Here is a 1,153,433-nt window from a genome sequence, read left to right as displayed (position 1 = left end):
GGACTGATGACCTCAGATGTTAAGCCCCATAGTGCTCAGAGCCATTAGTAGACGAAAGGACGTGCCTCTCCAATGGGAACCGAAAACATTTGATCGCACGGTCATAGGTCAACCGATTCCTCCACAGGAAAACACGTCTGATATATTCTACACGACACTGTTGACGGCATGTGCGTCAAATGACAGGAAGTAATTGTCTGAAAATAAAAAATTAATCTTTTCGCTCGAGGGATGACTTGAATCAAGGACCTCTCGTTCCGCAGTTGCTCACGCTAACCACGTGACCACGGCGCTCCTGAGCCCAGATTATCCTTGATGTTGCATATCTTGCACATGGACTACTCAGTTTGTATATTTTGATTATTTTTTTTCATAGTTCCACACAACTTCTTCTTGTTTTCTCGATTGATCTGTGTTCAGTTTTTCAAGGCCTATCCACTGTGCCAACTTATAACTAAATCTGAGGGGGCTGCGACGGGGAGGTTCCCTTGTGAGCACTATGGGACTTAACATCTGAGATCATCAGTCCCCTAGAACTTAGAACTACTCAAACCTAACTAACCTAAGGACATCACACACATCCATGCCCGAGGCAGGATTCGAACCTGCGACCGTAGCGGTCGCGCGGTTCCACACTGTAGCGCCTAGAACCGCTTGGCCACATCGGCCGGCGCAAAATATTTCAATGCAGAGAAAACTTTGCACAAAATTTGTCCAGCACATCTTGACACTAACAAAACTAACGAACAATGGACGCCTGCCATGACTTGACTGCAACACAAAATGCGAACATTTCTTTTCTGGAAAAACCATGACTGGAGACGGGACTTAGTGTTCTCAGTACGAACCTACTACAAGTTATGACGTGCAGTAATTTACATGAAGGGTCAACACTTTGACGGCATTCAAGCCAGTGTGACGCATCCGTTTAACAACCTTCCAAAGGAAGACTTTTGTGACACACATAACGGTAGTATGTATACTCTGTGCCTTGTGCTTAAGTGGGGGGAGGGGGGGGGGCGGCAGACTATATGGAAGTGATGACACCTCCATCTTTTATTCATCCATTCTCTAAACTTTTTGACTAACGGGGTAAATACATCTTAGATTCAAAATCTCGTACAGTGGTCAGTCTCTGGCCTGATTTCTCATTAGTATCTAGTGGTACATTCGTACGTCGAATACTGGCGTATCGTCCAAAGGTGTCCTCTCCTATCGTTAGAGTTCCGGTTACGACGAGAATGCAGGCCTGGAGAAGGTGGGAAGCTGGCTAACGTGAGGTGAGGTGCTGGACGCATCTCCAGTGGAATGTTATCGAGAACAGCGAGAAGACCTAAATGGAGCAGGAAACCACAGGTGGAGTGCCTACTGCTGTTGATAACAGCTGGCTGCGAGCCACTTACTTTCCGTGCTGGCGACATGGTACTGGTTCGGCAGCTCGCGCGCTATCTTTCACTTCCAGCGCGCTATCAGCTCTTCGCTTCCGGCCGACACAGCGAGCGCTGCGGAAAGAAATATTGACGCCGGGCACGTTCAGCATTTAAAAACAACACTTCGCTGTCACATACTGACACGGAGTCCCTTAGTCTACCTGAACTTCCTACTCCCACTCTGCTGCTGCATGTGGTATGGAACTGAAAGCACGTCTACAGGGTGTTACAAAAAGGTACGGCCAAACTTTCAGGAAACATTCCTCACACATAAAGAAAGAAAATATGTTATGTGGACATGTGTCCGGAAACGCTTACTTTCCATGTTAGAGCTCATTTTATTACTTCTCCACAAATCACATTAATCATGGAATGGAAACACAAAGCAACAGAACGTACCAGCGTGACTTCAAACACTTTGTTACAGGAAATGTTCAAAATGTCCTCCGATAGCGAGGATACATGCATCCACACTCCGTCGCATGGAATCCCCGATGCGCTGATGCACGAAGAGTCTCTACATTTGGTACCGGGGTTGCGTAGACAAGAGCTTTCAAATGCCCCCATAAATGAAAGTCAAGAGGGTTGAGGTCAGGAGAGCGTGGAGGCCATGGAATTGGTCCGCCTCTACCAATCCACCGGTCACCGAATCTGTTGTTGAGAAGCGTACGAACACTTCGACTGAAATGTGCAGGAGCTCCATCGTGCGTGAACCACATGTTGTGTCGTACTTGTAAAGGCACATGTTCTAGCAGCACAGGTAGAGTATCCCATATGAAATCATGATAACGTGCTCCATTGAGCGTAGGTGGAAGAAACTAAAACGAACTCTAACATGGAAATTAAACGTTTCCGGACACATGTCCACATAACATCTTTTCTTTATTTGTGTGTGAGGAATGTTTCCTGAAAGTTTGGGCGTACCTTTTTGTAACACCCTGTATATTCGAGCGCGAAGGCGTATGCAAGGTCACACGAATACTGCCCAGAGAAACCGAATCGTTTACTCTTGTGGGTTTTTTAAAATGATTAAGACGCATGCAGCTGCGCACTTCATAGCCCCCCGCCGCGCGAAGACAAAATGAATGCGGTAACTTGCGCGAGTTTTTCAACTGAATAGTATAAACTGAAGTAGCATCTTTTTCATTATAGTAACAGCAGCAAACACAATGCAGCGGTAAACGAAATATGCTGCACGTTAAACGAGTCTGGCTGAAATTAAAAAGAAAGTACAAGCTCAGCGTTCAAAATAGAGCCGAGATAGATATATCATTGAGACGTCGAAGAGATAAAGTGGTGGCAGTGATGGTCTTTGTGCAACAAATGTACAGTTTTATGACACTCGATTTCCCATTAGCACGGAATTCTAAATTAGTAGCTCTTCCGAAAAAGTAATTGCTTCTCCTGTTAGTTCTTGCTTCGTTAATTTCTGCTGCACAAGTTCCAGTAAGAATCGGTGATTATCCTCCCTCATACTTAGTTGATATCGAAACTGGTTTCTATCCTCTGAAAGTATTTTTTTCGAAGTCATTTCAAGATTTCCCTCTCCTACTGCCAGAGCATAGCTTCCTTTTTAATCATAATGGCGGGTTTCTTTACGTATTGTTGACTGCCACGACATGCACTCCAGGTGCCGTAGAGAAAGCAAGTACTGCTGATTTCCTTTCAGCTGTCGACGGGATGATTGCTTGCACTCTGCCCGTGCAGTACTGACGTCTGCTTGGTGACGCATCTAGCCACTTTGCACTTCAACGAACGTACAAATGGGCACTTACTTCGACTGATGAGTTTATGCGATTGCAACACGCGGAGTGTCACAGGACGTGCTGAAAGTGTCCGCACTGTACAGTAAAGCATGCATGTCAACTTATCATGTAAGTAAGTTACAAGACAGCATTGTGTGACCCGGTTTTCCAAATGTATACCGAGTTTTCTCCTAAGAGTCGTCAGCTGCAATTTCTCTGGTGTTTCGGCAGTTATTTGCAATGTCTTTCTTGCATTATGTACCTAGAGTCAGCTCAAACCATTACTAGAATGAAAGTTTCACTCTACAGCGGAGTGTGCGCTGATATGAAACTTCCTGGCATATTAAAACTGTGTGCCGGACCGAGACTCGAACTCGGGACCTTTGCCTTTCGCAGTCAAGTGCTCTACCGACTGAGCTACCCAAGCACGACTCACGCCCCGTCCTCACAGCTTTAATTCCGCCAGTACCTCGTCTCCTACCTTCCAAACTTCACAGAAGCTCTCCTGCGAACCTTGCAGAACTAGCACTCCTGGAAGAAAGGATATTGCGGAGACTTGGCTTAGCCACAGCCTGGGGGATGTTTCAAGAATGAGATTTTCACTCTACATCGGAGTGTGCGCTGTATGAAACTTCCTGGCATATTAAAACTGTGTGCCGGACCGAGACTCGAACTCGGGACTTTTGCCTTGCCCGCGAAACGCAAAGGTCCCGAGTTCGAGTCTCGGTCCGGCACACAGTTTTAATCTGCCAGGAAGTTTAAGACCACTACTGTTCGTCACTTCTTTCATGTGACGCCCAGTGCCAACAAAAAGCGTCGGTTTGTTTCCCGTTACGAACAAAATTATTGTTAACTCTGAATTTCATGTGCCCATTCGAAAAGAAGGAAGAAAAATTCTTTTTAACGTCCCGACGGAGCACAAGTTCAGATTCTCTCAAGGACGGGGAAGGAAATCAGACGCACCCTTTCAAAGGAACCGCCCCGGCATTTTAGACTTGCTGCGGAACAAAAAAAACAAAATGGTTCAAATGGCTCTGAGCACTAGGACTTAACAGCTATGGTCATCAGTCCCCTAGAACTTAGAACTACTTAAACCTAACTAACCTAAGGACTTCACACAACACCCAGTGGCTGCGGAACGATTCTGCTGCAAGCAACGTACATTTCGCATAAGACGCGATAAGTGAAATTAGTGCTAGTATGGAGGCATATGGACAATTGTTTTTCCCTCGCTCTATTTGCGAGTGGAATAAGAAAGGAAGTGCTTAGTGGTGATACATAGTACCCTCCGCCACACACCATACGGTGGCTTGCGGGGTATTTACGTAGATGTAGATACTGTAACGGAACTGGTCAGTGACACGCTTTCCCTTAATATACTGCCCCATACGTGCAAACGTACTAGCTGATCCTCTGACATTCTTACAGATCGCAGAGTTTTGAGTTTTTATTTATGAGTAAAGAAACAGCATAGTGTTGTTTTACTTATAGTCAATTATGGGAACGTAATGATAGATTATTTCAAACTGAGAATTAAAACAGTAAAAAAAAAAAAGTGCTAACGCTATTTCATCTTAAATTTTGAAGAAGTACAACAACAACAACAACATACAACAACAACAACAACAGTAATAATAATATCGTCGACATCGTCTATATTTGCATAATAATTCCGAAACATATGTGAAGTAAATTATTAATTACAAATGACTTTCTCTTGATGCATAGATGGTTATCTTAAAATTCTCGCACCGCGCAATATGCATCACTGGCCGTGTCTGTCTAACCTGTAGGCACGTATTAACGGAATTGTGTTCTAGAAGTTTTGTTCTGCGTTACCAGTTCTGTGTTTTTTCTCTGAAGTCGTTGGTTGCGTAGGTAAGCGAAGGCACACGTTTATTTGAGGACTTTATTGATTTTATGTTATGAGTTGTGTTGTGCTTAGAAAAGTAATAAAGTTACGAAAACAGGATGACTCTGTATAATTTCATTCAACATTTAGTAATAATAATAATAATTAACTGCAAAATCCGGATTTCTCCTTGTGAAACAGGTATCTACCAGAATGGATACTGAGCTAACAACTAAAAAACTTCGAGAAGACTACACCGAAGAAGAAAGCTAAATAATTCACTGCTTTTAAAATAGGTCTTTTTCGTAAAATTATGAACGTTCTCCTTACCTTTGCATTTTGTCGTAAGCACTACACACCAATTCATCTCTGCTGACGAAGGAAGAGGTTAGGAAAGAGGTTAGAATGTACATTGCCGCGACGCGGTTCTTTACTACTGCATGTGATATAAGATCATAGTGTGACATTTGTACCGTTTTTTTCATCCGCTAACTAGTATGCCGAACCTAGCATATTTTTCGTTGTTACGCACTTTTTCTGGCGGCTGTGGCATCGTCATGTCGCGTCTTTGTCAGCGAAGTTAAGTCCAAGATGGGCACAGACCTCTGCACGAAGTGAAGGAGAGAACTACTTTCATCCATTGGAAACGTAGCAGTTAGCAGGGACTCATCGCATGAGAGCTTTTGCTTATTGCCTTTGTTTCAAGAGAGCGCCCTTGTCAACTTCACGGTAATAATGTCACAGTTGTGGTGAAAGCGGTACTCAACGGAACAGAAAATATGAACGATAAATATGAAATAAGATCCATATTAATCCTTACAATAGCGTATAATATGTTTTAGGGACTACGTATCCTGAATGGAGGGGGGAGGGGTGGGGAGGGGGGGGGCGGTAATAGGCAATATGTGTGTTGGGAGTACCTGAATGCAAAGCTTGGCAGAGAACGCGGATTATTAGCTGACCACCTGGTTTTTCCGCTCACATTCTTGCAACACAACCAGCCGAGCAGGTTTCTGCGGATATTGGGAGGACGTTCGGGACGTTAACACCGCACTGATATTCCGTAAGGTCCTGAGATACACGGCAGTTTCACAAAAAATTACGTCCATATTTACTGTACATTCTGCAAGGTGATATGAGTAATTTATTTGCTGGGCCTCTTTATCAGTTTAATAAAAGTGAAGACAGTTCCACTGTACCAAGTGGCGTAATAGGGTTGTGCGTATCTGACATTGTGGTTTCGCCGGTGCGCCTGTGCTTCGTCAGTGGGAGGTCGCAGGTTAGAGGCTCATCTCTCTCCCTCTTTCTCCCCCCCCCCCCCCCCGCCTCCCCCTTACACACACACACACACACACACACACACACACACACACACAGTTGTTGGGACGGCAGCAATACTCAAATATTGTTCTGCACAGAAAAGGAGCTTTCCAGATTATGTAGGTTAGTGTTTACATATGTGCCTACGTGATGATCGGAAACTCAATACAGCTCAAACTTCCCGTAATGTAGATACACTACTGTCCATTAAAATTGCTACACCAAGAAGAAATGCAGATGATAAACGGGTATTCATTGGACAAATATATTATACTAGAACTGACATGTGATTACATTTTCACGCAATTTTGGGTGCACAGATCCTGAGAAATCAGTACCCAGAACAACCACCACTGGTCGTAATACCGTCCTTGATACGCCTGGGCATTGCATCAAACAGAGCTTGGATGGCGTGTACAGGTACAGCTGCCCATGCAGCTTCAACACGATACCACAGTTCATCAAGAGTAGTGAATGGCGTATCGTGACGAGCCAGTTGCTCGACCACCATTGATAGACGTTTTCAGTTGGTGAGAGATCTAGAGAATGTGCTGGACAGGGCAGCAGTCGAACATTTTCTGTATCCAGAAAGGCCCGTACAGAACCTGCAACATACGGTCGTGCATTATCCTGCTGAAATGTAGGGTTTCGTAGGAATCAAATGAAGGGTAGGCCCCGGGTCGTAACACATCTTAAATGTAACGTCCACTGTTCAAAGTGCCGTCAATGCGAACAAGAGGTGACCGAGACATGTAACCAATGGCACCTCATACCATCACGCTCGGTGATACGCCAGTATGGCGATGACCAATACACGCTTCCAATGTGCGTTGACCGCGATGTCGGCAAACACGGATGCGACCATCATGATGCTGTAAACAGAACTTGGATTCATCCGAAAAAATGACGTTCTGCCATTCGTGCACCCAGGTTCGTCGTTGAGTACACCATTGCAGGCGCTCCTGTCTGTGATGCAGCGTCAAGGGTAACCGCAGCCATGGTCTCCGAGCTGATAGTCCATGCTGCTGGAAACGTCGTCGAACTGTTCGTGCAGATGTTTGTTGTCTTGCAAACGTCCCCATCTGTTGACTCAAGGATCGAGACGTGGCTGCATGATCCGTTACAGCCATGCGGATAAGATGCCTGTCATCTCGATTGCTAATGATACGAGGCCGTTGGGATCCAGCACGGTGTTTCGTATTACCCTCCTGAACCCACCGATTCCATATTCTGTGAACAGTCATTGGATCTCGACCAACGCGAGCAGCAATGTCGCGATACGATAAACCGCAATCGCGATAGGCTACAATCCGACCTTTATCAAAGTCGGAAACGTGACGGTACGCATTTCTCCTCCTTACTCGAGGCATCACAACAACGTTTCACCAGGCAACGCCGGTCAACTGCTGTTTGTGTATGAGAAATCGGTTGGAAACTTTCCTCATGTCAGCGCGTTGTAGGTGTCGCCACCGGCGCCAACCTTGTGTGAATGCTCTGAAAAGCTAATCATTTGCATATCACAGCATCTTCTTCCTGTCGGTTAAATTTCGCTTCTGTAGCGCGTCATCTTCGTGGTGTAGCAATTTTAATGGCCAGTAGTGTATAATTCTGAAAACTCTTGACGACACTGCAACCCTTCCCTTATCGACGGAGACATCGTTAGTGACGGAGCAGTAGCTTGGATTGGGGAAGGAAATTTGCTATGGTGTTTCTTTTAATATGAACCATTCTGGCTTTTGCCTTATGCCATGCAGAGAAATCATGAAAAATCTAAAGCTTGATTGCTGGACAAGGATTTCAACCGCCGCCCTGCCAAGTCGTTCTTCTGTTGAACGAAGTCAGAAGACCAGCTACAGTGCATACTGAGATTTATTAGAAGCAGGTAAATGAAGACCGATCAGTTTCCCAAAATTTACTGATGATTAGCTATCTCGAGACCATGCACCGAAAGCACAAAACGGGGATAGTTCAGGGCACTTTATGCGAATGAGTATTCCATTAGACATGATTGGTGGACAGAGACGGTAACTGGCTTAACGCGACGCAGTACGTAGAACAGAATATGTACTGAAAGTCATCCTGGTACTTCCAAGACAGTACTGTCTTCACAGTCTCAGTTAAAGCTTAGAGAGAGGAGACACTACGGTCAGCCGGCCGCGGTGGCCGTGCGGTTCTAGGCGCTACAGTCTGGAACTGCTCGACCGCTACGGCGCAGGTTCGAATCCTGCCTCGGGCATGGATGTGTGTGTTGTCCTTAGGTTAGTTAGGTTTAAGTAGTTCTAAGTTCTGGGGGGACAGATGACCTCAGATGTTAAGTCCCATAGTACTCAGAGCCATTTGACACTACGGTCAACAACACGCGCCCACTGTGTATCTCGAGGATGCCACTGAAGTTTAAACCTACGTGGAGCGAGGTTGAACATCGGAAGAGACGAACAACATATAGCGCAAACGCCACCTTTTAAGTACAATGGATGCTTGGGTTGCAACCCTGACGTGGGCAGTACTGAAGTATTGGTCTACAAACACCCGTGGAACTGCTGGGATTACGAAGGTTAGCATGCCGTATAGCCTTCCGTCAATTATTTCAAGGCGTCTTTTGTCAAGAAGTTTTTTTCATGCAATCGAGATCAAGACGAGACAATGAGTGCAGTCAACAGAGTGCTGTCCACATTACACCGGTCTCAAAACCACACACACACGCACACACACACACACACACACACACGCACACACACACACGCAAAAGAGAGAGAAGCAGATTTCCCCCACAACCATCACTGCAGTTTCGACGGTACCTAGCGGCCACAACGTTCTTATTGATAACAATTAGTTAAAGAAGACATTTTTCAGGAGTCAAATTCTATTTTTGAACTTCGAATTGTTTTGGGGAGATACTTAACTGTAGCAGTGTTGTCTCGAGGATGATTTCTTCTCCTTTATCTCTTCTCTTTTATCACCTGCGTGAATAAAACGCATTTTTTTTTTTTTTGCTCTTTATTCAATCTAATAATCTCTTCGTGTACTTTTGACATAGACGACACTTTCCGTTTTCATCATAACAGTGAAATCGAACTTTATTCTGTATAATCCAAACAATCGAGAACTTTCCACAGTCTATAATCAACTAGTCCGGAGTGACGACCGTGCTAACTCAATTCCTTCCTTATCACTTAAAGACAAAGCCTGAAAATGAGTCCGTGATCACATTTTTGGCACTTTATTTTACAGGTCCGTCTTGATTTTTTTTTTTTTTTACTATGACCGGTTTCGGCCACTACCATCTTCAGACCATAAAATATTCTGGTGTAGTATCAACGTCACACTAAACGTGTAGGTACATAGTAAATGCTCTTACTGTGTCATAGTTAAATGTAAAAAAAAAAAAAATTGTGATCAGTTTAAAGTACGTGAAGGATAACTTCTCTGAGCCACTATATTTACGTCTTTTAAATATGTAGAAAAGTACATCAACTTTAAATAAGAAACAAGCCTGAAAAAAAACGAAAGTCGAGCACAAATATTAAGCTCCCCTACCAAAACCCAAAAAGACACATGATCACAAAAACACACTTGATCACAAAAAACACACTTGATCACAAAAAACACACTTGATCACAAAAAACACACTTGATCACAAAAAACACACTTGATCACAAAAACACACTTGATCACGAAAAACACACTTGATCACGAAAAACACACTTGATCACAAAAAGCACACTTGATCACAAAAACGGTACCAGAATCTTCGCTTTATAAGGTCTAATATAGAACAGAATAGGGATGTTTCCCAAGAAGTTATTCAGCTTCGCTTGCAAGCAGGTTGTCAGACGTCTGTCCGGTTTGGCATGTGCGAGACACGACCGCTTCTATTCTAGACTGCATTCTCAGCACTGCCACTGAACCAACTGGGGCAAGAGGTAGAAGAACACGCGATACCTGCATGTCCATCGCTATAGAATATTGAGAAACTGTACTGTAGTTGTGGAAGACATTGCAACACGCTGAAATCATCATAGAAGGTCCCTCCTCTCTACGACAGGTAGTTTCAATTGTCAGCCAGAAAAAATAAAGTTAAGTAGTTAATTTTTTGCTCAGGTATGTGTCTCCATTCCTGATACACACTGGATCCCCCAAGCCACAGTATAATTGTCACGCCACTAGAGCGGCGGAAGAAAATGGCGCACTCGTCGATAAAGTGTGACGTCGTGCAGTAATTCATTTCCTGTATTAGAAGGGGAACAACGCCATGCTGAGTTGATGGGAGCGTATGGCAACAATGCACGATCATAGGACACGGAGGTCAAGTATCGTCGAACAAAGCCTGAATGTCGAAGAACGAAGCGGCAGACTCTCTCTCTATGTGAAGAACCGTGAAACTCAAGGAATGTGGTCACCTGGCGCTAAAATATCGAGACCTAGTTGAAAAATTAAAAATCAATCATGGGTCGGTATTCTCTATCTTGGACGGCATTTTGAACATCAAGATAGGTTGCCACCTGCTGTGTTCCGCGAGTCCTCTCACCCATTCAAGAAACCGGCAGAATAGAGGCTCCAGTTGGGGCTATCATTACGACCCCAAGACAAAGCGCTAAAACAGCTGGAACCAAGTGGATGCACCATCGTCGGAAACGGCAGAGACAACCATCATCGGGCAAGGTGATGCTGAATAGGCCTACTTTTTTGCGGTTGCCGTGGTGTGTTGGTAACAGACTGTGCTCGTGAGGGATAAACCATCACAGGAGGATACTACGAGACTCTCCTTACGTGGGTACGGGTGACCCTCATGAAGAAACGTGCCGCGAAGCTGTCCGAGGTGCTGGATTTGCTCCATGAAAGCACCCCAGCTCATTCTGCCCAGACCCATACACACATGCTGGTTCTTTGGGCTGTCACATTTCGCCTCACAACCTCCTCTCACTTGTGTTCTCCTGACATGGCACCAATCATTTCTTCCTCGTTACGTGGCAGGCAATTGCAGAATGACTACGTGCTGATTATCGAAGTGGAACATTTCTCAAGAGCCAAAACGCGGGGTTTCACATCCATGTCATCCGTCCTCTGCAAAAATGTTTTTCATTGAAGAATGAATGTCTAGAGAAGGATTAATACAACACCAAGTTTCACGATCGAATCTTGGTTTCTTTCCAAAACGATAATTATTGTATTTCTTACTGTAAAAGTGAGATGACTGGTGAAGCATTACTTAAAACTTTCGCTACCGGACCTGAATCACCGAAGGTTATATACCAGGCCGAAGGGTCTTTCGTGTGTGTATGATTGTTACATACATGGCCTATGAAGTTAATTTCGTCACTATTGTACCTGCTAGAGCACTTAGATGGGAACTGTGTACAACTTTTGATAACAAATCAAGACTCCTTTCAGCATTTCAGAAGAATGACATTTGTTTTTTTTGGAAGAATAGAGCAAAACTAATATTTATTCGTTATTTGTGTCGTTTGCCTCTGCCCACTGTTGTAGTTAGCTGTGTTTGTACATTTTTCGTTGAAATTACTGTCAATAATTCGTTGCTCAGCATAACGATTCGTCTCCGTGACTATCATTTTCAAAACTTGGTCATCAAAAGGCAATCGGTAAGAATCCAGTTCATCGCTGTGGTGTCATCGCCAGACACCACGCTTGCTAGGTGGTAGCTTAAATCGGCCGCGGTCCGTTTAGTACATGTCGGACCCGCGTGTCGCCACTGTGTGATCGCAGACCGAGCGCCACCACAAGGCAGGTCTCGAGATACGGGATAGCACTCGCCCCCAGTTGTACGACGACATTGCTAGCGACTACACTGACGAGCCTTTCTCTCATTTGCCGAGAGACAGTTAGAATAGCCTTCAGCTAAGTCCATGGCTACGACCTAGCAAGGCGCCATTAACCGTATCTGAAGATAGTCTTATTTGTATTATCAAGAGCGATGTACCACAAGGATAAATAACAGATAAGTATTCGAGGAGCTGCATACTTTTCTTATTAGAATTCAATACTTATCCTGTTCCAGACTTGACGCCAGTCGGCGTGTGTGTACGCGTGCCTTTCGGCTCCCTTCTCAGTGTGGCGTAGCTAGCTTGTTACGCCACAACAATCGCACCCTCCGGTCATTTTCGTCTTCACATGATCGACAATTCTCTCAATGCAGACTGTGGTAAAACCGTTCATATTTCCAGTTACATCATGGCAAGCAACTTCGGTGACGTCTCTTTGAGGTCCAGTTGCTCATTCCGCAACAGTTTTTCTTTTCGGAATCACTACCGGATCTCTCAAAAGAGTATACAGGATCATCGCCGTCAGATGTGTCGGCAAAAAAACTGGAGTCACTCACTGAATTCGCTTACCTCTTCCAACCAACCTGCAACTGACTCCATGTCAGAAATTGTCACAAACTCACAAGAAACGAGCACAAATCTTCCAGGAAACTTGACTTCAAACGCAAATAACATTTAGCAACGTTGCCGCGCGAGTTATCGCGACTGTAACCAGAGGTCGTAAACGCAAGGAAACAGTTGACTGCAGGTCAGAGAAACAGTTGATTGCAGGGCAAAAACAAGAGTCGACTGTCACACCATCCGTCAACGAAATTTGGAACCGAACGTGCACTGCTGCTAGAGGCCAGGGCAACTAGATATCCATTTGAAATTATTGTAGCTGTTTATACGACATATACACACGGCCTGGAATGTATATATCGATTTGATGTACATAGCATGCCAGGAACGTCATCTAGTGTATCACTTTGAAACACATGCCAACTGGAGTGTTAAGGAATGTCATTTGCTTTTGTGTGTGACTTATTTAAAGGAATTTTATCTTGCGCTTATGTGCATTTTGTTCAGATGGTTCAAATGGCTCTGAGCACTATGGTACTTAACTTCTAAGGTCATCAGTCCCCTAGAACTTAGAACTACTTAAACCTAACTAACCTAAGGACATCACACACATCCATGCCAGAGGCAGGATTCGAACCTGCGACCGTAGCGGTCGCGCGGTTCCAGACTGTAGCGCCTAGAACCGCTCGGCCACCTCGGCCGGCTGTGCATTTTGTAATTGAACAAATATTTTACGTTATTTGTTGAAAGGTAATGAAACATACAGAAACTAAATACTGGGCAGGGAAGACTACATGAACTGCATATGGAGATCAACGGTATCAGAGCAATCAACCTGTGAAACGAATCGCAGACCTCGTAGTTTCAAATATTTTAGAAAAAGCGAGAAGCGAAGCTCCTCTCAGGAAACTTGGCTGCGTTCTCTTGTCTGCATCGATCAGAGCAGACGTATTTTGTGTGTGTCTGTAGCAGATTATAGATTTTATTGATAATTAAATATGTTAAGAATCTCTTGTATTCTCGTTATCATTTAGAACTAAAAGTCCTCTCCGCAATTATTAAAGTGTATACGTATTTTAATTTTGTGATATCTGTTGCAGAAAAGTTGCCTGAAACTGCGAGCTCAGCAGAGACGCAAGGTCCGAACGGAGTTAGCGTTTATCCATTGATTTTATTCTGCTGTAAGCAAAGCATGTCCCCTAGATTATTTTTGAATTATTTAATATTGTCTTACGATTATTTTGAGCGAGCGCAAATTACGTATGATCTGGACATTGCCTCCTAACTGTGAATCTGCTGTTCTCACGTCTGCCAGACATAGGTACCACATAACTGATAATGGTGTAAAATTACTACGACTCGTAAATGACGGTAACTTCATGAGCCGATTTTAATCTGAAATCACCGTATTGTTTTTAGATGCGTATGTGATACAGTAGATAATATGCACGCCACCATCAACAATGACCATTTCTCCATTGCTCACTGAGGAAGGAACTAAATTTATTTAACAAGTTGAAGTTTACGCATTTCGCTACTTTATTCAAATACCGGAGCTCGCTGGTAAATCCTAGAATTTACCGGTAAAACCCAACATTTGCCGTAGCGGTGGGTAACAGTTCGAAATTTCTTATATGCGTAGATTTCGAACTTTTACCAAAATGCGTTTGAAGATCTTAGCATTTACCCATACAGACTGATAACAGATAGATCGTCAACTCGCAACTCCGCCGTGCAGGTTCAGACATATTTCCTTGTTGGCAATTTTTGGTCCTCAATCCGCTTACCGTTGCGTAGCTTCAGTCCGTGTTGAGTACCGTGTGCGCATGTGCGGCCATCTTTGCGACTCGTTTTAGTGGTTGTGTTTCTTGTGCAGCTTTCCATCAGAATGACTGATGTTATGAGTAAACAGATTTGATGAACTTTTAAGTGAATCAGTGAATAAGGAGAACAACAATTTTATGTAACTACGGAGCAGTATAATATTCTATTAAGAGATGTGAAAAATGCAAAAACCGCGTTAGTAAAAAATCCATTCACTACAGACGTTTGAAGCGGTACAATGTACTCAACGTTGGTGGTGAAGAGAAAGTCGTAGCACGAGCGTATACTGGAAAAGAAGAAATTCGTTATTACGTGTGTTTTGATTAACAATTTAATGTCATACAGGATGCCTCCACTGCTATAAGCCATGGCTGCCGAACCCCGATTATCAAGGAACTGAGACGTAAGCACAAGAAAGTGACTGTTGAATGAATCATTACTTATTTAAGGTTATGTAAACCATATCAGAAGAAACAAAAATCGTTGAAAAGCGATGTTGTTGTGAAATCTATCAATCACAGTGAAACGAGTTCACAGTGCCAAATAGACTTACTCGACATGCAGGCAAACCCAGACAATAAGTCCAAGATCATAAGAGGGTTGAATGAAAAGTAATGCCTCCACTTTCGTTAATTGGATTTGGATGGGAATATTTTAATAAATCAAACGCAGAAATAATCGTTAGAATGTGACCTTTAATTACCAGTATTCAACCAGTATTCACTTTTCCACATCATTACCAGCCAATTTATACATTTCTGCCAACGATGAACAAGTTTTCTGAAGCTGTCATGGAAGAAATCGACATACTGTTTCCGCAACAACAGTCTCTCAGTTCTCTCAACGTCTTCATCAGAAGCATAATGATGTCCCCGCAGGAGAAACGCGTCACCTTCATTCTCGTAACGCAAGAAGAGTTCCTGGCAAATTTCAGGTCTGCGCACTTTCATTTCAGGAGTCAGGATCCGGGGTACCCATCGCGCACAGATCTTCCGATAGCCAAGCAAAGCAAAGCAATAATGTGACCCACACGTTCTTATGAAATGCCGATTGTGCTTGAAATTTCTCTCTGAGTATTACGACGATCGTTGTGAATCAATCTGTCAATATTTTGCTTGTGAAACTCGGTGGTTGCTGTCACAAGACGACCAATTCTATGTTTGTCACGCAGGTCAGATGTTCTGCCTCAACAACTTCAAACTTACTCGCCCAACAACGTACAGTACTCACATAACAGAATCACCATAAATTGCTTTCATTCTCTGATGAATCTCCTTCTGCTGTCAAGAATTCATTGACTGCACGTTGCTTAAATCGTATTGATTGACGGTGTGCGTAGGGTTCCTACTTTACACTTTAACAACACAACCATTCAATGCTAAGGCTTCCCACCAGCTGGAGCTGTAGAGAAGAGGCTACGGAACAAGCCAGTACCTGCCGCATACCAATGCTGCCAACTGTTGAAGAGTTACGAAGGTGGAGGCATTACTTGTCAGTCAACCCCCGTACTTTTATACCACGATCATTCGAAAAAATTTGTTATCCTCCGAACACTAACTTCCAAAAGAGCTTATGAAGCAGCATTTTACCTTTTGGATATTTTCACCACATTCGGTGCTCCAAATATCCTTCACTCTGATAACGGCGCAGAGTTTTGTTACCAAGTCGTTCAAAGTTTACCTGGGTTGTGGAATGACATGAAGATAGTCCATGGGAAGCGACACAGTCTCAGGGATCAGACGAAAGACCAAATCTGGACATTGAAAATATGTGATCAACGTACATAGAAATAAACAAAACATTAAAATGGTCTGAAGGTCTAAGGTTTGAGCAAGCAACGAAAAATAGGGCTTATCGTGAAGCGATCAGATGTTTAACATATAGCTCTATGTTTAGTGTTCCAATGAAAATGGGCATTGTCAGTTCAATTATTCTACGCGATTTAATAAAAAAATGTGAATGCTGAAGAAGATCTGGAAATAACGTGAAGCACGACTGACTCACAAGATAGGGAACATGATGGTCAGGGAATTGATTCCAGTGAATTAAATACTAGAACAGAAAGAACGCAGGTAGAAAGCACAGATGCAGCGGATGAAGAAGCACCAGAGAGACTGGATTCGACGACAGTTGACACCGAGACACCGCCACCAAGTGACAAATTCCATCAGTGTTAATGAAGTGAAGCGCCTCGGAGGGGCGCAAGCAAAGACATTGAAAGCAGCCTCATGTAGCACTGAACGATAACAATTTTGCCTGTGTAATGTCCGGTTTTGTTCTCCCTGGTAGCGACTACTGAGACACTCGTTGAGACGTGGTTCTTTGCTGAGGCACTATCCTTGAGGTACTATTAAGAGGAGTCGTGTGTCTGCTTTTATCCACGCTTCCTGGATGATTGTTCACTTGAGAAATATTTGTGTGACGTAACGCGGATGCGTAATATAAGCGACCCCTAGACGGTCAATATTATTGCGCATTATTTCGGGACGCGTAAAAATATTGGACAAGTAGCGATTGGCTTGAGAGGAGGTGCAGTAATATTGGGGACATCAAAAACTTTAGAAATATATTGAGCTGAATGGAAATAATATACAGTCTGTATGCAGTGTTGACAACCTCCCTGCCAGTCTCTCGCTTGCTATAGACTATAGACATCTCTGGGATCGCTTTTCATTGTCATCGTATTGAAGAAATTGAAGAAATGTACGATGAGAGCATAACTTAATCATAGCTAACACTTGGTTCAAGAATCATAAAAGAAGGTTGTATACATGGAAGAATCCAGGAGATACTAAAAAGTATCAGATAGATTACATAATGGTAAGACAGTGTTTTAAGAATCAGGTTTTAAATTGTAAGACATTTCCAGGGGCGGAAAACCCGGTAGAAGCGGACCTCGGGGAAGATCAGTTTGGATTCCGTAGAAATGTTGGAACACGTGAGGCAATACTGACCTTACGACTTATCTTACAAGAAAGATTAAGGAAAGGCAAACTCACGTTTCTAGCATTTTTAGGCTGAGAGAAAGCTTTGGACAATGTTGACTAGAATACTCTCTTTCAAATTCTAAAAGTGGCAGGGGTAAAATACAGGGAGCGAAAGGCTATTTACAATTTGTACAGAAACCAGATAGCAGTAATAAGAGTCGAGGAACATGAAAGGGAAGCAGTGGTGAGACAGGGTTGTAGCCTCTCCCCGATGTTATTCAATCTGTACATTGAGCAAGCAGTAAAGGAAACAAAAGAAAAATTTGGAGTAAGTATTAAAATCCAGGGAGAAGAAATAGAAATTTTGAGGTTCGCCGATGACATTGTAATTCTGTCAGAGACAGCAAAGGACTTGGAAGAGCAGTTGAACGGAATGGACCGTGTCTTGAAAGGAGGATATAAGATGAACATCAACAAAAGCAAAACGAGGATAGTGGAATGTAGTCGAATTAAGTCGGGTGCTGCTGAGGAAATTAGACTAGGAAATGAGACACTTAAAGTAGTAAAGGAGTTTTGCTATTTGGGGAGCAAAATAACTGATGATGGTCGAAGTAGAGAGGATATAAAATGTAGACTGGCAAATGGCAAGGAAAGCGTTTCTGAAGAAGAGAAATTTGTTAACATCGAATATAGATTCAAGTGTCAGGAAGTGGTTTCTGAAAGTATTTGTATGGAGTGTAGCCATGTATGGAAGTGAAACATGGACAATAAATAGTTTGGACAAGAAGAGAATAGAAGCTTTCGAAATGTGGTGCTACAGAAGAATGTTGAAGTTTAGGTGTGTAGATCACGTAACTAATGAGGAGGTATTGAATAGGATTGGGGAGAAGAGAAGTTTGTGGCACAACTTGACTAGAGGAAGGGATCGGTTGGTAGAACATGTTCTGAGGCATCAAGGGATCACCAATGTAGTACTGGAGGGCAGTGTGGAGGGCAAAAATCGTAGAGGGAGACCAAGAGATGTATACACAAAGCAGATTCAGAAGGATGTAGATTGCAGTAGGTACTGGGAGATGAAGGAGCTTGCACAGGATAGAGTAGCATGGGGAGCTGCATCAAGCCAGTCTCTGGACTGAAGACCACCACAACAACAACAACAACGTATTGAAAATGGCCGCCATTATTGGATGTTAGGGCAGATGCGTACAAAAACAGAAACGTTAAGAATGAATAGTATGATTTGTTGCTCAGAAAATACCGCACAGTCACAAAGCAAGAAGTTTAAAGAAAATAATTAGTGCGAAGTTATGAATAAAAGTATATATAGGTATCTCTAAGTGTGTATACAATATTTACTCTAATATAATCCTTTAATGTATGTATAATTGCAAGACGTATTTCCAGAACTATGTCTGAAATACAAGTTGCATTGCACTTGTAAAGTTCAAGCCTTCCAAAGCCTTGCCAGTAGAAAGGTATCGTAGCGTAGCGTAAGAGATGATGAGAAATTTATGAAAGATGGGGGAGCGGGCGGGTCAGGGGTGGGAAACACTCTAAAGTTGTCTTATTATATCACTGAGCAAGTAAGTTTCGAGATGTGTCGTGCTACAATAACTACACTTTATAGGTGACAAGAAGAACTTATTATACGCTCGATATCTGTTGTAGCTAGATTACATTTATACAAATATACAGCAATTTCTAAAGCCACAGCAGTGCCTCACAGCGATCAGCAACGAAGTGCTGCATTTGGAGAAACGAGAGGTTTTGTGGAATCACCAGGAATCACTTGTGGAATTGTATGAGAATTTTGTAATGAATAAAACTCCGTACTCCAGATTCCAAGGAGCGGAAGGGAGGCACAAATATTTCGTTTAACATCAATTCTCTCAACAATTTTTTTGTGGGTGATGTTCGAAGTTCATTGAACAAGTTTTTCGTCACCCATTTTCTCTTCTTGCAACGAAGTAGAGCAGTCATCACATCAGCAGCGTGTTGTGCAATATTACTGACCGTCTACGGGGCGCCGTAGTTCTTGTAGTTGCGCCTGAGTGTTAGGCAGCGCGGCGCTCTTCTATGTAGGCTGTGTCCCTGTCATTTGGAGGACTTGACTGTAATTTAAAGATTATGATGTGAAACTTAAATTCCTCCTGGCATATAAAATGTCTGTAACAAAACTGTGTGACTGCTCATCATAGTTATATTGTGATTGTGTACACAACACATTCGGTATAATTTTTATATACAAGGGTAATCCCAAAAATGAGGTCTACATTTTGTAACTAAGTAGACCCGTTTATTTCTACAATGGTTTACACCAGTTTACAGCTTGAACATTTAGCTATTTTTCCACATTTTCACCATTTCTGTCGATGCATTTTTGTAGACGCTGTGGCAGTTTTTGTATGCCCATGTCATACCAGCTCGCCGCCACGCTGTTCAGAAAGTTACGAACCTCTTCTTTCACCTCGTCGTCGGAGCTGAATCGCTTTCCGGCCAAATGTTCTTTTAACCCAGGGAACAGGTGATAGTCACTGGGCGCCAAGTCAGGACTATAGGGTGGGTGGGTGATTATGTTCCACTGAAATTGTTGCAGGAGAGCAACGGTTTGCCGAGCGATGTGTGGGCGAGCGTTGTCATGGAGAATGTGTACGCCCTTGCTCAACATTCCTCTTCTCCGGTTCTGAATTGCCCGTTTGAGTTTTTTCAGAGTCTCACAGTACCTGTCAGCGTTAATTGTGGTCCCAGCGATTCAGCTCCGAAGACGAGGTGAAAGAAGAGGCTCATAACTTTGTAAACAGCATGGCAGCGAGCTGGTATGACATTTACTTTAGGGATTACCCTCGTAGTACTTGATGTGTATTTTAAGATTTTGAACTGTGATGTGCATCAACAACTGTGCATGCAAGAGCTTCAATGGATTGGAAAGATCAGGTAACCCATTGCAAAATACAGATCTATTATACCTTGGCCGTGGTTTCGACTGGTTTAAAACTGTCTTCAGAAGCTATTGTACGTAGAATCGCATTTATCTATGTCCGGGGTGGCCGAGCGGTTCTAGGTGCTACAGTCTGGAACCGTGCGACCGCTACGGCCGCAGATTCGAATCCTGCCTTGGGCATGGATGTGTGTGGTGTTCTTAGGTTAATTAAGTTTAAGTAGTTTTAAGTTCTAGGGGACTGATGACCTCAGATGTTAAGTGCCATAGTGCTCAGAGCCATTTGAACCATTTTTTATCTACGTGCAATGTAGGAGTCGTTGATTGTCTACACAGCAGATAGGTACTATTTTTAAATCATGTATTTTAAATAGTGATTAAACGGATGATACGCACATGAGTCTACGACTCTTACATTGGATATAGATAATGTGTGATTCTACGTACAGTACTTCCAGAAGAAGACAGTTTTAAAACTGTCGAAACCATGGTCGGTTTAAGAATCCTGTATTTTGCAACTGCTTGGCTCTAATTTCTAATTCATTAAAGCTCGTTTGTAACTGTTAATTTTATTAGCTATTTCTCATTTCCAGTAACATGATTTGTGCATATTCTGTATTTTCAAACGTGAGGCAGTTTGGGATGTCAGTTGAGATTATCCTGCAGATACGCTGCTTGTGCAGGGGTAAGGGGAAACGGAGGAGCAACATTGTACCTGTGCCAGGTTCTTCCCCTCTCTCTGCGTGTGGCTAATTAATTGTCACCTGGTTGTTATAAAACTACTATTACACTGCGGCCTTACTCTGCGCAGAACATTGCACCCCATCAACTTTGTAAACAGATCGCTGCAGCGCGCAGCTCGGAGCAAGCGTTAACTGGGCGCCGCAAGCGCCGATACCCTAGCCGTGCGTTAGCAGCGCGGGGTGATATTCTGCACCCCGGCAGCGGGGGCGCTAGACGGCAAACGGGAAGCCATCAGACCGCTGGGCGGGGTTAATTGCGCCAGACGCCGGAAGGTAGCGCCGGCCGCAGGAACAATACCCCGGTCTCCCCCTGCGGCGGAGTCATTACCACGTGGCAGCCAGCACCCACCGGCAGCGGCGGCTCGATCGGCGCGCTTAAGCGGCCACGTCCGCCGGGCCGCAATTAGCCATTGTCTCTAATATCGCGGCGGAAGCGCTCGCTTTGCATTCGGCCCGCGCCGCGGCCTAGGGGGCCGCAGCCGCAGTGCGTCTCTTGTCGCCAAATCGAGGTTACCCGAGGTTCGACTCATAACGCACCGTAAAAGTTGCTTTCTCAATTTATTTAGACGTACAATCCTCTTAACGGTATCCAAGCAGAGCTGCAGCTTAAAAGCAGCAAGTGGCCGTTCCCATGCGAAGGCGAGCCTGGAGCTGCAGCAGAGACCAGTGGTATCAGGACAGAATCAGCTTGCGATAAAAGTTTCTGGCGCGAGTATCTGTGGATCATTTTATTCTCACCTTTCACCTTAAAGCCACGACTCCGAAATGTCAATTCTGTTCCCAATAGTCGGCCGGTGTGGCCGTGCGGTTAAAGGCGCTTCAGTCTGGAACCGCGTGACCGCTACGGTCGCGTGTTCCCAATAGTCGGCCGGTGTGGCCGTGCGGTTAAAGGCGCTTCAGTCTGGAACCGCGTGACCGCTACGGTCGCAGGTTCGAATCCTGCCTCGGGCATGGATGTGTGTGATGTCCTTAGGTTAGTTAGGTTTAATTAGTTCTAAGTTCTAGACGACTGATGACCTCAGAAGTTAAGTCGCATAGTGCTCAGAGCCATTTTCTGTTCCCAATATCGATTGAGGTATTACTTGTCACACGTATTACTCGGTCGACATTCCCACTTCGCTAAGTTGCAACCCTCTGCCGCTAGAGGACTTCGAATTGTAGCGTGTAACATGGCGACCTGTAGCGTAACTACACTACTGCCCATTAAAATTGCTACACCAAGGAGAAATGCAGATGATAAACGGGTATTCATTGCACAAATATATTACACGAGAACTGATATGTGATTACATTTTCACGCAATTTAGGTGCATAGATCCTGAGAAATCAGTACCCACAACAACCACCTGTGGCCGTAATAACGGCCTTGATACTCCTGGGCAACAGAGCTTGGATGGCGTGTACAGGTACAGCTGCACATGCAGCTTCAACACGATACCACAATTCATCAAGAGTAGTGGCTGGCGTATCGAGACGAGCCACTTGCTCGGCCACCATTGAGCAGACGTTTTCTGATTGGTGAGGGATCTGGAGAATGTGCTGGCCAGGGCAGCAGTCGAACATTTTCTGTATCCAGAAAGGCTCGTACAGGACCTGAAACATGCGGTCGTGCATTATCCTGCTGAAATGTAGGGTTTCGCAGGGATCGAATGAAGGGTAAAGCCACGGGTCGTAACACATCTGGAATGTAACGTCCACTGTTCAAAGTGCCGTCAGTGCGAACAAGAGGTGACCGAGACGAGTAACCAATGGCACACCATACCATCACGCCGGGTGATACGCCAGTATGGCGATGACGAATACACGCTTCCAATGTGCGTACACCGCGATGTCGCCAAACACGGATGCGACCATCATGATGCTGTAAACAGAACCTGGATACATCCGAAAAAATGACGTTTTCCCATTCGTGCACCCAGGTTCGTCGTTGAGTACACCATCGCAGGCTCTGCTGCCCGTGATGCAGCGTCAAGGGTAACCGCAGCCATGGTCTCCGAGCTGATAGTCCATGCTGCTGGAAAAGTCGTCGAACTATTCGTGCGGATGGTTGTTGTCTTGCAAACGTCCCCATCCGTTGACTCAGGGATCGAGACGGCTGCACGATCCGTTACAGCCATGCGGATAAGATGCCTGTCATCTCGGCTGCTAGTGATACGAGGCCGTTGGGATCCAGCACAGCGTTCCGTATTATCCTCCTGAACCCACCGATTCCATATTCTGCTAACAGTCGTTGGATCTCGACCAATGCGAGCAGCAATGTCGCGATACGATAAACCGCAATCGCGATAGGCTACAATGCGACCTTTATCAAGTCGGAAACGTGATGGTACGCATTTCTCCTCCTTACACGAGGCCTCACAACAACTCTGCTCTGTGCCGATAACGCTATCTCACAAGAATGCGTAGTGTCTTCGTATCATTCACAGTGAACAATCAACATCTGACACTGATCGCACCCCTTACGGAGGGTGTGCGTTAATGAAATCGACATTGCAGGAACGGACTCCTGACTGAAATTGGAGCAAGAAGTCCTATGAACATGTGTGGTGTGCGTACTGTAAGACCTTCGGTACACACACCATCAGATTATGTGACTTGTCGCTCTAACGAAGTAGGCGAGTGTCAGCAATATGTCTCGTGGTCTTATCGTGGCGTGTTTATCTTCTGCCGTTAGGTCAGACGATAGAAATGCCACTTGCACGCTTAGAGTAGCAGATTGACGGTGACCAACTTTAAACAGAACTTGATTAATTTTCACATACATTTCTTAAAATAATAACAGGTCTAAAAACTACTTAACTTGGTTCTGGATGCTATTTACAGTTGACAGTATGAAGTTCCTTTGGTCTTAGTACGTTAATCGTATTCTCACATATCTCTGATACTTGACAAAGTGTCTATACATTTCTCTTCATGGCTATGTACAGGAATATGATAATCTTATTAGGCGCAGACTGAAACTTGACTATAGACTGGTACAGACTAATGTAGACTGGTACAGACTGGTGCAGACAAATGCAGACTGACTAATCGGAGTCTGTACACTCGTTATACTACCTCGAGCGTTCAGGTATCATTGCGTGAGTGTGATCCGCGAGGAGAAAAGGATCCACGTTAGCAGCAATCGCATTGGCTGCGTTAAATATTAATACGCGGATCGGCGGAAGCAGAATTTGGTCCGTCTTTATGGCAGCGCCATCTCGTAGGGCGGAGACGGACGAGCGCTGCGCCTGCCCTGTTGTGCTTAACGGGGCGCGCTCTAGTGGGAAAGTTGTGTACGTGCTGACTACCCGGAACTATGTACGCAACAACGTGTATCTGCAAACAGATGCTGTGCGTGCAATAACAACAATCATCTTTGAACACAGTACAGAGCCGCATCGCATCCACGTCATAACAGATGTTTAAGGTGGCCTTCATGGGATTCATTGCACGCGTTCACACTTCCCATCATAGACTGCCGTACCCTTTCGTTCATTCTGGTCTCTCTCTGAATAGCGTTACAGGCGTTGTAAAACTGTTGAAGGTTCTGCAAATCAGGAACTGATTCGGCACACACAACACTTTTCATATGCTCCAGAGTTTAAGTCCGGTGATGTAGCATGTCTTGTTACAGGGCCTCCGTGTCCTATCCAACTTCTGGGGAAGATGATATTGCTGTGTTGCAAAACTGTAATTCAGAAGTAGGGTGGCGCTCCGGTCAAGCGGAAACCACATAACCTGTCGTATTGCCAAAGGGGCATTCTCGAGTAGGCCAGGCAGAGCATTCAGCACTAAGCCCACGTACATTCCTCCGTCGAGGGGTTGAAGAACAATAAGTGGTCCAACTATGTGGTCACCAAGAATCCCTGCCCACGCATTGATGGTGAACCGCTGCTCAAGGGACGCCTCAACTAGTCCCGGACGATAGACTGTAGCGCGAAGACGACGATTATGCAGAGTGATGACGCCAGTTCTAGTGAAGGTTGCTTCGTCAGTAAAGAGGACTGATGACAGAAATCTCATAATTGTGATGGTCTGGTGCATAAACCATCGACAAAATCCTTCCTGTAGAGGGAAATCATTTGTTGATAATCCTGGCACTTATCGCAGGTGATAGGGATAGTAGGGTTGTCATGCAGGACACACATAATCTTACTGTGGCTTACACCATGTCAGCGGGCCACTTGCCTGGAGTTCGTACTAGGGTTCTTCTAGGTATCCTGTAGAAACCGGCCCTCCAAATCTGGGGTACGCACAGTCCGATGCCTCCATGCACGTTCGACCGCCTGAAAGGACTCATGATCACCCAAACGGCCAAAAAGGGCTTGAAATGTTGTGTGATGTGGTTGGTGTCTGTGAGGTTTTATATATATATATATATAACCGTGCTGCCTCTTGACCGTTTCCATCCGTTTCCATCTGATTGGCTGTACACAAACACTATCTCTGTTTTTTTCCCGACATTAATGCCGGATCATTCTGCTGCTTACAGTACGCTGAGTCAATCTCACAGCCTGCAACACAGTAAGAACACACGGCACGTGGTCAGAGGAACTGTCATTCGTCAGCGCCATGTATCTTAGCAACGGCGCATTTCCAGATACACGTTCGAAGGGCCTTTTGTCCTCCATTTCCAGTCAGGAATGCGGATTTGCAGTTTGTCGGTTTTATTAATGTTCACCCGTATACCGTAGAGGCCTGGTAACGATACCAACACGAACGACACTAATGCACTCTGATGTCAGTTCTGTCACAGAGACTAATCACTTACTCGTCGATAGTGTGTGTGTGTGTGTGTGTGTGTGTGTGTGTGTACAAAGTTCATTCACATCGGACCGTATCTTCAGGGTGATTCCCTTTTTTGTCATTCGCCGCACTGTGACGGAACAACACTTCTATACTTGTGTAGTGAACTGTCACTATGTCACGTGTTACTATGCAGAAGTGGCAATTTTGACTGACACCGCCACCCCTTATGATTTATTGCAATTAAAATCTACTGTTAATGGCGCAACACCTAATGTGCAGCACCTAGAAGCATATCTTAATCGGTAGCCACTTCTTGTAGTGATTTATCTGGAGTGGAATTCGAGCAACCGTTAACTTTAAACAGCAGTTAATTACAGAAGTCTGATACCAGTATACTCTCAAGCTTCTTACAACAAATACCACTTATAGTTTAAGTAGCAGACTATATACGTCACATCCTGCCGTGTGACCAAATGTGCTAATAGTTACTACACAAGACGTGTGCAAATGCCCTTATTATTCGTCTAAGGTTACTCCGTTTCAGCTCAAGATTTAGTTATCAATTTATTAGAGCCGCACAAACAATCATTTACGCGCGATCACCTGAATCGACAGTGAACAGAGATACCAGTTCTTTCACACTGTTTGTACATGTAAAAGCCCAAGTTTGGAATAGATCTTAATATAGCGCACATCAGTGTATACGCTACTTTTTATGACTTCGCACACGTAATGTATATCCTTATAATAACCACTAATTAAAACGAATTCTCAGCATATAACGATCAAGGTTACGCGCATCACACCGTCGTTATTAACACAACATCATCACAGTAGGTATTTGCAACTATCTAGCAAATGTTATGAATTCCAACAAATTTCCTTACCATACGACATCTTTTTGATAAACCATCTGGAATAATAACGATAAACAACGCGTCTAGTGCACCGTTCAACCAATCGTATCATCGATGTCTGCATTGGAATGACGTAGACTCAGCGTATGTCTTAACTGAACACAAGACTAGCAATCACCTTCCACTTACGACGCTCTGTTACTATCAGTTATCAGGTGAATAACTAATTACTTACGATCTAGGTTTGTTAAAGAAGCCTAATTTTCATAAATTAGGTCTGTCGTCAAATAAACAGACATATAACTGGTTATTCACTCAGCGATATAATATTCTCTCCTATGTTTTATTCACGTAATAAAATCAGTGTCTTTGCTGCAACTCTGTTAATTTATACTTCGAATAAATAATCCAAAATTATTCTCTTGTCATCTCCTGCCGTTGAAGTTAACGAACCGTTTTGAAAGTTTCTAGCCTTTACTCAATTATTATTTTCTGATCTGATGTTAAACTCTTAAATCTTCGAACTTCAATTACTACACACACTTAAATGTTAGCATCAAAGAACGTCTGTGTGCTCTCCTATGTAATGAATTTATTGTTTTCATTTCATTAATTCCCTTGCTTTCCTTTGGGAGAAAAAGGTATTTTACTATTCCTTTTGTTATGAGGAAATTTCAATTTTCTTTGAAATTAAGAGCCAGAACACATTTGAATTATTCGGTTTTTTTTTTTCATACTGTCCTGTCACTGAGTGCTTAATTCAACAGCTCTCCACAGCGAACATTCGTTTCTGTCAGAGTGTGCCAAATTCCTACATCAAACAGGTATCGTAAAAATCACAAATCAGTCTGCGGACTGGGGAATTAATATGAATTTACAATTACTGCTTATTATGCAGCGTCTGCTCTCCATACAGTCTGTACCATTAACTCTCGCTTCCAATAAATAACCATTAATAACCACATTCCCTTTTCGCTTAAATATTCATCACGTTAACCGTTTACTAAGAATTCGCTAGCGAAAACTCTCGGTAGAGAGAGAAAGAAGAAAAAAGAAAAAGAAGAAGAAGAAAGGGGAACTAACTCATTCCGCACTGCAGGTGCTACTATTCTTCTGCAGTTAGCATCAATATAGCTAACAATAGCTTTTCACATGCCACCTATATTGAGAATACCCAATTGACTCTCAGAATAATTCAACGAAGACTACTTTAATAAACCCTAAAACCGTTTAGCTATGCCATTACTTTTAACAGTTAATTCTATTTTTAGATGGCTTTCGACTCCTCTTCTCGTGGCTTGCTGGTATCAAAGTAATCTTTGCCGCTCGAACCGCCCATGCTGTATGTGCACGGTAAATACCAACTTTGCTGCTCACATCTGAATTTCAGCCACGCATTAGCGTTGGTGCATTACAACATACTTTCGAAAGGACACAATACGCAACGTATAACAACACGAAACATACATTCAATAGATCTTGTTTACAATCAGGCCACTCCGACAGTACGCATATGTTTAGGCGAAACAGACTACTGTGACGCGACTCAGATAAAACAGTTTCCTTTTCGCCCGTCACACAATGTAACTTTATACGTTTCGTATCTTATTCTCCGTTTTGCATGTGCCTTATTATTCTATAGTTTTGCCACACGCCAAATCAATAAGGAAATGTACCGTGGAGGATGCTTGCTATTGAGGAGCCAAAGATATTTAATATTTATTAAGCAGTGGCTACCAAGGAGTACCGAAGGATGAATAATTCTGTGTGTTTATCGCGTTTTAATTAGATTGAAACTGATTTACTTTATAACAGTTGCAGCCGTTGTGTCAATATGGAAAGAATGGAAGATATCCCTAAGGCTTACGGAAGCTTTGCATTTAAATTTAGCACGGTGCTAAGTCGGTCGGCCCTCGTTTCTGATTAATCTCACAGCAACGTGAGTTACTATGGCGTCTGTGGTAGGTTGAATTGTATTACGAGCAGTACAGTCACGAGGAGCAGGTACTCGTACTGTACTGAAGTTCAGGGGGATAGTACTTTTGACGCCATCACAGGCATCCCTTCATTGTTTTAATACGACTGGACAAAAAATGGTTCAAATGGCTCTAAGCACTACGGGACTTAACATCTAAGGTCATCAGTCCCCAAGAACTTAGAACTACTTAAACCTAACTAACCTAAGGGCACCACACATAACACCACATCGAACCTGCGACCGTAGCAGTCGCGCGATTCTGGACTGAAGCGCCTAGAACCGCTCGGCCACCGCGGCCGGCGTCGACTGGACAAGACTTAATCAAATGTAGTCAGATAAGTTATCGCAGTCAATGAGAGCTGCTTCTTCGAGGAACAATAAGAAGAAATGTAAGTGGTTTGTATGAAGGAAAAAAAAGAAATCCGACCAGACCAAAGCCAGTTCGGCTCAGGATTCAGTACAAATGCTTCAACAATATAGTAGCTCCCTGTGAGACGTGTCGGCCAAAGTAACTAAAACCTGGCGTCAGCACAGCCCACGGGTAAAGTGATGGGAAATATTCTTAATTAACCATAGAAGTAGCTAGCACAGTGACCACAAATTTAACCGTAAGGAGGAGAATGAAAAGAGGTGAAGCGAACCTCAAGACCTCTCAGCAAACAGGGATTGTTAGATTTGCGTACGGAAAGAGCATTTCGTCAGGTGTGCGCGTACAATACAAGACCACCTTCTGAAGGTACATTTTCAGAAACCTTTTTCTGCTTTGAAGGCTGTTACTCTTTCGTTCACAGCAATAAACTACTTAGAAAACGCATTCGGCAATGTAAAATTGTGCAAGATATTTCACATTCTGAGAAAGACAGGTGTAAGCTACAGGAAGAGGCGAGTAATATACAGCATGCACAGGAAACAAGAGGGAGCAAAAAGAATGGAAAAACAGGAAGTGTTTGGGTTAAAAAATGGTGCAAGATGAAGATGCAATCTTTCGCCCCTACTGTTCAGTCTATACATCGAAGAAGCAACGACAGGGGGTTGAAGAATGGGACCAAAATTTAGGATGAAAGTATATCGACGAATAGACGATAAGATAAGCTGATAACATTTTATTAGAACTAACAGTCTAACGAGTACACGCCGGGGACAGAGTAAACTGAAGAAAGATGGAAGTAATGAGTAACAGAAACGAGAGCCACAAACTGATCAAAACTGGGGACTGCGAAGTAGACGAAGTTAAGGATTTCTGCTATCTTGGATACAAAATAACACATGACTGTCGAAGTGAGGAGTATATGAAAAGCTAACTAGCATAGGCCAAGAGGCCATTCCTGGCCAAGAGAAGTCTTGTTGTATCAAAAATCAACCTTGATCTGGGGATGACATTTCTCAGAAAGTACGATTGTAGCACAGTATCGTATGGTGTGGACTGTGGGAAAACTGGAAAAGAAGAGTTTTTAAGCAGTAAGATGTGGCGCTGAAGAAGGACATTGAAAATCAGGTCGAGTGATAAGGAATGAAGAGGGTCTCCACAGAATCTCCGAAGAGAGGAACGCACTGAAAACATTGATAAGAAGGGGCAGGGTGGTAGAATATGGTGTTAAGGTATCAGGGAGTAACTTTCACGATACTAAAGAGAGCTAGAGGATGAAAACCGTAGAGGAAGGTAGGGGGTGGACTATACACAAAAAATAATTGAGGACGTAGGGTGCAAGTGGTGTAAGTAGACTGTTTATGTTTTCTTATTGGCAACTTTACGTAGCGCTCTGTATGAGAATCAGTGGCTGTGCTGTGTACAGTCTGTGGCTAGTTTGCATTGTTGTCTGCCATTGTAGCGTTGGGCAGCTGGATGTTAACAGCGCGTAGCGTTGCGCAGTTGGAGGTGAGCCGCCAGCAGTGGTCGATGTGGGGAGAAAAATGGCGGAGTTTTGAAATTTGTAAGACTGGTTGTCATGAACTGCTATATATATTATGACTTTTGAACACTAGTAAGGTAAATACATTGTTTGTTCTCTATCAAAATCTTTCATTTGCTAACTATGCATATCAGTAGTTAGTGCCTTCGGTAGTTTGAATCTTTTATTTAGCTGGCAGTAGTGGTGCTCGCTGTATTGCCGTAGCTTGAGTAATGAAGATTTTTGTGAGGTAAGTGATTTGTGAAAGGTATAGGTTAATGTTAGTCAGGGCCATTCTTTTGTAGGGATTTTTGAAAGTCAGATTGCGTTGCGCTAAAAATATTGTGTGCCAGTTTAAACACAGTCATGTATAATTTTTCAAAAGGGGACGTTTCAGTGGTACTCTGAAGTAGGTGGTTGTAACAAGAGAGGAATTCATTGCTGGGCAAACCAAACAAGTGAGAAAACTAAAAAAAAGCTTTTCTGGGCTTATTATCTTCTTATTATTAAAGATCTGTTTTGCTAGGAACCATAATGCATTGCAAAGTCTAGATATGCGCTTCATTCATTAAAAGTGGATATCAAATAACTGACGATCTTGTGCGAGTCGTGTGCATGATTTCAGCACTTATTAGCTGGCTGTATGAGCTAGCAGCAAAAAAGTCAAGGTTTATAAAATAAGTTATCATCCAAAATTTCTATTTATCACGCTAACGCGAAGTAAGAATCCTATGGTTGCGTGACGCTCTCTGAGACTTCAGCTCCGATCCCAGTCAATGTACGCGCACTCCAGCTTTCCATGGTCTCATGTGGCGTTGCAGTTACAGTCAGACACCAACCCTTCCTTCCACCGGAAGTATCCGCTGCCCAGGCGCTTAGGGCTTCCGCCTGCAGCGAGTCGCACTCTCATTCATTCCGGAAGCAGGATGCGGACTTACCGTCACCAGATACCAGGGGCTGAGATATCGCTCTCGGTGACATGCGAGGACGTTACGGGAAAAGAGTGACGTAAAGACTCACTATATGTGTAGCCCTTCCCGCCGCCCCGTTCAAATAGACGTGTAACACATAGAAATGGTTACTGATCCTCATTGCGCCTGTAATTTTGCTGATGTCCGTTGTCCTACGCCCATCTTCACTCATTTGTTATTTCGTCGGCTACGCAATACTACCCACAACGGTGCCCTACTCAGCAACTCTGTCGATATCCATGTCAGACACACTGAGTTAGAGCTCCGTACCAACAATGTCAATGCAGCATTCCCTTGACAGACCTCCGGTGCTTTTCTTAACTTGTTATTCTATTACTTCGCTGCACAATGTCACCGTCGATCGTCCATTAACATGCAGAGGTAGCGTTCCGTTTCTATCAACCCCGCTATGAACAGAATGTTCACTGCTAATCCTGCTAACTCTAATCACCTCACCCGCTACTACAGTGATGGAACTGAAAGTGTTACACCATGGACATTCTGACTGAACGCTACCAAACATACTGGACTATTTCCATGCTGTGGGATATGTAGATTAAAATTTCATCGTTATGTTGGTTACATTCAGAACATTTTGATTATTTTGAATTAGATCGCGGCACAGGTTGTGGATATCGTGTGTCCACGAAACTTTGAGAACAGATTACTGCAGCATGAAATGAGATACCGAACTGCCACGTGTCACTTACCGCCGACATCGTATCACAGACAACGGAGACATGCATTCTCTAGAGTCGGGCCATTGGCATTCTGTGGTGTGAGTGACGAGTTTCGCTTCTGTCTGTGGTGATCAGATCGACATTAACGTATCAATAGACGGCCTGATGATAGTCACAGAGAGCGGCGATTATCGATACACAAACCTGTTCTAAAGCCACCCTGTCCTACTGTAAAATTCAAATATTGTGGAATAACAGCAGTAATAGAAGAATAGACAAAATTCGGTTTGTGCACACAAGACATAGAATTGATTAAAAGGAACTGCAGGCTGTAGGTGCTAAAACTGTTTCGTTAACACTGCACGTAACGAATGTCAATAGTTTGTTGCTATAGTAGAAGTTATACTTATTACTCATCGGCCTAAAATAAAACGAGGTACGATTTCAACAAGAGGGTGTCTGGACTTTGAAAGTGTTGAACAACAATGTATATTAATCTTCTTTTTGTTCACAGCAATCTGGCGTAATTCGTTAGTCCAATATAATCGTCAATAATACAGTTCTGTCCTGCTCTCTCAATAATGTAATCAGGTGTAAAATGAAATTCCATCAGAATGAAACACCAATTAGAATGACGGTAGTATATATTCTCTCTTTTAAAAAAGCACAGTTCAGTTTTTTCACATTTCTTCAGATATGGGACCGATGGCCTTTGTAGTCTGGTCCCTTCAACCCCCACAAACCAACCAACCATCTTCAGACATGGACAAAAGTTATGAGACAGAGATAAGCACATATACACATGGCGGTAGTATCGCCTACATGAAGTACAAAAAGGCAGTGCATTGACGAAGCTGTTATTTGTAAGCAGGTAATTCATGTGAGAAGGCTTCCGACGTGATTATGGCCGCACGAGACGGGCATTAACAGACTGAACGCGGAATGGTAGATAGAGCTAGACCCATGGGACATTCCATTTCGCAAATCGTTAGGGAATTCAATATTGCCAGATCCACAGTGTCAGGAGTGTCCCATGAATACCAAATTTCAACCATTGCCTCTCATCACAGACAACGCAGTGGCGGATGACCTTCACTTGGCGACCGAGAAAGCGGCGTTTGCGCAAACTTGCCAGTGTTAACAGACAAGCAACAATGCGTGAAATAACCGCAGAAATCGATGTGTGAGGTACGACGTACGTATCCGTTAGGGCAGATAGGTGAAATATGGCGTTAATGGGCTATGACAGCAGATGATCGACGAGAGTGCCTTCGCTAACAGCACGAAATCCCCTGTGGAGCCTCTCCCGGGGTCGTGACCATTTCGGTTGGACCCTAGACAACTGGAAAACGGTGGCCTGGTCACATGGGTCCTGATTTCGATTGATAACGAGCTGGTGGTAGGGTCCGAATGTGGCGCAGACCTAAAGCATCCATGGACCTAAGTTGTCAACAAGACACTGTGCAAGGTGGTCGTGATTGGTCCAGCAGGAAACACGAGTCTTACATCGACAGATCACAGGTATTCATATCGGATCCAGCAGGATACACGAGTCCTACATAGGCAGATCATAGGTATAATTCATATCGATATTTGTTCACGGATTACATATGTAGAATATTTTACGTAGAATAATAACCATCTGGTGAGCAAGATGTATGAGACAAGCGAAATACTCTCAGACTTCAAGAAGAAGATGATAATTCCAATCCCAAAGAAAGAAGGTGTTGACAGATGTGAAAATTACCGAACTATCAGTTTAATAAGTCACAGCTGCAAAATACTAACGCGAATTCTCTACAGACGAATCGAAAAACTAGTAGAAGTCGACCTCGGGGAAGATCAGTTTGGATTTCGTAGAAATATCGGAACACGTGAGGCAACACTGACCCTACGACTTCTCTTAGAAGCTAGATTAAGGAAAGGCAAACATACGTTTCTAGAATTTATAGACTTAGAGAAAGCTTTTAACAATGTTGACTGGAATACTCTCTTTCAAATTCTGAAGGTGGCAGGGGTAAAATACAGGGAGCGAAAGGCTATTTACAATTTGTAGAGAAACCAGGTGGCAGTTATAAGAGTCGAGGGACATGAAAGGGAAGCAGTGGTTGGGAAGGGAGTGAGACAGGGTTGTAGCCTCTCCCCGATGTTATTCAATCCGTATAATGAGCAAGCAGTGAAGGAAATAAAAGAAAATTTCGGAGTAGGTATTAAAATCCATGGAGAAGAAATAAAAACTTGGAGGTTCGCCGATGACATTGCAATTCTGTCAGAGACAGCAAAGGACTTGGAAGAGCAGTTGAATGTAATGGATAGTGTCTTGAAAGGAGGGTATAAGATGAACATCAACAAAAGCAAAACGAGGTTAATGGAATGTAGTCAAATTAAGTCGGGTGATGCTGAGGGAATTAGATTAGGAAATGAGACGCTTAAAGTAGTAAAAGAGTTTTGCTATAACTGATGATGGTCGAAGTAGAGAGGATATAAAATGTAGATTGGCAATGGCAAGGAAAGCGTTTCTGAAGAAGAGAAATTTGTTAACATCGAGTATAGATTTAAGTGTGAGGAAGTCGTTTCTGAAAGTATTTGTATGGAGTGTAGCCATGTATGAAAGTGAAACATGGACGATAAATAGTTTGGACAAGAAGAGAATAGAAGCTTTCGAAATGTGGTGCTACAGAAGAATGCTGAAGATAGGAGGGGAAGATCACATAAGTAATGAGGAAGTATTGAATAGGATTGGGGTGAAGAGAGGTTTGTAGCACAACTTGACTAGAAGAAGGGATCGGTTGGTAGGACATGTGTTGAGGCATAAAGGGATCACCAATTTAGTATTGGAGGGCAGCGTGGAGGGTAAAAATCGTAGAGGGAGACCAAGAGATGAATACACTAAGCAGATTCAGAAGGATGTAGGTTGCGGTAGGTACTGGGAGATAAAGAAGCTTGCACAGGATAGAGTAGCATGGAGAGCTGCATCAAACCAGTCTCAGGACTGAAGACCACAACAGCAACAATAAATGCATTTTTTAAGTTTGAATAATCAGTTTTAGAATCACTAAATTATAATGGGTTTTTGATAGTTTTATATGTTGATAAAGATAAAAATTCTCTACTGGTAACTGGTAAGCGGAAACATAACTAGCCACATATGATTATCAGTGTTTCACCCTGGTAACTCGGAAATGCAGAGACATATGCTGTCAGAAATAAGGAAGGATACATAAACATTACTTAATACATATAGGTCCGTAAACATCGAAATAAGTCTATGCTCACACTGAGAAAATATGCTCTGGCAATATTACAAAATAATATAAGAACAAAAGATGCATCATGTTGTACATTATTTACAACCGTATCGCCATCCACTGTACTCAAAAATTACACAGGTATAGGCTCTTTATGCCGTACAACTCCTTCAGTCATGGGAGGGGGGAGGGGGGGGGGGGGGGGAATGTCGTTGGAAATGGCAACAGGAGCGATTTGTTCATGTTTTGATGTAGGCTAAATATTCGTCAGTATGTGGAAAGACTGTTTTTGCTGTTGCCATACCCTTCCATGACCACGGTACGAAATTATATATTCCGGCAGGATAATGCAAGACGCTACGACGCATTTCACAGCAGAAGAGCCACGAGTAGTGCACGGACCCTTGATTGGTCTGTCCTGTCTGTGACCATGGTACAACGACGAATACACGAGTTTTCGTGCACGTGGGAGTCCCATCTCGTACTGATGTTGATTATCATCATGAACATCAGCCTCGAATTTTGTGTGCAATGCGTGATTAACATAACGAAGTTCGGTAACTACTGGAGTTTTACTTCATGGTGTAACATTTTTCAATTGCATCAGTGTATCTAGTTCTAACTTAACTTTGTTCCAACAACATTTCTTTCTAGTAAATGTTCTTGGTTGGAATATTCATTCCCTACTGGCTCAGCTGCCTAGATCTCAATCTTGCTCCATTCGCACTTTTTAACATATTTCCTTTGCGAGGCGAGAGTGTTTCTTACGTGTGACTAATATGATCGGGTGTCGCATTAAATATTGTATTTGCGTTGTTGATAAATAGCTCCGAGGGGACCGCGGAGCGTAACGCCCTCGTCCAACTGACCGAGAGCGTCAGGTGGTGTCACATGCCCACATCCCACATCGCATGACACGTTGTGACAAAGTTGGGAATTTTAATCAGGATACCGGCGCAAAGTCTGTTAAGTACCTACAGGGTTATTACAAATGATTGAAGCGATTTCACAGCTCTACAATAACTTTATTATTTGAGATATTTTCACAATGCTTTGCACACACATACAAAAACTCAAAAAGTTTTTTTAGGCATTCACAAATGTTCGATATGTGCCCCTTTAGTGATTCGGCAGACATCAAGCCGATAATCAAGTTCCTCCCACACTCGGTGCAGCATGTCCCCATCAATGAGTTCGAAAGCATCGTTGATGCGAGCTCGCAGTTCTGGCACGTTTCTTGGTAGAGGAGGTTTAAACACTGAATCTTTCACATAACCCCACAGAAAGAAATCACATGGGGTTAAGTCGGGAGAGCGTGGAGGCCATGACATGAATTGCTGATCATGATCTCCACCACGACCGATCCATCGGTTTTCCCTTACAGAGGCATCCAGAAGCTTTAAACTGCGCATACCATCGCTGAATGGAGTTAGCAGTTGGTGGATCTTTGTTGAACTTCGTCCTGAAGTGTCGTTGCACTGTTATGACTGACTGATGTGAGTGCATTTCAAGCACGACATACGCTTTCTCGGCTCCTGTCGCCATTTTGTCTCACTGCGCTCTCGAGCGTTCTGGCGGCAGAAACCTGAAGTGCGGCTTCAGCCGAACAAAACTTTATGAGTTTTTCTACGTATCTGTAGTGTGTCGTGACCATATGTCAATGAATGGAGCTACAGTGAATTTATGAAATCGCTTCAATCATTTGTAATAGCCCTGTATTTCTCTACCCTTGTTGAGCAGTGCTGGTTGTAAGAAGTTCTTCCGCCACGACAGTTGATTCGAACCTACTGTTGTGAACGCGATCGTAACAGCGTGCGTTATCAGCGTCATTTAGAAAGGAGATATTCCTCTACAGTAACTTCAATTTTTCCTTTACAGAGTACCTTAGCTTATGTTTAACCAGGAACGTACTTTTTCTGTTTTCATTACTGAATTTAAAAATCGGTTGCACAGCTTCGTTTCAGTCACCCAGATCCATCTCACATAAAATTTCATCCCCATCGGTTTTCTTACGTACATCATGAAACTTGATTCCTTTCTGGAATACATTTCTGCCTCTCCGTGTTTATTCCCTATTTTGATATTCTTAATATTGTAATTAAAATGTTTCTTTTATTTTGTGTCTGATATTTGCCGTATGTTTAGGAATTCCATTACGCTATACACGGTGTAATTTTATTATTCTTCTGTAGTGGTAAAGTGGATACTTTACTATATGCAATTTTAGGTGAAGCTGAAGCGTTCTGAATTTTGTTACTTGTATTTTACGTCTTGATACCTGAAACAATAGCTGTCATTACAGTACACATTCACATGCAGCATTAATTAGTAACTACTCAACAGCTCATTTTTAGCTAAGGCGTACAACAGAAATCGGCCCTTTTTTTTATAACATCTTTGAGCATAGTTAGACATCACAGACAATCCACTACCTTCTTTCATCGTCGTATTTCCAACTGAACATTTTATCTTCAGGTTTTTCACTTATTACGAGTCTTGTTGGAACTCGTTAACTGCCAGACAACAAAACAGAACGTGTCTTATACGAACATAAGCGGTTTCATATTCACTGAAAATTACGATTCTTCGAATTCGACGGAGCATAAAACAGCAAAAGCGAGACCTCGCCCTGGGCGCAGTAGTTTTTTGTCACCTCACCTTTTTGTACTGGTAAAGTATCCGAAAGTTTCGGTAGATTGTTATATCATAACGTGGTCGAATACAGCGGTGGGTGGGGTGGAAGCAGTAGTGCATACCCAGTGGCCAGCATCCGTAACGAAATTAACCGCGAACTGTTTACGGAGAAATAACAAGGTCGACAGCAAAACGGTTCCTTTCACGGCGCAAAGTCGTGAAGGAAGCCACGTGGGAACCATTCTGTCTCAGTAAGTTTAGTTCAGTCTACGTGCCACTGCTGTTCTTACGTGCACCACTACTGTAATTTATTTTCACGGACCGTTCGGGAAGTAAATTCCGATCGGTCGCGAAATGGAAACCACTGTAAAAATCAAAACTGTTTTATTTTCAATAGTTAGCTACATCTTACGGCTACTTGTCTACATAGTCGCCGCTCCGACTTAAGACATTTGTCGTAGCGTTGTACCAACTTTCCATTACCTTCGTTCTAGAAGGTAGCCGCCTGTGCTTTCTGCCAATTCTCTACTCGTGTCTACAGCTCGTTGTATGTGTCAATTTTTTTTCTTTTTTAGGCAGCGGTTTACCTGAGCAGAAATTGAACTCAGGACAAGCCAATTACCGGCTGTGTTGTGGGTGATCACACACTTACCATCGAAAAGTCTGCAGGAACATCTTCATTGCCGCTGCAGAATGTGGCGGACAATTGAAGGGCTTATTTCAATAGTGGTACAAGTCCATTTTTGTTCATTTTCAGATACAGAGTCCTAAAGTTAAATGAGCGCTGAAAAATCTGCAGTTGAGTTACCAGAAATATTCAAGCATATGGCTTCTTGCTAGAGATGAACCTTTCTCTCTGTTTGTTTGTATAATTAATTTCAGAAGCATTATAGGCAGAAAAGAGGAGGTAATGGACTCCTACCACAATTGAAATAAGCCCTTCAATTGTTACGAACAACGAAACAAGTGACAGTTGCTTTATGTGGACTGCCTAATACATCAGGCGAAATCTCTTATAAGGCTTTCATACTTGACGGAATAGATTATTTTTTAGTCACCTTCACAGGATCCCTCTGCCCTCAGAATTGAAAAGAGCGACCTGCAGCGATCGACGGGCATACTAGCGACACTAACCAACACATCTGTGCAAATCTAGATCGTATTTTCACAACAATTTCCATTTCGCGACCAATCGGAACTTACTTTCCGACTAGCCCTCTTATTTATTTATTGATCTAAATATTTGGCTTGGCAAGATTAGGGGCATCATGTCCTCTTTACGTTTAGCCAGGCATTCTACAGATTTTACATTATATTCATTCGGACACGCATGTTACAAATTTGCATTCAATAATAGAATCCAACTCTTAGAAACTACTATGAGAACTAAAGCAGCAAAAAAAGAAAGTAAAAAAAAAATTACAAAATATAAATAAAAGTTTATGCGAGGAATGTTGAATTAGTAATGCAACTCTTTTTCTGAAAGCAAATTGGTTTTATTCAGGATTCCAGCACACTGTGTTATTCCCCACTCTTTTGGCTACAATGTGACGGCCTTACGCTTCCTTACTGGGAGGGTCTATATGCCCGCATGGTACCACTTTACTGGCCGACGTCGGACCCATCGTCTTGCTGTATCAACCTCCCCATCATCCACGTACTGCTTCCCACAGAGAATATCCTCCATTGAACCAAGCATATGGAAGGGAGAAGTTGCCAGATCCGGGCTGTAGGGTGGACAAGGAAGAATAGTCAACTGAAGTTTTATCTCGGGTGCGCAGACCGGCACTCCCAACAGAGACGTCCGGCTATGCGGCGAGGTTTGCGTGTCTTTTTTTGGGATGGAAGACGCCTAACGACTCACCGTACTTTTATTTACTGCCAGTTCTCCGTAGACATTCTACAAGCGCCTATGAATATCTACGATGCTCTGGTTTTACGCCATATTGAAGGCTACGTCCCGGCCGCTGTGGCCGAGCGGTTCTAGGAGCTTCAGTCCGGAACCGCGCTGCTGCTACGGTCGCAGTTTGGAATCCTGCCTCGGGCATGAACGTGTGTCATGTCCTTAGGTTAGATAGGTTTTAGTAGTTCTAAGTTCTAGGGGAATGATGACCGCAGATATTGTCCCATACTGCTCAGAGCCTTTTGAACCTTTTAAGGCTACGTACAGCCCACTACTTATTGGAACTATTGGGGCTGAAACGGGCATATACCACCTTGTTCCATAACGAATACCGAATTCTTTTCCACTGAGATTGGCCGACAAAATAATGTGTTGCATTACTTACTTAATGCCCCTCGTATTTGTTCAATAAACACCAATTACAAAAATGTTCAAATGTGTGTGAAATCTTATGGGACTTAACTGCTAAGGTCATCAGTCCCTAAGCTTACACACTACTTAACTTAAATTATCCTAAGGACAAACACACACCCATGCCCGAGGGCGGACTCGAACCTCCGCTGCGACCAATCGCACAGTCCATGCATGACTGTAGCGCCTTAGATCGCTCGGCTAATCCCGCGCGGCACCAATTACATGCACGTAGATCTAAACTACTAGCGCCAGCAGCAATGGACGTGAGAGAGCGGCGGGACAAGGGGCTAAAGAGAAACGTGATTAAACGCAAATAACGAAGATGGGGAAAAGCAAGTGGTGTCACTGATTGAAACAAAAAGGAGCATAACTAGGACATGATGGGAGCATTTTCTTCACTTTGGACAACTCAGCTTTCCACAGACAATTTCTGGAAAAAAGTTATGGGAATGACAGGAGTGCTTCAACTTTTTTCCCTTTGTTGCAGCAGGCCCCTGAATTGCACGCGGTGTGCAGGGCAGCTTTCTCCAGAGGCAGATAGTAACAACAGAGGAGGAGTATGCGAATGCTGTTTTATGGATGGGCACAGTTAGGATACCAGAGACCTGGTGTTTCGTGAGAGATGGCACTTATTCAATTCTCTGGAGCGATGTAGTGATGAGAATGCTTACTGCAGAGTCGATTGGGGGGGGGGGGGGGGGTTGGGTTGTTTTGGGGAAGGAGACCAGACAGCGAGGTCATCGGTCTCATCGGATTAGGGAAGGACGGGGAAGGAAGTCGGCCGTGCCCTTTGAAAGGAACCATCCTGGCATTTGCCTGGAGCGATTTAGGGAAATCACGGAAAACCTACATCAGGATGGCCGGACGCGGGATTGAACCGTCGTCCTCCCGAATGCGAGTCCAGTGTTTAACCACTGCGCCACCTCGCTCGGTGCAGAGTCGATGAAACAGACACAGGGTATGGTAGTCGAGTCATTTGCCTAGCTGTCCGCCCCCGGTAGCTGAGTGGTCAGCGCGACAGAATGTCAGTCCTAAGGGCCCGGGTTCGATTCCCGGCTGGGTCGGAGATTTTCTCCGCTCAGGGACTGGGTGTTGTGTTGTCCTAATCATCATCATTTCATCCCCATCGACGAGAAAGTCGCCGAAGTGGTGTCAAATCGAAAGACTTGCACCTGGCGAACGGTCTACCCGATGGGAGGCCCTAGTCACACGACATTTGCCTAGCTGTAAGCAGCCTGGCTTAGCAACTACTGAAATGATCAGGTATAAGGATGTTGCAGATATATCAGATACTATCATTCATAGTAGTTTCACAACATGCACCGTGGAGGATTACATCGCAGTAGAGGAAGTTCGGTAGAACGAGTGACTGCAGCAGTTTACGTTTCGCATCCTGTGGAAATATGTTCCGAAACTTCGCGTTCATATTAAATTCCAGGTTTTGCACCCATCTGAATAAAAATCGCCATTCAGCTCGACGGAGGCAGTGTTGATATCTTCAGGTCCAGCAAATTATTACAAAGGACTTATCTTGCGTATGAAGAGCCACGCCGAGTCTGCCTTATTTAGAGATATGACGATATTGGTGATATCTTTCACGTTTCGAGTCCCGGCGAAAAGACGCCAAATTTGAAGTAGAGTCTTATCCACTGTTTACATTCGACCTTCACGCAACTATCTCTAGAAGATTATCAGATTACGTAAGGCCACGTCATAGAGGGGGGGCTTTCTTTCAAAATGCTGATAAATTTCATGGGCGTTCTCGCAATTGTTCCCAGGATATTCTACGTACAATACCTGTACCGGGTATGTAATTAACTACTCTGAACTCTTCTCCATTTATGTGTGCTTGATTGCCTATGAACCTGACGTTGAACGTCGTAACGCTAACAACTTATCAGAAAAAAGGGCTTCTTTCGTATGTTCTGCCTGTATTGCAATGGCCACGAATTTCGACACTGTCCGTTGACCTCACCACCCGGCATATTTTCCATAAATCATCTGAAAGTTTTTTTATCGAAATTACGTGAAACGAGTCAGTTCGTAGGACATGTGTACATGCTTAGTGTAACATTAATGAACAAATTTTTAGTCCTACGCATAGAACTACAGAATTTTTACTGGCTACCAGTTTTTAAGCAGAAATTCGTCAACGGATTAAGAGCTGTCCAGGAGAAATCATTTTAAATTAGAACTTGCTTTGTATTATTGGGCAAATGATCAAAAGTTTTTGCTCTGCATATTAAACTCCTTTCTGAGCCACTGACAGCTTTAACCCGTGGATAATAAAGATCATTTTCCCTCTCTAGTGTTGTAGGTACGGTCATCACTGTCCTCCTCAGACTCTGCTGGATTATTTATGACGAATTTCATTGTTGAAAATATGTACTGTGACCGTGCAGTTAGTAACATCCACGGATACACAGACATTCTTACTGCTCACGTTTTTGCAATCAGCACTTTCTAAGTGATGGATTACCCCAGAAAATTATATTGTAAGACACTACTGAGAGGAAATATGCAAAATATGTCAGGAGGGTTCCAAGATTACCAACTGCACGAAGAGCAAAAGTAACTGAACTTAATTGTTTGAGAAGCTCAGTAATATGCTTCTTGCTGTTCAAGTTTTCATCAATATGTGCAACCAAAAAGCTGGAGCATTCTACCCTATTCACTGACTCCTGCTCAAGTACTGTATCAGTTTTTGGCATGCCTTTGTTGTACAGAACTGAATTCAGTGTGTTTTTTCAAAATTTAGTAAGTGTCCATTTTCAGAAAATCACTTAGTAACCCTTTGGGAAACGTTATTTACCATCTCCACTGTTGCTTTCAAACTAATGGGATTTGCTGTACCACTAATAACGTCCGCAAAAGGTACTTCAATGTTAAGTTGAAGGTCAGTCACATACATAATGCATAGAAGTGAACCCAAAATTGAACCCTATGGATCTCCCTTTGTGATTCTTCCCCAATTACTAAAATGTTCTACCTTTCCGACATTGAATTATTCAGCACAATCCGCATCTTGTTTGTTAAATATAATTCATACCTGCCGTGGGAAAAGCCATCAGTGCCATAAAACTTGAACCCTTCTGGAAAACTATGATATGGTATGTAAATTATTTCTACTTAAGAGTGCGACTACTCTTGAGTACATTACTTTTTCGACTATTTGCGAATGTGAAGTAGTTTAATAATTGCATATTTTAACCTGTCTGGAAAAATTCCGTTTGCCAGTGATGCACTGCATGTATCACTAAGAACATTACTTATTAAGTTGGACCAACTTTTCCGTATTGTGTTTGAAATTCTGGAACCCCACAAGAGCTTGTGCTTTTTTTAGAGTTTTTATGATTATATCAATTTCAGTAAAGGATGCTGGTGCTGCTTCTAATTGCTTGAAATTTTGTGAAATGTTATTTTTAATACATTCTCTTGCTTATTACTGAACCATTTAACTCTGCATTTGCTGCTACGTTTAGAAACTAATAGTTAAAGTGCGTGCAACTTGTGAGTTATCAGTCATAACATTGTCACTTAGTTTAATTGTTTGTAATCTTATAAACGGAGTGGCCGTCCTGTCTGCCATTTGACAGTGTCTGATATGGTTTTGATCTTATTATCTGCATTATTTATTTCTGTCAGAACATGCATGCCTTTGGACATTTTTTTATCTTCCTTAAAATACTACATTATTTTTTGTAGTATGCAAGTAATGTAGGATCTTTACTTACTCTGGCCTTTACATAAATTGTCCGCCGCCTCTTACATGATATTTTAATTCCGTTAGTTATCCTTGGCTTACTTACTTTTTAATGGATCTAGATAATTTGTTAGAAAATCAAAAAGTATTGACATAAACTTATTATGGAATAAATATAATTTGACATTAGAGTCTCTTTCTACATAAACCTCATCCCTTCCACCCCTTTTAGCTAACTCTTCAAACATTGTTTCCTGTCCTCATTAATAAGTCTCAGTGCCTGCCTTGGAGTTGTAGGGTACTTCGCAATGTATTCAGTCGAATATACAGATTCAGTCTGTCGTTTCTTCTGTAAACCTATCTCATTTGTTAAAGTAACCACTGCATCTCAATATCTTTGGCGGCTAGTGGGCCGAGAGAGATAGATTCGCAATTGATCGCGTTGCCTGCGATCGCCATAGATTTAGGCACTTTGTACATATCAAGGAGGTCGTCGACTTTGCCCTGTATACACAAACAAACACGCTTATGTATTCACTTGGCTTTCATAGTTGTGTCTGGGACTCTTTGTCCGAGAATTGTACTAAAAATAGTTTCCAACCGCGCGTAACGCCCAAGGTTTTCAGGAATTTTCCTTCCTATAAGGCAAATGTCTGAACTGGTATTTCTCCCCCAAAAATTCTCAATTGGGACTACACCTGCCCCACTGCCATCTCGCCTGGCATTTGGCTGGAAAGACGTCGACTCTACGAAGAGTCAAAACTAACAGCCCACGAACTTTAGAGGTAAAGAATGAGAATCAAAATAAATAAATAAATAAAATGTCAGATGGCCGAGGAACCATCTCAAAACAGGACAGATTTCTGCAAAACTGCCTCAAAATTCCGCTAATTCTGACAATTCATAACAGTAATTACATAAATGGGACGATTCTGGGAACAATCGCAAAGCTTTGGATAAAGTCATTTCTTATATCGTTCCTTTGAGGTTTGCTTTTTCAACGCGGTAGGGGAGACGTCTGAAAGTAGCAGAGACGTGCTGGTACAACTGAAGGGTAGTACCCAGTCGCACATATATTGCACAGTCGATAAGACCATTACCTACGAAAATTCCACAGCAGCGAGGACTCTGCTGCAGGGTTAAAAGATCAATTCTGCAAAATAAAATGTCAGATGGCCGAGGAACCATCTCAAAACAGGACAGATTTCTGCAAAGCTGCCTCAAAATTCCGCTGATTCTGACAATTCATAACAGTAATTACCTAAATGGGACGATTCTGGGAACAATCGCAAAGCTTTGGATAAAGTCATTTCTTATATCGTTCCTTTGAGGTTTGCTTTTTCAACGCGGTAGGGGAGACGTCTGAAAGTAGCAGAGACGTGCTGCTACAACTGAAGGGTAGTACCCAGTCGCACATATATAGCACAGTCGATAAGACCATTACCTACGAAAATTCCACAGCAGCGAGGACTCTGCTGCAGGGTTAAAAGATCAATTCTGCGAAGTTCTAGTTTCTGCATTGTACCGTGAGTCCTTTCTGCATCATAACTGACGTACATTCTAGCCATTGATATGCTACATATCTTGTCAGACACTGTAGCCATGTATGAGGGCATCTTAAAGAGGAACAAAGAAAGTAGTTGATCAGGAGGACTGTTTCACGTAACAGATGCACAAAGACAATTCCATTCGTAGCATCCCGCTGTAACAAAATATCCTTGAAAAACACTTTGGCTTCAGTGCCAAGTAGGTCAATTGCAAGAGGGACGAGTCTGTTATTCATTAAAAATCAGGAGCAATGGTCATAACAAAGCAAAATTTTCGAAATAACGTTAATAACTACGAATTGTGGCATCAATTTAACACGATTGGAGTATGCGGAAACAAAGATGCAACACGCCAGTTAACAGCTCACGTGATATTAGCGACAGATGTGTCGACGCGAGCTTTGAGAGACGAGTGGTCAGGCAGCTGAGACCGCCTGATTGAAGCAGAGTGGAGGGCTGAGCACTCGAGGTCGCCTGTGGGAAGTCAGTGGTTATTCTGTTAGCAGGAACGCAATCACGTCACGGGCGAGAAGTTCTGAAGGAGGATGCGAAGCCATTAGGCACTGAATAGGTTATGAAACCTGTCGCTGGGCCTAATTAGTGAAATTTCCTTCGCGAACTGAGGCGATTTAAAGGGAACCGCCACCACCCAGGCAAGCTGTGCAGCCTGCAGCTGTTATGAAAAGCCGTCAGCCTTCTTGACGAGTCGCGTTACATTCGCAGACTTCAAAGCTCGTATCCACCACTCGTCAACTGGTACCCGTATCCACTGTTACCTAGTTGCCAATTGTATAGAACTCTATGCATTCTGCGCTAGTTCTTTTTCCTCTTTTCCGCATAGCTCACAGGACCATGTAATCTGACAGGAATCTAACTTGAATATCGCATTCGCACAGACGAAGGTCAATGGCTGGGTACCGAGCGAGGTGGCGCAGTGGTTCGACACTGGACTCGCATTCGGGAGGACGACGGTTCAATCCCGCGTCCGGCCATCCTGATTTAGGTTTTCCGTGATTTCCCTAAATCACTCCAGGCAAATGCCGGGATGGTTCCTCTGAAAGGGCACGGCCGACTTCCTTCCCCATCCTTCCCTAATCCGATGAGACCGATGACCACGCTGTCTGGTCTCCTTCCCCAAAACCAACCAACCAATGGCTGGGTAGCCTTTAACTATACATGTGAAGATAGTAACTGTTCTCGAAAGAACAGATACCAATGATGACCGTGCAGCTTCTTTAGAATAAATGATAATTAACTTAAACCCTCAGCTGCCGACAGGTGTTGTTGATATACCTCGATGGAGACAGCTGAAAATGTGCTGAGGGGCTGTCGGCAGCTGAGGGTTTCAATTAATTATCATTTATTCTAGAGAAGCTGCACGGTCATCAATGGTATTTGTTCTTTCGAGAACAGTTACTATCTTCATATACATACAACAGAGTTGTGAGTATCAGCCTCCATTTTAATTTTTTACGTTGACAAGCTACGTGTTTCGTCGAAATGTGCTCACATCGTGTAAGGGGTTGTCGCCTACTGGGTCTCTCTTACTTGAATAGTTAGTAGCTATTAAGGTCACCGCTAGCTTTTATACCGTGTCAGTTTGAGAAAAGCAATACATCAATGGCAAACTTCGGTGTGAAAATGGAACTAAAATTAACTGCTAATCTGAGCGTGGTTGGGGCAACCTATTGTAGGAAGTGTGTTACAGACTCAATAAACGAAGTAAATGATATGAACCGCTCTCCTTTCAGAGCAACCTAAACACTTGAATTTAAGCGCTGGCAACTTCATTATTCGTAAAGGAGAGAGACAAGTTCTCGTTTTAGATAACATGTTCAGGTTTCGTACGAAGCATGTCCTCTCCGTTAACCATCCCTTACCCATGTCCGATCATGGCAAACGAGACTGTCTCCATTAAGAGTCAGCAAAATATAGCGGACGGGAGCGAACAATCTGCATTTTAGAATCCTTACCTTGTTTCTGGTACGTATTATTCTATAGCCACTTGGTCGCCTGTCACCCCAAAATGCGTGTAATTCATGTATCTATTAGAACTGGTTCTGCGCTACAATTCTGTCAACTTCCCAATTAGAATGTAGAACCAAAATATTGACTTGGTTTGGGTGCATGTACGAGATGCATTCAAGTTCTAAGGCCTCCGATTTTTTTTCTAATTAACTACTCACCCGAAATCGATGAAACTGGCGTTACTTCTCGACGTAATCGCCCTGCAGACGTACACATTTTTCACAACGCTGATGCCATGATTCCATGGCAGCGGCGAAGGCTTCTTTAGGAGTCTGTTTTGACCACTGGAAAATAGCTGAGGCAATAGCAGCACAGCTGGTGAATGTGCGGCCACGGAGAGTGTCTTTCATTGTTGGAAAAAGCCAAAAGTCACTAGGAGCCAGGTCAGGTGAGTAGGGAGCATGAGGAATCACTTCAAAGTTGTTATCACGAAGAAACTCTTGCGTAACGTTAGCTCGATGTGCGGGTGCTTTGTCTTGGTGAAACAGCACACGCGCAGCCCTTCCCGGACGTTTTTGTTGCAGTGCAGGAAGGAATTTGTTCTTCAAAATATTTTCGTAGGATGCACCTGTTACCGTAGTGCCTTTTGGAACGCAATGGGTAAGGATTACGCCCTCGCTGTCCCAGAACATGGACACCATCATTTTTCCAGCACTGGCGGTTACCCGAATTTTTTTTGGCGGCGGTGAATCTGTGTGCTTCCATTGAGCTGACTGGCGCTTTGTTTCTGGATTGAAAAATGGCATCCACGTCTCATCCATTGTCACAACCGACGAAAAGAAAGTCCCATTCATGCTGTCGTTGCGCGTCAACATTGCCTGGCAACATGCCACACAGGCAGCCATGTGGTCGTCCGTCAGCATTCGTGGCATCCACCTGGATGACACTTTTCGCATTTTCAGGTCGTCATGCAGGATTGTGTGCACAGAACCCACAGAAATGCCAACTCTGGAGGCGATCTGTTCAACAGTCATTCGGCGTTCCCCCAAAACAATTCTCTCCACTTTCTCGATCATGTCGTCAGACCGGCTTGTGCGAGCCCGAGGTTGTTTCGGTTTGTTGTCACATGATGTTCTGCCTTCATTAAACTGTCGCACCCACGAACGCACTTTCGACACATCCATAACTCCATCACCACATGTCTCCTTCAACTGTCGATGAATTTCAATTGATTTCACACCACGCAAATTCAGAAAACGAATGATTGCACGCTGTTCAAGTAAGGAAAACGTCGCCATTTTAAGTATTTAAAACAGTACTCATTCTCGCCGCTGGAGGTAAAATTCCATCTGCCGTACGGTGCTGCCATCTCTGGGACGTATTGACAATGAACGCGGCCTCATTTTAAAACAGTGCGCATGTTTCTGTCTCTTTCCAGTCCAGAGAAATAAAATCGGAGGCCTTAGAACTTGAATGCACCTCGTAATTAAGATACTATAGCAAATACGTCGTCTATATAAATCACTTTAGCAGAGAATATTCCCATATCAAGCTATATAATCTCTCATAAGCGTTTCGTATATAATATACTAGTCCGAATAGACGTGAGTAGGAAAGTCTAATAGTGTGGGTGGCTTATTTACGTTGCGTAACAAAAAAATTCGCTGCAAAGTATGGAACAAAAATTTCTTGTACAGAAAGTAATCATATTTAACGAAACTCGTAGCCTGACACCTCAACAAGAGCCGCGACTGTGTGCGCCCGCTTCCCGCGTGGCCTTAAAACACTTCCCTGGAAGGCAAACAACGCAGCGATCCGTGCTAACCGACGCCGGACACAAATTACAGTCAGGAAGTCTTTCGGCTCCGCTTCTCCCCTACATCTGACGTTCATTCGGTTTGCGCTCGTTTAAAGTGATTACAGGGGCAGGAAAGAAGTCGTTGCATTAGGAGTTCTGTTATATTGGGTGATTCATCTGCCCCTACCGCTGTCGTTCTATGCTGCCCTTCATAAACTACGTGCGAGCTTTCATATTCTCTCGCTCGCAACGCGATATCTGTCAGTCCTACAGAAAAAATGAGCGGGATCTTCTTAAATTTAATGTAGTTAAATTTTGCACAGGGATACTTTTCGCTGTCTTTCTTGGCTTGTATTATTTCACCACGAAAAGCGGTGTTTTTCTATCAGAAAACAGTTATTGTGCTAAGACTGAAAGGAATCGGACCTTGATGCATGCAGATCAAAGAAGCTAGTAAAATATAATGAAAAACACAAGAGAAAAGAAGAAAATACGCTTGTGTAGCAGTATACGAAATATGCACACATGGCCAGTCGGTACTCCCAAGTACCACGCAGATTTCTTTTTGGTTCATAACCAAAAACCATCGATTTAAGAAAAAAGATGCACGATAAGAAAATAGTAATCAACCTGCATCATATCAATGCCAGTAAAATCGAAAACTGCTAATAATTGAAGAACAATATAAACAACAAATATGCTCTCTGCTAAGCCACTCCTCATCTGACACCAAAGATTATACAGATATACTTTCGAACAGCAAACTAGATCAGTATTAAACGGACTTAATTAAAAATCTGAAGAAATTTCGGGCTCCATACAAAATTAATCAAATTGATAGAACTCACCTTAACCAACACTGTATCAAAAGTCAAGTTAAGGGGGGGGGGGGGGGACTCTCTGAGCCATTCATCATAAAAACAGGTTTAAGACAAGCAGATTGCTTGGCACCCCTGCTGTTCAACTGTGCTTTAGAATACATAATGAGTGAATGGTACAAGATTAACCGAAAGAACATCCAAATTGGAAGACTCAAAGACAACATAAGTTTAAATTGTCTGGGATTTGCTGATGATCTTGCTCTCTTGTCCACCAGTATTGAGGTAACCAAACAACAAGTTATCTCACTACAGAAAATAGCACAGAAAATTGGTCTTGGAATTCCCTTGGAAAAAACAATCATGTTAACTGACCCACTACTCATAAACAAAATTGCCATCGGAAACCAAGAAATGAAAATTGTACATAAATTTAAATATCTGGGAGAAATCATAACATATAACCTCAATGAAAAGCCAGCATGGCATAACAGAACAAACAAATTGACAAGAGCACAATATATCACCAAGAACACCTACAACAAAAAGAGCTTGTCAATAGCAACAAAATTAACACACTACAAAACAGGCACTCAACCAGAAGTAACATACACAAGTGAAACGATCTTCAAAACAACTAACAATGCACAAACAGACAAAATACTCAAAATTGTGGGAAGAATCATCAGAACGTGCGTCAACAAATCGTACCAGGAAGATGCACACAGGAGAGTAGCTACAAATGAAACAGTCTAGAAGGAAATAGAACCGATAATGAGTACAATAAAAAAAAAAACGCATCTCATTTTTCGGACATCTAATCAGATCACCAGGGAACAAGATCATCAGGAGACTAATAGAAAAATAGTGGAATAGTAAGTGCAACATCAAGTGGATAATAGAAATCAATGAAGATATGGATGAGCTACAGATTACATTGGAAGTCCTACGAAACAAAACTGACAAAATCAGGAAACTCACAGACAAACAAAGCAGACTGCAAACGATAATCAACAGACAATAAGAAGCGTGATTTCCGATGTAAAAAGAAGAATGAGATCCGAGAGAATGGAGAAGTACTAGGCTGACAGTAAACTGAAAAATTCTTTGTATAAAGTTGGCTAGAGTGGTCCAATGAAGGCCATAAAATGTAAATAAATAAATTAATAAATAAAAACGAACAATGGGCCCAGGGTGTGGGATGTATGTGTATAACGGGAATAAACAACGACTGAATGTGGTGGTACCTGGAAGTACCAACAGGCAACAAAGGCGTTGTCTAAACTGCGATGGAAGAAGATAGACACATATATTGACGAATGCTGCACTCCAGTGACCCTCCATTACATGACGGGAGTTAGCTATAGGACTTACGCAACACGCAGGATTAGTCTGGCTTCCGGCAGCAAACCATGCACTTCTTACTAAAAAAATTCTCTGAATAAGATTAGTTACGGGGTCGACAAGCTGACAATAGGCGCGACAAATGCGTTACCACAAATAATGTCATTCAGTTTTAGATCATCGGCAAAATAACAAAACATCGTAATTGAAAAAAAGATTACCAATGATCACTACTACGTGGCTCATTTGTATATGGAAAGCAACTAAACGTAATCGTTATACTACGTTAGTACAAAGTTGAATGAGACAAAATATAGAATTTTTTCAGTTTTGTCATTCGTAGACCTCAAACAGTTACCTGCAACAATAGTACTTTTAGTTTCTTTCTTTTCGACTGCGAAACAGTTAAACTAAAGGAAAGAATTCTGAGCAATAACAATTAGTTACGGTCAATGCACAAAAGCGATGTTACTATACACCAACAGACGTCATATTCATAAAGAAGTCTACGTATTGCAGCATTCTGTGACTAAAAGAAATTAACGTTGCGGCCTCGTGAAGGTACAGAATAAACGCCAGCAAAAAGATTTACGCCGATCGCATTCCGGATCTCTCAACTCTCTTCCTTCGCCGCTGTCTGTATAACCTCTAGTCAGATAAGTTATAATGAGAAGTTTACATGAATCATACATAATTCTGCTTCTAAATTACATCTACATTTTCGTTTCACGACGGAAACAGATTACAAAAAGGAAAAAGAGTTTTTATCGAAAAACAGACGTGTAAAAATGAGGTGCTGTGTAGTTACAATGTCCGGCGGTGTCGCAAGACACGTGACAAGGGCGTGTTCGCTGTCGTATGACTGCCTATAAATACGACAGCGCGAGGCGAACACGGCACTGCCATTGCATTGTGTCGTTCAACGTCTACAGTTCAGTTGGGCACCGTATGGACTTACGTATAATCTACCTTCGTATTTTGGATTCCACTTAGGAAGGAAGAATCCGACCGAATATTTGTGCAGCTTCTAAAAAATGGTTCAAATGGTTCTGAGCACTATGGGACTTAACATCTGTGGTCACCAGTCCCCTAGAACTTAGAACTACTTAAACCTAACTAACCTAAAGACATCACACACATCCATGCCCGAGGCAGGATTCGAACCTGCGACCGTAGCAGTCGCGCGGTTCCGGACTGCGCGCCTAGAACCGCTAGACCACCGCGGTCGGCTGTGCAGCTTCTTTCAGACTGTATTTCATCGTAGATAACTTGTCATTTTCAAAAAGTGTGAGGTTACTATTGACCGTAAGATCATTAATTGGCTGAGTCCAGATCGATTTTCTGCTGGGGGTGTTCATTTGAGGAGGGGTTCGAACATGTGCCCATTTCCTGAATGCTGAACTCTGTGCACCTTCTAAACGACCTGCGGACAAGGTGTAAAATTGCTGGTAGCCCGGGTAAAAAAACTTCGTCCATCATCTGTCGGAGGTCATGTTTTGTTAGATGTAGAATATATCCTTACGCTGCCGTGTTCAAGGCAGTTGGTATGCACAAAAAACGAGGTTCGGTCAACTGTGGATACTGATGTGGGAGCGAATACCAGGACGCTTGCCAGTGAATCACCCGTGGTTTATGCTGTGACATATCATTATCCAAGAGTTTCGCGAGACTACGTTGTGCATTCAGAAAAATGGACACTTATTTGGAGATCTCACTGAAGTCAACATTCTGCCGCCAGAACATCGAGTACAACCAGTTATGTACACCATGTTCCTACCACCATTGTAAATTTGAACGTTTCTAGCTTCGTAACAAAAATTGACAGAAATTCGATTTAAATTTGCACTCAACTGGTTTAAGTGCACCAACTATAAATGATAGAAAAAATTAATGTTATATTTAAAAAATATAACTTTTTGCTGCAACACACTGGTTCTCAAGGTTTCCAGTTGTTACATTTCAGTTTATGCCCAAACTGTCACGTAAGCTAGTTTCATAATGTAATAACGCAGAGCCCAGTTGTCAGTATAATCAGTTCTTTTAACACTGTGTGAAAAGTGAAGATAACATTCACTACTCTCCATGGCTGCACTGCTGATAATTTTTTCTTCTCCTTTTAGAATTATTCGTTAACTGTGTCAAAATCCAGGAGAGTAGGGAACAAATTTTTTGATCGGAAATCGCAGCCTCTGCTGGAATAGACAAGCGAGATTGTGATGCTGTCAGAACAAGCCAAGTTTCGAATAGCATGTTGCTTGAGGGAGATCGAAAAGGCACTTAATTCAGGGATGCCATCTAGAATTCACTTCACCTTAGGCAGCCATAGAAGATATTCGCAGAAAGAGAGAGATCTGTGACAGCAAAGTACAGAGGCAAAGCTAGACTCTGCTCCCCAGGAAAGCAATAACAACATTCTTCAAATCATTTTTGCAGTCGTCGGCTGTGCTTCGAAGTTTCCACCCCCCCTTGTGCTAAGACTATAGTTCGTGAAACTTCCTGGCAGATTAAAACTGTGTGCCCGGCCGAGACTCGAACTCGGGACCTATGCCTTTCGCGGGCAGGTGCTCTACCAACTGAGCTACCCAAGCACGACTCACGCCCCGTCCTCACAGCTTTACTTCCGCCAGTACCTCGCCTCCTACCTTCCAAACTTTACAGAAGCTCTCCTGCGAGGGAGTTGGAAGGTAGGAGGCGAGGTACTGGCGGAAGTAAAGCTGTGACGACGGCGCGTGAGTCGTGCTTGGGTAGCTCTGTTGGTAGAGCACCTGCCCGCGAAAGGCAAAGGTCCCGAGTTCGAGTCCCGGTCGGGCACACAGTTTTAATCTGCCAGGAAGTTTCATATCAGCTCACACTCCGCTGCAGAGTGAAAATCTCATTGTGGAAACATACCCCCAGGCTGTGGCTAAGCCATGTCTCCGCAATATCCTTTCTTTCAGGAGTGCTAGTTCTGCAAGGTTCGCAGGAGAGCTTCTGTAAAGTTTGGAAAGTAGGAGCCGAGGTACTGGCGGAAGTAAAGCTGTGAGGACGGAGCGTGAGTCGTGCTTGGGTAGCTCAGTTGGTAGAGCACCGGCCCGCGAAAGGCAAAGGTCCCGAGTTCGAGTCTCGGTCCGGCACACAGTTTTAATTTGCCAGGAAGTTTCATATCAGCTCACACTCCGCTGCAGAGTGAAAATCTCATTCTGGGGACTATCTATAGTTCGTATTTGCAATCTCTTGTCCGCTTGTTAAATATTTATATGCTTGCTTCAGTAGGTAAATAATTTTGTTAAATATTTTATGGCAATAAACGAAATTTTTTGTATTGCCCGCTAGTTTCCTTTTGTAGTTTGGTGCATCCCGTCATTAATATATCCGTGTAAAGTGTGATAGCCATACTTTCATGCTTAATTGGGCCGAAGCTAGTAATTTTCTTTTAGTAAGTAGTTACCCATTGGGTGATATCGTTTCTCTTCAACTTCTTAAATTTGCATGATCTTATGGTTAGTTTCGCTTCCCTGTAGGCAACAAGAAATCGGATCTGATGGCCTTAGGGATAAGATGAACTTCTCAGACAGACACCTCACCCAGTGTCTACCGAAGTCAAAGCTACAATCCTCAAAAAATGGTTCAAATGTCTCTGAGCACTATGGGACTTAACTTCTGAGGTAATCAGTCCCCTAGAACTTAGAACTACTTAAACCTAACTAACCTAAGGACATTACACACATCCATGCCCGAGGCAGGATTCGAACCTGCGACCGTAGCGGTCGCGCGGTTCCGGACTGTAGCGCCTAGAACAGCTCGGCCACTCTGGCCGGCCTACAATCCTCGCCCTTGTCCTCGTCCTCAGGGTTATATGCCATGATGCACACTATTCAGAAGGTATTTCTAAACGAAATGCTCACGAGTTACTGTGTAAGAGGTCCATGGTTAAGGAATTTGTTGCTAGCGCACTCGAGCAGATGTAATTTCGATGGATTGCTCACGCGCTGCCTGCGATATGTAAGCTATAAGAGAATCTCAGACCAGAGAGCAGTGTTGTCAGCAATAGGAAATGTGTAGCAGTAGGAGTAAGTAGTTGCTATCAGTCGTGTGTGTGGAGTTGGCTGGGCCGGTCGTGGGGAGAGATGGCGGAGCCTGAGTATTGTAGTATAAGGTAAAAGCAGCCTCTCGCATATGTAGTATTATTATATCAAGTCCCATGTAAGTATTTTAAAAAATCTCTTAATAATATTCTTTCTCACAAAAAGTAACTTTTGACAATCATTCATTTCAATTTAAAGAATTTACTAATTTCTCCAATCCTTGGTCGTCCCGATTATTGAAAAGAAAAATCAGTTATTTCTTTTTATACATGGCAAATCTATCGGCCAGCATTGCACTCGGCTGTGGCAGAAAAGTTTCTTATAGGAGCAGATATATATGCGTTATCCGGCGACCTTATTGAGGTAAGAATTTTCAATTTATTCAGAATGATCTTTCAGGGCCGTGACGCAGCACTGCTGACGTCCAAAACTTACCAGTTTAAATTCACAGTCAATTATTGAAAGGTTATAACTGAGTCACAATTTTTTATAGAGAGATGAGTCACATTTTATTATTGATAGGTTACGCAATTTATTTATTGGGAGGTTACGCTAAATCTTAATGTAATAGTTATATTTTTTACTGTTGGGAGGTTTCGGAACTTTTCCGTGGGGGAGGTTACAACTGTACAACACATTTTCCCACTGGCTAGGAAAAGCTGGTGGCGATTTTGATCCCACCAGCATGATTGGAGTAGGCCTCCTTCGCCTACCACTGGATGCTTTAGGGACGCCGGGTTTGGAGGCGGGGTAGCTGATCTCTTCCTAGTACGGTCTGTCAGCGTTAACTGCTGGACAACGTATGAAAGGAAGAAATTAAGAAGAAAATGAGTCCCAGGATAGGGGGCTCTGATGTGGTTAATCCGCCTACATTGCACCCGGTGTTGACAGGCAATTCCTGAGGGCTGGCGATTAACGGTCTATCAGTAAGCTTCCAATTAAGGTTGTTTTCTTAGAGTGACTTTGTGAGCGGCAGTCACGAACAGACTATTACCGGAGAGTCAGCTGGAGAAATTCCGAGAAGCCGGCCCGCCGCCAAAGCGGCCGTTTCCAGCGGTGGCGATTGCGGCCTCCGCGACTGCGTGCTGGAATGTGGCTCCGGACCGGGATTAGGAGGGCGACGCGGATGTGTGAAAACAATACTGGCCGTCTCTGCCAGGGGCCAGGCAGCAGGGAGCAGGCAGCTCTACGCACGGTTCAAATAATGCAGATTACTCATTGTGTTCTACCACTTACTTTGGGCTCTGTGCAGGTAGAACTACGCTTACTTCTACTGCGCGGGCGCGGATGGAGAGTGCGTGTGCGTGTGCATGCGCGTGTGTGTGTGTGTGTGTGTGTGTGTGTGTAGTGTTGTAATATTTCTTGCTTTACAGCTATCATATTCAAGTACAAGAAGTTCTTCTTAGAGCAGCTGAGAAGGCAGCAGTGGGAAGACCATGTAATGTGGTGTGATGTGCCGATGACAGTCTGTTCTGTACGTGTGTCGTGAGAAAGACCGGCTAAAGTGCGGTCCTTCTCTGCGATTGGATGCTGTGTTCGAAAGGAGCGAGCCAAAATGATAAACTTTTGATATTAATATTAGAAACACTAAGCAATGAATTTATTTGCATTTCATATAAAAACATCTCTCAATAGCAGCCTATCATTCCATACCTTAAAAGTGTTAACTACCAGCAGAATAATAAACATCTGCTGAACGAAAAGGCTGACGGAGCACTCTGGAGATCTTCAGGTCGTGCCTAACTTGAATGGCGGGCGAAGTGGTTCGGCTGTAAGACCAGAGCTTAGACGGTAGTCTCGGCTGTTTGCCACGCTCAGTATTCGTTAAGAATTTCAGTAGCCACCTCTTATTTTTGGTCACGTAATTGAGAACAGACTTGATAGTAATTACGAACACATGCAAGTTCATTATTTTGTTTATTGTCTGGAAGTGTAAAGAATGGAAATTATTTGTGATTGCATAAGGTGGACAATAACTGCGCTGTTTCTTGTATGCTACCAATAAAAAAGCGAGTACCACCCCGTTTAAACAAACCAGTTCAAAATTTAATTATTTATACAATACTAGTTCCTCGCCAACAGTTTATTACACCCTCAAGCTAAGCGATTCACTACCAATGTGCTGTTTTCCGCGCAGGGGCTACAACTATAGAAGACTGTAGGTTAATGAACATTTTTCACTCAGGGCAATGGAAGCCACTAGGCACCTCGCGTGTCCTGCAGTCTTAATGCAAATGACATCACTGACACGTCGTCTGTGGTAACACAGAGGAATTATGAAGGAAGCATATCTTCGAGGGAAGGGATTTATCATACACATATGAATCCACCTCCCCCTTCCCCCCGCCCTCTCTCTCTCTCTCCCCCCCCCCCTTTCTCTGTTGTGTGATGTGTGGGAGGAGAGGGCTTACCATTGTCGATATTGGTTTGACTTAGTCGTATCCCATACACGTAGTTGGTTCTCTGGAACATTCGAAGATCAGCGCGCCTTTTCCGGCAGGAGACATAGTCTTGCAGTTTCGTTAAACAACGCCCAAGCCATACCGCTCACGTCCTCTTATGCAAGGCGAGGGCAGTAGTTCCAAGTTCTCCCCGAAACGGTCGCACACACCCGAGCCGCACCACCGATATGGAAGTTGATAAAATGAAAATTTGGAAGCTTTCCATCGAATTATTTGGCAACAATGAGTAATTATTTCATTCCTAGTAGGCACGCACGAAAGCAGTTGGCAAACTACTACCGTCATTCTTAACAGCCCCCGCTGACGGACTACATTATCACGATAACACTTATCAAGGCTAACATGAACATTTACGACGTGATGGTTTAATTAAAAAAGATGAAATGATGGCAAACTTCAGTGTCAAAGTGAAATTAATTATTTATCACATAAAAATTTACAGAACATTACAGAACACTTTACAAATTCAAATAAAATTTAGAAGCATATTATTCAAACATCCGCTGCTGTGTCCAGTTAGTCCGAGGGGCTTTCAGTGTACGAATTTCGACGGCACTCGTAAAAAATACGTTTCACGGTCTCTCCTAGAATGCCACAGGTGTACTCTGCAGTGGTAATGTTTCTCTCACCTGAACTAAATGTCTGGCCTAAATGCAATGTACTAACTAAGTAGCACCGGAGCCAGGACTGAGCGCCGGCCGCTGTGTCCGAGCGGTTCTAGGCGCTTCAGTTCGGAACCGCGCTGCTGCTACGGTCGCAGGTTCGAATCCTCCCTTGGGCGTGGATGTGTGTGATGTCCTTAGGTTAGTTATGTTTAAGTAGTTCTAAGTCTAGCGGACTGATGACCTCAGATGTTTAGTCCCATAGTGCTCAGAGCCATTTTTTTCAGGACTGCGACTAATCAAACTAAATTCAACTGCTATATGAGCATGGATGTAACTAACCAATTGTAGGAACCACATACAGAATCATTTAACAAAGTTAATAGCATGAAATGTTGTCTTTTGAAAGCGACCTTTTCGTTTGAAGTGAAGAACTAATGACTTAAATACCACAATTTTGCCGGTCTTTCTCACGATACACGAACAGAACAGACTGTCATCGGTACCTCACACCACATTGCATCGTCTTCCCACTCCTGCCTTCTCAGGTGCTCTAAGAAGAACTAATGACTTAAATATTGGGACATTTTAGTTTTAGGCAACACGACTAGGGTCCGATAATGAGTGTTCTCTTTGTTAACGATTCCCTCCCTCCCCTACACGTTCGATCGCACCAAAGAAAACAATTTCATTACGAATCTTACGAATCGTAAAAATAAAAAATATAGCAAGAGGGAAGGTAGGTGTGTGTGTGTGTGTGTGTGTGTGTGTGTGTGTGTGTGTGAGTGCGTGTGCGTGCGTGGGTGCGTGTATTATTGACTCTGCTCCTCTATGTTCTGTAAGAACCTATTCAGCAGTTACAATGTCGAGTGTTCAGACTGCAGACTGTCCTGTGTTGTGCGCTGTGCCCGCGATAATTATACTCGAGAGAGAGAGAGAGAGAGAGAGAGAGACTGAGAAATAAGCACCCATGCGAAGCAGCGCCACCGCTGTAGAACGCTGCACTCAGCAGAAGATGCTTTGCAATCCATATACGATCATTGTGAATTACATTAGCCGTGGTATTTGTGGATCACTCTTACGTGGACCAGGGATTGTCTCTTCAACGTGACCTTGTTTTACTCTCTAGGGTAGTGCGGTGTACCTACAGACATGACTACAAAATAGTCTGAAAATGGTTCAAAAATGTTCAAATGTGTGTGAAATCTTATGGGACTTAACTGCTAAGGTCATCAGTCCCTAAGCTTACACACTACTTAACCTAAATTATCCTAAGGACAAACACACACACCCATGCCCGAGGGAGGTCTCGAACCTCCGCCGGGACCAGCCGCACAGTCCATTACAGCAGGGCATGAGACCGCTCGGATAATCCCGCGCGGCTGAAAATGGTCTACTGGTACATCTACTTAAGTTATACACTCCACTAGCTAGCGTACTGTACACGGGGAAGAGCGATTCATACCTTTACTAGAGATTTTCTGTCCTATTCGCGTATGGAGTGAGGTAAAAGTGACTGTACCCTTCATTGGACCCCAAAATCTATTTTATTTTCACGGTCCCTACTCCATGTACGCGATGGCCGCAGCAGCGATGTCAAGCGGCCTTCCTCGAATACCGTTTCTCTTAGTTTACATAATAGGATTTTGCGAGATCGTCGCCTACCTCCCAGAAATTCCCATTTAATTGTCTAAATGATACTGCTTTGACCACATGACTTCTTTTGTGTACACGATAGCAGCTTCAGCTTTGCAGCTTTACTCAAGTGATTTTACAATCAACCTGCGCATTTCAGAGCTAGTACATTACAACATTACGATTTACACCATGAAATCGTACCGAGTATACAATTTATATGTAACATACAGTACTAATATCTTATCGAAATTAGTTAAATGACACGTGTTAGTTTATTTCAAAATCGTCATATTCATTATTTTTGACCAGACATGGTTCCTCATGTTAATGTCACTTATGTTTGGTCTCTGTCTGAAGTTGTTCGCAACGTATAAGGGGCAGTCAAATGAAAACGATTGAAACTGTATAACGAGCATGGCGCGGACGTTGATAAAGCAGGTACGTATGTGTATAGAAGTGACCTCTGCTGGGAATCAGGAAGAAACAGTGCCAACGTTCACTGCTGTATCGTGTTTGTGTTGGACGTGCTCGACCTCACGTCAGCGAATCGCGTGTGCATTCCGCTCGCGCCAGCATGACAGAGCATCTGAAGTTATGGAAAACCTGTCCGCCGCGAGTTCCCCCACAGCGTGGAGGAGGAGCATACGTTGAACAGAATGTAGACATCACTGAAGCACTTGGGACGGTATAACGATGAAAAGTATCTTTTCTTGTCCCTTATTGGCGCGGGAGATGAAACACGGTGTCATCATTTTGTGCCGGAGAGCAAGCGTCAGAGCCAACAACGGAAGCACATGGACTGATACCGGAAAAAAAGTAGAGCACGCCAGCACCGGGAAAGCCATTATGATCTCCTTCGGCTGCAAGGGCCGACTGCTCATTGACTATCTGGAACACGGTGAAAAACAACGGTACGTGGGCTCTTTGCAGAAATTGAAGTGCACCATTAAGTCCAGACGCCCAGGAATGTTGACAAACGGCGTAATCATGTTGCAGGGTAATGCCCTATCGCATGGTGCCCAGTTTGTTTTGAGTTCACTGTAGAACCTTCTTTCTAAAGTTCATACGCGTCCTCCATACAGTCCGTACCTCTCCGCACACGATTTCCATATTTTTCGAACTCTTAATACAGACACTCATTGCCATCGATTTGCCTCGGACGAAGAGGTGCACGCCTTGGTACAATCATGATCCTGTTTCTTGAAGGCATTGACCATTCTGTCTCATACTGGGATAAATACAATTATGGAAAATAGTTTTGAAATAATAAACAGTTTACATACTTTTTCCCATCTGTCTCATTATCACCTGATTGCCCCTTTGTTGTTGTTGTTGTTGTCTTCAGTCCTGAGACTGGTTTGATGCAGCTCTCCATGCTACTCTATCCTGTGCAAGCTTCTTCATCTCCCAGTACCTACTGCAACCTACATCCTTCTGAATCTGCTTAGTGTATTCATCTCTTGGTCTCCCTTTACGATTTTTACCCTCCACTGTGCCCTCCAATGCTAAATTTGTGATCCCTTGATGCCTCAAAACATGTCCTACCAACCGATCTCTTCTTCTAGTCAAGTTGTGCCACAAACTTCTCACCGAGCGAGGTGGCGCAGTGGTTAGCACACTGGACTCGCATTCGGGAGGACGACGGTTCAATCCCGCGTCCGGCCATCCTGATTTAGGTTTTCCGTGATTTCCCTAAATCGCTCCAGGCAAATGCTGGGATGGTTCCTCTGAAAGGGCACGGCCGACTTCCTTCCCTGTTCTTCCCTAATCCGATGAGACCGATGACCTCGCTGTTTGGTCTCCTCCCCCAAAAAACCAACCAACCAACCAACAAACTTCTCTTCTCCCCAATCCTATTCAATACCTCCTCATTACCTTATACATGACATTTTCTCCAGTCGCTAAATGATAATCGAAGGGGTCGTTGTGTCACGAATAAATCTACGCATACTAGTCACTGAATGCTGGCCACTGACTAGAGCATAGGTGAGATTCCTCCTACACGTCGGTCTGGGGACCTGAAGATATCGTAATGTAGCGCTGAAACTGGTTGCTCAAATAAAATAACTAGAAATTTAAACGGCCGAAGGTTTTTTCTTTCTTTCTCTCGTTGGCGTTGTAAGATGTTGGACGTCCACGCTTCATGACATAACAGGAGGTCGGAGTCTTTCTTCATTTGTAAATTAGGACAGACTGCCATCTATGTAGACATGGCGACAGAGTAAGATGCTGGTGCAGACAAGTGTTTCGGATCCCACCTTTCAGCGCACGTTGTTGAACAGGTGACTCTGCAACAGATGACCCATATTTGTTCCCATGTTGACCCAACAGTATCGTCATTTGTGATTGCAGTGGGTGGTGTTGAATCCTGCCATGTCGTATATTGTGGGGTGTCTAGGAAACCTACTTTCTCGGATCGCTAGACAACAATTAAAGCAAATCGTATAAATGAATTTTATTACTAAAAGAAAATGACAATACCAAACTTTGAGAAATACAGATGTTCGCAAGCAAGGGGGGACAAACAAAGTAAGAAATCTCTTCAGTATAACAATTTTAATACAAGTGAAGTAATACAATTGATGCTTCCAAGAACTGACCGCGACTAGTCCGCGCGGCGCTTGAGTCCTCTTCGCATAGAGGGTTCTGCCGTCGCGTTGTCGTCCTGGAGAGGGGTCGGTCAGCGTGTAATTGGCTGACGACTTCTTCATAGCCCGCTCTGCTCTCTCGTTTCCAACTGGCGTGCCGGCGCTTAGCTTTACGCCGTAGCACATGGGATCATCGTGATCGGATCGTTGACTGATGGAAACCTTTCGCCTAGTCGGACGCATCAGGTTTCTTTTTACACCAGGTCGATAGGCGTGATCGGATACGTGGTCATCCAGACGAACGACTGCTCGGAACGTGTGGGGCGCCACAGACGCAGGGCTTCCGCGCGACCTGTGGTAGTAATCGAGGGCACGATGGCGGCTGTGGACAACGTGAACATTATTGTGGACTACCTGCACCCTTCATGTTCTTTCTACTTCTTCCAACAGGGTAACTGTCAGTTCGCAAGCCGGGACTCGCTACGGTGGTTAAGGGAGCACACAGTTATAATGTCTCGGTGATACTTCGGCCACCAAATTCATCTGATCTCAATTTGCTATCGGCGCCATCTCAGCGCCCACAGGCCACCGTCCCTTCATTTACCTGTCCGTAGACGGCTGGTGCCACGTACCTCTGGAGACCTACGAAGTACTTCTTGAATCCATACCACGCAGAATCGCCGCTGCACTATGTTCGAAATGTCGACCAACACTTTATTAGGCAGATGATCACAATAGTTTGGTTCATCATTGTGGAATTTCGACTTTGAAAAAATAAAGGCGAGGTGAGATCAAAGCTGATATCTGTCTGTTTAGGATCAGCGATTAAGTAAATCGAGAATGTACTCGGCTGGCAGATCGGAAAATACATGTAATGCATCAAAATATGGAATACCGTTGTTCACAATACAATGAAGCCATCATTGGCGGGGCTGTACATCCAGGTGGTCCCTGTTACCTGACGTTTCTTTCTGTATCTGCATATACATTCTACGAGACACCTGACGGTGCGTGGCTGAGAGCACTTCGCGCATCACTATCTTTCTTGCCCTGTTTTCAAAGAGTTTTGAAATGCAGGCATCCACAGCCGCTAAACTTCATAATGAATGGAAGTAAAATGAATCGCAAAACAATTGTAATTGTTGATTTCTTTATTGTCACATCCGGTTTCGCTGCACTGAAAGAACATCTGCAGGCGAACTACGGAAGAAAAAGATCCCAAATAATATGTATGATCAAACTATTGTAAGAATGTTTTAAAAATTTTAGCAAGTTTTAAAGTTTGGGAGAATTTTAAGAAAAATTTAATATTTTTATATTTCATATGTAGAGTTTCTAAACAGACAGAAAAAATCAAAATTGAAACGTTCTTACAATAGTGTCACATTAGCACAACATGACCCCCCACCCCAACGATCTTAGTCAAAAATCAAACCCCTTAAGAGCGAAAGTTGTCACAATAAATAAAAGATGAGGCGCATTACGAGAAAAAAACATATATAAGTACAATGAAGACAAAAAACAATGCAGCGGAACTGGTTGCGACAATGAAATAACCAACTACAGCACCTCTGTTTTGTTTAAGTCACTAATGGAATGTGGGAAGCATGACCGTTGGTAAGCCTCTGGACGAGCTCAGTTTTCTGAGTTTACCATTGAGGTCATTTCGCATCACGTAAAAGCGACTAAGCAACATGACGTTCAATTCTGAATTGCGCGTGCAATTCTGGAATTTTCGTAATATTGTATAGAAATCGCGTTGCCATACCAAAGTTGGCAACGCGAATTGATACCACAGACATCAGCAAGGGCTCACTGCAACCCATAACGTTGTAAGAGTATGGGAGGCGCTCTTTAACCTAACCTAACCTAAGCCCACACTTCCCCTCTCGACATAGCAGGGCCCTCACGCTGAAGTCAATATTGTGCCGAGCTAGCAAGCCCACTTCGTGACCTCATCTAAAGGAGTCAACATCATAATATAGGAACAATGTGACAGTTAAAGTTTCTGATGGGCTTGCTCATTTACATGTGGAACATTTTACTGCAAGAGAAAAATTTGTTAATTAGTGTTTCAAGTGATGCTTTGCCAGTTCGTGACAGCTGTAAATTATCCAGGACTCCTGTGGCAAAGAAGTGTGTAAAAGTTAAGTAAAACTTTTATTCATTTATATTTCACGTATTCTATTGTGATGAGCCTTCTCGCAGAGCAATCAAAGAACACAACTGTGGCTGCACAAAGGTAGTTCCACCTGGTCACAACAATTTTAACAATAAACTTCTCTGTGACGCACAACAATCGTTGATCGAACCTGATGTGAGTCACAAGTTGACGAGCCATACTGAAGACTCGTTCGAACGACAGTTTCACTTGAAATCTATCTGCACTGATCCTCTACAGATCTTCCTGCACTTACCTTCAGTTTTCTGGCATTACGCCTTTCCTATCCACAACAGCATCAAGTAGGCCTACACTGTCATCGGTAACGATGCATCACCACTCCCTTTGCGCTAGCTCCAAGCTACTTTCCGTCTAATAATTTCTCTCTGTTAGGAACAAAGTGTTGAATTAAATCTCTTATAGTAAGTCATCGAACCTATAACAAAGCTGTCGAGCGCATTTCGAAAATCAAAGAACGTACCATCGACATGGGCATCGCTATCTACTACATCGTGAATAAACAGAACGAACGTCTACTGTCAGACTGCATTAGTCCATTATGTAACAGTGACTGCCTACCTTCCGTCGACCATGGTGCTATACGTTGCAATAATGTTTTGGTAATATTTCTGACAAGTCCCTTGGAAAAACTCAGTTACTCAGCAATTAACGGAAAAACGCTGTTTATTTATCTTGGAATACACAGAAAACATTCCTGAAAGTTTGTTGATAGAACTTTCATACACACAGTAGTTCTTGTCTTATAATGCGGCATCCCTTTACACACTCTTTCTTCTTAAAACTATAAACCTAGGCACCACGGAGAATTTATACGAATGACAAAAGTTAAGTCTACTTATGTCCAATCGGCGTAAGCGACAACACCAAGTGTACAGGGACGTTTTGAAAAGTTCATCTGAAAGGCAATGTATGCAATTCCATTCTAAGAAAGTCAAGCACAAAATTGCGAAACTTGATCGGCCAGTGAAATAAATGTCCTCGCAATGGCATCAGCTTCGTGAGACAGAAAAGATCTCATACGCTATACGTTCGATGAGATGGCAGAATGCCCAGCAGTAATCGTGTCCGATCGCGGGCTGTGTCGTTGCTCATAATGAAGTGTTACCGTAGCAATACTGCAGCAAGAGCTAATTTGATCTAGATATGATTACCTCTTGAAGAAATAATTGGCGCGTGGCTTGAATGCAGATGACTGTATTAAGCGTAAAAAATGAATTGCTTTGCCAACAACTTCAACGATGCGAGACCGGAGTAAGTCAATCACATCAATCTAATATCTCCGGGCAGTCGCACAGGAGTGATATTAAACAGAGTAAAAAAGGATTACAGACAAATGATGGTTTACTCGGACGGCCGAAGAGGAAAAGGGGCGGAAGGGCGGGGGGGGGGGGGGGGGGAGGGTTGAAGAGGGATGTTTCTGTGAGGGATTCAAACATCTGTAGCTATCACTGTCGTCTCTTCTGATATTTTGGCGCAGTTTAGGCAATATATCTCTATAGTTACACGTGATACTTAACTGTTCCTTTTTGTTGTATCTGTGAAGATAATACCACTACACTTCCACCCCACCTACCCTCCCCTCCCCTCTAACCACTGATAACGGCTGCACGGAATGGATAGCATCTTGAAGAGAGCTCATTGGACTAACTTCAGCACAAGGAAACATAGGCTAATGGGGTTCGTATAATTAAATCAAGCGATGCTGAAGGAATTATTTTTGGAAATGAGACAAAGTAGTAGATAAATTGTGTTATTTGGACAGCTAAGCAAGTGACAATGACCGGAAGTGGAGAGCAGATAATCGTGTAGAAATAGCAAGAAAGGGGTTTCTGAAAAAGACTTCTCTTAACCGAGAATGTATTTAAATGTTGGTAAGACTTTTTTGATGGTGTTTGTACGAAGTGCACCTTTGCATGGAAGTGAAACGTGGACGATAAACAGTTTGGACAAGAAGTGATTACAAGCATTTGCAGAGAGGTGCTATTGGAGAATGTTGAAGATTAGATGGGTATATACGACGAGCTAATGAGGTGATATTGAAACTAACTGGCGGAAAGAAATTTGACTAAAAATAGGGGCGGTTAGAAGGATAAATCAAGAGGCATCAAGGAATCGCCAGTTTGGAAATTGGGGGTGGGGTGGGGGAGGGAGGGGGTAAAACTTGACGAGGTGGAAGACCGAGGCTTGACTATAGCAAGCAGGTTAAGGAGCGCACACATGGTCGGGTTTGTCATCTTCTGGAAGGGAGTGCAACAATTGTAATGATTAATCTGTAATTCGTATGTTGTTGTGAGAGTTCTAAAACGGGCGCTGTCTCTCCACTTTCATGTTTTTAACATTCCATCTATCACTATTTATTTTGAGTGCGTGTCAACAAAAATCAAGATAAGAAATGGTCAGCACTTCCCTCGTTTAAGTAACTGCATTTTATTCCAAATCTGGTGATGTGGTGCAGCGGTCAAGGTGAACGTACTGACACTTCCTTGGATGTTTATGAGCCTATCAGAACACAGCACTGCTAGCAGTTATTTGAAGAGATTATCGATGTCTCCTGAAGAGGAGATTTTCTGACTATGTCTTTATTGTGTCCGGTTGCTATGACGTACAATTTTTCTGAACTTCGAATTTTCGTGAATTATATGCACACACGAAAACCATTTCATTGCAGATTTATCGTCCTTGGCATTACTGTTGTTTGCAGTTTAGAAGCACTATGGTTAGTTATTATAAATAGAGTTACTGAATCCTGTGCAGTCCTCTTCATCTCCGAATAACTTCTGCAACATGCACTCTTTGGAATCTGCTTACTGCATTCATCTCATGGCCTCCTCCTACAAGTTTCAGACTCCACCCCCACCCGACACTTTCCTCCTATACTTAATTGGCGATCCATCAATATCTCAGAAAAGGTGCTACCAACCGATCCCTTCTTACTGTTAAGCAGTGTCACAAATTTATTTCCTCCCCAATTCTATTCAGTACCACCTCATTATTCACGTCTTTGCGATTAAATGTAAGACAGTTTGGTTTCTTCCATACGCGTTTCGCTTCTTTTATTTATGAAGTATCTTGAGTGGCCTGTAATACAGCTCGATTTTGAAGTATATATGCAGCCTGAAGCAACGAATAACAATTTGTACCAAGGCTGGGACTCGAACCCAGTTCTGCTGCTCACTAGGCAGATTCAGCCACACTGGCACAGTGGCTTTGCAAAACTGCGTGGACTACGCTAGCGCGCCTCCCCCCCCCCCCCCCCCCACCCCCTCAATCCAAATTCCCATTCACGTCTCAGCCCACGTGCTATTCCCCCTAAACTCTAACAGCATTGCCGAGGTCCTCAGCTGTATTGGAACACCACCTCAGTATCGAACTTGCAACTCTGAAAAGACTCTGGAATCATGTAATAAAGGCATTATGTAGGCATTAACAAAAGGATGGTCAGCGTTGGTTGTCGTAAATCTGTTTCAGTCACTGAGTCACCATCGTCGGAGTCGTAGATAAAACAAGAATAAAGTAATCACATTGCGCTATAATGTACTACATCTGCCCAAATATACGAGTAAAAACATATACCGGGATCAAAAAGTCAGTATAAATTTGAAAACTGCATAAATCACGGAATAATGTAGACAGAGAAGTGCAAATTGACACACATGCTTGGAATGACATGGGGTTTTATTAGACCCAAAAAAATACAAAAGTTCAAAAAATGTCCGACAGATGGCAGTTCAATCTGATCAGAATAGCAATAATTGGCATAACAAAGTAAGACAAAGCAAAGACGATGTTCTTTACAGGAAATGCTCAATATGTCCACCATCATTCCTGAACAATAGCTGTAGTCGAGGAATAATGTTGTGAACAGCACTGTATAGCATGTCCAGAGTTATGGTGAGGCATTGGCGTCGGACGTTGTCTTTCAGCATCCCTAGAGATGTCGGTCGATCACGATACACTAGCGACTTCAGGTAACCCCAAAGCCAATAATCGCACGGACTGAGGTCTGGGGACTTGGGAGGCCAAGTATGACGAAAGTGGCGGCTGAGCACACGATCATCACCAAACGCGCGCGCAAGAGATCTTCCACGCGTCTAGCAATATGGGGTGGAGCGCCATCCTGCATAAACATCGTACGTTCCAGCAGGTGTTCATCAGCCAGGTTCGAGATGATGCGAGTCTGTAACATATCAGCGTACCTCTTACCCGTCACGGTAGCAGTTACAAAACCATAATCACGCATTTCCTCGCCGGCCGCAGTGGTCTCGCGGTTCTAGGCGCTCAGTTCGGAACCGCGCGACTGCTACGGTCGCAGGTTCGAATCCTGCCTCGGGCATGGATGTGTGTGGTGTCCTTAGGTTAGTTAGGTTTAAGTAGTTCTAAGTTCTAGGGGACTGATGACCATAGATGTTAAGTCCCATAGTGCTCAGAGCCATTTGAACCATCACGCATTTCCTCGAAGAAACAAGGCCCGATAACGGTAGATGCGGTAAATCCAACCCATACCGCGACTTCAGTAGCCCAAATTCTGCAGTTGTGGGCGTTGACAGACCCTCAGAGCGTGAAATGAGAGCTTCGTCGGTTCACAACCCGTTACTCAACCAATCGTCATCTTCCGCCATCTTTTGAAACACCCACACCGCAAATGCCCTCCACTTCACTAAATCGCCAGGCAACAGTTAATGATGCCAATGGATTTTGTACGGATAGCATCGGAGGGTACGCCTAAGTGCCAACCAAACAGTAGTGTATGGAATGCCGGTGCGACGTGCGACTGCACGAGCGCTGACTTCCCCGTGCATAGACGAACCCGCTACAGTCTCCATTTCTTCCTGAACTGTCTCAGCAGCATTACGCCTTGTGCTCGGTCGGCCACTAAGGGGTCTATCGTCTAAACAACTCGTGGCTTCGAACTTCGAAATCATTTTCGCCACAGCTACTTTTGTCGACAGACCTTTTCCCGTTCGAATCCCCTCCCTATGGCGATAGGATCGTAACGCTGAACTAGCACATTCCCCATTCTGATAATACAACTTCACTAAAAGCGCCTTTTCAGGTAACGTCAACATGCTGCGACTGCTGGAGCATCTGATTCTCTCTCTCATTACAGCTCCTTTCATACACGATTGTCATGCGCAGTCACTGACGTTTTGCTGTCCAGCGCCATCTGTCGGACATTTTGTGAACTCTGTTTTTGTTTTGTTTTGTTTTGTTCTAATAAAACCCCATGTCATTCCAAGCATATGAGTCAATTTGTACCTCTCTCTCTCTACATTATTCCGTGGTTTATTAAGTTATCAAATTTATACTGAGTTTTTGATCACCTCGTAGAAGGTCGTTTGCATCAACATTCCTAGTATTAAAGCCCCGTGGACTCATAAATACAAGCAGTAAAAATACAATAACTGTACGTGTGAACAAAGATTACTTGTCAGAGCGAAGGTAATGTAGCTTGGCTTACTAGTTGCTTACAGGGGCCTACACCGCTACGCTCACTGCGAAACTTTGACGCAACGGCGCCATCTTTAATGATTATTACAAAGTCGTTTGTTAATAAAAGTAGAACACGTAATTAAATGTAGTATCTAGTTCACGCACTCCGGAACATTAAACGTGATAATCTGTACGATGAATTAGCAAAGCCATAAAACTGACGCCCTCTGGCGTGGGGTTCAGGAACCGCGCCACAATGTACGTGGTGTATTATGAACCATACTAAAACACAGTACTGCAACCATTATATTAACGTACCACTGAAATAATTCCAACCAAAATAAAATAATTGGGTGACACCATTACGCCCTTTAATATTACCTATATACTTATACAATTCTAATTGCCTGTATTGCAGACAATGTTTAAAATACAATGTAGGTATAAAAATGCACAACATCGTGTAAAAACTTTTAGAAAACCAAATTGCAATTTCATCATTATACTTAGAGTGTGAATGTACTCTCACCTTCTGGCAGTAATTTTGACACTCACGTTTTTGAATGACTTACAAAACCTGTAGATATAAAAAATTATTCAAAACGGCTACAGACCTATAAAAAAAGCGTAGAATATTCTCATAATCATATTTGTGTAAAGTGACATTCAAATCATTTGTTGTCATAACGCGCTCTTGGCGTTTGAATCTAAAGAACGATTACTCCGTTTTTACTGTAAATGAGACTTAGTCTACAATATAACATTGCAGTCTGGTATTATAAAACGATAACAGATTTTGTTCTTGCCTGGCGTTCTGCTGCCGCGGCATTATACAGGGTGTTTCAAAAATGACCGGTATATTTGAAACGGCCATAAAAACTAAACGAGCAGCGATAGAAATACACCGTTTGTTGCAATATGCTTGGGACAACAGTACATTTTCAGGCGGACAAACTTTGGAAATTACAGTAGTTACAATTTTCAACAGCAGATGGCGCTGCAAGTGATGTGAAAGATATAGAAGACAACGCAGTCTGTGGGTGCGCCATTCTGTACGTCGTCTTTATGCTGTAAGCGTGTGCTGTTCACAACGTGCAAGTGTGCTGTAGACAACATGGTTTATTCCTTAGAACAGAGGATTTTTCTGGTGTTGGAATTCCACCGCCTAGAACACAGTGTTGTTGCAACAAGACGAAGTTTTCAACGGAGGTTTAATGTAACCAAAGGACCGAAAAGCGATACAATAAAGGATCTGTTTGAAAAATTTCAACGGACTGGGAACGTGACGGATGAACGTGCTGGAAAGGTAGGGCGACCGCGTACGGCAACCACAGAGGGCAACGCGCAGCTAGTGCAGCAGGTGATCCAACAGCGGCCTCGGGTTTCCGTTCGCCGTGTTGCAGTTGCGGTCCAAATGACGCCAACGTCCACGTATCGCCTCATGCGCCAGAGTTTACACCTCTATCCATACAAAATTCAAACGCGGCAACCCCTCAGTGCCGCTACCATTGCTGCACGAGAGACATTCGCTAACGATATAGTGCACAGGATTGATGACGGCGATATGCATGTGGGCAGCATTTGATTTACTGACGAAGCTTATTTTTACCTGGACGGCTTCGTCAATAAACAGAACTGGCGCATATGGGGAACCGAAAAGCCCCATGTTGCAGTCCCATCGTCCCTGCATCCTCAAAAAGTACTGGTCTGGGCCGCCATTTCTTCCAAAGGAATCATTGGCCCATTTTTCAGATCCGAAACGATTACTGCATCACGCTATCTGGACATTCTTCGTGAATTTGTGGCGGTACAAACAGCCTTAGACGACACTGCGAACACCTCGTGGTTTATGCAAGATGGTGCCCGGCCACATCGCACGGCCGACGTCTTTAATTTCCTGAATGAGTATTTCGATGATCGTGTGATTGCTTTGGGCTATCCGAAACATACAGGAGGCGGCGTGGATTGGCCTCCCTATTCGCCAGACATGAACCCCTGTGACTTCTTTCTGTGGGGACACGTGAAAGACCAGGTGTACCGCCAGAATCCAGAAACAATTGAACAGCTGAAGCAGTACATCTCATCTGCATGTGAAGCCATTCCGCCAGACACGTTGTCAAAGGTTTCGGGTAATTTCATTCAGAGACTACGCCATATTATTGCTACGCATGGTGGATATGTGGAAAATATCGTACTATAGTGTTTCCCAGACCGCAGCGCCATCTGTTGTTGAAAATTGTAACTACTGTAATTTCGAAAGTTTGTCTGCCTGAAAATGTACTGTTGTCCCAAGCATATTGCAACAAACGGTGTATTTCTATCGCTGCTCGTTTAGTTTTTATTGCCGTTTCAAATATACCGGTCATTTTTGAAACACCCTGTATAAGGGGAACTGTGTAAACCGTATCGCCTGTCTGCTGCACTGACGGGGCTCATTTTTCGCAGTCAGAATCAGAAGTAATGCGAAGCGCTTCCAAAAGTGCGTTTTTCATTTACGTCTGCTCGTCGAGCATCATATATCTGGCCAAATGTTTACTACAATATGTCTTTATTTCCACAAGAAGATATAAATATCTACCTTTCTCACCCCTGTGCAACAATGTTAATTGTGATGTCAGATCAGGGGGCATGGCCAGTAGCAATCAACTGCACCGCAAAATTGGATTTGTCTGCTATATCCCTCCTATCCAGTGTCACATGCTCGCCGAACCTCACCGCCACTCTTCTTCCAGGTTGCCCAACATAAATGGCATCACCTGCTCAACACGCCAGTCTGTATGCAACTGCTTCCCACAGCTGCTCATACTTACGAACGTCATTAATTACCAGACAATCCAATCTCTTTTCAGTGGAAAATGCCACATTAGTATTCTGTTTTCTGAAAAATTATAGTTATTATTGTGTTGAAAACACCGTAATCCGCTAAAGTTATATAATGTTTTCTTCTACTTTACTGTTTTACGCTTTTGACTTTTCTTTACACATCAAACGCATGTTTACCATTCTTGCTAGTAATTGTTAAATCTAAGAAATCACTGGAATCCCTTTCCCGTTTCTCTACTGTACACACGAGTTTTCTATGCAGTGTGCTGAATTTGCTTGCAATCTTATCTGTCTCAGTTTTATCACCATCTATCAGTGAAAGAGTCGTCCACATACCTGCAATAATAAACTATTTTTGCAGCCTTGGTTGAAAATCATTAAATAAGTTTATCTCTGAAAAGTTAATAAAACCATCTGCAAAATGGGAAGCCCCATCTCGGGATTTTAGCAGACATTTTTATGAACTACATCTCTAAAAAGTTATTTCATGATTTTCAAACGTTAATTGCAAAAATAGTTTATTGTTACAGGTATTTGAACGACACACTTTACTAATAAAGAGAGATAAAACAGATAGGTAAAATCGTAAGAAAATTCAACACACTGCATATAAATATCGTTTTTACAGTAGAGAAAGGGAACAGGGGTTCCATTAATTTCTTCGGTGTTATATTGTAGACCAAGTCTCAAATACACTAAAATGGGAGTAATCATTCTTCAAACGCCAGGATTGCGTTGTGGTAATGCATAATTTCAATGTCACTTTACATAAATATGACAATGAAATATTATGTACTAGTTTTATAAGGTTTCAGCTGTGTTGTGTGTATTTCGTATCTACATGGTTTTTGTACATCATTCAAAAATGTATGAGAGTCAAAATTAATGTCAGAAGGTGAGAGTACAGTCATTATGTAAATATGAATAATGGCGACATTGTAACTTGGTTTTTTAAAGGTTTTTATACAGTATTGTGCATCTTTATATCAACATTGTATTTTAAACGTACATTGCCATATAGGCAATTTGAGCTATGTAAGTATAATAAGGTATTTAAACGTACATTGCCATATAGGCAATTTGAACTATGTAAGTATAATAAGGTAATGTTAAAGGGCATAGCAGTCTAACCCAATTCTTTTCGTTTAGCTGGAATTGTTTCAGTGATTGTTAATATACTGGTTGCAATACTATGTTCTAGTATGATTCATGCTACACCATGTAAATTGGGACATGGTTCCTGAAATACAGGCCGGAGGGAGTGAGCACTGTCAGTATAATGATTTTACTATTCATCCTACACACTTTTACGTGTAATGTTCTTATTGTGTGTGTGTGGATTCGACACTGCATTTAATTATGTCGTATACTTTTCTTAAAAAGTTTGGTAATGAGCACAGCGGCCTTGGTCCCTATAAGCCGCTAGTAAGCGGAGTTGCATCTGTACCTTCGGTCTGACAAGTACTCTTCACTGACATGCGCAGATACAAATACAAGTAGTGAAACTGCAGTAAGTCCACGGGGGTTTAGTACCAGGTATGTAGATGCAAACTATCTTCTGTATGTTCCTAGTTGTATAGAAGGGCAGATTTAGTGTTTTATAGTGCAGTCTGATTATTTTGTTCTTGTTTATCTACAACACTGATGATTGTCACGCAGAGTTTGAAATTGATTTGCAACAGAAATAAAGATTTCTACTTCAACGATCAACTCTGACCATCCTTTTATTGTTAATACTGTTGTGATGGTCATGATGCAAGGAACTCCTGATGGAGTTCCCATTCAAAAAAAGTTACAAATATGTTACTTGATACTACTCACTAGGTACTACATTACATAAACAGGCCACTGAATTCCCTTCATAAATAAAAGAAGCGAAATGTGTACGGCAAAAAACGAACTGCCTTTAATTTAGTTGCATACACGTAACATACTTTATCAATTTTGAAGCAGCTAAGGAACGACGGAATTTGAAGCAACTAAGGAAAGACGGAAAACAAAAAATGACGATCACCACATTAGCTACGTGATCTACCTATCTAATATTCAGCATTCTTCTGTAGCACCACATTTCAAAAGCTTGTATTCTTTTCCCGTCTAAAAGCGAGAAACCTAAATAGTGATGGTTGGATAGGAATTTTTAACCCGTTTCTCCCGAACGCGTCTCCTATGTGTTGAGCACTTCGTTACCTCGTTGTGTGGATGTGTGTGTGAATCATGCAACTACTTCTGAAAGGAACTAAATGTACTGAAACGAAATAAATTGGTCGATGTGGGTAATGTAAATGGAGAAAGAATGATATTAAATGATTGCAGTGCCTACGGTTCAGACATGCTGAACCTTCAACGTAATTAAGTGTGTCAGGGCGGGACAGTGCATTTAATTTCACATGCAATTTATCCCTTGTGTTACATTTCACGAACGAACAGTGTGAGTGAAGATTTCCGTGTATGTAGATTTCTACGTAATTGAGGCGGTGCAGTATCTAAAAAGACGACTGCAGGGCAAGACACGCAGAACACACATGCAAACGCCAAACAAAAGAATTATGTAAATATTCGTGCTTGATAATGAGAAAATTCTAGAAACGCGTCGTGCTATTCATGAAAAAATACATAACTGGTGCACTGTTCTATTATTTAAATCATGAGTGACACAGCTGGATGCTTTCCAGAATCTTTAGTTATGATAAATGAAATTAAAATACCTCACATTTCGCGGCAGATGCAACAAGAGAAGCATAACTTATGAAAACCTTGAGAGCGCGTATATTCCAGTACGAGATAAAAATCATGTTACTTCCTGCTAAACACAGGATGTTCTAAAAATATTCATCAGACTGCACAACACTACATCTTCCAAATGAATGAAGATAGAAACGCGGGGTGAACCTTAATTTACGCTTCGAAACTAAAATTTTACCTTGGCGTCAACTATAAGAGCGGCTAGCACGATCGATTGTCCTTTCATTTATTACCCAATATGCGTAATAGAGCAGCGAGCATGCTTTCATGTTTACTAAATGAACCTGTAGGGAAACGCGGTGCTCTTCTTTGGATCTTCTCTGTTTCATCTAACGACCCTACAAGGCCCGGATCCCTGCTTGACCAGCAATATTCAAGCATTGGTCGAACGAGAGGATTCTTCTAATGAATCTCAGACTGGTATCTGCCTTACCTTCTATTAATTTTACGGGGTCGTTCCACCTTAAATCGCTCCATACGCTTACTCCCCTCATTTCCGAATGATATGAATTTGCTACGAACTCTTTAGCCTAATCACACAGTTTGTCCGCTATTCCGTATCTGTTCACTATGCGGCAGTGTGGAACAATATCGAATGCCTTGTGTAAGGCAAGGAACACGGCATCTACCTGGGCGCCTGTGACTACTGCTTTCTGGATCTCGTGGACGACCAGCGCGACCAGGCTTTCAAACGATCGTTGTTTCCGAAATCCATGTTGATTACCACAAAGCAGATTTTCGGTCTCCCGGAATGTCATAATAGCACATAATATGTTCCAAAATTCTACAACAGACGCCGGCCGCGGTGGTCTAGCGGTTCTAGGTGCTCAGTCCGGAACGGCGCGACTGCTACGGTCGCAGGTTCGAATCCTGCCTCGGGCATGGATGTGTGTGATGTTCTTAGGTTAGTTAGGTTTAAGTAGTTCTAAGTTCCAGGGGACTGATGACCACAGATGTTAAGTCCCATAGTGCTCAGAGCCATTTGAACCATTTTTGAATCTACAACAGACCCATATTACAGATGTAGGCCTCTACCAAGTCTTTTTGCGTGGCCATCCCCAGCAGCAAGCACAGAAATACTTGTTTCGTAAATAAATCCGCCTTTTCTTGCTGCAACTTAATTTAAAGTCTCTAGTTTTGTGCGTCTGTTTGACAACCCTTCTTGGAAACGGGAATGACCTGCGTTCTTTGCAATCATCAGGAACGCTTCACTCCTCCTGAGACCTACAGTACATTGCGGCTGGAACAGGGGCAAATTCATTCGCATACTCTGTATCTTGGTATTCCCCTAGGTCTGGGTGCCTTTCTTCTGTTGGGCCATTTCATTTGCTTTCCTATCTCATGATCACTTATTTCGGTTTCTTTGGCTGTTTTGTTTTCGGGTGCAAAAACAGCTAGCGCCATACGCGCCCATGTCAAAACTATAGAACATGAAGACAGAGAGGAGTTAAAAACGACTACACGTCAATCCCAATCGACGTAAGAGGAGACAGCTAAAAACAGGGACGTGGAGAAAGGTCTATTAAATACACCATAAAAAAACAGTGGTCCAGAACTAAAATTTAAATGGCCTTCGCCATAGTGCTACCACGGACAGAAAGTAAAACGCGGTCGACAGCCCACGAGTCGTTTGCTAAACCGGCCGATAACTCAGACGGCAAACCCAAGCGGGAACGTAAACGGTTAAAAAATGGACATTCCGTCAGGAAGTGGCGGACAGTTAAAACTTGTGCGCAATGTGTACAAAGTGGTGGGGGAGCGCCACTTCGCAAATGACGGTGGCTGAAAAGGCAGTGCCCAATATGCAACCTAATTAAAATGACCACCACGCGGCGAGAGGACCGAGAGGAGGTCGTCCAAGCCGCTGGGAGAGGCTTACTAGCCTGTAGCTTCCAGAATGAGATTTTCACTCTGCAGCGGAGTGTGCGCTGATGTGAAACTTCCTGGCAGATTAAGACTGTGTGCCCCACCGAGACTCGAACTCAGGACCTTTGCCTTTCGCGGGCAAGTGCTCTACCAACTGAGCTACCGAAGCACGACTCACGCCCGGTACTCACAGCTTTACTTCTGCCAGTACCTCGTCTCCTACCTTCCAAACTTTACAGACGCTCTCCTGCGAACCTTGCAGAACTAGCACACTCCGCTGCAGAGTGAAAATCTCATTCTGGAAACATCCCCCAGGCTGTGGCTAAGCCATGTCTCCGCAATATCCTTTCTTTCAGGAGTGCTAGTTCTGCAAGGTTCGCAGGAGAGCTTCTGTAAAGTTTGGAAGGTAGGAGACGAGGTATTGGCAGAAGTAAAGCTGTGAGTACCGAGCGTGAGTCGTGCTTCGGTAGCTCAGTTGGTAGAGCACTTGCCCGCGAAAGGCAAAGGTCCCGAGTTCGAGTCTCGGTCGGGCACACAGTTTTAATGTGCCAGGAAGTTTCAGCCTGTAGCTTATTCCCAATGAAGGGAGGACTTGTGGCGATGCCAAAGTGACACCAGTCCCTCAGAGAAGGCAACACAGAGATCAAAGGAGGGGATATAAGCAGCAATGGGCTGAGGTACAAGGAGCGCAGCCTTGGCAGCAGCGTCAGCAGCCTCGTTTCCTGTCAGACCGACATGACCAGGGACACAATAAAAAGCACAGTGGCTCTACCAAGACTGAGAAAGTGGCAGCTTTCCTGGACCTGTTGCACTGAGGGATGGGCAGTGTATAGCGCACAGGGCTTTGAAGGGCGTTGAGAGTGTCAGAGCAGATGACAACTGAAAAGCCTGTGTCGCCGGATGCACTGCATGGCTTGACACAGGGCGAAGACCTGTGCTGTAAATAATGAGCAGTGATCCGGAAGCCGATACCGATAAACATCGGCGCCAATGATGAAGGCACACCCGACACCTCGGTCAGTCCGAGCGAGCACCATATGTGTACACAAAGGTACAGTGGGTAAGTTCCATGCAAAGGTCGTGAAACTGAAGCTAGAATCTGGAAATGTCGTGCAAGGAAATATCAAAAATGGGTCGAACACGGGTGTTGCGTTTCACCGATACTTTTTAATTTATATTTAGACGAAGTTGTGAGGGAATTTTGTATAGATAACTTCAAATTTTAACACAACTGTTACCGTTACTGTCGGCGAGATTCCAGTTACAGATTACGAAGAGGGTGCTATATGAACTACATAAAAAAGCGAAGAAACATACCGATAAATAAAACGATGTCCATGGCATTTCAAGGCTGGCAGCGCGTGAGAGGTAAATTCACACTAGAAACAAAACTATAGGTAACACCTTCAGATTCTTGGGCTGTGACTTATCATATCTCGGAGAAGTTACCGGAAAAAGTTGAGAGCTCGAATATGTCATGTGGCAACATAAAAAAGAGGAAAATGTAGAAAAAGAGAAAATGCTAAAATTTTATAAAATTACGGCACTTCGTTTTGGGCTATATGGAAGTGAGAACTGGGCTATGAACTGTCCGGATCAAGTAAGGGAACAGAATGGCATTGGTCAAACACACGGAAAGTATCAACACGAGCCTGCCGCTGTGTGTGCATATTTCGACACAGTTTGTCGGTCACTGGAGTGCGACGTCAACATGTGTGCGAGTGGGCTCAGCAGAAAATTGTTAGACTGGTGCCTCAGTTCCTCTCTCACCATTATGTAAGAAAGTGGATTCAGAAGTAACTTCTAAACGCCAAAGTTGCTAGTAAAACAAGTATTAGATTTGATAACCGTGTTCGGGAAGACAATGTTGCCATCTTTGGATCTTGTGCTTTATAACATTACACCACGTAACACTCAAGATCCGAAGATGTCAACATAGTCTTGCCGAAACCGGCACCTAAATCTTATAAATGTTTTATTAGTGATCTTGGGGTTTGAAAGTTTCTTCAGCGCACACACTACTGCAGATCGCTCTCATGCTGATACAATGTCAGGAGTATATTATGTAAGGAACGGTAAGCAGGGCGCAACGACGCACATCAGGGGTTTGACAAAGCAGTTAAGATACTGAAACAAACTGGTTAAGCAAATGTAGCTGAAATGTCTGGGCTAGCGGGACAGAGCGGATTAGGTTGTGGAAAGGGGCCAAAATGAGGTTGCTGTCAGTTGCACTCAACTTACAAACTTTATTTGTCCGCACACAATAATACACAAGCGCCGCGCGACAGGGGCTTGCATGCTGCTCCACACCAAGCGATCGACTGAATTGCTGGTCCGTCCACGACTGCTGCTCCGTCGTGACTGCACTGCTGGTGCGTCTCCAACTCACTGACTTCCTTCGGACGGACGACGTCCCCGGAGACACTGGGTCGGACCCAACTATGCAGAGGGAACACAATCGACATCTCTGCACAGGAAGGAACCGACCCAAATACACGTCGCCGACGAGAAGACCGACCGACTGAACGACCAACCAACAGTCGTCCCCGCTGGTATTGGCTGTGCCGACCTCACTGGGACTCTGTCCCCGACCGCACTGCTGGTCCGTTTTTTTTTTTCTTTATTGTATTTCAGTTCCCCATCGGGGCGGGCTGGCAGCAGCATGTGCGCTGCTCTTCAGCCGAAAGACATAGAACAAACAATAGAAGACAGTGAAAAATATACAAAGGAGAGAATATGGTGAACGTAGATATAAAAAAGGGGGAACATCATGGAAGGCAATAGACAAAAAAAGGGGTGACTGTAAACTGGAGATAAAAACTGTAAAAAAGTAGCACACACAAAAAGCCACACACTGCGACAATTAAAAGAACACAAGGCACAGTATGACCGGAGCATAAAAAGTATTGACGGATGGCGTAGCACATAACAAACACTGACAGCGACCCTCAAGGCAGTACACAATTAAAATCACACCTCTTGACGCACAGGAGAAACAGCACTAAACACAACACTGACGTGGCACACTGACGATTATCGAAACAGAGGATCTGCCAGGCGAAAGGAGATGAGGGAGACCGGAAGAAGGGACGGAGGGAGGGAGGGAGGGGAAGAGAGGGGGGAGATGGGCGGGAGGCGCGCTGAAGAGGGCCAGGTAGGGAGGGATGTGGGAAGGAAAGAGGCAAGTATGGGGTGCAGGGTCTCAGGGGTGAAGGAGGAAAATCCGCTCTGGGAGAAGGAGAGAAAAAGGGGGCCCTGGGGAGGGGGGGGGGGGGGGGAACAAGGCCAGGTTATAGTTGGAAGGAAGGGTAGATGTCACGGCGAAGTTCCTCATCCGGGAGGGGGAGGCGTTGGAAATTACCCTGATGAAGGAGATGCAGGGTGTGGAGGTGGAGAGAGGGAGGGATACAGCGATAGAGGCGCGGCAATGGGCGGGGAGTGGTGGAGAGGAATGAGGAAACCAGAGGGTGGGGGATCAAGCCTGCAGACAATGTAAAGGATGCGGAGATGTTGGAGGAACAGGTGGGGAAAGGGGATCAGTTCATACAGGAGCCGTGTGGGGGAAGGAAGGTGGATACGGAAGGGAAGGCGGAGCGCATGGCGTTCAGGGATTTGGAGGGCCTTGTAAAAGCAGGTGGGGGTGGAGATACAGGCAACGCTGGGTAGGTGTGGAGGAAGGTAGAAGGATGCAATCCCCATGTCCGGCCAGACAGGAGTTTCAGAAGGTGGAGGCGGGAATGGGCTTTCTGCTGGATGGTCTGGAGATGAGGGGTCCAGATGAGGTGTCGGTCGAGGGTGGGGCCAAGGTATCTCAGGGTGGGGGTGAGCTGGATGGGACGACCATAATGGGGAGGTAGAAATCATGGAGACGAAAGGAGCAAGTGGTGCGGCCTATGATGATTGCCTGAGCTTTGGAGGGGTTGAGACGGAGGAACCACAGGTGGTCCGTCTCGAACTGACTGCCAGACATGCGATGACCCGGAAATACTTTCAGTCGCTCCAGTGATGGTAGGGCAGTGCACTTACCAATACGGGCTGCTGCTGCTGCTGCTCACGCGCAAGCAGGAAGTTAATGACGCCAGTAAATGGAATAAGAAAACGAAATGGCAGTACCGTAATAGAAGATGACAAAAAATAAATGGCATGAACACGAGCTGTGCACGTCTCAGTAGCAGAACAGAAGATCGCTGTCAACTGGTAAAGAGCAGAACCTATTCGGTCGTGACTAATGACGCCAAAAAATGGAGTCTCTCTTTGACACCACAAATACTCCACTTTGTTATGCTAGAGTCAACTTATCAGTAGGCTACATGGCGTTCCTGTCGCTGGCACTCATTGCCCTGATTATTGTATTGTACGAGACTGTTTCCATTACTGGTCACACTCCTGCCACCATACAAAATGACCACTGATACGTAGCCACGGATAAAAGAAGACAGCATCCAGTAGCGGCTGCCACTCATGTGTGGCCAGGGGATGTACTATACGCACAAACTGAGTCGACACCCGACGATTCCCACCTACACTCGCTTCCATCAGCCACCGCGCCGAGTGTCAACTTAGTTTGTGGGTGTAATTAACTACTCTAAACTCCGGCGTCACTTGGGACAGACGGCTACCAAACTGGAGGCTGGGATCAGCTTTCAGCACGACCTCACAGCATCCAACATCGCGGTCCATCTGATGGGACAACCTGGGCAGTGACCTGTAAGGGACAGAGCACTCCCAGAACGGCGTGAGAGAGAGCACGTGTGCGCCGTGACCACAGCTATCTTCGCGCAGTTTCCGACGCCTTAAACATGGAGTTGCGCTCTACCACAACTACGGTTCGGTAGTTTTAGTACACAACATAAATGACGTAGCGAGTGGTAGGATTACCAGAAGTGCTGGTAGCATTGCTGGGGAAAGGAACGTAAATGAATGGGTAAGAGAGAAACTGAGAGTCAAGGACTTCTGTCTTTTTTTTGTCTGGTTGTTTGTTTTGCGCATTATTCAATGTTAGTCCACTGTGTATTTATAACGTCACGGAATACAAATCGCATTTTACGAGCAATAAGAATTGTTTGATCACTTCTGCGCTTGTAAGTAACCAAAGCACAAAGCAACTACTTTTGATGTTAGTTCACACACACACACACACACACACACAAATTATTGTGATTTTGTACTCAATAGAACGTTCATCATGGTCAAAGGCAAGAGTTTCCTTTCATTGCTGATCAATGTGAAAGTATCTTTTTGTTGAGCAGAGTGTGTTTTCTAGAGCTATATGATAAATCTACACTGGCATTTTTTTCTACTACAATACCTCTCTGTTTCATGTTACCAGTCAACACTTTTCAAATGAAACCTGAATTAAATATCGAAAATTTCTATTTTGCTACACATGTTGTTTACTTGTAACTAACAGACAGGAGGTTAACTGTGTACAACAAAAGTATTCAGTAGGTTACCTGGCCATTTATATATCCTCATTGTTTCTTGACGGTTCACCGCTTCCGGTTTTTAGGGGACTCCAGTAACACACTGATGACATACGTAAAGAAATCGATCGTTACGAGGTAACGCCAGATAATTATGCAACACACCTAAGTTAGAGGTAAGGCTTTGACTCACCAAGTTACTAACAAAGCTACCGTAGTCTACGCTCACTGATGATTGTCTGCGTTAGTTTACAATAGTTTTACAAGTCCTCTTCCTCACCACGGATGGGAAGTCGGTTACTGGAAATCACCAGGCTGGTCGTAGTGTCGATGCAGCTAACTATGGTAGGCTGAGCCAGCCGCTGGGATCAGCGCCAGCTTGCTAAGCCGCCAGCCGCCGCGGAAGATATGGCAACGGGTAACGAGTTGTAGACAGAGAAATAAATGGTGATATTTAATTCCGCTTTGTTGCATCTAGCGACGCCACGCAGGTTGTTCGACCTTACTCCTGGCAAAACAGTAGGGGAGTTTCCATTCCAGCTCGGTAGCGGGCGAATCCCCCCCCCCCCCCCCCCCCCACACACACACAGCTTTAGAACGGACTGATGACTCCAAACAGCCGAGAATCCAAAAGAATGTAGGAATTTACAACTTAAAAAGGTGAACAAATACAGAAATAATGGAAAGAACATATTACAGAAAATGGGCGATGAACATGTTGCAAAATAACTGCTACAGTATATCCCTAAAGGAAGAAGGAACGTTTGTAGACCCAAGAGAAGATGGATGGATCAAGAAGTTGCAACGAACTAACTGGTCTAGTTCTTGACGGAGAAAAGATAGCTACATGTAAGTTAAAATTCGCCCTTAAGTTTCTATCTTTATTTATGTACATTCAAATGCTTCAAATCGCTCTAAGCACTATGGGCCTTAACATCTGAGGTCATCAGTCCCCTAGAACTTAGAACTATTTAAACCTAACCAACATAAGGACATCACACGCATCCATGCCTGAGGCAGGATTCGAACCTGCGGCCGTAGCAGTCGCGCGATTCCGGACTGAAGCGCCTAAAACCGCTCGGTCACAGCGGCCGGCTTTATTTATGTAGAGGATGTGGTCTTGTGAAATCGGATTATTCTTTTTGAAACTTCCCGTAAAATCTCACATCAAACATACCGGAAAAATTGCATAAATTCTGGTTTCTAACTGCTGGGTAGCGACATAGTTATTTCCGCAGGTCATCACCAGTGCCTAGTCCCTCCGCCACTCACCGTAGGCGCCTTGCGGCACATATACATTACGCAACGTCTGTGTTACGCCGTGCTGTGGCTTCTGCAGAACAAAGTTGGATGCAGACACACTTTGTATCTCGTTCGCACGACTCATTGTCGCAAGTCCCCGCGAGGCCGGCTGTCCGTCACAGCAGCGGGACATTTAAGCGCTGCCCGTCTCCGGGTCTGGCGCCGGCTCAGACGCCGACGTCGGGCGAGGCGTGAGTCCCGCTATTAATAGCCGGCGACGGCAAAGGCCAGGGGGGGACCCCAGTCTCCGTCCCCAGCTGCCTATTGCGAGAACACACTGGATTGGAGAGCGTGCGATCGCGTGCACCACCACGTATATATATGCATCCACAAAATTAGTCTAGATCTCACAACTAAGCACCCCCATTCTTTAGTTCACAGGATACGCTACGGAATGAACCACTTTCCTACCTCATATTTAACGAAGAAGAATCTGACAGCACTGAAAGACTTGAGTCGACACAAGGCCCCGGGAAGAAGACTACATTCCATCAGAACTACTGCCACCACAAAATTCTTCCATCTGGTGTGCAAGATGTACAGAACAGGCGAAATACCCTCACACTTCAAGAAGAAGGTACACTACTGGCCATTAAAATTGCAGCACCAAGAAGAAATGCAGATGATAAACGGGTATTCGTTGGACAAATATATTATACTAGAACTGACATGTGATTACATTTTCACGCAATTTGAGTGCGTAGATCCTGAGAAATCAGTACCCAGAACAACCACCTCTGGCCGTAATGACGGCCTTAATACGCCTGGGCATTGAGTCAAACAGAGCTTGGATAGCGTTTACAGGTACAGCTGCCCATGCAGCTTCAACACGATACCACAGTTCATCAAGAATAGTGACTGGCGTATTGTGACGAGCCAGTTGCTCGGCCACCATTGACCAGACGCTTTCAATTGGTGAGAGATCTAGAGAATGTGCTGACCAGGGCAGCAGTCGAACATTTTCTGTATTCAGAAAGGCCCGTACAGAACCTGCAATATGTGGTCGTGCATTATCCTGCTGAAATGTAGGGTTTCGCAGCGATCGAATGAAGGGTAGAGCCACAGGTCGTAACACATCTGAAATGTAACGTCCACTGTCCAAAGTGCCATCAATGCGAACAAGAGGTGACTGAGACGTGTAACCAATGGCACGCCATACCATCACGCCGGGTGATACGCCAGTATGGCGATGACGAATACACGCTTCCAATGTGCGTTCACCGCGATGTCGCCAAACACGGATGCGGCCATCATGATGCTGTAAATAGAACCTGGATTCATCCGAAAGAATGGCGTTTTGCCATTCGTGCAACCAGGTTCGTCGTTGAGTACACCAACGCAGGCGCTCCTGTCTGTGATGCAGCGTCAAGGGTAACCGCAGCCATGGTCTCCGAGCTGATAGTCCATGTTGCTGCAAACGTCGTCGAACTGTTCGTGCAGATGGTTGTTGTCTTGCAAATGTCCCCAGCTGTTGATTCAGGGATCGAGACGTGACCTTTATTAAAGTCAGAAACGTGATGGTACGCATTTCTCCTCCTTACACGAGGCATCACAATAACGTTTCACCAGGGATCGCCGGTCAACTGCTGTTTGTGTATGAGAAATCGGTTGGAAACTTTCCTCATGTCAACACGTTGTAGGTGTCGCTACCGGCACCAACCTTGTGGGAATGCTCTGAAGAGCTAATCATTTGCATATCACAGTATCTTCTTCCTGTCGGTTAAATTTCGCGTCTGTAGCACGTCATCTTAGTTGTATAACAATTTTAATGGCCAGCTGTGTAATAATTCCAGTTCCAAATAAAGCAGGTGTTGACAGGGGTGAAAATTACGGAACTATCAGTTTAATAAGTCACGGTTGCAAAATACTAACAAATTCTTTACAGAAGAAGAATGGAAAAACTGGTAGAAGCCGGCGTCGGGGATTTTGTATCTCTGAGAAATGTAGGAACACGCGAGGAAATACTAAACCTGCGAAGTATCTTAGATGATTGGTTAAGGAAAGGCAAACCTACGTTTATAGCATTTGTAGACTTGGAGAAAGTTTTTGATAATGCTGACTGGAACACTAAAATTCTGAAGCTAGCACGGGTAAAAAACAGGAGCGAATGGCTATTTACTACTTGTATAGAAACCAGACGGCAGTTAGGAAGAGTCGAGGAGCATGAAAGGGAAGCAGTGGTTGAGAAGGGAGTGTTACAGGATTGTAGCTTACCCCGATCCTATTCAGTCTGTACATTGAGCAAGCAGAAAAAGAAACCAAATAAAGATTTGGAGTACGAATGGAAGTACAAGGAGGAGAAATAAAACTGTTCCGTCTTCCGATGATTTAATTTTGTCAGAGACAGCAAAGGACTTGGAAGAGCATTGAACAGAACGGATAGTGTCTTCAAACAAGAATATAAGACGAACATCAATAAAAGCAAAACGAGGATAATGGAATGTAGTGAAATTAAATCATGTGATGCTGGGAGAATTACTTTAAGAAACGGAACACTTAAAGTTAAGTAAAGCAAAATAATTGATGGTGGCTAAATTAGAGAGGACATACAATGCAGACTGGCAATGGCAAGCAAAGAGTTTATGAAGAAAAGAAATTTGTTACCATCGAATATAGATTTGAGCGTTAGGCAGACTTTTTTGAAAGTATTTGTATGGGGCATAGCCATGCATGGAAGTGAAATGTGCACTGCACGATAAAATTCAGATAAGAAGAGAAGAATGCTAAAGATTAGGTGGGTCGATCATGTAATTAATGAGAAAGTACTGGATACAACTGAGGAGAAAGGAAATTTGTGGCACAACCTGATTAGATGAAGGGATTGATTTGTAGGACTTATTCTGAGACATCAAGGGATCACCAGGTTAGTATTCAAAGGGATGTGCCGGCACGGAATGGGGATAAATGTCATAGAGAGGAACTCAGATATGTATACGGTAAGCAGCTTCAGAATGATGTGAGTTGTAGTGGTTTTTCAGAGGTGAAGAAGCTTAAAGCCGCATTAAGCAGTCTTTGGACTAAAAATCGCAACAAAAAATAACGAAAATTCTCGCTTAGCGAATGGAAGGAATGGAGGGAGAAAGTAACGAACAAAATAAGTACAGGAGTCAAGGGACGGATGGTAACAGACAGAAGTGTGGTTCTTCCCACGCGCTATTCACGAGTGGAACACAGTTGGAGAGCTCAGTTAGTGGTTAAAAAGTACCCTTTGTCAAACACCACTAGGTGGCTTGCGGAGTACGATGTAGATAGATGTACATATTGTAAGACAAGCAAGTACGATAATGGACCCAAGTACGGTAACAGAAGGAAATAAGAAACAAGAAATTAAGAAACAAAAGAAGATTATGGTTTAACATCCTGTGGAGGAAGATATGTTTAGAGACTTTCCCACCTTTCACATTAGTGAAAGGTGGGAAAGCAAATCCCGAGATATACCGGAATAAATTTTCACTCTGTAGTGGAGTGTGTGCTGATTTCAAATTTCTTGGCTGATTAAAACTGTGTGCCAGAGCGGGACTCAACTCTCACATCTTTACCTACGAGATGAGGTAATGGCGGAAGTAAAGCTGTGCGGGCATGTTCTGATTCTTGTTTGTATAGCTCAGTCGATGGAGCACTTACCCACAAAAGGCAGAGGTCCCAGATTCGATTCCCAGCCTGGCATGCAGTTTTTATCTCTCAGGATATTTGCCCTTAACAATTTGGGGAAACTACATGTTGTGTACATAGTTCTGCGTAGTCAGCGCGTACACAACTTTCCCACTAGAGCGCGCCCCGCTAAGCACAACAGCGCAGGCGCAGCGCTCGTCCATCTCCGCACTACGAGATGGCGCTGCCTTAGAGACGGACCAAATTCTGCTTCTGCAGATCCGCGTATTAATATGTAATGCAGCCAATGAGATTGCTGCTAACGTAGAACCTTTTCTCCTCGTGGATCACACTCGCGTAGTGATACCTGAACGTGCGAGGTATTATAACGAGTTTACAGACTCCGATTAGTCAGTCTGCATTTGTCTGCACCAGTCTGTACCAGTCTGCATTAGTTTGTACCAGTCTATAGTCAAGTTTCAGTCTGCACCTAATAAGATTACCATATTCCTGTACATAGCCATGAAGATAAATGAATAGACACTTTGTCAAGTATCTGAGATGTGTGAGAATAAGATTAACGTACCAAGACCAAAGGAACTTCAGATTGTCAATTGTAAACAGCATCCAGAATCAAGTTACGTAATGTCTACGCATTTTATTATTTTAATAAATGTGTGTGAAAATTAATCAAGTTCTGTTTAAAGTTGGTCACCGTCAATCTGCTACTCTAAGTGTGCAAGTGGCATTTCTATCGTCTGACCTAATGGCAGAAGATAAACACGCCACGATAAGACCACGAGACATATTGCTGACACTCGCCTACTTCGTTAGAGCGACAAGTCAAATAATCTGATGGCGTGTGTACCGAAGGTCTTACAGTACGCACACCACACTACAGAAAACATAAATCACGATGACCATATGGGGGTTTGAAAACTGGTATCCTGCCGAATGCGACTCCAGTGTCTTACCATTGCTTCACATCACTTGGTGACGTAGAGCACAGACTTATTACTGGAGAAGAGTGGAACTCACTCTGATTATTAGAAAAGATGAGATCGGATGCACAGAATGTCAGATCACTATCCCAGACGTTTGACTGTTCCAGAAATCTAAAGCGCATTCTGAAAATGATGGCGTGTGTACCGAAGGTCTTACAGTACGCACACCACACTACAGAAAACATAAATCACGATGACCATATGGGGGTTTGAAAACTGGTATCCTGCCGAATGCGACTCCAGTGTCTTACCATTGCTTCACATCACTTGATGACGTAGAGAACAGACTTATTACTGGAGAAGAGTGGAATTCACTCTGATTATTAGAAAAGATGAGATCGGATGCACAGAATGTCAGATCACTATCCCAGACGTTTGACTGTTCCAGAAATCTAAAGCGCATTCTGAAAATGAGCGGCATTCCTCGACGAAAACAATTCTCTAAATCAGAATAGGATCAACCTGAATGATTTTTTTAGAACAGTTTGCTTTTCTCACACACATACGTTGCCAAAAGCTGACTAACGGCTAGATTGAATTTTGCTACGCTTGCACCAGCTGTTGGGAACTGCACCACGCCGTTTACTGATAGCGAGTATGCACTCAGACAGAGAGTCCTCTCAGAAAGATGACTGGGTAACAAAACTGACTGACTGGAAACGTACGCCGACTGTTTAACACAGACTAAAAGTGTGTCAAGTGAGTTTCCAGGGAAGGGTAAGTATACACTTACACTCAGCAGCAGCTCATGTTACTGTGTACAGGGAAGTATTGTCTCAATACTGTTCTAAGGAAATGCAGTGTTTTCACATGGGTCACTGAATTTTAACCCCCACGGATGTGGATATTTGTGAGGTAAAGCACATAAACAAAAGGAAGAATTGAAATGCCTGATTACAACTTGGTAACATTTTGGAGCCTACCACATCGTCTAAATATTGAGGAGCAACGCTACAAGCAATGCAGATTGAAACGGATGCAAAGTCATCTGCAGGTAAGACAAACGGAATACTACATTTGTTGGGATAATTATGAAACACCGAACTTGACGATAGTGAAAAATATTCTAGGGTACTGCTCCAATATTTGGAGATCCTCAACGCGTCGACGTCAGGGAAGATATCTAATGACTTCAGAAACGTGCTGTTAAGATTGTAACGCATCGGCATTGGCCGTACGAAAGTTAGCAGTGATTCTTAGGGAAAGTAAAACTATTAACAGACAGGCGCCATTGTTTTCGTTATGTAGGGTTTCCCTTATAAAGTTCCCATAGAGACGATGAGACAGAAACAGTAATCCAGAACTCGCGCTGATAGAGAGAGAGAGAGAGAGAGAGAGAGAGAGAATAGGAGCTAATCTACTCTTCAGTAGAGCATACGCAGCGATGAACATAAATTGAAAGCTGACAATGTTATGGAGCGTATTCAACTCGTTTTCCATGGCTTTATCAAGCAGTACCTTTCAGTATTCCAAGGCAGGGACACGGGTTAAAGTCATGATCCGCGACGCAATTTTAACCTGTCACAAATATTCACATACTTTTCCTTCGTTTCATAACCTATTTTAATAGAACAATGATGGCTAATAATCCACTATTCAGTGTCTTTGGATTACATATGTGCAAACACTTTTCGCGTATAACATTTGTCTTACTGGTGAGAAACTGGTTACGAGTACCACAGGGTTTAATTTAGGAGCCACTGTTTTTCCTGCAGGTTATCAATGGCTTTCCATTCAGTTGCAGCGGAATCAATGTCTTAAGCAAATGGTACAAATAATCGAAATAAATAGCAACTGTTTCACATTACGGAGAAAAGGTACTTTTTTATTTAAAATACGTTGTTTGATGTAAGTGCTTACTATGCTACCTCCGGTAAATACAGTATATACAAGGTGTAACGGCTGTAAGTGCAGATATTTTTGTATGTGTTACCTTATTATGTACACACATTAATGTGTTCGTCGTTTTGTTTCTACATCGAACAGTATTTCCGCAACACGTCTCAAACTTTACGACCTCATGTTTTCTGCGCGTCGTTACTGCACCACTAAGTGGACTACGCCTATCAGCGTAGACTGTCCGGGTTCACGTGTCCACTCCAAAGAGTGACCTGTTGCCCACCGGTAAGTAAGCATTAATTACTCCCTTATGCCACACCTACTTTGTGGTACTACTCAACCTTAAATTATACCATTTGTAACCGCTATAATTATTAGTCTGCAAACGACGTAAATACTGATGTAATATTGTTCACTACGCCGTCCCCTGTCGACAATAGATATATCTCCACTTATACTCAATAGAACTGGCATAATTTGGTACAGGAAAGGGTGTAACAAGAGCTGACGATGCCAAAAGTCACAATGGTAGCTGCTGTGGACCCACTCGAAGAAACTGGCATTCAGGTACCAATCCAGCCATACGGGTTTACATTTCTCTATCTCCTACGTCGCTTCAGGCGAACGTCAAGAGTATTTTTTGAAGAAGGTCTTCTCCAATTTTTTGCACACACTTTAGACCAAATGAGGTAGCGCTCTATTTCTAGTAAGTTGATAAATTCTAGCCCTAAAACCTTCAAAAGAAGACACTAAGCATCTTCAAAATTTTCTGTACACATAAAGCTCGGAACTTTTTCTGGTAAAACATATTGTAGAAGTTCTGTAGCACTAATTATTACCAGTTTAATACAAGCAAATCATTAAGTTGACATTTTGCCTGTTTCCATTCATGAATGTACACTTGCTTAATTTTCTCGAGTAATTAAATCCTTTGGAGAGAAAACTGTTTCATGTCAGCGTGTAACAAGAAAAATACGTGGCGTCCATCCATGAGCACCATGTAAGAGCATTTCTAATTAGTTAGACTTGCAAAAGTACATCAAAAGTATAGGGTGTTTATAAATGAATATTGGGGTTTCAACGCTTTCTAATATTTATTATATTAAACTTACAGTTAAAAATGATATGTCAAATGAAAGAGCAACTCAAACAGTTTTACCAAGAACCCTATAAATGGTCAATGTGAGCACCATCTGTCACACGGCACACACCAGGTCTATAGCCGAGTTCTTCCCAAACGTTGATAAGTGTATCTTCAGTGATTGTAGCAACAGCTGGTTCAATCCGGTTTGTCCGCCGCTCGTGGTCTCGCGGTAGCGTTCTCCCTTCCCGAGCACGGGGTCCCGGGTTCGATACCCGGCGGGGTCAGGGATTTTCACCTGCCTCGAGATGACTAGGTGTTTGTGTTGTCCTCATCATTTCATCATCATCCCGGAAAGTGGCGAAATTGGACTGAGCAAAGATTGGATAATTGTACGGGCGCTGATAACCACGCAGTTGAGCGCCCCACAAAACCAAACATCATCATCATCAATCCGGTTTCTTAATTTAGGGAGGTCTGCTGGTAGCGGAGGCGCGTATACACGATCCTTGATGAAGCCCCAGAGGATAAAATCGCATGGCGTTAGGTCGGGTGAACGTGAAGGCCATGCAAAGTAAGCCCCGTCATTGGGCCCCTTGCGCCCATTCAGCGCTTGGGTACAGTGAAGTCTAACCAATCGCGTACATCGCTATGCCGGTGAGGTGGCGCACCATCTTGCTGGAAAAAGTTATCTCGCTCATCTTCTTCCAACTGAGGGAAGGGCAATTGCTCTAGTGTATCAAGGTAAGAAGTGCCAGTTATATTAGGTTCACCAAAAAAAGAAAGGCCCATAAACAACTTTCCGCCGGTGATACGAAAAAAAAACAGTCACTTTAGGGGAATCTCGTTGCATTTGTACCACCTCTGAGCCCCAGATGTGCATATTGTGAGTGTTAGCATGTCCACTAAGGTGGCAGGTCGATTCATCACTGAAGACAACATGATCCAGAAAATCTTCATTGTCATGAAACAACATTTCGTTTGCGAAGTTGGCACGTAATCCATGATCTGCCGCCTTTAGAGCCTGTAATAACTGTAAACGGTGCGGACGTAGTTGTACACGTTTTCTTAATCATTTTTATGACAATATCGAACTAGCTGTGGGCACAAGAGAAAATATCCCACCCACAAATTATTTTACAATTGCAAACGCCAACTACATAGCGATGTTGTTTGATGTCCACTCAACACAGCGAAAAAAAAATTGTACAAATTATTAATGAAGTTATAGCACCGGTTTGTGTGAGTATTTAACATGGCTGAAGGTAATGACAGAATGGATAACAAAAGCAGTTAACTGAAGGGTACACGAGACCAGCAGTGCTTTTGATAAGCTTAACTTTTTTTAAAATTTAACAAATGTGTCACACCAAAATTTTGTAGTCTGTGTATATTAAAAATTTTGATTTACGACACCAAAACATGAATTTTAATATGAAAACCGTTCAAAAACGGATGGATGAGCAGCTAGAAATTTTGGGAATAACCAGGAGGAGGCAAGAAACACATTAATGGACCAGGGAACAGAATGGAGGTGAGGACTTTATTATGACTGCAATGGTAAAGGGACGAAGTTGGGCAGGACCTGCACCTAGGCGTGTTGGCGGTGGATGAAACAAAGATGTTTCTTCTTTACTGCAAGAGACCAGTAAACCCCTAATTTCTGATCCTTTAAAGACTCAAACTCCCATGTATGAAACTTCATATCTCCCTAACTGTCCGTCGTTCAATGATAATTTTGCAGGTGGATACTGTCTGAAAAATGTGTTGCGAATTGAGTTAGTAGTGAAGAAGTCATGAATTAAAAATGTCTTGCTTCATGATGCAATTTTACTCCATGACCAGTTAAAATGTTGTAAGCGATAAACTTTTTTCCTTTTGCCATTTTGTAGGGCTGTCAGTGAGAAAAGGTTTCGTAAAGGTTTAAAATTGCATGTGAAGTGGGTAGAAGTCTCAAGGTGCTCTCATTTTCAAATACTGGACGAAGATAGTCTACGTAATTAGCGCTCCATGAGTTACGCTGCCTTAAGGCATACACACAGTTTCCAGCTGGCACTGCTTGTCTTACGGGTGCTGAACTTTTTATGCAGTTTATACCTCTTAATGAATAGATTATGACAGCATTCTAAGTTCTTAAAGTAGACCAGTAACTGTGTGAAATACTGAAAATCAAATTTCTGCGGCCCCTAAGAGCCATTTGACAGACATCCAGCAAGAGAGACTGTTCACCATGCACTGCAATAGTCGTTGGGCAATTTACCTAGTGGTTATAATTAAACAGTCCCTGTTTAACGCATTGTTAACACGGAAACTAATTGCCGTACGAGTATCAAACTTGGTAGCATTAACGTCTAGAGTGTGGGGGATGCATGATTTCCAAGCGTCGCAGTGCCACCGTCCAGTTCCAGCTATGGCCACCAGGTGCCGTGATCAGTCATCGTGACTCATAGTCTCACACCCCTCACCAGTCGCAGTGCATTTGTTGACGTGTCAACATGAGCTTGGACAAAAGGAGCAGGCATTATTGGTGAAGCTCTATGATCAAAACAACAGTAAAGCTGTAGATGTACTTCGAGAATATCGCCGGCTGAAAGGATTACGGAAGGGTCCTCTTTCTCCACCTGCTGTTCGGAGTATGATGAAGTTCGAGTCAACTGGAGAACTGGGCGTCGCTCCTGGAAGAAGCCGATGACCGGTTGCACCACAGGTGGTTGATGAAATCGCTGTTGCTCTGGCAGACAACGCTGCGCGCAGTTCCCGATAGTCAGGCAGTGCGCGTGCTGTGTCACGACAGTTGAACATCCCTTGGTCCTCTGTACGGAAACTGCTTCAACCATTCTCAAATGGTATCCGTACAAGATCCATAGCGTACAGCAGCTTACACCACAGGACACATAACGACGCGTTGACTTCGCTCTCCACTTTCTCACCAGGATTGAAATTGACAAGGGCTGGCCCTGGACCGTTCTATGGACAGACGAAGCTCATTTTTCTCTGACAGGTGAGGTGAACACATAGAACTGCCGAGTGTGAGGATCTTCACCTCCAGTCACTGAGCATGAAGTTCCTCTGTATGGTGGATGTGTTACCGTATGGTGTAGCTTCACGGCTACGTTTATCATTGGCCCAGGCTTTTTTGAACAGGTCGGCGCTCAAGGACCAAAAACGTGCAGTGTGACTGGCCAGCGTCACTGTGATATGCTTCTCCATCATGTCATACCCGCCCTGCAGGAGAGAGACGCATTGAACTCAACAGTTTTCATGCAAGATGGGGGCCCACTGCTTGGCTTGACTGGAACGATCACCTGATCTCACTCCCTGTGATTTCTGGGAGTGGGGCTACCTGAAGGACAGGGTTTACCAGCGGAACATTCAAACATGTGCTTATCTGAAGCGCAGCATATCAAGAGAGGTAGCCAGCATACCTACGGACATGCTTCGTTCCGCTTTGCGACTCTTCTGGAAACTGATGGGCGCCATATTGAACCCCTTTTGTAGCAGTAATGGTACTGGTATCTAATGGTATGACGTACCGAAGAAGCACATTAAGAGTATTTCAATTGAACCCATTATTTCTCTTCGCCATGTCCTCTATATTAACACTGCCAAGTTTGGTCCTCGTACGGTAATTAGTTTCTGTGTTATAGCGTGTCAAGTAGGGAAAGTTTAATTATAACATCCTGTAAATAAGACAACATCTACACTGTGACCTGACAGAAGATGGATGACTTCATGCAGAAGCAGCATGCATTCGAACAGCCGATTATTACGCAGCGACATAAAATGACTGACAAACAGCAAAACTATTTTTTAAAACGCTTTGAAAACAGTGCGTGATTTTTGAACTAAAATTTTGGGGCCTGTTTATATATGAGTTATCGATTTACTTACGCCATTAAATTTACCCGAGTACCAACTCGAAGGGCAAGAAAAATAGGAAGTTATTTCATTGCGTTCCTTCGCTCTCACATTTCGGAAAGGGTTACAGCTGAGAAGAGGCAGGTACTTCGCATATTTGCGAGCATTATGTATTTTCTTTTTTTCTTTTTCAACGTTCCTGCTCATAAACGTTTATGTAACACAATGACATGCGATGAATCCATTAGCATACTGTTGATGTTCAGCCAGCGAATAATTTTGCTTCCACAGTCCCACATTAAACTTCCGTGACTGTTTTCCTTGCGACGTCCTTTGCAGATATGCTGATTATGGTACTTCCGCTGACTCAGCGCTTTCCTCTTCTCCTACCAGCAGCTCCATTTGTACAATCTCACCTCGTCTGCCAGTCTGAGAATCCCATTAGTGGCCCGCTACCCTTGTCTCAGTTTACTAATGTTCTTCATTATGTAAATGTTGATAATATACTGCTTCAATCCTTCCTCCGACACATATCAGCACTTAACGTTCTGTCACACAGTGGAGATTACAGTCGTGTATATACTGCTGTCAGATTCATCCGAATATTGCGGGTACAAGAGATATACCCATTTCTCTTTGTCACGATACTCTGTTTCTAGAATCTCTTAGTGAAACCTTGAGCTTTATCTAACCATCATTTCACACATTTTTGGCTCTCCTGTCCACAGATTTGTGTACTCTGGTCGACAGCCTGTCACAACATTAGATTTTAGCCTCTTCATACGACACTATGACCCCGGTATTAATCCCCTGGAACATTCCCCTTTACGTGAAGTATGATCCATAAATTAACAAAAATCAATCATATTTCATTTTCTGTAGTGACCATGAGATTTCTCATAGCACAACGGAGCAATGTGGATTTAACGGTAGCAAAATCATGAAAACTGAAATCGTAATCTTTATAACATATCTCACGCAGCTAATTCCCACCTGTGCTGATGAACCACGCAATGTGTGATTCGTGCAATGCCAATGGATCTTCACACTGTATCCTGCAACACCTAATGAATTGAAATCACCTGCTATGGTCGCCAAACGTCGACGTCTTCGTCACTTCAAACACGTACTTTGAAGCTCCACGGCAACGAGCATTTTCCTTGCTTGCTGAAAGTCTTACACCTTCAGGTGTAATGAAGCCGAGCGTACTTCTTTTGTGAAGAAAGTTCTTAAGTGACTCGTGTGAGGGTTTGATTAAATATCAGAAGAATGAAAATAGCTTCGCAAGAATTTCAAATCATCTGAATACTGAATATAACTGTATGTATATTGGACAGGAAATGAATAGGCTATAAGATCTCATCTCTTCAACAGACCATCTAATTGAATAAGGGTACACATTTATAAACGATAACAGGAAATAATGCTATATGTCTATTCATATTAATGCTCATAATATTATTTGACAAGTGGAAAAACTAGATACGCAACGTGTGGTCCCAGATGTCTGGAAATGAAGTGGATATTTATTTCCACCTGTTCTCACCAAGATTAGGAGTAGGTATTAAAATCCATGGAGAAGAAATAAAAGCTTTGAGGTTCGCCGATGACATTGTAATTATGTCAGAGACAGCAAAGGACTTGGAAGAGCAGTTGAAAGTCATGGACAGTGTCTTTGAAGGAATACATAAGATAAACATCAACAAAAGCAAAACAACGATAATGGAATGTAGTCGAATTAAGTTGGGTGACGCTGAGGGAATTAGATTAGGAAATGAGACACTTAAAGTAGGAAAGGAATTTTGCCATTTGGGGAGCAAAATAACTGATGATGGTCGAAGTAGAGAGGATATAAAATGTAGACTGGCAATGGCAAGGAAAGCGTTTCTGAAGAAGAAAAATTTGTTAACATCGAGTATAGATTTAAATGTCAGGAAGTCGTTTCCGAACGTATTTGTATAGAGTGTAGCCATGTATGGAAGTGAAACATGGACGATAAATAGTTTGGACAAGAAGAGAATAGAAGCTTTCGAAATGTGGTGCTACAGAAGAATGTTGAAGATTAGATGGGTAGATCACATAACTAATGAGGAGGTATTGAATAGAATTGGGGAGAAGAGGAGTTTGTGGCACAACTTGACTAGAAGAAGGGATCGGTTGGTAGGATGTGTTCTGAGGCATCAAGGGATCACCAATTTAGAAATGGAGGGCAGCGTGGAAGGTAAAAATCGTAGAGGGAGACCAAGAGATGAATACACTAAGCAGATTCAGAAGGATGTAGGTTGCAGTAGGTACTGGGAGATGAAGAAGCTTGCACAGGATAGAGTAGCATGGAGAGCTGCATCAAACCAGTCTCAGGACTGAAGACAACAACAACAACTCACCAAATCTGAATGCCGACAAGAAATATAACTGCAATCTATCTCGCTTAAAAAGATTTGATTTTCCACGTAACGTATAATTATGGAAAGACCGTGGAAGCGTGCAGCCATCCCGCCATAATGCAGAACGACGTAGCTCCAGTGCAACCATTTGATCATCAAAAGACAAAGCGTCCGTACCGAACAGTCGGTACGTTGCTGTGGAAGCAAGCAGGAGAGCACAGTGTTCGCAGTAGTCAGTGCAAGTGTGTCTCCCTTTGTGGAAAGGCCATGCAGCGGTCTCTTAATTCGGCACGCCAAGCAGTATGATTAGCTGCCTGCCGTCAGAGCTTAAGCGATTTGCTGCAGGCATTCCTATGCAGTTCCTGTCCAAAGAGAAAGTCAATCTGGCAGACGCACGAATAACTGTAGGTTATTTGAGACGTGCAAGTGCTTTTCGATACATGTATGAATACGTAGCACCAAAGGCGTCTGTAGCAGACGACTTTCGTGATGTGCTTCAGCGTGATACTGTAATGGTTGTCTACACTGGGGCCTGATGACTTTCTTCAACCACTGCGTTACTACGAGAAGTTCTTAACATATGCAGAGTGATTGAGCTGCCACTACCGCTGGGTTTTATGCTACCCGCAACACCTGCAAGTACCAAGTGCAAGACTTTATGTTCTCTTGCTCACTACATGCAAACTAATAATCCTACAGAAAAAATTAACAGGGCCTTTTTGTAGGAAATTTAACGTACTGTAGTTATATTTTGTATTGGACTGCATTTTCGTTAGAGACTGTAGTTTTTGAATCATTAAAAATCTTAGAAAAGTGGCCTTCACGCGCGTTTTCCTCGAGCAACGCGAAAACTGTGGCCTTCAGCGAAAACTTATCCCAGTACAAAATTTAACTACATTAAATTTCCTACAAAAAGGTGCTGTTCATTTTTTTCTTTAGAAGTAATAGTTTGCACATAAAGAGGGAGAAAATATGGAATATCTTGCACGAGGTATGTGAAGGCGTTGGAGGCTGCACAAAACCTATCGATAGAGGCAGCTTAATCACCCTGTGTTTTCGAAAAGGAAAACGTAAAAAACTTAAAGTATAGCATAAATGTTTGACTCTGGAGTGGAACTTTTTTTCAGGAATAAAACTGTTTTGCACAAGCCATTGCTTTTTGTAAGAAATTATCTTATACATTAGCCTTCCATATAAAATCAACTTCCATCTGGCAGTAGCTGTGTTTTGGGCCGAAATAAACTACTAGATACCTTTTTCGTTACGAACATTGCCCAAAAATTTGAAACAAATGTTAAAAGCTTACAATACAAGTCATAACATAAATAACTGATTAAAACTACATGGTATGCTGAGTGCTGAACGCAGTTCTTAACTCACGACTGAGTGCTGAACGAACTAATTACCCCGGGCATATCTCAAGGTGTGACCTAACCCTTCAAAATACACTCCTGGAAATTGAAATAAGAACACCGTGAATTCATTGTCCCAGGAAGGGGAAACTCTATTGACACATTCCTGGGGTCAGATACATCACATGATCACACTGACAGACCCACAGGCACATAGACACAGGCAACAGAGCATGCACAATGTCGGCACTAGTACAGTGTATATCCACCTTTCGCAGCAATGCAGGCTGCTATTCTCCCATGGAGACGATCGTAGAGATGCTGGATGTAGTCCTGTGGAACGGCTTGCCATGCCATTTCCACCTGACGCCTCAGTTGGACCAGCGTTCGTGCTGGACGTGCAGACCGCGTGAGACGACGCTTCATCCAGTCCCAAACATGCTCAATGGGGGACAGATCCGGAGATCTTGCTGGCCAGGGTAGTTGACTTACACCTTCTAGAGCACGTTGGGTGGCACGGGATACATGCGGACGTGCATTGTCCTGTTGGAACAGCAAGTTCCCTTGCCGGTCTAGGAATGGTAGAACGATGGGTTCGATGACGGTTTGGATGTACCGTGCACTATTCAGTGTCCCCTCGACAATCACCAGTGGTGTACGGCCAGTGTAGGAGATCGCTCCCCACACCATGATGCCGGGTGTTGGCCCTGTGTGCCTCGGTCGTATGCAGTCCAGATTGTGGCGCTCACTTGCACGGCGCCAAACACGCATACGACCATCATTGGCACCAAGGCAGAAGCGACTCTCCTCGCTGAAGACGACACGTTTCCATTCGTCCCTCCATTCACGCCTGTCGCGACACCACTGGAGGCGGGCTGCACGATGTTGGGGCGTGAGCGGAAGACGGCCTAACGGTGTGCGGGACCGTAGCCCAGCTTCATGGAGACTGTTGCGAATGGTCCTCGCCGATACCCCAGGAGCAACAGTGTCCCTAATTTGCTGGGAAGTGGCGGTGCGGTCCCCTACGGCACTGCGTAGGATCCTACGGTCTTGGCGTGCATCCGTGCGTCGCTGCGGTCCGGTCCCAGGTCGACGGGCACGTGCACCTTCCGCCGACCACTGGCGACAACATCGATGTACTGTGGAGACCTCACGCCCCACGTGTTGAGCAATTCGGCGGTACGTCCACCCGGCCTCCCGCATGCCCACTATACGCCCTCGCTCAAAGTCCGTCAACTGCACATACGGTTCACGTCCACGCTGTCGCGGCATGCTACCAGTGTTAAAGACTGCGATGGAGCTCCGTATGCCACGGCAAACTGGCTGACACTGACGGCGGCGGTGCACAAATGCTGCGCAGCTAGCGCCATTCGACGGCCAACACCGCGGTTCCTGGTGCGTCCGCTGTGCCGTGCGTGTGATCATTGCTTGTACAGCCCTCTCGCAGTGTCCGGAGCAAGTATGGTGGGTCTGACACACCGGTGTCAATGTGTTCTTTTTTCCATTTCCAGGAGTGTATAAGTGAACAGTTTTCTATGGACCATAGACACACTATCACGGATTGAGTAATCAGCCTGATCTAGATATGTAATACTGTTACCTCTTGCAATTGGGAAATTTTGTTGTGCGTATTTTTTCCAGGCTGCTCCCAAATGCGATCAGCCTGCTGATATAATCAATGCCTCTCTGTTTCTTAAGAAAGGAAGTAAAAATATGCGGCAGAAACTTTGGCTACTTCAATTATGAACATTTTCACTATTTCAATCTTAGCTTCATTGTCATGTATTATTAAACCAAAGGCTAACGCTTACCACAACATTTCTGAAAGCAGGCGGGTATCATTCCAGTTTATAAAAACATTCAATAACGAGCCACCTGCAAAGAACCAGGCAGGGCGTAATACAAACGTGTTACATTGAGACGGTATCTGCGTATAACCTCAGAAGACTATGGTATCACTTAACACATGTGGACAGTGACCAAAGATAACAAGGAGCAACTCGAGAAAACGGAGTAGTTTAAATGGTATAAATCAAATTTCCATCCCATTGAAAAATTAACTTCTAGGTCAGTTATCGTAAAATTTTTGCCAAGACATTTTAAGGTATTTCACCAAAATGGGGCCTGATGTATCAGCGATCCCCTATATAAACTACACACACGAAGCTAGATCAAATTAACTTTAGAGCCTGAATCTCCGCTTCCCCATTGCCTCTGAGCATATCGTCCATAATATTTGGTTCGTGCATCTTTCGGTAGACAAGAAGGTGATTGCAGAAATACATTCACAAGGTGCCTCCTCTGCCGTATCCCACAACCGCTTCGGGCTATCCTTGCATCGTGTTACACGGCCTGTTAAGTGTGTTTCATATCATAAAACATATATCATGGTCAGCATTAAGTTCCTCCTTGACATCCGGTCTCCACATATTGCACATCTCCAAGACTGTTTTCGCTGAGGCCTTGAGAGTGATATGTTGCGTCGTGTTTAGGAAGGCTTTTGCTAGTCTAGCCCTAATATCGCGACACACACATTCTGTAGCAGCTCCTCGTTTGCAATTTGCCACTGTTCTTGAAAATGTGGAGGTGACGTTAACATGTGGGGACCGTACGTTGGAAGCTTCAATACTAAGGAACGTGGATGTACCACAGTGAGATTACGTTTGTTCTCTCCGTATTACACATAGCCTTCTATTGCCTCCTCTGTTTCTCATGTAGAGTGGTAAGATATATGAACTGAGGTCTACTTAGCCGGCCGGGGTGGCCAAGCGGTTCTAGGCGCTACAGTCTGGAACCGCGCGACCGCTACGTCGCAAGTTCGAATCCTGCCTCGGGCATGGATGTGTGTGATGTCCTTAGGTTAGTTAAGTTTAACTAGCTCTAAGTTCTAGGGGACTGATGACCTCAGAAGTTAAGTGTCATAGTGCTCAGAGCCATTTGAACCATTTGAGATCTACTTACAGTTTTATATAAATGGCATTAATTCGAGATCCCACTTTTAACGTACATTCCAAAATCAAGAACTCTTGTTGACATACTTATGCTGGAGTCATTTGTTGTGCAGAGTTGCAGGTGCATGCCTTCGTACGTATGTTTGAAGTGATCTTTAACTTCATAAATGGCAAAAAAACTTGGAATTATGTTTCTTTACTGCTGTTCCGTGAATAATCGTGCAAGATAGGTTCACTGAAGTATTCTGCTGACTACACGATACATTATTACTGCCTTCACCCGAGGCAAAACAATACAGCGCCGTCTGGGAAACGTACGCACATGTCGTCTGCTAAAGCGTCTGCCAAGACCCTCACCACAACAACCGCCCACACAAGAGTCACTGCCAAAAAGGTGCCGCCCTTCGGCTGAGATGGCTGCATTTATTCTAGTGGCTAGTGACGTCATTCCTAAGTCTTCAGACAAGCTCTAACACAAGAATTACGACATGTATATTGATTGCAATTATCTTGTAACTAAGTTATGATGATTGCTAACTGTACGTATAGTTCATTGCATCCAAATAATTCTGGAAATCCCTTACGAAGTACCATTTCTGACTGCATGCAAATATTGTTTATGATATACTGGTGGAGATGGGTTGAAAGGGGCTGGAACGACTAAAACCATGAAAAAACAAAAACCACTAGAAGAATTCCAAAATAAAAAACAAAATGCTATTGTTATGCATATTTAACGATTCCGTATGATGAGAGAATTATGACAGTGAAACTAAATTTTGCTTACGCAAGGTATTACGAAAATTGTTTTATCTTTATCATTAATTAGTAGTAAGTAAAACATAGTGTTGTAACTGGAACTAATTGTCAGAATCGCACTTCGACCCCAGCTTCGACTTTAGTACATCAATTGCTTCAACACGTGTCTCTAAATGCCAAAATAAAACGAGCTGTGTTCTCATCTCAGGCTTCGTAGGATTAACTGATGGAAGCCATCCCTCACAAAAACCTATTACGTTACTGGTAATGAGAGTAATTTCTTTAAGAATAGTAACCAAGAGAGAAAGCTAATAAAGCAAATGTAACAAAGTAAAATAGGCATCAATCAGAAAATTGTTTTTAACACCACAATGCTCTACAAGGCATGACGGTGTTGGAGGTGACACATTTTTCACATCAACAAATATTGCCAGAGATGAAACAAGTGATAGGTGAGAGATGAAAATGATAAGATTGACAGGGGATCGAACCAGAGACCTTTGGGTTTGTAGTCTGGCACTTTTCCATGTGTGTTCACTGAGCTACCGGACAACCAGTTTTTTCCGGTTATGACGAACAATCGATTTGAAATATACAGGGTATCTGTTTTAACTTGAGGCAACTAAATATCCAGCAAACGACGCATAGTGCGAAAAAATGTTCTAGGTAAAAAGTTAATATTAGTAAAGAAGACAGCTGTCTGTGTTATATTTGGCCACCTCCTAGCCACTCTTTCTGCGCTGGCGGGGTCAACTTCATATTTTCAAAAGGGAACCCCTCCTCTCATTTTTATTTCCTATTCGGATTCTACGCCAAAAATATGTACGGTTTACTCAAACCATTGTTTCCCATTCGTGGTAGATGGCGCTATAATCGACAAATACGAAGTGTGACAGTTTTTTATTTTTATTTTTATTTTTTTTTTAATTAAGAATCAACGCATATGATTCTACTTTTCGTTTATGGTGTTAAGGAAAAGCTGTGTGTTCTAACAGTTGATATTTATGTTCAAATTGTGATTGCACAGTACAGATAACATGGCTAGATATTGACATTTCTGGCAAATAAGCTACTTGTATGGTAACTTAGTTTTCTGTTCCCTACGGGGATTGATTGTGTCGACTCCCCAAACCATCGGGATACTTGACTTCGGTTTCGCCCTCGAACCCAGCCATCAGGGTGACTAATTTCTGTGTCTGTTTCCATCCAACCGTCGTAATTCTCACGCTGATCACTACGCGGCTACCGGCGGAATGAAGCCACAACATTGTTGTAAGGTAAAATGTCCACGAAATGTTTGTGACAGGCGAATCTGTCATGGAAACTCCCCGAAATCAAGCACTCCAACGGGGGGAGGAAAGGGGATTCACCGATATTGAGCATGTCGATGGGAACAGACGACTGTTACACGCACGTCGTTGTTTCTGGAAGACGCTGAACATAGTTTCTAACCAGAAATTGCAACAGCTAATCATACTGTACTGTAAAATCAAAGTTTCAGCACTAAAATAAATTTTGAACACTAATGTCAACCGTTAGAACCAAAAAGTGTAACTTTATATCATAAAAGAAATGCAGAATCAAATGCGTCTGTTCCTTATTGCAGAAACAGGTACACTTGTTGTTTGTTGATTACAGCACCATCTACAAGTAATGGTAAACGATGGTTTGAATGAAGCGTGCATAATTTTTGGCGTAGAATCTCAATATGCTATAAAAATGGGGGTTCCCATTGGAAAATACCAAGTTGACCCCGGCCACGTAGGAAGGACGGTTAGAAGGTGGTCAGCTGTAGCACAGACGGATGTCCCCTTTACTAATATTAACTTTACACCTAAAACATTTTTATGGTGCAATGCTTCGTTGTCTTCAGTTACAAAAAGGACCTTTTATAGACTGGTCGCAATCGGTCTCTGATTTACGAAATGTATGGCGCCTTGAATCTTATAGCAGGTCACACGTGTCCAGGGAGCAACGTACAGTGTCACATGTTTCTGAACTGTGCGTTCTGCTACAGCTTGCTTGTATTTCGTTCTTTTTTATTTATTTATTTATTTATTTATTTATTTTTGTCCATTGCTTCTAATTCATTGTGTATTACCAGTAGCTTCCTCACGAATATAGACAGACGGGGAGAGAGAGTGACCAGAGTCATGGGGAAGACCGAGCTCTTCCAGACATCTCTGTATCGACCAGTAACCGTAACGGCCGGTGACAAAACAGTCTCGTGCGGCCGTACCACTTAGTCACCCACCGGCCTGACGAGCTCATACGTTTCCCTGTTGAGTGGACGGAACGGATCTGCTACACAAGACACACTCCTAATTTACCTTTCGGTTCATCTACTCCTCGGTATAAACACGTTATAGCTACACACAACGATTCAAATCAGAATTAACACACAGTTATTGTAGAAAACAGATAACCTTTTTCCATTAGTTCACTATTTAGAAATGGTTGTCTACCAACCTCCTTAAACTCTCTATACACTGGCCGAATGATTCGTCTTAGGCAACAAATATTTTATCACCTACCGCCGTTAAGCCAGAAGCACGGAAACGTTTGATACTAACCTTACAGGATATTCTGCTCTTTTAATCTACGCTCAATCTTAATTCAATCCGAAATCTTCCTAAACGGTCTCTGTATTTGATTCAGTAGTTTTCTCGATCGAAGATGATGCTGCCTGTTTTAATTCGTCCATTACATTGCTTTTCTAAAGATGATCTGAGTTTTAAATTCACTTCCGTCTCACTGCAGTCTCTCTTGAAATTAACGTGCAAATGGATAGGGCAACGATAGAAGGCACTGTTCCCTATGATTTGACTTCATTGGGAATTCTTAACTCGAAGAGATTCTATAAGACATTCATCGTGAATTCAGGGGAAAAAAAAGAATCTGTCCTAAGCGGAGACTATGTGTATACACTCGTACCTTGTAAACTGCTTCCGTTTCCCTCTGTCAGAACCAAGCAGCTTTTGTAGCAAAGTGTACGAATACCATAAAGATGCTGCGTAAAGTAATATGAAGTAATTAGTTAGCCTAAACTGAAAATGTGCCGTGGGAGATCTGCATCAAAAGCGAAGGTCTGCACGAAAGATCCATATTAAGAACAGTGGGCCCTAATGAACAGTTTAGTAGTAGACGAAATTTTAGCATCGGCGCAATCTGGACAGAAGAAAACAGGGTATTCTTGGAGTACACTAAAGGAGACACATTACTGCATTATCTAAATGAGTATCTAAGTGAGTTTAGTCGTCATTCAGGGCTGACACTGGCCTAAAATGAAATAATGATGAGCCAAGAGTCTAACCACCACTACAGGAAAGATGCCTGCTCCAGCTGGTATATTCTTAGTTCCCTGTGATCTGGCAGAAGTCACAGTATGACAACTTGCACTTTTTTCCAATGTACAACGATATATCAGAATTGAAATTTATATTACATTGAACAGAATTGTGGTGTACAGAGGGAGTTTGTATATTATAACCAAAATGCAAAGAAATAGTCGCCTTTACTACCTAGTTTTACTTCCTGGATGAATTTTGACTCTGAAGTTGAGTGTGCGCCGATCTAAAACTGCTTGGCAGACTAAGACTGGACGCCTGACCAGATTAGAATCTGGGACCTTTGCCTTTAGCGAGCAACTGCTTTACGGACTCTTTTCTAGCTGTTTTTATGTCGCCTTTCTTTTGTGATGAGAGCTGTTCTGAGTGGACATAGTACGACTGCTTTCTTGTGCACGCCGGCGAAGGAAGATGGAAGATTATCCGTGATCGCTATAGAACACAGAGAAAAGGCCTGACAGGTATCCGTGGGTCTGTTGAAAGGCATTTTACAGCGATACGCTTGATGGACGCAATATTGAATACGTATATTTTTCAATAAAAAATGCAGAATATGTTTCACTGATTATTAGTATTAGTACTTGAGTAATAAAGCGAAGCGTGCAAGTGCGAAGTGCGTCAGCTGCAGAAGGAGGCGGAGTGGGGAGAAAAGGCGCTCGCTCGCTCGCTCTGAAAACTCATTCTCAACGGCTCGCGCTTGCATAATCTTTGATATCTCGGCTTGACGACTTACAAAAATCCTTTGTCACTTATTCTGGTGTAGTTTGATGAGATGAATACGAATATTTTAGTCATTTTCGCCTTAGAAACAAAATAGCCTCATAAATATGTAATTTCCATTAAATTTACATTTTGTTTACGTTCATCCTCATTTTAATAATTTTGTGTTACTATAGCAGTATTTTGCATGGAATACCTCAATGATACTTACGTCATACTTGTTGCTGGTTTCCTTATCGCTTGCTTCATTACTTAATTATTTTAGGCACAAAATTAAATAAATTCAACTTAATAGGATAACTCTAAAGAATTTTATCTATTTAATGCTAAATAATACTACTGTCTATAAAATATGTATAAAATCATTACAATGAAACCTGTATTATACACATGTCCTATATTGTATTATTTATCAAATGAAATCCACCTCTTCTTTTTTGGATAGTCTTTCGACTCATTTTCTTGTTCTTCTTCTCCATTTTCGTGAAGAATTATGTTGAAAGAGAAAATAATTAATCAAAATTAACCTCCTCAACGCGCATCGCTGTAAAATGTTAACTGCATCTACTACATGTAAAAGAAAAGTTGTCTCGGCTCCACAACGTTGCCTAAATTTTTTTCTAAATTCATAGAATCGCAAAAATTATTTAATAGCATGGTAGCACAACTCTTCGTGAAGAAAGAAAGCCTGAAACTGTTACTGTAGAGCCATACGCTGAGAAGATCTAGCCAGTTATCGACAGAGCTTTTATCAAAAAATGTACACACCTCGAGAAATAATTCATGTTTTAAAACTTTTCAAACAAGTCCTTTTTGACTTACCGTAGGGTGTAATTACAGCAAATAGCTAGTAAAATGAATGTTAACGAGTTATACATCAAAATCTTTTTAATCGTTTCTTCGATATAACTAAACGTATGAAAGTAATCGATATATCTTTTGAAGCCCTACAACTTACTCCTTTAACATTTTTACATCGCGGTATATTTTTTACTTGTTTAAGAAAAGTCGTTTCTTACAACTTGGCGAATTTTTTTAGCCATCTTTGCCATTCGGGATCGAGTTAAATGAAAATACTATTTAAAATTTAATATCCTAGGCGCTCGCATTTTTTAGTTTCAAGGTAATAATATTTGCATATTTTACATTAGGCCGTCACAGAATGCTTTGGCTATAAATGACTTTCCAATTGGTAGTACTAATAAAATACCGAACAAGACTTTTGTATTATGTTCCATACTCTATTTGCTATATCAAGCACACTGGTATCAATGAAGATTGTTTTCTGGTTGCATGAAGATGAGGTTTTTGTTACGTGTTGCAGACTTTTCAAAGTGTCTTTTCTTTGAATTTCTTGCAATTAATAAAAATTGTTCATTTGCAACTATAAGAAAACTGCTTACACACAATGTACACTACTGGCCATTAAAATTGCTACACCACGAAGATGACGTGCTACAGATGCGAAATTTAACCGACAGGAACAAGATGCTGTGATACGCAAATGATTAGCTCTTCAGAGCATTGACACAATGTTGGCGCCGGTGGCGACACCTACAACGTGCTGACATGAGGAAAGTTTCCAACCGATTTCTCATACACAAACAGCAGTTGACCGGCGTTGCCTGGTGAAACGTTGTTGTGATGCCTCGTGTAAGGAGGAGAAATGCGTTCCATCACGTTTCCGACTTTGATAAAGGTCGGGTAGTAGCCTGTCGCGATTGCGGTTTATCGTATCGCGACATTGCTGCTCGCGTTGGTCGAGATCCGATGACTGTTAGCAGAATATGAAATCGGTGGGTTCAGGAGGGTAATACGGAACGTCGTGCTGGATCCCAAAGGCCTCGTATCACTAGCAGTCGAGATGACAGGCATCTTATCCGCATGGCTGTAACGGATCGTGCAGCCACGTCTCGATCCCTGAGTCAACAGATGGGGACGTTTGCAAGACAACAACCATCTGCACGAACAGTTCGACGACGTTTGCAGCAGCATGGACTATCAGCTCGGAGACCATGGCTGGGGTTACCCATGACGCTGCATCACAGACAGGAGCGCCAGTGATGGTGTACTCAACGACGAACCTGGGTGCACGAATGGCAAAACTTCATTTTTTAGGATGAATCCGCGTTCTGTTTACAGCATCATGATGGTCGCATCCGTGTTTGGCGTCGTCGCGGTGAACGCACATTGGAAGAGCGTATTCGTCATCGCCATACTGGCGTATCACCCGGCGTGATGGTATGGGGTGCCATTGGTTACACGTCTCGGTCAGCTCTTGTTCGCATTGACGGCACTTTGTACAGTGGACGTTACATTTCAGATGTGTTACGACCCATGGCTCTAACCGTCATTCGATCCCTGCGAAACACTACACTTCAGCAGGATAATGCACGACCGCATGTCGCAGGTCCTGTACGGGCCTTTCTGGATACAGAAAATGTTCGACTGCTGCCCTGGCCAGCACATTCCCCAGATCTCTCACCAATTGAAAACGTCTGATCAATGGTGGCCGAGCAACTAGCTCGTCACAATACGCCAGTCACTACTCTTGATGAACTGTGGTATCGTGTTGAAGCTGCGTAGGCAGCTGTACCTGTACACGCCATCCAAGCTCTGTTTGACTCAATGCCCAGGCGTATCAAGGCTGTTATTACAGCCAGAGGTGGTTGTTCAGTGTACTGATTTCTCAGAATCTATGCACCCAAACTGCGTGAAAATGTAATCACGTGTCAGTTCTAGTATAATATATTTGTCAGATGAATACCCGTTTATCATCTGCATTTCTTCTTGGTGTAGCAATTTTAATGGGCAGCAGTGTACTTCGTATACAGCACATGTGGTCTGAATAGATAGTGCGGTTATTTTCTTTTTCTGGGGAAATGCAAATTCTCTAAGTACTTAAGTTGTGCATCCCTGTTGACGAAAAACGTCCTATTATGTTCGCACAGGGCAAAATTTCTGCTCTTAAGAAAACCCGGCATAAGTGAGCTTTCCAAGCCCGACCCAAGACTCACGACACGTCCTCAGATTTGCTTTCGCTAGTACCTCTTCTCCTGTGACGTTTCGGAGGTAGGCGAGGAGATGCTGGTGTAAGTAAATCTGTCAGTTGTGCAACGATGCTGGTATCAGCGGTCACATGAACATTCCCACAAACCTGTAGACGAGGTTCTGGAGACCCACGCAGCACAAACGCCTACCAGGTTCGTCGTATTGTGAGGACAGCAGTGGCAATTCGTACAGCTACCATAGCACAGGCAAGAGGGCTTCTCTGCCCAGACGTATCAACATGAACTGTTGCGAACCGTTTGTTAGTAATGGGACTACGGGCACGCACAAACTCGAGCCACTCACGCCACAGCCATCGAGGTGCACGACTCGACTGGTGCCGTCAGGGGATCACTTGGAAAATTGAATGTTGTGCTATGGTCTTCAGCCACGAAAGCAGATTCTGCCTACACGCAAGTGATAGTGGTTTGCGCGTATAGCGTAGAACTGAAATGTTGTCTCGAACAGCGCCTTAATCCGAGACACAACGGCCATACCAGAGTCCGTATGGTTTGGGGTGCGATAGTGAGACAGGGTTGCAACCTATCCCCGATGTTATTCAATCTGTATATTGAGCAAGCAGTGAAGGAAACAAAAGAAAAATTCGGAGTAGGAATTAAAATCCATGGAAAAGAAATAAAAACTTTGAGGTTCGCCGATGTCGTTGTAATTATGTCAGAGACAGCGAAGGACTTGGAAGAGCAGCTGAACGCAATGGACCGTGTCTTGAAAGGAGGATACAAGATGAACACCAACAAAAGCAAAACAAGGTTAATGGAATGTAGTCGAATTAAGTCGGGTATGCTGCAGGAATTACATGAGGAAATGAGACACTTAAAGTAGTAAATGAGTTTTGCTATTTGGGGAGCAAAATAACTGATGATGATCGAAGTAGAGAGGATATAAAATGTAGACTGGCAATGGCAAGGAAAGCGTTTCTAAAGAAGAGAAATTTGTTAACATCGAGTATAGATTTAAGTGTCAGGAAGTCGTTTCTGAAAGTATTTGTATGGAGTGTAGCCATGTATGGAAGTAAACGTGGACGATTAATAGTTTGGACAAGAAGAGAATGGAAGCTTTCGAAATGTGGTGCTACAGAAGAATGCTGAAGATTAGATGGGTAGATCACATAACTAATGAGGAGGTTTTGAACAGAATTGGGGAGGAGTTTGTGCCACAACTCGACTAGAAGAAGGGATCGGTTGATAGGACATGTTCTGAGGCATCAAGGGATCACCAATTTAGTATTGGAGGGCAGCGTGGAGGGTAAAAATCGTAGAGGGAGACCAAGAGAGGAATACACTAGACAGATTCAGAAGGATGTAGGTTGCAGTAGGTACTGGGAGATGAAGATGCTTGCACAGGATACAGTACCGTGGAGAGCTGCATCAAACCAGTCTCTGGACTGAAGACCACAACAACAACAAGCTCTTTCACCTTTGTGTGTCTAGATGGGATGCTAACCAGAATGCAGAATGTTGTTAGATCCTTTTTTTGTCGTTCTTTTAACAAAAAAAAAAAAAAAAAAAAATGGCTCTGAGCACTATGGGACTCAACTGCTAAGGTCATAAGTCCCCTAGAACTTAGAACTACTTAAACCTAACTAACCTAAGGACAACACACACATCCATGCCCGAGGCAGGATTCGAACCTGCGACCGTAGCGGTCGCGCGGTTCCAGACTGAAGCGCCAGAACCGCTCGGCCACCAGCGGCCGGCGTTCTTTTAACAGGTAGATGTTTTGTTACGACAAGATAACGCTAAACCATACGCTGCCCGTGAAACTCAAGGTTCTCTGCAAGACGTCCAGCAACTTCCCTGGCCGTCACAGTATCCGGACTTGCCTCCAATCGAGCACGTGCGTAATACGATGGGACGAGAAGTGACTCGTACAACCTGTCGAGCAACAGCTGCTACACAACTACGTTAAGAGGTCGCGCAGGTGTGGAATTACGTATCCCAGAGAAGTATTCACCATGTATACACTTGACTGGATGCCAGAGTCAGCACTTGCAATTTTATCTGTGGGGCTACAGACCTACTAATATGAGTGTTTCTTCTAGGGTCGATATTTGGTACCTCAGAACCACTTCTGCAATTGCTCTGTGAATGTGATCATTTCATGTATTTCGCATGCACTGTTGCAACAATAAATCTTGAATGAACTGGAAAGCTCAAAAATTTTTTTATGGCAGCGTTTTTTATCTTCAAATTGCAACCAGTTTGTGTTGTACAGTAACTCACTATTAAGTCACAATAAATCTCTAGTTCCAACATTTCTTAAGTGTATGTGCACGTTTGTGGCGTGTTTTCTAGTAGCAATATTTCAGTCCACAGAAATTCCCAGGTAAGTATTCTGCTGGAGTTTGCAGCCGGTTCCTAAAAACAACACGAGTCGATATTATAGCGATTCATTTGTCCGTCACCTTCAGAAGAACATTGCTCCTGAGACCTCCTAAAAACTGATGTCAATGCTGCGAATCTTCGTCCTGTACAAGCCTCCGTACCGTAAAACCAGAACACAAGAGAATCTAAGCATTTAAGATGTGGTACTACAGAAGAATTTTGGAAATTGGATGGACCGATAAGGACTGCGGAGGCTCTTCGCAGGATCGGCGAAAGAACATACGGGAAACACTGACAAGAAGAAGGGGTAGGGTGACATGCCACGTGTTAAGATATCAGCGAATAACTTTCTTGGTAGTAGAGGGAGCTGTAGATGGTAAACACTATACGGGAAGACAGAGACTTGGATACATTCAACAAATAATTGAGACGTACGTTGCAATTGCTACTCTGAGCTAACACGATTAGCGCAGGAGAATAATTAGTGATGGGCCACGTTAAAGCAGTCAGAAGACTTTCTCTAAGCTGTCTGTAGACTATCTTCTGAAAATAAACAGCTCAGTGAAAGAAGCGACGACAATTTTTGCAGGACATCATTTTGCTGGACAATGCTCTGGCTCATATGGCGTAAACTGTGACTGATTCGTTCGGCTGTTGGGGCTGAGGAATGTTTTAGCATCCACCATACTCCCTGCAACTTAAGCCCTTGTGTTTTTAACATGATTCTTACCATGAAGGAAGCGCTTCATGCCATTTACCTCAGAACTGTTACAGAGATTCGGCGAGCAATAGACCGCTCCACTCGAACTATCAACATAACTGGCGCTAGTAAGAGTGTTCTACGACTTCCACATTGACGGCAACGGGTTAGATACTATTTGAACGACAGTAAAAACTTTTAAACGAACATTTATTTTGTATAAGTTGTAAATAAATAGTTGCCACTACTGAAGTTCGACCCATCGTAGCTAAACTTATCTACAATTTTTTGTGTCATTTCGTAATTTAGTTCCCTCAGAACAGCCTGAATTAGAGTAAATTTCATTGATCAACTTTATACGCATAGCATTCCGCAAAGCTACAGTTCGAATACATCCAGCGAGTGAAAAATTCAGAATTCGAGAATGAAATTAGCAATGACAGCCCAGTTTGTCAAAATATTTTACTTGCTCAGAAGAGGTTCTCAAAATCACTGAACATGGACGAAAGTACTTGTCAGCTGATCATCTTATCTGAAGCCTTTCACACGGCTTTGTCGACTCTGGCAGCATAAGAAGGGTAACAAATAACGGAAATTAATGAGCAAGTATGGCATTAGGGTTAAAAATGAACTACCCCAAAACGAGAAGGACATGTGACCAGTCTGCTGGAAGAAAGACAGTGAAGGTTAACGATGTTATTTAAGACATGGCTTTCGTGTCCAACTGCCAGTACTAGGAAGATTATGAATATATCTGTCATTTCACTGATCGTATTGTCTTCTTACAACATTTTCGCTCCGATTGCAGAGTCTTCTTCCGGTGTTGTTTCAAAGATAATGTCTGAACAGAAGTATTTATGGTATATCATATTATTGACAACTGGACTTATTCGGGTTCCTGAAGCAGTTAAGATGACGGATAGTTTGGACAGTTTGACAAAAACCAATAAACACGGAAATAAAAATGATTTGGAGTCCATTTGCGAATCAGAATGCGGCATTTGAAAGCAAATTCCCAGTATTCCTGAAACGGAAAATCTAGAAACAATGTCTGCTGCCAGTTCTAAACTGTGACAATGGGATCTAGAACTTTAGTCAATGAACCATTACAAAATTAAAAGCGTGTAACGGAAATTAGACAATGAGTGACGGAAAAGGCAGGCGCAGAAGATACCATAGACTAATGGAACTGAATAGAGATGTGTGCTCTATAAAACCTATACCAACGGACGAACCGTGGTTTACGGAATTCCTGTGGAGTGTTTCACGAGATAAGAAACGAGCCGGACTGCTACGTAATGCAAAACTGAACAGCTGACCATAAGAAAGGAGGAGGCAGAGGTGGAAGCATAATGCTACTACAAGTCGGGCACAAAGTACATTTTGCAGTGATTATGAACAGGGGACAGGCAAAATAACGTGAACACCTGTAATTACTTGGGAATGGTTATTTAATAAGGGGTTCGACCCCCATTTCCCCGTAATACAGCCGCGATTCTTCTTGGAATACTGGCATATGACGATTGTATTGTCTCCAGCGGAATTTTATGCCACTCTTCGATCAGAACCTCTTCTAACTCCTGTAGTAACGAGGAAGGCGGAAATCTGCTCCAGAGTCTGATTACCGCCCACAAGGGTTCAATAATGTTCAAGTCGGACTGTGCAGTTCAGCTGCATGCTCCTCATACCACGGCTGTACTGTCCTGGCTGTGTGAATGGGTGCATTATCGTCCTGAAATATGGCATCATTGTTAGGTAACAACATTTGAATCATGGGGTGCACCTGATCACCTAGCCGGCCGAAGTGGCCGTGCGGTTATAGGCGCTGCAGTCTGGAACCGCGAGACCACTACGGTCGCAGGTTCGAATCCTGCCTCGGGCATGGATGTTTGTGATGTCCTTAGGTTAGTTAGGTTTAACTAGTTCTAAGTTCTAGGGGACTAATGACCTCAGCAGTTGAGTCCCATAGTGCTCAGAGCCATTTGAACCATTTGAGCCTGATCACCAAAAATGTTCACATAATCGTTGGCTCTAACACGGCCTTTCAGAGTAACGATGAGACCAGCAGAATACCATGATATGGCTGCCCACACCATCACACTTCCACCTCCATGCTTAATCGTTGGAATCAAGCAATAAGGATTGTAGGTTTCTTTTGGCGGTCTTCAGACGTAAACCCGTCTCAATGTTGGAAATAACGAAAATGTAGACTCGTGTTTCCACTGATCAGCCGTCCAGGATTTATGCTCCTGACACCATATTTTACGCTTCTTTGCGTTGGTTATCGTCACTAATGGTTTCGATATAACAGCTCGTCCATGAAAATTTGCTGTATGGAGTTCTCGGCGGACAGTGTCGATAGATAAGGGGGTTTCAAAGATGACTATTGAGCTCTGCAGTCACTTTAACCGCCGTAGTTTTGTGTTGTTTTTACACAGTTCGTGTTAGCGTACGACGACCTCTGCCATTTAGTTTTGATTTGGGCCCACTATTACGTTTGCACGATGATTTCTTCACCTGTTTTGTGTAAGTGTCATAGCTGTTGAAAGAGTTACTCGTGAAACATTCAATAAGTTGGCTGTCTTGGTTACTCGTACTCCAGGTAATCGGACCTCTGTAATCTGCCCTCTTTGGAACTCTGTTAGGTCTTTCATCGCACGTCGACCTCAGCCTCGGAATACAGATACGAAGTGTGCATTACTCGTAAACAACCTGCACTCATGTCTAATAGGTGCTGAACACACACAGTCAAGCGCGACGCGTCTCTTACGTGCGTTGTTGATCGTCAAACACAATCATCCCATTGCTACCACTTTTCACATTATTTTGCCTATCCCCGAATTTTAGAGATGATGAATATCATATACACACATCAATAAAAGTTTTGCGTCACCTCGGTTCCGAGAGTTTCGGAACCTGTACAGAAAACTGGAATAGAGATCAACATAAACAACTTTTCCGCCCTTGTTATTGCTCATGAAAACCACACATCATGTTGTACCACCATACAGTGAGACCTTTAGAGGTGGTGGTCCAGATTGCTGTACACACCTGTACGTCTCATGCCCAGTAGCACGTCCTCTTGTATTGATGCATGCCTGTATTCGTTGTGGCTTAGTATCCACAAGTTCATCAAGGCACTGTTGGTCCAGATTGTCCCATTCCTCAACGGCGATTCGGCGAAGATCTCTCAGAGTGGTTGGTGCGTCACGTCGTCCATAAACAGCCCTTTTCAATCTATCCCAGGCATGTTTGATAGGGTTCATGTATGGAGAACATCATGGCCACTCTAGTCGAGCGATGTCGTTATCTTGAAGGAAGTCATTCACAAGATGTGCACGATGGAGCCGCAAATTGTCGTCCATGAAGACGAATGCCTCGCCAAAATGTTGCCAATATGATTGCCCTCTCGGTCGGAGGATGGCATTCACGTATCGTACAGCCGTTACGTCGCCTTCCATGACCGTTAGCGGCTTGCGTCGGCCCCATATAATGCCACCCCATAACAGCAGAGAACCTTCACCTCTCTGCACTTCCTGGACAGTGTGTCTAAGGCGTTCAGTCTGACCGGGTTGCCTCCAAACTCGTCTTCGGGGATTGTCTGGTTGAAGGCATATGCGACACTCATCGATGCAGAGAACGTGATGTCAATCCTGAGCGATCCATTCGGCGTGTCGTTGGGCCCATCTGTACCACACTGCATGGTGTAGTGGCTGCGAAGATGTGCCTCGCCATGGACGTCGGGAGTGAAGTTGCGCATCATGCAGCCTATTGCGCCCAGTGATTCGTAACACGACATCCTGTGGTGGCACAAAAAGTATTATCCAACATGGTGGCATTGCTGTCAAGGTTCCTCCGAGCCATAATCCGTAAGTAGCGGTCATCCACTTCAGTGGTAGTCCTTGGGCGACCTCAGCGAGGCATGTCATCGACAGTTCCTGTCTGTCTGTATGTCCTCCATGTCCGAACAACATCGCTTTGGTTCACTCCGAGACGCCTGGACACTTCCCTTGTTGAGAGCCCTTCCTGGCACAAAGTAACAATGCGGACGGCGATCGAACCGCGGTATTGACCGTCTAGGTATGGTTGAACTACGGACAACAGGAGCCGTGTACCTCCTGTCTGGCGGAATTACTGGAGCTGATCGGCTGTCGGACCCCTTCCGTCTAATAGGCACTGCTTACGATGGTTGTTTACATATCTGTGCGGATTTAGTGGCATCTCTGAACAGTCAAAGGGGCTGTGTCTATGATACAGTATCCACAGTTAAAGTCTATCTTCAGGTGTTCTGGGAACCGGGGTGGTGCAAAACTTTTTTTGATGGAGGTAGGTTGATAGATTGATGGGGGTGGGGGGGGGGATGAATTGGCGATAATGTGGACGATAAGAAGCACCTGCCACACAAAATTTGCTTGTTAGGGATTAGAGTCTTGGCACGACCTCTGTAGGGGTCAGCGGGAACCTGTTCCCTAGATAATCAGAAAGCTTTCCGTCGCGGATATTGTTATAGCGCAGTGTTAACGCAGCACGCACTCGGGGTTTCGCTAACGTCGCCCCTGGTGGTGCCATCCTAGATAAGCTCGGGAACGCCCAGGCAGGAGAAGCAGCCGGCAGCCGCTGAGAGCGCAGGAGAGGTGCGGCTGATCTGCTATGCATACCGCACACCACTGCTGCCGGCGGCGGCGAGTTGCATATACTGCAGCTGGCAGCCCAAGCCTGCAAACAGCCTCTGCTCTTAACAGGCCACTTGGCTGAACGCTCGATTCGGCCATTTCTAACCACAGATTCCCGCTCTTAACTACTCTGGTGTCCATAAATTAAACAAAAATAAAATAACTTACGACTGAAAGTCCATGGAAGTCTGTACCTTCATCTAAAAACACAAAACTTTGAACTACTCGTCAATCCGAAACACACTTGCTATAACTTCGTGAGCTAATCGCGACTCTTAATTGGAGAATGGTGCACATCTCTGCAGCATTCCGCATTGACAAACTCTGCTTGCAGATCCAGATCTCAAAGTGACTATATCTCGGTATGGTACTACCGGCTCGGATGAAGAACCGCAGGGTCGTGGTTAACTACCAGGGAACACTACGGCGGTGTATCGACCATGGCAGCCGGCACTTGCCGGCCACCACGAATTCCTCTCCTGCGCTAATCTCATCATTTCAGCGTAGCGCTTGCAACCTACATCCTCAATTCTTTGCTGGATGTACTAAGAAAAAAAAAATGTTCAAATGTGTGTGAAATCTTATGGGACTTAACTCCTAAGATCATCAGTCCCTAAGCTTACACACTACTTAACCTAAATTATCCTAAGGACAAACACACACACCCATGCCCGAGAGAGGACTCGAATCTCCGCCGGGACCAGCCGCACAGTCCATGACTGCAGCGCCACAGACCGCTCGGCTAATCGCGCGCGGCTGTTGGATGTACTAAAAAAATCTCTGTCTTTCCCTACTGTTTTTAATCTCTACAGCTCCCCTCTATACGATGGAAGTTATTCCCTGGTTTCTTAATATACGTCGTATCATCCCGTCCCTCCTCCTCGTCAGTGTTTTCCGTATTTTCTTCAAAGATTGTGCGGAGAACTTGCTCATTCCTGATTTTCAATGTTATTCTGTAGCACTGTATCTCAAACGCTTCGATTGTCTTTTGTTCCGGTGTTCCCAGTCTCCATGATTTACTAGCAATATAATGTTGTGCTCCAAACGTACATTCCCAGAAGTTTCATCCTCGAATTAAGGTCTATGGTTAATACCAGCAGACTTCTCTTGGCCAGGAGAGCCCTCTTTGCCTGTCCTAGTCTGATTTTTATGACCTCTTTGCTTCGTCCATCATTGGTAACTTTGCTTCCATGGAAGCAGAATTTATTAACTTCTACTTCGTAGCCATCAATTTTAATGTTTTGTCCCTGTTCTGATGTGTGATACTTCATTACTTTTGTCTTTCATAGTTTATTTTGCCCTTATTACTGTATTCGTTAGTCATTTCAGGCTATTCAACAGATCCTGTAATAATTCTTGACTTTCATTGAGGATATCAATGTCATCAGGGAATTTTATTGACGTCCTTTCACCCTGTACTTTAACCCCACTCCAACTTTTATTTCTATCCCTCGATGTGTGGATTGAACACTCTCTTTACCCGAGAACTTTGCTCTTTGACTTCCAATCTTTTTTACTCTGTTCTTGAACATGATGAATAGTAATCGTCTTTCCCTATAGCTCACCCCTATTTCTCTCACAATTTCGAAAATACTGCTCTATTTTAAAATCTCCAGCTGTTTTTCTACGCCGCGCGGGATTAGCCGGGCGGTCTGTGGCGCTGCAGTCATGGACTGCGCGGCTGGTCCCGGCGGAGGTTCGAGTCCTCCCTCGGGCATGGGTGTGTGCGTTTGTCCTTAGGATAATTTAGGTTAAGTAGTGTGTAAGCTTTGGGACTGCTGACCTTAGCAGTTAAGTCCCGTAAGATTTCACACACTTTTTTTTTTTTCTACGTCGGTGAGTACTATGAGCATGTCTTTGCTTTTCTTCAGTCTTCCTACCATTATCAAGCGAAACGTGGTAACTATCTCTCCGGTGCCTTTATCCTTCCTAAAGCTGAACTGACCGTCATCTAAATGATCCTAATTTTTTTTCCGTTTCTTCTGTGTATCATTGTCAGTTCGCATGACCTGTTAAAATTATTGTCCGTTAGTTTTTGCACTTATCTGACCTTGCTATCTTCGGAATTTTGTGGAATATATTTTCCTAAAGTATGATCACAAGTCTCCAGTGTCATACATTCTAAGCACCATTGTGAGTAATTGTTTAATTGCCACTACCCCGAATGATTTTAGACGTGCCACCACGGAAATTAAGAATTTTTTCGATGCCGATACGTGTGAAATTCGGGATAGTTTAAAAAATCTTGCCTGCTGTTCACATCGCAGGTTTCTTTCTAACGTGTACTGTGTAAAAGAACGAGTAACTCGTCCTGATTTTCCGACGAAGACATCCAGTATTTGAAAAGTAGCCTTTCAGGCATTTCGTGACTACCTTCACGTCAGCGGGATTTATTGGGCGTGTCTAAAGTACTCGTGTCCACCCATCACAGTAGTCAAAAGAACGGTCTCTTCTCTGTAACGTTTCAGTCTCTCCAGTTGTTAGCGCTCGGCGAGACGAACACACCAACAGTGTACAAGGAAAGAACGCAAGAATGGCCCGTAAGCTACTCCTTTCTTGGAATGACCGCGTCCACTATTCTGTTTGCCTTCCGAGAAAGACGACTGGGAGCACTGACTGCAGGCAACTCAAACCTCTGCTTTTAGAAGAACGCCACAGCACGCGAAGACTTCGAAAAATGGCTCTGAGCACTGTGGGACTTAACTTCTGAGGTCATCAGTCCCCTAGAACTTAGAACTACTTAAACCTAACCTAAGGACATCAGACACATCCATGCCCGAGGCAGGATTTGAACCTGCGACCGTAGCGGTCTCGCGGTTCCAGACCGTAGCGCCTAGAACCGCTCGCCCACCCGGGCCGGCCATGCGAAGGCCATCCGGGGCGAGCAGACTGACACTTTGGTGGAAGTTTGCAAGCTACAAGAAAAAGAAATAAATTAAAAAAAAAAATAAAAATAAAAACCTACATTTCCGTGCCGCAAACAACCTTGAGGCGTGTGGCGGGGAGTACATCTGCTGCCTCATTTCTACCCCTTCCCTGTACCATTCGCGAATGATTAGTGAAAGTAACAACTGACTTTATTTGGGTATGAAATTAGGAACTTCTGCCCAAGACGGCAGTCGGTTTCAGTTATAAAATAGATTAACAGTAAATTATAAATATCCTACTTTCACCTAAACTAGCTGTCTGATTCTGAAGAGCAAAACCTCGTTGAATTCGCCTCTTTTAGACCTACGAGCAGCAGTAACAGAAATCCCTATTATTTCATTTGATACAGTGGAGTTGATCCCAAAACCTCAGTAACTAATATGGCAGTAAAAAGAGACTTTACGTCATTCAGTTAGACCTTTCTCACACCTCAGCTGAGTAACAACGTGATGATAGCTTACACAGTTCATGAAATATCAGAGGTTCATACGTATACATGCTATTTGCTTCAAGAGCAGCACTTATACCGCTGGGGGCAACAATATATTTGTTGGATGCAGTGCTTTCGCCCGCGCGATATTAAAATCGGAAGAAGCCAGAAAGCAATTCATGTCTCCGTAAGTCCTATTGCCACCAACCAGGAGCGAAGACAGACGATGTCAGATATAGGTAGCACATTATTAAGGCTGGTTGAAACTTATGGTTTCAGTAGTTTCATTAAATCGCTTGGGGGGAAGTCCCAGGATGGTGCCTGTGAAAGAACATGGTCGAATTCCTTCCCCACAAGTCCCCAATCTGAGCTAATGACCATTTTTCCGGACGTTAAAGGCTGTTCTTCCCGTATTTTCTGAAGGGAAAGCAGGTAAAAATAAAAGGTGTTTGTAAATTGCAACTAACTCAGAAATATTTAACATAGCACTGAACGCAGCGTATGTTCAAGTTTTATTTATAAATGTTCAATGTGGCTTCCTTTTGTAACGCGACAAATGTTCCATATGAAAACTATTTCCTGCCAAGTCTTTATACATGGTCGCAACTGCTTGTCTGATTCGTTGTCCTCGAAGTTTTCCGGAAGTGGATGAACAAATACTCCACCTTTAATGTACTCCATTGGGGATAAATCAGATAATCATGCTTGTGAGGATACTGTTCCATCACGTCCACTCCAAGTCGACATATTCTTACGAAAATACGCGACAACTTCACAATAATTATGTTGTGACGCCATCTTGCTGGAAAATAAATTCTCTGCCCATATCCTGTTGTAACTCAGACATCAGATGATGTTGAAGCATCTTCAGGTACTAGGTGCTAGTTACAGTTGACTCGGCAAAAAAGAAGGGACCGTAAATCTTGTAACAGCTTACATCGCAAAAAACATTTACTTTAAGCGAGTCCTGTATGTGTTCGGTTAGGTGACCATTTCTACTCAACTCATTATGCCAATTCACTTTACCACAGATATGGAAAGTGGCTTCGTCAGTAAACCCAATTTTGTTAAGAAAATCAGCTTCAGTCTGCATTTTGTTACATTTCTACACAAAACTCAGCTCTTTTTTCCTTTGTCAAAAAAATGTTCAAATGTGTGTGAAATCTTATGGGACTTAACTGCTAAGACCATCAGTCCCTAAGCTTACACACTACTTAACCTAAATTATCTAAAGGACAAACACACACACCCATGCCCGAGGGAGGACTCGAACCTCCGCCGCGAGCAGCCGCACAGTCCATGACTGCCGAGCCTAAGACCGCTCGGCTAATCCCGCGCGGCTTCTCAGAAATGTTTCAAAAATTGCGGATAGCTAACTGAATATTTGTGAATGTCTGTAAGTACCATCTAGGAAGAACAAGAGCACAGTTTACATAAACCAGAGTTATCTATTACAGCCATACATATAGTTACGCAGTCAATACCTTCGCTGCGCAGTGCCGATGGTACTGTTACCGACGACTGTGCCGCTAAAGCGGAGTAATTGAACGCAGTTTTCCGAAATTCCTTCACCAGGGAAGATGAATGGAATATTCCAGAATTTGAAACACGAACAGCTGCTAGCATGAGTTTCTTAGAAGTAGATACCTTAGGGATTGCGAAGCAACTCAAATCGCTTGATACGGGCAAGTCTTCAGGTCCAGATTGTATACCGATTAGGTTCCTTTCACATTACGCTGATACAATAGCTCCCTACTTAGCAATCATATACAACTGCTCGCACACCGATAGATCTGTACCTACAGATTGGAAAATTGCGCAGGTCGCGCCAGTGTTTAAGAAGGGTAGTAGGAGTAATCCATCGAACTACAGACCTGTATCATTGACGTCGGTTTGCAGTAGGGTTTTGGAGCATATACTGTATTCAAACATTATGAATCACCTCGAAGGGAACGATCTATTGATACGTAATCAGCATGGTTTCAGAAAACATCGTTCTTGTGCAACACAGCTAGCTCTTTATTCACACGAAGTAATGGCCGCTATCGACAGGGGATCTCAAGTTGATTCCGTATTTCTAGACTCCGGAAAGCTTTTGACACCGTTCCTCACAAGTGTCTTCTAATCAAGCTGCGGGCCTATGGGGTATCGCCTCAGTTGTGCGACTGGATTCGTGATTTCCTGTCAGGAAGGTCGCAGTTCATAGTAATAGACGGCAAATCATCGAGTAAAACTGAAGTGATATCAGGTGTTCCCCAGGGAAGAGTCCTGGGACCCCTGCTGTTCCTGATCTATATAAATGACCTGGGTGACAATCTGAGCAGTTCTCTTAGGTTGTTCGCAGATGATGCTGTAATTTACCGTCTACCAAGGTCATCCGAAGACCAGTATCAGTTGCAAAGCGATTTAGAAAAGATTGCTGTATGATATGGCAGGTGGCAGTTGACGCTAAAAAACGAAAAGTGTGAGGTGATCCACATGAGTTCCAAAAGAAATCCGTTGCAATTCGATTACTCGATAAATAGTACAATTATCAAGGCTGTCAATTCAACTTCAGTTGGAAAGACGACATAGATAATATTGTGGGGAACGCGAGCCAAAGGTTGCGTTTCATTGGCAGGACACTTAGAAGATGCAACAAGTCCACTAAAGAGACAGCTTACACTACACTCGTTCGTCCTCTGTTAGAATATTGCTGCGCAGTGAGGGATCCTTACCAGGTGGGATTGACGGAGGACAACGAAAGGATGCAAAAAAGGGCAGCTCGTTTTGTATTATCAAATAATAGGGGAGAGAGTGTGGCAGATTTGATACGCGAGTTGGAATGGAAGTCATTAAAGCAAAGATTTTTTCGTCGCGGCCAGATCTACACTCCTGCAAATGGAAAAAAGAACACATTGAATCCGGTGTGTCAGACCCACCATACTTGCTCCGGACACTGTGAGAGGGCTGTACAAGCAATGATCACACGCACGGCACAGCGGACACACCAGGAACCGCGGTGTTGGCTGTCGAATGGCGCTAGCTGCGCAGCATTTGTGCACCGCCGCCGTCAGTGTCAGCCAGTTTGCCGTGGCATACGGAGCTCCATCGCAGTCTTTAACACTGGTAGCATGCCGCGACAGCGTGGACGTGAACCGTATGTGCAGTTGACGGACTTTGAGCGAGGGCATATAGTGGGCATGCGGGAGGCCGGGTGGACGTACCGCCGAATTGCTCAACACGTGGGGCGTGAGGTCTCCACAGTACATCGATGTTGTCGCCAGTGGTCGGCGGAAGGTGCACGTGCCCGTCGACCTGGGACCGGACCGCAGCGACGCACGGATGCACGCCAAGACCGTAGGATCCTACGCAGTGCCGTAGGGGACCGCACCGCCACTTCCCAGCAAATTAGGGACACTGTTGCTCCTGGGGTATCGGCGAGGACCATTCGCAACCGTCTCCATGAAGCTGGGCTACGGTCCCGCACACCGTTAGGCCGTCTTCCGCTCACGCCCCAACATCGTGCAGCCCGCCTCCAGTGGTGTCGCGACAGGCGTGAATGGAGGGACGAATGGAGACGTGTCGTCTTCAGCGATGAGAGTCGCTTCTGCCTTGGTGCCAATGATGGTCGTATGCGTGTTTGGCGCCGTGCAGGTGAGCGCCACAATCAGGACTGCATACGACCGAGGCACACAGGGCCAACACCCGGCATCATGGTGTGGGGAGCGATCTCCTACACTGGCCGTACACCACTGGTGATCGTCGAGGGGACACTGAATAGTGCACGGTACATCCAAACCGTCATCGAACCCACCGTTCTACCATTCCTAGACCGGCAAGGGAACTTGCTGTTCCAACAGGACAATGCACGTCCGCATGTATCCCGTGCCACCCAACGTGCTCTAGAAGGTGTAAGTCAACTACCCTGGCCAGCAAGATCTCCGGATCTGTCCCCCATTGAGCATGTTTGGGACTGGATGAAGCGTCGTCTCACGCGGTCTGCACGTCCAGCACGAACGCTGGTCCAACTGAGGCGCCAGGTGGAAATGGCATGGCAAGCCGTTCCACAGGACTACATCCAGCATCTCTACGATCGTCTCCATGGGAGAATAGCAGCCTGCATTGCTGCGAAAGGTGGATATACACTGTACTAGTGCCGACATTGTGCATGCTCTGTTGCCTGTGTCTATGTGCCTGTGGTTCTGTCAGTGTGATCATGTGATGTATCTGACCCCAGGAATGTGTCAATAAAGTTTCCCCTTCCTGGGACAATGAATTCACGGTGTTCTTATTTCAATTTCCAGGAGTGTATTTACGAAATTTCAGTCACCAACTTTCTCTTCCGAATGCGAAAATATTTTGTTCATCCCAACCTACATAGATAGGAATGATCATCAAAATAAAATAAGAGAAATCAGAGCTCGAACAGAAAGGTTTAGGTGTTCGTTTTTCCCGCGCGCTGTTCGGGAGTGGAATGGTAGAGAGATAGTATGATTGTGGTTCGATGAACCCTCTGCCAAGCACTTAAATGTGAATTGCAGAGTAGTCATGTAGATATAGATGTAGATGTACGCCAGTACTCAGACTCGTAAACGCAGGAGGTACATAGTAACATACATTTAAAAGCCGAGAGTTGCATATTCTGCACAGCAGCACATAGGGAAATAGTCACTTAATTGAGCTTTGGTCTTCTCCTGGCACCCAAAGTACCAGGAGCATTAGATTAGTAGCATAGGGAGCTATATCTTGATGTTGGCACTGTTGAACTCTTACGGTATCTTATACGTTGCAACATCGTTGGATACTAAGAACGTTTGGTGGTGTAACCGCTCTTTAGAGAATGGGTATTCAGAAACGAATATTAGATTCAATTCTGTAATACGAAATGACCCATGAGCCAAAAAACGGTAGTTGTATTTCGAAGTAATAGTTAAAATTTTACAAAGAGTAGATATTTGAAATAGGGTAACGCAAAGTAGTACAAAGGGAATCCAAGGAAGACATAACAGAGCTGTGTTTTGTTTTGAATATAATATATAAACCAATGCGCAGCATTGTTAGCTCTCTTGCGTCTTTGTTTTCAATGGTGCATGTTCGCAGTCTTCCGTGGTAGTCGGAAGTTAGGGGTTATAAGCCTAATTAAATATCATTCTGATAACTGGGTTAGACATTGGAGTGGTGGATAATAGATTATTCTGTGATACTGGGACAGAAAATAGTTGGACCTTATCATACTAATGTGTTTGCCGATTGTTGTCAATGCGATCTGCTAATAAACGAGATGTGAGATATAGTGCCCGTGAAAAGACTAAATTTGTGCTGAACAGACATTGAAAGAAAAAGAGCTTATAATTAATACCGTGCCGTGAGAATTAAGAAGATTAGACACTGTAATGCCAGAGACATATTAATTATTTATCAGATATTAATGGTAAAGGACAGTTTCATGGGAAATCATATCTTTGGTGATAGGAACGCGAGGGAATGTGGTACCGACTGACTGTTGTTATACCGAAACGATACACACTAGGATCAACTCCTTCTTCACTGATTCCCCAGTGCCATTTCTCATTAATTTAAGAAGTGAATAGTGTCAGTAAAACAGAATATATACGAATCTTTCTCCGTGTTTCCTAAATCCCAAAAATCAGCTAGTACATAGGCAATTATATGTGTGAACATTCAAGGGTTATTGACAAAAGCTGATCATCCTGTTACAAACAGATAGTAAGATTTATCAAAGGCATATTGACTACGAAGGTAACTAAATCAATTTATTTGAGGAACAAAAATTAGAAACAATAGACAGGGACGTGATTGCTACGCTATTCCCGAGTAGTAAATAAAATCACTGTCTTTGGATACGTCGTGGATGAAAGTGTACGAAATATCTCTGGAAATAGAAAACGAGATCAATTTTCAACTGTTAGTTCGCACAATAATTAGATTCTCAATGTGATTCAGAGATGTTTTATGCCTGACCCACAAGGCAGGGAATGGTTTTGTACTAGCCGGGACAATATACACTACTCGCCATTAAAATTGCTACACCAAGAGGAAATGCAGATGATAAACGGGTATTCATTGGACAAATATATTATACTAGAACTGACATGGGATTACATTTTCACGCAATTTGAGTGCATAGATCCTGAGAAATCAGTACCCAGAATAACCACCTCTGGCCATAATAACGGCCTTGATACGCCTGGGCATTGAGTCAAACAGATCTTGGATGGCGTGTACAGGTACAGCTGCCCATGCAGCTTCAACACGATACCACAGTTCATCAAGAGTAGTGACTGGCGTATTGTGACGAGCCAGTTGCTCGGCCACCATTGACCAGACGTTTTCAATAGGTGAGAGATCTGGAGAATGTGCTGACCAGGACAGCAGTCGAACATTTTCTGTATCCCAAAAGGCCCCTACAGGACCTGCAACATGCGGTCGTGCATTATCCTGCTGAAATGTAGGGTTTCGCAGGGATCGAATGAAGGGTAGAGCTACGGGTTGTAACACATCTCAAATGTAACGTCCACTGTTCAAAGTGCCGTCAATGTGAACAAGAGGTGACCGAGACGTGTAACCAATGGCACCCCATACCATCACGCCATGCTGGCGATGACGAATACACTCTTCCAATGTCCGTTCACCGCGATGTCGCCAAACACGGATGCGACCATCATGATGCTGTAAACAGAACCTGGATTCATCCGAAAAAAAATGAAGTTTTGCCATTCGTGCACCCAGGTTCATCGTTGAGTACACCATCGCAGGCGCTCCTGTCTGTGATGCAGCGTCACGGGTAACCGCAGCCATGCTCTACAAGCTGATAGTCGATGCTGTTGCAAACGTCGTCGAACTGTTCGTGCAGATGGTTGTTGTCTTGCAAACGTCCCCATCTGTTGACTCAGGGATCGAGACGTGGCTACACGATGCGTTACAGCCATGCGGATAAGAAGCCTGTCATCTCGACTGCTAATGATACAAGGCCTTTGGGATCCAGCACGGGGTTCCGTATTATCCTCCTGAACCCACCGATTCCATATTCTGCTAACAGTCATTGGATCTCCACGAACGCGAGCAGCAATGTCGCGGTACGATAAACCGCAATTGCGATAGGCTACAATCCGACCTTTATCAAAGTCGGAAACGTGATGGTACGCATTTCTTCTCCTTACAAGAGGCGTCGCAACAATGTTTCACCAGGCAACGCCGGCGAACTTCTGTTTGTGTATGAGAAATCGGTTGGAAACTTTCCTCATGTCAGCACGTTGTAGGTGTCGCCACAGGCGCCAACATTGTGTGAATGCTCTGAAAACCTAATCATTTGCATAACACAGTATCTTCTTCCTGTCGTTTAAATTTCGCGTCTGTAGCACGTCATCTTCGTGGTGTAGCAATTTTAATGGCCAGTAGTGTACATTCAGTGCTGTATCAAACATTTCAGTAAGTTGTCTACCATTTTCACATTTAAAGTTACTTTTGGGCAACAAATTCCTTAGAACCGTATAAGTGCATTGTTTTCGGTGTGAGGCGGGACAGTTGTTCCGGTATTTGAGAGCTGTGCCAGTTGCTGCCTTACCTGGAGAGCAAGAAGCTGCATGGGCAGCCCTCCGCACGCGGCAGCGCCCAGGAACGGTCCTCCTGCAACACAATGCAAACAGCTGCCGTCAGCACACCTCCAATATTTGGACTGCAGTCAGTGGAGTGGGTAACCTATCACGGCGCGCCACGCTCCTATTGCAGCCAGGCCAGCGTACTCTGTGTCGTGAGTGGACGCATTACCCGCCATCAGAGCGATGACGAATACCAAATACTGGTGATAATACATTCAATTAAAAAAAACTCACGTCGTTGTAGGAAATTGTCTTATATTGTTAAAAAATCTTAGGTCGTTTACAAACTTTAAGTACTACTACTACTACTACTACTACTACTAATAATAATAATAATGACCTGGCCGGCCGCGGTGGTCTAGCGGTTCTAGGCGCGCAGTCCGGAACCGCGCGACTGCTACGGTCTCAGGTTCGAATCCTGCCTCGGGCATGGATGTGTGTGATGTCCTTAGGTTAGTTAGGTTTAACTAGTTCTAAGTTCTAGGGGACTAATGTCCTCAGCAGTTGAGTCCCATAGTGCTCAGAGCCATTTGAACCATTTTGAATAATGACCTGTATTGTAATGGAGACACGTCTTTTCGCTCTCTGTTTCAACATGGCGCACCTTTGTGCCTGCTCAGGGGGGAGCCCCACTTTCTTCAGGTCTGTGCGAGGGTAGCTAGGCAACGATTCCTCTGTCTTGGTAAAGCTAATTTACCATCAACCAGCGTTTTGCTACTGTTTCTCGATATGCTCGAAATGTGTGCCCGTGCCACTACAGACGGCCTTCCTCATTTTCTGAGCATAGCTGCCATTCATTACCTACCACCTGCGAATTTGATCGTTGTATGAAGTGCCATGTCAGGTGTCCACCGAAACATTTTGGTTTCGGTTACGGTAAGTCGTTGCTCTGTGTTTTTTTTTTTTTTTTTTTTTTTTTTTTTTTTTTTTTTTTTTTTTTTGCGATCAAAAATCTGCACTGTTTAAGGCAGATGGGCCTATTGCAGAGCAGTGTTATTATTTTCCAGTTAAGTAGGTCCGGGCTCTTATGAGAAAACACGTTTGCAGCAGCATGGACTATCAGCTCGGAGACCATGGCTGCGGTTACCCTTGACGCTGCATCACAGACAGGAGCGCCTGCAATGGTGTACTCAACGACGAACCTGGGTGCACGAATGGCAAAACGTCATTTTTTCGGATGAATCCAGGTTCTTTTTACAGCATGATGATGGTCGCATCCGTGTTTGGCGACATCGCGGTGAACGCACATTGGAAGCGTGTATTCGTCATCACCATACTGGCGTATCACCCGGCGTGATGGTATGGGGTGCCATTGATTACACGTCTCGGTCACCTCTTGTTCGCTTTGACGGCACTTTGAACAGTGGACGTTACATTTCAGATGTGTTACGACCCGTGGCTCTACCCTTCATTCGACCCTTGCGAAACCCTACATTTCAGCAGGATAATGCACGACCGCATGTTGCAGGTCCTGTACGGGCCTTCTGGATACAGAAAATGTTCGACTGCTGCCCTGGCCAGCACGTTCTCCAGATCTCTCACCAACTGAAAACGTCTGATCAATGTTGGCTGAGCAACTGGCTCGTCACTATACACCTGTCACTACCCTTGATGAACTGTGGTATCGTGTCGAAGCTGCATGGGCAGCTGTACCTGTACACGCCATCCAAGCTCTGTTTGACTCAATGCCCAGGCGTATCAAGGCCGTTATTACGGTCAGAGGTGGTTGTTCTGGGTACTGATTTCTCAGGATGTATGCACCTAAATTGCGTGAAAATGTTATCACGTGTCAGTTCTAGTATAATATATTTGTCCAATGAATACCTGTTTATCATCTGCATTTCTTCTTGGTGTAGCACTTTTAATGGTTAGAAGTATAATTAGCTCCAGCTGCATTCTTTTCTTTGTATTGTAATTGACACGTCTGCAAAGAACTCACAAACGTATATTAAAAAAATAGGAACTGTTTGTAGTGATGTGCGTCTATGTGATCGGTCTCTAGATTGCGAAGATGGTCTAAAATCAATTCAGATAAACCTGACAGAACATTTACGTTCCTTTCTAAGGATATGGCTTCCAAAACCGTGTGACATTTAGCAAAATGCAAGGTTCAGTTTCTGCCAACGAAATGTTAGTGTAGAATTTCTTCTAGTTTCCTTCAGTTTTCCTAATTCACCCACGGTGTGTGTCACGTCGACTATGACGTTATTAGATACGAAGCACAAACTCAAATAGTTGCTCGAAACTTCTTTTTTTAGTTTGCGTAATGTACAGTTCTAATCATATGTGAGCGCTACTGAGATAATTGGACATGTTTACTCGTGACTACAGATCGGAAATGATGTGACTAAATTTAGTCGCAACGGACGTCCATCCCGGAGCGCTGCTCGGCGGTCTAGGAGGAGCTGGAGGTGGAGCAGTGGGTACGGTCGTCAGGCCCTCCCTAAGAGCTGCAATCATGCAAATGTCCGCCAGCGCCGGCAGCCGCATTACGCCGTTTCCCCAGATTACATCCCGACGGCGCATTCGCAGAAGCGCCGTCTCTAGACGCAGAGTGCTTCAAAGGCAGTCACCGCAACGTCTGCGTACACTTCACTCGAGATCGCCCCCCGCATCTCGACAGACAGCAAGACTGCATAAATCTTTAGTCTTTATTGAACAAGAACTTTTCTGATTTTTGCAGTATCAGTGTAACGGGAAGCAGAAGACCGTCCACCTACCGATAATACGTAAAAGAAATTGGCAACATGCATTATCCGAGAATAAAGCATTGTTTCACACAATTGTGGAACGTCTCTACACGGGACGAGTTGATTGAAATCAGATTTAGTATGTTACACACTTTATCTTTTTTCGCAGACGCTTCTTTGCATAAAATTCCGTGTTCAAGCGGCGTCACAATTGTTCGAAAATTATCTCTGCAAGATTGACACCAACTCCCGCGCTTTGGGATATTAATACAGATTCGGCGCTATGGCCGATGGGAGTTACAGGGCCGGCGAGTCAATACGATGTACGACGCTTCATCGATATTCACTCGTTTTGAGTCGCTACCAATCTTAAATCAGCATACAACGAAGCGTTTATAAACGAAATGCACAGAAGTACTTTGTATTCACTTTGTTGAGTTTTGTTTCAGGTGTGATGCCTACTTTCCTACGTAAAAACAGAAAACAAACCGTGTTCCGTCCCAGACGGGCAGTAGGAACCGACCGATCGTCGTGTCAACCTCTGTCACTGGCGTCATTTGCAAGCGGTAGTAAGGGGCGTGGGGCCAGTACACAGCTGTCTCGGGCTTTGTCAACTTTTTAGACCTTGGAGCGACTACTACTCATTGAAATAGCTCCTTAAGAGGGTGATTGCATTCCCGTTCTCATTCTACCAGCAAGAGAAACCCGTTGGCAGTGTCGGGAGTGTAAAGGTCCTCCGCGTAGCAGCCAGACACGATGACTACGTAGCTACAGAGGCGAACGTATGAAAGACGATGGCAAGCTAAACTCAGTACTGTCTAATGAATTCAGACTACGTTTGCAGTAACGGAAATCTATCAGTGTCGTTCGAGTACCTTGCAGTTCTATCGATTTTAGCTGTCCCACGTCAGCCACTGCGCCGTGTGTATTCAAGAAGAGCGCGTAAAATAAGTATCTCACGGTCCCCCACCCCCTCCCGCAAGTAGCGACAAAAAAAAAATGGTTCATATGGCTCTGAGCACTATGGGACTTAACTTCTGAGGTCATCAGTCCCCTAGAACTTAGAACTACTTAAACCTAACTAACCTAAGGACATCACACACATCCATGCCCGAGGCAGGATTCGAACCTGCTACCGTAGCGGACGCGCGGTTCCAGACTGTAGCGTCTAGAACCGCTCGGCCACTCCGGCCGGCAAGTAGTGAAATTTGACTTACAATATAGGATAGTTCGAGGAACAACCCATCCTCAGCAGTCAAACAGCTCCTGGTGATGAATACGGTGAAGATCTTCAACATATCGAGTTTCTGCTCAAACGCGAAGTTACTAAAATCGATATAGTTTCATAAGTAGTGCAAACGTTTACTGAGCTATCTAGGTTTTTCAGGTAATGTGTAACATTCTACTTAGAAATTACCACATTCAGATGCTAAATAGTCTTATTTAACAGTTACACGCAGTTTAAATAACTGAGTTAAAAACTCATACAAAGTTGACACATATATAAATATTGATTTCAGTTACGGAATAACGTCAGAAAAAATATTGTCCTTTAATATTCCAAGGCTTTCGATTTAAGTTTACTTTCTTACTTGGAACAGTAGATATCTCCCCTAAACGACGTTTTGCTTACGTCCTATCACCTGCAGCCCTTGCTTTTTTACTCTTAGTAAGGTATCTGTGTTCTTTCCTTCCCATTTTGGTTGTTCTGATTATTGTTTGAATAAATACTGCGGTGTAAAACTTCTTGAAGCAGCACACCTATCAGTAAGCTTGCAAATAAGAAGAGGGGGAGAACACTCTTCCAGTTACTTTCATAAGCTTACATTTGAAACAAATTGTGTAATTGTGTTTGGAGTGAGATAGAGGAGTAGTTAAAGAAATGGCTTCGTTTCCTGTCGCCTTCCGGCCACCCTGATTTAATAGGTCTCTTCTTTCCTCCGTTCTTGTTCATTCGACCTAGCACTTTGCCACTAATGACCACGATGTCAATGCAGTTTTAAACTCTAACCTTCCTTCCCTTTATCATCTTCTAATAAATGGACAAGAAGAAAAAAAAAAGAAAGCTGTTCTCCGAAAGATTTTCTTCCGATGTTAGTATAAGCATTGGCACAATATTCGTAACGATACAGAATCTTTGCATACCTTATCAACTGTTTACATGATTTTTACAGCGCAACACACCGCTGTACACACTGCACCGCTGCTGGCAATTCCATGTACGAGTAGTACGGCTGAAGTAGAAAGGCCTCTGGATCAGTTTTATGGTATTTTGTTTATCATGGCAGCTGTAGGAATATGGGCGACTAATTGTTTAATTGGTCGTAATGCCTTTTACCTCGATAAGTGCCGGAACTCAACAGTGTCTTGAATAGGCTCCGAAAGAAAACATTATAATTTACCTGCCACGATGGATAACCATTTTTAGATTAAGGCATAACGGAATTACAGACATTGGCTGTGAGCAGGCATTGACTGAAAATAATGAAGAAAGCTGTCAATTTGTGATTGAGCGGGATTCGAACCCGTGTCTCCTTCTTACTGGGCAGATGCTCTGACCACTGCGCCATCTGGACACAGTGGTCAGTGCAGCAGGTCTGACTATCCTACCATGTCTCCCATCTGACACAAATTCTCAGCTTTTACACTACTAAGCAGTGCCCCTTGCCCATTATCACACTACTCTCGGCATTTCGCTGATTCCCGTAAGAGTCCGAGACTGGTGTACATCCCCACAGAACAGACCGTTGACCCTCTCGCCTTTATGTATATAGCGTGGTCAGTCAATGTCTCAACGTCTTTTAGGGATGTTGCAGGGTATGTTGCACTGAGGCACAAACGTTAAGAAAAAGTTCGACACGTTGTGGCGTTTCCAAGTTATTTAGCATTGAATTTTGCCAATTGGGGGATCGCGCTCTCACGTTCGAGCGGCCTGCCAATGGCGATGCTGCCCGGCGAGTGCTTTCTTTGGTTAGCTGCAACTTCAATCTGCGCGCGCGACGACTTATTTTTGCAAGGTAGAGCAGTCGTCAATAATAAAGTATGCTTGAACGCTGCGGAGTGATCCTTTTGGATGTGGTATGCAGTTGCCTTCCTCTGACCTTTCATCAGACTTACGCAGCCAGCTACACGTGGATTCCAAACCATGGTGCAACTCGTCGATTTTCATATTAACCGTCATTACCGAAGGTGAAAGAAACCAAAGTGACAGATAAAATGCAAGACCACTCGGGGATCACACCCAAAACCTATAGATCTGTAGTCTGCCGCTCAACTACTGGACCACCGAGTTACAGATATACATGGTGGTCACAAACAGTCTGGAAAGCATGAAATGCTGTTAGAGGATAGGTTTGCTTAGAAATAATTATCAAGAAAAATATTCGATACGTTATTTCGTTTCCGAGTTAACTGTTATTGATTTAGTCAATCAGGGGGTCGCGGGCAAATTCAAGTGGCCCGCCACACAGAATTACTGTCAGTTCTCATTGTGTAGATGACAGCGCAACAGTCGCGTTCGATCCTTACTCCTATCTCCTGTTCAGATTAGTATCACTCTTGTTCGGTTTTAGGAAACCAAATGAAGAACACTTTCGGCGACGCCTTCTCTGGCGGGCCGCTTGAATTTGTGCACGCAATGGCATGATTGGCTAACTGTAGAGCCAATGAACTCGGAAACGGCGCAATGTATCGAATTTTTTCCTAACAATTATTTTTCAGCAAAATCCATCCTACAACACCCTTACAAGTTTCTCAGGCTTTGTCTGACCACCCTGTATAAACTACTACGTTGAAAAGCAAGATCATTTTGAGGAGATCACAGCCAGTAACAGAAAACCGCACTTTCAGCATCTTTTACACTCATCATTAATATCTGTAAGTTTTAATATCTGTAGCCATATACGAATGTTGAATTCTCATTATACTACTGGCAAAAGGCTGTGACTAATTCATTCTAGGACTGGAAAACTGTAGGTTAGATACGAAGGCAGTTTGTTAAGTCCTGTAAAAAAATTAATTTATTTCTCACAAAATGATTTCTCAGCCATGTCTCCATTGGTGTCTACAAAACTGATCCAGCGAGAAATCATTCTTTTTTTTCCCATCTCATTGGACAACTAGGTTTAGTGCAAATCTGTTGTTGAAGCGATTACGTCCTCCTTTAATGAAAATTTTCTTCCCATCACATCAGATGTTAAGCTGGGGATTTTATCAGAAGAATGGAGGAGAAAATAATCCATATCACAATATTCAGATATTCATTATCGCGCATGTATCAGCAGATGTGTTGTCTGGTAAAAACGCAACTTCCTTGTGTGTCAGCCTTGGTCGCATTTCAGTTATCTCATGTTTCAAAGGATGCAGTTATGAACTGAAGGAGGGACCCGTTTTGTTTCAGTAATTTATCACGGCTGCTTTCTCGGGATTCGTAAAATCAGTAACTGTGAACTTTCCATCCGGTAACGCCGTCTTCGCTTCTTTGATGTTATTGCACAAAACCCGATTCCACAATTTTCACTGTCTCACGAATGAAATGATAGTTGCAGGTTTCATTAACGGTCAGAAATCTCTCTCGCGTATTGCGACTAAAAAACTCGCTGTATTCGGAGTTTTCCGATAAATTTATCGATCGGACTGCTAGCCGTTAAAGGGCTTATTGACCTGCACAGATATCGAACCCTTGATATGTAAACGTTTAACAAGGGCACCCAAGAAGCTCTCCATTGTTTTAACCGCCTGCAACACTAACCATAAGCGTGTCTATCAATAATGTTACAGTATCGTACCTTATAGGTACACGGTCCAGTCACTTTAGAGTGACCACCGCTTATGATTGACGCCAACGTGTAATACCCACTCGCAAACGGCATATGGCAGCACTAGCAGTGTAACCGTGTCGGGAAGGGGGGAGGGGGACGCTGAGACCAGTGCGGTCGTCGTCGTAATGCTGAAACGGAGCGATTTATCTGATGTCCGAAAGGGCATGATCAATGGCTTTTGGTGCAAGAGTGGAAGCATTTCGGAAACGGCTAAGTTTGTAAACCTCTTGATGCAATAATTTGCCAACAGCCGTAAGTATTGTAGAAATTTATTTTATTTTATGAACTTCTATGTGCTTCCAGTTTCGGCATTAAATTGATGCCATCTTCAGGCCCCACTCGTCATAGTCGTAAAATCGCTGCACACGGAAGGAGCCATATAACTGGATCCGTGAATCAAATCGTCCTGCAACAGCTCTTGATGGCCAGGCGACACAGAGTCACAGTTGCAGGACGATTTGATTCACGGATCCAGTTATATGGCTCCTTCCGTGTGTAGCGATTTTACGACTATGACGAGTGGGGCCTGAAGATGGCATCAATGTAATGCCGAAACTGGTAGCACATAGAAGTTCATAAAATAAAATAAATTTCTACAATACATACGGCTGTTGGTAAATTATTGCATCAGGAAGGTCATGCCAGCCGTCGTCCCACGGTCCATAATGGATCAACGAAGGTTAAGTTTGTAAACTGTTCATGTGTCGCTACTGTTCAAGTATGACGTGCATGGCAAAATGGCGCTATACAAAGCTGAAGTCGGGGAACTGTGGTGCACAACTGGACGTAGATCACAGAGGTGAACGACGGCTGCGTAAATGTGTACGATCGAATAGACGTACAACTTGACCGACCAGATGAACCAGGGGGGCTAGCAACAGTGTCTCCTCAACGACCATTCAGCGAACGTTGCTGCATATGGGCCACTTCTTTCAGTAAGGCGCAATGGATCAACCCAAGTATGCATCTATCCTTGGGGACCATATCCACCCCGACATGCAGTGTGCTTTTCCCCAGCACGATGGCATCTACCAGCAGAACAACGCAACATGTCAGATAGTCACATTACACATGCGTGATTCGTAGAGTACCAGGATGACGTTACTGTACTCCCATTGGTCACCAAAACCTCCGGAATTAATCCGTGGAAACATCTCAATAGGGCTGTTCGTGCCGTGGATCCTCAACTGAGAAACCTGATGCAGCTGGCCGCGCCAATGATGCCGGCATTGCTCCACATCTCTGTCGGTACCTTGTGGAACCTCTGTGACACTCTTGCCGCACGTCCACGTTGCAAAAGGAATTATTCATGCTTTTGACAGGTGGTCACGTTACTGAGACTGGGCAGTGTATCTTAGCGAAATGTATGATTTCCGCGCCTGAAGTCTCGTCGATTATTCCGGTAGGCAGTGAGCCGCCAGATAGAGGGAGGGACGAGAAAACGAACATCCGGATGGGGCATAGCTGTGCGTACTGCGACAACCGGTAGCTGCCAGCGAGTGACTACAGCAAAGCGCCCATCCGGAAAGAGTCGTTGCGTTCCACTTGGCCAACGCGTAGCAGCCGGACGAAACACTAGCAGCTTGCGAAAGAGCGCACGTCGTGCGCGGGCGTACCCGCTAATGCTGTGCGCTGCGCATGCAACATGTAATCGTTGTTCGGCTAACGGGTCTCAGACACACGCTCCATCTTCGAAGCAAGTATACTTGCAACGGAAATTAACGGCGGTTAGCATGGTTCACGATAGGTTTATACCAGTATACCGCAGAAAGAGGTTCTAAAGAGTGGAGATCGAGTGTTGTTCTGCTTTACCTGCACGCGCTGAATATTAGGAGGATGGCCACTTCAAAACAAATCCGTTAAAAACTCGTATGTAATACCTATTGAAGCGGACTGTAACTGCGACTCTCGATTTGCCAATCCCACCCTCTAGAACTGCTGATACTACCGATAATAATCATAGTCAAACGAGTTACACAGATGTTCTGCCTAAAATGTGTAGTTTTTCTTAAAAGGGTAGCGTCGTCAGAAACGAAAGTAGGGTCCTGCGTATTTCTATGTTGTTTCAACGGGTCACTACTGAGCAGAATATATCTGTAACGTCTGTTTTATCAGGTAATTCGCAGGCATCATGGCAGAAGAAAAGTAAAACTTCCTGCTTCAAGTTAAAGATGTCAGCTCCAAATCGTCAGCCATAATGAAAATCATGAATATACACTGGTGAGTAAAAACATTATGACCACCTGCTTAATAGCTTGTTTGTCCGTCTTTGGAACGAAATAATCAACGATTCTGCGTATCAGGGATCTGAAAATTTGATAGTAGGTTTGTGGAGGTACGTGGCATTAGTTGTCTACGCACCAGTCATGTAATTCGCATAAGTAAGGGGCCGCTGATCTGTGTACGTGGTGACGGGTTCCATAGGATTTACATCAGGCGAATTTGGTCTTCTGACATCAACGTCAGTTCACTGTAACGCCTTCTAGGCGCTTCAGTCTGGAACCGCGCGACCGCTACGGTCGCAGGTTCGAATGCTGCCTCGAGCGTGGATGTGTGTAATGTCCTTAGGTTAGTTAGGTTTAAGTAGTTCTTAGTTCTAGGGGACCAATGACCGCAGAAGTTAAGTACCATAGTGCTCAGAGCCATTTGAACCAGCCATTTCAAAGTCGCTTATCTCTGTAGATTTCCCCACTTGCAGCCCATATCGCCGCTAGGGTGATCCTTGTCCGTATCTGCTCCGATTATATACTTTTTTTTGCCCGCGACACCACCAAGCAACGTCCAACGTCACAATGGGCAGTGGTCGTAATGTTTTGACCTGTCAGTGTTGATCTAAATAATTTTCTATTGCTATCTGCAGTATTAAAACGCCATCCAGGAACCCGGTACCAACTGCAGCTGAGGGACAACAAAAATTCCATTTTCAGTATTTCGCGTGATTATTGACCGAAATAACAATTTGAAATTCTGTAAATCTGCTCGGTAAGATGTATAAACTTAACGTTAAAACTTTAACACAACAACACAAGCATTACAGTTAGAAACTGTGTGTTTGTCTTGAAGCAGCGCAACTGATGGCGCGAAAATACACGGACCTCATTCATGTAGTATTTGGGAATGAGAGTACTTAGCTACCTTCAACCAAGTTTATACGCAATTTCAAACCTTTACAAAACTTTTCTTGCTGACATCCCCCACAAAATGATGAAATGAGAAATGTTTGTCGCTTCACGCAGGTGAACTTCAGTATCTGGCATCATGTTTTAATTTAATACTTCTTTCCAATTCTATACGGAACACATTTTGCAGACAGTTTCCACAAAATTGCATCATCGTACGACACGTAGTTCAGTAGATGTGACGTCGTCATCATTGATATGCGTGAAAGACTAGCTTTTGCTGAAATTGGAGTGGAAATTACCTAGTTTATATTCTTCCTGTGTTTCGTAATGAGAGCACTTAGCGACTTCCAACAAACTTTAATCATAATTTCGAATCTTTGCTGAACCTTTTCTCGTTTACATACTTAAAGGCAAATATTTAACACATTAACTCATTTGTAAAGCAGTCAGAATTCTAGGTCTCCCTCTACAGTGTGAATTGACCCTCTATCGCTTGGCGTCACACGCACTTCACAACCGAAGAATGTGACCTAGCAAACGGTCCCTTCCTTTACTCAGGTGGACCCATAAATATGTTTTCAGAACCTCTTCATGAGTTATCCGACCTACCTAACCACCAGCGTTTTTCTGCACTATAAGATTTCGAAAGTTTCCGTTCAGTTTTTGTCTCAACCGTTTCTCCTCTACTTTTCATTTCTGTACTAGGCTACACACCACGCAAATACCTTCTGAAAAGACTTCAAAACACTTAAATTTACATTAGATCATTATCTTTCCAGCTATGTTTTTCTTCCTATTGCCAGTCTGCATTTTATATTCTCTCTACTTCTACTATCGGTAAATATTTTGCTGCCCTAATATCAAGCCTTATCTACCACATTCAGTGTCATTTCCTAACCCAATTATCCCAGGATTCTATGAGTAATTCTATCACATCCCTTATTCCTTGTTTTATTTTTTGTGTTCAACTTGTAATCCGTTTGTAAGACACTATTAGTTCAGTTCAACAGGTTGCCCTATTCCTATGAGACAGCTGACAGAATTCAAAATTACAATGTCATCTGTAAATTCCAAAGTTTTTAATTTTGTCCCCCTTAACTTTAATTCCGTCCTCTGCACAGTTTTACTTCCACGTATAGGATACTATTTTTATTAAATTTATGCGTGGCGTAACTTCACATTTTTCTACAATAAATTATACCTGGGTTTTTATCGATTGTTTTCTCATAGGCAACTGCAGCTTCTGAAGAAAATTTCCGCCCTTAATAGAGGTACTATACATTAATAACAATAACTGTTTCCTCGATACATACTGGAAACTACTTTCCTAGTTGTGGAGGCTATCTACGGTAATGTTGTCCATTTTGTCGGCCGGAGTGGCCGAGCGGTTCTAGGCGCTACAATCCGGAACCGCGCGACCGCTACGGTCGCAGGTTCGAATCCTGCCTCGGGCATGGATGTGTGTGATGTCCTTAGGTTAGTTAGGTTTAAGTAGTTCTAAGTTCTAGGGGACTGATGACCACAGCAGTTAAGTCCCATAGTGCTCAGAGCCATTTGAACCATTTTGAATGTTGTCCATTTTGCCTTCAAAGATAGTAACACACCTGTCTAAAAGTCCGATACAGAAGCTTATAGAAATTTTGCAACACTAAATCTAACTGGAATCTTAAGTTCGAGAGTTGAGAGGCTAATACTCTCATGTCCGATGTGTGAATCCTGATACCTATTTTGATTGTTTCTTTATGTATGTCCAAAGAAAAATGAACACTACAGTGATCTAAATGAATTTCTTCCTATCACGGTTTCTTCCTCGTGACAGAGGCTCAGTTTGTTGAAGTGTTTTTCCCCCCAGCGAGGCACGTCGCCAAGTGGAGAACCTGCCCACTCAGGGCCAGCCTTGGGGAGGGCGAACAAAAGGTGGGGGAGGACAATGCTGACTCTGGAATTCCTCCTCACACAGCAGGTGTGGACGCATTGTCGCCCTCTGACAGGCAGGTGGCTGTAGTGTGTTGACTCTGCGCAGACCCGGGACAGCCGCGAGCTGCCATTTCCGCCACAGACAGCACACACTTCTCGCTCGAATCACATAAATTTGCCGACGTGTGTTTACAGAACAGGTTGCACGGTATATACATATCACAATTCTTAAGTAGACGCACTGCTTCATTGCGGAAGGCACGGTGGTTCGGTAGTATTAACGACGGTCAGGGCCTGCCTTCTTTGAAACTAGAATAATTATATTCTATTGGCCCTCCCAGGTGACACCGCCATTTCGAAGGGCGGGAGGGTTTGCGTGCTTCGATGAAGTCGAGAGCTGTGCCAGCGTTAGCCTAGCTAATGGCAGGGTCACCCTAGCCGGAGTGGTCTCGACGGAGGAGCCAGATGAAATGTACCCATAACATACGATAGGGGGGGGGGGGGCTCTAGAGGCACGGTGAAGCCGGCTTCCGTAAGGGAGACAACCCGCAACGGGAAATCAGGCAGGTCGCGATACCTAGAGGTCGCAGACCCATCACACAAATTAAAGCAAGCAGTAAGGGAAACCAAGGAGAAATTTGGAGAGGTAATTAAAGTTCGGGGAGAAGCAATAAAAACTCTGAAGTTTGCCGATAACACTGCAGTTCTGAGAGACGGCAAAGGAGTTTAAGGAGCAGTTGAATGGAACGGACAGGAAATTATAAAATAAACAGCAGCAAAAGTGAAAGAAGGAAAATGTAACGTAGTTGAACCAAAACAGAAGGTGACGAGCGATTCGGATCAGGAAATGACACACTAAAAGTTCTAGATGAGTTTTGTTATTTTGGTACCACAATAACTAATGGCTAAAGTAGTGGGAAATATAAATTGCAAACTGGGTATAGCAAGGAACGCGTTTCTGAAAGAGACGTTGTTAACATCTAATACAAGTTTTAGTATTATGAAATACATTCTGAAGGCATTTGCCTGGAATGTAGCCCTGACGGAAGTCAAACATGGGCGATAAGTGATTCAGACAAGAAGAGATTAAAAGCGTTTTAAATGTTGCTATAAAAAAATCGTGACGATTTGCTGGGTGGGCCAAGTAACTAATGAAGAGATATTGAATCGTATTGGGGGAAAAAATTATAGCACACTCTGACTAAAAGAAGGTACCGGTTGGTAGGACACGTTCTGAGAAATCAAGGGATCATCAAGTTTGTGTTGGAGGGAAGTGATATAAATCGTAGATCAAGGCACGAAAACAGCAAACAGGTATAAGTGGACGTAGATTGCAAAAAGTATGCCGTGATGAAGCGGCTTGCACCAGCGACGCCGGTTATCACTGAAACAACCAGTTTTCGGTTATGTTGGTTTCTTTCGATGCCAGTTTAACCTGACTGTTAAAACCGCTCAAAATAAGCGGTTTCTGAAATAACTGATTTTTAGTTTTTTCATTCCTGTTATTTCCTGTAATAAACATATAAATGGAACAAAGATAGAAAAAATTGTCTCATATTCAAGATACATAGAATCAAAGTATTCCATTTAATAGGTAAATTAAAGAAAACTTAGCCCGTCCACCGTTCGCTGCTTTTCTCGATAAATGGTAAGTGGTTGAATGCTAAGAAAAAAATTAACCGTATTCTCCTATTGATTGTACTTTTTTGAATGCTCAAGAATCATGTTGTAATTGGGAATCATGTCACTATTGGGGCATTACGAATAGTCAGTGCTAAAGGGTGAAAACTGAGGTTGGAGGACTGTTTTTCGTGTTAATTTTCCGTTTCAAAGGCTACATGCAGATAAAGGCATTATGTAGCAGCCGGCAACAAATCACCTACTTTCTACATTTACCGCAGACTATGAATTGTTAAGTTTTTAATTTATTGCTCTTACCGTAATTTCATTCCCTCGTATTACTTTAGAGAAACGGTAGACAAATCTAAGCTTTAAAGCATTGTACTTCACCGTACGTCATTTCGTAAAAATATTTTCAGAGTAAGGCAGGTGCCATTCTGCAATACCAAGGATGTTCGACAACGAGACTGAGAAACTACTGTGTAGACCAGGTGGCGAGAGGGGGAGGGCAAGCCCTGTACACTGTGCGTAAACGCGTACCTGAAGCCACAACATACGGCGGCAGGGACATTATTGTCTCAGCAATGGTGTATCAATTCACATGCCATGTGTTACAGTTTTCTGTCGGCATTGTCATTAGAACAGCACTGACCGTTTTTCCCATGTTCTACAAAAACCCAATATTCCAAACCAATATAAAATTTACGAATAAAAATCAGTCCTCTTTTTAAAAAAGAAGTACTTAAAAACTAAAAATTTTAGCACTGCTGATATTTCGGTTTTTTTACTCCGTTATCAGTAAAAAATGGAAAACCTGTTACAACCGAGGCCAAAAAAGTAGAGAACAATACCCGTTATTCAGAACTAAACTAACCGATCGGTTGTTCGCATCCCTAGCTTACAAAGGTTGGACTACCGTGGCGAGCTGCATCAAACCAGTCCTTGGACTGACGACGACGACGACAAGAACAACAACAACAACAACGAGAACAACAGGGAAAGGTATTTCAAAACTATCTATGTAGCTATTACCAAATGCTAATTTTAGTATTTTTAGTAGTTGCAGAGACGGATTTGAAGTAATTCTAGCAATCGCACAGCCTCTACTGATACTGTGACCACATAAATGAATCTTATTTCACATTGGACTCCATTTCAAAATTTCGATTTTATCTGGACAATAAAGCTTCTCTCCTGACTCTGTTTTTAGTGACATCATTCCATAAAGGCGAAAACGTGACAGCAACTGACATTGTCAGCCCAAAAATCGTTGAACTGGTAAAGGTAAACTGTTTTATTATTGTTAAAAGGGAGAACGACGAAAGCAGAAACAGAACTCAGACACAAGTTACCACCCTGATATAGCTTTAAAGCTTCTGCGGGTTCATAATCGGATGATGGCAGTTGCAACACATTACTTCGTGACACGTCAAGTTATTGTGTCACAATTCGCAATGCGGCAACATGTCTAAATCAAGTGTTCAAGAGTTTCTCCTAAATGTTTTGAAGAAGAGGAAAGTGTGTGTAAAGTTTGTCTCGCACACGTCGACTTCCGAGCGAAATAAGCGTAACGACCCCAGCAGTTTGGTCCCATAGGAACCTACCACAAAAAGTGACCGTGAACACTGCCGTGACTTGACTGAATTGCAAAACTAGGACAATTCTGTTCTGGAAAACATTATGACGGGTGATGGAACTTGGTACTGCCAATGCGAACCTACGAGAGAACTTAAGGACGAGATAGATAAATTGACATAACATATTAACTCTGCCGAAATGACATCACATGGCTTGACGTCAGCGTGACTATAGCGCCAAACGGGGCTGGCACCACAACACTAGGCGGCTGAAGGAACAGGAAAAGACAGTGCGTGTCAATCAGTGAACAGTTACGGTGCACTGTGGCGGAGGTCTTCACTAAAGCGTGTCCTAAGAGACAAAAATTTGGGAAACTTCACACGGGGAAGAATGACCGGCAGATGTAAGGAGGACAGTGTGACAAGTGTAGCCCAGGGGATTTGTATTGCTCACAGCATTGTTTCACCCGCATCGGAAGAATCCCGAACCACAGGCACTGCTGGCCGAAGGAGAGGTAGTGGTCGACTACGGTCAGTTAAAGCAGCACATGACGACTACACGGTGCAACAGGCGGGGAGGGAAGCAGTCATACAGCGGGCGCAGTTTCAGCCACATTTAACAGAACTGCAAAACACAGAAACTCACGGTCCACAGTGGCACATTGACAGCGTAGGGGTGCTCCCTTTGTTCTATGACACACGGTCATCGGCGGCACTGTTTGCAATGGTGCCAACATCATATGGACTGACCAGCGCGGAGTGGTCTTCTCGGATGAGAGTAGATTCAGTCTGAGTAGTGATTCTGGACGTACCCTCACATGGCGAGAGGTGGAGCATGTAACGCACGCAAGAATTTTGCCGAACGTGATAGTTTCGGCGGTCGAAGTGTTATGGTGGGGGACGCATCATATTTGTGACGTCCCCTGGTAAGACATTCACAAAATCGTTGTAATATATGAAAGAAAAAAAGAAACATATCTGTATTATTATTATTATTATTATTTCGTTTCTGTATGAACGGTTGTCGATTATGTAGGCTCTTTCAAAAAAGAAAATCTTTTTTCACTTTATGTTTGCGCAATAATTATATATCTATATTTCTTAAATAACGTCTGTTGTCGCAACATAGAAATCGAAGCAGACAATGATAATTAAAGGTAACAAAGATGCATATTAAATTGCCTCTAAATTGTGGAGGTTAAAACATTACTCGCTCTGTCTTCTTGTAGTCGTTAAAGCTGTAAGAGCCTGTAACGCTCGACTGAATGCTTGGTTAGCTTTCTTTTTTTCCTTGTTTGAAAAAGACGCCATTGGAGGCTGATGAATGAAAAAGGTGTGTATTTTAAATTTATGTTGATTTTTGGATATAGAAATTGTTAAAAATGCTTGTAATGACTTATTGCTAGCTTGCCCAGTATTTCATACCACATTTTTAGCCGTCTTCAGCATATTTAGAATTTTTCATGACGCAGAGCTGTGCAGCGATCGCGGGAGCCGCTGCCGCGGCAAATTCAAATCAAATTGAATGAAAGCAGTTTTCCCGCAATTAAGCGGGCAGGTAACGGTACATTAAGATTATTTCTTTCAGTTTTCCGGAGACCTCAGAGGTGAATGGTGGATTTTATTATGTCATTTTCGGGTGGACATGAGCAACTGCTATTACAATATCAGTGACGTAAATAATTTAAGTAAATCAGAGCAATAAAATTTTACTTGTGTGATATCAAAAACTGGTGTGATGAAACCGGTTCTGACTAATAATACAAAAACCAAATTTCATTTTTAGTTTCATGCTCTCGTGTTAGTCGGGGCAATCAATAGTGTTCTTGTATTAAAAAATCCACTGCAGCTTTTACGTTTAGCGAACATAGCATACTGTAACATCTGTGCGTGTAATAAGAGTAATTTTCAGTGCATTTCAGATATGAAAGTAGCGAAGGACACGTTTAATTTCATCATTAGTTACAGTAATGATACCGTGTTCCATTTCTACCAGGCCAGATCATGTTGTTGTTGTTGTTGTGGTCTTCAGTCCTGAGACTGGTTTGATGCAGCTCTCCATGCTACTCTATCCTGTGCAAGCTTCTTCATCTCCCAGTACCTACTGCAACCTACATCCTTCTGAATCTGCTTAGTGTATTCATCTCTTGGTCTCCCTCTACGATTTTTACCGTCCACGCTGCCCTCCAATGCTAAATTTGTGATCCCTTGATGCCTCAGAACATGTCCTACCAACCAATCCCTTCTTGTAGTCAAGTTGTGCCACAACCTCCTCTTCTTCCCAATTCTATTCAATACCTCCTCATTAGTTATGTGACCTACCCATCTAATCTTCAGCATTCTTCTGTAGCACCACATTTCGAAAGCTTCTATTCTCTTCTTGTCTAAACTATTTGTCGTCCACGTTTCACTTCCATACATGGCTACACTCCATACAAATACTTTCAGAAACGACTTCCTGACATTTAAATCTATACTCGATGATAACAAATTTTTCTTCTTCATAAACGCCTTCCTTGCCATTGCCAGTCTACATTTTATATCCTCTCTACATCGACCATCATCAGTTATTTTGCTCCCCAAATAGCACAACTCCTTTACTACTTCATGTATCTCATTTCCTAATCTAATTCCCTCAGCATCACCCGACTTAATTCGACTACATTCCATTATCCTCGTTTTGCTTTTGTTGATGTTCATCTTATACCCTCCTTTCAAGACACTGTCCACTCCGTGCAACTGCTCTACCAGGTCCTTTGCTGTCTCTGACAGAATTACAATGTCATCGGCGAACATCAAAGTTTTTATTTCTTCTCCATGGATTTTAATTCCTACTCCAAATTTTTCTCTTGGTTCCTTTACTGCTTCCTCAATATACAGATTGAATAACATCGGGGATAGGCTACAACCCCGTCTCACTCCCTTCCCAACCACTGCTTCCCTTTCATACCCCTTGACTCTTATAACTGCCATCTGCTTTTTGTACAAATTGTAAATAGGCTTTCGCTCCCTGTATTTTACCCCTGTCACCTTCAGAATTTGAAAGAGAGATCATAGTTACATAAAAATAGTTGGCAAATTAAAGATCATACGTGCGCAGCAGGAAATCTTTTAGTGTTGTGTGAATCCTCACGTAATAGATCAAGGTGCACAAACTTAAAATATTTTCAGCTGCAGAAATTAATAGTGAGAATCGCATTTTATCTGTTGTGTTCGCAACAATAAGCAATATACAGTTAATTAAAATATAATGCCATATAAACTGCATAGAAAGTCAAAAGCGCGGTGGGGATAACACGACATGTTGTACGAATGTACTGACCTCGAAATCTCTGAAAACAGTACACTCACCGGTCAGCGATTTTGTGACAATACTCCTTTCCCGTGTGCGTCTTGTCCGGCATTCATTTCACCCTGACTTCAATTTTTATTTTTTTTATTTTTTAGATGACAATGCGCGACAGCATGGAACCGCGGAGGTGGGGGTGCTTTTTGAATGAGATGATATTCGGCCAATGGACTGCCCTGCCCGTTTCCCCGCCTTACATACCACTGCGCACGTGTGGGATTCATTGGGGAGGCGTACAGCAGCACATCCACATGCACCGATGACCATCCAGCAGCTGTCAACCGCAGTGGAGGAGAAGGGGAACGCACTCCCGGAGCAACTCGTTACCAACCTTGCGACCATCGTGAGAGCACGTTGCCCAGGATCCACTGCCGCCCGTGATGATCACACACAGTGTTAAGAACCGTGTTCCGCCTCTCGTAATTAGAGATGGGTAGTTCGCGAACGAACGGGTGCAAAGGAACGGTTCACCAAGATGAACGAAAGGACCGAGGAACGAATGCCAAGGAACGATCGGTTCGTAGTTCACTTCGGTCGTGGCGGTCTACTTATAGTTCCCGGGAACGAGGAACGATCGGTTCATAGTTCAGTAGTTCACTTCGGTCGCGGCGGTCTACTTATAGTTCCCGGGAACGAGGAACGAGCGGTTCATAGTTCAGTAGTTCACGTCGGTCGCGGCGGTCACTTCGGCAGTTCTCGTTCCAGCCTCGGACGCGTGCTCGTCTCAGTCCCGGTCTCCTTCGGCCGCATTCGTAGTTCTTCACATGACCACCTGTCTCAGTTCCACTGCCGACTGCTCCTAGTTAGTTCAGTATCCAGTTGTTCGTTTCGTTCACTGCGCTCGCCCATTTCACATGTGTTCCAAACTGTTCTTGCACTTGGTTCTGGGTATTCAGCGTCCACGACCGGTAATCAAAAAGTATTTTATAGTTACGTAAATTACGTAAAAATTACGTTGTATCTAATAAGTACGTCTTTTCAGGTAACAAATTGGCATATCAGCTCACTTCATTATATCGATGAACAGCGGAAGACGTACTTATAACAAGGTAAGTTTTTTTTTTTTTTTGCTATTCATATATTTTTCGGTTTCATCGACTTGATTTAGCAACTAACTTTCAATAATTTGCTTAATTTTTACTGTAAGAAAATTCATATAAAACGATTTTCTTGTATCTTTCATATACAAAACACTACATTTAGGAAGGCTCTAATTATTTTTAAGTTCGGTTGTTTTCAATTTGCATTACCTGCTAGTTTGGTTTCTTTGAAAAAAAAAAAAAGTTGGTTGTGAGTCATTTTGGCTCAGTAGGAAAAACGGTGCCTCTCCATCTGAAAAGACATAGATTTCCGTAAAAACGTATTTACTTATTATCTCAAAAACATTTGTTCAGAAGGAGCTTTCAGACCAAAACCTTTATTACTGCGAACTTAATTATTATTATTATTGCTGCATTAACTTTAATAATGCAACATAAAAAACTAATTTTTACTAAGCGTGTGACGCAAGTATGATGAGAAAGCCACATTATATTTTATGCTTCCATAAAGTCTCTACTTCGCCTATGAACTCAGAGACAACGTGAAGTATATATAGGGTGTAAACGATTATTGTTTACAACGTAGCATAGCTATGTAGTGGAAGTCGAAACGAAGAATTTTATACAAGACACTTGTGGTCTATTAAGTTGGAAAACAGCCACCAACAGGTTTACAAGACTACATGAGCTATAGCCCATGCGCGTCGCGTGAGATTTTCATTTTCTCTTCTCCAGCTCTCTACACATCGTCATCGATTGTTTCGCAATTGTTGCTTGCATTAGCTTGTTATTTCTTCACTACCTAATTATTTATTACATGTTTGTCTGTTTGTTGTATCTGTTCGTAACGGGCAACACATCGTCCGTAATTGGCGAGCAGTCTGTAATCGGGGCCGGTTTTCCGTGCGCCACCCTGTATTATTCCCCTGCGATCAGCCACACAACGCCACAGTTGGCTAAACGAGAGGTTCTCTAGAATCACAGAAATTGCTTCTAAAAGTGTGTAAGAATACTGTAATGAATGAAAACTCTATACTCCATGGGGAGGCAAGTGCCCCCTCTTGGTGCCCTCCATCCTTCAGTCACCTACACTACTGGTTTTCAGTTTTTCATGAGAACCATATACCAAGCACAAATGAACGGTGAACGAGTGAAAATGAACGGTTCCCAAAAAAGAACGATCAGCAGTGAACTAGTTCCCAAGGATGAACTAGTTTGCCCATCTCTACTCGTAATGTCCAGAGGACCATCATAAATAGCGGTGACCTGAGTGCAATTGTTGTCTTTGAAGAAAAGTGTCTTTTCTATTCGTCTCACTGAGTATTTCTTTGCGTTACATTCCATTATAAACTGTAGCAGTTCTTTCTATATATGATCGAAGTTTCATCGCGCTATGTACTGAATTCGCCAGGTCTGAGGCGACGAGATTTCTGCATACTACGTACTGCTGAAAATTTATGGATTTCCAACAAGAAAACCGTAAGAATGAGTATCTCCACGGAGAAAGATATTTTAGAAGTTCGAAAAATGTTCAAATGTGTGTGAAATCTTATGGAACTTAACTGCTAAGGTCATCAGTCCCTAAGCGTACACACTACTTAACTTAAATTACCCTAAGGACAAACACACACACCCATGCCCGAGGGAGGACTCGAACCTCCGCCGGGACCAGCCGCACAGTCCATGACTGCAGCGCATCTGACCGCTCGGCTAATCCCGCGCGGCTTTAGAAGTTCGGTCTACCCCCTCACACGGATAGCAGATGACTGCATTATAGGCAACACACATTGCACACTCATACTGCGGAGTAACTATCCCTGACACCTCTCAGGCGCATAACCAATATTAAACAAAGACCGGGAGACGTCTGTGGTATCGACAGCTACGATGCCACAACGTAAGTGCGCTCTGCTAAGTTGGCACTACGAGAGACACAGACGACAGCGCCCTCTAGCCGGTGCTGTCGAGATCTACAAGCTCCGCGACTGCTTCAGCCCATTTGATCAGGTGCAGCAGCCAGGATACTTCGCTTCAGCATCGCACTTACGCACAAAGTTATGTAATATGTTTGCATATGCTTATCCACTAGTAAAGGTGCTTTAACTGTATCGGCAGTACCGAGACATTAGTACATCCTTTTCCTTCTCCTGTTGCTACCCACGCCCCACCTCCCAGGCGGGATACAAAAGCGTCAGCTAACATTTTGTCTTTAACAAAATGTTTTTCGTCACGATGTGATTTACCAGCATTGGAACTTTGCTGCAAAAAGTTTTAAACACTATGTAAATATACACATGTACTGTAGAAGCACGGACTTTGTGTGACGTTGATATTAGATTAGATTAGATTAGTACTAGTTCCAGAGATCATGAATACGACACTTCGTAATGATGTGGAACGTGTCAGGTTAATAAAAAGTGTCTATACAAGATATTACATTAGACAAAATATTACATGACACTCAATATTTTTTTTTTTTTTTTTTTTTTTTTTTTTGTGGAGTTTGGGAAATTACCCACTTACTGTATCCAAAAATTCATCCAATGAGTAGAAGGAGTTACCATTAAGAAATTCTTTTAATTTCCTTTTAAATGCTGTATGGCTTACTGTCAGACTTTTGGTGCTATTAGGTAAGTGACCGAAGACTTTTGTGGCTGCATAATTTACCCCCTTCTGAACCAAAGTTAGATTTAACCTGGATTAGTAAAGATCATCCTTTCCCCTAGTGCTGCAGCCAGGTACACTGCTATTGATACTGAATTCGTTCGGATTGTTAACAACAAATTTCATAAGTGAATATATATTTTTTGAGGCTACAGTGAAGATTTCTAGCTCTTTAAATAAGTGTCTGCAGGATGATCTTGGATGAGCTCCAGCAATTATTCTGATTACACGCTTTTGTGCAATGAACACTCTTTTACTCAATGATGAGTTACCCCAGAATATGATGCCATACGAAAGCAGAAAATGAAAATAGGCGTGGTAAGCTAATTTACTCAGATGTATATCGCCAAAATTTGCAATGACCATAATAGCATAAGCAGCTGAACTCAAACGTTTCAGCAGATCCTCAGTGTGTTTTTTCCAGTTCAACCCCTCATCAATGCATACACCTAGAAATTTTGAATATTCTACCTTAGCCACCGATTTCTGATCGAAGTCTATATTTATTAATGGGGTCATTCCATTTACTGTGTGGAACTGTATCTACTGTGTTTTGTCAAAGTTTAATGAGAACCCATTTGCGGAGAACCACTTAATGATTTTCTGAAAAACCTCGTTTACAATATCGCCAGTTAATTCTTGTCTGCCGGGTGTGATAGCTATACTTGTATCATCGGCAAAAAGTACCAGCTATGCATCTTCGTGAATATAGAATGGCAAGTCATTAATATATATTAAGAACAGCAGAGGACCCAAGACCGAACCTTGCGGCACCCCATTCTTGATTGTTCCCCAGTTTGAGAAATCACCAGTTTTTGGCATATTATGTGAACTGTTTATTTCAACTTTCTGTACTCTTCCAGTTAGGTATGATTTAAACCATTTGAGCACTGTCCAATTCATACCACAGTACTTGAGCGTATCTAGAAGTATTCCATGATTTACACAATCAAAAGCCTTTGATAGATCACAAAAAATCCCAATGGGTGACTTCCGGTTACTCAGAACATTTAATATTTCATTAGTGAAAATATATATAGCATTTTCCGTTGAAAAACCCTTCTGGAAACCAAACTGACATTTTGTTAAAGCTTTATTTTTACAAAGGTGTGAAGCTACTCTACAATACATTACTTTTTAAAGAATTTTGGATAAGGCAGTCAGATGGTAGCGAATGACAATCGCTTATGCACTAATATGTGTAAACGTCTTCTGAAACACGCACGGGTTTTGTCAGTGAAGATACAACTTAAGCATCAAGAGTTCGTAAGTCTGAGATATGAAAATGCGTCGTAGCGTGACATACAGGATGTTATTTTCTCCGAACTGTGTCACATATCTCAACAAAAACTGTCGGTTGGAAAAATAAATGCTTAACAGGATACGATGAAGATGAATATGTGTGTCACCAATATAAAATTAAGAATTGAACGATTTACGTGTTTTATTGTAGGGTGTCGTTGAATTTGTTAAAGCTATATAAGATACTGAAATAATTGTTCAAAGAAATTAACTTGTGATTGGAAGTGTGTAAGGCTAAAAACGCAAACTTCTGGGGTTCACTTCTCGTTCGGCTGTCATCGCTTCGTACAGCTCCGGTAAAGTTTGTTGACGTGAAAACTGCCAAGTTGAAACATGGGTCAGAGTGCACATCAAACTGTAGATCCCCAACAACGATTCGTGCCATCCAGTTCAGAAGATCAGAGGAAACCAAGGGTATACCAACACCGGCAGAATCACGTTTAGCAAATGTTTTCAGGCAACTAAGTAAAGAACACTTACATGAATAAAACGTTATTCATGAAGGAACATTCCTTTAGTTTTGTGACTTTTAAATTTCCGCTTATGTATAACATGAATAAAACAACGGTCCCGGTGTCTTTATAAGCTGCAGCTACTTGGATATCGTGACAGAATATCAGCAAGTTTGCTTCGGACATTCGCGGCTTGCAGAATGTACATTTTTGGCCTCTACCAAATGGTCAAAATCAAGTGAAGTTATCATCCTTGGAATGGCTTGCGAGTATCACATTCCTTTACTAGTCGTAGTCCTAACTGAGTAAATAGGCCCTTCTTTGCATCAGACCAGAGTGTCAAACTAGCTACCTCTTTCCGTCCACGTGAAGCAGAAAGCAGTACATATCGGCGCTCCGGTTAATGCCGTGTCGCTCGAGTTCCAGAAGGCGTCCGATACTTTCCGCATGTCACCTAACGAACAAAATACAAGCATACGGACGATCAAACCAGCTTTTTGACTGGATTGAGGAGATCGTAGCAAATAAAACATAGCAGCACATTCTTAATGCAAAAACTTTCCCTTGGTGAACGCCTGAAGTTAAATTTACGTCTGAAGATTTTTTATAACTATTACATTATATAACGTCGGAAGTTCCATGAGGCTTAACGCGGGTGATGCTGTTGTGTGCAGAGAAGTCGCAGAGCCAGGAAACTGTAGCGGAATGCAGGAAAAATGGCAGAGGTTCGAAGCTCGGTGCAGGGATTGTCAGCTGACTCCTAACTAAACGACTGTAACGTACTGAGCATATACAGGCAGAAAGAGCCATTATCGCATGATTACATGATTGCAGAACAATCACTGGAAGCAGTCATATCCATTGAATATCTGCTAGTATACGTACAGAGCGATTTAAATGGCTCCGAGCACTATGGGACTTAACATCTGTGGTCATCAGTCCCGTAGAACTTAGAACTACTTAAACCTAACTAACCTAAGGACATCACACACATCCATACCCGAAGCAGGATTCGAACCTGCGACCGTAGCGGTCACGCGGTTCCAGACTGAAGGGCCTAGAACCGCACGGGCGCACCGGCCGGCGAGAGATTTAAAGTATCACATAAATCGCAAGAAAGGCAAATGTCAGACAGAGATTCATTAGAAGAATCCTCATGAAGGGAAAGTGGGTGGATTACAAAACTCTCATTCTACCAGTACTTGACAATTGTTGGACAGTCTGAGCAAGTTCTGTACCAGATAGGGTCTATAGAGGAAATGGAAGTGATTCAAAGAGAAGCAGCGCATTTCGTCACGGGTTCGTTTTGTAAGCGCGAAAGCGTCATGTAGATGCTCATCCCACTGCAGCGACAGACGCTGCAAGAGAGGCGTAGTGCATCACAGCCCGTCTTACCGTTAAAGTTCAGAGAGAATACATTCATTCCTAGAACATTCAACCAATATATTGTTTGCTGGTGCGTTGCAGACTATAGATGTCGATGCAGAAGCAATTCATCCAGCCAAATGTTTAGAGGGTCCTATAGTTTGTATGGTTTCTAGCTTTTTTTTGGTATTAGAGGAGAACGAACTCAGTTCTCGTTTTATTCGATGAGTCATACTTCATAGTTTTAAACTGGATACTTTTTCAGGCAGAAGTCTTTAGTAGTCGATATGTTACGCCACAGGGGGTTCTGAGTACAAGAAATGGTTCAAAAATGGCTCTGAGCACTATGGGACTCAACTGCTGTGGTCATAAGTCCCCTAGAACTTAGAACTACTTAAACCTAACTAACCTAAGGACAGGACACAACACCCAGCCATCACGAGGCAGAGAAAATCCCTGACCCCGCCGGGAATCGAACCCGGGAACCCGGGCGTGGGAAGCGAGAACGCTACCGCACGACCACGAGATGCGGGCAGTACAAGAAATGCGATATCTGATTGTCAGTAGTATTGTCGTTGACTGTAGCATTTGTGAGGAAGTCTGGGACTAACTTGTAGGAATCAAAGATGCAAACGCGCAGGATGTTGGTGTTTGGAAATATTGTTTTATGAAGACTGATTTTAGGGGTGTGAAGGTGTTCAGGTAATGTCGCTGCATTTCTTTCTTCCGCATCATTGGTGATAAGTTTGAGAAAGGTAAACTTTCGTTTTTTTTTATTTTTGTTTATTGATTCGGGTCAGTTGGTTTGACTGTCGAGAGGAGCTTAAGCAAAGTTATCTGGTCACATGCCTTGGACTCCAGGAACGCGGTTGCTCAAAGCTTAAAAGTATTATGCGGTTAGCGTAGTTACTTTTCCTTGCACTGCACTTGGGCAAAGTTTTTCTTTAGCTGGTTTGCTTCAGCGCTGCATTGTAACATTTCGAGCAGTACCGAATTTTTGTTGCGGAACCGCGCGACCGCTACGATCGCAGGTTCGAATCTTGCCTCGGGCTTGGATGTGTGTGATGTCTTTAGGTTAGTTAGGTTTAAGTGGTTCTAAGTTCTAGGGGACTGATGACCTCAGATATTTAAGTCCCATGGTGCACAGAGCCATTTGAATTTGAACTAAAATTTGTCTGAGGGAGTTTAGTGTCACTGTTAAGACCACTTCTGGTATCTATGTTTGTAGAGCATTTCAGCAGAAGCAGTTCGGGCATTTATTCTTCCAAAGTTCGGTTTCTACTTTTATACAAGTTTTTTACTCAGTTTTGTGTGCTGCAACTGCAAGACACTTACTGTGATACCGCGCACTGTAGGTTCACTGCACTGCGCAACACACAATTTCACAGTACAGCTTCTTCAGGATACAGTTTTAAGTTTTCCGATTATTTTTAGTAAAATTTAACTGGAATACAGTTAGCCCATTTCAGATAGATTTCTGAGTCTTGCCAGATAGTGTTCACGCAAGCACACGACCTGCATTGTTCAGTTGGCAGAACGTTCACATTAGAATACACAACACACACGAAAATTAAGAATAGGAGACCAATGTAAAAAACAAACAAAACAGCTAAAACTCTAACGTGGGATCCGCACCAAATCTCTAGACCCTACTCGATGTTTTTTACATCCACGGAGTTTTATCGCGATTGACAGTCCAACTAACAGCAAGAAGAGATCTTACGATTATCCGCAAGAGGCCCGGATCTAACAATCTGAGCCATAGTAGCATCACATTCGTTCCCTCCTCCTCCCTCCCCAAGGACGAAACAAGCAATCCGCTATTACAAAATTACGATCAGCGCAATTTCCACAACTGGTGCCTGATGATTACATTGGAAACACGATTTGCAGAGATTGTAGGGAATGACTCGTAATTTGTGAAACCGCTATTCATACTGCTTGCACAAAAACACAATATTTCCTCTGAAACTTACAAGTTGTGACACTGGCTGCCCCTCATGAATCACTTTATCGAAGTGAATAATTCTTAATTACATTCATATTCTTTTCTATAGCGTTGGGGAAACACGTGTGGCGAAAACGTAATTAAAGTCAAACTCATTTTTAAGCAGAATTGCATATTACCCGTGGGACGCCCTCGCAGCGGAGCCGCCGATTGCTGGGCACACACGGCACAGGGAATACTTTGTAATTAAGCGCCCCACAGAGAGGTTGCACAAGTCGGCCATTTCCGTTTCATTTACGTAGTCCACACACCGCACTCCCAGGCAAAACTACAGAGATTAACGCAAGACCAGATAGGATAAAACGAGAAGAGGAACCGAGGAGCGGACGCCGACAAAGGTGAAGGGAGAATTGTGCTACATGAAAGAGTAGTTCATAACGAAAAATCTTCAACATTGACTCGCGTACACTGAAGGGGAACGTGAACAGATACCAGGTAGGTGGAACGGTTGTGGTGACACATACATACATACATACGCTTGAGCGTGTTTCAGTTCTTTATAAGAATTGGACGCGTCCAGAAATTTTATACTTCAAAGTTTGTTAGACATTAGCTTCACTTCGGCTAAAATTTTTGTTAATGTAAAAGTTACCGTGGAACAAGTATAAAAAATGAAACATTGCAGGTTTAGTTGTCTAATGAGCTTGCGGCGATACTAGTCTTAGACTACCAAGCAAATAAGTTCTTTCTCCTACAGCAAATGTATATTTAATTATTAAACAGTGTTCTTGGAGGAATCTAATGTAATTCATAAAAGGCGAACATAATTCTGTTTCCTGAGAAAAATTCAATGCCCGACAAAGACCAACGTTCAAAGTTGCCTTCGGCAACAATGGATCGAGCTATCTGCACACGACTTGAAAACCTTACTTCACCTGGTCCTGCCAGTACGTGTCTCCTGTTTTGAGTTATACACATATGGTCCGCAAGCCGTCCTACGGTGTGTGGCGGAGCGTACTTTGTATAACGCTGCCAGTATCTCCTTTTCCTGTACCAGCCGCGTACGGTTCACGGGAGAACTGTTGTTGGTAATCTTTCGTTTGGCCTCGAATCTAATTTTATTTTGATGGTCTTTTCGCGAGAAATATGTAGGAAGAAACAATATATTGGGTGACTCTTCTAGGAACGTACGTTCATGTAACTAACAGTAGACCCTGCGGTGATGCAGAAAGCCTCCCTTGCACCACCTGCCCCTGGAGCTTGTTAAAAGAACCTGTAACGAAACGTGCTGCTCTTCTTTGGATCTCCTGTACTTCCTCTGTCAGTCTCGTCTGGTACGGATCCAGTACTGGCGAGTAACGTTCAAGTATTAGTCGAATGAGTGTTTTGTAAGCTTGTTGATGGATTAAATTTTCTGGGCGTTGTTCCAATGAATCTCAGCCTGGCATCTGTCTTAATCACGGTTAATTTTATGTGGACTTCCCCTTCAAATCACTCCGTACGCATACATCTAGGTATTTTGTAGGAAGAAACTGCTTCCAGTAATTCGTATGCAATACTATAATCATACAATAACATGCCTTTCTCCTTATATGTTGCAATACTTTACATTTATTTATATTTAGGGCCAATTGCCACTCCGCGCACGAAACGCATATCCTCTGCTCGTTTTCCTTCATTTCACTACAATTTTGTAGCATCTTAATTCTCTGTACCTATACTACAGCACCATCCGCGAAAATCCTTGTGGAACTTCCGACGTCCATCTACTAGGTCATTCATAAGACTCCTCTCTGTTCAGATTGACGTGCTGTGTTCTGTTTGCTAGAAATTCCTCAATCCTATCACACCGTTGCAATGAAATTCCGTACGCTCAAATTCCGCTGATCTGGCGACTGTGCGGAACTCCATCGAATGCCGTTCGGAAGTGAAGGAACATTCTATTTACCTGGGGTGCGTGTGTCTACTGCTTTTTGTATCTCGTGAAAGAACAGCGCGAGCTGGGTTTCAAACGATCGTAGTTTTAATAATAAATGAAAAGCACCAGTTTGCTTTTGTTCTACAATATTAGCATCTTGTAGAACAAAAGCAAACTGGTGCTTTTCATTTATTATTATAATGTTGAAATGGCCGTGCGGTTAAAGGCGCTGCAGTCTGGAACCGCAAGACCGCTACGGTCGCAGGTTCGAATCCTGCCTCGGGCATGGATGTTTGTGATGTCCTTAGGTAAGTTAGGTTTAACTAGTGCTAAGTTCTAGGGGACTAATGACCTCAGCAGTTGAGTCCCATAGTGCCCAGAGCCATTTGAACCATTTTGTTGTTCTACCAAGAACCGACGGAAGATTCTGTTAATATGATCGTAGTTTTGTTTTCGGAACCTATGTTGGTTCCTGTAGAGTAGATTTTTGGCCCCTAGAGACATCACAATACGCGGGCATAAAACATGTTCCAAAATTCTTTAGCAGATCAACGCCAGGGATTTTGGCCTATAGTTCTACATCTACATCTATACTCCGCGAGCCACCTTACGGTGTGTGGCGGAGGGTACTTATTGTACCACTATCTGATCCCCCCTTCCCTGTTCCATTCACGAATTGTGCGTGGGAAGAACGACTGCTTGTAAGTCTCCGTATTTGCTCTAATTTCTCGGATCTTTTCGTTGTGATCATTACGCGAGATATATGTGGGCGGTAGTAATATGTTGCCCATCTCTTCCCGGAATGTGCTCTCTCGTAATTTCGATAATAAACCTCTCCGTATTGCGTAACGCCTTTCTTGAAGTGTCCGCCACTGGAGCTTGTTCAGCATCTCCGTAACGCTCTCGCGCTGACTAAATGTCCCCATGACGAATCGCGCTGCTTTTCGCTGGATCATGTCTATCTCTTCTATTAATCCAACCTGGTAAGGGTCCCATACTGATGAGCAATACTCAAGAATCGGACGAACAAGCGTTTTGTAAGCTACTTCTTTCGTCGATGAGTCACATTTTCTTAGAATTCTTCCTATGAATCTCAACCTGGCGCCTGCTTTTCCCACTATTTGTTTTATGTGATCATTCCACTTCAGATCGCTCCGGATAGTAACTCCTAAGTATTTTACGGTCGTTACCGCTTCCAATGATTTACCACCTATGGCATAATCGTACTGGAATGGATTTCTGCCCCTATGTATGCGCATTATATTACATTTATCTACGTTTAGGGAAAGCTGCCAGCTGTCGCACCATGCATTAATCCTCTGCAGGTCCTCCTGGAGTACGTACGAGTCTTCTGATGTTGCTACTTTCTTGTAGACAACCGTGTCATCTGCAAATAGCCTCACGGAGCTACCGATGTTGTCAACTAAGTCATTTATGTATATTGTAAACAATAAAGGTCCTATCACGCTTCCCTGCGGTACTCCCGAAATTACCTCTACATCTGCAGATTTTGAACCGTTAAGAATGACATGTTGTGTTCTTTCTTCTAGGAAATCCTGAATCCAATCACAAACCTGGTCCGATATTCCGTAAGCTCGTATTTTTTTCACTAAACGTAAGTGCGGAACCGTATCAAATGCCTTCCTGAAGTCCAGGAATACGGCATCAATCTGCTCGCCAGTGTCTACGGCACTGTGAATTTCTTGGGCAAATAGGGCGAGCTGAGTTTCACATGATCTCTGTTTGCGGAATCCATGTTGGTTATGATGAAGGAGATTTGTATTATCTAAGAACGTCATAATACGAGAACACAAAACATGTTCCATTATTCTACAACAGATTGACGTAAGCGAAATAGGCCTATAATTATTCGCATCTGATTTATGACCCTTCTTGAAAATGGGAACGACCTGCGCTTTCTTCTAGTCGCTAGGTACTTTACGTTCTTCCAGCGATCTACGATAAATTGCTGATAGAATGGGGGCAAGTTCTTTAGCATAATCACTGTAGAATCTTAAGGGTATCTCGTCTGGTCCGGATGCTTTTCCGCTACTAAGTGATAGCAGTTTTTTTTCAATTCCGATATCGTTTATTTCAATATTTTCCATTTTGGCGTCCGTGCGACGCCTGAAGTCAGGGACCGTGTTACGATTTTCCGCAGTGAAACAGTTTCGGAACATTGAATTCAGTATTTCTGCCTTTCTTCGGTCGTCCTCTGTTTCGGTGCCATCGTGGTCAACGAGTGACTGAATAGGGGATTTAGATCCGCTTACCGATTTTACATATGACCAAAACTTTTTAGGGTTCTTGTTTAGATTGTTTGCCAATGTTTTATGTTCGAATTCGTTGAATGCTTCTCTCATTGCTCTCTTTACGCTCTTTTTCGCTTCGTTCAGCTTTTCCTTATCAGCTATGATTCGACTACTCTTAAACCTATGATGAAGCTTTCTTTGTTTCCGTAGTACCTTTCGTACATGATTGTTATACCACGGTGGATCTTTCCCCTCGCTTTGGACCTTAGTCGGTACGAACTTATCTAAGGCGTACTGGACGATGTTTCTGAATTTTTTCCATTTTTGTTCCACATCCTCTTCCTCAGAAATGAACGTTTGATGGTGGTCACTCAGATATTCTGCGATTTGTGCCCTATCACTCTTGTTAAGCAAATATATTTTCCTTCCTTTCTTGGCATTTCTTATTACACTTGTAGTCATTGATGCAACCACTGACTTATGATCACTGATACCCTCTTCTACATTCACGGAGTCGAGAAGTTCCGGTCTATTTGTTGCTATGAGGTCTAAAACGTTAGCTTCACGAGTTGGTTCTCCAACTATCTGCTCGAAGTAATTCTCGGACAAGGCAGTCAGGATAATGTCACAAGAGTCTCTGTCCCTGGCTCCAGTTCTGATTGTGTCACTATCCCATTCTACACCTGGTAGATTGAAGTCTCCCCCTATTACAATAGTATGATCACGAAACTTCTTCACGACGTTCTGCAGGTTCTCTCTGAGGCGCTCAACTACTACGGTTGCTGATGCAGGTGGTCTATAGAAGCATCCGACTATCATATCTGACCCACCTTTGATACTTAACTTAACCCAGATTATTTCACATTCGCATTCGCTAATAACTTCACTGGATATTACTGAATTCTTTACTGCTATAAATACTCCTCCACCATTGGCGTTTATCCTATCCTTGCGGTATATATTCCATTCTGTGTCTAGGATTTCGTTACTGTTCACTTCCGGTTTTAACCAACTTTCTGTTCCTAATACTATATGCGCACTATTTCCTTCAATAAGAGATACTAATTCAGGAACCTTGCCCTGGATACTCCTGCAGTTTACCAATATTACGTTAACTATTCCTGTTTTTGGTCTCTGAGGACGGACGTTCTTTATCAACGATGATAATGTCCTGTGCGTCTGTTTCGCGACCCTTCTTGAAAACGGTATTTACCCCTGCTTTTTTGCTATAATTAGGAACACTGCGATCCTCCAGAGACCTATGGTACACTACTGCTAGAAGAGGAGCAAGTTCTTTCACATACTCTAGGTAGAATAGAATCTTATCCTCAATATCTAAACAGGCTGTAGTGCTCCTAGAAGGAATGACATCGTAGACACGCTACACAGGGTCGTGAAATTCCTGAGAAATTAGGACTGAACAGTTCGTCTTTTGATTGGTGCAATACATTCGTAAACTTCAGAAGTTATCACTGATGGTTTGTTTGTTAACATTTTGCTCAACAACTTTTTTAAAAAAATTAGGGCAGTAGTAAAAATAGAAACTGGAAATGAAGCTCGTCGGTATTTGTAAAAGAATTTATTCCAGTGCATTTATTGTGAGAACAGAAGTGGGCTTGGTTAATAATTTTAGTTTTAGTCAGTATCTTTTTTACTTTATGTTAGCAACCCTCAAAAAAAAGTTATACATTTTCAAGATTACACATGTATTACAACCACCTAAACACGAACTGTTCGCAGTTCGAAGCTGCTAAGTGCAATGAGCAAGAAATGATTTAAATATTACACCCATTTACTGACTTTAGCTGTTTTCCAAACACCTCAGCGTAATTTCATTCTTAACAAGTTATCAAGTTACAACATATTTTGATTCACAGTGTCTACACTTACACAAAAATTGTCGCATTTGCTAGATGAAGACTTAAGCGAGGTAAATGGTCATTCACTATGTCCCGTGCGTTAGTTGATATCTATACCGACAACATAGCACAAACGGCCGAAAGAAAACATTACTGTCGAGAATAAAGTCTGGAATCGGAGACACGAACATTTTATATTTATGATAAGTAATCATCCATTCTGGTTAGCAAAAACTGCGTATGACGTGCTTGCTTGCTCTTTCACGCTCTGCGTAAATTTTGTAACTGCCAACGACCGACGTAAACTCTTAATTCCAACGTATTTTCAGGTTTGAAATAACTGTAACCAGTAACTTTTTCCTTTCCACGATCCATTTCAAAGTACTGTAACTATGTTTGGGTGGCTTACAAATTGCTCCACTTTGCGTAAACAGTAAAAGTAATAACCGTGGCAGTAGCCTGGAATGATCTAGGAAAACAGCAAAAAAAAAAAAAAAGTGCCAACGTTTGTGTCGATTTGTCTGTTGCGGGTTTAGTAAAGTGAAACAGTCATCATTCTGAAGGTTGTTCCAAACTCCACATTGGTTTATCAGCCAGTTATCGGGGGCCTACAGGTTAACGTCGATTCCGAACCACGGCGTAAATCGGCATTTGTAACATCAAAAAATTGCCATACATGAAAGAAGTGATAAGCGACAAGTGACAAGAAACCTAGCATTGAGCCACTGCGCTTAGATTTTTTTCTTTTTTTTTTTTTTTTTTTTTGCGTGACACCGCCCCACAGCATAGGGGGGTATGTGCGACCAGTGGAGGAACGCAGAAGCGCGTTTTAAGACGCCTCACCAGATTTCGAGCCTGTCGTGAGGTGGTGTGAATTTATGCCGTTAGAGCCTGGTAGACCGTGGCAACCAGATCGATAGGACTCGCTGGTCGTGTTTTCGTCTGGCCTGCATAACCGGATTTCGTCTCTGGTAACAGAGGAATGATCGAATTATGACATCGTGTGAATGCAGGCAAGCTACTGTTTTGATCTTTTAGTAAACGAACAACAGTTTTAAGTGACGATTAATGTTGGAAATGATTATTAAACATGAGATTTGGAAGTGAACGGCACCAACATCATATGGACGTCTTCCACCATTCAAATACAAACGGAAGTATACACCACGTCTAAATACATACGACACAAACCGCTATGCGGTGCATAGCGGTGGAAATGTTTCACCAATACGAGTCATTCGCCATCTCGTTTCATTCTACAGGCGCACCCAAATCTCTTCTCTCATCCTCGTGGGCCCTGTGGCACATACGCAGTCTAACTTTTCCCTTGTTTTGTTGAAATATTAAATTTGTCTATGAGGTTTTCGCAGGGAAAACGATGTCTTTGTCCTGAACAGTTTCATTTAAGTACTCTTAGCATCTTCATTACATTTCCATGCAGCCTACACTAACTAGATCTTAGTAGCATGTCTGTGAATTCATCAGAAGTGCTACTATACCTGTTTGTGTGCAGGAGCAGTACTCTACAATAGGTTGCACACAATATCTCACAAGCGATTTGTTTCACAGATGCACTTCCCAGTACTGTTCCGGCAGATCTAGTACTTCGCTGCAACTGACCTCGCGTTTTTCGCTTCACATAACTTACTGCTTTTATCTTTAGTATTTGAATGGTATGACAGAGTACACATTTTTACAACTGATTAGGTGAATTATTAACCTTCGATTTCTTTCTCTTGTTGCTCGATGCCTACGGAGACCTAGCACTGAACAAAAGCACGGTGAGTCGTACGTCATCGTCGCAAGAAGGTCGCACAATCTTGTCCGATCTCCACCCTACAGCCTGGAACTCGCACCTTCCGACTTCCATCTGTTTGGCCCAATGAAGCGCGAAGCAGTACGTGCATGATGGGAAGGTAATTAATGCAGCAAGACATTGGCTCCGACATCGTCCACTAGAGTGGTACCGATACTACGCGGGCATCCAGGCCAACACAGTAAGGCGGCGAAAGGCCGTCGCATTGAACGGAGGTTATGTTGCAAAATGGGGCTTTCAAGCCAAAATAGTGGGAAATAACATGGTGCATTGCAATCCCGAATAAAATCGACATACGTTCAGAAAAAGAAGTGCCGTATTACTTATTAACTCCCCTCGTACTTGGTCTCTATTAACAAAAAAATTTTAGTCTCTCTATAAAATATAACTGCGTTCTCATAACATTTTAGTAGAAAATATTTCCAAGCGCACATAGTGAAGTACACTAGCGGCTGAAACAAGACATCTCCGTCAGAATCTCTGCGTAACACTCTCGTCATTGGCTTGAGATCTTTTACTTCCGTAGAAGTAACCGCTGTATTGAACTTTCGTGCCAAGTTAATACTTGGCGTCTGAATTCTGCCTATTATGATGATGATGACCTAACTGAACCATTCGCACACATTTTTTAATTCATCTCGTAGCTTTTTGCCTTCCACTACTTCGCTCTCGTTCCACTGACAATTATGACTGTATCCCTTCAGCCAGCTGTGCAACAGTAATTCTCTTTGTATAGGAAATGCCGTCGCAAATTGGAAAAGTCCTCTGCGGCGTTTTGGGCACTGCTCAAGTGTGAGTTGTGCCGGACGAATTTTTTCTTTTTTTCCATCCCAAGAATCTACCTCGTGTGCTGAGCCCAATGTATTTTATTCGGACGAACATCGGAAGGTATCTCATGGATGTGTCTGAAACGGGTAACTTGTTGAAAATATATGAAATGTAACGTTATTAAGGATCTTTCTACAGCTCATTGACTCGACAGTTTAATCTGTAAGGAGAGTTTTCACTTGCCTCGTGATCGAGAATGTTCAGGTGATACAATGTATCTACGAGTAATTTTATATAACTGACATAACACTGCCTTTGAAAATGACAAAGTTGAAACGTTTAAGGTTCTTGAGAAAAAAGTGTAGTCAAGACATAATAAAAGTTACCAAAAGTGCTTTCAGATGGGTGCGTCGTCTCTCAGCATTTTCCTTCAAATTGCAGCTGATATGTAAGAATGCTAGCAATTTTACAAGAACACATACAAATAAAATGCTATGAGAATGGCTAATGGAGATTAATATGTAAATGATATTACTTTTTTTTTTGTCCGCAGCTCGTGGTCGTGCGGTAGCGTTCTCGCTTCCCGCGCACGGGTTCCCGGGTTCGATTCCCGGCGGGGTCAGGGATTTTCTCTGGCTCGTGATGACTGGGTATTGTGTGGTGTCCTTAGGTTAGTTAGGTTTAAGTAGTTCTAGGGGACTGATGACCATAGATGTTAAGTCCCATAGTGCTCAGAGCCATTTGAACCATTTTTTTTATATTTCTTTGCGCTACTGGGTACTATTATTGTTTAAAAAACGTTTAGAGAGACAAGGATATAAAATAACACTATGGCTTGGACTTGCCATTACCCATGTATAGATTGAGTAGCAAGTATCACATTCTGTTTCCTGAGAAACGAATGATGCTTAGTGTTGGACTAAAATTGTTAGATCTACATCCTGAGGCTAGATTTTTTCAATCAAATAATATACAGGGTGTTATAAAAAGGTACGGCCAAACTTTCAGGAAACATTTCTCACACACAAATAAAGAAAAGATGTTATGTGGACATGTGTCCGGAAACACTTAATTTCCTTGTTAGAGCTAATTTTAGTTACGTTCTTCCACCTACGCTCAATGGATCACGTTATCATGATTTCATACGGGATACTCTACCTGTGCTGCTAGAACATGTGTCTTTACAAGTACGACACAACATGTGGTTCATGCACGATGGAGCTCCTGCACATTTCAGTCGAAGTGTTCGTACGCTTCTCAACAACAGATTCGGTGACCGATGGATTGGTAGAGGCGGACCAATTCCATGGCCCCCACGCTCTCCTGACCTCAACCCGCTTGACTTTCATTTATGGGGGCATTTGAAAGCTCTTGTCTACGCAACCCCGGTACCAAATGTAGAGACTCTTAGTGCTCGTACTGTGAACGTCTGTGATACAATACGCCATTTTCCAGGGCTGCATCAGCGCATCAGAGATTCCATGCGACGGACTGTGGATGCATGTATCCTCGCTAACAGAGGACATTTTGAACATTTCCTGTAACAAAGTGTTTGAAGTCACGCTGGTACGTTCTGTTGCTGTGTGTTCCCATTCCATGATTAATGTGATTTGAAGAGAAGTAATAAAATGAGCTCTAACATGGAAAGTAAGCGTTTCCGGAGACATGTCCACATAACACATTTTCTTTGTGTGTGAGGAATGTTTCCTGAAAGTTTGGCTGTACCTTTTTGTAACACCCTGTATAATACAAGAAGACCGAACATTATGCTTTACAGAATTACAACAGTAAATCCAAGACTTAATAGCTCATTGTAATCTGCAAAGGTATCTCGTGTTTGAAGAAGATGCGCTATTTTTAAAATAGCTGCAGGATCTGCAACGTTGAGACCACGCAGTGTCCTTAGAACGCTCCTGCAGTGGTCTTTAAACAGTTTCTCCTTTGCGTATTACATATACACTTAGGCGCCAAAGAAACTATTATAGGCATGCGTATTCAAATACAGAGATATGTAAACAGGTAGAATACAACGCTGCGGACGGTGACGCTGTACAAGATTACTGCTGCTACAACTGAAGGTTATAAAGATTTAAGTGGTGTTATACTTGGCGCACGAGCGATAGGACACATCATCTCCGAGGTAGCGATGAAGTGCGGATTTTTCTGTACGACCATTTCACAAGTGTACCGTGAATATCAGGAATCCGGTAAAACATCAAATCTCCGACATCGACGCAGCTGGAAAAAGATGCAGCAAGAACGGGACCAACGACGACTGAAGAGAATCGTTCAACGTGGCAGAAGTGCAATCCTTCCGCAAATTGCTGCATATTCCAGTGCTGGGCCATCAACAAGTGTCAACGTGCGAACCATTCAATGAAACATCAGTTTGGGCTTTCGGAGCCGAAGGCTCACTCGTGTAACCTTGATGACTGCACGACACAAATCCTTACGCCTCACCTGGGCACATTGGACTGTTGACGACTGGAAACATTCTGCCTGGTCAGACGACTCTCATATTGTATCGAGCGGATAGGCGTGTACGGGTATGGAGACAACCTCTTGAATCCATGGACCAAGCACGTCAGCAGGGGACGGTGGCTCTGTAATGGTGTGGGGCGTGTGCAATTGGGGTGATATGGGACCCCTGATACGTCTAGATACGACTCTGACAGGCGACACTTACGTAAGCATCCTGTCTGATCACCTGGATCCATTCATGTCCATTGTGCACTCCGACGGACTTGGGCAATTCCAGCATGACAATGCGATACCCCACACATCCAGAGTTGTCACAGAGTGTCTCAATTAACACTCTTCTGAGTTTAAACACTTCCGCCGCCCACCAAACTCCCCAGACATGAACATTATTGAGCATATCTAGGATGCCTTCCAGCGTGCTGTTCAGAAGAGATCTCCAACCCCTCGTACTCGTGTGGGTTTATGGACGGCCCTGCAGGATTCATCGTATCAACTCCCTCCAGCACTTCTTCTGTCATTAGTAGAGTCCATGCCACGTCGTGTTGCGGCTCTTCTGCAGGCTCGCGGCGGTGCTACACGATATTAGGTAGGTGTACCAGTTTCTTTGGCTCTTCAGTGTATATACACTGCAAGCTGTGCATGGCTGGCGGAGCTTCGCATCAATATTAGCTATTTCCTGTTACAGGATTGGTATGAGCCCTAACCGCGTATCAAATTCTCAAGATAATTACGCAAGGTATTCTATGAAGGTAGGCTTCTCCTACACCCTTCTTCTATGCGCTAATTACTACCTCCAGCACTTGCCAAAACGACCCGCTCGGATAGCCGCGAGCGTTAGCTCGCCGCCTCCAACATTTGGGCAACATCGGACAGGTTCCCGTATGGGCGATATAGTAATAAGCATAGCTGGCGAGGAAAAAAAGTTGAAGGATTTGAAAGCAGTACTCTCGGGCACAGGCTCCTTACCTATCTTTCAATTATCTGGAATATCTCGTTCAGCATAAAGTTCCAAGCGACTGGAAAAAAGTGCAGGTGACTCCACTATAAAAGAAAGGTAAAAGAACCGCAGAATTACAGATCAATATCCTTAATATCGACTTGCTGCAGAATCTCTGAACATATTCTCAGTTCGGATGCAACGAAAATTCTTTGGACTGAGAAGCTCATGTGCACGAATCAGCATGTTTTTAGAAAGCATCGCTCATGCGATACTCAGCTTGCTCTTTTCTCACATTGTGCTGTGAACTATGAATAAAGGACAACAGGCAGATTCAATATTTCTAGAAAGCATTTGACACTGTGCCCCATTGAAGGTTGTTAACGAAAGTATGAACATATGGAATATGTTCACAGATCTGTGGGTGGCTCTAAGACTTCCTAAATAACAGAACCCAGTATGTTGTCCTCGACGGCGAGTGTTCATCAGAGGCAAGAGTGTTGTCAGGAGTGCCCTAGGGAAGTATGATAGGACCCTGTTGTTCTCTGTATACATCAATGATTTGGCTGACAGAGTGGGCAGCAATGTGCAGTTATTTGCTGATGATGCCGCGGGGTACGGTAAGGTGTTGCAGTTGAGTGATTATAGGAAGATACAAGACGACTTAGACAAAATTTCCGGTTGTAGTGATGAGTGGCATCTAGCACCAAATGTGGAAAAATGTAAGTTAATGTGGATGAGTAGGAAGATCGAAACTGTAATGTTCGGATACAGTATTTGTAGTTCCATGCTTGACACAGTCGTTTAAAAATCTGGGTATGACGATGCAAAGCAATGTGAGGTGGAACAGGTATGTGCGAACTGTGGTAGGGAAAGTGAACGGTCGACTTCGGTTTATTGGGAGAATTTTAGGAAACAGTGGTTCACCCGTAAAGGGAACCGCATATAGGACGCTTGTGCGACCTATTCTTGAGTGTGCTCTGGTGTTTGAGATCCGAACCAGGTCGGAATGGAGGAAGACATCGAAGCCACTCAGAGGCGAGCTGCTAGATTTGTTACCAGTAGGTTCGAACAACGTATAAGAGTTTATGGGGATGCTTCGGAAGCGGAAATGGGAATTCCTCGAGGCGACATTTTATTCGAGAAACACTACTGAGAAAATTTAGAGAAGCGGCATCTGAAGTTGACTGCCGAACGATTCTCTTGCCGCCAATATACACTGCGCGTAAGAACCAGGAAGATAAGATACGAGAAATTAGAGATCCTACGGAGGCAGACAGTCGCTTTTCCCTCGTTCTATTTGCGAGTGGGACAGGAAAGGACATGACAAGTAGTGGAACAGGGTAGCCTCCGCCACGCTTGCGGAGTATCTGAGTAGGTGTAGATGCGCCGGCACCGGGGCATTAACGGCGAGAGCCGGTGTGCTGGCCAGCTTTAATTTTTTTTTTTTTTAGGCTGTTTCCCACATCCGACTAGCGTGGTACAAGGCTGGTACACATGTACCGTCTCAGTTACACTATTCGCAAACGTTCTCAGACTTTCACACGAGGTAACACACACTGCCACTGACATCGCCTAATCAGGATTATCTTTGTAATGCGACGGAATAAGGACATTTATTTCTATAAAAATGTAATTAAAGAGTTTCTACACATTATAATGCTATGAAATAGTTACAAAATTTTTGTTTTTTTAATGTTTCACGTTGTGCTAGAGGGGATCGTTGGTTCTATTACTATGAAGAGTGGAAATAAATATTTTGGTGGTGGAGTGTTAAAATTAAGCCACGATACCTGAAAATTTCATTCGAATAAACATTTACCCTATGTTACTGGAAGCTTTAAAAAACGATGAAAGAAATTAAATGTTTCTCATAAAGTGAAGCAATCTGAGAACATACATTGCTCTACCAATAATATAAACAGAAAGAAACTTATACAGGAATTACAGGCTGTCAAAATATTAAAAGTTAACGGAAAGACGGGAGTTAGGAATGCAAAAATTGCAGACTAGAAGGAAAATTCTATCCCTAGTCGACGCTATCGCAACGAACGAGTGAAGTATAAAATTATCTCTGGTTGACGCTATAGCAACAAAATACAGACATCAAAAAAAAAGTTTTGCATCACTTCGGTTCAGAGAGTTCCGGAATCTGTATAGAAAACTGGAATAGAGATAAAAATCATTTTTGCCCTTTTTACTGCTCATAAAAACCACACATTGCATGCTGTACCACCACAGAGCGAGATCTTCAGATGCGGTGGTCCAGACTGCTGTACACAACGGTACCTCTAATACCCAATGTGTGTGTGTGAAATCTTATGGGTCTTAACTGCTAAGGTCATCAGTCCCTAAGCTTGCACACTATTTAACCTAAATTATCCTAAGGACAAACACGCACACCCATGCCCGAGGGAGGACTCGAACCTCCGCCGGGACCAGCCACACAGTCGATGACTGCAGCGCCACAGACCGCTCGGCTAATCCCGCGCGGCTAATACCCAGTATGACGTCCTTTTGCATTGATGCATGCCTGTACTCATCGCGGCACACTATCTACAAGTTCATCAAGGCATTTTTGGTCCAGATTGTTCCACTCCTCAACGGCGATTCGGCATCGATTCCTCAGAGTGGTTTCTGGGTAACGTCGTCCATAAACAGCCCTTTTCAATCTTTCCCAGGCATGTTCCATAGCGTTCATGTCTGGAGAACATGCTGACCCCTCTATTCGAGCGATGTCGTTATCCTGAATTCATTTATAAGATCTGCATGGGGGCGTGAATTGTCGTCCATGAAGACGAATGCCTCGCCAGTATGTTTCTGACATGGCTGCACTATCGGTCGCATGATGCCATTCACGTATCGTACAGCCGTTACGGCGATTCCATGACCACCAGCGGCGCACGTCAGCCCTACATAATGCCCCCCCCCCCAAAAACAGCAGGGAACCTCCACTTTGCTGCACTCGCTGGACAGTGTGTGTCTAAGGCGTTCAGCCTAACCACGTTGCCTCCAAACACGTCTCCAACGATTGTCTGGTTGAAGGCGTATGCGACACTCACGGTGAGAAGAACGTTATGCCATTCCTGAGCCGTCCATTCGGCATGTTGTTGGGCACATTTGCACCGCACTGCATGGTATCATGGTTGCAAAGATGGACCTCGCCATGGACGTCGAGAGTGAACTTGCGCATCATGCAGCCTATTGCGCACAGTTTGAGTCGTTACATGACGTCCTGTTATTCAACATGGTTGCATTGCTGTCAGGGTTCCTTCGAGCCTTAATCCGTATGTTGCGGTCATTCATTGCAGTAGTAGCCCTTGGGCGGCCTGAGCAAGGCATGTCATCGACAGTTCCTGTCTCTCTGTATCTCCTCCATGTCCGAACAACATCGCTTTGGTTCACTCCGAGACGCCTGGACTCTTCCCTTGCTGAGAGCCCTTCCTGGCACAAAGTAACAATGCGGAAGCGATCGAACCACGGTATTGACCGTCTAGGCGTGGTTGAACTACAGAAAACACGAGCCGAGTACCTCGTTCCTGGTGGAATGACTGGAACTGATCGGCTGTCGGATCCTCTCCGTCTAATAGACGCTGCTCGTGCATGGTTTTTTACATCTTTGGGCGGGTGTAGTGACATCTCTGAACAGTAAAAGGGACTGTGTCTGTGATACAAATCCACAGTTAACGTCTATCTTCAGGAGTTCTGGGAAACGGGGTGATGCAAAACTTTTTTTATATTTGTAATAATAATTTGTGGCTATTATCTTACATCATCGTCCAAATGCAAATACTACCTGGATCAGTAAATATTCCCGAAAAGAGCTTGCACACATACTGAATTATTAAATTCAACTGTATAATTAAAAATATAAACAAAACAAATATTATGATGCTAGCGGTTCGCCGGTTCACCGCCACATACACTACTGGCCATTAAAATTGCTACACGAAGAAGAAAAGCAGATGATAAACGTGTATTCAATTGACAAATATATTATACTAGAACAGACATGTGATTACATTTTCACGCAATTTGGGTGCATAGATCCTGAGAAATCAGTACCCAGAACAACCACCTCTGGCCGTAATAACGGCCTTGATACGCCTGGCCATTGAGTCAAACAGAGCTTGGATGGCGCGTCGAGGTACAGCTGCCCATGCAGCTTCAACACGATACCACAGTTTATCAAGAGTAGTGATTGGCGTATTGAGACAAGCTAGTTGCTCGACCACATTGACCAGACGTTTTCAATTGGTGAGAGATCTGAAGAATGTGCTGGCCAGGGCAGCAGCTGAACATTTTCTGTATCCAGAAAGGCCCGTACAGGACCTGCAACATGCGGTCGTGCATTATCATGCTGAAATGTAGGGTTTCGCAGGGATCGAATGAAGGGTAGAGCCAAGGCTCGTAACACATCTCAAATGGAACGTCCACTGTTCAAAGTGCCGTCAATGCGAACAAGAGGTGACCGAGACGTGTAGCCTATGGCACCCCATAGCATCACGCCGGGTGATACGCCAGTATGGCGATCACTAATACAGGCTTCCAATATGCGCTCACTGCGATGCCACCAAACACGGATGTGACCATCATGATGCTGTAAACAGAACCTGGATTCATCTGAAAAAATGACGTTTAGCCATTCGTGCACCCAGGTTCGTCGTTGAGTACACCATCGCAGGCGGTCCTGTCTATGATGCAGCGTCATGGGTAACCGCAGCCATGGTCTTCGAGCTGATAGTCCATGCTGCTGCAAACGTCGTCGAACTGTTCGTGCAGATGGTTGTTGTCTTGCAAACGTCCCCATCTGTTGGCTCGATGATCGAGACGTGGCTGCACGATCCGTTACAGCCATGCGGATAAGATGCCTGTCATCTCGACTGCTAGTGATACGAGGCCATTGGGATCCCTCCTGAACCCACCGATTCCATATTCTGCTAACAGTCATTGGATCTCGACCAACGCGAGCAGCAATGTCGCGATACGATAAACCGCAATCTCGATAGGCTACAATCCGACCTTTATCAAAGTCGGAAACCTGATGGTACGCATTTCTCCTCTTTACACGAGGCATCACAACAACGTTCCACCAGGCAACGCCGTTCAATTGTTGTTTGTGTATGAGAAATCGGTTGGAAACTTTCCTCGTGTCAGCACGTTGTAGGTGTCGCCACCGGCGCCACCCTTGTGTGAATGCTCTGAAAAGCTAATCATTTGCATATCACAGCATCTTCTTCCTGTCGATTAAATTTCGCGTCTGTACCTCGTCATCTTCGTGGTGTAGCAATTTTAATGGCCAGTAGTGTATAAGGCGTATTACGGCAACATGAGCCCATGAAGGGATAGGAAGGAGAAGAATGGCAAAAACGCCATCCAGTGGGGCTGATTACTTTTCTATCGTTTCTGTGTAATACGTAATTCATACGTGCTGACCTTCAGCGAAGGTCTTCAGCGAAGCTACGATCGATTTATTGCCAAAAACAGGACATGTCACTCATTTGGCAGGGAAAGTGATGACAATCATCTTTTGGAACTGTCAGGATGGTGTTTATCGTTCGCTAACTGCCTCGCCACCCCACGATGAATGCAGAGAGGTACTGCAACGTCAGAGATAGTAAATATATTTAATCCTCGCATTCCTCATTTTCGGAAATACATTTCTTTGTTTCATGAAAGCTACTCGATACTATGGTGTCCATGGAAACTGATCAAGTTATTTAAAACAATCAGACGTTTTAAAGTATGAACGTCCGGCGATTTTCCTGCCTCACTGATTATGGCCTAGAGATTTTCGCTCTATACTTACAGTTAAATTTTGCTTTAGCTGCATCCTGCACCTTGGAAACCGAAAATGCTATAAAAATTTTAATAACACATTTTGGTGCAAGTACAGTAATGAGGAAAAACAGTTACAACTGCAGCATACAGAATGACAACGTAATCTGGCAACCATGGTACCACAGACGTAGATGATGATGAACTATTAAAAATAGTAATGTTTCAGTTGGTTCGGCAATGACTTGCGAAAAACGTTCCAAGCTTCATGCTCTGTCGACATCGAGTTTATTAACAATTAATTGTTGCTTAATATTAGATCGGTTGAATAGGGATGGCCTAAATCGATCGTAGCTTCGCTGACGACCTTCGCTGAAGGCCAGCACGTATGAATTACGTATTACACAGAAACGATAGAAAAAGTAATCAGCCCCACTGGATGGCGTTTTTGCCATTCTTCTCCTTCCTATCCCTTCATGGGCTCATGTTGCCGTAATACGCCTTATACACTACTGGCCATTAAAATTGCTACACCACGAAGATGACGAGGTACAGACGCGAAATTTATTATTATTGCCAGGTTTCTTCCACACCATGCCTTGACATTTTGTTTCCGGTGTTTCATCCCAAGTGACACGACGCTCGAAGATCAGATCTCCCTCTCCTATTTATTCCCAGAAACATTCTGACCGAATCCATCCTTTGCTGATCATGAACACGAAGCAGCAAACGTGACAGCCATATTGCACAGTCTTTGCGTTAGTTAAGATTGTGTCTCAGGATCTTTTTCATGGATGAGCGTCCAGTTGCAGCTCCAGGAGGTAGCCGCAGTAGGATGACGTCAACGATAACGCGACGATCTCCTTCCATAATATTGCAAATTGTAATAATGGCATCATCAAATGTCGCTGTGTCGGGGCCTCTCTGTGCGCTGTTCGTCATGCAAACATTCGCGCCCTTCCACAAACTGTGCATACTGTCGAACCATTTGAATGCTCATACACGCTTCTCCATAGACAGATGTTACCTCCAGTGGACATCGACAGCGGATGGTTGTTTTGCTGTGAAAAGATGAAAGATAGAGCGCACTCGCAAGCAGACAGACCTTTTAGTAGAACTCCATGCTAGCTGGTATCGTACTGGCAATATACTGCGGAGTATATAGTAAGCCGGTGTGAGCGTTGTCAATACATACCAACCGAACTTGCCAGCCCTCACGTCACTGGCTTATTTCAGTACGCAGAGAAATGAAATAGGGAACTTACTATAGGACGGCTCTTAGATTAGCAACAGCAGAAGGCGTACATAGCTTCAGTCGTCTCGTTGAAGACTATCAGACCGAGTTGCCTATCCAGATTTTATCTTCGATGTTAGTGACTGTGAAAGCAATGTTTGGGCGGTACAAAAATGGTTCAAATGGCTCTGAGCACTATGGGACTTTACATCTGAGGTCATCAGTCCCCTAGAACTTAGAACTACTTAAACCTAACTAACCTAAGGACATCACACACATCCATGCCCTAGGCAGGATTCGAACCTGCGACCGTAGCAGTCGCGCGGTTCCGGACTGCGTGCCTAGAACCGCTAGACCACTTTGGGCGGTACAGATTGAGCAACTAGGTTATGTACGAATTTTCGGCTTGTTAGTGCTGTCGCCATCAAAGCGCTGTCCTCTTGCGGTCAGTGATAAGATAACCGTTCTCGTCGTTGATACTGAACAAACTCTCGATATCAGCAGTAAACTTGCGACGGTCCTTCGCAAGCCGGTAGCCGCTGTGTTCACTTGCCACTATACAAGCCTATTACACCATTTTTCAGCTAGCAAGAAGGGCTGGAGTCTTTTCATCATTTCTTTTGTTACACCTCGTTCTCTGCTCGCTGGATTAGTTTTTACAAGGAATTATTGCGTGAGCTGCTTTTCTTTTCTCTGTTGCGATGTACCTGGTTGTACGATTAACGAATCTATTCTCGCAGTTTAATATGTTGAAAGTGGCAAGAACAGCTATGGAATTCTGTCACATTCCGTCTAAGTTCCACATTTCTAAGCCGATGATGCTCTCACTGAGTTTCCTTCTTCCAAACACGTGAAACGCTGTCGCGTATGTTTCGAACATCTAGGGAAACGTGTTATATATCACTCGTCTTAAAAATCCTGAAAATATCGCAAGTTTTTCATGAAAGTGGCGGTTTTCTGAGATACTTCTTTCTTCTGAGACGAGTGTGTACTGAATACAATAGAGTAATTACATTAATAATTATCAGAATCTTTGTTATCTACACTTACTACTGACAGAAATGAAGCAAGTTCAAAATTAGAATGAATTCGATAGGAACGTACGACCGACTTAACAATGAATAGATCGGAGAATGGGCTGTTAATCATCTGTAGCAGTTTTGTTGATGTGGAATAGCAGGTTATACAGTCTATGGTCGTTCCTGACCACACGCTCTTTGATCCTTTATCATTGGCCGTGATTTAAGACGTAACCTGACGATTATCTGTATCATATTTCAGGTCTATGGTCATGATCTTTTGACGTAAGTTGCTATAATCATTAGAAATATTGTCTGACCCACGAGAAGCAGGTTTATAGCGAGGTACCATTTCACAGACGTATGTGCAACTCACAAATTTCTTGTGTGTATCCTATCTTTTGTTTATTGCGTTGTTGTAGCCCTCCAGTGGTGATCTTTTTGTGAACCGAAACCGGCAGGCCGCGCGGGATTAGCCGAGCGGTCTGAGGTGCTGCAGTCATGGACTGTGCGGCTGGTCCCCGCGGAGGTTCGAGTCCTCCCTCGGGCATGGGTGTGTGTGTTTGTCTTTAGGATAATTTAGGTTAAGTAGTGTGTGAGCTTAGGAACTGATGACCTTAGCAGTTCAGTCCCATAAGATTTCACACATTTTTTTGAAATCTGCAGACCAATAAAGTTGTGTTGGTACACCTGATGGTTTACAATGTATTGTTTCAAGTTATGTCTTCTCGACCATGACTCAACACCCTTAAATTTACCTTTCGCGGTCACAGCTACTCCGATTGATCTTTACGACCACAGCCAACGTAGGGCCTACCTGCTGAGTGGTTAGACTAGTCACGGACTAGCAGGCTCCCTCACAGACATTCTGCAGGACTACCACAACAACGGCAATGTACTGATCAGTGGGATAGAGTGAACACTCCACTGACCTAATTTGAACTGAGAACGAATTTATTTTTCTTTTTGTGAGAGAGTGATTCAATCAAAAGAACAGAAATGTTCGAGTTCTTAGACGACCCAGGACACTTCAGAAAGTTGCCAAAACTGATCAAACACGAGGTATAAATTAATACATCTTTCTTTATGTACTTCAACTTCGCCGCATTTTTTTTAGTGAAATTCTCAGTAGATGAAAGATAAAAAAGGGCTAACCCTGCAACTTTTTTTTTTTTTTCATCAGTCTACTGACTGGTTTGATGCGGCCCGCCACGAATTCCTTTCCTGTGCTAAACTCTTCATCTCAGAGTAGCACTTGAAAACCTACGTCCTCAATTATTTGCTTGACGTATTCCAATCTCTGTCTTCCTCTACAGTTTTTGCCCTCTACAGCTCCCTCTAGTACCATGGAAGTCATTCCCTCATGTCTTAGCAGATGTCCTATCATCCTGTCCCTTCTCCTTATCAGTGTTTTCCACATGTTCCTTTCCTCTCCGATTCTACGTAGAACCTCCTCATTCCTTACCTTATCAGTCCACCTAATTTTCAACATTCGTCTATAGCACCACATCTCAAATGCTTCGATTCTCTTCTGTTCCGGTTTTCCCATAGTCCATGTTTCACTACCATACAATGCTGTACTCCAGACGTACATCCTCAGAAATTTCTTCTTCAAATTAAGGCCGGTATTTGATATTAGTAGACTTCTCTTGGCCAGAAATGCCTTTTTTGCCATAGCGAGTCTGCTTTTGATGTCCTCTTTGCTCCGTCCGTCATTGGTTATTTTACTGCCTAGGTAGCAGAATTCCTTAACTTCATTGACTTCGTGACCATCAATCCTGATGTTAAGTTTCTCGCTGTTCTCATTTCTACTAATTCTCATTACCTTCGTCTTTCTCCGATTTATTCTCAAACCATACTGTGTACTCATTAGACTCTTCATTCCGTTCAGCAGATCATTTAATTCTTCTTCACTTTCATTCAGGATAGCAATGTCATCAGCGAACCGTATCATTGATAACCTTTCACCTTGTATTTTAATTCCACTCCTGAACCTTTCTTTTATTTCCATCATTGCTTCCTCGATGTACAGATTGAAGAGTAGGGGCGAAAGGCTACAGCCTTGTCTTACACCCTTCTTAATACGAGCACTTCGTTCTTGATCGTCCACTCTTAATATTGTACATATTGTATATGACCCGTCTCTCCCTATAGCTTACCCCTACTTTTTTCAGAATCTCGAACAGCTTGCACCATTTTATATTGTCGAACGATTTTTCCAGGTCGACAAATCCTATGAAAGTGTCTTGATTTTTCTTTAGCCTTGCTTCCATTATTAGCCGTAACGTCAGAATTGCCTCTCTCGTCCCTTTACTTTTCCTAAAGACAAACTGATCGTCACATAGCGCATTCTCAATTTTCTTTTCCATTCTTCTGTATATTATTCTTGTAAGCATCTTCGATGTATGAGCTGTTAAGCTGATTGTGCGATAATTCTCGCACTTGTCAGCTCTTGACGTCTTCGGAATTGTGTGGATGATGATTTTCCGAAAGTCAGATGGTATATCGCCCGACTCATATATTCTACACACCAACGTGAGTAGTCGTTTTGTTGCCACTTCCCCCAATGATTTTAGAAATTCTGATGGAATGTTATCTATCCCTTCTGCCTTATTTGACCGTAGGTCCTCCAAAGCTCTTTTAAATTCCGATTCTAATACTGGATCCCCTATCTCTTCTAAATCGACTCCTGTTTCTTCTTCTATCACATCAGACAAATCTTCACCCTCATAGAGGCTTCTTTCCACCTATCTGCTCTCTCCTCTGCATTTAACAGTGGAATTCCCGTTGCACTCTTAATGTTACCACCGTTGCTTTTAATGTCACCAAAGGTTGTTTTGACTTTCCTGTATGCTGAGTCTGTCCTTCCGACAATCATATCTTTTTCGATGTCTTCACATTTTTCCTGCAGCCATTTCGTCTTAGCTTCCCTGCACTTCCTATTTATTTCATTCCTCAGCGACTTGTATTTCTGTATTGCTGATTTTCCCGGAACATGTTTGTACTTCCTCCTTTCATTAATCGAAGTATTTCTTCTGTTACCCATGGTTTCTTCGCAGCTACCTTCTTTGTACCTATGTTTTCCTTCCCAACTTCTGTGATGGCCCTTTTTAGAGATGTCCATTCCTCTTCAACTGTACTGCCTACTGCGCTATTCCTTATTGCTGTGTCTATAGCGTTAGAGAACTTCAAACGTGTCTCGTCATTCCTTAGTACTTCCGTATCCCACTTCTTTGCGTATTGATTCTTCCTGACTAATGTCTTGAACTTCAGCCTACTCTTCATCACTACTATATTGTGATCTGAGTCTATATCTGCTCCTGGGTACGCCTTACAATCCAGTATCTGATTTCGGAATCTCTGCCTGACCATGATGTAATCTAATTGAAATCTTCCCGCATCTCCCGGCCTTTTCCAAGTATACCTACTCCTCTTGTGATTCTTGAACAGGGTATTCGCTATTACTAGCTGAAACTTGTTACAGAACTCAATTAGTCTTTCTCCTCTTTCATTCCTTGTCCCAAGCCCATATTATCCTGTAACCTTTTCTTCTACTCTTTCCTCTACAACTGCATTCCAGTCGCCCATGACTATTAGATTTTCGTCCCCCTTTACATACTGCATTACCCTTTCAATATCCTCATACACTTTCTCTATCTGTTCATCTTCAGCTTGCGACGTCGGTATGTATACCTGAACTATCGTTGTCGGTGTTGGTCTGCTGTCGATTCTGATTAGAACAACCTGGTCACTGAACTGTTCACAGCAACACACCCTCTGCCCTACCTTCCTATTCATAACGAATCCTACACCTGTTATACCATTTTCTGCTACTGTTGATATTACCCGAAACTCATCTGACCAGAAATTCTTGTCTTCCTTCCACTTCACTTCACTGACCCCTACTATATCTAGATTGAGCCTTTGCATTTCCCTTTTCGGATTTTCTAGTTTCCCTACCACGTTCAAGCTTCTGACATTCCACGCCCCGACTCGTAGAACGTTATCCTTTCGTTGATTATTCAATCTTTTTCTCATGGTAACCTCCCCCTTGGCAGTCCCCTCCCGGAGATCCGAATGGGGGACTATTCCTGGATCTTTTGCCAATGGAGAGATCATCATGATACTTGTTCAAATACAGGCCACATGTCCTGTGGATACACGTTAAGTGTCTTTAATGCAGTGGTTTCCATTGCCTTCTGCATCCGCCTTTAGGGGCAATTTCCCACCCCTAGGACAAGAGAGTGCCCTGAAGCTCTATCCGCTCCTCCGCCCTCTTTGACAAGGCCGTTGGCAGAATGAGGCTGACTTCTTATGCCGGAAGTCTTCGGCCGCCAATGCTGATTATTTATCAAAATTTAGGCAGTGGCGGGGATCGAACCCGGGACCAAAGACGCTACCCCTAGACCACGGGTTAGCAATCTGCAACGTACTCAGCATGAAACGTTATACGAATCCTACCACGGGCTTGTGCAGTATCATTCTCGCAGACTTCAACGGCTCCTGAATAATTTCAGCGTAATTCATTACGTCACAACGCCTCTGCGGCTGGACAATAAATACGAGGTATTTCACGCAGTGTAAGAACAATCGAGGCGATACTGACCCTGCAATATATGTTAGAAAAAAGGTTGATGAAAAGCACTTTACATTTTGAAAAAAATTTGGACAATGTTCACTGGAATTAATATATTGACATTCTGAAGCACGTACATCAAACAAAGTAATGTAACTGATATAATCGAATTAGGTGAAGCTGAGAAAGGTGACCCGTATTCTAAAGGTAGCGACTTTGGTAAGTAACCAAAACGTTCGAACCCCTCATTGCTTAAATTTTGAATAAAGATCACCATCAATGGCGTTCGAAGGCTTCCCGCAGAAGAAGTCAGCCTTATCCTGCCCACGTCCTTGTCAAAGAGAGGGGAGGAGTGGACAGACGTTCAGCGCACTCTTGCCCTAGAGCTGGGAAAACACACCTAAAGAAGGAAGAATCAGCAATGATCAAAGGCATAACGCTTGAAAGGTGGCTACACTGAGCCACTGCGCCAGAGATTGCGCCAAAGAGTATTATTAAGCCGCCTCCACGGTGCTTGTCGAGAGCTCGTAGAAGTCAGTGCCTGTTAAGAACTCGTAGAAGTCAGTGCTTGGAGAGAGCTCGTAGTAGTCAGTGCTGAGATGTTGTAGCAGAGAGTGTTTGTTGAGATGTGCTATTAGGCAGTGCTTGCTGAGATGTGATATTGGAGAGTTCTGGTTGAGATATAATGTAAGGATTAGAATGATTTTCATCAATATAAATGAGGTAATTAACTTAGTTTGTTTTTATTTTAGTGTCCTAAATAATGCGTCATTACAGGTTCAGTCAACAAAGCATCTGGCGTGTGTTCTTGTATTAGAGTGTAATTCTACTTTCCTTGAGCAATTATATTATTTATAATTTTCTTTTATCACGTCAGTAAAATTGGTATAAAAAATTCTTGTCTTGTTGAAGAAGAACCGTGCCAGATGTGCGTTGAGTCACACTCCCACACACAGAACAATTACATTTGTGCTTGGGTTTTGTAGGTTTTATAGTTGCTGGGGACTTAATTAATTTACTGTATTTACGAAAATTTTCTTTCATTGTTTGTTGTTATTCTATGTAGTCAGATTGCGTAATAATACTAGTCAGGGCCAACCGTTTACGAGACACAGCGTAATCGGACTTACAGCTACGAAAAATAAAAAATATTTTCAATCCTATTTAATTAAGCCCCCATGCACGCTGCAGAAAATAATGGAAAACGCTGCATTAAAGACAGGCAATGTACATCCACAGGACATGTGGCTTGTAATTGAAGAAGTGTCAAGACGATTTTTCCACTCGGATCTCCTGGAGGAGACTGTCAAGGGGGGTGGTGACCATGAGAAAGACTGCATAACGTTCTACGAGTCAGGGCGTGGAAGCTAGAGAAGCCGAAAAGGGAAATGCAAAGGCATCAGTGAAGTGAAATGGAAAGAAGGTAAGGAATTGTGGTCAGAAGAGTATCGGGTAACGCCAACAACAGCAGGAAATGGTATAACTGGAGTAGGATTTGTTATTGGTAGGAAAATAGTGCAAAGAGAGTCACTGAACAGTTCAGTGATAAGATTGCCTTAATCAGAATCGCCTGTAAACCAACTGTGACAACGATAGTTTACGTATGCGCAAGCAGAAGATGGTGAGATAGAGAAAGTATGAGGACATTGAACGGGTAATTCAGTACGTACAAGAAATGAAAATCTAATAATCATGGGATATTGGAATGCGGTTGTTGGGGAAGGAGCAGAAGAAAGGATTAAGGGAAAATACAGGCTTGGTACTAGGAATGAGAGAGGAGAAAGAGTAATTGAGTTTTGTAGTAAGTTTCATCTAGTAATAGAGATCGAATACTCTGTTCAAGACTTACAAGGGTAGAAGGTATACCTAGAAAAGGTCGGGAGATACGGGACGATTACAGTTACATTACATCATGGGCAAGCAGAGATTCCGAAATCAGACACGAGATTGTAGGATGTGCCCAGGAGCAGATATGGACTCAAATCACGATTTAGTAATGATTAAGAGTAGGCTGAAATTTAAGAAATTAGTCATCATGAATCAATGCCCAAAGAAGTGGGATACGGAAGTACCAAATAATGATGACATACGCTTCAAATTTTCTGGGGCTACAGATGCTGCGACAATGAATAGAGTTCAGTTGGCAGCGCTGTTAAAGAGGAATAGGCACCTTAAAGATGGGCAATCAGTGAAGTGGGAATGGTGCAAGGAAGGTTACTGCGAAGAAGCAAACATGGGTAGCAGGAACAATACTTCAGTTAATCGATGAAAGAAAGAGGTACAAAAATGTTCAGGAAAATTGAGGAATAGGAAGTGCAGGGAAGCTAAGGCGGAAAAACGTGAAGAAATCGGAATAGAAATGATTGTCAGAAGGACTGACTCAGTGTACAGGAAAGTCAATACTAATTAAAAGCAAGAGTGCAATGAGAACTCCGCAGTTAAATGTAGAGGAGAAAGCAGTTAGAAGGAGTACATTAAGGCCTATTTGAGCGGGAGGAGGGGGGGGGGGTCGGGGAGATTTGTTTGATGTGACAGAAGAAGAAACATGAGTCAATATAGAAGAGATAAGGGTTCCAGAAGTAGAATTTAAAAGCGCTTTGGAAGACTTGAGATCAAAAAAAGCAGATGGGATGGATAACATGCTAATAGATATGCCCGTGTCTGTAATTAAGCTGGCTAGATCACATCAAGAATCATACAGCAGGTGAAGAATGATTTTATTGATCACGTGCATGACGCGTTTCGGAATTATTTCAATCATCAGAAACCCAAGAGCAAAGGTAGCAAAAGGACAAGAGCGTTACCAGTTGTACGTAAATTGAGGTAACAGACTATTCATCTACTGTTAAGTACACAACTGGTAACGCTGTTTTCCTCGCGCTACCTTTGCAATTGGATTTATGATGATGGAAATAATTCCGAAACGCATCATGGATACTTTGTTATCTTTTAAGTCACTCTTCACCTGCTGTACTACTTTTTAGCAGTATTTACTTCAAACTATACAAGGTGGCTATGTTTTGGACAAGAGAGGTCATTTAAGTTTTAATAGTTGTCTTAAGCGCATTTTCGTGAAGAAGCTGTTTGAGTTGCTAGCCAGATGCAGCCGGAACTACCGTTGGAGGCGACAGCTGTCGCTAATCATGACGATGAGCACCAGCTCGTGTATAAGGGTGCGCCATCCACTTTGTCAAGTGTAAACCACTTCTAGCATGATTCAGGATCAGGAACACGTACCACGTGATGACGCCCTTTGTGAGCAAGTAGTTTCCACTAACACCGGACGCAAATTTCACTGCCTTGGAAGGAAGGGATATTGGGTTTAATGTCCCGTAGACATCGAGATCATTAGAGACAGAGGACAGGCTCGGATGGTGTCAAGGATGGCGAAGGGAACAGGCCGTGATCTTTCAAAGGAACCATCCCTGCAATCGCCTGGAGCGATTTTGGGAAATCACGGAAATCCTAAATCAGGACGGTTGGGTGCGGGTTTCAACCGTCGTCTTCGAGAATGCGAGTCCATTGTGCTAACCGCTGCGCCACCTCTCTCGTTCCACGGACTTTTGTTTGGGTCCAAACTTCATTGGGCGCAGATTTCACGGGCCCATTTTCCTAGTGACCAGAGACCACTGCTTGAGAGAGTGACGGTGGGTAAACCCAGAAAGGGGGGTACTGCGCGGGGTAGCCGTGCGGTCTGGGGGGGGGGGGGGGGGGGGGGGGCTTGTCACGGTTCTCGCGGCTGCCCTCGCCAGGGTTTGGCGTCCTCCCTCGGGCGTGTGTATGTGTGTGTATGTGTGTGTGTGTGTGTGTGTGTGTGTGTTGTCCTCAGCATAAGTTAGTTTGAGTTAGATTAAGTAGGCCTAGGGCCCATGACCTCAGCAGTTCGGTCCCACAGTCCTTACCACCAATTTCCAAAGAGGCTACTATTACCGCAGCTTGCTCATGTGTGCAATGTGATAAGCAGTCCGCCAGGAACTGGCGCAGTAGCGTCCCTGAGAAATTTGAGTGCTTATTTGGTGAAGCGGCGACTGGGAGGTAGGAAGTTGAGAGTACTGCACGTAGTGTGGTGTGGAGTGTGGACGGCGTGGCGTGGCGACACAGAGGCAGGGATGGCACGCGCCGAGGCGGAGCCGGCAGCAGACGCGCCCCACCTGCGCCGCGCGGGTGTCTCGCCTGGGCTGGGCAGGGCTGCCCCCTGCAGCTAACGAGACACCGCGCGGCGCAGCGGCGTTGCCAGCAGCCACGGCCGTCCCCGTCTCCCACAACCTCCGCAGGCCGTCACATACTCACACAGTCCATCTCCTGGGCACGCCACAGCGAAGGCACTGCGCTACGCGACGGGACAGTCCGTTCACTTGGCAGAGCACTACATCTACATATACAGCCACACTCCGCAAGCCACCTGACGGTGTGTGACGGAGGGTACCCTGAGTACCTCTATCGGTTCTCCCTTCTATTCCAGTCTCGTATTGTTCGTGGAAAGAAGGATTGTCGGTATGCCTCTGTGTGGGCTCTAATCTCTCTGATTTTATCCTCATGGTCTCTTCGCGAGATATACGTAGGAGGGAGCAATATACTGCTTGACTCCTCGGTGAAGGTATGTTCTCGAAACTTCAACAAAGGCCCGTACCGAGCTAATGGGCGTCTCTCCTGCAGAATCTTCCACTGGAGTTTATCTGTCATCTCCGTAACGCTTTCGCGATTACTAAATCATCCTGTAACGAAGCGCACTGCTCTATGTTGAATCTTCTCTCTCTCTTCTATCAACCCTATCTGGTACGGATACCACACTGCTGAGCAGTATTGAAGCAGTGGGCGAACAAGTGTACTGTAACCAACTTTGTTTTCGGATTCCATTCCCTTAGGATTCTTCCAATGAATCTCAGTCTGGCATCTGCTTTACCGACGATCAACTTTATATGACCATTACATTTTAAATCACTCCTAATGCCTACTCCCAGATAATTTATGGAATTAACTGCTTCCAGTTGCTGACCTGCTATATTGTAGCTAAATGATAAGGCATCTTTCTTTCTATGTATTCGCAGCACATTACACTTGTCTACATTGAGATTCAATTGCTATTCCCTACACCATGCGTCAATTCGCTGCAGATACTCCTGCATTTCAGTACAATTTTCCATTGTTACAACGTCTCGATATACCACAGCATCATCCGCAAAAAACCTCAGTGAACTTCCGATGTCATCCACAAGGTCATTTATGTATATTGTGAATAGCAATGGTCCTACGACACTCCCCTGCGGCACACCTGAAATCACTCTTACTTCGGAAGACTTTGTAAGTAGGCTGTTTAGGTTTTCTTATTGGTAACGCCACGTAGCGCTCTGTATGAAAATCACTGGCTGTGCTGTGTGCAGTCTGTGGCTAGTTTGCATTGTTGTCTGCCATTGTAGTGTTGGGCAGCTGGATGTTAACAGCGCGTAGCGTTGCGCAGTTGGAGGTGAGCCGCCAGCAGTGGTGGATGTGGGGAAATGAGATGGCGGATTTTTGAGAGCGGATGATCTGGACGTGTGTCCATCAAAAACAGTACATTTGTAAGAATGGATGTCATGAACTGCTATATATATTATAAGTTCTGAACACTATTAAGGTAAATACATTGTTTGTTCTCTATCAAAATATTTCATTTGCTAACTATGCCTATCAGTAGTTAGTTCCTTCAGTAGTTGGAATCTTTTATTTAGCTGGCAGTAGTGGCGCTCGCTGTATTGCAGTAGTTCGAGTAACAAAGATTTTTGTGAGGTAAGTGATTTGAGAAAGGTATAGGTTAATGTTAGTCAGGGCCGTTCTTTTGTAGGGATTATTGAAAGTCAGATTGCGTTGCGCGAAAAAATATTGTGTGTCAGTTTAAGCACAGTCATGTATAATTTTTCTAAGGGGGCGTTTCAACTTCTCTCCATTGAGAATGACATGCTGCGTTCCGTTATCTAGGAACTCTTCAATCCAAACACACAATTGGTCTGATAGTCCATATGCTCTTACTTTGTTCATTAAATGACTGTGGGGAACTGTATCGAACGCCTTGCGGAAGTCAAGAAACACGGCATCTACCTGGGAACCCGTGCCTATGGCCCTCTGAGTCTCGTGGACTAATAGCGCGAGCTGGGTTTCACACGATCGTCTTTTTCGAAACCCATGCTGATTCCTACAGAGTCGATTTCTAGTCTCCAGAAAAGTCATTATACTCGAACATAATACGTGTTCCAAAATTCTACAACTGACAGACGTTAGAGACATAGGTCTATAGTTCTGCACATCTGTTCGACGTCCCTTCTTGAAAACGGGGATGACCTGTGCCCTTTTCCAATCCTATGGAACGCTACGCTCCTCTAGAGACCACTTTAGAGCACTCTTCCGTACAGAACTCTTCTCGCTGCAGCAATCCTGTGTAACGCTCAAGAGTCGTTCTATTGCGTAAGGCACATTGGGTCACTTCGAAGCTGTTAAACTTGTAAGTTATTGGCATACAATACGACTATCTCACATTAAAAAGAATGGTGGTAAAATAATTCTAATAAACAGACTATTTCACTACAGTGTCTGAAGTAGAAAGTACAATAAAAATCATCAAGTGGATTATCCCACAGGGGTCTGTTTTAGGTCCCTTACTACAATAATATCTTCATATTAACAAACTAGTATCACGTAATTACTTCAGTTCCTTGGATTGGATTGTTTGAGGAAAGAGACCAAACAGCGAGGTCATCGGTCTCATCGGATTAGGGAAGGATGGGGAAGGAAGTCGGCCGTGCCCTTTCAAAGGAACCATCCCGGCATTGGCCTGGAGCGATTTAGGGGAATCACGGAAAACCTAAATCAGGATGGCCGGACGAGGGATTGAGCCGTCGTCCTCCCGAATGCGAGTCCAGTGTCTAACCACTGCGCCACCTCGCTCGGTTTACTTCAGTTCCTCCTCTTGTTGTTATTTCCTATTTTTTCAGTACTTCGTCTTCTTCCCATGTTATCTTCTCCTTTCTTGTCTTAATGTTGTTCCCGATTTCTCATTTCTTCTGCATTGAAAGCCTTCTAAATTAAGTATTTTATTCTTCCGAAGGTTTTTCTCATTTCCGATTCTTTGATGTTGTTTCTTTTTAGTTCTTTCCTTTTTTCTGTAATCCATGCTATTGTCGACTACTTCTAGAAAAACAGATGTATTTGTTTCGTTACTTACGTTGTTGTCTGTACTCAGTTCAGAGACTGGGGTTCATGCAGCTCTCCACGTTACTCTATCCAGTGCGAGCCTCTTCCTCTCGCCATACTTACTGCATATTACACCTTTTTGAACATGCTTTCATTATTCAAGCCTTGGTTTCCGTATAACTTTTTGTTGCCTACCAAACTTCCTTCGATTACCAAACTGACGATGCCTTGATGCCTCACCGTGTGTCCTATCAAATCATTCCTTATTTCAATCAAATTGTGTCGTAAATTTCTTTTTTCCCCAACTGGATCAGTACCTGAGGATCTGTTAGATGATCAGTGTGGCTTTAGGAAAGGTAAAGGTAGCAGAGAGGCGGTTCTGACGTTGCGGTTCATAATTGAAGCAATACTGAAGAAAAATCAAAACACGCTCATAGGATTTGTCGATCTGGAGAAAGCTTTCGACAATGTAAAATGGTGGAAGATGTTCGAAATCTTGTGAAAAATAGAGATAAGCTCCAGGTAAAGATGGCTAGTATACAATATGTACAAGAAAAAAGAGGAAATAACTAGAGCGGAAGACGAAGAATGAGGTGCTGGGATTAAAAAGCGGGTAAGACAGGCATGTAGTCTTCCTCCCCTGGTGTACAGTCTACACATCGAAGAGGCAATGACGAAAATAAAAGAAAAGTTCAAGAGTGCCGTTAAAATTCAAGGTGAAAGGATATCAATAATAAGATTCATTGATGACACTGCCAGCCTCAGTGAAAGTGAAGAAGAATCACAGGATCTGCTGAATGGAGTGAACAGTCCAAGCCGCAAAATAACCATCCGCGGACGGAGCAAGGACGACATAAAAGGCAGACTAGCACTGGCAAAAAGCCAATTCTTGAGCAAGAGAAGTCTATTAGTATCAAACATAGGCCTAAAGTTGAGGAAGAAATTTCTGAGAATGTATGTTTGGGGCACTGCATTGTATGGTAGTAAAACGTGGACTGTGGGAAAACCGGAACAGAAGACAATCGAAACATTTGAGATGTGGCGCTACAGACAGATGTTGAAAATTGGATAGACTGATAAGGTAAGGAATGAGGTGGTTCTCCGGAGAGAATCGACGAAGAAAGGAGTATATGGAAAACACTGAAAAGAAGAAGTGACAGGGTCATACGGAATGTGTTAAGGCATTAATGCATCTGGGAATGGTTTCTATGGCACTAGATGGAGCTGTGGAGGGTAAAAACAGAAAAGACAGATTAGCATACATCCAACAAGTAACTGAGGACGTGGGTTGCAAGTGTGCACTACTTCAGACAGCCGCCGTCATTTTGCTGCACAACTGGACTACATTTAGTTCCATTACTTATCGCCTGGTTAATTCAGCTATACAAACAATACCTTCAGGTCCAGTGGGGATGGTAGGGAGGGAGGGGGGGTTGCAGGGAAGGAAGTTATATGCACATGGGACCGGTTTATTATGAAGAGGAGTTTATCGTAAATTGTATTCCCGTTAAACAACTAAGTCATGTAAAATGAACGACGCAACAGCAAAATTTCGGATAATATTAATCAGTCTCGAGCAAAGCCAAACTACAGCTTTCACTTTCAAGACGAAGCAAACGATCCGAACACAATGAATGACGGCAACACATCCTGTGTTTTAAATTATGGCACGCAGGCAGTACACAAAGGTTTCTGCCACGGTTGCGGCCTCCTGTACTTCTTTCATCTACCTTTGGTTTACTCTCAGTCCATATTATGTGCTCATCCCACTCAGTAGGTCCAGTAATTCTTCCTTACTTTCAGTCGCCTACACTCCAAAATCCACCATACAATGCAACAGTGCACGGCGGAGGGTACCTTGTACCACTGCCAGCCATTCCCTTTCCTGTTCTGATTTACCTTGTTTCGCCGTACTTATGCGCAATGTATGTCAGCGACAGTACGATCATTTTGCGGTCTATAGCAATTGCCGGTTCTCCGAATTTTCGCAACAGTGCTTTGAAAAAATGTCTTCTTTCCATTTGCGGATTGGTCGAACCTACCGGTAAAAAACCTAAGCAGCATGCTTCTGAATTGCTTCGATGGGTAGCACCAGTGCTCGGTACGTAGTCTCCTTTATAGATTAGCTACGCTGTCGTAGAACGAAACCGACCATTCGCCTTCCCTAAATCCGGTCGTACATCTTCGTTCCATTTCATGTCGCTGTGCAGCGTGATGACTAGATATTTAATCAACTTAACTGCATCAAGCAGCATACCACTAAGACAATTTTCTACCTCAACGACCCCACAGGATTGTTTTTCCTGCTAATCGTATTAACTTACACTTCAACACATTTGCAGTAAGCTACCATTCATCAAATCAAATTGAAATTTTGCCTAAGTCATCTTTTATCTTCCTGTAGTCACTTAATGACGGTACATCCCAGCAGAACACAGTGTCACCAGCAGACAGCCGCAGATTGCTCACACTCTACGTTTGAATGTCAACGTATGCAGAGAACAAGAGCTGTCCTTTCACACTTCCCTGGGGCACGCTTGCTGATAACATTGTCTCAGATGAAAACTCACTGTCGAGGACAACGTACTGGGTTCTATTACCTAAGAAGTCTTCGAGCCTCCCATATATCGGAGAACCTGTACTGTAAGATTAAACCTTTGTTGACAGCCCGCAGTCTGGCATTCTTCAAACACTTCCCGAAAATCCAGGAACGCGTAATTCACGTGTTCCTTCATCCATTGTTAGTATGTTATCGAGGAACACACTGGAAATATGTTTTGAGTTAGGTTATCTATGGGATTGTAATGTCACTGGCGATTCTTATCATTGGTAACCTTTTCACCTTGAATCGTAATTTGTGTCACTGAAACTTTCTTTTATTCACGTCAACGCTTCTATGTACAGCTTGAGCAGTAAAGGAGAAAGACTGCGTTCCTGTCTTACACCACTTTTTTTACAACGATCTTTTTTCTTCCTGTCTTCCATTATTGTCATTCCCTATTGGCATTTGCAAATATCGTATATTGTCGTGTTTCCGTCAATCGCAGTAGATATTGGTGTAGGATTTTTTTTTACGAGTAGACCCTCACGTGCGGTTCCTTAAAGAATCCAAATCATGTATAAAGAAGCTTCAAACGTCAGACTAACTTAAAAATAAATTAACGTGTTAAGTATTTGACGTTAAGCATATGCGTGAGAAAAGGTTTAAAAAAGATTTATGAAACGTTTGAAATTATGTACGGTCTTTGTTGAAAGCCGCTAAGTGCTCCCATTGTCAAACACGGGATGAATACAGTGTGGGTGATATTCTCAGTTAGTAGCTTTGAAACTTTTATTAATGTGTCAAACCTTTAACACACCGTAGGATTGCACCTCTTCGTAAGTCGTTTATGACAGCATTTGAAATTTTTTAATTCGGTTGATAATTTTATGGACTACTGAGAATCAAGTTTTTGATGCCCCTCAAGTCGCTCTATAGGCCAACCTGTAACAACGACTGTAAACCTGTGTGGGTGGGGGGAGTGCACGCCTGCATACATGCGTACTTGTCGAAGGAAACTGGAAAGTGAGCAGTCCATAAGATGTAGACGAGGCCCACGAGGAGGACACACCGCCGTGCGTACGTCACAGCACTTGACACTGCAGGTCTCTTGAGTGCCAGCAGCCGTCTCCTGCGCGAAGAGAGTAACTGTTTCACACGATTGTTAAACTTCATTGGAGATGACCATCAGCTGTCTATTTTTACGCTCAGTGCTGCCAGTTTCGATTAGTAGACCCATTATGAAGCCCAAGCAAAGCGTAACCAACTTGTCACTACACCTTGTTTCGGCTTGATAATGGCTTTACTTACCGAAACCTAGCCTTGATTGTAAAAATAAACAGCTGATAAACGACCTGGAAGAGCAGCTGAACGGAATGCAAAACGAGGATAATGGAATGTAGTCGAATTAAACCGGGTGATGCTGAGGGTATTAGATTAGGAAATGAGACGCTTGAAGTAGTAAATGAGTTTTGCTATTTGGGGAGCAAAATAACTAATGACGGTCGAAGTAGAGAGGATATAAAATGTAGACTGGCAATGGCAAGGAAAGCGTTTCCGAAGAAGAGAAATTTGTTAACATCGAGTATAGATTCAAGTGTCAGGAAGTCTTTTCTGAAATTATTCGTATGGAGTGCAGCCATGTATTGAAGTGAAATGTGCACGATAAATAGTTTAGACAAAAAGAGAATAGAAGCTTTCGAAATGAGGTGCTACAGAAGGATGCTGAAGATTAGATGGGCAGATCACATAACTAATGAGGAGGTACTGCATAGAATTGGGGAGAAGAGAAATTTGTGGCACAACTTGACTAGAAGAAGGGATCGATTGGTAGGGCATATTCTGAGGCATCAAGGGATCACCAGTTTAGTATTGGAGGGCAGCGCGGAGGGTAAAAATCGTAGAGGGAGACCACGAGATGAATACACTAAACAGATTCAGAAGGATGTAGGTTGCAGTAGGTACTGGGAGATGAAGAAGCTTGCAGAGGATTGAGTAGCATGGAGAGCTGCTTAAAACCAGTCTCTGGACTGAAGACCACAACAACAGTCATCTACAATGAAGTTTCACAATTCCTCATTACAAATCTATGATTATGTCGTAAAGCGTATTCCCCCGTGTGTCTGTAAAATGACGCATTTCCCAGAATCTTCTACTCCCAGAACTGAGCACTAAAACTGCTGCTCAGATTTCCTCTACTTTTCCTGTAAGTTTCAACTCGCAGCCCCACACCTCACGCCTTCAATTAACGCATCTGACTTTCCAGAACTCTCCGTAACTTTAACACTCCGTGAGCAGCTGCACATTCAGTACTTACACCTTCAAGGGACACTCTGGTACTAGGTTTCAGTTGGGTTACCAAATGGGAAGATATGTCGGATAAGTGACAGAAGAGCCACATGCTGGAGTCGTGAACGGACTCTGAATCCTTGATCAGGAAGACCATCGTCAACGCTTAGTAGTTCGGAATACCGCTTGCAGCTCATTCCCCACTGCTGTTACGACATCCGTCCTACATAAAACTCAATAAGCAATTTCTCTTTCCGGCGAAGGTCTTCCGCAGTCATAACGTTCGGATGAAGCATTGAGAGGAAACGTTCTGGCGACGGACGTATTAACGTGTGCGCTGAGGCACATATCCTGTGTTTTCCAAACGGGAAGCACAAACTGTCTGAAGGGCGGCCAACTGAAGGGGGCGGCGAAATTGGACGCACGAAGTGGTAAAGTAGCCAGAACGCCTCGTCTGTCTTGTGCACATACGGGAGAATTCAAAAGACAAATACAGTTGAATCCGTAATACGTCAAGTAGAATACCGGCAAAATAGTTCTAGAAATAGGTATTTTTTTCGCACAGACAATTTTTGATCAATACATAAAGTTATTTTCTCCCCTCGTTTGAATTGAGTCTATGCATTAGGTGTTAACAACTAACCTCATTTTCAAATAAAAATGTAAAATTAAAACACGTTCATGTAATTTACTTATGCGAGCAGTTTCAGCGTTTCACTAATCGATCTTCAGACCCCATGGTCAACGTGTAAGAGGAATCCAACCTCATATGCAGTCAAATAGGGGCTACAATTAAATCTGTGGTATCCGTAGATTTCTAGTTTCAACAAAGCGATTCCTTTTCATCAACTGAAGACTGCTAGTCGTCATTTCAATCGCATTATTACATCTAGAGGTCTAAGAATACCTGTTACTTAACGCTGGTACCTAATTCGGCTGGTTGGATTCCTCTTACATTTTTGTTACGGGCTCTGAAGACGGCGTAGCGAAACGCCGAAACTGGTCGCATAAATAAATTACATTAAAAATATAGACGGCTGAAGGTGTTTTTAATTTTACATTTTATATTGAGCATCCGTCTCTCGACCACGTTGTACAAGGATGGACTTGCAGAAATCATTTTCAGTGTGCTATTGATTGGTTGGCTTTGATATCCTGTCGTCATAAATCTTTCTTACCTTGGGAACGTCTGAAAACTCGAAATTTTCTTTGCGATTCGGTCGCTATCCATACGAAAGATGCGACTGTAGAATAGTAATTCTGTTTTTTAAATTGTTATTTTTTTCATCTTGGAGGATCTCAACCGAAGCTATCCGTCAATCTCCACATAAAAAATTATAAACCGTTACGTTTTCGTCTTTCACAACACGCTGTTCAAACGTCTACGTTGGTACCATAGACACTGTCTTATCATAACCCACCCAACTCATTTCTGAATGAGCTTACGTTGTGTATGTTTGTGAAGTTGTCGTTTGTAGTAAGATCAGAGAGATTCCTAAGGTTTTACTCTTACTTTCCTTTTGCACCAAAGCAAGACTCCTCTCTATTGATCACTGAGCGCCATAGCTTAAATCTCTGTAAATTGTTATTCAACGTCTTTCGTTTCACTGATGACCACATATAAGTTTGTTGTGATGTTTGTTACGTGTATGAAATAGTATTTCAAGACTTTCTACACGTCTTCCAATCCACATGTCTTAACGACGTCAACTTCGATGAAGTTGCTTCTGTATCGAAACCGTATTTTATTTAAGTGAGGCAGAGCGAATATTGTAGCCTCTAGAGGTTCACCAAGAACTCCTAATCTACCTTGGAGCTTCAGTTTTTGCAGTTCAGTGTCACTAACTGGATGATGCATGCGCAAGAAATGATCAGCTTCCGAACACTTTTTAAAAAGGGAAACGCTGTCTATGTCATTTCAGTGATAACCAAAGAAAAGAACTGAATCGCAAGTTTTGCCACCATTATGAAAGCAAGAGAGATTAATTTGTGAGGAGAACTATCGTCTTTTCACTGATATATGGAGATGGTATCTGTTCTTTGGGACATGTCCGCGTTCTCGAAAGAAATGATAATTAAATCAAGACCCTACGCTGTCGACAGGCGTTGGAAAATCTGTGCCCCGACCGGGACTCGAACCCGGGATCTCCTGCTTACATGGCAGACGTTCTATCCATCTGAGCCACCGAGGGCACAGAGGTTAGTACGACTGCAGGGATTTATCCCTTGCACGCTCCCCGTGAGACCCACATTCACAACTTAATGTCCACGCACTACATTCGTAGTGCCCGTCCCCACTACACTCATTACTCGCGGCAGACAATCTGACTGAGTCCCGTAGGAGTTCGGGCAATGCGTGTGCATCCGCACAGAAGAAGAAGGTCAGTGGCCTGTTAGCCTTAACTATATATGGAGATGGTATCTGTTCTTGCGGACATGTACATCTCCATACATAGTTAAGGCTAACCGGCCTTTGACCTCCTTTTGTGCGGATGCACACGCATTGCCCCAACTTTTACGGACTCGGTCAGATTGTCTGCCGCGAGTAATGAGTGTTGTTGGCAGGGGCACTACGAATGTAGTGTGTGGATATTAAGTTGGGAATGTGGGTCTCACGGGGAGCGTGCAAGGGATAAAAACCTCCAGTCGCACTACCCTCCGGGCCGTCTGTGGCTCAGATGGACGCCGGCACAGTAGCTCAGCGTGTTCAGTCAGAGGGCTGCTCGCCTTATGTAATAAAAAAAAACTGAGTAATAGAATCAAGGATCAACTTTAACGGATGTCTTGTGATGTCCGCCCAGACCAAACGCAACGAACAATACCAAACAAAATGTGAAAAAAAAAGATGGATAGAGCGTTTGCCATGTAAGCAGGAGATCCCGAATTCGAGTCCCGGTCGGGGCACACATTTTCAACTGTCCTCACTGATGTATATCAACGCCTGTCCACAGCGTAAGGTCTTGATTTAACTATCATTTCTTTTGCCTGAGTCCTGGGAATATGTTTGTGTGACCACTGGACGAACCCTCCTGTCACCAACTATGTGTTGTACACTCACATGATTTATCGGTTCGCATTCGCACCAATCCTACGTAGCCCACCTTCTGGCCCTTAAAATCAGAATTCCATGTAAATATCTTTTATCAGAATGCACATTACCTGTGCTAGAATTAAGTGAATTTCTTGGATCCCCAGCCTGTCGTTAGAGACTATTGGAAAAACACAGTGTTACAGAACTACGTTTTAAAATTTTGAGAGACTGTAGAGGGTGAAATTCGGGACGTTTTGCAATAAGGAACCTACAGCCGGAAATGTGAAATTAATTTTTTACAGTAATAGGCGGTGTCTGACCTATCAACTGGGTACCTGCCCATTCATCCATTGACGTTTATGTTAGTGCTGCCGATGGAAGACTAAACACACAGCTACAGTAGTCTACCTGAGCCTGCGTGCAGGCAGTTGTTTACGTAGCTCTTGTCGTCCATCAGTTCAACTCTTCCAAACACTAGCGCTACTCTGTAAACACGCAACTAGTAACGTCACTCAGTGCACAGTTGTTTGCTTATGGAGTTTTACGTACTGTAGTTAATTTCTGACTTCGTAGAAGATAGTTACACATTTGTAGAACTTTCAGACACGCATTTATGTAACGGAGAAGCTAGCTGCAATGCTGGTACAGTTCGTCGGATATACGCACGAACGTTTCAAGGAGACGACTTCCCAGCATCTCATTACTCACGAATGTTTACCGCCGACCGAAGAACCGTATCCGCTAGTACACACCGGGCAAGTACGAGGAGAAGGGCATGAATCTCTGGATTTATAGGTTTTATGGTACATGTGGGTGTCAAGAAGCAGCACACGACCAGCCACCCACGCAATGCACGAAGAACACATGAGTGTCTGGATGGGTTTGCACGGCGCGCATCTACATCTGTTCCTTAACCAACCATCAGGCCGTGGCGTAGCCTGATTTTGAACCACTGCAGTATTTCTCATAGTGGTTCCTTTGTCAAAGTGCTACTGTCCCCCAATAATCCAGACCTTGTCACGTTTTCTGTTGAGTCAACTTTTCTAAGGGGGGGGGGGGGGGGAGGGGGGGTATTTTTAGATCCCGCAAGAACCACCAAAGCGCTGTTTGAAGTCCTCGCGATACCCGCACGACAAGTTACCAGCTGAGACTCTTAGTGAACATTTGGGTGGGTATTCTTGAATATCATATATCTGGACGATACGTATTACCCGAACGATAGTAACGTGGATAGTATTTTAAGTTTTTGGAGATAGCCTTGCTTGAACTTCTGGAGGACGTTTCTTTGCAGTTGCACCCTAGTTTGTGGTTTCTACACGATGGAGTTCCAGAGCACTTGGGTCATCGGACCAGTCGTATCTCACAAACAACTGTTCTATAATAATTAATCTCAGAAAAACTGACGAGTTGCTTATTTCGTTTACGTTTTGATTTACTTTTTCACATGTCGGCAGAGAGAGAAACCTGCTGAGAATTTCGCGGTCAACGTAGATGAAATGTACGTTGCGTCGAGTCCCACGTGGTGGAATATTTCGTCCAGGCGTTCTTGAATGGCTTTGAGTGTTCCATTTCCCACTGGTGCCTAACGGAGGAAGGCGGTTTCCGGCATTAGAGGCTCCACTGAAGGCACCTTGAAATTCTGGTGTTACACACACATTGCTTCGATTATGAATTTGATACATACCTACAGGGTGTTACAAAAAGGTACGGCCAAACTTTCAGGAAACATTCCTCACACGCAAAGAAAGAAAATATGTTATGTGGACATGTCTCCGGAAACTCTTACTTTCCATGTTAGAGCTCATTTTATTACTTCTCTTCAAATCACATTAATCGTGGAATGGAAACACACAGCAACAGAACGTACCAGCGTGACTTCAAACACTTTGTTACAGGAAATGTTCAAAATGTCCTCCGTTAGCGAGGATATATGCATCCACCCTCCGTCGCATGGAATCCCTGATGCGCTGGTGCAGCCCTGGAGAATGACGTATTGTATCACAGCCGTCCACAATAAGAGCACGAAGAGTCTCTACATTTGGTTCGGGGTTGCGTAGACGAGAGCTTACAAATGCCCCCATAAATGAAAGTCAAGAGGGTTGAGGCCAGGAGAGCGTGGAGGCCATGGAACTGGTCCGCCTCTACCAATCCATCGGTCACCGAATCTGTTGTTGAGAAGCGTACGAACACTTCGACTGAAATGTGCAGGTGCTCCATCGTGCATGAACCACATGTTGTGTCGTACTTGTAAAGGCACATGTTCTAGCAGCACAGGTGGGGTATCCCGTATGAAATCATGATAGCGTGCTCCATTGAGCGTAGGTGGACGAAACTAAAATGAGCTCTAACATGGAAATTAAGCGTTTCCGGACACATGTCCACATATCATCTTTTCTTTATTTGTGTGTGAGGAATGTTTCCTGAAAGTTTGGCCGTACCTTCTTGTAAGACCCTGTATAACAACGTAAATGGAGAATACAGGACAGCAACAATAGACTCTTTTTTTACCAGAAGAGTTTGGGTTACATGGGTACTCTTTCCTCAAAAAGAAGTCGTATTCTTGAGAAACACCATGCTGACGTGATCATCTGGCCTCCTACGAAGACTGCAACCTTCCTCGGTTCTTTTATGGAGATTGACTGCTTCGTAAGGTGGGTGTGTATCACATTCCTTGAGGACATTGTGGTAAGTTAAATATAGGACAGGCAACACGCACCGTTCATGAGATGCGCGTGGAACACCGAAGATATACACGCTTACTACAGCCTGACGGGCAGCTGTGGCAGAGCATTTTACAGATACGGATCATTCGATGAACTACAGTGACGCAAAGATTCTAACATCCATCTCTTCCTTCTGGTGTTCTATTTTAAAGAAACCCATACAAATTCGATAAACTGATAACTTAGTAAATAGATTTTTAATTCAGGTAGTTTAATAAGTCACAGCTGCAAAATACTAACGCGCATTCTTTACAGACGAATGGAAAAACTGGTAGAAGCCGACCTCAGCGAAGATCAGTTTGGATTCCGCAGAAATGTTGGAAGACGTGAGGCAATACTGACCATACGACTTATCTTAGAAAATAGATTAAGGAAAGGCAAACCTACATTTCTAGCATTTGTAGACTGAGAGAAAGCTTTTGACAATGTTGACTGGAATACTTTCTTTCAAATTCTAAAGGTGGTAGGGGTAAAATACAGGGAGCGAACAGCTATTTACAATTTGTACAGAAACCAGATGGCAGCTATAAGAGTCGAGGGGTATGAAAGGGAAGCAGTGGTTGGGAAGGGAGTGAGACAGGGTTGTAGCCTATACCTGATGTTATTCAATCTGTATGTTGAGCAAGTAGTAAAGGAAACAAAAGAAAAATTCGGAGTAGGTATTAAAGTCCATGGAGAAGAAATAAAAACTTTGAGGTTCGCCGATGACATTGTAATTCTGTCAGAGACAGCAAAGGACTTGGAAGAGCAGCTGAACGAAATGGACAGTGTCTTGAAAGGAGGATATAAGATGAACATCAACAAAAGCAAAACGAGGATAATGTAATGTAGTCGGATTAAGTCGGGTGATGCTGAGGGAATTAGATTAGGAAATGAGACACTTAAAGTAGTAAAAGAGTTTTGCTATTTGGGGAGCAAAATAGCTGATGATGGTCGAAGTAGAGAAGATATAAAATGTAGACCGGCAATGGCAAGGAAGGCGTTTCTGAAGAAGAGAAATTTGTTAACATTGAGTATAGATTTCAGTGTCAGGAACTCGTTTCTGAAAGTATTTGTATGGAGTGTAGCCATGTATGGAAGTGAAACGTGGACGATAAATAGATTGGACAAGAAGAGAATAGAACCTTTCGAAATGTGGTGCTACAGAAGAATGCTGAAGATTAGATGGGTAGATCACATAACTAATGAGGAGGTATTGAATAGAATTGTGGCACAACTTGACAAGAAGAAGGGACCGGTTGGTAGGACATGTTCTGAGGCATCAAGGGATCACAAATTTAGCATTGGAGGGCAGCGTGGAGGGTAAAAATCGTAGAGGGAGACCAAGAGATGAAGACATTAAGCAGATTCAGAAGGATGTAGTTTGCAGTAAGTACTGGAAAATGAAGAAGCTTGCACAGGATAGAGTAGCATGGAGAGCTGCATCAAACCAGTCTCAGGACTGAAGACAACAACAACAACAACAACAAGGCATAGAATAATCGAATTTCAGAGAATTCGTCGAGCTGTTACCGCCGCCGATAATACATCGACCAGCGAATCTAATGTCTGAACGCTTTAAGCACAGGCGGCTCGTGTGGAAGTGTACCTCTTTGCCGCCGACCAGCATCTGTGTCCGGTCGCAACGCGTTCCAGTGGCAGTTGTCGGCTGTATCTGGCTCGTAAATCACACTGTTTACGAAATGGACGGGAGTAAAATTTCCATATTAGCTCTATTAAAACGTACTTTTCCCCCCTTTCCCATACGACGGTCAAGTTTTTCTGTCTGATGTATACATAAAAACTTCAACATTCGTGAAAATATTATAAGGAAAAAATTACCATGTCGAGTCAGTAAGGACATCGGATTATGAAAGTTCTATTAAAAATAGTGCGATACAGATTTACGATAGTTCACACCAGATAAAAATTATTTCATCATTCTCACATTTAGTAAAACATTAAGGTCGTTCTTATTTGATCACTGTTCCTACTCAGTAGCAAACTCTCTACATGCGAATTAGGAAACTTATAAGAAAAACGGGGCACAATACTCACTGCAAGTAGTGCAAGGTGCCCTTTATATTAAGCCAATCGAACTAACTCACCCCTCAAAAAGACCGCCCTTATATTTACATTACATCTAATACTAAAAAGAGCGCCCTTATATTTAGGTTACTCGAATACTATAGTATATACCAGGGTGGTTTGAAAAGTTCTCGGAATCACCACGAGAGGACAGGGGTAGCGCAACGAGTTGTTCACGTGATATTCATTGCACCGTTGCTTGTAAACACGTGCCCTCTAAGTGCTCTTGGAAGAGAGCTGTGGCGGTGACGTTGCTCTGTTGTTGATCCGCGTAATGATTTGCGGAAAAAAATCGAGATTTCGAGCATTGATTAAGTACTTCGTAAAGAAAGGTATGAAAGCCAAGAACATTCATGCCGATTTCCAGAATACACTGTGGGACTTTGCTCCTTCATACTCAACGGTTGCCAAGTGGACGAATGAATTTAAATTTGATCGGGAGAGCTTAGATGATGATCCGCGCAGTGGTCGGCGAAGATGTGTCACTACCCCAGAAATCATTGCAAAAGTGCACAAAATGATCATGGAGGATCGCCGATTGAAAGTTCGGGAAATTGCTCGCGCTTCCTGGATGTCATCTGAAAGCAAAGACAGTTCCTTCGGCAGGAAAGGTCGTGGCATCAGTGTTATGGGATGCGAAGGGGATTCTGTTTGTAGATTATCTCCCCACTGGGCAAACAACTACTGGAGAATAATGTGCAAACCTCCTGGACAAATTGCAGCAAAAGACACGCGAAGAAAGGGCAGGTTTAGCAAGGAAGAAAGTCATCTTCCATCAAGAAAATGCGCACACATGTGCCGTCGACATGGGAAAATTACATGAACTAATGTATGAATTGTAGCCACACCCGCCTTATTCACTTGATATGGCTCCGTCAGACTTTCATCTCCTCCCAAAATTGAAAATTTTTCTTGGTGGACGAAGATTCACTTCAAACGAGAATTCACATCCGGAGTCGACAACTATTTTGCAGGCCTGGAGGAAACTCATTTTCGAGATGAGATCAAGGTGATGGAACATCGTTGGACCAACTGCATTAACCTGCAAGGAGACTACATTGAAAAATAAAAGAAGTTTCAGTGATGTAAGTACTTTTTTCTATTCTGTTCCGAGAACTTTACAGACCACCCTTGTACTTATATTAAACTAATAAGAAAGTATCAGAACATGTTAAAGAAGAGAAGGTTACAAGAAAAAAATGTGTGAGTGAAGTGGGATGCGACCCACCAACTCTTCGAATTTACTCTTTGAAACTGTAACGATACCCTTTACCGTACCGTGGCCTCGTATGTTGAGAATCCTTATCTAGCTTGTTACCATGCCCTGAAAGCTGTAACTGTAGCTATATTACTAACTGAAATTTAATTATAACGAATTCTACCAAGAACAATGTGTTTTAATGGATCCTCAACATGCTGTTCGCTTCAAAAGGCCTACTCTCATCATCCGCAAGTTACAACAATTCTTTTACCACGAATGACGTTTGTCATTTTATTACAACGAATCATACAAATAACGGTGGGTTTTCCAGATCTCTCCAGTTCGCTAGTGCTCAGAAACTGGCATATACTCCTTTCCACCGCCCTTTGGCAGGGGCCTGTATCAGGGTGGTCCATTAATTGTTACCAGGCCAAATATCTCACGAAATAAGCGTCAAACGAAAAAACTACAAAGAACGAAACTTGTCTAGCTTGAAGGGGGAAACCAGATGACGCTATGGTTGGCCCGCTAGACGGCGCTGCCATAGGTCAAACGGATATCAACTGCGTTTTTTTAAATACGAACCTTCATTTTTGATTACATATTCGTGTAGTACGTAAAGAAATATGAATGTTTTAGTTGGACTACTTTTTCGCTTTGTGATAGATGGAGCTGTAATAGTCACAAACATATGGCTCACAATTTTAGACGAACAGTTGGTAACAGAGGGTTTTTTAAATTAAAGTACAGAACGTAGGTACGTTTGAACATTTTATTTTGGTTGTTCCAATGTGATACATGTACCTTTGTGAACATATCATTTCTGAGAACGCATGCTGTCACAGCGTGATTACCTTTAAATACCACATTAATGCAATAAATGCTCAAAATGATGTCCGTCAACCTCAATGCATTTGGCAATACGTGTAACGACATTCCTCTCAACAGCGAGTAGTTCGCCTTCCGTAATGTTCGCACAAGCATTGACAATGCGCTGACGCATGTTGTGAGTCGTTGTCGGTGGATCACGATAGCAAATATCCTTCAACTTTCCCCACAGAAAGGAATCCGGGGACGTCAGATCCGGTGAACGTGCGGGCCATGGTATGGTGCTTCGATGACCAATTCACCTGTCATGAAATATGCTATTCAATACCGCTTCAACTGCACGCGAGCTGTGTGACGGACATCCATCGTGTTGGAAGCACATCGCCATTCTGTCATGCAGTGAAACATCTTGTAGTAACATCGGTACAACATTACGTAGGAAATCGGCCGTCATTGCACCATTTAGATTGCCATCGATAAAATGGGGGCCAATTATCCTTCCTCCCATAATGCCGCACCATACATTAACTCGCCAAGGTCGCTGATGTTCCACTTGTCACAGCCATCATCGTGGATTTTCCGTTGCCCAATACTGCATATTATGCCGGTTTACTTTACCGCTGTTGATGATTGACGCTTCGTCGCTAAAAAGATCGCGCGCAAAAAATCTGTCATCGTCCTGTAATTTCTCTTGTGCCCAGTGGCAGAACTGTACACGATGTTCAAAGACGTCGCCATGCAATTCCTGGTGCATAGAAATATGGTACGGGTGCAATCGATGTAGATGTAGCATTCCCAACACCGACGTTTTTGAGATTCCCGATTCTCGCGCAATTTGTCTGCTACTGATGCGCGGATCAGCCGCGACAGCAGTTAAAACATCTACTTGGGCATCATCATTTGTTGCAGGTCGTGGTTGATGTTTCACATGTGGCTGAACACTTCCTGTTTCCTTAAATAACTTAACTATCCGGCGAACGGTCCGGACACTTGGATGATGTCGTCCGGGATACCGTGCTGTATACATAACACACGCCCGTTGGGCATTTTGATCAGAATAGCCATACGTCAACATGATATCGACCTTTTCCGCAGTTGGTAAACGGTAAATTTTAACATGGGTGATGTATCACGAAGCAAATACCATCCGCACTGGTGGAATGTTACATGATACCACGTACTTATACGTTTGTGACTATTACAGCGGCATTTATCATAAAGCAAAAAAAGTAGTCCAACTAAAATATTCATATTTCTTTACGTGCATACGAATATGTAATAAAAAATGGGAGTTCCTATTTTTAAAAAAAACCGTCTTTGATATCCGTTTGACCTATGGCAGCGCCATGTAGCGGGCCAACCATAGCTCCATCTGGTTTCCCCTTTCAAGCTAGACGAGTTTCGTTCTTTGTAGTTTTTTCGTTGAATGCTTATTTCGTGAGATATTTGGCCCGATCGCTATCAATGGACCACCCTGTATACATATGGACTTCAGCTGAAGCCAGTATGGTACCTGACAATTCTGGACCGAAGGAGAATGTTGTGCGTATGACCTAGGTGGCGTTCTTCCATCTCACTGGTCAACGTTCAACCGCACGTTCAAAATATCTGACATGCTAGATACTGCTCTGCGCGTTCGGAAAGACTTCCCAACGACGCTATGACGTCAGAAACTCGGCACGCTGAACGCTCGGTCCGTGTGCCGAGGGATTACTGTGCGTGCCTGTAACTTGGCTAACCGCTTAGAGACATTCTTTTGTGGTAACTGATAGCAACCGTTAGAAAAAAATTAAGAACTACGTGAACAAGTTGCAGCTTTTACTAAAATTTGCTTCGGGATGTGTTTTTTTTTTTTTTGTGGGGTTTTAGGGCGCTCAAGTACTAAGGTCACTAGCGCCCAGTCACAAATGTAAGTGCACATATAATCTGGTAAAACTCAAGGGGGGGGGGGGGGGGGAGGGGAACACCAGAAAGTTCTTACAAGGACGCAGATAAAATAATTATAAGAGTGAGATGTCTTTGGAAAAGTCCGTCAAAGTAATAAAACGAAGAACACGAGCAGCTGCTCGAGCGTCATCAGCTAAAATTTTCTGTAAGGTAGATGGCAGAGACAGGTCAACACGAGATTGGTTAAAACGGGGACACGACAATGAAACATGGCGCACTGTCAATGCATGACCACAAGGGCACTGCGGGGCGGGGTCACCGGATAGCAGGTAGCGGTGGCTAAACTGGCAATGCCCAATCCGCAACCTGGCCAAAATGACCTCCTCTCGCCGAGATGGTCGGGAGAAGGTTGTCCAAGCTGTTGGAAATGGTTTTATGGCCCAGAGCTTATTTTCTTGAAGTGACGACCAAGTATCCCACCATTGTGACACAAAACTCTTACAAACAACCCCTCTAATATCAGACGATGGGACACACTTCGGGATGTGTGTGTAGGGCGACGACCTCTTCCCCACCGCCCTTCGGATCCGTGGCAGAGGCCGGCATCCTCGCTGTGTTCAGGCCTCCCCTTGACTGGTCAGACCAGACAGCGCACTGAAGCTGGGCCGCCGCCCTCAGCTGGCAGATGTGACGGAGGTCCGTGCCCGCCACCGAGTTCCCTGACCAGCAGCAACGTGGAAGCACGCGGCGAGCTGCGCAGCCGGTACAAGGCAGCAGTCAGCCAGTGGGCACGCGTGCCGCGGTGTGCCACTCCTCGTGTTGACACTTTTTCAGCGGATTCCGCCGCGGAACTGGTCTGCTGGCATTCCACGCGGCTGCAGCCGCCCTGCACGCACTAAATCCGCGCCACATTCTCCGCGTGCCCGCTTCCACGCCAATGCCCACTGACCGTCTTACGAATTTTTTTGCCGTCGAGAGCCCACACTTAAGCCGTCGTTAGATACGATGAGCCACCTACGGCTGACGTAGTCGCGGACGGCAAATCCAGCCTCAAGGAGACGCAGCGCTCGCATCAGACGGGACGTGCCGGTTAACGCGATTAGCGACTGTAGCGCTCTTCAAAGGCAGCTGTCTGGTTCACCTGGCTCGCAAACCACACAGTTTGTTTACGAAAATGGACGCGTGTTGACGTCTTACGTTACCTCTTTAAAAACGCAGATTTCCTCCGTTGTCCATATCCTAGTCATGCAGTTCTCTCTGTAGTATACATAAATACACTACTGACCATTAAAATTGCTACACCACGAGGATGACGTGCTATAGACGCGAAATGTAACCGACAGGAAGAAGAGGTTGTGATATGCAAATGATTAGCTTTTCAGAGCATTCACACAAGGTTGGCGCCGGTGGCGACACCTACAACGTGCTGACATGAGGAAATTTTCCAAACAATTTCTCATACACAAACAGCAGATGACCGGCGTTGCCTGGTGAAACGTTTTGTGATGCCTCGTGTAAGGAAGACACATGCGTACCATCACGTTTCCGACTTTGATAAAGGTCGGATTGTAGCCTATCGCGACATTGCTGCTCGCGTTGGTGGAGATCCAATTACTGTTAGCAGAATATGGAATCGTTGGGTTCAGGAAGGTAATACGGAACGCCGTGCTGGATCCCAACGGCCTCGTACCACTAGCAGTCGAGATGACAGGCATCTTATCCGCATGGCTGTAACGGATCGTGCAGCCACGTCTCGACCCCTGAGTCAACAGATGGGGACGTTTGCAAGACGGCAACCATCTGCACGAACAGTTCGGCGACGTTTGAAGCAGCATGGGCTATCAGCCTGCAGACCGTGCTGCGGTTACCCTTGACGCTGCATCACAGACAGGAGCGCCTGCGATGGTGTACTCAACGACGAACCTGGGTGCACGAATGGCAAACCGTCATTTTTTCGGATGAATCCAGGTCTGATTTACAGCACCATGATGGTCGCATCCGTGTTTGGCGACACCGCGGTGAACGCTCATTGGAAGCGTGTATTGGTCATCGCCATACTGGCGTATCACCCGCCGTGATGCTATGGTGTGCCATTGGTGACACGTCTCGGTCACCTATTGTCTGCAGCCGGCCGCGGTGGTCTCGCGGTTAAGGCGCTCAGTCCGGAACCGCGCGACTGCTACGGTCGCAGGTTCGAATCCTGCCTCGGGCATGGATGTGTGTAATGTCCTTAGGTTAGTTAGGTTTAAGTAGTTCTAAGCTCTAGGGGACTGATGACCACAGATGTCAAGTCCCATAGTGCTCAGAGCCATTTGAACCATTTTTTTTCTTGTCTGCATTGACGGCACTTTGAACTGTGGACGTTACATTTCACATGTGTTACGACCCGTGGCACTACCCTTCATTCGATCCCTGCGAAACCCTACATTTCAACAGGATAATGCACCACCGCATGTTGCAGGTCCTGTAGGGGCCTTTGTGGATACAGAAAATGTTCGACTGCTGCCCTGGCCAGCACGTTCTCCAGATCTCTCACAAATTGAAAACGTCTGGTCAATGGTGGCCGAGCAACTGGCTCATCACAATACGCCAGTCACTACTCTTGATAAACTGTGGTATCGTGTTGAAGCTGCATGGGCAGCTGTATCTGTACACGCCATCCAAGCTCTGTTTGACTCAATGCCCAGGCGTATCAAGGCCGTTATTACGGCCAGAGGTGGTTGTTCTGGGTATTGATTTCTCAGGATCTGTGCACCCAAATTACGTGAAATGTAATCAGATGTCAGTTCTAGTATAATATATTTGTCCAATGAATACCCGTTTATCATCTGCATTTCTTCTTGGTGTAGCAATTTTAATGGCCAGTAGTGTAATAACTTCAATATCCCATGTTAGAAGAGTCGATGCACACGGGAGAGGGAGTGCCCTCCACACGGGAGGCCGTGCATCTGGATGCAGTGAGCCGCTTTTTGCGCCGGTCTTCGGCGTACAGAGACGAAACACCGCCCTCTGCAGCTGTCACGTGGTACCTAAAAAGATATGTGTGGCAGTATCCGCAACTCTTATATGTTATATGCAAATTGAAGGTGGAGAGGGGAACAAAAAGGAAAGGAAAGGAGAGGGATCATTGCTGTCAGCTGCACTGGGACATTACTCGCAATCGGTGGCGACGAGTCAAAATGCGTACCGGACCGAGATTCAAACTCGGGATCTCCGGGCTTATCAGGCAGGTGTGGTAACCCCTGCGCCATCTGGGACACAGTGTTATCGCAATTGCAAGGACAGCAGTGATCCGTCCCCTGTCCTTTCTTCCCCTCTCCACCTTCTATTTACTCAAAAAGAACTTCTGCTCCAAAAATTGGTTCAAATGGCTCTGAACACTATGGGACTCAACATATGAGGTCATCAGTCCACTAGAACTTAGACCTACTTAAACGTAACTACCCTATGGACATCACACACAGCCATGCCCGAGGCAGGATTCGAACCTCCGACCGTAGCGATCGCGCGGTTCCAGACTGAAGTACCCAGACCCGCTCGGCCACACCGGCCGGCCAGAACTTCTGCCTGTTGGTCTGTTGTCTCTAGAATATCAGCAAAAAAATGTTTCCTGTAGAGGAAGTAGTTGACGCTGCTGCAGTTGTTGAGAAGAAACGCAAAATACAGTAAAGATAAACAAAGCATTGGCGCCACCCAATAATTAGTTATCGATTAAGATTAGGAGCTTTTCATTGCCGTCATGGGAAATTGCGAGCATATCCTGAGAAATCTTATGTCATTAACTTTATCCGATGAACTGTGTGCAATACTGAAACCATTCTTTCCGTTGATTGGTACCATCATGAAGCTAATAACACTGGTAGACATGGTGTCTGTTACTCTGAGGAGGTTGCAAGACAAACTTGTTTGTTGCAGAAACGTGAAACATTTTATCAGATTTTTATCGAGTTATTTGTCATAAATATAAATGTCAGTTAACATAATGGAAGCTAATGCCATGAAAATTTTTCCGAATGGTACGATAGTTGAATTGTGTGTGTTAACGAAGTATAAAGTGTTTTTCAAGGGCTCAGAATTGACGAATTATCAGACTGGTTTTCGATTTCAGGAGCGGGCGGAGAGGAAAGTTGTGTGTAAGTGCTATTTACCATAACTGGGGGAGCTGGGAAATTCGTTTCAAAGGCATTTGTGAAAAACTGCTGGGGTGGGTAAAAGGCAACTGGTGTGTGTGTGGGGGGGGGGGGGGGGGAGGTGACATCACATTATTATGCCTCGGGTGCTGCAAAGTTTGCATAACCTCGCTGATGCACAGTCGTAGAAGTCAGTAGCTTATATTTAGCAACCACTTGCATTATTTCACATTTTGCCTGAAGCCTGCTGTGTTCTGCAATAGCTGCCAAGTCTTTCACCAAAAATAATAAAGTTTATCCTCCACACATGATGCTTCGGTTTAAAACATTACACAGTTTCTTTATATATGTGTACAAGTGATTTCATTTCAGATTTATATAACCTCATTTCTTTGGTAAAGCTGTATTGTATCATACGGTATTATTTGCAATTCTCTTTGTTACTTTTACCAGGACACCTGACAAAACGCGTCACGAGCACAATAAAGGATTCAATACCATCTGGATCTGTATTACTTACGCAACTTATCGACATTTTTAGGTACATCGTCGTCGCAAGACATTTTGTACTTCACGCGAGGCAGTGGCGCCTCAACGTGAAGTAACCGGAAGTGACGTCACAAAACTCTTATAGCTCCAAATCAACGGTAGCTAACTCGCCCCCAACTGAAGACGACTTTACGCTGACTACAGCTGCACCTGACGCCGAATTTACTCCGTGACCGTTTTTATGAAGGTGAAGCTGTCACCAACAAGAAGATTGTCTTTAACACCACACTGCTCTAGTAGACATGGTCTTATTTGATGTGGTATGCCGCTCCCTTCCTCCGACACTTTATATTTATAAGGAGACTTAGAAAAAATATACAACCCTGGGTTTTCATATTAACAAAGACTGGCAGAGGTGAAAGAAGTTATAAGTGACAAAAAATCGTTGGATTTACCGAGGATCGAGCTCGAGACTTTTTGATCCATAGTCTGGCACTTAATTGAGCCATCGACCCCCACACTGCTTCATATTTTCACAAAATTTCTTTTTTCTTTTCTCTTTCAAGATCAAAAATAATACAAGGTCTCGCTATCTTGTCAACCAGATATTAGAGGAAATAAATCTTCAACAGCTAAAGTTGTTCGGACTCGCTATAGTACAAAGAATTTTTCCTTTGCCGGAGAACGGGAACTCGGTACATTTGGCCTCGCGAGGGCAATTGACGACCTGCTTCAATGAGAAGTAGCGGCTCGGAAGCTATCCGACAGACTGGGGTCTCACGTGCGTCTCCATACCGCCACAGATAACAGATAACACAACACCGAGTCAGCACCGCGCGCGCCACGGGCGGTAATGCAAGGAGTGGGATTTGGTGGGGGGGGGGGGGGGGGGGAGGAGGGAGGGAGAGAGGGAGGGAGGGAGGGAGGGAGGGAGTAGTATTTCGTGACCACTCTTCTTTCAAACGGCGTTTTACGTTTTTACGTATATAAATTTCGACATTTTTCAGTAACTATCGGAGAATAACTAAGACAGAGTCCAGAAATTGGCTAGGGATCCTACAAAATTACAAGTTATATTTATCACAGTGTACCTTACTTAACAGCTTTTGGACTTCATGAATGAAACTGCGGGTGAACGGCAGCTAAAAAAAATTCCATCCGGTAAAGTCGCCCATTCATATGCTGACCGTACCTTCTACCAACAAGAAAGCCAAAACTGTTCCTGAGTCCATAAATCGGAATCAGCTAACCACACGAAGCTGAGTGAAATAGCCGGAAACGGAAAGATCTACCACTAAGAAAATCATTATCAAGACTTAGACTGAAAGAAACCGCATTCTCCTTTCACACCCTCGCATGGCCCTAAAATGCAGACCTGTGTTCACAATCCTAGTGTTAGCCTAATACTGCATTTTGAGTGCACACTTCGATTTTATATCGTCTAGCTGATATCAAATCTGCGGAGGTTTCTTGCTATTATTCTTCTTGGACTGATAACGTGACATATGTAAATCTCAAATTTTTTGACGAATGCTTCTGAAGTAAATATTTCTCTCAACTCCTACTCAACCCTCTATCTACGTCTGGGTCCTTAGAGCCTTATCGCGAAGTTTAGTTGCCTGCTTGTTTGGTCGTAACCAGTTTTGAGACTAAGTCTCGTGGCTAAATACTCTTAACCATATACGCCTTAATCGTAAAAGAGCCAACAAAACGTCCACTGGCAAACACAGCAAGATAGGCATTGTGCATCACGTTGGCTTACGTTAGAATGGTTGAGCGACGTGTTATTTTCTCGCTTGTATACCTCCCGAAATGACCTCGACGAGAAAAATCAGAAAAACTGGAACTGATGCGGAGGTTTACCAACAGTTGTTATACCCATGCATGACAGGGACGGAGAGAAATTTTAGCTGTGCTAGATGTGTCTTCCGCCACATGGCGTAGCATGTCTTGCAGAGTGTAGATAAAGACGTGGAAATGATAAACCTACGTAAGCTCATTGAGACTGAACCATCATATACAGGGCCCAACAGTTTTATGCAGAAATGCAAACTTTATAAATACCAGACATGTTGAGGAAGTATGGCTGTAGGACAAGGACACGGATTGCAACGTAGGAACACCAGCCAGCCTCATATAATCTTTTATTCGAAAGTCACCATTCCAGGTTTCCAATCTGAAAAATCCTTCTCCACATAGGTACTACCGGCTTTTCTTTAACGATGATTTTTCATCCCAGTCTTTGCTCGCAAAAGTAAGATTTGATTGTTGGTTTCGATCAGTGATGAGCGTCTTCAAATCTGTGTTCAAGTGGGAGCGCATTATGAGGTCAACTTCACGTAGCTAATTGGAAAATCAGCAATCAGTGCTGCTGTACATCAGTTCATATTCGTATAAATTATCCTTTAGGACCACCGTGATCATACTGTTTTTGTTGGACTTCCGTGTTTGTAATCTTAATTGTGTGATACACTGAGAGAATTTCTTGAGCTTACTTCGTTTTAATTAAAACGCAAGAGGGAAGTCGTTTTAAGAAGTGGATTCTTTCGGGAATGGCCTTGCACTTCTTAACTAATCAGTCCGAGTAGAGACGTAATCTATAGTCTTACAATTTGGTCTGTGAGTATACTTTCAGAGACAAGCAAATCACGAGCCACAAATTGTTCCAATATTTGAGCACTTTAAACACTTTTTTTCTATTTTGTTATGATTCGGTAAGTTCATCGAAAACGGTAGTAGCATTGTAGACTGGCATCTTTGTGACAAGACGCAGAACTGCAGATGAAACCTACTGAATGAATCTGCCTGTAATCGACCACAACAGACATTAGGATCGGTAGCCCTAGATTTAAATGTCGCAGGTCCTATCATGTAATGTGTTCCCTAGTCCTGCCTGGAATATGAGTTGATTGTTTTATCTTCTGTATACATTAGCGGAAATAGTGATTACACTACAGGCAATAAATCTCTGGGACCAGTAACTGCCTTGAAATACCGAAGAATTACCATCTGGAACGACCTAAAGTGGAATGACCACATTAAAATACTAGTATGGAAAGTATATGCTAGGAGCCGGCCCGCCTGGCCGTGCGGAAGGACCGTCTGGTCCCCGGCAAGAATCCGCCCGGCGGATTTGTGTCGAGGTCCGGTGAGCCGGCCAGTCTGTGGATGGTTTTTATGCAGTTTTCCATCTGCTTCGGCAAATGCGGACTGGTTCCCCTTATTCCGCCTCAGCTACACTATGTCGGCGATTGCTGTGCAAATAAGTTCTCCACGTACGCGTACACCGCCATTACTCTACCACGCAAAAATAGGGGTTACACTCGTCTGGTGTGAGACGTTCCCTGGGGGTCCACCGGGGGCCAAACCGCGCAATAACCCTGGGTTCGGTGTGGGGCGGCGGAGGGGTGAAGTGGACTACGGTAGTCGTCGTGGGGTTGTGGACCACTGCGGCTGCGGCGGGGACGGGGCCTCTCCGTCGTTTCTAGGTCTCCGGTTAACATAACATACATTTGCGAAAGAAGTGGTTTGGAAACGTTCGTTCGACTGATTCTTATTTACTACTCTTCATTCGGATATCATTATCGGATTCGTTTAACAGAGGAGACAGCGAGAGAGAGAGAGAGAGAGAGAGGATTGCCGATGACATTCCGAGCGTGGATTCCAAGAAGAGTGCGCCAACGAATTACTTCCTCCCACATACGTCCCGCTAAATGGCCGCGACGAGAAAATCAGAGAAAGTAGAGCTCGCATGGAGAGTTACAGACACTTTTCTTCCCACGCGCTGTTCGTGGATTGAGCAGGAGGGAGGGGGGGGGGGGGACGCAGGCGGAATGGGGGTGGCGACGAGCGAATGACCCTCACGCTCACACCCTTTCCCCGTCTCTCTCTCTCTCTCTCTCTCTCTCTCTCTCTCTCCCCCCCCCCCTCCCCCCCTCTTCCGACTGGTTTGATGGGCCCGCAACGAATTCCTCTCCTGTGCCAATCTTTTCATCTCAGAGGAGCAACTGCAACCTACATCCTCAATTATTTGTTGGATGTAGTCCAATCTGTATTCTGCTACAGTTTTTACCCTCTACACCTCCGTTTAGTAACGAAGTTATTCTCTGATATCTCGAAAGATGCCCTGCCGTCCTGTCACTCCTTTTTCTGAGCGTTTTCCATGTATTACTTGCTCGTCGATTCTGTGGAGAACTCTCATTCCTTGCCGTATCAGTCCACCCAATTCTCGCCATTATCTTGTAGCACCACGATTCAGATGCTTCGATTCTCTTCTTTTCCGGTTTTCCCACAGTCTAAACGTAGGACCTCAGAAATTTCTTCATCAGTTAGGGTCATGTTTGGTACTAGTAGACCTCCATTTCTATCCTACTTCATTCTTTAGACGGCACGTAAAATTCAGCAAACAGTCAGGTGGAGTTTCTAGCGCACCAATGACACCAGACGTAGACTACCCTCTTCTTTACGTGCGGTGTTATTGACAAATGACTTCCACCATTATGACAGCTGCGACGACGGCAGCTCGTGTGGGGGCCCGTTATTGCCTGCGTGACTGGAAGAAAATTTTAGAAAAGCAAAATCAGCCTGAATATGTTTTTTTTTTTTATTTATTTCCTTAGTTCGCTTTTGCACCTTGGGTGACCAATACCATTACTTATTCTGACTGAGCCGGCCGCGGTGGTCTCGCGGTTCTAGGCGCGCAGTCCGGAACCGTGCGACTGCTACGGTCGCAGGTTCGAATCCTGCCTCGGGCATGGATGTGTGTGATGTCCTTAGGTTAGTTAGGTTTAAGTAGTTCTAAGTTCTAGGGGACTGATGACCGCAGCAGTTGAGTCCCATAGTGCTCAGAGCCATTTGAACCATATTCTGACTGCCCGTCATTCATGGAATTGTGCTACGACTGCGGCCTACGCCTAATCTTATGAATTTTCTTTTGGCATTTGTATACGATACAGACGACCAAGAAGCACCTTATTCCAAAGGTTGGTACGGCTATTTGATTATTTCACTGGGGATCAGTGTTTTACACCAAGACAGGGTTGCGCCTTTGCGGTTCCTAAATGGAATCACTTTTTACTTCTTGTGTGTTGTGATATTTACACAGACGCTTCGGTAGCACGCAACGGAATAGATTTTAGCTGAGTGGAAGGAGAGAGATCACCGAATCTAACTGTGAGACCTTCAGTTTTTGCTAATGAAATGTGTTGAGGTTTGAGCTAACAGCAGAATCTGTTTCGTCCAAGGAGCAAATTTGTTGGTTCTCATGGACGTTTTCTCAAAGTCGTAACGTATACAGATGAGTCATTTATAGACATTTTTCTGACACGCACTCTCAATATCTGATGTACATAGCGAAACTCTAGAAGGTAGATCACATTTTACACGACACAAATGGAAGCTTCATTTTGTTCGTATCGTAGACTGTGCAAGCATGGAAGTATTGCTTCTCTTCGATTGGCCATTGTTGCGGCAGAGGGGCAATGCTACGGAAGCGAGTCTGCAATACAACAACCAGCTGACAATCGGCGCAGAAAACATTCAATGGGCGGACTCTGGTCGCCTTCGATCGCTCCTCCAAGTGATAAATTGTCCTGACCAGTGAAACACGGTTGATTAATTTCTCCTCCTGCACATTCTATCCTGTTGCTTCCTGGTTGTATTCTTAGGATGTCTGCTCGAACGATTGTAACAAATGTAGCGTGTTGCGTATGATAGGGGGTGGGGAGGAGGGGGGAGATCTGTTATTGTATGAGCTCACGCTTTTTGCCCAATCGATGGAAACATTCACATTAATTAACTCTGGGAGTATGGGCGCAGAGCAATTGAAAGTGCAACAACCACATAGAAGTAATCGTAGGAAAGACAGATCCCAGACAGGTTCATTGGCAGAATCATTAATAAGTTCACTCCATCCATGAAGGGGGCACCTTATGGTTCAAAATGGCTCTGAGCACTATGGGACTTAACATCTGAGTCATCAGTCCCCTAGAACTTAGAACTACTTAAACCTAACTAACCTAAGGACATCACACACATCCATGCCCGAGGCAGGATTCGAACCTGCGACCGTAGCGGTCGTGCGGTTCCAAACTGAAGCGCCTAGAACCGCTCGGCCACAACGGCCGGGCAACCTTATGAAACAATCTTACTACCTACACTGATGAGCAGGTACATTGGGGCCACTAGCTTAATAGTATATTTTTACAATTTTGTAGCCATTGCATCAGCTATGCTGCGTGCCATGAACTCAGTAAGTCATGTATGTAGCACCAGGTGTGTACGCTCAAGTCACTCAAACCCGTACATTACGAGCCGGTGGTTTGTAGACGGTGAAGCTGTCGCCCGTAGCGTCCCTGATCTGTTCCATCGGGTTCAAGTTAGTACAATTTGGTGATCGTAACATCGGTTTCAGTTCACTGTCATCCAACTCAAACCATTGTAGCACGATTCTGGTTTTGAACAGGGATATTTATTCTGATGGATGTTATCGCCGTCAGGGAAGACATCAAGCATAAATGGATGTGAAATGTGCGCAATGAAGCTCATGTAGCCCACAGCTTTCATGTGAATGCAACCAACAGCGTAATATTGCCCCCACCGGCCTATGTTCGTGGCGCGCCGAATGTATCGAGCAGTTGTCCGTCTGGATGACTGCCTATCCAGACATAACCATCGACCAATAAACGAAGTCTGGCCTGCTGTTCTAGTGGTAAAACGTGTGCCTAGAAACCGTGAGACTGCCGGATCAAATCTCGGTCGGGCCACGGAATTTTTCAGTTTGCCTTTAACTAGCTAAATTCGAGAGTTCGGGTTCCCCTTAAACTGTAGGTATCCTTTTTACGGTTGCATAACTGGAGTAGGTTATAGGTACGCAGTTCCCTGATGTGACGGCGATCGAAAAACTTGCACTCTGCAATTAAGCCACACTAAATTGTTATTATTTATTTGACAAGACGCCATGTTTCCATTGATGCACGGTCCATTTTCGAGGAGCATGTGTCCCCCGCTGTCTTTTTTAATTGCCGGCGTCTTTGAACCAACATGTGAACACATACGGGTCGTCTGTCGCGGAGTCCCATCTTCAACAATGTGCGATGAATGGTGTGCTCCGGAACATTGGCGCTTGCTTCAGCATTGTACTCTGTCGCCAGATCTAGCACAGACTGCCACCTGGCAAGCACTTTAACTTCACGTTCTGTCATGAGGTGCGAACACCCAGCAACTTGTCCCCTACTCGTGGTTTCAACGTCCTGCAACCGCTTTCCGTGGATGCTCACGACAGCAGAATCTCTATCAGCCAAGTTGGTTCGCCGTTAACGGATGCTAGTTCCCAGGCGCAGGCCACAACAATCGATCCTTTATCGAAGTCGCTTGTGTGAATCGATTACGCTATTTGCAGTCCGTACCGCCTCTAGAACCATTCGCCTCTGCGCTGTTTATACAATGTCGTTTGCGCGTCACGTGCCCGCAACGGACCCAGGCGGCATTTAGTTCCACGTTGGGCAGTGGTCAGAATGTTTGGTCTCATCAGCGTACCTAGAACATTGCTCGTCAATCTGAAATCCAAACCAGGTAGAACTGATGGACGTAACAGAGAATAGGCGAAGAACAGCAGTGCATTTCCTTCTTTCTTTCGCTGACGCCAAAGTCCCGCAGCGATCGCAGGGTCGGCGTGGTTACAACGGATTTGGCAATGTTAGTGTTAGGCATGGCCGGATGCCCTTCCTGCCCCCACTCCGTAGCCCCCAGGACGGAATCAGTGTACCCCAACTGTATGCGTCTAGTGTAAATCGGGAAATAGTTCGGACGAGTTTCAAGTGTGTGCGACGCATGTAACTGAGGCGGAACTAGTGGGGACCAGCGCGGTATTCACCTAGCGGGATGTGGAAAACCGCCTAAAAACCACATCCAGGCTGGCCGGCATACCGGCCCGCGTCGATAATCCGCCGGGCGGGTTCGATCCAGGGCCGGTGCGCCAACACGAGTCCAGGAAGCAGCGCGTTAGCGCGCTCGGCTACCCTGGCGGGTAACAGCAGTGCATTTCATTACACGTAAATTTGGTAACCGCGGAAGCTTCATGACGATGCTCATCCAACTCCAGTAGTAGACTCTACAAGAGAGGCGATGTGCATGAGGGTGTGGTTTATTGTCAAGCGTACACTCCTACCAGACACACCAACATGTCACGAAAAGACCATGGAGGGGAAATGAGACATTCGAGCTCACACAGACTTACCAACTCCTTTCTTCCGGCGCACGAATGACGACTGGAACAGGAGTGTAGATATAGCCGCATGGATGACACGTGGCACATCAATTTAACAACCCACCAGTTATGTTCAGTACCTTCTGATCTCTAGAAATGTAAGTACGCGTATCACATTAGACATTAATGACAAAGATATGTAAATTCGCTCGAAAGCAACACCGTTAATTTACGCTGTGATTCGCTTGTTTCTGCTGCAGATGTTATTAGTGCGGTCTCATCCGTTAACAATAACGTACTTAGCATAGCTGTCTTTTTAGTTTAGTTGTAATTTCTATTTAATTCTAGGCCTCCATATTAGCTTGTGGCTGATTTACCACCCGTGCACAAAGTTTGTGGTGTGTTGCTATTAAATATGTCTTAATTCCCGCATCATCGCTTTTATCATTTGCTCGATTTGCTACCTGTGCGACAACTTTTGGCAATCAGTTAGGTACCGATCCGTGTTAACTTTGTAATCCCGCTCCCATGCGTAAGAAGAGCGTTTCCTGGCCGCGAGCATGCGCAGTGATTTCGATAGTCGCGCATGTGGACAGCCTGCGGTGCCTCAGTTCGGTGGAGAGCCTGTGACCATCGTACGTTGGCTGGGGCGAGGCAGCACACACAGGGTTGAGATAAGTAATATTATTGACTTGGTACATATGTACCGTGTATTTGGGAAAAAAAAATTATGGGGTCTTGCCGCTGGAGGTGTTGATTTTAGCCTTTGAATATGCCTATTTAGGCAAGCTGTTTTATATTTGTTCTGAAGAAGGCGTGGTTACCCACGCTGAAACCTAGGTAAACACCAGGTAATTTGTGCAATCGAGGCGGATTTTTCATAATTATTTCTACCGAAATGCGTTTCCCAGAACGGTTTCTAAAGCCTGGATTGTCATCATCTGCCCTTCAATTGGCCGGTTCTTTCTCACGATCCGTAAGCGAGAAGTTTTGTACTTTCTACCTTGAACGCGTCTGTAAATTTGTCGAATACGGTTTCGTGGGAACAATGTTCTTTTGTTTCCAAATATTTCCATTTAAATTCACACCTTCAGATCCGTCACGTCCTTAACAGTGAATCAATGAATTTCTTCGCGGTTAATGAATACTCAAAATCCTAAAGCAATACCGTCTTTTATGCTGTTTCCTTTGTAGGTACAATCTCTTCCTACAATCAGTCCAACCCGAAAAAATGTCAAGAAGATCTCTGGTTCCTTTCTACGGTCAATGCTCGTCCCCTACAGCTGCCGACGAGAGAAACCTAAGCAGCAGCTTTCCCCTCTCTTCGATTTACCAAGTCCTGCCAGTCCCTCTGCACGACAATCTTACCTTAACTAAAGAAATCTCAGAACAATATTCGCTCCCCTCAGCATCTTTCAAGGTAGCAACACAGTCCATTCTGTAAAACGTGAACAGCACTCTATAAAACTTTGTGCCTGACTCCTAAATTCCTCACATTCTAAGCAGCTTCTGAAATTCGTTCAACATTCTGCCTTTCACGATAATGGCTCTGCAGTTACTGACATAACAGGCTTTTGACGTAGTAACTCATCGAGTTTGTTCCCTCTGCTGATAAATATGAGCTGTGCAACAGAACGGCTAACAGACAGCTCCAGGTCCATTTCGGTGATAGCCTGTTTCACCACAATCAGCGTCCAAAATATCTGCAGGTTGCGTGGTTCGGACAATTGAGGAGCTAATCGACCGAATAGTAGCGGCTTCGGTCACAGAAAACCATATGAAAGACCGGGAGAGCGGTGTGCTGACCACACGCCCCTCCTATCCGCATCCTCAGCTGAAGATGACACGGTGGTCGGATGGTCCCGATGGGCCACTTGTGGCCTGAAGACGGAGTGCATGGGTCGGACACTGTCCATCAAGAAGCATCTGGAAAATATCGCTGTCAAGATACGAACTAGGAGAAACAACATCCTACATAAGCTGTGCGGAGCAACTGTTGAAACACAGTGCGTATCAGCTCTTTGACTCCTCTACTCTACACCGGAATAAGATGTTTCTGTTTGGCGCACACGCGGTCTCCCTCTCCCCCTCCCACGCTCTCCCCCTCCCACGCTCTCCCCCTCTCCTTCCCGCTCTCCCTCCCCCTCTCCCTCTCCATCTCTACACGCAGCTGAGCAACATTACGATCAACTCCCGTCGAATGGTTGCTCATAATGAACCACATTCAGTCTCCTGGTCTTCGACGGAAAACAGCTCTTCTCCGTTAGTACTTTAAACGCATACAAGGCAACCCGCACCTCCCTGCCCATCAAGACGCAGTTGTCCTAGAAAGAAACCGACTCTGATCAAGACAACCATCCACGAAAACTATTATGGAACGCACACGTCTCAGTAACGATGAACATAATACGCACCAAATCATCGCAGAAGTGCGGATTTCCTTTATAGATACGGTAACGCTCCAGCCCTAAAAGTGAGAATGTGTAGCAGCAAGGCAAGCCTTTCGCCATGTTTTTACAGAATGTCCCAATACGGCATATCGTGGAATTTTCGCAGATTTCTTGACGTCAACCAACGACGCAATTGCTTATATTACAATTTTAAATGTCTGTAAATTACACGTGTTTATATTTTGATATTTTGCTTTAAAAACCACAAAGGGTGCACATAAAGTCGGGGAACACTTTCAAATACTTATTGTACAAGGGCCAAACATTGTACAGATATACACGTCATTTAGAAGAGATACCCTGAATTTTTTTCTCATGTATACCTCCACAGCCTAGTTTGTTAATTTGCCGATAGTCTGCATTGGTCGCCAACATGACGAGTTCAGGTGCGGAGCGAGCTTTCTGTGTGTTGGACTTCGACAAATGTAACTAAGCTACATCTGTTCAACGGATGTTTAGAACCAAGTACGGTAAGAAGCCACCAACAAGGAAGGCCATTAACCACTGGCACAACAAATTCGTTACGACGGGTTGCTTGTGCCCGGCAAAGAGAAGCGGACGTCGCAGTGTGAGAGTAGTGAATGTGGAGCGCGTGCGAGAGACGAGAGAAATCGGTGCGTCGTGCATCCCGTGAACTCGGGATGGCTCCAATGACAGTGTGGAAAGCCCTGCGACAGAAGCTGTCTATGAAATCATTCAGATTGGAGCTAGTGCAGAAGTTCATTAACGACGACAAAGACAAGCGTTTTGAGTTTTGTTCGTAGTTGCAACAATTGAATGAGGATGGGATGGCGTTATTGATTGCTTAATTTTTAGCGACGAAGCCACTTTTCACACTAATGGGAAAGTGAACAGGCATAATTGTCAAATCTGGGGTACAAAAAATCCACACGAGTGCATTGAATTAGAGCGTGATTCCCCAAAGGTAAATGTTTTTTGTGCCTCGTCCCGTCGAAAACTGTACGAGCCATTGCTCTTCGCCGAGAGCACTGTCAGTGGATATTCCTACTTGGACATGTTGCAGCAGTGGCTGATGCCTCAAATGCAATCGGACTCTCCGTTCATCTTTCAGCAGGATGGGGCTCCATCCTATTTTCATCGTGCAGTTAGTGAGTACCGAAACACGGAGCTGCCGCATCGATGGATCGGCCGTGTTACAGAAGGGGACAGCTGTTCCATGAAATGGCCTCCCCGATCACCAGATCTCACCCCCGTGTGACTTTCTTCTGTAGGGACACACTAAAGATCTGGTGCATGTACCGCCTCTACCACGTGATGTAGCAGAGCTCCGGGAGAGAACACGGGAAGCGACTGCCACAGTCGAGGATGCCATGCTGGGACGGGTATGGCAAGGATTCGATTACCGTATTGACATCTGCCGGGTCACTCATGGTTCGCTTATGGAATGTTTGTATAAAAAAAATAAAAAAAAGTTTAGTTCTTGTGCATTAAATAAAGAGTTCCTGGGCTTTATGTGCACCCTGTATGTACTTGTCTTAGCGGTGCCTCCCGTGTTGGTCCAGTCAAAAAGACTAAAAAAAGTCGAACAGGGGAATGTTTGTGTAGTCAGAATTTTGTGCAGTATTAGCAGTGAGTGCATGAGCAACATACTAAAAATGCTGACCGGTGGGGCGGCCCTTGGGGTGAGTAGGAGGAGGGGGGGGGGGGGAGGTTTAAATGTCACCTTTTTACGTTTCCTTGAGTAGCTCGAAAAGCACGGCTTAGCGAAAATGTTACAAAATTAAACTATTTTAAGTTTCCTGAAAAAAGGTCCTATTAATTTTTTCTCTAGGACTAAGTTATCGCGTTACAGTGGTTGGATGGTATTTTAATGGCAAAAATGAATGTTTATTGTTAAATTAAGTGGCATAAGAACAAAAATAAGTATACCACGTCTAAGCGCTGTTGAAACGCTTTAAGGGCTAAATTGCGTTCTGGGTTTGTGACATGCTGGAATGGAAAGGTGTGGGGGGTGTAGTGGGGGGGGAGAGCGGTTGAGGGTAGACGCATGAGGGAAAGCACGTCGCCTGGGGCACAGAGTAACATATCTTTGTCTGTGCCTGGGGTCTGCAAACTGAAGGCCGAGCAGGCTGGACCCCGCTCTGACACAAGAAACAAGTACAGGGTGTTCCACAAAATTATACCGACTCATCAGCAACATGTCTTATGAATCAACTGGCGAAGCATTACGCTGACATTCCCCAGGGGATATGAGTTGCCAATAATGCTAACGTAAGAAACGGATATGGACACACTCTACTTAAATCTCTGCACGCTGTTGCACACTGCTGCAGCGGACACTGATTCTTAGACATCCTGTACGGCAGCTGTAGCGTTCTTCCGGGAAAGGCAACCTCCTCCCTCCTCCGCTGCTCGTTTCACAGTTTACAGGCAGACTATAGCATATCCTGTCTAGTTCTCTTTTGCGGACAGCAAAAAACTTCACTGAGTTCGTGTTTACGCAGTATAATTACTTCCAAATTAAATGAGTACGTATTTTCATTGGTTGTGTGTGATTTTCTGTAAAACACGTTCCGCACAGGATCATTAAGAATCAGTTTCTCCTCTAGCAGTGTAGAAAAGGGTTGGTTGGTTTGGGGAGCAAACGGACCAAAGTACAGGGTCATCAGTCCCTTTTTCCTCATGCAAACAGATATTGGGTTAAAACGATCCCCAAAAGCGGTCGAGTAAAGTAACAAGGCGTGCAGGGATTTTGGTCAACATACATTGCTCGCATTAGTATTATTAATATCATGTTAACGCACTCTGTGGAAAACGAACACCTCCTGGGACTGTCACACATTGCGTCGCCAGTGATTCGTAGGACGCGCACCATAAGGGACGGTATAGCTTCGTGGAACACACTTAGTCGCTTCCTGTGACTCAGTTTGCAGGTCTAGGAAATACGTGCATCTACGCCTCCCCTCCTCCCTCCTCCGCCCAGTTACACCTACAGAACACGTTTTATCAGTTAACATGACCCTACGGCTCATAGATGTGGCACACGCCTTTTGTATTTGTTCTTAAGGGGCTCCGGAACGCCCTATACTTGCAATGTTAAAATAACGCTTATAAATTACATCTTTCCTCACAAAGTATTTGAGGTAGGAAGTTGAACTTTTTACAGATTATTTATTGAAATATGGGCTACAACTTAACACAGGGATTTTACAAAATTTTAGTTCAGTTATTAAAGATGATTTTTTTTCAATTGTAATGAAAATTCACAACATTTTTTTGCAATTTTTTATTTATATATTCAAAAATATACAGTTTTTTGGAAAAAGGCTGTGTTAAATTATGCAGAAGGTACTGTGTAACATTTACTGAAAGTTTGAAACAAATATGTTTGGAAGATCCTTAGAAAACATGTAATTAGTATGAGAAAATAAAAGTTTTGGGAATCGAGCGACAAAGATTGGATTAACTTTTTAGTGCATTCCAGGTCCATAGGATGGATTATCTTCATCCTCTGCAAACTCCTCCTCCAGCTTCCTCTTGTTCCTCCTCCTGTTTACTCTTGCTTGTATTTCTAGACTCTTTACAGCCCTGTCTGCAGCCCGAAGGCGTTCCTTGTCTAAAGCAAGCATCGCTCGTTGTTGTGTTCGTAGATTTTGCTACCATTTTCTTCAGTTGCAGTTACTGCAACACTGTTCCAAAAGGTGGTCATGTATGAACACTTATCACATTTCAGTTGTATTTCACTAGCAAGTCCTACGTGCTTTATTATGGAGAGTTCCAGACCAACTTCACTACAATGAATACATCTTACACAGTTTGAAAAAATTCCTTTGAGAACCGACATATCAAATATTTCATTCACATCCGATTCGCCCATAAAACATTCATAGTTTTCACTCATTGAACCAAGCTTCTTCTGTGAAGTATTTTCTTTCCCACTTTGACTGCTATGGGCAGGTGTACTTGAGAGGTTAGGTTCACTCACTTGGTTATCGTCTTTATTGTTTACAGTAATAACACATACCTTTGGCTTTCCAACATTTCTCCTTTTCTTAAAAGCCTTCAGAGGATTTCTAATAACTTTACTTTTACTCATTATTATACTTCAACAAAACAGAGACTCAAGAAACAGAATTAATTACGAATATTTTCGAGATAACGACAGAGTAAATAAACATGAAACAATCGACAATCACACCAGCGATATATATTGAACCATCACAGGTTAGCCACAACACATACTTTATCTCACATCACTAAAATGTACCTGATGAACACGGACGTTAATAATAACACCATTTGACAGCAGTTTAACAGCGCCACAGTGGGTCACGCCCATGTAGAACACATTTCAAAAAAAATTAAAAATAGTTGTAGTCTTCGGAATTGAATAAATTATATATCTATTAAAAGGTAATAGTCTGCAGATTCAGAAAACGCAAAAAAGTAAAAATTGAACTTTTCATGATTTTGAGCCTTTCCGGAGCCCCTTAACCCACTTCGTCTAACAATTAACATTTTATACAATAAAAACACTATTTTTAATTGCTGTAATTTTTCGGTCCATGCAAAGCGGAAATAATTAGTCGAGAGAAAAAATGAATAGATTTTTGTAGGAAAGTCATTTTCGAGTTATTCATGATAAACATGAAAATAACCTTTAAACGCCCCACTCTCAAGTATCCACGTCAGGACTTATGTTGTTCATGGCACTCTTTCCTACCACTGTGGAAAAATTTGCGACTACACTATTTCTCTCACTCCCCCCCCTCCCCCCCCCCCCCTCCACCTTAGTTTTGCTTTGTGTACTGGACTGCTGGACTGTGTGCCAAATCCACATGTATTTGCTTCATTGCTGTCTATTGTAACAGGAATATGTTTAATCAAAATGCGAACATTTTTATCTACCAAATAGAGTAGAACATATAAGTCCTGTTATAATTGCCTAGGCTTCCGCGCCAGAATCAGTTGATAAAGGTCTTATGAGTATCATATCGTATCGCGTCATAATGCTGGTTTTTCCAGTACAGGTTTTTTACGTTATGACGCGGTCGGATACACAGAAAAACTGTGTCAAATGAGTCCTATGGCAAATTTTAATTGATTTCTTTGTGAAGAGAACCATTTTAGTGGACAAAGTCGACACTATTAATGTGTGTCCTAATTGATCGACTATAATTGGTCAATAGGGCAGAGTGGGTGTAGTGGACAAAGCGCCAAGATGACGATTTTGATGCAAATCTAGCCTTCTGACACCCCCCCCCCCCCACACACACACACACAGAGAGAGAGAGAGTGAAACAACAATGAACCCAAGTGTAACGAATACGAATATGAATATGCTACATATTACACCGATACATCGCAACATTTGACTTGAGTTGCATTGGACTACAGAATAAATATTTACAAGCTTACACAGTATCTTTAGTGATACATGCTAATGTCTAACAACTAGTTTCCTGACGTTCAGCCGGCCGGGGTGGCCGAGCGGTTCTAGGCGCTACAGTCTGGAACTGCGCGACCGCTACGGCGCAGGTTCGAATCCTGCCTCGGGCATGGATGTGTGTGTTGTCCTTAGGTTAGTTAGGTTTAAGTAGTTCTAAGTTCTAGGGGACTGATGACCTCAGAAGTTAAGTCCCATAGTGCTCAGAGCCATTTGAACCATTTGAACCTGACGTTCAAGATGTTCTCTACGGTCAACTGCTATAAAAATCACTTAGGAATGTGTGTCTTTGTATGGGTGTATGTATTCCACTTCGTACACAATCTAATAAAAAGTATCTGGAAACCTCCATGTAATGCGGAATTAATCGCTACTTGTCACGAGAAGCCGTAGTATGAAAGGAGGCGTCAAGTCGCGTCTTAAAAGGGTCTGTCAGGAGAATGCAGTGACTTCGAGCGTGAACTAGTCATTGGATCTCCCCCGAACGAAAAATCCGTGACATTTCAACCCTTCTAAAGCTGCCCATGTCGACTATTGGTGATGTGACTCAAGTGGAAAATTGAGAGAACAGCCACAGCTAAACTAAGGCCATGCGCACCTCATGAGTTCCCAAGTGCTACCATCAGTCCAGGTAAGACAATAACTGGGTAGGGAATGAAAAAGAATAGGACCAGTGGTCGAGCAGCGCCTCAGAAAAGCCACACGTTTAACTTGTCAACTCTAAAAGACGCTCGAGCGGCGTAAAGAACGATGGCACTGAAAGTAATGACCGAGTAGTAATGAATCACACCACACCCTATGGCAATGCGATGGAAAGATTTGGATTTGGTGAATGCCTAGAGCTTTGTGTAGTGCAAACAGTGAAGTATGGAGTAGCATTTATGTATGATGGCGTTTCCGCCATTAGGGTGTATTCCCCTTCTTGTGCTTAAAAATGGTTCAAATGGCTCTGAGCGCTATGGGACTTAACTTCTGAGAACTTAGAACTAATTAAACCTAACTAACCTAAGGACATCACAGACATCCATGCCCGAGGCAGGATTCGAACCTGCGACCGTAGCGGTCGCTCGGCTCCAGGCTGTAGCGCCTAGAACCGCACGGCCACTCCGGCCGGGCTTGTTGTGCTTAAGGAAATGCTAATACGAAAGGATACAAATACATTTTACAGTATCGGTACTGCGTACAGCAGAGAAAGAATTCTGAGACGACTGTTTGCTTCAGGATGACAATACAGCTGATATAAAGCAGCATACTTGAGGCAATGGTTTGCGGACAGCAACATTCCTTATAGGTACTGGCTTGTCAAGGGTCTCCACCTCAACCAAATGGAAAATCTGGATGTGTTAGAACGCAGACTTCGCTTCTGACCCCAGCATCGAACAACACTCTCTTCTCTAGTTTCGGTTCTTTAGGAATGACGGGCTGCCACTTCTTCACAAAGATTCACACGGAGCGGTGAAAGTGTCCTCAAGATAGTTCAAGCCCCCCATAAAGGCGATGGATGTCCAGTAACAGGTGTCCGGATGTTTTTTATCCCATTGTGTAGATATAATGGGTGTAAGTGAACACTGCAAGCTGCAAGTGTGTATATTTGTTAACTATATGTAATGTGGCTGAGGAAGTCACATAAAAGGTAAACAAAGGGAGTGAAATGCTCACTACATAACTAAACAGTGAATGAGTTACTACTATATGTGAGAGCTTTTCTTCATGAGCAGTAGCGTTATAGGAAACACTCAAAGTGCTGAAACGAAACAATGTGACTAGAGAGTAGAGTTAGCTGCAAATTATTTGTTGAAAGATTATATATGAGAGAGAAAGAGAGAGAGAGGGAGAGAAAGAGAGACCAGTGATTCAAAGAATTGCAGATCAATAGGAAGAAAAATGTATTCAGAAATAAATGCGAACGATGCTTATACAAGAACTACTCAGTCTGTTCACGTCGGCCGCGCATATCGATTTCGGTACTGTCGGAATTTTAAACAGCTCTTCGTTCCACGTGGGCTGCACTCATATGAGAGTGCGAAAGATATTGCGTACCAGTCAAAGTTACCGCGAGAACACGTCTGAAAATTGCAATAATTGAATACAGAAAGTTTCTGAAATAGCGAGATTTGGTTTTGCATAGTTATGGGACGGGGATTCAGCGAATACGAAGAACGTTGGGCGTTCCTCAGGGACTTAACTGCGAAGGTCATCAGTCCCTAAGCTTACACACTACTTAACCTAAATTATCCTAAGGACAAACACACACACCCATGCCGGAGGGAGGATTCGAACCTCCGCCGGGACCAGCCACACAGTCCATGACTGAAGCACTCGAGACCGCACGGCTAATCCCGCGCGGCCTCAGGGAAGTGAGTGAGTGTGCTGCTCATTGTAGTATGTGTGACTTAATTTCTACTTCTCTCCAAAACAGTTCGCAAAGGATGTTTTCATTTGTACACGAGAACAAGAATGGGAAGATTAGATCAACGTATCAAGTTAATTAACCACTTCGACATACTGCATGAACAAAGTTCTATGGCTGCAGTGTGGTCCATTTTCATAGAGTCTTTGAGGAAAATGAACGTGAACGCTTCAAGACACTTACTTTCTAACACAAAAACGTTTTGTTCTATCGCAAATAAATGGAGTCTCCTGAGAACGGATTAACGTAAAAGCGACTGACCGCCATTTGAATGCAATGCGAGAACGAGACTCTGATACTTCGTCGGCAAAGAGGATGTTTAATGTTGTTGTTGTCCTCCTCCTCCTTCTTCGTTGTCATCGTCGTCGTCTTTTCCCTAGCGATTACCCCGTCTGTACTGTGTTCACCACAAGAGTAAACCGTATGTAAACGAACACAATCGCGATAATTCGTCAGCAGCAGTAGCACACTAACGATGGCATTGTTACGCTCTTGGAAGTAGGTCTTACTTATGCATTAGGATTATTATTGCTATATTACAGTAACAAACAAGATATTTTAATGTATTAAGAGCCATCAACGTTTTTCTTTATCATACTATAGCTACGTAGTTTTTATTTAAAAAAACTGTGTACAGTCACAGTATTTTTACTGTTATTCTCTGATGGTCGCGTTGTTAATACCTTGTGTGAAAGAAGCTGACGCTGCTTCCTGCTCCGTAGTGTAACAGTGTTAAAGTGGCAAAAAACACGTTATTCTCAATGTTCTTCACAAGTTCACAGAAAAATCGGCTTTGAAGTTTTCCTTACTGAAGTTGAGATATTTTATAAATGGGAAACTTAGTTGGATCAATAGCATTGTAGAACAGTAAAATGGTGCGTTCATGGACCGCTAGTTCAAATCTCTCTTTCTTGTTCCGTTTGGAATATCTGCATCTTCGAAATATAAAATTCATCAAATACATGGTAATTAAAACGTATGTATTTTATGAAAAATGCTTTAGTTTTCACTCAAATGTAAGTTTTTAATTATTGATATCTTACAAAAGATTAACAAAGGTTGTGTAAATTAATAAAAATTTTAGGAGCAAAAATGAAAAATAAAATACTCTTTATTTGGACTATGTCCATGCTTTTATGTCACAGATGTGGTCTCTCGCGAGCCATAATGATAGGCGTCGCAGAAACACGGGAAACAATTTTCAAGACGTCGAGCATACCGTACAAATGATGCATTTTTACATTTGCAACTGTACCACTGCAATATGAGCCCAACAGAACTGATCTGGAGCCAAGTTAACGGACTTGTTGCGAGAAATAAGACATTTACGGCCAGATTCACTGGAACTAATGCGCGAAGTTTTATCACACGTCACTGCCGAACGCTGGCACGTTACGAAACGATATGCCATGAAAGAAGAGGAGAAGGTGTGGCGCTTAGGTGGCTCCGTGGGTTCTGCTGTTGATAGACTCATTATCAACATAGCAGATGACAGTTCCAGTACTGAAATATATTTCTCGGACTCTGATACCGAAGGAGTTCAGAGATTACCAGGCGTCCAAGCAGTGTCTTCAGTGGCTTCAATGTTTAACTACATATACAATTAAATCACTGCAATACACTTCTGAGTTGCATACAGCTCGCGCAGAAAAATTATCTGTGTTTAAGTTAGAAATTTGCAACACTCTTATTTTTAATTACAATACTGTGTTAGCTAAGAACGATAGTACGTTACAATTTCCGTATGGTCCCCAAAGAAACGTGCGGTATTGCTGGAGTTTCGCCGAATATTTCACTTTGTTTAAAAATTAAATGACAATCGAAGATGTATTGTTCCTCTGCTCGTCTCTTTTTGCGTCTTAACTGCGACTGCTGACATCACCAGCTGGCTGGTCAGTGGTGTCCAACTTCAATGCGCCGGTAAAGCTGTTGTCCTCTATTGTCGCCCTGACTACGGGCGCGTAAAGCGCAGACTAAAATATATCCTTATTACCGTACTTCAACTCGAGACAGCTTGGCTTCCACTCCACGGATAACGAAATCCAATGAGAGTTCAGCAAACGCAGAAGAATACATGATGCAGTGTTTACATCAGCTTTAGTCCTATGATGACCTCAATATAGGATGAGGTCAGCGTTTTCAGAATTTGGCAAATTTTATTTAATTATTTGACTTCGTTGCTGAATGCCATTTCGGGAGCCAAAGTCTTCGAAGTAACCTAAGGGAGGAAAATCGCGTGTGCAATTTGCCTGTGAATAGTGTAAACTTTTTTTCATGTGTTGTCTTATTTTCAATGTCTTTGTACTATCTGAGGCGGCATTTGGGGATCCACTCAACATCTGCTAAACGACCGTGAGAGATTGCCTGAAAATCACGACGACGAGGAGAACACGGCAAGAGCCATAACTCGATTTCTCAGACACTTCGCTTAGTAGGAGAGGGGTTGAAATAAGTGAACACAGTCTCGGCTTATCCTTAGACACTATCATTTCTGACAAAACGGCAGTCAAATTTTCGAGGTAATTTATGTACCTTTTAGCGAGCGAACGTAACAACCGATGCGGTGGCACAGTGGCTAACGTCGCGGCTTCACACTTCTACACCCCGCGTTCGAAGCCCAGTTATTACTTTTATACTAGTTTTTTCCGTTTATCTATCCATGTCGATAAAATTCCTGCAGTGTATCTCGATTCCTAATCAATTGCAAGCACCAGTTGTCGGTAAAGTAATCCGTTATGGGTGGATTGAAGCGAAATTATTCCCAATGTGTTAAATCTGCAGCAATGTTAATGAATTTCTTTCCTGAGTGAGCTTCGTACAAAGAAATGTCACCGTGTAAAACCTGTCTTAATGCGATGCTTATGGTGTTAGAAATTCTGTGTTTTGAACGTTTCTACGATCAGTATAGTCCAAGGGAATGTACCAAATCCTCCTGATGGATAAACATAATTGATATAAAAATTGGAAAAAAATAAGAATTGGGAAAAAGCAAGAATTGGAAAAATACAAGAATTGGAAAAAACAAGAATTGGAAAAAAACAAGAATTCAAGAAATGGAAGAACAAACAAAAAGAATCGGAAAAACAAAAAATGGTTCAAATGGCTCTGAGCACTATGGGACTTAACGTCTACGGTCATCAGTCTCCTAGAACTTAGAACTACTTAAACCTAACTAACCTAAGCACATCACACAACACCCAGTCATCACGAGGCAGAGAAAATCCCTGACCCCGCCGGGAATCGAACCCGGAAACCCGGGCGTGGGAAGCGAGAACGCTACCGCACGACCACGAGCTGCGGACGGGAACTCAGTTGGAGGGCCAAATGCACATCTGAATTCCGTAACACCGAATACTATTCCACTATTTTAAAACAGTGCGCCACAACTTTCTGCAAAATGTGTGTAGCCTACCTGGTACCATAGTCTCTCATAAACCACACTCTAGGAACGGATATCTAATACGATATTTGTACCACTCCATCATGAGCGTTTAATTTACGTATAGATACTGGCGCATAAAGTATGTTATGGCCAGTTTCCTTAGGATTCATGGCGCATCTCCAGTTTTGAATAAATACATTCAACGCTGATAGAGAGAGAGAGAGAGAGAGAGAGAGAGAGAGAGAGTGTTGGTAACGTCCCTGTGTAATGAGATTGCCCAACAGCTGTCGAGAAGGGTCACAGCAGCAAATCTTAAATTAGGTAGCCCCACGCAAATCTATGTTCCCAAGTCACACTATGGCTGCAGTGTCTGGTATTTACTGGCAAGTGGAGGGTAAGTAAATAGCGTTTGCACTGCGCCAGTTCAGATGGGCACTACTGTTTATTTCTCCGCTTGAGCGAAGTCGGGTAAGCCATATTTACGTTAATAAATAAATGTCTGTTAAATTAATATACTTAAAAGTCATTATTTTTGTCTGTCCACGTAATCCGAAGATAATGCAGACATAGTGTTCCTGCTGCGTTGCCACCGAAGCAGCATCTAGCGATGCTGGTACTACAGTAAACAGGGCCGATGGTTTTCATCGTCGAGAACATTGCTCCACCATTGTCTTGAACCTCCGTATTGATTATTAATGAATAGAAAAACAAAAATATTGTAAAAATTAAGCAGTCAATCTCGAGCTGTTGCAATGTGCAATATGTGTGAGACAGCTCCGTATTGTGAGAAAATAAAACTACCAATTATATAGTTAAAAATGAAGTCTGTGCTAAAGTTTTCCTTGAATTACTAAGTCAAGAGTTATTTACATCATAATTTATTATTTTTGAAAACCTTCACGTTGGAAGTTGATACTAAGAACTAACGTGAAAAATAAGTCCACAGAAGATACTGAAGTATTTTCGAAAAGTATTTCGTTATGAAAGTAGAAGTTTGACGAAAAAATTTCTCATAGTTTTGATTTGATATGTTTATGAACAGTGCCCTGGAACCAGCGATTTCTTTAAACTCAGTGAGTCAAAGCGATAAAAGCAGAATTTTTTGAAAGTAATCAGTAACAAATCGCCGCAAATTCAAATAAAACATACTAGAGGTCAGGTTTGATCAACATAGCACCAAGCTATCGATCTCAGAGAAGACAGATTACATGAACTTTGCCGTTGATGTTTAAGGACGTAACTATTTCGTTGTACAGAAAGTGGCCCTCGAAGTTAATTAAATGCATACTCAGCTTGCATAATCAACGTTAAGTGACTGAAATATGGGGGCTAACGATATTTGAACGTTGGATTCAAGACATTGGGCCACCGCGAAGTTAAACAATATCGCTGAATGATAAAATTATTTCAAGTTGACGCTTCATCGATATACGTAACTTTCTGCAGATTGTATCATACGACAACCGAATTATATGCCGCAGTTTAAGCCATTCCTTCTCTCTACGCCAGATAAAACGGTCCTGTGTAATATATTCAACAGAATCCAGAGTAATACTACAAATATGAAGCAAAAGGAAAGAAAAAACAAAATTTCGTATGAAGTTTCGTCCCACGTCCACGTTTGCCAACCGAAAAGTATTCTAAAAGTATAACGTCTCCTAATTTGGGACATTAAAAACTGCGCAATTTCTGTAACTTATTACTAAACTTATTACTAAAATGTCTAAAGTATACAATAATTTCTTACATCAGACAGTCTGAACAATATAGCTACCATCCCTAACAACTACAATTATAGATAATATCTTTCCTTGTTCGATAAAGGCGGTCGCAACAGTTGCTACGTCTTCTGTCTGACTTCTGCCTCCGCTGTTCTTGGAAAAAGTCATTTACTGATGTGTTTATGTTTTAATTATTAATACATATGTGAAATGTTAGCTTTATCATTGGAATAGCCTTCCGACCCCTCATGTCAGTGTCTTGAACGTTTAAACCATTTCTAGAAATTTGTAGCTGCCGCGCCGCCAGCAAACAGAACATCGCTTGTGTGCAACAATCAGCCGCCATTACGAGGCAATTTTAAATATTACAAAAATTGCATGTCTTTTCCACAGGAGCAGCCACAAAGCAGTTTAAACAATTTCATTTAACAATAGCTTGCATAACAAAGGCTTTATTTTATTACAGTGTAAGTATTTATGGTATTTTAAATCCAGGTTAGATAAATCAGCTTTGGCCTTCATTACGAACGAAACAATCTTAAAATATATAAATTGTTTAGGCGCCTCTTATAATGAAAGTGAAGCCACCAACAAAAAGTAATGCAAAGCAGTATTTTATTCATTTTACATCATATTATTTCATTGGTTTGCCTACGAAAGTCTGACCTCTAATATATGCAAGTTTAAGTAATTTATGGCAGGCTTGGTGTCGGAATATCAATCAACGGACCCGTAAGCAAGAATAAAATGAAATAAAAGCAAGATAGCTTATTCACGTCTTAACACACCATATCGTCACGGGGTATCTCATGTTGCACCGTCATAAATAATTGTTTGCAAATAGGTTTTCAGCGAGGAAGACAGCTGTGGGGGTGGATGCTTCCCCTTGAAAAGTCTTCGAAACACTTGCATTCGTGGTGTAAAAATATGGTACCGAACTGTCTCAATCCCGTTTCTCTCCGTCATTTCGACCGAGCAAAGTGACTCAATGCTCGTCACAGGATTCATTCAGGAGAAGTGGGGTTCCAATCCCAGTTCGACAGTTCAGATTTAGGTTTGCGAGTTTTCCTTAAACAGAGTACAGCAAATTACGGGATGGTTCCTCTGATAAGGACAGCGTCACGCTTGTCCGCGCTAGGGCGCCGCCTCTTACGGCCTGGTTGTCGATAACCCATAACGATGCGGCTAGAATCTAGGCTCTACACACCGCTGGAATCTGTCAATGCATATATTTTGTGTCATGTTTTCCATCTCTCCAAGGTGAAACACGCATATTTAAGAATGAGAAACAAAAAAATCCGTTCTGCTAGTTGTTGCAAATAGTTTTCAACGAGCGTACAAACACTTCTAAGTTGAGCAAGTTTCTCATGTTCAACGTTTCGTATTCCATGTACATGTTTTAATGTTATGCTGTTTTAAAGATTTTACTCGCGCCTTCTAGTATACAAAGAGTCTACAGCCATAAACGAAATTAAGTGGTAATAATAAAATCTAAATCTTAGAATATACACACTGCTTATGAATGTTAGAACGGATTTTGATTTCCCAACATATCTGGATGCAACCAAATTAAAGACAAATAAACCTGTTTGCTCTTCCCTACGCCCACTCACCTTCTTGTACCGGCCTATACTTCGTACCACAAAGTTCACACTTAAACTCTGATTCCTGTTGTTTAGTAAACAGTTCGTCTAAGTCAGACATTAGTTCATCAATGCCTCGTATTAGCGTTTATTTCGTGTTGTATACGATAAGATCTCAATTTATTTGAAACTACCAATGATTTTCTTTGGTAGTTGTATACAGGAAAGCAAGAATAACATCTTGAAAACAGTGTAATGGTAGATAGAGGGGTTGGAAAGTTGTGAAACCTAGATGAAAGTGAGCCTTCTTGTGCGCTATCGTCAAAGAAGCGTCCGGGGCTATTATGGTAGTTTATCAAACTTTAAAATTTAAAGGTTCTAAGAAGTGCAAACAGTCTTACGCCAAGGCAATGGGCAAGAAATGTTATGTCGAATTTTCCCTGATATGTGTGCTTATGTTACAATGTCAAGGCTAAATCTGACTTATTAATATCTAATGATTTACTTACTGTGGCGTAGTACAAATGAACAAAAAATGGTTCAAATGGCTCTGAGCACTATGGGACTCAACTGCTGAGGTCATTAGTCCCCTAGAACTTAGAACTAGTTAAACCTAACTAACCTATGGACATCACAAACATCCATGCCCGAGGCAGGATTCGAACCTGCGACCGTAGCGGTGTTGCGGTTCCAGACTGCAGCGCCTTTAACCGCACGGCCACTTCGGCCGGCTACAAATGAACAGGGAGCAGAAGCTCAGATGGGAAGGGGTGGCTGAAATGGCTGCTTGATACACAAATAGTAAACTGGGGTGTACCTACAAATGAATGGATAAATGATTGTCAGGCGAAACTCTACCTGTACACCTAATTGTATGAAATCTTATAAAGCCAAAATTACAGCGTAGAGAAGAAATTGACAAAAATTTTATCGTACACATGAAGAATAACCGATTTTAAGATGTGTATTTCATGTAATGTGTTATTGAGCAAAAAGTTATTCGGCCGCGAGTGCCCATTGCTGCTAACATTTGTTACTATAAATGGAACCATCCAGTGTGAAATTCAGTCGCCAGTTCACATTTTATGGATTATACAGTACGTCATAGGTTTCTGGTCTGCTACGTTTGGCACAGTACTTTCTTGCATTTACCATGTCATATTTTAGCTAGGCATCGCGGGGGGGTAAGCAGCAGATTATCTTAGTGTGTGTTGGGCCCTCGTTTTTGTACCCTGCCGAACGTGACTTCCTCGTTTGAGCAAACAGTTTACGAAAAGCATTAAAAATGTTCCACTATGGGGAAATAGATAAAATAGCAAGATTCTGTCAATGACGACTTGCGGTTGGTTACGTGCCACTGAGATGGGGGCGTGTGGATGTCTGGTGAAGGTCTTAAGAGACTTCTGCCCTGAAAGTGTCGTGGCAACGTGTAGTTCTCTGACGGTATGGTCCTGTTTTCTCTATTTGGGCTGTGACCATTAGAATAGGTTGTAGGGGGTAAACCGAGTGTAGGTGTGTATTGATACGCCTTAATCAGAACACCAAATATATCGGAATCATGCCTTCTGTGCATCAGCGTGATAGTGTCCTGTCCACAAATCAAAGACCGTAGAACTGTGGCTCCAAGCGGATCAAGTGTGTTTAGTCAACGAGTCTATTCAAAATCCCCACCTCCAGCGCCTCAAACACCTATCGGACGAACTACAGCACGAGCTCATGTCACAGCATGCCATATCAAAACGCCTATAAACCTGGCAACACTTAATGCTTTAGAAAAAAACTAATCATTCCTCTTAAGTGTATCACAATTTATATTGAAGTGTTGCCTGGAGATCAAACGCTGTATCGGTAAAACACAGTTTTGGAACGAACAACTAGAGTGTCGTAAACTTTACCACATTGTGTATCAGTATACTGGGGCGAAATCCATCGTAGGCGACCAATGGAAGAACACTACGACCGCAACCATAGATGGAAACATAACAGACCAAAAGACATACTTGCAAGGACCTAACATCTATGGCCAAGTACACGTACACACAAACACAACGGTACAGGTGAGCCCCTGTTAATCAGCCACCATTACTGGATATCCAGTTGGAACACACTTACCGAAAAACTGGCACCACGCAGGGAAGCCCTACCATACACTACATGCAGACAAGCTATACACACACCCCATACAGTGAGATGATCTATGGCCGATCTCCCACTAATATATAACTATCCTGGTTGTTCCAGTAATGCAGCGGCTGCAGCAAACCGGGATACATCGCCATCACCTGCCACGGTAATGATGCATGATACCCACACTAACAAACCCAATCTTGCATGAACTATCGCAGCTACTAAGTCACTACTGCTCTTACTGCCCATCCCACTGTCGTAGAGGTTTTTTTCCCTCGGCACGAGCCTTGGCACTTTTTTTCCTCTGCTCTTCAAATCGCTACCCTCGTTCGCGTTTCGTCCACAATGCGTGTTAATGCGTAGTCTTACCCAGACGCACAGATACCATCACAGCCCAGCATCCTGTGACCCACCTATTAGATAACGAACATGTTGACGGAGGTGACAGTAGAACTTTTGGTTTGGTCACCACGTTGGTGGGGGCGTGGAGGGTCCCCATCTCTATATAAACGATGTCCCCTAAGCGGAACGTGAAATTTTGAATCAGAAGCAAGCTTTAGTTGACTTCATCCTCTGCCACGTCTTTAAAAAGAATTATACCGCATATTTTACAACAGATCAGTTCGTCCAAAAAGCTTATAACTGTTCAAGCCCTTGGAATCACGGAAACATATTCAGTCTTGATTGCACCGCAGTTTCCTGGAAAGCCTTGTATGACCGCTTTAATAATATGAGGTTCTACCAGCATGATTCTAGTCTATACAACGAACAGCAATGGAGTTTCCAAAGTAATATTGCCATGTGATTCGTCAGTCAGATGCACGACATTGAAAAATGAACCTAGGACCAATACGTGGAATTTATCTACATCTACATGGATACTCTGCAAATCACATTTAAGTACCTGGCAGAGGGTTCACCGAAGCAGCTTCACAATTCTCTATTATTCCAAACTCGTATAGCGCGCGGAAAGAATGAACACCTATATCTTTCCGCACGAGCTCTGATTTCCCTTATTTTATCTTGGTGATAGTTCCTCCCTATGTAAGTCGGCGTCAAAATATTTTCGCACTCGGAGGAGAAAGTTGGTGATTGGAATTTTGTGATAAGATTCCGTCGCAACGAAAAACGCCTTTCTTTTAATGATGTCCAGTCCAAATGGTGTATCATTTTTGTGACACTCTCTCCCATATTTCGGGATAATACAAAACGTGCTGCCCCCCTTTGAACTTTTTCGATGTTCTCCGTCAGTCTTATCTGGCAAGGATCCCACACTGCGAAGCATTATTCTAAAAGAGGACGGGCAAGCCTAATGTTGGCAGTCTTCTTAGGAGACCTGTTACATTGTCTAAGTGTCCTGCCAATAAAACGCAGCCTTTGGTTAGCCTTCCCCACATTTTCTATGTGTTCCTTCCAATTTAAGTTGTTTGTAATTGTAATACCTAAGTATTTAGTTGAATTTACGGCTTTTAGATTAGACTGATTTATCGTGTAACCGAAGTTTAACGAATTCCTTTTAGCACTCATGTGGATGACCTCACACTTTTCGTTATTTAGGGTCAACTGCCACTTTTCGCCCCATTCCGATATTTCATCTAAATCGTTTTACAGTTTGTTCTGATCTTCCGATGACTTTATTTGTCGATAAATGACAGTGTCATCTGCAAACAACCGATGACGGCTGCTCAGATTGTCTCCCAAATCCTTTATACGGATAAGGAACAGCAAAGAACCTATAACACTACCTTGGGGAATGCCAGAAATCGTTTCTGTTTTACTCGGTGACTTTTCTTCAATTACTACGAACTGTGACCTCTCTGACAGGAAATCACAGATCCAATCACATAACTGAGACGATTCCATAAGCACGCAATTTCACTACGAGCTGCTTGTGTGGTACAGTGTCAAAAGCCTTCCGGAAATCGAGAAATACGGAATCGATCTGAAATCCCTTGTCAATAGCACTCAGCACTTCATGTGAATAAAGAGCTAGTTGTGTTTCACAAGAACGATGTTTTCTAAATCCATGTTGACTGTGTGTCAATAGACCGTTTGTTTCGAGGTAATTCATTATGTTCGAACACAATATATGTTCTAAAATCCTGCTGCATATCGACGTTAACGATATGGGCCTGTAATTTAGTGGATTACTCCTACTACCTTTCTTGGATATTGGTAAGTTGAAGGCAGCGAGTGTTAAATTTTTTAATTTATTTATGTGGAAACTGACCAGTAGCTTAATAACGTTTTGAGACTATTTACCTATCGTTCAGAATCGAATACGGGGGAAAAAGAATGTCAATTTGAGCAAGAGGAGGAGTGAATTGACAGCACATATTCTGAGAATATCAAAGCAATGAACAGAAGGTGTGTGTGTGTGTGTGTGTGTGTGTCAATGGACGAGGGGGGAGGTGAAAATTTTAGAGGGAGGCCAAGACGGCTTCAGTAAACAGGTTCAAGTGGACGTAGATTGCAACAGTTATGTCGACTTGCACAGTAATATCGCGGAGAGCTGCATCAAATTAATCTTCGGACTGAAGACGACGACAACGACGTTGTAGCAACTACCCCTAGCCACTGCACCATCATTTTGTCCACAGTGCAGCCATTTGTTGAGAGCGTGCTTACAGTTTGTCACCAAGTGCAAGCGGTCGCTGGGATCACAGCACTAAGGAAAATAGTTGGATTTAAATAGATTCTAGCGAGTAATGCACAAGAATAAAAGTTCGCACACTACTTGTCGAAATCACGTGCTGTAATTTCCACACCGGTACATAATGCACCAGGAATAAAATAAGGGGAGAGAGATCTACAACTTCAACTGAAACAAGACTTCAGAAGGAGGACACGAAGGAAACTAGTAGTTGAAGGAATGAGACAGGGCTAAATCCTCGCTTTGATTTTATTTAACCCTAGACCACTAAGGGGAGGGCGAGTGGGGTAAACCGAGGGGGGGAGGGGGAGGGGGGAGGACGTATGTATTTTTAATATTTTGGAAAATGAATGGCAACTTTTAAGTAACCATAAAAATGTTACAGTTCCGACCCTGTTGAAAACCTTAATACCAAATTTTACATCATTTTCGTGATAGAAATGGTTCAAATGGCTCTGAGCACTATGGGACTCAACTGCTGAGGTCATTAGTCCCCTAGAACTTAGAACTAGTTAAACCTAACTAACCTAAGGACATCACAAACATCCATGCCCGAGGCAGGATTCGAACCTGCGACCGTAGCGGTCTTGCGGTTCCAGACTGCAGCGCCTTTAACCGCACGGCCACTTCGGCCGGCTCGTGATAAAAGAACGCTTGATTGCACAATTATTTTTCCTTTCCCTGAGAGCTGGGGGGGGGGGGATGAGTTCACTAATTGACATTTTATTCACTGATGGTCGTAATTTATACTTTATACATTAGTTAATTACCACCGCAGTAGTAGATCTCCAATGGTATGTACATGCTAAAGTAAGTACAAAAATCCTGCTTTGTACCACACTGCAATCTGAAATTTAACGAGGTTTTGGTAATCTAGGGTTAATCTGTTCTTAGAGCAGCAGTAAAGGAAACGAAGGGTTCATTTGGAAACGGAGAAGAAACGGAAACATCAAGTTCTATCGATAACTTCATAGTTCAGACACAGTAAAGGACATGGGAGAGCAGAGGTGAATATGTGATAGGATTCGATCAGAAAATCAGACACTAAAAGTAGTCTCTGAGTTCTGCTATTTGGTCAGCATAGCGACTGATGGCCGACGTGAAAAGTACTTGCTGAAAGCATTCATCTGCAGTTTAGCCGTGTACAGGAATAAAACTGACTATTAAATAGTTCATATAAGAGAAGGGAAGAGAAGTTTCTGAAGAACGTTGAAAATTAGATGAACAGAACAAATAACTAACGAGAAGGCAGTGAAACGAATTAGGAAACAAAATTTGTTGCACAATTCGACAAAAAGGATTCGGTTGATAGGATACATTCTGAAACAAGAAAACGTCACTTTTGTAATGGAAAAACTGTAGAGAGGGAACAAGGCTTGAGTACAGAAAGCAGGTTAAAATAGGCACAAGCGACAATTATGCAGACGTGATGTGGTCAGGACAGAATAGGCTAGAGTGGAGTGCTGCGTGAAGGAAGTCTTCGGACTGATGACAGCAACAACTTAATGCATCATTTTGAAGGGCTGTACTTACAGCTTTCGGTGTCACATAACATTTAACTAAAATCATATTGCTAACACATTTTGTGCATTTGTCGGTAGAATTTATTTAAATCCAACTACTTGCACCAGTGCTATGATCTCATGGACTGCTGCAATTGGTTGTTGTTGTTGTGGTCTTCAGTCCTGAGACTGGCTTGATGCAGCTCTCCATGCTACTCTATCCTGTGCAAGCTTCTTCATCTCCCAGTACTTACTGCAACCTACATCCTTCTGAATCTGCTTAATGTATTCATCTCTTAGTCTCCCTATACGATTTTTACCCCCCACGCTGCCCTCGAATGCTAAATTTGTGATCCCTTGATGCCTCAGAACATGTCCTACCAACCGGTCCCTTCTTCTTGTCAAGTTGTGCCACAAACTCCTCTTCTCACCTATTCTATTCAATACCTCCTCATTAGTTACGTGATCTACCCATCTAATCTTCAGCATTCTTCTGTAGCACCACATTTCGAAAGCTTCTATTCTCTTCCTGTCCAAACTATTTATCGTCCATGTTTCACTTCCATACATGGCTACACTCCATCTGCAATTGGTAACAAATTGTAAAGCGGCCTGAAACTGCCATCTCGTGGTAGGCGCGTGGTGGCTTGAAAGCTGTTTAAGAAATAAATAAAATTCGACTGATCGTAGTTTCCAAACAGGTCATCCTCTAAGAAGTGGAAGTCTTTAACAGAGTACGCAGGCTAATGAGTTGCGTAAGACGCGGTCTGACGGCGGGACTAGAGCCTTTACTAGTACCGGAGGGCCTCGGTGCAGCCAGACAAAGAGCACATAAACGCGACAGTGAAATGTCTCAGCGCCGGCTGGGAGAGTGGCGACTGGTTTCGCGTCGCTGTGGCGGTCTCTCACCTCGTTTGACGTCAGAACCGGTTCCGCAGGCCGCGGGAGGCGGCGCGCGCTGCCGCCGTCCGCTGCATCGGCCGCACAAAAACCTCGTTAGCGGCCGCCTCTGCCTCCAGCAGCCGGAGCAACAAGTGCGGCGCCGGGCCGGCCGGCGCTCCCGCTGCACAGCCGCTGACTGCTCACACTGTCACCACGGCTCGTGCCGGCGCCCGGTCACCACTCTCGCGCCAGCAATTGCACACCCCGCGCACTGTTAACCGAGAACTCCTCTCGCGGAACGCGTTGCCAACCCACCGGCGCGGGCCTCTCCAGCGAACTGGCCGCCGCGGGCAGATAACGAGCGCGCCGCTGTTCAACTGTCTGCCCGCGCCGCGCGCAGCCTCTCCAGGGTCAGCCCCCTCCCCTGCCTCTGCTCCCCCTCGGCCGCTCCCACTCCTCTCGCGCCGTCGCTCCCCCCACCGTACCTTCTCCCGCTGGCAAGGCGATGGTCCGACCGTGTCCTCCTACTCCCCCCTCCCCGACCCCACCGCAGACGCAACTACAGTGGACCGATGGAGCTGCTCGTTTCACTGCGTGACACTAAACACACATTCCTCGCCGCCGCTGCCAACTTACCGAGGTTAGAAGGCACTAGTTAAACGTCCAGTGCAGCTGAGCACTTGTCACGATTACTCTACATCAGTGGTCCCCGACCTGGGGAGGGGGGAGAGGGGAGGTAAAATGAAACTTCCTTGGCTGTAAAAACAAGCAGGGTTCAGTTTTTCTTTTCTGCCCATTCTACGTTATTGAAAAAAGATAATCTGTGTTAGTAGACGTCCATTAATTATCTCAGCGGTTTTCTTTGAAATTTGGACCCCCTCTCATCCCTTGGTGAGATATGGCGAGGCCCTCCACCTCACCCGCTCACTTGCGGTTTGCCGCGTAGTCAGGTAAAAATACATAAAATAGATTATTTGTTATTTGTTCTAAACATCTGTCAAAGCACTCTAATAAGACCATGTTTTATTTATGAAGTGCAGTAAACTGTGTTTTGCTGCGCAGGGTAGCCGCGTGGTCTGAGACGCCTTGCCACGCTTCGCGCGGCTCACCGCCTCGGAGGTTCGAGTCCTCCTTCGTGCATGTGTGTGTGTGTGTGTGTGTTGCCCTTAGCGTAAGTTATTTTAAGTTAGATTAAGTGGTGTGTAAGCCTAGAGATCGATGATCTCAGCAGTTCGGTCCCATAGGAACTTACCACCACCTAAACAGTGTGGTGATTAAAACATTTTATTTTCAATATGCCAACCCTTAGTAGTATTCGGATCCGTTGCGACTAGGTTGTGTACCCTCGCGACCTCAGCCCTTCCCTCCGGCAGTGCATGCATGTCGCCAGCGGTGCCGGCGTGTTCTGGCACTGCCCCTCCGGAGTCCCCAATCGAACTACTCACTCATCTAACCCGAAAAAACAACGACGTCACCCCAAAGATAGGGCCATAGTTACTACATATCGATAACGCCGCTGCTGCCACTAGCAGACAGGCAACGCTCGCGAAACCAAGTGGCGCCAGTCAACACAAGAAAAATACAAACAACTGCAACCAAGTCAACTAAACGATATAGTCTGGCCTCCAACAGAGGACGGAAACCTACAACAGCACCAACGTGAGCGGCAGCACGTCTCAACAACTGTTCGTGATACAAGTCCAGAATCGTGAGGCAGTGGTGTGAGTGGCATGACAGAACACATCTGGGATGGTATCGGGTGACAACTTCTCGCCCATGAACCACTAGCCCGTAATTTACGAGAGTTACATGACCTGTGCGTAGATGCCTGGTGCCTCATATCTCTGGAAATCTACCGAGGTTTTTAAAAATATCGGTTACTCGATACATGGATATTTAAAAAAAATATCATTACCGTCTCTTGGTATATCGAAGAAAAGTATAGATGTAGCGATATACAGACGGAAAAAATATCGACGTTGCTGTCTATAAAAATATCGGCTACGCATTGGAAATATACTACCAGTTCTAGAGCTGAGGGTTAGATGGCTAGATCACGTAGCGAATGAGGAAGTACTGAATCGAACTGGGGAGAAGAGGAATCTGTGGCACAACTTGAGTAGAAGAAGGGATCGGTTGGTAAGACTTGTTCTGAGGCGCCAAGGGATCACGAATTTAGTACTGGAGGGTCACGTGGAGGGCAAAAATCGTAGAGGGAGACCAAGAGATGAATACAGTAAGCAGATTCAGAAGGATGTGGGTTGCAGTAGTTACTCAAAAGGGAACCTCCCCATCGCACCCCCCTCAGATTTAGTTATAAGTCGGCACAGTGGATAGGCCTTGAAAAACTGAACACAGATCAATCGAGAAAACAGGAAGAAGTTGTGTGGAACTATAAAAAAATAAACAAAATATACAAACTGAGTAGTCCATGCGAACATATGCAACATCAAGAACAACGTAAGCTCGTGATCGCCGTGGTCCCGTGGTTAGCGTGAGCAGATGCGGAACGAGACGTCCTTGGTTCAAATCTCCCCTCGAGCAAAAAATTTTTATTCATTTTGGCAAAGTTATGATCTGTCCATTCGTTCATTGACGTCTCTGTTCACTGTAGTAAGTTTAGTGTCTGTGTTTTGTCACCGCACCGCAAAACCGTGCGATTAGTAGACGAAAGGACGTGCCTCTCCAATGGGAACCGAAAACATTTGACCGCAAGGTCATAGGTCAACCGATTCCTCCACAGGAAAACGCGTCTGATATATTTTATACGACACTGGTGACGGCATGTGCCTCACATGACAGGAATATGTTGTCGACCCACCTAACTTGTACACTTGGCGAATGGGTAAAAAGATTCTTCTACCTTGCTCGATTTAGATTTTCTTGTGGATGTGATAATCACTCCCAAAAAAGTGATGAAAACATAAGAGTTTGTCACATAAACTGCAACACATGAATCCAAAAGTCTCACAGTCGCACACTTTTTCCTGTGCTCTGTCAAAACATATATTTTTAACGTTTTCAAATTTTTCCGTGTGTAGACCGTCAAATCCTGCATATGTCCAAGCAAATCTGAACATGTCCTGGAATTTTGGAGAGCGAAGTTGATTATGTGTGAGTGCCTGAACTTTGATAATTGTCTGAAAATAAAAAATTAAACTTTTTGCTCGAAGGAAGACTTGAACCAGAGACCTCTCGCCCCGCAACTGCTCACGCTAACCAAGGGACCACGGCGCTCCTCAATTATGGCTATCCTTGATGTTGCCTATCTTGCGCTTGGACTACCCAGTTTGTACATTTTGCTTATTTTTTTAATAGTTCCACACAACTTCTTCCTGTTTTCTCGATTGATCTGTGTTCAGTTTTTCAAGGTCTATCCACTGTGGCAACTTATAACTAAATCTGAGGGGGGTGTGATGGGGAGGTTCCCTTGTCAGAGACGAAGAGACTTGCACAGGATAGAGTAGCATGGAGAGCTGCATCAAATCAGTCTTTGGACTGAAGACCATACCAACAACAACAACATTTAAGTATTGATTTATTACTAGATATTCTGTATATCAGCAAGTTAGCAACCTACGTATCCCCCTTAGAACAAGAATTGAAAGAAAACAATGCACGTTCACGTTTGGCAATAATTATTTTAGTAGCAATGGTCTGCATGTAAGTGACAAAATAAAAGGTCCGTCGTTCGGTTTCGTCACATATCTGATAAGTCCGGAACACTTCATGTCGACTTCCCTGTTTTTTCCATTTTCGCCAACATCAGCGTCATAGAAGTTGTAGTTTCAAAACTGCGTGGTGAAGTTAGACGTAGTTTTTGTTGTTAGTGCCGAGCACCGATTGCGTAAGCATTTCCCCTCACACGTCTCCGTCCACAGCAAAGACTATTCTTGTCATTGAGATTTTTTTCGTGATTTTCAGCAATTGATTTTGAAGAATGTCAATGTGAAGAAACAGCACACTAGTTGCGTTAAGAATCATTCTATTAACGCTATTTAGTTACATCGGAAATCTTGTTGTTCCATTAACACCGGCCCCAGTGCAATTGAACTAGTTTTTTGTGTCACATATACTTGCTTCACACAGTCAAAGAGAAAGACTGGTCGTGATGAAAACTCAAAAAGTAGTAAAAGTCCTTCACACAGTGAAAGTATAATCAGCCCGCATCTCGTGGTCGTGCGGTAGCGTTCTCGCTTCCCACGCACGGGTTCCCGGGTTCTATTCCCGGCGGAGTCAGGGATTTTCTCTGCCTCGTGATGGCTGGGTGTTGTGTGCTGTCCTTAGGTTAGTTAGGTCTAAGTAGTTCTAAGTTCTAGGGGACTGATGACCGTAGCAGTTAAGTCCCATAGTGCTCAGAGCCATTTTTTGAAGTAAAATTATGTTCTAAGAGAATTTAAAAGGAACAACTTCAAATATATACCGAAAATTGTGAAAATAATATAATATAAAATAAAAATATCGGCTCTGTATGTTGGCTTATCAATCGATGTATCGGTGAACTTCATAACGCCTATTATATCGATGTTTCTTGAAGAACTGTCGATGTATCGATATTTTATCAATACCCTACTTCTTAGACCCATGCCACGCAGAATCGCTGCTGCATTGCTTTCCAAAAGTGGACCAACATTCTATTAAGCAGGTGGTCACAATGTTCTGACCCATCAGTGTAAAAGAAATCTTAGAATAAGCAAATTCAACGTGTCATTGACGCACTACTTGTTGGTTTAGTATCCAGACCTGAAGAAACACTTGTATTGCTTATCATTCGTTGATTTCAGAATAGGATTATTCGTTGTTTATTTTTTTCAGTCTATAGTTAGCTTCGTGATAAGCTATGTGTAAGTGTGTGTAAGGTAGGAGGTGACAACCAGGTGTATTGGCTCATATTTGATCTCGTTTATCTGCAATGGCCTCATGAAGGTGGGGAATCAGTGCTCTATACACCCACACTAATGACAAACTCGATGCTGCCAAGGTATTCAGTTTGACACATTTCCATTAGAAACAGAACAAAAAATGAGCTGTGTTTGAAGGGTAAGATCGAAAAAATTTCATTTCCATGTAGAAACACGTTTTTTATGAAACAGATAATGTACAACGCGATCTTTTGAACGTCTTTATGGCGACACCTCTTCATAGCTCTACAGACGGCTATTGTTTTCGGGTACAGTCGTTTGAGCTTCGCAGTTGAAAATTGTCAAAAATGCTGTCATGCGTCAAGTATTTCCTTAAGTTGATTCAACTATAAGAAGGTCCTAGAGGTAAAGAATAAATGTATTAAAAATTAATGCATGATACGGCATTTTTTCACGCGTATCAGTGTGTATGACGTCTTATCTCTCGAGCTACGTGTCGTACAATGATATATTTGTGTAGGTGTTCAGCAGCCCATGTGGATACTGTCTGTGAAATTTGTTGCGAATAGAGTTATTAGCATGGATGTAATACATTTAAACGTCAAGCACAATGCGACAGTTTTTCACGCACCTCGTTGTTTATAATGTCATATCTCCTGATCTGTGATAGGTAGGTGAGTCTTACCCCCCACTGCGATTGTTCCGTGACAGTAAGGAGTATATAGCAAGTAATTTGTATGGTTATAGTAAGCTGATACGTTAACCCGCCCACTAGGTTACTTTTACACACGTAATCGCGAACGTACCTCCTCCGCAATAGAGGTCGCCAGCTTGTACGTCTGACGTCGTGAATTTGTTAAAAAAAACTCACCACTATTTCCCTAAAGAGGTGGGAGACTGGTGGTGTAAAGCCGTGTTAGGAAACTGCTACAAAGGTGAAGAGAGACACATCTCAGTCTTAGACGTAACCATAGTCTCATAGAGAAACAGTAACTGAACGAAGCCAAAGTAAGCGCAAGGAAAGCCACACGTAAAGCGTTCAACGAATTCGAGAACACTGTCCTACCTACCGATATGAGATGTCTTTTTTTATCGATATGAGAGCAAGTTCTAAGAAGATTCAGTATTATGTTAAATCAGTAGACGAATCAGGGCCATCTGTCCAGGCAAACTATGACAATAACGTCATCCGAACGGAAGATGACAGAGAAATACTTAATACCTTTTTCCGGAATTATTTCGCTGAGGAAGATCGTACTGCAGTTATTCCTTTAAATCGTAACACGAACGTCAGAACGAAGAAATAAGTGATCACTGGCCAGAATAAAAAATGCAACCGCTCGATAGAAGAAAGGCGACCGGATCTGATGAGATATTTTTATGATGTGATATCTATACGATTCTACATAAAGTAAGCGACGTAGTTAACTCCTCTTCTAGCAGAGGTGTACCGTAGGTCACTAGAAGAGCGAAGCAAGCGTTCCTAGTGATTGAAAAAATACGTCATTTCCGATTTCAAGAAGGGCCGTTGAAAAGACGCACAAAACTATAAGCGCATATCGCTGACGTCAGTCGGTTGTGGAATTTTGGAACACGTTCAACGCCGTCCGTACAGAAGCTTTCCAGACTAGATTAATGAGAAAATACTGAAAAATTAAAATGGTGGTTTTAATGCTTCACCCGTTCTCCATAGTCTCCCTCCACTTGAGTACAATGAACAGAACGTTCACACAACCACGTAAAACTGCAAGAAAAGTTTTTCTTTGAGTTATTCAACTCACGCGTCACCTAGGAGTCACGGTGTGCGGGACAACTGTCCATACATTTTAGTCTTCTTCAAAATGTTGTGTAGAATGTCTTGAACACTTCATTTACAAATGTTGCTCCATTGTGATTTGTGACTCAACTACGTGTACAAACTACGGTGGCACGTCCATCGCGTAACACTGCCTACTCACAACTGGGTGGTCGAATTCACATCTGTACCGCGTTATAACATTTCTTGAGACCGAAATTCACCTGTGTAGAAACAACATGGATTCCGCACACAGCGATCTTGTGAAACCTAGTTTGCTCTGCTCGTCCACGACACCAAGAAGCCAGTAGACACCGCCGCCTGGATTGATACTGTGTTCCTGGACTTTTATAAGGCATTCGATACAGTTCCTCACTGTCGCCTGATGAATACAATACGAACGCACGGTATATCAGTCCATCCTTGTGATTGGACTGAAGAGTTTCTAGCAAGGAGAACACAGCATGTCATTCTTAACGGCTACAGGTCTTCAGGCGTAAAACTATCCTCGGTCTTACCCTAAGGCAATGTTACACGAACATCACTTTGCATATAAAGGGTGGTCTGGCCCGCTAGATGGTGCTGCCATAGGTCAAACGGATATCAACTGCGTTTTTTTAAATAGGAATCCCCAATTTTTGTTACATATTCGTGTAGTACGTAAAGAAATATGACTGTTTTAATTGGACCACTTTTTTCGCTTTGTGGTAGATCGCACTGTAATAGTGACAAACATATGGCTCACAGTTTTAGACGAACAGCTGGTAACAGGTAGATTTTTAAATTAAAATACAGAACGTAAGCACGTTTGAACATTTTATTTCTGTTATTCCAATGTGATACCTGTACCTTTGTGAACATATCATTTCTGAGAACGCATGCTGTTACAGCGTGATTACCTGTAAATACCACATTAATGCAATAAATGCTCAAAATGATGTCCGTCAACCTCAACGCATTTGGCAGTACGTGTAACGACAGCCGCGTGGGATTAGCCGAGCGGTCTAAGGCGCTGCTGTCATGGACTGTACGGCTTGTCGGCGGAGGTTCGAGTCCTCCCTCGGGCTTGGGTGTTTGTGTTTGTCCTTAGGATAATTTAGGTTAAGTAGTGTGTAAGCTTAGGGACTGATGACCTTAGTAGTTAAGTCCCATAATATTTCACACATTTTTGTACAACGACATTCCTCTCAACAGCGAGTAGCTCGACTTCCGTAATGTTCGCACATGCATTGACAAGGCGCTAACGCATGTTGTCAGGCGTTGTCGGTGGACCACGATAGCAAATATCCTTCAACTTTCCATACAGAAAGAAATCCGGGGACGTCAGATCCGGTGAACCTGCAGGCTTTGGTATGGTGCTTCGACGACCAAACCACCTGTCATGAAATACGCTATTCAACACCGCTTCAACCGCACGCGAGCTATGTGCCGGACATCCATCATGTTGGAAGTACATCGCCATTCTCTCATGCAGTGAAACATCTTGTAGTACCATCGGTAGAACACTACGTAGGAAATCAGCATACATTGCACCATTTAGATTGCCATCGATAAAATGGGGGACAATTATCCTTCCTCCCATAATGCCGTACCATACATTAACACGCCAAGGTCACTGATGTTCCACTTGTCGCAGCCATCGTGGATTTTCCGTTGCCCAATAGTGCTTATTATGCCGGTTTACGTTACCACTGTTGGTGAATGACGCTTCGTCGCTAAATAGAGCGCGTGCAAAAAATCTGTCATCATCCCGTAATTTCTCTTGTGCCCAGTGGCAGAACTGCACACGACGTTCAAAGTCGTCGCCATGTTATTCCTGGTGTATAGAAATATGGTACGGGTGCAATCGATGTCGATGTAGCATTCTCAACACAGACGTTTTTGAGATTCCCGATTCTCGCGCAATTTGTCTGCTACTGATGTGGGTATTAGCCGCGACAGCAGCTAAAACACCTACTTGGGCATCACATTTGTTGCAGGTCGTGGTTGACGTTTCACATGTGGCTGACACTTTCTGTTTCCTAAAGTAACGTAACTATCCGGTGAACGGTCCGGACACTTGGATGATGTCGTCCAGGATACCGAGCACCATACATAGCACACGCCCGTTGGGCATTTTGATCACAATAGCCATACATCAACACAATATCGACCTTTCCCGCAATTGGTAAACGGTCCATTTTAACACGGGTAACGTATCGCGAAGCAAATACCGTCCGCACTGGCGGAATGTTATGTGATACCACGTACTTACACGTTTGTGACTATTATAGCGCCATCTATCACAAAGCGAAAAAAGTGGTCCAACTAAAAAATTCATATTTCTTTACTTACTACACGAATATGTAATTTTATTTTATTTAATCATGTCCAAGCCATAGACAACCCACATATTACATATACACACAAATACAAATACAATACACATATGTATAAATAAAACAAACCCAAAATGGGGAGTCACATTACAATATAAAGACAAACATAGTATATATATCATATCACGTCCCGCCAAAATTCAGCGCATTTAACTGTCACTGCCGTAGCGTTTGCCAGATCTTCTTTCCTGCACTCTTCCCCCATGTTGCTGCATTCCACGAGGTGGTCCATTGTTTGGATCTGTCCGCACTGGCACGTGTCCGTCCCGTCTCGGTATCCCAATTAACACATGTTTACGTTGCATCTGCCCACCACAGTTCGTAGGCGGTTGAGGGTTCTCCATAATGGCCATTTTAGTTCATTTCCGGAGGCCAATTGTTCGTTGGGTGAGATTAGAGGTGCCTGGTCTCCCGTAGGCAGTGTTGCTTGCCATTTTGACAATCTGGCCTTTTGTTTTGAGGTTTGGAGCGGTTGATCTGAGGTGAGGAAACTCCGTCTTGATTTTAGACGTGTGTGTGGAGGGTTTTGTCCGAAGAGTGGATGCCGCTGGTCGCGCAGCTGCTTAAGGCGCTCTGCTTCGCTTGCTATAGCTCGTCTGATGTTGGGTGGAGCTATGCCATTAAGCAAATAAAGTTGGCTAACCGGGGTGGGTCTTAGGCATCCCGTGATTACGCGACAGGCATCGTTCAGCAGGGGATCCACTCGTTTCGCATGCGCTGATCTTTGCCAAACTGGGGCAGCGTATTCAGCAACCGAGTAGCAGAGTGCAAGTGCCGACGTACGTAAAGTATGTGGGTCGGCACCTCATTTTGTGGAGGTAGGCTTACTCAGGAGGTTGTTTCCTGTTGATAGGTTGCCCCTGACCTTTGTTACATGACGTCTGTAAGTAAATGTGCGATCAGGGGTGACGCCTAAATGGCTCTGAGCACTATGGGACTCAACTGCTGTGGTCATAAGTCCCCTAGAACTGAGAACTACTTAAACCTAACTAACCTAAGGACAGCACACAACACCCAGCCATCACGAGGCAGAGAAAATCCCTGACCCCGCCGGGAATCGAACCCGGGAACCCGGGCGTGGGAAGCGAGAACGCTACCGCACGACCACGAGATGCGGGCGACGCCTAAATAACAAGGAGTGCTGCTGAACGCGATCCGTTGGTTGTTCCACGTGATGTTTAGGGTATGTAATAAAAAATGGGGGTTCCTATTTTAAAAAACGCAGTTGATCTCCGTTTAACCTATGGCAGCGCCATCTAGCGGGCCAACCATAGCACCATCTGGTTTCCCCCTTGAAGCTAGACGAGTTTCGTTCTTTGTAGTTTTTTCGTTTGATGCTTATTTTGTGAGATATTTGGCCCGGTCACTATCAATGGACCACCCTGTATAAATGACCTAGTAGACAACGTTGGAAGTGCGAGAGGCTTCTTGCGGATGACGTTGTTGTAAGCTACGCGGAGAAATAGCAACGCTACAAAACTTAGCGAAATGAAAGAAGAGCAACTGATGCGCAGGAATCAGCACATGAGCCGAGCAGAGTGATCACGCGGTTAGGGGCGCCATGTCACTGACTGCGCGGCCCCTCCCGCCGGTAGTTTGAATCCTCCCTCGGGCATGGGTGTGTGTGTTGCTCTTTGCATAGGTTAGTTTAAGTTAGTTTAAGTAGTGTGTAAGTCTAGGGAGCGATGACCTCTGCAGTTTGGTCCCTTAAGAAATCTCCCACGTTTGAACATTTGAACATCAGTAGATGACAATCGATGTAAGTAAATCTACATCTGCATCTACGTGCATACTCCGCTTGCCACCGTATACAGCCTGGCAAATGGTACCCTGTAGCACCACTAGTCATTTCTATTCTTGTTACACTCGCAAACTGGTCGAGTAACACTGTCTGTATGCCTTGTCAGCTTCAAATGCCGGTTCTCTAAATTTTCTCACTAGTTGTTCGCGAAAAGAACATATTCCCACCAGGGATTCCTGTTTGAGTTCGCGAAGCATTACCATAATATTCTCGTGCTAATCGATCCTACCGACAAGATTTATAGCGAGTCACCTTTGAATTGTTTCGATGTATTTTTTTAATTCGATGTGATGGGGATCCCAAACACTGGAACATGAGTCGCGATAGTGTTCTACATACGGTCTTCATTATAGATGAACTACAATTTCCTATAATTCTCCCAATAAACGAAAGTTGTTCATTCGCATTCACTACTACCGACCTTGCTTGCTCGTTGCAATATTACGCCTAGAATGTAATCGAAGTGACTGTGTCAAACGGCCCGCAACCAGTGCTGTTTTAGAACAGAAAGAATTGTTTCTCCTACTCACCTGTATTAACTTAAATTTTTCTACGTCTAGAGACAGCTGTCGTTCATCAGACCAACTAGAAACTCTGACTAAGTCATCTTGTATGCTCCTATAGTCTTACATCGACGACACCTATACGTACATCAAAGCGTCATCATCAAACAGCCGCAGATTGCTGTTCACATTGTCTGTCAGATCAACTCCTATATACAGGGTGCTACAAAAAGGTACGGCCAAACTTTCAGGAAACATTCCTCACACACAAATAAAGAAAATATGTTATGTGGACATGTGTCCGGAAACGCTTGCTTTCCATGTTAGAGCTCATTTTATTACTTCTCTTCAAATCACATTAATCTTGGAATGGAAACACACAGCAACAGAACGTACCAGCGTGACTTCAAACACTTTGTTACAGAAAATGTTCAAAATGTCCTCTGTTAGCGAGGATACACGCATCCACCCACCGTCGCATGGAATCCCTGATGCGCTGATGCAGCCCTGGAGAATGGCGTATTGTATCACAGCCGTCCACAATATGAGCACGAAGAGTCTCTACATTAGGTACCGGGGTTGCGTAGACAAGAGCTTTCAAATGCCCCCATAAATGAAAGTCAAGAGGGTTGAGATCAGGAGAACGTGGAGGCCATGGAATTGGTCCGCCTCTACCAATCCATCGGTCACCGAATCTGTTGTTGAGAAGCGTACGAACACTTCGACTGAAATGTGCACGAGCTCCATCGTCCATGAATCACATGTTGTGTCGTACTTGTAAAGGCACATGTTCTAGCAGCACAGGTAGAGTATCCCGTATGAAATCACGATAACGTGCTCCTTTGAGCGTAGGTGGAAGAACGTGGGGCCCAATCAAGACATCACCAACAATGCCTGCCCAAACGTTCACAGAAAATCTGTGTTGGTGACGTGATTGCACAATTGCGTGCGGATTCTCGTCAGCCCACACATGTTGATTGTGAAAATTTACAATTTGATCACGTTGGAATGAAGCCTCATCCGTAAAGACAACATTTGCACTGAAATGAGGATTGACACATTGTTGGATGAACCATTCGCAGAAGTGTACCCGTGGAGGCTAATCAGCTGCTGATAGTGCCTGCACACGCTGTACATGGTACGGAAACAACCGGTTCTCCCGTAGCACTCTCCATACAGTGACGTGGTCAACGTTACCTTGTACAGCAGAAACTTCTCTGACGCTGACATTAGGGTTATCGTCAACTGCAGGAAAAATTGCCTCGTCCATTGCAGGTGTCCTCGTCGTTCTAGGTCTTCCCCAGTCGCGAGTCATAGCCTGGAATGTTCCGTGCTCCCTAAGACGCCGATCAATTGCTTCCAACGTCTTCCTGTCGGGACACCTTCGTTCTGGAAATCTGTCTCTGTACAAACGTACCGCGCCACGGCTATTGCCCCGTGCAAATCCATACATGAAATGGGCTCTGCCAACTCCGCATTTGTAAACATTGCACTGACTGCAGAACCACGTTCGTGATGAACACTAACCTGGTGATGCTACGTACTGATGTGCTTGTACTGTAGAGCAATGAGTCGCATGTCAACACAAGCACCGAAGTGAACATTAAGTTCCTTCAATTGGGCCAACTGGCGGTGAATGGAGAAAGTACAGTACATACTGACGAAACTAAAATGAGCTCTAACATGGAAAGTAAGCGTTTCCGGACACATGTCCACATAACATCTTTTCTTTATTTGTGTGTGAGGAATGTTTCCTGACAGTTTGGCCGTACCTTTTTGTAACACCCTAAATATGAAAGGCGTTGTCCTGACTGACGACTGACAGACTTGTGTTCTTAATAAATGGTTTAAGTTGCTTCACTACTCCGAGCATATCTACTTCTAAGTTACCCATGTTGGCAGCTGTTCTTGATTCGAATCATGGAATATTTGCGTCATCATCTTTGGTGAAGGAATTGCGAAAAGCTGTGTTTAGTAACTCTGCTTTGGCAGCACTATCCTCCATAGAATTTCCATTACGATCGCGCAGAGAGGGCATCGATTGTGCCTTGCCGCTAGCATACATTACATTCGACCATAATCTCTTTCAATTTTCTGGCAGGTTTCGAGCCAATGTTTCGCTTTGGAAACTATTATAAGCATCTCGCATTGAAGTCCGCGCTAAATTTCGATTTTCTGTAATCTTGGAGATTTTGCGTTCGTTTAAAAATGGCATGCCGTAAGGGGTTCATTGCTATTCGCTAGAGCACTTGAGCAGATGTAATTTCGATGGATTGCTCATTTTACTCTGCCTGCGATATGGAATAGCTATGCTACAATAGAATCGCAGGTCAGAGCAGTGTTGGCAGTAAGTCGAGTTTAGTAGCCCGCAGAGAGCAGTCGTGTTTTGTAGCTCGCACAGAGCACTTGAGTAATGGAGTTCGGACAGGGCAGTGCAGTGGTTGACTTTTGTTGGGCAGGTCGTGCAGAACGACGGCACTGGCTGACCGATGTAGTATAAGGTAATAAAAAAATGTTATTGTTCTTTGTTGCCGCGCTCGTATGTTAATTGCCACAACCGATTTGACCACAATTGTAATGTTAAAGTCCCATGTAATTCCTTGCAGAAATGTTCAGTAATAACTTTTGTTCTGAGGAAAACGTTTGCCAGTCATTTATCTGAGTTTAAAGATTTTACGAATTTTTCCTGTGCATACTCATGTTGATAAACCAAAAGAAAATCAGTTGTTTTACTACAAATGAAAATCTAGTGGCCAGTATTGCACTGGGCTGTGCCAAGAAAATTTCTTATAGGAGCAGATAAATTGATAGCGTTATCCAGCGACATCATCGTCAGGTAAGAATTTTTCAGTTTATTCAGAAAGATTTCACAGGGCCATGATGCAGCGCTGCTGACGTCAAAACTTATTAATCTCGATATGCGGACAGTCTTTAATGGAAGCAAAAACAGACATAATGTCTTAAGGGATAACAGCAAACAGTGATTTTATAATGTTACTTAAAGTCCGTCTTGATTGCAATTTTTTTTTTTATTCATATGGAAGGTCATATTAAAACTTGAAATTTTATTATTGGAAAGAAATTTTTCTATGGGAACTTAAACGAGATTTTTTCTGTGAGGAGGTTACACTAAATGTGATTATATAATTTTTTTTCTGTTAGGAGGTTACAATGCTTTTCTCGTTATTCCTGCAACAGTGTTCTGACGCGTTTTGTGTGTACCAAGGGGAATCGGCCCCGTCGCTTGTTAATTTGGTATGAATCTCTAAATTGTTGTCGACACTATTTCTTTGAATTCAAGCCACATCTGATCTACACTTACTTTTTAATTTGGAGGGAGTGGAGATTCTCTCTCAGGAAGGTGGTCAAGTGAGCTTTTATCTGCATTTTTTCGTTTTATTTTTGGAGGATTTGGGTTTATAATATTCAATCTCGGTAAGACACCTTTGTGTTCATTAATCCCTATATCGGTTTTGATGCTCGTTATTAGCTGTGAATTATTTGTTGCTAAGAGGTAAAGTGGGTTTTCACAACCAATTATTACTCGCGTCGGCTCATGAACTAACTGTTCGAAATAATTTTTAGGGAATGCGCTTAGTACAATTTCGGATGACGTTTTACGCGTAATTCGGGATTTAAATATGTATTTTCGCCAACATATCGAGGGTAAATTAAAGTACCACCAACTACAATCAACTGTGTCAGATACTTGTTTGAAATGAAACTCAAGTTTTCTTTGAACCTTTTAGTAACTTTATCATCTGAGTTGGGAGGTCGGTAAAAGAATCCAATTACAATTTTATTCCGGTTTCGAACAATGACTTCTGGCCATACTAATTCACAGGAATTATCAACTTCGACTTCGCTACAAGATAACGTACTTCTAACAGCAACAAACACACCACCGTCAAATGTGTTTAGCCTGAAACTTCCTGGCAGATTAAAACTGTGTGCCGGACCGAGACTCGAACTTGGAATCTTTGCCTTTCGCGGGCAAGTGCTCAACCACTTGAGCTACCCAAGCACGACTCAGGACCCGTTCTCACAGCTTCAATTCTGCCAGTACCTCGTCTCCTACCTTCCAAACTTCACAGAAGCTCTTCTGCGAACCTTCACATTTGAAAGATAGGAACTGTGTTCGTAGGATTGAGGGGGAAGTTCCCGTAAAATCAAAGTAAGAAAACTTGTAAATAACCTGACCGAACAAATTCTTCTTGAAATGCGGAAGACAACGGTAACATGAGGACCGCACAGTTTAAACAGTGAGCGTAAAGTTTAAATGGTTACGACCGACTGAGTGTGTAGAGTATACCCAGAGTTCCCACGGAAATGGTACCACCTCCCGAGTAGCACGGAGAGGAAGACCGATGTGACACAGCGGCAAAAGGCTCCACTGAAACTTTTGAAGCGGAAGAACTGGCTAATTTCGCAAGTGTATCCGGGCGTTACGTCCTTAGGCTTACAAAACGTGGTACGCCACCAGTTGCACAAACAATGCATGTCAGCATTGTAACGAAGAGGTGACCATGAAGAACTGGAAACGAAGGCATGCTTGTCGATTCTTGTTTATGAATTGCCCTGTTACGAGATAACAACTACTGCAGAAGGTCAGCCTTAACCGTTCCTGACAAAATCCCCTTTGAATATTATGAATGAGATTGTTTCGCAAGGGTATGTGGAATACAGCAGTGCACAAGAGAATCTTTACTCTGTACTATGGTAGAATTTAAATGTGTTGTCTTATCAAAGGAATCACGCTTCTCTCGATTTGTGGATAATATGTCATTCTGTATTCATTGTACTAGGTTATTCAAAAGGATGGACGCTGTTTACTTAATTTTTATTTCATGAAGAGAATTGGATATGAATAACCCGCACTCTGTTGGAAGGAAGATGATTAACAGTTTCGACTACAAGCGGCGGGGTGCCGATAGTTGTGTGAACGCCCGCTAGAGTGCTCGCGCCAACAAACAGCCATTTTGTGTCAGTTGTAGGACGGCTAGCCTGTAGCGTAAGGTTGTCTGTATTCTTGAGTTCGGAAGAAATGAGCGATGGCGGATTTACATATAGGCCCGCTAGGCATGGACCCAGGGGCGATACCTTAAGGGGGGGGGGCATGTTTTGCTCTGCACTCACGTTTTAAAATAATTACGCCTTAAGAACGAAATTCGACAATACAAGCTTGGAAATATACATAGTTTACTTGGTGACTGAATGGAAATTTTACATTGCTTTTCTGTCTGGTATCATCTTCATGATTTTTCGAAATATTTTGAAGTAAGATGTCAGGAACACAATCTACAATACAATGTTTGAAACGTTATTATTCCGAGAATGTTGTCGACTTCTGCTTAACCCTACCATATTTTCCCCGTGAAAATACCGAGACCCCTGAAAATATGTAATAAACTAATCAGCAGTTTCTTCAATACTGTAACATGCGTCGCCCTCAGTATGTAAACTCTACTCTTCTTAAATTTCTTGTAGAAATTACGTGGTCAGCCCTCCATTACTGTAATTAATGTGAAAGCTGTGTGATCTTCAATATCTGAGCTTTGAGTTAATGACACCCGTTTAACAAAACATATTGATACTGGGAATGTTTTACCTTTTTAAACACATGTTTATACGAAAAGAACATAAGCACAATATCTAATAATGTGTGAAATATACTTCACAACAGTTTAAAAAATTTATGTATTTACTTAGTTACTTTTTTGGGGGAAAAAAGAAGAAGAAACCAACTTTCGTTTGTCTCACTTATTGTGCTGCAGCCTGCACGATATCAAACTTCCTACTCCATGCAATCGAATAGTACGTGGCATTGCAAATTTTAAACTTCTTAACTAAGCTTCTTTTCTACGAGAAAAGGCTATTTTTATTTTATGTTGGAACAAAAGGTGTATTCCCGTGTAGACATAATAGCAGTGCTCACACAAATGACAACACGCCACGTTAACCGCCAACAAGACTGCTTAAACTTTGTAGTCTGTCTTCGCTGCCCACAGAAACCGCTAAAATGTTATAAGAATAAGTGGGATAAGAGTCGAACCAGCTCATCTCACTGCAAGAAAATGCAAAAATTATTTGCTTTTTAAACTAGAAAGGCAGCGTCATGAATATTTAGAACATATTTGCGTCCAAGCAGGAAACAGAATCTAACCAAGGGACTGTCCCTTTTTCTTTACGAGACGAATTCCAGCCGGCAGCTTGCTTCTACTGTTCTTCGACAACAGAGAAACAGGCGACAATGAAATTAAATTATTCTGCACTGTCGTTCTTTCTTTTTACGTCGAGTAATCCGAGTTGGTCAGTTCATCGCTCCGTGTTTGAAGGAAAAATCTTTATGCTCGTGGGCCGTGTTTAAAGTATAAAGCTTTGTGCTAATGTGCGGTGTAGTATAATTGGAATTGGATACAGTATTTCTTCCTTTCCTTTTACAATTTTTTGTCTTTTGTTTTGGCTTGGTTGACAATTTTGTAAGTGCCGTAACATGAATAACAGTGAAAAAAGCAAACGTGCAAAATTAAGTGGGGTGGGATTTCGGAAATTATTGAAGGAAAGACGAGAACGAGAAGCCAATGTTCTAATCATGGCAGAGCAGATAAATTTTTCGCAAAAGATGTTGCTGGCTGGACTTCGAGTTCAAGTAGCACGGATGAGATTTCTGGCACTGCACCTGTTGTAAACGAAGTAAATACAGACGAAACAAAAGTTAAAAATGAAGAGAAGCAAATTGTTCCTGGTTTTGAGTGTCACGAAAAACTAAGTGTCGAGTCAGACATTACGAAAAGATATAACCTCGTTGGTGATGATCCTGCAGAATGGTGTGTCAATGAATCAACAATCGACACTCTCTCACAACGTGGTGTTAATCAAAATTGTAACGGTGATTTTTCTAGTTGAAGAAGATCAGTAGGAGGTAAAAGCAAATATTTCAACAAAAATGTATTTTACCGTAAACTTTTAAATGGGGAATCACCTTTGCATGATCTTCTAGTATACTCCTGTAGCACCGGTGCTGTTTGCACCATGTAAATTGTTCGGAGGTAAGGCCGCGATTGCTACTAATGATATTGCAGATTGGAAAAATATTTCTAATATTTCATCTCATCATGAGAATTCACTTGAACACAAAAATTCTGAGTTATCAATCTTGTTGTTGTTGTTGTTGTTGTTGTCTTCAGTGCAGACACTGGTTTCATGCAGCTCTCCATGCTACTCTATCCTGTGCAAGCTTCTTCATCTCCCAGTACCTACTGCAACCTACATCCTTCTGTATCTGTTTAGTGTGTTCATCTCTTGGTCTCCCTCTATGATTTTTACCCTCCACGCTACCCTCCAATACTAAATTGGTGATCACTTGATGCCTCAGAACATGTCCTACCAACCGATCCCTTCTTCTAGTCAAGTTGTGCCACAAATTTCTCTTCTCTCCAATTCTGTTCAATACCGCCTCATTAGTTATGTGATCCACCCATATAATCATCAACATTCTTCTGTAGCACCATATTTCGAAAGCTTGTATTCTCTTCTTGTCCAAACTATTGATCGTCCACGTTTCACTTCCATACACTCCATACAAATACTTTCAGAAACGACTTCCTGACACTTAAATCTATACTAGATGTTAACAGATTTTTTCTTCTTCAGAAACGCTTTCCTTGCCATTGCCAGTCTACATTTCATATCCTCTCTACTTCGACCATCATCAGTTACTTTGCTCCCCAAATAACAAAACTCATTTACTACTTTAAGCGTCTCATTTCCTAATCCAATTCCCGCAGCATCACCCGATTTAATTCGACTACCGTCCATTATCCTCGTTTTGCTTTTGTTGATGTTCATCTTATATCCTCCTTTCAAGACACCGTGCATTCCATTCAGCTGCTCTTCCAGGTCCTTTGCTGTCTCTGACAGAATTACAATGTAATCGGCGAACCTCAAATTTTTTTATTTCTTCTCCATGGGTTTTAATTCCTACTCCGAATTTTTCTTTGGTTTCCTTTACTGCTTGCTCAATATACAGTTTGAATAACATCGGAGATGGGCTACAACCCTGTCTCACTCGCTTCCCAATCACTGCTTCCCTTTCATACCCCTCGACTCTTATAACTGCCATCTGCTTTCTGTACAAATTGTAAATAGCCTTTCGCTCCCTGTATTTTACCCCTGCCACCTTCAGAATTTGAAAGAGAGTATTCCTGTCAACATTGTCAAAAGCTTTCTCCAAGTCTACAAATGCTAGAAACGTAGGTATGCCTTTCCTTAATCTATTTTCTAAGATAAGTCGTAGGGTGAGTATAGCCTCACGTGTTCCAACATTTCTACGGAATCCAAACTGATCTTCCCCGACGTCGGCTTCTACCAGTTTTTCCATTCGTCTGTAAAGAATTCGTGTCAGTATTTTACAGCCGTGACTTATTAAACTGATAGTTCGGTAATTTTCACATCTGTCAACACCTGCTTTCTTTGGGATTGAAATTATTATATTCTTCTTGAAGTTTGATGGTATTTCGCCTGCCTCATACATCTAGCTCACTAGATGGTAGAGTTTTGTTTGGCCTGGCTCTCCCAAGGCTGTCATTAGTTCTAGTGGGATGTTGTCTACTCCCGGGGCCTTGTTTCGACTTAGGTCTTTCAGTGCTCTGACAAACTCTTCAAGCAGTATCATATCTCGTATTTTATCTTCGTCTACATTCTCTTCCATTTCTATAATATTGTCCTCAAGAACATTGCCCTTGTATAGACCAGTCCATCTTTCTGCTTTCCCTTTTTTGCTTATTCCTGGATTTCCATCCGAGCTCTTGATATTCATGCAAGTCGTTCTCTTTTCTCCAGAGATCTATTTAATTTTCCTGTAGGCAGTATCTATCTTAACCCTAGTGATATGCGCCTCTATGTCCTTTGGCCTCTAGCCATCCCTGCTTAGCCATTTTGCATTTCCTGTCGGCCGGCCGCTGTGGCCGAGCGGTTCTAGGCGCTTCAGTCTGGAACCGCACGACCTCTACGATAGCAGTTTCGAATCCTGCGTTGGACATGGATGTGTGTGGTGTCCTTAGGTTAGTTAGGTTTAGGTAGTTCTAAGTTCTAGGGGACTGATGACCTCAGATGTTGAGTACCATAGAGCTCAGAGCCATTTGAACCATTTTTTGAACTTCCTGTCGATATTATTTTTGAGACTTTTGTATTATTTTTTGCCTGCTTCAATTACTGCATTTTTGTATTTTCTCCTTTCATCAATTAAATTCAATATCTCTTCTGTTACCCAAGGATTTCTATTAGCCCTCTTATTTTTACCTACTTGATCCTCTGCTACCTTCACTGTTTCGCCTCTCAGAGCTACCCATTCTTCTTCTGCTGTATTTCTTTCCCCCATCCATTCTTCTTCTACTGTATTTCTTTCCCCCATTCTTCTCAATCGTTCCCTAATGCTCTCCCTGAAGCTCTCTACAACCTCTGGTTCTTTCAGTTTATCCAGGTCCCATCTCCTCAAATTCCCACCTTGTGGTCAGAGTCCACATTTGCCCCTGGAAATGTCTTACAATTTAAAACCTGGTTCCTGAATCTCTGTCTTACAATTATATAATCTATCTGAGATCTTCCAGTATCTCCAAGTATACAACCTCCATTCATGATTCTTGAACCAAGTGTTAGCTATGATTAATTTATGCTCTGTGCAAAATTCTATCAGGTAGCTTCCTCTTTCATTCCTTACTCCCATTCCATATTCACCTACTGCGTGTCCTTCTCTTCCTTTTCCTACTATCGAGTTCCAGTCACTCATGACTATTAAATTTTCGTCTCCCTTCACTACCTGAATAATTTCTTTTATCTCATCATACATTTCATCAATCTCTTCGTCATCTGCGGAGCTAGTTGGCATATAAACTTGTACTACTGTGGTAGGCGTGGGCTTCGTATCTATATTGGCCACAATAATGCGTTCACTATGCTGTTTGTAGTAGCTTACCCGCATTCCTATTTTTTTATTCATTATTAAACCTATTTGATTTTGTGTTTATAACCCTGTATTCACCTGACCAAAAGTCTTGTTCCTCCTGCCACCGAACTTCACTAATTCCCACTATATCTAACTTTAACTTATCCATTTTCCTTTCTAAATTTTCTAACCTACCTGCCCGATTAAGGGATCTGACATTTCACGCTCCGATCCGTAGAACGCCAGTTTTCTTTCTCCTGAATACAACGTCCTCCTGAGTAGTCCCCATCCGGAATATTTTACCCAAGAGGACGCCATCATCATTTATCCATACAGTAAAGCTGTATTCCCTCGGGAAAAATTACGGCCGTAGTTTCCCCTTGCTTTCATTCGTTCACAGTACCAGCACAGCAAGGCCGTTTTGGTTAGTGTTACAAGGCCAGATCAGCCAATCATCCAGTCGTTGCCCCTGCAACTATTGAAAAGGCTGTTGCCCCTCTTCAGAAACCATACGTTTGTGTGGCCTGTCAACAGATACCCCTCCATTGTGGTTGCACCTACGGTACTGCTATCTGTATCGTTGAGGCATGCAAGCCTCCCCACCGACTGCAAGGTCCATGGTTCATATGGGGTTTATCACTCTTAACAAGAGTTTTTTTAATCACTCTTAATAAGAAGAAAAGTCATTTGGAGCAATAGGTAACCATTTCGAGTCATACGTTGGGACAGAAAAAATTTACTGGCGCAATGTGTTGAAAAGGGTGTTTGCAGTAGTGAAGAAGCTAACAAGTCGAGGACTTTCCCTATGTGGACAGGTTGAAAAATTCCATTCATTACATAATGGTCGATTTATGATGTCTCTTGAACTTAAAGCCGAGTTTGATTCTTGTCTCGCAGAGCACATTGAACGATATGGTAATCGAGGGCAGGGACATACAAGTTATCTTTCTTCAACAATGTGTGATGAAATAATAGAGCTTCTTCCGGAACGAATAACAAGAATTATCATAATTGAAATAAAACTGGCCAAATATTTCTCTATAATAGTAGAGTCTACTGCGGACATTTCACATATTGATCAATTATCTTTCATATTAAGATATGTGAATGAGAATGGTGAACCTGTTGAACTTTTCCTTCTGTTTTTATCAAACCCGGAACACAAGTCCGAAACTTAGCTGAGGGTGTACTAAAAGTCCTGTCTACAAATTCCATTGATATTACTGACTGTGGAGGCCAGTCATATCACAACGCAAGCAATTTGTCAGGAACCTACACTGGTTTACAGGCACACATTGAAGAACGAAAAGTGAAAGCGCATTATGTGGCTTGTGCAGCACATTCTTTGAATTTAGTCGGCACTAGCGCTGCAAACTGTTGTCGGGAAGCATATTCATTTTTAAATGTAGTGCAAAACCTTCATAATTTTTCCTCTGCTTCTACACAGCGCTGGGATAAACTTCTTTCTTTCATCAAACCAGGAAGCAAGACGGTAAAAAGTTTATCAAAAACACGTTGGTCAGCAAGAGAGGAAGCGTGTGTAAGTCTATATGAAAACTGGGAGGGCGTTATCAATGCACTCAGACATATTGCCAATAATACGTTTGAAGAAACACTTGTGTGAAATGAGGCTTCAGCTTTATTGAATCAACTCAGCAGACTAGAAACAGCAATCATGATTACAGTTTCGAAGGACATACTCTAGAGATTTAATAGTGTAAATCTGAAATTGTAAAATGTAAATATTGATACTAAAATAGTGCTTGAATGATATGAATCACTTGTGGGATTTATTGATCTATTCGTGGCATGTTCGACTATTATGAAAATAAATTCATGGAGATTGTGACTGATATAGACTATGAATGCACCTATAGAAGAAGCTGACTCTGAAGAAGATTTTCTGACTGGAAGGGAAAAATCTAGAGTGAAACATTTCTCCCAGTACTCGACAACTTGTACGCCGAATTAGTGAGGAGGAAGGAAAGCTGCAGAACACTGTTGAACTCCTTCACAGTTTTCAGTAACCTTAAGAACAGTTCACCTGACGATATTGCTGAACGTGCACTAAAACTCCAAGCATCATATAACACAGATTTAGAACCTTCCTTCCGTAGTGAATGTGTACATTTCGCGGAACTTTTGAAATCTTCTGAGATTAGTGATATGCCAGTCGAAATGTGTAAATTTTTACAGAAAGAGAAGTTACAGTCCATATTTCTATGTGCGGAAATTACAAATTTTTCAGTAGAACGCTCTTTTTCGCCCCTTAAAAGACTGAAATCGTACCTACGTTCTACGTGGTCTGAGGAGAGATTCAACGCCTTGTCTATTCTTCACATTGAAGCCGATCTATCTGATAACCGTCTGAACTATGGAGATATTATCAACGAGTTTTCTGCCGTCAAAGACAGACGCAAACTTTGTTCACTGGTGAGTTTGTTTATTTATTCATATAAGTTAGTTATCATAATGTGATTTTTATTATAATTTAGAGCACATTCATTGGATTTAGAAACTACATATTATCTGTTTATTTTACAATTTACGATGGCAGACCGCAGAACTAAACCGAAGGCGCCCGACAATGCTAAACAATACCCGAATGACCCAGGCCGCTCGGCGCTGTACATTCATGTCATACTGATACTGTAGTATATTACAACTGATGCGTATTCTTGGTGTCTGCTGAAATGTATAGTTATCGCGGGAATATATGTTATCGAAGAGTACGCTCAGATGAAAAATTGTTAATAAATAACGTAGCTCAGTTCTGTCGATAAATACGTAAAAGCTTTGCTACTATCGTTAGAAAGAGCTATGGTGACAGCAGTAGCTGCAGTACAAAAACTGTTCAGCCCTTACATGGATTAAAGGTATTGTGTACACTTATTATGCACCATCTAGCTACACAGACCCTAATGCTGTACACGTTAACTATTAGATTATAAAACAAATTTTGATTTTTCCAAACTAGTCTGTAAAACTATGTACTAGCAAATCAAGTTCTGTGTTTGTTCGTCTGTATTTAGTTATTAGATCATGCTCCGAAATCTCTATTTCATTTTCATTTCTTACGCTTTCCTATAGATTCACTTGTTAATACCGAACGTGTTTTTTTTTAATCTGCTACACATTCAAGTTATTAGATCGTAAAACGACAGTTAAATTTTAATTTTGAACGCATCTCTATAAAAATACGTATTAATTTCTAATGTATGAGACGTTCGCTTCAATTTTTGGATCGTAACACAAATTTTTTATTTTCATTTTTAACTGTTTCGTGTAAAATAACATATTAAAAGTGAATGTATAACAAAAATCCGTTGTCTTCTACACGCTCTGCTGAATTTTTTGGCCATAAAGGAAAAGTTATTTTCCTTGTGTTTGTTTCTGTTGTCTTTCAACAGAAGAATGTGTTAACACAATGCAGTTTTAAGTTTGTTTTAACAGCTGCCGCACACCAGGTACAGTTCAGGAATCATATTACGTTTTGATTGAGGGCGACTAGACCGCTGACGCGTCCTTCAGAACAACGAATAGCAGAGTACGGAAACAGCTCACAGCGCACCCACCAAAAACGGCAATTCTGAAATGATCGGGTAATAGTCATTATTTAAAACATGTTTTCTTTGGGGGGGGGGGGGGGGTATATAATTTGGTGTGCCTAGGGGCGCATAATTTTTAAATCCGCCACTGGAAATCAGTCGGCAATTTCAATGCATATGGCATTTCGGTTGCGAACTAGGAAAAACATAAGCCGTTGCTTTAAAAAATCTACATGTTTCTGCAAATCACGGGTCCATGGCGTGATTCCGATGACAAGATGAGATGGACTGAAAACAGTTTTGTATATAGTCTGAGTAAGTAACCAGGAGAGCCAGTAGAGAACTAGGAATACCTTGGCCAACTTTATGGCGAATTTTGAGACGCCTTTGCTGTAGAAGCTCCACCGATTAAAATTCCCGCAGGTTCTTGTTGAAAATGACAAAGAGAATTTTATTGAATTTTGAGGTGGCGTGGCAAGGAAGTTGGAGGACGAAATTCCTCTCTCACACTTGATTTTTAACGACGGAGCGACATTTCATCTTACTGAAAAGGTAATTAAACAGAGTATTTACATATGGGGTCTGGACCGCAACATGAGAGACGCAGCGAAGCTAAACGTGTTTTGTGTAATACCGCAAATAATATTTATGAGCCATTCTTCTAGGTAGCTGTTAGTGGGATAATAATCCGTATCCCGTTTATATTTCATGATATAATAGTTAATTTTATTTGGTGCAGAACTGCCTACAGGAAATGTTGAATAGCGAGAAGGTAAAAAAAGGAAGAATAGTAATAAGTTGCAGATGGAATCCCAATTCGGTTTTCCACAGAGTAGACTACCCTGTGGCCTTGGTCCTTTATTTAGCTCGCATTATCGCGTATCTCTCGCCCAGTGCTAAGTGCCATGCGGCTGGAATAAAGCGCAGGTGACTCCTGTATATAAGGGGGGTAAAACGACGGATCCTCAAAATTACAGACCAGTACTCTTATCACCGGTTCGCTGCAGAATTCTTGAACATGTTCTCGGGTCGAATATAATGAAATTCCTTTAGATGAAAAAGCTTCTGTCCACAGATCAGCACGGTTTTAGAAAGCATGGGCAGTGCGAAACTCAGCTTGCCTTTTCTCACATGATATCCTGTGATCTATGGATGAAGGGCAACAGGCTGAGTCCATATTCCTAAATTTCCGAGAAGCGTGTGACACGGTGTCCCACTGCAGCCTGTACAAGCATACAGGATAAATTTTGGGTGGCGCGAAGACTTCTTAAGTAATAGGGCCCATTACGTTGTCCTCGACGGAGAGTGTTCATCGGCGACATGGGTATCGTCAGGAGCGCCCCAGGGGAGTGTGACACGACCCCCATTATTCTATACATGCATAAACCATCTGACGATCGGGGTGAGTGGCAATCTCCCCCTGTTTGCTGACGATGCTGTGGTGTACAGTAAGGTGCCGCGGTTGAGTGACAGTAGGAGAACAGAAGATGGCTTAGACAAAATTTCGAATTGGTGTGATGAATGGGAGCTACCTCTAAACGCACAAAAATGTAAGTTTAATGCAGACGAGTCGGAAAAACAATCCCATAATGTTCGGACAGAATATTATTAGTGTGCTGTTTGACACAGTCAGGTCGATTAAATAACTAGGCCTAACGTTGAAAGCAATGTCAAAAGGAACTTTCATGTAAAGATCGTAGTCGGGAGGTGAATGGCCGACTCCGGTTTACTGGGCGGGTTTCAGAAAAGTGTGGTTTCACAATAGACTTGCATTGAGGTGGACCACGGTTCAATCGTGCGTCCGGCCAACCAGATTTAGGTTTCCTGTGATTTCCATAAATCGCTTCAGGAAATTGCCATGATGGTTCCTTCGAAAGGGCACAGCTGACTTCCTTCCTCATCCTTCCCTAATCCGATGGGATTGATGACCTCGCTATTTGGTCTGTAAAGGACAAGCCAAAACATTATGACCACCTGAATGAGATTTTCACTCTGCAGTGGAGTGTGCGATATATGAAACTTCCTGGCAGATTAAAACTGTGTGCCGGACCGAGACTCGAACTTGGGACCTTTGCCTTTCACTTCACATAAGCTCTCCTTCGGACCTGCCAACCTGCAGGAGAGCTTCTGTGAAGTCTGGAAAGTAGGAGACGAGATACTGACAGAAGTGAAGCTGTGAGGATGGGGCGTGAGTCGTGCTTGGGTAGCTCAGTTGGTAGAGCACGTGCCCGTGAAAGGCAAGGGTCCCGAGTTCGAGTCTCGGTCCAACACACAGTTTTACGCTGCCAGGAAATATCCCTATGACCACCTGCCCAATAGGTTTTTGGGGTATCTCTGGAACGCAATATATCACCGACTCTAGGTAGAAGCTGACCTCGGGGAAGATCAGTTTGGATTCCGTAGAAATGTTCGAACACGTGAGGCAATACTGACTCTACGACTTATCTTAGAAGAAAGATTAAGGAAAGGCAAACCTACGTTTTTAGCATTTGTAGACTTAGAGAAAGCTTTTGACAATGTTGACTGGAATACTCTCTTTCAAATTCTGAAGGTGGCAGGGGTAAAATACAGGAAGCGAAAGGCTATTTACAATTTGTACAGAAACCAGATGGCAGTTATAAGAGTCGAGGGACATGAAAGGGAAGCAGTGGTTGCGAAGGGAGTGACACAGGGTTGTAGCCTCTCCCCGATGCTATTCTATCTGTATATTGAACAAGCAGTAAAGGAAACAAAAGAAAAGTACGGAGTAGGTATTAAAATCCATGGAGTAGAAACAAAAACTTTGAGGTTCGCCGATGACATTGTAATTCTGTCAGAGACAGCAAAGGACTTGGAAGACCAGTTGAACGGAATGGACAGTGTCTTGAAAGGAGGATATAAGATGAACATCAACAAAAGCAAAACGAGGATAATGGAATGTAGTCGAATTAAGTCGGGTGATGCTGAGGGAATTAGATTAGGAAATGAGACACTTAAAGTAGTAAAGGGGTTTTGCAATTTGGGGAGCAAAATAACTGATGATGGTCGAAGTAGAGAGGATATAAAATGTAGACTGTCAATGGCAAGGAAAGCGTTTCTGAAGAAGAGAAATGGCTCTGAGCACTATGGGACGCAACATCTGTGGTCATAAGTCCCCTAGAACTTAGAACTACTTAAACCTAACTAACCTAAGGACATCACACACATCCATGCCCGAGGCAGGATTCGAACCTGCGACCGTAGCAGTCGCGCGGTTCCTGACTGAGCGCCTAGAACCGCTAGACCACCGCGGCCGGCTGTGAAGAAGAGAAATTTGTTAACAACGAGTATAGATTTAAGTGCAGGAACTCGTTTCTGAAAGTATTTGTATGGAGTGTAGCCATGTATGGAAATGAAACATGGACGATAAATAGTTTGGACAAGAAGAGAATAGAAGCTTTCGAAATGTGGTGCTACAGAAGAATGCTGAAGATTACATGAGTGGATAACTAATGAGGAGGTATTGAATAGAACTGGGGAGAAGAGGAGTTTGTGGCACAACTTGACCAGAAGAAGGGATCGGTTGGTAGGACATGTTCTGAGGCATCAAGGGATCACCAATTTAGTACTGGAGGGCAGCGTGGAGGATAAAAATCGTAGATGGAGACCAAGAGATGAATACACTAAAGAGATTCAGAAGGATGTAGGCTGCAGTAGGTAGTGGGAGATGAAGAAGCTTGCACAGGATAGAGTAGCATGGAGAGCTGCATCAAGCCAGTCTCAGGACTGAAGACCACAACAATAACAACAGGTATCATAGATGCGACAATTTGTTGGAAGGTTTTGGAGGTATGTGGTACCACATTTTTACGCATAAGTCGTGAATTTTCCGTAAGCAACGGGCTGGTGATTGGTGGGCGCGGCTTTGGCGCCTGATAGCGACCCAAATGGGTTTCATTGGATCCGCATCATGCAAATTTGATGACTAAGGTATCAATGTGAGTTCACTTCCATGTTCTTCAAAACTCTGTAGCGCTGTTGTGGCATTGAGACACAGAAAATTATCCCACTCAAAGGTAACGTCACCGTCGGCAAAGAAATCAAGCATGATGCGACGCAGGTGGTTTGCAGCTGTCAGCGTGTCTTCGACTACCATCACAGGTCCTGCGAGCGCAGGAGAATGGCTCCCATAGCACATTACTGCTCCCACAAGCCTGAGTCCTTGGCGCGTTGCACGTTTCGAACCGCCGTTCGCGTGGATGAGGGCTTTTGTGTCGACGACCATCGACCAGGTGTAGCAAAAAGGTGATACGTCCGACGAAGGGACGCGTTTCCATTGATCCACGGTCTAACATCGACGATCCCGCGCCCACTGCAGTCGTAATTGACGATCTCGTTGGGCCAACATGTGAAAACGAAAGGGTCATCTGCTGTGGGGCCCCATGGTCAACAATGTACGATAGACGGTGCGCGCACCAGCATTGTGCTCTTCCGGCAGAGATGCCACAGATCGCTACCTATCCTGCTTTACAGAGTAGGCAAGTCTCCGAATCCCATGTTCTGTGAAGAGTCGACGTCCAAACACTTATCGCCCAGAGGTAGTTTCACTGTCGTTCTACCACTTTCCATAGATGCTCACTACAGTAGCACGTGAACAATCGACAGCTACGCCGTTTTCGAGGTACTTGTTCGCAGGCACTGGGTTATAATTATATCAGCTTTGTCAAAGTCGCTTATGTCATTAGATTTCCCCATCTGCAGCCTGTGTCGTCGCCAGAGTGATTCCCCATTCGTCTTTGATCCACTTACGGATACTTCCCTTACTTTGTCACGTTCCCGCAACGCCACCAGGCGACATATAATCTCGTGGGTGACAGTGGTCGTAATGTTTTAGCTTAGAACGCTAGTACGACCCATTCTTGACTGTTGCTCTAGTGTTTGGGGTACCCACCAGTCGGACTAAGGGAAGACATCGTAGCAGTTGGTAGACCGAGTGTTACATTTGTCACTGATAGGTTCGATAAGCAAGCAAAAGTTACGGCGAATCTTCCGGGAACTCAAATGGGAATGTCTGGAGGGAAGGCTACGTTCTTTTCGAGGAATTCTATTGCGAAAGTTTAGAGTACCGGCATTTAGTCTGACTGTAGAATTATCACACTGCCGCCAATGTACACTTCAGTTAAGAACCACGAAATAAGATAAAAGAAATTAGGGCTCGTGCGGAGACAATCGTTTTTCCCCTGCACTATTTTAGAGTTGTACAGGAAGGGAAATGGGTGGTAGTATTTGTGGAGTCAGTATGTAGATGTAGATGTAGGTGTAATGTTTATCGTGCCCTTGTCAGAGAGGTCACTAAAGATGGAGCACAAGCTCGGAACAGCAAAGGATGGGGAATGAAATTGGCCGTGTCCTTTTAGAAGGAACCATCTCGTCATTTGCGTTAAGCGATTTCGGTAAATCCTGGAAAACCTATATCCGGACGTCCAGACAGGGATTCGAACCGTCGTGTTCCCGATTGCGATTCCAGTAAGCTAACCACTGCGCCTCCTCACACGATTTGCGTAGTGGGGATCGCTATGTGATGTTCTGGTGATGTTTCAGTCACGCAGACCTCGTTCCTCTGGTTAGTGTAAAAGGCAGATTGATTCGGAAGAGTTATCCCGAGCTGATGGACAAACGTATTTTGCTATCTTCCAAAGAGACAACTCTTGCGTCGACGGGGCTGAAGCTATGGCTATTAAACGAGAGTAACATTCGGGATCAGTCACAATGTGAGTGACCTGCGTAAGGTTTTAATACCCACGAAAACCTTCTGCGTCGCTTGTAACAACGCACCAAACGACAGTTACGATATCAACACTTTGTAGTCGAACTTTGGGAGTCTATGTGGTAAAAATGTTTATGCTTGACCAACGTTATCAGTTCCACGCCTTCGAGAAGCAGAGTTGTTAGACAAGCCATACGCACTATTAGGAGCAAGATGACTAGCGTTCTAAAACAAGCGTCGGCTACCGTTAACTATCATAAGTAAGCGTTACCTGTTGTTGGGTGTGTTCCTTACTTACCGGGCGTTATCTCATGCATATACTATCAGAGTCTTACTAGCTTTTCCTAAAAATCGGAAGAGTTGAACCGTCTAGAAACCGAATGAGGGTATAAAAGGGCTAGGTAACCCACAGAACTTTTTTTTTCTAGATAGTTATCGTCACGTCTGTTGCTTAAAAGTAAATAGTATTTATAGCTAAATTGAAATTGTCAATGTTTAATACAGCCTTTATTCGAAAATTATTGATCTGTAAGGTGAACCAGAAAGATTTTGCAGTAGAAATAAAGAAAACACTACAGATTTATCATAAGCCGCTAGAAAATGCAATTACCCTATTAAAAAGGTAAAATAAAACAAAGTTGTAAAACAAAAATATATCAGACATCGCTTCAGTACTTCGTCGAACTTGTATAAAACATGTTTGTGTTATTCATAAACACCTTTCACTTTTATGAATGATAACAGGAAATTGTTGCCTTTGGCCATGTTGAAGAATGTTCTATTGAGTACTAAATAACAACAATAATTGCATATATTTTTATGTTTGTGCATGTAAACTGTATTTGATGAAAAGTAACTGCTTTGGCTACATAAAAGCACAGAAGATATGCGCTCAAACAGTTTTTATTACTTATAATATGCAGAATTCTTTTTGGTAGGATAAGAATATTTCTAACAGCAATAAGAAAAGAGTTTTTAAGATAATGGTCGAATCAGTGCTATGCTATGAATCAGAACAATGGATCTTAAATGCGGATCTCAAAAGAAGACTAATAACTGTGGAAATGGATGATTTGCGTAGGAGTTCCAGAATATCAAGAATCGAAAGGAGAACTAATGATGAAGTAAGAGCTAGACTGAAGGCAAATGATAAAATGATAGATATAATTGAAAGAAAAACATTAAAATGGTACGGGCATGTGATGAGAATGCCAGATCATCGGTGGCCAAAGACGGTTTATGAATGGAAACCACCAGGCAGACGTAAGCGCGGAAGACCACGACGTTCTTGGACAGACCACGTAAAAGGAGTAATGGAACACCGTTGCATCGACAAGGAAGATGCGCTGGATAAAGAGGCTTGGCGGAGCATAACAGAAATACAAGATACTGTTATTAATTAGTCTTTGTGTTGATTAATCCTGTAATAATAATAATAATTATTATTATATGCAGTTTATATTCTGTAAGAATATACAAAAAAGTACTCCGTCATCAGGCCGCAAGTGGCTCATCGGGACCATCCGACCGCCGTGTCATCCTCAACTGTGGATGCGGATAGGAGGGGCGTGTGGTCAGCACACCGCTCTCCCAGTCGTTACGATGGTTTTCTTGGACCGGAGCCGCTACTATTCGGTCGAGTAGCTCCTCAATTGGCATCACGAGGCTGAGTGCACCCCGAAAAATCGCAACAGCGCATGGCGGCCCGGATGGTCAGCCATCCAAGTGGCGGCCACGCCGGACAGCGCTTAACTTCGGTGATCTGACGGGAACCGGTGAGTCCACTGCGGCAAGGCCGTTGTCCACGTAAGAATATACAAAGTACTCAAAAAAATACACAACGGGCTGACTGTGAATGATACGCAGCTCTGATCATGTGCAAAACAAACAACCAAAATGGCAAAGAGAATTTGTTGAACCACAGTTTCTATCCTACCCATTCATTTATGTCTGTTTCCCTTATCAGTACTACCAATACTACCGACAATCCTACCATCTACTACGTCATTTATTTAGTGTACCAAAATTACCGTACTCCAGTTTCGGTAGAGCGCAACAGTAAAGATGACTGATGGGCTTAGACTCAAGAAGAGGGAGCGGTACGAGTGAAGGGAGAATCAGAGGGTAAAGAGGCGCTGACTATAGCTATGTTCCAACTACTGCAGTGCAAACTCGTAGGAGTGTCGTCGCTATAGGAACGAAGGCAGGAAAACATGAGACAAATGTGTAGTGCCTCGCTAATGCGTAAGATAGCGTGACATGCGCGACCTACCATTGTCGACGTGCGTCACACCTCCTCTGGAGTGTAAATGGAAGACTTGACGAGTGAGACACGTGTGAGGTTTTCCGCGTCCATTATGCAGAAACGAGGCTGCGCGATGACAAACGAGACGGGGTAAGACTAGAGGGCGCGGCGGCGGCTGGCCGCCAGGAAACGGAGATAATTACTGGCGGCGATCAAAGGCGACGTAGCGGCGCATTAGCTGGCCCCCAGCTCTGAAGGGACATACGCCAGGCGCACGCTGCCGGCGCTGGTGCTGCCCCGGGGCTTTCGGGCAGGCGCTCTGCCACCTCACTCCGTCTCTACTTAGTAAGTGCAGGCAAAAACGGTCTACTTATACTGTACCACCTAAACTGCACAAAAAATTTTGCACCACTTGCTTATCTGCAAACATGTGTGGCTTCCGATTCGACTGGATCAGGAAATAATACAATAAGCCTTCTCAAACAAAGGATGAAAAACATTACAGTGAAAGAAAAACAAAACAATAGTAGAAGTAAAGACGTATCGTTCGATGAAAGGATGGAAGGAAGGTTAGGATTTTAACGTCCCATCGATATCGGGGACAGTAGAGACAGAGCACAAACTAGGATCGTTTCAGGGATGGCGGAGGAAATCGGTGGTGATCTTTCAAAGAAACCATCGCAACATTTGCCTGGAGCGAGTTAGAGAAATCTTGGAAAACCTAAATCTTTATGACTGGACGTAGATTCGAATAGTTGTCCTCCCAAATGCAAACCCAGTGTGCTAATCGTTGTGCCACCTCTCTCGGCGACATCCTGTTTGAAAGTGCACATTCTTACACCTGGAGGATCAAAATCTGCTTGAATAACGTTATCAGTTGCATGCCTTCAAGAAGCAAAGTTGTTAGACAAGCCAGCCTGACACACTATTATGAGCAAGAGTTGTAGAACTATGTGACGTGTTGCTCCACCCCGAGTATTGCCTCATAGTTGGATCATCCTTCGCTTGTAATAGTCGAGACATTGCTGCTCCAGCCTGTCCCTCTCTTCGACGACGACCCTCCTGAGGTGATCCACTGAGTGACTAGGGCTCCTGCGAGGATGCCCTTCAAGTTTCAACTGGTCCCAACCATGGTCAGCTGTGTTCGTGTCAGGAGATAACTGCAGGCCATTCCACTCGTTTGACTCCTGCCTTCTAGAGTGAGTTGACCATGAGGTGGGTGTGACAAGCTCATGCATTGTCGTCTTGAACTATAAATCCGTCACGGCAAGGTGGCTTGTCCTTTGAGCTCGCTTCTCTTTCACCTAACTGATCACATTTATGGACTGTATGCAGATCAGGATACTTGTGTCACATTAAGGAGGAACAGTGACCATTTCAGTGAACAGTATGGAAAATTGACAATGATTAGGCACATTCTTGGTTGTAAGGTAATTTTGCAAGCAGTATTTTGAGGTGAGTAATTGTGCTCACATTGGAAGTGTGCTTCCTCTTGATCAGCTAAGGCTGCTGTTGGGGGTGGCAGCAACTGCTGGTGTATATAGCAAAATAGCCACTTTATTGCTGGCAATTTAGAGAATGCAAAGGACTGAGCTCAAGTGTAGTGGGACGAGTCTTGGTCATCGCTTTGCCCTGTGGGATGAAAAATGGCAGACGAGCGTTAGCAGCAGGGGGTTAGCTTGAGTTGGGCACAGGGTGCTAGTAATCGATCCTTGCAAGGAGAGACCGCACCTCAGCTTTTGGAGATAGCCCTGACTATATTTTCCCGTGGGCAGTCCTTTGCCGTATCACATTTCCTTCGGTCGCCATAATGGGTCCGCACGGCTTGACATCTGACTCACGCGCTTTCCAAGAACCACTGCATTGTTTGAGGAACATGTTGGCTCCCATGTCTGCATTGTTTAAGGAACATGTTGGTTCCCACGCCAGTGTTCCTCCACGAATGATGAATGTATGTCTTGATCGGAGAGCTGACTGTGACATCGAGGCATGTACCAGAGGGTGGCTGTTTGATGCCGCAACAGAGAGTCAATCGGTGGAAAAGGAGTGTCCTGTCTCTTGGAAGGAGGCAGTAATGTATTAAAAAAATTGCTATTGACGAAAAACATCGCTTACGCCCTGCCATTGGTGGATTATGCTTTTTGAAGGAGCTCTATGTGGATCATAAGGTTTTGGAGAGTACGAAGGAGGAGTGGAGGCAATGAGTAGCAGAAATGCGGAGACAGAGGACAGTCATGATCAGACTGCCGGAGTGTGATTTAATGAGACAGAGGTATATGCGACGTGTGGTAGCCTCAAGGTCCACCATACATTTGGTGTTAGGTGCGAAGAAACTCTGATCGATTTTCGGTTTGTTGCCGTGAGGCAAACCTGAGCGCAGTTTCTGATCGAGGGCCGTGGTTCGCGTGGCATCACAGCTTGATGTCTGTTTTGGAGACGCAATTCCTGGTTCTGCATCAAGCAGCGCAGGCTGTGGTACTTCGGTAGAGTCTCCGCTGTGGCGTGGAGTTCACCTCTTTGCAGACTCCCTTTGGTGCATGGTAAGCACTGTGCTGCTCCGGCTTAATAGGAATATTGGAGGTGAATTGTTCACCACATGTGGCATTCGTCCCTGCAAACAGCAGCAGTCGTAGCCCCAAATACATATGGCGCATTAGCATTTCTGTTAATACTGTGAACTGTAGTCAGATAGCGTTATACGGATTAAGTGAGAACTGTGGTCTAGGGAATCCACTCATTCCCGACTTTGTCAACTGCACTGCAGCACTTTTTGTATTCGTTCTAATTAAGTCATTTACGTTTTCTCATCGAATTTCACCCTTGTGTTTTTCGTCAATGAATCTGCGTAATCACCTTTAATTTCAGCAGAAATTGGACCTTATAATCCTTTACCATTAGGGCTAAAATATGAATTAGGTTAGGTCAGGTCTTCATTGCGCATAGTTTTATAGTGGTGTAGGTGAAGGGTTGTTCTGTGACGTAGAGTAATACATGGCAGATAGAAGTAAGGAGTGATATCCTACATTACCAAAATAAACTCGCACATTAGATGTTACGTAACTCGTTGGCTTCTTTGGGACTTGAAGATCCCGCGCCGCTCTCACTATCTGCTTCAGTTCTTCCTGTCCTGTGCCGCTTTCTCCCATTCACTGATACCCAGCAGTCTGCAGTCTGAGGTCACTTCATCTTTCCATCTGCTTCTTGGTGGTCCAGGGCGTCTTGATGCTTCTATCTTCTTTTCTGATATCTGATGCAATATTCTGCCACGGTCCATGGCTTGCCCGTTGCAAACGTCTCGGCTCGCCGATGTTCAGTACTTAGCGTTAGTCGTTTAGCTTAACTAGTTTTTTATTGCGTCTCCAAACCAGTATTTGTGTTCTTGGTCAAATATTGGCCCATTATTTTTTTGTGCACTTCATTTTCGGAGACTGACAGTTGATGCTCTTCATTTTTGGTCATGCTCCATGCTACCACTCAGTACTGCTCAGTACTTCAGTACTGTCCTAATAATTGTGTTGTTGAGTTTCAGCTTGATTTTCCTTAAGGACAGAAGTTTTTGGAGGGAGAAGTAAACTTTGTTTGCGTTCCATAATCTAGTTTGCTAAAGTTGGGAGTATAATTTTCTGTGTGAAGGTCATCACGTTGTTACCTCGTGATGTTTTTCCTTTGTATGATAATATTGTAGGAGAGTGGGGGGGGGGGCGGGGGGTGTAGATAAATGAAAGGAGGGGATGGTTTTAAATTGATATGTAACATACCCCCCCCCCCCCCCCTCCCATGAACCATGGACCTTGCCGTTGGTGGGGAGCTTTCTTGCCGCAGCGAGACAGATAGCCGTACCGTAGGTGCAACCACAACGGACGGGTATCTGTTGAGAGGCCAGACAAACGTGTGGTTCCTGAAGAGGGGCAGCAGCATTTTCGGTAGTTGCAGGGGCAACAGTCTGGATTCTTGACTGATCTGGATTTGCAACACTAACAAAAACGGCCTTGCTGTGCTCGTACTGCGAACGGCTGAAAGGATGGGGAAACTACAGCCGTAATTTTTCCCGAGGACATGCAGCATTACTGTATGGTTAAATGATGATTGCGTCCTATTGGGTAAAGTATTCCGGAGGTAAAATAGTCCCCCATTCGGATCTCCGGGAGGGGACTACTCAGGAGGATGTTGTTAACAGGAGGAAGAAAACTGGCGTTCTACGGATCGGAGCGTGGAATGTCAGATCCCTTAATCGGGCAGGTAGGTTAGAAAATTTAAAAAGGGAAACGGATAGGTTAAAGTTGGATATAGTGGGCAGGAGGAACAAGACTTCTGGTCAGGTGACTACAGGGTTATAAATACAAAATCAAATAGGGGTAATGCAGGAGTAGGTTTAATAATGAATAGGAAATTAGGAATGCAGGTAAGCTACTACAAATACCATAGTGAACGCATTATTGTGGCTAATATAGATACGAAGCCCACGTCTGACACAGTAGTACAAGTTTATATGCCAATTAGCTCCGCAGATGACGAAGAGATTGATGAAATGTATGATGAGATAAAAGAAATTATTCAGATAGTGAAGGGAGACGAAAATTTAATAGTCATCGGTGACTGGAACTCGATAGTAGCAAAAGGAAGAGAAGGAAACGTGGTAGGTGAACGTGGAATGGGAGTAAGGAATTTGAAGAGTAGGCCGCGTGGTAGAATTTTGCACAGAGCATAAACTTAATCATAGCTAACACTTCATTCAAGAATCATAAAAGACGGTTGTATACATGGAAGAAGCCTGGAGGTACTGGAAAGTCTCAGATAGATTATGTAATGATATGACAGAGATTCAGGAACAAGGTTTTAAATTGTAAGACATTTCCAGGGGCAGATGTGGACTTTGACAACAATCTATTGGTTATGAACTGTAGATTATAACTGAAGAAATTGCAAGAAGGTGGGAATTTAAAGAGATGGGACCTGGATAAACTGAAAGAACCAGTGGTTGTAGAGAGCTTCAGGGAGAGCATTAGGGAACGTTTGACAGGTATGGGGGAAAGAAATACAGTAAAAGAAGAATGGGTAACTTTGAGAGACGAAATAGTGAAGGTAGCAGAGGATCAAGTAGGTAAAAAGACGACGGCTAATAGAAATCCTTGGGTAACAGAACAAATATTGAATTTAATTGATAAAAGGAGAAAATATAAAACTGCAGTAAATGAATCAGGCAAAAAGGAATACAAACGTCTCAAAAATGAGATCGACAGGAAGTGCAAAATGGCTAAGCAGGGATGACTAGAGGGCATATGTAAGGATGTAGAAGTGTATATCACTAGGGATAAGATAGATGCTGCCTACAGGAAAATTAAAGAGACCTTTGGAGAAAAGAGAACTACTTGCTTGAATATCAAGAGCTCAGATGGAAACACAGTTCTAAGTAAAGAAGTGAAAGCAGAAAGGTGGAAGGAGTATGTAGAGGGCCGATACAAGGGCGATGTTCTTGAGGATAATATTATAGAAATGGAAGAGAATGTAGATGAAGGTGAAAAGGGAGATATGATAATGCGTGAAGAGTTTGACAGAGCACTGAAAGACCTAAGTCGAAACAAGGCTCCGGGAGTAGACAACATTCCATTAGAACTGCTGATAGCCTTGGGAGAGCTAGCCCTGATAAAACTCTACCATCTGGTGAGCAAGATATATGACACAGGCGAAATACCCTCAGACTTCAAGAAGAATATAATTATTCCAATCCCAAAGAAAGCAGGTGTTGACAGTTGCGAAAATTACTGAACTATCAGTTTAATAAGTCACGGCTGCAAAATACTAACACGAATTCTTTACAGACGAATGGAAAAACTGGTAGAAACCGACCTCGGGGAAGATGAGTTTCGATTCCGTAGAAATGTTGGAACACGTGAGGCTATACTCACCCTACGACATATCTTAAAAAATAGATTAAGGAAAGGTAAACCTACGTTTCTAGCATTTGTAGATTTAGAGAAAACTTTTGAGAGTGTTGACTGGAATATTCTCATTCAATTCTGAAGGTGGTAGGGGTCATATACAGGGAGCGAAAGGATATTTACAATTTGTACAGAAACCAGATGGCAGTTATAAGAGTCGAGGGACATGAAAGGGAAGCAGTGGTTGGGAAGGGAGTGAGACAGGGTTGTAGCCTATCCCCGATGTTATTCAATCGGTATATTGAGCTAGCAGTAAAGGAAACAAAAGAATTGTTCGGAGTAGGAATTAAAATCCATGGAGTAGAAATAAAAAATTTGAGGTTCGCCGATTACATTGTAATTCTGTCACAGACAGCAAAGGATCTGGAAGAGCAGCTGAACGGAATGGACGGTGTCTTGAAAGGAGGATATAAGATGGACATCAATAAAAGCAAAACGGGGATAAAGGAATTTAGTCGAATGTAATCGAGTGATGCTGCGGGAAATAGATTAGCAAATGAGACGCTTGAAGTTCAAAATGGTTCAAATGGCTCTGAGCAAATATGAGACTTAACATCTGTGGTCATCAGTCTCCTAGAACTTAGAACTACTTAAACCTAACTAACCTAAGGACATCACACACATCCATGCCCGAGACAGGATTCGAACCTGCGACCGTAGCGGTCACGCGGTTCCAGACTGAAGCGCCTAGAACCGCACGGCCACACTGGCCGGCGACGTAAAGTAGTAAAGGAGTTCTGCTATTTGGGGAGCAAAATAACTGATGATGGTCGTAGTTGAGAAGATGTAAAATGTAGACTGGCAATGGCAAGGAAAGCGTTTCTGAAGAAGAGAAATTTGTTAACATCGAGTATAGATTTAAGTGTCAGGAAGTCTTTTCTGAAAGTGTTTCTTGTGGAGTGTAGCCATGCATAAAAGTGAAACGTGGACGATAAATAATTTAGACAAGAAGAGAATAGAAGCTTTAGAAATGTTGTGCTATAGAAGTAGGCTGAAGATTAGGTGGGTAGATCACATAACTAATGAGGAGGTATTGAGTAGAATTGGAGAGAAGAGAAATTTGTGGCACAACTTGTCTAGAAGAAGAGCTCGGTTGGTAGGGCATATTCTGAGGCATCAGGAGATCATTAATTTAGTATTGCATGGCAGCGTGGAGGGTAAAAATCGTAGAGGGAGAACAAGAGATGAACACACTAAGCAAATTCAGAAAGATGTAGGTTGCAGTAGGTACTGGGAGATGAAGAAGCATGCACAGGATAGAGTAGCGTGGAGAGCTGCATCAAACCAGCCTCTGGACTGAAGACCACAACAACATATAACATAATTTAGTCATTAATTGCATTCAAGGACATAATTGCATAAAATCTTACTATTGAAGTATTCAAATGTGCTTGGAATAGGGATTGGAGCAGCTGAACCACAATTTGACCTTAAATGGAGTTAATTGCTTCTGATATGCAATTTAACATTGAAAGGTTAAAGATTCTCGAAGAACAATCTGACTTCAAAGTAAATCAAACAGTTAGGACGCTATCTGACTTTAAAGTTAAGTGGGTACCTGTCATTGACTATGAAATCAGTGAGAAGCAAATAATTGAATCTAACGCGCATCTCAGAGACGAATCTGATGAAAATATATTGAACAAACTGTAGCTAAAGTTCACTGGTGTCGGTACGGTACAATATTCGTAATATTCGTTGATTTCAGCATAAAACTGGGATGAAATTCAAGGCTTTGTTATATATGTGCACCTTTACGCTCGCGAGTGCAAACGAAAACCTTCCTCAAACTAGCCGTCTGAGAGGAAACAGTCTTGGCACCACAAACCTATGGTCAGTGGTGCGCCCCAGTGTGAGCCATAAGTGGCCGGTGGCGAGTGCCCTTATACCTAGAAGAGTCCATCACTGGACCTCTTCTTTCGACATTTGGTTAGTAGATGCGTCTGCGCTTCGTCGCTGGCAATAGCTACAGTCATTTGCCGTCAGTTGATGCTGCACTCTGTTGTGAAGATAGTTGAGTTTTTTCGTCATGAAATAGCTCACGCAAAACTAATACAGACCGCTACTCTCTTATACTCTCTTCAAGATGCCGCTCTTTCGCATTATATGTACTCCTATTTACTGTGATTTTGATGGTTACGAGTCACCATGTCACTTAATATAAACGCATTTAGTTCTCAAATGTTGTTGCTACATGTCTGCTATGCGTAAGTTCAGATGTTTGACGGTCCTGTGGTGGCTGGATATGTTACTTCCGGTGAAACAGCAACCATGCATTCCATACATAAATCTTTTCTATTGTATTTTCAAACATAGTACCTAAACACGTTCTTTTCATTTTCTTTTTCGCCTTTGAGCTAATTGCTACGTGTGAGTTATAAGTTATTTTCAACATAGGCGAATTCCCGGCTGATTTCTCGATATGGGTTAAAGACAAGTACGCTTCTCGGATTTTTCGTGGTTCACATCATTTTAACTTGGGTCATGAAGACTGTAGTGTAATAAGTGATGGCATCACAACAGCATATTAGAATTGAAAATGTGAACTTTTATACTCCCTATCGCGTTAGGTTATCGAATCGGTAGTATGCTTTTCTGTGTGAAGAGCTGTCATCAGTGAAAAATGGGCTGATTTCCAGCTCCAGGACTCATATATCTTACGCAGCCTCGCGGCTGATCGCTCAATCCTGTTAGACCCACCGGTGGTGGCAGCCGTGCATGGTGATTCAGCTCTTAGCGACCTACCGCGGAAGCTCATGGATGGGGCAGTGGCAGATTTATCCACCGGTCCAGTGACCATGAACTTTGCCACTGAGGAAAGGAACTTCCTGTGGTGTAGTGCTAAAGACATAAACAGTCCCAGGACAGCATAAGTGGACAGATCCTAACTTAGTGCAACATCAGAGGGGAACTGTTTAAACTTTGGGCATCTGCATTTCAACTTAGGGCAGGCAGTGTGTAACATCACGGGGAGTACCTTGTGACCAACTTGTATTCTGTACTTCGAACAACTGATGTGACAACATTGACTGCAAGTCCCTACACGTCTGCAGATTAAGGACAACATAGTAAGCGGTTTTTCATGTCGCTGAAACTAGGTCAGCAGACTGGTTACAACCTGTAGGAAGAAAAAGATGTTTATGTATCCATAGGCTCAGACTAGTATCTTTTGTGTAACAGTCTTGGACCTGCAGAGGAAACAAACGCCCTTTGTCCCAGTACTGGTACAGAGGGGAGGAGTGACATCGCCTGTTCGCCTGTGTCCCAGAACTGCGGGTTTGGATTTGTAAAGGAAACGAGTCTTAGGGGAAATCGCAGGAAGTCTGGCAACAATGTACTCTGCACCAGTGATCCAGGTCAGCCACCTTGCATTGTGGCATCATAGAGCTGCAGATACGTTGAACTGTATACTTTTCACAAGTTACCTACGTCTACCAGTGTGCCGGCCGGAGTGGCCGTGCGGTTCTAGGCGCTACTGTCTGGAACCGCGAGACCGCTACGGTCGCAGGTTCGAATCCTGCCTTGGGCATGGATGTGTGTGATGTACTTAGGTTAGTTAGGTTTAAGTAGTTCTAAGTTCTAGGGGACTGATGACCTCAGAAGTTGAGTCCCATAGTGCTCAGAGCCATTTGAACCATTTCTACCAGTGTGGAAATGGACTACTTTCGATTTTTTTCATTTCCGGCCAATTTTAATTTCCCATCAATGTATACTTAGCACAACAGCTCCGCTCCCAACTTACATAACAGGAGTGGGGGAAAACCAAGTAGTAAAATTGACTTTACCACCAGTTTTTGGATTTCCCACCAAAATTTCAATATCCCGCTTTTTTTTTTTTTTACATATAGAACAATTGGCCTTTGTCAGATATCTGGTAACAGTGCATGACGTCATAGGAGCGGGGGGAAAGGTAAATCTGGCAAGAATGAACTGTGCACCAGAACACCACTGTGCATGCAGTGACTGCGCTCCCTTTGGCAGCTGGAAACGCTATCAGCAGACGGCTACGCTGTGCAGATGGGCACGGCGTGGAAGCAGAAAGTTGTTAGAGTTCGTGAGTGACATTTGGTGGCTGCTGCTCGGAAATGAGAGGCACCAGACGATTGGTTGTGCCTGTGTGGGGTTGGCCTCGTTGTGTACTTTAAGTTCCAGTGCATAACAAACGCTATGAAGCAAATTAAACTAAGAAGAAACACTAAGGAGACCTATGTAGCGCCTTGAGTTATATGGTAGACAGTGTGACACCATTTGCACACAATCACAAAGAAACATTGCTTTAATTCAGAAAATGAAACTTGCGAATCATCGGGAATGTTAAAATTATTTAAGCAATTTAAGCTAAGAATAAACGCCGTGGAGAACTATCTAGCGCCAAGAGCTATGTGAAAGGCTGTTTGATACCATGTGGATGCGATTAGAAGAAAAGTACGGGTTCTTTTATTAAAATTACATTCACAAATCATTGGAAAAGATTTCAAAACGTTATGTAAGCCAATATCGACTATGAGCTGTACATTTGATTATAGAAATTAGAATTGCAAATGATCGGAAATGATGTTACAGCACCATTTAAGCAAAACTAATTCGGGAAATGGAAGAACCGCCAAACACCCGCGGCCAGTCTTAGGTTATTGACAAGTCTAGACCCACGCGGTAACTCCTTATCCCAGCAGCAGGACTCGCTCGAGCCGGTCTGGCACCAGCCATCCCCAGGAACGGAATTCCCCCTTTTCACAGGCAACAGATACCCCCCACCTGTCCCCCTCCTCCTCCCACTAGTTTCCTGGCGAAGAGCCAACGGTTCACGTAAAATACGTGACCCAGTACCTGCTCCCCCTCCCCCCCCCCCACAATTAAAGCTGCTTGGTTTCTCTCTCCAGCGAACTCACGTTGTGTTCACTGAGACAGAGCTGTCGAGTTTATACCGTTTGCAAATTGGCGGGATTATGAAAGTTGTTGGCTGAGTACAACAACTATGGTCGACAAAAATTAGTTCACTTCCTTGTCCGGCTTTCTTTCTTTGATGAGTTTGAGTCCAGAATTCTGAGTCTGGTCTTTTTATTTTATTTTTTATCACACATGATAACCACACCAAAAACAACACACACACTCTCTCTCACACACACACACTCACTCACATACACACACAAACACACTCACACACATACACACACACACAACGATGCTAGCGAACTACACACGCCCTATGCACAACACAAACCAAACACTACTGGATCCCTCAGCACAAGACGCGATTCAGCATCACATCCACAGTTATTATAATCACAGAGATCGGTTTACATAACATAAGCCTCACATGACATTGTGTGAAACTGAATTTCTGAGTGCTGCAAGTGGTTGTTGCGACTGGCTGACTAGAGTCATAAATACAACTGCTTTCTGAAGTGTAATAGCGTAGTGCAGTAGATAGTTTATAAACCTGACATGCGAAAGACTGTAGTTTCGGATCCCGTTAGCAGCAGTGAATTCTTTTCTAAATCTAATTGAAAGACTTTGATAATTACTTTTATTCAATTAACTGGTTTAAACGTAATTTTTTTATTTCTAATACTTTGCTGCGTCACTTTCATCATTGCGTTGATTTTTTATTTACTCTTGTTTTTTTCCTATCATTCTTTTTTCATTGGAATCTGCCAGTATTGTCTATAATCAGCAACCAAGTCCCAGCCATGGCTGCCCATTGGTTGGTAACGTGACAACCCATGTAGCCTGTGGTAGGATAGTTTCAGGTAATTAATGACACCGAGAAATTATAGTTTGCTTTTACCGGTGGAACTGGAATTTTTCTATCTGGAGTTTTCCCGGTGAGAGCCAGCTCCCATTCCCCAACCCCCTTCTCCCTCCTCATCCTATCTGCTCCTCCTGTGCGTTTTTCAACTGCACCTGAGGGGCACAGATCTTACGCTCCTGCTCCTCTATCAACTTACTCTTGCTACATAACCTGCAGTTCCAGGAGAAGTTCTCACCAGAATGCCCACTGGCTTCCCCACTGCATTCCCTCCAGTGAAAATACTTCGAACAAGTCTCACCGCAATCCACTGCTCACGTACCTACGGCAAAGCCCACATTTCTCACTCATTGTCAAACTTTACTTATACTAAGTTCCGCTACTACAATAAGAAGATGTTAAAAACCTGACTACAATAATCACAATTGTAGCAGCAAGTGACGAACGTCTATTATCAAGTAATTTCAATCGGACTATAGTATTGCAGTTAATAGCAAAGAAAGAGCAGGGAAAACACACCTTCAACCTACAGACGTTTCTCTCCATATTTCTCATATTTTACTCTTTTCAACAATAGTGAGGCTTAATATCTTTCGACTTAATAAAAGAGTTGGCCCAAAATTTAGCTGATACTTTTCACCTTGAGGTGACCATTAGAGGTGTAGTGTCAGGCTCTACAGTGAACACAAGCTGCATTGTACCGTTCACGTTAGAGACACAGCGCAATCTGCAAACTGCACTGAGATCGTAGGTTTAATTTTACGTCTGTAGCACCGGTGACTGCATGTAGTGAATTCCTGTGGTCAAAGAGGTGATGAGAGAGGGAATTCTGCTAAAAATAAATAAATAAATAACTGCAAATATCGCAGATATGAGATTGGTAGAAAACTATTTTTGAACATTTCGAATGGATCTACTCTACTCACTGTACACTAAAATGCTTAGGACGAATCCTTGACTCCAAACGTAATTGATTTCCCCTGCATCGAAAAATAAAAAGCCTTATCTGGCACACATTAGGAGCACGCATTCCTATCACTACCTATTCTACAAAACCCTAATACATCCCTACGTCACATGAATTTCCTCACCCCTAAAAATTCACTTTTTATTATTTCCATCTCTGGTATTCTACTGCACCTAGTGAGGTTCTGCGGATTTTCTTGGTGGTTGGTTACGTATCGTCCTTCACAGTGTGGGCTGTTTTGTGAGCTTTATCATCTTTGTTGCCTATCCACATTGTTGCACAGCTTGTGCTTACAGTTTAACTAAGGCCCTGTCGCAAGTCAAGTGGTAACCCTGGAATGCGGCAAAAATAAGTTAAATATAGTTCACCACTAAGCTAACGGCCTTGCTGCAGGCCGGCCGGTGGGGCCGTGCGGTTCTAGGCGCTTCAGTGTGGAATCGCGTGACCGCTACGGTCGCAGGTTCGAATCCTGCCTCGGGCATGGATGTGTGTGATGTCCTTAGGTTAGTTATGTTTAAGTAGCTCTAAGTTCTAGGGGACTGATGACCATAGATGTTAAGTCCCACAGTGCTCAGGGCCATTTGAACCATTTTGAACCTTGCCGCAGTAGTAACACCGGTTTCCGTCAGATTACCGAAGTTAAGCGCTGTCGGCTTGGGCTACCACTTTGGATGGGTGACCATCCGGTCTGCAGAGCGCTGTTAGCACGCAGGGTACACTCAGCCCTTGTGAGGAAAACTTAGGAGCTACTTGACTGAGAAGTGGCGGCTCCGGTCCCGGAAACTGACATACGGCCGGGAGAGCGGTGTGCTGACCACATGCCCCTCCATATCCGCATCTAGTGACGCCTACGAGCTGAGGATGATACGGCTGCCGGTGGGCCTTCATGGCTTGTTCGGGAGGAGATAAGTTAAGCTAACTTAGTTCACCACTGCACAGAAAGGTTTTGCTCTTCTTTGTGTCTACGTCAGAGCAGCAACTCATCTTTCCTGATCATATATTATCAATTGGTAGCACCTAAATGCTGTAATGACATATACACATAAAAAAAGGGCTGCATCACCACGGATCCCAGAACTCCTGAAGATAAACGTTGACTGTGGATATTGTATCACAGACGCAGTCCCTCTGACTGTTCATGGATGTCACTAAACCCGCCCAAAGTTATAAACAACCATGCGTGAGCACCTCCTATTAGACGGAGGGGGTCCGACAGCCGATCAGTTCGTCATTCCACCAGGAAGGAGGTACACGGCTCGTGTTGTCTGTAGTTCAACCATGCCTAGACGGTCAATACCGCGGTTCGATCGTGTCCGCATTGTTACTTTGTGCCCGGAAGGGCTCTGAACAAGGGAAGTGACCAGGCGTCTCCGAGTGAACCAAAGCCATGTTGTTCGGTCGTGGAGGAGATACAGAGAGACAGTAACTGTCGATGACATGCCTCTCTCAGGCCGCCCAAGGGCTACAACTGCAGTGAATGGCCGCTACCTACGGATTATGGCTCGGAGGAACCCTGACAGCAACGCCATCATATTGAATAATGCTTTTCGTGCAGCCACAGGACGTCGTATTACGACTCAAACTGTGCGCAGTAGGCTGCATGATGCCCAACTTTACTCCCGACGTCCATGACGAAGTCCATCTTTGCAACTACGACACCATGCAGCGTGGCACAGATGGGCCCAACAACATGCCGAATGGAATGCTCAAGATTGGCATCACGTTCTCTTCACTGATGAGTGTCACATATGCCTTCAACGAGACAATCGTCGGAGACGTGTTTAGAGGCTACCCAGTCAGGCTGAACGCCTTAGACGTACTGTCCAGCGAGTGCAGCAAGGTGGAGGTTCCCTGCTGTCTTGGGGTGGCATTATGTGGGCCGACGTACGCCGCTGGTGGTCATGGAAGGCGCCGTAACGGCTGAGGGGTGCGTGAATGCTATCCTCCGACCGATAGTGCAACCATATCGGCAGCATACTGGCGAGGCATTCGTCTTCATGGACGACAATTCGTGCCCCCATCGTGCACGTCTTGTGAATGACTTCTTTCAGGATAACAACATCGCTCGACTAGAGTGGCCAGCATGTTCTCCAGACATGAACCCTATCGAACATGCCTTGGATAGATTGAAATGGGCTCTTTATGGACGACGTGACCCACCAATCACTCTGAGGGATCTACGGCGAATCACCGTTGAGGAGTGGAACAATCTGGACCAACAGTGCCTTGATGAACTTGTGGATAGTATGCCACGACGAATACAGGCATGCATCAATACAAGAGGACGTGCTGCTGGGTATTAGAGGCACCGTTGTGTACAGCAATCTGAACCACCACCTCTGAAGGTCTCTCTGTATAGTGGTACAATATGCAATATGTGGTGTTCATGAGCAGTAACAAGGGCGGAAATGATGTTTATGTTGATCTCTAATCCAATTTTCTGCACAGGTTTCTGAACGCTCGGAACCGTGATGATGCAAAACTTTTTTTGATGTGTGTATTTTTAGTATCATGAGGTACAGTAAACATTAATTTACACATAAACAAATTTATCACTACTTACTGACAAAAACACCTTATAAATACTACCACATGTAAATAAATAAAAAGGAAACTGTCTTTGCAGCTAATCCTAGAGCCTTGTCCATGTGTGCTACTGCATCTCCAAGGAACTTATACGTCACTGTATGATTTTTAACTGAGCCAGTTGGCCATTGCCTTCTTAAATATGGCTCTCCCTTTAATAGGACTCTTTAATTTTTGAAATTTATTATCGCTTCATCTGTTCATTGTGCTAATAATTTATAATTAAGGATTAATTATTTCGCACCATAGTATGGACCATATGTTTCTCCACTCTCGAGGAATTTGTGGGTAAGGGGGGGGGAGGGGGCTTGTAGTGACAGGAAAGCGGGAGATGGTAAAAGAGACTACCATTCTGCAATGACGCCTTCGAGGGAAAAAACACTTCGTCTGTGTTGGAATGTGTTTCGTAAGGAGTATAGGTTGACAGAGCGCCCCCCCCCCCCTCCCTTCTCAATCACTCCTCCCTGATGCCAGACCAGCCAAGGATTGTAGTTTTCTTGCAAACAGTTGCCATTTTGTTATCTTACACCATATGCCCCCGCTCCCTACCTTGCCCTGAATGCACCCTCCCTCAGTTTTACGCACTCACCCTCTCCGTATCCTCTCTGAATGGTAATTAGGTGGGACTGATGACCATAGATGTTAAGTCCCATAGTGCTCAGAGCCATTTTTGGTAATTAGGTCACGTCCCTCTAACATACCATAAAATTCAATCTAATATCTACCAAACAGCAGATCTCATTTCTCCCCATCACATCACGACCCTTCTAATTACCTCCCTATTCCAGTTAATTAAATATGGGATCATATATACCGTATCCTGCAGTACAGACTACTTGCTGGGGTGGAAGAAAATGTTTACCCGTTTTTTCAAATGGTTCATATGGCTCTGAGCACTATGGGACTTAACATCTATGGTCATCAGTCCCCTAGAACTTAGAACTACTTAAACCTAACTAACCTAAGGACAGCACACAACACCCAGTCATCACGAGGCAGAGAAAATCCCTGACCCCGCCGGAAATCGAACCCGGGAACCCGGGCGTGGGAAGCGAGAACGCTACCGCACGACCACGAGCTGCGGACTGTTTACCCATATCTAAGCTCCTATTATGGGAGCTAGAAGGTTTTAACTTCTACAGTGTTGATTCCCATTCAGGAAGTAGTATGAGAGTGAAAGATGCAGTTTACTGCTAAGACATTCCAGTACTTGGCATAAAAATTAAGTATGGAAACAAGTTAAGGTTAAGAGCATGCACTTACAATGTTTATTTATTTATTTATTGGCGCTAAACAGCGTTGTGAGACATTGCTGTGGATACTTTTGAACTTGGTGAACTTTGGCAAAATACACTGGTGTCCAAAATTAAAGCCACAAATGGAAATTTTGCAAGATTTCGCTTATTTTGTCACAAAACAGTATAAACAGGTGATAGCAAAGTAGAAAAAATGTAAATAATACAGAATGTAAACAACTGCAATGCACGTAACAGTAGATGAAAATGTTCTTCGTTTTTTCCAACTTAACAGATTTGCACACACATTGTGACAACTGGTTAACGTGCTCATTATGGGGCCACCTCTGGCAGCAATACAGCCCTGACAATAACGAAGCATACTGTGAATAACGTCATCAATGTCATGTTGAGGCAATAACGCCCATTCCTCCCCCAAAGCTGGAGAGTGGTTGGTGGATGTTGACGTGATGCAGCCCATCTACCTAGTGCAACCCAGACATGCTTTTTGGAATTCAAATCGGGAGAGCGAGCAGGCTGCTCCATGAGTATAGTATCTTCCGTTTCCAATAAAACATCAACCACTCGTTCTCTATGAGTCGAGCACTATCGTGTACCAATAAGAAGTCTGGACGCAAGCACCTCGCAACTACCGTACATGAGGTCCCAAGACCTCGTCATGGTACCTGACAGCAGTTAAACCTCTCCGATTCATCCATACAATTTCAAGAAGAGGTGATCGAGCGGTCAACATATGGCTCTGAGCTCGATAGGACTTAACTGCTGAGGTCATCAGTCCCCTAGAACTTAGAACTACTTAAACCTAACTAACCAAAGGACATCACACACATCCATGCCCGAGGCAGGATTCGAACATGCGACCGTAGGGGTCGCGTGGTTCCAGACTGTAGCGCTTAAAACCGCTTGCCACTTCGGCCGGCGCGGTCAAGATAATCCCAGCTCAAACCATTAGTGATGCCCCTCGACATCGGTCTCTTTCCGCAATGTTCGGATCTCTAAATCGCGTTCCACATTCCCTCACACTCCACACCAAATCAGGACTCATCTGTCAAAAGAACATTTGCCCATTCTTCGACTGTCCACGTAGCATGTTGACAACTCCCTCTAGACATTCACTTCTGTGAAGACGCGTCAGAAGCACACATACAGCAGGTCTCCAACAATAAAGGCCACTCTGCTGAAGCCTTCTCTACACCGTTTGCCTCGATACAACATGTACAGTGCATGCTGCGAGGTCCGATGCCAGCTGCTGCGCAGTACTAAGGAGGTATCGTAGTGCCTTTACAGCCAAACAATGGTCCTCTCTTTCTGATTACAGTCGTGGTCGACCCTGCCTTGGTCTTCGGGATACAGTTGTGGTCTCTATAAACTACCGCCACATCCGAGAAACAACAGAACGATTCACTTTAAACCATCGAGCCACTTGAGTTTGCGACTGTCCTGCTTCCATTCTTCCTATGGCCCACCAACGCAGAGACTTTGGTAGGCGTCTTCTCTGTGCCTTACTGCTCGTCTGTGACTGTACACGGCGACTGTGGATGTGGGACAACCCAACAAACACTACTCCGTTTGATAGGTGCCCTGACGTTCAAATGGTTCAAATGGCTCTGAGCACTATGGGACTTAACTTCTGAGGTCATCAGTCCCCTAGAACTTAGAACTACTTAAACCTAACTAACCTAAGGACATCACACACATCCATGCCCGAGGCAGGATTCGAACCTGCGACCGTAGCGGTCGCGCGGTTCCAGACTGTAGCGCCTAGAACCGCTCGGCCACTACGACCGGCTGCCCTGACGTCATCGCTGACGTGGTTCTCCGTTGACCGAAATGTCATCTTCCGTGAAGAATACGATCGTACGGACATCTTTTGACAGTTTGCATGAGTATATCATGAATCAAACACAGGACGGGGAAATAGCTGTTCGTTGCTTTAATTTTGGTCACCAGTGTATATGTACTACACTGATTGGTTGAAAACATTTTCCATCAGGCTATCTTTTACTGTGATTGACTGGAAAAAAATTCCTCACCATCTTTGATTTTTAAATTTCCCATCATTGCCATCTTTCTTTTTTAAATTTCGCACAGTCTTGACGAAATCATGAATTCAAGGTCCTTGATGATGTCATTGAACCTGACATGTAGGTTATCTTTGGCAGAACTTGCACTTTCCATGGTCAAGTAGTTGCCATCTTTGGTTGTGATGTCAGTGTTATTGCATGCTTCAGTAACACATTTAAACTGGATCAGAATCAGTTTAGCATTCCTACTACTAGCCAGTCAATAACGTCAGATATATAGTTCTATTATAAAAAATGTTGCATTATCTCCCCCCCCCCCTCAAAATGGTGGTTGCTGATGTGATGAAAGTGCCATCTTTGAACCACCAGTAACATAGCCTCATTAAGGCCTAAGGGGAACTGTCAACTCCTTCTGTCTTGCCTCTAAACATTTGCTTTAGCCACATCTTTTTTTATATTGCTATGGAACAAAAATACATGTAATTTAACCATGGAAATAGCATTGTGACACTTCATTTGAGAATCCACAGTCATGGTTAAGGTGTCAAGTGTATCTTAATGTGTAATTTCTACAATAAATGCAATCTTTCAGTAGCTGATACCCACTGTCAGTTTATGGCACATATATTGCCAGCTTCTGGTATTACAATACAATTTGAGCTGTGAATTCCAATAGCTGATACCTACTGTCAGGTACTGGCACATACACTGTCAGCATCTAGTGTTAAAATATCTAGTGTTAGAATAATGATGGAGTTCAGAATGTCTGTTTGTTTGGGACTGTCAGTTACCATTGCATTGCCTTCTTAGCATATTATTTTAGCCACATATGTTCTGTACTGTTACATAACAGTAATGCAGACAATTTAGATGTGGACATAGCATAATGGCACTTAATGTGAGGATCTGCTCTCATGTTTCAGGCACCAAATTGTACCATAATCAGTAAGTTAGATCAGTAGTGGCAACAAGTAAGTCATGTGTGTTTTTTGCTGTTATAGAACAGTTTACACATGGAAATAACTTGATGATATTTAATTCGAGGGTCTGTTCTGTCTTGCACCATATGTAGTAAAAAGATAGAACTTTGCGCATTACCAAATGCACCTTAATCTGTAAATTAGATCATAGCACCAATAAGTGAGTCATTTAGGTTTCAGTGCTGTTAAAATACTGGGCCGTGATTGGCTGTTTCGCTTTAATAGCAGGTAAAGAATGAGAAATCTAAATGTGTGTGTGTGTGTTCTGCTGATGATACTGTGTCAGTTTTCTGCTGCAAAGCACCCTCTGCTTCAGGGCATTAGAATAGGCACCCTCTGCAACGTAACATCAGTATGGAGTGCCCTCTGACACACTCAGTAAGATCAGCAGGCTGCTTCCTCTACCATACAAAATTTGTATGAAGCAGTCTTTGCCATGAAACTTCGGTATGAAGCAAGCTGTGCCATGCAACATCGCTAGGAAGCGCACTTGTCGAGTATTAATAACGGTGTGGAGCATTTTATGCCATGCTTTCAAGGTTAATCCGACGGTTCAACGTCGCTGATGACCCCATTTGTTCAATCTAAACCAAAACTTCAAAGGTCGCCTTGCCCATGCATGTAGGTGAACTAGAGATCAAAGGTTATTTTGTGTCCCAAATGTCTGTTGTCCTTCTACTCATAATGTTTGATATTAGCTTATGCTCTACGATCCTGAAAGAGAGTGAACAGGAGGTCTGGACCCATTTATTGACTTTATACATTACCAGAAAACCTAAGATTTTCTGATATATCTTTCCTGAGGATCTGACTGCGAAAATTTCTATAGGCTTCACGCATATTCATTCGTATGGATTCCGAAGTTGCTTTTAAGTTTTCTCCATCAGATTCATTTTGTCATATCATTAACTAAATGTTCACAGTTCATCTTTCAAGCAAGGTGATAGTAACTATCAATTCGACAAACCATACTCTCGTGGCTTTCTTTGCGCCCATTGCACCTTCGTGACCGTCGTTCTTGTAATAGCATTATACTCGCCAATCCCTGTCTCATAAATGACACTCTCGAGAAGATCGTGTCTGTTTATAGACAGGAGGTCTAAAATATTTTGAGTGTTTGTCGACTGTCAGACTAATGGTCGAATGCAATTCTGAGCCAGTGTTTTGAGTATTACTTCGCAAGACTGTCTCTCCATTTCGCTAATAGCATATATATGTTTTCCCAGACGATGCTGCTCAGATTATGCTCACCACCTGATACTATTGTACGCTAGGGAAAATTTGATGGTATCGAGTTTTGGTTATGAATTGGTTTGTCTGAATCTGGTGGTCGGTGGAAACAAGCTGCTGTTAATCTAAGTCCATCGACCTCAGCTACACTTGTTCATATTAGTTCGCAGTGGGATTCATTTAGACTCTGCTAGATCATTTGTTTCTCTTTGACTCTACAAACTCTCCTCCTCTGGAAAGTCTAATCTGTTTCTCATATACTTTCTCAAGAAGATACAATAGGTGGGTAAAAGTGGAACTTCAAGATCCAAAGAAGCAGATCTGTCACAGAATGTGGGAGAAGTCTGCGCATTTGTAGTGCAGATTGGAGAGTGCAGTTTCCAGCCCAAAGCCTTACCTGTTACTATGGTTGCACCACGAGGAGTCCGTTGTCAGAGGGGCGATGGGCGCTACGAACGTTTCTGTAGTTAGATTCTCATTACAAACTTTCCTTTTTTCTATGTAAAAATTTTAAAAATCACCGTTTTGGGATTCGCTCATATTCTTAACTCTGCATTCTTTCTCATTCAATTTTGAGAAAACTATTCGATAAAAACACTGTATTTTTTAAATATTATAGTCTAATATCATAGCTTGACAATTAAATGAGTCTATATCGCTGTTGACTGTAATTATTGTGATACTTCGAAATTAAGTGAAACACAGCACATGTTTTGAAAAGTTTGCATAAATCGTGAAGTCCCTGGTCAGTCCACGTTTGGTGCATGATAGGTCATATTATGCTGCGTTCCAAATTGTGGGTAACAAGCCGAATTTATTTTTAACACTGAAAAGAGAGCAATACCTCTTTCCTGTCTCGAGTGAATACGTTATATGTACTGCCGTGCCGGAAAAAATAGTACACCTGGAAAGACGACGTCCATTTGGATCTGATGATAGCATACGCAAACTGAGGGATAGGAGCTGTTCTGATAGTGATTTCAACGTCGTCCGCCAACAGGTAGCATAGTGCCATGTCTACCAGAGCGCCATCTGTGTCTACTTTAATTCGGAATGCTCACAGCCAGAAGGCTCAGTGTGATGCAGACGTGTGAAGTAAGCAGGCAATCATGCCATGGAGATCCACTCGTGTCTCCTAGAGCCAATTGAGCGAGTCTGGAAGGGGTCAAATTGTGACCTTCCGAGTGGCGGAATGGTCCTTTTGGAAAACTGCCATACAAGCTCGAAGCTCGAAGTCAGTTGTGCAGTGATGCTGGTATTAGTGATCACATGTACATTCTCACAAAAAATGGTTCAAATGGCTCTAAGCACTATGGGACTTAACATCTAAGGTCATCAGTCGCGTAGACTTAGAACTACTTAAACCTAACTAACCTAAGGACATCACACGCATCCATGCCCGAGGCAGGATACGAACCTGCGACCGTAGCAGTCGCGCGCTTCCGGGGGGGGCACAGCGGCTGGCAACATTCTTACACCCGTAGACAAGTTTCAGGACGGCCACGCAATACAGATGCCAGCCAGGATCGTCGTATTGTAAGGGCAGCAGTGGCAGATCGTACAGCTATCACAGCTCAGATAAGAGGGCTTGTGAGCCCAGACATGTCAACATGACAGCTGGCTACAGGCACACCTCTAGCCTCACTCACACCACAGCATCGACGTGCATGGTTGGACTGGTGCCGTCCAATACTGGATCCAGTGCCGTCATCTTCAGCAGTGAAAGCAGATTCTGCTTGCGCACAAGTGACGGTCGTTTGCTCGTACAACGCAGGTCTGGCGAGTGCTGTCCTGTAGAGTGGATTCGTCCAAGACACACTGGCCCTGGAGTAGACCTTATGGTCTGGAATACGATAAGCTACAACTCTCGTTCACTTTTGGTGTGTCTGGAGGGTCGCTGACTAACGCCCAGTACAAGAAGAATGTTGTTAGATCCTTTATTTTGCTGTCCTTCTAACAGGAAGGTGACGTGTTGTTCCGACACAATAATGCTCGTCCAGACACTGCCCATGAAACTCAATGTGCTTTGCAATACGTGCAGTTACTTCCCTGGCCATAACAATCTTCAGACTAATCTCCAGTCGAGCACGTGATGGGGCTGGAAGTGACTCTTACAGAACCAAGTGAAAAGCTCGCGCAGATGTCGCATAATGTACCCCAGAACAGTATTCGCCATCTACAAGAGCGACTGGATGCCAGAGTCAGTGTTTCCCTTGGCGCCTGTGGAGGCTAGACCACGTGCTACATCTACATCTACGTGATTACTCTGCTATTCACAATAAAGTGCCTGGCAGAGGATTCAATGAACCACCAATATGGGTTTTCCAGCATGGGTCGATACCTAGTACCTCAGCACCGCTTTTGCTATTGATGTAAATGTAATCGTCTCATAAACTCCATTTGCACTTGTCAGTGGGCTGTTTAGGTTCGTATGTTGGTAACGCCACGTAGCGCTCTGTATGAAAATCATTGACTGTGCTGTGTGCAGTCTGTGGCTGGTTGGCATTGTTGGAATTTCGCTATTGTAGTGTTGGGCAGTTGGATGTGAACAGCGCGTAGTGTTGTGCAGTTGGAGGTGAGCCGCCAGCAGTGGTGGATGTGGGGAGAGAGATGGCAGTGTTTTGAAACCGAACGATCTGGACGTGTGTCCGGCAGAAAAAGGAAATTTGTAAGACTGGATGTCATGAACTAATATATATATATTATGATTTTTGAACACTATTAAGGTAAATACATTGTTTGTTCTCCATCAAAATGTTTCATTTGCTAACTATGCCTATCAGTAGTTAGTGCCTTCAGTAGTTAGAATCTTTTCTTTAGCTGGCAGTATTGGAATTGCAGTAGTTTGAGTAACCAAGATTTTTGTGAGGTAAGTGATTCATGAAAGTTATAGGTTATTGTTAGTCAGGGCCATTCTTTTGTAGGGATTATTGAAAATCAGATTGCATTGCGCTAAAAAAAAAATTAAAAAAATTTAAGAAATTGTGCGTCAGTTTAGTGTTGATCAGAATAACTAAAGAAAGAAATATCTGAGTACGTTCAGTTTTGCTCAGCTGTTTGAAAATCAAATAACGTAGAAGTTTACGAGCACAGTCATTCATAATTTTTTCTAAGAGAATGTTTCACACTGTTGCAACAATAAATCTTGAGTGAACTGAAAGTCTCTTAATGGGTGCACAAAATTTTTTCCCAGTAGTGTATTTGGAGGTTTCCCGTGTCGAGAGTGATATCTACAAGCCATATGCGAGGCTGCTGTCGCCTGCTGTGTCTTATTGCTTGTCGCATCGCTCCTGTGAGAACACAAGCGTCATGTGAACTTTACTGCAACGTATCACATATCGTATCACCCCAGTAAAGCTGCGTCTGATGACCACCGAGCGAGGTGGCGCAGTGGTTAGACACTGGACTCGCATTCGGGAGGACGACGGTTCAATCCCGCGTCCGGCCATCCTGATTTAGGTTTTCCGTGATTTCCCTAAATCACTTCAGGCAAATGCCGGGATGGTTCCTCTGAAAGGGCACGGCCGACTTCCTTCCCCATCCTTCCCTAATCCGATGAGACCGATGACCACGCTGTCTGGTCTCCTTCCCCAAACAACCAACCAACCTGCGTCTGATGGGAGCCTCATGTGCATGTGCAACAAAGCAGTGAAGTTATAACAGTAAAAATCAGCCGTCTCATTGTTTGCTCGATAAGAGGGCCAACGTCGGCAGGCCAGCCTTAAGTCGTCGGCACACGGACCATGCATCCGAACGTTGAGCGTTGAGCGTGCCGAGTTTCTGACGTCACAGCATGGAATAGCACGCTCGGGAATCTTTCCGAACGTGCAGAGCAATATCTGGCATGTCAGGTATTCTGAGCGTGCGTCTGAGCGTTGACCAATGAGATGGCACAACGCCACCTACGTCACACACACGCCGTGTGCCTTCAGTACAGAGTTGTGAGGCGCCATATTGGCATTCATTTCAAGCCTATTTGTATATATGCCGTTCCGAGCACCAGCAAATTGAGAATCACTGCAAAACCCGTTGTTAAGTGTGTGATTCGTTCCAATAAAATAATGAGAAACATATTCGTGGCAAAAGAATTATTGTAACTTGCGTATTATGAGAGTAGGCTATTTGAAGGCAGCGACACACTGAAGATGCACCCAAAACGCATTGGTCTTGGTACAATTTGTTATAATTAAATTTCAGTTAGTAACATGTCTACGATTAAGGTTTTTGGCAAGTGGTAAGATACTATGATTAGATGCGAAAGGTGTGATGTTGGTTTAGCGTAATGAGTAGCTTCACTGTCCTAATACGAGTTTTTTTGTTGGGGCTGTGGTTCGCGTCCTGACAACCAATTTTTTTTTTTTTTGTTAACATTCGCGTTTTTATTAGGTTCTGATACTTTATTATTAGTTTAATATAAGTATAGACTATAATATTTGATGTTAACTAAATACAAGCTCACCTTTTTTTGGGGGGTGACTTTGTTCGATTGGCTTAATCTAAAGGACAGCTTGCGCTACTTGTATAAAGATATTTTGCTCCTTCTTCTTTTACGCTTCGTAATTCACATGTTATAAAGATTCTGCTACTGGGTAGTAACAGTGATCAAGTAAGACTGACCTTGGCGTTTTACTAAAATGTGGGAATGATGAAATAATGTTTATCTTATGCAGAGAAGTATTCCAAATTTGTTACGCACCATTTGTAATGGAACTTTTTTAAGCCTGTGTCCTTATTGATTGGACATGGTACTATCCTTTTCGTGGACGATGGAAGAAATGTGCTAACGTGGGAATTTTACGCGCGCCCGTTGAGTAAACAGTGTGATTTACGAACTAGAAACATCCCTCGACTGTCGCTGGAGTGCGTTGCCATCGCGTATACCACGTTGGGGCCCACGTACCGTATGCACAAGTCGCATCGTTTCTGAGCGTTCAGCAGCACGTTGAACTTGGCACGCTCAACGTTAAAGCCGTCGGCACACGGACCGTTCAGTTGAACGTTAACGTTGAGCGTGCCAAGTTCAACGTGCTGCTGAACGCTCAGGAATGATGCGACTTGTGCATACAGTATGTGGGACACAACGTTGTACACGCGATCGCAACTCACTCCAGCGGCAGTTGAGGGATGTTTCTAGTTCGTAAATCACACTGTTTTCTCAACGGGCAAGTTTAAAATTCCCACGTTTGCTTTGTTAAAACGCACATTTCCTCCATCGTCCATGAAAAGGAAAGTACCATGTCCAATCAATAAGGACACAACCTTATAAAAGTTCCATTGCAAACAGTGCGATACAAATTTGGAATACTTCTCAGCAAAAGATAAACATTATTTCATCATTCCCACATTTTAGTAAAACCCCAAGGTCAGTCTTACTTGATCACTGTTACTACCCAGTAGCAGAATTTTTGCAACATGTGAATTACGAAGCGTAAAAGAAAAAGGAGCAAAATATCTTTATAAAGTAGTGGAAGCTGTCCTGTAGATTAAACCAATCGAACAAAGTCACCGCTCAAAACAAGGTGATTTATATTTACATAACATTAAATATTATAGCATATACTTATATTAAACTAATAATAAAGTATCAGAAGCTAATAAAAACGCGAATGTTAGGAAAAAAATTGGAAGTGTTACTACGCGAACCAACGCCCCAACAAAAACTCTTTACTCGATAGCGACGCTACTCCTTACGCTAAACCAAAAACAAGGTCCTTGTACTTAAACATATTGTGTTACCCATAGCTAAAAACGTTAGTCGTAGATAATTATGTTACTAATTGAAATTTAACTATAACAAATTGTACCAAGAGTAACGCGTTTTGGGTGGATCTTCAGTGTGTCGCTGGCTTCAAATAACCTACTCTCATAATACGAAGTTACAATAATTCTTTTTCCACGAATATAATGTTTCTCATTATTTTATTGGAACGAATCACACAACTAACGACGGGTTTTGCAGTGATTCTCAATTTGCTGGTGCTCAGAAACGGCATATATACACATAAGCTTGAAATGAATGCCAATATGGCGCCTCACAACTCTGTACTGAAGGGAGACGGCGTGCGTGTGACGTAGGTGGCGTTGTGCCATCTCATTGGTCAACCCTCAGGCGCATGCTCAGAATATCTGACATGTCAGATATTGCTCTGCACGTTCGGAAAGACTCCCGAACGTGCTATTCCACGCTATGACGTCAGGAACTCGGCACGTTCAACGCTCAACGTTCGGATGCACGGTCCGTGTGCCGACGGCTTAACGTTCGACAGCACGGTCCGTGTGCTGACGGCTTTAGCGTCAGCGCTAGTTGCCACGCGTACAATCTGTCGCGATATCTCCTCGAGCAGGGTTAATACCGTGGGTCGTTCAGCGTGAACTGAGTCCTGTGTCGACAAGTGTTGCAGATGTGCGGCGAGGAGAGAGGGTGTGCGCCGCTGGCGCTGGGGCGGGAGGAGTTCCTGCGGCTGAACGTGTGGCTGGTGCGGCTGCTGGGGCTCTGGTGGGAGGGGCGGCCGCCGTGGGCGCGCGCCGCGCTGCTGCTGCTCTGCCTGGCCGCGCTCGTCTCGCTGCAGGCCGCCGAGATGGCCAGCATCGGCCTGGGGGACATCGGCGCCCTCACCGAGGTCGGCACCCTCACGCTCGCCTCCGTCAACGTCGGCTTCCAGGTCGGCACTCTTACCTTTCAGTCCAAAAGACTGTCCAGGCACAGCTGTATCAGCTACAGAAACAAGGAGAGGTAGTGGCACTCTGCTGAGCACCTAGTCTTGTGGCAATATGTCTTACAGCTTGCGCAAAATGAGGTGGCCCTTATGCAGAAATGCATTTCCATCCCAAACGCCGGGCGATTGCTTCACTTGTCTGTCGCCTACCGAGCTGCACATCTACATCTACACCTACATCCATACTCCGCAAGCCACCAGACGGTGTGTCGCGGAGGGTACTTTGAGTACCTCTATCGGTTCTCCGTTCTATTCCAGTCTCGTATTGTTCGTGGAAAGAAAGATTGTCGGTATGCCTCTGTGTGGGCTCTAATCTCTCTGATTTTATCCTAATGGTCTCTTCGCGAGATATACGTAGGAGGCAGCAATATACTGCTTGACTCCTCGGTGAAGGTATGTTCTCGAAACTTTAACAAAAGCCCGTACCGAGCTACTGAGCGTCTCTCCTGCAGAGTCTTCCACTGGAGTTTATCTATCATCTCCGTAACGCTTTCGCGATTACTAAATGATCCTGTAACGAAGCGCGCTGCTCTCCGTTGGATCTTCTCTATCTCTTCTATCAACCCTGTCTGGTGCGGATCCCACACTGCTGAGCAGTATTCAAGCAGTGGGCGAACAAGCTTACTGTAACCTACTTCCTTTGTTTTCGTATTGCATTTCCTTAGGATTCTTCCAATGAATCTCAGTCTGGCATCTGCTTTACCGACGATCAACTTTATATGATCATTCCATTTTAAATCACTCCTAATGCGTACTCCCAGATAATTTATGGAATTAACTGCTTCCAGTTGCTGACCCGCTATATTGTAGCTAAATGATAAAGGATCTTTCCTTCTATGCATTCGTAGCACATTACACTTGTCTACATTGAGATTCAATTGCCATTCCCTGCACCATGCGTCAATTCGCTGTAGGTCGTCCTACATTTCAAAACAATTTTCCATTGTTACAACCTCTCGATATACCACAGCATCATCCGCAAAAAGCCTCAGTGAACATCCGATGTCATCCACAAGGTCATTTATGTATATTGTGAATAGAAACGGTCCTACGACACTCCCCTGCGGCACACCTTGTAATGGATCTGGGAGATGTGTTATTTTCTACTGGATTTGTCGATACCAAATTGTAAATGTTTTCTTATATTTTTGTCAGAATATTTTTTTAATTGTAATTTGCCTTTTTATGCTAATTTACTTATATTTTTGAGAGTGACAGCATATTGATTAACATTATTAGATGTGAAGAAGAATATCAAAGAGACTGATTACAAGTGGAAGCTTGTGTGTTGTGTAAAATGTCTTTGACGCTGGAGTCGTCTTTGACTGTAGTCAGTCGGCAGTGAACTCTTGGTGTGTGTTGACGGTAGAACAATGTGCAGGTCGCCGTTATAAATATTTGCTAGTGAAGAATTATGTTACTACTTTTTTATATAAACTTTAAGAAGAAACCACATTCGAAGAAATGGTATTTGAAGCACCAAAAATGAGGCAAACGCATTGAACCAGGTCATTTCTGCAGCCGACGAAACTGCATTGTGGAATCATACTTCTACTAGACGACTGAAGCCAAGACAAATATCATCTTGTAAACATTTCACGGAAAAGGTACTGTCACGAAATATGCCAAATTTAAGTAAATAAAAATAGATACCATATTTCAACCTGAAATCACTCTTACTTCGGAAGACTTCTCTCCATTGGGAATGACATGCTGCGTTCTGTTATCTAGGAACTCTTCAATCCAATCACACAATTGGTCTGATAGTCCATATGCTCTTACTTTGTTCATTAAACGACTATGGGGAACTGTATCGAACGCCTTGCGGAAGTCAAGAAACACGGCATCTACCTGGGAACCCGTGTCTATGGCCCTCTGAGTCTCGTGGACGAATAGCGCGAGCTGGGTTTCACACGATCGTCTTTTTCGAAACGCATGCTGATCCCTACAGAGTAGATTTCTAGTCTCCAGAAAAGTCATTACACTCGAACATAATACGTGTTCCAAAATTCTACATCTGATCGACGTTAGAGATATAGGTCTATAGTTCTGCACATCTGTTCGACGTCCCTTCTGGAAAACGGGGATGACCTGTGCCCTTTTCCATTCCTTTGGAACGCTACGCTCTTCTAGAGACCTATGGTACACCGCTGCAAGAAGGGGGGCAAGTTCCTTCGCGTACTCTGTGTAAAATTGAACTGGCATCCCATCAGGTCCAGCGGCCTTTCCTCTTTTGAGCGATTTTAATTGTTTCTCTATCCCTCTGTCGTCTATTTCGATATCTACCATTTTGTCTTCTGTGCGACAATCTAGAGAAGGAACTACAGTGCAGTCTTCCTCTGTGAAACAGAGCACTCTCGTTGAAAGGGTACAGTACTGCCCGAAATAGAAAAGATGTACAACAACATACTTTATTGTTCTTGTCAGAACAACGTTTTTGTAGAATAACACCATTTTATTTAATACACCGAAACCGGATACCAATGTAGAAAGAAGGGCAATTGTATGTTCAATTATTCAGATGTGCACTTCCTTAAATTAGATCCCTGAATCGAGTTTGCTAATGTTTGCGAATTGAATGAATGGCTGGTCGTCTGCTGACCACAGATAGTGAAGGTAGATTATATAATCTCTTTGAAACAGTTCTCTGGTCACCAGAGGGCCTGCAATGTGGCTGACCAATACGGTGGCAAGGTCTTCCCCCACTTCTACAGGAAGCGCGGGATGACCGGATGAACGGCCATGTTTCAGCACTCTGTCGCTGGTTCCTGAGGTCTGAAGACGTGCTCTTTGTGTACTCCAGAAAAACAAAGTTAAATGAAAATGGTATGCATGTAGAATATTTAGGAGTAGATGAACTAATAATTTCTCTTTTCAGAAACTTTTGGTGGGAGGCTGATATAAATTGTTCTGAAAAAGATAGGCAGCTAAAAATTCATGGGAAACGTAGGATTCTTCGGAAGTCACAAAGAAACCACGTGTTGTAATCATAAGACGAGATACTAGCGTGTGGTAGTATTAATATGAAATACTTACGTGTGTAAATCTAAGCCGGCCGGAGTGGCCGAGCGGTTGCAGGCGCTACAGTCTGGAACTGTGCGACTGCTACGGTCGCTGGTTCGAATCCTGCCTCGGGCATGGATCTGTGTGATGTCCTTAGGTTAGTTAGGTTTAAGTAGTTCTAAGTTCTAGGGAACTGATGACCTCAGAAGTTAACTCCCATAGTGCTCAGAGCCATTTGAACCATTTTGTAAATCTAAGTGGAAAATAATTAAGATTTCCGTGTGCAGAACTTGAATTAGAGACAAGCACTTCCACATGGTGAGTACAGTGTGAGTCTCAATCCGACTATAAGACAATAAAAAGAATTAGAAGTGCTTGTCCTATCATTCAGTTGAGGATCCGTGTGTGAAATAAATAAGATACCAAAACTTCCATCATGAGGTACATTCGTGTGACGCCAGCATGATATTCAAATATTCTGAGAGTGAATTAATGTGAGTCACCATCTACCCGGCAACTCCATGAGGGTTGCATTGCACAGGGAGATGTGCATAAATCCTCCAGAGTTTCTGGTAGGAAAATTATTACGTCGGTCAGTGACGTGTGAATCTGCGGTGACTATTGTTTGATGTGGGAAAGCAGAACGAGTCGAAAACAAAAACATTTTGTTTTTAGAGATGTGTTTTTTACTGTCAGTGTGATTTATTATGTGTATTTAATGTGTGTGATTTGCATGAAACAGTAGCGAATTTAGTGGATCAAGCATGATTTTTCCCAGTACAGCACGAAAGTCAGTAAATTCGTTATGTTGCTAATGAATGAGATTACGAGAGTGTGGAAGAGAATGAAGTAGCAAAAGATTCCTTAACAATCCAGAAAGTGCACAGTAGCAATAGACAGAAACATTACGAGACCATAGAGTAGTAAAATGCTTATGTTATATCATGCCCATTGGGTGGAGAATCACTCGTTTTACTATTGTGTTTAAGTGTAATGCAAAAAATTTTACAACATTAGCATGAAAGAATTTATTGTAATAAAAGAGGATATATATGAGCCAAGTAGTGGTCTTGATTATTGAGTTGTGGGTAGCCATTTTATTGAGGTATTTTAACATAACCTCCATTTTCTTGCTGGGTTGTCCATGCTTTGGATAAAATATATACGACAGGAAGGAAATGTGGCCTTGCCAGGGTGGAGTGAGTCCATCAGAAATGTGCAATAGCTCTTAGTCAAATGCGTTATCCATTCCGTTGCAGTAAAAAGTAAGGACGAGAATAAATTATAGCTTAACTGAAGGGCACTAGGGCTCATATTTCAGGCATTGTTGCACTGGGTATGATAATCATGAAAATATTTCTGATGTGCAAATAATAATTGCACTCGCTTGGCAAGCCACTAATCTAGTAGGCCTGACTATTAGATGCCACAGAATTGGGTAGGAACCTCCCATCGTTAATGTCTCTATTCAAAACTGCCTGATTTAAAAAAAATAATAATAAATAAAAAAATAAAACCTGGAGCACCCAGAGAGGGCAGAGCAAACGAAATGGAACTTCACAGGCTGAGATGTTATTTCAGTGATTATAAAGTCGAATCAAATTTACAAAGAACCTGGCAGTGTGGGCCCATTTATCATTATGACGTTGAACCCCATTTGGCCTGTATGCATGCGCTGATTCATTTCGGAAGAGTGTTATAAAGCTGTCCCACAGCTGCTGTAACTGATATCCTGTATGCCGTCTCTAGGACGATGTCTGAGCTGGTGCCACATGTGTTCTCTCAATGACAGGTGTGGGGATCTTGCTGGCCACTGGGGTATCACAACATCACGCAGACGATTCACAGAGACTTGTGCCATGTGTGAACGAGCACTGATCTGTTGAAAATGGCAACACAATGAGAGTTAACGCATGACGATGCAGGACATCTGTGACTAACCGCTCTGCTGTCATCAGTCACTATCAGCCGTGACCTGAAGTCATAGCAGTGGCTCCGCACACCATGATGCCCGGAGTAACGCTGCCGTGCCTCTCAAAAACATGGGACCTCTCTGCAGGTCACCACCGTACTCGCTGAAGGTTGTCATCTGGGCTGGTGCGGCACTGCGATTAGTCGCTGGATACAGAGCGATGCTTCTTGGTCACGGTACCACCTCCAATGCGGCCATTTCTGTTGTGGAGCTGACGGAAGCTTATGCATGGGGAGGAAATTTCCTAATCCAGCCGCTCCTAGTCTCCAGCAAATGGTGCGAAATGGCACAGTATATTGCAAGGAGTCCTTTATCTGTTCTCTCATAACAGGCATAAATGTGAAGCTGTTACGATATGTTGGGTTCACAATACAGCGATCCTCCTTTGTGTTAGTCAGATTTGGTCGGCCAGAACCTTGACGAAGAGTCTGCCTGTCATTACGTTTCCATGCAGTCCAGTATCGGGCCACTGTCAAATCCGAATGCTCCACAAACCTGAATATTGCACGATTCGACGAGCTGGCCAAAGAGAGACCCACAACGAGGCCCATTGAAACAGTGTCAGATGATGATAACGGTGTCTCACAAAAGCGACGGGAACATCCATATCCCTCACAGTGATCACTCAACATCCGACTTTGTTCAAGCCTCTTACATACCCAACCAGGCCTGGCAGTAACACTAAATACTAACAACGCCAAAGCACTCTGGTGGCCCTTCTACCTGTTGCAGAGAATTGCGACTCCAATCATTTAATATTTTCTTCATCTGGCTATCAGCAATAGTGACATGTTTTGAAAAATAAGTGACACAGATCTCTCTTGTATTCATTATTTTACCATTACTACCGGTTGCGGCCATAAACCATCCTCTTGGTATGGAAGAATAAACAATACCACTCACATGTTACACAAATTGAGGCGTAGAAACACATTTACTGGTTAGTTAGTTGCGGTCTTCAGACCTGAGACTGGTTTGATGCAGCTGTCCATGCTACTCTATCCTGTGCAAGCTTCTTCATCTCCCAGTACCTACTGCAGCCTACATCCTTCTGAATCTGCTTAGTGTATTCATCTCTTGGTCTCCCTCTACAATTTTTACCCTCCACGTTGCCCTCCAATACTAAATTGGTGATCCCTTGATGCCTCAGAACATGTCCTACCAACCTATCCCTTCTTCTAGTCAACTTGTGCCACAAATTTCTCTTCTCTCCAATTCTGTTCAATACCCCCTCGTTAGTTATGTGATCTACTCATCTAATCTTCAGCATTCTTCTGTAGCACCACATTCTCTTTTTGTCCAAACTATTTATCGTCCATGTTTCACTTCCATACATGGCTACACTCCATACAAATACTTTCAGAAACGACTTCCTGACACTTGAATCTATACTCGATGTATGCCATTGCCAGTCTACATTTTATATCTTCTCTATTTCGACCATCATCAGTTATTTTGTTCCCCAAATAGCGAAACTCCTTTACTACTTTAAGTGTCTCATTTCCTAATCTAAGTCCCTCAGCTTCGCCCGACTTAATTCGACTACATTGCATTATCCTCGTTTTGCTTTTGTTGATGTTCATCTTATGTCCTCCTTTCAAGACACTATCCATTCCGTTCAACTGCTCTTCCAAGTCCTTTGCTGTCTCTCACAAAATTACTATGCCATCGGCGAATCTCAAAGTTTTTGTTTCTTCTCCATGGATTTTAATACCTACTCCAAATTTTTCTTTTGTTTCCTTCACTGCTTGCTCAATATACAGGTTGAATAAGATCGGGGAGAGGCTATAGCGCTGTCTCACTCCTTTCCCAACCACTGCTTCCCTTTCATGTCCCTCGACTCTTATAACTGCCATCTGGTTTGTATACAAATTATAAATAGCCTTTCGCTCCCTGTACTTTACCCCTGTCACCTTCAGAATTTCAAAGAGAGTATTCCAGTCAACATTGTCAAAAGCTTTCTCTAAGTCTACAAATGCTAGAAACGTAGGTTTGCCTTTCCTTAATCTGCTGGTATATTCATTGCAATTGCGCACATCTAGCAAATCGAAAATTCGGAAATATGAAGCCAAGGCCCATTAATAGCAACAGAGTATTTCTTTCATACCATGATGGCGGTTTATGAGCGAAACAAGTAGTAATGATAAAGGAATAGGTCATGTATTTTTCAAAATGTAAAATCACTTATATACCAGCCGATGGTGTCTATGAGTGTACAAAGTTACACTGACATACAATCATATCTTCCAGCCGGCCGCAGTGGCCGAGCGTTTCTAGGCGCTACAGTCTGGAACCGTGTGACTGCTACGGTCGCAGGTTCGAATCCTGCCTCGGGCACTGATGTGTGTGATGTCCTTAGGTTAGTTAGGTTTAAGTAGTTCTAAGTTCTAGGGGACTGATGACCTCAGATGCCAAGTCCCATAGAGCTCAGAGCCATTTGAACCATTTTTGAAAACAACGTTCGGTGAAATTAAAATCTAGGGTGGTAATATTATGAATGCAACGGTAATTCCATTGTTAAATGCAGAGGAGAGAGCGGATAGGTGGAAATAGTGCATTGAAGGCCTCTAAGAGGGGAAAATTTGATGTGATAGAAGAAGAAACAAGAGTCGATATAGAAGAGATAGGGCATCCAGTATTAGAATGAGAATTTAAAATAGCTTTGGAAGACTTAGGATCATACAAGGCAGAAGGGGTGGAAAAAAAACCCACAGCAGGAAGTCTACTGGTGTGAAGTCAGGGAAACATGGAGGCTATCGAAGTGGAGCATCTCGTTCAGTCAACCTGTCCGGAAACTTTTCATATAGAAATTGACGGAAATGTAGGGTTCAAATGGTTCAAATGGCTCTGAGCACTGTGCGACTTAACTTCTGAGGTCATCAGTCGACTAGAACTTAGAACTAATTAAACCTAACTAACCTAAGGACACCACACACATCCATGCCCGAGGCAGGATTCGAACCTGCGACCGTTGCGGTCGCTCGGTTCCAGACTGTAGCGCCCAGAACCGCACGGCCACTCCGGCCGGCGGAAATTTAGGGAAAAATGGGGGGGTGCTACATCCTGCTGGAACATGTCATCAGCCTGCAGGTGTTCCAGTTGTGGGACGCCAAATTCTTGCAACATGTACAGGTAAACGCTGCCATTGACGACAGACTCGGTGATAAAGAATGGACCAATGGTGCATCTGTACATCATTGACCTTAGGAGTGTCTCTTTCCATTTTCGTGTTACAGGAGGACGCTGTGAACCCATATATGAACATTTTGACGATTCAGTTTGTCGGATACATGAAACATTGGGTTATCGGAGAAACAAATCTTTTCCAAAAAGTCATTGTTTGCGTCGGTCTTGTCTAGCATATCCACTGCAAACTGCTCGCGCCGAGGTTTCTCCGTAGGATTTAATGCCTGAAGCACCTGCACCTTGTAGGGATGTAGCAGTAACCTCCTATTCAAGACATGTGCACTGTTGAGCCTCTGATTTGCAAGTCTCTGGCCGCCGTAGGCACCGATTTTGTCGAACTCCTTGCAAACGCATACCGTATCATGTCCACGTTGGCGTCTGGAACTTATGGGCGACCCGCCCCGCTTTATGCAGAACACTACCTGTTTCCATAAATAACATGCCTAGTGCGAATAGTCAGTCGGGACGGTGATTGCCTGGTTGGAAGTTTCGTTGCACTTGGGCATCGGACTTCTTCTGTATGAACCAGGCCATAAACGGAGTTTCCTTCTATGGCGTCCACGTTTTTTCAGGTTCGCAAATGCAGTTTACTGAGAAATTTGTGTCACCAGAGGATGGTTAAAAAACTGTATGAGTTATCTCTCACGTGCTGTAAACCATTTGTTAATATCTAGTATAGTTTCAACGATATTAAAGTCTTAATTTGTAAAGACAATTTATGGACACCCTATACTACGGCCTTCGACCATACTGCACACGCTTGCACTCTTGTTTAACTCAGGCTTAACAAATAGGAATGAGGTACTGACAAACCTGATAATCAGAATTTACTTTAAAGAATAATTCACATTTTTATTCAAATCACAAGGTAATCAACTGGGTGATTCAAAAAGAAAGCACAGATTTCAGTTATCCATTACAGACAAACTATAAAAGAAACACACTCCACACATCACTGGATAGAGGAGGATTGCAAATTTTGACAAAACTGCGCTGTTTTTTGTTTGTAGCAATCTGGCGACCATACCGCAAGAGAAATCAATCCGTCGTTCGAGTGCATCGTGTATTCCGCCGTCGATTCAAGAAGAAGCCGCCTCTGCACAAGCTGATTTACGACTGGCATAAAAAATTGTTGGAAGCTGGTTGCGTGTGAAAAGGGAAGAGCACTAGTCGGCCAAGCATGTCCGATGGAAATGTCGAACGTATCCGAGATGCGTTCACACTGTTCCCTCGAAAGCCCAGAAGACGGGCACGCCGGGAACATCAACTTCCTCAAACAACGGTGCGGCGTGTTCTGAAACGACGCCTGCGTATGAAGCCTTACAAGTTGCTGTTACTGCAGCAATTGTGTCCAGGCGACCATTACACAAGTAACGAATTTTGTGTTTCAGTTCTCCAGGATAAGGCAGAGGACACTTTTTCCGTATGACTCTTCTTTTCGGACGAATAGACGTTTCATCCATTGGGTAAAGTTAACCGTCATAATGTGAGAATTAAGGAGTCACAAAGTCCTGGCGTCTTTGTCTCAAAGAGAACCATCGAAATTGAATACGTTTAGTGCCGTTTCTATTCATAAAGTTTATTGACCTTCCTTTTTTGCGTGGTTGACTGTGACAGGAATGTCATATCTGGACAGGCTGCAAAATTGGCTGTTTTCTCAACCTCACAAAGAGTCCAATGATTTTATTTTTATGCATGACAGCGCCCGCCTCACTTTCACCCTGAGGTGGGGCGTTATCTTAACAACACCGCCCACATTGTTGGATAAGAAAAGGTGGACAAGATCTTGTTCATTGCTTTTAGCCTCCCAAATCACCAGACTACAAGCCTTGCGAGAATTAAAAGACAGACGCTTTGTCCCATCTATGGCAGCTACTCCACAGAACCTGGTAAGTCGAATTGTAGAAACTTTCGATTCAATAAACAGGGACCTGTTGATTCCTGTGTGGAATGGAATGGGCTACTGTTCCCATGTTTCTCGAGCAATGCGTGATGCTTATGCTGAGTATAGGATACAGAGTCTGTGCGAACAGAAAACTTTGAACACTCCTCTATTCAGTAACGTGGGCAATGTGTTTCTATCTTTTGTAGTTTGTCTGTAGTAAACCATTGAAATATTTCTTTCTTTTTGAATCGCCCTGTATATGACCGCTGCTGGTTGGTGGGAGCCGGCTTAGTGCGTGTCGAGATGGGATCGGCTCCCAACTAGAGTGTCCTGCGATCTTTTGACAGACTTGGAAATAGATGTGACGTTGTGGGAAACTGCAGACAAACAAACGCTGAACAAAAACCGTTCTTTATTTATCCATTAAACTTGAACAGTCATTCGTGTGCGCTCTCGTCTCTGTCGTGGTTTGGAATCGACCCGTCGCGGCGGGCGAAGAAGGTTGGTTGGTTGGTTGGTTGGTTGGTTGGTCTGGAGGAGGGGCCCAAACAGCGAGGCGATCGGTCCCATCGGATTAGGGAAGGCTGGGGAAGGTAGTCAGCCGTGCGCTTTCAAAGGAACCATTCCAGCATTTGCGTGAAGCGATTTAGCGAAATCACGGAATACCTAAATTAGGATGACCGGGCGCGGGTTTGAAATGCCGCCCTCCCGAATGCTAGTCCAGTGAGCTAACCACTGCGCCACCTTCCTCGGTGGCGAAGAAGACGAAACAGACAGCCTGTGAGATACACGTGCTCCTTGGAAAGTGACGTGCTGGCTTGGAGTAGCTGGCAGGTTGGGCGCCGAGTCAGCGGTGGCATTCATTGGTCTTGGCACTGATGTGGGCATTGAGTAGCAAGTAGTATTTTCTAACTTTCAGCAGCTCGCATCGCCGCTCAGAGTCTAACACTGGACCAGTGGCTGGAAAGGATTGGTGGGCGGTGGCGGATTTCGACGTCATGGAGCTGGCTGGAAGACCATTCTGCACCAGCCATGAGATGGCTGCAGTATCCCAGTAGCGAAGTCTCATGGAAGAGGCAGACTGCAGAGCTGCCAAGTGCCGTGACGGTTAGGTAGTATTGATGGTACAGAGCCTGATAGTGGTGTTGGCAGCTGTGACGTAGCTACGGTATGGCTACAAGGCTGCGACTGACAGGCGTTGGGTGCAGCATCATTGCCCAGCTGATCGATATCTATGACGGGAGGGACCCTGAATTTTTAATGCAGCTATTCTGCGCTCACTGCGTGGAAGTGGATGCATTTATATGTCATACAGGAGTGTCTGGAATACGACCGAGCGAGGTGGCGCAGTGGTTAGCACACTGAACTCACATTCCGGAGGACGACAGTTCAAATCCACGTCTATCCATCCTGATTTAGGTTTTCCGTGATTTCTGTAAATCGCTTCAGGCAAATGCGGGGATGGTTCCTTTCAAAGGGCACGGCCGAATTCTTTCTCCATCCTTCCCTAATTTGATGGGGCCTATGACCTCGCTGTTTGGCTCCTCCCCCAAATCAACTAACCAACCATCTGGAACACGGTCAGTGACCAAAATCTGTCTGTTGTCATGCAGTACTGGATTGAACTGCAGAATCTTTTTGAATGTTGATGAATGCCCAGGCGCCGGCCGAAGTGGTCGTGCGGTTCTAGGCGCTGCAGTCTGGAACCGCGAGACCGCTACGGTCGCAGGTTCGAATCCTGCCTCGGGCGTGGATGTGTGTGATGTCCTTAGGTTAGTTAGGTTTAAGTAGTTCTAAGTTCTAGCGGACTAATGACCTCAGAAGTTGAGTCCCATAGTGCTCAGAGCCATTTGAACCATTTAAACCAATGCCCAGGCCATTGACGTCTGAAAGTCTGACGACTTGGAAGCAACTCGTTGTTGCTGAAGATGCCGAACAAGCGGAGTGTTGCCTGGTAACAGTCTATGCTCGGGCCCCCGTGCCCTGTGAAAGGTACTGAGCACTGCTGTGACCAATCCTGTTCCACTTTCTTCGCCCTAAGGAAAATCCAGCCCTTCTGATTCCTGTAATATACACACTGATACATTGACAGATATTTACGTGTTGTGTCCTCCAGTTCAATCACGGTGACACTTCGTCCTTTATATTATTTACGTTATATCATAAACACTGAGTTTCTATGTCCCTATTTGTACTTACTTCACTTCAGCTCTCACTTTTAGACTTGTAAGCATCTACGTCATGCTACATCCTGCCATTTGCATGCTAAACTTCTCATTTCCCACATTCTCATATTTCTTACATAACATACTTATAATAACTCGAATACAGACTCATACCCCGCATTTAAGGAAGCAATAGTACACGGTCTCTGATGCTAACATCCTTACATCAATAAACGAACATAATACCTCGTACAGTAGTCCTCATGATAATCGACAAGAAGCGTTAATATCAAAACTCACAAGTACCTTGCAGTCTGAGAGAATACATGTAGGCCAGTGGCCCTTCGTCACTCTCTGATACATTGACATACTTCCTGGGTCACAACGGCTTTTCAGCTACTCTCCTGTGACCAATATTCACCTTTACCTCTCACTTCAAGAGACTGCTTCCTGGGTCACAGTTGCTTTTAAGCAACCCTTTTGTGCCCATAATACATCTTTGAAAAACTTCATAAAACTTAACCTAGTACCCAATTAGTTCTTCCATAATGTCAAAACTACACAGATGTTATTCTCTGATTCTCTGCCATCAAGTGCACTGTGTCCCAGCAGACATGGAGTGGTTTAACTGACGCTATCAGGGCCAATGACCTCGTCTCACATCCATGTGGTGCCTCAACCTTGGAGCCTCTGCTTTGGATCTGCGCCGCGTACTGTATAGTCAGGAGATCTAAACAGTCTGATTTCATTGCCACTGTTGGACCACTAGCTGCTTGGTCAGTGCTGAGCAACCACAAGTCAATCTACATTATTACTAAATAAGGTAAGTTCTAATTATTCACATGTACCAGGTAATTTAAGTATAACCTGAAAGTTTCTCTAACCTGTTACCTAGACTTTACTATTTACAATACTCATTGTACTTTGCAAAATTTCTATTTACAAGAAAAACCTACGGTTATTTTGGCCTATTCCTAAGTCGTCTCGGTACTCATGGTTTTTCATGGCTAAGGCAGGAGCACTTCCGGCGCTGACTTACGTAATGCTCTTCTCGGTGGCATGCCCGAAAATTACATTATGCGACATGGTGCATGGGACTATGTGATCTGGTAATAGCCCCCCAAATATAACTAAGTGAAAAACAGGGATGCAAAGGTATAGGATACAGGGATATAAAGATAACATAATATACGAATCCCACCAGTGAAAACCGAAAGTCTTCACTGTTACTCAAATATGTTGCAGTCCCAGTTGAATCACCACTAAAGTCTTCTGTCATCGGAATGAAGTGTAACTTCTTCTTCATTTCCAAACTGTGCCACCGCTGCCACCACTTTGTCATGGGCGGGACGTGCGATGACCGCTACTGGCTGGTGGGAGCCATCTTGGTGTGTGTGGTGGGAGCCATTTTGGTGTGTGTCACGATAGGCTCGTCTCATACCTGGGACGTCCTAGGTTCTTTTGATGTCTCTGAAAATACCTGTAACGTTGTGGGAAGCTGCAGACCAACAAGCACTGAACACAAACAGCTCTTTATTAATACATCAAGCCTTAACAGTCACTTGGGTGAACCCTCATATCTGGCATGCTCAGGCACCAGCTTGTAATATTTCCTCCTGTAGCACAGGGCGAGGAAAGCAAACCAAACGGCCTGTCGGATATAGACGTAGTTCGAGAGGTGGAAATGAATTGGCGTAGCTGGCTCTGAGTAGGCGATGGTAGCCACGCACTGATCTTGGCACTTGTGAGCATGGGGCAGCCAGCGGCGTTTCCAAACTTTCGGCAGCTTGCGGTGCTGCACAGATCTAACCCTGCACTAATGGCTGGAGAGCACTGGTGAGCGCAGGCGGATTCTGGCGGCGTGGAGCTGGGTGGCAGCCGATCGTGCGCTGCTCATGACAGCAGAGTGCAGAGCTGCCAAGTGGTGAGGAAGCAGTCGATGGTTCAGAGACCGGCAGTCGTGATGGCTGCTGTGACGTATTTAAGGTGTGGCTCTAAGGCTTCGACCAACAAAGTCTGGGTGCATCAGCATTGTTCAGTTCGTCGACCTCCATGACGGCCTAGACCCAGGGATTCAAATGCTGCGGCCCTCCACTGACTCGACAGAAGTGGCTGCGTTTCTGTGTGGAACAGAAATGTCTGGAACAGGGTCGGTGATTGAGGTCTGCCTGTTGTCATGTGGCAATGCGTGGAACTATAGAAGCTTCTTAAAGGTTGATCAGTTTCCAAGCCGTTGACATGAGGAAGTCTGATGGCACAGAAGCGGCTCATTGTTGCTGAAGTTGCTCAACACGCGCAGCGTTGCCCAGCGGCTGTTGGTGTTCGGGTCCCAGGCACTGAGCACTATTGTGGTCTATCCCATTAGAATATTACCAAACGGCTAAAACAGCGCATGATGCGTGGTCTTAGTTGGAGCTTCCTGGGACATAAATATTTGAATTTCAGTACTTGATACAAATATTACCGAATCTAAAAATTTAATTTGCTGTCGTCGTAATCTGCGTATTAACAGGTAGGGTGTTAAGGTAAACTATTTAAAAAATATAAGTCAAGCATTAAAGTTAGAAACTGTATATGAGTCTTGAGGCAGTGAACTCACGGCGCCCAAGTTACCCAGATTACATTCATACAGTATTTGAGAACGAGAGCTCTTAGTGAACTCCAACAAACTTAACTCTTCGAGCCTCAGTGGTTTTTTTTTTGAATCACTAGTGCCTCTAGCATGGACCACCAGTGCCATGAATCAAGGTTCAAAAATGGCTCTGAGCACTAAGGGACTTAACTGCTGCGGTCATCAGTCCCCTAGAACTGACAACTACTTAAACCTAACTAACCTAAGGACATCACACACATCCATGCCCGAGGCACGATTCGAACCTTCGACCGTAGCGGTCGCGCAGTTCCAGACTGTAGCGCCTAGAACCGCTCGGCCACTCCGGCCGGCAAGAATCAAGGCTTTTGTAGCATCGGTGGTCTGTGCTAAAGGCATGGATACTTCAAAACAAAATGAATAAAACTAAGATTTAAGAGAGAAACCACTGGGGCTCAAAGGGTTAACACGCAATTTAAAAACTTTTTCTCGGTTACATTCCATGCAAAATAACTTTGTGTTGTCACTGTGCCAGGACATATAACGTTAAAATAGAAACAAGAATTATCAACATAAAGGTGAATTGAATACCACAGGTTGAAGATGATATGTTCTGTGACTCCTCCGACTTCTGAATTGAATTACTCACCAGGGGACCACCTACAGCTTAACTGAACTCGCAACTATGGTGCAGTTCAGCATTTTTTACAATGAACATTTGTAGAGGTGAAAGAAATGGTAAGTCACGACTAAATATCTTAGGGACAACTGGGGATAGAATCTGAGACCTTTAGATCTGTAGTGTAGCATTCAGCTATCGAGAAACCACTAAAGCAAAAATACACAAGATGTGGTGAATTCCCTTAAGGGAAGTACGTACGTCCTATACCTACAGTATTAAATTTTCAATATTGATGACCCATTATCTCAGAACCTTTGAGAGATAGAGATCTGAAATTTTCAGGAAGTATGGTTTCGCTCCTTTTCTGATTCTGAACCATGATCAGAATATACAGACAAACAATTAGTTATGATTTACCAAAAATTACCTTCAATTTTTTTAAAAAAAGTCCCCCGGTTCTTTCTCTAAGTAAAAACCGTTACAAGTAGAGATGTTTTGGTGGTTCAGCAGGTGCAGTATACTAAAAGGTAACATAGTGTAAAATCAGACATATGTATCTGTAATAGTTCCTGAGATAATGGGTCAAATATTTTTAAAAATGTCATTTCCGGGAAATCAAGTTTAAACATTTTAGCTGATATTAACTCACATATAGAGCCATGCCAGTTCCTAGAAACAGCCAGGCCCATAATCAGAATTATCTGGATCGTGTACTTGATCATCCTACAAACCTAGAAGCTTCCGTCTTTTCCTGCCTCTTGCTTCTTGAGTCATTTCCTCTGTTACACGCTGCACTTTCATGATCTTGAGTCGATCCATTCGCTGGAAGGCTTGCAGTGTGTTGGCTCCTGGAGTGATAACAAGTTCCTCTAGTACACTAATTCTTCCCTTATTGCCATCATTAAAATTTGTCACAGCATCAAAACACCCAAGAATACATTTTCGTGCCTAAAAAGGCTTTTTCGGTATGCGGGTCCAAATGACATTATTGAAAGACTCATTCGGGGTTTGCATTCGACCATGGAGACATTTGGAAAGAAGATCAGAAAGAAAGACCTAACTCTATATATTGGCTTAATTACCTCCATCACTGCAGATGGTATGCTGTTTTTGTGCCTAAACTGTTCCTCTGTATCTGCTACCAGAGCTCTGCGGCAATTGCGCCGTGAATCAGCACCAGGTGGGCAAAGACCATGTACAGGTGTATCATCAGTGAGATGTCCACACTGCTCTTTTAATTCCTTGTAGGTCGTGTGTGTTATTCGTTATTGCCATTCCATAATATTGCTGGAGTTCATTAATGGTTTTGCTGTAACTCTTTCTTGACCATTTAAAGTCTTTCCATCTGATAACTTTTCTTTTCGTTTTGTCTGCTTCAATTTCCGAAGGGGTGTTCCCGTCCGTTTTTGAACGTGGCCCACACATTCAATCTTCAAAATATGCTTTTCATCATAAGGATGGCTTTCCACGACTGATTTGAAGGCTTTCGAATCACCATCCCCCAAGTACTCAGTGTAGCACACACCTCTTTCCTGTTGTGAGGTCTGAACATAGAAACAAGTGCAGCAGCCTCCTTACCCCCAGTAGTTCCCTCATAACTCTTGGCACAATTTTGCCCTTGTTTCATTGTCAACTGATTTACACTGGTGGCAGTATGTAGTAAACACTTCGACGTCTAAAAATTTTACCTGTGTCTCCACTAGTGACAGTTGCAACTGCATTTTTAGATGTGTGGCCTCTCTTCTGCCATGTACCATCAACTGCCACAGATAAGTCTGTCGTGTTATTTAATTCTACTGATTCTTTAGCAGCGGCTTTCATAGAAGAAACAGCAACAGTTTTGACACATTCAGTTATTACTTCTGTGTAATTACTTGATCTGATTGGTGGGTTTGACAAGTTCAGGGTCACACGTAATACTTGAACAGCAGTCAAATGCCGGCCGGAGTGGCCGAGCGGTTCTAGGCGCTACAGCCTGGAACCGCGCGACCGCTACGGTCGCAGGTTCGAATCCTGCCTCGGGCATGGATGTGTGTGGTGTCCTTAGGTTAGTTAGGTTTAAGTAGTTCTAAGTTCCAGGGGACTGATGACCACAGCAGTTAAGTCCCATAGTGCTCAGACCCATTTGAACCATTTTTTGCAGTCTAATCTTTACCTATGCACCTCACTGCATACAAGAATCTAACATTGCTTTCAAACATGTCATTCTTGCACTTTTGAGAAGTCCAAAATGACGTAGAGAGCCTGCAGACTTTGCACTGAACAAGTTTGTTAGCTAGTTCAGTCCTCGCAGATGTGTCCTCAAAGATGCTAATTTGCCCACCACAAACCTTACATGATATAGGATCTTGTAAAACTTGCCCTAACACACTCAAATCTAATAAAACATAACCTAAACTATTTACATGGTCTCCTTTGTCAATAAATAAATCCTCATTGTGTCCAAGTTTTCTCCTCGAAGCACTAGTAGGCCTGTCCTTTTCGTGTGTCTGCGAAACATCTATTTCAGGATCAGCACTAGATTGCGATCTAGTCGTACCCTGGTTCCCATAGAAACGTCGCTTCTTAAAAGAATTCTTTCTTTTCGTCATGCTGAAAAGAATATAAGAACCTGTAGTAGTACACCAAACCACTATGTTTACAGTTCAACACCTATAAAACACTACACCCACAAAGTAAATCCACAAGATGCATGTGCAATACTGTCATTTCTGTTTACACAATGCATCCAACCTCTTAACATGAATCAAGGAATAAATAGCTGAAAACCACAGCCTTGTAGAATGAATAGTTCCAGAGATAGCAAGTCAGTGCAGGAAGACTGGATTTTTTCCACTTGTAGTGTTAACTTTGAAATGATAAAAAGTACACTTACAATTGGAATTAATCGACAAATGACGCATGAAATTATTCAGGAGAGATCAAATATTATTACGAGATAATAATCAGAAAATGTCACTTTTTGACCAATTTCACCCGCCCAAAAATTAAATTTTTTTCTACTTTTCCGATTTCAACCGAATTTTAGAATTATGTCGATCTTGTAAAGCTGTAGCGACAATCTTTGAAGTCCAAAACTTCTTTGTCGTTTGAGTTTTCAATTTTTAATATGATTTTAATGGTATTTTTTAAACCGACTTTTGGTACTCAGACCTCAATGTTCACGTTCTATATTTTTTAGGTACCTTTACATTGTTCAATAGTCCTACGCATTAATTTTATGAAAAATTTTATTAATCTACTTTCCGTTTTTTTTCAAGTTTCAATCTTAAATTTTCTTTAATTTTCGGTATATAAAAATGATAATAAAACAGACAATATACATTTTCGATAATAGTAATGCATGGAAGTATGCAAATACCTCAAGACCACTTCCTGAAAAAATGTCATTGAGATTAGTTATTTTTAGGATAAAAAAATTAGCATTGAACATAGAAAAACAAAGTTATGCGAAACTCGATTTTAAAATTTTATTAAAAATGAATTCCAGTACAAGATAAATACCCGTTTTAATTCACTGTCACCACACGTTTTCTCTGTCTGCTCCTGTAAGGCTTCTTCCTGTATCTTCAAGACCAGGGTAACATTTTTCTTAAATTTTTCCTTCTTCCGGCAGCATGTTGTGAACTGATTGATCAGTCGTTTTTTCTCTCAAGATAAGCTGGGTAATAAAGGAGCGCTGAGACTTCCACTTTCTTCAGTCTTAAAGATCCCATACTGAACTGAGAAACAGCTCCTACGACACCCAAAAATATCTTTTTTCTTTTTCTTTTTTCTTTGGGACGCTTGGACTAATGACGCCGTGCAACCTTTCATTTACATTTGTTGTCTCGAGCACTCTAGCAGCTGTCAGCGTGCCACGGCCCTCCGCTCAGTCCATATTTAAAATATTTCTTGGATGTACTTGTAATTCGAATACACCAAATCGTTTTGTGATATTAGAGTAAACACTTGAAAGATGTGAAAGAGCTTAAAAAAAGTTTTAAAATTATTGGTTAGAGTCCCCTTAAGCAATTTACAGTGACTGTGAATCCATACATACGAGGATCATTTCAAAAATCCTGCACATTGCGCTGGCGTCATCAGGTTGAAATTCATGTCAGTCGTCAGCGAGACTTTAGGTGTGTCGTTCATATGTTTGCAGCTTGCGCGTGTCGTAACTCATTTTTAAAACGGAAGCTGAAACCTAGTCACGTCAGATTACACGTAGTGACAGTGACACCAGCATTCCTACATCACAATCGAATCCCTAAGTCAAAAAAACGAATCCCTAAGTCAAAAAAACCCAACGGAAATTTACAGGACTTTGAGAGAGGTGTGACGCAATAGTGTAGTGGATTGTATCTGTTCGTTTCCATGAAGGTCGGGTAAGCACAGAGGAGAACCCAAGAAGCGGAAGGTCAGCAACTACAACAAACTAAACCTCTCTGGTTACTGTTACTGACATTTCAAGAGATGTTCGACAGAGACAATGCAGGGACATTGCATATGAGATCATACTGTCTGTCACTTGACTGTAGAGAACCGTAACCGAAAAGTAAGAGATGAAAAAAGTTACTGCCAGATGGGTACCCCATGGTCTGTGAGAAGAGCAGAAAGCGGGTCGCAAGAGAATCGCAGAAGAATTGCTTCAGCGGTATAGAACAGAAGGAGAAAATTTTCTGAAAAGGAATACCTGGGTACGAGATTTTGAGCCAGAACTGATGTCTCAGTCATCGCAGAGGAAAAGTTCCGACTCTCCACGCAGGAAAACATTTCGAAACTGACGATGATATTTGCGTATGACACGAATGGAGTAACAGCTGCAAATAGAGTATCCTAAGAGACGTCTATAATTGGCGCGTACTACAAGCTGTTCCTGCAAAATGATTTGCGCCTTAAAATTCGTTAAAGAAGGCTTGAATTGTTTGCAACTGTTGTCATCATTTTGTACGATAATGCAAGAGTGCATACTGCCCATCCAGTTAGAGAAACGCTCGAGAAATATGGATAGGAAATACTTCCTTACCCACCATACAGTCCTGATATGAACCCACCAAACTTTGATGTGTTTCGCTAATTGAAGGGACAACTCCGTGGAAAGCGTTTTGATACAATTGAAGAAGCTTCCAGTGAGATGACCCCAATAATCGGACAGCTCAACAACGAAGGTGCCCTAGCAGGAATGCAGAAGTTGCTAAAACGTTGGGAAGCTTTCATAAGCACGAATGGAGATTGTATTGAAGGCGTATTTTGTAAACTAAATTGTTTTCTTCAGTTCTACAGTGTGCAGAACATGTGAAGAGACTCTCGTAAAAAAGACTAGAGGAGGCTTGTACAGCGTAGACTAACGTGGATAGTTGCATCGAACCAGCATTCGGACTGAAGGCCACATGACATGACGTCTACATCTACATCTACATACATACTCCGCAATCCACCATACGGTGCGTGGCGGAGGGTACCTCGTACCACAACTAGCAACTTCTCTCCCTGTTCCACTCCCAAACAGAACGAGGGAAAAATGACTGCCTATATGCCTCTGTACGAGCCCTAATCTCTCTTATCTTATGTTTGTGGTCTTTCCGCGAAATGTAAGTTGGCGGCAGTAACATTGTGCTGCAGTCAGCCTCAAATGCTGGTTCTCTAAATTTCCTCAGTAGCGATTCACGAAAAGAACGCCTCCTTTCTTCTAGAGACTCCCACCAGAGTTCCTGAAGCGTTTCCGTAACACTCGCGTGATGATCAAACCTACCAGTAACAAATCTAGCAGCCCGCCTCTGAATTGCTTCTATGTCCTCCCTCAATCCGACCTGATAGGGATCCCAAACGCTCGAGCAGTACTCAAGAATAGATCGCACCAGCGTTCTATAAGCGGTCTCCATTACAGATGAACCACATCTTCCCAAAATTCTACGAAAGAACCGAGGACGACCATCCGCCTCACCACAACTGCCATTACATGCTTGTCCCACTTCATATCGCTCTGCAGTGTTACGCCCAAATACTTAATCGACGTGACTGTGTCAAGCGCTACACTACTAATGGAGTATTCAAACATTACAGGATTCTTTTTCCTATTCATCTGCATTAATTTACGTTTATCTATATTTGGAGTTAGCTGCCGTTCTTTACACCAATCACAAATCCTGTCCACGTCATCTTGTATCGTCCTACAGTCACTCATCGACGACACCTTCCCGTACACCACAGCATCAGCAAACAGCCGCACATTGCGATCCACCCTATCCAAAAGACCATTTATGTAGATAGAAAACAACAGCGGACCTACCACACTTGCCTGGGGCACTCCAGATGATACCCTCTCCTCCGATGAACACTCACCATCGAGGACAACGTTCTGGGTTCTATTACTTACGAAGTCTTCGAGCCACTCACATACTTGGGAAACAATCCCATATGCTCGTACCTTAGTTAGGAGTCTGCAGTGGGGCACCGAGTCAAACGCTTTCCGGAAGTCAAGGAATGTGGCATCTGTCTGATACCCTTCATCCATGGTTCGCAAGATATCATGTGAAAAAAGGGCGAGTTGCGTTTCGCAAGAGCGATGCTTTCTAAAGCCGTGCTGATGCATGGACAGCAACTTCTCTGTCTCAAGGAAATTCATTATATTCGAACTGAGAATATGTTCGAGAATTCTGCAACAAACCGATGTTAAGGATATTGGTCTGTAATTTTGAGGATCCGTCCTTCTACCCTTCTCATATACAGGCGTCAGCTGCGCTTTTTTCCAGTCGCTCGGGACTTTACGTTGGGCCAGAGATTCGCGATAAATGCCAGCTAAGTAAGGAGCCAATGCAGTAGAGTACTCTCTGTAAAACCCAATTGGAATCCCATCAGGACCTGGCGATTTGTTTATTTTCAACCCATTCAGCTGCTTCACAACCCCAGGGATGTCTATCACCATGTCATCCATACGGGAATCTGTACGAGAATCAAACGGCGGTATGTTTGTACAATCCTCCTGCGTGAAAGATTACTCAAATGCTAAATTTACAATTTCAGCTTTCGTTTTGCTGTCTTCCGTTGCCAGGCCAGACTGATCGGTGAGTGACTGGATGGAAGCCTTCGACGTCTCTTGCTGTTTAATCCATTTCGTGCAGTGCTGCCATCTCGACAGTGGGTTGTACTGTGAGAGTGGAACAGGTGGACGCTGCGCAGGTGGTGTACCTGATGCGGAGCCAGCGGCGGGTGGCGCGCCTGGTTCAGCAGACGCGCGAAGCGTGCGCGCGCCTGGGGGACGGGCGCGCCGCGGCGGCCGAGCTGCGCCTGCGCAGACTGACGCTGGGCTGCGTCGCGTGCTGCAGCGGCGTCGGCTGCGTGTGGGCGGCGGGCCCGCTGCTCGCCGACGGCGACGCCCTGCCCTACCGCCTCTGGTCGCCCCTCGACGTCACCGCCGCGCCCGGTTACCACATCACCTACCTCCTCTCGGTCAGTATCTGCCGCACTGCACACGAGCATTCCTACTTGTCGCGCACAGAGACTCCGTAGTACCAATTCATTCTTGAGAGAAAAAAAACATCTCATCTGACAAAGCACTTCAAATCCTTAGTACAGCTACATTACTGTACCACCAACTGCGACATGGTCGCGTATACAAGCAGTGATCCAATACTGTCAAATGTTTTTTATTCCAGTCTATGATTACAATATCAATTCTTTAGACGATGACCGGTTTCAGTCCGTAATGACCATCCTCAGATCTTTTTTACACCGTGTCCTAAAGTGATAAGGCCATAATGGCATCGTCAAAAGCTTTATACGTTTTGACGATGCCATTATGGCCTTATTACTTTAGGACATGGTGTAAAAAAGATCTGAGGATGGTCATTACGGACTGAAACCGGTCATCGTCTGAAGAATTGATGTTGTGATCAAAGACTGGAATAAAAAACATTTGACATTACTGTACCGTAAAATTATGGAAGTGGCAGGTACGAGGGTAATCCCAAAACCAATGCCTCCTATTTTTTTTTATAAGTACAGAACTCAGTTTGTGTCGCAGTTGGTCACACTGTTATGAAGAGTGCTTCACGCGCAGTGTGTAAACATGCGCACGCCGCGCTGAGGCGCTCAGTCTTGGTTTGGGAGCCGTTGAGAATGGAGCTACCGTTGGATGTTACCGCCAAGTGCGAACTGCGCGCAGTTATTCGGTTTTTGAAGCAAACGGGCCGGCCGCGGTGGTCTAGCGGTTCTAGGCGCGCAATCCGGAACCGTGCGACTGCTACGGTCGCAGGTTCGAATCCTGCCTCGGGCATGGATGTGTGTGATGTCCTTAGGTTAGTTAGGTTTAAGTAGTTCTAAGTTCTAGGGGACTGATAACCACAGCAGTTGAGTCCCATAGTGCTCAGAGCCATTTGAACCATTTGAAGCAAACGGCACTGCGCCAATTGAAATCCATCGCCAATTGACGGAAGTGTTTGGTGAGTTGTGCATGGGTGTCAAAAATGGCCGGCTGGAGTGGCCGTGCGGTTCTAGGCGCTACAGTCTGGAACCGAGCGACCGCCTACGGTCGCAGGTTCGAATCCTGCCTCGGGCATGGATGTGTGTGATGTCCTTAGGTTAGTTAGGTGTAATTAGTTCTAAGTTCTAGGCGACTGATGACCTCAGACGTTAAGTCGCATAGTGCTCAAGCCATTTGTGAAAAATGTTCGTAACTGGTGTAGAGAATTTGCAGCTGGTCGGACCAAAATTCGCGACGAACAAAGGAGCGGGAGACAGTCAATCTCTGAGGAGACAGTGTTGAAGGTTGAGCAAAGCATGCGTGAAGATCGGCGGATCACCCTGGATGATCTCTGCACGTCGGTCCCTGAGGTTTCCCGAAGCACCGCTTACAGAATTTTAACCGAAGCATTGAACTACCGGAAGGTGTGTGCAAGATGGGTGCCACGCATGCTGACTGAAGACCACATGCGGCAACGAGTTGATGCTTCCCGCACATATCTTCACCGCCTTGCATCCGAACAGGATAACTTTTGGACTCAATTGTCACGGGTGACGAAACCTGGGCATATCGCTTTACACCTGAGACCAAGCAACAATCACGTCAGTGGTGGCATCCTTCTCCGCCAAAGCCGTGGAGCTGGCGGCGAGCTGGTATGACATGGGCATGCAAAAACTGCCAAAGCGTCTACAAAAATGCATTGACAAAAATCGTGATTATGTCGAAAAATAGCTAAATGTTCAAGCTGTAAACTGATGTAAACCACTGTCGAAATAAACATGTCTATGTACTTATAAAAAAACAGGAGACCTTACTTTTGGGATTACCCTCGTAGGTTCAGATGCAAGGTGATTCAGGTAAGCTTTTCACCTAAAAGACGCTGTTCACAAGAATTAGAGGAACACCTGTATGAATGTCAGGCATCTTAAATCTACACTCAGGAATCAAGGAAACTGGTACACCTACCTAACATCATGTAGGGCGCTCGCCAGCACGCAGAGATGTCGCAACACGACGTGGCATGGACTCGACTGCTGTCTGAAGTAGTGCTGGAGGGAACTGACGCCATGAATCTTACAGCGCTGTCCATAAATCTGCAAGAGCACGAGGGAGTTGATATCTCTCCTGAATAGCAGATTTGCAAGGCATCCTAGATACGCTCAAAATTGTTCATGTCTGGGGAATTTGGTGGCCAGCGGAAGTGTTTAAACTCAGAAGAGTGTTCCTGGAGCCATTCTGCAGCCATTCTGGACGTTTGGGGCGTCGCATTGTCCTCCTGGAATTGCCCAAGTCCGTCGGAATGCACAATGGAAATGAATGGATGCATGCGATCAGACAGGATGCTTACATACGTGTCACCTGTCAGAGTCGTATCTGGATGTATCAGCAGTCCCATATCACTCCAACTGCCCCACACCATTACAGAGCCTCCACATGCTTGAACAGTCCCCTGCTGACATGCAGGGTCCATGGATTCATGAGATCGTCACCATACTCGTACTCGTCCACCTGCTCGATACAATTTGAAACGATACTCGTCCGACGCGGCAACATGTTTCCAGTCATCAACAGTCCAATGTCAGTGTTGACGGGCCCAGGCGAAGCATAAAGCTTCATGTCGTGCAGTCATCAAGGGTGCACGAGTGGGCTTTCGGCTCCGAAAGGCCATATCGATGATGTTTCGTTGAATGGTTGGCACGCTGACGCTTGTTGATGGCTCAGAATTGAAATGTGCAGCAATTTGCGGAAGGGCTGCACCTCTGTCACGCTGAACGATTCTCTGCAATCGCCGTTCATCCCATTCTTGTTGGATCTTTTTCCGGCAGCAGCGATGTCGGAGATTTGATGTTTTACCGTATTCCTGATATTCGTGTTACACTCATAAAATGGTCGTACGGGAAAATCCGCACTTCATCGCTACCTTGGAGATGCTGTGTCCCATTGCTCGTGCTCCGGCTATAACACCACGTTCATACTCACTCGGTAAGCTGCCATTGTAGCAGCAGTAACCGATCTACCAACTGCGCTAGACACTTGTTGCTTTATAATGGCATTGCCGACCGCTGCGCCGTATTCTGCCTGTTTACTTATCTCTGTATTTGAATACGCATCGCTGTACCTGTTTCTTTGACACTTCAATGTATTTTGATACAAGCAGTACCTTTGGTCTTACTGCGTAGCTTGAGATCTTCGCTTTCAATGTAGGCATCAGTTAATATCATTCGCCATCTGTTGGCTGTACTATGCATTACATTGTTAGGTGACCCCTCGGAACAAAGTGAATATCGGTGTCTGTGTTTTCTAGTGAGGTACACAGATCGCAGATGTCATTTGTGGACGCTGTATTCAACCAAGCACATGCAGTGCGACGTCTTAATGCAGGCACGTTGCAAGGGCAGTCTGTTTGATCAAAAGAGGATGGACTTCCGGTCGCGTTGTTGCAGATGCCAACGCCACTAGATGTAGATTGTGGACACTGTACAGAGAGACAGGTTGGACAAGGTTGCTGACGCATTATAACCCCACGTGAAGACCGATATTTGGCCATCTTTGTGTTGTGGCGTCTTACAGATGCCGCCAGAGCACTGCAAGATGATCTGAGTACGGACACTGGAGCCGCTGCATTGTGTCTTATCATATTACAATGGACAGGTTGCGAGAAAATACCTTGCACCCAGATTCCCTGTTCGAGTACCCCGCTTGACACGACAACAGCTTGCATCTCGCCTTCAGTTCTGCCGTTCCCATCTCAACTGGCAACTTCGTCACTTGCAAAACGTGTTATTAACGAAGCAGTGCAGATATACTGTGACGCAAGGTGATTGCAGTGTTCGTGTGCGGAGACTCGTGTTGAGCGGTACCTGCCAAGTGTTGTCCAGGAACTTGACAAATTGTTCTCTAATGTCGTGGGCAGGCTACGGTATTGTCTGCCATACAGATCTTGTCGTTGTCCATGGTCGCCTTACCGCCAGGCCGTAAATCCAACCGATCCTGATGGACCATGTTGTGGCTGCTGCATGTATGGTCGTGACTTCTGCAGGACCTCTTATGGGGTCTTACTCAAGAATGGGAATGGATACCACAGGATGACCTCCGTAGAATTATATGGAGAACGCAATGTAGGTCTGAGGAAGTGATATATGTTCACCGAGGGCATACCCATTATTGAAGGATGCAGCATGAATTTCTCCACTTCGTTTTCTACACCTGTCGGACATTTCAGTTATTTTTGGGTAATGATGTTTTGTTGTGTACTTAATTTGTGAAAGATAAAGATATAATTTGGTAACATACCCAGTCCTCAATTATCGGTCAATGGAGTATGGCTGACACCGAAAGTCATGTTCCCCTAATTCCTTTGAACAGTGTACTTCCTGGGCAATTTAATAATCCTCTTTGCCCCTGTACTGACGCAGGCTACAGCCTGTAAGTAGTGCGTCACCAGTCCCTGCTGCCTGCGGCGACCAATGACCTGTTAATACTGCACCCTAGCAGCAGTACATGCTCCCCTCCTCCGGCCTCCTTCTAGAAGATAACGATTGTCTAGAATAATAACCACCTTTCAGAAAGCTTTCATGTTAGCTAAAGGGTTCATCGATGAGGTGGAACGTGGTTCAAATGGCTCTAAGCACTATGGGACTTAACATCTGAGATCATCAGTTGCGCCGCGCGGAATTAGCCCAGCGGTCAGGGGCGCTGCAGTCATGGACTGTGCGGCTGGTCCCGACGGAGGTTCGAGTCCTTCCTCGGGCATGGGTGTGTGTGTTTGTCCTTAGGATAATTTAGGTTAATTAGTGTGTAAGCTTAGGGACTGATGACCTTAGCAGCTAAGTCCCATAAGATTTCACACACATTTGAACAATTTTTTCATCAGTTCCCTAGACTTAGAACTACTTAAACCTAACTAACCTAAGGACATGACACACATCCATGCCCGAGGCAAGATTTGAACGGGACTGAAGCGCCTAGAACCGCTTGGCCACAGCGGCCGGCGGTGGAAAGTGGTAGGTACATTTTCAGTGTGGTCAGCTCCAGATAACTGTATTTGAACCCTAACGCAAGCCAACCAGATCAGTGAGACAGCAGGGTATGATAGGATGCCGCCCGTGTAGGCCCGTACGTCGCCGCCACGGGATCGACAAGTTTGTAGCGACTCAGTCATAATCGGTACAACCGGTAGGCTTTGAGCCTGTGCGACACCATCGTCCACCGTATCGCTGTTGTTCACCAGCAGCAAAGCCGTGTGAAGGTGGCGCTACGATATCAGCATCTGCCACGTCGACATTCACCGAATAAGCAGCCAGCCCCCAGCTGTGTGTATGCACAACAGGCCGTTCGCTACACCTGCCGCTCTGGTGCAGGGACAACACGGGACAAAGCCGAGCCATGCCGTGGACGGCCTTGTGCACAGCACAACATATATAAGTTGCAGTATTATTTCGATTTTCACTTGTGGAATCGTTGTTTCATGGTATCCTTGGGATTTTCCCGTTCCTAAAGTCCTACTTCCGTTATATCGGGGTTACATACTGTACCAGCATCTGATGAAAATCCAGCAACTGAACCATTAATACCTGTGGTTTGCACCGAGTGCAGGTTATCACTATTTTCAGTTCCGTGCACCGACTCATATCCCGTAGTGCGCTGGTGTGGCACCAAAAAGGGTATTACCCCACCAAGCACCGAGAGTGCTCGTGGCTCAGACATGGGAAACCATAGGTTCTTCGAAAGCTTGGGAGTAGGTCAAATCTATTATGGGGTCTTATTCGAGAATGGGAACGGATACCGTAGAGTTTTCCTGGAAACAGAAATTTTGCAAAGTAGATAGAGTACTGAGTACCTCTGGATGAGACTTCTACTACGTGGAATGTGTAATGCGTCAATGTGAACAGTTTACCTTAGTAGGAAACATTGATGTCTTGTACTGCGATATTTTGAATATTTAGTAAAACATACACTGGCAAACATGATATTCTGGGGATCACCAGGGCAGTAGTTAGAATACAATGTTTAGTTCCAAGCCTTAACATACTCTGACGCGCCAAAGAAACTGGTATATGCATGCGTATTCAAATACAGAGATATGTAAACAGGCAGAATATGGCTCTGCAGTCGGCAACGCGTATAAAAGACAAGTGTCTGGCGCAGTTGTTAGATCGGTTACTGCTGCCATAGAGGCAAGTTATCAAGATTTGAGTGAGTCTGAACGTGATGTTATGGTCGGCGCACGAGAAATGAGACAAAGCGCCTCCGAGGTACCGATGAAATAGGGATTTTCCCATACGTCCATTTCACGAGTGTGCCGTGTATATCAGGAATCCGGTAGAACATCAAATCTCCGACCTCGCTGTGGCCGGAAAAAGATACTGCAAGAAAGGGACCAACGACGACAGAAGTGCATCCCTTCCGCAAATAGCTGCAGATTTTAATTCTGGGCCATCAACAAGTGTCAGCGCGCCAATCATTCAACGAAATATCATCGATATGGCCTTTCGGAGCCGAAGGCCCACTCGTGTGTCCTTGATGACTGCACGACACAAAGCTTTACGCCTTGTCTGGGTCCCCCAACACCGACATTTGACTGTTAATGACTGGAAACATGTTGCCTGGTTGGTCGAGTCTTGCTCAAATTGGATCGAGCAGATGGACGTGTAGGGGTATGGAGACAATCTCATGAATCCATGGACCCTGCATGTCAGCAGGAGACTGTTCAAGCTGGTGGAGGCTCTGTAATGGTGATATGGGACCCCGATACGTCTAGATACGACTCTGACAGGTGACACGTACTTAAGCATCTTGTCTGATTGCCTGCATCCATTCGTCTCCATTGTGCATTTCGACGGACTTGGGCAATTCCAGGAGAACAATGCGACACCCCATAGGTCCAGAATTGTTTCAGAGTGGTCCCAGAAACATTCTCCGCCTCCTTAGCCGAGTGGTGACGTGCTCGTCTCCCATACAAGCGGGCCCTGGTTCTATTGCCGGCCAGGTTGGAGATTTTCTCCGCTCGTTGACTGGGTGTTGTGTTGTCCTCATCATCATTTCATCATCAACGGCACGCAAGTCGTCCACTGTGGCGTCGACTGAAATAAGACTTGCACTCGGCGGCCGCACTTCTCCGGATGGGGCCTCCCGGTCAACAACGCCACACGTTCATCTCAAGTGCTCCGGGAACATTCTTCTGAGTTTAAACACTTCCGTTGGCCATCAAATTCTCCAGACAAGGACATTATTGAGCACATATAGATTGCCTTCCAATGTGCTGTTCAGAAGAGATCTCCACCCCCTCGTCCTCCTACGGGTTTATGGACAGACATTTAAGATTCATTGTATCAGTTAACTCCAACACTACTTCAGACATTAGTCGAGTACATGTCACGCCGTGTTGCGCCACTTCCGCGTGCTCTCGTGGGCTCTACACGATATTAGGCAGGTGTACTAGTTTCTTTGGCTCTTCAGTGTAGACGGAAGGCAATGTAAATGTAAACACTTGGGGGTTCGGCGCTGACGAAGTAGAACACCGGCCAAGTGTCGTAACAATATCGGATGCTTAGAATTTCTTGGCTTTGCACTAAGCGACACTGAGTCAAAGCAGCGATAAGTTCAGACACAGCATGCGAGATGATGCGTGATGGACGTCACGACATCATTAAACCGCTCCAGGTCCCTCAAGATAACGTGAGAATCATAGCACAAAATTTGCGTACGGTATCTGTCCAGGCTAGAGATTTGACATTACAGGATAACGATTCAGGTATTACGAAAGATTATGAAGTATCAGAGTTGTGCTCAGGAACAGGAGGGTAGCTGAAAAGCAACTGTGACCCAGGAACTAAGTCAGTGGTATCGGACAGCTCATGAAAGGGAGCCAGTGGATTAGTCTTTCGGGGTGAGAGGTAAGTGGGAGCTGAGGTATTAAAGTTTTTTATTGGCTGAATTATTTCTCACGACGAGATGATGTTATGATAAATTATGGTTTTGATTATGTTTTATCATGGGAGACGATGAAGTGTGTGCATTATTCAAGTATTTTGAAGATTAAGTTTGTGTTTGGGGTACTTTGCCATGAAGATGTAATAGATTGTGTTCATTGAGTCATAGAACAATGGTATTTTTTCCCTGTCAATATGTTTGAGAATGCGACCAATAGCAATTCTACGACTGACTCTTTTTCTCTTGTAAATTGGTTTCGTTATTTGCAGTACCATAGTGATAAGGTATAAATATAGTGTACATGTGGATAAGCGTAAATGAGTTTCAACAGGTCAAGAAGTTTTATATTGAGCAGCGGAGAGTCCGTGATATTGCTTTTGTAGGTTAACTCGACCCATGATATAACGATATACAAGGAATTTTTATTCGGTGTCAACATATTACGTCTTAGAGATATGTGGTGTATAAGGGGCAGTCAAATGAAAGCGAGACTGTTTATTACTTCAGCAGTAGTCACCATAACTGGTAGTACATTTATTCCACTGCGAGACGCGAAAATCAGTGTCTTCATGGAATAATGTTTGCAGTTACGTATGGTGCCAAGACTGCACCAGGCGTGCACCACTTGGTCTGAAGCCAGTCATTGGCCACCAGTGCTTTTCTTCAGGGCACCAAAAATATAGAAGTGGAGAGACCGGGCCTGTATGGAGGATGTGAAAGGCCTGCCCAGCAAAACTTATGCAGCGTATTACAATCAAAGGTGGCGTACATGTTGTTTCTACTAGGCTGCAGAAGCTTCGCTGAGAAGTCCTTAGGCATCATCCATGCAGTCCCGATCTCTATTCACGTGATTTATATACTTTTGGAGTCCTGAAGAAAGACATCCGTGACCGTCGGTCTTGCTTCGGAGGAAGAGGGGCACGCCTGATACAATCACGATTCCGTAGAGTAACAGCAAACAATCATTTTTCCATGAAGGTATGGACTGTTTTGTCTCACAGTGGGATAAATATACTGTTACCGCGGCTACTTTTTAAAAAAATCTCTCATTTTCATTTGACTTCCCCTTGTACAAACTACTGCCACAGTACGGCGCCTTACTTATTGGTTCATGTGCCCCAGAGGTTCGCTGCACCTATTGCAGAAACACGGGTTGACTTCTCGACGGAGATCCAAACTGATGGTATTGGGTGCTATTTAAACCCTCAGCTTCCAAAGGAGACAGTCGACAGACGAAACTGGCACTACTTGTTATGGACCACCTAACAGTCTTTGGAACAGGTGTAGAAGGATGACTCTGGGAAGTTAAATTGCCAGTCTTCTAATGTCCAGCTACAAAAATGGTTCAAATGGCTCTGAGCACTATGGGACTTAACATCTATGGTCATAAGTCCCCTAGAACTTAGAACTATTTAAACCTAACTAACCTAAGGACAGCACACAACACCCAGCCATCACGAGGCAGAGAAAATCCCTGACCCCGCAGGGAATCGAACCCGGGAACCCGGGTGTGAGAAGCGAGAACGCTACCGCACGACCACGAGATGCGGTCGTCCAGCTACATCTTGCAGGTGTATCCTAACACGTGAAACCATCCAGGTTCATACGAAGATTAGGTTTTCAAGGAATTCATGAACTTGGTGATATTTTGTAAATTTTTAATGCAAGTGGGTAATAACTCGCAGAAATCGAGCAAAAGGAATATTTATCAGCATCGTCAATTTCTTATCTTCGTGTGTCTTCACATTATACATAAAATTGATATGCGCATTTGCATATTAATTAGTTACAAAATTTTCTGAATTAATGTTTGGTCTCCGAAATATTTTCTGATTTACAGAGAGCGTGTATAAGGAATTGAAAGAACAATCAGAAGTAGATTCTCATTTTTTGTCGAAAAGATAGGCAACGAGACCTGCCGCCATGGATATGAGCCAGAAATCAAGCAAAGATGTGGCTCATGGTAGTGAAGAGGTGTTAATGTGCCAGGCGGTAGTATAGAATTACTGCAGTAAGATACGACAACATAACGACGTGACAAAACTCCTTTCTGCTGAAAGGAGTTATCATGTCTGGACGTTCCCATGATCACACCGTAAATGAAAATTGCCTGATATGTTATTGGAAGCCAGCTTTATCACTACGACTGAAGAAAGTGAGCCAGACGAGAACTACTGCGACGACGATGTTGGTTTGCTTTTTCATCATGAATTTATTCCCCAAGGTATACCCTTAATCCGGTATTGCTAACTTCAACTGCTAAAACGAATGTCTGCACTTGAATGACCGCCTATAGACTTCACCACGACAGGCTTCCAGTCACACACTGACGAGAGTCGGGCTAGTGTTGATCAAAACCGTCCGCAGCTCGTGGTCGTGCGGTAGCGTTCTCGCTTCCCACGCCCGGGTTCCCGGGTTCGATTCCCGGCGGGGTCAGGGATTTTCTCTGCCTCGTGATGACTGGGTGTTGTGTGCTGTCCTTAGATTAGTTAGGTTTAAGTAGTTCTAAGTTCTAGGGGACTGATGACCATAGCTGTTAAGCCCCATAGTGCTCAGAGCCATTTTTTGATCAAAACCAAAATGACAACGTTTTCACAGCCATTCTAAGCACTAAATCTATCCACGTCTGACTGATGTTCTCTGGAATGAATTGGGTCCCGAGAGGGAAGCGCGTTCTGAAAATAGAATGGAGTGAAACAGAAATTGATCGATATGCCATAAAGTTTGGACAAATTTGAGAACTATTTCCGTCAGTGAGTGACACTGTTTCGAATGTTATACATTTTTGAAAATTTACTAAATTTACTGTGAAATACGATAAGTGTAACTGAATAATTCTCTTCTCTGTAGAGCCACACACTTCATCAGACCCTTCCCTGCTAATGCGAATCGTGGTAGCGAAGAGGTGTTTACGTGCCACAGGATGGTAAGGAATTAGTGAAGTAAGATGTGACAATATGAAGGCTGACAGAATAGGAGAAAGGAGTTATCTATTACGTTTGGACCTGGCCGTGATCACACGGTAAATGAAAATTGCCCTATCTTTTAGTGTATTAAAGCCGACTGTCCAGCATAGCTACAGGGAATCGTATACCACTCGCGCCCATGTAATACGGCATGCGAACAATGGTCTTAGAGAGATTATAACCAACAGGGACTGGAGACGAGTGTCACGCATTGTCAGTGATAGTCGGGTTTAAAACCGACGAATCGCCTCTGTCGTTGAACGTAGATCCACCTGAACCAGTTTCCGAGCTAGCGTTGCCAAGGGAACTACATGCAACGGGTGTTTGGAGTCGTATACCTCGCAAAAGGCCGCTGTGCCTCTTCAGTGGGCCGGACAGCATAGAAACTGAAAGGTAGTTGGCTGGAGACACTTAGTGTGGTCGAAAATTTGTCTCGTTTCAAGTAATCTAAGGCACTCAGTGCACAGATGGCTAAACGGGGATTTTGACACACTGTGTGTGGAGGCTGCATTTCAGGCCAGAGGTGGTTTTGTGATGTTTTCTGCGTGTTGTTTGTTCAAGACTGTCTGTGACAAAGCATTTCCATTTCTTCTACATCTCGTTCGGCGCGCTTAACGAATTTTGTAGCTATGTTAACTGTGACTTCTCTGACGTTTGCAACTGGCCGTATCTCATTCATTTGGTTGCCCTTTTATTTCTTGTGGTGTCGTCCCGTCCCTAGTGTTGAACGAAACAAAACTAATATGCGTCGATCTGAACTTCGCCACCTTCTCCCTAGCAGGTGGCTATCCTGGCACCGCTGGTGGAGGCCTTCGTCAACCTGAACGCGTTGTACCTGGGCCTGATGGTGCTGACGAGTGCGCGCTTCTCCAGCCTCAATTCGCGATTCGCTGCCATCTCTAAAGAGATGGACGGTAGTGGCCGTCTTGCCACCGCAGAGCTGGCGCGCTGTGTGGCGCAGCACGTACACCTGTTACGGTTAGTACTGTCTCGCTGTACGTATCATTACTGTCCCCTTATAATTTTCCCATAAAGTACACTGTGGGCAAATCAAATTCCATTAATATGTACGACAGAAAATAACGAAATTTTGTGCTTTTACAGTACAGTCTATTCCATCAGCCATGCACCTTACCGAGTAGAGTGGCTTGCATGTTTCAGTGATACATATAGCCGTACATATATGCAAACTGTAACGGACATGGTGTCAGTGGAGAGGCCAGACTAACCTATGGTTCCTGAAGAGCGGCAGCTGCCTTTACAGTCGTTACAGCGAAAGAGTCTGACGGCTGACTGACCCCATCTTGTAATACTAGGCAATATGGATTTGATATAATACTAATGCGACTGAATGAAATCAAGTGGAAGCTGCAGACATTATTTTTCCCAAGGGCATGCAGCCCTGCTATATGATTAAATAATGACGACATCCTCTTTGGTAAAATATTCTGGAGGTAAAATGGTCCCCCATACGAACCTGCAGGTGGCAACTGCTTCGCATGAAGTCATCATCAGGAAAATGAAAACTTGCATTTTACGATTTGGAGTGTGGAATGCGAGATCCCTTAATCAGGTAGGTAAGCTAGACAATTTAAAAAGGAAATGTATAGATTGATGTTAGATCTGGTGGGAACTATTGAACTGCAGTGGCAGGAGGATAGAGAGAGCATCAACATGTTCCGTTAGTACAGGTTGCATACATTCAGGAGCAGCCCCCAAACCCCAACCCTCAGATGGTGTCAAGGGTTTCCCCCCTCTGGCACATGGATCCCCTCCCCTGCCCTTCCCATCCCTTCCCTTTCCTCCTCCAACTCACCACACCCCACCCCACCCTACACAATCGCTCACTCCCCTTCATCCCCTCCCTGCACTCCCTCCTCTACCCCCTCTCCCTCCCTTCCCTTCCTCTCTCCTCCCCACCCTTCCTCTCCCATCCCCTCCACGCTCATCCCTGGAAATGGTGGGGAACTGAAAGTTTGTCAGAAAATTAAAAAAATGGCGGCAAATTCAAAAAATGGTGGGAAATTCAAATTTATTGGCGGGAATCTCATATCTTGTGTGTTCACCTTGAGTTTCAGAGACCAAATAACCTAGTTCACAACACCACCACCAAAGGGCGCTGTTGGCCCTCCCCCACTCCCCTCTCTCCTGTGGTAGATTGTTCATTTAACCAATTTGAGTTGCCATTGATCGAGCAATCGAGCACTAGACAGTAGCTCTGTCAAGTTTTATCAATAACTGTTGGATGTGAGTGGATGTTTTCGTTATTAAAGTGGCACTGGAGAGTTTCTCCAGCCTCTCTAGCCGATAGTCTTGCGTGGATAGGATGGGTGGCTGATAATAATAATAATAATAACAATAGTACAGAAAACTATCAATAAAGTACAGAGGAGTAGCCTCCTGTCGATCTACAAAAAAATACCTGCTGGATCTGAAGAGTTTATTTTCGCCATTAATCAAGTACTAGAGAGTCGCTTCAGCTAATCTAGCCAATAGCTTTATATGAGAAGGATGGCTAGTAATGATAGGAAAGTAAGTTAACACTGAAGTACAGGGGAGTAGCCTCCTGCCGATCTACTAGTGAATAGATGTTGATTTGAAGAACATAAGGATGGATAATAATAATATTAAAACAGTGACCCACTGTCCCACTGTACCTGTACCTTCTTCTTTATTGTAATCTCATTCCCTGGGCCCATATGGGCAGGGAACGTCTGTCAGCGCCACAATCCGCCGCTCGTCAGCCAAGAGACAACAAAATTATTAAGAAATATGAAAAAAACGCATAAAAAGGCGATAAGAAGGGAAACATAAGATCATAATAGGAGGTAAGACAATGGCAGTTAAAATAGGGGCTAACATGGAGACATATATTGTGTGACACAATTAAAAAAGGTCCACATAAAGATAAAATACAATGAAGTCACAATCACAAAATAAAATTTGCCACATTATTAAAAAGCCACACCAGAACAATGGCACTTCAAAACCACTTCACGAGACAGAGCACACATGACAAAGATTAAAAACTGCTGGGAGGGACCTGCTGAATAGAGGGGAGAGGAGAGTGAAGCGGGGGAGGGGGCCTGGAGAGGGTGGGATGAAGAAATGCGGTCAAGTGGCGTCCCAAGGGGCAGGAGACAGGCCGGGCGGGAGGGGAATGCAAGCCAGAAGGGAGTGCAGAGACCTGAAAGGAATTCGCTGGAAAGGTAGTGTGCATAGGATAGAGGAAAAACTCGCTCAGGCGAAGAGAAAAGGAGGGAAGAGGGAGCCCTGAGGAGGAGGAATGTTGAGGTTAAAGTTGGTAGGAGGGATAGATACCAGGGCGAAGCTCATCACCTGGGAGGGGTAAAGGAGGTGGAGGGTGTGGAATGGAGACAGGGTAGGCAATAGGCGGGGGTAGGGGATAGGAAACACCAGGGGGTGAGGGAGATCGAGTCTGTGGATGATGTACAGGGTGCGGATGTGGGAAGGAGAAGATGTGGGAAGGGAATGAGGTCATTTAGGATCCATGTTGGGGATAGGAGGCAGATATGGAAAGTGAGGAGGAGTGCATGGCATTCGAGGATTTCGAGGGCTTTGTAGAATCTGGGTGGGGTGGAAATCCAGGTGATACTGGCATAGCAAAGGATGGGGTGGATCAAGGATTTGTAGGTGCAAAGGATGGTGGAAGGATCCAGTTCCCATGTCCGGCTGGACAGGAGTTTCAGGAGGCAGAGTTTGTTGTGGGCTTTGTGTTGGATCATAAGGAGATGGGGAGTCCAGATGAGGTGATGGTCGAGGGGGAGGCCGAGATATTTCAGGGTAGAAGTGAGTTGGATAGGATAAGCATAAACGGTAAGGTGAAAGTTGTGGAGCTGGAAGGAGGGGGTGGTCTATCCTATGATGACTGCCTGGGTCTTGGAAGGGTTGATATGAAGGAGCCACTGGTGAACCAAGCTGTGAATTGGTCGAGGTGGGTCTGAAAGGGTACATTGGGACCATTGATGGGAAAATAGAGTGCCATGGAGACGGTGTCATCAGCAAATTGGAGGAGGTAAACAGGTAGAAGAGGTCTGGGCATATTTACAGTATACAGGAAATAGAGGCGAGGGGGAAAAGACACAACCTTGGGGGACACCCGTGGTGGGATAACACATATGGGAGTTGGTATTTTGAATAGTAACATAGGAGGGATGACAGGAGAGTATGGAAGCAATGAGATGGACAAAATTGATAGGAAGGTCGTAGGCCTGGGGTTTAAAGAGAAGCCCGCAATGCCATACACAGTCATAGGCGTTCTGGAGGTCGAGGGAAACAAAGATAGTGGAATGATGGGATTTAAGTTGGAGGGAATGAAGACTGATAAGGTTAAGGTGGAGAAGGAGGGCTGGATGCCACAAGGTGGAGAAGGAGGGTATGGAAGCCACACTGGGTAAGGGGAAGGAGGCGGTGTTGACCGAGGTGGTGATGAGTACTACAGGAGAGATAGACTTGAAGACCTTACTGAACACGGAGGTGAGGCACATGGGACGCTAGGAAGAGGTGTCATAGGGGGTTTGTTGAGTTTAAGGGACAGCAGGACGCGGGAAATCTTCCACAGTTCAGGATAAAAGCTGGTAGAGAGGATGACGGTATACAAAGTAGCAAGAACAGCCAGGAATGAGTGGGGGAGTAGGCAGTAGGTAACACAGTCATGACCAGGAGCAGTGTTGTGTTTGGAGTGGAGTATGAGTTTGACATCATATGCTGTAATGGGAGTGTTTAAATCTGAGGGGGGCAACTCATACAAGTACTGGAAACTAGGGGCGAGTGGCAGAACAGAGGTATCAGTGTGTTCAAGGACTGTGGGAAAAAGGGAGTAGTCAAAATGGGGATTATCAGATATGGAGACCTCGGAGAGGTGGGAAGAAAAATAGTTAGGCTTACTGAGGTTGTTAGGGAAGGGGCAGTCGTCGTGGCAAAGGGGGTAATGTGGGGCAGGATGACTACAAGTAAGGTGATGGAAGGCAGACTAGCACTTGGAGAAATTTACAGGGAGGGTGGTGTTGAGCGGTGTATGTGCCTGGCGCCAGTCCCGGCGTTTCTCCACTGTTAAGAGGTTGCATACATGTTATTGTAATTGCTGGTGGCAGAGAAGTGTATCCCAGTCACGGGTGCAGAGGAAGGGTGGTAGAGCCTATGGGGTTTGTGGAGAAGGACAGCCTGTGGAGGAAGAGTTGGGTGGTGAGGGTGGATAAGTTTGGTGGGAACGTGGGCTCCACAGAATCAGTGATGGTCTTATGAAGGATGGATGAGGCATGGGTGATGTCAGCGGCTGGCTTTCGAACTGGGTGGCAATGGATTTGTAACCTTCCCCTCACTTATCGACCTTTATGACAGTGAAAAATTAAACCGCGTGTACCTAATGGAAATCTGGGAATAGCAATCGTCACCGAAGTTAATTTGTCGGTAAAGAGGGAGGAAAGGGTTACATCTAAATGAAAGGAAAAATGCAAATGAAACTGGTGGAAATTAATTTTGAAAAGGGGTAAAGTTAATAAAGAAAGTAAGTGTGTGGCCGTTACATTAACAATTAACTAGCGGTAATTAGATATTTGAGAATTGGGGGAAATTACGGTCGCCAGTCCTAAGGACAATTACTATAGTAACTGAAAAAGAAAGGTTACTACACATATAATTAGCACTAGAAGTGTGGCAGCTGAAGGTTGATACATGTAGTGTGAAAACTGAAAGTTTGTCAGAAGTAATAAATTTCGCTACACTCTGACTTAATTTAGCAAGAGAATCAATAAAACCGGAAAATCGAAAGTTAATTTAGTGACTGAAGTTAATAGTGAGCTTTCTCTCTGAAGCACATCGAATTTCAGTAAAATACAGTTAGTCTTGGACTACCTCAACAATCATTTCAATAGCTACTTGAATCTACGCAATTTAGAAATAAGAGATTTAACTTTGAACTTGAATTAAATGATTTTGAACAATTAACAATAGTAAAATTCAGTACGTACCAAGCTGAGCTGCAGTCACAGGTAAGCTAAAATACGGTAACAAAACTCGCACTCTTAATTTGTGCTTGTGTAATCTACATATTGTAGCCAGCTATGAATACCTTAACTGAACTTTGAAATTAAAGCAGTGCAATCGATGATGCTGGCGTTTGAATTTCAACGACACTCGGGTTCATTCCGGAAAAGGAAGGGACCCTGCTTGGTAATGCAATTGGGACAATGAGCAACAAAGGTTCATGCTACGTTGCTGTAATTTAGTTATGAAAATGAAACAGTTTGAAAAGCTGAGGTCTGCCGTACAGTTCTAAAACTTTACGTGCTTCCAGTCTTCCTTGTTGGTTGATTGAAGGTTTGAAGCCGTCGATCGAGTAGGTGGCGACAGTCACTCATTGTCGGCCGTCGCTGTTGCAGAAGCTGGATGTTGGTGCGCCTTCTTCTCGACACGGTCTCCAGCCGAAACGGGCTCTTGATGTGTGCCAGCTAACGCTTCCCGTCCGCGACACCGTGTCAGAAACCATCATAGCAATTACATGCTGCCAACCCTGAAAGCGCGGCAACTTGCGGGAGCGTCACACAACACACCTGCTCCACTGCACTACTCCAGCCAGACTCCCTCTGCTCTGCCCGCGCTCCACGCGGCAGAGTTAACACTACCAAAGATCCTAAACACTTTCTCTCTCCACTCGACCTATCGATGTATTCGTTCGATAGTATAGTTTTCCCTAGGTCAGACCCAGCGTATAAACACAAATAATATTCACAAAACAAACCAATTATACATCGATAAATGCATATATATACAAATAGTAAAACAATTACAATATACAAAGACACAGAAATGTTATATCTTCAGGTAACAAAATAAGGAAAAAAAATTGCGGTGCAATAGATGGAAATAAGAGGATATGCATTTCTGACGTTACAGATTCCCAGTTGGCATCCCAGCTGGCTATGCAGTAGTCATGGACGAACTTTGAAGGGGAATCAGGGTGGAGTGCAGAAGGTGGGTGATGGGATGAGGAGATGGTAAGGAGTGGGAAGTGGTCACTGCCAATAGGGTCTCTGACTTCTGTGGCAATATGATGAAGGAGCTTGGGGCAAGTGAGGATGACATCGGGGGTGGCTTTCGGATTGGGTGTGCCATGGGAGGGAAACAAGATCACCTTGGATGGTAGCAAGGAATTGATGCCACCACCAAAGGGTGGCAGGATCACAGCTGTGGATGTTGAGGTCTCAGGAAGTCACATAGGTGGAAGAAGGTGTGGTCAACATGGAAGATGAATTTGTAGGGAAGAGCAGCAGCTGGACAGACATGGATTGTGGCTCAGGTGAAAGTGAGGGAGGGGAAAAAACACGCTGAGGATGAGGTGTTCAGTCAGGTCATTGAGCAGGGGTTGTGGCCAGACAGGGATATGCTTGAGGTGGCCAATAGTGACCCCAACTCATGCTAGGGGAAAGTGATCGTCTGTGCAGTGAAGAAGGTAGGAAGAGGTGCAGACACATGGTGAGGTTGGAGGAAGGTTTCATTAAGGATGAAGGAGTCGACAGGGTATGCATGAATAGGTATTTGTTGGCAGGTGGCGGTGGTGGTGGTTAGTGTTTAACGTCCCGTCGACAACGAGGTCATTAGAGACGGAGCGCAAGCTCGGGTTAGGGAAGGATTGGGAAGGAAATTGGGCGTGCCCTTTCAAAGGAACCATCCCGTCATTTGCCTGAAACGATTTAGGGAAATCACGGAAAACCTAAATCAGGATGGCCGGAGACGGGATTGAACCGTGTTCCTCCTGAATGCGAGTCCAGTGTGCTAACCACTGCGCCACCTCGCTCGGTTTTGTTGACAGGGAGGAAGCGAATGTCTTGGTGTAGGAGGCGATACTGTTGGCACACCAGTTTGGGAAGGGGTAAGGGAGTGGAGGGAGTAGGAGAGATGCTTAAATGAGGGTGCTGAGATGGGTAAACGTGAAGTGGGCCGGGCTGTGGGAGCTTGGGGTGTAGGCGTTCAAATGAAAGATGGAGTGGGTGACAAGGAAGAGCTCCTGGGAGGTGTGGGGGCGTTGGAAGCAGGGGATGTTCTTTAGGTTGATGGTGAGGAAATGGATGATGTCTTTGGGCATAGGAGGCGGGCAGGGGAAATTGTTAGGTTGGGTGGGCTGATCGATGGGCTGAATGGCAACGATAAGCTCGGCATTGATGACTGTGGTGCAGCAGGCAGTGACATGGGAGGGCAAAGCAGGGCAAGTGGGGAGTGGGGGAAATTTGTCCTGATGGGTGGTGGCAGTGGGAGTGGGGCAGGAGCATGAGTGGGAGCAGGAGGAGGAGCAGGAGCAGGGGCAGGAGCAGGAACAGTATACAGGTGGGGATACAGTGCAAGGGAGGAGATAGGAGGGGAGGGGACTGTGAGGAGGGAAGGCAGAGCATGTGGAGGAGGCCCATAGGTGGCACTCCAGGAGGTAATGCTGAGGGCAGGGGAAGGGGATGGGGTAGGGGAGATGTAAATGATTGTGATGATGGGGTTCTCCATGGTGAACTGTGCAGGGGGCCAACCAGTGACAGGTACAATGATATCATTCCAAAGACATCACTGGAGTGCATGTTGAAGGTGTGGTGGTGGGACTTGAAGTCCCATACCACCCTCTGACAGTGGCAGTTCAGTTTGCAGGCAAGGGGTAACATAACTATTCACTACATTAGGTACCAAAATTAGTGGTTTATGACAGTTGAAACCCATCAAGTGGTCAAGTCAACACTAACACTTCATTAGTGACCGTAACAGGGCTATCGTTAGGCATGGCCAGTATCTGAATCCTCAAGGATGGTGAGAGGAACAGGGTGTCAGTGCCAGTGTCGAAGAGTCATAGTGCCAATGTTTTGTAAGCCAGTGACTGTGTCATGTAGGGCTTCCACTTTGGCGTAGAGATACCTTGCCTTGTCTTGCGTGGACGTCTTCAGAGTGGCCATGTCCATTTCCTCGAGGAGTGTAACTATCCTTGTGAGGAGAGGGGCATGTAGGCTGCACTGAAGCACCTTATTCTGCAGGTGCTGGAGGATCTGCAACTGGCAGGCAATAATCGTAGCCCACACAGTGGAGCCATAGATGAGAGAAGGGTGGACAATCATCCAGTACAGCTGGAACTTGGCTTTGAGGTTTAGTTCCCTGCTGGTGAACATTGGGTACAACACCTTTATCAGCTTGTGTCATTTTTGGGAGACGTATTCTGACTTATTTTTCATGTCAGTGGAAGAGCAGTTTTTATCATCTGGACACCTAGATATTTGGTGTCATGGGACCATGGGACTTGGACGCCTGCAATAGCGATATTTTGGTGGAGGATGGGACGCCGTTTAGTGAAATAGACTGCCATAGTTTTGGTGACATTGGGGGCAATCTTGTTTGAACGACACCAGGTGACAGTCATGTCCACCTGTCTCTGGAGATGAGTAATGAGCTGGTTCATGTTGTGGGCCATTGCCATCTATGTATTGCGCCAGGTGGCAGTGTGGGAGCACTGGCATGTCATTAACATAAATGTGAAAGAGGATGGGAGACAACACAGAGCCTTGAGGGGTACCCATCGACATGTGACGTAAGCTGGAGTGGTGACCATAACCAAGAAGATCCTATCGTGAAGGAAGTTATCCACGATCTTGACTTAGATGTTGGGGATGGTCGTCTCAATCAGCATTTTGTAAACAAGATTTCCCTGCCAAATCTAGTCACATGCGTTTTACAGATCCAGGAAAACCACTGGTGTCAACATGTAGGAGTTAAAGCCCTTGCTGACATTCTCCTTGATCCTAAGAACTTGGAGTTCAGCCAACATGTGGGAAGTGAATCCAAACTGTTCTGGACGGACTGTCCCAGCCGCCGCCAGCGGCTGGGATATGCTGTGGAGGATCCAATATTCTAGAACTTTTGCCATGGTATTCAGAAGAGTAATGGGCCTGTTGTTAGTAGAGACCATAGGATCCTTCAAGGTCTTGGGAATGGCAATAATTTTGGCCTGCTTCCACTGTGAGAGGAAAAGGCCAGTTGTGAGACAGCAGTTCAGGATGCTGGTAAATAAGATCAGTGGCTTGTGTGGGAGCCAGTGGAGGTGTTCATTTAAGATGCCATCCAAACCTGGAGATGACTGCCCACGCTTCCGCTGGAGGATCTGTCAGGTTTCCACCGGGGATGTGTGGTGAGGGGCAATCAGAGGTGGTCTTTGTCTGAAAGCGGCAACAGCCGCCAGAATATTGCGTTCATCTTGGAGTTCATCAGGCGTGAGGTCCTCAGTGAGCAATTGGTTTTGGGCCTCAAACACATTGGCCCGAGTTTCTGTCAAATGGAGGGCATCGTAAGTTAAGCCATCCTCTGTGCAGACGGAATGGTTGGTCTTGCACTGCGGAGTGCCGCAGGGCTCGGACAAAAGCCCATTCAGATTTATGTTGGAGGGAATTCACACTGGAGGTGCTTCATGTGATGCTTATCCCAAGGATCACAAAGCTGCTTCCACCACATGCAGTAGCAGTTCTTCTGGATTTTAAGTTCACACAAAAGGGAAGGGAAGTCATCTAGTGGGGTTAGAGCCCTTGGGACAATGGAAGTAGAGGCCTTCATCGCCTTCTGGATTTTGTGGTTAGGTAATCAATTGCACTAATCAGATTGGCAGGTGTTTTCAGATCGAGATGTTGCTGAGTAGTGTTATTGAGGATCCTGAAAAATTTGTCCCAATCCATGATGGTTGTTGTGTATATAGTTCCGCGTAGTCAGCACGTACACAACTTTCCCACTAGAGCGCGTCCCGCTAACCACAACAGCACAGGCGCAGCGCTCGTCCGTCTCTGCACTACGTGATGGCGCTGCCTTAGAGACTGACCAAATTCTGCTTCCGCCGATCCGCGTATTGATATGTAACACAGCCAATGAGATTGCTGCTAACGTAGAAGCTCTTCTCCTCGCGGATCACACTCGCCCAGTGATACGTGAATGCGCGAGGTGGTATAACGAGTGTACAGACCTCCAATCAGTCAGTCTGCATTTATCTGCACCTGTCTGTACCAGTTTACATTAGTCTGTACCAGTCTATAGTCACGTTTCAGTCTGCGCCTAATAAGATTACCATATTCCTGTACATAGATGAAGATAAATGAATAGACACATTGTCAAGTATCAGAGATATGTGATAATAAGATTAACGTACCAAGACCAAAGGAACTGCAGATTGTCATTTGTAAACAGCATCCAGAATCAAGTTATGTAATGTCTATGCTTTTTATTATTTTAATAAATATGTGTGAAAATTAATCAAGTTCTGTTTAAAGTTGGTCACCGTCAATCTGCTGCTCTAAGCGTGCAAGTGGCATTTCTATCGTCTGACCTAACGGCAGAAGATAAACACGCCATGAGAAGACCACGAGACATATTGCTGACACTCACCTACTTCATTAGAGCGACAAGTCAAATAATCTGATAGTGTGTGTACCGAAGGTCTTACAGTATGCACACCACAATGGTCAAGGTATAACAGACATCTAAAGACAGAGCGATGTCAGTATGGTACAGGAGCATGGGGTTGTGGTCAGAAGCCAGTTTGTGAAGTGTTTCCAACGAAAACTACACCACAATGTTCTTGAAAATGGCCACATCCAAAATGTCTGGCTTGCAGTCAGCGTGGACTGGTATATGGGTGGGAGTGTATGGGCCATAGACCGACAGCGCTCGAGGATGTTCCAGATCAAGGAGGAGTCTGCCTTTGGGATTAGCAATGCGAGAATGCTAACCCTGATGCTTGGCATTAAGATCCGTCCCAACAATGAGTTTGTCAAATGATGTCAAGGTACAGAGGTCTAATTCAAGATGTCGTAGGTTAAGGTTCAAATACAATGCAGCGAAAGTCATAGCACCAAAGCAAGTAGAAACAGTGACTGCTGTAGCCTCTATATGTTCAAGGGGTTGGAGAACCTCTTGATTATGGACGAATGTCTTTTACAGAAACACTGCCATGCCCACACCATGGCGATGGAGTCGGTCAGTGCGATAGCAAACCATGTTGCAAAGGCGAAAATCGTCGGTGGGTTTCTGAGACAAGAAAAATGTCCACACGGTGGTTGTAGAGGAAAGTGTTGAGTTCAGTCTTCAAATCTTTAAGACCATTAGCATTAAAAAACAGACAACGAGATCTCGAGGGGGCTGATGGTTGTGCAGTGGACAATTTGCCATTATAACAAAATGTGGCTGAGCCTGTCAACAAGGGCGATGACCTTAGTGTGCCCATCCACTGACTGACGGATCTTTTGAACACTGATGTGGGGCTGTGTGAACAGAGAGATGACCTGGAGGATCTCATGTATGTCATTCCGGAAAGAAGCATCTGTCTCCACCACTGGGGGAAAACTTCAGGAGGGCTGCTTGACCTTGAAATGGGCAGGGTTAGGCGTGGTGGCAGGTGGAAAAGGTGCTGCAGTGTAGGGTTGTGGCACTTCAGCAGGAAGGCGTGAGGAGGCCGCTGATCTTAAACATGCATAGTAAGAGTGCTCGGATAAAAAAGGGAGTAAGACAGGGATGTAGTCTTTCGCTCCTAGTGTTCAATCTGTACATCGAAGAAGCAATGATGGAAATAAAAGAAAGGTTCAGGAGTGAAATTAAAATTCAAGATGATAGGAAATCAATGATACGATTTGCTAATGACATTGCTATCCTGGGTGAAAGTGAAGAATAATTATGTGGTCTGATGAACAAAGTGAACTGTCTAATGAGTACAGAATATGGAATGAACGTAAATCGAAGGAAGATGAAAGTAACGAGAAGTAGCAGAGACAAGAACAGCGAGAAACTTAACATCATGATTGATGGTCACGAAGTAGATGAAGTTAAGGAATTTTGTCACCTAGGAAGCATGATAATCCATGCCGTATGGGGCAAGGAGAACATCAGAAGCAGATTAGCACTGACAAAGAGGGCCCTCCTGGCCAAGAGAAGTCTACTAGTATCAAACATATGCCTTAATTTGAGGAAGCAATAAAATCGGAACAGAAGAGAATCTAAGCATTTCAGGTGTGGAGCTACAAACTCATGTTGAAAATTCGGTGGACTGATGAGGAATGAGGTATTTCTGCACAGAACCGGAGAGGAAAGGAATGTGTGGGAAACACAGACAAGGAGAAGGGACAGAGTGATAGGAAATCTATTCAGAAATGAAGGAATGACTTCCATGGTACTAGAGGAAGCTGTTGAGTGTAAGAACTGTAGAGGAAGGCAGAGATTGGAAAATATCCAACAACTAGTAGAGGACTTAGGTTGCAAGTGCTACTCCGAGCTGAAGATGTTGGCTTAGGAGAGGAATTCATGGTGGGCCGCATTAAACCAGTCGGAAGACTGATACCACAAAATAAAAAAAAAAAAAAATAAATAAATGTAGCATCAGTCCACTCTCCTCTTCTAGAACACATAGTTTTATTGATTTCACTCAGCAACCATTTGATTCTATTTTTATCTATATTTATGTATTCTCTGTCTTCTCTGTCAGTTTACGTAATTTTACTTGGTTTTCGCGATTTTGCGTATTTCATAAATTATTACGTTTTCACATAAATTTTTCGTGATTATATATAATACATACGTAAAACTAAGGGATATATATATATATATATATATATATATACTTTTCATGGTCACCGTATCCAAAATGCATGCATGTGGATCACTGTGGAGAGGAGACAGGATTTTGTAGTAGGCTAGTGTATAAGACGTGCAAACATTCGCATTACCATGGCCATATATATATATATATATATATATATATATATATATATATATATATATATATATATATATTCCAATACATCCATCATCTACACCATTCACTGAGCCTCATATAGGTAAGAAGCGACTGTTAGTATATACTTTTCATGGTCACCGTATCCAAAATGCATGCATGTGGATCACTGTGGATAGGAGACTTAGGATTTTGTAGTAGGCTAGTGTATAATGTGCCCACAATCCTATCAGGACACCTACAGAATATAACTTTTAGGTACTTATTTTTGTTACCACCTTCATTAGTTAACAGTATGTCGATTGCAAGTAACATCTCTGGCCTTAAGAGGATCCCTTCTCTACCCACACACAGTGTGTCACCATAGCAATGTCATTTATAGACGACCAGTTAGCAAGTCATGCTTCTGAACCGCAACCATCTACCACTGACAGCTCTCTACACACACACACATGGAGACTCTGCACCCATGTTACCAATTGTGAAGTCTCGATTTCAAACACTTGTACGTTATTTTCTACAGCATTACAGCTCTGCAAATAGCAAAATACTCTTCACAAAACGGTTCTGCTAAGAACATTTAAATTTATCCTGCTAAAAAGCATAACATTTTCGATAGTATTTATATTAACAATATTTATAACAATATTGTCTATATTCTTCAGTAAATACAACCATCTGAGGTGCTTTACTGCAAATATCCCTTTATGCTCTAAAATCCACGATGACAGCACATGATCACCCCAATCACGCTATTTCGTGTGCTAGATGTCCATTGGATGGACGGAGATAGTCCTTAGTATCATTCTTATGTACGAGACAGAACAGCATATTAGTCTGGTGGTATAGACAGCACTGTACTCGAATGGATCTAGTCACTTCCAACCACATATTTTACATTTGCATTGCATTTGCTCTATTTCCTGTATGTCTCCATCTCAGACAGCTCCCATGACCCAGAGTAGACCCGAGTTAGTGTTCAAGTATGGATCTGCCATGCGTTATATCTGGAGCAATGTTTGGAGCACGATGCTCAATCCACTACACCCGGGATAGGGTATTAAGTTGTATCTTCTGTGTGTTATATGTGGAGGAAGAGGAGGAGAATAGTGTTTAATGTCCTGTCGACATCGAGGTCATTGGAGACAGAGCACAATCTCAGATAAGGAAATGATGGAGAAGGAAAGCGGCTGTGCACTTTCAGAGGTACCATACCGAGCTTTGCAGTAAGCATTCTAGGGAAACCTAAATCTGGAAGGGCGGACACAAGTTTGAACCATCGTCCTTCTGAATTTGTCCAGTGCGCTCAGTGTTATATCTAGAACCGTGTCTAGAGATGGGCACACAATGTGTTATTTGTGGGAAAGGTTACAAAGGATGGTCCATCATGGCTTATGTCCACAGATACATTGTGTGTCCAAACATGGATCCATCAGCAGGTGGAATGGGTTATGGCAGCCATCTGTGATGCAGACATACAGAAAATGGAGCAATTGCAATGCAGCTGTAGAATATGTAGTTGGAAGTGACTAGATACATTCGAGTGCATTGATATGCTGTAATGTACCATGAATGTGCTGTTCTATCTCGTGCATAAGAATGATGCTCACTAAGGACTGTCTCCCTCCATCCAATGCACATATAGCACATAAAATAGTGTGACTGAAGTGATCATGTGCCGTCGTCATAGACTTTTAGAGCATAAAATGAGGTGTGATAGATGCGACAAAGCACCTTGGATGGTTGTTGTTACTGGGGCATCTGGCACAGATCTCAGAGTCGTAATAAAAAAACGAAATGTATGGCTGTGTACACAGCTGTAGTCATACACTCCTTCAATGTATTATAGCAAAAAACAATTCATCAAACAACAAAATAAGAACTCTCTCCTTGTTACTGATAGTCGATATGGTCTTCCTCCAGTACAGATGACAAAACTTTACAGAGGTGGGTGGAAGTGACTGATCACTGGTCGCCAGCTTCAGCGGACAGATGCATGCAAATCTAATGGGATCACCTGTCAGCACACAGACAGTATTTGTTTCCCGATATATCGGAGGAGCGAGAAACGATAGACTCTCATTGATTTCTCTACCAGATGACACTATCAGAGTTTTTATGGCTCGTAGCTTTGTTTAGTTGTGCATTACAAAAATAACAAGGTGAGAGAGAGAGGCAGAGACACTGTGCTGTGAATGAAAACTTGGACACCATTACACTGTCATATTTCTAGCGTGGTAATCACATGCATATGATAAAGACAATTAGGCCATGTACACAACGGATATTTATAGTCAGTTGTTTGATATCAATGAAATGTAATTGTTACACTTTTAAATTTCTTTGTGCAGTCCATGTATACTCTGCATGGCTATTAATTTCTTCTTGTACATGCTGTTTTTCTCATGGTGGTAGCTGTCCATCTAGTCAGTGATGGGCAGAGGACCAGATGGTCTACTAGCTAATGGAACATTGCTGTCAGAGTGTGATGGGATTTAGAGAGAATCACATCTGTAATGTGGCCGGGGACATCTCTTACTCATCAAAATCTGTTCGATTCAAAGACTGGAAGATTTGCATGAATACGGCAGGTGAGCAATACTCTGACGAAAGGGGAATTGAGATGTGGGCTCTATACCGTTTCTTCTAAGTATTGTGGGCAAACATATTACAACCTCTCACATACATCTCATGAAGTAACTGCAATGAGAAAATTAAGGGCTAATATGAAGGGTTTTACAGAGAAACCATCAGCTGCAGAGATTCCATCTTTTCTTTCCTTGATAAATAAGAGACAACATTCTTCTGTGAATTTTGTGAAACCTATAAATGGATAGACTGTTATATTAATAGGTAGACTAAATTTATATCTACACTCCTGGAAATGGAAAAAAGAACACATTGACACCGGTGTGTCAGACCCACCATACTTGCTCCGGACACTGCGAGAGGGCTGTACAAGCAATGATCACACGCACGGCACAGCGGACACACCAGGAACCGCGGTGTTGGCCGTCGAATGGCGCTAGCTGCGCAGCATTTGTGCACCGCCGCCGTCAGTGTCAGCCAGTTTGCCGTGGCATACGGAGCTCCATCGCAGTCTTTAACACTGGTAGCATGCCGCGACAGCGTGGACGTGAACCGTATGTGCAGTTGATGGACTTTGAGCGAGGGCGTATAGTGGGCATGCGGGAGGCCGGGTGGACGTACCACCGAATTGCTCAACACGTGGGGCGTGAGGTCTCCACAGTACATCGATGTTGTCGCCAGTGGTCGGCGGAAGGTGCACGTGCCCATCGACCTGGGGCCGGACCGCAGCGACGCAAGGATGCACGCCAAGACCGTAGGATCCTACGCAGTGCCATAGGGGACTGCACCGCCACTTCCCAGCAAATTAGGGACACTGTTGCTCCTGGGGTATCGGCGAGGACCATTCGCAACCGTCTCCATGAAGCTGGGCTACGGTCCCGCACACCGTTAGGCCGTCTTCCGCTCACGCCCCAACATGGTGCAGCCCGCCTCCAGTGGTGTCGCGACAGGCGTGAATGGAGGGACGAATGGAGACGTGTCGTCTTCAGCGATGAGAGTCGCTTCTGCCTTGGTGCCAATGATGGTCGTATGCGTGTTTGGCGCCGTGCTGGTGAGCGCCACAATCAGGACTGCATACGACCGAGGCACACAGGGCCAACACCCGGCATCATGGTGTGGGGAGCGATCTCCTACACTGGCCGTACACCACTGGTGATCGTCGAGGGGACACTGAATAGTGCACGGTACATCCAAACCGTCATCGAACCCATCGTTCTACCATTCCTAGACCGGCAAGGGAACTTCCTGTTCCAACAGGACAATGCACGTCCGCATGTATCCCGTGCCACCCAACGTGCTCTAGAAGGTGTAAGTCAACTACCCTGGCCAGCAAGATCTCCGGATCTGTCCCCCGTTGAGCATGTTTGGGACTGGATGAAGCGTCGTCTCACGCGGTCTGCACGTCCAGCACGAACGCTGGTCCAACAGAGGCGCCAGGTGGAAATGGCATGGCAAGCCGTTCCACAGGACTACATCCAGCATCTCTACGATCGTCTCCATGGGAGAATAGCAGCCTGCATTGCTGCGAAAGGTGGATATACACTGTACTAGTGCCGACATTGTGCATGCTCTGTTGCCTGTGTCTATGTGCCTGTGGTTCTGTCAGTGTGATCATGTGATGTATCTGACCCCAGGAATGTGTCAATAATGTTTCCCCTTCCTGGGACAATGAATTCACGGTGTTCTTATTTCAATTTCCAGGAGTGTATATGCTACTTTACAAACAATCATATGATGTGTGCTGGAGGGTATCTCATACCACTGCTAGTCATTCCCTTTCCTATTCCAATCACAAATACAACGAGAGAAGAAGACTATCTGTATGTTTCCCAATAAGCACTGATTTCTCGTATCTTACCTTCATGATCCTTATGCGAAATGTATGTTGGCGGTAGTCAGCTTCAAATGTCAATTCTCAATAGTGTTCCTCAACAAGGACAGCATTTACCTCCAGGAATTCCCATTCAAGTTCTCGAATCATCTGGCCACAGATTTGGCAGGAGCCAATAGGAACGCTTCTATAGGGCTATATTCTGAGGGAAACCTAGGTCTGAAGACTCATACACATTTGTGATGCTGTGGTAAGCAGACAGGCATTTTGTTATCACTGGTGAGATGGAGTAGGCTGGAGTGGAGTGGGGTGGGGTGGGGTGGGATAGGGTGGGGTTGGATGGGGTGGGGTGGGGGGTGGGGTGGGTATGGTGATTTGTGGAGGGTTGGGGTGGGGTGGGTTGGGTTGGTTTGGTTTGGGTTGGGTCAGTGTACTGGGGGGGGGGGGGGGGGAGATCCACATGCTGGATTGAGAGAACCCATTATGTCATCAGAGGTGGTGGGGTGAGGGGTGGTGGGGTGAGGGGTGGTAGGGTGAGGGATGGTGAGGGATGAATGGTGATGAGTGACGTTTGGGGATGAGAGGTCAAATACGAGGGGTGGGGGATGGGGTTTGGGGGGGGGGGGCTCCTGTATTTATGCAACCCAAACTAACAAAATGTGCTGATGCTGTCTTTCTCCTCCTACTGCTGGTGTCTACTGGCTCTTACATCCTATGTGCTGTTATGCAGTAAGCTGTTTTTCAGGTTTTTTCCATTCTCGATATTTGGTTCAACAAGAGAGTATTACTTTTTGGATAGAATTTCCTGTGTGCTAATAGTACTTTCCCTAACCATTAGTTATGTTTCAGACATTTTATCCCACTTGAGTGTGACATTCACTATTAGTTTTTCCATCACTGTTTTCTAGTCCTCCCTCGTTCAACAGTCATCCTTTGTACATTCATGACAAGCATATTAGTATGACAACCCACTCCTATGGTTTGACTCTTAACATGGACAGCTTCCCCAAAGCTGTGACTCCATAATTGTCCGTCTACATTATGGAAATATAACCATTGTGAGTACTTGTCATTGTTTTTCGTTGAATGTTAACACTATGGTTTTATATTTCTATCATTTCAAAAATTTCACAGAGTGGTTTGTATACTTGACAGATGAACCTGTATATGCGTCTATACTGATGTGAAACCGGTAGTTGCAAATACAGCACTTTCATACAGCTATGCGGTTTTGGAAACACCTGATCATTCTTGACTTTTTAATTGTTATAATTTTTATCATAATCTTCATTGTTAGTTAATTCTGAGTGTTGTTAGTGTTAATCATTATTTTTGGAATTCTGAAGATATCAGGGTAAAATACAGGTAGCGAAAGGCTTTTTTCAACTTGCATCGAAATCAGACGGCAGTTATAAGAGTCGAGGGACTTTGAAAAGGCAGCAGTGGTTGAAGAGGAGGTTATCAGCCTATACTCGATATTAATCAGTCTATACAATGAAGCCTATACAATGAACAAGCAGTAAAGGAAACCAAATAAGAATTTGGAGTAGGATTAAAGTACACGGAGAGGAAATACAAACTTTGAGGTTTGTCGATGACTTTTGTAATTCTGTCAGAGACAGCAAAGGACTTGGAGGAGCAGTCGAACGGAATGGGCAGTGTCTAGAAAGGAGGATATATGATGAACATCATAAAAAATGAAACAGAGATAGTGAAATGTAGTCAAATTAAATCAGATGATGCCAACGGAATTAGATTAGTGAAAGAGACTCTTAAAGTAGTAGATGAGTTTTGCTCTTTGCTCATCAAAATAACTGATGATGGTTGAAGTAGAGAGAATACAAAGTATAGACTGGCAATGCCAAGAAAACCATTTCTGAAGAAGAGAAATTTGTTAGTATCCAATATAGATTTAAGTATTTGTAAATCTTTTCTGAAGGTTTGTGTCTGGAATGTAGCCATGCACAGAAGTGAAATATAGACGGTAAACAGTTCAGACAAAAAGAGAATAGAAGATTTTGAAATGTGGGGCTACAGAAGAATGTTGAAAACTATGTGGGTAGGTCACATAACTAATGAGGAGGTACTAAACAGAATTGGGGAGACAAGAAATTTATGGCACATTTTGACCAGAAGAATTGATCGATTGATAGCACACATTCTGAGACAACAAAGGATCAGCAGTTTAGTATTGGAAGGAAGAGTGAAGGGTAAAAGTCCTAAAGGGAGACCAAGAGCTGAATACAATCAGCAGATTCAGAAGGATATAAGTTGCAGGAGTTATTTGGAGGTGAAGCGGCTCGCGCAGTATAGAGTAACGTGGAGAGCTGTATCAAACCAGTACTTGGACTGAATACCACAGCAACAACAGCAGCAATAGCAACTGAGGAACTACGAAGAAGCTGGTGATTAAACTATACGACTGCTGCTCTGTTGTCGGCGTAGAACTTCACTATTAGAGTTAAGACAAACACTAATGACTTTTAGCCGGCCGTAACTGCGATACCACTTAAGATTTCCGCAAAAAAAAGCGCATCCTCCTGTATGGCCACCGACAACGGGATTAAAGCACTACACGCTTGCAGATAGTGAAGACTGCAATCAAGAGACTTGCTAGAACACAGTCGTAAGATGAACTCAGAGACAGCTTCAACTGGAAAAGCGCACAAATGTCTGGGATATTTGTGATGGAGCACTGTATTGAAACTATCTGCTTTGTTTTCATTCTCGGTTCTGGCGTGACAGGTTCTGCAGCGAACTGTCTGATGTTCTGAGTCCAGTGCTTCTCTCGCAGTTCGGCTTCACCATCGTCATCATCTGCCAGACTGCGCTGCAAACAACCATGGTAAGTGCGTCAAGAGAGGGCAAACTTTTAGTTAAAATATCTTTTAAAAATTTTTTGGTTAAAATATCTCAAAAATTGTAGTCTGTTTATAGCTACTAATCCGCATTTATTGTGGGATCAAAGTGCAACCGTTTTCGCAATGATGAATCGCTTCCTCAGGTTAATTTGGCTGTGTCAGCCATCTTTCTATTAGGCACATATCCTGGCAACATAAAATGCAGTGGTCGTTGAAAGATGCATTCGTAATCTTAGGTAATTACGGTTCATCACTGAGGGACCTATTAATTTGGACCGGTGTTGAATTCCTGATAGTACTTAAAAAACAGTTATCTCGGCTGCGATGAGGAAATGACATCGTGTGCAAACGCAGCCGCTAGCAAGTCATAGCGGACGGGCAAGGGCGACTCTACAATTTTTAGAAGATTTTACCACGAAATTGTTTAAAGATCTCTTAGGTATGTATAGATTAAGCTCCGGATGGCCACATAGAAAACGTATAAGCAAACTTTTAGCCTGCATTACAATAACTGCCTATCAAATCAAGCGCCACAGTGCAAGTCTTTTGGTTAAGATCAGCTAGATGAAATGCTGTCCAGTCGGTAACAGTTACGTAAACCATAGAGATGAAGGTATTAGTTCTAAGGTCTTGTTTGCCATATGTAAACCAAATGGAACAGCAAGGGATATACATACAGCAATGTGTAACGTACGAAAATTAATTAAGGAGAATCTAGAAGCGTGTGTTTCGTCCGAAATATGCTGTGTGAAGTAGGACCGTAAGTACTATTTAGTCATTAGTTCGAACCTCAAAGTGTGGCAGCTGTGTAGAATATTTCTCAAGTACTGACGGTCCATCTGAAAAGAAACCAGCTAATTTTGTGCATACTTTTACAACTTTGAAAGGGACGCGAGACTACGAAATCATGTCAGATACAAATCAGCAATCAAAACATGGGGGGGGGATATCGGTGACACTGAACCGAAAATGTAGGAGACCTGTCGACAGTATTTTATAGTATGCTTGAGGTTATCTTGTCAATTGTTGTATCTTCTGATTTAAATGGATGAAAAAATGCGCGAGAGAAAACCTGGATTGCAAAAGAAGCGAAATCATCTTTCACCAGGCCATTGCACCTGCCCAGAAGTGTGTTATGGTAACGAGTGAACTAAGGGGTTGTACAAAACCTTGGATCATCTTTCCTGTTCGCCAGACGCTCCGATTTCCTTCGATTCGAGCATTTAAAGAAATGTGGGGCTGAAAGACGTCTTGAGCCCGATGAAAAGGCTGTGGCAGGGGATTATGCAGACCTTCCAGAATCGAAATTTATGGATGGACTCTGCTCACCAGAAAAACATTGATCGAAGGGCTTTGATATCAAGGGTGACTAAATCGAAGCTTAAGTACACTTTTGACCTGAAAATCACAATTTTTCACTCCCAATACGAGAAGTTTTCACCTCGCCCTAGACACTCAGAGACACTGTACCGCTTCACAGCTTGTGCGTCAAGCACGTATCCCTGTCGATGGAAATGATGAGTCGTTGACCAGGGTACTTCATCCTTGTGCTGTTAACGAGTTTTATGGAGACGAACAGAACGCTCTGAAACATGTTGTCCGCGTGTCGGCTAATCCTCTCCAGTAGAATTAAGGATCACGCCGAGTTTACCAGCCTCATTCTACATATGGATCACTGTGTACAGTGTCATATACAGTTGCACTATGAGACCCTACGGAGCAAAAGTTTAGGATTTTAGAGATCTCACATGTAACGATTAGGAACGCTACGCCATTCCTTCTCTCGTTAGTGAAAAACTGGAGGGGGGGGGGGTTAATGATGCTCAACGCTTCGATAAATCATTTTATTAGCTGTCTGCAATGGCCTCACACACCTGTGATGTTTCTGCTGCTGCCGATGAATTTATGAGCTGTCCCGTTTCCTTCTGGATCCTCTAGTGGAGTGGTACGGTACTGTGATGCAGGGATTACAGAGAGTAGCCGGACATCAAACATGTAACTCCTAAAATATAAAACATTAATTACATTACTTTATTTTTTCGATGTTTTAATCGAAACTTTAAAGAGCACTCTGCTTACATTCCTACAGTCCACTTTTGTGTCTCTTGTAACTTCGTAACTGGCCTTTGGCAGGGCAACTGGAGTTCATTTTCAAGCGTCTGCCAGTTCACACACTCTTGTGTGAACTGCGCAAACTCTTCGCCATTCCTGCTGCCAGTCGTTCTAGCAGTATCTCGTGTTACTTCTGTTGATATGAGTCTCACACATTTGAGTAATATTTTAGTATGAGTCACACAAGAGTTTTGTAAGCACTCTCCTTTGTACACAGATTGCATTTGCGTGGTATCCTATCAATGAACAGAAGTCTACAAACTCCTTCATCCATGACTGAGCCTGTGTGTTCATTTTACTTCATACAACACAGATTGTTACACCTTGGGTTTAATATGAGTTCACTGTTTCCTGCTGTGGCTCATTAATATTTTACTTTAGGACACTACATTTTCGATGCTGTGAAGTGCATGATTTTACATTTCAGAAGATTTAAAGAAAGTTGACAGTCTTTACAGAGCTTTGAAATATTATTAAGATCTCATTATTTGTGCAATTTTTTCACGTACTATTTCATCTGAAAAAAATGAGGTTACTATTACCGTTGCGTGTCATGTTACTAATTTACAATAGGAACAGCAAGAGTTTCAACACACCTCCCTCGGACATTCCTAAAACAGGGTCAGCTCTCCTGCCATATCATCTTGGGGATTAAGGCGCTGGTTTATGCGTATTTAATCTTTTTATTATCAGGCCACAGTCGGTTTCGTGGCACTGAAAATCACATGTAACTAAGTCATAAGGGCTAAGCAGCCCAGAACATGGAACTCAACATTCATTGTCATACCAAACCAATAAACCACTACATGGCAGTACGTCAGTGAATCAAAGTCAGCAGAACGTAAGGAGCCAAGACCAAAATGATCGGTAGAGCCTAAACAAATTAGATCACGGTAATCCTCTGATAGTACGAAGATACATAAAAAAACGTTATAAAGATCTGTTCTTTAAATTACTCTCTCGTCTTTATATGGTTCTTTTGCGTCTTCGTGTTACCGGAGGATTGCCATGATGTAATTTGCTTACGCTCCACCGACAATTCTGGATTTGTATCCCTAAGTCCGGCTGATTTTGATTCACTTAGTTTGGTCTGACAACGAGTATTGAATTATGGGTTAGTTACTCATCATGTGATGATGTGGTTTTTAGTATCACCAAACCGGTTGTGAGCTGGTAGTAAAAATATTAAATATAGCTGAAATGGCTTCTTAATTCCCAAGATGATCAGTCACAGCTGTGGCTGGCCTGTCTATAAGGTTTTCTGCCACAGTCTGACTGTACACAGCGTGCTTACTCACCTTTAATCTGGGTCGTTGCATTACTGCTGACGTAATGTGCTCTCCTGCTTCGAATTATTCATCGTGAAGTCAAAATGAAGCCTCTGGTGGCCCCTTGGTGCAAGCAGCAGTTTTCAACACTGCTCCGAAAGGGAAGTTCGCAGTGGTTAAGACACTGGACTGGCATCGGAGAGAGCCAACGGCAAATTCCCGACTATCCGTTCAGATTTAGCTTCTCCGTGGCTTCTCTAAGTCTGGTAAGCCGAATGACGAGATGATTCACGTGGAAAGTATACGTACGGTCGATACTGTTCTTCATCCTTGTCTAACCCGACCTTGTACTCCGTCTACAATGACCTCGTCGTCAACGGGACGTTAAATATGTGCGTGCTTCCTTCATCTAGAACTGTATCTGTGACACAGTTGCCTGTCCCAGTGTTGTATACAAATTAGCTGTTTCCGACTGCAACTTTTATTTCTGTCCAGGCGTATTCCATCTCGTTCAGATCAAGTGAATTTGGTTGACAGGACGTCAACGCGATTTGACTACCACGCTCGTTGATACACTGTAGCACGATTCTGGCCTTGTGACAGACAGTTATCCTGTTGAAAGACGCCATCACCGTCGCGGAGGGCATCAAACATGGACACAGGTTACTGCAGCAATTTGACGTAGTACACAGCTGGTACTACCACGGGTCTCATGGAACTTCAGGTGTATCTCCCCCACAGCATAATAATGCACTCATTGGCCTGCATCCTTGGCGCGAAGCAGTTCTCGAGCAGCTCTTCATCTCACTGACGGAGAATCTGGACACGACCGTCTATTTGGGGTAACAAAGTTCGTAACCCAACCAACCAGCGACACGTTTACATTGGTCCACGGTGCAATCTTTACGATCCCTTACCAACTGTAATCGTAACTGATGATGTCGTTGGATCAACATAGCAACACGTAGAGTTGCTGGCTGCGGAGTTCCATGTTCAACGCTTCATGCTGAACGGTGCTCTCCGAAACACTTGTGCCTGCGCCAGCATTGTACTCTGTCGTCTGTTGGCCGCAGATGGTTCGTTATTCTGGTTTACAGAGCTGGTAAGTCTCCGACCTCCACATTCTTTGATGCGTCGTGGATGTCCAACATCTTGTCGCCTGCTCATGGATTTCACTATCTTTCAATCAATTCCCATAGGTACTCACGACAGTAGCATGCGGTCAGCCGACCAGCTTCACCATTTCCGAGTCTTTCTCCAGGTACTGGGCTATCACAATCTGGATTTTCCCAAATGCACCCATATCGTCGCTAGAATGTTTCCTCATACGTCCTTGCGCTGCTTACATACTCTCTTCACTGTGTAAACGTGCCCGAAATGCCATAAGATGTCGTATAGCCTCGCAGTGGAGATTTGTCATAATGTTGTGGTTCATAAGAGTACGACACAATTCTCGAAGTAGACACAGAAACGGAGTTGCGTATGTAGTCTACTAAATGATGGTCTAAACTGACCACAAGTAGTTAATGCACTATGAAAATAACTTTCGTGGTCATCAGAGAGGATCATCTTATTTAAGCATCAATATAAAAACAAAAATGAAAATGTTAAGGCGATTTCGCACGTTGCTGAAGGAAGAAGAGAATCGTGTCAAGATTTAGCCCAAATAAACGTAATATTAGGGCAAAATAACTCGATGTGACTATAAAATTTTTGTTGTAGACAGAGCATAAATTCATTTATTCGTTCTCAAGTGATGTGACTCCAAACAGAATATCTATCAATTTATTTACTATACTACTTCTAGCTATTATTGTTAGAATTTCCCGGAATTAGAAAAAAATGTCTAAATGAGTTGAAATAATAGGTTAAATATATTGCCCTTTTATTTTACTAGAACCTACTGAAACGTAATATTTATAGATATAAATTATTTTATTTTATAGAGCGTCAATGCTCGGAAGAAGAATAAAAATAAATACACTCCTGGAAATTGAAATAAGAACACCGTGAATTCATTGTCCCAGGAAGGGGAAACTTTGACACATTCCTGGGGTCAGATACATCACATGATCACACTGACAGAACCACAGGCACATAGACACAGGCAACAGAGCATGCACAATGTCGGCACTAGTACAGTGTATATCCACCTTTCGCAGCAATGCAGGCTGCTATTCTCCCATGGAGACGATCGTAGAGATGCTGGATGTAGTCCTGTGGAACGGCTTGCCATGCCATTTCCACCTGGCGCCTCAGTTGGACCAGCGTTCGTGCTGGACGTGCAGACCGCGTGTGACGACACTTCATCCAGTCCCAAACATGCTCAATGGGGGACAGATCCGGAGATCTTGCTGGCCAGGGTAGTTGACTTACACCTTCTAGAGTACGTTGGGTGGCACGGGATACATGTGGACGTGCATAGTCCTGTTGGAACAGCAAGTTCCTTTGCCGGTCTAGGAATGGTAGAACGATGGGTTCGATGACGGTTTGGATGTACCGTGCACTATTCAGTGTCCCCTCGACGATCACCAGTGGTGTACGGCCAGTGTAGGAGATCGCTCCCCACACCATGATGCCGGGTGTTGGCCCTGTGTGCCTCGGTCGTTTGCAGTCCTGATTGTGGCGCTCACCTGCACGGCGCCAAACACGCTTGCGACCATCATTGGCACCAAGGCAGAAGCGACTCTCATCGCTGAAGACGACACGTCTCCATTCGTCCCTCCATTCACGCCTGTCGCGACACCACTGGAGGCGGGCTGCACGATGTTGGGGCGTGAGCGGAAGACGGCCTAAAGGTGTGCGGGACCGTAGCCCAGCTTCATGGAGACGGTTGCGAATGGTCCTCGCCGATACCCCAGGAGCAACAGTGTCCCTAATTTGCTGGGAAGTGGCGGTGCCGTCCCCTACGGCACTGCATAGGATCCTACGGTCTTGGCATGCATCCGTGCGTCGCTGCGGTCCGGTCCCAGGTCGACGGGCACGTGCACCTTCCGCCGACCACTGGCGACAACATCGATGTACTGTGGTGACCTCACGCCCCACGTGTTGAGTAATTCGGCGGTACGTCCACCCGGCCTCCCGCATGCCCACTATACGCCCTCGCTCAAAGTCCGTCAACTGCACATACGGTTCACGTCCACGCTGTCGCGGCATGCTACCAGTGTTAAAGACTGCGATGGAGCTCCGTATGCCACGGCAAACTGGCTGACACTGACGGCGGCGGTGCACAAATGCTGCGCAGCTAGCGCCATTCGACGGCCAACACCGCGGTTCCTGGTGTGTCCGCTGTGCCGTGCGTGTGATCATTGCTTGTACAGCCCTCTCGCAGTGTCCGGAGCAAGTATGGTGGGTCTGACACACCGGTGTCAATGTGTTCTTTTTTCCATTTCCAGGAGTGTATATCTGAATACGTAAATTTTACGAACTGCACAAGGTAGTAGAAACATGGGTAAAATATTTCCATTCAATCTAGATACAAATAAATTCGTAATTTCCTAATACGATACTACTATCTCAACAACATATTACGAAATACACTCCTGGAAATGGAAAAAAGAACATATTGACACCGGTGTGTCAGACCCACCATACTTGCTCCGGACACTGCGAGAGGGCTGTACAAGCAATGATCACACGCACGGCACAGCGGACACACCAGGAACCGCGGTGTTGGCCATCGAATGGCGCTAGCTGCGCAGCATTTGTGCACCGCCGCCGTCAGTGTCAGCCAGTTTGCCGTGGCATACGGAGCTCCAGCGCAGTCTTTAACACTGGTAGCATGCCGCGACAGCGTGGACGTGAACCGTATGTGCAGTTGACGGACTTTGAGCGAGGGCGTATAGTGGGCATGCGGGAGGCCGGGTGGACGTACCGCCGAATTGCTCAACACGTGGGGCGTGAGGTCTCCACAGTACATCGATGTTGTCGCCAGTGGTCGGCGGAAGGTGCACGTGCCCGTCGACCTGGGACCGGACCGCAGCGACGCACGGATGCACGCCAAGACCGTAGGATCCTACCCAGTGCCGTAGGGGACCGCACCGCCACTTCCCAGCAAATTAGGGACACTGTTGCTCCTGGGGTATCGGCGAGGACCATTGGCATCCGTCTCCATGAAGCTGGGCTACGGTCCCGCACACCGTTAGGCCGTCTTCCGCTCACGCCCCAACATCGTGCAGCCCGCCTCCAGTGGTGTCGCGACAGGCGTGAATGGAGGGACGAATGGAGACGTGTCGTCTTCAGCGATGAGAGTCGCTTCTGCCTTGGTGCCAATGATGGTCGTATGCGTGTTTGGCGCCGTGCAGGTGAGCGCCACAATCAGGACTGCGTACGACCGAGGCACACAGGGCCAACACCCGGCATCATGGTGTGGGGAGCGATCTCCTACACTGGCCGTACACCACTGGCGATCGTCGAGGGGACACTGAATAGTGCACGGTACATCCAAACCGTCATCGAACCCATCGTTCTACCATTCCTAGACCGGCAAGGGAACTTGCTGTTCCAACAGGACAATGCACGTCCGCATGTATCCCGTGCCACCCAACGTGCTCTAGAAGGTGTAAGTCAACTGCCCTGGCCAGCAAGATCTCCGGATCTGTCCCCCATTGAGCATGTTTGGGACTGGATGAAACGTCGTCTCACGCGGTCTGCACGTCCAGCGCGAACGCTGGTCCAACTGAGGCGCCAGGTGGAAATGGCATGGCAAGCCGTTCCACAGGACTACATCCAGCATCACTACGATCGTCTCCATGGGAGAATAGCAGCCTGCATTGCTGCGAAAGGTGGATATACACTGTACTAGTGCCGACATTGTGCATGCTCTGTTGCCTGTGTCTATGTGCCTGTGGTTCTGTCAGTGTGATCATGTGATGTATCTGACCCCAGGAATGTGTCAATAAAGTTTCCCCTTCCTGGGACAATGAATTCACGGTGTTCTTATTTCAATTTCCAGGAGTGTATATTGTAAAATGCGTACACAAGTATTCAGTTTCTCCTGCAAAAATTGTAACTACAGTGGCTATACAAATACTTCTACAGTGTAATTGCATTTCATTGTTACTCAGATTTTGAATTAAATTATGTTTGGAATTAATAATTGATGAGTTTACAGGTACTTTAGTTGCTTACATGTATTATGCTTCCAATGTTAGCTTATTGTTTTTCCTAGGTTTGTTCGTTCTATTAACAATATAAAAGTTATTTACAAAAATATTTTTTTGATATTAAAAATTGATTCCTAAATTTTATAGGTAATTAATGTATAGCGTCACTGTTACATTCTACGTTGCAGGAGCTGGAACTGAGCCCAAGGACAATGAAATTCATGGGACTTCTATGGCTGGGAATTTCGGAGCTTTTCTTGTACTCCTACATGGGACACAAAATAATGTCACAGGTGAGTTGCAGGATATGGCTTCATTTATGAGTCACGGAGGCAACGAACAACTTAAGTTCCTTTATCTATAGCTACATCCCCTATGGGAACGATAAGTAGGGATTGTAGTATATTCCTTGAATCATCATTCAAAGTCAGTTCCTGAAACTTCATAAGCAGGCTTTCTCAGGATAGTTTACGTCTGTCTTTTATTCAGCAATACCGTATAAAAGTGCTGTCTTGTTGCTGTCTGTTCTTGATATCTGAAACACGTCAGTTTTTTTTTTTTTTTTTTGTAAAAATAACTCGTTTTCTCAGTTTTCGAGTTATTAATGAAAGTTAACTTCAGCAGCTTTCCAGTTACAACACAATAACATCAACTATGCTTGCACCCGTTTGAGTAATTGTATTCTAAATAGTACTATGTTGGCAGGGAGACGTGTTTACATTCGTCTGTCTTCAGTATGTCCATTGCGTACATGTGCTACTGGTATTCAGGACGTCCTTCAAGACCTACTAGAAGACGTGCCGCTGCAAATAAGAAGAAACATTTGGATTATGCGTGACGGAGCTTCTGCACGTTTGTCTCAATGTTGGAGGTGTACTGCCTGGTATATACCATGACAGATCGATAGGTAGAGGAGCACCAGTTCCAAGGTCTGCACGTTCCCCCAACCTCAGCCCTTTGGATTATTATCCCTGGGGTCTCACTGAACAGTTGGTCTATGTAGCAGACAACCTGGATGCAGAAACTCTTCGTTGATTTGTAGCCTGCGAAACAAATTAAAACCATTAAGGAGTATAATAAAGGTGTGTGATGGGCCAGAGGTTAGAAGCAAGAGGAGGACATTTGGAGCGTTAAGCATTTATTACGAGTTTATGTAATGATGAGCTCCAGTCACCCAAATTTTAAACTTCCATTAAAAACTTGAAGACGAATGTTGTGTCGCTAGTATGATCGAAGTCTCGAGTGTCTGAGGGACGAGCCGATTTTCTTCTCCTTCAGTTGTACCCAAAAATACATCAGTTTGATAGTTCCATCTAATGCATGCTTTAAGAAAATCGTCAAAATGCACCTCATCATTTTTTATTTAATTACACTGCAGGCAATAAATAGATAGGATCAGTAACAACAATGAAATACACTACTGGCCATTAAAATTGCTATACCAAGAAGAAATGCAGATGATAAACGGGTATTCATTGGACAAACATATTATACTAGAACTGACATGTGGTTACATTTTCACACAATTTGGGTGCATAGATCCTGAGAAATCAGTACCCAGAACAACACCTCTGGCCGTAATAACGGCCTTGATACGCCTGGGCACTGACTCAAACAGAGCTTGGATGGCGTACAGCTGCCCTTGCAGCTACATGCAGCTTTAACACGATACTACAGTTCATCAAGAGTAGTGACTGGCGTATTGTGACGAGCCAGTTGCTCGGCCACCACTGACCAGACGTTTTCAGTTGGTGAGAGATCTGGAGAATGTGCTGGCCAGGGCAGCAGTCGAACATTTTCTGTATCCAGAAAGGCCCGTACAGGACCTGTAACATGCGGTCGTGCATTATCCTGCTGAAATGTAGGGTTTCGCACGGGTCGTAACATATCTTAAATGTAACGTCCACTCTTCAAAGTGCCGTCAATGCGAACAAAAGGTGACCGAGACGTGTAACCAATGGCACCCCATATCATCACGCCGGGTGATACGCCAGTATGGCGATGACGAATACATGCTTCCAATGTGCGTTCACCGCGATGTCGCCAAACAGGATGCGACAATCATGATGCTGTAAACAGAACCTGGATTCATCCGAAAAAATGACGTTTTGCCATTCGTGCACCCAGGTTCGTCTTTGAGTACACCATCGCAGGCGCTCCTGTCTGTGATGCACCGTCAAGGCTAACCGCAGCAATGGTCTCCGAGCTGATAGTCCAAGCTGCTGCAAACTTCGTCGAACTGTTCGTGCAGATAGTTGTTGTCTTGCAAACGTTCCCATCTGTTGACTCAGGGATCGAGACGTAGCTTCAAAAATGGTTCAAATGGCTCTGAGCACTATGGGACTTAACATCTATGGTCATCAGTCCCCTAGAACTTAGAACTACTTAAACCTAACTAACCTAAGGACATCACTCAACACCCAGTCACCACGAGGCAGAGAACGAGACGTGGCTGCACGATCCGTTACAGCCATGCGGATAAGATGCCTGTCATCTCGACTGCTAGTGATACGAGGCCGTTGGGATCCAGCACGGCGTTCCGTATTGCCCTCCTGAACCCACCGATTCCATATTCTGCTAACAGTCATCGGATCTCGACCAACGCGAGCAGCAATGTCGCGATACGATAAACCACAATCGCGATAGGCTACAATCAGACAGTTATGAAAGTCGGAAACGTGATGGTACGCATTTCTTCTCCTCACACGAGGCATCACAACAACGTTTCACCAGGCAATGCCGGTCAACTGCTGTTTGTGTATGAGAAATCGGTTGGAAACTTTCCTCATGTCAGCACGTAGTAGGTGTCGCCACCGGCGCCAACCTTGTGTGAATGCTCTGAAAAGCTAATCATTTGCATATCACAGCATCTTCTTCCTGTCGGTTAAATTTCGAGTCTGTAGCACGTCATCTTCGTGGTGTAGCAATTTTAATGGCCAGTAGTGTATATAGGTCTAGTATGCACATCCCAACATAGACAGCTTTCATGAACTCTACTGTAGTGTATCTGGAATTGTCCATGCACAGCGACTTAAAGTGAAACGATCACATAAAACTAGTTGTAGGCAAAGCAGAAGCTAGATGATACTGATTGGAAAATTCCTTCGGAAATGTAATTCAGTCATGGCTTACAGAGGGATCTATCGATCAGTTCTGGAGTATTGCTCGTGTATCTGCAGAGCTTACGGGGTAGAATTAATACAGAAGATACGGATGATCCAAAGAGGAGCGGCGCTTTTTCGCACGGATTCGTTTAGTAAGTGCGAGAACAGTACGGAGCTCTCACTTTACCTGCCGCCTCCGTATGTAACGCCAAAACAGTAACAGGCAGCATAAAATTAAATTCAGCCTGACTTGCATCCGACTGTGTTGCGCCATATGAGGATGACTTTACTGTTGATTGAGTGCAATGTGACACATTCAGCATAATTTTTGATTTATTCTGAAACAAACTCCGTCTTTGAGAAGCGACCTTAAGGAAGAGTGGAACTGAAAATTCTTCGTTACATTGCGATGTCCTGTCTCCCTAAGAAAACACACATTTAAAGGGCTCACTCAAACCATTTAACCTAATAGCCTGATTTCAATTCTCGCAACGGGAAAGGAGGAGGGCACGACAGGGGTGCGAGAGAGAAGAGTTGATGGGGGGGTTAAAAGCACAATGCTGTAGAAAAAGAATAAAAGGGGTAAGGAGAACCTTTTAGTGAAATTAGTTTTAAGCGTAACATTACTGTAATCCGTGTACGTTCAGTGGGTATACGTACATTGATGAACCAAACCATTATGAGAACATTCTTCACTGCACCTTGGTCCACCTTTGGAACACAGTGCAGAAGAGATCCTCTGTGGCATGAATTCGAAAAGTCTTTGGTGGGTTTCCGAAGCTAAATGACACCAGATGTTTGGGCACAGGTGCAACGCAAAGCAAAGCAAAGTTCCGCCGTTCTGGACTCAGAATAGTCAATCCTGACCGACCGACCGACAGCCGTGTCATCCCTAGCCAACGGCGTCACTTGTGTTTATGGAGGGCTGTGGTGTTAACACACCGCTCTCTCGACCCTTGTCGGCTCTGCGGACCTTGGAGCCGCTACTTCTCGTTCAGGTAGCTCCTCAGTTGGCATCAATAGCCTTGAGTAAAGCCTGTTCATGTCCTCCCACCAAGGAAAAACTTCTGGCAGTACAGGGACCTCCGCTGACCAGCCACCTACGGACGCGAACAACAAGTCACATAGGACCTGAAAATTGAAACGCAGTGGTCTGTGGCCACGTATTTGGCGCCTGATAGTATCCGAGATATGTTCCATCGGGTTCAGATCAGTCGAAGTTTGTCCCCATCAACGTGAGTTCACTGTCGAGCTCCTCGAACCACTGTAGCGTAATTCTAGCCTTGTAATGCGGGTAGTTATCCTGCTGGAAGATGTCACTGTCATAGAGGGAGATATCAAGCATGAAGGTATGCAGGTACACAGCAATAATATTCAAGTAGCCCACAGCTGTCATGGTGCCTTTATTGCTCCCACTGATAGGACGATGATACATGCGAACAGCCAATCAGCTTCACCATTTCTGAGATGCTCGTAGTCGGGCGCCGTATCGTATCAATCTGCCCTTTGTCATAGTCGTTTATGACAGTTGATTTCCTCCATTTGCGCCTCATCGTCGCTTGGATGATGCGCCTGTCGTCTCTGTTCTACTTGTATACTCGCAACGCCACCTGGTGGCATCCAGTCTCGAGATGGACAGTGGTTACAATGTTTTGCCTCATCACTGTGTGTGCCAAGAATAACTGTACACTCATGAACAATTGAATTAGATATAGACGATGTGTTCGGCACTGGGAATGGAACACATCGGTGAGGCACGTAACTCAGGCGTCGTCAGCGCAGTGGAAAGGGGGCGGTAGATGGTCTTTCCTGGAAGAACCTCATAACTTGTTCCCTCCGGGATGACTAAGAATCTATTTCCCATCTAGCAGTGCAGTATAGCGGACTGTGATTTATGTATGGCCTGCTCATTTGCTTTTCTTGCGTTAGTTATATTATTTATTAATGTCGTTCAGTATTAACGCATTTCATGAAAACCAGCAAACCCACCACTGCCATGTATAGAAAAGCTTCAAACGTCTGCTTACTTTGCAAATGAGTTAATGTGTTAAAAGTTAGACTTTAAACATGTATAGGAGAAACAGGTTGGAAAAGGTTTGAAATTATTTTTAAAGTCGCTAAGTGCTCTCATCACCAAACACTTTATGATCATAGTCCAGGCAATTTGCGTTCCGTATCGAGCAAAAGCTAGTTTTTCCCTGATCTCAGTGTTTACGATGTCATATCTCTTGAACTACGTGTCGTATAATTACACAACTCTGCAGGTACTTTCAGTGATACATGTTTATATTTCTGCAAAATGTGTTGCAAATAGAGTTAGTGCTGACCAATAAATAAATTAAAACGTAATGCATCATGCTAAATTTTTTGCGTGAACAGCGAAAATGTAGTAAGTGATACTTTTTACCTTTCATCATTTTGTGGTGGTGTCAGCGAAAAACAGTCCCTCAAAGATATAAAATTATATGTAAAGCTTGTTGGAAGCCAATAATCACTGTCATTCTCAAATAATGGGTGGATATTGTATGGGTGATTTTTACGCCACATGCCATGAGTACACGGCCTCAGTACATAACTAGTGTAGCTAAAGGCGTTCGAGCACCACCTGCATTGTTGCCAGATTTCCCCCTCCATCTTCCCCCTATGATGTCGGCAAAGACATCATCCACGGTGGCGAGGTTTACCTGGCCCCTCTCCTATGACCTCATAGGCCAAATGCCCTATGTGTAAAATTGTGGAAAATTCAAAATTTGGCAGGAAATTCAAAATAGTCCAGTTGTACTAGAGGGTAGTCTTTCACTCCTACAATGTCACAGGTCAGAGCTCAATTGTCCTAAATGTAAAGTGACAGGGTATCCAATATGATCCATAGTCCTATTGGGTGAATATCCAAGATATGAGCACAGCCTGAGGACATCACAGTTCAAGTTGGCTGACCTGATATGAGCACTGCTCTATGATATTACAGTTGAAGATGATGTTCCAAGATGGTGGACCTGGGAATACAAGCACAGCTTGCTTGGTTGTCAGATGGTGGTCCTGGGAATATGAGTACACCTCTATGACATCACACTAGAAGATAGCAATCCAAAACAGATCACCTGACAATAACAGCACAGCCTTTTATGTCACAATTTAAGGTGTCTTACCTTGGAATACCAACGCATCTCTTTGACTTAAAAATTCAATATGGCGTTCCAAGGTGGCGGACATGTTACCATGGGTGGAGCTCTACAACATCAAATTCAAGAAAGAAACATGAGCATAGCCTGCATGGTTGCCACATCACTTGTGTTAAGAATGAATTGAAGCTAGTGTCCTTACCATATGAGTATAGTCTCTGTAGTTGCCAGGTCACTTATCTTAAGTTTAATATGATGGTAGTGCTAAGTTTAAACAATTCCTCTACCTCTCTGACGTTACAACTTAACAATTTTCACCCTGAGTTTGGAGCTGACTTGCCCGAAGTTTAAGTCCACTTGTGCTGCATAGTAGGAATAGGACAGTACTTTTTAAATTTTTATTTAAACAAATACCACACCGGGATGAGCCCCCTCTTCGGTCTCCTGACTCAATGGCCACGTGTGTGGATTGCCACTCAGGACCCTGCACTCCCCCCCCCCCCCCCCCCCCCACAGGTCTCATGTTGGGCCAAATGTAACCAATTCACCAGCACCACTGCCACTGGAGGGTCACACAGTCTGAGTGCCGAGACTGCACAGAGGAGTCACATGTAGCATACTGCTGATTTCTCTGACTAATGTGAAGTGCAGGATAGCAGTTCCTATTTAAGCCATTAGTACTCGTACACCATTTGTGGCGGCACTGATGGCACTTCCACAACCCTCAGGCATCTCAGCCCATGTGACCCAAGTTAAAATGGTAGGGAAACTTGGAAATATAAGAGGTCCATAAATCAGGAGTGACACTCTTGTTATATAATGAAAACTTGTGCTAATAGCTCAGGAGGGTTCTTCTATGTTTGTAAAAGTGACCATGAAAAACAAATGTGTGGTATGGGTGGCAGCTATTAAACGACATGTCTTGTTCACAGACGAACCACAATTTGTTATTGTTTTCTTTAATATTATTTCATCCCCCTCGCCACATATTGGCAGATAGTGGGCTATCAGTGGTACAAATTCTCCACTCTTCAGCCAGGCGAAGCAAATAATTTACAATAAGAACCACATATAAAATTTTGAACTGTTTTCTATTTTAAATTATAAATCAAAGATGGACAGTTAAAAACAATGGAAATATACACATTTTAAAAGCATGTCGCAGGAAGGTGTAATTCTTTGGATAAAAACATTGAAGCACTGCACAGTGAGAGGTATTAGTGGAGGAAAGAGTATATATCATAGGGTTGAGCGGCCTGGGTAGGAAGAGAGGGGTCTGTTAGATAAGAAAACTATGGAGATGAGAGGTAGGAGCTGAGGTGGCTAGTGGAAAATACAGTTGGTGGGAAAGACAGAGGGTGAGGAGTAGTGTATCATGTGGGAAGAGCAACAGGTGCAAGATGAGGGGATGGGGGACAGATGGAGAGGAAAAGGAGAGAGGAGACCTAACATGGAGTGGCATAGGTGGGGAAGAATTAAAGTTGGTAGGAGGGATAAATATCAGAGCAGATTTCATTGTCTGGTAGAGGAAGTTGGTTGAAGTTGTATTGAGATAGGATATGGAGTGTGCATAGGTGTAGGGGCAGAGAGATGTGTTTGTGAAGGCATGGTAGTATATAAGGGTTGGTGATCAGAGGTAAAACAATGTGGTCTTTGGAAACTAGTTTGTGGTCAGCATAGGAGCTGTGTAGATTAGGCCACTGTTTAAGGAAATAGGAGTCTGTGCAATATGGACAAATAGGTGGGTTTTTACAGTCTGTGGTAAGGTGGTTATTGTAATGGAGACATTTTTGGTGGCAGCTGTAGGACTGATGATGGTATTTTGAAGGTTCGGCCATATGATGGTGGTATTAGATCAGGGCTCCATATTTAAGGATGTCTATGGTGGTGGAAGATTCAGAAGAGACGTGGATGATGCGACTGGGGCCGGGTCATTATTGGTCTGTAGAGCTTTTTGGCCTTCTGAATCTGGGTGGCTGTTCAGCTTAGATGCCGCTTCCTCATCCATGATCTCAATGTCGATTTTTGTGATAACTGCAGTGAGGGTAGGAAGATGGCAGGGAGGTTGAGTGAGGTTGTTTGGCCCTGGGTGTGGTGGTGCGAGGCGTTAAGGAAGCTTATGGGTACAAAGGTAAGGTGAGGAAGTTTTGGGAGGAGGGCAGTATGGAAGTTGGAGTTTATGGACTTTAGTAAGGTGGAATTTTTTGGGATGGTTTGGTGGATGTGGAGGCTGGGTACGTATTTTTTGATTTTGAGAGTGAGGGATTTCGGTTTAAGGAACTTCAGGTCGGGTGTAGAGGATTAAAATGTGGATGATAGGGGAAGAAGTTGGAGAAGGTTTACGGTGCGTGCTGAGAAGGTAACGTGTTTATACGAAGTGATAAGTTGATATCAATTAGAAATGGCACAGATACAGACATCCGAAAGAATTACATTTCCATGGCGAGAAAACTCTGCTATCATCAGTGACAGAATGCAACCCCATATAGCGAGTGGATGCTCAACAAGCTGGTCCACTGGGAGACAACAACGCTTGTCCACCGTAAACTGACTGTTGTCAGGTTCAGTTTGCTGTATTTAGATGTGGGAGTATGTCAGTGTTTTGACGTTTTGTAGGTTTGGAGGAAAGGATGGTTGTTGGTTGGGGGATATGACGTTGGTGATGGTTACCTGGAAGTTGTGCAGGTTCTTCAGCATGGTCAGTGTCGGTCAGTGCAGTGAGCCTCGATGAGATGATGGTTGAGGTGTCATCTGTTGCAACTGTTCCTTGGTTGCCAGTAACACATGCGGCAGTCGTGGAGGTGAGTTATGGCTGAAAGAGAAAAGGTAGTGGGAACTGGGGCAGGCATATGTAGCTGCTGCAGTAAGACAGGAGACGGTAAGTAGGAAGGGACAGGGTTGTGTTAGATGACGTGCTTCATGTCGTAACCGTGGAAGCAGGAGATGGAGATGTTTAGATGATTGGCATAGTATCATGGTCTGTGATGCCAGAGGGTAATGAATGGCGGTAGCTGCTCTGAACGGCCGCAGATGCGGCGCTGATACGATAGTGAAGAGCTCTGGTTGAAGCTGTGAACAATGAAAACGGCTGCAATGTTACATGGATGGAAGCAACTATGTCGTGATGCGGTGGCGCCGATCAACAGATGGAAGCGGTGGCGATGATAAACAGGCGATGAAACGATGATGAACGTGATAGCAGTCAAGACTGGCAGTGAAGATGCGAGTTGACGACGATCAATGGCGAGGGCAGATGTCGATGCGAAGATGATGTCTGGCAACGAAAGCGATGGCAGGTAGCGGACGCTGGCGGCGAAGACGATTGGAAACTATTTTCTATGGGGAACGTAAATCCTGTGAGCAGCCCAGGGAGTTCTTTTTCCCCAGAGGAAAAGGGATTCCAACCCTCGAATGAATGAACAATTCTGTTAAACACACGCCACGTTATAAGCAGCGTACATGTAATAAGCGTGCTGAGAAGGTAACGTGTTTATACGAAGTGATAAGTTGATATCAATTAGAAATGGCACAGATACAGACACCCGAAAGAATTACATTTCCATGGCGAGAAAACTCTGCTATCATCAGTGACAGAATGCAACCCCATATAGCGAGTGGATGCTCAACAAGCTGGTCCACTGGGAGACAACAACGCTTGTCCACCGTAAACACTTTCCCCAGACGCGTGCATCACAGGGCCAGTTGCAAGTATCCGATGCACTCTCTGCCAGTCCGTCCCATGCGGCCGCCCAGCTAGGTCACTGTGCTACACCTCAGTTCCTCGAAGATGGACGCGCCAGCGGTGCACTTCAGTTTAGGAAGACATCTAAGCATTTTAGAGGTGTGCAGGCGTACCGTTCACGATCTTAACCCTTTCACGTACATGGGACACATTTGTCCCACATATAAATCACCTTACTAATTGGACTGTAATCATAGTTGATTTGCTGCAGATGCTCTACTTGAAGCAGAGATATTTGTTTTCTTTAATATCGTACATCTTTTGTGGCACCAATTACTATAACTACCATTAGTCGTCGGTTATTGTTGGTGGTTCTCACTTCGAGCAGACGCACAAATTTATTCACTTATTGTGTGTTATTGTGTTCTCTGCCGTACTGTCAAAGCTTGAAAGTATATTCAAGTAAGTTTCTCTTTTACTTTAGACCATTCATTTAGAAAATAAAAGTGGAAATCTTTATTTTCATTCTTTGGGACATAGTTGTCCCAATGTACCACAATGTGTACTTGTTTTTGAATGTCATGAAATCGTTACTATTACGTAAAAACCGAGCAGAATGGTATTTCAAATTCGGTTGAAAATATATTATCTTTCATTTTATTAAATAAGCGGAAAAAATTTGTACTGGTATAATTTCAAATCTGCTTTTAGGTCATGTGCTCCAGAAAAAAAGAGAATTATTCATCACTGATGAAAGAGTTATGCAGATTTTGGAGGCTTGCAGTAGTGATGACGAACATAATCTGTTACTGGATGAAGAAGATAAAATTTTTCTTGAAGGAGAAATGGAAGATGAAAGAGAACATGTTATTATAGAAGATCCTGAAAAAGAAATACGTAGCCCACCTAGCAAAAGAAGGCATACAGATGAAACATCAGAACCAAATGCTGAGGTACCTGATTCCCTTCCAGATTTACCAGAATTTAAATGGTCCAGAACTTACCAACCAAGACAGTTCAGTGATAACATGAATCATTAATTTGGGAAAGTGTTTTTGTTTAGTGTCAGTGCAAATCGTGAAATGCCACAACCATTTGAAATTTTTTCTTCCACTATTGGCCTAAAAGATTTGGTGCATGATATATTAATTCCTGAAAGTATTCGGTATGCGGAACAATCAGGCAACGCATTCAGCACAAATGAAGATGAAATCAAGGCATTTCTTGGTATGAACCTGGTAATGGGGTATCATATTTTGCCTACATTTAGAAGCTACTGGGCAACTGAACCCGATTTAGGTGTTCCTTATATAGCTCAGATTATGCCACTACATAGGTTTGAAGAGATTCGAAAGTACTTACATTTTTCCAATAATGCAGATCAGTCAATAAAGGAAGACCGCACATACAAAGTGAGACCTATAATTACCCATTTGAACAAAACCTTCCAGGAATCTCTTAGTGCAACTAGGGCTCAATCTGTAGATGAGCATATGATCAGATTCAAAGGACGTAATATTATGCGACAGTATGTCAAAAATAAGCCAGTCAAATGGGGTTTCAAAATGTAGTGCAGATGTGATTCGGAAACTGGCTACCTATTTGAGTGTGATTTATACACTGGAAAAAAAGAAAAAAGAAAAAAAACCTCAGGTAATGAAGTAGGGCTTCTTGAGTCAGTAGTTCTCCAACTGACAAAATCACTATCCAGACTGGGATGTGAAATTTACATAGATAACTTTTTTAACTCTCCAGCTTTGCAGTATTACCTTGGTTTACAAAATATCAGATGATGTGGAACAGTGCGCACCAATCGTAAAAAAATACCAAAGACATTTCCTCCAGACCAGGAAATGAAAAGAGGTGATTCATACAGTCTCAGTAACAGTGGTCTGACAATCCTCAAATGGATGGGTAACAAGCCAGTTTTTCTTCTGACTAATTTTATTTCCCCAATACCATGTACGACAGTGAAGAGGCGTCAATATGGTTCTTCTGAAAACATCAATGTTCAGTGTCCTCTTATGATAAGAAAGTTCAACAAGTGGATGGGAGGGGTGGACCTTATGGACCAGAAGAAAGTGACTTATGAGACAGGAAGGCAAAGATTAAGTATTACCTGAGAATTTTCTTTGATATTCTTGACATTGGTGTAAACAATGCGTATGTAATATATTCAAAATTGGTAGAAGAATCAGGATTCAAATCAATACTATCATCCCTAGAGTTGCAGACCAGTTGCAACCCAAAGAGTCCAGAGCACCGAATGATAAAATCAGACGTAAGGAAGAGATGTGTTCATTGTGCTTCAACGTGTGTTGAAAATCGCACTTACAATATTTGTGAACAATTTATGCTTTACATCAAGCAGAAACTGTTTTGCAGAATTTCACACCAAATAGACAACATATACACAGCCTCTGTAATTTTTCGATGTGTTAAGTGTAATGTGCTCTGTAACTGTCCTTTAAGGACCACAGGCACAAATACGTCCCAGCTTTTTTTGGCAGTACAAATAAAAAATGTTTGAAATAATAACATATTTTGTTTATGAAACCTCCAGTTACCACAGAGATACAAAAATTTTAATCACTAGCACATTAGTTTTCTTATGTAACTGAAAGGGTTAAAGGAGCACACATTCTCTTTCCCCTCGCTATCGTTACTTAATGGGTCGATACTCTTTCAGCAAAGTCTACGGACAGAGTGGTGTCCGACAACAATGAGAAAGGGGAAACGTCTGTGGCTCTATGGAACTACTAGCAGAAGACCTAGCTGTATACATGGAGGCGCTTTCATTAGAATCTTGTACTGACACAGACATGATCACATCCTGTTGCAGCATGTTAAGGAGACTACTAAGTTAGTTACAGGAATGTTGCGTTTCCCCGCACTGTACAGTGTGACATATATTGGAGAAGCCCTTGATCTGTTTAAAGTGAGTAAACGTACGATTTTTCGAACTGGTAGGCCACTACTGTTCATCTTTCTTGCGTAAAATAAATCCAGACGAAAACGTTTCCTGTTGAATCTTACGTAAGCGTACGAGACGAGAATGTAGCGCCGAAGGCGGTACTTTGACGCCATCCAGCAGTCCTTAGGTTCATATTTTAAAGTAAAAATTAGCGGTCAGTACTACATTGATCCGCTGGAGCCACCAGTAAGCACTGTATGGGCACCTGAAGTTATCCTTACAACATAGATGAGACTATTTGACAGAGAACACTTAAGGTATGGAAGCACATAATCGTTCTCCTCCCATTCCATTTGCGAGTGTAATAGGATAAGGGAACGACTAGCAGTGACACAAAGTACCCTCAGCCATACGCCTTATGATAGTTTGTACAGTACGTACATAGATGTGATTTTGAAATAGACACTTGTGGTGGCACACCTCAGACCATGGGTTGGAGCACTTTAAGGCGACAATAAGCGAGATGTCGAAATATTGTGAACAAAACAGACTCATTTGTAAAGAGATCTGAAAACATACCATCTGGCAAGCAAGACAAAAAAAAAATTAGGAACCTAGTCGTTCACGTCGTCATCGTGGACACGCGAGAAAAGCTGAAAACGAGTAATGATACTACAGATGTGGAAGAAGAAAATACTTAGGGCAGTAACTTCGAATAATCGATAATTTCACGTGTGTAACGGTACTTCATCTCAACTATTCCACGTTTACATATTTAGTTGGTGATGTACCCTTCAAATCTAGGGAAGTCTAGAGTTTAGGGAGTGGTACGGTACTTCATCTCAACTACATAGGTTTTTTGTATTTCAAATCTGCTGTTGGTTTTAACTAATTAGTACTGTGAGAAGCCACCTTTTCACAGTTCATTATCGTTTATACTGAAAAAAAACGGACTATTATCTGTACACATCTCGAAGGCCAGTTCAACGAAACGAGTTCCTTGACGGAAATAGACATTAATCTTTGAGGTCTGACCTTAACAGCATGCTGCTGATATAGCATTAACATCGCGAATAAGAACGGCAGATTACATCATCTCAGGCCCTCTCTCACAAGAACTGTCAAGTAAACGGCTATAAATGCGTGTACATAGCGCTAGAAGATTCACATTAGTTCCTGTCACTGTCTCATAACAGCTACAGACGTGAAACTGTACGACTCATTTAATATCCGGACTACTTGCAAATATAGCAGATGTGGAGCTGACGATTCTTTAAAGAGTTTGATATAGATTTTGACAGTGGGGCAATCTCTATAATTCATCTGTACATAACTGTTACGGCATACTCTCCAAAGCATACAGTTAATATAGTGGGTAGCACCAGCATCTCGACTGTATGCATTAGACTGTCATTACAGTGAACTACAGGGAGTGGGCTAAAATATGGAAGCACCAAAAACATAACACATTACTGAAACCTAATACGATGTAGGAAAACGATTGGCGTTCAAAATAGGCTCTGTATGCTTTGTCAAAGGAATCTTACGTCATTCTTCCTGCAAAATAGTAGCAAGTTCAGGCAACGATGCGGAAGTGGACAGTGATCACGCAATTTCCTCTTCAAAGTAGACCACAAAGGCTCAATAATATTAAGGTCTGGCGTATGTGGTGGCCAAGAGGTTGCGACAGTTCATCCTCGTGCTCAAAAAATCAGTCCTGGATGATGAGAGTTGTGTGAACAGGTTTACTGTCGTCTTGGAACACAGTATGACCAATGGGGAACAAACATTGGACCTTACCAGCCAAAATGTTCACATAATCATTGACAGAGTAATCATGGGACCCATGGAATACTACTATATGGCTGCCAAAATCATCGCCGAACCCACACAATGTTTCAATCTTGAGGTTAATTCAGCCATAATTTGGAAATAGTGTGAAACAAGACCAAATGACATTCTTCCATTCTTCTATAGTCCAGGTTTTATGGCTTCGGTACCATGTTTTCCAGCTACAGGCATTTGCATCACTGATGAGTGGTTTTGGAATTCGAGCTTGCCCTGCAATTCCATGCTTATGGAGCTCCCTTCGTGTTGTTTTGGTTCTGACAGGATTCAAAAAATTGGTTCAAATGTCTCTAAGCACTATGGGACTTAACATCTGAGGTCATAAGTCCCCTAGACTTAGACTACTTAAACCTAACTAACCTAAGGACATCACACACATCCATGCCCGCAGCAGGATTCGAACCCGCGACCGTAGCAACCGCTTGGTTCCGGACAGCAGTGCCTAGAACCGCTCGACAACAGCGGCTGGCCTGACAGGGTTCGCGAGTGCAACATTCACCTCTGCAGTGACTTTTGTACATTATTCTTCACCATAACCTTTTCATTGACCGTCCATAACCATCACTCAATGCACTGTTTCGTCCGCGTTGTGACTCAGAGTATGATGTTTTTCTGCTTTCCCTCTATACAACGCCTCTTGAAACACCAAACACTTCAGCTACCTTGGATGTGGAAGCATGCACCATACAAGCACCAACAATTTGGTGACTTAGGCCTGACATAAAGCACTCGCAACTAAACACAACACCGTTATGACCACGACTAACACTTGCAATGTATTGAGGACATTACACAGATGCCGTTCATGGTCAAATATAACAGAAAAACCAGCAACTGGATTTATGTTCAAACACACAGTTTTTGCAGTGATTCCATATTTTTATCCAACACCTCCATATAAGTAGGGAGCAAAGTTTGCCCTGGGGCACTCTGCATTGTTGCCAAATTTATTGAAGATGGCGGCTCTTCTTTGCTGGTCCCCCCCCCCTCCACCTCCTCTCCCTGGTTTGTAGATGTAGCAACACCACACTTAAATTAATATGGAAACTGATTAGATTACTTATGGAAATTACTTAATTTCAAAATGGTGGAAAATTCAAAAAATGGCAGGAATTTTAAAAAGTGGTGGAAATTCAAAATGGTGAGAATTTAAAACTTTGGACCCCTAGTTCACAATACCACCAGCAGAGGGTGCTGTTGGACCTCCCCCTCTCCCACTTCCCTTCTCCCCTCGCCCACTTCGCCACTTGTGAAATGGCAGGAAAAAACTCAGTCTGTGCTGTGCTGCTGGAGAGGAACGTACAATCCTTATTTGTTTTGATATTTTGAGGGAAAATATCGTCTGTTGGTGTGTGGTGCATGTATTGCATTCGGGAGGACGATGGTTCAATCCCGTCTCCGGCCATCCTGATTTAGGTTTTCCGTGATTTCCCTAAATCGCTTCAGGCAAATGCCGGGATGGTTCCTTTGAAAGGGCACGGCCGATTTCCTTCCCCATCCTTCCCTAACCCGAGCTTGCGCTCCGTCTCTAATGACCTCGTTGTTGACGGGACGTTAAACACTAATCTCCTCCTCCTCCTCCTCCATGTATTGCAACTTCAGTCCTAATTACGCAACGTTATGTGATTCAAAGTCATCGATAACAGACATTTAAGACAAACAGCAAAGATTACCTAACATGTATCGCAAGTTGAATGATACATGCACCATCCGCTATCAACTCCGAGCAGATGCGCGATGCTAGAAAAAACTCCGTCAGTGCAGCGTGCCAGCACTCGTTTTGGTACCACCTTCATGAAAGTCGTGGTGTCTGCAGTTAGCCCTAGCCCTCAACACGTCACGACAGCTGGCCATTGAGTGCCATACAGCTGGCTGTCCTCGGGCTTTCACCATGCAGAGCTGGCGCGATCGCGCTACAAGGCAGGTAACTACCCACTACAGTGGGGAGCGGCTATGCCCCATGTGTGTTTGGTCCAGCATATCCCAGCAGACTTGGCACAATTTTTTAAATCGCCATTCCCACATTCCTATTGGCTACCACTGAAATAGGGGGCGAAGCGTTGCTCTGTATAAACCAGGTCCTGGTACAGCCTACATCACTCTGCCTCAGTCCACAGCTGTGCCTTTTTGTTCGTCGGTTTGCTTGTTTCTGGGATAGGCGGCGCAACATGAAAAAATGGTTCAAATGGCTCTGAGCACTATGGGACCTAACTACTGAGGTCATGAGTCCCCTAGAACTTAGACTACTTAAACCTAACTAACCTAAGGACATCACACACATCCATGCCCGAGGCAGGATTCGAACCTGCGATCCTAGCGGTCGCGCGGTTCCAGACTGTAGCGCCTAGAACCACTCGGCCACTCCGGCCGGCACAACATGAAGCTTTTACAAGTACCAGCAGTAGCGCCAGTGACGGTAAACGCCCAAGGCAGGAAGAGGAGAGTGAATTACCGTGTAAGTATATTATTTCGTGCTTTCACAAGAGGGTGATGATCATGTATTGCATTACACGATAAGAACTGTAACTTTGTCCTGAGGATTTCGTGGTAATGCATACTTGCCGGTATTTCAGCACGTATCCACGAAATTGTGGCCCAACTGGAGGCTGAGAGACAACAGCAAGCTCCAGCTGTGATTCAGCCACCCCACAGCTGCCATGTAAGTTAAAAAATTTGCCATAATTCTGGATATTATACTTTGTTTTTTTGTTTCGCTGTATACGCGTTTAATCACAACATGTCAGGAAGAGTTAGCTCTATGCACGTTCGTCAGTGCTCGTTATTTCAAAATAAGTGTTATTTATTAGCACTGTGTGTGCTTTTTCGTTAAAACGACTGTTATTTCGGGGATTTAATAGCAATATATGTGTGCTTTCTCATTAAAACTAGTACTCTGATTGTACTGTCATTCTTAATTGAGCGTCAGTGTCCTCTCGTTATATGAATATCATCAAGTGTTTTCTTAGCTCAAATTTAGCAGCTCTGTGTGTGTGTTTTCCGTAATTTGAGTTCGTTTTTAGTATCCATTTGTGTTCCTTATGTCGTAGCTCACATTTTTCGTTAACACATTTACTGTGCATGTGTATTCTCGCCCGTTATTTCGTAGCCTACAGATTTCGTTAAAACGAGTTACACATCAAGTGTGTGTCTAGGACTTCAGATCAAGTGGCTCTGTGTGTGCATTTTCGTTCAAACTACTGTTATTTTGGGGATTTAGTAGCTATACATGTGTGTTTTTTTCGTTAAACGGCTAATGTGCATGTATTCTCATTCGTAATTTAATGTCAGTGTATTTCCGTCATCCAAGTAGTGAAGTGGGACTTCAGTCGCAGTGACAAGAAATAATTACCAGGACCTGAAGGACAAATTATCCACGCAGTTGTCCTGTAATTAATTTGTTTTCTCAATGACACATAACTAAATTAAATAATCTGAAATAGTATATAGGTGTATTCAACCTGAGTTCCAGCACTTCAATATTTTGTTTTTGTGCTTATGTACATATATGGTTGTTTTAATAAAGGAAAAAAGGCAAAAAAAAAGCGCGAGGACACCAAAAAAAAAAACCGTGCTCACGAACTGAGAACGCGTTATGAGTAGTCTTTGAGTAAGATAGGTATATCTCTGAGCTGAGCTGTTCTTGTGTGGTTTTGAGCCCAGGCAGACGCCACAGACAGTCAGTCATGAATTGTCAGAGGGGCAGTATGGAGATGGAAGGCAATGTCGCCTCGTTTTACGTATAATTGCAACTGTGCGTTCTGTTCTGAAGTTAATCTTAAAAGTGTGTACTTCCAAGAAGTGAAAGAATAAGTTAGTTACAGATGAGAAAAATGCGCATCAGAAATTATTTCAAGTTGTGTCCCAAAAGAGCCTTACAGAAAAAGAATTCTGCAACAAGGAAACGAAGCCTATATAACCGCGCGGGGACCGAACTTCTACACAAGATCGGACGAACATTTCATCCGTCATCGCCTCTTAGACAAAATAAGAGATACAAAGTACAGTCACAACTAATTAGCAGAACTTATAACAACAGAGAACAATTCTGTATAAAAAAATACTCTGTGGGAAGCCGGTTTATGTATCGTGCAATTGGGAACTAAATTATGGTATTGTAGGTCTGTATCCACAGGTATCACAACTTCCAATTCAACACATTTAAATATAGATGTACACTCTCATTTATATAATTAAATAACATCTCTTTATTAGTCATTTTTTATAATTTAATTATATATTTATGAGATCCTGCTACAGTAGTATCAAGTGCTTTCGTAGTTCAAATTAGCAGCTCTGTGTGTGTTTTTTCGTAATTTGAGTTCTTTATTCCCTAGCTCACAGATTTCGTTAAATCGACTACTGTGTTTTTCAGATTGTTCTTCTTTTTTGTTTTGGTCTACATGCACTAAATGCAAGAGGATTTGTTTCCGCAGCTGGATGCTGATTGAGGATCGGTTGATGTGGTTGTTCAGCCCCCTCGGATCGTGGCACAGCATCGAGCTGTTATTCCGCCAGCAGATCAGATATGTGAGTATATAATTTAGTGTTCGAAGTTTCGTAGTATATGTTCACGTTAGAGGAAGTTTAAAATTCTTTTTCCTGTTACAGTTTGGGACCTTGATGAGACTGAGAGGTTAGTTGAGAGGTACTGCAGTCAGCAGCCTCCTTCGCAGACATCACGTGAGTGCATGAAGAATCGGTTTCGTAGTATATATTTTAGAATAAAGAAGTTTCAAGATCTTATTTTCTTCGTTGTTCATGCTACAGCACCCGTAGATCAACATGAGTGGCAGCTCCCTCAACCTCATGTGCTCGAATGGGAGTACTCTGAACCTAACTCCCATCCTCTGCCTGTGCACGAAGATCAAGAACGATTCAGCAGAGAGGGCTGTGAGGTGACGTCAGCAAATAGCGTGCTGACTAGGACGTCACTATGACAGGAGAGGCTTCTACACAAACAGAATGAAAGCGACGCGCCGCCTAGCCTCGACCACACTAGAACAGCCGCACTCGAAGAGCCATACTGGAAGATGAGCTGTGACTTGTGAACAGTATCATTTACTTGCATGTAAATTGTATGCATTGAAAGACATTGATTATTTGCATGTCGCCAGTTGCTTGCGACCAATCTTTGTAAAGACGCCCAGTTAAGTATTGTAAATCTACTTTATTGCAATACAACAATTAAAGTGGTTTGCTTGAATTGTTGTTTAGCTGTCCAAGAAAGCAGCATCCTAGGAACCCTATATTACATGAGTGGGCAGGATACCACAGGTAGAGTGCATCCCAGATGACTATGAGACCTGGGGCGACACTATGTCTTGCAGAGATGAGGAATTAGGTAATTACCTGTACTACACTTATATATTCTCCTCCTATCTCTTCACAGTCACACTTTGACAGTACGCAGTGGTGTGGGTGCAGCTGCAAATGGTACCACCAAGCAATTTCAGCCCTGTTAGGCGTGCCTCACCATGCAGGACGAGGCTTGCAGCCATATTGATTTAAACACAAAAGAGATGGCATCTGTAAAAAATTATTCGAAAAAGATTTATTTAAACTGATGAATGATGTTATTTTCGATAAGACGGTGGAAAATCACAGATAAATTCTCACCAGATCATGTTGGAATGGGCGTTATGGAGTAAGGAAGTGTTTTGACAAACCATATTTCTAATGGGTCACTATTTTTAACAAGAACTTACTTGCTGCGGAGATGGAGAAGACAGCAGTAGAGTTCATGAAAGCTGTCTATGTTGGGATGTGCATACTAGACCTATCTAAATTTCACATGCACCGCTTTCTTTGCGGATTTGTGAAACCTCATTTCGCCGATCCTAAGTTACTTTATACGGATACAGAAAGGTTCATTTATTGGGTAAAGGACTGCAATCCATATGAAGTAATGAGATGCCATGCTGAAGATTTCGACACTCTTCATAAACGGCCGATAATCCTCGTGGCATTGTTCGGAAAAAAAGGTTATCGGCTTACTCAAAGACGAGGTGAATGGGTCACCGACTGTGGAATTTGTGGGTCTGCTATCCAAGATGTGTGCATATCACACATTGGAAGGTGCTACCCGGAAATGGGAAAAGGGTGTGCATTGTGCGGGATCAAGGGTCCTCAAGATTGAAGACTATTTGCAGTGTTTATGTGGCGGTGTTTGCAGTGCACCACCGCAGCTGCTGCACATAGTGCAGCAAACCAGTATTCAGTCTCAAGGACATGAGATGTATAATTTGCTGCATTCTTAAATCGGTCTGTCAGCTCATGATGATAAGCGAGTAATTTGTGGTGATGGGATTGAAACTTACCTGTCTCGCACCATAAACATGATGAGAATAGTGTGTGAATGATAGAGAGCGTCTGAGTGTGTAAATGTCGTTGTTTTATGTATGTGGAATAGTATGGATCGTTTATCATAGTGTAAATAATTCTAGAATCAATGTGTTTGTGTGTGTGTGTGTGTGTGTGTGTGTGTGTGTGTGTGTGTGTGTGTGTGTGTGTGAATAAAAAATATACCCACACTGTGTGTGTTATCCACTAAGTGCATTTTAAATTTTTGCACACAATCTGTCTCAAACAGAAAACTTGAAGAGATATATGCTTATCATGGAAATACCACTTCATGTCGTGTAAAAAGAATAATTTGCGGGTTTTGCCTGCTGCCAACCATATAGTATGAATAGTTTATGTAAATAGCTCCCAGTCCATCTAAAAATGTTCTCTACCAGTCTACTTGAAAAATGGTAAAAAAAATATCTTCAATGAGTGCTATTGAAAAATAGTAAGAAAATATATTCTCAACCAAAGGAACTGTTGGGTGGATTGTGGAACGTTTCTTTTCTAATCGTAATTATTAGTATTAGTAACATTGTGTAGTTTTAAAGTACTTTTGGAGTGAAATTTTTATTAGAACCAAATTTATTACAAGAACTACATTGTAATCTTAAGAATCAAATTGTAATCTCAAGAAGAAAATAACAATTTCAAGAAGTAAATTGTAATCTCAAGAAGGATATTGTATCTTATGAACCAAATTGTATTCCAAGAACTGAACTGTAATCTCAAGAATCAAATTGTAATCGCATGAACCAAATCGTATCTTAAGTCCTAAATTGTAATCGTAAGAACTATATTGTATCTCATGAACCAAATTGCTATTTCAAGAACTAAATTGTGTCGATGAGAACAGAGTAAACGAAAACAAAAATGCTTACTATACATCTTTGTTGTTATTGTTATTTACAGGAAACCTATCCCATTTGTATATATAAAGGATGTGCAGGAGACAAGTACGTTAGTTTTGAAATTGAGTACTATTAAGGAGGTGAAGTTTAAGATGGAGCAAATGAAATATATGTAATGGTTGCGTGAGATTATGCCTATCATGCGGCATGTGTTTTGTTGTGGGAGCAAGCGGCACTTGATCATATTTGTTTCCAGTGACATATTGCAAATGTCTCTAACGTTATATCTCCTGTGCTTGAGGAGAACCACAGACATGGTGTCCGGGTAAACTTACATACTAACAAAGTCCCAAAGAAATAAAGTACACAAATTGTGACGTAAAAATCCATTAATTTTTCACCCAATTTAAAAGGAGTTTTACATTTTCATAAGCAGACACAGCAAGACCAGATTCTTCTTCTTGAGTTGGTGAAGAGCAGGATATCCATAGAATTCCAGGTTTTGAATAGCACCAGACTTTAAGGTTCGACGCATTCAGGTGATCTTCTCCTCACCTTTAACGTATGTGATGGTATCCACGTGGTCAAATAATCGAAGTGATATCATCATATCTTTATAGGGTATAACAGGATCATCCCAGTGAATTCCATTGAAGAAATGTGTTAACCACTTTGCCCTCCTCCGTGTTTTAGCACACTTCACTTCCTTGAAAGATCTTGGCGGATGCAATGCATACTGAGAATGTCTCTGTTATACCTGGAGCTTCTGTGTATGCTACGAATGCAACATATTTAAATATGAACTGTCCATGCTCATCATCACGGAAACCCTGAACGTCTGCAATGATGTTCACACCTTGAGATGCTGTTGTGAAATGCTTTGGGTATGGCACTGCACTTGTTCATTTATACAGCTCGCTGCACAACACGAGTGAGTGAGCAATAGTTAATCACACGGTCATGTAGAACTAGAGCATACGCTGCAGTGTGTTTGGGAAATTCTCAGGAGATTCATATTCAGTTCGCACGTCTACAGGTCTAGACTTCGTTATCTCGTTCTGTTTTGAACAATCTATTATGATGATTGGCGCCAGCTACTTGAATTCCTGTGGACAGAGAAGGCATCCTTTCTCTTCATAGTAAGAAGCACAAAACTCTCGTACATGTAAATTATCGTATGGAAATAATTCTGAGTTCAGGTAGATTCTGGCATTAGTTAACCTGCAATTCTCAAATTCTGTGGAATCATTTGCTACATTCCCTCTTTTTTAAAAATTGGAAACGGAAATTGTTATGAATAAAGGAAAGTTAATGTTAGAAATACACCTGGATTCAGAACTTTTAAAAGCTTCAAACATTGCTCATCAGATACAGTGATACGTGGCATTTTCCATGTTATTTTATTAATGGTGATCTCGTTATCCTTTATTAGATCCTTTTATGTATGAGGTGTTATGTTGCACCCTTACCACGATAAGTTGCTGTTTAACGTTCATAATAATTATCTGCATATCTTCAAAGTAATCCATGAACAGTTTTAGAGGTACACATGCAGTAAATCTCCTGTACTCTTCAGCAGTTCTGCCTTCTCGTTCGTGTATGAACCATTCCGCATTTTTCTAATTGTTCAAATCCGAGGGAGAAGCAGAGACATGTGTTTTAAGAGTTGACGTTATACCCACGTTACGTTAGATGTAGAGGTACAATGATTTCCTCACCATAGAAGTGAACAAGTTGATTATCCTTATCCACAATACGCAGACCCAAATAGTCCAATGTCTGAACTGTTACTGGGAGGTATATCGCGTTGGTAGGGGTCTCGACGAACTTATACCCAGATATTGTACTTATACCCAGTTCCAACTGATGGAAAGAATACGCAAATTGTGTGAACCCGTCTATTCTTGAGATAGGAATATTTTGCAGCATCACTCTCGACACGGATTGTGCTGACAGGTCGTATATCCACTGCCTCATCTGAACTATAAAATTTACTAGTCTCCCTCTTCAAACTATGTCCTTTTGGGAAACGCAGTTTCTGTCCTACTGAACCTTTCTGCTCAAAGTAAATAGTTGCCTTCGATGTATTTATTTAAGATTTAAGTATATTTATGTTTGTATGTAGCACAATTCCTTTCCCAGACTGCTTTAAACATTATTTAAATCGTCAGTATCGTATGCACCACATTCCATTTCCACCAATTTCTTTTCTACCATTATTTTCCAGATGAACTTTACTTTTAGCCTCTGTGATATCCGGCATGCTGTTGTACGTTTCACGTCTAGTCAGTGCAATTCTCCATTCTCTGTTGCTTAAATCAATCGACGAGAAGTAATTCGCATGTAATACCGACAATCGTTCTTTTCAAGTTAGAGTAAGCAACACTGCATCTGAACTTCGACTGACGAGTGGATGCTCAGTTCACCTCCTTATATACGTGTTCCTTCATAAACATTAGTGGGAACATGATGCACAGATGTCCACTCATGTAAGTATTAACGTCTTGATGGTCATGAGAATTGTAGGTCACACGTCTTCTACCAGCGCAGTATCGCTGTAACACTTCTGTTGGTTGCTAGTCTTCCAATGAGTCAAAATAGTAGACTTTGTTTTTTTTCTTAAGATGCGTCATCCAGTGGGTTCTGAGTCCTCGAGCAACATCTAAATTCACTGGATTTCTACATGGTCTTCGGTAATGTACCCCGCATAAAGACACCTCGGAATCTTGGAATGCTGAATTTTCCCCTAACAAACTTTAGCAGATCTGTATCTGTAAGTAGTCTATCCGGTATTATGTTTAATGGGCTTTTTTGTTTATAAAGAGACCCAGTTCTTTCTTGTAGGGTTTCAGGTATAGTTCTTTTCCAATGGCTACTGCTTCCATCATGTGGTTTTGTCTTCTTGCTTCCTCTAGCTGCTGCTGAGAGTTCTGGGCGTTCCTCACTGTTTTGGTAAAACCGCAATACTATCAGCCTGTGAACACATCGCTGATAGACCAGTGATGGTAGGAATGAGGAAGGGGATAATTCTACATGATGTCTTGGGTGCCGGCAGAACCAGGGTTGCTTTCACCGGTCTTTAATGCTTCAGAGGGCTTTTAGCCGCATACATCGCTATCAGGATACAGTTTTTTAAACCCCCTTTCTATGGCTTCTTCTTTTTCATTGTTGTCTTCTTCTTCTTCTTCAATACACGACATGCGGCGTTCGTAACTTGCTTGAAATTCACATCCAAGCCCAACTTAATTTTATCACACATACTGCCTTGACTTTATCAGCCAAAATTCGATCTTCCCGAGAGCTTCTTGTTTTTTGTATGCGATGTCAAGCAGATTAATCCTCTTATCACTATGAGCCAATCGTCTTTCAAGCATTGTACCAGGTTCACAATAGTTATAGACCAGGAATGTGTAATTCACCTGGGAGTTTGTCGAGAATACCAGCACCTCCCATAATGTGTCTCCTATCATGCATGTTATGCTTCTGTGCTAGTTGTGCTCTATGCAACCCATTATACGGTAAATTGTCAGCATCAGTCCAGCTGTTTTGTGTTGCAGGAAAACCAAATCATTTAACTAGTGCGGTTCTGAGCTCTTCTGCAATTCATTTACGTAAAAGCATTCAGAAATTTCAGTGCCACTGTTATCCTTTAAGATGTAAGTTCTGGCATTTGTTCTCGGCACTTTGGAAACTGTGAATATCTCACTCGACCAGTTGGGTACGTATGACTTACCAAATGCTGTCTTGTGTTTTGAGATATGTCGCAAATCACATACATTAAGTTTCTGTTTACATGGATCCGGACGATAGTATACCATACACTTGAGTCCATTATTACAATCATCGATTGTCCTCATTTTTATTGTGCTACATTGGTTCGATTATACCGTGCAGGTATTCCCAGGAGGATGTTTGTCCATTTGTGTGAACCATGGAGCTCGCCTTCAGGCGGGTGAATGTCGAGTAGTGATGTATTATGTACCTCTGTATCACGGTCTTGAAATACCTGATGTAAAACTGTCCACCATGATCAGTTTGATGGTTGTCAGGACATCTGTTAGTCCCTGTTTACAACAACGCTCAAAAACACCCGTGCAAAATCCCTCCCTGTTTTTGTTTTAAGAAGTAACATATATATATATATATATATATATATTGTGGGGGTCGATTGCTGACTCATTTATGCTGGATGCCAATACCATCATCGAACATCTAATAAAGGTTTTATAGTGGTTCTGTATTTTGCATTGCGTCAGTTTTCCACTTTCCTATGTACATCGGTCATTTGCAGTGTTTCACCACACATCTCCAGGTCTGTGGGTGAATAATCTACAAAGTTTGCGAGATTTGGAAAATGAGACTCTTTAGACCAGCTGTTCTTTGAAATTCCCATCACCTGCCTGTATTGGTTTTTCTTTTAAACTTAGAGGCGTGTATGGTTTTTCACCAAATATTTTGTGTATTCTATGATCGCTGTGGTGATTAATCAAGTCAGCAACTTCATCATTATTGTATAATCTTGCTGTGAGTTCATCGAAAGATCTAGTAACTGATTTAAAGGTTTCTCTTAGTGTTTGCTCCAGATTAAAATGTCCTAACTTTAACAGACGTAGCTTTTCTTAAACAGCCTTCTGTGTCACAGTGACCTTATGCTTATTCGACATCTTGTTATATACTAAGCGAACTCCTTCACAGGATGTACCTTATGTATATCACGCCTACTCTATCAACCTTTACATGAAAGTCCTCTACTTCCTGTTCAGTTCCATCAACCTTTACCGTTAAGTCTTTTATGTTCTTTTCAAACAGGATAACCGCAGCATCTAGTCGGCTGATTAGTCTCAGAAGCTGCAGGGAATACATCTCTAGGCCTGTAACTTTACAATCGAGAGGCTGAAATTTTTCATCTATGTATACACTATTTTTCTATGTATGCACACCTATCCTCTTAGCTGGAGTGCCTTACATGTGTACAAACTTGTTCATGGTGTGTAGTTTACTATTGTACCCAACTGTTTAATGGCTATATATATATATATATATATATATATATATATATATATATATATGTATATATATAATCTCCTGGAAGTTCTTTCTGTACCTATCATCATTAAGTTCATTAAGTTTTCTTGGTTTACTAATAACAAGAAATCTGTACTACATGTGGTTTCAGCAATCCCCACATATGTTTACCAATTCATAGAATGAATATCACTTCCTATATTTGCTTGGTAAATGTGTTTTAAATTCAAATATTCTCATCTGAAGTCTATAACGAGCTTTGCGTTATCCCTTTCCAACTGTTTTGGGATTCTGGAATATGTTTGACTGAAATAAAATACATCAACAACCACATGACGACCAAAACAGAAATATCATAGGATTTGTTCCTGGTTTTCCATAGCAACATCATTGAATATGAATACAGTGTTTGGTTTTACTTCTTCTGATGGACGAATTTCACTGTTTTGACTGAATGTCGTTTATGTTACACCATCAACAAACTGTAGTACGTTTTGCAGCAACTGGCACTTGGGCTGAAATGGAGTTTTTGAGAACTAGCATACATGCTCAAATAGGCCTCCATTTGGGTGTGTTAGCAGTGACAGGAGAACATTTGTCTTGCCACAATTGGTTGGATGTACACTTACTGCTCATATAGTATCTTCTTCAGCATCATCACAGGACCAGTCACTTACAACTAAGTTCTGATGCTTCACCAACCGTCCCATGGTACTGACTACATCTGATATTGATATGCAATGGGTTTTTATGGAACATTTATTTACATTTGAAAGTGTTGTCTATCATTCAGTTTAACAATGATGACGTGATTCAGACAGACTACTGCAGCTGCAGTGTTCTAGGCATTGCAGTGGAAATACTGAGAACAGTAACATTATTACGAGGAACATAGAAAAGAAATAAAATGGTGTTTTCTGTAGTATTCATATTGTTTTTATTCAGTAGTCACGTAGAGGATGCATAACATCAACAAAATCAATTTGTTCCTTCTTCACACAAATAAAGAGTTTGGCAAATAAAACTTTCTTGTATTTCCCTCAAAGTGATGAGTACTCCTTTAGCTTCCTCTTTTAGCACCGTGTAGATGTAGTGTTCTAAATCCTCTACAGTCACACTAGATGTATGGAGATAGTTCACAGTGTCTTTATATATAGTTTGAACGTGAGCATCTGTTCAGTCTTTCCAGCACAATGGATACCATCATCTACAGACCAAACAAGTTTACAGTGGTGGAGAGCTTTAAATAAATGGACTGATTACCCAATATTAGCATCATGCAGTGAAGTTATAGATAGCATTAAGCCTGCATAGCACGTGTCTGGGGGAGAACGAGATGGATTTTACTCTGTGCTCATATGCTGATTGAAGTAGGGTCTGCAGTTTTCATCCCATTCCAACTCCATAAACCAGACTTTAACACTTCTCAGTGCATTTTCGATCCTTAACACAAAATGTCAGTCACTGTCCACTGATGCTTCTATACCTATATTTAAACTATTGAACCATTAACTTGAACTGAACAGCATTAGAGCACTGGGAGGAAGCATCAGCTTCTCACCCACATATATACATCCTGTCCTTGCAGTAACACTGAAATTGTTGGAGATGGCATGTATGTCAGTGACCAGTGCTGACCTACACCATGTGGTATTGGACCCCTGTATACTTCCTCAGAGATTCAGGGACAGGGTGGGTGTCTAAATCGATGAATGGGATGAGTAACAACAAGTCTTTGTTCTGCTCCAACGTGGTGGCCAAGTGAACTACAGCATCCAACGGAGCTGCAGATCCCGACAGGTGGGAGGTCACTGCAGGTTCAGACATGCAAAGGTTATTACTGGTCCAGACATGCTGGAAGTCACTGCTGGTACAGACACACAGGAGCCTCCTGAACAAAGGAGAAGAAACAATAAGCATCCACAGACAAAGACATGGAGTTGAACAAATAAAGTGAACTTGACAAAGAACTGCTGTGTATGTCAATAGGAGCAAAGACATGTAATGAGTACTTGCTCATCCATTTCTTCATATTCTACTGCTGGGATGTGGTGGACAAGTCAGCTGCTGCTGCTGTTGACGCTTCATGACTACTGCTCCACTGACAGACCAGTGGATTACTGTATTTGTCTTGTCCATGTCTTCACGATTGCATGACTGGTTGTATCATTCCTGCACCCCTGTTGACCCCCACCAGTTTTCAGGTGAGGGAGGGGGCAATCCTGCGTTCCTGTTGATTCCTAAGGGAAGTGGTGCGGGAGCAAATGCCGCTTCAAGCACCCTATTTGACAGTTTTATGAACTACCTCAGTCATTTTGGGATTGTTGGTGTAGAACACACATTCATCTCTTAGACATATTGATGGGACATTTCAGAAAAGGATGACGGCTCCAGCACATCAGTATGACTTGCAAAAAGCATCTTCAACCCATTACCATGCATCACCATTATTTGCTGAAAAGTATTTTTCTTACAGTCATCCATTATCTTTTCTTTCCATTCCACAGATGCATACTCCCTGCTCATCACCTGCATCTTACCAACTCAACACATTCTGAACAAGATGACTACACGAGAGTGGATGAGCATCTCAGCTCTTGCACTTTGCATGACTGACTGGACTTTTCAATGAAAGATCGACTGTTCCAGCACAAGCATCTATCAGCATGAGTTGCAAAATGTAACTTCAACCTGTATCGCTGCATCATCATTTTTGATGCAACATATTCTTCTTTTTATACTCTTCCAATACCTGCACTTTCCATGTGTCATGCAGGGAGCTATGGACGCAGCTCTCAGATGCATGGTTACAGCTAATATAGCTGTTAAGCTCCTTCATGTTTGACACCACCATCTCATCCACTGAACACATCACATATATGATAAAGTAAAGATTCACATCCATTCTTCCCACCAGCTCATGAGGAGAAGTGGGGGAGTGGAGAGAGGAAGTGGGGGAGGGGAGAGAGGGAGTCCTACAGCACCCTCTGGTGGTGGTATTGTGAACTAGGGATCCAAAATTTGAAGTTCCTGCCATTTTGAATCTCTTTCCCTTTTTTCAAATTCTTACCATTTTTGGAATTTCCCACCATTTTTTATTCTAATTAATTTGCAAATTAATTCGATTGTGACATTCCCACATCCACACCCCAGGGAGAGGCGGTGGGAGGACCACCAAAGAAGAGTCGCCATCTTGAATAAATTTGGCAACAATGCAGAGGGCACCAGGATGAACTTTACTCCCTTACTTAAATACACCCTCAAACCAATGTAATACTATTCAGCCCTTATACCACAGATGTCCACCCTGCTGGAAGTATAGTGCATACTTGTACATAAAGAGAATTTCACTGTTTTTCCTATGTAGCTGCTATGGTTTTGTAGAAAACTCTCCAAAACAGGCTATTATCAATACGCAGGACAGCAACATTTTAAGTCTTTATGCCGTCACATTACCCATTCGCTTACTGGTTTGATGGACTCCAACATCAATGGTGAATTCAACTTATTTTTAAATTTTGTGTCGTTATCAAGAAATTTAACGTTGAAAAAGGCTTTCTAGCATTTTGTATCTAACCTAAAGCAATCACAGTCAATATACTCCCACTTCTAAGGTCTCAGTTTGTAGCTTAGCAAAAGAAGTGTGAAAGTCTCATACTAATAGAATTGCAATTAATACTAGATGTGACAGAGTAGCCCTTTAGATCGGTCAAAGTCCTGCCTTGCTGCATACTTGATGGACAGTGATAAGTGTCATAGGTTCGCAATCAGAGAAGATTGCAGAAGCGGATTGGTGGCATTTATCCATCAAGACATACATATGTCATGGAAACACCAGGGTGCCCAGCGAAGAGTGATGTCAGAAGGCAAAATCTAACACCATGTAGGTGAATGTGGCTGATGGAGATGTCTTCTATATCTGGAGGGATGTAACCACATTATAGATGCTAGAGCAATTGTCAAACACGTCAAAATAATGACGTTGTGAGCAGGTAAACCTTACATGAGGCTGAAAGAAATCTTAGGGTGTAGTCTGAAACACCCAAATGCTATTATCCTTTTGTGTGCAGCATATGGAATGAGTTTGAGGCATTCTGAAATCATCCTATTTGAAACACTTTAAGTCTTTAGTTGAGGATTATTTAACTAATAGAATACAGAGGAGTTATAACAGTGGACTACAGTTACCCTCTTTTCTGGAATGTAATTTCCAAATGTAAGTTAGGCAGAGACCCGATCCTACAGCTTTCAGTGGATCTGCTGTCATTAAAAAACTATGATATCAAGCCTAACAGATTTGAACGTTGGGAAAAATAGGATCCAATTATCACAAATCCCTCAGAGACATGTAGAGGTACTTCACAATATCTAGTGTTAATATAACATAAATAGCTCATGGGGTATCTTCATACGTTAAATGTAATATAGGAAGTATAACTAAAAACCAGAAATAAACATAGTACATAGATGCACTCCCTGATGCATTGGGCCAGCATGTGGAACTGTTTCCAGACAAACTCCATGATACACTGAAGCAGAACACAAAAATTGCTTCCAGACTTTGGAGTTTCCACTATCTCCATTGTCAACACAACTAGCATTCCACGATGCACCAATGAATGTGGTGTCTCTGCAATTTTAAACTTGTCGTTATAAGATTGTCACCAGATCGAAAGTTCAATGTACTCTTATTTTTTGAAAATACACAATTTGATGACATGAAGGAAGTGCTGTCATATCACTTGTATGAGTTATTTTGTTATAATTTTTGTTGTAACATGCGGCAATTTATTACAATTTTTAATGTAATGTGGTGTAATTCTTTACAATGTTTGCAGTATCATGGCATATTTTGTTACAATTTCACTGTAATATGGGGCCATTTGTTACAATTGTAGTGTCACCTTTGGACAATTTGTTGCAATTTTACTGCAACATGGGGCAAATTGTTACAGTTTTTGTGTAACATGGGGCAATTTGTTACAATTTTTACTGTAACATGGGACATTTTATTTCAAATTTTGCTGTAATATATTCGTAGAGGGAACTCAAGTGTTATGTAGTCATCACTGTGCTATTTATTACGTTATCAGTAGCAGCAGAAGACGACAAACGTTTTTTAGTGTGAGATAAAGGTAATACCTGAGCATGGAGACATTGCAAATGTTTCGTTGGCTGTGGAAAGTGGTTGAATGTGGATAGTTGAAAGCTTGTCAACTTTCGTTTTCTACTTGTAAAAATGTGTTTTACTAATTTCAGCATACTATTCGATGCTTTTGATAGTATTACAGCATAAATCAGTTAATCGGGAAGGGCACTTTAATTTGTAAGTGTTATCAGTAATAATCCCATGAGAGCCTTGTTATGTAATAGACCGAATCTTCAAGTATTTTGATAAATAATACCCGAAACTGTCGTGGTATATGTATGTTCATGAAACGAAAGCTCTAAGGCAGGGATTTTACAGCACAGTTTCATGCTGTTTTTTCCAAATATGATTATTAACTGCTCTGTGACATATTCGACTGTGGGCAGGATAAGATTTCCAATGAGGAAGCAAACAGAGATTTCAAATTTTAAGCAAAATAAGTGTAGACTACAGGAAAAGAATGGTAATAAAAGCATGTAGAAGAACTTGTAGAGAATCATCAGAACGTAAGTTCAAGGGAGAGATGCTTTGACTGAGAAGATGCAAGACAAGCTTGCGGTCCTACTATCCTACAGTTGACCCTGTGCATCGAAGAAGAACTGAGATGCAATACTGCAGACGGTTGTTCCATCACAACAACCATTTTATCATCGGCCAATTCCAATTTATGTGGTGTGATTGCAAATATTTTAGATGCTTTCTTGCCGATTTTCACCTAGTATTCCTCCTGCTATCACTGTTATCCCATGCAGGAAAAATGCTGTTTCTCTCTTGACACTGTCTCTCATAGAGATGAACTTGAAGAATTTACTGTGTAAACAGTTGTTAAATGCACCACGTTCCAAAGCGTTTATCCTGCCAAGAAGTTGAGGGCTGTTAGGCATTTTACGGCGCAACGCTCATACAAGATTTTGTGGCATGTGGACAGAGGCTGCTGTGGCCAGCAAGTTCTCCAAATCTCTCAGCCACTGAAAACTTCTGGTCAAAGGTTACCAAGAAACTGGTAAACTACCACTCATAAGTCACTATGATTGATGAACTGCTGGGGAGAGCTGAAGGAGCGATAGGATGATGCACCTGTACCTAAGTTTAGTTCGACCCAGTTCCCAGCCATGTTGTAGCCATGTTATAGCCAGTGGGGCAGTTCTTGGTACTAAATTCTGCACCCTGCGTATCCCCAATCACCTATAAACTGAATCGCTTACCTTCCTACTATACTGTATAACTTGTAATAAGTGAAATTTCGTTTTCATCGTATTTCCTGGCGTGTCGGTTTCAATGGCTAGTAGTATATAAAATTTGAATTATCGCCAAGATGAGTATTACAATTTAACTATCAATATTTACAGTATATTCCATTGTAGAAGGTATATTTACTGTGATAAATTCCCCCTCAAGCAAGTTTTCTAATTCTGAGGTCGACAGGACTGTCTAAGATCCATTTTGGCAGTCGTATCTGTTGGCTACAAAGAGAGGCACTGGGCGTAACATATTCGCCCTGAAATAAGGGTTTTAGTGATGTGTTCCTTGTTAATAGTTGTTGCAAAAGTTTTTGTTGTAAAGAGTGACAGACATTTTCCACCCGATGCTAGTGAACAATTTTCGTGAGTTTATGTGGAGTTCTCCTGACGAAAAAAACTGTGTATTTTATGGGAAATACTGAACCTGCCCATACCACCTGCCGACTTTTACCCTTGACGTCATCTAAACGGTGCATTCAACGCACTTAACGGAATCCAATATGAGTAAAATACGCCAGTACCAAGTACGAGTATTATAGTTCTCTAATGTCTCATGTTTCACGTCTTATATCTTCGCCAGTTCTTCTGCCACCTTTCATTATAATCTTGTTCAGTGGCTAAGCCGCTGGTCAATATATTGTTACAACTAACAATAAGATTTCACATTCAACTCCAACTTACATCAAAACTAATTACCTTCTAGGGGCTGTTTGAGAATATGAGGGGTTTGTAGCACTGCTGAACTGTGAGATACCTCTTTACCAATATGTACCTATATGTTTTAAAAGTGGTAACTTTCTTTTAAAAATGATAACTTTACGATTATGTTGACTGAAGTCTGAACAGTAGAATGGATACAGAACTCGAATTGTCGTGTTGTAAGTGCAAGTGGTGTGTTTACTCTGTCTTATTGTTAGCAAAACTTTACAAATCGATTGGGCAATTCAACTCCTAATACCAATAAAGAAATGCAGTCACTGCAAAATATATTCAGCCCCTTAAGCACTGAATCTTAAGTTCTTGCGCTCATGACAAATAAATTAAATTGTCTTACCTCTAATGCAGCAATGGTGGGATGCGATATATTCTGGTCTCTCATAAAGAAAAGTAAGTGCTACCTACAGGCTCAGCAGTGTGCAATGCTGGCCACAATACTTGAAATGCACATGAAATTCTTTTGGCTGATAAACGAGAACATTTGAGAAAATCCAACATCTTTAAAAAATATATGACCTGGGCTTGGAGGCGGTACTGATTTGGTGAATTACTAACACTGAGTTTTCTTAGCAAAATTATATTGCAAGTTAAGTTTATATTTTCAAAAACATCTGACAATTGAAGCTACATTACTCACAATTAATTCACAAACAATGAAACTGAAACAGCAAGTATTATCTAACTTCATTAATCCAATATAAGTGCTGATCATCAAATTACACATAGCTCTGTTAACAAATCTTAAAAGCATTACAAAAATGAAATATCTAACTAGTCTTTTTCTCAAAACAGTTTATGTACATTTTGCGATTACTCAACAATTACAAATTATCAGCCATCTCATTTATACTAACGCACTAGCTAAAACAGAAATCATAATTGTTTAAATCTTTACCTTATTTACATAAAGACTTCTGCTTCCATGTTCAACAATACTGACATACCTAAATTGATCTAACTCTTGGTGGCTTCACACAGCACACCCCAAAGACTCCCTAGTCCATCGTCTTTCCCTCGCGGACAGCTACCTACGACTGAGCGCCAAGGGCTCTCTTACTCCAACAAAGCAGTACAGTATCTTTGGCTCTGTGATCGCGCACAGTCAGTGATCCACATCACCGAGCCTATCAAAGACATTCATCGTTTAAAGTATCCTAGTTTCATTTTAATTTATTAATATTCTTATCTTATTCTAGTGCCACATACAATTGTGCCCCAGTATACTCCTTACAAAGTATAATTTGAAATCCATATGAAAGTAACTTTTCATGAAATTTTATTTCACTAATTTAAGCACTAAATAATGCTGCACGCCTTGAACCATCATCTGAGCAATATAATCAACACGACTCCATTTACATAGAAAAGAAAAATCATAATAAAAACTACTGAACCACAGTCTGTTTACGCCTTGGTACAATAAAGGCGACCATGTGTCCATGGTACTCTTACTCTTGTTTTCACTAAATGAAAAGAGTAACTAACTTGTGTCACATTTTGTAACCATTGATTGAATTACCAGCAAACAGAAGTGTCAGCTGTCCGTCATTGCAGGCGCTGACTGTCATGACATTGATTATAATCTACTGCAGTTCACGTCAAAAAGTAAAACACATAGTATTATACAGTTAGCTGTATAGACCTATGGAGAGAACAAAGTATCCGTTCCATGGTACACAGTAAAACGTCACGATTCATCTGTTGGGAAAGCATAATGTAAACTGTGCTAAGTAGTGGAAGGTGGAAACCTAACACTAGGACATATGGCGAGAAAGATTGCAACACTTGCGTATCTTAATGGGTTAAACATCAAAGAATGCATGAAAACAAAACTTAAATGTATTGAAACATGATAGGTAGACATACTGTAATGACAAACTGCGCCTGAACACAAAATTAGTAAAGCAAATATAAAAGACAATCGCAAAATCAGTACTAAATGAGCTAGATTACCATTAAAGCTTACTCAAAAATAGGTATAAGGATTTGGGATTATTCTGGATATCCGACTGTTTCGTTGAGCCGCTCAAATAATTTGGCGCGATAGTACACTAACAAGCTAATAATCCAGAACGAAATTTTCACTTTGCAGCGGAGTGTGCGCTGATGTGAAACTTCCTGGCGGATTAAAACTGTGTGCCGGACGGAGACTCGAATTCGGAACCCTTACCTTTAGCGAGAAAGTGCTCTGCCGACTGTGCTACCCAAGCATCACTCACGACCTCTTCTCACAGCTTTTCAGCACTTACCTGCGAAAGGCAGAGGTCCCGAATTCGAGTCCCCGTCCGGAACACAGTTTTAATCCGCCAGGAAGTTTCATATCAGGGCACACTCCACTGCAAAGTGAAAATTTCATTCTCGAAACGTCCCCCAGGTTGTGGCTAAGTCACATCTCCGCAATATCCTTACTTCCAGGAATGCTAGTCTTGCCAGTTTCGCAGGAGGGCTGGGAGCTTCTGTGAAGTTTGTAGGGTACGAGACGAGGTACTAGTGGAAGTAAAGCTGTGAGGAGGAGTCGTGAATCGTATTTGGGTAGCTCAGTGGATAGAGCACTTGCCCACCAAAGGCATAGGTCCGAGTTCGAGTATTGGTGAGGCACACAGTGTTAATGTGCTAGGAAGTTTCAAACTAAAAATCTTTTCCTTCAATCTATATCGTAGTGCAAGTTAATAACAAAGCACAGTTGATCACAATGAAATGGAAAATTTGAATAACATTTTAATGCCAGTTTGTAATACGTAAAAGTGTGGTTTAATGAAATATAAATATATGGTATGTCTCATTCAAACATTCGAAAATACATTCGATTTTATGTCAATGATCTATAGTATCCATTGCTAGTGGTTAATTCCCCCCCCCCTCCCCCCCTTCCAACAAAAGGAGCTATACGTTGCGGAACTCCTGAAACCTTGCGACCTGTAGCATGTGCTGCATTGAAGAATTGCTGCAGCTTACAGAGTAATCTAGATCCTCAGCTACGCTGCAGTTACTTGGTATTCACATTCGTTGACTTTGTCAAATCACAGCCAAACGGTAACTTACCAACCAAACTTGGACCTCTAAATATGCTAGAGATTAGTCTGTCTTCACTTCCTACACACACACACACACACACACACACACACACACACACACACAAAGAAACTGCGGTTCTGTTCTATCCAATACCGAGATGTTCAACCAACGTCTTTGCATGAGAATAACGTGTTTATTGAATTGGTTCCAGACATGTTGTTCGGTAGGTGTATTAATTTGAAGGGGTGCAAATTCTACTAGAAGGTTTAAATATGCAATGTTTTTTTTGTTTTGTTTTGGACAGTCGATCTTTTATGTATAAAGTAGCCACGTGTACTGTGGGTTGACAGGCGAGCGACGTGCAGCTGTCAGCGTACAGCTGTGGCTGGCCGGACTTGGACAGCAGCTTCAAGAAGAGCGTGAGCTTCATCATCCAGCGCGCCCAGAAGCCTCTGCACTTCTCCATCGGCAAGATGTACGTCCTGTCGCTGCGGACGTTTGTGGAGGTCAGTCTGCTAAACTCTCAGCGGTGCACATTGCTGGGTGCTTGAAATATATCTACGATTCATTATGGTATAGAAGGCGATTCTCAAATCCAAAGCTCCCATGGTCCTAACGGAACAACCTCCAACAAAAGTGAGTGGGATGACATAATGGATGAGTATTGAAATACTGTTCGTCGTATGAGCAGTTAGCACAGCATAATAGACTGACTCTGTATGCCTTGCAAACAATGCAGTCTATCGGTAAAGATCAATGCGCCATCTGATAAAAAGCATCTGGACATCTATTAGTGGACTTTGTATGCAGTGTGTCCACACTTCGCTTTATAATGGGTTTGAACCCTGTTGGGAGACACTTTCAGTGAGGGGTCTGAATGTCTGTGGAGGAATGGCAGCCCATTCTTCCTCAAGAGGCTAAACCAGAGAAGGTAATGATGTTGGACGCTAGGGTCTCGAGAGGAATTGACGTTCTAACTGATGTCATATGTGCTCCATTAAGTTTACGTCGCGATTCTGGCCAGGCCAGTCAACTAGGAATATTATTGTCCACAAACCATTGTCTTACAAATTCTGCTTTATAAACAGTGTGCACTGTCATGCTGATACAAAGTCAATCACCTCCATACCATAACACCACCTCCTCCATACTTCACTGATGGCACTATACATAATGGCAGATGCCAGTCTCCAGGCATTCATCAAACCCAAACTTTTACATGAGGCTGGCACAGGGCATAGCGTGATTCACCACTCCAAATCACTCTTTTCCAGTCATGCATTGTTCAGAGTTGTCGCTCTTCACACCACCTCAAGGGTTGCTTAACACTGACTGCAGAAATGTGTGGCTTTTGAGGAGCTGCTCGACCAGTGTACCCCACTCTTTTTAAGTCCCTCCACACAGTCATTGTGTTAGCTGGATTTCTGGTACCACTTTGGAACTCACGTTTGATTCCTTCAGCTGATTTCGAGTGATTTTTTAACAACCAGCTTCCGGAATGCTCGATAGGCATTATCTATCAGTAAATGATGTCCGACTGGTGCTTATTTAGCTGTGGTTCTTCCTCTGCATTTGCAATTAACAGTATTAGTAGGGCAATAGGGGTGAGAGCACGCCTTTGATATCAAATTAATATGAAAATTAATTCAATTGTGACAACTGACTGATTTATGACCTTAACCTATTGTTTTGATAAGTGATTTTTTGTGTAACCCCTCCCCATCCCCTCCATTTAACATATTCTTCTGCTACCTGGTTTATGACCCACTGAGGGTTGATTTATGACCCTTGCGGACAGTCCATCCTTCTGAGAAGTCCCTACCACTGCCCTTCCCTCTCCTCTCACCCTACCCCTCAGGGAAACCCCCAACCCCTCTTCCCTCCCTCCCCCACCAAAACATGCACACTCTTCATATAAAATGAATGAATTAATTAAATTGATCAATTAATTAACCCCTCCACCTCTGGGAAAGCTCTCAGCCCTCTCCTCATATCGCCCACTCCCCCTCCCCTCCCCCATTTGAAAACTGGTGGGAAAAGGACTCAATCTGTGCTGGAGAGAAAGAATCTCATGATACAAAATTGAAGTTAATGTTAATTACATAGCAGAGGATGTACTGTTTATTTATAAAGCTAAATTTTTAGGGTTTGTATCTCTTCATTTGGCGGGAAAAACTCACATTTAGCAACTGTATGTCTTTACGCTGCTGCACATTGGAGGTGTTGTCTTGTTGTAAAATTCTTGTGTCTGTGCTCACCTTGTCATGCAGGGATCGATTGAGCTAGTAATCAATACCACCACCAGAGGACGTCCGATTCCCCCCCTCTCATCCCCCCACCCCTCATCCCCTCCCTCCCCACCTGTCCCACAAAAAATTGGCATGAAAAAGGGTCACTCTGTGCTGGAGATGATGGATCTCACGACACGAAATTCAAATCAATGTCAGTCCTACAATGATGCATATTCTTTATTTAGTCAGTTTGTGGCAGATAGGGCTCATGTCTGCACGCCCATCCCCCCTTTCAATGACGTACCTGTAATAACTGTAAGCATGAAGATATGGAAAGGCCAGCCGCTGTGGCGGTTCTATGCGCTTCAGTCCGAAGCCGCGCGTGCTGCTATGGTCGCAGGTTCGAATCCTGCCTCTGGCATGGATGTGTGTGATGTCCTTAGCTTAGTGAGGTTTAAGTAGTTCTATGTCTAGGGGACTGATGATCTCAGATGTTAAGTCCCATAGTGCTTAGAGCCATCTGAATCAATCTTTGAAGATAGGTAGAATGAAACGTGGTATAGTAGCCACCATTTGGGATAGCCCACACTTGTGTCTGTGTCCGAGTGCCGCCACGGAGGTCAAAAACCACCCAATATCCTAACTACCGATCATGATACTAAATACCACTGACCACGGATCGGATGTCAGCCTTCCTTGATCTCATGATACCGAACAAAGCATCAAGTGGCAGCAACTCTTTGACGTTGTTCCCCGAGAAATTCCTGTCGAAACGTGTGCTCCCTCCCCCCCCCCCTCTCTCTCTCTCTCTCTCTCTCTCTCTCTCTCTCTCTCTCTCTTCCTCTCTCAAGTGGTTACTTCCTGCCCAGTGAGCGTCCGTCATGTGCACACTAACGTCTCTTTTGTCCTGAAGAAATTAGTGGATACCTGGTAAATCACCAGCTGTGGATATCTTGGAAATATTCCTTCATACTATCAGACTGATGACTAACTAATTAAATCGATACCCTCTGTGTCGGACGGTTTTTCCTTGTATCTTATTGGTGGATACTAGGACTGGTACATTTGGCAAGATTCGATCCCTTCTGGATTTTCCCCTTGCCTTCTATTGGTGGACGCTAGCAAAGTTACATCGTTTGCTAGGAATTCCATTGCATTGGTGGTAGTTGAGAATTTCAAGTTTCAGCTCAATTGGGTGCTATGTCGTTAAACAATCTGCAGAGGGCTTGCACTGATATGTGTGTTGGCAGCACCACTATTGGAAATTATAAATTGACCAATCGGGTTTCTGATGTCTCTATTGGAAGTGGTGCCATATAAAATGATAGTTATAATTTCAAATTTCAGTGTCTATTCATATTATACCGTCACGGTTTTGGAATTTACGATGACTACGGATCTGCTCAGTGTATTTTATAAAGCACCATAGAGTTCCTAAGTTTGTTCTCTCAGCTACACCAGAATGAAAAATGAGGAGGAAAGAGTCTGCCACGTGATAGGATGGTAACAACAACTACCACTACAAGACAGAGTGCACTGCAATGCATTGAGAAACGCTAAACCACTATCCCAGTAGTTGTCATTGTTAGATGCCTGAGACTGCTGAAAACACTCGTACATACAGCCCACCCACCTCCCAGACGTCCACATCCAGCACACCCACCACTCGTATACCACCAGCGCCAACTCCCACAAGCCAGAGAAAACTGCTACAGCGACCACAACCACAGCTATGGACATGCGTCTCTGCCAGAGTGCACCAACCTGGCCATGGAGGGTATCTGGGGATAATTGTAGTGGTAGAAATTCCCATGTTATCAACATATCCAGCGCCAACACTTGGCAGTGGTCGATACTTAACTGCTCAATTTTCCACGGAGAATACATGCAACTCATCTGACATCTGACCCAAAGCATACTGAATATTAGTTCACTATTCACCTATCCAGAGGGTGCTGTGAAGGCGGCTGCTGGAAGTTATCCCCTTGGCTGCGAGCAGAACCAACTAGCTGGCTCACTAGAACTTTTCTGTGTACCCACCGCTCACAACAGCCTTAAGCCGGAAATGTCAATTCATTCTAGTCACTGGCTACCTCGGCCATGCACCCTTATGGGCAGCAGAGTCGACCGAGGAAGCCAGCCACATATTTATCGCTGTAATTATAATTAAATATTACGATTGCACCCTCAATATGGTGACATTCGACAATGGGAAAAGTACTATCAATACCTCCTCCTGACAGCTGTGGCGCTGGACTCACGTTGAAATATCAATATCTATATCTTTCTTATGACTGCACATAATTTTCTATGTAAAATCTTTCATCCTTCTTACGGATATCAATGCGTTGAAATCGCAATTTTCCACATAAAATCCATACCTCCTTACCAATGGACATTTCGGAAAACTGGCCACAGTAAATTTACGCCGCATCACGTACTTTATAAGCACACTGATCACAACACTGAGCGAAAATCCACTATGAATGGACATGCTCCATTTGTTTTCCTTGCGAGTGTTACCAGCGTGCCTTAGGAAGAGAGCCTTAATCGTCTTATAAGAAGCCAACTATTAAAACCACAATCGCAATGACTATGTTGCAGTCACTTTGTAAAAAGCGGTCCTGGTTTTACAGGCACACACAAGTACAGCTAACGATATCCATGTTAAAAATTATACTTACTTTACAAATCGAGGTATGGTATTGCTTCCGAAAGAAGCGGTCTTCCACACAAATACTGCGACATTGAAAATAGATGTTGATGGCAGGGGTGTGTATTAACAGGCCGACAGTGCGGGTACATGTCGCCAGCAGTGTAAGCTCGTAATAAATTACTCTTCTCACCGAATTCGGAAAGTGATTCGGCTAAGGAGCGTGGTATTAAGCCGATATTTGCAAATCTCTCATGCAGCTGCTAGATATTTCTCATGCTAACAAACAGTATTTGTAACACATTCTATATTGATGCCATGTAGATAGTGTGATATACCCATGGGGTTATAGATGAGGAAGGATGATTGTTGATTGAAAATGATCACACGCAGTATATGGTGCGCTAACTGAGGAATCATTTAAAAAATCCAACGCTAGACTGAAGTCATAAGAAATGTACAAAATCCTGTGATCAATACACTGGCTTTTCAGATGTACAGTGTTACTCTTTCTGGTAGAAATGCTGTCTGCAATTTGGAATCAAATCTCTCCATTCAACCACACACTTACGTTGGATCCTATGGAGATGCCTTTCAGTGATTACGATCACTGCTGAATCATATTCGTGGCACTCTTATATCTCGAGACGAGTCAATTTTTTCGAACCTCTAGCACGGTTTTAGACAGTCTCTCTCTCTCTGCATCTTGAAATTGTTCCTCGGCCTCTGCCCCTCCCACCCTGCAGCTTTGTCATTGTGTTAGTTCCAATTTAAGTCGGAACTGAGTGGAAGTCGGAGAACGCTATATCTACCACCTTCTGTATCCCGTAGAGAAACAGGGTGAGCTGAGTTAATGGGTTAATGCTTTTTGGCCACTCGGTGGAAATGGAGACATGTCGTAGCTCCGCCAACCGTGCACAATGTGCAAGGTCAGCGCAAAACGAATTTTTCTCCTGCAACACAAAGAAGTAGAGAAGACAGTTCAAGTAGTTACGGTGGTGTTTCTTATTGGGGAAATTAAGAAGACTTCATATCAAATGGGTATTGGAAGAAGGATGAGGATTTTGTTACTGCAGGGTGCATTCATGTCCGTCACCCAAACATCTCTCTCTCCTCGTTATTTTGTGCCATCCAACAGAGGAAAATTACGAACTATATGCAACCAAACTTTCGATCTCCATACTGTGCACTGTAATAGCACTCCGTTAACGTTGCCTAGCAGAGAACTTGATGAGATTTCACCATGTCTGTCTCTTCCGGTGTATCGAAAACAAATTACAGTCTCCATATCAGCACTGAGCATATTTTGTAATCCCACTAAACATACACATATTGATTTACTGGAACAGGTGGCGAATGATCAAAGCCGCTCCCTCAGACCTGTGTAAGAAGAAAACCATATCCCACAGACTATCATTCGCAATAGAGATTTCTTGTGTTATAGCGTCATAAGCAGTTTCATACTTTTTTTCGCCGTAAACACAGCCACACAGTGTATGACAACAGCTGTGTACAGCACCATACAGGTTTTTTTTTTTTTTCTAACGTTAGTTCGAGGTCTGTATCAGGTGCTAAATCGACATTAACATGTTTTAATCCATCGGCTATCACAGAAAACTGAAGATCGCAGACGTAAGGTAAGCTGCACCCTCAACAAACACAGGATGGTAGGAAAAAATAGACAGAGCCGACGTTTCTTATTGACAAAATGTGGAGACACTGCAGTGTCTGCAATCTGGAAGAAGTAATAAATACAATCCAATATTCTGCTTTTGAGAGAGCATAATAAGTGTTTCACACTGGCACAGCTAGCAATACCAGTGATACAGATCGGTATTCTCTTCCCAGCATCGTAACTAACATTCAACGAAGACTGTTCCTTACCAATCTTACTCACGGCACCCATCGAGTACACTTGATCTCTTTAGATGCGTACTTACTAAGAGGGGTAGTACTCCTTATTGGTGTAGAACAGAATGGGTGATGGGGATCCAGATGGATGGAGTTTGATACACTTTACGGAAATCACTTATCTTATATATGACGAGTATTGTTTTAGTGTCTGGAGTCCATACCAAGAAGGTGTTGGTAAGGGAGAAATTATTTTAGAACATAAACATACATATTCCTAAGGCTTTAGAGTTCTGCATTTAAATACGCTGTAATGCTAGAGCTGTGCTGTTTTTCGACCTATTAGCTGTGTGGAATGCAACACTGTTAATGTTCCAGTGTAAGAAATATGTTTCCAGCGCATGACATACATTGACCCTTTACGTTTCTCTCCGGTAAACCAATGGTGACAAAACAACTATCATGCACACCAAAAAGACATCGATTCTTTGCAACACAAACATTTCACAGGTATCTGGAGGTGTGTCACACCTACTGTTTTGGTATTCAAGCCCGATTATGGTTCGGACACTATAATACGTTCGCAACAGTCATATAAAATGTTCTTCAGCAACTGAAAATGCATAGAAAGAAGCAGCGACATATTGCAAGGAATTAAAGACCACAATCAGTAGCCAGAGGAGATGTAGCAATCTTATTGCAATCTACCACTGCCCCTGCTAACCTTCCTCTTGCGTACACAGGTCATGGCCAGATGTTAGGTTGTATTCTCCTGTGCGGGATAATATGGCTGTTTCGCCTTGATACCACACCTCTAGAACGCCTCCTCTTTCCACTATTAAGCATTACGATTCACTATATAGCATCAATTCACGATCCTCCAGAACAAGCAGTTTTATTGATTTCTTTCAGTACTCGTTTCATGGTATTTTTTCTCTAATTTTATCTATTCTCAGTCACTGTCCATAATTTTGCTAGGTTTTCACGATTTTACATATTTCTTCGTATTTCCGCCAATTTTACGTATTTCACATCAATTTTTCGTGGAAATACCAGGTTTTCTCGAATTTTACCGATTTTGTGTCATTTTTCATATTTCTTCGACAGTTTACCATATGTATATGGTCATATTTCAGACATACCGAGGAGTTGTTTGATTTTCTGCGAGAATATTTGCGTGCCTTATACACCAACCTACGAAAAAGTCCTAAGACTTCCCCACTTCCCGATGATCCACATGCACGCGTTTTGGAATGGACAATCATGAAAAGTATAGTAACAGTCGGTTTGTACCTAAGTGAGGCTCAACGAGTGGTGCAGATGATGGGTTAATTGGAAACTCGAAGTCTTGAAACAGTTCCGTATACTGCTCTGACCCATCAGAGAGCTTGTCTGCAGGCTCATGTAGTGCTACATTTGATGGAAACTCAAAGTCTGGAAACAGTTCTACGTGTTGTTTGACTTCCACTCCATCGTTTAGAGATCTGTAACAGGGAGTTGACATGTGTACAGAGAAGATTTATCTTGCTACTCAGATTTTTTTCATAAATATATGCTCTTCTTGCTTTCCAAATGTGCTGGATTATTTCTGTTTATACTTTCCAACTTTGATACAAACACATAACCCTGTAAGGACATCTACAAACTGTAGCTTTCGAGTATTTATTTTTATTGCCCCAGTAACGGACATACAGCGTGATTAAGGTGGTCATTTGCGGTCATCGAGGGTCTTCAGAGTATAAAAGGTTGTTTGAATGTTCAGAGAGAAGTCCAGACAGACCAGTCTCCTCTGGTTTGGACAGGTGGGATGCTGCCCCACACCCACCATTGTGGTTTTAGAGCGTCTCCAGACCATCTGTAGTGGGACATCGAAAATTCACAGAAAATTCCAGCCATTTTTCTCGTGTGTAGGATAGTGCTTCGAATTATGTCTGTGGTTTCTTCACAATCTGCCGTGGATTTAGAAATTTGTCATGAAATTTTAGATGTATAATTATTCCCATTTTCCCATCTGGAAAATAAAAGATAAGAGCCTTAACATCGCCGATTCCAGCAGAAAATATAAACTATGCCCACTCAGCGTTTCAGGAAAGTGATCAATACCACGGCAACTGTTGGACTTAGAAATTTTTCTTTTCCTGACTGTGCCTTCAAACATGCAGGTGAAACTCGAAAAGTGGTGAACGTCCTAGTTAGAATTACAGAGATATTCATTTAGTTATTCCGAGTTAAAGGTGAAGGGGAATTCTATGTAAAGTTTGAATCAATCTACTCTTAGCTTCGAGCAGTATTGTTTTTTTTTTGTTTTTTTTTCATCAGCTCTGTGATATCATCAGTTTCAAACTGTACTGTAATCTTTAGAAATAAATAAATAAACTTGAAACGTCCCCTTTGAACAATTTATACAGGACTGACCTTAAACTGACACACAATATTTTGTTAGCGCAACGCAATCTGACTTTCAAAATTCCCTACAAAAGAATGGCCCTGACTAGCATTAAACTATACCTTTTACAAATCACTTACCTCACAAAATCTTCGCTGCTCAAGCTACTGCAATACAGCAAGCGCCACTACTGCCAGCTAAATAGAAGATTCAAACTACTGAAGGCACTAACTACTGATAGGGATAGTTAGCAAATGAAAGATATTAATAGAGAACAAACAATGTATTTACCTTGATATCATCATATATAAATATACCAGTTCATGAAAAATTACAAAACTCCGCCATCTCTCTCCACACATCCACCACTGCTGGCGGCTCACCTCCAACTGCGCAACGCTACGCGCTGTTCGCAGCCAGCTGCCTAACACTACAATGGCGAGTATTACAACAATGCAAAGCAGCCACAGACTGCACACAGCACAGCCAGTGATTTTCATACAGAGGTGGCGTTACCAATAAAAAAACCTAAACAGCCTACTTACATAGCCCCCATGCTCCCCACAAAAAATTTTACAAAATTTTTTTGGGCAGTGGCCAATAATGATTTGATAAAATTTTTCATAATTACAATAACAAAGAAATCAAATGCACACACTTATTGATATTATGTTGGTCAAAAGCTCAAATTTTCTCACAGTCCATAAAGACAGTCCTAATCGTACATAACAGGAGAATAGCAGTGTTTTTCTCAAAGTCTGAGCAGTAAAAGAAAATGCACACAGAAGTAGTGGATTTCCATGCAGTCTTGAAGAAGTAGTGTTGTCCTTCCAACGGAAAGACAGTGCTGACTCTCGACATGCAGACAAGTATTGGTCCACAACAGAGCAAACCCACAGCAGAGTCAGTCGAAGTTTTGAAGAGTATTGGTAGGTAGGTCATCACAGAGCAGACCCACTGTAGTCCTGGTAGAGATAATGGCGTTGGTGGGTCATCATAGATGCAGACCCACTGTAGTTCTTGAAGAGATGGCCAGCAGCCATCTGTTGTGACTGTGCAGGTGCACAATCACCACTGAAGAGTCTTGCGGATAATGTAGCAAGTCCATAAACCACCACTTGTGCACTCACAAAGTTTCTGGAATTGTCCTTAGAACCAGCAATGCTGTTATCCAGTCCCTTGCTGAATTATTAATACACTTGCAAACACTATCAGTCCCTACTTCTCACATATTGTCCATATACTATGACCAACAGAAACGTGTGCAGTGAAATGAAACTTACAAGTTAATAATGTCATGAACTGGTGACAATTACAATTTTATAACATAAGAATACAATTACAAAGGTACAAAATACATCATTAAAGAACATAATAATACAGATAACATTTGTAGTACAGGCTTTACAAAAGAATCGAACTAACATATACATCAGTGGAATTATGACATGAGTACATACATAAAAGATCACAATAACTTTTGAAACATCAACTTTACACATGAGCATTAAACAGAATAAATAATGTGTAAGCATATTTATAAGGTAAATAACATATTATTAATGCCAATTATATTTGAGGATAACAGTATTCCTCATCATAGTGAATGTAGCTTAATATTAAAAGAAGAAAAAAATTCTATGAAACTACACAGAGACAGGAAGAAAACAAATACTCAAGGGTACACAATCACATAGTGGGATAACACCAATAGGAAAGGACAGGGTTCGTTTTCAGTGTAACATTTGGTAATGCAGTCCAACCCAAAACTTCATATATCTTTCCTCTTATTTCATCCTTTGTTTCCACCAAAAAAATTCTAACTAAGCATGCTTTCTGTATTTATATGTTCACACATTTCTTACCTCATTTTTATTTTCCATTATCTTACCTCATCATTTATTTCCTAGAAAATCCTACCTATACCTGCTTTCTGTACGTTTTTTGTATAGATTCTCAATGCATTTCTTCCAATTCATCGCAACTCATTCTCTTCTATAGTCTACCCCCTCTTAAGCTAACTTAAATCTACTGAGCTCAGATGCTAAACTAAGGGACGAGGCAATGCAGCATCACATAACAAATCAACACAAACAGCAATGCAAAAAATGCAAATTGGCAAAGCTAGCAGCATAAATGAGCAAAAGTCAAATTCAATAACACTATGCCTGGCAAACAGCAGCAACTTATACCTAAACATGACATAGCTAAAGCAGAAAAAATATTACACTAAAATGGCCATGTCTAAAACCTATGTCACATCTTAACACTAGAGTGATGCATCACGAGAACTTACACTAGCAGATAAGTTACCAAATCGTAAAGAAATTATTTATGCAATTCCTGTGAAGGGAAATGTCTATTTATGAGCCCTCGTTTTCTTGTAAGTAGATCATAAATTTCTTATTGACTGGATCTGTAGGCATAAAATAACTATATTAGTACATATATTAAATTTTATTTTAACCAATGCTGCAGTGCAGCTAGAAACTTGATATTAAACAAAATGTGTAAATAAATACATAAAGCAAGCCATATGGCATTTTTCTTAACTAGCAAGACAATAGCTGTGAAATGTTTCTCATCGTTTCATTAGGCATTTCAGCAAAATATCATAAATTACGAGCTCCACAGTATGCTTTCAACAAGGAGATGTCAGTAGCGCGGACAATGGCCTTCCCTTTCTTTTTTTTTTTTTTCTACCTGTGCTTCTGACGAGGCACTCACACTAATGGCTTGTTCTCCAGGCGTCTGACACAGCTGGGTGCCCGCGACGCATTACGTGCAGGTGGTCACTTAACTTTCGTACGGAAATATTTACGACAGCAGTTTCTGCTACCGTCTCACATAGAAATATTTCACAGGTCAAGAATTAGCGTTGCAAATCTGTAGAAACAAAATGCTGTTGATATAACAGTGTCCAAAAAAATTTTCGTCTGCATTGTAATACATTCACGAATATACACACACATTTCATAACTCTTAAAGTACGATTCTTGGTTTCCAACAACCTTTTCCACAAATCAGAGTCCCTAAACACTACTCATTATTCCTCACCTTATTCGTCGACACTTCTTCAGTATTTCATCATAAGAAATACGTAGCATAATAAACATTCCTTAACAACATAATACACATCGTCGTCGTAATAATAACATCATAACACCTCAGTCAAATCTCAAAAACGTCGTAGCTTTCTGCAATAATATCAAAACCTAAAAAAATTCTCTGCTCATGTCAAAAGTGTCAGCTGCCTCAAACGTACTTTAAAAATCATGATCTCATACCAAATACATCATTCAAAGCTCTCATAGTATCACAATGATTCCGAGAAAATATGAACAGTTTACAAAGTACAGACAAAGTACAGTTTCATAAGTGTGAAGTTATCCAACTGTGTAATTACGTAAACATCTGTCACTGATATAGTAAAATAAATGTTTGTCTCTCTCAGTTAAATGATCAGATAGCTGTGTAATTTGTGTGTTAGAGAAATATGGTACCGATGTGTAAAGTTGTATAAGCAAATACCATATTAGCTAGGGTTCCTTGTGCTTGCCAAACACATGGTACACAAAGTAGGCATGTACCCCCCTGAGGATAAATGTAATTATACCCTCAGGTGTTACAAATTACACCAATGGAATGAAATATATCACGGAAAACTTTCTTTGTAATTCAAAAATCTTTAAAAATAAATGTTTTAAGTATAAAATTGATCACTGAAATGCGTGTCCTGTAGCGCTAAATGTGCATCTTGTTGTAAGATAATCTCTGTGGAAGTGTCGTAGTTATTTTCCTCCGAAAGCTAAGTTCTGCAGAAGCCAATGTACTTACCTCATGATAAATAAAAGTGAAATGCTTTGCGTATAGATATCGTAGTTATTATACTTATTGGCGTGATGAAGAAAGCACTGTACAGTAACGTAATGTTGTGCCACGAAAAAGGCTGTCTCATTGTTGCTATACCACAAAAGTTACTACTAAAACATGTTTTTCTTTCCAGAAGAATTCAGAAAACTGTGCAGATATAAAACAGAAACACCGCAAAATCAACATTGTAAATTGTCACTCATTAGTAGCGTCGTGATAAAATCGTGTAGCTGTCACATAAACTAACCTCTGTGTCATCTGGTATCTCTCAGAAAGCACTTTAAATTCAGAATGTATTTTCAAATAAACCAAAATGTTGCATTAAAATCTCATTAGCAGTACTGGTAAATGTTCTAAGTATGTGAGCCTTATAGTCGTTACGTAATCGTGCAACAAACAAGCAAGAATGTACACACACAATAACACTGTGACGTCTGTTCACTATAACAATGCATTCGTCATTTCTGTTTAAATAAGTTCTCTTGGTTCTTGACTGGATATTTCACTTCAAACATTGTTACATGTTAACAGTTTCTAAAGCATACTAGTAACGTGAAGTGAAACGTTTTATGGCAAAGACAAAGTTAAAAGGCAGATTATCTGTCAATAAATGGTTTTACATGTGAAATGTGGTGCAATCCTTTACTCTTCATAGTACTCACAGTTTGGCTGGAATACAATTATCATGCAGTATACGTCGGTAAAGAATACTGGAATTTTTCTCAAGGTTAGCGTCTATGTTATTTTTCCCTGAGCCAGCGGCCGCACGCGGCTGCCTGCGGTGCGAGTCATTGTCTGTCCCTTTGTTGGCGCGCGTCGTTATTGGGATTTGGAGACCTAACTTCTACAAATTCACGTTGTCGAAAGTGCCCTGCTCTGTTTGAATCCCGCCAGTTCTGATGCAATTCAGGTCTGTCGTTACGATCACATCGTCTGTCGTCATGTCGGTAGTTCCTGTAGTTACTTTCTTGTCGGTCACATGGTGGAGAATTTCTCCCTGAATCGTACCTGCGCACTGAACTGTTGCGTCTGAAGTTATTCTGTCTCCCTTGATAATAATTGTTTTGGTTTCCATATTGTCTGTTTCTATAGTTATCTCTGTCATATTCATAATTACGGAAGTGCGATCTTTCTCTGTAACTATTACTCTGCCAGTGGTTGTCATACGGGTGGTGTCTGTTTTGGTCACGATTTACGTTGTAAGAATAGCCTTTTCGTGTCCAGTTATTGTTTCTGTCATCACGGAATTGTGACGTATGTGACCTGAAGTGATTGTTTTCCTGTTTTCGCATCCGGCGACTGTCTGTGTCAATTTCTAATTCTTGTAAAAGTCCCTGAAATGCTTCAATGTCGTCTTTGCAACGTCCTGCTAAAATAATATGTCGTAAATGATCAGGTAATTTGAGTAAGCAAATGCGGATGAGTTCTGAGGGGCTGTATGGGTTTGACAGGTATTGATTCTTGTGCAACATGTCTTCAAAATATTTCACAAGACTGGAAAATTCAGATTGTTCGAAATGTTTCATCATTATGATACCATGTTTTACCCAGTCTTGTGTGGCTTGAGACCAATATGCTGAGAGGAAGGCATGGTAAAATTCTCCTTCACTGTGGCAATCGTGAATGACCGATCGCATTCTTACAGCTGGTTCATTCTCTAAGTAGCCACACATAAATTCTAACCTGTGCTCCAATGACCAGTTGGGAGGGAAACAACGAGAGAATTGATGGAGCCACGCTTGTGGATGAATGTCGTTGGCAGAATTCTTAAACGTTTTGAATTTACGTGTAGTAATGAACAGCTTATAGTCAAAATCATCATGTCGGCGAGTCGCATATCGGTCATTGTTAGGTCGTGTCGGCCGTTCCATCTCAAAATTCGGTGCACATTGCCAATTTCTTTCATAACTTCTGAAATGCCCTGTGTTATTATTTTGCGGCTTTTCCGTGTTTCTAAGTCCCTCTTCCCAAGTTGGGGCACGAGTATCCTCTGAAATACGTAATTCTTGTATTAACTGTGTCAGCTGATCTCGTACTTCCCGGATTTCTCTTTGGTGTTGCGTATTAATCTGATTCTGATTTTGTTTGAATTTCCTAATTTGTTCGCACTCTTCAGTGTCAGTGAAGGCTACAGGTCTTGTGTCATTCAGATCATCATCTACCTTTGTAGATAAGTTAGTGACCTGATCCGAAAGTTCGGCTACTTTCTCCGATAGTGAACACATTTCCTCAGTGTGTTTTTCTGAACCAAGTTTCAGAGTATCTACTGTGTCCTTTAAGTTTTCCTGAGTTTTTGCAAGTTGCGTAACCGAATCGGTAGATGCAACTGAGTCAATTTTAGCCCACAAGGTCTCATGATTTTCATGAACAATGGCTTGCAGTTCTTTTATGGCTGCTTCGTGATTCTGTAATGCATTTTCATGCCGCGAAAAAATAGGTTGAAAATGCTCGCAAATTTGTGTTTTTACGTCATTACAGACTTTTTGACATTTCGATTCAATGTTATGTAACTCAGTGGTTAAATCTTCACGTGTTTGTTCAAGTGTAGTGTCTAACTTTTGAAGATTTTGTTCCATTGTGTCTAACTTTTTGAGATTTTGTTCCACTGTGTCTAACTGTTGCTGTGTTTGTCTCTGGTGTTGTTCCATTGTGTCTAACTTTTTTAGATTTTGTTCCACTGTGTCTAACTTTTGAAGCTTTTGCTGTGTCTGTCCCATTTGTTGTATTAATTGTAATAACAATGCATTGGTGTCTGAAACATGTTCCTCAGTGCTTTTCGGCAGTGAATTTACACCGGAAACATTCACATTTTGACAAGCAGAAAATGTGTCTTGACCTATTTGAGAAAACGGTGAGGATCCAAAACCTGAATCTACAGTATTTGCGAGATCGTGTCGTGTCATTACGGCTTCCTGAGGCGAGCTATTGCCGACCGGTCGATCGATAATACTTCTCTCTTCACTAATTGTTTCACTGTCCACGCGATTGTTTGACGCCCGCTCCATTTCCCTGTGCACAGTTACCAAATTACTACTTTGAACATTAGTAAATTCATTACTCGGCGGCGCTGATAAGCTACGCTCGTCATCACTATTATTTCTCAGTTTAGTTTGGAGCCTAGTGTTACGTTTTTCACACGCCATTATTGTCACAGTATTTCACACGACAACACAGAAAAACACAATTTGAAGATCAAAAATAAAAGAACACATTAACATAGCACTGAAAATAATATCTAGTTAGTTGCAATCGCAGCTGCGAAATACTTGGTGCAAATCTACATGCATGCCACAACTGTTTTACTATACAACAATGAAAGACTGCAACTACAAAGGAAATTCTCTCTACAATTACGCGCTAGCAATAAACAAAAGCTACACTAAATACACAAACTACAAGAAAAAATCAGAAGATTCCAGTGAGGTATCCTAGGCTAAGGGTCGACATATGAAACGTCCCCTTTGAACAATTCTTACATATGACTGTGCTTAAACTGACATACAATATTTTGTTAGCGCAACGCAATCTGACTTTCAAAATTCCCTACAAAAGAATGGCCCTGACTAGCATTAAACTATACCTTTTACAAATCACTTACCTCACAAAATCTTCGCTGCTCAAGCTACTGCAATACAGCGAGCGCCACTACTGCCAGCTAAATAGAAGATTCAAACTACTGAAGGCACTAACTACTGATAGGGATAGTTAGCAAATGAAAGATATTAATAGAGAACAAACAATGTATTTACCTTGATATCATCATATATAAATATACCAGTTCATGAAAAATTACAAAACTCCGCCATCTCTCTCCACACATCCACCACTGCTGGCGGCTCACCTCCAACTGCGCAACGCTACGCGCTGTTCGCAGCCAGCTGCCTAACACTACAATGGCGAGTATTACAACAATGCAAAGCAGCCACAGACTGCACACAGCACAGCCAGTGATTTTCATACAGAGGTGGCGTTACCAATAAAAAAACCTAAACAGCCTACTTACAAACTGTATGAAAACAAACCCTGCAAACTGGTTCAACAAATAATATTCTGCACTGCCTTGTCTTCTGCAAATCGTTTAAAGAATATTCCAATGCCTTAAATTGTTTAATTCAATGTTATTGACGGTATATAAGCCTACTGTATCTTCCCAGCGCAACACAGATTGAGCGATTTTCCCACCAGTTTTTTTTTCTTTTTTTTATTTGTTGGGGGGGGGGGGGGGGGGAAGGGAGACGTGGGACATCCTCTGATGGCGGCATTCCTAATTTTTTAAAAAAATAAATGAAAAGGGTGAAATTGTTTAAACAAATACTATATTGGTACTCCCAGTCTGCCAGCTTAACACAGACTGAGCGAGTTTCCCACAATTTCCAGGTTTGGGGGCGGTGGGGCAGGGGAACAGATGGGTGAGGGATTGTGGGGGAAGGAACCCACGTGCCAGCTGGGGAAAACCCATGATGCCATCAGGCGATGATGATTAATTAATTATTTTGCGTAATTAATTTGATATCAATTTGATATCAGAAGTGGTCAGAAATCGATTTGCCTTACTACTGAAGATGTATTGGTCTTCCATTTCAAAGTGACAAAGAGCATTGATTCCTCATATTGCAACCATGTACATGATCACTGTTTTGATTCTCTCCATTCCCGGAAGGCTTTGTTCCTATGAAGACTGTCTCCATCTTGAACAAGTGGTGTCAGGAAATCAATATATGGTAATCGCCAGTGTACCAGGGGATGGATAGGATGGAAAAGACCCCATCGATATTGGACGATGCAGCACAGTTGATAGTATTATCAATTTTAGGAATTTTACCAGATTTACTGTAACTTCAACGCCAGCAAATGACATGTCAGCATGATTCCCAATTTCTGTATCATCACTAAACCACCCCACCATTACTTTGCGAGTTCCATATACTAGACTGCGAATGTAGGCAGACAACTGTGCAGTACGTTCATGCATTGTTAATTCTCGGACATATGCAGCAAAGTATACCAGACAGCGTCCTAAGCCGAAGCAATTAGGTTATCTACATATTTCTAGGACATCGATCATAGTGGGAAATTTACGATTATGATTGTTGGCCATCTTTCCCTATGTGGATGGGAGTCAAAGAGTATTCTCGCATTCATAATATAAAGTTGGAGATTGAAAGATCTACCCGCATTCTACCCGCATTGCCTTCCACCAACACTCCCTGCAACACAGTCGCGATTTAATTTGCAGTTGACTAGAAGTAGGAGGGTATTATACCCGCTACATGCCACGATTCACGAAAGAACAGAGTGACCTGAGTCCATAACCGCTGTTCAGCGAAGGCTATTCCACACCAATTTTACTCACGACACTCATTGAAGTACACAAGATCTCTCCAGATTTGTGCATGTCGAAGAGGTTAGTACCCCTGAACAGTGTATAGTAGACATGCCAGTGTTATCGTGATATAACAGACAGCAGGGAAGAAATACACACTTTATGCATGCTGGAGCTTCAGATGGACATAGTTTGAAGCATTTTATGTAGATACACAGTGCTATCAGTTCTGAAGGGCTCTTCTAGTGTCTGAGTTCAGTACCAAGAAGGACTGGCAAGAGAGAAATGACCATAGAACAGAGAAACACGCTCTCCTAAGGCTACACGTACCTGATCTTAAACACACTATCACGTTTAAGCCATGTGTTTTCTGAAATAGTAGTCATGCACAGTGCAAAGCTCTAAACACTCTCTAGTGCAGGACATATATATACAAGATCTGACATGCATCCACCCTGGAAGTTTTCTATCCCACTGACTACAATGACAAAGTTTAACGTGATAAAGCTACTTCCTACTATACCAAACGGAAACATGGATTCTGTGTGACACATGCACAATATAGCTTTCCAGAGGTGTACAGTACCCACCATTCACATCCGATTACAGGTCAGAAACTGTGCTTTGCTTCCATCAGTCCTATGAAATGATCGCCAGAAATGGAAAATGCATCTTATGAGGAAATACACAAATGCATAGCAGTGGTATTTTGTGTGTGAAATTACACGCTGTGCTGCACTAACTCCGTGAAGAGTACAGCTGTCAAGCAAATGTACATACCGTACACACCGGATTTGCAGTACCTCACAAACCTCTGTCAGTGACTTAGAATCAAAGTAGTTATGAAATTGACGTCTCGATTAATGTCCAGAAAGTGACTAGGAATTGTGTACATCGTATGCATCTTTGTTCGTCTAAAGGAGGGCGCTGAAATAGTTTTTCCGTAGGTTTGGTGGACATGCTGCACCAGCTCTAATAACAGAACACACTCTCTTTCTCTCTCTCTCTCTCTCTCTCTCTCTCTCTCTCTCTCTCTCACACATAAACAAACAACTGTCAAGTAAATGCGTACACAGTACCTCACAAACCTCTGCCTGTGAATCAAAGAAGCTATGAGACAGCACATTCAATTCATGTCCAAAATGTGACCAGAAAACGATGTAATTTACAGGCATCTTCATTCATCTAAAAGGCGGGTTTCGTAACAGTATTGCGTCAGTTTGGTCAATATGATTCGTCACACATGCGTTGGAAGCCCTCCGTTGGCTGTAGTATGGAGAGGTTTGCTGTTAACAATGGGAGGTAGATAGCGCTGTAACTGATATCCAGAACAACTTTCTAGGAAATCTTCCAATACAGCAGTAACTTGTAGGTATTCCTACCATCTCAGTAGACATACTGCAGGATGTTGTTTAAAAAAAAACAACAACAACAACAAAAATTCTACAGCTGTTCTGTAAGGTAATCGTTTGCGGGACCACATGGTTGTGATTGGTAGAGAGTACAGGGAAGCACACACCCTCGTTTTGCTTTTGCTGATGTTCATCTTATAATTTCCTTTTAAGGCACTGTACTTTCTGTTCAGCTGCACTTCCAAGTCCTTTGCCGTCTCTGACAGAAGTACAATGGTATCGCCAAATATTAAAATTTTTATTTCTTCTCCCTGAACTTTAATTCCTACCCCAAATTTTTCTTTGGTTTCTTTTACAGCTTGTTCAACGTTCAGATCGAATAACATCGGGGACAGGCTACAACCCCGCCCCACTCACTTCTCAACCACTGCTTCCCTTTCATGCCCATCGCCTCTTATAACTGCTGTCTGTTTTCTGCACGAGTTGTAAATAGCCTTTCGCTACCTGTATTTTACTCCTACTACCATCAGAATTTCAAAGAGAGTATTCCAGTCAACATTCTCAAAAGCTTTCTCTAAGTCTACGAATGGTAAACATACGTTCTTTTCTTAACCCATCTTCTAAGATAAGTCATAGATTCAGTATGGCCTCGCATGGTCCTACATTTCTCTGGAATCCAAACTAATCTTCCCCGAGGTCGGTTTCCACCAGGGAAACATACATCCACTGAAATGTGCGTACCTCGGAAGCCATCGCATGGCGGATGCTATCCTGTACATCTATTAGTCATTTCCTTTCCTATTCTACTCGCAAATAGGACTGTTATACAGGGTGTTACAAAAAGGTACGGCCAAACTTTCAGGAAACATTCCTCACACACAAATAAAGAAAAGATGTTATGTGGACATGTGTTCGGAAACGCTTAATTTCCATGTTAGAGCTCATTTTAGTTTCGTCAGTATGTACTGTACTTCCTCGATTCACCGCCATGATTTCATACGGGATACCTTACCTGTGCTGCTAGAACATGTGCCTTTACAAGTACGACACAACATGTGGTTCATGCACGATGGAGCTCCTGCACATTTGAGTCGAAGAGTTCGTACGCTTCTCAACAACAGATTCGGTGACCGGTGGATTGGTAGAGGCGGACTAATTCCATGGCCTTTACGCTCTCCTGACCTCAACCCTCTTAACTTTCATTTATGGGGGCATTTGAAAGTTCCTGCCTACGCAACCCCGGTACCAAATGTAGAGACTCTTCGTGCTCGTATTGTGGACGGCTGTGATACAATACGCCATTCTCCAGGGCTGCATCAGCGCATCTGGGATTCCATGCGACGGAGGGTGGATGCATGTATCGTCGCTAACGGAGGACATTTTGAACATTTCCTGTAACAAAGTGTTTGAAGTCAGGCTGGTACGTTCTGTTGCTGTGTGTTTCCATTCCATGATTAATGTGATTTGAAGAGAAGTAATAAAATGACGTCTAACATGGAAAGTAAGCGTTGCCGGACACATGTCCACATAACATATTTTCTTTCTTTGTGTGTGAGGAATGTTTCCTGAAAGTTTGGCCGTACCTTTTTGTAATACCCAGTATGCCTCTGTGTCAGCGCTAATTTGTCATATTTTATCTTCTTGGTCCGTATGCAAAATGTATGATGGCAGCAGTAGAATCCTTCTGCAGTCAGCTTCAAATGCCGGGTCTGAATAGCGTTCCTTGAAAAGAACGTCGCATTTTCTCCAGGGATTCCCATTTGAGTTTTTAAAGCATCTGCCCTCTACTTTGTTGGTAGCCATCAGGAACGCTCCTATAGGGCTGTGTTCTGAGGGAAACCTAGTTCTGCAGACTCGTACACGTTTGGGATATGGCGGACTGTACACAGATATTTTACTATTGCTCGCTGGGTCAGCCTTTCTGGGATGTGCCGGAAACACATCTCAGAACGTTTCGGTTTACAGGAGGGATGAGGGAAAGCATATTGTTCAACATTCTGTTATTTACTTCAGGGAGACATTTAAGCGCCCAGTCCTTCTGAGAAGGACAGGACAATTTTTGCAATTCTGCAATCAGCACGGCAGGCAGTGGGTTGTCAGTCTGGAGCAGTAGAGCCCTGACACATGAGCAGGGGTTCGCCGTCCGTTGGCGGCGGTGCCAGCTGTTCACATGTGACCCCCCAGTAGCAGGGGTTGGGACAGATGTGAAGAGGAGAGTGAAACATCCTGCTGCCCCCATAAATCAGGGGTGAGGATGGATGTGGAGAGGAAACATCCTGCTGCCCCCATAAATCGACAGGTGCCAGCAGGATTAGTTCGGGAAAAGTATATCAGAATCCTAAATGACTTCCTTCCACCAGCATGACAAGACAATCGAGAGACAGGACGCAATTAGCGTTGAATGTCTTCAGCTATTTGCGACTGTTACGGCCCATTTTGGTATCGGAGGAAGTGACTACTTAGCCTGTGGGAAGCCTCCAGAGACATCACTGAAGCTTCTATAATGGCTACCTGGCGAATGTAATCCGACTGCAGGCAAAAATTACTCACCATGAAAATGGACTCTCATGATCAATATAATTAAGTAGTCAATCAGTTTCAATGATAATTAATTGAAACCCTCAGCTGCCGACAGGTGTTGTTGACATACCTCGATGGGGGCAGCTGAAAACGTGTGCCCCAACCGGGACTCGAACCCGGGATTTCCGGCTTACATGGCAGACGCTCTATCCATCTGCGCCACCGAGGACACAGATGAATAGCGCGACGGCAGGGACTTATCCCTCGAACGCCCCCCGTGAGACCCACATTCCCAACTGTCCACAATCTACATACGTAATGTACCTAATAGATATTTTGCCTAGCCACTCATTACTCGAGCCAACTAAGGTGACGATTCCCGTAAGATTCGTGTGTGCGAATGCTGTCCTCATCGGGGTGTATGAACACCTGTCGGCAGCTGAGGGTTTCAATTAAGTATCATTTATTCTAGAGAATCTGCACGGTCATCAATGGTATCTGTTCTTTCGAGAACAGTTACTATCTTCATATACAATCAGTTTGATATCAATGACGTGCTGCTGGGCGCGTGGAAGCGAGGACGAGAGCACCACGGATATGATTCGAGAGTTGAAGTGGTAATCAGGTGTTTTCATTCTGGCGGTGGGATTTATTAACGTAATTTCAATCTCCCTCCTGCATAGGGGGAGACGATCATCCTAATAAAAGTAGCTATATTACCGAATTTATAAAGTGATGCATAGTATAAACCTGATACTTACAAATCCTCTGTGCTGCTTCCCACAGAATCTTTGTAGGTCATGAACCATTTTTTTTCAAAAGTGAAAAGGCATCCTGCGACAGGACTAGAGTATGCTATTAGGACTCCACCATGAACCAAAAATAAGTTTAATATTTTACTCCTGTGATGCAGGACGTGGCAGATATTAAGCTGATAAGAACAGATTTTTCTAGCTGATAGAGATTACTTAGAGGAAATGTGGCCTATGTCATAGTGTTGAACAGGATTTTAACAACGAGTAACCATACTTTAGCGACGTGAAAACCCTTGTATGGTTCGATTTCTTCTGTGTTCCAAAATAACTCGTATAAAAAGAAGGAATCTACATTTTGTGTGAGAAGTTCGAGGCTTGTGGGCTGCTGTACAAGGACACGGTCAGGCTGATACTGTTATGTACGAGATTCCGACATAGGAAATTTTATAACAAGATTTTTTATTGTGGGCAACAATTGATAGTATAAGTTCGAGGTTTATTGACAAAACAACATCCCATTTCACATAGGGTAAAGTGGATTTCCGTTTTTAAACTGAGAATTCTACGTCAGGGGTGGAACTGCAGTTAATCGGAGCCGCGCCTGCTTATCTCTCATTGTGCCACGGCCAGTGTCTTGAGTGGGCACGAGGGGTCGGGGCACCGGAAGTCGAAGCTTAAGCCTGCCGCGAGCAGCAGTTACGAAGAAAAGTGCCTGCTGACGGACTCTTCAGGTACACAATACACTCATTAGACGGCACTGGAATAGACTGGAGATAACTGGTTAGTTTTTTCGTCTTGAGATGCCTTGCTCAAGTGAGATAATAAGCACTACATTCGTAAAAAATATCGTACACTGTATTTTCCATGTTTCTGTTAGCTAGGATGCGACTTACGACTCGTAAATAGGTCTAAGTGTGTTTCATTCCCCAATGATGTTCCTGTATATCCTATATATAGGGACATACATTTTGTAGCAGCACCATGGTTGCCATATGTATGAGATTCCTATACAAATACGAGATTTGTGGGCTGTTGTACAAGGACACTGTCAGACTGATACTGTTATGTACGAGATTCCGACATAGGAAATTTTATAACAAGATTTTTTATTGTGGGCAACAATTGATAGTATAAGTTCGAGGTTTATTGACAACACAACATCCCATTTCACATAGGGTAAAGTGGATTTCCGTTTTTAAACTGAGAATTCTACGTCAGGGGTGGAACTGCAGTTAATCGGAGCCGCGCCTGCTTATCTCTCATTGTGCCACGGCCAGTGTCTTGAGTGGGCACGAGGGGTCGGGGCACCGGAAGTCGAAGCTTAAGCCTGCCGCGAGCAGCAGTTACGAAGAAAAGTGCCTGCTGACGGACTCTTCAGGTACACAATACACTCATTAGACGGCACTGGAATAGACTGGAGATAACTGGTTAGTTTTTTCGTCTTGAGATGCCTTGCTCAAGTGAGATAATAAGCACTACATTCGTAAAAAATATCGTACACTGTATTTTCCATGTTTCTGTTAGCTAGGATGCGACTTACGACTCGTAAATAGGTCTAAGTGTGTTTCATTCCCCAATGATGTTCCTGTATATCCTATATATAGGGACATACATTTTGTAGCAGCACCATGGTTGCCATATGTATGAGATTCCTATACAAATACGAGATTTGTGGGCTGTTGTAGAAGGACACTGTCAGACTGATACTGTTATGTACGAGATTCCGACATAGGAAATTTTATAACAAGATTTTTTATTGTGGGCAACAATTGATAGTATAAATTGGTTTTTACACTTTTGCTACATTGGGTGTGCTACATGAAAAGTAGACGCACTGGGTATGTCGCGGATATTTTTTTGTTTTATTTTAATGTACCATTTAAGGTTTTCCTAGTTCCCTTAGCTTCCTCAGTTTTCCTCGGAGCTCGTCGGCAGAACGTTCTGTAGTTTTACGCACTGCTGCCAACGATGCGATTTGCAATGTGTGGCACTACAACGAACAAGTTCAGTATGCAGTGGAAGTGATAGTGTTAATGATAATGATAGCGATGATGATAATGATGCCACTGAAATCTAGAATCCAGAAGAATGCAGTGGCTGTGACTGACTTGTTCATGATTATATCCGTTCTGAGTATAAAAACAAATTTTTACATGTTTTTCAATGTAATTCATGTCTCACTCATTGGATAACTGTGTCACATCGTGATTTACTTTTTGCTATATTTCATATTCATTGACATAGAAAAGTACTGTAACTTAATATAAAATTGCACAAATACGCTCTTTCAGCAAATATGTTTACTTTCGTGCTGTTTACACCACAATAAGTGCAGATTGCATGCCCATTGGCAATACTGTAAAGAAGCTGTTAGGCATTGACTTTTGCTTTCGTTCCTCCATGCCGCACTTCCCCCTTATCCCAGGAAACTCGAAAAACTTAAAAAGAAATATGGCCCATGCCCATGTGTATTATAAGTTATACTTCTAATCTGTATGGAAATGACACATGCACAACAGATTGTTACTCAGCAATTCAAAAACTGTTAAATGTAATACTCAAGGACAATAGATCTATTCTCCACGGTAATACATTAGACTCGTTCATTTCCTAAATATGGCACATAGTCCTCTAAAATTAGCGATTCTGTTGGTATATTTTTGTAATTTTAGTTACAATTTAAATTTCTAAAATTCTGACATAAAATTTCAAACCCATTAAAGGGGTAGTAAACGACTTCTATAGTGCAGAGGCTTTGGCAGTTTGCCAGTGATTCTGGTATTAAAAAGACATTGCTGTGATTAGCACTCATTTTTCCAATATACCTGCAAGTATTAAAAGTCTTGAAACTCAAGGTTTTGTGCTGAATGAATCTATTCAGTTCATGAATAAAATTATTCTCTTGAACTCCTCATTGCTGGAGGTACTCCCAAGAAAATTTAAAGAAAAGTTCTAAAACATTTTAAAGAATAACCCAATCTTTGAACCCTTGTTCCAAATTGATAGTTATATTAATGGGACAGCTGAATGTTTACCAGAAACAATAAGTGCCAACATAGCACCCAAATTCAAATACTGCCCAGCTACCTCAGTTGATGCAGAATGATCCTTTCCTGCTTATAAAACTGTTTTGAGTGATCAAACACACAATCTTACTACCAAACATTTGCGACAGTATTTGGTCGTTTATGTTTACAATAGTAGAAAAATGTAAAATAAATTGTAAATGATACTTTGGTCCAATGGTATTAATTAAAAGTTAATTCTGCTCAAAAAATTCATGACTGTATGTTATTTTTTAAATAAAATATGGAGTTTTTGAGCATGCCCCTCTGCATGTGATATATCTTGAAGTTAGTCTTATACATATCGACTGCTTTGTTGCTACTCACTCATGTTACATCCGCTTCTTACCGACAATGGTAGCAAAAAAGGAACAATTTGTGAAATATGGTATGCATCCCCATTTTGAAAATTTTTAGAAAATAATCCCAGAAAAGCCCCCTTCCTGACCTCTACCAGAAAGTATTCATAAAATGATATCAGCGTTCTAAATGTACCGATTTTTCGGGTAGTTGGCGCTATTCCTCGTAAATGATATGTACAGGTTCCACTTTGAGATATAGTGTATGCAATAAATACCATGTTTTTTTATTATTCGATATGGCATATTTCGACACTTTTATGCATTTTTAAGCATTTTTCATGCATATTTGCATGGGTATTTTAAGGTTTTTATGCTGCATATAATTTGTTATATACTAATGAAAATAATGAAGTAAGTTTTTTTTTTTATTTTTTACACTCCAAATTAAATTTCTTTACGATTCCACTTCAAATGGCCTACTGACTGACTAACAACAACATAATACTCAAAGAAATTTGTCAATAGGTTTTTGTAAATATCATTTGAGCTCAGTGAGGTATTTATAAGTTGGTCAGTGTTGGTCATAATTAGTAATCACTGCATTACAAGAAGAGAAGTTTAGTGATGAGGATTCCAGCTCTAAATTTCATGTAACGAAAAATTTGATCAAATCTACTGGTACATTGAGAAAGTTTCATGAAAATCTTTGCAGGTACACTGCCACATGTAAATACAAAACACTTAAATCTGTTAAGGATGTGATTATATAAAATTTACATGATTATGTACAACTCACAAAGTATGATAATCATTAATTCCTGCCATTAAAATTTTTGTCCTTGAAATGGTACAGGAATTGTCACTACAAAGACTGTATAGTTGTTTGCCTCAAAATAGCTCTGAGCACTATGCGACTTAACTTCTAAGGTCATCAGTCGCATAGAACTTAGAACTAATTAAACCTAACTAACCTAAGGACATCACACACATCCATGCCCATGGCAGGATTCGAACCTGCGACTGTAGCAGTCGCTTGGCTCCGGACTGTAGCAGCTAGAACCGCACAGCCACTCCGACTGGCTGTATAGTTGTTTATAATTTATCAGTCTATATTGATAAGTTTCCATTATTTCTACAAAATCTCGAAATTTTAGTGTCATTTCTGTTTGTTAATTTGATTCTCATAATTGTTTTCTTCAGATTTTCGAATACATACATACACAATTGTCTTTTTAGCAGTTCCCTTAATTAATCTGTGTCACATACAGATAAAAAATATAAATTTAACTTTGCATAAATGTGCACTGCTACAACTGAAGTCAGCTAAACAAATCACTAGAATCAAGTACAGTTCAAATTAGTTCTTAACAGGTATGATGAGTAATTATTTCTTTCCACAAGCTACCATTCACCACAGTTCATTGTCAGTCTATTCAAATATTATGCTATTGATTTCAATTCATAAGAAAGATGCCATAACAGATAGTATTAGAGTCTGTACCACTCCTGATCATCTGCCATGTTTCTGATGTCCAACGCAGCAGACTTCCTTGAGAAGGAAAACTTTGCTTCGAGACGTATTGGAATCTTCACTATGAAGATCCCACTTCTTTTACCAAAAGCACTCCAGGGCATTCTTACTCTTCTGTTCCTTCATCTTACTGTGTCCATCCAGTTGGTGTATTCAGTAACCTAAATACAAAAACCCAGCGACTCATTCAATTAATTTATTGTTAATCTCTAAATTCTTCATGTTTTTATTATATATTATGCATTTCTTCGTTTTTCCAGTTTATGAACCCAAAACATTTCTCTAGAAAATGAAAGAAGTGAAGTAAAAGTTGATTATTTAGAGTAGCATGTGGTACATAGCCTCACTTCTGGGTTGTAGTTTATTGACAACCAGTTTCATACATCAAGCAGCCATTATCAAGTTTGAAATAGTCATGCGATTATCACCCTGTCTCTGTATAACAAAGTGATACTTTATCAGTATTTGAAACTTGATAATAGATACTTTCCACCTGAAACTAGCTGACGATAAATAGCAACATAAACCACCTACTACATGTTGACCACTTGATACTGATCCATGCCAACACAGCCAATGTAACCAAGACTATTTAGTCTAGTTTAGATAAACTGATAGGTAAGCAGACAAAAATTTTAAGGAGTGTAATTAGGTTGTAATTTATTATCTAAAACACTATAAATGAAGCAATGCAATCACCTATAATGTTAATTAATAATCTATAAGCTTTCTTCCATGTAGTCAAATAAATTTAAAGTTTTTGTATTTAATTTGCAAGCTTTGGTCCATCAGTTTGAACTCTACTGCACTGATATTGCCTCAACATGTCAACAGTCAAAAGTTTTAATATATTTATAACTCTCTTCTCTGAACTCATAGAATCAATATCCATCGCTGTTTCCCAATAGTAACTAGCATTCCTTGAGGAACCAATTATGACTGAATGCACACTTCTGATACGATAACTTAAAGATAATGGCGACTTACGGCACCCAGTACTCTCAAATTTCACCATAGATTGCATTTATAGCCATTAATAAAATAAATAATAGTTACTTCTCACTAAGGAAATTTGAACATTTTGACAGCAGTTCAGTTAACCAAAAGTAATAGACACACACAATATAATTCATATGTAGAAACGTTTCACACAGAACAAAACTAAAGATTTACTGCAGTTTCATGTTATATACTTGCCTCCTAAATTTGTGACCAGAACTAAAACTTTTCAGCAGACACAACCCCTTGCACTATAGTAGACAATGTATTTATTTGAGAAGAAGAAATCGAATGAGCCACTTATTTACATAATCTGCACAGACAACATACAAAAGGTGGAGAAAATAATAAGAACATGTGACATTTACAGAACATTTATTAATTAATAAGAAATTAGGTCACCATTGGCTTTAAGAACAATTGCAGTTATTCATGGAACAGTTTCTTAGAGAGTGTCACAATAGTTCCCTATGGAATATTCTCCCATTCTTTTACCAAAACATCTGCCAGTTCCTTCAACGATGTTGGAGCTGGAAATCTGCTCCTCACCCTCCGCTCTAAAACACCCATAACGATTAAATGTTGTTGAGATCTGGCGATTGTGCTGGCCAGGGAAGTTGTCTGATAATATTCTGATACTCCACAATCTACACATGAGCCTTTTTGGCTGTAGGGGATCATTATCATCTTGCAATATGGCAGTGTTTGGCAGCAATATGCTGAACATAGTAAGCACTTCATTATCATGGAAGTCGAAATATTCATTCGCAGAAATCCGATCAGAGAGGATAATGATAGGACCAGCTAAATACCACGATATAACCACCCAAATCATAATGAAATCTCTCCCATGCGTGACAAGAGGAAGCAGTCAAGGCATATCGTAGACTTCTTTTGGGGTTCTCCATATAAATACGGCCTTTTCTAGGAAAGTGTGTAAACGATGATTCATCAGCACATGCCACGTTCCTCCAGGTATCATGTGTTCAGGTTTTATCATAATGGAACTACTTCTTTCTCAGCATGGTGTTGACTTCCGTTATTAAGAGGTTCGCAATTGCAGCTCATCCATAAATGTTAGCCTTGTGAAGCTCCCCCCCCCCCCCCCCATACTGTTTTTGTCGCCATGGTATTACTCAAGTGACTGTTGAGTTCTGCACTCATCTTTGCCATGATAGTTTTATGTTGACTGGCCACAGTCTTATTTAATACTCCTGTCTCTGTCAGTTAACTTCGGCTTTCGCCCACTATTCTTCTTCACCAATGATATTTTACCATGTTTTGTGTATGGTGTCATTACCTTGGATACTGTCGCTCATAAAATGTTAAACACTTCAACCATTTGTGTCACAGGTGCTCCCACTAGCCATGTTCCAATGAGTTGCCCTTTATGGAAGTCCGAGGGATCACACATTCCACCAGTTGTTTTTGTTATTTGCCCCAGAGCAAAGTAGATACTCCACTGAAAGATAACCTCCTAGACTTGGCACATCAACTGTGCACTGCAGCTATATCCAGTGGTATGAGTTTGCGACAGTATGTATTATATTGCATTGTATTTATATTATTTTTCTCACGCCTGGGTCAACCTGACTGAAGACATATCTCACATTAAATGCAGCTCATTTGCAATGAACAGCAGCTCAACTTTACTGTAGATAAATATACTCATTATATTCAAGTAAGCAAGCTAAAGATTCCCCTGGAAGCACATACTTCTATCAAATATCTGTTGATGACCACTGAACTTTTAAAAATCTGGAAAGAAACTACGAAATCAGGTCCATAAGTCGAATCCCCTTCACAGAGAGAATCCTGGTAAAGGCATGTAAAATCTTCTGTCACAACCTATTCCTGAATAAGGTACTTACATTTAGAATCCCTATGAAAGTCATGTGAAGGAGACTGATTAGATATGAAAAGTGTTGTTAGGTATGTGGCTAGTCAGTTTAGTCAGTATATGGAAACTTGATTGTCTCCTGAGAGAAACAATAGAAGAAACAATAGAAGGATTTGACTGACAAGGAACTAATAGCAAAGTATCCGTAGCCAAGTTGTAAGACAGACCCATCTGCTTTCAACATACCACAAGCTGAAGACAAGATACACAAAATTAAACTGCAAGTGCTGTCTTTTATCATTCGAAACATTTTCAAATGGAATAGAACTGAAGGTGGCGATAACTAAGAACATTACAGGGTATTAAAGGTGCTGAATTATGAGCATATATTCTGAACTGCAAGAAAAGAGTGACTGAATGATTAGTAATATTGCTGGAATGTTTAGAATCTCGACTAAAGAAAACACCTTCTCTGACTCATACTGAAGTCTAAGTGAATGTAATTAAATGTTATTTAGTATGTGTCTGAAATACAATTAATATGATGGGATAAATAGTGAAATAGTGAATTGTGGTAAAGTGACCATCTGATAGTATACAGGTTAAATAAACATACTGATGATCTACATCTAGAGAATAACAGTGAAAAAAATGGAGAACAAATTGTCTTCCGCATTCGAGTCTAATTTCCTTCCAGATAATGAATATAGCTTTCGATGCATAGTGTAGACTAGTTCATACAACGATGGTATATGAAGAGATGAAATTCTCATTTCACAGAAGAATCCATTGACATAAAAAGAAATTGAACCAGTGAGTTTAGTGGTGGATTACTACTACATGGCACTAGTCCCATGTTTTAACATTTTCAATCACAATGCAGAAATAGTATTTTAAGACTGGAAGAAAAATTATGTATGGTATTGGAGATAGAGAGGTTTAGCCTGAAAAAGGACACTATGAGGTAACATAAGTTTGTAACATTCAGTGGTACTAAAAGGTATATTATCCTCAGTCTTTGTATATTATCCTTAGTCTGAAAAAGAAATTTCAACTATAAAACAGAGAAAATGAAAACTAAATTTGCATATATTTCCACATTATGAAAATTGATTGCCTTCCTGTGCTGGGAAAATGAAACATGTCATGTGTAGAATTTAAGATACATTTTATGGGAAATGTCTGCTGGTAAGTGGACACTGTATTTAATGAGTTGTTCATTCTAAAGATAGTCATATTTCATATATAATTGGATTACATAACATCATTTGATATGTAGCATCTCTTTCTTCCAGATGATGCGGGTATCATATGCCTTCTTCACACTGCTGCAGCAAGTCAATGGTCATTAAGAAGTGGGGCTAGCCATCAGAATATATGTCTCAGTCAATATTTTCCTGTTTACAATGGTAGTTTCAGTTGTAAGATAAACACAGTTATGAAATGCACAAATTATTTCTTTATCGATCACCCTTTAAAAACACATTACTTACTTATTTAGAATATCTGGAGATAGATGTCATTGCACCTCAGACTTACTTGCTAGTTGCTGAGAACTCCTGAATGAAAGTAGTTACTTTTTCTGTGTGCATTTTATGAATGTCTATATTTATTCATGTCAAAGTAATCACTGTAAAACATATTAAAATGGCATATCTTCATATCAATGCCTAATTAATCAAAAACAACCAATTTTCATTAAGTCAAATTGTAAAGACCAAGCTACCAGATTGTGGATATATCCAATAAAATACACATTTGGGATATGCTTCTTATTTCTCATTAATGTAACATTGTTCACACATTTCATGTGTGGTTTTGGAGATTTCTTAGATATTCTTGGTATCATCTAATGTCACACAAATAGAGACATACTGTTTTCTGAGTGAATTAATCTTATAAATTCGAATGTTGTTCAGCATCTTCCATTCTTCATTGGCCATAATCCTATTTTCATATTAGACATGCTTCCATGGTATCAAAAGGAATTATAAAATTACAGCAAAATAGACAGAGATTCAAGAAGAATGTGAAGTTTAGTACAAGCAAAACAGTTCTCGAAAAATCTGTAAATTGAAATACATTCTTTTTCAAACAACTTATAGGAATGCTGTCGGGTGATGTCTTTGACAACTGACGATATTTCAACAGGTGTTCGCCCTGTCATTTTCTTCCAGGTTGTTTGAACATTTTATATGCTACAAGAAACTCAGATTTCATGTAGTTCATTCTTCTTTACTGCTTGTCATTTTTAAAGGTAAAAGTACTATCAAACCACTGCAAGCTTTGAGAAACTTAGGAAGCTACATAATGGTAAAAAGTTACTGCAAATCGATGTAACATTTGAAAAAAAAAGAATATGAATGAATTGATGGCTATTGAAGATAAAATAAAAGAATTTATTCACATCTCATTTGAGATATTTTATAGAACAAAAAGAGACATTAAAGGTTTGTATAAGAATGTCAAAAATTTAATTACTCAGATTAACAAACAGCACAGTAACAGCCATAAATATTCTTAAAGTTTTTGCTCATAATTCATATATTTTAATATTACAATTTTTCATTAATATACTATTCAGTTAATTACTGAAATGAATATAAACCAATAATCTGGTCTTCATAATCTCTGATGCTGTCATTATAAGGTGTAGGCATTGGCGAGTGAACAGTACATAAAATTATATTGAAAACTTTGTGCAATAATTGTATCGATAACACATTCACTTTCATGTAACCGAAAATTTTGACAGAGATATTAATTTTGCAAAATTAAAACTTAATTTCTGTAGTTCTATCAAAAAGTATGTGTATTAAGGAGACATCATCATGTCTGGCTATTATTATAGGCCTAGTACAAAATATATATTTTTGAAGCTTATAAAAAGTTTCTGTGTCAGAGAGAATGTAGTGAACTTCACGCTTATATAAATAAAATTAGTCTTACACAGTTCAAATTACTTATCATATTATCCAAATCTACATGAATCGATATTTCTGTTATTATTTATTTATGTAGTCATATGTTAAGAGTTTTAATTGTGTACATGTTCTCATTTAAATTCGTGTAACACATATCATTCACATATAATAAAGAATGTAAAATGGAAATATCGAAATTATAAATGATACACAAGACTCCAAAGGTGAAAGATACAAGTTTTCAAGTTATTTAGTTTCACTTATGAGGTATGAATATACCATGTTGAGTATAGAGATGTAGCATTCTTTGGCACTTTCTTGATACATAACTACAATTTTGAGAATTGTATGCATAATTTAATTGAATTCTAACTATCACTTAGTTATTATATTTAAAGACATTTTATATTAATTTATTTCCTTTATGTCTTTAATATATTTTAACAATTCACCTCGTTTTGAATATCAAGGCACAAATAATCACTGTATCTGTCTTGGTACGTCATTTTGTATTTTAACTAAAGTTTATTAACGCTGGGTAACTGTTTATGCCAGTGTGAGATCTAAATTGTTAAGACTTTGAGGGGACTTCCTGATACCATTTGTCCTCCACTTTGATACCCAAGAATATGATACTTTGCAAGGTCTATATCAAATTTTAATTTAACAAAGATTTGAGGTTTTCGAATGTCTCAGTTATATGAGTTCATAGGTGAATTTTGTACTACGCCTGGTTAGATAAGTATATGTCAAACATTAACCATTTTGATGTAGGATGATGTGTTCTGTATTAAGACATGTTGATAATTTTTTTGTACTAATTTTAATACTATAGGGTTTTTAACAGCTACCTCAGAATTTTCTCCATTAAAATATGGACAATAATGTAGGTGAATGGTTGATGATTCATTATGCATGCTAAACTTTTGGTAATGTAATACAGTAATTGTTTAGGAATTAAAGAGCATGATACTGCAGTGACCAAAATTTTTGGCAACAACATCTGCAGGATGGGATGTACGTCAGTTGTCAAAAAAGTTTTCAGTGCAATACTACAAAAATACAAATACTAATTTACTATCAACACAATAATAGTTGTAAACTTCAATGAACCTACAAAACATGCCCAAAGTGTTTCACCTTTTCAACACTTATTTACCAAATTTGTCACTATTCATCAAGGTCAGTAGTTTTCCACATTCTTATTGAATTCATTCCGTCAAATGCTCAGAACCACAAACTTTTACTCCATATACCACATTTTTTATTTAGTATACCTCAGACTGAAAAACCATTGGTGCAATGTCTGGGGGAGTATGGAAGTCATTCAGTAGTACCCTGTCTGCCATTCCATTCATCAAAGTTTTCATTTAGAAAATCTCTCATAATAACTCCATAAAGTGGGTGTGCTCCATCTGATTGCCATATCAACTTTTCCTTATGTGGCTATAAAAGCTTAAAAATGGACTATTTTTCAGTTCTAACAACACTTCTTGAGGCATAACTGGGTTTTATGGAATTTACAGCAACATTAAAACAATAAGATCCAGTTAGCACAGCACTGAAAATCCCTTACCCCTGAAGTCATGCCAGGACAGTTTAATTATGTTTCCATCGTTACATAAAGATTTGTAGAATCCCAATTGATATAATTTTGTATGTTGATTCTCCCATTCGCCTTAAGTCACTTTGTCACTACAAAGAACGCTTTTGTAAAACTTGGGATTGGCTCCTTGTCAAACAGTGCACAACTCATAGCATTCCATTCACCTTTCCTGGTCATTTCCAGAGAGACCTGGAATAAAGTGAGTCCATATTGTATCAATTTCAGCTTTTTCTGAATCCTTTCATAGGCTCGTTCTTGCTATTCCATACTTGATAGGCACTTTTGTTTGAGACCTAGTTGGTGATTCCACAATAGAGGCTATAACAACGTTTAGGTTCCCTTCCGTAATTACAGGCTTCAGCCTCACTGAATGAGGAAGCTCCACTACTTACTTAAAAGCCGCTACTTCTTCAAATCTTAAATTTAGTTTGCAAACATCTTGACGATGTGTAGGAGATTTAGTCAGTGACTGCACACAAAATTGTGCAACAACGTTAAGATTCCCTTCTCTAGTTGCAGACTTCAGCATAGCTGAATGACAAAGCTTCACTACCTACAAAGACTGTTCAAATTTTAAATTTAGCTTACAAGTACCTTGATGATATGTAGGAGATTCAGTCGGTGATAGCACAAAAAATTGTGTAACAACATTATGATTCCCTCCTATAGTCACAGTCACCCCGCTATCTATCCAGACTTCTCAGATCTTAAATTTAATTTACAAATACCTGGATGACATGTAAGTTGGGTGTTTGGAAAACATTTCACAAACAAATTTCGCCAAAAGATAACATTACTCCTGGCTTTGATATGATATTGATGTTATGGTACACACTAATTCATAAGAAGGTAGAATGATACATTAATTTTCGATTTCTGTGCACCAGTATCCCAGTGTTCTCTACAGTAGTGCTTTGTAATTTTTCCTTAAGTGGAAATCTTTTCAAGGTCCACTTTTATTGTGGAAGCACTGACTTGCTTGTCTTCTATGTTTTTAAACATTCTGTAAACTGTTTATTTCAAACAAAAGTGACAGTTATTTTGAATAACATTCATTGGCCTCAAAAAGTTTGTTTTCAAAATTAATTCTAAAGCTCTTAAAGTAACATACATTTAGAATAACATAATCGAACAGGACATTTGAATTAACATTTTAATGACATTAGGTGTACTGGTTCTTATATTCACTGATATGCTTAAAACTTTTCTTTATGGAACGATGTTTAATTCCCACAGCAGGACTAAGATCAGGTTTGTTGGTTTATTTATTTTTTCTTTTTCCAACTCATCATCTGATAAATCTGTTTCACACACATATGTAGTTGCAAATGCCAATAATAGCAAAACATCTGGTTGTTCGTTCATCTCTTAAAGTGCATCAGAACTCCACTAACAGTTTCATTTAGATCTTTCATCCAATAGTTAGGCGAATTTCAGTATTGCCATTTTAATGCTGACATGGTTGAATGTTACACTCTGACAATAAATGGGTTTTTAGCAATTCATTTTGATATTAAATCTGCTGTGAGTTTGGAAAATACTTATTAGTACATTGTGCCCAGATTTCGAATACGGCAGTGGCAGGTGGAGAGTGCCTGAGTTTTGTTCCTGCTGTGCGTAACATTGCGTTTCCTGCCGCCTGTCGGTAGCCATGCAGACTGCACAGGGAAAGAACTGTATGTTGTCCTACCATGTAGTTATAGAAGTCTGGGCTGTCTGTACTCCACAAAAGTACTTTGTATGCTGCTGGTCTGTGTTGACTTCTATACTGCTTTTGTCTGTTACCTGTATATTTGTTGGCCCACTGCTCTCACTTCACATAGTTTTCACATTGGGCATTTCGATGGTAGCTACATTTTCAATGACCTGGAAAACGAATCAAGTTTTCCAGTTCGTAAGGGGAAGATTATAATACTGATATTGATCCAGAGTTATGAGTAGCTGAATGCTCGGGTAAGTAACAAATGAAAAAAATGTAATCAATGATTTGAAATATTGTATCACTAAAGAAACGTTAATAAACAATTCTTGTAGTAAAAAGTATCATAAAACAGCTCACCCGTACACAACACTAAGAACCAGAACGGAAAACTGTGCCAAAAGGTAACATCCTGGTAGGGTCCAAATTATAATGTAGCTTATTGTAAGCCAGCATGTTCCAAAACGTACCACACTCAGGAAAGTTATGCATAAAAACAGTGAGTATAAGTTTTCCTGTCGAATCCTGCCTAGCCGCAAATGTGGAGTGTCTAGGAAACCTGCTTTCCTGTATCGTTAGACAACATACAAACAAATCGTATTAATGAGTTTTATTAAAAATGGTAAAAATTACAATACTTAATTTTGTTCATTGCACAGATGCGTTGCAAGTAAATGGCGACATGCAAAATAAGCAATGTTCTTCAGTATACTAAGTCACAGCTATACAAGTCACTGGTCTTCGTGCTAGTGTTGAACTGGCTGTGGCCAGTCGGGTGCACTGCTTATATCCTCTTGGCATGAAGGCCGCTACTACACGTTGTCGCCCTGGAGATGGGTCGATCAGCATGCAATTGGCTGACGCCTTCTTCATAGCCTTTTGTGCTCTCTCATCCCCGACTGACATGCCGGCGCTTGGCTTTACGCTGAAACATTTCCCTTGGGATAAAAACGCGATTAATTATAAAATTTCGTATTTTTGATGATTTTAATACCTCATATTATGATTTTTAAGCTTAGATAAAACTGGTTTCATAATTTCAAATGAAACATCATGAACATTTATTGTATTCAAAGTTACAAATCTATGGTTTTCGAAAAATGTGTCAAAAACAGCAATACAGCTACACCATCTGTGCCGTCCTAAACCATCGACTGCATACCGACAAGCATAGCGTCGCGAACAGAATAAAGAAGGCGCTGACCTGCACGCCAGTGGGAAGAAGGGGCAGCGCCTCACCTCCAGATAGACAGAGTTCAGTGCCCCCCTGTCAACGCTGATTTAATCAGCCACATATCGCTAGTCGGCCCCAGTTCGGTCGCAGATTTCGAGAGCATCAGTGCTGAGTAATAGGAAGACGTCCGCCCTGTGAGTAGTACTAGCATGTCAATGTAACTGCGTGTATGAGGCACAGGAGGTCACTTCATAACGAGAAATTAAATTTCTTTCCTTTTTGGTAATAAAGTGTTCCATTAATCCACACCTGTTATGTACAGATCATTTTGGATTTCTGTCACCGGCCATCGCAACTTCTCTCCATTCTTGTGTCGACGTTGACTGCCACAGTAGCCGACACAAGACAACGACTTATGAACATTTTGGGGTTAGATTCATTTGATTTGTTTGGTACTCGCGTTCAGGACAATGTACTTTCTGTTTCTGCTTTCAGCCCAAAAGACAGTGTTACTCATTTGATTGACAAGTTTCCTGATTTATTTTCTGAAGGACTTGGCAGAGCAAATAATTTTGTGGCGCAAGTGACAATGAATGATCAAGTGTCAGACATCACATTCATCAATGTTCATGCCCCAACCGAGGATAAAATAGATGAGGAAAAGGAAGAGTTCTATGGCCAACTAGAATAAACAATTGAGAGCACATCAACTAGAAATATCAGGGAAGTGCTGGGAGATTTTAATGGAAAAGCAGGAAAAGAAGAATTCTACATACTAGCTATAGGAAGACACAGTTTGCATGATGAGACCAATGAGAATGGTCAGAAGATGATAAACTTAGCTATCTCAAACAACCTGAGAGTAAGTTCGACTTACTTCGAACCCAAGAGAATACATAAGGGAACATGGCGTCCACCAGAAGGAAGAACCACCAACCAGATAGATCACATCTTGGTGGACCAGCGCTATAGCCATAGAGTTATGTATGTCAGGTCATATAGAGGAGCCGACTGTGCGTGAGACCACTTCCTCATTGTGCGCAGGTTTAAACTCATGTTCAGCTACATGCATAAGAAGAAGGGGACACTAGAACCTGCTTTGAATGTTGAGAAACTACGAGAAAGTTCCATTAAAGAACAACATGCTATAGAAATCAAAAACCGTTTTGAGGTCGTAGAGGCCCTAGAACCAAGAGAGAACCTGGAGGAAACGTGGAAAGAAATAAAGTCCATGGTACTAAGTGTAGCGGAGGATATATTGGGAAGAAAGAAGACTATGAAGAAGAGGAAATGGTTCAACGAGACATGCCAGAAGGCTACAGAAAAGAGAAGGAATGAGAGAGAAGTGACTAGCTGACAGGGAGTATGAGCAGAAAAGGGAACATTTTATCAGCATCACAAGGGACACAAAGCGAATCCTACGAGCAGAGAAGAGAATATATCGAACCAGTTTGCTAGAACAAGTTGAGGCAGAGAGCCAAAACAAGAACTCAAGGCAATTCTTCCAAAACATAAAAAATCGGAAACGTGGATTTCAGAGCCCAACTTTTTCATTAGAGAAAAGAACGTCAACTTGATAAATGACAAGGAAAGAATTGTAGAAAGATGGAAAGAATACTTCTCAGAACTGCTGAATCGCTCAGACCAAGATGGGATATTACTTGCAAACACTATGGAGGAAAGGAAAGATGAAGAAGAATGGAAAGTTAGTGAAAAAGACGTGAAAATCGCAATCAAAGGACTCAGAAACAACAAAGCCCCAGGGGAGGATGGAATAACATCAGAATTAATGAAGGAGGGAGGTGATCCAGTTGATATGGGAGAAGGAGACACTGTCAGACGAATGGAAATTGGCTATAATATGCCTAGTATACAAGAAGGGAAGCAAAATGGAATGCAGTAACTACAGAGGAATCAGCTTGTTGAATGTAACGTATAAGGTGCTGTCCATCATTATCCTCAGAAAATTGCAACCATTCATAGACAACAACTTACAGAAGTACCAAGCTGGCTTTCGACCAAACCGATCGACAATAGATCCCATTTTCACACTAAGACAATTCTTTGAAAAACATTGGGAATATGATAAAGATATCTACAGCCTGTTCGTCGATTTTCAACGTGCATATGACAGCATCCACAGGAATAGCCTAAACAATGCAATGCGGGACTTCAGAATCCCTGAGAAGCTAGTGAGAATGGTGCAAGCTTGTATGGAAGGGTCAAAGACAGCAGTACGTTTCCGAGGAGCCACATCAGAAACGTTCGAGATTGAGACAGGCCATAGACATGGGGATGCTCTGTCTCTGTTCAATGTCATTTTAGAGAAAGTAATAAAAGAGTGTAGGCAACAGGAGTGGGCTGGGGTAGAGATAGACAGTAACTTCAATTGTCTCGCATATGCAGATGACATAGTACTGTCAAGGGAATCGAAACACGAGTTGAAAGAAATGTACCAGAAAATGGACAATAATGCAAGGAAGGTAGGGCTCAAAGTAAATCGACACAAAACAGAGTTCATGCAATTAGGAAGAAGACAAGAGCCGATAGAATTTCTTGAGATAGATGGCAAGAGGTTCAAGAGAATAGACCAGTTCAAATACTTGGGATCTTGGTTTACCACGGACAACAACATAAAAATGGACATCAAGGAAAGAATAGCAGTGGGAACGAAATGCATGCATTTCCTCAGAGAGATGCTTGGCTCTAAATCGATCTCAGTGAACACTAAGATGAAAATATACAACACAGTGATATGCCCAGCAGTAATGTACGGTTCAGAAACATGGAGCATGACTAAGCGATAAAGGGAAAAACTATTAATATTTGAAAGAAGGTTAATGAGGAAGATATGGGGACCAGTTTTAGATAACGGAGAATGGAGGAGGAGGGAAACGAGGAAATCTACCTTCTGATGCGACAACCAACTATCCTACAGAAGATAAAGAGCAAAAGAATACAATGGGTGGGTCATGTAGCCCGTATGCCAGATGGAAGACAGGCGAAGATGGCTCTAGAAACCAAACACCAAATGCCCCATTGGACGACCAAAGCTCCGCTGGATGGACGACCTGGCGAAGTACCTAGCAGCCCTGGGAATTGTAGACACCTGGAGGAACCGGGCACAAAACAGGAAGGAATGGAGGCAGTTTGTGGAAGCAGCGCGTTGTCTGCAGGGCCTGTGATAGCTGAGTATCTGTCTATCTAAGCCACAATGAAGGACAATGCGCAACCTAAGTATTTCCGGGCGCGTCCCGTCCCTCATGCACTTAGAGACAAAGTTGCAAGTGAACCTAAAGAGTGGCAAGACATGGTGTTATTGCTCCTATCCAGGTTATTCAAAGGGATTCTCCCTTGGTAATCTCATCAAAGCCCCCTGAAAGACTTTTGTCTTTGTATTGACTTTAAATCCACAGTGAATGCACAAACAATAGTTGATACTTATCCATTGCCTCGCCTTGAAGAATTAATGGACAGATTTGATGGATACCGCTATTTTTCAAAAATTGACGCCATGTATATTTGCAAATCCCTTTAGATGAGGAATCTCAGAAAGTGTTTGTGGTGAACACACATTATGGTTGCTCAAATTTTTGCGCTTACCCTCTGATAGCACTTCTGCGCCTGCTATATACCGATGCTACTTAGAACAGCTTATCACAAAATTTCCATTCTGTTCAAATAATTTGGACGATATTGCGGGGTCAGGACGTATACCACAGGAACATATCAGTAACCTCGTATGCTGCCGGTGGTCTAGTGGTTCTAGGCGCGCAGTCCGGAACCGCGGGACTGCTACGGTCGCAGGTTCGAATCCTGCCTCGGGCATGGATGTGTGTGATGTCCTTAGGTTAGTTAGGTTTAAGTAGTTCTAAGTTCTAGGGGACTGATGACCACAGATGTTAAGTCCCATAGTGCTCAGAGCCATTTGAACCATTTTTTTGAACCTCGTATGCTTTTTCAAGTACTTTGAGCTGCAGATTTGAAGCGTTGCCTGGACTAATGTGCCTTTTTCCAGACTAAAATTCAGTAATTAGCCGTTGTTCTTAATAGTCATGCCTCTCATCCCCTTCAACTACACTTCCTTGCCATCCGGGGCCTCTCTGCCCTGTGGAACTTGACGGAATTGCAGTCAGTTATCAGGAAAATGACATATTATATCTGATTTATAACGAACACAGCCCAGATCGCGGCTCCGTGGCTTCGTTCGCGCGAGAAGAATGTGTCTTTTGTTCGGACCGAAGAGTGTCAGGAAGCATTCCAGAAACTTAAAAATGCCTTGTTGAGTGACAGATGCCTTGTTCATTTCGATCTCACTAAGCCTTTGGTTTTAGCAGTGGATGCTCTTCCGTATGGAATTGGAGCAGTGCTCTCGCACAGATTTAGTTCAAAGAACAGGCCGATTACTTTCGCTTCCAAGTTATTCTACATCTACGTGATTACTCTGCTATTCACAATAAAGTGCCTGGCAGAGGGTTCAATGAACGAGCTTCTAGCTGTCTCTCCACGGCTCCACTCTCGAAGGGCGGGAAAAACGAGCACTAAATTTTTCTGTGCGAGCCATGATGTCTCTTATTTTATCGTGATGATCATTTCTCCTTATGTGGGTGGGTGTCAACAGGATGTTTTTGCAATCGGAGGAGAAAACTAGTTATTGAAATTTCATGAGAAGATTCCGTTGCAACTAAAAACGCCTCTTTTTTTTTTTTAAAGATTACCACTCCAATTTACGTATTATGCCTGTGGCACCATCTCCCCTATTTCGAGATAATACAAAACGAGCTGCCCTTCTTCGAGCTTTTTCCGCCAGTCCCACCTGATGTGATTCCCACACCGCCCGGCAATACTCCAGAATAGGGCGGACAAGCATGGTGTAAGCAGTCTCTTTAGTTGACCTGTTGCGCCTTCTAAGTGGTCTGCCAATGAATCGCAGTCTTTTGTTTGCTCTACCCATAACATTATCTATGTAATGGTTCCAATTTAACTTACTTTTAATTGTAATTCCCAAGTATTTAGTTGAATTTACAGCTTTCAGGTTTGTGTGATTATCACATAATCGAAATTTAGCCGATTTCTTTTAGTACTCACGTGAATAACATCACACTTTTCTTTATTCAACGTCAATTGCCACTTTTCGCATCATGCAGATAGCTTTAAATCATTTTGCAATTCGTTTTGGTCATCTGATGACTTTACAAGACGGTAAATGACAGCATCATCAGCGAACAATCTAAAACGGCTACTCGGATTGTCTCATGTGTCGTTAATATAGAATAGGAACAATAGAGAGCCTACAACACTTCCTTGGGGAACGATGGATATTATTTCTGTTTTACTCAATGATTTTCCGTCTATTACTAAGAACAGTGACCTCTCTGACAGGAAATCATGAATCCAATCGCACAACTCAGGCGATATTCCATAGGCACGCTGTTTGGTTAGAAGGTGGTTGTGAAGAACGGTATCGAAAGCCTTCTGGAAATCTAAAGATATGGAATCCCCTGTCGATATCACACTCATTACTTCATGAGTATAAAGAGCTAGTTGTGTTTCGCAAGAATGATATTTTCTGAATCCATGCTATGTGTCAATAAATCGTTTTCTTCGAGGTACTTCGTAATGTTAGAACACATACACTCCTGGAAATTGAAATAAGAACACCGTGAATTCATTGTCCCAGGAAGGGGAAACTTTATTGACACATTCCTGGGGTCAGATACATCACATGATCACACTGACAGAACCACAGGCACATAGACACAGGCAACAGAGCATGCACAATGTCGGCACTAGTACAGTGTATATCCACCTTTCGCAGCAATGCAGGCTGCTATTCTCCCATGGAGACGATCGTAGAGATGCTGGATGTAGTCCTGTGGAACGGCTTGCCATGCCATTTCCACCTGGCGCCTCAGTTGGACCAGCGTTCGTGCTGGACGTGCAGACCGCGTGAGACGACGCTTCATCCGGTCCCAAACATGCTCAATGGGGGACAGATCTGGAGATCTTGCTGGCCAGGGTAGTTGACTTACACCTTCTAGAGCACGTTGGGTGGCACGGGATACATGCGGACGTGCATTGTCCTGTTGGAACAGCAAGTTCCCTTGCCGGTCTAGGAATGGTAGAACGATGGGTTCGATGACCGTTTGGATGTACCGTGCACTATTCAGCGTCCCCTCGACGATCACCAGTGGTGTACGGCCAGTGTAGGAGATCGCTCCCCACACCATGATGCCGGGTGTTGGCCCTGTGTGCCTCGGTCGTATGCAGTCCTGATTGTGACGCTTACCTGCACGGCGCCAAACACGCATACGACCATCATTGGCACCAAGGCAGAAGCGACTCTCATCGCTGAAGACGACACGTCTCCATTCGTCCCTCCATTCACGCCTGTCGCGACACCACTGGAGGCGGGCTGCACGATGTTGGGGCGTGAGCGGAAGACGGCCTAACGGTGTGCGGGACCGTAGCCCAGCTTCATGGAGACGGTTGCGAATGGTCCTCGCCGATACCCCAGGAGCAACAGTGTCCCTAATTTGCTGGGAAGTGGCGGTGCGGTCCCCTACGGCACTGCGTAGGATCCTACGGTCTTGGCGTGCATCCGTGCGTCGCTGCGGTCCGGTCCCAGGTCGACGGGCACGTGCACCTTCCGCCGACCACTGGCGACAACATCGATGTACTATGGAGACCTCACGCCCCACGTGTTGAGCAATTCGGCGGTACGTCCACCCGGCCTCCCGCATGCCCACTATACGCCCTCGCTCGAAGTCCGTCAACTGCGCATACGGTTCACGTCCACGCTGTCGCGGCATGCTACCAGTGTTAAAGACTGCGATGGAGCTCCGTATGCCACGGCAAAGTGGCTGACACTGACGGCGGCGGTGCACAAATGCTGCGCAGCTAGCGCCATTCGACGGCCAACACCGCGGTTCCTGGTGTGTCCGCTGTGCCGTGCGTGTAATCATTGCTTGTACAGCCCTCTCGCAGTGTCCGGAGCAAGTATGGTGGGTCTGACACACCGGTGTCAATGTGTTCTTTTTTCCATTTCCAGGAGTGTATATGTTCCAAAACCCTACTAAATATTTACGTTAGTGATATGGGCCTGTAATTTAGCGGATTACTCCTACTTCCCTTTTTGGGTATTGGTGTGACCTGAGCAATTTTCCAGTCTTTAGGTACTGATCTTTCTGTGAGCGAGCGGTTGTATATAATTGCTAAATATGGAGTTATTGTATCAGCATACTCTGAAAGGAACCTGACTGGTATACAGTTGGACTGGAGGCCTTGCCTTTAGTAAGCTGCTCTGCTACACCGAGGATATCTACTTCCATGTTTCTCATCTTGGCAGTTGTTCTTGACTGGAATTCAGGAATATTTGTTTCGTCTTCTGTGGTGAAGGAGTTTCGTAAAACCATGTTTAATAACTCTTCTTTAGTGGCACTGTCATCAGTGACTTTACCGTTATTAGTGCGCAGCTAAGGTATTGATTGCGTCTTGCCACTGGTGTGCTTTATTTACGACCAGATTCTCTTTAGATTTTCTGCCAGATTCCGAGACAGAGTTTCGTTGTGGATATTATTAAAAGCATCTCGCATTGAAGTACGCGCTATATTTTGAACTTATGAAAAACTTGGGGATTTTGGCTTTCTTTTAAATTTGGCATGCTTTTTTCGTTGCTTCTGCAGCAGCCATCTGACCCTTTTTGTGTACCAGGAGGGATCAGTACAATGTGGTACATATCTCTCAACTGCCGTCGATACTATCTCTTTGAAATCATTCCACATCTTTTCTACGCTTACATGATCAGATTGGAAGGAGTTGAGACTATCTCTTAAAAATGGGTTAAGATCATTTTTATCAGCTTTTTTAAATGGATGTACTTTGCGTTTCTTTTTGATGGTTGTGGGTGTTACGGTATTCAGCCTAGCAGCAACTTCCTTGTATTCGTCACAATACTCCCTATTTGTCCGGGGCTATTTGTTGCTGAGAGGTCAAGTATGCTTTCTCAACCATTTACGCTTCGTGAGGGCTCATGAGCTAATTGTTCAAAATAATTTTCTGAGAAAGCATTCAGTACAATTTCGGATGACGTTTTATGCCTGACCAGGCTTTAAACGTATAATTTTTTCAGAATATCGAAGGTACATTGAAGTCACCACCGACTATAATTGTATGAGTGGGGTACCTATTTGAAATGAGACTAACTATATCTTCTGAATCGGGGGTCGGTAAAATAATCCAATTACTAGTTTAGACCGATTGTCAAGTATAACCTCTGCCCATACTGTTTCACTACAAGGTAAACTGCTTCTGACAGCAATAAATACTCCACCACCAACTGTATTTAACCTATCCTTTCTGAAGACTGTTAGAGAGTTTGAAAAAATTTAGGCTGAACTTATTTCCGGCTTTAGCCACCGTTCTCTATCTATAACTATTTGAGCTTCAGTGCTTTCTATTAAGGGCTTGGAGCTCTGGTTCTTTTCCAACACAGCTACGACAATTTGCAACTACAATACCGATCGTTTCTACAATTATCTTACTGTGTTTTACCTGCCCCCTTTTAGACGGACGCCCTTTCTGTAGCTTCCTGAGACCCTCTAATCTAGGAAAACCTCTCCGTCCCTTCCACACAGCCCCCACTACCCGTTTAACCGCTTTCTGTGTGTAGTGGACTCCTGAACTATTAAGCAGAACCTGAAACCCACCTCCCAATGGCGCAAGTCAAGGGATCTGCAGCCTACACGGTCACAGAACCGCCTGAGCCTCTCACTCAGACCCTCTATTCGGCTCTGTCCCAAAGGACCACAGTCGGTTCTATCGACAATGCTGCAGATGGTGAGCTTTTCCTTAATCTTGCAACCAAGACTAGCAGTCTTTACCATTTCCGTTAGCCGCCAGTAACTAGAGAGAAACCCCTTTCCAATCCAAAGCGACACACGTTATTAGTGCCGAAATGAGCCACCACCTGCAGTTGGCTGCACCCTGTACTCTTCATGGCATCCGGAAGCACCCTTTCCACATCCGGAATGACTCCCACCACTATGCACATGGATTGCACACTGCCTTCCTTCCCCTCCTTGGCAGCCATGTTCCTGAGGACCCCATTATGCGCCTAATGTTGAAACTCACCACTACCAGCAAATCCACCCTCTGTGAATGCTCAGACTTTGTGGGCCGAGAAGCTTCTTCTGGAACAGGCTGGGCAACTGCAACCAGCTTAGAGACTTCGTCGACCACAGATAACGCATGAAACCTGTTCATCAAACGAACTGGGGAGGCCCTATGATTGACCCCTCAGAACGTTTTTCATGCCTGCCAAACTTTGGTATGATCTCCCACTCGACGACGGGTGAGGGGTCAATCTAAGTGCAGGCAGTATCCGTGGCGGCCACATCAATGGTCCAATCGTGGGACACATGGGATGTCTAAGACGCCACTCGCATCCCCATCTCCGACCCCCCACAGTGATGCCCTTGGCAGCAACCTCAAGCTGTGTGACAGAAGCCAACACAGCCTGGAGCTGTGAGCAAAGGGCCACCAAGTTAGCTCACATCTGCACACAGCGATCACAGTTCCTATCCATTTCTGAAGTCGCTTCTGTTTGAAGCTTGTAGAAACATGTAACAAACGTACAGTGTACTTGGCTTATTAGCAGCAAGAATTCGAAGTGCTCTCTCACTGACAGTCTAACCGACACTGAGCTACACTAAACAAAACAAATAAAATCCTGGACGACACAAGGGTCGATAATAATGGCGGTACTCTAAGCTACACTGTTATTAAAATAAAAGGTTGTGCCTAGAGGGCACTCGAAAACGCAAGAAATTACAAAAGTAAACTGGTAACTATACAGGTATCTGTAAATATATCGCTCCTGTTGGAAGCTCGTAAAAATATATGACAAACGAACGGTGTACTCGCCTTATTGGAAGCAGGAACACTAGGTGTTTTGTCTCTGACAGTCTATCTGACACTGACCTAGACTCTATGAAAATATACCCAAATCGAGAAGGAAGCGCTCGCAATTATCTATGGGGTGACAGAGTTTCACCATTATCTGTTTGGTCAGAAGTTTTACCTGGTGACAGACCATAATCCACTTCGGTCTTTGTTTCATCCATACAAACCTGTTCTGCGATGTACTGCTCAGAAGCTGCAACTTTTGGTTTTGTTATTGTCACAGTATGAGTATGAAATATTGTACCGGCCCATGTCGAAGCATGCAGATGCTGACGCCCTTCTCGCCTTCCTGTTGGTCCTGATTCTGACTTCGATGCTACTGCCGCATCTTGTTGTCAGATCAATGCGCAGGACACTGTACTTCTCCAGGCTTTTCCACTGCACTGTAGGAAAATACTGAGGCTGCAGAAGCAGTCCCTGAATTCAACCTTTTGTTGCACTACATCTGTACTGTTTGGTCTCTTTCAATGAAAAACATTCAGATTTTTTTTTTTTTTTTTTTTTTTTTTTTGCGGCGATATTTTGCTCATTGGCATAGACTCTCCGTCCAGCACAGTGTGGTTATTGCAAATTGACTCTGGACAATTGCATGTGGTTATTCCTAAAGTGTTGCAAAAAGATGTGTTGTGATTGCTCCACCAAGGACATTGAGGAATTATACGCACAAAACAGTTAGCGCGTCGGCACTGTACTTGGTCGGGCATGGACGTCCACATTGAATAGATGACGTCACAGTGTGGCACTCGTGCTGAAAATCTATCAGCTCACCTGCAAACGTTTTCAGCTTCGATAAGTCTCAATCACTCTGGCAAGGGGTGCATATTGACTTTGCTGATCCCTTTTGAGACACTCGTCGGTTTATTGTTGTGGACTCTTTCAGCAAATAACTTTTTGCAGTGCCCGTGAACTCGACTACATCGTGTAGTACCATTCAGGCTTTGTAATCTACTTTTTTCTTCTTAGATTTGCTTGAATGTTGGTTACCGACAACGGACCACAGTCTACAGCTCAGGACTTTGAACAATTTTGCGCAGCCAGTGGTATTCCTCATTTTACTAGTGCTTTGGTCCATCATCAGTCGAATGGAGAACCTGAAAGATTTGTGCATACGTTAAAGCAACAGACGAACAAACTATATGCATGCCACACATGGGAGAAAGGGCTTCTGCTCTTCCTCGCAACGTACCGCTCCCCGCCCCATGGCGGTCCATCACCGGCAGAGTTTCTACATGGCTTTCACCACTGCACGCCGATCCAGTTGCTGCATCCAACACAGCCTACGGCATCTCCAACGCTCCACAATTATCTCTTTGCGCCTAATGATTCTATTCTTTCAGAGTTTTTGGTTGCACCAGCCGCTGGGAGAGAGAAACGATTCTTCGAAACTTGGGCACTTGCATGTATTTGAGTCAATGTCCTGCTGGGTTGCGCCATCAGAACAGGTTCGTGCTTGTCAGTTTGAGATTCTTCAACAGATTTTTTTATCCCCAGCTTTGCAACCCACCAGGATCTTGTGGCTGCCTCTTCAGCACCACCTTCGAAGCCAATGGAGCTGGACCCATCGCCTTCGCCGCCGCAGCAGCGCAGCATTCCGGCGCTCATTCCAGCGCCTGCTGTGGATCAGGCGCAACCATTTTCGTCTTCACCGCCACCATCGTCTTCGCCGCCTTCTCCGTTTTTCGTCGGACTGGTTCAGGAAAAGGATGGGCACCCTTTTTGGGGTTTCCTGACCGACCTTCTCCTTGGAGAGCAGGACGGATGCCGTTTTCAGCAGGGAGCTCGGCAACCGTTCCATTTGTGGCTCCCTGCTCCTTAAGCCACCCAGCTTCCTGCTTCCTCCCTCCCCCCCCCCCCTCAACCATTCCCATTGTCATAATTGTCATAACATGGCTTCCTACACAACAACAGGTGCGGCGTCTTGATGAGGGAGGAATGTGCTGTCCTAAAGCATAGATTGCGCACTGTCCAGTGAGGTGCCGCAAAATGGCATCATGAAGAAGCTGACCTGCACGCCAGAGGAAAGAGGGGGCAACGCTGACTTAACCAGCCGCCCATCGCTGGTCGGCCCCAGTTCAGTTGCAGACTTCGGGAGCATCAGTACTGAGTAATAGGAGGACGACACTTAGCCTGCGTTCTGTGATTAGTAACAGTATGTCAATGTAATTGCATGTAAGAGACACAGGAAGTCACTTCATAGCAAGAAGTTACGTTTCTTTCCTTTTTAGAAATAAAGTGTTCTATTAATCCATACCTGTTATGTACAGATCATTTTGGATTCCTGCCACCAGTCATCGCAGCTACTCTCCTTCCTGGTTTGCGTAGATGCTGACTCCCACGGTAGCTAGCACAACACCATCAAGGGTGGTTATTGCCAGTCTCGAACGTGTTAAAAGTGTCGTTCCAATATTTCGTATGTTGAATAGCTTTTTCAGTCCATGTCCGTAGCTCGTTCCAGGACATTTTTCCGTGGAAGCTCCCACCTCACCATTCCCTTTTTTCATACTCTTTCATACATTCCATTTTTTCATACTCTATACACAAATCATGCACTTGATCCACCTTTGCGCCCTTCTCATCTTGTCGCCCCAAGCAGTCGCTGCTAATTGTGAGACATTCTACGTAGGTATCTTTCAGTTGTAGCACCCCAAATGGCGCCTTGTGTTGCTTCGACCTTAAACCCGCCTTGTTTATGTCCCTCCTATTTCAAACCTCCATCTTAGAAACAACTTGGGAAACAGTGGATCTCATTGCACTGCATACAAACTGTTTAAAATTTAATCTTCCTCTTGAAAGTAAGAATTTTTTAGTGAGCTAACATTTAATTGTTTGTCTTGAAGGATTATAATGCTGCTTAAATTGGCAATTTGAAGCAGCTAACTTGTCTAGATAATCGACCTTATATTCAAAATTGTGTTGTAAAAGGAAAGCACACACGTTGTCCTTCAGCTAAAATATGTGTTAGTATATTTTCTAGAGATAACCATCTGACCTCAGTATGTAAAAGAAGATGAATGTAAACGTTACTTGTCGTCACATACTCTGATGAATAAATGATTACTTAGTGCCCAAGCCTGAATGAAGTTAATGATTTTTATGACCTCATCAATTTTTTTTATAGAAAGAACCTGCCTGTGGATCATGCAGTGGTTATAAGAACAGTTTCTGGCAATATATTTAATAAACTGTAAAGCCACTTTAGTTACGCCACTCGTGGACTTCGCTTAGTTAGTGCAGAAGTCGATGCAGGTGATTACGTTTTATACACTTTAAGAAGCGAATGTAGGAGACGAAATATGTAAATTCTGGTAGTATATGTAGGTAGAGCTTTGCATAAAAAGGGTCTTCCAGTAATATGATTTTCTGTTGAACTGATTGGTAAGAAGCCAGAATATGTAACCAAAAGCCTCGAGTTCAATGCGTGGTCAATCCTAGCATTTTCATCTGCCACTTATCGCTTCTTTCACCATTGACAATGATTGTTGATGAGAAAAATGTCGAGTTGCTTCGTGGCTTTTGTTAATGTTCAATTGTAGGCCCTGCTGTGATTGGCTGGGTAAACCACTTCAAAGGTCAGAGGAGGGCAATGACACGACCAAGTGTAGTAAAGTACTTTTGTGTTCCATCTAAACTTCCGATTGATGATAAGTTTACGTTAATTTTACCTAGCTATTAAAATTAATACTGCAAAGTCATCTACATTATTAGATTCATCCCTATTGTAATGAAAATTTACGTGATTTAGGACGAAACGAAGTTCATTCATTATATTGGTTGCTAAATCTCTGTTGCTTCATTCGAAAATGGAATCTTAGCTATTTATTTCGGTGATTTTTGACCAAACATGCACTTTACCATATCCATAGTGGATGGTTTAATTATATTCTTCACGACTGAGTAGGCTTCTGCGTCTTGAGATATCTGATAGATGACTAGTAAGAAGTAAGAAACCTCAGTTGCTCATTTATTCACAGTTTTGTCATTAGAACCATGAATTTTTTGTTTTAATTTTACGGTTCTTCAAGCTTTCGAACAAATTTTCGACCTTTCTTTCGTTAAGGTCGATTGCACCTTAAACTGGAGTCATGAAGTTATTTGGGGGAACTTGCTACGCATAAAGCATTGAGAACTATCATTACTATTCATGAATCCTAAAGATACATAATTTTCATCAACCTTCTACGTTGTTTAAGACCTGTTTCAGGTTGATTACTTCTAGGAGCATTAATTGACCTAACTTCTTTGCATAAAGTATACCAAAATTTCGCCAAGCTAGGTATAAAACTGTAGATTTCTATGAGAATCAAACATGTATATGCAGACTAGTATTACTAAAAATAAAGTGGCAGACATTTCTGATGATAGATGACAGAGTGATACTGACTACTGTGGATGCGGATACCTTGTAAAACGAGCGGCGGTGGAGTTTTGAGTGACTTACTACATCACACCCTGTGCATTCGTTCATTCATTGGTGAGTTTGCCGTCTGCCCTCTGACAATTGTAGCCTTATCCACTATCGGTCTCACATTCGTACTGACTGTCTCAATTAATAAGTGAAGTAAGGGTTAATTTTGTTCATTTTTTTCTAATTTCGTAATAAAGATGATTTTTATTGTTTTTCAGGTTATTTTTCTGAATGTTAGGAAAAAGGCACATAATTTTCGCGGTGCGCAGTTTAAGAAAGGCTAGTATACAGTGTAACTAGTATACTTCATTTCTTATTGATTGAACATACTGATCAAGACTTGTTAGATAAGTGAAGACAACTAACAGGTCACTGAAATCAGGTAAAAAGACGACTCCAAACCAATGAAAATTCCTTAATTCCCAAGGTATAGGTTGGTCTATGAATTTCCTGAAAACAACCGCATATAGATGTCAGACTACCACGATATTTCAGTGCATTGTCTTCTGGCCATCTTCAAGTGTCCACCTGATGACTACCAACAGCTGGCAATCTTCCAGTGGGCATCTCACCACTAATGGTGTACATTATTAGAAAACAAGGTTCTCTGGCAGCGAGTTTAGCATCCAACAGGGAGAATATCTTCGATTCGTTCAGTTTGTTGTTAAAAATTGTATCAGGTGCACACGTTTCCTTGTAGGCTCATATTTAGCAATAAAGTGTGTGTTTATTGTATTTATTGGCGTTCTGCTTCTTCCTGCGATCATTCCTAATAGTAATTTCCACACTACTTAATTTTAATGCAACATATACATAATGAATAATGTCTCCTGCGTCACACCATTTGCTTGGAATGCCTCAGTAACTTACTCTGCCAAGGCTACGACCTTCTCAAGTCAAGCACTGAAATGAGATCCTGTCTTCTTGATATCTTCCCCACACTGCCCACTTTCGCCCTTCTTTGTCCCCCGTACTGTACTAGCTAAACTGCATGAATTCCCAAAATATTATCCCCAGCCCAAAGATCCTGCCCATTGAATCGATCTCAGTCTAAAACCTGCCCCATGGACCCATCCATTACAACGTAATCCAGCCCCACCAATGCAAAATCCTACAACATCAAAGGCAGGTCTACTTGCTTGTAAGAGTTGGCCGATTCCAGCATTGACTCATTAACATTGGAGTCATAGGATACTATGTTTTTTTTTTCGTTTCGTGAAATGTACAATTTTACACTTCTGAACCTTTAAAGCAAGCTACCAATGTCTGCAGCACTTTGAAATCTTATCAAGATCTGACTGAATATTTATGCAGCTTCTTTCAGATAGTACTTCATTATAGATAACTACATCATCTTCTTTGTCACAAAGTCGATTCCAGATCATGGAATCATCGATATTGCGCGTGATGTCAAAATGACATCACATTTACAGGAAGTAGAGTGAAATGAGTATTAGTCAATTACTAGAAATACCAACGAATTAACATTTATGGGGTGTGTAAGACACTACTTACAGCACTCACTGTGGCAACCAACCCTAACTTGAATGCAATGTTTTTCATGTCAAAACGCTATGAGAAATCAGTTTGCTGTTTGGGTTCGAAGTGTTAGCTGTTCTGTTATTGGTGGAATATTTAATTTTTCTGGAATATTTGCTTAAGGAACTAAATTAAACTTGCTTGCAATGTCCCTAGCATTCAATCGCACTAATTGAAACTATAAACCAACAAATATTTCATATTACAAGTAAGTGGAACTAAGAATACTACATAATTTTTAACGTTTATTAGTCAATGACTGTACTGGAATTGTAAGTATGCTTAATACAAATACAGGAAAGTAATTTGGTTTTTAATAATTACAGGTTTCCTTTAAAAGATAAGGAACTAACGAAAAGATCACTCGTGAATTTGAGAAACTAGTTGTACCCTGTGTGTGTGGCAATTCCATGGAAAGAAAAAAGAGTTTGATCTCATAACATGTTTTTTAAATGCTTTTGGGTACACAATATTTTTGGTTTGTCCGTCTGGTGCGTAGCCGAGTGAGACGGCTTCTCGACACAGGAGCAAGTCACATACAGTTGCCCTGTGAGAAGCATGGGTTTTCGAAATTTAGTCCACCCACTTGTAATGATTGTCCCTGCGCTTTGTTAATAGTCATTCCAAATGTAATTCGTACAGAAAGCTGCAAGCATTCGAACTCGAATGGTATGTCAGTTGGAATCGCAGGGGTGCGAGGTAACAGTACGTTTTCTACTTCAAAATTTACTTTTAATATTGTAGCTTCGATTATATTGTTCGTCATCTTTTTCACTAAAAGTCTGGTACAGTTGCAAAGCCGTGACGGACAGATATTTCTGAGAAGAATTAGCAGCACTCCAGTTTTTAAAATCAACATGTGCAGTGGCACACCCTGCAAATCAAGTGAATATAGAATTCAGTCGGATAATTTACAACTTCGTCTTGATTCATTACAGTATCGATGGACTTATAAGTTGTCTATATGAAGCTTGTATCTGTACAGACATCATTGGTGATCTTTCAGCTCTCGAAGAATGAAGCTATGATGAAATCTAGACCTTTCACTGCTTACAGCGAATTTCCAGATTTCATTATATCTTCATTATAAGTTGTTGTCTCGCTTGGTGTTTTGTTTTGAATGTTGTAATTGATGGCATTAACACAGCTGGTTAGCCGCTAATATAGCACGTCAACTGAGCCAGTGGAAAATTTGTAGTTCTCTGCGTTATTTGGGAAAATCAATTCGTCACTGATTGCTGCGATTACAAAAAAAAAAATTGGTGGCAATGTGATACATTGTGTGGATTCATCGATTATCATTTTCTCATTTTGGTTTCCAGCAATTGTTTTGGAAAACACTGAGCGAATGTATCATTTTGTACTTGTACACTCATATCTAACTGCAAATCTCGAAAAGTTCTTGACCGATTGATTTGAAATTTTGATACAACATTGCATTGGAATATGCCCATGGTTTTATACACCATTTTTAATACATTTGCGAAGTCCGCAACCGGTAGCTGAGTGGGCAGCGTGACAGACTTCCAATCCTGAGGTTCTGGGTCCGATTCAAAACTCGGTCGGAGATTTTCTCTGCTCGGGGACTGGGTGTTGTGTTGTCCTAATCATCATCATTTCATCCCCATCGACGCGCAAGTCGCCGAAGTGGCGTCAAACCGAAAGACTTGCACCCGGCGGACGGTCTACCTGACGGGAGGCCCTACTCACACGACATTTACATTTTATTTACATTTGCGAAATGTGTTGTGAATAGTTTTAGTAGTAAAGAGGTAATAAAACAAAACGTCATACCTGACGCGGCAAGTATCTCACGCATTCAGTGTTTATGACGTCATATCTCCTGAACTATGTGTCATACAGTGATATAAATTTGACAGAACATTTAGTGATATATGTGGATACTTTACGCAAAATATGTTGCGAATAGAATTAGAAATAACAATGTAATACATTGAAACGTCATGACTGATGAGGCAGTTTTACGGCATGTTCAGCGAGAGTGTAATAAGGGATAACATTTTTTTCCTTTCACCATTTTGCAGGGGGTGCAGTGAGAAAAATTTAACTATGGGTTTGAAATTATCAATTATGTGAAGTTTGTTGCCAGTCTCTGAGTGCTCTTATTGTCAAACAGTGGATGCATAAATCTGCGTGTTTTCGAGCGATGGTGTCTAATTCTTTATGACATCACCTCTCCTAAAATATATGTGCCTTACTCTCTTTTGGAGGTCTAAGAAGCTTCGCATTCCTACTCACTTTCAAAAATCTAGTTTCATTTGGATATTACGTACAAAAAATAGGATTTGTGTAAGTTTGTTTACGCGCGCCACTTCAATGTTTCAGACTTTAGCGAATCGGTTCAAATCTTGTAAGAAGGTAGACAAATACATTTAATTAATGGTCGTCCTGCTGTCTTGTGAAAGCTTTATACGTTGCCACAATATAGGCCTAGCGGTCTAAAGTTACACATAAAATGCGTGTAAAACTCGGTTTTATTCGAATCGCACGCACTGAGACGATTAAAGTGATAGAGATGCTAATAAAAACATATACTTATTGTAATTATAAGAAGCGTTTATAAAATTATTTCATCGTTTGGGTTTTATGTGCTAAAAATCACGCGTTTGCACATGAAACTGTGATCCATAGAAATGCATTGCATTTTAAGTGCTTCATTTGGATATAGTTAAAAAAACTGGTTATTATAGGTGTTTACAGTTTCGTTGTTTATATGTTGAAGATTTTATTCGCCAGTGGCCTAAAATTACCGAAAAATCTCTCGACGTGCAAAAAATAAATAAATAAATGCATATATCAAACCACCCAGCCCTGTACAGAATGATATACTGCTTGATCGAGGACCCCACAGGAAATTGAAATAACCCAAAAGTTGCTATAAAATACTTGTTACAAAAAGTCGCCTTATTTCTAACCAACTGAAAACGTTTGAATGTGCTTTCTTCAAACATTAGTATGCTATCTTGTTGAAAATTTATTTTCGGACAAAACAAGCTTAAGGTTATCAGTTTTCGTGCAAGACTGAAAAGTTGATAAAGTTTGGTTGCCCATACATCGTTTTGCAGTTCTTCTGCTTATTTCAACCAGTCGGTTTTTGCAATGTTTTGCACCAAAATTCTTCATATGAGTTTTACTAGCAGTGGGATTTCTAAATTTTGTTATTGCATACTTTAAGTAAAGAATGATTAGAATTTTATAATGAGGGATAATGACATGATGTATGCTTTTCAGTAATTTATTATGTGTCGTGTGCGTCATTCAGCTTGCAATATAGTAAGCACTTAAATACGTTTATCTAAGCAATACTGTCGTATCATAAATTTATCAACATAATATGAACTATTTACATACAGTATTATCATAAACTTCGCACGGCATTTAATTTTTGGTTCAGTATTGTACTTCTGTTTACTATTATTTTGTGCACTGTATTAGGTACCATACTTCTCATATCTGGTTACTTCTCATAAGTTTCCATATACAGTCTCGTGTAAACATGAATGAAAGGAGTGTAGCTATTTTTAAAAATAAAAACAATAAAAAGTTTCACAAAATTAAAAAATATAAAATATAAAACAAAATAATTAAAGTAATACAAATATAAAACATTTCAGAAATAAAACAAAAAAACTCCTGTGGGCATGTGACCTTGATGTGGTGTGAAGCCTGCGTGCTCTGAGGTCACAGCAGGTTGTACCAGACAGGTTCAGTCATAGCAGGCATCTCAAACAATTTGGTTTGAAACACAATAAAAACCCTACACTGGATCAATCGTTGCCCAACTCAATAAGAATGTACATCGGTTGCCAAGCTATATAAACAAAACTATGATAGAGTAAAAGCTGAATACATCTGACTTTGTCTGAATAGGAGGAATTGCTCATAAGCAGATAACCAAATGTAAAATTATAAAAATGGTAAAAACTTTCTATGAGCTTTTTAAAATTTTCATAAATTTCCTGTGCGTTATCTCAAAACATTTAACTTTCTTTTTTCTTTTATTTTTTTTAACAAAGTGATGGACAGTTTCGGTAGTTTAACTAGCATCTTCAGATCACATGTAGTATTTTAAGTGTACAAGCAGTGTGCAACAATATTGCATCGTCCACATACAACAATTATCGTATTCTGGATAAATGGGAAGCTGAGGTACTGTTCAAGATGTGCATAAGGAAAAGTCTGGCAAATTAAAAACGTTAACAAGTCCAGCTTCGAGCGCTGCTCTGCTGCAGCCTTTTCTCTAGGACACCGAAAAAATCTGTTCAGCAGGGTGAATGTGAAAGCAGAGTAAACTTATCAAGCATAAGACGAATTGTGAAGGCTGCAAAGTTGAAACTGTACATTCCAAGATCGTTGCACGGTATGAACGAGGACAGTCCGGATCGAAGGATGGAGTACTGTGAGTGGTTTGAAGGCATGATTTGTTAGGATGAACGGTCCGCCGGGATGGCTATTTGGTCTGACGAGGCGCAATTCAAACTGAACGGTACCTTAAACTGCCACAACACTGCGTACCAGGCTCCTGAAAATCCTCACGTCCACGTGAACAAACGTGTTATTAATTCGTAGTTTTGACTGAAATTAGGCGGTTTGATTGGCCCATTCGTCTTTGAAGGTACCGTAAATGGTGAAGTGTATCTCCCTATGCTATAACATTGATTTTACCTGCCATTTGAGAGGTGTTTGGAAATGAAAGATTTTGCCTTCAACAAGATGGCGCTCCGCCTCACTACCACAGATATGTCAAAGCCTACTAGGATGATAATCTAGCTGGACGATGGATTTGTCGAAGAGGAGCTGTTGAGTACCCATCCCGATTTTCAGACCTTACACATCTTGACATCTGCCTATGGGGGACCTCGAAAAAAGAAGTTTATCAGCAGAAACCAGCTACTCCAAGCGAGAAATGAGAAACCATCACGGCGTCATCTGCGACTACTCGCAACGATGACAGCCGTATTTTGGTCAGCAGTCCAGCGGCATCGAAGTTGTTTGGCTGCTAATGGGAGTCAATTTGAACACACAAAACAACTTTCCCCCCATGTAAGAATTGCAACTGTATGTCATTTTGTTCCGTTAATACTATGTATCAAAGAGTGTCTACATTTTTCTGGACCCCTCTGTGTACTCGTATATTTTACGTTTTACTTTTGACTTCAAGTACAGCTTATATCAAATCTCCACTTCCAATTGTACAGCTTATAAAGCAGATCTGTGCTTGCAGTTACTGGCTGTAATGACAACAATTATTTGATCTTTTCAATGTATAAAATTTTTGCAATGCTGTATAGGCTTTTTGTTTCAGTTGCTGTTACAGATAGCATGGCTGTACATAACAGATTCTACTTGAAGCTCTAAAATAAGTATGCATTGGACAATGCAATGGTGTTGTATACTGCTAAGACATTTATAATATTACATGTCATCTGAAGATGGAAGTTAAGGTACCAAAACTGGTCATCACTTTAAAAAAAGTTACATTGGATTGAGATAATATACAGAAAATTTTTGAAAATTTTAAAATGTTTTATAGGAAAGGTTTTAAAAATTTTTTATTTTACTTTAAGATAAAACTTTAGAACCAGAATGAAAACCGCTCCTATCGCAGCACAAAAAAGGAAAATATATCCTGGGTAGAGCTAGTGATGCAAAATAAGGAAACTAGCTTTTCGAGTTATCTGGCAGAGACATTTAAATCAAAACATTTTAACATGTTCATGCTTTTTTGCGAGTTAACTCTACTTTCCCAGTACAGCGAACTCTCTTAGCTGCACAGTGTTGGTACACATGCATATTGCAATTTATAGGTTAAAGTCCCTGATCCTGAGCCAAAATCCAAAAGATTTGCCAGCCACAGTAAACAACATATAATTCCATGTGGCTGAAGAGCATTCATGTAATAGCTCAAAAAATTTTACTGCAGTGACAAAATTTCTGGGGCTGGAGTTGTTCCTTGGGGGGGGGGGGGGGGGGACAGGGAAGTTAAAACAGTTTTTTGCTTTCTGGTGGTGATGGGAGATTGCTTTTGGAAAAAATAGATCCAAATTTATGTGCTTCTAGGGAGTGGGGGAATGGGATGCATCTACAATAGGAAGTCTCAGAAACTGGGGCTACATCGATAATAGGAACTGTCCCAGAGTGGAGATACATGCATCCTATACTTTAATGACATGTTGTTTCATATTGCATGAAATGACAAATGCCATGTTGGATGACATGATAGCATGTGCCTTGTTACACAGCATGACATCTGTATCATCTTGGTTTATTTGACACAATACACTATATTACATGACATGGATACTAATACCAAAAGTCAAAAAACGGCAAATACGTCAAAATATTTTGATTTAAATGTCTTTGAAGCTGCCTTATAAGTCGAAAAGCTAATTCCCTACTTTCATAACCCTAGCTCTGCCCAAGACATATTCGTCTTTTTTGTATTATGATGAGAGCGTTTTCCATTCTGTTTTACAAATAAAAGGTATAGTCTTGTGACCATTACTGGGCAGGCCAGCTTTGGAATTTCAACATAATGATAAAGCATCACAATATTCTCAGCAAATAAGGAAATTTGCCCTGACTCTACACATTTACACTGCTGAGGCATGTAACTAATTAGGAAAGTTTGCAAAATAGAGTCACACAAGAACACTTCACAGCAATTATTCGAAAGTTTCTTGTTTATAAATATTGACTGTGTTATTACAGCAAGTGAATTTGGGAAAGTAACCCATTATGTGAAACTTAAAAAACTGCTTCTCAAGCATTATTTTATCTGCAGAATAAATCATTTATTTAAATCTAAATCTTTTGAGCAGAGAGGTAAATTTGTGAGACAACTATATAACAATCTTGTTTTATTTAAAGGTCAGTAAAAACATGAAAAAAATTGGAATGTCATTGAAAACTTCAAAAATGAAATGACAATAAATGTCAATACATTATTCCATTGTACTTTAAGTCGTTATTATTATTGAATTTTTTGTGTTAACTACTTGCAGAACGTATATTTTTTATAAAAATAGTCTCATCCATCATGAACTGGTTTTTGAGGCTGTGGTTGTATGTTTGAAATAAAACAAAAATACAGAGTTTCTGCGCCAGCCACCGTTTCTAATAGCTCCACTACGTGTTTCGAAATTTACTAGATAATCTTCAGGTAGTACTTGCCAAAATTTCATTGATATACGTTCAGTTTGCTTGCAACAAGACGCTTTCATGGGTGGACAAAGATGTTTTGAATTGTCTTTAAGTTATATCTGCATCGAAGAGGTTATTCACACTTCGACTTAAAACTTTACTTGTTGCTGCCAGTATACACAACAATTACTATTGTTTATTGTATTTTGAGAAAAATAAAGGTAGCATAGGCTATCTGAAGTTAGTTATGGGCATATTCAACGGGACGTAAGCAAACAGACGACGCCATTGACTACAGAAAAAATGGTGGAAGGGAATTCAATTTGCTTCAATCATGGCGGATATATAGCTACCCTGTAAAATTTTAACTCGTTGGGAAATGCAGTGTAAATGGCTTGAATCGCGAAGCTCTAATACCATGGGCTCAAGGACATGATTTTTATCTTGTCTTCGATGCCAAAGATAGGAATAGCTTTAAGTCTGAGGACTAGAATAGGATATATAGCCCCAATCTGGTTTTTGTAACAACAAATGAAGGTGGCATCCATTCAAATTTCCAGAAATGTTCTCAAATTAGGGTGTCCATTTCAATTTCATTGAAAAAGAGGACATTTAAAATAAATTAGAGAAAAACCTGGGACAATGAAGAAAAAAAACGGGACATAAATATTGTATAGACTAATTTCATACATATACAATTTTACCTTTAAAACGTGCACTCAGATGACCCCAAACAACTTTTTACAATTATTCTGCCACACTATCACCGTGCTTTTCACTTTTATGTACTTTATCAACAAGTGCATATTCATTTGAAATTGTATCATAAAAGTCAATACACGACACACCATTAAAGTGTGTTTTGACAATGAGCAAGGCCCACACTCTTTCAACTTTCATTCTGCTTTTTTCATCTGACCACAAAGAGTTCACTAACGAAAACACACGTTCCACAGCAGCATTTGACCCAGGAATTGCCAGACAAAACTCCACCAAATGAATCATGTTTTTCATGTTAATGTTTTTACTTTTGAAATAAGCAAATATTTTAGACCACGTTGCACTAACACTTTCTTTGTCTCCTTCTTCACTTTTTATGAAGTTCTGTGCACATGAAAATTCATCAAACAGTTCGTCTTCATCAACAGGAAAATTTGGTACAATACTTTTAACAAGAACACAATAGTCCTGAATATCCTTTACTGTAGCTGCTCCTTTTCAGTATTAACCCAGTGAAATGCTTTAAAAGGCGTGAGAAATGGTAAACACTATTCTTTAATATACTCAAAGCAAGAGTCATAGAAGATGTCAGCATAAATATGAAATTGTTCTACAGTAATTTCACCCTCTTCTTCCAGCTTCCTTAGAGTCTCATATACAAAGGATGTGGGAAATCTTTCAGATTTCCTACATTGCAATTTGCCCAATAATTTGAATATTTCTTGATAAACTTCCACTATTGTGATTTCTTGTTTCTCAATACATTTAATTCTTGCGGAGACAGGTTTTAGCTGGCTAGCAAGAAAATGTAGAAGAAAAATAGACACAAGGGTAACAAATATTGTTTAAGGATAACAGGACACTTATCAATGGAAATGAAATATGATTTCAAAGCAGGAAATATCTCTACAATTCTTTCCAATGCTGGCAGCAGAGATAGCCACCTTGTCTTGCTGTGCCCAAGTACAGTTTTGTATTCAATTTCAGTAAACTTACAGAATGACTTCAGAGATTCAACCCTTACTGTATATATGTGGAAATGCTGGTAGATCTTGTTCACAATTAATTGGCAGTCGATGGGTAGGCAATCTGAGCCAGTTTGTAAGGAATTGTGCACCACATGTGCTGGATAGCCAACACCTACTATATTATTCACTGTGTTGTGTTGCAGTTTATAGAACAAATTGCTTTTTTCCTTTCCTCTCTTGCCACCAAAATTGGTGTTAGTATTGTAGTATAAACTACAATCACCTTTCCCTGAAGATCATATTTCTTTAAAACCTCCAGCACATAATTCTGAAGTAAATCTGAAGTTTCTCCAGCTAAATTAAGCAATTTGAGCACTTTCACCGTGATGCCATTTTCAGGGTGAAAATACCTGATAAGGAGAGGAACCAACTTCAAATCCAGATGATTCGATGTATCAGTCATTACAGAAATGAATCGAGCACTTTTCAGTTCACTTAAAACCTGCTGAGCTGCATACGGTGCAATAACATTTGAAATGACTGCATTACATTTCGTGTGTCCACATGTGAATTTAGGATTGAAAAGTTTTTTAACAGCTGCTGTAGTACAGTCCATTGACTTAAAGCTATGGTTATGCATTGTACTGTGGTATGCAAATGTAGCTTCTTGTGCTGCAAACTATCTATCCATTTCTGCTACTGATTTGAAGTTTACATAGTAGTCACTCACACATTTGTTTGCTCTTTTCATTTGATCACTCATGCGATGTTTCTTAGTCTTAATGGGATTCACAATGTCTGACCTTACACCATGATCAATAGTAAATTTTGATCTGCACAACGTACATTCTACAGTTTCTCCACTACCAGTGATAAAAGGAAACTTGCTTTTTATATTGCTGTTAAAATTACACTTTCGTTTTGGCATAATGAAACAGTGATTGCACAGTGCAAAACGTTAACAGTGAGGTGATGAAAGCCAGAGAGCAAGTATTAGTGGTGTAGAGTATTTCTGGACCGAAAGAACGGATTCAGTGGATCGATTTAGAAGAGAAGAATCTTCGTTGTTATTCGTAACCTATAGTGCATTTAAAATTACTTGCGATTGTTGACAGTTCGGTACATGTTTGGGGTATGCTGAAAGTCATCACACGCTTCCTAGCGTAAATAATTGAGCAGTTAATAGCAAGTCAAACAACCAGTAGCGTAAAATAATCTAGCCAAGTGGAATCATAAAAAAATGGGACATTTGAGCGTCCCCAAAAAAACTTTCGGGACAGCGGGACATTTTGGTAAAAAACGCGACTGTCCCGGGAAAAATGGGACGAATGGACATCCTATTACAAAGACATCCCGAAGAGCGAACACTGCCTATTAGTACAGGAAATGGGAATCAGCATCCTGAAAATAAGATGCTTTTCTAGACTTGTATGGAATTTCTAGGAAACATCTCGATGAATGCTTTGGATGGGTACCCTCCATCCAAAATAACTACAAGCAATTTGGACTGGCTGTAATCCCTGCAGAACTATAATAATAATAATAAGAAGAAGAAGAAGAATAATAATAATAATGATAAAGATAGTGATACTCGCATGAAGATATAAGGAATACTGTACATACCAGGATGGAATAGCAATAGCGAAAATCTTTATCAACAGATTGATGGAAGTGGAGACCCGGAAATAGCAGATGACCTGCGCCTCACACTACATGCTGCAAGAAGACGATAATGGGATGAGCTGACTAAGAAAATCGACTTCAAGCAATCCTGTAGAAAACCCTGGAGCCAACTAAAGAATCTGGGAGCTAGTCAGCAGATTCAACTGATATACTGAGAAGAACCAGAAGTGAATGTAAATCAAATATCAGGCCGTATAATATCACCATCAAGAGCTCCAAAATAATTATCCCATAGAAGGGATATTAAAAGAAATATCACAAGAAAAAGTGACATATGCGTCACCTTTTACTACAAAAGAGATATCAGTAGGAGTCTACAGTTTAAAAGCCGGCTGCGGTGGCCATGCGGTTCTAGGCGCTTCAGTCCAGAACCGAGCGACTGCTATGGCCGTAGGTTCGAATGCTGCCTAGGACATGGATGTTTGTGATGTCCTTAGGTTAGTTAGGTTTAAGTAGTTCTAAGTTCTAGGGGACTGATAACCAGAGATGTTAAAAAAGTGTCCAAATGTGTGTGAAATATTAGGGGACTTAACTGCTAAGGTCATCAGTCCCTAAGCTTACACATTACTTAACCTAAATTATCCTAAGAAGAACACACACACCCATGCCAGAGGGAGGACTCGAACCTCCGCCTGGACCAGCCACACAGTCCGTGACTGCAGTGCCTAGACCGCTTGGCTAATCCTGCGCGGCACCGATGTTAAGTCCCATAGTGCTCAGAGCCATTTGAACCATTTTCTACAGCTTAAAAAGAGGCATATCTCCAGGTTTTGAAGGATTCCACGAAGAATTCCTTAATAACTTACGTAAAACATGTCAGAAAGCAGTTAGCCAGCTTCTTCTCTGATATATGGAATCAGGTTGCCTTCCGAACGGCTTCAGGAAAGCGAAAATGAGAACCGTTATAGCCAGGTATACCAAAAGATAAGCTGAGAGTCACAGAACTGTAGCGCTCCTAAGTTCCTGGTAAAATCTGCTGGAGAGATTGATTCTTAACAGATAAACACATGATAATGATGCAAGCATTCCAACCAAATAAGCTGAATTTAGACAGGACTGAAACTGTAGAGATCAGATACCAAGCCTAACAACATATATCGACGCTGGTTTCCAGGATGAACAAAAAACTTCATTCATGCTTATAGACCTCACTGTGTCTTATGACAATGTGTTAAAGAGAAGGTCTGCTGCGTAAATTTCTTCATGTAATTCCGAGTAGAACACTGGCCAGGCTGCTGAAGAACAAGACTGATGGCAGATCCTTCCAACTAATTCTGGGCTGAAAAAAATCTCACAGAATATCCTGAACAATGGACTACCTAAGGGCTTGGTATTGGCCCCAACTAGCTTCACACTATATGCAGTTGACATTCTGGAAACAACACCCAGAAAATTTGGAGATGTACTACCTTGGGCCTCAGTACTGGTCCCAACTATCTTCAACCTATACATAACTGACATTCTGGAAACAACGTCCAACAAATTTGCATAAGCAGATGACATATCAAATGCAACTAGGCATAACTCGACGTAGGTGGCTGTACAAGTCTTATCAAGGGACCTTGCAAGCCTTGAGGAATGCTACAGAAAATGGAGACTGGCCCCAAATTCAAACACGAAAGAATGTTCATGTTTCCAACGAATATCGTAATAGTTACTCACAAACTGCAAAGGAACTTATGTGAGATTACTGGCCATATCGGTAAGTGATATTTTTTCACTTTTTACCACTATTTGATGATTATTTAATTGTGAGTATTTGACATGTGGGTTTGGGAGTATGGCTCTACATTTTTTGCACTGCACTCCCAGTGTGGTATCAGAGTCGTGTTGTTGACAGGAAGCAGTCAATTAATACCATTAGGAGAGGAGAGCCTGCTTAGGGAGAATGGCTGTTTTCAGAGAAGTGAGGACACCAACTGCTTCATGATTTTGTCGACAGACTTGGCATCTGGCTCTTGTTGAGAGCAGAGGATACCACACCATCACTACTGTCCACAGAGAATAATTGACTATCACATTTTCGCCTTTTCTGCATGAATATCAGAGGTCGAGACGACAGAGCACTGCCTTGCCAGCATGAGAAAGATGTTGCTCCAAAATTTTGGTCATCCATTCAAGCTGAGTTTCCCTGCCATAGTGCTGCAAAGAGACTGTCAGGTTGTGTGGACACTGCTCGAGGCCGGTACCAACATCATGTTTGTTAACATGCCTTTTGTATACCAAAAGTGGGAAGTTTCTGCTATGTTCCCCATTTTTTTCATGAAATAGTGATATTCTCGCCCATCACATTGGTAATAACATTGAGTCCTCCCCTCAATGTAGAGTTACTAGACAGTAGAGAGTTGAGGACAGAGAACTAAGTTTAATGGACTTTTCATAACTGGGATTCACAGTCATGTAAAATTTTTTGAAAGACATCATGTTTACGCCAATACCTGTTCAACGTTTTATTTCCACTACTGCAATTTCGGCCTTAGGCCATTATCAAGTGCAGCTGAAATACAAAATGTTTGTAAAATATTTTTCAAAAATCGTTGTGTATTGTGACATTCGGCCGATTACGCAATTTGAAAAATGCAGCTATGTAACCATGTTTACTTACATGTTTTGGCTTTAAGCCATGTCAACTTTATACATGCTGGCACAGTTCTTTTTTTATTTCGTTCTCGTCCAGCGGTAGGGTAGATAATCTATTTTTACAAAAGAAACAGAAAATAACAAAAGTATGAATTTTTTAGATCTCCAAATATAAATTTAGAATCTTCTGGAAAGGCACGACAACAGACTGATTCCTGCCATCCAAAACAACATAAGCAAGCCTACTTCAACTTTATGATACATAGATTATGTACCCTACCGCTGGACGAGGACGAAATAAAAAAAGAACTAGCGATATTACAAAAAGTGGCTATCAACAACGGATTCGAAACCAAAATAGTTAAGAATCTATATGAACGTAAAGTTAAAAGAGGAAATACAGGGATAAATAGAGAAATTACGTTAGAACGAGAGCAAAAAGAATAAGTATGCTACTTTACCATACATAGGCACGGTATCAGATAAAATTGCGCAGACCTTTAAGAAAACCCCTGTTAAAATCAGCTTCCACACCAATAACACCCTATGTAACAGACTAATACACAACTACAGTAAAACTAACCAATTTACAAAATCTGGGGCTTATAAAATAGAATGTGAGACTTGCGAGAAATGCTAGATCGAACAAAAAGGGAGAACATTTACAGATAGGTTTAAAGAACACGTTAGACAAACCGAAAATAGCACCTCTACGTTTAGCAAGCACTTAAGTGAAAATAAACACACTGTTATTAACATAGATTCAGCCCTGGCAGTACTATATGCTGTACCCAACGGAAGAGTCACATGCAAATATACAATCACTATGATCCTGATGACCTTTCAAATCGCCAAACCGACTTGAGAAATAAACCATACCTAGATAATTTTTCCTCGATCTTACGATGTACCCACAAATAGCAGCTTAGGTAAAAAATCAGTAATAAGAATGTACATAATCATCAAACACTATTGATATCTGTAGACATATGGCACTAAGTTCCCAACTTTATGCACCCAATTCTGAATGCAAAAACCACTAGTCTATAGATGAACATAGCCAATATCCACTGCTTAGGCTAAAGTAATAAAAAAATATTATATCACAGTTATCATAAAACGACGAAATCTCGTCAAAACGACAATGTACACTACCTGTATGATTAATTTAGTTATGTAACGACGATTGCCTTTAATACTCCATCTTACATGTACCTGATTTTATACCTATATGTCGATGATCAATCTGTGTGCTTAAAATATGTGTAAAGTTGACAGAGTGTCACGCCAACTGTGTTTTAATTAAACGAAGGTGGCTATGTGGGAGTGTGCTGCCTTAGGTTGTGTGGGACAATATGAGGATCTTTGCGATTTTAATTGTGCTGCATTAAAAACCTACGATGAAATAATTTTTTTTTCCTTTATTGTTATTTTAATACCTAAACAACAGGTAGGCTGTCAGCGGCATGCTACGCCGCTCTTCAGCCATAGTGTTGACAAGAACAGAACACAGAATGGAGAATCAGTATGAACAAAGTGACGTGCAAAAAAGAGTGGTCACAGATACACAAAAAACACGAAGCCGTTCACACTCGACGAAAACGACACTGAAAACACGTTGACACGGCGCACAGAACACTGGTGAATCCGACGGCACAAGTGAACAGAGAAGCGTGACAGCGGACACTAAAAAACACAAAATGACGTCACACACAAGAGACACAGATGGCGATGATCTCCAGCGCGCGAATGTTCACTGAATGTGTGCGAGTCCGCGGACCTGCCAAGAGAGGAGGAGGGGGCGGGAGAGGGGAGAGCAGAGATGCCACAGGCAGGGGAGATAGGGGGAGGGAGGAAGGGGGAGGGGAAGCCCGGGGAAAGAGGGGTGGAGGGAGGGGACGGGGGAAAAGGAAAGAGAAGGGAAGGGAAGAGAAGGGAGGGAGGGTGCCGAAAGGAAAGGACACCGGAAGTGGGGGGTGGGGCAGGGTCAAAGTTGATAGGAGGGGTAGATGGAGGGGAAGAGGACATCATCAGGGAGGGGGAGCTGATGGAAGCCACTGTGGGAGAGGGTAAGGAGGGTGGAGAGATGGAGACCGGGTGGGATGTGGGAATAGAGGCGCGGTAGCGTGCAGGGGTGGGAGAGCATCGGGGAGACTAGTGGGTGAGGAGGATCGAGTTTACGGGAGGTGTACAGGATCCGTATCCTTTCAAGGAAAAGGAGGTGGGGGAAGGGGATGAGATCGTACAGGATCCGCATGGGGGAGGGGAGACGGATGCGATAGGTGACGCAGAGAGCATGGCGTTCAAGGATTTGGAGGGATTTATAAACGGTAGGGGGGGGGCGGAGATCCAAGCTGGATGGGCGTAACAAAGGATAGGGCAGATGAGGGATTTATAGGTGTGGAGGATGGTGGAGGGGTCCAGACCCCACGTACAGCCAGTGAGGAGCTTGAGGAGACTGAGTCGGGAGCGTGCCTTGGCTTGGATTGTCCGGAGGTGGGGAGTCCAGGAGAGGCGACGGTCGAGGGTGACGCCAAGGTACTTAAGGGTGGGAGTGTGGGCGATAGGACGGCCATAGATGGTGATATAGAAATCAAAGAGGCGGAAGGAAGGGGTGGTTTTGCCTACAATGATCGCCTGGGTTTTGGAGGGATTGACCTTGGGCAACCACTGGTTGCACCAAGCAGTGAACCGGTCAAGATGGGATTGGAGAAGGTGTTGGGAGTGCTGTATGGTGGGAGCAAGGGCAAGGAAGGCGGTGTCATCGGCAAACTGTAAAAGGTGGATGGGGGGTGACGGCGGCGGCATGTCCGCCGTGTACAAAAGGTACAGAAAGGGGGAGAGGACGGAGCCTTGGGGCACACTGGCGGAGGGGAAAAAGGTGTAGGAATCTGTGTCATGGATGGTGACATAGGAAGGACGGCGGGAGAGAAAGGAGCCGATCAGACGGACGTAGTTAATGGGAAGGGCGAAGGTTTGGAGCTTGAAGAGGAGACCGGAATGCCATACGCGGTCATAAGCACGTTCGAGGTCCAGGGAGAGGAAGATTGCGGAGCGACGGGAATTAAGCTGTTCGGAAAGGAGATGAGTGAGGTGAATGAGAAGGTCGTCGGAAGAGAAGGACAGCCAAAAGCCACACTGGGTAACGGGAAGGCGTAGATGCTGGTAGATGCGTCGGGTGAGGATAGATTCCAGGACCTCGCTGAAGACCGAGGTAAGGCTGATGGGACGGTAGGAGGAGACGGCGGACAGCGGTTTGCCAGGTTTAAGGAACATGAGGATACAGGAGGTTTTCCACAGGTCGGGGTAATAACCGGTGGACAGGACTACATTGTAGAGCCTGGCCAGGGTGGAGAGGAAAGAGACAGGAGCTTCACGAAGGTGACAGTAGGTGACACGATCGTGACCAGGAGCGGTGTTGCGTTTTGTGCAGAGTGTATCAATGAGGTCCTGTGTAGTGATAAGGGCATTGAGTTCCGTGTGTGCAATGTTGTCCAAGTACTGGAAACCAGGGGCGAGGGGAGGGGCAGAGGTGTCAGTTCGATCGCGGATATGCGGGAAGAGGGAGTAATCGAACTGGGGATCATCGGGGATGGAAAATACATCGGAGAGGTAGGAGGCAAAGTGATTGGCCTTACTAAGGGTGTAAGGGAAAGGGTGATCATCATGGAGAAGAGGATAATAGGGGGAGGGTTTAGTTCCGGTAAGGTGATGGAAGGCCGACCAGAACTTGGACAAGTTGATTGGTAGGGTAGCATTTAAACGGGTGCATGTCTGTCCCCAGTCCCGGCATTTCTTAGCCGCGAGCAAATTACAAATGTGTCGCTGGAGTTGCCGGTGGCGTCGTAGTGTATCCGGGTCACGCGTGCGGAGGAAGGCACGATAGAGACGACGGGATTCACGGAGGAGGAGGAGGGCCTGTGGGGGTAAGGTAGGACGGTGGGGGTGGACGGCGACAGTAGGGACGTGGGCCTCCACAGCCTCAGACAAGGTCTGCTGGAGAAAGGAGGTGGCATGGGTTACATAGTCAGGGTGGTGGTAGGTGAAGGGGTGGCTATCGACCTGGGTGGAAAGGGTATCCCGGTAGGCATTCCAGTTGGCACAGGAATAGTCATGGACGTACTTAGGGGGAGGGTCATTACGAGGGTCGGGGCAGGGGCGACGACCGTCTGATATGGTGAGGAGGACAGGGAGATGGTCGCTACCAATAGGCTCCAGGACATCCACTGTTATGCGGCCAAGGAGGTTGGGGGAGAAGAGGATAACATCAGGAGTGGAGTTGGATTCGGGACGGGTGCGCTGGGAGATGGGGATGAGGTCGCCTTGAAGGGAGGAGAGGAACCGATGCCACCGCCATAACTGGGCAGCGGAACGACTATGGATGTTGAGGTCGGCGGCGATCACGTAGGAGGAGAAGGTACGGTCGATGTGGGAGAGGAAGTCGAAGGGAACAGGGGCGTTGGGGCGGACATAGATGGTGGCACAGGTAATGGTAAGGCCGGGGAAGAAGAGACTAAGGATCAGGTGTTCGGTGGGGTCGGGAAGGAGAGGTTGGAGCTGAACGGGGATCTGGCAGTGGTGACCAATGGCAACTCCGCCACGCGCAATTTGGAGGGGATTATCGGAGCGGTGGAGGAGATAGGGCGAGGTGTGGATGGAGTGGTGGGGTTGGAGGAAGGTTTCATTGAGGAGGAAGGCATCCACGCGGTGGGTGGCAAGGGTGTGCAGGAAGAGGTTCTTGTTGGCGGGAAGGGAGCTGATATTGTTGAAAAGTATATGTTGCTGTCGTGCCATGACAGGGATTTAGACGAGGGTGTCAAAACGGGAGAAGGTGAAATGGGCCTGGTTGTTGGAGTAGGTGGCGTACATTTTGAGTTGGAAAATGGAACGGGCGGCGAGGGAGATCTTTTGGAGGGTGTGGGGGCGCTGAAAGGGATGAACATTCTGAAGGACGATGGTGAGGAACCTGATGATGTCCTCAACGGTGGGGGGGGGGGGACGAAGGGAATCCCCAGGAGGGGTGGGGGCGTCCAGAGGATGGACAGGTACGGTGAGTTCAGGAGTGGTCGGAGGGGGTTAGGCTTTACACTTTTGGGAGTAGGTGGGATGGGGGAGATTGCAGGTATTGCAGGAGGGAGGGGATTGAAGGTTAGGGCACTGCCGGAGGAATTTCGCTTGCCAACAATGCGGACAGGTGGGGGCCTCGCAGCACTCAGCTGTTGGGTGTGCGTTATAGCGCAGACACCTCTGGCAGCGCAGGGATTGAGGAGGGGAACGGGAGGGGTCGACCTTGTAGCGCTGGTTGAAGAGGAGGGCACCCTCCTTGAGGAGACGGTCAATGGAGGGGGTGTCCTCGGAGAAAACCCGCATAAGGCGGGTGGGGCCGGCCGAGTTGAAAATGCGGCGGACCGCCCGCACCTCCAACGTGGGATGCGCCTTTAGCTCCGCCAACACCTCCTCCTCCGTGATCGACGGACTGAGCCGAGTGATCACGGCGGTGAGGGTCGGCGCGCGACGCGGGGGTTGGGGTTGGCGGGTAGGATTGGAGAAGGACCAGGGGTGAGGGAGGCTTTGGGGCCAAAACGGGTGATGGGGAGGCGGGAGAGGATGTCAGTATGGAGGGTTGGGCTGGGGGAGGAGATGAGAACAGAATCCCGTCTGGGAGTGAGGAGAGAGATGGGGGCACCAGGGAAGTGTTGGCGGAGGAGGAGGGAGAGATTCCGGGCCTCGAAAAGGGAAGGATCGGGACGGGAGAGGAGGTATTTGTATAAAGAGGGGGGGATAAGGAGGAGGAGGAGGCAGAGGGAGCAGGGCCAGGTGGGGAGACATCCATGGCACCCTGGGGGGGGGGGGAGGAGGACGCTGTGGGGCCTTTTTGGGAGCGGAGGAGGTGGTGGTGCCACTAGGGCGTTTAATGGCGGCAGAAGGGCGGGTGGTGATATGAGGGACGGGAGATATAGGGAGGTGGTGGGAAGGGACACGTCCCGGCATGGACGCAGCAGTCGGCGCCGGAGATGGTTACGGTGAAGGCGACGGTGACGGTGACGGTGGCGGCGGTGATGGCGAAGGCGATGGGGAGATTTGGGCATGGACAGTGGTCCGACGGCCAACACCCTAGCTGGAGCTGCAGTGACAGGCTGGGGGTGTGGGGGGAAAGGATCAGATCGAGAGGAGTGGGAGGAAGAACCTGGAGAGGGGGCGACAAAGAGCGAGGGCGAAGGGAGAGTGAGAAGAGGTGGGATGGAAGGAGGGGGGTGTGACTGGGCACACCATGTTATAGTGGTGGTGGCAGCGGAAGGGGAGTATAAACTATGGCTGTGGTGGTAGTGGTGGTGGGGGTGGACATGACGACAGGGAGAAACAAAAAGGCACAGAACGAAAAAGAAAGGACAAAAACTGGGGACAGATGATGACGGATGAAGACGAAGATGGAGGAAGACGAAGACGGACGAAGACCAGAGTCCCACGCTGCTGGCGCTGGCGCTGACTCGACAACAGGTGGCAGGAACGCTGCTGCTGCTGCTGCCGCCGCCGTGGCGGACGGGGCCGGGGCCGGGGCTGCTGCCGCTGCTGCTGCTGGAAGGCCTGCTGGCTGGACCGCTGCTGCTGCTAGAGGGCTGGCTGGCTGGCTGGCTGGCTGGCTGGCTGGCAGGCACCTGAAACCTAGCGCTTCGATTAGTGCTGGAATGGCACAATCGAAGGGCGGTATCCTTACTCTTTGCTGTGCAAGTGTGTGTCTGGTGTATAGCACAGCAGAGAATGGCGTACCGGTATGGCTCTACAGCTATCATGTTAGTAAACTAGATACTCATCAGAACAATGAGAATTTTCACTGGCTAGATTAAACCCATCCCTACTGACTGGCTGTCAATACTTAACAATATATCTTCCCTGTAACTGCCAGCTAAAGCCTTCGTCTGTTAATACAAGAAGCTCAAAAGTGAGCCACTCCTAACCATCCATGAAGACGTTGCTAGTACATCCTCAACAAAACTGAAGTCCCACCATACAATATGGTTAGCTAACTATTTGCACTCTACGAATTTTAACCTTTAGCGCTCGACCGGCGGGGCAGCACCGACCGCGTAAATATCGCAAGAGACTAGCATATCGGCCGTCGCCCATCACAAACATCAGTTCACTCCAATTCGTGTGTTGGGGCTCTCACCACCGTATGTCTTATAATAAAGTGTTCTGACGGTTATCGAAAAGCGATGTATCTACGAGGAAACGCATTTGTCGAAGGCATGTCGCTGTTGTTTTGTTTTCACGTTTCTACTACACTCCGAAGGCTGTGTTGGGAACCATAACAACAGAATGACAAATTTATGTGATAATCCTGAAGCAGTATTGCAGATACTGGATGAAAGTGTAAGTGAGTGATTTGAGCGATGACAGCAGCAACAAAACAGTGACAGTAGTCAATAGCTTTATTCTGTACAATCCGGATACTGCTTCCAACCAGGAACCCAATTTCAGCCACAAGAGATACTGAGGGACATTTTTGACAGCTCTGGTTGGAAATGTACGGAACGCAAGCGGAAGACAGAGGGAAAGACCATCTACTTTCGAAGACAATAAGAGGCTATCAAAGCAGCTACACTTCATTTACTCCAATGAAAAAGGAAGAGTCCAGATTGTGCTGTTTGCAGTAATAGGGAGGTTAAAGCTGGTAGAAGGGAAATTATTTACGTGTAACACATGTCTCAGAAAAACTAGGTCTCCATCTGGGTGAATGCTTCTAAAAGTACCACACCTTGAAGAAATATAGGACCTAAGTAACGAAATAAATTAAATGAAAGACAAAACATGATATCTTCAGTGTTATAAAGTATGTGTAATTTATTTTATTGTTCAGTTTACAGTTAGCCTTGGCACAGTTTCATTATAAGTTACAGAGGTTATATTCAGTGCAAATATTACGAGTGCAGTGGATACCAGTTGAGTCCCATAGTGCTCAGAGCCATTTAAAAATTTGCAGTGGATAGAGGGAGAAAATATAGAGTAGGCAGGATTAGCGTGCAGAGGAAGTGGCAAGTGTTTGGAGCAACACAATGCCAGCAACTATTATTAGCCATATGAACATAGCAGCTTTGACTTGCCATGTACAGCCTGAAAAACTGCCTCCTGAATAGGTACAAACTTTGGCAGAATTGCGGATTTACTGCTTGCTGTATGTGGGGTAACTGCCTACAACCCAATATGACTGTGGCGCAGGACACCAAACCATACTGCTCAAGAGTACCAAAAACGAGCCTTTCAAGGGGACATGGTACACCTGCTCAAATCATCCCTAGGAGTGATAGAGTACATTTAACAGTTAGATATAAGTATACAGTTTACAGCTGTAATTAATGTTTTACCTAACACTTGTTTCTCTTTCATCACGAAATCTTCCTATGTTTATTGTATTTAGCTTTATGTGTGTATTTGCTACACAATATATAAACGATTAAGTTTATGATATTTAACCCTACTTGCCAATGCACATAAATGATATCTTATATGTAGTGTGTTAAGACACATATTACATTTGATATTATACAACTTATAAATATTTCATGTTTATTGTGTTACAACAATAGTCTACAACAGTGCCAAGTTAGTGTTTTCACTTCTACCAAATTAAACCATACTAAAATCATAAATAAAACTCACTGCTAAGATCTAGTGTATGGCGCCTATGATCATTTATTTCATTTGTACATTTCGATAAAACTTAGAGCTATAGCTGTAAATTTACCCAAAAATTCCGTACATGTTTTAGATTTACATAATGAATATGAGTGAAGGTAATGAGACCCCAATTTTCTATACTGAGGTGCATTTTAATATGCTATTTTATACATCTGAACAGAATTTCCTTCTCTTTATTGCTAACATGGTATCTCAAGTTTAGCTCTTTTACACAAGTGTTAAGAACATGCTTGTGCTGTTGTCCTTACATCAATCGCAACCAAGGTAGGAAGACATTTAAGGCCACACCAGCATACCTGCGTCAGCCCAGTACAATAGGCAGCATTCAGTCATCTGAGGCTGAATATTCCTGTTTCCCTTCAATCTAGCGCAGATAAGTTTCTGTAAGTCTTTCCTACATGGAAACCATTCCTCTCATCTCACTGAGCCTCTTCTAGCTCGACTGAGTGTTCACAGCTAAGTAGCACTGTATGTATACCCTCTTGTTGGAAATTCACAGCCTTCTCGAAGCCAAAAGTAGGTGTTCACATTGGTAAATTCTCTTACAGAACAAACTATCCAACAGACGACTATAAAATTGTCCTGCACTTTGACTTTAAAACTGGGTTAACTTCCCCTTTCTTAGGACAATCTCAGATGGACTTCTGTCACCTCACAGTGTTACAAGAAGAACCAAAACCGAGCAAAGTGGTTTGTTTGTGAAGTACTTTGACGGAAATTAGCGCTTATTTCTTTGGTCCCACAACCATTCCTTTGCTTTAGGGACTCATAGAACAGTTAATGCAGAATGATATCAACAATTTATTTGTCACAGGTCGTCGATGAAATAAGGGAAAACAAACTAAAATGTCTTGCAGCGATCCATTGCGATAACGCCAGCTGTTACACAGCATATCAAAAAAAATTTATTTGATGAGGAAAAGTATCGACTTAATGTACCATTGTCTGAATTCTTCTGCAGTATAGCCTGAAGACTTCTTTTTGTTTCCTAATGTCAAACAAAAAATGAGTGGACAGCCAGTTTTATCACTTCAATCAGCTACTGACTCCTTCCAAAACCATATTTATGAGATACCAACGTCTGAATGGAAAAAAATATTTCCAGGTCAGGTTAAAATGCATGTTCTTTAAAGGTAATCATTGCTTTTCAAATTATCTTCCTCCTGAATTGTCAAAAAATGCAATTTTTTCTCTTTTTCATATGATGCAGGCATAGGAACAAAAAGCAGTACTAATCCTCTTCTTGTAAACACAGCTTACAAAGTCGGTCTTTATGTAGACATCAACAGATTGTTCAAATATAATGAATGATCACTCAATTCTGACAAGGTTCAGTATCTACAATTCAGTACTTCTTGTAGTATGCCATAAGCCACATAAACGATCTACTCAGAGGAGGAAATTCAGGAAGTACATAGTGTTAAGATTTTGGGACAATTGAGGTATCACAACCTAATTAAAAAAATTCATACCCTGAAATTAATGAAGTGTCTTAGATTAGATTCATTTGTGGTATGTATGATGGCCACTATATGTGACTAAAAACAATTAAAAAACTAAAAAATTATTTCATTTCCCTATATCCAGTAAATAACGTATTTTCAAAAATCTGAAATATGTTATAAGGGTTGCATATGGTGTTAATTGTAGAACGGCTTGCAAAACATTTCAAAAATTTGAGGAATATTAAAAAAACTAATTGCAATTTTTATTTTTTGGAAAGAATTTTATTTTTTCACTTACATCGATGTTTTCCATTTCTAAATACTCCTTACTGGTTATTAGACATTTATACCAGCTCTTTTCTCAATCTACAAAGCACTTCTAGAGACTTAAGAAGAAAACTATACGCATCCGAAGAACTACAATGGAAAATAATATGCTACAAGGTCCAGTCCACTTGTATACCTAGATGAGATAATTTTATTTGCAGATGAAACCAGCATTTTGATTACAGAGTTAGGCCAAAAGAACCTTAAAAAAATTAAAAAAATGATTTCATTTACATATATCCAGTAAATAATGTCTCTCAGAGTCGTTTTAGGAACTCAAATAACATGGACAGTATTTTAAAAATTCTGAAATATATTATAAGGGTTACATATGGTGTTAATTGTAGAATGGCTTGCAAAACATTTTAAAATTTTGAGAAATATTAAAAAACTAACTGCAATTTTTATTTTTTGGAAAGAATTTTATTTTTTTATCTACATCGATGTTTTCCATTTCTAAATACTCCTTACTGGTTATTAGACATTTATACCTGCTCTTTTCTCAATCTATGAAGCACTTCTAGAGACTTGAGAAGAACTACAATGGAAAATAATATGATACTAGGTCCAGTCCACTTGTATACCTAGACGAGAAAATTTTATTTTCAGATGAAACCAGCATTTTGATTATGGAATTAGGCCAAAAGAACCTTAAAAAACTAAAAAACGATTTCATTTACATATATCCAGTAAATAATGCCTTCAGAGTCATTTTAGGAACTCAACTAACATGGACAGTATTTTAAAAATTCTGAAATATATAATAAGGGTTACATATGGTGTTAATTGTGGAATGGCTTGCAAAACATTTTACAAATTTGAGACATATTAAAAAAATTATTGCAATTTTTTTGGAAAGAATTTTATTTTTTTCATCTACATCGATGTTTTCCATTTCTAAATACTCCTTACTGGTTATTAGACATTTATACCAGCTCTTTTCCCAATCTATGAAGCACTTCTAGAAGCTTGAGAAGAAAACTACACTCATCAGAAGAACTACAATGGAAAATAATATGCTACAAGGTCCAGTCTGCTTGTATACCTAAATGAGAAAATTTTATTTTCAGATGAAACCAGCATTTATTTACAGAGTTAGGCCAAAAGAACCTTCTGTCATCAGTAAACACATCATTAATGGAACTAACAAGCTGTTTTGGAATACATTAAACTTAATAATAATGAAGATTGAAGAAATGATAGCCATGACTTTTTAATATACCCCACCAAAAGAAACAAAACGACTAGACATTAAAAATGAATAACAAATGTTTAAAAATGACTCACGATATGGAATTCCTTGGAATATATCTGCAGTGTGATCTAAACTGGAACACATATTCAAGTTCTTGCAGCTAAACTATAACCAAACTGTTCCATGCTACAGAAACTGACTACAAGCTGTAATAGAGAAACCGTAGTAAAAACATACCATACACATTTCCAGCTGCCAACCTGACTTGCAGTATATTCCCAGGAAATGCAGCCTATAGTTGGACTTCATTCAAAACCCAAACACAAGCTATTAGAACCTCTTGCAACAAAAAGTGACAAGATTCGAGCTGTCATCTTTTCTCTACAGTAAAGATGCTCAAAATTTCATGACTATATTTGAAACAAGAGACTTCCTTTAAAAGAGAATACTTAGGAACCTTCAGTGTGTGGCTGAAACCAAACCCTGTGCATCATCATAGACCAAGAAACCGCACTTTTATGTCTCCCATGCCAGAACATACGTCTGTCACAAAATTGTTCTTCATGTGACAACAACATTGTACACTGAAGAGCCAAAGAAACTGGTACCTCTACCCAATATCGTGTAGGGCCTCCACGAGCATGCAGAAGGGCTGCAGAATGATGTGATTTGGACTCGGCTAGTGTCTAAAGTACTGCTGGAGGGTACTGGTGCCATGAATCTTGCGGGGCTGTCCACAAATCCGTAAGAGTACAAGGGGGTGGAGATCTCTTCTGAACAGCACGCTGCAAGGCATCTCATATATGCTCAGTAATGTTCATGTCTGGTGAGTTTGATGGCCAGCAGAAGTGTTTAAGCTCAGAAGAATGTTCCTGCAGCAACTCTGTTGCAATTCTGGACGTATGAGGTGTCACATTGTCCTGCTGCAATTGCCCAAGTCTGTCGGAATGCACAATGGATGTGAATGGATGCAGGTGATCAGGCAGGATGCTTAAGTACGTGCCACCTGTCAGAGTCGTATCTAGACATACCAGGGATCTCATATCACACCAACTGCACATGCCCCACACCATTACAGAGCCACCTCTAGCTTGAAAAATCCCCAGCTGACATGCAAGGTCCAGGTATTCATGAAGTTGTCTCCGTACTCATACCCGTCCATCCACTTGATATAATCTGAATGGAGACTCATCCCACCAGGCAACATGTTTCCAGTCTTCAACAGTCCAATGTCTGTACTGACAGGCCCAGGCGAGGGGTAAAGCTTTGTGTTGTGCAGTCATCAAGGATACACGAGTGGACCTTTGACTCCAAAAGCCTATATCGATAATGTTTCATTGAATGGATCGCACGCTGACACTTGTTGATGGCCCAGGAATGAAATTTGCAGCTATTGGCAGAAGGGTTGTACTTCCGTCACGTTGAAAGATTCTCTTCAGTCGTCGTAGGTCCCGTTCTTGCAGGATCTTTTACCGGCCGCAGCGATTTCGGAGATTTGACGTTTTACCGGATTCCTGATATTCACAGCACACTCGTGAAATGGTCATATGGGAAAATCCACATTTCATCACTACCTCGGAGGTGCTGTGTCTCATCGCTTGTACCCCGATGATAACACCACGTTCAAACCCACTTAAATCTTTGTAACCTACCACTGTAGTAGCAGTAACCGATCTAACAACTGCACCAGGCACTTGTTGTCTTATATATGAGTTGCTGATCTCAGCACCGTATTCTGATTGCTTACATATCTCTGTATTTGAATATGCATGCCGATATCATTTTCTTTGACGCTTCACTGTATAATCATCTTCCTAACAATATCATACTCATGAAGAAAGAAAAGCTGTTAAGAAACTGAAGTTATTTCTTATGTAGCACAATTTCTACACTTTATGAATTTTTCATCAAATGAAGTGGATTATTGTAGGGTAAAATTATTACTCATATTATAGTAATCATTTATTTGATAAATTACATTAATCACACATATAAAAATTATATGAACATTGTTATTGGTAGTTATGCTCCCATTTTCTCAAAAAATGTGTACGACTGCAACTGTTTGACACTAGGTGAGAAAAACATCAGATGCATGATTACAACAGGTTAAATAAACTGACAGAGAATGTTAAGTATTTTCTGGTCAAAGTGTATTAGTTTTCGAGAAAATTATAGTAATTTCAATTCAATAACTGTTTTGACTCTAATGAAGACTATCATCAAACAAAATACTAAAATTATTGTTTTAGATTATTTTACAATTAATAGCTCCATCTACATCTGTAGATCACCTCTAACAGTTACTTATCATAGCTGAAAGAATTAGGTCCTGGATGGAAAAAGGTGGCCTCCTTGTGTTCTGCAACAGCATTGTAGGCCTACATCAAGATGACTGAAATCGATTTTTTAATCTGTGTTCATTACATAAAACAATTAATTTTATTCTATAACATAATTTCAAACTGTATAACATGTTGCAAGCACTCTAAAGTCTGGTCTGTGGAATGCTGTGGATGTAACTAAATTTGACATCCACAACATAATCTAAAATACTGCTGGAATGAGATCGATTTATCAGCTGGATAAGGTGATTTATTTATTTATTTATTTACTTAAGCAAGTTGTGTAAGTCAACAATTTGGAACAGTAGTCGATCAAAAACTCATTTCACTGTATTTTATGTGTGTGGGCTGACCACACGAAGATTCAAACAGTGCACAGTAAATGTTTGCCTACTGTTGTGTGTTGTGGGCATTCTCAGTGGAATAAGTATGATATTGTGTTAAATAAGTTTGATATTATTTTACCATATTGTCGATGCCTGAAATATGCTTGATATTGGTACTGAACTGGGCGTCCCAAATAATTGAACTGGGCGTTCCAAATAGTGATGATAATATGGTGAGCAATAGTCGTTTTGTCAAAAGGAGTAGGCGAGTGACTTGATCTGTGAAGAAGGTGAAATCTCTGGCTTCTAATTGTGGATGAAAGTACTTGATTGTCTCATTAACTGCGAGAAGTTCTCGATCAAACACACTACACTCTTGCTGCGATGGTGGCAGCTTATGTGAACAGAAAGCGAGCGGCTGCCAAGTGCCATCTTGAAATTGTTGCAACGTTGCACTGGTAGCAGCCTGACTCACATCAACCGCCCCTGCAAAGTGTGCATCCAGTTCAGGATGTGCCAGTAGCGTGACATTTGCTACGTTCCGCTTTGTTCCTTCGAAGGGAGAGCTCATAGTGTCTGTCCACTGAAGAGGAGGATCTCCTTCGGTTTTTGTACCAGCAAGTTCTGAAGTCATTGGTCCCTGTAATCCAAGTGAACGTGGTGACAGCAAAAATTCAACAAGCCCAAGAAGCGACATAATTCGTTAACAGTGTTCAACATGCAATCTCCAGAACGGCTTGTACTTTTTCTAGCAATGGTAGTGAGCTTGAAGAGCAAATGTGGTGACCTAGAACGTTAAATATCAATTGGCCAAACATACGCTTAGCAATGTTCAGAAACAATCCGTGCTATTCTAAGCATTTAAAGTTTTCCATTACGTGTTACTGGTGCTGTTCCACAGTGACTCGAGAGACAAGGACGTCGCCTAATAGGCGAATCAGAATGGTGTCATTCTTGTGCAGTACTGAGCTGATAAACCTTTGCCATGGATGTGCAGCGTTACACAGCCCGAATGTCATAAAAATACTCTCAAATAAACCACATGGAGAGATGATGGCTGTTTTAGGGGTGTTCTCTTCTACCATCGGAATTTGAGTGATGACTATAACACACTCAAGTTCACTGAACATGATTGCACCCCTTAAAGTGTAACTGAAATCCCACAACAGGGGTACCACTGTTCTAGCATTAAATGCATGTTCTAGCATTAAATGCTCGAAAGTCACCACACAGGCCCCATGCACTGCGCTTCTTAGGCTCACGGTGGAGTGGCTACGACCACGACCTACTTGATGGGGGAATGATACCTTCCTTAGCATTGAATGAAATTCTGCTTTCATAACGACCAGGCACTAGCGACCTAAACTATAAGAGATAGGCGGGCCATCGGTAATCTTAATACGGTGAACAGTGCTGTGAGGTACCTCTTTAACAGTTCCAGGATGCCGTAATGCCGTATCAGAGCTGGAAACTGTCACAGTAGATCTGCGTACTCACCACTTGCCACTTGCACAAGTTGGCGGTGTGCACTGCTGCATTGAGCCAAAAACCCATAGCTGTCAGGATAGTGATGCTCTCGAAAAGTGTTGCATTCTCCACATCTGACAGAAGGTGACAGTATGCCAGGAAGTCGACTCCAGTTGTCGATTCTGTGACATCAGCAATCGTAAAGTCCCATGTGAAGGCATGGCTCAGTCCTAAATCTAATTCATTCCACTGTGTATTGTGTGTTGATACCAAAGAACCGTTTGCCGCAGACAAGCAGAAAAAAATTTGGTGGTCAAACGCCATGTAACAAGTTAGGTGGAATATACACAAATTTGATCCAGTGTCCATCAAGAATTTCCGACTTGACTTTCAATCACTGATGAATAAGTGCTGCGACTGTGCTCAGCAATCGGATGCTCCTATGCATGACTGCCACTGTTATTTGGGTGGGTGAAAGGTCAGGCGCAGTTGTGGTCCTGGTCCTCAAACTTCCTGAGATACTAACAAATAGACAACTGTTCTGCACCAGGTGTCGGAGAGTTTGTTGGAGAACGGCTACTTGTCCTCTTGTGGTAGTGACCACTGTCACTACTGGAGTTACAACGATACACGATTCACTGATATGTTTTGTTAACACATCGACAATCGCTGCATGAGAATCACAGTCCACTGAAGCTGATACACTGTTACAAGGCGCTGTTTCTGCACTGATATGAAGAGGTGTCATGACATCATGTTTTCTGTCAGCCATATCTGTAATTACATCTAAAAGCATCTCAGATTGACATCCTCTGATGGCTTGGACTTGTACTGGTAGGCAGCTACTCCACACGGTACACAGCAAGTCGTCTGGTACAGTGCCAGTATCAATATTACTTCTAAAATGTTTCAGGTGCTGCAATGGTTTCCGGTTGCCAAAGTCTTCCTGTGTCAAAACTTGGCATATGTGCTTTTCCTGTGAGGTTTTCATAGGAGTTAGTTGCAGATGGTACCGTTATCACATCCTCGACCTCTGCAGTGAAATGGTGATCGAATTGGCTGACCACTAATGTGAACTTCGTGGAATCTCTAGATATTTCAACATAATGAAAGGTTTCCTCCAATTACACCAATCATAGTGCAGCGTTGTGCAGCCGAAAGGCGACAATCCCATGGCATGTCTGAACACTAAAAGTATTGTCGCAGCTAGTAGGTCTGTCATTTTGCGATATTGGTTTTATGGAAGTTCTTGCCTTTTCCGTGTTGTTTATTAAGGTTGATCATGTTAGGGTCAATAGATTTAGAAAGGCTAGATATGGGGGCATCCAAACAACTTAATTTTGCATGTCGCAGTATTCAGCCAAGCTGGTGAGTAAAACTGTCTCTTTCAAAAATAATGCGTAACTACGCCCTCTAAAGTCCAAGAAAGAAAGAACTTGTCGATTCTGATACCCATCACCTCTGGTGGCAGGTGCATAAACACTTTGACAGCTGTAGATTACATTAGATTAATACTAGTTCCATGGATCATGAATACGATATTTTGTAATGATCTGGAACGAATCAAATTTTCCAATATATGGCATAATTAAGTTAATTTAACAACATAATTAAGTTAATATAACAACTTTTTTATCTTTTTGTTTTTTTTAAATTTTTTTCTTAATTTCTATCTAAAAATTCATCTATGGAGTAGAAGGAGTTGTCATTCAGAAATTATTTTAATTTCTTCTTAAATACTTGTTGGTTATCTGTCAGATTTTTGATATTATTTGGTAAGTGACCAAAGACTTTAGTGGCAGTATAATTCACCCCTTTCTGTGCCAAAGTTAGATTTAATCTTGAATAGTGAAGATCATCCTTTCTCCTAGTATTGTAGTTATGCACACTGCTATTACTTTTGAATTGGGTTTGGTTGTTAATAACAAATTTCATAAGAGAGTATGTATACTGAGAAGCTACTGTGAATATCCCTAGATCCTTAAATAAATGTCTGCAGGATGATCTTGAGTGGACTCCAGCTGTTATTCTGATTACATGCTTTTGTGCAATAAATAATTTATTCCTCAGTGATGAATTACCCCAAAGTATGATGCCATATGCAAGCAATGAGTGAAAATAGGCGTAGTAAGCTAATTTACTAAGATGTTTATCACGAAAATTTGCAATGACCCTTATTGCATAAGTAGCTGAACTCAAACGTTTCAGCAGATCATCAATGTGTTTCTTCCAGTTTAATCCCTCATCAATGGACACACCTAAAAATTTTGAATATTCTACCTTAGCTATATGCTTCTGATTAAGGTCTATATTTATTAATGGTGTCATACCATTTACTGTACAGAACTGTATGTACTGTGTCTTATCAAAATTCAGTGAGAGTCCGTTTACAAGGAACCACTTAGTAATTTTCTGAAAGACATTATTGACAATTTCATCAGTTAATTCTTGTTTGTCAGGTGTGACTACTATACTTGTATCATCAGCAAAGAGAACTAACTTTGCCTCTTCATGAATATAGAATGGTAAGTCATTAATATATATTAATATAAGTGATGGAAAGAAACGTATACAACACAAATTCAGTGGACACTAGTTTAGATCTACAGTAAACTAAACTCTATCTGAATAAGCTATGGAAGGCCCAGCAGTAGCGATCATTTCCCTTGCAGCAATGTGAACTGTGCTCTCAGGTTCCTGCCTAACCTGACCTTCAGAAATAGTGGTACATTCGGAAAAAAAGCTAAATATTTATGAGAATCAAGATTATAAATACGACTGCTACTTGAGTCACTCACAGAAATTTCAGTTGTCACTTAGGTTCCTGCCTAACAAAATCCTTGGAAATCTCGACATTTTGGAATAAACAGTATCATTTACATTAGCCACTAAGACAATCACAGATGACACTTATTAAGAGGCCACGTACATCATTTGCAGTGTAAAATCATGACATTACACATGACATTACTTGTCAAAGCTGACAGGCGGAATCTACAGACATCTTATTACGAATGCGGCTTGATAAGCCTGGTAAAAGAGCAAGAAAAAAATGTTTGTTTTGCAAACAACTCACCTTACTTCTCACCAGTGTCTCCTTTGAGAAATACGCATTTGGTCCAATGGTCATACAGCTTTTTCATCCCATTGGAAAGTAAGTTCTGTAAGGCTCTGCAAAATACTCTTCATCCGATGAAAATTTCTTCTCAACAAGCCAATGTTTCAAGTTAGAGAACAGGAAGAAGGTACTTGGGGCTAAGTCTAATGAATAGCGTGGATGAGGAACCACTTCGGTGCCCAATTCATGTACTTTCACCAGTGTTGTATTTGATGTATGGGATGGCGCATTATCCTGGTGAAAGTGCACTTTCATGCATGCCAACCTTGGACGTTTTTTCAGCCAAAGCAAGTTTTAAACGACTCAGCAATAAAGTATAATACGCCCAGTTATGGTTCTGCCGTTCTCCAAGTAATCTATGAGAATTATTCCTTGGAAATCCCAAAAAAATAATACCCTTCACCTTACCATCTGACAAAATAGTCTTTACCGTCTTCAGTACACTTTCATCAGCCTTTGTTCATTGTTGTAACTGCTGTTTTGACTCTGGCAACGAGTTAAAATTTCATAGAGTGGCTATAGGTCCGCCATGTTTGAAGCAAATTGAAGTTCTGGCCGCCATGTTTTCTTTAGTCAAGGCATTCGTCTGCTGTGTCCCGCCCCCTTGTAACTGCGTTTCACTTACTTGAAATAGCCCATACTAGCTTTATTTTTTCTAAAACAAGCAATAGACAGCAGTGATTTCAGTGTACACTGACAGCAAAAAGGGATGTTTTTGTCGAAATATGGCTAAACTTTTCGATATAGATAACACTACAAGACAACTCAAATAAGTCTGTCCATCCACTATAACGTTACTTGTTGCCCATAAATTAATGCAATTAGAGCAGGTACCACCAGAATATTACGGTGAAACTCCTAAACACGCTGTGGTTAACTATTAGAAACAGTAACGGGCGCAGAAATGCGATATTTTTGTCGCTATGCCTTGGCAGAATAAAAGTGTAGGGTGAGGGCAAATTTCCTTATTTGCTGAGAAGAATGGCATACTTTAGCACTGCACTGATGTTCCAATAGCTCCTTCAACAAACCAACTACATGTTCACTGTTTAACATGTCAGAAACTGAACTACATAGCCTTCTTCTCAAACCAGCAACTAAAGTCTGTAACTGCAATATTCTTCTTTTGTGTCGTATACTAAGTTGCTTCATTTGCTTTATCCGCTTCTTTAGTCGCACATTCTCTGCTTGTACTCTGTTATATTGTGTTTTCAACTTCTTAGGGCTTGGTAGACAGTAATTGTGGTCAGCAGAAACAGATGTGGGTCCGACAGGCACTGAAAGAATGTAGTTACATCATAAGTCTATAACAGAGTTACACCATAAGATTATAATAGAAAGTATGTAATTCAAAGTCATAAGAACACGGAGTAAAATTAAATTATTGACTTACTTTGTGCTAATGATGTCACTGTAATAGCACTATCTTGCAAATTGTCGAAAGATCGCTTTCTGGGTTGTGGTCGTAATACTTTATCTTGCTTTTGTAAATGTGGTGGAAAGTTAAAGATAGTAGGTACTGGTTTTGACAAAAGGCGCCTCTGGACATTTGTGTGGTACATATATTTCTCTTCAAAATGAGCTGAACAGAGGTAACTGGCTGTAGTAGGAAACCAGTTTTCTCGCTTCATATTTATAACCCATCTTTTTGTAATTTCCTTATCTTTTAAAGGAAATCTGTAATCAACGATAAATAAATTACTTCCTGCATTTGTCTTAAGCATAATTACAGTTCCAATGCAAATGACTCTTTAATAAACATTAAAAAACGTGTGTCGTATTTCGGTACTAATATACTTACTTATAATATGAAATATTTGTTGTTTTATCGCTGCGATTTGTGCAGTTGAACGCTGAACACACTGCAGGCACGTTGACTTTATATTTTCAACTATAAAAGTTAAATATTGCAGTAATATCACAACATCTGACACACTTCCAACACAAACAACAGTAACGCTTTCCTAATGTTTTGACTAAGGAGAACATGGCGGCCGAGTTAGCGTTGGTTGCCGCTAGGAGCGCTGCAACTAGTATCTCAGCCACTCTATGAAATTTTAACTCGTTGGACTCTCGTGTGTAATGATGGATCTAGGTTTCATCAACAGTCACAAATCGGTGCAAAAGTCTCACGGATTGCGTTTAAATATTGGTGGAAGTTGTGTTGAAATGTTGTGCCAGATGAGCTTTCTGTTGGCTGTGAGTAATTGCGGCACTGACAACACAAACAGTTTCTTCATAGCCAGTTGTCTATGCAGGATATTATGCACTCACTCAGCTGAGATGCCTACAGTCTCAGCATTCTCACGAATTTTTATTCGGCCATCTTGCATTACCGTTTCATGAATTTTGTCAATGACTTCCTTTGTGGTGGCCTCCATTGGATGGCTCGAGTGCATTTCACCTTTGATGTTTGTCCAATAATGTTTAAATTCATTAAGTCAAAGGTAAATAGTCTTCAGTGATGGTGCAGAGATCATGTGAACTTCATCCAGTTCCATTTCGATTTGTGCGATAGTCCAACCCTTCAAAAGAAAATGTTTAATAACAACATGAAACTCAGTTTTCTCCATTTTCAATTGTAGCTGACACACTGACGAGACAGCTGTCAACAATGAACTGTACTCTGTGCATTGTTGAAATTCTTTGTATGATACTTGGAATAATCAAGTTTACTAATCATGAAGGTTCATAGAAGGTTTCATGTACCAGACTTACCAAACTATCCTCTTACACACACACACACACACACACACACACACACACACACACACGTACACATACACACACACACACACACACACACACACACACACACACACACACACACACACATGTGTATGTGTGTGTATGTTGAAGACCAGGCTAATTAGAATAATTTATTAATTGTTAATATCTCAAACCATACTACTGCTATGTATGAAGGACAACTGAGAATTTCAATAGACTCTTCTGTTATACTACTTGAGCATCACAAAATTACCTCTATGAACTGAAGCAAATATGTGGAAAATTCATAAGATTAACGCATAATCACTTAAGAAAAGATTCAGGTACTGAATTTATGGCTCCAGAAGATTATTTTAAGGTTCTATATAATGTTTCATTCCAATTCCTTCGCCAAAAGTCCTCTAGACAGCATAGCAGAAAATATTCATGTAAAGACACTACAGGCATGACAGAAATCTGCGCTTACATTTGTGTTTTATCTTCAACTATAGTCATGACTATATGCTGTAATTTTAGCAGAATCCAGAATGAAACCATAATATTGAAAAGCCAGGTTAAATGGAAGACATAAATGTACACAAATAAACAGTTCGTTTCATTACCATACAGCAACATCCATACAGTAGGCCGTAATGTAACATTGCCACATTTCAACTCTCCAGGCTCTAATACTGGTGGCCTTTAGTGAGCCATACCTGTTGAACAGTTACCTTCCCCGCTGTTATCTTTTTGCTCTCTCTATGTTAGAGCACGCTGGTTCATTGCTTGGAAGGATTCATTGAAAGGGTACCGACCCATAGGTAATATTTGTTTGGTTAGGTGGTTATCATATTAAGATTTCACAATGGATAATGTGGGGCAAGGCTCAAGCAACCATGTGGGCAAGTAACTAATTACCACATTCTAACATGATCTGTGTTCACTATTCTTGTTAATTTTAATTCCTGCCATATTATCATGACTTCAATTTAGTACCAACATTGTTCTCTACACAGGATTGGGGTGTTACGATCAGTCACTGAATCCATGACATTTTTATTATTTACACAGAAACTTTAAAAATGTTATAACCATTTTTTTAGTCGCTACTTATGTGATCTCATAATTGCAGTTAAGAAAGCAAAGAAGAATAAATAATATCTTAGCTAGCACTGAAGATGCCCATATTATCAGAAACCTATTCAACACTCTCTCACACAGAAAGTGCTTATAGTATCGGAAATTTGGTCTCCTTTATAATATTGTGCACTGGGAAAGGGGAAATGTTGCTGCATCTGTAGTCCATCTGCTTGGACAATGATTGAAATTCGTACCCCATGTTGTTACTTGGACGAATCGTTATGAATTAATGAACTGCACTTCGGTTGCTCAATGACCACGCTCTCCATTACTTCTCAGCACCGTTCCCTTAGTCAAAATTATAGCAAAGATTCTTGGTGGGAATGTGGGGGAACAAAGCAGACACAAACATATTTCACACACACACAAAAAACAATTTTTTTAAAATAAAACATCCTATAAAATATGGCACACACAAATCAACAATTTATGGTACATGCAAGCATCATCATCTTAACTACTTTCAAGAATGAACTGGTAGCTCGCTGGTGGTGCAATTCGACATTATGTTGGTGATCGACACCAATGGCTAATTTTTTTTTTTTTTTGTATTCAACCCACCGTTCATTCTTGTTTCCGATCTACACAATTATTCACACACACAACCTATTATTTACCATTTAATTAGAACGTGGAGCTTCATCTAGGTTGGTGATTGCAAATGGGGGTAGTCATGAATCAAAATATCTCTAAATTTCTTATCAGCAGTTATGACCATATGTTAAGCTAACTAGGAGGGATGCGGCCCCATTTTACTTTAGCAAGACCAGTAAGAAATTTATAATTGCAAAACGCTACTGCTAAAAGTGGAAATATATGATTCTTTAAAATGAATGGTTGTAATGACATGTCAACTACTTCCATCCTGAAAAAGAGTGGATTAATAACAATATAATAAATTATACCTCATCCAACAAAGAATCTGGCGGCAAAGATGGAGAGCCATTTGACCTGGCTTTGCGATATTATGGTTTCATTCTGGGCTCTGCTAAAATTACAGCATATAGTCATGACTATAGTTGAAGATAAAACACAAATGTAAATGCAGAATTCTGTCATGCCTGTAGTGTCTTTACATGAATATTTCCTGCTATGCTGTCTAGACAACTTTCGCCAAAGGAACTGGAATAAAACATTATATAGAACCTTAAAATAATGTTTTGAAGCCATGAATTTAGTACCTGAATCTTTTCTTAAGTGATTATGCGTTAATCTTACGAATTTTCCACACATTTGCTTCAGTTCATAGAGGTAATTCTCTGATGCTCATGTAGTATAACAGTCTATTGAAAATCTCAGTTCAACAACTTCCCCCAGTGTGTCCCTGTCATGGCGGCCTTCAGCGGTCGTTCTCTTCCGCCCTGGAGGGGAGGGGAACCTGTTACCAACCCCGAACTACTCCTGGCAAACAGGTACATCATCGCTGCCTTTACCCAAATTTATGTTGGCACTAACCAACTTACACAGTAGCACATATCTGCCTTACTACTACCAGCAGGCGAACTCTTAATACAAACTAAAAGTTAATTAACCCAGGCAATGTAGAGGGATTAAGGAAAGTAACTGCATTTATGTAACTATAAATTAAATAAACAGGTGTGCCACTTCTTCTTTCGAGTTATAACACTTCTTAAATTTGCAAAAATGATGAAAGTATCTCAAATATCTATAGTATTCAATATAATGCGATGGAACAAGCTAATAATAATGAGATGGAACAAGCTGTTCCCTCTCTCTGTCATGATTCATACTGCCCTTCTTTGTATACATTCAATATCCCCTGCTAGACCCATCTGGTATGGGGCTGCACATTTTAGCAATATTCCAGAATGGGCACATGAGTATTTTGTAAACAATCCCCCTTTGTAAACTGACTGTATTTCTATAATATCCTACTAATGAATCATAGTCTAGCAACTGATTTGCCTGTATCTGTATAACCTGTATTACACTAAATCATGTAGTGCTTAGATAAAATTTATATCCTGACTTCCTTCCTTCCACATCCCAGGGAAACAATGCCATACGATCTGTGAAATACAAAAAGGTAATGTAGTCTTCTTCATGCTGGATGCTACAGAACACAATCTACAACATCAGAAATATTCATTATCTCCATGAACATCTGAAAACCAGTGTACATTGATGTTACAGTTGTCTAATTTATCTGTAAATACATTGTTACATTTAGTCAAATTCTGTACATATAAAGTCAAACTTTTTGTTGTTAGTACTATATGACTATTACTATAGATTGTAGAATTATTATATATATATATATATATATATATATATATATATACACATACATATATATATATATATAAAAATCAAAGATATTCAAGGACAATAATAGCGCCCATTTACGGAATGTGTCTCAGTCATTGATCTTTCCTCATCCACTTACATAGAATGCTGAATGCTGCAGAACACAATCTATAACATCAGAAATATTCATTATCTCCATGAACATCTGAAAACCAGTGTACATTAATGTTGCAGCTGTCCATAGAATATTGTCAATGTGATGAAGTTAACAATTACCGATCACATCCTATTTCAATGCAGACATGATGAGAAAGGCAGAGTCCAGTTTTTAAAGGAGTTTTGGAGACTCGGTTACTGAAAGCTGCTTTACACTATCCCAATTCTTAGAGATACAATCATGGTGCATATTACTATGGCCAGGTTTATAGTACAAGAAGACATCAAAATCTAAAATGAATGATGGTCCCTGAACTTAATACATGAACTGAATTAAATGATTTAATACAAATGAATAATAAGGTGTCAACTGTATCTAGTAATTTAAGTGAATAAATATAAATTTTCAGTCTGAAGATCAATTTACGAATCTGTGCCATCAAATGTATTTGTGATGAAGGTCAGATGTTATCTTGGTATATTTGCAAATCCTTTTAATCTTTGATGGATAAAAATATGAATGCTACAGCCGTAAAAATTAGAAATATATGTAAATCTCTGGTTTTCCTAAATCACTTCAGGCAAAAGCTGGGATGCTTCCTTTATTGAGACCACAGATGATTACCTGTTTCTCCTCATTAAACACTTGTGCATATTCCTGTTCTGTATGCTTGGTGTGAAGGTGAGATATCCTATAGTCCTATGGTTGTGAGAGATACTAGAAGAAATACTCTGTGACCTGAACAATGTGATTGATAGCATCTCACACAAGATACTCATTAATAAGCTCAAGTGTTATGGTAGTGAAGATGCGGTCCTAGTTATTCTTCAATCCTATCTAGAAAACCGAAGACAAAAAACATCAGTCCATGGAGCAACCTCCCAAGAGCAAAGATTGAAGTATGGTGTACCCAAGGGATCCGTCATAGAACCTCTCCTGTTTCTTATCTATGTCAATAATTTAGGTTGTATCTACGACATTCTATAGTTTGGTGATGATACCACACTCTTTGTCAAAGGGAAGACAGCTGAACAATCTCTGCTGGCAGCAGGTGTTCTCTTTGAAAGCATTAAGGAGTGGTTCATCGAAAATAAAATGAATCAAGGAAAAACACCTGATATGCAATCTCAATCTACGTCAGTTGCCAGGATAATATGGAAACGGTCAAATTACTAGGCTTTGTGATAGACAGCAAACTGACAATGAAGAAGCACACAGAGTACGTGTGTTCCAAACTCTCTCGTGTTATATACCTGCTGAGAAAACTAAAGGGTGTATTAACTAATCAGTACCTATTAAAAGTTTATTATGCACTCTTTCATAGCCATATTAATTATGGTCTGCTGTCATGGGGACACTCTGCAGGTTGTAAGGAGGTGTTAATGCTCGAGAAAAAAAGGATGTCGGGACAATTACATCAAGTAAAAAACAGGAGCACAGCAAACCTATATTTACCTGGTTAGGGATAATGACAGTATTCAGCCAATATGTGTTTCTATGTCTCAGCAGTGTAAAGGAAAACCGATGTGATGTCAGCATGAGGCAAGACATTTGTACTCACAACACCCGCAACAAGAGAAACGTTGAAGTACCAAGTTGTCGACTGACTGGAACACAAAACAGTTTTCCAGTGGTAGCCCTAAAAATGTGCATTACACTGTACCGAGAAGTGCAGTCTCTGCCGCTAGGACTGTTCAAAACGACAATTGCGCAGGACTTGAAAGAATACCCATTATATTCTATTGGAGAATTTTTCAATATTGACCAAAGTGAATGGACGAAATAATATTGTCTTCATACGTTATATCTGCCCTTATTATGAATACTTTTCTGTAAGTTGTGTAAAATTGTAACTAAATCTTACATCTGTAACCCTGACGCAGTCTGTCCAGTCACGACTGGTAAACGACGAAGACCTAGTAATAATAATAAAAAAGAAATACTAAATTAACACTATTACCTTAGGTTGTTAAGACTACAACTACTAAACTGTAAACCTTTACCATATTGTACAAAAACAGACGTGTACGGTACCATAGATAAAACAGTACGAAGAACTGCAAGTATTCAACCATATATTTAACGCACTTTAAAGGAATACTCGGATAAATGTTTGAATAAAAAGCACCAGGCCCAAATAAATATGGAGAATTATAGAACTAACAAAAGCATCCTTTGTAGCACATTATTTTCAATACTTTTGTTGCAAATTAATGCTGAGATTGTGCTGCATGATGTAACTTCTAATTTTATTGTTTGCGCATCTGAAAAACGTAGAATTGTAGCATTTATGGAGCTGTGAAACAATTGAGCTGCGTAGAGTTTCGATAAGTGACAAATTCAGCGGAAAGATCTTTGAAGTCGAAGGCGGGAATAAAGCGGGAGGGTTTGAGTGTAAGAAAGTAAGTACATATTGCTTGCGGTTATGAAAAATGCGTTATTATGTAACATTTCGTTCCATGTATTCGTAAGTTCATTATTTTCGTATTTATAGATAACAGTTCGTTTCAACTGGCATGATATACTTCGTAAAATTGTGAGATCGGATAAAAATTACAAAGTGCTAGTTTTGGTGTAGAATTTCGCATCAAGTTTCGTGGGTTCTCTGAAACACTAAGTTTTAAATTAAATAACTCATTAATGTTGATGTTAATTGATATAAAAAACGCGAACAGCCAATGAAAAAAAATGTCAATGCCTAACATAACACTTATTTGCGCTTAGGGCCCACCAAATGCCACAGAACATACAGTAAAACCGAAGTTGGTTCCCAATCTTTGATTATTATTATTATTATTATTATTATTATTATTATTATTATTATGTCAGGTTTCTTCGTGAAAGAAAGGTAGCCAACAGTTACTGCATCTGGTATAGGTGCAGACAGCGAATTTAAAGCACAGTAAAAATGTAATCTTCCAAATCACAAACATATTTATAATTTGGTGACATAAAAGTCAAAATTAACGCATTGACACCCGGCCTAAGCCCCAATTCTGCAAACATTTTGTTACAGAATTTGCCCTGCATCTTTGAGTTATAAACGGCATATAAAAAAACCGTGCCCAGATTTCCATAATATGACAGTGGTAACTCGATTGCCAAGCCTCCAGCTTGGAGAAGGTTACATTTGTTCAGTTTGGAATTTTTTGTGCTCTTAGGAATTAATATAGCACTGTGTCAATATTATATGCATTAGAACAGCTGAGTGAGAAACGTATCAGCAAACCGCATTATTAGCAGGCGTCCAATTAAGAGGATTTTGCTCGTTAGTGGTACTTAAATACAAGAATTACGGTTGTTAAATAAAATGTTGCACTATTTTAATTTACTTTTAAAGATACATATACATTTCTGTGTTTCTTGTATCACTGTTTGATATTGTGGTTTTATTGTATTTGTGAATTTTGTCATATTTTTGAATTTTGTTTATAGCAATTTACAAGGTAAATGCTACCCAGGAAGTTCTCAAGGGGGCAGAAATCCTAGCATGCTAATGATTGAGACTCTCAAACCATACTGAATGAAACATTAGATGCTGCTTTGACAACTCGCAACCACATTATACATGTGTATGTATTGTGTGTTGAACTGGGGCCCTAGAAACAATAGAGAAGCTTCATCCCCGCCGTAGCCCGTAGTGGGTCTCAGCCCCACAACGGGTTACAGTAGTCCTGTCACCCACCCGGGAACATCTCATACCAGATGAGTGTAACCACAAATGTTTTCATCATAGACTAATTATGGTGTACGCATACGTGGAAACAGTGTTTGAAGACGGAAGGCACTTCCTATTGTACTGTATACTAAGATTTCTTCATATTTTATTTACACTTGGTGTATATTAAAAATGATTGCTTAAATGCCCCTGCATGTGCTGCAACTATTTTTTCTGGTCCCTACAGGAGCCATAGAGAGGGAACTGTGATATATTCCTCGATTGCTACGTAATTGAGGTTCCTTGAACTTTTTAAATGGCCTTTTGCAGGAGGGTTGGTGTCTTGCCACAAAGCATCTGCTGGTTCAGGTTTTTCACCATTTCTGTGATGCCCTCTTGTGTGCCAAACAAACCTGAGACCATTTGTGATTCTGTTCTTTGTTTATGTTTGTTCGGTCATAGTGGCTAGAAAGCTTATCATCAGAGGGAAACTGTGGACACTTTCAACATACTTTTTGTGATGTGAATCAGTAATTAGTCTCCTAGACTCAAATCATGCAGTAGTTAGTCGTACATTACCTGAAACTGCAAACAGCAATCTTGCTAAAATCTTCCAGCTAATGAGTAAAAAGAAAACAAAGATTAAGAATTTAAAGTCAGACTAGTCTGTGGGCATAGATTTCCAGAACAATGTCTACATGAGCCTCTCTTCTTACCTTTTTTTATTTGTGTGTGTGTGTGTGTGTGTGTGTGTGTGTGTGTGTGTGTGTGTGTGTGTGTGTGTGTGGGTGGGTGTGTGGGTGTCCGTCCGTCCCTAAGGAAAAAATATATATATACACTTGTTGATCTTAATTAATGGTAAGAAATTTGAAGCTTTTCAGAACACTGTAAGAGAGAGGTTGAGCCCAGTTGGGTGCTACTACTACAGTAATAAACTTTATTCGTTAAAAACAGTCTTGGTTGCAATTTTAGTTTGTTATTTTTTTAACAACACTTTTTGCCTTACTTAGGCATCTTCAGGTCATCTGCATAGAAAACAGAGAACAAATACATCAATTTAAGAATCGCGATCACGTTGTGCAGACTTGGATAACCTATAAGCATGTATAAACAGATCACCTATTGAAAGAGCAAATACCTTAATTTGGTATTTCTTAGAAGAATCCTTCAGTCAGTGTAGCCAAGGGCATCGTCGAATATATCAAGCCAACATCACCTTCATTAAACTCAGTATGTTGGCCTGATATATTAGACAATGCCCTTGGCTACACTGACTGAAGGATTCTTCTAAGAAATACCAAATTAAGGTATTTGCTCTTTCAATAGGTGATCTGTTTATACATGCTTATAGGTTATCCAGGTCTGCACAACGCAATCGCAATTCTTAAATAGATGTATTTGTTCTCTATTTTCTATGTAGATAACCTGAAGATGGCTAAGTAAGGCGAAACGCGTCGTTTAAAAAATAAAAAAATAAAATTGCAACCAAGACTGTTTTTAACCAATACTGTTAAGCACTGGTTTGCTGTATGCCACATATGGATTGGAAGAGTAATAAACTTGTCATGAATAAAAACAAAACGTTTACAACCTAAGAAGTATGGATACCAGAAATTAAAGATAAATGTCATAAAATAATTCAATTTGTAAAATACACAATATTTCTAGTTACTTGAGTCCATGATAGTCATAAGTAGAAAAACATACATTAAAATGTCTTGTAGAAGATAAGTTTGTTATTTAAAATGACAGAGCCCAAAATGCTGAACATAACAGCACTGAAACTGAGCAGCACTCATGCAAATATACATCCAGCACTCCACCGACGAATTATTGGCCAGACACCATATGAAAGGTGTCTGCTTATGTCCATTCTGTGATAAAATATGGTATTTTATTTTGTGGCAGTACAGCATACAGTCAAAACTTCTTGGACGCAGAAGAATCTTAAGATGATGAAAGAGCTAAAAAGGTTAAAAAAAAGACCAGACAAATATTCAAGAATATCATAATGATTTTATACAACTTTGAAGTACCTTTTAAACTTCTTTGTAGCTTAAACTGCTTGTGCATGTAAGATATCTTCGAGAACATAATGTACTAGGTATAATATAACCCAGAAACTGTTTCTTGTCTTTTAAGGACAAATATGTACTGGAAATATTGTGTGGAATTATGTACTCTTCCATACAATTTTATCAATATACTTACCATGTTTGCATATGTACAAAAATGGTGAAAGGGAATCAGTAAAATGAATGTATTATACTTTCAAGCAATAGAACCCCATGGTTATCTTGAGCAGCTTAGATAAATTTCCAAATTGGTGCATCCAGTTATGTGTCTAATGTTTCATATTTCAGTTAAATGATTTGTATAATTGAAATTATGTGATCAGTTTAAATGCTGCTTGCACACAATTCATTTGTAATAGTGATACAAACTGCTGCTGGAGCATACACAAATCAAACAGTAAAACAGAACTTTTAGTTACCTACAGTACATGTAGTATATATTTTAATCATTAATGTATTTAAGGAATAGAAATAGTTGTTATACACAACTTGACTATAATTATAATTTTTAAATTGCTTTGCCAATGTATTTTATTAAGCATTGTCACAGGCCAAATCATAAATGAGAAAACATACTTGATACAAAATGTCACACATTGAGCTATTAACACAAAACTGTTCCTCACAAGTATGTATGTTAGAAAGTGGCAATATAACTGAATTTCATAAATTTTTAGAAATGTGAAAGGACCTTTTCAGACTGTCCCTGTGAGCCAGCACAAACTAGGAGCGAGAAATCTGCAATAGTGCACAACTTACAGGTGCTGCAGTAGCCCATCAACCCCTCTTTCCACTTAAAAGTTAAATGGTGTGTCGTGTGTGGTTCACATGCACTTATACAGTTTCTTGATCTGTTTGAGGCAAAGAGCTTTTTTTTACTTGTAAAAGTGCACTTTTTTGATGTTGGTGGTTGTTGCACTGCTTGCAACTTGCGTGATGAATGATGGGAACGGAATACGAAAAATTTTTGGTCTAGAATCAGAATGCCCATTTTGAATTCCCTATCCTTCTTGTAAAAAGTTTGCTGGTGTTTTTTAGTATATAATTTAATCACAATGCCACTAGCATTCATTGGTTTCACCAACTCTCAACCAAACTCTCAGAACCGACCTAACCAAGCCTTGGGTTAAACTACAGGTCAGTCTGTCAGCACGTCTAGTTTTCTCTGTACACCAAATAAATGCAAAAATCATTAATTAATCTTAAAATTCATAATAAACTGACTAATGAAAGTCATTGTGATGCTTTCCATATCGAAAATAAAAGCAATCAATTTGTATCTTCTGCCAAAAGAAGTCAATGGAGTCATTGATTCTCGCTGGCCATTGTATACTATCACGCAATTAGCTGTGACTGACATTAATAAATTCCCAACATCTTTATGCAATGCAAGAGCCACTGACACTGTAATTGCAATTTAGCCATTTTGACCTGTATCTTACCAGCAGTCTTCTATACAAAACAGAATTTTGGTCCATTGCAGTAATCTGTGGGAGAGCATTAGAATAAGAAGTTTATTGTCTTATAACCTAAAAGTTTGTGATTCACAACAGTACTATACTAAAATCTACCTTTAGGATAATTTTTGTTGTGCATTCTAACTACAATATATAGGCCTAATTTAATAACACACACTACAAGAATGAATGATTATTAAAAAAATTTGTAGGTTTACATATTTCAGCTCCTTTTGATATGTCCTGCTCAATTAACAATTTTATCATTCAAGAACTTCTCTGCTGAATAATAACACTTTTGGACCAGCATGCTGTACAGTTAACATTGTTACCAAGGCATCATAAATTTTGCTACTCTGTTTTATTAAAAAAATGCCATAACTTACAGTTCATGCACTAGTTAATTAAAATTGTAAGGTCTCTGGTGTTATGTCCCATGCAAATAAAGTACAAAATATACACTTTTACACCATATAGTGACAAATGAGATTGGTGATAACCATGGATTGGCACCATCTGAAATCATAAATTTTGTGAGGGTTTAGTAATTTAGAGTTAAAATAATTTTCCACTCTGAGAATATCTTCTATTGCCTGAGGTAATGACACTCCTTTGTTTTCTGTCTGTTAGGTATGGCTCAAAATATTATTCAAGTAAACAAAACCAGACAAGTGTGAGTAGGTGTTGTGCTCTGAGGGTTCTGTACAAACTTCATTATGTGTGTAGGAAATAGTAATTATTTTGTGCCGCTCTGTGGCCTGGTGCGAGTCTTTATATTGGACGCCACTTTGGCGTCTCGAGTGTCCCTAACATATCCCAGTTATCCAACCAATAAAAGGGGGACCTACAGTTTAATATAAAATCTGAACCACATGTTGCTTCTGGTTACTCCTCGCATAGTTAAGAGGTGAAGTCAAGGTGAAAATGAAGACCAAAAAATCTGTGGCCTGACTGAAATTCAACCCGTCTTCTTCCAGGCACATGATTCACTGCAAAACCACGAGGCCCAACATGTATGTAGGCAGTAAATGGCAAAGAAGTTGTTTTTTCTGTGATATAATTGAACTTCAGATTAACAGTTTTAGGATTTTTTACTTTATTTATACTATGAAATCTTGCTTTTACCTAATTTTATGAGTAATGACACTTTACAGGACACTTTACAGTTTGATGAGTGACCGTGTGAGTATCAAAATATGTGACATATCTTGTGTCTGCATTGAATTAGAACCTTAAAATTTTCACTCCTCCAGGGACCATAGACCTTAGTATGTTACATAAATTTCATCGCGATACATCTATCCATTCTTAAGAAAAAGGGTTTCTGAACAGTCTCCCCCTGCAGGTCCGGGGGTTAGAATAGGCCCGAGGTATTCCTGCCAGTCTTAAGAGGCGACTAAAATGAGTCCCACACATTTCGGCCTTTGTGATGGTCCCCTGTAGGGTTTGACCTCCATTTTTCAAAATTTTCCCGAAGAGCGAGCCAATTGGGGAAGGACACCTTACATGGTGCATCGTGTCCATCATGCACTGAGACCTATTGCGTCATTCATCGATGTGGACCTGAACTGTTGGGTGCGTATTTTTCCAACTGTGCGGTATCATTACCTATGCTGACAATGGACTTGTTTGCTTGGTTGCACTCTATATCCACCAGTCCATGGTGGTGGGGCCGCCATGCACCCTGTTGGTTGTAGCCCCCTGACCATACAGGGATCGCTCTGCTGATGCCTGTGCATTCTCCCCACATATGCTAAGGGGTAGATGCCCAGCCCCCTGGGGTGCATTTGGGACTCCTGGCAATGGCCATAGTACCAGGTGGTCTTTGCTGCAGCTGGGCGGTGCCCTTGGGGAGGGCCCCTGGTCGGAGTGGGTGGCATCAGGGCGGATGACACGTGATGAAGCATAGTACATCATCTCTTGCTGGTGGTCAAACACCAGCAGTCTCTAAGCATTCATGGGCTCAACGCACATAAGTACGACCCCAAATCATTCCTCTCCCTGACTGCACCTTGGGAGAAATGTCAGGCTAAGGATGGCAGTGGCTCTTACTCACCCCAGTTTCTTGTATGTTCGAGAGCTGATGGGGAATCTTTCATGACGATGAAGGGCTTGTCCAAAATGAGATCCGGGTCAGTCTTGATCAACACAGCATCCTTTGCTCAGTCACGGGCTTTACTCACTTGTGACAAGCTGGGGGATGTTTCTGTAACCATCACGCCCCATAAGAGTTTAAATACAGTCCAGGGTATCATATTTCATAGGGACCTTTTTTGCAGTCCGACGATGAGTTGCGTGCCAATTTAGAATGGTGAGGTATACATTTTGTTCGGCGTGTCCACCAGGGTCCAAGGAATGATCAGGTTGCCACCGGTGCCTTCATCTTGGCCTTCGAGGGTGATACGTTAGCCGACAAGGTCAAGGTTATGGTCTACTGCTGTGATGTAAAACCCTATATCCCTCCCGCAATGCGGTGCTTTAAATGTTGGAAGTTCGGTCGTATGTCTTCCTGCTGTAGTTACAGCACCACATGTCGAGATTGTGGACGCCCATCACATCCCAGTACTCCATGTGCCTCACCTCCCGTCTGTATCAACTGTGGAGAGCACCACTCGCCTTGCTCGCCAGACTGCAGGATTCACCAGAAAGAAAGGAAAATCGTGGAGTACAAGACCCTGGGCTGACTGACCTACACTGAGGTGAAGAGGAAATTTGAACGCCTACATCCTGTTTGCATGACTACCTCTTACGCCACCGCTACCACTGTTCTAGCCCCATCAGCTCCACCAACCCAGGTCACCTCTTAGAGCCAGAAGACTACACCTGCCCCCTTGATGGTTGGGGTCACTTCCCTCCCTGTTGCTCCTGCACCACCTACTTCAGGAGCAACACCCTCCCAACCATTGGGGATGTCCGTCCCCACTTCTAAGCTGGAGAAGCATACAAGTTCTTCAGCTGCTCTTGCTAGGAAGGGGTCCCTTGGGTCACTCCCTTCCTAGGTTTCTGCTAGTGGGAAAGATGACACCTGCCAGTGGCTGAAGAGCCCAAAAGCAGCTTGTCACAGGGCTTCACACTCATCCCCAGTCCCAGAGACTGAATCACTGAAGTACTCCCAGCCAGGGAAACCCAAGGAACAGTGAGAGAAATCCAAAAAGAAGGTCCCCATGACTAAGGGAATTGCGGTGGCACCCACATCACCGCTACCTCCAGGCTCTGCATCTGTGGATGAGGTGGAGATAGTGGCATCTGCTGAGGAGCTGGATCTCGCTGGACCCTCAGATGATTGGATATAGACGGCTCAGGCAAAAAGTCAGTGGCATCAGGTGACCCTGAGAAGTAAACTGCCTCATTGAATGTTCCATGCCTTCCCAGTCTAACAATGACCTCATCTTCCAGTGGAATTGTGGCGGCTTTTTCCACTGCCTGACTGAGCCACGGCAACTGTTAAGCTTTACACCTGCTATCTGCATTGCCCTCCAGGAAACCTGGTTCCTGGCAATGCGGACCTCTGCCCTCCGCGGCTGTAAGGGGTATTACAGGAACCGTAGTGACTATAATCGAGTGTCAGGTGGAGTTTGCATTTATGTCTTAAACCCAGTCTGTAGTGAACATGTGCCCCTTCAAACACCTCTTGAAGCTGTGGCTGTCAGAATAAGGGCGACACAGGAAATAACTGTCCGCAATGTATATCTTCCTCCAGATGGTATAGTATCCCTGAATGTATTAGCTGCACTCATTGATCAACTCCCTAAACCTTTCCTACTTTTGGGAGATTTTAACGCCCATAACCCCTTGTGGGGTGGCACTGTGCTTACTGGCGAGGCAGAGACGTCGAAACTTTACTGTCTCAGTTCGACCTCTGCCTCTTAAATACTGGGGCCGCCACACATTTAAGTGTGGCTCGAGGTAGTTACTCGGCCATTGATTTATCAATTTGCAGCCCAGGACTTTTCCCATCTATCCACTGGAGAGCACATGACGAACTGTGCGGTAGTGACCACTTCCCCTTCGTCCTGTCACTGCCGCGGCATGAAGCCCCTGTATGCCTGCCCAGATCGGCTTTAAACAAGGCGGGCTGGGAAACTTTCACCTCTGCTGTCACCATTGAATCTCACCCACATGGGAACATTGACGTGATGGTTGAACAGGTGACTACACCAATCGTTTCTGTGGCAGAAAACATGATCCCTCGCTCTTTAGGGAGTCCCCGGTGAAAGAAGTCCCTTGGTGGTTGCCGGAAGTCGCTGAAGCAATTAAGGAGCATCAGTGAGCTCTACAGCGGCATAAGCAGCAACCTTCCCTGGAGCACCTCATAGCCTTTAAACTTATCAAACGACCGAAGCAGGAGTGTTAGGAGAGGTATGTCTCGACCATTGGGTGCGAAAAATCACGTTCCGAAGTCAGGGCGAAGATCAAACGTGTTTTCGGGTACCAGACCCCAACAGGTGTTCCTGGTGTTAACATAAATGGCGTGTTATCTACTGACGCAAACGCGATTTCTGAGCGCTTTGCTAAGCACTATGCTCGAGCCTCTGCGTCGGAGAACTCCTCCCCGTCTTTCGCACTCTCAAACAACGGCTGGAAGGGAAAGTCCTCTCGTTTACTACACGCCACAGTGAATCCTATAATGCCCCATTTACAGAGTAGGAGCTCTTCAGTGCCCTTGCACATTGCCCGGACACAGCTCCTGGACCAGATCGGATCCACAGGCAGATGATTAAACATCTGACTACAAGTGACATCTCCTCGTTGTCTTCAACCGGATCTGGTGCGTTGGCATTTTTCCATCGCAGTGTCAGGAGAGCACAATCATTCTGGTGCTCAAACCCGGTAAAAACCCACTTGATGTGGACAGCTACCGGCCCATCAGCCTCACCAACATTCTTTGTAAGCTGCTGGAACGTATGGTGTGTTGGTGGTTGGGTTGGGTCCTAGAGTCACGTGGCCTACTGGCTCCATGTCAGGGTGGCTTCTGCCAGGGCCACTCTACCACTAATAATCTTGTGACCCTAGAGTCTGCCACCCGAACAGCCTTTTGCAACACTTGGTTGCCGTCTTTTTTGATTTACGAAAAGTGTATGACACAACCTGGTGACATCATATCATTGCCACATTATACGAGTGGGGTCTCCGAGGCTCACTCCTGATGTTTTATCCAGAATTTCCTGTCGCTTCATACTTTCGATGTTCAAGTTGGTGCCTCCCATAGTTCCCCCCATATCCAGAAGAATGGGGTCCCACAGGACTCTGTATTGAGTGTCTCTATTTTTAGTGACCATTAATGGTCTAGCAGCAGCTGTAGGGCCATCCGTCTCACCTTCTCTGTATGCAGACGACTTCTGCATTTCATACAGCTCCACCAGTACTGGTGTTGCTGAGTGGCGACTACAGGGAGCTATCCACAAGGCACAGTCATGGGCACTAGCCCACGGCTTCCAGTTTTTGCCCGCAATGTCGCATGTTATGCACTTCTGTCAGTGTCGTACCGTTCATGCAGAACCAGAACTTTACTTTAATGATGATCCACTTACTGTAGTGGAAACATCTCGATTCTTAGGTCTAGTTTTTGACACCCAATTGACTTCGTTCCTTCACCTTCGCCAGCTTAAGCGGAAGTGCTGGCAGCACCTCAATACCCTTCACTGCTTGAGCAACACCAACTGGGGTGCAGACCGCTCTGCTGCCGCAGCTCTACAGATCCCTTGTTCAATCCTGCCTGGACTATGGGAGTGTGGTTTATGGTTTGGCGGCGCCCTCAGCATTGCATTTACTTGACCCAGTGCACCACTGTGGCGTTCGCCTATCGACAGGAGCTTTTAGGATGAGTCCGGTGACCAGCATCCCTTTGGAAGCCAGAGTGCCTCCATTGCAGGTTAGGTGTGCACAACTGCTGGCCAGTTACGTAGCACACATTTGCAGTTCTGCTGCACATCTGAATCACCGTCTCCTTTTCCCACCCACGGTGGTTCATCTCCCTCATCGACGGCCCAGGTCAGGGCTTCCAATTGCAGTTCGTGTCTGATCCCTTCTTTCTGAACTGGAGTCCTTGTCTTTACTCCCTATACTTGAGGTCCATTCATGTACACTTTCATGGTGTACACCTAGGCCGCAGCTTCATCTGGACCTTTCACATGGTTCTAAGGACTCAATTAACCCTGCAGCTCTCCGCTGCCACTTTGTCTTGATTCTTGAAGGGTACTGAGGCCACGAAGTGGTTTACACCGACGGCTCGATGGCTGATGCTCACAGCGGCTACGTGTATGTCCATACAGGACATATTGAACAGCATTCCTTGCTCGAAGGCTGCAGTGTTTTCACTGCCGAGCTGGTGGCTATATATCGTGCTCTTGAGCACATACTTTCATGCCCAGAAGAATCGTTTGTTGTGTGTACTAACTCCTTGAGCAGCCTACAAGCTATCAACCAGTGCTACCCTTGCTATCCTTTGGTGGCGTCCATCTAGGATTCCACCTATGCCCTGGACCGGTCCCCTTGTTCAGTGGTGTTCGTGTGGACGCCAGGACACTTTGGCATCCCAGTTAACACACTTGCCAACAGGCTACACGGAAACCACTTCTGGGTATGGGCATCTCTAAACCTGACCTGCACTCTGACTTACGCCGCAGTGTTTTTCGGCTTTCGGAGACGGAATGGCTTAACAGTACGCACAACAAACTGTGTGTAATTAAGGAGACTACAAATGTGTGGAAGCCTCCCACCCGGGCCTCTTGCAGGGAATCAGTTGTTCTCTGCCAGCTCCACATTGGCCACACTCGGGCGGCCCACGGTTACCTCTTGTGCCATGAAGACGTGCCTCAATGTCAGTGTGGCGCCCTGTTGACAGTGGCCCATATTCTGGTGCACTGTCCCACTTTAACTTCACAGCAATGAAATCTTGGGTTACCAGACTTGTTGCTGCCCATTTTATCTGACAGTGCCTCATTGGCTGATTTAGTTCCACGTTTTATTCGTGAGGGTGGGTTTTATCATTTGATCTAAGTTTTAGTGCATGTCCTTTGTCCGTCTGTGTCCTCCACCCTAGTTCATTTAGGGCAGAGGTTTTAATGTGTTGCAGAGTGGCTGGCTTTTCCTTTTTATTCTCATGGTCGGCCAGCCACTGTAATCTGCTTTCTTGTTTTACTCTCTTCTGTTTCTAACGTCTCTGTTTTCTTGTCCTCTTTTGTTCCTTTTAGTGTTCCTTACCATTCCTTCGTTCTTGTGGTTTTTCCTTTCTTTCGTTTTGTGTTATATGTCTCGTCTATTTTATTGCAACACTTGTGGCATTGTTTTATTAGGAACAAGGGACCGATGACCTCGTAGTTTGGTCCCTTCCCCCCTCTTTTAAACTAACCAACCAACCTGAACAGTCGGACAGACAGACAGACAGACAGATGGACAGACAACATAGTGATGCTACAAGTGTTAAGTTTTTACTGATTGAGGTACAGAACCCTAAAAATGGCCTCAGTTGTATTTATTTAATGCTAATTTTGATAGTTCTTTTGGTCATTAGGCCACCATAGGACAACATGTAAGGCAGCAGCAATGTAGGCTTCGAGGTAACACCAAATGATATCAGTCACATATTGGGCATGGGACTGACACCACTCAGTACTACCTTGTAACCTTTGTCACTGTTGTCATAAATGTTTTCTGATAGTGGTTTACTGACTGAAGGTGTAACAACATTAACATTAAATAAACACAATTCACATTGTTTTTTATTGTAAAGACATAATAGTTGCTGTAGTTCCATAGATATTATGTCTAAAACTGTTAAAACATTTTAACATGCAATCCTCAATTCCAAATCTTGCTAGACTGTGGCAGAAGTAAAGAATGGTTTTACACTGTTGAAAGCTTTTGATTAGACATAGAAGTTCTTACAGTTTTTTGAGACTTGGCTGTGCATTAACTAATTCTTTCCACAAAAAGTTGAAAAAAGTAGTGCTTATGTGTTTTTTGATTAAAAGTTAATTTCCTCAGAGATTACATTAAATTTTTAATGGAATATCCCACTTGTCTTGCTACAAACTTTTCAAAGATTTTGGAAAACACTGGAAGAAGAGAGACAAGATAGCAATTTCCCATGTCTTCTTTGGAGGCATTTGTGAATGAGGGCTTGACCTCTCAGATGATAGATTTTTGGTCATGGACAATGGGCCTGCTATTTTACCAAAAGCTGCTTTAAGAATCTTGGTGCTGTATCATTTCATCACACAGAGTTTATATTTTTAAGTGTAAAATTTTTTTCACCTATTTACCTGTCATATTATCAGATTTAGTAGAACATTGTCACATGCTGATTAAAAAGCAATAAATGTTCATTTTCTAGATAATAAGCTACGCTGCCATAATATTTTGTTATAGTTTTGAAGAAATTGTTGAATTGTTTTGGTATTTGAACAGTATTCACAATTGTAATATCTTGTATCTTAATTTTGGAAATTTCTTGAATGGTGGCTTTAATCCCAAGGTGTGAAATAAGAAATGCCCAACCTGCCTTTGATTTGAAACTTCCTTTTGGATTAAAAATATGTGTCTGACTGAGACTTGGAACTGGGACCTTTGACTTTTGTGGAAACAGGACCTTTGCCTTTTGCGGGCACAAGTGTCTGTGAAATTTGGAAGATTGGAGATGGGACACAGACAGAAGTAAGGCTGTGAAGTTGGGTCATGAGTTGTGCTTGAAGAGCCCAGTCAGAAAGCACTTGCATACAAACCACCAAGGTCTCATTTTTTGAGTCTTGGTCTGGCACACAATTTTAATCCGTAAGAAAGTTTCAAATTGGTGAAAATTAATTCTGCCTTTGATTCCTTTGCTTGCTTCCAAATGAATTTATTGTTTGCCAGTTCTTTTCCTGCCTCTACAACCTTCTTAAATATATTTTTTATATTTATTAACATAATTTATAAAGTCAAGGCATATCCAGATCTTGAGGGAGTTTAGTTTCTTGTTTGTTCTCATTTAATTAGGGAGACAAAACAAGAGCGCTCTTAGCCCTGTTGCCCACGCTGAAACTAAATTTATTGTGTTGCATCTCTCCCTGTCATCCTAGTAAAGCCAGCTAATACTCTTGAAGAGTAGTTGGAGACCCTTTACTAGGTCTTTGTTGGATGCAGTCTCTTCATGAATTAGTGACACAAATATTTTGTGTCTTTTGACCTCCAGTGCTTTTAGATTAAATCTTGGTAAAGTTTATCATCCACATCACACAGTCTGCACTTACGAGCTTTTTGTTTTCTTTATACCCATCGCGTGCAGGTGTTTCTTAAGTTCCCATACCCAGTCACTAGACCTACCATGAGTTTAATCTGCCTCCTGTTCAAGCCCATGATTACGGAACTTCTCGTAAAACATGGCTTTCCATCATTAGCTATCCATGTTTTTGTTTCTGGATCATAGTCCAATATTCTACCTGCTACCTCTTGTGCCATCTACATAGTTAAGATTTTACTGTTTTCTTAGCAATGGTTTAGACAGGTTGTGGTCCAACAATCAGAGCTGTTTCCTCTGTCCCGGCCAGCGTATTAGCTTGTTCATTGCCACTGATTCCTGAGTGACCAGGGACCCTAGCAGGTTTACCCTGATGTTTTCCCCTAGCCTCATAATTCTACAACAATTTTTGATCTCGTTGCTGAGGCTGATAGAGATTTCAAAGCCCTTTGGATGTAGCCCCATAAATTACCATAGTTCTTATTGCAGAGGTGTATATCCAGCATAAGCTCATGAGGCTTAGACCCCAGTTTTTACCACAGGCTCTTCTGATGCACATGAATGCACCTTTTGCCTTGTAACTTACGTTCTTAGTATGGAGGGGGGGAGGGCATATTAGTTTTACATCTGGTACTTCACTATTCCTTCTACAAGTAGAATTGTGCCAAAGAGCTTGAGATTCCAGTATGTGTCTTGGATATGACTGCTCGTGAATGGTACTACAGCAGTTTTACTGGAACTGACCATGATCCTGTTTCCTACAACAGTTTTGCATAGTGCCATAGTACAGTAGTGCGGGTCTCCCACATTTTTACCCTACGATCTGTCAAGAAGCATGGGACTTCATTTCATTTCCATTCCATTTCCTCATCTTTTACTGTGCTCCATAAGAAGAAATCCAGCAGCGTGAGGTCTGGAGAGCGTGCAGGAAACTCGATTGGTCCCCTGTGTCCTATCCGCTGGCCTATGATAGTGCGACGGGGCGCCATCTTGTTGGAAATAAAACTCATCATTACCGTATAATGCACGAATGGCAGGGAATATGGAGTCAGCAAGCATTGTTAGGTATGTTTCTCCAATAATAGTACCTTCACAGCGGAAAGGCCCAATGAGTCCCCTTGCAGACAAACCACACCACACATTTACACCAGGCAAATTCACAGCCTTTTCAACTGTAATGTGAGGATTATCTTCAGCCCAGTACAGACAGTTGTGCCTATTGACAGTTCCATTGAGTTTGAATTGGGCTTCATCCGAACAGATTATGCTACCCATAAATCCTGATTCACGTCTCGCCATCTTCTGAACCCATTCACAAAATTCTAACCTTCGATCTGGATTGTCGTTACTTAGCTGTTGCAGCAGCCTTGGAATGTACACATGAAACTTGCCTTTCTTCAGAACTAGCACTTACATTACCCTCACGTGCCACTTGCCTTGAAGATTTTTGAGGCGAACGCTGAAACAGTTCCAAGACCGCAGTTGTGGAATCATCACTTGTAGCTGTACAAGGTCAACCTGATCGCCCTTTATGCACATCACACACTGTTCCACGAATTTCGAATTTGTCTCATAGATGTGTAATTGTTAACCTTGAAGGTGGTTCTGTACCATACTCACTTCTCCACTGTCTTCAAACTGCAGCTACATTCTCAAACTTCCAGTACCACTTAATTATCTGCTTCCGCACTTCAAAGCTCAAACGCACGTCCAGTTACTTCCTTGCCACTGCTGCCACCTGTTGAAGAAACATAACATTACTTTCTCACAGATATTTAACCTTGTAGAATGGGAAATGAATTGTCTATGACAATTCAAAGTGTGTATACATTTTTTTGATGCATCCTGTATGTAGGGTTCTGAGATCAGGGCCACGTCCACTTTCTTTCGTCCCAGAATGTGACTCAAGATGGGTGTTGCCCACTTACTGTCGCGCAGGTTTTTCTGCAATACTTCCAGCCACCAGCTTGCCATCATTGTCACTTCTGATGATCTTGATCACTCTGACAGTAAACTGTGAGAATCCTAAATAGATTTTTAAGTCTTGCTCTTGTATTGCCATCAGGGATTTCTCACCAACTTTTGCCACAAGGTTTGTTCATCAGGCGCAACATTCTAGTTAATTATCCAACAGTCCTCTGTTGAGACTTCCTGGTTCTGCACCCATATTTTCTTGGACAGTGTCTTTGGAGGAACATCCTTAAGTAGGTTAGGCACCCAGATTGATATCTTCACAATCTTGAAGAGTTCATCTACTGTCTTGACCAGCAGCTTTGCCTCCACTTGTGGAGATACCTCGAGTACCATCCATCTCCTTCTGCCAGTCTACTCTTCACATCTCATCACAGATGAAGATAAGAGCACCTTTATCCAAACATGACCTTGACTTGTGTTTTCCCCACTATTTTTCACAGAGAGCCATCTGAACTATATCTTCCTGCTGTGCTATGATGTTAACAAGTTGATATTCTTGTTGGGTTACCACCATCCTAAAAAAAACAGTAGCACTATAGGTCTGTTTCCTGTCTGTTTTTTTCTCGATCCAGTTATCCTGGGAAGTGGGCATAACAGACTCCTTCCTCACTCTGTTGTTCCCTGTCGTAAAAGTAGAAGGGGTCTGTTTACCCACTTTACTCTGAGAGAATCTTTTCATATAGGTTATCACAAATCCTTCTATCATTACTTATAAAAAGCCAATTATCATTCATATGCATTTTTAGGTATGGTAACACTAAGTTAGTGCAGAGTCATTCCATGCAAAGTGGTCTAGAGTCTCCCACATGACCCTCATGGATTTTGATGAAATTTTGTATAAACATTCACACATGTTCTGAATGAACACTGGTAAAGTTTCAGTTTCAGAAATTCAATACTTTCGGAGATACAGTCACTTGTTTAAGACCATAGCACAGCTTTCTATAGTGTGTCCTTGAATTTTCAGCAACTTTGAGATGAGATATCTCTGTAAGTATTAGCATGAAAGAAACAAAACGTGTCCATCTTATACAACTTTTAGAGCTCTTTAAAGTAAAATATTAAGAAAAGGACTTCTGAGCAATTTTCATATAGATAATTTGAAGCAAAGTTGGGCGAAAAATAGCTGTTTAAAAAAAAATGTGAACTTTAGTTTTTTATATCTCCAAAAGTAATTGTGGGATGTACATGAAACTTTGCACACCATAACTCACCAACACAAGGTCTTAGAATATAAAATTTCATTCTCCTATTGCTTTTCATTATTTTACAAATCTAGGGTTAAGTTGACGATTTTTCAAAAAGTGCTAAAAATGGGTATTTTTAGTCAAATTTTTCAAAAAAGTGTTTTCTCCAAACTCTTCTAAACTATGGTCATTAGAAAGAGCATACTCTAAACTATCTAGGAAAGTGGATTTGGTTTTGCAATGCAAGTATATAAGGCCCTAAAAAGTAGCATCATCAAAGAGGCGCACTGGAAGTTTGAACACATTTTTCTGGCACTCAAATTATACCTGAAATCTTTTATTTTGCCTTATACATGTTTATTAATGTCTGGGATAAGTGAAATAAGAAGTCCTGATGAATAGGACCTAGCTTAAGTTCGAATAGCAAAAGAATAAAAATAGAAACAATGTTATTTCTTAATTGTCACCTCCCCCCCCCCCCCCCCCCTCTCTCACTCTCTCCTCTCTCTCTCTCTCTCTCTCTCTCTCTCTCTCTCTCTCTCAAACACACACAAACACACACACACACACACACACACACACACACACACACAATTATTATTAAGAATGAATGTAAATCGTAAAATTTATTTGCATAATCGTCTAATTATTAGTTGCCTGTTTAATGAACAACACCAGCTTACTGACGGAAAAGAAGTGTATAAATGAGTTGCTATGGTCCATGGTGGCTTAACCACTGCTAGTTTCATTTCACCTGAGAAAACCAGCATTTCCATTGCCATAGGGGCCACACCCGATAGCAACAACAGCCACGGGTGGGTTTCTTTACCACAGGATCCCAAGCCTGATAAGGGTTTCTTTACACAGGTTCCCAAGCCTGATAGTAAAATTATTTAAGTGCCCTGTGTAAAATTAGAAGGCACTCTTGGGTTCCTTAGATTGTTTCCTCTAACCTATTTCAATTTTTTATATGCTACATTAATTTTCTGATGAATATCAAGAGGAATGGTATATTGCCGGCCAGACGAATTTACTGATGGAGCTGGAATAACTGCAATAATGTGGTGTTCCGGAACCCAGCACTTGTCACTTCTTGGTGGCCAATAAAATGAATTTGCTGGACCATGTGGGTGCATAAAGTTTATTAATGCATCCCTTTGCTCTGTGGAGGTCTCACAGATATTCCCAATCCACCACACGTTTTCATAGATGCATGCAACATATTGTCCTGGTTGGAGAGCAGACATTAATATGCCTCCTTCATTACTGTGACCCATTTTAGCTAGAAAAGATGAACAATCATTTGAAACTCTGCTGCCCTGAATTGTTGTTTCATCAACAGGTAAAAAATGATGATTTTCTCTAGTGCCTGCTACAGTTTGTCCAAGTTTAAACCTCTCTTCTTCTGACACAATATTTTTTTTTTTCAATTTCATCTTTACTGACGAAAACAAATTTAATTCCATTAATGTTTTCAGAGCAGAAGTGAAGCAGATCTAGGGGAGTAAGAATTTGTCCATTAAGTGGCCGTTCGAAGCTTGCTCTTGCTGCTAACCGCTTTGTTGTACCTCCAATCCCATCACAAGGTGATTTCCCGTGACTAGTAGCAAAAAAATTCCATTCAGCTGTCATTCCAAAATCACTCTTATAATAGCACAAATTTAGGAAATTCTTGAAATTTTTATATTGAGCACTGGAGCCATCACTGAAATAATGAATGTGGGATATCTGTGCAAACCGTGCTTTTATATATTTGATGAGCTCCTTGATAAAAATGTGAACTGTAATAGTGTCATGCCGCAAACGATCACTGATAATGCAAAAACTTAAAGATTCTACTTTCTCATTTTGACGAAAGTAGATAACAAATGGATGAACTGTTGTTTGACTATTGTCCCAGTGGAAGCCGTGCAGCATCCTGAATGATAAAAGAATAATTTTCAGCAAAATCCCTTAGGACAACAAGCTCTTCGTCTTTCAGATGACATTTAAGGACTTTAAGATGCAAGCTTTGATGCTTGTCAATGTAATGATGGCATGACAGACTCCATATTTTATTTTTTACATCTTCAGTAAATTCATCCACTACCATTTGCTTCGTGTCCAGTGTGGCCCGATCGGTATGTATCCATTGCTTAAACACGATAACTTCCTGTGGCTCATGATCTAGGAAATAGCTGGCAATTTCAGATGCTATAGCTTCGGGCCCAGGACACCTTTCACAGTGATGTAGCATGCACTGTTTAGAGTTCAAACTGCAAACTGCCTTGCTGAGAATCTCCTTATAATTTTCACGTATACCAGCTCCGCTAAGCGTAAGCTTAAAATTTTGGTGAATTGCACAGACGCAAACTGCATGCATTCCAGCTGATCCTATTGTTACACACCATTTGGGTCTAAGTTTACAAAACTTTGAGAACCCTATTTCTGGACCATTTATATTCTTATAGATAACATACATTCCCGTAAATTGCAAAGTAACTATCTTTTCTGCATGTATGTCTTTCTATATAAAAGTCTAACTGAAATACTATCTTTTTTTCCAGGGCACACTCTACTATACTCATCATCTTCAAAAAAATTTCGTACGCTACTAGCAACTTCTGCTGGTAATTTCCTGCTTTGCCTATTTTCGGCAAGTGCCAGAATGCCCTTCTCTGCCTTAAGCTTCTGAGCATTCTTCACCATTCTTTTGAACACACCGACACACCGAACTGAGCTGCTGTTTGTCTGACTGTCCAACGTAAAGGTGCCAAGGTCAAAATTTGCATCTGTTCTTTATGAATTGGATTCTGCATCTTGGCTTTCAGTTCAGTCAGCAAATGTGCATAGTCAGCACAGTTCCCACATTCCTTAATTTCACTAGCATCTTCAATTTGTTGGTTTACTCCCATTGCATTTACAATTCTGTTTTTAATCACATTTTGAGCCTTTTGAATTTTCATCTTCACATATTGGGGCCTATCTCTGTAGCTTACTGTTCTCTTCAGGGGTGAAATACTGATAGACAATAAGCTACTATTTAATTCTTCTTTTGGTGCAAAGTCCTCATCAGAATGTGATGATGAGGCTGATAAAGCTTCGTCCAAGTGTTTATTTAAGGTAGTCCTGCAAACCGGACAAATTTTCTGACCTGGCTTTATGTTATTAACAAGCTGCTTCTTCAACATATCAGAAGCCTTATTAGCTGTTACAGTATCAAGAGTGCGAATTCCTGCCTTAACATTATGATTCACCTTCCCAAAGGGCTTCATGGTGTAGGCAAACTTGAGAGGTATTGTCCAGCTTTGCTTCAGAACATCGGACCAACAACTCTTTTTCCTCATCACTAAAATCCACAAACCATTTTAAAGCAGCTGTTTTGGCAAAGAAAGTGACATGACACTTTGTTCCACTATCTCTTTGCCCAATTGAGCAGGAAGGTATGCTGTTCCCTTCCGCATCCATCTCTAATCAGTAACTAAATAATGTATTTGGCCTCTAAGTGCAAATTATAATCTGCTTAAATTTCAGACAAATTGCTACTGAATGAAAGTATACACAATGTGTAATACCAATGAAAAAATCTAATAAGAGATATATGATGTAAAAGACACAATCAAAACAATTTTTTGTGAATTAGATTACAAACTTTGATGGTCTTACGAATCACTTAACAAGCCACACTCAGTCAAGAGAACCCACTCACTATGCTGCAAACACATCACTGAAATACTAATTGTTCAAACAAGGCTCACAATAATGAAACAATCTGATTGTTAAAGTAATTGTTGCCATTATATTTTCTATAAACAGTGAATCTTGTGAATTTTCTCTGTGAAACTAGTGGTTACGTATTTACCAAGGTAGTAGGCTACATTTAAGTGTGATTAAATACAAAATTAAAACTCTTAGATGTTTAACCAACCAATTTTACATGTTTCCCTAATAACTTTAAGACAAAAATTCACAGGTTACAACACCTAGGTATTAAAATCTCTGCAATATTGATTGGAAAATTTACATGACTTGCATGATTCAAGCAAACTGATTCTTTTTTGGAAAAATGTTTTATACAATTGAATCCAAAAATTAGGTCTTCATTTTCCACTTGTAAATATTTACAATTTTGAGAAGTACAAAAAATATGAAGCTATTATTCATTGATTTTTACAAATGAGAAGAGTTTTATGCAGATGAACACTTACAATAAGAGCAGAAGGGCTACTTCTCTACGTCTCATAGTTTTCAAGTTTTTCTGACAGTCTCATTGCCTATTTACCAGATCTTTTTATTTCAATTATTCAAGGCATTAATAAACATTTATTAGGCATAATAAAAGGTTTCGGGTATAATTTGAGTGCCAGAAAAATGTGTTCAAACTTCCAGTGCGCCTCTTTGTTGATGCTACTTTTTAGGGGCTTATTTGCTTGCATTGCAAAACCAAATCCACTTTTCTAGATAGTTCAGAATATGCTCTTTCTAATAACCATAGTTTAGAAGAGTTTGGAGAAAACACTTTTTTGAAAAATTTGACTAAAAATACCCATTTTTAGCACTTTTTGAAAAATCGTCAACTTCACCCTAGATTTGTGAAATAATGAAAAGCAATAGGAGAATGAAATTTTATGTTCTAAGACCTTGTGTTGGTGAGTTATGGTGTGCATAGTTTCATGTACGTCCCACAATTACTTTTGGAGATATAAAAAACTAAAGTTCGCATTTTTTTTGAACAGCTATTTTTTTCGCCCAACTTTGCTTCAAATTATCTATATGAAAATTGCTCAGAAGTCCTTTTCTTAATATTTTAATTTAAAGAGCTCTAAAAGTTGTATAAGATGGCCAAGTTTTGTTGCTTTCATGCAAATACTTACGGAGATATCCCATCTCAAAGTTGCTGAAAATTCAAGGATGCACTATAGAAAGCTGTGCTATGGTCTTAAACAAGTGACTGTATCTCCGAAAGTACTGAATTTCTGAAACTGAAACTTTACCAGTGTTCACTGAGAACATGTGTGAATGTTCATACAAAATTTCATCAAAATCCATGATGGTTGTGTGGGAACATTTCTCGATATTAGACCACTTGACACGGAATGGCCCTGCAGCCATTTTATTTGAGAAGGAAGTTCGAAATAATTAATAAACCTATTTACTCATATGGTTCTTGTAGCTCATAGTGGATAATCTGACTCGATGAATATCGTGACTTGCTGAGAACAGTGTGTAGGTGGTACGGTCAGGTTCTTGGAAGTTTGACAGTAGGACACTACATGTTTAAATTTCATATTCATTCCTTTTATTTTCTTCTTCTCATATTTACGTATGATTTACAAATTTGTCTCCATTCTGTTATAGTCCATTCATTTGGTCTGCCAGCTTCATGACAACAACTCAGTAAATACTTGACTGCTGCAAGTAACTTGACAAGAAGCACAAAAATATTAGAAGTTTCAGCACAGCGATGCTATCGATACCCAGTTAGTGTAGTTCTTTTACTAACATTGTCAAGTCGTTATTCAAAATATGGTACAGAATGACAGTGAGAATTTAAAATATGATTATAACTTTGTATTAAATTGGAAGTATGAAAAAACAATAAAGTTTTCAGAAAAATAAAGGTTATGTTAATTTCATGTTTTATTTCTGTTTATATATAAGAATAAATTATGCCATACAAATTACGAATAAATACAAAGTTATGATTTGATTCTGTTGGATTGTATCATCAATTTAATGCAAGTGTCATATTCTCCAATATATGACAAAAACAGATGCACTGACCAGTTCCATTACTAGGTCTACATTCGAGACCTTTTAATTCCTCCCACTTGCCCTTACAAAGCCATTCTTTGCTGTCCTTTTCTCTTTGTTCTCTTAGAAGTTTCCTCCTCTGAGCCCCAGGCAAGGCTTAGATCTTGAACTGATCCACTGGAAACAGCTTTCATTGGTTCAGTACCCACTGTTATAGTTTTTGAGATATCGTCAAGTCCTTCAGTTTCAGGAGGCGGCTACATGGGTAGCAGGGGCTGTGTGGTTTGAAATGGGTGGTCATTTAGGTTAGAGGGCATCAGGAAAGAACAAAAAGGTCTACATTATCAAAGGTTGCAGGGAAAATGCAGGATGTGGGTAGATGTAGGAACAGTCAGTATTATTGTTGTAAATTTTGATTGCTGTTTCAGGAAAGAACTAGACCTCCAAGTGCTGATAGGAAGCACAGAAGCGTAAATGACATTGAAAACTGCCTAAAGCCAATTTTGTTTGTTTGTTACTGTTAGAAATAGTTTATTTTGTAGTGAAATTGAAATAGGACAGTTCCTGTGAGTTAGTGTGGGTAGAGACTATATTTGATAATGGGAATCCATATATACATGTGTGTGTGTGTGTGTGTGTGTGTGTGTGTGTGTGTGTCTGTATTTCAGGAGATACGACCTACACAAATACATTACACTGGTCAACACTCATTTTCTTGCCAAGGATATTTGAGTGGCTTTAGGATGGGTTAGTGGTGCTGAGGACGAATATAGCAACCATTTATGCAGTTTGGCTCTAGTTTTTGAGATAATGCATGATTTATTCAAAAAATTAGAAAAAATTGCTAATACTGAACTCGAGCGCTACAAACTACAATGAAAAAAGAAAATAATCTTTATAAATAGCTTCTATGAAAACCTGATAGGCATTTGTCCACGTATAAAACATAATTGAAAAGTTTCTCTATAAGTATATCATTTTCCGTCCATGACGAACCGCTTCCTGCACGCTTTCCTTTTATAGGTCTCTTCAGAACAGTCACGTTGCAGATTCCAGCAATAATCTGCCATCATATGCCTGTCCCATCTTCCTTTATATCTTTCCTCTATTCCTTTCATATCTTGATGGAACCGCTCTCCTTGTTCCTCACTGAAATCACCTAGATTACGAGGAAATCGATCCAAGTGGCTGTGAAGGAAGTGCAATTTTATGCTCATGTTAGCTCCTAAGTTTTGAAAGTTAGTGAGCATGTTTTTGACCAGTTCCTCATAATTGGGAGCTTTATGATTGCCCAAAAAACATTTTACAACAGCGACAAAACTGTTCCAGGCCGATGCTTCAGTGACAGTCATGACACTTGTAAAATTGGTATCGTTGATGAGCCTGCGAATTTGAGGACCATCAAATATTCCTGCCTTAAGTTTTTCACTACTGAGTCCAGGGAACGTATTGCAGATGTATGTGAAGCAATTACCATTTCTGTCTAAAGCTTTGGTGAATTGCTTCATTAGTCCTAACTTAATATGTAATGGTGGAAGAACAATCTTGTCCCTACTAACCAGAGGTTCATTAATGATGTTTGCTTCACCAACAGCCATATGTTCCCTTGGAGGCCATGTTTTCTGCTTCCAATGTTTGTGCTTTGCCCTACTATCCCACATGCAGATAAAACATGGATGCTTTGTGTATCCACTTTGTTGTCCAAGCAAGAAGTTCACCATTTTCAAATCAACACAAATCAACCACTGGTGCTGCATATACTGAATTTTCTGCAGAACCATCTTGATGTTAGCATATGCTTCACAAAGTTTTGTTGAGTGGGCAATTGGAATAGATGCGTAACGATTGCCATTGTGTAGGAGAACACATTTTAAACTTCTAGTGGAACTGTCTATGAAGAGACGCCAGTCCTCTGGTCTATATTCCGGCAGCCCCAATTCAAGTAAAAGTCCAAGTATATTGCTGCAATACACTATAACCTCTTCTTGGTTGAAGTATGGAAGAAGGTTTTCTTCTCTTGTCCGGTAAGCTGTTATTTTAACACTTGGATGAAGACAGTTCTTTTCCTTAAGCCTGGATGCTAAGAGTTCTGATGCTTGCTTTGAAAGATTGAGTTCTCGTATCAAGTCACTGAGCTCCTTCTGGTCGAACTGCTGGGGTTGTGTCTCACGTCCTTCGTATTCCGAACCACTACTTGTACATTCCTCGCCGTGCACATCGTCATCTGATGATGTTAGCGTGGGTAATGTTGTGAAGGTTGGTACAGGAACATCGTTGCTGTGCACCACCGGTCTTCTTGCTGACTCCAAATCGGGATATTCCCACTTTCGTTTTTTGAACCTATTAAAACCTTTCACATTAACAATGCAAAAATAGCAATCATCTGTATGGTTCTTCTGCTCTCGCCATCCATAGGCACTCCGAAGTTTAAGCTTTTCCTTTTTCGCTTTGTCCACTGCCGTAAGCACTCCACACAGCATTTACAAACTTTATGGGGTGCCCACGCCTTGTCTTGATCTCCAAGTTTAATTCCGAAATATGCCAGATACGCTTCCTTCACAAAAGGAGTGATATTCTTCCTGTTCTTTTGAAGAACGTATTCACCACAAATGTAGCAGAACTCATCTGGATGGTTCACGCAAAGACGGCGTGAAGAACTCATGTTTTCCTAAAACAAAATTGCACAAATACTACATATTATGCAGAACTTTCTTGTATTTGCATGTCAATCACATCCAACAAACATCATTAATTGTTTTTTGTGAAATGAATACTCACCTCTTATTTGCTACGTCACGATGAAAAGGTTCTATCTCCTTGAAGCTGCACTGCACATGTGTGTGACTTTCGACCATCGCCATTTTTCTTGTTTACACTGAATGCTACCTATCGGCTGTTGCGGGGATTACCTCGGCCAACAAATGAATGTCGAGTACCGCCGAATTCAAATCTGCACAACCCTCAATATCTTCAACACACGCACCGCACAACAGGACTGAACACATGCTGACAGTGTGATGTTTGCATGATGTAATCCTCAACCACACAGATGCACTCCCTGAGCACAATTGTTTAATAAAGATAGTACAATATCACTAATTAAAAAACAGGTAGCAAATACATTACACCATATATGGACCCTGCAGTCGATATTATCCACATGAAACTCTCATTTCCACAAATAACCTATATCTCAATAACCAGAGCCAATTTGGAAAAAGTACAAATATACTCGGAATGAGTATCATAACAATATCCCATTTTCGTTCAGACTTCCCTGGCAACGAAAAAAAATTTTATTTTGTAGAGCTGTGTTATTGTACAACACATAGTTTAATAGTTATAATATCATAAACCCTGAAATGCATGAGGGGGGGGGGGGGGGGGGGGGGGGAAGAAAAGAAAAACGCTACCTCATGCATGAAATGTTAATACATTTATCCTTTACTAGTACTAAGACACTCAGACAGTCGAGTCAATTTAAGGAAATCCCTGACACCTGCTAGTGCTTTTGACAGTTTTCAACTGCAAAGTGCTAACAGCTGAAGGTGAAAACAATAGCCATCTATAGAGTTATGAAGTGGCATTGGGATAGAGATGTTTAAAAAATTGTGTAGACATGCGAAGCAGCTGTACTTATACATCTGTACATTACACATTTTTCTTTGTACGACTGTTTCATAATTTCGAAGGTGTTTTCACAAATACATGGAAATGAAATTTTTTCTCTATTACACTACAAACACACTTCATTTTTTGTTTCCATTTCTAATAGAAAATAGGCAAAATAAATGTCTATGCTGGGTATGTCAGCTAGTAAATTAATATCTGGTTCTTACTACTGACCCCCTGACTCACATGGTGAAAGTGCTGACGGGTTGCAAGAGAAAACAAGTCTCATTTTGGGAAAGTACCCCACTCTTACAATTCTGGTATAATTGATGGTGATTTCAATTTACTCTCAATATGTCAGCAAAAATACATGTTCAAAGATGGTGGTAGGTATAAAACATTGTCCAAAATCATATTAACTGTTTTTCCTGAAAATTATTTTGATCAGTTAGTTCAGCAGCCCACTCAAAATGTAAATGGTTGCAAAAACATATGTGGCCTCTTAGCAGCAAATGATCCCGAGGAAATAGGGAGCATCATGATGGATGCAGGGATTGGTGACCACAGTGTCATTCTAGTAAGACTGAATACTGTAACATTGAAACTCAACAAAAATAAATGTTAAATATGTGTATTTAAAGAAAGTAGATAAAATGTTCACATGTGTTTCTAAGAGACAGTCTCCATTCCTTCCAAACCAACTATGTTAGTGAAGATCAAATGTGGCTTCATTTCAGGGAAATAGTATTGATGGCAATTGAGAGATTTATACTGAACAAACTAAGAAGACAGAATTGACACCCAGTCAGAGCACTGTTGCAGAAGCAACAAAAAAAAGTGGGCCAAATTTAAAAGAACGGACAATCTCCAAGATTGGTTATATTTTACAAAAACTTGAAATTTAGTGTGTATTTGAATGCAAGGTGCTTTCTGTAGTGTCCACAATGAAACACTCTCTTGAAATATGGAAAAATCCAGAGAGATTTTAGTTGTATGTAAGGTACAACAGTGACAAACACAACCAATACTTCCACTACGCGATAGTTATGGTGATGTTTATTGATGACAATACCACTAAGGCAGAGTTATTAAACAGTTTTCCAGAATTCAAATCAAGAATATCTGCAAACGTGGAAAAGCTATATTTCTGGTGCAGATTGTGTACCAGTTAGGTTCCTTTCCAAGCATGCTAATATATTAGCTCCATACTTAGTGATCATATACAATCGCTTGTCGATGAAAGATCTGCACCTAAATAGTGGGAAACTTGCACAGGTCACACAAATACTCAAGTAAGGAAATAGGAGTAATCAGCTGAATTACAGACCAATATCACTGATGTCAAATTGCAGTAGGATTTTGGAAAATATACTGTGTTTGAACATAATGAATTATCCTGAACAAAATGATCTATTGACACAGCCAGTACAGATTCTGAAAATATCATTCATGTGAAACACAACTAGCTTGATATTCATGCAAAGTAATAAGTCCTGTTGGTGGGGGGAAGGGGTCTTGAACTGATTCCGTATTATTCCATATTTCTGTATTTCCTTAAGGCTTTTGACACTGTTCCTCACAAGTGACTGCTAATCAAGCTGCGTGCCTATGGAGTATCATCTTAGTTGTGCAACTGGACTAATGATTTCCTGTTGGAAAAGAAACAGTTCATAGTAACCAATGGAAAGTTGTCGAGTAAAACAGAAGTTATATGTGGCATTCCCCAAGGAACTGTAGGCCCTCTGGTGTTCCTAATCTATATAAATGATGTAGGAGACAATCTGTGCAGCTCTCTTGGATTGTTAGCTGCTGATGCTGTCATTACTGTCTAGACAAGTCATCAGAAGACCAATTGCAAAATGATTTAGACATGATATCTGTATGTTGCAAAAAGTGGCAATTGATGACTCTAAATAATGAAAAGTGTGTGTTCATCCACATGAATATTGAAAGGAATCTTTAATTTCAGTTACACAATAAATAAGACAAATCTAAACGTTGTAAATTCAACTAAATTCCTAGGGATTACAATTATGAACAACTTGAATTGGAACGATCACATAGATAATGTTGTGGGGAAGATGAACAAAAAAATGTGAATTGGTAGAATTCATAGAAGACACAACAGGCCTACTAAAAAGACTACCTACACTACACTTGCCCATCCTCTTGTGGGGTATTGTTTCATTGTAAGGTGTCCTTAGCAGATAGGATTGACATAGGACATCAAAGAAGTTCAAAGAAGGGCAGCTCACATTGTACACTCCTGGAAATGGAAAAAAGAACACATTGACACCGGTGTGTCAGACCCACCATACTTGCTCCGGACACTGCGAGAGGGCTGTACAAGCAATGATCACACGCACGGCACAGCGGACACACCAGGAACCGCGGTGTTGGCCGTCGAATGGCGCTAGCTGCGCAGCATTTGTGCACCGCCGCCGTCAGTGTCAGCCAGTTTGCCGTGGCATACGGAGCTCCATCGCAGTCTTTAACACTGGTAGCATGCCGCGACAGCGTGGACGTGAACCGTATGTGCAGTTGACGGACTTTGAGCGAGGGCGTATAGTGGGCATGCGGGAGGCCGGGTGGACGTACCGCCGAATTGCTCAACACGTGGGGCGTGAGGTCTCCACAGTACATCGATGTTGTCGCCAGTGGTCGGCGGAAGGTGCACGTGCCCGTCGACCAGGGACCGGACCGCAGCGACGCACGGATGCACGCCAAGACCGTAGGATCCTACGCAGTGCCGTAGGGGACCGCACCGCCACTTCCCAGCAAATTAGGGACACTGTTGCTCCTGGGGTATCGGCGAGGACCATTCGCAACCGTCTCCATGAAGCTGGGCTACGGTCCCGCACACCGTTAGGCCGTCTTCCGCTCACGCCCCAACATCGTGCAGCCCGCCTCCAGTGGTGTCGCGACAGGCGTGAATGGAGGGACGAATGGAGACGTGTCGTCTTCAGCGATGAGAGTCGCTTCTGCCTTGGTGCCAATGATGGTCGTATGCGTGTTTGGCGCCGTGCAGGTGAGCGCCACAATCAGGACTGCATATGACCGAGGCACACAGGGCCAACACCCGGCATCATGGTGTGGGGAGCGATCTCCTACACTGGCCGTACACCACTGGTGATCGTCGAGGGGACACTGAATAGTGCACGGTACATCCAAACCGTAATCGAACCCATCGTTCTACCATTCCTAGACCGGCAAGGGAACTTCCTGTTCCAACAGGACAATGCACGTCCGCATGTATCCCGTGCCACCCAACGTGCTCTAGAAGGTGTAAGTCAACTACCCTGGCCAGCAAGATCTCCGGATCTGTCCCCTATTGAGCATGTTTGGGACTGGATGAAGCGTCGTCTCACGCGGTCTGCACGTCCAGCACGAACGCTGGTCCAACTGAGGCGCCAGGTGGAAATGGCATGCAAGCCGTTCCACAGGACTACATCCAGCATCTCTACGATCGTCTCCATGGGAGAATAGCAGCCTGCATTGCTGCGAAAGGTGGATATACACTGTACTAGTGCCGACATTGTGCATGCTCTGTTGCCTGTGTCTATGTGCCTGTGGTTCTGTCAGTGTGATCATGTGATGTATCTGACCCCAGGAATGTGTCAATAAAGTTTCCCCTTCCTGGGACAATGAATTCACGGTGTTCTTATTTCAATTTCCAGGAGTGTATTATCGCAAAATAGTGGAGACAGTATCACAAACATGACACGCAAGTTGGGGTGGAGTCATTAAAATGAAGGTGTTTTTTGTTACGTCAAGATCATTTCAAGAAATTTGTTGCCAACTTTCTCCACCAAGGGTGAAAATATTGTGTTGACTCCTACCCACAGAGACAGATATGATCATCATAATATGATAAGAGAAATCAGATGTCACACAGAAAGACTTAAGTATTCATTTTTCCCATGCATTTTTTGAAAGTGGGAGAGTGGAGAAATACTCTGAAGGTGATTCGATGAACCTTCTACCAAGCACTTAATTGTGAACTGTGTAGGAGTTACGTAAATGTAGTTATGTTACTACTAGCATAGCCTTCAGCTTCTCGTAAACATGCAAACGTCTCCATTTGCATGTTCAGTACTGTGGTAAGGTGGTTTCCACTGGAGAAGAATTTCTTGTTAAATTACTAATATTTTATTTATTTTGGAGGCCATAAGTTAAGGGAAAAAAACAATAGTCTTTTTACTTGCGCATAGCAGCAAGCAATTGTTGGATTATATTTCCTCACTTATGAGCTGTCTTGCCTATAAGTATACAAAAGTTGTCTAGCTTGACAGGTGACAGGTTTCTCTGTTTCAAAAATTATATTAACAATGCAAATGTTTGGTATAGTGAACATAGAAGTGCAGAGGAGTGATACACTAATGGCTCATAATAGTTGTACTGGTTCAACTATCTCTGCCACACACAGTGCACATGCAGCTTGTTTTGATCATGAGTCAAAGTGTAATGATTTTATCACTATGTCTTGTCATAGGAAGATGTTAGTAAATTGAAACATTGTCTGTGAAATAATTGTAATAAAATTACAAAGGAACAAATGTTAGCCAGTAGCTAAAATTTCCAGTACTGCTGATAGACATGTAAAAAAGTAAAAAAACTGTTCCTAGTTTTTGGAACTGTTAGTTCCTTTCTAAGGGAGATAAATTAATAACAGCCCTCAAAGCTACGAATAGTTTTTTTTTTTTTTAGTTGCTGAAATTCCCAATACTGCCAAGAGACACACAAAGTATACAGCTTTTGTTACTTAATAGGTAGGACAGGCCATAAATAAGGAAATACAATCCAACAACTGCTTGCTGCTAAGCACAAGTAAAAACCATTACTACTCCTTTTTTTTTTTCGTTTATTGTTTCCAAAATAAAAAAGGTTAGCAATTTAACAAGACACTCCTCTCCAGAGGAAACTTTCTTATCATAGTACCGAAAGCATCAATTGGCAGTACTGGGAATTTCAGCTACTGAAGATAGGAGATGGCAAGCCATTGTGTCCTTGTAATTTTAGTTCCTTCAAGTGAATTTTTCTTTTGGTACTAATAATAATAATAATAATAATAATAATAATAATAATAATAATAATAATAATACCATTTGTAATGGTTAAATAATAATATATTAGTAATAAATAATGAAGAGTATTTGCATTGGTACCATACCTAATACTTGAGATGTTCATTATTTGTTTCAGAAGTGAATGTAAGAATAAAAGAATAGGCTGAAATGAAAAAGTTCATGAGGATATTGACACCAGTAGTTGACAAAATAGATCCTGAGAAAGTGAAGAGAGCGAGGGCTTATCAGAGGTTTACGCAGCTGGTAGATGATATTGCTGATGTGTCTACAGATGTAATCTACAAAACAGATTCAGGTCAGTTGTGTCTGTGAACATCACATTCCTTTAGAATGTAGTGCTGTTGAATGGATGGGTGTAATAGAAAAATCGCTCTACAAAAGAGAGAGAGAAGCACAGTCATGATTAGAGCCAAACCAGTATTAAAATCTGAAAAATGATTATGTTGCTGTTAATTCAGACAGTAAAATCAGTAGAATAAAATGTGTTGTATAAAACATTTAAACAATGGAAAATCCAGGATTGAATGTAACAATACCGGAGAAGGAAAGTTTATACTCACCATATAGCGGAGATGCTGAGTTGCGATAGGCACAACAAAAAGATTCACACAATTAAAGCTTTTGGCCATTGAGGCCTTTGTCAGCAGTACTACCACACACACACACACACACACACACACATACACACACACACACACACACACACACACACACACACACACACACACACACGTAAATGCAACTTGCACACACATCTGCAGTCTCAGAGAGCTAAAACCACCAACACAGTGGGTCACTCCACAAATGCTGTTGATGTGTAACGCAGACCGATGTTGGAAGCAGCCGCCTCGACGTATGACGGACATGGGAGATGATCTGTTGACATCTGATTTTGGGAACCTATTACTGAACTGTGGCAGACGATGCATTTTATAGTCCTGAATTTAGACTAAAGTCCTAACCTAACCACAACCTAATAATGTATCCGAGAAAATGGTGATCAGCAGTCTGTGGCAGAACTAAAATCATGGTCACTTTGTTCATGGCGTTTAAGGCTAATGTCTACGAGCAAACTCAAGACAAAAAAATTTAAGTTTCAGCAATAAAAGCAAACTGTAATTTCTCATTGTTATTGGTTACCTGAAACTTTTCACAAGGCTACATGGCCTGCCACTTTACCAACGGATGAGCAGTCCTGGTTGGCACTTAGTTGCAGTTTATAGGTGACACAAACAGATCCGAACAAAAAAAGAATGATAGGAAGCTATCATGCTACGCATGACATGTTTGAAAGCTTCGTCCTTCCGACTGTTGATGCTCATGTAAACATCAGTGTATAGTAAAGGTATGTACCTCGTCATGATGTGCTACACCCAATTGAACTTCTGGCCAAATTAGTCTTCTGAATAATTAATTTCAGAGAGGGCGCAATTGTAGAGGCCCACAAGTTCAGGCATTCTATCCAAGAGATTTCACTAGTGTCACATGTTTTTGTGATCAGGAAATATCAGAGAAGCATTACATCTAAGTTTTACTCTGTAAGATCTAAAAAATTAGATAATGGTGTCTTCCAAACTACAAAAGGTATCATATTGGTCAGCTATTAGATGCCTTTGTTAGTCATTGCACAGGACTATTGTTGCAACCCAGGATAAGAGGACAGTGGGAGAGCACTTCATTGAAGGACAATAGGCTTCCATTTTCAGGTCAGCTGTTAGTCAGAAGCCATTGTTTACAAGAATGAATGTGTGATGCAAAAACTTTAAAAACTAAATTAATAAATATCCTGCCACTGCTGTTTGGGACACAAAAAGAGAGTTTTATTTAAGAAAAGTCATACTGCAAGACGTGCTAATAAAAAAAAGTGCCCATTGCACAGTTTTTGCCTGAGTGTGTTGTAGTGGCAGTGAAATTTGGTGTAGGTCTGTTGTTGTTGTTGTGGTCCTCAGTCCTGAGACTGGTTTGATGCAGCTCTCAATGCTACTCTATCCTGTGCAAGCTTCTTCATTTCCAAGTACCTACTGCAGCCTACATCCTTCTGAATCTGCTTAGTGTATTCATCTCTTGGTCTCCCTCTACGATTTTTACCCTCCACGCTGCCCTCCAATACTAAATTGGTGATCCCTCGATGTCTCAGAACATGTCCTACCAACCGATCCCTTCTTCTAGTCAAGTTGTGCCACAAGCTCCTCTTCTCCCCGATTCTATTCAATACCTCCTCATTAGTTATGTGATCTACCCATCTAATCTTCAGCATTTTTCTGTAGCACCACATTTCGAAAGCTTCTATTCTCTTCTTGTCTAAACTATTTATCGTCCACATTTCACTTCCATATAGGTGTGTTAGGAAAAAGGATTCTTTTCCTGATTTGGGATCATATCACTAGTATTAGTCAGTAGCAAAATGAACCTAGATGTTAGTGAAAATGTATTAGACAACAGAATGTTCCCTATGCTGTGATAATAATTTGGAATTTGACCTTTTCTTAACAACATGATCTAATGCTACTGCCCAAAATTCAATGAAGGTCTTCCACTTGAAATCACTGAAACTGAACAAGGCCTCAGAGCCTGGTGGAATCTTTGTCAGGTTCTGTACAGAATTTGCCATTGAGTTAGCTCTATTCTTAACCATGATATTTTATAGATTCTCCAAACTAAACCTTATGCCCAGTTGTGCACGGTGTAAACATAGCTCTTAAGAAGTTGATTGCTGTTGTGTGATTTTGTGTTCTGTACCTACTGTAAGTGTTATATTGTATTACATTTAGCTTCACCTTTCATCGCCAGTATATATTGTCTGCATTTTTTGTAAATTCTCACTGTTTCTGAGTGTGTTACATGAGATTTTTAGTGATACTAACCTCAGAAAAACTAAACTTAGAGACTTTCAGTTCCAAGTAGCTTCAGAAAGTAGTAAATTTTATCTCGGGGGTTTTCTCTTGTTATAAAAGAAAATACTTTGTTGGATGCTAATGTTTTGTTTCTTAAGAGGGCTTGTAATCCTTGTATACTCGTTATGAATACAGAAATTAAAAGGGAATCAACATGCTTAGTTTAAAATTTATTATTTGCTGTTTTGTAAAACACTGCACCCAATCACAGTGCAGCCCAACCAGAATACTGTTCTCGGAATGTGATGAATTAGTGGTTGTTCATAACAACTGGAAATCTCCCTGACTGCTGTCAGGCATTTGGAAACTGCTGCAAATGGGAGTATTGAAAAGGCAGCTGAAAGACACATACCAGAAATGTCAAAGTCACCTCTCCATCTTCCTAACCAACAAGTCTGATGTGCTGTCTCCCACTGAAACTGAAATGTAGTCAATGAGTTCACATGTTGAGAAGTGTGATGTGCTCTCTGTCAGGGGGAAGCAAGCATAAAAAGGTAGAGATCTGTCAGTCATCGATTGTTCAAAAGTACAGTGGGTAATCAATCTTTACTACTGTGATACAATCGAAGATTGTACAAGAAGTGAAAACTCTAGACACTTAGAACTAACGATGAATACTTGTGTATGCTACTTCTGCAACCACATCAGTCCTTCATACATGTGGTGAAAGTGGCTGCAGCCATTAAAATTATGTGGTTACCATACGCTACGTCTACTTCATCTGCTTCTCAGTTTGCATGCGCTCTGTTATCTTGTCATAATCATATAAGGAAGACTCATTTATCCATTGTTCTAGCAGTGCCCATCCATGAAACAAATATTCACAAACTCTTACTTACTCTGTTGGTGTTGTCTGTCTTTGGAACAGGCTGTCCTTCACTCAGGAAAACTTAAACACACACACACACACACACACACACACACACACACACACACACACACACACACACACAGCCAGTTCTCTCAGTCGAACAATAAAGCAAATGCTCCATTCTTCTCCTAGTGATACTTCCTTTCTCTTTCCATTTCTCAGCCAATCGTGTCATTTTCTTTCCATCTCTTTTCTCCTTTCATTACTTGCATTCTCTTCCATTTCTCCATCTCTTCCTCTCTGACGCACTCTCAGACATTCATTGATGCCAGTGTCCTCACTTTAAATATACCTGTCTGTAATTTGTCTTTGGAGTAAAACTTTTAATGAATGAGTATTAACTGACATTTTCTTCTGCAGTAGCTAGTGCAGTTTCCACTATTTGTGTATACCTATTTCTAAGTGATTGCTTCCATCTTTTAAAGAGGGTGGTGAGAAACAGTATGAAAAGCTTGTAAGGGTGTTCCAGTGTAGCTTGTGCTGGGAAATAAGTGTTAGGAAAAAAATTGACACATTGCTCCAATTCCAAGTCAATTAGCATTGAAATTATCCAACCAGGCCATTGTGCACACAGATTCCAGCGGTCTGCCAGATACAATTAATGTCAGCTCTTTTCATAGCATAAATGATAGCACACAAGACTGCTTCACCTTTGACTCAGATGCAATCCTTACTGCCATCCCATGTCCAATTTTTGTATCGCTTTCTTTGTTATGATGACGACGAACGATTCGTCGCCAATGTGAATGACTGGTGGCCAATGCAAAATAGAAACATACAAATCTCTTCTTTGCATGTACAGCAGGTTTGTCAGTGTAGTCGATAAAGAGCTGACTGCATGGTCTGGGTCTATGATGACTAAAATAATTAGAAGTTGTTGGTAAAAAATAATATATTGTACTTAACTGGTGGTACAGGAGTCTCCATAGTCAAGAGGAATATAATTACAAACAGAGAGCTATAGAGGCATCGCATAGGCCATACTTTAACTAAGCGCCTTGTTAGAGGTTCCTTCCTATCAGCTAAAGGCTTGACGTCCCGAGCAAGAGTGACCAAGTGCACACTAGAGACTTGTTGCAAGCCCTGGATTGGTGCTAGTGGCGCCAGTCTCGACTCGCAGGTCCAGCAATACTAGTACGGATCGCGGTCGATAATTGCAATCCCTAACAAGTGTGGTATTGAACGTTGATACCACATTCTTGTTCGGTTTTAGGAAACCAAACAGAGAACATATTTGGCGACTCCATCTCTGCAGGCCATCTGAATTTGCATAAGCAATGACGTGATTGTCTACCTTCAGTGCTAATTATCTCAGAAATGGTGCAATATATCAGTTTTATCATAACAATTATTTTTCAGCACAACCTACCCTGCATCACCCTTACAAGCTGTTCACACTGTTCGTGACCACTCTGTATAAGACCTCTTAATGTACCATAGTGAATGTAATGTATAATAAGAGGATTGCTTGGTCAGATGCAACAGGGGGCTTGATGGCCCTAATCTTGTCAGAATAAATATTTCCAAATTATGATTTTGCGTTTTGTGTATCTGTGTGTCTGTGTTTACAGCGTGATTATAAATGAAGTTAAACTTTCAAAACACTGTAGAAATAACATCACTGGTCAGAATGACATCAAACTGCAATGGATTATTATTGGAGAAGGGGTAAAACGTATGGCAGAAGAAAAAAAATAGTGTGAAAATTGATCAATAGGTGGCGCTGTATGTGTCAGAATATGTAAATGAAAACACCGGTCATGCGCACGGCCCATTGAAGTTGGTATAAACACGGTGGGAACACGGCTTTTCCTCCTTTCATGTTTGCAATGTTTGCCGTGACTGTCTCAATGCAGGATCGTGTTCTGCTTGTAAAGCTGTATTACAAGAATGATGACTGTGTACATGTCTCTCAGTAGAAGTTCCGGACGCTGAAGGCTTTGAAAAAAGGCATTGGTCCAATGACTGCCGTGGGTCTGGAGAAAAGATTCAGATATTCGAAAAGATGGGTTCTCTTGGTGTGCAACCTGGTAGAGGGAGGAAACAAATTGATTAAATGTCAGTGGAAGCAGTGGCCACAGCAGTGCAGGAGGAGATGAGTGGTGGTGTACAAACGTGTAGTGCACGGACAATTGCCAGAACATTGGTCATACCCTCAAGCACGATGCATAAAATCCTATGAAACATTCTTCTTTGCTATTCTTTCAAAATTACCCATGTGCACGAGTTGCTTCCTGCTGACCTGCCAGCAAGAGAGACCTTTGCTATAGAATTTCTTGCTCACATGGAAGTGGACAATGATTGGCCGTGAAAGATTTTGTGGACAGACGAAGCACACTTCCATCTGACAGGATATGTCAATACACAGAATTGTCGAATATGGGAACGGAAAATCCACACGCATATCAACCAGTACCACTTCATCCTGTAAAAGTCACTGTGTGGTGGGGGTTTATGGCATCATATATCATCGGGCCATATTTTTTCGAAGAGACAGGTGCTTCCTGTACTGTTACCTGTACCGTCACTGCTAAGCGCTATGAGTGTCTTTTGCACAACCACGTCATTCCAGCTCTCCAACAGTGTGGATGGGATTATGCTAGATGGCGCACCTCCACACGTTGCAAATCCACTTAAGCAGCTGCTGAAGCGCCATTTTGGAAATGCTGGAATTATCAGCTGCCATTTCCGTATGGCCTGGCCGTCCTGATCACTTGATCTTAATCCGTGTGACTTCTGGCTGTGGGGATATCTGAAAGATGTTGTGTTCAGTGTTCTGATTGCAAACATAGCTGCATTGAAGGCATACATTGTGCAACACATTCTGAATGTGACCTCGGAAACACTTCAGTCGGTTGTGCAACATGCTGTTTCTCGATTTCAACTTGTTGCAGAAAATGGTGGACGGCATATTGAACATGTTTTGCGCCAGTCACATGGAAATTAATAATCCAATTTGATTTTGATTTATGCTTTTTGTGCGGTTTTTGGCCTCAGGACAATTGAAACCTGATGTGATAGATGCTTTTATGCGGTTTTTGGCCTCAGGTCAATTAAAAACCAATGTGATTGATGTTTGATGTGGTTTTTGGCCTCAGGATAATCAGAAACCAATGTGAGTGATACTTTTTATGCTGTTTTTGGCCTAAGGACAATTGAAAACCGTTCTTTCTCATACAATGTGATCTGACCTTGCCGTGGTGGATGGGCTTATATAACTAACAGTATCACACCTGTACACCCATGCACACTGAGTAGTACAGTTTGTTTAACGTCAAACGTACACCTTAGGCATAGTTGTATGATTAATTTGTCATTTGTAGTCGACCACTGTTAAATTATGGTGCTTACAGTGCCATCTAGTGCTACATTTTGTAACTATTTATTTTTATTTTGCCATATGTTTTCCAAAAAGTAATGGATGAAAATTAAGTAACTTGGGACAGTAATTTGTTACCACTTTCATCAAGAGAAGTTAACTTAGGGTAAGCTGTGAAAAGGTAATTTTAAGTTTTTGTCAAACTTAAATGTGTACAACTTTTTGCAAATTTTTAGAAACATTTTTCCACTTCTTTATGTTCTTAGAAATTGTTAATCTTTCATTACACATAATGTGTACATATGTATATCCTCAAGATTTTTTAAAATCTCACTCTTGTTGGGGAATTAAAAAATGTTGCTTATAGCCAAGTTTTGTATTATATTGTTACTACTACAAATTTGTAAAAATTGTACTTAATAATTTTAGAGACAAAATTATTGCCAGACTCTAACTTCAGGAGGCAAAACTCTTTTAAGTACTGCTGATAGACATATACTATTAGGGAAAAAAATAGAACAGGTAGTTCTGAAAGCTAGGATTATTTTTTGTAATTTTATGTATGTCTGTTGATGGTACTCAGAATTTCACCTCCTAATGATGTGTACAAGGTAACTTTTCTTTCACATTGTAATTCTGTATTTTTTTTTTTTTTTTTTCATGCAAATTTTTCTTTTAATGAAGTTATGTTATAATTTCTGTTCTATACATATGATTGAAACATGCAAATGAAACTACTTTGATTTTCACTTTAGGTGCATTTGGTTCTTTTTCCTTCCTAATGGGAAATAAGATTAACTGGGCAACACTGGGTAATAGCTTGTCTCGAAAGAAATAGTTTTCATCATTAGTGCAATGCATGTATGTACTTAATCCATCCTGTTTTGATTCAACTCTTCAATTTAAAATCTTCAGTAACAGTGCAGAAGTAAATTTTCATGTCTTCTGTGGCATTCTTGTCAGTGGCACTAGTGTAGAATATTATGGCAATTTTAGTTACCAATGCCTGTGATTTAACAAATTTTCCCTCTCTTGATAGAAAATTTGTGCTCTTATAGACCTACCACCAGTGGGATTGACTACTGAGGGGTATAGTTATGACTCCTTGGAGTGGAATTTACAAAGGCAATGACTGTTTTCGACTCATCTATTACATATGAGGGCCAGCAAAGTTTCTAAAAGTTAATTCATGCGTGCTGATCCCAATTGAGTAACTGGATGTTTGTGTCTGGCACCCATCTAGACACAAAAGTAGCACAGTAGTCACAAAAACAGAATGGTTGCGGGAATTGACTGAGCTGGTGATATAAATCACATATCCATATAAAAAAAAGAAAAGTGAAAATGATAGCTTAAGATCAATATAAAAGATAATTGTGCAGTAGACCAGGATATTGGCATACTCTTAAATATAAAGTATATGGCATATGTAAACTAGCTGATGTTTTCTGCATCATAGTGAGAGCTCACAATTGTGGTCTGTGGAACATGCAAATAACTGACTAACGTAGTAATATTTAACTGTAACCTTTAAGCAATGGAAACTTAAAGTAGGAATATCAACAATGTAGAAAAAGGTAGATTGCAATTTACCATGAAGATAACACACTAAGTTGCCCACAGGCACAATTAAGACACTTGCACATAAGCTTTCAGGCTCAGCCTTTGTGGGAAAGAGAAATACACACCATTCATTTACACAAGCAAGCACACCTCATGCACACATGACTGCAAACTCCAGTGGCTCAGGCCAGAATGCAACTATAAATACAATTACAACTACTGGGGGAAAGAATCTGCGGCATCAATTGCTGCATCAGCAATGTGCACAGTTACGAAGCCTGTGTTGTGCATGGATAATTGCATTGGCTTTCGAGTCACATTGTATCAATGATCATCTATGCACAACACGGGCTTTGTGACTGCACAGATCGTTGATGCAGCATCTGATGTCACAGATTTTTTTCTCCAGTAGTTGTAATTGTATTCATAGTTGCGTTCTGACCTGAGCTGCCGGTGTTGGCATTCATGTGTGCATGAGAGTGCGTGCATGTGTGAATGAATAGTGTGTCTTTCTCTTTTTTTTTGAAGAAAGCTGAAGCTGAAAGCTTACATGTAAGTGTCCTTTAATTGTACCTGTGTGCAAATTAGTGTTTTCTTTATGGTAAGTATCAATCTATCTTTTCCTACATTGTTAACTGTAACATTTTAATTATATGCCATACCAGGGTTTCATTGTAGTCTTTTAATTGTATTTTTGGTCAGTTATGTCACATTGTTTTCTGAAAAGCAGTGTCAGAATTTATTTCCATCAATACATGGTGTATTGATGATGTTTCTTTGTGACAAGCAGACAACCTGCAGCAGAACTTATTCTTACTCTTTACATGTTGAGACTTAAGTTTATTTCATGACTGGTGTTGGACAGTGTAGTCACCTATTTTATTCAGTATATTGCAAATGTCTGTATTTTTTGTACATTGTTTATGTTTAAATAAGAAATTTTCCCTCTTAATTGCAGATGTCACAAAAAATGCCATAATAAGATATGAGAATTTGTTGGAATTGAAAAGCTGTGCAGCTGAGCTTAAGGAACGAGGTTATATTCATGCAGTGCCATCACAGAAACTCATCAAGCTGCTCAGTGCATTGCAAATGAACATCCGTGTTGCTGTTTATGTCTCTGTGAGAACTGATCCTGTAAGTTTTAAGTTGGACTTGAGCACTATTTTCAGTGATGATTTTTAGTGCTGGTTTAACCTATCTGATCTACTCTCCTTCAGTGGCCTCACATAACATCTCCTTCTGTTTATGGACTGGATTGACATTCATTGAAGAACATACACTACATACTGCACACAGTTTTCAGTTCCCTCGCATTTATTGGGGCTCGGTTCTGATTTTGTGATGATCATCTTTCTGAGAGTAAGCAGTTTCAGCGTTTGCACAAGCTCAGTAATTTATACTCCTCAGCAAACAATTACATGAATACTTTCTTATCACACTAGTTCATACTTACAGAACATTCACATGACATCTAATACTCTCAGGCTAATTATATGCTGCTGCAAATGGTTTAACTGTATGTGTACAGCTTGACTATTTAACTCTCTCACAACTTAATCATACATTTTTATTGATGAAATGTTAATAAGTGACTGGGAACCACAGATTGAATGATACTGGCTAGTGACATATAGATGCTAAAAGTGTAGCGGCTGACTTCAAGCATGGTGTTCAGTTTAACTTTGTACCAATTGTATGCTGTTCATGTAATGAATGCCAACCTCTAGCTGCCTGAAGCGTTGTCCAGCACAACTATTTATAGATGTGCAAAAAAATAATGATTGGGACATGTTAACCAAAAAGAAAGCAAAATTAATGAACATGAAATTATAATGAGGAAAGGAGTAAGTCTGTTTAACTATGTGTTGGATAACAGTAAAATTGAGAACATGACACAAACTATGTTGCTGATATTATGTGTATTCCTGTGGGGTTCCACAGAGTCTGCCAAATTTGGCTAAAAATGAAATTTTCTAGGTTGAAGTAAATCTACACGTTTTTCTAGTAAAAATGTGCATTTCTGCGATGAGAAAAATGATGGGTACAAAACTATGGGACTGAATTTTGCAAATAATCAAAGATCAAAAATTGAATATTCTGTAAGACGGCACTGGAATCAGTTACCTTAAAACCCACAGTATTTTAGAGATATGTTGACGACATGTTTGTAATGTGGCTACACAGTGAAGATAAATTACAACAATTTTCACGCAATCTGAATTCCATCCATGAACAAATTCAGTTTGCAATGGACATTGAAAAGGAGAGATGTCTTCCATTTTTTAATGTTTTGATCTGGCACAAAGATGATGGAACATTGGGACATACATTATATTTAAAACCAAAATATACAGATTTATAGTTATTTGCAAATAGCTGTCACCATCCATTGCAGATGATGAATGTTTTCAGAGCGTTTTTTACAGAGCACACATCATTGCTGATGAGAGCAGTCTGCAGGACGAGCTTCTAAACTTGAAGAGAGTTTTTGAAGCCAACGGGTATTCTCCACAGCAGGATCTGATTCTCAGAGCTTGTTGACGCAACGGCTGGAAACAGTGGTCATGTGTGTGTGAGTTGTGTCTGATTGTGTGAATGTGTGTGTGTGCTCTCGTTTACTGACAAAGGCTACAGCCAAAAATTTAGTTGAGAGTGTGATTGACTTTCCTATGTGCATGTCTGTGGCTCAGCAGTCATCTTTACAGTGAGTTGCCACCTATCCTCATTAGTATTGATTCTCATAGTATTTGCACAAGTTATCTGTTGCATGGGTGATCACCACGGTCTCATTTCATCGACATGCTATCTGTGACACGTGAATAACTGGCCATACGAGTGGACTTCCATGACGGGCCAAAACAGCAGGTCATTTCTGTGGGTATCTCTAATGAATTGGGGCTGCCGATCTGAAGCCCATAATTTCCCTCTAATGTGTGGGCCCTGCCTGTCAGATCTAGTCTCACCGATCTGCCCTGAGGCTGGTGTGTCTGTGTTGTGGCGTAATGCGGCAGATTTTCATGGTTTATCCATGGATCCAAGACTGTGGTGCTCCTCAACAGCCCAGAGACCACGGGTAATGGATTTGAGGAATTGCAACTGTTTCACAGTGTGTACATTGTACAGTGTGGCTTTTTATAGACATTTTATTTACTCTAGTACATTTTAGAACTTCGAAAGTAGTTTATATATTAGAAAGTATGGATGATAAGAAGAAAAAAATTGTAAGATTCGCTAGCAGTATTCCCCCCCCCCCCCCCCCTCCCGACAAGTTCCATAGGACCAAATTGAGGAGCAAATCTCAAAGATCATGGAACATGTCAGTACATGAAATTACAATATAAAAGTAATTACAAATAACCCATAAGTTTAAGTAAACACAATCAACAATACAACAAGAATCAGCTTAATTTTTCAAGAAACTCCTTGGCAGAATAGAAGAAACTCTTCAGTTTTGATCAGAAAGCGTGTGGATTACTGCTGAGATTTTTGAATTCAAGCGGTAGCTTATTGAAAATTGTTGCAACAGTATACTGCACACATTTCTGCACAAAAGTTAAGGAAGTCCAATCCAAATGCAGGTTTGATTTGTGCCCAGTATTAACTGAGTGAGTGTGTATATGACCCAGGACAACAGGGAGATCTGGGAAAAATTCGGAAAATTTTTCATCTGGGAGAAAACCGGGAAAAACCCGGGAATTTTTTAGAATTCCATTAATTTTTTTGTTTTAGTTTTTGGTTAAATTTTTGTAAGTTTGACTGATAGGAAACAATACTGTAATAAAGGATATTACTCTATCCCCTCACTGCAGTATATTACTGCAGCAATAAAACATGAACAAGAGCAAAAAAATGAAAATAAAACTTAAGCTGCAAAGGAAATGCGCCATATATAACAACAAAACACAATGCTCATACAAACGTCTGCCAACAGCAGAATGCATCAAAGGATTAGGATGATTATGCATTCATAACAACAAATTGCCTCCAATGAGCTAGAATCACAACTGTTTACATTAGAAGCGTTTGAACAGTTGTGAGCGGGCTCATGGGCATGCACAGTTGCGTCGCGCATGTGTAGTACCTTCTCCCGCGTCTGGCTACAGAAATGTGGCTGTTAGCTGTACAAACAGTAGCAGCAAGCAGAAAATTCGTATTCTTGAGGAAAAAAACCTTGTTTCACAAAGCGCCTAGTATGCAGTGCATGTTGGTCTGTCGATTACTCATATAATTTTGAAACGCATCCCTGTTGGTTTTTGAACATATTCTAAGTTGATACCTGAATGAATCGTAAGCTGATTTTTGGATATGTTGCATTGTGAACGAGGTGTCTCAGCCAGGGGAATCCCCGTTGCATCTAGAAGACAGAAGGAACTATCTAGTATTGCTGCGCTTCGGAATATCATTGATCCAGGGCTGATGCACAGAGCAGCCTGAGTTGTGGGAAGGTGGACAATCTCCATGTGCGCTGAGTTTACGTTTAGTGGTTTTCCTGTTTCCTCTTCATTTATTGCTCTCACGTCAAATGAAAACAAAACGGATTTCCGTGAGCGCGAGCTATAAAGTGAAGTAAAATACATTAACATAATTCCAGTAGGCTAAGATATGTTATAAGTTTCAGATTTTATTTTATTTCCACTTTTCTGACACTGAAGCATTAATCACCTTGCAGAACAATGAATTAATTTTTGCCAGTTTGTTAAATAAATTTGGCTTTTATTAATTTTTTCCATTGAGGCAATCAAAATATTTGAAAAGAAGTGTTTAATTGAGCACTGCTGGCTAGTTTCAACTGTTCACTGCATTTCAAAAGTGTATGTTTTCATCTTGTAGCACGTATGGCATTATGCCATAATAAAGAACCAAACATGATAAAACAGTACTGCTACTCCAAGAAAATTTACATCTGAATCTGAACACATGAATCTGCACTTTAAGCCGAATTATGCATTTTAGTATGGTTCATGAAATTCCAATGCTCTGGGAGTATCCTCTGATGTCTTTTTTCTTGTATGACATAATGTGAGGTCTTCTAATGTTTTACACGTACAAACATACGTGCTTCCTGCGTCGTCATAACTGCACAAGTGCGGTGACACCTGCTATCTGGTGCTCTCTGGCAACTGCTGAAACTAACCAATTTGTAACAGGTCGTGGGAAAAATTGCGAATGGTTGTTTGAAAAGCGTTACTTTCAAAGTAAGTTTCCTTGAATGTAAGATGAACTATGTGTGAGAATGTATGATGAATTTCTTAAATCACAGAGCGTTTGACTGTCATTTAAAAATCAACTCTTTGAGAACGGCCATTTTGAAAAATTTTGAGTCCAGAAGATCAGACATTTATGTCGTTATTAAAAATTTTACTGGCACATTTGTGTGATGTATCTTAAATTGTAACACGCCCAAAAAACATCAACGTTATATGTGAAAGCTTAGCTGCTCTTGCAGCTTATTAATCTTAGATACTTTCCTTATTTGTGTGTACGGGCTACTTAACAGCGATATTGCTATTGGCTGACCACATCACAAAAACATGCAGTGTACACGTTGTTGCACATCAAAGATCTTTCCAAAATATGTTTTTATTATTTTTATTGAGTTTCATTTTTTAAGGGCCAGGAAATTCTACACCGGTATATAAACCCATAACCATTCAAAGGACTGATACGTTTTACAGTTCCGAGGAAAAGTATACTGTCACTTAACATAGAAAAAGTAAATTTTCGTCCAGGAGAAAGTGTATTTTTAACCAGGAAAAACCTGGTAATTTTTTTTTTTTTTTCTTGTCTGCGTATACATCCTGTGAGTGAAAGCTGTTTATTCTTGGGAATAGGCTGATATTGTTAACAAGAGATGACAGTAAGGGATATATAGATTGAAAGGCCAATGTCAAAATACCCAGACTCGTTAACAGGGGTCGAGAAGAGGTTCGTGAACTTGCATCCCTTATTGCTGAACCACCCATTTCTGAGCTAAAGATATCCTTTTAGAATGGGAAGAGTTACCCCAAAATATAATACCATATGACATAAGTGAATGAAAATACGCAAGGTAGACTCATTTTCATGTCGCATGATCACTCACTTCTGATACCGTTCGAGCAGTAAAAATGGCAGCTAATGCTGCTAATGCTGCTTTGAACAAGAATCTGAACGTGGGCTTTCCACCAGAGTTTACTATCTATCTGAACACCTAGAAATTTGAACTGTTTAGTTTGACAAATCATATGCCCATACTATGAAATTAAAACGTCAGGTTTTGTTGAATTGTGTGTTAGAAACTGTAAAAACTGAGTCTTACTGTTATTTAGTGTTAGTTTATTTTCTACAAGCCACGAACGTAGGTCATGAACTGCTCTATTTGAAACTGGGCCAATGTTGCACACAACATCCTTTACTACCAAGCTAGTGTCATCAGCGAACAGAAATATTTTAGAGTTAAACGTAATATTAGAGGGCATATCATTTATATAAATAAGGAACAGAAGTGGCCCCAACACTGATCCCTGGGGCACATCCCACTTGACTTTACCCCACTCAGAACCCACATCACAGCCAATCTCAACACTGTGAATAATGACCTTTTGCTGTTGTTGCTAAAGTAAGAGGTGAACCAATTGTGAACTACTCCCCGTGTTCCGTAATGGTCCAACTTCTGGAGCAATATTTTGTGATCAATACAATCAAAAGCCTTAGTTAAATAAAAAAATATGCCCAGCGTTCAAAACCTCCTCTTTAATCCATCCAGTACCTCACAGAGAAAAGAGAATATAGCATTTTCAGTTTTTAAATGACTTCTAAAGCTGAGCTGTACATTTGATAGCAAATCGTATGATATAAAATAATCAATTATCCTTACATGTACAGCCATTACATATACAGCCTTTTCACTAACTTTAGCAAACACTGATGGCATAGAAGTAGGTCTAATACTGTCTACATTATCCATTTCTATAAAGCGGCATTACTACTGACTACTTTAATCGTTCAGGAAACTTACCATTCTTAAAGGAAAAATTACAAATATGGCTAAGTACAGGGCTAACATGTGTGCATGGTACTTTAATATTCTGCTAGGCACTCCATCATATCCATAAGAGTCCTTAGCCTTCAGTGATTTAATTAATGACTCAATCCCCCCCTTGTCTGTATCACAGAGGAGCATTTCAGACATCAATCTGGGAAAAGCATTTGCCAAGAAAATTATATGATTCCATGTAGAAACTAAATTTTTATTTAATTCACCAACAATGCTCAGAAAATGATTGTTAAATACTGTACATATATATGATTTATCAGTAACAGAAATACAGGGTGATTCAAAAAGAATACCACAACTTTAGGAATTTAAAACTCTGCAACGACAAAAGGCAGAGCTGAGCACTATCTGTCGGCGAATTAAGGGAGCTATAAAGTTTCATTTAGTTGTACATTTGTTTGCTTGAGGCACTGTTGACTAGGCGTCAGCGTCAGTTGATGCTAAGATGGCGACCGCTCAACAGAAAGCTTTTTGTGTTATTGAGTACGGCAGAAGTGAATCGACGACAGTTGTTCAGCGTGCATTTCGAACGAAGTATGGTGTTAAACCTCCTGATAGGTGGTGTATTAAACGTTGGTATAAACAGTTTACAGAGAATGGGTGTTTGTGCAAAGGGAAAAGTTCTGGACGGCCGAGAACGAGTGATGAAAATGTAGCACACATCTAGCAAGCATTTGTTCGCAGCCCAGGAAAATCGACTCGCAGAGCTAGCAGAGAGCTGCAAATTCCACAATCAACTGTATGGAGAGTCCTACGAAAAAGGTTAGTTATGAAACCTTATCGTCTGAAATTGGTTCAAGCACTGTCTACAGCCCGTGTCAGAGCACTTCATCACTGGCCTCCAAGAAGCCCTGATCTTACCCCCTGTGATTTTTTCTTATGGGCGTATGTTAAGGATATGGTGTTTCGGCCACCTCTCCCAGCCGCCATTGATGATTTGAAACGAGAAATAACAGCAGCTATCCAAACTGTTACGCCTGATATGTTACAGAGAGTGTGGAACGAGTTGGAGTATCGGGTTGATATTGGTCGTGTGTGTGGAGGGGGCCATATTGAACATCTCTGAACTTGTTTTTGAGTGAAAAAAAACCTTTTTAAATACTCTTTGTAATGATGTATAACAGAAGGTTGTATTATGTTTCTTTCATTAAATACACATTTTTAAAGTTGTGGTATTCTTTTTGAATCACCCTGTATTTTTACTACAACTTGACTTTTATATTGTCGAACTTGTGCTGCTGACCATATGGTTTTAATTCTATCCTGTGAATTAGCTATTCTATTTGTATACCACATACTCTTTGCCTTCCTAATAACATTTTTGAGCACCTTACAATACTGTTTGCAATGGGCTACTGTAGCTTGATAGTGACTACTTCTAACATTTTGATATTGTTGTGTACATAGTTCCGCGTAGTCAGCGCGTACACAACTGTCCCACTAGAGTGCGCCCCGCTAAGCACAACAGCGCAGGTGCAGCGCTCGTCTGTCTCCGCACTACGAGATGGCGCTGCCATAAAGACGGACCAAATTCTGCTTCCGCTGATCTGCATATTAATATGTAACGCAGCCAATGAGATTGCTGCTAACGTAGAACCTTTTCTCCTCGCGGATCACACTCGCGCAGTGATACCTGAACGCTCAAGGTATTATAACGAGTGTACAGACCTCCAATTAGTCAGTCTGCATTTGTCTGCACCAGTCTGTACCAGTCTGCATTAGTCTGTAGTCAAGTTTCAGTCTGCGCCTAATAAGATTAGCATATTCCTGTACATAGCCATGAAGAGAAATGTATAGACACTTTGTCAGGTATCAGAGATATGTGAGAATAAGATTAACGTACCAAGACCAACGGAACTTCAGATTGTCAATTGTAAACAGCATCCAGAATCAAGTTATGTAATGTCTATATGTTTTATTATTTTAATAAATGTGTGTGAAAATTAATCAAGTTCTGTTTAAAGTTGGTCACCGTCAATCTGCTACTCTAAGCATGCAAGTGGCATTTCTATCATCTGACCTAACGGCAGAAGATAAACACACCACGATAAGACCACAAGACATTTTGCTGACACTTGCCTACTTCGTTAGAGCGACAAGTCAAATAATCTGATGGTGTGTGTACCGAAGGTCTTACAGTACGCACACCACAGATATAATTCCTGCCTTGTTCTGCATGATGTCCTTATCCCACTAGTCAGCTACCTGGGCTGCCTATTACTGCTAGTGCCTCATTTAGAATGTTCTAATGGAAAGCAGTTCCCAAAGAGCATGAGAAATGTGTTAAGGAAAACATTATATTTATCATATATGTTATCGGCACTATATACATCCTGCCACTATTGTTCCTTGGCAAGGTTTAAAAAAGTTTCTATTGCTGTTGGATTAACTTTCCTACATAGTTTGTAATTGTATGTGACATTTGTTTGAGTACAAAAGCTTTTTAGTGTTAAAATTTGTGCATCATGGTCTGTAAGGCCATTCACCCTTTTACTAACAGAATGTCCATTTACTAACAAAGAATGAATAAAAAATATTGTCTATGGCTGTGCTGTTGTTCCCCTGCACCCTAGTCGAAAGAAAACACAGTCTGCATCAGATCATTTGAATTTAGGAGATCTATCAACATCCGTTTTCTTCAACCATCATCTACAAAATTTATATTGAAGTTACCACATGTAACTAATTTCTGTTACTTTCTACAAAGTGAATCAAGAATCCTCTCTAGCTTGAACAGAAATGCTCTGAAGTCAGAGTTAGGGGACCTATAAACAACAACAACAATTAGTAGTTTAGTTCCATTAAATTCAACTGCCCCTGCACAACATTCAAATATCTGTTCAGTGCAGTGCCGTGATATGTCTGTGGACTCAAATGGAATACTGTTTTTTATGTTCATAGCCACTCCCCCACACCACAAGGAACTCCTTGAAGAACAGCCAGCTAATCTGTTTCCTGCTAAAGGAAGCCTCTGAATTGTCAGATTATTCAAGTGGGCCAATATACCAATAATTTCAGATTCAACATCTATTAGCAGTTCACTAACTTTATCTCTAAAACCTCTTATATTTTGATGAAATATGCTAATTCCTTCTCTACTTCGAAACATGATTTCCTCTGAAGGTGAGCCCTTAGTTAGAGGGGCTTCCTTCAAGCAGGTATACCTATCAGCTGACTTCAGTCTAAAGAAGGTGCAGTCTAACACCAACTACTACAGGAATTTTTCCATCAGTGATCCCACCACCTCCCGCTACAATGTCATCTGAAAGCTTTGCCAGCTTCCCCTTCCCACACTTATTGAGGTGCAGGCCATGCCTAGTGAAATCCGATCTACTGATAGACCCAACTGGCAACACTGAAATGTGACCCATGCCCTCTGCCCCCAGCCTAATATTAATGCGCCTAGCAGCTGCATTAAGATGAGGCTGATCACAATGCTGAAATAGCTGCATGAAATGCACTTTAGTGCCACCAGTTTGAGTAGCTGTCTTTACCAGGTCACCACCTACATCATATTCCCCGTCCCTATCAAGACTGTTCCCTGCTTCACACACTATCACTGATCCTTCTCCATAAAATTCCTACATAACTCTCCTATGTTGTAAGTCACCTGAGTAAACCCTGCGCTAGGCTTCACAATGTTGGTGACCTGGTACTCACTCCCCAACACTTCCTGCAACTGCTGGCCTACACCTCTACCATGCAACCTACCTAGCAGCAGAACCTTCTTCTTTCTGTTAGAATTTGCAACTGACCTAGGCCTCCTAACTGTTGAGGACTGCTGCATGTTCCCTACATCTACAGCTATAGAGGCTCCTCTCCACTCAACTCTGACAGTTGGTCAAATCTATTGCATCTATGCAAAGTATAACTGTCTGAATACTTCCTCCTCCTAGTTGCCTTCTTGTCAACTGCCAGTTTCCATTCCCCACCACCCGTCACCCTCCTCAACCTATCTAGTTCCTCCTTTGTGCGTTGTAACTGCACCTCAAGTTCACAGATCTTATGCTCCTGCTCCTCTATCAACTTATGTCTACTACAGATTCTGCATTCCCAGGAGAAAATCTCACAAGTAAGCCCACTGACTTCCCACTACATTCCCCCAATGAAAATACTTTGAACAAATCCCATACCTTAACCCACTACTCAAAAACCTACAACAGAGCCCACACTTTTCACTCATGGTAAACTTTTACAGTTACTGAAAGAAACTATGCATCTACATTACCTAAGTTCAGTTACACCAGTAGAACTACTGATAGAACTAACAATAGCAGTCTCAAAATTCCTGTCGATCTCATTTTTGAGACGTTTGTATTCCTTTTTGCCTGCTTCATTTACTGCATTTTTGTATTTTCTCCTTTCATCACTTAAATTCAATATCTTTTCTGTTACCCAAGGATTTCTATTAGCCCTCACCTTTTTACCTACTGCTTGTAAAATTTCTTGAGTAAACATGTACATGGCATTCTCATTAGAGCACTTCTTCTGGAGCCCAAACTGTGATTTGCTGAGGATATTATTTTTGTGAAGTGAGATACTATTTTAGAATGCAAAACCTTCTCAAAAAATTTGGAAAATGATGTCAGCAATGAAACAGGTCGATAGTTATTGACATCTCTCTAATCTCCTTTTTTTAAAGATGTGTTTAACAACCATATATTTCAGTATCTCTGGAAAACTACCTTGAGTTTTTAGTGACTTACATATTTCAGATACGACTGGGCTTATTATATGGGAATATACCTTTAGTACTCTATTGGAAACACCTTCAAAACCAGATGAACTTTTATTTTTGAGAGAACTTATAATTCTCTTAATTTCAGAAGTAGAAATTGGTGATACATCAATATGATTGAATTTTATGCAAGTTACTTTTTCAACATACTGCTGTGATTTTTCTCGTGAGCTGTTTGTCCCTATGCTTCCTATTACATTCAAGAAATATGTTTGCTACCTGTGACTGATTTATAGCCCTTCCATTCAGTTCAACAGTGATACTATTCTGTTCTGTGGCTGGTTGTCTTCTGTCTTGTTTCACTGCATTCCATATAGCCTCAAGCCTGTTCTTGGAATTACTGACTTCTGACATTACGTGAATCTTCCTTGATTTTTTAAATACCATATTTACTCGAATCTAAGCCGCACTTTTTTTCCGGTTTTTGTAATCCAAAAAAACCGCCTGCGGTTTAGAATCGAGTGCAAAGCAAGCGGAAGTTCTGAAAAATGCTGGTAGGTGCCGCCACAGCTAACTTCTGCCGTCGAATATATGTAGCGCTACACAGGCGTGCTTTGTAGGCACAAAGATAAATACTGGCGCCAAAACTTCTGCGTCAGTAAATAAAAAAAAAATTAAAAAAGGGTGGAAGACGAGCTTTTTTCTCCGCCCCGAGTTTCGACCACTGCATTTTCATACATTATTCAACGAAGTAAATACAAATTCCGTATTGTTCATCTTCGAATGTAGCAGAATTTCAATGTAATACGAAAATCCGACTGGCAAGACTGTTTGGGATGTTTGTCAATATGGCCAACTCTACGTTCTGAATTTTTTCCTACCTGTGAGAAGAGGTGGTTGCTAATAGGAACATGATGAAATGTGAATCACATGCAGTATTCTCTTCACTATAAGAATAATACGAATATAAACATTTTGCCATGTATTCTTTCGTGTTTGCTGCTATCTCATTTAAATCCTGTCTGCCTAATAAACTACGAAACTAGAGTGAGACAACAGCAAACGCGGAAGAATATACGTATCGTTTCATGTTTATATTCGTATTATTCTTATGCCTAATAGTGACACAGTCAGAAATGAAGTACGGCAACTGACTAGATTTTTAAATCTAAGGTGACTAATTTCTGTGCAGAATTTGATATACTAAAGAAGCGGCTGCAAAGATTTTCAAACGGAGAAAAATTTTCGACTAACTCTCGTTCAGAACTATGTTCTATCATACGCAGTTTATTATTTGGTTCTTGTTGATCATTATCAAAGAAAGCAGCAGTGTAAGTAACAACAAAGAGCAGTCTCTTGCCGTTGTTTCGGTTATGAGACAATTCCTCTCTTTTTTATTATTGTAAGCGGCGGTAGCGCGCACAAAAGCAAGCCATGCCGCGAGCGGCGACAGGCCGTAAACACGAACTATCAGAATGCGACAAACAATGCATGACGCAGTACAGTAATGCATTTTCAGCTTAGAGTGACGTAAACACCTATAACAAAGAAAACGGCACTTATCAGATCAAAGCAAAATAAGCAATCGATTCAAACCAGACAAAGCGCGTGAAAAAGGAAGGGTACCCGTATAAATACGGATGGAGCGCCTGACGCATAGCAATGGCTACCTGGTAAAGCTTAACTGCTAAGCTTACGACTCGAACCAAACTACTGTAGCTGCATCGTCATTCATTCGACCTAAATTGTGTCTCATATTACAATGTACCAACTTTGTTTCGATTTGGAGGTGCGGCCTAAAACTTTTTTCTCACCTTGAATTTCGAGTCTCAGATTTCAGGTGCGGCTTAGATTCGAGATTTTTTTTTTTTTTTTTCCTTTATTTCGAGTCTCATTTTTCAGGTGCGGCTTAGATTCGAGTGCGGCTTAGATTCGAATAAATATGGTAACCTTTTGTAGTAATTTTGAGTAGTTTTTGTAGCATGCTTACTGAAGGACCTCTACTTTTTCCACTTTTCCTTTCATAAGCTACTTTAATCCCTCTAGTGACCCATGGTTTTTTACTTGATTGTCCTTTCTGATTTGCTTATGCTGAAAGCTATTTTCAAATAATGACATGAATTTATCATGGCATAAATTATATTTTAAGTTAGCATTTGGTTCATTATAAATTTCATCTCGGGTCATCTCTTGCAAACTATTCTTAAAAACATCTGTCCTGGAGTCATTATTTATAACTGATTTCCACTGAGGAATATCCATACTGTAAGGCATTATGTTATTTATCCTAATTAGCTCTTCATTAAGATTAGAGAGAGCATTTGTTCTTGGGTAGACAGTTATTTTCTTGCTGTGAGCTTCACCAAAGAAAACTTTATCAATTAGGGTCCTACTGTCTTCATCCACCCATTATAGAAAATTAATTACTGAGATAAAATTGTAGGATCCCCATAAGGTTTCCATATCATTTTTCCTATCAGAATCCTGTAGAAAATCTGCAATGGAGTCATCACAGACTATTAACTGCTTGTTGCTGTCTGACATATTGGACAGTAAGGAATCCAAATTCCTCATAAACAGTTCAAAAATAACGTTCTGGGGTACTTTTTGTAGTACAAGTGGAATTCAGGTGAGAAATTTTTCGTGTTATATGTTTTATGAAGTAGTCTCTTCTTGTGGCAAGAAATTCTTATTCCTCTTGTGATCTAACTCTCGGATCTAGAATTCCCCTTATGGTTACATTTTTCTGTGGAAATGCAGTGTGAAAGAAGTGAGTTAGTGTATCAGTGAATGTACTGAATTTTTCATTTATGTCATTCATTTTGTTAATCTGTGATCACTTTTGTTTCATAAGCGGTTGAAGTAGTTGATGTTATCCTGGCTATAGCTACCACATGTGCTTTTTAAAGACATGTTTTTAATATTATTGATTTTGATTTTCTAGTTTAATATTTGAGCAAGATAGTTTACAAAAGCCTGCTTTAAAAATCTTTGGTGACGTGCTGTGTAAACTCGTCTTGACTAGAAACTGATCTAAAACTGTTTCACAACTGCCTGCTGCTGGGTTAGCAGCTTTTACTTTGGCGATTAAACTGTAGGATGTAGCAAGGTTCAGAAGGGCCTCTCTGTTTCTACTTTTTGTGAGGAAATCGATATTGAAGTCACCACAGGTTCTCAAATCACAATCCATTTTGTTTACTTTGCTTAACAATGACTCAAATTTGTTTAAGAAAAGTTCAAAAGTTCCAGAAGGTGATCAGTAAACTGTAGTAATAAACAGGTGGAAATAATAATTTTTATAGCTGTAGTTTTTTCATTATTCATGCCAGCTAATTCAGTCAGGGTAGTAAAATCTATATTTCCTTTATGTAAACTGTTACCCCCTCTGCTTGCTCTTTTTTCTGCAGTAGTGGGAAGACAACATGAATTTCTTTATTTTTGTATGTTGAATTAATTCAGGTTTAACCCAATGCTCAGATATCCTTTATTTCACCTGTTAATAGTATCTTAATTTTGTCTCTCTTGTTGTTGTTGTTGTGGTAATCAGTCCACAGACTGGTTTGATGCAGCTCTCCACACTACTCTATCCTGTGCAAGCTTCTTCATCTCCCAGTACCTACTGCAGCCTACATCCTTCTGAATCTGCTTAGTGTATTCACCTCTTGGTCTCCCTCTACGATTTTTACCCTCCACGCTGCCCTCCATTAATAAATTGGTGATCCGTTGATGCCTCGGAGTATGCACTACCAACCGATCCTTTCTTCTAGTCAAGTTGTGCCACAAATTTCTCTTCTCTCCAGTTATATTCAATACCTCCCCATTAATTATGTGATCTACCCATTCTTCTGTAGCACCACATTTCGAAAGCTTCTATTCTCTTCATGTCTAAACTATTTATCGTCCATGTTTAACTTCCATACATGGCTACACTCCTTACAACTACTTTCAGAAATGACTTCCTGACACTTAAATCTATACTCGATATTAACAAATTTCTCTTCTTCAGAATCGCTTTCCTTGCCATTGCCAGTCTACATTTTGTATCCTCACTACTGTGACCATCATCAGTTATTTTACTCCCCAAATAGCCAAACTCATTTACTACTTTAAGCGTCTCATTTCCTAATCTAGTACCCTCAGCATCACCTGATTTAATTAGACTACGTTCCATTATCCTCGTTTCGCATTTGTTGATTTTCATCTTATATCCTCCTTTCAAGACACTGTCCATTCCGTTCAGCTGCTCTTCCAGGTCCTTTGCTGTCTCTGACGGAATTACAATGTCATTGGTGAACCTCAGAGTTTTTATTGCTTCTCCATGGATTTTAATTCCTACTTCAAATTTTTCTTTTGTTTCCTTTACTGCTTGCTCAATATACAGATTGAATAACTTCGGGGAGAGGCTACAACCCTGTCTCACTCGCTTCCCAACCACTGCTCCCCTTTCATGCCCCTCAACTCTTATAATTACCATCTGGTTTCTGTACAAATTGTAAATAGAATTTCGCTCTCTGTACTTGACCCCTGCCGCCTTCAGAATTTGAAAGAGAGTATTCCAGTCCACACTGTCAAAAGCTTTCTCTAAGTCAACAAATGCTAGAAACGTAGGTTTGCCTTTCCTTAATCTATTTTCTAAGATAAGTTGCAGGGTCAGTATTACCTCACGTGTTCCAGCATTTCTACGGAATCCAAACTGATCTTCCCCGAAGTCGGCTTCTACCAGTTTTTCCATTCGTCTGTAAAGAATTGGTGTTAGTATTTTGCAGCTGTGGCTTATTAAACTGACAGTTCAGTAATTTTCACATCTGTCAACACCTGCTTTCTTTGGAATTGGAATTATTATATTCTTCTTGAAGTCTGAGGGTATTTCGCCTGTCTCATACATCTTGCTCACTAGATGGTAGAGTTTTGTTAAGCCTGGCTCTCCCAAGGCTGTTAGTAGTTCTAATGGAATGTTGTCTACTCCCGGGGCCTTGTTTCGACTTGCATCTTTCAGTGCTCTGTCAAACTCTTCACGCAGTATCATATCTCCTATTTCATCTTCATTTACATTCCCTTCTATTTCCTCAAGAACATTGCCCTTGTATAGACCCTCTATATACTCCTTCCACCTTTCTGCTTTCCCTTCTTTGCTTACAACTGAGTTTCCATCTGAGCTCTGGATATTCATGTAAGTGGTTCTGTTTTCACCAAAGGTCTCTTTAATTTTCCTGTATGCAGTATCTATCTTACCCCTAGTGATATGCACCTCTACATCCTTACATTTGTCCTCTAGCCATCCATGATTAGCCATTTTGCACTTCCTGTCGATCTCATTTTTGAGATGTTTGTATTCCTTTTTGCCTGCTTCACTTACTGCATTTTTGTATTTTCTCCTTTCATCAATTAAATTCAGTATCTCTTCTGTTACCCAAGGAATTCTACTAGCCCTCGTCTTTTTACCTACTTGATCCTCTGCTGCCTTCACTATTTTATCCCTCAAAGCTACCCATTCTTCTTCTACTGTACTTCTTTCCCCCATTCTTGTCAATTGTTCCTAATACTCTTCCTGAAACTCTCTACAACCTCTGGTTCTTTCAGTTTATCCAGGTCCCATCTCCTCAAATTCCCACCTTTTTGCAGTTTCTTCAGTTTTAATCTACAGTTCATAACCAATAGATTGTGGTCAGAGTCCACATCTGCCTGTGGAAATGTCTTACAATTTAAAACTTGGTTCCTGAATCTGTGTCGTACCATTATATAATCTATCTGATACCTTCCAGTATCTCCAGGCTTCTTCTATGTATACAACCTTCCTTCATGATTCCTGAACCAAGTTTTAGCTATGGTTAAGTTATGCTCTCTGCAAAATTCTACCAGACGGGTTCCTCTTTCATTCTTTACTCCCATTTCATATTCACCTACTACGTTTCCTTCTCTTCCTTTTCCTACTATCGAGTTCCAGTCACCCATGACTATTAAATTTTTGTCTCCCTTCACTATCTGAATAATTTCTTTTATTTCATCATACATTTCTTCAATTTCTTCGTCATCTGCAGAGCTAGTTGGCATATAAACTTGTACTACTGTGGTAGGCGTGGGCTTCGTATCTCTCTTGTCCACAATAATGTATGCTGTTTGTAGTAGGTCCACAATATTGCGTTTACTATGCTGTTTGTAGTAGCTTACCCGCATTCTCATTTTTGTGTTCATTATTAAACCTACTCCTGCATTACCCCTATTTGATTTTGTATTTATAACCCTGTATTCACCTGACAAGAAGTCTTGTTCCTTGTGCCACCTAACTACACTAATTCCCACTATATCTAACTTCAAACTATCCATTTCCCTTTTTAAATTTTCTAACCTACCTGCCCGATTAAGGGATCTGACATTTCACACTCCGATCCATAGAATGTCAGTTTTCTTTGTCCTGATAACGACGTCCTCTTGAGTAGTCCCCGCCCGGAGATCTGAATGGGGGACTATTTTACCTCTGGAATATTTTACCCAAAAGGACGCCATTATCATTTAACCACACAGTAAAGCTGCATGCCCTTGGGAAAAATTACGGCTGTAGTTTCCCCTTGCTTTCAGCCATTCGCAGTACCAGCACAGCAAGGCTGTTTTGGTTAGTGTTACAAGGCCAGATCAGTCAATCATCCAGACTGTTGCCCTTGCAGCTACTGAAAACGCTGCTGCCCCTCTTCAGGAACCACATGTTTGTCTGGCCTCTCAACAGATACCCCTCTGTTGTGGTTGCATCTACAGTACGGCTGTCTGTATTGCTGAGGCACGCAAGCCTCCTCACCAATAGCAAAGTCCATGGTTCCGGGGGATTGTCTCTCTTATTACTCTGTGATGCTGTAAATATGACACTCAACTACCAAGTCGTCAATAAACCCAATATAAAAATTTTATCACCATAATGTACAATTTCTTGTCTCTCTTATTACTCAGAAATTGTACATTATGGTGATAAAATTTTTATATCGGGTTTATTGACGACTTTGTAGTTGAGTGTCATATTTACAGCGTCACATATCTTTAGTTTAAAGTCAGATCACCAGTAGTGTTGAATTTTCTCTCTTGTTTCTTGTTCATTTTACTTTTCTCATTGTTGCCAGTAGGATGCACAGGAAACTGATAGTTTTATTCCTTAAAAAACTTCCTTTAATTGTGTTTTTGATGTAGTCTCCCTCAGTTCAAATCCCTGACTGGCCATCAAAATTTAGATTTTCCATAATAACTCTAAATGGCTTTAGGCAAATGCTGGGATGATTTCTTTGAAGAGAACATCGTTGATTTCCCTCCTAATCCTTTCCCAGTTTGAGCGTGTGTTTCATCTCTATGATCACAGCACAAACTGGATGTTAATCTCACTCTTCCTTCTTTTCTTTCCTTAAGCTTATTGTGACGATTCTCCTTGCTTCCAGTGTGGTAGTCTTCCAGCCTCTGCACTCCGCATTCAGCTTTCACACCCATAGAAATGTGTAAGCCCATTTCGTATAGGTGACACGAGCGAACTATGTATTTTGAGAACTATGTCTTTACTTGTAAGAACACTTCCCTTAACAATGAGTGTGCTGTCTTTTTCCTGATGTTCATTAAACATATACTTATTATCCCCTCCACTTTTCTGCAGCGGAAACAAATATCAACCATTGGTTTTAAAGATAAATAGTGAAAGAGAGAAACTGATGGCTGTTTAAAGTTGTAGAGAAACTGATGGCTGTTTAAAGTTGTAAACACAATATGTTCTCTTACACTGATAAACTGGAAGAGAGTATTTCAATTAGAGGTAGCTGTTGTGTTCATTTAATTACACATAGTATTATACAATCTCATTATGAAGGAGAACTTTAAGGGATTTGGCACAAGCAGCAACTACAGGCAACGTCTATTAAATATAATGACAAATTAAGACTAGTGCTAAGGTGCTCATGTTGATAATAGTAGAAATTACAAACCTATCTTGAAGGGAAAAAAAGCCACCTGAAAACAGAATCTGTTATCTCTATGTTGGAAATGTTCAAGATGTGTCGAATATACCTTATTAAATTATTCTGATAAATTACAGGAGGAGCGGTTAATAAGATACACTCATATTAAATTTTTGAGTGGATGATGATTTACAATTTCTGCTCGATGTCTAGTGGCAACATGTTACAAACTCTTACATCAGAACGTAAAACTCCATTTTGAACCTTGGATGAGAGTTTATAGTCTCTACGGAAAATAATTTTTCTTGAGGCCTTTAGGCAGCAGAGACATTGCCACAGGTTGTCCCAAAGTCTTAACACGACACTTGCACATCATATTAACACAAATAACTCCACCTTATGATGGATGTTTAAATGTCTGACATGCATTGTGGAAATAAATTAAACAGTGATTGCTAACAGTAAACTTGTTTCATTCAGTGGCTCAGTCCTTGGGTTTAAAAGGACGGAGCAAGTGCTGAAACATTAGTCACCTCAGCTCACACTCTGAAGACTGCTGGATGGTATTCAGCCAAAATATTAGAAGAAGAAGCTGAATTTATGCAGCTGCATGCCCCAAATTTTATGGAGAAGTCTTTGCACCGCAAAAATATGAAGATGCACATTGTTTCATTCAGTTTACAATGAGTTACATAGTATAGCATAGAAATGTGTATTCATGGAAAATACTAAGGCATTAAATATCCTTTCTTCCAGGAGTGCCATCTCTGCAAGGTTAGCAGAAAAGCTTCTGTGAAGTTTGGAAGGTAGGAGACAAGGTACTGGCAGAATTGAAGCTGTGAGGACGGGTTGTGAGTCATGCTTGGGTAGCTCAGATGGTAGAGCATTTGCCCATGAAAGGCAAAGGTCCCGAGTTTTATTCTAAGTCTCACACACAGTTTTAATCTGCCAGGAAGTTTCATATCAGCACACTCTCCGCTGAAGGGTGAAAATCTCATTCTGGACTGAGGCATTAGATTGTTGCTCGAAGCAAGCCTCATTTAATGTGACATTATTCAACTACAACCCATTATGTGCATAAGAAAATTTCAAATATTCTATCTGCTGCAGAGAAAACACAGCACGTATGGATTTTTGTTGCATATTCTCTTTGTAAGTGAAATTAACACACAAGAAGGCAACACATTTTGCATCGTGGGCTGTGCACCTGCCAACACTTAACAAGTGTGACGCACCATCAGCTGTCTCTTCCCACACATTGCCTTGACACAGCATTCTATCACTTGTAATACAAAGACTGAGTGGACCACTTGTGCTAGCCCACCGCCTGCTCCATGTAGCTGATTGGCAAGGGGATCACCAACTAACATCCACTGAGAAAATGCTGGACCACTTGCTGAAAGCTTCCCCCTCCACTGGTTGCCTTCAGCCGCTAGGGATAGTCTTGGCCACTGTCCAGCAGCCCCTCTACTATGCCGTACTGCATTTGAATGCCACTATCCCCCCCCCCCCCCCCTCCCCCGCCCCATCTGGGCACAACATGAAACAAAAGCAACACACTTTGCATGTTGTCAGTCTAGCTAGCAGTTTCCATATGGCCACTAACACCTGCTGCACTACCTGTGACATATCACAGGTGCTGTAAGTGCTTGAAAGCAAGAATCTAATTTCATGAGTTTTTATCCCATCCATCACATACGGCATTTGTGACAAAGACAGCAGCCATAGAGGCTCAGATGAGTTTTATTCTTGTATTAATGTTTACTACTACTGTATTTTCAGCACTTTTAACCATTTAATAGTGACATATGGCAAGATTTCTCAAATTGTGCTCTGCAGAACAATGGTGTTTGGTGGGAAGTGAGTAAGTGCTCCGCAAAAAACTGTTAATAACATTGCGTTTTTGATGGTACCATTTATTTATAAAAATATTATGATTTCTATGTTATTAGTTATGCTTTAAGATCAAAGTAATTGCTGTATAAAATAAGTTTTTATCATTTGTTTAAAAAAAGTTATTAACTGGGAAAATAAACACCGTATTTCTGTCAAGTCACCAGGATTCCAAAGTGTTCCACCAGAAGAAAAGTTTGGGATCCCGTGACCTAAGGCCGTCACTGCTGTAGGGGATATTGTAATAAAAAGTACGGCCATTGGCAAATATGAATCATATAAAAAAGTCTATAATATGGAAGCTGTTGCAGCAAGCCATAGTTGAACATGGAAGCCAAATTGCTTTCAGCACAATATGACACATTTCCTAAAATTTTTGCACAAAAAATTATATGAAAATGGTGCATTTTGGAGATATCTTTAGTGCAGTACATCATTTGAACTCTATATTTTCATAGTAAACAAGTACAAATATGAAAACTACCAAGTACAGCACAAGTACAAATATGAAAACTACCAAGTACAGCACTTAAGGTTAACAAACATGAAGGCAGTGTGGCATCTGCTTGGATTGCTTCTGTCAGCCATTCACAGCACGGGACACAAGCCATCATGAAAAACATGTTTCAGGTGGTACAACAGAAACCTGAAAATTTTCGTCTCAATATTTACTCTGTTCTATTTTTACTGTCTTGCAAAACGAAATTTGTGGTGATAGTCTGATCTGTAGTATACCCAAAGATATGATCGGCTGTTATACTATAGTACTATGAAAATGTGTAGTTCAATTGATACATCACATTAAATATCTTTCCTAAAGGTGTCACTTTTGTTTTGATTTTTTGTACAAAAGGCTCTTAAAATTTGACTTTTGTAGATAAAAATGTTACCAGCTGATGTCACTTCTAGTCATCAGTTCCTTACGCCAGATAGAAGTGGTCATTTTATAGTTATATGCATAGTTCAACTTTGAGAAAAATGTCAAGATCCAATTTCAACATTAAATGACCATGCTATTAGTTACCAGTAAGTAGTAATCAGCTCTGTTCATATTTACATCTCTAGACAGGAATGGGGAAAATACCAAATTTTGCAACATTCTGTAAAAACTGCCAGATTAATGTCATTTTTGTAAAAACTGCCAATTTCATGTTATTTGTTGCATTATAGTTTACACAAATTTTTTTGTGGCCCAACCTGCCATCAGTAATTCATTGTACATACTATCTGCTGTTGCATACAGCTGACTTCAGAATCACTTTTGTTGTTCACTCACAGAGTTTATACTTGGAGTAATTACCACCTTATCCTTTAAACCTTTCTGTCTGTCTTTCAGCCTTCCTGTTCTGATGACTCAATTTGTTTTTTCACGCCACTAGCTGGTTGTAAGTCCATAACTTTCATTCTGGGGCAGTCCCTACTGAAATTAGTCCGTTTTCCAATGTCCTCATTTGATGGTTACTCTGTGCCACTTCTCTACCACCATGCTTTCTTTTCTTCTTCGCACAGCTTCCCCCTTCTTCTGTACCTACTTTCTCTTGCATGTCACAATACTCAAAAAGATATATGCCACATCCTTGACTTGCCTTTAGCCTCTGGTGGTTGTTACTTCTTACTGTTTCTTCGTGTATTTCTTCTTGCTGTTCCCTTCTGCTGAAAATTGCTCCTTGCAAATATTATATGTGCTTGTTCCTCTTTTTCTATTATATTGTCTATTAAATAACTGAAGGCTTGGCAGGGAATTCCTTGCACCACCCAGTGCACCAAGTTTTGTTCATCTACAACACTTTAAGATATTGACTTCTTTAGAGTTATTCCCCTAAAAACTCATTATACACTCCTTCCTGCTTATGATTATAGGGGCAATTAATACTGAAATCAGTATTTATCCTGCTTGCATTTTGACCAATATTTATTCAAAAACATAGTCTCAAATTCTGAGTAGGTTAGGTGCTTTTTTTTTTCAAAACATGTACCCCAGTTATATGCTTCATCATCCATTTAGTTGACAAGGTGAGCAATTTTTGTCTTTTTCACACATACCCCGTGTAACAAACTGTGGAAATTCCTAATAAACAGCACTGGATGCAGGTTTCCTTTCAGTTGGGATTTGTTAAATTTATGACTATTTTTATCACCTGGAAGTCATTTTTAATTATTTTTGTAAGTTACCTGCTTATAGAACCAGCTTCTGGATGCAGTTAGCAACTTACTGCTTGCTCTACATGTTTTTCCATCATCTGTTGTACCTACTTCTTGTCTACTTGGCTCTCAGTGTCTGCTTTTTTTTTACTTGAGTTACACATGAATTGACTCCATTTTGCTTTTGCTTATTCACTTCCGTCTGTGCTTCTACTGCATCTACTCTTTTAAGTACTGTTTCGTGCTTTTGTTCCTGATTTTTTGGGATTTTCTGAATTTCCATTTCCCATTTCTCTGCCTGCTCCTTTGTTATTTTGTTCCTTTTCTTATGCTTTCTCTTGTACCAATTTTATTTCCATTTTATTTCCATATGTACTCTTTCCTTCCAGGTTTTGAACACTTCATCTAAGATCAACATTTGTTTTTCCTGACTGTCTTTCTGATTTCATCTACATTTTTAATCCTACAATTTTATTTTCTAGCCTATAAAGTTTTTCTTTAAATTCACCCACGTTCTTTTCTCTCGTGTTTAACAATATTATTTCTGATTGAAGATTCTCTTCCATTTTCTTTGAATTTTCCCACAATTTGGTCATGATCTTTTCTATTTTCATTGTGTTGCTTTCTTGCCTGTTGAATCTTTCATCCAATTCCTTAAAGTTACTTTACACCCATAATTTTAATTCCACCAACATATTTTCTAATCCTGCCTCTGCTGGTTCGGTACATTTGGTCTAATTGCTGTCTTGTCTTTCCCCTACAGTTACCCACCACACCTTTTGGGGTGTTGTCATGTTTCCCTCACTTTCTTCCACTGTGTTGTTCTTTAGTGGAAATTCCCATCGAATTATATATTTATCACTCCTCCGTATCTGACATTGTAGTGCCTCAAGAATTTCGGTGTAAATTCCAGAAATACTCTGCCTTCCACCGTCTCAAACACACGATATTTTAGGTAAGAGTGCGGGAGAGTAAGAACATTTCTACCGATCCACTTGTTTCTATGTGCAGGTTGGAAGTTTGTTATTAGAAGACTGTAAGAGGGGCAAGTCACTGACGACAAGTGTTTGCCGCCAGCACCACAGAAGACATGATCAAAACTTCAGGAATAATTAAGTAGTATTCTTTGATGTGATAGTGAAAGTGATTATTGTAGAAAAAGAGAAGAAAACAATTGACTATATACTTTTAACTTACTTCGTGTCTTAGCTCTTCATGAGGCAGGACGCATGTGATGTCCATAAATTATTAGATCATTACAACCTATGATATTGTACGTGTGTTTTATCGAGTCTGATGTTTAAAGACACCAGTTGGCTTGCCAGAGCTTACATACTTATGTGAGAAAGAGTAAATGTTGCTTTGCGTTGAGATTTGAAAATATACCATAAATGAATTGAAAGTGTTCCACGAGTCCACATATTATTTCAAGAATAGAGAAGTAGCTTAATAAATTCCTGTAACCCGCTATAGTCTTCAGAGAAGCAGCTTTTAGAGATCGATGGAACTGATTACCCAGAGAAGAAAATTGGCTGCACACAATACGTAAGTCAAATGCGAGAGACATGTGAGTCTTGCACCCTAGTATCACGCTGTCTCGTACTGTCCAAAAAACATTAGAACTTGGTGACCGTGACAGGATCCGAAGAAAACGGGAATTTCAAGACAGAAACGGAAAGAAGAATTTAGGTGTTGCCATAGCAGCCAGGCCTAACAACATACGGTAAGTTTCCAGTAATCGTATTGAGTCCAATAAACCAATGGAAGGAAGTTGGGAGTGCAACGCAATAAAAGATGTGAGAAAGTAGTAGCAAAGAGAACTGGAGAGAAGACCTCAACTTTTTGACTAAGAAGATTGAGAGTAACCAGTTCTCACATACGTACATCGCATCGACGCCGACACAGTAACCAGCCACCGATGCTGACTGCATCAGCTGCTGCTCACCAGTGCTGACTCCATGTCCACTCTGCGATGATGATGCTAAAACCAACATTTGATGCCGCTGTCCCCAGTGCTGTCCACCGGCGCTGATTACACATCCACTCACCAACACAGCTAGAATTCTACATCGGGTGAGCGAAAAACAATAATTGTTTGGTAAAGTTGAAGGTACTGTTGAATGATAAACTGTTAGCGTAGTTATTGTACTCAGTGGTGAATTTTCTTTTAGATGATTACTAGGTCTAAGATCAATAAAATTATGGATCAAGAACAGCAACAAACTTCAGAACCAACCACGGTCATTAAAGTGACCACGGAAATGCCAGATGAGTCTGAAGTATTGAATTTAATCAAAGTTCAAAATGCCCAAATTGCAACTTTAAGTGAAAAATTAGATACCCAGAGTGAAATTTTAAGTAATCAAAGTGAAACTTCGAACAGTCAAGCAGCAAATATAGTTTTATTAAAGACTAGTTCTTTGAATACTCACGTAATCAACTATTTACTGAATTTAACCAGAGACAGGATGGGCAACTACAAGATTTAACTAAAAAATTAAAATTTACATTGAAGGTAAATATAATACTGTAGAATCTGAATTTACTGAAAAATTAAAATTTTTGTAAAAATGTATGTAATGTTAAATTTAATTTAATTCCGTAAGACAGGAAATAAATACTTTGAAAGAGAGCACAGATTGACCTAAGGAAGTAATGTTGATTATTCAGTCGAAAATCCCAGGTGTTACTACACGCGTTGTTAGTTCGCGAGTAGATAATATACGACGAAGTTTGAAAGGAAAAATAGCCAACTGTGATGTAATAAATGTAAGTAGTTGGGGTGAACCATTTGAACTAATGTCCGGCCCCGGTAGCTGAGTGGTCAGTGTGACGGAATGTCAATCCTAAGGTCCCGGGTTCGATTCCCGGCTGGGTCGGAGATTTTCTCCGCTCAGGGACTGGGTGTTGTGTTGTCCTAATCATCATCATTTCATCCCCATCGACACGCAGGTCGCCGAAGTGGCGTCAAATCGAAAGACCTGCACCAGGCGAACGGTCTACCCGACGGGAGGCCTTAGCCACACGACATTTCATTTGAACTAATTAAAGATCGGGAAGTTACTGAGAGTATAATCTCCAGAAACATTTTGATGGTTGCTTTTTCCGAACTTAATGATGTTAGTAAGGTTATGGATGACTTGTGTGAAGAAATCAAACTTGTCCATGACAAAGTAGAAAATAGAATAACTTTACCTAATGTTGTGTTTCATAGTAAAGTGGTTATTGTTTTGTCGTTGGGAGACTTTCACACAAAATTTAATGAGGAGAATTGGTCCCTAAGGAATTGAGTGAGATTAATGTCAGATCCATGGGATCCTGGCAGACTCACATCTGTCTCCCAGGGACGTTAACATTCTGTGTTAGTGGGCGGAGTGACGACCGTCGGATCCCTAGTAGTTTTCGGTGTTTCTTCTGTACTATTTTTCCTGCACCGAATTCCCTTAAATCTTAAACTATTCCATAATCTATTCTTGAATTCTTAAACTATCCTATAAGTTTAGTGTATATGAAACCGAAATATAACTACAAGATAAAGACTGAGTAAAAAGGATCACATATAAACAGTGATCTCTAGAAATGAAATGAAACAAATAGAATATTATATTAGTGGAGAGTATAACAGGGGGGTACTAATTAAACAGAGTGATGTTGAGATGACATAAACTGAATAGAGTACTGTATGTGTGCAAAAGATAGTAATGTGGTTAAATAAACAGCTATTATGCTATAGTGTATAAGAATTTTATACTTAGTATAGAATACTTCATACCTTTTATGAAATATAATGTGAATGGGAGGGTTTGTATCACTTTCAGAAGCGGTGGGTAGTGTAAGTACAAGCATGACTAACACTAATCACACACCCCACCTTTCAGACAACCCTTGCAGTCAAGTGTAACTGATTCTTCAACATTTGCCATTCCATAGGTGTTGCTAAGATTTTTCTTCGGGGGGAGGGGGGTTCAAAGGTGAAGGTGAGAATGTCCGTTCTGCAGGAGACATTTAACATCATACCTCTTCTGGATTCTCACATGAGTACTGGCGAAGTAGGGATCCTGGGGAAGGGGGGGTGGGAAGGGTTTTCCTGTTTTTAGGGGTAACTTCTTTCACTTCTTTGATCTTAGCAACCATTTCTACTTTTTACCTTCTTACTTCTCATTTGAGTACTGGTCTGTCTTTCCCTCTTTCCATATCTATACACTTCTATCGCTGAAGTCCTTCATATTTTCCGTGGTTTCCAATAAGCATCAACTTATTTCACATAAGTAGGCTGAAGAATCAAGATACACAAACACACATCTATAGACACACAAAGATACACTTGAACACAAACAGGAGAATGACAAATTAGAAACCTGAAGTGATGTCAGAACCACCAAGGGATGTAGGGGAATAAAGATACAGGTACATCTGGGTAGATGCACACATTATATGGTTTGATATGTGACGTTTCTGCATTGTTCCATTTTTTCTTCGTCACTTCTTATATAAACATACATGTGTATAAAGAAAGAAGGGTAACAATCAACTCATGTGCCTAGAGAGACAGGAGCAGGAGAATGGGTATAATAATTATAAAAAAAGTGATAAGCTAAATTGGAGTTAATCGTGATAGTCATTTGTGAAAAATCCGAGTTACAAGTACTCTGATGAGTTATAGAGTAGTGAGACTTGAGCAATATGTGTAGACTTAGTATCTACTGAGAGTCAGTAAATACAGGTAGACATAGCATCTACTATGAGTTGAAATATATGTGTAGGTATAATATCTGCTTATATTGTAGAAGTGAGGAGTCAAAGACGACTCTAGGGTATTAGATGAAGTATTAGACCCCCCTGCAAGTCCAGGGCTTACAATAGGCCTGCGGTATTCCTGCCTGTCGTAAGAGGTGACTAAAAGGAGTGTCAGACATTTCATCCCTTGTGTCATGGTCCCCTCTCGTGTTTGACCTCCATATTTCAAAATTATTCTGAAGAGTGAGCCAATTGGGGAAGGGCGACTTACATGGTACATTGTGTCCATCGTGCATTGAGATTTTTAGCCTGCTTTCTCATTGTTGCATGCAGTCCCGCTCGTTCTTCATCTCCTGGGCGAGGATACATTCCTGGGTGCGTTTTTCACCATGCACTGCGCAGTGTCACTTTTTCTGCCAACGACGACCATGGACTTCTTGTCACCTGATATCCAGCATGGTAGCCAGTCCGTTGTGGTGGGGCCGCCATGTACCGTGTTGGTTGTAGCCCCTGACAACAAAGGGATCACTCTGCTGATGCCTGCGCTGACATATGCCAATGAGTAGATGCCTATCTCCTTGAGGCATTGCGACTCCCGGCAGTCCTGCCAGGTGGCCCTTGCTGAGGCTGGATGGCGCCCATGGGGAGGGCCCTTGGTTGGAGTGGGTGGCATCAGGGCATATGACCCGCAACAAAGCGTGGTACATCATCTCTTGCTGGTGGCCAGCTGCAAGCAGTCTCCAAGCGTTTGAGGGCTCCATTTAATGCAAACATGTATGACCCCAAATCGTTCCCCTCCCTGGCCACACCATGGGTGGAATGAACGTCGAAGGAGGGCAGAGAAGCTTATTCGCCCCAGTACCTAGTATGTACGAGAGCTGATGGGGAATCCTTTGTGTCCATGAAGCCTCAGTTCTTTGTAGAGCATTTAGAGAACAAGTTTGGGGAGGTGGAGGGCTTGTCCGCAATGCGCTCTGGGTCAGCCTTGATCAAAACAGCATCCTCTGCCCAGTGATGACAGTTACTCGCTTGTTACAAGTCGAGGGATGTTTCAGTTACCATCACGCCCCATAAGAGTTTAAATATGGTCCAGGGTATTATATTCCATAGGGACCTTCTTCTGCAGTCTGATGATGAGCTGCGCGCCAATTTAGAGCGGCGAGCTGTTCATTTCGTCTGGCACATTCATCAGGGGCTGAGGGATAATCAAGTTGCTACCAGTGCCTTCATCTTGGCCTTCAAGGGTACTACATTATCTGAGAAGGTCAAGGTGATGGTCTGGCGCTGTGATATCAAGCCCTATATCCCTCCCCCATTGCGGTGCTTTAAGTGCTGGAAGTTTGGCCATGTCTTCCTGCTGTACTTTCAGCCTCACATGTCGAGTTTGTGGATGGCTATCACATCCCAATACTCCATGTGCCCCGCCTCCCATCTGTGTCAACTGCAGAGAGCATCATTCACCTTGCTCGCCAGAGTGCAGGATCTTGCAGAAATAGTGGAAAATCATGGAGTATAAGACTCTGGACCGACTGACCTACACTGAGGCTAAGCAGAAGTTTGAACGCCTCCATCCTGTTTGCATGACTACCTCTTACGCCACTGCTACCACTGTTCTAGCCCCATCAGCTCCACCTCCAACAGTCACCTCTCAGAGCCGGAAGACTACATGTGCCCCCTTGATAGTGGAGGGCACTACCCTCCCTGTTGCTCCTGCACCACGTACTTTTGGAGCAACACCCCCCCACCCATCTAAGCCAGAGAAGCCCCACTTCTAAGCCAGAGAAGCATCCAACTTATTCGGCCCCTCTCACTCGTAAGGGGTCCCTCCCTTCCCAGGTTTCCACCAGTGGGCAGGATGATGCCTGCCATTGGCATAAGTGCACACAAGCAGGTGGTCTCAGGGCTTCTCAATCCTCCTCAGTCCCGGAGACTGAACCAGTGAAGCCATCCCAGCTAGTGAAAACTAAGGAGCAGCGAGAAAAGTCAAAGAAGAAGACCTCAAAGACCAAGGGACTTGCGGTGGCACCCACCCCACCACAACCTACAAGCTCTGTGTCTGGATGAAGTGGAGATTCTGGCGTCTGCTGAGGACCTAGATCTCATTGGAATTTCAGATATGATGGATGTCAAACACACACGTACTGTTGGTGGCAGCAGGTGACTCAGTGGTGTAATCTGCCTCCTTGGTCCCTTCATGCCATTATCAGCCACAGACAATGTCATTCTACAGTGGAATTGCAGCAGTTTTTTCCACCACCTTGCTGAGCTCCGCCAACTTATCAGCTTTCACCCTTTCTTTTGCATTGCTCTCCAGGAAACTTGGTTTCCGGCGATGCGAACCCCAGCCCCCCGTGGCTAGCCGGGTTGTTATAAGAACTGGGCAGCATATGAGAGGGTATCTGGTGGCGTCTGCATCTACATCCTTAACTCTTTTTACAGCAAGTGTGTCCATCTTCAAACACCTGTAGGGGCTGTCGCTATTCGGATGTGGACGCCTCAGGCTGTTACTTTCAGCAGTCTCTATCGTCCACCGGATGGTGATGTCCCACAGCATATCTTGGCTGCACTGATAGCCCAACTGTCGCCACCTTTTCTGTGACTGGGCGATTTTAACACCCACAACCCTTTGTGGGGTGGCTTGGTGGCAACCGGCTGAGTTGCTGTCGTTGAGCACATGTTGGCATAGCTTGACCTTTCCCTCTTAAATGATGGTGCCTCCACACATTTCAGTGTGGCACATGGCACGTACTCAGCCATTGACCTTTCGATCTGCAGCCCTAGCCTTCTGCCATCTGTCCAATGGAGTGTGCATGATGACTTGGGCGGTAGTGACCACTTCCCGATCTTTCTGTCACTGCCACAGCTTCACTCTTCTGGGTGCCCCTCCAGATGGGCTATGAAAAAGGCTGACTGGACTTGTTCACCTCCATTGCCACTATTGAGCCTCATTCCACTGAAACCATTGATGTGGTGGTTCACATGATCACCACTGGCATCGTTTCTGCCACGGAATCCGCAATTCCCTGTTCATCTGGGTCCCCTCGGCGGAGGACTGTGCCTTGGTGGCCACCAGAGATCGCTGAGGCGATTAGAGATTGGAGGCGGGCCCTACAACATCATAAGCGGTACCCATCATTGGAACACCTTCATCGCCTTTGAACAGCTTCGTGCGCGAGCCCGCCGCCTCATTTGGCAATGCAAGCAGGAGAGCTGTGAAAGGTACATCTACACCATTGGCCTCCTTACCTCTCCATCACAGTTTTGGGACAAGATTAGGTTGCTCTACGGCTATCGGACCCCTGTCAGCATACTTGGGCTCTCCCTGAATGGAGCAGTCTGTACTGACTCTGACATGATTGCAAACTCCCTAGCAAAGCATTACGCTCAGAGTTCCGCTTCTACAAATTACCCGCTGGCCTTCTGCTCCCTGAAAGAGCAGATGGAACGTCAGAGCCTTTCATTCCATATGTGCCACCCTGAATCGTACAATGCTCCATTCAGAAAGTGGGAATTCTAAAGTGTCCTAGCCACTTGCCCTGATACAGCTCCCGGGCTGGATCAGATTCACTATCAGATGCTCAAACACCTCTCTGTGACCTGCCAGCGACGCCTCTAAGACCTTTTCAACCGCATCTGGGTTGAGGATGAGTTCCCATCACAATGGTGGGAAAGCATCGTAATCCCCGTGTTGAAACCTGGCAAGAACCCTCTGGAGGTGGATAGCTACCACCCCATTAGCCTCACCAACATCCTTTGCAAGTTGCTCGAACGCATGGTGAGCCGGAGGTTGAGTTGGCTACAGTCTTAGAGCCTTTTGGCTCCATCTCAGGGTGGATTCCATAAGGGCCGCTCTGCCACCATAATCTGGTCTGCCTAGAGCCTGCCATCTGTATGGCCTTTGCCTGGCGTCAGCATCTAGTTGCCGTTGTTTTTGACATGCAGAAGGCATACGATACGACATAGCGACATCACATCCTCACCAGGCTTCATGGGTGGGGCATTAAGGGCCCACTCCCGATTTTTATTCAAAATTTCCTGTTGCTTCGTTCTTTCCGCATGCAATTTGGGCTCTCCCATAGTTCCTCCCGAGTCCAGAAGAATGGGGTACCGCAAAGATCTGTCTTGAATGTCTGCCTCTTTTTAGTTGTTATCGATGGGCTCGCTGCAGTGGTGAGAATGTCCATATCATTTTACTTGTATGCTGATGACTTCTGCCTATACTATAGCTCCACTGGCATTGCAGTTGCTGAACAGCAGCTGCAGGGCACTATCTGCAAGGCACAGTCTTGGGCAGTAGCGCATGGCTTCCAGTTTTCGGCTGCCAAGACCTGCATTATGCATTTCTGCCGGTGTCGCACTGTACACCCTGACCCACGGCTATGCCTTGACAGCAAACTCTTGTTGTGGTGGAGATGTATCGGTTTTTGGGATAGCTTTTTGATACCCAGTTGACTTGGCTCCCTCATATTCGGCAGCTTAAACAAACGTGCTGGCGGCATCTTAATGCTCTTCATTGCTTGAGTCACACTAGCTGGGGTGCCGATTGCTCTACCCTTCTACGACTGTATCAGGTGGTGAGTCAGTCCTGTCTCGATTACGGGAGCCTGGCTTATGGTTTGGCATCGCCTTCCGCGTTATGGTTGCTTGACCCAATCTTTCACTGTGGGATCCGACTCGCAACTGGAGCTTTCCGCACGAGCCCTGTCAACAGCATATTTGTGGAGGCTGGTGTCCCTCCATTGCAGATCCAGTGCGACCAACTACTGGCGGCTTATGCTGCACATGTTTGCTGCTTTCCCTGGCATCCCAATTACCATCTCTTGTTCCCCAACTCGGTTGTCCATCTTCCAGAACAGCGGCCCCGATCAGGGTGTACGATTGCAGTTCGCTTCCAGGCTCTTCTCTCTGGGCTTGAGTGTTTCCCTCTCCCACCTCTTTTCCAGGCCCATATATGTCTACCCCCATGGTGTGTGCCTCGCCCATGCCTTCGGCTTGATTTGGCACAGGACCCGAAGGACTCAGTCCCTCCTGAGGTCCTCCACTGCCACTATCTTGCCATTCGTGCCGTGTTTCAAGGCTCTGACGTGGTCTATACCGACGGTTCCATGGTTGCTGATCATGTTGGTTATGCTATTACTCTAGGGGATCATTATGAACAATGCTCATTGCCAGCTGGCTCCAGTGTTTCCACTGCTGAGCTGGTAGCTATCTCTCACGCCCTTGAGTATATCCGCTCCTGCTCAAGTGAGTCCTTCGTTATATGTAGTGACTCCCTGAGCAGTTTAAAAGCTATCAACCAGTGTTTTCCTTGCTCTCATCTGGTGATGGCTATCCAGGAGTCCCTCCATACTATTGGCTGTTGCGGCCGCTCCGTGGTCTTTGTGTGGATCCCAGGTCATGTCGGCATCCCGGGAAGTGAACGTGTTGACACGCTGTCCAAACAGTCTGTCAGTGCACTGGCCCTGGAGATCGGACTTTTGGAATGTGATCTCCAGTCAGCTTTGTGGCAGAAGGTCCTTTGTACCTGGGGTGATGAATGGCGTACCCTGCCTTAACTCAACAAACTTCGGGTCATCAAGGAGACTACCGGTGTGTTGCATTCCTCCTTGCAGGCATCTCGCAAGGACTCCGTTGTCCTCTGCCGACTATGCATTGGCCACACCTGGCTGACGCACGGATATTTATTGCAACTCGAGGACCCCCCTCTCTGTCACTGTGGTTCAGCATTGACGGTGGTCCATATATTGTTGGACTGTCCACTTTTAACTCCGCTCAGGCAGATGTTTCCGCTGCCTGATACGCTCCCTGATCTTTTATCGGAGGACACTGCAGTGGTAGGCTTAGTTTTGAGTTTTATTCGTGCAGGGGGCTTTTATCACTCAACCTTTTTGTGTTGAGTCTAGCCTTTGGCCTACGGTTTTAGATTGGGGTTTTTAGTGTGTTTCTTGGTGGTTGGCTTTTCCCTTTTTGTTTCCATGGTCGGCCAACCACTGTCGCACTCTGTGTGCTTTTAATTCCTGTTGTCTAGTCTTTGTCTTACTTGTTCTGTGTCGTCCCTTGTCATCTCTGTTGCTTGTTTTTTATTCTTTGTAGGTTTTTATGGTCCTGGAACAAGGGACTGATGGCTTTTGTAGTTTGGTCCCTTCAACCCCCATAAACCAACCAACCGAAGTATTAGAAAGTGGAATTGAGGTGTAAAGTAGATTTGTAATTTTACCAGAGAATATTTAAGAATATTATACATAAAGATGTATGCTAGGGCAATGAACCAGGAGGCCTACTCAAGAAGGATACGGAGGGCGCAATCGACATTTATTGGATTAGGAAAAAGGCAGATAGGCAGACTTCTGAAAGGCTGACCTATACTGTGCGGGCAGGGGCACCAAGAAGGGGACTGACCTTTACCATAGGAGGATAGGAATAAGAAAGGGGTGTACCTACCAAAACGGAAGGAGAAAGGGTACACCTAGGATCAACCAATGTAAGATATAGGTACTCTTCCTAAAGGGAAAAGGGCAGTATCATGACAGAAGTCATACGTTTAAAGGAAATAGTCTGGTAAGTTTGAATTCTGTGCGTCAATAGCCTTATTATGTTTCAGGTTACAAATGTCCAAGAGATAACACTTTTATTTTACCCAGAGTTCCTCCAAACCACAATATGTGATGAGTAAGTACTTACTTAGAAGAGGTAGTATGAAAAACAGGAAAAAGCAACAGATTACTCATGAGTCAGGTACACCTGGAATTTATGTATGGAAGAGGAATAGAAAACAAGAATTCGGTACTCACGAAGTTTTGGAGATTGAAAAGAGCTGACGCCAACATGGATTGAAAGGTTCACATTTTATAATTGTAATAAAATATGCACAGTTATTAGTAGAAAGAGATGTACTATTAAAAGGTAAAGAATTATCTTGTGGGATATTATTGTACATAATGAATATGTATAAAATATCCTGTGTTCGAGCTAAGGAGAGGGATATGTAGTGCCTCAAGAATTTCGGTGTAAATTCTAGAAACACTCGACTTTCCACCCCCTCGAACACAAGATATTTTAGGTACGACTGCGGGAGAGTGAGAAAGTTTCTACCGATCCACCTGTTTCTATGTGCAGGCTAGAAGTTTGTTATTAGAAGACTGTAAGAGGGGAGAGTCACTGCGATGACAAGTGTTTGCCGCCATTGCCACAGAAGACGTGATCAGAACTCCAGGAATAATTAAGTAGTATTCTTTGATGTGATAGTGAAAGTGATTATTGTAGAAAAAGAGAAGAAAACAATTGACTATAAACTTTTAACTTACTTCATGTCTTAGCTCTGCTTGAGGGAGGACACATGTAATGTCCATAAATTATTGGATTGTTGAAACGTACGATATTGTACTTGTGTTTTATCGAGTCTGATGTTTAAAGACACCAGTTGGCTTGCCAGAGTTTACATTCTTATGTGAAAAAGAGTAAATGTCACTTTGTGTTGAGAGTTGAAAATATACCATGAATGAATTGAAAGTGTTCCACGAGTCCACAAATTATTTCAAGAATAGAGAAGTAGCTTAATAAATTCCTGTAACTCTCTATAGTCTTCAGAGAAACAGCTTTTAGAGATCGATGGAACTGATTACCCAGAGAAGAGGATAGGCTGCACACAATACGTAAGTCAAATGCGAGAGATGTGAGTCTTACGCCCCAGTACCGCACTGTCTCGTGTCATCCAAAAAACGTTAGAACATGCTTTCCTGTTTGATTTCATTTGTTGGTAATTGTTGTTGTTATTGTCTTCAGTGCTGAGACTGGTTTGATGCAGCTCTCCATGCTACTCTATCCTGTGCAAGCTTCATCTCCCAGTACTTACTGCAACCTACATCCTTCAGAATCTGCTTAATGTATTCATCTCTTGGTCTCCCTCTACGATTTTTACCCTCCACGGTGCCCTCCAATGCTAAATTTGTGATGCCTCAAAACATGTTCTACCAACCGATCCCTTCTTCTAGTCAAGTTGTGCCACAAACTCCTCTTCTACCCGATTCTATTCAATACCTCCTCATTAGTTATGTGATCTACCCATCTAATCTTCAGCATTCTTCTGTAGCACCACATTTCGAAAGCTTCTATTCTCTTCTTGTCCAAACTATTTATCGTCCATGTTTCACTTCCATACATGGCTACACTCCATACAAATAATTTCAGAAACGACTTCCTGACACTTAAATCTATACTCGATGTTAAGAAATTTCTCTTCTTCAGAAACGCTTTCCTTGCCATTGCCAGTCTACATTTTATATCCACTCTACTTCGACCATCATCAGTTATTTTGCTCCCCAAATAGCAAAACTCCTTTACTACTTTAAGTGTCTCATTTCCTAATCTAATTCCCTCAGCATCACCTGACTTCATTCGACTACATTCCATTATCCTCGTTTTGCTTTTGTTGATGTTCATCTTATATCCTCCTTTCAAGACACTGTTCATTCTGTTCAACTGCTCTTCCAAGTCCTTTGCTGTCTCTGACAGAATTACAATGTCATCAGTGAACCTCAAAGTTTTTATTCCTTCTCCATGGATTTTAATACCTGCTCCAAATTTATTTATTTATTTACTGCTTGCTCAATATACAGATTGAGTAACATCTGGGAGAGGCTACAACCCTGTCTCACTCCCTTCCCAACCGATGCTTCCCTTTCATGTCCCTCGAGTCTTATAACTACCGTCTGGTTTCTGTACAAATTGTAAATAGCCTTTCGCTCCCTGTATTTTAGCCCTGGCACCTTTAGAATTTGAAAGAGAGTATTCCAGTCAACATTTTCAAAAGCTTTCTCTAAGTCTACAAATGCTCGAAACGTAGGTTTGCCTTTCCTTAATCTTTCTTTTAAGATAAGTCGTAGGGTCAGTATTGCCTCACGTGTTCCAACATTTCTACGGAATCCAAACTGATCTTCCCCAATGTTGGCTTCTGCTAGTTTTTCCATTCGTCTGTAAAGAATTCGCGTTAGTATTTTGCAGCTGTGGCTTATTAAACTGATTGTTTGGTAATTTTTACATCTGTCAACACCTGCTTTCTTTGGGATTGGAATTATTATATTCTTCATGAAGTCTGAGGGTATTTCGCCTGTCTCATACATCTTGCTCACTAGATGGTAGAGTTTTGTCACGACTAGTTCTCCAAAGGCCGTCAGTAGTTCTAAAGGAATGTTGTCTACTCCCGCGCCTTGTTTCGACTCAGGTCTTTCAGTGCTCTGTTTATTTTATTTATTTATTTATTTATTGTTCCGTGGGACCACATTTAGGAGAAGTCTCCATGGTCATGGAACGAGTCAATACATGAAATTATAACACGATTGTAGAAACACATAAAATGAAACAAGTCGTTAGTTTAAATAAAGAAAATCAAGAATGTAACACTGGAATTTGCTTAATTTTTTATCTCTTCCAGGAGCTCCTCGACAGAATAGAAGGAGTGAGCCATGAGGAAACTCTTCAGTTTAGACTTAAAAGTGTTTGGGCTACTGCTAAGATTTTTGAGTTCTTGTGGTAGCTTATTGAAAATGGATGCAGCAGAATACTGCACTCCTTTCTGCACAAGAGTCAAGGAAGTGCATTCCACATGCAGATTTGATTTCTGCCTAGTATTAACTGAGTGAAAGCTGCTAACTCTTGGGAATAAGCTAATATTGCTAACAACAAACGACATTAAAGAAAATACATACTGTGAGGGCAATGTCAAAATTCCCAGACTATTGAATAGGGGTCGACAAGAGGTTTTCGAACTTACACCATACATAGCTCGAACAGCCCGTTTTTGAGCCAAAAATACCCTTTTTGAATCAGAAGAATTACCCCAAAAAATAATACCATATGACATAAGCGTATGAAAATATGCGAAGTATACTACTTTTCGTGTTGAAATGTCACTTATTTCAGATACTGTTCTAATGGTAAATAAAGCGGCATTTAGTTTCTGAACAAGATCCTGAACATGGGCTTTCCACAACAGCTTACTATCTATCCGTACGCCTAGGAACTTGAACTGTTCCGTCTCGCTTATAACATGCCCATTCTGTCTGATTAAAATGTCAGTTCTTGTTGAATTGTGGGTTAGAAACTGTAAAAACTGAGTCTTACTGTGATTTAGCATCAAATTATTTTCCACAAGCCACGAACTTACTTCATGAACTACATTATTTGATAATGTTTCAATATTACACACAAGATCCTTCACTACCAAGGTGGTGTCATCAGCAAACAGAAATATTTTTGAATCACCTGTAATACTAGAAGGCATATCATTTACATAAATAAGGAACAGCAGTGGCCCCAGCACCGACCCTTGGGGAACGCCCCATTTAACAGTGCCCCATTGGGACTGAACATCATTACCACTCTCAATATTGCGGAGGATTACCTTCTGCTTTCTGTTCTTAAAGTAGGAGGCGAACCAATTGTAAGCTACTCCCCTTACTCCATAATGTTCCAACTTCTGCAGTAATATTTTGTGGTCAACACAGTCAAAAGCCTTCGTTAAATCAAAGAAAACACCTAACGTTCTCAACCTTTTATTTAATCCGTCCAAAACCTCACAGAGAAAAGAGAATATAGCATTTTCAGTTGTTAAGCCATTTCTAAAACCAAACTGTACATTTGACAGCAAATTATGTGAATTTAAATGCTGCAGTAACCTTGTATATACAAGCCTCTCGATAACTTTAGCAAACACCGATGGCATAGAAATAGGTCTATAATTGTCAACATTATCCCTGTCTCCCTTTTTATAAAGTGGCTTCACTACCGAGTACTTTAATCGGTCAGGAAACCGACCACTGCTAAAGGAAAAGTTACAGATATGGCTAAGTACTGAGCTAATATACGTGGAACAATACTTCAGTATTCTGCTAGATACCCCGTCATATCCATGAGAGTTCTTGGTCTTTAGTGATTTAATTATTAACTCAATCTCCCTCTTGTCAGTATCATGGAGGAGCATTTCAGGTAACAGTCTCGGAACACTTTTTTCTAAGAGCGCTATATGATTCCCTGTTGGGACTAGGTTTCTATTTAGTTCACCTGCTATATTCAGAAAGTGATTATTAAGTACTGTACATATATGCGACTTATCAGCAACACGGACATCCCCACTACGCACTGATTCTATATCCTCGACCTGTCTCTGCAGACCAGCCACTTCCTTTACGACTGACCATATGGTTTTAATTTTATCCTGAGACTTAGCTATTCTATCTGCATACCACATACTTTTTGCCTTCCTAATAACTTTTTTAAGCACCTTACAATACTGTTTGTAATGGGCTGCTGCATTTAGATTTTGACTGTTTCTAACGTTTTGATATAATTGCCACTTTGTTCTACAAGATATTCTTATCCCTTTAGTCAGCCACCCAGGCTGCCTGTTTGTGCTAGTACCCTGTTTTAAACGTTCTAACGGAAAGCAACTTTCAAAGAGCACGAGAAAAGTCTTGAGGAAAGCATTATATTTATCGTCTACTGTATCAGCACTATAAACATCTTGCCAATCTTGTTCCTTGATAAGGTTTACAAAAGTCTGTACAGCAACTGGATCAGCTTTCCTAAAAAGTTGGTAACTATATTTAACATGTGTTGAAGCACAAAAATCTTTTAGACTTAAAATTTGTGCATCATGATCTGAAAGGCCATTCACCTTATTGCTAACAGAATGCCCTTCTAATAATGACGAATGAACAAAAATATTGTCTATGGTTGTTCTACTGTTCCCTTGCACTCTCGTTGGAAAGAATACGGTTTGCATAAGATTATATGAATTAAGGAGGTCTACCAGCATCCTTTTCCTTGCACAATCACTTATACAATTAATATTGAAGTCACCACATATAACTAACTTTTTGTATTTCCTATAAAGTGAACCAAGAACCTCCTCTAGCTTTAGCAAAAATGTTGTGAAATCGGAGTCTGGGGATCTGTCAAACTCTTCACGCAGTATTATATCTCCCATTTCGTCTTCATCTACATTCTCTTCCATTTTGCTTTCCCTTCTTTGCTTAGAACTGGGTTTACATCTTAGCTCTTGATATTCATACAAGTGGTATCGTCTTTTTACCTACTTGATCCTCTGCTGCCTTCACTACTTCATCCCTCAGAGCTACCCATTTTTCTTCTACTGTATTTTTCCCCCCATTTCTGTCAATTGTTCCCTTATGCTGTCCCTGAAACTCTGTACAACCTCTGGTTTTATCAGTTCGTCCAGGTCCCATCTCCTTAAATTCCCACCTTTTTGCAGTTTCTTCAGTTTTAATCTACAGCTCATAACCAATAGATTGTGGTCAGAGTCCACATCTGCCCCTGGAAATGTCTTACAATTTAAAACCTGGTTCCTAAATCTCTGTCTTACCGTTATATAATCTATCTGATACCTTTTAGTATCTCCAGGATTCTTCCATGTATACAACCTTCTTTTATGATTCTTGAACCAAGTGTTAGCTATGATTAAGTTATGCTCTGTGCAAAATTCTACCAGACGGCTTCCTCTTTCATTTCTTTCCCCCAATCCATATTCACCTACTATGTTTCCTTCTCTCCCTTTTCCTACTCTCGAATTCCAGTCACCCATGACTATTAAATTTTCGGCTCCCTACACTACCTGAATAATTTTTTTATTTCATCATACATTTCATCAATTTCTTCATCATCTCCAGAGCTAGTTGGTATATAAACTTGTACTACTGTAGTAGGCGTGGGCTTCGTGTCTATCTTGGCCACAATAATGCGTTCACTATGCTGTTTGTAGTAGTTGATAATACTGGCTGCATTTTCCCTATTTCATCCTCTCGAATACCATTGCTAAATATTACATGACACCCAGCAGCCTTGAGAATTCTGCTATAAAAGATTTCATCACACACAATTTTGACACACTTTATAGCCCACTGCAACTATTCTAAATATTCATCTACAGCAGTGATTCTAATTTATCGCCTACAGTGCTTTCTCAAGTACTCTGTTACACCACTTGAATTCTCACGTGTTCATTTTCCTCTATTAGTGGCTGCTGTGTGCTGTGGTATTGCATCTCCATGATCTTGGTTTTTCACTAATATGGTCTGACTTCTTCTCTTTTCTTTCTTCATTCTTCTTTCTTGTTTCTTGTAGTGGTCTTATAGCTGCTGTATCATTTAAACAGTTATATCATTTATCATTGATTCACTTATAAGCTGATACTTCTTTACCTTCTTTGCCACAGTTGTATCCAAAAACTGAAACAGTTCAGTCAGTGATCAACACTTGTATGTGAGTTCCTTTCACACTTTTTGCTGTGATCGTATCCACAGACCAAAACAGTTGAGTCGTGTGACACTTCGTCATGTGTAAGTTGCCCACCTGATATGTCACATTAAAAGTTGGTCCTTAATATTTTTCTGCTGTTTTTTCTGCGCCATCGGACTTTGAATATTTGGGCAGTTGAATTTCTTATGCCTTAATTTCAGAGAAAGTGTTTCTGTCATACCTGACATTCATTCCCATCACAGCACCACTAACACTCTTTGACAGGTCCACTTGAATTAGCCATTACTTTCAAATTTAATACAGTTCCTGTCAAAATATTGAATATTCTGTCAGCAAAAACGAACTAATGTTAATCCATGTTGAAGTAAACAGTTGTATTACAGGCATAAACATTTATTGGAAGAAAAGAAGTCCACAGCATTAAAGCAGAGAAACTCTCCCTCTTTCCAAGCATTAATACTGACTTGTGGGATCTGCTGTTTTGCTACATCTCCTCCAATTATCCCTGTCATTGTCATCTTCTGGTCTTAAGCCAAAAACATGCATGTCTTCCCTGACATTGTCAGTCTATGTCTGTGCCAGTCTTCCTGGTGGTCTTGTTCCTCCTGGGTTGATATGGAGCACTGTTTTTGCAACTGAGTAGTCTTGCTTTCTCATGATGTGGCCGTACCAGCGGAGACAGGCTTCCCTCACTTTGTCGGTGATTGGCGCGACACCAAACCTTTGCCGGATGTCTGTATTTTTTATGTGGTCACACCGTGTTAGCACCATGGACCATTGAAGCGTCTTCATCTCCATGGTGTATAACATTTACTCCTGTTGTTTCGTCATAGAGCGACACTCAGTCCCATACATAGCTGCTGGGTGTACCATGGTCTTATATACTTTTGCCTTTAGATACCGAGGCAAAAGTAAAGAGAAACTAACTAGACTTTTTAACAGAAAAAAAGTTTCTTGACTTTTCTCCACTAAACAAAAGCAATGTCAAAAGATTGTAGAGGCACAAAAATGGAGCAACTGAAGGACCTGTATCCACTTTCTTAACTTTCTCAATACTCTCCCCCTCTAAATGATGTTTAAAGGTAAAGTCTCATCACCCATATCATTTCAAATTATTCTCATTATTTAATATTTTATTACACTGATGTTCATTAATATTCTGATTCAGTGGCTTTGTGAACAAGTCTGTTTGATTTTTACCCATTGAAATGTACTGAATGTCAGTTGTTCCCTGCATTACTTTTTGCCTGTGTAATGGTGTTTTATGGCAGTATGTTTCGTTCTTTATTTATCTGTATGATTCTTTAAGTCTATAATTGCTGCTTCATTACCACACTACACAAGTGTTGACTCTAAAATCATTTCTTTCAGGTCAGTACTTTTCGATAACTCTATCATCCATGCCACCTTTTTTCTGCTTTGATTGTACTCAGTGCAAGTGTAGCTCATTTTATGCAGTTCCAGTACACTGCAGATCCTGCCAGTATTATCACATATTGTATAAGATGTTGGAAACATTTACACAAGTAACCCTGTCAGCATTGGCAAATGGTTCAAGTATTTGACTAGTGCAATAATATTTGAGTTTATAATGTGCTGTTTCCTTTGCTTACCTCAGTACCCTTTTGATGCATTCTGATGGTTCATGTTAAACTTTGGAAAATATTGTGACAACTTTGCTACTGAAAAACTTGTGTAAGGTCTAGTCGTCTCGGAAAAGTAAAGAAGTTGACCAAAAAGCTTACTAGATTTTTAACTTAATCTACAAACTTCCACTCAAGGAAATTTTCTTATGTTTCTATTGTGGTCTTTGTTCCCTTAGCATTTTGAAGTAAGAATTTGTCAGGTAGTTGAGTAATATACTCCTTCTGAGGAATATTAATTGTGCCGTCTTCACTGTTTTCAAATTTCATTTCTAAACTATGTGACACCTTGCCCATGCCATGCACTCAGCTTCAGAACAATTTTCTAGATGAGTTTTCGTCTTCTGCCTCATCTGCCCATTCTGTGTAAATGTAAAGCATGTCATCCACATATCCAGACAGAATGACTTTTCTTTGCACTTAATTTGTACACATGTAGATCTATATCATTTTGAATAAATCCCAGTGTTTCTATTCAGATGATTATTCCAGCATCTTATTTTTCATATACTGACTTGCATAAATTGCAAACCAAACTCTCTTGGCGCTTCTTGATGAAACCTCCTGGCAGGAACACATATAAATTTTCCTTTAATTTGGTATGCACTCTTCATATCATACTGATCAATATGCCAATTTTTCTCAGTACTGGCTACTATTGACAGACGAGTCATTTTAAAATTTGAAACAAACGTAAACCTCATTAAAGTCTAAGCTTTCTACTTGACTAAAGCCCTTTGCATCTAAGTGAGGTGTAAAAATTTCTCATTGAATGTCTTCTCTTTAAATATCACATTGTCAAGGGTCATAACCCTAGTCTTCCTTCCCTCCTTCCTTCCTGAAATACTCATGTGTTCTTTTCTGGAATAACACCAGATGATAACTTGACCAATTTCCAAGCATCATGATTCTACAAGGAGTTAATTTCTTATTCATTGCAACTATTCACTGAGCTGCCTCATCAAAATTAACTGCTGCATGATACAATATTGGTTTGTAATTGGTCCTTCCTCGCATGTGTGTTTGTGCTTCTTCACTAAAAGCCTTTCCTTTGGAATGAAGTGTCACTGAGATGGCATTTGCTTAAACTGATTTTATTTTTCATTATGTCTTGGCCTGCACTGTCTTTGTGAAGTTTTTGCATATTCCACAAGTTCCTGATTACTTTCAGTTAACCACAGCATTTCTTTCAAGTTTTTCTCTGGTCGTAGATGTGGTGTCACCGCCAGACACCACACTTGCTAGGTGGTAGCCTTTAAATCGGCCACGGTCCGTTAGTATACGTCGGACCCGCGTGTCGCCGCTATCAGTGAATGCAGACCGAGCACCGCCACACGGCAGGTCTAGTCTAAGGAGACTCCCTAGCACTCGCCCCAGTTGTACAGCCGACTTTGCTAGCGATGGTTCACTGTCTACAGACGCTCTCAATTGCAGAGACGACAGTTTAGCGTAGCCTTCAGCTACGTCATTTGCTACGACCTAGCAAGGCGCCATATTCAGTTACTATAGTTACTTCAAGAATGTATTCTGAACAGATAATATTGTGAATCGTGTACTGTCAAGAGAGACATTCATCATTAATGGATTAAAGTTAAGTATCAAACTAATTACGCCCGCTTTCTGAATTCTCATTCCTTGTCACGTTCCAGACCTCACGTCAGTATAGTTCTTCCCTCCTCACGCCAGCCTGCGTGAGCTAAAACACGTGCATTTCGGCCTCCACTCATAACACGTTGTCGGCTCTTCTGCTAACACAAAAGTAGAAACCATAAAATTCCTTTTCAGTGATTGAATCTTCTGTTTCACTTGGAATTCCATTTTCAATACTTGGAAATGGGTATGCACCTTCATTGTACATTTCAATAAACTCTTTTTGTTCTCTGTTTTCGGCAATATCAGGAAAAGCTAGATTGATACTTACCATAAAGATGACACGTTCATTTGCAGACAGGCACTACTTTAAAGTGGCTTACACGTTAACTTTTGGCCACAGCCTTCATCAGGAAAGGAAAGACGTTTGTTCTTTCACACAAGTAAGCACACATCTCATGCGCACGTGACTGCCATCTCAGTGTGTGTGTGTGTGTGTGTGTGTGTGTGTGTGTGTGTGTGTGTGTGTGTGTTTTTTTTTTTTTTTTTCCTTTTCTGATGAGGGCTGTAGCCAAAACCAACATGTAAGTTTCTTTTAGTTGTGTCTGTCTGCAACTTAATGTGTCATCTGTAAGGTAAGCACCAATCTATCTTTTCGTTATATTGTTGATAATGCAGCATGGAGTTTACATTGTTTGATTTTGTTCTCTATTTTGGTTGAGCATTGCCATGCAGAAATTCTTTGAATACTCAATGCCTAGATTCCACACCATGTTTCGTTTGTAACCTGTATCCATTGTTTCCATTAATAAAGCCTTTTTCTGTCATTGCTGATTTAGAATGACATCTTTGTTTTGGTTTGTGAACAAAAAGTTTCTTTGCAGCCTATCAAATGTAATTACTCTGCTTTCTAACTGTGCACAATTCATAAGGCATTTTTTCGTTGTTGTGGTTATTTGTGTCCGTGGTTTTTTATGATATCGATTAATATGCATTCTGCTATATCATTTTACTGGGTGTACATGTCATAGTTCCTGTATGCCAGATTCCTTCAGATTCACAGATCTGTGACGATTTGCCCAAACAGAAGTGTGGACCATTTGATTGTGATTTACCAGTTTGTTTTTCCATTTGAATCTTCTATCTTTTTAGTCCTTCATATACTTCATTCTTATTATTTAAGAAATGCACAAATCTGCGTGCATCATCCATGTTATACTCGTTCAGTGTCAATGCCTCACAAACTCAGAACATCATAGGTCCTTAGAGATCACTACGAACAAATTCTGCGATGGTTGTTCATTCCTTTGAATTTTGTAATACAGCTTTCGAAAACTGCCTTTGTGTAAATTTACTCACCGGACAGTCATCACATTAATCTCTTTTGTGTTTTTGGCAGTCTATTCCCAGGAAATATTCTTTTTCTATCATGTTTTTAGTTGTACTCTTACGAACATGTATCATTCAATGATGCCATAAGTCTTATGATTTTGTGTTAAGTTCAGAATTTCTCAATATGTTTATTGATCTTCTGTAATCTTGCTTGGTTTCATATTTTTGTAACATAAACAACCTTTCTGTTGAATTTTAAAGAGCAGTCTTACAGATTCATTGTAGATCATGCAACCTTCTGTATTGAAAATAATCCTCCTATCATTTTCAGTGATCTGCTTCACAGCTTATATGATTGATCTCAGGCACAGGTAATGTGTTTCTGGCTACAGATTCTTTAGGCAAAACTTCATTGTTAATTAAGTTAATCCTTATTGTACCTTTCCCCATGATTTCTATTTTTCCACCATCAGCTAAGTGCCCTTTTCGATTAAGATATTTTCATCAACAGCTGAAAAATAATTTTCATTTGGAATCATGTGGTGAGTTGTCCTGGTGTCCACTTCTCAGTTGTTACTACCGAATGTGTCTGTGCCACAGGAAGCACTCATACTAACAGTACCTCGTTTTCTTCACTCTCTTTTAAATTTCTCCTTTCCTGGGAAATTCAACTTTCTGACAGGGGCAACCAACAAAAGTATGTATTCATACTGCTTCTTTGTTCTTATCCTTTCTCACATTGTTCCATAAATGACATTTTCTGTACCTTTGATTACCAATATTAGCTTTCAGTGACATTGCAGAATGTTAATCCTTTACATTTGTGAATTCGTCAGCAAGCAGATGTCTTTTCGTTGTTGCACATTTGCTCTCATTATCTACCAAATTGCACTATGCTGTAACTACTGCATCCCATTTGCCTGGAGATCCACATACAATAGTCATTGCTAGATCTCCTCCTTCAGTATCGTCTCCATCTTTAGTATTGTCATTGAGCCGAGATGGCACAGTGGTTAGCACACTGGACTCACATTCTGCAGGATGACACGTCTGGCCATCCTGATTTAGATTTTCCATAATATTCTTAAATCGCTTCAGGCAAACGCTGGGATGGTTCATTTGAAAGGGCATGGCTGACTACTTTCCCCATCCTTCCCTAATCCGATCGGACCGATGACCTCACTGTTTGGCCCCCTCCCCCAAATCAGTCAACCAACCAACCAGTATTGCCACCAGTGTTCGCAAGATCAGCTACAGTATTGTTTATCAGTCCTAGATAATTTTCCATAGATTCACAGTTATTCACTTTTAACAAATATAATTTCCTTTTCTGATGCATGTTGTGAAATTTGCTGTTCTTTAGGGTGTATAATTTTTGAAGTTTTTTGCTATTATTTTTGTATTTGCCAAACTTTGTATATGCATTTGCACTGTCATCAGGTTTCATCTCGACTGGCTCAGTTAACCCTCCGTTACTCGCACAAAAATTCGTGACATGGTCACTCGTGCCGATGACAGGTGTCATCCACAAAGCAAGCGGTCTATTTGTATACTTCTGACGGTCTTTATGACTGATTTTATGATTTTTTTTATTAAATCTATATATAATACATTTAACATTCGTACATAGTATAATATATTATAACGTTTGAAACAGTTGTGCACAGCACTCTTGCTCGTGACCTGATCAGTAAGCTCACTCAGGCTCGACTGAGTCATTCCCATGTGCCAAATCAGTCGCCATACATATCTCATTCGATGAGGCATCCCTGCGACATCTGTACTCTTCCACCTGACAGAGATAAGTAAGGGTCAACATATACAGTACCAATATCTGTACCCTTATAACCTCCTCTGGCGTTTATGCATGCATTGATTCAGTAAGAATGTGTCATAAAACCGTTGTGCACTCCCCTGAGCAAACTGACCCACAATAGGGACAGGAAAAACTGATCCATTTAAACAGATACACGTATTTTAGTTCTGAATAACTGGTATTTTTCAGTATTTGTTTGGTGTCAGTCAGAACAGGTTTTTATTTATTTTTTATTAATAACTGGTTTAAAAAAAAAAAAAAAAAAAAAAACCACTTCTATATCAATTTGCCAGAGCAGTGGTGCTAACATTTTTAATTTTTAAGTAAAACATTTTTAAAAGAGTAATATTTATTCATACAATTTCCATTGCTTTGAAATATTGGATTATTATGGAAAGTGGGAAAAGCGATCAGTGCTATTTTAATCACATCTCGAACTGTTGGAAACAAGCAACAAGCTCATGACCTAAGAATCTGTACAGGAGTGCTGTGACAGTAATATACCTGCTGCAGTGTGGCGTGCCCCATTGGACAATATATACATGAAACTTCCTGGCAGATTAAAACTGTGTGCCCGATCGAGACTCGAACTCGGGACCATTGCCTTTCACAGGCAAGTGCTCTACCATCTGAGCTACCGAAGCACGACTCACGCCCGGTCCTCACAGCTTTTCTTCTGCCAGTATCTCGTCTCCTACCTTCCAAACTTTACAGAAGCTCTTCTGCGAACCTTGCAGAACTAGCACTCCTGAAAGAAAGGATATTGCGGAGACATGGCTTAGCCACAGCCTGGGGGATGTTTCCAGAATGAGATTTTCACTCTGCAGTGGAGTGTGTGCTGATATGAAACTTCCTGGCAGATTAAAACTGTGTGCCCGACCGAGACTCGAACTCGGGAGTTCGAGTCTCGGTCGGGCACACAGTTTTAATCTGCCAGGAAGTTTCATATCAGCGCACACTCCGCTGCAGAGTGAAAATCTCATTCTGGAAATATATACATGTATTGTGCAAGACTTGCCCCTACTTGGTCTATTCCAGTCTTTCTCACTGTCGTGGCCTAATATACATTGTATTGCAGAATGACACCATCCCTGGGTGGTATATATTGAGTTTCATTAAATTGTTGTCAGAAATTTTGGATATTTTAATACCTTTTGATGAGGCCATAAAGGAAATTTCTACAAGTGAGTATGTTACAGGATATGTTGTTATTCTACTAGTGACCATTCTCAAAAGTGTATTGAGAAAAGTATATTCTGAACATAGTGCTGCCAAAGTTCTATATTCAATAACTACTTGGATGAAAGCAATAAAATTTTGCCTTTACTTTAAAGGCAGGAGGTCAGAACAACTGCAAACCCTCTTTGGTCATCACATGATCAGGTAGTAGCCAAGAGTGGGCTAGTGGAGCCTGAAAGTTTGTTTCCAAGTGAAGCAGAGCTTCACTTCCAGCATCCTTTACTACCGAGAAGCGGTCAGCCTTTCATTTCTTTGTGAGCAGAGTGAAAAGTTGTATGCCAGGCTTGTCTTTTGTAGCCCAAATATATTTATTTATGCTAGGAACTTCTGTGGCTTCTTAAAGATTAGCATTTTCTTTGAACTATTTGTTTCTGATGGAACGACTTACAGATCAACACATTATAGTATTGGTATTTTTGAACAGATTGGACAACAAATAATGAACATTAAATTAATTCATTATTAAAACTTTTAACTATTGTCTTGTAATTGTTCCTTGTAAATGTTATATTTTGCCTAGTATCAAAATTGTTCATTTGAATTTTTTTGGAAGAGCATTTTTATTTTTGTCAGCAAAAAATCAGTTGTAGGCCTATTCAAACTCCTGTAAAAAAATAAATAATAAAAAATTTTGTTTGCACAAAAGCTTATTATTTTTGTGAAATAATAAAAGAGAAAAAATTATGGCAACAATAATAAATTAAAAATTTAACAATTCATCCATAGTTTATAACAAAAATAAAGTAGCTGATCTGGTGTGTGTGTATACATGATGTGGTTTTGTTTGCTTGTAGCTGTATTCATTTAAAATGGACAACTTTTCGCAAAAAAATAGAGCTCTCCAGAGGGTGTTTTCACCCTTTACTACGGAATATTCACAGTGCCCAAATAGTGGTATGATCTTTGATTACAACGTAATTTTTTGTAGTATTCAGTCCATCTTTACTTTTGCAGAAAAGCAACAAATGATGGACGGACTGAGTTTTCTGTTACTTACCTATTTTACCCGATATTTTGATTCTCCGTATATTGAAATGTGTAGTGTAAAAGTGTGTGGGAGTCATATACTTCTTCAATTTTTTTTTAAGTGTCTACATTTGTTACTGGGAAAATAACAGCAGTAAAAAACAGAATTATTTCAGAAACCAGTTATTTTGGGTGGTTGTAGCAGTCAAGTTAAATTGGAGATGAAAAAGCCAATATAACCAAAAAAACAGTTGTTTTAGTGATAACAGACATACCTAGCCCACAACTGTTGTAACAGGTCCTTGATATCCTGGATACTGGCACAGGAACTGAGTTGATATCAGAGCCAGTCCTACATATGTTCCATTGGGGTACAGATCTGGGGATCTTGCTGACCGCAGTTGTTCCTTGACATCACGCAGACAGTGCATGGAGACCTTGGCCATGTGTGGCCGAGCATTGTCCTGTTGAAAACTGGCACCACAGTACTGTTGCATGAGAAGTAACATGTGACAGCACAGAGTGTCTGTGACATAAAGGTTTGCTGTCAGAGTTCACTCAGTCACTACCAGGTACGAACTGAAGTCGTATCCAATGGCTCCCCACACTATGATGCCAGGAATAACATTGCTGAGCCTCTCTGAAACATTGTAAGAAGGGGTCCTCTCCCCGTACTCCCCGTAAAAGGTCATCCGGAGTAATGCAGAACTGCAGTTCATCCTTGAATATAATGCAACACCATTATCAGCAGTCCATGCTTCCTGCTCACAGCATCACTCCAAAAGCAGCTGTTTGTGTTGTGGAGTTAACAACAGCCTATGCATGGGATGGTACTCTGTAGACCAGCTGCTGCTAGTCCCCAAAAAATGGTGTGGGAAACACAGAAGTCCATTACTTGTTCTGAGATGGCAGGTGCAGATGTGAAGGGATACAAAGTGCTTGGTGTATAATATGGTGATCCTCCCTTGTGCTGGACAGACATAATTGATGAGAACATTGAGGTTAATTGTGCCTACCCTCATATTCCTCTGCGGTCTGACATCTAGCCATTGTCATGTCCAGATTCACCATAAATAAAGGTATTGTATTATTTGCCCTGCCAGCTCATAAATGGATATTCACAGTGAAGTCTCTTTCAAACTCTGTCAGGTGCTGATAACACTGTCCCATATGAATGTGTGTTATCTCCGTGTCCTGGAAAGTGATCTCTCAACATCTGACACTGTTCATGCCACTTTTGTACCCTACCAAGCCTGGCAAGAACACTAAACACAAACTATACTATGTAGTGTTGTGGTCATTCTACCAGTCACAGATAATGGCAGCTCTTCACTGTTCACACAACTGCTGATAGTGTCAATGTGTATGCAGTTACATTGACTTCTGACCGCATCAATTGCGTGCTTCCCTTTTCATGCTAGGCTGTGTATATATGCATATATTTTTCTTCGAAACTGTGTAATATGAGTTTTTGTAAGGTTAAGTGTAAGCTGTTATCTTGGAAAACAGGCTTTCTGCCAGTAATCTGCGTCACACTTGCACAATATTTCAGTCATTTAACTCACAATCTTCATCAGGTGCTCTCTGATCAAGGAGTCTCTACAACATGGATTATTGGCAGATAACCTGATTTTCGAAAAGGACAATGCAACAACGGGAAACGCTAAAGACCTACATAAGCATAAACCATTTGTTGTGAACCAGTTGTAAGCCTGTTCCATTATTTTCCTTGCTATGTCACGTTTGGTCATGTTTGGGCCCTTCTTAGAGAAAGCACTCACATTTAAATGGAAAATGGAATAGCTTGGCATATCATGTTGTTAAAATGCAATCAGAGCTGGAAAGCACATGATGCAATATTAACATATTGTATATCGTAAGCATGTTGCAAGTGTTAATAGTCTGTATTTCTGGACATTCAAGATCCATGCTTTTCCTGTCTCACGTCAGGTGTGTACTGTGAATACTTAGGTTGGGGAAAACCACCTCTACGACAGTCAGCTGTCATTGGCAATAATGTGATGATGACAGGGATCACCATTGACTGTCACAGATTGTAACATAAGATAGTGCTGCAAGTCGCTTACCAATTTCGTACTGGACAGCAACCAATAAGCAACCCTGCCATCTAGCATTGTCAATTAGCTATTTGGTACAGGAGCCCTTGCCTGAATCTTGTACGTGTGCTAAACAGCACAAGTTAGGGCACTAAGATTAGTACTGCATTGTGCTGTGGAATGCTTTAAATGTGGGGAAAAGGTTTACTGAACTGATGAGTCACAATACACATTAGTATAGCAGAGTATGAGTATATAAACAAAAAGCACATGAAGTGGTGTCTGGCAAAACTGTTGATCACCATGCTGAATCAGAGATGCCTTTAGACTTGGAGTTGTCTACCATCAAGAGGGTGTCCCTGGGCTAACCATGATGCCACTTTGCTCCTGTGGCCAGCTGTGTGTGCACTGCGCCACAACTGACAGACACCAACACCAGCATACAAGGCTGCCACTGAACAGTAACTGTCAGTTCATTGCCTTTGTGGATGCCAAGTACTTTGGACACTCATCAGCCTGTTATTCTTGTTGCCGATGGCAACCTACGACCTCACTTGGAATATTGTGTAGGCAGTTACTGTGTTATTCATGTCAGACTTTGCCTTTCTGCATGAACCCTCGTCAGTACGTAGTTGACTGTGATCACAATGTGCTCATTACAAAAGGACTGGAAGTTGTAAATGTGTTCTTGATAAATACTGAATTAGTGTTTGCAAATTAGTAAATGTCGCCATATCGCTGACAGAAAAGTGGCACGGAGTATAAGCAGCGCCTGGTTGGCTGTACTATACTGATTCAGTATTTCTGTCTATATAATGACTTGGCCATGGAGTAGATGTTTGTCATTATTATGAATGGAGTTGCTTTGAAGAGTGTATTCACTTTACTAAAACATAATTTCTTACTTCGCTGATTATCTTGGATTTGGCTTCATTGTCTTCTTATTGGGGTATGCTAATGTCCACAGGTCAGATTTGCATGAAGAACATCTACTGATTCTAGGATTTTGAAAGCCCTGATTCACTAACTATGAATCTAAATAAATATCTACACTTTTGAATACTTGCATTTTAACTCTTCAACCATCGGAATGAAAAAAATGTAACATTAGCTTGCTTCCTTCAGCCGTCAGTACACACTACAATGTCTGCTTTCTACGACATTATCCCATAACTTCCTGCCAAGTGTACAACAGCATTTTACAATGTTTATGGTGTGGTCGTGACTTACAATTCGTTCTTCTCACTTCTCTCCTACCGACAGCCATAGAGTCCTTACCCTGAGGCCCATTTATTTAATTATAACTTCATCACAGTGTCCACTGCTCAAGTATAATGGTAGCAGTCATTCACTTTATCGAGTCACCATCAATTTACCGTATAAAGTACACTCCTCATATTGATACAAATCAGCCATTAGCAGCAATTATTGCATTGAAATAGTTTCAGTGTCTGAATTTAGGTAGTCGGAAGTACGTTCAAATGACAATTAAGCAACTATAAGTGCACATGAACTTTATATACAAGAAAATATCCTGAAACGTCATAAGTTGGTGTGTATATCAATGAACAAATGGAAAATCTTCACAGTTTGCTCAAACAAGTTAGAATATGACTTCTAATCTTCTAAATGTGTTTCACAACATATGTGCAACTTACTCATGTGAAATAACCTGAACTTAGCAAAACCTTTACATATCTTTTGATGAGGACAGGGTCCACAGCCTTGAGAAATTTTTTTGAGTGAAGTCATTCTGCTTTAAGCTGTTAAAAGATATTTATTGTGATAGCAGTTTTGCCACTTGTTCATTGTTAAGCATTCTAAAAGCAATAACTTACCAAATAAAATATATTAGGGTTACAAAATTAACAAATGTTTCAAACTGAAAATTTGTAGCTACTTATGTGGGATATTGGGACCCACTCAACTACATGAAGCTGTGACGTGATGGAACATAGCTCCCAGCGGTGTTAAACCAAATACATGCAGTGTTATAAATCTACATGCTGTTTGATACACAATGTGAGTGTACACAAAAAACTGATAAACATAATAGTAAAAACAATATACACTATAAGCACTTAAGTTAAATCTCATGTAGCAGACGTGGTGGATGGATCACAATGGCGGCAAAAATGACAAAGATGCAAACACACAAAGAGCTTAGGTCTTAGAGTGCAAACACACTAGTATATAGAGTCCATATTCCATGGTTTTTAGAATGGGTATGGGGACAACAGTGGCAGAAGTATGTGTTGAGTAAAACCTGAATTGACAAATAAAACTGAAAATGTAAATTAAAAGTAGGTAATACCAAAATACATAAGAAAAGTATATTTAATCATGGCCAATACATCAAATAGTAAAATTAATGATATGAATATAATAGAGGGAAACATTCCACGTGGGAAAAATATGTCTAAAAACAAAGATGATGTAACTTACCAAACGAAAGCGTTGGCATGTTGATAGACACACAAACACACACACAAAATTCAAGCTTTCGCAACCAACGTTTGTGTCTGTATATGTGCGGATCGATATGTGTGTGTGTGCGAGTGTATATCTGTCCTTTTTTCCCCCTAAGGTAAGTCTTTCCGCTCCCGGAATTGGAATGACTCCTTACCCTCTCCCTTAAAACCCACATGCTTTTGTCTTTCCCTCTCCTTCGCTCTTTCCTGATGAAGCAGCCGTTGGTTGCGAAAGCTTGAATTTTGTGTGTGTGTGTTTGTGTTTGTTTGTGTGTCTATCAACATGCCAACGCTTTCGTTTGGTAAGTTACATCATCTTTGTTTTTAGATATAAATAGTAAAATTAAATAGACATGCTTAGTCACAGGAAACAACACATTAAAATGTATATGCAACATAGATAGGAATCCCAAGTGTAAATATTGAGATACACATACATAAGGTATGCACTTACAGAAAAACTTGCTGTGTAAAGCAATGCAAGTACTAATTAGTGAAAAGTGTAGCATTGTCTCGAATACATGCCAAAGGCTAACATGGCTAAAACCAACTATGTCAAAACACACCACATTATAAGATATTCAGGGTGAAGAGTCAGTAACCTTTCTCACCTTTAGTCATGTTTTCTAATGTTGTCACGATTTAAAATATTTGTCACCTTTTCCAACACGTTTTGCTCTTTGAGGAAGAAAATAAGTTATTAACTTTTGTTTCCAAGTTTCTGTATTCATGTCTGTTCATTTAGTTGTTTTGAATGCTCCAGTGATGAAAGTAGATTAAATCTAACCTTGAGGGGCTTCTAAAATTTGAGATAGATTGTTCCTTTTTGAATTTTTTAAAATATATTTTATGCAACTGTTATTAGAGTCAAATATTCTTTATTACAACCTCTTCAGGTTTTGTTCCAGATTCTAGTTTAGTTGTAGTAACAAACCTGCTACTGTGATACTCTATTCAATTTTGAAAATAAAATTTTTGAGGTGGGGAAATGCAAATTCCATAGTGACTGGCTCAGAAAGACAATTTGAAAAGTAAAATCTCTGCAGTGGGGAAAAAAGTTAGCGAAAGTGAATTTTAAGTTAAACACTATAAGCACTTAAGTTAAATCTCATGTAGCAGACACGGTGGATGGATCACAATGGCGGCAAAAATGACAAAGATGCAAACACACAAAGAGCTTAGGTCTTAGAGTGCAAACACGCTAGTAGTTTTATGTGGACGACATCAGTTCCATTTCGAAATTTCAGGTCAGACACAGCCTTTAAGTTTGGCATGTGTGCCAGTAATACAGATGTTATGTACCAAGGGTAGTTACACCATTGCAGAACTGATTTGTATGTTAAATTAGTGATTTCCAGTTACTCTATGACTTCATCAAATGATATCTGTAACGTTTTTAAGATGATGGCGCCTGATAGTGTTCCTGAACATTTTTCATTTTCGTCTAAGAAAATGAAATATTTAATAAATGATGTACTGTACCATATTTCTGGAAATGTGTTTGAAGCGGCATTTTCATCATATTACACATTTAGTTGTGGTGAAATTACCAGTGTTAGAAATAAAAAAATAATTACAAACAACCATTACATTTAGATCAGAGATCTAAGAACTTTCTTTACCAGTAAAGTAGATGGTGAAACATTACATCAGAAGTTATGTGATACACTTTTTGCAGCCAACTTGTCCCTGAATAAATGCCATATGCTGAGATCAGATGGGCCTAACATCAATAAAAAGGTGTTTATGCTTTTAGATATCCCAGGAGACCTGAGGCAGATAGCTTATAAACATTGGAACTTGCAACATTCGCACAATACATAATGCCTGTGTTAAGGCTTTGGATTGTGAAGGTCAAGAAACATCCAAATTCCTGGTCAATATTTACCATTATTTTCATGGGTGACCTATTCACTAGGAAGAATTTGGAGGAATTCTGTCTTAAGTTTAACATTCAACATCACAAGTTTTTGGTGCATACAACCACAAGGTGGCTTACTTTAGGATCTTCAGCCAACAGGATCTTGGAAGAGTGGGCATATTCCACCGAAAGAGAATTCTGGTACTGTTCAGTCCAAATCCTGCAGAGCTATTGTGATTGCTTAAAAAACCTTCAATGAAAGCAGAATTTCATTTCATCTGCCTAACTATTCAGTAAGTTTGCACAATATTTTCTGAGCCAAACTCCTTTGAGTCACAAATTGCACACTGAAAGAGAAAACATACTTCAAACATTTCTGGCTTGTGTTTTGAAGAGTATTTCTGAAGTGTTTCATAATGAACTCAGAGTGGATAATCTGATTCCTCTTGAACAACGAGTTGTTAGTGACCAGGTAACCAAAGAACTTAATAAACTGGAAGAACATGACAAGTTGTGGTTTCCAAAAAATGCCCAAAACCATCATCTGTCATTGCATCAATGTCTTCATCTAGCAAATCTTTTTCGGCTTCACTGAAGTCATACCTTTACTGTTTGGAATACCACCATTCTTGCCTCTAGTTAGGTCATATACCTTCTTCATCCAATGAATCTTTCTGTTATATGATTCGTAATTTTCATTGCAGTTTTCTTCCCACTGATCAGGGTAAACTCTTTTGCACATGATTGCTAATTTTTTCCAAAGTGAGCCACTAAAAAGCTCTTTCCCAACATTTATCCAGATTGTGCACTGAAAACTCTTGTTACTAACTTCAGGATTTAGAGCTTAAGACTAGTTATACAATCCACATAATGATTTGTCCTGAACATTTTCTGTGGCTAACTTAAGAACATTATTGGTATTTGTACGTATAATAGATTTAGGCACTTCATTTGCAACTTCATTTAAATTTTGCTGACCACTGACAACTTAAAGAGTAACACTGAACGATTGTCATCTTAATCCAACAAATCATTCTTTGACCTTTTCACTACTAAAGATGTGCTCTCTGGATGCTGTGCTGATCATGGTTTTGTTAACATCGAGTATAGATTTAAGTGTCTGGAAGTCATTTCTGAAAGTATTTGTATGGAAGTGAAATATGGATGATAAATAGTTTAGACAAGACTTGACTAGAAGAAGGGATCGATTGGTAGGGCATATACTGAGGCATCAAGGGATCACCAATTTAGTATTGGAGGGTAAAAATTGTAGAGGGAGACCAAGAGAGGAATACACTAAACAGATTCAGAAAGATGTAGGTTGCAGTAGGAACTGGGAGATGAAGAAGCTTGCACAGGATAGAGTAGCATGGAGAGCTGCATCAAACCAGTCTCTGAACTGAAGACCACAACAACAACAATAAACTAACAAAGTAAAAGCAGGCCTGGCTTGCATTTTTTATACAGGGAGAGGATGTACATTTATCGACAAGAACTAATATAGACTTCAGTCTACGCTGCAGATCAGTCCGCCACCACAACCGGGTTTACTGAGGGGGTCCAGTATCACATTCTAGCCATAAGTTTACATGCTGCATCTCTTTTCTGTTTCATATTGGCTACTATGTAACACTCCAGTGTAAGATCTATAGATAGCAAATTAATGTTATTTCCTGACACTTTATCACAGAAAATCATGTTAAAAGACATGTTAAGGAGAGATCTTTAATGCACTGTATGTTAGCTTCGCTGCATGCTTAATGGTTTCCATATTTTCTGTTCTCAATTTCGCACTTTTAATATTTGGCATATGTTCTATTTGCAGCTTTATAAGTTCTGGAGATGAAACAGTGGGTCTTGCGCTGTGACTGGCTGCCAGAAGCAAACTGAGCAGCCTCCAAGATGATTAAAGTATTTTCAAAGCTAACACACTGTACTTGTTGACCTTCACATTTGTACTTGTGTATTACAAAACTATGTAGTCTGAGTGTTACAGTCCATTGAAGACATATGAAAAATCTATCACTTTTGTGAAATGTGATGTTGCTGGAAAAAATAGTTATGTCCCAATTTTAAGCACTTCATTTAGTAGGTTATATAGGTAATGACGATAAAGGAACTGCTGCTTATTACCTACTAATGCATGTTTTGCTTACTTAACTTCAGTTGTTACAGATGAAATTAGCTCATCATTCCTTCTGCACTGCAAAATTCATTGAAATTCGGACAATTCAGTAGTTCTTTTTCAAGAGAACATGTCAGAAATGTACACTGTCTACCCTCATTCATTTTCTTGCAAATAACTATAGCATACTGCTAATCTTTCAGAACTTATGGTATCAAGTGACATTTTTTGAACAACTAATAGCTAATCATAAATGTGCACCTTGAAATGCCTGTTATCTCTCTGCAGTAAGGATTTGGAGGCAATTTTCCAACCCATTATCCTGATTTTCTCCTGCAACATAAGGGCTGTATGGGGTTTGGCATTGTTGTGGTGGAGTCTGATGAGCTGACCCTGAAGCTGTGGTCTGTCATCAACCGTTGTCGCAACCTGACATCTACTTCATGGTCCATTATGGCTCGGCTGTAACTAAAAGAAAGTACTTTTATGTACCAACTTATAGCTAAATGTTCCAAGTATGTTCACGAAACATTTCATTCTCCTCCTGCAAAGAATAAAAAATTAGAGAAGACTGTGTAAAACTTTTTGAACGCTCTTTGTATATGTTTTAATATATGTTCGGGGTCCATCCCGCCTCAAAGCCTTTAACTACAACTATGTTGGAGTAAAAATATACTTTCTTGGAAACAGAAAAAGTTGTACTAAAATTTATAACTCTGGATTTTGGAAAGAATTGCACCTTCAGATAGGACATTTTTGTGAAACATAAAGTTTAAATAAAAATTTTGAAATACTTAATTTTCTTAAAAAAGTGAAATGTTTACTTGAGAGAGGACAATGAGGGCTTTCAAAGAAGCTATATCAGGCTTAATATTAACAAACAATTTTTGATGCGATTTAAATATGATGAGCATATAGTTCACATGTGTAGAAAATTATGATTATTTTTTCAAAGAAAATGTTTCCTTTTTGTGGTGTATGTATTACGTGTATAATGGAAAAGAAGGAAAGAAATGTGTTTGAGAAGGTTTCCCACCTTACAGTGTTTCAAATGTATTGTCAGATTGACTCCATAACATCTCACTATTAACAACTAACTGCAGCTGACTACATCAGCCTTACATAGAATTTTGGCAAATGAATTCAGTTTTTGGTATTATTACATTATGCAGTTTGTTAATTACAATGAAAGAAGATTAATATGGAGAATTTCACATGTGAGATCAAGGTCAGCAGGAAACAAAATTATATTGTCAATTAACGGTTTTGTGACTAGCGAAGTTTTTCTATGCTAAATATGTTAAAATAAATCCCTTTAACAAATAATGTTGCAGTATGTAAATTTCACTAAAAATAAATTAGTATTGTAATTGCCTACAGTAATACTAATCTAATGCTAAATCTTTATTATTCCATACAAGTGAAAGTGATCCAATCCATACTGAAGACTAGAAACAATAAGTTTGCTTGCATAATGATTGTATTATTACTTCTTATTATAAGACTTATTAACGTATCTCATTGTGTAAGTCAATTGTTATTCTTTTAACTGTTATACAATGACTGGTGTAAATTGAAAATCAAGCCATTACCACACACATATATGTGTACATAACCAAAGTTATTGTGTATCATGCAGTGATAAGCGAGACTTGGTATGTTACATCACATTGCTTCCTGTTGTATTTATCTGTTCCAAAACAGCAGTGACTGACTGAAAAGTTTATATAAAGTTCAGTATATATGTGGAGCAACTTGGACCAACGAAAGTTTAGAGTTATCAGATAGCATCAAACTAATACAAGCGGTCACATTGAAAAACATAATTGCACCATTAATTTATTGAATTTCCAACAAATAAAATTGTCTCATTCCTGTGAGCAAAATGACATTATTGTTAATAGGAGTTTTTCACTGCTCAGCATAATTGATGATTTTTACTAATTCCCAAGTAAGACTAACTGAAAATTTTATAAGTGTCGAATAACTTAAATGTGTCAACAGTACTAGCAACACATGGCTGAATCACCTGCCAAACAACTGTACAACACTTGCCATTTTTTACTGCTTGCTCCAGCCAACTCTGCTACTTCCACAAGACCAATGAGCTAATCGAAACGTAACTGCTATTTCATAGCTTCCTGCCTGAAGGCTGTACCATCTCCCTAGTTTCCCAAATCACAAGCCTGCATCAGAATCGGTATTATCATTACAAATTATGTAAACAAAGTACATTTCACAGAAGTTATAAGCAGCATTGCATGTGTGCTATTGAGACACAAGAAACAAGACTAATTGGTAAAGTGTGTGAACTGATACTTAAGATTCCACAATTATGAACAACATTAAAAATAGTCAGTCATATAAAAGAAACACATGTAAATCATTTGATATGTATGTGCGTAGTGCCTTCAGGAACAGTCTCCTCTTTCTATTCAAGCTTTCAGACTAGTGAACTTTCTCGTTGTTCTATCGCAGCTGTCACATTTAATTTTGATCTTATTGTTTGTCACTTTTTCTTTGTAAGTGTGATGCTATTATGTCTTTGGAAAGTTTATTATGAGCCTACAGAGCTTTCTAGCTTGACATGCTGATGAGTGTCATATGTCTCTTAATGTTACTTAATTACAAACTATTTAATTGAGTAATTACCATATTTTGTGCATCTGTGCCAGTCCAGTATATCATATTGCAGTTCTAACTAGCTGAATTGATAGCAAAAACAACAATCCAACTCTTGTATGTCACCCTCATAACATCATTTATTTCGCCATGAAAGGTACTGACATTATACGATCAAAGATGTTGCGGGTACCAGCAACTCAGGATAGGGAGCTCTCGCAGCAAATCATCTGGTCCCATCACCTAGAGGCAGTAATACCTTTATAAGAAGTAGATGGGAGCTCTAAAGTCATACTGCTCATTGAGTGAAGACAGTACTCGTCATCCTCGTGCCACACTACTGGAACCTGCCTGCCTGCTAGTGGATTGGACTATGGACTGTTGTGTGGACTATTTATTGCTGTTCTGATGATGACTTTTCAAGGTCTAACAGACTGTCTGGTATCATTCTTCCTTCATCAAGTTTGCTTGCTAATGCTGACCCTGCTCATTCGTGTTTTTTTTTTTCTTACTGAGACATGTTCTGTGATTTTTTAAATAAATGTATAGTAATAAAAGCCATGCACATTGTGTGTACAATACCTATAATATCTCAGTTGTTAAAATGTGATAAATACTTTATGTATTATTAATTTTACAAGTGCTACCTCATTTTACTATCTTTAATTGTGAATATTCTTGTGTACAATAGTTATATTATGAAGCTGTTACCAGCAGTGGTTGTGTTTGTGCATTCTCTATAAGTAGGTGTACTTACTTATTATATTGCAAACCTGTGTTTAGAATGTATCTCTTATCATTATTTGACATATCTCATCATACTGCCCACATTCAGGACAGAAGCCATTATCCATTTTACATTATTAGTGACTGTCAGATTTGCCACTATGTCATTGCGTTTGTGTTGCTAGTTACCTACTATCAATCAGCTTGGCCAAGATGAGACTCCTGGTAGATTGCACCTACAATCTGCCAACTTGAAGCTCATTCACACAATGAGTCCATCATGTTACAAGCTGGATTCAAAATATGAATATATCTCTTGTCCATGGCCTAGGTTTGATCATAAGTACTGAGTTAAGATGGCCTGGGAGACCAGACAAGCACCTTAATATCTGTGGAGTGCTTCTTAACCTGTTCTGATACAACTGATGAGGTGATGCAATGATTTGTTGAATGATGAGTCTCTTGTGGAAAGCTGTAGGTGAACAAGAGAATGCGTATGTTTGGATGATTGGACACTTGATTTCTGTATTGTTTACAGCTGAGAGATGATAGCTGACATGTCAGGAGTCCCATTTCATCTCATGTGAACATTCCCACATAACACCCCTCTGCCACCTACAATACCTTGAAACGTGCCCTGTTAACATATGGCACTCATGTATTTTCTCTTTTTTTTCCATCAGCGTATATCAGTGCACTGCAACTCACCAGCTCATAAAACCTTTTTCTGTGCTTTGAACATCCAATATTTCGACATTTGTGTTAATCTGTATGCTGTGGAATAAGTAGAACTACAAGTGCAGAGTGGGGGCTTTTCTGCCCCATTGTGAGGAGGTAGATCTGCATTGTTTGGCTGTTCATTGATTGTTACTGTTGTTCAGCATTGAATTTCAGAGTGATTTCCTGCACTGGGGCTCATCTATTTACTGTAATAATCCACGACATTGGCCTGAGATCTCTGGCATTAACATGTAGCTGCCCATGGCAAATGACTGGCAGCTGCAATTTCCCAAATCAAAGTTCTCAAGTTACATCCGTGACACAGTGACACACAGAACACTCATTGACTGACTGACTGTCCCACCAACCAGGACAGACAGTTTGACTGTGTTCAAACACACTGGTGTAAGGCATTGTGTTCATTCTATGCTCGGTGGTAACATTGGTGACATCTTAGTCATGTGGCACACCAAACTATTCCTTTTTTCATGGTGAAAAGGGTACTTTCTTGCCAACACAGTAGCTATCTCTAATTTAGTTGTTCATATGTGTGTAGTAAGATGACATTAACTGCAACCGATGAGAACACAAGGGCTGTTTTACAAAAGACAGTATGAAGTAGTGCAGTGGTTAAGGTACTAGTTTTGCCTGTTAAGGTACTGGTTTTGCATTTGCAAGGAGCTGGATTGGAATATCTGACCAGCCATCCAGGCTTAGGGTCTCTGTGATACCTATAAATCATTTAAGGTGAATGCATGGATGATTCCCTTGGAAAGGACATAATCAATTTCTGTCCTTGCTCTAGCCCAAGCAGAAATTGTGCTCCACCTGTAATGACCTAAACAGTGATGAGACGTTTAAAACTAATCTTCTGTTACCCTTTCATAATCACATGACATTTTTATTTTTGGTTTCCCATTCCTTTCCTGAAGCAGACAAAAATAGTTTCAGACCAAAATTCAGCTTCAGCTGTGAGGACTTTTTTTTCCAACCCACAAGAATATCAGGAATGGAGTATGCATACATGTACTACATCCATGCCTTGACTATTTTTAACGCATCCATCACGGCAATTGAAATACTTTTTCGTAACTGTGTATCAGCTTTTCTTTCCTCACTCTGTGATTCTCCTGTTGAAGCATGTGGAGTTCCTTATTTGAAGTAAAATAATTGCTAACATATATTCTCAATAAATTTAGTTAGTGCTAAAGCTTACAAATAATTCACCCAGGAAATGGTTTTACTTTGATTACTATTTTACTTAATTTCAGGATGATGATCCTTTTGAAAGAAAACTTCTTCATGAAGTTAGCTCTGAAACAGTTATGAGAGGTATGACTGCATGTATTACAGCATTAAGTGTTTTGACATCTCCAAATGTTCCCAAAAAGGTGTGTTTGGAAGAGATTCTTGATGTAATAATTACATTCTTGGAGAACCAGATGCAGCACACAATATACCCATTCTTTGATTTACTTTCCACCTCTTCCTCAAAAACAGGTAATATTTCTAAGCAGGTATACTGCATGAAATAAGTATTATTTTTAATTAAATAAATATTGTTTGTATGTTTGAAGTACCCATATGCATCAAGACTAGTAATGGTTGTTGTTGGAGATGCAGCAAAAAAGGTAAAGAACAGTGTTTTCTTGATAGAACTCATAAAGAAACTTGATGGAGTGTTCCCTTCTGTTGTTACAAATACATTTTTCAAATTCTGTGTGATTTTAGGTTGTTATTCATCCAGTGCTTGGATTTTGATTGCAAATTTCATTTCTTAGATACCATTATTTACTGTTAAATCTCAAACAAAGCTACTTTTCTTTGTACCCAGTAACAAATGTTATCCCTTTCTAATCATGGATAGAATGTGGGTTACTTTACCATCTGTATCCTTTTTTGAGACTTATGATTAATGAAACCTTTTGTATAAATTGCATTTGGGACTGTTACTTAAGAGCTGCCGAGAGGTGGGTGGAGTGGGGGGCACATTGTACACTTTAGACATACACACTACTGCACTCATGAAGTTCGTGGATTAATATCCAGTGTGTCTGCCTCTATAATGTGGGACACATTTATTTTTATGCAAAATAATTGTATGACGTTTTAATAATTCTTGAGAACTTAACTCTGGAATTATAAAGTTAAAAATTAAATAGTTTCACCACAATCCGTTTTCAAGTTTTCATCCTCTTATGTTTTCATACTCATTTTTGAAAACTGATGAAACAGTTCTTAGTGAAATTCTATGGGATTATGTTAATGCAAGGAGGCAAAATCAAAATGAAAATTCCTGTAGCTTCCTAGCAGATGAAAGAAGGTAGAAGTGTCAGGTGATGAGGATTTCAAAGAGAGAGATAAATATTTATTTCTTTTTTTTCCTTTCCCTTTTTTCACTCAACCGTATGTATTGATGTGAAATTTAGACACTAGCACTTTCAGTACCATATGGTTCCACCTTTAGGCACAGTACAAGGATGCAGGAATCTATCTATATCCACAATCTATTTCCTCTCCTGATAGGGAGCATGAAAAAATTGTTCTCAAATAGGATATATTCAACAGGCAAACAAACTGGGGAACAGGAACATGAAAGTTGTTTTTGTGTAGAGGTAATGTTGTTATAGAAGAAAATGTATTGGATGATTATCATAAATTTGTGCAATTGTTTGGAAATGAAACAGAAGTACATGCAAACTGTATTTGAGAATTTATCTTAGAAAAGGAATTTGAGCTAGCTCTGAAAAAAAAAAATACTGAGAATTAGTGAATCCCCTTATATAGACAATATTCGTGTTGAACTTCTCAAAGTGAGCCGAATTAAAATAATGGACTGCTTCAGTACTCCTGTGTGTAACAAAAATGAAAAGGGAAAAACTGCCCACAAATTATGAAAAAAACCTACCCCTAAAAAGAAAACTGACACAAAGTGTGAAAATTACTGAGGTGTTAGCCTAGGTGTGCATGCATAAAAAATAATAACCACTTTTGTCCTCAACCAACGGTAATAAAAAGTCGAATCCACACCCTTAGGAGGCCAATTTGGCTTCTGAAAAAACTGAGGAAACAGAGAAGGAACATTAGCTCTGAAGATAGTTATAGAGAAAAGGATGAGAAGGAATTTACAAAACGCATAGTTTCTGTAGATATAAAGTGTTTGATAATGTAAAATGGGACTAATAATTGAGGTACTGAAGAAAGAGACCAATAATTGGTAGGGAACGTTTACAAAAATGAGATGGCTCTTACTGGTGGATGACCAGCTAAAAAAAGCACAGATTTGGAAAGAGGCTGGCAAGGACATGCACTATCAACCATTATATTTAATCTCTTCATAGAGGAAGTTTTTTTTAAAAAGTCAGAGAACAGTTAGAGGTAGGTGTGTTACTACATGGTAAAAGAATCAAAGTGCATTGTTGCTTTGGCTGGAAGTGAAGATCATGGACGCATATTAAATAGAACACAAAGTCATGGAAAAAGAATAAAATAAGTCTAAAGCAAAGGCGATTGTTTATGACAGAAGAGCAAGCCGAAGCCTGTGTGTGTGTGTGTGTGTGTGTGTGTGTGTGTGTGTGTGTGTGTGTGTGTGTTTTTCCACACGAGTCATTCCATAACTCATGACTACTGTGTTATATCATGCAAACATGTGATCTCACCATAATAGCAGTAAACACATTCAAAAGCCTTCATCAAACAGTACCAAAATCAACTGACAGATTGCAACTGCTAGCAAGGATGGCTCGATATAAGTGCTTGAAACGATGAGTGTGAGCTTGGCTGTGCTATAAGGTGGGTAATACCACACACACACTACTCACCAGACCCCATTCCATGTGACTGCAACCTCATTCCACAACTGAAGAAACCATTGCCTAGGGGATTCTTTGCAAAGAGGGTGGATATCCTTGTGGCATTTTGGTGACAGGTGGCACACATTGATGGCAATGCCAGTGGCATTCAACGCCTTCCCTATCATTGACAGCACTGCGTGGATGCACTGTGGAACTACTTCGTAAGACAGTAGCTGATTTTGATTCATTTTGTTCCATTCATAAATCAATAAATTTACACAGAGTTCCAATGCGTGTATTTCATTTCAACCTTTTCCATGACCTCCTGTATTGGAACCCTATTTTATGTTGACAGTCAGATGCACACTACCTTACAGGTTCAGTGCACATCATAGAATTCCCATGTCGTTGCAGTATTAGAAAATGTACCATTGTTGCCATGTCTTATGCAATGACCCTTATATATAAAAAAAGATCTCAAAAAAATAACAGCGTAGAAATTAGGAAAAGGTTCTTGAAAGCATGTGTTAAGGGTATGGCACTATACAAGCATGCGACCTGGATTCTGGGGACTCAGACAAGGAAAAAAAGCTGAATTCATTTCAGGTGTAGCGTTATGAGTGCAGCCCAAGAGTTGACTGGACTAATAAAATCAAGAATGATGAATTCCTTAAAAGAGTGGCAGGGAAGAGAAGTTTGTGGAACAGTATTGTAAACAGAAGACTTTAGGTTATTGGTCATCAATTCACATGTGAGGGCTAAAACAAATAGCAGGTGGTTATACTGATGGGTAAAAACTACAGAAATGTGTAGGTTTGACATACACTGAAATGAAGGAGGAGGCAGAATGACATGAAGACTGGAAATCTGCTCTTATAAATGTTGCCGCCAACCAGACTGTTGTCAATAAATTTTTGTATTGAGCAAGAAGAGAAGTATTGTGATTATGCAACAGTTCAGCCGAAACTGATCTATCAGCAGTAAAAAATACCATTAAGAATTAGACGTAATGTTGAGGCCTGCTCCAATGTGATAATAATATGTAACTAATTATATCAATGAAAATAATCAATTTCTGAAAATATAATGTAGCTGGGTGCATAAACAATCTACTCACCAAACAGTCGCAGGATGTCATACATAGAAAGCTATTGACATCTGCAAGCTTTCAGAGCCTGTGGTTCCTTCTCCAGGCAGGAGGATTGAAGGAGAAGGAAAAGGACAGGTGAGGTTTGGGAAATGGGGAGAGCTTCGAAAAGTTGCCCAGAAGCCTCGGTTCAGGGCAGACTTCCTGGACGATATGAGAAGAAAAGCCTCATTGTTGAGGACTGTGTCAGAAGGTGTTTGAAAACCTGAGAGCCCATAGGTGGAAGAAAGAGTAATATGCGAGACAGAGATTACTGACAAAAATCATGGACAAGTTAATAAGAACAGAAAATGAAGTGCAGTGTATGTTGTAGAGGTGGGGGGAATAGACAGGTCAAAAAATCAAAGATATGGACAATTAAAATGGAGTGAAGAAAAGAGTAGTTACTGAGAAGAAATGCTTAAACTGAAAAATTAACGTAAATTAAGGCCAGGAGGGTGGCTAGAACCAAGGACTTATTGTAACACCACTTCCTACATGTGGAGACCTGAGAAACTGGTGTCGGGGCCAGAAACCAAATGGCTTGTGTGGTGAAACAGGCACCGATGTTATGACTATAATGTCGTAGAGTAGGCTCTACAACAGGATGTGGTGTGTTACCAGTATACACCCTCTGATGATGCCCATTCATCCTAACTTGCTGGTAGTCATGCCAGTGTAAATGGCCGAATAGTGTTTACATAACAGCTTGTACACGATATGTGTCATTTCACAGTGGCTCTTCCTGTTATAGTATGTGTTTTGCCAGTTACAAGACTAGTATAGGTGGTGGTAGGCATGTGCATAGGGGCAAGTCTTACAGCAGGGATGGTCACAGGGGTAGGAGCCATAGGGTAGGGTAGTGGGTGCAGAAGGAGCAAAGGGTCTGACAGGGATGTTGTGGAGATTGGAAAGGTGATGAAAAGCTGTTCCAAGTGTGTGTGTGTGTGTGGGGGGGGATTCCATAATGGTCCTACTTCTGGAGCAATATTTTGTGATCAGCACAATCAAATGCCTTAGTTAAATAAAAAATTATGCCTAGTATTCAAAGGCTTCCATTTAATCCATCCAGTACCTCACAGAGAAAAGAGAATACAGCATTTTCAGTTCTAAACCACATCTAAAGCCGAACTGTACATTTGATAGCTAATTATGTGGTATAAAATGATCAATTATCCTTACATATACACCCTTGTCAATAACTTTAACAAACACTGATGGCATAGAAGTAGGTCTAAAATTGTCTACATTATCCATTTCTATAAGGCGGCATTACTACTGAGTACTTTAATTGTTCAGGAAACTGACCATTTTTAAAGGAAAAATTATGAATATGGCTAAGTACAGGGCTAACATGTGTGCACAGTACTTTAATATTCTGCTAGGCACTCCATCATATCCATGAGAGTCCTTATCTTCAGTGATTTAATTATTGACTCAATCCCCCCCTGTCTGCATCACAGAAGAGTATTTCAGAGATCAATCTTGGAAAAGGCATTTGCCATGAAAGATATATGATTCCGTGTAGAAACTAAATTTTTATTTAATTTACCAGCAATGCTCAGAAAATGAGTGTTAAATACTTTACATACATCTGAGTTATAGGTAACAGAAATATTTCTACTATGAAATGACTTTATATTGCCAGCCTTGTGCTGTTGATCAGACACTTGCTTCACAACTGACCATGTGGTTTTAATTTTATCTTGTGAATTAGCTATTCTATTAGTGTGCCACATACTCTTTGCCTTCCTAATAACATTTTTAAGCACCTTACAACACTGTCTGTAATGGGCTAATGTAACTTGATTGTGACTTCTTCTAACATTTTGATATAATTCCCACTTTGTTCTACATGATATTCTTATCCCACTAGTTGGCCACCCAGGCTGCCTTTTACTGCTAGTACCCTGTTTAGAATGTTCTAATGGAAAGCAACTCGGAAAGAGCATGCGCAGTGTGTTAAGGAAAGCTTTATATTTGTCATCTATGGTATCGGCACTATAAACGTCCTGCCACTCTTCTTCCATAATGAGGCTTAAAAAACTCTCTATTGCTGTTGGATTAGCTTTCCTCCATGTTTGTAATTATACGTATCATTTGTCTGAGTACAAAAGTCTTTTAAGCGTTAAAATTTGTGCATCATGGTCTGAAAGGCCATTCACCCTTTTACTAATAGAGTGTCTATCTAGTAATGAAGAATGAATAAAAATACTGTCTGTGGCTGTGCTACTGTTCCCCTGCACCCTAGTTGGAAAAAACACAGTCTGCATCAGATCATACACGTTCACAAGATCTACCAACATCCTTTTCCTTGCACAATTAAATACAAAATTAATATTGAAATCACCACATGTAACTAATTTTTGGTACTTCCTACAAAGTGAACCAAAAACCCTCTGTAGCTCGAATAGAAGTGCTCTGAAGTCAGAGTTACGAGACCTGCAAACAGTAACAATTAGAAGTATAGTTTCACTATATTCAACTGCCCCTGCACAACATTCAAATACCTGTTCAGTGCAATGCTGTGATAAGTCTACGGACTCGAATGGGATACTGTTTTTTAAGTACGTGACCACTCCCCCACTCCACAAAGAACTCCTTGATAAACAGCCAGCTAATCTGTATCCTGCTAAAGGAAGTCTCTGAATTGTTGAATTATTTAAGTGGTGCTCCAATGTACCAATGATGTCAGAATCAACATCTATAAGCAGTTCACTAACTTTATCTCTAATACCTCTTACATTTCAATGAAATGTGCTAATTCCTTCTTTACTTGGATACCTGACCTCCTCTGAAGGTGGTTCCTTTGTTAGAGGGACTTCCTTGAAGTAGGTATACCTGACAGCTGACTTCAACCTAAAAAAGGTGCAGCTGTAACACAAATACTGCAGGAATTTTTCTTGAGTGATCCAACCACCACCCACTACACTGTCGTCTGTAAGATTTGCCAGCCTCCCCTTTCCATACATATTGAGGTGCAGGCCATGCCTAGTGAAACCCATTCTATTGATAGGCTTAACTGGCACCACTGCAATGTGAGCCATGCCCTCCACCATCTGTGCCTTCTCCAGCCCCATGTTAACACGGGTAACAGCAGCATTAAGATGAGGCCGATCATGATGCTCACACAGTTTGCATGAAGTGCACATTAGTGCCATGAGTTAGAGTAGCTATCTTTACCAGGTCACCACCTACATCATATTCCCCATCCCTATCAAGACCATGCCCTGCTTCACCCACAGTATCTACCCGATCCTCTTTGGTAAAATTCCTACATAACTCCCCTATGCTGTCAGTCACATGAGCCAACCCTGCACTAGGCTTCACAATTATGGTGACCGGGCACTCACTCTCCAACACTTCCTGTAACTGCTGGCCCACACCTCTACCATGTGAACTACCTAGCAGCAGAACCTTGTTATTTCTGTTAGAATTTAAGGCTTAAGGCTTCCTAACTGCTGAGGACTGCTGCATGTTTCCTACTCCTACATCTAAAAGAGGCTCCTCTCTACTCAACTCTGACATTTTGTCAAATCTATTGCATGTACGCAAAGAACAATGTCTGAATATCTCCTCCTCCTAGCTGCCGTCTTACCAACTGGTAGTTCCCATTCTTGAGGACCCGTCACCCTCCTCAATCTATCTAGTTCCTCCTTCACGCCTTGTATCTCCATGTGAAGGCCACAGATTTTACATTTCTGTTCCTCTATCAACTTATTTCTACTACAGATTCTGTATTCTCAGGAGAGGCTCTTGCTAGAATGCCTACTGGCTTCCCCACTGCATCCCCCCCCCCCCCCCCCCCTGTGAAAATACTTTGAACAAACCTCAAATCAAACCCATTACTCACAAACCTATGACACAGCCCACACATCTCACTCATGGTAAAACTATAACAGTTGCTGGACAAACTAAATGTCTATGTTACCAAAGCTCAGTTACAACAGTAGAACTATTTAAAAAACCTAACAATAGTGGTCTCAAAATTCTCTCTCTGCTGGGAAAGCAACAACTTTTATTAATACTACTAAACCACATCTAATACCAATGCTACCAAAACTTCACACAATTTCTTAGCTAAAACCAAAAATTCAAGTGGGCCACACTCAATGAAATTAAAATAGTGAATGAAAATTTTACTGAAATATTTCGCTAGAATCAATCAAAAAGGTCAGCTGAAAACTGCCGCACAACATTTACTAAATGAGTTCAATGCACCGACAACTCGAAAAAACATAGTGGACAAACGCTTTCAAAAGCTTATTAAACTGTTATTTCACCACAAACAGCACAAGACACCATTGAAAACTGCCAACGACATGACCCCTACCTTGGGAGTACTGGGATCATATGACAGCGGGTAGGAAGACTTGAGTGTCTGTACTCACATTACTTGTGCCCCTAGGCACTAGTTATTGCAGACTGAGATGTGTTTGCACTCAGGACAGCTGCTTCAGACACTGGACATGTCAACTATTATAGTGTTGCAGAGGAGGCAGCATCTGGGCACTCTTCCTCACAAAGAGAGGGGAGTGTAGTAACCTGGGCATTGCTACATTTCTGGCACCTACTATGGTGTGCATCGCATTTGAGTGGTGCATTGTTCAACAGCTCCAGGCACCTCCACCAGAGGCCACTGACCGTGGACGGCACCTCAGTCACCTGCAGCAGGAAGCCAGTGGCCACTGACAGGCAAATATCTTTATAATGTTATGTGCTGACTCCAGCTGGCCTCTCTTGTGCAGTGCATGTCATATAACTGTCTTGAACTGTCTACGTTGGATTTCAGTGACAAAATAAAAAGTTGCTGGTTTCTCATAACTGTGTTTCTTGTTGCATTCATAATTAGAACATAAACAATTTTGTGACATATTAATACTTAGCCTGTTGAATTTGAAGTGTATCATTCTCATTTACTGTCAGATGTCCTGGTTGAACTTTAACAAATAATATTAAAAAAATTCACCAAAAATAAAGTAGTATTTGAACTCCCTACAACAATGCTAAAGCAAATGTCAAATGTTTATCAATCTGTACAAAATACTATGTTGCAAAGATACTGAAATCTAGTAATGTGACGATTGTTTCTGTCATGATCACATAGTTCTGTCATCTTGGAAAATTCAGTTAAAGTAATTTCTTCTGTAAGGTAATTATTGTTCCTAATGCCATTATACAGTGATTAATGTGCACTGAAAATTAAAACTTGACGTCAAAGTTACAGTGTATCATGATCTCCAGTAATCAAATGTATTGTATGGTACAAATGGTGAATCTTAGTTTGTTGCATTACATGATCCCCTTACAGGAGCCTTGCTATATACTCCCCCCACCCACCCACCCACACCATCCCCTCCCCTTTACGGCTCTCTTTGGTTGCTTGCTTGTCATTTTGGTTTGAGCTGATGCTATGAAGTGGTCTACTTCTAGTATTCTTACACAAAATTTCTCTTTAAGCTGTGATGACTGTGTTCCTCTAGGCTTATCACTACTGTTTGTGTGTGTATGCATTTCTCTGAAGCTTCACCTGCGCCACTGGAATAAGCTGGTATAAGTACAAATACAAATATTTACATGGAATGAAATGGTGCTCCAGGTTTGTCAGCCATTGTCTTTCATTGTTAATGATACAGAAACATATTTTCCAGTTGTATGCCTCTCTTTGATTGCCTGCAGTACCAAACGGGCAACCTATATTTTGAACTAGTAATGCATCACCCCATTTGCTTCTGAACTGTGTCATAAGTGTATGAGAAACATTTCACAGACCTGAGGTTGCTTGCATGGTCTCTGTCACATGACATCAAGCCTCTTGAACACATCCCTTACACCATCGGTTGAATAATTTAGGAGTAAAGGAAACAACACACTGAATATAGTAGAAGTATTGAGTCACAGAAAGAAGAATGAAAACTTCAGCTGTGTGTGTGTGTGTGTGTGTGTGGGGGGGGGGGGGGGGGGGGGGGGGGTCATGCACGTATGTGTGTGCACCTGCTTGCACTCTAGTGAAGTTTTCATTCATTTTTGTCTGCATGTCGAGTCAGAAAATTTGTTAATTGCTGAATTGTTTCCTTCATTCTTACATTACACGGATCAACAAAAGTGTTGCATCACTCCAGTTCCCAGAACTCTTGAAGATAGACATTGACTGTGGAAATTGTATCACAGACACAGTCCCTTTGACTGTTCTGAGATGTCACTCAACCAGCCCAAAGATGTAAATAACCATGCATGAGCCTCTTAGATGGAGGGGGTCTACCAGCCGTTCATTTCCAGTCATTCCACCAGGGGGGAGTACACAGCTTGTGTTGTCTGTAGTTCAACCACGTCTAGATGGTCAATACCTTGGTTCAATCATGTCCATAGTGTTACTTTACACCAGGAAGGGCTCTCAACAAGGGAAGTGTCCAGGTGTCTCGGAGTGAACCAAAGCTATGTTGTTCGGACATGGAGGAGGTACAGAGGTGAACTGTCGATGACATGCCTCGCTCAGGCCACCCAAGGGCTACTACTGCAGTGGATGAGCGTTACCTATGGACTATGGCTTGGAGGAACCCTGACAGCAATGCCACTGTGTTGAATAATGCTTTTTGTGCAGCCACAGGACGTCGTGTTACGACTCAAACTCTGCCCAATAGGCTGCATTATGCGCAACTTCACTCCCAACGTCCATGGTGAGGTCCATCTTTGCAACCACGACACCATGCAGCGTGGTACAGATGGGCCCAACAACGTGCTGAATGGACTACTCAGGATTGGCATAATGTTCTCTTCACTGATGAGTGTCGTGTATGCCTTCAACCAGACAATCGTTTGAGAGATGTTTGGAGGCAACCCAGTCAGGCTGAACGCCTTAGACACACTGTCCAGCAAGTGCAGCAAAGTGGAGGTTCCCTACTGTTTTGGGGTGGCATTATGTGGAGCCGACTTATGCTGCTGGTGCTCATGGAAGGCGCCGTAATGGCTGTATGGTACGTGAATACCAGCTTCCGACCGATAGTGCAACCATATCGGCAGCATATTGGCGAGGCATTCATCTTCATGGACCACAATTTGTGCCCCTATCGTGCACATCTTGTGAACGACATCCTTCAGGATAATGACATCGCTCGACTAGAGTGGCCAGCATGTTCTCCAGTACATGAATCCTTTCAAACATGCCTGGGATAGATTGAAAAGGGCTGTGTTTGGACAACTTGACCCACCAACCACTCTGAGGGATCTATGCTGAATCAACATTGAGAAGTGGGACAATCTGGACCAACAGTGCCTTGACGAACGTGTGGATAATATGCCACGATGAATACAGGCATGCATCAATGCAAGAGTGCTTGCTACTTGGTATTAGAGGTACCCGTGTGTCCAGCAGTGTGGACCACCACTTCTGAAGGTCTTGCTGTATGGTGGTTCAACATGCAATGTGTGGCTTTCATGAGCAATAAAAAGGGCGGATGATGTTTATGTTGATCTCTATTCCAGTTTTCTGTACAGGTTCCGGTACTCACAGAAGTGAGGCGATGCAAAACTTCTTGTGATGTGTGTATTTACATTCTTACATAACTTGTGCTTGTCTTGGCCCCCATTCTGCCCAATTTCAATGAGTTCTGGGAGGCAGTCGAACAGTAATTGAATTGGATTATTCTCCAACACTTTTTGTTTCATAGAACCCATGCCATGATGTTTCCTCAGAGTTATTGTTAATAAAAATGGAACTCCTTGTACTGTGAGGTATATATCTGATTCAGTTGCTTGTGACCATATCTTACATTACTCACTAATGACCCACATAGCCATCTGGGACATGTATTAATGAAAACCATATTTGCCATATGTATATAGGTCTCAGCAGGGCAACAATTCTGGCTGCTCTGTGACATCCTCCAAGGAAATGTCCTTGGATCCACTGATCAGATGTGACCTTGAGGGCTTTGGAGTGAGTGAGTCTTCTGAAAGCATCAACATTATTTATCTGTTTCAACCTTCTCACAGTGTGTGCTCATCAGAAAAACAGTTCTTTACGATGCTCAACACCCTTCTGCATCTGAAAAGACCAAGGATGGAGGTGTTATTCTGCTGACTATCAGGTCATATTTGAATTCTGTTTAACGAAATAGCCGGTACTTCAACCAAGAATGATTGCATGATCCAGAGCATTATCATAATGTGCCATCCTATAGGCATAATCTCACAGTTGTGATACACGGTTGTAAATCTACTACAGGAATAGAAACTAATACAAAGTAATGGAAGATGGTGTTTTGCTGTAGGTCAGAACAATGTCCCACCAGAAATAAGAAATAAGGCTTCTTGGCAGCTGTTGTGCGAGGTTCAGGAATCTTTGACACACACAGTGCACTACTCAGTACAGACATATTGTATGAATGTGTGTTGTCTGTTCTTTCGGATATGTCCAAAAGAACGCACCACGCATTCATATAATTGATTCACCTTGATGGGGAATGAATCAACCGTCTTCAGTGTGGGTACACAATTACTTCCGACCTCTTATGGGAATCTCAAAGCAGTGAGCTTGGAGGAACTGGACAGGGACTGCAGGTATGTGGTGCTAGGTGGAAATCTGGGTGGCCCATGCCAGGTTCAAATCCCGATCCGGCAGCACTTCAACTGTATTAGAGTTCATTAGACATTTCCGTATAAGTATGTACCTACTTTGCTTTCCATTTTATCAATTTTTAATTCTGTTTCTATTATTTGTACTGATATTTTATTATTTACTAGTGCTTGGTTGAATATGGCAGTGCTGTTGCAGACTGCAAACTATGCAGGCATTCTCTTTATTTCTTTACTGGAGGTGAGCCTGTAATGGACTTCCTTTGACAGTTTAACAGTGCTATCTATCTTTTTTCTTTTGTTTTGTGCTCTAAACCCCCCCCCCCCTCCTCCCTCTCTCTCTCTCTCTCTCTCTCTCTCTCTCTCTCTCTCTCTCTCTCTATATATATATATATATATATATATATATATATATATATATATATATATATAAAATAGAGGGAAATATTCCACACGGGAAAAAACAAAGATGATGTGACTTACCATACGAAAGCACTGGTAGGTCGATAGAAACACGAACAAACACATACATACAAACAAAATTCTAGCTTTCGCAACCAATGGTTGCTTCGTCAGGAAAGAGGGAAGGAGAGGGAAAGAAGAAAGGACGTGGGTTTTAAGGGAGAGGGTAAGGAGTCATTCCAATTCCAATCCCGGGAGCGGAAAGACTTACCTTAGGGGGAAAAAAGGACAGGTATACACTCGCGCACACACACACATATCCATCCGCACATACACAGACACAAGCAGATATATATATATATATATATATATATATATAAAAACAAAGATGATGTGACTTACCAAACGAAAGTGCTGGCAGGTCGATAGACACACAAACAAACACACAAAAAACAAACACGCAATGTTTCACATCATCTTTGTTTTTAGATATATTTTTCCCACGTGGAATGTTTCCCTCTATATATATATATATATATAATGTCTGCTTGTGTCTATGTATGTGCGGATGGATATGTGCGTGTGTGCGAGTGTATACCCGTCCTCTTTTCCCCCTAAGGTAAGTCTTTCCGCTGCCGGGATTGGAATGACTCCTTACCCTCTCCTTTAAAACCCACATCCTTTCGTCTTTCCCTCTCCTTCCCTCTTTCCTGACGAAGTAACCGTTGGTTGCGAAAGCTAGAATTTTGTGTGTATATTTGTGTTTGTTTGTGTGTCTATCGACGTGCCAGCGTTTTCGTTTGGTAAGTCACATCATCTTTGTTTTTAGATATATTTTTCCCACGTGGAATGTTTCCCTCTCTCTCTCTCTCTCTCTCTCTCTCTCTATATATATATATATATATATATATATATATATATATATATATATATATATATTCTCTCAGTATCTAAGAACATGTTCTTCCTGACAGAATTGTTGTAATCGCTGTTTTGATTAGGTGTGTTCATTTTAACTAAGATCATTTTACTCTGTATTATTTATTTTTAGTTTTATTTTTCACTTGTAAAAACAGTTTACAGAACATCTAAAAATAAATTATGCATGTGGAGTTTATGACGGTAGGAGCCTTGAGAGAACGAAAAAGGTAAGGGAATATTATGAAGTAATGCTGGACTGGTTTACAAACTCTTCAGACTTTTTAATGAACTATTTGTACTTTTTATTGTTTGATTTATGCCCTTATCTGTATATCTGTATTTATTTTGGAAGTACCAGTTTCAGTATATAATCTGGAATAGTTCTGTAATGAAATTTTAAGTTACTAAAATCATAGCTGTTTCTTCACATGTATTTGATCCTCCTCAGTTGTAGGATGAACAGTGTTTTTTAATCACCTACACTATGTCTTATTACATATGTCTTATAATTGTACAAGAATTAAAAGAGATTATAAAAATCAAGAATTCTTTTAAAACATCCTGCAAAATGTAATACGAGTTAAAATAGTTTTGTTATTCCAATGTAAAACTGTCATGATGCAGGTCCTACAAACAACTGTAGCAATCTTAGAAGGAAGAAAGCAGGTACGAAAAAGCAGCACACACTTTGTAAAGAAGGTAGTGATCGAATAACAGCAGTGCAGGTGGAGGAACAGGAGGGGAAAGCAATAAAAGTTTTATACCACCAAATCGTGAATGGAATATGCCTATTAATGGAAGTAGTTGCATTATATCGTGCAACTCCACAACACATTTCTGCCATGTGTTCCTTATCTGTGAGCCCTTTCTTCATCAACAACATAGCAGAAATTCAGCTGGCTGCACTACGTCTCCTAGGAATTGTGAGTTTTATTCTCCTTTTTTAAAAATATTTATTTTAGATAATGAGAATATTTTGAATATCTGTGCTTCTGGTTACTCTTAAGTCGATAGTTTGATGGCTTCCTTGCCATATTCCCTATTATATGAAAAAAAAACAAGTATAGTGAAAATGTAAATAAATAAGAAGACAGATGGGTTTTCTGTGTTATCAAGCATCCTGTTTTGTTGTTAAAAATGAAAATAAAGCATGTCTATATCTTAGCATTCCCACAGAGCAGCATGTTAGCTTGCTCATCAAATTGGACTTTCATATTGATTGTAATACCAATGTGAGATTCCAGTTGGTTTCTGTGTTTCTTATTTTCTCCTACTTGTGTGATGTATTTCTTACATAATAAGAATCTGATCAAATCCCTACAGATTTTTTCTACGTATGAAAAGTTCAGGCATGCTGTACTTGGAGGACTCCTTGCAAGTACAATGAAATCATCATGCAATAACCAGATTCTACGCACATATAAAATTGACAGTAGTGGTAGCATTCAGATGCTTACTGCTGTTGTGTTACAACTTGTACAGTGTTCTGTAGACATGTCTACAACCCTTATGTCTGAGGTATGTCATCAGTTTTTCTTGCATTTAGAAATATAACACAGTAGCAAAATTTCATACTTATAGCAATGAGGACTGCATCATGAATCTTGGAACACTAAACTTATTTTAAGTTTTGTATAGTCTCTAAAACTCTCCACACACACACACATATGATGCTGCCCCCCCCCCCCCCCTCCCCGACCCTTTAACCAATGCCAGCTGGTGTCAAAGCAAAAGGAAAACTTGACTTTGCCGATAAATGTTTGTGACAGCTGTGTTAGGAGAAGTGCAGCATGGACTATCTGTAGTAAGAAATGCACCATGGCTTGAATCATCTCTGTATCTGACAGGAAACACACCACATCTTGGATATCAAAAGTGGGGCATGAACACATGGACATACAGTCGAAAGTAGCTTCACACAATCCAAATTCTAGCTCAAAACACGACAGAAAGGTGTCAATGTTTCAGAGGGAGCATCAAAAAAATAATTCAAAGTCTATACATAATAACCCACACTGCTGCATACTCTAAATACGTGAACTGTAACCTTCACAACACTCCATCAATCCTGTGACTTTCTCCTGGGGAAGTACCAAGTATAGACACTACACTTCATATAAAATATGTGTCTGTACAATCCTCAACAAAGATGCTAAGTCCAGCTGACGCTCTTGGGCTTACTGTCACCCAAAATGCACAGTATTTTTAACCCTTATGGTACTTAACTGTCTTTTTGCTGTTAAGAATTTTGTCATGTAGGTGGACACTTAACATTCTCAGCAGTAAGTTGAACTTTTACAAAATTTAAACTGTACAAGCTACATTAAATCTACATAGACCAAAATTAACATGCTCAAGGCACTGCCATAATTTAAATCTTATCATTATGTTTTTTGTGGTGTGCTTACAATTTACCCACCTTACACTGTTTGCTCATGATTAAGCTTATGAAATCATACAATGTCTGGTGTTAGTGCTTATATGAAACACATACAAATTGTATGTATTAAGCTTTGTCATTATTACTATGTTTTAAGCCTACATCATGTTGTTGCATATATTTGTGTCTGTTTGAAATTACTTGTGGATTAATGTCTAATGTCATTAGGAATGTATTACTTCTGATGGTTAGTTATGTTAGTGTCGCACACATACCTGATGGTTATAATTAAACTGACAGTGTTCCGAGTGCTGCATTGTGCGCTGTATACATCACAGGATGCTGAAACATCGTAGGTATGTTCATTAATCGATGCACTTGCAGAGTCTGCTGAAAAAAATAGTAGTTTCACTTCCTCCCACTAGGTGAAAATATAGTGCTATAAGCAGTCATAATGTGAAATGTTTCCTATTTCGATGTCTGTATGCTGTTTGTTGCTTGGTGATGCGCATTGATTTCTTGTATGAAGTGACTGTTGGTGTAAATGATTGAGAAGGTTGGACTTTTGCGTATAAAACGCAGTGGCCATAAAGAATAAAGACTGTACACTGCTAATAAAGTTGTTTTATCAGAACAGTAGTAATAGCAGCACTGCACTATAGGAATATCACTGACAGAAACAGCTGCAAGGAGGCTCCATGTCAATAAATGGTCTAAGGAATATGATTAAAAAATTTGAAGAAACAGGTGAATTAGGTGCTGCAGTAGGGAGAGGGAGGTGGTCCATTTCCAGGTCAGTTATTGATGAAATTGCTGTAGCTATAGCCAACCATGCAGCAATTGCCTCAAATTCTGCAGCGAGCACTCAAGCTGTGTCATCGCCCTCCGCTTTTTGGCATGAATTAAGATGGATGTCATGTGGCCGGGAAATACTCTTGGGACAGGCGAGGTACGTTTTACTCTGCATGACGGCATGAATGCACAGAACTGCTCCATATGGGGCTCTGCTCCACCACATGCTGCGCAGGAACATCCACTGAACTCAGCTTATGTGACTGTGTGTTGGGGGTTTGACAAGACTCCTTCATTCTCGGTACTTTCTTTTTCAAGGAGATGATACCTCATGAGACTGTTTGGTGCACAGTGACATCTGCATGTTATAAGGACCTCCTCATGCAACACGTAAACCCAGCTTTGCAAGAACACAACTGTGTCCACACCATTATTTTCATGCAAGGTGGCGCGACACTGCTGTCAATTTAATTATAACCACCTGATATCTCTTTATAATTGAATACCATCTGAGAAGTACTATCTTGTTCCAGTGACGGTTTTCTTGGTCAGCTTGCAGCTGTTAATGTCAACCTTCAGTTGGCCTTCCCAGCATGGTGTACAAAGTGATCAAAAACTTTTTGCTGATTCACTCTGCAGCTTCTTTGAAAGCTACATAATGCCAACTGCTTCAGTAGTAAAGTGCACGTAACAATTAATGTTTCCAAGAAAAGACTGCAGTTCTTAAATTTATTCGCGTAGGTAATTTATCAGTTGTCCAAAGATGTCACTGAGTTGAGGCAACACCATTTTCACTGAGTATATACCCTAGATATTCTATACCAAGTTGAAAAACTTAGCATTTGTATATGTTACATTAAAGTGCCAGAGCCTGCAGTTTATTAAATAAGACATACATATTTTGTATATACTTCTGTCACATGGGGATGCTGGGCATGGTAATCCATGCAATTCACACACATGGGAATAAAATAAAAGTACTGCTCAAAGAACTTCTGAAATGCAGCACTTGCTCTGGTCAATCCAAAGAGAACCACGTGTTCTAGGTGTAAACCAAAAAGGTGGATTAGCTATGACTACTTTTTAAGTCTCTATGGTGAGTAGCAGTTGCAAACTCACAGCTTGAAATTGTCAAATGAATGTAAACTTGTGCCTGTCTCTCTTTCCTATTCTGAACATAAATATCTACATTATTTTAAAGAGATTTCCCACATACTTAATTGAATGGTTTAATAGCTTACAGTAGCCAATCTGACTGATAATGTAAGGTACTCTATGAAGTAATTGTGTTTTTCAAATCATGTGTGAACTGAACTAGCAATAAGAGTTTCAACTTTCTTATCCAGGATGTCAGTGTCTTCACATGGAAATAACATGGAAAATAATAAACTAATCAGACCATTTTACTTTTCTCTGATCATTGTTGGTCCTCATAGTATGATCCTGGTGCATTTCAGTTATGGTAGCATACTCTTGGTGCTGATAAGCAGCTTATTGATTGTCACTCACCTGCCTAGCGCATGGTGAACTGTGGTGGTACAAGCTTTTTCTGAAATATGCTCAGTAGTGTTGTACCTTGACATGTGAGTTCTTTGAGTTTTATAATGCCCCTTTCAGCATTCAACAGTTTTAATCCTTGAGGATTATTTTCATCTACCATAACCCTTCACTGATAATAAGTAGCCAGGAATTGAATAATTAATATATAGTATAAATATTAAGTTGATCTTGTGTTTGGATTTTGACACTGTCAAAATGGGTTCTTTTGTGCAATGTAAATACTAATCCTAGCAGTGAGATGACAATAATTATGTATTCAGTACTGTCTTACATTTTAAGAATTGTTGACATGTTTATTCCTGTTTTGCCTCTACTCTATGGCAATAAAACTGCATATCATGGCACAGAATTAAATATATAACAACTTTTTCATTGTTACGTACAAATGAAGAGATATTTTCATGAAGGCTTTCTATACTACTAGTTGTACTAGTGAAAAATTCTTGAGCTCAAGAGGAACTCATTTTGTTTGAGATGTGTAATACACTGTTCACTTCTTAGCTAGAAGTGTTTTATATATATATATATATTAAAAAAAACAAAGATGAGGTGACTTACCGAACAAAAGCGCTGGCAGGTCGATAGACACACAAACAAACACAAACATACACACAAAATTCAAGCTTTCGCAACAAACTGTTGCCTCATCAGGAAAGAGGGAAGGAGAGGGGAAGACGAAAGGAAGTGGGTTTTAAAGGAGTGTGTGGATGGATATGTGCGTGTGTGCGAGTGTATACCTGTCCCTTTTCCCCCTAAGGTAAGTCTTTCCGCTCCCAGGATTGGAATGACTCCTTACCCTCTCCTTTAAAACCCACTTCCTTTCGTCTTCCCCTCTCCTTCCCTCTTTCCTGATGAGGCAACAGTTTGTTGCGAAAGCTTGAATTTTGTGTGTATGTTTGTGTTTGTTTGTGTGTCTATCGACCTGCCAGCGCTTTTGTTCGGTAAGTCACCTCATCTTTGTTTTTATATATAATTTTTCCCACGTGGAATGTTTCCTTCCATTATATATATATATGACCAAGATCATCAGAGAATACGTATATTGAAATGTTTCAGAATTGTAGGACATGAGCACATATTCTTGTCTCTAAATGGGACATGTAGAAGGCACTATAAGATTTAGTTATAAGGTTTCTCTCAGGCATTTGTTCTTTTGTTACTCATGAATGTTACATATGAATGATATGTGACCTCATGCCATTGACACCAATGAAAATTACCTAACAACTGAAGGAAGAAAGGGACTAAGAAAGATTGGAGTTTAACATCCTATCAATTATGAGGTCATTAGAGATGGAGTGTAACCACATTTGTGGGAAGGACGGGATAAGAAATCAACAGTGGCCCTTCCAAAGGAGCCATCCTACCATATGCCTTATTTGATTTAGGGAAGCCACTGAAAACCTACATTTGGATGGTCTGACAGGTGTTTGAATTGCTAGTGTCCCAAATGTGAATCTAATGCCTTGCCATTGCACCATCTTGCCCCCTCCCCGCTCCCACGTAATTTCAATCAGTATCATAAGTATATCTCCTGCTTGTTTGCTTTTATGTCTCACCTAGTAATTCCCAGCATGGATTGTTTCATTACCCACAGAGTAACTTTAGATTTTGAATGTCTTTCATATTAAAAATTTGTTTCACTGCCACAAGTCAAAACTGGTAAGAAAAACTGATTCATGCTTTTTTTCCCTTTTTCTCAGTCTGATATACAGTCTGTTCTAGTGAAGAAGCACAAGGCAGCAGTAAAAGCAGTGGGAGTTTTTCTTCTTGAATTTTTAAAAAAATGTGCATCAAGTAAGAAGGAAGATAACACTTATCGCAAGGCCTTCGAAGCTTTTGTTCAAGATTTACTGATTGCAGGGGACAAGCCAGAGTGGCCAGCTGTTCATTCTTTCTTCTGCATTCTCTGCAATTTGTTTGTAAGTATCCTCAGGCATGAAAATCTAGTTACATATATAGTTATTACTTTGATGGAAGTCAGACTTGCTTGCAGGCAATTTCAAAAACAATAATGGTTTTTATGACATTTGCCACAATAGTTACATGATGACTAATGCAGTAATATGCTTGGTAATTGTGAAGAAACATATTGTATTTACTTGATTCCTTTTCTATTCTCCATAAGTAGATAATACAACTATAACATTAAACTATCCATATTTTTTCTTGAATGCAAGGAGGTTTAGTCCTAACAATAGAAGGATATAATGTTGGTATGGTGGCTTTTATGCCCCAACCATGGCAAAGGGTGTGGCTCATGTCACTGACCATGAGGTACAAGGAAGATGGCTGTGACAATATTAAATTCCATGTAGAAAAACCTGTATTAATTCCCTTTTCAAGTATAATTTCCTGCAAAGCTACTTACTGAAAAATTTCCTTTCAATGTAATTGAGTAGACACTGAGCCCATTTACAAAATGTAAGTAGAACTATCCCCCAACGCTGCCACCCTATATTAATTACATCTATTTGTAACAGGACACAGGTCTCAGAATAGAGAAAGTATAGTGATGTAGATGCAACAGAATTATCTTCCAAAGTATAGTCACCAAGGATTCTGAATATTGTGATCATGTGAATCCCAGATTATGCTCTTCTCACACGTCATCCTCCAATTTATTGAAAAATGTTATCAGGTGGTTACAGTGTGACATGTCTTTTTATTTTCTTTTTTCAGTAGTACTCCCTCAAAAAAGACATAAACGTTCTTTCCAGACAGCACAGTTCTAGCAGATCTTAATTTCACACATTTAATATGTCCTTGGTTCTGAAAGTATAATTTGTTACTAGATTAGTAGTGTCTAAGCTATTCAATTTCCTTGTAAGTTTAGATTCACACAGGCCTGCCAGTGGAATGACCATTGAAAACCACCAAAGTTAGAAGTCTTTCCATTTTATTTACAGTAGTTTCTGACATCCCTTGTGCCTGTATGTCGAGGGAAAAAATTGAGCACTTCTTAAACATTGAACTTCATACCAGTTTAGTCTCTTTATTTTTTATTTTATTATTTTATTGTTTGCGTAACTATATTTGTTAATTTCAAGATTTAAACAAATAATTCAGCCTAAACCTCATAGTAGAAGAAACTGTTGTTAAAAAGACACAATTTTTTGATGTATGCAGTTAATTTAATGAGTTAAGTTTTAATTACAATTTCTATGAATTTAACTTTGAACAACATGTAGTTTCAACGCCTATTATTGTGATGATGTATAAGGGCCCGATTTTTGATCACGAGACAGTCAGTCCACGGCCAAGTTTTAGACGAGTAACCTGTGCTGGTTAGAACAACAACAATGCTTCAGATTAACTGTGGAATAAGTGTTAAACAATTAGGCTGTGTTTAAAAACAGTGACAGTGTCTGCCCCATACATACCTGATTATTCTTCATGAACTGTGAATTTTGTGTTTAGGTTTTACTGCTCGTAAATGTTCAACTAGAAACTATTGTAGCGGTATGTGGAGTTTTGCCTGCTAACTATTAATGAGGCTTATCGAAGGGTACATAATAGTGCACTGGCCATATAACTGTGTAATATTGAGGGTTGTGCAAAATGAAAATTAAAGTACTGTGAAACGCAACTGTTTACCTGTCGGCTACATGATTTACAGTAGTGTGTGTTGGAATCCACAACCCAGTTTTCAGCTAGTGTAGCAACGCAGTACATCAACACCGAGGACAATCATCAGTTGACGAATAAATAAAAGTAGGTGGGACCGCCACAACTGGACACCTCACTGCAGTGATTTGATGTAAACTAATTTGACAAATACATAACAAATTTTCCAGACAAGTACATTGAGATCAAGAACAAACATTTGTTTCTGAAGAAAAGAAAGTTGAAGGGAGAACTAGTTTTGAGTTGAGAGTAGCCTCCAGAGTAGTTTCGTTTCTTTCAGATTCTAGATGAGCTTTGTGAAACTTACAAAGAGACTGTTAAAGTTTTGAAACTGCTAATCACGATGCCTCTCTCGAGATCAGAAGCTGAGAGGTGCTTTTCAGTGCTCAAGAACATTACAACACCTCTATGAAACACTGTGAAAGAAGAATGACTGAGTGCTTTAGGGATGTTATTTTGTGAAAAGTCATTTGTAAAATTTCAGCTCAATATATTTATTTGCCAAGAAGGAGAAATGACAAATGGATTTCCAGTACCTTTCCTACTAATCATTTTGAAGCTGTCTTACCAATTGCATAAAAGAAATTATTCAGGTAGTGAAGGGAGATGAAAATTTAATAGTCATGGGTGACTGGAATTCGAGCGTAGGAAAAGGGAGAGAAGGAAACATAGTAGGTGAATATGGATTGGGGGTAAGAAATGAAAGAGGAAGCCGTCTGGTAGAATTTTGCACAGAGCATAACTTAATCATAGCTAACACTTGGTTCAAGAATCATAAAAGAAGGTTGTATACATGGAAGAATCCTGGAGATACTAAAAGGTATCAGATAGATTATATAATGGTAAGACAGAGATTTAGGAACCAGGTTTTAAATTGTAAGACATTTCCAGGGGCAGATGTGGACTCTGACCACAATCTATTGGTTATGAACTGTAGACTAAAACTGAAGAAACTGCAACAAGGTGGGAATTTAAGGATATGGGACCTGGGCAAACTGACTAAACCAGAGGTTGCACAGAGTTTCAGGGAGAGCATAAGGGAACAATTGACAGGAATGGGGGAAAGAAATACAGTAGAAGAAGAATGGGTAGCTTTGAGGGATGAAGTAGTGACAGTAGCAGAGGATCTCAAGTAGGTAAAAAGACAAGGGCTAGTAGAAATCCTTGGGTGACAGAAGATATATTGAATTTAATTGATGAAAGGAGAAAATATAAAAATGCAGTAAATGAAGCAGGCAAAAAGGAATACAAATGTCTCAAAAATGAGATTTACAGGAAGTGCAAAATGATTAAGCAGGGATGGCTAGAGGATAAATGTAAGGATGTAGAGGCTTGTCTCACTAGGGGTAAGATAGATGCTGCCTACAGGAAAATTAAAGAGACCTTTGGAGATAAGAGAACCACTTGTATGAATATCAAGAGCTCAGATGGCAACCCAGTTCTAAGCAAAGAAGGGAAAGCAAAAAGGTGGAAGGAGTATATAGAGGGTCTATACAAGGGTGATGTACTTGAGGACAATATTATGGAAATGGAAGCGGATGTAGATGGAGATGAAATGGGAGATATGATACTGCATGAAGAGTTTGACAGAGCACTGAAAAACCTGAGTCGAAACAAGGCCCGGGGAGTAGATAACATTCCATTAGAACTATTGACGACCTTGGGAGAGCCAGGCCTGACAAAACTCTACCATCTGGTGAGCAAGATGTATGAGACAGGCAAAATACGCTCAGACTTCAAGAAGAATATAATAATTCTAATCCCAAAGAAAGCAGGTGTTGACAAATGTGAAAATTACCGAACTATCAGTTTAATAAGTCACAGCTGCAAAATACTAACGCGAATTCTTTACAGACGAATGGAAAAACTTGTAGAAGCCGACCTTGGAGAAGATCATTTTGGATTCCGTAGAAATGTTGGAACACATGAGGCAATACTGACCCTACGACTTATCTTAGAAGAAAGATTAAGAAAAGGCAAACCTACGTTTCCAGCATTTGTAGACTTAAAGAAAGCTTTTGACAATGTTGACTGGAATACTCTCTTTCAAATTTTAAAGGTGGCAGGGGTAAAATACAGGGAGCGAAAGGCTATTTACAATTTGTACAGAAACCAGATGGCAGTTATAAGAGTCGAGGGGCATGAAAGGGAAGCAGTGGTTGGGAAGGGAGTGAGACAGGGTTGTAACCTCTCCCCGATGGTATTCAATCTGTATATTGAGCAAGCAGTAAAGGAAACAAAAGAAAAATTTGGAGTAGGTATTAAAATCCAGGGAGAAGAAATAAAAACTTTGAGGTTCGCCGATGACATTGTAATTCTGTCAGAGACGGCAAAGGACTTGGAAGAGCAGTTGAACGGAATGGACAGTGTCTTGAAAGGAGGATATAAGATGAACGTCAACAAAAGCAAAACGAGGATAATGGAATGTAGTCGAATTAAGTCAGGTGATGCTGAGGGAATTAGATTAGGAAATGAGACACTTAAAGTAGTAAAGGAGTTTTGCTATTTGGGGAGCAAAATAACTGATGATGGTCGAAGTAGAGAGGATATAAAATGTAGACTAGCAATGGCAAGGAAAGCGTTTCTGAAGAAGAGAAATTTGTTAACATCGAATATAGATTTAAGTGTCAGGAAGTCGTTTCTGAAAGTATTTGTATGGAGTGTAGCCATGTATGGAAGTGAAACATGGACGATAAATAGTTTGGACAAGAAGAGAATAGAAGCTTTTGAAATGTGGTGCTACAGAAGAATGTTGAAGATTAGGTGGGTAGATCGTGTAACTAATGAGGAGGTATTGAATAGGATTGGGGAGAAGAGAAGTTTGTGGCACAACTTGACTAGAAGAAGGGATCGGTTGATAGTACATGTTCTGAGGCATCAAGGGATCACCAATTTAGCATTGGAGGGCAGCGTGGAGGGTAAAAAGCGTAGAGGGAGACCAAGAGATGGATACACTAAGCAGATTCAGAAGGATGTAGGCTGCAGTAGGTACTGGGAGATGAAGGAGCTTGCACAGGATAGAGTAGCATGGAGAGCTGCATCAAACCAGTCTCAGGACTGAAGACCACAACAACAAACAACAATTTCCAATTTCATGGAGTTACTACTTCTGGTGAGAACAACGCTTTTGGTTTTAAATGTTGATAGTTTTATTAAATTTTGTTCCCAAAATTTCTGATTATAAGTTGCAATTTGTACATGCTCTATTATTTCAAATTGTAATGGCGCTCATGTTGTATTAATCTTGGACACTGAATTCTGGCAGTCAGCTGTGGACATAAACAAGGACTTAGGCCAGTCGAGGGATGAACAGCATTGCTGCATTGCTGGGAGACAAGCCCCACCTTCTTACAGGGCTGCCAGCCTAAGCCTGTGTTTTGTGCTCCTGAGGAGGCAGAACTGATATAATGCTCACATGGATTGCTGATCCCATCTGGTGGTGTGGGAATCATATTCGAACCCAATGACGGACCAAGATTAGTCTCTGCACTCATTTCAAAATGAGAAAAGAAAACCCAAATGCACAACACAAAACAAAAAGGAGAACATAAAGCATTTGGTAATGGCTACAGCACTATTGTTTGCTGATGTTGGTATAATAAATGTCGTAAGTCAGGCTGAATTTTTACCAGATCTCACAGAACCATTTACCAGAACACCCTCCTGCCTTAGAACTGTCATGTAAAAGTGTCCACATACACCCTGTGAGTAGTGAAGAATTGCCTGGTCGGTAATGTGCATTCACACGCATACATTTGTGTTGTGTGTGAAAGAAGGATTTTTGAAATTGCCGTTTAAGTTTTATTTCTCATGTAGATGCAACAAAATGATAGCTAAAGCAACCACCTTTATCTCTCTCTCTCTCTCTCTCTCTCTCTCTCTCTCTCTCTCTCTCTCTCTCAAAATCATATACAAATGTTTCCTATCATGTTCTTCAGGAACAGTGGATAAGAAGAGCATCATTGTAATAAATGTTTATATCTTCTCCCTCTCACTGGGACTACATAATTACAGCTGGAGGCTTACAATACCATTGTACTTTGGTGTGGTTACTAGGCATGACATGGAATGATCCCTCCAGCAGCACCAGGTCACATGGTTAAACAATAGTGGCAGATTAAGAACTACAGTGAACTATCTTGCCCTCACTTGCCTCAACTTGCTGATATGTACCATGTGCTATCCAGTGGACTGTCTGCAGCCAAGCTTGTTACACTTGCCTGTTTTCTGGGCACTGAACTGGACTTTACTCCTTGCCATTGATGTTTGGGTTGCACATGAACATGTTTATATTCCTAAATTGGTGTGGTCTCCATTCGAATGCACCTTGTGCCTATTATGAGTGCACCAACAGTGTTTACGTTCTCCAGGAGAGTGGTTTGTACTAGAAAGCTTGCCAGCCTGACAATATTACTGTGTGCTCCAGCACTAACATTTACTATTCAGTAAATCTCCAGAATAGTTTCACTGTCAAGAGGCATCCACTCTAGAAGTCCTTGTATCTGTGTGGTTCAAGAAATGTCAAGATCTATTATTTTCTGTGGTTTATTTGCACTTAAGTAATTTTGAATGAAACCCATATTGTTGAAGGAGGAGATATACAATGACCAATGATATTATTGTAATGTGCTCTGATCAGTCATAACAATGTGTAAGGCAACCAAAATGTCTTAAAATAATCCAGATAGCATATCTGGGTATTGTGATGTCTCCCTGATTAAATCGGATCAGATGATGTCAAAAGCCTTTTCTAGCTCTTACAACACTATGAATGGGGGTATATGTTCTGTCTTTTTCTCTGGCAGCTATCTTCAACAGATGATCATGTCAAGCAAAGCAAAGTCAATTTTGTATCTTTGGAGCAGTGAGAGCCACATTGAAATTCAGGGAGGATTTTATCCAATACAGAATGAAGACTGTTCAACAGAATTTTTTTCTGCCGTTACTGTGGTCGCCATTTTCCAAAGATAGTGGCTATCACGCTATGTTCAATCAGATTGTACTGTTTGGGTTCCCTACATTAAAGAGATCAGAGTGAAGATGTTGGTCTAGAGGGTTAATCCTTAATCCTCCACTGCATTTGGTTTCTATATGTCTGTCTTTGGAGTGAAGAGTCTTTCTTCTTATCAGAATGTTTGAGCTTTTCTGAAATATGTGAATTAAGTTGCAGCACATGTCGAAGAAAGTATTTTGTAGTAGAGAAGTTAACAATTCAGTAGTGAGTTAAAGTGTTCTTTACAGCACCTTAAACTGTCTTGGCAGTCAGTGAGAACTGTCATTCTCTACATCTCTCAGGTTTCTGTGGTGGAACAAATTTGTCAGTAGAGCTCCTTTGCACATATGGAAAATGTCCATGGGTCTCCGGCATCAGGTAATAATAGTAGTTTTATGGTTTTTTTTTGTAACCATCAGTTACTCTAAATTTCCCTTACTTTAGCTGGAAATTTTGTGTTTCAGCTCTTAAAAATATTTCTTATTCCTTCTAGAGGAGGGATCTTGAGCAAGAGGTAGATAGGCTTTTGTAGTCTTTAGGATGGTTGTACAATGGTGTTTTGAAATGTGGTCCATTCCAGCTCTACCAATTTTATTTTGACAATTTACGGTCCAGCTGGTCTAAAATAAAGTACTCCTTGGTGATAGTTTCATGCTGAAGTTTTAGTGCGCAGAGTTTCATTATTGACGGGTTGATATAGTGGGTGCAAGACTTTCAATGGATAGGAAACCTGAGATGATGGCTAAGAAGTTTGTGATTTCTTCAGCAATCATCAGTGTTCCTTAAAAAATAATAATAAGCAGAAGAATAATTCAAACACTAAAAGTTATTAATAAATACTTCTTTTTTGTCAATCAGTTTGTCTTCAGATTATCAGCTATTCTGTATACCAAGGGAGAGAATGTAATGAAATGCACATTTAACTGTCAATACTACACTATCTGGTGTGCACACTCACGAGCACTCCCATGTGATGTCACATACCGATTCAAAAGACGGTTTTAAGATACACTCCTGGAAATGGAAAAAAGAACACATTGACACCGGTGTGTCAGACCCATCATACTTGCTCCGGACACTGCGAGAGGGCTGTACAAGCAATGATCACACGCACGGCACAGCGGACACACCAGGAACCGCGGTGTTGGCCGTCGAATGGCGCTAGCTGCGCAGCATTTGTGCACCGCCGCCGTCAGTGTCAGCCAGTTTGCCGTGGCATACGGAGCTCCATCGCAGTCTTTAACACTGGTAGCATGCCGCGACAGCGTGGACGTGAACCGTATGCGCAGTTGACGGACTTTGAGCGACGGCGTAAAGTGGGCATGCGGGAGGCCGGGTGGACGTACCGCCGAATTGCTCAACACGTGGGGCGTGAGGTCTCCACAGTACATCGATGTTGTCGCCAGTGGTCGGCGGAAGGTGCATGTGCCCGTCGACCTGGGACCGGACCGCAGCGACGCACGCCAAGACCGTACGATCCTACGCAGTGCCGTAGGGGACCGCACCGCCACTTCCCAGCAAATTAGGGACACTGTTGCTCCTGGGGTATCGGCGAGGACCATTCGCAACCGTCTCCATGAAGCTGGGCTACGGTCCCGCGCACCGTTAGGCCGTCTTCCGCTCACGCCCCAACATCGTGCAGCCCGCCTCCAGTGGTGTAGCGACAGGCGTGAATGGAGGGACGAATGGAGACGTGTCGTCTTCAGCGATGAGAGTCGCTTCTGCCTTGGTGCCAATGATGGTCGTATGCGTGTTTGGCGCCGTGCAGGTGAGCGCCTCAATCAGGACTGCATACGACCGAGGCACACGGGGCCAACACCCGGCATCATGGTGTGGGGAGCGATCTCCTACACTGGCCGTACACCACTGGTGATCGTCGAGGGGACACTGAATAGTGCACGGTACATCCAAACCGTCATCGAACCCATCGTTCTACCATTCCTAGACCGGCAAGGGAACTTGCTGTTCCAACAGGACAATGCACGTCCGCATGTATCCTGTGCCACCCAACGTGCTCTAGAAGGTGTAAGTCAACTACCCTGGCCAGCAAGATCTCCGGATCTGTCCCCCATTGAGCATGTTTGGGACTGGATGAAGCGTCGTCTCACGCGGTCTGCACGTCCAGCACGAACGCTGGTCCAACTGAGGCGCCAGGTGGAAATGGCATGGCAAGCCGTTCCACAGGACTACATCCAGCATCTCTACGATCGTCTCCATGGGAGAATAGCAGCCTGCATTGCTGCGAAAGGTGGATATACACTGTACTAGTGCCGACATTGTGCATGCTCTGTTGCCTGTGTCTATGTGCCTGTGGTTCTGTCAGTGTGATCATGTGATGTATCTGACCCCAGGAATGTGTCAATAAAGTTTCCCCTTCCTGGGACAATGAATTCACGGTGTTCTTATTTCAATTTCCAGGAGTGTATAAGTGGGTGTACAAGATCATATTGTGAGGGTTTTTGTGAGCATTGTAATGTATCCAGTGTTAATGCATAGTGTTGAAGTAGTTTGGCTTCCCTCTTGAATGGTAATTTCTTATTGTAGCTGAAATTCACCTTTGTACTTGACTGTGGATAAACACAGACCTCATCTTCTGGTTTGGCAGTGCATGCTGGAAGTCAAGAATGCTCAATCGCAATGTGAATGTCAAACTGACAGCTTGAAATACAACAACAGAATGCTAACAGATTTGATACATAACTTTTCATCTTATGTTTTTGTTGATATCAGTAGCACTGTTTACTTAAAGGCAAGTCACACTTCTCCAAGCCGGGACACCAAATTACGGAATAACTCAATGTTCAGCAATTACCACAACTTATGATAATACTGCAATCATGGCGAGACCTCGAATGCCGTATCAGTTTATGTGCACAAGTAATAACAAAAGCTCCCATCAGTTTTTGTTCTCGACTACTTAACTAATAAATGATGATAAATATTGTGATCACCATTTTTGGCTAGGTAGACATTGGCCAACACATCACTTTACTTAAGTGATGTATCACACTACATACCCCCTCCCTTAAACAAATGACGTTGCTACAACACCCTTACACAAAAAGATAAATAATATTCGTTTGTGTGGCATTATTTTGTCTTACCGAACTGGAATCTTGGGCGACTAATTCCTGTTGTGTATTAAACGTGAGATTACATTGACCAGAAGCTACACAACATTTCTACCAAGTAGCCACTTGGATAACACAGTTTTAAGTTCCTTAAGTAAGCAGAGTCTTAAATAATCTTGACAATAGTTTGTAAAGAGGGCTAGTAAATCAATTGCACCCCTAGCTTAATCTCAAATTAGTCAGTTACGTCAGAGTTAAAGGTGAGTTAGTAAAGCTAATCTCACTTAAGAAAATTATGTATACCTAACCAAAGAACCTAGTACATTCCAAAGAGTACAAAATCACTTTGTGCAAAATTGTTTTAGTTTTCAGTTAAATTTTTGTAATTTTGACTGGTGAATACAGATACTCTAATAAGGGATATTACTGCATCCCGCTACTGCAGAATAATACTGCAGCATTAAAACATGAACAAGAGAAAAAACGAAAATAAAACTTAAATTGCAATGGAAATGCGCCATACAAAATAACACAGTGCTCGTACAAGCGTCTGCCAACAACAAAATGTGCCAAAGGCTTTCAAAAGACTATGCAATACTTCATAACAACAAATTGCCTCCGATGAGTGTAATGTCACGACTGTTAACATTAGACTCATTTGATCAGTTCCGAGCGGCCTCATGCACACGCGCAGTTGAGTCGCGTATGAGTAGTACCTTCTCCCGCTTTTGGCTACAGAAATGTGGCTGTTGGCTGTGCAAGCAGCAGTAGCAGCAACCAGCCATATGGTACCCGAAAAAATGTAACTGGTGCGCCCAAGCTGCCAAATTCACACGTGCGCAGCAGGCCCAGATCTATTGGGGGTTGGGGGCAAACTGGGGTATCTGAACGGGGCGGCAATTTCGGGGGAGGGGGGGGGGGGGGGGGGGGACAAATTCATATTCTTGAGAAAAAAAAACCTTGTTTCACAAAGCACCTAGCATCCAGCGCATGTTGGTCTATTGATTTTTCATGTGATTTTGAAACGCACCCCTGCTGGTTTTTGAACATATTCTAATTTGATTTCTAAATGAATTATAAGTTGATTTTTGAATGCATGCATAGTGTAGGGTTGGGTTGTTTGGGGAAGGAGACCAGACAGCAAGGTCATCGGTCTCATCGGATTGGGGAAGGAAGTCGGCCATGCTCTTTCAAAGTAACCATCCCAGCATTTGCCTGGAGCAATTTAGGGAATTCACGGAAAGCCTAAATCAGAATGACCGGATGCGAGATTGAACTGTCATCCTCCTGAATGCGAGTCCAGTGTGCTAGCCACTGCGCCACCTCGCTCGGTGCATGCATAGTGTACGTGATGTCCCTGCCATGGGAATCCTCGTCACATCTAGAAATAAACTTTCCTGCAGACAAAACGGGATGGGGCTATACAAGCTGAGTGGAATAAAGCCGACTCGGGTAATGCAAACTGCTGCTTGTTTATGTGGTTGATTCGGTTTGCGAATGTTGAGCGTTGTTATAATTACTAGCGAAATCCATAGATTCAGACAAACTGAGTGGAAATAAACGACTAACAGGAACAACAGGTAAGAAAGATTATGTATTACCTTCTCGGTGTATCTAAGAAAGTGAAATTTTGACAGAAAATGTTTGGCCAAATCGCTACACTAGACAGGGCCAGTTGTAGTCCCCGGCTAGCAGCCGCTTAAGTTTAATTCTGGGAGTAGCGCGGAAAACGCATTGTACGAACACATAATAACGCCTAACCGTTGAATAATCGCTGGATAACTACACCACTGATTGTGGCATGGTTATTAAAGTTAACCGGAGAATGAGTTTTGACAGTGTTACGAATAGTTACAGAATTAGTGATGAAAAGACTGTTTGTTACGACGAGGAAGGAGAAGGAATGGGGGCATCACACAAATTATGGAAGAATATGACGATTCCAAATTTACACAAAAATTTCGTTCTACTGCTTTTCGGTCTCATGCATGAGAAACTGGAGCGTATGAATGAAATGTGAAACTATTTCCTAACGTAAAGCTGTTTGCTTGTAGTAGGCCAAATGGGTATTTTGTATTGGTACTGGTGAATTATGTTTTGTTGTACTATAAAAATGATCATTATAGCCAAAACAGTCTCGCTTATTTGGTGTGGGTAACAATTTCTGCAATGTTAGAAAGATCTATTTTGTTTTATCCAGCACACAGTGACAAAATAGACGTAATCAGATCGAAAAACCACACCGGTCTTGAGTACTGTTTGTGTGAACAGCTTTTTCAGTATTAGACAACGACATATTTATTTTTCATGTAGAAAAACGTATGACGAACTTTGATAAGGTAATAGTTATTTCGTAGAGAGGAAAACGCACCATGTAAAGCTGTAGCAAGATTAGAGAGAAAAATCGCTAAGACCTAAGGATTGAAGAAATACGTAATGTCTTGCCTGTCTCTTTTCTTTACTAGTTTAGGTACCCTGTATTTAATTTTATGCCACACAGAAGAGCAAGTTATTGGCTAATAGCCAATAAAGAGTCCAGGTTTTCTTAAGAGTTCTTGTTCTCCTGGTTACAAATAATCCTATCCAGTATTAATTGCGAAGGTTGTTTTTTTTTTTATATATAAAGAAAAAAGTGGAGCAAGATGTCAAACCGGCCGACTGAGAGCAGGAGAGAAATAGTTTGGTGGCATCCATTGCACAATATACACGTTTGAACTCTACAGAGCGAAATACAGTGGCGTGTGGTATAAGAAAGTTGTTTGAAGAGGCGTGGCACTGCACTGCACGCTTAAAATCAAATAACGTGTCTTACGTTTCCTCGAAGATATATGTTTTATGTATCAGATTCTTCATAAAGATGTGCGCTACAAAATGAACTTACTTCTGAAAAGTCGTTTTTTTTTTTAAAAAAAAAACGTTCTGATGCGCATAGCAGTCTGAGTTATGGGGCGGGGCGGGGTGGGGGAAATCTCCACGTGACCTGTGTTTACATTTACTGATTTTTGTTTTCCTTTTCGTTTACTGCTCTCATGTCAAATGAAACAAGACCAATCTCTGTGGCTGGGAGCTATCAAGTGAATTAAAATACATTCACATAATTTCAGAAGCCTAAAATATATTACTAGTTTCAGATTTTATTTTAGTTCCACCTTTCTGACAGTCAAGCATTAATCCTCTTGCACAACAATAAAGTTATTTTTGTCGGTTTGCTAAAGAAATTTGGCCTTTATTAAGCTTTCCTGCTGAGGCAGTCATTTTACTTGAAACGAAGTGTTTAATTCCACACTATTGGCTATTTTCCACCGTTTGCTGCATTTCAAATGCACGTTTTCAGCTTCTAGCACGTATGGCATTATGCCATAATGAAGAACCAAACATAAGCTAATACAGTACCGGTACTCCAAGAAAATTCACGTCCCAAAAACCTCACCAAAAAGCTTAATATCAGGTCAAGACCTACGTCATTGGGAATCTGGACATACGAATGTGCGCTTTAAGGCGCACTATGCATTTTAGTATGGTTCACGAAATTCTGACGGTCTTGGAGTATCCTCTGATGTCTTGTTTCTTTTATGACATAATGTAAGATCTTTTAATGTTTTAACGTACGAACATACGTAGCTGCGCAAGCGCGGTGACGCCTCTTATCTGGCACTCTCTGGCAACTACTGAAATGAATCTATTTCTAACAGGGCGCGAGAAAATATTGCGAATTGTTGTTCGAAAAGCGCTGTTTTCAAAGTTAATATCCTTTTATGCAAGATGAACTATGTGCAAGAATGTACGATGAATTTGTTAAATAGCAGAGCGTTTACTCTCTCTTAAAAATCAACTCTTTGATGACGAGCCATTTAGAAGAATTTTGAGGCCAGAAGACATTTACATCGGTATTAAAAATTTTACTGGTGTATTTGTGTGATGTATCTTAAAGTGTAACATCCGCTAAACAGATCAACATTAGGCCTATTTGTGAAAGCTTACCTTCTCTTGTAGCTTATTAATCTTCGAGACAAATAGTAGACACGAAAGCTTTGCCTTTCTTGTAGCAACACTATGTATATTCATTTAAACCACTGACTTTTCCTGTTGGTGGAATTCGAATTTAGACTATCGTAATATGAAAATATGCAGCATACATGTTGCTGCACATCAAAGGTCTTTCCAAAACGTGTTTTTTCCCCATGAGTTTCGTTTTCTAAAGTGCCGGGAAATTCTACGCTGCTGTATAAAACCGTATCCATTCAAAGGATAAGTTTTACAGTTCCGAGGGCAAGTATACTGTCACTTATCACGGAAAAAGTGTATTTTCACCCGGGAGAAAATGTATTTTTAACCGGGAGATCCGGGAAAAATCCGGGAATTTTTTTGTCCTTGGCCACGTATACACCCTGTTACACAAATGCATACTTGCAAAGTATGCTTCAATATTTTCATTGGCTGTATGCAGTTTTTATTATATTTGGTCATATTTCACAACAGACATTTTGTTTCACACACTATGATATCGTAACTCCTTTTTAGGTACTGCTATCAAACAGGAGGAGTTAAACTTTGAAAACAACTACTAGCATTTGAACTATGTAGAATTTACTAATATCACCACCTTCCTCAGAAGGCCATATCCTAACAACTGTCCAACTTTAACAGTAATGGTGTCCGTGTTATAGTGGTTGGGAAGACAGGTAGTGTGAATTGTCCAGAACTGATGTAATTATCATTTACCAGCATTAAAAATTGTCTGCCCAGAAACGCACACAAGTATAGATGTATGCATGTTAAGAATTGTGGCAGTTCTTGAACATAAGTTCAGTGTTAATTCTTTATAGGTTTGGTGTGCGGTTTGATATTTACCTTGTCTGCCCAGTGATGTTCAACAGTGCCGGCATAGCTGCAGTAGCTGTTTTCTCTTCGTGTTGACTTCATCTCCGAAAAGGTCCACTTAAAAATACAAGTCCTCATCCCATCATGAGGTGGATATTAGGATGTCGCTCAGTAAGAGAATGAAAACTTGTGACTTCTGAATATCATAATTTTTAATTAAAATAGTACTGGGAGAGCACAATTACATACATCTTTATCCCACCAGCTCAAAAGACCGACAGACACTGAGATCGGTGGAAAAAACAATTCAGGAACATAAAATAGTTGATAGTATATCCTTAATTTTTTTTTCATCTTAGTCAGATACACTTATACATCCCTACAATATCTTTGCCGCATGCGGACTGCACAATTAAGAATTATTACAAATATTTATTTAAATGTGTCGGCCATTTAAAGAACCTACACAGTATATAATATTGATCCCCTTTTCATTACCAAAGATGTAGGTCCTCCTTTCTCAGTAAACCTATCTTATTTATGCCATACTATGATATAACTCACTTCTGTCCTCTTCACTCATGTATTCTGAGTTAAACTTACTCCTACTTTATTGAGAATCCATACCTGACAATTGCATTTCTGCATTTTCTATCTTCTAAGTACTACTCTTAATTCCAATAACAGTGACCAAAAAGTATATTTTTTTCATGGAATTCCACTTGTTTACCAAAAATGACCTCAGTTTATGCTGCTGTGGATCATAATATACATTTGCATTTATCTGGGATGTTTGCATGTCACGAAACTTGGTCTACATTTAACAGCTGAAGGGGAAGGAAGAGGGATGAAGAAAAAAGACTGGGAAGGTTTAGGAAAAGATGAGAACAACAGAAAAGTCACCTAGAAACCTGGGTCCAGGAAGACTTACCGTATGAGATGAGTCTTTCCTTCTCATGCCATCTGGTAAGTCTCTCCTGACCCACGGGAGACTTTTCTGTAACTTTCTCCATTTCCTAAACTTCTCACTTATACTGGCCACACAAAATGCAGCCGGTCCTTGGCTCACTCGGTCCAGTTTTCCACACCTTCATGTCAGCCACATCTTGATCTCCCAGACCCAGTATCTGCATGTCTCTCATGATATTATACATCTATCTCATTCATGGACATCCTATTGGTCACCTTCCTTCAGCTTCTCTGTCCATTACTGCCTTTATTACCATGTTCTCTCTTCTCCTCCTCATTTTTCTACCACCTGAGTCTTTTAGATTTCACACCTGCTGTGATGTTAGGTACTGTGTATAATTGTCAGAGTTCTCTGTTTTTCCTTATTCTCCTCTCTTCCTTTTCTTTCACTGTCCATGTATTTTTATCAGTACTTTATTTTCAAAAGTAATGAGTTTTTTTCAGGGTCCATGTCTTGCTTGCATAGCACACTATTGGTTTGATGATGGTGTGATATATTCTTATTTTTGCCTGCCTGAATATAACTTAGATCTTATGATGTTGTGTACAGTTCCTAGACATCTTCCCCCTGCTTGAATTCTCATTAAGGTCTCTTGTTCTATAAGGTTTTGTAAACATCACCTGTTTTCCCTCACCCCTGTTCCTTCCCCTTCAAACCACTGAGCGAGACGGCGCAGTGGTTAGTGTCTGGTCATCCTGATTTCTGTTTTCTGTGTTTTCCCTAAATCACTTCAAGCAAATGACACGATGGTTCCTTTGAAAGGCCACGGCCAACGTCTTTCCCTAATCCAATGGGACAGATGACCTTGCTGTTTGGTCCTCTCCCCCAAATAAACCAGCCAACCCACACTTCCACCAGGAGGAGGAGCCACTGGCTCTAAAAGCTTGCTCCTTAACTTTTATGTGTGTTTTCTCCTGCCACCACTTGGTGAGTACATTTCAGGGTTGCAAGTTCTGGAAATATGGGAATTTCAAACGTATCAGGGAAACTCAGAGAAAAACAGTGGAAAATATAATTTTTGGCTCAATGGACGAATTGGTTTGTTTAAGGAGACACCGTGCATCACTGCTGGCTGGGCACAGATCCTTGGTGTCATGTGCCCCCTCCCTAGCCCATCCTTCTTGGTGCTTTCCCGTCACTCTGCGCCCATCAGCATGTAGTTAGTACTGCTTACTGCTAGCCAAGCAGCTACTGACTAGAGAGGCAGGGAGGTATGAGGAGTGGTTTGTTTCTCAGAGTATTCACATGAGTTATCCATTGCATGGATTGATCACTGTGGACTCAGTTCATCAACACACTATCAGTGACATGACTAGCATGAATAGCTGGCCACACATGACCAGATTTCTGTGATTGGCCAGAACTGCAGGCCAGTTCTACATCTACATCTATACTCTGCAAACCACCGTGAGGTGCATGGCAGAAGCCACCTCCCATTGTACCAGTTATTAGGTTTTCTTCCTGTTCCATTCACGTATGGAGCATGGGAAGAATGATTGTTTGAAGGCCTCTATGCATGCAATAATTATTCTAATCCTATCCTCACAATCCCTATGTGAGCAATACGTAGGAGGTTGTAGTATACCCTAGAGTAATCATTTAAAGCCGGTTTTTGAAACTTTCTTAATAGACTTTCTCAGGATAGTTAATGTATGTCTTCAGGAGCCTGGCAGTTCAGATCCTTCATTACTTTTGTGACACTCTCCCACAGATTAAACAAACCTGTGACCATTCGTGCTGCCCTTCTCTGTATACTTGTTAGTCCTAACTGGTATGAGTCCCACACACTTGAGCAATATTCTAGAGATGGTCGCAAGAATGATTTGTAAGCAATCTCTTTTGTAGACTGATTGCAATTCCCCAATATTCTACCAACAAACTACAAGACTACCATATGCTTTACCCACGAGTGAACCTATGTGATCATTCCACTTCATATCCCTACAAAATGTTTCACCGAGGTATTTGTATGAGTTTGCCAATTCCAGCAGTGGCTTATTAATATTATAGTCATAGGCTACTTCGTTTATTCATTTTGTGAAGTGCAAAATTTTACGTTTCTGAACATTTAGAGCAAGTTTAGAATCACTGCAGCACTTTGAAATTCTATCAAGATCTTACTGAGCATTTATGTGGCTTCTTTCAGATAGTACTTCATTATAGAAAACTGAACCATCTGCAAAAATCCTGATTTTACTATGAATATTGTTTGCAAGGTCATTAATATACAACATGAGCAACAAGGGTCCCAACGCTCCCCCCTGGGACACATCCGAAGTTACTTCTACAACTGATGATGACTCTCCATCCAAGATAACGTGATGCATCCAGTCTACCAAAAAGACCTCAATCCGATCACAAATTTCACTTGATACCCCATATGATCATTGTTTTTACAATAAATGTAGGTGTGGCACTGAGTCAAATGATTTTTGGAAATCAAGAAGTACTGCATCTGCTTGGTTGCCTTCATCCAAAGCTTTCAGTACGTCATGTGAGAAAAGTGTGAGTTGGGTTTAACATGATCAGTGTTTTTGAAATCCGTGCTGGTTGGCATTGAGGAGGTCATTGTGTCCAAGATAACTCATTATGTTTGAACTGAGAATATATTCTAAGATTCAACTACAAATCGATGTTGAGGATATTGGACAGTAGCTTTATGGATCACTTCTACTACCATTCTTGTAGACGGATGTGACCTGTGCCTTTTTCCAAGAACTGGGTGTGGTTTTTTGTTCAAGGGATCTGTGAGAAATTATAGTTAGAAAACAGGCTAACTGAGGTGCAAATTCAGTTCTGGGGGTATCTTTGATGGATTGGGCTCGGATCTGAGTTCCATAATTTCGCACTAACCTTCAGGCCCTCCCTATTTGATCTAGCCTCTCCATTCTGCCTGCAGTCTGAATCCATTAATTTATGGCGTAAATTGGTGTATTTTCATGATTGATCTGCAGATCCAGGACTGCAGTGCTTGCTTGACAGGTGATGAGCAATGGAATTCATGAGTTGCAATTGTCTCTCACTGCAAGTACATTGTACAATGCGGCATTTTATAGGCATTTTGTTTACTTAGAACATTTTCACACTTTGAAAGAGAAAGTATAGACAATGTTAGGGAAACTTTGTGGCAGCCATTGGTCATTTGTATGCTGTGTACTCATATATTTCTCAAAAGAAAAATCTCACAATACCTGTACAATAATGGACATAAAATGTGGGTAATAGCCTACAATAATGAAAATAGTACAAACAAAATATTATTTGTGCTCAATATAATGTTGGCTTATGCAACTTATCGCCCCACCTCTTTACACTTCTTTCAAGAGCCCTACATCTTTGTGAGATTATTACTGAAGGTATTTTAAATTTGTCTTTGAAATTGCAAGGCAATTTATATTTTTGTCACCGAATGCACTTCTTTTTATTGAAATAAAATATCCTCAGTGGTTTCTAATGAAACACATTTGCAATCTGGCCTGCTTTATACATGGGACAAAATTTCAGCTGTATAGTGCTTCGCCCACTGCAGAATCCTATACTACTTATTCAAGAATTACAAGGTCTATGTTTAATGTAGCATCCTGTATAAGTGTAATATACAAATATGCACCTCCTAATATACTAAATATATTACCTACATCTTCCATAAAGCTCAGCTAAATTATTTTGGTTATAACACACAATGAAATATTAACTGGGCATGGGCAAATATTTCAGCAATGCAGTGCTATGCCACAATACCAAGGAAATGTAAAACATATCCCAGATGACACACTCTCTGAAGATTCTCCTTCAGATGTGCAAGGAATATATTCATCTTCAGAATCTGAGAGAACAGCTTCCAAATCATTAGATGTTCCTGAAATATGAAGCTTTTTCCATACTGATGTCTTTCCACTGCTACAATCAGACGATGCCCTCTTGTGAAACTGTGTGGCTTTGGTTACTCTTCCTGAAATATTCAGTGAGATCTCTTTGAGGCAATGAGAAGCTTGAGTATCTGTGCTGCTATCTGAGGCCTAATATGAGAAACTAACAGAGGTATTGGATATTGCTGCACCTAGTGACAATGAGGAAACTACCAACTCAGATAAGAGGAAAAGGTGACCTAGCACTATCTTGCTCCAAGCCCTTCAGTTGTGTGAGAAAGGTTGAATAGCAGCAGACGTGAGCACAGTGATGGAAACCAGTGCACAGGAAGAGACTGGCTTGACAGACTTCTTGACTGTCTGTGACCTGTTGCAAGGTCCACATGAGTATGTATCTGGCTATCAGGCCAGATCAGCAGTCCCGAGGACTTCAGATATAGTCTCTGGGTAGGGCTTCAGGTGAGGGCTGCAGATATCTAAGAATCTGCTGGAAATATCTGTGGCCAGCTGATGTGGAGGTAGGTTGCAACTTGAAACAGAGCCATTGCACCTTGCAAAGCTTTCCACATTACTGAGGATATTCTGCTTTAGTGCAACTACTGTTTGTCCTGCGGCTCGTGTTTTGACTTGCCTTGAAAAGTACATCAGCTTTTGCTTGCTGTGAGAGCATTGTCAACAAACAAATTTCCATCCTTAGTTGCAGCTGTTGCAGTAGTCAGGTTGTGCATCATGGTGACACAAGGCAAGGTGAAATTCAATGCTTAATGGTTGAATGACTGGATTTTTGAGGGCATCAGGGCCCACATGACATCAGAGTTCCAGGCATATTGCACAACATATAGCAAGTCTTTCTATCTCAACAACATGGGGAATGTGGTCCTCATCAACCAAATGGAAGGAGTTAAGCACTCCAAAGAAGTTGCGGCAGTGAGGAAGACAGTAGATATTTGTCTTCCCCATCAGTCCTCAGTAAGTGAAGTGCTGCAACCGTTACATAGTGCATAGATTCTTCTAGGGAGCCCATGTAACACAGCACCTAGAAAAAAATCAAGGAAAGGAAAAGAACCACTATGGAACTGGTATTTGAAGGCAGGACAAAATTTGGGGAGATGTTTTGAATAAGATTACCTTACATTACCCCATATTTGTGGAGCCCCTCACAATCTAATGGCTCCTTAAACCAGTTACAGAGTGTCCTTTTATTCTTACCCTGTGCTCTGTATATCTTCACTGACCCTAATAGGATTTTATTTTGGACTATTGCATTGTTTTTATCTTGCTAGTTTGATGTTGCTTTATGCCATTAAAAGAGTTTTCTAATATTCTTTAAAATGTAAGCGAGGAGAACAGGAACGTTGGGTGAGTTGCAAATCATTGTTAACAGGGTTGCACTGTGAATTGACCTCCAGATGTTGGCATTCTCGATCTATTCTTGCACGGCCCGATGTTACCTAGCCTTTCCTTTTCTGATGTCAAGTTTTTGCATTCATTATGGAAATTTGCCATTAGTTTTGCCACATTTTTTGTCCTTGTCACTTCCTCTTTAGACAAGGAGGCTGGTTTCATTAATCCTGTCTTCACCATGTGCGCATACTGAAGCTGGACATACCCATCGTTTGACAACCACTGTACTTTCCCTGATGGTATCACATGGGTGACATCATCATGTTATTGGGATATTTGATTTTCTTCAAAGTGCTGTTATTTTCATACCATGCTCCCTGTTATATGATAAGATAATGGGGCGTGATGATGATGATTATCCTATGATGCTTGATGAAATGGTGACAACTGGTGAATCGGGGATCTTTGCAATTGACGGCCAGTTTGCTCTCCCTGTAACCACAGCCTGGTGTCGCCTCCACCTCTGCCATTAACATTGCAGTGGCTAACACTTTTATTTCAAAGTACACGATCCAGAGTGACGTTATAGCGGCGGAAATATTATGAACTCTACAGGCAGTCTGATATGTCTGTGTAAGTAGAAGAAACTAATGATCAAAGTCCGAAAACAATTTATTGGACTGTTCAATTAACCAAAACAAATTCTCTAAGTATAACACCAACACAAAACAGTGATCTGCCTTCGAATCACAACTACATACAAGAATAATATAGAAAACAACTGAAATAATTTCCTACTCATCTCCGCCAGGGACTTCTCCGATATACCAAGCCTAATCCAGAGATCAGCAAGAAGATCCAAGCCGGGCTGGTAGCTATCCACATCTGCTGGCGCTCGATGAACTGCCGATGTGCGGCTGAGCACTGGCCTTTATAGCGCTTCGGCGGATGAGTACCCCGGAACTATTTTCCATCACATGGTTTGACGTGTGAAAATAGTTCCTGAATTTGCAGTCACCTCTTCCTTATGTTTATGTGGGTCGGTAGTGGCCCCTGGTGGTCGCTGGTGTCTTTGCTGTGTTGTTGTTGTTGTTGTTGTTGTTGTGGCCGTTCATCAATATTGCCTTTCGGTTGTGTAGTGCTTTGGTGTGCCTGTGAAGCGGGCAACCCGCGGCTGCAGGCTGTCAGTTTGGTTGCTGGTACTCGAGGCACCTTGATGTCTGTTGGAGAAGGCCACAGCACAGTCAAAAACCATGTGTCCTTTTCTACTACAAGCAAGTAGACTACTTTGTTTCCAGTCATGTTCCATAGCAATAATCTAGCTAGTAACGTGCAGCTTGGGCAGTCTAAGAAACTCATATGGTATCATTTATGGGTTATCTCTGCACTTCAGGAAGAATGTTCTCACAATCTTGAAGGGAATGTTCCGTTTGGAATCTCATTTGACGAGTGCCTCCACAAAGTGCCCGATTTGCAACAAATCGATATTGCCCTTGGATACTGACACAGAGTGTATAAACTGATGAAAATACTCTGATTTTCATCAGCAGTTTTAGGCCATACCACTGCTGTTTATATGTTGGGTGGTTTTAAGAAAAAAAGTCTGACCTGACTCTTACCAACATGCTTCAAGTATCAGTGGATGGGCCAAATGTCAACTGGGCATTCTTGAAGCACTTGTATTATGACGTGAAGAGTATTCATAAGGACAGTGCATGAACTTTTATTGATACGGGATCTTGTGGTTTCCATACAGTTCACAAGAGTTTCAAGAATGCTGCCTTAAAGACTAACTGGGGCATTGAACCTTTAATGAGATCAATTTATAATGAGTTGAAGAATGTACCTGCAATAAGAGCTGATTATAAAAGCTTTAATAAGCCCATAAAGCTGCCCATCCTTAAAAAGTTCTGGCCCTCAGGGGCTCAACATTGATTTGCTGTGTACGGGCTTGGCGATCCCAGGCTTCCTGAACTGGGGACTGGTAAGCGCTGCCAATCCCCTGTCACCATAACCTCTGGGCATGTTTCAGCAGTCACCGCGTGGTGCAGTGAGGAATGTTGTGTGTCTCTGGGAATGGGGATCTTGGCTTGACCGCCCGGATTGCAAGGACAGGATGAAAAAAAACTCAATCTCAACGTATGCTGCACGCTGATGGGATGCATGGCTGTTGAGGTGGAACAGTCATTAGTGGGCAACCTCTGGGGAACTTGCCGCACCTCAGTTGTATAAGGCTCACTCAGGCACATGGGGCTGTGCCTGAGTGGACCCTTATTTCCCTAGCTACTTGTGGGACCAAGATGGAACCCTCGAAATCATCTTCTTCTCCTTCCAGTGGGAAGGGTGTACCACCCGGGAGTATTCACACCCATTCATCCAAAAGAATGAGAGAGACTAGTCCTCCTGATAGTAAGAATACTTTGATCTGCAGTAACAGGGCTCATGGAGTCATGAATAACAATGTGTTTCTGGTGATAAAGAGGAAGGAGGGGACATTTGGAAAAAGTCCCCCTTTTATATCCATAAAGGTTTGGAAGGCCTTGCTGGAACATTTAAATCTATAAAATGATTGCGTAATGACTCATTGTTAGTCGAAACTAACAGGTCAAAGCCGACAGACCTTCTTAAGAAATTGCAGAAACTGGGTGACTATGATATCATTATTGAAATGCACACCTCTCAACCCCAGTAAGGGCATTGTCACATGTCAAGATATCATGGACATGGACATAGCAGAACTGAAGCAAGACTGGGCATCCCAGGGAATAGTCAATGTGGAGCAATGAATGTGCAGGAATAATGGAGCAACTGAAAAGACTGCCACTTTCACTGTCACATTCAGTTCTCTGACATTGTCTGAACATCTTTTGGCGGGGTTCCTTCGAGTTAATGTTCGGCCTTACATTCCAACCCTATGTGGTGCCAGAGTTTTGGCCGTACAACCATGAGTTGTGAGGTGAAGCGATCTGCAAGAACTGTGGAAAGGCCGCTCATGATGCTGGGACTGACGGCCCATCTCCTGCGATCTGCATTAAGTGCTCTGGGAGCCACACAGTCTGGAGACGAGGCTGCCCTGTTTTTGCTGAAGAACGCAAAATACGGGAGATAAAAGTGACCAAGCAGATCCCCTATGCCGAAGCCAAAAAACAGTATAAGGCGACGAAACCCTTCTCTTTGCCACCTCATATTCCTCCATGGTGCAAAAACCCATTCCCAAGGCAGGTGCTTCAACACAGACGACACCTATTGTGCCTGTATCCACCACAAGCACCTGTACTTGCATGTGTACCTGTTAAGGGAAAAAGAGTAAGGACAAAGAAATCCAGTCAGCTGCGCCAGGAAAGACTAACGACAGTTCTGCAGCGAGCATCCAAAAGGTACAAGAAAAGCAGAGCGCCTCTCAATACCCCCTTTCCCCCTCATCCTCGAAGTGACACGGTGCAGGGAAAGGCTGACAATGTTCGGGTCAAAAGCTGTCCCAAGCACTGTCAGATGTCATTGTTTCCCGTCTGACTGATTAGGAAGAAATCATGGAGTTAGATGCCTTGGATCCAGACAGACCCTCCACTCCCTGTCACTCTTCAAGTGCTTCACCTCCCCAGTGCAAAGATAGGGGTAAATTAAAACCGCAATGATGACATTGCTTCCATACTACAGTGAAACATGAATGGGTTCAGGACTCAAGTGGAGGACCTGAGACTCCTAACACAGGCATGTCCCTTGTGCCTGTGCTTTACAAGAAATGCATTTTAAAGATACAGATGTCCCTTTGCTACAGGGATATACACTATACCACAAGATGACCTATTGGAGGAAAGTGCCAAGGGAGGTGTCACAGTGTTTGTCACTAATGCGTGCCACTCCTCTGCCCTGCCCTTGGCTACTGATCTGCAAGCAGTTGCAGTTCAAATTCATGTGTGTTGAAGGATCACTGTTTGCTCACTGTATTTACCTCTGTAAGTTGTACTAGACTCTGAGGCTCCCACGGATCTTATCGTAGAACTCCCACAACCATTCCTCCTCCTGGGAGACTTCAATGCCCATCATGTCCTGTGGGCTCCACCAGTATTTGTCCTCGGGGTTGGGTTTTGGAGGGCCTCATGATATGTCATGAGCTGTGCATCCTCAACACGGGTACTCACACACATTTATCTACTGCTACTGGGTCATTCTCAGTCATCAATGTCTCTTTCTGTACTCCTACACTCACCGACGTGTTCAGTGGGAGGTCATTGATGACCTTCATTCCAGTGACCACTTACCAATATGCCTTCAACTACTAAATGGCTCATCACCTGAAGTTAAGCCCCCAAAATGGGTGGTCAGAAGGGCTAACTGGAGGTGTTTCAGCCAGCTGGCTGTGTTCAAACACTGCAACAGTGTGCAAGGATGGGTGGACCACCTCACAAGAATGATCCATCGTGCCGCTGACCTCTCCATTTCACAATCCTCAGCTCATCTTAGGAGGTGACCAGTACCTTTGTGGACAGATGAGTGCTGTTCTGTGATCCGGGAAAGGTGTATGGCTCTTTGACATTTTAATTGCCGACCGACAGCAGACAACCTTAAGGCCTTTCGAGACGCGAGAGCCAAGGTTCGACACATCATTAGGGAGAGTAAGAACAGGTCAAGGCAAGCATTCCTGGACTTCATCAATAATTCCACTTCTACTAGCAAAGTATGGAAAGCCGTCCGGAGGATTCTGGTAAACACAGCCGTTTACCTATAGCAGCAGTTCTGAAACAGGGGTGCCTCCAAATTACACCTAGAGACACTGACCAAACATTTTGCACAGACTACTACCAATGCAAGCCAGGACCCGGAGGTTTGTCGCTGTCGTGTGACTGTAGAGAGGGAAAGGTTGTACTTCACACCCAACAGTTCTGCCTACAACTCCTCTTCCTCCATGTGGGAGCTCGAATCGGCATCAACAGAGATTGATGACACTGCACCCGGTCATGACCTCATCCGGTATTGCATACTTCATTTGCCAGCTGCATCAAAGGAAATCCTCCTCAAATGTTTTAATCTAATATGGCAGACAGGCAGCTTCCTCAACTCATGGAGGGAGGCAATTCTGATCCCTCTCCTCAAACCAGGAAAGGATTGCACATGTCCCAGTAGTTATTGGAATATCGCCTTAACAAGCTGTGTAGGAGAGACCTTGGAGTGAATGGTTAACCTTCGTTTGGTCTGGTTGTTAGAGACCAGGCAACTGCTTAGCTGCTCTCAATGTGGATTCCGAAGATTTCAGTCTACTGTCAACAATCTGACCCTCTTAGAGGCAGCTATTCATCAGGCTTTTCTCCATAAGCATCACTGTATCGGCATATTCTTCAATATAAGTAAGGCATACGATACTACTTGGAGAAACTGTTTTCTCACACAACTGCGTCAATGGGGCTTTCGTGGCCACCTCCCCATCTTCATACGGTCTTTCCTATCTCAGCAGTTTTTTAGGACCTGAGTTGGTGACACGCTGTCTGATCGATTTGAGCAGGAGAATGGTGTTCCTCAGGGCAGTGTTTTAAGTGCTACCCTCTTTGCCATAGCCATCAACAGTAAGGAATCCTGTACAGTGCTCATTATTTGTAGACGATTTTGATGTTTTTTGTTCCTCCTCTAGTGTTGCAACGGCGAGCCATCAGTTGCAACTTACAATGTGGAGGTTAGAGGAATGGGTTGCAAAGATGGGATTCCAGTTTCTTCCAGATAAGTGTCTGTGTGTTCATTTTAATCGTTCTCATCATCTTTTTAATTTGCTTGCCTTGAATATAGGGGACACCATCCTACATTTTAAGACACAGTGCATTTTCTGGGCCTCGTTTTTGACTCCTGATTATCATGATTACCACACCTGCGAGACCTGAAAGCCAGAACCCTGAAGGTACTGAACATAATGAAGTGCCTTAGTCACAGATCTTGGGGAGTGGACAGGGCACGTCCCCTTCAGTTTTAATGGGCTTTTGTGCGTTCGTGGCTGGATGATGGTTGCACGGTGTTTGGATCAGCGAAGCCCTCTTACTTGTGGATCATTGACCCTGTCCATCATGAGGGGATTCAGCTGGCCACAGGTGCTTATCAGACCAGTCCAATACCTAGCATCTGTGTGGAGGTGGCCACTTACCATCCGGTGCCAGCTCCTCATGGTATGTCAGGCGTGTAAGTTCCTTGCAGCTCCAACTTCACCCGCACACCATACTGTTGCTCATACACCTCTGGAATGCCTATTTTCCAACTGTCCATGAGCCACAATGACATTAGGGATCCGCGTGCAGCGTGTGCTGGAGTCACTCGGTGTGGAGTCAGTATGACCTCAAATCCAGGGTTTTAACCATGTGTCGCCCTGGTTACTGGAGAGGCCCAGAGTGATTTTAGATTTGGCACAGCACAGGAGAGATAACACTCCTGCTTCCATTTTTAATGCAGTATTCTCTGATATTTTATCTTAGTACAACGACCATGTAGCTGCTTTTACAGATGGGTCCAAGCAGGAGGACTCTGTTGGTTGCTCTGTCGTTTTCTCGGATCATGTCATCAAGTTCAGACTGCCTCCAGAATTTACCGTCTTTGACTTAGAATGATATGTGATCTTGCGAGCACTGGAGCAGATGAGATGTTCTCCTGGTGTTAGATTTCTTGTCTGCTCAGATTCTGTGAGCACCCTTTACTCTCTCCAATGTTTGTACCCAGCAGATACAGGAACCCAGAATATCCAGGATGCCATCCTGCAAATGCAACGACTGAGGAAGGAGGTGTCTTTCTGTTGGGTACCTGGGCGCATTGGAATTGTGGGGGATGAAAGGGCAGATCGAATAGCCAAGGAGGCATGTTGGGATTCTCTGGTATTTCGGTGTGCTATCCTCATGCATGCTATCACGTCACTGTTGAGGTACAAAAGTCATGTGTAGATGGGAAGACGAGTGGCTGGCAGTGACCACTAATAAGCTCCATGTCATCAAGCCCATAACTCAGCCGTGGAGTACTTCCTTCCAGCCACTTCAGTGAGATGAGGTCCTTCTTACTCAACTCCACATAGGCCACAGCCCTATCACGCACAGTTTCTTACTCCGGCAAGAGACCGTCCAATGTGTGGTGCTTGCAGTGTGCATATCATGGTGTGCCACATTTTATTGGAGTGCATTTTATTTGCCGACCAGTGGACTGCCAAAGATTTGCTGGTGGATCTGCGGCAGATCTGCCGGCGGATCTGCTGTCTATTTTATGTAATGATAAACAATTGTGGTTAGGTTTTAATGTTTTGTGAATTGTCCAATGTTTTTAACAAGATTTTAGGTAGATGTTCTTAATGTGTTAAAGGGTGGCTGGCTCACTTTAGTTTTTGTTAGTGGTTAGCCAGTCACATTTCCCTGTGCTTTTCTTTTAGTTCTTCTGTGTTTTGTTTTCTCTGTGTTTTAATTCCTTGATTAGCTCTCTTCCCTCCTAATTGGTTTTAGTGCATGTGATACAGAGTGACTGTGTGGGCATTTCGGGTGCGTGCATGTACAAACACTTTTAGTTCATCTCCACATTTGTTTGTTTTCTTAAGTGTAAGGGTGCTGATGACCTTCTGGAAAATGAAGAAGTAGCCGATCATGTTGTAAAAATCATCCCCTTTCTAAAGACTTACACTTTAAAGGAACACAAGGTTAAAATACACTGACAGAAAAAAAAATCGCAACACTAAGAAGAAGTTGTGCGACATAATAAAAGTTGGTGGGTATGTTTCTACATCAGAACGATGATGTCTATTAAATTTCGTGCCAGTTGCATAAGAGTGGCACTAATAGCATCACTATGAGGATGCAAATCAGATTTTCTTCAAACACATGCTGTAACAATCATGAGCATTAGTTACCTTTGATATTGGATGTGGTGAGCTGATGTCAGTCAAGAATGCCTTTAAGGCGATAAAGACGCCATATCAGCACATCACTGAGTTTGAACAAGGTCGCGTAACAGGGCTACAAGGAGCTGAATGTTCCTTCTGTGGTATTACAAAAAGACTTGGTAGGAATGTAGCCACTGTACATAACTGCTGGTGGTGATGGCCAAGAGAATCTACAGTTGCAAGAAGACTGGACTCAAGATGGCCACATGGCAGCGCAAAGAAGGAAGACTATCATATTCAGTGCATAGTTCTGGCACATTGTACTGCATCTGCAGCAGCAATTTGTGCAGCAGTTGGCACCACAGTGACACTATGAACTGTTAAAAATCGGTTACTTCATGGACAGCTCCAAGCCAGATGCCCTGTGGCATGCATCCCACTGACTCCAAACCACCGCCATTCGTGAATTCAGTAGTGTCAAGTGAGAGCTCATTGGAGGGCATGATGGAGATCTGTTGTGTTTTCTGATGACAGTTGGTTTTGCCTTGGTGCAAGTGATGGCCATGCTGGTTAGGAGGAGGCCAGTTGAGGGCCTGTAGCCAACCTGTATGTGTGTCACATTGAACGTGTCTGTGTGCAAGACACACTGGACCTACACCTGGAGCTTTGGTCCGAAGTATGGTTTCACATGACAGCAGGAGCACTATCATGGTTGTCCCCTGTACCCTGACTACAAATTTGTACAATCTCTGCACTAGGTACAATAGAAGTGAGAGACTTATTCAGGATGTATCCACCACGGGACAACCAGGAAATCTGGGAAAATCCTGGGGACTTTTTGGAGTTCCAAGAATTTTTCGTTGTTGAAGTTTTCAGTTAAATGTTTGTAATTTGGGCTGGTAGGAACTGGTAGTCTAACATAGAATTTTACATTAGCCCACTACTACAGAATAATACTACAGCAATAAAAAAGAAAAGAGAGAATAACACCAAAATAACATTAACTGCAATAAAAAATGTGCCGTTCACAGCAACAAAACGCAGCCCACAAACAAGCATCTGCCGACTGCAAAATGTCTCAGAGGGTTTAGGGTAAAGACTATGCAGTACTTCGTAACAATGAGCTGCTTTCAATGAGCATGGCATCACAAATGTTACATTTCTAACTGGTTGCGTGAAAGTATTGCAGATTATTGTTTGAGGAGTGTTACTTTCAAAGTAATTTCCTTTTATGCAAGATGAATTATGTTGCATATGAGAATGTGTGATGATTTTCTTAAACCAAAGGGTGTTTGACTCTCATTCAAAACTTAACACTTTGAGGACCAGCCATTTAGAGAAAATTCGGGCCCACAAGACTAGCCATTTATGCCATTATTTCAAATTTCACTTTCACATGTGTGAAAGACCAAGTTTCAAGGTTAGTTTTCCATTATTATTATTTTAGTTCTTCCATATGTTACAGATTATACAATAACAATGACGAAAAGTATAATTATCCTTAAGAAAAAGTGAGAGGCGACTACTCAAACAATTTCATAGGTAATTGGCTTTTTTATGGAAAAGTTGAAGTGCTCTACAGAACATGTATTTAGCCAGGTAAACCATGGAACGTTCAGTGCACAGCAGTGAAGTTTATAATCATGCTTGTCAGAAATATTCAACTGCTGCAATTTAAGCTGTGTTCTTAGGAACCCTCCTAACCACACCATGGGAAAAACACAGCAAAAAGTTTTTAGCGGTAAATATTATATGTTAAAGCTTTTCATATTTGTGTGTTCACATTAGTTAACAGTGCTGTTGCTGCTGGCGGGCTGCATCAATTGTTCCATGCTCTAAATATTTGTTGTCATTGATTGGCAAGGTCATGTAAGATGAAATGTGATTGGGTGGCAGAAGTGCACTGTGCAATGCAATCCCTTTTTCAGTGCTTTGTAAGCTGCCGTGCTGTATTTCATGGAATTCATTCTTATACTTTTGTAATATGGAAGTATGTAGTGTACATGTCACTGTACATCACATACACATTCCAAAACACACTGTTTTATGGCTGGGTTTCATTTTCTAAAGTGCTGGGAAGTTCGAAGCTGGTGCATAAAATCTTGAATGATATATTTTACAACTCCAGTACAAAGTATATTGACACTTAACGTAGAAAAATATGTACTTTCACCCAGGGTGTAGCATATTTTCACCAGGGAAAAAAGTGTATTTTTCAACCAGGAAATCCATAAAAAATCAGGGAATTCCTTTTTTCTTGTCCTTGTATACACCCTGTTACTGGATAGTGACACCACCTGTCAGAATGTGTATAGCTTTCTTCAAAAGGTTCCCATTCTGAGCCACGGTAAAGTCTTTGTGAGGCAAGGTTTTTTCCATTAATAAAAGGTGTATGATGGCCAATCAAGAAACGCAGTCATTGGTAGCCATACATCAAGTATATGAGAGCCAGAAATGGGCTGGTGGTGTCTTCAAGATTGACGTTAACAGGTGATCGATACTGGACTGTTGCAATGCTAGAGGTTGGTGTGATGAGACCTTAAAGCAGAAGCAATGTGGAAAAGATGAAGAATCTGATAAAGCTAAATGGGAGAGGTCCAAAATCCAGCAAGTTAATGAACTGAAACCAAAAATACTGATACTGACCAAGAGGGCAAGTGAACTGAATGGAACTGACGAAGGGATTGGTTCTCTCACGAAGGAATTTGACTGATTTTCATTGATTGATTTTACTTGTTTGTTTGACTTTTAATGTTTCATAAGGCACTGAGCATTATTTGGCCTAGAAAATGTTACTATATGAACTCCAATGCTTTTGTTCTTATGTTTGAAACTCTAATTTTACATTATACAACATATTCCTTTTATGTTTCGTGTCCAATCTGACGCATTATCTCACCTGTAAAGTTTATAAATTGTGAATGTGTGAAGGTGGAAAAAAGTGCTGTTAATTCAGAGTTTGAGTTAAAGAATTAATAAACACAGAAATTCTTTAACTAAAAATGGCTTGCATTTATACTACTTATCTGTTTACTTACTCTTCAGCTAATAAATCCTGAAATGGAGCCAATCCAGTTCATTCAAAATTAGAGTTACAAACACGTCAAGAAATACCGAAGTTCTTACACTTATTTGTCAGCTACCCAGTTTACTTACCGTTCAGACCTCAAAATTTGTCAGAGAAAGATGCTAAAATTATGCCTGGAAATGGAATTGTCAGGGAATTTCATTTTGGGAAACTGGTGTGACCTTGGATTTTTTATCTATCCAATTTGGAGAGGTCTGCAGTCAGGGAGATGCAGGGGGAAACCATGCAGTGCCAAGGAAGCCATGCAGTGCAAAACAGCCAGGAATTCCAAACTTTATTGTAGCGTCCTGCCATGATTCATTACATGAAAAGCCGGGTGGCTGCAGCATTGGTTGGCCTCCTGTGTGTGTGTGTGTGTGTGTGTGTGTGTGTGTGTGTGTGTGTGTGTGTGAGAGTGAGAGTGAGAGAGAGAGAGAGAGAGAGAGAGAGCACGGCTTAGTCTGAGTGTTAGTGCATTATGCAACTGCTTATGCCAGTGATGACTCTGGGCTCCAGCATCTATAGCTGACTTTGGATACATGTGTGGCAGACTATCTTGCATCCCTCGAGATAGCCAGCAGATGGCGGCAGGTGATTAATGGCTGTGACCCACTGACTCACCTTACTGGCTGGTGTGCTGATTTTCCAGGCCAGGTGGGTCCAGTGTGGTCACAGCTTGGTGTCCAGTGACCAGAGTCAGTCTGTTGTCCCCAAATAACACTCTGGATACTGACCCAAGTGTCACAGCACCCATGGTGGTAGACTGTGATACACATAACTGACTTTAATGCAAAAGGCTAGATATTTATATGCTTTCAGGCTTTGTTTATTTAGGCTTTGCTATGCTTGCAGCATGTACAGTATATTAAGTAGTTCCACAGCTGCCAGTGTGGAAAGGCTTCTGTCTTCTTCCTCTTAGGCACTGCAGTGTCAACTGTTTCCACACCTTGCCAGGCCAGCTCGCCTTGCACCATTGCGACAGCTGTGTTATATTTTGCAAGGCTTAACAATCTCACTCGCCTGCGGCTGGTGCTGGTACAATCTACTTCTTCTTTGCACATTTCTGGCTGAGTATGATCAATGTGCTGCATTGCCACCCTCCTTAACAAGATTCAGTCTCTCAGGTTTTGCATTAGACTAGATTATCCTGATGCAACTATAGTGACAAGTTTGCTGGCGGCTAGCCAAACTGACTCTGGTCCACACTCTATTCAAGATTACTTTTACCATCACATTCTTTTAAGCCTTACTTATTCTATGTTCCGTTAATTCCTTTTAGCTTAACTTTACTTAAAGCTACAGTTCCCTCTTTTGCCTCCTAGGCTCTGGGAATCGAGTCCACCGGAATTTGAACAGTGGCTAGGCTCGAACCTCGCCTTGTGTTTCGCTTCTTGCACATGCAAACAAGGCCTACACTTGGCAAAGTAAGTGTCACTGCGGCACCTGGTATGTCAATGGTCAACATTGTTTCCCTCTGATTCTCCCTGTTCTGAATCACATCTACACCAACATCTCCATAGAGATTCGTTCCTCCTCCTCATTAATAAGTTTGACTATGGACTGAATTAACTCAGGTCCCAAAGTCTGGTTCAGCATTATCAGATTTGTGACAAGTGACACTTCCATTGGTTCCTCTGGCCAATACAGTCGAGGTTGTGAAATGCATAGGTGTATTACTTGTCAAACTGTGGCAGGTAGACAGAAAATGGGTCCCAATACTTCGCATGATGTCCCACTTAATAACAGTCCACTCACATTCAACACTAACCTTTTCATTGTTGTGAGTTTCCCCTTTTTGAAACAACTGGCTACTACTATCACTTTATCAAAGTGGAGTACAACCAATATGCCTCAACCTGCTGGAAGTACAAATCAGGCCTGATCACCTCTTCCTTGCAATCGTTTTCCTTTTTCTGACCCAGCAATAATTTCACTGCACAGGAGTTCTCACCTTCTAGAGAACTCCATCACTGTAACACTTCTGTAATTCCGCTTCTTCTGGTTTTGCAAGCCTGCTCTTGTCTTTTGTGATTGGTAATGACTGCTGGACATTTACCCTTACAAACTTTTTCAGCATCCCCTACTAATGGTATACGCATGGACTAGTAACATTGGTACTGTGTGTGCTTCCCTACTACTGGAAAGGAAACTGTAGTGTACACCTTTGCTCTAGGGATCCTTGCTTCTACCACGGCTAGGTTAAAATAAAAAAAGTAAGTTTTTATATCTAGGTTTCAAAAATCAACCTTAATTCTGGTGGTAGCTCCTTTTGCACTTCCTGTAGCCTCTCCAGATACTGATACAATGACAGCAAGTTTACTCATAGTCATCCTCACACAGCTTGCTGCTTAGCTTCCCACAACTCCGATACCTCTCAACATGCTCCACACACACTGTTTTCCAGTTTTCAGAAGTCGGCCTCCCACATTGATCCTGTCTCTCCTCCCCCCTGTAAGCGGTCTGATTCCCTGAACCTATATTATCTCATTCTTCAACTTCTCGAGAGTCCCACATATCCTAATACATGCCCCTGTAACTCTTTTAAGCACTCCTGGTTCTCCACATCATGCCAGAAACTTTCAAATGCTCCATCTAGTCATCTCACCTCATTCCGGATTTCCCGTGCATTAAATACCACCTGTATCACCCAGCAGTGGCTGCTGGTCACAACTTCTTCTTGCTTTGTGAATAGCACTCCCCCTTCCAAGTGCTGGTTTTGCAATACTTACACTCAGGTGACGACCAGTGACATGAGTATGACCCACATTATCTTGTCTCCTGAGGGCTGGGATATCCATTACCCTTTCTTCCCATAATGTCACCTGCTGCTCTGCAGAAATTGATCTCACTTATACTGTACATCATGCTGTACTTACATCTAGTGCACATAAAACGTAAATCTACTCTGATCTTCTATTTCTTAATGCTTATGTACGTCTTATCATTGATTCATCTACAACCTCTTTCTCGCTCCTCTGCACCTGCTTTTTCACTTTTCCTTTCTTGTCTCACTACCCAGAACTTGCAAATATGTACACGTTCCCCTGAAACGGTCCCAAATGTGTTTTATCTACAACTGTCATCCTTGTCAGTAACTGAATCTTGACGTTTACTGGGGACGTAGTTTCCATGACTTGGTGTGGCTCTTGACACTTTGCAAAAAATTTCTTCCCCTTTTTAATGTAAGAAATCGATAGCATTACCCATTGGCCAACCTCATATTGTGTCACCCTTTCTGTATGGGTCACTGCTACCTCTTGCTTTACCAGTGCCTGTATGTTAGCCTTTCATTCCCTGTTAGATATATCCTTTATCACACTTTCAAACTCTTTAACTGTTTCTCTGTCTTACTTATCTTGGCTTGTAACATATTGAATGGTGACAACATCTTACGATCGTATACTGCCTCCTGCGGTGACAGTCCTGTATTTGTGTGCTGCTTCAAGTTGTATGCTGAGACCACACACCTTACATAAATATCCCAAGTGGTATGGGATGCATCCACAGTGTTGCAGCATGATTCCTATAGTTCTCTGCAACTTTTCAGTTCTTCCATTAGCTTGAGGATGTAGAGCACTCATTCTTAGTTTCTTCGCACTCAACAACTTGCACAATTCCTTGGACATATCCGACTTAAAGTTGGTTTCCTTATCTGTCACTATCGCTTCATGCACTCCAAACTTCAGTATAAAATTGTTTTTTAGTTCTTGCACCTCTTATGTTACCTGATGGCTGCACATTGCAACCATCACCGTATATCTTGAAATATGGTCTATAATCAGGAATCACATTTATCCTCTCCAAGCGTTTTGTTTAAAGGACCTAAAACATCAGTACTGATCAATTGAAATTCGTTCTCTATGCACACTGTAGGCAGTTCCTCACATATTGAACTACATTCATCCTATTCTTCCACTAATACCTCTCCGCTACTCTTCTGTTGGTAGACCTATGCCTCCATGACCTGTCTAACATGTGATCAAGTTTCTGCTGTTGTACAATATACCTCACCTCCACTGCCACTACCAATCGTGATCCCAACTTGGTTTCTCTGCGCAGCAACCCATCCTGTACACAAAATTGGGATTGCTTTCTAAACTGTTCACATTCATCATCTACATTCCATGGTGTCTGCCATTCCTTAAGCTCATTATCACCTATTTGCAGCACTGCTACTTTCTTACTCAAACCGCCTGTGTTCCCATGTTTCTTTCCAGGTTTATGTACGGCCTCAAGATCAAACTCACTCAATTGTACTGCCCATCGTATCAACCTACTGGATGGATCCTTCAGCTTCAGCAACCATTTCAATGCTGCGTGATCTGTTATCACTTGAATCTTTTTCCTATAGAGATAATAGTTAAAGTAGATGATTTTGTAGATAAGGCTCAACGTCGAGTAGTCCTCTGTTGAGTTCATTGGTCTTGGTGCATAGGCCACCGGATGCTCCACGCCATGTTTCTCTTGAGAAAATACACAGCAAAGTGCATGGTTGGCCACATCACATGAGAGAGTGAATTCTGTAATGAAATTTGGAGGCACTAAGATTGAAGTTGATGTCAAAGTTTCCTTCAGTTTCTCAAAATCATGTTTACAATATTCTGACCAAACAAATTTTTAACCCTTCTTGAGCAGTTGCATCAATGGTCTGAGAACATCCACAAATCCCTTTATGAGTCTTCTATAAATGGATACTTTGCAAACCCAAGAAATCATTTCAGTTCCTTCACTGATTTAGGCACTGAAAATTCACATACAGCTTTAACCAATTTCGGGTATGTCTTAACCCCATCCTTCCCAGTTATGCGAGCAAGACATCCCATCTCTCCTAACACAAAATTAAACTTCATTGTAAGTTCTAGGGGACTGATGACCATAGATGTCAAGTCCCATAGTGCTCAGAGCCATTTGAACCATTTGAAACTTCATTGTACTGAACATTAAATTTGCAGCCCACAGTCTCATGAATAATTCCCTTAGCCGTTGTATGTGCTGTTCCATACTACTCACAAAGACACTTATATCATCAGAATACACCATGCATTGGCACGTTTTCAATCCTCATGAGAACTCCCTCCAGTGATCTCTGAAACATGGCAGGTGCATTCTTTAACCCAAAAGGCATCGTTGTGTATTGATAATGTCATAATAACCATTCAATGAAGAGAATGCTGCTTTTGGTCAGTTCTCTGGAGTGACTTCTAGCTGATGGTAGTCATGCCTAAGTCCATCGTTGAAAACTACTTGGACTGGCCTAAATAATCTATGGTTTCTGTAATGTTTGGCAAAGGGTAAGCATCCATTACAGTCATAGCATTCATATGGGCATGATAACAATTCCTGCCCCCCTTCTCCCCTGTCCAACCCCGCCCCCTTCCCCATACACCAATACTTTTGTCAATAATTCCATCCTTCAGCTGATAATTGATAAATTCCTCCAGAATTGGCTATAAGCACCTATAGACTCTGTACGGTTTGTGATGAACAAGTGATTCATTTCTCGTCTGTATTCTGTGCTGTGTAATATGCGTTGCTGGTAATGGCTCTCTTGGAAAAAACAAATCCCTAAATTCCAATAGTATCTCTTCCATCTGAGCCTTATCACATCCTCATAGGTGCTTCATCTTCGCTCGTAATGCAGTTTCAATGGTGTTAGGTGATTATCCATGGTGAACATCCCTTCTATCCCACTCTTCCTCCTCTAGGATACCCATGTTAGTGATTAACAATCCCTTTGTTAACCTTAAATCCTGGGCAACCTGACTGATCCAATACTTCATTTACTTACAATGGTTCCATCACTCACAACATTTCCTACCAGTAAGTTAGGCTTAACCCAAAGCAATTTATTGGTACTCTTAGGTACACAATTGTGTGAATTGAATCTTTGTGTGATTGCTCCTGGTTTAAATGGTTCATCATATGCAATAGACTTACCTCACGACATTGCCACATTGGCAGCGGTTTAACCCAGCTGAAACATTTTCACTTCAATCTCAACTATGCGCTACTAAAAATCAGTTTAGGCACAATGCTGATGCAAAGAATCCAATGCCAGAATGATGTCATTGCCATTCCTCATAATGGCACAGCCCCTACACATTGTAGTTCCACAGCTTAAGTTCCACCACATCACCACTGACAACAAACACATGTGCCCCTGTGTCCAACAATACCCTGCAGTTCTTCTTCCCTACTATCCCCTTGACCACATAGTCAACTTCAGCATTTAATCTTTCAGGGGATGATCATAGGTGGACCTCAGATTCCCTTTGGCATTTAACATCTGCTTGTTTTCTGGTTGCCAACCCCTGGAACTACCATTACCATTATGGCAACCTCTGCCCCTACTTGTACTGTCCCATGGCTGGTGACATTGCTTCCACACGTGCCCTGTCTTTCCACACCTATTGCATTGATAAAACACTGTCTGTCTAACTTGCAGTCCAGTTGACATGCCAATTTCCTCACACTCTAAGCTGTGCACAAATCAGTTGGAATCCCTGTTCGTAGTCTCCGTGACATTTCCGAAGGTAACCCTCTTAAACATGCATGAAGCATCCTCTGCTCAGCCTCTCGCGAAATTGCTTCATTCACCTTATCCTATTTGCAAATTCTTCTATTGATTCCACATTCTTCTTTGTTACCATGCCCAGCTGTTCCCTGAAATGTCTGGCACTGTTTTGCTTTGTGTACTTTGGACGAACCCTTTTCGAAATTCTTCAAATGTTCGTTGCCTTGAATGTGTCTGTATAATCTGCAAAAGCTTTTGCTTCTCCCATTAATCTTAGTTTTGCTATTCTCAAAAGTTCCTCATCATATTACCCTTCCATCTCAGCCAGATTCCTGAGAGCCTCCACAAATGTTTGCGCACCCTCATATAATTTTCCAGAGAAAGGAGCAGCAAAAGGTGGGGCTGACAAATCCATACTTCACTTAGGTGACTGTGACTCTACTAGACCACATACCTCTGTACTGTCTACTGTCAATTGTGCTAATATGCAAACTGCCCCTGGTTCTGATAAACCTTGCATTTCTGACTCTGCCACAACCTTGCCTTTCTCGGCACACGGTTCGAAGTACCAACAGTTATACACCAAGTAAAATACATTAACATTATTTTTACTTCTATTCCTCAGTCATTTTTATTTTCGGTATTGTCTAGCCATACCGACACGACACCCACATGTGAATCACACTACAGACACTGAGGTACTAGCCAGTCGTGATTTCCATTTCCTCCAAAGTGCAACAAATGTACTGGGAGCACTGCAGTTGAGTCTCTTTCTCATGGCCAAGACACTCTGACAACAACTATTAAATTTCTTGACCCACTGTACTGTAGAATGTAGGTCCAGACATTGTGCTGAAAAGGTATTGTCACTACTCTGAGCACCAGTGAAGAGGTCTGAGTCAGGGAGGTGCAGTCTGGAGTCAGGGAGGTGCAGGGGCATGCCATGTGGCACCAATCAGACAGGCAGCAATTCCAAATTACTTTATTGCGGCCCAGCATTCTGTGGCCTCCCCTCCACTGTGTGTGTGTGTGTGTGTGTGTGTGTGTGTGTGTGTGTGTGAGAGAGAGAGAGAGGGGGGGGGGGGGGCGCCCTATAGTGCCGCATCATGCAATGCTTCTACCAGTGGCATTTCCATGATCCTGCAGCTAGGATGACTGTGGCCACATGTGCAGCAGCAGGTCTTGCTTCCCTCATTTAAGTGCCTGGCAGAAGGTATGATTTTCTCATTTGTGTTTAAGTATCTGTTGATATACCATAAGCTCCAATACATATGACTTTACTTGTAGGCAGGCACATTGCTCATACTTAATACACCTCAGTAATATAATCTGACAATTAATTCTTCATGAATAATTACAGACTTTCAAAATATAGTCCTCATTAATTACAACACTTCCAAATACCTCTCTCATTAATTCATTCAAGATTTATGCATCGACAGAAGAAATGAAGTGATTGGTATTATCAAAATACGGATGAATTATTGCTATTTAATATAAACTATTTATAATTTTAATTGGTTAAGACATGTGCAGGAAAAAACGTAACTGCTCTGTTATCACTGTTATGTCTGTCAGCACTCCATTGTTCTATCAGGATAGATATGAATACTGGTGATAGAAAAAAATTATAATTTATGGAAGACAGACTAGTAAAAGATGAAGGATTGTTATATAGAAACATAAATATGAAATAACATAACAAACAACTAATACCTTGTAAGTATCTCTGAGTGAAGTCCACACAGTGTTTGAAGCCCCCCTCCTCCCTCGAGGTCAAACAGCATAGATCTGTAAAAACACTGTGGTGTCAAAAAGTCCATCCCAAGATATATTTCTGGACACACCAATTGACCCATGTACTTAACTTTGCTTAATATAGGCATGAGGGCATTGACATTCCACATGAAATATTTGTTCCCACCTTCATTCTCCTCAGATATTGAAAGTAGCTATTTGACACAACTTTAATTTCAGGCTTGATATTATAATTAAATCTCACATTGTCCTTTTTGTAAGTAATCCCTTCACTGGATGTTAATATTAAGTTATATGTCCTTAATTTTACCACATGTAATGTAAATTAACACTGAAAGTTAACACACAAGTAAAATCTACACAATAATTTTAAAACTATTAACAAAAATCTGTGAAATAGGTAATACATCGATTTACTTGCAACCTTGCAGTAAAATCAAATAATCTCTTGTAAATAGATTAGCTACAACATCTGGCAAAAGGTTGTGTTAATAGTTGACTCAATATTATGCCATACCTTTATTTCAGATAAATCACTACTACACTCCTCCAAAGTTAACAAAATTGAACATTTAGTTTTTGTAAATTTGAAATTTACTCATATCTGAAGTTAATTTTGAGTCAGTATTTAACTCAACAAAACCTGTAGTTAATGGATTTACAACTAAATCAGACCATAAAAATGCCAAAATGTAACTCCTTGTTACATTGATAATGGTTATACTAATTCAGACAAATTTCTACTTCTTTCTTTCTCTCTCTGGTAGGATTACTCAATATGTAAATTTAACATATCATTTTGTCGATGTATTTTCTCGCTAATGGTATCTAATTTATGTTTCACATCATCATACCTTTACCTGAGGGGAGCTCTTATGTCAGCTATTGCCTTACCTATCCTAGCAATTAGTTCATCACCTCGTGATTTTAATTCATAATCTTTAGATTTTATACTTGTGTTAATAGTATCTGGTCTAACCTTCAGCTCCTTTAACTTAGTATCTATTCACGTACTAAATTATTCTCTCCAACTTGTCAAAAAGTCCTTAAGAATGTTGCTCCATACTTCTGGTGAGAATAGAAAAACAGTGGAAACAATAATAAGCTTTCAGCTATTCTCCCTTACTAAAAATTGTCACATCATCAATATTAATTGCATTAAAAACATTCTTTCAAAAGCAAATACACTATTCATAAAACCCACACCATGACCAAACAAAATTAAATAACAATTAATTTGGCTTCAATAAACCTTAACAAACTCAGTTCAGTAGCTCGCTGCATCGTATGTTAATTGGACCGCATCACTGCAAGTCAGTGAGATCAACAACTTTTGCTAGAAGCTGCATAGTTGCTGAGAACTCAATGAATGTAGTAAACATCCTCAGCAGTCATTGATCGCCAGAAAAACAATCAATTATTGAGAAAATTATTTAATTGTATAGATAAAAAAATTTACTCACCAAGTGGTGGCAGAACACACACATAAAGACAGTTGTAATTGGCAAGCTTTTGGAGCCAGTGGCTCCATCTTCAGGCAGAATGGTTGAAGGGGAAGGAAGAGGGGTGAAGGAAAAGAACTGGACAGATCTAGGAAAATGGGTAGATTTCGGGAAAGTCATTTAGAACCACAGGTCAGGGGAGACTTACCATATGGGATGATAAGGAAAGATTGATTGTTGGGAACTGCATCGGACAAGATTTGAAAACCTGAGAGCTTAAAGGTGGAAGACAGGGTAATATGCAGACAGAGATTCTGCTTAAACATCACGTATGAGTTAATAAGAGTGAAAAGCTAAGTGTATGTATGTAACAGAGGTGGGAGGGGCGGTCAAAAATGGATGGGAAAGACAGTGAAAGATGCAGAACACTAAAACGGAGTGAAACAAAGAGTAGTTACACTGAAGAAATGCTGAGATGGAAGAAATTAATGTAAAATAAGGCCAGGTGGTGGTGAGAGCTCAGAACATGTTGTAGTGCTAGTTCCCACCTGCAGAGTTCTGAGAAACTGGTGTCTGGGGGAAGAATCCAGATGTGGTGAAACAGGTGCCGAGCTCACGAATGTCATGTTGCAGAGCATGCTGTGCAACAGGATATTGGGAGTTGCCAGTATACACACCCTGCCTATGCCCATTCGTCCTAATTGATAATTTGGTGGTAGTCATGCCAATGTAGAAGGTCGAACAGTATTTATGTAACAGCTGGTATATGACGTTTTGTTTCGCAGGTGGCTCTCCCTTTTATAGTATATGTTTTGCCAGTTACAGGGCTTTTGTAGTTATTGGTAGGAGAGTGCATAGGGCAAGTCTTGTAGTGGGCTCACAGGGGTAGGAGCCATAGGGCAGGGAGATGGGTGCAGAATGAGCGTAGGGTCTGATAAGAATATTGCAGAGGTTGGGAGCATGACGGAAAGCTATTCTAGGTGTGGTGGGCAAAATTTCAGACAGAATGGATCTCATATTAGGTCATGATTTTAGGAAGTCATGGCTGTATCAAAGTAGCCGATTAACACATTCCAGACTGGGGTAATTCTGAGTCACCAATGGTGTGCTCCAAAGTTGTTTTTTGGATGGATGAGCAGTACCAGGCTTGAATGAGATGGCCCGGGAAATGTCCTTTTTAACTAGATAGTTGGCCTTCAGTGAGGATAAGATCAACATCAAGGAAAGTGGCATGGGATTCGGAATATGACCATGTGAAATTTAATTGAGAGAAGGTATACCAACAACTCCCATGTACATGGTCTGTCTGCTGCAGAACATTTCGTCAGTCAGTACCCACTGATTCCAAATCTATGACATCCTTCATATTCACCTTAATCAACTATATACTTACTAACAACTACTTCACCTTTTTTAGGGGCAGACATACAAACAGATAAGGGGTATGGCCATGAGAACCAGGATGGCTCCTTCCTATGCCAATTTTTTCATGGGTCACTTGCAGGCGGCTTTCCTGGGATCTGTAAGTCTTCAGCCCCTGGTTTGGTTTAAATACACTGATGACATTTTTCCATATGGACTCATGGTGAGGATCACCTGATAAAATTCCTGTAATCTCTGAATACCTTCTCCCATTTAAATCTCAGATGGTCCTATTTGAATCCCATGCCACTTTCCTTGATGTTGATCTCATCCTCGCCGAAGGCAGTTACACATTTCCGTCCACATTAAACCTACCAACAAGCAATAGTACTTACATTTTGACAGTTGCCATACTTTCCATGTCAAAAGTTCCCTCCCATACAGTCTTGGCATCCGAGGCAAATGTATTTGTTCAGATGCAGACTCTTTACAGCAACATACCACAATTATCACCTCAGCCTTTACTGCACGTAATTACCCCACCAGCCTAGTTAAAAAGTAGATTTTCCGGGCCATCACATCCAATCCTGGTACTGCTGATCCATCCAAAAAGCAAGTTTGGAGCACACCATTGGGGACTCAGTGTTATCCTGGTCTGGAATGTGTTAATCAGCTACGTCGCCAGGGCCATGACTTCCTAAAAATCATGACCTGAAATGAGATCCATTCTGTCTGAAATTTTGCCCACCACACATAGAATAGCTTTTCATCCCCCCCCCCCCCCCCCCAAATCTCCGCAATATTCTTGTTAAACCCCATGCTCCTTCTACGCCCATCTCAGTACCCTATGGCTCCTACCCTGTGACCGTCCACACTGCAAGACTTGCCCTATGCACCCTCCTACCAATACCTAAAACAGCCCTGTAACTGACAAAACATATATTATCAAAGGGAGAGCCACCTGCTAAACAACATGTCCTACACCAGCTGTTATGTAAACATTGTTTGGCCTTCTGCATCAGCATAACTACTGTCAAATTATCAATTAGGGTGAATGATTATAGGCAGAAGGTGTATACTGGCAACGCACAATTAGCATTCATCATCAAACTATTTCTTCTTAAACTCTTTTACCTGTAGTGCTTTTAATTACATGTGTATTTGATCGTAATATTCAGCTGTTGAGTCTGTGTCAATGATTCCAGTAAATCTCCAATTAAATATCACAAATCTTCCTCAGCAATTCCCTTTTTTTGGTATTATTATTATTTTATTCACCAATTTAAATCACTTCCAGCTGTATTTGTTGTGGGTCTTTGCACTGCGGTGCCAGAATGCAGTGTTTTGTTGTAATGGAGTGTTACTGAGAACTTCCAAGTGTTACAATATAATTTTAATGTAATAACTTTTTGCAGGTGGGATGTGGTAATGTTCCTAATGTTCATGCATAGCTGTTGCAGAAGTTTGGCTTTTCTCTTGGACAGTGATTGCTTATTCTGACTTAACCTCACCTTTATGCTTGATCATTGATAAAGTTGCTTGAAGCCAAGAATTCAGCACTATATCCAATTGCAAAAATAAATATGTGACATATATTCTTGCTCTCAGACAATAACTCTTCATACTACGAGGGCAGTTCAATAAGTAATGCAACACTTTTTTTTTTCTGAAACAGGGGTTGTTTTATTGAGCATTGAAATACACCAGGTTATTCCCCAATCTTTTAGCTACACAACACTATTTTTCAACGTAATCTCCATTGAATGCTACGGCCTTACGCCACCTTGAAATGAGGGCCTGTATGCCTGCACGGTACCATTCCACTGGTCGATGTCGGAGCCAACGTCGTACTGCATCAATAACTTCTTCATCATCCGCGTAGAGCCTCCCACGGATTGCCTCCTTCATTGGGCCAAACATATGGAAATCCGACGGTGCGAGATCGGGGCTGTAGGGTGCATGAGGAAGAACAGTCCACTGAAGTTTTGTGAGCTCCTCTCGGGTGCGAAGACTTGTGTGAGGTCTTGTGTTGTCATGAAGAAGGAGAAGTTCGTTCAGATTTGTGTGCCTACGAACACGCTGAAGTCGTTTCTTCAATTTCTGAAGAGTAGCACAATACACTTCAGAGTTGATCGTTTGACCATGGGGAAGGACATCGAACAGAATAACCCCTTCAGCGTCCCAGAAGACTGTAACCATGACTTTACCGGCTGAGGGTATGGCTTTAAACTTTTTCTTGGTAGGGGAGTGGGTGTGGCGCCACTCCATTGATTGCCGTTTTCTTTCAGGTTCAAAGTGATGAACCCATGTTTCATCGCCTGTAACAATCTTTGACAAGAAATTGTCACCCTCAGCCACATGACGAGCAAGCAATTCCGCACAGATGGTTCTCCTTTGCTCTTTATGGTGTTTGGTTAGACAACGAGGGACCCAGCGGGAACAAACCTTTAAATATCCCAACTGGTGAACAATTGTGACAGCACTACCAACAGAGATGTCAAGTTGAGCACTGAGTTGTTTGATGGTGATCCGTCGATCATCTCGAACGAGTGTGTTCGCACGCTCCGCCATTGCAGGAGTCACAGCTGTGCACGGCCGGCCCGCACGCGGGAGATCAGACAGTCTTGCTTGACCTTGCGGCGATGATGACACACGCTTTGCCCAACGACTCACCGTGCTTTTGTCCACTGCCAGATCACCGTAGACATTCTGCAAGCGCCTATGAATATCTGAGATGCCCTGGTTTTCCGCCAAAAGAAACTCGATCACTGCCCGTTGTTTGCAACGCACATCCGTTACAGACGCCATTTTAACAGCTCCGTACAGCGCTGCCACCTGTTGGAAGTCAATGAAACTATACGAGACGAAGCGGGAATGTTTGAAAATATTCCACAAGAAATTTCCGGTTTTTTCAACCAAAATTGGCCGAGAAAAAAAATGTGTTGCATTACTTATTGAACTGCCCTCGTAACATTTCTGCGGAAGGAATGTTACAGTTATCACTTAATCTCAGAGTATATATCAAATTGATAGCTTAGAATATACCAACAGATTGGACAGATAAGTTCTTGTCTTAAGTTTCTGGTGACATTTGTAGCATGATATGGTACTCTCTTTTCTCGATGGTGCACCACTGATTCTCCAATCCAGAATACCGAAGTGCAGAATAACTCAGTGTCCAGCAGGTACTGCAACTGATGGTAATACTGCAATTAGCGTCGGACCTTAAATCAGTGCAACACCCTTCTGTTCAGTTTAAATGTACAAACAATAACAAAACCTACAAAAAGTTTTGGCTTTAGACTGTTTAAGTAATAAATTTTTTTGTAAGTCTCGCGATCATCATTCATTGGTTAGGTAGACATTGGGTAACACATCATTTTACGGAAGTAATATGTTACACCACTGCATGTACAGCAAATATCTTTGTTTTCACAGTTAAATGTGAACTGTATTGCTTATGTTCCCTCACTTAATACATAGGCTACCTGATAATCACCTGAAGATTGAAACCTTTAGTAAATCAAGAAGAATTTATTAGCAGTTGGTATTACAGTTTCGTCCTCCTAGTTTGCCCATCACATTCTCTTATAGTTTATTGTCTTTACCCACCCTAGTGTTCAAATTATTGAGTAATAAAAATTTATCTTGCAAGAACATCTCTGTGCGGATAGTGTTAAGCTTGTTAAATTTACAGTTCTTAGACTGGTCATCACCACCACCACCACCACCACCACCACCATTTAAGGTGACATACATGACCCGTTGAATGTTGTGTAACTGTTCCCAGAGAAAGATTCACAAAGCACTATAAACCATTCACTTACAACTGAAGCATGACAGTGCTTTTTCTCCAAGCTACTAGCTGTAAGGATCCTGATGTGAACGACAGTGTAATGTATCAAATCATACTCTTATGGAAGTCTCTAGATTTCCAGGAACTTCGCAAAGCCATTAACTTCCATTACTCTTCACCAGTGCCAGTGGTCAGGATGGTCAACAGGTTTGTAGTTGTCTTTACTTCATCTTATAACCTGTTTTCCTCCAGTGTGGGTCCATAGATTATATGAACTTACTGAAAAAATCAAAATATTTCTTTGATTGGATTTTGCTTATTTGAAAGAAAATATTTTATTCAGTTTCAGGCAAACCATCAGCTAATTTCAAAATTGACCAATAATGGAGCTGAAACAGGATAAAAATATCATCATTCTGACAACCAACATTATATGCAGGAAACATCGCATCTTTCAGTAACCTAGTTTTTCAGCATCATTGTTGATATGTCCCAACTCATGGATTGCAAGTGCTGGTCTCTTTCTGTTGTTTCCATCCATGAATTCTAATGATGTTCTTACATTCCACATTCCAATTTTTTAAAAATTGTACATAAAAGGGACCATCACTATATGGGTATGGCGGCATCTTCCATAAGAAGACCTACCCAGGAAAAAAAGAAAGAAAAAAAAACCAGATCTTTGAGTAGTTGCAAGATCTCAAGGAGGCAACTGTTACACACCTACTGTGACTATGTAGATCTGGACTAAAGACTTACAGTTTCATGCAGAACCTGCCTCTGTCACTCTCATTCCTTTGCCGTTAGACTTTGAAGGAAAAAGAAACATCAGTCAAAAATGCCATTGGTTTGGCTTTAAGGTGAGCGTAAGCTTCTAAGAAATGACGCACACACTGTTAGTTGGAAGCCATTTACCATATCTCGCATTACATGAAACAGAAAATGACACCCTACAAAGCTTCATTGGACTACAATCCAAATTTTGTGGTTTCCTAAATTACTTGAAGAAAATGCCAGGGTGGATCCTCTGAAGCAAATTTCCTTCTCTATCCTTTGCCAATTTGAGCTTGTGTACCATCTCCAATGATGTCATAATTGACGGAATGATTCACGTGTTCACCTGTTGGAACACACTGTCTTGGATTGAGGCCCCCCACTCAAACAACTCAGGTGCGCTAACATTCAGCATCTGATTACTTCAGAGTGAAATCCTGCACAAGATTATTGGGGTTGCTTGTAAATATGTTGGTGATGCTTGTAATGCACATAACTTGGTTCAAATGGCTCTGAGCACTATGGGACTTAACTTCTGAGGTCATAAGTCACCTAGAACTTAGAACTACTTAAACCTAACTAACCTAAGGACATCACACACATCCATGCCCGAGGCAGGATTCGAACCTGCGATTGTAGCGGTCGCACGGTTCCAGACTGTAGCACCTAGAACCGCTCGGCCACCCAGGCCGGCTGCACATAACTGTCACTGAAAACACTACTTATGTTGCCCTTCATTATGCATAATACAGAAAACTGTGTGATATTGTGGACCTGTTTGAAATCTGTTGTACATTAATTATGTGGTTTTACCTATTACTGCAGGCAAGAGGGCTTGAGAAGAAGGATGCAAGTGCCCAGTTTCATTTACTCTGTCTTCGCTGTTTGGGTTTGATACTTTCAAAAGTACGGAGTGATGCTGTATTTTCACAAGGCAGAATAAATGATGTTATTCGTGTTGTGAATTTGTTGAAAAGTCAAAAAATGTCTGCTGGTGAAGAGGTAAGTCCTCATTTTTTTTAAATAACTGTAAAATATTTTATATGAAGAGAATAATCATTAACTTAGAAAACAATGTTGAAGGAAACCCACAAATACCTGTGCTGTTTCCAATTACAGTGCCTAATATGAAAGTAATAAAACTTTAAAACCGCCCCGTTTGGTTGTTTGTTTGTTTGAACTGACTAACCTCTAACACTACCAAACATATTTCGTGATTTTTCCATAGTTAATATGAGCATAGCTTGGAGCAACACAAAGGCTTTATTTCATCAAAATCAGAACACGGAAAAAAGAAATATCGTAATTTGAAGTTTTCTAAATGTGAAAGTGTGTTGTCTTCTCACGACTAAACCACGGAACCAATTTTGATACAACTGGTATGCAGATAACTTGAATCCTGAGGAAGATATTAGGGTGGCTACTTTAGAGAGTAAAGTTGACATCCAAAAGTGTGAAGTATGGGATGAAACACATTTTTTGCACCAGTGAATACAAACCATGTTAAAATATTAAATTTGTTGAATAATGTTCATGTCATATAATATATAGCTACTTCAGTACCACGATACATAGATGCGCACTCCTGCCCCACCTGTCTGCATGCACTGCTCAGCAGGAGTACCCCATAACAATGAGACCATAGATGATGTGCCGATATTTCTTTGTTATGGATTAAAGCAATTAGTACCATCAGTTAGAGGTGTTTCTGGAGGATTGGCCAAGGCAGTGTTCATAGTTCTCTGTGGAATACTGAAGGATGCCGTTTGGATTAGAGTGCACCACTAACACTTCAGCAGTTGTTGAACGGGACACTGAGGGGTTTAAACCATCAGCAGTGCTTGGTGTGTCTCAGTGATATAATTGTGTTCTTTCCAGGGATGAGGAGGAACATATGCAATGTTTGAGAGAGGTCTTAAAAAGGTTACCGACAGCATAGCTGATGTTGAGTATGGAGAAGTTTCATTTTGCCTTTGAGGAAATGGGTTACTTTGGGCAGTTACTTAGTAATGTAGGGGTAAAGACCCAACTGGTACACAATTTTCCAATTCCTAAGTCAAAAAAAGAGCTACAGTTATTTTTAGGATCTTAAATTATTATTGGAAATTTCTCAAGGTGTTCATGGATGTGGCACAACCATTCATGCAACTGTTAAGTTTGAATGAACAGAGGAACGTCAAGCTACATTCAAAGGATTGAATAATTTCAAGCCCAGTTTTGATTTTCCCTACTGATCCAAAGGAATCTGTGCTGTCTATGGTGCATTTAGTCAGGCATTAAGATGTGTTTTGAATCAGGAGGTGAATGTTGAAGAACATCCTGTGGCTTACTCTTCATGACAATCCAGTAAGACGGAAAAGAACTATTCTACACAGGGAAGGAAATGCTCTGCTTGATATACAGAATTACATATTTTTGGTGCTATTTGTATGGGTAAAAATTTTAGGTAATAACTAATATGTGGCTCTAAAATGGTTACTGGGGTTTAAGGACCCTTCTAGCAGCCTGACAAGGTGAGAGTTAAGACTCTGCAAGTTTGATTATGAAGTGCTGCACATGCTAGGAAAGAAGCTCAGAAACATGGTTGGTTTGAGCAGGAAGATAGTGGTGGTACAGGCACTGGAACACAGGCTTGCTGAGTGGCAAGCAGTGCAAACTTCTGACGCTGACTGCAAGCTATATGTGACACAGTTGCAGTTCAGAATGTCAGATAGTCAACTAGCTTGGGGCTATGCATTGTAGTGCCGGCTAAGCACAAGTTGGAACTATTGAAGGAAATATATGAACGCATGCTATCTGGGTACGTAGTAGGGTGATGAACCAGTGAGTAGTGAAGAGGTACTAGTGGAAGTAGAGGAAGGAAGACTTAGACTGTTATGTGAGGAGTTGGGTACAGTGTGCACAACAAGTGGTCATGAACCATAGATGAGTACTGTTGTAAGGGTTGTCAGAAGCAACAAAACCATTTGAAATGATAATGTTTTCGGTTTATTTAACTGGACTCCAGTGGGAAACCATTTTGTTTTAAAGTTTATTGCTCTCTTCTCTCAATGTGTTGAAATGGTCATCACCCTAAATCAGCAAGTATGTAATTACAGCAGTGCAAGCCATGGTTAACAATTGCTTGCTCAAATTTGGTCTGCCTGAAACTGGTCACAGACCAGGAGACACATTTCCAGTCACATTTTATGAAACAACTGTGTCATGTGCTTCGGGTTCAAAAATTAAGAACTGGTCTGCTGCACTCACAGTCTAATGGTAGAATGGAACGAGTGCACTGTACTATTGGTAGGATGTTGAGTTACTATTTGAACATTATGACTGGGATACGAGTTCACATGAGTACTAGGCAATCCCTGTATGTCAGGTAGAGGCCATCGCCATTTGATATGGTTGGAGCAAAAATCGGCAAGGACAAAGTTCCAGTTCGTAATTTCACCAAAATATTAAGAGAGGTTTAGGGGCATCTGCAGAAAGCAAAGGCCCTGGAACAGCAAGAGGCAGCAATGAAATTCATGGGGAATGTACCATGTTATAAGGTAGGGCAATGGGTGATGTTGTCAAGCCCATATACTTCAGTCACGAAATACCAGGGTCCGTACCAGATGATAGAGACTACATCACCAGTCAGTGTCAAGCTCCGCTTACCAGTAAGAATGACAATAGTGCATGTTGGGCACCTACAACCATTCCAAGGTTCTCTGTATTCATTTCTACAGATATCAGAACCCAACCCAGAAAAGAAGGTGAGAATAAATAAATGGAAGAGTGAGCAAGAGGAGGTTGTGTAGGCACTGAAGTGAAGGACCTGAGGAGGGATGTTGAGCGTAATATTTTCGTGTGTGGTAACATAAGTAGGTGACTTTTGGGTGTTACGTGCAGTTATTGGAAGGTAATAAAATACTTACACTACAATAATGAGCTTTTATAGGGAGTAAGCTTTGTGTATCATGGTATGTGTAAGAAATATGGCCAGTGACAGCAGATCTGTTTGAAGGGGAGAAGAAAACTGACAGCAGCCCCCTTTCTCAAGTTTCTGTACACTGGCAATAAGGATGAATGAGATTCTAGTCATGGCAGCGCTTCACCTCTTAACCAACGGGAAAGTGGGGGCACTGCAGGATCAGCACCCAGAGAGCGGAGTGTTTTTCGTAAGACGCTAAGATTTAAACAGTCATAAATACAAATAAGTTTCTACTTACACTCTGAGATGGTTCTTAAAGACACTTGAAATACAGTCACTAACTAAACAATTTCTGTCTAATGAAGAGAAGACAGATTGCTGGTAGAAGATAACATGAAAAGATGGACAGATAAGTTGGAGAAAACATGCAGCATGGAAGAATAACAGTTTCAGAAGTAATGTTGCATCAGCTTTTAAGACAAGCAAGTCAGTATCCTTGACTTGATCTCGAATCTCATTTTCAATACTTTGTTGTTTGTTTTGTTGTTTTTATTGAATATTGATCGTAACTCAAAAAATATTCTGTTTTCCAAGTCCGAAATTGTTCAGTAGTGTCTTTCAATAAAAGTTCATTGTTAGTCTCCATCTTTTCACCAATTTGTGTAGAAAATGATCTCAGAATTTTGACTAAGTCTTCAGTTTTTACTTCTTTTGATTTCTCTTCAGTTTGATTCACATGTCTTCAGTCACCCTGTTCACCAGTTTTTATCATGTTCATTGATTTCAATAACCAGCTGCCCAAACATCACGAATTCTACTATTTTATTGTATTTATCTCATCTTCTTTTCTAGAATTCAGCTTGCAGATATTCAGTTGGTCTATGTTCTTTTTTTCCTCATGTGACATAGCATGGTGGGTTCTTCCCATCTGTTACGGTTTTCTACTACCGTAAATAACCATACTCTTTTCTTTGCCAAATCTTTATCTTATTTTCAATACATTTCCCTATTGGCATGTGAGACGCACATGAAAATCTCAAGATCTTATTTGGACTTAATTCCACTTGAACTTGTTCAGATTGTGATTTTACTTTCTCAATTTGCACTGGCATAGTGAACTCTTATTAAGGCACTCATAATTAGAAAATGCAATTAATTGATGTTGGTACTACAGTTTTCAACATGCAAAACCCTATGAGCTAATCAGTATACTTCAGAAAGGTTATCCATATCGACAGAAAGTCTCTCCTCTAAAATACTTTGAATTATCTCAAAATAACTGATTGAAGAGATAATTAACATTCAAGTTCATAAGCAGCCCCATGTTCCATCGTAAAAATTTCGTCATAACCATTGTTAGATTCTGACTTCTGCCAATTTACATTTGTTACTTTAATTCTTCAATACAAAATGACATATAGCACTAATTAACTCACTAATGAACAATTTCATGTAATTTACTATTGTGGTCTTCAGTCTGAAGTCTGTTTTGATGCAGCTCTCCAAGCTACTCCATCCTATGCCAGCTTCTTCATCCTCATATAGCTACTGCGACGTATGGCCTGAATCTGCTTGCTGCATTCATCTCTTGGTCTTCTTGTATGGTTTTTACCCCTCACACTTTCTTCCAGTACTAAATAGGTGATCCCTTGATCTCTCAGAATGTGTCCTATCGAGCGATCCCTTCTTCTAGTCAGGTTGTACCACAAATTTTTTGTCCCCCCAGTTCTATTCAGTATCTCCTCATTAGTTACGTGATTTATCCATCTAATCTTCAGCATTCTTATGTACTACCGCATTTCAAACGCTGCTATTCTCCTCTTGTCTAAACTGTTTATCATAATTTTTTATTTCCACACATTCCTACACTCCATACAAATATTTCCAAACACTAAAATCTGTATTTGATATTGACAAAATTCCTTTTTACAGAAATGCTTTTCTTACTATTGCCAGTCTAAATTTTAAGTTTACTATGTCGGCAGTCTTCAGTTACTCTGCTGTCCAAATAACAAAACTCATCTACTACTTTAAGTGTCTCATTTCCAAATCTAACCTCCTCAGTGTCACCTGATTTAGTTTGACTGCATTCCATCATCCTTGTTTTGCTTTTGTTCTTGTTTATCTTGTATACTCCTTTCTAGACACTGCCCATTCCATACAATTGCTCTTCCAAGTCTTTTCTGTACTGTCTCTGACAGAATTAAGATATCATTGGTAAATCTCAAAATTTTTATTTCTTCTTCCTGAACTTTAATTTCTATACCAATTTTTTCGTTTTTTCCTTTTATTGCTTATTCAGTGTACATATGGAATAATTTCAGGGATAGCTTATAACCCTGTCTCACTCCCTTCTCAACTACTGATTCCCTTTCGTGCCCTTCGACTGTTATAATTGCCATCTGGTTTCTTTGCAAATTGTAAATAGCCTTTCGCTCCTGTATTTTATCCTCCCCACCTTTAGAATTTGAAAGAGAGTATTCCAGTCAACATTACCAAAAGCTTTCTCTAAGTCTACAAATGCTACAATAGTAGGTTTGCCTTTCCTGATGATACAAGTATAGTAATAACATCCAAAAACCAAGAACTAAGTGATGTAATTGTAAATGATGTTTTTCACAAAATTATTAAGTGGTTCTCAGCAAACGGACTCTCTTTAAACTTAGATAAAACACAGTATGTAAAGTTCCGTACAGTAAATGGCACAACTCCAGTAATAAATGTAGACTTTGAACAGAAGTCTGTAGCTAAGGTAGAATTTTCAAAATCTTTAGGTGTGTCCATTGATGAGCAGACATGTGTCTGTGTATGTGCGGATGGATATGCATGTGTGTGCAAGTGTATACCTGTCCTTTTTTCCCCCTAAGGTAAGTCTTACCGCTCCCGGGATTGGAATGACTCCTTACCCTCTCCCTTAAAACCCACATCCTTTCGTCTTTCCCTCTCCTTCCCTCTTTCCTGATGAAGCAACCGTTTGTTGCGAAAGCTAGAATTTTGTGTGTATGTTTGTGTTTGTTTGTGTGTCTATCAACCTGCCAGCGCTTTCGTTTGGTAAGCCACATCTTTTATATATATATACGGAAACATTCCACATGCGAAAAATATATCTAAAAACAAAGATGATGTGACTTACCAAACGAAAGCGCTGGCACGTCGATAGACACACAAACATACACACAAAATTCAAGCTTTCGCAACAAACTGTTGCCTCATCAGGAAAGAGGGAAGGAGAGGGAAAGACGAAATGAAGTGGGTTTTAATGGAGAGGGTAAGAAGTCATCCCAATCCCGGGAGCGGAAAGACTTACCTTAGGGGGAAAAAAGGACGGGTATACACTCGCACACACACACATATCCATCCACACATATACAGACACAAGCAGACATATTTAAAGACAAAGAGTTTGGGCAGAGATGTCAGTCGAGGCGGAAGTGCAGAGGCAAAGATAATGTTGAATGACAGGTGAGGTGTGAGTGGTGGCAACTTGAGAATAGCGGAGATTGAGGCCTGGTGGGTAACGGGAAGAGAGGATGTATTGAAGAGCAAGTTCCCATCTCCGGAGTTCGGATAGGTTGGTGTTTGTGGGAAGTATCCAGATAACCCGGACGGTGTAACACTGTGCCAAGATGTGCTGGCCGTGCACCAAGGCATGTTTAGCCACAGGGTGATCCTCATTACCAACAAACACTGTCTGCCTGTGTCCATTCATGTGAATGGACAGTTTGTTGCTGGTCATTCCCACATAGAATGCATCACAGTGTAGGCAGGTCAGTTGGTAAATCACGTGGGTGCTTTCACACGTGGCTCTGCCTTTGATCGTGTACACCTTCTGGGTTACAGGACTGGAGTAGGTGGTGGTAGGAGGGTGCATGGGATAGGTTTTACACCGCGGGCGGTTACAAGGATAGGAGCCAGAGGGTAGGGAAGGTGGTTTGGGGATTTCATAGGGATGAACTAACAGGTTACGAAGGTTAGGTGGACTGCGGAAAGACACTCTTGGTGGAGTGGGGAGGATTTCATGAAGGATGGATCTCATTTCAGGGCAGGATTTGAGGAAGTCGTATCCCTGCTGGAGAGCCACATTCAGAGTCTGGTCCAGTCCCGGAAAGTATCCTGTCACAAGTGGGGCACTTTTGTGGTTCTTCTGTGGGGGATTCTGGGTTTGAGGGGATGAGGAAGTGGCTCTGGTTATTTGCTTCTGTACCACGTCGGAAGGGTAGTTGCGGGATGCGAAAGCTGTGGTCAGGTTGTTGGTGTAATGGTTCAGGGATTCCGGACTGGAGCAGATTCGTTTGTCATGAAGACCTAGGCTGTAGGGAAGGGACCGTTTGATGTGGAATGGGTGGCAGCTGTCATAATGGAGGTAGTGTTGCTTGTTGGTGGGTTTGATGTGGACGGACGTGTGAAGCTGGCCATTGGACAGGTGGAGGTCAACGTCAAGGAAAGTAGCATGGGATTTGGAGTAGGACCAGGTGAATCTGATGGAACCAAAGGAGTTGAGGTTGGAGAGGAAATTCTGGAGTTCTTCTTCACTGTGAGTCCAGATCATGAAGATGTCATCAATAAATCTGTACCAAACTTTGGGTTGGCAGGCCTGGGTAACCAGGAAGGCTTCCTCTAAGCGACCCAGGATAGATTGGCGTACGAGGGGGCCATCCTGGTACCCATGGCTGTTCCCTTTAATTGTTGGTATGTCTGGCCTTCAAAAGTGAGGAAGTTGTGGGTCAGGAGGATGCTGGCTAAGGTGATGAGGAAAGAGGTTTTAGGTAGGGTGGCAGGTGATCGGCGTGAAAGGAAATGCTCCATCGCAGCGAGGCCCTGGACGTGCGGAATATTTGTGTATAAGGAAGTGGCATCAATGGTTACAAGGATGGTTTCCGGGGGTAACACATTGGGTAAGGATTCCAGGCGTTCCAGAAAGTGGTTGGTGTCTTTGATGAAGGATGGGAGACTGCATGTAATGGGTTGAAGGTGTCGATCTACGTAGGCAGAGATACGTTCTGTGGGGGCTTGGTAACCAGCTACAATGGGGTGGCCGGGATGATTGGGTTTGTGGATTTTAGGAAGAAGGTAGGGGTGCGGGGTGTCGGTGGGGTCAGGAGGTTGATGGAGTTAGGTGAAATGTTTTGCAGGGGGCCTAAGGTTCTGAGGATTCCTTGAAGCTCTGCCTGGACATCGGGAATGGGGTTACCTCGGCAAACTTTGTATGTGGTGTTGTCTGAAAGCTGACGCAGTCCCTCAGCCACATACTCCCGACGATCAAGTACCACGGTCGTGGAACCCTTGTCCGCAGGAAGAATGACGATGGATCGGTCAGCCTTCAGATCACGGATAGCCTGGGCTTCAGCAGTTGTGATGTTGGGAGTAGGATTAAGGTTTTTTAAGAAGGATTGAGATGCAAGGCTGGAAGTCAGAAATTCCTGGAAGGTTTGGAGAGGGTGATTTTGAGGAAGAGGAGGTGGGTCCCGCTGCGACGGAGGACGGAACTGTTCCAGGCAGGGTTCAATTTGGATGGTGTCTTGGGGAGTTGGATCATTAGGAGTAGGATTAGGATCATTTTTCTTCGTGGCAAAGTGATACTTCCAGCAGAGAGTACGAGTGTAGGACAGTAAATCTTTGACGAGGGCTGTTTGGTTGAATCTGGGAGTGGGGCTGAAGGTGAGGCCTTTGGATAGGACAGAGGTTTCGGATTGGGAGAGAGGTTTGGAGGAAAGGTTAACTACTGAATTAGGGTGTTGTGGTTCCAGATTGTGTTGATTGGAATTTTGAGGTTTTGGAGGGAGTGGAGCTGGAAGTGGGAGGTTGAGTAGATGGGAGAGACTGGGTTTGTGTGCAATGAGAGGAGGTTGAGGTTTGCTGGAAAGGTTGTGAAGGGTGAGTGAGTTGCCTTTCCGGAGGTGGGAAACCAGGAGATTGGATAGTTTTTTGAGGTGAAGGGTGGCATGCTGTTCTAATTTGCGGTTGGCCTGTAGGAGGATGCTCTGAACAGCCGGTGTCGATGTGGGAGAGGAAAGATTGAGGACTTTTATTAAGGATAGGAGTTTACGGGTGTGTCCATTGGCTGAGTTGATGTGTAGGTGAAGGATTAGGTGGGTGAGGGCAATGGATTGTTCAGTTTGGAACTGGTATAGGGACTGATGGAAAGAAGGGTTGCAGCCAGAGATGGGAACTTTAAGTGTGAGGCCTTTGGGGGTAATGTCAAATGTCAGACAAGCCTGAGAAAATAAAATATGCGAGCGTAATCTGGCTAGGGTGAAGGCATGTTTGTGGAGGGAATGTAAATAAAACTTAATGGGGTCGTTGTGGGGATGTTGTGAGGGTGACATGGTATTAGAAGGTGGAAAGTGTAACATGAGGTTGAAATGAAAATGAAAATAACTGGAGAAAGTAACTGGAGATCTGTTGTGAAAAAAGGCGAAAAAGTGTTGGATAAAGCTGGGCTATGTTGATCCTGTGGTGAACTTGGGTTGGTAGACAACGATGTGCACAAAGGTTAGGTGGTTGTGTTGCCGCCAAAACACGTTAAAGGATGGAGAGATTCGGGAAAATTTCGAAAAAACGGCGTGTAAATGTATTAAAAAGAGTGGTTTTGTGGTGGCAGATTATGAAAATGAGGCTAACAATTGTCTGGCGAAGAAATAATGACGTTAAAACCTGTGGGAAGCGGCTAAAAATTATCAGTGATGTGGGAAAAATGGAAATGGAAATAAAGCTAAAGTTATCAGAACTAGATGAAATGGTTGTTTAATAGGTGAAAGGAACTGTTTGTGGACTAGAAACGGTGGATTTTATAGCAGCGGTAGTGTTGAAAGCGGAAAAAAATTTTTTGGTTATGGTTTGGAAGTGGGTGACGTATTATTGAGTATATATAGGCGGGATGAAATTGTATAGTAGATTACGGTAAAAAGGAGAAGGTGAATACAAAGCGAAACTACTGGCAAAAACAAAAAGAGAAAATAAGACGACAGGAAAGATTTCGAAATGCAACAGTGACAATAACAAACGTAATTGTTGGGTTCAAATTAATGATATGAATTAATAGAGGGAAACATTTCACATGGGAAAAATATATCTCAAAACAAAGATGATGTGACTTACCAAACGAAAGCACTGGCACGTCGATAGACACACAAACAAACACAAACGTACACACAAAATTCTAGATTTTGCAACAAACTGTTGCCTCATCAGGAAAGAGGGAAGGAGAGGGAAAGACGAAAGGATGTGGGTTTTAAGGGAGAGGGTAAGGAGTCATTCCAAATCCCGGGAGCGGAAAGACTTACCTTAGGGGGGAAAAAGGACGGGTATACACTCGCGCACACACAGATATCCATCCACACATATACAGACACAAGCAACATATTTAAAGACAAAGAGTTTGGGCAGAGATGTCAGTCGAGGCGGAAGTGCAGAGGCAAAGATGATGTTGAATGACAGGTGAGGTGTGAGTGGCGGCAACTTGAAATTAGCGGAGATTGAGGCCTGGTGGGTAACGGGAAGAGAGGATATACTGAAGGGCAAGTTCCCATGCACCCGGAGTTCTGACAGGTTGGTGTTAGTGGGAAGTATCCATATAACCCGGACGGTGTAACACTGTGCCAAGATGTGCTGGCTGTGCACCAAGGCATGTTTAGTCACAGGGTGATCCTTATTACCAACAAACACTGTCTGCCTGTGTCCATTCATGCGAATGGACAGTTTGTTGCTGGTCATTCCCACATAGAAAGCTTCACAGTGTAGGCAGGTCAGTTGGTAAATCACGTGGGTGCTCTCACACGTGGCTCTGCCTTTGATCGTGTACACCTTCTGGGTTACAGGACTGGAGTAGGTGGTGGTGGGAGGGTGCATGGGACAGGTTTTACACCGGGGGCGGTTACAAGGATAGGAGCCAGAGGGTAAGGAAGGTGGTTTGGGGATTTCATAGGGATGAACTAACAGGTTACAAAGGTTAGGTGGACGGCGGAAAGTCACTCTTGGTGGAGTGGGGAGGATTTCATGAAGGATGAATTTCATTTCAGGGCAGGATTTGAGGAAGTTGTATCCCTGCTGGAGAGCCACATTCAGAGTCTGGTCCAGTCCCGGAAAGTATCCTGTCACAAGTGGGGCACTTTTGTGGTTCTTCTGTGGGGGGTTCTGGGTTTGAGGGGATGAGGAAGTGGCTCTGGTTATTTGCTTCTGTACCAGGTCGGGAGGGTAGTTACGGGATGCGAAAGCTGTGGTCAGGTTGTTGGTGTAATGGTTCAGGGATTCCGGACTGGAGCAGATTCGTTTGCCACGATGACCTAGGCTGTAGGCAAGGGACCGTTTGATGTGGAATGGGTGGCAGCTGTCATAATGGAGGTACTGTTGCTTGTTGGTGGGTTTGATGTGGACGGACGTGTGAAGCTGGCCATTGGACAGATGGAGGTCAACGTCAAGGAAAGTGGCGTGGGATTTGGAGTAGGACCAGGTGAATCTGATGGAACCAAAGGAGTTGAGGTTGGAGAGGAAATTCTGGTGTTCTTCTTCACTGTGAGTCCAGATCATGAAGATGTCATCAATAAATCTGTACCAAACTTTGGGTTGGCAGGCCTGGGTAACCAAGAAGGCTTCCTCTAAGCGACCCATGAATAGGTTGGCGTACGAGGGGGCCATCCTGGTACCCATGGCTGTTCCCTTTAATTGTTGGTATGTCTGGCCTTCAAAAGTGAAGAAGTTTTGGGTCAGGATGAAGCTGGCTAAGGTAATGAGGAAAGAGGTTTTAGGTAGGGTGGCAGGTGATCGGCGTGAAAGGAAATGCTCCATCGCAGCGAGGCCCTGGACGTGCGGAATATTTGTGTATAAGAATTATAATACTCATTTCCTAGGCCATTTTTCCATTGACTAGGATATGCGAGACTGCAGGATTCGTTGAATGGCAAACACAGTGCTTCAGTTGAATGATGTAGTCATACACATATTCACAGGTTGTCAAGTGAAGATCAGTGGGAAACATGGAAATGGCAGATTCAACTTTCTAAAGGAACTTCCTCTTGATGGTACACGTCAGTGTCTGTCATTAGCAGAAGGAGATGAACTGTACAACTCGTATGGCGCTGGCAGCATGACAATGCTCAGGCAGCTTGTATCGTTCGAATGGTGCTTGAAGAGGAACCTGCTATTCATATACGAAAGAAGACTGATGCAAAAGAAATCTGAGTCACCTTTACGTCTGTATATGAACAATCTTCATTGCGGTGGGTATATACGTTGATCGATTGTCTTTGAAACATTAAAATATGATTTCGCATCTATAACATGACATAAATCGCTACTTGAGGACATTTTCCGTAACTTATGCAGTGAACTGAATAAAATTATTCCAAATGCAACTTTGCCATGTCACTGCTTCATTATATTTTCAAAACATTGGGAACTGAATATCAGTTTCACAGGTCAGCCTGGTATCGTGTTCCTGAATCCGAGCAGATGACAAAGCTTCTTATTGAGAGTTTGCATTCAATTGAGAATATTTTAGCTACACAGACAGCTGGTGCTTTCTGCACAAAATCAAAATTGGATGAGCAGCATCAAAAACAGAAAAAAAAGTTGCAACAGAGTGGAATAAGTAAAAGAAGAAAGGAAGTTGTACATGTCTGTATTGCAAGAACGCTGGACAAATTATCACAAACTGCCGACAGTGCATCGCCACAGAAGAAGTAAAAGTGACAGCTAACAACAGTAATTATTCAAGTTCCAATTTAGAAATGAGCAGCAAACCAAATACATTTCTTGCCCCTAACTTGTTATTTCATGTTAATTTTGATAGTACAGATTCTTGGACTTCAGACTCTGGCAGGACACATCATATTTCCCCAAATAAACAGCACTTCACTATGTTCGAAAATTTTCCCATTCCACAATTTGTACAGGCAGCTGGCAATGAAGTTATTTTTGCACATGGGACTGGCAGTATTGATACTGAAATATTCTTGAACAAAAGATGGACATGTGCTTTGCTTGAAAATGTCTGGTATGTACCCATTGTGAGACACCAGCTGTTCTCTATCTTTCACGCTGTGCAACGTGGATGTAATTTGACTTATGATACCAAAGGCATTATCATTCGGCGACATAGTGAAATAGTCACAACAGGAAGACTTGTTTCTTCAGTATATATTATGAACATGCGTGTTTGTCCTCTTGGTTCACAAGTAATGATTAGCTTAACAACTTCAGAAGAACACTACAGTGTTGGCATGAGACACTTGGTCATCAAGATAAACGTTATGTATGAGATGTGCTCTCTCGCTTCAGTGCATCAGTTAAGTGCCATGGTACCACATCGTTTTGTGATGCATGTGTTCTTGGCAAATCCCACTGCAAACCACTTAGCCATTGGAGAGATTGTCCACATACTGTCAGTGAGTTGATCAATGCAGACATTAATGGACCAACGTCTGTTTTCTCTGCAAATGGTTTTCGTTACTATGTGATTTCAAAGATGATTATTCTTGTTTTGTTTGGATATATTTCATACGAAACAAATCGGAAGTGACTGACAATTTGGAAACATTTTTGGAGTGTGTTGCTGTTGGTCATAAGGTAAAACTGTTTCAGACTGATGGTGGAGAAGGGTTTAATTGTAATAAGGTAGCTGAAGTGCTACGAGACCGCGGTATTGACTTTCATCCTATGTTTCCAGACCTTCCTCAGTAGAATGGTGTTATTGAACAAGCAAACCAACATGTAGTTGAATTAGCTCGCTCAGTGTTCACATCTAGAAAGTTACCTAAATCACTTTGGGCTCATGCATGTGATACTGCCATTTTTCTACTCAGTCAAACTGGGAAGTCACGTGTTGAAGGTAAGACACCATTTGAAGTGTGGACTGGCAATGTGTTTGACAGTTTCAGTTATATATGCATTTTTGGATCAAAATGCTATGTTTATTTGCCAAAAAAATTTTGTTGTAAGTTCAATGACAAAGCTATATGTTGGAATTTCATTGGCTGTGTGAATGACAAAGATGGTTACAAAGTGTGGATTCCATCAAAACAAATGTTGATTTTCAACAAAAGAACTGTATGCAACTGGAAATTCAATTGAGTTCGAATTTAATTCCAAATCTGAAGAAACAGGAGAGAAAAGTGAATCTACTCTTGCTCAAATTGAGACTAGTGACCAAGAATATTTGAGTGATATACGATATCGAAGTCAAGTTCGTAAAATACGTCCCCCAGTGAAATTTGATGACTATGAATTAGGTTCCCAGCCTTAAGAAGCAAATCCATTAGTTTCCCTGACAAAAGCAATTCATTAAGAGCTTGTACAAACAAACTTCAATGAAGCTATGTAAAGCAGTAATTCCAATAAATGGTTTAATGCGATGAAAGAAAAATGAAGGCATTTGAAGAAAGTGGTATGTGGGACTTGTTACAAATGCCTGAAGGTAAATGAGTTATCAATAATCAATGGTAAAAAAAAAAAAAAGAACTCTGCCCGAACAGTCCATGAAGGCCCTACGGTTATCAATGGGTACTTTGTATTAAATAGAGGCCTGATGGATCGATTGATCAAGACCATGCTTACTTGGTTGTGCATGTGCCAGACTGTTGCTTGTTATGACGCTGTTCATGATGTAATAGCGATAGCAGCAGAAAAAAATTTGAAACATGGTCAATTTGATGTTAGAACTGCAGTGTTGTATGGTGACTTGCATACAGAAACATACAAGACTCAACGAGAAGTTTCGATGATGAGTCAGGTCATGTTTGTCGCCTCAAGAAATCCTTGTATGAACTTACGCAATCACCTTGTTGCTGGAATAATAAGTTTCACTCATTCATGAAAAAATGTCTTTATTAGTCCTACAGCAGTTCCTTGCATTTACATTAAACAAAGCAAAACAGAAAAATTCCTGATTGCTATTTATGTCAGTGATGATGGACTTATTGCGGGAACAGCTCGAGTTCAAGTGCATTGAATTCATTTTTAGATATGTTAAAGAATTCAGATTAACAGTGGGATCTTAAGACTCATTGTTAGCAAATAGAGCAACGCGAGTCTGGCTTTTTTTATTTCACACCAAGCACATGCAGACAAGCTTCTACATTGTTTTAACATGGCTGATTCATAACCATTAAAAACTCCCTTTGATAATGAACAATTAGATAGTGAATATAGCATTACTCTTGACAGCAATATTCCTTATTGTTCGGCTATTGGGATTATTCATGTACCTGGCATGCTCTGCTCATCCAGATCTCGCATATAGTGTTTCAAAAGTTACTCAATTGATCGTTGAACTCACTTCTTTTGATTGGAATGCTGTAATACACATTTTCATATATCTTTGTGCTACTTCTCACTTGGGTCTTCTCTGCTCTTCATCTGGTGGGAAACTTTGTGCATACGTTGATGCTGACTTTGCTGGCAACACTGAAATGAGATGATCAACAAATGGTTTTGTTTCAGTGATTGACGACATGGCTGTATTGTAGACAATTCAACTGCAGAAATCAGTTGCACTATCCACCACTGAAGTGGAGTTCATCACTGTATGTGAAGGAGCCAAGAAATTAGTACAGCTTAACAGACTGCTGTTGAAGATCAGTGGAAAAAGAAAAATGCCTGTATTTTCATTGACAGTGCCATTAAATTAGTGAAAAATCCAGATTTCCACAGGCGCTCTAAGCACATCAGAGTACAATATTATTTTGTGTGGGAACTCTACAAAAATGGGAACATCAGTGTGGAAAATGTGTGTTCTGAAAATCAACTTCGTGACGTGTTGGCAAAGCCTTTACAGTCAAACAAATTTAGAGCAATGTGCATCAAAATAGAACTTTGTAACTAACATTTTTTCACCTCTTATTTTGTTATTTAAAAGTTGTTCTGTGCACCCCAGTCTGGTTTGGGGGGAGGGGGGGAAGCTTTGAAGTAAATAAATCGGAACTGTGTGTTTCCTGTTCTCTCCTATGGTGGTGCTTGGTTTTGTGCCATGTGAAATTTTTCTCCAAAGAGTTTCTTTTTCATGCTTTTACTCTATGAAGTTTGTTTGCTATGTATCATCTTTTTAGATATTAAAGGGAGATGACCTCTGTTCCTAAAGCTGTTGTATTCTTGCTGTAAAAATGTATCATAAGTTCACGACATCTTTGACGTGGGGGGAGGGATGGGGGTGGTGGGGTTGATTTTCCCAGATAAATAGTGTGTTGTCTCTGTGATTATCTGCGGAGCACACAGTAACCACTCATATACATACAAATACCCTGAAAGCCAAAATATTGCAAATTTTTACTGTCATTATTTTGCTTGGATACAGCATTTTATATTGTAATTATGCCGTATTATCATCTTCAAATAGAAAATATGATTTCTTCTGTGGACTGACATACTGTGCAAATGGCTAACCATACTCATGGTACATTGTTAAGTATCGACTCGAGCCGTAGGACAAAAAGGGTGGACACAATTGATTGAGTCACAGCTACATTGACACAGTGCAAATTCATTAATATTCTTATAGTTCTAACAAGTTTACACTCTGTGCTCAGTACAACAATTTCAGTTTCTCTTAAAATTCACACACAATTCAAACAATCAGCAAATTAACAAAGCTGAGCCATGATAATTATTCAGTACCAGAATCCAGAAGTAAGCAAACTTGCAATATTGCTCTAATAACAAAATCTGACAGTTAACATCTTCTGGAACCTAACACATCTACAAAAATTAAAATTTACTTACTTAAATTGGTTTAAGGGCATAAAAATTATTCACCAGGTTATGCACTTACTGTGTACAAACTCATAATCTGAAAGTTGGAAATGTAGAAATGAAAAATTGTCTAATACTACAAGTACACGTACATGTTCCAGACAATTATGCAAGATTTTATCCTCGCTGAAACATTACAGGTATAACAGTAAGTTGTACAGAGCTCTTCAGACTTTACTTTACTCTGAGAAAAACATTTGAAATGGCCTTGTGTAGCATCCACTAGTGAACACAGAATAGAAGTAATACTTGGAATGTTTCCTTCCCTTTTTGTGTAATTTGCATAGGTTCGAGGCACTGCTCTTTTACATGCAGTATTCATATCATCAACCTTGGTGTTTCTTCATATGACAAATAGAATACAATATCTGATTGTGTGCCGAAACAGACCAGTGTTAGAAACAAGCACTACAAAGTTTCACTGATACATGCACACTGTACAAGATTGTTATGAATTAAGAAAGAAGCAATCATACATTTTACACGTTTTACTGAAATGTCTATAATACCACACACACAGGAGGCAGATACTGCTGAATGGTATAAATGAGATATATGCCTTTGTAATAAAATGTGTGCACAAAAGTGTTGGATCTCTACTGCTCATGTAGCACATAAGATATATATGTAGAGTCTTGTGAGCAAATAACAGTACACCGTAAGAATGGAAAAATCTTGAAATGGCAACTGAGCCATCAGTACACAATATCTGAAGGAAGTGAATGTCCGACACAGTGACGGCACATAACTTCTATACGTCTGACTTATACACATTCCATAAGTGCACAGTGCATTCATGCCAAGCATATGTGAAGACTGTCCTCTGTGTGACAGACTGTGGCCCCTCCCGTTTAGTCACAGCCAAGTGAACACACCGTCCATTCATGCTGGGCGTTCCTCCACAGTAAGTGACAACTTCATGCTTACTCACAGTACTTACTCTAGTTCCCCTTTTCTGCACTGTGGTCATGCAGATAAACCCTCCCCACTGTCAGATGGGTCACAAGCAGTGTCAAAAGGGAGGATGGCCAATACAGAATAACAGTTTGGGTATTACCAACATAGGCCATAATGTTGAACATGGTACAACATTATTTGTGCATTCATTCATAGCAATGAGCAATTTCTCCTCTTCTATCTGAATCAATTTCTGAACTGGAAGACCTACCTGCATGCTAATCTTCTAGGAATCCTCTTATTACTTACCTTGTGGTAGCGCCATACTGTTTTGATGATCTCGGTGCTTTGGCAGTTCATTTTTAAAGTCTTTCATGGGCTGGGATTGTTAGTATCCACTATGTCGAGGACAACACGTGAACAGTCATATGTAGAGTGTCCATCTCTTTGTTATGGAGAACAGAAGCTACTAAGTACTGGAGAATATCTGTGATAAATGTACATCACAGTATAGGGAGATCAGCATTTATTCAGAAACAGCACAAGAGGCACTGAAAATGTGTGGAGAAGTCACTTGAATCTGGCAAGGTGATCTACTTTTTCCAAGCAAAATAATCGTTGTGATAAAGTGCTACTTTTTGGGAAACTTCACCTGGCAGAAAAAAAAATTTTTAATAGTCCAAAAGGGAGTAGTATACAATTGATATAAACAGCAATTTGTGAAAACTTCTTACAAGCATTGATTAAGAATTATTGCAAATCATTTCACCACCTAATTTGTATTCCTAGAAGTGACATTGTTGAGATCACATGTGTTAAGTTACTGTTACATTTGTCAATTTTCAATCGAGCATAATTATTTCCTTTCGGGCATGCTAACTATTTCCTGCTTCATTTTCTGACCTTCCTTCTAATATCATACATAGCACTCTATATAGTAGCTTCTATATATTTCCATTGCAACAGTTTGGATCATAACTTTTCACCTTATTATTTTAACCTTCTTTACTATTTCTTCAATCACTCCTTTTTTTACCAACTGTCCAACAATGAATCCCTGCTCATTCTATCTCTGCCAATTCTGAAGACTCTTCTTTGCCTTATAATCATACAATCAGAGCTCAAATCATAATTAACTGCCTCAATTCTTTTCACAAAATCCTTTTATTCCATGAAACTCTTACTCTTAAACAGATTGGACGCCATTCCCAAGACCACCTGAGGAAGTTGTTCCTGTTACTCCTGTCTTATATCTATATGTGATTACATCTACCCAAGAAAGACTCTAACCAATCCTGTCCAACTCCATCAGTCCCTCATAGCACTCCGAACATGCCTTACTGACTTACTCTGCCATCCGCATCCTCTAAAACTTTCTCCACCCTTCATGAAATACACTGCTCTTGAACACCCATCTCATAATACTGTTGTCATCTTTTCTGGAAAAACTCTAACCCCTGCAGAAGTCTCAGTACTTTTAAATGCCTCACCTTTAGCCAAAAACCTAAATTCATTTGTGCTTGGCTTGTAAAGGCTCTTCTTTCCTTTGCTTGTCTTCTGCTGTGGAAACATTTTTTCACGCTCACTCCCTACTCCACACTAACAACATCAAACTAAAACCACACTTAGAACCTCGTTTAAAACAGTTCCAACTTCTCTCCAAGCATGATCTTCCTCTGCTTCCACTCAGTCATCCCATGATAATCTTTCAGGAATTGCTCACTTCTAACGTGGCTTCACCTTCCTTTCCCAAGTCCCTCCCTAGCCTAACATCACTCCTGTGGAAAGCACAGCTGTAACTTGAAAATCAATCCAGACCATATGATTCTTTCCACAGACAAAGACTCCATCATAGAGGTCATGAATCATAGTGACTATGTGGCTGAGGGTCTCTGCCAAATTTCTGCCACCTATGCATACAAGCGATTCAACCATTGTCCCATCCCAAAAGTCCAATATTACCTCTAGCAGGTTCTCAAGGACTTAGGTCCATCCCAAAACTGCTACATGAATTCACCTCCCTCATCACACCAGCAACCCACCTGCATTCCTACTTTTTACTACTTTACAAACTCTACAAATCCAACCAGACAGGTCTCAGTAATACTTTTGCCGTTGTGGCTGGATGCAATGCTCCCACATAACAAGTCTCTACCTTTGTTGACAAACATCTCCAACTATTGTCCATAACCTCCCATTCTACATCCAAGACACTGCTCACTTCCTTCATCACCTTTCCACGGTTCCTGTCGCGTTACCATCAGACTCCTTGTTAGTCACTGTGGATGTGACATCCTTATGTACCAACATCCCCCAATCTCATGGGCTTGCAGTCATTGAACACCTACCTTTCCCAACATCATCTTGGTAACAGACTTATCACCTCTCCTAATCCTCCGAGCCAATCACATTCTAACACAGAATTATTTCACTTTCAAAGACCAAATCTCTAAACAAAGCCATGGTACTGCCGTGGGTACTCACATGGCACCATCCAATGCCAATTTATTTATGGGCCATCTGGAGGAATCCTTCCTATCTAGCCAACACTTTAAACACTTTGTCTTGTTCAGGTTCTTTGCTGTCATTTTCATTATCTGGAATCATGGGTGGTGGAGCCTATGTCAAAGAACAACAGGGCCCTTATTATGCATCCCTGTACCACACCATGTCTTAGCTTCTTTTCACCTGAGTCTGTTCTTTGCACTGAAACAATCGATCGTCTACTATTTAGGTAGGATTCAAGGGTTTGTAGAACAGCTCCCCCAGTACCATATAATTTTAGCTTGCTGAGCAGGGCATCATGTGGGATACCATCAAATGCCTTACTAAGGCCACAGAGTACCATTGCTAAAGACTCTTTGTCTTAACACTGACTTATATTTGTAACTAAGTCAAATACCGATGTTATAATTGCTCTTCCAAAAGCCATGCTATTTATCAGAAAAGAGGTTATTTCCTTTAAAATAACTTAACAGCTGGTCTTTCATTATGGACTCCATCACCTTGGCTAGCAGTGGTATTATATCTATAAGCCTGTAGCTTGACACTTCATGTGGATTACCTTTCCTGTAAACTGCTACTGTGTGCACTACTTTCAGGAAGTCTGGAAATTCCACCGCATGGAGGCATTTATTTATTACTACATACTGTAGCAGAGCAATTTCACAGATTATAGTGTTTAATATAGTACAGAACATGCCAGAAACAGCCCTCTGAGCATTTGTAGTCTTTTATTGTTTTTGTTGTCTTTTGGATTCACTCTCTTCCACATTACCATGCTGAATTTATTTCCAAATTTCACTGCAACCACAGGATCTGTTCTGAGGTCAGGAATTTCACCTACTGTGCTTTCCACTATGTTTATAAAATATACATTAAATTCACCTTGACTGCAAGAATTAGAGCAAGAGATGGTGTATTGCCTGTGTTAATTTAGATCCCACACTCCCTTGCAAGGATTCTCAGCTTCTTCAGTAAACCTGGCATTGGTTTGTTTTAGTTGAAAATTTTTATCAAATTTGGCTTTAAAAGTCTGGAACATGGAACTGAATGTATCATCTGGCGATGGAACATGGGAATGAATGTATTGTTTGGTGTTCTTTGTACATTTTATGCCAATCTGTGTAGAAGACACTGCAGTTTTGGAATCATCTAAATTTTTCTTTGTAATAATCCTAATCCTGAAAATATCATTTGAATGCCAACTGGAATATGTTGAATACTTACTGAGTTTGTCCATAGCTTCATGATTACTGCACCATGATCTGCAAGCTTAGGGTCAACTACACTTGTTGTCCCAATTATTTCAGTTAGTGACACATGTATCAAGACAGACCTCCTGTTGGTAGATAACTTGTCACAAATAGTCCATAGTTGCTTACTGAGTTCATACAAGCTCTCTGTGTATCACTACCTTCTCCAATATGGATGTTGAAATCTCCATTTAAGGCAATTTTTGCTCCTAAATGCACTAGATGACACAGACAGCTTTCCAGTTTGCTGACAAGGTTTTTAAAATTGCCATTTGGGTAACAGTACACACAAACAACAATTAAGTTAGCATCTGACAGCCGCAAATCAGCCAATTCTAGATCCAGGTCCACATAGAAGCTATTTACATCAATTTTACTTTTTGCACATTCAAACACACCACCGTGTATAGAAGCTTCTCCACACCGCGAGTTCACCATTTCCAGATATTCAATAAACCTGTAGTATTACCTCTCTGTCTGGGCTAGCCAGTGTTCCCATACAAATAATACATCAGGTATCACTTCCTCAGCAGACAATGATAATGTATATTGATTTTTGTCCTAAGACATTGCACATTTGCACTAGCTATAACTGGTCTTGCATTTTTTTCAGTGATGACATTTCCTTTTTTACTGGAATATTCTCAGTCATGGGAGTTTATCTCACTGGAACATTGGGCATCCTCAGGGGGGGGGGGGGGGGGGGCGGACCACTTATCACAACGTTCTTGGGGCCGTGTACTGCTGTCCATTATTTTATCATTTAAGTCGAGGTGAACACTAGTTTTGAAGCTATTATTTAATCCCTTCGTTTCCAGTTTTACTACTGTAAAACTGTTGTGACTTCGGAAAGTGTTCTGTGAAAAGTTAGTAATAGTATCAATTGAGGTGCCATGTCTTAGTTTGCTAAGATGGAACCAGAGACTTTTTTTTTCACCATACAGCATTCCATTTTCATCACCAGTACCTCTTATGATTTTATTTCTGTTTTTAGTACTGGCATTTCCAAACATTTGCACTTTAGGCTTCAAAGTTGGCCTGTAGGCTACTGTTCATTAGCTTTTCCATTTTGTGCAGCACAGTCTTGTAAGATAGTGGTTTTGGCCAGTTCATTGTTTTGTTTCACTGCAATTGAATTTCTTCTGTTTCTCTGCTTGCTGTTCACTTCCTGCCAATCTGTATTTTTGCCCTCTAAATATTTATGTTCTGTAACCGGTTTGTTTACAATGGATTTTGTTTCACTCACACACCTTTTGTTTACACTTGAGCTGGTTGCCACTGCAGCAATGTTTGGATATTTATCAGGGGCGGACCACTTATCACAACGTTCTTGGGGCCGTGTACTGCTGTCCATTATTTTATCATTTAAGTCGAGGTGAACACTAGTTTTGAAGCTATTATTTAATCCCTTCGTTTCCAGTTTTACTACTGTAAAACTGTTGTGACTTCGGAAAGTGTTCTGTGAAAAGTTAGTAATAGTATCAATTGAGGTGCCATGTCTTAGTTTGCTAAGATGGAACCAGAGACTTTTTTTTTCACCATACAGCATTCCATTTTCATCACCAGTACCTCTTATGATTTTATTTCTGTTTTTAGTACTGGCATTTCCAAACATTTGCACTTTAGGCTTCAAAGTTGGCCTGTAGGCTACTGTTCATTAGCTTTTCCATTTTGTGCAGCACAGTCTTGTAAGATAGTGGTTTTGGCCAGTTCATTGTTTTGTTTCACTGCAATTGAATTTCTTCTGTTTCTCTGCTTGCTGTTCACTTCCTGCCAATCTGTATTTTTGCCCTCTAAATATTTATGTTCTGTAACCGGTTTGTTTACAATGGATTTTGTTTCACTCACACACCTTTTGTTTACACTTGAGCTGGTTGCCACTGCAGCAATGTTTGGATATTTATCAGAGTTATTTCTCATGGGAAAATTATCACCTGATGGTTTCACAGGCTTCTTACTGTGCATTTTGATTGTTAATAGTGGTAGGTGCTGCTGTTATAGTGTCCTCCAGTCTCGCATCTGGATTTTGCCTTAGATTTGCAATGTTTTCTGTTTAGTTTCGGTCATAATACATGACACATTATTTTCAACAATCTTTGCACATAGTCTTCTGACTGAGAGGCTTCATCACTTTGTGGCAACAACATTTCTAACTTACAGTTTGAAGCAATCACAGTATCAAGTTTTTCTTTTATTTGTTTGTTATCACTGGTAAATTCTTTCACAGTTTTAGTAAAATTACTCACTAATGTAACCAAATCAATATTAAGTTGTTGCCTAGTGTATAAAATTTTATCATGTTTGACTGCATTGGCATATGACATTTTGTCACCTCACTTCTCTTCACAGTTTTCACAAGCATATTTTAACCAGTCTCTTGAGCATTTTACAATGTGGTCTTCACTGTTGGTGAGGCCAGCACATACATTGTGAATGATTTACCACACCACAGACCACAAAAATGACTAAATTCCTTAGTTTTGATGGTTTTCTCACACTTACCACAAAACATGCTCTCACTGCACACCAGCTTGTCTTACTGTACTTACTTGGGAATCAAATAATCTGTGGAACTATATACTTCAGTCCAGTATAATAAAGTCTAGTATTATTGTTCCGAAAAATACTAGGCAATTAATCTGTCTTTCCAATAGTGTAGACATCAGACTTTTGGAGTATTTGTAAATGGATAACTTGGGTACGAGATAAAATGAGATTGTGCTATGACTGTCCTGATCCACACAAGTGAACTTTACTAGCTAAGCAGCGGAATGTGTGCTTGGGTGTTTGTCTAGAGTGTTCCCAGGACACTTAATTACAGATCCACCTGGGCAGTGTTCCTCTACATGCCTCCCTAACTGTGCCCGAATATTTAATTAAATACGTTATCAGTCTGAGGATACTTGATTTGCACGTAACGTGATCTCAGTGCAAAAATTATACGTGCATATTTAATCCTGTATGTTTTCATTTATTGCTCATTTCTCTTTGGTCCTTCTCTACCAAGCCTCCTTAAGTAACATTGACTTATTTTATTCCTGGTCATGGAAGACAATATTATGGTTATATTATTTAGTATCTACAGTTCATGAGCTGCAATATGCTCTACAGTTATTTGAGTAGTGAAGTATTAAAAAGACATTTGCCTGTGAGTATATCAGTAAATTTCTTCTTTTGTTTGTTTTCAATGAAATAAATAATTCATTTATTTTAATTTTTGTAGATAATATCAGAGAAACACTACAGTAAGGTGGAAATTGTCGAAGCCCTACAGTATGGGTTGATCGATTATTTGACTGTAAACATCAACCAGAATCAAGACATCTCAGATCCTAGACATTATTACCTGATGAAGTGGTATATAGATGACAGTGTGCCCCAACTGAAAGAAAGTAAATGTAAGTAATTATGAGTCTGTCATAAGTTTTCTGTCCTCCAGTTAAGTAAAAAATAACAAATATTCTGTCTGTAAGAATACATGATACACACTGATGATTTTATTTTTTTAAATTTAATTTGATGGTACAATATGAGAAGTGCATCTCACATGTGATTAACTTTTTTCTTTCAAATTTATCATGTACGTGTTGCTTAAGCCAAAACTGATATCCTCCGTGCAATTTTACAGCATTTATTACACAATTTTCAAGACTCAGACACTATAAACGTATTTTAGTAATGGTGTAAGCAAAACTGTCCTTTGTAAGTGTGTTCTCACTCTTTCAGAATGTAGACAACTGTCCTCTGACAATTATTAGTGCCTGTTGGATGCTATGAAAGAGCGGTTCACTCATGGACTGTTCAGTCAGTTATCAGTCATTCAAATTAATTATTTAATATGTGTGCATTTGTGTAATGTAACCTGAAATGCAGTAGCTTTTTTGAAATACGTAGTGGCTTTTATGCTGATCGTATTCATTAATGGCTTTATTAAGCACGGTTAGAGCACAGCAACTTATTTTAATGGTGACTACTATCTGCCTTATTGCTTACTGACTTAATACTTATAGACATGCACTTCATTATGTAGGTACGTATTAAACTATATAAGAAGGAAAAATCACTTGAGGAAACTAAAATACAAGGAGACAGAATGACTCATCAGCACAAACAGTGAGGAACTAAAGTTCCAAGCACCACCAATACATACTGATCATACAGTCTTTATCTTTCTAATTTTAAGTATTAAGCTCCTAATCCAGAGGTCTTGACACTCCATCACCGTCAGTCATAGAATTTTTTCTGTCACTTATTACTTCTTGCACCTCTGGCAATGATGTGTTTATGTGTAAATCTGCCAATATGCACCTTCATTTAGAGTCCAAACTGTAGATGGATAACTCATTTCTATGATTTGGGAAAGGCAAGGGAATATCACCTTTAATAGGACTATTAATGCTAAAGTAATAAGGTTCAAACCAACCTTTGTTCTGACGACAATTGTACCTTAAAGAAAAATTTGACTGTGCCTTAATATCAATTCAAATACACTCATGAGCAGCTGAATTGGAGATAACTGCTTTGCTGAAGAAAGATCACTTATTTAGCAATGGCAAATGCAATATTTTGCCATGTTACATGACTGGGGTGAAGTCAGACCTTGTACTTTCCATTGGTCTGGTAGTCAAAAGCTCATGTCTGTGCATTTAATATATACTGTGTGCTCCACTCATGGATCACCCCATCTTTGTAGTCAGGCAGGCTCTGGTATTTTGAAATAGTGTGTGAATGGTATACTCAGAGTACCGATACCTAGATTGTTGGAAAACTATCGTTGTCACACTCACAGTCAACTGCCAGGGGCAAAATGCCTTCATGATAGAGGTTCCTGTCAGTTATCCAGGATTCTTACAGTTTACAGATGGGTCACGGTTCAACAAATTACTTGCTTATTCAGCACTAGACAGCAGCTGATGACTCAGCAGCAGGTCATCTGCTTTCTTCAAATTCAAGAACATTGGAAGATCCTACATAGGCTGAAGTTTTGTTTATTGGCTGCACTAGTAGCAGAAGCCCTCAGAACTGTATCTGCTCATGTTGCAAGCCAAGAGAAGGATCATTCATGCACTTTCACCACTGCAAAATTCAGAATGAAATTTTACTCTGTATTGGAGTGTGTGCTGATATGAAACTTCCTGGCAGATTAAAACTTGAACTCGGGACCTTTGCCTTTCGCAGGCAAGTGCTCTACCAACTGAGATATCCAAGCATGACTCACAACCCGTCCTCGCAGCTTCAAATCCACCAGTACCTCATCTTTTACCTTCCAAACGTCACAGAAGCTCTCCTGCGAAACTTGCAGAACTAGCACTCCTGGAAGAAAGGATATTGTGGAGACATGGTCTAGCCATAGCCTGGGGGATGTTTCCAGAATGAAATTTTCACTATTCTTCCAGAAGTGCTAGTTCTGCAAGTTTTGCAGGAGAGCTTCTTTGAAGTTCAGTATGTAGGAGATGAGTTACTGGTGGATTTGAAGCTGTGTGGACGGGTCGTGAGTCGTGCTTGGATAGCTCAGGTGGGGGAGCACTTGCCTGCAAAAGGCACAGGTCCTGGGTTCAAGTCTCAGTCCAGCACACAGTTTTAAACTGCCAGGAAGTTTCACTGCAAAATTTGTCATTTTGACAAGTTCACTGCCAAATACTTCTCTAAGTCATCACATATCAACTACCTTCCACAGAGAAACATATGAATTCTAGTCCGGTTTAGATTTCTTATTGGTGTGTTCTAATTGTTTTTCATCTGGATCAGTCTCAAGAATTATCATATTCACAGCTATTTTAAACACATGGTATACACATCACTTCAGGGTAGTTGTCATCAGCACCTGAGGACTTTTGCATGTGAAAGAGAAAAATTAGTTGCAGCCCAATGGGACTTGTTTGTCCATTATTAATATCCCCTTGATAAAACACAAATTCTTTTGAAGTTCCACATTGCCTCACTGTTATTGTATACCATGAAATGGAAAGCTGCTACTCACCATACAGCGGAGATGCTGAGTCGCAGATATGCACACACACACACACACACACACACACACACACACACACACACACCCACACACACACACACAAATTCAACTCACGCACACGACTGTGTGAGAGTTGAGTTTGTTTGTGTGTGTGTGTGTGTGTGTGCGTGTGTGTGTGTTTTATTTTCAACAAATTCCTTTGATGGGTAAAAGCTTATATTGTGGCAGTCTTTTTACTGTGTGTATCTGCGACTCAGCATCTCCGCTGTATGGTGAGTAGCAGCATTCCTTTTCATAATATTGTTACAGTCCATCCTGGATTTTACGTTGTTTGATATTATTGGATACTGAAAAACAGTGTTTCTAAAGTCATCTGTATTTGAACAAAACTTGTTCAGTTGTTGTCAATTTCTCACTTCCTAAATCTAGATTTTTTTTCTCTTCAAAGGACAAGAGGAAATGAATAAACCAATGGCTGCTCCCATTAATTGTAGATAAGATAAAACAATAGAGCTTCATGTTTAAAATAGGTCTCATCATAGGTCTTAGTTTACTAGTTGTCAATAATGAAGTGAGAAATTACAGTCAGTAAATGGCTTTTCTTATGGTTGCCAATTCACAATATTTTGTTGTGTGTTGTTGTTTTTAGTTTCGTGACCATTACTGCATGTACTGGGCCCGACAATAAAACCTCCCTCATTTTAATATATCTCCAAAAAAAAAAAAAAAAAAATCGCAAGGTGATAAATCAGGCCACCTTGAGGGCCACACGGTGTCTTTTCACAAAGAGACAAGATGACCAGGAACCAACTCACCCAGTATAGCTAGAACCACACTTCTTGATCTTCATGATGTGATGTGCAGTAAACTGGTTCAGACTAGGTTGGAGGAGGGTCTCTAGCATGTATGTGATAATAATGGTTTGAATTAACTGTTACCGTATTGACACCTTCTTCGAAAAAGTACAGTCCTCACACAAAACATTCAGCAACTGTTCACCAAACTGTCACATGAGGGCTGTGTAGTGGTCGCTGATGAATTTCGTGGGGGTTTTATGCAGCACAGTAGTGGAATGTCTGTTTGTTTACAGTTCCTGATAGGTGAAAATGGGCCCCATCTGAAGAAATAAACAAAGCTGCAGGTGGAATGTTCTGAATAATTTCCTCATATGCAGCTCTACGAATTTCTAAAAACTCTTTCACTTAATTCCTTGGTAACCATCATTTTGAAGGTGTGCATATGAAGTTATCTATGAAGATTCTTCTTACTCTCCAATAAGATAATTCCAGGGCAGCTGCATGTTTAAAGTGCTGAATGCATTGGTGATTGTTGCACAGACATTCTCACACACGCCACATTTTCCGGCATTGTTGCAGTCGGAAGACGGCCAGTAGGTTTTCTTTTCAGTGCTGAACCTGTCTTTCTAAAGTTTGACACCCACAGTTGAATAGTTTTTCTATCCGGAACATGATCATGTGGGCCAAGTTCAAATTGTCCCTGAAACGCTCGCTGAGCACTAATCACAGAACCACTGTTACAAATAAATTCCTCCACAACAAATGCAGGATGCTCACCAAGCCATGCCATGGCAAACACTGAAAACGGCATGTTCACCGCTTTCGAACAAAACACATTCCACAGCAGTATCCTCTTTACAACTCGCACGCCGGCTAGGTCAAACATGGGAGGTTTTATTACTGGACCCTGTATTTCAGTGGCCTTCCTCTGATGCATCTGGACACAGCATGAGGTTGTAGTAAAATCTCTTATTTTTTACTTTCAGATTTGTTCTAGGTGTTTTGATGAACTCTTGCATGTATACATTATAACCAGTCTTGCATATGTGCTTACAGAATGCAGATCTACTACGTGCATTTCAGCAAATCTGCTAATTGTGATCCTTTTTACTGAAATAAGTATTAATTTGTTTTGATGAGACCTTCCTTATATGTTCCCACAGCTCCTATTCACTGTGCCTTATCATTCCTTTTGTACTGCATTTAAATCTTAGATAACTTTATTTGTTGATCACTGTACAAATCGCCTAGGCATCTATGACACGCTCTACAAACAGGTAGAAATTTTTCTGCTTTTTTACGTCACTTTTCAGCGGCTCTTTATTTTTCAAAATTAAGGCAACACTTTTGATGGTTTCTAACACCCCCCTCCCCGCCCCACCGTGGGTCCGGGGCTTAGAATAGGCCCCGAGTTATTCCTGCCTGTCATAAGAGGCGCCTAAAAGGAGTCTCACACATTTTGGCCTTTATGTGATGGTCCCCTGTAGGGTTTGACCTACATTTTTCAGAATTTTCACGAAGAGCGAGCCAATTGGGGAAGGCCGCCTTACGTGGTGCATAGTGTCCATAATGCGCTGAGACCTCTCACATCCTTCATCAACGTGGATTTGCACTTACACTCGTTCTCCAGCTGTTGGGCAAGGTCATCTTCCTGGGTGTATTTTCTTCCATCCTCTGCGCAGAATCGCTTTCTGCACTGTCGACGATAGTGGGCTTCTTAGCTCGTATGCACCTGATATTCAGCATGGTAACCAATCCGTTGTGGTGTGGCCGCCATGTACCCTGTTGGTTGTAGCCACCTGACCACACGGGGATCATTCTGCTGATGCCTGCGCCGTTAACTCCCCACGTATGCCAAGGAGTAGATGCCTGTCACTCTAGGGCATCAGGACTCCCGGCAATGGCCATCCTGCGTTTTCTGTGGGAGGGCCTCTGATTGGTGTGGGTGACATCAGGGTGGATGACACACCATGAAGTGTAGTATGTCGTCGTCCCCCCCCCCCCGCCCCCCCCCCCCCCCCCCACCCTGGCCACACCATGGGAGGAATGCCAGGCTAAGGATGGCAGCGAAGCTTATTCACCCCGGTGCCTCGTATGCATGAGAGTTGATAGGGAATCTTTCATCTCAATGAAACCTCAGTTTTTTGTGGAGCATTTAGAGAACAAGTTTGAGGAGGTGGAGGGCTTGTCCAAAATGTGGTTAAGGTCAGTCTTGATCAAAATAGCATCCTCTGCCCAGTCACAGGCACTACTCGCCTGTGAAAAGCTGGGGGATGTTTCTGTCTCCATCTTGCCCCATAAGAGCTTAAATATGGCCCAAGGTATCATATTTCACAGGGACCTTCTTTTGAAGTCTGACAATGAGCTGCAGGTCAATTTAGAGCGGCAAGGTGTTCATTTCATCTGGCACATCTGCCGGGGTCCGAGGGATAATCAGGTTGCCACTGGTACCTTCATCTTGGCCTTCGAGGGTGACACATTACCCGAGAAGGTCAAGGTGATGGTCTACTGCTGTGACATAAAGCCATATATCCCTCCCCTGATGCGGTGTTTTAAATGCTGGAATTTTGGCCATATGTCTTCCTGCTGTACTTTCAGCTTCACCTGTCCGGATTGTAGACGTCCTTCACATCCCAATACTCCCTGTGCCCTGCCTCCCATCTGTGTCAACTGCGGAGAGCACAATTCGCCTTGCTCGCCAGGCTGCAGGATTCTCCAGAAAGAAAGAAAAATTATGGAATACAAGACCCTGCACCAACTGACCTACACTGAGGCTAAGAGAAAATATGAGAAGCTACATCCTGTGCATATGACATCGACCTACACCCCCCACCTCTCCCCCCAACCATTGGGGATGTCAGTCCCGCTTATCAGCTGAGAAGCATATGTTGTCTTCGGCTCCTCTCATGGGGAAGGGATCCCTTGGGTCACTCCCTCTCAGGTTCCTACCAGTGGCAAAGCTGACACCAGCCAGTGGCTGAAGCAACCACAGGTAGCTGGTTGTAGGGCTGCACGCTTCTCCTCAGTCCCTGAGACTGAATCAGTGAAGCCCTTCCAGCCAGACAAACCTAAGGAGCAGCAAGAGAAATATAAAAAGAAAAAGACCCCCAGGAAGCAAGGTACTGCAATGACACCTACACCACCACTACCTCCAAGCTCTGTGTCTGAGGATAAGGTGGAGATTCTGGCGTCCACTGAGGACCTAGATCTCGCTGAGCCCTCAGACACAATGGATGTCGATTGCACATGTATTCATCTGGTGGCAGCAGGTGACCTTGAGGCGTAGACGGCCGCATTGAGTGTCGCATGTCTTGCCAGGCTCACAATCATGTAGTCCTCCAGTGGACTTGCGACGGTTTTTTACACCACCTGGCTGAGCTACAGCAACTGTTATGCTTTACACCTGCTTTCTGCATTGCCCTCCAGGAAACCTGGTTCCTGGCAATGCAGACCCCTGCCCTCCATGGCTATAAGGGATATTACAGGAACTGTAGCGACTATAATAGAGTGTTAGGTGGAATTTGTGTCAAAGTCATGTAGTGAACCTGTGCCCCGTCAAACCCCTCTTGAAGCTGTGGCTGTCAGGATAAGGACGATGCAGGAAATAACTGTGTGCAATGTATATCTTCCTCCAGATGGTGCAGTACCCTTGAACGCATTGGCTGCACTGATTCATCAACTCCCTAAACCTTTCCTGCTTTTGGGAGATTTTAATGGGCGTAACCCCTTGTGTGGTGGTGCCATGCTTACTGGCCGAGGTAGCGAGGTGGAAAATTTACAGCCACAACTCTCCCTCTGCCTCTTAAATACAGGTGCCACATAGCACATATTCGGCCATTGATCTCTCGGTTTGCTGTCCTGGCCTTCTCCCATCTATCCACACTGGAGAGCACATGACAACCTGTGTGGTAGTGACCTCTTTCCCATCTTACTGTCGCTCCCCCAGCACCATTCCCCCCGGATGTGTACCAAGATGGGCTTTAAACAAGGTACACTGGGAATCTTTCACCTCTGCTGTCACTGCTGAATCTTATCCACATGGTGCCATCGATGTTGTCATTGAGCAGGTCACTATAGCAATAGTTACTGTGGCAGAAAAACGCGATCCCTCGTTCTTTAGGGTGCCCCCAGTGAAAGACAGTCACTTGGTGGTTACCAGAAGTCTCTAGGCAATTAAAGAGCATCGGCAAGCTCTACAGCAACATAAGTGGCACCCTTCCTTAGAGCACATAATAGCCTTTAAGTGGCTCTGTGCACGCGTTCGCCAGCTTATAAAACGACAAAATCAGGAGTGTTGGGAGAGGTGCGTGTCGACCATTGGGTGACATATGTCACCTTCCCAAGTCAGGACGAAGATCAGACGTGTTTTTGGGTACCGGACCCCAACAGGTGTCCCTGGCATTAACATCAATGGCATCTCATCTACAGATGCAAACGCAATTGCCGAGCGCTTTGATGAACGCTATGCTTGAGCCTCTGTATCGGAGAGCCTCTGTATGGCAGATGGAAAGGAAAGTCCTCTCGTTCACTAAACGCCACAGTGAACCCTATAATGCCCCGTTTACAGAGTGGGAGCTCCTCAGTGCCGTTGCAGATTGCCGCAACACAGCACCTGGGTCAGATCAGATCCACAGTCAGATGATTAAACATCTCTCGTCTGACTACAAGTGACATCCCCTCATCATCTTCAACCAGATATGGTGCGACGGCATCTTTCCATCGCAATGGCAGGAGTGCACCATCATCCAGTGCTCAAACCTGGTCAAAACCCACTTGATGTGGACAGCTACCGGCCAATCAGCGTCACCAACTTTCTTTGTAAGCTGCTGGAATGTAAGGTGTGTTGGTGGTTGGGTTGGATCCTGGAGTCACGTGGCCTACTGGCTACATGTCAGGGCAGCTTCCGCCAGGGTCGATCTACCACTGATAATCTTGTGTCCCTCGAGTCTGCCATCCGAACAGCCTTTTTCAGATGCCAACATATGGTTGCCATACTTTTTGACTTACGTAAAGCATATGACACGACCTGGTTACATCATGTCCTTGCCACACTGTATGAGTGTGGTCTTCGGGGCCTGCTCCCGATTTTTATCCTAAACTTCCTGTGACTCCGTATTTTCCATGTCCAAGTCGTTGTCTAACATAGTTTCTCCCATATTCAGGAGAATGGCGTTCCGCAGGGCTCCATATTGAGTGTCTGTCTATTTTTAGTGGCTATTAACGGTCTAGCAGCAGGGTCGTTGGTCTCATCTTCTCTGTATGCAGATGACTTCTGCATTTCGTACTGCTCCTCCAGTACTGGTGCTACTGAGCAGCGCCTACAGGGAGCCATTCACAAGGCGCAGCCATGGGCCCTAGCCCACAGCTTACAGTTTTCTGCTGCGAAGTTGTATGTCTTGCATTTCTTTTGGCATCGCTCAGTTCATCCAGAACCAGAACTTTACCTTAATGACGAACCACTCGCTGTATTGGAGACATATCGATTCTTAGGACAGGTTTTCTATGCCCGATTGACTTGGCTACCTCAACTTCATCAGCTGAAGCAGAATTGCTGGCAGCACCTCAATGCCCTCCACTGCCTGAGCAACAACTACTGGGGTGCAGATCGCTTTACACTGCTCCAGCTCTACAGAGCCCTTGTATAATCCCGCATTGACTATGGGAGTCTGGTTTATGGTTCGGCAGCACCCTCAGCATTGCGTTTACTCGACCTAGTGCACCACTGTGGCATTCACCTAGCAACAGGACCTTTTAGAATGAGTCCGGTGACCAGTGTCCTGGTGGAGACCAGAGTCCCTCCATTGAAGGTTAGGCTTGCACAACTGTTCCCCAGTTACGTTGCACACATTTGTAGTTCTCCTGCGCATTCGAATTACTGTCTCCTTTTGCCAACCACGGCAGTTCATCTCCCGCATTGGTGGCACAGGTCAGGGCTTACGATTGTGGTTTGCGTGCGGTCCCTTCTGTCTGAACTGGGGTCCTTCCCGTTACCACCTCTCCTCGAGGTCCATTCACGTACATCTCCATGGTGTACACCTCGGACGCAGATTCTTCTGGACCTTTCACATGGCCCTAAGGACTCCGTTAACCCTGCGGCTCTCTGCTATCACTTCTCTCGATTCTCGATATGTACCTGGGCCAAGAAGTGGTTTACACCAGTGGCTCAATGGCTGATGGTCACGTAGGCTTCGTGCATGGTCATGGAGGACGTACTGAACAGCACTCCTTGCCGGATGGCTGCAGTGTTTTCACTGCAGAGCTGGCGGCCATATCTTGTGTTCTTGAGCACATCCGCTCATGCCCTGGCACTTTATTCCTTCTGTGTACTGACTCCTTGAGCAGCATACAACCTATCGACCAGTGCTACCCTCACCATCCTTTGGTAGTGTGCATTCAGGAGTTCATCCATGGCCTGGAACAGTCCTGTCATTCAGTGGTGTTTGTGTGGACCCCAGGACACATCGGAATCCCAGGCAACAAACTTGCCGCCAGGCTGGCCAAAAAGGCTATGCGGAAGCTGGTTCTGGAGATGGGCATCTCCGAAACTGACCTGCGTTCTGTCTTACGCCGCAGTATTTTTCATGTTTTGGAGACGCAATGTCATAACAGTACGCACAACAAACTGCATGTCATTAACAAGACTACAAATGTGTGGAAGTCTTCCATGCGGTCCTCTCGCAGGGAATCAGTTGTCCTTTGCCGGCTCCGCACTGGCCATACATGACTAACACGTGGTTACCTCCTCCGTCATGAAGATCCACCTCAGTGTCGCTGTGGCTCACAAATGACTGTCGTCCACCTCTTGCTGGATTGCCCACTTTTAGCCGCTCTGCGGCAGACTTTAGCTTTCCCAGCACCCTACCTTCGGTGTTGGGCAACAATGCCACAACAGCAGCTTTAGTTTTACGTTTTATTCATGAGGGTGGGTTTTATCATTTGATCTAAGTTTTAGCACATGTCCTTTGTCCCTCTGTGTCCTCCACCCCAGTGTTTTTAGGGTGGAGGTTTTAATGTGTTGCAGAGTGGCTGTTTATTCTCATGGTCAGCCAGCCATGGTAATCTGCTCTCTTGTTTTGATCTCTTCTACATGTTTCTTGCATCTCTGTGGTTTACTTGTCCAATTTTGTCCATTTTAGTGTTTGTTGCCCTTCTGTCATTCTTGTGGTATTCTCCTTTCTTCTAGCTGTGTTTTGTATGTCTCGATTATTTTACTCCCACCCTTGTGGAATTATTTTAATCAGAACGAGGGACTGATGACCTAGCAGTTTGGTTCACAACCAATCTAAAACCTCTGTGTATTGCATGTACTGGGAACAATGCTGCTGCATGATTTTGCTCTTTTCCCATTTGGAAAAAAACTTTCTGTTTAGTCACCAGTGAATGTCATAATCACGTTTTTGGTGAAGAGGTTTTGAGCATAGCAGTGACTGAGACTGCAATAGCACTCAGCGTAAAGTCAGTGATTGAAATTACTGTTGTACTTGGTACAGCGATTTGAAAGCCTTAGCACCTGGCAATAGTGGCAGAAAGAGTGGGAAGTATTTGCATTCAGCCAGTCTAATGGTCTTGTTAAATGTTAACTGTGCATGCAGAATTCCAAAAGAAGAATGTGAGGCCTAATTTGAGTAAGATATTTCTGATTTCTTTCCCTGTTTTTGTCCTATCTGAAGTTGTGCCCCATAGTGATATCACACATTAACAGAATGTTAACCTCTAATCTTCCTTATCATGAACAGTTATATTAAGCACCATGTAAGTCATAAATAAGTAATTTTCTATTCAAATATGCAGTTTTTTACTATGTTCTGTTGATATATTTTTAATTAGGAGATATACAGCTATACATCAACCTTTTTTTTCATTTTTCCTCTTGTGGTCTTTGCAGGCAAAAAACTGAAGACCTCAAATGAAGGAACCATCACTGGATGTCAAAAGAATTCGCTAAACGAATTTCATAAGGATGGAAGAAATAGCAAGGAAAACAAAAATAAACATAAAACTAAAAACCACAGTGGCAATTATTCTAAAAAGAAATCTGAGGAAAGAAATTCTGAAGCAAGCGTTTTGAAACAGAAGCAATTACTTCTGAGTAAGATGATTTTAGAAAATGTTGATCATATGAAAGGTTCTCTGACAGAATTTACTATAAACTCTGAGGATGCCAAATTGATTTGTAAATACCTTCATTCTTGTGAAATATTCTCAGAGAGCTCCAGTATTTACCTCCAGTATGTAAGTATTATACAATTTTTAACTTGAAAGCTTTTGAAAAATGTGATGAGTTAAGAGTTGATGTCCCATTATAACTACATAGACCGAATGTATAAAGTCCATAGTGTTGTGGGCAAAAACAGTGTGGAGTGTTAATAATTGAGCCTATTCTACTGTACAAGATAATTTTATTTATGTATAATTATGTTAGTTATTCTGATTCTTAATCTGCAACAGGTATAAAGCTTAATTTACACTGGTGGTTTAAGTATCACTGCTGTAACAAATTCAAAACTGAAATGAAAAAAATTACTGGAAAGGGCAGTGCACCATTGCTTGTATTTGCTTAAAATGATGCTAAATTTTACGTACTGGACAAGCTGTTGTACAATTCTCATTGCAGTTTTTAAATTCCTCAGTAGCTGCCCACCAATTATTAAGTGACAGAAAGATGAACAATAAAATATTCCCTTAATTGAAAGAAGATGAAAATACAATATCCTGTTAAACAGTAAACTTTCATATCCAGTTCATCATGTGGACAATTTTAATTTGTGACCTAGTAATAGAATCATTGTGGCCGAGACACCACTATGAAATGATCAATAACTACTCAGTTAATTAACTATATGCATGAGCATTATACAATTCTATTCAAACATGGGTAACTGTGTTACTCTCATCCTAGTGTCTGAGTGACTTGCCCACCTTCCTAACCTTCAAAAAATGGCTCTGAGCACTATGGGACTCAACTGCTGAGGTCATTAGTCCCCTAGAACTTAGAACTAGTTAAACCGAACTAACCTAAGGACATCACAAACATCCATGCCCGAGGCAGGATTCGAACCTGCGACCGTAGCGGTCTTGCGGTTCCAGACTGCAGCGCCTTTAACCGCACGGCCACTTCGGCCGGCTCCTAACCTTCTCCAGTATTTCTGTTCTTCATCCTCAAGGAAGAAACTAACTGTTCCAAAAGCTAGATTAATTTGGTACTTTTAGGTATGTTCTTCAGTAGTACTTTAGAATTTTGCCTGCTGAAGATACGTGATGGCCAGCCATTCTATCTCCAAGCAATGGTATACTTTTCAGCTTATTTTTCTCTGCAGGTATGTCATTTTACTGTCAAGCTGGTACAAAGTATTAGCTATCAAGACCTCAGAACATAAAAACTTAAAATTTTATATCATGCTTCATATCCATTTTGCACTGTAAGAATTGACTGAGAGCATTCTGTAAAGGTGTCGTGGTAATATTAAAAGCACATTACTGTTCATTATGGTGCACATCTAATTGATGCTGGATGGCTCCTTTCTAGATTTCACAGTTTACATTCTCATCAGTGGATTTTCAACTAGAAATGAGGAGGAAACTAAATGAAACTTCACAGGTTCAGAGGCTACCAGTATGTAAAAGTATTGCAATGATTACAAAACTGAATCAAATTTATGAATTACTCAACACTCTGGGCCTACTCATCAGCATAAATGTGCACTTTCTCTGACTTTGATGCGCAGACTGATTTGATTGGGAAAGGTGTCATAAAGCCATTGTATTCTCTCCTATTGCAAACTGGCCTACTACTTTTGTAACTGATCCCTGATATCCTGGATACTGGCACTGGGACAGACTTGACATCTACACTACTACTCCCCCCACCCCCACACACACACATTTTCTGTCTGGGGCAGATCTGAGGACCTTATTGGTCATGGGAGTATCTCAACATCACACAGAAAGTTCATATGCACATGCCATGTAGGGACGTATATTGTCTTGTTGAAAAATGTACATACGATGCCTGTGACATACTGCTGTGCTGTCAGAGTACCCTCAATCACTATCATACATGTCCTGAATCCGTACTCAATGGTTTTCAACAACATTGCACAGGAGTAACACCACTGCACCTCTACAAAACATTGGAAGATTGGGACCTCTTCCCAGGTTGCTACTGTACTTGCTGATGATGGGAATTTTGGTAAGTGTGGAACTGTGATTCATCGCTGAATGTAATGCGACACCATTCATCACCAGTCCATGCTTCCCAGTCGTAACACCATTTAAAATGCAGCCATTTTTATTGTGGTGTTAACAGAAGCGTACACATGGGACTGTAATTCCCTAGTCCAGCTGCTGTTAGTCTCTGACCAGTGGTGCAGAATGTCACAGAATGTTGCAAGCAATCCATTACTTGTTCATTGATGGCAGGTGTCGATGTGTAGGGATTACCATGCGCTTATTGCACAATATGGCAGTCCTTCCTTTTTGTGGTCAGCCCTGGACAGTCAATATCTTGATGTCAAGTATACCTGCCCTCATGATCCCTTCCAGTCCAACACTGGGCCAAGACACATCTAAATATCCCACAAATCTGGATATTGCATGATTTGACCTGTCAATCAGTCAGATGGATACCCACAGTGAGGTTCCTTCAAAACTCTGTCACATGGTGATTACATTGCCTCTTACGAATTAGTAGCATGTCCTCATTCTTCAGAGGGATTGCTCAACATCTGGTATTGTTCATGCTCCTTATATATCTGGCCACGCCTGGTAACAACACTAATACACTGATGGCTGTTCTACCTGTTACAAAGAATTGCAATGCTGAACAGTTACCCACCGATGGTTTTTATGTGTACGAAGTTACATTGACATCTGACCATGTTTTCTGGATTCTTCATTAGTTTTTGCAGTGTATTTTTAAAAAATTTTGAATCATTTTTGTCAATATTTTACACAAACAGAGCAGTTCTCCGGACTTTTTGAGAAATTGAGATCTCAGTTCGTCAATTATAAATGAATTTGGTTTCAGTGTTATATTAATTTATGAGGTATAATAAGAAGATAATCAATGGAGAATCTGGGATGAAATGTAACAATATTATGAAAAGGAAAGTTGCTACTCACCATATAGCAGAGATGGTGAGTTGCAAATAGGCACAACAAAAAGACTGTCACAATATAAGCTTTCACCCAACAAGGCCTTTGTCGAAAATAGACGACACACACACACACACACACACACACACACACACACACACACACTTGGAAGCCACACTGCAGGGAACAGCAGCAGTGCTTGATGGGAGTGGCAACTAGATGGGCGTAAGGAGGAGGCTGGGACGGGAATATCTTTGCAATCTGGATCAAGGGTCTGGGCACCCTATCCATATTCCTCCAGAATCTCAACAGCTCCCCCATTGGCTTCACCTGGTCCTACTCAACCCAAAAAACAACCATTCTAGATGTTGGGCTCCACCTCAAAGATGGTTACATCAGTACCTCTGTCTGTATCAAACCTACTAACCACCATCAATACTTCCACTTGGACAGCTGCCACCTGTTCCATACCAAGAAGTCCCTTCCATACAGCATAGCCACCCATGGTCGTTGCATGTGCAGTGAAGAGTGGTCCCTCTGGAAATATACCGAGGGTCTCACTGAGGCCTTCACAGACCATAATTATCCTACCAACCTCACACAAAAATAAATCTCCCATGCCTTATCTTTCCAGTCTCCCACAACCTCCCAAAGTCTTACCATCAGGCCACAGAGGAGCATTCCCCTCATAACTCAGTACCACGCAGGACTGGAGCAACTGAATTACATTCTTTGCCAGGTTTTGACTACCTCTATCCTTCCCATGCCTCCCACAGTGGTATTCCACTTTACACCGGACCTACACAATATACTCGTCCATCCCTATGCAACCCCTGCTCCCAACCTCTTACCTCATGGCTCATATCCCTAATAGGCCTAGATGTAAGACCTGTCCCATGCATACTCCCACCACCACCTACTCCAGTCTGGTCACAAACATCTCCTACCCCATCAAAGGCAGGGCTACCTGTGAAACCAGTCATGTAAGCTGTAACCACTGTGCTGCATCCTATGTGGGCATGACAATCAACAAGCTGTCTGTTTGCATGAATGGCCACCGACAAAGTGTGACCAAGAAACAAGTGGACCACCCTGCTGCTGAGCTGGTGCCCAACAGGACATCCTTCATTTCAGTAATTGCCTCACAGCCTGTGCCATATGGATCCTTCCCATAACACCAGCTTTTCTGAATTGCTCTGGTGGGAACCCTCCCTGCAATATATCCTATGTTCCCATAACCCTCCTGGTCTCAACCTTAGTTGCTCATTTTTCTCACCCATTCAACCCCTTCCCTTTTCCCATTCCAATACTACACTGCCCTCATTCCACCATCGCACCTAGTCTTTTTACTTCTCTCCTTTTCCGCTATCATCCTCCCTCCCCTGCCCTCCATTTAACCTCCCAACTGCATCTAGCTGCCATACCCTCTCTCCACCTCATCCTTGTGCCCTCCCCAGCAGCATTTCACTGTCCCCCACCCCTACCTTGCTATCCCTCCCCATCCCTGCCCATGCCTCCTTCTTACCCCATCCAGTTGCTACTTCCATCATGCACTGCTGCTGTTACTCGCAGTGTGGCTTCAGCTGCCAGAGGCTGGAGTCATGTGTTTGTGAGTTGCGTTTTCCATGTGTGTGTGTGTGTCGTCCATTTATGACAAAGGTGTTTTTGGTCAAAAGTTTATATTGTGACAGACTTTCTGTTGTTCCTATCTGCGACTCAGCATCTCTGCTATATGAAGATAAAATTAAGCTTTTCTTAATTATAAGGATATATTTATGCTTGTTTTGAAAGCTCACCAGTGGACATGAGATCATTTTCTTCTTTCTCACAGGTGATATGTGCATTGTCTGAAAACTGTTCTGCCATTTGTGCAGAAGCTATTAAGTGTTTGATAATGATAGTTGAAGCAGATCCATCTATCTTGGGCAGAGAGGATATTCAGCAGTGTATTAACCTCTCACTAGCTCATAGTTCTACCTTGGTGCGTGAAAAAACTATTGATCTCATTGGAAAGTTTATACTTACTCAACCAGATAATTTTGAAAGATATTATGATTGCATCATGCATTTCATACAGGTAAGAAATGTTTGTGCCTCATTCAGTCAATATTTTGTCCTCCCTTTGTTGTTATGGAATGTTTTCATATAGTGCTGAATGGCTTTTATATTTGAGTCCTAATTAGTCTCTCATCTTCTAATCTTTCCCTCCGTCTTGCTGGGAAAAGGAATTTATGTTCCACTCTTTTTAGTTTCCACTTTTGATATTTTTATATGTATATTTATCTTTACACATAAATCTAAGTTGGTATTCCACAACCCATCATACAGAGTATGGAGGAGGGTATCTTGTACCACTACTAGTAGTTTCCTTTCCTATTCAACTCACAAACAGAGCAAGGAAAAATAACTGTCCATAAACCTCCATATGAGCGCTAATTTCTGTTATCTTTGTGATCTTTACCCGAAATTTACCTTAATGGCAGCAGAATCATTCCGCAGTCAACTTCATATGCTAGTTCTCTGAATTTACTCAGTGTGTTTCACAAAAAGAATTTAATATTCCGTCCAGGAATTCTCACTTGAATTCACAAAGCATTTCGATAATAATCACATGTTGCTCAAATCTACTGGTAAAAAGTCTAGCAGCACGCTACTGAATTGCTTCTACATCTCCCTTTAATCTGACCTGGTGCAGATCTCAAAACCTCAAGCAATACTCAAGAATGGGTTGCACATGTGTTCTGTACATGATCTCCTTAGTAGACGAGCTATATTTTCCGAAAACTCTCGAAATAAACTTAAGTCGACCATTTGTCTTCCCTACTACTGCCCTTAAGTGCTCATTTCCTGTTGTATTGCTTTGCTGTTTTACACTTATATATTCAACTGATATGACTGCTTTAATGTGCACGCTACTAATGCTGTATTCAAACATTATGTGATGGTTGCTCCTACTCATCTATAGTAACTTATATTTTTCTACATTTTGAGCAAGCGGCCATTCATTACACAACTAGAGTCTAAGTCAACTTGTGTCCTCCTACAGTCACTCAGTGAGCATACCTTCCCGGCCTTTAGCTACAGTATGTTATTCACTGCTGAATCCTGATATCTCAATACCCTTTCCACTGGACCACTGTAAACACAAAACATTTTGCACAGCAGTAATAACTACCAGCTATGTAACAGTGATTTTGACCTTAAGCGCAGTTATTAACAAATTATTGCCATAACTTTGGAAACTAGGATTGTTCTTTCTTCTAGGGTATTTAGTTTCGCTAGGATATGATTGTAACTGGAACCACGTGCAAATAAATCATGTGCTGGAACATGTTTCAGTGCGTCTTGACCAATTTTGGTATGGTATATGTAGGAATGTCATATTATCTGCCAGCACCCCAGTTTTAGTTCAGTAATTACATTTAATTTCCTCTGATTCTCCAAACCAAGTCAAGTACTGAGGCAGAGTCCTTCATGAGTATTATAAATTGGGAGAAAATATAAACATTGTCTAATGCAAAATGGAGCAGTATCAATAACATTCACATTCAGTCATTGAGAAACACCATTTTATTTAAAATCTGAAAAATACTTTTTTTTTAAATTATTACAGTAACAACATTATGTTGAAAATGTCACCCTGCATTTTTTTATCACGAAATCACATCCAGACCCTCTTTATACAGATATCTAATATTGATTGTTTCAGTACTTTTGTGTGTGTTTCTTTATACTTCTACCAGTTCAATTTTATTTTCACACATTTTTCCTTCAAACTATCCTGCATGTATAAAAACTGCAAGCTGTGAAATACCTGGCCAGCGAACCTTTGCTTAACATTGAGCTGGTAATTTGACTACCAGAAACTGTGCACCACACCAAGATTCATCACTCATAAAATTCAGTGTCGGGAGAACTTTGCAATCTGCAGTCGTTTTAAGCAACCACTTGAATACTTAACCCCGTTTTTCTGTATCAGCTGGAAGTCCACTGAAGAGCCAAAAAAACTGGCATACTTGCCTAATATCATGTAGGACCCCCACGAGCGGAGTCAACTAATGTCTGAAGTGGTGCTGGAGGGAATTGACACCATGAATCGTGGATGGCTGTCCTAAATCCTTAAGAGTACGAGCGGGTGGAAGTCTCTTCTGAACAGCATGTTGGAAGGCATCCTAGGCACGCTCAATAATTTTCATTTCTGGGGCGTTTGGTGGCTAGCAGAAAAGTTTAAACTCAGAAGAGCGTTCCTGGAGCCACTCTGTGGCAATTCTGGATGTGTGGGTGTCACATTGTCCTGCAGGAATTGCCCAAGTCCATTGGAATGCACAATGGACATGAATGGATGCAGGTGTTAAGACAGGATGCTTAAGTATGTTTCACCTGTCAGAGTTGTACGTATCTAGATGTATCAGGGGTCCCATATCAATCCAACTGCACATGGCCCACACCATTACAGAGCCTCCACCAGTTTAGATTCATGAGGTTGTCTCCAACCCATACATGTGCATGTGCTCGATACAGTTTGAAACAAGACTTGTCTGACCAGGCAACATGTTTCCAGTCACCAACAGTCCAATGTCAATGTTGATGGCCGCAGGCGAGGCATAAAGATTTGTGTTGTGCAGTCGTCAAGGGTACACGAGTGGGTCTTCAGCTCCGAAAGCCTATATTGATGCTGTTTTGTTGAATGGCTCGCATGCTGACACTTGTTGATGACCCAACTTTGAAATCTGCAGCAATTTGAGGAAGGGTTGCACTTCTGTCACATTGAACGCTTTTTAGTCGTCGTTGGTCCTGTTCTTGCAGGATCTTTTTCCGGCCACAGCAATGTCAGAGATTTGATGTTTTACTGGATTCGTGATATTCACAGTACACTCTTGAAATGGCTGTATGGGAAAATCCCCATGTCATCACTACCTCGAAGATGCTGTGTCCCAATGCTCGTGCGCCGATTATAACTCCGTGTTCAAACTCACTTAAATCTTGATAACATGCCATTGTAGCAGCAGTAACCGATCTAACAACTGCAACAGACAGTTGTTGTCTGTTATAGGTGTTGCTGACTGCAGCACCATATTCTACCTGTTTACGTATCTCTGAATTCGAGTGCACATGCCTATACAGTTTCTTTTTTGCTTCAGTGTAATATACATATACCGAGTGAGGTAGTGCAGTGGTTAGCACATTGGGCTCTCATTTGGGAAGATGATCGTCATCTTGATGTAGGTTTTTTGTGATTTCCTTAAATTCTTCCAAGCAAATGCCAGGGTGGTTCCTTTGTGGAAAGGGCATGGCCAATTTCTATCCCCTTCCTTCCCTACAATGAGCTTCACACTCTGTCTCCAAACAACCTCATAATTGACAAGACATTAAACTCTAAATCTTCCTTCCTTCTGAATGCACGAAACATGGAAAGGTTTCAGGTGTAATGGTTTAAGTAAAGAATGATAAGACATAAATGTAACACCTGTTCACTGTGAAATCTGCCTGACTTTTTTTTTTTTTTAAATAGCAGTATTTGTTGTATAGTGTTTGCAACCTTAATTGAAGGTGTACAGTTATTCTTAGAATTAGAGACATTGCCACTGAACCTCCATTGTGTCATCAACTGAACACTACATTTTGCGTGAAAGCTAGAGTTTGAGAATTGTTCACAACAAACTTCCCAAGGTGTCTTAAATTAAGCAGTACGGATGTCAGTTTCAGCTATATGGTGCTGCCTTTTATCCACTGAATGTGACATACTTTAGTTGAATAACTTGAATGACTCAGAGAACGATGAAAAGATGAAAAGGCACTGTCTACATTTTCTGGTAACAACTGAAACTGTGGGAATAGTAAAATCACAATCCGTTGCTTATGGAGTGGGCCCACTTTTATCTTGGACATATTTTGTTAAAATAACTAAGCAGTAGCTCTCCATTACAACTACAATGTTGATTGTATGTCAGATAGTGCTGTATAAGGCCCAGAATTACACCATATGCCACAATAACTTCTGTATAAAGGAAAGAGGCCAGTTAAGTAGTCAGTGAGAACTTACTTTTGAACTTGAACAGTATTTATTAATTTCATTACAGAGTGATGATAAATAGTTTGTCAAAGTATAATGATCATATTTATAGTTCCACTATTCTTTTCCAGGATTCTGGTCTCAGTGTCAGGAAACGAGTGATAAAAATCATGGAGGAAATATGCGAAAAAATATCAGACCATCACAAAATTCCAAAAATATGTGCAAAAGTGATGGAAAGAATCTATGATGAAGAAGGTAAATGTTTTTCTTGAAGCTTTCTCAGATCTGCAGTAAAGATATGGTGGGAATGTGTCTTTGTTGCACATTGTACATTTTCAGGTTGTCAAGAGTGATTGCTGTTACTTTTTAGTATAAGCTTAACAAATGTTTTTTGCCTTTTGTCTTTTCTCTTTTGTGTCGTATCAGGGTGGATACAATTTTCAGTTCAGAGTTACTGAGATGAGTGACAGAAACATATGTTCTAAATCCTCATGCACTTGGAACCACGCCTGGAATGACAGAGTGAAATACACTAATTCTAGCATTGGAGACTTTTCCGTTTCAGTTGCATCAGATTTCTTTTGTTGTTGCTTCCTCTCCTTCTTCTTATGATATTTTTCATCCTTTTTAGTAAACTGTCAAATCGTATGCCATTGTAAAAGTGATTCCTGGAGTCATTGTTACCATAAAATTACGCCCTCAACTCCAACCTTCTCATTCCCTTATACTTTCTACATCCGTCATATGGAATGTAAGAGCCTACCATTCTGATTGAGGAGGACTAATTTGTAACTCACTTCAAGTATGCGTTAATTGTGCCACAGTCTTTTTGCGCTTTTCTGGTACTAGATGCTGAGTATCTGTTGTTTACTGTCGCAAAGGATTTATATTCCTAACAATAATGCCTTAATTGGATAGATATAAAATCTACTCACCATGTGGCGCATTTCATTTGCAACTTAAGTTTTATTTTCATTTTTTTCTCTTGTTCATTTTTCATTGCTGCAGTATTATTCTGCAATAGTAGCGTACAGTAATGTCCTTTGTTAGAGTATCGTTTCTTACCAATCAAAATTACAAAAATTTAACTGCAAACTAAAACAATGAAGAATTCCTGGAATTCTGAAAAATTCCTGGGTTTTTCCCGGTTTTCTCTCAGATGAAAAAATTCCTGGGTTTTTCCTGAATCTCCCAGTTGTTCTGGGTCATATAAACCCTGAAATAAAACTTTACATGATTTGGGGGTGCTCTCCCTTAAAACTTTACTCCATTCCAAATCACAACAAGGCTTCATATGGCAACAAGAGGCTAAAAATAGTTAGGCACTTTTTGGATAGAAAAGTGTGCTGGGCATTAGATTGCAGTACTGTAGATTTTGACTGTAAAAGAAGAAAAATTTGGTGATGTAATTGTTAAGAAAGCCTAAGATTTTGATGCCATGAAATTGTTAACGAAAGAAAAAGTGGCTAGTGTAAGAGTACCTGAAAAAATTCAAATTTTAACTTTAGCTCCACTCTCTTGGTCAAAAGAAAACATAATGTCATAAATCAGTGTTAGTGAGTATGTGGTTTGACAAGCAAAAAAAGTGAAAACTTAATGGATATTTTATCAATTCCTAAACCAAAAAGGGGCAAAGTTATTGCCAGTGAAGTGTTAAAGATTATCACTGATTGCTACCAAAATGATGAATATACTCGAATGTTACCAGGATCAAAAGATGTAAAACAAAGGCTTTAGGAAAATTATGCTATGCTTCATAACAACAAATTGCCTCTGATGAGCATGACGTCACAACTGTTTACTATCTAGTATGCCTAGTTCGGAAATATCGTAAATCCGGGGCTAATGAGCAGAACAGTCTGCTGAGTTAGAGTGGGGAGGGGGATAGTCTCCACGTGACCCATGTTTACATTTAATGATTTTGCTATTTCCTCTTCATTTACAGCTCTCATGTCAAATGAAAACAAAACAGATTTCTATGGCCAGGAGCTATCAAGTGAATTAAAACACATTCAAGTAATTATGGAAAGCTAAAATATGTTATTATGAGGCTTGTTTTTTAAGTACGGTCTGTTTGAACATAAGTACACAATGAAAGGTTATTTAAAACAAGTAAATTTATTTTTAGAAAGTACATACTTCACTCTGTTTTTCAATACAGTTGCCAAGTTTGTCGAAACACGTATCATACCTCCCAACTAATTTTAAAATACCTTCTTCATTAAAACTTGTCACCTGCTCCGATAACCAAGAGTTCACTGCCATTTTCATGTCGTCGTCAGGAGCACAGTTTCCTAAACTTTAGGTATTCAGTGACAATGCACTGATCTCTATATGTCATGAAATTCGTTTCCGAGATCTGTTATTGTGAAGCGCCTGTTCTCACCAAATCGCCTGTAATCAAAGAAGGGCGACTGGAGCGGTCCTCTTAGACGTTGTCTTGGCCATCTTTGAATTCTCGTACCCACTTACGCTCTTTGCTTTCACTCATAACAGTATCACCATACACTTCGCAAATCCACTGATGAATTTCTGCAGCAGACAGGTTCCTTTCTGACAAAAACCATATCACTGAGCGAACCTCACACGCGGCGGGTGAATTGATAGTCTTAAACATTTTGAAAGCACAGTTCAGAACTGTACAGGTTAGCTAAAGAGCTGAAACTGAGCACAGTTGCTCCTGAGGCATGCCGGTACGCGATGCATGTGCTCATTGCGGTATGTGCACGAGCTACAACAAAACAGGCCTTACTTAAAAAACTCGCCTCGTAGTTTCAGATCTTATTTTATTTCCACCCTTCTGACCGTCAAGCATTAATCTCCTTGAGAACAATGTTATTATTTTTGACGGTTTGTTAAAGAAATTTGGCTTTTATTAATCTTTTCCACTGAGGCAGTCAGTTTATTTGAAACAAAGTGTTTAATTCCACACTATTGGCTATTTTTAACTGTTTGCTGCATTTCAAGTGCATGTTTTCATCTTTTAACACATATGGCATTATGCCATAATAAAGAACAAAACACGAGTTAATATAGTACTGGTACTCCAAGAAAATTTACATTCCAAAAACAGCACTGAAAAGTTTAATATCAGACTGAGGCCTAGTTCATTGGGAATCCGGACATGCGAATGTGTACTATAAGCCGAATTATGCATTTTAGTATGGTTCATGAAATTCCAACACTCTAGCAGTATCCTCTGATGCCTTGTTTCTTTTATGAAGTAATGTAAGACCTTTTAATGTTTCACATGCGAACATATGGGCTTCCTACTTCATAATAGCTGGGCAAGTGTAGTGATACCTGTTATCTGGCACTCTCTGGCAACTGCCTGTTTCTAACAGTTCGTGGGAAAATATTGTGAATGGTGGTTTGTAAAGCGTTACTTTCAAAGTAAATTTCTTTTTACGCAAGGTGAACTACGTGCAAGAATGTACGATAAATTCCGTAAATCACAGAGCATTTAACTCTCATTTAAAAATCAGCTCTTTAAGAATGAGCCATTTAGAAGAAGATCAGATATTTATGTCGTTATTAAAAATTTTACTGGCACATTTGTGTGATGTGTCTCAAATTGTAACACACACACAAAAGATCAACAATATATGTGAAAGCTGAGCTTCTCTTGCAGCTTATTAATCTGTAGGTAGTGGAGAGCGGGTGGGGTAATTATGGCGATAAATAATCACTTGCACTCTCATCACTTAATATGAATACTTTCATTCTCGTAGCGTATACACAATGCGTGTGGCATAGAGCACACACTACAATTAACTGATCTTGCTGAGGAAGGGCAGCAATATTTTTGGTAGGTAGAGGCAGTGGTTCTGTGTCCCCACAAATCTTTGAGACCAATATTATGTGTAAAAGCTATGTATATTAATCTAAACCATTAACTTTTCCTATTTGTGTGTTCACGCTACTTAACAGTGAAGTTTCTATTGGCTGACTACCTCATGTGTCCTATACTCTGAATATCCATTGTCATTGACTGGCGAGATCAAATGACATGAGCTATGACTGGCTTCCAAAGGTGCATAAAAGTCTCTATTTCAATGCTTCAGGAAGTAACAGGCAGTGTTTGGTGGAATTCGCATTTATATTTTTGTAATACGAAAATATGCAGCATACTTGTTGCTACTCATCAAAGATCTTTCCAAAACTTGCTCCCCCTCTCCTCTGAGTTTTGTTTTCTAAAGGCCAGGAAATTCTACGCTGGTGTATAAAAACCATAGCCATCCAAAAGATTTACAGTTCTGAGGGAAAGTATACTGTCACTTAACATGGAGAAAGTGTTTTCACCCACGAGAAATTGTGTTTTAACCGGGAAAATAAGGAATTTTTTTTCCTTGTCCGTGAATGAACCTTGTATTTGCATCCTCAATAATTTGCCTTTTTAGTAATGATTCGTGAAATGTCATCTCCAGGCCATCTACGTCACTTACATTTCTATACTGATGTTAGTTTTCTGTTCATAAATGTTATGACATGTTGTATACAGTTTTTGGCTTGGTTTTACATAGATTCTTTTAGCACTTTATGTTTAAGGCAAAGACAAGCAAACTGACCTCAAAGATATTGTAACTGTTTGTCTGTGTTTTTTGAAAGGATCTCAACAAGTTCTTTGTTGACTTTCAAAAACTTTTAAGTAATAGTATCTGTGATGTTCACATATAGTAGAACTTTCTTGATCTTGTGGAAAGCTTATATCGGATCGCAGCAATATCAAATTTCATTGCGCTTCACTGAGCTCGTCTATTTTTTGTAGAGCTTTTTACTAAGGTATACATTGTCAAATGACATGTTGTTGTTAGTAATTTTCAAACAGTGCATGAATTCACATGTTTCATTGCAATTAACTGAGCACTAATTCACTTAAACCATACTTTATACAAGTGGAATGATAGTGCCACACAACAAACAGATATGACCTGTCTCACAGAAAGACAAAAAGCAAATGAGGCCATATAGACTAATTGTTGCATGCCAGTTATTCTCAACAATGAATTTCAGCAATTGTTGATTTGTTTTCATGCTAATAAAGGTTTTAAACTAGCTACTGCTGTCTAAGAACACTTTTTTTTTATCACTATGGGCAGGTGATTGGCTGAACACATAAATCACGTGAGAAGTGAGACCTCTGCTGAGACTATGCCAGGGGGAAAGATAAAATGTAAAGTAGATCACACCAGAACAGTATGTAGGAAACACTTTTGCAATTGGCTAGGAATCTCCATGTTTGCCAAAAATGCCTTGCCAATGTGAGTTCCTGGAGGATATTGATTCTGTGTGTTAAGTGGTGCTATATCATCAGTATATGGCTTCTAATCACGCGAATGTAATGCATAAGGGTGTCTGGAATTAAGTGCATGTGTAGGCTGAGCCTAAGGTGGTTATATTCTTGTCTTCCATGGCATTGGTTTAACAGCAGGCCGCCTGTCTCTAGACGAATCCATTAGACGAACAGGCTGGGACAGCACAGCATTATCCTGATAGGATCTTAGCCCATCAAAATGAACCGTCACAGGACTATCTGCCAGAAGGTCAAACATATGATTCGACAAGGGCCTTCAGAAGCTGGAGTGAATTACTTAGTTTTGCTGTTCTTAATGGTAGGGTTGTGTAACAGCACCCAGTTGCTAGCATGATAAGGGTGGTAATACTGCGCCATTATTTTTTTCTGCATACTTGTTTAGTTTTTGCCTTTACATTACTGTGTTGAAGTTGGTGCCAAATTCCTTTACTATGATATTGTAGTGTGTGTGTTATTCCAAATTATGATGCAATGTTCCTTCAGACATGCATGAATGTCCAAAGGAACGTTGCATCATACTTCAAAATAACACAAGCACTGCAATATCATATGTATCCGCCAACACCCAGTGAGCTACTTCCTAGTAAAATGTCTCCCCTGTAGGGCAATATACATAATGGATGTACGAGTACTACGTGTGGTTGATGACCTAGCAAAGTTTGGGTCTGACCATGAGTCTTGCTCGGCTATCCAAATGGTAAGGCGATCACTTGCAATAAGCAAGAAATTTGGGCTTAAGTCCCTGTCTGGAACAAATTTTCGTTGTCATCATTCCATTATACAGCCCATGGTTGTCCACAATCTATATTGCTTTAAGTCTGTGTACTAAACTTCAAACTTCTTTCAGATCCACTCCTGGTGGTAGATTATCTGCCTCAAATGGTGAACTCATGGGGCAGCCATAGACTAACTTAAAGGTCATATGCCCTTTGAATTCAGCTGTTGTAAATAGGTTTATATAAGGGGTTTGTTTGTGTTGTTGCCTCAAATGATAATTACACGGAATATTTGTCAGGATTTGTAAGCGGTGGGTCCTTGAGGTACACTACTATGCTAACACCGAGAAGTAAGTTTAAACATTTTTATTAACAAAAGGCTGATTATGAATCGCCCATCATCACTGTGTCTGACATCCTAGCAGCGGCTAATTACGTTTGTGTTGAAAGGCTCCACGATGAGCTAAGGAAAGAGACATATTCGTGCCCGAGGCCGTGCTAGTTATATGACATGCTGCGGATGGCAGCTGGCGGCCAGTGGGTTACTCCCTGCATCGCACTGCAGCTGGACGCATGTGTACTGACCAAGCAAATTGTCAGCATTCCATATAGATCGGCCGGCGAGCGCTTGTTACATACTGTACAGCTGTGTGCAACCTGTAGACACTTAAATTTGAAAAGAAACGTAGCGAATCCAGTCTGAGTGTGCCCTGTTTATGTAGTAGGATAATATCCATTTAATTGTGTTATGAACTCATTCAACATGGCCATTTCCCTTAGCATGAAAGGGCGTGGTTCACCATTTTTTAGTTCTGCTTAGTTAAGCGAATAATGGGGACATGAAATTTACGCCTTTATCAGTTAAAATAGTGTCAGGGCTGCCAAACTGTAGCACCAGGTGATATACAAACACTTTAGTCACAGTCTCAACCATATGATCAGCAATTGGTATTAATATTAGGAATCTGGAGAAGTGATCAGTTATTGACAGTACGCGTGAGTTTTGTGCTGCCGTACAGATAAGTGATATAGAGAGTAATAAAACTCTGTTTAGTTCAGAAAACTAGTTTAATACGTGTATTAGTGTGTTTTGTGAGCTTACTATTAGAGGTTTAACTTCTCTTTGCGTATTACTCTAGAAAACACGAAAGGAACATAAATTAGGGTTACGATCATATTCTTGCATACACTTTAGCGCAGTAAAACTTATAGAATCTCATTTAATTGTTCTGTTCCATTCCAGCAAGTTGAGAAAAGTGTATCCCTTTGTTGTTTAACTCTTATTTTGCGAAACACAGCGTAAATTTTAAATTCTGGTATCTGGAAACTTTGTACATATGGTAGTAGCTTTGTTTACGTACAGTTGTGACCAAGCCTAATTTTTGTAAACAAGTTTTTCCTCTTCTTTTCAGTAATGTAACTTATTGTAACTAAAGTAAGTTTGTTTACATATGATTGAGACTAGACCCTATCTTGTTTTTCTGTAATTTAATTTGACTTATTCTCGCTAAAGTAAGATTTTTACCATGAGTGAAAAGTGCCTGACGTGTCATAGAATTGTTAGCTCTGGGGTTTGGTGTGATGGGTGCAGAAGTTTTTTCCATTGGGGTGACTGTAGCGGCATGGGAAATGGGGAAGTGGATCCAACTCATCAGTGGTTCTGTAGGATATGCAGTAGAGATAGCAAAATAGTGGAACAGGAGCGGGAAATTGCTGCCCTTCAGGCACAGTTAGAGCAGGCTAGGGAAGATCTGAACAGGTTAAGGAGGGAGAAGGGTAAAGAGAGGTGGGAAGTGGCAACAGGTAACAGGAGTAACAGACCTAGACAGCTTTGTGGTGAATGTGAAGAATAAGTTTGACCTGTTGCTTCAGTTAGAAGCTGATGAGCCTCAGACAGAGGTAGGTGTAGAGAGGGCATAACAAACTTTCAGTAGAAAATTGAATAAGAATCTAGGGAAGTCAGCAAAGAGAAAGAAAGCTTTGTTGTTAGGTAGTTCACATGCCAGAGGTGTAGGCCAACTTTGCAGGACCAGTTAGGATCAGAATGCCAGGTCACAAATTTTTTTAAACCAAGTGCTGTTCTGGGTCAGGTGACAGAGGATTTAGGTCCACTCTGTAAAGCTTTTACCAAGGAAGACACCATGGTTATTCTGGGTGGGCCGGGCAATAGTATTGACAGAGATCCTGGGTACAATATAGAGTGTGACTTGGCAAAGATTGCATCAGCAACGAGACATACCAATGTTGAGTTTGTGTCTGTTCTGAGACACCATGACCGACCTCATTTAAACTCTTCTGTCGGGAGAGCTAATCTGGAGTTGGAACGGCTGCTTGGGTCGGGTGCGGGGGCACATATTGGTTTGGTTCCTGTTGATTCTCTCAGTAGGTTGGATTATACTAGACATGGCCTACACCTCAACAGGAAAGGGAAGGGTAAACTGGCTGGGCTATTAGCAGGAAATGTTGGGGGGGGAGGGGGGGGGGGAGGCACTGCCATGAGGTGTAATATACCAGTGGTCATAGGTGTTGTAGCAGCACCTTTTTTGGGATAGGTAGGACAGAACGAAGTCAAGTTCTGAGAGAAGTAAAGATTGAAACAAACCTTCAGTTTGATAAAGAAATCAAACAGCATAATCCTGGCACATTGGATCAGTGAACATGGCTGTTGGTTAAAAATTTACAGCAATCAGCAGAAATTTTATTTCCACCCGATTTCATCTCGGTAATTGTGAAATGCCAACTGTCTTTAGTGCATCAAAATATTCGAGGGCTTAGAAGTAAAATTAATGAACTACTTACGTGCGTTGATGAATTAGAGTCATCGAACCCAGTTGATATAATCTGCCTCTCTGAACATCATGTGACCACTGGTATAGATATGTTAAACCTGACAGAATTTAAGTTAGCCTCCTACTTCTGTAGACAAAAGATGGAGAAAGGAGGAGTTGCCACATTTGTTAAAAACAGTTTTATATTTAAGAATATGACATTAATAAATTTTGCTTAGAGCAGCACTTATAAGCATGTGCAACAGAGATAGAATTTCATAATAGGTCCTTTATAATAGTAGACTTATACAGAGCACCTTCAGGAAATTTCAACCTGTTATAAACGGTCTTGAAGATTTATTATCTCATCTAAAATTAAAAAACAAATTGGTGGTGATTTTAATATAGATGTCCTGAAAAACATTGTCAGTGAACAGTTACTGAAATCAGTTACATTGTCTTTCAATTTAATTTCTACTGTAAATTTCCCAACTAGGGTATACAAATGCTCTAAGACTGCCATTGATAATATATGTATAGACAATACTAGGCAACTAAGCCACATTAGAAAACCAGTAGTAAATGGGCTACCTGACCATGGCATGCAACACCTAACATTGAATTTTGAAAATTGTCAGGGTAAAAAATCTATCAGAACTGAGTACAGAAGGCCAATAAAACAGTCAAAAACTGAGAAATTTAGGAGATTGCGCAAAGAAATTAATTGGATGGATGGAAAATTGTTTTCCCCTGAAGGTAACTCAAATTAAGCAGAAGTCTAATAAGAAACCATGGATCACACAAGGGATAAAGATATCATGTGAGACAAAAAGGAAACTCTATCTGATATGTAGGGACATTTTTGATACTAGCATTATAGCTCATTACAAAAATTACTGCAAAATATTGAAGAAGGTTATCCAGAAATCTAAACATCTGCATTATGAGAAGATGATGATGTTGTTGTTTTGGTCTTCAGTCCTGAGGCTGGTTTGATGCAGCTCTCCATGCTACTTTATCCTGTGCAAGCTTCTTCATCTCCCAGTACCTACTGCAACCTACATCCTTCAGAATCTGCTTAATGTATTCATCTCTTGGTCTCCCTCTACGATTTTTACCCTCCACACTGCCCTCCAAAGCTAAATTTGTGATCCCTTGATGCCTCAGAACATGTCCTACCAACCGATCCCTTCTTCTAGTTGAGTTGTGCCACAAACTTCTCCCCAATCCTATTCAATACCTCCTCATTAGTTATGTGATTACCCATCTAATCTACAGCATTTTTCTGTAACACCACATTTCGAAAGCTTCTATTCTCTTCTTGTCTTAACTATTTATCGTCCATTTTTCACTTCCATATATGGCTACACTCCCTACAAATACTTTCAGAAACGACTTCCTGGCACTTAAATCTATACTCGATGTTAACAAATTTCTCTTCTTCAGAAACGCTTTCCTTGCCATTGCCAGTCTACATTTTATATCCTCTCTACTTCGACCATCATCAGTTATTTTGCTCCCCAAATAGCAAAATTCCTTTACTACTTTAAGTGTCTCATTTCCTAATCTAATTCCCTCAGCATCACCTGACTTAATTCGACTACATTCCATTATCCTCATTTTGCTTTTGTTGATGTTCATCTTATATCCTCCTTTCAGGACACTATCCATTCCGTGCAACTGCTCTTCCAAGTCCTTTGCTGTCTCTGACAGAATTACAATGTCATCGGCGAACCTCAAAGTTTTTATTTCTTCTCCATGAATTTTAATACCTACTCCGAATTTTTCTTTTGTTTCCTTCACTGCTTGCTCAATACACAGATCGAATACCATCGGGGAGAGGCTACAACCCTGTCTCACTCCCTTCCCAACCACTGCTTCCCTTTCATGCCCCTCGACTCTTATAACTACCATCTGGTTTCTGTACAAATTGTAAATAGCCTTTTGCTCCCTGTATTTTACCCCTGGCACCTTCAGAATTTGAAAGAGAGTATTCCAGTCAACATTGTCAAAAGCTTTCTCTAAGTCTACAACTGCTAGAAACATACGTTTGCCTTTCCTTAATCTAGCTTCTAATATAAGTTGTAGGGTCAGTATTGCCTCACGTGTTCCAATATTTCTACGGAATCCAAACTGATCTTTCCCGAGGTCAGCTTCTACTAGTTTTTCCATTCGTCTGTGAAGAATTCGCGTTCGTATTTTGCAGCCATGACTTATTAAACTGATAGTTTGGTAATTTTCACATCTGTCAACACCTGCTTTCTTTGGGATTGGAATTATTATATTCTTCTTGAAGCCTGAGGGTATTTTGCCTGTCTCATACATCTTGCTCACCAGATGGTGGTAGAGTTTTGTCATGACTGGCTCTCCCAAGGTCGACAATAGTTCTAATGGAATGTTATCTACTCCCGGGGCCTTGTTTCAACTCAGGTCTTTCAGTGCTCTGTCAAACTCTTCATGCAGTATCATATCTCCCATTTCATCTCCATCTACATCCGCTTCGATTTCCATAATATTGTCCTCAAGTATATCACCCGTGTATAGACCCTCTATATACTCCTTCCACCTTTCTGCTTTCCCTTCTTTGCTTAGAACTGGGTTTCCATCTGAGCTCTTGATATTCATACAAGTGGTTCTCTTTTCTCCAAAGGTCTCTTTAATTTTCCTGTAGGCAGTATCTATCTTACCCCTAGTGAGATACGCCTCTGCATCCTTACATTTATCCTCTAGCCATCCCTGCTTAGTCATTTTGCACTTCCTGTGGATCTCATTTTTGAGACGTTTGTATTTCTTTTTGTCTGCTTCATTTACTGCATTTTTATATTTTCTCCTTTCATCAACTAAATTCAATATATCTTCTGTCACCCAAGGACTTCTACTAGCCCTCATCTTTTTACCTACGTGATTCTCTGCTACTGTCACTACTTCATCCCTCAAAGCTACCCATTCTTCTTCTACTGTATTTCTTTCCCCCATTCTTGTCAATTGTTCCCTTATGCTCTCCCTGAAACTCTGTGCAACCTCTGGTGTAATCAGTTTGTCCAGGTCCTGTATCCTTAAATTCCCACCTTTTTGCAGTTTCTTCAGTTTTAGTCTACAGTTCATAACCAATAGATTGTGGTCAGAGTCCACATCTGCCCCTGGAAATGTCTTACAATTTAAAACCTGGTTCCTAAATCTCTGTCTTACCATTGTATAATCTATCTGAAACCTATCAGTATCTCCAGGCTACTTCCATGTATACAACCTTCTTTTATGATTCTTGAACCAAGTGTTAGCTATGATTAAGTTGTTCTCTGTGCAAAATTCTACCAGGCGGCTTCCTCTTTCATTTCTTACCCCCAATCCATATTCACCTACTACGTTTCCTTCTCTTCCTTTTCCTGCTACCGAATTCCAGTCACCCATGACTATTAAATTTTTGTCTCCCTTCACTATCTGAATAATTTCTTTTATTTCATCATACATTTCTTCAATTTCTTCGTCATCTGCAGAGCTAGTTGGCATATAAACTTGTACTACTGTAGTAGGCGTGGGCTTTGTGTCTATCTTGGCCACAATAATGTGTTCACTATGCTGTTTGTAGTAGCTTACCCCCACTCCTATTTTTTTTTATTCATTATTAAACATACACGTGCATTACCCCTATTTGATTTTGTATTTATAACCCTATATTCGCCTGACCAAAAGTCTTGTTCCTCCTGCCACCGAACTTCACTAATTCCCACTATAACTAACTTTAACCTATCCATTTCCCTTTTTAAATTTTCTAACCTACCTGCCTGATTAAGGGATCTGACATTCCATGCTCCGATCCGTAGAACACCAGTTTTCTTTCTCCTGATAACAATGTCTTCTTGAGAAGTCTCCATGCAGAGATTCGAATGGGGGACTATTTTACCTCCGGAATATTTTACCCAAGAGGACGCCATCATCATTTAACCACGCAGTAAAGCTGCATGCCCTCAGGAAAAGAGAAGAAGGTAAATAAAAACAATATGGGATATAGTTAAGTCAGAGACAGGTAGGACCAGAAATGAGGAGGAGCAAATAGCTCTAAAAATAAATGAAACCCTGGTAACAAACGCATGTTGTGTTGCAAACCATTTAAACAAGTATTTTGTCTCTGTTACTGATAGCATGGGGTTGTCAGGTTCATTAAATAATGCAATGGAATGTCTGAGACCAGTGCACTCAAGCAATCTCAGTAAAATGGAATTGACACTTACTTCACCCAAAGGAATAGAATCCATCATAAAGTCCTTCAAATCAAAGCATTCTAGTGGTTGTGATAACATATCAACAATGATAATAAAAGAGTGTTCATGTGAGCTTTTAGTCATATCTTAAGTTATTTGTGTAATCAATCACTTGTCACAGGAACATTCCCGGACTGGCTTAAATATGCTGAAGTAATACCTCTCCACAAGACAGGGGGCAAAGAAATGCTGTCAAATTACCAACCGATCACACTTTTGCCAGCTTTTTCAAAAATCTTTGAAAAGGTTATGTTCAAGCGTCTACTTAAGCACCTTAGTGAAAATAGCATACTGTCAGAGTCACAGTTTGTGTTTCTTAAGGGTTCTGATATTGAGAAAGTTATTTACACTTACAGCAAAAATGTCCTTAATTCATTGGACAACAAATTAGAGGCAACTGGCATCTTCTGTGACCTGTCAAAGGCGTTTGAATCACAGCATTCTTTTAAGTAAATTAAAATATTATGCCGTCACTGGTAGTGCTGCAAAGTGGTTTCAGTCATATCTTACTAATAGAAAACAAAGGGTGTCATTACGCAACACTTCAGCAGTAGGCTATCAGACATCATTTGACTGGGAAGAAATTACATGTGGTGTTCCCCAAGGTTCCATACTAGGCCCACTACTGTTTCTTGTGTATATTAATGACCTGTCATCTGTTACATTACCAGATGCCAAGTTTGCCTTATTTGCAGATGATACAAACATTGCAGTAAATAGTAAATCAAATATAAATTTAGAAAGGGCAGCTAATCAAATTTTTACTGACATTAATAAGTGGTTCATAGCCAATTCACTGTCATTAAACTTTGAAAAGACTCACTATATGCAGTTCAGAACTTCCAAGAGATTTCCTTCTGGTGTGTGTATAAAATATGACGACATGGAAGTAGGAGAAGTTGAGAGTGTAAAATTCTTGGGATTACAACTTGATAATAAATTCAGTTGGGAGCAACATACTAACAAACTGCTAAAGCGCCTAAACAAGTCTGTTTTTGCAATGCGAATGATGTCAGACATAGGAGATATAAATATAAAAAACTGGCGTATTTCGCTTATTTTCACTCAATTATGTCATGTGGTATCATATTTTGGGGTAACTCCACAAACAGAGAAAAAATTTTAGAGTACAGAAGCGTACTCTTAATGAGTAATGTGTAGTGTAAATCCAAGAACATCATGTCGAAATGTATTCAAAGAATTGGGGATGTTAACCACAGCTTCTCAGTATATTTATTCCTTAATGAAGTTTGTTGTAAATAATACATCTCTTTTTCCAACTAACTGCTTAGTACACAGTATCAATACTAGGAATAAGAACAATATACATAAAGATTTAAAATCACTTACTCTTGCCCAGAAAGGAGTCCAGTAGTCAGCAACGCATATTTTCAATAAGTTAGCAGCAACCATTTAGAGTTTAGGTTCAGACAAGGCACAATTTAAACATAATTTAAAAGAATTTTTGATGGCCAACTCCTCCTATTCTATCCATGAGTTTCTCAACAAGTGCAGTAGACCATTTTAATGAAAATTTATTATACTTTAATTTTTGACAATACATGGTTGTAACAGCCAAGTAACTACCCACTGCATGAATGATGGATGTGTGGAAAGCAGATTTAAGTCTTAAGTCTGTAAATAGTGGAAGTTTAATTGTAAATCTTGTACATAATCTGACTGTTCTTAACTGAGGATCACTGAAATGAATAATTTACTTTAATTTTTGACAATACTTGATTGTAATAGCTAAGAAACTAGCAAATGTCTGAATGATGGATTTAATGAAAGCAGATGTAAGTATTAAACCTGTAAATATTAGAAGTTTAAATTTAATTCATGTACATAATTTTACTGTTTATTGACTGAGGATCATTAAAATTAATGAAACTCAAGTTTTTCTAATTACATTTTTGTAATGTGTTTATCTGACATGTTCCACACCCAGGAGGATTCCCTCTTTTATGGGTCTATGGAATGAATAATTAATCTAATCTAATCATGCCAGTTTCCTTTCTGGGTTTAGCAGAAGGGTCCCTTTACATCAAGAGCCACAATTCCAAATGGTTTAGAGGCTTCTGGTAAGGCTTGCAAAGGAATTTATGATTGCATCAGCTGTGACACAAGGCAAACAGGTGTGGATATACTTGTCAACATCACCTAGCCAACTGAGCCACCAATATAGCATAACAGTATGGGCATTTGTAGTGCATACACCATTATGGTAGTCTTGAATGCTGTCATGTCAATGAACAATAATTCAGGTCTGGATTGACTTTGGTACCACCAAGCGATTTCACAATACAGTATTCTATTTTCTAACATGAAATCAGGTAGTTGACATACTGTTGACAGCCGAAATCCATTCTCTGGGTATATTTTAATTCTGCTATTAATACCTTGTCAGCTTAACAGTATGGGCATTTTTAGTGCATACACCATTATGGTAGTCTTGAATGCTGTCATGACATTGAACAATAATTCAGGTCTGGATTGACTTTGGTACCACCAAGCGGTTTCCCAACTTGATTTCACAATACAGTATTCTATTTTCTAACATGAAATCAGGCAGTGTGGCATACTGTTGACAGCTGGAATCCTTTCTCTGGGTATCTTTTAATTCTGCTATTAATACCTTGTCAGCTTGTACTAGATGGATTTTTCTACTGAGACTTTCGGCATTTTCGTACAGCCTTCCAGGTTTATCGTGTACCTCTTAGTCGAATTTGCTAATTTTAAAGCTCAACATATCGGGTGGCTACTGGAGTCTTTTCAATTTAACATCCATAAAAAAGCAGCATGATCAGTTACCATGGTAAATTTTCTGCCTTACAGGTAGCATTTCAAGTACTTCACACCAAATATTAAGGCCAACAGTTCCTTTCCTGTGGTACCATAATTGATTTCGGCTTTATTGAGATAGCGAGAAGTTTAATCAATAGGTTTTTCTTTGTCATGTTCTCAACTTAAAACAACATGAGTAGCATAGTACACTATAAATGGTTTTTCAAAGATGCAGTAAATCAATAGAGGTGAACTCATTAAAACTTCCTTAACTTATTGTATGGTGGCTTCGCAATGTCAACCACTCAAAAGTCATTCCTTTATTCAGTAGGTTAGTTAAGGGTTTAGTCATAGTGGTATAGTTTTTCATGAAATGATTATAAACGAAAATTATCCACAGCTTCTGTCAAACAACAGTCTGGTTTACTCCATCAGAGGCAATAATGTCTCGTACATACTGGACTTGCACCTCTGCCAGTGAGCATTTTTCCAAATTTCAACTTAAGTGAGCATTCTGTAACCTCTCCAACACATTTCTCATCTGTTCTGCATTTTCTTCAATGCTTCAGGAAATATTATGGTGTCATCAAGATAAACAGGTGGTAGGTGTAAGACCTCTTAGAAACAAATTATCGAATCTCTGAAATGTGGAGGGTGTGTTCCTTAAGCCAAAAGGCAATCACAAAAACGCAAACAAGTCCAAGGGTACAACAAAAACTGTTTCAGGTTGGTCCTGAGGAGCTGCCAGAATCTGATGATAGCATGAGCACATATCAAGAGTAGTGAAAAATTGGCAATTTCCTACTCTATCCATGGCAAAGGATAGGTGTCAGGTGTAGTGATTTTGTTGATATCTCTCATATCCACATACAAGCAGTAGGTTTTTTTCGCTGTCAATAGACTTCTTCAGAATAACAATCGGACTCTGGTAAAAGCTAGCTGATGGCTGAATAATTCCGGCATCAAATTGTTGTTGGATAGTTTCTTCTGGAACAGACTAATTGATAGGGAACTCTATATGGCTGCTGAGCAGTTGATTTTGCATTTCCAGTGGGAATCTCATGATATAGTAGATCAGTGGCTGGTAAACATTGCCTCTCTTCAAATAGCCACAAAAATTCCTCCGAAAGTGGGCACAACAAGTTCTGTTCAGAGTCTAATAAATGGGACAACCTATTCTGGAGCTGTTGCTTCAGGTGTGACATGACTGCATATACTTCTTGGACTGGTAACAGTTGTTGTCTTCTCTTCACTTTCTTTTTGGGAATGATTTCTTCACTCTCAGCTACCGGTTGCATTCTGGCCAGAGTAATTCCCCTGGGTATCTCTACTTCTCAGATTCCAAAATTAACCACACACACAGGACCTCAGGCTTTCTCTCCCACAGATTCTACTTTGCACAGGTTTCATTTCATGTGCACTTACTGTCAGCCAAGGACCTCACTTCACGTAAGTGGTTCCCTCAAAAGAACATACCTCATATGTTTCTTCATTTTGACAGTCAATCGGAGAACACTTCCAGTACTGGGTAGGGTGGTTTTACAGGGGTGGTTTCTTTCAACACCCGGCTATGCAATGTGTCAGAATTTTGGCAAATGAGCCCCATTGCCGGATATCCTCATGCCTATGTGATGCTGCCACCACCAGATTGGTGAATTGCTTCATCAAATTTGACAATATGCAACCAGATATCAGTCACGCCCTGATATTGGCGTAGGAAATCGTTTCTCAACATGACATCAGAATTGGACCTTCTCTGCCTTATCGCCTCCATCTCAAATCTGTAGGTGGTGTCATCAATTTTTGGCTCAACAGAACACGTATCTGCTGGATTTATTACTTTACTACTCAAATGACTGATACGACTTTGCAGTGGTTTCAAGTGGCCCTTGTTGTCAGGAGAAAGAAACACTAAACTTCTTTGCGCATCCCTGTCCACTATATCTCAGGCCAGTTTTCCTCCTATCTCTACTCTATCACATTCATCACCTCCTCGTAACCTTGGTAATTCTTGGAGTTATCCTAATTTACTAGGGGTGAGGTTGGATGGTTGTGCCATTCCCCTTATGGTTTCCCTGATTAGAATAAACACTTCTCCTGCCACGGAGTCGGCCATCACGCCCAAGAAATGAACCATGTCTGTTCTGTCAACAATGCATTCCTAAATGTCTGAGATCATGCAATGAGGGCAGTACAGTGTTAATCAGATATTGACTGTGTGGCGGGTCCATTTACATCGGCCACACTCCTTTTAAGCAGCATATATGCAGCACAGCTCGCTGTTACATGCTGCGGCAGAAACAAAGCACATGGCTTCCACACAAAATAATGCCACGTGGACAGCTTCAGGACCCCCCTGCGGGTTCAGGGGTAAGAATAGGCCCACGTTATTCCTGCCTGTCGTAAGAGGCAACTAATAGGAGTTTCCACTGTTTCGGCTTTAATGTGATGGTCCCCTAAGGGGTTTGACCACTTACTTTACTTTACATGTGGCAAGGGCCTTATTGACCATACGCCTGCTCTAGGAGCCTCTTCCACTTCTGCCTGTCCAATGCGCTGTTTGTCCAGTTGCTGCTGCTATTCATCCTCATTGTATCCTCCCAAATGTTATCCCGCCATCTGATTCTGGGTCTCCCTCTTCTTCTCGTTCCTTCTATTGTTCTGCTAATTGCCATTCTAGGTAGTCTATTCTCTGTCATTCTTGCTATATGGCCTGCCCAATTCAACCTTCTCCTCTTGAGCACATCGACGATGTTACGGTGTTTGTACAGCCCTCTTGATTCTTCATTTCTTCTTATTCTCCATTCCATGTTATTTTCGTTGTATACAGGTCCAAAAATTTTCCTTAGTACTTTTCTTTTGAATATTAACAGTTTTTCTGTAATATTCTATGATCCAAAAGAGAAATCCTTTTAGCTTTGCCAGTTTTTGTTCCAGTAAATCCTGTCCTGTTTCCGATGCTGGTATTGAGTATCCTGACCTTTTTTTTTTTTTTTTTTTTACATGAGTGGGTTGGTAGCCCTCTGCACAACCCCCAACCTGGAGGACCAGGAGTCTTGATTTTGTGGTACTCTATCCCAAGGAGGGTTGCCTTCACCGCGTCTGAGTGAGCCTCTCCTGCCCGTGCTAGTTTTGGTCCACTCCATTTCAAAATTTTCCATTAGTGCGTACCATTTGGGGAAGGACGCCTTACGTGGTGCATTCTGTATCCATCTTGCCCTAAGATCTGGCACACCCGATATTGTCATGGAGTTGGACTTACACTGAGCTTCTGGCCACATCAGCTGCAGTGTGTTCCGGGTAGCACACATTCCCTCCATTGTGCACTTCCATCTTTGCCCTCGTGATATACATGGATATTCGACACCCGACATCCAGCATGGTAGCCAGTCCATTCTGGTGGGGTCGTCATGCACCCTCTTGGTGGTAGTCCCCTGACTACACAGGGATCGCACTGCTGATGCCTGAGCTGCTACCTCCCCACGTATGCCGAGGATTAGATGCCTATCCCTCTGGGGCATCAGGACTCCTGGCAAAGGCCATCTAATCAAAACAGCATCCTCTGCCCAGTCATGGAGGTTGCTCACTTGTGACAAGTTGGGAGATGTTTCAGTTACCATCACACTCCATAAGAGTCTAAACATGGTCCAGGGTATTATATTCCACAGGGATCTTCTTCTGCAGTCAGACGATGAACTACGGCGCATCAACTGGAGTCCGAGGGATAATCAGGTAGCTACACCGGTGCCTTCATCTAGGCCTTCGAGGTTGATGTCTTACCCGAAAAGGTCAAGGTGATGGTTTACCGCTGTGATGTGAAGCCATATATCCCTCCTCCGATGTGGTGTTTTAAATGCTGGAAGTTTGGGCATATGTCATCCCAATGTACTTCCGGCATCAGGTGTCGAGATTGTGGACGTCCTTCACATCCCAATACTCCATGTGCCCTGCCTCCCATCTGTGTTAACTGTGGAGAACACCATTCCCCCTGCTCACCAGACTGCCGGGTATTCCAGAAAGAACGGAAGATCGTGGAATATAAGACCCTGGACCGCCTGACCTACACTGAGGCCAAGCAGAACTATGAGAGGCTACATCCTGTGCCAATGACGTCAACCTACGCCGCTGCTACAACAACGGTTCTCCCATCTCCCGTGTCACCACGTACAATTGGCTCTATGAACTGTCAGAATCCACCAGCCCCCTTGATTGTGGGGGGCACTTCACTCCCTGTTGCTCTTGCTCCATCTACTTCAGGAGCAACACCCGCCCCCAACCATCTGGGACATCAGTTCCACTTCCCAGCCGGAGAAGCGTAAGACTTCTTCGGCTCCTCTCGCCAGGAAGGGGTCCCTTGGGGACCTCCTTTCGCGAGTTCTGACCAGCAGAAAAGCGGACACCCGCAAGTGGCTGAAACAACCACCAGTCGCTGGTCGTAGGGCCTCACGGTCGTCGTCCGTCCCTGAGATTGACCCGTTGAAGCCCTCCCAGCCTGCACCACCGAAGGCACAACGCGAGAAGCGGAAAATGGATAAGGTTCCCAAGAATCCCGACATTGCAGTGGCACCCGTCCCACCGCTTCCTACAAGCTCAGCGTCTGAGGATGGTTCAAGATTCTGGCGTCTGCTGAAGACCTGGATCTTGCCGGACCCTCGGACGCAATGGGTGTCACTCGCACAGGTACTGAACCGGTGGCAGCAAGTGACCCAGCAGCGTAATCTGCCTCCCCAGTCCCTTCACGCCTTCCTCAGCCATGGACAATATGTCATCCTCCAGTGGAACTACGGCGGTTTCTTCCATCATCTTGCTGATCTCCGACAACTTCTCAGCCTTCACCCTTTCTTCAGCATTGCTCTTCAAGAAACTTGGTTTACAGCGATGCGAACCCCCGCCCTCCGTGGCTATCAGGGTTATTATAAGAACCGGGCAGCTTATGAAAGGGTATCTGGTGGTGTCTGCATCTATGCCCTTCACTCGCTTCACAGCGAGTTTGTCCCTCTACAAACGCCTTTAGAGACTGTCGCTGTTTGGGTGTGGACACCACAGGCTGTTACTGTTACTCTATCTTCCACCAGATGGTGATGTCCCGCAGCATGTCCTGGCTGCGCTGATAGCCCAATTGCCGCCACCTTTCCTGTTACTGGATGACTTCAATGCCCATAACCCTCTGCGGGGTGGGTCAGTGGCAACAGGTCGAGGCGCCACCATTGAGCATATATTGGCACAACTTGAGCTTTCCATTTTAAATGATAGTGCCTTCATACATTTCAGTGTGGCGCATGGCACATACTCAGCCATTGACCTTTTGATCTGCAGCCCTAGCCTCTTATCGTCTGTCCAATGGAGTGTGCATGACGACCTGTGTGGTAGTGACCACTTCCCGATCTTTCTGTCACTGCCACAGTGTCACTCTTCTGGGTCCCCTTGCAGATCAGTGGGAATTCCACAGTGCCCTAGCTGCTTGCCCTGATACAGCTCCCGGGCCAGATCGCATCCACTGTCAGATGCTGAAACACCTCTCAGTGGACTGCCAGCGACGCCTCCTCGACCTTTACAACAGTATCTGGGGTATCTGGGTCGAGGGTGAGTTTCCGTCGCAGTGTTGGGAAAGCACTGTTATCGCTGTTTTTAAACCTGGCAAGAACCCATTGGAGGTGGACAGCGACCGCCCCATTAGCCTCACCAACAACGCATGGTGAGCCGGCGGTTGAGTTGGGTACTTGAGTCTCGGGGCCTTCTGGCTCTGTCTCAGGGTGGGTTCCGTAAAGGCCGCTCTGCTGCCGACAATCTGGAGAGCCCGGAGTCAGCCATCTGTATGGCCTATGCCTGCCGTCAGCACCTTGTCGCTGTCTTTTTTGACATACGATACGACATGGCACCATCACATACTCTCTATGCTTCATGGTTGGGGTCTTCGGGGTCCACTGCTGATTTTCCTACGAAATTTTCTGTCTCATTGTACCTTCCGCTTGCAAGTCGTGGCCTCCCATAGTTCCTCCCGAGTTCAGGAGAACAGGGTACCACAGGGATCTGTCCTAAGTGTCTGCCTGTTTTTACTTGCAATTAACGGGCTCGCTGTGGCAGTGGGAATGTCTGTCTCAGCTTCCTTGTATGCTGACGACTTCTGCCTCTACTATAGCTCCATTGGCATTGCAGCTGCTGAACGTCAGCTGCAGGGCGCTATTGGCAAGGCGGAGCCTTGGGCTGTAGCGCATGGCTTCCAGTTTTCGGCTGCCAAGACCTGCGTTATGCATTTTTGCCAGTGACGAACAGCTCACCCTGAGCCGCGGATTTATCTTGCCGGTGAACTTCTTGCTGTGGTGGAGACACATCGGTTTTTAGGATTGGTTTTTGATACCCGGTTGACTTGGCTCCCACAAATTCGGCAGCTTAAGCAAATGTGTTGGCTTCAATTTAATGCTCTGTGGTGCGTGAGCCACACCAGCTGGGGCGCTGACCGATCTACCCTGTTACGGCTCTACCAGGCGTTAATCCATTCCCGTCTGGATTATGGGAGCCTGGCTTATGGTTCAGCATCCCCATCTGCGTTGCGGGTGCTGGACCCAATCCTTCTCAGCGGGATCCGACTTGCCACTGGTGCTTTCCGGACCAGCCCTGTGGACAGCATACTTGTGGAGGCAGGTGTCCCTCCACTGTGGTTACGGCGCGAACGTTTACTGGCCGCTTATGCTACGCATGTTTGTAGCTTGCCCGGGCATCCTAATTATCGTCTACTGTTCCCTAAGTCGGTCGTCCATCTCCCAGAACGTCGGCTCCGGTCGGGTTGCACGATCGCGGTCCACGTCAGAGAGCTTCTGTCCAGGCTTGGGGTTTTCCCTCTTCCACCTCCTTTCCGGGCCCCTCTGCGTACACCCCCGTGGTGTGTGCCCTGCCCTTGCCTTTGGCTCGAATTGGCACATGGCCCGAAGGACTCAGTCCCTCCGGAGGCCTTCTGCCGCCGCTTTCTTTCCATCCTTGCCACGTATCAGGGCTTTGGCGTTGTTTACACTGACGGTTCGATGGTTGCTGGTCGTGTTGGTTATGCTGTCACTCTAGGGCACCATTACGAACAACTTTCATTGCCGGCTGGCTGCAGCGTTTTCACTGCTGAGCTGGTCACCATCTTTCATGCCATAGAGCGTATCCGCTCCTGCTCAGGTGAGTCCTTCGTTATCTGTAGCGACTCCCTGAGCGGTTTACGAGCTATCGACCAGTGTTTCCCTCGCTCTCGTCTGGTGCTAGCTATCCAGGAGTCCCTCCATACTCTTGCCTATTGAAGCCGCTCTGTGGTCTTTGTGTGGACCCCAGGCCATGTAGGGATACCAGGCAATGAACATGTAGTCCGCGTGGCCAAACAGGCCACCAGTAAACCCTGTCTGGATGTTGGCCTCCCGGAGACTGATTTGCGAGCATTCTTACGCCCCAAAGTTTTTGCACTTTGGGATGCTTAATGGCGTGATCTGACCACACCCAATAAATTCCATGCTATCAAGGAGACGATGACTGTGTGGCGGTCATCCATGCGAGTCACTCGCAGGGCCTCAGTTGTCTTTTGTCGGTTCCGCATTGTCCACACCCGGCTGACGCACAGTTATTTACTGCGTCTTGAGGGTCTGACTCTATGTTGCTGTGGGGCGGCTTTGACGGTGGTCCACATTTTGTTGGCCTGTCTCCTTTTAGCTGTGCTGAGGCAGACATTTGCACTGCCTGATACGCTCCATGCCCTTTTAACAGATAACACTGCCATGACAGGCTTAGTTTTGCATTTTATTCGGCAGGGGGCTTTTATCACTTAATCTAAGTGTTTGTCTTTTTTGGTGTTGAGTCTGACCTTTGGCCTATGATTTTAGACTGAGTTTTTAATGTGTTTCTCTGTGGTTGGCTTTTCCTTTTTTGTCTCTATGGTCGGCCAACCACTGTCACACTCTGTGTGATTTTAATTCCTTTTGTCTGGTCTCTGTCTAAGTATTTCTTGTCCTGTGTCGTCTGCCGTCTTTTCCATTGTTCGTTTTTATTCTGTGTGGGTGTTTGAAATTTTGGAAAAAGGGGCCGATGACCGTAGCAGTCTGGTCCTTTAATCCCCCAAACCAACCAACCAACAGCTTCAGGGAGCAAGATGAGAGAACAGGGTGTATACGACCCGGGGGATCCGGGAAAAACCCGGGAATTTTTTCATCCCGGAGAAAACTGGGAAAAACCCAGGAATTGTTTAGAATTCCGGGAATTTTTCATTGTTTCTCTTTTCAGTTAATTTTTTTTTATTTTGACTGGTAAGAACCAATACTCTAACAAAGGATATTACTATAACCTGTTGCTGCAGAGTAATACTGCAGCAACAAAACTTGAAGGAGAGAAAAAAAAAACGCAAATAAAACTTAAGTCGCAAAGGAAATGCGCCGTATACAACCATAAAACAGTGCTCATTCAAGCGCCCACCAACAGCAAAGTGTGTCAAAGTCTTTAGAAAGGCTACATAGTGCTTCATAACAACAAGTTGCCTCCGATGAGCGTGACGTGACAACTGTTTAAATTAGCGGTATATTGATAATTTTTACTTGTGGATCATCTGACAGCAACTGAATAAAACACAATTTTAGTGCCATACGTGTTTCACCTTTCTTTTCTGCAAGGCATCATCAGTGGCAGGTTGCGTGGACAATTTCTTACATATTACGCTCCTGGTGCATTTTTGGTGTTTTTCTTCTTCTGATGAATGCCAATTTGTGATTTTTCCCCACATTCCACACCACTATGAACTGGACACTTGTTTCAATGCAGTGGCACTAAAATTGTGTTTTATTCAGTTGCTGTCAGATGGTCCATAATTAAAAGTTATCAATGTACCTTAATATTATATGCAACTGAGGAAGACAGGACTACAAAAGTTGAAGATGTTTAAATTAGATTCGTTTGAGCAGTTGCGGGAGGGCTCTTGCGCTTGCGCAGTTGAGTCGCGTGTGAGTAGTACCTTCTCGCGCTTCTGGTTACCGAAGTGTGGCTGGACGCCACTACTAAATATTGCCCCGGTTCGGAAATATAGTAAATCTGGGGCTGATGCACACAGCAGTCTGAGTTGTGGTGAGGAGGTGGGTCGTCTGCACGTGACCTGTGTTTACGTTCAGTGATTTTTTTGTTTCCTCTTCATTTATTGCTCTCACGTTAAATGATATCAAAACGGATTTTTGTGGCTGGGAGCAATTAAATGAATTAAAATACGTTCGTATAATTACGGAAGGCTAAAATATGTTATTAGTTTCAGATTTCATTTACATCTTTCTGACAGTCAAGCATTAATCGCCTTGCAGAACAATGAAGCTATTTTTGCCGGTTTGCTAAAGAGATTTGGCTTTTATTAATCTTTTCTGCTGAGGCAGTCAATTTATTTGGAACTAATTGTTTTATTTTATGTTATTGGCTAGTTTCAACTGTTCGCTGTATTTCAAGTGCACGTATGGCATTATGCCATAATAAAGAATCAAGCATGAGCTAATACAGCCGACCAGTGTGACTGAGCGGTGCAGTCTGGAACCGCGCGACCGCTACGGTCGCAGGTTCGAATCCTGCCTTGGGCATGGGTGTGTGTCATGTCCTTAGGTTAGTTAGGTTTACGTAGTTCTAAGTTCTAGAGGACTGATGACCTCATATGTTAAGTCCCATAGCGCTCAGAGCCATTTGAACCATTTGAGATAATACAGTACTGGTACTCCAAGAAAATACGAATGTGCTTTTTAAGCTGAATTATGTATTTTAGTATGCTTCATGAAATTCCGATGCTCTTGAAGTATCCTCTAATGTCTTGTTTCTTTTATGACATAATGTAAGATCTTTTAATGTTTTACATGTACGAACATATGGGCTTCCTGCGTCATCGTAGCTGCGCAAGCTGGTGACACCTGTTATCTGGCACTCTCTTGCAGCTGCTGAAACAAACCTATTTCTAACAGATCGCAGGAAAATATTGCGAATGGTGGTTTGTAAAGCATTACATTCGAAGCAGATTTCCTTTTGCGCAAGATGAGCTATGTGCGAGAATACACGATGAATTTCTTAAATCGCAAAGCGTTTGACTCTCATTTAAAAATAAATTCTTTGAGGACAACCTTTTAGAAGGATTTTGAGCCCAAAAGATCAGATATTTACGTCGTTATTAAATATTTTACTGGCACATTTGTGTGATGTATCTTAAAGTGTAACATGCACAAAAAAGATCAACATTATATGTGGAAGCTTAGTTCCTCTTCCAGCTTGTTAATCTTAGAGTCCAATATTATATGCGAATGCTATATATATTAATTTAAAACATTAACTTTCCGTGTTTGTGTGTTCGAGCTACTTAACAGTGACGTTGCTGTTGGCTGACTACATCACGTGTCCTATGCTCTGAATATCCTCTGTCATCGGCTGGCGAGATCACGTGGCATGAGCTATGACTGGCTTACAAAAGCAATCTCGATTTCAATGCTTCGGAAAGTGTCATGTGGTGTCTGGTGGAAATTCAAATTTATACCTTCGTAACATGAAAATATGCAGCGTACATGTTGCCGCACAACAAACGTCTTTCAAAATGTGTTTTTCCCCCTGAGTTTCGTTTTCTAAAGTGCCGGGAAGTTCTACTCCAGTATATAAAAAAAGTAAACATTCAAAGGATTGATGAGTTTTACAGTGCCAAAGAAGAGTATACTGTCAGTTAATATGGAAAAAGTGTATTTTCACCCGGGAGAAGATGTATTTCTAACTGGGAAATCCGGGAAAAATCCGGGAATTTTTTTTTCTTTGTCCACGTATATGCCCTGAGGAAGCTACTTTAACCTCTCCACCTATTTACAGGCTAATACCTCAGATAAAAACGTAGACTGTACATGCCTTATCTTCTTCAAGTAAAACCCTGTACTCAGCCCAGCAGCTCTGAAGGCCTGCTATATGGTATGGACATTCATGACGGCCGCTAGCTGGCACTGCTGCAACTGCGGACACTGCAGTCGACGATGTAAGAACTGCTATAAGCCACACCTGTCCGGCCGGCCCATCAAGGCTTGTGGCTGCCCTATATAAAACCAGCAGCATGGCTGATCCCCCATTAGTTGTGATTTCTCTGCATGACTGTATAGATCTTGTCTTGGTTTTGAATTCACTATGTCTTTGTATTCGGTATTGCTTTGGATTTGATATTCTGCCGTGCTGTCTTCTTTTCTGTCATTCTCTCATGTTATCCACCTGTTGTTCGCTGATGACAAGATGAAGATGCTCTTGGCCAGTCGACCAGCCACCGCTGTTTCTGAAATTATTCTCAGTTTTGTCCGAGTCAAGTGGCACAGCCTGATGCCACAAACCACATGCGTCACAGAATAGTGCTTGAACTTCAGGCAGTTGTTTCTCAGGGTGATTCTTCAATGTCTATGTTGTTTATCACCCTCATGATTGCAACCCATAGCATCCACTTCAAGGTGAACATAGGAACTACTCTTTCTTTGCTCAATCTTCATATGTGTGCTTGTCTTGGTTCCTCTGACTTTGCCCAGCTCTTTTGTACATCGGTCACCGATAGTGACAGTTGGATTCCTCTCCCACATCAATTCACAGTCAATGCTACATACAAAAAGGTCGTCCAGTTGATAACTCTGTTTGCTGTTGGTAATCATTCAGCTGGCAACGGTTTTGGTCTCAGTACCTTCTTACTGTTTGGATTCTCCATCACTGACGAAGTTTGGATCAATTCCGACATGGCTTCTCTTCCACCATCGCATCTCTGTTTGAACCCAGCCTGGGGTGTCTCATAGATTTCCAGGCCCATAACTCCTTATGTGTAGATGCTGTGCCCCATGTCTGCTGAGCACAACCTCTTCGTGCCTCATTATGGGTGGCAGTTAAGCAAAAACTCAATGGTCTCCACCGCAGTTGAGGTAATTGATCCTATCAAAACAGTACATGGGCTACACCTGTGGGGATGGTAAAAAAAAAACCAGGGGCTCTCTCCAGCTGTGTGGAGATTTTGGATCCACTGCACTGACCATAACATTTTTGCCATTGGCTCTCAATCTCACCCTAAAAACCTACAGGAGCTGGAGTCTTTTTTGGGGAAGGTAAATTATTATTTTAAGTTCCTTCCACAGGTAGGGTACATTGTGCATCTGCTCAACCAGCTGTGTAAGGTGTTCAATACAAGTGGACAGCTGCCTGTGAGCATGCTTTCACACAACTGAGGTGTCTGGTGCACTCAGCGCCCTGCCTTATGCCCTTTACTCCATTGTGTTGATGGGTTTCGTCCATGGATGCCTCTCCTTATGGCACTGTCACAGTACTGACACATTGGAATGTTGACAGTATGGAACACCCGATTACCTGTGCATCATAGATGCTGACACCCACTCAAAACAACTACTCAGATCAAGATAGAGGCTTTGGTGATCATCTGTACCATTAAGAAGTTACATGTTTATATTTTCGGGACCAATTTTACCCTCATTACCCCCTGCAGGTGCTTAGAATAGGCTCGAGGTATCCCTGCCTGTCATAAGAGGCGACTAAAAAGAGTCTCACACTTTTCAGCCCTGCAATTCAGGTCCCATTTTATCGTTTGACGTGCCACTTTCCAAATTATACAGAAGTGCGGGCCATATGGGGGGATGCCTTATGTGGTGCATGAGTTACCCATAGTGCCCTTAGATTTGATCTCCTGAACCTCTTGTGATGGCTTTGCATCTCCACCTGCAATTCAACTATATGGCCAAGGACACTTCCCGGGGTATGTCATTTTCTTCCGTTGTCTACTGTCCTCTTTCACCCCCATAACAGTATTGGATTTCTTTCACCCTATATGCAGTACGGTAGCCAGTTCATTGTGGTGGGGCCGTCATGTACCCATTTTGTGGTAGCCCCCTGACAACACAGGGATCACACTGCTGATGCCTGAGCTGTAAACTCCCCACATATGCCAAGGAGTACATGCCTGTCTTCCTGGGGCATCAGGACTTCTGGCAATGGCCATCATGCCAGGTGGCCTTTGCTGTGGCTGGCACCTGTGGGGAGAACGCCTGATTGGAGTGGGTGGCATCAGGGTGGATGATCCGCAAGAAGTGGACTAAGTCATCTCATGCTGGTGACTGTATGGCGCCAGCAGTCTCTAAGAAGGGCAAGATCAAGTACAGTGCTGACAGATATTACCCTAAATTGTTTGCTTCCCTCACTACACTATGGGAAGAAAGTAGGACTACAGAAAGAAGAGAGCCACATTTGCCTCAATATGTAGTCTGTAGCAGAATGAACGGGGACTCCTTTGTACCTATGACCCTCAGTTTTTTGTTGAACATCTTGAGGATAACTTTGAGGAAGTGACAGCGCTGTCCAATATGAGAAGCAATGCATTCTTGATTCAGACAGCACCCCTGGCCTAGTCGTAGGCATTACTCGTTTGTGACCAGCTGGGTGATATTCCTGTTTCCGTCACTCCCCATAAAAGCCTGAACATGGTCCAGGGGATAATTTTCCATAGAGACCTCCTCTTGCAGTGCAACAACGAGCTCCATGCCAATCTAGAATGGTGGGGTGTTCATTTCATCCTGTGCATTTGCAGGGGACCGAAAGACAACAGGGTTGCCTTCATCTTGGTCTTTGAGCGTGATTTATTACCTGAAAAGGACAAGGTGTTGGTTTACCGCTGTGACGTTGAACCATGCATCCCTCCCCCTATGCGGTGGTTTAAGTGCTGGAAATTCGGGCACATGTGTTCCCACTGCACTTCCAATGCCACATGTCGAGACCGCGGACGTCCACTGCATCCACATACTCCCTTTGTGCCTCCTCCCACTTGTATCAACTGCGGAGAGCACCATTCGCCTTGCTCACCAGACTGCAGGATTCTCCAGAAAGAAAGACAAATAATGGAATACAAGACCTTGGACTGACTGACCTATACTGAGGCTAAGAGAAAATATGAGAGACTACATCCTGAGCATATGAAGTCAACCTACACAGCCACTACAGTGGTTCTACCATCTTCCGTTCCACCCCGTACAGTTGGCTCTCAGAGCTATCAGACTCCATCTGCCCCCTTGTTGGTGGGGGGGGGGGGGCACTTCCCTCCCTGTTGCTCCTGCACAACCTATTTCAGGAGCAACCCCCCCCCCCCCCAACCAACCACTTCTCAACTGGAGAACGTAAGTCTTCTTTGGCTCCTCTCGCCAGGAAGGGATTCCTTGGGTCACTTCCTTCCCTGGTTCCTACCAGTGGCAAAGCTGACACCTGCTAGTGGCTGAAGCAACCACAGCTAACTGGTCATAGGGCTTCACGGTCTCCTCAGTTGCTGAGACTGAATCAGTAAAGCCCTCCCAGCTGGACAAACCTAAGGAGCAGCGAGAGAAACCTAAAAAGAAAAGACCCCCAAGAACCACACCACTGCGGTGGCACCCACACCACCACTACCTACAAGCTCTGTGTGTGAGGATGAGGTGGAGATTCTGGCGTCCACTGAGGACCTAGATCTTGTGTCCTCAGACACAATGGATGTCAATTGCACAGGTACTCATTTGGTGGCAGTAGGTGACCCTGAGGCATAGACTGCCTCATTGAGTGTTTCATGTCTTCCCAGTCTCATGATCACATAGTCCTCCAGTGGAATAGCGGCTGTTTTTCCCACCATCTGGATGAGCTGTGGCAGCTGTTAAGCTTTACAATTGCTTTCTGCATTGCCCCCCAGGAAACCTGGTTCCCAGCAGTGAGGACCCCTGCCCTTCGCAGCTATAGGGGATATTACGAGAACCGTAGTGACTATAATAGTGTCAGGTGGAGTTTATGTCTTTGTTCTGAACTCAGTATGCAGTGAATCTATGCCCCTTCAAACCCCTCTTGAAGCTGCAGCTGTCAGGATAAGGACGATGCAGGAAATAACTGTCTGCAATGTATATCTTCCTCCAGATGGTGCAGTACCCTTGAACGCATTGGCTGCACTGATTCATCAATTCCCTAAACCTTTCCTGCTTTTAGGAGATTTTAACACCCATAACCCCTTGTGAGGTGGCACTGTGCTTACTGGCTGAGGTAGAGATAGAAATGTCGAAACTTTCCTGTCTCAACTCAATCTCCGCCTCTTAAATACAGGGGGCCCCCACACATTTCAGTGCAGCTCATCTCACTTACTCGGCCATTGATTTATCCCTCTGCAGCCCAGGACTTCTCCCATCTGTCCACTGGAGAGCCCACAATGACTTATGTGGTAATGACCACTTTCCCATCTTCCTGCCACCCCCCCAGCACCATTCCCCCCAGACGTGTACCAAGATGGGCTTTAAACAAGGTAGACTGGGAAGCTTTCACCTCTACTATCACCGTTGAATCTCCCCCACATGGTACCATTGATGCAGTAGTTGGGCAGGTCACTAGAATTATCGTTTCAGCGGCAGAAAACACGATCCCTTGTTCTTTAGGGTGCCACCGGTGAAAGTCAGTACCTTCATGGTCCCCGGAAATCGCTGAGGCCATTAAAGAGTGTCGGCAAGCTCTACAATGGCATAAGCTGTGCCCTTCCTGAGAGCACCTAATAGCTTTTAAACAGCTCCATGCCCGCATTCGCCAGCTTATAAAAAGAAGGAAACAGGAGTGTTGGGAGAGGTACATCTTGACCGTTGGGCGCCAGCGTGTTATCTACCGACACAAACGCAATTGCCGAACACTTTGATGAGCACTATGCTCGAGCCTCTGCATCAGAGAATTATCCCCCAGCATTTCACACCCTCAAACAGCGGATGGAAAGGAAAGCCCTCTCACTCACTGAACATCACAGTGAACCCTATAATGCTCCATTTACAGAGTTGTAGCCTCCTTAGCGTCCTTGAACATTGTCCCGATACAGCTCCTGGGCCAGATCGGATCCACAGTCAGATGATCAAACGTCTCTCATATGAAACTTCCTGGCAGATTAAAACTGTGTGCCAGGCCGAGACTCGAACTCTGGACCTTTGCCTTTTGCGGGCAAGTGCTCTACCAACTAAGCTACCCAAGCATGACTCACGCCCCGTCCACACAGCTTTACTTCTGCCAGTACCTCGTCTCCTACCTTCCAAACTTTACAGAAGCTCTCCTACGAAACTTGCAGAACTAGCACTCCTGGAAAAAGGATATTGTGGAGACATGGCTTAGCCACAGCCTGGGGGATGTTTCCAGAATGAGAATGTCTAGAAGCGATATCTTCTCGTCATCTTCAACCGGTCCTGGTGCAATGGCATCTTTTCATCGCTATGGTGGGAGAGCACCATCATTCCAGTGCTCAAACCTGTTAAAAATCCACTTGATGTGGATAGCTATCAGCCCATCAACCTCACCAACGTTCTTTGTAAGCTGTTGGAATGTATGGTAAGGTTTCAGTTGTATTTGGTCCTGGAGTCACATGGTCTACTGGCTCCATGCCAGGGCAGCTTCTGCCAGGGTCGCTCTACCATTGATAATCTAGTTTTCCTTGAGTCTGCCATCCAAACAGCCTTTTCCAGATTTCAACACCTGGTTGCCATCTTTTTTGATTTATGAAAAGCATACGACATGGCCTGGCAACATCATATCCTTGCAACATTACATGAGTGGTGTCTCTGAGGCCCACTCCCTATTTTTATCCAAAATTTCTTGTCACTCCATACTTTCCATGTCCCAAGTTGGTGCCTACCATAGTTCCTCCCATATCCAGGAGAATGGAGTCCTGCAGCGCTCTGTATTGAGTGTTTCTCTGTTTTTAGTGGCCATTAATGGTCTAGCAGCAGCTGTCGGACCTTCGGTCTCACCTTCTCTGTATGCAGAAGACTTCTGCATTTTGCACTGCTCCTCCAGTACTGGTATTGCCAAGCGGTGCCTACAGCAAGCCATCTACAAGGCGCAGTCATGGACTCTAGTCCACGGCTTCCAGTTTTCAGCTGCGAAGTCGTGTGTCATGCACTTCTGTTGGCAACGTACTTTACCTGGAACCAGAAATTTATCTTAATGATGATCCACTCACTGTAGAGGAGATATATCGATTCTTAGGACTGGTTTTCGATTCCTGATTGACGTGGCTCCCTCATCTTTGTCAGCTGAAGTGGAAGTGCTGGCAGCACCTCAGTGCCCTCCACTGCCTGAGCAGCACCAACTGGGGTGCAGATTGCTCTACGCTGTTGCAGCTCTACAGAGCCCTTGCACAATCCCGCCTTGACTATGGGAGTCTGATTTATGATTTGGCAGCACTCTCAATGTTGCATTTACCCAACCCAGTGCACCACTGCGGCATCTGCCCCCGGTAGCTGAGTGGTCAGCGTGACAAAATATCAGTCCTAAGGGCCCGGGTTCGATTCCCAGCTGGGTTGGAGATTTTCCCCACTCAGGGACTGGATGTTGTGTTTCTTAATCCTCATCATTTCATCTCCATCGACGCGCAAGGTGCCGAAGTGGCATAAAATTGAAAGATTTGCACCCAGCAAATGGTCTACCCAATGGGAGGCCCTAGTCACACAACTACTGTGTCGTTCACCTGGCAGCAGGAGCTTTTAGGACGAGTCCGGTGACCAGGGTTCTTTGAAGGTTAGGCATGCACAACTACTCGCCAGTTATGTTGCACACATTCATAGTTCTCCTGTGCATTCAAATTACCGTCTCCTTTTCCCATCCATGACAGTTCATCTTCCGCATCGGAGGCCCAGGTCAGGACATACGATAGCCTTTTCCACCTACACTCTGGGTCCATTCACATACATCTCACTGGTGTACATCTAAGCCGAAGCTTCACCAGAATCTTTCGCAATGTCCTAAGGACTCAGTTAACCCCGCAGCTTTCTGCTGTCACTTCCTCTCGGTTGTTGACATGTACCGGGACCACGAAGTGGTTTACATTTACGTTTCAATGGCTGATGGTCACGTTGGCTTCGTGTATGTTCTTGGAGGACATATTGAAAATCACTCTTTGCCAGATGGCTGCATTGTTTTCGCTGCAGAGCTGGTAGCCATTTCTCGTGCTCTTGAGCACATCTGCTCATGGCCTCGCGAGACATTTTTTCTCTGTACTGACTCCTTGAGTAGCCTGCAAGCTATTGACCAGTGCTACTCATGCCATCCTTTGGTAGCGACCATCCAGGAGTCCATCTGTGCCCTGGAATGGTCCAGTCGTTACGTGGCCACATCGGAATCCCAAGAAATGAACTTGCCGACAGGCTGGCGAAACAGGCTACACGGAAACTGACCTGTGATCATTATTAAGCCACAAGTTTTTTCAGCTTTGGTAGATGGAATGGCATAATTTCAGTATGCACAACAAACTGTGTGCCCTTAACGAGACTATGAATGTGTGGAAGACCTCCATGTGGGCCTCCCACAGGGACTCTGCTAGCTCCACATTGGCCGTACGTGGCTAACACATGGCTACCTTCTCTGTCATGAGGACCCACCTCGGTTTCACTGTGGCTCACGTATGACTGCCCTCCATATCTTCCTGGACTGTGTCTTTTTAACCTTCCCAGCATCCTATCTTGAGTGTTAGGTGACAATGCTTCAACAGCAGATTTAGTTTTACGTTTTATTCATGAGGAGGGGTTTTTATCGTACCATCTAAGGGTGGGCATTTAGCCTTCTCTCTGAGGTCGCCACCCTCCCTCCATTTTAACTGTGTCGCACTTTCTTTGCATTTGTTTGCCTTGGTGGTCATCTTTACCCTACATGTGTTCATCTTGCCTTGTCTTTTTGGGGTGAACATTTTAATGTGTTGCAGGGTGGCCGGCTCATCCTCTTTTATTATTGTGATCAGCCAGCCCAGACCATCTGCTCTGTGGTTTTAATACTTTCGTCTACTTTTCCTTGTGGTGTATGTTTTCCCCGTTTCTTGTTTGTTCCATTTGTTTCCTTTTTAGGTGTGGTGTTGGGTGTTTTTGTACCTTGAGCTTTGCTTGCGTCAGGAAAAAGGGATTGATGCCCTGTAGTTTGGTCCCTTTACACCCCAAACCAACCAACCACTCAACCTTTACCCTCATTACTGACCACAAGTCACTTGTGTCTCTCTCGATACTTCACTGACAGGAAACCTCATTTTTTCAGTCTGATGAGGAAGGATGTCACACCTTAGATTGGTTTCCCTTTATGGCTACTCACATCACTGCAGGCACGTGCTGCAACCCCATTTTGTGGTATGTCACGCACTGTGTGCTCCATGGGCAGCCCACTTTTTTTACAAAGTCTGCTGATCCCAAGCACCGGGCCTGGATTCGCCTCTCCAACCAGTTTTTCAACATTTCAGATATTCTCCTGCTTGACACAGAATTGTATACTCACCATGTTGTTATCCTATCTACCCTGTGCCCCCATGTCCTGAACCTCCTCCATCATTGGCATTGGATCATGCCACAGATGAAGGTTCTTGCGAGGTCCACTTCCTAGTGATCGGGACAGAACAAAGACATGGATGCCATAGTGAGCAGCTGTTCTGCTTGTGCCCAGCAGCAGGCAGCTCCACCGCAGTCTTTTGCCCCCTGCTCCAACCCCCATCATCCATGGGATTGCATTCTTCTGGACTTTGGTGGCTGTTTTTTGGGATCTATGTAACTCATTGTCATGGATGCTTATTATAACTGTCCACATATGGTCAGCATGGCATCCACAACCACCAATCCCATTCTCACTGCTCTTGTCGAGATTCTCACCATGACAGTGCTTTTCCAATTCCATTGTATTGGTAATGGGCTACATTTCATGGCAGCAGCTTTCAAACAGTTCTGCACCTCCAATGGCATCAAGCATTTATTTAGTCCGCTGCCTCACCCCTCCTCTAGTGGTGAAGCAGATCATATGCTGTGTATGTTTAAACAACAAATGTTGAAAACAATGGATACTTCCATCATAATTTCTGCACTCACGCTGTTTCTCAGTGTCTATTGATCCACTCCTGTCCATGACTGCACACAGCGGAACTCCTCTGTGTGTGGCAGCCACATAGCTTTCTCCACCACCTGGTCCCACAGCTGATGGAACCCCAGAACTTGCCTACTGGGCACTTTCTGCTGGACTGTGTGGGCACGATCTTGTTGGATGAGACCCTCATAGCTGCTGCCCATAGTGGTTGCCACGCACAGGTGGCGTCTTACAGTGGTGGAGACTCCGAGGGGTTTTGAGTACTGGTATATCAACCAGCTCTGTCCACACCTTCCAACTGTCCCACTGCTGCTGCCACTTCATTCAGTCCTAGGAACACCCACTCTTGCCACTCCCACATGCCTCAAGGTACTACTAATGTTATCGGGCTCCAGCAGTGGTTTTTGAGGATGCAGTCATGGAAGTGGAGGTCTCAGGGTACCTCCATCCTCTCAGCCGTCCTTGCCCACTACCCAAGAGCCCACAGCACTCGGTGCCTCTTGAGTTTTCTTCCCTGTTGGCGGGCTTCTGTGCCAGGCCTCCACCCGTGCCACCTGTTCAGCTTCCCAGCATTGTCTGCGGCACTTCTGAAGTTACATGCCCATTTCAGGGGGGAGAGATCAGGTATCCTGGTCTGGCACATTTGAAAACCCGCAGGACAGTGTGGACATCAGTGATAACTGCTAGGTGGCACTGCTGCAATTGCGGGTGCTGATGTACGCACCAGCTTAAGCCATGCCTGTCTGGCTGGCCTATCAGGGCTCGCAGCAGCACTGTAAAGCTCTGCATTTCTGTATAGATCTCACTATGCATTGTTGCCTTGGTTCTGAATTCGCTGTGTTTTAGTATTCAATCTTCTTATGTCCTTTGGACTTGTTATTCTGCGCAATGCCATCTCAGTTGTCTATCATTCTCTCATGTTGTCCACCTGTTGTTCTCTGGCGACTCGCTGTCGACACATTCAACCAGTCAGTCAATCAGTCAGCCAGACAGCCACTGCTGGTTCTGAAGTCGTGCCCAGACTTTTCTGATTCCAGTCGCTATAGAGAACACAATCCAGTTATGTCTTTTGTCATTAGTAATACTGCTGTTCCCCAAGAAATAATGCATAGTGTGAATATAGCGGTAGGCCAAAACAGTCTTTAAAAAAAGAGAAAAACTGCAAGAGCTTAACATTAATATATATATAAATAAGTAAGGTCTGTAGTTACATGGGTAATGTGGTCAAGCTTAAGACTGAATGAGAGAACTTTCTGCTGGGAACCTAATATTAAATCACTTCATTCTATTCCCTTTACATAAAATATCAATCTTTGACTTCTTTCCTCATCCCTAAGATCCCTCTTGATACACTGCAACTTAGTACTTTCAAGTACATATTGCATAGTGCCAGAATTGACAACATTGTTAAGTCTCAGCAAAAACTTCATGAACTGATCACCAATTGAATCTCAAAACTGAAGGATTTTTAGTTTGACACTTTGACACTGAACTGTCACATTTCATTACTTGCCAAAGCATACAGTTTTTCTGTTGGTTGAAGAATAAAAAGGTGTTTTTTTTTTAATATAAAACCAGGTTTATTTTCTAAAATGTGAAAATCTATAGCATTTCTTACTGTGAAGTTATATGAAGCTCCAGGATGTAATAAAGTAATTTGGGGTTTAATTTTTTTCTCAGAAAGTGTTCGGAAGCAAGTAATGGCTGTGTTTTACAATATGTGGTTCAAAGGAGCAGCAGGTTCAGAATTACAGAAAAGAGTGCACCATATCATAAGTACAGTTTCATCAGCTGGTGACATGGGAATTAAATACCTCAAGGAACTTCTGAAAAGTGTAAGTGTGATCAAGATTTTCCTGTCAAATGCTATCAACTCTCCATGGTTCCTATATCTGCTGTGATAAGTTCTTATAAGCATGTTCTAAGTAAAATGATTTAGATTTAGAATTCTGCTGCATTCTTTTTTAATTGGGGACCATGTCTTTTACGTGTTTCATTTAATCTTGTAAAAAAACATATGCATATTGACTTGCAATTTTAAACTTGTTATACTGATGGTAAAGTATTCTTTAAATGTAAATCAGGAACTGTATGAAACTGTTATTTATTCTTCACGGATTTAGTTACTAAATGTATCCTCATTATATCACAGATGAATGAACAATTTCTGCATACTAATGTCCAAGAAGCTTGCCTTGCTGAATGTGAACAGATTTTGGGTTGCATTATAGAAAATGTAGTAAATTATGGACAAACTGGTGTAGATAATCTCATTTGGAGTTTTCGTGTATTGTCTGTTATGGCTACAGTTTGGCCTCAGCTCTTCGTTCCTCACATTATCAATCTACATACTTATCTTAATTATCATTGTGAGGTAAGTTTAATGTATCCTCATATTTTTCTTGGTTACAAGTATTTTAATCTTTTTGTTATCCCCATACTTTTCTTGATGACAAGTATTTTCATTTTTTTGTTAATATTAGCCTCTAAGAGCTTTAACACCCCTTGTGACTTCGATATAATCTTCCATGAAGCCATGGTAGCTATGATATGAATTATATTTACCAATTTCTGGTTGTTTAGTTTTAGTTGTTCAATATTTAATCCTATGATAACAATTTCTCATTACGTTACAGGCAGCTGAAAGTTACTATATAGTGAAAAGTGCTGCAGAAATTGTGGAAGCAGTGCTGCCATTAGTTGACTATCCAAGTGAAACATTTCTTTCTGATGTGGAAGAATGCTGTATCAGAAACATACTTCAGCAACATTATATCCTTGTGAAGTCAAGCATGTCATGTTTAGCTGCTGTTGTCAATAATGCTACCCATAATTATTCACTAATAAGGGACTGCTTCTGCAGATACTTCAGTGAGTATTCAAAATTTGCAACGGATATAATGAGTTCCTTGTGTTATCACATACAAAATTTATTAGAGTCAGTTCCTTATCTGTTCTAAAATCTTAATATTTCATTTGTAGTTTTTCAATGTCCTTTTGCTTTTCAGTAACAATGAACTGAAATCAAAGAGTACTTAAAAAGTCTTGAGATAAAGTAGAAGATGATGCTAGAGTAATTGTCATTCACTCCAGTTCCCTTCACATGACCTTCACATGATGATATATAATGGCCATAGTGAGTGTAAAATGTTGAAATGCTGATATTTGTAACTCTTCTTCTATGTTTCCCTGTAAATAATTAATTTTGGCAAAAGCCTTAACAGAACTCTTGGGATAGAAAGGTCCCCAATAGTTCAAATTTTGCAGTTAACTCCTGAAGTAGAGAAGATACAATTTCATAAAAAATGTGCCTTTACTGTAAGTACCAAATTTTGTAATGTAGGTATATACCTTCAGTTTCGATATAACGTTCTTTTGTGTCTCCCCCATCCCACCTCCATTTATTTCCCTCTCTCTCTCTCTCTCTCTCTCTCTCACACACACACACACACACACACACACACACACACACACACACACACACACACACACACACACACAGACACACGAGAGAGAGAGAGAGAGAGAGAGAGAGAGAGAGCGTAAGCTCTTCATTTGTTGCTGTTCATCCTTCACTATGTTGGTATGAAAATAATTATCACACCATGTGATATGACTGTTTAATGTATCTTCATACTGTTTGAATCAAATAAAACAGCAAACATATTGTTTGATTGTGAAACACACAGTAAAGGCTGAAATGAAACACTGTAAATATGTTGTTATGGCTGGGTTGGTAAAATGATAAATGCATTAAAGAAGCATCTTGCAGGCATCACAGTGTATTCTAAAGTGTTGCATTATATGATGTAATTTAGTCTGCACTTTATGGAGTCAGAATGACCAGTAGGCCCAGAAACTATTTTTGCCAAAAAGTTTCTCTGAACAAGTGTGTTTTACTCTGAGAGTCTAATATCTCCACTAGACACATGGCCACAAAGCTCTCACTAAGTTAAGTGATTAATATTGAAATAAGAACTAATTTAGTAAATATTACATTGTAGACTAGTGCATTTACTTCTTCATTACACTATCTATTGAAGGTTTCACTTTTCTGAGCATATTTATATTGAAAAGAAAGTATTTTGTAAAGGCCCATAGTCGTTAGTTGTATTTACATTTCAGGTATAAATTTTGGCTGAGTATAGATCTTTATTTTTGCGACTAGACTTAGCGGTTCAGAGTTAAATTACCTTGTGTCTGTCATTCAAAGTTTAGATAGTTAATTAAAACTTTTGAAAGTAAATTAAAAAGTTTGTTTACATTAGTGTTTAGTTACGTATTAGTACAGGCTACAAAATTTCGGTAGTCTTGTGCAAAGCTATTCTCTGCTTCTGTGTAAATTTTTATATAATTTGAATATAATAGAGGGAGGAAAAATATATCTAAAAACAAAGATGATGTGACTTACCAAACGAAAGCATTGTTATATTGACAGACACACAAATAAACACAAACACACACACAAAATTCAAGCTTTCGCAACCCACTGTTGCTTCATCAGGAAAGAGGGAAGGAGAGGGAAAGACGAAAGGATGTGGGTTTCAAGGGAGAGGGTAAGGAGTCATTCCAATCCCGGGAGCGGAAAGACTTACCTTAGGGGGAAAAAAGAACAGGTATACACTCGCCTGCACACACACACACACATATCCATCCGCACATATACAGACACAAGCAGACATTTTCTGTCTGTCTGTCTGTCTGCTTGTGTCTGTATATGTGCGGATGGGTATGTGTGTGTGTGCGAGTGTATACCTGTTCTTTTTTCCCCCTAAGGTAAGTCTTTCCGCTCCCGGGATTGGAATGACTCCTTACCCTCTCCCTTAAAACCCACATCCTTTCGTCTTTCCCTCTCCTTCCCTCTTTCCTGATGAAGCAACCATGGGTTGCGAAAGCTTGAATTTTGTGTGTGTGTTTGTGTTTATTTGTGTGTCTATCAACATACCAACGCTTTCGTTGTAAGTCACATCATCTTTGTTTTTAGATATATTTTTATATAATTTGTGGTTGCAGTAGAAATCCAAAGGAGGGAGGGTTTTGTGAAGACTGTAGGTTATGGTTTCATTGGAGCAAATGTAGTGGCAAGGAAACGGAGGTAAATAATGAGGCTCTTCCATGGCAATGTAGGTTATATAGTAAGGACAGAAAAATCGCTGAACTGGAGGCTATGGTAGATGGGTATACACTACACATGGCCTGCACCTAAATAAGAAGGGGAAAGATAAGTTAGCTTCTCTATTAGCAGATACTGTAAGGAGGGCCACAGTCACACAAGGGATGACCCTTGTGGTTAATGGGACCAGGCACACAGGTTTTTTAGGTTAAAGCCGAAGTCCAGACTGGCAACAATCAAGAAAAATAGAATAAAAGAAGCTTCATGTACAGTAAATAGGGATAAAGGTAAGGCTAGTATCAATTTACTTCATCAAAATATCAGGGGAATAAAAAATAAAGTTAATGAGCTGTTAGTGTGTTTAGATGACTTAAAAAGAGATTGATATACTTTGTCTGTCTCAACACCATGTAACTGTGTGGATGGAAAGTGTCAATATAAATGGGTATAATTTAGCATCTTACACTTGCAGATCCAGCATGGATAAAGGAGGAGTCGCTATTTACACAAAACAATGGCTCAAGACAGTAGCACTCTAATAGATAATGCATTTCTACAGCAAGAGGGTATAAAACTAACACGTGCTTTCCCTGTGATAAATGGATTATCAGACCTTGCTGCACAACTGATTAACTTATAAAACCAAGCAGAGTGTACCGTTCAGAAACCATTAAGTAAAAGAGTGGGGCTGGCCATCCCAGTATCTATAGAGCACTTCATAGAAAGTTTAAGAAATGTTAATTGGCGAGATGTATATAATGAGTCAAATGCCAGTGATAAATGCAACATATTTCTTGATAAATTTATATCCCTTTATAAACACCGTTGCCCCAAAAAAATTATTAAATGTAACAGCAAACAGATTTCAAAGAAACCTTGGATTACTGCTGGTATAAAGTGTCTTCAGAAAGAAAAAGAAAATTGTATGAGGCAGCAAGAATTAGTAAAGGCCCAGAAATAATTTCACACTATAAAAATTATTGTAACATACTGGGAAAAGTTGTCAGAAAATCAAAAAATATGTATATTAGAGATGAAATTAACAACTAGGACAGTAAAATCAAATCAGTATGAATTGTTTTTAGAAGAGTGACCACTAGTGTGGGTAGTATTACTATTAAAGAGAATGAGGCCATCGTAACAAACGGTACAAAAGTAGCTAATGTATTTAACAACCATTTCTTAAGTGTAGATGAAAAACTTGGTGAGAATAGTTCAAAAGGAGAAGCGAAGCAGTACCTGGAAGAGTCTGTTTTGAGAAATCCTAGTCAGATTAATTTTCATTCAACAACCTCTTGTGAAAAAAGGAAAATCATTACATCTTTGAAAAATAACTGTTCCGTTGGAGTAGATGAAATCTCCAACAAGACATTAAAACAATGTAGAGCAGTTACAACTGACGTTCTGAATCACATCTGTATTGCATCACTAACTCAAGGTATTTTCCCAGACAGGTTAAAATATGCCACTGTCAAGCCTCTCTACAAAAAAGGGGATTCCACAGATGTCAGTAATTACCAGTCAGTGTCCTTGCTTACAGCATTTTCCAAAATCGTCGAGAAAAAATGTACTCAAGAGTAGTTAACCATGTCAACATTAATGGAATGTTTAGTAAATCGCAGTTTGGATTTCAAAAATGCTGTTCCACTGAGACAGCAGTATACAATTTCACTGCCAACATAATTGAGTCTTCAAACAGTAAAATGTCACCAATAGGAATTTACATGACTTAACCAAAGCATTTGGTTGTGTGAACCATGACATTATGTTACAGGAATTACAATTCCATAGCATAAATGGAACAGCACATGGGTGGTTTAAATCATATCCACAGAACAGGAAGCAAAAACTTTCTTCATATGGTTTAAGTGATTTAAGGAAGCTTCCCACTTCATCTAATTTGGGTGATATTATGTTAGGTGTTCCACAGGGTTTTGTTCTTGATATATGTGAATGACCTTCTTTCTTATCTGAAACAAGAAGCTAAACTGACACTGTTTGCTGATGATACAAGCATCATTATTAATCCAGTAATAGAAACTCCAATAGAAAATGATACAAATAATGTCTTTGGAAAAGTTATTGATTGTTTTTCTGCAAATGGGCTTGCTCTGAACTTTGAAAAAAACACAGTACATCCCATTTTCTACTGCAAAGAGGACAGTTCCTTTAGTAAACATAACACATCAAGATAAGTCTGTAGCCAGGGTAGAGCATACTAAGTTTTTGGGTGTACATATAGATGAGAATCATAATTGGGAAGTTCATGTTTTGGATCTTCTAAAGCGACTAGGTTCAGCAACTTTTGCAGTCCGAATAATTGCTAATTTTGAGGATCTCAAAATTAGCAATTTAACATACTTTGCATACTTTTACTCTCTGATGACATACAGAATAATATTTTTGGGTAACTCAACACTTGGGCAAAAAAGTATTCACTTCTCAAAAGAAAGTGGTTTGACTAGTGTCTGTGGCTCGTAGTTGCACATCTTGTAGGCATCTGTATAAAAGGTTAGGAATTCTTACAACAGCCTCACAGTACATTTACCCGCTAATGAAATTTGTTCTCAACAACATGGACCACTTTAAAAGCAACAGTGATATTCATGATTATAATACCAGAAGAGAGAGTGACTTGTGCTATTCTTTACTTAACATATCTTTGGCACAGAAAGGGGTAAAATATGCTACTGTAAAACTTTTCAGTAAATTACCAGATGAAATAAAATGTCTGACAGACAGCAGTAATAGCTTTAAAAATAAACTGAAATCATATCTCCTTGACAACTCCTTGTATATCATAGATGAATTCTTGAATAAGAATAAATAAATCTATAGGTATAATGTGTGCATTTTGTGCCTTTTAAGGGAATAGGGTAGGTAATGAAAATTTTTAGCTTTTTTTAAAAAAAGAAAGAAAGAAAAAAATATAGTCTTTGTTTTTTGAGTGCATTTCTTGTGCACATCACACATTCCACATCATAACAGTTACCGTGAGATTGATCAATGGAACACATAACGAACTGCATTTCTTATGCACATCATACATTCCACATCATATCAGTTACTGTGAGATTGATCAATGGAACACATAACAAACTAACTTATTATGCAAGAATTGAGTTATTTGTCTTGATACAGCCAAAAAAATTTCTGTTACAGTAATTTCTAATGCAATAGAAGATGAAATACTGGATTTCTAAACCAAAAACTTTGAAAGGAGGGCACTTTTTAAAATTTTCTACAAGTGATGTAAACAAGTAAAAAAACTTTTGTACACAACAAAATCAACTCCAAAGAGCATAATTAACCTCTTATTTCGCACTGATTTAAAATTAGTTAAAAAATTATTTCAATTGTCTGCCCCTTCTCCCTAGGAAACAGGGCTTCCAAAACATAGATTGATGTAAATGTAGGTGTATATGTTTGATAAAAGTGAACTGACAAATTCAACATGAACATACACACACCCCTCTCCCCATTCCCAGTTTTAAAAGGAACAGGAAATAAGCTATCCATCAGCTCACAATTCCTGTACAAACTGTCATATTTGTTGCATCTGGCATCACAATATCGCACTTAAAAGGTAGGTACTGTTGACCGTATGTAGCCAGTAGATGACAGAGCAACAATGATGCTTAAAATGTGTTAGGACTCTTACTGCCCGTACAGTGGTTATTGGTTATCGTTGTTGCCTGAGAGCAACTTTGTGAATTAAAGGAATAAAAATAAAAACAAATCTTCCATGTAACTAGCTGGATGTGAAATATATAGAAATGAAATAAAATAAAGCAAGACATTCTGATTTATAAAACCAGTCATTATGTATTTTATGCAGTTAGTCACTGAAATGTAATGCATTTAAACAAGAAGGACAAATCCTATTTGAGTAAAAACATCAGTGAGTTCATGAAAACTATCTTCACACACTGCGAAATAAATGATCCAGTACTATTAAAGCCAGCAGAAGATGCAGACAGAAAGAAGCAAGAAAGCATTCAGCAACTGTATAATGAAGGGAAAGCTGCCCTACTATCTGCAAAGGACTGTGAAGCAGGAGTGCAAATGGGAATAATAGCTATATCTTGCACAGAAGAGAAAGAGGCAATTTCTGTAGTAGTGCCATTTGCAGTATTATTATCCTCAATGGTGCAATCAAATTCTGCAACAGCAGTACCAGTAAGGAAAGAGAAAATAGTAGCAGTAGAAGTGAAGTGGGCGATTGATGAATAGTGCCCTCTTGCTATCCTGTACATTACCCAGAATAAAAACAACAGTGAGGAAACAGATATGTTACCACCAGCAGAGAAAGAATTGATATTTCAGTGGCAGTAAAAGTAGCAGCTTCATCAGCCTTGAAAAGGATCATTCTCCATGACAGCAATACCGAGAAGAGAAGTGAAATCAGCAACAGCTGAAGAACTAGCATGTATCATACTGGGCAAGAGAAGAACAGCGTCTTCTTTCCATCTGAAGAATTTTTTAATAAAAAGCAGAAGAAAGAATTCATTCTCAAGATAAGTAGCTTTCATTTTTAAACAGTTTATCATCAAAATGTTCAGTCAATATAGGAACGTAGTGTAGCAAGTAAAAATTGAGCTGTACTCTATATAATATTAATGATTAATGAGAACCACCACTACTGTATTGATACATGTTTATTGTGCCACAACCAGTTTTGTTCATTATAACATCATCAGGTTGCTGTATAGTGCCAGTAGTTTGGTATAATAGGTGTAGCTGTATTATTTAACATTAGAGTGTGCTGAAGTGACAGTCATATAAACATCATGCTGACCTCATGGCAAACTGTACGTGCATGCAACATAGCACACTGACATTTATTGTACCACTCGCCAGGCTTCTGTCAGGCATTCTGCAGAATTTTTATATGAGTATCATTTATAGATTTTTGCCTGTAATGTTGCATAAGACCACTAGATCCTTCTGTCTTTAAGCAAATATGCTATTGATTAATCCAAACACATTTGCAATATAAGATTGAAATTGGACATGAAGCACCCATATTTTACTTGGGTAGGATATTCACACTTCAGAAGAGAGCAGTTAGGTTAATTACTAATATAAGCAAATGCCAGACCTGTAGGAACTACTACTCAAGAATGATGATGTACTGACTGTGTACCCATTGTGTGCCCTCAAGACAATTATGTTTGTAGAGTAGAATGATGAAATAAGTGTCATGAACAGACTTTCATAATTACAATACATGAAACAGATGTGCTTATCATAAGATACTGAATAATAAAAAAATCTGCAGATCACAGTCAACTTACAGCTGGAGGTCAATTCCGTGATAAATTACCAAGTAATATAAAGCAACTCTGAGGAAATCTTTTTCAGGACAAGCTGAAACAGTTGTTAATTAAAAGACATTCATACTCGCTCAGGTACTCCTGAACTCCATTATCTTTTGTATAGGCCATACTGCAGCAAACTAGTGATGCTAAATGTTTATATAATAGTATCTACTGATACACACAGTATGTATGGCATGATATTGTTGTGCATGTACAAAAAAATATGATGTCCAAATAAAGATTAATATTATATTATGATATTGGCAAAACTCAACAACCTTGCGATGTTCTACTGAACAAAACCAGTCATGAAACAATAAATGTATGTCAATTCAGATGTGGTAGTTCTCATTAATATTAGTATCTATCAGCTTGGAGCTCAGTGTGTTCAAGGAATCTGTACAGAGTGCTCCAGGAGGAATAGTCAATATTCTGTAACAGGAATGATCATTCGAAGCCAAAAAGTCTAGTAAGCATGGGCTCTAAAAGGCATACTTTACGAACTATGAGCACATGTTTAGTAGAAGAGATGTGTTCCACAGTAGCAAAGATGAACAGGTTCTCAAAGCTCTTGAGGTATGCATTTGAAAGCCTATGTTTTAATTTTTTCTTGTTTTGGACTGTACTACCTCCTCCCAAGATATGAAAAGCAAAGAGCTCACAGTAGAAAAGATTTGTTTAAGTATCGAAGATGAAGTAGTGCTCATAGCTCTTAAGGAATTCATTTTTGAGCCCATGGCTACTAGACTTTTTTCCTTTGAATGATCATTCTTGTCATATCCCTGAATATAGATCATTCCTCCTGGGACATCCTAAATAGGCAGCTCCATTGACTTCATCACTGAACACGAAGGAACTGAAATTAAATATTCATATTGAATATTCATTTAATACTTTTATATACACTTACTACACATTGATCTTGCCAAAAGCCGAGAAGCAATTCTTCTTAGTGTTTTAGCTCTCTGGGGCACTTTGGGATGCTCTCTGGGTCACTCTGGGATGCTCTCTGGGGCACTCTGATATGCTCTGTGTAAGAGTTTTGGATGCATTTTGTTTATTATTTATCTCTCAGCTTTTGATTTTTAATTTTTTTATTTTATTGGTCATTCTAAAGTTGTGAAGCATCCTTATCTATCTCGTGAGATTTTTTTTTAAAAAAAGTCTACCTCTAATTTGACCTTAATTTCTTATCTTTTAGATCTGTAAATTAATTATTTATTAATTATAATATGTCTGTGGGTTGCAGGGGTTCCGACCCATGGGGAGGTGGGTGGGTGTATATGCATGGCTGAGTTGACTTAGCTGCTGCAGCTACACACCTTGTGAATTAGCATGTTACTGTAACAGAACATTAATGACAGGTGAGGACTGATGTGTTTATGTTAAGAAGTGGCAGTGATTCAAAGGTAGAATGACGACAATTCTTTGAACGAAGAAAATAATTATCTGTGGAAGAGACAAGAGGACAAAATATGCTCAAAAAAGTGATTATGTTATACTCATATTAGCCACTCAGTAGTGATGTAGATATCCTTTTTCCAAATCAATGTAGATCCTGGACAAGATATTTAATCGTAAAGGATATTTTCTTATCTTTGAAGGCTCAAATATTAAGAAGATGATTGTGGATGAAGTAACCAACAGGTTATTGGGTATCAGAGACAGTTATGGGTTATCACAAAAAAAGCAAGCTTGAGACTTGCATTATCAGACCGTTTTGGTCAAATGTAAATTAAAAATATCTACTATAAATCAAACTAAATTACTTAGTTACAGAAAGATTTGTTCTGTATTGAATAAGTGGAGTTTACTGTACAGTTGGCTAACTAGATATGGGAGGCAGTGGTCTCAGGAAAAAATGAGAATTTCAAATTCAGTAACTTCTTGCACTTATAAAAATTTAAATTTAAAGTAGTAACTGTATTTTTCATTTAGAGGTCAAGTAAGTAGAGCCGAGCAACAAGAAATATCAGAAAACATTTTTTAATTCGCAAATACTTAGCTCTGTGAAAGACAGTGAAAATGGCCCAGCCTGCTTCCCAGTTTTATCTCAGATATAAAAGTCATACAGAAAATTACTAAATTATAATAAAACTCCAAAATTATAAAGCCATAGCTAACAAAAGCAAAGCAATACCGAATGTAGTCAACCTAGATTATGGTAGCGTAAAATCAAAACAGATTAACAGGGAAGTCAGAGATAAAGATGGCTTAATACATAACACTACTGACCTGGCAACCTGTGTTTTCAATTATTTTAAAAACTTAGCAACAAAACTGTAGAAAAAGCATCCAGATATGAGCCATGGAACAAAAAGGACTATTCACCTTACACAGTGTTGCTGCTGTCTACCACTGATGATGAATTCAGTGTGGTAATGATAAATAAAAAGTCAACAGGTCTAGATAAAGTATCAGTGTGTGTGCTAAAAGGATTGCATTATTATTATTATTATTATTATTATTATTAAGCATTACAATCCATGAAGGCTTTTTGCTGCAGAATGGACAATGTTGAACCACTTTGCTCTGTCTTTACAAGTAATTTGCCACTGTCTGTCATGTCCTAGTTTTCTGAGATCGTCTTGAATATTGTCCAAGTATCTCATGCGTGGGCGTCCAAGAGGTCGTCTTCCGGTGGGAATCTCTTCAGTCACTTTCTTGATGGTCCTGTTTGGTGGTGCTCTGATGACATGCCCTATCCATTTCAGTCTTTTGGCTTTAATTTTGGCCACTATATCGGAGTCTTTATATAATTTGTAAATTTCATTGTTATTTAGCAATCTCCATTCATCACTGATCCTATCTCTTATGGGTCCAAATATTTTTCTCAAAATTTTTCGTTCAAATACTCTTAATCTGTTTTCCTCTTTTTTTGTGAGAGTCCAGGTTTCAGATCCATAGGTGAGTACTGGTATAATCAATGATTTGTATACTTGTAGTTTGGTGTTCCTAGAAATTAACTTGCTTTTGAAAACTGTCAAGAGACTATAGTAGCATTTGTTAGCCTTCTGAATTCGTGATTCTATTTCAATTTTTATGGAGTTGTCAGAGGTTACTATTGTACCAAGGTAATTAAATTCATTTGTCTTTGTGAAAGCTGTGTTATTAATTTGCAGTACATTATTATTTGATGGATAGCGGGATAAGATAAAGTACATTGTTTTGTCTGTATTCAGCTGGAGGCCTGTGCCATTTGTGGCTTTAATTAATTGTGCTGTAAGAAGCTTCAAATCATTCTCACTGTCAGATAATAATGCAATGTCATCAGCGTATGCTACAATGTTAATTTTGCTTTCCAGTTGTGCTCCAATTTGTAGTAGCTTTACTTTTTGGATTATTCTATTGATTACTATGTTAAAAAGAACTGGTGAGAGTGAATCCCCTTGTTTGACTCCAGTTTTAACCTCAAAGTCTTCAGAAAGTTTGCTAGCTACTTTTATTTTGTATTTTGAGTTTAAAGTGCAAGATTTTATTAAATTTATCAATTTGTTAGGGATGCCAATCTGCCTCATGCACTTCCATAAATATTCCCTGTTGATACTGTCAAAAGCTTTTTTAAAATCAATGAAAAGTATATGTACATTTTGATTGAATTCATATTTCTTTTCACCCAACATCCTTAGGACATATATATTGTCAATAGTCGATCTGTTAGGTCTAAATCCACATTGGGCATCATCTAGGGAGTCTTCAACGTAAGGGCTTATCCTTGCTAACAGTATATTTGTCAGAATTTTATATGTTGTGTTTAGTAACGCAATTCCTCTGTAGTTTGAACAATTTGTTGGGTCCCCCTTCTTGTATATAGGGCACACAACTACTTCTTTCCAATCATGTGGGACCTGTTCCTGCTTCCAGATGTTGGTGATGATTTTGTGTAAGCAGTTTACAAAAGGAAATTTACTGAGCTTCCATATATCTGTGTCTATACCATCACTTCCAGGAGCTTTATGTCTCTTCAGCTTCTTGATGCTTTCTTTAATTTCTGCTAAGCTGGGCTCTTCGTCCGATGGGTCAGCAGTAAGATATTCATTGTCATCTTCCTGAGAGACGCTTATAGTTGGAGCATTTAGTAACTCATTAAAATATTCCTTCCATCTGTTAGCAATGTCACTTCTTTCTGTTAGCAAGGAGCCATCTGGGTCTGTTATGAACTGTCCATAATTTTTTATATTCCCACTTTTAAACATATTTATGCTCTTGAAAAATCCTCTGGAGTCTGTGGTACGGTCATTCTCAGCTCTTTTTAATTTGTAATTCATAAAATCCCTTTTCTTTTTCCTAATGAGTTTCCTGGCAAGTTTCTGTTTCTCTTCAAAAATAAGTTTGTTTTGTGTTATTGGTTTTTGTAGGAATTTTTCCCTTGCTAATTTTCTATCTTCGATAGCGTTCGAGCACTCGGCATCAAACCAGGGGTTCTTAGTTGTAGTAAAATGTCCCAAAACTGAGGTAGTTGCTCGTGTGATATTTTCTTTCAGAGCGTTCCAGGCTTGATTAGTATCATCATTGTTAATTTTACTTTCCACTTCAGGTTTGTGTGTTTCTAATTCTCTAATGTACTGGTTGAGAATGTTTGGGTTTTTCAGTTTCATTGTATTAAACCTAGGAACACCATTTAATTTAGACCATTTATGTCTTGAGAGTGAGATCTTGAACTTGGCTTTTACAAGAAAGTGATCCGAATCACAGTCTGCTCCCCTTTGACTTCTGATATCATGTATGCATTTATGATGTTGTTTTTCGATTAATACATGATCAATTTGATTTTTTGTGATGCCATCTCTTGAAGCCCATGTTTGTTTATGTATATCTTTATGTGCAAAATATGTACTTTTGATCAACATGTTTTTGGAAGTGGCAAAGCTAATAAGTTTTGTTCCGTTTTCATTACTCTGCTGATGTAGACTATGAGGTCCAATTGTAGGTTTATAATGATTTTCATGTCCTAACTTGGCATTGAAATCTCCTAGAATTATTTTAATTGAATTTTTCGAGAATGTATCATATACCTGTTCCAATTTGTTGTAAAATTCTTCTTTAATATTGTCCTCTTTATCCTCTGTTGGAGCATGGCAATTTATAACATTTAAAGTCTTATATTTGCATTGAATCGTAATGTGAGATATCCTTTCATTCACTGCCTCAAATTTCCTAATAAAAGGTAACAATTTGTTGTTTATTATAAATCCTGTCCCTAGTGCATGTATTTGTGTATCATTTCCCCCATACATTATTGTATACTTATTTTTGTTTATACTTCCATTACCCGTCCATCTGGTTTCTTGTACTGCAACTAAATCCATTTTATACCTTTCAAGTTCCTGTATGACATTTATCAGTGATCCTGATCTATAGAGACTTAATACATTCCATGTTCCCATTTTCATAACCTTTAAATTTTGCAAGTTCGTCATCAAGTTTGGTGGCCCAGCATTCTTGTCATTCTGATTCGTAGCAATCCATTTTCTCCTACAGGATCCTGTGATAGGGTCGCTGGCCCTAAGCACAACCCCCAACCTGGAGGACCAGGGTCTTGATTTCGGGGATGCCTACCCCTAGAGCAGTTGCTTTCACTTCAGCTAACGAACTTGCTCTGCCCGGCCTGTTGGTCCGCGGGAGGTATTTGATTTCCCTCCTACCACCCATATCTGGGAGGCGTTCCCCGATCCGCCACCTGGGGACGCGCCCTCTAGGAGTTACAGGCTCTCCCGAGGATTGCATTAGCAGTACAAAAGTATTCTCAACAAACATAAATGTTTCATTCACACCTAGTTGCTTCTCTGAATATCTCAGATGTGTGGAATTTCTAACTGCCCATAAAAATGTGATATAAAAGAAATATGAGAATTACAAACCCGTTTCATAGCTGTCTTATTTGCCATAAATGAAAACAGGCTTGTGGTTTATTTAAACAACTTCTGTACAAAGAATAGTTTGGTTTCAGCTCTGCAAAGCGAACAGAAGTTTCTGTACCAATATTTACAAAAGTAGTTTTAGAATCCATGGATAAATGAGAACACGTACATATACATCCCAACTTCACAGTGCCACAGTAAGATGTCTGCCACAGAGTGGGTGGCAGACAATTTCCTAGACCTCACTGTAAGTCGGGTCCTGAAGAGATTCTCATGCCATGACGTACAAGTAATTCCAGTAGATGAAACATAGTAAGATGTCTGCCAGAGTGTGTGGCAGACATTTTCATAGATCTCACTGTAAGTCAGGCTCTGAAGAGACACTCATGTCACGACTGGCAACTAATTCCAGTGAATGACGTTAGACCAAATGACAAAGCAAAACCATCCTTTAAATCTTTCGGACCAATCAATAATGATACGGTACCTTAGAAGCCTTGCCACTGCACCTGTAGCAGACTGACTGGAATCCAGTCTGTACAGGGTGTTCTAGAAAGGTTGTGACAAACTCTGTGGGAGGTGGGGCACATAGTAAGGATTGAGAATTGCATATCAGTCCATGGCCGCAAATATCAAGGGTAAGTGATAGTAGGGGTCAAAATCAGAAAGGAAACAAGAGAGTGATGCATTTGAAACATTTATGGGACATAATGAGCACACATGATGCACGATATGAATACAGCTATAATGAGCACACATGATGCACGATATGAATACAGCTGTAATATTACAACAGATTCTTGAAGTTTGCACCATTAGAAATCACAAAGGCCTGACATCAAGCGAGCATTGAAAGGTGGGCATGCTTGAACACACTGGGAGTTCGGGAGATTTTTTGATTGTAGCAGCTGCATAGACAATTCTTGCGATACATGAAAGATTTCATGGCTCCCCATAGAAAGAAATCAAGGCTCAATAAATCTGGTGAATGTGGGGTCAGGATACTGGTCCACCATGCCCAGTCCAGTGATACGGGACTGACATCTTCAAATGCCTACAAACAGCCAGTCCAAAATGAGCAGGTGTCCCATCATGGTGCTTCAGATTTGCTGAAACATCTTCAACCAAATCGAGAAGAACATGTTCCAGAAAGATCTGATAATTTACAGTGTTGAAAGGTACAGCTTGACTAAGCAATCACCATCCAAACCTGCCCACAAATTTACTGTGAAGTGTTGTGGTGCCGCACACTGCAGGGGTTTTCTGCTGCCCACAAATGCTCATTGTAATCATTGAATATGCCATACCTAGTGGATGTGACCTCATCAATGAACAACACATAAGCTGGGAAATGCACATTTCAGCCACTCTGCTGCAGAAACACCTATGTGCAGGGTGATCATCAGAGTGCAATAACTGCACAAGATGAAAGGTGTGTAAGGACTCAGTGTGAAAAACTTGCTGGACACTGCTATGAGTCAGTCTTATGTCTGAGGCAATGGCACTTAGGCTGGTGCTTGGATTAGTTTCCATGGCATCCAACAAATTTTCTTCCCTAACGACAAAACACACCAGTCATTGCCAGCCCTTACTAGCCCTACCACTTCTTAATGACCCATACTTGCACAAACTGTTGTGGGGTTGATGTCTGTTTGGGAAGCATTATCAATAAATGTGTCCAGCTACTTGTCCTTTGCACTCAGCTATTCTATGCATTAGATGCATGTCTGCAAGCTCACCATCCCATGCTCCTCATATGTTGGCTAGCACTCGAATGAGGAAATCCTCATGTTCCCGCTCACTACTCTTGTGTACAGCATTACCTAGTGGCATTCCCTTACAGTACTATCATGTACAACACAACCTAGTGGCGTAAGATTACATTTATGGCCGTGGGTTGCTATGCTAGTCTCATCAGAGTCCTTATGATGTGTGCCATCTCCCCTAAAAGTTTGTCACAACATTCATGGGATACGTTGTATATCAAAAGGAATGTACATAACAAATTTAATCTGTTTTATAATGGATTTGTATCATTGTTTGTTGCCGTGTTTCCAAAAAAATGAATCTCAGGCTACCAAAATGCCTTGGATTATAAAAGGGATCAGAACTTCTTGTCGAACAATGACATCTAATGATCCCATAAAAATGGAACCCTATAAATTGTACTCCAATGTCTTAAAAAGGGTCATTAAAAACCCAATCTAAAGTTGTATATCACATCTGAAATAAAAATATCCAGTTACAGAACAAAAACCATTTGTTAGGTTATAAAAAGGAAGGCCAGGATAAAAAGTATGTTTCTCCAGAGGAAATCACTCATGGTTTCAATGCAGTAATAAATACTAAAACAGTTGTGAATTTATTCCATTGCCATTTTGAACAGCTGTAGGAATAACTATCTGCAAAGGCTCTGTGAGTCAGGCAGTGGCGCTTCTGCAGAAAGTTATCGGTATCAGAGTCACTCAGATATACATAACTCCTCTCACCCATAGTTAGATCAAGATGACAGACAGACAGAGATGAAAACAAAAAAATTATTTTGGAAGTGGTAATATTTCTACAAGGAGACTTAAACATTGTTGTAGGTGTATAAGAGCAGTCCTGTATCACATAACTCGTCAGTACAAGAAGTCTCAAGTCTAAAGAAACGTTAATAGAGTTGTTTCAATACTTCCGGTGTTCTACATAGTCTCTTTCTACTTGAGTACAACGCATTGAATGTTCATACAATCATGTGAAACTGTCAGAAAAGTCCTTCTTTGGGGTGATGTTCAACTTGCGCTTCTCACTGCCTTGAAGGGGTCAATTATGTCATCAAAGTGTTGACCATCTGTGTGAATTTCTGCATGCAGTCATTTGGAAATGGCTTGTGTTGATAACACCAAGTCTCATCACTCGTGATGATTTTTTTCCAGAAAAAAATTACCATATTTCAGTCAAATCTGAGAACAGGTATCCACACATTGTGGCTTTTGTTCAGAAGTCAAGCTGAGCATGACAAACTTCGCATGCACACATTTTTCTCTTCTTCAAATCCTTCTTGAGAATGTCTTGAACACTCGAGTTAGAGGTGTTGCTCCATTGTGATTTGTGACACAGCAAAAGTGACACAGTACACTCGCATATCCACAACTTATCGTTGCCTGTTCACAACTTGCTGGTCAAACGCACATCTGTTGTTTACTGTTTTTAGTTCAAGCTGCCACCATAGGATATAGCTGATGTTCCGTATGTTCCAGGAATAAAATCAATCACAGAACTTTTTTAATGGACAATGTATTTATTGAATCTTTACAATAAGGTATTTTCCCAGAAAGAGTAAGGCATGCTTATGTGAAACCACTCTTCCAGAACAGTGATAAAACTGTTGTATCAAATTCTGTCTTCCTGTTCATAAGTTTCTCCAGGGTCCTACAGGAACTAGTGTTCAAGAGAATAGGAGGGGGAGGGAGTGTTCGGAGTAGGTGTATGGAATTATTTTGGAACTAATGACCATTTTAAAACCTTTAGAGTGGGATACCTTGGATACAGTAATCCCTGAGTGGAAAACCACTAAATGATAGATACACAAAACATGTATTGACATCAGTTAAGGATGATACATTGGTACCTACAGCATTCAGTAGGCTTGCTTATATCATGTTTCCAAATCATGACTTGTTTTACTCAAAGCAAAAAAATAAAAATAAAACAAAAAATAAAAACAGTTAAAATTACTGATTGGCGGCACTAAGCCACTTAAAAAGTTCTTAACAAAACTAGCAAGGTTTCTTTAAGTACATCTTGGGCACTAGCTCCTTCAATAAAGCATGGGAAGTTTTAAGACAATTTGCTGAACACAAATAATATCTTTACACCAGAATTGTATGAACACAGACATTAGCAAGTTTTCCAAAATGACCTGGAATCCAACCCTTTTAAAATTACAAGGCACATGACTAATACTGAGCGGAGACAAATTAGAACACACATTTTTATATACCGACTGTAAATAACTAAAGTGTGAGTCACTAGCCCTCCTTGAAACTTTCCCCAAAGTAATCCAAATCTATGACACGAGGTGATTATTCAAGCTCCGGCACGAGCCTATTTGAACTACAGGTTAATAAGCCAATTTTCCTTAAGCGCTATTATATAAGTAACAAGCGTAAAGATAACTTCAGTTTGAAATCAACAACCACATTGAGCAACAGGAAAACTGTCGGTTTCCTTAAAATGTAACATTTAAATTGGTGCTGTGAGTTTTTAACCTTAAAGAGAATTATCTTTCAGTTGGAGCTCAACAACCCAATTAAGCAATATGACAACTGTTTGTTCCTTTTAAAAATTTAACCACTTAAGTTTGAACTTTATGCACTTGCCATCCAAGAAAACAACCCACAACTTTACTCTGGGAAATGAAACAAGAACATGTTATCACTTACAGTACCTTTAGCCAACAGCCACCTTTTCAGCACTCGGATATGAAAATTATATTACCTGTTTTGTTGCAGTCAGTTTACCATAATGTTGTGCCGTCAGCATAGAAACTGGCCATCGGTAAGCACAAGCCGTCAGCTGATAATGTCAAGCAAACACCACATTCTGGATGTTTCGTTGCTTACATATAAACCTTCCTGCTTCTACAACAGATAACAGAAATAAACGTTTATTCACACTGGAGCATGAAAGACAGCACCCCACACACTTCTCAGAGCGCGAGCAAACAATATTTTCAACATGCAGTTAATGTGATAGATTGGAGCAGAACACAGTAACAATTCAAACATTTGTGGTGCACTTCCAGTCAATCACAGGGACCTCACTTTCGCCACTCTCCATACGTCAAAACTTCGGCTGAATACCAACTGTTGAGGCTCGGCCGCGTCCACTGCACGTGATTCCATCAAAGCTCCTTACAGGGAAACTCTCCCATTGACAGCCCACAGCTCACTGTTCAAGTGCACAGGCAGAATGCTTTTTCTGTACTTAGAGTGAGTGCAGCCTGTGACTTTAGCCACATCGATACAACAACACGATCGTTTTGATAGGTCCAATTGACAGGCACGTATCCGGCCTCCCTGCCCTGAAAGATCAAAAGAAAAAGCCCAGTAGGAGGGGGGAGGTGTAATGACCTCTCACATTACTCCACTGCCACCCCCACCTTTTCCTTTCCACTAAGTTTAATCCGGCTTAAATGACCTCTAATCCGCCCTTGTTTCTGCAGGTCCTCAACCAAGAAATTGACCAGAGGGAGAACTCTGGCAAAGATGTATGGACCTACATACCATGGAAATAATTTTTCAGTCACCCCCTGTTCCTTTTCGCTCTGGCCCCATACATTCTGGGCATATACTGTATCACCCACCATCAGCAGTACAGTGCGTTTACTTCTGACATTCTCTTTGATGGGCATGGATTATATTCTTTCGTGCAGCCTTCCACTACTCCCTAAGATCATCCACATTTATGCACTCAAGCAAAAAATCATTCATGGACCACAAACTACTGAATGGTGTATTAATTTGGTAACCTTGCATGAGCTTAGCTGGTGTCATTTTACGAGCCCCACGGCAGGCCGTGTTAAAAGGCTGCTTCAGATTACGATTAATGCATTCATTGAACGACGGATTAGAATGGTAGGGTGAAGTGGTCACATGATTTATGCCTTGATTAAAACAAAATCGGAGGAACTCATAGGAAGCAAATCCCAGAGGATTATCACGTACCAAGATGCAAGCAGAACCAAAACTCGCAAATACCAATGAGAGCAACCGATTGCTAATTTCAGTGGTGGTTCCTTTACTGGGAATCAACCAAATAAAACGCATGAAAATGTCCACCACCACCAGAACAACCGTTACCTTCTTTAGTGCCCTGGTGAATTGCAGCAGTCCCTTTTTCACAGTCATGTTGGGCTTACCCTGCTTACACTCCTGGCATTCATCAATCAGTTGCCTCATTTCCATAACCATTCCCTTCCATGTCACATGTTTGCTGATTTTGATGTGAGTCTTATGCACACCCAGGTGAATTCTGTATAGCAATTGATGGAAATATTTATATACCGCTGGCACCAGACTGCGAGGCAAACATATTTTAATATTTTGGTCATACCTGGTTCTACAGCACAGGACTCCTCTTTCAATAGAATATCCCTTTACCAGCCGCTCTTCTTTCAACTCCTTCAGGATGCCCTGGAGATCGTCATCCTTTTCCTGTTCTTGTTTAATGTCTTGAGATAATGCTGGTATTTCACCTAAGACAGCCACTGTCAAATAACTAGGGAGAACTTCCTTGTCCTTGATAACTCCCATTGCCTCAAGATCGCCATGAAATAGTTCTTTGGCTCCTTGCTCAAACATATGGCTTAATGCATCTGCCACTGCTTCTGTGTACTCCTAATGTTTTTTACGTCAAACTGAAAGACTGATATACATACTGCGCAATGTGCTATCATGTCAGTTTTACGAGATCATGCCAGAACCCAACTAAGGGGCTGTTTACCAGTTTCTTACATAAACTTTTGATGTTTGAGATAGAATTTGGACCTCTCTCATGCAAACAGCACAGCCAAAGTCTCCAGGTTGTACGCAGAATACCTCAGTTGTGGACCTGCTAGCACTCTAGAAATATAGGCCAAGGGCCTACGTTCCCCACCTTGTTCTTGAATGAGCACCACTGCAATGTCTAAGTACAATGAATCAGTCTAGATAACAAAGGAAACGTTAAAATCAGGAATTCCCAACACCAGTGCCTAACTCAAAGCCTCCTTAATCGACTCGAAAGCTGTCTGTTGGCTCTCAGCCCACTTGAACTTCACTCCTTTATGCCTCAGCTGATAAAGGGGAAAGGTTATTCCAGCAAAATTAAATGCAAATTTTCTAAAAAAAAATTACCATAGCAATAATTTGAGCCACAGCCTTTTTATTACAAATTATGCATAGCACTAGCAATTGATTTTTCAATTTTTATTCCATGCTCGGACACCAAGTGCTCTAAAAAGTATATTCATCCCAGTCATTACTGACTGATTTAAACTTAAAGCTCCCCCTGCGGGTCCGAGTGTTAGAATAGGCCTGAGGTATTCCTACCTGTCGTACAAGGTGCCTAAAAGAAGTTTCACATGTTTCGGTCTTTATTTGATGGTCCCCTGTAGGGTTTGACCTCCATTCTTCAAAATTTTCCTGAAGAGCGAGCCAATTGGGGAAGGGCACCTTACAAGGTGCATCATGTCCATCATGCATTGAGATCCTTAGCCCACTTTCTTGTCACATTGCAGTCCTGCCCATTCTCCATCTCTTGGGTGAGGGCACCTTCCTACAAGCGACATCTTCTCGTCATTTTCAACCGGCTGTGGTGCGATGGTGTCTTTCCATCGCAATGGCGGGAGAGCACCATCATTCCAGTGCTCAAACACGGTAAAAACCCTCTTGATGTGGATAGCTGCTGGCCCATCAGCCTCACCAATGTTCTTTGTAGGTTGCTGGAATGTATGGTATGTCGGCGGTTGGGTTGGGTCCTGGAGTCACGTGGCTTGCTGGCTCCATGTCAGGACGGCTTCTGCCAGGGTCGCTCTACCACTGATAATCTTGTGTCCATCGAGTCTGCCATCCGAACAGTCTTTTCCAGTCGGCAACACCTAGTTGCCATCTTTTTATGTAAAGCATATGACACAACTTGGCGAGATCATATCCTTGCCACATTGTATGCGTAGGGTCTCCGGGGGCACTACCGATTTTGATCCAAAACTACTTGTCGCTCCATACTTTCCATGTCCAAGTTGGTGATTCCCATAGTTCCATCCATATCCAGGAGAGCGGAGTCCTGCAGGGCTCTTTATTGAGCGTCTCTCTATTTTTAGTGGCCATTAACAGTCTAGCAGCAGCTACCGGCCCCTCCGTCTCACCTTCTCTGTATGCGGACGACTTCTGCATTTCGTACTGCTGCTCCAGTTCTGTTGTTGCTGAGCGGTGCCTCCAGGGAACCATCCACAAGGAGTAGTCATGGGCTGTAGCCCACGGCTTCCAGTTTTCAGCCGCAAGGTCGTGTGTCATGCACTTCTGTCAGCGTCGTACCGCTCATCCGGAACCTGCACTTTACCTTAATGACGATCCACTCACTGTAGTGGAGACATATCAGTTCCTAGGACTGGTTTTCGATGCTCGATTGACTTGACTCCCTCATCTTCATCAGCTTAAGCAAAAGTGCTGGCAGCACCTCAATGCCCTCTGTTGCCTGAGCAACACCAATTGGGGTGCAGATTGCTGTATGCTGCTGCAGCTCTATAGAACCATTGTCCAATCCCAAATTGACTATGGGAGTGTGGTTTATGCACCCTCAGCATTGCATTTACTCAATGCTGTGCACCACTGTGTGGTTCGATTAGTGACAGGAGCTTTTGGGACGAGTCTGGTGACCAGCGTACTGGTGGAGGCTGGTGTCCCTCCACCCCAGATCAGACGTGCGCAACTGCTCGCCAGATACACAGCACACATTCATAGTTTCCCTGAACATCTGAATTACCATCCCCTTTTCCCGCCCACAGCAGTCCATCTCCCGCATCGGCGGCCCAAATCGGGGCTAACGATTGCGGTTCGCGTGCGGTCCCTTCTCTTCGAACAGCATTGCATTTACTCAATGCTGTGCACCACTGTGTGGTTCGATTAGTGACAGGAGCTTTTGGGACGAGTCCGGTGCCCAGCGTACTGGTGGAGGCTGGTGTCCCTCCACCCCAGATCAGACGTGCGCAACTGCTCGCCAGATACACAGCACACATTCATAGTTTCCCTGATCATCCGAATTACCATCCCCTTTTCCCGCCCACAGCAGTCCATCTCCCGCATCGGCAGCCCAAATCGGGGCTAACGATTGCAGTTTGCGTGCGGTCCCTTCTCTTCGAACTAGAGTCCTTCCCTTTACCACATCTACTTGCGGTCCATTCGTGTACGCCTCCATGGTGTACGCCTTGGCCGCAGCTTCATCTGGACATTTTGCGTGGCCCTAAGGGCTCTGTTAACCCCGCCGCTCTCCGCTGTCACTTCCTCTCGATTCTTGACGTGTTCCTCAGCTCTGAAGCGGTTTACACCAACGGCTCAGTGGCTGATGGTCACATAGGCTTCACGTATGTTCATGGAGGACAAATTGAGCAGTGCTCCTTGCCAGTTGGCTGCAGTGTTTTCACTGCAGTGCTGGCGGACATATCTTGTGCTCTTGAGCACATCCTCTCATGCCCTGGCAAGTCATTTCTCCTGTGTACTGACTCATTGAGCAGCCTACACGCTATCGACCAGTGCTACCTTCGCCACCGTCTGGTAGTGTCCATTCAGGAGTCCATCTATGCCCTGGAACAGTCCCGCCGTTCCGTGGTGTTTGTGTTGACCCCAGGACAAGTCGGAATCCCTGGCAACGAACTTGCTGACAGGCTTGTCACCGCAGGGTTTTCCGGCTTTGGGAGATGTAATGGCATAACAGCACACACAACAAATTGCATGTCATTAAGGAGACTATGAATGTGTGGAAGTCTTCCATGCAGGCCTCTCACAAGGAATCAGTTGTCCTCTGCCAGCTCCACATTGGCCATACGTGGCTAACGCATTGTTACCCACTCCGTCGCGAGGACCCTCTCACAAGGGAACCTCCCCATCGCACCCCCCTCAGATTTAGTTATAAGTTGGAACAGTGGATAGGCCTTGAAAAACTGAACACAGATCAATCGAGAAAACAGGAAGAAGTTGTGTGGAACTATGAAAAAAATAAGCAAAATATACTAACTGAGTAGTCCTTGCGCAACATAGGCAACAACAAGGACAACAGCAGTTCAGGAGCTCCGTGGTCCCATGGTTAGCGTGAGCAGCTGTCGAATGAGAGGTCCTTGGTTCAAGTCCTCCGTCAAGCGAAAAATTTACTTTCTTTATTTTCGCAAAGTTATGATCTGTCCGTTCGTTCATTGACGTCTCTGTTCACTGTAATAAGTTTAGTGTCTGTTTTACGACCGCACCGCAAATCCGTGCGATTAGTAGACGAAAGGACGTGCCTCTCCAATGGGAACCGAAACATTTGATCGCAAGGTCATAGGTCAACCGATTCCTCCACAGGAAAACACGTCTGATATTTTCTATACGATACTGGTGATGGCATGTGCGTCACATGACAGTGATACGTTGTCGACCCACCTAACTTGTACACTTGGCGAGTGGGTAAAAAGATTCTTCTACCTTGCCCGATTTAGGTTTTCTTGTGAATGTGATTATCACTCCCAAAAAAGTGATCGCATCGGACGGACAGATAATAATTGTCTCAAAACAAAAAATTAAAATTTTCACTCGAGGAAAGACTTGAACCAAAGACCTCTCGTCCCGCAGCTGCACACGCTAACCACAGGACCACGGCGCTCCGGCTTACTCATCACCCTTGAAGTTGCGTATCTTGCACATGGACTACTCAGTTTCCATATTTTGCTTATTTTTTTCATAGTTCCTCACAACATCTTCCTGTTTTCTCGATTGATCTGTGTTCAGTTTTTCAAGGCCTATCCACTCTGCCAACTTATAACTAAATCTGAGGGGGGTGCGATGGGGAGGTTCCCTTGTCAGTATCGCTGTGGCTCCTAAATGACAGTCGTCCACTTCTTGCTGGACTGCCCACTTTCAGCTACTCTGCGTCAAACTTTTACCTTTCCCAGCACCCTGCCTTCTGTGTTGGGCGACAATGACTCCACAGCAGCTTTAGTTTTACGTTTTATCCATGAGAGTGGGTTTTATACTTCTGTGTACATTTTAGCGCATGTCCTTTGTCCCTCTGTGTTCTCCAGCGTAGTGCTTTTAGGGTGGAGTTTTTAATGTGTTGCAGAGTTGCTGGCTTTGCCTTTTTATTCTCATGGTTGGCCAGTCACTGTAATCTGCTTCCATGTTTTACTCTATTCTGTTCCTAGCGTCTCTCTGTTGTTTTCCTGTCCTCTTTTGTTCCTTTTAGTGTTTGTTGCCTTCCCTTCATTCTTGTGGCTTTTCCTTTCTTTCCGTTTTTTGTTATATTTTCGTCCATTTTATTCTCACACTTGTGGCATTGTTTTATTAGGAACAAGGGACCGATTACCTCGTGGTCCCTTCTCCCACCTTTAAACCAACCAACCAAACTTTAAGTCACCCAGCACAGAGTCCAATAAATGGGCCAAGATGGCTGCTCCAGTGACAAGACCAAAGCGCACTGTGTTGAATTCATATGAGTTGTAATCAGTACAGAAGGTGGTTACCAGTTCAGATTTTTCAATTAAGGGTATCTGGTAATATGCTTGATTTAAATCTAATGTGATAAACACCTGTGCCCCTGCAAACCAGATGAAACAGCCGTCCAGATCGGGTAGAGGTACTGATCCTGGCGCAAGCTTCCGCTTGAGAACTCTGTAGTCTACTATTGGCCAGAATTTGTCTCCCTTAGGTTTGGGAACCAAAAATATTGGGGACACTTATAGCGATACTGATGGCCTAAATATCCCGTCCTTCAATAAATGAAATACCATCTCCCGCAGCCATTTCATCTTAAGAGGAGATAATTTATAAAGAGCTTGCCTTACTGGAACTTGATCAGTCAGTCAAATATCATATTTTATTTTGTCCTTTACACCTGACTCTCAATTAGAACCCCAGGAAATTGTTACAACAATTTCAACATTCACTTATCCTTGTCCACTGACAACTGCTTAACATCAAATGTCCCATCAGAATTCTCATCATGACCAATGCTGGGGGAAACCTGGTGGCAAAAGATTTTTACCTTGATCTGAGGACAAACTTTAAGACACAGTTATTGTTGTGTCTAGACAAGACAGCCTATACACAATGAGAGGAGGCCGAAAGGCACGCGCTAAGCTAAAGCAGGATGGCGTGAGGTCTGAAAACAGGATACGTAATGAATGCTATAAAGAAAAGTACTTAGCTTCTGGAATACTTAACTTTAATCCATCCTTTTGGTACATCTGGAGATTGTGGCGATACAAGTGAGACACTTTAGATACATGCAATGTTACTAATGGCGCCTTGCTAGGTCGTAGCCATTGACTTAGCTGAAGGCTATTCTAACTATCTGCTCTGCAAATGAGCGAGGCTTCATCAGTGTGCATCGCTAGCTACGTCGTCCGTACAACTGGGGCGAGTGCTAGTCCGTATCTCGAGACCTGCCTTGTGGTGGCGCTCGGTCTGCGATCCCTGACAGTGGCGACACACGGGTCCGACATGTACTAATGGACCGCGGCCGATTTAAAGCTACCACCTAGCAAGTGTGGTGTCTGGCGGTGACACCACAGTTATCCTTTAAACTAATCTAAAACACAGTGACTGTAAACTAAAAAATTACACCCCAGCAACAATTCCACATGAGTTTCTTAACCACCCAAAATTTCCATGGCCACGTAAACTCTCTAATCCTCAGTTTTCCCTGAACCTGACCTTTCACCTCCAGCATATCACTTTTGACAGAATGGCACTCCTCTTTATTGCTTTGCAGTGCCGGCAGGTCAGGCCAGCAATACCCTTGTGCTCATGATACCAGTCATAGTCACTACCAGAATCAACCAGTATGCACACTAGTTCTGTCCACATTGCAGCACATACAAATTGCAATGGATTTGTGTTAACTGTGCATATCTTATGGCAACCGCGAGGTGGCAAGTAAGCCCACTGTCCCTGCAAGTGACATCAGCATATGCTATCCGTACCATTTGCACCATTTACAATCCTTAACAACATGGAGCTCAATCCTGCACTGAAAACATACGTCTCGCTTTCCCCCACATCAGGCTGCCTAGTCGCCATGCTTTGATTAATCTTTGTGGACGATCAAACCCTTTGCCTTAATTCATCGCTAGCTTGACATTTTCTACACTGACGATCAATCGGTAAAGGTCAGCAAATCACTATCCATAAACATGACCTGTAATTGATCTGGCAGACACATACCTTAAAATATGGTAACCACCACCACCCCTTCAGAAATATCTATACATAAAGCAAACGTAGCCATTCTTACTTGCCCAACATTATCAGACCTATAAAAGCATTCCTCAACCAAATCACTCTGCCTCTGCGGACCCAAACATTCACTTAAGATGTGTCTCATAAACATAAAAAGGACTCTTTTTTTAACCATTACTTCGACAGTTAACTTACTTGCCCCTCACCTAAAGAATGATTTTTTTCACACACCAACTCATCTGATACTTGCAACATGTGGGTTTTTCTTGCAACCTAATGGTGAGCCACAACGCTTCGTTAATATGTACAATATCTTTAACCAACAAAACACTATTCCCTTGAATAGTTTGGAGGTTTATTAGAATGACTTGACAAATTATCTATTCTACTTGCGACTACTTGCTCTGTAGGTAGTACCTCGCTATTACTTTCACTTCCTTTGTGCCACTTCAAGGCTGCTGATTGCATTTGCACAGAAATGACTTTGCCCTGCAGGGCCTTCTTTGGGGTCTTTATGCAGCTGACTGAGGTCACTAAACCTGTTGGCAACTAGGTCCATCATCATGTGCAGACGCAATAACTGAGGCCAAGGTGGCTGAATACTTTCTAATAATTCCACACCCTGTCTAACTAAACCAAGCAAGACAGTACACACAGTGCAAGCGGTACTCACCTCTTCCACAATTTGAGTCATATGATGGTGACAAGTTTATCTAATGTGCCATGTAACTAATGACACAAGTCAACCACGCCGCCCTCCTCCACCTATCTGCGTATTCGTAAGTCATACTGTAAGCTGTCTTTGCATAAATACTTCAGACTGAGTACTGGCCTAGTTGTCATGGTTAAGAGCACTGCAAACAGACCAGGATAAATAACACTTGCTTTTACAATACATAAAATATACAATTACTTAACTAGCTTAAGTAACTAAAATAAAAAATAAAAAAACCTTTAATGCTCAGTACTAAGGTATGCAGCCACCCAGTAGAAACGACACACTGCCACCATTGTCAGGATAAGCGGGGGGGAACAACTATTTTAAAACCTTTAGAGCAGGATACCTTGGACACAGTGATCCTGGAGTGGAAAGCCACTCGACAATAGATTTACAATATTTATTAACATCGGTTAAGGAACATACATTAGTACTTAGATCATTCAAAGGGATTACTTATATCGTGTTTCCAAATCATGACTTATTTTACTCAAATAAATATTTAATAAAAAAAAAAAAAAAAAAAAAAAAGTTCACATTACTGATTGGCAGCACTAAATGGCTTAGTGTCACCGCTTAGAAGGTTCTTAAAGAAACTAGCAAGGTCTCTTCATTTACATCAAGGCACTGGCCACGCATATATATTTTAAAAAATAAAATTTTTAAAAAAAACAACAAGATAATAATAATAAAATACATTGACATCTTGACCTAAAGCCAATGGGTACAGCTTCAGATTTGCAAATTTGCCACCAGCTGTGTTGTCTTCAGCATAAGACAAAACCAACAGTCATTAGCACACATGACCAGATAACAAGTATGCTCTACAATGGATGCCAATGCCATACGGTAGCCCCTTTAAAATTTATTATTTAATTGAGCAAAATCTGTGGACTACAGTCTTAGGCACAAGCTCCTTCAGTAAAGCATGGGAAGTTTAAAGACAATTCGCTGATGACAAATAAAATTCTTTACAGCAAAATTGCATGAACTTGGACACTAGTCCTTGGGAATTAATGACCTAAAATTTAAATCTCAAGTTTATCAAATTTTCGAAAACGACCTGGGACCTAACCCTTTAAAATTACAAGATACATGACCAATACTGAACCAAGACAAATTAAAACACACATTTTTAGATACAGACTATAAATGATGTAAGCTTCAGGCAGTAGCCCTCCTTGAATTTTTCCCCAAATAAGTCCAAATCTATGGCACAATGTGGTTATTCAAATTCCGACACGAGTCAGTTTGAACTAAATGTTAATAGGCCAATTTTTCGTAAGTGCTCCTGTGTAAGTAACAAGAGTAAAAATAATTTGCGGTTGAAATCAACAACCACATTGAGTAACATAGCAACTGTTGGTTCCCTTAAAATTCAGCACTTAAAATGGTGCTGTGAGTTTTTGTCATTAAAGAGAATGATCTTTCAGTTGGTGCTCAACAACCCAATTCAACAACACGACAACTGTTTGATCCCTCTAATGGTTTAACCACATAAGTTTGAGCTTTACATACTTGTCACCCAAAAAAACAACCCACAACTTTACTCTTCAAAATGATGAAACAAAAATAGGTGAACACCTACAGTAATTTGAAAAGATAGACACATTTTCAGCACTCAGGAATCAAAATTACATTCCCATTTTGTTGCAGTCGGTGTGTTGTAAGAAAAAATAAAATGAAATAGAAACATTTTAAAAGGGATAATAAAATTATGTTATTAGAATTTTTTTTCTTATTTCAAAACATGTACGTTACAAAACACTCACAGCCTGTCATCCTCCGAATGGCACTTCTTAACAGAACTTCTACCTACAAGAGAGTGTGAATAACAAAGTCATGTACTGAGAATGATTCTCCCCCCTCGACTTACCGCGCATTCATAATTAACATATTTGCCAACACTTATGGTCAGTCGGTGTTTCATTTTTTGTTTTTAGTAAATTTTAACTTTTAACTGTACAATATCCTGGGGGTCTGTCATCATGTGCCTGCACAATTGTTCCCACACTGTACTTTGACATGGTATGGAGACTTACAGTGGTTTTTTGATTGTACAACGTACATGTTTACATTTGCCGATAGGGATCGTTGCCCTTTATTTGTCGGCTTCTCTTTTATTTAATGGAATGGATATGCCAGCTTATCCTGTGCATGTTAGAGTTCTACAAGAAACTAAAAGATTACACACGTAATATGATAGTCCATTACATATTGGAATTTAGCGCGCTAACAATAATGTTCAGTTTGCTTCATTCTCGCTGCCAGGTTTCACGTTTGTGCAATGACAGATTTGGCGGCAAGAAATAGTTGCCAATGGCCAACAAGTTAGTTGCTACCGTCACACGTACGTGCACTCACTTTCTTAAGAGTCGATTTCACGTTGAGTGTCACACTTTCACCTGAATGTCACATATTGGAGAATTGCTGTGGCGTTTCTCTTCATTCTGGGTGCAGTGGGTGTGCCCTTATTGTGCAAAATCCGACACTGCGGCAGAAGATCTCCATTCTTATGGCCCAGGCATCATTATTGTCTGTCGTACCCACATTTTCAGTGGAGAGAACCTCCACCAACAGCATCCGTCGATGAGGTAAGTACCGGCTTGAACAACTATAGTTCACTTGTTAATGTGTCGTGCGTTGTGAGCCACGATACTCAGAAATTATTTCGTTGCACACACATGTTCATGTCACCCCACTTGACCATCCACTTGTTGAAAGACACATATATAGCCATCCAAAACATAGTATAAATTGCTTGACCTTAAAGTTCACTTCTTCATATGGAGTTTGGTTTCCAATGAAAATTCATACAATTGAGTTACAACAATATATATAACACGGTAGCTTATACCTATGGCTGACATTCCATCCATCACTTATACTACGAACATAAATTTCTTAAGTTTTAAAACATCATAAAATTTGCATTAACTGGGTTTGTTTGGAAAATTGGAAACTTGTGGTAAGGTCTTATGAGACCAAACTGCCAAGGTCATCGGTGCCTAAATTTAGGCACTACTTAATCTAAATTAAACTAACTTATGCCAAGGACCACACACACACACACACACACACACACACACACACACACACACACACACACACACACACACACACACGCCCGAGGGTGGTCTTGAACCTCCGACGTGGGGAGCCGCGCGGACTGTGACAAGACGCTTCAGACCACGCGGCTGCGTTCTGTTACTACAGTTTGTTTGTTAGTTTTAACTTACCCTTGCTCACATCCCATATACAAATTAATTACATACACATTATCATGATACAATACAAGCATATGATACATTTATGCTACATTTTATAGATAGGCTTTTATCACCTATGGGAGCTCATTTCTTCCTTAGGTAGAGGAGGGAGAAAACATTTGAAATCGGACTGAAACATTATGCATTGCTGACCTAACTACGCTTGGTACTGCCTCCTTTGTTTGGGAGGGAAAAAGGGAAATAATCGTTTACTAGATCAAGGATTTGTGAGGAAATGTTACTCGTACAATCATGGACTATGTGCCAAGGGACCTTTGTTTCATGGAAATAATGTGTACCAAATACTCATTCATGTAGTATCAAGTTGATTCTTCAAGTGCTAGTGCTATTTACGTCAATTCGCATGTTGCTTAGTGTGAAATATGACGTTTTAATGATCGTAGATTTATCTTTCTCAAGTACCTGGAAATGTCATTATTCAAGCTTCCATGTGACACGATAAAAATTAATTGGTTTTTGTAAAATCTCATGCTTAAATGATTATGAGTATTCTGCAGTGAATGTGTACTGATAATTGTCACAGAGATACACTGCAATGATGCATATTTCATTTTTCATTTTCCTTATGACCTTTGTATAAATATCCTTATAACTAAATTGTTTACTCAAGGTGCAGCGCATTTCTTCATTTGGTGCCTGCTACTCTCCACATAATTCTCTTCTTCTGCGCCATGATGATGCACTGGTCAGTGGACGAAAAACTTAAAAATAATTGCATAATGTAGCTCGGTGGCCTCTGATACATTTGGGTCATTGCATTCATCCGCAGATATTTCCATACTTTGTTTAAATTCATAGACATTAGTTTATTCTGTTACCCTTTATGATCATTTACCCTGCAAAGAAAATTATTTGACATTTCTTCTGGTATTCTGTCATTTCTCCTCAGCTTACACGTCTCGTATAATTTTTCACAGTACTTCCTTTTGCTTGTAAATATGTTGTATAAAGCTTAGTATTTAATCAAATCCCTATGCATATATATCAATAGGTCCCTAAGTTGTAAGGCAGTAGGCGTATTTGCATAGTATTTCCGTTTACTTCGTATTTAAGTTTAGTACTTGTACATGTTGCCTTCCTGTTTAGTTGCGCCTTCTGCCAGTCTGTCGTGCATGTGCACAGGTCAGTGCCTCCTCTCCTACTACTGACATCGGCGCATATTGTTGAGTGTGGACAGCTGAGCCATAAGCTAATTTTGTTTATACTTTCGCTTCGCATGAAGCGGTGTAATACTTCTCATTGCTGTTAATTTTATGCCTACATGTACAAATCAAGGGAATTACGTATGCCTATACACATTACTTTTTTCTTAAAGTACACTCCAGAAGAAAAATTACACTTAGAGTTATGTACACTATGTACAATTATCTTGTGATAGAAAGAAAAAAATGTTACCTAGCTTTGTCATTCTGTAAAAGCTTTTATATCTTTATGAGGGTGGAGACCCTTGTCTCTGCCTGTTTTCTCATAGACTAATCTGTATGTCCCAGGGTATGGTATTTTGGAAACTATATATGGTCCTGAATAGAGTAATTGCTACTTCTTATTCAGTTTGCCAAATTTTGTTGATTTAGGGTGCATCTGTAACAGGACTCATTGCCCTTCTAAACTGGCTTGTTTGATTTTGTCTTGTAGTGTCATTTCTGTGGTGGATACCTTTGGTGTGGGCAACTTCCACTCATTTGTTTGTTTTGTCCGGAATTTGTTAGGTGTGATACCTGTTAAGGAATGTGGAAGGTTATTGACAACTTGCATGAAGGAGTTATGTATTCTGCCCAGTGGGTGTGTTTGAGGGATGTATCTCCTAATAAACTGGTGAAATTCTTTAAAGACTCGCTTTACTGGGCTTGCTTCTGGGTGAAAAAAGCTTACTAATATGTGCTTTATGCCCTGTGAGGTCATAAATTGTTTCCACTTTTGCCCAGTGAAATATGAAGCATTACCAGTTAGTAGTACCTTTGCTTTACCTACTCTTCTCAAATAGTCTCGCTCAATTCTTTTTCTGATATTTCTGGCTGTTGCATTTCCAATGGCATACATTTTGATATGTTTCGAGAAACTATCGGATAGTGCTACTACGTATCTTACTCCTCCTTTACCTCTTGGATATGGACCAGCTGTGTCCAGGGGTACTATATCTAGAGGGTTTTTGTGAGTATTGGGTGTAGCTCAGCATATTTTGACACATTGGACCGTTTTGATTTTTGACATATTGCACATTTTATTAATACCTGTAGGACTTGCCTTCTCAAATTTGGAAAACAACAAAGTGTTGCAATTTTTTTAGTACATTTGCCTACTCCATAATGTCCCTATACTTCATGTGTGTGTCTTATAAATTCGTCGATATAATCTTCAGGAATGCACACACACCATTGATCAGACTTCTCATGTTTCCTATGAAACAAATTGGCCTTGTATTCCTGATCCCATTTATTTACCTTTCCACCTCCATCCTGCTTAAGGTTTTGCATGACTTTACTCCATCTGTGATCTTGCTGTTGTATAATTTTCATTTGCTTACAAAACTTATGGTAATCAGACTGTTGTGTTGTACCTTGCATTAATAACATTCTGAGTTCTGCATCCTTCTCTATTAATTCTCCAAATTCCTCCAAACCTTGTGGTAACCTGGACAAGGCATCTGCAATATCATTCTGACCTCCTTTAATATAAATGATCTCGAAATTGAATTCTTGTAAATATAGACACATAGCTAGTCTATGGTGCAATAGTTTACGTGTTAAAAGAAATGACACTGACTGATGGTCACAGTAAACTTTGGTATTCTTACCAACAAAAAAATTCAAACTTTTTAAATGCCCATATTACAGCTAAACTTACCAATCCTGACACACAGTAAGATTTTTCTGATTCTCATAATGTGTGACTAGCAAAACTGATGACCTTGGGTACTTCCTTACCTTCTTCCTCTCGCATGTGGAACAAGCATGCCCCCAGCCCCTGAGACGAGGCATCTGTGCGTTGACAAAAATCCTTGGACATGTCAGGGAGTCTAAGAATGTTTGCATTGACTAGTGCCTGCTTAATGTTAATAAAGTCCTCTTGACACTTACCATCCCATAACCAAGGCCTATTTTTTTTGTAACAAGTTGAGCAATGCATCACTGTTCATCAGTTGCTGTGGTATGATTTAACAAAAAAAAAAAAAAAAAAAAAAAAAAAAAAAAAAAAAAAAAAAAAAGGACCTTGGCCTAAAAAGCTTTTAGTTGTTTTTTATTTCTTGGAGCTGGGTAACTGTGTATGGCATCAAGTGTTATCAGATCAGGCAATATGCCTTGTTCTGACACAACATGTCCTAAAAATTAGACTTGCTCCCTACCAAAAACTAGACATTTTTAAATTGGCTGTTACTCTATAATCTGCAAATAGTTGAAGTACCTGTTCAATCAGCCTGATATATTCTAACCAAGTTGGTGTGGCTGTTAGCATGTTGTCTACATAAACAGTGACTTTACTAAGCAATTCTGGTTCTAAAACCTTGTCCAATGCAGATATAAACATGCCTGCACTAATGTTCAGTCCAAAAGGTAGAACACAGAATTTGTAACTTCTGCCACCACAAACAAATGCTGTATATTTTCGACTTTTTTCTTGGAGCTTTATTTGCCAGTAGGACATCTTGAGATAGAGTATACTGAAATATTTTGTATTGTAAAACTTTAGAAGCTGTTCATCCAAGTTGTCTGGTCTTATGTGTACTGGTACTGTAATCTTATTGATACCTCTAGAATCAAGAACTAATCTTGCAGAACCATCTGATTTGCTTACTGGTAATATAGGACTACAATAGGGTGAAAATGAAGGTTGTATAATTCCCCAATTACCGCCTCTTGTTTTCCCCTTGGAATAAGATATGACCTTAAACGAAATGTCTCATGGGGGTAGACTTCAAATTTATATTCATAGTTCTTGATTACTCCTGGCTTCCTACTGAAAACATTTGCATACTTAAATAACAAGTTAGAAAGTTCTTGTGGTTGCATATCATTTAGATCTGGGATTCACCTAGTTTCTGCTCTACCATTTCTTAACTAACCTCAGTGTCTGTTTCTTATTCAGCATGAAATTTGTTCGTGAAATATACAGCTGGAAAGGAATATTTTACTCTTACTTTTGTCTTTGGTTTTTGTTTGTTACTTTCATCAGGAGTTTTGACTAAATCAATAGAAAAAATCTGATCTATTATATAAAAGTGGCATTTACCATTACATATGTCAATCTGTGGTTTGTATGTTCTAAACATGTCCATGCCAATAAGACAGTTAACTATAAGTTTGTCAATTATAAGAAAGTCACACTTCAATGAAAAATGTTCAATTTGTAATGGAATAAGTGCCTGATGTTTAACCAACTTAGTGTTATTGCCTGTAGCACTTTGCGCATTGCAATTTTGGACAGAAAATGTTGCGAATTTGCCTCTCTTCTTCATTTCACAAAAAAATGTGTTTGACATTAGATTGGTAGCTGAACCTGTATCTAAAATTAACTGTGTGTCAATATTAAACATTTTCACCTTAATGATTGCCTGTATTTGTTCTTCCTGGATTTTATTTGTCATATCTAACTCATGCTGATACAGATCATACTTGATGTCTCCTTGTTTTTCAAACCTTATGAAACATTTTTGTAGTTTCGCTTTGTCCCCACTTCCAGAGATTTCAATAGCCTACGGATTAACTACAACCAGTTAGTGTTTTCCGATGGAGTAGTGTGACTTAATTCATTCCTTGGAGTAATTTCAGTTAAAGTGCACGTCATTTATGTTGGCGGCCGAGTTTAGGTTCGTTCTGCGCATCTGACGTCACAAAACACAGTCAGCCAATGAACAGAGAACAACGTTGCCAGATCTCGACTGCAGCGCAGAGCATGGACGAGTGTCTTCAGTTTTAGAAACGTTCAGTCATAAATAAAGTAATAGAACAAAAGCAATGTCTTGATAGCAGACTTTCTTTTATAGAAAGTTTGGAAAAAGCATTCTTTATACCAATTGCTTCATATTCTATTAATTAATTAAATCAAACAAGCAATAACACTCTTTTATTCAGGCGATAGCAAGGAAAGGTGTTTGTATCAATCTCACGAACCGCTTTTTTGCAATAAAGAACAGCGGCAATTGTTTATTTCCTATTGTACTTCGACGAAGCGTGAGTAATTCGTAGTCATACCAACAGTGTTTGTCAGTATTTTGCGTGAAATGTTAGAGTCCTCATGGCGTGGTGCAGTTGGACGAGCCGGGATAGCGTAACGGTTAAGGAGTTGGGCTTCTATCTGAAAGGTTGTGAGTTCAAACCTTGTGTGGTGCTTAATATTTTCATTATTTAAAAACAATATCGAAGTGCCTTACTTCACGAATTATATTCGTTTGAATGCAAATTTTTTGAAATTTCTAGTGCTTTGTCTCTTCATTAACCCTTTCGCTACTGCAGACACGTGCTCCCCGCATTCCGCGCTGTGCGCGATTTTGTCATCACTGCACTGCTCGCCTGTGCAGACACATGGTGTTCCCACTCCTTTGACACACTTATCGTTCGATTTCACAAAAACTATTTGGCCCAAAAATTGGATTTTTACACGTCTTCTTGACTGGTACCTTCCACCCATAAATGACTTAATTTTGTTTCGATGTTCAATGCAGTTATTATGCAGCATTAAATTTAGTAAACCATTGCACGAAATTTTGAAGAGTTTGCAGAGATAGAAGTCCGTAGCGTATACTTTCCGTATGATCGATTTTAGTTGCCACAATGTTGAGAATAAAATGTGGACAAGATACCTAAATTTCATATAAAATTTACTGTATAACAATATCTCATTTAATTTAAGTACCACATAGGTGTCGTATGTAATATTGAGAAATATTCAGTCTTTCGCGACTGTAATAAAAGTTTTATTTACACCGGACGCGTTTGGCTTTATTTTAAAGCACTTCAGTCAATGAAAGGTATGGCACATACACAATGGCACTGATGTTACCTTTTTTTTGTTTTTGTTCCACAGTCGCAGTTTTACCAATGGTACTGAAATACTTCTGCAACTGTAATAAGCGACTTATTTAGACCAGACGCGTTTCTCTCTTTTGAAGCATCTTCAGTGGACAGTATTTTCTCTCCTCCATTGCAAAGTCACCTTTCGTAGTTTTGTGCTGCAGTAACACAATATCCAATGTTTGTGTTGGCTGATCAGTGTTTTAGCAAATAAATGATGTTTGTGTGCGCCACACACAAAAATTATATTTGACATAGCTCAGAGCACTTCACTGATAGACGGTATATTCAAGTCCTAATGTTTTTATAAGTCCACAGTTTTGTTTAATGTATTTTGTCTACTTCCTTCTGACTGATTTAAGTGCTTTAAAATAAAGCCAAACGTGCTCAGTGTAAATAAAACTTTTTTTACAGTCGCGAAAGACGGAATATTTCTCAATATTACATATGACACCTATGTGGTACTTAAATGTGATACTGTTATACAGTAAATTTTATATGAAATTTAGGTATCTTGTCCACATTTCATTCTCAACATTGTGGCAACTAAAATCGACCATACGGAAAGTATACTCTATGGACTTTTACCTCTGCAAACTCTTCAAAATTTCGTGCAATGGTTTACTATATTTAATGGCATAATAACTGCGTTGAACATCGAAACAAAAATAAGTCATTTATGGGGGGAAGGTATCAGTCAAGAAGATGTGTAAAAATGTAATTTTTGGGCCAAATAGTTTTTGTGTAATCGAATGATAAGAGTGTCAAAGCAGTCGGAACATAATGTGTCTGCACAGGCGAGCAGTGCAGTGACAAAATCGCGCACAGCGCGGAATGCAGGGAGCACGTCTTTGAAGCAGTGAAAGGGTTAATGCGGCCATGGTGGCTTTAATTCATGAACTGCGCGCTCCCCCCTAAACATAAGCTTGCGAACTATGCTATACTATGGCGCTGCTTCTATTGGCGCGTGCTTCGTGTGCAACTGGCAACGCAGCAATCTCCCGCGTCTGGGCGGGCATGCGCGAGCCGCCAAGATAAAAGAATTCAACTATAGTTGCACTATGTGGGTACTTTGCCAGTTTGTGTTATTTGCGGCTGTGCCATTATTTTGCTTCCCAAAGGTCGGCTGTGGTACAGCGTAAGGCATGGCATTGTTGCCGCGCATCGACCACTGCTGTGGCTGAATGCCTCTGTTCATGTTCAGCATAGGGCCTTGTGATGGGGGATTGTAATTCGCCCATGCATTGAAATTATTCCTGTTGTTTTGAAAATTTCTTTTAAATTGTTTGTTTTTTTCCATTCCCGTTTCTGTACTCGTTACTTTCAGGGACATAAATCTGCTGTTGTGTGTACCATCCTTGCTGTGTGTTTAGATCACATTTTACTGACTGATTTAAATAACTATGTTGTTGTTGTACCTGATTGTCTGTTGCTCTATTGGGTACAGATCTTTCCTCATAGAGTAAGTGGATAGAATCAAGCGCTGACAGTAATGTACGATGGTAAACAACTTTTCAAAATTTTTAACATGTCTACCTGTGATATTGGATTCGTCCAGTAGCATGACTTGTTCAGGTATTTTTCAAAGTATCCACATTGGCCACAGTATTTGCCATTGAAGGGTTATGTATGTTGATCAACAACTAAAGTGGGATTGACATACGAGGGTACTTTAAAAAAGTTTCAGTTCTCTGCGACTGCAGACGTGTGTGCAAGTTGCATTTGCGTGAGTGTGTGTGTATGTATGTGTGTCTATTGCTGACAAAGGCCTTAATGGCTGAAAGCTATAATTGTGTGAATCTTTTTGTTGTGCCTATCGCGACTCAGCATCTCCACTTTATGTAGTGTAGCAACTTTCTTCTCTGGTATTGTTAAAAAAGAAATAGCATGATATGCTAATTCCCTTTGAATATTAACCACAGCTTGTAATAGCTCCAGCCTAAGAATACTGGGTCACATAACTGTACACCCATTCCATCATTAATCACAGCATGATGTTCTGAGGTGCAAATGCATGTGATAGGGAAAATGTGTTCAAAATTTAGAGAAAAGGCCATCAGTATAATGATAAGTGTTACAAAAATGCCTTCTGTTTAAGAAGTAGGATATTATAAAGTTCCAGTTGAATACATGTTACAAACTACAGTTTTTATAAAGAGTATCATCATTATGTAGAAAAAAATTACATACTTAGTTATCAAACTATATGCCCGCATCTCGTGGTCGTGCGGTAGCGTTCTCGCTTCCCACGCCCGGGTTCCCGGGTTCGATTCCCGGCGGGGTCAGGGATTTTCTCTGCCTCGTGATGGCTGGGTGTTGTGTGCTGTCCTTAGGTTAGTTAGGTTTAAGTAGTTCTAAGTTCTAGGGGACTTATGACCACAGCAGTTGAGTCCCATCGTGCTCAGAGCCATTTGAACCATTTTATCAAACTATATATATGGTGATTACTTACATCTGGATCAAAATGGAATGTAAGGATCCAAGAGTGAAGTCAACATAACCCACATTGGCACATAAATTTGCTGTAGCTCTGTCCTGATGATTTATTCTTTATCCTAGGCCACACAGTTTCCTACTATTCCAAGAGCCAATACCTGATCCTATTTACCCAAATCTCTAGTCAGTGCCTCAAATTCCATTGTTAGCTGGCCAAGGCTAGTACTATGTTTTACAATACTTATGGCCTTGTACTCCAGTCGTAGCTTATCATGGAGTTGTTGGGCTACACTTGTTTCATTACTGCTACCTTGAAATAAGACCATTTTTTCTACTTAAATAAGTTTCTGGCCTATCTGTTTTATTCTTATTAATGGTCTGCATCATCATAGTTTCCTTTTCAGCTGAATGAGGTTCCTCCCTTCAACAGGTAACATGCTGCATCAGTTATTGAGCTCAGTAGTAACAGAACCATCCAAACTTACTACTTTTTGCTCTTCCCTGTTATCTTTTCCCAAATTCTGGTTTCTTCTCTTGCTGTCATCTACTCTACTCTCCTCCTCATCCCCACACACAATCCATCTGCTTTAAATCAATTTTCTAGCCCTAATCTCTGCATGAGGGCACAAATCTTCCCCTCCTGTTTGCAGTCTTCCTATCTTCCTATGTAAGCTCAATAACCATGGGAAAACATCACCGGATGGTACTCCCACAGTCACACTGCAGTTTCCCCACGGATCCACTGCACAATCCACAAGCACCAACCCGAAACTCTTAACTAATTAATCACTGCAGCATGCACATTTGTCACACATGGTCATACTACTGCCAAATGCAAATGAGAATGTAAATGTCCAACAGAAAGCTACACCACTATTCCAAAAAAGGCACACTCCATCTTAGCAATGAACTGTGTAACACATTACTGAGATAGATATAAATAATAGTGGATATGGATAAATTTAAACCACCAGTAAAAGTTTGCTTGGACGAACACTGCTTATGTTCTGTGTGGAGGTATCTAGAGAAACACAATTGTATAACCCTTTGATTTGGAACTTTGTGGGATTGTGTGTTTTGTATAAGATTATTCTGGATTTTGGTTCATGTGCACTGATTCAGACTCATGTTACTGTAGTCATAAACTTTGCTGTCTAGTGCATTTTTGGCTATTGACTTGGTTTTCACACACACAATTTACTGAGGTGACGTGCCTAGTTCAGTGTCCGACTGTGGCACTTTTCATTCATTCATTCATTTATTGGTCCATTTGATTCATTACATACTTAAACAGTACATTGAATATAAGACAAGTCAAAATTGCGAAAGGTGCAGAAATACACATACAGAGGGAGAGAGAGAGAGAGAGAGAGAGAGAGAGCATGACAAAATTAATTACAGATAACAATCATAAATTACAAGTGACAAATATAGCAATTGGAATTTAACCATTATTACATAATCATTGTTTACAAGGCTATTTTTTGTATTTTAAAAATTCTTTTACAGAGTAAAAACATTTTTCCACTAAAAATGACTTAAGATTATGTTTTTAAAAAATTTTATGTTGCTGCGATTTTAAATCACTAGGTAGGCTGTTATATAGCTGAACTGTTATCTGTGATACATTTTTTTGGTACAGTGCTGTTCTACACTGTGACATGTGGATATTATTTTTATTTCTTGTGTTGTGACTGTGTATATGCTTATTTTGTTGAAGATGTCCAGTTTGGTTTAAAAGATACTCATTTGCGAACAGGATACACTCATATATGTAAAGGCTCGGTAGGCTCATTCTTTTCATCTGGATGAAATGTGCTAAAGATCTTTATGCTGGTGGCTGAATTTCCCCAGAAGATTAGCCCATATCGAAGTAGTGCATGGAAGTATGCATAATAAGCCTGAATAACTGTTGACTTGCTTGCACTTTTATTTAACACACGCAGAGTATAACAAGCTTTTGAAAGTTTTTTCTCAAGTTCTTTTATATGACAGTCCCATTTTAAATTATCTTGTCCCATAGGCCTAGAACCTTAGTGTCAGTAACCGAGTTCAGTAACGCATTTTCAATGTATGGTACTGTAACAAAGTTTTGCACATGTGGAGAAGAGTGGAAATTCATAAAGACAGTTTTTTCTTTATTTACTATTATTTTATTTTTTTTGAAACCAGCTAGTAATTTGGGACATTACAGTATCTATTGCTACTTCCAATGAGATTTTGTCACCAGCTGTTATTAATACGCTGCTGTCATCAACAAATAAGATTAGTTTTCCCAATTTAATAAAGTCATTTATATCATCAGTATAAAGGAGGAACAGTAGAGGTCCTAGGACAGAACCTTGTGGCACTCCGTACTTTATTGTTGATCTACTGGAGACATGTGTTGTTGTGATAATATTTCCTTGTACTGAAATGTAAAGACCACCACTTGCTGCAGTAAGATCTTATCCACTGATTTGGGATTCCTCGGACACCTTTTTGATCTAATTTGTGAATGAGGAAGTCATGGTCAATTATGTCGAAAGCTTTTGAAAGGTCCAAAAAGATACCAGTAGCATCTTTTCTGTCATCCAGTGCTTTAAGCACAGCTTCTATGTACTCATACATTGCTGTTGTTGTAGACTTTGATTTACTGAATCTATCTTGATTTGCTGAGGGTGATGAATTTTTTGTAATGCAGCTTAGTAGTCTATTGTAGAAAATTTTCTCAAATATTTTGGAGAAAACACTGAGTTGGGATACTGGACGATAATTATTTACATTTTCAGAGTCCCCTTTTTTTGAACAGTGGAGTTACTTTAGCTGTTTTTAGGCTATTGGGAAAGATTCCAGTTGATAAGGAATTGTTTAATATACATATATTAGAGGTTTTAATACATTATCAGATGACTTTTTAAAGACATAGTCTGGCACACCATCCAGTCCACATGAATATTTGTTTTTGAGTGACCTTATTATTTGTTTCACCTCTGTTTCCGTGACTGTTTGAAGGAACATAGACTTAACACTAGCATTTAAATAATTTGGTAGGCATGTAGGTCCATAGTCATACTGATTTTCGATTAACTGCTTTGCTATATTAGTAAAGTACATGTTAAACTTTTCAGCTACCTCTTTTGGATCTGAGTGTCTGTTATTTTCAATTTGAAGAGAGATATTCTGTGAAGTTGACTGTTCTGTACCAGTTTCTGCTCTAATAACCTTCCATACAGCTTTCATTTTATTGTTTGCGTTTGAGATGTTCTCATCATTTTTTTGTTTTTTGGTTTCTTTTATTACCTTGCTGAATATTTGGTTGTATTTTAAGACCCCATTATGAAATTTTGCTTCAAACCTTTATTAACTTCTGAAAAAGAAACTCACATAAGTACATTTTAATGGTCAGTGCAGCAAATATTTTTTTTTTTTTTTTTTTTTTTTTTTACTAAACATAATCTTTGACTAGCAGCTATTGTACTTGTTTTGATGGTTCATGCTCTGAACACACATTGTTACAGCATTATATAAAAAAATTATTTTACATATCTGATGTTTATTTTACTTTCTCTTTTTCTAACAGTTCATTTGAGGAACTTCCAAAAGGTACATGAGAAAAATCCTGAGGCTCCAGTACTGACAGAGTTTAAAAACTTCTTACGAAGATCGTTGTATATCACTGGGTGCTTCCTAAGATACTTTGACTTTACTGCTCCAGAACTTCTTAAAGATTTAGAGGTAAGTATACTGTTAAGCTCAAATTAGACATTACCACTTATACAAGGTTTCCCAGGAAGAATGGTCTATATTCAGGAGTATGTCAGGAACAATCATTTGAAGTAAAAAGCTTCATATGGACATACGCCCTATTCCGAATGATTTGCAAGACATAAAACATAAATGTACATTGTTATTTAGTATCTGTTTTCATCGTCAGGTTTGCACATGTACAACAGTAAGTAAACATTACAATTTTTTTAAAATTTATACTTGTAATTCATTCACCTCTACATATTATCGAACACATCACATTACTGCTGTTGTATAGTTCATAATAAATGTGTGAATATCTCACTGTCAACTTCAGTGCATTTGCGCACTCTTGGGAGAATATGTCGTGTTGCTTGTCAGTGCCTCTGCACATTCCCTATTGAGGGCAGCAGCATCCATGATATGACAGAGCAGTTCTTTCACGTATTCACTTTTCGTTTGTACACCTTGTACTTCATCCAACCCCATAAACAAAACTGTAATGATGTAAGGTCTGGCGTTCTTGGTGGCCAGTTAATTGTACTGCCACAACCAATCCAGCGGTTAGAGTAGCGTGGCTGAGATGTTTCTTCACACGTGTGGTAAAATGTGGAGGGGCTCCATAATGCCTTAAATACATTGCAGTGTACCCGGCCAAAGGAATGTTCTCAGCATGTTTAACAAACAAAAAATCCAAAAAATGCAAGTAATTCTGTCTCACCATTCGCTCTTCTATAATGACTGCCCCTATCAACACATTACCGATAATGCCACTCCAAACAGGAAAGATGAACTTAGAAATTGGTTCCCACTCTAGCATGTGGATTTTTCTGTTACCCTTGATGATTACGTAGAGATGATTTCTGAATGTAGTAACAACAGTGCCGTACTTCCATTTTCTCAGGAAGAAGTAGCCATAGTGATAGCCATGATGCTCAACATTGCCGGCACTTTCAATAATTTATGGTGGCCTTGATGTTCAGTCATCAAAGAAATTTTTGGATTACAAAATGCATTTATTTAAGATTCATGGATTACTATAGGGGTTGCACTGTCAAATGGCTGATTGGGCAGTATAAGTTAATAAAAAAGATTACGAAGGGCTGACCACAAGGCTAGGTATATGGACTAATATTCTGGGATCTAACAGTCAAGTTGCTACTGGGTGGGACTGATGAAGCGAAAGGAGTTGTGGCCTATACTGATGGGATGTGATGCACCAAATATTCCACTGGTAATCAATTTCTTCCCACACTCTCAGCATATCACGTGTAACCTGTGCAATGGCATTGTAGATTCAATTTTTCAGGTTGGCTAAATTGTTTGGTAAGTGAAGGACATATGCACAGTCTTTAATGAAACCCCAGAGAAAGAGATCCAGTGGTCTCAAGTCTGGGGAGCAAGATGGTCAGAAAATTGGCCCTGCACAGCCAATCCACCAATCTGGGAAGTGATTATCGAGGGAACTTCAAACTTCCATGAGGAAATGAGATGGTCCACCCTCTTGCTCATAGTAAACCATCCAATCTCGGTCATCTCATCAATCTGTGGAATTAAAAAGTTTTGAAGCATATCCAGATACACAGTTTGATACAATCATCAATACGTGGGCAACTTGGTGATATATCATGTTGCAGTGAACAATCTGTCTCAATGAAGTTCTTGTGCCAAGAGTAAACTGTAGGCCTCCTGGAAGGTTCTTTAGCATATTAGGTGCAAAATTTATGCTGAACAGTTCTTGCTGAGTTTGTTTCATGAAACCAAAACACACAGCAAGCACACTTCACAGCAATGAAAGTAACCATTTTAACTGTACACTACACTGGTGCAGATTGGGGTACTGCTGCTCTACATGATTCAAACTTGATGTTGTTTGCTACACAATGGCACATCAGCCAATTCTGCAAGTTATCTCAGTAAATTTCTGTATTGAGATAAAGTGGTAAAGTCCTTTTTGGTTCACCCTGCATATCAATAATAAAGTTAAAGATGATTTAAAGTGTACATCAACTACAGTTTAACATTGCTGCTACGTTATGTTTACTATAACAATGAAGTGCCAATGTATTTTCTAATTATATGTCAGGTAATAAAATTGCTCCTTTTTCATTTGTATCGTTAAAGCTCCTTTATGTCACCCACAGAATGACTGAGTACCCTGCAACTATTTTTCAAAGTAGCAGCTTTCTTTCTAATTTTCTTGTTTAAATGTAGCTGATGTAAACTCAAACAGCATCAAGCAATACTGCTGCAGTGGTAGTTTATTACTAAAGCATTATACAAACTGAGTTTCTATGATTTGCTTGTGTTTTGTTAATGTGTATATTGACTCATTCCACATCCCTATAAGTTTTCAACTTGATGGGATCTACAGAACACAATAAATTAATGAATAGCATTTCATTTGTTAAATTAACTATTATAATAATTCTTGTCATGATGTTGCACAGTCATCAGTGTGATAACTATACCACTTTATCATATTAATGGTATTTCCGTGATTAAGTCAGATAATTCACAGCCTGTTTCAATTACATGTTACATCTTTAATGTATTTCTGAATTTCTTTAGGTTTTTATTTCCCTAAAATATGTTTCTTCACTAAACGGCTAAAGACTTTTTTCCTGATGTAAAGAACTGTGCTCTGAACAGTGTTTTTTTTTTTTAAATGACTAAAATGGAATCAACTTTTACTGGCAACAATAAAAGGAAAATGTATAAAAGAATCTTTACTTCTAACCACATATTTAAGTCAAAGTTAATTGTAAGTGCTAATATCTTTCACGATTTTATGCATGGCTTCCTGTTATTATTGTCGGCTTTGTAGTTAATATTCTAGAAAGAAGAAGAGTATCAGTAACGCTTTTTCAAGCAGTACAACTGCAGCCAAATCAGCAGGAATAAATTGAAGTATGTACAATATACTGTGTTAGTGAAGTTTCCTCACTCAGAATACTTCCACATGATCACAAGTAGATCTAATTAAACTTTGTTTATTCGAACAAGTAAACTTCAACCACAAACAGACTGCTGTCTCTGATGCAGAACAACAAAAGAAAATAAATGTTCTCCAGAAATTCTTCTTAGTAATGTGAAGCAAAAGTTCATCACAAACAGTTGCTCTTCAATGAAACGAAAATATATTCTTGAGAGTGTAGATTATGTTCTCTTGACCAAAGAGAAGTCTATCTTCAAAACAAAGTACGCATCCAAAAATCTATCTCAAGGGCAGCACATCTTATCCATGTCATGTAACACCAAGTCTCAGAGCACAGGTTGAGGGAGCATAGCCGTCTGGATGGCGAAGGTGACACCCAATCCAAGGTGGTGTCCAAAAGTCGATGGTATATCAGTCGCTGGCTGGCAGTGACAGAACTGGCTCTAGCTGGCTCCACACTGACAGAAATACTCACATGGCGGAAGGTTACAATTTTCCTATTGGCTATCGAAGTTGCAAGAGATGCAGCGGGAGGTGCATGTCTGCAGCAGCCCTGTTGCTATCTTCTGCACTCTCTGACTGGTTACTGCGAGGCCCTCTGGAGACCTGGCTGGATACCATGGAAACCAGCCAGAATGCAGGGGTTGAGCTGACAATAACCCACTAAGTCTAGATGCATTGTTGGCAGCATTGAGGGTGAAGCCAAGAGACACATCAGTGAGGGTTTCCACTGTCTTGAAGTGTGCTATTACCTTATACCAGATGGATCTTCAACTCCTTCCAGTTGTCCTTCCTGTAAAACTACTTTTACAAAGAAGAAGAACAGGCTATGAACTCTGAACACAGTCTGGTTTATTGACAAGACAACTTAAACTCAGTTTACAACTTACTTGTTTTACAAGAACATCTCATCTGACAGACTTCTGTTGTTGGATCTTCTCTTTTCCATGTTATTCATTCCTAGATCGTTGTTGACAAAAACTGTGGAACTTCACCTGGGAGGAGCTCTTATGGTGCTACATGTGGAACTGCAGACACTGAGGACTACTTTTGAGGTTTGAAATTCATGAAAAGAGTGTCTTTTGCCATTGCACAGTGCCTCTGGTACACCTCAAACATAAAAATTCAACCCCAACAAACTGAGAATTGGCTCAATATCTCTCTAATGATATGATAATAATACTACTAAAACTTGTTGAACGCTAGTTATGAACGATTACTCAATGACCCTTCCCTTTCTTATGGGAACAGAGAGAGGGAAGCTAACTAGCCTGTTCCATGTGGCTAACATGAACTTTAAAGGTTTTGCCTGTAGCCAAATCATGTATCAATACATTGTGTGGACCTGATATCCTGACGGTGGAACAAGCCCCTATACGAGGTGAAATCCAAAATTTTCGGAACTGCTGCTGCCATCTGGAAGTAGGAGTAGTAGATCTGCACCACTAGGTGGTGAGAGCTGCATATCAGATGAATCAGTGTGTGGAGTGGCATTCAACTGGGAGGACGTGTTATGTGTCCACAGTGATTTCCATAATAATGTGTTTGGTGTGTGGTGATTTTATGATGGATCCGCGAACAGAACACTTGTGTATCAAATTCTGTGCGAATCTTGAGAAAATGTTTGGGGGACAGACAGGGTGTATACGACCTGGGAGATCTGGGAAAAACCCGGGAATTTTTTCATCTGGGAGAAAAACGGGAAAAACCCGGGAATTGTTTAGAATTCCGGGAATTTTTCATTGTTTTGCTTTTCAGTTAAATTTTTGTGATTTTGTCTGGTAAAAACTAATACTCTAACAAAGGATATTACTGTATCCTGCTGCTGCAGAATAATACTGCAGCAACAAAACATGAACGAGAGAAAAAAAAATGCAAATAAAACTTAAGTTGCAAAGGAAATGCACCATATACAACAACAAAACAGTGCTCATACAACCGTCTGCCAACAGTAGTGTGTGTCAAAGGCTTTAGGAAGACTATGCAATGCTTTATAACAACAAATTGCCTCTGATGGGAGTGACATGACAACTGTTTAAATTAGATTCGTTTGAGCTGTTGTGGGCGGGCTCTTGAGCATGCGCAGTTGAGTCGCATGTGAGTTATATGTTCTCTCGCTTCTGGGAAATATAGTAAATCTGGGGCTGATACACAGAGCAGTCTGAGTTGAGGTGGAGAGTCTCCACGTGACCTGTGTTTACATTCTGTGATTTTGTTGTTTCCTCTTCGTTTATTGCTTTCACGTTAAATGATAATGATACGGATTTTTGTGGCCAGGAGCTATCAGATGAATTAAAATACATTTGAATAATTATGGAAGGTGAAAATATGTTATTAGTTTCAGATTTTTTCCCACCTTTCTGACAGTCAAGCATTAATCGCCTTACTGAACAATGAAGTTATTTTTGCCAGTTTCCTAAAGAGATTTGGCTAAAAATGAATCTTTTCTGCTGAGGCAGTCAATTTATTTGAAACGAAGTGTTTAGTTTCACGCTGTTGGCTAATTTCAACTATTCGCTGCATTTCAAGTGCACGCATGGCATTATGCCATAATAAAAAACCAAACATTAGGTAATACAGTACTGGTACTCCAAGAAAATTTACATACGAATGTGCATTTTAAGCAGAATTATGTGTTTCAACACTTTTGAAGTATCGTCTGATGTCTTGTTTCTTTTATAACATATGTAACATCTTTTAATGTTTTACACGTACGAACATAAGGGCTTCCTGTGTCATCGTAACTGTGCAAGCGGGGTGACGCCTGTTATTTTGTGCTCTCTTGCAACCGCTGAAACGAACCTATTTCTAACAGGTCGTGGGAAAATATTGCGAATGAAATTGGAATTATGTTAATACCTATAGCTGCTGACGGGCGTTGATAAGTATCAACGGGGACAGGTGAAAATGTGTGTCCCTGACCGGGACTCGACCCCAGTATCTCCTGCTTACATGGCAGACGCTCTGTCCATCTGAGCCATCGACGGCACAGAGGATAGTGCGACTGCAAGGACTATCTCGTGCATGCCTCCCGCGATACCCACATTCTCACTTTGTATGTCCACACACTACATTCGTAGTGTCCCACCCTAACACACTCATTATTCATGGAAGACATTCTTACCAAGTCCCGTAAGAGTTTGGGGAATATGTGTGCATCTGCACAGAAGAAGGAGGTCATGGCCGGTATTGCCAGAACTATATACTTATATGAATATGGACATGTCCGAAAGAACAGACACCATATCCATATATGTAATATTGCGAATGGTGGCGTACTTGGTTCAGGGCTGGCTGTACAGACGTTGAAGATGATGCTCACACTGGAAGGCCCGTTAGCTGCATAACGTCAGACATTGTTGCCAAACTTCAACAGTTGGTTTGTGCGGATCGACATCAAATCATTCAAGACCTTGCGGATGAAGTGGGTATTGGTTATGGGACATGTTAACGAATGTTGACTGATGAATTGGGCATGCATCGTGTCGCTGCAAAATTTGTGCCAAGGATCTTGAGTGCCAATCAGAAGGCACAGCATGTTGAAGTGTGCGCAGACCTTCATCAGACCACATCTGATGATCCAACCTTCTTGTCACAGGTTATCACTGGTGACAAGAGCTGGATTTACGGTTATGACCCAGAGACAAAGCAATAGTCATCCCAGTGGAAGAGCCGGGGCTCTCCAAGACCCAAAAAAGCAAGACAGGTGAAGAGCAAAGTGAAAAGCATACTCATCGTTTTCTTTTATACCTAGGGAATTGTGCACAAAGAATTTGTCCCACCCAACCAAACAGTGAAGTCCGTGTACTACTGTGACGTCTTCAGATGGCTCCATGGAACTGGCCCGAACTTTGGCGTCAAGGGAACTGGCTGCTGCATCACAATGCACCCTGTCACACATTCTTGCTCACCAGGACCTTTTTGGCAAAAACCAACATGGCAGTTGTACCCACCCACCATACTTGCCAGATTTGGCACCTGCGACTACGCGCTGTTCCCAAACCTGAAACTCAAGTTGAAAGGCTGTCAGTTCGACACTCTAGAGAGGATCCAAGAAGCATCACTGGTGGTGATAAACACCCTCAAAGAACAAGACTTCCAGAAAACGTTTGGCCAGTGGCGGAAGCGCTGGAACCGGTGTGTATGTGCGAATGGGAGCTACTTCGAGCGTGACGGTGACCATTAGTCCAAAGATAAGGTTTTCAACAGGTGGCAGCACCAGTCCGAAAAATTTTGGATAGCACCTCGTAAATAGAGCTGCAAGTTTTTTGGTGATTCCACTATACTGCCCCTCCACAAACATTAAAATTGCATAAAAACACTTTATCCCTCATGCTGCCCGGAAGGTTTGCCTTTCTCAGTTATAACACCTCTCCTGACAATGGTGAGCTAGATGTTGCTCCTAGCTCTGCTCCAGTTTTGCTTAATGACCTCTGGAGTAACATGCTTAGTCAATAGATCATTAATATTCCATAAGTTGGAAAGAGAAAAATTAAGTGGATAGGCAAACATGAGAACGGCCAAAAGTGCCTTGGAGGCCTCATGCTGAGCAGAATTAAATGACAGGTTAATCCAGGTGAGGGAGGCATCCGACTTAGTCTGGGCTTTAGCATGACACATAATCAGAGCACTAGTTAAATTCCTATTCATCCTTTCTGCAAAGGAAGGCTGGGTGTAGTATGGAGTGATGGTAATGTACTTCAGAGCCTGGCTAAAGCAAAAATGTTTAAATTCTCTGGTGATAAAGGTGGCAGTGTTGACGCTAACCAGAGTCTTAGAAGGCCCAAATAGAGAAAACATGTTAGTTAGGTGACAAATGGTGAGAGAGGCCATAACTCCTGTACTAGGAATCAACCAAACAAATCTGGAGAACACATTCACAACAATCAGTACATAATGATTCTCCCCTTTAGTACTGGGAAGAGGATCCACATAATCAATAAATAATTTACCCATTGTATATTCCTCGCGTTCAGAAGACCCTTACGTGTATTATTACTAGATTTAGCGATTTTACATAATTCACATTCCCCAACTAAACAGCAAATATCTTTATAGAACAAAAGCCACATAAGCTGAAGTCGCACCTTACCCAAGGTCTTATACAGACCCAAATACACTCTCAACAAAGAATCGTGAAAATACTGAAACATTGAGGGGAAAAGCTTCCTAGGCAAACAAATTTTAAGTTGACTTGATTTACAAAGCTCATGATATTGCATGTCCTTCAAGAAATAACCAGGAACCTCTTTCCCGCCCAAATGCTAACTCCAATCTGACAAAACGAAGTGAACAAATCAAAGCCCAGAAAACATACATTAAATGTAAGGCCTTACCAATACAGATCCAGCAAAGGCACATTAACACGATCAGTGTCTTAAAAGATGCATAAGCCTTACATCTATAATTGAGGGTATTTAGCATACCCTTTTAGCTACCCAAAAATACATCAATGTCTGAAATTAACACAATTGTATCTAAAGCAATTCGACACACATTAACAATGCCTCCAAAATCACAAAATTACATTTTAAGAAAAACACATATCTCTCTAAAATAACAAATGAGGTGCAATAAATTTTAAAAGTATCCCTAAGTTGTAATTAATCTTCCAGTTTTATGCCACAACTTGTCCCATAAAGCCTCATAATTCCCAAAATGTCATAAGGTAAACTGAATATTCAACAGTGCACTCTGAATAAACGGTATGGTAACTGTTCTGTCAAATTAAACTGCAACAAATCTCAGAGAGCCATGCAAGGCAGGAACTGAAGGAGCAAACAGGTAAATAATACTGACTGTTGTGCAAGAAGTACTGTCCAGTCCAAACACTAAAAATTTTAATCAGCAAATGGAACGCCAAATCAACCACTCCGGCAGTCCAATAAAATCGGAGACGACACCCAATACCAACAATGGCGATGATTCCTCCAAGTCAAACACTGCCTCTCTCGGCACACACGGCTTGTTTTTCGAAGAGCTGGCCAATGTCAGGCAATGTCATATTCCAGGGCTCGGCTCTTACTAACCCCCGGCGGGCACACAGTGCTTCTTTTTCACGTTGCCATGGCAGCAGTTAAGTCAAAAGACACTACACTGCAATCACACCATCTATTGAGTTGCCAGTAAATCAGACAAATAAACGAGCCAAAGGTTTGACTCGAGCGAGCACAGCTCAAGAGTCTTTTCTTTTCTTCATTCCACATTCTTAGATCTTTTCTGACAGAAACCATGGAACTTCATAATAGAGTAGTTCTAATTTTGCGATACATGGCGCTGCTGACTACTTGTGAGGGCTGGAACTCATCAAAAGGGTGCCTTTCACCACCGCACGATCCCCCAGGAGCACCTCAGACATAATAATCCAACCCAAACAAACCCAGAATCATCTCAATACCTTACTAATGATTTCTCGGGGTCAATTGCTTCATAGTGGGATTGTGGTGCTAGCTTGTAATCTGGGTCATGTTCTTACATAGATCGTAAATTTTTTTCTCACCTTGCTTGCTGTTTATTTTATATTACTGCTGCTCATTTGGATGTATGACAACACACTTTATCACTGTGTTAGCTGAAGCAATGGTGGAGGAATATATATGGGATTGCAATTGTGAAACAACAATGGAACAGTGCTGTGTCGTCCGAACAAGATACAAGCTGGTGGCAATGCCATAGAGACTCACCACTTGCATGAGTTCCATCAGCACAAAGGGCTGCGCTGAGGATGAAGGTATCAACTTTGCATTGGCCAATTGCTGGCCAAGTACAATCCGCCAGTGACCAGACAACAACGAACAGAAGCCTACTCAGAAGAGAGAAGAGCAGCTCCCATCTACTTGGTTATAGATCATCGTCCAGAGCTGACTTAGACAGGAAAAGTCATTTAGTGAACTCTTGGAAGTGGACAGACAGTTGTTGTAAATTGCATTTGCTATGTACTGTGAGGTTTACCTATTATTTTTTGCACTTAGCCATTGAAGGTCTTTTTTGTGGTACATTACATGCAATGTTGCAGACTTAATCATTCAATAAGTCACAAAGATAAATAAATCTTTTTAACTCATTTGTGTGACTCTGTTACTAATTGCTGGAGTGTTGTATAATGAACCTCCATTCTCCTATCCTGTTACCTGACCATGGGGCATAGCTGTGTAATAGTGACAGGGAGAAATTGTCTTAGCAGTGTACTGTATCAGAAGCCATTTCACGAACTCGCAAACTCAGCCTACTGTAACAACAGTTGCAACTTGGCCTCCACAGCAGTAGCTACGAGGCCTTTATGAAACTGGTGATGAGGGTTTACAAAAAACAGTGTGGTTGGTGCACTTTATACATAGTCGCACCTGCTCGAGAGTTAAAATTATTTGATAGAATAATAAGTGAGATGGGAAACAGATCTTACATGTAATGTACCATTTCATCTCATTTTAATTCCCTGCTAGCAATGTCTTAAATGAGAATTCTGTATCTCATTTTGAAAAATATGCAGCAGCTTTTGGTGTCAAGCATCAATGCAGCTGAGCAAGTTCACACACACACACATAAAAAAGAAAGTTATAACTAGGCAAACTTTCGGAGCCAATGGTTCCTTCTTTAGGTAGAAGGGTTGAAGGGGATGGAAGAGGGGTGAGGAAAAGGACTGGAGATGTCTAGGAAAAGGGGTAGATTTCGGGAAAGTCACACAGTACCACAGGTCTGGGAGACCTACAGGATGGGATGAGAAGGAAACACATTGTTGGGGACTGCATCGGATGAGATTTGAAAACCTTAAAGCTACAAGGCAGAAGACAGTGTAATATGCAAAACAGAGATTACTGTTTAAACACTATGCATGAGTTAATAAGAGTGAAAAGCTACGTGCATTCTGTGTAACAGAGGTGGGAGGGTGCAGTGAAAAATAGATGAGTATGACAATGAAAGCTGTATACAATTAAAACAGAGTGAAGAAAAGAGTACTTACTGTGAAGAAATGCTGAGATGGGAGAAATTAACGTAAATTAAGCCCAGGTGGGTGGCAAGAACCAAGGACATGTTGTAACATAGGCTTCCACCCGTGAAGTACTAAGAAACTGGCGTCTGAGGGAAGAACCCACACAGTGTGTGTGGTGAAATAGGCATGTCATGTTGTAGAGCATGCTCTTCAGCAGGATTGCGTGGTGCTAGTATCCATCCTCTGCCTAAACCCATTCATCCTAATTGATAATTTGGTGGTAGTTAATCAATGGCCTCCTCCCATGAACCATGGACCTTGCCATTGGTGGGGAGGCTTGCATGCCTCAGTGATACAGATAGCCATACCATAGATGCAACTACAACGGAGGGGTATCTGTTGAGAGGCCAAACAAACGTGTGGTTCCTGAAGAGGGGCACCGCTTTTTCAGTAGTTGCAGGGGCAACATTCTGGATGACTGATTGCTCGATCTGGCTTTGTAACATTAATCAAAACGGACTTGCTGTGCTGGTACTGCAAAGTGCTGAATGTAGGGAGAAACTATAGCCATAATTTTTCCTGTGGGCATGCAGCTTTACTGTGTGGTTAAATGATGATGGTGTCCTCTTGGGTAAAATTGCCCCCTTTCGGATCTCCGGGCAAGGACTACTCAGGAGGACGTCATTATCAGGAGAAAGATAACTGACGTACTAGGGATTGGAGCATGGAATGTCCGATCCCTTAACTGGGCAGGTAGGTTAGAAAATTTAAAAAGTGAAATGGATAGATTAAAGTTAGATATAGTCGGAATTAGTGAAGTTTGCTGGCAGGAGGAACAAGACTTCTATTCAGGTGAATGCAGGGTTATAAATACAAAATCAAATAGGGGTAAAAGCAGGAGTAAGTTTAATAATGAATTAAAAAATAGGAGCACAGGTAAGCTACTACAAACAGTATAGTGGATGCATTATTGTAGCAAAGAGACACACGAAGCCTATGCCTACCACTGTAGTACAAGTTTATATGTCAACTAGCCCCACAGATTACAAAGGGATTTAAGAAATGTCTGATGCGATAAAAGAAATTGTTCAGATAGTGAAGGAAGACGAAAATTTAATAGTCATGAGGGACTGAAAAAGGAAGAGAAGGAAAAGTAGATGGTGAATATGGAATGGAGGTAAGGAATGAAAGAAGAAGCCACCTGGTAGAATTCTGCATAGAGCTAACACTTGTTTTACGAATCAGGAGAGGAGGTTGTATATGTGGAAGAGGCCTGGAGGCACTGGAAGGCTTCAGATAGCTTATATAAAGGTAAGACAGAGGTTTAGGACGCAGGTTTTAAATTGTGAGACATTTCCAGGGGCAGATGTGGACTCTGACCACAATCTACTGGTTATGAACTGTAGATTAAAACTGAAGAAACTGCAGAAAGATGGGAATTGAAGGTGATGGGACCTGGATAAACTGAAAGAACCAGAGGTCATAGAGAGTTTCAGAGAAAGCATTAGGGAACAATCGACAAGAATGGTGGAAAGAAACACAGTAGAAAAAGAATGGGTAGCTTTAAGAGGTGAAATAGTGAAGGCAGCAGAGGATCAAGTAGGTAAAAGGATGAGGGCTAGTGGAAATTGTTGGGTAACACAAGAGATACTGAATTTAATTGATGAAAGGAGAAAATTTAAAAATGCAATAAATTAACCAGGTGAAAAGGAATACAAACGTCTGAAAAATGAGATCAACAAGAAGTGCAAAATGGCTAAGCAGGGATGGCTAGAGGACAAATGTAAAGATGTAGAAGTGTTTATCTCTAGGGGAAAGGTAGTTTCTGCTTACAGGAAAATTAAAGAGACCTTTAGAGAAAAGAGAACCAGCTGTATGAATATCAAGAGCTCTAATGGAAAACCAGTCCTAAGCAAAGAAGGGAAAGCAGAAAAGTGGAAGGAGTATATAGAGGGTCTGTACAAGGGAGATGTACTTGAGGGCAATATTATAGAAAGGGAAGAGGAAGATGAGAAGGGAGATATGATATGGCGTGAAGAATTTGACAAAGCACTGAAAGCCCTAAGGCAAAACAAGGCCCTGGGAGTAGACAACATTCCAGTAGAACTACTGATAGCCTTGGGAGAGCCATCCGTGACAAAGCTCTTCCATCTGGTGAGCAAGATGTATGAGACAAGTGAAACACCCTCAGACTTCAAGTAGAATATACTAATCCCAATTTCAAAGGAAGCAGGTACTGACAGCTGTGAAAATTACCGAACTATCAGTTTAATAAGTCACAGCTGCAAAATAGTAACACGAATCTTTTACAGAAAGTGGAGAACCTGGTAGTGGCTGACAGGGAAGATCGGTTTGGATTCTGGAGAAATGTAGGAACATGCACAGCACTACTGACCCTACATATTTTCATAGGAGGTAGGTTAAGGAAAGAGACACCACCATTTATAGCATTTGTAGACTTAGAAAAGTTTTTGACTGGGATACTCTCAAATTCTAAAGGTGACAGCGATAAAATACAAGGAGCAAAAGGCTATTTACAATTTGTACAAAAATCAGATGGCGGTTACAAGAGTCGAGGGGCCACAAATAGAAAGCCGTGGTGGAGAAGGGAGTCAGACAGGGTTGTAGCCTATCCTCGGTGTTATTCAATCTGTATATTGAGCAAGCAGTAAAGGAAACAAATGAAAGTTTTGGAGTAGGAGTTATAGTCCAGGGAAACAAAATAAAGGCTTTGAGGTTTGCTGATGACATGGTAATTCTGTCAGAGACAACAAATGACTGGGAAGAACAGTTGAATGTAATGGACAGTATCTTGAAAGGAAGATATAAGATGAACATCAACAAAAGCAAAACAAAGTTAATGGAATGTAGTCAAATTTAAATCAGGTTATACTGTGGGAATTAGATTAGGAAATGAGACACTTAAAGTAGTAAATGGTTTTTTTTTTTATTTATTTATTTATTTATTTGGGAAGCAAAATAGCTGATCGTGGTCAAAGTAGGAAGGATATAAAATGTAGACTGGCAATGGGAAGAAAAGCATTTCTGTAGAAGAGAAATTTGTTAACATCAGATATTAATTTAAGTGTCAGGAAGTCCTTTCTGAAAGTATTTGTATGGAGTGTACCCATGTATGGAAGTGAAACATGAACGATGAACAGTTTAGACAAAAAGAGAATAGAAGCTTTTGAAATGTGGTGCTACAGAAGAATGCTGAAGGTTAGATGGGTAGACCACATAGCTAATGAGGAGGTACTGAATAGAATCTGGGGGAAGAGAAATTTGTGGTACAACCTGATTAGAAGAAGGAACTGGTTGACAGGACATATTCTGAGGCCTCAAGGGATCACCAGTTTAGTACTGGTGGGAAGCTGGGAGGGGGGGGGGGGGGGGGTAAAATTGTAGAGGGAGACCAAGAGATGAATATAGTAAGCAGATTCAGAAGGATACAGTTTGCAATAGTTACTCGGAGATGAAGGGGCTTGCAGAGGATAGAGTAGCATGAAGAGCTGCATCAAACCAGTCTTTGGATTGAAAACCACAGCAACAACAACAATCAATGTAAAAGGCCGAACAGTGTTTACATAACAGCTGGAGTATGATGTGTCGTTTCACAGGTGACTCTCCCTTTGATAGTATATGCTTTGCCAGTTACAGGGCTGGTAGAGGTGGTCGTGGTAGAGTGCATTTGGCAAGTCTTGCAGCGGGGACGGTCACAGAGGTAGGAGCCATAGTGCAGGGAGATGAGTGCAGAAGTAGCATAGGGCCTGACAAGAATATTTTGGAGATTGGGAGGGCGACGAAAAGTTTCAGCCTTCACCACTGCCTCCCAGATCAAGAATGACCCATAATCGCAAGAACCAGTCACAACAGTACAACGTCCTCAACTCCTCATCTAAAGCACTTTCCCCTCCTTAATTATCTGTATCATCTAAGGGCCTCACTTTCAGCCCTAAACCTGCATTTGATAATGTTGCCTTGCTGAAGGACCTACTTTCCTTCACACATAATGGCAACTCGAAATACCACTTTGCAACACAGTCCCAAAACCTGTCTGACAGAAAACCTGACGTTGAACATGTCTTGAACAGTTCCAAACATAATCCCAAGTTGATCCACCATCACTACCTCACAATCATTCCTTGCAATCTCCCAAGAATTCCTCACATCCGGCATTGCTTCACAACCCTTCCTAAGGTTCCTACAACATGACCCTAACTTGTCCTCTGCAGAAATCCAGGCTCTGCATTCGCTAAAAGCTGATAAATTCATCATTATCCTCCCAGTAGACAAAGGATCTGGCATTGTCAGGGTGTATACGAACCGGGAGATCTGGGAAAAACCCGGGAATTTTTTCATTCCCGAGGAAACTGGGAAAAACCCGGGAATTTTTTAGCATTCTGGGAATTTTTCATTGTTTTAGTTTTCAGTTAAATTTTTGTAATTTTGACTGCTAAGAATCGGTACTATAAGAAAGGATATTACTGTATCCTGCTACTGCAGAATAATACTGCAGCATTAAAACATGAACGAGATAAAAAACGAAATTAAAACTTAAATTGCAAAGGAAATGTGTCTTATAAAATAAAACAGTGCACATACAAGCCAAAGGCTTTAGGAAGACTAAGCAATGCTTCATAACAACAAATTGCCTCCGTTGAGTGTGACGTCACAACTGTTTACATTATATTCATTTAAGCAGTTACAAATGGGCTCATGCACACGTGCAGTTGAGTCGTGTATGAGTAATACCTTTCCCCTCTTCTGGCTAAAGAAGTGTGGCTGTTGGCTGTGTAAGCAGCACTAGCAGCAAACAGCCACATGGGGTACCGGGAAAAATTTTACTGGGGCGACCAAGATGCCAGATTCACGCGTTCGAAGCAGGCCCAGATCTACTGGCAGGGGGGTGGCAAACCGGGGTATCTGAACCGGGCGGCAATTTCGTGAGGAGGGGGCAAATTCATATTCATGAGGGAAAAGAAACCTTGTTTCACAAAGCACCTAGCATTCAAGGGCACGTCGCTCTATTGATTACTACTACTACTAGTGCTACTACTACTACTACTACTACTACTACTACTACTACTACTTCTACTGCTACTTGATCAGGCCCAGTGGACCGCGCGCATCTACAAGTTCCCTTCTCCACTCTGTTCTGTCCATTGCTGCTATCCACCATCCGTTCACATCTATTGACACTTTGTTTAATTCTTCATGGAGTCCATCCCTCCAACGCTTCTTGGGTCTCTCTGGCGGTCTCTTTCCTGTAGGTGTGAAATCCAGGATCTTCCGAGGCCATCTGTGATCCTCCATCCGGGTCACATGGCCGGCCCACTGCATTCATTTGGCTTTGACAGTTCCTGCTATGTTGGGCTGCTGGTATAGTTCCTCGAGTTCTTGGTTGTATCTGATCCTCCATTCCCCTGTATTTGCATCCAGAACCAGACCGAAGATCTTCCAAAGCACTTTTCTCTCAAAAACAAGGAACTTATGGAAGTCCTGTTTCCGGATACTCCATCTCTCACAGCCATATAGAACAACAGGCTGGATCAGGGTTTTGTACAGTCGAATCTTGAACTGTCTGGAGAGATATCTGGACCGAAGCAGTTGTGCTAGGCTGTGATAAGATCGGTTTCCTGCTTGTATTCTGGCACTGATCTCTGCTTCACATGATGAGTTCTCAGTGAAAAGTGCCCCTAGGTATTTGAAATCTTGCACTCTCTCGTAGGACTGGTCCCCAACCTGCAGTGATTGTAGATGACCAACAGTCTGACTTTGACCACATGTCATAACGAGGTACTCTGTCTTGGCTTCGTTTAAGTTTAGCCCAAATTTGCTGGCAGCCTGCTTTAGTGCTTCGGTCATTTGCTCCAACTCCTCTTCTGACCTAGAGAGTAAACAGATGTTGTCTGCTTAGGCTAAGTATGCCAGTCTCTTTCCTTTGATTTCAATCCCTTCGTTCTCTTGGAAGGTCTCGCGTACGATCTTCTCGAGGGCAAAGTTGAACAGGATAGGGGACAACCCATCTCCTTGCCTGAGTCCTTTCACAATTTCAAACGCCTCAGTTAAGTGATTTCCCATCTTCACCTTTGCACGTGTGTCGTTCACACAGATCTTTATCAGATTGATGAGTTTCTCTGCTATGCCAAACTCCCTTAAACAGTTGAGCAGGCTCTTGCGATGTATGCAATCATAGGCCTTCTTAAAACCAACGAATAAAATATGCAAGTCTTTACCATATTTACCCAGTTTCTCAATGAGCTGTTGGAGACTGAAGATGTGATCTGCTGTTGACCGTCCTGGCCGGAAACCTCCCTGGTACTCCCCAATCATCGATTCTGCCACTGGCTGAATTCTGTGTATGAGGCAATTGGACAGGATCTTATAGCAGATGTTAAGCAGGGCAATTCCTTGACAGTTGTCACATTTCAGTTTGTCGCCCTTCTTATGTATTGGACAAATCAGAGCTGTTTTCCATTCTCCTGGTAGTTCTTCTTTGGTCCATATTGCCTGTATCAGTTAGTGTATTTTTTCTGCAAGTTTCTCTCCTCCTGCCAGGATCATTTCAGCCTGTTTTCCATCTTCACCTGGACTCTTATTCAGTTTAAGGTGTCTGATTCTGGTTTTTATCTTATCCAGGGTAGGTGGGGGATAGTCTGCATCGGCTGTAATTGGGTGCTGGAAATCAAACTACAGTTCAGGTTCATCACAATTTAGCAGCTGTCGAAAGTACTCTTTCCATCTCTCAGCTATGTCCCTATCATTCGTCAGGATCTTATCACGGGAATCTTCGACAAATTTCTGCTTGGCCTGGTGACCTTTGCAGAGGTACTTCACCTTCAGAAACATTTCCCTAGTCTTTTGTCCTCTGAAGTGTGTTTCTTCTTCAATAATGATATCCCTTATGTATTTCCTCTTTGCTTTTCTCAGATTTGCTTGTGCAGTCTTTTGGACCTACTCAAATTGTGCTTTGCCCTGTCCTAGATTTGTCCCCTTCAGCCACTAGCTCCTGGATTCCTTTCTCCTTTCCAGGGCACCTGCACATTCCTTTCCAAACCAGATCATCTTGCCCACTGGGTTTCCCATGAGTGTTTCCTTTGCTGTATCCCTAACTGAGCTCTGGATGTTTCCCCACACTAGTTCAAGGTCCTGATTCGCGTTGCTCGGAAAACGTTATTTTCAAAGTAAATTTCCTTTTATGAAATCAACTCTTTGATGAAGAGCAGCCATCACATATTTGTGTGATGTATCTTAAAGTGTAACATGTAATAAACAGATCAACATTATATGTGAAAGCTTAGCTTCTCTTGTAGCTTATTAATCTTAGAGACAAATATTATATGCAAAAGCTTAGCTTTTCCTGTTGGTGAAATTCGAATTTATACTTTCGTAATACGAAAATATGCGGCATACATATCACTGCACATCAAAGGTCTTTCCAAAACGCGTGTTTTTCCCCCCTGATTTTCATTATATAAAGTGCCGAGAAATTCTACACTGCTGTATAAAACCATATCCATTCAAAGGATTGATAAGTTTTACTGTTCCGATGGAAAGTATACTGTCATTTAACACGAAAAATTGTATTTTCATCTGGGAGAAAATGTATTTTTAACCGGGAGATCTGGGGAAAATCCAGGAATTTTTTTTCCTTGTCTGCATATACACCCCGATTGTGGTAATTGACCGAAAGGATTATGTTAGCGAAGGTCTATACCAGCTGCCTGACACTTCTGCATACAGCATCTGCCATCTGCATCTGCCATCAAGATCCGATCCCTGTGATTCAAACTGACCCGCAGTCCCTCCTTAAAACCTCAGGCCCCTCACAAAGACTAACACCTCATCCTGACTGTCCTATAGGTGCTGGCTTCAAAGCACCCATCAAATGTATATCTGCCTTACTTGATCAGCTCTTGCAACCCATAGTACAAAGACTTCCCTCCTATATCAAAGATACAAACCATTTTGTAGATTGTCTGAAATCTGTGCCTGTCCCACTCCCACCACACACCTTGCTTGTAACCATTGATGCCACTTCCCTTTATACCAGCATCCCCCACACTGAACTTTTCGTCAGTCAGCACCCACCTGATTCCAAACCCATGACGTCCTTCCTATTCACATTAATCAACTTTATACTTACCAACAACTACTTCACCTTTGAGGGGCAGACATACAAACAGATCAGGGGTATGGCCATGGAAACCAGGATGGCTCCTTCCTATACCAACACTTTCATGGAGGGAGCCTTCCTGGGATCTGTAAGTCTTCAGCCCCTGGTTTGGTTTAGATACATTGATAACATCTTTACCATATGGACTCATGATGAGGCTGACCTGTGAAAATTCCTGCAATCTCTTAATACTTTCTCCCACTTAAATTTCAAATGGTCCTATCCCAAATCCTTCTGTCCACATTAAACCTACTAACAAATAACAGTACCTAAATTTTGACAGTTGCCAACCTTTCCATGTGAAACGTCCCCTCTCATATAGCCTGGGGAATTGAGACAAACTTATCTGTTCAGATGCAGGCTCTTTGCAGCAATACACCACCATTCTCACTTCAGCCTTCACTGCACATAATTACCTCACCAGCCTAGTTCAAAAGCAGATTTCCTGCGCCATCACATCCAATCCTGGTACTGCTGATCCCTCCACAAAAAAAAAAAAAAAAAACACCACTGGTCACTCAGTATCATCCTGGTCTGGAATGTATTAATGATCTACTTCAACAAGGTCATGACTTCCTAAAACCATACCCTGATATGAGATATGTTCTGTCTGAGATTTTACCCACCACTCCTAGAATAGCTTTTCATGTCCCTCCCAATCTCCGGAATATCCTCATCAGACCCTATGCTCATTCTGCACCTATCTCCCTGCCCTACGGCTCCTACCACTATGACTGTCCCCGCCCCGCCCCGCCCCCCCCCCCCTCCCCCCCTGCGGGTTCAGGGGTAAGAATAGGCCCACGGTATTCCTGCCTGTCGTAAGGGGCAACTAAAAGGAGTCTCAAATGTTTCAGCCCTTGGGTTTGACCACCATATTTCAAAATTATTCCGAAGAGCGAGCCAGTTGGAGAAGGGCGCCTTACTTGGTGCATTGTGTCCATCGTGCATTGAGACCTTTAGCCAGCTTATTCATCGTTGTATTGCAGTCCTGCTCGCTTGGGCGAGGATACATTCCTGGGAGGGATTTCCACCATGCACTCTGCAGTGTCGACCACTTGCCACCTAATATCCAGCACGGTAGCCAGTCTGTTGTGGTGGAGCCACCATGTACCCTGTTTGTTGTATCCCCCTGACAATACAGCTCTACTGATGCTTGCGCTGTTAAATCCCTACATATGCCAAGGAGTAGATGCCTATCTCCCTGGGGTGACAGGACTCCTGGCAATGGCCGTCCTGCCAGGTGGCCTTTGCTGTGGCTGGGTGGCGCCAGTGGGGAAGGCCCTTGGTCAGAGTAGGTGGCATCAGGGTGGATGACACGCAATGAAGCGTGGCACATCTTCTCTTGCTGGTGGCCAACCACCAGGAGTCTCTAAGTGTTCAAAGGCTTATTTTAATGCAAACATGTATGACCCCAAATCGTTCCTCTCCATGGCCACACCACGGGAGGAACGAAAGGCTATGAATGACAGTGAGACATATTCGCCACAGTATCTAGTCTGTACAACAGCTGATGGGGAATCCTTTGTGTCCATGAAGCCTCAGTTCTTCGTAGAGCATTTAGAGGACAAGTTTGGAGAGGTGGAGGGCTTGTCAAAAGTGCGGTCTGGGTCAGTCTTGATAGAAACAGCATCCTCTGACCAGTCATGGGCATTACTCGCTTGTAAGAAGCTGGGGGATGTTCCTGTTACTATAACGCCGCATAAAAGCTTAAATATGGTCCAGAGCATATTCTTCCATAGGGACCTTCTTTTATGGTCTGATGACGAGCTGCGCACCAACTTAGAGCGACGAGGTGTCCATTTCGTCCGGCGCATCCACCAGGGTCCGAGGGATAATCAGGTTGCCACCAGTGCCATCATCTTGGCCTTTGCGGGTGACACATTACCCAAGAAGGTGAAGGTGATGGTCTACCACTGTGATGTCAAGCCATATATCCATATTGGTGCTTCAAGTGTTGGAAGTTCGGCCATATGTCTTCCCACTGTGCTTCCAGCGTCATATGTCATGATTGTGGTCGTCCATCCCAGCCTGGTACTCCATGTGCTCCGCCTCCTATCTGTGTCAACTGTGGAGAGCACCATTTTCCCTTGCTCGCCAGACTGTAAGATTCTACAGAAGGAATGGAAAATAATGGAATACAAGACCCTGGACCGACTGACCTACACTGAGGCTAAACGGAAATTTGAACAGCTTCATTCCGTGCGCATGACATCATCTTATGCTGCCACTGTCACTCCTGTTACAGCTCCATCCATTGCACCACATACAGTCAGCTCTCAGAGCCGAAGGACCACACCTGCCCCCTTGATGGTGGGGGGCACTTCCCTCCCTGTTGCTCCCGCACCACCTACCTCGGGAGCAGCATACACCCCCCCTACCATCGGGGACACCAGTCCCCACTTCTAAGCCGAAGAAGCGTAAGTCTTCTTCGGCTTCTCTCACTAGGAAGGGACCCGTGTGTCACTCCCTTGCCAGGTTCCTACCAGTGGCAAACCAGACACCCGCCAGGGGCTGAAGAAATTCCAGGTAGCTGGTTGTAGGGCTTCGCTGTCCTCTTCAGTCCCAAAGACTGAATCAAAGAAGCCCTTCCAGGAAGGGCAACCAAAGGAACAGCATGAGAAATCGAAAACCCTTAAGACCAAGGAAATTGTGTTGGCACCCACTCTACCGCTACCTACAAGCTCTGCATCTGAGGATGACATGGAGATTCTGGCGGCCGCTGAGTACCTAGATCTCGCCGGTCCCTCAGACATGATGAATGTCATTCCCATCAGTACTCAATTGGTGGCAGCAGGTGACCCAGCGGTGTAATCTGCCTCCTTGGTCCCTACACGCCTTTCTCGGCCATGGACAATATCATCCTCCAGTGGAACTGCGGCGGTTTTTTCCAACATCTTGCTGAGCTCTGACAACTTCTCAGCCTTCACCCTTTCCTCTGCATTGCTTTTCAGGAAACTTGGTTTCCGGCGATGCAAACCCCTGCCCTCCATGGCTATATGCGTTATTATAAGAACCGGACAGCTTATGAGAGGGTATCTGGAGGTGTCTGCATCTACGTCCTTCACTCTCTTTACAGCAAGTCTGTCCCTCTACAAACACCTTTAGAGGCTGTCGCTGTTCAGATGTGGACGTCTCAGGCTGTTACTGTCTGCAGTCTCTATCTTCCATTGGAAGGGTTAGACACGACTCGCATTCGGGAGGACGACGGTTTAATTCCGCGTCCGGCCTTCCTGATTTAGGTTTTCCGTGATTTCCCTAAATCACTCCAGGCAAATGCCGGGATGGTTCCTCTGAAAGGGCACGGCCGACTTCCTTCCCCATCCTTCCCTAATCCGATGAGACTGATGACCTCGCTGTCTGGTCTCCTTCCCCAAAAAACAACCCCCCCCCCATTGGATGGTGATGTTCCACAGCATGTCCTGGCTGCGCTGATACCCCAATTGCCGCCACCTTTTCTGTTACTGGGTGACTTCAATGCCCATAACCCTCTGTGGGCTGGATCAGTGGCAACAGGCCGAGGCAGCATCATTGAGCAAGTATTGGCACAGCTCGACCTTTCTCTTTTAAATACTGGTGCCTTCACACATTTCAGTGTGGCGCATGGCACGTACTCGGTCATCAACCTTTCAATCTGCAGCCCTAGCCTCTTACCGTCTGTCCAATGGAGTGTGCATGATGACTTGTGTGGTATTGACCACTTTCCGATCTTTCTCTCACTGCCACAGCATCACTCTTCTGGACGCCCCTGCAGATGTACTATGAATAAGTCTGACTGGGACTTGTTCACATCCATTGCCACTACTGAGCCTCTTTCCGTGGACACCATTGATGTGGTGGTTCACCCAGTCACCGCCGGCATCGTTACTGCTGCAGAATCTGCCATTCCCTGTTCTTCTTGGTTCCCTCGGCGGAGGATGATGGTTTGGTGGTCTCCCGTGATCGCTGTGGCTATTAAAGATCGCAGGTGGACACTCCAGTGTCACAAGCAGTATCCCTCATTGGAACACCTCATTGCCTTTAAACGGCTCCATGCGGGAGCCCGCCGCCTCATTCGCCAATGCAAGCAGGAGTGCTGGGAAAGGTGTGTCTCCACCATTGGCCTCCGTACCTCTCCATCGCAGATTTGGGCCAAGATTAGGCGACTCTTATGGCTATCGGACCCCTGTCAGTGTAGCTGTGCTTTCACTGAATGGAGCAGTCTGTACTGACTCCAACACAATTGCAAACTGCTTAGTGGAGCAATTTGCTCAGAGTTCCGCTTCTGCGAATTACCCACTGGCCTTCCGCTCCCTGAAAAAGCGGTTCGAACGTCGGAGCCTTTCATTACACATGCACCACCCTGAATCGTACAATGCACTGTTCAGTGAGTGGGAATTCCAAAGTGCCCTAGCCCCTTGCCCTGATACGGCTCCTGGGCCAGATCGCATCCACTGCCAGATGCTCAAACACCTCTCGGTGGACTGCCAGCGACACATCCTAGACCTTTTCAACCATATCTGAGTTGAGGGTGAGTTCCCGTCGCAGTGGTGGGAAAGCATCGTAATCCCCATGTTGAAACTTGGCTAGAAACCACTGGAGGTGGACAGCTACTGCCCCATTAGCCTCACCAACATTCTTTGCAAATTGCTCAAACACATGGTGAGCCGGAGGTTGAGTTGGCTACTGGAGTCTTGGGGCCTTCTGGCTCCGTCTCGTGGTGGGTTCTGTAAGGGCTGCTCTGCCGCCGATCTACATCTACATCTACGTGACTAATCTACAATTCATATTTAAGTGCTTGGCAGAGGGTTCGTTGAACCAAAATCATACTATCTCTCTACCCTTCCACTCCCGAACAGCGCGCGGGAAAAACGAACACCTAAACCTTTCTGTTCGAGCTCTGATTTCTCTTATTTTATTTTGATGATCATTCCTACCTATGTAGGTTGGGCTCAACAAAATATTTTCGCATTCGGAAGAGAAAGTTGGTGACTAAAATTTCGTAAATAGATCTCGCCGCGACGAAAAACGTCTTGCTGTAATGACTTCCATTCCAATTCGCGTATCATATCTGCCACACTCTCTCCCCTACTATGTGATAATAAAAAACGAGCTGCCCTTTTTTGCATCCTTTCGATGTCCTCCGTCAATCCCACCTGGTAAGGATCCCACACAGCGAAGCAATATTCTAACAGAGGACAAACGAGTGTAATGTATGCTGTCTCTTTAGTGGACTTGTTGCATCTTCTAAGTGTCCTGCCAATGAAACGCAACCTTTGGCTCGCCTTCCCCACAATATTATCTATGTGGTCTTTCCAACTGAAGTTGTTCGTAATTTTAACACCCAGGTACTTAGTTGAATTGACAGCCTTGAGAATTGTACTATTTATCGAGTAATCGAATTCCAACGGATTTCTTTTGGAACTCATGTGGATCACCTCACACTTATCGTTATTTAGCGTCAACTGCCACCTGTCACACCATACAGCAATCTTCTCTAAATTGCTTTGCAACTGATACTGGTCTTTGGATGACCTTACTAGACAGTCAATTACAGCATCATCTGCGAAAAACCTAAGAGAACTGCTCAGATGGTCACCCATGTCATTTATATAGATCAGGAACAGCAGAGGTCCCAGGACGCTTCCCTGGGGAACACCTGATATCACTTCAGTTTTACTCGATAATTTGCCGTCTATTACTACGAACTGCGACCTTCCTGACAGGAAATCACGAATCCAGTCACACAACTGAGACGATACCCCATAGGCCCGCAGCTTGATTAGAAGTCGCTTGTGAGGAACGGTGTCAAAAGCTTTCTGGAAATCTAGAAATACGGAATCAACTTGAGATCCCCTGTCGATAGCGGCCATTACTTCGTGCGAATAAAGAGCTAGCTGCGTTGCACAAGAACTATGTTTTCTGAAACCATGCTGATTATGTATCAATAGAATCGTTCCCTTCGAGGTGATTCATAATGTTTGAATACGGTATATGCTCCAAAACCCTACTGCAAACCGACATCAATGATATAGGTCTGTAGTTAGATGGATTACTCCTACTACCCTTCTTAAACTCTGGTGCAACCTGCGCAATTTTCCAATCTGTAGGTACAGATCTATCGGTGAGCGAGCGGTTGTATATGAGTGCTAACTAGGGAGCTATTGTATCAGCGTACTCTGAAAGGAACCTAATCGGTATACAATCTGGACCTGAAGACTTGCCTGTATCAAGCGATTTGAGTTGCTTCGCAACCCCTAAGGTATCTACTTCTAAGAAACTCATGCTAGCTGCTGTTCGTATTTCAAATTCTGGAATATTCCATTCATCTTCCCTGGTGAAGGAATTTCGGAAAACTGCGTTCAATAACTCCGCTTTAGCGGCACAGTCGTCGGTAACAGTACCATCGGCACTGCGCAGTGAAGGTATTGACTGCGTCTTGCTGCTTGTGTACTTTACATACGACCAGAATTTCTTCAGATTTTCTACCAAATTTCGAGACAATGTTTCGTTGTGGAACCTATCAAAGGCATCTCGCATTGAAGTCCGTGCCAAATTTCGCGCGTCTGTAAATTTTAGCCAATCTTTGGGATTTCGCATTCTTCTGAACTTCGCATGCTTTTTCCGTTGCCTCTGCAACAGAGTTCGGACCTGTTTTGTGTACCACGGGGGATCAGTTCCATCTCTTACCAATTTATGAGGTATGAATCTCTCAATTGCTGTTGCTACTATATCTTTGAATTTGAGCCACATCTCGTCTACATTTGCATAGTCAGTTCGGAAGGAATGGAAATTGTCTCTTAGGAAGGCTTCTAGTCACACTTTATCCGTTTTTTTAAATAAAATTATTTTGCGTTTGTTTCTGGTGGATTTGGAAGAAACTGTATTGAGCCTAGCTACAACGACCTTGTGATCACTAATCCCTGTATCAGTCATGATGCTCTCTATCAGCTCTGGATTGTTTATGGCTAAAAGGTCAAGTGTGTTTTCGCAACCGTTTACAATTCGCGTGGGTTCGTGGACTAACTGCTTGAAATAATTTTTGGAGAAAGCATTTAGGACAATCTCGGAAGATGTTTTCTGCCTACCACCGGTTCTGAACAAGTATTTTTGCCAACATATCGAGGGAAGGTTGAAGTCCCCACCAACTATAACCGTATGATTGGGGTATTTATTTGTTACGAGACTCAAATTTTCTCTGAACTGTTCCGCAACTATATCATCAGAGTCTTGGGGTCGGTAGAAGGAGCCAATTATTAACTTAGTTCGGCTGTTAAGTATAACCTCCACCCATACCAATTCGCATGGAGTATCTACTTCGACTTCACTACAAGATAAACCACTACTGACAGACACAAACACTCCACCACCAATTCTGCCTACTCTATCTTTCCTGAACACCATCTGAGACTTCGTAAAAATTTCTGCAGAACTTATTTCAGGCTTTAGCCAGCTTTCTGTACCTATAACGATTTCAGCTTCTGTGCTTTCTATTAGCGCTTGAAGCTCAGGGACTTTCCCAGCACAACTACAACAATTTACAACTACAATTCCGACTGTTCCTTGATCCAAGCACGTCCTGTATTTGCCATGCACCCTTTGAGATTGCAGCCCACCCTGTACTTTCCGGAGGCCTTCTAACCTAAAAAACCGCGCAGTCCACGCCACACAGCCTCCGCTACCCATGTAGCCGCCAGCTGAGTGTAGTGAACTCCTGACCTATTCAGCGGAACCCAAAACCCCACCACCCTACGGCGCAAGTCAAGGAATCTGCAGCCAACACGGTCGCAAAACCGTCTGAGCCTCTGATTCAGACCCTCCACCCGGCTCTGCACCAAAGGTCCGCAGTCGGTTCTGTCAATGATGCTGCAGATGGTGAGCTCTGCCTTCATCTTGTAAGCAAGACCGGCAGCCTTCACCAAATCAGATAGCCGCTGGAATCCAGAGAGAATTTCCTCAGATCCAAAGCGACACACGTCATTAGTGCCGACATGTGCCACCACCTGCAGCTGGCTGCACCCTGTGCTCCTCATGGCATCCGGAAGGACCCTTTCCACATCAGGAATGACTCCACCCGGAATGCACACGAAGTGCACACTGGATTTCTTCCCCTCCTTAGCTGCCATATCCCTAAGGGGCCCCATTACGCGCCTAACATTGGAGCTCCCAACTACCAATAAGCCCACCTTCTGTGATTGCCCGGACCTTGAAGACTGAGAATCATCCTCTGAAGCAGGGCAGGCAGCTGCATCTGGCTCAGCCAGAGACAGTGCCTGAAACCTGTTTGTCAGACGCACCGGGGAGGCTTTCTGATCAGCCTCCGGGGACGTCTTTCGCTGCCTGCCATGCCTTGGAACGACCTCCCAATCAACCACAGGCGAGGGCTCAGCCCCACTGCGGGCAGCAACCGGGGCAACCACAGCGGCAGACCGATCTGGGGACAGACGGGACGAGGTTGATATCCCCGTGATACCCAAGTCCGGCTCCCCACAGTGGTGCCCATTGGCAACAGCCTCAAGCTGCGCGACCGAAGTCAGCGCCGCTTGCGGCTGTGAGCGAAGGGATGCCAACTCAGCCCTCATCCGAACACAGCAATCACAGTCCCTGTCCATTCTAATCGATGTTGAACAACAGTTACTGAAACAAGAGTCAGTGCCTAGATAACGCAAGGGAAACACGCAAAGAATGTATTAACTAACCTGTACAGGCCTAACGACTGCGCTACAATCTGCCTGAATTTACGATTACAGTAACTAAAACTCGAAATTACACATCCTATACGAAACTCACACGCAATTTAAGTAAGAATCTACGAAGTAAACACTAAAGCGCGATGCTACAACTCTCAAATACTATAATACACCCGAAATTTATGAATTAAACAACGCAAGTACCCAAAAACACGCAAAGAAATTAAGAATTAAACTATGTAACAAATAAGTAAGCTAGGGGCATACGACTTGCTGCTGCAGCTGCTTATCCAACGGCGGCAGGGAGCACACTGGCTGTGCCCAACCGATCAATCTGGTGTGCCTGGAGTGTACCATTCATATGGCCTTTGCCCACCGTCAGCATCTGGTCGTTGCCTTTTTTTACATGCAGAAGGCATACGATACGACATGGCGACATCACATCCTCTCTATGCTTCATGGTTGCGGTCTTCGGGGTCCACTCCCAATTTTCATACAAAATTTTCTGTCGCTTCGTTCCTTCCGTGTACAAGTTACGGCCTCCCATAGTTCCTCCAGAGTTCAGGAAAATGGGGTGTCTGCCTCTTTTTAATTGCAATTAATGGACATGCTGTGGGGTGGGAACGTCTGTCTCAGCTTCCTTGTATGCTAACAACCCCTGCCTATACTTTAGCTCCACTGGCATTGCAGCTGCTGAACGGCAGCTGCAGGGCACTATCGACAACGCACAGTCTTGTGCTGTAGTGCATGGCTTCCAGTTTTCGGCTGCCAATACTTGCATTATGCATTTCTGCCGGCGACGCACTGTTCACCCTGAGCTACAGCTTTATCTTGACGGTGAACCTCTTGCTGTGGTGGAGACACATCGGTTTTTGGGATTGATTTTTGATACACAGTTGACTTGGCTCCCTCATATTCGGCAGCTTAAACTGACATGCTGGCGGCATTGTAACGCTCTTCATTGCTTGAGTCACACCAGCTGGGGTGCCAATTGGTCCACCCTCCTACGGCTGTACCAGGCGTTAATTCAGTCCTAGATTATGTGAGCCTGGCATACGGTTCAACATCACCTTCCGCATGCAGTTGCTTGGCGCCATCCTTCGCAGTGGGAACCGACTCCCTACTGGAGCTTTCCAGACAAGCCCTGTCAACAGCATACTTGTGGAGGCAGGTGTCCCTCCATTGCGGTTTTGGCACCAGTGATTACTGGCTGCTTATGCTACACATGTTTGTAGCTTGCCCGGGCCTCCCAATTATCGTCTCCTGTTCCCTCAGTCAGTTGTCCATCTTCCAGAACGGTGGCCCCGGTCAGGATGTGTGATCACGGTTCATGTCAGGGCTCTTCTCTCTGGTTTTCCCTCTTCCACCTCTTTTCCGAGCCCCTCTGCGTATACCCCTATGGTGTGTGCCCTGTCCATGCCTTCAGCTCAATTTGCCACAGGGCCCGAAGGACTCAGTCCCTCCTGAGGCTCTCCCCCGCCACTTTCTTTCAATCCTTGCCACGTTTCAAGGCTCTGACATTGTCTATACTGACTTACTCTAGGGGATCATTATGAACAACACTCATTGCCGGCTGGCTGCAGTGTTTTCACTGCCAAGCTGGTCGCCATTTCTCGCACCCTAGAGTATATCTGCTCCTGCTCAGGTGAGTCCTTCGTTATCTGTAGTGACTCCCTGAGCGGTTTACGAGCTATCGACCAATGTTTCCCTCGCTCTCGTCCTGTGATGGCTATCCAGAAGTCCCTCCATACCCTTGCCCATTGCGGCCGCTCTGTGGTCTTTGTGTGAACCCCGGTCATGTCGGCATCCCGGGAAATCAACATGTTGACACGCTGGCCAAACAGGCTGTCAGTGCACCAGCCTTGGAGATTGGCCTTTTGGAGAGTGACCTCAGGTCAGTTTTGCGGCAGGGGGTACTTTGCACCTGGGGTGAAGAATGGTGCACCCTTCCTTCACCCAACAGACTTCGGGCTATCGAGGAGGCTACCGGTGCGTGGCGCTCCTCCTTGCGGGTTTCTCGCAAGGACTCTGTTGTCCTCTGCCAGCTGCGCATTGGCCACACCTGAATAACACACAGCTATTCATTGTGCCGCGAGGACCCACTTTTATCTCGCTGCAGGTCAGCTTTGACGGTGATGCACATCTTGTTGGACTGTCCGCTTTTAACTCCACTCAGGCAGATGTTTGCGCTGCCTGATACGCTTCCTGCACTTTTATCAGATGGCATTACGATGGCAGATTTAGTTTTGAGTTTTATTCGTGCGGGGGGTTTTTATCGCTTGATCTAAGTGTTTGTCCCCTTTTTTTGTGTTGAGTCTGGACTTTCACCTATGATTTTAGACTGCGGGTCTTAGTGTGTTTCTTAGTGGTTGGCTTTTCCTTTTTTGTTTCTATGGTCGGCCAATGACTGTCATACTCAGTGTCATTTTAATTCCTTTTTTCTGGTCTCTGTCTGTGTCTTTCTTGTCCTTTGTCGTCTCCATTGTTTGTTCTTATTCTTTGTGGGTGTTTCAAGTTCGTGGAAAAAGGGACCGATAGCCCTAGTAGTCTGGTCCCTTCAATCCCACAAACCAACCAACCAACTGTCCCCGCTGCAAGACTTGCCCTATGCACTCTCCTACCACCGCCTATATCAGCCCTGTAATGGCAAACGGACAGTCACCTGTGAAACGACACGTTTCATATACCAGCTGTTATGTAAACTCTGTTCGGCCTTTTGCATCAGGATGACTACCATCAGTTTAAAAATTAGGATGAATGGGCAGAGCGTGTATACTGGCAACACACAATATCCTGTTGCAGAGCATGCTCTATAACGTGACAGTCGTGACCTCGGTGCCTGTTTCACCACATGCACTATCTGGGTTCTTCCTCCAGACACCAGTTTTTCAGAACTCCGCAGGTGAGGACTTCCGCTGCAACATGTCCTTGGTTTTCGCCACCCACCTGGCTTTAATTTACTTTAATTTCTTCCATCTCAGCATTTCTTCACAGTAAGTTCTCTTTTCTTCACTCTGTTTTAGTTTTGTACATCTTTGATTTTCTTACCCATACATTTTTCATAGACCACCTCCCACCTCTGTTAGCTTTTCGCTCTTTTTAACTCATGCATGATACTTAAGCAGTAATCTTGGTGTTGCATATTACCCTATCTTCCTCCTTTAAGCTCTCAGGTTCTCAAATCTTGTCTGATGCAGTCTTCAACAATCAGCCTTTTCTTCTCATCCTGTCTGGTAAGTCTCCCTTAACCTGTGGTTTTGGGTGACTTTCCTGAAATCTGCTCCTTTTCCTAGAGCTCTCTAGTCCTTTTCCTTCACCCTTCTTCCTTCCCCTTCAACCCTTCTGCCTGAAGGAGGAGCCACTGGCACCAAAAGTTTGCCTAGTCATAACTTTCTTGTGTGTGTGTGTGTGTGTGTGTGTGTGTGTGTGTGTGTGTGTGTTCTGCGGCCGCTTTGTGACTAGATTTTTTATCTATCCAATTGAATTATTTTGTCAAATATTGATTGTCTTCATTGTTATATTTGGATGTTTTGAAAATTTTTGAAAGTATCAGCAGTAGGATGTTCATCCAAATATCAAAATACTTTTGAGGATATTTAGGACAATTACACCTTTCCAACAGAGTTTCAGCAAATTAAATGTAATAAAAAACTACATAAAGTTGAGTAAAGGTGAAGGATACTGTCAGTTCAGCTGTCTTGTCAACAGAATACAACACAGCTGCTAACTTTCACATCAGTGACATAACGAATGAGTTTGCTTCGCCAAAAGCAAGGAAATGGTATATTACTTATAATAAAAACATAATTTTTTGGACATGAATAATTTGTAACCTGTTTTAATTTATTTCCAATTAATAATTTATGCACTGTTAATAACATTTGAGTAACAAATAAAATGTTATTTACTATACATCACACTAAAATCAGTTCAATAGCAGACATAAAAAATAAGACTTGGATTTTTTTTACTTTCAGATTTTTAGAACGTTATTGAATTTGTAATTTATTTACAACAATTATGCATCTAATTAGTTGTGTGCAGAGTTTTTCATCTGTTGTTGGTGTGATCTTCTTGATGCAGATCCCCATGTTATTCTATCCTGTGCAAGCATCTTCATTTCTACATTACTACTTCAAGATACATACACAGAGGGATATTGTGCAGTGATTAGCACACTGGGCTCACACTGGGGAGGCTCATGGTTCAAATCTGTGTCTGTCCATCCAGATGTGGATTTTCCATGATTTCTCTAAATCCCTTCAAGCAAATGGCAGGATGCTTCCTTTGAAAAGATCACAGCTGATTTCCTTCCCCATCCTTCTGTAATCCGAGCTTCTGCTCCATCTCTAATGATCTCATTGTTCATGAGACATTAAACTAGAATCTCCCTCCCTCTGCCTACATATGTTTGAACCTACTTACTGTATTCACGCCTTGGTCTCCCTCTACAGTTTTTAGCCCCCCCCCCCCCCCCCCCCTCCTTTCCATTACCAAACTTAATTCCTTGATGCCTCAAGATGCGTCCTACCATCCGATCCCTTCTTGAAGTCTAGTTGTGCCTACATTTCTTTCTTCTTCATTTTGATTTATTTGTTATCCCATCTACCCACGTAATCTCCAGCAGTCTTCTACAGCATGACATCTCAAAAGATTCTTTCTTCTTCTCTTAATTGCATTTTGTCCTGATTTCATTTCTGTAGAAGGTTATACTCCAGACAGATACCTTCAGAAAAGACATCCTAACACTGTTTGTTACATAGTAAAAAATTCCTTTTTTCCAGTAAAGCTTTTCATGCTATTACCAGTCTGCATTTTATTTCTTCTTACTCATGGCCATCATTAGTTATTTTGGTGCTCAAATACAAAACTCATACATTACTTTTAGTGTCTCATTCCATAAGCAAACTCCCTCAGCATCGCTGGATTTACTTCGACTGCATTTCAATTACCTTTGTTTTACTTTCATTAAGGGCCTTTCCTAATATTATGTCAAGACACTACCCAATCCTTTCTATTGCTCTTCCAGGCCCTTAGCCATCTCTGGCAGAATTAAAATGTCATTGGTAAATCACAAAATTCTTATGTCTTCTTCCTGAACTTTAATTCCCTTTCAAATTTTCTCTTTGGGTTCCTTTATGTCTTGCTCAGTGTACAGATTGAATAACATCGGGATAGGCTACACTTCTGTCTCACTCACTTCGCAACTGCTGCTTCCCTTTCATTCAAGTCTTATACAAGCAGTCTGGTTTCTGTATAAATTGTAAATAACCTTTTGGTCTCTGCATTTTATCTCTGCTACCTTTAAAATTCAAAGAATATAACCCAGTTCATAGCGTCAAAAAGCTTTATCAAAATCTACAAATGCCACAAACGTAGATTAGCTTTTCTTCGGCCTATCTCCTAGAAACCTAGGACATGTCGTAGGATTAGTGCTGCCTTGGGTGTTTCTACATTTCTCGGAAATCCAAACTGTTTTTCCCTCAAGGCCAGCCTCTACCAGTTTTCCCATGGTTCTGTAAATAATTCATGTCAATATTTTGCAACCGTGATTTGTGTTTTACACCTGTCAACACCCACTTTTGAATGTCATGGCTGGCTCTCCCAAGAATTTCGATAGTTCTGAGGGAGCGTCATCTATTCCAGGGATGTTGTTTCCACTTGGGTCTTTCAGTGCTCTGTTAAATTCCTCTCGCATTTTCATCCTCAATTTCAGGTTTCACTTTGTTGCATAGCGCTGGCTTACTGTCTGAGTTCATCGTCTTCATATAATTGTTTCTCTTTTCTCCAAAGATTTCTTTAATTTTTTATAGGCATAATCTATCTTGTGTATTTTCACCTTCTCACAGCTTATTGAATAATCCATTAAATTTCGGGCATGCATCTGCACAAATACTATTTCTTCCACTGATATTTCAGCCATGTACCGTCCGACCATCCTCAGAGTGAGTCACAAGATTGACAACAAGGTGCCAAGCAGGCCTTATATAGTCCATCATGGTGGTAATGTGCATGTATCTCACAGATGCTGGTCAGTAGCAAGGAGGTAAACTACATGCACCACCTGCGGTGCGAACGTTCAGACATTCAGTTCAGTTATTGATGTATGTTCAGCGACAGTAACACCTTGATGACTTCTCTGCACTTTAATTACACCAAGAACTGGATTCCATGCCTTATCCAAATTAAAACCATTATCTATATTTATTAAGTTGTTGGTTAATCTAATTTTTATGACTTCCTTGAAAATAGAATCCCAAAAGGAAGAAGTGGATGTTAAAAATCTTCACGTCACTGTGGTTCACCAAATGACACATATCCACACAATGTTGTGCCACAGCTGACTTGTCTGGCTGTAGTAAGCATGTGTATCTTAAGTGTTCCATGCACCTCTCGTTAATGGTCCATGTTGTCTGCCCTATATATGACATATCAAAATTTCCCCAAGGAATCTGATACACACCTGCTTTACGAAGCAATAAATCATCCATCACAGAACCGAGTACAGCTGCAATCTCCATAGGATGTCAGATCACGTACTTGCATTCTAGGAATCACATTGAATGCTCTGCAAATTTGTTGCTAAGAATATCCATTTGCTTTAAAAATAGTCATGAGGCATGTGAGCTCTTCATGCAAATTATCGTTATCGAATATATACTGTACCCTGTACACTAAAGTCTTAAGGACACCTATGGTTTTTGAATAACATACTGCTAAGGGAGGGGGATAAGGTAATAAGTGATCCACAACACTTAGCAAACTATGTAAACAAGCATTTTTCAACTATTGCAGAGAAGTTACAGCAAAAATTCCCCAAAACAAATACAACACCTGTAAATAATGTTGCCCTAAATACAATGATTGTACTTCCAACCACGGAGAATGAAGTCAATAAAACTGTTCAAAAACTAAAAAAAAGTCATTTGGCTTAGATGAAGTACCAATGTGTGTACTGAAACAGTGCATAGGGATTATACAAGGCCTCTTGACAAATATAATAAATGAATCCTTCACATCAGGGACATTTCCAGAGCAGTTAAAACAGGCAAGAGTTGTACCTTTGCTTAGGAAAGGTAATGCAGAAGACATAAAAAATCACCTGCCCATTTCCTTGCTGTCACCATTCTCAATAATAATAGAAGCAATTATGAAAGCCAGATTAATGAATTACCTGAATCAATACAATTTTTTAAGCGAATCACGGTTTGGTTTCCATAGTGGCAAAAATACTAAGTCAGCCATAGTAGAAATCACTAAAGTTGTACTTGATGCTCTTGATAAAGATTAGTGTCTCACAGGCATATTTTTGGATCTTTCTAAGGCCTTTGATACAGTTGACCACAAGATTCTGTTAAATAAAATAGAAGCATTAGGAATAAGAGGGGTAGCTAATGACTGGTTTAGATCATACCTAGCAGATAGGGTGCAAAGGGTAGAGATTACACATACTTCAAATAGATCTAAACATTTCGTAAATCGCTTATCAGAACCAAAATACATTAATAAAAGGGTTCTGCAAGGTAGCATATTAGGACCAATGCTATTCCTGATATACATCAGTGACTTTCCCAGTAGTGTTTCTCGAGGTGAAAAAAATTCTCTTCGCTGATGACAGCAACATTATAGTCACTGAGAAAGCAAATGGAACTCTCAAGCAAGTTGATGAATGGTCAATAAACAATAAAGTGACATTGAACATAAAGAAAATTAATGCCATGAATTTCAGTTTGAAGAGGAAAAATGACAATGTTAAATTAAATGTAGATGGCACCTCTATAGACTGTGTAACAAATGCAAAATTTCTAAGAATGAATATTGATTCTCAGTAGAAGTGGTGTGAACACACAAAGGTACTTGCAAACAGAATGTCATCAGCATGTTATGCCCTTAGAATCCTATCATCAGCGTATAATATGAAGTGTCTTTTAGTTACATATTATTCATATGTACACTCAGTTCTTAGGTATGGCATTCTTTTTTGGGGAACAAACACACAAATTATGAACACAGTTTTCAAACTCCAGAAAAGAGCCATAAGAATAATAACCAAAAATACTAGTTGAGCTCATTGTAAAGATCTGTTCAAAACACTGGGGATTTTAACTGTTCCATGTGAATACATTTACCAGTCAGTTGTACACATCAAAAATAAAATTGGTAATTACTGCACAAACAGCTCTATCATGACCATGCAACAAGAGATAGGCTCAACTTACATTTACCAAGGAAAAATAAGCATAGAACTAAAAACAGCATTTTCTACCAAGGAATAAAACTGTACAATAAATTACCAAAAGAGATTAAAGAAACTGCAAAAATACACTTATTTAAAAAGGCAGCTAAAAAGTACCTGTTGTGCAACACATTTTATACATGGAAGGATTACTTAAATAAAACAGAGTAGAAGTTTGATAAAAATGTTATACAAGTAATTATAATAATAATAAAAAAACATGCAACATTCCACATAACACCTTCACCTTATGTTTTTTTCCTTCTTTTTTCCTTTCTAGAAAAACTTACCCCCAAGCTATGCATAGCACAGTACTAACAGCTCTTCCACATTCTGAGCTCAACATCTCACTCATTATGGAGGGATGCTGACTCAATTTTTCAGGATAGCAAATGGGAAGTTGCGGTACAGAGAATGGCCCAGAGATCACCAGTGTGTGTGTGTGTGTGTGTGTGTGTGTGTGTAGTGAGTGAAGTGTTATGAAACAATGTGCATATAGTGTGTGCAGTGACTGATAGTGAGATATGAGTGAACAGTGTGGCATTACATTATTTAATAAGTTATCTGTAAAAAAAGTATTGTATACCAGGAGTAAATCTAATGATTGCCTCTAACTAGAAGTTTGTAAATACAGGTGTACATGAATTAGCTTATTTTAAATTGGTCTAAACTTGTAAATATTTTGACATGTCCTATCTCCTTGTAAAAAGAGATCTAAGGATGAATAAAGCAGCTGCTACTACTACTGCCACCACCACCACCACCACCACTACTGAAGGGTAATGGCAGCTACTGGTATATAAATACAGATTAGTATGCATTAGTTTACGATGTATAGCATATCGTAATATGTCATCAATTTTACGATGAATGAAAACATCCAATAAGGAAGGCATCTATCTGTTTACATTTCCATAGCAAATTTAATAATAGTGTGGGTGGAATTCAGATGCTCAAGAAACTAATGTAATTCATCCTTCCCATGAGGACAGACTACAAATCTCATCCACATACCTCCAGAAGACCGTTGGTTTAAAGCTTGTGACGTCCAGTGCCTTGTCCTCGAAGTCTTCCATAAATAAATTAGCTGCCAGAGGGGAGAGGGGGCTTCCCACAGCAACTCCATCAGTCTGCTCTTGCAATTTACTGAGCCATGAAACTGGATTGATGGCACAATGCTATTTTGTAATTGCTCGGCAGCTTTCACATCTGATTCCTACAGCTGAATCCTGTAATGTTGGTCAGACAGCTTCTGCAATAGCACTGATGAAAGATGATGTCGGTAAGGCCTTTGATGTGGGGGCAAAATTTATCCCTTTACTTAAAACAGAAAATGTAACTTCATCCAGATCCATACCCACCAAATTTATAACAGGTCATCGAACAACAGAGTCCACCTGAAAAGGCTGTCTAATCAGCTGTACTTGGTAATGTGCCTTGTTGTAGCCACTTTGCAAACCCAATCAGATGTAGCCCATATCGTGCCATCAATCCAGTTCCATTAGTCAGATAAATTTTATGAGCAGATTGATGGAGTTGCCGTGGGCAGATTGATGGAGTTGCCGTGGGGAGCTTCTCTCCCCTCTGGTAGCTAATTTATATATGGAATTCTTCAAGGACAAGGAACTGGACTCGGCACGTTTTAAACAAATGGTCTTCTGGAGGAATGTGGGTGACACATTCGTAGTTTGGCCTCACAAGAAATGTGAATTATATCAGTTTCTTGAGCATCTGAGTTCTAGCCATGCTAGTATTAAATTTGCTATGGAAATAGAAAAATTTGGATGCCTTCCTGTTTTGGATGTTTTCATTTGTAGTGAAGTTAATGGCACATTAGCACAAATGCATATCATAAATGAATACATACTAATCTGTATTTATATACCAGTAGCTGCCATCACTTTACACAACCCATAGCTGTCCTTGAGACTTTAGTCCACAGGGCATCTGTACATCCAATAATGATAATTTGCAAGAAGGGCTCACACACCTCGTAAGCCTTTTTAAAGCAAATGGGTAGTCCCAGCAACAAATTCGCCCAGCATTCAATGTGAATCCTAAAATGCAAGTACATAATCTGAAAAAAGAAAGTAATACCTTCAGATAAAGAGCGTTTTTGCCTTTTGTGGGTGCTCTTTTGTTCAATACAAACGTTGTTCTTGAGAAACACCATGTTAAAATGATCTTCTGGCCTCCTACGAAGATTGTAGCATTACTCAGTTATGTGGAAGATGATTTATTGTGTCATAAAGCAGTGCATATCACATTCCTTGTGAAACTTGTGACATGTCATATATAGGACAGACATTCATGAAAGGTGCATGGAACACCAAACATACACATCCTTACTACAGCCCAGACAAGTCAGCTGAGGCAGAACATTGTATAGACGCAGGTTATTTGATGAACTACAGTGACACGAAGATTTTAATATCCACCTCTGCCTTTTGGCTTTTAGTTTCAAAGAAGCTACAGAAATTAGATTAACCAATAAATTAATAAATAGAGACAATGGTTTTAATTTGAATAAGGCATAGAACCCAGCTCTTGGTATACTTAAAATACAGAGAAGTCGTCAAGGTGTTACTGCTGCTGAACATACGTCAATAAGTGAAGATTATTCAGAATGTTTTTACCACAGGTGGCGCATGTGTAAGTATACCTCCTTGACACTGATCAGCATGTGTGACCTGTATACACAGTACTACTGCTGTGGAGTATATTATTTTGTCTTTTCATCAACTGAAGGAGTTGGTGGAAGTAAGTGCTAACCTGCAATTTAGTAAGGGTTAAACTGAGCATGTTATGTGCTGTGTTTTGAAATGTGCCATATTTTTGTAGGAAGCAGATCCATATATACTGCTAGAAAATTTTGCTGCTGCACAAATTGCTTTGTTCTATTGTATTCTCATCTTAAAATTTAATCAAATGAACAAGTACTCACACAATATATGCCCTTATGTGTTACTCACACAATATACGCCCTTGTGTGTTAGCACTTTTTTACACCTTCATCATCAATTAAATTCAATATCTCCGTAACAGTTCTAGGTCTTGTGTTTTTACCTGTATGATCCTCTGCTGCCTTCTCAAATGTTACCTGACACCCCCTCTGAATCTCTCACAAGCTTCTGGCTTTTACGGTTTTTATCAAGGTCCCACCTCCTTTATTTCCTACTTCTTGCAATTTCTTCAGATTTATGTGCTCATAGTCCAAATCTTTCCCAGAAATGTCTGACAGTTTAAAATCTGGTTTTGAAATCTCTGTCTCTGTAATGAATCTGAAACGTTCCAGTGTCCATAGGTCTCTTCCATGTGTACCACCTGCTTATATTAACCCTAAACCACCCAGGATGGACCAAAACTAGCGGCTGCTGCCTTGTAGCATGATATTGGCTTATCAAGGACTAGAAGAAGACAACCTTGAGAATAAATTACCTGTTCCCCCAGGCTGGGGTCACGCAGTGAGCCAGTTCCTCAATCACATGAAAAAATTAAAATACTAAAAAACCTAATAATATGCCTTGGAAAAACTGGAATCTTTGATGACAAACTGGTGAAGAAAAAAGGAAAATGACATTTTGATGCTGGAATATGCAAGGTATCTCCACAAAACTGAATATATTACCAACAGTACTTGACAGTTTTAAAATGGATGTTGTTCTACTCTCTGAGACCAAGAGAAAAGGCAAAGGAGAAGAACAACTTGGTAATTATGTACATAAGTAGAGTGGGGTGTCCAAAGCAGTAAGAGCCAAAGCAGGAGTCTTCATCATGATAAAGAAAGCATGGAAAAAGAGAATCACAGATTGAAAATTCATTAATGAACATATTATTATGGTATAAATCACTGTATTTGGTGTATACACACCCACAAATGATGCAAGAGACCAGGAGAAAGATACTTTCTGGACAATCCTTAGGGAGGCTATAAAAAAAATCCCAAGGAGGAAGGAACTGCTTACCATGGGGGATATGAATGGAAGAGTAGAAATTAGAGAATCATGTCCAATGGTGGGAAAACATGGAGAGACAGAATATAATGACAATAGAGAATGTCTGATTGAAATTTGTGAACAGTCTTATCTGAAAATTACCAACATTTTTTTAAACACAAGTATATTCATAAATATGCTGGCAGCAGAATACTAGGGAACTTTGGTGTATGCTAGATTATATTTTCATCATTACAACAAAATTGAGAAAGGGAAAGTTGCTACTCATCATACAGCAGGGATGCTGAGTCACAGATAGGCACAGCAAAAAGACTGTCACAAATATAACTTTTGGCCAGTAAGGCCTTCATCAAAATTATACAACAAACACACACACACACACACACACACACACACACACACACACACACACACACAACTGCAGTCTCAGGCAACTGAGAGTTTCAGAACATGAGGTGAGTAAGGTAATATAAAATAGGGAAGAATGGTAAATCACCTGGACCAGGCAATATCAATCTGCCATTCTTAAAATTTGGTGGTGACAAAATTGTGAAACTAATAACATGGTTATTAAATAAAATGTTGCATGGAGATTCAATACGCAAGGAAATGAAGCTGGGATATGCCAATACCGTATTTAAGAAATGGGATCGCAAAAGCTGCTCAAACTACTGACGAATTTGTGTTATAAACACATCAATGAGAAACAAACACACACACACACATGACTGCAGTCTCAGGCAACTGAAAGTTTTAGAAGGTGAGGTGAGTAAGGTATTAAGAATAGTGAAGAACAGTAAATCACCTGGACCAGGCAATATCAATCTGGCACTCTTAAAATTTGGTGGTAACAAAATTGTGAAACTAATAGCATGGTTATTCAGTAAAATGGTGCATGGAGATTCAATGCCCAAGGAAATGAAGCTGGGCTATGTCCATACTATAATTAAGAAATGGGATTGCAAAAGCTGCTCAAACTACCAGCAAATTTGTGTTATAAACATATTTGGGGAAAAAATTAGAAATAAGCTGGAAATAAATTTTAAAGCTCAGAAAGAACAATGTGGCTTCACAGATGGTAGATCATGCATAGACCATATTCTCACATTACAACAGATCTTAGAGAAACAATGTTATGAAAAGAAAAGTTCCTACTCATCATATAGCGGAGATGCTGAATTGCAGATAGGCACGACGGTAAGACTGTCACAATAAAAGCTTTCGGCCATCGAAGACCTTTGTTGAAAATAAATGACAGACAAACATGCACACAGACACACACACACACACACACACACACACACACACACACACACGACTGCAGCCACACTCTGGCTTCAGCTGCCAGAGGCTGCAGTCATGTGTGAGTTGCGTTTGCGTGTGTGTTTGTGTGTCTGTCATCTATTTTCAACAAAAGTCTATGCTAGGTGAAAGCTTACATTGTGACGGTCTTTTTGTTTTGTTTATCTGTGACTCAGCATCTCCACTATATGGTGAATAGCAACTTTCGTTTTCATAATATTGTTACCTTCCATCCTGGATTTTCCACTGTTAGATCTTAGAGACAAATAGGGAAAAATCAAAACACACTGGATTAATTTTCATAGATTTAGAAAAAGCATATGGCATTGTCCCGAGAAAACTACTTTGGAGAACATTACATCTGGCAAACATAAAGGGTCCTTTAGTTAAAATAATACAATAAATGTATAAAGATAACATATGTCAAGTGCAAATTGTAGTACACTTTCACAGAAATTTAGAACAAGCAAGGGTTTGTTACAAGGCTACCCAATGTCACCAACATTATTTAAAATCTATATAGATATCAGTCTTAAGACATGGTCTTGCAAATGCAATTGGATAGGGCTAGAAATTAAAGATGGTGTTTATTTACATCACCTACTATTTGCTGATGATCAAGTAGCTGTAGCACAAGATGGGGAGGATGAAAACTATAGGTGTTACCAGGCAGCAGTTGAATACAGAAACTGGCAATTGAAGATTAATTACCAGAAACAGAATACATCACTAATGATCCAGATGACTTACACATAAAGGGAAAGAAAATTAAGAAGGTCAATACTTTCTGTTATTTGGGAACCATTTTAGAATTGCAGGGAAAGTCAGAGGTAGAAATTAATAAAAGAATTGGCAGTGGAATGAAGGTCATTTTGATGCTCAACTCACTCTTATGGAGCAGAAATGTAATAAACTGAACTAAAAAAAATCATGTAAAAATCTACACTAGAGAGCACAGTTATGTATGGAGTGCAGACTTGCACTACAACCGAGTGAGGTGGCGCAGTGGTTAGCACACTGGACTCGCATTTGGGAGGATGACAGTTCAATCCCACGTCCGACCATCCTGATTTAGGTTTTCCGTGATTTCCCTAAATCGCTCCAGGCAAATGCCAGGATGGTTCCTTTGAAAGGGCACGGCCGACTTCCTTCCCCATCCTTCCCTACTCCGATGAGACCGATGTCCTCGCTGTTTGGTCTCTTCTCCCAAAGAACCCAACTTGCACTACAAACCTGAAACACCTAAAATAACTGCAAGCAGTAGAAATGGACTTCTGAAGAAGATCAGCCAAAATTTCTAGAAAACAGAAAATAAGAAACAACGAAATAATAAAGAGAATGGAAGTAAAAGAAAGAATACATGGCATGGTGGATAGAAGGAAGTTACAGTGGTATGGGCATGTAAGAAGAGTGGAGGAAACCAGAATTCTGAAACTGATCCTGGAATATTTAGTTACGTGTTGATGACTTTGCAGTAACCCAGCAGTCATGTTTTTCCTGCTACTTCACTTTACTAATTCTCGCTGTATCCATTTCCCTTTTTAAAATCTCCCACCCACCTACCTACCTGGTTAACCAATGGCACCCCATACCATCACACTGTGTGATATGCCAGTATGGCGATGATGAATACACGCTTCCAATGTGCATTCACCACGATGTCACCAACCACGGCTGCAACCATTATGATGATGTGAACAGAACCTGGATTCATCCGAAAAAATGACTTTTTGCCATTCGTGCACCAAGGTTCGTCGTTGAGTAAACCATCGCTGCTGCAAGCATCATTGGACTGTTCGTGCAGATGGTTATTGTCTTGCAAATGTCCCCATCTGTTGACTCAGGGACCGATACGTGGCTGCACGATCTGTTACAGCCATGCAGATAAGATGCTAGTGATACGAGGCCATTGGGATCCAGCACGGCGTTTCGTATTACCCTCCTGAACCCACCGATTCCATATTCTATTTACAGTCGTTGGATCTCGACCAACGCGAGCACCAATGTCGCGGTACAATAAACCGCAATCGCGATAGGCTACAATCCGACCTTTATCAAAGTCGGAAACGTGATGGTACGCATTTCTCCTCCTTACATGAGGCATCACAACAACGTTTCACCAGGCAACGCCAGTCAACTTTCTGTTTGTGTATGAGAAATCGATTGGAAACTTTCCTCATGTCAGCATGTTGTAGGTGTCGCCACCGGCGCCAACCTTGTGTGAATGCTCTGAAAAGCTAATCATTTGCATATCACAGCATCTTCTTCCTGTCTCTTAAATTTCGCGCTTGTAGCACATCGTCTTCGTGGTGTAGCAATTTTAATGGCCAGTAGTGTACATAATATCCCAAACGAATGTGCTGATTACAACTGTCATATAATTAGATGACAATTTTTAGGTGTATAAGACAAGTTCCCCCCATGAACCATGGACCTTGCCGTTGGTGGGGAGGCTTGCGTGCCTCGGCGATACAGATGGCCGTACCGTAGATGCAACCACAACGGAGGGGTATCGGTTGAGAGGCCAGACAAACATGTGGTTCCTGAAGAGGGGCAGCAGCCTTTTCAGTAGTTGCAGGGGCAACAGTCTGGATGATTGACTGATCTGGCCTTGTAACATTAACCAAAACGGCCTTGCTGTGCTGGTACTGCAAATGGCTGAAAGCAAGGGGAAACTACAGCCGTAATTTTTCCCGAGGACATGCAGCTTTACTGTATGATTACATGATGATGGCGTCCTCTTGGGTAAAATATTCCGGAGGTAAAATAGTCCCCCATTCGGATCTCCGGGCAGGGACTACTCAAGGGGACGTCGTTATCAGGAGAAAGAAAACTGGCGTTCTACGTATCGGAGCATGGAATGTCAGATCCCTTAATCGGGCAGGTAGGTTAGAAAATTTAAAAAAGGAAATGGATAGGTTCAAGTTAGATATAGTGGGAATTAGTGAAGTTCGGTGGCAGGAGGAACAAGACTTTTGGTCAGGTGATTACAGAGTTATAAATACAAAATCAAATAGGGGTAATGCAGGAGTAGGTTTAATAATGAATACAAAAAAATAGGAGTGCAGGTTAGCTACTACAAACAGCATAGTGAACGCATTATTGTGGCCAAGATAGACACAAAGCCCATGCCTACTACAGTAGTACAAGTTTATATGCCAACTAGCTCTGCAGCTGATGAAGAAATAGATGAAATGTATGACGAGATAAAAGAAATTATTCAGGTAGTGAAGGGAGACGAAAATTTAATAGTCATGGGTGACTGGAATTCGTCAGTAGGAAAAGGGAGAGAAGGAAACATAGTAGGTGAATATGGATTGGGGGGGGAGAAATGAAAGAGGAAGCCGCCTTGTAGAATTTTGCACAGAGCATAACTTAATCATAGCTAACACTTGGTTCAAGAATCATAAAAGAAGGTTGTATACCCGGAAGAATCCTGGAGATACTAAAAGGTATCAGATAGATTATATAATGGTAAGACAGAGATTTAGGAACCAGGTTTTAAATTATAAGACATTTTCAGGGGCAGATGTGGATTCTGACCACAATCTATTGGTTATGAACTGCAGATTGAAACTGAAGAAACTGCAAAAAGGTGGGAATCTAAGGAGATGGGACCTGGATAAACTGAAAGAACCAGAGGTTGTAGAGAGTTTCAGGGAGAGCATAAGGGAACAATTGACAGGAATGGGGGAAAGAAATACAGTAGAAGAAGAATGGGTAGCTCTGAGAGATGAAGTAGTGAAGGCAGCAGACGATCAAGTAGGTAAAAAGGCGAGGGCTAATAGAAATCCTTGGGTAACAGAAGAAATATTGAATTTAATTGATGAAAGGAGAAAATATAAAAATGCAGTAAATGAAGGAGGCAAAAAGGAATACAAACGTCTCAAAAATGAGATCGACAGGAAGTGCAAAATGGCTAAGCAGGGATGGCTAGAGGACAAATGTAAGGATGTAGAGGCTTGTCTCACTAGGGGTAAGATAGATACTGCCTACAGGAAAATTAAAGAGACCTTTGGAGAGAAGAGAACCTCTTGTATGAATATCAAGAGCTCAGATGGCAACCCAGTTCTAAGCAAAGAAGGGAAGGCAGAAAGGGTGAAGGAGTATATAGAGGGTTTATACAAGGGCGATGTACTTCAGGACAATATTATGGAAATGGAAGAGGATGTAGATGAAGACGAAATGGGAGATAAGATACTGCGTGAAGAGTTTGACAGAGCGCTGAAAGACCTGAGTCGAAACAAGGCCCCGGGAGTAGACAACATTCCATTAGAACTACTGATGGCCTTGGGAGAGCCAGTCCTGACAAAACTCTACCATCTGGTGAGCAAGATGTATGAGACAGGCGAAATACCCTCAGACTTCAAGAAGAATATAATAATTCCAATCCCAAAGAAAGCAGGTGTTGACAGATGTGAAAATTACCGAACTATCAGTTTAATAAGTCACAGCTGCAAAATACTAACGCGAATTCTTTACAGACGAATGGAAAAACTGGTAGAAGCTCACCTCGGCAAAGATCAGTTTGGATTCCGCAGAAATGTTGGAATACGTGAGGCAATACTGGACCCTACGACTTATCTTAGAAAATAGATTAAGGAAAGGCAAACCTACATTTCTAGCATTTGTGGAGTTAGAGGAAGCTTTTGACAGTGTTGTCTGGAATACTCTCTTTCAAATTCTGAAGGTGGCAGGGGTAAAATACAGGGAGCGAAAGGCTATTTACAATTTGTACAGAAACCAGATGAGTCGAGGGGCATGAAAGGGAAGCAGCGGTTGGGAAGGGAGTGAGACAGGGTTGTAGCCTCTCCCCGATGTTATTCAATCTGTATATTGAGCAAGCAGTAAAGGAAACAAAAGAAAAATTCGGAGTAGGTATTAAAATTCATGGAGAAGAAGTAAAAACTTTGAGGTTCGCCGATGACATTGTAATTCTGTCAGAGACAGCAAAGGACTTGGAAGAGCAGTTGAACGGAATGGACAGTGTCTTGAAAGGAGGATATAAGATGAACATCAACAAAAGCAAAACGAGTATAATGGAATGTAGTCAAATTGAGTCAGGTGATGCTGAGGGAATTAGATTAGGAAATGAGACACTTAAAGTAGTAAAGGAGTTTTGCTATTTAGGGAGTAAAATAACTGATGATGGTCGAAGTAGAGAGGATATAAAATGTAGACTGACAATGGCAAGGAAATCGTTTCTGAAGAAGAGAAATTTGTTAACATCGAGTATAGATTTAAGTGTCAGGACGTCGTTTCTGAAAGTGTTTGTATGGAGTGTAGCCATGTATGAAAGTGAAACATGGACGATAACTAGTTTGTTCAAGAAGAGAATAGAAGCTTTCAAAATGTGGTGCTACAGAAGAATGCTGAAGATAAGGTGGGTAGATCACGTTACTAATGAGGAGGTATTGAATAGGATTGGGGAGAAGAGAAGTTTGTGGCACAACTTGACTAGAAGAATGGATCGGTTGGTAGGACATGTTTTGAGGCATCAAGGGATCACAAATTTAGCATTGGAGGGCAGCATGGAGGGTAAAAATCGTAGAGGGAGACCAAGAGATGAATACACTAAACAGGTTCAGAAGGATGTAGTTTGCAGTAGGTACTGGGAGATGAAGCAGCTTGCACAGGATAGAGTAGCATGGCGAGCTGCATCAAACCAGTCTCAGGACTGAAGACCACAACAACAACAACAAGACAAGTTAATTTATATGAAAAAGTAATGGTCACATTAAACGCTAAACATAAATGTATTTTGAAAGATTTATTGGCTTCTGTAATGCACGCTTTACACTTTCTGGATTGCGCTCTATTTTTAATGTAAGAAAAGGAAGAACACCATATCACTGGTTAATGAATTTGAATACGAGGTCTGTAAACTCACCTTTATTAATTGTGTTTTGGCTTCGTGAAATGTATATTTGAGTGAGAATTGAAAATAGGTTCAGCACTTACAAAAAAATAATGTGGGAAATAGGCTCAGGCTATCATTTCACTTTGTTTAGTAAGTAAAATTTTATATTTCACTACACAGTCGTGTGACCTAGTTAGGTAACACACTGAATAATATGCCACACCATACTCTAAATTGGGAGCAGTAATTCGAATCTCCAAGTAGCCATCCTATTCCAGGTTTACCACAGTTATTTATTTATTTATTTGTCCATATGAATCTATTTTTCAGTAGATATATTGTATACCAAGATATGAACCAAAAACCTTTTTATCTATTGGCTTTTCAAACATCAGACATACATCATTTAAATTTTTATAACAAATTGGATCTGTACAGTTAATAATTACAAATTTATAATGCTGTATATTTATAACTTATTTCTGCAATTAAAGATACAAATTACATGTTTTCTTGTACTGTGAGATTGAATAGTAGCAGTTTTTCAGAAGGTAGGCTGTCACAGACTTTTTAAAGCTCTGTAGTTTGGGAGATTTTATGTGTCTTGTTAATCTTTGGTATAGTTTTGTTCTTGCATTATATATACCTTTTTGGCATAATGTGGTGTTACAATGACTAACATGTATGTCACTGTCTGATCTGGTACTGCAGGAGTTCTGACTTTTGGGGATTTGCAATAGCCTTTTTCTGCTAAACCAATCAGACACATCTTTTGCAGATGCAGTAAGATTTTCATCTTTTTTTTCGTTCAATTAATAGGCTAGTGTCATTTGCAAACAATCCTGGTTCAGAATCCCTAACGTGTGATGGGAAATCATTAATGTATACCAAAAAAAGAAAGGGACCTAAAATAGAGCCCTGTGGAACACCATGACTTAGTCCACATGGTTCTGAAAGGTGTACCTTGAGTTCATTTCCTTCCTTGTACTTAATTTCAGTTACCTGAGAGTGGTATTCTAAATATGATTTAATCCACTGATTTGGCACACCTCTTACACCATACCGTTCAAGCCTCAGAAGCACAGAATGATCAATCACATCAAAAGCTTTTGTTAGGTCCAAGAATAAACCTGAGATTTTTCTGTGGCTGTCCACTGCATTTAAGACATGGTTTATCAGGTTGAAAGTGGCTGTTTCAGTTGATTGCTGTGGTCTGAAGCCATGTTGACATCCAGAAATAATATTGTTCTTGTCGAGGAATGTAGTTAGTTGCAAAAGAAACACTTTTTCAATAATTTTCAAAAACTCTGACAGGATTGACACATTCCAATAGTTACCCATACATTGCTGTTCACCTTTGTTATATAGGAGTATTACTTTTGCCATTTTCAGTTGCTGTGGGAAGACACCACAAGATAAGGATGAATTGCATATGTCTAATAAAGGAAAGAGTGTGTGTCTTGCTGTTATTTCTATAATATAATCTGGAATATCATCAATACCAGTTGAATAATTACTCTTCAGCGAATTAACGGTATTTAGGAGCTCTGAGAGTTGGGCCTATTCGGCTGATGAACATGGATTTATCGTTTATTTCAATAGATAAAAGTTCTTTCAGTGTTGTATTAGGTGGATTACCAAATATTTCCTTCACTAATTTTTCAGCAATAATTGCATAATAGGAATTGAAGTTGTTTGCAACTGCCTTAGAGTCAGTGACATTCTTGCTGTTGTGTGATATGACAATATTTTTGTGAGGTGTCTTTTTTTCCCATAAAGTCCTGCACAGCTTTCCACATGGACTTAGTTTTCTTTGATGACTTCATTCTATATTTGTCATTTTCCTTAATTTTTCCTCTTTTATGACACGTTTCAAAACTAACTTGTATTTTTTGAAATAACTAAGAAATTCGGGACAGCTGTCAGATTTTGAATGCAGAAAAAGTTCCCACTTCCTTTTACGAGGTACTCTAACGCCTGATGTAATCCAGTTTTTGAATATGTCTGTGCTTCTGGAAATAATTTTCCTCTGTGGAAAATCTGTGTCAACATTATGCTTGAAAATGTTCAAAAAAATTTCCATCGTTTTATTGGTAATAGAGGCGTCATATAGGGGATTGGTGTTGTTTGTTAATGACTGTACATTCTCTCCAAGATTCTTTGCTGATTAGATGCTGGAAGTATTCAGTATTTTTCTGGCTAAAACTCTTTTTATGGATAATATTTTCTACACTGGTTGAAATGTGATTTACAGATATGCTTAGTAATTGCAAAAGGTGGTCACTATAGCTGGTATCGAAGTTTTCTGATGAACACTTGTCCATGTTTACTCATACTGGATCAAGGAGAGTGACACTAGTTTTTGTTACAAGTGTTGGAGAGTTAACAGTCAAACATATATTGTATTTAGGAACCTTTCCCTGTGAGGGCTGTGGCTCAAAAAGTCAGTATTAAAATCTCCACACAATACCACTGTTGTCCCAGTTGTATTGAGGTTGTCTAAAGCAGGGTCCAGTTTTTTGAAAGAAACACATACGTTGCTAACAGGAGATCTATGCACACATAAAATAATAGTTTTTCAGACATTAACTCAACGGCTGAGATTTCAAAATCACTTTCACAACCTAGTTTGATACAGAGGCTATATTCTTATAATCTATATTTTCTTTTACATGTATACAGGTTCCCCTATGTTTTGATTCCATTCTACAAAAGCAGTTTGCAAGGTTAAAATTCAATATTTTTAAGTATTGAAAATACTCATTTTGTACCCAATGCTCAGAAAAACATAAAACTGAAGCATCTTCCCATTCACTGTTGAGGTGTATATTCATTTCATCAACTTTTTTTGTTAATGACTGTACATTCTGGTGTACAATCTTCAGTGTGTGTGTGTTTGCAATTTAATTCTGCATCACATTTCTTTGTGATACTGTCTACTTCCTTAAAAAATGTCTTTCGCCTTTTTTTAAGACAGCACATCTTTCTTTATGATCCATTTGTCCAAAGTACAGTTGAGCCTCGATTATCCGAAGTAATTGGGGGACATGAGTGTTCGGAAAACTGGTTTGTTCGGGTAATGGAACTGCACATGTTTATTTGCCAAAAAGCAGTACTGTACAGTAAATTTACTCATAAAAACAGACATCTCTTTTAGTATTACAAAGTAACATACAAAGGCAACTTCACTAGGAATATATAGTATGTGGCACAGTTTATTAAACAAAAATATATACATATTACATACGCATTTTGCATGAACAATACACATAGTATACATAATTAACATTTTAAAAAATCCTTTATTTTGGTCTGTCTAAGCAAGCCTACACACTTACGAGCAGCTAAGTCACGTACTTTTTTCATTATAGATATCTGAAACTGGTCACTTTCATCTTGGGCTTCAAACCATCGCAAGGGAGTATCTAAACAAGTGAACACCTCAGAAGCTGTTGGTATACTTTCATCTTCACTTTCTGGAGCACTGATTGATGAGATGCTGGCAGCATCATCTTTATCAGTGACGACGTTTACAATCTCGCTGTCCTGCATGATATGGTGTCCTGGATCTGCATCATCGATATTCATCCATTCATGAACGTCTTCTTCATCACATTCGTGGCAATCTATTTCTTTTAGCATACCAAGAATTTTGGACATATCATTCTGTTCGTCATTTTCAATCATACCTTGTGAATTTTCTTCTGAAACACAGCGACTGGCGGCTTGGCCGGTCAGCAGCGCCTTGTGAAGGCCCCATTAGAAACAATGTTCTGCCAGTGGTGGCCCAGTGCGGCGACTACCGTTGGAAACTTGGTTTGGGAGTGAGGGGGATGATGGACCCTAGGGTGGGAGAGTAACAGGTGCGAGCGAGTACACAGTTCGGTTAAGCGGTCGTTCGGTTGACCGACGTTCAGATAATCGACGCTCTACTGTACTTTGAACTGCTTGTATACTATGCCTGTTGTGATTCAAATTTACTAAATGACAGATTTCTTCAGCCAAAATTTGTTTCTCACTGTGATTTAAGTGAATGATATGTCTTAGGTGGTTACCTTTATTAAGTTGCACACACAGAAATTTTTTGCATACTTCATCTGTCTCTTTGCTTACTCTTCCTAATAATTTATTTACACATGACCAAGGCGGTAGCTTGTATCTGTGTGGTTGATTTACAACAGCTACATTTGTGTAGCCTAATTTAGGTAGCACGCTTTCAAGAACAGTGATAAGTTCACTACCTTTATCTTTGACAATGTATAGGTGGTTCTGTCTCCCATCCATCTCCAACAGAGTTAGTGTTCTATCTACATTAATGTTCATCTCAATGTATTAGTAAATTCTAACCTTAATTTTGCAGCTTCATTGAGGATTCCATCAACTACTGTAGAGAATGATGCTGAAGCAGTTAGAAGGCTGCCATTAAACCCATAATTGTTTAAAAATTCATCTCCCATGTATAAAACAGCTTCAGATTGTGATTGCTTCACAAATCAGTTAATTTGTTATATATTTACCTTTAAGCATGAAAGCCAAAAAACTTTAGGAAAGGTCTGAATTTATGCTTAAAGTTTGTTGGCAGTCGCCAAGTGCTCTCATTATGAAACACTGGTCGAATATGAACTGGGCAAACTGTGCTTCATTTTAAGCAAAAGCCAGTTTTTCATACATCTCAAGATAACAGTGTCACATCTCCTGAACTATACAGGGTGAGTCACTAACTATTGCCATCAAGAATTAGTCCGAAAGTATGATAGGCTCTAAAAAGTTTGTGGGACAAAAGTTGCATGGGACAATGGGGGCCGTAATATGGCCCTGGTTTTTTGTTGCTAGGTGGGGTTGCTTCAGAGATATAAAGGTCATCTTTGTTTTTTAAATGGGTTGCTATAGTTTGGTAATTATTTCCTGATAGCGGCTATTGAGAGGAATCCAATAATGTGTAACAGTAAGGTCAACGAAGGTCACAAAGGTGGTATAAACGTTCATTTACACAAGATATTTGAAGTGACCCCCCATGAACCATGGACCTTGCCGTTGGTGGGGAGACTTGCGTGCCTCAGCGATACAGATAGCCGTACCGTAGGTGCAACCACAACGGAGGGGTATCTGTTGAGAGGCCAGACAAACGTGTGGTTCCTGAAGAGGGGCAGCAGCCTTTTCAGTAGTTGCAAGGGCAACAGTCTGGATGATTGACTGATCTGGCCTTGTAACAATAACCAAAACGGCCCTGCTGTGCTGGTACTGCGAACGGCTGAAAGCAAGGGGAAACTACAGCCGTAATTTTTCCCGAGGGCATGCAGCTTTACTGTATGATTACATGATGATGGCGTCCTCTTGGGTAAAATATTCCGGAGGTAAAATAGTCCCCCATTCGGATCTCCGGGCGGGGACTACTCAAGAGGATGTCATTATCAGGAGAAAGAAAACTGGCGTTCTACGGATCGGAGCGTGGAATGTCAGATCCCTTAATCGGGCAGGTAGGTTAGAAAATTTAAAAAGGGAAATGGATAGGTTGAAGTTAGATATAGTGGGAATTAGTGAAGTTCGGTGGCAGGAGGAACAAGACTTCTGGTCAGGTGACTACAGGGTTATAAACACAAAATCAAATAGGGGTAATGCAGGAGTAGGTTTAATAATGAATAGGAAAATAGGAATGCGGGTAAGCTACTACAAACAGCATAGTGAACGCATTATTGTGGCCAAGATAGACACGAAGCCCACACCTACTACAGTAGTACAAGTTTATATGCCAACTAGCTCTGCAGATGACGAAGAAATTGAAGAAATGTATGATGAAATAAAAGAAATTATTCAGATTGTGAAGGGAGACGAAAATTTAATAGTCATGGGTGACTGGAATTCGAGTGTAGGAAAAGGGAGAGAAGGAAACATAGTAGGTGAATATGGATTGGGGGACAGAAATGAAAGAGGAAGCCGCCTGGTAGAATTTTGCACAGAGCACAACATAATCATAACTAACACTTGGTTTAAGAATCATGAAAGAAGGTTGTATACATGGAAGAACCCTGGAGATACTAAAAGGTATCAGATAGATTATATAATGGTAAGACAGAGATTTAGGAACCAGGTTTTAAATTGTAAGACATTTCCAGGGGCAGATGTGGACTCTGACCACAATCTATTGGTTATGACCTGTAGATTAAAACTGAAGAAACTGCAAAAAGGTGGGAATTTAAGGAGATGGGACCTGGATAAACTAAAAGAACCAGAGGTTGTACAGAGATTCAGGGAGAGCATAAGGGAGCAATTGACAGGAATGGGGGAAATAAATACAGTAGAAGAAGAATGGGTAGCTTTGAGGGATGAAGTAGTGAAGGCAGCAGAGGATCAAGTAGGTAAAAAGACGAGGGCTAGTAGAAATCCTTGGGTAACAGAAGAAATATTGAATTTAATTGATGAAAGGAGAAAATATAAAAATGCAGTAAGTGAAACAGGCAAAAAGGAATACAAACGTCTCAAAAATGAGATCGACAGGAAGTGCAAAATGGCTAAGCAGGGATGGCTAGAGGACAAATGTAAGGATGTAGAGGCCTATCTCACTAGGGGTAAGATAGATACCGCCTACAGGAAAATTAAAGAGAACTTTGGAGATAAGAGAACGACTTGTATGAATATCAAGAGCTCAGATGGAAACCCAGTTCTAAGCAAAGAAGGGAAATCAGAAAGGTGGAAGGAGTATATAGAGGGTCTATACAAGGGCGATGTACTTGAGGACAATATTATGGAAATGGAAGAGGATGTAGATGAAGATGAAATGGGAGATACGATACTGCGTGAAGAGTTTGACAGAGCACTGAAAGACCTGAGTCGAAACAAGGCCCCCGGAGTAGACAATATTCCATTGGAACTACTGACGGCCGTGGGAGAGCCAGTCCCGACAAAACTCTACCATCTGGTGAGCAAGATGTATGAAACAGGCGAAATACCCTCAGACTTCAAGAAGAATATAATAATTCCAATCCCAAAGAAAGCAGGCGTTGACAGATGTGAAAATTACCGAACTATCAGCTTAATAAGTCACAGCTGCAAAATACTAACACGAATTCTTTACAGACGAATGGAAAAACTAGTAGAAGCCAACCTCGGGAAAGATCAGTTTGGATTCCGTAGAAACACTGGAACACGTGAGGCAATACTGACCTTACGACTTATCTTAGAAGAAAGATTAAGGAAAGGCAAACCTACGTTTCTAGCATTTGTAGACTTAGAGAAAGCTTTTGACAATGTTGACTGGAATACTCTCTTTCAAATTCTAAAGGTGGCAGGGGTAAAATACAGGGAGCGAAAGGCTATTTACAATTTGTACAGAAACCAGATGGCAGTTATAAGAGTCGAGGGACATGAAAGGGAAGCAGTGGTTGGGAAGGGAGTAAGACAGGGTTGTAGCCTCTCCCCGATGTTGTTCAATCTGTATATTGAGCAAGCAGTAAAGGAAACAAAAGAAAAATTCGGGCTAGGTATTAAAATTCATGGAGAAGAAATAAAAACTTTGAGGTTCGCCGATGACATTGTAATTCTGTCAGAGACAGCAAAGGACTTGGAAGAGCAGTTGAATGGAATGGACAGTGTCTTGAAAGGAGGATATAAGATGAACATCAACAAAAGCAAAATAAGGATAATGGAATGTAGTCTAATTAAGTCGGGTGATGCTGAGGGAATTACACTCCTGGAAATGGAAAAAAGAACATATTGACACCGATGTGTCAGACCCACCGTACTTGATCCGGACACTGCGAGAGGGCTGTACAAGCAATGATCACACACACGGCACAGCGGACACACCAGGAACCGCGGTGTTGGCCGTCGAATGGCGCTAGCTGCGCAGCATTTGTGCACCGCCGCCGTCAGTGTCAGCCAGTTTGCCGTGGCATACGGAGCTCCATCGCAGTCTTTAACACTGGTAGCATGCCGCGACAGCGTGGACGTGAACCGTATGTGCAGTTGACGGACTTTGAGCGAGGGCATATAGTGGGCATGCGGGAGGCCGGGTGGACGTACCTGGGGTATCGGCGAGGACCATTCGCAACCGTCTCCATGAAGCTGTGCTACGGTCCCGCACACCGTTAGGCCGTCTTCCTCTCACGCCCCAACATCGTGCAGCCTGCCTCCAGTGGTGTCGCGACAGGCGTGAATGGAGGGACGAATGGAGACGTGTTGTCTTCAGCAATGAGAGTCGCTTCTGCCTTGGTGCCAATGATGGTCGTATGCGTGTTTGGCGCCGTGCAGGTGAGCGCCACAATCAGGACTGCATACGACCAAGGCACACAGGGCCAACACCCGGCATCATGGTGTGGGGAGCGATCTCCTACACTGGCCGTACACCACTGGTGATCGTCGAGGGGACACTGAATAGTGCACGGTACATCCAAACCGTCATCGAACCCATCGTTCTACCATTCCTAGACCGGCAAGGGAACTTGCTGTTCCAACAGGACAATGCACGTCCGCGTGTATCCCGTGCCCCCGAACGTGCTCTAGAAGGTGTAAGTCAACTACCCTGGCCAGCAAGATCTCCGGATCTGTCCCCCATTGAGCATGTTTGGGACTGGATGAAGCGTCGTCTCACGCGGTCTGCACGTCCAGCACGAACGCTGGTCCAACTGAGGCGCCAGGTGGAAATGGCATGGCAAGCCGTTCCACAGGACTACATCCAGCATCTCTACGATCGTCTCCATGGGAGAATAGCAGCCTGCATTGCTGCGAAAGGTGGATATACACTGTACTAGTGCCGACATTGTGCATGCTCTGTTGCCTGTGTCTATGTGCCTGTGGTTCTGTCAGTGTGATCATGTGATGTATCTGACCCCAGGAATGTGTCAATAAAGTTTCCCCTTCCTGGGACAATGAATTCACGGTGTTCTTATTTCAATTTCCAGGAGTGTAGATTAGGAAATGAGGCACTTAAAGTGGTAAAGGAGTTTTGCTATTTGGGGAGCAAAATAACTGATGATGGTCGAAGTAGAGAGGATATAAAATGTAGGCTGGCAATGGCAAGGAAAGCGTTTCTGAAGAAGAGAAATTTGTTAACATCCAGTATTGATTTAAGTGTCAGGAAGTCATTTCTGAAAGTATTCGTATGGAGTGCAGCCATGTATGGAAGTGAAACATGGACGATAAATAGTTTGGACAAGAAGAGAATAGAAGCTTTCGAAATGTGGTGCTACAGAAAAATGCTGAAGATTAGATGGGTAGATCACATAACTAATGAGGAGGTATTGAATAGGATTGGGGAGGAGAGAAGTTTGTGGCACAACTTGACTAGAAGAAGGGATCGGTTGGTAGGACATGTCCTGAGGCATCAAGGGATCATCAATTTAGTGGAGGGCAGCGTGGAGGGTAAAAATCGTAGAGGGAGACCAAGAGATGAATACACTAAGCAGATTCAGAAGGATGTAGGTTGCAGTAGGTACTGGGAGATGAAAAAGCTTGCACAGGATAGAGTAGCATGGAGAGCTGCATCAAACCAGTCTCAGGACTGAAGACCACAACAACAAAAATTTGAAGTGATGACCATTGGTATCAATGCAGTGCTGCAATCTTCTTATCATGGATTGAGTAGTATTCCTTATCACATCAGCACTTATCAAAGCACATGCTTTGACAATTCTCTCTCGCATATCTTCGAGTGTAGTTAGAACATTTTTATAAACAATGCCTTTGACGAATCCCCACAAGGAAAAATCCAGAGGCATCTAGTCTGGCTAATGAGACGGACAAGACACATCTCCTCCGCATCCAATCCAACGATTTGGGAATTGTCTCTGCAACTCATTTCTAGCCACCAGTGAAAAATGTGCCGGACACCCATCGTGTTGATACCACATTCTGTTCGTTGTTCCTAAAGGTATTTCTTCCAATAACAGACCTAATGTTTCTTGCAGGAACATGGTGTCTTTCCTACCATTAAGATTTCCTTTTATGAAATAGAGGCCTATAATTCTGTCCTCCAGAATCCCATACCATACATTCACTGGCCACAGTTTTTGGTGTGCAACTTGCTGCAGCCAACATGGATTTTCAGTTGCCCAATAATGCATGTTATGCAAATTAATATTTCCATGATTAGTGAATGTAGCCTCGTCAGTAAATAAAATCAAATTAATAAATGTGTCATCCCTGTGAATCTGAAGTTGAGCCCATCAGCAGAATTCAAAGCAACATATACAATCCATACCAGTCAATTCTTCGTGGAGACTGATTGGTAAGGATGATATTTATGGCAATGCAGAACACAAACACGAACATGAACAATTTGCCACGAATAAGCACAAGGATCTTGAGCCACAGTGCCAAGAGTATCAATTTCCATTTCCTTGTTAGTAACTTTCCCTTGGCAGATATGTTTCTGATGCATTAAAGATCCAGTTGTTCTCAATTTATCATACACATATTTAAATGTACGATGTGTAAGGTGAGTATGTTGAGGATATCTTTCAGCGTATATGTCTCCAGCTCTCACTGTGTTTCATTGTCAATCTCACTAAATGAGAAGCATTTCGACTTGTTCTTTGAAGGAATACATCATTCACATTCGCTTGATTCAATGATACTAGTCTTACCGTTCCTATTAGTGTTGTGTTGTGAAACTGTCAAATGGCGTTTACGTGTGAATGGCACCTTAGATGGATACGCCATATTCGGTGAATATTTACTATTTGCACTATATATGAGAGAAAATTATCAGAGCATGTGCTTCGATGAGTGCCGAAGTGATAAGGAATACCAATCGATTCATGATAAGAAGATTCAGCACTGCGTTGATTCCAATGGTCATCACTTCAAACACCGTCTGTAAATGGACGTTCATGTTACTTTTTTGACTTTCATTGGCCTTCAAAGACCTGACTGTTAAACATCATTGGATTTGTCTCGATCACCGCCATCAGAAAACAAGTACCAAACTATAGCATCCCATTTAAACAAAAAATTAAAAAAAAAGTTGACCATATCTCTTATGCAACCCCACCTAGCAACAAAATACCAACGTCATATTATGGCCCCCGTTGTCCCATGCAACATTTGTCCCACAAACTTTTCTGCTTCTATTATACTTTCGGAGTTATTCTAGGTGGCAATAGTGAGTGACTCACCCTGTATACTGTAACATGATATAATGTTGCAGATACATTAAGTGATGTATGTAGATGCTGTATGCAAAGTGTGTTGCGAATAAAGTTATTGGTGAAGAATTATTAAATTAAAACATCATACCTGATGCTGAAGTTTTACTGTGTGCTGCTTTAAGCAAAAACTAGTACTTCATTCACCTCAGTGTTTATGACATCATGGCTCCTGACCTATGTGTAATGCAATGATATAATTTTACAGGTACATTCAGTGGTATATTTGGAAACTGTCTGCAAACTCTGTTGTGAATAGAGTTAGTAGTAAAGAAATAATAAATTAAGATGTCATTCCCGATCCTGAAGTTTGACTGCACCTACTGCTAAAATGCACTAAGCGATAAACTTTTTCCCTTCGCCATTTTGTGGGGTGTCAGCAACCAAAAGTCGGAAATTATGTGTAAACTTTGTTGGAAGTCATCATGTGACCACTGATATAGATATGTTAAACCTTACAGAATTTAAGTTAGCCTCTTACATCTTTAGACAAAATATGGAGAATGGAGGAGTTGACACATTCGTTAAAAACAGTTTTCAATTTAATAAATTTTGCTTAGAGCAGCACTTAGAAGCATGTGCAACAGAGATAGAATTTCATAATAGGTCCTTTATAATAGTAGCCATATACAGATCTCCTTCAGGAAATTTTAATCTGTTTATAAATGGTCTTGAAGCTTTATTATATCATCTAAAATTAAAAAAAAAAAAAAGAACTAGTGGTTGCTGGTGATTTTAAATTAGCTGTCCTGAAAAACACTGTTAGTGAACAGTTACTTAATTCAGTTACATTGTCATTCAATTTAATTTGTACTGTCAATTTCCCAACTAGGGTTTACAAATGTTCTAAGACTGCCATTGATAATATCTTTATAGACAATTCCAGGCAATTGAGCCACTTTACAAAACCAGTAGTAAATGGGTTACCTGACCATGACATGCAACACCTAACATTAAATTTTGAAAATTGTCAGGGTAAAACATCTATCAGAACTGAGTTCAGAAGGCCAATAAAACAGTCAAAAACTGAAAAATTTAGGAGATTGCTCAAAAAAATTAATTGGATGGACGTTTACAGCATCCAAGACACAAATGGAAAATATAAAACATTCATTAATAAAGTTAGCACCTTATTTGAAAATTGTTTTCCCCTGAAGGTAACTCAAATTAAGCAGAAGTCTAATAAGAAACCATGGATCACACAAGGGATAAAGATATCATGTGAGACAAAAAGGAAACTCTATCTGATATGTAGGGACACCTTTGATACTAGCATTATAGCTCATTACAAAAATTAGTGCAAAATATTGAAGAAGGTTAACAAGAAATCTAAATGTTGTGACTTACCGATCATTCAAAGTGCTGCCGCGCAATTACGCACATCCTCTACATGCGGCGCTGCCTGCCAGCCTTGCAACAGCCGAGCCACCTAAGCGGCCAGCCGGCCAGCGTCCGCCAGACTTGGACTCAGTGCTTATTTGAATGTTACCGTGTTAACATGTCTTGCTTTGTCAACTTGCCCTGTGACTTGCATGTGTTGTGTCGTTTTTGAAATATATGTGTTCAACTTGACGTTATAACAATCGGCGACGAGGTAGTGGATTTTTCCTTTACATCGTTGACCCGCAGGTTTCCATGGCTACTTTAGAGCAACAATTGCAAGGTCTCATTGAACAGCAAATGCTTCTCACATCGGCGATTCGCGATTTTGTCACGGCATCCAATACAGGTCGTTTCTCATCGTTGTCTATACCTCCTGTTCCTACTTATGACGAGACGGCGGAAGACTGGTCTGATTACGAAAAACGTCTTCGACAGCACTTCTTGGCATTTCATGTCACGGACGAACAAACGTTTAAGTCTCTGTTCCTTTCATGGATTCCACCTCAAATGTATCGGCTGCTGTTGCAGTTGGCTCCTTTGAAAGATCCTGCGTCTTTGTCCTAATGTGGTCACTTCTGTCTGTATATTTTCATAAGCAAACGCATGTGGAAGCCTCTCGTGTTGCCTTTTATCGTTGTCAAAAACAACTGAATCAATCCTATCGTGTTTGGGCTGCTGAGCTTCATGGCCTCAGTCAAAGTGTCAATTTGTTACTGACGTTCACAAAGAATCCTATGCGGATTCCATGGTACGAGATGCTATTATCTGGTCGGCGCCAGATAAAGAAGTGAGGCTACGTGCCCTTCAGTTGGCAAATCAGACTCTAGATGAAGTCGTATCCATCGCACAGTCTTTTGAAATGTCTTGTGCCGCTGGAACGCAAATAGAGGTGTGGGGTGACGTTGGGGAAATACAACCTCTGTGCGATGTTGACGACGCGTGCGGCGTGTTCCCGCCACCCGACGTGGCCGCAGTGTGCTCCCACGCGCAGCCTCGGCCTAACCGTAAACAACCCTCTCAGAAACTGCAGCAAAACCCCCGCCAACTTCCTTCATGTCCGCGGTGTTTTACGAAACATTCACGTGAGAATTGTCCCCAACGTTGGGCTGTGTGTCACAATTGCAAAAAAAAAAAGGGTCATGTGTCTTCCGTTTGCAGATCCGAATGCATACATGATGTTCATGACTGTGACACTGATTCTGCTTCTGTGTTGTCTGTCAGTTGCACTTCTTCCCTTTCAGGGAAGTTATTCATCACAGTCCAAATCCTTGGTAGGGATGTTCGCATGCAGGTGGATACAGGTTCTGCTGCCACTATCATTAATTCTAAGACGTATCTTCAGTCGGGTTCTCCAATCCTATCACCTGTCACTCGGCAATTACGGACGTACAATAAACAGAAGGTTTCTCTCTTGGGACAATTTAATGCTGAGGTATCTTACAAATCCGTCATTCGCACTGTTACCATATTTATGGTCGACCATAGTAACGCGGAAAATCTTCTTGGTTTCGATGCCTTTCACGTTTTTGGGTTCTCCATAGATGACTCTGTCAATATCGTCTCTAATGCCATTCCTTATGCTCAATTGGATTCCTTGTCGACGACATTTTCGCCCCTTTTTTCTCCTGGGTTAGGCCGTGCAAACGATTTTGAAACTCATATCACGCTCAAACCCACTGCTCGGCCTAAGTTTTTTTGGGCTCGGCCCATTCCTGTGGCCCTTCGTGATCGGGTAAAAGAGGAGCTGGATCGTCTCACTGCTTCAGGGGTCTTGCTTCCTGTCACTTCAAGTGAGTGGTCCTCTCCTGTCATTGTCGTTGCTAAGCCAAAAGATGATATTCATCTCTGTGGCAATTTCAAAGTCACTGTAAATGCTCAATGCCTCATTGACACTTACTCTATGCCCCGACCTGAAGAATTGCTCACTAAACTTGTGGGAGGCCAGTATTTTTCTAAAATTGACCTGTCCGAAGCTTATCATCAACTTCCTCTCGACGCTGCTTCCCGGCAGTTTCTGGTCCTTAACACGCCTTTCGGCCTCTATCAATACCAACGATTGCCATTCTGGGTTGCCATCGCCCCTGCTCTCTTTCAGCGATTCTTGGAACAATTATTGCTCCCTGTCCTTGGATGTATCAATTACATGGACGACATTGTTGTCACTGGCTCCACCACTGAAGAACATCTTCAGAATCTCCGCACACTTCTTCATGTCTTACAGACTGCCTGTCTTAAGTGTAATCTTCAGAAATCACAATTTTTTTCAGGCATCTATCATGTACTTGGGGTTCCAACTCTCTCGGGATGCTATTCGTCCACTTCAGCAAACTGTCGCTGCGATCGATGCCCTTCCTCGTCCTATGTCTGATAAGGAACTGCAGGCTTTCTTGGGGAAAATAGCATACTATCACAGGTTTTTACCGTCTGGGCTTCGGTGGCTCAGCTGTTGCATCACCTGTTGCATAAAAACGTGTCTTTTCACTGGTCCGCGTCATGCGATGCGGCTTTCCAAAAATTGGAGACTACGCTGAAACAGGACCCGTGCCTGGCTACTTATTGACCTGGCCGACATCTCGTTCTTGCCACGGACGCCTCTCAATACAGGGTTGGTGCCGTCCTTGTGCACCATTTTTCTGACATTTCTGAACAATCCATTGCTGATGCCACCATAACGCTCACGGATGCCCAACGGAAATATTCTCAAATTGAAAAAGAAGCTTTGGCCATTATTTATGCTCTTCATAAGTTTGTTGTTTTTCTTTATGGATCCAAATTTCATCTTGTTATGGACCACAAACCACTTGTTTCCTTGTTTCATCCATCAACGTCGCTTCCCGACAAGGCTGCACATCGCCTCCAGCGTTGGGCTCTTTACTTGTCTCGGTTCAATTATGAGATTCATTTCCGGCCGATAGCTCAGCATGCGAATGCTGATGCACTGTGTCGCCTTCCCATGGGTCCTGATCTGGCATTCGATAGGGACGAACTTTTGTGTTTCCACCTGGATGTTGCCGAGCACTGGGTTTTGGACGGATTCCCCATCACCGGGGGGAGGCGGGGGGGGGGGGGGGGGGGGGGGGGGGCTGGCGGCTGCTATGGGTTCTGACCCTACCCTCTCCCGGGTTTTACACTGTATTCAGAAGGGTTGGCCAGATCGTCCGTCCGCTAAGACTTCTGATCCGTTGCAGAACTGCTATGCTTTGCGCTACCGCCTCACGACTAGGGATGGTGTTATCTTCCTTTCCACTGACAATGCTTCGCCGTGTGTTGTGTTACTTGCGTCTTTGCGTGCTTCGGTCTTGCGCCTCCTTCACCAAGGGCACTGTTGTGTCTCTTGCACAAAATTTCTGGCACGCCGTGATGTATACTGGCCTGGCATCGACTCTGAAATAGCACACATGGTCGCTGCCTGCGGCCCTTGTGCGTCACAGGCCGCCACCCTGAAGTCATCTTTGTAACCGTGGCCTTCGCCTGAGAAGCCCTGGGAGCGCATTCATGCTGACTTCGGGGGACCTTTTTAAGGTACTTATTGGCTACTCGTAATTGATGCCTACTCTAACTTTCCTTTCATTGTCCGCTGCACGTCGCCTACCAAGTGCTCTCGCCCACTTTTTTTCTTTGGAAGGCCTTCCCCCTACTTTTATTACTGATAATGGTCCGCAATTTGCCTCTTCTGAATTTGCGGATTTTTGTGCTCGTCACGGCGTCATGCATGTCACGGCCCCTCCGTTCCATCCACAGTCAAACGGTGAGGCTGAACGACTGGTCCGCACATTTAAGGCTCAGATGAGGAAACTCCTGACTTCTTCTGCTGCTGATGATGCCCTTCTCCAGTTTCTGGCTTCTTACCGTTTCGCCCCCATGGGCGACCACAGCCCGGCTGAGCTCTTGCATGGCCGACAGCCCCGCACGCTACTTTATCTTCTGCAGCCTTCCTCCTTCCGGCCGCAGGTGCCTTCGCTTGGCCGGTTCACCGCCAGTGACCTTGTATGGGTACGGGGATACGGCAGGCGGCCAAAATGGAGTCTGAGCCGCATCTTATGACACCGTGGCCAACGCCTGTATGAAATCCAGACGGACACAGGTGTTGCAGTGCGTCATTCGGACCAGCTTCGGCCTCGTGTGCCAGCAACGTCTGTTCCGAATGCCGCTACACCACCTTCGGCTCTACCTGATGCTTGGGATCTTCGCATCTCTCATTACTGACAACGCAGCCCTCTCACCGTCATCTCAGTGCCAGCACAAGAACGGACGCGACCAGGAGACGTGCCCATGCAGGAACCAGATGACCATCATCTGTCAGAGCAACTCTACTCACCTCCTTCTCCTACGAATGCCGACACATCGCACATGTCTCCTGTCATATCAACCGGACTTGCCACAACGAGCAGATTGGTGCACGGGGCCCCAGCAGATTCAACCCCTATGTCTCCTGTCATCTCGACCCATTATCATCGGGGACACTTCCGTCCATACGAGAAGCCTCCTCCTCGAGACTTGACAGCCAGTCAAACAATGCCTATGGACATTATCAATCTACAGGCCACCACCCTCAAGACCAGTGCAAAAATTTCAAAGGGGGGAAAAGTGTTGTGACTCGCCGATCATTCAAAGTGCCACCGCACAATTACGCACGTCCTCTACATGCGGCACTGTCTGCCAGCCATGCAGCAGCCGCGCCACCTAAATGGCCAGCCGGCCAGCGTCCGCCAGACTTGGACTCAGTGCTTATTTGAATGTTACCGTGTTAACATGTCTTGCTTTGTCAACTTGCCTTGTGGCTTACATGTGTTGTGTCGTTTTTGAAATATGTGTTCAACTTGACGTTATAACACTAAACACGTGCATTATGAGAAGAAGATAAATACATCCAGCAATAAAATAAAAACAATATGGGATATAGTTAAGTCAGAGACAGGTAGGAGCAGAAATGAGGAGGAACAAATAGCTCTAAAAATAAATGAAACCCTGGTAACAAACGCATGTTGTGTTGCAAACCATTTAAGCAAGTATTTTGTCTCTGTTACTGATAGCATGGGGTTGTCAGGTTCAGTAAATAATGCAGTGGAATATCTGAGACCAGTGCACACTAGCAATCTTAGTTAAATGGAATTGACACTGACTTCACCCAAAGAAACAGAATCCATCATAAAGTCCTTGAAATCAAAGCATTCTAGTGGTTGTGATAACATGTCAACAAAGATAATAAAAGAGTGTTCATGTGAGCTTTTAGTCATATCTTAAGTTATTTGTGTAATCAATCACTTCTCACAGGAACATTCCCAAACTGGCATAAATATGCTGAAGTTATACTTATCCACAAGAAAGGGGACAAAGAAATGCTGTCAAATTACCGGCCGATCTCACTTTTGCCAGCCTTTTCAAACATCTTTGAAAAGGTTGTGTTCAAGCATCTACTTAAGCACCTTAGTGAAAATAACATACTGTCAAAGTCACAGTTTGGTTTTCTTAAGGGTTCTGATATTGAGAAGGCCATTTTCACTTACAGTGAAAATGTCCTTAATTTATTAGACAACAAATTAGAGGCAACTGGAATATTCTGTGACCTGTCAAAGGCTTTTGACCGTGTGAATCACAGCATTCTCGTAAGTAAATTAAAATATTATGGCATCAGTGGTAGTGCTACAAAGTGGTTTCAGTCATATCTTACTAATGGAAAACAAAGGGTGTCATTACATAACACTTCAGCAGTAGGCAATCAGACATCATCTGACTGGAAAGAAATTACAAATGGTGTTCCCTGAGGTTCCATACTAGGTCCACTACTTTTTCTTGTGTATATTAATGACCTAGATTAGATTAGATTAATACTAGTTCCATGGATCATGAATACGATATTTCGTAATGATGTGTAACGAGTCGAATTTTCCAATACATGACATAATTAGGTTAATTTAACAACATACTTAAGTTAATATAACAACTTTATTTTTTTTGTGTTTTTTTATTTTTATTTTTTTAATATTTTTTTTTCTTAATTTATATCTAAAAATTCCTCTATGGAGTAGAAGGAGTTGTCATTCAGAAATTCTTTTAATTTCTTCTTAAATACTTCTTGGTTATCTGTCAGACTTTTGATACTATTTGGTAAGTGACCAAAGACTTTAGTGCCAGTATAATTCACCCCTTTCTGTGCCAAAGTTAGATTTAATCTTGAATAGTGAAGATCGTCCTTTCTCCTAGTATTGTAGTTATGCACACTGCTATTACTTTTGAATTGGGTTTGGTTGTTAATAACAAATTTCATAAGAGAGTATATATACTGAGAAGCTACTGTGAATATCCCTAGATCCTTAAATAAATGTCTGCAGGATGATCTTGGGTGGACTCCAGCTATTATTCTGATTACACGCTTCTGTGCAATAAATACTTTATTCCTCAGTGATGAATTACCCCAAAATATGATGCCATATGAAAGCAATGAGTGAAAATAGGCGTAGTAAGCTAATTTACTAAGATGTTTATCACCAAAATTTGCAATGACCCTTATTGCATAAGTAGCTGAACTCAAACGTTTCAGCAGATCATCAATGTGTTTCTTCCAATTTAATCTCTCATCAATGGACATACCTAAAAATTTGGAATATTCTACCTTAGCTATATGCTTCTGATTAAGGTCTATATTTATTAATGGCGTCATACCATTCAGTGAGAGTCCGTTTACAAGGAACCACTTAGTAATTTTCTGAAAGACAGTATTGACAATTTCATCACTTAATTCTTGTGATTACTATACTTGTATCATCAGCAAAGAGAACTAACTTTGCCTCTTCATGAATATAGAATGGCAAGTCATTAATATATAATAAGAACAACAAAGGACCCAAGACTGACCCTTGTGGAACCCCATTCTTGATAGTTCCCCAGTTTGAGGAATGTGCTGATCTTTGCATGTTACGAGAACTACTTATTTCAACTTTCTGCACTCTTCCAGTTAGGTACAAATTAAACCATTTGTGCACTGTCCCACTCATGCCACAATACTTGAGCTTGTCTAGCAGAATTTCATGATTTACACAATCAAAAGCCTTTGAGAGATCACAAAAAATCCCAATGGGAGGTGTTCAGTTATTCAGATCATTCAAAATTTGACTGGTGAAAGCATATATGGCATTTTCTGTTGAAAAACCTTTCTGGAAACCAAACTGACATTTTGTTAGTACTCCATTTTTACAGATACATTACTTTCTCAAAAATTTTGGATAAAGCTGTTAGAAGGGAGATTGGACGGTAATTGTTGACATCAGATCTATCCCCCTTTTTATGCAAAGGTATAACAATAGCATATTTCAGTCTATCAGGGAAAATGCCCTGTTCCAGAGAGCTATTACACAGGTGGCTGAGAATCTTACTTATCTGTTGAGAACAAGCTTTTAGTATTTTGCTGGAAATGCCATCAATTCCGTGAGTTTTTGCTTTTAAGCAAGTTTATTATTTTCCTAATTTCAGAGGGAGAAGTGGGTGAGATTTCAATTGTATCAAATTGCATAGGTATGGCCTCTTCCATTAACAGCCTGGCATCTTCTAATGAACACCTGGATCCTACTATATCCACAACATTTAGAAAATGATTATTAAAAATATTTTCAACTTCTGACTTTTTGTTCGTAAAGTTTTCATTCAATTTGATGGTAATACTGTCTTCCTCTGCTCTTGGTTGACCTGTTTCTCTTTTAATAATATTCCAAATTGTTTTAATTTTATTATCAGAGTTGCTGATTTCAGACATGATACACATACTCCTGGATTTTTTAATAACTTTTCTTAATATAACACAGTAGTTTTTATAATTTTTGATAGTTTCTGGGTCACTACTCTTTCTTGCTGTCAGATACATTTCCCTTTTCCGGTTACAAGATATTTTTATACCCTTAGTAAGCCATGGTTTGTTACAAGGTTTCTTGCGAGTATATTTAACTATTTTCTTGGGGAAGCAGTTTTCAAATGCATTTACAAAAATGTCACGAAATAAATTATATTTTAAATTGGCATCAGGTTCACGGTACACCTCATCCCAGTCTAACTGCTGTAGGCTTTCCCTGAAATTTGCAATTGTTAAATCGTTGACTGAACGTACTACTTTGGAGGACTGTTTAGTATTGCTGAATGGAGCTATGTCATATATTGTAACTAGCTGTGCACCATGATCAGAAAAACCATTCTCAACAGGCTGAGCATTTATCTGGTTAAACTTATCTTGGTCTATAAAGAAGTTATCTATCAGTGAGCTGCTATCCTTTACCACCCGAGTAGGAAAATCAATAACGGGTGTCAAATTGAAAGAACCAAGTAATACTTCAAGGTCATTTTTCCTATTACCCTCTTTCAGAGAATCTACATTGAAGTCCCCACAAATAATAATTTGCTTCCCCCTGTCTGACAGATAGCACAACAAGGAGTCCAAATTTTTCAGAAATAGATGAAAATTTCCTGATGGGCACCTATATACAGTTACAATTATAAATGTGCCTTTATTTAATTTAAGCTCACAGGCACATGCTTCTATATGTTTCTCTACACAAAACTTTTTTGTTTCTATACTTTTTGCACAATGATAACTTTTGACATATATGGCAACTCCTCCTTTCTCCATATTTTCTCTCATTACATGTGCAGAGAGCTTATAACCACTTACATTTACCTTATCCATATCAGTAACAATGTGATGCTCAGACAGGCATAGTATATCTATTTCATTCTCAGCTTCTAAATCTTCTAAACAAACCAGAAGCTCATCTACTTTATTCTTTAAACTCCCAATATTTTGATGAAATATACTTACATACCTGTCATCTGTAACATTACCAGATGCCAAGTTTGTCTTATTTGCAGATGATACAAGCATTGCAATAAATAGTAAATCAAATATAAATTTAGAATGGGCATTAATTAAGTTTTTACTGACATTAATTAGTGGTTCATAGCCAACTCACTGTCATTAAACTTTGAAAAGACCCACTACATGCAGTTCAGAACTTCCAAGAGATTTCCTTCTGGTGTGGTATAAAATATGATGACATAGAAATAGGAGAAGTTGAGAGTGTAAAATTCTTGGGATTACAACTTGATAATAAATTCAAGAGATGAATACACTAAGCAGATTCAGAAGGATGTAGGTTGCAGTAGGTACTGGGAGATGAAGAAACTTGCGCAGGATAGAGTAGCATGGAGAGCTGCATCAAACCAGTCTCTGGATTGAAGACCACAACAACAACAGTAAATTCAGTTGAGCAACATACTAACGAACTGCTAAAGTGCCCAAACAAGTCTGTGTTTGCAATACGAATGATGTCAGACAAAGGAGATATAAATATAAAAAAACTGGCATATTTTGCTTATTTTCACTCCATTATGTCATATGCTATCATATTTTGGGGCAACTCCACAAACTGAGAAAAATTTTTTAGAGTACAGACGCGTATAATAAGAGTAATGTGTAGTGTAAATTGTAGAACATCATGTCAAAACCTATTCAAAGAATTGGGCATACTAACCACACCTTCTCAGTATATTTATTCCTTATTGAAGTTTGTTGTAATACATCTCTCTTTCCAACTAACTGCTTAGTGCACAGCATCAGTACTAGGAATGAGAACAATATACATAAAGATTTAAAATCACTTACTCTTGCCTAGAAAGGAGTCCAGTATTCAGCAATGCATATTTTCAATAAGTTACCAGCAGCCATTAAGAGTTTAGTTTCAGACAAGGCACAATTTAAACATAATTTAAAAGAATTTTAGATGGCCAACTCCTTCCATTCCATCCATGAATTTTTCAACAAGTGCAGTAGACCATTTTAATGAAAATTTATTATACTTTAATTTTTGACAATACTTGGTTGTAACAGCCAAGTAAATACCTACTGTGTGAATGATGGATGTATGGAAAGCAGATGTAAGTCTTAAGTTTGTAAATAGTGGAAGTTTAATTTTAAATCTTGTACATGATTTGACTGTTCTTAAATGAGGATCATTGAAATGAGTAATTTACTTTAATTTTTCACAATACTTGGTTGTAATAGCCAAGTAACTAGCTACTGTGTGAATGATGAATTTAATGTAAGTATTAAACCCGTAAATATTAGAAGTTCAATTTTAATTCATGTACATAATTTACTGTTTATTGAATGAGTATCATTAATAGTAATGATACTCAAGTTTTTCTAATCACATTTTTGTAATGTGTCTATCTGACATGTTCCACATCCAGGAGGATTCCCTCTTTTGTGGGTCTATGGAATTAATAATTAATCTAATCTAAGTAATCTCATTCTCAAATTCTGGATCATTGAAGTCTGTGTATTTGCACACTGTCAGTTAAGTTACCTCAAAACAAAAACACAGTTTCTAACTGTAATGCTTGTCTTATAGTGTTACACTTGTAGCATAAGGTTGTACCTATTAACAAGTAGATTATGAAAGATTTTTAAATTAGTTCGATACTGAATTGGTCCCAGGTTCCAGAATAGTCTTTTAGTAATATAGGTAATTGCCTTTGCTATCAATACTACCTGATATATTAGTAAGGCACTTAGGAACAGTGTTATTGGAGGACATGAAGTTAGGTATCTAATAAATTTGACAGGCTTTCATATACTGCTTGCAGTTTTACTGCGTGTGATGTGTATGGTTAACAATTTTCCAAACATTTTTCAGTGACTGATGTCTGATAGTAATATCAAAAGATCGAATGGTTCAGAAGTCTTGGATTCCATAAAGCAAGGTTCTTTTTGAACGATCCATTGAATTATATGAGGGTGCAGTAAAAATTGTAAACAGCACACTGACAGACCCTGTAAAAAGACATTTATCATCATGTAGTTATAATATGTAGTCAATGATCTCAGAGTTAACCATCATTGGAATTATGAAAATATTTTCTTTCTGGTTTTATAAATTTTTTATCAGTAGTACTGTGGGAATAGGATATAGTTGTAGGTAAACAACTAGAATTCTCTCAGATACAGATTTATTAGCACTTCGCTTTTGACAGATAAAAGTCTGGAGGCTAACTGCCATTAGCGGCCAACATCCTCCCAAAGCCCCTCTCCTCAAAGATAGCACACTTATACACTGAACAAATATCGATATTTATGGCGCTCTACGCCACATAGCCCCCACTCCCCCCACGCAGTATGGAGTACATCCCGGTGAATGGGGGGGGTGAGAAGTTAGGAAGGTAACTTACAGTTCTTCCGCATCAGTCGGAAGCAGTCGACTGGTAGGAGACCGAATTGGTGAAACCCGGTACGTCAACGGCGAAGTCAGCAAGCGACGCTGGCGGCTGAAGACGGCGTCCCGTCCTGGAGTGGAGGTGTAGCACTTCGTCAGCAGGCACAGGGAGAATCACCTTGCCAGAAGGCCTAACAAAGGCACGTAAATTTCCACACACAGCACTTGTGCTCAATTTAAAGCGGCGCACTACACGAGTTTCTGCGCTTCCTCCCTCAACATTGTCACACGTGAGTACCACACACACACCGTATCGCCATCTACGACAACAGATAATTTATGTATGTCATCAGGGTGTACATGTGTTGTGAATTCTTGGGTGGCACCTGTATTAACAATGGTAGGGAGGCAGGGGGGATCATATTCGAAGAGGGGGGTGGGAGGTGCACTGGACTGCGCAGGTGACAACCTCGGGCGATCAGCTGACGGATGAGGGAGCGCGACCGAAGGCAACGGGGAGCCTGCGTGGATTGAACGGCGTGACAAAGAGCTGTCACACGAAGATGGTAACACAATGCTAGAACCCGAGTGGTTGGCAGTTCGACTGCGAGGGCTGTGAGGAGTGGAACCTCGAAAAGATTGGCCACTCGAATTAGATGAACGCGGAGAAGAAGTAGTGCTCGGCAGCGTAGCACACTGTGGAGAATCAATACCCGAATGTATGGTATGAGAAGATGGATGGTCGCTCGAAGCAGGAGTGGGAGAAATAGGGTCAGAATCACGGAGGTTCACCTGAGGCTCAATGAAAGCTGGTTTCACTCAGTTGAGTGAGACCATGGTTACAGAGTCTTTTATGAGGAGATCCATGTTATTCTCGGAGCATTTGACAACCTTGTTAGGACCTGTGTAGGGCGACTGAAGCGGGGCTTTGATTGAGTCGTCTCTGAGAAACACGTACTCACAAGAGTCTAGCGTGCGCGGTACGTACACGCACAGAGGTGTATGAGTAGCCGGAAGTTGCGGCTGAATTTTGCTGCAGTGCAAGCGCACTCGCTCGAGAAGTGAAGGGAGTTCGGAGGGCCGTGGAAGTGGGGTGGGAGTGACTAATTCTCCAGGCAAAATCAGAGGTTGGCCATACACAAACTCAGCTACGGAACCCTTGAGGTCTTCCTTGAAAGTCACACGAAGGCCAAGAAGCATGAAGGGCAGTGCTTCTGTCCATAGTGAGTCATGGCAACACAAGGCAGACTTTAAGGTGCGATGCCATCTCTCGACAAGCCCATTGCTTTGGGGGTGTTATGCGGAACTATGTATTTTGACAATACCACACATTTTACATAAGTCAGAGAAAACTGAAGACTCGAATTGTCGTCCCTGGTCAGTGGTGAGGTAAACAGGTGAGCCAAATCTAGAGATCCACGAATCTAAGAATGCTTGACCTACTGTCTCAGAGGTAATGTTCGGAATAGGCACAGCCTCAGCCCACGGAGTCATCCTGTCAATAGCTGTAAACAAGTAACGGAAACCCTCGGAGGGGGGGGGCAAAGGGCCTACGAGGTCCACATGAACGTGGTGAAACCGGCCTGGAGGTTGGGTAAAACAGCCAAGGGGTGGGGAAGTGTGCCTGGAAACTTTGTTCTGTTGACACAACACGCATGCCCTGGCCCAAGACTGACAGTCGCAGTGCATGTCTCTCCAGACAAACCGTTCAGATACCAGACGGGTGGTAGCTTTGACACCGGGGTGTGCTAATGTGTGTAATTTGTCAAAGACCTGGCGTTGAAGGGGCTTAGGAATGAATGGCCGCAACGTAACAGTCGATTCATCACACCACACTATGCCAGGGAAAGTAGAGCGTACCGGTTGGAGAGAGGAGCTGTGGTCCAAAATTAACTGCATGGTGTCAGGGTCTGCCAATCGCAACCTAGGTAGTTCCGTTAAGTCAATTAAGGTTGTGACAGCACCAACGTGCGAGAGAAAATCAGCAACCATATTGTCCGCTCCTCGGATGTAGCAAATGTCATTTGTAAATTGCAAGATGTAATCGATGTGACGAAAGCGTCGTGGGGGCGGATCAGCCGCAGGATTGTTTATGGCAGGAACCAACGGCTTGTGATCAGTGAGCACATAGAAATCTCGTCCCTCAACATCAGTTGAAGTGTGAAGTGTCTTATGGCCTTGTAAACTGCAAGTAATTCTCTGTCGAATGCTGAGTATTTCTTCTGCGCGTTGTTTAGCTTTTTTGTGAAAAACTGCATGGTGGGGGGGGGGTGGGGGGGGGGGGGGTGTCGTAACATCATTTTATGTCTGACTCAGTACTGCGCCGACAGCATTGTCACTAGCGATAAACATTGTGGCGTCCACACGTGGGTGAGCAATAGTGGCAGCGGAGGCCAACAACTGTTTGAGTTCGTTAAATGCCTTGTCCATGTCTGGTGTCCATGGGACCTGGCAGGTGCCAGAAGTTTGTGGGCCAGCGAGAGCATCTGTGAGAGCAGCCTGCATCGCAGAAGTGGCTGGCAAATGTTTACGGTAATAATTAACTGTTCCGATGAACCTGCATAATTCCCTATAGGTCTGGGGGCATGGCATCTCGAGAACGGGCTTGATCTTGTCCTGCAGTGGTGTCAGACCGTCTGACAACACAACATAACTAAGGAATGTGATGGATGACTGGTGCAATTGAGTCTTTTTATTGTTCAGTTCAATACCAGCGACTGCTAAAATATCTGTCATGACTTGACACACTTCTCACTCTGTTCCAAATTAGAAGCAAAAACCTATATGTCGTCCATGTATACGAAACAAAAGTCTAGATGGGATAAAGTTTGATTGATGAAACGCTGCCACGTTTGGGGGGCGTTTGTATTGAAACAGCCCGAAGGGAGTGGTTATGGCAGTCTTTTCAGTATCCTCCGGAGCCATAGGAATCTGATGAAATGCATGCTTACAGTCCAAAACAGAGAAGTACTTTGCACCTGCGAGCGCATGATTGAAGTCCGCAATGTGTGGGACCGGGTATTTATCAATGATGGTGCAGGCATTTAAACGCCTATAGTCTCCGACCATACGCCAAGTACCGTCTTTCTTTTGGTCAAATAGGATAGGACTAGCGCAGCAACTGGAAGAAGGTTCAACTATTCCCTTTTGTAATAGATCATCTAACTGTACTTTTGCAATTTTCATAAATTCCGGCTTGAGGCGGCATGGGCGTTGCGATATGGGCGGCCCATCGGTTAGACGTAACTGATGAACTGTGCCATTAGTGACTACTGCAATACGTGGCGCGGCATGACAGTCAGATGTCCATAAAGCGGAGCCGGCGGTGGCAGACAGGCAGAGCTGTGGCACTGAGGGCACGTAAGTACAGGTGTGCCAACCGCTTGTAGGCTGTGTGAAGGCCGCACGCGTGTTAACATGGGCGAGGTTGGTACACTGATTCTTGGTAGCGGGCCGTGCCGCTACGAGCGCTGTAGGTACGAGTGGGTGTGGCCGAACAGCAGATGGCCGTAGTTCATTGCCACGAGCTTGGGAAATTAATTGTCCATTCGGAACGCAAGGAACATGAGCACTCGGGCATACACTGTCATTACAAGAGGGGGTGGTGACACAGTTTACAGAGTTCACAACATTGTCGTTAACGTGTGCGGGCACAGGAACACCAGATTGGCACGGACAGACCTTGTCTGTAGCCGACGAGTCGTCTGCTTGTAGTGTCGTGAGACGTTGTTGTGTGGAGGCCAACTCGTGGTGTATGTTGCAGAGATGCAGCAGCATTTCCATACGTTCCATCTGCAACTTCGAAGACTTGGCGCACTCCACTAGCCCCTTGTTTGTCCAAGATTGCAGCTCCAAGGATAGGTTTAAACACTTCTTAGCACAGCACACATGTTTGGTGTTAGCCGAACTGTCACTCAGCAGAGCGAAAGGAATATGTTCGTTTAGTGGGGGGTAAAACACAGTATTTTGCACAAAATCTAGTGACAACTGATAGTACTTGAGGAAATCAATTCCGAGAATAGATTCTTCAATTGTTGACACTAAAAACGTCCACTCCAGCTTGCACTCGGGCGAAAGTTTCACTGTATACAGAGTAGAACCCGGTACTGTAGGGTAGACAAGTTCACTGCACAAAGCACTGTTTTGTGTGTTTGCACTTTATTGGTTGCTAGGCGAACCGGCAGCAAAGAGACGTCTGCACCAGTGTCTACCAGAAAACGTACACCTGATTGTAAATCGCGAAAATAGACTCGACCACACTTACTGTTGTTGTCTGAAATGGAATGCAACGTTGGATGGTGCCCATTGTTTACATCGTAGGAGGTGGCACCGCAGCTTACCTGCAGTTGGAGTTTGGGTAAGAACACGGTGACTGGCATTTGCAAGCTTGCTCCCCGAATCTTGCGTGGAAGAAACAGCAAGGTTTGGCAGGCCTGTGCTCCTGTGGGTAGTAGTTAGGTGACGGAGTAAGTGACCCAGAGTCTTCCACAGAGGCCGATGCACTGTCGTTGCGGGGAGTTGAAGGTGCAGGCAGGGCGGCTAGTTTAACAAACTTGTTATTAGCAGTACCAGACAAGGGCGTGGTGTCAGAAAGCTTCTTAGTGCAGTCACGTCCAGAATGCAGTGCACGGAGCTCACGTTGCCTGGCGGAGTATGCTCTGTCGGCAGCGCGTAAACGTTCATTTACTGGCCTATCTTCATACGCAGAGATTGCAGTCTGGACAGTCAAAGGCAGCTTTTCTGTCCAGATTTCAGCGAGCGTGTCATCAGGCATAACTTGCTCATCGAGGAGAAGACAGATGCACTGCCACAGCTGGGACGGAGACCTGTCGCCGAGACGCTCTTTGTAGATGAGCTGTCGCACATTTTCTCTCCTGGTTTTCGAGACGCGCTCCAGTATCGTCTGTTTTGCCACAGTGTACTTCCCTGCTAGGAGGAGGGGGGGGGGGGGGGCCTTTGATCAGATCGTAAATGAAATCGACGCGGTCGTGAAGATGGTTCATGAGGCAGGCGAAGTGTGCATCGTCGTCCAAAGCACAGACATTGAATGTTTGCTCAACCAGTTTAAATCAGAACTCCGGGTGAGTGGGTTTGAAGTCTGGTAGTGTCGGCAGATTCGGCACTACAGTCACTGCTGAGGTGCGTCTATTTCTTCGGACGTAAATAAAGCATGCAGAAGATAGCGAGTCCGAATTATTGGCATCCCATAATGCGGGTATTGCGAAATTCACTTGACACCGGGGGGCGGCTGAGAAGCGACGGACACTCGAACAGTGTGAGGATCGTAGTCAAAATGTGCATTCTCCTTAACGTGGTAGCTCGGAGAGAAGCCACAAGTACTTAAGTACGCCGGTAAATGTCCGTTATGCACACTGTATTCGCTCGACCGTGAGTGGTGGGGCTGGTTGCAGACGTTCGGGTACTTACTGTCCAGCACAGAATTGTTGACTTGATTAGAAGCAACACAAGGATACCACACAGGTCCACTAGGATGCACACTTGGTGTGATATTTGCTGTTTGGCGAGCATTGAGCACCTGTTGACTAGCCGGCGCAGAAGGATACACACGTGGCGGGAACTGATTCGAGTTTGAATTTACTACTGGATTTTTCCAAAGTAGCAAAACTTCGCTCGACGCCACGAACTGTATTGAATTGTGCGTTCAACACAGGAGTAGGAATGTTCCGAACAACACTCTGTGGAGAACACGTGGAAAGGTCTAGACTAACAAAGCCAGAGTCCGCGACCGTTGGCGGTTGGAAGAAACTGGCGGCACTCGATGAATTCCACTGCATGTTCGGGCTGAAGGATTCCGAAGAGTCTTGCAGCAAGTCCACTACAATGGCAGGAGTGCTTGAGAAATGTTGCTGAAATCCGGGCGGCGGTGAGGGCTGAAAGGCCAATATCTGAAGCTGAACAACGGCCCTCGCGATCGCGAAGAAACCCGACGCGGTAGGCGCATAAATAACCTTCGGGTGGTAACTCGGACACACATTAAACAAAAAACGGGGCCACCAGTGAGGGAATAGGATATAGTTGTAGGTAAACAACTAGAATTCTCTCAGATACAGATTTATTAGCACTTCGCTTCTACACAGGTACAAGTCTGGAGGCTAACTGCCGTTAGCGGCCAACATCCTCCCAAAGCCCCTCTCCTCAAAGATAGCACACTTATGCACTGAACAAATATCGATATTTGTGGAGCTCTGCGCCACAGTACAATAGTAATTACAGAACAAAGAGAGAGTCTCACATACAAACAAGAAGTGAAGAACATCTCTTGTTACTGGTTTAGTACTATATGTGGTATCCTTCAAGAGATTAATAACAGGTTGGCACAGTGCCTGCTTATCCCATAAATTGCACTTAAAAATAGATGTTATATAATAGAAATACATTGGTACTTAATTTTATTGTAAAGTAATTAGTTGATAGTGTCATACAAGCATATGTATATATGTATAAATTTTGCTTTTCTCTCTCAGGCTGACACTGTGAAGCAGGCAGTTGACATCTTCATGTACTTCTTGAAAGATGAGTGTGGCGACGAACTTCCTGTTGCCCTTTGTGGTTTAGGTGCACTATGTGTCAACCATAGTGAGCTCATGCTTGGATCGCACATCAAGGACTTGTACCACAGATTCCTCACAACACATGAAATCAGTACCTGCATAAAAATACAAGTGAGAAGTTGGTAACACTAGAGCAGAAGATAGAAATGTTGCTTTCATTGTTATTGTTAAAATTAAATATTTTTATTAATGTTTAAAAAGTAGTTATAGAAGCTTGCAACTAAAATTGCAAGTCAGGAAGACTGTTCATGATATCCACATGGTGAAGGACAAATATTTGCAAAGATTAAATAAACTGAAATTTTGATATGTTTCGGTCACCTTTCAACATAGCCACACTCATGGCATAAATTTGCTCATTATAATGGAAAGTGGAAACCAATTTCTTTAGCCAGAACTAATGTAAGACTGTCACTGAAGGACTTCCAGGTTTTCTGGTATTCAGCTACAGAAACAATTACACAGAAGTCGTGAATTTGATAAGAGACGGGACTGATCCACCATGGTACACAAAACATGTCAGAACACTGTTGCAGAAGCAACGAAAAAAAGCATGCCAAATTCAGAAGAACGCAAAATCCCCAACACTGGCTAAGTTTCGCAGAAGCTCAAAATTTAGTGTGGATGTCAATGCAAGATGCTGTTAATAGTTTCCGCAATGAAACATTGTCTCAAAATGTGGTAGAAAACCCAAAGAGATTCTGGTCGTATGTAAAGTACACCAGTGGCAAAAAATCAGCCAATACCGTCACTGCGCAATAGTGATGGAAATGTTACCAATGATGGTGCCACTAAAGCATAGTTTCTAAATACATTTTTCTGTAATTCCTTCACGAAAGAAGACGAAGTAAATATTCCAGAATTCGAAACCAGAAAACCTTGTAGCATGAGTAACATAAAAGTAGATATCTTAGGTGTTGAGAAACAACTCAAATCACTTAAGAAAGGCAAGTCTTCCGGTCCAGATGGTATACCAATCAGGTTCCTTTCAGAGTGTGCAGACACAATAGCGCCTTTCTTAGCAAGCATATACAACTGCTCACTTGATGAGAGGTCTGTTCCTAAGGACTGGAAAGTAGCACAGGTCACCCCAATATTCAAGAAAGGAAATAGGAGTAATCCATTGAATTACAGACACATATCACTGACCTCAGTTTGCAGTAGAATTTTGGAGCATATACAGAGTGCGTTCCATAAGTAATGTGACCAATTTTTTTATAACGCAACAGTACACCATAGCGTGTTGTAACTGGCTGGGCTAAGTGGAGGGGGGGTGTTAGTTTCAAAACGCTCTTTGTCTCATTCCGCTGTGAGCTACCGGAGAGTCAGGACGTGCATTTCCGTCAACCCTGTTTTGAGTTTATGTAACACAGCACAATGGATCATTCTGTAGAGCAACAATACGCTATCACATTTTGCGTTAAACTTGGGAAGTCCGCCACTGAAATGTTTCCATTACTTCAGCATGCCTTTGGGACTGATTGCTTGTCCAAATCACAAGCTTTCCGATGGCACAAGTCGTTCGTGGAGGGCCAAGAGGAGATCACTCATGAACCTCGCAGTGGACGGCCATCAACCGCACGAGTTGACGAAAATGTGACGCGTGTGCGCAATTGTTTAAACTCTGAGAGACGGCTGAGCCTTCAATTGATAGCACAAACTCTAAACGTGTCAAAAACAACTGTTTTCCACATTGTGACCGAAGATTTGAACATGAAAAGAGGTATGTGCCAAACTCGTCCTAAAAGTGTTGACCGACGAACAAAAGCACATGCGAATACTTTGGTGCTGAGAAATGTTGGAAATGTGTGAAAATTATCCTCATTTTTTAAACTCAGTTATCATTGGTAATGAGTTGTGGATTTTTGAGTACGACCCTGAGACAAAAAGGCAGAGTACAGAGTGGCACACCCCATCGTAGCCCCGTCCCAAGAAGGCACGCATGAGCAAGTCCAGGATCAAAACCATGCTCATTGTCTTCTTTGACATCAGAGGCATTGTCCACCACAAATTCGTACCTACCTGGACTACAGTGAACTCAGCTTTCTACTTGGAAGTGCTGAAAAGACTGAAAAGGAGGGTCTCACACTGCTGAAGCAACATCAAAGACACGTGGAAAGTTCAACACGCCGAGTCACAGCGCCTTCATTGTCAATGACTTCTTGGCCAGAACCAAGACCCCACTGGTTCCCCAACCTCCCTACAGTCCTGACCTGGCTCCTGCTGACTCTTTTTTGTTTCCTCAGTTAAAAGGAGTCATGAAAGGATAACATTGGGACACAATTGAAAGCGTCCAGGCGCAAGTTTCATCAGCTCTAAAGGACATTCCGGAAATGGCATTCCAGGGTGCTTTCCAGGCATGGAGACACCACCTCCAGAAGTGTATCAACACAAGAGGGTGCTATTTTGAAAATTTTTGATTATTTGTATGAATATATTCAATAAATGATTTTTTATGAATTTGGTTGCATTACTTATGGAACACACCTTGTACTGTACCCGATCATTATGAATCACCTTGAAGAAAATGACTTATTGATACATAACCAACATGGATTCAGAAAATATCATTCTTATGCAACACTGTTAGCTCTTTATTCCCATGAAGTAATGAGTTCTGTCGACAAGGGATCTCAGATCGATTCGATATTCCTAGATTTCTGGAAGGCTTTTGATACCGTTCCTCACAAGCGACTATTAATTAAATAGCGTGCATATGGAATATCGTCTCAGTCGTGTGACTGGATTCATGATTTACTCTCAGAGAGGTCACAGTTCGTAGTGATAGACGGTAAATCATCAAGTAGAATAGGTAGTGTCATAGGCCCTCTGCTGTTCCTGATTTACATAAATGATCTAGGTGATAATCTGAGCAGTCCCCTTAGATTGTTTACGGATGATGCTGTAATTTACCATCTAGTAAAATCATCAGATGATCAATTCCAATTACAAAATGATCTAGAGAGAATTTCTGTATGGTGTGAAAAGTGGCAATTGGCACTAAACAAAGAAAAGTGCGAGGTCATCCACATAGGTACTAAAAGAAACCCGATAAATTTTGGGTTACTGTAAATCACACAAATCCAAAGGCTGTCAGTTTTTACTAAATACCTAGGAATTACAATTACAAGCAACTTAAATTGGAAAGACCACATAGATAATATTGTGGGGAAGGTGAAACAAAGACTGCACTTTGTTGGCAGAACCCTTAGTAGGTGCAAGAAACCCACTAAAGAGACAGCCTACATTACACTTGTCTGTTCTCTGCTGGAATGTTGCTGCGTGGTGTGGGATGCTTACCAGGTAGGATTGATGGAGGCCATCGAAAAAGTGCAAAGAAGGGCAGCTCGTTTCGTATTATCGCGCAGTAGGGGTGAGAGTGTCACTGATATGGTATGCGAGTTGGGGTGGCAGTCACTGAAACAAAGGCGGTTTTCTTTGCAGCGAGATCTATTTACAAAATTTCGATCACCAAATTTCTCTTCCGAATGTGAAAATATTTTGTTGACGCCTACCTACATAGGGAGAAATGATCATCATAATAAAATAAAATAAATTGGTGTTCCTTTTTCCCATGCACCATTAGAGAGTGGAATGGTAGAGAAGTAGTATGAAAATGGTTCAATGGACCCTCTGCCAGGCACTTGTGTGTGAATTGCAGAGTAACCATGTAGATGTAGATATAGAAGGGTATCTTCCTGAGGATTCTAAAATATACTAATCATTAATTTTACATGTGCTATGTCAGTTGTATATTTCCTGTGTTTTTATTGTGGAGTGTCTTCTGTTTATACTTTCGAAATTGAATATCAGTTTTGATGTGGTGTGTACTTGCAAAGTATGCTTGACATTTTGCAGTTGTCATGATTTCACTGCATATCGAGGTTCTCTGCTGAGAAGCAGTTGGGGCAGAGATAAGAAATATCTGAGTTGTAGCAAGTGCCATAACTTTGTCTGAGGAGTTGTGTAATTTTTAATCTTCTTATCATTCATCGACTGCATGAAGAAATAATTCTGATAGTTTTCTTTAAAACACATAGGAGCGTACAGTAGAGGCAGAAATATGAAATTTGGTATGTGGCAGGGTCCTAAACCATAGGTAAAGGAATATCAAAAGCTTGTTTCACTATTAGTCAGTTTGTTTATAGTTTTATTTTGCAACTACTATGTCAACTATTAAAAATTTGCAACTTGTCATAAGAGCAGTTGTGGTGTCCCATTTAAATACATGGCATGTGATAGCTCATCTTTTAAAAGCCCGTCTTCATTGTACAGACTTTTTAATTTTCTGCTTTTTCACTTTGCATTTTTTGTAATAAAAGTTTGTATTCAGTTAGCTGAAGAGTATGATATAGCAAAACAATGCTGATGAAAGGTTTCCAAAAATAATTTATATTATTAGATGATATTATTGTAGTAAATACTATAGTATAAAATATTAACTTGTCCTGTCATTGAATATGGTACTAATTAATATTTGTGATGTGTTTTCAGTATGTAACTGTCTATTCATTCTGTGTTGCTCCCATAATACAATGAAGTGAATCCTGTGGAATAATTGTCCTTTAAAATTTTTAGTTAATCTTACACTGAAGGTGTGGTTAATGAATTTTTAGGTCCTGGAAAACATAGAAATGTACTTGGAAGATGTTGAAGATCGTTTGATTAAGGAGGATAAGAAATGTGAGTTCCTGTTTTAAAAATATGAATACTTTATTTGGTTTTCTTGTCTTACATAATGTTTTTTAATCTTTTCTTAGGGACAGAAATTTCTCACACCCAAAGCCTGAAAGAACGAGGTGAAAAGTGGTCTGGAGTGGCAAGCGCTGTCATTCAGACATACTTAAAGGATATATTAAATACAAACTTTCATCACAACAATCAACTGCGTTACATTGTATTTGAAATTGTTCGAAGGAGCTTGTCTCAAGGACTTGTTGACCCTTTGCAGGTGATTAATTCAGAAATATTGACCACAGATTAAAATTTGTATAATGTTTTCATTCTTTGGGATAGATGTCTTCATCAAACTAAATTTTAGGTGTAGGGCAGAGAGTTACCTTGCAATTACTTTTTCTTCTGAACAGCAAAAGAAATAAACCTATTTGCTCAAAATTTAAAGTCATATTAACTTTTCTGCATTGTCTTCTACAATTTTTTATCCATAATTTTAAAGCTGTATCAATGTCATCTTCCTGATCATAAACTGAACTACAACTTTTTTCTATATATTAATGTTAAGGTTTTATTGTCTGTTTTTTGTGGTATCTGTAATGTTGAACCTCTTAACATATTTAATGTGAAGTACATATGCAATGACATTTCAATAACATGAAGAGTTATAAAAGTAACCAGTTTTATTAACTGAAAATAAGTTACATTCATTAATTGAAATTGTCTGAAATAATGAGCTTATTTCTTTTCTCCTTATATTAACTGAATTTTGCCCCTTCTCATTTTATAAAATATCTTTTGCCTCCCCACTGTGTCAGTATTATATTCTTGATTACAACTAATTGTCCACCACTTTCTATAAATTTCTTTAACTGCTTGGATAGGATGCCTTTTGGAGATGGTATCATTCATCAACAGTACTAACACCAGTAAATTTCTGAAAAGGAGAAAGTGTGGTTGTAATGGTAGAATTTTTTTGCCCTGAGATATCTTCCTTCATTCATTAGTTTAAGATTAATCCAAGCATAACTATGGTGCAGGTAACTTAGTAGTTAACAATCTTAATCCTTTGTTTGAATAAAAAGTTCGGTATTGTGACATTATAGTCACATCCAGTCTTGTGTTGTTCAGATAATGTACAGCATCAGGAGTGATTTTTGTCAAATATTTTCAGTTCAGTCTGCTATCAGGCATAAACATAACTTTAATAAAAAGCATTTTTCTATATTTTCATTGAAACTGAAAGTTGAAGCAAACATCTACAATTTCAAACATACTGATACAATCATGGAAGGAGGGAGGGGAAAAAATTACAAAAAAAAAAAAAAACATTTTCAAGCTATATTTTCTCAGAATTTTCTTTGAAATCAAAAGTTGAGGGGTCACAACTACTACCTAAAATTTTTCTATGTAGATTGCACTTTTATTTGTTGTAATTATGGCAGACTGCCACCATCAGATCAATGACTTAAAAAATCAGTACGATGTATTACATCAAATAGTACATGATTGTACCACATGTAAGGGCATACACAGCATGATCATGTACTATTTGATGCAATACATTGTATTGATTCTTTATGTCACTGATCTGATGACGGCAGATTGCCAAAACCTGTAATTAGAACAAAAAAACTATGGTCTAGAGAGAGAACTTTTGGTATAGTGCATACTGGTTGCTGGCCTGTTCAGAGACTTCCTATCTTTCACTATCCAACATCTACAATTTCAAATTTAGTGATACTTTCATGGGAAGTGACCAGTAGAGTAACATTTTCAAGATGTATAATCATTTATGAAATAATAATAAAACTGAGGCTAAACTTTGTCCAAAAAGGCGTCACAAGGCCCAGTGGTACTGACCGTTGTGTCATCCTCAGCCAACTGCCATCATCAGATCTGGATGTAGAGGGTCATGGGATCAGCTCACTGCTCTCACAGCCATTGTCAGTTTCTATGACCTGCTCCTAATACTGATATATCCCTATTTTTCTCCTATTTTAGCACCCATTGTATGTTGGGTGAATCTGCATCACACATTACAGAGTAGCTATTTCAAGTTCTTAAAGTATCTCAGGCTTTTATGTAGTGGGTGAATATATATCAAAGTTTAGAAAACTACTATTTCAAATTTTTAAAATATCTCAGACATTTATGTTTAATTACTTCTACTGTAGAAAAAGTAGCATTTCATTAGTAGTGATTGGGAAGAAAACAATCTCTTCTCTGCACTCAAGGGTGCACCCAGTGAGAGGTAGAGAGGACATCTACCCCAACCCTCTCCCTCTTCCCAGAAGAAATCCTATTAATTTAACTCTCAGTTTGCCGCCCGATGTGGCCGTCTGGTTCTAGGCGCTTCAGTGTGGAACCGCGTGACCGCTACGATCGCAGGTACAAATCCTGCCTCGGGCATGGATGTGTGTGTTTGAGGAAAACCAGAACATGTAATGCATGCTGACTACCAGCAAGTGTATTTAGAGCCTTTTTTCATGAACTCTCCAAAACTATTCCATTTTTTAGCATGTGGTGATCAACTCTTGTTGATCACCACAACTCCCCCCTCCCCCCCCCCCCCCTTTCTGTTCCCCAGCTCAAGGCCTAAGTACACTTTTGATTACACTTTAATGATCAAAAACAAAGACTTCTGCCCCTTCTTGTACCCACTGATCAGCAAACGGGAATGTGCTAAGCTTTTGGACAAAGTCCTTACACACACACACACACACACACACACACACACACACACACACCATCCCCTCCCTCTTGTTACCCAAAGTTGGTTTATTAATGTTTGGTGTAATTTAGTAAGTTGGGCGGCTGATCACATTTTCGCAGCACTTGCCATGGTGAGATATGACATAATGCAGCAAGTGACAGGGACAGACAAATTTAAATAACCAGTTCTGTTAATAATAAAAATACTCATCTTTCGTGTTGCTCTTCTTTGTTGTCTAATGATGGCTCATGGTGCATTTCCTTTCTGTGGTTTATCTTTCTGTAATTGCCTAGGGGATGACTGCATTGCTGTTTCAATAATAATGTGAAATCTGGTGGACTTTCTGCAGAATTATAGACATTTTTTCAGTCGTATCACTTCACAGTACAAATCAATAAAACACACACAACTCATTCTCCATCCTTGCCCTCCAAATTCGTACAACAACATGCACAAAAGAAAAATTATTTACCTCTAACAACATGTAACAAAGAATTTACTATCATATATATCGATCTATTTATGCAAAACAATCTTAGGAACATACATTTCATAATTAAAATACAATTAATTGTCTATCTTTTTCAAGGAGTCCATAATTATTGTTGTAATTACGTTAAGTATTTATAAGCATTGTCATTTAAACAGTTTTGCTTAGCTATGTAGTAGTGGATTTTTGGTTTTTATGTCTTCAGTGTGATACTGTTCACTTCGTATGATCGAAGATCGGTTAGTATATTTATCTCACCATAATCAGTTGTATTACAGTAGCTTCCAAAAATTTTGAAAGCAGAAAAGGCAAAAAAAAATTTGATACAAAATAATAAAACTGGTTATGCCAACAAGTTTTGGAGTACAACAAATCAATATTCAGTGGTTCTTCAAGAAATACAGCTTTTTGACTCTGTTAGCATCACCACTTCATTCAAATGAGGTCAACAACAAAATTTCAATTTACTGAGTTCTTTTCTCATAAATTTTCAAAAACAATTTCAAAGTCTGATCTTTTACCTATTCTGTAGCTCTAAAATTGTTATCAAGTATCATATAACATAAATAGGATAAACAATATGAAGGTTCACATAACAGTGATTTTATTGTATTAGCACGACAGTAGAACTTGTATTTCATGAGGATGTCTGTCTACCAATATTTATAAATCTGTCTTTAATAGGTGAAATATCATTGATTGGCAATGCCCTATGATCAAAAGAAAATGTCTTAGTCCACATAGAGATATTTGAAGTGCTTTTAAATAAAGAAAATATAGCAAAATACTCCAGATCACAGGACAAAATTAATGTAGCTAGTTAGGAACTTACTCCGTTTTCTCATAAGACCAATGAAATGTTTTTGTAATGACATTTTACAGTGTCTTACTTCCAAATTTATCCCAAAATTAATGTGCTTAGTTGGCAACTTAATCCTCTTTCTCACAACACCAATGAAATGTCTTTGTTACAATATTTTAGAGTCAGAATCACAATTTTTATTGTACCATAACATACAGAGTTAAATCACAAGATTTAATGTACAGGGGACTTGTCAGTACTGCAATTACAATTTATGTGTATTACAGAATCAATAATTATTAATTTATAATTTACAGAGACTGTGTGTAACCTAACAACACTATTACTGTTTTATAATGTCTTACTTCTAAATTTACCTTTCATACAGAACATTGAATTCTTGGCATATAAAAAAAATGCTGTAACAAAAAATATTTCTTGCTTTTATGCGAGTGCAGGCTTTCTCGGCGAATTTCATATATGAAGACTTCACATGTTGTCAGCTGAGTAGCATCATCGTCTCGTAGCAACGTTTTGATGGAATGTGTCTCCATCATCTTCAGGCGAAATGTCGGGATATCGTCAGTCACAAGCTTATATCTCTGCTGGACCGCTTTTCGCTTCCCACGGCTGGCCAATCATGCACCCACGGAATCGCCCGATCCACCTGGATCGGCCAGTGGCCAGTGGTGGGGGGGACGCATGCGCGGAGTTCGAGTCCCGGCATCCGTCTGTCTGCTCCGTCCGCGGTTCCGAGCAACCTGCCGAAACGGGACATCATAAGTGGGGTAGAGCAAGCCATAAGGAGACTACATGAAGAAGCTGCAGAAGAAGTAAGAAGAGACGTCTGCAGAGTACTAGACAAAGCAAAAATGCCGAAGAATAACATTTTGGTGGCAGAACGAAAGGTGCTACAGGCACTCTGGGAGGACCAGGACACAGTGGTCTTGGCAGGGGACAAAGGCAACGCCACGGTGCTGCTTAAATCAGAAGACTATTGGCAGAAAATCGACGCCCTCCTGCAAGATCCTGCCTATAAAAGACTAAGATAGGACCCCAGCACAACAGTGACCCGCAAGACCGTTGAGATGCTGAACAACTCGGGACTAGAGAAGGATATCATAAGGAAGCTGTACCCGAGGGCACCGGCACCACCACGTCTCTGTGGCCTCCCAAAGGTCCACAAAGAAGGTGTCCCATTATGACCTATTTTAAACACTATTAACTCGCCAACATATGGTATTGCTAAGCATTTATCACAGATGCTAAAACCCTTGGTGGGTTACAGTCCACACCATGTGAAAAACTCCGCTGAGTTGTGGAAGTACTACAGGGAATGCGGGTGGAAAATGAAGACCTACTATTCAGCTTCGATGTGACATACTTATTCACACGAGTACCAGTAGAAGACTCCCTGGCTTTACTTGAAGAACACTTTGAGGAGGATATCATCAAGCTCTTTTGCCATGTTCTAACCACCACCTATTTCAAATGTGGTGGGAAGTTCTATGAACAGATAGATGGTGTAGCTATGGGCTCCCCCCCCCACCCTCCCTAGCACCAGGCATAGGCGACCTATACACGGAGCACTTCGAAAAGCTAGCATTGGACACTGCTAAACACGAGCCAAAGGCCTTCTACAGGTACATTGACGATATCTTTGTAGTTTGGCCACATGGCAGGGACAGACTGCTAGAGTTCCATCAACAACTCAACAGCATACATGGAAATATCAAATTTAGCATGGAGATAGAAGAGAACAGAAGCTTACCCTTTCTGGATATCCTGATCACAAGAAACATGGACACGCAGAGTATAGAAAGAAAACACACACGGACCTCTATCTTAACGACAATAGCTGCCACCACCCTGCGCAACACAATGCTGTACTCAACACCTTAGTGCACAGGGCCAGGTCCATCTGCGATAAGGAAAGTTTGCCAGGAGAATTGCAATACCTAAAGGACACTTTCAAGAAAAATGGATACAGTGAGACACAAATAAGGAGAGCTCTGAAGACTGACCACAAGAAGAGAGAAGAGAGACCAGATGAAGACGAAGCAATGGGCTGTGCGTTCTTTTCATATACGGGTCCTCCGACGTCCAAGATCACAAGAATTCTCAAGAAACATAAATTGAAGACCGTTTTCCGTGCAGCAGGAAAAATCAAAGACCTTCTCGGTTCAACCAAGGATCCACTAGGTCTGACAGCACCAGGTGTGTACAAGATCAGATGTGAATGTGGGATGCAATATATAGGACAGACACAGTGTTGCATCTCGCAGCGCCGCAGTGAACACATTAGGCATGTATGCTTGGGTCAGACCAACAAATCTGCTGTGGCGGAACATAGTATTGACAAGAAGCACACCTTCGATTTCAACGACACAAAGAAAATATGCAGTACGAACAAATTTTGGGATTTAGTAATCAAAGAGTCCATAGAAATACGGTTACACGACAACCTAATCAACCACAACAGTGGCTACCATCTCAGCACAGCCTGGGAGCCTGCAATCAGGAAAATCAGAGAGCGTTCTGTTCCACCAAGGGCCGCGGACGGAGCAGACAGACATGGACGCTGGGACTCGAACCCCGCGCACACGTCCCCCCCCACCAACGGCCGATCCAGGCGCATCGGGTGATTCCACGGGCGCGTGATTGGCCGGCCGCGGGAAGTTGAGAGTGGTCCAGCAGAGATACAGCAGGCCCGCGACCGACAATATCCCAACACTTCGCCTGAAGATGATGGAGACGCATTCCATCGAAACGTTGCTACGAGACGACAGTGCTACTCGGCTGACAACCCGTGGAGACTTCATATATTTCTTGCTATGTTTTGCAAGAATCTTTTTTTGCCACAACATGGTGGATGCTACAAGGATAGTACTGTCAGATAGGGTCATCCACAGAAGTTGTGGTGACGATATAGAATAGATTGCAGGGGGGAGGGGGGGGAATTGAAGAGCACAGTGGGAACAGAAACCAGATAGCAAAGAGTTAGAATAGAGTGCACCAGAAATTAAGAAGAAATACATCCAGCTAGGGAAGGCATCGCTCTCTATGTGGTATACCTACCAAAGTCAGCCGACCCCTACCTATTCCATGTGCAAAATCATTAATTTTCATCACTTATTTTGTCCTTTAGTCTCTGTTTATTACAAATATTTTGCATTCATTAGTTTTCATATGACGTAATAGATTATACAATAGAATATGAAAAATTGTTTTACAAGTCTTTCAGATTATGTTGCAGGATGAGACAGTTAGCTAATCTTACATATTGTCTCAAAAACTGAATTATTTAGTTACTTATGTACCAAATACTGGCCACAAATTAAGCCAAAAAGTCACTAACACTGAAATTTGCTTTAAAATGCTGTTCATTAACTATTTGTCACTACTACATTTAAATTTCTTTTTTCACATCTACATAAACCACGCTGACTCAATGGGGAAATATGAAAGTTCTAAAGATATACAAAATAATATTATAAACATAACAAATATCTATTATAGTAAACAGAAGTAAATTATATACAATACAAGAAATTGCAGTTATTTTGTGAGCTGCTTTCGATACACATTCCCAAAACTATACACAAGAAATTTCAAAGTTCATTGTGTGAACAGTGATTCTAGACAGCAAAAGGAGGTGCTGTAATGGTCATTTTTCAGCTTTCAGAGTCCTTTTTTTAGAAAAATATTGTGATCAAAATTAACATGGAAAGGTGTTAATACTTTAAAGTCAGCAACAAAATATTTAGTAAATGTAGGTTATTTCCAACCAGTGCTAACTCTTCCTCATGCCAGTGCCATGGAATCATACTGTTGTTAAATGAAATTCAGATATTTTCAACAAATCAGACTCAGCTCAAGCTAATCAAAGGCTAATCCTCAACACCACTCTTCCTAACTTCCCTACAATCTTTTCTCAGAATTTTCTACAGCGTACCAACATAAATAAAAGCACAATGCATTACAAAACAGAGCACCAATAACTCCCTAATATTTCAGTTCCTTAACACAAATACCTCATAAACTTCACATACTCATTATACACTCACGCTCATAAATGAAGAATAACTGCAGAATGTGGTACCACACAATGTGGCACTACACATAACTGGTGCTAATAACATAGGCACATAGGGAACACACATGACACAGATATGTAAGTCCACGGTATTGGTGATAAGTTGAGAAAACCATCCTGAAACACATACGCTACAAAACGCCACTGTTTCCTGTGCATGTACCCCAACATCAATATGGGATATGATCACCATGCACATGTACACAGGCCACACAACGTGTTGGCATACTCTGGATCAGGTGATCGAGCAGTTGCTGGGGTATAGCCTCCCATTTTTGCACCAGTGCCTGTTGGAGCTCCTGAAGTGTCATAGGGGCTTGAAGACATGGAGTGATATGTCGACCGAGAGCATCCTGGATGTGCTCGATGGTGTTTAGGTCTGAAGAACAGGCAGGCTACTCCATTCACCTAATATCTTCTGTGTCAAGGTACTCCTCCACGATGGCAGCTCGGACAGGCCGTGCATTATCATCCATCAGGAGGAAGGTGGGACCCACTGCACCCCTCAAAGGCGGACATACTGGTGCAAAATAACGTCCTGATACACCTGACCTGTTACAGTTCCTCTGTCGAAAACATGCAGGGGTGTACGTGCACCAATCATAATCCCACCCGACACCATCAAACCACGAGCTCCATGCAGGTCCCTTTCAAGGACATTAAGGGGTTGGTATCTGATTCCTGGTTCACGCCAGATGAAAACCTGGCGAGAATCACTGTTCAGACTATACCTGGACTCATCCGTGAACATAACCTGGGACCACTGTTCCAATGACCATGTACTGTGTTATTGGCATCAGGCTTTACGGGCTCTCCTGTGACCAGGGGTCAGTGGAATGTACCTTGCAGGTCTCCGGGTGAATAAACCATGTCTGTTCAGTCGTCTGTAGACTGTGTGTCTGCAGACAACTGTTCCAGTGGCTGCAGTAAGGTCCCGAGCAGGGCTACCTACAGTACTCCGTGGCGCAAGAAAAATGTGTTAATCATCAACTTCACTTAGATCTGAAAAACAACACTGTCCATTACACCTTTCCCACACAAAGACACCACAATAATAACTGAACTGACATAGCTTATAAACTTTTTCATTTTCCATAAACATTTTTTATTCACTAAAGCATTAGACATTTAGGTACTGCTAACCTGGCTTATTATAGTAATATTTTCTCAGACTGACACACTTGTGTAAAAAAACTTAAATTTCTTTTATCCTCATCATAAAACCATAAGACATTTTAATTAAGTCTTACTTCTTACAAAATATTCTCATCCTACGAATCACCACTAAACATTGTCATTAACAATAAACTCGCCTTACAAAATCACCATGACATTATCAAAATATTCGTTTCCTCATTACCTTGTTATAGATTCCTAATCCTGCATTATGACATTCAACATATTATATACCAGAAAGAAAATTATATTAAGAACTGAATTAAATGCTCAGGAATTGATTGAGTCTTGCACTCCATGAAAGAACATAATAAAATACAAATCATGACTTACTTACAACCAATAGAAATGTAACACAGTATAAGCAAAAGTAATAAATTACCACATGTTTCTATGACTTTTTTTAACCCCCCACCCCCCCCCCCCCCCCCCCCTCAGATACATATAAGTTCTTTTTCTTTTCTTTCTGCTTTTAGCTGTAACTATGTTGCTTTCCAGAATGAAAATTGTTACCATTACCTCTACTATATTCCTTCTGATGATATTTGTTGCTATTGTGATTACTATGTTCTCTCTTGTTGTGATTATCACTGTGCCAATTTTGATTACTATCTCTTTCAAAATGGTGTGTCTATTGAAGTTGCATTTCCTTGTCTTTTCCAACTCTGACCTAAGTCTCCCTAAAAGCCTTTCTAGAAGACTGCACAGGTTGTGTCATCATTAGTATACTAAAAATAATAATGTCATGTGACTAGGGCCTCCCGTCGGGTAGACCGTTCGCTGGGTTCAGTCTTACAATTTGACACCTCTTCGGCGACTTGCGCGTCGATAGGGATTCCCAGTCCCTGAGAGGAGAAAATCTCCGACCCAGCCGGGATTCGAACCCAGGCCCTTAGGATTGACATTCTGTCGCACTGACCACTCAGCTACCGGGAGCGGACATTAGTATACTGATTTCCCCAGCTTTATGTTTCACCTTCCAGAAACTTCTAACAAACTTTATTTTCATGTCAGTCATATTAGACACAAAGCTATCTATGCAATGCTGCAGAAAATCTATAGGATGTAAAATACCTTCACCTAAAAAGTTTCTCACTGGAATTGTACCTAAATTGTCAACAAGATTTTGATTAACTACATGATTAGACAATCCTCCAACTTTTTTACATAAACCAGAAGCACTACTTTCTAGAATGCTGGTTTTGTTGTTACTTAATTTTTTTTCTGTGAATTTGCTGTCTACTGTCTTTTGCTGTTCAACAAAACTGCTTTCAACAAGGGTTAGTTTGATGTCAACTAAGTTTCCAAAGTCGAAATTTGACTACTTATGCTTTGTGCACAATACTTACTTCCTCAAGCTCATTTTTTAAGACAATTTTGTTTTTCTCCCTATCTTCAGTGATCTACTCTTTGATATTTTTAACTTCAGAGTTAAAGTTACATTCAATTTCTTTCATTTTAGACTCAACAGATTCTACTCAAACATCTACTCTATCAATTTTTTGATTAATGTCATTTATTTGAGCTGTATTTTTACCAACACAACAAATAATCTCCGTATTGGCTGACCGAGTTATGTGAACTGCTACTTATTTTCTTGTTTATGACTTTCAAGTTGCTCATTTATTTTTGCAAACTGGTCATTACTCATTTTTATTAACCGGTCTGTATTATCTTTGATCATTTCTGTGAACTGGATCTTATCAACATTGCTCATTTTTATTAACAATTACAGTGTGGTGCTTACATCATTATCACCTTTTAATTCATGTGTTAGTTTATCCTGTTTCACCAGTTCATCACTGACCCATTTCCTGTTCTTGTTTCACTACACTACTTAAATCTCCCATGTCTAATTATTCCCTGTTGTTCCATTCTCTTCAATGACTGTCATTGTTAATAATTATACAATGAAACACTTCACCAAAAAGAAGAAAAAATAAGTGAAATATTTCCAAAGCTTCACTTTGTTGTTGGCTGTCGATGTTGTTAATTGTTCAGCTCACTTTTTCATTTTCTTGTTTGCAAACTCCTTTTTTTGCCATTATTGTTGCTGTTTTGTAGCTGTTTTTCATATCTGGCAGATCATTCACATAAAATTTTCATAATATCTTTTAATATGCAACAAGGAAAACAGTCCAACACAGTATTCACATTTCACATTCAAAAAATCCCAGACGAGCCCCCATATTCTGTCTGTCTCCACCTTTTATTGCTCAAAGTTGGTTTATTAATGTTTGGAGTTAGTTAGTAACTTGGGTGGCCGATCACATTTTCACAGCTCTCGCCTCGCTGACATAGTGACACATTGCAGCAAGTGACAGGGACAGTCGCATTTAAATAATCAGTTCTATTAATAATAAAAAGACTCATCTTTTTGTTGCCCTTCTTTGTTATGTAATGATGGCTTGTTCTGTTTCCTTTCTGTGGTTATCTTCCCTATAACTGTCTAGAGGATGATCAGGTTTTTATTTCAGTAATCATGTGAAATCTGATAGACTTTCTGCAGAATTACACATATATTTTCATTCATTTCACTTCACAATACAAATCAATAAAACACTCATTACTCACTATCCATCCTTGTACTTCAGACTTGGACAACCAACTGCACAAAAAACATTGATTTACTTCTAACAACATGTAGCAAAGACATTATCATAAATGAATATAGTTTTGCAAAACAGTCTCTGGAACATACATTTCATAAATAAAAAAGAAGTAATTGTCTATCTTTTTTAAGAAGTCCATAATTATTGTTGTAATTACTTTAAGTATTTGTAAGCATTGACATTTAAACATTTTCACATAGCTATATAGTAGAGGATTTTTGGTTTTTATATCTTCAGTGCGCTATCATTCACTTCATATGGTCCAAGATCGATTAGTACATTTATATCACCATAATCAGTTTTACTACAACACACATAAGATAGATAGAGAGAGAGAGAATTGGGGGGGGGGGGGGGGGGGGGGAAATCACAGCTGTATCATTGTCTCCCAACACTGGAGGCTGATGGGGTGCGTTGCTCCAGGAACATTGCAGTGCCTGCAAGACAAAAACATAATCTGCAGACAGATGTATTCCATATATTCAAGGAACCAGTTAATCATTCCTGAGCTGTCATTCATGCAGAAAGACATGCACTTAAGACTAAGTCTATGGGTTATTGTCAATCCCCTTATCTAAGAAAAGTGAGGTAACATTGGCTCATTTTTCTCACTGTTGGCACACATTGAAACCCACTAAGCTGTTTTAAGATTTGTGAGAGCTCAGGGAGAAATTGTTTTAGCACAGCCTCACCCTATTTTTGAGACATAGTATGAACTTGTGGTGGGAGGTTTAGTTGATGAAAATGAAATATACACTGAAGAGCCAAAGAACAAGGTACACATGCCAGATATCGTGTAGGGCACCTGTGAGCATGCAGAAGTGCTGCAACTTGATGTGGCATGGACTCGACTAATGTCTGAAATAGTGCTGGAGGAAACTGACACCATGTATCCTCCAGGGCCATCCATAAATCTGTAAGACTACGAGGGGGTGAAAATCTCTTGTGAACAGCACATTGCAAGGCATGCTCAATAATGTTCATCTCTGGGGAGTTTGGTGACCAGTGGAATTGTTTAACTCAAAAGAGTGTTCCTGGAGCCACTCTGTGGCTACTCTGGATGTGTGGGGTGTCGGATTGTCCTGCTGGAATTGTCCAAGTTCATTGGAATGCATAATGGACGTGAATGGATGCAGGTGATCAGACAAGATGCTTACATACATGTCATCTTTCAGAGTCATATCAGGGGTCCCATATCACTCCAACTGCACATGCCCCATACCATTACAGAGCCTTTACCAGCTTTAACAGTCCCCTGCTGATAGGCAGGGTCCATGAATTAATGAGGTTGTGTCCATACCCGTACACATCCATCCATTCGATACAATTTGAAACAAGACTCATCTGACCACGCAACATGTTTCCACTCATCAACAGTCCAATGTTGATGTTGACACTGACTACATAATTAACTCTTTTAGTAAGCTTCGAGAGGAGTAAGATGTACAATAAACTTTTAACTTATCTTCTTTTCTTGTAGTTGGCTCCAGGTCTTCACATCTAGGGGCTAATTTTCGAAGCTGAAATTTTTGGCATTGTAGGTTCTCATGGTTCCAATGGACTTAAATAATGCTAAAGTATTGCCTGAGAAGTTAATTTTATTCTCTCACATTTTTTGATATCACACTATCTTTACAATTTCCACTTCAAAACCGAAAATTACATTGTTATTGCCAAAATTGAAACACATCCAGTTACATCAGAATCATGACCACTACTCATCCATTCTGCGTTACTAACAATATTCCGAAGAGTTTACAAATTTTCGTGACAAATGATTCTCCACCAATTTATGTCATTATTTTATGCATGAATCCAGAAGTAAACATAATAAATAGCGTCAGATTGCGTAATTAATAATAGAAATTTTAATTGTGTTGAATATTTCGTAATTTGAAAATGTTTGTAAAAGAAAAGTAGTTTTAACTGTACATTAAAAACTAGTACATATCTATTGTAACAAGAAAAATAAAATAATTTCTTTTTATACATTTTAGCCTGAAATATAATACATCATATAGAAAATCATATACAGTTCTTTTAGAAAAACAGTTGAGATAATATTAACCTGTTTAAAAAATTCAAAATTATTTTTAGTATCTCCTACTTCTGTTGAGGAAAAGTAATACTAGAGGAGGGTGTCCCTTTACAAAGGGCCCAGGTGAGGGGTAAAGCTTTGTGTTGCACAATTATCAAGGATACACGAGTGGGCCTTTGGCTCCAAAATCCCATATCAATGATGTTTCGTTGAATGGTTCACACATTGACACTTGTTGATGGCCTAGCAGTGAAAGCTGCAGTAGTTTGCAGAAGGGTTGCACTTCTGTCACATTGAATGATTCTCGTCAGTCATCATTGATGCTGTTCTTGCAGGATCTTTTTCCGGCCGCAGCAATGCCAGAAATTTAATGTTTTACTGGATTCCTGATATTCACAGTGCACTCGTGATGTGATACGGTCATATGGGATAATCCCCAATTCATCACTACCTCGGAGATGCTGTGACCCATCACTCGTGCACCGACTATAACAGCATGTTCAAACTCACTCATATCTTGATAACCTATCATTGTAGCAGCAGTAACCAACCTGACAATTGTGCCAGACACTTGTTGTGTTATATAGGCATTGTCGAGTGCAGTGCTGTATTCTCCCTGTTTGCGTATCTCTGTGTTTGAATACGCATGCCTGTACCATTTTCTTTGGCATTCAGTGTAGTAAGTCACACTAAGGATGCCCTATGAAGCTTCAGTAACAAATGTGCTTTCCCTGGTTCGGCAGCCATCACCACCTGGATTGTTGTGGTAGCTGCACCCAGTGCTTCTAATTTATTTATTCTTTATCTCCTCAATGCCTTGGGGTTGGAATTCACTATACTGACCTCACCATTAATGCTGTGTACCTCTGCTCATATACCTCTAAACTCTTTTCCAAGTTTTCACCTGTTTTTTCTCCACCTTCCACCAGGGTCACCAAGTTTGAAGCACACATCACCTTGTTACCCACAGCTACCCTCAAATCTTGCAACGTTGGCTCAGTGCCATGTGCTCTTCACAACAAACTCCACCTTGAGGTACAGCGACTTCAAGATGAAGGGATTTTGACACCCATTCCCAACAGCCAATGGATAACCCCCCCATTGTTGTTTTTGAAAAGCCTAACAGTGCCCTACAGCTTTGTGATGACTTTAGCATGACTATGAATTCTAAATCAGTGATAGACTCATACACTCTACCGAAGGTTTCGTTTCATTGGCAGGACACTTAGAAGATGCAACAAGTCCACTAAAGAGACAGCTTACACTACACTCGTTCATCCTCTGTTAGAATATTGCTGCGCGGTGTGGGATCCTTACTAGGTGGGATTGACGGAGAACATCGAAAGGGTGCAAAAAAGGGCAGCTCGTTTTGTATTATCACGTAGTAGGGGAGAGAGTGTGGCAGATATGATACGCGAATTGGGATGGAAGATATTACAGCAAAGACGTTTTTCGTCGCAGCGAGATCTATTTACGAAATTTCAGTCACCAACTTTCTCTTCCGAATGCGAAAATATGTTGTTGAGCCCAACCTACATAGGTAGGAATGATCATCAAAATAAAATAAGAGAAATCAGAGCTCGAACAGAAAGGTTTAGGTGTTTGTTTTTCCCTCGCGCTGTTCGGGATTGGAATGGTAGAGAGATAGTATGATTGTGGTTCGACAAGCCCTCTGCCAAGCACTTAAATGTGATTTGCAGAGTAGTCATGTAGATGTAGATGAAGGTGACGACATTCTCGCCAGAGGCAAAGTTTGTGCAAAAATGTACCTGTTCGACACATACCTTTGACATCCACTTGATGCTGCATGCTGTGACATCATCAATACTCTGTTCAGCTTGTATAAGTACAACTGCCTTCCCTTTGGAATTACAAGCACAACTGTCATTTTCCAGTGGTACCCTGAACAGTTAACGCACCGTGCCTGTCACTGCAAACTATCTGAACAATATTCTGGGGGCCAGCAGATCCATTGCGGACCTTGCACATGATCTGGATTTATTATTTTAAATTTTTGATCAAGTGAACTTGAAGTTTTATAAAGACAAATCTGACATGATTGTGTGGCAAGTTGAATACCTCAGCCATGTCTTCAGAGCCTCAGGGATTCACCTCACTCCACAATATGTTGAGGCCATTCATAAGCTACTAGTGCACAAGGGTAGGTCCCAGTTGAAATCTGTCCTTGGGCAACTCAGCAATTATTGTCAGCTCATACCTCATACCGTGGCACTTGAGGAATCTTTACAACACTTTCTCAGCCAAAATGTTCCCTGGAAGTGGTCGCATAGCTGTGACGAAGCCTTTTGGGACTTGTGGCGAGCACTGTTGTGGCCCATTTGCTTGACTGCATATGATCCCTCAAAACCTTTCAACTTGGTGGCCGATCTGTTGGATTTTGGACTGGGGGGCAGTATTATGCCGTGCCATTGATGGCACCAAATGCCCCAGTGCTTTCGTGTGTAAGACTCTGTATGTCGCTCAGCGTGATTACAGCCAAACAGAAAATGGGGCACTTGCACATCTATGGCAGAAACCTCACCCTTCTGACTGACTAGAAAACTCTGCTGTTTCTATTAAAGTCCTCTGGTCCCATCCCAACTAAGACGAAACACCACCTGCAACACTGGGTGCTGCCCCTGTCCAGCTACACATATGATATCGAATATCAATCCATATCACATCATGGTAATGCCAACCTGCTGTTTCACCTGTCTCTAGGACAGCCCACCCCTCCAAGTTTGATACCAACCTGAAAGTTTGCTTCCACATGGATTCTGAGGCAGAAGATCCCAGTAGCCAGGCTCCCTATGGATGTCCATCTCATCCAGCAGCACACAGAAGAAGATCCTGTGCTACAGAAGGTGTTGCGCCACATTCACCAATACTGGCCCTCTAGAAGGTCTTCAATCAACCAGACCTCCAGGCATTTTGGGCCCACCGGCAGGAACTCCATTCTCCCAGATGTCATTATCATTCAAGACAACAACAGACTGACATGCATCGTCATCACTCATGCACTGCAGTGTCAGGTTGTCAATCTATTCCACAAGGGCCACTGCAACATGGTCCTTACAAAGAGGCTGGCTCACCTATATATATATTGGTGAGGTATCGACTCCCCTATCATAGCTATGGTCACGTCTTGCTCCACATGCCAGAGCACACATGCTGCCCCCACTTGACTTACTTCCCTTGGCCAACCACCTCTGCTCCATGGTCCCAGCCCCACTAGATTTTGCCAGCCCCTTCTTGGGAGCATCATGGCTCATGGTCATTGATGCTGGAACTGTCTATCCTTTTGTCACCAAGATGGGCTCCACAATCCATCAAAGTCCTCACATGCACTTTAGCCTTGGAGTGCCTCTGCAAGTCTATTTTCAAAGACAATGGAGCCCAATTTGCTTCCTCTGAATTCTCTACATTTGGTGTCGCCAGTGGGATCTCCCTTATCCACATTGCACCATTTAATCCATCCTCTGATAGCCTAGCTGAGATATTTGTTAGCACCTAAAAAACGCAGATATCTAAACCTTGCCACCACTGCTCTGTGGATAATGTCCCCTCTCTATTTCTTGTTTCTTACTGAGCTGCATTGCAGGATGGCTCTTCGCCCATTGATAAACTGCATGGGTATCCACACCATTTTGAACTCTCCATTTGCTACCCCCAGGCAGCAACCTCCCATCTTCCACAGGCTTGTCACCACCACTTTACCTTACAAGATCCTGTTTCGGCACTTGCCCTCTCCTGAGGTCATCCCTGGTGGCTCCCTACTATCAGTGCGCACCTCTTCAGCCCTGACATGTCAGAGGTCGAATTCCAGGAAATCGTGCACAATGCTCTATTCCAGAGATGCAACCTGCAAGGATCCTCTCACAGATGCCATCTCTCTGGCACTTACCTTGGCTGACTATCAGCACAATGTGGGACATCAGACATCACAGCACGACGTCCCCAGGGATGTCGACCAATGCCCAGCTCTGCCCCTCCCTGGGATGGAGGATACGAACATAGTTGAAGTTTTTGACATCTGCCCCCTGGGGGGAGGGGGGGGGGGGGTCAAAGACGTATTCTGTAGTGCTCTTGACAGCAAGCACCAATGCTGCCATGCTCAACATACACATTGTGCAGGTTGCAGCAAACTTATCCCCTACAATGCAAACAATGTGGGACTTGGCAACCCTGTAACTTGGTGGCCATGTTCCATGCAGGCCACCAGGTGGCGTATACAGTGATGATAGAGGGTGTTGACAAACCACATGTCTTCATCCATCTGTCATGTCACTTGCTAAAAGTAGACCTGCAAGATTTGTTTACTGAAACCAAGCCAAGGCAAGCTTTTTTTCCAATGAAGTTAAAGTTCTGAATATGGCTTTATTTGATTACCTAAATTGGTTGACTATTTGAAGTAGTGTGCAACTGTAGTATGTATTTTGTGAACTTGGAACTTTAAATTAATGTCAGTGGTGAAGAACTTTCATTTATTTTGTTTTTGGGAGACGTCTGTTCTATTCAGACTAACAGAAACTTGAGAAGTGTTGAAACTGTGTCCATCAGTAAATGTCTGTAGTTGCAACTACTTGCCTTATTTTGTGGATGTTTCACTAGAATGGGTCACTTCAGTTTGTATCGTCTAATCTGTTAGCATGGCCATTGTAATGTATTTCACTTTAATGCTCATACAAATATCTGAACTTTGGAAGGTAGGGGAGAACTACTAGTGGAATTAAAGTGGTGAAGGCAGGTCATGAGTAATGCTTGGATAGCATACAGTATTACTCTACCAGTAAGTTTCAGACATCTGTTTGCAGACAGCTTTCTTTTCTGTATTATGAAGCAAACAAAGGTTAAATCAAAAAATGGAAAATCGAAGATGGAATAATGACAATATTATGAAAAAGTTAGTTGCTACTCACCATATAGTGGAGATGCTGAGTCGCAGATAGGCACAACAAAAAGACTGTCAAAAAAATAGCTTTCGAACAAAATGGCCTTCATCAGAACACACACACACACAGATGGAGGCCTGTTTGTCCAAAAGCTTTGTTTGATGCTCTTTTTGTTGTGCCTATCTGAGACTCAGCATCTCCACCATTTGGTGAGTAGCAACTATTGTTTTCATAATATTGTCATAAACCCAAAAGTTTAACATTTTTCAGTGTTATTGTTTGTGGTGTGAATACTGAGAAGGCAGTGCTCATTCTCTAAATTGTAGTTGTATTTGTTATTTGTTCACATAATGCCAGAGACACCATAATGGCTTCCATATGCAAGAAAGTTCATGTGACATCTGGTCTCAAAAATAATTCACCAAGTTTATAAGTATTTGCTGCACTCAGATTATTTATTAGCGAATACTGTGCTTAGACCATAATATTTATTTATGCAGGTGGTGCCCTACCTTATCTCTGCGACAACAGACTGTGATGCAAGTCTCAACTATTGTGCACAGATTCAGCTTCAAAATTTGCATAGATCACAGTCACGTGCATTATCTTGCAAATTCCAGAAGGGACTGGAGGATGCTCAACGGCTGCAGACTATACTTCAGAACACATCAGTCCCAAGAGGAGCACGAAGTGGCATAGCTCTGCATGACTGTCTCTACAGAATGGTGTTTAGTAATCGTCAGAGTAGGAATGCATTCCTACGACGGTTGCTGCAAGAGTTTGATGTAAAGGTACAACAAGACAGCAGTAAAAATTATTAATGTATTGTAGAAACAAAGATGTTGTAACTTACCAAACGAAAACGTTGGTATGTCGATAGACACACAAACAAACACAATACAAAATTCAAGCTTTCGCAAGCAACGGTTGTGTCTATCGACATACCAACGCTTTCGTTTGGTAAGTTACATCATCTTTGTTTTTAGATATATTTTTCCCACGTGGAATGTTTCCCTCTATTATGTTAATGTATTGTAGTATAGACATAATGTAATATGAATTAAGTGACAACCATTATGTCAGAATGTGGCTGATAGGATAAGATCTCATTACCTGAGCTTGAACAAGAAGTTTCAGTTAATTAGGCAGAAGAAGGTCTCGGGTGTCAGGTTTTATTGAAAATTATAAAACCCAATGTGATCTTCAGTCACTTCAACTTACATCCTAGTGCAGCTCTATTGTTATATCTTGTGAATATTATGCAGTAGCATGATGTCCATTGTTTCTAACCATAAATTAAAACATGCTCAGCATCATCTATCAGGTTTGGGAATGTGTCTCTGCCTTCATCAGTGAATGGAAGAATGGGCTGCCATTCCTCCACATTCAGGCACCTCATTGATAGTGTCCCAGCAGAGTTTAAGCCTTCATAAAGGTGAAGTTTGGAAACACCGCATATCAGTGTCCAGTAACAGGTTTCTGGAAACTTTTGATCAGACAACGTAAAAGTGCAGATCACTGGAGATATTCACATAATTTTCAATTAGAGATCCATATTTTACGAAAACTGCTTACATACTTGCTGATAAAATTTATTTATTAGTTATAATAGGCACTTTTGAATCTGCCATTGTTTTTATAGTTTGTCCTTTATATCAACAGTTGATGGAAAGTCAGTCAAATTAAAACAAAACACAGAGAGAAAATTAAGTAAACAGATTATTTAAAAAAATAATTGCCATAATTGTTAATACATTCATCCCACTTGTACGACAAGATGGTCAAAGCCTTCATGATTGTACCCAGATGTGCACCTCTTAACCCAAAGCAAATCGACAACCATCAATGTTTCCCTTCAGGGCACCAAAAATATGGAATCGCTTGGGGAGAGATTGGGACTGTATGGAGGGAGCCCACATGTTGCCAAGTTTGTTTCAGTTACGCTGCAGAAGTTTCGCTGGGAAACCCTTACACACTCCATACAGTTCTGATCTCTCTCTCTCCATTCGATTTCCATACCTTTCGAGTCCTGAAGAAAGACATTTGTGGCCATTGGTTTGCTTTAGACAAAGAGGTGCATGCCTGGGTACAAACATGGGTCTGTGGGCAACCACAAACATTTTTCCATGAAGGCAATGACTGGCCATTCTCACAGTGGGATAAATGTCTTAACAGTTAAGGCAATTACTTTTGGAATAAGAATCAATTTACGTACTTTTTTCATCACCTTGTTTTCATTTGACTGTGCCCTATAGCGTATTTATTTTAGATTTCATGGATCCTACCTTATGTAGGTCTGTATTGCTATACTCATTGCTCCTTGGTTCTTCTGCACCATGTTTTTCCATAGTGTTATCACATCAGTCGCAAATAACATCATATTCCTCACTGTTGCCTTGTGATGTTGATTTCTGTCGTTTGATATATTATTTTTGTTATAAATTCTGTGATGATAATAAGTTAATTCTGCCTTACATTAATCATTTACACTGTTTCTATCAAAATGATGAAGAGCAAATCAGTCTATAGGCAACATGTACTAGCCTTGTTTTGTATATGACTACATGCTGGCCATTTGCAGGTTTGTAAATAGCACAATGGCTTGAACTGATAAGAATCAACATGTTTTTCTTTGACAGTACTTATGTTATGAGGTAAATAGATTTAATTTGAACAACAAAAATACACATCTTTAACTTCTCTGCTACAAGTGCTATTAGTTTTTAATTAAAATGGGCAAGTTGTTCAAAAGTAACGATTTCAGATTAAATTTGAAATTTACTTTGCCACATGTTACACATTTTTTTGTTATTGAGGAGATGATGAATTATTTTTGTGGCTGCATGTTGAACATTTTTGTGAGTCACTGACAGCTTTAATGATGAGTAGTAAGGTCTAGTGGTATAGCTGTGGACATAACCAGCCTTTCAAGTTGTGATGGATAATTTTTGATTCTGTTAATTAGTAATGAACAAAATATGGTGAAAGGGACAATTTGTTACTGCCTATTGATGCATCTCACATTAGAACACATTATCACAGTGATGGTATTAGCTTTTGAACTACAACTTTCTTTATAGCAGGCAGCGAAATACAGAACCATGGCTTATTTGCAATTTCCTTTTTTCAATCTGTCGATGCCAACAATCCAAATAAATATTTCTAGTCATGTAATTCATGCAACATCCAGGCTTCACAGGAAATTACAAGTATTTGTTTGGACTGACTCAACAACACACTGTAAAGACAAAATTGAAAAGATCTGTCGAAACAAGAGGAACTGTACCAGGAGACTCCCATTCTCATCTCCTTCAGCTTCTCACTTTTATTCTCCCACTTATTAAATTTGTCTAACTTTGCTTGGCTTCTGCAGGTGTTTTCTAGTTTCCTGTTTTATGTTTTTTTTCTTGGGCTAGACAGTCCTTGTTGCTTCTCTTCTGTTTACATGGTCAAGTACTTCCTTGGCTATGTGCTCAAGTAGTTTCTTTGCATTTTGTTCTGTCTCACTTATCACTATATCATTCATTTACCATTTACAGCCCACCTGAGCCATGTTGTCTTTCTTGGTTCCCATTTACACCTTTGGTATCTGCATTTCATTGTCTGTCCAAAGACTGATCATTTCATCTGACACAATACTGAACAACATTGGTGTCAGTCCGTTACAAATTTTCCAGCTCCTCTGTGATGGTGAAACACTTTCTTAAATACTTATAGGATTGTTCACTCTCAATTTGTTATGGCTAATTCTATGGAAATCCCTCTTGTAGAGGGTCTGGTCCTTTTGGGTAAAAGTTAATAATTTTTACATCTTAAATAATTTCAGTGTGGCTTCAGTTGCCAGAGACTGCGTTCATGTGTGTGTGAGTTGCATTTGTGTGTGTCTGTCATCTGTTTTCAACAAAGGTCTTTGTGGCCAAAAGCTTATTTGTGACAGTCTTTTTGTTGTGCCCATCTGCGACTCAGCGTCTCTGCTATATGGTGAGTACCAACTTTCCTTTCCATAATATTGTCACATTCCATCCTGGATTTTCATCTGTTTGAAATAATTTACAGTATTGCTGCCATCTTAAGACACTACATGAAAGAGATAAACAGCTTGAAATTTACAGCGGTATACATTCTTAACTAGTTTGTTTAGGAAGGAATCACAGTACCTTAGCTGTTGCCCTGTAATATCTCTGTTGCCATATGTCCTTTGAGATATTTCCATATTTGCTATGTGCCCATTTCTTCATCTAGTCAATCATAAATACACGTTTAATAAGCTTCTTTAGCCATAGCAAATGCATACCTGAATTTTCCATAACTGAAAACTAGCTTGTGTCCCGATGAATGGTTAAGATAGAAAATGTTACCAAGTGCAAATAGAGCAAATAACACCTAACTCAAGAAACTGGAGGGGAAACACATGAAAAGCTATACCAAATACTTTCCTGATGAAGAATGAATTACAGCCATAATCATGTCAGTTGATAACCAGGTAGAAGATGTTTGAAATTGGTCTAATGCACTGCACTAACTATTGTGTTATCACTAAGCTGGATAAGATTGGAATGCAATATCAGTAAATTTGGTCTTTTGAGCACTGCTCAAATAATATTTTCCAATCATGTAAAATCTGTTTTGACTTGTAGTAAAGATTGCTTATAAAGACAAGTACTGATTTACCTATAGGGCTTGAAATGACTTTCATTCATAAGTGAAGTCCATGGCAGATGGTACATAATACCGTAACACATATAGGGTTTCATCCTATTCCATTCATGTATGGAACACAGAAATGTACACACTGTATTTAGTCTAATCTATATGGTCACTATAGTTGTGATGCATAGGAGGTTGCAGTATATTCCTCACATCCTACTGTTGTGAAACTGTTTAAGCAGATTATAGGGGGACAGTTAGTAATCTGTTTTCAAGCATCTGCCAGTTCAGGTGTTTCAACATTTTTTTTATGTGATCTTGTGGAACAAACAAACCTGTGACTATTTATGCTGCACTTTTGTATATGTTCAACTATTCAACACCTCCGCTGGCTCTACAGGTATGGCTTCAGGTTATGGCTAGTAGTGACTGACGGAACTCTGACGGCACAACAGTACATCACTGACATCCTAAATTCTCATGTCTTATCTCTCATGTGACAGTATGCCGCACAATTTTTCAGCAGGCCAATGCTCGTTCATACATGGTATGTGTCTTGATGAAGTGTTGCATTATTTTGCGTACTCCCGTGACAAATTGGATCCCCAGATCTGTTTCCCATAGAACATGTTTGGGACCAGCTCAGATGTCAAATCCGTCCCAGTATTCAGGATATGAAGGACCAGTTAAAAAAATTGTGCAATAGTCACCTCAGGAGAAGATACTACAGCTTTATGACACCCTTCCCAGCCGAATCAGTGCAGGCATTCAGACCAGAGGGGTACGGCGTCATATTGATAAATGGGCCCATACTGCAAAGTTATGTGCAAATTTAGCCCGATTTTGTAATCACTGAAGTAATATCACATATCACTTCAACCTGTGAGGTTTCATTTCATTTCCTTCTCCCCTTCTGAGTGCTGCACTTTCTTTGTCAGGTAGTGTATTTGGCATGATTCCCACATTGTTGAGCAGATTACACAAGTATTTTGTAAGCAATTTCCTTTGTAGACTGATTGCATTTTCCTAGTGTCCTACCAATGAACCAAAGTTTGCTTGACCCTCCCCCCCCCCCCCCCCCCCCTCCCACTTTACTTTGACTGATCCTATTTGCTCATTCCATTTCAGTTCATATGTCTTCAAATTGGAGGTATAAATCATGATGTTCCATTTAAACTGTGGCTTCATTCATCTATACAAAATAATTAATCGCTCACATGTTAATATATTCTTCGAAAGAAAATAATGACCATTTTCAGTTCTATGCCTGTTCCCTGTTCCACATGGCACTCTGTCAATGTGGCTTCCAAACTGAATATCATTTGGGCATTCCTAATCCATGATTCTCTCTCTTTATGAAATGCTAACACCATCAAGGAGGTCACAATTACACAACCATCACTTTCACATATTTAAAAAATAACTTGAGCCAGTTGCATACTAGTTCCACTTGTAAATCTTATATCATTAAGACATTACTCTCTCTTACATTGCTAACCCTGTTTCTTGTATATCAGCCATGATACATTAAATCGCTTTCTCTTTTTTATTACACTTTTTTAAAATTGGTGTTGAAATATATGTCACATAAGTGAAACGATTTCACCTAAAATGGCACTTGAACAGTGCTCAGAAAATAGACTGATCCATATTTTGTCAGGTCTGTGGTCTGTATTCTTGTCCTCCTTTTTCTTTTGTCCGTATTTTGACTTTCGAGTTCTTCCTAAAACCTTTTATCTCAGCCCATCCCTAAACTATGTATATTAATTTAAACGAATAAAATTTTCCTGTTTGTGTGTTCAGGATATTTAACAGTAACATTGCTAATGCTTGACTACACCACATGTCCAATGTTCTGAATATCTGCTGTCATCAGCTGGTGAGATCATATGACATGGGCAGTGATAGGCTTACAAAAGTGCATGCAATATCGATTTCAATGCTTTGAAAACTAACGTAATGTGTTTGGTGGACTTTGAAATTATACTTTCATAACATGAAAATGTGCAGTGTATGTATATGTTGCTGCAGATCAAAACTCTTTCCAAAAAGTGTAATATCACTTAACATGGGTTTTCACCCAGGATAAAGTGTATTTTTAGCAGGCAAATCACATAATTATTTTTCCTTGTCCGCATATACACCCTGTAGGGTTGTCCACGTGCCATCACTCCCATTTTATGATCTAGATGTAACATTCTGTTTCCAGGGTTGCCAGATCGCCTATTTCACTCCCACATGTGTAAATTTGAAATAGATATGGTAGTAAAAGATGAAGGATCGTTATACAGAAACTGAAATATGAGGTAATATAGTAGTCAGCTCGCCTTTTTTAACTGTTTTTTATTGTTACATGGAGGAAAATTTTCAGTTGTTTTTCCCAAAATCTAGTTGGATACCCTTTTAATTAATTACATAGCCTAAAAATTAAATTTCATTTTCACAAATTCTGACTTCCTTAGTTCAAATTTCATGCCATGTAGAACTAGCCTTGAAAATATCCTCTGCATACACTGTTACTCTATTCAGGGTTCTGTTCCCTAAATTTTGTCAATAGCTCTTATAAACAAAAAACAGATATATTTAATCCAAAAGGTACCACACGGAATTGTAACACTTGCCTTCATTCAGAAATGCTGTCTGTGGCCTGGACTCCATAGCTCGCCTTACATTTATGTAAGAAATTTGGAACCACAAAAGTTTTGTAAGATTTCAGCAGTGCAGGCTGGTCTGGCACTTTCCTTTCTTACAGTATTATGAAAAGGATAGTTGCTACTAATCATATAGCAGAGATGCTGAGTTGCAGACAGACACAACAAAAAGACTGCCAGAAAGTGAGCTTTTGGCCGATAAAGACTTTGTTGTGTTTTCCAACAGTCTTTTTGTTGTGCCTATTTGCGATTCAGCATTTCCGTTATATGGTGAGTAGCAACTATCCTTTTCATAATACTGTTTCTTTGACTTTCCCTTCTTACTACTTCATTTAACTTTCTAGCATCCAGTACCACTCCGACACTCCCAAATTTTTTGACTACTATTAATGAGTTATGTGCCTACTGTTAGATCTTCCAATTATTCCCCGTTGTGTTTTCCGTACATCCTTTCTTACAGACTCCTTTTTTAGCGAAATCGATGGCATAAAGAATGGTTCTTGAGGTTTTGATTTTAATTTCGCTCAAAAGTTTTTTACTTACCCTGGTTTTTCTGAAAATATGGATCTGTTATACATTAAAATGTCTTCTAAATCCTGTCTTTTATTGTTCAATACACCTTCAATAATTTTTTTCTCTATTTTTGTATTTTATTCTCTTGAAAATTGGTTGTATCTCTCTCTATTGTTATATATCTCAAAGGTAGGTCCATTTAATTATGTTCATCCATATCAGTTCTCTCTAGAAAGGGTGCCTGACTTAATGTTCCATCACAAACAAAACTAAACCTTCCTTCAGCAAAGTCATTTTCCACACTCCATTAACATGAAAACTCTGTTCCCAGTGTCACATCAATACTCAAATCTCCTATTACCAAATTTTGCATTGTAAATCACGCACAGTTCATGGTTTCCATTCTGGGGAAGGCCGTGACATTAATTGATCGGAACTAATCCATACCATGGGCTGTGCTACACATCAGTCTGTCACCACAGCCAAGAATTCAGGGGAGAGGATAATATCACATTCTGGCCAAAATCCGTTTCATAATCAACTACTAAATAACAACAAAAGCTGACTTTATCAAACAAATTGCACTAAAAGCTGCATTTTAGGGATATCTTTAATGTTATGTATATGCTAACTTTGCTGCATTGTTAAAACATCCTAACTTCAGACATTTAATGTTTGTGTGAATTCCAGTCACAATGTTCATCATGTTCACATCATGAAACAATGATATTTTCATTATGTCATGGATCTTGAGGTGTAATTATGATGTTCAGGTGAATAAATAAATACTAAATTGTGATTAAATCAGGCATTAATGTAGAAAACAGTTCTGCAATTGTGATGTACTACTACAGTGGCACTCACCTGAAGATGGCTAGAAGACTCTGCGCCGAAATATCGTGGCAGGATGTTACTGATATCCGGCAGTTCTCCCGTGTTTTTATGGAACAGTCTTGCAATTCATTGGCCATGTTCTGTAGCATGTTGATGTTCACTCAGTGTTGTCTCAGTGTGTTGTTAATTGTAAGAAACACCTCTTCCTTTTCCCATGTTATCTCTGCATGAGTTAGCTGCAAATCTGTGGTTGTGTGGTGCTTGGACAAGCACAGGATATCTTGTAAAGAGCTCTCAAAATTTTCCAAGCAGGCAAGAAGATTTTCTACCTTATTACTCAGTCCTCTAATATTTTGATGAAATAAGCTAACCTTACTTTTTGTGAATTATCAAGCATTTTGTGGGACTCTCCTGTTATTTTCACTTCTTTCAAAACAGGGTGCCTGATTCTAACCTAAAAAAGGTGCCCTCTGACACGAGTATCCACAAGGACCTACCTATGTGTGATGGTGGCCATCTGTATATTATTTGCAAGAAGCTCAGCCAACCTATCTTTTCCTCTCATGCGTGGGCCATGCCTAGTATATTCCCATCTCTCGACTGTACCAACTGGCACAGCACTCATAAAAGATATCGTTTCAGTCAGCAGCAACCTACTCAACTCAGTGTTCACTTGGCAAACAGCAGTGTTTACGAAGGGCTGATCATGGTGCTGCAGGACCTCTACGAAACTCACATTTGTGTTTGTAGTTGCTAGTCGTATTTCATCTAGGCCATCCCTAATGCTGTAATTACTGTTCTTAACCAGGCTGTTGGCTCATCCACCAACTATAATAACCTGATCCTCTTTGCCAAAACCTTTGCACAAATTCCCTATGTCTTCTGTCACCTGGCTAAGGCTATCAATTGGCTTCACAATACTTGTGACCTGGTACCCTGTCCCAACTTTGTCCTGCAACATCTGGCCTACGCCCCTCCAATGACTACTATGTAGCAGCAAAACTTTTCTTTCTACTCTCTTCTGGTTCTGACCTATGTTGAATTTCTTTGCTAGAAGTCTACTGCACCCTCCTGTAATCTACAGCTGGATGAGGCCCTCCCTTTCGTACTTCAGGTGACAAGTGAAATTTATTTGATACTATTAATTCAATTATTGATGAAGTTGAAGAGCTGTTATTCTTTTGCCCTTTGCTTGTTACCGTAACCTGGTTCCCAAGGCCTTTTGCTCCTTTCTGCCTATCTAGTTCAAATTTCATGTTAACTAATTCAGTCTGAAGGGCACAAATCTTTGCCTCCTGCTCAGCAGTTCTCTTGTCTTTTTTGCAAACAGTTCCATGGGAGAACCTGGTTGCGCTCCCCATTCAATTCCCCACTACAGTCACTCCAGTGAAATTCCAACCCACCGTCTATGTACACCACTCCCACTTTTGACCATCTTAAGGCAACATCCACACTTATGATGCATTGCACACTTAAAAATAGAATTAAATCATTTAATACACTTTACACCACACAAATTTTCATTTCTTATGAGCAGCAAAAATTAGGCCTACAGGTTAGTACTTGATGTGTACGATATAACATAAAAAGTTATTAAAAAGTTATTTTTATGCTCTTCTTGGGTATAGTGCCAGATGTGATCGTCCTCACTACACCTTTCACATTCTAGTGTGATTGTGTACTCAGCAATCGCACCTGAAGATGGTGGCCAGATTGATCACTGAAATATCATGTAGTGAAGACAATCACATCCGGCAGCATACCCATGAGGAGCATAAAAATGTAAGATGCCAGAAAAATCTATGAAATCACATCATAAAAAGTTATTAATTTCTGCTTACAACAAGTACTCAGCACTCATTCATCTGCTGCATCTGTTAAATTATCTTAATCACAAACAAATTTCCTAAGTTAACGGTGCCAAAACAAATATACGATTACAACCCACCCTTATGATCTTTTCACGTTTTCTGGACTAATATGTGAAGCAAACTGATACCTATAATAGTTAGCACACTAATTCACATATTCTGTATGTCATTTATACTAAACTAACTGTTACTACAATTTAAATAACTTACCTAAAGAACACAAAAACTCAGATGTGTCACATAGTGAAAAGTCATTAAAGGAATGGTTAATGCTGATTATGGATGATGCAGGAGTTGTTCAATGATGTCCCATATGTGTTTGGTTAGAGACAGATCTGGTGATTAAGCAAGCCAGTGTAACATGTCAACACTTTGTGGAGCATGTTGAGTTACAACAGCGGTATGTGGGCGAGTATTGTCCTATTGGAAAACTCTCCCTGGAATTCTGTTCATGAATGGCAGTACAGCAGGTCGAATCACAAGCTTGATGTACAAATTTGCAGTCAGGGTGGATGGGGTAACCACGAGAGTGCACCTGCACCTGAACCCACCGCAGACTGTAACTCCAGGTGCAGGTCCAGTGTGTGTAACACACAAGACAGGTTGATTTCAGGCCTTATCTACACGACCGTCAGTGGCAGTGAGGCTGAACCAGCTTTGATCATAAAACACAGCAGACCTCCACCCTGCCTTCAAGTCAACTCTCACATGACACAACTGAAGTCACAAATGACAGTTTTTGGCATCAGTGTAATGCATGTGATAGGGCATCTAGTTGGAGCTGTCCTTGAAATAAGTGATTTGTAACAATTCATTGTGTCATTGTTGTGCCAACTGTTGCTCAGATTGCTGCTGCAGATGTAGTACAATGTGCCAGAACCATATGCTGAACACAATGGTTTCCATCTCGGTAGTGTCATGTGACTGTCCAGAGCCCAGGCTTCCCAGGCTTCTTGCAACCATACATCCTAGTGACCACTGTTGTCAACACTCATGTACAGTGGCCACTTTCCTGCCAAATCTTTCTGGAGGATCACAGAAGTAACAGCCAGCTACTCATAGCACTATTACAGGGCCTCATTCAGTGAGGTGTTGATAATGGCGCCTTTGTCACCTTAAAGGCATTCTTGACTAACATCAACTCACAATGCCCAATCACAAAGGTAACTATCACTCAGGACAGTTACAGCATGTATTTAAAGCAAATATGATTTACATCCTCATAGTGACGCTACTAGTGCCACTTTTATGTGAGTGGCGCAAAGTTGAAATAGACATCAGCTTTCAGGTGTAGAAAGATGCCTACCAATTTTCATTTATGACACACAGTTCCTTCTAGGTGTAATGATCCCCTCCTCAGTCAGTATATTTTTATGTGGCTCCACTTCAGAGCAATTAACTATGTGCTCCACCTGTTCCAATTGTTGATTTTTCCCTTTCAGTAAAATAATAACATATCTTGTTTGATATTTTTTAACAACAGGCATTACAAACATATCCTCATTATTCTTAATAGATTTGATAAACAGTTAGGATATTCCATTCAAATAATTTCCAGTGTCCCAATAAACACTTAACTGGGATCCTTTGTATGTTTACCAAACCTAATGAATGCAAAATTACTTTAGCATTATTCCTTGTGTGATAAATACTCATTAATTTTTGTCCTTGAAAAACTGTTGTCTGAATTACCAAACTTCTTGTTCTCTGTTATAGTTAATTGACACAATGCACAATTTGCCTTCCCTGTGCATCCCTTTGCTCTTTTGCTTCTTTCTCAGATTTACCCTGCTTGCTTAAATCTTCCTGCCTTCAGTGTGGAATTCTTGGTGCCACCTCACATATTTTCTGAGATAGGGAGGTCTGGTGCAGGATCCACTCAGCCCTTGTGAGGTCAGATGAGGAGCTGCTTGAAGGAAGAAGCAGTGGTTCATCAGAATACATCTACTGGGAATAACAGCTGGAAAGATTGGCATCATGTTGATTACGTGTCCCACAATCACAGATTACTCCTCGTACTGCATTATAGGCACATTTGGAACAGGCCAAAGACCTAATTCATGAGTGGTGTTTATAGTGACTTAAATTATTTATCTTTTCTTTACTCAAAACATTTCATTGTTATCAGACACAAAATTATTACATCTCGTCTTTTTCCTTGTCCTTGTGCTCTTCTTCCTCCTCACTACTAAAACCTTCACATCTTCATTACTACTATTACTATTGATTGTGTCACTATCACTTCCTTCTATATGTTGTGTCTGAGTTCATTATTCTTCATATCCTTTAGCTGACTGCATTGCCAAGCACTTTAAATGCTTTCCTTTATGTAACTTTTCACATTTCTTTATGGCATCCTTATTTCCCTTTCATTAGCTGTTATGTTAAGGACATTGGCTAATCCCTCTGTTTCATCTGTTTGACTGTCAATAATGGTTTTTAATTCAGGTGAACTTGTACCACTACAAATGGTTTTATTTATCTCCAGGCTTTGTTTAACTCCTCTTTTATCATATGTCTTTCTCCTAAATCTGTTTTATTCCCTTTTTTCGTACTCATGAGTTACTATAGTGCGCGTCATGTATGACGGCGGCCGAGTTTAGGTTCGTTCTGCGCATCTGACGTCACAAAACACAGTCAGCCAATCAACAGAGAACGACGTTGCCAGAGCTCAACTGCAATGCGGAGCAGGGACGAGTGTCTTCAGTTTTAGAAACGTTCAGTCCTAAATAAAGTAATAGAACAAAAGCAATGTCTTGATAGCAGACTTTCTTTTATAGAAAGTTTGGAAAAAGCATTCTTTATACCAGCTGCTTCATATTCTGTTAATTAATTAAACCAAACAAGCAATAAGCATACTAATTCAGGCGATAGCAAGGAAAGGAGTTTGTATCAATCTCACGAACCGCTTTTTCGCAATAAAGAAGAGCAGTAATTGTTTATTTCCTATTGTACATCGATGAAGTGTGAGTAATTCATAGTCATACCAACAGTGTTTATCGGTATTTTGCATGACATGTTAGAGTCCTCAAGTAGTTTATCAATATGACGAGTTGCAATAGTGTAATGGTTAATGTGTTGGACTGCAATGTGAAAGGTCATGGGTTCAAACCTTGGGCGATGCATAATATTTTCTTTATTTAAAAAAAATATCGAATGAATTTTATTCGTTTGAATGTAATTTTTTGAAATTCATAGTGCTTCATCTCTTCATTAACCCTTTCGCTGCTACAGGGACGTGCACCTTGCACTTCAATCAATGAAAGGTAAGGCACATACACAGTGGTACTCATGTTCTCTTTCTTGTTTTTGTTCCACAGTCGCAATTTTACCAATGGTATTGAAATATATTCCTCTTCTGCAACTGTAATAAGTGTCTTATTTAGACCAGACGCGTTTTTCTCTTTTGAAGCATCTTCAGTGGACAGTATTTTGTCTCCTCCATTGCCAAGTCACCTTTCGCAGTTGTGTGCTGCAGTAACACAATATTCAACGCTTGTGTCAGCTGATCAGTGTTTTAGCAAATAAATGCTGTTTGTGTGTGCCACACACAAAAATTATATTTGGCATAGCTCAGAGCACAGTATATTCAAGTCCTAATGTTTTTGTAAGTCCACAGTTTTGTTTAATGTATTTTGTCTACTTCCTTTTGATTGATTGAAGTGCTTTAAAATAAAGTCAAACGCGTCCAGTGTAAATAAAACTTTTGTTACAGTCGCGAAAGATGGAATATTTCTCAATATTACATACGACACCTATCTGGTACTTAAATTAAATGAGATATTGTTATACAGTAAATTTTATATGAAATTTAGGTATCTTGTCCACATTTCATTCTCAGCATTGTGGCAACTAAAATCGACCATACGGAAAGTATACGCTATGGGCTTTTACCTTTGCAAACTCTTCAAAATTTCGCACAGTGGTTTACTACATTTAATGCTGCACAATAACTGTGTTGAACATCGAAACAAAATTAAGTCATTTATGGGGGCAAGGTATCAGTCAAGAAGATGTGTAAAAATCAAATTTTTGGGCCAAACAGATTTTGTGAAATCTAATGATAAGTGTGTCAAAGCAGTCGGAACACCATGTGTGTGCACAGGCGAGCAGTACAGTGATGACAAAATCAGGGAGCATGTATTTGCAGCAGCGAAAGGGTTAATGCGGCCGTGGTGGCTTTACTTCATAAACTGCACGCTCCCCCATAAACGTTAAGTTTGCGATCTATGCTATACTATGGCACTGCTTCTCTTGGCGTGTGCGTCGTGTGCAACTGGCAACGCAGCAATCTCCCGCATCTGGGCGGGCATGCGCAAAGATAAAAGAATTGAACTATAGTGGCTCTTTAACAGATTTTATCCAAGTGCAATCCCCAGCTGACACAATTTTAAGTTTCCCTGGTTGTTTCTGTAACTATTGATCCCCACACTTCTGTCATTTTGAGTTGCTCGGCCATTTGTATGTTTCCACCAAACCACCTGTTGCCCAGCCTACTCTAGAATTCCCATTATTCATCCCAGATGTGGATCTGCTTTCTATCCTTTTCATGTTCCCTCCTAGGTGAGTGACTTGTGTCATGCTCCCATACACTCTCATCTCCTGTCTGTTTGGATTTTCCATTTTTGCAATGTAATTCAAGAAATCACTTGTATTATAGGTGGGAGTCGGCAACAGCAAATCTCTTATTCCCTGGCTAAGTTTGTTTCCTAATTCCTTGTCCAAGTACTTAATGCAACTATTTCAATAGTGACAAAAGCCTTTAATAGTGCCCCTTCTGTAATTACATCTCTCCCCTCAGCAAAATTCACTCAGCATCTGTTGTTGCTGGTGCTGCTAGAGAGCCCAGTATTCTTCAAAAATTTATTTCTTAAAACCCTCTCAAGAACTACAAGAATCCATGACCTCTTCTCTCCACCCGTAAGTATGTCCCTGTAAATAACTCCTCACAAATGACATTTTTTCCTTTTCTGGCAAACTCTTAGGCAAACCACTAAATTCTTCAGTGAAATCAATAAGATGAACATTACCATACGGTTCAAAACTACTAAACTTTTTACAGTTAACAAATATTGCTTCTTTAGACATTGTATATACACTGGGATTTGCATTTTGGACCCTGCTGACTATATTTTCAGTTTCATAAAACTTGGCTTCATTTATAACATAACAAATTTTGCACTGTTCCATTAATATTGTACATATTTACTTTCCACTTCCCATACCTCTTCCTGTATATTGTTGTTTCAAGCCCAGTTTGTTCAGTTCCTAATTCACGCTCGTTCCTATTATCAGGACTTATTTTCAACACTTATTTAGATTTCTTCTGACAGGAATAAACAAGAACATCCAGGCTTATCATAATTGCCTTTTACTTCTTTAACACTATATACACATTCAGCATGAATGGAAACCATCTTTGTTTCTAAATATCTGTTGACTTTTCTGATTTATCTTCAAGACACACTTTTACTGAATCTATCTTCCTGTTTAAATCACAATTGATCCTATTGATTTTTTTGGTCCAGATCATAAAACCACTCCTCTGATATGATTTTCAGTTAGTAATGTAATTGCTAGTTTGGTCCAGTTTTGCATTTAACCTGAAGTTAGCACAATTTTTGTCCAGTTTTACACTTGATCGACTAATGTCACTATTAATTTGGTCTATTTTTCATTGTTTACTTTCATGTCTAACACAAAATGCGTAAATATTTCACTAATCTTAACTAATAACCCATTGCTATTGCCATTACACATTCCTTCTTCACTGGTACCCCCTATTGGCTTCTTATTTTCTTTTACTTTCCACAATTTGATGTGAATTACTTTCTTTGCTCCTAACCTCACTGTATTCTGTAGAAAATGGCCTTGAAATTTCACCAGTTACATGACCATTACATATTTCACCATAAAGGATTTATTCTTCAGATTTTATTCTGCTGTCATCATAAAGTTCTCATTGAACCACCACGTCCTTTTCATAACTGATCCCTAATCCTTGTTCCCTACTATCGAATAAATCCTTTCCAAATTCTTTGTTGCTCATCTTGGCAATAGTTATAGAAAATTAACAAAAATAAACATTTTTATCTTAATTCTTATTCCAATCACTCCAGCTGCTGCTTCATCTCATCTTGCCAAGCTGATATTGTTACACTTAAAAGGCTCCCAAGTTGGTGACATGCATTATACATGGCAACCACATAGAACTTCTTATTGGCTAAACTCTTTCAAACATGATGGTGCCTTCTGTCTGGTATCTTCGTCTTGTAGGGTGTTCTCATAAATAGCTGCTTTAAATAATGTCTACTACTCAGATTGTCTTTACTAATTGGAAAAAGTATTCCTTTTATTATGTCCTTATTACATAGCATCCTCAGTCCGGTGCAATAATTATTGCTTTACTGACTTGGAATTAGGCCTCCAAAGTCTCAGGGAATTTTCATTTTTGGTTTTGACTTAGTAATTGTATGCTTTAGCTTTCCAGTCATGACTGACTGGCAGTTATGAAACATAGTTTGTTTCCTTAATCAGAACTACATGATGTTTACACTTTCACTCCCAGGTACTGACCCACTAAAGCTTTGTAAGTGATGCTTTTTTATACATGCTTGTAATAAAGAAATCATAAAATGGTAAAACATAAACTTATTATATGTTAAATATTAACCTAAAACCAGGCAGTCTGTAAGGGGCAAAGGCACAATAGGCAGCAACATAAGTTTCTTTAACTAACAGCTTTATAATTAGAAAATGACAAAATTATAAGTATTGTTTTATTGGAAAGCAGTTCACTGTGAAAGGGGATTGCAGAAGCTAACTAAAATATCTTAATAGAGTGAAGTTTTCTCATTGGAATATTTAACACGCTAAGTCACTACATAGAGGCGGCTTTGAATCACAGGTAAGTAATGTGTGAATATGTGTACGTTTCTACTACAGAAGAAGAACCTTGTCTGAAAGCTTAAAACATTTCAGCATTCTTTTTCATTGTGCCTGTCGTTGAGTCAATGCCTCCTCTATGTGGTGATTAGCAATCTCCTTTACGGCAATTTCACCTCAAATCATACAAGTGAAGGGTGAATGTGTCACACCACCATTTCAAAGTTTGCTGAAAAAAATACATGTTGAAGTTCCACATGATACCTCTCCAAAACTACAATATTGTGATTTTCTAAAGATTTGTTAAACTGCTACAGACCTCTCTAAATGAGAGTATTTATGAAAATGTAACAGATGAGAAAATTGAAAAATTGCACTAAATAAACCAAAAGTGATAGAGCTGTGGATTTGTTGTTGTTGTGGTACTCTATCCTGTGCAAGCTTCTTCATATCCCAGTACCTACTGCAACCTACATCCTTCTGAATGTGTTTAGTGTACTCATCTCTTGGTGTCCCTATATGGTTTTTACCCTCCAAGCAGCCCTCCAATTCTGAATTTGTCATCCATTGATGCCTCAGAATATACCCTACCAACTGATCCCTTCTTCTAGTCCACAAATTTCTCTTTTCTCCAATTCTATTCAATACCTCCTCATTAATTATGTGATCTACCCATATAATCTTCAGCATTCTTCTGTAGCACCACATTTCAAAAGCTTCTATTCTCTTCTTGTGTAAACTATTTATCATCCACGTTTCGCTTCCATACATGGCTACACTCCATACAAATACTTTCAGAAATGACTTCCTGACACTTAAAATCTATAATCAATGTTAACAAATTTCTCTTCTTCAGAAACACTTTCCTTGCCATTGCCAGTCTACATTTTATATCCTCTCTACTTCGACCATCATTAGTTATTTTGCTCCCCAAATAGCAAAACTCATTTACTACTTTAGGCGTCTCATTTCCTAATCTAATTCCCGCAGCATCACCTGATTTAATTTGACTACATTCCATTATAATCATTTTACGTTTGTTGATGTTCATCTTACATCCTCCTTTCAAGACACTGTCCATTCCGTTCAGCTGCTCTTCCAGGTCCTTTACTGTCTCTGACAGAATTACAACGTCATCAGAAAACCTCAAAGTTTTTATTTCTTCTCCATGGATTTTAATTCCTACTCTGAATTTTTCTTTTGTTTCCTTTACTGCTTGCTCAATATACAGAGCGAATAACATCGGGGAGAGGCTACAACCCTGTCTCACTCCCTTCTCAACCACTGCTTCCCTTTCATGTCCCTTGACTCTTATAACTACCATCTGGTTTCTGTACAAATTGTAAATAGCCTTTCGCTCCCTGTATTTTACCCCTGACATCTTCAGGATTTGAAAGAGAGTATTCCAGTCAACATTGTCAAAAGCTTTCTCTAAGTCTACAAATGCTAGAAACGTAGGTTTGCCTTTTCTTAATCCATTTTCTAAGATAAGTCGTAGGGTCAGTATTGCCTCACGTGTTCCAACATTTCTACAGAATCCAAAATGATCTTCCCCAAGGTCGGCTTCTACCAGTTTTTCCATCCGTCTGTAAAGAATTCGTGTTAGTATTTTTCAGCCGTGGCTTATTAAACTGTTAGTTCGGTAATTTTCACATCTGTCAACACCTGCTTTCTTTGGGATTGGAATTATTATTTTCTTCATGAAGTCTGAGGGTATTTTGCCTGTCTCATACATCTTGCTCACTAGATGGTAGAGTTTTGTTAGGCCTGGCTCACCCAAGGCTGTCAGTAGTTCTAATGGAATGTTGTCTACTCCCGGTGCCTTGTTTCGACTTATGTCTTTCAGTGTTCTGTCAAACTCTTCATGCAGTATCATATCTCCTGTTTCACCTTCATCTACATTCTCTTCCATTTCTATAATATTGTCTTCAAGAACATCGCCCTTGTATTGACCCTCTATATACTCCTTCCACCTTTCTGATTTCCCTTCTTTGATTAGAACTGGGTTTCCATCTGAGTTCTTGATATTCATACTTGGGATTCTCTTTTCTCCAAAGGTCTCTTTAATTTTCCTGTAGGCAGTACCTATCTTACCCCTAGTGATAGGTGCCTCTACTTCCTTACATTTGTCCTCTTAGCCATCCCTGCTTAGCCATTTTCCTCTTCCTGTCGATCTCATTTTTGAGACGTTTGTATTCCTTTTTGCCTGCTTCGTTTACTGGATTTTTGTATTTTCTGCTTTCGTCAATTAAATTCAATACCTCTTCTGTTACCCAAGGATTTTTACTAGCCCTCGTCTTTTTACCAATTTAAAACCTGGTTCCTGAATCTCTGTCTTACCATTATATAATCTATCTGATACCTTCTAGTATCTCCAGGCTTCTTCCATGTGTACAACCTTCTTTCATGGTTCTTGAACCAAGTGTTAGCTATGATTAAGTGATGCTCTGTACAAAAATCTATCAGGCGGCTTCCTCTTTCATTTCTTCCCCCCAATCCATATTCATCTACTACGTTTCCGTCTCTTCCTTTTCCTACTATTGTGTTCCAGTCACCCATGACTATTAAATTTTTGTCTCCCTTCACTATCTGAATAATTTCTTTTATTTCATCATACATTTCTTCAATTTCTTCGTCATCTGCAGAGCTAGTTGGCATATAAACTTGTACTACTGTAGTGTGTGTGGGCTTCGTGTCTATCTTGGCCACAATAATGCGTTCACTAAGCTGTTTGTAGTAGATTAGCCGCACTCCTATTTTTTTATTCATTATTAAACCTACTCCTGCATTACGCCTATTTGATTTTGTATTTATAACCCTGTATTCACCTGACCAGAAGTCTTGTTCTTCCTGCCATCGAACTTCACTAATTCCCACTATATCTAACTTGAACCTATCTATTTCCCTTTTTAAATTTTCTAACCTACTTGCCCGATTAAGGGATCTGACATTCCACGCTCCGATCCTGGTAACAACACTCTCCTGAATAGTCCCTGCCCAGAGATCCGAATGGGAGTTTATTTTACCTCCTGAATATTTTACCCAAGAGGACGCCATCATCATTTGCTTGCCCTCGGGAAAAGTTACAGCTGTAACTTCCCCTTGCTTTCAGCCGTTCGCAGTACCAGCACAGCAAGGCTGTTTTGGTTAGTGTTACAAGGCCAGATCAGTCAATCATCCAGACTGTTACCCCTGCAACTACTGAAATGGCTGCTGCCCCTCTTCAGGAACCACACATTTGTCTGGCTTCTCAACAGATACCCCTCCGTTGTGGTTGCACCTAAGGTACTGCTATCTGTATCGCTGAGGTACGCAAGCCTCCCCACCAATGGCAAGGTCCATGGTTCATTGGGGGGAGGGCTCTGAATTTATTTTCAGTAAATACTTTGTTCCCAATAGTATGAGACATATTTAATGCATAGACACTTCTGAGCTTTTTTAATTTTTTGTTTTGGAAAAATAAACTATGAAAATTTGTAACTTTTTGCAAATTTCAAAATTGTATGTTGAAAATATGAATAGTCACAGGATGTTACCTGTCTTGAGAAATGAAACCACTGGTTTCAGCTCTCTGAGACTGCAGATGTATGTGCAAGTTGTGTGTGTGTGTGTGTGTGTGTGTGTGTGTGTGTGTGTGTGTGTGTATATATATATATATATAAAAAACACAAACATACACACAAAATTCTAGCTTTCGCAACCAATGGTTGCCTCGTCAGGAAAGAGGGAAGGAGAAGGAAAGACAAAAGGATATGGGTTTTAAGGTAAGGAGTCATTCCAATCCCGGGAGCGGAAAGACTTACCTTAGGGGGAAAAAAGGGAAAAAAGGACAGGTATACACTCGCGCACACACACACATATCCATCCACACATACACAGACACAAGCAGACATTTGTAAAGGCAAAGAGTTTGGGCAGAGATGTCAGTCGGGGCAGATGTACAGAGGCAAAGATGAAGTTGAAAGACAGGTGAGGTATGAGCGGCGGCAAATTGAAATTAGAAATTAGCGGAGATTGAGGCCTGGCGGATAGCGAGAAGAAAGGATATGCTGAAGGGCAAGTTCCCATCTCCGGAGTTCTGACAGGTTGGTGTTAGTGGGAAGTATCCAGATAACCCGGACGGTGTAACACTGTGCCAAGATGTGCTGGCCGTGCACCAAGGCATGTTTAGCCACAGGGTGATCCTCATTACCAACAAACACTGTCTGCCTGTGTCCATTCATGCGAATGGACAGTTTGTTGCTGGTCATTCCCACATAGAACGCTTCACAGTGTAGGCAGGTCAGTTGGTAAATCACGTGGGTGCTTTCACACGTGGCTCTGCCTTTGATCGTGTACACCTTCCGGGTTACAGGACTGGAATAGGTGGTGGTGGGAGGGTGCATGGGACAGGTTTTACACCGGGGGCGGTTACAGGGGTAGGAGCCAGAGGGTAGGGAAGGTGGTTTGGGGATTTCATAGGGATGAACTAAGAGGTTGCGAAGGTTAGGTGGACGGCGGAAAGACACTCTTGGTGGAGTGGGGAGGATTTCATGAAGGATGGATCTCATTTCAGGGCAGGATTTGAGGAAGTCGTATCCCTGCTGGAGAGCCACATTCAGAATCTGATCCAGTCCCGGAAAGTATCCCGTCACAAGTGGGGCACTTTTGGGGTTCTTCTGTGGAAGGTTCCGGGTTTGAGGAGATGAGGATGTGGCTCTGGTTATTTGCTTCTGTACCAGGTCGGGAGGGTAGTTACGGGATGCAAAAGCTGTTTTCAGGTTGTTGGTGTAATGGTTCAAGGATTCCGGACTGGAGCAGATTCGTTTGCCACGAAGACCAAGGCTGTAGGGAAGGGACCGTTTGATGTGGAATGGGTGGCAGCTGTCATAATGGAGGTACTGTTGCTTGTTGGTGGGTTTAATGTGGACGGACGTGTGAAGCTGGCCATTGGACAGGTGGAGGTCAACGTCCAGAAAAGTGGCATGGGATTTGGAGTAGGACCAGGTGAATCTGATGGAACCAAAGGAGTTAAGGTTGGAGAGGAAATTCTGGAGTTCTTCTTCACTGTGAGTCCAGATCACGAAAATGTCATCAATAAATCTGTACCAAACTTCGGGTTGGCAGGCCTGGGTAACCAGGAAGGCTTCCTCTAAGCGACCCATGAATAGGTTGGCATACGAGGGGCCCATCCTGGTACCCATGGCTGTTCCCTTTAATTGTTGGTATGTCTGGCCTTCAAAAGTGAAGAAGTTGTGGGTCAGGATGAAGCTGGCTAAGGTAATGAGGAAAGAGGTTTTAGGTAGGGCGGCAGGTGATCGGCGTGAAAGGAAGTGCTCCATCGCAGCGAGGCCCTGGACATGCGGAATATTTGTGTATAAGGAAGTGGCATCAATGGTTACAAGGATGGTTTCCGGGGGTAACAGACTGGGTAGGGATTCCAGGCGTTTGAGAAAGTGGTTGGTGTCTTTGATGAAGGATGGGAGACTGCATGTAATGGGTTGAAGGTGTTGATCTACGTAGGCAGAGATGCGTTCGGTGGGGGCTTGGTAACCAGCTACAATGGGACGGCCGGGATGATTGGGTTTGTGAATTTTGGGAAGAAGGTAGAAGGTAGGGGTGCGGGGTGTTGGTGGGGTCAGGAGGTTGATGGAATCGGGTGAAAGGTTTTGTAGGGGGCCTAAGGTTCTGAGGATTCCTTGAAGCTCCGCCTGGACATCAGGAATGGGATTGCCTTGGCAAACTTTGTAAGTAGTGTTGTCTGAAAGCTGACGCAGTCCCTCAGCCACATACTCCTGACGATCCAGTACCACAGTTGTGGAACCCTTGTCCGCCGGAAGAATGACGATGGATCGGTCAGCCTTCAGATCACGGATAGCCTGGGCTTCAGCAGTGGTGATGTTGGGAGTAGGATTAAGGTTTTTTAAGAAGGATTGAGAGGCAAGGCTGGAAGTCAGAAATTCCTGGAAGGTTAGGAGAGGGTGATTTTGAGGAAGAGGAGGTGGGTCCCGCTGTGACGGAGGACGGAACTGTTCCAGGCATGGTTCAATTTGGATAGTGTCTTGGGGAATTGGATCATTAGGAGTAGGATTAGGATCATTTTTCTTCGTGGCAAAGTGATATTTCCAGCAGAGAGTACGGGTGTAGGACAGTGAATCTTTGACGAGAGCTGTTTGGTTAAATCTGGGAGTGGGGCTGAAGGTGAGGCCTTTGGATAGGACAGAGGTTTCGGATTGGGAGAGAGGTTTGGAGGAAAGGTTAACTACTGAATTGGGGTGTTGTGGTTCCAGATTGCGTTGATTGGAATTTTGAGGTTTTGGAGGGAGTGGAGCTGGAAGTGGGAGATTGAGTAGATGGGAGAGACTGGGTTTGTGTGCAATGAGAGGAGGTTGAGGTTTGCTGGAAAGGTTGTGAAGGGTGAGTGAGTTGCCTTTCCGGAGGTGGGAAACCAGGAGATTGGATAGTTTTTTAAGGTGGAGGGTGGCATGCTGTTCTAATTTGCGGTTGGCCTGTAGGAGGATGCTCTGAACAACAGGTGTGGATGTGGGAGAGGAAAGATTGAGGATTTTTATAAAGGATAGGAGTTGATGGGCGTGTTGATTGGCTGAGTGGATGTGTAGGTGAAGGATTAGGTGGGTGAGGGCAATGGATTGTTTGGTTTGGAACTGGTATAGGGACTGATGGAAAGAAGGGTTGCAGCCAGAGATGGGAACTTTAAGTGTGAGGCCTTTGGGGGTGATGCCAAATGTCAGACAAGCCTGAGAAAATAAAATATGGGAGTGTAATCTGGCTAGGGCGAAGGCATGTTTGCGGAGGGAATGTAAATAAAACTTAATGGGGTCGTTGTGAAGGTGTTGTGAGGGTGACATGGTACTAGAAGGTGGAAAGTGGAACACGAGGCTGAAATGAAAATGAAAATAAATATGAAAAAATATATGGGGAGAGATAAAGGTAAAATTAGAAAGCAAATGGAGATCTGGTGTGAAAAAAGGCGAAAAAGGGTTGGTTAGGGCTGGGCTATGTTGATCCTGTGGTGAACTTGTGTAGGTAGATAATGATGTGCATAAAGGTTAGGTGGTTGTGTTGCCGCCAAAACACGTTAAAGGGTGGAGAAATTCGGGAAAATTTCGAAAAAACTAAGTGAGGATGTATTAAAAGGAGTGGTTTGGTGGTGGCAGATTATGGAAATGAAGCTAACAATTGTTTGATGAAGAAATAATGACGTTAAAACCTGTGGGAAGCGGCTAAAAACCTGAAAACAGCTTTTGCATCCCGTAACTACCCTCCCGACCTGGTACAGAAGCAAATAACCAGAGCCACATCCTCATCTCCTCAAACCCGGAACCTTCCACAGAAGAACCCCAAAAGTGCCCCACTTGTGACGGGATACTTTCCGGGACTGGATCAGATTCTGAATGTGGCTCTCCAGCAGGGATACGACTTCCTCAAATCCTGCCCTGAAATGAGATCCATCCTTCATGAAATCCTCCCCACTCCACCAAGAGTGTCTTTCCGCCGTCCACCTAACCTTCGCAACCTCTTAGTTCATCCCTATGAAATCCCCAAACCACCTTCCCTACCCTCTGGCTCCTACCCCTGTAACCGCCCCCGGTGTAAAACCTGTCCCATGCACCCTCCCACCACCACCTATTCCAGTCCTGTAACCCGGAAGGTGTACACGATCAAAGGCAGAGCCACGTGTGAAAGCACCCACGTGATTTACCAACTGACCTGCCTACACTGTGAAGCGTTCTATGTGGGAATGACCAGCAACAAACTGTCCATTCGCATGAATGGACACAGGCAGACAGTGTTTGTTGGTAATGAGGATCACCCTGTGGCTAAACATGCCTTGGTGCACGGCCAGCACATCTTGGCACAGTGTTACACCGTCCGGGTTATCTGGATACTTCCCACTAACACCAACCTGTCAGAACTCCGGAGATGGGAACTTGCCCTTCAGCATATCCTTTCTTCTCGCTATCCGCCAGGCCTCAATCTCCGCTAATTTCTAATTTCAATTTGCCGCCGCTCATACCTCACCTGTCTTTCAACTTCATCTTTGCCTCTGTACATCTGCCCCGACTGACATCTCTGCCCAAACTCTTTGCCTTTACAAATGTCTGCTTGTGTCTGTGTATGTGTGGATGGATATGTGTGTGTGTGCGAGTGTATACCTGTCCTTTTTTCCCTTTTTTCCCTTTTTTCCCCCTAAGGTAAGTCTTTCCGCTCCCGGGATTGGAATGACTCCTTACCCTCTCCCTTAAAACCCATATCCTTTTGTCTTTCCTTCTCCTTCCCTCTTTCCTGACGAGGCAACCATTGGTTGCGAAAGCTAGAATTTTGTGTGTATGTTTGTGTTTGTGTTTGTTTGTGTGTCTATCGACCTGCCAGCGCTTTTGTTTGGTAAGTTTCATCATCTTTCTTTTTAGATATATTTTTCCCACGTGGAATGTTTCCCTCTATTATATTCATATATATATATATATAAAAAAACAAAGATGATGTGACTTACCATACGAAAGCGCTGGCAGGTCGATAGAAACACAAACAGACACATACATACACACAAAATTCAAGCTTTCGCAACAAACTGTTGCCTCATCAGGAAAGAGGGAAGGAGAGGGAAAGACGAAAGGAAGTGGGTTTTAAGGGAGAGGGTAAGGAGCCATTCCAATCCCGGGAGCAGAAAGACTTACCTTAGGGGGAAATAAGGACGGGTATACACTCGCGCACACACACACACACACACACACACACACACACACACACACACACATATCCATCCACACATATACAGACACAAGCAGACATATTTAAAGACAAAGAGTTTGGGCAAACCTGCCAGCGCTTTCGTATGGTAAGTCACATCATCTTTGTTTTTAAATATATTTTTCCCGCATGGAATGTTTCCCTCAATTTTTTATATATATATATATATATATATATATATATATATATATATATATATATATATAAGAAATTGGTGTTTTGCCCTTAAAGAGCGCATTTGGACTAAACTACAAGGCCAGTTCCTTTTGCTGCCTTCCTTGCTGCCCAAACTTCCCTCATTCGCTCGCTGTGTTTCTGTTTCCGGTCCTCTGTCCATGCTTCTTGTCGGCTTTGTGTCTTCGGCTTCATCTTGATTGCCTTTTTGGTTGCCCATATTTCTTTCATCTTCTGGCTGTGATCTTGCTTGCGTTCTTCGGTCCATTTTATGCCTGTTCGTTTGTCGCATTGTATTTCATGTAGTTTACTTTTCTTAATGATGTTTCTGAACTTTATTCTGTCGTTTATTGTGTCTGCTGTTATGTTGAGCTGGTTCAGGTCGTTTTCTACCTCTGCCACCCATTTGTTGTTTCTAGTGGTTACCCAGTCAAAGATCTGTTTGGTCAGCCTGTGTGATGGCATTCTGTATAGGTGTCCATAGAATTGTAGTCTGCGTTTTCTAATCTTTTCTGTGATTGTCTCCGTGTGTTTGTACAGTTCCTCTGTAGGTTTCTTGATCCATATTCCATTGTTGTTAGTTGCGCCAAATATTTTCCTAAGTATTTTCCGTTCTACTTTTTCTAATTGTATGATATGTGTATGCCCTAGGATTAGTGTGGTCTCTGCTGCATATAGTGCCTCGGGGAGCACCACCGTGTCGTAATGGCGTAATTTGGCTTTTTGTGAGATAGACTTCTTGTTGTAATGATTCCACACTACTTTGTATGCCTTGTCCAGTTTAGTCTTTCTTTCTTCGTTTGAGTCTCTGTTATGTCCACTCATTTGTAGTGTTTCACCGAGGTATTTGAAGTTTGCCGTTTTGTAAATCGTGCCATACTTTGTGTTCAGAGATGAGAGTTTCTTTGTGCTCATAAACTGTGTTTTTTCGTAAGAGATCTGTAGTCCAGTTTTGGAAGTGATTTCGTGCAGTTTTTCAATAGCGTCTTTTGTTTCCTTTATACCTTTCGTGACAATCGCCAAATCGTCTGCAAAAGCCAGGCATTTAATCTGTAAGTTTCCTAAGGTTATCCCCTGTTGTGATGTTTCCCATTCTTTTATGACCTTATCTAACACCAGATTGAAAAGGAGAGGCGAGAGGCCATCGCCTTGTCGGACACCTGTGCGAATTTCAAAGGGCTCTGATAGTTCCCCACAGAACTTTACTTTGGAGGTCGTGTTGGTTAAAGTTTGCTCTATGATAGCCCGTGTTTTGTTGTCTACTTTGCATTCTGCTAGAATTTTGAAGAGAGTTTTCCAGTTGATAGAGTCGTACGCCTTTTTGAAGTCAACAAAGGTAATGATCAGGTTCTGTTTGTGTTGTAAAATCATTTTCAGGTTCCAAATTTGTTCCACACAAGACCGCCCTTTACGGAAGCCTGCTTGGTACTCCCCAATCAAGTGGTCGGTTTGGCATTCTAGTCTGTTCAGTAAAGCTTTAGAGAGGATCTTGTATGTGACCGGTAGTAGGGATATTCCTCTGTAGTTGTTCGGGTTAGTCTTGTCACCTTTTTTGTGTAGTGGGTGTATCAGGGCAGTTTTCCAGTCGTCAGGAATTTTCAAGGTCTTCCAGATGTCTTCCAAGATCCTATGGATGTCTTTGGTGAGTTCTGGGTCTTGTAACTTCCAGATTTCCGCGATGATGCCATCTTCTCCTGGTGCTCTACGATTCTTGAGTGACTTTATTATTTCTTTAACTTCTTCTAGAGTTGGAGGTTCACTATCTGGATTGTATGTGCTCATTTCTGTCATCATTTCTTCCATGGGGGGGTCCGTGTTGAGCAGTTTTTCAAAGTACTTTGCCAGAATGTCACAATTGTTTTTGGTATTGGTTTCTAGGGTTCCATCCGGTCTTCTGAAGCACAAGTTGGTTGGTTGATATCCAGTCATATTTTCTCTGAACGTTCTGTAGAAGTTTCTTGTATTATTCTTCATGAAGTCCGATTCGATCTCTGTCAGTCGCCGTTTGTCATACTGTCGTTTTTCACTGCGAATGATTTTGCTTGATTGCTTCTGTGTTTTCAAGAAGCTCATCCAATTCTCTTGGGATTTATGGCAACTAAATTTTTTCCATGCACTGATTCGTTGGTCAATAGCTTGGTCACATGTGTGGTTCCACCAACGGTGTTTCCGTGTTCGTGGTGCTTGTGCTAGTTTCATGGCCTCTCGGATTCTTCGTGAAAGTTGTGTCCAGTCTGTCGTTTTCTCCAAAGTCGTCTCCCTGCTGGAGAGCCACATTCAGAGTCTGATCCAGTCCCAGAAAGTATACTGTCACAAGTGGGGCACTTTTGGGGTTCTTCTGTGGGAGGTTCTGGGTTTGAGGAGATGAGGAAGTGGCTCTGGTTATTTGCTTCTGTACCAGGTCAGGATCGTAGTTGCGGGATGCGAAAGCTGTTTTCAGGTTGTTGGTGTAATGGTTCAGGCATTCCGGACTGGAGCAGATTCGTTTGCCATGAAGACCTAAGCTGTAGGGAAGGGACTGTTTGATGTGGAATGGGTGGCAGCTGTCATAATGGAGGTACTGTTGCTTGTTGGTGGGTTTGATGTGGACGGACGTGTGAAGCTGGCCATTGGACAGGTGGAGGTCAACGTCAAGGAAAGTGGCATGGATTTGGAGTAGAACCAGGTGAATCTGATGGAACCAAAGGAGTTGAGGTTGGAGAGGAAATTCTGGAGTTCTTCTTCACTGTGAGTCCAGATCATGAAGATGTCATCAATAAATCTGTACCAAACTTTGGGTTGGCAGGCCTGGGTAACCAAGAAGGCTTCCTCTAAGGGACCCATGAATAGGTTGGCGTACGAGGGGGCCATCCTGGTACCCATGGCTGTTCCCTTTTATTGTTGGTATGTCTGGCCATCGAAAGTGAAGAAGTTGTGGGTCAGGATGAAGCTGGCTAAGGTAATGAGGAAAGAGGTTTTAGGTAGGGTGGCAGGTGATCGCCGTGAAAGGAAGTGCTCAATCGCAGCGAGGCCCTGGACGTGCGGAATATTTGTGTATAAGGAAGTGGCATCAATGGTTACAAGGATGGTTTCCGGGGGTAACAGACTGGGTAGGGATTCCAGGCGTTTGAGAAAGTGGTTAGTGTCTTTGATGAAGGATGGGAGACTGCATGTGATGGGTTGAAGGTGTTGATCTACGTAGGCAGAGATACGTTCTGTGGGGGCTTGGTAGCCAGCTACAATGGGATGGTCGGGATGATTGGGTTTGTGAATTTTAGGAAGATGGTAGAGGTGCGGGGTGTTGGTGGGGTCAGGAGGTTGATGGAGTCAGGTGAAAGGTTTTGTAGGGGGCCTAAGGTTCTGAGGATTCCTTGAAGCTCCGCCTGCACATCAGGAATGGGATTACCTAGGCAAACTTTGTATGTAGTGTTGTCTGAAAGCTGACGCAGTCCCTCAGCCACATACTCCCGACGATCAAGTACCACGGTTGTGGACCCCTTGTCCGTCGGAAGATTGACGATGGATCGGTCAGCCTTCAGATCACGGATAGCCTGGGCTTCAGCAGTGGTGATGTTGGGAGTAGGATTAAGGTTTTTTAAGAAGGATTGAGAGGCAAGGCTGGAAGTCAGAAATTCCTGGAAAGTTTGGAGAGGGTGATTTTGAGGAAGAGGAGGTGGGCCCCCCTGTGATGGAGGAAGGAACTGTTCCAGGCAGGGTTCAATTTGGATAGTGTCTTGGGGAGTTGGACCATTAGGAGTAGGATTAGGATCATTTTTCTTTGTGGCCAAGTGATATTTCCAGCAGAGAGTACGGGTGTAGAACAGTAAATCTTTGACAAGGGCTGTTTGGTTGAATCTGGGAGTGGGGCTGAAGGTGAGGCCTTTGGATAGGACAGAGGTTTCGGATTGGGAGAGAGGTTTGGAGGAAAGGTTAACTACTGAATTGGGGTGTTGTGGTTCCAGATTGTGTTGATTGGAATTTTGAGGTTTTGGGGGGAGTGGAGCTGGAAGTGGGAGATTGAGTAGATGGGAGAGACTGGGCCTGTGTGCAATGAGAGGAGGTTGAGGTTTGCTGGAAAGGTTGTGAAGGATGAGTGAGTTGCCTTTCCGGAGGTGGGAAGCCAGGAGATTGGATAGTTTTTTGAGGTGGAGGGTGGCATGCTGTTGTAATTTTATTTACATATCTCATTGTATTTACATTCCCTCCGCAAACATGCCTTCGCCCTAGCCAGATTACACTCCCATATTTTATTTTCCCAGGCTTGTCTGACATTTGGCATTACCCCCAAAGGCCTCACACTTAAAGTTCCCATCTCTGGCTGTAATCCTTCTTTCCATCAGTCCCTATACCAGTTCCAAACTGAACAATCCATTGCACTCACCCACCTAATCTTTCACCTACACATCAACTCAGCCAATGAACACACCCGTCAACTCCTATCCTTAATAAAAGTCCTCAATCTTTCCTCTCCCACATCCACACCGGCTGTTCAGAGCATCCTCCTACACAAATTAGACTGACATCTCTACCCAAACTTTTTGCTTTTACAAATGTCTGCTTCTGTCTGTGTATGTGCGGATGGATATATGTGTGTGTGTGTGTGCGAGTGTATACCTGTCCTTTTTTCCCCCTAAGGTAAGTCTTTGCGCTCCTGGGATTGGAATGACTCCTTACACTCTCCCTTAAAACCCATATCCTTTCGTCTTTCCCTCTCCTTCCCTCTTTCCTGATTAGGCAACAGTTTGTTGCGAAAGCTTGAATTTCGTGTGTATGTTTGTGTGTATATCCTCTCTTCTCGTTATCCGCCAGGCCCCAATCTCCGCTAATTTCAATTTGCCGCCGCTCATACCTCACCTGTCTTTCAACCACATCTTTGCCTCTGTACTGAAGGAGTTTGGGCAGAGATGTCAGTCAAGGTGGAAGTAAAGAGGCAAAGATGTTGTTGAAAGACAGGTGAGGTATGAGTGGCGGCAACTTGAAATTAGCAGAGGTTGAGGCCTGGCGGATAACGAGAAGAGAGGATATACTGAAGGGCAAGTTCCCATCTCCGGAGTTCTGACAGGTTGGTGTTAGTGGCAAGTATCCAGATAACCCGGACGGTGTAGCACTGTGCCAAGATGTGCTGCCCGTGCACCAAGGCATGTTTAGCCACAGGGTGACCCTCAGTTTGTTGCTGGTCATTCCCACATAGAAAGCTTCACAGTGTAGGCAGGTTAGTTGGTAAATCAAGTGGGTGCTTTCACACGTGGCTCTGCCTTTGATCGTGTACACCTTCCGGGTTACAGGACTGGAGTAGGTGGTGGTGGGAGGGTGCATGGGACAGGTTTTACACCGGGGGCGGTCACAAGGGTAGGAGCCAGAAGGTAGGGAAGGTGGTTTGGGGATTTCATAGAGATGAACTAAGAGGTTACGAAGGTTAGGTGGACGGCGGAAAGACACTCTTGGTGGAGTGGGGAGGATTTCATGAAGGATGGATCTCATTTCAAAGCAGGATTTGAGGAAGTTGTATCCCTGCTGGAGAGCCACATTCAGAGTCTGATCCAGCCCCGGAATGTATCCTGTCACAAGTGGGGCACTTATGTGGTTCTTCTGTGGGAGGTTCTGGGTTTGAGGGGATGAGGAAGTAGCTCTGGTTATTTGCTTCTGTACCGGGTCGGGAGGGTAGTTGCGGGATGCGAAAGCTGTTTTCAGGTTGTTGGTGTAATGGTTCAGGCATTCCGGACTGGAGCAGATTCGTTTGCCACGAAGACCGAGGCTGTAGGGAAGGGACCGTTTGATGTGGAATGGGTGGCAGCTGTCATAATGGAGGTACTGTTGCTTGTTGGTGGGTTTGATGTGGACGGACGTGTGAAGCTGGCCATTCGACAGATGGAGGTCAACGTCAAGGAAAGTGGCATGGGGTTTGGAGTAGGACCAGGTGAATCTGATGGAACCAAAGGAGTTGAGGTTGGAGAGGAAATTCTGGAGTTCTTCTTCACTGTGAGTCCAGATCATGAAGATGTCATCAATAAATCTGTACCAAACTTTGGGTTGGCAGGCCTGGGTAACCAAGAAGGCTTCCTCTAAATATAAATAGGTTGGCATACGAGGGGGCCATCCTGGTACCCATGGCTGTTCCCTTTTATTGTTGGTATGTCTGGCCTTCAAAAGTGAAGAAGTTGTGGGTCAGGATGAAGCTGGCTAAGGTAATGAGGAAAGAGGTTTTAGGTAGGGTGGCAGGTGATCGGCGTGAAAGGAAGTGCTCCATCGCAGCGAGGCCCTGGACGTGCAGAATATTTGTGTATAAAGAAGTGGCATCAATGGTTACAAGAATGGTTTCTGGGGGTAACAGACTGGGTAAGGATTCCAGGCGTTCGAGAAAGTGGTTGGTGTCTTTGATGAAGGATGGGAGACTGCATGTAATGCGTTGAAGGTGTTGATCTACGTAGGCAGAAATACGTTCCGTGGGGGCTTGGTAACCAGCTACAATGGGACGGCCGGGATGATTGGGTTTGTGAATTTTAGGATGCATCTTTGTTTTTATATATATATATATATATATATATAAAAATAGAGGGAAACATTCCACATGGGAAAAATTTATCAAAAAACAAAGATGATGTGACTTACCAAACGAAAGCGCTGGCAGGTCGAAAGACACACAAACATACACACAAAATTCAAGCTTTCATATATGTGTGGATGGATATGTGTGTGTGTGCGAGTGTATACCCATCCTTTTTTACCCCTAAGGTAAGTCTTTCCGCTCCCGGGATTGCAATGACTCCTTACCCTCTCCCTTAAAACCCACTTCCTTTCGTCTTTCCCTCTCCCTCCCTCTTTCCTGATGAGGCAACAGTTTGTTGCGAAAGCTTGAATTTTGTGTGTATGTATGTGTGTATCGACCTGCCAGCGCTTTCGTATGGTAAGTCACATCATCTTTGTTTTTAAAAAAATATATATATTATTATTATTATTATTAGCGAATGTCCCCATGGGAGAACAATAAGCAGGTGATTAACATTTCTTAATGTTCTTCTTATTTCCCCAGTATTTCTTCATTGCCTCCCCAAAGGCCTTCTTCCTTTCTTCGGTCCACTTTGGTCGGAAAGGTTTAGATTCCGTCTCTGGAGTAAACTTCCACTTGTCGATTTTTCTTCTGAATGTATCCCGGTCTGATGTGTTTGTTATGTCAATTTTTGCCTTTTTCAAATCCTTCTTAACTTCAGTTACCCAGGGTATTGTTGCCTTAAGTGATGTCATATAGTCCAATAGACGTTTAGTTAACCTGTTTCCAGGTAATCTGTCTATATGTCCATAAAACTTCATCCGCCTCTTCCTGATATCTGCCTCGATGTTTGATATTTTTTCGGTTGTCTCGGTAGTCTGCAGCCTGTATCCATCTTGTGTGTATCGTGGTCCTAGGATTTTTCTAATAATTTTTCTCTCTACTTTCTTAATTTCGTGTAAATCTAATTTTCTATTCAGGGAGAGTGTTTCACTTGCATATGTGACTGTTGGTTTGATGACTGTGTTGTAGTGTCTGATTTTAGTGCCTTTTGATAGACATTTCTTGTTATATATATTTTGAATAAGTCCGAATACTTTCTTGATTTTCTGTAATCGGTTTTTTTGTGCTATTTTCTCAAGTCCTGTTGGTTCAATAACTTCACCGAGATACTTAAAGTGCTTGACTCTAGTTATTTCACCATACTTTGTTTTTAGTTTCGAAATATCTAATTTTGAGCAGATGAATTCTGTCTTCTCAAAGGAGATTTGCAGGCCAACCTTCTCAGCACATTCTTTAAGTGTCTCAATTTGTTTTACTGCTGTTTCTTCACTGTCAGTTATAATTGCCAAGTCATCTGCAAACGCTAAATAAGGGATGTTCAATTTTCCTTTACCTCTTCCTAGTTCAATTGGCTTCCAAAAGCTTTGTTTCCTTAGTGTTACTTCCCACTCTTTCATAACTTTGTCCAAAACTATATTGAATAATAGTGGTGAGATCCCATCTCCTTGCCTTACTCCTGTTTTAATTGAGAATGGTTCCGAAATTTCCCCTCTGAATTTAATTTTTGATTTGGTTTCTGTTAGTGTTTGTTCAATTAGTTTTCGGGTTTTAGTGTCTAGGCCTCGTTCTTCGAGAATGTGACATAGAGACTGTCTGTCTATGGAATCGTATGCCTTTTTGAAATCAACGAATGTGCAGATTATTGGTTTTGACCTGATTGCTTTAATCTTTAAAATAGTTTTAAGGTTGAATATCTGTTCAGGGGCATGATCTATTAGGACGAAAGCCTGCTTGGTAGTCTGAAATTGTATGTTCTAGTTGTTCTTGTGCCCTCTTTAGGAGACATGCAGATAGAATTTTGTAGGTAACTGGTAAAAGTGAAATGCCTCTGTAGTTGTTTACGTCTGATCTTTCTCCCTTTTTGTGCAATGGGTGAATTAGTGCACACTTCCACTCCTCTGGGATATTTTCTGTCTGCCAAATTTCTTTGATGATGCTAGTGATCTCTTTTAACGAATTTGGACCAAGGTTTTTCAGTAGTTCAGCTACAATTCCATCTTCTCCCGATGATTTATTATTTTTGAGTTTTCTAATGTGACTATAAATTTCTTCTTGAGATGGTGGTAGTGAAGTCTCATTCGTGTGTTCTGGTTGTAATCTGGGGAATCTTGTACTTGGTTGTGGGCAATTTAGGAGTTGTGAGAAATATTTAGCTAGTTCTTGGCAATTTTCTTTGTTAGTTAGTGCCAATTTTCCATTCTGTTTCCGGAAGCAGAGATTTTGTGGAGTGTATCCTTTGATTTGATTTGCGAATATTTTATAAAAATCTTGAGTGTTGTGGTTCTTAAAGTTTTCTTCAATTGTGTTTAGCTGTTCATTAAGGTATTTTCTTTTAGTTTGTCTAAGTATTTTAGCTGTTTGTTTTCTCACTTTGAAAAATGTTTGTTGTGTGGTTTCTGATTTGTCACAATTGTAATTTAAAAAGGCTTGTTGTCTCTCTTCTAATGCGTTATCACAATTCGAATTCCACCATGGATGCTTGGATATTTTCTTTAACGGAATCAAATCTCTTGCTTTCTGTATAATTTTCGTTCGGAAATCTTTCCAGTTGTTTGTTGGTTGTTTATCCCATGCTTCTGTAATTTCTGATTCCTTGATATTTTTCAAGTCAAATTTGGGAATTAGTGGTGATTTCCTTTGGCGTTTCCTTTTTGGAGTGAATTTAATTTTAACTCTGGTAAGGTAGTGGTCAGAATCTATATTTGCCCCTCTGCGGACTTGAACGTCGTGTATTTCTTTCTGGAAGTCATAGGAGATCGCAACATGGTCTATTTGAAATTCACCAAGCTGAAGGTTTGGTGATCTCCATGTTTTTTGTTTCTTGGGGTCTTTTCGAAGTGATGTTGTCACGATTTTTAGGTTGTTTTGCTGACATAACTCGATGAGTCTCATGCCGTTCTTGTTTGTGAATTTGTGTGCAGGGTAATTACCGACTGTTTTTTTATATTTCCTCTCTTTGCCAATTTGCGCGTTGAAATCCCCTAGAAGAATTTTTACATCCTCCTTTGGAATTTTGGACATTTCAGTTTCGAGTTTTTCCCAAAATTTTTCTGTCTTCTCCGGTTCTTTTTTGTTGGCAATGTTGGTAGGTGCATGAACATTAATAAATGTATATATTTTGTTGGTGTGCTTGATTCGCATGGTCATTAGTCTGTTACTGATTTGATTCATGTCTATAACAGAGTCAAGGGTGTCCTTATTTACAATAAAAGCCATGCCAAATATTGCAGCTCCTTTGCCAATTTTCTTGTCTGTTTTACTTTTAAAGATACGGTAATTGTTGTAGTCTATTGTTTCTGAATCAGTGAATCTGGTCTCTTGGAGAGCAAGGATTTGAATTTTCTGTTTGTTGAGTTCTGTTGTAAGATTATGAAGTTTGCCTGTCTGAATTAGTGTCTGAATGTTAAAAGTGCCAATAAATGTATGGGACTTTCGTGGACGTTTACTAGAGAACTCCGACTTTCTCTGTCGTACGAGCCCAAGCTCCCCAGAATCCGATAGCTTGGTTGTCGCCACAGGGCGAGTGGATTGGCCACCTGGGGTAATATTAATTTTACTTGTACGAATCATACTGCTTGTAATTAAGTTCCAGCTAATGCTGGGTAGTTAGAACCAGGGATTGTTAGTTCCTGGAGCTTGGTGTTCAGCCGCACCTCACATGGTGAACAGACGCTGGCCAGAGTACCGGTGGTTGCCACACAGACGTGTCTGGGCTTTTCAATATGCTTTATCTTGTTGATAATGCTTGCCTCTTCCGCCAGTTCCGCCGTACCGATGATCTTCATCTCCGTCTTCACTACCGTTGAGGTCTTCGCCGTATCCCTGGCAAGGGACCCTCACAAGGTACTATCACCCGGGCCAGGTGAACCAAGGTTTTTTTACGAGGTGTTACTCCTCCCCCTCCTCCTTTTACAACCGGGCTTGGGACCGGCTTAGGCGGAGTTAAATATATATATATATATATATATATATATATATATATATATATATATATATATATATATATATATATAGTTATAATAGAGGGAAACATTCCACATAGGAAATATATATCTAAAAACAAAGATGATGTGACTTACCAAATGAAAGTGCTGGCAGGTCGACAGACACAAACAAACACAAACATACACACAAAATTCAAGCTTTCGCAACAAACTGTTGCCTCATCAGGAAAGAGGGAAGGAGAGGGAAAGACGAAAGGAAGTGGGTTTTAAGGGAGAGGGTAAGGAGTCATTCCAATCCCGGGAGCGGAAAGACTTACCTTAGGGGGAAAAAAGGACGGGTATACACTCGCACACACACACATATCCATCCACACATATACAGACACAAGCAGACATATTTAAAGACCTGATGAGGCAACAGTTTGTTGCGAAAGCTTGAATTTTGTGTGTATGTTTGTGTTTGTTTGTGTCTGTCGACCTGCCAGCACTTTCATTTGGTAAGTCACATCATCTTTGTTTTATATATATATATATATATATATATATATATATATATATATATATATCTGTGTGTGTGTGTGTGTGTGTGTGTGTGTGTGTGTGTGTGTGTCTACTGCTGAAAAAGGCCTTAATGGCCAAAAGCTTTAATTGTGTGAATATTTTTGTTGTGCCTATTGCGTCTCAGCATCTTCGCTATATGGTGAGTAGCAACTTTTCCTTCTCGGGTATTGTTATACCCACTTTCTTTTTTATGACATTTTTCACAATTTATAATTGTCTTCTGTCATGATTTTACTTCTTTATGACTTCCCAAGAATTAAAATTGCCTACACTGTAACAATCAACACTGCACTGTTGAAAACATATTCTTTTCATCTGCTTCTCATTGAACTTGTATAGCTGAGTTGAATATGCACATAGGCACAGACAAGAATGATCCAACTAGAGCAGTACTTGGGAAATGGGAACTACACTCTGATCTTTTGATGGTGGCCATTTGAAAGTATCAGCAGGACCATGAGGTGTCATAAAGGAGACGGTTGTATCTTGGAGCTCATGAGAGATACTTACTATCTGTCCCACGCAGCACTGATCGTCAACACACAATAAATGAAGTGGGTCACTACAAAGTCTTCTAATGTATATTGTGGTCTCTGTATTTCACAGACAGTAACAGGCTGCATTTCATGGAGAACCATTCCTGTAATGTGTGTGCCACTCCAGCGATTCAACCCAACTGTGACTTGATTGAATTCCTACCACAGGCATCATAGCAGAACACTCTTCTCTCTTTTTTTAAATGGAATTCCCTTAATGTTCTTTCATTTAAAATTAAGAGTTTCATGTTTGTTACTAATGTTGATATTGTGTGTACTAATCCAGTAGCATCTCTTGTAGCATCAACAGCTTCATGCTGGAGATTAAATCTTGTTGCAAAATGTTTACAGAGACCTCCTATCCCATCACACAGACTTTTTCCATAACCTGTTGCTGAAAATGCCTGTTTTTTTTTTTTTTTTTTGACCAAGCTCATACAGCTTATGCATGGCCTCTAGATGCTATGTCATCATTTATCATGCTTGTGCACCGTCACGAATGAGATCATCATTGATAGTAGCAAAACTGTGATGTTCCAAGGAAGTGAGCAACACATTTGAATATTGATGCATATGATGTGTGCCAATGGTAACTTTGATTTTTGCAAAGCAACAGACCAGCTCTCAGCAAAGTCGGAACGAAGAACTAATGTCTCAGTATTCTGAGATGGGGCTGATTTTACTTCTGCTATGGCCTATCTCTGAATCCTCTGGATACGATGGTGAGCTATTCCTTTCATGGCCCAATGCCTAACCTCTGTAACAAATTTCTCTGGCTCTACTGTATTCTTCACCAGCTGTCCTCCCTCCCACAATGCATAGGTTACATCATTGTCAATATCCTGAAGATGTAATGCTTCAACAGTCATCATTTCAGCACCAGGACACATTGCACATGCCTGCAACCAACATTTATCTTGCGGATCTTGACATGTACACACAAGCATCAGGCCAGTCTGTCTATACTTCTTTCCTGTGACGCTGGCGAAACAAACAAGTTTCAAATTAGTGCAGTAAATACATGTGCATACATCCTTCACCAGCTGTCATGTTACATGTTTTGGCCATAAGGAGTAGAATTTTGTCAGACCAATTTTTGAATTCGGCTTCTCCTTTTTCATGAGGAGATATGCTTCTCTTATTGATCTTGTCATATATCTTTCTAGCTTTTTAACTTTTTCACCATTTTTACTAACAGAGATAACATCAGCCTGGTTAGGACTTTGCCTGCTGCAATCTTTGTCATCACTTACATAATATTCCATAGCAAGAGTAAGTGTATCACCTTGCAACGGAGGCCCGCTGTAAGAATCTGGGTATGCCCAAATACCTTTCTCATTCTTTATTTTATGAGCTTTTGAAATCAAATAATATGGTATGTATTTCTGTGTCTGCTGCTCAGAGTAGCTACCTGGTATCAGTGTCATTAATGATACCTTCTCAGTATAGGTGGCTGCTGAGATAGCAGGATTTAGGTTTTGAAACCACACATCACATTTTGTGCACTTATCACTGTCTTCAGGTTCTGCACTACATGCATCTACATTATACACTCCACAAAGTTTTGAAGATGTTGCTTGTGTAAAATTTGTTTCAATTTTTTCCACTTTTCTTTTTGCATACTGTTTTCTTCTTGTGCTTCTTACCTTTCCTGGGCATTTAAGGGGGGATATAGCAGGGGCTACAGCAGAAATGCTAACATTCAGTGCATCAACAACTTCACACCCATGAATATTAACATCTGCACTGTCTTCTTCAGTTTCACATTTGGGTGATGGTGATCGTTCAAATGGGTTGTCACTAAATTTCTTTTTACAGTGGGTGTACCAATTCCTGCACAGTGGATGTGATACTAATACCATTACTTGAGGACCAAGATATTTCTGTGATACTTCTGACAGATTTCCAATAACTGTGAAGTGTTTTTCAGTTTTCTTAAACACCAATTCCTTGTGTCTTTTTTTCTGAGTCCACACACCTCGTTCTTTCACAGCTGTATTTCCTCACTGACATTGTATATAACAAAAAGTTCAAACCAAACAGAAAACTTGATGCAGAGTGATATATGTGTTGTGTAACTGTGATGTGTTGTGTAAATATGATATTAGCCAATTTAGAGCATTTCGGAGTCAAATGTGATCTAACAAAAGCATTTGACTCTGTGAACCATGACTTGTTTATCTACAAATTTGACGAATACAGGATTAAGAACAATTCTCTAAACTGGCTAACATCATTCTTACACAACAGAAAACAAAGGGTAATTATCAGCTCAGATAAAGTGAATTATTATTCTAAATGGAGTACAGTATCACAAGGCGTGCCACAAGGCTCCATTTTGGGACCAATCCTGCTCCTATTCTACGTAAAGAACTTACCTATAAATATAAATTACCCATCATTTCCCTTTGCAGATGATACTTCTGTTTTAATTGAAGATGGCAATGCAGAAAGAAATCCCAGTGCCACCGTAAGCCCACTGGATACCTTAGAAGAATGGTTCCAGTTAAATGGGCTGAAACTGAACATTGCAAAAACCCATATGGTACATATCGAAACCAAACGTTCAAAATGTATGGAACTTGAAATACAGCCTAACAGTCAACCTATGAAAGAACTTGATGCAGTCAAATTCTTGGAACTAAATGTGGACAAGAACTTAAGCTGGAATACACACATTGACTTCCTATCAAATAAACTAAGCAGTTTTGCATTTGCAGTACAAATACTAGCAAATTCCACTGACTTGAGTACACACAAAATTGATTATCATAATTATTTTGAATCCGTAATTAGATATGGGATAATTTTCTGAGGAAGTTCAAGTAGTGTATCTCGAATGTTGCAATTGCAAAAGAAAATTGTCCAATACATGTGTACTGCACAGCAAACACATTCTTGTTGCCCATTATTTTGGAAATTACAAGTCCTAACTGTTCCCTCCATATAGATTTATGAAATTATAATCTTCCACAGTAGACAAAAATTATTTGAGGAGAATCATTTTAACCATACATATAACACAAGAAATAAAAATAATTTTATGCTGCCCAAACGTCAGTTGAAATTATATGCATGGACTCCACAGTATTTAGGGGTAACAATATATAACAAGTTAATAGGCAAAAACATATTTAATATGAAGCCAGCAATTTTAAAAATGGGGCTACAGCAACTTCTGTGGGAGAAATGCTCCTATTTGATAGAAGAATTCATAGAGGGTGAAACAATAATTTGAGCAATGAGTAATCACGTGTTAGACTTTACTGTATGTAGAGAGGGTTATTCTAAACAATGAACCCAAAATGAACAATCTTTATACCGAAGAAAAGAGGAAGTTTCAGATTTTTTGGCGTACATCAGCAGAAGGGCATCAGGTAGAGTAAAGGCAAAGAGTTTGGGCAGGAGCCTTTACAAATGTCTGCTTGTGTCTGCGTATGTGCGGACGGATAAGTGTGTGTGTGCAAGTGTATACCTGTCCTTTCTTCCCCCTAAGGTAAGTCTTTCCGCTCCCGGGATTGGAATGACTCCTTACCCTCTCCCTTAAAACCCACATCCTTTCGTCTTTCCCTCTCCTTCCCTCTTTCCTGACGAAGCAACCATTGGTTGCGAAAGCTAGAATTTTGTGTGTATGTATGTGTCTGTTTGTGTTTCTATCGACCTGCCAGTGCTTTCGTATGGTAAGTCACATCATCTTTGTTTTTAAATATCAGCCTCCTCTTACTTCTCATAACTTGGTTGACCATGCCAATCCAAAAGGTAGCTTTCTTGAAGCAGTTCTTGATAGAAATGTCACCTATTGCGATCAATCTTCTAGTGAATAAAATGGCAAGGAGGATGTCTATCTTAGGATCACTGTCCTTGTCCAGGCCAGTCAGACTGTGTCTGATGACTCCTTTTCAACAGTAACATTTAAAAGGGAGTGTGATGCCCCAATCCAATGGTTGCAACGTACCAATGGTATTGACAGGTCAAAAGAAATGATTTTCACGTGCTGAATGTTTGTAAATTGACACGTGCACAGAGCAGTTGTTAATTAATGATTTCTCTTCCTTTGTTTTTCATTCTACAATCACTGCCCCCAGTACCCCTTACATATTTCCTTTTCCAATCAAGCCTTTGTGTTGCCTTTGTAGTCAGTGGGTCAGGTATTTATGTTTGTGGACATTTTCTGTACTCTCCCTCTCTGCAACTACTGGAAGAACTGGACTAGAACTGCAAGGAGGTTGTAAGTTGTATGTCAACAGCTTTGTGTGCACCATGGACTGCCTGTCTACTCCATAATGACTGATTACTGTGTCGTCTTCCCACAGGCCCTCTAATCAGATGTCTCTAATATTCCTCCCTGAGGTACATTGGGTCATATACTAGATCAAACAGCCAGTCTCATTATGTGCGATGACTTGGCATGAACAAGGGCATCACCAAATTTGTCATGCATTTCAAGGTGTGTGCACCTATCCAGCCAGCGGCCTATCTGCAGTTATATTTCTGGCCATCATTACGGGGCATCTGGGATCAACTCCATACGGACTTTGCAGGTCACTGAAGCAACATTTGTAACTGTAGGGACAAGTGCAGTGTTGCAGTTCCTGTATTCACAGTAAATGATCTTCCCAAGGTTGTTTTGCTCAGTGGGCTCCAATTCCAGTCTCAGGCATAGTGGAACGTCTGTGCCCTTAATGGTATCTGCTATCAACCATCTCTACTTTTTCATCCCTCTTCTAATGATCTAGTACATCATCTTCATGGACTTTAAAGATACGAATGGCCCACAACCATCTGGGGTAAGAAAGGGGGGGGGGGGGGGGGCAACTGTACATTACCACTGCACACCTACTGAAAGGAAGAGTTCATCTGTGGTATTCCATGTGAGCCAACCATGAACTGTGCTTCACCTACTCAGACCAGGGAAACAACAACTGTCATCAACTGGCCAACATTCTTTCCAACCACAGGACCCAGTTCTTGCCCATGGCTCTGGCACTAATCTCCTAGGCATTTGGTATCAGTATTGAGCTCAAAGACACAGCAATGTCCACCATAGATGCCCACTTGTGTCTCATCTAGCAACACATCAGCCAGATGCATCACTGTCAGTTCTGAGATTTATCAAGCGACTTTTACTGCTAGAAACAGGGCAGGTTGTGCACGCAGTTTCGTAGCCAAAGCCAGTGTCCAGTTGAATCTCACCACCACCAGGGCAAGCTGTCTCAGATATATAGGGGGCAGATCATTACTGCAATCTCCAGCACCACCCCCTGTGGAGCATGATCCAATATCAGTGTCATTGGATGCCAGCCAGGATGTTGCCTCATCTGCTGCCAACAGTGTTAGCACATCATCTACCATCCAGGTGACAAGGATTATTCCTGTTGTTTGGGGCATGTTTGAAGAGGAGGGATGTTATTTCTCTGCCAGCTCTGGGATTGATATTGTGACTTCCATGGTTCACTGCAGGAAATGCCCAAGCCATATTGTTACTGCCCAGCTATCCCATCTAGCAACATAGCAGAAAACTACGGTAAGACAATACAACCAACCACAATGTGGAGCAGAGGCAGTTCACATGGAGAAGCCTTCCACAGTGAAGCTGTCAGCTGCCACCGGAATCAGCAATTGCATAGTATACCGCCAAACCTCAGATGCTGCCACACTTCTCTGCTGTACTTCCACAGACTTTGAGTGCAAATGAAGTGCTCACTGAGGGCAAATGATCAACTCTGGAATGTTCAGTGGACTCATAGTACATAGCCTTGCCTGATAGATATTATATATTTGCCAATATTGCAGTGATTGTTACTAATGACTCAAGTAAGCTCCATATCTTCCTAAAGAATATATCTTATCTGGAACAGGTCCATTTTTTGGTTTTCAAGTGTATTTTATACAAATAAACTAACTGTAACCAGATGGATGTTGATTATTTGTTGTGGGTCATAGCAGGTGAAAGTTAAGTTCATTAGAAAATTAGAATTATGCAGACAGAAGTAAAAGTATCCTGTTTAGTACAAGACCAATAGTGCCAAAAGTTCCTCTCTGCCAGCTTAATTTTTACTACGGCTGGTGCTTGTATTAACTTACATGAACATGTGACCCACAATAGTTGGCATTGCAATAATTCCATAGGTGTAGTGCATAGTGTCATTGTGAACACTGTCATGTGTGATTAGTGATGAGCATCTTCCATCGAGTTACTATAAATTGCATTGGAGGTAATATAGCAGGTTGTCCTATAAGTCTTTCACTTTTGATAAAACTCAGAATTATTATAAAATCTATTATGCCACAGTCAGAAAATTAAAAAGAGAATGACATTTTTTAAAAGATCATTATGAAATCCTCTTGCTACTATGATCATCGGTTATGGGTATTTTGGTGAATGACATGTCATTATATTCATTACAGTATTGCAAATTATGACTGCACAGATTTTGCAAATGACCGGTAAAGTGTCTGTGAAAATCCTTCAAGTGATATGGATCATACCAGTTTGCAGAGACTCTTCACTTTGGTTAGTTACTGGTACAATAATGTAGATTTTGTACACATTATTATTAGTATAGTCCAAGAATGCAGGTAATGGTTTGGTGCCAGATTAGAGTGGTCTAAGCTAGAAACTTACTGTCATGCTACAGTATTTCCAGTCTTGCACTAAATGGGACATCCAGTTCATTAAAATACTTTGTAACAAACATACCTTTGAAGCATCTAGGTCATTTTCATTTTCCAAGAATGGGCAGCTTATCTGTTCCAGTTATGTTTGCTGTCCTTTCTTTATCTCCATGACATGCCTCTGCTTGAAAGCTAACGGTTTTATCCAGAAGGCATCTGAAAAACAATTCACCTTTGCCGTTATTGTACAGTGTGGTCAAAAACAGTCTGAAAAGCTTGTAAAGGTGTTGCAGGGGAGGTTGTACTGAGAAATAATTGTTAATAAAATAAATTTGATACATTACAACATTTCTGAGTTATTTAGCATTGAAGTTAGCCAATCAGGTCATCCCATGCACATATTCAACCAGCCTGCCAAAGACAGTGTTGCCAACTTGTTCTTCTTTGATTTCTCAGACCGAACAAACATAGCATTTGAACATCTGATTTAAATTTATCATTTATGAAATAGCCACATTTTAACTGGTAATGAGCATTTGAGCAAGTGTTAACTCATGGACACACAGATGTCTGTGCATTACCGCATTTTAGCATTTTCAAGTGCTTGAATTTGCATGCGCAATGACCTGATTGGCTAACTCCAGTGCTAAATAACTTGGAAATGGCATGACTTACTGAAATTTTTTCTTAACAGTCATTTATCAGTACAACCTCCCCTGCAACACCCTTGAAAGCTTTTAAGATTGTTTCTGAAAGAATTGGCAAATTTTCCATCTACTGACTAAATACACTTTGATCCACATATTTCCTTTCCGTGGTTGCTTTATTTATTTTAGAAACCAACTCACTTCATTTTCTAAAACTTCTAACCAACCATCACCTTTCTAAAAATTATGTATTCAGAGTTTTTTTTTTTAGTTTTACTTTCAATGGTGCTCCATCCGCAAGAATATTTTTCTCAATGAATTGTTTTCATCCATTTCATGGGACTTCTCAACATCAAGAAATTCAGCAATTTGATTTCTTTTAATGTTTCCAAGAGCAGTGAGGCAGTATGATACCTTTGACTTTCATGATGACTTCCCATCCTCGAATGCACAAAAACTTTTAAGTTTATTGCAAGAAAAAAATTTCTTTAATACTTTGCTGAGACGTTCTGGGAACGTGATGCACCTTTGTAACGGATTCGAGCTTGTCATCTAATTTGCCATTGTTCCTAAATTATTGTCACCCTACAGAGAAACAATAACCACATGTGTTTGTCAGAGCCATTAAGACATGACAGCATGTAGGATCTCCTACATAATTATGTGCAATTGGTTCCAGCACAGCATGCCAATAATACCTTGACATATATAAGTAATTGAATTATTTTAGATTTTATTGTAAGAGGATTTTAATATTACAGCACACGAACATTGAATAGCATAGTTTCTAAAAAGCCGTGTGATCACTTGATGAGCTTAATAACATGACATTGTGACATGTAGAATGACAGTTCATCACCGTAATATTCTTGACATTTATGTATGTTTAATGTAAAGAATGATGTTTGCTTTAATATTAAGCAAGTATGCATAACCTCACCATTTTGTCCCCTATGTGAGAAAGGTAATAGAAGCAAAAATTATCTTTAGAATGGTAAGATGAGCAGATATTGGCAAAATATAATGCTTTTGTCACTATTTATCTGTAGCCTGTAATATGTGGGAGCGTGCGTAGTATTAATAGTTCCATGGTCACACATACTGTTGTAACAGATTTTGTTTCCAGTTTCTATATGACATTGGTCAGACTGAGGGCTGACCTGATGATTACATATGATCAGTTGATTGCAGTGCATTGTGCAGCGCATTGTCAAATGTCAGTAACTGAAATAATTATAAGATGACTTTAATATCACATGACATGCATAATTCAATAGCATGATTTTTAAAAAGCTGAGTGGTCAATTGATGGCCTTAGTAACAAGGTGCTGGTTACTTACAGAGCACCAGTTCATTGCTGTAATGTTTGTGGCCTTTATATGTATCTAGTGTTATAATTGTTGTTTATTTTAACATTAGCCAAATGGACATAGCCCCATTTTGAAATCTTCTATGGGAAGATGACAATGTAAATAAATGTTGTCATTAGAATTGTGAGACAGGCAGTTACTGGCACAATGTAATGTAATTGTTATTATTTTGTCTAAACTATGTTGAAGTGTACATAGTGTTATAATTTAATATTTTAGAACTAGAATTATAATGTCACTTGTCGTCTAATGTATTTGACACTTGGTTCTAGTGTGACAACCTTTACTGGATTGTGTATTCTGCTGTAACATGCCGATGTGGCAGATTTCTGTATTAATGAAACAAATGTAATTACGCATTTAATTTTGATAATGGTTCACATAGACTGTTGTTGCAAAATAAGCTAAAAAATGGTAGGGTGACAACACCCAAAGAGGGGGCTAACACAATGGGGTGGTTTTGGTACTGTTCCAAGTGCTTTCCTTAACCCATATCACATGGTTACATTATGACTACAATTGTTATAGGTCAAAGTGTTGTAATGAAATACATAAGAACAAAAGTTTGTGGTAGTGCATATGAATGCATTACATTGTGACGGTAACATCCCATTGACCACCGACAATTTTCATGGGTACAGGGCAGAAAAATAGCAACACCTGTTGTTTTTTTGCGAACTTATTTGTAGTACACACAGTCAGTAGTGTTTCACCTGTTAAAAGTGTCACACTGTAATATGATTACCACCATATCTGGTGTATGACTGTATTATGTTACCTGAGTATGTTGGTGAGATTTTGCTTCAATAAGCACTTCAGTGAGGGAAAAAAATGAAATGATCGTATGGCATTGTTGGCCTTGAGGCCCCATTCGGGGGAGTCGGCTGCCGTATTGCAACTGCTTTTTAGTTGATGCCACTTTGGCAACTTGCGAGTCAGTGATGATGAAAATGATGGTGAAGGACATACAACACCCAATCCCCGGCCGAGAATCGAACCCGGGCCCCCTGTTTGGTAGGCGGTAATGCTACCGCTACACTATGGAGGCAGGCAGTATCTGAGAATTTTGTTGTAAAAATCAAAAAACTATATGTCTTAATATTTTACATTACATTATCGTATATATGGTGTCATGGCGGCTGCAGTGTAACACGTGTTAAGTTCGGCTCGCAAAATTTAGTTGAATTCGAAGGTGTTCTCGCAGGTGGTGTTGTTTAGTACAAGTGAAAATTGTGTAAACAACAGTGTTCTGTGCAGTAGTGCTACTTTTTTTCTGTGCTCCGCCAATATCTTTGAGAAAATGGTAAACAGAAGAGTCAACAGCAGCACGTCCAGCAGCGGAGAAGCAGCAGGTGCGGCAGGCTCGCTCTTGGCGGAAGGTGTGGCCGCGGCTCCCGGTATAGTGGAGCTGGTCCACTCTGAGGTAAACGCTGCGCTTCGCGATAAAAACAATCTCGATCTGATAGCGGGCACTATATCAGATACTGTAACAGCAGCAGTATTGGCCAAAATGCGTGAAACAGTTGAGGCCAATACTGCCGAAATTACAGCACTAAAAAAGTCTGTGTCTGAATACGAGAAAAAGGCACGAGAGTTGGAAGTGAAACTATCTGCCGCAACAGACGATCTAGAACAGTACCAAAGGCGAAATAGTCTATGACTGTTTGGAGTAGCAGAAAATAAGGAAGAAGACACAGACAACCTGCTTATACAGGTTGCGCGTGAAAAATTAGGCGTTGAAGTGACCAAGGCAGACATTGACAGGAGCCATCGGGTGGGACGAAAACTACCAGGTGCTACCAAACCTCGTCCTATAATAATTAAATTTATCTCATACCGAAAAAGGGCAGAGATCTTTACCCAGAAGAAGAAGTTAGCAAGGACAGGGCTTACAATAAGGGAAGATCTGACGCACGAACGACAAAAGATTTTAAACAGTGCCATATCCCATTTCGGTCTTCAGAATGTGTGGACTCAGGATGGCAGAGTAATCATTAAGACAGCAGCTGGAAAGAAGACAGTCACAAACATGACAGAACTGAAAAGTATTAAGTGAAGCTACTCGAGCCAAAAGCGCAAACTTAACACCATTTGCAAATTGTAACAGCCCTATACTCAGATATAGTCTTGTAACTGTATTAACTTTTTAATTATACCCATATTTGTACCTTCAACTAATTGTTTTTGTAACTGTATTAACTTTTTACTATTTTTTTGTGTCTGTAGCTCTAACCATTACTTAATTTTAGTTACTGCTAATACTTTTTTCATTTTCTCAGTTTATTCTCTTCCATTCTGTAATAGTTCTATTGCAATTATTAGTCTCTCCTTTAGTTCATTAATCACCCATCTCTTCAGTTTAAACTGTTCATAACAAAAATCACTATCAGTATCGCTTCAGCAAATTTCAATCTAATCGTAGCTTCCTACGATAATCACTACCAATATCACTTTAGTAAATTTCAATTTCATTCTAGCTTCCTACGATAATCTATTAATTATTAAGCTTACTTCTCTCTGCTGGCAGCATCGGCCTCTTAAATAACTCCCCTTTCCCTTATTTCCACCCTAAGCTGTTTCAAATACGCTAATTACATTTCTCCTCTTACGACACAGGATACACAGTGACACACAGCCGTCACTATTTTGGTCATATTCTCCTTGCACCGAATACCACTAATCCATTTTCTATACTCCCGAAACCTCAGGAAATCTCTTGCAGTCGCTTTTCTTTCGGCACTGGCGGAGTCAGAAACAGGGCGCGCAAAATCTCGGACACCCCTGTGTTATGCCACTTAGCGGAAGCAGCGGCCAGTGCCCCTCGCAGCAGGTAGTGCCCAACAAAGGGACAAACCAGTCTGCCACCCTACTCCAGGCTGCTCAGCGGAACGTGTCAGAGCTTTTAGCAGCTCACTGCAACATCCAGTCTTTACCTGCACATTACGAAGAACTTAGCCTCCTCTTCAACCAACTAAACTGCCACGTAATCCTTTTATCCGAAACGTGGTTGAAACCACACATATCCTCTGCATCTATTCATCTCCCAGGGTACACATTTCTTACGGCAGACAGATCAAAACAGCGAGGTGGCGGGGTCGGCGTGTATATACAAACAGATCTCAAAGCGAAAGTCTTATGTACATCAAATCCTGCTGAAGAAAAAGAGGCTGAATTCATGTTCATTGAAATAAATATACAAAGTCGGAAATTCTTGACTGGTGTCGTGTACAAGCCACCAAAAATAAGCTCAATGAGTTCCTTCCAGTCGGAATTACATTCACTTCAGTGTCAATACGAACTTGTCATCGTAATGGGTCACTTGAACATAGACCTGCTAAGAGACAATCCCTCCGCAATAAACCTAAGAAGACTGTTTAGTTGCAATAGCATGAACATTCTTCCATTACAACCTACACACCATACAGCGCACAGTCACACTCTTATAGATGTAATCGCAACGAAACAGACTGACAAAGTAAGAGATGTTGGTCAAACATCGGCCCCTGGCCTCTCAGCACATGATGTAATATTCCTGGCCTACTCTGTGCAGCCCCCAAGGATCAAATCATGTTACATAACTTGTAGGAACATGAAACGTATTGACCTTGACGCTCTAACAGCCGATTGCTCAGAAGTCTCATGGCATAAAATAATCAGAGAACCTACAATCGACGGCAAAATTAACGAACTTGGTGATAAACTCACTGCCCTCTATGACAAACATGCACCTGTGCGCACAATCCGTGTAAGAAAATCTCCTGCTCCATGGCTGACAGCTGAATTAGTCAAATGATGACTAATAGGTATGCTGCTCACAGGCGTTTCAAGGCAGATCCGAAATCCGAGCGTTTCGAAGAATATAGAAAGCTACGGAACAGAGTGAAACAATGCATTCGCAATGCTAAAATCAGGCACGCTTGCTCCCTTGTATGCAGCGATCTGACACCCACGACTCTATGGAAGAATCTCCGTAGCTTGGGGGTCGGAAAGGCAAAATCGGAAACTACTTTTCATGTGTTAGCTAACGAATTAAATGAATTCTCTGCACCTCTGAATACCCGCAAGGCTGATAATTATGGTCCACAAGAATCCCCAAACAGGATAACTAACAACGATACCTTCCATCTAAAACATGTAACAACAAATACGGTAAGAAAAGTAATAATGAGAATCTCTTCTGATGCAATAGGCAACGACAGTATCAGTATAACCATGATTAAGAATGTTGCCGATATCTTAGTACCTGTCTTAACTGACATATTTAATTTTTCCCTCATGAACGGAATATACCCCACTGCATGGAAAAGAAGCATAATTTGACCCATCCCTAAGATCGAAAACCCGCAACTGCCTAGTGATTACTGACCAATTAGCATACTGCCTGCTGTTTCCAAAGCACTTGAATATATTGTTCATGACCAAATTACTGAACACTTGCATGAATTCAGCCTATATGACAAATTTCAATCCGGTTTCCGTAAACATCACAGCACAAACACTGCTCTAATTAAAGTAACTGATGACCTGAAATATGCCATCGACAATCGAAAGGCAACAATATTGACGCTACTGGACTTCAGCAAAGCTTTTGACACTGTTAACTTTGACATATTGCTCAGAAAAATGCAACAGCTTAATTTCTCTGGTAGTGCAATGAGACGGTTTGAAAGCTACTTAAAAGACAGACAGCAATGTGTTGTCTGCGTAAATGAAAAATCTTCCTGGAAACACGTTTCCTCGGGAGTGCCACAAGGATCAGTCTTAGGACCACTTTTTTTTTTTTTTTTTTTTTTTTTTTATATGTCAACGATATTTTGTCGGTTCTGTCCTCCTGTAAATATCATTTCTATGCCGACGACCTCCAGCTCTACCTAAGCGTCAGACCTGAAGATGTAAACACTGCAATCGCTCAGATGAATGATGATCTGTCTTCAGTAGTGACATGGGCGAAAAACCTGGGGCTTAAACTAAATGCAAAAAAGACGCAAGTAATCTTAATAGCCCATTAGAAATTAATAAGTTCAGATTTCCGCAAACGGCTACCTCCTATTCTGTTCGACGGTACTCCAATACCATATCAGAAATCAGTGGAGAACTTGGGTGTAACTTTGGATGAGCATCTCAACTGGGCGGAGAATACAGTCGCAGTGTGCCAAAAGACGTCTGCTTGTCTCTATGCTCTCAAAAAGTTTCGGAACATATTTCCACAGGACTTGAAACGCCAGCTCGTGCAAGCACTCGTTCTACCGAACCTCCACTATTGTGATGTGATTCAACAAGGCATGAGTAGTGAAAACAAAAGACGGCTAGAGCTAACCATGAATGCCTGTGTGCGTTACACCTGCAACATTTGCCGATATGATCATGTTAGTGCTTCATACTCCGAGCTAGGGTGGCTGCGGCCAGACAAATTGCGTGACTACCACGCTCTATGTCTACTTCACCGACTCCTCGTCGCGCAAGCACCCCAGTACCTTGCTTCAGAGATTAAAAACCTGTCATGCCATCATAATCGAAACACGAGGTCACTCTTATTTGGTATCCTAACTGTGCCCACTCACAAAACAAAAACTTTTGCAAACTCCTTCTCAGTTGCCGCTGTCCGCCTCTGGAACAAACTGCCCCTTACCTTGCGCAAAATTCAATCTCCTGCTGCTTTTAAGAAGAAGTTGAAGCATTTCCTACTATCATCCTCATAAAGTTCTCCACAAAATTAATGTATAAGGCCAATCCTCTCATCTGTCAAATAGCAAAGCTAGCGTCTCCTATCTTGCTCCTGAGATGCCTTCCTCTTCATCTATCTCCATTAGCCACGCAATCTTCTTTGCCTTTATATTTCCTTAATTATGTTTCATCATGTCTCTCTATTCTTCTCCTCCCTTAACCATGAGTCTCCCTCATACTCCCTGCTGCCAGCACTCCTATCTAAAATCTGTCTCTTCAATAATGTCTAATTATAACAGTACTTATGATCTACGAATATAAACTCTATGTGTATGTATTTTTCCAGGTGTACCTTTCTAATTGTTTATTTCACTTTTTGTACTAGATGTAGTTTAACATGCCTACTAAAACATATGAATGCAAAATAAGTAGAATGCCTGGTTAGATGTAAGAGAGGGCCTGATGGCCCTAATCTTGCCAGGTTAAATAAATAAATTAATTAATTAATGTTCTCCGTCATCTTCAAATTAGTCACCTCGGGCCTGTATGCAGCTATCCCAGTGTTGGTCCCATTTTTGGAAGCACTCCTGGAGGTCAGCAGGGTGAAGGCTGTTGAAGACCTCTTGCAATTCCAAATTCCACTTGGATGACTTCAGTCGAGTCAAAACACCACACTTTCAATGTGTTTTCATACTATGAATTCACAAGGGACTGGGTCTGGTGAGGAGGGAGGGTGGGGGCCTATTGCCATGTTGTTTTTGGCCGGGATTTCCTTCACAAGTGAGGTGTGTGCTGGTACATTGTCATGGTGCACCAATTAGTCTTTCTTTATCCTCAACCCTTGCCATTTGCGCTGAACATTTTCCCTCAGTCGCAAACCTCATAGATAAACTGCCCATTGACAGTCTGACCATGTGCACCAAACTGCCTATACCCTTTTTTATTTTTTTAAGTTACTGCTGCTTGATTTCAGGGCCATAACCATACACCCAAGATTCATGACCTGGTATGACTGGATAAGAATTTTGGACACTCTCAAATTCTTTATTGAAACTCAGTGTGTGTCTGAAAGCTGAGGTTTTGTTCATTGATGCTGAGAAGGTGAGAGACAAATTTTGCTGCATTTTGTCAGCTAGAATTCACTGCCATGTACCTCTTTCTTGATCGTTTCTGATGTTGTGCATGTTGGCAGTTGACTAGAATTTTTATCATCTTCCAGAGACTCCTGGCCTTCCTCAGTGTGCTCTCATTGAATACCTCTGACCGTGAGTTTCAGCTGCAGTTTCCTGCAACTTGAAACCAAATTTGATGCAAACATGTTTCTGCTTCATCTTATCCATTTTACAATTTGCAGAAGCACTGCAACTCATCCTGATATCCACCACGAAAACCCACAACTGCATGCACCAAAGATTATGCAACTATGTGTCACAGGAACTAAGATATGTACCTCGAGACATCTTGTAGCAGAATGTTGTACTGCTACTGGTTTGATCAGTACAATAAAGTTCTCAGATATTTTGAGTAGCACCTCATATAATCAAAAAAAATGTTAATTGCACTATGAACATCTATTCAAATTATATTAATGTTATTATCTGTTTGCTAGTACTGAAATGTTCTGTAGGTCTGGTTTGAAAATGATGGGTACATCCAAAACTAGTCTCAGTATACAATACACACAAATGTGACAGAAACTTTGAATAAAGAATCAATAAAACATTTGGTGTATCCACACACTTATAATGTATTCAGATATGGAAGTATTTAATAATATACACATATCCACATAAATATATCCAAAATTCTAGATGAAAAGACTGTGCAGTTAAATTTTTTCCTCACATTTCCTAGAAGTTGTTCTTACTAATGTAAGTGGAAGCTTAGAAGGTTAGGTAGCCTTAATTTTAGATGTCCAGACTTGAACAAATGACTCTCACTTACAGATGTTTTCACCTTCGTACTTGTAAGAGTTTTTAGGGATTGTAAACAATAGGACCTGATGATTTGTCTCACATGTGAAAGTTTCCTTACTTAACAAGGTCTCACTTTTCCAGGTTTTACTATATCTAATTTTATAACTTGATGATTCTTTTGTTGTAATGTTGTTTAATATATTATTAGAACCAGAAAAAATAATACTAATCAGCATGAATACTTACAGATCACAAATTTCTATTGCACTCCTGTTCCAGAAGACAAACCTTGCTTGGCTGGTCTACCTGTCTGACAACCTAGCTTCCTTCTCCTATGGAACACTTGATGAACCCTTATTTGTAATATACCATATCAATTTGATCCTTTCTGTTTCTTCAGATAACTTGCTCCAAACATTCAGAGAGGTAATTTGTGTTATACTCTTCTTTTTAGAATAAGAAAGTGAGAACTCGGACGTACATGGTTTCTTTAACTATTTCTATGTCTACAAGTTTTTTGCATCATAATTTAGATATGTTAAAGAAGAAATATTCAAAACAAAACAAATATTCCTTTTGCAAAATAGTAAGCCTGGGGAAACCTTTATAATGTACAGCTAACTCTGTTGTAAAGTAACCCACAAGTAGATTTTTTGTTTGGTGATTTAGTGCATAAGTTAATCAGCACAGGTAAACGTATATTAGCTAATAACATACAGCAGAAAAATAATAGGCTGACATACGATGACAAAAATTCTTAAACTTCCAAACTCGGTAGCATGTACATTAGAAATTATTGTATGTTGTCCATTCTTTATTGTGTTGCCTCTGAACCTGTCTCTAAATTGGAGTGTGTAACATACAGAGAACAGCTAAGTTAAATATGTTGTTTTGTTGCGTGAGAAGATTTTTGTGTCAGTTATGACTCTGTAATATGTAAAATAATACGTCCAGGAATTCTAAAATGTCAACAATGAAAAATTTGATAGTTTTCTTTTTGATGAGATTTGTATATGTATAGCAAAAAACTTCATTATAATTAAATTATACAGCCTAGTCTGCCCATTGACCTCAAATGGTAATTGTTTAGCAGTATACTTCAGCTGTCTAAACATTATTTCTTTATTATTATCACTGAATGGAATGAAAATTCATCCAGTGACAAATTGTAACTATAACACTCATTAAGAGTTAATTAAGCTTTAGAAATCATATATCGCTTACTTTATGTTTATCAGCTTCTTTTGTTGTATTTTGTAGATATCTTTTTCATTCTGCTTTCCTTGGCTTCACTTTTTTGATTTCTCGATATTTCTTCTCTGGTGCTGCCTTCCTTGTCACATTTGTGCTTCTATTTATTGTATGCTCTTCCTTTATCTTTGACTTGGGCAAGTAGCCTTTCTGTCATCTCATTGCTAACTTCTCCGTTTAATACTATCCTGCCATGTCTCCCTTCATAACAGAGTGTGGTTTTGTGAACTGTTGTGGGTTGGCAGGAGAGCCAACACAGTGTTCATAGAGGAAGCCGAAAGGCACGCATTTTAGCTCACGCAGGCTGGCGTGAGGTCTAGAACAGGACAAGGAAATTAGACTTCAGAAAAAACGGACGTAGCTGGTGGAATACTTAACTTTAATCCATTAATGGTGAACGTCGCTCTTGACGGTACACTATTTACAATATCAATAGTAACTGGTAATGGCACCTTGCTAGGTCGTAGCAAATGACGTAGCTGAAGGCTATGCTAACTATCGTCTCGGCAAATGAGAGCGTATTTTGTCAGTGAACCATCGCTAGCAAAGTTGGTTGTACAACTGGGCGAGTGCTAGGAAGTCTCTATACCTGCCGTGTGGCGGCGCTCGGTCTGCAATCACTGATAGTGGTGACACACGGGTCCGACGTATACTAACGGACCGCGGCCGATTTAAAGGCTACCACCTAGCAAGTGTGGTGTCTGGCGGTGACACCACATTCCTCCCCCGCAAATTGGCGTAAAGTTGTGGTATAAGGCTTCCGCCCGCCATGGGGAGGACCCCATATTGACATATGCGACGAGGTGGGGAGCCTAACAACAGGCGAGGCTATGCCACCCGCACCCTGCCATTCAGACCGCGGGGAGCTAGGAAACGCCTGACCCAGGGAGGCGCCCGGCGGCTGCAGCGACGCGTCCACTGCGGGCATCACCGGCGGTAGAACAGGCGGCGGCGGCACATCGCCATGGGGCAAAAGGGAAGGCAGCGTCGGTAACACTTGGGGCTGAGGCGAGCCAGTAGATGGGTCCCCAGGGCGCTGATTGGACGGCACCGTCGCTGAAAGCAGACGGCGAGCGGCAGATCCCATGCGACGACAGAGGCGCGGCTGGTTGAGATTCCTGCGCACCTCACCAGAGGCCCCCAAAACTAGATACATAGCGCGTCCGAGGCAGCGAAGAATGCGCCCTTCAACCCAACGCTGTGAACCTCGATAGTGACGATAGTAGACAACGTCGCCTGAAGAAAAAGCAGGTGTCTGCCGCTGCACAGGAACCTGAGGCGGCGGATGTAGCAAAGGCATCAAGGTTCGATGAGGACGACTGTGGAGCAACTCAGCCGGCGAGCGACCATCTCAGGGCTGAGAGCGATACGAGGACAAAAAGAGCAATAACGCGTCCTCCCGAGAATGCGACTCTTTTAACTTCAACATCTGCGACTTGAAAGTCCTGACCAATCGTTCAGCGGCACCGTTGGACTTTGGCGAAAACGGCACGGACATCAGATGTTGAATACCATTGGCCTTGCAGAATGACTGAAATTCTGCGGACATGAATTGTGGGCCATTGTCTGAAACAATAGTCTGAGGAAGACCTTCAATGCAAAAGATAGCAGATAACACTTGGATGGTGGCAGATGATGTTGTGGAAGACATCCGGACAACAAAAGGAAAATTATTGAATGAATCTACCACAACCAACCATCGAGCATTCCAGAAGGGACCAGCAAAATCGATGTGTAAGCGTTGTCAAGGGGAAGTGGCTTTTGGCCATGCAAAGCATTTCCGCGGTGGTGCTGATTGTTGTTCGGCACACACCATGCAAGAAGAGCACATATTCGTAATCGTAGCATCGATTCCGAACCAAGTACAGTGCTGACGAGCAAGTTGTTTCGTTCTCACTATACCCCAATGTCCTTGGTGGAGAAGCTGTAAGACAGAGGACTGTAACGAACGTGGTACCACGACCCTGGACTGATCATTATCTGAATGCAACAGCAAAACACCACGTCGAACAAAAAGTCTCTCCTTGTGAGCAAAAAATCGGCGAACCAACGGATCCCTGATCCGTGACTTTGACAAGGGCCATTGCATAGCAACAAAACCCAGAACGGTAGCAAGGACAGGGCCGGCAGTTGTGGCAGTAGCTACACGACGAAAATCAATCAGAAACGATTCGACTATGTCATCGGTTTCCGCATCAATGAACATGCAAGCAAGTTCGGAGGAATTGAATGCCCTATCCTCAGCAACAGGCAAACGGGACAACGCATCGGAGTTTCTGTGCTGAGCAGTGGACCAATACAAGATATCGTAGCGGTACTGTGAGAGGAAAATAGACCAGCGAATGAATTTCCACACTGTACGTGGAGGTACAGGCTTGTTCGGATGAAAAAGCGATGTCAAAGGTTTGTGGTCTGTGATGATGGTAAAGTGACGACCATACAGGAAATCATGAAACTTTGTAACACCAAATATGAGAGCGAATGCTTCTTTCTCGGTCTGTGAATAACTTCTTTGCGCAGACGAGAGCAATTTGGACGCAAAGGCAATAGGGCGATCATGCGATCCATCTTTGTGCGCAAGCACAGCACCGATCCAGAAAACCAGTGCATTCACCATCAACAAAAGGGGCTTCTGGGGATCGAATGGCGTAAGGCAAGTAACGCCGATTTCAACTGGCGAAAGGCGCGTTCGCATTTCCGTTCTCCAGACGAACGGAACACCTTTATGGCGTAAGCGATGAAGCGGAGCTGAAATGGAAGAGGCGTGTGGATATATTTATGATAATAGTTGATTTTTCCCAGCACACTCTGTAGCTGCTTCAAATTCTGCGGCGAAGGCAAGTCTTGTATGGCACGGAGGTGCTCGGGACTGGGATGTATGCCTTGGGCATTGAGTACATGTCCCAGGTAGGGCAAGTCACGAGCAAAAAACACACATTTGTCCTTCCACAAGCGAAGACCATTTTGTCGCAAGACCTGAAATAATGTTCTGAGATTGGCTAAATGTTCTTCTTCCGTCTTTCCGGAGATCACAATATCGTCCAGATAGTTTGCTGCAGTAGGGACCGACGCACAAACAGTTTGTAGATATTGCTGAAACACTGCAGGGGCGGATGCGCACCCAAAAGGCAGTTGTTTGAATCGATACAAACCAAGATGCGTGTTAACCACCAAAACGCGCTGGGATTCTTCGTCCACCGGTATTTGCAAGTACGCATCTGCTAGGTCCAACTTCGAAAAATATTTACCCGGGCACAGTTTGTTAAAAAGATCTTCTGGGTGGGGTAAAGGAAAAGTTGCAGTCACTAGTTGTGGATTCACTGTTGCCTTGAAGTCCACACAAAGTCTCAATTTTCCGGAAAGTTTTGGCAAAATTGCTAAGGGTGATGCCCAGAGAGAAGCCTGCACCACGTTCAATTACACCTTGTGATTCCAAATCGTGTAATGTTTTTGCGACCTCATCACACAATGCGTGGGGAACATTGCGCGCTCTGAAAAATTTCGGGTGCGCGTTTACTTTCAGGTCCAAATGTGCTTTATAGTTCTTAGCGCAACCGAGGCCCGGTGCAAAAATGTCTGCAAATTCTTCACATAGACGAGAAACACTATCTGAAGCCACAGTCTGGTTCACTGATAGGACCTGATTTACTATAGACAAGTTAAACAACTGAAATAAATCGAAACCAAACAAGTTCATTACAGAAGAAGAAAGAAGGACGTAAAATGACACAAGTTTTGTTTGTCCTTTGTATGTTGCAAGAAGGCTGCACTGTCCTAATACAGGGATTTCTTGACTGGAATAGCTAGTTAACTTAACATTTGCGGCACGCAACGGAGGTGTGCCCAGCTGTTTGTACGTGTCGTGATTGATCAGTGAAACTGCAGCTCCAGTATCGAGCTGGAATGGTATCACTTTGCCGTTAATGTCCAAGTCTACAAAAAGTTTATTGTCCTGCTGACAACAAGAGCGACTGTTTTGTGCAACGTGAACAGACACTGGTACATAATCACTTGCGACTTGACGGGATCTCCAGCGATGTCGATGCACACTATTTGTGGGACGAACACAGTCACTGTTAGAGAGAGTGGCACTGAGCGGAGTGGAATGAACTACATGAATTTCCATGGACGAAGTTTGACGAGCCCAAGCATCTTTTGTTCGAATTTGGCATGAAGCAAAGGGCCTGGAATGGTTGTGAGTGTCCGATCTGAGCTTTTTCTGGCAAACACTCTGATCATGTCCTTTTCTATTACAGAAAAACCAAATAGCCTGGTGTGACGGGCAATTCTCACACGAATGTCTAGTAGCACACCGCGGGCATGATTTTAGCACTGCATTTGCTTGCCTGCGCGGCACACGTGGCTGAGAGCCTGGCGGCAGCTGCGCGGCCAGGCGCGAGGAATGTTTACTGTTCCGTGCAGCGCGCCCGGCGGGCCGATTAACCTGACACACGGCTGGTGAAGTTTCAAATGATTCCTGAGCAAAGTCAAGTGTGTCCTGCCGATCCAATACGTCCATCACTTGTTGAAGGGAGGGACTGACTAGTTTCAAAATCTGTTCCCTTATACGAACATCAGAAACGTTTTGTGCAATTGCATCACGTAACATAGTATCTGAATAAGGGAGTCCACATTGACACTCAAAAGCACAATCCCTAGTAAGGCCTTGCAAAGTTGCAACCCACTCCCGATTAGTTTGACCTGCCGTACGTTTTGTACGAAAGAAGGTATACCCTTTCGCAACTACATTGACTGATTCTTTGAAATATGCATCTAATGGAGACAAAATTTCGTCGTAGGACAGAGTTGCTACGTCACGTCGGAGAAATAATTTGACTATCACACGGTACGTTTGTACCCCAATGGAGGAAAGGAGAAAAGGCTGCCGCTCATTACCTTGAATTCTGTAGGCGGCGAGATGGAATCCCATCCTCGTCGCCAATGTTGTGCGTTGGCAGGAGAGCCAACACAGTGTTCATAGAGGAACCCGAAAGGCACGCGTTGTAGCTCACGCAGGCTGGTGTGAGGTCTGGAACAGGACAAGGAAATTAGACTTCAGAAAAAATGGACATAGCTGGTGGAATACTTAACTTTAATCCATTGGTGAACGTCGCTCTTGACGATACATTATTTACAATATCAATAGTAACTGGTAATGGCGCCTTGCTAGGTCGTAGCTAATGACGTAGCTGAAGGCTATGCTAACTATCTTCTCGGCAAATGAGAGCATATTTTGTCAGTGAACCATCTCTAGCAAAGTCGGTTGTACAACTGGGCGAGTGCTAAGAAGTCTCCCTAGACCTGCCGTGTGGCGGCGCTTGGTCTGCAATCACTGATAGTGGCGACACGCGGGTCCGACGTATACTAACGGACTGCGGCCGATTTAAAGGCTACCACCTAGCAAGTGTGGTGTCTGGCGGTGACACCACATGAACAGTCTCATTTCTTCCGACCACTGCCTCCCTCTTGAGTTATGAAATATCTTCTGTCTTAGAATTTAACCATTAATCAAACAATGGAAAATCCAGGACGGAATGTAACAATACTATGAGAAGGAAACTTGTTACTCACTATATAGCAGAGATGCTGAGTTGCAGATAGGCACAACAAAAAGACTCTCACAATTATAGCTTTCGGCCATTAAGGCCATAGACACACACACACACACACACACACACACACACACACACACACGGTTACAGTCTGTAGCCAGACTCAGTCAGGCCTTGGCAGCCAGAGAGAAGTCAAATTCAGTTGCATGTAGACAAGCACTGTGCAATAGAATTCCTCTACAGTCTCCATTTAGATAATAGGTTAACTATAATAAAAAGCCAGAAAATTCAGTTGCTGTGCAGACATACACATAAGTTCACAGCCTTCATGACAAGAAGTAAAAAAAAAATGGGAAGCTAGAAATGATTATTTTCTACACCTATCATCCCAGTAATGGAAACTGGAATACATATTTACTAATGAAAAACCAAAAGTAAATGTATTCTCATCAGAATTGGTACAATACTCCACTACATGCAATTTACAAAAATCCAACACTTCCACAAGTTCAAAATCATTGAGCCACTGACTGGACTGAAAATAAAAATGACTTTGACTATTTATCATTGTGCCCAAGAATGAACATTCTACACAATTCCTCCCACCTCCTCCCAAAGTAATTTTTCACCAGCTGCCCAAGTTTTCTCTCTCTCTCTCTCTCTCTCTCTCTCTCTCTCTCTCTCTCTGCCTCACACACACACACAACATACATACGCTATAACTCTGAAACATGATTTTTCTGAAAGCTGTATGTGCCTTTTGATAAAGTTGGTACCTTTACTTCTTAAATTATTTACTAGCGACACAAAAGTGTTTCATTAAATCCCTAATGTCAAATGCTAGAATGATTCCTTTGAAAAGGACAGGCCCAATTTCCTTTCCCATCCCTCTCCCGATTTGATATTATGCTGCATCTCTAATGAAGTTGTCATCAACGGGATGTTAAACACTAATTTCTCTTCCACCTTTCTAGCTCAGTGTCTTAACCATAGTGCCACCTCACTTAGCATTTAAGAAAATTGACCAGTATGAGATATAATGAAACTGACAGTTCCATGACTAGTTGTTTCACGCTAATATCTTGCCACAATCTCTGCAGAAACTTCATTTCAAAACACATGAACAGTGGAAACACACGCAATCATACAGAGACCCAAACACACGTGCCTTCGGCCACAGTGAAACCGACTGTTGATAATTGATAATAGTTTCCCCCCCTTGTCTTCCTCCCCATCTCCATCTTCCTCTCCTTTCCCCCCCCCCCCCCCCCCCCCTCCCAACTCTCCTTCCCTCCTTCACCCTTTCACTACCTCCTATATCCTCTGCCATCAAAACTACTTTCATCTTGTGCAGCCACTGAGTCATCTGTGGAAAAGACCTGCGCACTCTATCCCACTACGCCCCCCTTACCTCGTGTGTCCTTCCCTATCCTCTTCCCATCCCCACCTGATCAGGCAACTACTATCAATAATCAACAGTCAGTCTTTCCATGGGCATGTATGTTGAGGTGTTGTGTAGTTGCATGTTTGAGTTTGTGTATTTCCAGTAGAGAAAGAGCTGAAGCTTGAAAGTTAGTGTAAACAGTTTTGTGTTATGTGTTTGTATGTGCCACAAATCTGTCAGATATTGGTGAGTGGTTGTCTTTCCTATATTTTATATATTATTCCATCCAGGAATTTCCATTCTAGTGCTTATGTCATTGGTGTGAAGTTAAATATTAACGTTCCTTCCTATCTTTCCTCCCCATGACTACTTTGGATTGGTCATAGTTTGATATCTTCTGACTGTATTCTTGCCTCAGTGTACTTTGGCTGCTCATAAATTACGGTTGATAAGTTGACAATGTGCAATGTGCTTCCTCTGGCCTATTATGTAACATTACTTCCTTGAGATGGAGCAGAACTGTGATGTTACAATGCTGAAGCTGACAGGCTTGTGCAGTATTGGTTTGGATGGTGGAATGATGTTATTAATTCATGGCTCTCAGTATTCTGTTCTCATTTACCTGTTTTTCACCTCACCTACCTCTTTGTAAACTCTACCCACACTATCTTCTTTGTGACAAGTTTTGATGGGTATACATTTGAAGAGTATGGATGTCTAGTGCACATAACACCACTACTCTGCCCTAAACAATTAAAGCAAACATTACTGCTAGTTTAGTGCATTAATAATATTTACTGAGTGGGATGCTTTTAAAAAAGCTCTTCTAGGGCATGATTTTTGGCACTCACCTCTTGGTACATGAGGGGAGAAGAATTTATATTACACGAAATCAGTGCTTTTTTTTCTGGCAAAAAAATACTAGTACTCTCAAAGAAGATATTATTGCAGCAACTTCAAGAATTTTAACATAATCCTTCAATATACACTCATTGTTTCTAGACCACCACCTGCTTTTGCTGCCAACTGCAGAATAATGTTGTTGGAGCAGCCTGGAGTCTACATATTTGTTAGGTTTGAACTCAATGAGAGGAGTGTAGAAGTTATCCGTACAAGCATAGATGACCTAACTAAAGTAACTATAAGATTCATTTGAGAGAAATCCCTTTCACATTCTCTGGAAAATATTGCAATTGTGCCCTAAGCATCCTTAAGAGGAAGTAGTATATCTTGGAATTTATTTTCTTGAAAATATTAGTGGAAATCACAAACTGTTTCTCTTTCATGTAAGTGAAATTTGTGGGCTGACTTCCTAATCTCAGCTTCGCAGCATTGTCTGACAAATACTTGAAATCTAAAATCTTGGCTCATTCGTTCAAATCAACATCATATCCTTGAAGCAGACACTTTCCAACAAATTCTTTCAGACTTTTATAAAAATCAGATGAAATAATTCAGGACTGTGTCTTTCATTTTTGTGGAATTAAGTACTTTTGAACTTCACAGTCTCCTTACTTTGAAAAGAGATACTGTAGTACAGGCCAGGATTTTCAGTGCTTTCTTGAAACATTTGAACTTATTCATTATCCTCCTGTGTGCCTTGTACAAGCCTATATTTCTCTTGTGTAGACCTAGGCTTAGTTCGCTAAGTTCTATAGCATCACACAAAAGGCCCCAGTTAAGAACAACTTGCATGACGTTATTTTTTTCTAGACATTCGTATAAACAGTGATCTGACTGCCCTCTTTTTTGCCTCCTGTAAATTATGGGCAAGGGCTACGGAGTCTTGCCACACTGCAGAAATGGTGCAAAAACTAGATGCAACCCAGCAAGTGCTTAAAATTCTACCACTTTTACCCTTGCATTCTTGGGTGAAATATGAAAAGTTACCTAAAGTTTGTCCATAAAATTATTGGACCATTTCACTCCTGGTACACTGTTCACAGTGTCACTAACAGCAATTCAAGGTGATAGTTACTGACACTAGAAGATAATATTAGGAAATTCCTCTTGCATTAGTCTCCTTACACCATTATGCACACCAAATAATACAGCTGCACCATCAAAAGTTAGACAATAAATGTTCCTCGAAACAATTAAATCTAGGAAATGACTCATTGTAGCAGAAAGTTCAAGAAGAACTGCTTGAAAAAGAACAATGAATGTGGATCCGTTACAGTTGTTGATTCATCAGTAATGACACTTCGTTCTTGGACTGCACAACAAAGTGTATTAACATTTTTCTCATTTCATTTGTGATATGACTCACAGCATTAATGCATGAATTCATAGAATGAAGAATATATCCCATGTCTACATCACTAAGTTCCTGTAAACTTATTTCATCTTCAAAGCTGTTAAATGGCTAGCTTTTCTCTCCAACTTTATAAGCAGTTCAAAAAACATCTTCTGCTACTTCTTTATTATGAGACAAAATGTTTAAGAAAATATTCTCCAGTGTTTTATTTTTCCCCTTACAAGGGAACCTCCCCATCGCACCCCACTCAGATTTAGTTATAAGTTGGCACAGTGGATAGGCCTTGAAAAACTGAACACAGATCAACCAAGAAAACGGGAAGAGGTTGTGTGGAACTATGAAAAAAATAAGCAAAATATACAAACTGAGTAGTCCATGTGCAAGATAAGCAACATCAAGGAGCGTGAAAGCTCAGGAACACTGTGGTCCCGTGGTTAGCGAGAGCAGCTGCAGAATGAGAGGTCCTTGGTTCAAGTCTTCCCTCGAGAGAAAAGTTTATTTTCGCAAAGTTTTGATCTGTCCATTCGTTCATTGACGTCTCTGCTCACTGTAATAAGTTTAGTGTCTGTGTTTTGCGACCGCACCGCAAAACCGTGCGATTAGTAGACGAAAGGACGTGCTTCTCGAATGGGAACCGAAAACATTTGATCGCAAGGTCATAGGTCAACCGATTCCTCCACAGGAAAACGCGTCTGATATATTCTATATGACACTGGTGACGGCATGTGCAAAACATGACAGGAATATATTGTCACCCACCTAACTTGTACACTTGGTGAATGGGTAAAAAGATTCTTCTACCTTGCCCGATTTAAGTTTTCTTGTTGATGTGATAATCACTCCCAAAAAAGTGATGAAAACATAAAGAGTTTGTCATATAAACTGCAACAAATGAATGCAACAGTTTCACAGTCGCGCAGTTTTCCCTGTGCCCTGTCAAAACATATGTTTTTAACGTTTTCAAATTTTTCCGTGTGTAGACCGTCAAATCCTGCATATGCCCAAGCAAATCTGAACATGTCCTGGAATTTTGGAGAGCGAAGTTGATTATGTGTGAGTGCCTGAACTTTGATAATTTCAGTCGAGGGAAGACTTGAACCAAGGACCTCTTGCTGCGCAGCTGCTCACGCTAACCACAGGACCACGGCACCCTTTAGCATATACTCTCCTTGTTGTTGCCTATCTTGCGCATGGATACTCAGTTTGCATATTTTGTTTATTTTTTTCATAGTTCCACACAACTTCTTCCTGTTTTCTCCATTGATCTGTGTTCAGTTTTTCAAGGCCTATCCACTGTGCCAACTTATAACTAAATCTGGGGGGGTGCGATGGGGAGGTTCCCTTGTTAGATGTTACTTTTTGGTGCCACACTCTCCTTCTGATTGTGTATCTTTTCTCTGGTGTTTTTTCTGGAATTCTCCATAATGCCCAATCCACCGAAATTTTCATTCCCATCCATTTATCAACAGCTAGGCATTAGACATCACAGTACAGTTTACAGCCCAACATTCTATTATTGAGACGCAACTACTTGTTTCTCTCACAAAAGTTAATTTTCTGCAACAGTGCTGAACATTTGGGTCAGTCATAATAATAATCTTCCTTGTCTTGACCACATGCAGATTTTACTAAATGGCATAAAGTAACTACTTATTGTACTGATTTTGAAGAATGATTGCACTGATTTAAGCTAGACTGACTTAAAACTGATGTGAACAGTTCCCAAACACGTGATTGTTATAATGAAAACGCTACAGAATAAGAACAATGACATAGCTAGTGAACTCAATGCAACTCCCTGTTTTCCAATAGCAACATATGAAGCAAAAAAATATGCTGCCAAATTATAAGGAATAAAACTGAAAACTTCATTTGTGAAGAGCTTTCCATCTACCAGGATATTTAGAATACATTTTGCTCTAAATAACTCAAACATTTTTTAAAACATAGGAAAAAAGTGATAGTACTGCATACCTTTGCATACTGCCTGCGAAAAACAGTTGCATCAAATAAACGTTAATAAAATACTAAGAGAGTGACAATCATGAGCCAAAACAATGACAGAGCCTAAACTGAACTTCCATAAGTGTTTTGTCATCAGTCTTCGTACTAGTTTGATGCAGTGCCACGAATTCTTCTCTTCTGCCGTCCTCTTCATCCCATTCTAGCTCGCACTAGTTACTGCCCACCATCCATGTGGAGCACATATTGGTCTCACTGTGGGCTTCTAGTACAATTTCATATTAGCAGTAGCTACAGGATCTGCAGATGTTTGCAGTATGTTATTGCCAGTGTCAGTAACGACATTCTCACCTGCAAAAATAAGATATATTTCACCTATTGTTAAACAATGCAAGGAATTGTAATTGTAGTTTGGTGGTGTAATAATGATGCTGATGTGTTCTGTTCCAATGATTATTCCACAGTAATAACAATTGTGTAATTAGACTCCAGATTCTTTGATCAGTAGGCGTCTTTGCAATTTGAATCACTAATTCTGGTAGCCTTTGACATAGAGTATAGAACATTAATGTCCATAGTATGAACAGTAACTAATCCCTTGCTTTGAATTTGTTTCTTCATTAATATGGGTAAATAATATCATAGATCTTTACAAATATAGTGTTATAATATAACTGACATTATTCCTTCGATTGCATGATATATTATCATGTGATATGTCCTTCTGTTAATGGTTACTGGATGTCTGGTAACCATTATACCAATCATTAAGAAGGATTTTTATGGTTATCCTTCTTATATTTGGGAAGTTGACTCTAGATTGTGTCAAACCTTGTATATTTGGATTGATCCCCCTCTGTGAAGATTTTTCCATTTAGTATTGATAACAAGACGAGTAATTCATGTTTCTGTACTCGACTATATGTACTACAGAGGTCACCATGTTGTCACTTCGATGAAAGAACAAGCCTCCCTTCGACAGGCTCGTCCTTGACATATGATCATCTTTTGTTTATATGAGTCAGTCCAGTTTTACCCTAATCATTTGATGGGCCTTTTATTCAGAATAGTTTTACCCCCTTGCTTTCGTGATCATTCCCCTAAATGATTGGATAGTCAGTATAGTTATACTAGTAATTTTATACAAGAACAGATTTATAAGGACAGGAGAAATGAGTGAGAACTTATGGTGTAGTGATGATATAAATGTTACACTGTAGACGTCCAAGTAGGTAGGTGATTAGGCATTTCAATGATTGTTGTTGACTTATGTCAACCCCTGACTAGATTATGTATAACAATACGAGAGTTATACTTTAAATGATTAATGGAAAATCTCCTATAAAGATGTGAAACAAATACTAACAAAGAGATAGAGGGGCTGGTCAGTACTTACCTCAGCTCAGTACAGCTGATAGATACACAAAAAACAGAACCGAAAATTTACGTTCCTAGCTTTCAGAACAAATGTTGCTTCATCAGGGAGGAACATTTGTTCTGAAAGCTAGGAACGTAAATTTTCGGTTCTGTTTTTTGTGTATCTATCGGCTGTACTGAGCTGAGGTAAGTACTGGCCAGCCCCTCTATCTCTTTGTTAGTGAGAGTTATACTTTGTATATTTTACTGTGTACTCTTCTTTAGTAATTAGTTATTAGAGGAACCACAAGTATTTTACATATGTGACAAACGGTTTTGACTGATAACACCCTGTTTACATCTATTTGGAGCACTTTTATGTACTTGTTTGGACTTTTACTAATGCAGGACTATTAGAATTAGATCATTTTTGACCTGGGTTATGGCCATAAATGAGGCACCGACATCGAAATGTTACATTTTGGTGGCATGTTAGTTTACATTTCTCTCGTCGGAATAAGTAGGTTTGTGAATTGACTCATGTGTTTATTTTACACCATTGACTAACTTTTTAATACATTAACTGGGTTCTGTACCATTCTTCCAATTCATCCTCACCTGTGTTGTGTATTGGTATGAATGATGTTGTTGAGGTAACCATTTCACTTCGTTACTTTATAGCGATGACGATACAGCATTATGCAAACTTAACAACTTTCCATTCACCTACTTATTTTTGAGAATAACTGTCTACTTAATAAGAATAAAGATACATTGAGTGATTAGAGAGGTTATGATGAGTGCGCACTTATGTCAATACAAATAAAGGATAATTATCAACGAAATAGGTGAGACTCTATACCCGATAACCAACCTAGACCATTACAGCACCACAACAATTAAAGTGGTCTCGGGTGCTTATGGATCACTTGAATAAGACCATTGTCTTCATTTCATGATTAACAAAACATAGGATAACTTACACAGACTTCCTCTGCCACCAACAAAAGGTATTTTTTCACAAGACACTCTGATCCCCTTTTATTTTGTTAGTATTCATAGACGTCAAATCAATGCATGAGTTTTACCCTCACGTCATTTTTCAACATACATACATTTAGATATAGATACCACCTTTCTGCCAATGTACTATTCCATGGCAGATGTAATACCAGCCTTTTTGTACTGCTGGACTCCATTGTTAGCGTAGCTTTGGGAATGAGATAGGCACTTTAGACATTTCATGGTACTGCCCATTTTATATTTTATTTTTGTCATTACGTGTCTGGGTTCTACTACGGTTTTAGTAAAGTATTCTTGTCTCTTCTACTACATCCAGATAGTGTACCTGATGTTAGTAACCTGTGTCAGCCATCTATGTTAATATTCTGAGAGTGCATCCTTACTTAACCATTATTAAATTTACCCATACTATATTAAATATTATGTGGTCATTTGAGCATAATACCCACATATAACGGTATTATCTTTGTACTTACTTCATCATCTGGATTGTAGATCTTGAATATGTACTTTACTAGATGTGCATTTTCAACTTCTCGCGGCGTAATGAATAATCCGTTAAATTTCGGGCATGCAGCCGCGCAAATAAAATTTCTTCTACTGATATTTCGGCCGCGTATCGTCCGGCCATCTTCAGAGCAAGTCACAAGAAGTCAGTAGAAGAAATTTTATTTGCGCGGCTGCATGCCCGAAATTTAATGGATTATGTACTTTACTATTTTGAACATAATACTCATACATAACAGTATTATCTGTGTACTTTACTTCAACGTCTGGATTGCAGATCTTGAATATGTTGTCCACATATGTATACTCCACCTAATGTTGGCCCCCTCTGGTATTACTCCACATCTCATTGTTTTATTCCCCTTCTTGAATTTTCATACAATGGTAACTGTCAATGTTCAGCTTAATAAGTACAGTAATATATATTCGTGCTTGGTGAGACAGACATGTATGGATTAGTTTACATGCATAGATAGCTGGTCTGTCATTGTAGGTGAGAAGTACTTACCCACATCTCTACAGGAGGTGCCTATGATGAGAACACAGTGCTACATTATACACATGAAGTCCTATGTTACAGTACTTCTTCCAATATGTCTTCATCTCTGTATATGTCACTATGATTATGACTTCAATAAATGTACCCATACGTAAGTCTACTTAATTAGATCATTCCGTCTTTTGCTCCCTCGGTCACTATTTATTAGTCTAAGTTCACCCCCTCCCCCAGATGAGATTACCTGCTGGTTAGCTCGATCTCAGCCATTCTTTACAGAAGTCTACTCACACAATGCAACGCTAGGTTTCTAGTATACAGTTTACACGTGTTTTATGTAAATAGCACTGGTTTTCCCACCCACCTTTCACTATTTATAAACAATGGAATCATGCCTTACATATGTCTTATTGGCAATGCATTTTTTCCTTTCTTTTAGTTAAATTGTGCACACAAATAAGTGCTTAGGGTATCATTATTCGCTTCTAACACAACTTTAGTACTGTTTCATGCCTGTATTATTATCTCTGAAAGTAACGGTTTGTCAGTTAGACTTATATATACCCGCACTTTATTCAAATGTCTGGTATTGATCTGTAATGGAAATAACTGTCTATATATATAACCTCATTTGTACTTGTTTATACCATGTAATTGCTAATGTCAAGGTAAATTGCATCTTAGTGAAAATGAACGAAATGTAATCACTTTTAATGAAGTCATCCTTTATATAATATATCTATAATATATTTAATTTGTACAATAGCACATAGACTACTGATGTCTCACATTGTTTAATGTATGGCGTGTTATATAGGACCTCATGATGACGTTGACACAACGTCAAAACTAGTAACCAAATAAATATGAAATCTTAAATACAGCTGGAGGAGTTTCATTTTCAATAAAAAAAAATATACCAGCTGATGTCCCACCATCATCCAATTTAAATATGGATGTACGAAGATAATTTCTATTGGATTATGCTGGCCAGATTGCCTAAATAAGAGATTCTATTTTAGTAACAACTTTTTTTATTAAAGAAATTTAATTACTGTGAAACTAAATGAGTGCAAATGTTGCTAACATGTTTGACATTAGCTGTATAAATGCTATAATTGTTTACATGCCTTTTTCATATACCCTATCAGGAAGGTAACAGTCAGCTATATGTTTATACAGGGTGGTCCATTGATAGTCACTGGGCCAAATATCTCACGAAATAAGCATCAAACAAAAAAACTACAAAGAACAAAACTCGTCTAGCTTGAAGGGAGGAATCAGATGACGCTATGGTTGGCCATCTAGATGGCGCTGCCATAGGTCAAACGGATATCAACTGCATTTTTTTAAAATAGGAACCTCCATTTTTTATTACTTATTTGTGTAGTACATAAAGAAATATAAATGTTTTAGTTGGACAACTTTTTCGCTTTGTGATAGATGGGGCGGTAATAGTCACAAACGTATAAGTACGTGGTATGACGTAACATTCCGCCAGTGCAGACGGTGTTTGCTTTGTGATACATTACCCGTGTTAAAATGGACCGTTTACCGATGGCAGAAAAGGTTGATATCGTGTTGATGTATGGCTATTGTGATCAAAACGCCCAATGGGCATGTGCTATGTATGCTGCTTGGAATCCTGGATGATATCATCCAAGTGTCCGGTTCGTTCGCCGGATAGTACATTATTTAAGGAAACAGGAAGTGTTCAGCCACATGTGAAACGTCAACCATGACATGCAACAAATGATGATGCCCAAGTAGGCATTTTAGCTGCTGTCGCAGCTAATCCGCATATCAGTAGCAGACAAACTGCGCGAGAATCGGGAATCTCAAAAACGTCAGTGTTGACAATGCTACATCAACATCAATTGCACCCGTACCATATTTCTATGCACCAGGAATTGCATGGCGACAACTTTCAACATCGTGTACAGTTCTGCCACTGGGCACAAGAGAAATTGCGGGACAATGACAGATTTTTTGCACGCGTTCTATTTAGCGACAAAGTGTCATTCACCAACAGCGGTAATGTAAACTGGCATAATATGCACTATTGGGCAATGGAAAATCCACGATGGCTGCAGCAAGTGGAACATCAGCAACCTTGGCGGGTTAATGTGTGGTGCGGCATTATGGGTGGAAGGATAATTGGCTCCCATTTTATTGATGGCAATCTAAATGGTGCAATGTATGCTGATTTCCTACATAATGTTCTACTGATGTTACTACAAGATGTTTCACTGCATGACAGAATGGCGATTTACTTCGAACATGATGGATGTCCAACACATAGCTCGTGTGCGATTGAAGCAGTATTGAATAGCATATTTCATGACAGGTGGATTGGTCGTCGAAGCACCATATCATGGCCCGCACATTCACCAGATCTGATGTCCCTGGATTTCTTTGTGTGGGGAAAGTTGAAGGATATTTGCTACCGTGATCCACCGACAACGCCTGACGACATGCATCAGCGCATTGTCAATGCATGTGCGAAAGTTACGGAAGGCGAACTACTCGCTGTTGAGAGGAATGTCTTTACATGTATTGCCAAATGCATTGAGGTTGACAGACATCATTTTGAGCATTTATTGCATTAATGTGGTATTTACAGGTAATCACGCTGTAACAGCACGCATTCTCAGAAATCGTAAGTTCACAAAGGTACATGTATCACATTGGAACAACCAAAATAAAATGTTCAAATGTACCTAAATTCTGTATTTTAATTTAAAAAAACCTGCCTGTTACCATCTGTTCATCTAAAATTGTGAGCCATATGTTTGTGATTATTACAGTGCCATATATCAAAAAGCGAAAAAAGTGGTCCAACTTAAACTTTCATATTTCTTTATGTACTATATGAATATGTAATAGAAAATAGGGGTTCCTATATTTAAAAAAAATGCAGTTGATATCCGTTTGACCTATGGCAGCTCCATCTAGCAGGCCAACCATAGTGCCATCTGGTTTCCCGCTTCAAGCTAGACAAGTTTTGTTCTTCGTAGTTTTTTCGTTTGATGCTTATTTCGTGAGATATTTGGCCCGGTCACAATCAATGGACCACCCTGTATATGAGCAATGACAGTGCAATTTGAAATTACTTGTGATGGTAATTAGCATGTTTTTTTAGATAAACTAATATTGCGTGTTCTGAATAACCAAAAGACTGTAACAGGTACTACGCCATAAGTCAATATTCAAGATGATCATAATGAAAATTTTCACGAAAAGTAATAATTTTGGCTGGGAGAAAACATAACAGATGGAAAGGACCCACCTGTTTTGTTATGACCAAATTCAGTAGTCACTTTGTGCCCATCCCCCCCATTGATTTTGGAAACTCCAGAAGAATATTATTTTCTCTTTCCACCAATCTCCTCCCTCCTCTACACTTAAAAGTGGAATTCCCATTTGCTCTCATAATATTAATGTCACTGCTTTTAATTTCATTAAAGATTGTTTCAACCTTCCTATATGGTGAATAAGTCCTTCCGATAACCATTCTTTTTTAATTTCTTCACAGTTTTCCTGCAGCCTTTTCATATTGGCTCTCCTTCACTTCATATTTATTTCATTCCTAAAGGACTTGTATTTTTGCAGTCATGAGTTTCTCTGATCATTTTGTGCTTCCTTCTTTCATAAATCGACTGAATTATTTTTTCTGTTACCAACTTCACAGTTACCTTTCTTGTACCTCTTTTTGATTTTCCAACTTCAGTGATAGCCCTTTTTAGAGATATCCATTCCTTGTCAGTTGAGCTGTCTATTGTGGTATTCATTATCACAGTATCTATAGCCTCTGAGAATTTCGCACATATCTCTGCATTCCTCAGTACTTCTTTACCCATTCATTCTTTTAGACAAGTCTCTTAAACATCAGCGTACAGCATACCTTCCATTATAAACAAATTGTGAAAAAGCAAAGTTCTGCCTTTCTGTCCTCAGGAAATTGTAAAAAATAGCAAAGCTCTGCCATTCTGACTTCAATAAATTGTAAAAACAGTAAAGGACTGCCATGTTATCCTTTGCCAGTGACGTAATTTGGATATGGTAGGGAGAGTTGTGGGGCCTTCACTCTGCTCTCTCAGCTCTTGTCAGCTTTTCAAACCTTGGAGCCGCTGCTTCTCATTCAAGTAACTCCTCAGTTGGTATCATGAGGCTGAGTGGTCCCCATTCCAGTCCTCCCTCTAAGAAAAAATTGCTGGCAGTACCAGGAATTGAACCCATGTCTTCCACATGGCACCAACTGTGATTTGAAACTGTGTCTGCTCCTGGGTATAATCCGATATCCAATTTCAAAATCTCTTTCTCTCTATGATGTAATCGGTATTATTTATTGCAGAACTCAATTAGTTTTTCACCCCTCTCATGATCTGTAAGAGACCAGATGCACAGTTTTGTTCGTAAAAAAGTAATGACATGTTTTATGTGAGTTAAATTTCTACATGCACATATTTAATACAAAATGTAATGAAATGTCTATTTGAAACAATAACTTAGAAAATTCTAATTTCTATTTTAAATATATTACATTTTCTGATGCTATAATGTTCACAGACTCTCCTCGTGGTAACTAACATTATACATTTTTTTTTTTTTTTTTTTTTTTTTTTCCCAAAACAGACAATTGGGTAGTGCTATAAAAAGTAACGGATCTTAATCCAGTTTCGTAGAATATTTTAAAAAAAATAGTTTTATGTAAAATAATAATGATCTGATAGCCAACAGTAAGCCTTTTTTAGTGTAGTGACAGTTGTAAGCACAAATACTAGTCAAATGAAAGACAACAATATTAAGAGTAATTTATGAAACATTTGTATAACCTGTGCTTTGGGATGTGAATCAGTTTGACATCAATCAGTTCACTATAGTGTTTCCTGGTCTATCACATTACGGTGACTTCTGTGCTTGTCCCAGTCTGCATTTTGTGCTCGCTTACCCTTTCGAGCAGAACTCTAGTGAGCATACATGATATTTCTCCCCACTCAGTAGATGCACATTAAGGATAATACAGAAATATTGTTCTTTAGTCAGAAATAAAGACATAGTGCTAACAACATGACAGTTTGTGTATGGCATCTTAATTTTTTAGCTCCAAGATGTTATTAGCAGTGTACGCGTATGGTGAGTACAGCTGTAGTTGTATTTTTGGGGATGAGTAACACGGCAGAAGCATGATGGCAGGTAAAATATGTTTTCAGGGCATAGCTTGCCCATTTGTCACACAAAATCCCAAATTAGCCATCTCTGGAAAGATATCTTATTGCAGCACATGACACTTGCACTTTGTCCTAGCATATTTTAGTAGTAACGGGGACCAGTCACTGATAAGCAGAAGCACTGAGTCTTCAACAGGCCCACCAAAAAAAAAAAAAACTTGCTGTCTTTTAGAGTAAATCCTTTCTTAAGCTGGAGTACAAATATATGAAGAAAACACACTCGCATAAGTTGCTACATGGAAGACCTAGAGCCTCGCGGGATTAGCAGAGCGGTCTAAGGCGCTGTAGTCATGGACTGTGCGGCTGGTCCCGGCGGAGGTTCGAGTCCTCCCTCGGGCATGGGTGTGTGTGTGTTTGTCCTTAGGATAATTTAGGTTAAGTAGTGTGTAAGCTTATGGACTGATGACCTTAGCAGTTAAGCCCCATAAGATTTCACACACATTTGAACATTTTTGAAGACCTAGGTGCAAGATGTGGCCAATCCACCCACCCAGCACTTCCTACTCTACTCCTGTCCCTGTCACAGGCTTATCCTACCCCATCAGGAGAGCAGCTGTGTCATATGCCAACCCTACTGCATAGATTTCTATCTTGGTATGACAACCAACACCAACTGTCACCTGAATGAATGCCAACTATCAAACTGTGGCCAAGGACAAATTTGCCCACCTTGTGGCACAATATGCAGCTGAACATAACATGCTCAATTTCAATGGTTGCTTCACAACCTGGGCCATTTGGATCCTTCTTTCTACCACAAGCTATTCTGAACTACACAGATGGAAGTTATCCTTCCTTCCAGTCCACATCATCTTCATCATGTGCCATTCCCCACCGAGTCCAACCCCCTTGCATCACATACCTAGCTCATGCAACTGTCATCCCTCCAACCCACATTTCTAGCCAGCAAAACGGTCCTCTGCTAGCTTCCTACCCTGATCTCTCTTCACAGCTCCTGCGTCTCTCTCTCTCTCTCTCTCTCTCTCTCTCTCTCTCCCCCCCCCCCCCCTCCCCCTCTCCGTCTCCTCCTTTCTCCATGCCTCTCTTCCTCCCTCCTTCCCATCCGTCCGCCAGTACCCACCCCACTCAACACAACCTCCATCCCACTGTAGTCCACCTGCATCGAACTACAAACTTGCTAGCACTATATAGAGGCACAAGGGTGTGTGTGTGTGTGTGTGTGTGTGTGTGTGTGTGTGTGTGTGTAGTTCGAGAAAGGATTTGATCTGAAAGCCAGCAAGTTTTCTTTCTTTTGTGTGTGTTCCTGTTGATCGCACAATGCTTCTTTTTTCAGTAAGTGGTGTCCTTTTTTTTTCAGTAAGTGGTGTCCTTTTTTTCAGTAAGTGGTGTCCTTTACTCCTAAAGTATTTATGTTCTGCCAGAAGTGAAGGCTGAGTCAAAGAGGAAGAGAAATGAAAAGTAAAAAAAAAAGAATAATTCAATTAAGAAACAGGAGGAAAGAGCAAAAACAGAAGTTAGAGAAAAGATATGGTGTGAGAAGGACGTCAGGAAGAGATGGTGCTATTTCAAGGCTTGATTGGAGAAAGTCATAGCCTTCAGCGAGTAATCTATTGAGGCCTGAGTGATACTGTGTGATTGGTTGGAAGTAGAAACTATGATTTTTGGAGGAGACTGAATGGGAGATAAGTTTGTGGACAAGATATATGGGATAGCTGTGGAAGAGGAAAGTCTGTGAGAGGTTACTAGCTTATGCGTTGAGGGTTTTGGTGGTGGAGCAGATATGGTTTACCATGGTCTCTTGGTCAGTGGGGAAGGGAACTTCTGATGTCTAGGATAGCAGTCATCTGAGTGGGGATATTGTTACTTAGTTTGATTGATACGGGCAGAGGTTTGGATGAGAACCTCAGTGACATGGAGCTAAACTTCCAGGAGAGACCTATAGATTTGGAGGAGAACCAGTGGAAGTGAAGTTGTGAAGAGAAGTTAAGCTGTTATAAAAGGTGGAGTGCATCATCTTCACCATGAGTCCAAACCACAAAGATATAATTAATGAATCTGCACCAAGCTAGGGAATACAATTTCTGATAGTTGAGAAAAAAAACCTCTTCCATGTGCCCCATGAAGAAGCCAGTCTATAATTGTTGAAATGAATTTGGTTGTAGCTTTGAAACCTGCTTCAATGGGTTGGCTGCAGTGGTTATATTTGTATATTTAGGTGGTAGCATCTAGGGTTTGCCGTAGCTCAGTCTGTACAGAAATGAGGTTATTGGGAATAGTTGTGTATATTATTGTCTAAAACTGATAGAGCCCTTCTGCCACATACTTTCTGTGTCGAATTAATCCTATGTCTACAGGGAGGGTCACAGTAGTGGGGTCTGCTTTCAGATCACAGATTGTGTGAGCCACAGCTGAAGTATGATAAAATGTTTCCATGATCGGAAGAATCTGGTTTTCAGAGAGTGGACGAGGATTACTTTGAGATTTGAGTTGGACTGCTCCTTGCAGACCTCAATGCTCATTCTGTCGGCTGAGGATGGGGAGTGAGTGGTGAAGTAGAATTTCAGTTACGGTTACAGATAGCTGGAAGACGTTAAACTAAGGCAATGTGATTGAATTTCAGTGAGACAGGTCAGACCTTTAAATTTAACTATTGTCACTTGATGAGATAAGGATCTGGACTAGTAGTTAGAATGGAATGGTTACTTGGATTATGGCATTTAGTAATGTGACTGTTACTTTGATTGGGCTTTGGTGGGAGATTTGCTGAGAATGGAAAGCTAAAAAGAGGTTCTAAGTTGGGTTTATTGGCTGGGGTCGGAGCAGAATTGGAGAAGAGAGAGATGTTGAACAACATGGTGAATTGTGTCCTCATGTGGAGTGAGGCATTTTATTCTAGTTTACTGTTGTCTTCAAGGGGAGTTACACTGTATGTGTGCACACACATTCATGGACTGAAAGGTAGTGGATGGGAGCTGCTAGGAATGCTGGTTAGTAGAGGCAATTTGTAGGTGGAAATGGGTAAAGGTTAAGAACTGTTTGGCTTGGAAGATAAGTAGGTATCATTTCAAAGATCTGTCGTTATCTGAGACTAGAACTTTTCAGGTGAGGCCTTTAGGAGCAGTACCAACGATTATACAGGACTGGAGGAAAACTATGTGGGATTATAGTTCGGCTGTGGTAAGAGTATGTTTACTGAAGGAGTGGAGGTATTGAAGTAGAGGGTTAGGGGACACAATAGGATTAGAGATAAAAAGGTGAAGTGACAAGTACAATGGTAGTGGTAACACTGTGGATGAGAAACAGGGTTTGAGGAATCTCTGCAAAGAGTCATATTGACTTCAAGGATCATGTGCAGCAGATAATAATAGATATCCAACAATTTTACAAAAATAAATTGCCACAAAAAAAATAAAGTTCATTGGACATAGCAAGTAAAACTTCAAAGAGATGGAGTGTGATATATTATGGATGTTTCTGGTGGCATTGATAGTAAACTGATGTATAGGTGATTGAAAAGTCACATGTGCCACAAACCTGTAGAGGAATTAAAATACAATATTACTTTTTACATATCCTTTAAGGCTCCCCTTTATGATGGGATTTGTAGAAAATGGTGTGTGAATGGATGAATATGAAAGAAGTTTGTGTTTTGATACATTTAAATCGGTGTGAATTAAAAATAAAATGTTCCTTGTAAAATTTTATTGCACACAGTTTGCAAATGGCTATCATAATGTGTTTCATTGCAGTAAATAAATTAATTTGTTAAAATATTATATATAAAAACAAATATATAAAAACAAATATATATAATTTTTCCCACGTGGAATGTTTCCTTCCATTATATTGATATCATTAATTTGTTAAAATACATATACATACATAAGATACATCCATTGTAGTTGTTCACTGATATGTTAGTAATTTCATAATAAACTGATTTGTGTCCAGGGACTTCTAGCAAATTCAACAAATGAGGAGGAAAATGCTGAATCACTTTTGGCCCGACTCCCAGCAAATATAAACTCATTACAAACTTGTGTTACATCATTTCATGGTTTGAAGCTCCTCTTGTCCATCAGAGAACACTTGCAGAAAATTTATTCTATAGGCAACAGGTAACTAAAACAAAAAGAGAGAGTCATTTTAAATTAAAAATTATTTTCCACTTACTTATATTTCTTTTAATCTTAATGGCATACGCATGTCTGAAAATCTATATATTCAAATATGTACATTTCTAATTTGTTGTAAGTACTTCTAATACTAAAATATGTGCTAATATGTACCTTTTCTCCAGTAAAATTTCACAGTATACACCTAAGGAACACCTGAAACTTTATGAAAAATCTCTACCACAACAACACAATATATCATTTGAGCCAAGTGAGATATTGAATGATTTAACTAATCAAGGACACAAAATGGCAAAAACTTCTGAAAGAAAGAAGCTTGTCCAGAAATACCTGGAGGTGAGTCAGAAATGAAACAACTTTTAAGTGCTCATTATTTTTGAGCTATGCTTGATTAATTTAGAATTAAAATATAGCAAATAGATACAAGAAAACTACAGTACTGTTATTACTGAGTTCATTTCATGGAAATATTTTCATTATTTTGGCAATTTTTGTTCATATTTTTAGATGCCTGCCGTACACACACACACACACGCACACACACACACACAACCTCAGACTCAGTGTGCTCAGGAAGCCAGCTGTAATTTATTACTGTTATATTGCCAAACAAAAATTTACAAGCCCTGGTTTTAAGGACTGCTAGTAGAATTATATGTCTTGAATTGGTACTGGCAACAAATTATTACAGTTGTGTTCAAACTTTAGGTCTGTGGGATGATGTTGAATACATTTCTACAAAACAGTTCCAGTTCTGAGTTTTTACTTTAAAATTTGCAATGTTTGGTTTTGATTTGCTGTCATCAATTTCATTTCATAAAAGGCTAACACAACAATAATACAATTATATGGGGAAAGGTAACCAGTTACCTAGTAGAAGAAGTGTTGAGCATGGAACAGTCAGATGAACAAAGTAATAATTGGTATAATGAAAAGCCAGCCAAAGTTGCAAATTTCACTTTTTTTTTTATTCAGTCAAGGACTAGTTTTGGTTTGGGACCCATTTTCAAATCATTGTAACGTGAAAACCATATCAAAAATATGCAAATGAACAGTTACAATGCGTATGTTATCTGTATGCACTGTAACTGTTCATTTGCACATTCTTAACATGGTTTTTGCATATTTGAAAATACCGTTTTGACTATCTATTATGGTGATTTGAAAATGAGTCCCTGCCTGGAACTAGTCATCAAGCGAATAAATTTTTTAAAAAAGGTGAATTTTGCAACTTTGGCTGGTTTTTCGTTGTACTGAGTAACAGACATTGCTGACCCACAATCATTCCAGCATACTGGGAGTTCTAAAATAATAATTACTGTTGCTTAATTATTTAACTTATTTTCTTCATCAGAGCACACTCAGGCTGTGCTCTAAGCTTCGGACAAGAACTATTAGACAATGTACTCGAGCCCAAAGCAATGGATGGGCTATGCAAAGCCATTGCTTAATCTCCATCTCTTATATGAATGCATTTTCTTCAATGAGATTGCATGAAACAATCAAGACATTGGGACTATTAATAGTAAAGTAATTTGGTAACCAAATCAACGGGAGGGCAAGTTTCTTGTTTTTATTTATTTATGTTTGCTGCAGTACTTTCATACATGCAGATGAATTTACGTTGCCAATAAATTATATTTTTAAAAACTTCTGTTAAATATTGTAAAATAAGATATTTCATTACAGAAAATATGAGACTGATTATGTAATTGATTTTCTATATGTCCCTTAGATCAGTTCAGCATGTAAATGTACAGGTGAATCGTGTTATAACAAAATGAACATATACACCGTAGGAATGGAAAATGTTACACCATTCAATACTATTCTGATATTTTTCAACTTGGTGTAGATGGAAATTGCATAATAGGTATTGAATGATTGAACTTGAAACTGATGTCCATCATCATCATCATCATCATCAACAACAACAAAGTCAGTATGAAGTGTGATCCTGTGGGCAGAAATTGTCACGTGGAAGCAGGCAGTCCCCAAATCTGGTCTTCAGAAATTTCTTACCATACTTGAAAAACATGTTATTTTAATTCATGAAGATTGATGACTGGAGGTTGATAAGAAAGTAAGTGATAAGAAAGTAAGTACACATCTTATCGTCACATCCCAACATATTCTGTGGGTGACAATATATGAGAGCAAGCAGCCTAGTTGTAGTAACACTGTTCACGTTTACGTCGCACTTCACTTAGCGTAGACCGGGACTGTGTCCTAGGCATGCCCGATGTTAACTAACTGGGCACGGCCCGTGCTGCCGGAGTTGTTGTTGTTGTTGTCATGCCAGCAGAGGTCGCGTCCGAATTCTCGCGTGCCCTCTGGTGGACGGGACTCTACTTGCGGCAACTACCGTCCGTGACGCGCCGTGCCAATGTGCGCCTCCCGCGATCTTTCTGGTGGCTACTACACTAGTCAAAGACTTTACATTCCTCAAAGAATTTGTGGTGTGAATTGCAGTGTGCGGTTTTGCACTGTCTTGCTGGAATATGAAATTTGGTACCCTGTCACGAAGAGCATGACTACAGGGATTACCCTTCTTATCATATATTGACAAACATTCAGTCTCCTCTCAACAGTTACCAAATCAGTCATGGTGCGATATCCACATGACCATTATTCCAGGAGCTGGAGAGGTATGGGTCTTGAGAATCACTGCACCTTGTGCACTTTCACCAAGTCATTCAGAGACACATTGACATCAACCTGACTGCCACAAGCAGAAATGATGCTGAACACCACAGACTATCACAGTGTCTAGTTAACTCTGTTTCTGCACCTATGTCTACATGATTATTCTGCTATTCATAAGTGCCTTGCAGCAGGTTCATTGAACTACCTTGAAGATATTTCTCTGCTGTTCCACTCTTGAACAGCACTCAGGAAAAACAAACACGTAAATCTTTCTGTGCGAGCTCTGATTTCTCTTATTTTATTGCGATAATCATTTCTCCCTATGTAGGTGGGTGCCAACATAATATTTTCACATTCAGAGGAGGAAGTTGGTGATTGAGATTTTATGAGGAGATCCTGCCACAATGAAAAACGCCTTTGCTTTAATAATTGTCATTCCAACTTGCTTGTTATATCTATGGCACCAGTCTTTGGTTTGGTTTCCCCATAAAATTATCTACATCATTGTTCCAATTTAATTATATAATTGGATAGATTAAATTATTTATAATTGTAAACCCTAAGTATTTAGTTGCATTCACAGCCTATAGATTGTTGTGATTTATTTGTAACCGAAATTCAATGGATTTCTTTTGGTACTCATGTGCATTACTTCACGCTTTTCATTATTTACAATAAAGTTCCACTTTTTTTCACCATATAGATATCTTGCTTAAATCATTTTGCAATTGGTTTTAATCGTCTGATGATCTTACTAGCTGTAATCAACAGCATAATCTGCAAACAGTCTAAGAGGGCTGCTCAGACAGCCTTGTAAATCATTTATATAGATCCAGTACAGCTGAGAACCTAAAACACTTCATTGGAGAACGCCAGATATTACATTTGTTTTACTAGATAAGTTTTTGTCAGTTATTTCGAACTGTGGTCTTTATGACAGAAAATCGTGAATCCACTCACACAGCTGAGATGATACTCTGATGGCACGCAATTTGATTAGAAGTCACTTTTAAGGGACAATGTCAAAAGCCTTTTGGAAATTTAAAAATGTGGAATCAATTTGACATCCCCTCATTACATTGTGAGAATAAAGAGCTAGTTGGTTTCACAAAATGATAATTTTTGAATCCATGTTGGCTATTTGTCAATAAATCACAGCATATATTCCAAAATCCTACCACAAATCAGTGTCAGTGATATGGGTCTGTAATTCAGTGAATTACTCCTATTTCCTTTCTTGAGTATTGGTGTGACTTGGGCAACTTTCCAGTTTTTAGGTATGAATCTTTCAACGAGTGAGCGGATGTAAATGTTGCCAACAATGGAGGTATTATGTCATCATACTTTGAAAGGAATCTAACTGGTATACAATCTGGACCAGAGGCCTTGCCTTTATTAAGTGACTTAAGCTGCTTTGCTGCACTGAGGATATCAACATCTAAGTTAATCATATTGCCACTTGTTTCTGATTTGAATTCTGGAATATTTACTTCATTTTCTTTGGTGAAAGAATTTCAAAAAAACTGTGTTTATTGACTCTGCTTAGTGGCACTGCCATCAGTAACACTTCTATTGCTATTGCACAGTGAAGTTGTTGATTGGGTCTTGGTGATAGTGTACTTTACATAGGACAAGAATCTCTTTGAATTTTCTGCCAGATTTCAAGAGAGAGTTTTACTGTGGAAACTATTAAAAGCATCTCCCACTGAAGACCACTCTAAATTTTGAGCTTCTATTAAACTTTGCCAATCTTGGATATTTTGGTTGGTTGGTTGGTTTTGGGGAAGGAGACCAGACAGCGTGGTCATCGGTCTCATCGGATTAGGGAAGGATGGGGAAGGAAGTCGGCCGTGCCCTTTCAGAGGAACCATCCCGGCATTTGCCTGGAGCGATTTAGGGAAATCACGGAAAACCTAAATCAGGATGGCCGGACGCGGGATTGAACCGTCGTCCTCCCGAATGCGAGTCCAGTGTCGAACCACTGCGCCACCCCGCTCGGTGGAGATTTTGGTTTCCTTTGAATTTGGTACACCTTTTTTGTTGCTTCTGCAACAATCTCCTGATCTGAAACTTCCTGGCAGATTAAAACTGTGTGCTGGACCAAGACTCGAACTCGGGACCTTTGCCTTTCGCGGGCAAACACTTGCCCGCGAAAGGCAAAGGTCCCGAGCTCGAGTCTCGGTCCGGCACACAGTTTTAATCTGCCAGGAAGTTTCATATCAGCGCACACTCCGCTGTAGAGTGAAAATTTCATTCTAGAAACATCCCCCAGGCTGTGGCTAAGCCATGTCTCCGCAATATCCTTTCTTTCAGGAGTGCTAGTTCTGCAGGTTCGCAGGAGAGCTTCTGTAAAGTTTGGAAGGTAGGAGATGAGGTACTGGCAGAAGTAGAGCTGTGAGGACGGGGCGAGAGTCGTGCTTGGGTAGCTCAGTTGGTAGAGCACTTGCCAGCGAAAGGCAAAGGTCCCGAGTTCGAGTCTCAGTCCGGCACACAGTTTTAATCTGCCAGGAAGTTTCCTATCAGCGCACACTCCGCTGTAGAGTGAAAATTTCATTCTATCTCCTGATCTGTTTTGTGTACCATAGGGGATCCATCTCTTATTAATTTATTTGGTATATGTTCTCAATTGCCATTGATGCTATCTCCGTGAATTCAAACCACATCTGGTCTACACTTATATATTCAGACAGGAAGGAGTGGAGACTGTCATTTAGGAATTCATCAAGCTAATTTTTATTTGCTTTCTTAATTAGATATATTTTTGGTGGATTTCATTGTTACCGTATTCGGTCTTGCTACAACAAACTTGTGAGCACTAATCCGTCTATCCACCATGATCTTAATTTTCTCAGGATTATTTGTTGCTGAGAGGCTGAATGTGTTTTCGCAACCATTTTCACTTTAAGTGGGCTTCTGAACTAATTGTTCATAATAATTTTCTCAGAAAGCATTCAGTATGATTTTGGATGATGTTTATGCCTGCCACTGACTTTAAACATGTATTTTTGCCAATGTATCAAGGGTAGGTTGAAGTCACCACAAACTATAGTTGTATGATTGGGGTATCTGTTTGCCATGAGACTCAAGTTTTCTTTGAACTGTTCAGCAACTGTATCATCTGAGTTGTGGAGTTGTCAAGTATAACACCCATCCATACTAACTCACAGGAACTATCTACTTCAGTTTCACTACAAGGTAAACTACTTCTGACAGCAATAAACATTCCACCACTAACTCTAATTAATCTATCCTTTCTGAACACAGTTAGGTCTTTTGTAAAAATTTGGGCTGAACTTACCTCCAACTTATATCAGCTTTCCATACGTGTAACAGGTTAAGCTTCATTACTTAAGTGCTGTGTCACTTTACAGCTACAGTACCAATTGCTGCTGGGTCTCCCCTTGTCCTGTGTTTGCCCTGCACCCTTTTAGACTGAGGCCCTCTAACCTAAAAAACTGTCCAGTCCCCTCCACATAGCCCCCGATACCAGTGTAGCTGCTGTCTGTGTATAGTGGACTCCTGACATATTAAGCGGAACCCAAAAACATACCACCCAATAGTGCAAGTCGAGGAATCTGTGGCCTACGGTTGCAGAACCGTCGGAGCCTCTGATTCAGACCCTCCATTCGACTCTGTACCAAATGCCTGCAGTCAGCCTTGTTGATACTGCTACAGATTGTGAGCTCTGCTTTCACATCATAAGCAAAACTGTCTGTCTTTACCAGCTAGCTGTCCGAAACCAGAGAGAACTTCTTCTAATCCAAAGTGACAGACATTGTTAGTACTGACATGACCCACCATGCCCTTCATGGCACCTGAAAGCACCCATTGCACATCTGAAATGACTCATCTTGGTATGCACACAAAGTGAACACTGGATTCCTTCCCATCCTTGGCAGCCATATTCCTAAGGGCCCCATTACATGCCTAATGTTGAAGCTCTCAACTACCGGTAATCTCACCATCTGTTGCAGCCCAGATCATGCTAGCCGATAGCCTTCCCCTGAAACAGGGCAAGTGACTGCATCTGGGTCAGAATGTTTATCAGATACAGACAGTGCCTGAAACCTGCTTGTCAGACAAACTGAGGAGGCCCACCAATGGACCCCCGGAATGTCTTTCACTGCTTGCCACACTCAACCATTTGTGAAGGGTCAACCTCTGTGCAGGCATTACCCAGACCAGCCATAGTAGTGGGCCGATCAGGAGCCACATGGGTCATGCTGGATGTCCCTAGGATCCCCACGTCCAGCCCTCCACAGTGATGCCCATTGGTGACAGCCTCAAGCTGTATGACCGAAGATAACACTGCCTGGAGCTGTGAGGGAAGGGTCACCAACTTGGCCTGCATCTGAACACAACAATCTCAGTTCTTACCCATTCTAAAGGCAGTGGAAATATACTTTAGAAGGTTATTAAAATGCAGAACTGTCTTGATAAATGCACAGACATGCACAAACTTTAAAAGTTTTGAACTAAAGAGCTCAGAGGAAATTAAAATACTGCAAGTCTCTGTTGTCTGTTATATGGTGTGAGTGGTAAACAACACTTGAAAAATTGTGATCTCATCCCATATTCCAGTAGTCTGCTCCTGATATTTGTTGGTGATTGCCTGTTACTCCTGCCCTGATTTCAACTGTTATCTGTCTGTTCAGCAGAGCCAGTAGAACAATCCTACAATCGTCTCATGGTGTAGTTATTCTGGAATAATATATACATTCCCTTTGTTTTCACAGCTTCAAACAAGTGTTTTTACATATTATCAAGATGAAACCTTAATTTCCGAAAACACTTACATTGTACATTTTTTCCTTCTAATAACCTTTTGTGATTCCTTTCATAATATATTATTTCAGCTTGATATTACAGCTAAAAGTATAGTCTGCATCTTTTACTGGCAAGCACTGTGGCGTGAAATGCTACATTAACAGAAAAGTTGATTATCTAAGATTTGTAATTAGCTCATTGAACAGCACTTCTAATATGTCAAAAGGTTCTCAAAACCACAAGTTTACAATTTTTGGAGGGTTTCTCCATTGTTTTAGTCTGGAAATACCCTTAAGCAGACCAAGTGCTCATCCAGTAATAATGATGATGATGATGATGATGATATAATAATAATAATAATAATAATAATAATTAGGCTAGTTGCCATTTCCATTTTCTTGTACAGTTCAAACGACTCCTTGAAACTGACCTTGAAGATCCTGATATCTCTATTGGCAGAGAACATGGAAATGAAGAATACATTGCATTACTGAAAAATAAAATGAATGTAAACAAGGTTAGTATGTCCATTTTCAGAGTAAATGAAAATTACAATATTAGCTTGTCATGTAACTTGCTGTATTTCTTCTTTCTTTTTTTAATTAGTAGTAATAGCAGTACTACTTCCACTACTACTACTATTATTACAGTAGTAGTAGTAGTGGTTGGTGTTGTTTTGTAATTCATCCATGATCATTTTTATAAGGATGTTGGGTATGTCACAGCATTTCAATTTAGGAACAAACAAAAAATCATATATAGAGCCATTTAAGTGCTTACAGGTCTAGTTTGACATGGATAGGACAAGTAGTTGTGTGTGGGCTTGTAGTAGGTACCATCCTGGCATTTGCCCGAAGTAATTTACAGAAACCACAGCAAATCTAAATCAAGATGGACCTTCATCATCCCAAATACATTGCCACTCTACTTTAAACAGTGCGGCCTTATTTAGTTTATCCCTTGTGTACAGTAATATTTTCCAAAGAATTTGTTAGCAATTTAAAACACTACACTCTTCATTCATTTCTCACTATATTGCATATACTGTACACACACATTTCATAGTGTAATACTATATAAACTATCAGCTGACATGGAGACCACAGCAGTGGTGTTTGTTCCCTGTTTTGCGTACTCCAACTTCCCATTTGCTTGTGTGAAAAATTGAGTCAGCATCCCTCTATAATTGTGAGATGTTGAACTCAAAAAGAGAATAAAATGTTAGTATTATACATTGCAGGAAACAAAGGAAAAAAGATAAAATTATAGAGTGGAAGTTATCTGAAATGACAGAAATAGTTTATCATTATTTACTTGAGTTAAACTTTTTTATCCAACTCTATTCTGTATTATTATGTAAGTCTTCACTGTGTACAGGGTAAAGTAGCTAAACTGTACACCTAAAATATTTTTCTGGGACTGTTTTAAGATATCATAAATGTAAAAACCAGTAGGATCAGGTCTCAGGCCTGTTGCAACTAGCCAACTGAATTTTTGAGAAGGTCCTCGCTAAAAGGCATATAGTTTTCTTCTAATAGCTACATTGTTTATGGAGATATTGGAAACATTCCGCTTTTTCAAAAGAAGCTATAATAATTGCTTCCACTAGTATCATAGTCTTAAAAGAGATGAATTCAATGGCATTTCATTCATCAAAATCAGAATTCTGGTTTCAGAGTAATTACATTATTTATAACTTAGGTTTTATCTGCTGTGAAGATGGCAGTCATTTATGTCTTACGCAGAAGTTCGTGTTGTTATACACAACTACCATGTCTGGCCGATAGGACACTCCAGCTTGATGCAGCTAAGAGAATATACATACAGAAGCAGAACAGTGAAAAAGGTGTAATTTAAAACTTATGCTAATCACAACTGACTAAATGTTGTTGGTCTGACACCAGTTAGATGGCAAAGGATGTAGCATCTAAGGGTGATTCACCAGTTACCTATAGTTAAACTTCTGTTGTTTCTGCCAGAGTGACAAAAGAAAGGTGAATGTCAAAAATGGAATGGATTTCTAAAACAAGAAATTGAGGTTTAAAGATCATTAGATAATAACCCCTTGACATGAGTTTAATGTCAAGATAAAAAATTACCACAACAAAAAGGTAATCGCAAAGACTGTGGTCATAAACACTTCCTTAAAATGTTTTGGAACATTATTCCAGGAAAAACAGCCATTTTTATAATATTATAACTTATTTCAATTGAAATAAGTTACACTCCCTTAAAATTCTGTTTACACAGTTTGTGAATCTTGTATATTCAGATTGCAAACATTGTTATCCTTAAATTCTGAAATGCTACTTCTTGAATAAATATGCAGATAAACTGATTACACCACTGTAATGTGGACTTTTCTCTGTTGCAGCTGTGTGCTGGAATCTGGACGCTTTGATAAATTTTCAACTACTAAATATTAGAAAGCACTTCTTCTGAGCACAGTTATATTACACTTTTTGTTACAATTGGTGTATATGTTACCAAAGTTGTGTAAAATTCGGCATTGTGTAGAGTTCCAACGTAATGTATAGAATGCTTAAAATTGAATGACAAAATATGGAAAGACTGAGATTTTATACATTGCCTAGGCATTATATTCTTTGCCAAATTGTCTGCTGGCAAAGTACGAGGGCATTTTGAAAAGTAAAGATACAACGGCTCGCAGTCCTTAAATAGAACATTTATTTAGAAAACGTCAGTTACATCTTATTAACTGGACTATTTGTTATTTTTCGACATAATCACTCCCGTTATCCAAACATTTGTTAAGTCGGTGCACAAGCTTTTGTATCCCACAGTCATAGAAGGTTGCCGCCTGTTGTCGGAACCACATCTCAACTTCATCTTTGATCTCTTCATCGTCGTGGAATGATTTTCCACCAAGATGTGACTTCAAGTAACGGAAGACATGGAAGTCAGTGGGCACAAGGTCCGTGCTGTATGTGCAGATGGTCCAATACGTCCCATTTGAATTGTTTGAGTAGTGCTTTGGTTATGAGCGCTGTGTGAGGCCAAGCGTTGTCATGAAGCAAGCGGACTCCACTTGTCAGCATTCCCCTGCGTTTGTTTTGAATTGCCCTTCAAAGACGTTTCAAAGTCTGTCAATATGCAGCAGCATTAATTGTCATTCCAGGAGGCATAAATTCCAACAGAAGAATGCCTTGTCTGTCCTAAAAAACTGAAATCATGATTTTCTTCGCTGAAACCGACATTTTGCATTCTTGTCTTTTGGTGAACTCGAATGGCGCCATTGCATTGATTGTTGCTTGGATTCAGGTGTATGGTGATAAACCCACATCTCGTCACCTGTCACAATGTGATCAAGGAACTCATCACCTGCTTCAGCATAGCGTGTGAGGAAGTCGAGTGCAAAGCCCATCCCTTTCTTTTTGTGTTCTTCCGTTAACAGTTTTGGAGCCCAGTGAGCACGCAATTTCCTGTACCCTAACTTGACAGTCACAACGTCATAAAGAGTTGTCATTGACACGTCCGGTATGATCTGAAGCAATGCTTTCAATGTGAGACGTCTATTCACACGAATTGCTTCCTCCGTTCTCCAAAGAAGGGCATCAGAGATCACAGATGGCCGACCTGTTCTTTGTTCGTCATGAACATCGGTCCTACCTTCAGAGAAATGACGACACCATTTCATTACATTTTGTCGATTCATAATGTTCCCATAAACAGAAACAATTTCTTTGTGAATATCCGCTGGTCGCTGACCTTTTGCATGAAGAAAACGTATGACAGAGCGCACTTTGCATTTGGCAGGATTCTGAATCGGCGCAGCCATTTTAAACACCACCTGCTCCAACCAGAAACAACGTTCAACTGCCGAACGACCGCGAGGAGAAAGCTAACGGTTCAAGGTTAACACCAGTGTTGCCAACTTGCTTACCAAAACTCTTCTGTTCCTCTTTACTTTCCGAAATACCCCCGTGCATAATACACTTAATCCCACCATTATTTTCGCAACACCACTGTTTGTGCCAGTGTTTGAATCTTTGTTTAATGGTTGCGAAGACAGCATAGTATTCCATAATGTTTAAGTATTACGCTACAAATATCACCATAATAGTTCTCCAGTGTATAGCATCCAGCTAAAGTTCCACAGATGCTCTTCTGCCATCCTTTCCCATTGTTCTTGTGTCATGATGTTGGAAGGGAGTGTAGTGCCAAGGCAGGAATCACACCATGCTAACATGCAATGATGGTTCTGTGATGAATTACCTCAAGTGAGAGCCAGTGCCACTAAAAATTATGTGACTAAAACCAGTTATCAAAAGTTAGTCAACAATGTGAAAAAGACTAAGATGACCATGAAGAAGGAATCGCTGGGCTATTGGCTGCTGAAACACTATGAAGTGATGATCGTCAAGAATAAGACCAAGTTGATCTATCCTGTTAAAGAAGTTACAAGTGCTATTCAGTTTTACACCACAAACTCCGACATACTCCTAAGGCTCATTAGGCTATTGGTCATTGAGGGCAGGACAGGATGTTGAAAGAATTTTCACCCAAGTATAAGAACATTACCCTTCATGATATTAAAGAGCTGTACATTCACCTTTGTGAGCCTTGCCAGAAGAAGCAAGAAGGTAATGTGGTCAAGCCAATGGTTTTTTCCCATAATTCAGTTCCCCTTGTCAGGTTGATCTTATCAGTTTTCAGCCCCATCCTGATAGGGACTACAAGTTTATAATGGTCTGCTAAGATCATCTCACAGTTCTCATGACTCTGAAATCAGAGGGAGCAGAAGATGAGCCTACAATTTCATTCACAAATTTACTTTGCTTGGTGCTCAAATGATTCTACAGTCCGATAACAACAGGAAATTTGCAAACAGTGTGGTAAGCAGAAAGGGGTATTGGCCCACTGTGAAGATCATCCAAGCAACATCACTCACAAAGCCAGTGGATCATCAAAAGAGCAAATTAGGAAACTGAAAATATAGTGTGTGCTCGGATGCAAGATGCAAAACGTAGTCGCTGGAGTGACAGACTGAGGTTCATCCAACTTATGAAAAACAGAGCTTTTCTTTCTGGAATTAACAGTTCACCATACGAAGCTTTGTTGGGCTGCAAAGCTAGAGTAGGTATCTCAACAGTATCCCTGCCTGATGACGTTCTACAAGACATAGAGACTGAGGAAGAGCTGGAAAAAATAATAAAGAGTGTACAAACAACACAACAGCAGAAAGAAAGATGAAATGAATCAATGCAGAAGACATAGGTGAGAATGCAATCCATAATGGAGGAAACCAAAACAACGATGAAGCCATGGTTACTGAAGAGACTTTCATTTCTGTGGCTACCGAAAACCATTCTGCAGAGAGATGACATGCATGTAGTTTCAATAGCACCCTCTTTTTCTTAAATGGACAGGTCAGTGTGTGTGTGAAACCAGTATATAGAAGAGGGTCATACACAGCGGTGAACAAGCACTGAATCACACAATGGGAACACAGCATGGGACGACCGCCACCTTGTCTACGTGGCAGTACCCTGCAGAACAGTGTAGTTTGCAGTGTTTGCTTGACAATGGAGCATTGCAACGCGTTTGGACATGTTTGCGCTGACAGTTCACCTCTACTGAGGGCTGAACTGGTAGTGTACATGCTATTGTCTCACCTTCCATTAACCAGAAACCACCAACATCTCAGACTGTAGTGAGTAAGTGAATGCTATCACTGGTGTGCTGTGTGGTAACCTGTAATGTTTCCAGATTAGTTGTGCTTCAAGTTGTACTACAGTGATGGTCATGTACTTACTGAAACGTAATAAGGCAGAGTGCATTGTTGAGTAGCATGGGCGACAAATGATGATTTGGGGCACCTTTGGCTATAATATGTGATTTCTTCTTCTGCATATTGAGGGCAATCTGACCTGTAGGTAGCTCCACAAGCCACATTTCAGGGCAATCCCCAGCCACATATGGAAAGGAATGTGCAAGCGTTTTTCGAACAACAGCTCTGCTGACTTGCACATTTGTCTGTCATATTGGTCATCAAACTTGTACAAGATATGATCAGTCAGCAACTTGTTTGTTCTGGTCCTTCAGCAACATTTGTCAACATTTTATTCGAGTTGCACAGGGAGACAAAACAGCACTAGTCTTAACCCACTGGTGCCCACACTCAAACTGAGTTTATTGTGTGGTTTCTCTCCCTGTCATTGTAGTAGAGCCAGCCAGTACTCTTTAAGAGTTGTAGGAGACCCTTTACTAGTTCCTTACTGGACAACATTTCTTCAGGAATTAATGACCCAAATATTCAGTGTCTTTTGGCCTGTGTCTCTTAAAATGTGATTTCGGCATTATTAGTATGCCTTCCTTTCGTCTTTCCCTCTCCTTCCCTCTTTCCTGATGAGGCAACAGTTTGTTGCAAAAGCTTGAATTTTGTGTGTATGTATGTGTCTGTTTGTGTTTCTATCGACCTGCCAGCGCTTTCGTATGGTAAGTCACATCATCTTTGTTTTTATTATTATAACCATATCACTAATTTGAACCCAACAATTACGTTTGTTATTGTCGCTGTTGCATTTCGAAATCTTTCCTGTCGTCTTATTTTCTCTTTATTTTCTCTTTCTGTTTTTACCAGTAGTCTTACTTCGTATTCACCTTCCCCTTTTTACCGTAAGACAATTTTATCCCGCCTATATATACTCAATAATACGTAATCCACTTCCAAACCATAACCAAAAAAATTTTATTTTCCCCCTTCAGCACTACCGCTGCTATAAAATCCACCGTTTCTAGTTCAATAACAGCTGCTTTCACGTATTAAACAACCATTTCGGCTGGTTCTGATAACTTTCACTTTATTTCCACTTCCGTTTTTCGCACATCACTGATCATTTTTAGCCGCTCCCCACAGGTTTTAACGTCATTATTGCTTCGTCAGATAATTTTTAGCCCCATTTCAGTAATCTTTCACCACAACACCACTCCTTTTAATACATTCACATGTTTTTTTGAAATTTTCCCGAATTTCTTCGTCCTTTAACGTGTTTTAGCGGCAACACAACCACCTAACCTTCATGCACATCGCTGTCTACCAACCCAAGTTCACCACGGGATCAACCTAACCAACACTTTTTCGCCTTTTTTCATACCAGATCTCCAGTTACTTTCTAGTTCACCCTTATCTCTCCCCATATATTTTTATCTTTCATTTTCATTTCAACCTCATGTCACACTTTCCACCTTGTAATACCATGTCACCCTCACAACACCCCCACAACGACCCCATTAAGTTTTATTTACATTCCCTCCGCAAACATGCCTTCACCCTAACCAGATTACGCTCGCATATTTTATTTTCTCAGGCTTGTCTGACATTTGGCATAACCCCCTAAGGCCTCACACTTAAAGTTCCCATCTCTGGCTGCAACCCTTCTTTCCATCAGTCCCTATACCAGTTCCAAACTGAACAATCCATTGCCCTCACCCACCTAATCCTTCACCTACACATCAACTCAGCCAATGAACACACCCGTCAACTCCTGTCCTTAATAAAAGTCCTCAATCTTTCCTCTCCCACATCCACACCGGCTATTCAGAGCATCCTCCTACAGGCCAACCGCAAATTAGAACAGCATGCCACCCTTCACCTCAAAAAACTATCCAATCTCCTGGTTTCCCACCTCTGGAAAGGCAACTCACTCACCCTTCACAACCTTTCCAGCAAACCTCAACCACTTCTCATTGCACACAAACCCAGTCTCTCCCATCTACTCAGTCTCCCACTTCCAGCTCCACTCCCTCCAAAACCTCAAAATTCCAATAGCCTGGGCTTCAGCAGTGGTGATAATGGGAGTAGGATTAAGGTTTTTTTCAGAAGGATTGAGAGGCAAGGCTGGAAGTCAGAAATTCCTGGACGGTTTGGAGAGGGTGATTTTGATCTGGCACCACAACACCCTAATTCAGTAGTTAACCTTTCCTCCAAACCTCTCTCCCAATCCGAAACCTCTGTCCTATCCAAAGGCCTCACCTTCAGCCCCACTCCCAGATTCAACCAAACAGCCCTCGTCAAAGATTTACTGTCCTACACTCGTACTCTCTGCTGGAAGTATCACTTTGCCACGAAGAAAAATGATCCTAATCCTACCCCTAATGATCCAACTCCCCAAGACACTATCCGAATTGAACCCTGCCTGGAACAGTTCCGTCCTCTGTCACAGCGGGACGCACCTCCTCTTCCTCAAAATCACCCTCTCCAAATCGTCCAGGAATTTCTGACTTCCAGCCTTGCCTCTCAATCCTTCTGAAAAAACCTTAATCCTACTCCCATTATCACCACTGCTGAAGCCCAGGCTATCCGTGATCTGAAGGCTGACCGGTCCATCGTCATTCTTCCGGCGGACAAGGGTTCCACGACCGTGGTACTTGATCATCGGGAGTATGTGGCTGAGGGACTGCGTCAGCTTTCAGACAACACCACATACAAAGTTTGCCAAGGTAATCCCATTCCTGATGTCCAGGCGGAGCTTCAAGGAATCCTCAGAACCTTGGGCCCCCTACAAAACCTTTCACCTGACTCCATCAACCTCCTGACCCCACCGACACCCCGCACCCCTACCTTCTGCCTTCTTCCTAAAATTCACAAACCCAATCATCCCGGCCGCCCCATTGTAGCTGGTTACCAAGCCCCCACAGAACGTATCTCTGCCTACGTAGATCAACACCTTCAACCCATTACGTGCAGTCTCCCATCCTTCATCAAAGACACCAACCACTTTCTCGAACGCCTGGAATCCTTACCCAATCCGTTACCCCCAGAAACCATCCTTGTAACCATTGATGCCACTTCCTTATACACAAATATCCCGCACGTCCAGGGCCTCGCTGCGATGGAGCACTTCCTTTCACGCCGATCACCTGCCACCCTACCTAAAACCTCTTTCCTCATTACCTTAGCCAGCTTCATCCTGACCCACAACTTCTTCACTTTTGAAGACCAGACATACCAACAATTAAAGGGAACAGCCATGGGTACCAGGATGGCCCCTTCGTACGCCAACCTATTCATGGGTCGCTTAGAGGAAGCCTTCTTGGTTACCCAGGCCTGCCAACCCAAAGTTTGGTACAGATTTATTGATGACATCCTCATGATCTGGACTCACAGTGAAGAAGAACTCCAGAATTTCCTCTCCAACCTCAACTCCTTTGGTTCCATCAGATTCACCTGGTCCTACTCCAAATCCCATGCCGTTTTCATTGATGTTGACCTCCACCTGTCCAATGGCCAACTTCACACGTCCGTCCACATCAAACCCACCAACAAGCAACAGTACCTCCATTACGACAGCTGCCCCCCATTCCACATCAAACGGTCCCTTCCCTACAGCCTAGGTCTTCGTGGCAAACAAATCTGCTCCAGTCCGGAATCCCTGAAGCATTACACCAACAACCTGACAACAGCTTTCACATCCCGCAACTACCCTCCCAACCTGGTACAGAAGCAAATAACCAGAGCCACTTCCTCATCCTCTCAAACCCAGAACCTCCCACAGAAGAACCACAAAAGTGCCCCACTTGTGACAGGATACTTTCCGGGACTGGATCAGATTCTGAATGTGGCTCTCCAGCAGGGATACGACTTCCTCAAATCCTGCCCTGGAATGAGATCCATCCTTCATGAAATCCTCCCCACTCCACCAAGAGTGTCTTTCCGCCGTCCACCGAACCATCGTAACCTCTTAGTTCATCCCTATGAAATCCCCAAACCACCTTCCCTACCCTCTGGCTCCTACCCTTGTAACCGCCCCCGGTGTAAAACCCGTCCCATGCTCCCTCCCACCACCACCTACTCCAGTCCTGTAACCCGGAAGGTGTACACGATCAAAGGCAGAGCCACGTGTGAAAGCACCCACGTGATCTACCAACTGACCTGCCTACACTGTGACGCATTCTATGTGGGAATGACCAGCAACAAACTGTCCATTCGCATGAATGGACACAGGCAGACAGTGTTTGTTGGTAATGAGGATCACCCTGTGGCTAAACATGCCTTGTTGCATGGCCAGCACATCTTGGCACAGTGTTACACCGTCCGGGTTATCTGGATACTTCCCACTAACACCAACCTATCCGAACTCCGGAGATGGGAACTTGCTCTTCAATATATCCTCTCTTCCCGTTATCCACCAGGCCTCAATCTCCGCTAATTTCAAGTTGCCGCCACTCGTACCTCACCTGTCATTCAACAACATCTTTGCCTCTGCACTTCTGCCTCGACTGACATCTCTGCCCAAACTCTTTGTCTTTAAATACGTCTGCTTGTGTCTGTATATGTGTGGATGGATATGTGTGTGTGTGCGAGTGTATACCCATCCTTTTTTCCCCCCTAAGGTAAGTCTTTCCGCTCCCGGGATTGGAATGACTCCTTACCCTCTCCCTTAAAACCCACATCCTTTCGTCTTTCCCTCTCCTTCCCTCTTTCCTGATGAGGCAACAGTTTGTTTCGAAAGCTTGAATTTTGTGTGTATATATATATATATATACTCTTACATTAATACGATAGACATAAGTAATAATTTTATTAATAATAACAGCATCATACTTGTTAGCAAAAAACTTAAATTCATCTGTTATATCATAGTGCTTAAATGTAGAAAAGTTATGTGCATTCTCATCATATTTGTCGGTAGCTCCCATCTTTCCATATTCAAACCTAACACCGTCAGACTGTGTATACTCTGTACGCCACCTACACATACGACCAAAATACGGTCTAGTCACAGTGTTCCGTCGGCGAATCCATCGCCTCGGACGTGCACGGCGATACCGGCGGGTCATCTTCATCCGACGATATGCATACAACGTCCTCTTCGGCCTCAACGTCCGACGAGTCCGACGCCATCTCCTCCTTAACATTCAAACAATGCACTATATGGCAATCGGCATGAACTACATGGAGTCTCGATATTAATGCTTCATCACCTATATTAAAATCGTTTGACACAAATATGACAAGTCCACGATGTTTAATAGTCAATCCCGGCTTATTCTTAACGTTCACAGTAACGGGGCGCCCTTCAACAATTCTTTTCAATATAGAAGCATATGGACGCCAACGCAGCCAATCAAATTCCTCAAACAATATTACATGATGAATACGGCTATCATACCCACCAAATCCGAATTCGGAACAAAATGGCAAGTACATATGTTGTTTCCGGGAAACAAACATAATTCGTAGCTGCATTTGCATTGCCATTTCTTCTTCTCCGTACTCAACTTGTTCACAAGCCTATATTTGGTTTTACCCTGCAAAGGAGACCTCACTGACCGTGAGGCCATTTTCTAGGATGGCCTACGGCTGTGTGTCTGAGAAGGACTGTGTGATAACTATTGAGGGTCTAATATGTGTACCATAGAGGTCTGTATCTACCCTGTCGAAAGTCAAAATAACGCTGCGCACACCTTATACCGTTTGGCATAAATGCAAATTCTCTATATGCTTGTCTAAACTGTTCAATTAATTCTTCCAAGTTGGGTTTGAAGTACCACAGTTCTTCAAGAACAATTACAGCCGCTGCATAATTTATTTTATTCCCATAAAATGTTAGCGCAAGATCGTCGATACGCTGCTGATTGTTAGGTACCAGGAAGGCCAGGCGTAGGTCGTCAGGATAATTACGGATGTGCTCCCAATTTGAATAAAAAAACTCCAACGCAGACATGACCTGTAACAATAAGCTTTATTTAGAAAGTGACCGTTCCCTTCCGTTTACAAAACGTCATATACACATACATATACTGCCGACTGACCCACCTATGCAGTTTTGATCTTACCATAACATTTGTTGTGGGTAGAACAGTTTCCAAGCGAACAAAGACTGTCCTGACCAGGCTATCACATTGTTCATTGCCATTAACTCTTGAGTGACCAGGCACCCACAGCAAATGTAACCTGTTGCTTTCCCCTAGTTTCACAAGGGCTTCATGGCAGCCTGCATTGATCTTTGAAGTCATTGCTCATGCTAATAGAGATTTAGAGCCGCTTATCGGTCTGGATGAATGTAGCTGCTATGATCCTTGTAGCACCTATAAAGATTCTCCTCTGCACAAACTCTTATAGCAAATAATTCCACGTGCAATACAGTGGCCAGTTTCCCTAGAAAGATTGTGCTGTCTGGTGTAGGCTGTACCCCAGCTGTAGGCTCAGCATCTTCCGCTATTTTTGAGCAATCAGACTATGTTTCCTGAACTGCATTGTGCTTCATTTTTCCACTGCTACCTATTTCCAGTTGTTACTTTGAAGGGTTTGTTGAAGCAGTTGTAAGTTATTGTGTAGTCGCTGGCATTTTCCCAACCATTCTGATATTTAGTACATTCATTAAACTGGTGTGCTGTTTTGGGTATTGTAAAAGTTTCCAGTATGCCACTGCCACTGTATCCTTCTTAACCCAAAGGCATAATGGGGGCACGTCCAGCATGGTATCCATCCGAGCAGCGGGTGTGCTACTAATTCTATCTGTTATGCCTAGGGATGCCAATTTTTGCATCTTCCCTAGCTGCTTAGAAGCTACTTTTGTTCTGCTTTATTCCACCATACTCTATCCCCCTAAATTAGCTTAGGTGTTATTACATAGGTGTATATTCAGTGTATGCTCCAGCGGCTTCGACCTCAGTTTTTACCACAGGTCCTTCTAATGGACATGACAGCACCATTTGCCTTGGGACATACAGGATGATCCATCCTTAATGCAACCACCTAGGTCAGACTTTTTCTCCTGCCGCCACCAATTCAATAGTGGTGCTGGCAGGTAAAATATTTCCACTTTTCTATGATGCCTTAGTTTCTGTAGAAATCTTGTGCTGCATGTGTTTGTTAGGTGACACAGTACAGTGTATTGAGTGAATGTGTTTCTAGCAAGCTGGGTAAATAAAAAGTATTCTATTCACCAAAGAGTATTCATGTATGATTAATAAATGCATGTAGAATCAGCACATTCAGTAAGAAGATTATTTAAAGAGGAATTCCTAATAGGAAACAATTAATCAATTGGCAAATAAATTTCACTAAATAGGAAGTGCTCTTGACAGGAAACATAGACAATCATGTATACTACTTAATTATTTATTTTTTATTTACCCGTCGAGTTCTGTAGGACCAAATTAAGGAGCAAATCTCCAAGGTCATGGAACATGTCAGTACATGAAATTACAACATAAACGTAATAACAGATAAAAATAAATGCTCATGAACCTTAAAAAGTCAGTCCATAAGTTTAAGTAAACACTTTCAGCAATACAATAAAAAACAGCTTAAATTTTCAAGGAATTCCTCGACAGAATAGAATATCATTGAAAAGCTTAAGATTTCAGTATGTGTCTTGGATATGCTACCTCATCAATGGTACTACACAGTTTACGTGAGACTGCCCCTTTGATCCTGATTGCTGCACAATATTCATAGTGCTTTGTGGCCATTGTTATTGCAGTACTTGTAATTTTGTCACATTTTCTGTACATCCTTGGCCAAGTAACTTTTGAATTTAACTCTTTGAGGGCATTCACCACTAGGTTCCATGGTAGGACAAAATCTCTCCTTGCAGATTACCCTCTGGTGGTGTTGAAACTATTTGCTCATTCATCATCATGGTTTCTACCTTTTGTCTACTCAGCATGGTCTTAATCCTCCTGCATATAGTGGTCTTAATACCATGCTCTTGTGCAGGTCTAATTGTGGATTTGAAGGTCATATTGTTAAAAGTCCTCTCAATATCCGGGAAGATGCAGAGAGCAATTTCGTGAAAGTGTAGAGCTTTTCGCATTTTCTCCATCAAGTTAGTGAAGTGCTGCATCACATGATTTATCCAGTTGGTTTTCATGTAGAGGAACCTTACTTAACATGCTTTCCCTAAAATGCTCATTAACCAGTTTTTCTAGTGACTTTAGAAGAAAGGAGGACAGACTGATTGGTCTCAAGTCCCTAACCTTGGTATGATCATTCCTCCATGGCTTCAGAATGAAGATAACCTTCACTGATCTCCACACATTAGGACTGACTCCTGCTGTTAGGCTGACTCTGAACAATCTGCATAGGAGTCTAATTAATCCATCTCCTGCTTGTTGCAGTAGAGCTGAAAAAATTCCACCTGGGCCTGGTGTCTTTAACAGTTGAAATACTCCCAATATCCACCAGATTTTCTTGAAATCAGCACGTTCTCTGTGCTTGATTACCTGTAAATCACTACCTCACAGTGACTGAATCTTAGTCTGTGTTATCTGCTAGAGTGCATAGAGGGAAGTGAGTCTTATGGAGCACATCCAGTGCCTCATACACCGTCTTTGTATACCCACTAACCACCTTCCCCCTAGAGTGCCTCATGGATTTGTTGGTATTCTGGCTCTAGCAGCTGTTCATTCCACCTCCTTGCAGAATATCGTCCAGGATGGTAGTTTTGCTTGCTGAATAGCAAGGTTTTGTTTAGCAAGTGGGTCCTGATATTTTGCCCATTGTTCTTTCCTTCTTGCAAAGCTCAACATTCTACTTACCTGCTTCACTTACAAATGTAGGTTAATGTCCCACCAAGATACATTCCTGCACTTCTTGGTGATTGGACTCACTTCCTGTGCCATTTCCTCAAGATCTACTGGATCTCTTATCAAAGTTTGAACTTCAGATAGGATTGCAGTGAGCCATGGTCTGTTTAGCAGCTGGCCGGAGTGGCCGTGCGGTTCTAGGCGCTGCAGTCTGGAGCCGAGCGACCGCTATGGTCGCAGGTTCGAATCCTTCCTCGGGCATGGATGTGTGTGCTGTCCTTAGGTTAGTTAGGTTTCATTAGTTCTAAGTTCTAGGCGACTGATGACCTCAGAAGTTAAGTTGCATAGTGCTCAGAGCCATTTGAACCATCTGTTTAGCATCTGTTTCAGCCCCAGGCTTAATATAGATGTGGTCAAGTAAGTAGAGCTCCTTCGCCTCTTGCAATTTTTAATGTAACTACCCGTTAGGATGGACCAAAAAGTTATTGCAGTTACTTTTTCCCTTCTTCTATCTCCACCCCTACTCGAGATCTCTAAATTACTCTCCAGTAGGTACTTACCTCTGCTGTTGGTGTCCCTCGTGCCAGGTTTTGGGCATTGGCATCACAACCAACCAACAGTTGTTCATTCAGCTGCAAGGAGCTGTCTACTAGCCTCCTCACTTCCTGGAAAGGAGGAGTACTGTCATCATAAGGAAGGTGAGGTGAGACCAATACAAACTCCCTTGTGCTTCCTTCCTCACATTGTTTATCCTGATGCTCACTAAGTGCCTGTAACAAAAGTTCACTGTTGGCATTAAGCATAAAATGAATGGTTGATATAAATGCCTCTTTTGTTTGTTTGTTTTAATATAAATCAAATTACGTCCAATTTCTTTGATATCTGATGTGCTCCCTTTGTATAAACAGTGTTCCTGGATTAGTGCCATCTCCTGTCTTCTCATAAGATGACTGAAGATAGCAGTTATCCCCATACTGTGCTGCAAGTTTATCTAACACTTCTAGCCACCAGCTAGCTTTCATGGTTGCTTCTGATATCTTTAATTGCCCTGACAGTAACATGCAAGAACCCAATATACAGTTTCAAGTCCCGTTCTTGCATTGCCATCAGGAATTTCCCACCAGCTTTCACCACTATAGTTTGGCTGTCAGGTACAACCTTCCACTTGGTTGCTCTCCAGTATTTGTTGAGACCTTGTATTTTTTCATCCTTACTTTCTCCAACAGAGCCGGTAGAGGAACATCCTTAAGAAGTTTTGGTACACAAATTGATATGTTCGCAGTCTTGAAGAGTTCCACTATCTTGAACAGCAGCTTTTCCTCCTTCCACAGAGACATCTTTGGTGCCATCTCCTTCATCAATCCACTGTTTCCATCTCCTCACAGACAAAGATAGATCATGAATATGGGGCCTAGAGTGTTGTGTCCCGCCCCCACCCCCACCCCCACCCCTCAACCATCTCAAAGAGAGACACCCGAACTACTTAGCTCCTCTTCCTACAAGGTAATGTTGACCAGTGGATATCCCTTCTGGATAACTGTCATCCTAAAAATTGAGACTGCCATGCTACAGGTTTATTTCCCTATTTCATGTAGTGCCTTTTTCTGGGTCCAATTATCCTAAAAAATAGCAGTGCTACACTCCTCTCTTGTTCTTTTGCTTCCTGTTAGAGAGGTGGAAGTGGTCTGTTTACCCACTTCACTCGGTGGCAACCCTTTTTTAATTTGATATCTTACACTGAAGTCCTTTTAATTCTATACATTTATGTTTAGGAAACATTGTTTGCCTTCTCTCTCTTTATGTCCTCTGAGAAGTTTCCTCCTCTGGGCCCCAAACAGGGATTTGATCTTGAATTGGTCCAACTTCTCAGTAATATTTTTCCATTCGTGGACTAGTCTTGTCAGCTGATCCAGGACCAGAAATGGATTCCATTGGTTCCAACCCTGATGTTTGGGTTTTTGAGGTATCATCAAATCCCTCAATTTTTCTATTGTTTTTTGTGTACTCCATTTAGCTTCCAACAAGAATTCGGGATATATTACGCCAACACCAGAGACACCCCGTGCCATTGTAAAGCTAATTACTCACAGAGGTCAACCGGTTTCCCTGAGACTCTGCTCATGGCGTATCTTTTCATGTTCCACTATGGGAATGGATGTGGGAAGAGAAAGGGCATTGTGGTACAACTTCATCAGTTCGTAAGCTGAGACCTCTCCGGCATGGGAGACCCTGCCAGTAGCTGCATTACCGTTAGCATAGGCCCCAGCTTCATACAAACACACAAACCTCTATGCCTGCACAGTTAGTGCTGTGATAAAGTGGTGTCCCCTGGAGAGGACTGTCATGCTTTGTGAATGCTCCTACAAACTGCTTGGCCATGTGTTTTTCAGCAGCATACTCAGGCCCTCTTTGATTCTGTGCCATAACATCTATAGGCTCTTTTTGTCGCATGTGGTGGCTTCACCCCACACTGGACTCTCATAGGCCGAGTGTGTATACAGTTCTGTAGCCCTAATCATTTATGTGATGTCATTTCCCTAACCTGTGGAAAAAATTTCATTTTAATCACATGTTTCCTTGGTCTTGCAATTTTCACAAACAGTAGTGTATCAGGTCCCAGTCAGAAGAGGTAAGGCCATCCACTCCACTGTCTCAGCTCTCCAACATGCCACAGTGATGCAGATCTCTTACATTCATCTTTCCATGATTTGTGAAGGTAGCTTCATCAGTAAAATTTCATGCATCTTCTGCAACCCAGTCAATCTGTTGGTGAGCACACACTTAATATGGACAGAAGCTGCTTGCATGCAAAATGTGAACAACACTGGGCTGACTTATTCCAGAGGCACTCACAGTTAAGTAAAGTAAGCATTGTCTTTGGATGTAATATTATGATCATGTGCAGCAGCTGCCAGAGCAACTACTATATTTGCTATTCTAATTGAAAGCTTGCTTCTTTCCCCTTTATAGTATTCCAGCATCATTCCAATAACAATTTTTTGCTCATTCACTGAATTGTCTTTCTTGTTGGACACGGTCAGTATCCTTTGTGAGTATCTGAACCGTTCTTGAACAATATTTCTGTGTTCTCTGTAAAGAAGTAGCATATGTAGTTTCTCTTTGTTTGTGAAAAGCACTTATTTTTTTCAGACTAACCAGTATTCGACACACGTGAACAACACCGACAGAATGAATGCTCCATTTTGTCTGTGCCCATTTTATACCAGTATTGCAGCAGAGCAACATTATTTTATGCGTAACCATGATGATCTATTTCTTTTTTTGAGGATGAAATCACGAATGTCTGCATAAGACAGCAATTGGGTTTCATCCTCAAAACAGATAAATCCTAAGTTCTAAACATTGTAATTCTCTGAAACTAGTAAACAGATTTTTAGGAGTGAAATGCCACTGAAGATTAGATCAGATTAGATTTACTTTTTGTTCCAATTGATCCATAGTGAGGAGATCCTCTGGGGTGTGGAACATGTCAGAAAACAAGAATACACAGTAAATACTTACAAAATAAGAACAGATATGCTATTGTGCCTTCCACAGATCCGAAATTAAGTTGCCCTTATGCATGTGGAATTGGTCAAAAATCAAAATCTTAAGCATATTTACATTTAAAAGGATATAAAATTTGTCATCATGTATTAAATGTTTAATACACTTATGTGCATACAATAATTCTTAGGCTATTATAGCCACACATCATCAAATAAAAAGTAAAATAAAATAAAAACATTTTACAACACTTATTTACAGTGATCACATTACTGCACAAAATTTGTAGAGAAGTCAGATTGTATGCTATATCATATAATGCAATATTATTAATAAAATACACGTGTAAATCAGCTCTGCTAAGAAATTCATCAACGGAGCAGAAGGAGTTGGCCACCAATAAATCCTTTAGACTCTTCTCAAACTGATATTTATTGTTAGTTAACCAACCAATCCCCCCTCCCCCTCAGCCAGTTTATCCCACCCTTTCGTGTTGAGATGTAGGCCATGCCTATTGTAATCCCACATACTGAGAGAATCAATAAGAACCACACCAATATGTGACCCTACACACAACCGAAGCAGTTGTTCCAACTCCAAGTTAACTCTCCTGACAGAAGAGTTCAAATGAGGTCAGTCATGGCATCTCAGAACAGATATATTTTTTTGAACTATGATACCAGCAACAGAAATTACTATAGTTCCATTTCAAAAAGCAAAGTTGGTAGCAATATCTTGATAATTAATATAGCTATGGGAAGAGGTTATGCCACCAATTCCTGTTTGTGTACTTCTCAGTGACCAGAGAGTTTTCTAAGTAGTTTTTGAGGTGGAAACAGAATTGAAATATCTTAAACAGTTCCAGAAATATTTTAGATGAACCGTTTAGCTGAAATGCACTGTAGAAGTTATCACTTAAAAGGTACTTTTCAACTACCTTTCCAGATAAGTTTGTTTTAGTAACCTCTTAAATCTCCTTGGGCAATTCATTGTTCAATTTTATTCATTGATAGAAATGCTAGTTTGAGTATTATGTTTATTCTACCTTGATGTTGGTTCTGTATAGATCTTGTTCCAGTATCATGGAAAGAGCTGTTTGTGGTATAGTCATACTTGCTGATATACGTAAATTAGTGGATCACTTCAATTTTTTCGCTCCAGAGTTGCTATATATTTGTAATGATATTTAAAAACTTGTTTCATGTACTGCCCCATTCGCAATGAATAAACATAATTGCGTTAAATGTTGCCATAAAAAGTTATGGACATACAATAACAATGAATTTTGACAATATTCTGAGTATTTCAGCTGCAAATCTTTTCAGATTGGTCTAGATATTCCAGCCTTACATTACACCTACAGTTATGCAAGGCTTCTACTTTTTTTTACCTCCTCCTTATATGTCTTGTAAAAGGTGAGAAAAAGAGCACAATGATATGTATTACAGAATCCAGAAATGCGGGCGCAATCCTTTTTCCATGCTGACAAATGTCTCTCGTATGACTGGTAAATGAATATGTGGAACTTGTAGTAACAGACTCCTACAGTTACATGGAGCTGTCACAGCTGTTAGAGATAGATCCCCACCTCCAGCCCTCACCATCAGTAGCACTGCAGTCTACAAGGTGTCTTTGCAAGAAGCACTCCGGGAAGAGGCCATGCACCCGGAACTCACGTCACATCACCTGGCGGGACCCTGTGACCTCCAACTAGCTGTATCATGTGCCTGCTGTGCAGAGGACTCATTCTCTTGTATAATAGCTTGATGGAATGTTACTGTATTGGCCACTATCTGTTGAAGACTTTTGCTTTGATCATGGACTACGTATGAACTTTAATACTGGCCAGCTATCTTCTGTTTTGTGACATTAAATATATACATTATTGTCTTTACTGTATGTGAAAAGCCAAATAAATTATGCTCATACTTGCAGACTTTTACAGAACTGATCAATGTGAAGTTAGAATAATAAGAGAGGCCCATAATATTAAACTGGAGTACATAAACAGTTAAAAATTAAGTGGGCCTGGTTTTATGAGTGGGTGAGAGTTACGTTAAGTTGAAAAATTGATTGGGTCGTTAGGATGATTGGGTGCAGGCAAACAAAATTGTTCCCCCATTTTTTTGTTTTCATTCCCCTGTTGAGACAGGATAGAAGCAGTAAGTAATTGCTTCAGCTGTTCTGATTTTAAATATAACAAAATTGACACAGAAGCATTGAAATATTAACAAAATTTAAAATTCCCACCCCAATGTAATATCTGTAATTGGTACTCTCATTCTACCCCCTGTAAGTGTGTGTGTGTGTGTGTGTGTGTGTGTGTGTGTGTGTGTGTGTGTGTGTGTGTGTGTGTCTACCATCAGATTCTGTGCTATTAGCACAACCCTCACAAATTTACATCAACACCTCACCCGTATCCAACTTTCACTTTCTTCTTGATGATATCATGATCTCATTTTGCCCGCATGGCTACCATGAACTAGTATCCCCCACCAAACTTACAGAAACACTGTCATTCATCATCATCATCATCAAACATAACATCGATACCACAATGATCACCTTTGAAATAATCATCTCTACAACAAAGAAGAAAATTTGTCAAGAATGGACCATAGCTTATGTTATGACGGCAGTTATCTTTAAACCACTGGTATAGGCAGAATTATATTTGGGCCATTTGACCTCCTCAACCCCCCGCCCCCCCCCCCCCCCCACACACACACACTGCAAAAAAAAGCTTGATTATTGTACCTAGGTAAATTTTTTACTGTGGAGAAGAAAGTTGAACACTGAAATTTTTTTCTGATTGAGAGTGCAAACTTAGGAATCTGTTAATGCGACAGTAAGCTGTTGAACAACCGTTTCAGAAGACTAGTTTTCTGCTGTACAGTATGTTGCAATTAATTTTCTTTATTTTTTATGTACAAATTCTTTACTATTTCTTTTATAAATGTATGTAAAATTTCATCTTATACTGCAATGCAAACATTCCTTTTAATGCAATCAAAATATGTATATTTTATTGTACCATTCTGTCATTGGAAAACAAATAAGTTTATATTATTTAAAAATACTAATGATATTTTCATTGCAGATATGTTTCTTACGTAAGAAATTCAAGGGAAACCCATATAATATGCAAATAATCAGCAACTTAAACTTTAACCTTAAAACTGATAAATTTTTGTCCTATTCCTTCACAGCGTGTAAGACTATATTGAAGACATTTTGAAGATGGTTAATTATTTTCTATCTTTAAACAACTTCTAATTCCTCCTTTAATAAAGTTAAACAAACTATCATAAAAGAGAAAAATTCAAAAATTTTGTATATTTAATAATGTCTGATATTTATTAGCTTGTGTGTGTTTTTAAGATTTCTTAAATTGGAAGTAAACCTAGCATGCTTTAAGTGATAACATTCTGTATAATATCAGCTTAATACATCATGACAGTAATTTCATTAGAAAGGAAGGAGTTAGTGGTGTACTTGGTGTAGTTTTTGGTGTAATATATCAGGCTGCATATGCAGTGACCTTTTATGAAGTTATCATAAAACAGATAAAATCAGTTATGGTGACTTTTATTCTAAGGATTAAGTTGATTGGCTTGCAACTTTTCATGATATCCATGCAGTACCTGACACTCACTCTGTATACAGTGTGGATGGGTCCATCCCTTACAAAATAATTTACAAAGAGCATTCCAACATAAAAATATTTTAACTACTTTCTTTCAAAGAAAATTGCTACAGTGATTCCTGAGCGCACTCTGAATAATGTATTTAGTGGTCAAGTGGGCGATGAAAAGAAAGATATTTACGTGGATTCCTCTTGTGGTTAAATTTGCAATCACAACTCAATTAAACACTTGATAGAATAAGTTCATACAGGAGCTCAACATCTCCTATATGAATAAGAAGTGACCTTTTTTAGAGATAACAGTATGGACAACAAATTAAAACTGATAATTCTGCATGAGTACCAAGATCTGATATTGTTCACTGAGGTTCATTCCCTGGTTCAATACCAATTATACTTCATAGACCGGTATATTTTCAAAATAAAACAAGTTAACATGAAATTGTTCGATATTAGTCCCACTCCATCACAACAAATGGCCCACTGCAAAACTTTTATTATTAAAAGAATGGATGGAAATTTAAAAAATTAGTAATTCAAACTGGACTTCCAACACTGATTAGCAACCTCAAAAACTTTAGAATCTACTTATGTGTAATTTAAATTAACTTTTTTTTAGTTTATTACATCAGGTGGATTTTATATCCTGTATGACTCCCATTCTGCCACACTTCTACTTTTATTTATTTGCACTATACTAAATAACATTTCTACAATTTTATTGTACTAAAATTATATTTCGGGCTACAGAAAAAAGGTTCCTGTTTCACTTTAAATTAAATTTTGGAATGTGAAACAGGTTGAAATGTTATTCAAATGTCCCATAGTCACTTGAAATGGATCCTTTCTAGGTCTCTTTTGAGACAAATATTTAAATACACTACTGGCCATTAAAATTGCTACACCACAAAGATGACGTGCTACAGACGCTAAATTTAACCAAGAGGAAGAAGATGCTGTGTTATGCAAATGATTAGCTTTTCAGAGCATTCACACAAGGTTGGCACCAGTGGCGACACCTATAACGTGCTGACATGAGGAAAGTTTCCAACCGATTTCTCATACACAAACAGCAGCCTGGTGAAACGTTGTTGTGATGCCTCGTGTAAGGAGGAGAAATGCGTACCATCACGTTTCCGATTTGGATTAAGGTCGGATTGTAGCCTAACACAATTGCGGTTTATCGTATCGCGACAATGCTGCTTGCGTTGGTCGAGATCCAATGACTGTTAGCAGAATATGGAATCGGTGGGTTCAGGAGGGTAATACGGAATGCCGTGCTGGATCCGAACGGCCTCATATCACTAGCAGTTGATATGACAGGCATTATATCCGCATGGCTGTAACGTCTTGTGCAGCCACATCTCGATCCCTGAGTCAACAGATGGGGACGTTCGCAAGACAACAACCATCTGCACAAACAGTACGACGACGTTTGCAGCAGCATGGACTATCAGCTCGGAGACCATGGCTGCGGTTAGCCTTGACGCTGCATCACAGACAGGAGCGCCTACGATGGTGTACTCAACCACGAACCTGTGTTCACGAATGGCAAAACGTCATGTTTTCAGATGAATCCAGGTTCTGTTTACAGCATCATGATGGTCGCATCCGTGTTTGGCAACATCGCGGTGAACGCGCATTGGAAGTGTGTATTAGTCTTCGCCATACTGGCGTACCACCCAGCGTGATGGTATGGGGTGCCATTGGTTACACGTCTCGGTCACCTCTTGTTCACATTGACGGCACTTTGAACAGTGGACGTTACATTTCAGATGTGTTACGATACATGGCTCTACCCTTCATTCGACCCCTGCAAAACCCTACATTTCACCAGGATAATGCATGACCGCATGTTGCAGGTCCTGTACAGGCCTTTCTGGATACAGAAAATGTTCGACTGCTGCCCTGGCCAGCACATCCTCCAGATCTCTCACCATTTGAAAACGTCTGGTCAATGGTGGCCGAACAACTGGCTCATCACAATACGCCAGTCACTACTGTTGATGAACTGTGGTATCGTGTTGAAGCTGCATAGGCCATCCAACGCCGTCTCTCTGTTTGACTCCATGCCCAGGCATATGAAGGCCGTTATTACGGCCAGAGGTGGTTGTTCTGGGTACTGATTTCTCAGGATCTATGCACCCAAATTGCGTGAAAATGTAATCACATGTCAGTTCTAGTATAATATATTTGTCCAATGAATACCCATTTATCATCTGCATTTCATCTTGGTGTAGCAATTTGAATGGCCAGTAGTGTATTAAAAAGAGTTTATTTCCTTTTGCACGCCTTAAACCTGGTGTTGTATGTTGCACATATATTTTGACAGCATGTGAGTAATGACTATTGTAAAAAATATTTTAAATGTTGATAAAAATGATTTCTTGTGGTTGATTATTTTCCTTGATCAGTAGTGCAATCTATTAATTTGTTGCGTATCTCATTCTTCTTTTGTTTCTTTTGACATCCCTTCAGATTACAGTTGTTGTCGTGGTCTTCAGTCCTGATACTGGTTTGATGCAGCTCTCCATGCTACTCTATCCTTTGCAAGCTTCTTCATCTCCCAGTACCTACTGCAGCCTACATCCTTCTGAATCTGCTTAGTGTATTCATCTCTTGGTCTCCCTCTACGATTTTTACCCTCCACGCTGCCCTCCAATACTAAATTGGTGATCCCTTGATGTCTCAGAACATGTCCTACCAACCAATCCCTTCTTCTAGTTAAGTTGTGCCACAAGCTCCTCTTCTCGCCAATTCTATCCAATACCTGCTCATTAGCTATGTGATCTACCCATCTAATCTTCAGCATTCTTCTGTAGCACCACATTTCGAAAGCTTCTATTCTCTTCTTGTCTAAACTATTTGTCATCCACATTTCACTTCCATACATGGCTACACTCCATACAAATACTTTAAGAAACAGATTACAGTACTAATTTAATTTCTCCAAACTAGTTTTGTGAATACAAGCACTGTTGATGCTAAACACAAATTGATCAAAATGCTAAAAAATTTGAATAAAAATACATCTTAATATGGAGGGTACTGGCTATCAGTGTGTTAAAGCATGTCTAAGTATGATTCAAAATGTTTAAATCAGTTCTGTTATTTTGGGCAGTGAATTATGCATTTAAACAATGGAATTATTCTGAGCATAGAATTCCAATAAATGCTGTAGTGATTTCAGTTTAATAATTTTGGCGTTACATAATTTCTGTGGTTTCATAATTTTGAAATGTTCTGGTCTTGGCAGAGTAATGTACCTAAGAGTGCCCCAAGTAGGAAGGATTCTCACAAACGGAAAAAATTAAATTGCAAGAAAAAAATAGGAAAGAAACAAAGAAGGACATCAGAAGATGAAACTGAAGAAGAGAATCATAGCAGTTTTGATGACATATCTGATGGATCATATGATATGGTAAATATGAAGTTTTAACTGTCTTACATTAACAATTTATTAATATTCTGTGTTTGAGTAAAATCGAAGTGTATATGGCATAAAACAGACCATTCTCAATTGCATATGTGTCAGTAATAAATAAACCTTGTGAATTAGTACCAGTTATTAGCAGTTTCAAATCTGTTGTACACTAGATTGTTGTGGAAACTTATGTTTCATTCTGATTTGTTTTTCTTTATAGTGATGTTTCTGCTTGTGACATTGCTTCCAAATCTTATGCTACATGCCAAAGAAAAACTGCAAAGATCACATAATACAGGTGGAGCAGAAACTGCTTGGAAATTAATACTACATTTATTAGTTTCACATTATTAAGAAATATGTATACAAATTAAGTTATTTACTAAATATTATGTAGTGAGTGTTACTGTTATTTATTTTAAAATAATGGGCACCCTTTCAATTAACAGAATTGCTTTTCTTAATTGTATTTAATATTGGTAATGATATGAGTAATGGTAATTATTCACTGTCTAGTAAAGGTGCTGAACAACTGAAATGCATATAAAAAATAAGTTAAACAACGTAACAAACCAAAGTTGCATCATCTTCATAGAGCAAATGTTAGCCCTTGCCCCCCCCCCCCACACACACACACATGTACACAAACAGTGTGTGTGTGTGTGTGTGTGTGTGTGTGTGTGTGTGTGTGTGTGTGTGTGTGTGTGGGAGGGAGGGGGGGGGGGGGCGAGAGAGAGAGAGAGAGAGAGAGAGAGAGAGAGAGAGAGAGAGAGAGAGAGAGAGAGATATGTACATTCTCCTGATCCAAAATCAAGCCAAAGTGCATGGAGACTATAGTGTATGTGTGAGCGACTCTGAAGAAGAAATAGTGTTCAAAATCTGAGCTGTGTATGTGCCTATCAGCTGTCCATGTCCACTACAGAGAAAGTTGTTGTGCCTACTTATTTTACTGTTTTTAGTCTATATTGTTGTATTTCTACGTTGCTGTATAGTTTATATAGAGTCTATAAATGTTTAACTTGTTGCAGTTAACTTTTTATGTTAACATACAGAGAACAGTTGTTACTTGTTATGTTTAGTCGATAATTGTTTATCTGTTGTCAGTATAGAGTGTAATTGGCATTGTGCATGTAACAGTGCAGTTGCTTCACATGTGTCTTACCTCAGTAATAAAAAAAATATTAAAATATTCATATATGTGCATTACTAAATAAGTCTTATCAGTTTCATTTATCACCATTTCATGTTGTCAACAAGTTATTAAAAAGAAGGTCTATGGTTATGTTACTAGAGAGAACAACAAAGTATTGTACAGCAGTAATGATTGAGAGTTTTACTATGATCACTCCCATGTAGATATTAATGACCATACAAAGAAATGAGTGTACTTTGCACCAGTTATTGCACTCACTTTTTACATTTGCTTCCTTCAGCAACTGGACGAATTTTCTCAGCTGATATTCTAATGTAATATATGGAAATAGGAAGACGCTCAGAATTTCATTGGGGAATGATGAATAAAAATTTAAAAGTAAACAAACATTTTTTACTGCTGTCTCCCTCCCCCCTGCTCCTCCTCCTTCCTCTGCCTCTCTTTCCTTTCCTTTCTTGTCCTTAATTTGTTGTTACATATTCTATTCTGTTGTTTCTATACATGTTATGAAAGACTTGTAAATAAACTGCTGAATACTTATTTCTAGTTCTGCACTATTACTTTAGCAGTACATAACAATATCTTTAGCACATGAGAATTCCCATCATAATCTTACTTAATATGATTTTATTGTTATGGGCATTCTTCATAGGAGCAAGTTAAGTACACACACAAAGATAACAAAAAGTGTCTTACAATTAATGAGATATTCGGGGCTATTTTGCTGTGGGCACACAGAGAAAGGAAAATCTGCGAACCAGAGCTGCTCGACACAGAATAAAACATCTCACCAATGCTCATGTAGAAATCATAGCAACGCTTAAGCACCGGTGAAATTGAAAGTTTTCCTGCCATTCATTAAGGACATGACTGACCGCATGGAAAAGTCTTAAAAAGGCAGAACATCACAGTAATCTACAAATCCATACAGAAGATACAAGATCACCCAAAATTGACCAAGGATGCATGCCAACCGCTGGAAAATGCTGGAATTTCAGGATTCCATATAGTTGGGAGGTGTACGTGGGTACTACAAAAAGAACGGTCAAAGATGAGTAGAAGAGCTCAAGGGCAATTGCGGAAGAGGGGAAATTGACAGATTAGCTGTTATGGAACATGCTTTGCAGCCAGGAGACCAGCACATTCATTTTGATAGGACTCGAGTACTGGCAACCACAAGCGGATACCATAAAAGGCTACACAGAGAGGCCATAGAGATTGTCAAGCACCTCAGGAATTTCAGTAGGAAGGAGGAGGGTGTGAAATTGAATGACATTTGGATTCTGATGCTGAAGAATATGCGTGCCAATCTTCCACCATGGGATGATAGCAACAGCAGATGATGGGAGTCAACAATGGCCAATTGCGCTCGCTTATTTAAAACATGTGATGTCGTGCAGAAGCTCACAGAAGCAGAATTTTGTTGCCAGTAGCAAACTGTGAATCAGACCTTCAAAATATCCTTCACAGATGGAGGTGAAATCCATTTGACCATGGTATAATAGCCTGGAACATTTTATTAATTGTACCATTTCAGCCTTGAAAGTTTACATTTTGCAAAATGTATCTTCTAAGCACTTATATTTTTTAGCTCCAAGCATCCGTGGTGCAAGTGTATTTCCTGAATGTAGAATGTGTGAGATTATTATAGTATTAACCAGGGCCATGCATTGTGCCACATTTACCTGCCTGATACTGGCTGTGGCTGACCACTTCATCATGTTGCCAGCACCTCGAGTAGTCGAGCTCAGCTGTACTTCCACAGGTTAGGGAAATGACAACACATAAATGATTAGGGCTACCGAACTGTATACACACTCTGCCTATGAGAGCCCAGTATGGAGTGAAGCCACCACATGCGACAGAAAGAGCCTGCAGATGTCACGGCACAGACTCAAAGAGGGCCTGAGTATCCTGCTGAAAAATGATGAATCCAACACAAAAAAGTGCTTACTGTAACATGGAAGTTATTGAATTCAAAGCAAATGGTTTAATAGCCCTAATGCTTTTTAATGCTCTACATTTCGCCTGTACCTCATCAAAAGCACCGATGAGGCTTTCACATGGTGGGTAGTTCTAGTATGCAATATTAAAGTATTTTACACTTGAAACTATCTGGCGGATTAAAACTGTGCGCCGGACCAAGACTCGAACTCGGGACCTTTGCCTTTCACGGGCAAGTGCTCTACCGACTGAACTACCCAAGCACGACTCACGCTCCGCCCTCACAGCTTTAATTCCACCAGTACCTCGTCTCCTACCTTCCAAACTCCACAGAGGCTCTCCTGCGAACCTTGCAGAACTAGCACCCCTGGAAGAAAGGATATTGCGGAGACATGGCTTAGCCACAGCCTGGGGGATGTTTCTAGAATTTCATTCTATTTTACACTTTTCTCTTAATCTGAAAGTTTTCATTGTCGAACTGACTGGCTAAACCCTTCCTTGGAATTCATTGAGGAGAATCCATGTGCTTTGCATGTGACATAACTTTGAAATCAGGAGCCACAGAAGGTAAAGACAATTTCAGATTACTTTCACTGTGAAGTTTGTTTCTGGATTTATTTTTTATATGTGTGTAAGAAGAAAAAGTCTTTTCGCACAGATATGAGTGTGAGACAGGTAATAAACTTGTTATCACTTTATTGGATAGTGTAGGAAACTCATTCTTTACGCTTAACTAGAAACTCATGGATAACATAGATTTATTTTCTATAACTTGGTCACAGGAAGTTTCAAACTGCTGATCCTTTCAATTTACATTTCATGTGGATTCAAAAATAGTCTTTTCCCAGTGATTGTGAATCCAGTCATTATTACTAGATGGACCAGGAAAATATTGTTTTAATTTTTTCCGAATCTGTTCATATCTTCCTTAATTTTATTATTGACATTTTCGTCCAAACTAATTTGAATTTCTTCTAGGAAATCGTGAATGGTATCAAAACACTCAATTCGATCAGAATATAGACAGATTTCCCAAACTACACAGTTTTTAATGAACGATTCATATGGTCTTGCACATTACACAGGTTTGTGTTTGATCCGTGAAGTAATGAATTTCAACTGTTGATTTTTAACAACATTTCTGTCAAATAAGCTAGTCGGGAGCCAGGCTTTGCCTAGGGAAAGGTATACCTGGTGGGAAAAAGATAGATGTCAAACAATATGAGAAAAATTCTGTTGTGATATAACCATCTTCCATCTGTTTTAGTCAGTAAAAAATTTTGAATTCTTAGATTAGTATTATAAAAATTTGCTAATTAGTAGGCTTGTAGGATGACCATTAGTAAAATAACTATTTTCACTGCATCGTAAGATGTAGAGGTTTTTCACACTCACACAACAATAAGTTGATTTAATAATTCCAAGCAACAGTGGAGATTTGAGCAACCGTATCGTTGCTGATGTTACAGCCCTCAGCTATTTTAATATAAGACCAGAGGTGAAGCACTGTGTCAGTAAATACTGCACAAATTAAAAACCTGTTTGCCAACAGACCACAGAGATTTCATTTTGCACCTACAGCAATATGATGCCTGTTGGGCGCGTGACTTAATGAGCTGCACAGATGTCCAGGCCAACTCGGGTTCTGGTGGGGCACCACTTGGTCTGGCAAGCCCTGGTGCGGCTGACCAGGCAGTGCGAGTCGAAGCTTGCCCGGCAGTCGAGGCTACAGTCCCAGGTGGGCACACAGACTCGGTGCACGCCTCTGGTAATAACCAAGTGTAACTGGTTATTAGGCTTACAGTCTAAATTATATGTAAACAGGCACATGAAAAGTGAGGCCCAAGTGCTCAGATGATTTTAGTAATAATAGACATACTTTCAAATTATGAGGCTTACTCTCTGACACACATATAAAGCATTCTGCTAAAAAGTGAGATACCAATGCTACATAGTAACTTCATACAGAAACACTTAAAAGTAAACACAGTACACAAAATATTACACACTGTCCACAAGTTCCTATAAATAACAGAGAGAGCTCTCCAAGAGATAAAAAATTTATATATTTTTTTTCGTTTCGGTCAGGTCCCCAGTGACTGATTTGATATGAACTGGAAGATTTTTGATATCTTTTTGAAGCCCATGTTTACATCTCAGATCATGTTCATGATATGCATCATTTATTTTGTAAATTGTGCAATTTATATTGACAAAGCACATAAGTGAAAAAATGTATTGGTATGGCACCCGTTTCAATACATTTCAGCAAGAGCATCAAGGGAGGACTCTACTCCTAATTCTGATGATACTCTCTTGTGCCATAAAGACTATTTGCTTGTGACTGGTTTTTACCCAGAATATATGTTATGATGACAATGAATGAATCACTGCCAGTGTAAGTGACTGGTGGCCAATGCTAAATAAAAACATACAAATCTCTTCTTTGCATATACAGCAGGTTTGTCAGTGAAGTTTATAAGGAACTGGCTGCATGGTCTGTGCCTACAACGACTAAAATAATTAGAAGTCGTTGGTTAAAAATAGTATATTGTACTTAACTGGTGGTACAGGAGTCTTCATAGTCAGGAGGAATATAATTACAAACAGAGAGCTATAGAGGCATCACATAGGCCATACTTTAACTAAGCACCTTGTTAGAGGTTGCTTCCTATCAGCTGAAGGTTATACTACTTTCCTATTTGACATTCCAAGCAAGAGTGGCCAAGCGCATGCTAGAGACTTGTTGCAAGCCGCGGAGCGGCGCTAGCGGCTCTAGTCTCGACTCGTGGGTCCTGTGATACTAGTACAGACCACAGTCGATAACTGCAACCCCTAACAAGTGTTGTATCAAACGTTGATACCTCAATATGATGCCATGTAAAATTTTTGATAGCATTCTACAAATGGAGCAAAGCAGCAATGCTAAAAATCAAATAAAATCAGTCTCGATTGTATTTTCAGATTTTTTTAAATTTTTAGCTGACCATTTTTCAGGTGTTTCCCTGCCATTACGGCTACAGGTGGAGCGAGATCAGTAGAAGTAAGGGTGTCACTCACCTCTTCCTTACTTCTATGGATCTTGCTCTGTCTGTTGCCACCTACAGACAGGATGGTGGAGAAAAGCCTGAAGATGGCCTGAGGAAAGGGCCCAAACCGGTTGCTACCGAATAAAAACCTGAAAACACAATTGAGACTGTTTTTACTTGATTTTTATGATTACACATTTCATGAGTGAATGGAGATATTCAAGTTATGCAGCCGTGATTGTTTCCAAATCATAAATAGATGTAATTGAGTGAATGAAAAATGCTGCTGAATCTAGAGTTTTATGTAGTTTAAGGATGTTAACAGACCAGGTAAGGTAGCTATTAATATGTAATCCCATGAACTTGGAGAACTCAGCTGTCAATGTTTCTTTGTCAATATATTTTATTATAATATCTATGTGTTTTTTATGTGCTGTGCAAAACTGAATGAAATGAGTCTTGTTAACATTGAGGGACAGACCATTTTATATGAACCAATCTAGTGCTGCTTTGAACACAGTGGTAGCAGTGTTCTGTAGATTGCAAGTGGGTAATTTGTCAGTCATAATGGTTGTGTCATCTGCAAATAAGGTGAAGTGTACTTTTTGGTTACTCCATGGAACATCATTGAAGGAAGGAAGATAGGGTTTAACGTCCTGTCAACTTCGAGGTCATTAAAAATGGGGAAGGTCACTGAAGGAGTTTGAGAATCATAAGGGATCAAGCACTGAGCCCTGTGATACTCCACATTTCATGTGCCCCAGTCAGAACAGGCATGTGCCATTCAACACTACCTTGTGATTTCTGTCATCTAGATATAATTTGATCCACATCCATTTCTTACCATTCAGGCCATAGTGCTCAATCATCCCTAGTAGAATTTTGTGATCTTCCCAGTTGAATGCTTTGGATAGATAACAAAAGATTCGAACTGTTGACATTTTATTGTTTATGAATTCTAGGAGTGGGTTAACAAACAAGAAAATATCCTGTTCAGTTGAAATACCCTTTTCGAATCCACACTGACTGTTATTAAGCATATTTTGTTTATTAAGATGATCGATAATCAGCTTGTTCATAATCTTCTCCAGAATTTTAGAAAGACTTGTTAGCAAAGAAATTGGCTGGTATTTGGAAATCTCAGCTTTATTGCCATTTTTGTCAGTTGGTTTGACAGTTGCAGATGTGGTTGATTCAGAGGCTCATTAGATATGTGACTGAGAACTTTAAAAATACACTTACAGCAGTGTTTCATTACTTTGATATATTGCTCACACCAGCACCATTTTTGTTTTTCATTTGTCTGATCACACCTCAATCTCATGTGTTGTGGTATGGATATGTGCATCTAGCCAATTTTGTTCTGCACTGACTTTTTTAGAAGGTTTATGGCTTCACCCATACGCTCTTTACTATCAGTTTGATCAGCTACAGTCAAAAAATGGTTGTTGTAGATATAGACAAATTCATATTTGTCTATCATGCTTTCATTATGACATACTTCAATAATTTCTGTATAAATTGTCTTTATTTTGTTATTTGCGCTGTCAATTTCAGTTGTAATGAAGATAATCTCGAATTTTTAATCATATTCTTTAGGATGCTGCGGTATAATTTATATTGCTCCCCATCCCAAAGCTGTATTAGAATTTCTGTGTTGAGTGTGAAGAATTCTCGTTGTTTTAGTTGCACAGTGAGCCACATACTCCTGCCAATGCTTTTTGACATTCTCTTAGGGAATAAAGCTTCAAATAAGACATCAAATTCATTGAGGAACAGGTAAAATTTGTTAATGACATTTTTAGCCTGATATAATATGCCCCATTCCAACTGCTGCAAATGCCTGTTGAGAGTTTACATATTTTCACTGTGGACTGCTTAAAGGATCTATTTATATAACAACTCTTGTTAGTAGGGCTTACACTGTGCATTTTCAACAGCTGGCCATTATGTTCAGAAGAATAATTAAAATTTGTCTTACACATAATATTATGTTATAAAAATTGTAATAAAAATATTGTCAGCTGGGCTTATGCAGTGCATTGTCATTTTTGTGGGACAGTTGACAACTGCCATCAGTTTAAAAGAGCTCATTACAGTCTTTTAATCTGTTATACATTATCATTCCACCTTTCTCCTATGTATCTCTAGTGCAGTAAACTGCTGAGTTGTACTTATTTAGTTCGATCTGGTCAGTCCTTTCCTTCATATGATGTTCATTAAAACATAATATATGTGCATTATCTACTGCATAACTTGCATTTGTGCAGACAGACAGCTCGTCAGGTTTGTTTCTTAGACCCATAACATCCTGGTGAAATATACAAAGTTGGTCATTTTCTCTCATGGCACCATTAGTATTAAGCATGTATTTTTCACAGCTCATAAGGAACAATCCATTTTAGAGGAGGCAGAGCTGCTGAAAAGGTCCACACTCTGACTCAGGCTGCATCATGTTACTAGCTAGTTGTTTCACATTTTGATAAAAATGCTAGATTCAGGTTTGATTTTGACTGTTGTAAATTGCAATTAGAGCTTATAAGTAGTGCACTTATAGTTACTTGAGTTGCAATGGTCCTGGTACTGATGTCAGATACAAAAAAACCTGTAGAGTTGAGCACTTCGTGATTATTGTGCTTTTGCTTGCCTGCGATGCTGTTAATGATGGTGGAGGCACATCATATGATGAATGGTCTTTAACTGTTGAAGGTAGTGGAGGGACAAATCCTGATGATGGTTCTTGGGCTACTGTCAGCTAACACAGTTCCCTTTTTTTCCCTAGGAACTGATACACACATTCAAATGGGCCATCTGCTCATATGTTTGAAAAAAAGAATGAAATACTGTATAGTGACAGATTCTCTGTTTTGTGGATATGTTATGAATACTCTGGAGAGTATTACAGCAGGTAGAGCAAACAAGGAAATCGATTCTGCAGATAGTACTTTGATCTCATTCACAAAGCAAATTTGAAGATACAGGTAAGCAAAAGAACTGAATTGCTGGTGTATTCACTCAATTACATTATGTAAACCTCATAATGAAAGAGAAACTTCAGTGATGTGGAATGACATAAATTGTACATTAAAGGGCAGAAGCACCCAATGCAGTCCACTCCTGTAAAGTATACTTAACAACAAATCTACTCAGATTGTTAAGTATTGGAATTAGTAGTAGTAGTAGTTGTTGTTTATTCATCCTGAGACAATGTACATTGCAAGGATTTCATCAAAAAAAAAAAAAAAAAATATATATATATATATATATAGACACACACACACTAAGAAGATGTGACTTACCAAACGAAAGTGCTGGCAGGTTGATAGACACACAAACATACACACAAAATTCTAGCTTTCGCAACCAATGGCTGCTTCATCAGGAAAGAGGGAAGGAGAGGGAAAGACGAAAGGATGTGGGTTTTAAGGGAGAGGGTAAGGAGTCATTCCAATCCCGGGAGCGGAAAGACTTACCTTAGGGGCAAAAAAGGACAGGTATACACTCGCATACACACACATATCCATCCGCACAGACACAAGCAGACATTTGCTTGCCTGGTCTATATATATAAAGATGATGTGACTTACCAAACGAAAACACTGGCACGTCGATAGACACACAAACATACACACAAAATTCTAGCTACATATTCAAAGGCAAAGAGTTTGGGCAGAGATGTCAGTCGAGGCGGAAGTGCAGAGGCAAAGATGTTGTTGAATGACAGGTGAGGTATGAGTGGCGGCAACTTGAAATTAGCGGAGATTGAGGCCTGGTGGATAACGGGAAGAGAAGATATATTGAAGAGCAAGTTCCCATCTCCGGAGTTCGGATAGGTTGGTGTTAGTGGGAAGTATCCAGATAACCCAGATGGTGTAACACTGTGCCAAGATGTGCTGGCCGTGCACCAAGGCATGTTTAGCCACAGGGTGATCCTCATTACCAACAAACACTGTCTGCCTGTGTCCGTTCATGCGAATGGACAGTTTGTTGCTGGTCATTCCCACGTAGAATGTGTCACAGTGTAGGCAGGTCAGTTGGTAAATCATGTGGGTGCTTTCACACGTGGCTCTGCCTTTGATCGTGTACACCTTCCGGGTTACAGGACTGGAGTAGGTGGTGGTGGGAGGGTGCATGGGACAGGTTTTACACCGGGGGCGGTTACAAGGGTAGGAGCCAGAGGTTAGAGAAGGTGGTTTGGGGATTTCATAGGGATGAACTAAGAGGTTACGAAGGTTAGGTGGACGGCGTAAAGACACTCTTGGTGGAGTGGAGAGGATATCATGAAGGATGGTCTTCAATATATTCTCTCTTCCCGTTATCCACCTAACCTCAATGTCCACTAATTTCAAGTTGCCGCCACTCACACCTCACCTGTCATTCAACAACATCTTTGCCTCTGCACTTCCGCCTCGACTGACATCTCTGCCCAAACTCATTGCCTTTTAATATGTCTGCTTGTGTCTGTATATATGTGGATGGATATGTGTGTGTGTGTGTGCGCGCGCGAGTGTATACCCGTCCTTTTTTCCCCCTAAGGTAAGTCTTTCCGCTCCCGGGATTGGAATGACTCCTTACCCTCTCCCTTAAAACCCACTTCCTTTCGTCTTTCCCTCTCCTTCCCTCTTTCCTGACGAAGCAACCATTGGTTGCGAAAGCTAGAATTTTGTGTGTATGTATGTGTCTGTCTGTGTTTCTATCGACCTGCCAGCGCTTTCGTATGGTAAGTCACATCATCTTTGTTTATATCCAAAAACTCGCGAGTGTATACCCGTCCTTTTTTCCCCCTGAGGTGGGTCTTTCCGCTCCCGGGATTGGGGTGGCTCCTTGCCCTCTCCCTTGAAGCCCACTTCCTTTCGTCTTTCCTTCCCTCTTTCCTGGTGGGGCGGCGGTTTGTTCCGAGGGCTTGAATTTTGTGTGTGTGTGTGTGTGTGTCTGTTTGTGTTTCTGTCGACCTGCCGGCGCTTTCGTGTGGTGGGTCGCATCATCTTTGTTTTTGGATATATATATATATATATATATATATATATTACATGGAATACACAGTTGATATTTAGATATAACACATAATAATTCTAACACTTTTGTACATATTATTTATTTAGATCGTAGCAACAGTAAGATAAAAATTACTATTGTCACAGAGTACATAAATCTAATTGTTTTGTATGAAGCTATTCCAGGTATTCATTGACACTATAATAGCAGTTGGTCATATTGCTTCTTTAAATGAAGACAATTTTTTTATTTCTTTTATCTTTACCAGTGATTTGTTATACAATCTACCTCCTTGTATGTTTGTTTGTTTCTGCACCAAAGCCTTGTTAACTCTTTTAATATGAATGTCATTGCACTTTCTTGTGTTATAAGTATGTAGATCCGAACTGGACTGGAAATTGTCAATATTTCTTTTTACATTAATTACGCTTTTCTGTATATAGAGTCACGGCAGGGTAGAATATTTAGCCATTGAAATAATTGCTTTGAAGGAGTTAGCCTTGAACTGTTGGTAATTATTCTAACAGCTCATTTTTGTAGAGTGAAGATGGTTTTGGGATTTTTCGTACTATGACCCCAGAAGGTGAGGCCATAGGTAATAGCAGAATGCATGTAAGCAAAGTAAACATATCTGCTACATTCCCTACTACATACAAAGCTAATAACATGTAATGCAAAGCAGGCAGAGCTTGACTTATGAGAGAGATACAGGATGTGAGATTTCCAGTCTAAATTTTCGTCTGTATGTAAACCTAAGAATTTTGTGGTAGCAACTCTCACAATTTCTTTATTTTGTATTCTGAGATCCAGATCAGAGCGTGACTTTGTTTTCCTGTAATGGATATAGATATTTATGGCTAATTTGTTCATTTCAAACCAATTTTTCAAATATTCTATAACTCTGGTTGCAAATGTTGGCAATACCCGGTTTATGTCAGTTACTACAATGTTTGTGTCATCCGCAAACAGGGTAATGTGAGTACCATTTACTGGAATCTTGATATCATTTATGTAAAGAAGAAATAGGGGAGGTCCCAGAACACTCTCCTGCGGTACCCCGATTGGCACAGTATGAATATCCGATCTGTAAACAATACTTTGGTTTTTACTGTTTGTTGTTGCAATTTCTACTACCTGTTTCCTACTATGTAGATATGACTGAAACCACTTTTTTGCCACTCCTCGTATACCAACATATTCTAATTTGTCTAGCAGGATATCATGTTCAATAGTATCAAATGCCTTTGATTAGTCCAAGTTTATTCCTATTGTACTGTTGTTCCTATCTAGCCCCGTTACAATATTTTCAATGAACTGGGTGATGGCTCACTCTGTACGCATTCCTTTTGCGAAAGCCATGTTGGTTTACAGACAATAGATTGAATTTCTCAAGGTAATTTGTAATTCTGTTTTTCATGACTATCTCTATTACTTTTGAAAATACCAATAATAAAGCTATTGGTCTATAGTGTCCCACTTCATGTATATTGCCCTTTTTATACAATGGTTTTATTTTTGCAATTTTTAATCATTGTAGAAAGACTCCTTCTGCCAACTTCACCCAGCTGCAGTCTCAAAATCTCATCAACTGGTTGCATTCCCAAAATGTCATATAAGATCGTTATGCTGAGAAAACTTCATGATAACAAGTTTTTACTTATTTGCTGTGAAGCCGTTATAAGCCTGTTGGCGTTTGTCCATGACTATGCCTTGTATGCATGGTTGTACTGTCAAAAGACATGACAGTTTCTAAACAGTCTCAGTGTCCTTGGTAAATTATTTATGTAGGTTAAGAATAGGAGAAGGCCAAAATCCAAAACGATGCAGGACATCACACTTAAGATGGCACTAAAAATGATGTTCCATTCTCACTTTATGATTTGTTAATGAGACATTCTGCTTTATACTCTCCACAGTTGAAGGCCTTGGAAAGGTAATGAGATTCCAGTCAGATAGTTTTTCTTGTTTAGTTCTAGCAGAAGCAGCATATCTTGCTTTCTCTGTACATAATAGGAACTGATTAGTTTTTAAATAGTTATCATAAAAATGTGGGTCATATAGTCAAAAAAAAAAAATTTAGGACATAATTCTCTCCATATCTATTATTGGCTATTACTACTGCAGATTCGAATCTTTTGTGAAACATTCTGTGATTGATTGACTGACTGCATAGATAGCAGAAAGGGGCAAGGGAGGTGGCTGCATATCTGAAGAGTTAGTGTACCATATTTTTCTGGTAGCCTTTATTAGAAGCCACTTCCAGATCTGCTTAAAACATGATAAAAATTTTATAATATTAGATGGAATAAAAACAGGTGTTGTTATATTTCATAAGGAAAATGGGAAGCATTTTCTTAATACCCGAAATGGAAACTGACTCTTGTATTGCACAAAATACAAATTGCATTTGCCATATACAGTTCTGAGACACCACAAATGATTTATGAACAGGTTCTTCAGCGACCCTTATGCCACATTTTTGGTTAACTAGAAAAATTATTTAACACTGCATATCCTCAACATCAGACAAAAATGTCAATACAACATAAATACATGTAGACTCTTAAAAGCAGCACTATTTTGTCTTGGCATGTGCTGTGACCTTCTCTGTTCATCTGAAATGGCTGTCCTTTTGTGGCATATTCACTTTCACCCATCGCTGTGGCTAACTAGATGTCACTGTCCATTGTTTAAAAACTTATAAGGAATACTTACGCAATGAACTCTCAAATTGCTTCAATGTTCTTGTCTGATTTGGAATCAATTTTAAGACAGTAAAAATTCCATCATTGTTTTGAAGATAAATTTCTTGTAATGTCTCATCAAGAATTAGCGCTAGGTTTTCAAATCTATCAGCAAACACCAGTACATATCATAGAAACTTAGTACATTAAGAAGAGTTTGTAAATATACAAGGTTGCCAAATAGCAGGTTTGTTTGCTGCACCATTGCCTACATTTAAGGTACATTGATACATATTTCTTTGTATTCAATAGTAGTTTTTACAGTTTGTCAACCAGTAGGCATCAGTAATGGTGAGGCCACAAAAAATGTTAAGTGTTTCCCGCACAGTAAAAAAAAGTTTGGATTAGAAAATATGATGTTCCACAATGAAGATGTGTGCATTTATAATTATGTGCAGTTCCCAGAACATACTATTACATTTTTCAATAGCATGTGTCACAGAAGCCCTCTTAGGGCATTTGACTCTCCCATTGAATCTCATTGCTATGTTTGCTTCAATTTCCTTCACACATTTATGTCAAAGAACTTAAGATATTTCTGCACGCAAGAAAACACCAATGTAGTCCAAGATGTTGGGTGGCTGAAAAAGTGATGAATTTGCCTTGTTACATCATCAAAAGAAACCTGAGAATGAACAAGTAATAGTCACAGTTGCTGCATTTTATTTGAAAATAAACAAGACCATACATGGCCAGTGAATGAATTGTGTCAGGAGTAGAAAATAACACAACGAAATTAATTTCTCTCATAAATGCTACTATTCAGTCTCATTGCAGGAGAATTAATAAGTGCTTTTTCACCTTGTCCAGTTTGTCTGCATGCTATTGAACTAATCATGGCACTTACTTTAAGACATAGAACGCAGCATTCGATGTTATGATCATAGTAACTACCAACTATTCATTCAGATACTTGTAATGCAAAATTATATTTTATTGAACATAATGCTTTTTTGTTGACTGTTGATTTGGGGGGGGGGGGGGGGCATGTATCTAATACAGTGTGCACATTTAGTCTGCCACTATCTACTGCAAGCATTCATCTACATTGTGGATTAACTGCAGTGATTTGTTCACCATTGATGATCTATTCTAAGGTATTAATTTGTTCTGTTTGTTGTGTCAGAACTTCAAATTGATTCACCCTGAATTGCTTGAGCTTTTTTTTCTGAACTGCATACTTTAGTGATGCGTCCGTTTTTTTGTTACGTATGTGACAGGCAGCTTTGTGGAATGAACTTTTGTAGAGTCTTTGTCCTTTGCCAAATCAGTAATTTGGATGAACTATGATTAATATTGTTTCATAAAATTATAGGCAAACAGCCAGACGTCAGTATCAGCTGCCACGATATTTCAGTACAGTCTTCTAGCCATCTACAGATGCATACTGGCAACAGTAGACTTAGTTCATCTACAGCTACATACATTATTTGTAGGCCTTCTTATAGAGCCCTGTGGAGAGTATCTTGTACCACTAATAGTCATTTCCTATGTTGTTTGATTCGCAAATAGAGCTAGGGAAAAACAACTGTCTATATGTGTCTGTATGAGCCCTAATTTCTCTTAATTTCATTGTCCTTATGCAAAACGCATGTCGGTGGCAGTCTTCCAGGGATTCCCAATTCAGTTCACGAAGCACCTCAGTAACACTCAGATGTTGATCGAATCTACTGGTAATAAAACTAACAGCTTGCTACTGAACTGCTTCAATGTCATCTTTTAATCTGACCTGGTGGGGATCTCAAACACTTGAGCAGTACTCTCAAGAATAGGTCACTTAAGTTGTGATGTTCGTCTGCTTTATTTCTTCATTGATAGCCCTCAGTGTCAACGTACTGCATTATTATACTGGCTGAAAATTGGGAAAGGGGGGGGAAGTTCAACACTGAATGATGTAGCCAACAGTTGCACAGTTGTGCAGTTGTGTTTCACAATTCTCTTTATTTTCACTGTTTACAACCCCCCAATATTACACAATTATATGGCCAGTTCACTATTGGTAAACGTTGATGAGCCTCATTAATAGGTTGTAGGCAACATCAGCATACTGCTACAATAGTTCACTGTTGAATGTCTATGAGCAGTAAACACCTAACCGCACAGTTCTTCCAGAATAATACGGTAAGTGTGATACAATTTTTCAAATAAATTAAACAGACAATGTTATTAATTGTTATAACACAGGGCCTATTTGTGTTACACTTATTCCACTGCTAAGCTGATGCATTGTTGTTATTCTAATCAATATATGTTTCACGTCTGAAAACTGACTGTGGACTGACTGTCTCGGGACCAAAAATCGGTCCTTTATATACCCTCACAATAATAGGCACTGTAACTATACAATGTTCGATGTTTAAGTTACAGAAATTACAATTCAAACATAATTTATTCAATTAACTGAATACATCAATTTTTGTTTAAATAATGAAATTAACAGATATAGTTATACAAACAATACTTTTGACAAACCTGGTAATTATTTTGGAATTAATTAAGGGTTGGCTTTGCTGATACGTTTTCGGATAGAGCCAAATAAATACTTTAAGAATCCTAGTAGTTCTTCTTCCAAATGTTTATAATTAGTATAGAATTTATATTTCTTTATAAGTCAACAGTAGAATCAAAGTCAAGAAACAATTACTGATTTCACCCTATAGCGAAAGATATTAACTAGTAATGGCCAAAATAAATTAGGAAATTAATTACATACACAAAACTAAGCACAAAATTAGACCTTAAGACAGAGGGCCAACCTTTCTCTTTTATGGAAATGCAGATTATACTCATGCATATTAATGGTAATTAGGCAAAAATGAATTTAAGGAGGCAGATGGCAAAACAAGAGGAAGTAAAAAGATCCCAGCTTGCTTCATCACAAAGTGTTCTATAGGTAGCCTCCTTAGTAGATGAGATATACTTTCCTGAAACACTCCCAATAAACTGAAAACACTCTCAATAAATGTAAGTTGACCATTCATCTTGTTTACTACCACCCTTATGTATTCATTCTATAATATTTAATTGACATGAATGTGTCAAGCAGTACACTAATAATGCTTTGAATTCAAATATTACAGGATTGTTTTTCCTACTCATCTACATTAAATTACAATTTTCTGCATTTAGAACAAGATGCCATTGATGACATCAACTAGAAATTCTGTGTAAGTAATTGTGTATCCTCCTACAGATATTTAATCACTCTACAGCGTCATCAGCAAACAGCTGCATATTGTGACTCGCCCTGTCTATCAGATCGTTTATGTATGTAGAGAACAAGGGGGGGTCCTATCACACTTCTCCGGCCCACTGCTCATGATACTCTTGTCTCTGATGAACAACTGCCATCAAGGACCATATTGGGTTCTAATACTTAAAAAAAAGTCTTTGAGACAGTCATATATCTGGGAACCTATTCTTTATGGTCAAACCTTCATTAACAGTATCCAGTGAGGCACCATGTCAAACTCTTTCTGGACATGTAGGAATTTGGAACCTGCCTGTTGTCATTCATCCATGGTTCACAGCATAAAGAGGAGCTGGCCACAGTTTGTGAACAGCTGAAGACGCTTATGGTCATGGTCAGCTGTCTTCAGCCTGCTGCCTTGGGCTGTAATGGCAGCAGAGCAACTGACGTACCGCATGTAACACCTTAGGCATCACTTGTTTCACCCATTATCTCTGCTGTCGAGGCACTTTCCAGTGTACCCAACACAAGGGATCCGCACACATTGTTGAGTAAATGACAGCTTGTTATACAGTTGTATATTTGAGATGGAGTGTCAGTGTGGAGGCTGGCTGTCTGACCTCGCCCATTAACCCTGAGTTGATAGGTGGCCACCCTTTCAGCAGGGTCTGATGAGCAGACAAACAGCAATGTTAGGCGTGCTTTGGAAATTCTTCAGAAAATAACGTTCAGGGCCATAAATAATTCTAATGAGCACTCAATGTCCCTGCATTGTGCATTACCCGGGGGGGGGGGGGGGGGGGGGGGGCTAATTCAAGATGTTGAGGATGCCCTGTATGCAGCTATTTAAAGTGCAGTAGTCTGCAAGTCGTTGCTCATGTTGGCACCAATTGCTCATGCCACTTGGGTTTTGAGAACATCATCATTTCCTACAGGCGACTGCCAGAAGTGGTGAAGACTGCTGTCCTTTTTGGGGGGATGCAAGTAGAGTTCACAATTTGCAGCATGATACTCAGAGTTGATCAGGCCCATTGGTTTGAAGTTGAATGGACGGTCTCAACCAGAGGCTCTGCCAATTCTGTGACAGTCATGGCTGCAGATTTCTGGACCTGTGTTACAGGGTGCAGAGATGTAGGTCAGAGGTGCACTCCACCAAGGAAGCATCTAGCCATGTAGTGGGGTACTCATGAAGTGCGCATGGGGTTTTTTGGGCTAGGTGCTAGTGCGGTCCTCTGATGAACACTCGCCAGATGATATGCAGAGAGTGAAATCAGATTGCATAAAATGTAGAAACACTTCAACTGTCAAAATTTGAATATTGAATTGTGGAAGCATTTGTAACAACTTTCCTTAGTTTACTGCCCTCCAGGAAATTTATTATTCTCAGAACTGAGAGCTGGGTGAAACCCAAAGTAGAAAGCTCTGAGATACTTGGCGATTCATGGACAGATTATATGCCATAGTAGGGGGAGGATTCATTGTACTTGATAAAAATATTGTCTCTATTGAGGTTGAATTTGAGTGTGACAGTGAAGTTATCTGGATACGCGTACAGATCTATGTGAAACCAACTTGACTTTTTACTGGCCACCTGATTCTGCTGTGACACTTTTAGAATCATTTTAGGGAAGTCTACAGTCAATATCGTGGAAATATCCAGATTGTGCAGTATTTGTTGGAGGGGACTTTAACCCACCAAGTATATACTGGAATATCTATGGATTCACTACAGCTGGCATGGATAGACAGTCTTCTGAAATACTTATGAGCTCTTTTGTTGAAAATTGCCTTGAACAAGCCACACACACTGGAATTATTTTAGACCTTGTAGCTACAAGCAGGCTTGACCTTATCGACATTTCAGCAGAGAAAAAGGGATTAGAGATCATGGTCTCATCATAATAACAATGGTTACTGAAGTTAATAAATCTGTCAAGAATGCCAGGAGATTGTTTCTGCTAGAAAAAGCAAATAACCAGTTGACAGCAGCCCACTTATACAATGAGTGGACATCATTTAGCTCCAGCATGATGGATGTAGATGGATTATGGGCACAATTTAAACTGAATGTACATCATGCTCTGGAGACATTTGTACCAAGAAATTGGATTATGGATGGAAAAGACCTTCAGTACTTTAATAATCAAATTCTGAACATGCTGAGGAAGTAAAAGAGTGCATCAAATGTTGACAGGCCAAATTTAGTTTAAATTCATGCATCCATAAGAACAACAACACACTAAACACACAACTTCCATCATCATACTTCAGTGTAAGATCTTGCGACAACCTGAGAAATTTCTGGTCGTAAGTAAAAACCACGAAGCAGGCTGAAGGCTTCTGTCCAGTCACTTGTCAACCATTCTTGAGTGGCGGTAGGAGACAGGAAAAGGAAAGCTGAAGTTTTAAATTTCACGTTCAAGAAATCATTCACACAAGAGGATTGTACAAACATACAGTTTCCAGAATGAGATTTTCACTCTGCAGCGGAGTGTGCGCTGATTTGAAACTTCCTGGCAGATTAAAACTGTGTGCCTGACCGAGACTCGAACTCTGGACCTTTGCCTTTCGCGGGCAAGTGCTCTACCATCTGAGCTACCGAAGCACGACAAGTTTCAAACATACAGTTGTTTGATTGTCGTACTTACTCCCGGATGGAGTACATAGAAATTGGCATCCATGACGTAGAGAAGCAACTGAAAGAGTTGCAAACAAATAAGTCACCAGGTCTAGATGGAATACTAATTCAGTTTTACAGAGGGTACTCTGTGGCATTGGCCCCTTGCTTATCCTGCATTTATTGCAAATCTCTCACCCAGTAAAAAGTCCCAAGTGAACAGAAAAAGTGCAGGTGACTCCTGTATATAAGAAAGGTAAAAAAACTGACCTGCATAATCACAGACCAATATCATTAACATCAGCTTGCTACCAAATTCTTGAACACATTCTGAACTTGAATATAATACCTTTCCTTGAGACAGAAAAGCTTCTGTCCACATAGCAGAACGGATTTATAAAGCATCACTTGTACAAAATTCAGCTTGCGCTTTTCTCTCACGACATTCTGCAAACCACAGATGGAGGGCGAAAGGCAGGTTCCGTATCCCCAAATTTCCATAAAGCATTTGACATGGTGCCCCACTGCATATTGGTGACAAAGGTTCAAACGTATGGTTTAGCTTCCCAGATATGTGAGTGGCTCAAAGACTATTTTAGTAATAGTGATCCTCGAGGATGAGAGTTCATCAAAGACAAGCGTGTTGTCAGGAGTGACCCAGGGAAGGGTGATAGGACCAATTTTATTCTCTCTCCATATATAAATGATCTGACAGACAGGGTGAGCTGTTTGCTGATGACACTGTGGTGTACTGGAACATGTCTTCATTGAATAACTGTAGAAATATACAAGATGACTTGACAAAGTTTTTAGTTGGTGTGCTAAATGGCAGTTTGCACTAAATGTAGAAAAAATGTAAGTTAACGCAGATGAATAGTAGAAATAGACCTGTGATGTTCGAATACAGCATTGATACAATACAACGTGACAGAGTCACTTCAATTAAACATCTAGGCATAATGGTGTAAAATGATATGAAATGGAATGAGGGCATCAGGTTGGTAGTAGGCAAGGCAAATGGTTGACTTCATTTTATTGGGAGAATTTTGGGAAAGCGTAGCTCATCCATAAAGGAGACAGCATATAGAACACTAGTGCAACACATTCTTGAGTACTGTCGACATGAACTCAAATGGGAATCCTCGGTGAGAAGGCAATGCTCTTCCACAAGGCACTATTGCACGGAGTTAGAGAACCAGCTTAGGAAGCCAACTGCAGAAAGATTCTACTACCACCAACATACATTTCGTGAAAGGACCATGAAGATAAGGTGTGAGAAATTAGGGCTCATACAGAGGCTTTTGGATAGTCGTTTTTCTCTTGCTCTATTTACAAGTGGAGCAGGAGAGGAAATGTGTAGTGGTACAAGGTACCCTCCACTATGCATCACACAGTGGTTTACAGAGTATATATGTAGATGCAGATATTGTGCAGAAAAGGGGAAGCCAATTTCTGCATGAGTAGTGTTCTGCAGATGATGAAGAAATTGATGAAATGTATGATGAGATAAAAGAAATTATTCAGGTAGTGAAGGGAGACGAAAATTTAATAGTCATGGGTGACTGGAATTCGAGAGTAGGAAAAGAGAGAGAAGGAAACATAGTAGGTGAATGTGGATTGGGGGTAAGAAATGAAAGAGGAAGCCGTCCGGTAGAATTTTGCACAGAGCATATCTTAATCATAGTTAACACTTGGTTCAAGAATCATAAAAGAATGTTGTATACATGGAAGAATCCTGGAGATACTAAAAGGTATCAGATAGATTATATAATGGTAAGACAGAGATTTAGGAACCAGGTTTTAAATTGTAAGACATTTCCAGGGGCAGATGTGGACTCTGACCACGATCTATTGGTTATGAACTGTAGATTAAAACTGAAGAAATTGCAAAAAGGTGGGAATTTAAGGAGATGGGACCTGGATAAACTGACTAAACCAATGGTTGTACAGAGTTTTAGGGAGAGCATAAGGGAACAATTGACAGGAATGGGGGAAACAAATACAGTGGAAGAAGAATGGGTAGCTCTGAGGGATGATGTAGTGAAGGCAGCAGAGGATCAAGTAGGTAAAAAGACGAGGGCTAGTAGAAATCCTTGGGTAACAGAAGAGATACTGAATTTAATTGATGAAAGGAGAAAATATAAAAATGCAGTAAATGAAGCAGGCAAAAAGGAAACGTCGCAAAAATGAGATCGACAGGAAGTGCAAAAAGGCTAAGCAGGGATGGCTAGAGGACAAATGTAAGGATGTAGAGGCTTATCTCACGAGGGGTAAGATAGATACTGCCTGCAGGAAAATTAAAGAGACCTTTGGAGAAAAGAGAACCACTTGCATGAATATCAAGAGTTCAGATGTAAACCCAGTTCTAAGCAAAGAAGGGAAAGCAGAAAGGTGGAAGGAGTATATAGAGGGTCTCTACAAGGGTGATGTACTTGAGGACAATATTATGGAAATGGAAGAGGATGTAGATGAAGATGAAATGTGAGATACGATACTGCGTGAAGAGTTTGACAGAGCACTGAAAGACCTGAGTCGAAACAAGGCTCTGGGAGTAGACAACATTCCATTAGAACTACTGACGGCCTTGGGCGAGCCAGTCCTGACAAAACTCTACCATCTGGTGAGCAAGATGTATGAGACAGTAGAAATAACCTCAGACTTCAAGAAGAATATAATAATTCCAATCCCAAATAAAGCAGGTGTTGACAGATGTGAAAATTACCGAACAATCACTTTAATAAGTCACAGCTGCAAAATACTAACGGAAATTCTTTACAGACGAATGGAAAAACTGTTAGAAGCCGACCTCGGGGAAGATCAGTTTGGATTCCATAGAAATGTTGGAACACGTGAGGTAATACTAACCTTACGACTTATCTTAGAAGAAAGATTAAGGAAAGGCAAACCTACGTTTCTAGCATTTGTAGACTTAGAGAAAGCTTTTGACAATGTTGACTGGAATACTCTCTTTCAAATTCTAAAGGAGGCATGGGTAAAATACAGGGAGCGAAAGGTTATTTACAATTTGTACAGAAACCAGATGGCAGTTATAAGTGTTGAGGGGCACAAAAAGGAAGCAGTGGTTGGGAAGGGAGTGAGACAGGCTTGTAGCCTCTCCCCGATGTTATTCAATCTGTATATTGAGCAAGCAGTAAAGGAAACAAAAGAAAAATTTGGAGTAGGAATTAAAATCCATGGAGAAGAAATAAAAACTTTGAGGCTCACCGATGACATTGTGATTCTGTCAGAGACAGCAAAGGACTTGGAAGAGCAGTTGAACGGAATGGACAGTGTCTTGAAAGGAGGATATAAGATTAACATCAACAAGAGCAAAACGAGGATAATGGAATGTAGTCGAATTGAGTCAGGTGATGCTGAGGGAATTAGATTAGGAAATGAGACACTTAAAGTAGTAAAGGAGTTTTGCTATTTGGGGAGCAAAATAACTGATGATTGTCGAAGTAGAGAGGATATAAAATGTAGACTGGCAATGGCAAGGAAAGCGTTTCTGAAGAAGAGAAATTTGTTAACATCGGGTATAAATTTAAGTGTCAGGAAGTCGTTTCTGAAAGTATTTGTATGGAGTGTAGCCATGTATGGAAGTGAAACATGGACGATAAACAGACTGGACAAGAAGAGAATAGCAGCTTTTGAAATGTGGTGCTACAAAAGAATGCTGAAGATTAGATGGGTAGATCACATAACTAATGAGGAGGTATTGAATAGCATTGGGGAGAAGAGGAGTTTGTGGCACAACTTGACAAGAAGAAGGGACCGGTTGGTAGGACATGTTCTGAGGCATCAAGGGATCACATATTTATCATTGGAGGGTAGCGTGGAGGGTAAAAATCGTAGAGGGAGACCAAGAGATGAATACATTAAGCAGATTCAGAAGGATGTAGGTTGCAGTAAGTACTGGGAGATGAAGAAGCTTGCGCAGGATAGAGTAGTATGGAGAGCAGCATCAAACCAGTCTCAGGACTGAAGACCACAACAACAACAGTGCTTTCTAAGCCCATTCTGATTGAGGACAGAAGTTTTTATGTAAAAAGGAAATTTATTATACTCCAACTTAGAATATTTTCAAAACCTCTACAGCATACCGATGTTAAAGATATGGGTCTGTAATGTTGTGGGTCTGTTCTTTTACCTTTCTTACTTACAAAAGTCACCTGTGCTTTTCCAAGTTGCATGGGACTTTGCACTGGACGAAAGACTTGTGCTAAATGCAATCTAATCAAGGGGCTACAACTTTCTGCAATGATGGTGAATCAGCCAAGCGGTGATTCGATGAGTCTTAGCACACTGTACAGCACCAAGTTGTTTAGCTGAAGCAACAATTGTGGAATACTTCATTAATGTCAGAGAATGAGGTGAGTGGAGCATATTTAAACACAAATTGTCCACACCTCAGTGTACAACTTACGTATATCGACAACTATATTTGCACACTGAGACCTCATTGTGAGATATGATATGTGTGGTGCAATAGCTCTACACTTATACTACACATTGTACAAATCCTGTGAGTGATGAGTAGTTTACGAGACTATCATATAGTCATAATGCTGCTATGATTTCAGGGTAGTTTTACATTGATTCATATTCAGTATGTTTGTCTAAAGCTCCAGATTTCACTACCTTGTTTTGCATGGAGCAATCAGTTATCACTATAGACACTAATTCTTTGAACTTGTTAGGGATAAGCATGCCCCAAAATTCATCTGTGGAAACCAGCACAAAACTTGGAAATAATAAAGTAAGTGCATCTAATAGTTATAATGACAAATGTGATTCCACAAACAATGTCATTCAGAAACATATGATTCCAGATAATAATTACAAACAACAACAGCCATGTGGGACTGTAAATTTTTCACATCCAAAACAAAGAAATGTGACTAAAAAATCAGTCGACTGGCCTCAAGTGTGCAAAAAAGAGCAAAAAGTGTTAATTTTTGCCGATAATCATGGACGACAGATAGCAGAAAAGGTAGCAGATACACAAACTAATGCAAGTGTCCAAGCCTTTGTCAAACCAGGAGCAGAAGTGACAAAAACAGTGGTAAAATTGTGTGAAAACCTTAACCTGAAAGACTGTGTCGTAATTTGTGCAGGTGCAAATGATGTTGCCAGAGATAAAGGTAGCGAACTCAACACTGCTCTTGAAAGTGTGCTACCCAAATTAGGCAACACAAATGTAGCTGTTGTACATCAACCACACAGATATGTCCTACCTCCTTGGTCATGTGTTAATAAATTAATACAAAGAGTAAACAAAGAGATAGATGCTGTATGCAAAAAGTTTCTGTATGTGAACTTAATAAATGTAAGCATGTTGACAGGTCCATGCACACTGGCCATGGCCTTCATTTAAATCACAGTGGGAAATAATTTTTGGTAGAAGAAATCTGTCATCTAGCAAATTTGAGTCACAATAGGCATAATATAGAAGCAGTCCAAAGTACTTTTGACAAATGGGTCATAAGGAAAGATGTGAAGTCTTATAAAAAGGGTGAAAGACATTTTTTAGGGAAGTAGACTGTATCACAAAAAAATGTGATGCAGAATTAAACTGCAAATACAAACTGAAGATTGTGCAGTCAGTAACAAACAAAGTTGATGAAATAAATATACTCCTCAAGATATTTCAGTGCAATGTTTTTGTGAGCACTGGTTACAAAATGAGTAATTTCAGTACCTACAAAATATTGCATTTTAACCTTGCAAACTGCTTTTGTAGAATGGAATCAAAAAATGGGGGAACTTGTATGTAAGTAAAAGAAAATGTAGATCATAAGAGTATAGCATCTGTTTGGAAACTTGGTTGTGAAAGAGACTTTGAAATCTTAGCAACATAAGTGCTTTTTTCAAAAAATTGGACCTTGGTTTAGGCAAACTTAAGACAACTGGGAAAACAGTGGTACTATGTGGTGACTTTAATACTGACTTTCTGAGCCACAGCCCTCACAGGGAAATGTTTTTAAATATAAAAGCCTACAATCTTTGCCTGACTGTTAGCTCTCCAACACATGTAACAAAAACTAGTGTCACTCTCCTTGATCAGGTATGTGTAAACATGGACAAGTGTACATCAGAAAACTATGATACCGGCTATAGTAACCACCTTTCGCAATTACTGACCATACCTGTAAATCACATTTCGACCAGTATCGAAAATGATATCCATAAAAGGATTTACAGTAGGAAAAATACTGAATACTTCCAGTTCCTAATCAGCGAACAAACTTGTAGAGAAGTATATGATACCTCTATTACCAATGAAAAGATGGAAAAGTTTTTGAACATTTTCAAACATAACTTTGACATAGCTTTTCCACAAAGCAAAGTGATTTCCAAAAGCACAGATAGATTCAAAAACTGGATTGCTTCAGGCATTAGAGTATCTTGTAAAAGGAAGCGGGAACTTTTTCTGCAGTCAAAAACTCACAGCAGTCCAGAATTTATTAATTATTTCAAAAAATACAAGCTAGTTTTGAAACTGTCATAAGAGGCAAAAATTAAGGAAAATGACAAACGTATTATGAAGTCATCCAATAAAACTAAGTCCATGTGGAAAGCTGTGCAGGATTGTATGGGGAAGGAGACAACTCACAAAAATATTGTGATATCACATGATGGGAATGTCACTGACCCTAGGGCAGTTGCAAACAGTTTCAATTCTTATTATGCAACTGTTGCTGGAAAATTAGTGAAGGAAAAATTTGGAATTCCACCTAATACAACACGGAAAGAACTTTCACCAATTGAAATAAATAATACATCCATGTTCCTCAGTCCAATAAGCCCAAAGGAGCTCCTAAATACTATTAATCCACTGAAGAGTAAGTATTCAACTGGTATTGATGATATTCCAGATTATATTATAAAAATAACAGCAAGACAAATACTTTTGACTTTATTGGACATAGCAATTCATCCTTATCATGTGGTGTCTTCCCTCAGCAACTGAAAATGGCAAAACTAATACCCCTGAGGTGGATGTTCAGGTCAGTTACACCAATAGTTCATTTATTCACCTCTTTACACAAGCAAGGCTTACAAAGAACTGCCTATGGCGGAAGGGAGCAAATATAATCTTAGCTTAGCGTCAAAAGATGATGCTCAGAGTTCAGAGACAAACGTATATCGATGCTGGTGTGACCTCATCGGCGCCACATAGCCCCCCCTCCCCCCCTCGACCCCTTCCCCTCTCCCCCCCTCCCCCCCCCCACCCACCTGCAGTACAGAGTACTCTTGGGTGGCCGGGGGGGGAGGGGGGGGGGAGTGACCAAGGTGTCGGCAGCGGTGGTCCACGGGAGCCGGACCATTGTCAGCTTGACAGCGTCGTCGGGGAGCTGTGTGGGTAGATGACGTGAAGGAAGGTTCGGCCACCGAACCTGGAAGTTGTTGAAACGCGCTGGGCGTCGTACTGGGCGTGCTGGTCACACAGCAACAGGTAGGCCAGTGATCTGCGAGAGGAACGGAGTGACGACGATGATGTCTCCGGTGGGCGTGGCGAACACACAACGCATGTCCAGGTCGACGTCGGGCGAGAGGGGAACACATTTCACCAGGTGGCAGAGAATGGCGGAGGTTGTGTCATGAGCACCGGATGAAGGGAAACACACAATGAACAGTGTATCATCGTGTAGTATTATAGAGATGTTGTGGATTATGTCCGGGGGAACAGGCACAAACACTTTGAGCAAGGGCATGTTCAAGATGGGGGGGGGGGGGGGGCATGAGAAACCTCGACAGGGCGAGGCAGGCGACGGAGGAGAGGTCAAAGGGACCGGTGAAGGGCCCAGCGGCGACGGTGTGATCATAGGAAGCTCAATGTGGGGAGCATGGGGTCACTCGATGGAGTGGGTGAGACCGGAGTAGGGGGTGAGGTCGGAGGAGAGCTCAATGATTGGAGCTGGAAGTCACTCGATAGAGTGTGTAAGTCCGACCTGGAGGGAGTGGTCGGAGCGTCGTGAGCCACGACAGTGAGTGGCGTGGTTGTGGCCTGAAGGGGGGGTAGAAGAAGACTCGACATGAGCAGGCTTAAGTCTGTTGATAGAGACCGTGATGGCTGAATCTTCCATCTGGATGTCATAGGTGTTGGCTGAGCGTCGGAGAACTCGGTATGGGCCGGTATATGGAGGTTGGAGTGGAGCACGGACAGTGTCATCTCAGAGCTTGACGTACTTGCAATTGTCCAGAGATTTCGGGGCGTGAACCTTATGGCGGGAATGGCTGGCAGGCGGAGTGATGTGGAGGTTGTTGAAGTGGCGTCTGACGCAGTCCATGAAGGAAGGTAGGTCAGTCTGAGGGAGAGAAGCAGAAGGGCTCACGAGTTCGCCAGGGAGAGCAATGTTCTGGCCGTATAGGAACTCAGCTATTGTGCCTTTGAGGTCTTCCTAATAGATCGCACGAATGCCGAGAAGCACAAGGGGAAGGGCCTCCGTCCAAAGAGAGTAGTGGCTTCGAAGAGCCGCCTTGAAAGTGCGGTGCCAGCATTCAACTAGCTCATTACTTTGCGGGTGATACGCTGTAGTATGGATGCTCCGGATGCCGAAAATGCTACAAAACTCGTAGAACAGGGCCGACTCAAATTGTCTGCCCTGGTCAGTCATGATGATAGCTGGACATCCGAAATGCGATACCCATGACTCGACGAAAGCTCGAGCAACAGTTTCTGCTGTAATATTTGGGAGGGGGACAGCCTCGACCCAGCAAGTTGTTCGGTCGATAGACGAGAGAACATAACGAGAGCCGTTAGAAGGGGGTAGAGGGCTGACAATGTCAATATGAATATGCTGGAAACGCCCAAGAGGGATCGAAAAGGTGCCATTGGGTGGGGGGGAAGTGTGCTTGTGTACTTTGCATCGTTGGCACACGTCACAGGAGCGTGCCCATTGCTGGCAATCCTTGTTGACATTTCTCCACTAAGAGGCGGGCGGACGCATGGACACCAGGGTGGGCTAAATTATGCAGTGCATTGAAGACAGCTCGACAGAGCGAGGTTGGGATGAGGGGGCGTAGCGTGCCCGTACTGTCGTCACACCAGATCTCACCAGAAATGCCAGGGAAGGTGGTGCGGACGAAGTGTAGTGAAGAGGTAGAGTCTGAGATCAGGTTTTGTGTGTCCTCGTCAGTGGGCTGGAGGTTAGGTGGTTCAGAGAGATCTAACAGCAAATGGATGGCGTCAACTGGTGAATGGAAATCAGCAATTATATTGTCAGCACCCTTTATGTGTCTGACATCGGTGGTGAACTGAGATATGAAGTCCATGTACACTCCTGGAAATTGAAATAAGAACACCGTGAATTCATTGTCCCAGGAAGGGGAAACTTTATTGACACATTCCTGGGGTCAGATACATCACATGTTCACACTGACAGAACCACAGGCACATAGACACAGGCAACAGAGCATGCACAATGTCGGCACTAGTACAGTGTATATCCACCTTTCGCAGCAATGCAGGCTGCTATTCTCCCATGGAGACGATCGTAGAGATGCTGGATGTAGTCCTGTGGAACGGCTTGCCATGCCATTTCCACCTGGCGCCTCAGTTGGACCAGCGTTCGTGCTGGACGTGCAGACCGCGTGAGACGACGCTTCATCCAGTCCCAAACATGCTCAATGGGGGACAGATCCGGAGATCTTGCTGGCCAGGGTAGTGTCCCACCTTCTAGAGCACGTTGGGTGGCACGGGATACATGCGGACGTGCATTGTCCTGTTGGAACAGCAAGTTCCCTTGCCGGTCTAGGAATGGTAGAACGATGGGTTCGATGACGGTTTGGATGTACCGTGCACTATTCAGTGTCCCCTCGACGATCACCAGTGGTGTACGGCCAGTGTAGGAGATCGCTCCCCACACCATGATGCCGGGTGTTGGCCCTGTGTGCCTCGGTCGTTTGCAGTCCTGATTGTGGCGCTCACCTGCACGGCGCCAAACACGCATACGACCATCATTGGCACCAAGGCAGAAGCGACTCTCATCGCTGAAGACGACACGTCTCCATTCGTCCCTCCATTCACGCCTGTCGCGACACCACTGGAGGCGGGCTGCACGATGTTGGGGCGTAAGCAGAAGACGGCCTAACGGTGTGCGGGACCGTAGCCCAGCTTCATGGAGACGGTTGCGAATGGTCCTCGCCGATACCCCAGGAGCAACAGTGTCCCTAATTTGCTGGGAAGTGGCGGTGCGGTCCCCTACGGCACTGCGTAGGATCCTACGGTCTTGGCGTGCATCCGTGCGTCGCTGCGGTCCGGTCCCAGGTCGACGGGCACGTGCACCTTCTGCCGACCACTGGCGACAACATCGATGTACTGTGGAGACCTCACGCCCCATGTGTTGAGCAATTCGGCGGTACGTCCACCCGGCCTCCCGCATGCCCATTATACGCCCTCGCTCAAAGTCCATCAACTGCACATACGGTTCACGTCCACGCTGTCGCGGCATGCTACCAGTGTTAAAGACTGCGATGGAGCTCCGTATGCCACGGCAAACTGGCTGACACTGACGGCGGCGGTGCACAAATGCTGCGCAGCTAGCGCCATTCGACGGCCAACACCGCGGTTCCTGGTGTGTCCGCTGTGCCGTGCGTGTGATCATTGCTTGTACAGCCCTCTCGCAGTGTCCGGAGCAAGTATGGTGGGTCTGACACACCGGTGTCAATGTGTTCTTTTTTCCATTTCCAGGAGTGTATATGAAGTGGCGAGGAGGTGGGTGAGCTGGCGGGTTTGTAATGGTCGCAGCCAGGGATTTGTGGTCTGTTGAAACATAGAAAGGGTGTCCCTCAACGTCAGTCTTAAAATGCTTGATCACTTCGTAGACTGCGAGCAACTCCCTGTCAAACGTGGAATATTTCCGTTGGGCATTGGTGAGCTTGCGTGAGAAGAACTGGAGAGGCGAAGTCTAGCCATCGATTGTCTGGCTAAGGACAGCGCCAATGGCAGAATCGCTCACATCTGTTGTGATGAAAAGCTGCGCATTGGGATGAGGATGCGCGATGGTGCAGGCCTCGGCAAGAAGACTTTTGGGGGCGGTGAAAGAGTCAGTCATAGCAGGGGTCCATGGAACAGGCCGAGATCCAGAAGTGTGGATGCCTGCCAAGGCGTCCGTCAGTGGAGCCTGAATCTCCACAGCCTGAGGTAGATGTCAGTGATAATAATTAACCGTCCCCAGAAAGCGCCAGAGCTCTTTGAATGACGCAGGTCTTGGTAGGTTTAGTATTGTTTGTACCTTCTCAGGGTGTGGTGAAATGCTGTCGGCAGAGACCAGAAAACCAAGAAAAGTGATAGCGGGTTGATGTAGCTGCAATTTGTCCTGATTGGTCTCGATGCCTGCTGCCGCGAGAGTGTTCATAACAGTTTGCACATGTCGAATGTTGTCCTCGACGGAGGAGCTGAACACAAGAATGTCATCAAGGTATGCAAAGCAGAATTTTAGGTCGAATACCACTTCATTGATGAAGCATTGCCAGGTCTGGGTTGCGTTTTTCAGACTGAAGGGCATGAATCGAAACTGAAATAACCCAATTAGAGTGGTGATTGCTGTCTTCTCGATGTCTTCTGGTGCCATGGGGATCTGGTGGTAGGCCCATTTGCAATCAATGACAGAGAACGTGGTCGCACCTGCGAGGGAACTGGTAAAGCTGGCAATGTTGGGTATGGGGTAGGTGTCCATAATTGTTCGTGCGTTTAGTTGACGGTAGTCTCCGCACATGTGCCAGGACCCGTCTTTCTTGGGTGTCATATGAATGGGCGTAGACCAGCTACTGGCAGATGGTTCAATGACGCCGGAGCTTAGAAGTTCAGAAATTTGCTTTTTAAGGTCGGAGAGGCACTGGGGACAAAGTCGACGTGGTTTACTGGAGATTGGGGGTCCTGGCGTGAGGCGAAGCTTGTGAACCATGCTGTTGTTGACGACGGAAATTTTGCCGGCGGCAAAATGTGTGGCGGGTGGGGCAGGTGAGGCGTGGTCGTGGTTTTCGGAGCCACTCGGCGGATCGGATGGGAGCCGAGGCGGTGAAGTGTCCCAGGAGTCAACGTGACAAGATGGTCGCCGGCCTGAAGCAGTGGCACCATGGTCGGGTGAGCTCGGTAGAGCTCGTGAAGCGTTAGTGAGTCCATTGTCTGAGGGCGCAGCCTTTGGCAGCACGGTCACGGGCGAAGCACTAGGCGCGAGTGCACTGTTTGTGTTGTCAGTGGTGGTCGCAAGGCGGCACGCAGGAGCCGAAGTTGCATAGTATGAGGTGCTGTCCTCGAGGGAAGGTGTAGGAGTTGTCAGTTCAGGAACACATGTCGCTCGTCGCGCATGCGCACTCGTGTCCGGCCGAGTGTCAAATGCTGCTATGTTAGGGGGGTGTGGTCTTGTGGAACTGTCAGTACACGTTGTGGTAGACTTGATAGCACAGTTGCAAGTGGTAGCGGGAGGTAAGCACATGGAGGCTCGATTGCTGGGACTACAAGCAGATTCGGCACTCTTACTGACTTTGCTTTGACCTTGCTGCAGTGTCTGTAATTCCTTGGCTGCGTCGAAGAGCTGGAGCTGAGTTTCTTGGAGCCGGAGGGAGAGCTCGACGTTTTCCTTGCGTAGGCGAGCGACGTTTCCAAGCTCAACAATGCACTTGTGCATTGTTTCTTGTAACGTCGTCGACAGAGAGGAGCATGTACGGATTAGATGAGCCCGGACCGATGTGTCACGGAGGGGTTTGCTCGATGGAGCACAGGGGAAGTGAGTCTTGAATGGGTGATGAAACATGGTGTTTCACATTACATCCAGTGAAAGTTTGTGGTGTCGCAAGAAGTCAATGCCTAATATAGGTTCCTCAATATCGTACACTCAAGTTTGCAGTTTGCGGAGAGTGAGACGATGTGGGAGGTTGAACCCGAGCATTGTAGTTTAGTGGTGTTGATGGCTTGTAGTGACGTGTGGTGGGAGCGAATGTTCTCAGATGCTAGAGATGTGGGCAGTAGGGACACATCAGCACCTGTGTCAATGAGGAACAGTTGTCCCGAAGACATGTCTTTGACATACAAGCATCCATAAATAGGTTCAAATGGCTCTGAGCACTATGGGACTTAACTTCTAAGGTCATCAGTCCCCTAGAATTTAGAACTACTTAAACCTAACTAACCTAACAACATCACACACATCCATGCCCGAGGCAGGATTTGAACCTGTGACCGTAGCGGCCGCGCGGTCCCAGACTGTAGCGCCTAGAACCGCTCAACCACCCCGGCTGGCCATCCATATATGTTAGGTCATTCACGAACTGAGTGAAGCACTGGGAGGTGCCTGTCTTGTGTGCAGGAGGCGGCACCTGAACCTACCTGCGACCAGCATTTGGGAAACAGTAAGGTGGTCTGCAGTTCCTTTCTGCATCACCAAAACGTGTGTGGAAGTAGCAATAGGGGTCATATGGATGTGCATCCTGCAGAGAGCCTGTAGCCAAGGGGGAAGGACGAGGGTCTGTGCCTGCCGAAGAGTTGACTGCAGGAGGGGGTGATGCCATCGGCAGTGCTGGCGAGTGGTTACCGGTGTCCAAATTAATGCGGCGTCCGTGGCGTGCAGGAGGAGGGCCAAGCTGTTGGCGGGAGGCGGGTTGAGTTTACCGGGTGTGAAGCTCGCGTTGTAGTGCAGAATGAGCTTGGTCAGCGGCCCGGATAATTATGTCAGTTGCTTGATCTTCAAGGCAAGAGATGGCAGTTTGGGCAGAAAGAGGAAGTTTCTTGATCCAGATTGACAAGAGCGTGTTATCGGACATGGCCTGGTTGTTAACGAGGAGTCGGAGACGGCGCCACAGCTGTGATGGAGTCGAGTTGCCGAGTTGTTCCTCATAGATGAGCTACTGGACCTTCTAACAACCCTACCACAACAAAGGTCAAAATTTAATACTGATTGTGGTGTTGCTCACGCTGCTAAATTCTGCATTTTCGGTCAACAACATAGTTATCATGTGGCAGGTGTCATTAGAGCACAGTTAATAAAGTCATTTCATGTAATAATGAATAAACTAGGCACTCATCTTTTCGTTGTAAAATCATGGCTCAATCATTGAAAACCTAGGTGGTGATGATTCCAAGCTCGGATGCAAAGTGGCCTAGGTTTTATTCTGCTATATTCAAAAGTTTTGTAGATGCGCTTCACAAACCATTCTTGAAGATTAAACCTTTCAAAGTTAGCACAATAGTGATGTAAACAAAAAATCAGCACTCCCAATTTAAGTTACACTTCCTTTTTATTGCTTTTGTTGCAATATCATGTAACACACAAAACATCACTTCGCAATACAAAACATACTTGAAAACATCTTCCTCACAGTCACTGTTAAAGTTCACATTTTATAAGCTGACTACAATATGCGTCTTTCCAACATGACGCCCAAGACTTGACTTTTTCAAGGTCCGACTCTCTAATAACTAACTAATAATCGCTTACGCGCCCAAAAATCAGAGTTACAAGTACATCAAAGATCATAGTAACAAAAGAAAGAATACACATAAGAATAATATCATTGCAATATAAACATATCGATGTATCACAAATGAGATCAAATCTGAATGTTGTCTCAGAAATATGTTAAGTAGTTGACAGAAACACAGTAGAATATCGCTGGTATCGAGAGGTTGAGCTGAGGTGCCGTAATGGTTGCGTAATTCAAGTACCATTACAGCCTTCTCAGTCGATGTCCATGTAACACATTCCAGTATCATCCTCTTGACAGAAGCGTATACATCTACCTGAGGAGGTGTGGTGACTAAATCATGAATCAAGTCGGCATGGTCGTGGAGATTGTTCATGAGACAAATATACTGTGAGTGGCCATCAAGCAAATAATATTGAAAGATCTGCTTGACTAAGGCGAACCAGAATTTGGGGTTCTCGATGGAGAACACAGGCAGTTTCGGTAGTATTGCGAGTGGTGGCGGCCTGGAAGCAGCCTGGAGGTGAAGTGCAGAAGCAGATGTGAGGTCCAAAGCGTGGGCGGCAGTAGCATTCTCGAGCCTTCACGGCACAGTCGGGGAGCTCGATGGAGCTGTGAATTGGCCCTGCGGTAGAGGAAGGTGGCACATTGCAGTGGAGGATGATGTGTCATGTCGGGGAAGGCTGATGTGGATGAGGCACCGGTTTGTGCCGAAAACGAATGCGGAAGCTCGACAAGAGCCAGTGCGGATGCGACAGGAGAGTTGTGTTTCATGGAAGGTGGCACATCGTGGATGGCTGATGCAGAAGAGGCACCCAGCTGTGCTGAAAATGGTTGCGGAAGCTCGACTGGAGCTGGCGCAGATGCAACAGGTGAGAAATAATTCATGAACTGTGGGCGCATGTTAACACACTGATAGCTCGACAAGAGAGCTGATCCATAATCACCTGTGTGGCTGGGAGGTGGTGGAGGTGTGGGTTGAAACGAAGCACCGTGTGTATAGTGATGCCGAACATGGGGTGAGTGGTAAAAAGGTTCATTGTTCATAGTCACTACATTCGAAATCATGTTCAAATAAGGTGATAGCCATGGCACAGAGCACAGGGGCATAGTAGTAAAACGTAGCGTGTCGTTAGGCCCACTATACCACTTGTTGTTCATGTTGCAGGCTGATGTGCTGAAGTCGGAAGAGATATATTGATGTGGGACAGAAGTAGCAGCAAGTGTGGTCGGAAGCTGAGGTGAAAGGCCCGTAAGCCTGGCAGGGCCGACCACGTGGCTGTAGCCAACGTTGGGTTGCACGGAGTAGGGCGTCGAGAATTGTTGCTCCGGCAGTGTAAAATTGTCCAATTAAACATTAATGGAGTTCAACGTTGGTACTGCACTGCATCGAGAGCCGTAAGTAGTGGTGGCATGGTTGGTGGAGGTAGGCATATGAGGTGGCAGGGACAAAGGCGTTTGGTAACCAGAGTCATGCGTGTTCATAACCTCACTTATTGTTGCAGGCTCAAAAATGTCCACCGAAATTGGCGTAATCGTCGAGTGAGAGGCATCGTGTTGCAGTCCTGGCGGGTGTACATCACCCGCAACACGATGCATGTCAATCACAAAATCTGGCATTAGGCATTGGGCTGAAGTCATTGTTCAAATGCTGTGTCGATGCAATACACACGAAAATAACCGACGCAGAGGCTGCGGACACAGTAAAATGGCGAGAACGGAAGATGTTACAACTCGTCGGGGTCACCAGTGAGGTGGATGTTCGGTTCAGTTACACCAAACAACACCTTTTTAATAGTAGTTCATTTATTCACCTCTTTACACAAGCAAGGATTACAAAGAACTGCCTATGGCAGAAGGGAGCAAAGATAATCTTAGCTTAGTGTCCAAAGACAATGCTCAGAGTCTAGAGACAAACATATATCGATGCTGGTGTCAACCTCATTGGCGCCACACCCCTATATAAAAAAGGTGATAGTCAATGTATGGGTAACTATAGACCTGTGTCTCTGTTGTCATGGTTTTCAAAAATTATTGAAAAAGTGTTCCTTTCAAAACTAATTACATTCTTCGACAAGAATAATATTATTTCTGGATGTCAACATGGCTTCAAACCACAGCGATCAATTGAAACAGCCACTTTCAGTCTGATAAAACCATGTCTTAAATGCAGTGGACAACCACAGAAAGATCTCAGGTTTATTCTTGGATCTAACAAAAGCTTTTGATGTGATTGATCATTCTATACTCCTGAGGAAGCTTGAATGGTATGTTGTAAGAGGTGTGCCAAATCACTGGATTAAATCATATTTGGAATATCACTCTCAGGTAACTGAAATTAAGTACATGGAAGGAAATGAATTCCAGGTTCACCTTTCAACCATGTGGACTAATTCATAGTGTTCCACAGAGCTCCATTTTAGGTCCCTTTCTTTTTTTTTGTTCTACTTTAATTATTTACCATCACACGTTAGGATTTCTGAACCAGTACTGTTTACAGATGACACCAGTCTATTGACTGAAGGGAATAAAGAAGAAAATCTTACTGCATCTACGAAAGATACTACAAAAGCAGTGTCTGAATGGTTTACCAGAAACAGGCTAATAGTTAATCCCCAAAAAACGGTACTCATGAATTTCCACACTGATCAAAATAAAAATCTGGCACAACCTGTAATATGTATAGATAAGCAAAACATTAGTGCTTTCAATGAAACTTAATTTCTTGGGATTCATATCCAGGAAAATCTTAAATGGAGCATTCATATCACATCCCTAAATTCAAAACTAGCAGAAATGAGCAATGTAGTAAGAATTATCTGCAACAATACTAGTGCAGAAACAGTTAGGGCTATATACTTTGCTCGTGTACATTCAATACTGAAGTACGGTATCATTTTCAGAGGAAATGTACTCCAGGCCATAACAGTTTTCAGGAGACAAAAGGCAATTATAAGAATAATGAAACAAGTGAGCAGCAGAAAACCATGCAAACCTTTCTTTAAAGATCTAAAGATCCTACTCCTTCCCTGCATTTATATACTGGAAGTAGTCATGCATGTCAAAAAAAGCATACTGAGAAGAGAAAACCTTTTTCTTCAATGATTACAGTACCAGGTGACAGTGACATACATTTTAATCATTGTAACACCACATTATGCATAAAAGGTGTATATCATGCAGAAACAAAACTTTACAACAGACTACCAAGACAAATAAAATCTCTTCCTGAACTACAAAGCTTTAAAAAGTCTGTGACAGCCTGCCTTCTGAAAAACTGCTATTATTCAATCTCACAGTACCTTATGCAAGAAAAAAATGTAATTTGTATCTTTAATTGTAGGAAATAAGTTATAAATATACAGTATTTCAAAAATTTGTAATTATTAACTGTAGAGATGTAATTTGTCATTAAAAAAATGTATGTTTGACATTTGAAAAACCAATAGCTAAAACGGTTTTCTGTCCAATATCATGTGTACAATATATGTACTGAAAAAGAGATTTATATGGACAAATAAATAAATAAAACATCACTTTCATAGTAAGAAGAGTGAAACCTTGCATAGATATTGTACAATAGACCAACACTGTTTTTGCTCCATAGTTTATCACATGGAAGATGCTCTGAATTTAGGCACACTTTGGCACTGGTTAGTGTGGTGTCACCGCCAGACACCACACTTGCTAGGTGGTAGCTTAAATCGGCCGCGGTCCATTTAGTACATGTCGGACCCGCGTGTCACCACTGTGTGATCGCAGACCGAGCGCCACCACAAGGCAGGTCTCGAGATACGGAATAGCACTCGTCCCCAGTTGTACGACGACTTTGCTAGCGACTACACTGGCGAAGCCTTTCTCTCATTTGCCGAGAGACAGTTAGAATAGCCTTCAGCTAAGTTAATGGCTACGACCTAGCAAGGCGCCATTAGCCTTACATAGTTTGATAGTTATCGTATGAAATGTCTCATCAAGAACGATGTATACAACAAGGATGATTAAAAGATAAGTATTATAGCAGCTACGTACTTTTCTTGCTACCATTCATTACGTATCTTGTTTCAGACCTCTCACTAGACTACGTGAGATTAACGCGTGCCTTTCGGCTACTTCAGTGTGGCGTAGCTGTCTTGTTACACCACAACAGTTAGTTTGCATCTGGCAAAGTCGCTCAAATCATTTTTCTGATTCCCCCTCCTGTCGTTTGCAGCACTAGAATAACAAATTGAGGCATTTCTATTAGGTTGGAGCATATGTTCGTAGCATTTTTGTTTTGCATGTTAGTACCACAGTTGCTACAGATTTATTTATCAATTGTCATATTTATTTGTAGTTCCATTGTTGCTATTTGAGTTTACATATTGTCATTTGGAGACAGTGGGTGGAACTGAGGACACTAGAAAATGTTGTTCCAAGTGGACAAACCAAAACATATTCTTCTGGTTGAGTTCAGCAGAGGGGTGACAGCAGCAGGGGCAGGCAGAAATGTTTGCCCTGTGTATGGGCATAATGCCATTGGAGACAGCAGGGCAAGAAAAAGGTTTTCTCTTTTTAGGGAGGATTCTTTTGACATGAGTGACTCTCCACATTCAAGAAGACCTTTGGGGACTGATGGAGATCGTTTAAACACATTAATCCACAATGATACATGTCAGTGTACTCAAGAACTGGCAAATCTGGTGAACTGTGATCACTCCACTATCACACAACATTTGCATGCTATGGGGAAGGTTCAAAAATCAGCTGAATGTGTACTGCATTCTCTAAGAGAAAATCATCATACGTGCATCTCTGCTTGTTCATCAATAACTGGCCCACACATAACACCGACTGTTCCTGTTCTCTATTGTTACTAGTGATTATAAATGGTGTCTTTATGCTAACATTAGGAAAAGAAAGGAATGATTGAGTCCAAACAAAGCTGCAACTGCCTGTACAAAGACTTGTGTACATCCACGAAAGATAACGTTATGCATCTGGTGGAACAGTGACAGTGTGGTGTACTACGAATTGCTTCCCCGAGGTATGACCATCACTGCTGACCTTTATTGTCAACAAATGAAATGTCCTGCAGACACAATCTGAGAACAACAAGCAGGAAGACTGCTGGACTGGCAGAAAACACTATACAAGATATTGGTTTTGAAGTCATTTTACACCCACCTTATTCACCTTTTCTGCTCTCTATCGAAAAGCCTTCAAAATTTGTTCTGAACATGGTTCAACAAGTTCTTCACCTCAAAACCATGTGATTTCCACAGTCGTGGAATCGAATAGTTATCCCAGTACTGGCAGACAATTGTAAATAGTGAAGGATAATATATTATTGCTGACTAAAGTCTTTGTTATGTATATCTGTTGTGTTTATTAAACTTATGGAAAAATGCAATGAACTTATGCACCACCAATAAGTTGACTAGATGACTTAATCATCCATGATTGTCTTGATGTCTCTGGAAGGACTGGATACTTATAACGATCCCATGAATGGAAAGTTAATAGAAACTTGGCTCCCACATGCTACACAGGCAGAAGTTTCAGATGGTCTATATCTGATACTGATAAAAGAGATACTTTTCACTCCAACTTAGCAAACATATTTTTAATCTGTTCTTCTGACTTTCCCCCTGAATGTATGAGTTGTTATGCATAGCACATCAGACTAGAATCAGCTACCGTTTAGCAACCACAGTAATGCGTTTATTATCTTCAAAGAGTCCGCCCCAATAGCTGAGTGGTCAGCACGGTGGTCTGTCACAACAAGGGGCCGGGTTCGATTCCCGGCTGGGTCGGGGATTTTCTCCACTCAGGGACTGGGTGTTGTGTTGTCCTCATTATCATTTCATCATCACCAGTGGAAGGCAACAGGAAACCACCACTGGAATCACTTCCCTAGACGCTCATGTGGGGGACCTCTCTGACGAGGCTTTCCCCATGACAAGACCTGCCGTAAGGCAGAGCACAAAGTTAAGTTAATCTTCAAAGGAGCCCAGTAACATTTTGAATGGGATGCATGTGATAAAGAGACACCTGCATTTTCTAATGCATTCAGGTCAGAAGTTGATACAGAGCTATATGTTTTGAGAGTCACAAATGCATTACGTGTAAGCTGCAATGTTACTGATGGTAGAGCGCCTCCACCCTTCGTCATGGTCACAAATATTCCTTCCAAATGTAGGAAACTGCTGCTTGGAAGTGTAATTCATCTTGATGTTGAATGAGGAATCATATCTCATCATTATTGCTACAAAAAAGTCGAAGTAAAGGGTTTATGAGAGAAATATTCCTGACGAATGATTCTATCATAATATTGAACTGGAGTTGTTATATCTAGCGATGTTGTCATGAGATTTCAGACCTATCAATTTCAGAAAGTCGTAATTCTCATATGTTATCCCATCTTTTTTATGCTGTAAAGTGGTCTTCTGATGACTTTGTATGCTGTATTCATGCTTTACATCCATGGTGATTTATACCCATAGTGCTTTATACCCATCAGGAAGTTTCATATCAACACACACCCCATTGCAGAGTGAAAATTTCATTCTGGAAACATTCCCCAGGCTGTGGCTAAGCCACGTCTCCACAATATTTTTTCCTCCAGGAATGCTATTCTTGCAAGTTTCACAGGAGAGCTTCTGTGATGTTTGGAAGTAGTAGTCTAGGTTCTGGCAGAAGCAAAGCTGTGGGGTGGTTTGTCAGTCGTGCTGGCAGAGCACTTGTTCGTGAAAGGCAAAGGTCCTCAGTTTGAATCTCAGTCCAGCACACAGTTTTAATCTGCCAGGCAGTTTCACAGCAGCACACACTCCACGCAGAGTGAAAATGTCATCCTGTAGCTATAGCCACAATTGCCCTATTATGTCTTAAACTTCCTGTAGTTACTTCTCTGTTTTTTGCACATCCTTCACTGCTTGAGCTATGGTGGCAGCTCCCCCAGCCAAAGAACCATCTGCTGATAGCCCTGTGAGTGCTGGAATTAGAAATGGGATAATCCCACCTCATCTCTCAGGTATTAGTAGAATCTTAGCCTTTTAACTTGACTTCTTCTCCCCTTCTGCTTCAAGACACATCTAGCTAGTACCACTGCTGACTGCATGTAATTTTTTTGTTTTCTAAACACCTTACAGGTTTCCTCTTTGGTGTATTATGAGTCATACTCATAATTTGTTTGAATTTATTCCAGCACCCAATTTAAGTTTGGCTTGCATTGCTTTATGAGTTACAAATGCTGCAGTGTGTTGCTCTATGCCTATGTCCTTTCTTCCACATATTTGCCTAGCTTTATCAGTTAATATTCGATCTGCAATCTTTATTTGTGGCACAAATGATACCACACTCCTTGCAAGCATTGTCTAGTATATTAATTCCCTTATCACCATGAGATAGATGTTTTTCAGCTTCATTTCAGGTTCAAAGTAGCTGTATCCAGTAAATGCAATTCAAGTGATAACTTGTTGAGAATAGCACAGCCACTTCTGATGTGCTTCCTATCACTCATGTCAAGTTAATATATGGTTTGAGGTTTGTGTATTCTGTTTATATACCAAATCTTGAACATTGACTCAATTGCCATGCTGAGTTGGCAAGCCTAGTGACTTCACTAAAACCTTGTTCCCAACATCTAATGACATGTTCTATGAGAAGCACATGTTGTTCAGGGCTTTTCTGTACTTCCTCAGTGTAAAAACTTCCACAACTACTTCACCTTCTCCATCCTTTAAGATGAAAGTTCTCTGGTTTGTGTGTTGCATTTTGGAAACTGTAAATATTCCCGTTGACTAGTTCAGTGGATAAGACCTCAAACATAGTTTTGTATTTCTAAATACACATCAATCACCCATGTTTAATTTCTGCTTGTGTGGACCTACCATCTTAATACAATTGTATGCTGTATTGTATGAAGCTCATTATCACATACAACAGTAGGTCTCATTCTAATCACACTCTATCTAATTCAATTATACTGCTCAGTTATTTGAGGGAGAGAGTGTAACCATTTGTAAGATACCTGATGACTAAATGGGATTTTTTACAGTCCTGTTCAAATGTTCAACAATACTCGCTTTCATGTGGGCTTGATAATACTTTCAACTCCATTAACTTTGCATTGATTACCTCCATTCTTCTGTCAACATATAGCTGCATGTGTTTCACACTCTCAGAATGAATGTATGACATACGCGCAAATTTGTCTGTAGTCTACAGTATACTGATATAGTTGCATATTAGTACATTACCTTTTAAGCAGAATCTCCGGGAAGTGTCACCTGTATCAACCGTCACTCAATTTCCTCATTTATCAATCACCAGAAAGCCATACTGTGTGTGATTCCAGCAGTCCCCTCATACGCTAACAAATTCACTGAACGTCATGTTAGTACCCAGATGCGCTTGGTAAATATGTTTTAAATTGATATTGTCCTATCTGAATTGATAATAAGATTCAGATCATCCCTCACCAACTGCTTTGGAATCCTGGAATATGTCAGGCCTAAATAAATGACATCAGCTTTCATATGCCAGCCAAAACAAAAATATTTGCATATCTGACACTCATCCTACACCGCAATGTCATCAGTTATGAATGCACTCTTCAGCTTTACTTACTCAGGTGGTGGAATATCATGTTCTCACTAAATGTCTAATAGGTTACTCCATCAGCAATTTGTAAAATCTCCTGTAACAACTAGTATTTGGGCCGAAACAGAATTTTTGAAAATATATGTGTATGTTCAAAGTGAAATCCCTCAGGGTGTGATAACAGTGGTAGAACAAGATTAGTCTTCCCACAATTGCTGTGCCTGACAATATATTACTGGGTGGTACTGAACCATTCATTCTCTTCTTCTGGTTCTCAGTACAACTGCAGGACCAGCTGGTTACAATAAGGCTCTCATGATGGGATTGCCTCAGTCACTTAGTTATGCAGAGTACTATACGATTACATTAGTATGCAGAGGGCTTTTATAGCTACATTTTTTTGTTTATAAATTCATGCATATAGCAGGGTATATGAAGGTAAGATCATAGTTCTATACCTGCATTTAATTCCTTTTCTTGTTGCATCAATATGCAACATGAGTCGTAGAGCTGAACGATAGTTTCTTCTGATGGGTAAGGAATTTTGTGCATCATCTTGAGCAGTTTGATCCATATTCTCTTGTAGAATCAATAGACATATGGCTACCAGCTTTGTCAATAGACCAGAGCATGTTGACTTTCAGGACTAGAATACATTAAATTCTTAACCCTTTTAATGCCAAATACGATCTGATCGTGATCCAGATTTTCGGCGAAAAATGCCAGTAACAATCTGATCGTGATGCCTTTCTCATTCGCTAGGAAATACTAACAACTTTGCCTTCAAGTGCAGAAAAAATGAATGAGAAAGGCATCACGATCAGATCGTTACTGGCATTTTTCGCCGAAAATCTGGATCACGATCAGATCGTATTTGGCACTAAAAGGGTTAAACATGTGCTCCTGTTAATGAGTGCACTATCTCTCATTAAACAGTTTAACTGTTTGTGGAAAGTCCTTTACTGTGATAGTATGGTCTCCTAGTAACACTGAGGGGGAGAAAATGTTTCCATGGAGTAAGACAGCAATCCACATTGAGAGACTACATATAGGACTCCACTCATCAACGGATAATGTTACTTCAACATCACCATATTGTGTATTTTCGAATAAAACCACTGGATGAAAAGCATGATCCAACATCATCCCCATGCTGACATGTTTACAGGAGCCCTTGCTTAAGTTGTAACTGAACATAAACAGTATTATTCACAATGACGTAGCCTACCTTTGAAAGTTCTCATGTGACTGGGTGGGTGATTTATCGACAGCCGTTAATATAATTTTAATGGGGAATTATGGCTTTATTATTATTATTAATGTAGAATAATGTCATTCCTTCTCACTGAGGTGCTGTGATCCTGTCTCCCCACATGTCAGGACCAGATGTGTTTATTATCTGTAATACACCTCAGTTACGTGGATATCTGGAAACAGGAACAGTCTAATACACAATTATACATGTTCCACCTCAGCTAATGTTTGGACTAGGTTATTACAGTGCTAATTATGCAAATACAGTGCATTGTAGAAATGATGTTCCATGGGTTCCAGGAAATGTAAATAAAATGTGTGCTATTTTCATTTGTATTTATACATATTGATTACTGGGGTAAATTTGTAATGTTTCTCTCCCTGCTTATGACAGTTGTCAGACAGCAAGTGCTGCCAGTGTCTCCTGCAGCTGATGCCATGGTTATAAACACCAAGTGCATCATCTCACTGTGTATGCAAAAACTGTGCAATGTTTGGCTTGCAAAAAACTCACAACATGTGCTTGTGGTGAGACCATGGAGATGTTGCAATTGTAATATGACAGACAACACTAGTTTGCTTGCAAACCTTGTCCACCAATGGCACGTTGCACATGATACTGTTATCATGAGGTTCCTCCCTCCAATCAACCAGATAATTTTTTGAAATAATAATAATAATTTGTCACCGAACAGATCAAAGGATCTTCTCCTTGCAGAGCACAGTACTTGAATGATTCTTACTAGATAAGAGCATTATGAAGGGTAGGGGTTGACGCAGGAAGAGGCTCAGTTCATACTGAATGACCTCCGCCTCTCCTTCCTTGGGTAACCTTGCACATGCTGACAATGGCCTTCGATAAAGTTGTAATATGACATTAGCCAAAAAATGCTGACAGGTGCTGAGTCAGCAATTTGGGCTGTAATGAACACTGCCCCTCTACTCACACGGATTCCCACATGGATGACATAGAAACAGCCATTCCTTGTGTACAGAAGCAACTTCAAAACTTGAAAAAGGTAGGTCGTCTACTCTGGTCCCAGTTTGGTTTTATAAAGAGTACTCTACAGCATTGGCCCCTGCATACTGTTAACGAATGTTCAAGCATATGGAATAGATTTCCAGATATATGAGTGGCTTGAAGACTTTTTAAGTAACAGAACTCCGTACATTATCCTTGAAGACAAGTGTTCATCACAGGGATGTGTGATAGGACTGCTCTTGTTCTCTACATACATAAACAATCTGATAGACAGAGTGAACAGCAGTCTGTGGCTGTTTGCTGATGACACTCTAGTATACAAGAAAGTGCTCGTTAGGTGACTATAGCAGCGTGTGGAGTAACTTAGACAGAATTTCTCTTCATTGTGATGAATGGCAGATTTCTCTACGGGGAGAAAAATGTAATTAATGCATGTGAGTAGGAAAAACAATTCTGTAAGGTTTGAATATGGTATTACTAGTCTGCAGCTTCACAAAGTCACGTTGATTAAATACTCATTTCCAGGTATCACATTGCAAAACAATATGAAATGGGATGAACACATAAGGCTGGTGGTGGGGAAGGTGAATGGTCAGTTTCAGTTTACTGGAAGAGTTTTAGGAATGTATAGCTCTTCTACAAAGGAAATCATGTATAGAATATGTGTGCAACCCATTCTCAAATACTGCTTGAGTGTTTGAGATCCCCACCAGGTTGGATTAAAGGAAGATATTGCAGCAGTTCAGAAGCTTGTTGCTAATTTGTTACTGGCAAGTTCAGTCAACATACGAGTGTCTGGGAGATGCTTCAGGAACTCAAATGGGAGTCCTTGGAGGGTAGATGATTTTCTTTTCACAAAACAGTATTGAGAACTGATCTGATGGAATTACATTTTCGTGAAAACATGTGAGTCTCCTGCTTACTATGGAGATGTGCCAACCACTAACCACTGTAGTGTTGTGGCTACCACGGCTTCAAGGACTACCCTAGTCCAGTGCCCTCCTGGTTATGGCAAGAATTTTAATTTATTGCTTCAGCTTCTGTCCTTATTGAAGACAAAATTGAGATTCATATATCTCCAGGAAAATGTAATTCCTTCAGATTAATAGATCATCTACATCTGAGGTATGGGCAGTCAGAGTGCTATTCCAGTGTTGGAGAGCCTCAGAAATACTGACAATTTAAGAAGTGGAAAATGGACTGAAGATGTGAATTGAAGTTTGTCTTAGGAAAGGCATTGGATTAGGGCAGTCAATGCAGGTGTGGCAGCTTCAGTGCTAACGTGGTGTAGTAGTTAGCCCATCTGCCTAAGAACTAGGAGGCCTAGGTCCAGGTTTTGTCACAAATTTTAATTCATTGCTTCAGCTTCTATCCATATCAAAGATAAACTTGAGACTCATATGTCTCCAGAAAAATTTAATTCCATAAAATCAATAGATCACCTTTACCTGAGGTACAGGCAGGATTTACCCATTACGTACAAAGCTGGGGCACTATTCCCGTGTCAGAGAGCCTTGGCAGTACTGATGATTTAAGAAGGGGAAAATGGGCTGAATATGTGAATTGATGTATGTGTTATGGAGGGAACTAGACTAGAGTAGTCCATGCAGCTGTGATAGCCACAATGTTGTGGTGTAGAGGTTAGCACATCTGATTAGTAAGCAGGAGGCCTGCAATCAAGCTGCAGCTGTGACATGAATTTTAACTCATTGCTTCAACTTCTATCCTTATCAAAGACTATTGAGAATATTTAGAGAACCGGCATTTGAAGCTGAATGCAGTATGGTTTTCCTGCCGCCAACACACATTTCGTGTAAGGACCATAAAGACAAAATAAGAGAAATTATGGCTCATATGGTGGCATATAGCCATCCATTTTTCCCTTGCTCTATTTGTGAGTGGAATAAGAAAGGAAATTACTAGTGGTGGCACATGTTACCATACACCATACGGAGGTGTGAGGGGTATGTACGTAAATGTAGGCATCATTAAATACCGCCTGGTGTCACAACTTACATCATTTTCTACACTTTTTAAGAAGGTAATGCTCTCCAGGACTGTCTTCCATCTTGAAGTACTGAGATACTTAGCCAGTCATGGATTCAATTCATTATACACTTACTGAGCACATAATAATAACATATTTGAGTGATAAAATATCACCAAAATGTTCAGCATGAGAATTAAATTTTTTTTTTTAGTTTTATTCTAGCCACAGCCGAGTAAGCCATTGGGCAGTAATGGGTGACAATGCATCAAAACACTCCAGCCAGAAGGGTTTTTCCAACACTGGTCACAACCAAGGCAGCTAACACCTCAACACAGTATGATGAAGAGTGAAGTAACATTTTGTATCTCGGAACACTTGTGTGCTACCAAGAAACTCACATGTCGCAAATTTACCCAGCCATAGCAACCTGTGCTCAATGCAGAGTGAGCTAGGAAAAGCTGACAGGACAATTAAATTGACACACCCATATCTCCCTCCCAGCAGGGCTATGTCAGAAGCATAGATATAAGGGTATAAATAAATAATCGAGCTTAGGTGCTTGATGCATTCAGTCATGCTGTCATCCTGTCAGCATCTTGAACTGGAGAGAATGATGGGTTTCAGAGAAAGCACAGCTAAACTTGGTGATGAAGATCATCTAGCTACCTGTCCGTAGATCAACTCATTAAATCCCAGCACGAGGTGCACCATACCTGTGGCATGGCAGATGTAGAACCTGCAAAACTTCACCAATGTGCGGAGCTGAAGTGTAGCCAGCCTCTACTATCTGAGGGACTTTGGCCAATGGACTACAAGCCACCTGGCTGGTTAAGGTGCACCCTCACAGCCTGCTAGCCATCTAGACATTATTGGCTGCTGTCTTGGGACCACAAGGCATAGGGGGAGGGATGGGTAACCAGGGCACTGCTGCTCAGCATCAGAACATCAAGTGTCAGTTATCATACCAGAGTGCACAACATGGGGATCTTGAGTGTGCATAGTAGTTGGCAAAACTCCAGAAAGTCTGGGCAGTCATGCTCGTTCTCACACACTGGCAGGCCACAGGACAAAGCAGCAGCTGCTGCCCACAATCTAGGACAACAGACATCACAGGCACCACTAGGGTGTCAATATATTCCACTGCCGGCTGTATTTGCACACAAGCTGTGTGGCCCTGAGGCTGGCCAGCATGCTGTACATGGCTGCTTGAATAGACACCTGTCAATACTACCACTGTTTCATTACATGCCCTGGCATAAATCTGCCCTCTCCCTCACCATTTCTCTCACCCATCCTGACATGCAGCAGCCCAGTATAGGCCAGGTCATTACAGTTCTGTGTTTATCGAAGCATTAGACTGTACCAGTTATAATATTCATTTAGAGGAGTTAAGTTTTAATTGCACACATAGTTCAGCACATACCTGGTTTAGTTCTGATTCAAGAAACAAAATCCAGAAAGTTATGCTAGGCTGTTTGAGTAATAAAAAGAGAGATGTCACATTATCTGCAAGATGATAAAAATTTCGATGGCAAGTCTCACTGACTGTGAGTTCAATCACTGGCCCACTACAGGTGGGGTTTTATATTAATGATCTACCATTTTGTTTGAATCAGGGGCAGATGATCCAAATATTGTTTTGAATTTCAGCAAAGAAGCGTCAACTGAGAAGATAGTAAATGAGGTTTTTGTCAAAGTTAATAACTGGTTTTGGACAAATGTGCAAGCATTAAACTTTGAAAAAACACAGCTAAACCAGTTTTGTACAGTCAAAAATATCCCACCTCCTATTAGATAGTATACCACCAAAGTAAAACTGGAAATAAAATTGAAGTTCAGGGAGAAGAAGTAAGAACATTGATGTTTGCCAGTGGCATTGTAGTTTTGTCAGAGAAAGCAGAGAACTTGGAAGAGCATTTAAGCAGAGTGGACAGTTCCTTGAAAAGAAATCACAAGATGAACCGAAACAAAAGTAAAACCAGGACAATGAAATGAAATTGAATAAAATTAGACAATGCTGGGGAAATCAGATTAGGAAATGAGACACTAAAAGCAGCAGATGACATTTACTATTTTGGCTGCTAAATAATTGAATATGTCTGAGACAGAGAGAATATGAAAATACAGACTGGCTCTAGCAAGGAAAGTATTTCTGAAAAATATGAATTTGTTAATACGAACAATAAGCAGTTCACACAAGAAGAAAACAGAAGCTTTTGAAATCTGATACATCAGAAGAATACTGATGACTGGATGGTTAGATCAAGTAACTAATAAGGTGGTACTGAACTGAACAGAGGAAAAAAGAAAATTGTGCCACAATTTGACTAAAAGAAGGAGGCATCAAAGAACCATTTGTTTGGTAATGGAGGCAAGTATGGAGGTAAAAATTGTAGAGAGAGACCAAGGCTTGAATGCATGTTCAAACAGATATAGGTTTCAGTAGTAATCAGAGATGATGAGGCTTGCACAGGATAGACTAGCATAGAGAGCTGCATCAAACCAGTCTTAAGACTGAAGACCATACCAACGACAACCATGAACGCTAAATAATAAACAGGGTAGAAAGTTCTAAGTTTTTAGGTGTATAAACTTATGAAAACATAAACTGGAAAAATCATATATTAAACCGCCTAAAACATTTAGATCTCGCTACTTTTGCCACAATAATAACAAACAACTTTGGGGATACAGAAGTCTGCAAACAAACTGTTGACAGTAACAGAGATATTCACAAGTATTCTAATGGAAAGGAAAAAATGATTTGCATTATCCTTTAGTTAATATTACTTTGGACAGAAAGGGGTGAAATATGCAGAAACAAAACTCTTCGAGATCTACCCATGGAAATAAAATGTCTAAGAGATAGAAGTGTCTTCAAACATAGATTAAAGATGATTCTCTTTAATAACTCCTTCTGTACCACAGAGGAATAGAAACATTCATTCATACAGAAAAATTCCTGTAAATAGCCAGAATGTAGGCATATAAATATTTTTAATCCTTTTTTTAAATATTTCTGTGTTTATTCAATTAAAACACCCCATATTATAATGTTTATTGTGAATACGATCTATGTAGTGCATTACCAACTACTTAACTTATGCAACATTGCTCTGTCACAGCCTATGAGAAGTTTAGAGGAAGGATTGGTTTGCAGTTGTCATATTAGAGCTCCAGTACTGCTTGTTGGAATTGAAAATTGCTCTGTCGGTTAGAAGCTGATAGTGACAGTCCACAACCATTGGTGGGGGTACATAGAGGATACTCCAGAAGGAATGGCTAGTATTCAGAGATATGACAGGAATGATCATTCGAAGGTAAAAGGTCTAGTACACATGGTCTCTAAAATGCATATTTTAAGAGCTGGGAGTAAATCTTTGTCTGCAATGCTGTGAAACAAATCTGTTCTGCTGCAGCCTCTTTGCCTTACACATTTTGGGAGGAGATAATATGCGCCAAAATAAGAAGGTAAACATGAATTCTGTACTGCATACCATAAGAAAGGTGAGCACTTGTTCAATAGAAGAGATGTGTTCCTGTTAATCCTGACTATTACAATTTTTCCTGGGACACCTGGTATAGTTATAAGTACAAAACACATAACAAATATTACAATATATATATATTATATTATAATGACTAGAACACATGATTACTTACAATTGTCATATTTTGCTTGCACAGTAACACAGAATGTCTGTGCACTTTCATTTTGAGCGGCCACAAATTAGAATGACCGTAGTTACAGATTACCCTGCAGCGTGGTGGGAAGAACTTTTTTTCTTTGTGTCATGACTTGTTTCTAACGTCATATTGATGTCTAACCAGTAGTCCATGCAATGGTAGATTTCAAATTCAGCCATGGCGATACACTTATACAAGCAGAGACTGCACTAAAAATGGGAACTGGTCTTGGTTTATTTCATAAAGCAACAACATCAGTGGTACCTGAGGTATAATGCCTAACTCAATTGAAACTGAGACATAACATTCCGAACTGACAACAAATAAATTGGACATCTGGAAGTAATTTGACTCACAGCACTGCACACCTACATACTGCTGACCCTACTATGCAGGTGATGTGGAACTTTAAGAGTGGGAACTTTTCAATCACGATTCCTTACTACATTCCGAACCCCGTTCCAGTGACTGCCACTTTTTTCGATTCCCTCAGAAATGGCTTGCTTGGCCCTCCACATGTTGAAGATAGTGAGCCGCTGAAAATTTTTGTTCTGGGCTGGCTGAAGCCCTAGTTTGTGTCACTGCCATTCAATGCAGAGGGGTTAAATACAATTGTTCCATGATCCCAAGGTGCAGGAATAATCTGATAACCACACAGAACGCCCGAGTGAGGACTCAAACTTCCGAAAGGGGGAGCCGCGTGGACTGTGACAAGGTGCCCTAGACCATACGGTGTAGCTGAGCGGCCCTGTAGACTTACATCAACTAGATGTAGTAATGCTGCTAACAGAATAAAAACTAATATCAACTCACCATGCCAAACCTCAAAGGTAATGTAACACTCACGACCATTACAGGGTGTATTTAAAGCAAACCAGATTTGCATCCTCATAGTGGCACTATTAGCGCCACTCTCACGCAACTGTTGCAAAATTCGAATAGACATCACCGTCATCTGTCAGATGTAGAAACTGCTAGTCGTAGAGCACATCCTAACAGTGGACGATATTCTGTCATAGTCTGTTGCATTTGAAGATAGTGAAATATAGATATCTTGGTCTTTCCTAGCAGATAAAAGCAGGATGTATTATTTTCCTGAACTCACTGAGTTTATACCCTTACTTGTTACACTGACAGAAAAAAATCACAACACCAAGAAGGAGATGAGCAACATAAACGAAAGTTGGTAGGCATGTTTCTGCATCTGACATATGACGATGATGTCTATTCAAATTTCACAGCAGTTGCATGAGAGTGGCACTAGTAGCGCCACTATGAAGTTGCAAATCTGGTTTGCTTTAAGTACATGCTGTAATGGTTGTGAGTGTTACGTTACCTTTGAGGTTTGGCGTGGTGAGTTGATATTAGTCAAGAATGCCTTTAAAGTGACAAAGAAGTCATTATCAACACCTCACTGAATTTAAACGAGGTCATATAATAGTGCTATGAGAAGCTGGATATTACTTCTGTGATACTGCAGAAAGACTTGGCAAAAATGTAGCCAATGTACATGACTGCTGGCAGCGGTGGTCACCAGAATGAGCAGTAGATTAGATTAATACTTGTTCCATAGATCAGCATAATTTACCCCTTTCTGTGCCAAAGTCAGATTTAACCCTTCATAGTGAAGATCATCCTTTCTCCTGGTGTTATAGCTATGCACACTGCTATTACTTTTGAACTGGGTTGGATTATTAACAACAAATTCATAAGTGAATATATATACTGTGAGGTTAATGTGAGGATCCCTAGATCCTTAAAAAGGTGTCTGCAGGATGACTGTGGGTGGGCTCCAGCAATTATTCTGATTACACGTTTTTGAACAATGAATACTTTTCTACTCAACGATGAATTACCCCAGAATATGATGCCATACGAAAGCAGTGAATGAAAGTAGGCATACTAAGCTAATTTACTGAGATTCTTATCACCAAAATTTGCAATAACCCTAATAGCATACATAGCTGAACTCAGACGTTTCAGCAGACCATCAATGTGTTGCTTCCAGTTTAGCCTCTCATCAATGGACACACCTAAAATTTTTGAAAATTATACCTTAGCTACAGACTTCTGTTCAAAGTCAATATTTATTACTGGAGTTGTGCCATTTACTGTACGGAACTGTATATACTGTGTTTTATCAAAATTTAAAGAGAGTCCGTTTGCTGAGAACCACTTAATAATTTTGTGAAAAACATCATTTACAATTACATCACTTAGTTCTTGGTTTTTGGATGTTATTACTATACTTGTATCATCAGTCGCTGGAAGAAGCCTGGGCTCTAGACGGCCAAGTGGCACTGTTGAAAGGGAAGATCGTCGTGTTCAGCGTAAGGCTCTGGCACATTATACTACGTCTGCAGCAGCATTTGGTATCAAAGTGGCACAACGAACTATTGCAGATCGATTACTTCAAGGACAGCTCGGAGCCAAACGTCCTGAAGTGTGCATTCCAGTGACATCACACCAGCGTCATTTGCGACTTCACAGTTGTCAGCAAGAGCGCATTGGAGGGCAGGGTGGAGGTCTGTTGTGTTTTCTGCTGAAAGCTGGTTCAACCCCGGTGCTAGCAACGGCCGTGTTTTGTTTAGACGGAAGCAGTGAGGTCCTGTAACTAACCTGTCTGCGTGCTAGACACACTGAACCTACACAGTAGTGGCTGCTGTACAAGAGCACGTAAACACGCGAACTTTCAACACCTTGCGGGTTTATTTGTTATTTTTCTTTGAATGCTGTTAAATGTAACGTAGATGCTGCAATCTGAAACAAACAACACTTAAATCTACCGCGCTACTGCTCCTGTAGACTCCATGAAGCTTTGCATCACGATCATGAGCACACATTCAGTTGTGCACGTTTTAAGGAGCTTTTGCGCAAGCGCAATTCGCGTGACGTAATTGCGATATGGGCCAAATACATACGAATTTGATAAACAACGTACACGGTACACGATGTGCACAGCTAGCCCTTGAAGTTTACGTCAGTGCCACCAGATGGTAGAACACTGCGGCAGACTTCTATCCCCGTTCGCTCGGCATAAATCCTGCTAGATGATAGCACCCTCAGCTACGCTAATTCACTCGCTATATACTGTAGCAAAATCAGATCGGATGTCGGTGTTAAGCCCTACTGACAGTGAACCTATTTTGTGTGTTTCTGATTAGTTATAGAGTTTTAAGTTATGAAATTTATCATAGCCCGCATCTCGTGGTCGTGCGGTAGCGTTCTCGCTTCCCACGCCCGGGTTCCCGGGTTTGATTCCCGGCGGGGTCAGAGATTTTCTCTGCCTCGTGATGGCTGGGTGTTGTGTGATGTCCGTAGTTTAGTTAGGTTTAAGTAGTTCTAAGTTGTAGGGGACTGATGACCATAGATGTCAAGTCCCATAGTGCTCAGAGCCATTTGAACCATTTGAATTTTATCATACAGTAATCCATTTGACGCACCGAGAATCATAACGGCCTAAAGCACATTATCGTCAATAGTAACATTTATTCATGATTCTGAAATGTGTTGATTTTATGGTGAGTCAGGTCTATCTGCGCTGTAGGAACGTTGTATATATGAAAATTCACGAAAAGCTGTATCACTGGTTTCTCTGATATTCACTTAAATGTGGGACCAACGGCGGCGTATTTCAGGCCCTTATGGATCTCAGCGCCTCATTTGTATTCTAGTCAAGTGACCATATTGGTAGACATTACTACTGTAGTTTAATCATTTTGTGTTCGTCGTTGGTTGTTTACTGTGCTGGAACCGGCTTTCGTGTAAAGCGTAAACCTGAACAATGTTGAATATATTTTAAATGGTAACAGAAAAGTAAAGCTGTGAGGGTGAGTCGTGCCTGGGCGGTTCGTCAGTGGAGCACTTGCCCACGAAAGGCAAAGGTCCCGAGCTGGAGTGTGAATCCGGCACACAGCTTTAATCTGTCAAGAAGTTTCATATCAGCATACACTCCGGTGCAGAGTGAAAATCTCATTCTGAGAACAGGAAAGCAAATTACCAGGAAAAATTAGCCGCAAGGGAACTAAGGCCTCCGACAGCAGATCCTTTGATTGGGAAAGCGAAGAAATCAAATAAGCGTGACTACAGGCGAACATTTAACAAGGGAGTGGACAGTTAGCACAAGTTGTTGCATGAGTGCAACTTAATAATATCTGATTTTCAGCCCGGAAGTAAATTCGTGAACTAATACGTCTGTTAGGGATCTTGTACATTTGTCTGAAAAAATGGGAAAGCGCGAAAACTCTCACTTACACAAAAATGCGAATTGGAGAGTTGCCAAAGCTTACACATTATTTCGTTATTGCCCTAAACTGTACTTAATTATGTACAAAACAACAAAATTCCACAAAAACAATTCTTCCATTTGTCAGTAAGTTATGCATATTATTATTATTATTATTATTATTAGTGTATTAGTGTTGTTACCATCATTGGCAGTGGCTGTAGTTGCATAAACTAGTTGGTCAGCATAACTGTTATACAGAATACGCTATTAATTTCACACTCTCACATTTATCTGAATCTAAAAATATGTGAACACCCAGAATGAACACTCACGAGCCGCCATTGGACTTACGCCTTGAACTGCTGTGTCGTCTGGAGTGCGATTTCGTAATGCAGCAGGAGTACTCCCGTAGGTATCCCACTCACCCAGACTAAATTTTTACGTCGTGTGACTAGGGCCTCCCGTCGGGTAGACCGTCCGCCGGGTGCAAGTCTTTCGATTTGACGCCACTTCGGCGACTTGCGCGTCGATGGGGATGAAATGATGATGGTTAGGACAACATAACACCCAGTCCCGGAGCGGAGAACATCTCCGACCCAGCCGGGACGCGAACCCGGGACATTGTGTCGCGCTGACCACTCAGCTACTGGGGGCGGACAATTTTTTCGTCAACCTGGCGATTCGACCTGTTGTGCTGCCATTCGTGAACACCATTCCAGAGGGCGTTTTCCAACAGAATAACGCTCGCTTACATGCCGCTCTACGGAGTGTCAACATGCCTTGACCTGCTCGATCACCAGATCTGTCTCCAGCTCTAGCGTCATCCACAGACAGCACTAACCGTTCCTGTACTGGCCGACCAAGTGCAACAGGCATTGAACTCCATGCCATAAACTAACACTAAATTATGAAAACCATTCCGATAAGGAACGATGGAGTGGGGTTTGTGGAGAGCGGAAAAGGTATGTGAGGACCCCACATTTTATAGTTCGTTCGTGTCTAAAACATTGTTTTGATGGGCTGCTGGAATTCGTCCAAGCCGACTGCGCCCAACATCCCTCCCCCCCCCCTTTTCGTCCAAAACCTGTTTACGCTGCTGTAATACTATAATAACTGAAGCCAACAATTCCATGAATAATTAAATCTTAATCCACTATCAAATTAAAGGAAAAACGCCGGCCGAAGTGGCCGTGCGGTTTTAGGCGCTGCAGTCTGGAACCGCGAGACCGCTATGGTCGCAGGTTCGAATCCTGCCTCGGGCATGGATGTGTGTGATGTGCTTAGGTTAGTTAGGTTTAACTAGTTCTAAGTTCTAGGGGACTAATGACCTCAGAAGTTGAGTCCCATAGTGCTCAGAGCCATTTGAACCAAAGAAAAAACATACGTCAGAATTCAAGCTTTGGAATTTTATTTTATTTTGAAACAAATTGTAACAACCAGCTTTTCCAGGTTCTCCGCTGAGCTGAGCAAGCAGTCCCTGGATTCGGGAGGCAGGTGGTTTGAAACCATCCGCCGGCAATCTTGAAAACGTTTTTCTGTGGCTTCCCATTTTCAATTTAAGAAAATGTTGAGCTTGATCCTTTGCTACAGGCCTTTCTTTCCTGAAAGGTTCCAATTCCATTAACGATGCAGCCCCTCTGCTGCATCGAAGGCGAGCACTGAAAGCCGTATGATAAGTAAATAACAATGCAAATTTCCTATTTAGGCTTATGCACATTCTTAAGTGTAGGAAATGATCTTTCTTACATTGCAAGAAATGACAGATGCATCATAAATGAGGGCATTTGGGAAAGTGTAAAGTTCAATAATTCGAGATGCTTTACATTTTCGCCGCTAAACATTATTGTAACTTCTCTGTCGAACAGAGATCTCTTTATTCCAAAAGTCTAGTGGACAATAATCACAGTGTCTCAAAAAAAAAAAAAAAAAAAAATACCACATGTGCATTCCTGCTCGCTTCCTGAGCACAAATCCAGACTGAAAGAAGAGCACCTCCGAGGTGAAGGGAGATTGCAAAATGACTGCTTTTTAATGGTTTGCCAAAATACAGCACTCATAAGCAGCGATATTATACCTCCGCTTAGTGAAAAACTCCCATATCATTTTCAAATAAAACGGTTTATCATTCTTTGCATAAATTTTCAGAATAAATGAAAAACACGAGTCTTTTTTATGGTCCTCTTTACAAAATCGGAGCCGCTCCCCTCCTTTGACAAAATACTGTCTACGTACTTGAGTTGCAGACCGCTAAAGAAATCGTCTTGCTTGACCTGATGCAGCTGCAGAATTTCCGCTGCTGCCGAAAACGAATTGCCGCAGGTATTCCAGTTTATCAGTGAGCTGCGTTATTTTCTTTTGTCTCCCCCATCAGTGTGCTACGGTACTACGGCGCATGTGTATCTGCTGTGTGCCAGGGCTGCAGACATGTCACTACCTGAAAACAAACAAAAAATGAAGTAGCTTTATTTTTTAGAGTACGTACATTAAAACTTTATGACTATCCCTCATATTTACAGCGTCTAATATCACTTGGCTTCGTAATGTTAGCTGCTAGCGAACTAGTCAGAATCCATACTAAACATACGGAAATCTTTTACTGGGAGCTCGATAACCATTTACAGTAAAGGAAACTGAAGAAAGTTCGGATAAGTGTGAGTACTATCCTACCACAAGGCGGTGTCAAATACGACACACCTTGCTTGTTTTCGTTTGCACAGGAAACAGCGCCCTATCAGGCAATAGTTCGGAAGATAGCGGCGTGGAAAGGTAAGTCGTTGATCTTCAGTTTGTCCCATAGTTCAGGTACTATTAGGGCGAACTCTACCCTGGTGTCGGTTACGACAATCCCGTGTGTCTACGTTAATATGTTTCATTTTTTAGGAAAAGCCTACAGAGATATCCCTTGATTATTTACCGTTGCAAGTTACTATGGCAGAATACCAACGGTTTACTACGAAAGACGAAATTCGTCACGAATTGTTACGGCAACTGGTTGAAGATACCCATGACGAATGTGAAAGTACCAACGAACGTAGTGTAGTGAAACGAGTGATGTAATCTTACAAAATGATGATGGTGTAAATGGCACTGCTTCACTGTCCGATGAAGCTATATCAGGTTTTTCTACAGATGAAACCTCTTCCGTGAGCGACATGGGAAATATAGAACTTAGTCGAGATTTCGTAACTATTTGGTCATATAAGACTGTTGTAAGTATGTTTTCACGTTTTCCAACAAAAAACATAATTACTCACCTTCCAGACCCTAAAGGTAGGGCAAAAGGCCTTGTCAAAGAGAGAAAAATATTTTCGCTATTTGTCTATGATGGAATCATTGACCTACTGGTGACATACACCAACGGAGAAATTGACCCGAAAGCAGAGAAGTGCAAGTCAACAAAATGCTACATCTGCTGAACTGATTCAACAGAGATCAAAGCTGTTACATGCATGCTGTTCATGTCTGGGGTCCCAAAAGATTCTGGATTGGCCGTAAAGGACATGTTTTCTCACATTTATGATCAACCTTCTTTTCGATGAATGACAACAAAAAATAGATTTGAATTTCTACTGAGTGCACTGCGTTTTGATACAAAAACTACAAGGGAACTTAGAAAAGAAAGAGATAAATTTGCGATGTTCCGGGAATTTTGGAATTTGCTCAGTCAAAATTGTTCAGAATAGTACAGGCCTCCAGAATCGTTATTGCCTTTTCGTATCTGCAGACCACCCCTCCTCCTCCCAAGAAAAGGCCTCAATATCACTGCAACGTGTAATGTGAGAAGTTTTATCTTTGTGGGGGTTTTCTTAGGTAAATAGAGAGAAATTCCGAACGTACCTTACTCTTGCCAACACAGTATGTTGTAAATCTTACTGAGCCACTGAAAGAAACCGACAACTGGTTCTTCTCTTGTGAATTAGTTGAAGAAAACAAATCTCGCTTTAGTCGATACGCTTCGGAAAAACAGAAAATAACTTCCTTCATCCATGGTAAATCCCAAATGCCGTAATAAGAATCCTTCAAAATTTCTGTATGATGATTTGAAGATGCTTGTTTCTTTCTGTCCAAAAATAATAAAACAGTATTCCTCACATCACCCAGGCATTCCGCTGACGAAATTGATCAGTCAGTCAAAAACCTGTCGTAGTTGAATTCTACAATTTGACTAAAGGGGCGTCGATGTTTTTGACAAGTTACGTCATGCTAAATCGGTCAAAAGAATGACAAATCACTGGCCTGTGCGATACTTCTGTGACATTTTAGATGCAGCGGTAGTAAACGCCTACAAGCTAAACATGCCACAAGAACATAAAAGCAACACCTGTCGGGCCGAGTTTTTGAAGGAACTTTTGTTTTGCACTGGTAACACTACACATGAAAAACAGGATGACAAATTGCCACTTTAGTAAAATATTGAGAGAGGATATAAGCAACATACTAGGATTAGAAATGCCCGAAGATGCACCGTCACTGACTCCTTCAACATCGACAAGGTCAGGGAAATGTTCCTTGTGTGGGTGGAAAAAGAGTCGAAGAGAGAACCACCTATGCACCAAGTGCAATAAAAGTGTTTGTGGACAACACAATAAAGGAATTTGTGCGTCAGGCATATCATTAAATAAATACAAATAAAAACATTCGTTCTTAAAAAATAAAAAGTTTGTTCGAAATTTACAAAATTGTAAATATACATATTTTCTTTCCGTGTATTTATGTATGTAAACCAAATGAACCTGATTTATAAGAAGGAAAACAATATTTTAGCTACATGTCATATACGACACGGCCTTGTGACATTTGTTTTGATATTTCACCTTGGGGCAGGAACATTAAATCTATTTTCACGTACTCGATACCCATGTGCACTTAGGGGAACCGAAAAAAAAATGCAGAAAAGTGTGATTAGGATTCGCGCAACGAGGGTTCCGTACAAACTTAATTACGTATATAAATAGTACATCTATTTAGAGAATCGATGCTGGCAAGGTATCAAAACATGTTACATAAAAGGCTGTCTCTTTTGGTTGCATTGGCGCAGAAGCTTAAATCTTTTACATCCCCAAAGGACTATAGATCTTAGTGTGTGTCATAAATGTCAGCTTCATACTTCTACCTATTCGTGAGAAAATGGATATTAACTGACGGACAGACACAGTCGGATAACATGACAAAAATATTTTTTTCGTGCGATTTGATTCCAGATTAGCAATTTTCGGATTTTTTCTTTTAATTGTATTGTGAAACCTTACTTTCTGCCAAATTTCATGATTCTAGGTCGACAGGAAGTACCCTGCAGATTTTGATGAGTGAGTTTGCGAGTGTCAACATATATGACATAAATGGCCGTATCTTTTGATTGCGTTGATGTACGAGCTTTGGAACTATAATCGTGGCAGCTATTTGTTTACAGCTCGTATGAAATAGACACTTGTTTCAAAGTTTTAGTGACCTCCAAAGTAGTCACGAGCATTGTGTATAACCAGTTGCCAGCGATGTGGAAGTCGTAGGATACTTTTAGCAGTGCCAGTTGTGTTGACAGTTCGAGCGGCGCGGTCAATTGCCCGACGAATTGTAGCAGTTCTGAAGCGAATGCCGTGGTGTGTTTCCTTCAGTTTAGAAATCGAATTAAACTCACGAGGGCTTAAGTAGGGGGAGTGCAGTAGGTGGTATAGCACTTAGCAGCCCCATCAGTCAAACAAATCAGTAACAGCTTGCACTGTACGTGCTTGAGCATTGTCCTGCAAAATGATGGTCAGGTCCTGCAGAAAGTGCCATCACTTCTGTCTCTATGCTGTTCATTTTTGGAACACAACCCACGACCAGCATAGAGACAGAAGTGATGACTCTTTCTGCAGGACCTCACCGTCATTTTGCAGGACAATGCTCAAGCATGTACAGTGCAAGCTGTTACTGATTTGTTTGACTGATGGGGCTGCTAAGTCTATACCATCTACTGCACTCCGCTGACTTAAGCCCTCGTGAGTTCAACTCGATTTCTAAACTGAAGGAAACACTTCACGGCATTCGCTTCAGAACAGCTACAAATTTGTCGACCGCCCCGCTCGAACTGTCAACACAACTGGCACTGCTAAAAGTATCCTATGACTTCCACATTGCTGGCAATGGGTTATACACAATGCTGGTGACTACTGTGAACGTTAGTGAAACTTTGAAACAAGTATCTATTTTGTAAAAGCTGTAAATAAATAGTTGCCAGTATTAAAGTTCTAACCCTCGTACAAGTTTTCTTTTTTTTCCACCAGCAGGGGTTTATAGGACTCAGTATGTGACATAAATCACACAACTACGAGTTTCTGAAAAAAAAGGGTTCTCAACAGTTTGGCAGACAGACGGACAACAAAGTGATCTGTTAAGAGTTCCGTTTTTAACGTCTGAGTTACGGAACCCTTAAAATGAATACCTTTGTAGACGGATAACTTGTTTCCGGGGGACACTGTTACTGCTGGTGACAACGATAATGGAAAGCGCCTTGCAGCCGATGGTGGAGGAACCAGCACTGAAAGTAAAAACACCGAGTCAGTCACCATTGAATCTGACTTGCTGAAACAGTTGTAACACGCCCGGGAGGAAAGGGGGTATATGTGCAGTATTAATAAAAGCTAGCCTTTAGCACTCGAGACTGTACAACACTCCCTCGACACAGGAACGGGTCTGGATAATTAACGATCTTATGCCTAAACCCACGTACCTGGTCCTTCTTTGCGACGGCTGATCTGTTGCTCTCTGCACTGCCTACTATGATGTATCCTGTAATAACTATGCCTAGCAGGGAGAGGAGCCTGTAAAACTTACAATACCGAGTTGATCTGGTAGAACTCACTGTATTCTGTTAAACACTCGCACAGGGTGGGGCTGCACTGTTCACAATTAACATTATTCCACAATGGACGTGAACAGTATTTGTGCTACAAGTACGTGTCCGTTGTGACGTATAAGGTTGCTGTCTAAATGATGGCATCCAACGCAAAAACACAAAATAATCACTATTCAACGGATGTTTTATCAGTCAACGATTGGCACAGTTCTTCCCACGGTACTAAACGATTCAATAGCTTACAACATGAGCGTGCGCGTGGCCGAATCGCGACGCGGATGCTCCATAAAATCTCGGGTATGATATACGAACGAGAAAGTACCTGCGTTCCTGATATTCAGCCAGTCAAAACGATATGTGTTTCTTTAACTTAGAACTTGCAGTTAGCATCATTCCAGTCCACATTATTTTTCCGTAATCGTCACGACGTGGTTGATTGGTGTCCTCCCAACACGACACACGAAACCGAGAAACATCGCCTTTTGGATAAAGATTGATACTGCGACGTTAACAGTGAAATTAAACGCAAAACTTGTGTGGCTAACATTTTGAATTGCTTCAACATAACTTGTAACATACGCGCTGCAGCCGTGGCATCAACACAACACTCCGCCCATGCTCCACGAAAGCTACGCCACGACTACCCCACTGTTGCTCTGCGCTCGGCAGAGAGGCGACTATCGATAGTCAATGATAACAATTCTATGCTTACACAGTGACATGTAAAGGGTTAGAAAACATTGTAGGACACGCCGAGGCGACGAAGAAATACAAACTGTTTATACTACTAAAAGACTAATCCGGTTTATGGCTCATAATTGTCTTTGCAGGTTGCCTATGTAAGGGCATCCAAGGGCAACAAAATTTTATTTTCAGTATTTCATACAGTTAACGTGTTGACCGAAACTGAAAATTTAAAATCTACTCATTAAATTTAAAATTTACTCATTAAGAGTTATAATCTTGTGTTAAAGGTTTAATACAGTAAAGGTTTGATACAGTAAGACAAGAACTACAGTCAGAAAGCGTGTACTTGTTTTGAGGAAGTGAAACTTACAGCGGGCAAATTACGCAGACTATATTCATCCATTATTTGAGAAGAAAGAGAGCTCTTTGTGACTTCCAACAAACTTTTCCATAATTTCAAACCTTTATGAAACTTTCTCGCTTACACGCTTAACGTCAAATATTTAACACGCTGACTTATTTGTAAGGCAATTGGACGTTTGAAGCTATTTTATACTTGGGAGTTCAAACCTTTAAATCTAAAAAATCGGAGGTGCAAGGTTTACTGGTGCTTACTACAGAGCACGGAGGAGTCCTTGGATATTCGCCAGTCCAATGTTAATTCATATTTACCAGGGAAACGTGATGCCAATCAAGTGATGTTAAAGGTCACGTCATTATTCCGCATAATGAAAAACAAATTGACAAAGCCACGATATTTGAGAGTAACGAAAGAGTCTCAATTCTGTCTGAATTATACTAATTTTCGAACAGTTGGCACGAAGTGTTTACAGATGGTTCGAAAACAGCAACCAAATCTTAGAGAGCTGTGAGGAAAGTGGATGGCCATGCTAACTGCAGAGTTATTGGCAGGTTGGTATAGACTGTAATATGTGGAAATGAGCTACGGGCATGATAAACCCTACGAGTGCTCTGTTGTTACTTACGAGGCAGCTTCTGGAAAAAAAATTGCACACTATCTAGAGCAAGCCATCCTAAAGTATCTTATTATACCTAAAGGCCTACATAAATTGATTTGTTTTCTACTGATAATGGGCCACTTCGGTATAAGGACTGACGAATGTGTTTTCCAGAAACTTTATACGATTTTCATTGATGGTTATTGTTGTTGCTGTTGTCCGATGACTGGTTTGATGAAGCTCGCCTTGCTAACCCATACTGTGCAAGCCTCTTCATCTTCGAATAACTACTACAACCTACATCCTTTTGAATCTGCTTACTATATTCAATCCTTGACCTTCAAAAAAATGGTTCAAATGGCTCTGAGCACTATGGGACTTAACATCTGTGGTCATCAGTCCCCTAGAACTTAGAACTACTTAAACCTAATTAACCTAATGACATCACACACATCCATGCCCGAGGCAGGATTCTAACCTGCGACCGTAGCAGTCGCGCGGTTCCGGACTGCGCGCCTAGAACCGCTAGACCACCGCGGCCGGCCCTTGACCTTCCTCTAAAACTTTTACCCCACACACTTCCTTTATTATCAGATTGTCAATTCCTTGACACCTCAGAATGTGTTCTACAAAGTGATCCCTTCTTTTAGTCAAACTCTGTGCCATACATTTCTTTTCTCCCGAGTTTGATTCAGTACCTCGTCATTGATGGTATTAAACTGTTAACGTCCCTCATTTTTAAGAGTACACAAAATGTAAAATAAAAGAAAACGGGGCAGAAATGTTAGGTATTCTGTAAGGTCGTAGAGCATGGGTGTAAACAAAAGAGATTGTAGTTCGTAAGTGTAGAGATAAGCGTAGGTTCTGGCTTGGATGGTGAGAAACACAGAGGAGGTGGAAGTGTGAGGGTTGGCCAGGTCACATTATATAGATAGAAAGGCCTAGAAATGTGCCATGGAGGAGCTATGATGTGTGGTGGGATCGGGAGGGAAGAGTTTGCATTGATAGAAAGGATAAATATCGAAGCGGATTTCATTGTCTAGGAGGGAGAGTGCGTTGGTGTTTTGTTGAGACACGATGTGGAGCTTGTGTAGGTGTAGGATTGGTGGGATGTGCTTGGAAAGGCGCGGCAGAAAACCGGAAATTGGAAATTAGAGAGTAAAAAACAGCGTTGTTACAACTAAGTTTGTGGATAGTGTAGGATATCTACCTATACATCAATATTCCGCAACCCACATGACGGTGTGATACCACTAACTGGTTCCGCCCCGCGGGATTAGCCGAGTGGTCAGCCGGCACTGTAGCTCAGCGTGTTCGGTCAGAGCTTTAGCTGCCCTCCGTAATAAAAAAACTGAGTTAATCGATCGACAACGAACTTCACGGATGTCTTCCGACGTCCGCCCCGAGCAGATGCAACGAACAAAAGCGCGAACAAAATGAGATTAAAAAAAAAGCGGTCTACGGCACTGCAGTCATGGAATGTGCGGCTGTTCCCGGCGAAGGTTCGAGTCCTCCCTCGAGCATGGGTGTGTGTGTTTGTCCTTAGGATAATTTAGGTTAAGTAGTGTGTAAGCTAAGGGACTGATGACCTTAGCAGTTAAGTCCCATAAGATTTCACACACTTTTTTTTTTTTTTTTGGTCCCGCCCCACCTTCCCTGTTCCATTCGCGAATCGCTCATGGGAAGAAAACCTCTGCATACCAATGTGTCCAATGCGTCTGCGGAGAGGAGGGAATTTGATGAAATGATAAAGGACCCATGTGGGGGAAGGCTAGGCAGAGGGCATAGCTTTCAAGGATTTGGAAGAAATGACATAATTTTCGTTGATATGCAAGCAACACTAGCATAAGGGAAAACGTGTAACAACTAGCATACAGTTAAACACTTCTCCCACACTGCGATTACTATGGACTGGTTGCAGTTAAGACAGAGACTTAACATTCAGCGCTATGTGGCGAGGAAATTGACGTAATAGAACTTAATAAAGAGCTATCCAAAAGCGCGGGCCACATCACCCATCGTTTCTTAATTATCGGTTCCAGGGAAGGAGATTGCCACACCTAATATGTCAAGAGTAGGACTCATCGCTACAAACAAAGCGAAGCTTCTTTTAAAGTTACCACGCCCTCTGAATTGCCATTGCTCACTAGTTGAGAGGACATCGTGCATTTAAGCTGATTGTGTTTGGTACAATAAAAAAAATGTTACACGAAGCTCTCAAAATGATTGATAACTATTTCTCGCCCCTGATAAATTCTTTGAACAACCAAGCCTGTGATTGGATTTGTAAGTCATATAACTATGTCTTTGCGGCCACAACCAGTCACATAGCATTGTTAATTTATACCACTATGTATTCATTGCTTATGCAGGTATAACACTATGAATTTTTGACTTTCTCCCATCGTCTGAGGCCTTGTTAAGTTAAGTTAGCATAGGACGAATTTATACGCTGTAAAAAAACAAAGATTTTATTTTACTCATTCGTGTCTTGATATGATCCATTTAGTTTCTTGAATATACTGGTTCACAAGTTTTTCGTTTGTGTACCTTGCAATTTTCCTTAGTTTTGTCCCAAAAAACTGTCTGTTCTTCCCCAAAGAAATCAATACCACAATGTCTATTTCCCAAGCCACGTGTAAAAAAACCAACGACAAGAAATTACGAAAATAAATGGAGCGTATGAAGTGAATTACACTTCTTTTCTGTTTTTGTAGAAAAGCTACCGAAATCTTCGATGCGTTGGCCACAAGATGCATTATTATGAACGTAAAAAAGGGAAACTGATAGTAAACAGAAACCGTCGATTGCCCAGAATTGCTTGGAAACTTCTCGGTGAGCATTACAGTTGAAGGAATAGAAGTATTATAGGCACAACAAATTTTGCACTTATTTGGGAGCAGCGTTCGGATCGGTAGGAATTGCTTCTGTTCGTTTTCTTAGCTGGGAGATAGAAAGTATATTTATTTATTTTCCTGAAACCTTATGAGGAGCACACAGTTTTGGCGGATATACGTTGGAAGCATTTCGTTCGACTATTTTGCGGGGAACCTATTATGTTGCAGTATATCATCGTTCGGTCAGTGAAATTTACTTACAACTGCATGTAGTAGCGCTATAATTATATCCCTTGTAGGCCTACATGTCCTGTGTAATGTTCCACATATAATACGTGAAACTCAAGCCCGCTCCTAATCACTTATTAATTTGTAGAAAATACTGCGGCCCGAGCTTCAGACTCGGATGAGATATTCTGCAAGTGCCAGCTGAGAGCTTCGCGCAGTCCGGAGTGGGAACTGCCGTTGGCAACACTGCGCCGGATGCACATCCCAATCGAATGGGACGACGCGGCGGCAGAATGCGGCCAGGCTACTACGCGACGGCAGAATGTGTCGCGGTGCGGCGCACTGAGAGTTAACATTTCTGCAAATGGTAAGTTTGTACAGACATTTTTTTTAAATCTTATCCGACACTTCTAAATACTCTTTCCAATAAATTTTGCAGAATAGAGATGCGATTCCATAGTTCATATATTCACGGGTGCAACATGAAGGCTTTCCTCCTTTGTAAATTGTTTTTGAGACGGAAGTGGTTGCATCGATCTCGCAGGGTTAATGCTATTTCACGAAGAGCTGTGTGTTCCTAGCTTCGTCATCTCAAAGCTGCCACTCATTGACGTCGAATGATTGCTCGGTTTGTAGTGGCCAGCTCTCCTGATATCCATAGGACTGTAACTGCTTGCGTTCTCAGTACGAAATTAGGTGCGACATGCATGACGAAGTTACGCACAACTCAATCTTCAGGGTCCGCCTCCGCAGCCTAGTGGTCAAGGCGTCTTACTTCAATGCAGAACAGCCTAGTGGTCAAGGCGTCTTACTTCAATGCAGAACACCCGGCTTCGATTCGTGGTACTACAAGGTTGGTGGGAGAACTGAACGGAGTGCACGAATCTTCGTGATGCCACTTGGACTACTTGACTGAGAAGTAGCGGATCCAAGGTCTAGAAAGCCGACAATGGCCGAAAGAGCGGTGTGCTGACAGCATGCCCCTCCATACTTCATCCAAATGATGCCACTGACAGAGGATGACAAGGTAGTCGTCGGTCCAGATTTGCCTGTCTGTGTCAGAAGGCTGAGCTTTGCTTTTTGAAATTTTCAGACATTGCTGCACGGTATTAGATGCTTCAAGATGGTGATGTCACTTTGGAAACATGATGCAGAGACCATAAGTAACACAAATGAAAATAAACAATAACATATCCTAAGGACTAAAAGATGAAAGGCAGACGTATTTTAAATTACGTTTTGAGTTAGAAAACGAAATATCTCATTCGTAAATGAGTTACAGTAATGTACGAACACCGACAGTTCGCTAAAGGCCTCATTGCTAGCGCTACTAAGCAGACTGGAGAACTTATTATTGTCATCAGTGTTAACGTTTGTTTGAAGCTGTTCCATTCCTGTCTCTTGTCAGCTGCCCTCTTCAGTTCCAAGAACTGCTCCACAGCACAGGATGAACTATCAACTTTACACCTGGTGGTTATAGTTAAAGAACAGCTATTGACGTAAGTGCAGTGTAGGCTGTAATTATCGTATGGCAGCGGAACTTGGTAGATATTCTAATGCATCCACGCGGAACCGATTTACGCTAGGAAAACAAGAGTACCAATTTTGCCAACCAGGTGCAAATCTGCCACTGTACAGCTGCTCTTCGGTGTCTCTGGTGCTCATATTGAAAAAAATGTGTAAGCGGCGGTTAACGGTTAATAATAAAATCAACATAATGCCTTTCTTACTTGTTTGACCTTTTCTGCCAATGTCCCGTTCCTAATCCATTACACATGGAAACATTTCTATACATCTTTCATGTAGTCACGCCAGATTTGCGACTGGTTGTCTAAATTGTAACTAATTTTCTCCAGTGTAGATCACTGTCGCATAAACACATTGGAATATCTACCGAGTTTCGCTGCCATACGACAATTACAGCCCACACTAGACCTCTGTGAGTAACTGCACTTTAATTTTAACCGCTCGGTATATCAGTATATTGGTTTCCCTACGATTCTTGCGTTCTACAATCTCTTCAGCTACAGTTTCCAGCAGAGACCTCATACCGTAATGTGTTTCCAGACATTCTCGTTTTTCGATTCATTACTGGTATTTTTCCTCATTGGTTTCTTGTTGGGAGTCGTCATTCGACGATGGGTTCAGCTGATATTCAACAGCCTCTTGCAGCTCTGCATTTAATATACGCTTAATCTTTTTATTTCTGTCTTCATTATGCTCTATGTTTCGCGCCACAGAGAGATGTGCTCGAAGTATGAGCATTTATCTACACTAAAGGTTTATGTTTTTTGGTGCAAACAGCTGTTTCTTTTTTTGCTCGTGACCTCTTTGCCACTATATCTGTCTTGCATCCCTCTTTTTCATATATTCTACTTCCAAAGCAATGAAATTTCTTCATGACAACAATGGAAGCTGAAGAAATGAATTAAAATTTATGTCACACCTGGGATTTGAACACATGCCTCCTGATTATTCATCAGGTGTGGTAGCCATCCACCACCATAGCAGTATAGGTAACGCAGCTGCACAGACTATGCTATCATCAGTGCTGTTTATCTGGGGGAACGCTGGGGGATGCGTACCCCTAAACTTTTTTGGCGACAAAGTAATTTTCTTACGATGTTGAGAACTTTGAAGAGTGCCAAAGGTTCATTTCACGGACGTAAATTTTTTATTTCATTTTTTCGTATTGGTAATTGCAATACGAACGATACCAGTACAGTTTTTGGTGGGAAAAGCGATGTCATTGACTGGAGGGTTGATTGCACTCACCTGTTTCATCTGAGTTGTATTATAGGTCAATTGAAGTGTACGATACCGTTTTCTTTTATTGTTCAGGAGTTGATGGGAATCGCATGCTTCATTTGAGGTGATGTAAACTGAAGTGTTCGATACCAATTTCTCTAGTATGTTTGGGTCTTTCTCGGTATCGCCTGCTTCATTTGAGCTGGAGTCAACTGAAGAGTCCGATACCTTTTTTCTTTCTTTTTTGTTCGACATGTTGATGTAGTCATGGCTAAAAGCAGACGGGTGGTATCCCATGCTTCAGTAATAAGTAATTTTCGCTGCATTATATCCAATGACGGAGTACCCTCACACTTTTTTTCAGAAAAAAAGCACTGGCTATCATTATCGTAGATAAAGCTTAGACTCATACTTGTCAAGGAAAATTTTATGCTATTCCAATAGGCGGTGCCTTGGCAATACTGACGATTTAAGAAGGGAAAAATAGTCTGAAGGCGTGAATTGAAACTGGTGTTACAAAGGGCATTGGAGTAGGGTAGTCGATGCAACTGTTTTACTTGTACTGTTGTGGTGGTGTAACAGCTAACAAGCACACTTGCCTAGGAAGCTGGTGACCTGGGTCTAAGTCCTGGATGTTGCGCAAATTTTTAATTAATTTCTTCAGCCTCTGTCATTATAATAGATAAAGTTGAGACTCGTACCTATCAAGGAAAACTGTATTCCAAAATTTGTCCGCTTCTTGAAGAGTCACTTGTCAACGTTTTGCATTTAGTCATTATAGCATGTTGACCTGCTCCACACACCATCGTGTATTAGCCATCAGCTAATACACGTTCACTTTCGGCGACTACTGCTGTCGCACATGCGGTCAGTCCGTGCCAAACAACTACCATCCTCAGAAAGTCCTGTACTTCCCTTATTGTTTCTTCCATAGACAAATTAAATATCAGTGGTGATAATGGGAATTCCTGTTTTACAACTTTCCTGATTTTTGTGTCTTGTTCAGTTCTGCCTTTACTGACTACCACAATCTCCATCACGTGACGAGAATGTATTACACTGCTACCTCCGTCACTATACTTCCTAAAAACGGTAAAATATTTTATTCCATTGCATATTATACAAATCCTCCTCCAAATCTACGACTGTAATATTTGTTTTCTACTTTTTTCCTTAATCTGCCTTCTGTTAATAACTGCAATGCTAAAATTGCTTCTCAAGTGTACATTCCACACTTAAAAACAAACTTCTCCTGTATGTATTGTCAAAAGCAACAATAGACGAAACGACTGACAGAAAAATTTCATTGCCGGCCGGAGTGGCCGTGCGGTTCTAGACGCTACAGTCTGGAACCGAGCGACCGCGCCGGTCGCAGGTTAGAATCCTGCCTCGGGCAGTTCTTAGGTTAGTTAGTTTTAATTAGTTCTAAGTTCTAGGCGACTGATGACCTCAGAAATTAAGTCGGATAATGCTCAGAGCCATTTGAACCATTTTTGAAAAATTTCATGGGCCACATCTAAACAGCTTGGAAGATCCACCAGCAACGAAGACAACCGGTCGTGAAAACCTTCATTGTGCTCTTCTACTTTCGATTTTCCCTTCCATTCTTCGCAGTTGGAAGTATTTTTGTTCACTTGACTCTAGACTGTGCAGGAATATTCACACCTACCAGTATTTCATATTTTTGAAAGCGTAATAATTACACTTTTCGAACTCTGTGGAACTTCTCGCGGTATATAAATTCATATAGTTTTTGCTCTATTCATTGCCCGTAAATGTTCTTCTAGTGTTTCATGAATATGTGGACGTTTTTCCTTCTGAGTTTGTCCAGAGAAATTCAGAATTAAGTATTGGATTTGCTCCTCCCTCTTCTTGCAAATTTGTTCTCATTTTATATTATCCTGATTTCTTCTGGTCCACTGCTAAGTTTCTCCAAGCACTATTTGCATGTTCTGTCCTTACTTTCTGCTTATACTGCGCAGTTACTTTTTTCCTCTCTTATCATTATACTCCTCGTTTTGTGCCCCCTAAAAGTGGCTGCAGCTACATTTACTCTGTTTCAGTTCTATATGTACATTATGACGTCTTCTCTCCACACAATCTTCTTCAGCTTTCCTACGATTATGAATAGTTTCAATACATTGGTGTTCACTTTATTAAATCCGGTATATTATATGTTGTCCGCCACTGCCTCTTTTATGCCTTGAATCCTAGTTACTTATCTGCTGCATTTATGATTCTTCTTTTGAGGCCACTTCATCGTGTCTCTGCGCCAGTAACTTCTTGGAGTGGTACTATTTCTGTAGCTCATGTTTGGTTTACAAGGTATACAACAGGAAGATCTCAAACTGTAGATAACACAAAACGTTCTGCGTGAAAGCCATCTAGGAAAGGGATGAGAAAACGTGTTGGAATGGACATGAACCTTGCTAATACACATGGAGAGTAGTGTAGGTACGGCTCATGGCGACCGTTATATTGTATCGTATAATTTCTATGGGCGACAATATTGTCTGATCAGCATACTGATAAAGTTCACGCTGACAACACCTCTGTCGGTCTCTGGCTGAGACTAGTAAATTATCCATTGCGTAGTGATTATGTCGACCGACTGTGCCTGTATCGCTAGCTGAAATAATTGAATAAAATACTGTAGCCAGATCAACGCTACTCAACGATTCCCCTGAAATAGTAACTGCGCACATTGATGAAAATAGAAATGCTCCTGATCATAGGGCATCAGTACGACGCTTCTAGCAGAGTCAGACAACAATATTGTAACCGTGTATCGATTCCAGAGTTGCAGGATAGGTGGGGATAGTAGTAGGCAATCCATCATTTGGGTTGGACACGCAAAACAACTTTTAAACAGAGTTTGGTTGGTTGGTTGTTTTGGGGAAGGAGACCAGACAGCGTGGTCATCGGTCTCATCGGATTAGGGAAGGATGGGAAGGACGTCGGCCGTGCCCTTTCAGAGGAACCATCCCGGCATTTGCCTGGAGTGATTTAGGGAAATCACGGAAAACCTAAATCAGGATGGCCGGACGCGGGATTGAACCGCCGTCCTCCCGAATGCGAGTCCAGTGTCTAACCACTGCGCCACCTCGCTCGGTTAAAACAGAGGAATCCTGGTAATAACGGCATATATTCTTAACGATTTTCAGTGCATTGAGAGTTGAGTGTTATTGACAAGGGATTTCAAATTGATTCTGTACATCTCAATTTCCGGAGGCTTTTGATTACCACACAAGAGGCTTCGAGTAAAATTGCGTGCTTGTGGAATATCGCCTCAGTTATGTGACTGGATTCGTGATTTCTAATCAGAGAAGTCACAGTTTGTAGTAATTGATGGAGAGTGCTCGAGTACAACAGAAGTGATTTCTGGCGTTCCCCAAAGTAGTGTTATAGGCCCTTCGCTCTTCCTTATCTATATAAACGATTTAGGAGACAATCTGAGCAGCCGTCTTAGGTTCTTTGCAGATGATGCTGTCGTTTATCGACCAGTAAAGTCATCAGAAGATCAAAACAAATTGCAAAATGATGTGAAGAAGATATCTGTATGGTGCAAAAATTGGTAATTGAGTCTAAAAACGAAAACTGGGAGGTCATCCACATGAGTACTAAAAGGAATCCGTTAACCTTCGGGTACACGATAAACCAGTCAAATCTAAAGGCCTTAAATTCAACTAAATACCTATGAATTACAATTATGGACAACTTAAAATGGAAAGAACACATAGAAAATGTTGTGGGGGAAGGAAAACCAAAGACTGCGTTTTATTGGCAGGACACTCAGAAAATGTAACAAATCCACTAAAGAGACTGCCTATTTTACTCTTCTCCGCCCTCTTTTAGAATACTGCTGTGGGATCCTTACCAGATAGGATTGACGGAGTACATCGAGAAAGTTCAAAGAACGGCAGCACGTTTTGTATTATCACGAAATAGGGGAGAAAGTGTCACTGGAATGATGCAGGAATGGGGGGTGGACATTATTAAAACAAAGGCTTTTTCGTTGCAGCGGCATCTTCTCACGAAAATTAAATCACTAACTTTCTGTTCCGAATGCGAAAATATTTTGTTGGCGCTGACCTGCATAGGAAGAAACAATCATCACAAAAAAATAATGGAAATCAGAGCTCGCACGGAAAGATACAAGTGTTCGTTTTTTCCGCGCGCTGTTCAAAACTGGAATAATAGAGAATTATTGTGAAGGTGGTTCGATGAAGCCTCTCTCAGGCACTTAAATATGATTTGCAGAGTATCCATGTAGATGTAGACGTAGACTTTCGATGACGAGAAGAACGTACATATATCAGAAATCTCAGGAAAAATTGTGTCACGGTTTTGCTAAGCTAAGTTTACGTGCATACTGAGGCTCATCCTTCACAGAGAGGGCCCGTGGCATGTCTCCTCGCTGACACTGCCCATCTAGAAATGAGATCTCTCTCTACACTAAAAACCGTTGTTCTTCTTTGGTGACTGGCCTCCTGCGCTGATTCCTCCAGTGTTACCTATCCGACCGATGTCGTATGCACACTCCTACCACAGGAACCGCAGAAGACTTTTTCTCTATTCAGTGTCTCGGTAATATCGGGGTTTCACGACGCTTTCAACGACTGAGCATTTCACTGTTTTTAACTTCCTTGGCACACACTGCACATGACGTTGATTGAGGAACCGAGAGAGCTGTAGAGTGGGGCGTTGAAGTAGGAAGGTAGGGCCGATGGGTGGGGGGATGGTGTAGTAGTGGTGACAGTTGAGTGTGTCATCTCTTAAATTTTGTTATTTGTTTACTTTTTAAATAACTTTTAGAAACTTTATAGTACATTGTAAACTAGAATATTGCGTTTCTGTTACTTTTTTTTTTTGCCATTGAGCATATTTTCATTTTTATTTCGTACGGATACCATCAAGAAAAACTAAAGTACGCTCAATAATCACAAAAGCAATAACAAAAGTACAATATTCCAACCAATCCATTGTTGTTGTTGTGGTCTTCAGTCCTGAGACTGGTTTGATGCAGCTCTCTATGCTACTCTATCCTGTGCAAGCTTCTTCATCTCCCAGTACCTACTGCAGCCTACATCCTTCTGAATCTGCTTAGTGTATTCATCTCTTGGTCTCCCTCTACGATTTTTACCCTCCACGCTGCCCTCCAGTACTAAATTGGTGATCCCTTGATGCCTCAGAACATGACCTACATGAACCAATCCATAGCGTACCATAAAAATTATAAATTATTACAAATTATTTTTTAAAAAAATTAAAAAGTCAAACACACACAGAGCGCCCTCTCGTCGACATCATCCACCCATTCTCCCATCCTATCTCCTACACATCACTCCACTGCCACCACCTACATGACAAACACAAATGGAAAACCTGTATTCGAGGAACAACGTGCTACAATTTAGCTGCCAAAATTGTATACCTCGCGTAGGGATCATAAGTGTAAGAGATGAAACATGAGGGTGTTTACAAAGGCATGTAGAAAATAATTGTTCCCTCACTCAATATGCTAGTGGAATAGGGCACAAAAGGGTCCATGTTGGTTCGAAGTGCCCTCCAGTATGTACCGTACAGTGACTTGCAGAGTATACAGGGTGTTACAAAAAGGTACGGCCAAACTTTCAGGAAACATTCCTCACACACAAATAAAGAAAAGATGTTACGTGGACATGTGTCCGGAAACGCTTAATTTCCATGTTAGAGCTCATTTTAGTTTCGTCAGTATGTACTGTACTTCCTCGATTCACCGCCAGTTGGCCCAATTGAAGGAAGGTAATGTTGACTTCGGTGCTTGTGTTGACATGCGACTCATTGCTCTACAGTACTAGCATCAAGCACATCAGTACGTAGCATCAACAGGTTAGTGTTCATCACGAACGTGGTTTTGCAGTCAGTGCAATGTTTACAAATGCGGAGTTGGCAGATGCCCATTTGATGTATGGATTAGCACGGGGAAATAGCCGTGGCGCGGTACGTTTGTATCGAGACAGATTTCCAGAACGAAGGTGTCCCGACAGGAAGACGTTCGAAGCAATTGATCGGCGTCTTAGGGAGCACGGAACATTCCAGCCTATGAATCGCGACTGGGGAATATCTAGAACGACAAAGACATCTGCAATGGACGAGGCAATTCTTCGTGCAGTTGACGATAACCCTAATGTCAGCGTCAGAGAAGTTGCTGCTGTACAATGTAACGTTGACCACGTCACTGTATGGAGAGTGCTACGGGAAAACCAGTTGTTTCCGTACCATATACAGCGTGTGCAGGCACTATCAGCAGCTGATTGGCCTCCACGGGTACACTTCTGCGAATGGTTCATCCAACCATGTGTCAATCCTCATTTCAGTGCAAAGGTTCTCTTTACGGATGAGGCTTCATTCCAACGTGATCAAATTGTAAATTTTCACAATCAACATGTGTGGGCTGACGAGAATCCGGACGCAACTGAGCAATCACGTCATCAACACAGATTTTCTGTGAACGTTTGGGCGGGCATTGTTGGTGATGTCATGATTGGGCCCCATGTTCTTCCACCTACGCTCAATGGAGCACGTTATCATGATTTCATACGGGATACTTTACCCGTGCTGCTAGAACATGTGCCTTTACAAGTACGACACAACATGTGGTTCATGCACGATGGAGCTCCTGCAAATTTCAGTCGAAGCGTTCGTACGCTCCTGAACAACAGATTCGGTGACTGATGGATTGGTAGAGGCGGACCAATTCCATGGCCTCCACGCTCTCCTGACCTCTACCCTCTTGACTTTCATTTATGGGGGCATTTGAAAGCTCTTGTCTACGCAACCCCGGTACCAAATGTAGAGACTCTTCGTGCTCGTATTGTGGAGGGCTGTTATACAATACGCCATTCTCCAGGGCTGCATCAGCGCATCAGTTATCCCATGCGACGGAGGGTGGATGCATGTATCCTCGCTAACGGAGGACATTTTGAACATTTCCTGTAACAAAGTGTTTGGAGTCAGGCTGGTACGTTTTGTTGCCGTGTGTTTCCATTCCATGATTAATGTGATTTGAAGAGAAGTAATAAAATGAGCTCTAACATGGAAAGTAAGCGTTTCCAGACACATGTCCACATAGCATATTTTCTTTCTTTGTGTGTGAGGAATATTTCCTGAAAGTTTGGCCGTACCTTTTTGTAACACCCTGTATACGCTGAGATGACAAAAGTCATGGGATACCTCCTAATATAGTGCTGAACCTCCTTTTGCCCGGGGAAGAGCAGCAATTTGGCGTGGCATCGACTCTGCAAGCCGTTGGAAGTCCACTGGAGAGATACTGAGCCATAGTGCCTCTGTAACCGTCCATAATTGCGAAAGTGTTGCCGACGCAGATTTTGTGCATGAAGTGACCTCTCGATTATGTCTCATAAATGTTCGATGGGATTCATGTCGGGCGATCTGGGTGGCCAAATCATTCGCTCGAATTGTCCAGAATGTTTTTCAAACCATTCGCGAACAATTGTGACCTGGCGACATGGTGCATTGTTGTCCATAAAAATTCCATCGTTGTTTGGGAACATGAAGTCCTTGAATGACTACAAATAGTCTCCGAGTAGCCAAACAAAACCGTTTCCAGTCCATGACCGGCACAGTTGGACCAGAGGACCCAGTCCATTCCATGCGAACACAGCCCACACCATTCTGGAGCCACCACCACCTTGCACAGTGCCTCATTGACAACTTGGGTCCAGGGCTTTGTAGAGTCTGCGCCACACTCGAACCCTACTGTCAGCTCTTACCAACCGAAATCGGGACTCATCTGAGCAGACTACGGTTTTCCAGTCGTCTAGGGTCCAACCGATATGGTCACGTGCTCAGGAACGGCGTTGCAGGCGATGTCGTGCTGTTAACAAAGACACTTACATTGGTTGTATGCTGCGGTAGCCCATTAACGCCAGATTTCGCCGCACTGACCTAACGGATACGTTTGTCGTACGTCACACATTGATTTCTGCGGTTATTTCACGCAGTGTTGCTTATCTGTTAGCACTGACAACTTTACGCAAACACCGCTGCTGTCGGTCTTTAAGTGAAGGCCGTCGGCCACTTCGTTGCCCGTGGTAAGAAGTACTGCCAGTACTTTGGTATTTTTCGGCATACTCTTGACAGTGCGGATCTCAGTATATTGAATTTCCTAACAATCTCCGAAACGGAATGTTCCATGCGTCCAGCTGTAACTATCATTCCGCGTTCAAAGTCTTTTATTTTCCGTCGTGTTTCCAAAATCACGCCAGACGCCTTTTGACGTGAATCACCTGAGTACAAATGACAACTTTGCCAATGCACTGCTCTTTTATACCTCATGTACGTGATACTATCACCATCCGTATACGAGCATATCAGTATGCCATCACTTTTGTCATTTCATTGTATATGTAGACACAAAACAAGACCATGCCAACATGTGAGCATCAGCTGCTGAAAACAATCCGTATGATAATCTACTGACTGAGCTGCTTTAGGAACTTTCTGTTAACTGATGCTGCCATGTTGGCATAGTGTATTACACGCTCCTGCATTTCAGTGCAGATCTGAAGACAGTAGTAACTGGTCGATGTTAATAATCTATTGGCTTTGCAATCACTGACACCAGAATAAAGAATACTAGATTTCCATATTTTGTGTGCAGTCCGTATTTTATCACTTGGCATTTCTCATTCCCTTGAATGCTTTAGAAAGTTAAAAGACAAAGCAGGTGGAACATTGCAACTAGATAAATTGAAGGAATTAAAGATTTAAAACTTGCTGCCAGGAAGTCTAATTGCGCGCCACTTTATTGTAACTGCTGTCATGCGACAGATGTGCCTCTAGAAATGGTTACACGCAGTTACACTAAAAGCATCCCACTTATAGGCCACTCGGCTACTGCTGCATTGTTTGCATCATCACAGCCACCACGTTGGACTTCTCTTTTCGTTTCATTTGGTTGGATTTCACAAGCTTGAGCAGTATTCCAGTACAGATTGCACAAATGTTTTGCAAGCAGTGGTAGTAAGGAAGAGGAGAACAAGCCCAGCCTGTATTGTTAGCAGATTTCTGATGATGTCACCCAATGATGTCATGCAGTACCAGATTTCACATTTAGTGCCTTCTTCGATCCCTCTGATGACACAGTCCAAAATGAGAGAGTTTGACAACTTCTCCATTTTATATAATGGCAGAAAATTAAAGTGCAAGATAGTGAATGTATGAAAATAGTGGGAAATTGAAAAGCTCACTTGTGATAGATATAGCATCTAAGATGGCGGACCTAACCCACTTTCCATAAGTGTAAAACAGCAAGAAATTCAAAAAATTCCATGATGACGGACCTAGGCCATTCGAACTAAGTTTAAAATGGCAGGAACTAAAAAAAAATCACTTTTGCTAATTTTAAAACCGTATGACATTACAGCCCGCTTATGCTGTGTAAACAGTTGAGTCTTTGTTTAAACTACCTGTTCAGTGCCTGCAGAGGAGGGTGGTGACAGGTGCGGGGGGGGGGGGGGGGTTTGCTCTCCCACTTGTCCTGAATATATATATAAAAACTAGAGTTCCCCAAGCCCAGTTGCACAAAGTTTAAAACTGTGTGATGTCACAGTCCACTTGTGAGTTAAGTAATTTCAGGCTGTTTTCCACATCCCACTATGTAAATACCAAGGTTGGCAGACGACAGAGTAGATCACTACTGAGTCTGTCCTGGGGGGGGGGGGGGGGGGGGGGCGGGGATGCGCAGTGCATACGAAGCCACGTCTAGAACTTCACTGGTGTGCAAAACTTTTAAGGGCGAAAGTAACTTTAGATGCTGTATCACTGCTAAGTAACGTGGACTGATACAGAAAAAGTACTGCTAATATGGTACAGAATGTAACTGATAGAGACACGCATTGAGACGAACATCAAAGGTACTTTTATTCAGGGACAGTAATCACACCGAGGTCACCGTGATTTTTTATGTTTTAGCGAGAGTGTGGGATTCTTTTGGTAGGTTAAACTGTGTCTGAGAACTGCAGGGTGCGTTAAATCATCGGTACGTTCACGTTCTGATTTATGACATATGTTCAGTGTTATTATGAAATTATTTTTTACCTCCTACACTGTAAAAATCAGTGTTCGTTAATGTTGTTCCACCAGTGACAGTGACCTTGGGGTGCATTCTGTCCTCCTGACTCCTTGACGTCTAACCATGACACTTTCAATGTGATAATTCATTGGATATCAGTCACCTGTCAGAACTGTAACCGCTCATTTCCTCCTGTTCTGTGATCTGTGTTGCTCTCCAGGGAGCACATTTCACCGAAGACCATTCTTCAACTTTTAGAGGTTATCATGTTTTAATCGGTTTGCCTCTCAGCAACCGAAATTTATGGAAATTTCGTAAACATTTGGTGTCACATACCTGCAGAAACCCAAATCGGTTTACTCCAGAATCGTCGATGTATTGGCTTGCTATTAAGTAGGTGGTCATAATGTGATTCTTAAGTGCATGTTAATCAGACACATCTTTAGATTTCTCGGCGCTGAATGCAGTAGCAGTAACACAACGCTGTCATACTTGAGATCAGAAAAATCAGGACGACAACAGGAACTGCCTACACAAAATTGGCATGCCAGTAATACGTTAATCGGTAGTGACTGTGCTTTACGTTAACACGTAATAATGCAACACCTACATCTTTAGAAACATAGTGCTAGCTCAAACGGATGTTGGTATAAGTCATCAGTGACATTGTTGATGAAGCCACACTAGCATTCGATTTGCCGCGAGGGATTAGCCGAGCGGTCTAAGGAGCTGCAGTCATGGACTGTGCGGCTGGTCCCGGCGGAGGTTCGTGTTCTCCCTCGGGCATGGGTGTGTGTGTTTGTCCTTATGATAATTTAGGCTAAGTAGTGTGTAAGCTTAGGGACTGATGACCTTAGCAGTTAAGTGTGGTGTCACCGCCAGACACCACACTTGCTAGGTGGTAGCCTTTAAATCGGCCGCGGTCCATTAGTATACGTCGGACCCGCGTGTCGCCACTATCAGTGATTCCAGACCGAGCGCCGCCACACGGCAGGTCTAGAGAGACTTCCTAGCACTCGCCCCAGTTGTACAGCCGACTTTGCTTGGAAAGGTTCACTGACAAATTACGCTCTCATTTGCCGAGACGATCCCTTCTTCTAGTCACGTTGTGCCACAAATTTCTCTTCTCCCCAATCCTATTCAATACCTCCTCATTAGTTATATGATCTACCCATCTAATCTTTAGCATTCTTCTGTAGCACCACATTTCAAAAGCTTCTATTGTCTTCTTGTCCAAACTATTTATCCTCCATGTTTCACTTCCATACATGGCTACACTCCATATAAATGCTTTCAGGAACGACTTCCTGACACTTAAATCTATACTCGATGTTAACAAATTTCTCTTCTTCAGAAACGCTTTCCTTGCCATTGCCAGTCCACATTTTATATCCTCTCTACTTCGACCATCATCAGTTATTTTGCTCCCCAAATAGCAAAATTCCTTTTCTACTTTAAGTGTCTCATTTCCTAATCTAATTCCCTCAGCATCACCCGACTTAATTCGACTAAATTCCATTATCCTCGTTTTGCTTTTGTTGATGTTCATCTTATAACCTCCTTTCAAGACACTATCCATTCCGTTCAACTGCTCTTCCAAGTCCTTTGCTGTCTCCGACAGAATTACAATGTCATCGGCAAACCTCAAAGTTTTTATTTCTTCTCCACGGATTTTAATTCCTACTCCGAATTTTTCTTTGGTTTCTTTCACTGCTTGCTCAATATACAGATTGAATAACATCGGGGAGAGGCTACAAGCCTGTCTCACTCCCTTCCCAACCACTGCTTCCGTTTCACGCCCCTCGACTCTTATAACTGCCATCTGGTTTCTGTACAAATTGTAAATAGCCTTTCGCTCCCTGTATTTTACCCCTGCTACCTTCAGAATTTGAAAGAGAGTATTCCAGTCAACATTGTCAAAAGCTTTCTCTAAGTCTACAAATGCTAGAAACGTAGGTTTGCCTTTCCTTAATCTAGCTTCTAAGACAAGTCGTAGGGTCAGTATTGCCTCACGTGTTCCAACATGTCTACGGAATCCAAACTGATCTTCCCCGAGGTCGGCTTCTACTAGTTTTTCCATTCGTCTGTAAAGAATTCGCGTTAGTATTTTGCAGCTGTGACTTGTTATACAGAACTATGGGCGGTTAATTTCAGTACTGTCGTTGTGAGAACAGATGCTATAGATTTAGATGCTCAGAAGGCACATACTGTTTTGCAGCTTCATAGATTGGTACTTGTCTTCATGGCGTCGAATTATGCGACTTATACCGGCGCAATTATGAGTTTGGCTTTCCTGGGGATCTGCGTCGATCTAAGTAATGGATGCGTTAGACCTTTCCCATCCAGGAACCAACATTCGTTGCAGACGTAATTTTATATCTCCTCTTAAGCGTTGCAAACATGTACCTTAGCACTTCCCCTTCACTCACGTCTATTAAGCAGTTAAACTTTTGCCTTTATTTAAACAATACTGCGGAGTACAGCACACATCAGCTTTCGTCACCGGCCTCCACAGTCTTGCACCTGTCTCACTCCGCTTCTCCCCTTTCCTCCCTGCTTCCGTTAGCAGCAAAAGATATCCACCTTTTTCGGCCTTCCAGAACATAGGTAGATCCCTACTGGTTTTCACCTATATTTAACTTTAGCCGTAAGCTGGTGCTGACTTCACTTTACAAACAGTTATACACAGTTAAATAAAAGATAGTTACTGTTTCTTAATAGCATTATAACCATTTGTTAATTACATATAAGCATTAATCTTCACATAGTCATCTTCAAACACACTAATACCCAGTTACAGACTACACGGTTAAGTGAACTACATTCCTGCATTTCAACAACCTTCACCATTCGGATGGCCCCTGCCGTAAGCGCGAATCGTGAATTATTCCTTCCACAGGCCACGCATAGACAGAATCATCCTACGAAATCGATCTCATATATATTTGATCGCTATACTTACAATTAAATGATACGAGTGCGGTTTCAGTTGAATGACATTCGGCAATGAGTGAAGTATCGGAAATACACCCTGCTGATGGCCCTGGAAATAGAAATATCTGTACCATTCGTATGACTTGACATACTCTTCCCTTTGCTATCACAATATCCCACATCACATCCATACCTTCCTTACGACTGGACATAGTCATCTCCTTTGCACATGTCGGAATACAAACACATACTTTATAAACCTGATGCTCATGGCGAACCTATCACACATCCTCTACTACTAAGTACAATACGTCATCAATAACTGATTGCTGATGAAACGAAATAATACTGACTGAAAATCAACGATTGGTGGGTATGTCTCACAACTTTCTCTTGCGAGTGGTACCACTGTGTCTTAGAAAGAGACGCGTAAACGTCTTACAAACCGTCAGAAGTTAAAAAACACAACCGTATTACCATCACAAGCGCTCTTGGTACCACAGGTGCACACAAGTATCCATGTTAAAAACTATACTGGCTTCATAATTCGAGGTACAACATTACCTCTGAATGAGGTGGTTTTTTGTCCAGACAAATACCGTGACACTGAATATAGACGGTGATTGCTGGAGTATGTAGTTTTAGGCCAGCAGTGCAGTTACACGTCGCCGACAGTGCAACCTCATAATAAAATTACCGAATTTAGAAAGTGATTTGGCTAAGGAACGTGGTATGAAACCGGTTTTTCCAACTCCCTCGCGCCACTGCTGCTAGATATTTCTCCAGTATCTGTAACGCATTCTGTCTCGATGCCATGTCAGAGGTTCGGTGATATATCCATTGGACTACATTTGATGGTTAATTGAGAAGGATCACAAACAGCAGATGGTGTGCTGATTGAGGTCATGAGAAATGTATACTAGCTTTTCAGATCTCTAATGCTCCGCTATCCGCTAGAAATGCTGTCTAGGATTTGGAGTCAAGTCTCCCCATTCAAGCACATACCTGCGTTGTATCCTATGGAGAATTCCTTTAATGACTACAGCCACTAGAGAATCATATTTCTGGTACTCTCATATCTCGAAACAAGTCATATTTCTCGAACCTGTCTGCTACAGTAAAATTCCAGCCTCGGTTTAGGTAGTCCCTATGCATCCTGCACCTGCTCCCTCAGACTCTGCGCTACCATCCCTGCAGCTTTGCCCATGTGATCGTTCCAGTGTAAGTCGGAACTGAGTAGTAGTCGGAGGAAACTATATACACCACCTTCTGCATCCCGTGTAGAAACAGGCTAAGCTGCGTTATTGTGATAGGACTGTGTTTAGGCTATTCAATGGAAACGGGAACTGGGAGAGGTTCAAAAATGGCTCTGAGCACTATGGGACTTAACTGTTGAGGTCATCAGTCCCCTAGAACTTAGAACTACTTAAACCTAACTAACCTAAGGACATCACAAGCATCCATGCCCGAGGCAGGCGGTTCCAGACTGTAGCGCCTAGAACTGGGAGAAGGACGAGGATTTTTGCTACTACACTGTGGTGCATTCCCAAACTACATTTAAGTACTACAGATCTGCATCCATTCACAGCTATCTCTCCAACATGCTATCTTCATTATTCTGCACCATCCAACAGAGAAAAATTACAATCTATAAAAGCTCCACTAACTTCATCCGATAGAGAACTCGATAAGATTTTTACCGCATCTCTCTCCTCTCATATATCGAAAACAAATACCGCATGCATGCAGGCATCGAGCACACATGATGATCCTATTAAATATACAGGTATTGATCAATTGCACAGACCAGTTTAAAGTTCCATCACCTGTACTGCAGGAGGATGATGGTATCCCACAGACTATACTGTAAACCGCAAGAGACACTCCCTGTGACCCTGTCTCATTGTTTGAAAAATTGTTTTCTTTCTGCTCAAACACGCTTTGTACACTGCCAAACATTTTGCTTTTCCGCCACGACTTCGAAATCTGTGTCAGGTTCTAAACTGACATTAACTCATTCTGATCCATGGCAGAAAACTAGACATCACACAGTGTAAATCATGTTGTTATTGCTGCTACCATAACACACCACACACACTGGATGATTTTGAATAAAAGTCAGTTACGACATAAGGAAATTGGAAGAGTTTTGCCACATTGTGGAGAGTTTCCAAACTACAGTCCGAAGGTGATTCACGATCTCTACCTTTAAACACATCCATCACAGTGACGGAATAACTGAAGGCTCTGCGTTCCATTTCAACTCATTCCTCATATTGCAGTCTTGTACGCGATCACTGTTTCGGTGTTAGCCATCCGCAGAAGATGTCGCCCCTCCACAAAACTCTTTCTTCAACTCAAACAAGCGATATCAGTCAATCATTATGTGGTAACCAACAGCACATCAGTGGACAGATGGGATGGAAAAGGCCCCACCGATGTACTGAAATAATAAACATCATATTTGATAGTGTGAACAATTTTAGCAATTTTGCAGTAATTTCAACACCGACCAATGATGTGACAGCATGTTTCCCAATTTCAGTATCATAGCTAAACCACCCTTTCTCCACTTTGCGAGTATCATTGCGAATGTAGATAGATGACTGTACAGTATATCCATTCGTTGTTAATTATCGAACACATACATCATCAAAGTATATCAGATATTTCTAACACCTCGAGCATAGTGCTTAACTTACATTCTATCTCTATGCTGATTGGAGTCACAGAGCATTCTCGCAGTCTTAGAGTAAAATTAGAGACTGAAAGACCCCCTCACACTGTCATTGACCAAACCACCCTCCAGCACCTTTACCGATTTAATCTGCAACCAACCAGAAGCAGACCACTACATTCCACGTCTTGTGAATACATGGAGTTTGCCGAGTCCTCGCCCATCCAAATGCACAAGATTTCTCGAGATGCGCCCATGTTGATGAGGTTAGCACTCCTTATCGACGAATAGTAACAGATTTGAAAGTGTTCTGATGTAATAGCAGACAGTTAAGAAGAACAAGAAACAGATGATTTTTATGCGTTGATGGGGTTCGAAGCATTTGCACGTAAATCAACCACGCCATCAATTTTAAAGTATTATTCCAGAGTCTATGATCAGTACATGGAAGGTATTGGTAAGAGACAACGTAAACACATGCACTCCTAAGGCTGCAACATTCCACACTTAAAACGGGCTATAATTTTATATTGCTTGTATTTCTGACATATCAGTTGTATGGAATGTGATGCTGTTAATAGTTCAATGTAAGAAATATATTTCAAGCACATGAATACGTCTTTCTTCCCGGTTTCTCTACGATAAACTATGTTATCGATCTGTAAAACGAAAAAACTACTTCCTTAAAACATTGGCTCTGTGTGATACGAGCACAATATAGCTTTCCAGAGATGTATAGAGTCCACTATACACATCCTATCATGGTCCAGAAATTATACTATGCCTGCATCAGTTCTATATAGAATGACTGTTAGAAACAGAGAATACCTCTCACAAGGAAACAGATAAATGCATAGCAGCAGTGTCCGATACGTGAAGATTACAAGTCATTCAGCCACTAACTCTGTAAACAGCACATATGTCAGGCAAATGTATACACGGGGATTACAGTGCCTCACAAGCACCTATCGCTAACTTAGTTATGAAGCTGATGTCTCGATTTTATACCCAAGGTGCGACAGGGGAATGGAGTACATCACATAATCATAGTTTATTTAGAGGTATGTGTCACGTTTCATCACACATGAGATGGAAGTCATGTAATGACTTTTTTTTTTTTTGTGGTTTTAGGGCGCACAACTTCAATGGTCATTAGCGCCCTGACTACTCTAAGAATGCACCGCGAGGCACAAGTTCACCACAACAACTAAAAGGGAAAACACGATAAAAGACAGACTGACAGGCATAGGATTAAAAAACAGCATCATCAAATGTCCTTAGCGAGGTTTGTCAAATTGATAAAACGAAGAACACGAGCAGCTGCTCGTGGGTCATCCGCTAAAATGGCATCGAAAGTATTTGGCAGGTTAAGATCGAGGCGCAGTGTGTTAAGATCTGGACAGGACATTAAAATGTGTCTAACCGTCAGCAAGTGCCCACATGGCAGAACGGCGCCGGCGCAGCCGTCAGCAGATGGCGATGGCTGAACCGGCAGTGTCCAATTCTTAACCGGGCTAAAACGACCTCCTCCCGCCGAGAAGGGCGTGAGGAGGACGTCCAAGCCACGGGAAGAGGTTTTAAGGCCCGAAGCTTGTTGTCGGTAAGTGCAGCCCAATCGGCATGCCACAGAGATAAGATGCGCCGACAAATCACCCTGCTAAAATCGGACGAAGGGACGCAACAAGAAGCTGTCCGAGGCTGGAGGACCGCAGCCTTGGCCGCGGCATCTGCAGCTTCGTTCCCAGGGATACCGACATGGCCAGGAACCCACATAAAGCTAACTGGAGAACCGACGTCCACCAGCTGCTGAAGAGAGCGTTGGATCCGGTGTACGAAGGGGTGAACCGGGTACGGATCACTGAGGCTCTGGATGGCGCTCAGGGAATCTGAGCAGATGACATAAGCAGAATGTCGGTGGCGGCAGATGTAAAGAACAGCCTGGTAGAGGGCAAAGAGCTCAGCTGTGAAGACCGAACAATGGCCATGGAGCCGGTATTTGAAACTTTGTGCCTTGACAATAAAGGAACACCCGACCCCGTCATTGGTCTTAGAGCCATCTGTATAAATGAAAGTCATGTCGATGAACTTCGAACGAAGTTCCAAAAAACGGGAGTGGTAGACCGAACCGGGGGTGACCTCTTTTGGGAGCGAGCTGAGGTCAAGGTGAATGCGGACCTAAGCCTGGAGCCAAGGTGGCGTGCGGCTCTCGCCCACTCGAAAGGTTGCAGGGAGGGAAAAAGTAAGGTGTTGAAGGAGGCGACGAAAGCGAACGCCAGGGGGTAGCAGGGCAGAGACATACAACCCGTATTGACGGTCAAGAGAGTCGTCAAAAAAGGAACGATAAGACGGATGGTCGGGCATTGACAGTAGCCGACAGGCATACCGACAAAGCAGTATATCGCGCCGGTAGGTGAGTGGCAATTCGCCAGCGTCAGCATGAAGACTCTCTACGGGACTGGTATAAAATGCTCCGATCGCAAGTCGTAAACCCCGATGTTGTATGGAGTTGAGGCGGCGTAAGATGGATGGCCGTGCAGAGGAGTATACGAAGCTCCCATAATCCAGCTTGGAGCGGACGATCGACCGATATAGACGAAGTAGGACGGTTCGATCCGCTCCCCACGACAGACCACTGAGAACACGGAGGACATTTAAAGAACGTGTACAACGGGCGGCCAAATATGACACATGTGGAGACCAGCTAAGTTTCCTGTCAAATGTAAGGCCTAAAAATTTGGTTGTCTCCACGATTGGGAGAGCAACGGGACCGAGCCGTAAGGACGGTGGGAGAAACTCTTTGTAGCGCCAGAAGTTAATACAGACCGTCTTCTCGGCAGAAAAACGGAAGCCATTGGCGACACTCCAGGAGTAAAGACGGTCAAGAGAACGCTGAAGACAGCGCTCCAGGACACGTGTACACTGCGCGCTGCAATAGATGGTAAAATCGTCCACGAAAAGGGAGCCTGATACATCAGCTGGGAGGCAATCCATTATTGGATTGATCGCGATGGCGAAGAGAGCGACGCTCAAAACTGAGCCCTGTGGCACCCCATTCTCCTGGCGAAAGGTGTCGGACAGGACAGAACCCACACGTACCCTGAACTGTCGATCGAGTAAAAAGGAACGAATAAAAAGAGGGAGACGACCGCGAAGGCCCCATGTATGCATGGTGCGGAGAATGCCCGCCTTCCAACAGGTGTCGTAAGCCTTCTCCAAATCAAAGAACACAGCCGCGGTCGGGCGCTTCCGCAAGAAGTTATTCATAATGAAGGTCGACAAGGTAACCAGATGGTCAACAGCAGAGCGGCGCTTACGAAATCCACATTGTACATTGGTAAGTAGGCGTCGAGACTCGAGCAGCCAAACCAATCGAGAGTTAACCATTCGCTCCATCACTTTACAGACACAGCTGGTAAGCGAGATAGGTCGATAACTGGAAGGCAAGAGCTTGTCCTTCCCCGGCTTAGGAATCGGGACAACAATAGACTCGCGCCAGCATGCGGGAACATGTCCCTCAATCCAGATGCGATTGTATGTACGAAGAAGAAAACCTTTACCCGCAGGAGAAAGGTTCTTCAGCATCTGAATATGAATAGAATCTGGCCCTGGAGCAGAGGACCGTGATCGGCCAAGTGCGTTTTCGAGTTCCCGCATGGTGAATGGGGCATTATAACTTTCACAATTCGAGGAGCGGAAGTTAGGTGGCCTAGCCTCCTCTGCCTGTTTGCGGGGGAGGAAGGCAGGGTGGTAATGAGCGGAGCTCGAAACCTCTGCGAAAAAGCGGCCGAAGGCATTGGAGACAGCCTCAGGGGCCACAAGGACGTCATTCGCGACCTTCAAGCCAGAAACTGGTGAGTGGACCTTAGTGCCAGATAGCCGGCGCAGGCTACCCCAGACAACAGAAGAAGGAGTAAAACTGTTGAAGGTGCTTGTGAAAGCAGCCCAGCTGGCTTTCTTGCTTTCTTTGATAATACGACGACACTGAGCACGTAATCGTTTATAATTGATACAATTCGCCACTGTAGGGTGGCGTTTAAATGTGCGTAAAGCACGTCGACGAGCACGTAAAGCGTCTCTACATGCTGCGGTCCACCAGGGGACCGGTACGCGACGTGGAGAAGAAGGAGGGTGAGGGATGGAATATTCAGCAGCAGCGAGAATGACTTCCGTGAGGTGTGCGACCTGACGATCACAGCTTGTAAAGGTTTGATCCTGAAAGGTCGCCCTGGAAGAGAAGAGCCCCCAGTCTGCCTTGGAGATGGTCCAATTAGAGAAACACGGAGAGGGGGTATGCTGCAGGAGATGGATAACACACGGGAAGTGGTCGCTCGAATATGTATCAGAAAGTGCATACCACTCAAACCGGCGTGCAAGTTGGGGAGTACATATAGAGAGGTCTAAATGGGAATAGGTGTGAGATGTGTCCGAAAGAAAAGTAGGGGCGCCAGTATTGAGGCAGACAAGATCGAGCTGGTTGAAAAGGTCTGCTAACAAGGAGCCCCTCGGGCAGGATGCTGGAGAGCCCCAAAGGGGATGGTGGGCATTGAAGTCTCCAGTTAACAAAAATGGTGCAGGTAGCTGAGCAATAAGTTGCATCACGTCTGCCCTGGTAACGGCAGATGACGATGGAGTGTAAACGGTACAAAAGGAAAACGTAAAAGTGGGGAGAGTAATGCGGATGGCAACTGCCTGCAGGCCGGTGTGCAACGTGATGGGATCGTAGTAAATATCATCCCGGACCAGCAACATAACCCCTCCATGAGCTGGGATACCTACCACAGGGGGTAGGTCAAAACGCACAGAGGTGTAGTGTGCCAAGGCAATTTGATCGCATGGGCGTAGCTTCGTTTCCTGGAGGGCTACGACAAGCGGACGGTGCAAGCGGAGCAGCAACTTCAAGTCCTCTCGGTTGGAGCGAATGCTGCGAATATTCCAGTGAATAAGTGCCATCGTAAGAAAAGGAAGATGAGAGAAGTGGTCACCTCGACGGCCGCTTAGGGCCTGGCTTCGAGCGAGCACTGCCGCCGCTATCAGTAGGCGGACAGTCATCGTCCATTGGGTCTATAGGGTCATCGGCCATCTCGGGAGGATGGCCGGGAGGGGGAGCTTCCTCCGCCAGTGAACGGCCAGAGGTACGGCGACCAGCGGTGCGGCCAGGCGAAACGGATGACGGCCTGGGGCGGCAACCGCTGGGTGGCGCAGGAGAAGAAAAGCGCCGTGGCGGAGAAGGAGAACTGTGCTTCCTATGCGCCTTTTTGGAAGGACGTGTAGTGGAAGTACCGGTCGAAGGCTGGGAGGTCGAGGTACGGAGGAAGTCTGCACGGGATGGTTCCTTCTTGAAGGCCCGTGCATCTGACTTCGATGTCTTCGTCTTAGCAGAAGCTGAGGAAGGTGCTCGTGTCTGTGGGGTGATGGGAGGAAGAGGAGACGTCGAACGCGCGATCTTAGCACTGGCCGAACGGACGACCGTGGTGCTGAAGGTCAGATCGCATGTCTGGGTTGCTACCTCCCGGGTAGTCCGAGGAGAGGCGAGGACAGTACTGTATTTCCCCGCTGGGAGCAGCGTGGGCTTCCTACTAGCCAATAGCTTGCGAGCAGCCGAGGTGGACACTTTCTCTTTGACCCGAATTTCCTGGATACAGCGTTCTTCCTTATAGACAGGACAGTCGCGGGAGGATGCGGCATGGTCACCCTGACAGTTCACACAACGAGGAGACGGAGGTGGACAGTCACCCTCATGGGCATCCCTGCCACAAGTGACACATTTAGCCGCATTGGAACAAGACTGTCGAGTGTGATTGAAACGCTGACACTGGTAGCAGCGCGTAGGTGTCGGGACATAAGGGCGAACAGAAATAACCTCGTAGCCCGCCTTGATGCGCGATGGCAGCTTAACACTATCGAAGGTCAAGAAAATTGTCCGGGTCGGTACAAGGTCATTGTTGACCTTTTTCATGACCCTATGGACAGCCGTCACGCCCTGCTCAGCGAGGAATGATTGAAGCTCCTCGTCAGTCAATCCGTCGAGGGAGCTGGTATAGACTACACCACGAGACGAATTCAAAGTTCGGTGGGCTTCCACCCGGACAGGGAACGTGTACAGGAGGGTGGCCCGAAGCAGTTTTTGTGCCTGAAAGGCACTCTCAGTTTCTAGTAATAAGGTACCGTTACGCAACCTGGTACAAGATTTGACAGATTCGGCTATGGCATCTACGCCCTTCTGAATAACGAAAGGGTTGACAGAGGAAAAATCCTTTCCGTCCTCAGATCGAGAAACTACGAGGAACTGTGGGGCAGGCGGTAGTACTTTTGTCACTGTTGGCTGGTCACGTTTCCGTTTTTGGGTCGAAGTCGAAAGAGATGGATTAGAATCCATTGCGGAGGAATCCCCCATGATTGCCAGCGTCTCCGATGGCGCGCTCCTTCCTTGTGGGGACCCTCTCAGAGGGCACTCCCGCCTTAGGTGAATGTTTACACCTCAGGTCACACCTCCCGAGAAACAGACGGAGGGACCAATCGGCATGGTCAGAAGGTATCAGCTCAGGCAATCACCTCTCCCCGGGCCTGGCCTTTACTAGGGGGTACGCGCGTGCCTTACATGTCTACCCAGGGCGGGGACTTACGCGTTACCCCGTCACCGGCTACGCGTGCGAACGCGTGGGTCGGCCTTCAGGCACGCACAGGGAGGAAGGAAGAAGAGGAAAAAGAAGAGAGAGAGGGAGAAAGAGGACAGACTGTCTCAAACGCCGAGGCGGAGACCAGAGAAGGCAAGGAGAAGAAGGCAATGAGAAAGCAAGGTAAGAAGGCGATGAGAAGGCAAGGAGAAGAAGGCAATGAGAAGGCAAGGAGAAAAAGGCAATGAGAAGGCAAGGAGAAAAAGGCAATGAGAAGGCAAGGAGAAGTCAAGGGAAAGAGTAAGGACGACAGTGAGGTGGAGAAGAGCAAGGAAAGGAACCAACAAAAGGAAGGAAGAAACGAGAAGTGAAAAACCAAAAAGACCACAATTATAGGTCGTGGAACCGTCCGTCTCCGGACGCAGGCGCTAACTACCCCCGTGAGGGGGATGGACTCCTTTTAGTCGCCTCTTACGACAGGCAGGAATACCTCGGGCCTATTCTAATCCCCGGACCCGCAGGGGGGTCTAATGACTGACAGTTTACCGTTAACAATCGCAAGTAGGCAGTGCTTTAAATCACATACAGAGCACGTGGCTGTATATTAGTTGAGCACACGCTATGTCAGGCGACTTATACATCCTGACGAAACAGTGGAAAAATTGAGCTGCAGCAACTTCTCCCTCTTTAGAATACATCATCAGTATGCCATTAAATCGTACCTCATTACAGATCCATCTCAATCGATCACCCCATCCACTCTCTGTCATCATTTAACACAGATGCATGTAAGTTTAGAGGTGGATGGTTCTCTGTCTTCCTGAAAAGCGTCAAATACAGTAGTCAACTCGCACATACCACTGGTACCTCAATAGACAAACAGTGGACTGAGTATTTGTGCACTGAATTATTTTCGGCTGTTTAAGCTTTGTGAGCGTGTTTGCATGTTTTATTTCGACGATCTGCGAGTAGTTAGCACGTCTGTATGCTGTGTACTGGATTATGTGGATAATTTACGAGTTGTTTGCGTTTCTTTACATCAGCGTAATTCATTATTTACAAGTAGTTTCCAGGTCTGTAAACTGTTTACTGTGACCCCCAAGCTCGTCAGGGTGAGTGTTTTGTATGAGCATAATAAATAAACTAGATGAAATCCGTCGCTAAATAAATTGTTCCAAAAATAAATAAAGTACACTCCTTCCTCTCTCCAGCAGCCCACAGGAGGCTGATTCCTTTTCACACCAATTTTCCCACTCCAGACAACTTTTTTTTTTTTTACTTTATTGTTATTTTAACACCCGAACAATCAGGTAGGCTGTCAGCGGCATGCTACGCCACTCTTCAGCCATAGTGGTGACAATAACAGTACAAGAACGGAGAATTGAAAATGAATAGAGTGATGGGCAAAAAATAGTGGTCACAGATACACAAAGAACACGGAGCCGTTCACACGCGACGAAAACGACACTGAAAACACGTTGACACGGCGCACATAGCTCTGATGAATCCGACGGCACAAGTGAACGTAGAAGCGGGACGGCGGACACTAAAAACACAAAACGACGTCACACACACGAGACACAGATGGCGATGATCTCCGGCGCGCGAAAGTCCACGTAGCGTGTGCGAGTCCGGGGACCTGCCAAGAGGGTAAGAAGGGTGAGGGCGGGTGGAGAGGGTGGAGAGGGGAGAACAGAGATGCCAATGGCTGAGGAGATGGGAGGAGGAGTAGAAGGACAGGGGAGGGGAGGCCCGGGGGAGGAGTGGTGAGAAGGGGAGGAGGGATGGAGGGTGCCCAAAGGAACAGATACAGGAAGAGGGAGGGAGGATCAAAGTTGGTAGGAGGGGTAGATGGAGGGGAGGAGGATATCATCAGGGAGGGGGAGCTGGCGGAAGTCACCTTGGGAGAGCGTAAGGAGGGTGGAGAGATGGAGACCGGGTGGGACGTGGGAATACAGGCGCGGCAGTGGGCGGGGGTGGGAGAGGATCGGGGAGACGAGCGCGTGAGGAGGATCGAGTTTACGGAAGGTGTACAGGATCCGTATCCTTTCAAGGAAAAGGAGGAGGTGGGGGAAGGGGATGAGATCGTACAGGAGCCGCGTAGGGGAGGGGAGACGGATGCGATAGGCGAGGCGGAGAGCATGGCGTTCAAGGATTTGGAGGGATTTGTAAAAAGTAGGGGGGGGGCGGAGATCCAAGCCGGATGGGCATAACAAAGGATAGGCCGGATGAGGGATTTATAGGTGTGGAGAATTGATAGAGGGGTCCAGACCCCACGTACGGCCGGAGAGGAGCTTGAGGAGACTGAGTCGGGAGCGTGCCTTGGCTTGGATTGTCCGGAGGTGGGGAGTCCAGGAGAGGCGACGGTCGAGGGTGACGCCAAGGTACTTAAGGGTGGGAGTGAGGGCGATAGGACGGCCATAGATGGTGATATAGAAATCAAGGAGGCGGAAGGAAGGGGTGGTTTTGCCTACAATGATCGCCTGGGTTTTGGAGGGATTGACCTTGAGCAACCACTGGTTGCACCAAGCGGTGAACCGGTCAAGATGGGATTGCAGAAGGTGTTGGGAGCGCTGTAGGGTGGGGGCAAGGGCAAGGAAGGCGGTGTCATTGGCAAACTGGAGAAGGTGGACGGGGGCTGACGGCGGCGGCATGTCCGCCGTGTACAAAAGGTACAGAAGGGGGGAGAGGACTGAGCCTTGGGGCACACTGGCGGAGGGGAAAAAGGTGTAGGAATCTGAGTTATGGATGGTGACATAGGAAGGACGGCGGGAGAGAAAGGAGCCGATCAGACGGACGTAGTTAATGGGAAGGGCGAGGGTTTGGAGCTTGAAGAGGAGTCCAGACCACAAGCAGAGTGAGTGTTTTGTATCAACGCAATAAATAAACTAGGTGAAATCCGTCGATTAATAAATTGTTCCAAAAAGAAATAGAGTGCACTTATTCGTATCTCCAGCAGCCCAGAACAGGCTGATTACATTTCCAACATTTTCCAGATCGCTGGGGGGATGAGGAGGCTGGGGCAGACACGCAGCTGAGAAAAACATATGACGTCATTATGATGCTGTGCTCCTATGGACTGAACTGCACGATCCTGTGGCCTATCGCAGTGCCCTCTAGTGGTGAACTTGTGAATTGGGTCAGTTCTTTGGTCTGGTGGATCGGAGGCAGTTGTCTCTTGTGTGGTGGAAGCTTATACGTAGGTTTTAGAAATTCAGACAATTCCAGCAGAGACAGATGTTTCCCTGCATTGTGTAATGCATCTTTAATGCAAAGCATTTATTTGCAGGACCATATTCTTCTTCATATTTTCAAGCATTAATGCTCGCTTCCATTCTTCATGCAGTGAGCTGTGGATGCACTCCTCAGTTGAATGAGTGCACGTAATACATCTATTAAAACACCCCCCCTGTCTGGCACCAACAACACACTACTTGAATACCTACAGCTCAACAAGCACTGATATCTCAGCCTCTTGTGGCGGTAACGTGACTATAATGCTGCAGATAGATAATAAATGTATCCAAATTTATACAAATTCAAACAAATTATATTCGAATTGAACGGCATCATGAGCAGCCTCTAGTGGGGACAAAACCATACCAACTCCCCTCAGCTGCAGGAGTAAGCTCTTTGAGCAAAATTCCCTCCAAAATTCGAAATTCCCGCCCATTTTCCAAGAGGATGACATGCCAGGACCCCATGGTGAATATACTTGATAGTGGTACTGCCTCTAATTGTTTAAATACAGACTGAAGATAAAGACTTATGTCCAGCACGGGCCAAGTCCTTTTCCCCCCAGTTCCTAGGAAGAGGTGATGGTCAGGAGACTTAGGTTAGTGGAGGTAGTCCACGTGCCCTTTTCTTCCTGCCATTTTCTTTGGTTAGTAGAGGTAGCCCAATTGACCTATCTTCCTTCCAAAATTCAATTTCCCACGAAAATTCAAACTTTCTGCAAACGGGGCGTGGCACTTTCCCGCCATCTTGGATAACGGTACTCGCGTCATCAGCTGATGTCAGGGCAGCCATCTTGGATGAAGTCAATCGCGTCATCAGCAGACGTCGTGGCCGCCATCTTGGATTTGGCGCTGCCCCCCCTCCCCACCCCTTGCCCACGTACTTCAGTTAAGCGGTTAGTCTTGAAAATATAACAAGCAGAGTTGCTTTCGCGTTTGTAATATGTATGGAATTATGGATTAATCTTTTAATTGCGAAATCTTTATCCTGTGATCCGATTTTTATTAAATAAGACTATTCTGTGCCCCAAACTATGCTCAAGTTATCACTGAACACCCCATGAAAATTCATGTAGAAGTTTTGGTGATTAGTGTATTCAGACAGAGAGACAGGCAGATACAACGGTTTTAGATAAAACTTTAAATCATGATATCTTTGTTGTATGATCCGATTCTGATGAAAGCTATACTCAAGTTACCTCCGAAAACTGCATGAAAATTTCTCTAGTAGTTTTGGAGAAGTATGTTCAAACAAACATCTATTACAAAAAATGGTTCAAATGGCTCTGAGCGCTATGGGACTTAACTTCTGAGGTCATCAGTCCCCCAGAACTTAGAACTACTTAAACCTAACTAACCTAAGGACATCACACACATCCATGCCTGAGGCAGGTTTCGAACCGGCGACCATAGCGGTCGCGCAGTTCCAGATTGTAGCGACTAGAACTGCTCAGCTACTCCGGCCGGCAACTATTACAGCTTTCGGGATTTATCATTAGTATGGAATAGGTTTACCTGAATTGATATGATCATTTTATTTCATATCACCACAAACTGTTACTCCTAGGTATTTGTATGAGTTTAATGATTGCAGTTGTGACTCCCTGATATCGTAATCATAGGATACTAAGGTTTTTTTTTCGTTTTGTGAAGTGCACAGTCTTACAATTTTAACATTTGAATCACAATACCAGTCTTCATACCACTTTGAAGTCTATCATGATTTGATTGTGTATATGTGTAGCTACTTGAGATAGTACTTCATTATAGATAGTTGCATCATCTGCAAAAGGTGTGATGCTACTCTTAATATTCTCTTCCACGTCTGTAATATATAATATGGAGAGCGAAAGTCCCTAGAGACTTCCGTGTGACGCGCTTGAGGTTACTTCAAAACCTACCAAGGCTTGGAATCACAAATATTGTTTGATTTCTCATATAACCATACTTTTGTTAATCAACATTGTTTGGTGCTGGGTCGAGCACGGGAAAAGTCTGGGGTGTTGTACCAAGGATTGATATAAACAGCGAATGGAGATCCAGCACCTTTAGCACTAAGACTTGGAAGAGATGAACTGATTCTTCCGTCATTTCTTGGTAAAACAAAGTTGTAATAAATGAAAAACACTATGTTGCTTACTTTCTACAGGATTAATTTATTTCGTTAACCGATTTTCTACAAGGCCTGTCACCAGACTTTAACTGACTGTTGTCACCAAAGAAATTGAGGCACAAACACAGTAAATGACATCTTTGAGAGTGTGTTGGTAATGGAAACTGAAAGGTAAAAAGTTTAACAGTAAATAATTACAAAGGGATCATACAGGAAAAAAAATGTTCAAATGTGTGTAAAATCTTATGGGACTCAACTGCTAAGGTCGTCAGTCCCTAAGCTTACGCACTACTTAACCTAAATTATCCTAAGGACAAACACAAAAAACCCATGCCCAAGGGAGGACTTGAACCTCCGCCAGGAGTAGCCGCATACAGGAAAAACTTTAAACATTAAACTGGGAAACTGTGCCTAAAGAAAAGTTTATGTTAGTAAACAAAATCCAGTAAAATGAAATTAGTACCTGATAAGGTTTTTTTTTCCTTTATTGAGTTTCGATTCCCCCTAAAGGGGGCGGGCTGGCAGCAGCTTATTACGCCACTCTTCAGCCTACAGAATTTGTTGTAAAAAGATGAAGATAATAAAAAATAATAACAGTTGGCGATAAAATCGGTGACTTAAAGGTAAAAAGGCAGAAAATTCTGGAGCTTAAAACATAACACACAGGGTTGATGATGCTAATAAAATACACAGGAAGCAGAAAAATAATAGACAGACAATTAAAAAACACAGCAAGTCTGGGTTCTGTTCGCAAAAGATATAAAATGCACACCCAGCGACAGCTTAATTTCTGTTCGCAACACTGTGGAAAGACGCACAACACTGAACACTCACTTAAACACTGCACTAAAAAGTTGGCACAAATATGACATACCACACCCGAGAGCAGGTGGGGGGAAACTGGTCAGATGACGGGAAAGAAAGGGGGGAAGGAGAGGAAAACTGAAGGGGGAGGGGGGAAAGGAGCCAATGGAAGATGAGGATCCATAAGAGGGGTGGGGGGTGCTGAGCAGACGTGCCAGGGAGTGGGGAAGGCAGAGGAGGGGAGTACAAAAGGACTCGGAGAGGGGGGGGTGAGGAAGGAGATAGGGAGAGGGTAGGCAGGGAGAAGACACAGGATGGAAGGGGGGAGGAAGAGGGAGCCCAGGGAAAGGACGGAGGAAAGGAGGGGAGTGAGGATCAGAGTTGATAGGAGGTATAAATAGAGGGAGAGAGGGCACCATCTGGGAGGGGAAGTTGATGGAAGCCACCTTGGGAAAGGAGATGTAGGGTGTAGAGATGGAGGGTAGCGGGGACACAACAGTGAAGACGTGGCAGGTGGCGTGGATGGGAGAGGAGAGGAGCAACCAGGGGGTGAGGGGGTTCAAGGCGACGGGAGGTGTAGAGGATGCGGATATGTTCGAGGAATAGGAGCAGATGGGGGAAAGGAATGAGATCATAGAGAATCCGCGTGGGGGACAGGAGGCGTATACGGAAGGCGAGGCGGAGTGCATGATGCTCAAGGATCTGGAGGGACTTATAGAATTTGGGGGGGGGGGGGGGGGGCAGATATCCAGGCAGGACTGGCATAACAGAGGATCCTGATAAGGCTACTTCAAGAATATTAAACATGAAATGTGCTACAGATACCAATTAAAAGAAAGAACTAGCAATTGCAACAACATAATGTATGGAGTACATAAGCAATCTCAATAAGATAAATCGAAATGAATGAATGCTGAAAAATGAGGGAACACACAGTAATTGTCATCTTTGAAAATGTGGTGGTTCTGTTATTTATAAGGTAAAAATTGAACAGTAGATACTAGGGGCGTTTGAAAAGTCTGGTCAAAGTCCGAGAGATGGCACCACTGGCGTGTATCTAGGTCATGTTTAGTTAGTAGCATCTTGAGAAAGAATGCACACTATGTTTTAGCGATATTGGTCTATTTCTTTGAGATCGGCATTAGTGTGAATCAAGAAAGTCGAGTGATTGTCAAAACATGGACGAAAAAGAATTTCGTGTGATGTTAAACATTGCTTTATGAAAGGCAAAATGCCTCAGGAGACTAAAAAGAAGCTTGATAAACATTACGGTGACTCTGCACCTTCGATTAGATCATTTTATAAATGGTTTCAAAATTTTCCGAGTGGCCACGGTACAAGTGATGCTGAACATTCTGGACGCCCTGTGGAGATTACGACTCCAGAAATCATTGATAAAATCCATGACATGGTGATGGATGATAGAAGAGTTAAGGTGCGTGAGATTGTTAGTGGTGTGGGAATATCGAATGAATGGGTATATAATATTTTGCATAAACATTTGGACATGAGAAAGCTATCCGCAAGATGGCTTCTGCGATTGATCATGCTTGACCAAAACGGAATCGTGTGAAGTTTCGCAAGGATGGTTTGCAGTTGGTCAGGAAAAATCCGCAGGACTTCGCGTCGTTTCGTCACAGTGGATGAAACATGGATACATTAATATAATCCTGAGACCAAACAACAACCTAAACAATGGGTTACCAAGGAAGAATCTGCACAAAAAAGGCGAAGATCAGTCATTTGGACGGAAAGTTATGCCGACTGTCTTCTGGGATTCGCAAGGGATAATCCTCATCGACTATCTGGAAAAGGGTAAAACTATTACAGATGTATATTATTCACCGTTATTGGACCGTTTGAAAACCGAGCTACGAGAAAAACCTCGGCGATTGGACCGCAAAAAAGTCCTTTTCCATCATGACAATGCACCAGCACACACCTCGGCAGTTGTGGTCGCAGAATTAATGGAAACAGGATTCCAACTCGTTTCACATCCCCCCTATTCTCTAAACTTGGCTCCCTCGTACTACTATTTGTTCCCCAATTTGAAGAAATAGCTGGTGGGACGAAGATTTTATTTAAACGAGGGGGTAATTGCAGCAACTAATAGCTATTTTGCAGGCTTGGACAGGAAAATGGATAAATATAAAAGAACAGACAGTGTGGGAAGCAATCAAAAACTGAGACGATTATGTGAAGTTTTGCAGAGGGGAAGTATTAAGCTGTGTGTTGTGAACAAGAAGGTATTACTGTGTCTGTGGCTGTAGTTTTTCTAAAAATTTGAAACAGTGGTCTGAGTGCTGATGTCAATGGTGAGATCTCTGACGTTTATGGATTTTTACCAATTTCCATTGTGAACTGAATACTTTCATTTAGGTTATACAAAAACGTGTTGAGCTGTCTTATAGTGGCAGTCCACATCCATACCACATCATCTACTTGACTCAGTCCACATCCGCACCACATCATCTATTTGACTAAATAAGTATTTAATGTTTTCACTCAAAGGTTCATTTTTCAAAAAAAATCTATTCAGTTCATCCAAAGTGGACTAGGAGGGGGCTCTGTAGCTAATCCATGGCTCTGAGCACTATGGGACTTAACATCTATGGTCATCAGTCCCCTAGCTAATCCATCAAAGTGTTTATGCAGACTCCTTTGGAACTGGAAGCAGTCTTGTACTAAGCATATTTCAGTGGTCAGTGTCAAGTCATTCAATGCTACAGTGTTGAAATTAAACCTGTACATCAATTCTGTCTGAATATCAGCGCATTCCCCTACTAGCATGTTGGAAAACAATCTGCAGATATCAAAGGTTACTCAATATCACAGCATGAGGTAGACAGATCTTTTTGTTAATAAGTACTTGTAAGACTTTCTGTGATAATAAAGGATGGCGCGGCCTTCACTTCTTTTATGCAGTCAGCAAGGAGATGCCTTGCTGTATCAGTAGTGGAGTAAGTCCATCCGAAGCCCGAGATGGCAAAACTAAATGAGGTCTCCCATCTGCTTAGAAATTAATGTACTTGTAATGTACATTTTCTAAAAAATCAATACCATAGATGTGATGGCTGACATAAAAAATCAGTTATTTATAATGTGAGTTCTCTAATATATAGTAATTACAATATACATACTTAAAGACATAGGTGAGGAACTGAAGAAATGAATCAACATGTAGCACATTAACCATTAGGTAGTGTGCTAGGAAGTAATTAAAGAATAGAATAAGAAAATTATAAGGGGCGATCAAAAAGTTTCTCTTCAAAGGCCGTACAGTCCAAAATCGGTATGACAATCAGGTAAAATCGCTGTGACTGCTGAGGTAATCACTCACCGATGTACCAGGTAGAAGATACCTGTTTGGTAAAACACCATGTAATGCTGCGTGTAAAGTCCGTATCTGCCTGCTGCACATCCTTATCCGATACGAATTGTCGACCCTTTTTATAGAGGCCAAAGGCGTGATAATAGCACGGGAAGAGATCGGGGGTATAGGGTGGGTGCTTGAGTTGTAATGTTTGTAATGAATGAGGTTGACCTCTCAGATCGACCTGCATCTTGTGTCGAATCGCGACCAGCGCGGAACTTGGAGCACCATTCCACAAAGGTGGTTTTCGACAGATATACTGCTCGATACACATTCTTCATCCTCCGGTGGATGATAATCGACGTTTATCTTTCGGAAACCAAAAAAGAATAACAGTACGTTGGTCCTGTTTGGACCCATTTGGTAATTAACGTCGCCATGGTTCGCGTTCCTGCATCAACCACATCTACATCGGAGAGACATGAACGCGATACTGATCTCTTGCCTACCTGTCAGTCTTTATATGTGCCCGCAACGGAGTCATGCTACGCTAAAGCTTTTTGACTGGTCATTGTAGCTTTCATTTTATACGTCTGGAAACAAAGCTTGTACAGTCAAAATATCAGTGAGCTGCGTAACCTTAGTACGAGATAGTAGCTTCTACTGAAAGTACTGTATTGGCCTACTGCATGAGTTCATAGGGTCTTTCCATAAATTTAATAAACACAACAGATACAGATAACAGAGAGTTTAGTTGTCAAGATTATATTCTCCTTTACTTACAACAGTCTGCCAATGCTGGGGTGACTTGACAGTTCTGCGAATGTAGAAACCACTTGGTTTTAAGGCAAAGAACTATCGAGCTATGTTTGGAGTGCATTTTCATCCGGAAAGGAAATTCCTTGAAGGCTGCTCGATTTAAAGCGGAAAAGGTGAAAATCTGAGGACGCAAAATCGGGTGAATAAGGTAGGTGCGGAATGACTTCTCAGTCCAACTCCTGTAAGTGTTTATTGTTAGTCTAGTACAGGGGTTCACAATAAAATTTTCTCGAGGACCCCCTCTTCGAGCATGATTGGTACCTTGTCACATCACAGTATCAAGTACCTAAAAAAGCCAAGTTATGAGTCTATTTACACGTTTTCTATTTTTGGTACTTGGAAAAAATACTGACATATTCGTTATTGAAAAAATACTAAACTTAAAACTTTTTCAATTTAGTCACATTTATTATTGTTAAATTTTTGATTATTGCTGAATATCTTTGTCTTCAAACCTGGTGCTTAGTATAACAAACCCCGTAAAAAAAACTAAAAATTGAGTATGAACTGAAAATGACAGGAAAAAACTAAAACTGAGTGTATTGGTCTTTCAAGTGTACTATACTTGAGATTGCATTGAGTAGACATGTGCGAAAAATAAGAAAACACTAATGTCATACAAGGTATATTTATTTGAAAAAATACAGTTACAACAGTAACTGTACTCCATCAGTATACAGTTAGTTTTAATTTTCAGTTCTTAATGAGATGAGTTCAGTCTGACCTTTGAGTCCATTATTTCTGTAGGCCTTTCTCGTTTTAATGAACCACTTTTTAGCCAACAGGCCATTTTTAACTACGCGAACTGTAGCTTCCGCGAAAAACAACGCTTTACAAACGCTACTGTTTTAATACAGAATATTGAATATGTAAACAACAAGGTCTGTGAAAGCACTGGAAATAAATTAACAGTGGCCAATTGTCTGAAATGCGAGTTTCTGTGTAAAGTCACTGTCAGTTGTCAGCTGCAAAGAGGCAGCGCGCGCTGTCTAACGGCATACAGCAGAACTATTAGCATCCATCTAATTCTAGTTTAGCGCTAGAGTGTGCTAGCGTCAGCTGGCTCTAGGAAGACGCTAGACGTAAAAGTTAGCGTTCGCTAAAGCTCTGCTCATGCAGGAAGCGGCCAAAACTAAAAATCTGTTATCATACGAAATATGTTTAATATGTGCTGTTTGAGGCTTTCCCGGCGCTGCATCTGCTTGATAGGTTCCCGGGAATTACGCCGGATAATATTGCTGGGCTCTGTTAAAGACAACCTCTGCCTGAGGAGACCAGGAATATACAAAATCCAGTGCCAATGTGGGAAGTCTTATACTGGTCAGACGTGTCGTACGGTCAAAGACAGATGCGACGAACATAAACGTCACACGAGGTTGGGTCAGCCAGAGAAATCTGCGGTTGCTGAACGCTGCCTTGACACGGGACACGGCATGAATTATGAAGAAACCAAGATCCTCTCGCATGTGTGGTGTCACCGCCAGACACCACACTTGCTAGGTGGTAGCCTTTAAATCGGCCGCGGTCCGTTAGTATACGTCGGACCCGCGTGTCGCCAATATCAGTGATTGCAGACCGAGCGCCGCCACACGGCAGGTCTAGAGAGACTTCCTAGCACTCGCCCCAGTTGTACAGCCGACTTTACTAGCGATGGTTCACTCAAAAATTACGCTCTCGTTTGCCGAGACGATAGTCAGCATAGCCTTCAGCTAGCAAGGCGCCATTATCATTTGCTATTTATCTTGTGATGCATGTACCGTCAGACCGATGTTCACCAATTATGGATTAAAGTTAAGTATTCCAGAAGCTACGTACTTTTTTTTTACTAGACTCAATTCCTTTAACTGTTCCAGACCTCACGCCAGCCTGCGTGAGCTTAAACGCGTGCCTTTCGGCTATCTCCTAGTGGCTTGGCTGTCTTGCCAAGTCACAACAGCATGCTCCGATATACTGGGACTCCATCATCAAAGAGGCGGTCGAAATACGTATAAGCAGTGACCTAATAAACAGAGACGCGGGGTTTCATCTGAGCAAAGCCTGGGAGCCAGCCTTGGCGGCACTAAGGAATCGTCAGTGACGTGACACGAAACTACAGCACGACACGCACGTGCCGCACGGGTCACGCGGGTGCAGCGCATATTGCGACGCGTACACCATACTTCGCACGCGCCGACTGGCGACGCTCTGCGCTGACTGAACCGAAGCGCGCGCAACCTCTTACCTTTCTCAAACGATTTTACAGAAACTATTCTCTGAAAATATATGATTTTTGCCTTACTTGTAGCGTTATATGTCAGCTTCGTGCCCATCACCTCGCTAATGACCATTCTTATTGTGATGCACATATTTTAGTAAGACACTACGCAAAACTCAAAAAGTTTGCAACGAAAATTAGGGGTCGCTATGATTTTGCGTTTGGTGCGTATTACACCATATGTTGCTGCGTATGAAATTTAGCTAACATGCTGAATTTTTGTTTAGACTTGGGAGGAGATCCCTATCTGCCTCCGATCTCCGGAAAATGGATCCCATGTAGCGCGCCCACTTCCGATCTCACGCCCACGAGAATGAAATACTCGCAACATCTCTCGTATCTCCTAAACCGCTCGAGACATCGAAACGAAAGTTTGGCGAATGATAGCACACAAGGAGGAGAGTGTTTTTCCAATTATTAAACACACGGAACATTCTTATCTATGGCGATATATCGCTACTTATACTACTTTTTTTATTTATTTCTCTCCAGTCTGTAATTTTTTAAGAGTTATCGACAGCTAGCGAAACAAGAGCTTCCTAGTATGAAAATAAACATGAAATTTCTTCTTTTATGTTACTGCAAACCGATACTATGAGGTTTTTCGTAAGCTATTGAGCTCTGTAATTGCCGATTACTTGTTTAATGAGGCCCTACGTTTCGGAATAGCTGCTGTGAGATGAGTTTGGCAAATTACGTTGTGACAAAGGAAGTACAATTAAACCAGTCACCAAGAGGAATGTGGCCTTTACTCATAAATGGTGATGCTTCTTCGAATGAGAAAAGGTTAACAACTCACGCAAAAACAGATTGGCAATTCTGTTGGAATTTTGATGGAATCCCCGTAACCCATCGTATTTTTAACACTGAGCGACGGAAATGGAAACTTACCAAAGGATTTTATTCCTTCTCTTGATCTGAGCAGTATTAAAATAATGACGAGCGTTCCTTCAGGTGGAATGATAGGCACATGCCAGATACTGTTTACTCACCTAGGGCTTGCCAAACTGACAATTCGTGATCGCGAATAAAATAGTTGTTATTGGGAAAAATAAACAATTGATCTGTCGCCCAACACAATGGCCAGTGTATTGTCAGCAGCGAAGGATAATGCGCGCGACAGGAATGCACAAGTTAGCCACGTGTGCCTTGTGAGATGGAGTTCGAAAAACATTGTCATGAAAGTACGAGGGTCGGTCAAAAAGTAATGCCTCCCATTTTTTTTCTACTTAAAGAAATTAAGTTAAGTGAAAAATTTGAATTTGGCGCCATTCCTCAAACCTTCTTCTGCAATCCACTGCAGTAGTAACTTTCTGTGTCAACAGGTGGCAGCACAGCAGAAGTTTGTAAGATGGCCGACATCGATGTTCGTTTGAGACAGCGTTGTGTGATTGAATTCTTGAATGCAGAAGGTGAAACGCCCATACGCATTCATGAAAGACTGAAGAAGGTGTATGGTGTTGTGACAGTGGATGTCAGCACTGTTAGACGATGGGTTCGTCGTTGTAAGGAAGCTGAAGGGCAAACACCGTTGACTGACGAAAAGCGGAGCGGCAGGCCGGTGAGTGCAGTGACTCCACACAACATTCAGCAAGTTGATGACATCATTCGTGGTGACCGTCGGGTGACTGCAGATGAAGTGTGTCGCATTATTTCTCTTAGTAAAGGCAGTGTGATCACGATTATTAAACAATTGGGGTACTCAAAAGTTTGTGCAAGGTGGGTTCCAAGAATGTTAACCGATCAGAATAAAGAGGCAAGGAAAACAATAGCCTCCCAACACTTGCAGCGGTTCCGTTTGGAGGGAGATGAGTTTCTGAAAAAAATTGTGACCGGGGACGAAACATGGGTGCATTTTTTTGAACCCGAATCAAAGAGGCAGTCAATGGAGTGGCGTCACACAAGCTCGCCGAGGAAGAAAAAATTCAAAACTGTGCGATCGGCAGGGAAAGTTATGGCAACAGTTTTCTGGGATACAGAGGGTGTGATTCTGGTTGATTTTTTGGAGCAGGGATGCACAATAAATTCTGTTCAATACGTCACAACCCTCAACAAACTTAAAGCACGTCTTCAGCGAGTTCGCCCAACAAAATCAATGGCAGATGTTCTTCTTTTGCATGACAATGCAAGACCACACACCAGTCGTCACACCTCTGACGAGATTGTCAAAATTGGATGGGAAGTTTTGCCTCATCCCCCATACAGCCCTGACCTGGCACCATCAGACTTCCATCTGTTCGGGCCACTAAAAGAAGCTCATCGTGGGATTCATTTTGAAGATGAGGAGGCCGTCAAAACATCCGTGCGTCAATGGCTTAGGAAGCAGAGCTGTGATTTTTACCGTGCTGGGATACATGCCCTTGTTCAAAGATGGACCAAAACTGTAGAGATGGGCGGAGATTACATTGAAAAATGACAAAATGATCCTCAATGTTGTGGTTTTCAACCTATGTAATTGCATTTAAATTTCCTGACAATTAAACATAGAAAAAAAAATAGGAGGCATTACTTTTTGACTGACCCTCGTATATCTGCCTTTGTCAACAGCACATTTCAACAAATTAAATATATCTAATCATAACACTTTTTTAGGATATTCCTAATTTCGTAATAACACCGACCATTTTCTTCATTTGTGTAGCCTGTTGTTGTAAACTTAGTTTATTAATGCTGATAATGTCCATGCAACAATTGAAATGCTTTTTCTCATCACGGCGAACCAATTAAAACATTTCCTGCTTTTCGACTGTTTCTAGCTTGCAGTGGAAATATGTTATTCACATGCATGTAGTACAGTGTGTCGTATTACATTATTACATACATATCAGAGTAATCACAGTGAAACTTCTATACTTCAGATCTTGGACGCTTTTTACCACAAGAACAAAGGGATCACACCTGTGGAGATTATCCCTTTCTAAATTTTTGTAACAGATCGTGCAGATACGCTAGCTTACTAGGCAGCGAGAAGATAACCTTGCTTTACTTTCCTGCCTTGATTCTTAATCACATGATTTTATAATATTCCTTGCTTCTTTGTCCGCAGCTCGTGGTCGTGCGGTAGCGTTCTCGCTTCCCACGCCCGGGTTCCCGGGTTCGATTCCCGGCGGGGTCAGGGATTTCCTCTGCCTCGTGATGACTGGGTGTTGTGTGCTGTCCTTAGGTTAGTTAGGTTTAAGTAGTTCTAAGTTCTAGGGGACTGATGACCAAAGATGTTAAGTCCCATAGTGCTCAGAGCCATTTGAACCATTTGAACCTTGCTTCTTTATTCACTACGCTCTGTCCCTTCTTGCGATCTAAAACATTGCGAAGGCATATGGTGCAATTCCAGCGGCCAATGGCTCATCAGTTACTGAAGTATACATGTTTCTTGACAGAAGAAAAACAAAACAAAACTATGCAGATATCAAGAACAGAAAAGTATAACGTGCTAACGAAGAAAGCTGGAGCGTTTAAATGGCTAGAAACGAAACACTACCCAAAGGCAATAAAATTCAGTACACCGTAAAGCAAAATTTATCGTATTGGCAATACTACCACTGCTGATATGCGCCGTTCCGATGTGAGCATATGGCTGGACGACTTTCCGCTCCCCTCCTCAAATTTCCCACGATGCTAGCGAGGTAAGCGCGACGCGCGGCGCGAGAAACTGTGCCTCAACCACAACGCCGCGCGACCTGGCGCAGGCGCGTGTCGCGTCCCAGTCGCGTCGCGTCGCAATTTGCGCGGTCCCATTTGAATAAGTGAAGTTACAAAAACGCGCGCTCCGCTGCGTCGCGCCACACGCGCTATACGCGTCTCAATTTGCGCCTAACCTAGCGCAGATGCTTAAACGCGCGCCAACACCTCGTGCGCGCGAACGGGGTCCGTCGCTGCCGGCCGCATTTTCCCGCGCCGCGGCGCGCTTCCGCAGACCGCGACCTGTTTCTCCAGCAGAGGGCTCTGGTATTCGACGCTGTCTACGATTGGTCTTGGATGACGTTTTTTTTTTTAATTGGCCTTTGAGTGTGTACTCAATTTAGCCATCGGCAACACATAGTGACAATGTACACATATTTGAATAAACAAATACAGAAATGCATATTTACAAGAATAAAAAGCTTAACTGCTACAGTTTTGTACATAATGTTTTAAAAATTGAATTGAATTGAATTGGAAAATAATTAAAAGTGTCTTGGCTTACAATTCACACCAATTCTGAAATATCTTCATCAGCAAGACATATTTATAATTGACGTACACCATTAAAACCTACAGATTGTGACCAGTACTCTTGATGAAGTTAACGATCACTTTATATAGACGAACGTCTTTAGTGCACAAAAGAGAAGAAGCTGATTTAGGAAGATGGTAGCCCATACTCAGCAATATCTTCAAAAAGACCAACCGTTCACGGTCAAATTTGGGGCACATAAATAAGATGTGGTTGACATCAGCTTCCGACTCAGGATCACACTCATATGCTGGTGAACTGTAAACGTTGATGCGATGTAGATGTTGTGGAAAAGAGGCATGATTGAAGCGGAGTCTTATGATGGTAGAAATCGTGGATCGGCCCAGATGTGTCCTCATGAACCACGGCTGTGAAGGAATCCGAGGTTGTAGCACTGCGTAATAACCGCCTTTTGTCTGTTGAGAAACGTTCCACATTTCCTGCCATTGTTGTCTTGCGTGATCCTTGACTGCACGCAAGTAGTCTGTATAAGGAAGCTGCAGATCCAGGACGGTGCCTAACGTTGCCGCTTGTTTGGCTAATGCATCGACTTCATCATTATAGACGATACCAGAGTGGGAAGGTACCCACAACAAATGGATCGTTCGGCCCGTGCGTGTGCTGCGAATATACTCAGATATCACATCCAAGATATAACTGTTGGTCGTTTTGTTCCATCGACTGTACTGAATGTTTATAAGAACGCTTTGCGAGTCAGATACTATCAATATCTTGGGGAAGGAAGTGCTAGAGACAAACTTAAGTGCTTCCAAAACTGCCACTGTCTCCGCCGTAAAAATAGAAGTGCTCGTAGGCAGTTTGAAGGTTTTGCGGATCTGGATCTGAGGACAGAAAAAAGCGCATCCTGTACACTCTTCTTGCGGAATTCTGGAGCCATCGGTATATACACAGAGAAAACCCGGCCATTGTGCTTGAACGAGACGATTGAAGCCAACGTTGACATTAGTACTGTCCAGCCAGGTCGTACTTAAATAATGGACTGGGATCTGAGAGCAGAGCGTTTGAAGATCGTATTCAAAAACAGGTAGATGCGCTGAACGCCGTATAGAATGTATGACAGGTGACCAAGTGTCAAAGCTGGCACAAACGGCTGGCACTTTATTCCTTCTGTGGGATGCAATCCACAGTCGATAAATGCAGTCTCTACTTTGATAGACGGAACTGTCCATAATGGCCATGCCTTGAATGTAGAATTTGTCCGATAGCATTTGGCGCCTAATGCTCAAGGGCATCTCCCCTGCTTCTATTGAAAGGGCGTTGGTGGGCGTCGATCGCATGGCTCCAAGACAGGTACGAATGGCTCTATATTGAAGAGTATCTAATTTGGAGAGATGAATCTTTGACGCAGTGTGGTAGAATTGACAGCCATAGTCTAATCGAGATCGAGTTATCCCTCGGTACATGGTGAGTAAAACACTCTGGTGCGCTCCCCACCAAACACGAGTGAGTGATCTGATTACATTTAAACCTTCTTCACACTTGGTAACGGTGGATCGGATGTGGGGCGCCCAGCTTAACCGAGAGTCAAAAATCATCCCCAGTAATCGAACGTGAGATTTTATTTGGAAGGTGTACTTGCCACAGGTAATGTGATCTTCAGTGCCAGCTGTCGTCGACTTGGAGAAGGGAACGACTGCTGATTTCTCAGCCGAGATCTCCAGCCCATTGATAGAGAGCCACTCATCGATGTGTGCGATGGTTGTGGTTAATGCCGTTTTGGCCTGAAGATATGAAGCAGCAGTAGAATAAACACATATATCATCAGCATACTGTAGGATTTTTGTGGGGGCAGTAAGTATGCGTTCTAGGTCGTGCGTATATAGAGTATACAGGAGAAGACTTAAAACTGCACCTTGCAGCAAGCCCTGGGAGACATAAAAAGGTCCGATCATGGTACCTTGGAAACGGACGTAGATCGTTCTTTGAGTAATCAGGGTACTGATACCGTAGATCATCCGTGAAGGAATTCCGAATCTTGCCAGCTTGTCCAAGAGTATCGGTATTTGTACGTGATCATATGCACCCTTAACGTCAAGAAAAGCTGCCACTACTGTCTCTTTCGTTTGAAAGGCTGACGTGATATCCATATTAAGCAAAAACAGGTTATCCATGGTCCCTTGGCCTTTTCTGAAGCCGTATTGACTCCGAGGCAACAAATTACTTTTTTCAAGCCACCACTCTAGTCTCCTTTTTATCATTCGTTCCAGTGTTTTTGCAACACACGACGACAAGGCAATAGGTCTATAATTAGTACCGACATTTGGATCTTTACCACGTTTGAGAATTGGAATTATTACTTGCGTCGTCCATGTTGATATGAGGTCTTTCTTCATCCAGTACTGATTAAAAATGTTCAAGAGAAAGTCTTTCGCTTCTATAGGCAGGTGTGCAAGCATAGAGTAATGTATGTGATCAGTGCCAGGGCAACTGTCGCTCGATACTTTAATAGCTTCGTTGAGTTCTTCTTTAGAGAAAGGACGAAGGAGAACATGATAGCGGTCTTCTTCAGCAGGGAACCGATGGTTTAAAAATGGCACCGTGGGAGGAGCGATTGTATCTATGAATTCCTCTAACCAGGCTGTGGTAGCAGGAGGGGAGGAAGACAGTCTTCTTGTTCTAAAAGCTTTTATTTTATGCCAGATGCTTGCCATACTGGTTTCATTATTTAGGGACAGGCAAAATTGTTTCCAACTGTCCTTCTTGGTTTTCTTCAGGAATTTGGTAACTCGCGCATTGACTTTTTGTACAGCCAAGAAGTTGTCCAATGAAGGATTCTGACGATACGTTTTCAAGGCGAGTCGTCGCTTCGCAACTTCCCGAGAGCATTCCGAATTCCACCAAGGAGGAGAACGGTGCTTCATTACTGTAAACTCTTTTTTCTTAGGGATGCTGATGCCAGCTGCGACGTTCATAGCATTGAGTAAAACTGGATATGCATCTTCGTCCCGTAAGTCACGTCTCGTATTTGAGAGTGCCCGCCGAACCGTTTCCTTATAAGAGGCCCAATTGGCTTCCTTGATTTTCCACGTACTATTAGAGTAACAGATGTGCGTAGTATCGACGTTAATGTTAATGTGAAACTATTGGGAGATGATCGGATCCCATTGAATCCTTTTTAACGCACCAATTAGATATTTCAGTAAAGCAGGGGGTGCAAAGAGTTACATCAACTGCGGAGGGTCTACGGAGAGGTGAAGTTATCATAGTAGGAGAGCCATCGTTGAGTATCACTAGGTTATTATCTTCGATAACGCTTATCAAGGTCCTGCCGTTCCCGTCTGTCACGTCTCCTCCCCACGCTACATGGTGGGCATTCACGTCTCCAGCTACGATAAAGGGAGGACGAAGCTGACTTATTAATTGTCTCCAGTCATCTTCCACGATACTGTGGTGGGGAGCGTTATACAACGAGACAACTGTAAAGGTTTTGTGGGCAGTTCGTATCTCCACAGCAACTAATTCAAGGTTGGTGACAGGTACGTGTAACGGGTGTGGTCGATGCTGCAGCGAAGTTTTTACCTACGCCGCCCCACCCATCGAAACGGTCTTCCCTTACTATAGAATAATTTTGAAAGCGAACAGTTCGTTCGAATTTGAACCAAGTTTCACATAACAGAACGATATCAGGCTGACTTACGAACAGTTCTCGTTGCAAGCTTTCTCTATTAGAATTAGCCGATCTCGCATTCCACTGCAATACTATTAAAGCCGCCATAATTTAGGGAGAGAGAGATTGAAATATGCCAGTAACGAGGTGCCGGATATCGGAATTGTTCATAGCACTATTTTGTCTCATGTTTTGCATGACAATATCAATCACATTTATTATCTTATCTATAAGTTCAGCATGACCTTGAGGCTGTCGTTGATTCGGCGCTTGTGGGGTTGCTAATCTGTGAGCAGCAGGCTGGTATGGATTTTGGCTGATAGGAGTGAATGAATGTTGCATGGGATATAACAGGCTGCGGTACTGAGACCACTCACGAACGTTACTTTGGTTGTTTACTTGCGCCTGCCGCCGGGGAGGCCGGTACGCGACGTGTGTCTGATGGAGCACAGTTGCACACTGAGTTGCGTCCCCACTTCCGCGTTGTTGACTGCATGCTTGCGGCGGGCAGCGGCGGGAAGAGTTGTGGGTTTTGAAAGTCCGGAGAGCTCAAATTTGTTGGAGCAGGAATGATCGGAGCCGGCAAGTGATGTTGTTGAACCCCAGTGACGGATGCATAGGTTGGCATACGAGCAATAGACAGCGCATCCCTGAAGTCAATGTTGTTGAACGTAGCTAATTCTTGAGCTCGTCGCCGTATATGGTATTCCGGGCAGGAATGGTCCGTGGATGCGTGTTGTCCCCCGCAATGAGCGCAAATAGTGATAGGTGAGACACAGGATTCAACATTACGTGGACCACTACATTTAATGCATCTCATCTGAGATCGACATTGTTTGCTGATGTGCCCGTAACGAAGACAATTAAAGCACTGCCTGACAGTTGGTACATAAAGGTCTATGGGACATCTTGTTCCGTGAATAGACACGGCTTCCGGTAAGGTTTGAGAGTCGAAGGTTAACAAACAGGTCTGCAATTTAACGATTTGGTCTTTACCATATCTCTTCGTAAACCTCCGAACGCCTACCACAGGGAAGGGAGATTGTACGACTTCCAAAATCTCCGCTTCTTCAAGGTTGGTGTCTACTTTCCTGATTACTCCCAGCTTATGGACAACAAAGGAAGGAATGTAAACTTCTATATTTTTTGACTTTAATACCTCACTGGTAACTAGGAAATTATCCTTGTCTGGGGTTTTCAGTTCCACCTTAACTTTTGTTTTTCCTGCTGAAGAGATGTTAAGGATAGAATTCTTCACTTCTGGCAAGGAAATATGCAATAATTTCCCTAGTGCCATAGGGTGCAAGCGGCCTAAGTTTTTGTCCAAACATTCCATGTAAACTACACACAGATAAGTTGCGGCATTGCTCTGAAACTGTAGCAAAGGACACTGCGGGGCGATTGATTTGTATGTGATGTTACTTGGTGCATGTTTGTTGGTGGCAGAGCAATAGAGGGCAGTTGGCGTATTATTTGCAAAGCACAAAGGGGACTTGCTGAAGTATTGGTAGACTGCAGCGCCATCTGTTAGCAACAGCGACCACTACTAAAGGTCGCGGAAGTTGAAAACTGCACAGCCGCGCCATCTCTTGAGAACTACAAACATCACTAGGGGCTGCTAACGGTTCACACTCGAGGACAGCGCCATCCCTTAGCGATAGCATCCAACTGACGGGGTGTCTTGACCTTGAACGCACTCTCGCGACAGAAAGCAAAACCACCAACTCACCATGGCAGAAGCAGTAGCTACGAACTTGGGGAGGCTGCGCCGGAAGCGGACGACCTTGCGATCGAATGCGACGCGTTTCGTCAGCCAAATAAACGCCTTCGATGGTTCTACAGCTGCAGAAGAAGTAGAACACTTCCAGGAACGCCTACAAGAAACATTAGAAGAGTTGACCAGACTCAACGATACAATACAGGACTTGCTGGATGACTCTGAATACGAAGCCGACACGGAAGCTTGTGAGGAATATACTGATAAATGCAAACGCGCCCTCCGAAAGGCGAAAGGCCTTCTAGGAGGAGCGCGCTCAGGAGACAGAAACGTGACGTCAGCGGCTCAACAACACGCCTGTATGGACATAAAATTGCCTACTATCAAACTGCACGCATTCTCAGGGAATATAGAAGCTTGGCCTCGATTTTGGGAACAATTCACAGCTTCCATAGACGAGAATCCGATGGTGTCAACAATGAACAAGCATGTATTCCTCCGTGGTTACCTTGATGGGGAACCTAAGGACTTGGTCGATGGCATTGCTGTTACAGCTGATACATATGAGCAGACTAAGCAAATTTTGAAATCCAAATATGGGGATAAGAACAGAATTATCCAAAGTCACCTGGATTTCTTGGAGAATCTTAACACTTCGACTTCAGGCAGTCCAGAGGCTCTCAATTCCACCTACATTGAGTGCCATAAGCGCATCCAAGCACTACGAGCACTAGGAGAAAATGTCGATTCTTATGGGAGAGTGCTTGCACCCAAACTTCTTCGAGCCTTTCCTGAAGAAATTTGCAAAAATTGGCTTGTTCATGCCCGAAGGCAAAAGATTGAAGAAGGGAACCTCACCCACCTTATGGAGTTCTTAAATGAAGAGGTGGAAGGAGCTATCAACACACGCAAAATTCGTGGAGATACTGTACCACACGAAAATTACGTACCAACAGCATCTGCCTTCCACGTAAAGGTTAAAACGAAGAGGGACAAGAAGAAACAACAGAATTCAGAGCCCTTCTGTGTGTATTGCGGCGAAAGAGGGCACTGGGGCCAAGACTGCCAAAAGATTGCAAGCTTGCAGGCAAGAATCGACGCCCTCAAGACAATGAACCGTTGCTTTCTATGCCTGAGACGTGGCCACAACAGAAATCAGTGTTTCAAACGGGGAAAGGCGTCCTGTGCGAAATGTAAGGGGGAGCATCACATTTCTATCTGCAGTAGCCATATCACAACAGTAAATAAAATTGAAACTATGACTTCTAACTTCACATACCTGCAGACTGCTCGTGTGAGTATCACAGGACCCACTGGTAAGAGCAAACAGACACGTGCCATCCTGGACACAGGGAGTCAATCGAGTTTCATTCACCACTCACTGATCGAATCTCTTCAACTAAGTGTCATTGGAAGCACTACTCTCGAGATAACTACTTTCGAATCCAGTTACAGTTCATCACTCTCAAGGAAGAAGGTACAGTTTAATATGATGGGGTGCTCCACTAATTCCCACATATCAGTAACAGCCTTTGAAAGCACAAATAATTTTTCACAGCAACCAACAGTGCCACAAGATGTAGGAGATATGGCCTTGAGGGGTGGTACACCACTCGCAGATCCTAAAGGAGACACTGAAGATCTACCTATTGAGATCCTGATTGGAGCTGATTACTACTGGAGAATCGTGACTTTGGAACAACCAATCAAGGTATCACCATCATTGGTTCTTCTCCCAACAATCTTTGGATATGTTCTCAGTGGAAACAGATGTAGCACCACCGTCAGCAGAGCAACTGTCAACTTTATTCAGGGCAGCTGCAGTGATATATCTGATGAGTCAGTGCGCCGATTTTGGGACCTGGAGACAATCGGGATAACAGAACATCAAGAGCGAGCATTAAAACCCATGGACCACCCCATTTATCAGGAATTCCGAGAATCATACTGTGTGGAATCTGGCCGCAGAGTTGTATCTCTGCCTCGAAAGAAGGATATGCCTCTCTCCTGCAACCGAACAACTGCTGAAGCGCGTCTTCGCTCCTTACAAAACAAGCTGCGAGGGAATGAAGAGCTGAAGGTCATTTACCACGAGACCATGTCGAAATATATTGAGAAGAACCAGGTAGAGGTAGCACCTGAGGACTGTACTACTGAAAACACTTTCTACCTGCCACACCACATTGTAAAGAAATGCATCAGTGGAAGTGTGAAGTATAGAATAGTCTTCGATGCATCCTCACATGAGCCAGAGTCTCTATCGCTGAATGATGCCCTCGAAAAGGGACCAAATTTACTTCCGGATATTCTAGCAATCTTACTACGATTCCGCACACTTCCAGTGGGATTAGAGTGTGATGTGGACCAAGCTTTCCTGCAGTTAACGTTGAAAGAAGAAGACAGAGACCTCACGAGGTTCCTTTGGTATCGTGTTGAGCAAGCTGGAAGTGGTGCCTACATGACCACAAATGACGTGATTACATATCGCTTCAAACGTTTGCCATTTGGACTTGCACCAAGCCCATTCCTGTTGTCAGCTGCCATAAGGGAGCTAGCAGCACTAAATAGTGAAAAATATCCACTATCCTCGGGACTTGTAAACAAGTCAGTGTTCATGGACGATTTCGTAGCCAGTGTTAGAGACAGCGACACCGCTGCAACTGTTTACCATGAACTGACAGAACTTTTCCAGCAGATAAGTCTTCCATTGTCCAAATGGGCGACTAATTCGAATGACCTGAAGGCAATATGGGATGTCAAAGGCCTTGAAACAAAGACCACAACCCAAGTTTTAGGAATTAATTGGAACACAGAAGATGACTCTATCTGTAGTGACTACGAGAAGATAGCTGAAAATCTAATGGACAAACTGGCTACTAAGAGAAATGTTCTTCGAGCAGCTGCTCAGTTTTATGACCCCCTGGGTGTGTTCACTCCTGTTGGGATCGTTTCAAAGATAATTTTCCAAGACACATGGCTGAGGGGTCTCACATGGGAGGAAGTTTTGCCCACAGATCTTGCATGTCGTTGGCACTCATGGGTCTCAAAGCTTCATCACTTGTCATCACTACATATTCCTAGATGGATAGGGGCGCTGGGCTCAGGTGGCTCTGCAGAGGTGCATGTATTCTGTGATGCATCTGAAAGAGCCTACGGCGCTGTTTTGTATATAAGGACATCTACTGAAACTGGATACACTGTGCACCTTGTCTGTAGCAAGAACAGACTGGCTCCTATCAAGAAGGTAACTCTACCCAGGTTGGAGTTACTTGCTGCATTGGTCGGATCACAACTCCTTCATTACTTTTGCCAGGAAACAGGGTTTGATGCCAACAGAGCTACCTTGTGGAGCGACTCAACAGTCACTTTGGAATGGGTACGGAGTGATCCAAACAAATGGAAAACATTTATCTGTAATCGTGTGACAGAGATATTGACATACACCACACCCAGCCAATGGAGGCATTGTCCGGGAAGCCAAAATCCTGCAGATCATCTCACGCGGGGACTAGAAGCAAATCTGCTAGCCACTCTTGATATCTGGTGGGGTGGCCCACCATGGCTTTCAGAAGACAAGCAGTTCTGGCCACTGGAAATCTCAGCCCCACCTCCATCAATGCCAGAAACCAAAACGAGAGCAAATGTCACTCTCATCACCATCACTGAACCACTACTGGACATTGCAAGGTTTAGTTCATATTGGCGAGTACTGCATATAACTGCCTTTGTATTTCGATTTATCAGCACAACAAGAAACAAAAATAGAATCTCCGGCAGTTTTAGTGCTTTGGAATTACAAAATTCCCGGACCTACTGGATCAGAAGAGTTCAAGAGGAACTATTCACTAGTGAACTGTCTGCATTGCGTAAGGGAGAACAATTGCCCATGGAATCAAAGATTGCTCGATACAATCCCTTTATATCGGATGGCATCCTTCGTCTTGGTGGTAGGCTGCAATGTGCTGCACTGTCACACTCAGAGAAGCATCCAGTTATATTGGATGGACGTCACCATTTCACTGAGCTTCTCATCAGACACACACATGTAAGACTGCATCATCTCGGTGTGCGGATTGTGTTAGGGGAACTGCGAGAAGAATTTTGGATTCTGCGAGGACGACAAGCTGTTCGGAAAGTTCTTCACTCTTGCCTGCCATGCAAGATAATACACAGTCGCCGGTATGAAGAGATGGAGGCCCCACTACCACTAGACAGAGTTCAGCCTTCAAGACCATTTGCAGTAACAGGCATCGATTTTGCCGGACCATTATATGTCAAATCTGGACATCAAACAAAAAGGTCCTACATGGTCCTATTCACATGTGCAACAACACGGGCCATTCATATTGAACTTGCAACTGACATGTCCACTGACAGATTTTTGATGGCCATGCAACGCTTTGCAGGACGTAGGAGCCTACCAGACACTGTCTACTCAGACAATGCTACAACATTCCATGCAGCCAACTCAGAACTGGCAGAGCTTTTCAAAACCATGCAGCATACTGACGTACAGCTCTACTGTGCCCACCATGGAATCACTTGGAAATTCATACCACCACGTGCGGCTTGGTGGGGAGGCTGGTGGGAACGCATGATAGGCTCAGTCAAGCGCTGCCTGAGGAAAGTTCTTGGTCGCTCCCAGGTGGATGAAGAGAGCTTAAACACCACCTTGATCAGCATAGAAGCCGCAATAAACTCACGACCCATCACTCAAGGAGAGAGCGACACTGCGTTGACGCCAGCTCACTTTCTGAATGGTGGGAAATTAGTAACAATTCCATGTGGGCCAGAACCAGCAACTAGAAAGGACCTTGCCAAGGAGTTCCGACTCAGACAAAAGGTCAATGACGAAATCTGGCGCAGGTGGAAGACAGAATACCTCCTGCTGCTAAGACAATATCATGAGGTGAAGGGATATCCTTCGCAAAGGAAACCGAGAATTGGAGAGGTTGTTCTGCTCCAAGAAGACAGCAAACCACGGCACTTGTGGAAGAGGGCTGTGGTAGAAGAAGTGCGGCATGGCAGAGACACTAAAATACGGTGCATCATCCTCCGCCAGCCAGATGGTATGAAGATCTGTCGACCGGTCCAGCTGGTCATCCCCCTCGAGATGGACCAGGGTGGGGAGGATGTCGGGGAATGAAGACTCCTACGCCATCTGTTGGTGTTCTGTTAAGTCTGCACATTGTGCTGCCCTCTGCAGCGGATATATTTCTACGATAACTGTAAAATGGACGTGTGAGAATAAAGGTGCGTGTGAGCAGAAGTTTTACTGTGTCCTTGATTTCACTAGTGTGTAGCAACAGGGTGCAAGCGGCCTAAGTTTTTGTCCAAACATTCCATGTAAACTACGAATGGTCCCCTATCTGTACGTTTGTAAAAGTTGAGAGACCTCGGAGTAGGTGCAGGTCCCACAGGAGGGGTGTTAGTTGCAGCATGTTGATTAGGAGTGAGCCCAGAAGCAGTTGCTACAGGGGGGGCAGCTACATTTGAATCGTCAGTTACAGGTAAGAGTTGATTAGCGTCTGCTATGAAGGTTTTGGAATTTCTTAAATCCAGACTGACCTCACTTTGTCGCTTGTTTCTCGTAGCGGAGAAGCTGGAGGAATCCTGTTCCGATAAATCCATATGCTCTTCTGCCGGCTGTATTCCAGATTCTCCCCGAACAACTGCTAACGAGTGGCTGATCACAGCCGTCATGTTGTCCAATGTAGTTCCTGGAGGAGCTGGTAAGGGTGCTGCATCTGGATGTAGCCGCTGGGCAGGTGGTTGTTGTTGATGTTGTCCCGTATGGGCGTCGAAGTCACCACCCCCTTCTCCATACACCCCACCATACATGGCGGGGCTTGCCGTCACCGATAGTAATGTCAGGTGTTAATGTGCCTAACAGAAAACCGTACCAAACGAAAGCTGTTACGCGCGTGCACTAGTAGGTAAACACAAGCGTCACACGAAAGAGCGACCGCGTAGCACGTCTTAACACTTCCGCGTCTGCAAGCGAACTGTTGGATGACGTTATACCCCGCTGGCGCCTGCGCTGTTCTAGAAAGCCAGCAGATAAATTGGTGAGCTTCTCTAACTCTACATGCACGCCCAATACGTTTCCGTGAGAAAGTCAAATACCTCGGTGTCTGGCTGGACCGGAAATTACTCTGGGGGACCACATACAACACATGACCAACCGAGCTAGCGCGAGGCTCAAACAGCTCTACCCTATGCTCAACAGGCGTAGCACCCTGAACAGAAGGGTGTCGAGGTCCATGTACATGACACTTATCCGACCCCTGATGACGTACGCAGCTCCTGTCTGGGGATACGCTGCGCCTACACCTGCGCCGTCTGCAGCTCATACAAAACAAAGTACTCAAAATCATAAGAAATGCTCCACGATACACACGCATCGCGGACCTTCACCGGGAATACCGACTTGAGACTCTCACGGAGGTAATCCACAGACTCACCACAAGACTATACATAAACTCCAGACATTAGAACCCGTTTATTCTGAATCTGGGGAACTACGACCACAACCATAGATGGAAACATAAAAGACCAAAAGACATACTTGTAAGGACCTAACATCTATGGCCAAGCATACGCAAACATAACGGTACAGGTGAGCCCCTGTTAATCAGACGCCATTACTGGATATCCAGCTGGAATACACTGCCGAATAACTGGCACCACGCAGGGAAGCCGTACCGTACACTGCATGCAGACAAGCTCCACACGTCCCCCACACAGTGAGATGATCTATGGACGATCTCTGTATAACGATCTTGATTGTTCCAGGAATGTAGCGGCTGCAGCAACTGGGATACATCGCCATCGCTTGCCACGGTAATGATGCATGATACCCATACTAACAAATGCAACCTTGCATGAACTATTGCAGCTAGTAAGCCACTACTGCTCTTACTACCCATCCCACTGTCGCAGAGGTTTTTTTTTCCCCACGGCACGAGCCTTGGCACATTTTTCCCTCTGCTCTTCAAATCGCTACCCTCACTCGCGTTTCGTCCACTATCTATCACCTGATGGACCGTGTTAATGCGTAGTCTTACCCAGACGCACGGATAACATCACAGTCCAGCATCCTGTGATCCACTTACTAGATTACTAACATGTTGACGGAGGTGACAGTAGAACTTTTGGTTTGGTCACCACGTTGGTGCGGGCGTGGAGGGGTCCCATCTCTCTATAGCGACGGGACAGTAGCACCTGAAGATGGAGGGCAGTTGTCTCGCTGAAATATTGTGCGGTTTCTACAATATTATCCGGCGTAATTCCCGGGAACCTATGAAGTATATTTAATATATTTTTTATTCTAATAGCATCTTGCGGACCTCTCTGGCAGGGGATCCGCGAACCACCTGCTGGGAACCGCTGGTCTAGTATAATGCGAGCGACGGTTATCGTGGAGTAGCTTAACTTCACGTAGTCTTCCTGGTTGTTGTTCTTGGACTGCGTCCCACTTGTTGACAATAAATGTAAGCAGTGATAGTTACAGCAAGGGGAACCTATTTGTAATACACCTCACCGTCGTTGTTTCTCCAGACTCCCCAACGGGGAACTGTTGCTTTGTTTGGGTTCAGCCATTCCTTTCTTTTCCTTGTGTTAACAGAGTCACCATTTCTCGTCACTAGTAGCGATGCAGAATAGTAATGGTTGGTGTTGTTCATAAGCCGTTTGATGACGAGTAAACAGAGATGCACTTATGGCCACCCGCTGATTTTTGTGACATTACCTTAGAGCATGTGGTATCCATACATCCGATTTTTGAGCCTTCCCCGTTGTTTGCAAATGTCGCATGATAGTGAGGTGATCAGAGTTTATCACATTTGCCGTTTCTCGAGTAGAGTGACCAGGATCATTGTGAACTAATGCCTTTAAACGGTCTTCATCAAATCCCGAAGGTCTTCCTGGACATGGAGAGTCACTAATGTGAAAACGACCCTCCTTAAAACGAGAAAACCATATTTTCGCCGTGCTCTGTCCAGTAGCGTTACCCCCATACTCAGCGCAAATGCTTGTAGCTGCTTCCGCTGCTGTCACCGCTCTATTGAACTCAAACGGAAGACTACGTCGGAAAGTTTCGTTTTCTCCAGTTGGCACTCCTTTTTCTAGCGTCCACGGCTCCACTCACTATCCGCAGATGACAAAATGACAATATGTAAACTGATACAGCAAGAGTGAACTACAAATAAAATATGACAATAAATAAATAAACCCAAAGCAACCGAAATACCAACATGGAAAATTAAAAAAACGGTACGAACTTATCCATCAGCCTAATACTACAAGTTTTGTGTAGTTACTGTACTGATATTCTCAATAACTTCGTTGAAATGTATTTGAAGCTTCTCTTTCAGTTGATGAAATGGATAGATTGGATAGTCTTTCTTGATACATCGTAATGTAAAGATAATTTTTTTATTGGTTTCAGTTGCGAAAAGCTTGCCTCCAAGATGTGACTGAGACACAAATCGTCAAGAAGTATTAAATTACAAGTGACGTACAGGGTAATGAATCACTGAAGTCTAATTTAATTATTTTTAATTATAAACTGAAGGATTTTTTGGGCTGTCCATCTAGCAGCAACTTCCACACTCGTATCGGTTCATGTAGATGCCTATGAAAAATGGTTCAAATGGCTCTGAGCACTATGGGACTTAACTTCTGAGGTCATCAGTCCTCTAGAACTTAGAACTACTTAAACCTAACTAACCTAAGGACATCACACACATCCATGCCGGAGGCAGGATTCGAACCTGCGACCGTAGCGGTCGCGCGGTTCCAGACTGAAACGCCTAGAACCGCTCGGCCACACCAGCCGGCGCCTATGACACCTTTTTAATTCTTGCAGCACTTGCTCCGTATTAAACTCATCGTAAATTTCTACCATGTTCTCCAGAGCTACAGCCCGAGCTTCATCGGGAACTTCAAGAATAAATTTTGTTTCAACAACCTGAAAAATTTTAGTGATTTCCTTCCAGGCGTGTATCGTTGTGACAATTGTTATACAAATTGGTCTGTGCATTCAAACATTTAACGACGAACTTCTAGAATCGATAGTCCAGTGTCCGGAGCTAGTTCACCCAGCATGTTTTATTTACCCTCCTTCTTTCTCATCGGTCATGTTAATTTATATATCACTGTATTTTTAGTGCCAAAAGTTTATTATTAACAACTATAGTTCGTTCTGTCATTAAACTCTCATTCAGGGTTTTTAATTTGGCGAGTTTTTCTTACAAAGTCAGTTTTGGAGACTATAGATATTGTTGGACTAAATTTACTTCCTCTAGTATCGTGTGCCTAATGATGACGCAGAACAGAAACGTAAAATCATATTTAGCTGAAAGGGGTAAGCTTGCTGCAGATCTAATATCAAAATTTCCCTTGGATGGATCTTGCATATCTTTCAAAGTGCTCACAACTGTTTCCACGTTTTCTTCTGTGAGTTTAACTGAATGGCAGTGAACCCTCCAGCTAGTATCAGACAACTGTTTCAAACTTTTTCGTGTTTCTTGTACAAGTAATTCCCATCAGTATGTAGAAGATGAGATGAATGAATATAACTTCTACTCCACAGTTCCAAAACAGGTGAAGCTAGACGGAACGCATGAGAATGCATGCACTCCACAAAGATTTAACAGATGATTAACACAGAGACAGAACAGAGCTTTTGGTTCGACTTCTCGAATTTTTCGTTGTACTCCTCGACTTTCTCCCGACAGCGATGCAGCACTGTCAAAACCTTGGTCCCTGAACAACCCACTATGCAGCCCTTCTTTTTCCAACTGCTGTTGAATATCTTTTGACATGCCCTCTAGTTCATCTAGTTGGATTTTCATGTCAATAAAACCAACTACGTAATAATTATGTATAACCTTGAAAAAGTGATTTTAAAAATGTAATACTGTAGTTAAAAAATTAATAAATCCCTGGTAACCTCTTCACTGTACTTATTCGCGTATTATTAACACCTTTGTAAATGACCTAGGTATCAAAAAATGCTTCATGTAGAATAACTGTGTCTAGCAGACAACTGGTTATCATTCTACAGTTTCTAAGTTTCATGCAACATCTTACGATAATTCTAAAACTTCTGAACAGGGCCACTGACAGTTGTCACGGGCTGATAATAGGTAAGTAGGTATCCCTATCAAACTCTCAACAATCTCTGGTTCTTTCAACTTATCCAGGCCCCGTCTCCTTCATTTCCTATCTTTCTGCAATTTCTTCAGTTTTAATCTATAGTTCATAGCCAACAAATCGTAGTCAGAGTCCACATCTGCCCCTAGAAATATATTAAAATTTAAAATCTGGTTCCAAAATCTCTATCTTACCATTACATAATCAATCGGGAACCTTTCTGTGCCTCCAAGTCTCTTACACGTAAACAACCTTCTTTCATGATTCTTAAACCAAGTGTTCACGACTGTACAAAATTCTGCCAGGCAGCTTCCTCTTTCATTCCTTCCTCCCAGTTGATGTTTACCTATTCTTTTTTCCTTCTCTCCCATTTCCTATTATCGAATTCCAGTCCCCTACCACGATTATATTTTCGTCTCGTTTAACTTCCTGAATAATTTCTTTTATTTCATCATACACTTCTGTAATCTCCTCGTCATCTGCGGAGCTAGCTGGTATATAAATTTTTACTATTGTGGTAGGTGTGGGCTTCATGTCTGTCTTGGCTAAGGTAACGCGTTCACTATGCTGTTCAAAATAGTTCAACCGTATTCCTATTTTCTTACTTATTATTAAATCTACTCCTGCATTACCCCTACTTGACTTCTTATTTATAACCCTGCATTCACCCGATCAGAAATTCTGTACCTTCTGCCACCGATCTTCAGTAATTCTCAGTACGTCTGACTTCGGCCTATCCATTTCCCTTTTTAAAGTTTCTAACCTAACTGTCCGATTAAGGGCATTAACACTCCATGCGCCGATCCGTAGAACGCCACTTTTGTTTCTCCTGATGACAACGGCCTCCTGCGTTGTCCCTGCCCGGAGTTCCGAATGGGGGACTATTTTACCTCCGGAATATTTTACCCAAGTGGACGCTATCATCATTTAATCATATAACAGAGCTGCATGCCCTTGGCAAAAATTACGTCTGTGGTTTCCCCTTGCTTTCAGCCGTTCGCAGCACCAACACAGCAAGGCCGTTTCGGTTGATGTTAGAAGGCCAGATCAGTTATCACCCAACCTTTTGTGCCTGTAACTACTGAAAAAAAAAAAATTACCCGTGGTCTAGGGGTAGCGTCTTTGATTCATAATCAAATCGTCTTCGGTCCCGGGTTCGATCCCCGCCACTGCCTAAATTTTGATAAATAATCAGCATTGGCGGCCGAAGACTTCCGGCATAAGAAGTCAGCCTCATTCTGCCAACGGCCTTGTCAAAGAGGGCGGACGAGCGAATAGAGGTTCAGGGCACTCTCTTGTCCTAGGGGTGGGAAATTGCCCCTAAAGGCGGAAGAATCAGCAATGATCAACGACATGAGGATGCAGAAGGCAATGGAAACCACTGCATTAAAGACACATAACGTGTATCCACAGGACATGTGGCCTGTAATTGAAGAAGTGTCATGATGATCTCTTCATTGGCAAAAGATTCCGGAATAGTCCCCCATTCGGATCTCCGGGAGGGGACTGCCAAGGGGGAGGTTACCATGAGAAAAAGATTGAATAATCAACGAAAGGATAACGTTCTACGAGTCGGAGCGTGGAATGTCAGAAGCTTGAACGTGGTAGGGAAACTAGAAAATCTGAAAAGGGAAATGCAAAGGCTCAATCTAGATATAGTAGGGGTCAGTGAAGTGAAGTGGAAGGAAGACAAGGATTTCTGGTCAGATGAGTATCGGGTAATATCAACAGCAGCAGAAAATGGTATAATAGGTGTAGGATTCGTTATGAATAGAAGGGTAGGGCAAAGGGTGTGTTACTGTGAACAGTTCAGTGACCGGATTGTTTTAATCAGAATCGACAGCAGACCAACACCGACAACGATAGTTCAGGTATAGATGCCGACGTCGCAAGCTGAAGATGAACAGATAGAGAAAGTGTATGAGGATATTGAAAGGCTAATGCAGTATGTAAAAGGGGACGAAAATCTAATAGTCATGGGCGACTGGAATGCAGTTGTAGGGGAAGGAGTAGAAGAAAAGGTTACAGGAGAATATGGGCTTGGGACAAGGAATTGAGTTCCGTAACAAGTTTCAGCTAGTAATAGCGAATACCCTGTTCAATAATCACAAGAGGAGGAGGTATACTTGGAAAAGGCAGGGACATACGGGAAGATTTCAATTACATTACATCATGGTCAGACAGAGATTCCGAAATCAGATACTGGACTGTAAGGCGTACCCAGGAGCAGATATAGACTCAGATCACAATATAGTAGTGATGAAGAGTAGGCTGAAGTTCAAGACATTAGTCAGGAAGAATCAATACGCAAAGAAGTGGGATACGGAAGTACTAAGGAATGACGAGATACGTTTGAAGTTCTCTAACGCTACAGATACAGCAATAAGGAATAGCGCAGTAGGCAGTACAATACAGAAATACAAGTCGCTGAGGAATTAAATAAATAGGAAGTGCAGGGAAGCTAAGACGAAATGGCTGCAGGAAAAATGCGAAGACATCGAAAAAGATATGATTGTCGGAAGGACAGATTCAGCATACAGGAAAGTCAAAACAACCTTTGGTGACTTTAAAAGCAACGGTGGTAACATTAAGAGTGCAACGGGAGTTCCACTGTTAAATGCAGAGGAGAGAGCAGATAGGTGGAAAGAATACATTGAAAGCCTCTATGAGGGTGAAGATTTGTCTGATGTGACAGAAGAAGAAACAGGAGTCGATTTAGAAGAGATAGGGGATCCAGTATTAGAATCGGAATTTAAAAGAGCTTTGGAGGACTTACGGTCAAACAAGGCAGAAGGGATAGATAACATTCCATAAGAATTTCTAAAATCATTGGGGGAAGTGGCAACAAAACGATTATTCACGTTGGTGTGTAGAATATATGAGTCTGGCGACATACCATCTGACTTTCGGAAAAGCATCATCCACACAATTCCGAAGATGGCAAGAGCTGACAAGTGCGAAAATTATCGCACAATCAGCTTAACAGCTCATGCGTCGAAGGTGCTTACAAGAATAATATATAGAAGAATGGAAAAGAAAATTGAGAATGCGCTAGGTGACGATCAGTTTGGCTTTAGGAAAAGTAAAGGGACGAGAAAGGCAATTCTGACGTTACGGCTAATAATGGAAGCAAGGCTAACGAAAAATCAAGACACTTTCATAGGATTTGTCGACCTGGAAAAAGCGTTCGACAATATAAAATGGTGCAAGCTGTTCGAGATTCTGAAAAAAGTAGGGGTAAGCTATAGGGAGAGACGGGTCATATACAATATGTACAACAACCAAGAGGGAATAATAAGAGTGGACGATCAAGAACGAAGTGCTCGTATTGAGAAGGGTGTAAGACAAGGCTGTAGCGTTTCGCCCCTACTCTTCAATCTGTACATCGAGGAAGCAATGATGGAAATAAAAGGAAGGTTCAGGAGTGGAATTAAAATACAAGGTAAAAGGATATCAATGATACGATTCGCTGATGACATTGCTATCCTGAGTGAAAGTGAAGAAGAATTAAATGATCTGCTGAACGGAATGAACAGTCTAATGAGTACACAGTATGGTTTGAGAGTAAATCGGAGAAAGACGAAGGTAATGAGAAGTAGTAGAAATGAGAACAGCGAGAAACTTAACATCAGGATTGATGGTCACGAAGTCAATGAAGTTAAGGGATTCTGCTACCTAGGCAGTAAAATAACCAATGACGGACGGAGCAAAGAGGACATCAAAAGCAGACTCGCTATGGCAAAAAAGGCATTTCTGGCCAAGAGAAGTCTACTAATATCAAATACCGGCCTTAATTTGAAGAAGAAATTTCTGAGGATGTACGTCTGGAGTACAGCATTGTATGGTAGTGAAACATGGACTGTGGGAAAACCGGAACAGAAGAGAATCGAAGCATTTGAGATGTGGTGCTATAGACGAATGTTGAAAATTAGGTGGACTGATAAGGTAAGGAATGAGGAGGTTCTATGCAGAATCGGAGAGGAAAGGAATATGTGGAAAACGTTGATAAAGAGAAGGGACAGGATGATAGGACATCTGGTAAGACATGAGGGAATGACTTCCATGGTACTAGAGGGAGCTGTAGAGGGCAAAAACTGTAGAGGAAGACAGAGATTGGAATACAAGCAAATAATTGAGGACGTAGGTTGCAAGTGCTACTCTGAGATGAAGAGGTTAGCACAGGAAAGGAATTCGTGGCGGGCCGCATCAAACCAGTCAGTAGACTGATGACCAAAAAAAAAAAAAAAAAAAAAAAAAACCTACTGAAAAGGCTGCAACCCCTCTTCAGGAAGCACACGTTTGTCTGGCCTCTCAACAGATACCCCTCCGTTGTGGCTGCAGCTGCTGGACGGCTTTCTGTATTGCTGAGGGACGCAAGCCATCCGACCGACAGTAACGTCCATAGGTCACGGGAGGGAGGGAGGGATGCATTTAAAGTAAATTTTCAATATTTGCACCTGTTGGAAATCTTATCAACATCTGACTGGATATCTGTGCAAGTTTTCCAGACAACACTTCATTATAGCTAACTCAGTCATCTACAAAAAGTCTGAGGTTGGTATTAATATTGTCTGTAAGGTCACTAATGTACATAATGAATAGCAACGGTCTCAAGACACTTCCCTACAACTCGGCTGAAGTCGTTTCTACATCTGTCGATGATTCTCCATTCAAGATAACACGCTGCGTCTCCCTACTAAAAAATCTTCAATTCAGTCACACATTTTGTTTGTTACCCCATATGGTCGTAGTCTTATTAATAAGCATTGGTGTGGTACTGAGTCAAATGCATTTCGGAAGTCAAGAAATTCTCCATGCACCTGATTGCCTTCGTCCACAGTTTTCAAGGATGTCTTGTTATAGAAGCTCAGTTGGGTTTCACGTGGCCGGTATTTTCAGAATCCATATTGGTTGACACGGAGAAGGTCATTCTGTTCCAGATGCTCGTTACGTTTCAACTTTGCAGGGGGCTTCGCGACTGGAGTATCTCTGTTCTACATTTAGAGGCCACTGACACCCCACATGACGTATCCAAAACTCGTGGCTGAATTAAGAATGCTGTCAGACAACTAACAAATAAAGAAGGCATACTCCCTAACGGCAGAAAAGGGTGTGTAACGAAGAAAGATCCACAGTAGGAAAAACGCTTCGCATGTAGAAGCAAAGTCTGTCATTTGAGTCAAGTATAATGTGGATTCACTGAAAAGAAAGGGGTACCTACAGAGTGGCGGTCAAAACGTTTGATGGATTGGGGTGTAGCCAAGTGAAGTATGAAAGCAAAGAGGCGCGAGGAAGGCTATGTTGCCAACAGCGAGAATGTTGACTCAATGGAAATGTTCTATTTACAAGCATGGCACACATGCTGTATTACACGAATTTGTACGGGTATGCAGACATTCTCAGTGCAGCACTTTCACAGGGAAAGTTGGGGTAACAGGCGGAATGAATGATTATTTGAAGAGGCACTGGGAACCAAGCGTTCCTTGCGTCAAATCACTTAACAATGTTGAACAACTTCTGAAAGCCTGTTAGTAGAGTTTGCACTCATCCTGTATACACACTAGCGATTTAATCTGTATAATTCTTTCAGTAGCAGGTTTGTGAACAAATCTTCTTGTGAAGATGGAAATGAGTTAAGCTCATGAAAATTTTGTCGCGTAATTTATATAGTGCTGACAGTGTATAACATTCTTTTCTGTTACAGAGGCTAACCGATCGTGTACAGAGACGTAAGGGAAACAGCACTAAGACTACCTGGATGAAGGAATGGAGGAAAGTAGATGTCAATGAATACATTCTTTGGTTTGTATGAAACCTTTCATTATAAGTATGTAACAGAAAAAGGAAAGTAGCCTAGCTATACACTTCACCCATTTACTGTTACAGCTGATCTAGGTGGATGAACCGATGCCTCTGCGGGGAATAGTCAACATGGCGGCAGCGAAGTCAAATTCTGAAGAACGGAGCTGTGCTATATTCGGTTGCTGGAATGTTGGTGGCGCCTTTATGGAAAGGAGAAAGGACATTGTTACCGAAAAAATGTGGAGAACTGGCTTGCATTACCTGGGTGTCACAGAGACCAAGATGAAAGATGAAAATGGTTCACATTGGAAAGAAATAGGTCGCGACTGCGACCTGCTATTTAAGGGAGTCACATACGGGCGTGCCAGGGCTGGGGTCGGACTGATACTACGTGGGGAGTACAAGAACAATGTGAAAGACTGGAAAGGGGTAAATGAAAGGCTGTTGGTCTCCCATATTGTAGAAAGAGGTCACTCTATTGCGCTGTTCGTCTTCTACGGTCCAGATAATTGCCGCCTGAAGGTAGATAAGATGGTGTTCTTCAACGAGCTGCAAAATACTATCGATCAAACAAAGGAGGATAACATCATAATTGTGGGAGACTTCAATGCAAGAGTAGGAAGAGAAGCGGAAAAGTGGGACAATGTGATTGGAAAAGAAGGAGAGAACGTAATGACAGACTCCGGAGAGCTTCTACTTCAGTTGTGTGTAGCCAACGACTTAGTGATACTTAACACTTTTTTCGAACACGAAGGCGGGCAAAAATACACCAGATATTGTGAACTAAAAAACGCAGGAGGGGAAGGCACGAAAATACAACAGTCGATGATCGACTACTGTATTGTCAAAAGAAGCATGTTGCCTCACGTCAGAGACACAAGAGCGCATGATGATGCGATAATAAAGGATCACCGTCTGGTAACAATGGAAATGGAGATGGAGCAGAAGCCCACTAAAGATGGCGTAAATAGATGCAGACAACATAATGAGATCGACACTCAGATAAGGTATCGCTTGTTAAGGCAACAAGCCATTCAAACGAGTTATCAAAACCGTGTGTCAGATATCTTGAGCAGGAATCCTCAACAAAGTGCGGCGAGTCTAGAAGATAGGTGGTCGAGTCTCAGAAACGCATTACTCGAAGCAGCCGAGAACGTATGTGGTACTAGCAGGCCGTGCTGTAACCGACGGGGGACGGCATGGTGGACAGACGATGTGGCAGGTGCTGTGCAGAGGAAGAAGGTCGCGTGGCGTAACTATCGTAGCGAACGTGATCATGTTCACATGTCGGACTATAAAAATGAGAGAACAACGGCCAAAAAGGCTGTAGAAAAAGCGAAAAGATTTTCTTGGACGGATTTTGGAAACAAGCTAGGAAGTCCGCGCACTGAAGACCAGAAACTCTTTTTCCACGTGTTTAAGAAGGTGAATCGGGATGCGCATTGTACTACACAAAATCTGAAGTCTACAGATGGGTCTCTCCTTACAGATATGAATGAAATTGTGGGAAAATGGCGCGGGTACTTCGAAGAGCGTTTTGCTTTGTCCGAAGATCCAGGTTTGCAAAAGCCAGAAAATGAGGCGGGAGAAAGTATCAGCAGAAATGAAATGAAGAATTCATTACAGAAGATAAAAAATGGCAGATCCGCTGGTCATGACAGAATAACGCCAGAAATGGTTAAGCATATGGGAGAAAAAGGACATGTGGAGCTTCTCAGGGTTTTTAATATGGCGTGGAAGGATAAGAAGGTCCCAGAGGACTGGAAAGAAACTATAGTTTTTCCTTTCTACAGAAATGGAGATAGATCGCTCTGTGAGAGCTACGGAGCAATATCGTTCCTAAATACGGCTGCCAAGGTATACGCCAGGATACTAGAGGAACGCATCCGGAAGGGAACGGAAGAAAAGTTAAATGAAGCTCAGTGTGGTTACAGACGAAATAGATCCAAGAATGATCACGCATTCGTCATTCGACAACTTATTGAGTTGTCAAACGTGCGAAGAACTGCACTTCATCTTTGCCACATCAACCTAGAGAGAGCGTTAGGAAAACTTGCACTAAGTGTCGTATTGGAAACCCTAGCTCGAAAACATGTGCCTGCCAGCACCAGACTCGCTGTTCTGAGTTTGTTCGAAGGAAGAATAAACTACGTGCGGACAGGAAACGTGCTGTCCAGAGCTTTTGGAACAGGTTTCTCGCTAAGGCCTCAGGACAGTTTGTCCTCTTATATAAGTATCCTAGTACTGGATGATGTCTTCAATAGTTATCAGGCTCGAACAAAAGAGAGCATTTGCAAATATATGCCGGTATCAGTTTCAGCATATTGCAATCAAGTTGTCCTTCTTGCTGCGACGAGAACAGAACTGCAGCACAAGTTGGACGTCTGGTGTGAAGAGACGAACGGAAAACGTCTGCATCTGCTGGCAGAGGATGCGCGGGTAATGTCCGTGTTGGCGGGTGAAGACGTTGGGACAGTGGAAATCGACGGCCGTGCCATATTGGAAGTGCCTTGTCTCTCGTATTCCGGACTCTGTATAGGTCCTCGCCTGACAGCCGAGGAATTCAACAGGCGCATCGGCGATGCGGGCCGGCTCTTCAACGCTGCGAAGCACGGAATCGTCGGTAACCACAGGGTTGTAGGGAAACGGACCAAGGAGGCTCTGTTCGATTCTGAATATGTGGAGAGAATGGTGCGCGGGAGTGCCACGCGTTGGATATCGGCCAAGTCAGACATTCCCCGCATGAAGTCCATGGAAGATCGCTACCTCCGACATTCCACGAATTCTGGCTGCAGGAGGTACAACATGAGAACGCGGGCCGACACAAGGTCCTTGGCAGGCATGCGACAACAGCAGCTCGCGTATTCGGACCACGTGAGGAACATGGAGGAAGGTCGCGCTCCACGCTCCGTCTTGGAAACACTGGAGTCCGCGAAAAAGACCCCAGTTTATAGTTGGAGGCGAGATGTAAAGAAAGCCAGGGACAAGACCACGCTGACGCTGAGAGACCCTCTATAGGATGCGAGTGAAACAGGATTGGCTATAACCAAATTATGACTCTAAAAAAACATTAATGTACTTTTATTTGTTCTCTGCAAATAATACAAATAGTAAACATGAAAACATCGTTTTATTATTAGGGTTCAGTACCTCAATCGATAAAAAGGAACTTTTATACACTGAAGCACCAAAGAAATTGGTATAGGCATGCGTATTCAAATATTGAGATATGTAAACAGGCAGCATACGACGCTGCGATCGCAACGCCGGCCGATATGGCCGAGCAGTTCTAGGCGCTTCAGTCTGGGACCGCGCGACCGCTACGGTCGCAGGTTCGAATCCTGCCTCGGGCATGGATGTATGTGATGTCCTTAGGTTAGTTAGGTTTAAGTAGTTATAAGTTCTAGGGGACTGATGACCTTAGATGTTCAGTCCCGTAGTGCTCAGAGCCATTTGAACCATTTTTGATCGGCAACGCCTATATAAGATAACAATGCCTGGCGCAGTTAGTAGATCGGTTACTGCTGCTACAGGGTCAGTTTATCAAGATTTAAGTGAGTCTGAAGGTGGGACAAAGCATCTTCGAGGTCGCGATGAAGTGGGGATTTTCACGCACGACCCTTTCATGAGTGTACCGTGAATATCAGGAATCTAGTAAAACTTCAAATCTTCGACAATTTGCTGCAGATTCCAATGCTGGGCATCAAGTGTCAGTGCGCGAACCATTCAACGAAGCATCATAGATGGCTTTTGGAGCGGAAGGCCCACTCGTGTGCTATTGATGACTGCACGACACAAAGCTTTGCACTCACATGGGCCCTTGAGCACCGACACTGGACCGTTGATGACTGGAAACATGCTGCCTTGTCGGACGAGTCTCGTTTCAAATTGTATCGAGCGGATGGAGGTGTACAGGTGTGGACTGAGTTGGGTTGATTTCGGGGAGGAGACCAAACTGCGATGTCATCAGTCTCATCGGATTAGGGAAGGATGGGGAAGGAAGTCGACTGTGCCCTTTCAGAGGAACCATCCCGCCATTTGCCTGAAGCGATTTAGGGAAGTCACGGAAAACCTAAATCAGGATGGCCGGACTCGGGTTGGAACCGTCGTCCTCCCGAATACGAGTCCAGTGCGCCACCTCGCTCGGAAACCTGTGTGGAGACAACCTCATGAATCCACGGACCCTGTATGTCAGCAGTGGATTGTTCAAGCAGATGCACGCTCCGTAATGGTGTGGGGAGCGTGCAGTTCGACTGATATGGGACTTCTGATACGTCTAGATACGACTCTGACAAGTGACACGTATGTAGACATCCTGTCCGATCTCCTGCGTCCATTCATGTTCGTTGTGCTGTCCGATGGATTTGGGTAATTCCAGCAGGACAATGTGGCACCCAAACGTCCAGAATTGCCACAGACTGGCTCCAGGAACATTCTTCTGGGTTTAATCACTTCTGCTGGCCACCAAACTACCCAGGCATGGACACTATTGAGCATATCTGGGATGCCTTGCAACGTGCTATTCAGAAGAGAGCTCCAGCCCCTCGTACTCTTTCGGATTTATGGACAACCCTGCAGGATTTATGGTGTCAGTTCCCTGCAGCACTACTTCAGACATTAGTCGAGTCCATGTCACGTCGCGTTGCGGCACTTCTTCGTGTTCGCGGGGGTCCTAGATGATATGAGACTGGTGTACCAGTTTCTTTGGCTTTTCAGAGTAGGATCACTTTTTTGTCCGTCTGTGTGTTTGTCTGTCTGTCCAACAGTTCAAAACCCTGTTTATCAGGAAAGGGTAGATTTTATGTCGCATATTGAGGTTCACGTTCTCTTGGTGATGTAAAAAAAGTGAAGTAACTAAGTCAATTCAATCAAATGATAAGGCAAATTAAGTCACATATTTTGATAGTCGAAAACACACCCATTGAGACCCACAGGGATTTCCCGCTGATCTAGAATCATGAAATTTTCCGAGAAGCTGGCTTTCACACAACAACCTAACGGAAAAATCCGAAAATTGTTAATCTGAAATTATATCATACGAAAAAAAGTCATTTGTTATTAGACTGTGCGTCTGTCCGTTCGTCCGTTTGCCAAGACCCCATTTTCTGAGGAATGGGTAGATGTATCAAGCTCAAAGTTATATGTAATATTAAGGTCTATGATACCTTTCGTTATAATAAACGCCAAAGTTAATGCAATCAAAAGATAATGCCATTTATGTCAAATAATTTTCTGTTCGCAAACTCAGTTGTTAAAATCTACAGGGTACTACCTGTTGATCTGGAATCATTAAATTTGGCGATAAGCAAGGTTTCACAGTAATTTTTAATTATATGACACGAACAAATTTTTTGGTCATGTGCTATCGTAGTGCCCCTCTATCTGTCTGTCTATTAAGAGCCCTTTTTCTCAGGCACGGATAGACTATGAAGTTGAAATTTATGTCACAGACTGAGGACTGTAGTCCTTTGGTGGTGTAAAAATGTTACGTTTTTAAGTCAATGCGATAACAAGATACGACCATTCATGTCACACATTTTGATACTCCCTCATTAGAAACAGTAAGGTTCTCCTCCTTGATGTATGATCACGAAATTTGACGGGATGAAAGGTTTCACTGTACAAGTAAAGGGAAAAATTATAAAATTGTTAATTTATGTCACACGAAAAATATTTCTTTTGTCATTTGTTATCCGACTTTAAGCTTGAAATTAAAACATTCTGGAAGGTTTTGGAATCCGTGGGACCGATATCTTGCCAGTCATGAATAGTATATATCGGATATAAAAAAGAAATAGATGAATAAATATATTTTAATCATGCTGCTACCGATTTTTCGTGTAACTGTGGAGTACGAGTACATATGGCCTGACGCGATCGTTAGGAATCGGCCAGTTTAACCTCCAATAACTCATGTACTATTCAAGTTACACGCCGGTAATTTATACCAATTTAGATTTACACTAATAGCTTTCTAAAGACACGTCGATCGACGAAATCGGATGAAGCGTTTACATTTTGGAAATTCATTGCTGGGTGATACTTGTATAATTTACCGTCAGATACTAAACTTTAAACTAATAAAGATATTGAAAATCTGATTACACCATCAGAATCGTCGTGCAAATAATAGTAAGGTACATGTTTCTTTTTGGGGTATCATGATTCATCTGGCTACTATTAATTTCAATACGAACTGTGATATGTCTGCCATTATCGTTTCACAAAGTCCGCCATCTTTGGCACTCCCGGCATAGACATCTCCTTCATCGACACAGAGCACCGTCCTCGTCACAGCGTCAACAAGGAATTCCCAACCACGCCACGCCTGGACCCCGGCTAATGTTCGGCACCACGTGGTCCAGCTATTGTGCGGCGTCACGCGGTGGCTAACGAGCCGCGGCTTTGACGAGCGTCCTGTGCGATCGCCCCAATTCCAAACATAGAATATTTCCAGGGTGCCGCAACTCACCCGTTACCTCACACACCTCCACTTATTAACATTCTGGCTTGCAAGAATGCTCAGTTCATACAAGTACACACAATACAAATTTCAAAGAACAGAATTAAGTGATTAAAACGCCAGGCCAATAGTGTTTACAAGATTTTTGTAGTGGTGTGAGAGCAGCATGAATTTCGAAATAAGCTTAATCGAACACAAATTATGTACGAAACGGCATATTAAATAAATGCCTGCATGTAATTTTTTTTTGGACAAGATATAAAATTTTTAAATGAGCTTTCATTTATGTGCGATTTTGTAAGCACTTCTTGTGCCAATCACTCAGCGTTAAAGCGCCTTCTTGCACTAATGTTTTCCGTCGCACTACACAAGCTCACACGGATTTTCGCACAAAATATTGATCAACTCACATCAGTCTTTTGGCCAAGTGCCTCGCAGAAATCGTGTCTGCCTCTGAATTCCGAGCTCCACTGTTTATCGTGACAAATCTGTCTGCAACGAAAACCAAAAGTAGAAACCCCTCAACAAACCATTTCCTAAACAACCAGGATGCTCGCTAAAGATCCCCTCCAGCAGAAACGATACTTTAGGAACAAAGTCATATGGCTCAAAATAGTTCAAATGGCTCTGAGCACTATGGGACTTAACATCTATGGTCATCAGTCCCCTAGAACTTAGAACTACTTAAACCTAACTAACCTAAGGACATCACACACATCCATGCCCGAGGCAGGATTCGAACCTGCGACCGTAGCAGTCGCGCGGCTCCGGACTGAGCGCCTAGAACCGCTACACCACCGCGGCCGGCCTCATATGGCAAACAACTGAATCACAGTAAGCTCATATTCCCATAAGTTCTATTTAATTGGCTTTAATCAATCCTTCCTACCTGCAAGCACCAAATATTGCATGCACATACAATTAAATTTTTAATACACTTCAAATTGACCACTAGATTCTTTGCCACACTCTCATACAAGCATAAATCAATACATATTTTACTTAAATCTACGAGGTCACTGACCTTCATGCACCCTCAGTGCCTGAACTTCCCCCATTTGCACACTTACAGTGCCACAATAAACTAACAAATTATTAATGAATCTTCAAGTAAAACATAAAATTATCCCTCCAAAATTACTACAACCAATTACAAATTAGAACAGCTTTTCTTTTCTGCCCTTTCTCTATATACCCTCTGCCATTTTAAACTTCTCACGTTTCCAAATATGCGGCAGCAACGACCATAACGTTCTACCGTACCAACGCCAATCAGTCTCACTAGAATCACACTCCTCCTTCGTATACCAATTTTTACGAACATCATTACACAAACTGTCCGCATCCACACTATTTATTTCAGCCGTCTCTAAATTTTCTGTTAGTTCTTCCACACATTTTGCCGATTCACTACCCACAGCATGCACAACTTTACCCTTTTTTCCCTCCAAAATATCGACACTTGCAGCTTCATCAAAATTACACATCAAGTCACTGTTAAACACTTTATTTTCCTGAAATAATACATCGATGCCTAAGCCACCATCACCATAAATATTCATCTCAGGAACCTTATCTGCTGATACACTATTTAAATCACTACAAAAATTCACATCAGAAACCTTACTTTCCTCCATCGACAAATTAACTTTACATGAATTGTACACAACTTTATCCTCCGCCGCTACATTACACAAATTGCTGCTACCTTGTTGTACAATTTTGCGACTTCTAGGCTTGCTACATTCCGCTCTGATCGGACAAAAATCAGCACACACTGCCATTTCTACACACTTTCCATCCAGATTAACCCCCGATCCTACTTTACATACATTCTCACATTCATACTCTGACAAACGTTTTAGATCCACACATTCATCAATACGTATGTTTCGCCTTCATTTGTGACTAGTAACGCGTAAATTCCTCCCTCCGAAGTATCAATACCAGTAGCTTATACTTCATTACATAAATTACCATTACTCTGTTCCTTTAAACAGAAATCATCTACCTCCTCCGTTACATTTTTAACTTCAACTGCTGGCGAGACCAATGCTAAGCCTTCCTTAGTGACACGCTTTCCGCCAGAAACACAATCACCCTCACTTGCAGCTGGCGAGACCAAAGTTACGCCGCCTTCACTAACATTGACGCTTTTCCCCGACTCACAAATACTTGTTACTACAAGACATTCCTTATCCCAACTGCTACTATTTGCTATTACCTCTTCAGAACTCTCCACACAATTCGCTTTCACAACTTTCCTTTTTAACTTCCTTTTGAACCGCTGAATCTTTCCATTTATCACCATTCATTACACATTAATAACTTACATCATTCACCGCAAATTTATTACCATTACTTGAATCTCTCACAAATCTATGCTTCCGCCGTTCGCGCCGGTTTTTATTGAAAGAGCTATCGATGTAGCCTTCCTCCTTAATATACTCCATATTATATATTTGTTGCCTTTCTCCAAACCTATCAACATGTCTACCATTACCATTATCTCTAGTCCTTTTCATCGCCTGCTCAGATCGCCATCCCCAGATCTGAGATGTGGCGAACATCAGTTTCCCGACTGGTTGTTACGCGATTGCACTTCGCGCGAATTTCCCCCGTCAAATTTGCGTTCTTTACTAGGATCCCATTCATGGAAGTTATCACTCCTGTTCGTTCTCTGACCACTCTGCTCATTCCAGCTACTATCTCCCTGAGAATTCCTTTGATTTCTCTCACGATTATTATTTTGGTGGTGATTATTTGGATTCCCATTTTGATAACTACCACCCGGTTTGCTCTGAGGTTTGAACTTCAAAGCCTCTCTAATTTTTCTACAAATTCTAGAAATTCGCCCACGGAGTCACATGGACTATGGTCAAGATCCCACCGCAAATTTTCGGGTAATCGCCTTTTTAACGTGGTGATTTCCGTTAAAACCCCCAACGGATTTTTCACATGCATAAGTTTGCCAAGTTCGCACTTGCAAAAATCTCTCATCGTCCCATTACCGTACCTGTGACTTGGCCCATTTAAGAATTCATTTTCGATCCGCGTCTGTTTTGCCTCACTCCAAAATTTGTTCAAGAAACACTTTTCGAACTCTTCGTACGATTCGCATGAACTACATTTAACATTTACCCAAGACTGTGGGTCTTCCTCCAAATGCCGTTTAACATATTTTATTTTCGCTTTTTCCAACATGCCGCGGCCAAGATATTTACTGCGTGATATCTTCCGTCATCTGTGTAAAATTTCACAGATCCGGTATTTGCACAAGGGATATTTATAACCAGTGTGGCCTGTTGGGACGCTAACGAATTTAAATCACTTTTTATCTGTTGCATTTGTTTTTTAAATTCATTTTCACTAGTGATACTGGACTCTATTTTATCTTTAATTTTGCCCACTTCTTTCTCCCACTCACCTGAACGATTGGCAATGTCGCTAACTGCTAAATTTATATCGCCTTTATGAGCATCTTGCGCTTTTATACAATTGCTTACCTTGCCCCCAAGTTCCATCTGAATCTTGTCCATTTTTTCCCCGAGATCTTTTTCCACCACTTCGATTTTAGATTTTACTATTACAACTTCGTCTGTAATTTTCCCCATATCCATTCGGACACATTTTAATTTATCATCAATTGCTTTTTCATGGTTACCCATAATTTTTTCAACTTCCTCTTTCACAGCGGAACCTATTTCAGTTCGCATTGTACCTATATAAGCCCGAATTGTATCCGTAACTGTTTGAATTGTATTGGTATTATATATTATTGTTTTCATATTATTTCCCAATCCATGGATCATTTGCATTAGCCGAGACATCATATCTCCCCCACATTCATTCCCCTTGCCTGAATTCCTACTAGTTACAGTTTCGCACTCTGATTACGGACTAACCAGCTCACTTCTGTTTTTAGAATAACACATATTAGGTGACTGTTTTATATTCACGAGATCTATAAGTGGAGCGTGAACTTCAGAAACAAACACTTTCTCTCTATTTGCGCAGGCACTTATCTGATCTGAGATGGTTCCCTCTGCCATGGTGAAGCCATCGGTTGTAGTGGAAGTCGACATTGAAGACTGCCCTGAAGTACTGGAAGAAGCTGCCGTCGTATTGCTGATGATCTGCATCCACCACTGGAGAAGTTGCCTGATGTAGTTGTAACTGCTGCCGGTTACCGCATGTTCCAACCGTCTCCAATACCGCTGTCCATTAAACGCGCTAACCGCTACTGTTCCCTGCACCCAACTTATTTAGACCCTGAGCCCCCATGCAAATTGCCTTTCACGTGATAGATTAGGACCTCTATCGATAGCATGTGTTAGTTGTGAAAATTACTGCATAATTTCACTATTCCCATGAACCTACTTATGAAAAAAAAAAAACGATCTCACACTGTGTTTTGTGAGAGGTTCACTCTACAGAAATCTCTACTGGTTTTGCAATGGTTTTTACACTTCGCATAGTATGCTGAATAAAAGAGAGCAAAGGAATACCACTTTGCAGGGCACAAATCCCGAATGAGCCCCCGATTGCAGGCTTTCTAATTAAAAAATGATGAAAAGGTGGTGGCCCTCAACTATGTGCCCTCCAACTCAAAGTTGAAATATTAAAAGTTTTGGATGGTTTTGTTGTCTAGGGGGCTGGGATACGTAGTTGCCGCATTACAGGCCAAATACTGCTGAGTCTACAGTATACGATAAGCATACACACATGAATCGAATGGTCAAAGGTTTCTATCACTCGGCAATTGCGAACTATGAAAGTAACATATAAATTTATAAATGAAAGATTGCAATTAAATAAAATCTGCAGGTACTATCTTAACGACTTTAAATAATGAGTACGATAGTAGAAGTACTTTTGAGAATACGAAACTCAAACTATACTAAAATAAGAGATCAATAAAATGTAAAATTAAAATTTTTGTTTTTTTGTGCTTAATTTTAACACTCTGAAATTATAAGTGAATGTTAATTTGTTAAATCATCGTATAATGACAAAGCCACAGCAAAGTGTGGCCGGTTCAGCTAGTGCTGCAGTATATAATTGCCATTTTAACTTACAGAGTTTAGTTGAAGAGATGAATGAGACTGCCCCTGAAGATTCGAGGGTTTGCCTATTGGTTTGTCAAGGGCGCTATGGTGCTGAGACTTGATCCACCTTGCTGCAAATTTTTCTGCGTCGAAGCAATGCAGTGGAGGTCCATTTATTGAAATGAAAAGTAGATTTGAAAGTGTCGGAATTTGTAAGTGATTTCTCTGATCAGTCAGTGTTAAATTCATGGCACTAAATCCGCGTTCACATTCAGCCGTAGATATAAGTATAACATCGACTGCTTTCAAAAGTTCTTTCACAGAATTGGGCATGTGTTGAGGATTTTCTCTATAGATTCGAAAATCTTTAACTAGTGACGCATACGTGCTTTCACGTAATTTAAAATCCACCTTATTACACAAGCGAGAAATTGACATGTCACCATAAAACACACGTTCATAATCATCTGAAGGCCATGTATCTGAATTTAATACGCGTACACCCGAAAAGAAATCCAGATCCTCAAACGGTTTTTTATATTGTCTACCAAAGACTGAAAAAATTTCTTTCGAAATGTCTGAAATCTGTTACATTCATCACAAGATGGTTATTTAATTAATACTCCTCTGAATGTGCGCTTTTCCTCCAACTCTTGTACTATCACCCTAATTCGAGGCGAGTCATTTGTTTTCAGTGTTTCAAGAGTTCGTATAGCCACGTCAATTTCCTGTTTTGCTTTAAGGACTGAAGAATTTCTGTTCTGCATAAAGAATGATAATACTTGCAGAACTTCTAGGGCCTCATAAAGCATAACTAATTCCATTACAAGCAACCACTTTGTGAGATGTTTTAGTAAACCAAATTTAGATCTCTCCTGTGATCAGGAACCATCATGTTTCAGTTTTTCAAAAAAATGGACAAGAGAGCTGTGACTTTCAAGAAAAGCTCGAACAGCATTAAATGAGGAAGCAACCCAACGTACGCGAAAAATACGGCCTAGTTTTAATAGCTGCGAGGATAATTCTTGTGAAACACTTTGTAGTAGTCTCTGATTTTTGGGACTTCGAGAAAACACAGAATATAAGGAATCTAAAAAAAAACCTGTATATGGTATACATCCGCTACATCATTCATAACATCGTGGACAGCTAATTCCATTTTGTGGTTCATACAATGAACGACAGTTAAATCCTTATGTAAATGACTATGCGGTAGAGCGGCTACGCCTTTGTAAGGTGCAAGCATTGTTGAGGCACCATCTGTTGCGATACGTACAAGGGGTTTTTTTTTAGTACGTCTTTTGTAATGCCATACTTTTCAAGAGCTGCTAACAGTGTGCTGAAAATGCATTCTCCTGTTCCACTTTCTAATTCAACAATGTCAAAAAAAAATTGCAAGCAACTCCCTCAAAGGACAAACGTAAATATATTATTAAACAAGTTTTATTGGAAACCGTTGTAGTTTCGTCCATCATGATACTAAAGTTTGTATCCGATTCTACAAGGAAGTGAGCAAGATTCTTTTTCATTTCTTCTCCTACAAACATAATGATATTTCGGCTTGCATGGTCAGAATGAAGCATATTACCGACTGACAAACCATTACGCTTTGGTAGTTCGATTACTGCAGGATACGATTTAAATGATAATTTCTGTTTAGCTATTACATATGCAGATCTGAACAACGAAGCAGTTACGATTACTTCTTCTTGATGCTGCTTTCCCCACAACTTTTCACTTTCACTCACGCATTTTTCTAAACTTTTCTTTTCTTTTATACTCTTGATTTCTACGCACTTCATGGGTGATTTGCACTTTGCATGATCCCCGATTTTATCATTTAGTTTTTTGGCGTTATTAGCAGAAGCACCAGCTAAAAACGCGTTATCGATACGCACACGTTCACTGCTTTCCACCTTAAGTTTACGAACTTGTGAGCACACTGTGCATATTACTAAGTTTTTGTCATTTACGGACAGCCACGGCTTAGTCTTCTGCCAGTTTTGAAAACGTGATAAGGCAACACAATTTCCTACTATAATCTCAAGAGTACTGTTACTCCCATTCCTACCTTGAGACATGTCACAGTTTTCAGTCACCGGAGATTCAGTCTCTTCCACTGTATTAGCACCATCATTACAGTTTTCTTTTTTACGTTCACTGTCTATTTTAACTCTTTTAGCACCACTGTTAGTATCCTGACTGTCAGAGTTTGTACACGTATCAGGTAATGGACTGCTCTTAAGGAAATCAGAAATTTTGCTTTGTTTGAATGACATCCTGAAATTCTGTAGTTCTTACAGGCCCGGACGCACTCAACTCACTAATGAAGCTACTGAAGCGGGAAGTGTGAAGATCACCGTGTGTTTGGCGGACGCGAGGCAACGAACGAACGGCACCAATTAATTTGGAGTACGCGATGCTGGGGAGCCTGTGTTAAGCTCCACCCACGTGGTTCGCGGCTAGCGAAGTCAGACTGTCCGATCCCGTCTGGCCAGCACCGTTGCTCACTTCGCACTACTTTGTGCTTTCGTCCCAGGCGCGTTAGTCCGCGCCATACCGTTGCCAAAAGGTGGCCTAACGGTAAATGTTCGCACGGGTACCGGGCCAGTCACCACCCTGTGTCAGGGCCCGGGGTGGGAATTTCGGGCCCCAGCTAACCCAACTCTGCGGTACGGCTGCTGCGGTATGACTGTCACACTACTTCCCTCGCAAGCTCACAAGTAAACGGTTGACGTACCTTAGACGAAAGCAACGATGGCAACATGATAATGATGATTTAGTTCTAAATGTTTTGAAATGCTTAACTACTACATAACACTTTTTCATAATTAATAAGCAATCATATTAATAGTATTAATAGTAAGACTGTATTAAAAACTTTCAGTGATCGGCTCCACAAATTTAAATTATATGTAAAGTTTTACTCCAGTGCGTGGGAAATAAACATTCCAGGTTAGGAT

At 41.8% G+C, this 1,153,433-nt stretch overlaps 4 protein-coding genes, 1 long non-coding RNA gene and 1 other non-coding gene across 6 annotated transcripts in view; 3 read left to right on the top strand and 3 right to left on the bottom strand.

The window, feature by feature from the left end:
• Positions 1–242,881, bottom strand: part of LOC124594311 — a 564,901-nt gene extending 322,020 nt beyond the window's left edge. Inside the window, exons 1-2 of the mRNA XM_047132674.1 lie at positions 242,542–242,881; positions 129,306–129,367 (exon numbers count right to left, since the gene is read on the bottom strand). The gene's annotated coding sequence lies outside the window, so the exon portion shown is untranslated. The remainder of the gene's footprint in view (positions 1–129,305; positions 129,368–242,541) is intronic.
• Trnat-ugu lies at positions 195,954–196,028 on the bottom strand. Its single transcript has one exon. It is a non-coding gene; the product is annotated as a tRNA-Thr (tRNA).
• Positions 242,882–302,446: 59,565 nt separating the features above from the next.
• LOC124594310 (odorant receptor Or2-like) lies at positions 302,447–435,116 on the top strand. The gene is made up of 7 exons (XM_047132673.1): positions 302,447–302,707; positions 325,346–325,615; positions 337,308–337,504; positions 357,439–357,538; positions 366,228–366,332; positions 403,400–403,555; positions 435,026–435,116. Exons 1-7 carry the CDS (start codon positions 302,447–302,449, stop codon positions 435,080–435,082), a joined length of 1,146 nt encoding a protein of 381 aa, XP_046988629.1. The 3' UTR covers positions 435,083–435,116.
• A 94,380-nt stretch (positions 435,117–529,496) lies between these two features.
• LOC124594309 (nipped-B-like protein A) lies at positions 529,497–1,010,005 on the top strand. Its single transcript, XM_047132672.1, has 24 exons — positions 529,497–529,644; positions 538,955–539,133; positions 602,119–602,347; positions 616,289–616,587; positions 616,988–617,182; positions 622,100–622,318; positions 670,461–670,637; positions 695,155–695,329; positions 706,585–706,931; positions 711,625–711,870; positions 715,938–716,064; positions 753,176–753,330; positions 753,648–753,869; positions 754,132–754,366; positions 796,755–796,909; positions 874,190–874,387; positions 878,893–878,959; positions 879,037–879,227; positions 898,273–898,563; positions 976,812–976,978; positions 977,161–977,332; positions 984,816–984,926; positions 1,009,318–1,009,482; positions 1,009,706–1,010,005. The coding sequence occupies exons 1-24, from the start codon at positions 529,497–529,499 to the stop codon at positions 1,009,706–1,009,708; spliced, it is 4,473 nt and encodes a 1,490-aa protein (XP_046988628.1). The 3' UTR covers positions 1,009,709–1,010,005.
• A 55,760-nt stretch (positions 1,010,006–1,065,765) lies between these two features.
• Positions 1,065,766–1,070,824, bottom strand: LOC124590755. The gene is made up of 3 exons (XR_006976774.1): positions 1,070,727–1,070,824; positions 1,066,538–1,066,739; positions 1,065,766–1,065,963 (listed from the first exon to the last, which is right to left on the bottom strand). It is a non-coding gene; the product is annotated as an uncharacterized LOC124590755 (long non-coding RNA).
• Positions 1,070,825–1,076,126: 5,302 nt separating this feature from the next.
• Positions 1,076,127–1,142,082, top strand: LOC124590739. Its single transcript, XM_047131673.1, has 3 exons — positions 1,076,127–1,076,218; positions 1,138,862–1,138,959; positions 1,139,044–1,142,082. The coding sequence occupies exon 3, from the start codon at positions 1,139,065–1,139,067 to the stop codon at positions 1,141,975–1,141,977; it is 2,913 nt and encodes a 970-aa protein (XP_046987629.1). The 5' UTR covers positions 1,076,127–1,076,218; positions 1,138,862–1,138,959; positions 1,139,044–1,139,064; the 3' UTR covers positions 1,141,978–1,142,082.
• The last annotated feature ends 11,351 nt before the right edge of the window (positions 1,142,083–1,153,433 follow it).

Source organism: Schistocerca americana, chromosome 2 (assembly GCF_021461395.2).
Source record: "Schistocerca americana isolate TAMUIC-IGC-003095 chromosome 2, iqSchAmer2.1, whole genome shotgun sequence".
Lineage (NCBI taxonomy): Eukaryota > Metazoa > Arthropoda > Insecta > Orthoptera > Acrididae > Schistocerca > Schistocerca americana.
The sequence above is the reverse complement of the archived record's forward strand: the minus strand, read 5'-3'. Positions and strand labels throughout refer to the sequence as shown.

Coding starts and splice junctions, on each gene's coding strand:
- LOC124590739 (XM_047131673.1), top strand. CDS start 1,139,065: ATGCCTCTGCGGGGAATAGTCAACATGGCGGCAGCGAAGTCAAATTCT.
- LOC124594310 (XM_047132673.1), top strand. CDS start 302,447: ATGTGCGGCGAGGAGAGAGGGTGTGCGCCGCTGGCGCTGGGGCGGGAG. Junction 325,616..337,307: donor ACATCACCTACCTCCTCTCG/GTCAGTATCTGC, acceptor TCTCCCTAGCAG/GTGGCTATCCTGGCACCGCT. Junction 403,556..435,025: donor CGCTGCGGACGTTTGTGGAG/GTCAGTCTGCTA, acceptor TCTTTCTTCCAG/ATGATGCGGGTATCATATGC.
- LOC124594309 (XM_047132672.1), top strand. CDS start 529,497: ATGAAAAAGTTCATGAGGATATTGACACCAGTAGTTGACAAAATAGAT. Junction 602,348..616,288: donor CACCTCTTCCTCAAAAACAG/GTAATATTTCTA, acceptor GTCATGATGCAG/GTCCTACAAACAACTGTAGC. Junction 753,331..753,647: donor TCAAGGAACTTCTGAAAAGT/GTAAGTGTGATC, acceptor ATTATATCACAG/ATGAATGAACAATTTCTGCA.